This window comes from Sus scrofa, chromosome 1, assembly GCF_000003025.6.
Source record: "Sus scrofa isolate TJ Tabasco breed Duroc chromosome 1, Sscrofa11.1, whole genome shotgun sequence".
Taxonomy (NCBI): domain Eukaryota; kingdom Metazoa; phylum Chordata; class Mammalia; order Artiodactyla; family Suidae; genus Sus; species Sus scrofa.
Genome location: NC_010443.5, coordinates 18,330,691 through 19,181,620, shown reverse-complemented (window position 1 = coordinate 19,181,620; position 850,930 = coordinate 18,330,691). Strand labels below are relative to the sequence as shown.

The 850,930-nt window shown below is 37.9% G+C and overlaps 3 protein-coding genes, 1 long non-coding RNA gene and 1 pseudogene across 16 annotated transcripts; 4 read left to right on the top strand and 1 right to left on the bottom strand.

Annotated features, from left to right (window-relative positions):
- RAB32 (RAB32, member RAS oncogene family) lies at nucleotides 83,974–105,320 on the top strand. Its single transcript, NM_001123176.1, is given in 3 exon segments — nucleotides 83,974–84,229; nucleotides 100,346–100,623; nucleotides 105,174–105,320. Coding segments are annotated over 3 exon segments (681 nt in total).
- Nucleotides 150,638–310,741, top strand: ADGB (androglobin). 2 transcript variants are annotated; one of them, XM_013992506.2, is made up of 35 exons: nucleotides 150,638–152,341; nucleotides 176,438–176,594; nucleotides 181,690–181,782; nucleotides 185,817–185,888; nucleotides 187,717–187,926; nucleotides 190,247–190,386; nucleotides 193,597–193,683; nucleotides 203,103–203,341; nucleotides 207,153–207,293; nucleotides 209,857–209,951; nucleotides 215,549–215,723; nucleotides 219,168–219,258; nucleotides 224,691–224,820; nucleotides 231,759–231,792; nucleotides 232,690–232,873; nucleotides 233,649–233,712; nucleotides 237,601–237,703; nucleotides 241,224–241,365; nucleotides 243,047–243,161; nucleotides 246,515–246,682; nucleotides 251,490–251,625; nucleotides 252,250–252,387; nucleotides 254,067–254,160; nucleotides 259,298–259,432; nucleotides 259,954–260,107; nucleotides 263,666–263,853; nucleotides 269,110–269,294; nucleotides 277,585–277,778; nucleotides 279,844–279,955; nucleotides 292,130–292,299; nucleotides 298,305–298,478; nucleotides 299,211–299,313; nucleotides 306,204–306,294; nucleotides 307,284–307,467; nucleotides 310,040–310,741. In XM_013992506.2, exons 1-35 carry the CDS (start codon nucleotides 152,268–152,270, stop codon nucleotides 310,223–310,225), a joined length of 4,758 nt encoding a protein of 1,585 aa, XP_013847960.2. In that variant the 5' UTR covers nucleotides 150,638–152,267; the 3' UTR covers nucleotides 310,226–310,741. The 2 variants fall into 2 exon arrangements, with proteins under 2 accessions (XP_013847960.2, XP_020927775.1); XM_021072116.1 differs by lacking the exon at nucleotides 207,153–207,293.
- On the bottom strand, nucleotides 280,930–668,274 carry LOC102160169. 10 transcript variants are annotated; one of them, XR_002338312.1, is made up of 6 exons: nucleotides 667,748–668,274; nucleotides 638,439–638,492; nucleotides 558,339–561,634; nucleotides 469,124–469,226; nucleotides 417,129–417,264; nucleotides 280,930–281,528 (listed from the first exon to the last, which is right to left on the bottom strand). It is a non-coding gene; the product is annotated as an uncharacterized LOC102160169 (long non-coding RNA). The 10 variants fall into 10 exon arrangements; XR_002338317.1 differs by having other exon boundaries at nucleotides 558,339–558,539; nucleotides 667,748–668,233; XR_002338314.1 differs by lacking the exon at nucleotides 667,748–668,274 and adding an exon at nucleotides 640,498–640,656.
- Nucleotides 293,327–297,038, top strand: LOC102160909 (annotated as a pseudogene).
- On the top strand, nucleotides 668,871–837,795 carry STXBP5 (syntaxin binding protein 5). Of its 3 annotated transcripts, XM_003480238.4 has the most exons (28): nucleotides 668,871–669,350; nucleotides 670,590–670,687; nucleotides 694,145–694,226; nucleotides 697,413–697,513; nucleotides 717,443–717,577; nucleotides 719,066–719,129; nucleotides 724,068–724,151; nucleotides 734,327–734,450; nucleotides 744,142–744,220; nucleotides 764,182–764,336; nucleotides 765,814–765,886; nucleotides 767,242–767,389; nucleotides 767,850–767,917; nucleotides 768,437–768,477; nucleotides 769,319–769,539; nucleotides 770,433–770,611; nucleotides 776,136–776,261; nucleotides 778,093–778,244; nucleotides 787,750–787,815; nucleotides 792,704–792,763; nucleotides 792,865–792,912; nucleotides 805,066–805,116; nucleotides 810,787–811,026; nucleotides 814,077–814,446; nucleotides 814,725–814,890; nucleotides 823,233–823,344; nucleotides 829,990–830,210; nucleotides 832,134–837,795. In XM_003480238.4, the coding sequence occupies exons 1-28, from the start codon at nucleotides 669,201–669,203 to the stop codon at nucleotides 832,173–832,175; spliced, it is 3,456 nt and encodes a 1,151-aa protein (XP_003480286.1). In that variant the 5' UTR covers nucleotides 668,871–669,200; the 3' UTR covers nucleotides 832,176–837,795. The 3 variants fall into 3 exon arrangements, with proteins under 3 accessions (XP_003480286.1, XP_003480285.1, XP_020927786.1); XM_021072127.1 differs by lacking the exon at nucleotides 792,865–792,912 and having other exon boundaries at nucleotides 668,942–669,350; XM_003480237.4 differs by lacking the exons at nucleotides 792,704–792,763; nucleotides 792,865–792,912 and having other exon boundaries at nucleotides 668,896–669,350.

The following is an 850,930-nucleotide window of genomic DNA, read 5'->3' as shown; positions in this document are numbered from 1 at the left end:
AGGTCTGCCTTGCCTACAGAAGAGGGTAGCAGTTCTCAGTATCCACGAAGCCCAGCCAGAGGTCTGGCAAGGCAGTGCAAGGTGTGGGCAACAGCGTCCTCTGCACAAGAATTGCAGGTAAGACATTGATTGCTGAATAAGGCACCAGTGAAAGAGTAAATAAGTCATCCAAGAGGAAAGCATGAGCTGAGGATTCCTACCTTGCAGAAGTACATATCTTTAGGCAAAGTGAAAGGCTAAACTGGTCATCCAGGCTTAGGAGAACATGAGAGTAAGGAAGAGCTTAGTTAGGGAGTTGAAGTCATGGCACTGTTAAACTGGAAAGTGGCTTGATTTTCTTAGGGTAGTTGAAGAAGCAGTGCTTCCAGATTAATAAACAGGAGAAACAAAGTGTAAGAAGAAGGGTGACAAAAACTGCAAAGGAAAAGGGTCATAGAATTATAGAGCTGGAAATAAATTTAGAAGTCACTTAAACTGTCATCCCAGTGGTAATTCTATTCCCTTGTGTCCAGTTCTTCTTCCCATGCCAGACAGGGCCAGAAGAAAGCCACTGCAGACTGGAGTAGGACACAGGGAGGGGCTGGGGGGTACAGAATTATAGCCAGCAGTTGTGCCAAGAGAGAAGGCAGATGGCCTTGGATATAGAGAGTTCAAAGCTACATTGTTAATACCCAAAATTGGCCACAGAACAGAATCACAGTACAAATCCAGAACGAAGTCTCAGGAAAACGAAGTTTCACCCAATAGGACATGCAACAGGATGGCAGTCTGATGGAACTAGAGACAAAAGGCCGGTGACCCAAATGAGCTTTTGGTAAGAATCACTGAGGCTCACCTGTGTGACCTGGTTTATTTTGAGGGATGGAATGGATTTACATGATTTTTGCCTTTTGCTTAATATTTTCAGGGATTTGCATTTGTTAAGGGAAAGCTCTAATTGTTAGAATACCCTTCATTTTCAAGTGTCAAAAATTGCTGTTCTCTAACTTTTGTTCAGAGTTCTGACTTCTGGAAAAAGGCTGAACATATTTAGTCCACTGTGCACACGACTTCCCTTCAGCCATTTGAATACAGTGATTATGCCAATAGTTAGTGGTTTATTCTCCAAGCCAAACAACTTTACTTTCTTTAACTGTTACCTTTGTTATTAGGTTCCTAAACTACTAATCAGGTTACGGTCATGTTCCAATTTTGGAGTATCCTTTTTAGAATGTTGCATCCAGAACTAGACATAGTACTTCACAGATACATTGACTCATTTTAATTTTATTCTGGTACTGATGCCGTGTTATGTTAATTCTGTTACCAGTCTTGCCACATTTTAAGCTCACCCTTAGCCCCAAGTCAGCTATAACCCTTAAACTATTTTCATATGAACTACAGGAAATAGATATGAATGAGACTATTTCATTAGGTTTTGTTTCCCTGTAACAGACCCTGAAAGGAGGATTTGAGTGCAAGCTGCATATTGGAGAAGTGATCCCTGGAAGCACCAGTAGGAGAGTGGGGAATGAGGTAGCACATGTGGCCATATTACCATGAAGTTACCTCTGTAGGATGCAGCCTTGCTGGAGAGTCTGGGAGACAGTGGAGAACCTGACTCAAAATTGTCCCACACCCCAGTGGGCAAGGGGATTGAGAGCAATGAATTACCAATTCCTGTTGAGGGTTGCTGGAGGGGGTGGGGGTGCAGGTTGATTCCAGTTACTGCCAGTATGTCTTCTATGTAGGCTCCTACCTCCAGAGAAAGACTTCAGCAAAGAATTACAGATGCTGGCAATTGGAAACGTAAGAGTTGGCCTGTGTGGGAAAGGGTGAGTGTCAAAATTGGGCAGGGCACCAACAATATCTACTATAGATGTGACATGGAGAGAGAGAAAGAGATAGAGAGCAGATAACATACATGCTCACAGATACAGATACTGGTACAGCTAAGGATATGAAACAAGAGCTGTAGAAAGCAAGGCAAAGGTGTGTTGAAGGGCTTGAAGTGAGAAAAATGCTTCTAGAATCAGCTAAAGGGACTCAGGTTTCTTTATAGCAAAGGAAAATCACAAAAGAAAGTTTTGTGGAACTCTCTTTTAAATAAATTTGTCAAAAGGATAGTAAAGCAGAACTATCCTTTAAATAAATTTGTCATTAGCCTTTGGATGATTTCTTTGCAATGAGTTCTTAAGTTGTCATTTTCTCATTAAAAAATAAACTGTGTGTTAGAAACTTAGAGAATTAAAGAAAAAATATCTATGGTCACATCATCAAAATATTAACATTATAGATATTTAGATTTTTTTCTTTTAGTGATTTTCATGCAAATAAGTTGGGTTTTAACAGAGAGAGGATCACTTTTCATTTATATTTTTTCTTTGCTTTTTCCATTTAACAATATGACTTAAGCAAGGATTTCCTCTTGATCAGAGGTAAGGAATCACCTGTTAATGGAGTTAGGCAGTTCCCAATCCCCATGGACCTGTTATCAGTTATTTGATGATAACTACTGTTTATTCCCTCTCAAACAATATGCATTTTCCATCACATTTAACTATGTAACATCCTTTGAGGTAGGATGTATTTTCATTTTATAAATGAGAAAACTGAGGCTCAAAAAAGGTGAAGTAACTTGCCTAAGATCACAAAACTAGTGGGATCTAGATAGAGATGGAACTCCTTGGGTTCCAAAGCCCACACTCTGAGCCACCATACTATACTGAAAATTATACTGAGTACTGTGTTGAAAACACTGCTCCAAAAAGTAGGCACACTAAATTTGAATAGCAAAGTGATAGAAAATGTATATTGCCTGCTCTAAAATCATAATTGGGAATGGGGGGGTGAATTATTTTCCAAATGGCTTCAAGATTCCACAGGGCTAGGGAAGTTTGCCTAACCCAACACCACAAGCAAAATCACTGCCACATGTGGGCTCGCCATGGAATGCTACCGATGAAAAAAAAATCTAACTCAAAATCATTGTCTAGTTGCAGTAATTTATAAAGGTATTAGAAAAATAGTCGAAGTAAAAAAAATGTAATAATTATTGTTTCTACGGTTCTGGAATTTAATAAATAATGTGCCATTATAAACTGGGAATTTTTAAAGGGTCACTCTGTGTTTTAAATAGGTATTTATTATTTCCAGAATGTTCACTAAAAGAATTTATACTTAGAGTTCCTGTTGTAGTGCAGCAGAAATGAATCTGACTAGGAACCATGAGATTGAGGGTTCGATCCCTGGCCTAGCTCAGTGGGTTAAGGATCTGGCGTTGCCGTGAGCTGTGGTGTAGGTCGCAGACGCGGCTCAGATCTGGTATTGCTGTGGCTCTGGTGTAGGCTGGCGGCTACAGCTCCGATTGGACTCCTAGCCTGGGAACCTCACATACCACAGGTGCGGCCCTAAAAAAGACAAAAGACAATTAAAAAAAAAAAAAAGAATTTATAGTTAAAAAAGAGAGTGAGGGAATGACCCTTCTCAAAAATGTGAAAAATTTCATGAGTAGATATAAAGATAGGTAAATTTCTAATAAGTGACACCCAACAGCTAAAAGACTGAGATCAACATTGTTCAGCTGTCACTAAAGCATCAACATATTAACATAAATTACAACAAATGCTACAGTAATTAGCAACAAATTACATAAATTCAGCTAAACAGATTTAATGTATCTAAAGGTTTTTTTCACTGAAGTGGTGCCTCTGGTTTAGGGGAAGACTGCAGTATATTTGAAAGAACCCCAGATTGGAAATCTTTAGCTAGACCCCCAAATCAGTTGTTTGCTATGAGTAAATCACTTAACTCCTTTAAGCCTCAGAATTTTAAATCTCTAAAATGAGGAATTTGAATTATATAAAACAATAATAAATGTGTTAAAGACTTATTGTGTGTCCCTATGTCCCCAGCATTATATCTTTGATGTCATTTAATCCGTACACCTGCGTGAAGTAGGTGTGGAGTCTGTGTTAATCAGGATATGCTACACTATGCTACAATATCAGAAAGAAGGAAGGAAGGGAGGGAGGAAGGAAAGAAGGAAGGGCAGGGGGAGAAAAGAGAGAGAAAAGAAGGGAGGGGTGAGAGGGAAGGCTGAAATCTTAAGCCTGAATAAAGTAGCATTTATTTCAAGCTCACATAATATCCCCTGCAGGGTGGGCCACTCTCCCTTCATCCTGGTTGCAACTCTAGTTGGAACACATGGTGGCTGTTACTACAGTGAGCTGAAGTTTCATCCCTGAAACCTAGCTGCAAGGGAGCCTGGAAAATACAGTCATCCTAATGCCTACCATAATGGTGGACAGATTTCATCGTCTTTGCCATGATCGTTAGGTCATTACCCTCAATCTGCAGGTAAGAAAACCGGGGCTTAGATACACTAAGTAGCTTGCCTACAGTCGCAGGTTAGTAAGATGAGACTGAATTCACAGGATTGCCAGAGTCCAGGGTTTACCTTAGTGATCCCTAAACCATGCACCTAAGTCCTGGCTTTTCAATACCACCTTGACTGCACAAGCACAAGGGTACTTGCTAGTCAGATTCTTTTGATTTGTTATCCTTTTCTAGGTTTTAACTACAATGCATAATTTGCTTTCATGTAGTCACTGTAGACTAGCAAATGGCAGGAATTTTTTAGCACAGATTTCCATGACCAATCTTTTCCATTTATCAAAACCCAGTCTGATGGCAAAGAGTGCAAGGGGGGACCCAGGGAAGGTTCTGCTGCTCCAAGTCACTAGATAAACTTAAAATAACTGTAATTCTTCTGTAATAGGATACTTAATTTACCATACTTAAGCAAGGGTGATGCAGACTTAGCATTTTTAAGTGACAGAAAACATCATTAAACTTCCTAACTTTCTTATAATTTTTAACTAAATGAAAATTAATTTCTTACTGTCTAACTTGCTACATAACTAGTTAAAACATTATGGGATGGGAAGGTATGAAATTCATACATTTACAAGATTATTGTAGAACCCTAGTGATAAATGAAACACTTTTCTAGGAAAGAGGACTTATAATTAGTGAGCAGTTTCTGCTTCCTCAGGGTGGTAATATCTGATTTGACAAAATCTATTCCTCCTATAGAAATAGATATCATTTATTCCTTTATTAAATACATTTTGTTTTGTTTTGTTTTTCCCTTTTAGGGTCTACCTGCAAGATATGAAGGTTCCCAGGCTAGGGGTCAAATGGGAGCTGCCAGATCCAATTTGCATCTGCTACCTACACCACAGCTCATGACAGCGCTGAATCCTTACCCCACTGAGCAAGGCCAGGGATAAAATCCACATCCTTCACGGATACTAGTTGGATTCATTACTGCTGAGCCCAAATATGTTTTATTTCTACTTTAATGGAGAGAGTGGCTTCAGCCTTCCCAGCAAATGACCACCTCGGAGGTGCAGTACCTGAGATCCAGGGCAGATCCTGAGCGTTATAAAGGGGCTCTGACCACTGGCCTACATTTGCCTCATGCTGAGCGACCTCTGAGGGGGACATGACTGTCTCCAAGACACAAAAAGGAGGGAGTTCCCATTGTGGCTTAGTGGGTTAAGAACCTGACATAGTGTCCATGAGGATGTGGGTTTGATCCCTGGCCTCACTCAGTGGGTTAAGGATCCAATCCAGCTTTGCTGCAAGCTATGGCATAAGTTACAGATGCGGCTCAGACCCCGCGTTGCTGTGGCTATGGCATAGGCTGGCAGCTATAGTTCCAATTTGACCCCTAGCCCGGGAACTTCCAGATGCTGCAGGTACGGCCGTTAAAAACTTTAAAAAAAGGAGTTCCCATCGTGGCTCAGTGGTTAATGCATCTGACTAGGAACCATGAGGTTGCAGGTTCGATCCCTGGCCTTGCTCAGTGGGTTAAGGATCCGGCGTTGCCGTGAGCTGTGGTGTAGGTTGCAGACAAGGCTCGGATCACGCGTTGCTGTGGCTCTGGCGTTGGCCGGTGGCTACAGCTCCGATTCGACCCCTAGCCTGGGAACTTCCATGTGCTGCGGGAGCAGACCAAGAAAAGGCAAAAAAAAAAAAAAAAAGACACAGAGAGGGTGTCATTTATGGCATTATTTATACTCACTTTTCTGATCAGGGTCTCTACGGCACAGATTTTCAGAGAATTCCTTCTCATTCTAACAGATAGTAAACAGGTATTGTTTTAGCCTGTTCTACCCCAGAAAGACGGTGGACCATCATTGCTTCTTTGTTGCCCCTTCCCCCCACCCCCCAGGGTTGAATCTCCAGTTCTGAAGGCTGAAACCCAGGGGGGGATGTAAACACTATCCATCTTCCCTTTCACTTTCCACTCTTCTAAATTGGCCTAAATACAAAGGCTAAACTAAAGGGAAAATATGCACTCGTGAATGATTTAGTTTCCCTTGAATACCTTCTCTCCTGTTTACCATGGCTGTTGGCATAAGCAGGTAAAAGTGAATGACAAACTTCATTTTCTCTGGTGCCTGTGTATGTTAATAATACTGCAGATCATTATGTATAATGTGTAAAGCAGTTTCACATCAAGTGGAAAATATCTGTATTCTTCCTTACAACCAACATTAACAAGTTTTAATTCATGTCCAAAAATGTTTGTCAAAAGCTAAGAAATGCCATCTCTGTATAGTTAAATTAGGAAAAAACAAAACAAAACTTTATCTTCAAGCTGTTCTTTTAAGCTGTTGTCTAGAAAGTGTCCTGAACAACTGCTAAATATTTTTTTAAAAATAACAACAACAAAAAAAACCCTTCACCTCCACTGCTAAAGTGAAAAGAAAGAGAGGAAAACCTTTTTCACACTTTGGAAATCATGGAATCACTCAAGACATTGGAAATTAAGCCTAAAATATCAGAGAATTTAATTCCTTAGTGAATACCATTGTTCTTCATATTAAAAAATAAAGTTAGAAAAGTTATTTATGGGAGTTCCCGTCATGCCTCAGTGGTTAACCAACTCCACTAGTATCTGTGAGGATGTGGCTTTGATCCCTGGCCTCACTCCGTGGGTTAAGGATCTGGAGTTGCTGTGAGCTGTGGTGCAGGTCGCAGATGTGGCTTGGATGCTACATTGCTGTGGCTGTGGCGTAGGCAGGGGGCTATAGCTCTGATTCAACCCCTAGCCTGGGAACTTCCAAATGCGAAGGGTGTGGCCCTAAAAAGATGAAAGAAAGAAAGAAAGAAAGAAAGAAAGAGGGAGAAGGAGAGAGAGGGAGGAAGGGAGAAAGAAAGATAAGGTATTTATGAATAAACATACCACTGCCCAGTTTGACCATATACCTGCTCAAAGAGTTGCTACAGCTTCTTTCAGAGATTTTAAATAAAATGGCAATAGCTGCTTCATTGTACCACCTGGGCAAAGGCAAGATTGAGGTTCTTTCCTTCTTGAGTCTTTTAAGGTATAAATGTGTTTCACAATATTTTACACATGTAGTAGTTTGCTGCTGAGAATCAGGGCTCAGGATATGACCCTTACAATGATTCCTTTGGGTTTCTTTCAATGGAAGCAAACCCCCATTTTTGGAAAGAGACAATCAGTATCATAGGGTATTTCAAGCCCCCAGGTTTGAGATAAAATCAGTTGATAGTAATGAATGTAAAATTCATAGTGAAGTCCCTCTAAAGCACTGGTTTTTAAGGAGGGCTGCCCTTTAGAAGCACCTAGAGGGCTTAAAAATAAATGAAACACACCTGGGCCTAATCTCTCAGTGTTTCTACTGTGCAGCCAGGTTTGAGAATCATTGTCTTAAGTGTACAAGTATGGACACTGAATTAAAAAGAAAAAAAGAGAGAGAGAGAGAAGCAATCCTCAAGAGTTGTAGGCAAGTCTATTTAAAAAAAAAAAAAAAATCACACTTCTGCCTATAACCCTTGTCTCACATTTTGTATAACAAACAGATAGCTCACCCAGGAGGCCCCGTAGAATCCTCCCCATGGAGATAGAAAAGCTACATTGAACACTAAACAACAGCTCTTAAAGAAACAAAGAGCTTTCTTCTCGTCTTCTTTTACTCTTCTTCTTCCAGTGGAGCTAGCGTCCTCCAATCTGAAAGAGCTTGATTTAGACTGAAGACCAAAGGAGGAGGGTGAGAATGTGAGAGGCAGTGTTCAAGACGAACTCAGCGTACCCTCCACAACAACAAAATCACCAGCTTTATTCTTTATGTTTCCCACTCCACACAAACAAGGCTACAGTTTTAATCTATATTCCATCAGACTCCCTGTGGTTCTTGTATTATCTATGAAGAATCCCATACGTGATTCATGAAGGAGCTGGTTATAAAGAACTGAAAGCCAGGCACTGTGCCCTGTGCTAAGAACTCCAGTCAGTTCAAAAGCTAAACATGAATACAAACTGTCCAGGAACACAAGAGTGGGAGTGACTGGTTCCTGTGTGGTTCAGAGCCTTCCCTGCTCAGCAGGCGGGCCTCCACGGCCTGTTTCTGCTGCATGGTCACCCACACGGCTGTCTGGAGGGGAGACAGCTGTGCAGCAAGAGGCTCTGAAGTGAGTCTGTAATTAGACCAAACTAATTGCCCAATAAATGCCCAATCTATCAATCAATCAATAGCAAATGCTGAATTTCAAAGGGACATTGTCATTAACGGTTTCTCCTTTTTTTTTTTTTTTTTCCGTTGTATCTGGTTTACAGTGTTCTGTCAATTTTCTACAGTACAGCAAGGTGACCCAGTCACACATACATATATACATTCCTTTTTCTCACATTATCATGCTTCGTCATAAGTGACTAGATATAGTTCCCAGTGCTATACAGGGGGATCTCATTGCTTATGCAGTCCAAAGGCAATAGTTTGCATGGACCCCAAATTCCTGGTCCATTCCACTTCCTCCCCTTCCCTCTTGGCAATCACAAGTCTGTTCTCCAAGTCCACGATTTTCTTTCTTTTTTTTTTTCTTTTTTGTCTTTTCTAGGGCCTCACCCATGGCATATGAAGGTTCCCAGGCTAGGGGTCGAATCGGAGCTGTAGCCACTGGCCTATGGCAGAGCCACAGCAACGTGGGATCCGAGCACGTCTGTGACCTACACCACAGCTCATGGCAACGCCGGATCCTTAACCCACTGAGCAAGGCCAGGGATCAAACCCACAACCTCATGGTTCCTAGACCTATTCGTTAACCATTGCACCATGACGGGAACTCCTCATGATTTTCTTTTCTGTAGAAGATTCATTTATGCCGTGTATTAGACTACAGAGATAAGTGATTTCATATGGTATTTGTCTTTCTCTTTCTGACTTACTTCACTTAGTATGAGAGTCTCTAGTTCCAACCATGTTGCTGCAAATGGCATTAATTTGTTGTTTTTTTATGGCTGAGTAGTATTCTTTTTCTATAACCATTAGTAATAGACCAAATGTAGAGGATATTGTCAACTAAGGTGGCATTTAATGCTTCTGACACCCACCTTTCAATTGCAAATTTTACTACTGTTTTGAAAGAAGAAATACAGCCAAGATCATGGTTCATGGCTGCTTTGGTTTGTTTGTGTGTGGGTGTGGGTGTGGGTATAACAGATTGAGACTCTTGAGACTACAAAGATGAAAAAGAAAGAAGCCCACAGCAACAGGAATTATTATAGACATGTTACATAAATGATATCCTTCAATGTATTATTTTTAATACATTATATTTATTATTTATCTCGTTTGATTTAATCCTTCGCAACAACCTCATGAGTTTTGTTATTACTTTTTCTTGGATTTGTAGCCAGATCCTACCCAATAAGCCCATTCTTTTTTCTTCTTTTCTTTTTTTGTCTTTGTATGGCTTCACCTGCAGCATATAGAAGTTCCAAGATCAGATCGAAGCTTCAGCTGCTGGCCTAGACACAGCCACAGCAACACTGGATCCAAGCCACGTTTGTGACCTACACCACAGCTTGCAGCAACACCAGATCTTTAACCCTCTGATGGAGGCCAGGGATCGAAACTGCATCCTCACTGACTATATCAGGTTCTTAACCCACAGAGCCATAGAGAGAACTCCTCATTCTTTTTTCTATACTAGGATTATCTCACTCCCCAATTTTGCGTATAAAAACAAAATATCGCAAGTGCCCATTGTGGTGCAATGGAAGCGAATCTGACTAGTATCCGTGAGGATGTGGGTTCAATCCCTGGCCTCGCTCACTGGGTTGGGGATCCAGCATTGCCGTGAGCTGTGGTATAGGTCACAGACATGGCTTGGATCCCACGTTGCTGTGGCTGAGGGCGTAGACTGGCAGCTATAGCTCCGATTTTACCCCTGGCCTGGGAACTTCCTGCGGCCCTAAAAAGCAAATATATATATATATACACTTATACATTTACGTATTTATACGCACATATGAACATATAAATACATGTTACATAATACATAAATACATATAAATACACATATACATATTTATATATATGTATAAATACGTAATATGTCAACAGTATTCTATGTTCAAATATTTTTGGAAATCCCTAGTTAAAGATGCTTCCTTCGTCTAGAACGTCTTAGAGCTTTTAAAGGCAATACTCGTTGGAGTGCTCAAAGACAGTGATATGCACACAATGTTCGCAGGTTTGACCACAGAAACCCTTGTTAAGCTGACTTCTTTGGGGACATCATCCAGGGAGAGACCTTTAGTTTAGTACTGCTTTATACTACACTGCTCTCAGAAACTAGGCTCCAAAGAGTGTTAAATGAACGCACAAATGCCCATCTATCTTAAAGGCAGAGGGTGGTCATTGTGCTCAGAGACGTAGAGATAGAAGGCAGGGTAGTTCAGAGTAAAAAGGAAAATAACTGCGGCTGCTAGAATAAGCTGCTCAGGAAATGTGACATTTGGATTTTATCAACAGTGGCATCAATTTCCTTGCAGGATTCCATTCTCCAAACCCAGTGATTTGTAATGTTAGCTGCAATTGGAATCCCTGGGAGGCATTAACAAATGCGAATCTCTGGGTCCTACTCACAGAGAGTCTGATGCATCTGGTTTGGGGCATGACCTAGACATCAGGATTTTTATATTGGCTCAAGTATTATAATGAGCAGTCAAGTTTGAGACACTCGCAAAGTCATTGGCTTGCCTTATCCAGAATTTAAAAAAAAAAAACAAAAAACAAAAAAAACGGGTGCTTTCTCTGCAATAATTATGATGCCACATCTCTCAGCCATTCCCACAGCCAAAAGCCAGAGGCTTTAACCATATTTCTATACATGCCAGTATCACAAATGCTTCCAGACTTGCCTGCTTCTTTGAGGTTTTCTCTCATGAAGTATGCCAGTCATTTAAAATGAAGGTTACAGAATCATTCCAACATCAGGATAACAAAGTCATTAAGAGAATAGGCTCAGGAGTTCACTGTGGCTCAGCGGTAATGAACCTGACTAGTATCCATGAGGACGAGGGTTTGATTCCTGGCCTTGCTCAGTGGGGTTAAGGATCCAGCATTGCCATAAGCTATGGTGTAGGTCACAGACAAAGTTTGGATCCTGTGTTGCTGTAGCTGTGGTGTAGGCCGGTAGCCATAGGTGCAACCCTAAAAAGAAAAAAAAAAGAGGATAGACTCAATGTCAGGCTGCCAGAATTCAAATATATTTACGAGGTGTTTAAACTTAGGTAAAGTCTAAGACTTTTTAAGGCTCAGTTTCCTCTTTTGTAAAATAAATTTAATAATATATACCAACATGTATAGGGTTGTTTTGAGGATTTTAACAAGGTAACCCTGGAAACACCCAGTATAGCACCTGGCACATGCTTGATATTCATTAAATGTCAGCTGCCACTTTCTTCTTCCTTTTCTTTCCTTCTCCTTCTTCTTTTCCTTCTTCTTCTTCATTATCATCATCTCCATCATCATCATCACTGTCATCATTTTCTCCTTGATCATTTTACTGTTTTTTAGATTACCTCATATAACTGGTGGAAGCGAGAGAAAGCTTGTTAGGATCCTGTTGGAGCAAGAAGCTTGTTATGGTTGCAGAATCTCAGGCTCCACCCCAGGCCTGCATTTTTCAGGGAGAAGCGTACACACATTTAAGGTAGGTAGGCATTGTTTCCGGTTCAGTGGTTTGAAGCTTTGCTCAGATTAGAATCACCTTTAAAGAGCTTTTAAAAAATTGATCCCTGACCAATTAAATCAGATGTGCAGGGATGGGACTCAGGCATCAATCAGTATTTTTTTGTTTGGTTGGTTTTTTTTGCCTTTTTGTCTTTTCTATGGCCACACCAGGGGCATATGGAGATTCCCAGGTTAAGGGTCTAATCGTACCTGTAGCTGCCGGCCTACACCAGAGCCATAGAAACGAGGGATCCGGGCCGTGTCTTCGACCTACACCACAGCTCACAGCAACGCCAGATCCTTAACCCACTGAGCAAGGCCAGGGATCAAACCCACAACCTCATGGTTCCTAGTCAGATTCGTTAACCACTGAGCCACGACGGGAACTCCTCATCAATCAGTATTTTTTGAGTGTCCTGGGTGATTCCAGAGTGAAGCTAAAATTGAAAAACCTTGGTTTGGGTCTAAAGGTTACCAATAAACCTCCAAAATTCTCATTTTCAGACAGCCTTACTCTTTCTCTCTTTCCCTCTCTTCTCATATCCTCTCCCTTTCTTTTTCCCCCCTCTCTCTCCTTACTGTAGCCAGATTCTATTTTCCTTTCCAAATCCATATGTTTATTCTTTCCTCAGACTTGCTTGTGTTCAGATTCTGAACTCTAACTTGAGAGTTGATAACTCCCACATTTGAAAAAGGATAAACTGGGGTTCCAAACTAGTTAACCATCTGTCACTGCCTAAGTCCCCACACACCTGTGATTATCTTAATTCAGCATACCTCTCAACACCACCTGCCTTTCATGCCCTTTACACTCAAGTCTGCTAAAGGGAAGAGTCTGTACCTATTTTAACGCTTAGTAGGTGAACATTTCTAGACATGAAACCAAATGATAAAAACTTTGAAATAAAATTTTGTCTAAAACCTATTACCAAGAAGATGGCTTGTGATACTTAATTTTTATAGTGTTCAGACTTCTTTTGCTTTCATGAGCACATGTGAATCTCACCACAGCCCTTTAAATTATTCTAAACCCAGGAGTTCCCATCGTGGCTCAATGGAAATGAATCTGACTAGCATCCATTCGATCCCTGGCCTTGCTCAGTGGGTTAAAGATCCGGAGTTGCTATGAGGTAAGGTGTAGGTCACAGATGCGGTTCGGATCTGGCATTGCTGTGGCTGTGGTGTGGTCCAATTGGACCCCTAGTCTGGGAACCTCCATATGCTGAGGATGCAGCCCTTAAAAAAAAAAAAAAAAAAAAAAAAAAAAAAAAAAAAAAAAAAGGACAATAAATAAATAAAGTATTCTAAACCCAAATTTGCGCTCACATATAGTGAGATTCAGAGGAATTCAATGTCTTGTCCAGGCCTGCAGAGCAAGTAAGTGGCTAAGCCAGGTCTTAAACACTTACCTTTTGGTATATTTAAGGCCATTTCTATCATACCACACTTCAAGTGAGAAGGTCTAGGATGTGATTGCTCAAACACAGTGTCAGGTAGTGCCAACTAATGAGAACAAAGTAGGAGCCTTTGAGCTGTGATTGTCTCTATCTTTGCCTAATTATGTCAGGCTGCCTAGCAAGACATGGGCGTGCTTGCTTCTGTTACAAGTTCTACATTAGACAAAAATAGAGATCTGGGATTTTGAATCTATTTTTCTTTAGCACCCTTTGCTTTCTTTATTTAAAAATGTATTAGTCCCTGGTCAGGCTTCTGTATAAAACCACTGCAATATTTGCCTGGGTAATGAGTTTTCAGCATGTCTTTGACTTGAAAGTTTCCCGTTTTCCACAGGCTCGCCAGCCTGCCACTTCTCTCCAAATACGGTTCAGGAATATTAGGAAGGGAGGAGGGAAGAGACCTGGATATATTAGAAAAACAAAACAAATAAATAGGAAACTGCATCACTTACCTCTTAAGAGCATTGAATTAAATGATAAAGCATCACTGACAAAGCAACAAATCCTTTCCATACAAACAACCATATTCATGGCATTTTTGCACTTCACTCATTTTATTATTTCTTTAGCTCCAGCATTTCTATACATTTGAAATTTGCTAAGAGGGCAAAGCTCAATGTCCTCCCCAAAACAAAAACAAAAATAAGGTAATTAAATGATGTGGTATATGTGCTAATCACCTTGATTGTGGGGATCATTTCATAATGTGCGTGTACATTGAAACATGAAGTTATACACTTGAAATACATGTAATTTTTATTTGCCAAAAAATTAAATGTAGGCAGTTTCCGTTGTGGCTCAGTGGTAAACAAATCCGACTAGGAACCATGAGGTTGCGGGTTCGGTCCCTGCCCTTGCTCAGTGGGTTAAGGATCCAGTGTTGCCGTGAGCTGTGGTGTAGGTTGCAGATGTGGCTCAGATCCCACGTTGCTGTGGCTCTGGCGTAGGTCAGCAGCTACAGCTCCGATTCGACCCCTAGCCTGGGAAACTCCATATGCCGTGGGAGCGGCCCAAGAAATGGCAAAAAAAAAAAAAAAAAGAAAGAAAGAAAAAAGATGAAAAATTAAATGTAAAACAGTTTGTCTATAACTCATTTTCAGTAAAACTAAAAGTTTATGGTCACATACCCATATATACTTTCCATTTGCATAAAATGACAGTTGCCTTGGAGAATAGCATTGGAGTTATTTTTACCTTTCCTCTTTAAATAAAAATTAAATATCAAAAATGGAGGGATAGACTAGAGGTTTCTCATCAATCTGTCATGCTTTAAGCAAAAACTATTCTTAATACTTAAAAAAAAGACCTTAACTTTGTGACGAATGCCATTTTGAACACAACCCAAATCCAACTTTTCAAGACATATGCACAAAACACGTAGCAGTTACTTCAAGCATTTTATTGCAGCCAAATGAGAGTTTTAATGAAATGAAAGGCCCAGAGTCTTTAGTTAGAAATTATCTCAGTCATCCTTTATATCAATAGTATCTCGTCTGTTTCTCTCTTCTTGCACAGCTTGTTCTAAAATAACATGGGTGTGTTTGTCCCAACCACTAGACTAAGATACCAGGAGGGCAGGTGATATGTCTAACACTTCTTTTTGATATAAAGGAAAACAGAAAAAAAAAAAGAAAAGAAAAGTCTTGTTCAGTGTTTAGTTTATTATATATGCACATGTAAAATGTTGAATACTTTTAACTGACTCAAAGACATGATTATAGAGATTTGTTTTCTCTATCCCAGTGCCTAGAGTAGGGCTTGGCAGCAAATGGGCATTCACCCAGTCGCTATTAATGAATGTATAAACATTTGACCAAGTGAATAAATACATGAATTTTTTAAAAGCAAGTGTGCTTCCCAAAGAATCTAATTTATTTAGCAAGCTCTAGGGAATTGAAAGAATTAAGACTTGCAAAGTGAAAGAGCAGCCATAAATACCTGAATACGTGAATACATTTTAGGCTTGTTATTTTGAATATTTTCTAGGAGTTTATTGCTATATCTCAATTACCCAAGTTTTTTATTTGTTTTTCTTTTTTCTTTTTAGGGCCACATATTGAAGTTCCCAGGCTAGGGGTCAAATGGAGCTGTAGCTGATGGTCTACACCACAGCCACAGAAACACCAGACCTGAGCTGTGTCTGTGACCTACACCACAGCTCATGGAAACGCCGGATCCTTAACCCATTAAGTGAGGCTGGGGATCGAACCTTCATCCTTGTGGATGCTAATCAGATTCATTTCCGCTGAGCCATGATGGGAACTCCACAACCACACAAGTTTGGTATCTAATGGACAAGGGGTTTTCAGACTTTAAGCCCCCCTATGACAGTGATGGAGAATGAATGCTCTTTAGCTGGTAATACCCCAAATTTCCAAATCCTTATGTTTATTCATGAGCAGCTTCCTGCCGAATGAAGTATCATAGAGCACCTTGCAAATGCTAAGCATTTTGAGTTTGCATCTAGCAGAGCCAGAATTAGAGCTGGGCCTTTAATAAATCCATAAAGTATTTTTGCTGAGATAATAGTCTTAAAATACCATTTAGTTTTTGCATAAGCAATTAACATGCTTGAAGCTAGTTGAATTTTAGCCAGTTTTCAGAAATTATAGGGAGAGAGAGGAACAAATTAAATGACAATATGAAGAAGCGAACAGATAAATCCAGAGTGTGAAACATTGTACAGGACTTAGTTACTTGTACAAATCAAGGGTATGAAAAACAAAAGGGTAGAGGATACTGCTCTGGATTAAGAAGTCTTAATGGGAATGATGACTTAATGTTACTTAAGTCGTTAAATTGAAATAAATAGGTACACTTTTTAAGATTTTTAAAAAGATAATTGACGACATTTGAAAATGGCCTAGATAGTGCATGATGCCAGAAGTTATTATCAACTTCTGTCCAGCTCTGCATACAAGCAACTTGGAAGTCATTGCTCCACAGTAAAAACAAGGAAAATAAGTAAAAATTTGAGCAGACTGAAAAATCAGTCACTCCTTTGAGATCCGTAAGAGAGAAAAGGTCATAGGTCAGCCATTGCCCCCAGTACTGGATAGGAAAATTGGACAGGCAAATACAGAGAATAACAACTTACCATAGCAGAGACTCAGGAGCGGGAACTACTCTGGGAACAACTACTGGGGTAGGGAAACTTGAACTGTAATTGATCAGTTGCTGGAGACTCAATGTGGACAGATCTGAGAGTTAGAAGCTCCATGGGGACTCAGTCATAGAGGGGTCTGCCTCCTGTCGATTTTGTAAGATTTACTTCCAAGAGCTCATGCTTCCATCAGGAGAAGGAGAAAAGCCATCATTCTGAAATATGCCAGAGCATTCTCTTCTTAAGACTTGCCTTCAGGAGAAACTAGTTAACCAGAGCATAACCCGCTAGGGTATACTGAGAACTTAACTGGCCTGGAGGAGAGTGGAATACCTAACTGGAGACCAATCTAATCATCCTCTTCTATGTGAGGGTGTGGTGGTGAAAATACTAAACACACTGGTGAAGGTCACAGTTCAGAGGCACAGTCTCACCTAAAGACTGAGACCTAATATAGGACTATAGGATGCCTCCCTCTCCCCAAAACCTCACCATCACACTACTAAAGTCATATTCATAGCAATTTTTTTTACCAAGTATATCATGTCCAGCTGCCAAGAAAATTTTTCAAGACATATCAAAAGGCAAAAGAACACAACTGGAAAGACGGAAAAGAATCAGATCCAGATATGGCAGGGATATTGGAACTATCCAAGTATGAATTTAAGATAACTGATTAATATGCTAAGTGCTCTAATGGATCAAGTAGACAGCATGTAAGAACAATTGGGCGATGTATGCAGAGAGGTGGAAATCCTAAAAGCCAAAAGGAAATGCTAAAGATCCAAAACATAATAATAGAAATGAAGCATGATTTTGTTGGGCTTAACAGTAGACTGGACACAGCTGAAGAATCTCTGAGCTTGAGGCTATCTCCCTAGAAACCACCAAAACTGAAAAGCAAAGAAGACAAAATAGAGTAGAATATCCAAGGACTATGAGACAACTACAAAAGATGTGAGTTGCATAATGGAAATACAAGAAGAAAGGGAGGTAAAAAGAGAAGAAACATTTGACGCAATAATGACTGACAATTTCCCCAAATTAATGTCAGACACAAAACCCCAGATGTGGGATCCAGGAGGCTCATAGAACACCAAGCAGGATCCATACCAAAACAAAACAAAACAAACTACACACTACACCTAGGCATATCATTTTTAAATTATATAAAATAAAGGACAAAGAAAACAATTCTTGAAAGAAGACAGAGGAAAAAATATCTTATCTACAGAGAAAAAAAGATCAGAATTAAACATCGTTCTCTTCAGACACCATGCAAACAAGAAGAGCAGAGTGAAATATCTAAAGTGTTAGGAGAAAGAACCACCATCTTAGAATTCTGTATCCTATGAAGTCATCCTTCAAAAGCCTTTTTCAGGCAAACAAAAATTGAGGGAATCTCTTGCCAGGAGACCTGCCCTGAAAGAAATGCTTTAAAAAAAAAAAATTCTTTAGAAAAAAGTAAAATAATATAGGTAATAAACTTGGATCTACACAAGGAGAGAAAGATCATCAAAGAAAGATCAAGTGAAGATAAAAACTTCTGTTTTTCTTACTCTTAACCTAATAGATAACAGATTGTTGAAAATAATAATAGCAACAATGTATTATATCATATATATTACATTATATGGTATATATATCATAATATACACATATACATATAAACATGTCTATATATAAATTAAATAAATGAGAGCAATGATACAAAGGAGCAAAGTAGAGGAATCAGGATTATTTGGTTATTACAAGTTTATATTACTTGTGAAGCAATAGAGTGTTATTTGGAAATGGATTTGGATTTGTTGTAAAAGTATATTTCAAACTCTTGGACAACCATTAAAACAGATTTTATTTAAAAGGATTATAACCGATATGCTAAAAAAGGAAATAAAATGGAAGCATATTAAATTTTCAATTAAAAGACAAAGGGCAGAAAAAAGTAGAGGACAAAAATAAAAATGAAAAACAAGGACAAAAATAGAAAATAGTAAAAATATGGTAGATATCGATCCAACAGTATCAATTACCACTTTGAATGTTGACTATCTAAATATGCCAGTTAAAAGACAGATTGTCAGTGTGGAACATGACACAACTGTATGCCATCTATAAGAAACCTACTTTAAATATAAAAACACATATAGATTAAAAGTAGATGGATGGAGAAAAATACTCCATGCTAATAGGAACCAAAGGAAATCAGTAGCAGCTCTATTAATTTCAGACAGAGCTCATCTCAAGGCCAGGAGAGTTATCAAGGATTAAAAAAAAAAAAGGGCATTACATAATTATAAAAAGGTCAATACTCCAAGAAGACATAACAATCTTTAATGTGGATGTGCCAAATAACAGATCATCACATTGCATGAAGAAAAAGCTTATAGAAATTTAAAGAGAAACAGATGAATCTATTATCATAGTTGGAGACCTCTACACCCATTTATCAGAAATGGACAGGTCCAGGAGGCAGAAAATCATTAAGATCTTAGTGAATTCAACAACATCATCAATCAACAGGATGTAATTGACATCTATAGATTGCCTCATCCAACGACAACACAATACACTTTCTTTGCCAGCTCTCGTAGAACACTCACCAAGGTAGATCAAATTCTGAGCCATAAAACATACCTTAATCTATTTTAAAGAATATAAATCATAGTGTCTGCTCTCAGGCCACAATGGAATTAAACTAGAAATCAATAACAGAAAAATAAATGAAAAAAAATCCAAAAACATACAGAAATTAAACAATACATTTCCAAATAACACAAAGGTCAAAGAATAAATCTCAAGAGAAATTAAAAATATTTTGAACTAAATGAAAATGAAAGCCCAAAGTATCAACATGTGTGAGATGAAGGAAAAACAGTCCTTAGAGGGGAATTTGTTTCACTGAATGTGTATATTAGGAAAGAAGGAGGATCCAACCCCACCCCCACTTCAGAAGCTAAAAATATGAAAAACAAATAAAACCCAAATGAAGCAGAAGAAAATAAATAAGAACTAGAGCAGAAATCAAAGAAACTGAAAACAGAAAATCAACAGAGAAAATCAGCAAAACCAAAGGCTTGTTCTTTGAAGAGATCAATAAAATTGATAAGCCTCTACCCAAGCTACGAAAAAGAGAGAGAGTGGAAATAAATTACAAATGTCATAAATAAAAGAGAGGGCATAATAATAAATAATAAAAGAATAATAAAAGAGAATACTATGAACTACTCTATGCCCACCACCTCGCTGAATTAGGTGAAATGGACCAATGCCTTGAAAGACACAATCTACCAAAACTTACACAAGAAGGAATAGATATGATAGTCTCAGTAAAATAGCAATAGAAGGAAACTTTCTTGACCTTATAAAAAAATAATCTACAAAAACCCTAGAACTAATATACTTAATAGTGGAAAACATGAAGCTTTCCCACTAAAATCAGGTCCAAGGCAAGTATACCTCCTCTCGACAATTCTTTTCAAAGATTTGGTATCTGTGTACAAGGGGACATTACTCAGCCATAAAAAAGAATGAAATAATAACTAGAGATTATCATACTAAGTGAAGTAAATCAGACAAAAAAAAAAAAAAAACAACCAAATATCACTGATATCACTTGTATGTGGAATCTAAAAAAACTATAGTCATTGATCTTTGCCAAAGATGCTAGAACAACTGGATGTTCATATGAAAATAAATAAATCTAAACATAGACATTATACACTTCAAAAATTTAACTCAAAATGGATCATAGATATAAGTATAAAATGCAAACTATAAAACTCCTATACGATAACAAGAGAAAATGTAATTGATATTGGGTAGAGTGATGACTTTTTAGATACAACACCAAAGGCATGATCCATAAAAAAATGATTAATGCAGTAGATCTCATTAAAATCAAACTTCTGCTCTGTAAGACAATGTCAAGGAGTTCCCATCATGGCTCAGCAGTAACGAACCCAACTAAAGGAAGAAAAAGAAAGACAACGTCAAGAGAATGATAAGACAAGCTACAAACTGGGAGAAAATATTTGCAAAAGCACATCCGAAAAAGAATTTATACCCAAAATATACAAAGAACTATTAAAACTTGGTATTAGGAAACAAATAACCCAATTAAAAAATGAGCCAAGGACCTTAACAGACACCACACTAAAGAAGATATACAGCAGGCAAATAAGCATATGAAAATATGTTCCACATCATACGTCATCAGGGAAAATGTGAATTAAAACAAAAATGAGATACCGTGACAACTATTAAAATGGCTAAAGTCTGGAACACTGACATCACCAGATGGTGGTGAGGATGTGGAGCAAGAGGAACTATCATCCATAGACAGTGGAATACAAAATGGTACAATCACCTCAAAAGGCAATTTGGTGGTGTCTTGCAAAACTAAACATACTCTTACCATAAAATCCAACAATCACATTCCTTAGTCTTTACCTAAAAAAGCTGACAATTTATGTCCACACGAAAACCTGCCCATGGGTATTTTATAACAGCTTTATTCATAATTTCCAAAACATGGAGGCAATTAAAATGTCTTTAATAGATAAATGGATAAACTATAGTACATGCAGACAATGTTAATATCATTCACCACTAAAAGGAAGTGAACTGGGAGTTCCCACGTGGCCCAGTGGTTAACAAATCCGACTAGGAACCATGAGGTTGTGGGTTCGATCCCTGCCCTTGCTCAGTAGGTTAAGGATCCAGCATTGCTGTGAGCTGTGGTGTGGGTCACAGACGCAGCTTGGATCCCGCGCTGCTGTGACTCTGGTGTAGGCCGGTAGCTACAGCTCCAATTCGACCCCTAGCCTGGGAACCTCCATATGCCGAGGGAGCAACTCAAGAAAAGGCAAAAAAAAAAGACAAAAAAATAAAAATAAAAATAAAAGGAAATGAACTATCAAGCCATGAGAAGATATGAAGTACCCTTATATGCGTACTGTAAGTGAAAGAAGCCGATCTGAAAAGCCTAGGTCCTATATGATTTCAAATATATGACATTCTAAAAAAGGCAAAACTATGGTGACTGTAAAAAGATCAATGGTTCCTGGATCATGGAGGAGGGAAAAATGGGTGGAACACAGAGGATTTTTAGTGTAATGAAAATGCTCCGTATCATGCTAATGATGGACAGATATCGTTATATATTCGCCCAAACTCATAGAATGTAAGTCAACCGTACTTTTTTTTTTTTGAGGTTTTACACTATTTGATTTATTTTTTTGTATGTATAATGGTTTTTATTTTTTCATTATAGCTGGTTTACAGTGTTCTGTCAGTTTTCTACTGTATAGCATGGTGACTCAGTTACACATACATGTATAGATTCTTTTTAATAGATGAAGACTATTGCCTTGGAAATGGATTAGCAGTGGGATCCTGCTGTGTGGCACTGGGAACTATATCTAGTCACTGATGATGGAGCATGATAATGTAAGTCAACTATACTTTAATTAAAAAATTAAAAATTAAAAAAATAAATAATAAATAATTTTAAAAATCTGAAAAAAAGAGTGAACATAAGGTAAACTACGAGCCTTAGGTCATTAGGATGTGCTAATGTAGGTTGTAACAAATGTACAATGTCGATTGTGACTTGTCCCACTTTGGTGGGAAAGTTGCTAAAGGGAAGGCTCTGCATGCATGGAGGCTGGGATATAGGAAATCTCTGTGCCTTCATCTCAATTTTGCAGTGAACCTAAAACTGCTCTAAAAAAGAAAAGTCTTAAGAAAAAATTGTTGTTAATTTTGTAAGGAGAGATAATGGTGGTGTGAATATGAAAGCAAAAAAACCCTATTTTTAGCAATGCACATTGAAATACCATTAAAATGGCATATTATTTATTTATTTAGAACATACATTTAAAATAATTCATAAATAACATTTAAAAAACAGAAACAAGGAGTTCTGATGTGGCTCAGGGTTAATGATCCTGACTAGTATCCACGAGGATGCAGGTTCGATCCCTGGCCTTGCTCGGTGGGTTAAGGATCCGGTGTTGCCATGAGTTGTGGTGTGGGTCGCAGATGCAGCTTGGATCTGGCTGTTTCTGTGGCTGTGGCATAGGCCAGTGGCTGCAGGTTCAATTAGACCCCTGGCTTGGGAACCTCCATATGCCGAGAGTGCAGCCTTAAAAAAAAGAAAAGAAGAGAAAAAAGAAACAAAATAAGAAGCAAGTACAGAAAATTTGAGTAACTATTGAATATGAAGATCAATAGGTGATTTTTATACCACTCTCTGTACTTTCATGTTCCATTTTATCTAATGCTACATTTTTAACAGCAAGATAATGGTACACAGAAAACACTGAACTCAGTTACAGTTCTCCCTGAAGGTGATCAGTTTCATCCAGAACTTATTATCTTTTAAGAACTAAGACTAAGAGTTTATGAATGTCTGCAGGAGATTCCATTTTACAATTTTAAGGCACATTGTTTTATCCATTCATATGCGTGATAAAGAAAATGACTTCGGGGTTAAAAAAAATCAATGGAAACATTGTTTTCCACTCTCTCATGATGCCTGCCTAACCAAGGCAGCAGGAAAGAGGGCTTTTAGCCTGAAGCCCATCACTAATGGGAAAGCTGGCACATCTTCATCCCTTGCTGGTCTTTCCTGACCCCTATAGAACATCGAATGGCACATGTACATGGGTATGGCCAGGTATCTGATCAAACATGATTTTTCTTCTCAAAATGAATGAAATAACATTACCCAGTAAGAAGATGAGAAAAATATATTCAGAGGAGGAAACATATTCTTTCCTGAAGTGAAAAGAATATAACTCTAAATTAAAGATTAATTTAAAAGAAATTGTACTATGCAGAAACTGTAAATACAAAATAACTTATAGAGTGAAATGCAGACTTGAGCCCATGTTAAGAAAGATAAAGCTATTTTGTAGTTTAACCTCCTCTTTCCTTCTACGTTCTTCTCAGGTAACAATAATCATTGCTGAAATATTTTATTTATTTATTTATTTATTTATTTATTTATCTTTTTGCCTTTCTCTAGGGCCGCTTCCCAAGGCACAAGGAGGTTCCCAGACTAGGGGTCTAATCAGAGCTGTAGCCGCTGGCCTACGCCAGAGCCACAGCAATGCCAGATCCGAGCCACATCTGCGACCTACACCACAGCTCACAGCAACGCTGGATCCCTAACTCACTGAGCAAGGCCAGGGATCGAACCCACAACCTCATGGTTCTTAGTCAGATTTGTTAACCACTGTGCCACGTCGGGAACTCCTATGCTGAAATATTTTAAAATACTAAATTATGAAATGGTAAATTTTGCAATTATCAGGATTTCCAAGAAAGAAGTCTAAACATTTAACTGTAAAGGCAATTTGAAGTTTATAATTTGAATATTTACAGTCATTCAGGGAAATGATTAAATAATACCCAGGAATTCAACAAGAAATACATTTCATAACACATTGTGAAAAGATTGTTTTACTATCTCCTAGCACATTGTTACATGGAATGATAAAATTGACTTTGTAAAGCTTAGAAGAGGAAATTTTATTTTTTCTATTAAATGTCATACATAATGTTTCCTATGATCCCACACCCATGCACATAAAAACCAGAAAAAAATTTTCTATACATCTCGTATTTTTCTACTATTTACTCGGCAATTTAACAAGAACTATGTGAAGTAGAAATACATAAAAATTTAACATCGGTACATGTCTCTGTTTTCTCTTCCCAATAATAATCCCTCCTCCAAAATAAAAATATAGTGACATAATAATCACAACTTTATCCATAATAGGGTTTCACATTAGTATTGCCTTCTTTTATAACTTCAAACACTACCTAACTTGCTCCTGGAAGCCGTTGCTACTCCAAGGACATGGGTCCTTAGGATGCTACTTCTGTCTTCTTTTATTCTCATATCTGATTTCATTACTCAAACATCTAAAATAGAATAATGAAATTATTTATTTCTTTTTCTCTTTTTACAGCCATACTTGCAGCTTATGGAAGTTCCCAGGCTAGAGGTTGAATCAGCCATGGCAATGCCAGATCATTAACCCACTGAGTAAGGCTAAGAATTGAAACCACGTCCTCATGGAGATAATGTCAGGTTCTTAACCCACTGAGCCACCAAGGGAACTCCAAATAATGAAATAATTTAGGTGGAAGGAAGGTTGAGATGGCCAATAATTTAGGTGGAAGGGAACTTGTATCAACATTGTGCTACTAATAATTGTCAGTTATTGAACACCTGTTATGTACCAGGCACTGTGCTAAGAACTTTTCTTACATTATGTCATTTAATGTGATAAACGGTAATTATCTCCAATTAATGGTAAGGATAGAGTGGTTCATAAAGGTTAATTACCTTGTTTAATCTCACTGTAGGAGCTAGCTAATTTTGTCTGCTTAGTATCCATTTGCGTTTCTTCTCATAACTCAGGGTTCCTTTAGGGAACCTCCACATCTTCCCTGCTCTCAGTCAATATAACTGAGTTGAGGCTGCCCCTGCCACAGCTCCAGGGACATAAATATGCCCAAGGTCAGGCCAATCAGAAAGATTCATTTGTTCAAGTGTCAGCTCATGACCTAAAATGGACCAGTCTTAGTAGATACCAGGGCCAGAGATGGTGCTTTGGGAGAAGAGGAGCCCTCATCCTGGGAAGGATGCTGAACTGGTAAGGTGTAAACCTGAAACTCACCGTGGTTCTCTTGCCACAATGTAGGGAAAAATCAAAAGAAATGAGACAAAATTCTTGATGACATCAGTCGTCTCTGAAATATGAGCTATTCCTGGATTTGTGGTTACTCAAATGAACAAATTCCTTTTTTTTAGGTGTCTGGTTCTGTCTTTTGCACTGGAATGAGTGATGAATGATCCATTCGTTAAACTGATACACGGTAGAGCCAGGAATTAAACCAGGTTTCCCATTCTAAACCCTTTACAGCACAGTGTTGGGATTTGATTTAATCTGTTGTTACCTCTAAAGAACTTGAACAAATTGGAAGATATAACCACAAAAGATGATTTAGCCACAGAGGGGGTGACCAGGAATCAGACCTGAAGTCAAAAATTTATGTGCAAGTAGTTTAGGAAGGATATGCTCCTGAGCACAACTAATAAGAGAAGGGGAAGCCAGAGCAGAAAAGAGAAGAAGCCAAGAAAGGGAAAGGTTTCTGGCAAAGCCCCAGGCTCCACTTGACTCCTGAGGCAGCTCAGAAGTGTAAATTACACTGCAGTTGGTCCTGCCTCAGGCTGGGGCTTGGGCTTCTGGATTAAGTTCCAGTCAGCCTCTGGCAAGTGGGCTGCAGTGGGTGGAGGGAATTTACATTCAAAGGCACTTCCCCACTCTACACACTTTGGAGACAGAATAAATCTGAATCAGAGGAACCTTTCCTGGTTATCTGCAATGATCAACCTTCCTGGAATTGGATCCTAGAGAAGTCAAAACTACAGCAAGTTCTCAGTAAGATGATATGAAATTCAAGTACAACTTGTTTCCTTGCCTTCTTACAACATTTCCTAATCCCTGGACAGAAATGTCTCCAAATTGGTGACTTTCTCATATTTATTTTGGTCCCAGAAACCATTTCCCCATCCACAAAGCTTCAATGCCTCCAAATACCCTTAACCTCATTCCGCATGAATTTTCTCACATTTACAGTGGGGAAAATAATAGAACCCACAAGAGATTCTGTATTACAAATTATGTGATAAAATGTATTATCACAATACCTGGTACTGAACTATTTGCATGTTGTAGAAAATACAGACTGAACTGAGTCCTCATAAAATTTCTGTGTGGAAGCTCTAGTCTCCATTATCTCAGAATGCGATTTTACTTAGAAATAAATATTTCAATGTTAAGTGTAATGTTAGCTGGAGGTTTTTCATAGATGGCATTTAGGTGATCAACTGAGATGCTTTAACTACAATGTGCTGAAAACTTTTATCATGAACTAGTGCTGACTTTTCTAAAATGCAGTTTTCCAATTAATTGATGATATTTTTTTCTGTCAACATGTTCAAATGTGCTCTTTGCTTTTTTAATGTTAAAAACAAATCCTCCCTTTCTGAGATAAACTTTCTTAGTCATATGATATATATATATTTCATATGTCTTAATTTTTATATTTCTGAATTATATATATATATTTCTGGATTCAAATCACTAATATTCTATTGAGAGTTTTTGCTTCAGGTTAATGAGAAATATTAATCTGTGATTCATCTCTTTTTCTCTCATAATATGCTTGTCAGGTTTTGGTGTCAGAAATATGCTAGCCTTACAAAATCATCTGATAATTTTTTTCTTTATATTTTATGAAAGAATTTACATTATATAGGTATTATTTCTTCTGTAAGTGTTTGACAGAATCAACTAGTGAAATAAGTTTTGCCTGGGATATTTTTGTGGGAAGGTTTTTGATGACACATTCAATTTCTTTAATAACTATATAGCTATTCAAATATTCTAATTATCCCATCCAAGCTTTGGAAAGTTGTGCCTTTCAAGAAATTAGTCCCTGATATTGAACATTGGCATTATCTATCTAACAAACATAACATATTTGTTAATTATGTTAATTTTAAAAATCCATTTTTAAACTTGTTTAATCTATTGTTTTTATTTTTCAAATTAGTTGATTTCCTCCCTTTTAAAGAAAAGGTTTTCTTTAAAAAAAAATAAATAAATAGAATCTTTAAAGAGGTAATTAAGTTAAAACGAGGCCCTTAGAGGGAGCTGTAATTGAATTTGACTGGTGTCCTTCTAAGCGAGGAAATTTGGGCACAGAAAGAGTTACCAAGGATGCTGGAGCACAGAGGAAAAACCGTGTGAGAACTCAGCATGCAGGCAGCCACCTGCAAGGCAAGAAGAGAAGCCCCAGAAGAAACCAAACCTAACAACACCTTGATCTTGGACTTCTAGCCTCCAGGATGGTGCGAAAATAATTTTCTGGTTTTTTAAGCCATCCAGTCTGTGCTACTTGGTCAAGGAAACTCTGGGAAACTAATATACCTACATATCAAAAGCATCCCTTCCTTAATTTCTCATTCCAGAAGTCCATCATCCTGTGTATGTATGGGATAGATAGCTGTATCACGGAAAGAAAATGTGTCCTCTGCACAGGGTTTTGCCTTTCAAAAACAGACCCTAGAAGAGAATGGAAGGGTTTTTTCTAGAAGGAAATATTAAAGAGACTCACATTCCACATTCCTTAACACTGTAATATCAGCATGAAGGAAATTATTCTCAAGGCTGTATAGCCCAGAGACCACAGTAATATAAGCATGAGGACCAGATGCAATAAAACCAGGATTCAGAGTCCAAGTGCATTTCTGTTCAGAGCATCAGTAAAGGATGGGCTGAAGTAAAGGCGAAATTTCCCTTTGGTCTCTTGGGTCTAATTTTGGTTCACCAGCTCTATAAAAGCTACTTAGGAACACTGGGCACTTAGTAGAAGCTAAACAATCTCACCACATCTTTTCTATGATTCTGAAAAATGAATCTAGAAAATCAAAGCCATAAATCTCATTAGAGCTGCCTTCCAAAGGCAATGATTTCTTAAGTGATTTTCATTGGAATAGTAAGTCCAACAAATAAATCCAGAGATGCAATAAAGCTTTTCAAGATGGAAATAGAAAAATGAGTTAAAATATTAGAGCAGAGAAAACAGACTATATACTCCTCTTTTTGAAATCCTATTCAATGTTCCTAAAGCAAAGAGAATGCTTGTTGTATGCAAAGCCTCTTTATATACACTATCCCATTTAAGCCTCACAATAACACAGGAGCTGAACAGAGAAGGTAACTTAAGATCAGAGAAGTCATCAAGTGTTTTCCTACTCTTTCTTCTTCTTTGGCTTAAACTTGACTCATATACCAGTTACATGAACAGTAAGAATTGAATACAAATAATTATCTAGGTTAAAAGTTATTAACTAGGTAACGAAAAGGGTAAAAAGAGAACTCTGAAGAATTAACTTGCAAATGAAGGAAGCAGTTACCGCTGCTAGTAATCAGGGCACAAAGGAAAGAAGAAGTTGAAATTATTGCAATTTAAAAACAGGAGTTCTTGTTGTGGCTCAGCAGGTTAAGAACCCAGCAAGTATCCATAAGGATGCCAGTTTGCTACCCAGCCTTGTTCAGTGGGTTAAGGATCCTTTGCCACAAGCTGCAGTTTAGTTCACAGATGTGGCTCACATCTGGCGTTACTGTGGCTCTGGCATAGGCTGGAAGGCAGCTTCAGCTCCAATTCCACCCTTGGCCTGGGAACGTCCACATGCCACAGGTGTGGCCCTAAAAAGAAAAAAAAAGAAGAAACGTAGAGGCCTGGGACAGCCCTCTGAGGAGGCAGAGCCAGCCACCGTGCTTGTGTCTCTTGAGTAGGGAGGTTTGGAGAATGGAGGAAAACTACAAATTGGCTGTAGCTGCTGGTATAGGTCAGCACTCCTAGTGTCAGGATGAAGAATCAAGGAGTAGGTGACGCCCAGGAGGACCAGTGACAGACAGGTAGGAAGCAAGTGGGAGAGGCGGACCCGTTCTCACTCCTCCAGCTTTCCAGGTGCTTTCTAGTGCTCTCTATTGTTGGAAATTAACAAGGATTGAGTTGGCAAAGCAAAATTATGGTTTGAAGCTAAGGCAAACATTCAGAAAGATAAAGATTAAATCGATTCAAGTCGATGATGGTCCTATCCTTTAAGAAGACTTGATTTCATTCACTGCTCTGTCCCAGAGAAAGGTCTTGCACTGAGAGGAAATGGCTTAATAACTGGAATAGGGTTTTCCTATTGCTCAGAATATATGCATTTATGAAAATTGTGTATTCTTGCAGAGAAGAACCAAAAAAGCTTGTGAGTGGGCACACCTGTAGCATACCGTCTCTTAAGTCTTCTATTAAACACGGTTAAATCAAAATTACCTTGTTGGGGAGGGGGAAATTTCCCCCCCACCCTTCTTGAGCTCTTACGGCAGGACAAATAGTAAAATTGACACAAGATAGATCAGCAGGAGAAAAAGAAATTTTAATTCATGCACACAGAGGTCTCCTTGAAATGGGAGCTAAAAAGAAGCCAAAGCAAGCTGCTTTTATACTTTTTAGGCAAAGAAACAATACATTTGTGAGAAATTTACAGCACAAAGAAACTTAGGCTTTGGGTCGTTAACTAGTGAAGAATCTAAGCAGAGTTTGAGCTTAGAGTAGTAAATTACCGAAGAATCAAGGTTTTGTTTATTTGTTTTTCTTATGGCCACGCCCATGGCATATGGAATTTCCCAGGCCAGGGACTGAATCCCAGCCGTTGTTGAGACCTACACTGCAGCTGTGGCAACACCAGATCCTTTAACCTACTGCATCAGGCCAGAAATTGAACGTGTACCTCCAGAGTGACCCAAACCGCTGCAGTCTGATCTTAATCCATTGCACCATAGCGAGGGTCGAAGTTTCTTGACCCCAAATTCCCCGTCTTTAGCAATAAGATGCTAGGGTTCTTAAAAGCAGGGATCTCCTTTCATGTAGGATATTTATCTCCTGCTCTCAGAGGGACAGAGAAGAGGGACAAAATGTCCCTCTTACATTGGCCATTTCTTAAGTAATTTTAATTCAAAATAATTCATGTGCCATTGATACATACCTTGGGGCAGCTTGCCCTGGGCCCCAATAACCTACTGCCATATTTCTTTTTTTTTTTTTTTAAAGAGCCATTTAAATCATCTTCTGCTTAAAACTTCACATTCAAGACTTGCTATATTGATTTTCATCTCTATCAGACTGCTTATCAGCCACAGTGATGGCCAAAATACTTTTTAAAATACTCAACCAAACAAATGATATTCTTTGAATTAGGTCAGAAGAGGGGACAGCATAGGAGTAAAAACTACTTACTTAAGAACTGTGCAATATTCCAACTGTGAGTAAGAAGTGCTAGAAGGAAGTGAAAGTAACATGATAAAGCGGTAGATATTAGAAGCTAAGAAATGATAAGGCTCGGAAACCAGCTTGGCAGAGAGAACGAAGAAAAGGAAATCTGCATCCCTCTGACATTGCTTTGTTTTGAGCAAAACTAGGAAAAGGCAATAACAAAAACAGCAACAGGTCATTCAGTCTGGTTCACAAGATGCTGACTGAAGAAATGTTCCTACGTGCCTTCGGCTCTCACCTTAGAAAACAACTTGGTTTCTTGAAATTACCATCACTGTTTCCTGCACCTATAACTTTTCCCAGGTTCTGCCTTCTGCCTGGAATGCCTTTCTTTCCCAAAACAACTTATTTAAACTTCCAGTCTTCATTCAAAATCTTTCTTTTCAGTAACACCTCCTTTGTCCTGGGACTGCAGCATTGCACAACTCTGGGGAGATAATTCACCTGTGCTTTATATAAACAATGTTTCTAGGTGTTATGCAATTTGATAGTCTTCCTCTGAACCCCTCAGACAAAATCTGGGTAGGACAAGGTGTCTCTCCCTCTCCCTCTCTCTCCCCACCTCTATCTCTATCTCTATCTCTATCTCTATCTCTATCTCTATCTCTATCTCTATCTCTATATCTCTCCTCCTCATCATCTATCATTATTAGTCCTCTGGACTGCTGTAACAAAATACCAGAGACTGAGTGGCTTAAACAATAGAAATTTATTTTCTCACAGTCCTGGAGGTTCAAAGACAAAGATCAAGGTCATGTCAGTGTTGGTTTCTAGCTCTACCTCTCTTCCTAGTCTGTAGACGGCCACCTTCTCACTCTACCTCACAAGTCCTCTTCTCCATGCGCTCATGGAGAAAGACATCTGGTGTCCCCTGCTCTTCATATAAGGACACAAGTCCTATTGGATTAGGTCCCTACCCTTGTGACCTCATTTGAATTGCTTCCCTAAAGGCCCTATCTCCAAATAGAGTCACATAAGAAGGTAAGGCTTCAAATATGAATTTTGGAGGAACCTCGATCATTCCACAACACTGCTCATCTGTATTGGAGCCTTTTGTACTGCATATTTAATTCTCTTGTCTCATGTCTCATTTTTATACCCACTAAGCCTGATTCCCTTGGAAGACCATATCCTTCATACCCTTGTTGTACATTAAAGATGGCTACAGAGGGAGTCCCCATTGCGGCACAGCAGAAACAAATCCCACTAATGTCCATGAGGACGAAGGTTCGATTCCTGGACTCAGTCGGCTGGGGATCCAGCATTGTCGTGAGCTGTGGTATAGGTCACAGACGCAGCTCAGATCCCACAGTGCTGTGGCTGTGGTGTAGGCTGGCAGCAGTAGCTCCAATTCGACCCCTAGCCTGGGTACCTCCATATGCCGTGGGTGTGGCCCTAAAAAAACAACAACAACAACAAAAAATAGCTGCAGATAATCTGACATTTCTTCTGCTAGGTGGTACTTATTTTCCCTCCTTTTGAATTTTGACAGAATCTGAAACAATTTGGACCAATATGTGAGAGAGGAAGTAACATTGTTTCAGGTTCCAGGTCTAGACCTTAAGAAACTAGCAGCTTCTACTTCCTGTCTTTTATAGCTATGGCTTTGGAAGCCAAGTCCCCATAACATAAGGGAGCCCAAGGAATGCTGTGAAAAAATCTACCTGGTGAGAAATCAAGACTGACTGCTTTCAGCTGGCAGCCAGCCATGTAAGGGTATCATCTTGGAAGTGGTTCCCCCAGCCCAGCTGATGCCATGTAGAGAAAAGACATATTGCCCCCAAAATTCCTGGTCAAATTACACATTTGCTAGCAAGATATATGACCACCATATTAATCCACTAAGTTTTGGGGTTTTAGGGTTTTTAAGTCACTGAATTTTGATATTCTGGGGTGACTTGCTACCAATAGATAAACCCAAAAGGGAGGATGGATGCTGTGTAGTTAAAATCCCCAACAAATATGTATTTACATTTCTGAAATTTGAGATGGACTTTGAAGAATAGTTGTGTATGAGGGAAGGGGTTTCTGGTGGGGGGGACATAGCTAGAGCTCAGTGTCAGAAAAATATAATGATTATGAGGCAAACATCAAATGGCCTAGCTTTATAGGAAGAACAATAGGATTAATAACATGGAAAACATGACTCATGGGAGGTTGATTTGTGGCTTTTTACATAACCTTGAGCTCCTTAAAATGATGTTAAAAAATGCTGGTTCGTAGATACACCGGGTATCAACTTGGGGAGAAAGTCCACAGATGGTTAAAGGTCTGGTGACAAAGAACAAAACAAAACAAAAAAATAGCAGTATCTAGGACAGAGTAACATGGTAGAAAATCCCCCCCCCCAAAAAAAATAGGGACACATGGGGTGCAAATATTGAAGTTCCTTAAATGTCAGGGAATGATGTTTGTACTTAACTGGAAGGCTAGCATGGGTCCTTTAGAAAGCAATTGGGAGAAATCACTGATTTGGATTGAAGATACTAAATTCAACATAAGGTATATTGATTTTAAGATGATAATAGGATAGTGTCTAAACAGGAAATTGGAATTTGGAGCTGAAGCCCAGGATAACCAAAAAGGTCGAAGATACTCTTGCGGAATTTTAGATACATAAGCCAGTGTAACCATTGGCATGCAGCTACTATCAAAACAGCAGATTCCACTGCATTCCTTTATTGTAGCTCATGTTATTGTTCCAGGGTTCAATTCTTGAGCTCTCGGATAAACTTAAGTTCTCTCATCTAATGAGGGAAGTGTGCAGGGAAATGGAATTGGCTTAGTGGAATTCATTTTGCATTAGCAGTGTTGCCTTCATAAAAATTCAAGTTTAATTCCATACGGCATTTCAAAATGATGCGGTGGCAGGGAGTCAACATGCTTTTCCTACAGGATTCTTAGCTCTCTAGTATATCAAACTGTCTCCTTATAATGCCTATTAATTTTATGAAGTAGTATGGTTTATTAAGTGCCTTTTTAAACCTATTAAGAAAAAGTAGATTTTATTTGGGGAAAAAAACTCCAGACATGACACTCCATGTTTTCTTTCCAATCAGTGGCTAATTAAGATTTAAATTCTATTCATCATTGCTAAGTAGTTTGGTGCAATAATAAATCCCTCAACTAAATAGGCTGTGATGCAGATAAACCACTAACACAAGTTAAAGTTGGAAGAAAAAGGAATATAGTATATATTATTCAGTGATATTTAATTATAATCATTCAGGTGAAACTGGATATAATTGGTAGGTAATAAGCAGACTTGTTCTACATTAGGCATTTAGGATTTGTCTTTCAATAGTAATTAGCATAAGTAAGTAACTTCAGAGTATTGCTAATGAATAATTGTGTATTATGGGGTATTTGCAAAATGACACATGGCTTGGAAGGAAAAAGAAAAGCAGCAGTATATTGAATAAATGAAATACACTGAATAGAACCAATAAAAAATGGAAATAATAAAAGTTATTTTCAGTAGGCACTATTTGAATATGATCTCAATGCCCAAATTTCATTAGCCCATTCTTCAATTTCATGTACACTTCAGATATTATATCTTATCCTTACAGCAGAAAAGGGCCTTGAAATGCTGTGGTGCCTGTAGGATGCTATAATACTGATGCTCATTGCCTTCTGGGAGTGTCTGTGAATCCCCATTTTACTCTTTGTAAAGTCCAGGTTAGCTCCCATGCTATTGATATTCTAAATTACAGTATTTAAGATTCATCTTTCTCTTTACTAGCATCTACCTTCTAATGAAAATATTTTTATAGAAGCTGTCTTTAAAAAGCTTTATAAAGCTATCCTCTCTGAATTCTTTATCTCTTTCATTTTTTTTTCATTTAGACAGTCACAGAAAGGCAGTAACACTTTAAACCATGGCTTTAAATAGGTATCATTTGTACAGCAACCTTATAACAAGAAGACTATAGCAAACAGGATGGCATTAAGAACATTAATCAGGGAGTTCCTGCTGTGGCTTAGTGGGTTAAGAACCCAAGATAATGCCCATGAGGATCCGGGTTTGATCCCTGGCCTCACTCACTGGGTTAAGGATCTGGCGTCGCCACAAGCTGAGATATAGTTTGCAGATATAGTTTGGATCCTGTGTTGCCATGGCTGTGGCACAGGCTGGCAGCTGCAGCTCCAATTCAACCCCTAGCCCAGAAACTTCCATATTCCACATGTGTGGCAAAAAAAAGAGAGAGCATTAATCAAATTGTGATATTATTCACTTGGGCTTAGTGAGACAGCTGCCCCAATAAGGATAGAATAATGAAGAATATTTAGGATGTTGTATGAGACTGTGGCTAGCCCTATAGGAACTAACTGTATCTTACACAATAGATTCTCTGTCCCTAAGTAAGTTGTGTTACTTTATAACACATTTGGTTTCAGTCAATATAATTTTTTTGCATCTGTAGACGCAGCCACAAATGTGGAAGCTAGCTTAAGCTGCATTTCTAGTGTTTTAGAAGATGTGTTTACCAGTATTGGCCACAAATGTGTACCAAGATCAGATATTAACAAAAGAAAGAGGTTTTATACAGGATAAACAAAAAGACTTTCAAAAACCCAGTTATAACTAAGCTTAAAAGCTACTGACAGAGATGTCCATCAGTAAGCTAGCTTTTGTTTTGTAAGGCACAGGTTCCTTAGAATAATGATTTTTAAATATCTACCCACAGACCCTTTTTTTCCCCACAAGGCTTCTATTAGTCTGTACTAAAATAAATCAAATAAAAGCAGTGCAGTACATTTATCATGTAATTAAAGTTATTTCATTCAAAGGAAATTTTCCTCCTTTAAAAGTATGTCTTGCAAAGGTTTTTGGTATTAAAATGGTTTTGTATTAGGAAATGCCAACGAAGATGTATGGGTTTGTTGTTTCTGTTTTTGATTGTGTTTTTCAGGTTTTTGGGGGGCTTTTTTTTTTGCTTGTTTGTTTGTTTGTTTTGTTTTGTTTTGTTTTTACAGCCACGCATGTACCATACGGAAGTTCCTGGGCTAAGGGTCAAATTGGAGCTGCACCTGCCAGACTACTGCAAATCACAGCCACAGCAACACCAGAACGAGCCACCTATGTGACCTAAGCTACAGCTTGTGGCAATGCTGGATCCTTAACCCAGTGAACAAGGCCAGGGATCAAACGCGTATCCTCATGGACACTACGTAAGGTTTTTAACCCACTGAGCCACAGCAGGAACTCCTAATTGTGTGTGTGTTTATTTTTATTTTTTTTATTACCATTCATTTACAATGTTCTGTCTATTTCTGCTGTACAGCAAAGTGACCCAGTTATACATATGCATACACATTCTTTCACTCACATTATCCTCCATCATGTTCCATGGCAAGTGATTCTGACTGTGTTTTTAATGACAAAAGTTGGCGACCAGACACTTATCCTCTTCTACTTTATTTGAAATTGTACTTACTCTATAGAATCTTAGTGTTTGGAAGCTGCTTAGAGGAGCCTTTTGAGATCAGCTGGTGTCTTTGCTGTTCCCTAAAGGGCAGCCCCTTTCAGTGTATGTTCTCACACACATAAACACCCTGTGATCTTACAGAATCTTACAGCAACAAAGGGGGAGACCCTGCCCTGAACAAGTTGCCTTTTGTTCATTACATCTCTAGGCATTCCACTTGAAACTCTAGCAAGGGCCACTAGTAGGGTGGTTTGTCATCTAGGGTGGCAGAACAATGTGGAGGCTGACCTTGGCCAGAGAGAGGGGCCAAGAGAAGAAATCTACCTCTGTCCTTATGCAAAGGCAAGATGATCTTCAAAGTACTTGCTTCTTACCTGCCATTTACAGAAAAAAGATAATAATAAAATTCAGAGAGCTCTTGCGGTTTATGATCTCAGAGCATGTGGCAAACCCAGGATTCAGAAATCACAAATCTCTGACATTTCTGAGTTGCCAAATGGCTTCAGCTTTACGAAAAGTATCTGTTTGGTGAAGATTTGGGGCTTATCTGCTAAGGCATGCTGATTGCAAACAATTCAAGTCACTCTTAAGGGGCTTCTAAGAAAAGGTGCCTGACAATATAAATGTTATTTGTGAAATATGATCCTAATACACTATTTCATGATATGATCCCTGGTTTACCTGTGCCCTGAACTGTTTTCCTTTTTTTTTTTTTTTTTTGTAGCTTGTTATTCTGCTAGAGATAAACACCGTCTAGTCTCCCTACTTAATTCCACATGGTTAAATGACTCCTTCAGTTCAGAGCCATTTTTTTTTTTTAATTAAAGGAAATGCATGCTTCCCTTTGGCTATGCTTCTCAACGCTGAGAAAAGTCATCGAACTGAATCAAGGCAAGATTACACCCACAACTGAGAGCTTTGCGATCACACCTTTTTCTAAGGATATTGTGTTTGGCAGTTTCATGGCCAACAGACCTGTACTGACTTTTCCCAGAGAGAGGATGCAGACAGCTTGTAAGTTTTTATGAACAAGAAAACCATTGGGGACACAGGGATTAGGTGGAATATCCTAAAGCCATCCCTTCCCCCTGCACACTAATACCAGGGCTGTGCAACAGAGTATTGTGTGAGCCATACCTGTCAAGAGGCTTAAACCCAAAAGCTGATTTCGAATAAGATTTTGATCTATTCATTTTATTTCCCATTGCTTTCTTCAATGCCTTTGGTTTTCTTTCTCTTGCAAAACATTTCAGACGTTATTAAGTCTTGTTTTTAAGGTCTCCAGATTGTTATCACCCTGTGGACCGTTACACCTCAAATCCAAAAAGGCCTTCATAGACATCATTGCTATTCTCAACAAAACTGCCAGTCTAGATTTTACATTGGTTGCAGATATTTGTAAAGATCAGCCCTAAGAAGAAGCCTTTTTATTCAGATTTATACCCTTGCCTTGTGAACTTCTTTTATTTCATCTTCCCTTGGGGAAGTTTTAATGAAGAACAAGTACAATATACATGCTACGAGCCTCAGTAAGTTCACCCATCTGGAGGTTGTAAATTTGACATTTTGTTTTGATTTTGAATCTGGAAGCCAGAAAGAGGGGGATCACGCGGATGGTATGGGAAACTGTGAGAGGGAAGCTGCTGTTACAGAGGCTGATGCCGGCCTCAGTTAGGATTAGTCCGTTTATCTCCATGGACAGACCTATCAAACAAGATGTATATGTTTGAATCTTTGGAGAAATAAGAACTTTGAATACAGAGCTCTGAATACTGCCCATCCGTGCCCATTATTCTTCCTGGGAATTAAACAAAAATGAGACATTCAACACCCAATATTCTGCGATAATCTATATGGGAAAAGAATCTGAAAAAGAATGGATGTGTGTACATGTATAACTGAACCACTTTGTTGTACAGCAGAAATTATTACGACACTGTAAATCAACTATACTTCAATATATATGTATTTTTTTGGCTTTTTAGGGCTGCACCCATGCATATGGAGGTTCCCAGGCTAGGGGTCCATTCGGAGCTGTAGCCGCTGACCCACACCACAGCCACAGAAACACCAGAACCGAGCCGCGTCTGCGACCTCCACCACCGCCCATGGCAACGCTGGATCTTCAACCCACTGATCGAGGCCAGGGATCGAACCCGCAACCTCATGGTTCCTAGTCGGATTTGTTCCCGCTGCGCCACAATGGGAACTCCTCAATAATTTTTTAAAGTAAAAAAGAGTTGATGATTGTGATGCCAAACCCTAAATAAACAAAATGCTTTATAGTTTCCTTCCTATGTCCCCAGAAGGTCCCACGAGCAGGAGGGCTTCAGAAGGACTAAGAGGAAAGAGTACTATACATTTGAGGACAACTGGGGATCCCAACTGCCCTCACCTGGGAAGTGAATATTGTAATAAGATACAAAATAAGCTCTTTTGGTTTTGGTTTTTTTTATAATTATTTTTATTTTTTTCCATTATACTTGGTTTACCATATGGAGAATGGATATTTTTTAAAATTTTTTAAATGATTTTTATTTTTTCCATTATAGCTGGTTTACAGTATTCTGTCAATATTCTACTGTACAGCAAAGTGACCCAGTCACACACACATACACATACATTCTTTTTCTCACATTATCCTCCATCACATTCCATCACAAGTGACTAGATATAGTTCCCTGTGCTATACAGCAGGATCATGTTGCTTATCCACTCCAAACGCAATAGTTTGCATCTATTAACACCAGACTCCCAGTCCATCCCACTCCCTCCCCCTCCCCATAAGCTATTTTGTGATTCAGGCTCAGGTTCCTACCTTCCACAGCTCCTTGCATCAAGATCCAGCCTCAGGCCTCTTGATTCCAGGGGCAGTCCTAAAAGAGGAAGGCTTAAGTAGCACCTCCCTTGGTCCCTTGTTTAATGGGATGAGAAATTGAGTCAGTCTTCAGAGTTGGGTTCTGAGGTCCCGGCACAATTGTTGACCTCCCACGTCTTCCTGAGATGACTGCCTGTCAATCAAAACAAAGATCTGAACTCTTGGGAAGAATGCAGTGCTCCTGGCCTCCCATTTGGTCCAGGGTCTGGGTCTAAGCCATCATCTTGAGGTCCACTCTATACACTGTCCAGCTGTCCTGCCTGATGATCTAGCCTCTCTGGCATTAATAAATATTTTGTATGAAGGTATTTTGGCATCTCTTCCTTTACACGTTAGTTTCTATAGTTGACTATTTTGGAGCAAGTTTCGGGAGTCTGCACTTTTAACAAGAGCCTCAAGTGATTCTATTCAGGTCACACTTTAAGAAAAATTGAGATATGCCTCTGTGTCCTTCATTTCAAGTTTAAAGAGAGAATTTCATTCTCCAAAGTCACTGTTAGAGTTTTTTGTTTTTTTTTTTTTTAATCATTGCAGGCTCTAAATGAATTATGTGTTTTAAAAGGAGCCGAGATGTAATCTTAATTGCCTATTGACATTCCCGGGGTGTAAATTAATACAGCGTTTTTTTTTTTTTACTCTACAATGTAGGCCACTTAAATGCTTCTTTACATTCTTCCAGAGAACCCTTTATTATATATACACTTTGCAGTTGAATCTCAAATGACACTTCCTGTCTCTGAGAAATATGGAGATCCTGATAGCCTTGATTTATAAGAAGTAATAGGCAACCTTCTAGGATTGGGGGATTGTTAATGTATGACCACACCACAAATCCAGTGGGCTCTAGAAGGGTTGATATCTAGAGAAAAATTACAAATAACCTACTCTCATATGCCATGTACAGGACTAGAAAAATAGCAAACATATTCTTGTTATTATGGCACATTTTTCTTTTCCAAGTGCTCCTGGTCATTTTAATAGACTATATCCTTTTCTGCACAGCTGGATTGCTTTCTCTCCTCTATAACCGAATAATCCCATGAGGAAAGTAAAGAACTCTTTCCACTTCTCAGACCATTGGTTGAATTAAAAACTGAGGGCGTTGGGAAAGTTACTTAGAAATTACATATTCTTTTTGTCCAAGAAAACATGCAGTGGTTGTGCTTGAAGAAAAATACATAGAAGAAAAGCCTGGCCCTTGTATGTCTGTGATCTCGACAGGTGTGAGCACATCAACTGGTGTGAGAGGAATCTGCACACCCTCCTGTGGGAGCACCCAGGCTGGATGGAGAGGAGAGTCTTCAGTCACAGGGTCTCACTCCAGACCTGATCTGCCAGGCGCTCAGCTTAATGACACATCACTCAAATGGCCGAGGTAGGTGAGGTCAAGGGTTTGGCCCATTACTTCGAAACCCTATTTCTCCCCTTCAGACCTTGTCAGATTCTGGCCTCCCCCTGAATCCATCCATCTCATTTTCACATCTGATACCAGGAGCTGTCTGCTCCACTTGCTGGCCTTTAATTTTGGCATTATATTTTACATTCTCTAATCTTTTCTTGGGCCTCCTTTTTTCCCACATCCTGGTGTTTGTACAATGAAGTTTATAACAGATACCCAGGGCCCTGAGTAAATGGACCATACTTTTGACACATAGTGCCCATTGGTAAGAGAAGTTTGAACCACACCTCTCCTACACTGAATTATAGAAATGAAAGAAAGGACATCAGCACAGATGAAATCTGTGAGTCAATTTCTCTCTCTCTCTCTCTCCTACTTGAAAAAAAAAAGAAGGAAAAGTTAGAATGAGGAAGAATTTTCTTAAATATATCACAACTTAAAAAGTAGAAATGAACCATTTATACATCTATAGTGTATAAATATATAATGTATAAACAACTGTTCTAAATCAATTCCCAAACAGTAACGAAAATATTGACTACTCATACAATATTGATAAGAATTTTTTTTTTTTTTTGCCATTCACAAAGCAGGCAGAAGTCCCCAGGCCAGAGATCAAACCTGTGCTACAACAGTGACCCAAGCCACAACAGTGACAATGCTGGATCCTTAACTGCTAGGCCACTAGGGAGCTCCAGGATTTTTAATGTCAAGCAACACCAATGCAGAGTGAAATAGAGAGAGGGGCAGCTATTAATCAGCAAAGATTACCCTCTGGATGGTTCATTCTCTCAAAGGCTTCTCTGCATTAGGAGCTTATGGTTTCTGAGTAGAATCATTCCTGAAATTCTCTGCCTATGAAAATACATATTTATCCTTAGTCATAGGTTTATTAGGTAAAGTGTTGTATACACATGATTACTGAGTGAGTGAGTATGTTTAATCAATGCCCATGAAATAGCAGAATTTGACTCCAAGTTGCAGTAATGTTCTCAAGAGAGAAATGTGCTGTTGAGACAGTTCATTAAGAGCAATGTGGGCCAAGTAGTCTTCCAGACTTGAGTCTACCTATTCAGCCATGACAACTGGCTCAGTTGGTAGTCAATGAAGAAAAAAGAGTCTAGGCTGCATTCGTCTCAACTCTGCTGCCTTGTTTTTCACAGACTGGGCTATGTCACTGGCATTCCTCAAAGGAATTAGCAGTGTAATTGCCACTTAATTACAGGGCTCCCTCATAGATCAATTTTCACTTCAGAGAATTATGCTGGGAAATGTGCCTTAGGAGTCTTATTTCTCTCTATACATCTAGAAAGTTTCCCTCTGCTATCTTAAAATAAATATTTCATAGGAAAGATAGACTCAGGCTGTTTGACAATATCAGAAAAACCAGAGCTGTCCAGATGCGCTTAAACCGATGTCTCTGGAAATGGAAACATCCACAGAACAATGGGGCTGGGAGAAATTTATAGGAAGCTGCTCACTAGGAAGGACAAGGGAAGAAAATTCTAATGCATTTCAATGAATATCCAATGAACAAGGGAAGAAAGACAGCCGGTTTTCTGGGGGGAAGGGGGGAGAGAAGTCAGTTCCTTGCCTCCTCCCAACCTCAGATCCCAGATTCTGATATTGCCTGCAATACATCTGAATCAATGCAGAGACAATGCCTCAGAGTAGATTTGTACAAGAATTCCTTAGGGGGAGGAAGTATAGCTAAAGCAGCCTCGCCACATACTGATCTGTAAACCTGGGCAAATTTCATAACATTCCCCATCTGTAAAATGGGAATAATACTAGTATTCACTTACAATAATTAATTTTGTTGTAAAAATTAAGGGAAAGAATATGCATGAAGCTTAGACCCTCACTCAACTTTTTGGGATAATTGTTTTTTAGTAGAAATAAACATAAATTCATTTGTTTTAAGATTCAGCTTTAATGTGTCAGCTTAGCATTATAACTATCAATTATATTACTGAACTCTTAAGTCTGCCATTCTTTTGCACCTGTTCAATTGTAATTTCTGCTAGCAGTTGGACTTTTTCTATCAGTTCTTTCGACTGATTTAAGAAATCAGAACTGAGAATTGATGAATTTGATTTTAATTTGATAATTTATCTTATAGAGCAAAAAGAAAACTATTTTTTGTACATGTGTGAAAGGACAGTAGGGAAATTAATATTTATTGAATGCCCTCAACCTCCACTACATGTCTACATAGTAGGTGGTAAAGTTTCCACTTATAGAGAAAAAAGTCTAGGCTCAGGGAGGTAAAACTAACATTTTAAAAATATGGATGATTTTCTAAAATCTTCAATTATAAGAACCTTTACAAAGATATGAAAATAACTCAGATCACCTCATAATAATAGTCATAAGTATTATATTTGTTGATTGAGAAAATAATAATTGAGAATAAATGTGTAGTGTATAAATTACAATTGGAACAAAATGAAAATGAAAGAAGTGGGTTGAGTATTTTTATTTAGCCTGAAAATTGTATGTGTAGGTTAATCCGCATCTAGACTTCTTGCAGTAACTGTATGGACCTCTAGGGTTTCTTTATCAACACACCAAGGACTCACACACTGTATAAGCCTTTTTCATCGATTGTATAACATGTTCCACAGCAGTTTTAAGCATTTTTAGGTATTTTATTTTTTCTCACTCTTTCACCTAGATTAGTTTACTAAAATATGATATTTATAGAAATTAGATTTAATAAGTAAAAGTTTAATGGACATTTTCATTGCTATTAAAAAAAGCACTTGCTTACTCTAGAGTATGCATATTGTAGGGAAAATGTTTGGTGCTGCCACACATTAATAATAAAAACTTACTTTCATAAGCAGTGAGTGACAAATTTAGAACCAACAATAATAGGAAAGATTTTTTTTTAAACAAAACTCCTTTATAGTCTAATCATGGTAATATTAATGTAAGTTTCCTTTTAAGAAGAATTGGAAATCTCATCTCCTCTGACTCTATTTTAGAAACCTGCTTTTAACCAGAGAATTGATGGAGACTGCCTCTGTCTTTATTACCTAAAATGACTGACAATGATGACTTTCAGACACCACTTCCTTTTTTTCTTGTTCACTTGGAGCAAGTAGCCAAAAACACAATTATGTAAAAATAAATAGAGACTGTGAAATATTTTACTTTTGTTCTTCCCATTTTAGTAATGTATGTAAATAGAATATAAGAAACAGAATATAATAAGATTTGATGCTTTTCTAAAAGCAGTTTTCACAATCCATACATTCAGAGAACAAGGCAATATTGTCTCATGGAAAATGGCCATGTCCTTGTCCTGACATATATAAAGTAGAGGAGGCAATTGAAATATTGCATGTTACTCAATTAAAAACAAATTGCTCCCATTTTGTGATGAGAGTTTGTCACCAGAACACAAGTATCTTGAAAAATGTTATGAAATATGAGCCAAAATGGGATATGATTCATATCAATATTGCTATCATTGGCCACTGAGCACTCACCATTTGATCTACAGATGTGGTGAAGTCAGCAAAATAACTGTCAAAATTTTTTCAAATGAGCCTGCTGAGATGGGAGAAGTCTTCTTGGGGTATGCCTGGTCTTGGAATACCCTAGCCTGGGAACCTCCATATACCGTGCGTATGGCCCTAAAAAAGACAAAAAAAAAAAAAAAAAAAAGAATATCTTGGCCAAAATCATAGAATTTTGAAACCCATTAAAACAAAGTATAATAATAAACCAGTGTCTTCTTTTGATCAACACCAAAACTTTCCATAAAATTGGGCTGAGTAATATTCCATTGTGTATATGATATGTATCACACCTTTTTCCATTCATCTCTCAATGGACATTTAGGTTGCTTCCATGTCCTAGCTATTATAAATAATGCTGCAATGAATGCAGAGGGCTGATCTTTATGCTGCTGCCTATGGAACCTCCTGTTAGGTTAGAGTAACTCAGTCTTCTACTCTCTTTCTGTGCATCTCCTGGAGCCAAAGTTCTCCGAGTGAAGAACGGGTGGCTTGTTTAAAGGAGCTCCTCAACACCATACCATCAGTTCTGCTCTATCATGCCCCCTCCCAGCCCCCAGAACGTCAAAATTGTAAGTAAGATATCAGGTCTTATCCTCTGTTTTAGCTTTTTCTTTAGTGTATGTTGCTTTTTATTTTTCCTTTTCTCTTTCTTTTTAAATTTACAGTGAACCCATTTGCTCTAACATCAGCTTTGCTGAGATGGAGTGTGGAGTGTTTGGGGAGAAACTGAAACCATGAGTTTGCAAATCCTGGTCTCACCCCTTCCAAATCCTCCTCTTTCTCTGCACAAATTCCTAGCTCTGCTTTCTTCCTAAAAGTGTGTGAATTACCATACACTTTTTTTTTCTATCTATGAATTATGATAAAACGCTATGTTAAGAATGAAACCATTTCCTCCTATTGTGTAAGGGAAATTGAAAATTTGCCTCTTTTTCTCTTTGGGCAAACTTTGGTTTTAAAGACTCCTGTCAAAGCAAAGACTCAAATGAAGTAGGCGAGCAACAACCACCTGGCTTTAGACTGTACTTCACTATCCCTGATAATTTTAAACTGTATAGTGTACCCTTAGTGTTTAAGGCACTACAGAGAAGGGAGAAAAGGTACTCCATTACTAAAAGGAAAAATATATTGGGAAGAAATTCTAAAATGTTTTCTGTGTCACACTTCTGAAAGGAAGTGCTATTTTATTATTAAAAAAATATAGCTGAAACTTAAAATTCCAGTACTTTGGATGATTAAATAATGCAATTGGATAGTATTATAAATGCCTGTAATTTTATTATGTATGCTTCTGTTATAATGGATTAGTTGTTGGTTTATTTAGATGAAGACACATTTTATAAGACAGCATTCAAGCTCACTTATTAAAAACGAGGTGGACAAAGTAGTCCTCTAGGCGCTCCTTACACACTTTAATTTTAGACTTGCAAGTTTCATTGTCTTAACATTACTGATCATGACGGAAATGATTTTCACCTTTTTGCAAAATCAGCCTAAGCTGATTGAGTTACAACTGGCACATTTTTACTTCTAAGATTAGTCTGTCTTCTCATCATTTAAGAAATGGAACAGATCAGGTTTGTAAGTGGTACACTTGCTAGAGATGATTGATTTTGTGCCTAGAAAGCTCTGTTTTCCAAAAGAATATCTTCAGTCTGCATCTTTATTCTCAGCTCCAGCCCTTATTTTGGGATTGGCTTCTTGGATGTGTTTACTTGGCTGTCTCTTAAATGACACACACACAGGCACGCATGCGCACATACACACACACACACACACACACACACACACACACACACACTTTCTATTCCCCAGTGACTTCAAATTACCAGTAATGTTATGGTCTTTGGCAACAAGGAGACATTCTTACATCATTGTATTCCCTTACATTTCTGAATTCCCTTGCTAGAATCCCACTTACCCATTGATTTACTTTAACAGTTCCTTTTCGATTTAGTTCTGTGAACATTTCTTTGCCTCCCTATTCTCTCGTCCTCCAAAGAAATGTAATTGTTTTTTACGTATTTCTCCCAAGGTGTATGAGATCCTGGAAAGTAGAAACCCTGATTTATTTGCCTACAAATAAATTGTTGTATTAGTTTGGTGGACACACACGTGTGTGTGTGTGTGTGTGTGTGGTGTGTGTGTGTGTGTGTCCTGCAGAAATTTATGTGTCTGGAGGCACCTATTGCTCAGGACTGGTCAAGATGAGTTGGATGAAGAAGACAAAGGAGATTCATTTCTCTTTATGTTAGAGTAACAAGTATTTGGGGGCTGGGTTCCGGCTGTTAGAAAAGGTTTGGAGGATTACAGTGTGGTCTTTCGAGAAAGAAGGGGACCAAGAGCACAGCAGGAAATCAGGCCTGGGGAGAATGACTAGACACCATAGCAGCTAATTTTCTGAACAGTGATGTCTAATTCTTATTTTTAAATAATTTTCTATGCTAATTCTTTTTCGTATTTCCTGTCGTGGCTCAGTAGAAACCAATCTGACTAGCATCCATGAGGATGCAGTTTTAATCCCTGGCCTCGCTCAGTGGGTTAAGGATCCGGCATTGCCGTGAGCTGTGATGTAGGTCACAGACGCAGCTCAGATCTCACATTGCTGTGGCTGTGGCTTAGGCCAGTGCCTGCAGCTCCGATTTGACCCCCAGCCTAGGAACCTTCATATGCCAAGGGTGTGGCTGCTAAAAAGACCAAAAAAAAAACCCACAAAAGTACATGCTTCATTGTTTTATGGTCTTCATAGTTTCTGTGGAAAAGTCAGACATCAGGCTTGTTCTTTAAATGTAATTGTGTCTTTTGCTACCCTCTGCCTGCTTCTAAGATTTTCCTCTTTGAATTTGGTTTTCATCAATTTTAATATAATATTATTCCAGGTATGGTTTTCTTTGATTTGCCATTCATGGGGTTCACAGAACTCCTCTAATGTGGATCATTTTTATTCTTGAGTTTTGAAAACATTCTTAGCTATGATCTCATCGATGAGTGTCTCTGCCTTTTTGCACTCCCCCCCTCTTTCTCAAGACTACATTTGCACCTACATTAATCATTTTTATCTCTCTCTTTTGGGAAGCTTAATGTATTTTCTATATGTTCATCTTTTGCCATGCTTTAATATGTATATTTTCTAGTGACTTGATTGTTAGTTCATAATACTCAATTCCACTACATCTAATTTACTATTAAACTCTTACCCTCTTAAACAGTGTATCTGCTATATTTTACAGTATTTTATTTTCCTAGAATTTTTTCATACATTTCAATTTTATATTGAATTTCACCATCCTGACATTCTCCATCTTGTCATTGTCTTGTGGTTTGGATTGGATACATTAACCCATTATAACAGTGTCTGTAATTGATGACTCTGATGTCTATGCCACTTATGGATCTGTTTTTAGCGTCTATTTTTCCCTCTTGGTTTTTAGTCAGTTATTCTTGTGGCATGCTTGATCATTTTTTATTTGATGCCGAATAATTTGTATAAAAAGAAGCTCTTGTTGGTATTATCTTTTCTCATAAAGCTTTCAGGAAAGCTGTTAGAGTAGGAGCAGGTAGTATGCAATTCAAAGCTGGATCTCACTCTTTTGTTAGGGTTAGTCTATTTCTGGTTAGATCTTATTCTCAGAGTGTATAACTTTCAGGCTCCAAACTGGAAGCTAGATTGTCCTTGACTGGCTGTGAACTGAATTTTTGTTCTCATAGTCCCCAAAGCTTTGTAGAATCTCTACTCATCTTCCTAATTTCTTATCCATCACATTTTGCTTGTTCTCTTAGCTCAAAGTGCTTAGAAATGGATTGAAGGGTTAAGCAGTTATAATGTGGGGTTCACCCAATTTGTTTTCCTTTACTCTAGAATTCTAACAGAAGAAGTCTTGCCTTCCCTGGTATCTTTTCAATGGTATCAAACAGATTTTTTCCCCAGATTTTCTATTTTTTCATCAGCTATTTATGGTGGAAGTATTCGTCTTCAACATGTTACTCCAACATTACAAGTTAAGCAACTCTGAGGCAATTTTCACTTTTCAACTTTCAGTATCTTTATTTTCTTAGAACTGGGCATAATTAACTTTTAAAAGGAGGCCATTAATCAATACTTTATACCTTATAATTTCAGACTCTTGTTTTAAAAAACACTACTGTGTTATCTGTAAATGTGAGAATGCATTCAAGAATGGGGAACCTCAGATTAAGAGATTGCACCAACAAGTGCAATCTCAGTATTAATAGATACACATAAAATTAACACTGTAGCATATGAGTTTTAATATTGCAGAACTGTGATCTTCTTATAAGGTAACTTACATAACAAGTTACTCTTTGTTTTTCTATCCTAAGCAATATGAAGTATTTCAAATGATAGATCACACCCATAATCTTTCACTGTGTATTTAAATCAACTTAGGATACAATCCTTTCTACTGAATATAGATTAAAAAAAAAAAAAACACTTCAATCCCTGCCCCAAAAATAATCAGTTAACTCTGAAATAAATCAATCAAGTTTCAACAAATGGAAAAGTAGATACAGATCACAGGCAATTCTGTGCCTTCAGTCTTTTTCCTCACATAAAAAAGAATGAAATAATGCCATTTGCGGCAACATGAATGGATCTAGAGATTATCATACTAAGTGAAGTAAGACAGAGAAAGATAAACATCATATAATATCGTTTGCATGTGGAATATTTAAAAAAAGATTTTACAAATGAACTTACTTCCAAAGTATAAAAAGACCCACACAGACATAGATAACGAATTTATGGTTAACAAAGGGAAAAGAGAGCAGGATAAGCTAGGAGGTTGGGATTTACATACATACACTACTACATATAAAATAGATAACCAGTAAGGTCCTTCTGTATAGCACAGAAAACTAGTTAATATTTTATAATAACCTGTAAGAGAAGAGGATCTGAAAAAGAATATACATCTATCTGTCTCTCCGAATTCCTGTGCTGTACACCTTAAACTAACATATTGTAAATCAACCATACTTCAATTTTATTTAACTTTTATATATTTATAAAGTAATTCTATATATAAATACTACATGTATAATATATATAACACCCTGAGGAAATAGAACCTTTTTTTTCCTGTCTCCTTGGGGGGATTTTGGGGAATGAAGAGGGGAAGCTGAGAGTAGGAAATTTAGATTTTTGATTGACATTTATTTTTTGTAAATAAACTGTATGTTAGAACAGTTTTAGATCTGCAGAAAAATTGGGAAGACTGTACACAAAGTTCTCATGTACCTCCTACCCAGTTTCTCCTCTTATTGATATCTTGCATTTTATGATATATTTGTTAAAATTAATGAACCAATATTGACACATAGCTATTAACTAAAAAAGTCCATATTTTATTCAAATTTCCTTTTTACCTAAAGTCCTTTTTCTGTTCCAGGACCCTATGTTACCTTAGTCATCACGTCTCTACTTAAAAATTTTAATACATAGAATATATTTGTAGGACTTCCCACTGTGGTGCAGTGGATTAAGAATCTGACTGCAGAGGCCTGGGTCCCTGAAGATGTGCAGTGGGTTAAAGGAGTTAGCATTTCTGTAGCCAGAATCAATCCTGGCCTGGAGACTTCCATATTCCATGGGTGCAGCCATAAGAAAAAAAAAAATACAGAAAAAAAGAATATATTTACAGTAATTTATTTTGATGTTACTGCCTGCTAATTTACCATATGTTTCAGTTCTTGGTAGATTTTCACTAATTGGTGAAATTCTTGCAATAACCCTATGAAACAGGTTACTGTGGTTATTATTCCCATTTTGTTTACCTGTAATAAACAATGGGAATAAAGGGCCACAAAGGGCCATAAAGACATCAAGTAATTTGTCTAAAGCCATACAACCATAAGTGATGGAACCAGGACATGAACCTAGGCAGTCTGACTCCATAGAAGGTAATGCAGACCAAAGATGTGTTAGGTCAGATTATCTTAAATTCTTAATCAGTCTCTGAAATTTCAGTTCTCGTCATTCAGAGGTTCAGAATTCCTGGGCCCCTGCAAAGAAATGGAGAAAAATGAGTCTCTTGGTCACAGTATCTGATGAATAAAGCAGTCGGGTTCAATGTGAGCCTGACATTCTATTGTGTGATTTCTGGCTCTGACCTTGCCTGTCAAGTGAGGGAAATGAACTAGTTACATCCAGCCTTTTTTATAGTCTATGATATGGTGAAATGCAATTCTCTTGTTTTGGCCACTTTCAGGCAAGATCAGCTCAGGCTATGGCAACTCAGAAACTTTGTGTTGGTCTTTGTCCCTTAACAATTTTGAACAAATTGTTTAATTTATCTTAGCTCAATTTGTCCATAAAATGAGGTGACCATAGGACCTACTTTATGTGGTTGTTATAAGAATTAAACCAAATTTGAGTTCCCTTCCTGGCTCAGTGGTTAATGAACCCAACTGGGGACCATGAGGGTGTGATTTCAGAATCACAGGTCTACAAGTGACTCATTAATTTACACTCGAAGGACTTTCTATAGAATCCAGAGTCAAAAAAAAAAAAAAAAAAAGTACTGGCAGAAATTCCCCATTTAGGGATATTACCCTCCTTGGCCTTCGTTCTGTTTATTGGAAATCCCTTTAGGTAATCATACTAGCTGTCAGGACATGGATGGTATGTGGATTTACAGTGAAAGTGTGCTTCCTCCCAGGGCCAGCCCTGAAAATTCCTTTAGGGCACAGGGTGAGTAATGTTACATCATTACTTGTTTACATCATAACTTCCATGAGTAAATCATCCTAGGCAAGTTTAAATTTTCTTGATTAGCTACATATTACTACTCACCCCAGCAAAGTGGTTCTGACAGGTGCAAGAAGCCAGGGAGGGAGAGAATGTAGGACATCTGAGGACAGGAAGAGTCATGCACTAGCAGAGGTCAGGCTCCCCAGAACCTAGTAACCCCAGCCATCACATCCCCAGTGTCCTCCCCACATCTTTGTTATAGACATTGGAGGCTTCTGCATCTTTGGAAACTTCTAGAAATTCCTGTTCCATGAATTCAGAAGGTTGCTGGCCTTAATAAACACTGGCTTTGTGTGAAAAACATGGGTTCTTTTATAAATTGCACCCCAAAAAATCAAATACCTGGGAATACACCTGACCAAGGAGATGAAAGAATTATATTCTGAGACTGATAAAACATTAATCAAGGAAATTAAAGAAAATGTAAAGAAATGGAAAGATATTCCATGCTCATGGTTGGAAAAGTTAATATTGTAAAATGGCCATACTACCAAAGCAATCTACAGATTCAACGCAATCCCTATCCAATTACACATGACGTTTTTCACAGAACTAGAACAAACAGTCCAAAAATTTATATGGAACACAAAAGACCCAGAATTGCCAGGGCAATCCTGAGAAACAACAACCAAGCAGGAGGCATAACTCTCTCAGACTTCAGGCAATATTACAAAGCCACAGTCATCAAGACAGTGTGCTACTGGTACCAAAACAGACAGACAGACCAATGGAACAGAATAGAAAGCCCAGAAATAAACCCTGACCCTATGGTCAATTAATCTTTGATAAAAGAGGCAAGAACATAAAATGGGAAAAAGATAGTCTACTCAGCAAGAATCGCTAGGAAACCCTGACAGCTGTATGCAAGTTAATGAAACTAGAACATACCCTCACACCCTGCACACAAATAAACTCAAAATGGCTTAAAGACTTAAATATAAGACAAGATACCATCAAACTCCTGAAAGAGAACATAGGCAAGACATTCTCTGACATCAACCTTACAAATGTTTTTTCAGGTCAGTCTCCCAAAGCAGCAGAAATAAAAGCAAAAATAAACCAATGGGACCTAATCAAACTGACAAGCTTTTGCACGGCAAAGGAAACCAAAAAGAAAACAAAAAGACAACTTACAGAATGGGAGAAAATAGTGTCAATAATGCAACTGACTAGGGCTTAAGCTCTAAAATATTCAAGCAACTTATACAACTCAACAGCAAAAAAGCCAACAACCCAATTGAAAAATGGTCAAAAGACCTGAATAGACATTTCTCCAAGGAAGATATACAGATGGCCAACAAGCACATGGCAAAATGCTCAACATCCCTGATTATTAGAGAAATGCAAATCAAAACTACCATGAGATACCACTCAAACCAGTCAGAATGGCCATCATTAATAAGTCCACAAATAACAAATGCTGGAGAGGGTGTAGAGAAAAGGGAACCCTCCTGCACTGTTGGTGGGAATGGAACTGGTACAACCACTGTGGAGAACAGTATGGAGGTACCTGAGAAAACCGTACATAGAACTACCATATGACCCAGCAATCCCACTCTAGGGCATATATCAGACAAAACTTTCTTTAAAAAAGACACATGCATCCTCATGTTCATTGCAGCTCTATTCACAATAGCCAAGACATGGAAACAACCCAAATGTCCATCGACAAATGATTGGATATGGAAGAAGTGGTATATATACACAATGGAATACTACTCAGCCATAAAAAAGAACAAAATAATGCCATTTGCAGCAACATGGATGGAACTAGAGACTCTCATACTAAGTGAAGTGAGTCAGAAAGAGAAAGACAAAACCATATGATATCATTTATATCTGGAATCTAATATATGGCGCAAATGAAGCTTTCCACAAAAAAGAAAATCATGGACTTGGAGAATAGGCTTGTGGTTGCCAAGGGGTGGGGGAGGGAGTGGGATGAATGAGAAACTTGGGATTAATAGATGCAAACTATTGCCATTGGAATGGATTAGCAATGAGATCCTGCTGTATAGCACTGGGAACTATGTCTGATCATTTATAATGGAGCATGATAATGTGAGAAAAAAGAATATATACAAATATGTGTAACTGGGTCACCATGCTGTACAGTAGAAAATTGACAGAACATTGTAAACCAGCTATGATGAAAAAAATAAAAATCATTATATAAAAAAATTTTCTGAGTCATCATTTGAAATAAAACTGTTGCTTTTGTTTGAACATCTGGATGATGTGGGTTTTCTTCAAAGGCTTGCAACAAAAGAATCAATCTTTTTGACTGTGCCTTGATGCTGAGATGGCAGCCCCACCACATCATCTCTGGACACCAATTTGAATGTATGCAAATGAGTTGGCTGAGCACTACAGAAAGTTTGGTCATACCTGATACATTTCTTTTCCTCCAGAATGTCAGAAAAAAAGGAATTTCAAAAAATGAATTAGTTGTAAACAGAACTACTCCCCAAGAATTGGAGAGAAGAAAAATCTTGCTTTTTACTATCAAAGAACATGGATGTCACATTAAGATAAAATGTAATCTTAATATAGAGAGGTTGGTAATTGTAATTTTGCAGTGCTAATTGTTTGATTGTGGTCAATAATCAATATTAAAAGAGGAGAGAAAGAAGAATGTAGGATTTGAGGGGAGTCCATTTAATGAAGCTGGATATTCACTGCTATTCAGAATCAAAATTGTTAAAGCTGGTAGTTCCCATTGTGGCTGAGTGGGTTAAGGACCAACATTGTCTCTGTCAGGATGAGGGTTGCTACCTGACCTCGCACAGTAGGTTAAGGATCTGGCATTGCCTCAAGCTAGAGTACAGGTTGCAGAAGTGGCTTGGATCTGGTGTTCTGTGGCTGTGGTGTAGGCCTCAGCTGCAGCACTGCTTCAACCTCTAGCCTGGGAACTTCCACATGCTGCAGGTGTAGCTGAAAAAAGAAAAAATATATTAAAGTTATTACTTGCTATTTCTTCACTCTACATAAAACAGCAATAAAGTAGCCCATCTTCTTCAAATAATTAGGCTCTGCATGTATTAATACATACAGATTTCAAATAGCAATCAGATTTATTGAAATTATAATTATGCTCCAGAAGAGACTTGAAGAAGAGCTACTAGTTTAAATGACAGGTGAAATGTAGAAGAGAAAGAATCATACTAACACTGGAATTTTGCATCTAGTTCATCAGATTTAATCTTTTCCTAAGACAAAGTAAGGAAAATTGTAGCAGAGGAAATGGGTAACATGGAACATTATCATTTTAAACCTTTTTGCAGTTGTGCATAGAAAAAGAAAAAGAAATCAGGCACAGAGCAGATGGCTTGGTGCACACTACCAGTGATTTGTGTACACACAGTTTAAAATGACAGTATTTATTGTTCCCTGAGCATGGCTTCTGATGACAGAAGCAACGTCAACAGGCTTAAAAATATGCTGACGTGTGAATATAATTTTATAAATGGAGATTGCACTTCATCTACTAGAAAAACTCAAGGTCATTCATACCATATGTCAGAAAGATATTGGCTTTACTGATAGATGAAAAATACAATCTGGAAAGAGCTATGAGACATCAGCCATCGACTTCTAAAATAGACGCCTAAAAGAAGGAAATATTGAGGGACATTTGTCTTTTAGAAAAACCACTCTGGTTACCATTAGAACAAGTTAGCCTCAATTTGGAGTGACAAAAACAGAAATATAAAGTAAAATGAAACAAAAAATTAGGAAAAAAAAGCACAGAATACATAGTTTGCTGAGTAAGTACTTTTGATTCCTTAATGTGTCTTAACACATGCATTTAGATGATTTTCCTATTTGTTTGGCTTCCTGAATGTTTTTTCCAGTTTTGCAAAAAATGCCTTTGGAATCTTGATAGGGATTACATTGAAACTGTAAATGGCTTCAGGTAGTATAGACATTTTAACAATATTAATTCTTCCATTCCATGAACATGGCTTTCATTTATTGTGTCTTGATTTCTTTCATCAATGTCATAATTTTTAGCACAAGTTCTTTCACCTCTTTGGTTAAAATTCTTACAAATATCTTATTGTTTGGGATGCTTTTGTAAATGGGATTTTTCTTTCTTTTCCAGATAGTTCATTATTGTGTATAGAAACACTACTAATTTTTGTATATAACTTTTTGTATCCTAACACTTCAGTGAACTAGTTGATTAGACCTAAATGATTTGGTGGAGTCTTTTGGGGCTTCTATGTATAAGATCATGTCATCTGCAAATAGAGATAGGATGACTTTTAATTTTTTTCTTGCCTATTTACATCTTTTTGAATGATCCATGCTCAATCTCATACATTTGTTGGTGCAAGTATCACTTAATTTGCTCTTTCCTCTAACTCCCATAAATGTTTCAAATCTGGGCTTTAGTCATGCATTCAGGGAAAATGTTCTGGCCCCTTGAGAATGAGTTGGATATTTATATTGCCTACTCACATAATACCCCATGCTTCCTCCATCATGGCATTTATATAGTGGCCTTATTCTCCCACTAGTCAGTAACATCATTGAGCATCAAGTCCATGTCTGTCTAGGTCACTCTCCTACTCTCAATGTTAATGTAGTGTCTGGCAAATATTAGGTACCCCATTAATCCTGTTGAATGAATAAGTCTGATGAAACACTGTAAATGGCTCCCCTTTACACCGTCTCCACTGATGCTAATCTACCAAACAGATGCCAGAGTTAATGGGGTGGCCAGATAAAATACAGTTTATCCAGTTAACACTGAATTTCAGATAAATAATAAAAATTTTAGTACACATGTGTCCTGTGAAATGTTTGGGACATTCCAATACCAAAAAACAGTGTTTTTTTGGCCACACTCATGAAATGGGGAAGTTTCCAGGCCAGGAGTATAGAACCTTTTCCACAGCAATAACCCAAGCCACTTTAGTGATGCCAGATTCCCACTGTGCTACAAGGGAACACCAAGATATTTGTTTTTTATCTGAAATTCAAAGTAAACCGTACTTTTATCTGCTTAATACGGCCACCCGATTAACTTTGGCATTTGTTTCATCCATTGTCAGGGACCTTGAATTCTTATTATTTCCTATTAATAGGGCATTTCCCACAGCTTCAAATGTACCTGTGTTTGCCAATAACCTTCATCATGCACTTCCTGACCTGCTCCTCCCCCGACTCACTTCTACCTTAATTATTAACCCCAGAAGTATTTCCTCTCACAAAGCTCCCAGGGCTCAGTTGCTTTCCCACTTTTGACCATGACCTGGTATCTGCACCCTGATGATCTTTTTTCACTCACTCATGTCTAGTATTAAACAGTTACTAAGTCCACTGCCTTGGACTCTGCTTATACTGTAACCCATCCTGGAGTGTTACGCTAAACTTAGAGATGAGAGCTCTTAAGACTCCTTGTTATATTTGTCAATGATCTAATTGTTAGGGAATCAGTCTTTGTGTTGAATTGAAACCATCTCCTCCCAGCTTCCAACTATTCGAGTTTCAATAGAAGTTTGCTTCTTGAGAGTAGAAAATGTCTCATTCACTTTAGTATCTCCAGCATCTGTGACAGTGACTGGCGCACGGAAGCTTCTCATAAATGCCTGCTGAATAAAAAGGAATATTATTGCTTCTGGAGTTACACTGTGTAAAGTGACTCTCTTATCTACAGTCAGTTTTTCAAATATGTGAACAATATTATAGAGCCTGCATCAATCATGTCTGTGATAGACTAGGCACTCCCAGTTCCTTAAATCATTTTTCATTTGAGAAGCAGTGTGTACCTGACACAGAAGCACATGATAAATGTTTGTCTATTAAGAATTTATCCGTATTTAATTTAAAATGGCAAATATTGATATGAGTATTTATGCTACATATAGCTTTATATGATATAAACATTACTAGTGGGTTTACAGTTAAAAAAAATAATAATGGTCAAAGTGATAATTGGATCCCCTAAAAATGTATACTCTGCTTACCTTTCAGTGAAAAGGAAACTTGACAGAATATATATTGCCTAGATCTTTTGAAAATATATATGCGTGTACACATACCCAAGTATGCTTACAACTTTAGACTTTTTAATTCTAAATACAATATTCTAATTTTTGCACTATATTATGTAAAAATCTTCAACAATTCTCCAAGCTTATTACTTAATTCCTAAGCTTACATAAATTGTCTAGGTATAATTAATGTTACAGGAGAGAGTAATCCAGTATTTTTTATTATTTTTACTTTTATTTTTCGTCTTTTTAGGGCCGCACCCACAGTATATGGAGGTCAAATCAGAGTTGTGCCTGCTGGCCTACATCACAGCAACACTGGATATGAGCCACGTCTGCAACCTATACCACAGCTCATGACAATGCCAGATCCGTAATCCTCTGAGGGAGGCCAGGGATCAAACCCGCATCCTCAAGTATATTTGTTGGGTTCGTTAACCACCTAGCCACAATGGGAACTCCAATCCAGTATTTTTAAAATGAAACACATTTTTTCCATTTTAATTGAAATAATTAGCAAAAGGAATAATGGTACTATCCCTTGAAAAGAGATCTATAGAAAAAAATACAGGAGGAGGAGAAATCAATGATTCATTCTAATAACTAGAAGAAAAATCATGCTAGAAAATGCTAAGGGGCACACCTAGGAGCTAGATACACCTTAATTAAGTTGTTAAAATAGGGGTAGCTGTCAACAAATCTTCAAAATTGCATGCTTTCCTCAGCTCACCTACTAAACTGAACAGCAATATCGGATCATTTTAACAAGTAGAAAAATAAGATTTTTTATATTAAACTATATAATAATGTATATATTCAGAAATATTTGAAGTGTAATGTGCAACTTAACCTGCCTTTTATGTAGACTCTATTTATTTAGTCTCTAAGATGGAAAACTGACTCTACTTTCTCTGCAAATTCCACTTGGGTTGATAACAGTCTGTTATTTCTATGGCCCAAGCACTATTGAGTGGGATAGGAGGAGAAAGAACTCTACATTAAAATTTGCAAGTGGCCACACTACCAAACCACAGCTAGATTTGTTGCTGCAGAAAGCTTGCACATAATTAAACTGGTGAGAAATAAAGGGGATCCTTCTCAGCAAGATTCCCTAAAGGAAGTATGTCTTAAACACTAAAATAGGGAAATGGGGAGTTCTTGTCATAGCTCAGCAGTAACGAACCCGACTAGGATCCATGAGGACGCAGGTTCAGTCCCTGGCCTCGCTCAGTGGGTTAAAGATCCAGCATTTCCATGAACTGTGGTGTAGGTTGCAAACATGGCTCGGATCCTTCGTTGCTGTGGCTGTAGTGTAGACTGGCAGCTGTAGCTCCAATTTGACCCCTAGCCTGGGAACCTCCATATGCTGCATGTGCAGCCCCAAAAAAGCGGGGAGGGAATGCGCTAAAGGAAATTAGCTACATATTGTCCTTTTCCTTTCTTTTTTTTGACCGTATCCATGGATTGTGGAAGTTTCTGGGCCAGGGATTGAACTCAAGCCACAACGGCAACCCAGATCACAGCAGTGACAACACTGAATCTTTAACCACTAGGCCACCAAGGAACTCCAAATTGCATCTTATCCTTAATTAAAGGTTAGCCATTAACGACAGAATTTCTGCATAGAAAGTCCTGTTTTAGAGAGTGTGTGTATGTTTATACAGAAAGAGGGAGGGCGACAGCGAGGGAGATTTTATAAGCTACCATGTTGGTTTCAAACATGATAGCTCTTGGAGTTCCCGTCCGTGTGGCGCAGTGGTTAACGAATCTGAATAGGAACCATGAGACTGCGGGATCCATCCCTGGCCTTGCTCAGTGGGTTAAGGATCCGGCGTTGCCATGAGCTCTGGTGTAGGTTGCAGACGCGGCTCGGATCCCGCATTGCTGTGGCTCTGGCGTAGGCCAGTGGCTACAGCTCCGATTAGACCCCCTAGCCTTGGAATCTCCATATGCCGCGGGGAGCAGCCCCAGAAAAAGGCAAAAAGACAAAAAAAAAACAAACAAACAAAAAACAAACATGATAGCTCTGGGAATAATACTGATAGATTCTGCAGTACGTAAAACTGGTTTTGTTTTAGCTTGTTCAGGGAACCATAACCAAGTGCCATAGACTGGGTGGCTTACAAACAACAGAAAGCTCTCTCACAGTTCTGGAGGCTGGGAAGTCCAGTAGCAAGGCGTGGCAGATTCAGTATCTGGTGCGTGTCTTCTTCCTGCTTCTCAGCTGCCCATCTTCTTGATGTGTCCTCACACAGCACAGACGGCTGAGAGAGCTCTCTGGGGTCCCTTTTATGAGGCACTAATCCCATTCATGAAGGTTCTGCCCTCATGACCTAATCACCTCCCAAAGGCCTCCTTCTAATACATCACACTGGGGGATAGGATTTCAACACCTGAATTGTGGTGAGGGATGCAAATATTCAGTTCATAACGTTCCCCACCCCACCCCCTGCCCTGGCAACAAGGACCACAGTAGCCACTGTGTGTCAGGATGTTGGGAGCCCTAGGTTCTAGCTGCAGATCAGGTGTTTATCCTTCCCTCTCCATCATCCTCACGTCTCCTCTGCTCCACCTGCTCTCCATTTTCCTGAGCACAAGATTTGAAGGGAATCCGTGCCATGGGTTAAAGCAGGTTGCCAGAGGACACGCTTCTATTTTAGAAGAAAAAAGCAAGAAAAAGATTCTGCTGGCTCTATGGTATGTCTTCTGACACGCTGCTCTTTAGAAGGCAAATATATCGCCACCTCCAAACTGTACCTCCCAGCAGAACCTGGGAGGCCACCGTGGAAGAAAACCTTCTGTATGAATCTTCTTCTCTGGTGGAGAAACCTCATGTGAAGAGTGGTCGCCCTCCTGTAAGAGAAACTGCTCCTATGGAGCTGGGATGGTCCATGAAATCTGTCCTAAATTGAAGCAAGTTGGTCAGGTATTTGCACCCTCCTATTAACAAGTTATTGAATGACAGAAAGATAGATTAGATAGATGGATAAATAGACGTCAATCTTTTTTACAACTTTTTCTTTTTATGGCTGCACCTGTGGCATATGGAAGTTCCCGGGCTTGGGGCCAAATCGGAGCTGCAGCTGCCAACCTATTCCACAGCCACAGCAGCACTGCATCCAAGATGCATTTGCTACCTACGCTGTAGCTTGTGACAACATCCGATCCTTAACCCACTAAGCAAGGCCAGGAATCAAACCCACATCCTCATGGACACAATACCAGGTCCTTAACCCACTGAGCCACAACAGGAACTCCATAGATATCAATCTTAAGAGATAGTGTTGAACTGATTTTTAATGTAAGTTGTAAGTTTCATGTCTAGGTTCATTATTTTGCTTAACAATGGCCTGTTGTTCCAGCGCTTTATTGAAAAGTCTGTCATCTTTGCATGACTTATCTTTGCGCTTTGCCTTTGTTAAAGTCAGTTGACTACATTTGGGTAAGTCCATTCCCAGGCTCTAGATTTTATCCTGAGAAGGCAATCTTTCTGAATCTGGTGTGGCTTCTTTATAGTAATTAAATACCGTTATTATAGTGTTGAGAAACAAAAAGTATTGGACATATAAAAGGAGAAACTGAACCATATTAAGATGATGTATATTTGGAGTCAGATATAATTAATTGAATTTGAAACCTGCCTTGCTGATTGTTTATATGTAACATCGTTAACTAATTTAATTTTTTCGTGCCTTGATTTCTACATCTGTAAAGTGAATATAATAATAGCTGATTTTATGAGACTACATATTAAATTATCCAAATTAAAAAGAGAGAGAGAGAAAGGAGATGAGGGCGTGAGCCAGAGCACTCCTGAGGAGAAACATTTGGGATCACTAAGAAGATACAGACGCTCCCAGCACCATCTGTCACAAATGATGGGATTTGAACTGCTTTCCTTCTCACCTGCTTCTCAGCTGCAGTGTCAGAAGCTGGGGGCATAAGGCATGTGGGGTTTTCTTTATGTAAATGGTAGCATTTGTTCAAACTGCATCCCCAAACCCTTGACTGAGCTACTAAAAATAAGATGACTCCTAAGACAAATAATGAGTAATACTTGGAGCAGAGCTATGGGGCGGGGGGAGGGGGGGAATGTTTGCAGCTGAGATTTGAAGGAGGAGAATCAGTGAGGGGGAGGGAGCAAAAACGACTGTAAGCAACCCTCGTCCATCCATTGTCTCCCCTTTGTGTCTATTCCCACTGACAAAATGAGCACGTTTCAGAAACATTCAAAGATACCGAAGAGCTTCTCTGAGAGTTGCCCTTGGATAGCTTAAAATTAAGAAAGAGCCATGTGAAATGATATGTAAAATCAAGAAATAATAATGATAACACCCAGGGGAATTGTACAAGACCACACTGATTAAATCACAAAGTCTTCTTGTAAATAGGAGAAACATATTAATTGCAAAAAGTTTCTTTCCCATTTCAACAGTCTGATGATGTCAGTTCCAAAACAAACAAAAAAGTTAATCCTGGGACTTAATGTCATACCTTCTGAGAAGCAGGAACCATCTAAATATAGCCCAGTTCAGGTTCCTCTCAGCACAAAGCCAGGAGAAAAAGCCCTCAGATATTCATCACATTGGGACAGTTGAAAATTTGTCATATCTCCCTTAGGTTCCTTATGGGTCATTCTAAATTAAGCTCTGAATGAAGAACATTAACCATCACTAATCACATATAACCCAAATCAGAGTTCCCATCATGGCTCAGCGGAAACGAATCTGACTAGTATCCATGAGGATGTGGGTTTGATCTCTGGCCTCACTCAGTGGGTTTAGGATCTGGCATTGCCTTGAGCTGTGGTATAGGTCACAGACGCAACTTGGATCTGGTGTTGCTGTGGCTGTGGCATAGACCGGTGGCTACAACTTTGATTCAACCCCTAGCCTAGGAACCTCCATATGCCGCCAGTGCTGCCCAAAAAGACCAAAAAGAAAAAAGAAAAAAACCCAAAATCAACCAAAATAAATGGAATTATTTTGGCAATTGGCATGATTTATTAAGAGCCTCAAGCTGGAGCTGCTTTGGTGTCAGTTCCTAAAAATCTTCTAGAGGAACTAATTCAGATGATACTCTATCAAATGACTTTTGGAGTTCATGTAATTCAGATGATTTTGTAAGGTAAACTAATTCTAATAGAGTGAATTTAATTTTGATAGTTCAGAAAATTAGAGGGGGAAAAAAACCTGCCTTTTTCATCAATATGAATGACATTGACTTTGAGGGCAGTTGTCTTTGGATTTTAAAACAGAAAAATAACTCCAGCTCTCACCCCATAAATCAATTGAGATCTATGCTTTCACAGTTTCTAACAACAAGAAAAAAATCTACTCTGATTATTGTGGCAACTATTCTAGAACATCCTGCAAGGATTTATTATTTATTTTCATATTGTATTAAGATTTAAAATTGATAAAATTGTAGGGAGTTTTCTCTGTCCTCCACTTCAAATGATACTACATGAAAAACCTGCCCCACATGGTTATTATTGCTATTTATAGACAGAGACCCATATTCCCCCAAACACAAATGATTGATTTTTGAGTCAATGATCTACTGGTAAAGGATGGATGGGATGTTTTTCTCAAAACGCCAAGTGAGATCATCAGAGAACAGTAAATCACTGGCATAATTTCCTAGCCCTACCAAAACCTAGTCACCTGTATACCCTCATTTCAACAGCAGAATTGGGGTTACAAAGAGGTTCAGGAAGCATTATGTAAAAAGGTAAGTTTGTGGAAATGACTCTTTTCTACACAGCCCAAGGTGACCTTCTTATGAATTCTGGTAAATAGAAAGGGGCTAACTCCGACCCAACTAGAACACTTGTCCAAAGCCCTAATATTCAGTTCTGTTTAATGCTGAATCCAGTGAAGACTTTTTTTTTTTTTTGGTCCAACTTAAATATAATCTAGCTCTCTCCCTATAGAATTATAGCCCCTGTGATAAGAATTGTCTTGTTTCACCCAATTTCCAGACCACATTAAGTTTTGGAGTCCGGCTCCAAACACGTTTATATCTGCTGTGGTAGATGAGGAAAAATTAAAAAGTCAAAAGTTTATCAAAATAGGTCCAGATATTCTGGTCTGAAAATGTGGGTCTCCAGGGGAGATCTCAGGGAGCAGGACCCCTGAGACAGGTCCTTGGCTTCTTAGGAATGGAATTGGCAAGGGAAAGAACAGGCTATTTTCTGCAAATCACAATAAAGTCAGAAACTATGATCAACCGTTGTGCCAAAATGGATCATGCCTCCCCAAAATCAGATGGAGAAAAGTGTAAATTCCGGTCGCTAATTTCAGCAGGTCTTCAGAAGTGGTTAGCCCAGTTTTATTTAACAGACATCTGGAAGCACCTGAGTTGTGTAGTGTGATAAACTCATCCCAAGGTAACCTGGGAAGCAGAGGGAGCCAGAGCATGAAACAATAATTGAATCCTATCCATATTTATCAGGGGCCTTATTGTTAGGGAGATGCTGGGAAAAATACTCTGCTTGGGACTTGAGCCCCCTGTCAGGACATGAAATGAATTCTCTTCTCATGGGAACACAGGAGGGTGACAGACACTGTCCTTCCTATCGGCAGTAAGGGAAGAAACAAATGTCTGCAAAACTCTCTGTTGGGAGATCATGCTTGCTGGCTTTTTATACTTCTATAAACATTTGGGAGAAGGTTGACCCTTTGTAGTTCCAATCAGCAATCAGAAATTATAATGGGAGGCGATCATGGAAAACCAGGTCCTATGCCGAGGGCTGGGAGAAGTGAGGAGAACACCCTTGCCCTGCTGGAACCACAAGTGGGCTTTCCTGTGGAGTCTGGCTACAGACTGAGAACATGACAATGGCTTGTATCCAAGGCAGCTCCACCCACCCTGAGGTGTCCAGACACCTGCGAGCCTTGAAGAAGCTCACCCTCGGCAGGGGGCTGACAACATTGCAAAGGGGCAGCTGTGGAGTATTTAGCATTGTGGTTAATGGGGAATCAAGGGAGAGTATAGGCTTTTGGTTTATCTTTCACTGTCCTGCAATTCCAGTCTCATCGAGATCCAAAAGAATCCAGAAATGTCTCTCATACAGGTAGCAAGGGTGAAGCACCTCCTAGATTATGGTTTATAAAAATGAATGACACTCTTAGTCCTTGAAGTGCTCTCTTCCAGGGACAGAATCATAAACATCTAACGATAAGACCAGAAAGACACGTAATCATTAAAAAGCTAGTAATAATAACAATAATAATACAAAGCAGAATCGGGTATTGTTAAAAAAAGGAAAAAAGAATAAGAAACACACACTATTTGAAAAAAAGAGAAGGGAGAAAATTTACTTCTAAGACATTTGAGGAACAACTAATGATCACTGAGTTTTGGTTTGTTTTTTTTTATTTTTGTCTTTTTGGGGGGTGGGGTGCTCGTGTGGCACATCGAAGTTCCCAGGCTACGGGTTGATCACTGAGTTTTGAAATTAAGATTGAAAAAAAAAATCTATATATTACCAAGAGAGGTAGAAAAACTAGGAATGAATTTTTAAAGGGGAAATAAAATAGATAGGTAATTATATCTTCCTGGATACTTTGAGTAAGCCATTCTACCAGTTGATGCTTTAGTTCTATTGTCTATAAAGCCAACATTAGCTGAAAATCAATCTGGAAATAACCATTTCCTTCCTATTTAATGGGAAATCTTATGAGGAAGACTGAAATGATCCCAATATGGTATTTTGGCCTCTTCAGCAAAAAAAAAAAAAAAAAGGCAATGAAAAGGCATTATATTCTTGTAAACAGGTACTTACCAACATAAAAAGTTATGATATACTATCCTGGTCTGTGTTTCTGAAATAGGAAAAGAGATTACTTTCTGAATCCTGTTTCATGTGAACAGGTTTATGCTAAATGAGATTCTAGGGTCTTTGGGAGTTTAAAATACATTTTATAGAAGGCATAGTACTTAAGGCTATTTTTTTAATTTCAACAAAGTTATGAGAAGATATTTCACTATAAGATGACATTAGGTTAGGTGCTGAAGGCACAACAATAACAAAAATATTTCTTATCCTCAAGAAGCCAACAAAGATGAGGTTGAGTCACAACCAGGTTAAGGCACTGAGATTCTGTGGTGGACACAGGTTAAGGCATGAGACAACAGAGGAGAAAAAACAATTAAAATGATCATAGGATTCAGAAAAGGGTTTACCAAGCGTGTATGGAACTGGATCATATAAACAGAATTTGCAGTGCATAGATTATGGGGCAAGGGCAGACCAAGCAGGTAAAAGTCCATGAACAGTTCAGAGCTTTTGAAGGAGACCCAGGATAGAACGTTCCACATGGCTAGAGATGTGGTGGAGGCGGGTCAGGTATGTGGCAGCTGAATAAGAGACTGGTGCTCTGATTGCATGAACACTGTCTTTTATTTAAATTAGTCTTTTCAGGGCTCCCAAGTTTGTTTGTTTTCTGAGATTTTTTTTTTTTTTTTTTTTGTGCCTATGGATCCTTTTTATTCAGGATTTCTCAACTGCTCTCGCGTTCATGATAGACTGAAATGGTATCCTGCATAGATTTACAATCTAAGTGCATTATTTACTCCACGTGGACATAATTCACCTGCCTTCATCATGCCTCATTTCAAGGTGATTAATTCGACAGAGTTAGAAACCACTGACTGCTAATTACCTGTACCAGCTCCCAAGGGTACTTGTAACTGCATGCTTACAATAGGCTTTCTGTTTCATAGTTTAGCAAATATGAAAAACTAGTCACAACAAAGAGATGGACTACTTAATTTTTAGACTGGAAAGTTTGCACGTAATTTTGATAGAACGGAATGTTAATGAGGTCACGGGAAAGCTGAGTGTCTCTGTTCCTGAGCCATCAATGGCACACTTCTCTGGTGTTCACTGGCTCTCAGAGGCAGACATCTATCTGATCCAAAGGGATTTAATGACAACACACTTGTAAATTAGCAACTTAGAGAATTCCAGGGCTGAAGATAATTCAATAGATATTTATTGAGGGCATAATAGTTTCCAGGCATTGCCCTGGGAGGTGGAGACACAACAGTGAGATAAAGTCCTAGCTTTCAAAGGCTCACATCCTAGATGGAAGAGGCTGCCAGGATGGGCACACAGCATACGTACATGAAATACAGAGTAGGGGGAATGCAGAGTGATGGAGATATGAATGCTCTTTCATATTAAAGATCGGGGGAGGCCTGCTCAGAAAGGTGATGTTTTAGGGACAATCCGAAGTGTGGAATATGCCGAGCAGCAAAAACTGAGGTCAAGTGTTCTGTGTTGTCCAGGGGGTTGGGGGCTGCAGTGACTGGAGCAATGCCAGGGAGGGGGAAGGTGCTGGAGGAGATAGCCGAGCAACAGCAGGACCCAGTCATAGAGGGCCTTTTGGATTTTGCTCTAAGTGAGATGAGGAGCTGCTGGAGGGTTGTGAGCAGAGAAAAGGCATGATCCGATTTACTTCCAAATCGCCACTCTAATATGGAGCGACAAGACTACAGGGGACAGGAGGGGAAGCATGAGGGTACTGCACTAATTCCGGGAGACGTGGGTGGTTCGGTCTAGGGTGGTGGTGGTGACAGTGCATACGAGATGAAGGTGGCTGGATTGTGGATCTATGTTCAAGTCACCAGAACTTGAGGTCAGGGCTTTTGTCTACTTTATTCTCTTCTGTATTGCAGCTTCCAGAACAGTACCAAATATATGGCAGGCGCTTGATAAATATCTTTAAAATATGTGTGAAGGTAAAGGCTGAGAGATTGAATGTGGGGAGCGAGAGAAGGAATGGAATCAGCGATGGCTCCAGAATTTGGGCCCTGACCAACAGAAAAGTGGAAATGACACTTGTTGAGATGGTGAAAAATTCTGGAAGAACAAATTTTGAGCGTAATTGAGAATTTGGTTTAGGCCATGGTAAGTAGATGGTGAATATAAAAGGGTGCCCAGAGCAGATGCCAGGCTTGAACATTTGAGGTCAACAAGATACAGACTGGATGGTGTTCCTTAGGGGGTTATGTAGATAAAGCAGGATCCTGAGAAATACCAGCGCACTGTGGTGATTGAGGGTCACAGAGAATAAGTCTGAGAAAGAACCCAGAAGAGGGAGGAGGGGAACCAGAGAGAGATGGTCTGGTAGGAAGAGAAGAGAGTGTATGGATGAGAAAGGCTTTGCTGTGCAAAAGCAGGGGGAGGTCCAGTGAGCTGAGAACCTAGAGCAACCAGGGCACTAACTGTGGGCACTGTTACCTTTACAACAGGGAATGAAAGAAGTACAAATGGGAGAAGTAAGGATAGACAGATTTGTAATTTTTTTTCTATAAATGGGGGAGGGGGAGAAGGAGGTAGCTGGAGGAGAGTGGGGATCAAAGGAACAGTCCAACAGTGAGGAAAAACCTGATGATCAAAGGATGCACTAGATCCTCAAGGTCACGATGATACAAGGTTTTATGAGCAATACAAAGTAGACATCAAGTAATAATCCTTTGAATCTCATAATCCTTTTTTACTTGCTTACCTTCTTACTCAAAGTTGACTTCAAATACATTTGAGATTTGTTGCCTCCAGCCATACCCCTAATTCTAAAGTATGTTCTTAGCTATATAACACCTAAAACAAATGGCATTACTGTGTCCTTTTTCTCCTTCTCTTCTTCCTCCCTCTTCCTCTTCATTCATGGGTAGGGCAGGTCAGAAGTGAATAATCCAGCTGAGTTCATGGGACAAGGACGTTGCTCCCAGCCAGTCTTTTGCTCATTCCTGTTTAGCACTGTGCATCTCTGTATAAGCTGCCTCCTTTGCTGGGAGATGCCCTTTTCTCTTGCCCTCCACCTCCAGGTCCTTTCACTCACAAAGGCAGAGGAGGCTCTCTTTTGCTACTCATCCCTGTCAGAAAGAAACCTCATAATTATCAGCCAGAATCAAAAACCTGAGTGGTGTCTAAATTGCTAGAGTTTTACAGAAGCTAGTATGAAGGGTGATTTATTTAAAGCCAAGAAAATTGCTAGGAAAATTTAAAAATTCATGCTATTATTATTATTTCTGAAACACTGTCAGCAGAGATTCCTAAGCATATTAATTGGGACGGCTCTATATTGCCATGCAAGAAATGCAGAACCCCTAGGAACTCCTAGGATAGTTGGGAAATAAAAATCTAATGAGAAAGCATCTTTCATTTAATGTATTTCGCTGAAGATTTCTTTGTGCAAGGCACCGTGGGGGCTTGTGTAAAATATATAATTAAATAAGAAATAGTTCCATGATTCAGAAAGAAAAAAAAAAATCCAAACAAGCATCAAGTGTGTGATTATATACAGCAACCGCGATACACACACATACACTTGTGCCCCAAATTAATTATTCTCCAAACACCTCAACCATGTTCCATTTCTAGTATTTCTGCTCAGTCATCACAACTCCCTGAGTCACCCTTTCTCCAACTCCCTGTCTTTGGAATGTTACCCATCCTTCCAGATTCAGCTTCCTGGGGACTTGTGGATCTTTACATTAAGAATTAAGAATCCCCCATTTTGCAACAAATTAGCATTTTCATGCCTTACTAGTACATGTCTGTTTACCCTGTTGGACTGTGAATTCTTTGGAGACAGGCATTATGTTTTATTCTGTGATTCCCCTCATTGTCTAGCTTCACCCATGTCAAGAATATATACATTTTCATGGAACTAAATTGTTTCATTGATCAGCAGCCTGAAAAGCTTAATGAAGGACAAGAAGCCTAAGTAATGGCTGGACTCCTGATAACACTGGCTAGAATTTATTGGACTTAGTCTGTGCTAAGAACTATATACACAGTATGTCTAATCCTTACTTCAATCCTTACAAGACCCCTTTGAGATATATTTTGTTAAGTCTTTTAAAGAAGAGAACTGAGGGTTGTAAAGTTTACCTAACACAATCAAGATTCCGCATTTGCAAGGGGCGGGTCTGAGTATGGCCTGGGTCTACATCAATCTGGATTTGAATCTGGCTTTATCTGACTCAAGGTCTGTGCTGTAGCCCCTCTTCAAGTTGCCCTGCCTTTGTGAGAGACGGAGGAGGAGCTCACCATCTCTTGAGCAGCTACCCTGTGTCAGGCATTGTACAATGCCTCCATCTCTTTTATTCATTAGATGCTCACACGTTTCTATGGGATAAACTCAAAGAGGCTTAAAGATTGTAAGTAAATTGTTCAGGATTGCATAGCTGGAAGGGGCAGAGCTGAGATTTCTATCCTAGGCTAATTAGGCTAGTTAGAACACTTTTATAAACCTTTGGACTCTAAGGCCTGGTTGAGGCCTTTCCCACCCACCCCATAATGGCCCAAGGCTTCCCTTCTCTGGATGCAGGGGAAGAAAGAGTTTTGATCAATAACAATGTTGGGGGCAGGGGAAAGGTTTCCCCTCAGGACTAAGCAATTTTCCAACACTACCTAGGGGTCCTACAATTTAACTCAATCCTGACACTATCTGCCAGGAGGTAGCATGGATCACACAGATTAAGGGCCCAAGACTGTCCCCCTCCCCCTAGCCCAACTTCAGATGCCAGCTTGTCACCTGGGCTTCTGATGAATTGACTAGGTTCTAGCAATCCCTCCTTGAATTTAATTGGCGAGAGTAACAGAATCCAGAGAAACATTTTACCTGCTAGATTTCGGGTTTTGTGTTTTTTGGGGTTTTTTTTTTTGTTTGTTTGTTTTGTCTTTTTAGGGCTGCACCCAGGCTAGGGGTCTAATCAGAGCTGTTGCCACAGGCCTACGCCAGAACCAAAGCAATGCAGGATCTGAGCCATGTCTGCGACCTACACCACAGCTCATGGCAATGCCAGATCCTTAACCCACTGAGCAAGGCCGGGATCAAACCTGCAACCTCATGGTTCCTAGTCAGATTCGTTTCTGCTGCGCCATAACAGGAACTCCACAGGTATATTATTTTTAAGAAAGAATAGCAAGTTGGAAGAGATGCATAGGGCAAGGCATGGGAACAAGGACAGGGCCTTCATGCTCTCTCTGGGCTCAAAATGCACCCCAAATGTCCACATGTTCTCCAACCCTGAAGCTCTCCCAACCCTGTGCTTTTGGGTATTTATGGAGGTTTTATTATGTAACATAACTTATTGAATCATTGGTTATGGGTGGTTGAACTCAATTTCCAGCCCCCCTCCATCCCAAGAGGTCAGAGCTGAAACCAAAACTTCCAACCCTCTAAGCATCTGGTTGGTTCCCCTGGCAACCAGCCTCAATCTTAGGTGTTTTCCCACAGCCGCCTCATCAATATAACAAAAGACACTTCTACTGCTCTTATCACTTAAGAAATTCCAGAGGTTTTAAGGGAGTTCCCATTGCGGCTCAGCAGAAACAAATCCCACTAGTATCCATGAGGATGCAAATTGGATCCCTGGCCTCGCTCAGTGGGTTAAGAATCTGGCATTGCTGTGAGCTGGAGTGTAGGTCACAGACTCTGTTGATATCGATTGCTGTGGCTGTGGTGTAGGCCAGCAGCCGTAGCTCTGATTCAACCCCTGGTCTGGGAACTTCCATATGCTGCGAGTACAGCCCTAAAAAGCAGAAAGAAAGAAAGAAAGGAAGGACGGAAGGAAGGAAGGAAGGAAGGAAGGAGGAAAGAAAGAAAGAAAGAAAGGGAAAGAAAGAATTCCAAAGGTTTTAAGATCTCTGTGCCAGAAACTTGGGAGAAGACCAAAAGTATATTTCTTATTAAAAAAAATAAGAGTGTCTCCTGGGGACTTCCAGGCACTCAATGGGGGGTGTGAACTGAAATTTGGCGCTTGCCATTAGCCTCTACTGCAGCTGCAGACTGAAGCACCCCCTGAGTGGAGCTGGGGCCAGGAGTGAGGCACTCTGTGCTCTGGGAAAACTGGAAGAATAGGTCTTCAGATAGGTATTTTTAGGAGAAGATTTTATGAGCCCAATTCTTGCATCTCCTCATACCTAGAAAAACACTCAAATCCATCAAAATCCATCAGCGACAACTGATGTCTCTGACTGGTAGCAACCTTCACAAGACCAGCAGCAAACTTGTATAAAATGTGTGCCTGGCTGCATGCCCGCCCCCATCACCTTTATCACTTAAATCTTGATATCCCCCCTTTCCTCTTTGGGGCAGCGTTTGAGCTACTGGAAATACTGCCTCCTGGACTCTAGTAGGTAGACAAAACAAAAGATGTCATGGTCATCTGTGAGAACAGTCACACCTAAGGCTGGGCCAGTGAGCCAGGAGGGAACTCAGGTAAGAGACAAAGACTGGCCCACAGCTGAGCGGCACATCGAAGGAGTGACTCCAGTAAGCCCAGACACTGACATCTTCCAGAGAAATGGGTTTTCTATAAATCTTCATCTGTAAATCTGGTTATCTTTTGTTCTCCTACCTTCCCTTTTGTGCAAAAACTTGCATATGTATATCCTAGCTCCTTCCCTCCTCGGAGGTTTCTCGGGCTACCTGACATGCTGTCTCCCGGGCTTAAGTCCTAATTTCGCCCCCCAAAAAACTTAACCCTCAACTTCCAGGTCGGATTCTTTAGTCAACAAGGGGACCCTCTGGGGGATTCAACGCAGTGGATGTTGTTCCTTCCTCCCTCCCCCAAGTCACAAACAAACTGAACCGTTCTCCCCTCAGTTCTTTCCCCACATTTCTGCCTCTCTTTAAACTGTTCCTCCTGCTTATAGATTTTTTTTTTCCTTGTTGCTGGTTTTTCAGATTTTACTCTTGCAAGATTTTTCCAATCAGGTTTGCAGATTCTGCCCTACTCAGTATGTTTTTCGTTGCAAGGGGCAAGTGGGGGAAACTGGGTGGGGGTGAGTCAGAGTGAGGAAGTATTGCCCTCAGCCAACACCAAGAATGCTCTAATTTCCAATAGTGACCTATGCATGAAGAGCAGAAGGTGGGAGTTCCCACTGTGGCTCAGTGGAAATGAACACAACTAGTATCCATGAGGACGTGGGTTCCATCTCTGGTCTCGCTCAGTGGGTTAAGTGTTGCCATGAGCTGTGGTGTAGGTCGCAGATGCAGCTTGGATCCTGCATTGCTGTGGCTGTGGCATAGGCCGGAAGCTGCAGATGTGACCCCTGGCCTAGAAAATTCCATATGCTGTACCTGCAGCCCTTAAAAAGGGGGGAGGGACATGTGGAGAAAGGGGACTAATTTTGATGGTTTGGATCAGGAAAAATTGCATGAATTGAATGAAGGGGTAGGAGTTTGATCAGGACAACAAAAAAGGAGTATGATTTCAAACTAGGTGACAGGCAGAACATGCCTAGAGGGTAGAGTGTGCCTGAGGTGGTGAGATAACACAGGAACAGGAAAAGGGGGCGAGTCACTCTTTGCCAGTGGTGAAGAAGGAACAGCCTTCTGATACAAGTAAAGGCTAAGACAAAAGTAAGCTGATGGAGCTTGAAGGTAAAGACCCTGAGGGCCTAGGCACCCTGATTGAGAAATTAGTCCGCGCCCCCTCTGCTTTCCAAACCAAGAATTAAAAACATGTATTACTCAATAACAATCCCCAGTATCACAAGTTGGAGTTTAAAAAGCAAAGCCGGAGTTCCTCATGCGGCTCAGTGTGTTAAGGACCTGAATATTCTCCATGAGGACATGGGTTCAATCCCTGGCCTTGCTCAGTAGAATAAGGATCTGTTATTGCTGCGAGCTGCAGAGTAAGGCACAGAAGCTGCTGGGATCTGGAGCATAGGCCCCAGTTGCAGCTCCAGTTCAACCCCTAGTGCAGGCACTTCCATATGCCACGGGAGTGGCCATTAAAAAAAAAAAAAAAAAAAGGAGTTCCTGTTGTGGCTCAGTGGTTAAGGAACATGCCTAGTAACCATGATCTGGATTTGATCCCTGGCCTAACTCAGTGGGTTAAGGATCTGGCGTTGCCTGAGCTGTGGTGTAGGTGGCAGTCGTGGCTTGGATCCCACATTGCTGTGGCTGTGATGTAGGCCGGCGGCTACAGCTCTGATTCGACCCCTAGCCTGGGAACCTCCTTATGCAACAGGTGTGGCCCTATAAAGACAAAAAAAAAAAAAATCTTTCCTAAATTGGAAAATAATTGAGATATTTAAATATGAAGACACAGTCAAGTCAAAGGTTAGAACAAGTTCGTTCCAAATGACCACATCTCAATCCTTGAATAAATGGGCTACATTTTCAGAAATGATACTGCTTGACATTTATATGAAAGGTACCCTTTTTAAACTATTCGTATACACCCTTTTTTTCTGCTTCAGAGACATAGATTTTGAGCTTAATTTTTTTATTTTTTAATGATTTTCTATAGGAGGGTTTTTTCTTTGAGTAGTATGGCAGTCACTGGAATCAGCATCATAGAAAACCCATAATGTGAGGGTGTTTCTGTCACTTGCAACCATTCAGACAATGCCTGTCTGCATGTGGAGGGCTTAGCAGCGTTTTTCACAGTCCAGCCCTCTCACAGTTCAGAGTATCATTCCTTTCTTTCCTCTGTAGTTTTTTATATTTCAGTTCATTTTTTTTCCCGTGGTGGCTCAGAAACAAAATTCAACAGTCTCTGTTCCATCCATTGCTTCTATCATTCCTTCCTATCTATGGCAGGATTTCTATTGCTTTTATGATAGTTGGGTGGGTGAAGTACCACCCTCTGAAGAGCATAAGCCCTTCTATCAGAGTATTTAGTTTAGTAACCTCCAATGTAAATTCATATTAATTTGTCTCTTTGGTTCACTAGACTGTGAGTTGCCTGAGAGCAGGAACAAATCTTTGGTTTTTATATCTCCTATTACTAGAACAGAACCTGTCACCAAGGAGGTGTTCAATAACCAAATATTTATGAATCTGGAGTAAAAGACTTAGACTGAGGTGTATGTATCCCTGCTGTTTATCCCCTTGTGATATGGACAAAGCATGTTGCCTTTTTCAATGTATTTCCTCATATTCTCTTGTAGTTATTTTATTAACTGAGTTGAAGCCATGTAAAGTGCCTTGTATATTATAACATGTCTATGCATGCATGGTACTGTATTAACGCTGTTTGGTGTTGAAAAAGAGATGGGGAATGGTTTAAACCAATGTTCTCACTCAGCACCCAGCGAAATTTTGCCTTCACAGGGAGACTTGGCAATGTCTGGAGAGATATTTGGTTCTCACATCTGGGTGAGGGAGGGGTATTGGCTGCTGGCGTCTCGGGAGTAGGGACCAGGGGTGCTGCTCAACATCATACAAAGCCCTGAAAAGCCCCCACAAGAATGAATTTTCAGGCACAAATTGTCAATAGGACCAAGGTTGAGAAACTCTGGTTTAAACTTGAAAACATATGGCAGGTAAAACACTTTTCTTCCTGTATCTGCCACTTGACAACTGAGTTGTAGCTTTTTTACACATAAATAGGACTCATCATTTAAGTCCCTATCTTTTATAATATAAATGTGTTTGCTTACTCTCTGTTTAGTCTTCTATAAACAATAATCTGCATATGGAAGAAACTTCTGGTTTCCTCTTTGTTTTAGGCACAGGATGGGTTTATACTTTCCTAATCCCCTTCTACCTAGGCTTCCTGACTAGTTTTAACCAATGCATTGTGAATAGAAGTTACATATTTCCCTTCAGAGGCAAAGCATTTAATAGTTGATGCAAGACTATCCCATTCTCTTCTGCTCTGGTTTGGTGATGACAGAAGTAGCAGCTGAGATGGTGACACCACAAGAAGGAAGCAGCCTCGACTCCAGAGCCTCACATGGTAGACAGCTACATGGAAGCTCACCCAGATCCACGTCAGATTTTACAGGAGCAAAAATAAACTTTTCTAGGCCAAGCCACTACAATTCGAAGGTTTTTTGTTAAGGAAATTTAACTTAGAGTCCCTGACCACTACACTAGTGGAAGTGAGAACAAGGTTGGTGGCATTGAGTGCATTATACTCAGCTTGAACAATTCCGGGAATAGAATTTGACCTTGATAAAAATTTTGATTTTTTTTTTTTTTTTTTTTTTTTTTTTTTTTTTTTTTGGTTTTTAGGGCCACACCCACAGCATATGGAGGTTCCCAGGCTATGGGTCAAATTGGAGCTATGGCTGCAGGCCTATGCAACAGCCACAGCAATGCAGGATCTGAGCCCCATCTGCAAACTACACCACAGCTCACAGCTATGGCAGATCCTTTAACAACTGAGAGAGGCTAGGGATAGAACTGGCAACCTCATGGTTTACTATTTGGATTCCTTTCTTCTGTGCCACAACAGGAACTCCTGACCTTGATAAATATTTTAATGCATAATTGTTGGAGGAAAGGAAAAGAAAATCATTGACCCATGAAAATCATTGATCTTGCTTTTCAGAGTACTTCTGTCCAATTGCAACAGATATGCTGGTTTTGGACTCATGGTTTTGTTTTCAAAGGTCAGAGTTGAGAAATTTTGACTAAGTTATTTTGTGACGTGTAATCCTTCAACCACTATACATAGCAAACCTTGAAACCCCCTTGATATGCTCACTGACTCAAAATGCCATACCCGTAGACACCAGAATACCCACTGCTGAGACGTCATGATCTTTTGCTACAGGGAAACTCCGAGGTAAATTCGTTATGAATGCCAAGATATTTTTCTGTCACTGTTGAGCAGGAGTGAAGTTGCAAAGCTTGCCTTCTTGCAGCTGAACAGTGTCAATCCACAAATAGTTATGGGTGATGAATCCTATACTCGTCCTCTGTAAGCTACTAATTAACATGGGCTGGAATGTGCAGCACTGCAGAATGAAGAGCAGGGTCTCTGACGTCTGGGACCTACTGCCTCTTAACTGTGTCATTGGGGGCCCATTCCCTCATCTACGAAATGTGGGTAATAAAAGTCCCCATGTTATAGAGCTGTCCAGTTAAATACGTGTGACAGTGTTTAAAATAATATTTGCCACAGCGCAAATATTCAAATAAGGTGAACTTACATTACCTACAGTGACTTTGAACTAGTAACCATATATAGGTTCCTCAAAGTACTGCATACGTTAACTAGACAAAGAACTGCTATTTTTAAAGGACCTCCATGCTTTACGAATGGAATACTTCAAAATGTTAGAAACAGACAAAATCAAGAGTTTAAAAACATAACATAATCTGTGTTGAAATGTGCCTTCCAAGCCATAGCTCTGTTAGAAAAGTCTATCAAACCTTGAGGACATTCTCGTGAAGACATGCGAGTGCAAGATTTGTATATTTATATCTTCTCAAATGACTTTCCTGAATGGTTCCGAGAAAAGGGGAATTTGTTAAATATTCTTTCTCCCGTCTTTTTCATTGCTTTGTAAAAGTTCCAGGCCAAGAATAGACATTCAAAAATGGCCTTCTTGGAGTTCCCGGCATTGCACAGCAGAAACAAACCCGACTAGGAACCATGAGATTGCGGGTTCGAGCCCTGGCCTTGTCTTGCTCAATGGGTTAAAGATCCAGCGTTGCCGTGAGCTGTGTTGTAGGTAGCAGACACAGCTTGGATCTGGCATTGCTGTGGCTGTGGCTGTGGCTGGCAGCTACAGCTCTGATTAGACCCCTAGCCTGGGAACCTCCATATGTCGCGGGTGCGGCTCTGGAAAAGACAAAAAGACAAAAAAAAAAAAAAAAAAAAAAATTAAAATAAAAAAAATGGCCTTCTTGGATTCAAGGTAGATATTCGATTCAATATAAGAATCAGTCAGAAAGTTGATACTGTGTATTCCCTGTGTAGCCTCATCATCTAACTCTGTGAAGAAAGAGTTAAAAGTACATCCCCAAACAATTGTGGGTCCTCCACAAGAGTCTGCAATAAAAAATACAATCTCCTACAAACTGAGAAGAGATTATAATTACATTTGGCTCTATGATCTCATGAATATTAGATTATCCTGCACAATGTAGAAACAGAAGGCAATAAAGAGAATTGTCCAAATTGGCTAGAATTTCATTTATATTTTGCCAAGCTGTTCTACACTAACCATTGAAAATTATATAAAATGAACATGGACTTAAAATTATAATAGTTAAGTAGTAATACATGAACCTATGTAAAAATATCACAAAATTGTCTAATAACACCTAAAATATTTAATACATTATAATTACTTAAAATTATGTCTATAATAGGGGCACTTTGTGCTTTTGTTCTTAAATCATATTTTATTACTATAGACGTTTAAGAAAAATGAGAGGCTGATAATTCAAACAGAAGTGCACACAGAAAAACACACTTACATATGCACAGCAAAGAACTTGGCAAGCAGGGAACACAGCACCAAGTATTCGATAGCTTCTTGAAGTAAGATTTTTTTTAGCATATTTTATACCTTTATAAAATGTACTGCATATTTATGAATATTACCTATATATCACCTTGTATGGAAAGCTGGGAATATATTTTTAACTTTATTTAAAGCTGAGAAAATAGAGATTGAGGGGTTATGATCTTTCGGGTTCACCAAAGAAATGGCAGAGCCAGAAATTCCTCTAAATCCTATGTTCATTATTGATTTTTTTTTTGCTTCTCATGGAGGTTCCCAGGCTAGGGGTCGAATCGGAGCTAGGGCTGCTGGCCTACACCACAACCACAGCAATGACAAATCCTTAACCCACTGAGCAAGGCCAGGGATCAGACCCGAAACCTCATGGTTCCTAGTCGGATTCATTTCCGCGGCTCCATGATGGGAACTCCCTACATTTATTAAAAGGTCACAAATGGGTCAATGGATAAAGCTAGGATATGAACTCAAGTCTTGAAATAGAGTCTAGGGGTCATTCAATATTCACTTTTCAAAAAAAAATTTTTTTTTGAATTGAAGAATAAAGAGATAAAAACTTCCAGACAAAATAAACAGGTTATATATGAAAAATGTTGATCAGGGTAGCATTGGACTTAATAGATCAACGCTGAAAGCAAGAATTCAGTAAAAAATGCCTTGACATTAAAACCGAGAGGGTAAAAATTCTAATCTAGAATCCTAATATGAATATTCAAACATTAAATCAAAGGTAATGGTAGAGGGATAGCATTTTCAGGCATGAAAGGAACTTCAGTATTTACTTTTAAAGCATCTTTTCTTAGAAAGGTATCTAAGACTATGTTCCGGTAAGACAATGCAGACTTGGGATCCAAGAGGTCGGAGTTCCAACACATATGAGGGAAATGTAGAAAAAATCCAGAATAAGGCAAAAGAATTTCCAGAACAGCAGCTGTGCAGCCAGCCCAAAAGCCTTTAGTCCAAATTAGAGAAAAGGCTCCAGGACGGATATCTTCATGGAAGATCATGGAGCTAATACTTTACCCGATAAACTATTTTGTGAATGGTTTTTAAGGTCTTTTTTTTTAGAAGTCTTTTTGAGAGATTGGGGAGAAATCAACAAGGATATAGGACACAAAGAAGAAAAAATAAAACGAGACACAATTTACAGGAAAAAAAAACCCAACGAGATCTTTTTGAAAGGACTGGGGTTTCCATTGAGTATACTTATACGCATAATATTTTTACTTCGTATTTGAATTATGCGTACCACATGACTTAATTTGGAGTTCCTCAGAAGCTAACCCAAAGATAATGTTTCAAGTGTAAGTAGTTTATTTGGAAAGTAAAGGAGACACTGATGGGAAAGGGGGAAGTGAGAGGAAAGAAGCTCACAAAACAAGGGAAAACAAAAAGTAACTGCAAACTGTCTTCCATACCCCATACGACTTCTTACCATAAAAGTAACTGTAAAACGTTTTTTCGCTCAACACTATATTTTTGAAGATTTCTCCATGTATTCACATAGGATTTCATTTGTTTTATCTCCTGTAAGTTATCCCACTATCCCACTATATAAATATATGAATCATAGCTTTTTTATTCCTTTTGTTGTCTCTACTTTTCCCCATTACAATCAATGGTGCATTGCACATAACTTTTTCTTTTCTTTTTCTTTTTTTTTTTTTTTTGTATTTTTAGGGCTGCATCCACAGCATATGGAAGCTCCCGGGCTAGAGGGCGAATCGGAGCTATAGTTGCTGGCCTACACCACAGCCACAGCAACGCCAGATCCAAGCCGCATCTGTGACATACACCACAGCTCATGGCAATGCCGGATCCTTAACCCACTGAGCAAGGCCAGGGATCGAACTTTCGTCCTCATGGATGCTAGTCAGATTTGTTTCTGCCAAGCCACAACGGGATCTCCGTACATGACTTCTTGCGAACATTTGGGAAAAGGTTGAGTTTTGTTTTCGTTTTTAGCATAGATCCTGGATTACTAGGGGTGATGGTTAATGTTATGAGCCAACTTGCCTAGGCTAGTATACCCAGATATTGGTCCAGCACTGGATGCTGCTTTGAAGATATTTTTTAGATGAGATTAACAATTAAAATCAGGAGACACTGAGTACAGCAGATAACCCTCCGTAATGTAGTCGGGCCTCATTTAAAATATTAAAAGCCTTAAGAGAAAGACTGACCTCCCCTGAGGAAGAGGGAATTCCATCAGCAAACTGACTTTTGGATATAAGCTGCAGCATCAACTCTTTCCCAGGTCTCTATCCTGCCAGGCTTCCCTGCACATTTTGGACTTGCCAGGCTCTACAATCATGAAGTAAGGCAATACCTTAAAATTAAGGACTCCCTCCCTTTCTCTCTCTTGCTCTATTTATAGTGTATGTGAGCTCTGATTGCTCCACATCTTTGCCAACAATTGGTATTGTCAGTACTTTTTAATTTTAGCCAATCTAGAAGGTGTGAAATGATATTGATTTATAGCTTAAATTAGCATATCCCTGATGACTAATGAGGCTGGTCATATTTGCACATGTTTCTTGGCTATTTTAATCTTTTGTGAAATATCATTTAAGTCTTTTTCTCCCATTCTTCTATTTTGTCATATGTATTTTCTTAATAAGTTTTATAATTATATATTCCAAAACTGAGCTTTTAAAAATTGTGTAGCACATATATTTCCCTATTCTGTTAACTTACCTTTCACTCTCTCATTGGCTTTTTAAGGGATTTTTTTAAAGTTTTATGCTAGTCTATTTTAGCACATTTTCCTTTATAACTAGTAGTTTTTGTGACCATTTTAAAAATCCTAACTTACCATAAATCATAAAGATGCTTCCTATGTTATGTTCTATAACAGTGCTGTCTGAAATAGAATTACCATATGATCCAGCAATCGCACTTCTGGGTATATTTCCAAAGGAAATGAAAACAGGATATCACAGGGATATCTGCAGTATTTTCCACAATAATCAAGGTGTGAAAACAGCCTACGTATCCATCAATGGATGAATGGGTAAAGAAGGTGTGGTCTATATATTACCATAATCATGTAAGTAAGATGTTAACAACAGAGAAAAATGGTTTGAGGTATAGAGGACGATACTATCTTTGAACTTTTTTGTAAACCTAATACTATTCTAAAATGAAAAGTTTATTAAAATAACTTAATGGGGATATGTTGAAAACTTTCAAAAACTGGTTTGCTTCTTTCCATTTTTAGTCAAAATTTTATTGGCAGTTCTAGCCAGTGAAACAAAATATGAAAAACAAGATGTATAAGCATTGAAAATAAGAAAAAACAATATGTGTCTATACATAGAAAAAAAATTCTACAAAATTTTAGAATTATGAAGGTCATCGAAACTAAATTCATTCTACACAAATCAATTTTATTTTTATTTTTATATGCTGACTACATACAAGTCAAAACCTCTTCATATGACTGAATGATACTAAGGCATATATAAATGATAGATATATTTTGTCAATATTTTTGAAGATTCAATTTTTTTTCTCCTCAAATTGATCTATGGATTCAATGCAATTCAGCAAAAGTGGCAGAAGGCGCTTTTGTGAGCACTGAGATGCTGACTGTAAGATTTGTATCTAAATGCAAAGGAACAAGATTGGCTATAAGAAACCTGAAAAAAGAATGACAAGATGAGAGGTTTTGATTTGCCAGAAAAGAAGACTTGTTATAAAGCTACAGTAATTAAACCAGGGAGTTCCCGTCGTGGCTCAGTGGTTAATGAATCCAACTACGAACCATGAGGTTTTGGGTTCGATTCCTGGCCTTGCTCAGTGGGTTAAGGATCCAGTGTTGCTGTGAGCTGTGGTGTAGGTTACAGATGCAGCTCGGATCCCGCATTGCTGTGGTTGTGACATAGGCCAGCATCTACAGCTCTGATTCTACCCCAGCCTAGGAACCTCCACATGCTGAGGGTATGGCCCTAAAAAGACAAACAAACAAACAAACAAAAAAAAACCCCCAAAACTAAGATAGCAACACAGAAGAATGCAAAAAGGATAGTCTTTTCAATAAATAATCCTGGGTTCATTGGTTACCTACATGGTAAACCAGTGAAACTTGACTTGTCCTTTCAATATTTCCTTTAGGGTAGACCTGCTGATTAGTGTGGCTTTTATTATTCATTCAATAATTACTTGCTAAATGGTGTTTTTTCTATTTTGTTCATAAAATGTATAACTCTTTGAAATTAGTTCATGTATTTAATTATTTTTTAATTATCTATGCTGTTTCCAGTATAGTATAAAGTGCTCGAGATCAAGAATCTTCCTATTCTGCTCATAGCACCATACCTGGAATATCTAGAACATTTCCCAGCACAGTGGGAAAATTTAATAAATGAATGTGTGAATCTTCCAGAGAAAGGTAGATAATCTCTTGATCTAGCCCTTGAATGATGAATTCACTTGGGAGACCCTGGGGTGGGATAAAAGTTTGGAATATATTCCAGTTGGGGGGCATAGCAAGTACAGAAGATCAACAAATGTGTGAGAGAATATCTCAGGGTGACTTTTTACATGGGACATCCCTATATGTGGCAAAAGGAAATGTCTGTTTAAGGAGTTCCTTTGCAGCACAGCAGGCTGAGGATCTGGCATTATCACTGCTGCAGCTTAGGTCACTGCTGTGGCATAGGTTCCATCCCTGGCCCAGGAACTTCCCCAGGCTGCAGGGGTGGAAAACTAAACAAAACCCAGATTTTAGGGATTCAGTCAGAAGTCTCAGATTATTTGCATTTTTTTTTTTTTTTGCATTTTATGTATGAAAAAAACTCATTTCCCACCAAAATTGTTCACGGTTCTAAGATTTGTTCATTCTCCCCACCCAACTCTCAACCTTTTCCAATTTAGGGCTGCACAAGCAGATGCTGTTCTGCTTACTTACATTACTTGGCATTACTTATATCAGTACTTGAAGTCAAGTGTGTGAGTCATGCTCGTCTAGGTGTTTTTGTTTCGGATTTTTTTTTTTTTTTAATACAGCTTTCTGGGATATCCTTCTAAAAGATTAAAAGAGAATGTCTGGGTAAATTAGACAGCTAGTTCCCCAGGTGTCTTAGTCAGCTCTGGCTGATACAGCAAATTACCATCTACTGAGCAGCTTAAACAATAATTTATTTCTCATGGTTCTTGAATTGGGGAAGTTCAAGATTAAGGCTCTAGCAGATTCAATGTCTGGCCAGACCTACTCCCTGGCTTATAGGCCACTGTCTTCTTGCTGTGTCCACATTTGGTGGAAGGAGCAGCAAGCTTGCTGAAGTCCCTTTTCTAAGAACACTAGTCTCATGCATGAAAGCTCTACTTTCATGCCCTCTGGAAGGCCCATCTCTTAATACCATCATATGGGGGAGGGGGACACAAAACTTTCAGATTTGGAGGGGACACATTCAGTCCCAAACATCAAGTGAGTCAGGTACAAAGCAAATGTGGCAACTACTGATGTCTAATCTAAACCCTTGCTAATCAAAGTGTTGTCCACCAATGGCATTCATGTCTCCTGGGAATTGATTTGAAATTGGAAATCTCAGACCGCATCCAACATGTACTTAATCTCTTTTATAAGCTCCTAGGTGATTCATATGAATTTTAAGTTTGAGAAGCACTAGTGAGGATCCAAACTACTGTGCTCCCAAACCCACAGCATGAACATCACCTAGGAACTTGTTTGAAATGCAGATTATCTGGCTCCACCCCAGATCTACGGAACCAGAACCTCTCTGGAGGTGGGCCTCGGGTGTAACACTCAAATTTAAGAACCACCAGATCCAAGATATTACCCTGCCTTTAGCTGGGACCATGTGTGAATTTCAACACCACAATTCTATTCCTAATGTCAGCGGAAATCTAGGAGAGCTAAAAAAAAAAAAAACAAAAAAAACTCATACAAGTCTATGGTAATATGTACCTATGGAACAAGATGTTGCATTTATGGCAGTAATTGGCAGATTTCCTCTTTCCCCAAGCTGGAGGCATATTGGAAGGTTTCTCTAGTCGAGTGAACATAAAAGCCATAAGCTGGTTGGTCATGAAATGTTTTTAGAGACATATCCATGATTTTTCAATAGCTATTCTACTAAAGGTTTTACTCCCACTTTGACTTCTAAATTTTAAAACGCCTCCACCTCTGAAAAACATTTTTCATGATTGTCAGAGTGAGGATAGGGCGGGCAGCCGCTCTGGTTTATTTAAGGAAGCTACCGCAGCATAACAGCTCCAGGTGTTTCTAAATATTTTGGGGGAGGGCAACCCTCGATTTTATAAACACAGCAGGCGAAGTCAGGCTTCCTGCCTTTCTTTTTGAAAGTAAAAGCCCTCGATGCTATCAACTATTTTTCAATCAATTCTTAGGATCTATCTCAGAGTCTCTACCACCTAAACACTTTAAAAAGGCTTTTGCGGTTTGTTGGGGACGTAAAATAAGATCGTTTAGAGACCTCGCGCTGTCTTCCTCAGACTCCCTCCTTCATTTATACTAAGAGCGGTATCACAACTTTGTCAAGTTCAGAGTAGGTCGCCCACCTTTCGCACTTCTAAAAGTGGGCAGCTGGAGGTCCATCAAGCAAATGATATACAAGCGTTAAACTCCCTCAGGGCAGAGCCAGGAAAGGAAGCTGATTCCCAGGCCAGCACCTTCCCGGCTGGGGCCGCTCCCTGGACGACCACCTCTCGCCCTGCGCGCCCCGCCGGCTGGCTTTCACCGCTCGATTCGGTGGCCTGGGCACTTTTACCCGCCGACCTTGACCCGCCCAGGCTCCGGGCCCGCTCGCCATCGGCCCCGGGTTCTCGGCTTCCGCGAGGCCAGCAGGGGGCGGCCGAGCTCAGCGCCGCCCCGAGGAGTAGGAAAGCCCGGGGAGAGGAAGTGCCCCGCGCCCTAGCCCGGCCCACCCGCAGCGCAGCGCAGGCGGCGGGTAGCGGCCTCCTCGCCGGGACCTCCCCCGCCAGGCCAGCCCCCGGCCCTTTCCCCGCCCCCGGCGTTTGCCAGCGGCGGCGGGTTCCAGGTCCTGTGACCGGTCAGGCGGTGCGGCGGCGCGGCGAGAGGACGGCCGGCCTCGGGGAAGTTTCGACGGCCGGCAGGGGCTCCGAGGGCGCCGCGGGGAGGTTTCGGCCGGGAGGGGGCCCCGGTGCGGAGCCCGAGCTCGCCGAGGACGGCCGGCCGGCTGAGCGGGGCCGGGCACGCTCATGGCGGGCGGCGGAGCTGGGGACCCCGGCCAGGGGGCGGCGGCGGCGGCCGCCGCGGCGCCCGAGACCCGCGAGCACCTCTTCAAGGTGCTGGTCATCGGCGAACTCGGCGTGGGCAAGACCAGCATCATCAAGCGCTACGTCCACCAGCTGTTCTCCCAGCACTACCGGGCCACCATCGGGGTGGACTTCGCCCTCAAGGTCCTCAATTGGGACAGCAGGACGCTAGTGCGCCTGCAGCTGTGGGACATCGCGGGTAAGCGGGTGGCGCGAGCCGCGGACGGAGACCCCGAGGCAGGGGGGCGGCGGCCTCCGGGCAGGGGGCGCGCGCCGGGATTCCCAGCCGTCGGTTGGGAGCCAGGGCCTTTCGGCTCCTTTTGCCCTCCTTTCTAACTCTGTCCTCAGCCTGAACTCGCCTGCCTGTCTCTGTTTAGAAGAAAGGGACGAAATCACTTAGAAAGATGGAAGGGGTTGTCCTGTGGCCTCCAGTGAGATCAGGAGAGTGGAACGGGCAGTAGAAGTTGAAGAATTTAAAAGCAGGACAAAATAAATACTTGGTAAATGAATAACCCTGGTTAGATGCCTCAGCTCAGTCTGTAGATCGCTCTCTAGTTTTTTGCGCGTCGGCCCCTCTACTCCGGCCGTCACTTGACCAGGGGTGGGTGGGCAGCCATGGGAGCTTGTCCTGAAGTTTTAACTCTGCATCTTGGCCAGGAAAAGTGAGGGGAGAGGACTGGCTCCTTGTTAGCTTTAACATTTCACAGTTAAGAGCTGAGGTTCTGAGGGGTTGAATAGCTTACCCAAAGTTACACACCTAGTCACACCTAGTTAGTAATACAACCCAAACTAGAAATTCTAGCAGGTTCCTTTTCAGGTTTTCAGTCACCCACCTTGGGTCTGAGACTTTTCATTTGAGTAAAATCCCATTCCTCATATATCATGCTTTCACTCCAAAGGCAGGCCACCCAGGAGCGGACTTGGGAATGCTCTCTTGAAACCTCACTTCCTCCCTTCTCCGCCAACCTTAACTCCGCACCTGCCTCCCCTCCCCCCAGTATTTGGCATTTGCTTTCCCTTGTCATTTTGGAGCATAATACCTCTCTGCTGGGGGAAGGTGCATATTCTTCTTGCACTAACATATGAAAACTTGAACTCTGGCTGGTGTGTGGGGTGGGATGTGCGCCTTTAAAAAGATGTTAACTTTCAGTGGTTCAGTGGTTATCCATGGTAAGAAGCTCAGTCTGCAATAGGTGTCTGTATGGGAGCATGTCAGGGCTGGCGAGGCTATCCTTCGTCCTCCAGATGCATAAAACTGCGGCAGGTAGAAGATGTGGTCGCTCAGCTGGTAGCAGAGTTGCAGGGATACAGGTCGTCTGCTGGGTTCTGCTCTTTTCATCAACAGCGTATTACATGTGGGCAAGTATCGAGGAAGCTTTATTTAAGAATAGGCCTTTTGCCTCAGATGTGGAAATAAATTTAGGTATGGCAGTCCCTCAGAGGATAATCAGCCTTTGGCTCAACTTTTTTTTTTGGTCACGGAAAACCAAAAGTTCGTTTGAAAAGTCATCTTTTGAAGCCAGAGGCTTCTTTCGAAACACTTCCTGCTTTTTCACAGAGTGCTTATGAACGCAGTATTGCTTCTTGACAAAGTCATGGATTCTAAAGGTTGCCTTGCCATGAGATAAGTCATTCTCCTGGAATGGAGCTGTGGATGTCTGTGAAGATGATTTTAAATCCTGGCCTAGGAGGATTGTTGACTTTGCCGTATTCTTCATGTAGAATAATGTGGCATTTAGCAATTAAATTATGATTGGGCCCTATGATTTTACTGTAGGTAAATAAAGGATTTTTATGGCACAGTTGTGTTTTTAAGTTTCAAGGAGAAGTCTTATATTTGGAGACTTGGGAAAGCAAAAGCATGAGTAAGAGTTTTCTCTCGGGGTATCACCCCTTTTTTCATCCTTCTTAAACAGACCTCTTCTGGCAGGAAAGGGACGTATTCAATCTTTACCAGACTCTGGGACATAGGCCTAGATGGAATAGCCTTGCATTTTTGCCCAAGTCCAAACCGTGAGCTTTTCCAGGAAGGAAGGCAGACCTTTAAGATTGCTAGAAAGGATTCCTGGGGATTAGGTACCATTCTGCAAGCACACACCAGCAAGGAACAAGATTAGAGGTAAACTTATGAGATGATTGGGAATTAATAGACTCATAAATAAGGTTTTCAGAGATGGAGTCTTAATCTATAATAAACTGAGAGTAAAAATAACATGGGTTTAAGTTAAGGTTTAGGGAGCCGCATCATTAACTATGTTTAATTTGAATATTTGTGCTACTAGTGAATCCTAGCTCATACTATTTGAATTAAATAGTAATGATATAATGAAGGCAGACTGAAGCCTGCTCCAAAGAGTTCCCCAGCGGCCAAACATATTTGCCTTATGTACTAATAAAGTTGAATCATATTTAATTCTCAGAGGAGGGAGATATTCCTTGATTGCAAAATAGTAGGTGGGTGGGCCACTTGATGTGACTAACTGAAGGTGTGGTGTTAATTACTTGTTAATTTTTTGTTTGGTTGCTTTAGAGATGGGAGAGGTGGCAAAGAAATAAAAAGTCCCTGTATTTGAGAGCTTTGGCAAGTGTGACAGGCAGGAGTTATCCAAATGTTTTCTATAAAGGTGGCCACTAAGTTTAAGCTGAACTCTTCGAATTGAGAGCCATAGTGACTGTGGGGTATAGGCTTTACAAATCCTTAATCTACTCAAAAGAGTGTAGCTTTAAAATACAGATGCAATTTATACCATCTTGTGTTAGACAATTGCTGTCTTTTACTTCATATCTGCTTTAAGACTGCTGCTCAACACTCAACTGAAATATAGTAAAATATTGAAGTCGTTGATAAAATTTTAAAGAGTTTAATAAATGCATACTAAATTAGGATGCAGCATCTCATCTTCCTTTAACACATATTACAGATGAAGTAGTGTTTGGCTCACTACTTATTATAAACTTATTAGCAAGAGAAAACTCTTATTAGCAGAGAGTTTTCCGCTTGAATGGCTGGTCTAGGCTAACTTTTTTTTGTAAGTTTTCCATTTACAGCTAATGAAATTTAGTCTTCAGGTATTCATTGAAGGGATATGCTTTTGTATGGGGAGGCAGGATTTTATCTCTGCTCTCTTTGAGCTTTCAGCTGGGCTTGAGAACTAATTTAATGTAAGATTAATAGGAGAAATTTATTTAATCTAAATTTTACGTGACATAGGAGCCCTCATAAGGAAAGGAAGACCCCCCCCCCCCCCCGGCAAAGTAGTAAAACCTAAATGTTTTTATACTAGGTTGAACAAAGAGAGGTAGTTGTAGGAAAAAAAACACCCTCTGTGGAGAGGCTGAAAGAAGAGTAATTTTAACAAGATCTGTTTGTGAAGAATTCTCTCGGCTTGACTCCCCATCTCTGATGACAGGAGTGTTTCCATACTCCCAGTCTAAGGAGGACATCTTTCACATGAGGGTTTTATCTTCTGAGTTAAGGAAGAAAAGGGGGAAATGAGAGCACCATTTGTGCACTTTGTGTTTTTTAAGTGCCTTTAGTTCAAATAATTCTTAGGCCAAAGTGACATTTTTGGGAGGGTGGCCTTTTCAACTACTTTCACTTTTTAGGATCAAAATTTCTTTATAAAAATCTGAGTAATACCCCTTTAGGCCAAAGAACAAGTCAGGCACAATGTATCCTGAGATTCATGTCACTGTTGTTTATCAGAGCATCAAATGCATGCTTGGAAGACACTATAAATTATATAAACCATACTTAGATTCACTTTTTGTTTTTTTGATTCCCATCCAGAAATAGAATGGTGTCTTGATTTCCTTGCTCTGTCTTGCATATTGCCAGTTACGTTACCTTGTGGTCTCTGCTTGTCTTCTTTTGTAGCCCTACAACTCTTTATGAGCAAGAATCTGGAATATTATTTCTCATGCTTTCTTGACCTTCAAAGTATCTGTCAGTCAGGGATTATTAATACTCAAGTTTCTTCTAAATACAAAGAAGCGATGCTTTGAGGAGTTAGTCTCTGTTATTTGTCATCTCTGTCTTAAACACTGAGTACTGCAACAGCTTTCTTAGGGCTTACCAGTGGCCAGTGATTTAATATCTCACTTAAACGGACCTAAAGAAAATCTTTATATCCATCTGACTCTTGTATCATCTTGCTATCTTCACCTTGCTCTGGCTCAGTTTCTGTGCTCGATTACAAGCAAAGCCTACTGTCCCATTTCTCAGCTTCACATCTTCCTCTTTGTGAGTCCTGGCATACCTTTGGGGGCCTCAGCCTGGACTGTGCTTTCATAATTGCCCAGGCAGGAATTTCAGCGTAACAGCATATTTGTGTTATCACACGCGAAAATTGCTCTGATAATGATATGCCTCTTGCCCTCTTTTTTTTTTTTTTAATTCGTGACTGTTCTATGTTGCCTCATTTAGTGCACGTAAGCTGAAGAGTGTTCAGGTTGGAGGGAGAGATAACCCGGTGTTGATAAGAAGTACCAAAACTTGGCTCCCTACCAATTGCCTAATCATTCTACTGTTTGAACTGGATTATAGGCTTTTAGAGCCCCCATGGTTTAAATATAGAAAGGTGTGATAAGTTGAGAAAGAACACACAGGTAATCCATGGGCCTATGCAGAGATAGGTCTCCTGTCTCTGAACTATGACAGTAAGCTTCTAATAAGTAGAGTGGATTTTTGGTTCACTGGTTTCAAAACAGTAGCATAAATTCTTGTCTAAATTTGCAAATGTTCTGGTCACCCCTAGTTTAGAGCATATGACTTATATTTGATACCCATTGTAATAATTACCATCTCTTTATGTTATCAATCCAGAATTTCCAGTTCTTACACTTAATCTTGAAGCACAGTACTTCCAAGGTAGACACTTTTTGATTGGCTGTGTCTTTTTTTTTTTTTTTAATTGTGCATTTTGAAAGACTATTTCCAAACTGTGGACTTTCCTGAGCTGTTTTATTGGTATGGTTGCAGAGCATACCTTGGAAAAGCAAGATCAGAATTAAAGATGTGTGTCTGGTCTGCTCTGTGATCTCACTGATTAAGCCCATATGCCATGCATTATGCTAGAGGTATGGCGTCATGTTCACATATATTTTAGGAGAAATTTTATCTATCATGTATATGTTATTCTGACCTTCCAGGTTTCTTAAGCTTACAGTATGTATATTTTGATGATCTTTACTCTCTTTTATTTGTTTATTTTTTAATTTTTTAAATTTTTTGTCTTTTTGTCCTTTTTTAGGGCTGCACCCGCAGCACATGGCAGGTCCCAGGCTAGGGGTCTAATCGGAGCTGTAGCTGCTGGCCTACCACAGCTCACAGCAGTGCTGGATCCTTAACCCACTGAGGGAGGCCAGGGATCAAACCTGCAACCTCATGGTTCCTAGTGGGTTTCATTTCCGCTGTGACACATGGGAACTCCCTTACTCCCTTTTAAAATGAACTCAAGATGTTATTTTTACTCACGTATGATGAGACCGACACATCAGGACACAATTGCAATTGAAAGAAATCAATTATTATGCGTAGTTCCCAAGAGGAGGGGCCGTTCACACCCTGCAGGAAGAGAAGTACCAGGAGCTGGGAGAAAGCAAAGCAAGGGCTAGAGCTCTTTTGTGGTTTTCACCGGAAATAATGGACAAGGCAGCATAGGCAGGCAGAGCAAGCTTAGGATTGGGTAGTTTGAAAGATTTCAGTGGGCTCTGGGTTAGAGGGACCATCCCCGGTTGTCTAGTTCCTGGCCATGGGGTGACTCTGGGCAGGAGGATAGATAGGGTCCTGGACTGCAGGAGCCTGGAAAAAGAAAGCAGGGAGAGGATAAGGATTCAGGATTGGATGGTTTGTATATCAAAGATGTGCTCTCAGCACATTGTCCGCTCTCTCTGAGAACTAACTAACCCCGTGGAAGGGGCAGTCCCTCTTCTGGTCCACAGGGCCCTAAGAGGTCAAAGCATCATAAAATGCAGAAAGCAAAAAACATGAGTAATGCCTATTTCTAGGCACTTATTAAAACAGATTGAGAGATGAGAGAAAGCACTCTACGAGAGAAGAAAACTTTAAAGGCCTTTAGATTTGGAGCCCAGGAATAGCATATCCTCAAAATAGTGAGGATTTCACACTTAATCAACACTTAGGTAATGGAGAGTGGGCTCAGGCGACACGTTTCACGTTGTATTATGGTTGTAGAGATCTTCTCTTGGATGGTGAAGAAAGTGCTGACATATGTGGGGAGATTTCTGTAGGGTGAGATAAAAGATCAAGAAAAAGTGCTTTAGAATTCTTAATCATATTTTCAAAAGAGCTTTTTGCACTTTTTGCAGTCGAGGAGTCTAGAAACATGTGGTTTCTCCACTCATTTTGAGAGAGACAAACCACATAAAGATAAATGGAGAACACGGGTTTAGTTTACGGCTCTCTGGTGGTCTTTCTCACTGACAGATGATCTTACATTCAGCTCTTCCCCATTCTTTTCACTCACTTCTATCCCGATATTTTCCTTAAGCATCTCCTGTAGTGATTTTTGATTGTTTTGACATTAAGCTAAATAAATATATTGGGATGTTTACTGTGATTATATGGAACTTCCTCTGTCAGACTCATCTGAAGTGTTTAAAATGCAGATTCTTTAGCATCAGCTATAAGCAGGTTTGTCTTTGTCTGTCAGACATCCCCAAACATCATCGTTTAACAAGAGAGAAGTTAAAGTCTCTCACCTCGTGTAGGTCTGTGGTTGGGCAGTCCAAGGCTGGTGAGCAGAACCATAAAGTCTTCCTGGACAAAAGCGAAGGTTTTACCACTCTGCTCTTCCCTGGCCGTTGTCTTTGCAGCCCAATCAAATGCACACACCTTGTTGCAAGGGCAGCAAGGAAATCTAGGGCTTCTTTTGTTTGCTTTTAAATTGGACCCATTGCCTCCTCAAGTCCAGTTCTGTGAAGGGAAATTGGAGAGGCAGCTAGTGGTCTTCCATGCTTACTGAGTTGGAATTCCAGGAGGTAAAGCCTGGAGATACGTAATTCTCCAAGCACCGTGGGTGATCTGCTTTATGCTCAAGTTGCGAACAGCTGCTCTGAGTTAGCCTCCCCCCCCCAACCCAAACCATCCTCTCTCTGCGCACAAGGAGTCTCCACTTGCCAGGACAAGCCTGCTGCTCGCCATGCTCCCTCACCCTCACCTTCCCTGGCCCTGAAGTCCCTGTCCTTTTGGCATCACCTGCTCCTTATCTTTGTGACTGTCTCAAGAGGTGGTGTACGGAGGCAAGATAAATTTCAGGACAGAGATGACACAGGTCTTGCTCTCCCTGAACACTTTACTCAAGGAAGGAAAATGCCGTATCTTTAACGTTTAAAACTATTATGACTTTGGACACAAACCAAAAAGATATTTTGATCTTATTCCCTCCTTTAAATTGATTAAAGTCAGCTGTTCTTTTGCAGTCGCCACAGAAGATTGTAAATAGTTGAATAAAACAGACTTTACATGGTGACCTAAATACCACAAAAGCCCAGTCGTCTTACATGAGCAAAAAGAGAAACCCAGAGTCTGAATTGGCCTGTATCTGGGAATAGGTAATTTTGAAGACGATTTAGTGTTACTGCTGCTACCATCTCAAAAGCCGTCTGTTTTCATTTTAGTTTAAAAAATTTTTTTTGTATTCAGTTTTGTTACTCTTTTGTTACAGGTTTCATCTCAATCTCAAAAAGTGGTGCTATGAACACAAAAATGGTGCTTTGTACATGATTTAAATAGCACCTTGCCTCTTTTCCTTTATAGCTTATTTTTCCAAGTGGAAGTATGTTTCTAAGTGTAGGCATGGAATCCCACAGTTAGGAACTTTTGGTCATTGACCTTCTTGACCTTCTCACATAGTAACAGTTAACATATATCAAAAGCTGGGGAGTTCCCGTTGTGGCGCAGCAGGAATGAATCCGATCTGTATCCATGAGGATATAGGTTTGATCCCTTGCTCAGTGGGTCAGTGATCCAGCATTGCCATGAGCTGTGGTGTAGGTTGCAGACGTGGCTTGGATCTGGCATGGCTGTGGCTGTGGTGTAGGCCGGCAGCTGCAGCTCTGATTGGACCCTGAGCCTGGGAACCTCCATATGCCGCAGGTGCGGTCCTACAAAGCAAAAAAGAAAAAAAAAAAAGAAAAAGAAAAACCAAAAGCTGTTTTCTGGTTTCTGTTACTCAGTTTACTTTTATTCTCATTTCACTTAAGATCATCTGTAGAAATGGGATTGTAACTGTAAACTGAGACTCAGGTAGGTTAAGGGATTTTCCTCGAGGTTTGTACACATATAACCTGCAGAGTTAGGGCACAGATCCAGGTATTTCTGACTCCAAAGTCTCTTGTTATATTATCTTCCTTTCATCTACATATGATAAGAAGGAAAACCAGCTAAAGCAAAGGTATTGTGTAAAATCATGTGATTCTTTTTACCTTTTTCGAGGTACAGTATTAACATATGAAATTCAGTGTATCAAATCCAGATTCAGATGATGCTAATTTGATGCATTATCTTTGAAATTTGTTTTATCTGAGGATAACACAGCCACTGTTTTATGGAAAATCTTGCAAGCCAGTTGGGGGAAAATGGGCGACTAACGATAGGGTCTGTTTTTAATTACACTGTTTTATTGGTTAGTATTATGGTAGTTGTTTAATATAAGTGTTCTTTTCTTCTAACAATGCCTATAATTCTATTATGTTAAATATTTAGGTGTAATTCTGGGGCCGTTTATAAGGCACGTTTAGTAATAAAGTAGAAGTATAAAGAGTCATGAACTAGATGCCCTAAAAATAACCTGTGTGGCTACAAATTATAGCCTCTTACATATAAAATCTAAGACCCATTATGATATCACTTTATTACCTGTATCAAGCTATAAACATTTTTAGTGGATAGGTAATTATCCTTCTAGAACCAATGGCTGGACTTAAATTTTGACTGGGTCTTGATCTGTTACTCACCAACCACACAAACTTGTTAGAAGTGCATTATCTCTGAGATGCATACTGAAATTTAAGGATTTGTTTTTAAAGGACTTTATATGCACGAACTAGAACTATACATTTTCACCCAATCACCTTGAGCAAGAATATGTAGCTCGGTGATTCTTAGTGGATGGGAGAAGATAAGCATTTATAATTGGAAAGCTAAGCACCAATTGTCCTATTGCTTTGATTTGTTTTTCCTTGTGTAATTTATATGTTTTGAATTTCAAATAACATTAAGAGACATTTAGATTATTTATCAAATGGAAGCATAAACATAAAATTTTGAGATAAACATTAAAAAAAAAAAAAAAACAGTGATGAAAATCATAAGAGAAGCTCCCTGGCTTGTGTTTCTGATAAAAGTTCAAAATGCAATACTTTCCTTTTCAAATTTGAGAGGAAATACTTTGCCTTTGAAATTTTCCATGACCTTTCCTTTCCTAAAGAGTTAAGGCATACTGTTTTTTGGTTTTTCTTTTCCTTAATTGAGATACACATTCTTGGCAAATGTATTAAGTTGTGGCCCCACCTTTTCAAAGTCATTGGTCTTGGATACTCCAAATATCAGATAAACATTTGAATCCTTTTGCCAACATTTGTACTTTAAGTTTCATCCCTTTGGAATGTACGAAGTTGTGCATCTTTAAATATCTCTGCGCCGAGATGACTAGCACTGTGCTCTTTTTTTCCCGTTCTCATTGCCAAGATGTCTAGTTATAATCAAGGTTCCTTCTTCTAGAGAAGGAAATAACACATCTTTTTAAAGGAGGACACATTTTAGGGTTATTTGGAATATGCAGGCAATGTGCCCACAGTGATATGGATGAAAAACTGTCCCTAGATTTTTTTCCTGCACCCAGTCCTTGCCCCTCATGGAACACAAACCAGGGGCATTCAGCATGGCAGGAATTTTCTGCTTTTATTTATGTACTTGGGGAAAGTAAAATCCTCAAATAATAAATATTTCTTGAACTAAATTTAAAATGTTTGATTGGCTACCCCTCAAAGTATTTTTTTGCTGTTATCTTTTTTTTGGGGGGGGGGCTGCACCCGAGGCATATGGAAGTTCCCAGGCTAGAGGTTGAATTGGTGCTGTAGCTGTCCACCTACACCACAGCCACAGCAGTGCCAGATCCAAGCCACATCTGTGACCTACACCACAGCTCACAGCAACGCTGGATCCTTAACCCACTGAGCGAGGCCAGGATCAAACCTATGTCCTCATGGATGCTTGTCAGATCTGCTGAGCCATGATGGGAACGCCCCCCCTCAGAGTGTTTTTAATATTCTTTTCTAAAATAAGAAAAAGAAAAATCTCCAAGATTCTGTGGGATTCTAATGGAATTCTAGCCTGGATATGCAAGTCTTTCCCACTAGTTTGATCCTCACCCCTTTCTTAAACCCAGGTAGGCCTGCTCCTGAGGTGCTGGGAAAGGGGAAGTAGGAAAAAGTATGTTTCTCCCGCTGTGACTCAGAGCAGCACTGCTGGGAAATTGCCTCCAGTGGTTAAATTTGAGCCTTGTAGTCCACTGGTGGCTAGTATGGTTCTGACTAAGCTGACTGCTCCTATGGGCGTGCAACCCGAAAGGCACAGTATGGAAATCAAGAAGTAAAGAGATGTATGAAGTTATACTTTCATGATGAGTAAACATTTGAATGGAGTTTCTTGATAACGTATCTTTCAAAAAGACTAGTAAGATTAGCTTACATCCCTCAATGAATAACCACTTCTTGTTTAGTACCGTAATATGCTCTTTGTATCTCTGAATACACCTCACACATCATGGTATCACTTGGTCTTTTTCCTCAAATGGACTGGGAGGTTCTTAGGCTCGTATTCATCCTTTTATTATTTTCACCAATATCTAGCCCAGTGCCTGGTACACAGGAAGAACCTAATACATATTTTTTAGTTGAGGTCAGATCTAGATATAAGAGATAAAATGGTATTTGGGAGTTACCAGTCAAGAGAGAGTCTAGGTCAGATCTAGATATAAGAGATAAAATGGTATTTGGGAGTTACCAGTCAAGAGACCAGGCATCTAATACATGGACAGATGAGGGTGACTTCGTTCCAATAAAACTTTACTGAGCTGGATTTGACCATGAGCTATATGGTTTGCCAAACTCAGCCCCAAACACCATTAAAATGATGATTTCTCTCACTTTCTACATTTTCATGGTGGGGGGAGAAACGTGAGGGTGACTTCTCATTGGATGCACTTGTGCCATCTAATACTATCATCTCAAAGTTAGGGTTCAAGTCTTGGTGCTGCGGGACAAGAACACTGGCAGCTGAGGAGTTCTGCTTGGAAGCCACACTTCTGTTCGCTGTCACTGGCCAGGACGAGTCCATGGACACTACTGATTTAGCAGGGGCCCAGCAGTGTGCTCCTCCATGTATTTAGAAATAGAGGAGAATGGAATATTCATGAACGTGAGTTTTATTTTCCACTGGAATCCTTTGTTTTAGACAGTAACGAGGGACTAGCTAAAATTACCCAGGGGAAAACTGAAACCAAGATATAGGCTGCCACTCTTCCTCTAGTAGCAAAGTTTACTTGACTTTCCAGTTTAACAACTGAAAGAACTTAGCAAATCTATGCATTTAAACCTTTACAACAACATAGTTAAAACTAGGTTTTACCTCTTTAGTTTTTTGGAGAACAACTCTTAATTTTATGTCAAGATTATCATTTAAACAAATTCATCCTATCTTCTTCCACTCCCTAATTAAACTTCATTTGCTTTAGAAACTTGTGTTTTTTACTTGTTTTTACCAGTTTGAGAATATATCTCTGAAGCACAAGTGAATTACCTCTGAATTTTTTTTTTTTTAAGAAGAGGCCATGAATTTAGTAAAATATGAAGTGTATTTTATTCTTTTGGAAAATAAGCTATTTCCCTAAATGCAGAGACCTGGCCTTTTGACACTGGGTCATTTACATTTGCTGTCTGGATTTGGTGGCTGCAGAATCTTCAGAAGATCATTATAACATTAGAGTTATAACATAGAAACCTAAAATACGAGAGCTGGGAGGGACTTTGATGATCCCTAAAGATCTCTAAAGACAACTGGATGATTTAGGCGGAGTTGTTTCCTGGGAGAGCTTGACTGTTGGGTGCTTGATGCTTGATTCTCCAGTACAGCTGTTCTTTCCTCTGCAAAGTACAAGGTCCAGCACATAACCAGCAAATAATTTAAGGCTTTGCCGTGTGTAATGGCACCAGTTAAAAAGGAAAACTCAGGCTTTCATCATGCAATAAGTTTATTGGGCACTTAATAATAATAATAATACTTAGCTAATATTTGTTCGGTGTTTACTGTGGACTTAATGTTTTATCCTCTTTGAACTTGAACCACAGCCTACATGCAGAGAGACCTTAAGTATATTCCTCCATGAACTTTATGTACCACCTCCAGTTCAAGGTATAGACCGTTTTAACCCCCTAGAACAGTAATCATTAAACTTTTTCTGTAAAGTTCCTACTCAAAATTATTTTAGGTTTTGTGAGCCATTTACTCTTTGTTGCACCTATTCAATCCTGCCATTATAGAATGAAAACAGGCATCTAATACATGGACAGATGAGGGTGACTTCGTTCCAATAAAACTTTACTGAGCTGGATTTGACCATGAGCTATATGGTTTGCCAAACTCAGCCCCAAAAATCTCCTGGGCAGACATTTTACATTTAACCTTCCCAGTGACCATGTGTGGTAGGTATTTTTTTTTTTACAGCTTTACTGTGATATAGTTAAACATACAGTAAAATGTACAGTTTCATAAGTTTTGACATATGTATACACTTGTGAAACATTCTTGTTATCAAGATTGCAAACGTGGTCCTCACCCCCAAACTACTTCCTCTTGCTCTTTAGTAATCCATCCCTCTGCCTTGCCCAAGGCAATCCCTGATCTGCTTTCTCTTGCAGTAGCACTATAGTTTTTAACTTTTTTGAATTCAATCTAAGTGGACTCATAGTATTCCCTATTCCCTCCCTGGCCTGGCTTTTTGGACTCCGCATAATTACTTTGCGATTCATCCATGTTGTTACTTGTATCCATAGTTTGTTCCTTTCCTTTCTAGTGTTGAGTTGTATTCCATTGTATGATACATCATAGTTTATTCATTACTGTGTGAATAGACTTTTGGATTGCTTCCAGTTTGGGAGTATTAAAAATAAAGCTGATTGAGCATTCACAAACATGCCTTAGTGTAGACACAAATTTTTGTTTTGTTTGCAAATACATAGGAGTGAAATAGGTTGGTTGTATGGTAGGTATATGTTTACATTCTTAAGAAGCTATCAAATTGCTTCCCAAAGTGGTTGTACTATTTTATATTATTCTCACCAGCACAGTTTATTGGAGCTCCAGCTGCTCCACATCTTCACCAGCACTTGGTATAATCTGACTTTTTATTTATAGCCATTCTTTTCGGTGTAAAGGATCAGCTCGTGGTGATTTAAATTTGCATTTCCCCAATGTCTAATAATTTTGAGCATCATTTCTTGTGCATATTTGTCACTATATAAATTCTTTGGTAAAGTGTTCCAATCTTTTGCTTGCTTTAATTTTTTTTAATCTTTTTATCTTTGTACTTGGAGTTTTGCGAGCTTTTTATATTCTGAGTACAAGTTTTTTTAATCAGACATAGGCTCTGTAATTTTTTCTCCCGGCTTCTGCCTTTACTTTTCCTTTGCTTAGCAGTGTAATTAGCACTGTTTTGATTTGTCATATATGGTAGTTGTTAGAAAGAACACTCCCCGATGTTGAGACTCTCGGCGAGTTTTGAATCCGAGCCTTGGAACCTAAGGATATTGATATTCTAAGACACAAGGTCCTCCTCAAAAATGCCTTGTCATATACATTCCTGGTTTTCTTAGGCTTTAACCAGAAAGTTTATATAAATACAGACTTGAATTTGTTTTAGCATGATTGGTAGAAAGAAATATTTGGGGGGATTTATAAATGATTCTGTGAACCAAACAAAAGTCACTAGAGTTTAATAGCTCTTTATAACTTCTGGATTTCTATACTTTTACTAGTTTGGCAGCCTGCCATCTTTTCTAATTAAAGGGTGTTTGGGGTTGGTGGATGCAAACTGTTTAACATTTGGAATGGTTGGGGAATGGGTGGGCAATGGAGCCCACTGTGCAACAGGGAACTGTATGTGATTGGGTCACATTGCTGTACAATCAACTATACTTTAAATTAAAAAAAAAAACCGAAGGAATACTTTCTTGTAATCTAGACTTAGTGAGACTCATTTCTCTTATTGCTCTAGTCATTTCATATATAATAATTAAAATTCAGAAAAAGTGAAAATCAGTAGTAGTGTGTACTCTCCAGTTAAAATTGAAGTCGGAACCACTTGAATACATCCTCACAGTGTTTACAAAATAGTGATACTGACTTTGAGCAGTTGGTCCCGCCTCTGTGAGCATGCCCTGTATGATAACTAAATGTATGTTTGTGGAAAATAGTGCAATGCTAACTTTTTATAAATGTCGGCATAGGTGATTGAATAAGCTAAATCATGGGCTAGTTAGATTTACTCTGCCAATAAAATATGACCATGATAGTGGGATGTCTCATGTGACCATTTGTTTTAATAAAATTCAGAACTGTGAACTATCATAATACAATTTTAGGCAAGGCCCCTGTGAAGAGTCATCAAAACCAAATGACCTTTGTTTATCCATTTACGCTTGACTGTTGTATTCTTCTTCCATTATCCTGTTAAGCAATATCTAAACTTGTACGATGGCACAGAATTTGGAGGAGAAAACATTAATGTGGGGTGTAGCTTTGCATTTGCTACTGCTAATAAAATATAGGTTAAGCTTGCTTTTCATCGTATGCTTTAGTAGGAAAGTATTCTGTCACAGAGGATGTTTCTATCATTGGACAAAGAGTTATACATTTTAGACTGTGGAGTAAGTCAGAAAGAGAAAGACAAATACCACTTATATGTGGAATCTAAAATATGGCACAAGTGAACCTATTTGCAGAACAGAAACAGACTCACAGACATAGAGAACAGACTTGTGGTTGCCAAGGGGGAGGAGGGGGGAGGAGGATGGACGGGGAGTTTGCGGTTGGCAGATGCAAACTATTCCATTTAGAAGGGATAAGCAGTGGGGTCCTACTGTAGAGCTCAGGGAACTATATCCAGTCTCTAGGGATAGAACATCTTGGAAGACAGTATAAGAAAAAGAATGTATATGTTTGTATGCCTGGGTCACTATGCTGTGCAGCAGAAATTGACAACACTGTATATCAACTATAATCTAATGAAAAATAAATTTAGATTTGCAGTGATTGCCAGTCATTTTTCCTCAGCACTTTCCTCAGTAATTTGACAGCCCAAAGGTATGAGCTTTAGAAGGCAGGACAGCTCTAAGATAGTGCAGAGTGGCTGGCATATTTCCATGCCCGTGTGTGAGTCAGAGGACCCGCGTCTGCTCCTGTCTTCTTTGGTCAGTGCCACTGGAATCCTGGCCAAGCAGCCTTTTGCGTGTTTTTCCATCTGTCAGATGAAGATAAGGGTTCTTCTCATGTCAGAGATTAGTACAAAATCAGATCGTAAGAGAAAGCTTTGTGAGGTCCTATATGGTGTATTAAAACAGTGCATTTTCCCCCAAAGTATTTAGCATGTTAAATGATTTAACAAGTACAGTGATACTTGAAGAACTCTGCAGTTGATCCCTTTGAACGACACAACCAGTCGTACCACCTTGTTCTAACACAGTTGCATGTCTGCCTTCTTAGAGGAGAGCAGTCTTGCATGTTGAGTCAAAAGTGGGTTTGGCTGAAGACGTGAGGAGTTAAGAGCAGGAGCTCCTTTATCTCATGTCCAGTCCCAATCTCTCTGGCTAGCATTTTACCCACCACACTTATCTTCTTCCTGCAAGTCTCATTTTCTCTATTCTCGTCTCTTCCCTCCACTCCCAGCTTCCTCTTTTCCTTTAATACCTCTTTTCTCTTAGACCAAGGGGGAGTGAAGGGGGCAGGTAATGGACCCCATAGCTTTACAAACTGTCACCTTGATGTTTAAGGGAATGTGGTGTGTGTGCACAGACATAAGTAAGACAAGGCAGCTGGCTGCTCAGACCGCATCATCAGCCACTCCTGCTTTGCGGGTCATGGTTCCGTGTGTGTTTCCTTAATCCCGCCAGTTTGTGTTGCTATGGAATGGCAGATATGTGTTTACAGCATTATTTCTAGGATCAAAAGGTTATATCTAAATATAGACTCTTGTCTGAATTATAAGCTTTTAATCTCTTACTGTATTGTTTCCAGGACAGGAACGGTTTGGCAACATGACCCGAGTATATTACAAAGAAGCTGTTGGTGCTTTGGTCGTCTTTGATATATCGAGAGGCTCCACATTTGAAGCCGTTTTAAAATGGAAAAATGATCTGGATAGTAAAGTCCACCTTCCAAACGGCAGCCCTATTCCTGCTGTTCTCTTAGCTAACAAGTGTGACCAGAAAAAGGACAGTGGCCAGAATCCGTCTCAGATGGACCAGTTCTGCAAAGAACATGGCTTTACTGGATGGTTTGAAACCTCTGCAAAGGTGAGTTGTGCTTTGCATTTATATCTGCTCTTCTGTTAACTTGTAAATCTGAACTGCTGCTATAAAGTGTTTAGATGGATGTACTGGCATGGTTTTTGGAAGCTTAGAAAAAAAGTGACGTGTAGCATGGATATGTTATAGCTTCTTGCAGTCAGCAGCAGGAATGCTTTCAGAACTGGCTAGTGGGGAGGTGGATAGAAGGGCAGATTTTACATGAAAGTAAGAATGAGTATTATTAGAGCAAAGCACAAATGACCTTTTCTGTGAGTTTGAGTCCTTAAAGGAAGTACTTTTCATGCAACTGGAGTTTGTGGGCTATGAGGTACAAGCACAAGTCAAGCACAGGGATTTTCGATGTCCATAGGGACATAGATGTCCCTAGTGAAGGTGTGGGTCACGTGCAGGACTAACAGAGACAAGCAACAGGTCAGAGAGATGCATTCAGGTGATGTTTGAAGAGTTTTTTTAGATCAAATGTGTATGAAAGAATTTGATCAAGAGGAAAGTATCCACATTTGTGACATACTTTTCAATGAAAATAGAGAATTTTTTCTTTCATGCAGTTATAGGATGCTGGATAAAATGTTTTTGAAAAAAACAAAAAAGTTGGGTGATAAACCTTAATGGGCTAGATATGCAAGGAAGCAAAAGTGAAAATCCCAAGCACAAGATATTGCATGGGAGGGGCCTCATTTGTATGCACTGGAAGTTTCACTTTAGAGGGTGGATGAGAAAATACTGGTGAGACTCTGTGATGACAAATTCAAAACCATAAATGTGGCATAATCTTTTTTTTTTTTTTTGTCTTTTATCTTTTTAGGGCCGCACCCGTGGCCTATGGAGATTCCCAGGCTAGGGGTCTAATTGGCGCTACAGCTGCCGGCCTACACCAGAGCCACAGCAGCAACGTGGAATCCGAGCCATGTCTGCAACCTACACCACATCTCATCGCAACGCCAGATCCTTAACCCATTGAGCGAGGCCAGGGATCGAACCCACAACCTCATAGTTCCATGTGAGATTCGTTTCCACTGTGCCATGATGGTAACTCTGATGTGGTATAATCTTAACGCAATTCCAGCTTTTAAGTATGCCTTCTGTGATTTTCTTGTACATATCAAAAAAAAATGCAAACCTGCATTGTTCCTCTAAAGCACCCACTTATTACCAGGTTACTTTTAGCTTTACCAGAAACCTGCTCTAAAAGCGGAAGATTATTTGCTGCCACTGATGATCAGAATAATGAAAGCAACACTATAGGAAATGACACAGAAAGCACTCTGAAAATATTGTGATGGTGGGGTCATTGGAAAAAATAGTGTCTACTGGAGGCAGAAGTATTTACTCCTAAGCCGAAGGCTATTTGTTTAAATAAATATATCCTACTATTTTAAAAATTTAGTTTCATAAATAAAAAGTAGCGGTAGCAGAGAGATGAAACCCATAGGAGCTGTACGAGCACTTAGCCAAAGAGTAAGGAAAAGATTACAGAAGGTAAGCTTTTTATGAAGACACTGGCTCTGGAAGCCAAGCTCTCTGTCTGTTCTCTGCACCTATCAAGGGATTTGCTTTACTTCCCAGCTTTGTTGGAAAAACATTAGTGGCATGTGTAAATGTTTATTAGAGCATGAGATTTGATGAAGAAGATGAATGTATTACAGTTAAAATTTCCTCTTTTGGAATTCCTGTTGTGGCTCAGTGGGTTAAGAACCCAACATAGTGTCCATACGGATGCAGGTTTGATCCCTGGCCTCGCTCAGTGGGATAAGAATCTGGCGTTGCTGCAAACTGTAGCAGAGGTCACAGATGCAGCTCAGATCTTGTGTTGCTGTGGCTGTGGTGTAGCCTGGCAGCTGCAGCTCCGAGTCAACGCCTAGCCTGGGAACCTTTATATGCCATAGGTGTGCTGCAAAAATAAAAAAAAAAAGAGAAAATTCCTCTTTGTGTTTCATTTGAATTAATCAATCAAGTAATAAATCCAAATTTCTCCCCAAAATCTAGAAGGAAGATTCATAAGCAATAGTATCATGTGACCTGTAGCCTGAGACTGTTTCAGCTTCATTATATTTATAAGACATGAAGGGTTGCATGTAGAGGTGAAAAGGAAAATGTATGTTGTGTGCTTTCCTATGAATATATTAGAAATAATCTGCTGAATTTCCTTAATGGTAAACCAGGAGTGTTTCAAGAAAATAATGATAATATAAAATTTAGGTTAAAATTTTTAGTCAAGGCTTAAAGTACTGGCCGAGTGTTGCTAATACCTATGCTCCTAAGCTGGCAGGCAGCTAACTTCAAATCTGATTTCTGCTTGAATTCTAGTGATCTGAATCCTAATAGGTGTACGGCCAAAAGCAAGTTTAAATTCATGCACTTTATCTTTTCACCTTTGTAGCAAATAATGGATTTCCAGTAAGAGAATGTGTGACTACACGGCAGTATGGGAATTTCTGTTCTAATCAATAACAATTAAATGTAGTTAGAGAACATTATAATTATTTGGTATAATGGGGATGGTGAGGACTGAGTGACATTTAGGCATTTAAAAATCAATACTGGAATTAAAGTTAATGCCTGTCTTGGGAGTGAAGGTAAAAATGCTTGTATTGGTGCTAGAAAAGACACCTAAATAAATAGGAGAGGTCTTGCAGGTTTCTCACCGTCTGAGAAGGGTATGACGGATAAGAGAGAAGGCTAGAATAAACCTAGTGGTATTGGATTGGAATTGACGAGGTCAGTATGGACTTAATGTTTTATATATCTTTATAAAATCCTATGTTTTATGCATGCACACACCCATCATGTTACACACAGAGTGATAAACATAGAAGTAGAACCCATGTGTGCATGGGTACATGCGTATATTTACCAGGTCTGTCTGCTGAAAAGGTTCAGAAGCAATGATGCCAAAGAACCAATGAACTTACCAAGTCCTCAGAATTTGATTTTTAAATACTTTATCTAATAAAAAGAACTGGGGCTCCCTAGAGAAATGACCGATTCCAGGACTAGTGGCACACAGAAAGTAAAGATGTGCCTGAGATACTTTGTGACGCCAGAATCTGAGCGAACACTCACAAAGCGATGGAGACATGTCAAAGAGATACAGGAGCCTGCTTCTGGGAGCTCCAGAATTGCAGACAGTTTGAGCAAAAAAATATGTAATCCATAGAATAAAATAATAATCCATAACATGAATAAACAAGTGAATAAATGGGAGAGAAGAGAAAGCTCTTCCTAACTGTAAAATTCCAACTAATAAATGGAGAAGGAATGATGGAAATATGAAGCCATTAAACACAACAACAATAATGTTTGGGGGAAGAATTAATTGATGCTAAAGTGAATGGGGAAAGGGCTATGGTGAAAAGCAGGTGTTCACATACTTGTACTTACTAAGTATAAAGTGAAAAATAGTAACTTTTCACTGGAGAAGCCTGGCAGATATGCCTTCTTCAAAAAAGGGCACATCACTTATATCTTATTCCTGCCAGCAACACGTGACTTAAATTTAATGATGAGGAAACATTAAACAGATCCAAACTGAGGGATATTCTCTGGCCAGTTATCTCCAAGAGTGTCAAGGTCTTGAAAGGCAAGGAGACTGAGGACCCGTTCCAGATTTAAGGAGACCACAGAGACAGGACACGAAATACAGCTGCCCACCTGGATCAGAAACAGAACTGAGACAGGTGGTGAAATCGGAACAAGGCTGCTAACTCTATGCTGGCACACCACCATCACCTCCTTTCCTGATTTTGATAGTTGACCTCTGGTTACCTAAGATGTTAATGTTTACGGAAGACGGGTGAAGAGAATTTTTACTATTTTTACAAATCTGAAATTATTTTAAAATGAAAAGTTAAGTGCTTTAAAAAAGAAGCACAGTTTTGGCTACGTTACTTATTGTATAGTTAATGACAGTTTATGGATCAGCCACACAAATGTGATAGGTAGTGATTCCTTAGAGCATCCTTAATGGACATCACACCTACAGCATTGTTTCAGCTCAATTTGTGCATGTCAACGAAAAGTCATAACTTATACTCAGAGGTGGGGAAGTGACTTGATGCCTTATCACCTTTTAATGTGGTTTGAGCCCTTTAACATTTTTTTTTTTTCCACAATGTAAGGAAAAAAAAATGAAGGAGATGTTCAGGGCAGGATTTTTTTAATCTTTGTGCTTTCACTTATGTGGCTGGCACCCTAGAGCAGGATGAAGATTCATTTTCAACCATGGAGATAGTTCACTGAACCTCAGGGGCAGAAGTTTAAAGCATTAAAAAAACAAAAACAAAAACAAAACAAAAAAACAAAACAGGAACATCAGAAAGCGTGATCCTTTGTAAAAAGAAGTGGGTTCCACAGTCACAGTACTGAGTATAGCATTGAACTCGTAGCAAACACCTTAGTATTGGAGCAGAAGATGGAGTTGGTGTCCTTTTAATGTCCCCTCTGACAAAGTTTCCTAGTGCCTGTTAATACTCTTCATGCTTCCTTCTAAGAATTAGTCCTGAGAATTGATCCTCGTCCTCATTTCTGCACTGCAGGATAACATAAACATAGATGAAGCAGCCCGGTTCCTAGTGGAGAACATTCTTGCAAACCACCAAAGCTTCCCCAGTGAAGAAAACGATGGCAGAATTAAACTGGATGAGGAGACCATGAAAAAAGAGAACAAGTCCCAGTGTTGCTGACTTGGCATCTGCTTCTCTCCTGTGGACGCAGCCTGACTTGGTTGGAAGCAAATTCCTGGATCGCAGTGGCGGATGTGCTGCTGTGTGAACCTTCCTGGGGCTGTGCCTTAAAATGACAAGGGTGGCACCCCAGGAGCTTGCAAAGAAAGGGGACACTGGTGAAGGAGCCCAGCTCTACACCTTCACATAGGAACACTTAGGCTTCCGTTGCTGTTGCAGTCTTATCCAGGATAATGTTTACGTCCTTTTTAGCATCTTTTGAAATGACAGTTCCTCAGGATTTGTTAAGATTTACGCTTCAGTGTGAACACTGGGGTGGTAATAAAACTCTCCCTGCATCGGTGATAAAACTCTCTAACTTCACGAGTCTGTCTTTTTGACTCCGTATCTCATCCTATCTTTTTTTTTTTTTTTTTTCCACTCTCACTTTTGAGGGAGGATTTTAGACTCTGTTAGCCACGGAAAGCTGGGACGTTCCCATTTAGTGTTTTGTGTGTTTGTTTTGCCTAGTCAAAACTTTGGTACGTCACATAAAGTTGTTAACTTCGAATCTTTGAATACTCTAATTTCAGTAGTGCTAGCTAGTGTGGCATGTGGTTCTTCCTCTCAAATCCATTAAAGTGTCCTGCCTGATGATTCAGGAAGTGCTCACACCACACTGGTATTCTGATCTGGTTGCTTCCAGTTGGAAACAGTATATGCAAACATTTCTTCTTCTCTCTCCCTGTCCTGTTCTCTCCTCTCTTCTTCCTGTGTGTTTATGTTTCTAACTGAGGGCCTGATTGATAGTACTGCTTCAGTTCTAACGAGAGCTAGTCTTTTCAAACCTCTAATAATAATGGTCAAGGAGAACATTTATTTCAAAACATATACAATTAAATAGATTCCTATAGTACGCATTGTGAAAGGAACTGAGTCCGGTGGTTCTATACAAGGTTTTGAAGTATTGTACCCAAAAAACTTAAAGCAGGTTCATGATATTTGTATTCTCATTTAACCCAATTAAGGGAAAGAATAAATATTTTGACTGAAACTTTTGTTTTGAATTCATGTCATTCTAGAAATGTTAATATGGGGTATACTTTTCTAACTTAGAAAAATTTGTGTCTGTTCCCTTTTGCCTTTTTTTTTTTTTTTTTTTTTTTTTTTTGCTTTTTAGGGCTGCATATGGAAGTTCTCAGGCTGGGGTCACACGGGAGCTGCAGCTGCTGGCCTGCACCACAGCCACAGCAATTCAGGATCTGAGCCTTGTCTACGACCTACACCACAGCTCACAACAACACCAGATCCTTAACCCACTGAGCGAGGCCAGGTATTGAACCCACATCCTCAGGAGTACTATTGGGTTCATTACTGCTGAGCCACAACGGGAACTCCCTTGCCTTTTATTTTTAAGGGAATTGAGGATGTCATGTGAAAGGTCCAACTCCTCTTTCCATGGAAATTTAAAGGTATTTGTGACATAACAAAGTTAACGCAATGAGTCTTACACGTTGAGCATAAAACCTGGATAGAAAAGATCTGTACATTTTTGAGCAGGGAAAAAAACTAGTTCTGACAGGTGTCTTCTGAGTAGAAGTAGTAGTTGTAACAGGCTATAAAATGTTCTGGCTCCTCTCATTAAACCAGCGCCTTGACTAGGAACCTTGAATCTGTTTACAGATTATATATTTAAGTAAATCAACTCTCTAGCCTCTTTGGACATGTTTTCTCTATAAAATCAGATTTTCCAAGGCCAAGGAATAGAAAGCAGACCCTGATTTAAGTAATACTTGTTTAATTAGTATAACCTTTTTAAAAATAATGTATTAAATCTTGCTTTCTAGGAAACATAGGTGTCATACTTTAAAGTTTTTTCTAGAATAGGTATAAAGTTCAACTTTTTTAAAATTCCAGTTTCCTGTAGTCTAGTATTATAAAATATTTGTGGCAAAACCAAAATGTTAGAAATATAAACCCTATTCAGGTTAGTCACTGAAAGACTGAAGTCTGCTTAGAATGTTCTTTTTTCATATATTGACTTTTATTTTTTACAGGAAATTTATCATGTTTAAATTGATTGAGCAGTGGATTCAAAATCAGGAGTATTGCACTTTTTGTGCCCTCTTTATCATTTCTTTTCTTGTCTTAGAATAATTTTAAGAATTGACGGTACCTTAAATAGTTGTTTTCCAGGGTTCTGTAAATCAGTGTGAGATAGTTTATTAATTATTTCCTCCCCTTTAGAAGTAAAACTGAGTAACTTTTGCTGTACTCCTAAATTCTCACTATAATTTTTTTTTTTTTTGGCAACTTGAACATAAAACTTGAATTTAGGGTGTTGGGGAAGTTTTCTACTCCTCTTTCAAAGTTCCTCTGGCTGGGCTAAGAAATAAATTGACCTGAGACCGAATAACAGAAGAAAAAATGAATTATGGATGCATGGAGCCTCATAAGAAAAATAAGATCCCAAGGACAGGTTAGGCAGTGGAGGCTTATTTACCATCTGAGAGAAACAGGAGGAGGAGGTAAGAGTTTGTGATTTCAAAAGGGAGAAAGGCAGTTCACATGGAGATGGAAAAACAAATGTTTGGTAACAAATGTTTGCTTCACCATGCAGAGAGGTGGGACTCAGGGAGGGCTCTGGTCTCCAGGCCCTGCCTGGTTCCCCCAACACCTGGCCCATGTTCTTTGTAGGGTCTCTGGTGACAGTGTTTGTCCTGGGCCAGGCCCTCCATCTGAATTCTTTTAGGCAGATAAAGGGGAGGTAAAAAGAAAGAATTCCGAAGTCTTGGGTTCCTTAAAAATAGTCAGCCTAGTATGATTCTAATGCCAGAGGCATGTTTTGGGGTGACAGATTTTGCTCCCCTACGAGGATAAGCTACATAAATGATTAAAGGAAAGAAGAGAACACTTTGAAATTCCTTATTCACATGCTGAATGAAAACTCCTAAGCCTCTCTTCAGACTTACATAGTTTTCTAGAAATGGAGCTCGGAAATCTACTTAAAAAAAAAAATCTAGGAGTTCTCATTGTGGCTCAGTGGGTTAAGGACCCAACGTTATCTCTGCGAGGATGCGGGTTTGATCCCTGGCCTCCCTCAGTGGGTTAAGGATCCAATGTTGCTGAAAGCTGCAGCACAAGTCACAGATATGGCTCGGATCTGGTGTGGCTGTGGCTGTGGCACAGGTCTCAGCTGCTGCTCTGATTCAGCTCCTGGACCAGGAACTTCCATATGACATAGGTGTACCCGTTTAAAAAAAGAAAAAAAAAAACAAAACTAGTGATGTGCATTTTGAAAACCCTGTGTAGTAGGTACCTATAGTTAAAGTGTTATTATTTTGAAATCTATGGTTTCAGTAAACCCATGAACATTCTTAAAATATAGCACTTTCATTTCCACTTATAAATCAGTCTTACTCAGAAGTCTGAACCCCTTACAAAGTGGACAAGCAGAATAAACCTGCTTTCAGCCTCTGAAGAAAAGAGACCTAAGGGTTCTGACAGGCTAATCTGCAAGCAGTGTAGCCATTTAGAAAACAGGAAGTAAGTTGCAACTCTGTGTCATATCTCTGTTACTCTATTCCCCAAAATGGTCCATTCTGTAAATTAATAACTGAAGTGTAAAAACAAGAAATAAAACTACAAAAACTTAAACTTGTATGGGAAGATGTTGACTCTGGGCTAAGAAAATCCTTAAATGCCCAAATGTGTCTTAAAGCCACAGAAGAAAAAATAAATACATTTGATTGAATCAGTATATCTTTTGGAGCAAGATGGTATAAGTAAAGTTATAATGAGCTACAGCAAAGAAGATATTTGCGATTCATTTAGTTGGGTGAGGATTAATAAGCTGGATAATTTTTTTTAAAAAAGCCTCCATAAGGCAATGAGTGAAAATAAGCAAATAATGTAAGACCAGCACTTACGGAAGAGACAATTCACATGTCAAATCTTAGTATCCAGGAAAATTCACCATGAGTTTGATTATATCCCTGATTTGGATGAACAGACACACGGGAAAGTAGATGTTCATGCTCTGCGGTTGATGCATTTGTCTTGATAGATGCCTCTGAGTTGTCCCTCCAGGGCTGCTGTGAACTCTCCACTCTCAACCTATGTCTTGACTGGAAGTGGAGCTGCTATTTTGGGGGGAAGAGAATTATGAATAAAACCTCCTCCCAACCCAGAAGACATCTCCACAAGGACAGTGGAGACGAAAGCGAGCAGTTGTTGAATAAACGTGAGACCAGACGTGCTCCTCACACAGGTTGTGTGCTAAGAGATTGTAAAGACAGGAAGAAATTTAACCCAATTGTACAGCCCAGCAGATACCACCTGTTCCATGCATGTGTTCTGGGGACAAGGTCACTAGTCCTCAAGTAAGAGGACTTAGCGGCACTGTCACACGGTGTGAATCCTAAATTCACTTAAAATCAGGGTGAGCATTTGCATTAGCTAACTAGGTTTATCCAAAGGAAAAATAAATTCCTGTCTTTGTGACAGGAGGTTGTTTTTCAAGTCGGTGGGCGGCTCCCACCAAAGTTAGGCTCTTTCCTTCCCACAGAAAGTAGGAGATTGGACCCAATCTTCCTTGATTACATTTCAAAGAGATGGTGGACATCCTTGAACAAGCTGATGAGAGTCTTAGCTTTAAAAATGATTTAATAATATTTAGAATGGATAAGCAGTGGAGTTCTACTGTACAGCACAGGGAACTATATCCAATCTCTTGGGTTAGAACATGATGGAAGAAAGTATGAAAAAAAGAATCAGTGTATGTGTGTGTATATATATATATATATATGTATATATGTGTGTGTATATATATGTATATATATGGCTGGGTCACTTTGCTGTATAGCAGAAATTGAAGGAACACTGAATCAACTATATTTTAATAAAAATTTTGTAATAAAAATAAAAGTGATTTAGATACATCGCAAAAGGGCAGAGAAAGAACGTACCAGTATTTGAATGTAAGCACTCAGAAAAGGGCGGGGGCAGAGGCAGGGAGAGTCTCTTATTTTCCAAAGGGAGAATTAAGCTTCTTTTAATTTGCATTTGCCCTTATTCTCAACCCGGGGTGAACATATGCTTACAAGTATAAGGGAGAATTCGGAGAAGCTTGTTCACCGCAGAATTGATTGGATGGACATGCAAAAAAATTAACTGCTTATCTGTAGGGAGAAAAATGAAATGGATAATTGACTACCTGTGCAAGGAGATACTGTACAGCAGTAGAGTAACATTTACAATAAAATGTATTAATAGCTGCAAGACTTCGTATGGATAAATACCAAATCCCTAGTTATAATACCTCAGGGGAGGGCTAGAATTGCAAATATTGGTCAAGGCTGAACTGAGCTTTTTAGATAATGTTATGCATTTTATAGCACCGTTCATTTTCCATTGGTCAGTATGTTCCCTACATTATCACGTTTCCGTTTAAATCATAACACTGAAAAAATAAAAATAAAAACTGCTCTGAATTATCTTCACTTTTACTACCTTTAATAACATTGCTTATGATTTTGACCCTTCTTGGCACTTACGTACATTAGTTTGCTTGCTAAATCAGTTAACTTTCCTAAGATTAATAGCTGGAATTATTCAGCTCAGCTTTTAAAATGTACATTTCTGTTTACGTGGGGTGAATCTTTGTTGTTCTCTCTAGCCAGTGTTCAAGAATAGACAATTGTGCAGTTTAAAGGACAGACTTTATAGGCGTATGAAATCATATGAACTACCCATTTCTTTTACAAAACAGGGTTTCGTTTTGAAGCATGAAAGTATAAAGCTGCCATTCTTTTTATTTCTGATTCTCCAAGTTGTGTGTGTATGGCGGGTTGAGGGGGTAGGAATGTAGGTAAGAGAGGTTGGAGTTATATATAAAATACTGCTGGAACTATGTACATATTAGTAAATCAATCTATTGCCTCCAGTAAGCCTTCTGTATACCACCTGGTATATCCTACTAATCCATTAGCATTTCCCAAATCAAACCAATTATCCTTCAATCTCCTTCCTACTGCCAAACTTGCTCTAGGGGTCTAAGTGTTTATAAATTATAAATTATATGTTCACTTTAAGTTAACATGTACTGCTATCTTTTAGTACTATGATTATTTTGCTGATTTTTTTGAAGCACACTAAATTTATACCTGCTATTCCCTCCTTTTAAGAAACCTCTGCTTTTGAGTCGCTTTTGAGTCTTTAATACTGCTTTAGTCATGCTGTTAAATTATGTTTTGAGAGCCTATAGAACTTTAAAGAAATACAGTAATTGCTTTAAGTGAAGTCTTATAATGACACTGGTTGAACCTGGCTTCAATTTCAACCCAACATACTGCTTCACTCTCTGTGGTTTAAAGATGCAATTCTTCACATTTCTTTTATTGATTACAAGCTGTGATACTCTCCAAAGTTTTTTTTCTCTTGTGAAAATTTAGTATTCTAAATTACTATAGTACTTTTATACTGGTTTAATTCAAAATGATTGTAATAGCTGGGAGTAGAGTCTCATTTTCATAGCATAACACCTTTAAAAATTGAATATACTCCAAGCCCATGATTTTCTTTTCTGTGGAAAAGTTCATTTGTGCCATATACTAGATTCCAGATATAAGAGATATCATACGGTATTTGTCTTTCTCTTTCTGACTTACCTCACTTAGTATGAGAGTCTCTAGTTCCATCCATATTGCTGCAAATGGCATTATTTTTTCTTTTTCTCTGGTTCCATCCATATTGCTGCAAATGGCATTATTTTGTTCTTTTTCATGACTGAGTAGTATTCCGTTATGTATGTATGTAAACCAGCTATAATGAGAAAAATAAAAACCATTATATAAAAAAATTGAATATATACTCTAGATTATTTTGTGGTACTACTTGAGCTTATTTCTATTCAATCTTATTTATTGCGATGATTAATGATACAGTCAGTGTATTTTGTAAATGATATGAAATATGTGTAATAGTTGACTCCACACATAAAGGAATCATGGTTAAAATAGGAACAGGGTGAAAGGATAGATATATGTCATTCCTCAAATACATATAATGCTAAGCATACTGTGTTCTGAAATAATGGTCACTGTTAACCAGAAATCAACTTACATTCAAACATTTAAAGACACATCTCAGTATACGATGGAGACTAATTGCTAAATCATGTTTAATGTTATGTTTAAAATATTCTGTTCTTATGTTTTTAATTTGTATATTATAATATTTCAATGTTTCTCACCATACTTTTATTTATACAGGGAATATGAAATGAATACTTCACTCTATAGCAGACTTTTTTTAAACAAATGAATGAGTGATTTTAAAAAAATTTTTATTAGAATATAGTTGACTTACAGTGCTGTGTCTATTTCTGCTGTATAGCATAGTGACCCAGTCATGTGTGTGTGTGTGGGTGTGTGTATACACACACACATCCTTTTTCTCATACTGTCTTCCATCCTGTTCTACTCCAAGAAACTGGATATAGTTCCCTGTGCTGTACAGTAGCACCTCACTGCTTATTCTTTCTAAATGTAATAGTTTGCATCTACCAACCCCAAACTCCCAGTCCATCCCACCCTTTATCTCCTCCCCCTTGTGATACTCTCCAAAGTTTTTTTTTCTCTTGTGAAAATTTAGTATTGTAAATTACTATAGTACTTTTATACTGGTTTAATTCAAAATGATTGTAATAGCTGGGAGTAGAGTCTCATTTTCATAGCATAACACCTTTAAAAATTGAATATACTCCAAGCCCATGATTTTCTTTTCTGTGGAAAGGTTGATTTGTGCCATATATTAGATTCCAGATATAAGAATCTATATCTATATTTGTGCCATATATTAGTTTCAGATATAAGAATCTATATCTATATTTGTGTCTCCCCCTTGGCAACCACGAGTCTGTTGTCCATGTCCCTGAGCCTATAGCAGACTTTTATGGCATTTCATGACTCAGTGAAGGACTTCAAAGAATTTACCTCATGTAAATTTATGATAGCTCTACGATGAACCAAGCTAAGCTGAATTGAGAGTATGTGAAATCCACTCCTGTACCTAGATCTTTGACTCATTGTTGTTTAAGACTATACAGAATTGCGGGTGCCAGACAGAATCTGATGTGATAACTAAGACTTGACTCAAATCAGTGGTCACACAGGAGTATGTACTGCATTGGAATGTCCGCATCAAAATCCTATGCTTATAATTCAAAGGAGACATCTGAAGGATTTCTGCTTTCCTTTAATTCCCCATGTAATATATTAAGTCAATGTATAGAACATATTAAATCAACATAAAAGTAAAGAAGGAAAGCTGATACTTATTTCTTCTTAATGAGTTGGATAAGCTTCCAAATGGCCACTTCTAGTAGTGATATTTTTGAAACTGCACATTATGAAAGAGTTAGTGTCTTTTAGCCTTTAGTAAATGATGTATTTGTAAGTACATTTTTGAAGGCTCGTTGTTCTTTTCAAACCAAAGTTAATGGTGAACTTGAAAAAGAAAATGAAACAGGTCTGTCAAATGGAATTTCCTACGAGCTTCTCCACCCACTCCATCTGCTTATATTACAGAAGAAATTTAGCCAAATCCCACTAGTTTCTGAAGTAATTTTTCATTCTGTTCCCAGGCCCCATGTTTTGAACAAAATATCCAATATGTCATGGCTGGTTAACTCCGACATTCATTTTAGAATTCACTTTAAGGTGTTGGAGTTCATTATTTCTAGAGCAGCATTAGTATATTCCCTAAGTTTGGGGAAATTAATGTTAATGCTTTAAAAAATAAGTTTGAAGTAAGAATGAAGTAGTATATGCTGAATTTAATATCATTGTCCTATTTAATAACCATGATCATTTTCTTCTTAAAAGGCGTCTTGATGTATAATAACTTGGCATTTTTAAGAAGAATCACATTATTAACCATGTCACAACTTTATAACCAGATCAGAATTTATACAAATATATAAGAAAAAATATGTAGAAACAGGAACCAATAGTGATAAACACTTAAGTAGAAAATTTTTATCAAGGAGCAGCTATATAACCAACCATATTTCTAAGATTTTTTTTTTTTTTTAAAGAGCTCAATCAGAATCAGTAACTTAGGGCAGATGCACCCTGTTAAGTATTGAATTATGTCCACGCCTTAATTCATGGAAGGAAGGGTAGGTTCAAGTCCTAGTTCCCAGCACCTCAGTGTGTGGTCGTGACCTTGTTTGGAAACAGGATGGTTACAGCTGGAATTAGTTTGGGAGGTGCTAGAACAGGGTGGGCCTCCAACGCAGCAGGACTGCTGTTCTCGCAAGAAGATGGCCACGTGAGAACAGAGGACTGGAGAGCCCCAAGCACTGCCAGCACACCACCAGAAGCTAGAAAGAGTTGGGGAAGGATTCTTCTACAGGTTTTGGAGGGAGCGTGGCACTGCTCAACCTTTGATTTTGCATTTCAGTCCCCAGAACTATAGACAATAAATTTCTGTTGTTTTAAGCCACCCAACTTGGGACACTTCATTGCTTCATCATTTGGGCTCACCTCATTAGCCCTAGGAAACGAATATACACCCCAACACAAGTTCTGCTTAAATTTTATTAGAGAAAGAAGTGAAAGCGGGAAAAAAAAGTCAGAAAAATGAAGGTCAAGTTAGAAACAGTAGAAATGACAGATTGCTGAAAACATGGTAAGGGATACAGAATTCAAGATGGCAAAAAGAAATGGAAACAGAATTTTTTAAAAATCAGAGAAAACAAAGGGAAAATGGACAGTAGAGCTCTAACCATTAGTATACTCTGAATATGCTCAAATAAAGTGATTCATGTTTGGAAATAATAGGATGCTAAAGACACACCAGGGCAATGCAAATCAACCAACAAACAAAAAAGGCACAAATATCAAGCAAGGTGAGTGAAGGGAAAAACCCACCAAATGATTAGACACAGGCAAACATTTTATTACAAAGAGAAGGATCCATAATCTAACTGATAGATGTCATTTGTTACCAACATTCAAAAAACAAATTCTAGGAAGTATTAGGGAAAAAAAATGTAGTACAAGACTTCAGTTGCACTTTCCTCAATCGTGAAATAATATAAGATAGATCCTCCACAGACAAACATACTCCCTACTCCCACAAAAAGATATATCTTATTTTCCAGCAATTACGGAAAAATCGATCACAAAGTTACCATGGACTAGCCATAAAGAAAAGTCAGATTCCTAAAGAAACAGAGTTCACAGCTTTCATCACAAAGCAATAAGATCAGAAAACAGCAGATGGCACACAGCCAGACCAACTAAATAAAAACTAACCTGGACGTATATCTCAGACCAAGGGGAAAATCAAACCTAAAACTACAGAATGTCTGGAAAGTAACAGTGATAAAGACACCATATACAGAAACTGCTGAACTGCAGTTTACAATGCCGAAATCAAAATGCATACTTCTAAATGATTAAATAAAAGTGAATGGAATAAACTTTCATTGCAAAAATTTAGAATATCAGTAAAGGAAGAAATTAATGTTAATCGCAGAAGTGTGTTACTAGAAAACATAAATTTTTTGTAAAAATGTTTGAAGGGGGAGGATAAAATAGATAAACCTGAAAATTATGGTATAAAGAAAATAATGGCATTTACATGAGAAAGTAAAATATCCTAATTGAAAATTTTGCTTAGCACTATGCAGATGAATTCAAAGGAAAAAAATTTCTTAAACTTCTTCAGTGAAAAAAAAAAAAAAAAACTCCAGTTTTTATATTTGAGGAATAAGTGCTTAAAAACCTAACTTTTACCTATCTCAGCCCTCCTGGTAACTACCATCACAAAAAAAATACACCAGGTCTAGAATATACCACGGTAACTCAATGCAATGCTTAAGGAATTCATCTTTCCAATGCTATTTAAACTCTTCTGAAGTATAGAAGAAAGAAAACTCTCCATTTTAAAGAAAGTTAGCTTTGAAGGGTGAGACGTATCTTGTTGCTTAACTAATTTTAAAAAATAAATAAATCTTAGAAATATGGTTGGTTATATAGCTGCTCTTTGGTAAAATTTAAAAATATTTTTCCTGGAATTGACAGATTAAATGATAGTTATAGCAAATATCATGTAAGGGAGGTATGCACTCTCACAGTAAGTAATTAGTTTAGTTACTTCTTCAGCATGCTCCAGCAAACTAATTACATTCTCTGCAAGCAACCATTATTTTTAGCAAAACACAGTTTACTTGATAATAAAGGATTTTTTTTTTTTTGGTAGTTTTCGTTCAGGTTTATGGCATGTACTATATTTTATTTCATCTTGTTTAAACACCTCATACCTAATGGTTGTGAAAACAATTTTATGTACAAAACAGTTATTAACAAATGTCCTTTAAATATAGAAATAGATTGACAGTTAATACCAATACTAAAAGATCATACTTAGCTAAAGCACTGTGTGCCCTTTTTAAAGTAATATATTTATAAAAAATATAATATGAGGAAGCATACTTATTAATATGCTTATAAAAATTTAATACAACTGATTACATTTTTAGAAGGAAAGGGTTAATGCTGGTCTGGTAGCCTTTTTTCCAGCCTTGATGACTCCTGATGACTTTACCCTTGGTCAAATCCTCCTTGAAATACTAACTCAAGGAACTCTTAAGAGTGTGCCTACCCTGGAGCCAAAATAGATCAGACTTTGACTGAGGACCATTAGAAGATGGAGCTACTGGGCTTCCTAGTCAATATTTTTTTATAAAGGGTAACCAGTGTTGGAGTTCCCATCTTGGTGCAGTGGTTAACGAATTTGACTAGGAACCATGAGGTTGTGGGTTCGATCCCTGGCCTTGCTCAGTGGGTTAAGGATCCGGCATTGTGGTGAGCTGTGGTGTAGGTCGCTGACGCGACGTGGCTCGGATCCTGCATTGCTGTGGCTCTGGCGTAGGCCGGCAGCTACAGCTCTGATTTGACCCCTAGCTTGGGAACCTCCATATGCTGCGAGTGCGGCCCTAGAAAAGACGAAAAGACCAAAAAGAAAAAAAACCCCCCAAAAAAAACCAGTATTGATGAAGCAACTCCAGAGGGGACAGCAATGACTAGGTGGGAATCAAGACTGAAGGCTTTCTGAGACAAGACGGCACACACTCAGCCTCTTCTAGGATCCTCTAAGTGCTGAGTGACTGGGATGTGGAAAACTTCCTGGGAGTTGCAGGACCACAGCCACGCCTTTGTAAGCATTCTGTGCAATTGCCTGTCCTATATCCTTTCCTAAAGCTACATAAACTTGGTATTGAATAAAACCATTATTTTCTTACAGTCTCTCTTTTTGAACCCAAGAACATTGCTATTAGCAGCAGAAAGTTTTCTCAGTTGCACACTTTTGATCATTGTATAGTTTTTAAATCAATGGGTTCGTTTCATGACATTTACCAATTATTCTTTAAGAGCTGCATTTAAGTTTTTGTTGTTTGATTCCATTTAGAACAAGAGTCCTTCAAGAAAAAGTTTGTTTTGAGAAATCTTCAAAGCTTAAGATAAAAAGAGAATGTTAATTTTGCTACATGTGGAATTGAGATGACAAAACCTCCAAAATCATGTACAGTGACATCTGTGATAAATAATCTTGAAGCCAGATGTAATAAAGAATCTAACTAACAAGCAGAAAAAATAAGTCAGAGAAAAACCGAGTATTCAAAACATCTTTTTTCCATTAGTCAACCTTCAAAACCAAAACTTGGCTGGAATGTTGTAATGAGATATTTTTCTAGTTTTGAGTTTTTAGAAACTAAGAACTTAGAAAAAGATTGCTATGGACTTCCATTTTCAGTAGTTGTAAATTTCATAGATTTTCCCATGTCATAAATTATAGTAAAAATTCCTTTTAGAAGACATTACTAAAAAAACTTCTTTTCCCTGAATTATATTCTGGTGTGTAAATAATTTTTTTAGTGTTAATAATATGAAGTGTACTTGTGAATCTTATATTGCAGGAATTTGGACATGTAGGAATATTGTTTGACAGCATGGTACACTAATAACAAATTCAGCAATGCTTCTGTTTTCCTTACGGAGAGGAATCTAAGTCTTATACAGAATCAACGCAATGGAAGTGACTGAAAGTATGTTTAGAGAACAGTAAACAGCAAAAAAAAAAAAAAAAACAAGAAAAAGAAAAAGAAAAAAAAAGCCCTAGTAATGTGAAATTGTCATTGATAACAAAACAAGTATGTTGGAGCCTATGAGAGAGTTAGCATTTTAGTAACACTTCATTTTTGTGATCAAAGAGGAATTGTAGTATTGGGTAAAGTAATATTGGCTGTTGAGAAGCATAACAATTGTGAGCCATTTTGATCATTTGATTTTAGTCAAAGACAAATCATACGACAAACAAGATATTAAAACTGCCTGTTCTGATCTTATGTGAGATGTTTAAACAGATAGAATGGAAGCTAGTACAGGTAAAAAGGACTCTAAATAAAAACTAAAAAAAAGCATTAATTATTAAGCAGCATAAGTTCTGTTCATAGTCAATGGTTGCTTGCCAAGGATGTATTTAGTTTCCTAGGACCTGCTGATGAAACAACTGAGCTCATATGCCTGACAGTATACATATTTCTAACATGATTTTTGCTAAACATCATTTTATCATTCAACTCTAGGACAATATTAACATTGATGAGGTACTAGTGTACCTGAGATGCAGATAAAAATTAAAAGACAATTTCATTATCCTGTTCATTGTTCCATTGTTCCATTTCAAGATCCATAGTCTAAGCACAAATTTTTCTCCAGTAATAATGTAAAATGGGGATGCATGAAAATTTTTTTTTTTTTTTTTTAGGAATAAGCATTGCAATTAAGGGCAACACTTGGCATCTACTTCTGAAAATATTCATCTTATTTCATGATATAGTATCAGTGAAATAGCATCATCACAAGTCGAGTCTTCACATTCAGTAACTGTAGGGGAATAAATGCTTATTTTTGTTATTATCTGAAAGGAAAAAGAGCAAGATCACCATCATGGGTAATCTATATTAGAAGAACTGGCCAAAAAACCCTCAGTTTGTTCAGTTGAAGTGAACATCAATTTAAAACCACACATCATATAGTAGACAGGAACACTCTAGCTGCTGGTGGTACTGACAAACTATTTCTCTACACTCTAATATTAAATTTCTAGAATTCGACTACTAAAATGTTTTTAACAATAAAATTGTGACCATTACATTTTTGATGCAATTTATATTTCAGTCTATATACCGAAATTTCCTTCTGTGATGATGATAAGGTGAGTTATTCAACATTCTGTTGAAATGAACATTCTGTATCCCTCTAAATATAAAAATACAAACAAACAAACAAACAAAGTTGATGCTAGCATGAGAATAGCCAAATAGATCACAGGGTTAGAAAGTTCAAAACTGAGTATAAAAGTATTTGCAAATGTAGTATATGAAGGACTGTTATTTCATATCAGCAAGGAAAATTTGATTATTTAATAAAATGTGTTGAGATAACTGAGTAGTCACCTAGGAGAAAATGCTGGCTCCCTATCTCTAATTTTTTTTATCCAAGTTAATTTCAGATGAATAATTTAAATGAACAAATTACTAAGATAAAACATGAGTTTTTGAAATCTTGAAATTTGGGAAAGCCTTTCTAAGTGTGACACCAAAACAATAAAATCTGATACATTCAACCACGAAAATTAAATACACTGCCAAAACTCACCATAAACTCAAAAGATAATCCTGAAAAACAGTTAAACCGCTATTGTCCTTGATTTTCAAAGAACTCCTACAAGTCAAAAAGATCAGAAAAATGAGGAGGAGGACAAGATGGCGGAGGAGTAGGGGGACACGCTCGCCCTCTCCCACAAACACAACAAAAAAAGCACATCTACAGAAGAAATGACTCGCACAGAACAACAACCAATCGCTGGCAGAGGAACCTAAACTCCAATAACGGCAAGAAGTTCGTGACATTATTGGGCAGAACGGGAGAAAAGAGGAGAGTGAGAGAAGGTGAATCCGAGCGGGACGGGCGCTCCCGAAAGGGAACTGCGGAGGAGAAAGGGATCCCGCACCCTGGAAAGTCTCCTACCGGGGGAAAGATCAAACGAACCGGAGGAATCTCCAGATGCAGAGAAGAGTGTAGCAGTAAGTCGGAGTACGGAAAAACGATCAAGAACCCAACGGACCATCTGAACTACGGGCACAGTCACCAAAAATTGAGACGCCTGGGTGGGGGCTGGGCACCGAATCCTCGGCTCCAGAGGTTAGTCCCCGGGAAAGGGCCGGGGGACGCCTGGGTGGGGGCTGGGCACCGAGACCTCAGCTCTGAAGGTTGGTCCCCGAGAGGGGGCCGGGGGACGCCTGGGTTGGGGCTTGGCACCGAGACCTCGCCTCCGAAGGTTAGTCCCCAAGAAAGGGCCGGGGGGCGCCGCCTGGGTGGGGGCTGGGCACCGAGACCTCGGCTCCAGAGATTAGTCCCCGGGCTAGGGGGGCGGGGAAGAGCGGAAACTGCTTGGGAGGTCTCTAAACCATTTGACGGGGCAGAGACTGCCTGAGAGACTAGAAAACAAAGCTGTCGCAGAGGAAGGGAGCAATACTCTAGGGGCGGGGAAGTGGAAAGCCGCCTCAGAGGGAACCTGGGAGAAGAGCCTGGTCTGCGCCCGTGCTGGGGAGGGGAGAGAAGAAGGGGTGGGTCCCCATAGAATACCCCCCACGCCACAGCAAGCTTACAGGCCCGCTAGCTAGCAGAAAGCTGTGCTTCCCAGTGCATTCCCTCCCCCCACCCCCGCCACCCCCTACGCTCTCGCCGAACCTGGGGCTGCCTGCCATCCAGGAGGGCTGGCCTCAACAATTGCCTGAAGCCTACCACCGCAGGGGCTCTCCCTGCACAGGCCTGCTTGCCCTTTGGAGGGGCTACACTTCCACAGAGCAGCACCAAACACCACCAGCCCCCTAGAAAAGGCCTGCAGCCCAGAAAAGCTAGAACAAGCCTAGCCAGGCCGTGAATAGATCGACCTAATTCTCCGACGGTTTTTCTGAGACGGGCTCCCCCGGGGAGGAGCCTCTTGAGTCTCCAAGGGCCTTGCTACACGCCCAAGACCCCAGGGGGTGCTAAGACCTAGGGGACCAGCTGCATAGGACTGCCAGCTCCAGGCAGGACCCCCTGCAGCCCAGAAAAGCTGCAACAAGCCTGGCCGAATTGGGAAAAGATCTCAGACGGTCTTTCTGAGTCGGGCTGTCCTGGGGAGGAGCCTCTTGAGTCTCCAAGGGCCCTGCTACCCGCCCAAGACCCCAAGGGGTGCTGAGACCTAGTGGACCAGCTGCATAGGACTGCCAGCTCCAGGCAGGACCCCCTGCAGCCCAGAAAAGCTGCAACAAGCCTGGCGGAATCGGGAAAAGATCTCAGACGGTCTTTCTGAGTCGGGCTGTCCTGGGGAGGAGCCTCTTGAGCCTCCAAGGGCCCTGCTACCCGCCCAAGACCCCAGGGGGTGCTGAGACCTAGTGGACCAGCTGCATAGGACTGCCAGCTCCAGGCAGGACCCCCTGCAGCCCAGAAAAGCTGCAACAAGCCTGGCCGAATCGGGAAAAGATCTCAAACGGTCTTTCTGAATCGGGCTGCCCTGGGGAGGAGCCTCTTGAGTCTCCAAGGGCCCTGCTACCCACCCAAGACCCCAAGGGGTGCTGAGACCTAGTGGACCAGCTGCATAGGACTGCCAGCTCCAGGCAGGACCCCCTGCAGCCCAGAAAAGCTGCAACAAGCCTGGCGGAATCGGGAAAAGATCTCAGACGGTCTTTCTGAGTCGGGCTGTCCTGGGGAGGAGCCTCTTGAGCCTCCAAGGGCCCTGCTACCCGCCCAAGACCCCAGGGGGTGCTGAGACCTAGTGGACCAGCTGCATAGGACTGCCAGCTCCAGGCAGGACCCCCTGCAGCCCAGAAAAGCTGCAACAAGCCTGGCCGAATCGGGAAAAGATCTCAAACGGTCTTTCTGAATCGGGCTGCCCTGGGGAGGAGCCTCTTGAGTCTCCAAGGGCCCTGCTACCCGCCCAAGACCCCAAGGGGTGCTGAGACCTAGTGGACCAGCTGCATAGGACTGCCAGCTCCAGGCAGGACCCCCTGCAGCCCAGAAAAGCTGCAACAAGCCTGGCCGAATTGGGAAAAGATCTCAGACGGTCTTTCTGAGTCGGGCTGTTCTGGGGAGGAGCCTCTTGAGTCTCCAAAGGCCCTGCTACTCGCCCAAGACCCCAAGGGGTGCTGAGACCTAGTGGACCAGCTGCATAGGACTGCCAGCTCCAGGCAGGACCCCCTGCAGCCCAGAAAAGCTGCAACAAGCCTGGCGGAATCGGGAAAAGATCTCAGACGGTCTTTCTGAATCGGGCTGCCCTGGGGAGGAACCTCTTGAGTCTCCAAGGGCCCTGCTACCCGCCCAAGACCCCAGGGGGTGCTGAGAACCAAGTGAAATCTGCTACCATCGTGGGGTGGACCTCCCAGTCCTGTCTGCCCTCAGGAAGTCCTCCTTTGCTTCAAAGAAACACTGTTAGTCCCATCAACACTCCAGAAAAGCCACACTGCCTCAAAAAAAAGATTGACCAACAACGACAGCCCTCAGGAAATATTCCACGGCAGTGACAAGGCAAACACTACCCGATAACGGAGAGTACAACTCCCTCAGGAGAAAGAAGACAACAAGCAAGATGAAGAAGCTGAGAAACCACCCCCAGTCAAACCAACAGGAGAACTCACCTAAAACAGTCAACAATGAAACTGATCTCTGCAGTCTGACAGACCTGGAGTTCAAAAGAGAAATAGTGAAAATACTGAAGGAATTAAGAGAAGATATGAACAGCAATGCAGATACCCTCAGAAAGGAGCTAGAAAATATAAGGAGGAGCCAAGAAAAACTAGAACATTCATTTGCAGAGATGCAAACTGAACTAGGGGCAGTAAAAACCAGAATGAATAATGCAGAAGAACGAATCAGTGATATGGAAGATAGAATAATGGAAATCACTCAATCTGGTCAACAGACAGAAAACCGAATCAAAAAACTGGAAAGCAATATAAGAGACCTATGGGATAATATAAAACGAGCCAATCTACGCATAATAGGAATTCCAGAAGGAGTAGAAAAAGATAAGGGAATGGAAAATATATTTGAAGAAATTATCGCTGGAAACTTCCCAAATCTAAAGGATACTGGATTCAAGATACAAGAAGCACAGAGGGCCCCAAACAAACTGAACCCAAACAGACCCACACCAAGACACATCATAATAAAAATGGCAAAAGTTAGTGATAAAGAGAGGATCCTAAAGGCAGCAAGAGAAAAACAGAATGTTACCTACAAGGGAACCCCCATAAGAATATCAGCTGATTTCTCTACAGAAACACTACAGGCCAGGAGGGAATGGCAAGAGATATTTAAAGTGCTCAAAGGAAAAAATATGCAACCTAGAATACTTTATCCAGCAAGAATATCATTTAAAATAGAAGGGGAAATAAAAATTTTTCCCAACAAACAAAAACTTAAAGAATACAGCAACACAAAACCCAGGTTAAAGGAAATATTGAAAGGGCTTCTCTAAACCAAAAGAAAGGAAGGAAAGGGAAGAAAAAAGAAAAGAAAAAAAAAAAAAGAAGAAGAAGAAGAGGAAGAACTAGGACAGAGGAAGATACAATCAGAGAGCAGTCATTCAAATAAGCCAGCATACAGATTTAATCATGAACATGCTTCAAACAAAATAAAATTAAAAAGAAAAAAATAAAAGAGTCATCAAAACCATAAAATGTGGGCAAGGGATGTTAGGAGGTAAATAATCCTTTTTGTTTGTATGTATGTCTCTCTTCTTAATTTTAATATAATAATGAAGTGTTTGAACTTACAGGACCATCAGGCTAAAACACACAATTATGGGAAGGGGTTAGCATACTTAAAAAACAGGGCAACCACAAGCCAAAACCAAATATTGCATTTGCAAAAAATGAAAAAAAAATACACTCAAGCAGATAATAACAGGAGACCATCCAACCAAAAAAAAAAAAAAAAAAAAAAAAAAAAGAAAGGAAGAATGGAGAACCATAGAATCAACTGGAACACGAGGATCAAATGGCAATAAATAATCATCTATCAATTATCACCTTAAATGTCAATGGACTGAATGCCCCAATCAAAAGACACAGAATGGCTGAGTGGATAAAACGGCAAAAACCTTCAATATGCTGCCTACAAGAAACTCACCTTAGGACAAAAGATACATATAGATTGAAAGTGAAAGGCTGGGGAAAAGTATTTCATGCCAATAGACATGACAGAAAAGCAGGAGTTGCAACGCTCATATCAGACAAAATAGACTTTAAAACAAAAGACATAAAGAAAGACAAAGAAGGACACTATTTAATGATTAAGGGATCCATCCAAGGAGAGGATGTTACTATCATCAACATATATGCCCCAAACATAGGAGCACCCAGATACATACAACAAATATTAACAGACATAAAGGGAGATATTGATGAGAATACAATCATAGTAGGAGACCTAAATACCCCCCTCACATCAATGGACAGATCCTCTAGACAGAAAACCAATAAAGCAACAGAGATCCTAAAGGAAACAATAGAAAAGTTAGACTTAATTGATATCTTCAGGACACTACATCCAAAAAAATCAGAATACACATTCTTCTCAAATGCTCATGGAACATTCTCAAGAATCGACCACATATTGGGACATAAAGCGAATCTCAATAAATTTAGGAGCATAGAAATTATCTCAAGTATCTTCTCTGACCACAATGCCATGAAATTAGAAATCAACCATGGGAAAAGGAAAGAGAAAAAACCTACTCCATGGAGACTAAACAACATGCTACTAAAAAACCAATGGGTCAATGAGGAAATCAAGAAGGAAATTAAAAACTATCTTGAAACAAATGATAATGAAGACACAACCTCTCAAAATCTATGGGATGCTGCGAAAGCAGTGCTCAGAGGGAAATTTATAGCAATACAGGCCTTTCTCAAAAAAGAAGAAAGATCCCAAATTGACAACTTAACCCTCCACCTAAATGAATTAGAAAAAGAAGAACAAAGAAGTCCTAAAGTCAGCAGAAGGAAGGAAATTGTAAAGATCAAAGAAGAAATCAATAAAATAGAGACTCAAAAAACAATAGAGAAAATTAATAAAACCAAGAGCTGGTTCTTTGAAAAGGTGAACAAAATTGATAAACCCCTGGCCAGACTCACTAAAAAGAGGAGAGAAAGAACCCAAATCACCAAAATTATAAATGAAAAAGGAGAAATCACAACGGATACAGCAGAAATACAAAAAACCATAAGAGAATACTATGAACAACTATATGGCAATAAGTTTGACAATCTGGAAGAAATGGACAATTTTCTAGAATCTTACAGCCTGCCAAAACTGAATCAAGCAGAAACAGACCAACTGAACAGACCAATCACCAGAAATGAAATTGAAGAGGTCATAAAATCACTCCCTACAAATAAAAGCCCAGGACCAGATGGCTTCACAGGTGAATTCTATCAAACATATAAAGAGGAATTGGTGCCCATCCTCCTTAAACTCTTTCAAAAGGTTGAAGAAGAAGGAATACTCCCAAAGACATTCTATGAGGCCACCATCACCCTCATTCCAAAACCAGGCAGAGATACCACCAAAAAAGAAAACTATCGCCCAATATCATTGATGAATATAGATGCAAAAATTCTCAACAAAATCTTAGCCAACCGAATCCAACAACATATCAAAAAAATTATACACCATGACCAGGTTGGGTTCATCCCAGGTTCACAAGGATGGTTCAACATACGCAAATCAATCAACATCATACACCACATTAACAAAAAAAAGGTCAAAAATCATATGATCATCTCAATAGATGCAGAAAAAGCATTTGACAAAGTTCAACATCCATTCATGATCAAGACCCTCGCCAAAGTGGGTATAGAGGGAACATTCCTGAATATAATCAAAGCCATTTATGATAAACCCACAGCAAATATAATCCTCAATGGGGAAAAACTGAAAGCCTTCTCACTCAAATCTGGAACAAGACAGGGATGCCCACTCTCACCACTGCTCTTCAACATCGTTTTGGAAGTCTTAGCCACAGCAATTAGACAAACAAAAGAAATCAAAGGCATCCATATAGGAAGAGAAGAGATCAAACTGTCACTGTATGCAGATGACATGATTCTATACCTAGAAAACCCTAAGGACTCAACCCCAAAACTCCTTGAACTGATTAATAAATTCAGCAAAGTGGCAGGATATAAGATTAACATTCAGAAGTCAGTTGCATTTCTGTATACCAGCAATGAAGCATTAGAAAAGGAATACAAAAATACGATACCTTTTAAAATTGTACCTCACAAAATCAAATACCTCGGAATACACCTAACCAAAGAGGTAAAGGACCTATATGCCGAGAACTATAAAACCTTAATCAAAGAAATCAAAGAAGATGTAAAAAAATGGAAAGATATTCCATGTTCCTGGATTGGAAAAATCAATATTGTGAAAATGGCCATCCTACCCAAAGCAATCTACAGATTCAATGCAATCCCTATCAAATTACCCATGACATTTTTCACAGAACTAGAACAAACAATCCAAACATTTATATGGAACCACAAAAGACCGAGAATCGCCAAAGCAATCCTGAGAAACAAAAACCAAGCAGGAGGCATCACTCTCCCAGACTTCAAGAAATACTACAAAGCCACAGTCATCAAAACAGTGTGGTACTGGTATCAAAACAGACAGACAGACCAATGGAACAGAATAGAGAATCTGGAAATTAACCCTGACACCTATGGTCAATTAATCTTTGACAAGGGAGGCAAGAACATCAAATGGGAAAAGGAAAGTCTATTCAGCAAGTATTGCTGGGAAACCTGGACAGCTGTATGCAAAGCAATGAAACTAGAACACACCCTCACACCATGCACAAAAATAAACTCCAAATGGCTGAAAGACTTAAATATACGACAGGACACCATCAAACTCCTAGAAGAAAACATAGGCAAAACACTCTCTGACATCAACATCATGAATATTTTCTCAGGTCAGTCTCCCAAAGCAATAGAAATTAGAGCAAAAATAAACCCATGGGACCTCATCAAACTGAAAAGCTTTTGCACAGCAAAGGAAACCCAAAAGAAAACAAAAAGACAACTTACAGAATGGGAGAAAATAGTTTCAAATGATGCAACTGACAAGGGCTTAATCTCTAGAATATACAAGCAACTTATACAACTCAACAGCAAAAAAACCAATCAATCAATGGAAAAATGGGCAAAAGACCTGAATAGACATTTCTCCAAGGAAGATATACAGATGGCCAACAAACACATGAAAAAATGCTCAACATCGCTGATTATAAGAGAAATGCAAATCAAAACTACCATGAGATACCACCTCACACCAGTCAGAATGGCCATCATTAATAAATCCACAAATAACAAGTGCTGGAGGGGCTGTGGAGAAAAGGGAACCCTCCTGCACTGTTGGTGGGAATGTAAACTGGTACAGCCACTATGGAGAACAGTTTGGAGATACCTTAGAAATCTATACATAGAACTTCCATATGACCCTGCAATCCCACTCTTGGGCATCTATCCGGACAAAGCTCTACTTAAAAGAGACACATGCACCCGCATGTTCATTGCAGCACTATTCACAATAGCCAGGACATGGAAACAATCCAAATGTCCATCGACAGAGGATTGGATTCGGAAGATGTGGTATATATACACGATGGAATACTACTCAGCCATAAAAAAGGATGACATCATGCCATTTGCAGCAACATGGATGGAACTAGAGAATCTCATACTGAGTGAAATGAGCCAGAAAGACAAAGACAAATACCATATGACATCACTTATAACTGGAATCTAATATCCAGCACAAATGAACATCTCCTCAGAAAAGAAAATCAATCATGGACTTGGAGAAGAGACTTGTGGTTGCCTGATGGGAGGGGGAGGGAGTGGGAGGGATCGGGAGCTTGGGCTTATCAGACACAACTTAGAATAGATTTACAAGGAGATCCCGCTGAATAGCATTGAGAACTATGTCTAGATACTCATGTTGCAACAGAAGAAATGGTGGGGGAAAAACTGTAATTGTAATGTATACATGTAAGGATAACCTGACCCCCTTGCTGTACAGTGGGAAAATAAAATTAAAAAAAAAAAAAAAAAAAAAAAAAAAAAAAAAAAAAAAAAAAAAGAAAAATGAGCAACAGATAAGCAGAAACAGTTAAGTGAAGAGGAAATACAATTGGCTATTAAACTGATGAAAAGATGCTCAAATGTATCCACCAATATGCAAATACACAACTATACAAGATATCATTTTTCATCTATTAGGTTGGTTAAAAAATGTATTTACTGAAACTTGTAGAGTGCTTCAAGACAGGATCTCACATTGTTAAAGCAAGTGAAAATTGACAAAATGTGTATAAAGGATAAAGGGACAATACCAATCAAAATCACAGATGTGATTTTACATTGAATTTCCCATAGACACGTATCCTACAGATCCTTGAACACTTGTAAATTTAACTTATGTTGCAAGGATATTCATTGCAGCAATGTTTATAAAAGCAAAAAGCTGGAAATCATGGATTAGAAGCAGAATCTTGTAGTGGTATCCCTTCGCAGTCAGATAAAAACACTGATATACAAAAGATATGAACGCTTTATGTGGGAACATAGCAATTTCATAAGTTATACAAAAGTATTTTGAAAATTAGGTGCTAAAGCAACTCTAGTCTATTTTGAATGGAAGAACTAAAACCTTTCGTAGGCAATTATAGCCGTGACTTAGCAGTGAGGGACAGTTATTGTTGTGGTTGCTGCTGTTTACACTGTGCCACAAACTGTGCTGAGCATTTTAAAAGATTACTTAACCTACTTTTAATAATATGCAATAATCTATATGAGAAAGAATCTGAAAAAGAATGGATAAGCATGTATGTCTAGCTGAATCACTTTGCTGTACAGCAGAAATTAATGCAACATTTTAACTCAGCTATACTTGAATAACATTTTTTGAAAAATGAACAACAAAAAATTGTGCCCCTGAGACAAGCTTTCTAATGCCATTGACTCTGTCTTTTTAGGAAGTCTCTTAAGGCCACAAACACTCTTAAAAACTGCTTTCTAAATTATGATCCTTACTGTTTTTGAAATCTGAACTTACCTTCTGCTCCAGAAAGAATGGGTTGTTCCCTGCTGTGTCAGTCCTCATCTACATGGACAAAGAACTGAGCCCAATCCTAACTTTGGGAAAACAACAAACATGTGAGAATAGCCCAGCTATGACTCTTACCAAACCAGAAATATCTTACTTTCATGAGAAAGATGAAAAAAACTCCTGCTTCTGAAGAACTTATAAGATTGACCATTTCAGGTGACTAAAATAGAATTATATTTATTATAACAATTCACTGTGTAATATTGCTCTCATTAATTTAGAAATCCTCTCTGATGTCAGCTAAATTGGAGCTCATTTTGAAACTGGATGGATAGGCCCATAAGTCAGTCATTCACCTCTAGGGAATATACTGGTCAGTAGCACTCACGCATGGTCATAGGCAGAGGCTTGCTGCATGCCCAAGAGGAAATATACCCACTCAGTACTTACCACGTGACAGACACTATTTTTATTTTAAGTGTGAGAGAGAGAATGTGTGTGCATGTTTAATCCTTAATCCTTAGTAATCCTAATAAGGTACATGGCATAAACATCCTTACAGGTGAGAAGGCAGAGGCTTAAACAGATTAAGACATTTGTCAAAGACAACTCCATGTGTGGCAGAGCTGGTTCTGATTAACTCATTTCCAAATACAATAAATTATTACAGCTATTGCAATTATTGTAACAGTTATAGATATTACTATATTTCATCAAATCTGAGATACTGTAAAACACATCACTATTTGATGCTTCTAACTAAAAATATAACTTTGCAAATTACACTGTTACGTACACATTTTACCATAGTGTCACCTGTCAAATCACGTGTGAATAAAATTGTGAGATAGGAGAATATTTCTGACAACTTGATATTTGAAGTGCTAATGGTAATACTTCAAAAATTGATCATACCAGTTTATTGTCTTGGAATTTCTTTCTCCTACTCTCAGAGTTTCAGTCATATAACAATTTCTTTTTATGTATTTCAGTAACAAAATATAACACAGTTTCAGCTCCTTATGAGTCCTTAGTGTCTTCCTTTCTTAGGTACAATAAAGCATTTGCTGGCTGGTTATTTAAAACTAAATAAATAAAAATAATTGTTGGTTATTTGTCAAATGACTAATATTTACTTCACTAAAATCAATCTCATGCCTTGCTGCTATTGCAGTTCATTTTTTTCATACACACTGGCTTTTGATTCCAAAGCAAGTTATACCAAAATCTTTTTGAATGCATCTTTATAGCAATTCAACATAGCAGTAATCCATAAAACTCAGATATAAATGAGGAAATCACGGGTGGCTATGACTAAGTTCTCTTATGTTTATTTTTTTGTTTGTTTGTTTTTGTTTTGTTTTCTGCTTTTATTTTTTTATTTTTATTTTTATATTGATAAGCATTTTATTTTTATTACTCAAATGAATTTATCACATCTGTAGTTGTATAATGATCATAACAATCTGATTTCACAGGATTTCCATCCCACAGCCCAAGCACATCCCACCACCCCCAAACTGTCTCCTCCGGAGACCATAGGTTTTTCAATGTCTGTGAGTCAGCATCTGTTCTGCAAAGAAGTTCCGTCTGTCCTTTTTTCAGATTCCACATGTCAGTGAAAGCATTTGATGTTGGTGTCTCATTGTATGGCTGACTTCACTTAGCATGATAGTTTCTAGGTCCATCCATGTTGCTAAAAATGCTGGTATTTCGTTCTTTTTGATGGCTGAATAATATTCCATTGTGTATATATGTACCACATCTTCTGGATCCACTCCTCTGTCGATGGGCATTTAGGTTGTTTCCATGTCTTGGCTATTGTAAATAGTGCTGCAATGAACATTGGAGTACATGTGTCTTTGCGAGTCGTGGTTTTCTCTGGATAGATGCCCAGGAGTGGCATTGCTGGATCAAATGGTAGTTCTATGTTTAGTTTTCTGAGGAATCTCCATACTGCTTTCCACAGTGGTTGCACCAATTTACAATCCCATCAACAGTGTACTAGGTTTCCTCTTTCTCCACACCCTCTCCAGCACTTATTGTTTGTAGACTTTTGGATGATGGCCATTCTGGCGGGTGTAAGGTGGTACCTTATCGTGGTTTTGATATGCATTTCTCTAATAATGAGTGACGCTGAACATCTTTTAGTTCTCTTATGTTTAGACAGTGACAGTCACAGTGTGTCTCAGGTCTGGCTGATGGTAATTGTAGGACTTCATCAATTGTAAGTTATATCTGAATTTCAAGGATTTTACAATGTCAAAATAAATGTTTGAAGAAAATGTATGTCAAACGCTGTGCTAGGAACTGAGAATATCGGAAAGTAATAGAATCTTTTCTCTCGTGCCTGTCTAGTGAGGGCAGAAAAATATGCCAACAATTAGTATTTTGTGTGATGATAAAAATAGCAATGAACATTGATATAGTTTTTATACACACACTTTATATATGCTCACGGATCCAGTCCTTGTACTAATTCCATGAGGGAAGTATGTGATAGAGGCATGGGTCTCTCTGGATTTGCAGGAAGGGTGTCTAAACTATCCTGTGTGTGTGGAAAGCTTTTTGTAGGAGGTACTAGTATGTATGAGTAATGGAGAAGAAGGGAAGAAATACAGTTCCAAATAGTGGCACTCTACGAGCATAGTCAAAGAGGCAGGGAGAGAGGGACACCTGGGGAATACCGAGGCTGGAGAAGTGAAGGTGCTGTGGCTTATGGGGGGGCGGGGGGAGTAGTCAGGAGCAAGGCATTGTGCCATAATACAGAGCTTAGACTTTACAGATTGGGGAGTGCCATTGTTGGTTTAGAGGGAGTTGTGATTGGGACCAGCAAGGCCTGAAAAGATTTCAGAAAATCCAAGTAAAATATAATAAAGATTTAGATTAGGTCAGCAACAGTTTTGCTAAATATTAAATACTAACATTAAAGAGCTTGAGGTCAGCAAAAATGGCAGAGTAAGAAACTCCAAAGTTATGCTCCTCCATAGAAGGAAAAAACAAAAAACAAAAAACAAAAACACCTCCTCAAACTGTGAGAATTTACTTTTTTGGAACTCTGGAAAAGAACCAAAGGTTTACAACAACCCAAGGAGTGCCTATTCAAGAAAAATCGCTGCCTCACAGTATGAACAAACTTTGTGGCATTGAAACTTATCCTAGCCTCACCTCTTCCCCATTCCCAGCTCAGGGGTAACATTGAAAATAATACCCTATATACCTCCAGGTTAACCTATTTGTTTTACCCTGTCTGTTGGGTCCCAGAAGATGAACTCAAAAGTCTAATCATTATTTTACCTGACTCCAAACTGGTTAATGCTAATGCTACTACTTGGGAGCTTTTGTCTAGAACCCTAGCAGGCAAACATGTAAACCCTGCTGCCTAATGCATTGATAACAGTGGGGCAAATGACAGACTATTCAAAAAGCTTAGGAGGAAAGCCTGAGAAACGAGGTGTTCATAAAAATTTTGTAAAGCTCCAAAAAATTCCTAGGAATTTATACGGCCACGCATATTCTCAGGACTGTGTGCATGGTCAAGAGAGACCTATAAAGGCTCTAAGCTTTCAACTCTGGCTCTTAAGTCTATGTAAAAGTAGAAGATAAAGTCTAAGGTAGAGTTATAAACTACCATTGTTTAGAATTGAAGGCGGAGTTCCTGTCGTGGCTCAGTGGTTAGCGGATCTGACCAGGAACCATGAGGTTTCGAGTTTGATCCCTGCCCTTGCTCAGTGGGTTAAGGACCCAGCATTGCCATAAGCTGTGGTATAGGTCGAAGATGCGGCTTGGATGGATCCTGCATTGCTGTGGCTGTGGCATAGGCTGGCAGCTACAGCTCTGATTAGGCCTCTAGTCTGGGAACCTTCATATGCCATGGGAGCAGCCCTAGAAAAGGCAAAAAGACCAAAAACATTAAAAAAAAAAAAAAAAAAAAAAAAAAGAATTCACTTAAAAAAAAAATGAAGGCAAACCTCTTGGCAAAGACTAGTCAATTTTGTGGTTCAAGGAATTTCAAGAAACCTCTGTCTAGTCACTAGCTGACCATTAACCTAACAGAATAGATATTTCAGCAGTCACATATGACAAAGGATACATACTTTCCAAAATTGGTTCAGAAAAATCATTGAACAAACAACAACTACAATAATCAGCAACATTAACAAACCTAGATGGGGGCTGGAGGGAGAGAAATTGATTTCCAGAAATTCCCCACTGTAATATTCAAAGTGCCCAGTTTTCAACATAAAATTATAATGCATGCAAAGAAAAAAAAGTGTCTCTGAGGGAGTTCCTGTCGTTGCGCAGTGGTTAACAAATCCGACTAGGATCCATGAGGTTGTGGGTTTGATTCCTGCCCTTGCTTAGTGGGTTAAAGATCCGGCGTTGCCGTGAGCTGTGGTGTAGGTCGCAGACGCGGCTCAGATTCCACGTTGCTGTGGCTCTGGCGTAGGCCGGAGGCTACAGCTCGATTCGACCCCTAGCCTGGGAAACTCCATATGCCACGGGAGCAGCCCAAGAAATGGCAAAAAGACAAAAAAAAAAAAAGTGTCTCTGAGAAAACTCAGACATTCGACTATCTAGACAAAGACTCTAAATTAGCGATTTTAAATCTGTTCAAAGAGCTAGAGGAAGCCATGAATATTGAACTAAAGGAAAGGATAAGACTGATGTCTCATGAAATACAGATTATAAATAAAGACTAGAAGTTAAAAAGTTCTTGTCATGGTGCAATGGAAACGAATCTGACTAGGAATCATGAGGTTGCAGGTTTGATCCCTGGCCTCACTCAGTGGGTTAAGGATCTGGCATTCCCCTGAGCTGTGTTATATAGGTCACAAACTCAGCTCAGATCCTGCATTGCTGTGGCTGTAGTGTAGGCTGGCAGCCACAGCTCCGATTTAATCCCTAGCCTGGGAACTTCCATATGCCATGGGTTTGGCCCTAAAAAAAGCAAAAAAAAAAAAAGTAGAAGTTATAAAATAAACCAAATAAAAATTCTGAAATTGAGAAGCATAATAGCTGATATTAAAATTTCATTAGAATTTCTCAAGAGCAAGTCACATTTGAGTAAGCAGAAGAAAGAATCAGTGAACTTGACTACTGAAATGATCAAGTCCAAGAAAAAGAAAAGAATGAAGAAAAATTAATAGAACCTTAGAAACCCATGGAACACCATAAAATGTGCCAACATAGTCATAAGGAGCGTCCCAGGAAGAGACGAGAGAAAAGTGCGGAAAGAATATTTGAAGAAATAATGGCCCAAAATTCCCAAATTTGATGACAAACATTAATGTACACAGCTCAATGAACTCTAAGTAAAATAAATTCAAAGAGATCTGTATCTAGATATATCAGGATCAAACCATCCAAAGCCAAAAACAGATAGAATCTTGAAAGAAGCAATAGAGAAGTGATACATCACATGCAAAGGATGCTCAATAAGATAAACGATGGTTTCTTATTAGAAACTCTGGTGACCAGAAGGCAATGAGATGATATATTCAAAGTACTGAAATAAAAAACTTTCAACTCATAATTCTATATCTGAAAAAATTCTCCTTTAAAAAATGAAGGTGAAATTAACATGGTCCCAAGTAAACAAAAACTATGAGAGTTTGTCACTAGCAGACCTGTCCTATAATAAATGCTAAAGTCATTTGTTTGCTGGAGTCATTAAAGCTAAAATAAAAAGACATTACAGAGTAAATCAAATCCACATAAAGAAGTAAAGAACACGGATAGAGATAACTACCTACCAAAGTTAATATAAAAGATAAAGTGTTTTTTTCGGTTTTTAATTCATTTTTTCCTACCTGATTTAAAAGACAGCTGCATAAGTCAGTAATTATAAATCTGTGATAATGGACACACGATGTATAAAGATGTGATTTCTTATAATAACAGCATGAAGGTAGGGGATGGAGATATATAGGAACAATGTTTTTTATATATTATTGAAATTAAATACCTAGGAATAAACCTGACCAAGGAGGTGAAAGACTTATATGTTGAGAACTATAAAACATTAATCAAGGAAATTAAAGAGGACTCAAAGAAATGGAAGGATATTCCATGTTCCTGGATTGGAAGAATTAAGATTGTTAAAATGCCCATACTACCCAAAGTAACCTACAGATTTAATTCAATCCCCATTAAATTACCCGTGATATTTTTCATGGAACTAGAACAAACAATCCAAAATTTTATGTGGAAACATAAAAGACCCAGAATTGCCAAAGCAATCCTAAGGAACAAAAACCAAGCAGGAGGCATAATTCTCCCAGACTCAGACAGTTTTACAAAGCTAGAGTATTCATACAGTAGTCTGGTACCAAAAACAGACATACAGACAAATGGAACAGAATAGAGAACCCAGAAATAAACCCAGGCACCCATGGTCAGTTAATCTTTGGCAAAGGAGGCAAGAATATAAAATGTGAAAAAGACAGTCTCTTCAGCAAGTGGTGCTGGGAAAACTGGACAGCGGCATGTAAATCAGTGCAACTAGAACACATCCTCACACCATGCACACAAATAAACTCAAAATGGCCTAAAGACTTAAACATAAGACGAGACGCCATGAAACTCCTAGAAGAGAATATTGGCAAAACATTCTCTGACCTCAACCTGTATAAATGCTTACTTAGGTCAATCTCTCAAAGCAATAGAAGTAAAACCAAAAATAAACCAATGGGACCTAATCAAACTGACAAGCTTTTGCACAGCAAAGGAAACCATTAAAAAAAAAAAAAAAAGGCAACCTACAGAATGGGAGAAAATAGTTTCAAATGATGCAGCTGACCAGGGCTTAATCTCCAAAATGTACAAACAACTCAATCAAAAAATGGGCAGAAGACCTAAATAGATACTTCTCCAAAGAAGACATACAGATGGGCAACAGGCACATGAAAAAATGCTCAACATCACTAATTATTAGAGAAATGCAAATCAAAACTACAATAAGGTAGTGGTCAAAATGACCACTTCACACTGGTCAGAATGACCATCATCAGTGAGTTTATAAATGAAAAATGCTGGAGAGGGTGTGGAGAAAAAGGAACCCTTCTACACTGTTGGTGGGAATGTAAACTGGTACAACCACTCTGGAAAACAGTAGGGAGTTTCCTCAGAAAACTAAATAAAGAACTGGCATATGATCCAGCAATCCCACTGCTGGACATATATCTAGACAAAACTTTCATTGAAAAAATACATGTACCCATATGCTCATTGCAGCACTATTCACAATAGCCAAGACATGGAAACAACCTCAGTGTCCATTGACAGATGAATGGATTAAGAAGATGTGGTACATATACAAGATGGAATACTACTAAGTCATAAAAAAGAACAAAATAATGCCATCTGCAGCAACATGGGTGAACTAGAGACTCTCATGTTAAGTGAAGTAAATCAGAAAGAGAAAGACAAATACCATATGATATCATATGTCTGGAATCTAATGTATGGCACAAGTGGACCTATCTACAGAAAAGAAACAAACTCATAGACATGTAGAACAGACTTGTGGTTGCCAAGGGGAAGAGACAGAAAGAGCAGGATGGACTGGGAGTTTGGGGTTAGTAGATGCAAACTATTGCATTTGGAGTGGACAAGCAATGAGAGCCTGCTGTATAGCACAGGGTATTATATCTAATCACTTGTGATGGGCCATATTGGAGGATAATGTGAAAAGAGAATGCATATATATATATAAATATATATATATAAAACTGGGTCACTTTGCTATACAGCAAAAATTGACAGAACATTGTAAATCAACTGTAATTTTTTAAAAAAAAATTTTAAAAATGCAATCCCTGTAAAATGCCCAATGCCTTTTTACAGAAAAGGATAAGTTGATCCTAAAATTCATGTGGAAATGCAAAAGATACTAAGTAGCCAAAATAATCTTGAAGGAGTCAGTACACAGCCATAAGAATAGGTGCTGTGTTATATAAATAAGTTCCTCTACACTAAACATAATAATACTTTGATGGATATTTTAAAATTTAATTTCCCAATAAGAGGTAAATGCTAATGAAAGGTAAAACACCAAATCTTTAATTTAGATTTATAACATAACTTTTTATACTGAGTGTGCTCATATATAAACATACCTTCTCTGACACTTGAACTGCTCATCTTTGTAAAAAAAGAAAGGAAACTATATTTGCACAATTTGCAGAGCTCAGTATTAAGCTGCAAGTATGACATTGTAGCTTCTTTCTGTTGCTGTGGGAAGTTAACTTGAATGACTTCAACAGATTCGCGAACTGAACAGAAATTGCTTCCCACTCAGTTATAATTTTACCATGCGGAGCCTAGATATTGGGAATAAATAATGAACGAGGTCATCCAGGTTCACATTTAATCCTCTGTGTGGGATGTAGCTGATGACTGGAGAAGGGAAACATAACCTAGTGGTAGAGAGATCTTGCTTTATGGTCCAAAAGAAATTCTGACAGCTCTGACTTTACTTTCACATAAGTAAATGGGGGAAAAAAGCCTCTATGAAGGAACAAATTGGTTGCTAAAGTTGTGCTATTAAAAGTTGTACCCTACAGAGAGAAGTAAACAATCCCCATCTTTTTTTTTTTTTTTTTTTTTTTTTGGTCTTTTTTGTCTTTTTAGAGCCACAACCTCGGCATATGGACACTCCCAGGCTAGGGGTTGAATTGGAGCTGTAGCTGCTGACCTTCACCACAGCTCATGGCAACACTAGATCCTTAACCCACTGAGCAAGGCCGGTATCAAACCCGCAACTTCATGGTTACTGGTCGGATTCGTTAACCACTGAGCCATGACAGGAACTCCAACAATCCCCATCTTTAAAAAAAAAAACAAAACAAAAAAACCCGGAATGTGGACTCTAGGTTGATTATGAATGCGGCATAATTTGCCCGATAACTGTCATATTATTGAGATAAAGTTTGACAAAATGGAAGACATAAATCTTTTTCCCCAGAACACCTTTTATGTAATCCATAGCTGTATTTATTGACAAGAGGGTTGTTGGATTAAAGAAGGCCACAATTTCTTTGTAATTCTGTCCTTTGAGAAATAGAGTTTATTTCCCCTCAACTTTATTCCGTCTGGCCCTGTGACTGCCATCAGTAATAGGTGATGGCAGAAGTGACACTTGGCCAGTTCTAAGCTTAGCCTTTTTGAAGACTGACAGGTAGTTATTGCTTCGTGTTCTAGGAACACTCACTCACTCCTAAAACTCTGCCTTTAAGAACCCAGCTGCCATCCTGTGAAAAGCCCACATCACAGGAGAGTCCATGTGAGGTGCTGTGGTGCAGGTGCCCAGCTGAGCTCCCAGCCTTCAGCCCGTATCAACTGACAGCCATGGGAGTGAGTCATCTTAGATGTTCAAGCCCAACAGAGCCACCCAACAGCTGTGGTCCCACAGTGACACCACTGGACTAGAACTATGCAGGTGCTTCCAATTAACATGTGGAACTGTGAGGAGTAATACAATGGTTGTTTCAAGCAGTTAAATTTTGTCTGGGTTGTTATGTAGCAATAAGTGCTCAAAGCAACATCTTTTTTTTTTTTTTTTCCTTCTTCCTGCAGCATATGGAAGTTCCCAGACCAGAGGGTCAAATCAGAACTGCAGCTGCCAGCCTACGCCACAACCACAGCAATGTGGGATCCAAGGCACGTCTGTGACCCTCACCACAGCTCGGGGCAGTGTGGCATCTGTAACCCACTGAACAAGGCCAGGGATCCAACCCACATCCTCATGGATACTAGTTGGGTTCTTAACCACTGAGCCACAATGGGAACTCCTTCAAAACAACATCTTGCATAAAGATGTGTGTTAAGTTGTGTTAAAAGTTAGGTGTTACAGATTGCAGAGCGAATAGAAAATTAGTAAATTTGACCTGTATCAACCGTTATGTCAGCAGTCTTTCCTCAGAACTTCCCCAAGGGAGTTTTAGCAATTTAAAAGATAGCCTTCAGACCTGATCCCTTTTCTAAAAGCAATTTTATATTCCACTGGGTTCGAGACAAAAAGAATGTGAAAAATCTATAACTACCTCCAATTTAACACATCAAAAGTGCTTATCTCTTTTTTAAACTTCAAACATGGAGATAAGGCTTTTACTTAGAACTTCATCTCAATAAAAGTGTTCATTTGGAATAAAAAGAGAACAGAAGAATATTAAATAATTTTTACATGGAACTTTTATATTGCCATTGACATGTTTTAAAAATAGATTGAGTTCTCCTTGTGGCTCAGCAGTAACAAACCCGACTACTATCCATGAGGAGAGAGGTTCAATCCCTAAACTCACTTGTGGGTTAAGGATCTAGTGTTGCCATGAACTGTGGTGTAGGTCACAGATGAGGCTCAGATCCCGTGTTGCGTGGCTGTGGTCTAGGCCAGGAGCTGCAGCTCCAGTTTGACCCTTAGCTGGGAACCTCTGTATGCTGTGGGTGCAGCCCTAAAAAAAAAAAAAAGCAAAATATATATATATATTAAAACTAAACAAAAGCAAACCACTCTCAAAGACAGTAAACCCAGTTGCCCTAAAAGAAAAATTTCAATTCAGTAAACTATGAATAGAAATTCCTGTATGTTGAGTTAATTTTTTTTAATTTGTTGAGTCTTTTGTCAGTAATAGATCAGAATGAATTAGTGGACTAAAACTGCATTGGTGACTCCTTTTTAAGCTAATGGATTTTACCTCAGATCCCAGAGTTGAGTAAAAGGTGAACATGTGTTTCTGAAGATTGACCACACACATTTTCCAATACTCAGACTCCATGAGAAACACGGTGCACAGCTCATCCCAGCTTCTGGGAATGGCTTTGTAGAAACATCTAATTTTGAGCAAGTCACCAGCACACTCTCCTAATCAATATCTGAATCAGTAGGAACCCAAAACTTTGCCCAGTTTACCTCGAAGACGGTTCTTTAAAATCATATATGATGAACATATTTTAGAAGAGGAAGCCTTTTTTTTTTAATTGAAATCATTTTTGTTCTCGATCATTTTTGTCCCATGAATTGTGTATTTTTTTCTTTCAATTTTGGAAACTATTTTATTACACTTTCCTAAAGTCCAAAATTGTTCCTTCTTAGATTGTGGTGTCTGCCTGCTTTTCTAAGGATCTCTGAAGTTAAGTGATATTTAATTGGAACATAAACCATGGCAGAAATATTGGAGAGAGAAAAGAAAAACAATCATCATATAGACAGAAAATAAAGACTAAGGTGGCATTTTCAAGCATTCAGACTTTTCACAAAACCTCCTTTCTTCCTATTCCATTTCAGCCCCTCCAGGACCTACACTCTGTAGATCACACCTCCACTTTACTGTCGTCAGCTCCTGGTCTCTTCAGTTTCCACACCCAGCTTAGATTCCGTAATTTGTCATTCAGCTCACACTCTGCGTGCACCATTACTCCCTTGCCTCTCCCTTTATTTATTTACTTAGTTTTTGGCCACGCCTATGGCATGAAGAAGTTCCCAGGCCAGAGATCGACCTTGCATCACAGCAGTGAAAGCCACAGCAGTGACAATGGCAGATCCTTAACCTGCTGTGCCACCAGGGGAATTCTGCCTCTCTTTTCTTTTAAATTTCTCCTGGAACTTCATATACACAGAACTACAACGTAAATACTCTTCTATCTTGCTTCATTCAATAAACGTTATGCTTTTATGATTTATCCTTGGATCTATCTAGTTCATTCCCTTTTCATTCCTGAATGGTATTTCTGAATACGTCACATTTTGTTTATTCTTCTCCTGATGGGCATTTAGGTTATTTCCAGTTTTTGCTACTGTGAACTTTCTTGTACACATCTTTGTGTGACTGTGTGTTTTCCTTTCTCTTAGGTGAACACCTAAAACTGGAATTTTTGGATATTAAGGTAGGTGTGTCTTTAATTATATAAGAAACTGCCAAACAGTTTTCCAGAGTCATTTCCCATCATCGGTGACTAAGAGTTGGAGTTGCTTTTATCCTGTCAACATTGAATACTTGTATTGGTTAGTTTGTTGTTCATAACAAATCTCTACATATCTTAGTGTCATTAAAATAACATCAGACTGAGCCAGCTCAATGGAATTAGATGGCCTAGGAGAGCCTCATTTGTATATTCGATGACTATTCCATTGTCAACCAGCATGACAAGCACGACGTGTCCCTGTATGTTTCAGAGGCTAGCCAGGACTCATCCACATGGGAAGTGGTTACAAAATCAACAAGAGAGGAGTTCCCCTTGTGGCTTAGTAGGTTAAGGATCCGATGTCTCTGTGAGAATGCAGATTCGATCCCTGGCCTTGCTCAGTGGGTTAAGGATCTGGTATTGCTGTGGCTGTGGCATAGGCCAATAGCTGCAGCTTCAATTCAACCTCTAGCCCAGGGAACTTCCCTATGCCATAAAAAAGAAAAAAAAAAAAAAAAAAAGAAAAATCAGCAAGAGAAAGCAAACTCCATTCCACTTCCACTTTCCAATCCTCTGCTCGGTTCATGTTTGTTAACGTCCTCGTAGCCAAAGAAAGTCATGAGGCCAAGAACATATTTAAGGGGTGGGGAAATGGACTCCACTTTTAATAGGAAGACCTGAAAAATCACATTTGAAAGGAGTATTGCTGCAGGGATAAGAAGTATTTGAGGCCTATTAGCAATCTACCCCGATCTTCTCTTTGATGGCAAACATTTATAGTCTCTTCACATGAAAAATATGATCACTGGCATTTCAGAATGCCTCAAAGTTTCCTTTCAATGATGACATCAGTCTCAGAGTTGAGGCTCTAGTTATCTAAACCAGATCCAAACACAAATGTGGTTCCAAGAACTGCAGTTATCAAGGGTTAGTCATGGAAGCAGAACCAGCATGAATGTCAGTGAAATAAGGGATTCATTATAGGAATTAAACCTTACACAAAAGTGAAAGTAAACAGAGTAAATGAAAGGGTTGTTGGAGGATCAGAAAAAGAGTCATTAATGAGTCTCCCTGTGGGTAGATAAGTCAGAGCTTTTTGGGGAATCTGAGACACCAGACACATCCAGCCACTGCACCTGAACCAAGGAGAGGAATTTCATGGCGGGCTCCGTGGGAGTTGTTGCCTTTGTGTAGTTAGTATTTTTGTGGGTCCAGAGCCAAGCATCTCATGGTAGAACTGGGGCTGCTGTTGATCTCCCTGGAAGATGAGTTGGACAGCCTTGTAAAATGAGGTCATGCCATGACTCAGTCAATACATCTGCACAAATCTGGCACTAAATCCAACACTGATGAACTTTTGAGAATAATGGCTACTGCTTTATGATGTATATGCTTTAAATTACACACAAGTTTTTCCTCTGGCAAAATCTAAAGCAAAAAAGAAAATTCCAGGAAATCGTCTTCATTGTAACCAAGCTGACAGAGAAAAATCCAGTATACTGTTTTTAGTTTTACGTTTTCATTGCAGCCTGGTACTAGGTCTGTATATACTCATGACATCTCACTGGGTTTCAGTTTACACTAGCCTAATGACTGGGCTTATTGGTCGTTAATATTCTTTGTTTTATGATTGTCTATGTTTTGTGCTAATTTTTATTAGGTTTGTTGTCTTTTTATTATTGAATTTTAGAAAACCTTTATAGAGTCTAAATAGGGATCCTTTGTTTATAAATATATTGCAATGTTTTTATCCCATCTAGCCTTGACTTTTAATTTTCTTGGTAATGACTGTTTTTGAATAGGAGTTTTTACTTTTAATGAAGTTCAGTTTATTAAACTTTTTGTTATGGTTAGTGATTTCTGTGTCTGAGAAATCACTGAACACCCAAAGGTTGCCAAGATATACTCCAATAGTCTCTTTAAGGAGCCGTTCAGATTGAATTTTTATGTTTAGATCTATATCCCATCTTGAGTTAATTTTTGTATATATAGTGAGGTATTGACCAAGTTTGTTTTTCTTTTTTTTTTAATGTAGACAGCCAGTTCTCTTGGTACAATATATTAAAAACCACATATAATTTCTTTGTTCACATTAAATTTCACCGATACTTTTATGAACATAAATTCACTACATTTTATTGTGCGTGTATCTATTTCTGGGTGTCCTACTTTGACTAATATATTCTTGCATTCCATATCAGTAATTATTATAGCTTTATAGCAATTCTGAATACAAATCTTATACATTTGTTCTATTTAAATATTTTAAAAAATTATTCTAGGTCTCTGGCATTTCTTTATAAATGGTACCAGGTTGTCAATTTATACCAAAAAGTAATCTACTTGAATTTTGGTTGGAAATGTGTTGAATCTATAGAAATTGGGAGAAACTGACATTTTTACAGTAGTTCTAATATGGTGTATTTCTCCATTTGCTTAAGCCTTCCTTAATTTTAGCAGTAGATGTTCAGCTTATAGCCTTGTGCAGCTTTTGTTAAATATATTACCAGGAATTTTTCTTGCTGGCATTGTAAGTGGCATTGTTTTACTCTCCCACCCCCACCACAACCTATCATCAATAGGGCAGCCAAACTGCTATTATTAAAAATAAAATTAGATGTCCTCTTCACATCATGTCCAACGAATGGCTTCTTCTATTAAGCATAAAAGCACCAAAGTCATTTTAATAGCCTAACCTTCCTACCTTTTCTCCTACCGCTATTCCCCTTGTTCCCTCTCTAGCAATTACCCTGAGCTCCAAATGTCTCCCTTCCCAGAGGCTTCCTTGTTTCCTTGGCCTGCCACAGCCTTACCCCAAACAGGTGTGTGGCTTCTTCCCTCAGTGTCTACAGACGTCACCACATCACCTTACTCCTGACCACTTAGTGTGAAGTAAACCTGACTTACCGCCTCAGCACCGCCCCATCCAACTTAACTGGGTGATCTTACATTTTCATTTGTCCAAGCTGGCTGCCCCAGCTTGCACCTGTTGCGCAGACTTCCCATCTATTTTTCAACTCCTTTTATTCTAAAAAACATCCCATTGTGGCTCAGCAGGTTATGAACCTGACTAGTATCCGTGAGGATGTGGGTTCTATCCCTGGCCTCCTTCATTGGGTTAAGGATCCTGCATTGCTGTGAGCTGGAGTGTAGGTCACCAATGCAACAGATCCCACATTGCTGTGGCTGTGATGTAGGCCGGCAGCTGCAGCTCCGATTCCACCCTGGCCTGGGAACGTCAATATGCTGGGTAGGGTCCTGAAAAAACAAAAGGAAAAAAGTCCCAATTTAAACAATAAATAAATTACTTATCCTTAATAATAGCTTATCCAATAAATAAATAACTAAATAACTTATCCAATAAATAAATTACCCTGTCCTTACCCTGACTCATTTTTTTTTTTAAACACTCATTAATTCTGGTGTCATACCGTACATTTATTTACAGGTTGGTTTTCTAACTTCCCCAAAGCTACTGTAAATCCATGTGATGCGCTTTGTTTTTATTGCTGACTGCTTTATCTTCAACCCTGCGACTACCACCCAACTTAATTTGTCGTGTTAAGTAAATAATAAGTATACTAGCTGAATGACTTTGGGAAGCCACTTCACCATTTGAACTTCCGTTTTTTTCCTCTCTCTGTAAAATGAACTCCTAGATTAAATGAAGTCATTAAGGCCATTCCAGATCTCACACACAATAATTGCTTGTGAAACCTCATTCCTTTCTGATACGAGTTTCATTTAAGTCAACAGTGTAGAGGGAGAACATTAGAGAAATGTTTTTCATAAGCTGGAGTAATTATCTCAAGCAATGAAAGACATTGTTTTAAAGTAGAATTTCATTTAAGCAGCATGGGATTGATTTAAAAATAATTACCTGGGTGATGACTTGCAGGAAGCCTCAAGTGTAAATCCTTATTTAATCATTTTTTAACCTGAGTTTTTACCATACATTCTTATAATATTAAAGAAATTTTTATGGTATGGGTAAAGTTATTTATGGAATTCTTCTTAGGGTAAAGACACCCAAATTTCCCTCTCTAGTCCAGACCCGTCCCCTGGACTCCAGACTCATTTATCCAAGTGCCTGTGAACTCTCTATGTGCATTTCTTATAGGCAGCTCAAACCGAACATGTTCAAACTTGAACTCCTAATTTTCTCCCCAAACATTCTGCTCTCAAAGTCCTTCTCACTTCAGTGGCTGGCAGTTCTATTTTTCAGCGGCTCAGGCTAAAATCCTTGCTGTCATCCTTGATCCCTCTTTTATCTTACACCTCTGTTCAACCTCTCAGCAGATCCTTTTGGCTATACCATCAAGTGCACCAAGCATCAGAGTCGTTCTCATCCTCCTACACTTTTGCCTAGTGGCGCCAATACTGCATTTCTCAGAATTACCACAATAGCATTTTAACTAGTTTTTTCCTGGCTTTTGTCCTACTCATCTCTCAATACCCACCCATATGTATTTTCAATAAAGCCATCCTCAAAGATCATTTTAAAGCCTAAACCAGAGCATGTCATGTCTCTTCCCCAGTCTTCTAATCTCTTCCATCTGACTCAGATGAATGCCATGCTCCTGATAGGGACCTGTGGGTTCTGCCACCCTGCTGCCTCTCTGACTTCATCTTTTACTGCTTTTCTTCTCGTTCTATTTGTTCTAATCACAGTGGCAGAGAACACACCACATACCCTCCCACCTCAAAAAATTACTTGCCATTCATCTTACGTAGAATACTCTTTCCCTCAGAGGTCTGCAGGACCTGATGTCTTACACCCCTCAGGTCTGTCATCAAATGTCACAGCACCAGAGTGGCCATTCCTGTACCCTCGATATAAAATAGCAACTTTCTTAGTAGTTTCCACATTTCCTATTTACTTTACCCTACTTCCTGTTGCCGCCTTAGTAGTGAACCTCATTAGACATACAGGAACAACATGATATATTATGTGCATATTTTTTTTTTTTTATCTATCCCCCTCTATTAGAATGTACGTTCATGAGGTCTAGGGCTTTGTCTGTTTTGTGCCCTCCCTATATCTTCCCATCCCCTAGAACTGGGACTGGAACATAGATGGTCACTAAATATTTGTTAAATGAAAGAAGGAGTAGATCTGTTTATTAGACTGAACTTTTATAATCTAATGACCTTCTTCCCCTTCCAGTCTTTAACTCCATTAAAAAAAAAAAAACTCTTTGATAAAGCAAACTTATTTTAATTGAGTTATCTTTAAATTAACGTGCATTTAAAACTGTTTTTTAAAAACTTATGTATGAAGCTGAGAATATGCACAAAACAGTGTAAGATACCCAGTTGCACTTACAAGCATCCTCCTCTAATGCCAATATGTGCTCGGCATCTAGGCTCAAGATGGGTGTCACTCCCTCTTAGCTCTCAGAGGAGAGGAGAGGGATGGCAGGATCAGAGGTGTTTTGATGCTCTCCCACTCTTCCCAGTGCACTGATCACTTCTTGCTGTTTTGGTTCTGCAAACAACCCATGAAGTGTAGACCTTACACTGCCTTCTAGCTGTCTGCAGTTCTCCAGCATAGCACTCTACTCAGACCTCCCCTACCAAACCGTTCTTTAATCCTGAAAGTGCTGGTGTCTGTGCTGGCACCAAAGCAGATCTGGAGCTTCATCTAGTTCAGCCTTACAATTTTAAGTGAGGAAACTGGAACTCAGAGAGGTGGGATGACTTATCCACAACCACTCAGAGCTGGCCCCAGAGTCCGAGTCTCCAGTTTCCCATCCCTGTTTATCTATACTTCCCTGTATTTCATCAGCCTGTTATTCACATCCATTAAATATAGGAAATTACCTGAAAGTTCAGCCATAGGACAGTGGTTACATATATTCGTATGATGGCTTACTACATAGCTATTAAAAACCATCCTGCAGAAAAATCATTAAATGACATGGGAAGTATTGGCAGCATGGCTAAGTGAAAAAGGCCAAATAAGGAGTTCCCATCCTGGCTCAGCGGAAATGAATCTGACTAGTATCCATGAGGAAGCAGATTCGATCCCTGGCCTCACTCAGTAGGTTAAGGATCTGGTGTTGCCGTGTGCTGTGGTGTAGGTCGAAGACGCCGTTCGGATCTGGTGTGGCTGTGGCTGTGGCGTAGGCCAGCGGCTGTAGCTCTGATTCTTCCCCTAGCCTGGGAACCTCCATGTGCCACAGGTGCGGCCTTAAAAGATTTAAGAAAAAAAAAAAAAAAAAAAAAAAAAAAAAGGGCCAAGGGCCAAATAATATAACCTCGATTTTATAAAATTGTTGTGTAAATGATGAGAAGGCCCTATACATCAAAAATTATGCGTGGTTACTTCTGGAAGATGGGATTAGAGATTTTTAAGCTTTTTTGTTAATACTTTCATGATTCTAGAATCAATACATTAAAATTTAAAAAAATGGAGTTCCCATCGTGGCGCAGTGGTTAACAAATCCGATTAGGAACCATGAGGTTGCGGGTTCGATCCCTGGCCTTGCTCAATGGGTTAAGGATCTGGCATTGCTGTGAGCTGTGGTGTAGGTCACAGACGCGGCTCAGATCCCGGGTTGCTGTGGCTCTGGCGTAGGCCGGCGGCTACAGCTCCAATTGGACTCCTAGCCTGGGGAACCTCCACATGCCTTGGGTGTGGCCCTAGAAAAGGCAAAAAGAAAAAAAAAAATGATTTTGAGCTTTCCCCCCACATCCTCACAGAGAAAATATTGTGTCCTTAACTTGCTGAGCCACAGCGGGAACTCCCAGGGTGCTATGCTTTTAAAAGCTCATATCCCTTCTCTACAAAATAGGCTGATTGTAATATCCCTTGGGTTGTGACTGCTGAAGGAATCAGATGCTGAATAAGGGGTCATAAAGAGCATGGGTCTGGCGCTGGATTGCGTGGGCCTAAATCCTGCGTAATACTTACCAATTGAATTTAGGATCTCAGCTGGTTTTCTTATATACAAAAGAGAAATTGTAATAATAACATCCCTAGGGCATTTATGGGGGGATTAAATGTTTTCAATACAGAAAAAGAGTGTAGTAGAGTGCCAAACATACAGTAAGTGCTCAATAAATGTGAGTTCTAACTATTAGATGTTGAAGAGGTTTGCAAAGTTTGAAGTGAAGTTGGTGAAGAGAAGAGGTCCTGCTCTAAGTGCCCTTACAGTCTAGTAAATGAGAAGGGCCACGGCATAAATAATGATAAAAAGGAGGTGTAGAATATGGTAGGAATTTTTAAAAGAAACAAAGCTCTTTGGAAAATAAGGAGAAGGATATTAATTTCCAAGGAAAGAAACAATGGAAGGACAGAACATGAACAGGCAGTTAAACTTAACTGCAAGCAGAACAGGTAGAATTTACACTTCCTCATTTAATTGGTTACATTTAAACAACTTGGTAATTGACCTAATTGCAAAGAGGTGCCTGAGTAGCGCCATCTGTATAATTTGCTGTGGCTGTGGGACCAGGTGTCTGCAGCTGCCCAGCGCTATGGCTTAAGAGGCAGAAACCCTGTCCCTCGCCTTGCCCTGTCATCTGGAACTCCTGGTGGCGGGTGGAGAAGTGGTTACCAAAATTCACTTCCCTATTTCGTCAGATCCCTATGCAGTCCAAGGAGAGAGCCCTTCCCTGTTCTGTTTCTGCTGGCACCAGGAAGTAAGTACTTCTAACCACTTCCCTATGGCGCAGGGGTTACTGTGATGTGAGGACACAAAACTCTTCCACAAAAAGTTAAGCACAACCTGCAGCAAGGCTCCACTCTGGGTAGCTCTAAGGAAATACAAGCCCTGCTTCTCAGCCCTTGAAAGTTGTTAGACAGCCAGAGAGCTTGGAAAGCCCTAAGCTGAGTTGCAGGGCAGTCATCTGGATTTGCTGTGCTCAGGGGCATCTCTGAAAGCCTACAGCCTGGGTAGTTAGTCTGGAGGACTGCAGACAGCAAGGGCAATGGAGTCGGGCTATTCTTGTTCTGCCCCTGGCCCCATGTCAGACAAGTTCCTTTACCTCTCTGCACCTCAGTTTCTTTACCTGTGAAATAAAGAAAACATTAGCTGTCATTACTTGAGTGCTGATAAAATTCCAAACACAAAATCTGGTGTAAGCATTACTGTCTCCCTTTTGCAGATGAAGAAGATGGAATTCAGAAAGTTTAAGTGACTTACCCAGTGTAACTCAACTAATAAGAGTTGATATTTAAACTCAGGTCTGTCTCTAAAGCCTATGGTTTAAGGATCTAGCACAGCTCCCTCCCTAGGCCTGGCATGTCACAGGAACTTAGTAAATCACAGCTATTATTAACATTGCAAAATGGCATTGACCCTGCACACAAGAATATGAGTTTAAAAAAAATAAATTTAGGGCCGATCGTCCTTTTTACACTGGCATATACAAATACCGTCTTCACTTTATAGAGGAACACATTTGCTGCTTACTCTCATGCCCCGACCAGAGTTTGGCTTCAGGAAAAAAAGAGAAATTCCATTTCTGTATGCTGTATACATAATGTAATAAAAGCGAAAGAACACTGCATGAGGAATTAATAAGCTTTTTATACTTTAGCAAGAGATTTTTATTATCTCATGATGTCATTCCGTCTTGATGTCAACTACCCCACCACCACCAATTTAATAGATAAGAAAACAGTCTCCGCATGAAGTAGTGAAATGTTTGACTTAAACCAGTGCCCCTCTTTTTAATGCCTCTTGTCCAAACTCTACCTAAATAGACAAGCAACTTTTGGCAAGACATTTCTCTTCCCTTGGTCTGCGGTTCTTCACCTGTAAAATATGTGTGAGATGTAGACCCTCTGATTTCCAGGACTTTTCTTCTCTAATGGCCTTGGCATCTTGCAGTCTATAACCATGGCTTCAGCAATAGCCCCTGCTCGAGAGGAAACTCACCTGTCCATGGGCTGGTTGATTAAAATTGTGCTATTTTACCCTGTAGTCTTTGTATATGCTCATGGCTTTGCATTAATGATTTTGATTAGATTTAATATTCAATACTTCCTTGAAGTTTGGTCCTTTCTTTTCTTTCCTTTTTTTTTTTTTTTTTTTTTTTTTGTCTTTTTAGTGCCTTACCCATGGCATATGGAGGGGTCCAATTGGAGCCATAGCCGCTGGCCTACACCACAGCCACAGCAATGCCAGATCCAAGCCGTGCCTGTGACCTACAGCACAGCTCATGGCAATGCTGGATCCTTAACCCACTGAGAGAGGCCAGGGACAGAATCTGCATCCTCATGAATGCTAGTCAGATTCGTGTCTGCTGAGCCACAACGGGAACTCCTGCTCCTTTATTTTCAGTTAGGGGAGTTCTCTGGAAATCTAAGTGAGGCAGAGCCCTCCAGATGTCTTCATTGTCTTTACACATACCGCTGTATGTAGGGCATTTCTTCAGTCATATCATTAACACTGATGACTTTGAAGTTATTTATCTTGCATATAGAATACAGGGAAATTGCTATCTGATTGTCTTCTATGTAACAACCGATAATAAGTTTGGGATAGGCTGACAAAGCAAAAGCTATGCTGAGTGGAGAAGGCTAGGCATTCATTTGTCAGAGCAGTTGAAAGATTTGCTTTGCAGGAACCTGCTTTTCCCCTGTAGATTTGGGCCACTGAGCAGTTCCAAGTACAGAGGGAATGTCTTTATTTAAAGATGATTAATTATCTCTAGGCTCAAGAAAGAGGTCATCTCGTTAAAGGGGTTCTAAACCTCAGGCCTGTTTATGGTTAAGTCTCTCTGAAGTGAGGTTGCATTGGGCCAGAGCAATATTTGGTTTTATTTTAAGGTACTTTAAAGCTTTTCCAGTCTAAGCATTTCTCAGCTTCATTGATTCATGTTATCTGCCTGCTCGTTGAAGGCATTTGAGCTGTCATCTCTGAAATAGGGGCTGCCATTTGCTGTGCTTTCATTGTGTGCTAAACATGTTACATACAGATTATCCTCAAAATAGAATTGTGTTAGGTATTAGCATCTTCTGTTTACAAGCACGTAAACTTGAGACTCAAAAGGAAGAACTTGCTTGCCCAAGGAAAGATAACTTATAAACACCACTAGGAATGGCTGACGACTAAACTCCAGGCTTAATGGGTCTTGGTTTGCTTGTGACATCTGGGTCCACTGCCTTCTCATGTTAGTTTATCAAGAGCTACTCCATTCCATGACTTGGGTTTATTCTTTCATGTGAACAACCCAGACACCCGACCTATTTCATCAGAGATATCGTCATTATCAAACCTTAAGAGACTGAGAGTGTCATGATCTTGCCTGCCCTGAAGTGCTCCCCCTGCATTCATTACCGGACCCACAATTTCCAGGCCATTGGCCAATTCAGTGTGTCCCTAATGTCTCCTTAATTATTACTACAGGAACTTGTTCAGTGCAGAGAAGACCCGGGGAAGGGAGCTCTCATAGAATATCTTCAAAGAGTTGAAAATCCAAGAGAGAGTCCACATATGTCTGTGGTTTTGAAGGGCAAAGTCTGGCAGAATCAACCTGATAGAAAAGTTCCAACTTATCCAACTTATTGATGGCGTGGATTTGGCCATCAAGCCTATGGCCAAATCCATGCCAGGGGCACCTTCTCCCCCAGACACCCAACCCCTAGGTTTCCACCTGCCTGAGCTCTCGGCAGCACAAGTCCCTATTCCGTCCTCAGAGCCGCAGTGGCTACAGCCGCGTTGAGCCCCAGAGGCACCTGTGCCGCTTCTGCGACGCTTCTGGCAGTTGCAGCCCGCCCACCGCCGTCTCCTGGCAACGGCAGACGCGGAGCCTGGGTCGCTGAGCCAGCTCTTGGCTCAGAGCTCAGCCCCTGCCTGGGTCTGCGTCTGCCATGGCCACTAAACAAACCAGAAAGAAAGAGGTGCATCGTATCAATTCGGCGCACGGATCGGATAAATCTAAAGAGTAAGCGACCTCTGACTGCCCATACCACCCCTGGCATTAATTCCTTGGCCTTTCCACTCGTCCTGGCGCTGCTTCCTTGTAGCAATCTCTGCCAACGCAGGAGTTCCATGGCCTTGTTGCAGCTTCTTTACCCTCTGTAGGAACCCAGACACCCCAGGGGAGGATTCTTGCCCTCGTTCCTTTTCCACGCCTGGCTCGACCCACCTCCTCTCCAGAGCCCCTAGTTTTACTACTTCTACTGCTAGGCTGCACTTCTGACTGCCATCCAGGAACCTCTCAGCCCTTTCCCGTCCCCATCCCTCCTCCTTCATAGTCCACCCAGGCACTTTAGAAAGGCCGCGGGCTTCCTTACAAAAGAGGTGAGGCTCAAAGTTAGGATCCCATCTGCATGGCCCCAGTAACAGCAGAAAAAGAGAAAGAGAGCTTTCAACTCAGAGGTGATTCCCTAATCCAACAACTAAAGATCATTGGTGAGATTAGATCAGACATGAAATGGTTAAAACTCTACAAATATATGATTTGCGTTACTAATGTTTGTTCCAAAGTACGCAACCTCTGGCTCATGGAATCTATGCCAGGCCTCTCTGCTCTGGGGTTCTGTTCATTGTGTCTGTGTATGAACCTCCTTATTATGGATTTTCCTTTGGTCTTCCCCCCCCCTTCCAGAAATACCTAGTTATTAATAGCACAGATTTGGGGCAACTATCTGAACTTAACAAAATTTCTAATTGTTATTCCAGCTGTGAAAGAATGCCAGCTGCCAAACCTACCTCAGTGGAATCATTCATGTTCTTCCCACTATGCCTGTGAGGGGTGGACAGTTGGGTTCTTAGATTTTGGATGCTTAGTTCTTCATCTCCTTCTTTGCCTAAAGAATCCCACATTGAACTTGTGCTCACTGATGCCTTGTATGTAAGGCCTTTCCGTCCCTGAACTCCTCTCTCACCCTCATTCCCGTGTCCCTGATTCTCTAGTTCCTTCTTCTGTCCTCTCTCATAAGCAGACTTCCCAGCTTCCTGGCAGATAATGCATTCATTTTATTAGTAACATAAATTTCAGGTACTGTGTTACATATGTAAGTGATTTTTACAGGGTTGTTCTCTCGCTCCCTGGTCAGTGTAGGTCATACCATTTCAGCATTTTCTAATGGTTTCGATTTTTATAGGTCCAAGCCCTACAAGACCCTGCAGGATAAGGACCCTATATCTTTTCTAATTTTACCTCCTCCTTGTTCACATACTATCCTTTCCACACCCTGGAACACTCTACACTTGTTCCTACCTCAGGGCCTTTGCACTTGCTATTCCCCCTGCTAGAAAGTTCTTCCCCCCATATTTCCATATGGCTTTCTCTCTCACCTCCTTTAGATATTTAGCTCAATGCTATTTCCTCATGTCAGCTTCTTTGGCCAACTGGTTTAAAATTGCAATCCCACTTTCCTGCCAAAACCAAAACTTCTCTGTTTTACCTTTGCTACTTTATTTTTCATCATTAATTGTTTTGCTCATTAGCATACTATGTATTTTGCTTTAAAGGTGTTCATTGATAACGTCACCCTAATAAAATGTGAGTTCCATTTTAGGTAGGCAAGAATTTTTCTATTTTATCCACTATTAAATGCTTAGTACCTGAAGTGATGTTTGGGTTATATGTAGTAGACTCTCAAAAATATTTAATGAATGAGCAAATGACAATGATTAAATAAGAGACTATAAGAGGGTTGAAAAAGTTTTTGAATATACCAGAAAAAGCAAACTTATTCAGTGCTGGTTATAATTAATGTACATGGAAGTCTCACCACTCTTAAGGAGCTTTGATTTTAAAGAGTTTATATCCTAAAAGAGATGAGATTATCTCCCATTTAAAAAAAAAAAGGTCAAATCAGATACCATAAAACACAGTACCTGCCCTGGTCCTATGATGATTATGTCACACAATAGAGATTAGATCCCTGCTGATAAGATGTTAACTCTTTCCTTACTAGAATGTCCCATTTCTTTTTGAGATTATATTATGTCTAACAAGTTTAATTTTTCCAGAAAATATCTGAGTTGAATTATATCAATAAAGGAACATGTGTATATTTATGAAAATAGAAGAGTAATGGCAAATAGCTATATAATATCTAGTCTTTGCTAGAAACTAGCTGTGAGTATTAACCATCAAATGATTAGACTTTTGCTCTAGCTGCTATATGATAGGATGTGAATTCATTATAAATCATGTTTATCTTCTAAGTTGTACTGAAGAACATTCGAATCATAGATACAGACTAAGTCATAGACTTAGGTGTAACCTAGCATGGGGCCCAGGGATCAAAGTCTAGCAAGGAGCCACTTGAACTTTACTGGGAACATTTAGAATAAGTTTTTATTTGTCATTTTACCACACCTCGTTCTTATACATCCAGTAAATGCAACTAACTCTAACAAGATCTGGGGTATGGAAATGAGAAAGTTTTTGTAGCCTGGAAAATAGCTGTCCCATAGAAGCTTTTCCCTTAGAGATGCCATCTGTAGCATATTTCTTTTATTTCCCCAAATTTTCTATGAGACTGGGGTCAGGATCACATCTGGCTTTTGCCTAGCCTGTTGGGTGGTGCATAATAATAACCACTCACCATTTGTTTATTAAATGTGTTCGTAGTTTAGTATGCTTGTTTTTCATTCCTTCTAAGTTTGACCGAAGCCCAGTTCTCCCTCCCTTTCTGATCTAAATGTTATTGGAAAAATTCAAAACAAGATGTTTCAACCAACAACAGAAAGAACCACGTATGTCCAGCTGTGACCAAAATCATAAGTAAATATGACTTTGGATCACAAAGAATAAGTATGTGTTTTTAATATTAGATTAAATTATTCCTATTTTATATATACTCTATTGCTCTGTATCAGCAAGGATGAAATCTCTGTTTTAGGGTTCATCCTTACACCATTTTTTTGTTTTGTTTTGTGTGTATGACATTGAGCTTGCCATTTTTCTATTATGATATTCAATTTTTTCTTCTTTAAGAGTCTTAAGCTCTACCAGTGGAGCTAGCCAAGTACCCCAATTTTTTCTTCTTTAAATGAAGAGCTATCTACTTAAAATTTTTTCCCATTTCAACATTCCCTGTCCTCCCTTCTCTGTTTTTTTCTTCCAGCTCCAAACTTCCATGATTCTTTCAGATTTTTTTTGACTTTTTTTATGTTATTTCCCCAATACGATTTTTTTCTACTATACAGCAAGATAACTCAGTTACACATACATGTACACATTCTATTTTCTCACATTATCATGCTCCGTCATAAGTGACTAGACATAATTCCCAGTGCTACACAGAGAATCTCTTTGCTTTCAGATTTTTTAAACTCAACTGGAAGAAGGGAGGGAATTTTGTTATGGTAAAATGTTTGAAAATTTTATTTTTATTTTTCTAAGGCTATCACAACTATCACAAATTATGCCTTTTTTTATCAGTACCTAATGATAATTGAAAATTATAAATCAACCTAAATTTAATCAGTTTGAAAACTAGTATGCACTTCAAAGATATTTTCACTACATAGATGCTTCTGGAAGGATTTGTAGTGATACCACTATAAAAATTTGATCTTCTTAGAAGTACTAAGTAAAGTCTTTGTGTACACAATAGACAACTCAAAAGAGGGGAAAGGAGGAGTTCCTGTAGTGGCTCAGCAGAAACAAGTCTGGATGCAGGTTTGATCCCTGGGCTCGCTCAGGGGGTCAGGGTCCGTGGTCACCATAAGCTGTGGTGTAGGTCTCAGACTTGGCTCACATCTGGCTTTGATGTGGCTGTGGTGTAGGCTGGCAGCTGTAGTTCTGATTCAACCCCTAGCCTGGGAACCTCCATATGCTGTGGGTGCATATGCTTACACTTTAAATGCTAAAATATTTGGAATTTTATTTTTTTAGGTTTTTTAAAAGATTTTTATTTTTTCCGTTATAGCTAGTTTACAGTGAAAAAATTTGGAATTTTAATGGGAATTTTGAGATAGGGACACAATTTTGTGTTCAGAGTCATAAAATTTTGTTTTATTTCCAATATCACATTAAAACCAAGATCAAACAAACAGATAATTTGTTGAACTAACAAGAATTATGCAACCTTCCAGATTTTTAATGGTGATGTATCATTAGACTTCTTTTCAAAACAAAATGAAATACATTTCATAAAGCTCAAGTTAATCTATTTTTACTTACTGAAGTGTGCCTCTGAGTTTCATAGAATTCTCAAAAAGATTGACATATTTGTCTATACAAAACTTTGAAAACAAGACTATTACAAAAGTCAAGTTATGATGAATACTGTGAAAGTAACATAAAGTAGAAGAATACATATCTTTTTGAGGATTAAATTAAGTGGGTTCTTGGTCATACCAGGTCCAAAAGAGCTGCTTCAATAAAACTGTGCAACAGTGATTAATAGTAGATAATAGATAATATATTCCTCTACCACCAGAGATCAGAAAGGAGAACGTGTGCACGTGAAAGAGAGACAGAGGCAGAGAGAGACAGTGGAGAGGTGCCTTTTAAAGCTCCAGGTCTAGTCCTTACAGCTCCACAGATAAAGGCGGAGAAGTAAGAGGAGAAGCAGGGCAGGAAAGAACCCAGGGTTCACACCGAGTCTTGTGATTGTCCCCAAGTCACCTCTGAGGACCTCAACAACCTAAGGACATAAGGACCAAGGTCACAATTTAAAAGGTGACCTCTGGTGACAGTAACTTCCCAAAAAGGAAGTTATGTTATTCTTTATGTTCATTTCCCAACTATTCAATGAGCTCTTCTCATGCCCCAGTCACTGGTTGGCTTGGGAGAATAAGGTATTACACAGCAGGGTACATGTTCGGGGATCTTCAATCTACGGGAGAGATGCTAAGTTTCAAACAGAAATAACTAGGAACTATACAATAACGCCAAATTTGTCAGGGAGAACTTCCTGGAAATAATGGAAGCAACTATGAACCAGCATAGGGTTAGATTAAAGAAATCGTGACATTTCTAAAATGATGGCAGGTTGAGCTAGAGGAGAGGAAGATCACTTCCAACTGGTGCTGCTCTTCCATTACCTCCAACGGCCAGTCTCCAGGTGGAAAGGCACAGGCTCTTGAGATGGTTAGTGCAGGCAGTGGGGATGCTTGAGGCACAGAAAGTCACCCAGGTTGGCTGGAGCAGAGCGTCTTCATGTGAATGTACTGGCATGTAAAGCATTGGAGGTGACGGAGCAGCAGAATGAGAGGGACAGATTAAAGAGTTCAAGCTATATGTGATGGAGAAACACAGTTGGTTTTAAATATCAAAATGATGGTTTCCGAGGTGTAATTTGATAACTGTCTGCATGGAATCCATGCTAAAATAAGAGTGAGAGTAGCAGGAAATACTGATGATAATGGTAGATGCGGGGGGCAGGGGCGACGCCTGCTTCTAGGAACTCTCCACAAGGAATACTTTTAAAGAGGGGTGAGTAGGTGCCAAGCAGATCTGTAGGGCAATTGTGGTCAAAGACTGTACAAGCCAAGTTACTGCCCTCTCAAGGTGCCGTGGTGATGATATCTGGGTGATGATGCCACTGTGTCTGAAAAGAGAAGGAAAAGGAAAGGGTAAAAGAAATTCAGTGATAAATTTCTGAAGTCCTGGCTTGTTTATTTTTTCATTTTCTGCCAGGCCTGGCACAGTGTGTGTTTAATAAATGTGATGTGTACTTTGAGTTCAAATGGAAACCTGTGTGGCAGCTTGGCATAAAACCCTTTGACTCAGAACCAAAGAAAGACTCAGAGGGAAGAGGCCCTGTCAGTCATCCCCAGGACCTGAGGCAACACAGCACAGATTAGGGCATTATATAAATGTCTGTTGCATATATTTTTAAATATAAAAATCTCAGCTAAACCACCCTGCCTAATAAGGCTAGGAATACACATTGGTCTTGGTGGGGTCTGTCACTAGTTCTCCCTTTGAAAGAATCTGAAAATTTGATTAATAATTTGTTAAAATATGACTTGGGTTAATAATCATTTCTGACAATGAAACTTTTTAATCAACCAATGTTTTTTTTTTTTCTTTTTTGGCCGTGCCCAAAGTTTGTGGAAGTTCCCGGACCAGGGATTGAACCTGTGCCACAGCAACGACCTGAACCACTGCAGTGACAACACTGCATCCTTAACCCACTGCACCACAAGAGAACTCCTCAACCAATTTAGGAGAAGTGGTTCCTTCTCAGTTTACTCTGTGGCATTATTAGAGGAGCAGAGGATGATAAGGATTTACATTTACAAACTTATGGGAATTCCTATTTCAGTGCTACCTAAAAATAAAGTTGAAATTATATTCGATTTGAAACTCATGGCATTGTTGCTAGTGCTTCTAGATGAATAAAGAAATATTGCTTCACTCTAAAGTGGTTATTTAAAAATATTTTAGTTGGCTTTACTATTCCTTTGACATTTCTAGGTCACAGATTATTGAAATTAAGGGATTAAATAATCTGTAAATTGATTAGACAACTTAATGTGAGATAAAATGACTAAAACTTATATCTAAGACATTTAAAAATACACCTTTGATATGATTTTTATGTTTTGATATAATTTGTATAATTGAAGCATTAGATAGAAATATTTCTAATATTTCTCACTTTTACCCTTGACAAAGAACACATGCTTATGTTGTCAGAAGAAGATTCAACTAAGTGCTTTGAAATTGTATTAGCTTTGCATTAGCTTCCTTCCTAGAGTACGTCCCGGCTAATTAATTCCAGGGGCTAAGGCTTATATATGTATACTTCTTTGTGGGTGCCAAAATGAATACCATTTTGGGGTCAAAATATCTTGAGATTATTTTTATTCCATCCTTCTGATCTGATGAGTGTCAGAATTGCATGTATTACTTTAGTTAAAGTTCTCAAAAAGTCGACATGCCCTTTCCTCACCTCTCAATCTTCCATTCAGGGAAGAAGTATGTCTGGTTTATTTATAAATTAATTAAAAAGGCCACTACAGGTCATCAAACCTTGTGAATACACAGGCAAAAGGAGAGGAAGCAGGAAGAGCTGTGGTTTGTTTTGCCTACTTTTGCTGCAGGTACAAGCCAGAAACGCAGTGACAGTTTAACCAGGTGAGGTCATGGGGAAAGGTGAAAGCTGTACTGTGCAAACTGCTAACGAGGCTCCTTCCATGTGCTATTGAGGGACAAAGCCTCAAGTTCGATCCACCTTGGGTCAAAGTGTAGAAGGAATTTGGGATTTGTTTGCACCATGGAGAAAGAATAAGATTAGGAGGAAAATAGTTGAAGTTGTGTAAAAGAAAAAAAAAATGTTAATTGAAGCCTGTGCAGGTACCAGCCTGCGGGTCCTATGGGCCTGTCATTTCTTAAATGGATTAAGGACATTATCTCACTTATTTGCATATCGTGTTTTGTCCTTGCTCTTTATTATAAATATCAGCTTTGCTGCTGGATGGTGTCAGATCCCAGACGGCAGAAGCTTAAATCCTAGCCCCCTGTGTACACTGGGATGGATCAGAGCAGCAGAAACAGCCCCTCCTGTTTGGTTCTCTCTTTGTCCCTCCCTGTCTCTCAAGAGGGTTCAGAGGAACTGTGTCACTCCAGCTAAATCTACCCTCTTATCCTTCCTGGAGTTCTTTCCCTCAGACAGGCCTTTACTTTGTTTTCTCCACCCCACCCCCCACTTTAAGTTATTAGTCTCCTATGGTCTTACTTCACTTCTCTGCCATATATCTTTTGTTCATCTAAAACAATCATTCCTAGGAGTTCCTATCTGTGGCTCAGCTGAAACAAATCTGACTGGAATCCATGAGAATGCAGGTTCAATCCCTGGCCTTGCTCAGTGGGTTAAGGATCCGGTGTTGCCCTGAGCTATAGTGTAGGTCACAGACGAGTCTCAGATTGTGGGTTGCTGTGGTGTAGGCCAGCGGCTACAGCTCTGATTGGACCCCTAGCTTGGGAATCTCCACATGCCTTTGCTTAAGATGGAATTGCACTCAAGGTGGCAAATCCACGTGGGTGTACTCGTGGACTCCAAGTTAAATATGTTCAAAAGGAAGGGCATCATTTTCTCTCCCAATATGGGGATCTCCCAAGTTCTTTTTAGAGAATCATACATCTTCCCTGACACCTCGAGTTTCAAGAGCAGTCGACTTTTCACCCTCTGCCCATTATGTTCAGTTGGTTTCCGTATTCTTTCGGTTTTCCCTTCAAATTGCTTCTCTACTCTGCCTGAGCCTTCGTTTTGTTCTCTGACATCCTCTAGTTTGGGCTTTTATTAACTCCAGGTAGAACCACTGGGGAAGCATTCTAATTCCCTTGCCTTCAGTCAAAGACTTTTCTTACCCAATTTATTGCAATTTATTTTATGCGTAATACTATTAGCAATCCTAACACACCATTCCACTGGTGGGATGTTCATGCTTTGAGAGGCTAGAGAGAGAGAGAGAGAGAAGGAAAAAGAGAGTTGAGGGAGTTGTCAGGGGGCCCCAAGCAGCTTCTGCTCCCTCCTGGTATGAAACCAAATAACTACAGTATTTAGACTCTTCCATTTTTCCACCCCTGTACCTCTTTCCATCCTCTTTTCTCTGTTTAGAGTTGCTTTTGCCCAGCCCTCAATTCCATCTATTTTATATACATACATATGTATTTAAAAGCTTTATTGAAGTATAGTTGAGTCACAAGGTTGCGATGATTTCTGCTGTAGAACGAAGTGGTTCACTAACTACATCCATCTATATTTTAAGACTTGCTTTTCCATAGAGCCATCATTTGATTTTCTAAGTTGAGAGCAATTCCCCCCCACCCCGCTTCTGTGCTGATGAAGCAGTCTGTAACACTGTTTTAACCTTTTCATGGTTGCCTTTGCATTTTTATTATTGTGTGTATTTATTCCCATTAATTTTGTTGAGAATGTAAATTGAGTCACTGATTTTTATTTTTTTTAGGAAAGAATATCCTTCCTTTTTTCTTTCTAGTTTTGTTGAGATGTAATTGACATACAGCGCTGTATAATTTTAAGGTGTACAGCATAAAGATTTGACTTACGTCATGAAATGATTATCACAGTAAGCTTAATGAACATCTGTCATCTCATGTATATACAACATTAAAGAATTAGAAAAAACATTTCTTTCCTGTGATGAGAACGCTCAGCATTTTACTCTCTTAATTTTCATATATAATGTACAGCAGTGTTAATCACATTTATCAGGTGGTATTTTACCTCCCTAGTGCTTATTTATCTTATAAGTGGAATTTTTTACCTTTTGTCTTCATCCAATTCCACCTCCCACCTCCCACCTCCCACCTCCCACCCCCTACCCCTGGACCCCTGCCTGTGGTAACAACAAATCTGATCTCTTTTTCTAGGATTTTGGTTTGTTGGTTTTGAAGTGCAATTGACCTCCCATACCATGATAGTTCCTAGTACACAAAATAGAGATTTGATATTTCTATGAATTTCAAAATGATCACCATGGTAAATCTAGTGACCATTTGTCACCAAAGGTATTACATAATTATTAACTCTATCCCCCACACTGTACATTTCATATCAGTGACTCATTTATTTTGTAATTGAAAGTTTGTGCCTACTAATCTCCCTTACCTATTGATTTAGATATTCACACAAGCACAATATATTGAAAAAATAGATGTGTTGAAGTTGTAAAGTTAAATGCCCAATTAAATAATTTTAATCAAACTAAGAGAATAAAGTTTGTCATAAAAATCTGGCCTTAGCTATTTTTAATTTTTAAACTTTTTAGAAATTGTAATTTATTTCCTCACATATTAACATTTCTGAAAAATATGATTCAGAATGCCCCTAACCCAAATTAAGTCAACTGTGTACTCTATTCATATTCTGATTCCTTCAGGGTTTTAGCTGATGCTACTTAATAAGGCATGCTGATTTCACATTGCATAAATAAACTCCCTCCCACTATGAGTAAAATCATGTCTTTACCCTGAACAGCATGCTCAAGAAAATAATGGCAAAATTCTAGACCTTCACTTTGTTGACGTTTTAACATTCCTACAGTGAAAGTAATCTAATTAAAGCATATAGAGGAGTGTGTATGAGTTCATGTGTAAAGATTCTGCTGCCTTTTAAAATTTTTTTCTTAGAAGTCTCTAGTGATTTTGTGCCAGCTAAAGTTTTCTCTGGTTTTCAACTCATATAAAGTTTTCACTGTATTATATAATCTTGTTAATTGACCTAAGGATTTTTAAAAAATCGTTTTGTCATCTTTGCCAGGTATGTGATTAATAAGTGCTTTTAAGGTTTAAAAAGTTGGAGTTCTGACCGTGGCACAATGGATGGCAGTGTCTCAGCCAAGACACAGGTTCAATCCCTGGCCTAGCACAGTAAATGAAAGAATCTGGTGTTGCTGAAGCTACAATTTAGGTCACTACTGTGCCTCAGGTCTGATCCCTGGCCCAGGAACTCCATATGTTGCAGGGTGGCCAAAAAAGAAAAAAAAATTTAAAGGTATTAGTGTTTTATTAATAACCAGATTGTAAAATATTTATTAATGCAAATATGAACTACTTGTTATTACATATAAAGACAATTTTGACTTTCTTCCTAAGTCCAAATTGTGTAGGATTTAATTTACCAGGAATAGGTTTACATGAAAGATAGAATATGTAGACAAAATACATTTAGTTGAATATGACTTGATAATCAAGTATACCATAGAACCTAGATTTAATTTAACTATTATGACTCTAGGAACAGATAATACTGCTATCGCAAGGTGATGTTTGGCGTTTCCTAAATTGGTCTTTTAAAATCCCCGGGTTTTCTTTTCTTTCTTTTTAAAAATCAGGTTTATTGGTGTTAATCTGAAATACAGTAACTTGCACATATTTAAAGAATAAATTTTGATAAGTTTTGATGTACATCTATATACACTTTGAAAGCACCAACACAATCAAGATAATGAGCAGATCTACCATTCAGCAAAGTTTCCCAGATCCCCCCTGATCACCTTCTTCTCTCCCTGCCTGGCCCTAGTCCCCAGGCCATCACTGTTTTGTTTTCTGTCACTGTAGTTTAGTTTTCATTTTCTAGAGTTTTATGTAAATGGAATCATAAACTTCCTTTTGAATGGCTTTTATATGGCTTCTTTCACTCATCATAATTATTTTGATATTCATCCACATAATTATCAACAGCTAATGTAGAAATTAGCATTATTTCTTCCTTAAATATTTAGTAGAGTTTACCACTGAAGCCATCTGTGTCTGGAGTTTTCTTTCTAGGAAGGTTTTTAATGTTAAATTCACTTTATTATTAGAGACATACAAGATATTCAATATCTCCAATCAAATCTCTCTTTTCTTTACCAAGTGTTCTTAGTTTGTATTCTTCAGGGAACTGATCAGTTTCATCTAATTTATCAAATATATGGACAAAGAATTGTTTATAGTATATCGTTATTATCTTTTTAATGTTTCTAGGATCAGTAATGATGGCTCTTCTTCCATTTCTGATTGTTGGTTTGTATCTTCTTTCTTATATCCCTGCTCTGACTAGGGTTTGATCAAGCAAAGAACTGGCTTTTTGATTTATTGGTATTTTTCCTATAATTTTTCTGGTTTCTATTTCCATAAATCTGCTCTAATTTTTATTAGTTTACTTTAGGTTTATCTTGCTTTCTTTTTCCTAGTTTCTTAAGGTAGAAACTGAATACATTGTCCTGAGACCTTGACTCTTTTCTAATGTAAGGATTTTGTGCTATAAATATTGCTTTAGTGACATCCTGTACATTTTAATGTGTTGTACTTTCATTTTTATTCAATTCAGAAACCTTTTTTTTTCTTTTTTTCTTTTTATGGCTGCACCCGTGACATATGGAAGGTCCCCGGCTAGGGGGCAAATCGGCAGTCACTGCAACACTGGATCCGAGCTGCATCTGTGACCTACATACACCATAGCTTGTGGTAATGCCGGATCCTTAACCCACTGAGTGAGGCCAGGAATCCAACCCACACCCTCACAGAGACAAGTCAGGTTCTTAACCTGCTGAGCCAAAATGGTAATTACCAGATACTTTTTTTTTTTTGGTCTTTTTGCCATTTCTTGGGCTGCTCCTGCGGCATATGGAGGTTCCCAGGCTAGGGGTCGAATCAGAGCTGTAGCCGCCGGCCTACGCCAGAGCCTCAGCAACGTGGGATCAGAGCCACGTCTGCAAACTACACCAGAGCTCACGGCAACGCCGGATCGTTAACCCACTGAGCAAGGCCAGGGATCCAACCTGCAACCTCATGGTTCCTAGTCAGATTCGCTAACCACTGAGCCACGATGGGAACTCCAACTACCAGATACTTTTACAACTGCCTTTTGAACACATTGGTTAATCATAAATATTTTATTTACATCCCGCATACACATATCTTCAAAATTTCCAGGTTTTTTTGGTTAGTGATTTCTAGTATAATTCCATGGGCCAAAGAACATACTTTGTATGACTTGAGTTCATTAACATTTATTGAGAATTATTTGATATCTCAGATTATGGTCTATCTTAATGAATAAAAATTGTGTTCTTGAAAAGAATGTGTATCTCTTGTGACATTCTACAAATGTCAGTTAGGCTAATATTGATAGAGAGTATTCTATAGTCTATGTATTCCACAGCCTTACTGATTTTTGGTCAGCTTGTTCTATCAGATATTCTGAATGATATTTCTATCTTCCATTGTATTTATGAATTAACCCTATTGATATTTTATAGGTCTATCTGTTTTTGATTCACGTATTAATAAAAGTTTAGGATTATTATATCATCTCAAGGAATTTTCTTTTTTAATCATTATGAAATTAAACTTTTTAATCACTGATAATATTGTGAAATCTACTTTTTAAAATATTTGTTTTTATTAATGTTAACATGGTATATATTTTTCTACACTCTTATTATTTGTGTCTTTATGTATATAAAAGATTTATCATAAATAGCATATACTTGGATCTTGCTTTTTATCTCATCTTAAAATCTGTCCTTTTTAATTTGGGTATTTAGACTATTTAGTTTTAATGTGACTAGTAATATTGCTAAGTTTAAATCTGTTATCTTGCTATTTGTTTTCTCTTTGTTCTATCCTTTTTATTTCTTTTTTTCTTCTTCTGCAATCTTTTGGATAATTTTTAAATTTCTATTTATCTCCTTTGTTTAGCTATATCATATTGCTTTTTTTCTTTCAGTGGGCTCTATAAACTCTTCACATTTATAGCACACACCTTTAACTTATCATTCTCTACCTGCTTTTGATATTATACCAGTCAAGTCATATCTAATACAAAAAACATTGTGGTAATATACATATTCACCTCCCAACTTTACGCCTTTTTTTCATACATTTCACTTTTATAATGTCATAAACCATACTCCATTACTTGTTTGTGTAAGTAGTTAATTTCATTACAAAGATACTTAAATTGTAGAATAACCTGAGTATTGAACCATGTAGTAACTATTTTGATTTTCTTTTTTCTTTGTGTAGATCCGTATTTCCATCTGGTATTGTATTTTCTACTGCCTAAAGGCCTTATTTTATTTTTTATCGTGGTGAATTTTTTCTGCTGATGAATGCTTTTAGGTTTTTTTATGTTAGAAAAAAAGTATTTATATCACTTTAAAAGAATATTCTAACTAGGTGTAGAATTCTAGCTTAAGAGATTTTTTTTGTTTCTTTTAGTTTTTTTAAAGCTGTTGCCCGTTTACTTACACTGTTTTTAATGAGAAATTTGCTGGTTTCCTTTTTTCGTTCCTCTGCATGTATTATGTCTTTTTTCCTTTAGCTCTCAAGATCTTTTCTCTTTATTACCACTACTTTTGAGTCATTTGCTTATGTTGTACCTTGGCATTATTTTCTTTATGTTCCTTGAGTTTAGAGTTAATAAAAATTCTTGAATTTGTGGATTTATAATTTGTATTGAAATTTTTAAAATTTTGATCATAACTTCTTCAAATATTTTTTCATGTCTCCAATCCTTATTTTGATGAGACCAATAACACTTAGATTGTTTGAAGTTTTTTAGAGTTCACTGACGCCCTGTTCATTTTCAATTTTTTTGTGTTTATATTCCATTTTGGATCATTTCTATTGCTATCTCTTCAAGTTCATTAATATTCCTCAATAGCTAATCTACCATTAAAACCCTTCTTAAGTATTTTTTCTCAGACATTTTAGTTTTCATTTCAGGTATTTCAATCATTTATTAAAAATCTCATGTATCTGAGATTTATAAGACCAGAGAAAAAAGCACCCGAAAGAATTGGAAGGCTTACATAGGGCCAGGACTAGTCCTATTTTTATTAGCTGCAAAATGTAAAGCTATCAGAAAAAAAGAAATAATAAAGATTACAGCCAAAATAAACAAAATTGAGAATAGGAAAACAACAGATAAGATAAAAAAAAAAAAAAAACCCAAATTTGGTTCTTTGAAAAGATCAACAAAACTGATAAATCTTTAGCTAGATGGACTGAGCAACAAAAGAAAAAGACTTAAACTACTAAAATTAAAGATGAAAATGGGGACATTATTACCAATTCTGCACAAATAAAAAGAATTATAAAGCTTCAATGAACAATTGTTTGCCAACAAATTAGGCAATTTAGATGCAATGGACAAATTTCTATAAACATAAAATTTAGGGAGTTCCCGTCATGGCACAGTGGTTAAGGAATCCGACTAGGAACCATGAGGTTGTGGGTTCCGTCCCTGCCCTTGCTCAGTGGGTTAACCATCCGGCGTTGCCGTGAGCTGTGGTGTAGGTTGCAGACGCAGCTCGGATCCCGCCTTGCTGTGGCTCTGGCGTAGGCCAGCGGCTGCAGCTCCTAATCAGCCCCTAGCCTGGGAACCTCCATATGCCATGGGAGCAGCTCAAGAAATGGCAAAAAGACAAAAAACAAAAAAAACAAAAAAAAACTTAGCAGACTAAATCATGAAGATACAGAAAATCCTATAACTAGTAAGGAAATTGAATCAGTAACTAAATATTTCTCAACAACAGAAAAATCTCTGGATGTGATGGCCACACTGGTGAATTCTACCGAACATTTAAATAGGAACTAATACCAATACTTCTCAAACAAAAAATTGAAAAGGAAGGAATGCTTTCTAACTCAATCTGAGGCCAGCATTACCCTGATACCAAAGCCAGACAAAGACAGTACAGAAAAGAAAACAGAAAACTACAGATCAATATCACTTTAAAACATTGATGTAAAAGTCATCAATGAAATAGTACCAAGCAGATTCATCAACATAGTAAAAATATTATACACCATGGCCAAGCAGAATTTATTCCTGGAATGCAAGGATGGCTCAACATATACAAATCAATAAATGTAATACACGATATAAACAGAATGAAGGAAAAAACATTTGTCATCTCAATTGATGCAGAAAAATTTTTTGACAAAATTTATCATCCTTTCATGATTAAAAAAAAAAAAAAAACAAATCAACAAACTGGGAATGGAGGGAAACTACCTTACCATAATAAAGCCATGTATGAAAAACCCACGAAAATATCATACTCAATAGTGAAAGACTGAAAGCATTTGTTATAAGATTAGGAACAAAGCAAGGATGCTTGTTTTTATTATTTCTTTTCAACATAGTACTAGGAATTCTAGCCAGAACAATCAGGTAGGAAAAAAAAAAAAAATGGAAGACATCCAAATTTTAACAGAATGGCATCCAATATTTTAAAGGAAGAAGTAAAAAGGTAATTGTAAATATAGAAAACTCTAAACATTTCATAAAAAACTGTTAGAACTAATAAATGAATTAATCAAAGTAGCAGGAAACAAAGTCAACAAACAAAAAATCAGTTGCATTTCTATACATGAACAATGAACAATCTGCAACATAAATTACAAAAAAAAATCCATTTTAAATTAGTATCAAGAAGAATAAAATATTTATAAACTATTTTAACCAAGAAAATGAAAGACTTAACAAAATAAAAACTAAAAAACATTGCTGAAAGAAATTACAGACATAAGTAAATGGAAATACAGCCCGTGTTCATGGATTGGAAGATTTAATGGCTTTTTAATGTTATCACTACCCAGAGTAGTCTACAGATTGAATGCAATCTTTTATCAAAATCTCAATGATTTCCTTTTTTTGCAGAAATAGAAAAGTCCACCTTAAAATTTGTATGGAATGGGTGATCCTCCCCGTACCTCCCGCCCCCACCAACAAAGATCTCAGGAGTCCTCTCTCTGCGAAGCTCTCTCTTCTAGTGCTCTGTCCTTCAGACTCTAACTGTTTTGGTCTCCCTTAGACGTTCTTCTCCATCTCCACTGCTCAAGAAATCTGCTGAGATATGCCTGGGTAAACTCTCCCTGCACTGCAGCCCCCAAACCCTCAGGACTATAAACTGAGGCAATTATAGGGCTCACCTCATTTGTTTCCTATTTTTTTCGTAATCACTGTCCTTCGTCAGTTCACAGCTGTGTCTTGAAAAACAGTTTTACATGTTTTCCTCAGGTTTTCATATGTCTTAGGTGGGAGAGTAAATCCAGTTGTGGTTACTTCAACTGAAGTGGACATGATATGTCTCAGGTTTATTACTTAAGTTCTATATTTTATTTCTATTCAGATGAGATGTTTTAAAGCAGTATTTATAGATACCTATCCACAAATAATATATTGCAAGTGTGGATAGAATTCCTTCCTTAAAAATCAATTCCAAATTGGATATAATTGCCAGTATACATTCTTTAAAATTGGTTTTTCATATAGTAGAGACCTCATGATACAAACATCTTAATTAAGTGAATGCAACTTCCAGATTTTGTGAGGATTACCTGAAATAAAATTTTCATAATTATTGTTTTGTGCTCACTTATGAGTTGTATTGCAACTTCCAGTGTTCTTCAAGCTTCCTCTATTAAACCAGTGTAGGTGAATGTTAAATAGTATGTGTCTAATAATAAAATGTTTGTCTTGGTATAATGGCCAAAGTCAACAATAACTGCAAAATAAGATTCAAGCCCCTCCACAAGCTCCTTAGTGGGAGCTGCCCGCCTGCATTGTGTTTCTTTCCAGCCTAATTACTCCCCACCTTATACTACATGCTCCCCCAGTACTGAAGAGTTCATAGTCCTCTGCATTCATCTATTGTTTCTTGCCTCTGCATGTCTCATACGATGTTCTCCTTTCTTAGGGATGTTCTTTCTCCTTTTTCAAATGGAAAATTTGTAGTTATCCTTCAAGACAGCTCAGATGCTATTATTGTTGCAAGTTCCTCCTAATTGCCTCATGTTGGGCACAATGCCCCCTCTTTACCACCTGTGAATCCTTCCATCTTTGTGCACACCACAGTATATTGAAATTTTCTGTTTACCTGTTTGCATTCCAAAATAAACTTAAGAGCATAGATATATATTTACATGTCTGAAACCCCATCATCTAGCACAGTGCTTGTCACAGAGCAGGTGTGCAATAAATGTGAGTTAAAAATAAGTGAACTGTCAGTTGATCGAGATTCCTTTCTCATCTGAAATAGTATCTTTCTAAACTGTTTTATTCTGCAGACACATCAGTTGATTTGATCCTAATTTTAAAAAATTCTGCATTCCCAATTTCCCTTCTACCCAAAGCACTAAGAGTTGTTCCTTAATGTCAGGTTCAATCTTTCTGTTCTCTCTCAGGTTGGAAGCTTTATATTTTATTTCTTGGAATATCCTTGCAATGGAGTGAATGCCTGTGTACCCCAAAATTCATACGTTTAAACCCAAATCCCAATGTGATGGTACTTGAAGGTGGGGCTTTGGGAAGAATTGAGGTCATGAGTATGAAGGCCTCAGGAATGGGATTAGTGCTGTTATATAGGAGTTCCCGTTATGGCTCAGTGGTTAACGAATCCGACTAGGAACCGTGAGGTTGCTGGTTCAATCCCTGGCCTTGCTCAGTGGGTTAAGGTCCGGCGTTGCCATGAGCTGTGGTGTAGGTCGCAGACGTGGCTCTGATCCCGAGTTGCTGTGGCTGTGGTGTAGGCTGGCGGCTACAGCCCCAATTTGACCCCTAGCCTGGGAACCTCCATGTGTCGTGGGAGCAGCCCAAGAAAGGGCAAAGTGCTGTTGTATAAAGAAGCCAGAACGCTATCTAGCTCTCTTTCTGTTATGTGAGGACACAATGAGAAGTTGGCCACCTGCAACCCAGAAGAGAGCTCTCATCCAAACCCGACCATACTGGCACCCTGATGTCTGACTTCTAGCCTCCAGAGGTGTGAAAAATAAACTGTTGTTTATGAACCACCCATTCCATGGCATTATGTTACAGCAACCCATACTGGTTAAGTTCACCCTTAATTGTTTTAAAGTACACTCATCTTTAAATATTTCCCTACAATGCCTACAATTAGCATTATCACTAAAGAAAAAAACAGGCACACTCGTATCTATCAGAATTCACTCCCTTTCTTGTCTTTTTAATTTTGGATAGCTTTTAAAAGCACAAATTTATTGTTTTCATTATTTGTTTATAGGAAATACATTTTAGAATTTTACCAAAATATTATATTGACTCATTTGTCTACCACTGCAACTTGCATCCCACATCTTAATTCTGGGTTCATTTCTCTTTTCCTGAGATAAATCCTTTAGTAATTTCTTTTCTTTTGCAGGTATGGGAGGGCAGAGTCAGCTCTGGTAACCCCACGTTTTAAAAATATTTTTATTTAATTAAAACTAAATGCTTCTATCTCACTTTTGAATAAGTGTTTAGTTGGGTCTTAATTCCAAGATTGGCAGTTATTTTACCTCAGCTTTGAAGACATCGCTTCATTGCTTCATAGTGTCTATTATTTGCTGTCAATTTTATTGGGTTTTTCTTTTCTTCTTTTTTCATTTTAGGGCTGTACCCATGGCATATGGAAGTTCCCAGGCTAGGGGTTAAATTGGAGCTATAGCTGCCGGCCTACACCACAGCCACAGCAACACGGGATCCAAGCTGCATCTGCAACATACACCACAGCTCCCGGCAATGCTGGATCTCCAACCCACTTGGCCAGGGATCGAACCTGCATCTTCATGGATACTAGTCAGGTTTGTTTCTACTGTGCCACAAGGGGAACTCCTCCACTCAAGTCTTAACATGGGGAGGCTGGAGGCTTTTCTCCCATATGGGAAGTGCTGTCCCTGATACGACATCCATGGTGGCGGACGGCCACCCCAGTCCTGTTTTTTCCCTGTTGGCCAGCCTGTTCCCTCATGGAATCACAGGAAAGTGGCATATTGCCTTTTACACCATAAACATTAGGAGGCTGAGGTTATCCTAGCCTGAGTTCAAAGCTAGGAGTTCATGAGTACTCTAGCCACTTGGTCACACATGAAGCCTATTTCTAGGGAAATTTACTGGGTGAATTCAGCTTCTTTTCCAAAATAGACTTTTAGGCTCCCCTCGGTGCCCAGTACCTATTTGTGGATGACACTGTTCCAGCCCCTAATCCATCACTACACATTCTTTCTGAAATTAGTCCATTGATTTTTTTTAATTGACTAATTGATATTAGTTTCAGGCATAGAACATTCTGACTTCCTCGTATATGTTGAGAATGGTCACCACAGTAAATCTAGTTAACCTTCATCACCATAAATATTTACACCTTTTTTTTCCTGTGATGAGGATTTTTAAGATTTATCCCCTTAGCAATTTTTAAATATATAGTAGAGTATTATTAACTAGAGTCACTATAGCCAATATGCTTTATATTATATCTTTGTGACATTTATTTTATAACCAGACGTTTGTACATTTTGGCCATTTTCACCCATTTTGCCCATCCCTCACCCCCTGCCTCTAGCAACCACCTACTCACATATTTCAGTGGCTTTTAATCATAATTAATTCATTTTAGTAATGAAAAAATATGCATATAAAATCACTTTAACACCTTTGTATCTGTTGTTTACTTGATATATCATTTTGATGTCAGAGTATTCCGTCCAACTTGGCCTACTATTATAAATTTGCATCTGTTTCCTCTCTTTTCCCCAGGAGTATCTTTATATTTTGTATTTCTCCTCTTGAAATCATTCCCTTGCCTGGCTTTCTGGAATTTTTCTTCCCTCTAAACACTGGTTTCTCTTGGAATATCATTTGGCATTTGGAATATACAGGTTTTATATTGTAAACATCCCCCACTGACTTTAATTAATTTTTTAAATAATATATTTCCACAGATAGGTTTTGTTTACACATTGTGAGCCCCTCCTAAAAAGGTCACTGATACTCCATTTATCTAAATAGCATATTTAGACCAACTACATGGAAGAGAGTATTCTTGGGTCTGTTGCTGTATGAGTAGAATAACTCTGTGTATACCCCTGATTTTCTCAGGGGCAGGTTTGATTTCTTAGCATGTTTGAATTTTCTAAAATTTGTCAAACTTTACTTCCTAGTATTATTGGTTTCTAAATCTTCAAAAGCCCTGGGTTACTTTTGTGTTTAAAGATTATCTTGTCCTCGGAATTGATGAAACAAGGAATAATGTGCTTTGAATATTTTAAAGGATCCCAGCTATGCCAGAACAGTGGGTACGTTCTGGCAATAAAATTCAAGGGCATACTGTGCTGAGAGTTTCAAAAGCAGCAATTGTTGATGATCATTTGAAGTCGATGGCGTATTTGACATTGGGCTGTATTTGACCATTGCTTGTATTGTGTTTGCAGCACAATAGGTGAGCTACTGAGCTGGTATAAGATACCTCTCATGAGACTCTTTTTAAATGATCTTCAATAAAGAGGGAAACAAATTTGACACGTTGCAAGAAAAGTAGGCCAATTAGTGATAAAGCTTAACAGCTTAAGGGAGGGAACCAGTATATATTGACTTACACTTGACAGAATGAAGAGGAAAGCAAACTATAATCTCAACAGAACCCTTATTTTTTAAGAAATTAAATCTTCCTTTTACAAAACAAGCTTTTAAGATTTTGAGCTTCCTAAATGATGTAATTTTATCATGGTTTTGAGGAATACAAAATCAACAATTCCTTTTTGTCTTTGAGGTTGTACCCAAACCCAATAAGTCAGAATCGGAGGTACTGATAGAGTCAGTTTCTTTAGTCCCTGTCTCACGGTAGCAAAGCATTAAAGTGAAAGCAGATTCTCAGAGAGGGAAAAAGAGAACTCACATGTGCACAGGTTAAAAGAAAGTCCAACTCATTTTACATTTGTCCTTATACCGCCCCCCCAAGATGGACCTGCGTGAAGACCCAATTTCTCCTGGTCCAGCCCCCTACACTGTAAGGGCTGAGTGTTGTTTTATCTCTGATGGGACAGATTTGATTTGATTGGTTTAGGGGAGGATACCTTATTTGCCTGGGGAACAGGTTATATAGAGGCAAGGTGAGGAATGGGCCACATTTCTGTCTCACCAGGCCGTTCAAGGTGGGGGAGGGGGCATTACAAGGAGACATGGCCAGAGGCTTTTGTGTTTAATCTCCTTGAAGGGGACTTGAAGCCTATAACAGTACTGTAATATACTATTTTGTGCTTTGATTTTTTAAATTAATATTGTGAAAAATTGCCCCCTTTTCCTGAAAACTATTCTAGTTATCCTTCTCATATGTTCTTAACATGCTACTGCGAACCACTCCTTTACGATGTATAAATTATCAGACTCTTTTCCCCAAGATGGTGGATTACAATTTGAAAAAAATAACGTAATACCTACAAAAATCTACATAAACAAATGAAAATGCTCGGGATCCAGAAAGGAGAGGGAACTGAAAGAATGGCATGGCTCTAAGCTGCAGCTGCTGCATTGCCAGGGAAGGCTTATCAGTTTATAAAAGTAGCGTCTTTTGTTTTAACACATATAAGGCAAGATCTTGAGCCCAAATGAGGGGAGTATTCCCACCTTAGATAAAGGCATGGTTTTCCCAAAGTTTAATTCTCTGTACCAAGGTGAATGAGGAGTCCCTACTGGGGCTTAATGGTAATGAACCTGACAAAAAGCCAATGTGATTCCCTTTGTTTAGAGCCCCTTTCTTATCTTTGCCCCTCCTGTTACCTCTCCGAAATCACCTCTTTTTAACCCCTCCTTCAGCCACACGGATCTCCTTATTATTCTTCAAATAAGGGAGGAAGCTCTTTGCGTCTGCAGTACTCTTCCTTGTGGTTTGTACTCGCTTTTTCTTACTTCTGGAACATTCTTTCCACAGGTATCCATATAGCTTGATCCTTTGATTTCTTTCGCTATTTACTTAAGTACTACCCTATTATAGACACTTTCCATGACTACTGTATTAAAAATTGTGCAACTTAACTTTTCAATTGCTCTTTCCTATTTTATATTTTCCCCTTGGCGTTTTTTGCTTTATAATATACTATTTATTTTACTCAATTTATGCTGTTTGTTTTGTATCTCCAGTGCTAGAATATGAACTCAATAAGGGTAGAAATTTTAGTCTGGTTTGTTTGTTGCTTATCCCAGGACCTACAGCAGGGTTCTAGACTCATAAGTAGCTAAAAACTTGAATAATTAAGAAGATGCCTTTTTTAGGAGTTCCCATCATGGCTCAGTGGTTAATGAATCTGACTAGGAACCATGAGGTTGCAGGTTCAATCCCTGGCCTTGCTCAGTGGGTTAAGGATCTGGTGTTGCAATGAGCTGTGGTGTAGGTCAGAGATGCAACATGGATCTGGCGTTGCTGTGGCTCTGGTGTAGGGCGATGGCTACAGCTCCAATTAGTTCCTAGCCTGGGAACCTCTACATGGCATGGGTGCAGCCCTAGAAGAGACAGAAAGACAAAAAAAAAAAAAAAAAAAAAAAAAGACGATGCCTTTTATGACTTTACAATTCATAAAAATGTAGAAAATGCAAAATTAGAGGTTTAGTGACATGAGAGTTTCAATAGACCAATGGTGAGAGTAAAAAATAAGTCCAACTTTTCTGTAGAAAATTAGTCAGAATATACCACAAACTTTAAATATGCATATATTTTGGTTTGGTGAGCCTCTTTATTAAAATCTATCCTAAGGAAATAATTAATAACATATGCAAAGATTCGGCGGCAAGGATAGCCATCACAGACTTGTTCATAATAGTGACAAATTTTAAAAATCAAAACTCTCAGATTTCCAATGTAGAACCTTACTTAAATAAAAGTATATCATCCAATGGAATATTATTCAATCACTAAATGAGTATGTAGATAAACACTTATTGGCATGGGAACTATTAACATTGTACAGATATGTGAAAAAAAGCATTATGTAAAAACGAATATGATGAATGATGTCATTTTTGAAGACAGATGTATAACCTATAACATTAGTCTGAGGGAATGGATAATTTTTAACAATGTGATTTCTAGAACGAGGCGAGAATGCCTTTCTTATTTATCTGGTGTGTCTTTTTAAATTTTCTCTTAGGAGTTCCGTCATGGCTCAGTGTTTAATGGATCTGATTATTATCTGTGAGGACTCATGTTCAATCTCTGGCCTTGCTCAGTGGGTTAAAGATCTGGCATTGCTGTGAGCTGTGGTATAGGTCGCAGACGTGGCCTGGATCTGGTGCAGCTGTGGCTGTGCGTAGGCCGGTAGCTGCAGCTCCTGTTTGACCCCTAGCCTAGGAACCTTCATATGCCATGGGTGCAGCCCTAAAAAGACAAAAGACAGAAAAATAAATAAATAAAAAGAAATTAAAAATAATTTTCTCTTAAAATGATGAGCATGTGGCGCTTTTATATTGAGAAAAATCCAAATGATATTTGCACCAATTGTCAAAAAGCTATTACCATTATACATGTGCAAGATTTTCTTTAGGTGTGGATTCTATATAAATATTCCCCTTTATGGCATCTTACGTGTTTATGATGAATGTCTTGCCTTAGTGAGTAGGGACTAATGCTCAAAATTTACTTATGAAATAATCTCTTTTGGCTATTTCAGTCTTTAGAACCTTTACATGTAGAAGCAGTGTATCCACAGGTATGACTGTATTGAAACATATATTTAACCTGACTCCTAACAAGATAATTAAATTTATATCATGAAATTAATCTTGTATTTTATTTCAGAGATTTGAATTAAAACCCCCTCCCCCTCTGTCTCTAGTCAGTACCCCTTTAGCAGTAATCTACAACCCAGTGAACAGAAGAAGGGGAGATTTCCAATCTGGCCAGAATGGAGCGAAGCTGACATAAATGCCGAAAAATGGGACGCAGGCAAAGGTGGGAAAGAAAAGGACAAAACAGGGAAAAGTCCTGTACTTGTAAGTAGACTTGAATGTGGCTAGATTGCATTTTGGTTTTTAACTCTATAATGGAATAAGATTTGTTGATGCATATGTGTGTGTTCACTCATCTCCATGGCAGCCTCTAGTCAGAAGTGAAATTGTCTGTCCACCTTGCCTCCCCCCAGTCCTACCTGATCTTTCCAAGCCTCAGTTCTGAGCTTTGGTGGAACTCATATGAGTAAACAGGAGGAGAGAAATGACCAAGGAGTCAGAGTGAGATAAAGAGAAAATTGATCAAACAGGTTAGCTAGTGGATGTTGAACAGAACTGGGAGGGAATCAAGCATTTAGAAATGATAGTTTAGAAAATGAGAAGCCCTCTGGAACCTGTGAGCTGTTATTTGGAGATTATAGGAAAGGTAATTTTTTAAAAGACATTACTATGAGTTAATAATTGAATCCCTTTTGGAGTTCCCTTGTGGCTTAGTGGTTAAGGATCTGGTGTTTTAGATGTGACTAGGGTTCTCTCCCTGGCCCAGGAACTTCTGCATGCCACAGGGGTGGCCAAAAAAAAAAAAAAAAAAAAAAAAAAAAGGAATTAAATTCCTTTTAATATCCTCCCTCCTGAGATATTTGGGTTAAAAAAAAAAGTCTTGATTACTCTTCATTTACTATGGCTTTTAAACATGTGTCCCTGAAATTGGAGCTGAGAATAGGATTCCTACGTTTTCCAGTTATACTGTTTTACATTCTTTTGCCTACTTAAAATGTGTGTTTGTAAAGATTTCTTTATAGAAGATATGGGTCTGGATTTCATTTTAAATATAGCCCACTTATTTGGTGCAGTAATTCATTTAACAAAAATACTTTTAGAACACAATACGATTTCGAAAACATAAACAAAATCACCAGAATGGCTAGGTTGAAGTCTGGTGTCTTTATTTGCATGGAGCACTCTGAAATGGTACTTATTAGCATTTACATTTTGTTCACAAAATGCAGAATCACAAACTGCATGACTCATATGAGATTTGTTTACAAAAGACACTCAAATAATTATTAATAATTACTGACTCTGTTGGTATTTGAACAATTTCAAATAACAGAGTTGTGAGGGAATGCATTCTTTGTGTCACACCTAAGGTGATTATGGAACTTTTAGATGCAAAGGACTTTTGAACTCTCTGCGTTCAAATGAAAACGGTCATATTCTACATATTTTTAATAGCAATTCAATACTTACTGGGATAGTGTGTGAGTTTATATCAGTAAGATAGATTATGCAAATCCTCAGTTGAGCAGTTGAGCTCAGGAAAAGGTCCAGAGATAAATCATTCCAAATCGTGAAGGAACAACAAAGAAGGGAGGAGAAAAATGCCTGAAAACTTTGGAGTAGGAAATGGGATACAAAATATAGCATTTTAAGGACCTTAGTGTGCAAGCTTGCCTTTATCAGATGTCAATGAAAAATTCTTGCAAATCTCTGGAAGGTCAAGTATCAAATTCTGGAATTTATCAATGTGATTAAAACAAGGGCAAGTCTGTTGGATGAATATTTACTAGAGGGAAACCACTGAGACAGGAGCAGGAATAAGTGTGCTGGTCACTTGATGTCCAGTCCATTTGGGGGCAACATATAGGAATATTGCTGGCCGCTGCATAAAAATGCATGATCTGGGAAGCACCACTCCTGCTATAAATGGGGGTTATTCCAAAGGAAAGTGGCACCTCAGACTATTAGCTAACACTGCATTCTGCACCACACTTTCATTAGGTAGGAGAGCACAGCCTAAATCCTGGTTGTTACAAAGTGGTGCCGTCTGAGATAGAACCTTGCTTCCCACCCCCAGTTCTTTTCCGCAGCCTCAGCATTCATGGCTCAGGAAGCGACAGGTCCTCCACTGGAGTGAGTGGTGGATATTTCAAGCGGGTAATTGCATTTCTAAGATATGGTGGTGGCACATTAGCTCTGAGCCATGATTCACAATGTCCGTATTTTACCAGGATGAATTGCCTTAAGCATGTAACCATAGCTATTATCTTTAGGATTTTAGAGAAGGCCACTTCCTTAGATACGAGGCCAGGGATCAGGAAATCAGCCTCAGCTGAGCTGATCCTACCCTGTAAGTCCAGTCAGATCTCACTTCTTCAGCTAAGTGATGACAATGAAAAGATATGATGGGTGAACCAAATAAAGAAGTACACAATAAAGTACTGAAATGTGGGTGTAAAGCAAGATGATGTGGAAAGATCACCACTCACTTAATATGAGGGGCTCAAATCCTGGAGCAAAGGGAATCACAACAGGATTGCCCCCATCATTTTTTGTGTTTTTTCTCCTCAAGGACATTTTTTTTTTTTTTTTTTGTCTTTTTGGGGCCTCACCTGCGGTGCATGGAGATTCCCAGGCTAGGGGTCCAATCGGAGCTGTAGCTGCTGCCTACACCACAGCCACAGCAATGCCAGATCCTTTACCCACTGAGTGAGGCCAAGGATCGAACCCGAGACCTCATGGATACTAGTCGGGTTCGTTAACCACTGAGCCACGACAGGAACTCCAAGGACATCTATTAATTCAATGTATAGAACTTAGAGATCGAGCAGAAAGTAGTATCCTGGGGCTTGCATCAGTGTCTCTGGGCCGAATAGAAAGAGGATATTGTCTGGGCTGCCAAGGCAGCCAGAACTTGAACCATAGTCTCAGAGGTAACTGCAGAGAAGTGATTTGAAACAGGGAACTATATCCAGTCTCTTGGGATAGAACATGATGGAAGATAATATGAGAAAAATAATGTGTATATATATATATATATATATATATATATGTATCCTGGGTCACTTTGCTATGCAGCAGAAATTGGCACAACATTTAAATAAACTATACTTCAATAAAAAATAAATTTAAAAAAAGAAAATTTTTCATACAATTTTATTTTGAGACATTTGCCTACCTCCTAAGCAACCTTTTGCTGCTGAGCAAATGAGCAAAAAGCAGCAGTCTGGAAGCTAAATAACTGAGACAAGATCTCATGATGCTATGGCAAGAGATTGGAACTGAACATATACCAAATGAAGGGGCTTTGACAAACACTACAGCTTTTTGGTCAGTGCCTCAACACAGCTACAACATTCCATGCGAGTAAAGACAAACCAAAATTACACCAAGTCCTAAGACCCAGTGTTGACTCGGTCAAGTTCATCTTGTCCTCTGCCTGCCACCAGGGAATAAAATCTTCCTCTCTGGAGGAAGACATCATCATTTAGAGCCTCCATAAAATTTCAATATCCAGCATATATCATACAATTACAGTTTACCAGACCTGGAGAGAAACAGAACCAAGTGACTGAAAAATGAGAGGAAAAAAAAATCTGATAATAGAAACAGATGCATAGCAGTCTCTTTTGGAATTGTCAGAGAGGGGACTTTAAAATAACTGAATTAGTATTTGCAGGGAAAAATCAATGTGAAGGAGCCCAGAAGTCTAGTGCAGCTCCCGAGAACATCAGTCTGTTTTTTAAGGATTCATTCTTTGATCATTTTGACCAGATGTTGGGGTTGCCTTTGTCTCCATTAAATTATTCCAGTATCTTAAAAATGACAGTAAACCACATGCTCCAGATACACATATTCATTTATTATGTTTAAAGCTCAGACATTGCCCTCAAATATAACCTATTTCTCAAGCCACACCAGCACGAGAGTAAACATATAATATTGCCCTCAAATATAATCTATTTCTCAAGCCACACCAGCACGAGAGTAAACATATAATCATCACAAAACTATTTGCCTGTCCCTTTAACTGAGGTGAAATTTTGTTACCCTTTCCCCCCATAGAAATAATTTATTTTCCTTTAGCATTTTGTTTGTACGCCTAGAATTTTTCATGTTATTTCTTGTAAAGATCCCCCCATCCCTTACCACCTTTGAGCTATGAGAACTTTTACACAGCATCTTCTAGAAGTCTCTTTAACTTAGTAGATTGCTTGCCTCTGGATACCATTCTACCTTAGAACTCAGTAACTGACCCACAGTAGGGGCTCAAAAATGAATGATTCTTGAACCTGTATCCCAGAGAAATGGAAACTTACCTTCACACAAAACCAGGTTCACACAAAACCTAGGCACACATGTCCACAGCAGCTTTAATAGTAATAGTTCCAAACTGGAAACAGCCCAGATATCCTTCAATGGGCAGGTGGTAAACAAACAAATATCCATGTCATGAAATGTTACTCAGCCATAAACAACAAACTTTTGATACATTCAACAGCTTGATTGGATTGAATCTCCAGAGAATTAGGCAGTGAGAGGTATAAAGCCAAACCTAAAGGTTATAAACTATATATGATTCCATTCATGTAACATTATTGCAATGACAAAATTATAGAAGTTGAAACTAAACCAGTGATGGCCAGTCTCTACTAGTGGTAGAGATTAAGCACAGAGTGCGGTGTTGGAGGGTGGCTGTGGCTATAAATGGCCGCAAGAAGGATCCTTGTGCCGATGGAATTGTTCTACAGCCTGACTCTGTCAATATCAATATCCTGACTATGTACTGCAGTTTTGCAAGATGCTACCATAGGAGAAATTGATCAGTGAGAACATAGGGACTCTGTATTATTTCATACAATTGCTTATAAATAATAATTATCTCAAAATAACAAGTTTAAAATAATTAATAAATGCAAGTCAGATCAAAGATGCAAATTTCATTTACATATAATTCTCTTTATGATTCTAACAGCTGGAAAGCAACTATAGGGTTTTCAATCTTCTCTGCTCAGGTAAAAAACAATATTTTCAGTGAAAAACGTGGTAATATCTGGTCCATTCAAAATTATTTTCCTGCTACACCTAATTCACATTTTGAAGCAGCTCGTGCTTGTTTGGACTGCTTCCTCTGCCATCAAAATGCTGCTCAATAATCAAGATTTCACTAACTAAATATGGTGTTATTAACTTCAGTATTCTCTAAGTACTTTAGAAACTGGTTCTGAGAAAAAATACACAAATTGCTTTATAAATGCTTATTTATTGATCAAATCTATGTGCCTATTTTTTTTGAGGATCAAGTTGTTTTTATTTTAATAAAATCATATGAAGAAAAAATTTTTGTATTTTTATATAGCATTGTTTTGAAGACCCTGAAGGAAAGATTGAATTCCCACCATCACTGAAAATTTATTCCTGGAAACGTCCACAGGATTTTTTAATTAACAGGGTGAGAGATATTTTTATTATTAAACAAAATATGTATTAACTGTGGGATACGGTATCCTAGTAATGAAATTTTACATTTTAAAAACAATTTAGGGTAATTTTTCCTCTGGTATTTAGTAAGAAAAAGTAATTAATTTTTGCATTTAAATTGGAATGGTTTATCAATATAGTTTGTACTGGTTTTCGAGAGAATATTGACTTTTTCTTGTACTGGTTCCTTGTGCTAGTTTTCAAGAGAATATTGAAATTTGTGGGGGAGCACCTCAAGTTTTCTTCTTCTCTTCGTGATGTCAAATTATAACCTAAGATGTTGCAAAAAGTTATTCCTTAATCTCTGACAGACTTTCTCCTTTCTGCTTTTTATGTGATGCAAAGGTCTGTTTACTCTAAGGCTCATTAGCATTAATTTTCAAGCCCAAGAGATTTGCCCTCGAATCTCTCTATTTCAGGAAGTCTTGAAGCATTTTCCAAAGGCCACTTTCATTCTGAGCCCCATTTGAATCATACTGACGTAGACATCACCCAAGACCTCATTTTAAATAGTACTTATGTGCATTGAAACTGTAGACCCACTGATCTATCTTCCTAATTAATAGCTATGTTAGTTTGAATATATTTGGTATTTCCAAGGATTAAATTACCGCTAAGGCCTTTTTTCTTCTTGAACCTCCAATTTCCATTTAATGCATACAAAACTAGTAGGCTAAATTAGTTATTTAGTTCTACTCCAAAGGTTATAATGGAGCTGATTCTTCTGTATATTATCAAATTAATTTCATCTCTGTTTCTATACAAAGTGTTTTTATTCCTAAGAGTTTTATCTTTTAGAAACACTAAATATGATTTAACCATCATATTTTTCAACTATTGTAACTAGTAAAGAAAGTCAGAAATCCCAAATCTAAATATTTATTTATTTATTTATTTATTTATTTATTTTTGTCTTTTGTCTTTTTGTCTTTTGTTGTTGTTGCTATTTCTTGGGCCGCTCCCGCGGCATATGGAGGTTCCCAGGCTCGGGGTTGAATCGGAGCTGTAGCCACCGGCCTACGCCAGAGCCACAGCAACGCGGGATCCGAGCCGCGTCTGCAACCTACACTACAGGTCACGGCAACGCCGGATCGTTAACCCACTGAGCAAGGGCAGGGACCGAACCCACAACCTCATGGTTCCTAGTCGGATTCGTTAACCACTGCGCCACGACGGGAACTCCTAAATATTTATTAAAATGAGAAAATAAGGTACATCTGTGTCCATAAGCGTATTTATTCAATGCCTACTTGTAAGACATTTTAAATAAAAGAAATCAAATTTACATAAACCGTGCCTTTAAATTACTTACTATGTTAGGTAACACCGAAACAAAGAATACAAAATCTGTGATGTGAATATAATGCACTTAGTATTTATGTATCATTAATAATACTCAGGCTCTTAATATAAGTGCGGAGTTTACATTCCATGCAAAGGAGGGATATGAATTCCACAAAGTGAGATTGAACAAGTAGGAAGGTTTTATAACCTTTTTATCATGTTACCATAACTTAGTTCCAAGAGATAACCTTGTACCCAAGGTAAATTGATTCGTTGTTGTTGATGACACTTGAGACCTAATTTATTGAAATGCATCTTCATACCGCTAGTCTCCCTCTACACTGATTTTGACTGCACCTGCAGCATGTAGAAGTTCCCAGGCCAGTGACAATGCTGGATCCTTAACCCTCTAGGCCACCAGGGAACTCCTGACTCCTCCTCTTGATCCATTGTGATGGAGTATTGACCAGAATAGCCAGAACTGAAAGTCTAACTAAGCAGGAAACTTTTAGAATTGTGTTTGTCAAGTTTTAATATCTAAGTCCACAGTGATAAATACATTTCACAGAGACTTATTAAATACGGACATACATAAAGCTTAGACAAAAATATTGCAAAACAGTAATGACCTTTCTGTATGAAATTTATTCTTTTTTTGTTTGTTTGGTTTTTTTTTTTTGCTTTTCAGGGCCGCACCTGTGGCATATGGAGGTTCCCAGGGTAGGGGTCCAATCGGAGCTGCAGCCGTCAGCCTACACCACAGCCACAGCAATGCCAGATCCAAGACGCGTCTGCCACCTACACCACAGCTCATGGCAACACCGGATCCTTAACCCACTGAACGAGGCCAGGGATTGAACCCACCTTACGGTTCCTAGTCGGATTCGTTTTTACTGTGCCACGACAGGAACTCCCTGAAATGTACTCTTTTCTATTACATTCCGTATCTATAGATAGTCCTGACCGATTAAATGATTTCACAAATCTCTACATAATTGCAACCCACGATTTAAAAAGCACTAGAACCATACCCCAGAACACTAAGCAAAATATGAAATGAAAGGATGTGATTTAAGTTGGAGAGAAGCTAGCTTATTAAAAAACTTAACAGCCTGAATTTAAGGTACCAGAGTCAACATGGACCATTCCAGCTGAGGAGGTTAATAAGCCCTGATGACAGAGTAAGTAATCAGATCTATTTATTTCTGAGAACCAGATATTGGTGGCCCAGGTCCTTGATTTTGATTATATTAAACAGATGCAAGATGTCTAATGATTTATCTTGTCCAGGTATGAGTGTACAGGATAGAGATGCTAAAATAGCATTGTAGAGACCTTTGTTTTACTATTTGTTGTCTTTTACAAACCGTCAGTTCCTCCTTTTCATTGGGTCAGCAGGTGACTATTAGGTCTAACCTTTTAAACCTTAGATGTGCAATACATGTTTAATCTATAATTAGTCAATTTTAATGCATTTGGTACCTGCTGAAAGGTAATAGGCATTTTAAGGGTTGCATTACAATCAGACAAACAGGAATTATATATGTGTGTGTGTTTATAAACATAAAGGATGTTATATACATGTAATTTAAGTTATATAAATTATGTTTATAAATTGTGAACATAAGAGTCAATTTAGGCCTTCAAGGTAGTTTAAGTAAATTTTTCTCAAACATAGAAAAATATTGTATTGAGTTTTCAAGATGTTTCTTATGTAGATGAGTGAGAGTAGTTGATAGCATTAGTTCCTTTAAAAATCTGTTTTGCTAATCAAAACCATTTTCATGTTAATTAGATATATGTTAAATATATAAGGTTGATATTAATTGTAACTAATTCTTTTTCTTTTTTTTTCTTTTTAGGGCCCCACCTGCAGCATATGGAAGTTCCCAGAGGTCAAATCGAAGCTACAGCTGGTCTACACCACAGCTACAGCAACCAGGATCCCAGTGAGTCTGCAAACTATACCACAGCTCATGGCAACCTGGATCCTTCACCCACTGAGCCAGTCCAGGGAGGGAAGTGGCACCCTCATGGATACTAGCCTGGTTCATTACCTCTGAGCCACAAGGTGAACTCCACTTGTAACTAATTTTAAAACTGTTACAAGCCATATTTTCCCTATTATGTTTATTCCTTACTGGTCTAAATATATAAAAGCAATGTTAGATATATACCAAATAAACAATGCCCATCAAATTAACTTTAAAAAACATAAGAAGATTTAAAGTTGAGCAAGATTTTGAAAAGCTGTCACAGCTAATATTTTTCATCCAAGATTAAGGTATTTTTCTAGCTACCAGATGTTAACTAAGTTTCAGGTTTAACTTGAATGGTTAATTTAAATTTCAAATCAGGTCTTAAAACTCTCAATTTGTGTCTGTATGTGTGCTAAGTTTATCTGCATATGTTATATCTTACATTTTCTTGTATGTTAAAATACTGTATTTTATAGGCATTCCATTATTAATTAGTGTCACCTACAGTTCTAACAGGGTAATCCTATGGAGTCATGTGCTAATTTTTTAATTTTTTCTAACAGGGTAATCTTATGGAATCATAGGCTTATTTTTTTATTTTTTCTAAATTCCTCCAGTTGTGAGAAATGAAATCAGGTTTGGGCCATTTACAGCAAATGAAACTATTTCATTAAGCTCCATCTCCTTTATTTTTCCCAAGGGGAAATATCGCTTTTTATACATATATATTTTTTTATTTCAGCCTCCAGTCGTTGTGAAAAATGAAACCCTGTTTGACTTGTTTTCAGCAAATGAGCATTTACTCTGCAGTGAGGTAGGTGAGGGAGCATGAACCTAAGAAACGCCTCATTGCAGAATGCTTCCAGACCTGCTGACCCAGCCCCCGGTCCTTCGGTCTCAGGGCTCCCTTGCTCACCTTTAAGTTTTGGGATAGCTGAGTATTTAGTACCCTGGCCATCCAAAGAGGCAGAGAAGGGGTGGGGAGATGTTCATGTGAGCGCTGTCTGCGCCTCTGTTTTCCTGCCCACCTGCCCGGGGTAGCTGGGTTCTCTCATCTGGAGAACATCTGTGTTCTCCTCCACATCCTTGTGCCCAGCAACTGACATGAAGTGGTTGCCCATCTGACCCTATGTCATGTGCAGCAGTAGGGTGTTTGGTGGTGTTTGACTCGCTAAGGTGGGGAGATCACGGGGTGTGGTTCGAGGGCAACACCTCACAAGCCTGATTCCCAACACAGCAGTCCTACAGCCTGTGGGAACACAATCCCCCCCTCTGCACCCCAGCTCTGTCCATAGGAAGCAGATCTGTTCCACTCCCCTATGGTAGTTGCCTCAGAAACAGGGACTTTTTGATTATTTTCTCCTAAGGCCCCGTCAGAGGAGTGGGGCATAGTCATTATTCGCTCAAACATTTTGTCTTTCTTACCTTTAATGTCTTGAACAATATTAAAATCATTTATTTATTTCTTCAGCCAGGTTGTACTGATTAGGATAAAATTATCTTGGAATTGTTCTGCATCTTATAGTTTAAAATGTTATGAATTCTAAACATACATAACCTTTAGAGTATCATTCTCAAGGGAAGTATAAAATATTCTATGGTAAAATTTCCAGATATGCGGGAGACTGATTTGCCTTTTTATTTCTTTTTTTCTTTTTCTTTTTTTTTTTTTGCTTTTTAGGGCCTCACCTATGGCATATGGACAGATCCCGGGCTAGGGGTCAAATCCGAGCTACAGCTGCCAGCCTATTCCACAGCCATAGCAACGTGGGATCCAAACCATGGCTGGGACCTACACCACAGGTCTCGGCAACACCAGATCCCCAACCCCCTGAGCGAGGCCAGGGATGGAACCTGCATCCTCAGGGATGCTAGTTGGATTCGTTTCTGCTGTGCCACAACGGGAACTCCTGCCTTTTTCAACTTCATCAAAATTGAAGAGATTTCCTAGATAAATGCATACTAAGGAAAACACAAATCTTATAAAGTTAGTCTCAAGGATTTACTCTCCTTACAAACCAGGCAATAAAACAAACTCTGAAGTTCAACTCTCCACTGTGCCTCAGTGCCTGCTGAAAACCCTGCTAGTGGGAGTCTTACTTGGGCCACTTCTACACCTGCAGACCAGCACACAAATGTGAGACTTAGAGGACATTAGTCTGTGTGTAATTTTAATTTGTCTCATGTCTCATTTCTTGTCTCATTGGTCCTATTGACATACAAGGATGATTTCCTTCTCAAATTTCTCAACATTTATAGAAGATTAGCTCCATCCAAAGTTAATTCCAAAATGAAGTCATCGTTGCTCTCAGAAGTAGTCAGTCTCCCTCTCTCTGTTTCTGTCTCTGTCACACACACACACACACACACACAGAGCCAAAATGGGTGTCACCATCCAACTGACAGTTTACTCTGGAAGACAGCTCTTAGGTAAGACTTTTTGGTTTGTATTGACACTATATTTTCTGAAAACAAATGATCTATGACTTTATTCTGCAAGTCAGAAATCAACACGTGGTATACATTATATGTGGAATTTAATACTACTGCTAGAGGTAGATTTTTGACTGTTTCCCCCCTCCTGAATTACAGTGCCAGCAACTGAAAAATAACTAATGAACACTACTGATTCTTATCCCTAGCTGATGAGATGGATTATCAGCGAAATCTACGCCGTGTGGAAGATATTCAATGGGAGTGCTTTGACTAATTATCTTAAAGGGACTTCAGGAGAACCTCCTGTTTTGGCCTGGAAGCCCTGGGAACACATATACTCTCTTTGCAAGGCTGTGAAGGGTCACACGCCCTTGTTCAATAGCTATGGAAAGTACGTTGTGAAACTTTACTGGATGGTAAGTTCATGTTCACGTGTGTTAACATTTGTGTCTTTCATATTGAAATGTCTTCGTCTTACCTGCTGTTAATGAGGCTAATAGAAAATGAAGCAGTTTAGGAGGGCTATTGACTGTGTACTTACTTGGGGAAATGCCCTGCATGTGTAATTTGAGATGAAAAAGAACACGGCTGCATCCTCTGGGATACCAGTCCTGTGTGCTTTTTAACTGGTGCTGCTGGCACCATGGAAGGGCCGCCCTTTGCTGCCTCTGCCCTCTCGTGCGGGAGGGTTGCATAGGCAGGTAAATGCATGGGGCTCTCCCTTTTCTGAAAAGATATCAAGGTCAGGGGCAGGAGAGAGTGCCCGAGCTGCAGCTTGGCCTTCCCTCCCTGGTTATTTGCTGCTACTGATGAAGCTGGTCCTGGTTACTGAGAAAGAATGCTCTTGAACATTTGAGAGTGAGCAGAGTTAACCATTCCACTCTATATTTCTAAGAACATGACTTCTTCCTTAATTAGCCTGGGTGAACTCTCTTCCTGGGATGGGGAATGTTGAAAGGCCAATGCTTAGGAATTAATAGGATCATTTTGGTGGGAAGGTAAAGAAAGGAATCTTAGCCTCCAAATAGGAGTTTGGGGTGGTTTTGTGTTTGTTTGTTTGTTTGCTCGCTTTTTTTGTGTTGTTCCTGGTTTGTATTTTTATATTCACTGCAAGACCTTGAAAGTCAAAACATTGTCAGGAGAGAAAACAACTTCCCCAATTCCTTTATTGTCTTTGTTTAGCCATCAGGAGGCAGGTTTGGCGGAGTAGACCTTAGAGTACTACAGAGGGGTGAGAGGGAGGATGCGGTATGGAGAATGTGGGTGCACAGAGGACTGTGTAGGGTTATAGAAAGAAAGTGAACCTTGGAAGAGGGCAGATGCTTGGGAACTGGCCTCACTTCTGCACATTTGCCTAAACTTAAGGTGGGACAAGGATCAAGATCATTAAGAATTTCAAAACAGCTCCGGCAAAACATTAAACCAATTCTGTTAGTTCCTCTCTCTCCCTCTCTCTCTGCTTCCTGACATCCTTCTTTTTTAATTTCCTCCTGAATAAGGGTCAACGTTTATTACCACTATATTCCATTTAACAAAGAAAATGTGATTTATATCCCTTTAATTATACCAATTCCTCAGAAGCCCAAACCTACTTAGATTCAGAAATTTTTTAAAAATGTATTTAGTCCAGTTTGGAAATCTCAGTATGATGCAGTCATTTAACCTGTCTCTTTATGTAAGTGGTTCTTGAGTGAAGAGGTCTAGGAATGCAGGGATCAGAAAGATAGAACCTCATGTCCAGTGGCATCTTCTGGTTCCACCTGAGGAATGGGCTGTGGGGGATGCTGCCAGATGGCTGAACACTGAGGTTCACCTAGTTCTGAATGAATTATTCTGCAGGCATCTTGTTGGCACTCAAGTGCATGGTCCTATTCGTGCTCTTTTTTTTGTATCTGGTATTTTGAACATATTACATTTTATGTTGTTTGTCTATATGCCTTCCCTCACTGTGCTCTAAACAATTCAATGGTATGGGTATAGGCTGTGTGTTATACAGATCTTTGGGTTCAGACTCCTTGCATCACTGCTAAAATATTTCTTGGGCAAAGGAATGAATTCATAATAAAATTCCACTAGAAAACCCATGTTTAAAGAAAATTTGAATTCACAGTTATTAATTTTATCATTTGTCTCAAGCTTTTAATTATGAAATAATATATATACAGGTAAATATGTAATGATTTTAATAAATTCAGTATTAATTAACTTTATGTTAAAAATAGATCTTTAATTAGGAGTAGGAGTAATATGGTAGTTGGAAGAATAAGATCACTGAACCTATGAGGATAAAAAATAATTACTAAAATTACATTTGGAGAATTTGCAATATGACTACAGTAATTTATTTAATTATGCCCAATGTTTTGATTTTGCTATTTTGAAATACCTCAATTTACTGCATTATGTAGAATGGGACACCAAAGAATGTGCTAAAGGACCTCATAAGTAATGACGTTATTGATATAGATATAGACATGTTGTTCTTACATTAAATAAAATAGTAAGCTAAATATTGATATAGACATTATTATTACATTAAGTAAAATAATAATATAAATAAAATATTTCAGAGTAATATTGAATACCAGTATATTAGTCATTAGGTGTAAGATACTAAAATAAAATTATGAAACCATAAATAATAATGTCAGCAATGTACATTTGAGCATTTGCCTAAACTGTGAAACTGTGAAAATATAAATAATTGATGGCATATTCCTTTCTTCTTATCTTTAGGGTTGCTGGAGAAAGATAACTATTGATGACTTTCTGCCTTTTGATGAAGAAAATAATCTGTTGCTTCCAGCTACCACCTATGAATTTGAACTTTGGCCAATGCTTTTGTCTAAAGCTATCATTAAGCTGGCAAATGTTGAGTAGGTAGAATGAAGAATTATCACACACTTGTATAAAAACAAAAAAACGGAGTTCCCATCATGGTGCATTGGAAACAAATCCGACTGGGAACCATGAATTGCAGGTTTGATCCCTGGCCTCACTCAGTGGGTTAAGGATCTGGCGTTTCCGTGAGCTGTGGTGTAGGTCATAGACACAGCTCAGATCCCGCGTCGCTGTGGCTGTGGTGTAGGCTGGCAGCTGTAGCTCTGATTAGACCCCTAGCCTGGTGAACCTCTATATGCTGTAAGTGCGGCCCTAAAAAGCAAAAAAAAAAAAAAAAAAAAAAAACAAATAATAGCAATAACTATACATCCATATTTCATAGCTTTATTTTTCTAAAATTCAATTTTAAAAGCTTTCTCTCCAAGCAATGTAAACTTTCTAACATAAAAATAAGCATGTCAGGAGTTTCTGCTATGGCACAGTGGGTTGATGATCTGACATTGTCTATGTGGTGGTGCGGGTTTGATCCCTGGCCCAGCCCAATGGGTTAAGGAATTAATGTTGCTATGGCTGTGGCTTGGATTCCATCCCTGGCCTGGGAACTCCGACATGTTGTGAGCATAATATGCTGTGGGTCAAAAAAGAAAAGTGTGCCGAAGCCACTGATGTGAAGTATTATACTAGCCAGTAATAAGACAAAATTCCTCCAAAAAGAAAAAAAAACCACCCAGAACTTATTCTATATCCAGTGTTTCCGTATGAGAAATGGAAAATCAATCTAGGAAAATAAAATTTCAGCTTCATGGGAGAAAGAAGTTGTTTTGTAGGGGAAAACATTGATTCCTCTATACACTGAATATATATATATCCTATAATCCAGTTAAAGTTTTAGGTTCTGTTTGTACAGCAGTCATTTACCAATCTTGAAAACCTGAACTCTTCTAAAGGAAGTCCATGTGCTCCTCATGCTTTTGATAACTTTGGTTCCTTCTAATACATTCATGATGAAAACTACTCATGTTTTCTTCAACATTCTTATGAAATATGCTTATGTCTTATATGCCTGCATGACTTGAGTACCAACATACATGAGACATGACTGGCATGTTTATTTTCTTAGCTTCCTCTTGCAGAGAACAGTGGTCCTTCCATTCTGGCCTTAGCGTTGCAAAATGCTTTGATGCCCAAGCTGCAAATGCATGGCAACTGTGTGTCCCTGCTCTGTGGGAGAATTTTCACACACAATGCACCAGCTTGAATTTGATACCCTTCCCCCTCCTGCAGTGTGTCACAGCATCTCCTTTTCAACAGAATACTCCCACTTGCTTTCACAGGCTACTCCAGCCATTTGCTCAAAGCGCAGCCCCCTCCCCTTCTATTATTATACACAGCAATGTCAGTCAGGAGCCTGGTCTGCTTTTTTTGTGAATTTTCTTTTGGCTCAGCTTCCTTTTTCTCTCCCAAAGCTACACAACAAAAACAACCCCTCCTACTGCCATCCTCTTCATCTCTTTTTTCTTTTACCAACCCTCAATTTTCTTTGGGGAATTTGTTTTACCCAGCCTGCAACCCTTAATTTCAATCATATTTTAAAAACTCAGTCTGCATCGTTTTTAGGTAGCTGAGTACCACTAAGTATTCAAAGTGACAGCTCTGTTTGTTTATTTTGAAAGAAATAATGTTCCTAATTCTCAGACCTAACGAAGAGCTGCAAGGCCAGTGAAGCAGTAAATGCATGACCTGGATAATTGGTGTGGCATTTCATCTTTCTTAAAGCAATCGTCAAGTGCAATTTTACAGCAACTTGAGGGAGAGAATTATTGTTATTTTTGAAAAATAAACAAATCTAACTTGGAAATAAAGGACTCAATAGAAATCTGAACTGCATGGTCCAGTTTATTCTCGTCCAAACATTTTTTCTCAGATTTTATAGAATCTATGGTGATTATTTCCCTGTGAGTTTTAGCTTTTTATGTTAAATAATTAATATTTAGTAGCCATTTAAATATCACTGTGAGATATGCAAAGGAAAAAGCATTATTTTTATGAGGTTTGCACAGTCACTTCCTAAATATGATTATTCAAAGAGGAGCTAGTCTGAACTGTCCCACAATTTATTTGATATCTTTGAGATATGCAGACATGTCAAATTTTATAATCTTCAAACAACAAACCAATGTAAATTTCTAAATGATAGAACATGTGACTAAGATAGTAACATTTCTTTCTGAAGAAAAAGACATGTATGTCAGTCAAGACCATCAATCAATCACCACTGTTGGCATAAGGTGGACTAGAGCTATGATCCCTGAGCAGAACGTAGCCTCAGCATTCGTGTGTGTTAATGGAAATGGACTAATAACTTCAGAAAAAAAAAGTAGAAATAAAGGATCGATCACAACCTCATTTGACTTTATGCAGTGGTGGCAGATCCACTCATTTTACAGGATAAAACAGATGTCACTGCTTTCTCTGAAATTATCTAGGGATTTAATTAAAGATGTCTGATGCCCATCTTGTCCTGCCATGTGGGAGACTGACTTAATACACAGCCTCGTAGGACTTTTAGAGTAGTTACTGAAATCAGAAAGATGAAAAACACTATCCTATCCTTTTTTTTTTTTGTCTTTGCTTTTTTTTAGGGCCGCACGTGCGGCATATGGAGGTTTTCAGGCTAGGGGTCAAATCGGAGCTGCAGCTGCCGGCCTACGCCACAGCCACAGCAATGTGGGATCTGAGCTGTATCTGTGACCCAGACCACAGTTCACCACAACGCTGGATCCTTAACCCACTGAGCAAGGCCAGGAATTGAACCTGCAACCTCATGGTTCCTAGTCCGATTTGTTTCTGCTGCACCACGACAGGAACTCCAACACTATCTTATTTTTAAAAGAACATGGTAATATATTTAATATACAAAATAGATTATATATCATCTACATATCTCCTAATACATAATAGGTATGTTTTAGGTATACGACATTAATGTTTTATGTATGACATTTAAAGCTAAAGCTTATAATCGTGTTTTGTAATAGACATGAAATTTTACCCATGGATCTAGTTCAGTGCTTTAGCCAAACAAGTCATCTGACTGTTGGAGAAGTATTTTCTTGTGCTCTAGTATATAACCAGTAGGACCACTACCTGTGTTATTATGTGGATGGTTATTGGTGATTCTTATTTTTTGCATACCTCTGTTTTCAAGTGTTATTAACTGTGCTATTGTGCATTTGCTTTTTTAGCATCCATGTCGCAGAGAGGAGAGAGCTGGGAGAGTTCACAGTGATTCACGCACTCACAGGATGGTTACCAGAAGTCATTTCTCTCCAGTATGTTTGGCCATTAAGTTACTCATGTATTTATTTGTTTCTTTCTTCCCCAGTAAGATTTCCTTAACTAAAATATTCTTAGTCTTTAAGAAAAAGTCAAAAATTATTCACATTTTACAAAATGTTTGGAGAATAACTTTTTATAGTATTATATAAAATTTCCTGAGAATTCCAGGATGAATTCTGTTTCCATATATGTATGTGTGTGTGTGTATAGTAAATTTAATCCTTAAATATCTGAATTATAAATATTAAAATGATATTAATTATTTCTTGTGGTAAAATATATACAATGCCCCTTTTTACTTATATACGTGTTATATACAGAAACACAAAAGCAATCCCCGCCCCCCAGGGCTGCACCTGAGGCATATGTAAGTTCCCGGGCTAGGGGTTGAATTGGAGCTACAGCTTCTGGCCTACGCCACAGTCACAGTTGCAGCTCACAGCAACACCTGATCCTTAATCCACTGAGCGAGGGGAGGGATTGGACCCACATCCTTATGGATACTAGGTGGGTTTGTTTCGGCTGAGCCACAATGAGAACTCCCCCAAAGCAATTTTTAATTAGCCAACCATACTAGGGCATAAATAACAATAAAATGTCTGTTAAACATTAGGCACTTTAATATAATACATTATTTTTTTTTCTGTTGGTTTGTTTTTTTTTTCGCTTTTGAGGGCCGCACCCACAGCATATAGAGGTTGGATTCGTTTCCACTGTGCCACGACAGGAACTCCAGTTGAGGGATTTCAGCTGCTCAATTTACATGAATTTATGGTTGCTTATTAAATGTCTATGAAAATGATGTAAAGGGGGAAACGTTTGAGCTTTGTAGTCAGAACTATATAGCTAGACTTACATTCTACTTCTAATTGCAAGCTATGTGAATTTTGCAAGTAATATAACTTCTTTGGGCCCTAGTTTTTTTCATATGTAAAATCGGGATAAAATGACCTCTCCTTTATGGTTGTTCTGAGGAATAAGCGAGTAAGTGAGAGTGTCAGAAAAAGTAGCTCATGTGTGGTAAAGGCATGATTAGTTCAATTTCTTTCTCTCTAACGAATATCACTAGATTATTTAACATTATGTGGAAACATATCTACGAGTTAACAATCAACCTTTGGAAACAGAAAAGTCTCAAAAATACTTATTGACTGATCCAGATGTTCAAATTGATCATTTTTCTTCTAAATACAACCAAAAGGTAAAAGTTAGACACTATCTTTGAACTGTGTCATGATTGGTAGGATTTTTCGTTATGAACATTCTGCCACATTACTTATATAATTTCAAATTACAGTTATACTATAAAATTACAAAAAGCTAATCCATGTGTGTATGTATGTATAATTTTAAATGAAAAAAATGCCATGAAACTATGTAAGTGATGGTGAAGAAATGTTTAATTTGAAATCCCCATCTGCCAAGGATGCAGGCAGAGGTCAGGTATGGCTTCATGGAGAAAGTTCTGACTTGATCTGAGCCTTTACCCTTGGCTGGGTTTGATTTGAAAGGAAGGACGGAAAGGGACATGAAAAGCAGGAGAACAGAATGATGAAAGCCATGGTGTATTCAGGAGGGGGATGTTTCTGGTACTAAGAAGGATTAAAATGTACAGAGATAGAGTTCTCTTGTGGCTCACCAGCTTAAGGATCTGGCATTGTCACTGCAGTGGCTTGGGTCCCCACTGTGGCACTGGTTAGATCCCTGGCCCAGAAACTTCCATACGTCATGGGTGCAGCGAAGGAAGGAAGGTAGGGAGGAAGAGGGAAGGAGAGAGAGAAAGAAAGAAAGAGAAAGAGAGGAAGAAAGAGAGAGAGAGAAAGAAAGAGAGAAAGAAAGAAAGAAAGAGAGAGAGAGAAAGAAAGAGAGAGAGAAAGAGAAAGAAAGAAAGAAAGAAAGAAAGAAAGAGAAAAGAAAAGGAAAGAAAGAAAGAAAGAAAGAAAGAAAGAAAGAAAGAAAGAAAGAAAGAAAAAGAAAGAAAGAAAAGAAAGAAAGAAAAAGGAAGAAGAGAAAGAAAGAAAGGGGAGATCCCATGGTGGTGCAGTGGTTAACGAATCTGACTAGGAACCATGAGGTTGCGGGTTCAATCCCTGCCCTTGCTCAGTGGGTTAAGGATCCGGCGTTGCCATGAGCTGTGGTGTAGGTTGCAGACGCGGCTTGGATCCTGCGTTGCTGTGGCTCTGGTGTAGGCTGGCAGCTACAGCTCCGATTGGACCCCTAGCCTGGGAACCTCCATATGCCGCAGGAGCGGCCCAAGAAATGGCAAAAAGGACGAAAAAAAAAAGAAAAAGAAAGAAAGAGAGAGAGAGAGAGGAAGGAAGGAAGGATGGAAGGAAGGAAGAAAGGAAAGAAAGAAAGAAACAAACAGGAAAAGAGAGAGGTGAGGAGGGAGGGAGGAGGCATGCAGAGAACACCCCTGAGCCTGAGGGGCTTGGCCAGTCATCAGCATGGTTTAACAGTGGTCAAGGAGAATTACAGTATTAAAGTTTCAAACTTGTGTTTACTACTGACTTTTTCCATATGAAAATCAATTAGGGTGAAAACTGTTTCGTGGCATCACTTGGAAGTTCCAAAGGGACTGTTCTATTTGCAATTGTTGACCTTGGCTCTCATGTTTTCCTACTCTTAGCCCTGTTTTATCAGTTTGGGGGGCGGGGTGGGGGGGGAAGACCTTCTAAATCTCCATATTGTAATAGAAACACAGAGTGGATATGACAAGTCTGACAGTTTCAAAGGAAAATATGACTCTTTTCTACACAAATTTCTCTGATCCTGGCGTAGTTCATTTGCGAGTAGAGCACTCTGGCACCCCATATTTCAGCCTATCAAAGAAGGTGTATAGTCTCATCCTGTGGTGTTTGAATGTTTCCTTCTCATAGCATAACATTTTTTTACATTGTAGGTGGGAAAAAAAACCACCTGGGTTTTGGATTCAGAAAGGTCTTTTTAAATCCTGATTCTATCATTTGCTACTTGTGTGAAGGCATACAATTTACAACCTCTTACACCTCAATTAGAATTATAATACCTATGTTGCCGAGCTGTTCTGGGACTAAATGCAAAAATAAAAACTCTGTCTTGGCAACCGCTAGCCGGCCACCCACATCTTCATTCTGTTTCTTAAATGCACTAAACTCATTATCCCTCAGGGTCTTTACATGAGCTGTGCTTTCTTTATGCCTGGGATGATCTTGCATCAGACATTTACTTGGCGGGATATGTCATAACATTTAGATCTCACCAAGATTAAATATCAACTCCCCAGATAATCCTTCTCTCCATCAAAGTCTTTCTTTCCCAAATGATGCCATATCCCATTGTTTATCATTTAATTTTCAACATGAAAACTACCTGTTTTATCACTGCCTATTATCTTCTCTCCCCCCTCCCCTGTCTCTATCTTATTTGTATCCATCTACTGGGGTGGTAAAATGCACGAGAAGAGGTACCTACCCTTTTTGTCTTTCTCAATGTGCAGACTTTTGTCCTTAGAAAAAAATGTACTTATTCAGTACAGTATGATCTCAATAAATGTTTGTCGATAGAGTAATTTTAAAGATATTTTAAAAGACTGCCCTGGAAGTGTGTGAAAAATTCTTTAGGAATCCAGAGCAGAAACGTATATACCTTAATTTCCCCAGAAAGCAATGCTTAAACTGACCTCAAAGGATTCGTTGAAATTAGTGCAGTTGATTGAGGTAACTCATAGAAGAAAGAAGAGCATGGAAGTATAAGAGAGCAGGGTATTGTCCCCCCAAAATCGCATGGTTCTGCAAAACTAGATTATGTGCTGCTGGATTCTAGAAGAGGGAGGAGTATGGGGTAAAAAGGCATGCAGGGGCCAGATAGAAGAAGTTAAAATTTTTTCACACCATCCTTACAGTGACGGAATGGCACTGATGGATTTTCAGACAGGAGGATGATCTTATGAAATTTGTGGTTTTGGAGGATTGCTCAGGGCAGTGGAACAGATGGCAGGACTGGAGCAGGGGAACGGCGTTGGTTCAGTACTGCGGAAGTCCTTGCCAAGGGCTTCTATAGAAAAAGTGGCAATAAGAATGAAAAAGGGGGAGTTCCCCACATGGCTCAACATGTTAAGGACCCGATGTTGTCTCTGGAGGATGCAGGTTCAATCCCCAGCTTCGCTCAGTGGGTTAAGGATCAGGCATTGCTGCAAGCTGCAGTGAAGTTTGCAGATGCAGCTCGGATCTGGCGTTGCTGTGGCTGTGGCATAGGCCAGCAGCTGCAGGTCCAATTCGACCCCTTGCCTGGAAATTTCCATATGCCGCACCAAAATGGTTGTCAAAGTAGGAGGAGGTAGGATCTAAGGGACATACTGTTCATATGATGGTTTCCAGGCCAGAGACTTGGTCGTTCTTAGTTTTCTAACCTGACTGAAAAACAGATGGTGACAGGATGGTTTGATTGATTGATTGATAGTTTGTTTTGGACAGATGTCTGTTAGGTGGTTGTGTACATGGGCCTGTGTATCAGGAGAGAGATTTGAACTGGAGCTCATGATTTGAGGGTTACGTACGAGTACAGGTGAACCTCATAAGAGGAGAGGACATAGGATGGCAAGAATGTATAGCAGAGAGCTCTGGGGCGGCAACCCTAACTGGTTAGCAGTGAGCACAGGAAAGGAAGTGTTCAAGAGTCTGCAAGTAATTTTTATAAGCATAGAAGCGAGAAAAGAATGATGTGGTGGAAGCCTCAGGAAAGGGTTTAGAAAAAGAAAAAGTAACAACATTGTTAAACTTCGAAGAGAAGTAACATAAAAACCATTTATCTAAATGATAATGTATAGGAGAGTACCTGGTGCTTAATAGATGTTCAAATAGGTCTTCTTTCCCTGTCATGGTGGTGACATGCCTACCCCCCCACCGCCCGCCGCCAAGCTGAGTGACCCTTGAGACTAGGGTCATGTGTTTGATCTCTTTATTTATTTTGGTTTCTTTGTTGGCTTGGTTGTTTATTTTTATTGAAATAGAATTGACATATAACATGATACTAGTTTCAGGTATCCAAAATAATAATTTGATATTTGTATACACTGAGAAGTGGTCAACACAAGTCTAGTTAACACCCATCACCCATGGTTACCAATTTTTTTTTCTCATGATGAGGACTTTTAAAATCTCTTAGTAGCTTTCAAATATACAGTACTGTGTTATTAACTATAGTCACGACGCTGTGCATTACAATCCCAGGACTCATTTATTTTATCAGTGGAAATCTGTACCTTTTCACTCATTTTGCCCAAATCCCCTCCTTTGCCTCTGGCAACTACCAATCCATTCTCTGTATCAGTGAGTTCATTTTTGTTTTTTTGTTTTTAGATTCCACCTATAAATGAGATGATATGGTATTTGTCTTGCTCCCTCTGACTTATTTTACTTAGCGTGACACTCTCAGAGTACATACGCATTGTTGCAAATGGCAATATTTCCTTCCTTTTTTAGCTGAACAATAGTCTGCCTTATCTATGAACACCACTCTTTATTCATTCATCTATCCACAGCTACATACATTGATTCCATGTCTAGGCTATTGTAAATAATACTGCAGTGAACATGGAAGTGCATCCATCCTTTCAAGTTAGTGTTTTCATTTCCTATGAATAAATGCCCAGAAGCAGGATTGTTGGATTATACAGTAGTTCTGTTTGTAATTTGTCTCAGGAAACTTCCTCCTGTTTTCCATAATTACTACACCAGTTTACATTCCCATCACCAGTGCATGAAGTTTCCCTTTTCTCCACATCCTCACCAAAACTTGTCATTTTGTATCTTTTTGATGATAGCCATTCCAACATGTGTGAGGTGATAACTTATGGTTGTGGTTTACATTTATGTGATGGTCAGTGATTTGAGCACCTTTCCTTGTACCTGTTGACCATCTATATGTTTTCTTTGGAAATATGTCTAAGCAGACCCTCTGTCCATTTATCGATTGCTTGTCTATTTTATTTAGTTAAATGAGTTTTTTTTTTTTTTGTACTTTGCGTAGTAACTCCTTTTTAGATATGTGATTTGCAAATATTTTCTCACTTTAGTAGGATATCATTTTTTTTGTTGTAGGTTTTTTCTGGGTAGAGGTTTTTTAGCTTCCTCTAGTTCACCTGCTTATTTTTGCTTTTGTTGCCTTTGCTTTTGGTGTCAAGTCCAAAATATTATCACCAAGACTGAAGTTAAGGAGCTTAATACATATGCTTTCTTCTAGAAGTTTTATGGTTTCAGGTCTCACTTTTATGCCTTTAGTTTATTTTGAGTTAATTTTTGTGTATGGTATAGCATAATGTTCCAGTTGTATTCTTTTGCATGGGACTGTCCAGTTTTCTCAGCACTATTTATTGAAGAGACTGTACCTTTCTCCATTTTATTTTTGGCTCCTTTGTCATAAATTAGTTGACTCTATGTGCATGGGTTTATTTCTGGGTTCTCTATTCTGTTTCATTGATATGTGTATTTTTATGCCAGTATCATACTATTTTGACCATTATAGCTTTGTGTTATAGTTTAAAGTCAGGAAGTGTGATGCCTCCAGATTTGTTCTTCTTTCTCAAGATTGATTACTAAGGCTAGTTAGGATCCTTTGTGGTTCCATATAAGTTTGTGTTGTTTATTCTATATCTGTGAAAAGTATCATTGAAATTTTGATAGAGATTGAATTGAATCTGCAGATTGTTTTGGGTAGTATGGGCATTTTAGTAATATTAATTCTTCCAAATCTTGAACACTGTGTATCTTTCATTTATTTATGTCCTCTTCTATTTCTCTCATAAATGTCTTATATTTTCAGTGTATATGTCTTTCACTCCCTTAGTTAAGTTTATTCCTAGGTATTTTAGTCTTTTTGCTCCAATTGTCTATGAGATTTTTTTTTTTTTAGTTTAGTTTTTATTTTTTTTAATAAAACACAAGAGATTTTTGTATATTGATTTTGTATCCTGCAATTGTACTGAATTTGTTTATTCTAATGGTTTTGGGGTGGAGTTTTTAGGGCTTTCTATATATAATAGGGTTTTCTGTATGTAATAATATATCATCTGCAAATAGTGGTTGTTTTACTGATTTGTTGCCTTTTATTTCCTTTTCTTGCTTAATTTCTCTGACAAGACTTTCAATACTATGCTGAATACAAGCAGCAAGAGTGGGCATTCTCATCTTGTTCCTGATCATAGAGAAAAGTTTTCAGCTTTTCACCCTTGAGAACAATATTAGCTGTGGACTTGTCATATATTTCATTTATTTTATTGAGATGTGTTTCCTCTAAACCCATTTTGTTGAGCATTTTTACCATAAATGTATGTTGAATTTCAAATGCTTTTCTGCCTATTAATATCACCATTGATTTTTACCCTTCATTTTTTCTTTTTAAACTGTGGTGTATTACACTGATTAATTTGTGTATGTTAAATCTTTCTTGCACCCCAGGAATAAACACACTTGATCATGATTTATGATCCTCTTAATGTATTATTGCATTCTGTTTTCTAATATTTTGTTGTGGATTTTTTGCAACTGTGTTCATCAGGGATTTTGATCTGTATTTTTCTTTTCTTGTGATGCCCTTGTCTGATTCTGGTATCAGGGTAATGCTTGTGTCGTAAAATGAGTTTAGAACTGATCCCCTTTCTTGCATTTTGGGGGGATGAATTTGAGAAATATTAGTATTAACTGGTCTTTAAATGTTCAGTAGAATTCACCAGTGAATCTTTCTGGTTCTGGACTTTTCATTGTTGGGAGGTTTTTGATAGCTGATTCAATCCTTACTAGTAATCAGTCTGTTCAGATTTTCTGTTTCTTTGCCTTGGTAAGTAGAATGTTTCTAGGAGTTTATCCATTTCTTCTAGGTTGTCCAATTTGTTGTTGTATACTTATTTATAGCAGTCTCTTATGATCCTTTACATGTTTGTGGTATTAATTAAAATGTGTCTGTTTCATTTTTGATTTTATTTATTTGAGTCTTCTCTCTTTTTTTTGTTGAGACGTCAAGGTTTGTTGATTTTGTTTACCTTTTCAAAAAAAATAGCTCTTTCTTTGATATTTTCTATGGCCTTTTAGTATCTCTCTCATTTATTTTCATTCTGACTTTTGTTCGGTTTTCTTCCTTCTACTAAATTTGGGCTTCATTTGTTCTTTTGTTCTAGTTCCTTGAGGTATAAAGTTAGGTAGTTTATTTGAGATCTTATTTTTTTGATGTAGGCATTTATTGTTTTGAGCTTCTCTCCCAGAATTACTCTCTTAGAACTACTTCTGTTTTGTTGTATTTGTCTTGTTGTTGTTGTATTTATTACATTTTTGTTATATTGTACTCCCATTTTTATTTGTCTCAAAGTTGTTTTATTTATTTCTTCTTTGACCTCTTTGTTGATCAGTAATATGTTGTTTAATTTTTACATAAATGTGAATTTCCCAGTTTTCTTCTTGTAATTAATTTCTAGTTTCATCCAATTGTGGTTGGAAAAGATCAGTGATATGATTTCAATCTTCTTGAATTAATTAAAACTTATTTTGTGACTTAACATATGATCTATCCTGGAAGATGTTCCAGGTGTATTTGAGAAAAATGTGTATTCTCTTGCTTCGGGGTAGAATGTTCTCTAAGTCCATCTTATTTAATATGTCACTCAAGGCCAATGTTTTCTTACTGACTTTATGTCTGGATGATCTATTCATTGATGAAGGTGGGATAGTAAAGTCTCCTACTGAGTGCCTTTCTATGCACTGACCCTAGAATAAGTGAGTCTGTGAGAGCCCCTTAAAAACTGTTTCTGAGTTTGCTAAAGGTTGTCGGCCTCATGAATGCAAGCCCTGGTGGCTTTCAAAACTAGATGTTTTGGGAGCTTGTCTCTGATCTATAGATCTTAAAAGTTGGGATGCCAGTTGTGGGGTTCAAACTCTTCACTCCTCAGGAAAAAGCTCAGGGCTGTGAGTTCCTCCAAACTGTGATCTCAGCACTGTTTGAGGTTCATGGCAAGATTGTGTCTTAACCTCTCCTACCTACTTTAATATGGGTTTGTTTCTTGTTTTCCAGACACATAGGGATTCCTCAGCTCTTTTCAGAGGGAATTGTTCTGTATGTAGCTGTAGATTCGGTGCGTCCATAGGAAGAGATGAGTTCAGAATCCTCCTACATTTCCATCTTTAACTGGAACTCTGCGTTTAGTCTCTTTGCATCAGCAAAGCCCAGCACAGTGTAGGCACTCAATCAAAGTTTATTTAATGAATGTTTCATTATGAATGTTTCATAATGATGTTTTTAACTAAAATGTGAAGTAACTATTATACTTAGTCTTGTGAAATAGAAGGTTGATTTTTTTTTTTTGTCTTGATTTTTCTCTGTCAACAATTTCTTGATGTGGAATAAAAAGCTTAATTTGAAAATTAATGTTGCTTTTTTATCTAAGCCCAAGATATATGGACAAAGTTTGGGAGCTCTTGAAAGAAATATTGCCTGAGTTTAAGCTGTCAAATGAGTCCAACTCTGAAAGCAAAATAGCAGAGATAGATGCCAAATTAAAAGAACAAGGGAAAGACATGAAGGATGTGAAAAATGGCAAAGAAGTGAAAGATGGCAAGGAATTCAAACCTGAAGGTTCAGCAACAACATTAAAATTTCCTGAGAAAAGTGACAAAGTTTTAAAGGGTAAGACACCTTCTATCACGATGTTATTTAATATGGGTATTTATTATATGTAAACACTTTATAGTCATTGCTGAATTTATTGATTATCGTCATTATCATTTGTTAAGTGTGTGGAAAGAGTCATGTAATTAAGGTCCTTTCCAAAATATTAGAATTTATGATGGTGTTTATATTAATTATTGTTCTATGTTTTGCTCTTTTTAAAAATCAGAGGCGGAGTTCCCCTCGTGGCGCAGTGGTTAACGAATCCGACTAGGAACCATGAGGATGCGGGTTCGGTCCCTGCCCTTGCTCAGTGGGTTAACGATCCGGCGTTGCCGTGAGCTGTGGTGTAGGTTGCAGACGCGGCTCGGATCCCGCGTTGCTGTGGCTCTGGCGTAGGCTGGTGGCTACAGCTCCGATTCGACCCCTAGCCTGGGAACCTCCATATGCCACGGGAGCGGCCCAAGAAATAGCAACAACAACAACAACAACAACAACAACAACAAAAAAAAAAGACAAAAAAAATAAAAATAAAAATCAGAGGCAATTATAATTTTGATGAGACTAAATTATATAGTACTAATGTAGAAAGAGACATTAAGTCTTCAACTTATCTTTCTTATATGTTGTATAAGAGTGGAATGGACCAAACTAGCAAAAGAGAGCGTTGCCCTGTTTTCCTTTTCCTGAAATGGACAGATTAGATTTTGATTTTCAGATTGTTTGTTGTAAGGTAGAAGTTAAAATCTGGAAAAACAAATTTTTTTTTCAAGTTATTTACAAGGTGCAGGAGCATTTCTTTTCTTAAAGTGGGAACTATATTGAATAACTTTATTTTATGTTTTCTAAAATATTTCATCTGGCTATGCATACAAACAATAATCCTTGTGCAACAGAGTTAACTATCCTAGAAAATACTCTCTTTTTTGTATACCTTAATAGCATCTATAGTAATCTTTCAAATATTTGTGCTTTGTAAGATATTGGTATTTCGTCCTTATCAAGATCTTATTTACCAGTATTTCCAACCATCTGCTACCCAGAAATAATTACTGTGAATATTCCTCAAAAAATATACCAAAAAATTGTGTGTGATATGTGCCTGTAATGGGCCCCTCTTCAAATGACCTAATGTGCATTAGTTTATAAAGTAAAGCGAAAAAAAAAAAAAAAAAAGTCTGATTAAATTGGTTTTACTCAGAGTAGCCTAAATTAATTTGAACCTAGAATCCCTTTCTCATGTACCACAAATTAACTTCTACCTATCCACCCATCCATTTATCTATCCATTCATCCATCCATTCAAACATACTACTTGCCGGGTAGAATATCAATATGTATTCCAGGAATTAATGATAACTTGAACAAAATCAGCTGTAGAACTTACTTCCTAGAGCTATGGTCTAGTGAGAGAGAAACATTAATTTTAAAAATCCTAAGTGCATACTAATACATGAATCTTGAAGGGAAATTCAGAAAACTATAGGAATTCATAGGGAAGGACCTAGTCTGGGGCATCAGGAAAGAATTCCCTAAGGACTTTGGAGCTGTGTTTGAGAAGATGAGAGGGAGATCTAGGGGAAGATGAGGGACTCCGGGGGAAAGAGCATTCTAGATAGAGGAGAGAACAGATATAAGTGTTATGAGGCAGTAGGAGGAATGACAATGATTTGGAAGACCTAGTAAAAGATGGTTAGCTGAAGGAGAAGATGTGAGGAATGAAGTGGCTAGAGAAGAGCCTGGAGAAGTAGGTAGGAGAGTGATCATAACAAATCTGCTGAGTCGTGTTAAGATTATTGATCTTTACCAAAGAACAGTTGACAGCTAATGAAGAGTTTAGAGTTGATTCATGATCCATTTCACATTTTCAAAAGGAAATTCTGGTGCTCTGAGAAGAAAATAACTTGGGGTGCAAGTGGGGATGGAGGGTCAATGACATGGGTGGATATAGAAATATCAATTTGGAGGCTGTTGCATCAGCTCGTATTAGCGATGGTGGTAGCTTGGAGTAGGGTTATAGGATAGCAACAGTGGAGAGGCAGATGAAGTAAACGAGTTATTTAAAAAGTGATGGTAAGATGTGGCAAAGATGTTTTGTAGAATTCTGACTTGCAAATTCTACAAAATGTAATTGAGATGGGTACTGCCAAAAGAGGAATAGCTTTTTTTGAGGAGAGATCACAAAATGATATAGAATGTATTGAATTTGAGGTGCCTTTAAGAAATCAAGTATAGGAGTTCCGACTGTGCCATAGCAGGTTAAAAATCCAGTTGAGGTGGCTGGGATCACTGAGGAGGTGTGGATTTGGTCCCTGGCCCACCACAGTGGGTTAAAGAATCTAGCATTGTACCAGCTCTGGTGTAGGTCGCTGCTGTGGCTGAGATTCAATCCCTGGCCCAGAACTTCCATATGCCGCAAATGTGTCCATAAAATTAAAAGAAGAAAAGAAAAAGAGGAAATCAAGTGTACTTTTCATGTCAGGTGTTCCAGGCGTGGTGATATTGGTGGTATACATTTGGGAATCATTGACGAATGCATGCCAAATTAAACAGTGAATGCTATTCCCGAGGAGATGGCATAGAGTGGGAAGACGAGGAAGCTTAAGACTGAACCTTAAAGAAACTAAACATCTGAGAACTAGGAAGAAAATAATGAGCTGGCAAAGGATGTTAAAGGATGATAAGAGAAGCAGGAAGACCAGCAGTGCATGCTGCTATTGAAGTCAAGGGAAAAGAGTGTTTCAAGAATCAGAGAGATTGTCAGTGCCAAATAGTGTTGAGAGTTGCAAAATTTTAAAAACCAAAAAACCTTGCCAATGGTGATTGCAAATATAGCAAATGATGAAAGAATCAAATGGCAGAAATTTGAAATTTCTGTTTTAGAATTGGAAGGGATTATGAGGAAATACAAAATCTTGGGGGATTTTTTTTTTTTAAGCTGAAGGAGAACAAGTTTCATAGAAATGTGTATACGAATGGAAATTCAAGTTGCAGATGGTACTGGGTACTAAGTTCATGGTTACACACATCATTTTATTTATTTATTTATTTATTTATTGTCTTTGTGCATTTTCTAGGGCTGCATCCGTGGCACATGGAGGTTCCCAGGCTAGAGGTCTCATCAGAGTTGTAGCTGCTGGCCTATGCCAGAGCCACAGAAATGCAAGATCCAAGCTGCGTCTGCAACCTACACCACAGCTCTGGGCAACGCCAGATCCTTAATGCACTGAGCGAGGCCAGGGATTGAACCTGCAACCTTGTGGCTCCTAGTCGGATTTGTTAACCACTGAGCCATGATGGGAACTCCACACACATTATTTTAACAGTAAGATGTTGGTTGGTGGATGTTGGCTGGCACCCAGTCTCTACCAAAGATACTCTGGATGCAGTCAACTGTGTTTCTTGAAATACAACCTCCAAATAAAGAAGATCTGAGAGGACTCCACATTTAAGACTTAACTTTATGTACATTCTTTGGTATTCTTTGTTTTTTGTTTTTAGAATGAAAAAATTAGCCTAATGCTATAACTTTATATAAATAAATTATATTCTGGTAATAATCTATATTTGCCATGAAATTATGTGAAATCAATAGTAAATAATGCTCATATCTTTCACAATACCTGTCAATTTTCAAAGTTTTCTTTTGCTTTGTTTTGATGTTCCTAATTCAAGGTGAGTAGTATTTGTGGAAATTTATGGCTATTTTACACTTAAATAAATGAAATAATAGTATTGTTTTGGCTTTCCTTTCAATACAATGACTGAATAAGTAACATAGCTTGAGGTTTTGTAGTTAAAGGATTTATTATATTTTTTAATATGTTAGAGAAAGCAGATGCAAAAGACCTTGGGAAGAAGAAGAGTAAAGATGGAGAGAAGGAAAGGGAAAAGGACAAATTCAAATGGTCACTCCATGGTTCCAGACCCTCATCAGATGTACAGTACTCTCTACAGTCTTTGTCAGAGTGTAAGCTCTCAGTCTCCTAGAATAATAATTTTACCTGTTTTTAAAATGTTGGAAAACATTGGAGCATAGAACTATATTTCCTGTTTAGATGTATCTATCTAAGCTTGTTCAAGGTGGCCTGTAATTACTAGGCCCTCAAATGGTTATGCCTAATGGAGCAAGATCCTACATATGAGGCAGAAGTCAAGGTTATCCAAGTTCTTATGGTACAGCAGTCACAGGAGAATGTTTCCATGAGGAAGGATATATAAAATATGTATTATGTACTAGTTCAGTATTTGTAACATGTTTTATATATTATAGAATGCATTTATATATTACTATATATTAGCATATGTCCTCATTTGCATAAATAAATTATATATCATAAAAATTATATGTATGTAATCTTTTTAAAAAACCTTACAGTCCTAATATTGAGTTCTCTATCTTGGTGCTTCCAGAATGTAGGTTATAATTCTCAGCTCATCTTTCTATACATGAAAGCATGTCCATTTATCTCTAGCACCATGCTTTATCTAGTTCTTTTTCCTTTTTTCCTTTTCTCTCTCGTTGTTTTTTTTTTTTTTTTAGGGCCACACCCACAGCATATGGAAGTGTCCAGGCTACGCATCAAATTGGAACCACAGCTGCCAGCCTCTGCCACAGCCACAGCAACATGGGATCTGAGCTGTGTCTCACCACAGCTCACAAAAACGCTGGATCCTTAACCCACTGAGCAAGGCCAGGGATCGAACCCACATCCTCATGGATCCCAGTTGGGTTCCGTTAACCACTGAGCCACGAAGGGAACTCCAATACATTGCTGTGTTTTTATGTGTAGACATTTTAATAATTATGGCTTTGTATTTTTATAGAAATTTGTATGGTGGTTTGATAGAGAAAATACAAGTATTAGTCATTGTATTTTTAATTTTATATTAAAACTGTTTTCTTATACTGATACCTTAAGCAATCTTTTTTGATAGTTGATGACATAACATTCCTAAAGTTACTAATACTTATTTCTGAGAATGGCTAAACCTTTCTCTGGGTTTCTTTCTTTGTGAAAATAAAGGTAATGGTGTTTTGTTTTTGTTTTTGTTTTTGTTTTTCCTACCAAACTCATAATTAAGGTCAACCTCAAGATACAGAATGTGGTTCAAAGTTTGGGCTGTGGAGTAAAACTGCCTGGGTTCAGATCCCTGCTCCATGAAACATCTATATTGGAGAAGGCATAAATTTCCCTCTACCCTCTCTAGGCTCTTCTGGCTGGTCTAAGAATTAAGCCGACAGGAGCCAGATTAGTAGAAGAAAAGAATTATGTGCATCTGGGGCCTCATAAGAAAAACGAGACCCAAGGATGAGAGAGGCAATTGAAGCTTATCTACCATTTAATAGAACGAGGAGGGAGGGGTTTGTGACTTCAAAAGGGAGGAAGGCCCTTCACATTGAGATGGAAAAGCAATGTTTGCTAAAAATCATGTGGAGACAGTGGGACACAGAGAAGACTCTGGTCTGCAGGCCCTGCCTCGTCCCCTCACACCCAGACTGTGTTCTTTGTAGGATCTCTAATGACAGTGCTCATCTCATCCAGGATCAGGCCCTCCGTCTGAATTCTTTTAGGCAGTTAGGAGCAGGTAAAAAGAAAGAATTCCTGAGTTCCTTGTTTCTTTAAAAAAAAAAAAAAAAATCAGCCTAAAATAATTCCCATGCCAGGGAGACACATCTTGGAGAGACATTTTTGCTCTGCTATGTAATACAAAGTTCAATTTTTAAATGTAAAAACATATTTTTATAAGTTTGGCATATTTCACATCTTAATCCCTTCTGGAATGATCCAGGGCTCACATCTCATTTATCTGCAGCACTAAAGATGTTATTCTTCAATAAACGTATTCTCTAATGCACGTAAATATAGGTGCTAGAATTTGTAAAGGAATAAAACGAAACATTTTAATTCAAAATAAAAAGAAATGGAGGAAAATAAATTCCATTGGTTGGGCCAGAATCTTTAAAAAACTACTGCATCATGAATCAAATGTCGTCCCTTCAGGGATGTTGAGGAAACATGAGTAAGTGAGTAAGGTCGAGAAGTAAATCTGCAAACATTAAACATTCCAAATGTTTTCCCTCTTGGTTTTCCTTCCTCATGGAAGGATTCATTTGTTTTCATTCTACTTGCAATGATGTGGAAATGCCTAAACTTCTTTGAATTCAAAACAAAGAATCTATGAAAGCTAAGAAATGTCTCCATTTTAAAGTTGTTCCTTTTAAACCTAATTGTTTGTAGACCATTCTAAGTTACACTGACTGATAGCTAAAGTTTATAACTATTTTACAATGGAGTAAAATGATTTCTTAATGAACTAGATGATACTAGTATTAGGGTAAAACTAATGCAAATTCTATAAAATAGATGTACATTTGAGATTTAACATGTATTAAATGCATGTAGAGTCATTTAACTATTTTTCACGAGCAAAGGTAAGTTCATTAAGGAACTGGAGCAGTCTACCCTGACCTACTGACTGACCCATTTTGGCTAGAATTTCCCTAACAAAATTTATACTTGGTTTTACAGGTTCTTCAGCAATACAGTCTCCTCAGATGGTTGTATATGCTACCTTTACACCTCTCTATTTGTTTGAAAAGAAGATCTTTTTATTAGAAAAGATGGTAAGTACTCAAGGCTGAGACACTCAGTGTAATTTATGGGTGTGTGTGTGTGTGTGTGTTTGTGTGTACTTGCTATAGTAAAAGTTATACCAGAATTCAATTACAATTCCCTTCCTGAATTTGTCTTGTTATCTCTATAATTTGGCATTTGGGTTCAGAGACCTAGAACATCCAAAGTTTTCTTAGATGACTGAAATAGTTTTATCAAAAAAAAAAAAAAAGAATGTAGTCTCATATATTTTTATCAATCTTTTCCATTATTAACTTAAGAAAAAGACATCAAGTTATATATTATCAAAGTGAGCATTGTGTATATCACTCCTAAATAATAATAATCACCTTTCTATAAACAGATTATACATATTTTCTTAACCTAAGATGATTTAAGCAAATTCATGTCTGGGGCTGGAAAGCTACTTGCTAAGATCTCCTTGTATCTTGAAAGAATGCACACAAAAATGTTAATTGCTTTTTTCTTATAAATCTATCAACTGATGAAAAATTTATCAAATATGGTAATGAAAATTAAAATGTACATAGTAAAATTTATAAAATATGGGAATGAAATTAAAGTATTCATAGTAAAATATCTAGACATGGGTACTACTGACATTTGGGCATATATACTTTGATTTTTTTTTCTTCTCTGCATATTTTCTATATGTGTATGGGTATAAGTATTTTACACAGGGGAATTCTATTTTACTTTCTGCTTGGAAACCAGCTTTTTCACTTGACACTGTATCCTTAACATTTTCCCATGATGTTAAATATTTGACAGCATAATATTTAATAGTTGCATGGGATGCATGAGTTTGCCATAATTTTTTAAGGTCTCTTCGGTTCTTGGACATAAAAGTAATCTTTTTCCTTCCCTTTCAAAGAGTAAAGTCCACCAGATTATGCTTCAGTCTACTTAGAAAAATACCCTATTGTATTTCCTTTGAGGAATGTTGAGACATCCGGTACTTTATTGCTAGAATTCCATATGTTCTGAAATCACTACATTAAAGACAAAAGTGATATAATTATACATACACACATATATATTTGCTCATTTGGTTAGAAACAGCTGAGTGTTAAAAATTCAATGGAAACTTGCATGAAATGTAAATACACTAATTGTATGATTATTGCACTTTACTATGTGTGTTGCATTTGTCTTCTAGACGTTTGCTCAAGTGACATAACCTTGTCATTCCTTCTTCCTTCTCCTTCATCATCGTCCTCCTTCATTTTTGTATAGAAACCCTTCCTTCCTGCAAAAGTCTGCAATATAACGAGGGTAATACTGTTGATACAATAAGACATAAAGTGTCATTATGAACATAGAGAAAGTGGCAGTTTCTTTGTTTTTTTGTTTTTGTTTTGTTTTTATAGCTGCACCTGTGGCATATGGAAGTTCCCAGAATAGGGGTTGAATCGGAGCCTCAGCTGCTGGCCTACACCATGGCCACAGCAACACTGGATCCTAGCTTTGTCTGCCACCTATACCACAGCTTGCGGCAACACTGACTCCTTAAACCACTGAGTGAGGCCAGGGACTGAACCTGCATCCTCATGGACATTATGACAGGTTCTTAACCCACTGAGTCACAGTGGGAACTCCAGTTTCTGTTTTTAATTCAGAGTTATTTACTTTCAGCCATGGCTAAATCCAAGTGTGCTTCCTAGGCCTCCCCACAACTTGAATCTCTTGTAAATGTTTGAGCTGGCTATCTCAGCCCTGATTTTTTTTTTTTTTTTTTTTTTTATGTCCTTACATGGCATTGGTCTAGGTGCTATCTTAGATACTCCAGAGAGATTAAACTATCTAACACCATGGACTACAAAAGACCATGAGCCATGTTTTGTGGCATGCCATAGACTCATGTATGGGAAATACTGAAACACTTTTTAAAACTGCAGAATATAAGCATGGAATGAATGAATTACACAAAGAAAAGGGCACAAAATAATCCGTTTGGACTTCTGGCTGTCCTACTGAAAAGTTAATTTTTTTTAATTTTTATTTTTTGTCTTTTTAGGGCCACACCTGCAGCATAGGGAGGTTCCCAGGCTAGGGGTCAAATCAGAGCTGTAGGCCGGCCACCACCACAGCCACAGCAGCGCACTCACGATCCAAGCCTCATCTGTGACCTACACCATAGCTCACAGCAATGCCGGATCCTTAACCCGCTGAGCAAGGCCAGGATTTGAACCCACTTCCTCATGGATCTTAGTCAAGTTCGTTGACCACTGAGCCATGATGGGAACTCCCTGAAAAGTTAATTTTTAAACACAAAATTAGTTTTTAATTTAAAGGACGAAACTCACATGTTTATCACTAACTCAGCAGATGTTTGTCTGTTAGGTGCTAAACAATGAACTGGGCTCTGAGGACACCCTGATGGGCATGATTAACAAGGATCCTCCCCACAAAGTTTAGAGTCAATGAAAAAGGCAAACAGCAGTCCTCAAGTTAGAAGACTGGTGTAACAGAGGATGCCTGGAATAAGGCAGGTGTAGCCATCAAGTAAAGCGCATTAAATAAGTGATCAAATGAATAATTAATGAGTAGAAAAATAAGGATGGGATTACATAGCAGAAACACATCTTTCTGTCTAGTGCATTACAAGGGAAGCCAAGTCATCCCAAAGGGGAGGAAAAAAGTGTTTAAACAGTGGCTCTAAGGTTACCCGGATGGAGCGCTCCCTGTGGCACAATGGGATCAGCAGCGACTTGGGAGTCCTGGGACACGGGTTGGATCCCCAGCCGGGCACAGGGGGTTAAGGATCCAGCATTGCCACAGCTGTGGCTTCGTTCACAGCTGGGCTTAGATTTGATCCCTGGCTGGGGAGTAACCTATGCTGTGGAACGGCCAAAAAAAAGTTAAAAAAAAAAAATTGAGTTAGCCTGGAAAATAGGAGAAAGTGTGCTTGAAGCGGAGGGAAGCTTATGTCGGAAAGGCTGAAGGTTCAGGGAAATACCAGAGGTCAAACAGATGGCAAAGGGAGACGTCTGAGAGGCAGCTGGAGATGTGGGAGAGAGCCAGGCCAGACAGGGTATGTTCATCCTCCCTTGGTGGGGGTGAAAATGGCTTAAAGGGCTCAGAGATTCAGGAATTAGCCCAGTGTCCAGTAATGACCTCCAAGGCTGTAAGGAACTGACCACAATGCCACGGTCTCCTGCTGATTCTTTTACATTAGCTATTGGGTCAAACAAGTTCTCCTGGTAAAAATCAGAATATAAAGAAGATGTAATGTCTTAAAGATAAATCTACAAGAAAAAAAATTCTCTTCTAATGGAATTTTGTTACACGGAGTACATTGCTAAAAACTGTAGCCCCAAAGACCATGAGAGCAACACGTAAAATAAAGTCAATACTTTACTTTTCCTTAAAGAATGGATGAAGAATGCAAAAAAATAACAAAATTTGAGAAGAAACAAAATGTCATGAATTTACCCCACATTATCCCCCAGCCTCTTCCTCTTGGATCTTTGAAATTATTTTGTTTCTTTCTTTTTGGACTGCCCCAAGGCAGATGGAGTTCCCCGGCCGGGGATCAGATCTGAGCCACAATTGCCTATGGCCCCAGAAACACTGGATCTTTTGCCTCTGATCCCGTTGTGCCACAGCGGAACCGACAAAGTGGTTTTCGTTTTATTTCAATGGGTGAGCTGAGAGTTCTAAAAAATCCTCCCCCACCTACTCAAACCCCTACTGTTAGAATGTCTGAGGCAGGATGAGATAAGAGAGTGAGAGTCTTATGGGCAAGGAAACCTAGTTTGTCTGACGTATGAATTATTCCAAGTTACTTCTTGAAGGCCCATTCAGTATTTCACTGGAACATTTCACTGTTCTAAATTCCTCTGCATCCCTTCTAATCCAAGGACATTTGGGAACCTTGAACAACGCTCTCAGAATCAAACTATAACTGTTATTAATAGCATTACTTGACATGGTTCAGAAGTATTGTGCAGTGTGTTGGAAATGAAGTATGGGAAACTGGCTTACATACCTTGCACAGTCTAGTTCTTTTGTGGATTATTCAAACAATACAAGATGTGAAAATACCATACTTAATTATTTGACACGATATAGCTAAAATTTTCAGAATGCCTTAAATCTTGTTCTTTTTTGATGCTCTATAGCTCAACAAAGAAAATATATAGACTATAATAAGGGTTGCAGTTGTAAGAAGGAATAGAGATATTTAGACCAAATTTCATGAATGTAAACTATCTGGAAATTATTCAACTTATAAATATTAGTTTGGATATTATTTAAATGTAAATTTTACAGTAATGTACTTTCTCTTACTATATCGAGGCACTGATTTGTTGAATAACATCAAGAAATTCTCCCATAAACTCTTCTTGGAAAGGATTACATTCAGGGGTTGGGAAACTTCTAAAATTTGACAGGGTTTAAGTTGTACATAAAAGGTTTAGCTGTGAAACAACACTGCACAGTGAAAAAAAATGTTAAGCCCCTGTAAGGCATAATTCCAGAGGTTTCTCTCATTTTTTCTGTGAATCGCTAACATTCACAAATGGGATAAAGGGGAAGTGACATTTTCTTCCCCTTTTAAGCTAGGCCTTTAAAAAAATTAAAACGCTGAAGGACTGTCCTTTTTATTTTGCATATTTATAATGCTTTCAAATGGCTCCTCTGGACTCAGTAATTTAAATGATGCTTTATAAATTTATACTTTCAACATTGCTATTTGCATAGAAGTCAATGATGTGAAATCACTGGGAAGAAAAATAGCTATTGGCAAAACTGGCTTTAATGTAGTTAATATTTTATTTAAATGTTTCAGTGTTGTGGACCCTGAACATCAGAATTTGACTACAGTGTGTATTACTTTAACTTTCACAGACTTTTTGATTATTTATGGCATTGTTCGGTCATCAGTCAGTAACTGAATTTCCACTTAAATCTTACTGTGAATTGTTCCAAAGCTGAGTGGCTCCAGAACTGAACAGTGGAATACGGAAAGCATTTGCCTGGGAAACTACTTGATTTAGCAGGACACAGGGCAGCCTCTGTCCTTGTCCTGTGAATGCCTCCATTGTGAGGAGTGATCATGAGGATTTCCTGGGGGGAGTGGGGGGACATAGACCGAAGAAGACAAGGCACCCGCTTACCCTCATGGACCTGACACACTAAATGCAATGGTGGTAATTTTTTTTTTAATGTTATGCAGCAATTGCTGGTGCCTAACAAACAAACATACAAACAAACAAGCTTGCTAAGTACTTGTATCAAAGCTTTCACCTATAAAAATAACCATTGGTTAATTTTGGACCAAAATGGATATACTAAGATTTCTGCAATCTCATAGAATCTTAAACTTTTAGAACTGAAAAATGGTTTCTTATTCTAGTATGTCATTTTGTAAACCAGGAAATGGGTCCCCAGATGAATTAAAAGTTGGAAAGAAATACAGAGAGTAATAGTACTTATGGTAAGGAGGGAGAAAGTGGGTGGTTATTTTCTTCTTAGCACTGCGTCCCTCTAGTGGTGATAGTATTTTTATAATGACAAAAAGTACCTTAAAATGCATGAAGCAAATGCAAGAACCCTTTTAATTCTGCCTTCCACCTTTTAGGCTAGTTCTGCTGAGAAGCTTAGAGAATATGGACTTTCCCACATCTGCAGCCATCCCGTGCTGGTGACAAGAACTAGGTCTTGCCCTCTTATAGCACCGCCAAAACCACCTCCTGTACCGTCCTGGAAACTCTTTCGTCAAAAAAAGGAAACTGTTATAACAGATGAAGCGCAAGGTATGGTTCACGTTGTCTGAAAATGAACACTTCTTTCTGTGAAGCTCTAATGGTTTCATTTGTAATGAGGTATTTGTATCAAGGCAAAGCACCCAAGCCCACACCTAAAGCCTTCATTTAGTTTCAGGTCCAAACTTAATGTCCTTAAAGGATTGATTCTGCACATCTCAGAAGTCAAGCAGTCTGGTTTTCATGTCTCACCTGACCACATGTATAGAGGCCATTCTTTGCGTGATGGTACTGTGATAGGAAAGTGGTTTGTTGCACGTAATACAGAAAGTTAAGTGGCATACATGGTAAGCCACTGGTGTGCATTTCTTTCTTTTTATTTTTTTATTTTTTGTCTTTTTGTATTTTCTAGGGCCACACCCACGCCATATGGCGGTTTCCAGGCTGGGGTCGAATTGGAGCTGTCGCCACTGGCCTACGCCAGAGCCACGGCAACGCAGGATCCTTAACCCACTGGGTGAGGCCAGGGGTTGAACCCAAAACCTCACGGTTCCTAGTCAGATTCGTTAACCACTGAACCACGATGGGAACTCCCCAGGTGTGAATTTCTTAAACGGAAATCATTCTAGAGTGCCTGTATGAAATAACCTTTGAATTAGCTGATTTTTGTTCTAACTCCTACAAGAATAGAACTCCTGCCCTGGGCTGGCTCCTATCTCAATACTGTGTCACTAAAGCCATGTTTCAGTGGAAGAGAGACCAAGAAGAAATGAGTGAGACCAGATATGAAAAATCCATTTTAAAGCAGAACCAGTAACATGAGGAGAGGAGTTTTGTTTGTTTGTTTTGTTCTTCTTTTTAGGGCTGCATCTGTGGCATATGGAAGTTTCCAGGCTAGGGGTCAAATGTGGCTGCAGCTGAGGTCTATGCCGCAGCCACAGCAACACCAAATCTGAGCTGCATCTGTGACCTTCACGACAGCTTGCACAACTCTGGATTCTTAACCTACTGAGTGAGGCCAGGAATCAAGCTTGCATCTTCATGGACACTGTGTCGGGTTCTTAACCTGCTGAGCCACAGTGGAAACTCCAGGAGAGTGATTAAAAAAGAAAAACTAAGAATTAAAATATTGCAGCCTAGCAGAATAACTCAATTTGTTTATATTGATTCAACATTAGCTATAGCCTTCCCATAGCTAATTTACACTTGCAGTTTTAATGAAGGGTAGTAAAGATTGGGGTGCTGTGGATTATGTATGTATATGTGTGTATATGTATCTGTATATTTCCATTCCAAAAAGTTTAAATTAGCTCTGTTCAAAACCAGCTTTTCTGTGACCTCTTTTGAGTTCATTTCCTTGCTTTTGCCTTTCCTTCCTTTGTCTTTTCTGATCCCTCATTACCTTCTAACTGTGCTCATCCAGTAATGCGTGCTAGAGGTTGTTGCATTAGGGTTCACCGGTCTGTCGCCCGAATGAACAGTGAAGACAAAGCTTCAGTGAACATCCCGAGCTCCAGTTTACCAAGAGCATCCCTGCAAAGCTCATAATAGGCTTTAAGGGATTGGCCCCATGAACCACGGCTTGTAGTCGTATTGATGATGCTTGCTGTGGCTCCTGCTCCCAGTTCAAGTGTTGCTGCTCCTTCATTGCGTGGGACCAGAGAAGCATATCTCAGTCACCGTATAATCCTTAAGTCTCCACGGCACTCAGGATCCTAAAACGGCAAGAGCCACAGAGACTGGAATATTTACCTGTTCCTTTCCTCCTACTTCCAACCATAATTTACATGTTTTTAAGATATAAATAACAACTGTTAACCATGTAATTTTCCTCACATTTGCTTTCTGCCTACATTGACACAACCGGTACAGCTGGTAGCAGAGTGTTTCTAGCACAACATGTATTATCCTTGCCAGGAAAGAACAAAGATTAAAGAAATCTCTGGTTCAGATGTAAAGGAGAAGTGGTCAGTTCATTTTTTTTTTTTTTCTTTAATTAGACTTGTCTGCCTTTCTTCCTCCTGCTTGGTTATTTGAGTTCTTTCTTTACCTTCCTTGAGTTTCTGCCGTATAGGCTGTCGGTGCCAAGAGAGTGCCAATTGCTGCTTTGGGTTCCAAGAACTTTCCAGTTTTCCTCCCTCCCTCCCCCCTCCTTTGCCTTTCCAACCAAAGATCAGCCTTCACAGGATGTTGGAAAGAAAATCTTTTATTTTTTAAATGCTATATTTTAGTTAAATGCATAGATCCACAATTAAAACGGTTCTTCATTCAGAGCATCCAAAAGAGCTGGATGACAGGGAAAATACTGACCATCCAGCTATTCCCTGATTTTGCTATTGACTGTTGCCTCATTCTATGTAAGGGAGGGCTCTGTGGTAAGAAGGGGAAGGAAACCCACGGATCGATGGGATTCCACAACTGCAGTGTCCCACGTGGGGACTCGCAACATAATTGTCTTTCTTAACTCTTTTAGGTTTAATATTTAAAGGGAAAATTAAGAGGAACTGGAGAGATCAATTTAGAAGTTACCCCAGGAAAAAAAAAAAAAAAACACAGGAAATCACGGGCACTGTCTCACTTCCTTCTGCCCAGTGGGCAGCCTTTCCACTGCTGCAAGAGTTGTTGTTTAAAATGTCATGCCTAGGAGTTCCCGTTGTGGCGCAGTGGTTAGCACATCTGACTAGGAACCATGAGGTTGTGGGTTCGATCCCTGGCCTTGCCCAGTGGGTTGGGGATCTGGCATTGCCGAGAGCTGTGGTGTAGGTTGCAGACGCAGCTCGGATCCTGTGTTGCTGTGGCTCTGGCATAGGCTGGCGGCTACAGCTCTGATTCCACCCCTAGCGTAGGAACCTTCATATGCCGCGGGAGCAGCCCCTAGAAATGGCAAAAAGACAAAAACAAAAACAAAAAAGTCATGCCTAGTGTTTACTTTCAGTGCTCACCGTGTTAGTGCATGGCTGTGTGCCCCATACACTGAGCATCTACTTCTCTGTCAGCTTCAGACTCCTCTGGGAATATCCACAGCTCTTTTCGAGACCTCCTGCTTTCTTTTCTGCTTCTGACCTTTACTTCCACTACTATATCCATGTATTAGTCCGCATTTTTTTCCTGTCCTAAGCAATGGTGTTACAGAGGTTAACCCAAAGAAGACATTTTTTACTACAAAACTTGTCTAGAAAGTCTTTCGTGCACTTGAAATAGCAGCAAATGCCAGTAATAACTCTACAAGACGTTGCTGGCTTTCTCCCTTGAGACTTCATCCTTTCATGTTGTAAATCTGGAAAGCAACTAAGTAGACTAAAGAAATCTAGTATTGGCAGGATCCATAAAGCCTTTCAATAAAAAAAAAAAAACTTTATGTATCCTAGTACATTTCTATTTAACTCACTGAAATTTGCTGGGTAGTTAATCTAATCAGTGCTATGTTAAATGTTAAACTGTACATATAATCTTGGAAGACTAAAAAAAAATATATCACTATATTTTTCTTTTTAGAAGTAGTAATAAAGAAGCCTGAACAGTTCCTTGAGATTTCAAGTCCGTTTTTAAACTATAGAATGCCTCCATTTACAATTCCAACAGAAACGTAAGTACAAGGACATTCTTTCCTACAAAATACGTCTTGTTAACACATGCAGCTTTTTGTTATTTGTGCGGTTAAAAATGAATGCTGGAGTTCCCGTCGTGGCACAGTGGTTAATGAATCCAACTAGGAACCACGAGGTTGCGGGTTCGATCCCTGGCCTTGCTCAGTGGGTTAAGGATCCGGCATTGCTGTGAGCTGTGGTGTAAGTCACAAATGTGGCTCAGATCAGGTATTGCTGTGGTTGTGGTGTCGGCTGGTGGCTACAGCTCCGATTAGACCCCTAGCCTGGGAACCTCTATATGCCACAGGAGCAGCCCAAGAAATGGCAAAAAGACCAAAAAAAAAAAAAAAAAAAAAAAAAAAAGAATGCTTTTGGTGACAAATGTATGAAAGTTTGTGTCAGTATAGTGATAATAGGAAAACAAAAATTTTAGGTTTTATTTCACAGTAATAAACAGCTAAGATAAATTTGAATTGGTCAAAATAAAGCCTAAATATGTCTGGCTTTATAGTTTTGGCTTCTGTGTTAGAACAACATACGTATTTTGTTTTTCTTTAAACATTAGCCCTGGTGAATGTTTGTGGTTATTACCTGACAATTAAATCACAAGATCAGATGATTGTCATAGAAGCCTGGGAGATGAAGTTTGTCACTCTTAGAGGGGAGGGAAAAAGAGAGAGAGAGACAGAGAGAGATGACTAAACACAAGAGCAAAGACAATGAAGAAGAAGAGGAGGAGGAAGCAGAATCCAGACTTAGATTTGCATATGACAGTGCGGGAGAAAGACTATAATCATGGTCTAATGTTTTTAATGAGTTTGTGGAGGTGGAAAGAAGTCCACAAACAGCAAAAATGAGAGGGAATGTGGGTGATGAGCGGAGGATATGATTATTGCCACTAAAATGTGGTAATTTGTCACACAGCAATTGATAACCAATACATGGATGCACACATATATCCAAGATTATCACATTTATTCTTTGAATCTGTGGGATTAACTGTACTTTAGTGATAATATCCCTCAATAATGCCGTCAAATATACAAGTAAATAATAGTACATAAAATGGTTTAAAAAGTCAAATAGGGATTCTAGAACCAAGGAAGACAATAACTGAAATTAAGAATCCAGTAGATGTGGGAGTTCTCTTGTGATTCAGCCGGTTAAGGACCCAGTGTTGTCACTCTCATGTCACTGCTCATGTCACTGCTTATGCATGCTGTGGGCATGCCCCCCCCCCAAAAAAAGAATTCAGTGGATGTGTTTGATCACAGATTAGATAAAGAAAAAAAGACCGCAAAATGGGAAATAGGTCAGAAAGTAATATCCAGACTGAGGTATGGAGGCAAAAAAAACCCCACGAAAAAACAAGTAAAAGTATAGTAAAAGACAGATGAGACCAGTTGAAAAAGACCTACATACTTGCAAGTGGGTCTCAGCAGTAGAGGTTAGAGAGTTTGGGGAAAGATCATGAAATAAAAATGTAATGATCCAAATCATCCCAAGGGTTAAAAAAAATCAACTAAAGATTCAGGAAGTTGTGAAAAAAAGTCGTGACGTAAACATGAACAAAACTACAGCTAGAAACATCGTCATAAAACCAAAGACAAACATTGCACAATAATATGGAGCTATAAAACCAAAGAAATACTGCCACAAAAATCAACACAGACAAATATCACAATAATGTGAGACCCAAGAAATCTGGTACCAAAAGGATACAGTTTATTTTTAATTTTTCTATTATTGTTCATTATAAAAAGAAAAACAATAATACGGTATTGGAAGTCTTGACAGACTGTTAGCTGTGGTGAGGGCTGCCAGCCTGATTGGGAAGCTCATCTGGCAGGGTTTGTAGGGTGCCACAGTATTAATATCTCTCCATCTGATAGTGCTGATAGGGCCATGTTTACTTGGTGATGTTTCAACAAGTTTTACATTTTATGATGTGGGGTTTTTTTTTAATATATTTTTAAACTTCAATAAAAATTCATTGAAAGTTTCAAATGGTGTATTGGTCACAAATAAGGGCCATTAGATATGGTTTATCCTCCTCTTAGACATATTAAAACCTACGATCAGCATATAAGCTGATGAGGAAAAGCAAGCAAAATTTAGACCCAAATTCTGTTCATTATGTTCTTCTACTTTTATTTTATTTTATTTGTTTTCTTTTTAGGGCCGCACCCATGGCATGTGGAAGTTCCCAGGCTAGGGGTCAAATCAGAGCTGTAGCTGCCAGCCTGTACCACAGCCACAGCAATGCCAGATCCAAGCCACATCTGCAACCTACACCACAGCTCACAGCAACGCTAGAGCCTTAATCTGCTGAGCAAGGCCAGGGATTGAAACCCTGGCCTCTTCACGGATCCGAGTCAGGTTTGTTACTGCTGAGCCGTGATAGGAACTGCCTGTTCTATTTTTAGAGCCTCTGTACATCACAGTTAATTTACATTTTATGGTCTCTAATTAAGTTGAATGTATTAGAAATACTGTTCAAATCTTTTACCTTTAGGGCTCTTATCAGTTCTGCACATCAAGGGTTAAACACTGAAAAGGGGGTGAGGTGGACCCCTAGGCAGTGAGTAGAGAAATGAGGTGGTTAGCCTTGCCAAGCCATGAGGGACAGCTTTATAAACAGAAAAGACAGTTTGCTGCTACTTTGGTTTTAAAATTTTGTTCTGTTACATATGTGCAAATCTAGTTTTCCTGAGACTTTCATTTTAACTTATAAAAAATCTTGTTTTATATATGATTAATTTCCATACAAGTGTTAAGTTTAGTCAGCTAAATTTATTTAAACAATTTAAATTGTATTTACAATATTAATGTATTTTATTTTCACTTTAAGTACTTTGAAAAGCCAAATATCATAACAAATAAAAGCTTGCCAAGAATGTAAATCATCATTAAAAACTTCAGATAATCAGGAGTTCCTGTTGTGGCTCAGCAGGTTAATTAAGGACCTGACATAGACTCTGCAAGGGCGGGTGTGATACCTGGTTTCAGAGATAGGGGCTGGATTTGGCGTTGCTCTGTTTGTGGCTTAGGCTGCAGCTGCAGTCTAATTAGACCCCTAGCCTGGGTACATCCATATGCTGTGTGTGTGGTCATAAAAGAAAAAAAAAAAAAAACTTCAAAGAATCAAAATGATGTACTTTGAGAACCTTGATTTTTTTTCCTAAGCATACTGTTAATTTTTACAACCGCAGATTTTCTTATACATTTTACATAATCATAAAACTAAAATTAAATATAAAGTTAAACATTTTATAGCCTAATTTGTTGGGTTATCTAACATGCTACACTTTTCTCATGTGTCACAAATACAAAATACCACATAGAGACAGAATTTTCTTAAACTTAACAAAAATGTTAACCAATATAATTTTTCTAATTAATGTTATACTTAGTATTACCCACTAAGATGATGATTTTTCCATTCCAAACAATTTCTGGTTATCTCTCAGCAGATATAGATTGCATACTACTCTAAAAACTTTGCAGATTGTACAAACCAGAGCTGCAGACCACCAGGACAAATTTTCTCAGGATTCGAAATATTGCACCCAGACTACTACAATCTCTGAGCAAACACGGACCACAAATGGGTTGGTTTCATAACCTGAACTTCCCACATAACTCTCTTACTCGAATTTCCTTTTTTTTTTTTTTTTTTTTTTTTGTCTTTTTGCCATTTCTTGGGCTGCTCCCGCGGCATATGGAGGTTCCCAGGCTAGGGGTTGAATCAGAGCTGTAGCCACTGGCCTATGCCAGAGCCACAGCAACGCGGGATCCGAGCCGTGTCTGCGACCTACACCACAGCTCACGGCAACGCCGGATCGTTAACGCACTGAGCAAGGCCAGGGATTGAACCCGCAACCTCATGGTTCCTAGTCGGATCCGTCAACCACTGAGCCACGACGGGAACTCATCTTACTCGAATTTCTTATGCCTTTTTTCAGCTTTTTTACCAAATTAAAGTGAATGAAATTCTATAATCCAGGTCTGGGTGACTTCAGCACTTGATTGGATTCTCCTAATCCATTCACGCTTGAACCTGGTGTGAATTTCCTAGCATATCCATCCTACCTGGCAGAGCCCAAAGCAAAAATATGTGAATGGCATTTCCCCATTTCGCCCTCCCTGACTGCTGTGCAGTCAGAGTTCCCAGGTCAGGATCAGAGCAAGCTGTTTTTTTGGCGAGGCCTGGAGATTAACCCCTCCACAACTGCCTTACTTTGGAACACTGTCCCTGTAGCAAAGACAACCAGGTTTGTTTGCCCATTCCTGGTTTCCAGCCTTGTTTGAGCAAATGGGAGCCTTACAAATGTTTGTGCTGTCCTCTAGTGACAGTTTCAGGTAAAGCGGAAATATTTAGCTTGAGGCGAACTAAGTTTTACAATACACTAGCAAGAAAAAAATCCAAAAGTTTAGGAAGTTCTCTATCCATGAAATTAAATATTACCTATGAAACTCTTACCTCAAATGTTTTTCCTATAATCATATCTTTTTATTGTATCCATAAACTTCTAGCTATGCAGTGTTGATTTGGGGTCATGTCAGCAATAACTTGAAAGAAAATACTGTACATTTGGCTAGTATAAATATCACGGTTATAAACTTCAGTACTCACCACTCATAATTAACTTTCTGACTCCAAGCCCTATTTCACTGATTGGTACTTTAATACAGAATCAAATCAATTCTAAATGTCAGATTCCTGTGTGTTCTGATCATCAACATTCAAAGATAATCACCATAGCTTTAAAATAAATGGTGTTCCCAGAAAATTTTTTATACCGGTGCACTGACTGATAGAGAATATACTTCAGTAGTATAGAAAGCATGAAATGTTTATAACACGAAGCAAAAAAATATTACTGGTTGTAAAAAATGAGGGTGATAAAATGAACAAAATAAGAAATTTCTATTATTGTCAAAACATTAATATATAATGGAATGTTATTCAGCCATTTAAAAAAAGCAGGAAATCTTGCTATTTGTGACAAAATAGACAGACCTTGAGGACTTTACGCCATGTGAAATGTCAGGCAGAGGAAGACAAATATTAGATGTTCTCACTTATATGTGAAATCTAAAAAAACAAAACTCACAGAGAGAAGAGGAGACCAGATTGGTGGTGGCCAGAGGCAGAGGGTTGGGGGTGGATGAAATGGGTAAAGGTAGTTGTAACTTTAAAATGTTTTATCACAAGGAAAAATATTGTAACTACATGTGTTGATGTATATTAACTAGAGTTATGGTTATCATTTTACCATATATGCAAATATTGAATCTCTAGGTTCTATACCTGAAATTAATATAATATTATATGTCACTTATAGCTCAATAAAAACTGCAGTTATGCAATAATAGCTTTAAACAAGAGACTAAGATAACAGAATTTTTTTTTTTTCTTCCCCGTTAGTCATTTTGTGCAATCTTTTATTAAGAAAGGTGTACTCCCAGGATCTGGCTTATCTTCCATTACTGAAAATGATGAAACTGCAGTCTATAGCCAGATAGACTTAGGTCAATTGACAAGAAATATCTCTCAGGTAACTATTTTACTCTTATTATTATCTCGATTCTTAACTAGAAAAGATTTTTTCTTAAATTGTGAAATATATATAAATACATTTGAACACAATAAAGAATACTATGAAAATAAGCTTCTCATGTACCCATCTTCTGGATTAGAAACTAGAATACTCATCTCCTATAGAAGGCTCTTGTGTGTCTCTTCTGCCTTGTATCTCCTATCTGCATTCAGGGTTTGGTATTAGCAAACCCCATACTCTTCTAATTTTGCCAATTATGGATACATTTATAAACAATATATAGCTTTTCTTAATTGTTATGTTAATTTTATTTATGTGGAATCTTGTATTAATTCTTCTGGGACTTCTTAACACCCTTTATGAGATATGTCTCTTTTTCTACTTGTTACAGTTTATTCATTTCACTGGTTGAAGGTATTCAATGTATAACTAGTCTACCATTAAAGAAAAAATCTTTTGCAGTGTTAATGGCTACATCCACTGCTTTTTATTTCTTACTGTTGCAAGCAGTGGTACCAAGACTCCTCCTAAATGTCCCTTTGCACATGTACAAGGATTTCTGTGGTTCCAGGGTTTGGAAACTCGCATGTGTTATGTCTACCTCTGTCAATCTTCTAAAACACATGACGAATACAACTCTTCTGCTTCTGCACATGAGTTGTGTATTGGTGATAGGGAACAGTGGAGGCAGAACAGCTGTTTAGGTTAGCGCTGTATGAACATACACCCTCACTCTTTGATGGTTGAAGGACTACTAAGTGTTAGGTGCCAGATAGCCAGCCAGCCCAGGTCATAGGAATATCTGTGGACAGGAAGATATGACCACATGGAATCTGACAATGGGCCTAATAACTGCCGTCATGTCAAAGTGTGATCGGCATGCAGGACCTTTTCAGATTTTGCAACAACCCTGATGTGGTGTAAGATATTATGATTTCTTTTTGGATAAAATCACAGTTATTACCAATAACACTGTGGCTACTCACCTGCCTTGACAAAATTGATAACTGAAGAAAAACTGAATGCTGAACTTCAGCTAAAGATGAAAAAATTCTTTTAGACATCCTTTTTCATGGATTCTGGAAATCTCACCATGGGCTCCAGTGGACACTAGACTACTAGGAGGCTCTGCTCCAAGTATGACTCTGGGAGTATCACTGATGGGTCTTAGGACATTCGACTGTTTAACCTTACAGTAAAGTGCACTGGATGAGAATTTTCTCTGCCAGCACACATATTATCTGATGCTTCAACTTTTGCCAATGTGATGGGTGTGAAAGGATTTTTAACAGATTAACATGTGCAAACATAAAATTATAAGGTGTACATTAAGAAGTCTGGTTTCCATGTAAGTACCTCTCCCACTTTCACTGCGCTGCCTTCTGTAGAACACTTTCCAGGGTGTCTTTATGTGAACACAAAGAAACACACTATATTCCACCATCTCCTCTTTTTCTACTCAACGGTTAACAAGATTAAAAAACAAAAACAAAAAAACTTAATATGTACTGAAGGTAATTTCACTATGCCTAGAGAGTATTTGTTTGTTTGTTTTGTCTTTTGGTCTTTTTCTAGGGCTGCACACTCGGCATATGGAGGTCCCCAGGCTAGGGGTCTAATTGGAGATGTAGCCACCAGCCCACAGCAACTCGGGATCCGAGCTGCGTCTGCAACCTACACCGCGGCTCACAGCAATGCCAAATCCTTAACCCACTGAGTGAGGCCAGGGATCGAATCCGAACCCTCATGGTTCCCAGTCGGATTCATTAACCACTGCGCCATGACAGGCTCTCCGAGAGTGTATTTTAAAGGTCACATCGCATTTCATTATGTGAATGAACCATAGTTTATTTCTACCGAACTCTGTAGGTGGTAGAGGAGACCTTGGAAGCCCAGCATCACAAGCAGGAAAACACATCATTTAGTATTAGTTGAAAATCAGAGGCTAACAGATGAGAACTTTTGCAAGGAGAATGAGTAGACTTTAACATTTTGAAAGGGTTTTTTAAAAAAAAAAAAAAAAAAACGAAACAAAACAAAACTTCAAACAATGTGTGCAATAGTTTTAAAGAGTCAAAAATTACCAACAAGATCATCATGAAAACAGCCAACCTGTTTTATCTCTTAGCCTTCCTCCCCAGAGCTTTTATGTCATTTACATGTTTCTTCTGTTACGTGTCTCTGTGTTTTAAATAGTAGGCTTTATGAAGGCAGAGATCTTGATTTTCATCATCTATTTTTTCTCCTGCAGCACCTGCAAAGATGCCTAGAAGTAGCACATGGCAGATACTGTTATGTTTTTGCTAGTGTCTGAATTCCATTCTTTCTTGATCTGTCAACTTAGACATTCTCTCTTGACTTCCTGCTATGGAAGGAAGGATTTAGTACTCCGGTACACCTGTACTCACCAACCACCCCTGCCTCCACTTTCCTCTGTCCTGCAGAATTTTTCATTTCATGAGTTTTTGTCAAATCAGATCCTAGCTGAGAGGTTGGACACCCTGTTTAGACTTCCTGAGCTGTTACATGATGCTTCTCACCTAAGAGGGGTGAAAATGTTGGGGGAGCTTAGGGTTCTGTGAGCATTAACAGCTGGAGCCCTCACACTGGAAATGAAGAGCTCTGCACCGTGGCGTGAAGGGCAAGATCTCAGACCCAGATGCCCACTGACCCCTGGGTTCTCAGTGCCCTTGTATATTTTGTAGCTCTGGCTCCTGGCTCTTAACTAGGACTGGCTGCATAATTTGTGGGATGAAAATGCAGGGCCCCTTGTTCAACAATTATTAAGAATATCAAAAGGGTGGGGGAGTTCCCCTTGTGGCGCAGCGGAAACAACTCCAACTAGTATCCTTGAGGATGTGGGTTGGATCCCTGGCCGCACTCAGTGGGTTAAGGGTCCAGCATTGCCGTGAGCTGTGGTGTAGGTCACAGATGCAGCTCACATCTGATGTTGCTGTGGCTGTAGCGTAGGCCGGCGGCTACAGCTCCGATTCACCCTCTAGTCTGGGAACCTCCATATGTCACAGGTACAGCCCTAAAAAGACAAAAAGGAAAAAAAAAGAGAATGGCAAAACGGTGAGCGCAAAATATCAGGCCCTCCTGAGCACAGCATCCTGGGCAACTACGTAGGTTACATGCCCACAAAGCTTGCTCTGCCCTTGAGCTTGCTTTAGACACCCAATCAGGCTGATAGACTGCAGACCATGGAGTTGTGTGCCATTTCTGGCTGAAGCACTTAATGCTTCAATCAGGAAACCACATGTCCTAATGGCAAGGCTATAAGGTACAAGGGTCCAGGTGCCTACATCACAACTGGGAAAGGGACCCCTTAAAAGCCCCTGAAATGGACTGAAGCTTAGGGAGAAATTGACCCTATGTGTTAAGCCATTGAAATTTCAGGATTGGTTTGTTATCTCCGTCTAGCCCAGCCTGATATAGTCTGTTTTTAAATAACAAAACTGCCTCACCTTTACCCTTAAAATAGATAAAAATGAAAGGGACAATAGGTCTTTTTTCAGACTTTAGCTAGGAATTAGTATTTAGTGCAAGTCCAGTGTTAGTTATTCACATTTCCTCTTCCACCTTCATCATTTCTTCAAGCTGCAATAGAAGAAAAAATAAAAAATAAAAATAGTCATCCTTTAAAAATTTTAGCCGCATAAGGATGATTACTGCTGAAGCAAATTGCTTTTCTTCTACAACTTTTTTTGTACAAACTAACTCCTTCATTTTCTTTTATCTGCTTACTTTTCTACGGCACCATTAGAAAGCCTTCTCAAACACTTAAAAAAAAAAAAAAAAAAGAAAGAAAAAAAATTCCTCTAAACACCATTTACCACACAAACACATCAGCTAACTCCATCAATGCCAATAGTTTTCCCGGCGCCATCATCCCCCTGGAATCGTTTGCTCACTTGCTCTTGTTCAAACTGATGGAGAAACTTGCACCTGTCATTGTGGGATTTTTCTCTCTCCTCTGCTGGATTTTCTAATTTGGGGAAACTATGTCTTCCCCCTAGTTTATACCCTAACTTTGATGGCACATCTTCTGATACTCCTTGAGAAAAGATTTCTGGGAAGTGAAAATCCTGAGGGGTTGTCTGCCATCACATGTCTTCGTTCCACCCCCTCACCTGACTTGTATTTTGGCAGGTTACAGAATTCCAGTTTGGATGTTCTTGCCTTCAGAACTTGAAAGCTCTTCCTTAATCTTTTGTCTGTTACCTTCAAGCATTGCTGTTAAGACTAGAGATGACATTTTGATTCTTGATCTGTTGTGTGCGACTCTTCCTCCCCCCTCCCCCGCCCCGGGAAAATTTTAAGACTCTCTTTCCATTCTTGGAATAATAAAAATATACAATGATTGCCCATGTAAATGAGCCTGTTTACATGAACTGTGCTAGGTATTCCATGAGCCCATGCCACCTGGAAACTTCTGTTTTTCAGTTCTGGAGAATGTTTTATACTGTTTTCCCAAGAATTTCCTTTTCTTAGAATGATAATATCGAATACATTCATGTTGCTGTGCAATCAATCTCCAGAACTCATTTCATCTTACAAAAGTAAAATTTTATACCCACGAAAACATTCCCCATTCTTCCCTCTTCTCACCCCTTTAAAATCACCGTGCTACTTTTTGTCTCCAAGGTTCTAGGTGCCTCATACAAGTGGAATCATATTGCATTAGCATTTGTGTGGCTACCTTATTTAACTTAATATAATGTCCTCACAGTTCATCTGTGTTGTACCATGTGTCAGAATTTCTTTACCTTAAGGCTGAATAATATTCCATTGTGCATATATATATACCACATTTGTTTACCCACGCATCCATCACTGGACACTTGGTGAATAACGCTGCCATGAACATGGGTGTATAAATGTCTCTTTGAGATACAGGCTGCAGTTCTTCTAGGTATATACTAGATGTGACTGTTTCCCATAGCAACCAGACCATTTTATTTTCCCACATAGAATGTAAAAGTTTCCAACTTCTCTCTAAACTCATCAACACCTGTCATGTCCTGTTTTGGGGTTTCGTTTGTTGTTTGTTTTTTGACAGCAGCCATCCCAGTTGGTGAGGGTAATATCTCATTGCAGTTTTCATCTGTATTTCCCTGAGGATTCGTGGTGTTGAGGATGTTTTCATGTGCTTGTTGGATAAATGTCTATTCAAGTCTTTGCTCATTTTTTAATTGGATTGCTTGTTTTTGTTCTTTGTAGAAGTTCCTTATATATTCTTGATAACTCTTTATTAGATATATGATTTGCAATTAATTTCTCTTGTTCCATTGGTTACATTTTCACTCTATTGTATTCTCTGAATGACAGAAGGTTTTATCTATATAGTCCAATTTATTTATTTTGTGTTGCCTGTGTTTTTGTTGGCATATCTAAGAATCAGTGTCAATTCAATGTCATGAAGCTCTTCACCTATGTTTTCTCCTAAAAGTTCTTTTTTTTAAATTTCAGTCTCTTGGTCTTTTGTGTCAATTTTCAGCCAAACCTTCCATGGAATTTGCTCACTTTCCTATTTTTAGTTTCTAGGAGCTCTCCTTTGTCCTTGATTGTATTTTTATAGGTTTATTATTTGATAAATGAATAACCTCTTACTTTTCTGATATTACAAACTAAAAAATTTCTCCCAAATTATTATTTCTGTTTCCTATGAATCTCCCTACCCACACCCATTTCTTCCTTTTATAGGAGACTCTTTCCTTGTTTGTCTGGCTGGCAATACTTTGTTGTACACATGTGTTTAAGGAATTTATGACATTAAAGAACTGCTGATTAGAGGAAGTCTTATGGCATGAATAGAGCTTTAGTGTGAGATAACTGGGGGTAAATGAGCTTCATCGGTGGTGGCACTAGCTCCAAACACTAGATTCCCTGAGGTTTTTCCCTGTCTGTTCAGTTTCTCAGGTTAAGGGTCCTCTAATCTCCCAACTGGAGAGGAATGTGGTCATAAGGATTGTTTAGTCTTATCCACCAGAGTGATTAAAGCCAAGCAGCAAAGAGTTCCTAAGAGTCTCAAATCTGAGCATGTGGGAGTTCATGTAATTCCTCTCCTCTCTGTATAGGAGCCTCTCTTGCTTCCCCTGGTGTCTGTGAACCCATATCTGGAGACTTTTTATTTAATTTCTCCACGTGAAGCAACTTCTGGTGTCCTGTTTAAGCAGAAGAAGGATACATGCTAAACCAGAAGAGATTAGAGAGAGGAGATTTGTCTGTTGTTTTTTAATATAGACATTCAACCCATTCCTGTATTTTTAACCGATAGCTCATTCTTTTCGTCTCAGATGCCTGTTGGTTGTTTCTGGAGTCCTAAGGCGTGGATGGACTTGCTTCTCACTAGCCCTTAGTATTCAGTTATCTCACTCTGTTTGCTCCTCCCTCCACTCTACAGCACCCATCATCAGTCTGTGTCAATTTATCCCATGTTATCTTTGATATTTATTTTAATTGTGTTCCAGAGATGAATTGTACCTGTGAACACAACTTATTTTCCCTGTTAATAATTTGAGAAACCATTTTTATAATTTGAAATCATCCTTTCTAGGTTCTGGACCCAAATTGCCAATCATAATCTCATTTTACTCAATCTGTATTAATGACAGGTGACTCCTACCCACTAATATATCTATTTGGGGATGTTATTGTTTTAAAATAGCTTTTATTATAAGGTTCAAACATTTAATAAGCTCACATAGTCTGTATTTTGATGTTACAAACTTCACCTCTCAACCAAATTCACAGATTTTGAATTTTAAGGTTAAAAACAAATTCCGTTTTGATGTATGTTTTAGTAAGTGTTTGTAGAAACCTAAATCTTCAGTGTTTAAAAGACTGTCTTAGCTCTTTTCACGACTCTGGTGCTTTAGAGAGCTGTAATATTTTGTTGAATTTTTTCTGAATGTGTTCTTTTCAATTCACAGGGTAATATTGCTTCACAAGCTGTGCTTGGAAAAGGTAAATTAATAGTCTTCTCATGATTTTTTTTTTTACAGACATCAAAGCGCTAAGGGGTCTCTGTTTCTTGACAGCTTTTCGAGCTCCATTCTGCTGGCTCTCAGCAGTGGCACTCCACTGCTTCCTCTGATGTGTTGGGTCTAATCTCCTCTGGGCTAGAAAAATCACATAATCTCACTTGTTAAATTCATGCTTAAAGTCCACATAAAAGATGATCTGATTAAAGCCCCATGAGTAAAAGTTCATGTGTTTTAATGCGTGTGCGGTATGATCAAAGCACTAAAACCACTGAAAATTCCTCAGTTCCCAAATAAAGACTTGGCCAAGGCTCAAATCCCAAAAAGTGTTATGTGGCATGTGTCTTTATAACATTTTGGCTCAAGAAAAGTGTATGAGAACTTTATGGCATTACTTGATACACATAACATGAGATGACAGAATCACCGACTGAGGGGAGCAATTACGTGGTGTACAGAAATCTGTCAGTCACAAGAGATCTTTCAAGTTTTTGTTTCTCCTGTGGTCTGAGTCATCCCTCCTTATGTGACTATGTCTATTTACAGCTGATTCTAAATAATAAACTAGCTAATTTATAACTTTATAATCTCTAAAGAACGTGTGCACAGATTTATGAAAGTGATTTCAAAATTTCTGAGCCCTCTACTAGGCGTGTAAGTTATGACCAAATTCTCCTGAGTGTGTAAAAATGGGTCTCCATATGGACTTCCACAAATCGGAGGCCTGCGTGTAAATGATTATCTCAGTAAATATTTTCTCAAAAACAGACTTCAGTGTGTGAGCTCCCCTCTAAAATTTTCCACATCTTAATAACTTAATATGTAACAATATTGGTGTGTTTGACACAGTTGTCTTCTGCTTTGCTTCTGCTTTGCACAGATGAACTAATGGACTTTGGATTGAATGACATAGCTCATCCAGCTGAGGGAGTCAGCTTAGAACGAGATTTGTTCAGCCAGACAACAGCAACACAGGAAAAATCTCAGGAAGAACTTGCAACAATAGATAACGGTGTTTCTAAAGAAATATGGCTGGATTTTGAAGACTTCTGTGTGTGCTTTCAGTATGTGTAAATTTTTGTGTACGTTTAATGTAGCAGATCTATAAACTACTCATTTTTAGCTTTCTTTTAAAAGAGTTCAACCATTATCAGTCTGGTGTTAATACAATATCAAACAAAAACATTAGAAGGAAATAAGTGTGAGTGGATTGTCCGCAGGAAACATGAATATCCAAACCAGTCTCAGGTCAGTTTCAGCTTACCCTCAAAACTTACTTGTTGATTAAGGAACACAGTTTTTTTTTCCCGGAGAAAGATCATGTCTCTCCTTTTCAGGCAGTTAATTCAATGCAGTTATTATTTTCCCCAGCTTTATTGAGAAATAAAATTGACAAAATTGTAAGTAAAGTGTGCATGATCATGAGCTGATACACACATGCACTGTGAAAAATCCCCCCACTAAGTTAATTAGCGTATCCGCCACCTCATATATTTATCTTTTTATTGTGTGTGAGAACATTTTAAGTTCTATTCTCTTAGCAAATTTTAATTATATGATAGAGTGTTATCAACCGCAGTCACTATGTCATTCATTAGATCTTCAGATCTTATTTACCTTATAACTGAAAGTTGGCACTCTTTTACCAACCTCCCCCCACCCCTGTTTCCCCCATCTCCTAGCTCCTGGTAACCAATTTCTCCTCTCTGAGTTGTTATTTTTTTAACTTTCAGCTTTTACCTGTTCAATCTATAATAATTTGCTTCTAAGAAACGTAACAAGTAGTACTAGTCTGTTGCATAGAATGACAATAACCTATTGTAAATAATGTTTTTCCAGGAACATATATATTTTCCACAAGCCAAGTTCATATTGCCTTAACTTTCAAAAAACAGAATTCAAGGTAAATATATTACGATCTCTTCTCTTTCCCTTCTTAAATTGTTGATTGAATCATGCTAGTGAATTCACATTTATCAAGCATTTCTAAACCTGCAGCATAATTATATTTCACAGTTTAATTTGTAGGGTCTTCTAACCTCTTATCCAGATAGTAAGCAAACTTCTGCTACCTCATATTCCCAAGTGTGATCCATCCTTTTATATTGCATCCTGAGCAGTATTATTATATCAGTTCACATTAAGGAAATTTTGACTTTTGAATAAATGAAGGAAAAGCACAAATAAATTCACTATGCTAGATTTCACTTAGTGTTTACTGACTTGTGCACAGTTCCTAAAACATAAGCGCATTTTCTCTCTGATTTCTGTCATTTTCAACTACATTCTTTCTCCTCCTGTGGTTCATTCCCCTTCATCCTTGTTGCCATCATCTGGTCAAAGCCTAGAAGTCCTTCAGAACAGTATGGATGTCCTTATCCTGTGAGACCTCCTCCCCTGACCGTAGAGTCTGGGTCAACACCCTCGCTCCATGCACTCAGTGGGACTCTCTCACCCAGACATCTTCCTCCTTCCATCCTAAGTGCTTGGTCACGTCTCTGGGACTCTCCGCCTGCCCATCCACTTGGTGTCAGCATCTTAAGGAAGGCTCTGTCCTTTCCTTTGCTTTGCAATCCATGTCCTGGCAAGGTAGGAACTTAATTTAAAAAAAAATAGTTGAATGAATTTATAATTAACAAATCTGACATTGAGCAGAATTTGAGAAACTAAATTGTATTGAAACTTGCCTGTTGCTTATATGGGGCCATGCAAGCCCTCGGTGAGAATCTGCGCCTCCATGAGCTGCATGCACAGTTGGGGGAAGCAAGGCATCTTGGAGTTGACTTCTTCCTTTGTGCTTGTACTGGATGAAAACAAGGCAGAGAAAGCCTTGTGAGCGTTCCTCAAGAGTCTCTGATGAAAGGAAGACTCAGGTCTGTAGTAGTAACCAGGGGGGTGGGGGTGGGGGGTCAGCAGAATGGTTGACCTGGTTCTGAAGTTTATCTCTCAGAACACCCAGAGGAATGCTTTGACTTTATGAACACAAAAAGACTGTTAATTGGGAATGATAGAACCTAGCGTATGGTTGGAGAATAATGTACAGATTACAGTTCATGTAGGAACATTGTCATATTCAAACTATTGGCAGTAATTCAGTGAGAGTCATTTATAGGTGATGACCCTATGGAGTCATTTATAGGAGTTGTTCCTAGCGCTGACCTACGTTCTTTTTTGTATCAACTTCTCATAGCAAACTCAATGAAAGTACTATTATTTTATCAATATTCAGGTAAGGAAACAGAGGCTGGCCAGGTTTGAGTAAATTGCCCAAGATCACCAATTAGGAAGTGGCACAAGCATCATGAGAACAGGTTTCTCTGATATGAAGCTGGTGCCTTTCTCACTAATGCGTCTTTGGAGAAGGTAGGTTAGTGAACTGGAGTCAGGCTGCCTGGTGTTGAATCCAGGTTTCACTTGGGGTGGGACTCTGAGCAAGCGATTCAAGTTCTCTTTGTCTCAGTTTTCTTATTTATAGAATGATAGTGATGAGAGTCCTACATCAGAGAGCTGGGAAATAAATGAGAGAATATGTATTTGTGGCACAGCAGAAATGAATCTGACTAGTATCCATGAGGATGTGGGTTTGATCCCTAGCCTCACTCAGTGGGCCAGGGATCCAGCGTTGCCCTGAGCTGTGGTGGAGGTGGCAGACGTGGCTCACATTCTGTGTTGCTGTGGCCGTGGCTGGCAGCTGTAGCTCCGATTCAACCCCTAGCCTGGAAACTACCAAACGCTATGCAGCCCTAAAAAACAAAACAGCAACAACAACCACTACTTAGAAGAATGCCTAATATTTAGTAAATGAAAATAAATTCTGGCTGTCATCATTATTACTAAGAACAGTTTGCATGTGAGTTTTTGTTATACATCACCACGCTAGTATATGTGTATGTGTATGTATGTGTATGTGCTTGGAAAATGGCCATCTGTTCTTTATTCTCATCCTATTTATTTTTGAAGAGATGGTACATAATTTTTTTTTTCTTTTTAGGGCTGCACCCGCAACACACAGAAGTTCCCAGACTAAGGGTCCAATCAGAGCTGTGGCTGCCAACCTACACCACAGCCACAGCAACACAGGATCCAAGCCACATCCACCACCTATGCCATAGCTGTGGCAGTGCCAGATCCTTAACGCATTGAGCGAGGCCAGGGATCGCACCTGCATCCTCATGAATACTAGTTGGATTCTTAACTCACAGAGCCACAGTGGGAATTGCTAGAATTTTTTTTTTTTTGAAGTCCCAGCTTAACAAAATAAAATGACAGCATCCATTATGAGTCCCCTCATTCCCCTGAAATTTTCTTTTTTTTTAACATCAATGGTCTGAGAAAATGATGACTTTTTCTTAGAAGATGTTGTGGGAACCTAAGGATTGGCAGAAAGTATTGTCCATAGTCTGAGGCCAAGCACTCCTGACTTTAGTGGCCACAGGTGCTGCCAGCTAAGCTGGAGCACAGAGCCCGTGGGCTCCCCTCTGCACCCCTCTTAGATGCTCCATGGGAGATGTCATGGGGGTTAGTGGGGGGCTCTCAGAGGTGTCGTGTGCTGGCACCAGGGCAGAGCCCCTGCATGTGGCCTCCAGGGTCACCTCCCCCTCACATTCCCAGCTTCTTTAACATGACAGCAGATGAGCTCTGAGCAGAAACTCCTCAGTCACACAGGCTGGGCTGGCAAACTCAGGGTCCTTGGTAGTTTTAAATAGTACATATTTGAAACAGCTGCCCCTATCACCAACATGTTGCGGCAAAAAGAAAGCAAATGAAAGTGTCAGATGGAAAACACTGGAGGAAGTAAACATTTAAAACAGTTACGCGGTGTCAAGCATTTCTAGGCATTTTGTCATACCTGATTAACAAGGATTCCTTTCTCACAGTATTATTAGAGATTTTTCTTTCATCTTCCAACTTGTTATTTAAATGTTGTAAAATAATACAGAAAGCTTTTAAAGTGTAATGACTGTTAAATTAAACACAATTACTATATACCATCTGTCAAAATTATGTTGAAGGACTGGGAAACAAATGCAGTAATAACACAATAAATGAGAAGACCAGCATTGAAGTCAGATAGATAGATAGACCTACTTTTGAATCTTGGCTTTGCTATTTGCAAGCTCTGTGACCTTGGCAAACTACTTACCCTCTCTGTGTTTCAGTTTCATCATTCATAATTATGGATATGAATAGTACCCACATAGAATGTATTTAAATCATGTTCATGTAATCTTCACAGGGCTGACTACTAAGGGACATTCCAGTTGTACTCAGTACTTTTTCTTGCGTGCCTGAAAAAAAAATATCCAGCTTGGTTCACTAGCATGTAATGGGTTTATTTCTGAAGATCTTGTAGAAAGAAGGTATAGCGAGGTTTATATCACCACCAAGTAAGATACCTTAATATATTTCCATCTTCTGCTAAAGTCACTCCATGATCTGTTAACTTATCAGGGACCCCTCTCTGAGCACTGCTCAGCTCTGGGCTCAATCTCTTCCTCTGTTTGTCATTCTTGGAACAAGCGTATCCTTTTACTCATGGAGAAGAGCTTTGAGTCTCTCTGACGTGGTGGTCAGTCTCACACAGGCCCTGCAGACCCAGCTTCCATGGACTGTTGCTAACATTCACCCGTCAATATGATTTTATTCTTATGATTCAACCTGTAAAGTACTTATTGTAGTGTCTAGAACACGCCAAATTATCTATAAATGTTAGGCATTGTGCTTTTCTTAGAAGTGGAAAATACACATACAGCTTTAGTAGACTAACAGTGATGGATCTGATTTCTTACAGTTCTCAGATGAACGTGTGTCATACTATCTGTTTGTGGACAGTCTAAAACCTATTGAACTACTGGTTTGCTTTTCCGCATTGGTTCGCTGGGGAGAATCTGGAGGTAAGGGGGCTATGAGAAAAATTATAGTCTGAAAGCCCAGCTCACTTTCTTTCTAGGAGAAATGTAAAAAATTTAGACTCTGGTTGAAGGAACTTATTCCCTCTCCAGACGCTAAGGAAGTCACACACCACTTCCCAAGATCATCCTCCTGAGACATACAGGATTATGCTCGCTTTTGCCACCCGCCCCACTCTTTGTTGTGGTCACCTCTTCGGCACACATGGTCACTCTGTTTCTTTCTCCCTATACACACCATCATTCTTGATTCTTTCAAAATCTATTGGAAGTCATGAACTCTTTCTTCTTTGTCTTTTGTCTTTTTTGTTAGGGCCACACCCGAGGCATATGGATGTTCCCAGGCTAGGGGTCTGATCGGAGCTGTTGCTGCCGGCCTACACCACAACCACAACAACGCCAGATCTGAGCTACATCTGCAACTACATCACAGCTCACAGCAATGCCGGATCCTTAACCCACTGAGCAAGGTCAGGGATCGAACCCGCAATCTCATGGTTCCCAGTCGGATTCATTTCCGCTGCGCCACAACAGGAACTCCTCTTTCTTCTTTGATTTGACAATTGCAAAGATCTTTTCCTCCATCCCACCTTGACCCCTTACTTTCATGGCTATATTTTAGACCTTATTGTACCAATAACTGGCTTATTGCTATCAGTTTCAAGTTCTCTAACCACTACCTCTGAATCTCCAGTTCACTCTCTCTAGAACTCCTACCCCTACAATTCTTGGACTGAGCTGGGACCACCATCCATCGACTCTACCACTTTTTATGTGTGCACTCTCCTCACATCCTTATTTCTCTTATTCTAAACACAATTTCCATGGCCCAGCATTGTATTTATATCCTCACATGTGCCCTCAACCCAAATGTACTCTCTTGTCTTATGCTCCTGGCAAATCCTATTATTGGTTAAATGTATCTCTTTGCCTAACCTTGGGTTGCATCAGAGCAGCTGAATATGACGGGAGGAAAAAAAATCCTACTAGCTAGTCTCACTCTAAACTGAGGACCACAAATCCCAGGAAGCCCCTAAGCACAGCCGACATTTCCCCAGTTCATGATTATCCTACTCTTACTCCCATGGGTAACTGATGCTTTCAGACCTTGAGATCTCTTCCTGTGCCTTTGCATCTCCAACTCCCACTCCCACCCTTCCTCATTTTCAGCTGATGCCCTTGGCGCTGTTTTCAGTGAAGAGATAGAAGAAATCAGAAATGACCCACTTCATCTTCTTATAATGAACTCCCCCAAGTTCTAGGCGGCCCATCAGTTCTCAGAGATGAGCAATTCCTTCTCTTCTCCAAAGCCAGCCTCTTGTCAACACATGCACTTAGGCACAAAACATCATTCTTTAATTATTTGGCTTCTTTTCTTAAAACATATGTATTTAACTCAAATTAATAATTGCTGAGAGAGTTCCTGTTGTGGCTCAGCAGTTAATGAACCTGACTAGTATCCATGAGGACGAGGGTTTGATTCCTGGCCTTGCTCAGTGGGTTAAGGATCTGGCGTTGCTGTGAGCTGTGGTGTAGGTCACAGACAAGGCTCGGATCCCACGTTACTGTGACTGTGGCATAGGCTTGCAGCTTCAGCTCTGATTCGACCCCTAGCCTGGGAACCTCCGTATGCTACAGGTGTGGCCTTAAAAAGACAAAAAACAAAAAAACAAAACAAAACAACACAGTAGCTGATACTGCACAGTTTCAGTAAATATTTGCTGAATGCTTAATATTGAATTTCTTTCCCACTTTGAGGGCAGAGACTATGATTTTCCACCTAGATATACCCAGTGCTTTGAATGATGTCCCATGTGTCGCAGGTAGGCAATAAATAATTGCTGAATGAAATTTCCAGATTTCAGTGGTGTGAGTTTAGTATGTCTGCCTAAGGTAAAGCTCCAGGGCCACACCATGGCCTAGAACATTGAAATTCTATGTGCATAGAGGTGTTTCAGACCATGTGGGGGCCTTGAAGCCTTAGCTTGAATGTTATCTGAAAACTGGGTGAGAAGTATTTAGCCCTCAGCTACTGATGAAGAATAGTTCATATTTTCTATCCATTTTAAGAGAAACGCTTGACATTGAAATTAAAATTTTGGAGTTCCCATCGTGGCACAGTGGAAATGAATCTGACTATGAACCATGAGGTTTTGGGTTAGATCCCTGGCCTCACTCAGCAGGTCAAGGATCCTGTGTTGCTGTGAGCTGTGGTGTAGCTTGCAGACACGCTCGGATCTGGCATCGCTGTGGCTGTGGTGTAGACCGGCGGCTACAGCTCCGATCAGACCCCTAGCCCGGGAACCTCCTTATGCCTCGGGTGTGGCCCTAAAAAGACCAAAAAAAAAAAAAAATTAAAATTTTGTTAATTATTTGTATTTATCCACACAAAATTAAGACTCAAAGGTAAAAACTTAGATAAATGGCTGGATATTTTGCCCTTGATTTTCCGCTGTCTTATTTTCCCAGATACGGTATTTTTCCTCCTTTAAAAAATGGAGTTCTTGGGGAGTCCCCATCATGGCTCAGCAGAACGAATCTGACTAGCATCCGTGAGGACTCAAGTTCGATCCCTGGCCTTGCTCAGTGGGTTAAGGATCCGGCATTGCCGTGAACTATGGTGTAGGTCACAGATGTGGCTCAGATCCTGCATTGGTGTGGCTGTGGTGTAGGCCAGCAGCTACAGCTCCTATTCAGCCCCTAGCCTAGGAACCTCCACATGCTGCATGTGCAGCCCTAAAAAGACAAAAAGATAAAAAAAATATGTAGTTCTCTATGGCAAAACAGATGAAGGTTCTGGCATTATCTCTGCGGCAGCTTGGGTCACTACTGTGGTGCAGGTTCGATCCCTGGCCCAGGAACCATTATATTTGAGGGTGCAGCCAAAAAATTCCATCTAGAGGGATATCGTAATTACTGCCGTACATAAGAAAAGCAACGGTATACAATGAAATATGCCTGTCTGTCCTCTTTTCCCTAACTTTTCCATTCCTGCTTTCTTCTGCCTAGGGGATGACTATGAGGAGAAAATCCGAATAGGGAGGAAGGTCTTGACTCCTCTTGAGTATTATTTCTAGAAATCACTTGCCCGGGGTAGTTTCTAATGTTTTATGAATATTTTCAGAATGTTTCTTACTCTTGGTTGTTGTTGCTGTTATTGTTGTTGTTATTAATATCGTTACTGATAAAAGGCAATACCACTGAAGGTCAACTATACTCACACAATCAAATTTTAACTTATTTTTTCTTTCCTTCTTTTTCTTTTTTTCTGTCTTTCTTTTTTTCTTTCTTTCTCTCTCCTTCCTTCCTTCCTCCCTCCTTCTCTTTTTTTCTTTCTTTCTCTTTCCCTCCTTCCTTTCTTCCTTTCTCCCTTTCTCCCTTTCTCCCTTTCTCCCTTCCTTCCTTCCTTCCTTCCTTCCTTCCTTCCTTCCTTCCTTCCTTTTCTTTCTTTCTTTCTTTCTTTTTCTTTCTTTCTTTCTCTTTTTCTTTTTTTCTCTTCCTAAAGCTTTAACAAAAAACAGCCCTCCCACAGAGCCTGGACTACTCATTGCTGAGACAGTTTCTTGGAAATCTGTGAGTCCACGAGATCCTGTTGCAAAGATTCACACATATGCTACCAAGGCTACAGTGGTTCGCCTGCCTATTGGGTAAGGTGTGACTGTTTTTCCTACACTAAAATTAGTTTGAAAGCTTGTAAACTTTTGACTGCAAAGTCATGAAATATGGATTCTAGTATATTGTTTTCTAAAGTGATTTCATAAGGCTTAGGTCTATCATCATTATTCTTAAGAAAAACAATTTTGTCAGCAAGTTAGTTGAAGAGATACTGTACATTTTGAAAGAGTCATGATTGTCAAAGAATCTATTGATTTCTTTCATAAAAAATACAATTTAAAGTGGCTTAACCCAGTTTTTCCCGATTAATTTATTAAAATGACCTTTTATGTTTTATTATAAAACTTACTATATTCCTTAGAAAGAACCATGATTTTGTTTAAAAACAGTTTGAGAAACACATTTTCCCCACAAATCTATTGTTTTACTTGTAGTTTGTTTTTAATTTTACCTGTAGTTTTTTTTTTAATTAAGATAAAGTTGGTGAAACACAACACATTTTCCATTTTAAAGATAATATGTATAATTGAAAAGTTTTTGGGAGTTCCCCTCATGGCTCAGTGGTTAACGAACCCCACTAGTATCCATGAGGATGCAGGTTTGATCCCTGGCCTTGCTCAGTGGGTTAAGGATCCGGTGTTGCCATGAGCTGCGGTGTAGGTCACAGATGAGGCTCATATCTGGCATTGCTGTGGCTGTGGTGTAGGCCAGCGGCTTCAGCTCTGATTCGACTCCTAGCCTAGGAACCTCCATATGCTGCGGGTGCGGCCCTAAAAAGACCAAAAAAAAAAAGAAAAGTTTTCATGCTTTTGATAAATAAAATTCAAAATATTACCTCATACTTTGGATGAAATAAATGTTTTTACCGAATTGCCCAAGATCAGTCATGATAATTTTATGTGATCAATGAAAAGCTATGGCTCTTGCACAAAAAGCAAAGCCCAAAACCAAATGCTAAAATAATCTATGGCAAGTATCCAATATTCCCAGAGAAATAATAAATTTCAAAACTTCTATATTTTCACCTCTCCCCTAAAAAGTCTAGTCTGGAGAAATTCTCTTGGAAATCATTACTCTGCATGGGGGCTCATTCATCTAGATGACAAACGACAGGGACTGGATAAGGAATCTACTTTCACCTGCATTTCCCCCCTCCCCCACACACAGGACCTCACCTGTCCACATGTCAGTTTGGAGCATGCTCTGTGCTCAGGGAGATCAGGGGTGAACTCTGTGCTCTCGGTGATGTCACAGCCTGGTGAGAGAGACACCATTTACACACAGGAAATTATGCATTTGTGAGAAAACGCCTAGGAAATCTCTGAAGCTCTATGCCAACGTGGATTACTACTGCCGATAGTGGGAAAGCAAACTGATTGTTTTATGTATATATTTTTTTTCAAGTTATTTTCCATCATAGGTTATTACAAGATATTGTATATTGTTCTTTGTGTTATGCAGTCTGCAGGGTAGGGGAGATACTGCCAATATGTGCAAGTTGGTCATTTAGTGTGACTGCTTTGTCCAACGTAATGAGGGGAATACAGATTCCTTGATCTCTGAGGGTTTTTGCAGAGTGAGCATTCATCAGTCCTTGCCCCATCAGCATTCCAAATTTCAGCCCTTGCTAATGTACCTACCTCATTCGAGCACAGTGTCATCAAGAAGTGAACAAGGAATCCTTGGTCCTCATGTCCTGTCCCTTCTCCATAGGCGACACATGCTGCTCTTCACCGCGTACGCCCCCGTGGGCCATTCCATACACATCTGCAGCATGGTGACCTTCGTCGTCGGGGACGAAGACGTTGTGCTACCCAACTTTGAACCGGTAAATAGTTCGGCAAATGTGATTTGTCTGTGTATGTGTGTGCCTTATTTTCAAAGATTTTAAACCAAGCCGTATTTCGGTTTTTTTATTCAACATACCCATTTTTTTTTTAATTTTTAAAACTATTAAGTATATTTGGCAAGAAATTCCCAAATATGGATGTTGACAAATAGTCGAAACTCTGTAGGGATACAAATAAAGTTATTTTATTTTATTTCATTTTCTTTCATTTATTCACCCCGGCTCTGTCGAATCCCCTCTCACGTCATTAACACCTCAGGCAGACCCCGTGGTGTTACAGGTCCTTTGGGAGGCATTAGGGGTCAGTACAATCCTTTTTAATACGGTTTAAATTGTTGCTATTATGTGCTCCTTTGTCCCCTTCCTTGACCTTAAAAAAAGGGTCTCCTGGGTCCACCGGAAGGTTCGGTCACTTCTTCATCTCCTCATTCTCCTCTTCATCTCCTCTTAGCTTCTCTAGCTCCTCTGTTCTGACTGAAAGGAGAGGAAAATGGGTCTAGCATCTTCCCTGAGGTCCTGACTTATGTAGATATGGGCATATGTATTTGGGGGCAGGTATCCACAAAGTCTTCCCACTGCATAATTCAGCATCACCTGCTCCCTCCAATCCGTCTCCACATAGCACAGCTTCCTATTAGTGAGATGAGATCCACTTAGCCAGTTAGTAAGCCTCTTGGTCAGAGCAGCATCCAGAAGGCTCAAGACAGCCTCCCTCCTGCTCATGCTTCCATGGCCCAGTCATGATCCAGCCATGCATGCTTGCCTCTCCAGGCAGTGATTGTGCAGAATTCCCCACTGCTGCCTCTTCTCTTTCTCTACCATCTCTCATCAATCCTCTGCCTCCCACTCAATAGACACAGAAGGAAGATCGAGAAGCCCAGCTGTATGTAAATGCCCCTTATTCCCTTATTTAGATTTACGCTGCTTAAAGTTTTCAATTTGTCTTTTCTTTTAAAAAAATAATAATTCTGCTTTAGATAGCATGGGTTATCTAGTTTCTTCCTTCCTTCCTTCCTTTTTTTCTTTCTTTAAATTGAATTATAGTTGATTTACAATATTGTGTTAGTTTCAGGTGTACAGCAAACTGATTCAGTTTTATGTATTTTTTTCAGGTTATTTTCCATCATAGATTATTACAAGATATTGAATATTGTTCTTTGTGTTATACAGTAAATCCTTGTTGTATAGTAGTATTTTTCAGTTAATCTCTTACTCTTAATTTATACCTCCCTAACCCTCTTTCTACTTTGTTAACCATAAGTTTGTTTTCTATGTCTGTGTGTCTGTATCTATTTTGTAAATATATTCATTTGTGTTATTTTTTAGATTCCACATGTAAGTGATATCATATAATATTTATCTTTCTCTTTCTGCTTTTTCACTATCATATTCTCTAGATCTGTCTATGTTGCTGCAAATGGCAATATTTCATTCTTTTTTATGGCTGAGTAATATTACATTTTATATCTTTATCTATCTATCTATCTACCTGTCTATCTATCTTATCTATCTCAAACATCTTCTTTATCCATCCATATGTTGATGGATGTTTAGGTTTCTTCCATGTCTTGGATATTGTAAATAGTGCTGCTATGAACATTGGGGTATGTGCGTCAAGCTTAAAATCTTTTAAACAGCAAAGGAAACCATCAACAAAAGGAGAAGACAATTTAAGAATGGGAGAAAAATATTTGCAAACAATGTGACTGACAAGGGGTTAATTTCCAAAACATACAAATAGCTCATACAACTCAGTAGCAAAAAAACACCAAACAAGCCAAGCAAAAAATAAGCAGAAGACCTAAACAGACATTTCTCCAAAGAAAACGTACAGATAGTCAACAGGCACATGAAAAGATGCTCAGCACTACTAATTATCAGAGAAATGCAAATCAAAACCACAATGAAGGGTCATCTCCCAAGGGTCAGAATGACTATCATCAAAACGCCTATAAATAATAAGGCAGAAGAGGGTGTAGAGAAAGGGGAACCCTCCTACACTGTTAGCGGGAATATAAATTTGTGCAGCCACTATGGAAAACAGTATGAAGGTTCCTTTAAAAACTAAAAATAGAACTACTGTATGATCAAACAATTCCACTTCCAGGCATATATCCTGAGCATGTATTTGAAAAGATATATGCACCCCAGTATTCATAGCAGCACTATTTACGATAACCCAATAGCCAAGACATGGAAGCAATTGGTTTAAGGCTTTAGGTGGTTTAACTCCCTAAGTGTTTAGTTATTTTGATTTGTGCACTTATATTTGCCTGGGGTTATCAATTCCTCCACCTAGTAAAAATTATTGAGTCTTAAGGCCAGGCCCCAGCATTCTTCAGTTCTAATAAAGAACAAAAGGGGATATAGCCTGGTCCAAAAGCAGAGAGACGCAGTCTCCTCAGAGGTGTACCTGATCACCCCCGACACTACCCTTCATCCAGAGAACGTTTCTGGTTGTGGTTTCATCTCAGAGAAACATCATTGAGAAGAGGCTTTTCCCTAGGCTTCAGAGGATTGGGAGGAGGTCAAAAAGAAGTAAATAAATGAAGGTGGCGAGTCATTTTCATCTGTTTTCCTCTGCTTCTTACCCCAACAGGGAATATGCCATTCCTGCTGGGCCGTTCCTCAAAATTTTTACAGGGAACAGTGGAGCAATGATTGCACCATGGCGCCCCCTAGGTCAGGGGCAAAAATAGACTTTACGAAGTTTTCCCCCTCCTTGACCCTCTCCATGCTGCCTCCAGCCACACTCTGCTCTGAGCATCTTCTCCACTACTCACCACCTCCCCACCGCACGCTAGTCAAGATAATCTGCAAACACCTCAGGGTTTTCCCCATTTTAAAAAATAAGTTATTTCTTGACACCCCTGTCTCTGTCTTGCTTTCATAGCTTCTTTAGAGTTTATAGCAAAAGGGAGCCAGCACGCATTCTAGTTCACCCTCTTTTCTTCTTTATTTATTGCTCTGTCCCTGAACTGGTCTCTGTCCCTTAGTCCTGAAACCACACCGCTCCCAGTCTATTTCCTAGACATTCTTCAGTACAAAGTCTGGATATTAACACTGTGAAGAAATTTCCCTGGGCCCCAGTATGAGGTAGGTGTTCTTTCTCTGTGTTCCTACCAGAGCAGGAGTCTTGTTCTTTGTTTTCTCTCTCCTGCTCAGACCATAGCACGTAGCAAAATGCTTTGATCAAGTAAGTCCTCCATAAATAAGTATCAAACCAACCATATAGCAGATGTTTAATATATTAACATAAATTAAACTTTTGCAAACTGCATTATACTTAAAGAAACAAGAGTGAGGCTGGCCCCCATGCTTTGTCTTCACAGGAGAGCTATCGATTTACAGAGCAGTCTTTAACCATTTTGAAGGCTGTTGGGCACGTGATTGCTAATTTCAAATATAAGGGTAAACTTCCTGCAGCCCTGAAGCATCTACAAGCAGCTCACTACCCTATCCCTCTCCAGGATAAAGAACTAACTGCGCAGCACTTCAGGGTAAGCATGCTCAGGCTATAATGTTCTTAGAAGAATATGTTCCATTTGAAATAATGTATCTCATATAAGCGAGCCCCAAACTCAGAGCTGAGAAAATGTTTTAGATGGAGATGGTTTACCTGGGAAGTGATATCAGCCAGTGGAAGTGAGAGAGTAGGAAGAATGGAATGAGAAAGAGAAGGATATTCATTAAAGGATATGGTACTTACTGCTGTGGGCTCAGTGCTCCAGGGGATCCTAACAAGCTGTGGAGGGCATCCTTCAGAAGGGTCCCAGTAGAGGTTGAGACGACTGTGACATTGATCCACCAACTCCTTCCCCACTGAGAGATGGATGCTCTCAGGAGCACTGACTTCTTCACACTTAGAACGTGTGCCTCTGCTGGGGCTGAGCCGTATCCTGGCTTCACAGAAAGACTTGAGGGAGTCAAGTAAAAAGACTGTGGTACCCCCTGTTCACTATTAATATTTGAGGCTAGATGATTTTCTCGTTGTGGTCCTGACATTTCAGTAGCAGCGTAGTCTGCCTACTCTCTCTAGGTACCAGTAGCATCCCCTTGTGACAACTAAAAACGGTTTCGGACATTATCAAATGTCCCCTGGGGAGTGGTGCTGCTAAAGTTAGCGAATAAAAATATAGGACATCTCGTTAAAATTGGTTTTATTAAAAACAATTTTTAGAGCAGTTTCAGGTTCATTGCAAAATTGGGCAGAAGGTATGAAGATTTCCCATATGGTCCCTGTCCCCATTGTCAACATCTCCCATGAGTGGTACACCTGTTGCAATTGACGAACCCACACTGACACATCAATCACTCAAAGTCCATAGTGTACATTAGGGTTCACTCTTGGTGTTTGTACACTCTAGGGGTTTAAGGAAATGTGTGATGACACGTATCTATCATTGTAGTATACATAATGGTTTCACAGCCCTAAAAATTCTTTGTGTTCTGCCTATTTATTCCTCCTCTAACCAATCCCTGGCAACCATTGATCTTTTTACTACCTCCATAGTTTTGTCATTTCCAGAATATCATAAAGTATGTGCTCTTTCCATATTGGCTTCTTTCACTTAGAAGTATGCTCTTAAGTTCCCTCCATGTCTTTTCATGACTTTATAAGTCATTTTTCAGTGCTGAATAATATTCCATTGCCTGGATGTACCACAGTTTGTTTATTTGTTTACTTGCTGAAGGACATCTTAGTTGATTCCAAGTTTTGGAAATTATGAAGTGACTATAAACATTTGTTTACAAGTTTTTGTGGACATAAGTTTTTAACTCCTTTGGGTAAATACAGAGGAGTGTAATTGTTGGATCATATTAAGAATATGTTTAGTTTTCATCAAACTGTCTTCAAAATGGCTGTACCATTTCATTTTGCATTTCCACCAAAATGAATGAGAGTTTTTGTTGGTCCATATACCAGTCAGCATTTGACATTCTCGGTGTCCCAGATTTTGGCCTTTCTAATAAGTGTGTAGTGGCAACTCAGTTTAATTTGCATTTCCCTAATAGCGTATGTTGTGGAACATCTTTTCATATGCTTATTTGCTATCTGTATATATTCTTTGGCGAGGTGTCAAACAAAGCCTTTGGCCGATTTTAAATCAGGTTGTTTCTTTTCTTATCATTGAGTTTTAAGTACTTTTTTGCAAATATTTTCTCCCAGCCTATGGCTTGTCTTCTCATTTTCTTTACAGAGCAGAAGTTTTTTTTAATTTTAGTGAAGTCCAGCTTATCAATTCTTTCTTTTGTGAGTTGTGGCTTTAGTGTTGTATGCATAAAGCCATTGCCATGCCCAAGGTCATCTAGATTTTCTCCTATGTTATCTTCTAGGAATTTTACACTTTGTCGTTTTTACCTTTCAGTCTGCTGTCCACTGTGGGTTAATTTTTGTGAAGGATGCAAGGTCTCTGTCTAGAGTCATTTCACCCAGTTAAATTTTAATTTCATATAAACAAATAGCATATAGAATATATAGGATATATTTATATTAAGCATTATTTATACTAAAAATTTATTTTCCCTATTATTCTGTTTTAACTGGGCATAAGGTATTGTTGTGGAGATATAATTAAAAACAGAATCTCCTTCCAACCAAGAAAACCTCCACAAAGGTGGAAGAAAAAGAATATTGTTGAATAAGCATTAAACCAGAACGTGATACACATCAAAGACAGTATGCTAAAGAGATTGCAAAGACCTAAAGAAATCTCACTCTTGTCTTTTCTTTTCTTTTCGTTAGGGCCACTCCCTCAGCATATGGAGGTTTCCAGGCTATCAGTCGAATAGGAGCTGTAGCTGCTCACCACAGCTACAGCAATGCCAGATCTGAGCCACATCTTCGACCTACACCACAGCTCATGGCAACGCCAGATCCTTAACCCACTAAGGGAGGCCAGGAACTGAACCTGCGTTCTCATGGATACACGTCAGGAACTCCAAGAAATCTCACTCTTTTGTAAACCCCATCGGATGTAGCCCATTACATACATATTCTCAGGATAAATGATCATTAGTCCTGAAGTAAAAGTATCTGATGGCACCATTTGTTACACATAATGAATCCTTAATTCATCTGGTATCTGGGGTGACCATTTGCATTAGTTAGCAGGGTTTATCCAAAAGAAACATAAATTTCTCCCATCTTTATGGCAGTTCTGCAAAGTGGTGGGAGACTCTCACCAAAGTCAGGCCCCTCCCCTTCCACAGAAACTGGGAAGTTGGGGTCCTATCTTCCTTGATGATTACACTTCAAAGAGGTGGCTCCCTGGTCCTTGAGAAAGATATTCCTGGATCTTAAAGCTGAGACCTATTTGGCCTTTAAAAATATTTACATATAGTTCAGAGAAAGAGCTTGAAATGACAAGTTTTCTAAAGTAAATGCTCTAAGAAAAGGGAAGGGAAGGGTCTCCTCCCTGATTTTCTATAGTGAGAATTAAGTCTTGCTTTGTTTTGCTTTGTTTAAATTTGTATTTGCCATTACAGTTTCTTGTATTTTTATCTGGGAATCCTACTTGAGATACAAGTCACTCCCAACTGAAAACCACTCACCTAGGGCATAAGTAATCCACAAAAAAATACCTGCCATGATTTATCTCTTTAACCAATCTGGTTGTTCATTAAGTTAATTTTATCCAAAAAGTCTTCAAGGTGGTAGTTCTTGGTGATGGTCACAAGCTTTAAAAAAAAAAAAAATTGAATCATCATGTTACGGCTTGTCCTGAGGCCATAATTGGTATTTGACATTTTTCCTCTGTTACCCAATTCTAGATTTTCCTTTTTTCTATCTGGTCTAGTTGCTTAACTGGTAGGTGACCCAGACCTTCCATCTTGATGGTGCAGACTTCAAATGCCTTACTCTTAGCAGGCTGAGATTATTATAATTAATCATTCACAGCCAAAGCACCAAGAAGTACCCTAGCAAATGCAGACGTAATTCTTCTTGTCAGCATCGTATAGTAGAAACCCTAGCTCCTCATGACAATCAGGGTGAATTCTTCCCCCACTCCTTCCTGTTTCTTTTTTTCTACTTGTCCACCAAGATGAGGATCTCAAAGCAACCGTGCATATATCATAGTTTAGGTTTACTTTAAATCATACTGTGTTCCCTCATGAAAGTATTTCCTGTCATCCACCCCCAGGAACTAGGTCCTCCAATCCAGAAACTCCCAGTTACAGGGACAGAGAACACTAGTTATTTCAAATGGGTCACTGGAAATGATGGTGAGAGAGGCTAATCTTCTTCTAATGTCTGGATGGCAGCCCAGTAGGTTAGTACAGTCAGAGTACTAGGTATTGCTCTTTGGTTTTGTATATATATTCTGCATCCTGGAGAGAAAAAATACTGCCTCAGTTGTGCTGGTTGTCATTACCAGGCTGGCTTCTTAGTGAGCCTTTTATATGCCATTCCAGTCTACCTGGAATTTTATCAGTTCTTTCTGTGGTATATGTTAGGACCAATGAGTCTCAGACATTCCCCAGTGGTTAAATGTTCACTTAGTCCAAGGGGAATGTTAAGCTGGACCCCATGTCTTTAAATCAGATTTTCTGTAAACCCTTGGAAAGCAATGCTGGGAGAGGCACCCAAGACAGAGAAAGCAAACTCATATTTGAGATGGGTCTCAATTCTAGTGCGGATGCATTGGTGCCCACCCCTCCTTGATAGAACACCCCTGAAATCAACTTGTCATGAAGGGACTGACTGGACTCTCCGGAAGATGATACTATATTAAATAATCAGAGTCAGGTTTTGGTACCGACAGTTTAGGCAGCTAAGCCTGGATGAAAGAGCCCCCACTGATGGACCCTTTCAGAGTCACCATCCCTGTTGTGACGGTTGCTTGTGCATGGCTTGTTGATGCTAGCCCAGCCCTAACGTGTCAGGGGCTTTTGCCCATCTGTCACTTATACGAAAGGGAGTCATTTTGGTAATGAAACATCTCCATTTTATAATTTTACATTACACAGTTAGGTGCCATTTTTCAGTGAGCCATGCCCCATGAATCAAGAGATTCCAAATTTGTCTACCACAAATAATTCTAGACAGATAAGGTGCATTATACCACAAGGATCTCATAGATGAGGACCTTATGTCCTTAAGTTAAAGTTAGTCAAATGATAAATATTTTGGTCTCTTACTGGGTGAGGGAGACTTCAAAGGGTCTTTTGTTAGATGGCATGAATATTTGAGAAATGTATAGTTTCTATTTTTAGAGTATCTCAAATTTTTTAGAGCCTCTCTGGCCAGGTAATAGTATTTTCTTGGTTTATAAAAATATACTAATGCATTTTTACCTTTTTCAGGTTTTTCATAATTCTTTATGGCGTTTAATGAAAAAAGTTCAAATAGCAAAACCTCCCCCCAACCTCAAATTTGCCTTCCGGGCTTTGGTTTTGGACTTGGACTCACTTGATTCTTCTTTGGAAGAGGCTTCTTTAGGTACTGATTAATGTTAGATGTTTATGTGACAAAGGAATTTCTAGTCTTATATAGGATAAATAATTTGAGAAAAGTGCACTCAGGATTTGTGGGGAGTGTGCAGAAGAGGTCTGTATCAACAGCTGTAAACTCCAGGCTGTGCCCTGAGAAGCTCAAAGTGTTCCAATGATCTGGTGGGTCCCCTCTCTCACTACTTCCAGGGAAGCCCAGAATTTCCCAGTTTTATTTGTTCCTGACCTTAAAAAGCATGAGTGTATACATCTGTACAGTACAACTCGAGGAATTCTGTGAAGATTCTCTGATCTTCACAGAGTAACCCTCATTTTTTCCTATTCTGATGCTCTGCACCATTTTCTTTCCATTTTAAGAGGACTTTCTTGCTACTTTCACAGAGGAATCAATAGTAGTTCACTGAAGTGTCAATATTTAGTATTTCCCTTCTCCAGAGTGTTTGCATTCTTAAAACAAAAACAAAAACACCTGCAGAAGGCAATGTTAAATATAGCAGCACATCTATTGTCTTGGCACTTTATATGTCGGAGGGCTGTAATGGTTAAAGGCATCGTAAATTGGGGGAGAGATTAGACATAACTTTCAGTCCAAAAATTGTTTTTCTCTTTCCAGCGGAATGGGTAGATGTTAAAAATAATGTGCCAGCGAGTGATAAAGAGTATTCTCCTGAGGAAATAGCAGCAGCAATTAAAATTCAAGCCATGTGGAGAGGGACCTATGTCAGACTGCTTATGAAAGCGAGAACACCAGGTACAATCTTTCAGTCATTTATGGGATAAACTTGTGTTCATAAGGATGAATATTCATTTATGGGTTAACAAACAGTATTTTAGAGTCACTCTACTTTATGGCTTGGCTAATTATTTTTAATTCTCTAAATGCTGAAATTCCTCAAATTCAAGATGCATGTCTGTACCCTCACGCTCTTGTTCCCGAATTTGGTGCAGCATCCACAAAATGCTTGCTGAAAGATTGAATAAATGAATGAGTGAACGGTCAGCTGTATTTTCCCCATCTATTGAGTGAGTTCTTTAAAAACAAGAACCTGGCCGTTTTCTCCGTCCATCCCCAGTGCCTAGCAGAATGCTGCAGCAGTTGGTTTCAGCTAAGTCATAGATAGTTTTGCATTTCTAGACCATTTTTCAAAGAAATGAAGGAATGAGTGAATTAATTAATTAATTAAATGAAGAAGTTCTGTATATGTCCATGGTGACATGTTTAGAAAGCATAAAACATTTTAACTGCATTATTATATTTATTAAATAAAATATATTTATGTATATGAAATAAACTATTTTTTAAAAATGCCTATTTTATTAGCTCAAGATAAAACACTGCAGAGGCAAAAAGTATATTCAATTATTTTCATTCTACAATTTTTTTTGTCATTTTATAGAAAAAGCCTCCAATAGAATTCTTTGAGTATATGGAAATATTTTGTTCTAAAAATATCTCTGAAATATTTAATGAGAACCTTCAAAATGTTCCTCTAAGCAATAAAAACTATAGATACACAAATGTAAAACAAACTATGCTGCAGTTTTGTGATAGAAAAATATTACAGTTCCTTGATTTTTATATTTTTTTGCTCTCAGAAAAATAATTATAAATTCGCCAAATTAAATATGTAGTAAAATGCACTTTTGTCCATATATCTTGCGAAAATTATATTCATACAGTGACCTTTTTTCTCTTTATAGAGACAAAAATGAGTAGCTTAACCATGTTTTAATAGCATTTGCATTCTTTCACTCAATACGTATTTATTGAAAAACTCTTGTGTGTACAGAACGGCTCTAGATTCTGTGGAGAAATTGGTGAAACTGGCAAGGTTTTTCCTTTGATGATCTTGTGTTCTAGTGGTGGCAGGCATAAAATAGAAAGTAAATACATTAAGACACCAATTTCAGGTTTTGGTAAGTACTATAAAGAAATTAAAATAGAATAATTAGAAAAAAATGTCAGTTTCTGACACAGTGAATTTGAGGCACTTACTATGGATTTGCATTTTTCTTGCCAAATCATCTCCTCTTAAGCCATTTGCTTTAGATAAAGCCTCAATGAGATCCTATAACCATTGTTTTCTAGAAAAATTGAATGGATTATTTTTTCTGATATAAGAGCTTTCTTAAGGTCTTCGGGTGTAATAAGTGATCTCCTGTTGTAAACTCTTTGAGAGTATCTTCAGTTAGAGCAAAGAGCATGTTATGATTTTTAAACTAAAAATGAGAAACCTCGTAAAATGGTGAGCAGAACTCTTGATGAGGTTTATGGCTTTATAACTTAAATATGGTTTTGTTGCTGGTAAAGTTTCTGACTTTGGATAGCATCTTACTCTTGCGTTTCAACAGTAAAAGAAGAGCTTTAGAACAAGAAGATTTTTTTATACAACTTTTACATTGACTGCTATTTTTTATTGCTATTTTTAGACACACAGGAAAATACTAGTGTGGCAGAGACTCTTCAAAAACTTTGGGCCGTACTGGAACAGAATATAGAACAGTATGCAATTTCTCTCTTAAGGTGAAGCAGTTTAATGATGTTTCTTACTCTAGTATCCTTCAAGTTTCAGTTCAAATGCTACCATATTTGTTGAGTTTTCCCTTAATCACTGCAGCTTGAAACACACCATTTCTTCTGAACTTCCACAGTTACTACTTGAGTTTGTCTTCGTTGCACTTTTCTAAAATTCTAAGCAGAAAATCCCGGAGAAGCAAAATGGAGTTTTTGAAGACTTTTGGTACGAAGGAGACAAAAGATAGAGTTTAGGACCTGCTGGGGAGGGGACTCCAGCAAACAATTAAAGCATTCAGTTGAAAGCCCTGGAGGGCAACATTCTAGAAACAGGAGTAAATGTGAAGTAGATTGAGTTTAGGAAGACTGCATTCTAACCACAAACCATGTTCAAGACGGGGTAATTTGAACAAACTAAGAGAACACACATACACACAGAGACATATATATGAAAAAACCAGATCATCTAGTGATGAAGGAGTTACCTGACCAAATCTCTAAAGGTAATTCTTATGGAAATGACCAAGAAAATAAAGGATAAAGAAAGAGTAAATAGATTAAAAGTTTAGATTAACAAAGCTCAGTCAAGTGGAATGTCCAAGTGGAAATGAGATTTTTAACAACTGAAATTTAAAGCTTTGCAATGGGTTTAACACAATCAGGCAGAATAAAGGAAGAGATTAGTGAACTGGGAAATAGAAAAATCCAAACTGACATATAGGGGGAAATAAGTGGAAAATAAGGAAGAGCTAAAGGTCATATGGAACATGCTTTGAAAGTATAGGTTCAAATAATTTTAATCCCAGAAGGTAAAAAGATTACAGTTGATAAATTTCCAAAACTGATAAAAATACATCAATGCATATTATTAAGAGACTCTGCACATAGACGCCATGCTGGAAGGACTCAAAGAAAACCATACCTAGACTCACCGTTGTCAAACTGCTGAAAACCAAAGGGGGAAAGAAAAACCTTTGAAGTAACCAGGGAAATGAGACATACTATTTTCAAAGGATAATCAGACTAATAGCTATATGTAGGAGTAAATTCTTGACCTTAGCAATACAAAATGCAGAAGTCGGGTAAAAGCTTTTAAAAAGTTCTAAGATTCTAGTGTTACTGCAGAAATGATAAAAATAATAATCTAGATAAAACACTCGTAGGGAAGGTGTGCATGATGTATTCTTTAACCATGTGCAAATGGATCAACTGGTTAATTTAAGAAATAAGATTAATCCTACACATCTTACAGAAAATAGAAAAAAGAAGAAACATTTACCAACTTAAAACCTTGATTTTAAAAAAGTCAACAAGGAGGAGTTCCTGTTGTGGCTCAGTGCAAACGAATCCAACTAGTAACCATGAGGTTGAGGGCTCGATCCCTGGTCTCACTCCGTGGGTTAAGGATCTGGCGTTGCAGTAAGCTGTGGTGTAGGTCACAGATGCGGCTCGGATACTGTGTTGCTATGGCTGTGTCATAGCTCCGATTTGACCCCTAGCCTGGGAACCTCCATATGCGGCCCTAAAAAGCAAAAAGCAAAAAACAAACAAACAAAAAAAGTCAACAAGGAAAAAAAGGAATTCCCACTGTGGTACAAGGGTATCAGCACCATCCTGGGAGCACTGGGATGAAGGTTTGATGCCCTGCTTGGCACAGTGGGTTAAGGACCCAACAATGCCACAGTGGCTGTTATTTTGTTAGAAGTATAGCTCAGATCTGATCCCTGGCCCGGGAATTCCTCGAGGTGGCCAAAAAAGAAAATAAATAAATAGGTCAACAAGGATATTAAAAAAACGTGAAATTGAAAACCAATCACCCTCTTGAAATTAGATGAAAAAGGCCATAAAATAGTAGCAAATCAAGTCATAATCATATAAAAAAACAATGCCTTACAACCAAGTGGGTCTCCCCCTCTGAGATATGCAATGATGGCTTAACATTAAGAAATTAATCAATTTAGCACATTAACAGAAAAAAGGAACAAATCATTTGGTCCTTTTTTTGGATAGGTTCAGGAAAAAAAATTTGCAAAATAATGAACATAAATTCAAAATTTAAAAAATTAACAAACTAGGGTTAGAGAAGACTTAATGTGACATCTAGTATTATTATTATTTTTTTTTGTCTTTTTTTTTTGCTATTTCTTGGGCCGCTCCAGCAGCATATGGAAGTTCCCAGGCTAGGGGTCAAATCGGAGCTGTAGCCACCGGCCTACGCCAGAGCCTCAGCAATGTGGGATCCCAGCCACGTCTGCAACCTACACCACAGCTCACGGCAACGCGGGATCATTAACCCACTGAGCAAGGACAGGGACCAAACCCGAAACCTCATGGTTCCTAGTCGGATTCGTTAACCACTGCACCATGACGGGAATTCCTAGTATTTTTTTTTTTTAATTACTGCAAACATGCTCAGTGGTGGAATTTTGAAAGCATTCTGCAGAGATGCCTGCCCAAACACTTCTACTTCTATTTAAGATAATCTTGGAATTCTGAGAAGAGCAAAAAGACAATAAGGCAAAATAAAAGTCACTAAGATTTAAAGGGAAGAAATAAAACCACCACTGTTTATAGGCAATACAGTTGTATACGTAGAAAATACCAAACAAATCTATGCAAAAATGATTAGAATTAATGAGAGAACTAAAGAGAAGTTACTGGATACAAGGTCAAAATAAAATAATTAGACCTCTATAAGCAAGAGATAAATAGAAAACTATATATATAAATATATAAAAATTTAAAGAAACTAAAGTTAATGAAAAAAATTCCATGATGAATAAAATGTCAACATTTTAAATACAGAGAAAATCCACATTTGTACTTTTCCAACCATGGGAATGAGTACCTCACTCACCTCACCCAATCCTGGCCCATCAGTATTGCTATTGCCTGATAATCCAGCTTGAATGACTTCTCTAAAAGGGGTCCTCTTAACCTAAGATTCCAGAAAGCTTGAACCTCCTTCTCCAAACTGCTTCTGCATTTTGAGGAAGATTTCTGGCTGGGAAATTACATCTAATTTTCATGTAAAGGAAGTGCTAAAAACACAAGCTGCCCTATTAGGGAGTCAGGTCAGTTCACCAAGGAGTCTGAAACGCAGGGATAACTCCTTCAGGGGGGCAGGTGTTCTCTCCATCTGTCCTTTCCTCCATGGCCAAGATCATTTCCAGAAGGAAACTCAGTGACTACCCACTGCAGATAGAGGCCATGTTCTTTCAATAATTTGAGTTCTGCACCTGAATCTATTGAATGGATGAAACTCACAAGTCTGACTGATCTTTAAACGTAAATGCTAGGAGCATCTGAAGCCACCTCCTCACCCTAGCAGGCATTAATTATATGGTCAAAAGCATATTTTGGGGGATGGGACCTACTGCTAACCCTAGTTCTACACCTGGGGTTAGTTTCTTTATCTGCTCGGAACTTAAAATTAATCTTTTCACCTGTAATATAAGGATAATAGTATCTACCTCATGGTACTGTTCTTTTTATAAAGCTGTAACGATTAAATTAGGGTAATACTGGAAAATGACTTAGCACAATATCACAGATTGAGCCTTTATAGAACGTTAGCTGTTATAAATATTGCTATAATTATTACTAGTACATGAGTAATTTTGAGGTTCTACAGCCTCACTTTGCATCTCAGATCTTAAGGGACCCTTCCCCAAGGTGACTTTGGGCACGGTTTAATTTACCCATATAACTTTCTCTCTGTCCCAGGATGCAAAGTTAAAACTGCATCTTTCAATTCTGTCAGGGGTATTACTCTGTGGGACATTCAAGATAATCCACATGAGGATTTTGATGGTCCTGTAGTCCTTAGAATTTCCTGGGGTATATGAAAACTAGTAGAATGTGTGATGGGAACAGTGACCACCGGGAAAGCCTTTAACTCCCACCCTTATCCTAGAATGGTGGCAGGATCCATGACATTCACTTCCCGATGTGGCCTACTTAGTTCTTGTGCTGGGTGGGCCACACCTACCTTTGGACTCAGCCAGCCCCCATGTGATTGACAGGGTTGCTCTGCATTGACAGACCAACACCTCGTAGTTGTAGTTCCGGGTGAGAGTAATCGGGTTATTTATCAACCAAAACGGGAAAGAGGGAACACTATTACTAAGTATGCCAGGGCCATGGGCATAAACAGGACTGCGCCAGGCAAACCAGAATATGTAATCACCCTGGTCTTTGTTCTTGTCACTATTTCAAAAAGCTTTTTAAAACCTCTCCAAATATATGCCTATCATTTTCCTGCTACCACCAAAGAACAATGATCAAATGGAGGCAGTGAATCCTCTCCTCCATAAGGCTCTCTATGGCTTTGCTTCCCACCATCATCCACCTTCTGGTCGCCAAGAGCCCCTCTCTCTCTGTCTTGACCTCCAACAGAGAACCATGGTCTATGGTCATTATAGTGTTCATCCCAGCTAGTACCCAAGACATTGTATAAAAGAATGAGATTCCTGGTGCTGCTGAGGCTGATTCCAATTCCTACAGGGCAGGGGGGAGGGGGTACAGGACCGTGAAAATCTCTCTCATCACTTCCTTACTGTTCTGGAATATGCCACCGCCTTCCAGGGAGCAAACAAGGAGAAAATTTGGTTGCACAAGGAATCATGTAGAAAGAAAATTCTTGGCACTCTCCCCTTGTTCATGGCCTTTGTTTTTAGGGTTTATTTTTAAATCTTTTCGTCCAAATCCACTCCTCACTTTAAAATCTGTTCTAGTATTGATTCTCTACATCAACCCTGGACCTTCAGTGGCTCCCACCCAGTTTTCCTGCTTCTAGTTTTCTCATGCTTGTAACTTGCACTTTGTTGTTGATTTCCCATCTATATATTTCAGTTACTCCCTAGATCATGAATTAGGTTCTCTGTTGACTAAGAACTTCAGATAACTTTGTGCATCTTTGAGAGATACCTTTTGTGGTTGACCTGGAGTAGGCTCCCCTGTCGTGTTGCCTGGCACCCTGGTGCTAGGCGCCACGAGCCCCATAGACCCTCCTTTGATGATGGACTCAGAATAGCCAACAATGAAGGCAATATTTTATGCTATGTTTTGCCCATTTTTTGGTAAATATGATTTATTTTAAAAGTTGCTTTTTTCCTTGGTATTTAAATTATTTTTACATTTCTAGACTAATGTTTAAGAGCAAGTGCAAGTCTATGGAATCTTATCCATGCTATCAAGATGAAGAAACTAAGGTTGCATTTGCTGACTATATTGTGACTTATTCAGACCAGCCACCAAATACTTGGTTTATAGTATTCAGGTGAGGATATTATATACTGGCAAATAATGTCACCTTTAAGTGGCATGAAGTATTCATATTTTGAGAGTTTTAGTCATGACAGTAATAAAAGTATGAACTATTAAGTTGCTTTCAGGACTTAGCTAAAATCTCTTCCATATCTGCTATGCATGAATGAGATTTAATAGAAATTTTTATTCATGTTTCTTAAACAAAATAAGAATATTAAGTTAATTATTAGATCTTTTTATGAGTATGGTAAATATAATAAATCGATAGGCTTTTATCATGTAAATCACTTAATTTTCAAGCAATAGCATAGTAAGTAAAAGTTACAAATTACTTGTAAATGGGATTTCTTAAAAAGCTTGCATTTGCATGACAAAATAGTGTATTAATAATCATTTTAAAGGAAAACAATATGTGTGCCCTTAAGTTATTTGTAACTCTAAACCTACCTTTATTAATTCTTAGCATCAAATATAACTTCAAACTTTTTTGTGATTTATGTCAAGGGAAAGTTCATGCTTTTGTAATTACAGAGAAACATTTTTGGTTCCTCAAGATATGATTTTGGTTCCCAAAATATATACTACACTTCCAGTCTGTATGCTCCATGTTGTTAACAATGACACAATGGAACGAGTGCCAAAGTTGTTCCAAAAAGTGGTGCCTTATCTTTATACCAAGAATAAGGTGGGTATAAAATTTATTCTCCTCAAATGAAAGAATGGCATGAGAAGCCAGCACCCTGAGTGATGCCAGCAGAAGGTAGAACAGATGTGTCTGCAGTCTGCTTAGCAGAGGAATAGGGTCCTGGTCTTTCCCTGGAAGTCCCATGTATTTGACAAGAGGTACTTAACATAAGTTCTAGAACATTCAGCTTTAACCCCCCCACCCCATCTTGACTCCAAAGAAAAAAATGACAAGAGGAAAACATTAGAAATTCCCATTATTAACATATGTAAATTTTATGTATCATAAAAGCATACAAACCTTTAAAATGAAAATGGAGATAAAGCACATATTCAGTCCTATCTTTAAATCAGCAGGTTGTCTCAACTTCCCACTGGGTTTTTCATTCTATTCCTAGAGGTGTTAGAAGACTGTGATCACACAGCCACTCACTGGGCCCCTCCCCAGCACCACCGTACCCAGTCTTTTCCAGGGCTACCCAGATTCCTTCGAGAATTTACTCCTGCTGAATGACAGACCTTGATCTCTGATGTTCATTCAAATCATGTTGCCTCCTTATTTACCTGAAGCTCGTTTTTGTGTGTCCAGTCATTTCTTCTGAGAGAGAAGTATTATAAAAGTTTGTATACTTGCACTGGAAACCAGAAAGTCTCTTTTAGCTCTGCTGTCCCATTCCTTAATTGTCTGGCTTTGAATTTATTTTTCTCTTAGTGTTGTGGTTGTAATTTTTTGTTCATTTGTTTTTTAAGGCCGCACCCACAGCATATGGAAGTTCCCAGGCTAGGGGTCCAATCGGAGCTACAGCTGCCAGCCTACACCACAGACACAGCAACATCAGATCCGAGCCGCGTCTGCAACCTACATCACAGCTCAAGGCAATGCTGGATCCTTAACCCACCTAACAAGGCCAGGGATCGAACCGGCATCCTCATGGAGCCTAGTCGGGTTCATTAACTGCTGAGCCATGAAGGGAACTCCCTGTAATTGATTTCTGTTCTTCAAATTCCACTTGTTGTTGAGCTATTTTAGAAAGCTTAGGATTTTAGGCAACTTTATAAAAATCAGGGTAAATTTTTGATGAAATTATTTAATTTGTTTATATCTCTGGAGAGATGTATTGCTGGGTATAACTATTTAAAAATTTTTATATTTTACCAATGAGTGTTTTTACTAACTCATTATAATTAAAATCTCATATATGTTTTACTAAACCTTAAATTTTTTCTATTATTTTTCATGAGGTACAAATTTTCTCAATAATGCAATCTGATTTTACTAAATTTGAAGATATTATCAAGTTGTGAATTAAACTGTTTTAGTTTGTATTAAATTTTGCACATTTAATTAACATTTACATTTTATTAGAAAATCTGATAGACAATATTTTTGTGTGCAGTTATGCATATTTGGAGTTAAATACTTAAACATAATTTGAAAAACTCCAAGTCAGTACATCAATATATTATTTTTCTAATTGCCTTTGAAGGAGTGTTCATATTTCACTTAAAAATAGAATAATTTGCTAATAAAAGACAATTTTTGTAAATCAAACATGTGTTTAACAAACAATTTATTTGAACCTAATACAATCTGACCCTCCAGACAACTTCCTTTGGCATTACATTTATCCTTCTTTATGTCCTAGAAAAAAGCAATGTATTAAAAATTATAGTTTGGGAAATTTATTGATAAAGCTTGCCTCTCTCCAGCAGAATGTCTTGGATTAAACCAGACACTATAGGAGACAACTAGTTCTTGGTTAATAAACCTGTCTTTACATTAGTAACAATTGATGGGTTATTTCTTTTAATGTTTGTCAAGTTCGGCACAGATTTCCTTTTAATATATAAAAATTTATTTCATTGTGGGAAAGTGAAAGTCCCACATGAAAGAGATGATTTTATTCAAAGGGAGAGTATCAAGGTCATAGATGTCATCAAATTCTTTACTTCACCAGATAAGTATGCTAATAGTAATTATATTAGTCATTGATAGTTAATTTCGGTAGGGACTTTTAAAGGATGTTTAGTTGAACTACATAAGCATCTGATTCTTATTTACACCCAGCAGACTTTGGCTTGGCTTTCGTTTAGTAGTCCCAGTGAAGACCTCCCTTTTTAGACTACGCTTGAATTTTGAGGGTAGCTTTAAAAGATGCATTTGAAGTCAATATGCAAAATAACCCTTTATCTCCATTTAACCATTACTTCTAAATTGTAAATTTAGAATTGCAACAGACAAAACTATTCCCTCTCTCAAATACCTCCTCTCTGCTACTCTCTCATCTTGGGTCTTTTCAGAACAAAATAGAGAGAATGAGGAGAATATAAAGCTTTATGAATCAAAGGATAGCTTCAGTCACCTTTTTTGTGGTATGGTTTTCCTTCTGTTGTGACACTTGATCTTTGAACATGTCTCCAAATTATCTAAGTCTCTTCTAAAATACGGTTCCCAGAACTGAATGCAATGTCTAAAGGGAATTCCAGCCCACCTAAACGTAGCCCATGAATGCATTAACATTTTGGTACTTGCAAGGCATTTTGACATATATATAGCCTATTTTAGGTCAACTTTTTCTAATATATGTCCCCAGAGCTAGTTTCTTAAGTTAAAAAAAAAAAAAAAAACCCACAGGATTACACAGTCAGTCCTTTAGAATTGTTTGACATATTTTTTTCATAACTTTAAAAAAATTTTATGGCCACACCCATGGCATATTGAAGTTCCTTTAACCCACTACACTGGGCAGGGGATGGAACCCCTGCCTCTGCAGTGACCCAAGCTGCTGCAGTCGGATTCTTAACCCTACTTTTTTCATAATTTTTCAGAATCATTTCATGATATTTGAAATACTTACCTATGAGGTTTCTCAATATTTGGTACTCTATTATGTTGCTCTTTTATTCCAGAGCCCTGAAGTCATTTAGAATCTCCAGGTCCTCTCTTAAAACCCTATCGCAGGTTTAGCTTTAGGCTTTCACTTGCCAATATTTATCCTACTCTTTTATAAATCTTTTATTCTCTCTCAAAATTGTTCTCTGAATCTAGACAAACACAAAATCAGAGTCATGTAATTTTGTTTTGCTTCTTTAATGCATTAGTACCACAAGCTCAAATAATGACAAAAACAGCAGTAAGTCTGCACTTTGCAAGTAAAAAATACTTTAACATATGATTTGGCTTCCTTTTCTTCTTGCCCCAAACATAATGTCAGAGGTCCTTATGTGATTTCAGTCTCTTTACAGGTATTGGAATTTTGGTTAATATTTCTAGATGCTTACTGCAATATTATGAATCATCCACCCCAGTTAAGCCTCTGTTTTATAGCTAGGGAACCATACAAACAACGGTGTTAGAGTTTTCCATTTTCTCTGAAAACATGTAAGATGGCACTTTTTAAGAGGGATTTCAAAACATAATGCTAGTGCTTTGTTGATTATCAAACACATGTATATTATGTATATTACGATAATAAAGCATTTTAATATTGTGAAACCGTGTATTGTACCTTAGAGACTAATAACAATGTAACTTCTGTGTAATTCTTCTTTCCTGTAGAAAGGATACACATTCGTGGCTGAAGCATACACTAGTGACTTGTATGTGTCATCTGCACGGTGGAAACTGCGCCTCATTGGTTCTTATCACCCACTCCCATGCCTGTCTCGAGACCCTCCATGTAATACCTTTGCCATAAAGGAAATCAGAGACTACTACATACCCAATGATAAGAAACTTGTATTCAGGTATGTGACAGAAAGGAAATGCAATGCTTTTAAAATATTACTATTTTATTATATTAAATACCTTACTTTAAATTTAAATATTTTGTTTTAAATATTAACATTATCAAAAATAATAAATTCTGCGGTAAAATCTTGAGTGAATTTTGAATGTCAATTTTATACTCTTTTGGAAACAATTAACTTAGAGAGTAATGTGATTATATAAATGTTATCTAAGATCAAACCTATGTTACATATAATGATACTTTCCTAGACCTCTTCCTATTTGACTTTCATTAAATATCTTTCCTGACACTCTTCCTTCTATTACTCTCTCCATATTCTCCTCCATCTCTGACTGTTTTCTTGTATGAGTTTCTCCATATCTACTGACTCATCCTTTTTGTCATGCTCATCTGTATATTCTCCATGAATATCGTCACCATGAACTCCACTCTCTTTTATTAAACTGTCCTTTGGGTTCTAATTCCCATATACCTCTTATCTCTATGCCCTCCTCTTTATTCTCAGCGTCCTCCACTATTTCAAGACTTCATTATAGTATGTCTGCAGAAATGCTGTGTTTCTGGCATCCATGTTTCCGTTATTTTCACTTTTCTTGTTACTCTCTATTCCCTCTCTCTCCTTATTCACTTACATAACCATTGTTTACTACTAGATTACCTTTAAAATTTTAGGCAACTTTCCATTGGCATAGAATAAAATCCAAATCACAAACTTGCCAATCCACCCAACATGTGGCACACTCTCTTGATGAGGCTAAGGACCAACTCCTAACATATATGTAGTGTGATTTCATCTTGCTCATGCCTTTCCTCTTGTCTTGTTATATCCTGTTTCCTTTTCTCCACCTAGCAAAACTTATCACTTTTAATGATAATTTTCAACAGTCTAATGTTTGTACTCAAACCTCTGAAATAGAACTAGTTGGTCTGGTCATGTTTCTGAAGTCTTGCTTTCTGAGAATATGACATATCAAATTTTATCTGGTTAATTTCACATCAACCTACATGAGAATTAATGTTCAATTGAGGCAGGAGCTGTGTTGTATCAATGTGGGACAAATTGATATATGCCCGATACATAATTGGCCTTCTTTAGATATTGTTAAATTTTCATTAAATTTCAATTAAATAAGTTGTTAGAATACTTTCTTTTCTTTAATGTATATTTTTCTACACAGAAAATTTGGAAAATACGTAAATATCTTATTAGGGAAATAAAAATAGGCATTCTGTCGTGGTGCAGTGGAGACGAAATTGACTAGGAACCATGAGGTTGGTGGTTCTATCCCTGGCCTCACTCAGTGGGTTAAGCATCCGGCGTTGCCATGAGCTGTGGCATAGGTCAAAGACGCAGCTGGATCTGGCATTGCTGTGGCTCTGGCGTAGGCCGGCGGCTACAGCTCCGATTAGACCCCTAGCCAGGGAACCTCCATATGCTGGGGAGGCACCCCTAAAAAGACAAAAAGACAAAAAAAAAAAAAAGGAAATAAAAATAATCCCATAATCAAACAACCTAGAAACAATCATTGTATTTTCTTAAAGTATTTTTCTAGTTTGCAGTTTAACGTTATTACAATCATAGCATAAAATTTTATAATCTGACCTTTTTACTTAACATTATAGTGTTAGCATTTCCAATACTAAGACTTTTTGTGAACTCTTTTTCATGATTATCTAATAATCATTCTTATGAATATACAAGTTGTTTGGTTATTGGTTATTCCCTGTTGTTACAAATTACCTTTTCTACTTTTTCTACAGTATTAATAGAGATGTAATAGGCATATTTTGTTATAAATATTAAAGAAGGTTTCTTTTTTTTTGTTATAATGATTTTTATTTTTTCCAGTATAGCTGGTTTACAGTCAAAGAAGATTTCCTTTTTTTTTTTTTTTTTTTTTGTCTTTTTGCTATTTCTTGGGCTGCTCCCGTGGCATATGGAGGTTCCAAGGCTAGGGGTCGAATCGGAGCTGTGGCCACTGGCCTACGCCAGAGCCACAGCAACGCGGGATTCGAGCAGCGTCTGCAACCTACACCACAGCTCATGGCAACGCCGGATCGTTAACCCACTGAGCAAGCGCAGGGATCGATCCCGCAACCTCATGGTTCCTAGTCGGATTCGTTAACCACTGCGCCACGACGGGAACTCCGATTTTTGATTATTAACTAAAGATTTATTATTTCAAAGAGATTTTATATTTTAAAGACACTTTATATATCGGTAGGTTGATTTTCAAAGGGAAAACCTAAGTATTTTTGACAATATATGCACAAATAATAATTCATTGTATTCTGGCTGATTTTTCTTGTATAATTCTTTTACAATAATTCGTTGTATTCTGGCTATACTATAATTCTTATTTATTCTTTGAAATATTTTTCCTTTTAACAAACATGCTCATGTTTTTGCAATGAAAGATAATCAACAACAAAATTAAATTACAGAACAATATATACAGTATATACCAAGTATATTTTCTTACATTTGTAGTCATTGATATATCATATATATATAAAATATATTTTATAGGTAAGATTTTAGAGAAAATGCTAAATGAAAGAAAGCACAAAAACTGAAGGCAGTGAAAGGGTTGGAGAATTCTCTTTTTAATCTATCTGCTTCTTGTAATACATTCACATACTGCCTTATTAGAAAGAAAGTAAAAAAAAAAAATTAGAGAAAAGGAATGAAATGTGCCAGTAACTAAAAATAACAACTGTGATAGAGTATTTTAACTACTATGGTAGGAAAACGTTGTATTACACAGCAGGGCCTCTAATAGACTCAGCCATGATATTGAAAAGAACACCTAAATTAGTCCCAGCAGCTGGTCCTGACACTGTCAAGCTGAGTTTGGGGGAAGATGAGGAAAGAACTGACTATAGCACATGGAAAGTTCAGAAATTAAAGAGTGTATGACCTTTTCAGGGAACTAAAGACATTTGTCTTGTTTGCAAGGGGGGGTTCTAGAGTGCTTTAGCAGACAGTAATACCCAGAGGTTGGCCCTTTCTTGAAGGAGCTTATAAGGCAAGAGACTCAGATTTTACCACAGAGGCAAGGAGATGCTTTGGAGAATTTTAAGAAAAGTGGCATTAATAGACTTGTGTTAAAATATTGTGTATGAATTGAAAAAGTACTCTGAATATAATTTCTAAGAACAGAAAATGATGTTAGAACTATATTAATGTGAAATTACATGTAATCGCAAAAGGCATGGAAAATGGGGTGGGGGGAGCTCACTAACAAGACTGTAGTTGTGTTGAATGGATGAAGGGGAGCATAACTGGAGACAGTGGTCACAACCAGGTAGAAGCTTCTAAATCACCTAGGTGTGTGATAATGGCAGCCTGAAATTAGGCAGTGCTTGTTCACTGGGGCTGCCCTATCAAAGGCCCACAAGTGGGCAAAGTAGGTGGCTTGAGTGACAGAAATGTATTATCTCACAGTCCTGGCTGCTGGAAGTCTGAGACCACAGTGTCTGCTGGGGACTGAGGGATAAAATACTCCATGCTTTGTGCTAACTTCTAGAGGTTTCTGGTAATTGGCATTCTTTGACTTGTCGATTTATCACCCTGGTCTTTGTCTTCCTCTTCAGGCAGCATTCTCCCTGTGCCTCTGTTTTCCAAATTTCCTTTTTTTTTTTTTTTTTTATAAAGGACCTCATTTTAACTTGATTATCTCTGGGAGACAATGTCTTCAAGAATGGTGACACTATGAGGTACTAGAGTTAAGACTACAGCATAAGGGTTTTTTTTTTTTTTTTTTGGCCACAACCATGGCAAATGGAAGTTCCTGGGGCCAGGGATCAAATGAATGACAGAGACAACAGGATCATTAACCCACAATGGGAATTCAAGATAGGATTTGAAGATATCGAGGAAGGAAGATTGATAGCCTTGGTTGATTGGGATTTGACCTTGGGGGGAACCATTGGTTACTATTGGACTCCATTTTCCACTTGGGCAACAGAATGACAATTAATTCATTTTTAGTTGTTTAACATGGTAGGTCATTAAAATGTCTGAGTGACATTGCATAGGGAAGTTGGGCCGGAGACCCAGATTTGGAAGTCATATTCTGTTCCTGCCCATCGAAGTGCCCAGGAAAGTTTGTACAAAGAGAGTCAGATCCAGGACAGAATGTTAAGATGCTCTGACATTTATGGGAAGGTCCATGTGAGAGAAGTCTAAAAAGAGCACCCCCGAAATAGGAGGTACAAAAGTTGTTATGCTCAGGGGGAAAAGGTTTGTGAAGAAAGAGGAAATGAGGGTTGATTCAACCTTGTCAAATTCTCCTAGAGGTCAAGGAAGATAAGAACTGAGGTTTCTATTTGGGCGATGACAAGCTGCTTGAAAGAGTGGCAAAACCAAGCTCAGCACCATGGCTGGAGGAAGAGCAGTGTTGTGAGTCAGTGGGAGGTGAGGAGGCTGCCAATGGACGTAAAACTGTCTTAGATTATGAGCTGGGGAGTGAAATAACAGCCAAGGCTGGACAGCAGGGTTGATTGAAGGTTTCGCTTCATTTTATTTTGTTTTTTGTTTTGTTTTGATCTCTTTTTAAATGAATGAGACCTGCTCAGGTACAAAATCCAATGCCCAGGAGGAGTAAAATGGGGAAATTGAAGGTAGAGGAGAGAAGCAAATTTCTAGAGAAATTGACAGTTGATAGAGTCCTGTGTTTTTGCACGGATTCACCTAAAATGAGAAAAAAACAAACCAACAGAACAAGAAAAAACTCTTTAAGGAAGGAGTTGGAAAGGCATTAGACAGCTCATTTTCAGTCATTTTGCAAGAGGTTCCCAACTGGCATGATTAAAGTGTGAGAGTGCAGGAGAGAGGTACTACTTTTAATTTCTCTGTATTTTTGAGATTCAAAGAAGTTTTGAAAGCTACTACCAATTGTGCTTTTTGTCCAGCTGGAGAAGAGGGCAAAATGGAAAGAAAGGTTTGATGTGACAATAATTTGCAATCTATCAAGTTTTATGACTGCCTATCTTATCTAAATAATAAGTTCTATTTCCTGTCTGGGGTATGATGATAATAAACTTCCTATACTTACTTCATTTTACTATAGCCTATCGGGATCTTTTGCCAAAGTCTCAAATAGCACTAATATTTCTGGGATTTTATCTGATTTTACCAGTGGCTCTACTCATAGATTGTCGTATCAGCAAATGATTCAGTTTCCTATACTGACTTGAGGGAAAGACCAACACACTTGCTTATAAAAGTGAATATTTTTCTTTATAGGTACTCAATTAAAGTTGCACTACCACATCCTGTTACAATACAGGTACGTGTATCTAAACCAGATGCATTTATCAAGCTACAGATCCTAGAAAATGAAGAGGTTATCGTGAGCTCCACTGGGAAGGGCCAAGCTATAATTCCGACAGTTAACTTCTTGGGGAATGAGAAAGCCTTGAGCTCTCAGTGTAAGTAAGTGTGGCTTTTCAGGTTGGTTATTTAGATTGATAAACAGATATTTATGTTTACGTAACTGATTTTCAAAGTTTTTAAGTCAAAACAGCAAGTAAACATTTAAATCAGTAGAATTTGTTAACACGGTAAAATATTTCTCAAAAACTGCAACACAGATTGCATTTGTGTGCCAAATTAGTCTCTGAAGATCAATAGATTTTTACAACAATTCTTTAAAGACTTTTTTATTACATGATCCTTCTTAGATTTTTGAATAAGAAATACATTTTTATTATTTTGAAAAAAATGTTTTACTTTGATTTTGTTTCATTTGTGAGTGCAATAGCAAGTAGTAAGACCCATTGTTGGCTGGGTTCCTGAAGGGCCATATAAGGCAGCGGACTTAGATTTTATCATAGAGGCAAGGAGAGGCTTTGGAAAATTTTAAGAAAAATGTCCTTAATAGGCTTGTGTTAAGATATTGTGTCTGCACAGTATGAATTGAAAAAGTACTTTGAATATAACTTCTAAGAATAGATAGTAATGGGTTAAAACTGTATTATTATGAAATTATATGTAATCACAAAAGGTATGGAAAATGAAAAAAAAAAAAAACAACCCTCACTCCCAAGACTGCAGTTGTGTTGAATGGCTGAAGGGGAGCATAACTGGAGACAGGGAAAGCAACTAGGTAGAAGCTTCTAAATTACCCAAGTGTGTGACCTGACATAAGGCAGTGTTAGTTCAAGAGGGCTGCCCCAACAAATGCCCACAAACTGGCAAAGCAGGTGAGTTGAACAACAGAAATGTATTATATCACAGTCCTGGCTGCTCGCAGTCCAAGATCACAGTGCCAGCTGAGGACATTATTTTTAGAAAATATTCTGCTTATTAAAACTAACAGAAACTTTAAAGTTATCACTTGCATAGTCCTGAAACTGAGTCCAAGCTTGTTCTGCTCTTCACATGAGAGGCCGCTAAGTTGGGAGAGGAGTTGTCAGCACAAGGAATAATGCCTTTAGTCAGAACCAGCAGACCCAGAAAATGGCAGACTAGTGTCTCAAAGAACCATCTCCCCCCAGTCAGAATTCACACTTCTTTTATACAAGAAAGGGGAGGGGGAGAGGGAGATGCAACTTCTTGGTACAGAAATCCTTTGTTCTTGCACCTGTGCCGGTAGGTCAGGTCACAGTCGGTGCACCACGTTCTGGTAAACCTCCAACAAAAGCAAATGTTATTCTCTGTTCTGCAACTTTTTATTTCAAACCTTTATCTTAAAGGTTATAGCCTTGAAAATAGGCTGTCCTGTACATTTCTATGAGCAGCAATATATATACATTTTTTTTTTTTAATGAGTGGTGCAGAGCCAGCATGTTTAACTGCAAGCAACGGAGGACAAAGGTTAAAATGTAAGGAACAGATCTAATATGGAATCAGATTTGTCCTATTATCACAAGAGCTTTTAATTAATAAAATTAAATTATTTCTGAAATGATGGCAATGGTGAAACTGGGAGATATATTCAGTTGTTTTCATAACTTGGTTCTGACTATAAAAATAACACATACCCAATGTAGAAAATTTGAAAAATAGAAAATTGTAAACAAGGCAACAAGAAATTCCTTGTAATCATGCTACCCAGAAAAAATACTGTTTGCATTTTAGCTTTTATGCCTCTATTTACCAGTTTTGCATTCTCATTTTAAACGGAACTAGGATTTTACCAGTTTTGGTGATTGGTATTTCTTCTTACGACTTTTTCTTATTTGTGGCATCAGTTGGGATCTACAAATCAATGTTAAGTAAGAGCAATGATGATATATTTCCTTTTCTTAAATAGGAAGGCTTATAGCATTTTCCATTAAGTATTAATTTTATTGTGACTTCTAATAACATTTTATAACATTTAAGAAATTTTTTTCTATTGATAGCTAAGAATTTTAACATGGAACTAATCTGAAATTTTTTAACTACTCATTTTGTTGTTTATAGAAGTCATCAAATTTTATCTTTTTTGAATTTCATAAATTAATTTTTAATTTGGAATCATTCCTTTTTTATTTGTCTTTTGGGTTTTGTTTGTTTTTTTTTGTTTTTTTGTTTTATTTTTTAGGACCGCACCCATGGCATATGAAGGTTCCCAGGCTAGGGGTCTAATTGGAGCTACAGCCGCTGGCCTGCGCCATAGCCACAGCAACACAGGATCCGAGCCGTGTCTGCCACCTATACCACAGCTCACAGCAATGCCAGATCCTTAACCCACTGAGCGAGGCAAGGGATCGAACCTACAACCTCATGGTTTCTGGTTGGATTCCTTTCCTCTGTGCCATGACAAGAACTCCCAATCTGGAATCATTCTCAATATTAAACGTATTTTTCTATGATGTTTTAATACATTCCCATGTTTAGAATATGCAATTTTATTTAGTTTGTTAGATTCTATTATTAACTCTATGTCTCTGTGGGTGTTTTTCTCTCTGTGTGTGCACACTACACTATTCTTTCCAGGTTCTCAAGTTAGAATTATGACAAATTTTTGAAATTTAATTTGGAAACTTTCTAATTTTGGAAGCCATTCAAATACTACAGAAATCATTTGTTTGTTTATTTCCTGACACCTGCCCCCTTTACACTCAGAGCATGTGGACTTTCCAGGGCCAGGGATTGAACCCAAGCCACAGCAGTAACAATGCTGAATCTTTAACTGCTGGGCCACCAGGGAACTCCACATTTTTTTGTATTAGATTTTACCTCAAAATTATCTAAGTCATGTTTTGAGGGGCTATCTTTCTTTGTTTTTAATTATCTTTTCAACAATTTCAATAATTATTTTCTTCAAACTTTCTTTCACTTTTCCAATATCTATTTTTATTTAAAAGCGACAGTTTCATCTAGTATTTCAAATGGATCTGCACACATTTGTTTACACAGGGTTCTTTAAAAATACAGATGACTACAGAGCTCAGACTTACATTTACGGAGTTCCGTTTGTGGCTCAGTGGACACGAATCCAACTAGGAACCATGAGGTTGCACGTTCATTCCTTGGCCTCGCTCAGTGGATTAAGGATCTGGCATTGCCGTGAGCTGTGGTGTAGGCTGCAGACGCGGCTTGGATCTGGTGTTGCTGTGGCTGTGGTGCAGGCCAGCAGCTGTAGCTCTGATTCAACTCCTAGTCTGGGAACCTCCATATGCTGCAGGTGTGGTCCCCAAAAGACAAAAAAGACAAAAAAAAACCCTCCATAAAATTTTTCTGAATATGTTTGCATACTTTTAAATATTAATTTTTATTGTTAATAAAAAATAATATTTTTTAAATGTATTCTTTGTTAAAAATTACTTTAAAAATGTATTCTTTGTTAAAATTATTTTGGCTATTTTGTTATTGTGAAGTTTTGTGGAGTTACAGTGTGGCTTATATATTTTCTATTTTGAGGATTTGATAAATGTTTTTCTGTGACCTTATTGAAATCACTTTTGCTATGCTGAGGTTTACAAAGAACACTTAGGGTCTGTTTTGTAGGTAAATAGTTTGTTGTCTAAATACACACATGCACACACATGCACACATACTTTCTATAATAAAAAACTCGCTGCGATATTTAAAAATTTCAGTTGTCATCTACATTTCATCTCATTGGTATGTAAGTTTCTGAGAAAAATATGTTAAGATCTACTTTCATTGTGAAATATGTAAAAAATTCATCTCTAGTGTTTTTCATTTTGTACATTTTATATTATGTCACAAGTTGCATAAAGTTCTACATTTACTTTGTACTTACTGATTTTGTTTTGTTTTGCTTTTTGCTTTTTTAGGGCCACACCTGAGGCATATGGAAGTTCCCAGGCTAGGGGTCAAATCTAAGCTGCAGCTGCTGGCCTACACCACAGCCACAGCACCACAGAATCTGAGCCATGTCTACAAACTCCACCATAGGCAATGCCAGATCCTTAACCCACTGAGTGAGGCCAGGGATCAAACCCACATCCTCAAGGATACCAGTCGGATTCTTAACCCCCTGAGCCACAATATGTTGCATTTTTTAAATGAATTTGAAAGCATCCTTTTTTCAACTTTATTTATTTATTCATTTACTTATTTTAGGGCCGCACACATGGCATATGGAAGTTACTTGCAGGATCCGAGCCGTGTCTGCAACCTACACCACAGCTCACCTCAATGTTGGACCTTAACCCATTGAACAAGTCCAGGGATCAAACCCACATCCTCGTGGATACTAGTCAGGTTTGTTACCCCTGAGCCACAATGGAAACTCCCCTTTTTTCAACATTAATAGGTTGTCTGATATTAACACTGATTCTTTCATTTGTTTTCAATTGCCTGTTCATTTCAGTTCATACATTTAGTTTTTCAAACTTTCTCTTATAAAAGAGTATTTTTTTCCCCATTGAATACAAAATTCTAGTCTCTGAAATGGATTAATGTAATCCATTTACAATTTATTTTGATAAATATGCTTTTTTTCTGAATTCTGCCATCATGTTTCATTTTTAAATTAATTATACCTTCTAGCTGACCCTTGCATAACTATCTTGTGGCCTGCACTCTTCCTGATCTCTCATTATTCCTGAGAGTGTTTATGCTGACTATTTCAAGTGTACAAGCGAATTGCTAAAAAGAACTATCTTTTACCTATTTTCTAATATTTATTTTTTTCTTTTTTAAAGTAGATGCACACAAAGCAAGGCTCATTTCTATCATCCAGAAAAAGTCCCTGAACCTATTTTCATTCAATTCTCCAACTCCCAGAGGCAACCACTGTTCACAATTCCATCACAGTAAACTAGTTTTACGTCTTCCAGAACTTCATGAAAGTGGAAAACTGTAAATACTCTTGGCACTGGTATCTTCTGCTCAGCATAACATTTTTAAGATTTATCTATGTTGTTGCTATTCCATTGCTTTTTATATTGCTGAGTATTATTCTGTTGTGTGGATAGTCCACCCTTGTTTTACAGCTTTAGCTTTTAATTGGAATTTTGTTAAACTTGGGGAGCATTGCCATCTCAACAAAACTGAGTGCTCTGGTCCATGAACACAGTAGGTCTGTAATTTCTCTCAACAATAAAAATATTGTTTTACACCCTCAATGTACAGAGTTTACAAACAGGTTATTAAATTTATACCTAAGTATTTTATTTTTATAGGACCTCCATTTAGGAATACAAATACACATAAATTATATCATTTGATGTCTATATTCATTTCCTAAGGCTGTTGCTGCAAATCATGACAAACTTGATGGCTTTCAACAAGAAAAATGTATTAGTTCTACAGGGCGCAAGCCCAAAATCAGGGTGCTATCAGGGCCACAATTCCATTAAAACCTCTACAAGGGAATCCTTCTTTGCCTTTTCTAGCTATTGGCAGCTCTTGGCATTTCTTTGCATATGAGGGCACAACTCTGTCAATACCTGCCGCTGTTTTCACATGACGGTCTTTCTGTGTATCTGTGTCTTCTTCTTTTCTCTTTTAAGGACTTAGTGCCCTCTGTAATCCAGGTTGAGCTCAGTGGAATCCTTACCTTAATTATAGCTACAAACACTTTTGTAATAAGGTTACATACTGAGGTTCTAGAAGGATATATCTCTTTTGGGGGGCTTAATTTTCCACCCACTGCAATATCAGACCATGGGTTATTTAGCCTCTGTTCAGTTTTTTCTTTTATTTTTTTATTATTATTATTATTTTTTTTTTTGGTTATTCTTTGCCTCCTTCTCGATCATGTGTATTGCCTATTTTCAAGATTACTAATCTTTTCTTCTACATTTGACAAAGTTTAAGTCCATCTAGGAATGTCTCATTTCAGTTACAGTCAGATGTAGAATTTTTTTATTCTTTATATAGTTCATTTTTCTGTTGATATTCACTATGTGTCCTTTCATTATGTCAACCTTTTCCCTTAAATCCTTAAACACATTGTTAATAGCTGTGTTTGCTAAGTCCAACATCTTTGTCAACTATGGGGATATTTCTATTGACTTTTTTCTCAAGTGATTTACATTGTGTACTGTCTGTTGTATCTTCTACATTACTAAGACTCTAGATCATTCTGTCTTTATTAAAAGATTGTTTAATTTTTTCTGCAATTTATTGACAGTTTAGCGTAATCTTGCCAAAACTTTGTTTTAAGCTTTTTTAAGGCAGGTCTAGAGTTTCCATTACACTAGGCTTAAGGTACCTCTACTTTTTTTTTTTTTTTTTTTTTTTTTGGTCTCTTTTGCTATTTCTCTGGGCCGCTTCCGCGGCATATGGAGGTTCCAAGGCTAGGGGTCGAATCAGAGCTGTAGCCGCTGGCCAATGCCAGAGCCACAGCAACGCGGGATCCGAGCCGCGCCTGCGACCTACACCACAGCTCACAGCAACGACGGATCCTTAACCCACTGAGCAAGGGCAGGGACCGAACCCGCAACCTCATGGTTCCTAGTTGGATTCGTTAACCGCTGCGCCACGACAGGAACTCCGATACCTCTACTCTTAAAGAATAGCCTTTCTTGAGTTTCAACTGAATGCCCTATATTTTTCATTAAATTTTCCTTATTTTGGCAGAATGCTAATGTCTCTCAACACTGTCACCTTTAGAGGCTCCATTAAGCTCACAATCTTCCACTAATTGTTTATTAGGTATTGCTAGGTATTTGTACAAATGAAGTTTATTTATTTATTTATTTTTCTAGGGCAGCACTGGTGGCATATGGAGATTCCTGGGCTAGGGGTCAAATCTGAGCTATAGCTGCCGACCTATACCACAGTCACAGCAACGCCAAATCTGAGCCATATCTGCAACCTACACCACAACTCGCAGCCACACTGGATCCTCAACCCACTGAGTGAAGCCACGTATCAAACCTGCATCCTCATGGATACTAGTCAGATTCGTTTCCGCTGGGCCACGACGGGAACTCCCAAATGAAGTTTAAAATTCAGCTAAAGGTTCAAGTGGACCCCTATGCATATTTCTGAGTTCCTTTCCTGCTCTGATGCCTCCTTTCTGGTACCCTGCATCACAAATTTTAGTTGTTTCAGGAGCCTTGAATTCCAGTGTTTGCTTCCTAAAGTTGACAGAGCTGTTTACTATTTGGATTCAATTTCCCTTTTCCACTGGGGAGACGGTCCCCATGGGCAGACATGTGAAGAATGGAGAGATCACCTTGAGTGTTGCCTTTCTCTCAAGGATCACAGTCCTAGGCTGTCTGTTGTCCAGTGCCTTAAAATACTTGCTTTATGCTTTTTGTCCAATTTTATCCTTTTTTTAATGGTGTGAAAACGAACCTAATGTCCATTCTGTCATTGCTGGAATTTGAATTTCCCTGTGTTATTCACTTATGTTCCCTCAGTACATGTTTGATGAATTAATTAACATTCAATTTGCATCTATTTATATCCCCCAATCATCCTTATATTATTAATTATCACATAATGAATGTAGAAATTAAAAATTGTAGTCATATACACATACATAGTATTAAACACTGAAGAAGAATGTCTGGTATCATTTGAGTAGCATAGAATGAATGGACATTGTTGAATTGTTGTACACGCTTTTTGTAATCAGCGGTTACTCAGAATATGCACCACTCTATGCAAGTTTATCTACAATTATAATAGGCCAAGAAGCCAGTGATGTTGGGTTATTTTTTTTTTTTTTAATTTTTTTAGGGCTGCACCTGCAGCATATGGAAGTTGCCAGGCTAGGAATTAAATCATAGCTATAGTTGCTGGTCTACACCACAGCCATAGCCACGTGGATCCAGGCTGCATCTGCAACCTACAGGCCACACTAGATCGTGAACCCAATGAGCCAGAGATCAAACCCATGTCCTCTTGGATACTAGCTGGATTTGTTACTGCTGAGCCATGACAGAAATCCTTTTTTTTTTTTTTTTTTTTTTTTTTTTTTTTTTTTCCAGGGCTGCACTTACAGCATACGTAAGATCCCAGGCTGGAAGTCAAACTGGAGCTGCAGCTGCCGGTCTACACCACAGCCACAGCACTACTAGGTCCAAGCCATGTCTGCCACATACACCATAGCTCATGGCAACGCCAGATCCTTTAACCCATTGAGAGGGGTCAGGGATCAAACCTCATCGTCATAGATATAGTCAGGTTCTTAACCCACCGAGCCACAACAGGAACTCCGATGCTGCTTTTCGTCTCATTAAAACAAAACAAACTGACCTGTTCCTTTGAGCTTTTCATACAGGGATATAACTAAATAACACAACAATCAGTAATTACGCATTCCACATATTTTACCTTAAACATACTATTTCTTATATTCAGCTAGTAAGCAAATTCTGAGTCATGCTTCATTCAAGAGAGAGCAAGACTTTTACCTTAAGAAGAAATCTGCCCAGGGAAGTCAGAAATCCTATAAAAGACCCGGAAGTGCAGTAGCAGACTCTGGTCAACCTATTTTGGATGAGGAAACCGTGTCTGTACCCAGTACAGAAGAAAATGCCAGCACACCACAGCAGGTAATTTACATTTAAAAGAATTACTCGGTGTCACTGACTGTAAAAATGTAATATATATTGAAACAATTATTTTCCTAAAATTATTAATGTTTAATGCTTTTTATGTGCAGTGCCATTGGTATATAACCACAATTGAAGAATTACTGACATTTTCTCTGTGCCAGGACTTTAAAATATGTGATAAATTTGTTACACTAACAGATAGATGTTATCATCTTACATTACATATTAATTAAGAGGCTATGTGACTTTTTCAAAGCCATATGTTAATAAAAACTGAATTGCATGTGCCTTGAATTGAAGAAATAAAGAACAATGCACAAATTTTAAAGCAATAAAAGAAAACATGATCTCTCCATTGGAAAGCAAGAAAATTAATTAATTAATTAAAATAAATAAATAAAAACAATGTCAGAAGTAAGTCCTAATAAGACAGTAATTACGATAAATACAAATGGATTATTTATCAATTAGAAGGATAAAATTTTAAAGATAAAAAATGACTACTGTAAGTAGTCTCACAGTGACGCTTTAAAGCAAAATGGCACAAAAAGTTTAAACTTCAGCCAAGAGAGATGGGATGATATTTTAATGTTCCAATACATAGATAACAATGGAGGATATTATAAAAATAAAAGGAAGACTAAAACAAGTTACGTGTGATAATAACTTACACATAGACACCTCACTGCCCAGACTCAAATAAAAAGCAAAAACTAATAGAACTATAGAGAAAAATAAATTAACAATTCATAGTTGAAAATTTTAACACACATCTCTCAGAAACTAGTAGACCCAAGCTGAAAAACAAAATACATTTGATCGTTATGATTTGAAATATCACCATAAGCTTAATCCTTTAGAAATCTATATAGAGCACTTCACCTAATAAAAATATAATGTACTTTTTCATAGAACACACAAGAAGCCTTGATAAAAACCAAACTATATTGTGTGTTATCTGAACATAATGCAATAATATAGAAATTGATAATTAACAACTTATTTAAATGTGGAAACAAAGTCAGATACACTAACTAGTATTTTAAAAAATCATTAAAAAAGAAATTGTGAAATACAGGGAACTCATTAAAAATAAAAAAGCACAAATCAAAATTTGTAAACCACTTCTAAAGTAACATTCAGTGGAATGTTGACTTTTAAATTAATTCATCAGAAAGTATGAATGATAAAAACAAATGAGACAAGCTATTGAAACAAAAACTTAGAAAAAAGAGTAAAAGAATAACTCAAAAAGAAAAAATTTTAATAAAAATAAGGGTAGAAATTGACAAAATAGGGAACAAAATTCAGGAAGATTAATAAACCTAAGCTTTTTTACAATTAATAAAATAGACATGCTTCTTGCATGACCAATCAAGTAAGGAAAAAGAAAGAAAATATAAATAAATCAAATACAGAATAAAAAATAATAGGGTGGAGGTGTAAATGCAAACAACTTTTTTTTTTAATTAAGTATTATATACAACTCTATGCTAGTAAACATAGAACTTAGAAAAATTGTTTTAAATATAAAATTTCAGGGACAGGGGAAAGAATGGGTAGCTGCTCCACCAAAAAATAGAAAATATGAAATAAGAAGAAGAGTAAATAAGAATAATTAAACCACAATGATAACCAAAATCACATCCTTTCCAAAAAAGCCATAGACCCAACTGACCGTAGGATAGATCTAATAGACTTTTGAGGAATAAATTGTTCTAGAAAACAGAAAATACAAACCTTCCAATCCTTTTTAAGAGAAGAATGTAGTTGTTTCCAAACTTGATGAGTAACAAAAGTAAAATAAATAAATCTTATGTGGAAACATAAATGAAAAAATTATAAATACTAGCATACATGGTGGTAAGTATTGATGAGGATGTGAAGATAAACTTTTACAGACTGTGCTGTTACTAAATTTAGGAGAACATCGGACAGGATCTAAATTATTATTGTATGATCCAGAAAAATACGCACTTATGTGCTTAAAATAATAAATTATTAGGCACACACTATGTTTATTTTTATTGTTTGTGCTTAAACCCTGCATTTTCTATCACAGGTATACAAGTATATTATACAGTGTTTGGTGTTATATAACAGTTGGCCTCTCACTGAAAGTCAGCTGATGTTTGTTCAAGCACTAAAAGACTTAGAGAAAAATGATAACAAAGGTATGTCACCCTATACGTCATTCATATGTTTTATATCTGATATAAATATTTAATAGTAAATGTATCATGTGATTATCAAAACATTTCTGCTTACAATTTGTACTTTGATCCAGTGGCATTTCTTGTTAATTGATTACATGTTTCAGAATCTTTACTGTGTGGTTTATAAAACCCACAAATATATGATTTTTTGGCCTAGTTTAAACTAATTTTCTCCACATCATAAAAATTACTTAATGACCAAGAAATGTACAGGAAACCTTTCTAGTTATAAAATTATGTTTGTCCAAGTTGTTGCGAAAGTATAACCCTAAAAATACCTTTTTTTAGGGCCTCACCTGTGGCATATGTAGGTTCCCAGGCTAGGGGTCCAATCAGAGCTACAGCTGCTGGCCTACACCACAGCCACAGCAATGCTGGATCTGTGACCTACACCACAGCTCACAGCAACACCGGATCCTTAACCCACTTAGCGAGGCCAGGGATGGAACCTGCTTCCTCATGGATTCTAGTCAGGATCATTAATGACTGAGCCACAGAGGGAACTCCTAAAAATACATTTTTAAAAAATATTTAAAAGAAGGAAAATCTCCTACTGAAGAAAGATTAAGCTTTATTTTTTCAAAATGTAAATGAACTATTCTCAATATTCCTGAGCAGAAAATAATAGTTTGATGCTTCAGATTTTTAAAAATCTCACATAGCCTCTACTCCTAAACTTTAAATCACATTATGCAATATAATAATTAAACCTGAACTACTTCATCAGCTAGTTTAATTAATTAATTAAAATAAATAAAAACAGAATGCCAGAAGTAAGTCCTAATAAGACAGTAATTACGATAAATATAAATGGATTATTAATCAATTAGAAGGATAAAATTTTAAAGTTAGATAAAAAATGACTACTGTAAGTAGTCTAAAAGTGACACTTTAAAGCAAAATGGCACAAAAAGTTTAAACTTCAGCCAAGAGAGATGGGATGATATTTTAACATTCCAATACATAGATAATAATGGAGGATATTATAAAAATAAAAGGAAGACTGAAACAAGTAAATGTGATAATCATAAAAAATAACATGTGTACATTATTCTAAAAATAAAACTATACAATATAGTCCATGAAGAGACTTAGATCCGGATTGTGTAAGCTGTCGATAAATGTCATTCAATGTACAGCCCTCTGGTGCAAAAAAGTTTTATAACTGTGCCTTGACTTCTAAAGGTGTTGCTGAAATCTCAGCTGCCTCTGTACACCGATGCCAAATAGAAACTCGGAGACAGAGTTGGAGGAAACAGAAAAAGTAGCTTTAATTGCCAGGCAAAGCAGGAACACAGCAGGGATCACAGCGAGCTCATGCATCCAGGACTGTGCCCCTCTTGGAGGGGACAGTGAGGAGTCTTACAGTGTTCAAGGAGCAGGGCATGATCAACTCACAGACATTTTCCTGATTGGCTGGTGGTGACGTAATTGGGAGTCAGCATCACCAACCTTCTGGGGTCTGGGTGTTTGCAGGCAGCATCCAGTTGACTTTTTCCATCTGGTGAGAGCTTCAGCGCCTGCAAAACAGCTCCAAGGACATGAATATTATCTATAGTCCATGAGGAAGACCTAAGGTCCTTGACTTTGTTGAATGACTAAACTATTATTATTCTGTCTTGTTTTCCTTTTTCTCTGTATTATCTCATTTCCCTGATTAAATTGATTCTTCAACTAAAGTCTTTCTATAGACAAAAAGGCAGTTGAGGACATGAGTAGAGGCCCACTCTGGGAAGGTCTCCCAGGGTCCTGCTCGGTTACAATGGGTGGAACAGTTCTCGGAGCTTTCTGAAATGGTGTTCCCAGGTTATAATCTTCAGTCTGGCTCGAGTATAATTTTCCATTTCTTTCTTAGATCGACTGATTAATTTTTCATTTATACTATGTAACCAATAATTGTGATCTTTACTATTTACTCCAAAGAGTTGAAAACTGAAAATTCTGGTTTAAGATAGTGACACAGGAGGCTCCTAAACTCATCACCTCCCACAGACAAGGATCAAGGAGCAATTCCCTCTAGAAAGAAACCCAGAAACTAGCTGATGAACTCCTACGCATCAGGCAAATGAGAAAAAACTCACCCTAAAAAGTGTTGGAAACGTTGAGATATACTCTCGCCATAACCCCCACCCCCAGCACAGCAACATACAATTGGAAGGGAACTCACAACTCCCATAGCAAGAGGTTTGAACCAAACATCTAGTGCCCCAGCTAGTAAAACTTCCACATAAGTCACTGGCACCTGGTCCTAAAAGCCAGTGGGGCTTATGTCTATAAGACCCACAGGACTGCAGCAAACAGAGATAGTTCTTAATAGGCTTACAAGGATGCTGTGGCCACCAAGGCTCAGTGCAGAGAAAGCAGACAGAAATATCCATCTCCTAGTTCTTCCCTGAAAGAGATCTATTTGCATACTTTAAAAGCTGCTGCCTGAGGATTGGGTTTCCAGTTAGCATACAATCTAGGGGCTGACTGCAGTTCTACCTGAGGAAGACAGGACAGCCTGGCCAATGCTATCTCCATGCTTTTCCTTGGGTCTGATCCAGGTTGCCAATGTCTTCCTGAAACGTGCCTGGCACCCTGACTTTCGCAGCTGCCACTCAGAAGATGCACTCCTTGATTGCCTGGCTCTGGTAGCCAGCAAGGATTGCATTTTGGGACCCATGAGTCTGTGGTAAACAAAGAAAATGTTCTTAAGCAGCTGTCCCCTCAGGGCTTGGCACAGAGGGAGCAGACAGAAAAGCTCATCTCCCAGTCTTTCCCTGAAAGGTCTATTTGCATATTTAAAAGCTGCTGCCTGAAGATCTGGCTTCCAATCCAATATTTTTTAAATGTTAATACTACACACCGCTGTGTATAGATTCAGTGCAATCTCTATCAAAATTACAGTGGCATTTTTCATAGAAAAAATGAAATCCTAAAACTCTTTATTGAAAGATCCTATATAGCCAAAGCAATCTTTATATATATATATATATATATATATATAATATAATTTTTTTTATTTTCCTACTGTACAGCAAAGGGTTAGGTTATCCTTACATGTATACATTACAATTACATTTTTCCCCCACCCTTTCTTCTGTTGCAACATGAGTATCTAGACAAAGTTCTCAATGCTATTCAGCAGGATCTCCTTGTAAATCTATTCTAAGTTGTGTCTGATAAGCCCAAGCTCCCGATCCCTCCCACTCCCTCCCCCTCCCATCAGGCAGCCACAAGTCTCTTCTCCAATCCATGATTTTCTTTTCTGAGGAGATGTTCATTTGTGCTGGATATTAGATTCCAGTTATAAGTGATATCATATGGTATTTGTCTTTGTCTTTCTGGCTCATTTCACTCAGTATGAGATTCTCTAGTTCCATCCATGTTGCTACAAATGGCCTTATGTCATTCTTTTTTATGGCTGAGTAGTATTCCATTGTGTATATATACCACCTCTTCCGAATCCAGTCATCTGTCGATGGACATTTGGGTTGTTTCCATGTCCTGGCTATTGCGACTAGTGCTGCAATGAACATGCGGGTGCACGTGTCTCTCTTAAGTAGAGTTTTGTCCGGATAGATGCCCAAGAGTGGGATTGAGGGGTCATATGGAAGTTCTATGTATAGATTTCTAAGGTATCTCCAAACTGTTCTCCATAGTGACTGTACCAGTTTACTTTCCCACCAACAGTGCAGGAGGGTTCCCTTTTCTCCACAGCCCCTCCAGCACTTGTTATTTGTGGATTTATTAATGATGGCCATTCTGACTGGTGTGAGGTGGTATCTCATGGTAGTTTTGATTTGCATTTCTCTTATAATCAGCGATGTTGAACATTTTTTCATGTGTTTGTTGGCCATCTGTATATCTTCTTTGGCCAAAGCAATCTTAAGGAAAAAAACGAAGTCTGAAGACACTACGATTCCTGATTTCAAACTTATAGTAAACAAAATAGTATGGTATTGGCATTAAAAAAGATACGTATACCAATGGACAAAATTGAGAGCCTAGAGATAAACCCTCTCATAAATGGTCAGTTAACTTTTAGCAGCAGAACCAAGAATACACTGTTACACAACTCAGGTTTGGCTGCTCTGCCACTTGAAAATCAATACCTGAGAGGCAGTTGTTGGTAGAAAGGAAAGTTGATTTTAATGAGAATGCCAGCAATCTAGGGAGAAGGCAGCCTCATGTCCCCCCAAAAACCAACTCCAAAGATTCTTCTCAGCTATGAAAGTTTTTAAAGGTAAAAGGAGAAGTAACCTCAGTTAATCACTGAGATAGGGGATCAGACTCGTAGCATCTCCCACTGTGTGCAGGCTACTCTTCCTGATCTTTCTTTGGATGCTATCTTGTTCATACAGTTTGGAGATTACTGAAGGAGAAACTAGGGAAGAGATCTAGTCATTTGTTAATTACTTATTCTCCATTTCTACTTCTTTGGTCCAGGAAAGAACCAACAGGTTAGGCAAGGTATTATGTGATCAAAAGATTTGAAAAGTGTGCTTGAGTCAGAGATGAGTAGAGTGTGGGCATGCCTTGTTGAAGGTTAGTTACAATATATCTTTGCTAAAGTGACAAGAGAAAAGGGGTTCCCTGCCGAAGGTGGTTTCCTGCAAAGAGCTGCTTACAATACACAGGAAAAGGATAGTCTCTTCAATAAATGTTGCAGGGAAAACTGGAAAGCCACATGCAAAAGAATGAAACTGGATCCCTATCTTACACCATACATAGAAATCAACTCGAAATGGATTAAAGACTTGACTATAAAGCCTGAAATCATAAAACCCCTTGAAGAAAACACAGGGGATAAAATCCCTAGCATCAGTCTCCACAGCGATTTTTTTTTTTTTAGATTTAATATGGAAAGCACAAGCAACAAAGGCAGAAATAAACAAGCAGGACTACAATGAACTAAAAATTTTCTGCATAGCAAAGGAAACCATCAACAAAATGAAAAGCAACTTAGGGGATGGGAAAAAGATATTCACAAATCCTATATCTAATAAAGGGTTAATATCCCAAATATGTAAAGAATTCACAAAACTCAGTATCAAAAAAAGAAACAATTCAACTTAAAAAAAAAAAAATAGACAGAGGACCTGAATAGATGTTTTTCCCAAGGAAGATAAACAGATGGCCAACAGATACATGAAAAGATGCTCAGCATCACTAGTCATCAGGAAAATGTAATTCAAAATCACAATGAGATATCACTTCAGGTTTGTTAGAATGGCTATTATCAAAAAGGTAAGAGATAGCAGGTATTGGCGAGAACATGGAGAAGGGGAGTCCTCGTACACTGTTAGTGAAAATATATATTGGTGCAGCCACCATGGAAAACAGTATAAAGGTTCCTCAAAAATTTAAGACTAGTAGAACTGCTGTGACCTAGCAATTCCACTTCTGGGTATATATCCTAAGGAAATGAAATCATTATCTCTAAGAGATATCTGCACCTCCATTTCATTGCAGCATTATTTACAATAGCTGAGACATGGAAACAACCTAAGTGTCCACTGATGGATGAATGGATAAAGAAACTGTGGTATATATACACAGTGGAATATGATTCAGCCATAAAAAATGAAGAAAAACCTGCCTTTTGTAGCAACATGAGTGACGCTTGAGGACATTACGATAAGTGAAAATTAGTCAGACAGAGAAAGACAAATGCTACCTGATCTCACTTATAAGTGGAATCCAATAATAAAATCCACAGAAACATAGAACACATTGGTGGTTGCCAAAGAGGTGGTTGTGGGTATAGAAAATGAGTAAAGGTGGTGAAGAGGCACAAACCTCCAGTTATAAGATAAATAAGTCCTGGGAATGTAATGTACAGTATGTTTCTCAAGTTCAAGTTGTCCAGCACGAGTAGATTTTCAGTATCTAAACACAATATAATAATTTATGAACTAGGCTAATGTCAAATGTAGATCTTGGTTATGGTACAACACTGATAATGTGACAAGTTTTTTTTCTATAATCTGTATTTTTAAAATTTTTTTAATTATAGTTGATTTACAATGTTTCGTCAATTTCTACTATACAGCAAAGTGACCCAGTCATGTGTGTGTGTGTGTGTGTGTGTGTGTGTGTGAGTGTGTGTGTAGACACACACTCTTTTTCTCATATTATCCTCCATCATGTTCAGGAAGTTAGCATTAAATGAAGAAATACAGATAGAGTCTAAACTACTATACATTGAACTACCTAAAACTAGGTTATGAATCACCTGCAAAATTAGAATAACTCCTATATTATGTGCTAACACCTCTCTTTCAAAGTTGTGAAGATTCAAAATAATATATATAGTTCTTAGAACCTAGTAGCACTTCAAAAAATAGTTTCTTCATTATTTGTATTCCAACTAGAGAATAAATCTTTAGAAGTAATCATGTCTTCTTTTTTGATGTCATGTTTGATAATTTTATGGGTGAATGAGTAGCTATTAAAATTTAATGAGAACTTGGGTCACTTAGTATATTTTTTGCTGAAAGTAGTGAAGAAATTCAGAATTGAATTGTATTTAAAATGAACTAGGAAAATTTTCTATTTGAATAAATATGTTGGCCAGTCTTTTGGAAAGTTAAGTGATTTTTGAATTCATAATAACCATTCTCTAATTATGTGTTCATAAATGTGTTTTTTTAGGCAGCCAATTTGCTTAAATTAAAACATGTGAATATTTCCACTTACATTTGTCAATTGCATTTACCTATAATCTTTAACCTTAAGGTTGTGATATATTTTAGAGAAAATAAATTATTAATGTCCTCAAAATATTAGCTTACTATTCAATTACAAATATTTTATTTCAAACAAAAATTGGTCGTGTTTTTTTCAGTAGTACATTAGTAAACTAATTTAAGATTTTATGTAAATTAAATGGAAACTTTGCCCTGTATACTGATTTAAACTCAATGTTTAATTTATTTGAGAAAATATAATTTAATTTTTTTAAAATGTACATCTTTATAACCCATGATAAAATGTAAAGTCTGAAACTTGGCTATGTACAATCTAGGATATTTCTATTATAAAATTTTAGGAAGTCTGGCCTCTGGTTAACATGAGGCAACAGTGCCACCTTTAGTATAATTCAATACCTAAGTTTTAGTAAAAGTTGCTTACTTGCACTTAATAGAAAATGGAGAATCTTGAGCATGTAGAAGTGATATCATCTGCCTTCATATATAATTAGTAGTGTTGTTATTTTAAAGTCCTTCTCTGTTGCTAGTCTGAGCATTTGAAGTTCTAATCTAGTTGCATTAAATGTAAGCTTTGTAATTCTCAAAAGTACTCAGTTTCAAGCCTCACTACTAATTTTATTAGCAGGATTATAACACTATTTCTTTAACTCAAATATTATACTGTAGCTTTTTCTTAGGCATAATGCATGCATGGTGTATCCAAATCAAGATCTTCGAAGATATCAAACATTGTAGATACTATATATATTTACTATATCCACATATATACACATGTGTGTGTGTGTGTGTGTGTGTGTGTGTGGTTTATATTTACCAAGTGTGATTGCACTTGGTTAAATGTATACTTTGTTCTAAAGTTTTCTAGTTTAGAAATTATGTTAATGTTCAAATCCCAACCAGATTACCTAAGCACTAAATTTTGATCATAAAATAAAAATTACATTTCTGTAATTTTAATAAGTTTTATTGCTCACTGAAGGTCTCTGTCTGCTGTATCCTGGACACCTGTAAGATAAGAGGAAAGCTAAAGGCATTATGCTAAAGGTCTTGTCAAGTTCATTTCATCAGCAGATGCTCCCTGAGCACTTCCTCTCTGAAGGGGGTATATTAATGTATTCTAATGGTCATTTCCTCTAGAGTTCCTCAAATTACATGAATATGCAATGAGGGGATCACATTTTTAGCAATTTTTGAACTACTAGGGTATTTATTCTTGAATCTTACTGTTATATATGCTCCCAACACATACAGATTCCCTATAAAACTTTACATACTAAAGTTAGACCATCTAATAATGAGTATATACTATGAGTTCTGCCCTATAGTAGGTGAAATTAAGAATTTAAAATGAAGTACAGGGAGTTCCTGTTGTGGCTCAGTGGTTAACGAACCCGACTAGCATCTATGAGGACATGGGTTCGATCACTGGCCTTGCTCAGTGGGTTAAGGATCCAGCATTGCCATGAGCTGTGGTGTAGGTCACAAACGTGGCTCAGACCTGGCATTGCTGTGGCTGTGGTGTAGTCGGGCAGCTGTAGCACCAATTCAATCCCTGGGAATCTCCATACGCCACAAGTGCGGCCCTAAAAAGCAAAAAAATAAAATGAAGTGTATAATGATATTCTGGCCTTCAATGAACTTGTAATTCGTGGGAGAAAAGGTTACCATACTGTAAGCCACTGAAAATATGGAAATTATTTTATTCTCCATATGAATAATGTAAAGGAAGAGAATACTATGCACCCGTGTGTGCCTGACACTGTAGTAAGTGGTCACATATATAAACTTGGATATTAGAATATGCTAATTTGAATGGAATCAAATATGCCTAAGTATATGACTCCAACACTAAGAACTATCAGGGAGTAAGAAAAGAAAGCCCTAGAAATACCTAATGGGGAAGCTTGAGATTCCATTTCATCTGACGTTTGTTGCCATCTTAAAACCCTAGGGTATATTATACTAGGTAAGATCTTATTTTAAATCTTCTATGTTGATTATCTAAAGCCTGTGGGCATGGTGTTAGTTTCTGCATTATACGGAAGAGGAAACTTAAACTCAGTGAATCAGGGAGTTCCCTTGTGGTACAGCAGGTTAAAGATCCAGTGTTGCTGCAGCTGTGGCACAGGCTGCAACTGTAGCACAGGTTTCATCTCTGGCCTGGGAACATGTGGCAGGTGTGGAAAAAAACAAAAAACAAAAATCCTCAATGAATGTGATGAACAAGGTTAACCTATCCAGTGACTGATCCAGGATTCGCTTTTAAGTTATTCGATTATTTGGCCAAAGGGTTTTTCCCTAGCACGACACTTTCGCAGTAGCTGGGATTGTTGGCAGAAAGGCAAGTTGCACCCTTATAAAATCATGGTGTTTATAGTCTGGTGATAGTCTGTACTGTGGTCATACACGGTATATTCCCAGTTTGAAATCAGCTAATAACTGGCACCAAGTAAAAATAAAATCTAGAGTCTTCCAATTACTATTTTCCTTTGACAATGTGATAACTTACAAGATTCCAGATTAGAAAGGGACTGACATGTCCTCTATACAATTATTTGAATTCTGATTCAACTTATCAGTGTGGAGAACCTGTGTAAATTACATAATCTCTCTAAACCTGCCCTTCTGGGATGCTTTGAGAATTAAAAGAGAAAGACATACAGTAGGGAGTCAACAAATACTATTTGCCCCCTCAATACTTGCACACCTGTTAGGAAGAATTAATACAACAAAAAGCGAAACCCTTCGTGCTGAGAAAAAGTAATTATATCCTTCTAAATGGAAATCAGTTGTTCTCTAAGTGCAATCCTTGGATCAGCAGCCTCAGTACCACCTGGGAACTTGTTAGAAAGCAAATTTGGGGTCTCCACCCCATACCTACTGAATAAGAAACTTTAGTGGGGAGGGAGTGCCCAGAAATTTGTCTCTAAACAAGGTGATTCTGATGCAAGCTAAAGTTTGGGAATCACTCTTATAAAGGAACCTTCGGCTTCAATGAATTCTAAATCTTTAGTTTCTTCCTTTCAGCCCATCCCTTTGCAACATTTACTTCTAACAAAAAGAGGAAGCTGTATACATTTCTTAATGCGGCATTTCTCAAAGTAAGATTCGGAACCATTTGAGGTCGTTTTCAAAGATGTACATTCCTGGGCCCCACATGCACCTAAGAGGTTAGTTAGATTCTCTAGGGATTAGGCTTCAAGATCTACATTTTATAGGCTCCCTGGGTGATTCATACATTCACCAAATTTGTGAATTGCTTGCATTACAATAGGCACAGCATTGCTGATAACAGAGTTGTCTGGCAGCACAAGATGAAGAGAATGAATTCTTCTGCTCGAGTTTTTATGATGCTGTATTAGTTAGCCCTGGCCACAAACAGATCTCTAAAGTAGAGTTAACTCCTAACTTTGCTGGCACTGAAATCTCGGGGACGTGGGTTTTACGGGGGCAATAAGCTGAGGTGGTAGCTGAGGCCACTGAGACTGGTCAAAGCCCAGTTATCTCACATCAGGTTTAAGATGGTGAGCTGGTGCTGCACCATCTGGATGAAGCAGAGGCAGCATGAGGAGACTTCGCAGGGAAGCAGCACTTCATGCATGGGCTCCCATTTCTGTGCAAGTAGGGTTTCTTCAAAGTTTTGGTTGAACCAAGAATATCAAAGAGCCAAAGAGAAAAGGACATGTCCTTTCCAGTCTCTCTGCATTCTATCCTAAGTGTCTGATAAAAGGTGATTTTATTGTGTGGCTTCCTATAAGAATCCTGTCTTCCTTTCTGCTTTTTTCTTCTCTTGATTCAGTTTCTATGGCTCATCATTTCAACCCTTACGCTTCATTCCCACTCATTTAAGTAACCTTATTGTCTTCCTGTGGTCTCATTATTTTTACTTTTCTGCAGTCCATTTTTTACTTTGCCTACTTAATCGCACTCAAGAGCTGAGCTGTTTAGAATGGAATCTCACCTTCCTCCGCAGAGCTTTTTGATATTTCATGCTCTTATGACAAGATCCCCAGGGGACCACGAGACACCTACATGAATTCTCCATTCTCTCAGACAAACTGCATGCAGAGGTAATTCAGAAGGTTCAAATAAGAAAAGAAATCCAGGAGGACATCAATGGAAATTTCAGAAAAAGGACTCCAAAATTTAACTCTTACATAAAAACAATGAAAAAACTGGCAGAGATGATCAGGATCAACTTTTCACAATTCTAGAAATTAACAAAGGCTTAATCCAAGAAAAATAGCCATTTCCCTTTAAGTGCAACAAGCTTTAAGGCATTTTTATCTGTCCCAGCCCCATCCCCATCCCTTGTTTCCAACACAGCAGTAGCCTTGAAAACTAACAGCCTGTATTCTTTTTTTTTTTAAGGGCCACAACCACAGCATAAGGAAGTTCCCAGGCTAGGGGTCAGATTGGAGCTGCAGCTGCCAGCCTATCCCGCAGACACAGCAACCCAGGATCCGAGCCATGTCTGTGACCTACACCACAGCTCACGGCAACGCCGGATCCTTAAACCACTGAGCGAGGCCAGGAATCAAACTTGAATCCTCATGGATGCTATTTAGGCTCATTACCACTGAGCCACAACAGGAACTCCTAACAGCCTGTATTCATCTTTCAAAGCCTCATTCCCAGAAAGACAAAAACTGAATGAACTTGTCACCAACAAATCTGCCTTTGAGAAGGTTCAAATAAGAAAAGATATCCAGGAGGACATCAGTGGAAATGAAGGAAGTCATTCAGGCTGAAATCAAAGTACACGAGGCAGTGACTGTATCCACATGAAGAAATAAAGTGCACCGTAAGAGAAATTTTAAAATACTTAGAGGCGAATGAAAAACAGCAACATACCAAAACTTATGAGATGCAATGAAAGCAGTACTAAATGGGAAATTTATAGCTAAAATGCTTATATTTAAAATGAACAAAGTTCAATAACTTAACTTCCACCTTAAAAAAAAAAAAAAAAGAACAAAACAAGAAAACCAAAAAAAAAAACAAACAAAAAAAAAAACTAAGCCCAAAGTAGGCAGAGGGAGAATAATAACTATTAAAGCAGAGATTAATCAGTTCAGTACTGTACAAGAGATACCAATCAAGGCAGTTAGACAAGAGAATGAACTGAGAGCATCCAGATCAGAAACAAATTACATAGTAGTGACCACTGCATAACCTTATGATAAACCAACACCCCTGGTTTATGTACTTCAATGATGAGTTTATGTGTGTGAATTATTTCTCAGTTGTAAGAAAGGGAGTTACACACACCTTTATAAAAAGTCTATATGTTTGTTTGCTTGTTTAAAAAAAAGAAAAAAAAATCCGAATGCCTTAGACTAACCGTTTTTCTTTGACTTCTTTCCCTTTTTTCCTGCATGACACACTTATATTGCCATAGCATGACTCATTGGTTTCCTTTTTTTTTTCCTAGCACATGGAGAGAAACATGAGGAATTAATTACCTTGGGAAGCCCTGATTCCCACACTATTAGTGAGGGACAAAAATCTTCAGGGACTTCTAAAACAAGGAAAGGCAAAGAAAAGTCTTCTGAGAAAGAAAAGCTAGCCAAAGAAAAACAAGCACCTCGCTTTGAGCCTCAGGTGGGTGTGATGCTTTTTATTATTGGAATCACTTAATAAATTTAGGCTCATTGGGTTCCTATTTGCCCATCTCTTTTGAGGGGAAAAAAAAAAAACAAAAAAACCTGTGCCCTCTTTTCAGCAATCTTCTAGATACTTTAAGGACATGCCTTGGATACCTTATGCAAGCAGTCTTCCTTCATTTACTATCAAAAAGCATTAATTGGAGTTCCCGTCATGGCTCAGCAGTGGCCACCTGACTGGTTCAAGGACTCAGGTTCAATCCCTGGCCTTGCTCAGTGATTTGGGGATCCAGTGTTGCCATGAGCTGCGGTGTAGGTCACAGACTTGGCTTGGATCAGGTATGGCTGTGGCTGTGACGTAGGCCAGCAGCTGCAGTTCTGATTCGACCCCTAGCCTGGAAACTTCCATGGGCCGTGGGTACAGCCCTAAACAAAAAACAAAAAACAAACAAACAAAATGCATTAATTGAGCTTTTAATGTGTAAGACACTGTTTGGGGGACTTGGGTTTCTACTATTAATACTACACAGTCCATATCTTCAAAAACTCACAGTCTAATGGAGGAGACTGAAGGTAAAGAGAGTTGTAATGTAGATAGGGTTTGTACAGTGGTAGAAAGGGTAGGAACCCATTACAGCCTCTGCCTAGAGGAGAACTGAACTGAGTCAATGAACAAAGACACATTGAGGCCAAATCCAACACAGTCTGGTTTTGTGAATCAGTAAGTATAAGACAGGAGGCTGGAAGGGCAAGTGAGAGTGAGATGGAGGGGAGCCTTTAAACCTGGTCAAAAGGCTGGAACTCCAGGGTCCTGAAATACAGATTTGTTTTTTCAGGGCGAATTAAGTATTTCCAATGATTAGGGGTAAGGAAGAGTATGTGGGTGTGAATCTGAAGCATGAAAGCACAATCCAAAAGACACCCAAATTCGAGTTATTTAAAATGCTGAACTCAAAACATTAGCTGTAAGGACAAAGTCTTCCTGTCATTTGTGATCACAGCTTAGGCTACACAGGGCTGGAAGGTGGGAGAGAGGGGCTTTAAAAGTGTAGTGAAATGATCAGATTTACATTTCAAGTACCTTGATGACTTTTAAGGGTATGAAATTAAGAGGGAAAAGACGAGAGATGAGAAAACCACCAGAAAGCCTTCAATAGTCCAAAGAGTACAAGCTATAGCAGATACAGGCCAAAGAAAGGAAGAAGAGGAAAGAATCAGCTAGGAAATAAACTGGGTATGTAATTATTAATCCAAAGTGGATGGTAAGCAACAAGAAAGAACAAAGGCTATCTGCCACCTTGATTAACTAAATAGACTGTTGGTAGCACGAGTAAAATAGACACTAAAGAAAAATTAACAAATTAGGAAATTATGACTCAGTTTTCTCATACTCAATTAATGGGGGGAAAAAAGCCATCCACCTGCATTTCCAAGATTTAATTTCTTAGCTATGTTAGAATATATACCTTTGGAAACATTGAGAAGTAAATAAGCTTAGCTCAACTTCCACTGGTGGCAGAAGGAATCTGAGGAGCTGGTGCTGGGCTGCTGCTCTTCTGCTTGTGCTGAAAGCTCAGCTGATGCAGGCCAGCTCCAGTCCAATGTCAATGCTAGGAAAAAGTGAGTTGCCACTGCTACGGAGGCTGTTTCAGCCTACATCCCATAATGCAAAAGGCATTTTGGGGGAGTAGAGAATCAAGCAATTGCATATGCTATGCTCACATAAACATTACCAGGGGACAAGCCACATCAATCTACAAAGAGGATTTTGTATATTCAAAATAAAGTGTAAATAGACCAAAAGTGAAGCATGTACTTGAAGTAGCACTGTTACTCTCCAAGCAACCCTTCCTTTACGTATTGAAATTTGGAAACTTAGCACTTCTGCTCCCAAGGGACTTAGAAAAGTAAGCATTCACATGTCACCCTTGAACTTTGTTTCAAATGTTATTTTTGGCAATCAGCATGAAATGATTTATTTTTTAAGCTCAATTTAAGCCCAGTTCTCAAATACTAAGAAGAGTATCAGATAGTGACTGATTAAACCAGAAAAATGTTCAACACACTATCCAATCTCTGAAAAAACATAGGGTTAAGTCAGCAGAAAAGAGAACTCATAGTATAATGATGAAGAAATAATAAAGACTTTCTCATTACATGAATAATTTAACTACAAATTTGGAAATCACTCCACTTTTTATCAAATCCTATTCATTCATACCACAAAGTAAGGAAAAACTTACTTACGTAAAAAAGGAAAATAAATATTTTCAGGACAAATTGGAAATTGAATATAGAGACATTGAAGAAGAGAAGAGGTGATTCTCTGGATGCTGGTGTCCTGACTGATAAGAAGCCAGGCCTAGAATCTTCTTCATATGCTGTGGACAAGCCTGCAGGTCCCAGGGAGTCACCTGAGGCTTTTCTAGTTTCTACCAAAGTACCGCTAACTCTCTCATCCCACCAAAGGTGTACAAGCTTTAGAAGGTGGTTGAATTGGTGGACTTGTTCCCAAATTAAGGTGTGATTCAGTCCAAAGAAGAGGAAGAGGCAGTTAAAACTGAGCAGACTATTAGCAAAGACTAAAATAGAGAGAAGAAAAAGCGTTTATCTCTTCAACAAGAAAAGATGGCCAGGTGAGTTACTGATGACAGAACCTGGGCATCCGTTCAGGCATTAAGAACAACTGACCCAAAGTTCTGCATTAAGGGTGGAAGAACTGACTTTTCATCTTCAAATTTTCCTGAGGGAAAAGGAGCGGCTGCCAAGAGTAGAGTTATTCTGTATTTATTGTGACTGAGACAATTGAAGGATGGCATTCTTCCGGCTGCAGTTAGAGATATTTTTGCTTTCATTTGGCTATGTGAATCCAGTGAAAGGAAGAGGAATTCCAATTCGCACAACTGATGATGGAAGAACAAGGAGTGTGGTTGCTCTTCAGCTATTGTGGAAATCAGCTGAACTCACTCAGAGCCCAGTTTATTAGCACTTTGACTGCATCCGTGGAGGAAGCAGAGGTACCAGATTAGCTTTCATGTTGAGCGTCTTCCATGTGTCCCCCGGGGTGAAGGTGAGGAACTTTATCAAAAATCAGGATGAGATGTGTTTTCACAAAATATTGTTGGAACAAATGAGTCAGGCAGTCAAACTTGGGGAAATACTCTTAAGGATAGAATGAGATATACACTGATGATTGAAACAGCCAGAAACCCGGAAGCCCTAAGGTAGCTGCAGTAAGTGCCATGATACACAGAGGGGTAGCACTAACAGCTTTTGTGTTCAGAAAGTACGGTCATTTTCTGGGACTCAGCTCTTACTAGTTGGAAGGCCATCAGTATAAGATGTGGCAGGCCGTTAGAGCCACATCTGCTGCTCCAGGCTACTTTGCAGAGTGTGTATTTGGAAAAGGATCTTCATCAAGGTGGAGGTTTGCTTCTTAAAAACCCCTCAGCAGTAGCAATGCATAAGTGTAAATGTCTTTGGCTAGACATCCCCTTAGAGTGCCCAGTATCCCATAGGAGAAACACCATGACATATACAAGCCGGAAAACCAGTATCTCATGTCATCAACACTGCTACAGACACAGATGAAATCCATATAATACTTGATGACCTATTACCTCCTGACACCTACTTTAGTTCAGTCCTGCAATATGCAGAGACGTACCTCTAGATGAAAGCTGAAACAAAAATCTGGATACGATGCAGTTAAAAGGGTTGAAGTACATAGAAATAAAGGAAAAAAATGAAAATACTTATAAAAATATTGTCAAGAAAAAACAATTCTACAGAAAATGAACCACTGGATAAAACCAGAAACTGACATGGATGAAGACCTTTTCAAAATTATGAAGAATATGTGCATATTTTCAAAAATGAAAGCCTGTTCAGAGGATCCAGCAATTTTAGTAAGGAACTGGGAGATTCAGTATGAGCTAACTTTGGAATACTCATGAATTCTTGGGAATCTTGGCTAAGACAAAGTTTGGACCACCTTGTGAAGCACAACGAATCTGTTTGGTTATAGAATTCATATGGGAATTGGGTTTTTATGACATAAATAGGAAACTAAGCTTTAGGATTCTTAGTACTGTGTTAGTTGGCTTTAGTAGCTATAGGCATTATATTATTTGATGTTTAAAATGTATTCACATATGTGCCAAACAGGAAACTGAAAACTATCATATTATCCTTTGTCTTTTTTATTTAGTCACCATAATCATGTTGAATTTATTGGATCACTGATTTTATTTCATATGGAAAAGTTAATTTCTTCGTAAATTTACAGTACTTATGTCCTCACCAGCTGCATTCTACCATCCAAATATTTCTAGTGTAATACCATCTAAACAAATGCAGAAGTATGGAATGTTCTCTGTCAGATTACAATTATGTCTGAAATATAAAAGAACCGAAAAACGCTTTTTACTCCAAATGTGTTCTTTCAACATTGTTTGGTTGAGAAACATAGGTGAAGCTCCATTCAACCACTTTTTTTCCTCTTGAAACTTCAAGATCGTGCTGTGGGTTAACTTTTCTAGATGTAGCTCCAGTTAATCATTTACTGTTATAAAATCAATTATTTGATTAATAATTAAGCTTAGTTCAATAAATAAATCCTTGTAAGACATGCGGCCCCTCCATTAGCCCTTCGTAGTCTTCCCTGCCCTAATCAAAACTGGATCCCAGAGAAGGTTCTGATAAACTCATTTTTCAAGCAATATAAACGATGGGAAAAGCTTATGTACTGTGTTTTAAAAGGAAGCCATAAAAGAACTTCCAATTTTGAGATTTATATTTTCATTAGAATATTAAGGGAATATCATAGAAAGCTAAGTCTTCTTTTTGGTCACATTGAATCCAAACTGCAGGTGAAAATTTTATTCAGTGCCCACCCCCCCCAATTCCAGTCCTGTGTAGATGAACAATTGACATTGTCTCAATCTTATATAAAGTGCCAGTAACCACATCAGACTCAAGCCCCTCCCTACCAGATTGCTACCAATGGCTTCACTTGCCTAGACATTTTCGAAGCCTACGTCAGTCTGCTCCCAGCCTCAGGTCTATGAACGTGATCCTACAGCAAAAGGTTGACTGTCACAATAATAATATGTCAAGTGTATCCAGACTTGGAAATGATCAACTATTCCTGCCCTCATTATGAGTGAGCCTAAGTATAATTTAGAATTATTTTTATTTACAGTTTTTAGGTGAAATTTGCATAGCATGAAATGCAGCCATCTTGAATGTACAAATCAGTGTTTTGACAAGTGCGTTCACCATGAAACCCACTGCTCAGTTAAGGTATAGATTATAGACCATTTGCATAAGCTTAGAAATCCCCTTAAGCCTCCTTGCAATGAATTCTGTCATCCCCGTACCTCACCCTCAAGCAGGTTTTGCCTCTTCATACAAATGAATCATATAAGAAGTATTCTTTTATGGTCTTTTTTTTTTAGGGCCACACTGGCAGCATATAGAGGTTCCCAGAATAGGGGGCCAATCGGAGCTGTAGCCGCCGGCCTACACCAAAGCCACAGCAAGGCCAGATCCTTAACCCACTGAGCGAGGCCAGGGATCAAACCCATGTCCTCGTGGATGTTAGTCAGGTTCATGAACTGCTGAGCCGCAACGGGAACTCCCAGAAGTATTCTTTTACGCTCAACTTCTTTATTTCAGTATAGTGTCTACCTGTAGAATTCAACCACACTGTCATGTGCATTTGTTGTTTATTACTTTTTAAAGTTATGTAGTATTTGATGTATGAACATATTACAACTGTTTATCCATTCATCAGTTGACAGGTATTTAGATGGTTTCCCTCTTTTGGCTAATATGAATGAGGCTATAATAAATGGTCTTTTCCAAGCCTTTTTGTGAATATGTTTTCATTTCTTTTGGGTAAAATGCTTGATAGTGTATCAAATTTATGGATCATAGTGTAAAATCTAGACACTTTTGAAAGGAAGAAAGCATCTGACCCAAAGGTTTTTATTTTGTCAGATGTCCATTGCTCACTCTCAAGAAGACCCAAATAAGCCCTTCTGGATTTTGAGGTTGGTCACTGAACACAATGAAGCAGAATTTTTTGAAGTGAAAAAAGATACCGAACGAGCAGATGAAATCCGAGCCATGAAGCAAGCCTGGGAGATGACGGAGCCAGGAAGATCGATCAAGGTCACCTGAGTTTGAAAAGTTATCCTTTTACTTTGCATTCCCAGGTGTGGTCTGAAAGAAGAGCCATGTTGGTGAGATCACATGGTCTTTCCTTTAGGAAATATCTAGAATTTTGTCAGACATCAACTAACTAGATATTACGACCACATTTGGACACCTTGTGAAATGTTAGTCTTTGGGTACCCCGATGACTTGCAAAAGCAAAGCACATAACGGTGCCCCTTATGACCCAAACTGTAGTCGCCTCGTCCTTTGCCGTCATCAGGGATTAACACTGTCCGTCCTTAACACTCCCAACGAAGAGAGCATAAAAAAATGCTTATTACGTGCTTTCATGTACTTTGAACAGCCTGAATAGATTAAAAAGTATGTGCTGCCTTTTTGGAATACACCTGATCCCTATTTTAATATAAGAAGCAGTGCCACGGGGAAAAGTTGTTATTTATGTGTGTTTCATGTCACTCGCTCAGGGTTACTGAGGCAGTTGACAAAGGTTCAGGAGACCTGGATCTAAAACCATATGCCCAGTGTATGCGTTTTAGGATTGCTTCTTCCTTAGTTCTCAAAATCACTGTCAAAGTCATGGATGGTTGAGAATTTGAGTTTTCCTTTGATAATTCATAAGAGCTGGCCTGGTTCAGACTGCTGTATTCATTCACATCGTCCTGTGTCTTTTGAGTACTATTGAGATGGTGTTGCCTGTACCGTGTGTTTACAGTGTCTGTCTTTTAGGCTTCCCAGGCTCGTCTCCATTATCTCAGCCGGTTCATTAAGAAAACGCCTGACACCGAGGGTGTGCTTATGTCTGAGAGCCAAACCAAAGCAGGGGAAGAAGGTCAGTGGACCCTGCCCTGGCTGCCCCAGACGTGGAGCTGTTACTTGCACCTCTTAAAAGCTAGTCAAGAAGTCAGGCTTGGTCAAAAGAAAATTTTCAGAATCTATGTTCTTAAAGGAGTGTTAAAAATAAGTCATGATCCTGTAAGAAAATAGACCCTGAAGCATTTTCTTTTCACCAAGCAGGTTTTTACTTTTTCCCCCCAGGGAAAAAGTATATGATTTTCCCCATTTAAGAAAAGATGAAGTCAGAATAAGGGTGCAGCCTCATTAGAAGGTACGTGAACTTGAAGGCAGCTGTTACAACTGTCAATCTGGTACTTTCTAATCACAATAGTGGTAAATAATAGCAATAAGAATCACAGTAATGAATCTAATTGCTTTTATCGAGCTATCTGCCTTAGGCCTGAAACTGTGAAATACTAATAATTTCATCTTATACTGATACATCAACTCACTGATATATAACATTGTTTCCAACTTACCAATAAGGATATAGGTTCTGAGTAAAATTCACAAGCTACCCAGAGACAGAGCTCGCCGTCTTCTCACAGACCCTTGGCTGCCGCCGTCTATCATCACCCTGAGCTGTCCAGGGAGGCTGAAGACATTCACATCTCAAATCATGCTTTTCCACTTTTACATCTTCAGGAGTGTGACTTGATAATCATTGTAAAAGTAATGCCCCTTAGCTTTCACACCAAGACTATAAACAACAGATATCTCCCAATCCTGTTATTCTAGGATGCTCAAAGTGCTTTATGTTTATTATGTCACTCTGACTCACAGTAGGTATAACATAAACATTACTATCCTCATTTTACAGATTTAGAGACAAAGCTCAGAGGCTCGCCTTATCCTTCCTAAATCATACATCCGAAAAGTGACAAAGTTGAGATTAATACCAAATAGGCAGGGCGTGGATGGAAAATTACTTATAGGAATTTACTTAGGTAGCAAAGGTCAGGAAAGGGAAATTTGATTGACTATCAAGGGCAGCAGAAGAGGAGCTTAACTGGGTATCAAGATAGGGGGATTCTCAATAAACTAGTTTAGCAGGATTTTTTGCTAAAACTGGGATTCATGACAAGTCAGGGATGAGGCCTGATGGGAAACAGAGCTGAGAGAAGACTGACCTTATCATACTACATACATGCAACAAAGGCACAAATCTTAAGCATATGGCATTATGTATTTTCACATATGTGTATCCTCAAGAGCCACCATTCAGATCAAGATATAAAATACTTAATACATCCCAATAGTCCTCCTCATTCCCCTTCCCAGCCTTTTTCTTCCTTAAAGTAACTATTAGTCTGATCTGACCTCTATCACCATGAATTAATTTTTCCTGTTCTTGAACTTAACATATCTGGAATCATACAGTATGTATTCTATATGTCTCGCTCCTTTTGTATGTGACTTCATAGAATGCAAGTTTTTTCAGTAACGCCTATATCATATTGTAGTAGAGACATCATCAATGAAAGAGTCAGACACAAAGAGTCCCCTGAGTTTAGATAGCAGAGAGACCCTGTCATCAGGGAGCATGCTATGGAAGAAGTGGCAAATGAGCAAGGGCCTGAAGGATCTGACAAAATCGACAAGCAGTGAAAGTGGAGGGTCATCCCCTGCAGGGAAGGAGAGCGCGAGCAGAGCACGCGGAAGGAAAATATCAGTAAGTGCTGCTCTTATTGCTCAGATAACCACATCTTTTGAAGTAAAAATTCTAGAAGAGCTATCAAGTGAAGCATATGTGATGGCTAGGGTTAAACATAGAAAAATATGTATATACAAATACAGAGTCTTCATTTTGATTGTCACAATTGGTCATCTGCTCAAGGACCTGGTTACTACATATTTAATCTCAAGATAAAAGAGGACAAAAAAATTTTTTTAATAATTTTTAAGTAGCAGTTATATTTTTGTATAATTTCCTGTCTATGAGTAATAAAATTGCAGTGATCACATATACTGTTGTCACTAAACACAGATCTCCTGTTTTATCTGTAGTATGTTACATCTTTTATAATAAATTTTAAGTATTTGGTTTCTAAAATGTCCAAAGACAGAAATTTTCAGTGGTGCACAAGCCATACCAATTGGTTCATTTCTGTATGATATGGATTTGTGTTTATTGACTAAAATGAACCTAAATCCTCGATGGAGAGTGTTAGAAAAAAATTATCTTCCCACATACCTGACTTCCTTGAGGAACAGTTTTCCCTAAGCAACTCATGAACCTTCTGTTGCCGATGGGCTAAGTATGTCATCTGATTGATGTGTTTGGAAAGAATAAATTGGACTGCCCACAGGAACCCTAAGTCTCCTGCTCATCCCTGAGTTAAACAAGAATAGCTGTGACAAAGGGGTGCTGAAAGGTTTGGTTAGTTCTAGGGTTCTCACATCAAGCTATACATACCTCACATCAAGTCATATACATATACACCTATTTCAAAAGAATGGTCTTTTTCTTTCTCTGCTTGTTCGAAACTCAGATAGGAAAGATATTTTGGAAGAAAGCATCCTCAGAAATGCCAATAATGGTTCTGTTCTCAAAATTCCTAAACCAGTCTGAGAATTTTTTAATTGAAACTTGATTATGGCTAAACCATACTTTTGAGTGATTTTTCAGAGTGAAGAAGAAAATTCCAAATTTCAAAGGGCTCTTTACTATAATAACAAAAGATTCTGATACTTTTGAGCCTCTATAAGGGGTTAATATCTAAAATACTAAATAGCTCATACAACTCAATATCAAAAAAACCAGCAGCCCAACTAAAAATGGGCACAAGACCTGAACAGGCATTTTTTCAAAGAAGACATTGGGATGTCCAACAGCCAAATGAAAAGATGCTCAACATGCTAATCATCATGGATGTGCAAATCAAACCCACAATGAGATATCATCTCACACTTGTCTGAATAGTCATCACCACAAAGGCCACAAAGAACAAATGCTAGTGAGGATGTGGAGAAAAAGGAACCCTTGTGACTGTTGATGGGAATGTAAATTGGTGCAGCCACTGTGGAAAACAGTCTGCAGACTCCTCAAAAAACTAAAAATAGAGCACTATATGATCCAGCAATTCCACTCCTGGGTATACATCTGAAGAAAACAAAAACACTATTTCACGAAGATGCAAGCACCCCAGCATGCTCATGTTCATAGCAATATTTATTTACAATAGCCAAAATATAGAAGCAACCTAAGAGTCCATCAGTAGATGAATGGATGATGAAATTATATATATATATACACATATATAGCATAATATATATTATATGACATATGGATATATATACTACTCAGCCATAAAAAGAATGACATTTTGCCTTTTGCAGCAATGTGGGTGGACCTGGAGGTATTGTGCTTAATGAAATAAGTCAGATAGAGAAGGAAAAATTTCAGCCTCATTCATAATAGCCAAAAGGGGGGAATACAATATACATATACCCATCAACAGATGAATGGATAAATAGTTGTAATATGTTCATACATCAAATACTTAACATTAAAAAGTAATAAACTACTAATGCAGTGTGGATGAATTCCACAGACAGACGTTATACTGAAATATAGATGCTGAGCACAAAGAATACTTCGTGTATGATTCACTTGTATGAAATTTCAGAACAGGCAAAAGTTGCTTGAGGGTGAGGTATGAGGATGACAGAATTCATTGCAAAGAGGTTTAAGGGAATTTCTAAGCTTATGCAAATGGTCTATAATCTATACCTTATTGAGATGCAGTCTGGGCTAAGACGGAACATTCAGGAAACAGGAAAGGTAAGAGTGAGCAAGGACGGCAGACTTAGAGGCCAAAGTAGTCTGTCCTCAACTGCAGTGACAATGCCAGATCCTCACCCTGCTGAGCCACAAGGGAAATCCTTTATGTATTTTTTAAAAATGAAAAATTAATTTGATGTTACTTTTTTAATGTTTTTAAGTTTTACATTAGATTGTATTTCTGAATGAATATCCCTTTTAACAAGTTGTTATAAATTAAAAAATTAGCAATATTCCTGGAGACTTCTACAAGCACATGGGAAAAGTCAGATTAAATAGTCAGTGGGGTGGGGATGGGGGCAGGGGTGGGATTATTTGCATAGCAGAGTGAAGACCTGACATCTCCTCTCCCCCAAAAGCAATGATAACCTGGAAAAAAACTGATCAAGAAACATTTAAAAACTCTGAAGGCATACAAGCTAAATGAAAAATAGTTATTAAAAATAAAAAAGACAAAAGCAAATGAACTAGTTTCTTATTGCTTCTGTAACAAATAACCACAAATTTAGAGACTAATAACTAAGTAACAGTAACTTAGTGACTAATAACACAAACTTTTGGAAGTTCTAGAGGGCAGAAATCCTAAAATTAAGCTTCTGGCAGGGCGGCATCTCTCCTGGAGTCTCTTGGGGACAATCTGTTTCCATGTCTAGCTTCAAGGGCCATCCCCCTTAAATGAAGAGGCTTGATGCCTCTTCCTCATATTCAAATCAAGCAGAATAGTAGCTGCAAATCTCTCTGTCTCTCTGTCTCTCTTTCTATCCCTCCCTCTCTGTTTCCTCCATGACCATCACCTCATCTACTTCTTGGATTCTCACTCTTTCACTTGCCTTTCTTTTTCCCTTAAAAGCGTTCTTGTGATTGCATTGAACCCTGCTGAATAATGTAAGATTATCTGCTCTCAAGATCCTTACCTTAGTTGCATCTGCAAAATCCTTATGAGGAACATATTCATACTTTTCAGCGATTAGGACATGGATATCTTTGGAAGTCTGTTGGTCTGTCTACCACTGTTAGCCTACCAGCCTACTGCAGGGATGTATCATATTTTAATATGGGATTCTCTCATCAACCCCAAGGTCTGTAGCATGGTAGCTAGGAGAATCAGCAGCTTTGTTGCCAAGGCTAAAAGGGATTTATCTGATTTGAGGCGCCATGGAAAAGTTCTACACTCATGGATATTGTTGCAAGTATAGTGAACATGGTGGCAAGTAGTTGGAATAGCCAACATTATAGCAGCTTGAGATTGTGATACTGGTCAGGAAGAATAAAAAATCAGCCAAAAATTAAATAAAGAGATTGGGATAATAAAAGAGACATAGTGATTTCCACTTTCAACAAGGCAGGTTGTCCACTTTAACCACTTGCAGTCAACATTTTAATGGAGGTTCTAGCCAGTTCAGTCAAGAAAAAGAAATAAAACACATCCATATCAGAAAGGAATAAGTAAAACTGTAAAACAGAAAGGAAGAAGTAAAATCAATGTGCTATATTGAAAATCCTAAGAAATCATAGAAAAAGAACCAAGAATATCATCTAGAACTAATATGAGTTTGGTGAGATCACATGATAGATTAATATAAAAATTGCTTTCATTTCTACATATTATCCATGAAGAGTCAAAAACTGAAATTAAGACAGTTTCATTCACAATAGTATCAATAACAAATGTATGGACATAAATTTAACAAAAGTGAAAGACCTGTATACTGAATATTATAAAACATCTTTTAAGGAAATTCTGTAAGATCTAAATAAAGAGTAAGCAATGAGATCCTGATATGTACCACAGGGAACTATATCTAGTCACTTGTGATGGAACATGATGGAGGATTGTGTGAGAAAAAGAATGTATACACACACACATACGTATATATAAACACACATATATACATATATGTATGTATATATATGTAAAACTGGGTCACTTGGCTGTACATCAGAAATGACAGAACATTGTAAATCAACACATCAGAAATTGACAGAACATTGTAAATCAACTATAATAGAAAAAAAAATCTTAAAAAAGAGAAAAGAAAGAAAGAAGAGGCAGTCAGGAAGTTTCCTTGTGGGGCAGCAGGTTAAAGATCTGATAGTGATGCAGCTGGTTGCACAACTCTGTAAATTTACTAAAGAGTATTGAATTATATTTTAAAATTGATAAATCTTATGGTATGTAAATTATACATCTCATTTTTTGAAAAGAGAGATTAAATGATCTGGAAAGTCTGAATGGTTAATAGCTTAGTCTCTAAAATTTTTTTCTTAAATCAATTCCTGTGGATTCATATGAATCTGTGGGGTAAAAAACTACTATTACTTTGATTATCAGTGTTTGCTTGTTATATGTTGCCTATTCTCCTGGACTAAAAGTTTCTTGAAAAGTCAGATACTGTGTCTCAAAACATTTTTATATCCCACCCCCCATAGTGTTTAACATAGCTTTCACAGATAGACCAAGTTCTTTAAATATTGGATAATTTAACTGTTTATAAAGACATTTTGCAACAAAGTGTGACCTTTTTTTAATCTCTGCTTTCATTTACTATAATTAGAGTAATTTTCTTACTATTCTTATAGCGCATATTCATTTTTTCTATATTTAATTTATCTTTTTCATTTATCCGTAAGTATAGTTGGAATTGCCATTGTGGCACAGTCGAAACAAATCTGACTAGTGTCCATGAGGACCCGGGTTCAATCTCTGGTCTGGCTCAGTGGGTTAAGCATCTGGTGTTGCTGTGAGCTATGGTGAAGGTTGCAGATGCGGCTTAGAGCTGGCATTGCTTGGCTGTGGTGTAGGCCAACAGCTACAGCTCCGATTCGACCCCTAGCCTGGGAGGGAACCTTCGTATGCGCGAGTGCAGCCCTAAAAACACCAAAAAAAAACAAACCAAAACAAAAACCTAAGTATAGTAACACCAGCTGGAGGATAAATGTGAAATATAATTATATTTCAGTGAAGTCATTAAATCACATTAAAATCATATTAAGTAAGGCAAGTCCAAAGTATTTAAATTTAAATGAGATACACAATCCTTTAGTTAATCATTGTTGATGCTTTTTTGAAAGCCTGGGACTTTTTTTTTTTTTTTAAACAGGGCCTCGTTCACGATCGCCAACAATTTTGGAAATGTCTCCACAACTTATTCGGAAAAAACTACAATGTGTAGACTTAAGTCAATATATACAGTAAGTTTCATAAACATGATTAATGCCAACATCTGAGTTCCTAGAATTTTGGGTAGATTGTCAATAGGCAGTTGCTAAACAACTGAAAATTTAAAATTAAATAATATATTTTCAGTGTATTTAGATTTTTACAAGTACATGACTTGCATCTCAAATTTAGTAAATATTTTATGAGTTAATTATAAAAGCATTTAAATGTTTTCTGATAAGATTAAATTTGTTGCCTGGTTAAGGTGAGTTGAACTATGGAAAACTCCCATCATACCTGCTGCCGTTATTTAATCGAACTTTCTTTTCTTTTTTTTTTTTTTTTTGTCTTTTTGTCTTTTGTCTTTTGTTGTTGTTGTTGCTATTTCTTGGGCCGCTCCCGCGGCATATGGAGGTTCCCAGGCTAGGGGTCGAATCGAAGCTGTAGCCACCGGCCTACGCCAGAGCCACAGCAACGCAGGATCCGAGCCGCGTCTGCAACCTACACCACAGGTTCCGGCAACGCCGGATCATTAACCCACTGAGCAAGGGCAGGGACCGAACCCACAACCTCATGGTTCCTAGTCGGATTCGTTAACCACTGTGCCACGACGGGAACTCCTAATCGAACTTTCTTAAGAACTAAACAGTAGCACCAATAGAGAGAGTTAATCTAAGAACATTTTTAAGTTTGGAAACATTTTCAAACCTATTTAGCTTCATAAATTCAAAAAAAAACCTAAGAAATATTCTCACAGTTTCAGACACCATTCCACAAACATCTCTTCACATAGCACATCTAATTTTGCTGATATTTTTCTAAAATAATTTCCTAAAATATTAGTGACTTAATAAATGGAGCATAGTCCACATAAAAATAATGGTTTATGATTTCTGGTCCTAATATTTGATTTGATTTGAACCACCACCCTGTTGATATGATTTTTAATTGTTTGAGTGCTAAAGTTCATTCCTGAATTTTCAAATAATTTATGTATCCCTTTTGATGTTTTTAAATCAAGGAAAACAGATACTGATATTCTGCTGCAAACGGATGAACTGAATCAGCAGCAGGCAATGCAAAAGGCAGAGGAGGTTCATCAGTTTCGACAATATAGGTCCAGAATCCTCAGCATTCGAGACATTGACCAAGAAGAAAGGTTGAAAATAAAGGATAAAGTTTTGGAGATGTACGGGGAAATGCAGGTGAGTTCAAAGTGCATATACTTCCATCGCAGCCGACAAATTCTTACTAGCACAGGATACTATATCCAATCTGCTGAGATACACCATGATGGAAAATAATATAAAAGAGAGAATGTATATATATGTATGAGTGAGTCACTTTGCTGTACAGCAGAAATTGGGATGACACTGTAAATCAACTATTCTTTAATAATTTTTTTTAAAAAGATACTGTAGAATGATAGAAAGGTAGAAAGAAGTCTTGAAAACATTCAGTTCCCAAGTTCTCAGAAAATTGGCAAATTGATTATACACATCTAATTTACTCACCCCCTAAAATCCTTCTGAAATACAGTATTGGAAATCTATCCACAAAATGGGAAGAATGGGAATGAAGACCACAGCAAAATATTCGTCAAGTTGGAAAGTAGTTGGAGGAAGATGGAATTAACAGACTTGAGGCCGCTGACTCCTAAACTGGCAGTAGAAAAACTCTTAAGAATCAACCCATTTTGCTCCACAGACTCCCCCACAGGCTCAGAAATGGTGGCTGGTAGCATCAGCCTTGTTAAGAAGTGAAAGTGATGGGAGTTCCCATCCTGGCGCAGCAAAAAAAGTGAAGGTGAAGTGAGAGGGAGAAAAAGGCTTTGGGTTTGGTTAGTTTAAAGCTACTTTGGAAGCAGTTAGATCTCAGGTTACCACCTTGACTTTTTGTAGCCAGATGACTGTCACTCCCCTATCCCAGCAGAAGGCTCAAGGTGCTTTGTTTACACATAATCCAAAGGCAGCGGGGGGGGGGGGGGTGAGAGATCAAGCTTAATCATAAAGAGAAGTATCGTTATACTAGAAATGGGGAAGTTTGCTAAGTGTTACATGGATGACTTTCACTATGGAGGGTGAAGGTTTTTTTTTTTTTTTTCCTCTCTTTCTCTGCAGCAAACACATACACACTCCAAAGACTCCCTCTAGGGAGGAAATAGATGCTAAGATGCAAACATAATAATAAATACATTGTATAATGTGATAGAAAGGGACTAGTATTGAGAAAAAAATAAAACAGAATCAGAACACGATGTTTCAGAAGAGATGGCTGGTGCAAAGGCCCTAAGCAAAGAGCGTAGTGGATGTTTTAGCGGAAGAACAGCAGGGAGGCCAGAGCCGTTGGTGTGGAGTGAGCAGGGTAGATGAGTGGAAGAGAGGTCAGTGAGGACGCGGGGAGAGGCTGGTGGAGAAGATAATCATGCAGGACTGAGCAGGCCGCTGCAAAGACTTTAGCTTTTATTCTGAGGGAAATATGGAAGCACGACAGGGTTCTAACGAGCAGAGGAGGAGCATGATTTGACTTAGGCGTGAAAAGGTCTGCTCTGGATATTGTGTGAAGAACAGATTAGTATCAAAGAAGAGAGATCTGTGAGAAGACTACTGCAGTAAGCATGTAAGAGGTAACAGTGCTTCCTACCAAGGCCATGGTGCAAAGCAGCTGAACTCTGGATGTGTTTTGAAAATAGCATCAACCAGATTTCCAGATGGATTGTTGGTATCTTATGAGAGAAAGAAAGGAGTAAAGAAATACCATACTTTTGGGGGGGCTTAAAACAGTAGAAAGGACCACATGCTATCATACCTGATGGTTGGAAGGATACATAACATTTCAGTTTGGAACCATTTTTTTTGGCTATGTCTATTCTATGAAAACAAGACTATTAGATAGTCATGTGGAAATGCTGAGAAAAAGATATGTGATTTTGGAATGTGGGCAAGAGATCTGGCTGGAGATTTTTAAAGAATGGGGGACCCAATCAGTGTATAAATAGAATGTAAAGCCTTAGGGTCAGAGAAGCTCTAACCCAAGGGGAGAGGCCTCAGATCTGCTTCATGGCCGCCTCCACATAAGAGACGAAGGAGAAAGGGAGAAATCAGCCGAAGTGACTGACAGGGAGCAGATAGCAACGTAGAAGAACAATTAAGCGGATGTGGCGTCCAGGAAACCAGGTGGCCTCCGGAAGGAGAGGGTGTGCTTAAGTAAGACTAGGAATGAGAAATGATCTTGGCTTTAGATAATATAGGTCTTCGGTGTCCTTGATGACTACGCTTTTTCTGAAATGGTGAGACTGGAAACCACATTGTTAGCAAAGATAAGCATTCCATTAGGTGATATTATTTAAAAGTTCTTCAAGTACAAATCAGATACAGTTTGTCGAGGCTAGAATACGTGTGGCGAACTACTCATTTATGGCGTGAGAGACACCACCCAGCTGCCTATTTTATATCGATGATCTCTGAGCCCATTTAAAGCAGATAACTGCTTTGCCAAAATCTCTGCTTATTTCTTCCTTCACCTTTCTCTTTCTTTTTCTTCTACTGATGCTTTTATTTGGCATTCTGTAAAATCTCACATGCCCTTTGCTGTTATCTCATGTTTTACGCAAACATAAACATTTGAGACCACAGCCTCGTTTTCATCTTTATTCAGTCATTTGCCACATGCATCCAATGGCATGAGGAAAGGCTAGAGAGAATGCAGTTTTTTTCTGGAATCAAAATAAGGCTCTCTCTGTGGCGCTTATTTGTTTGGACTTCTGTTTTGCCACAGGACTCCTTAGATGAAGCCCGGCAAAAGATCTTCAATATCCGGGAGGAGTACAGAAACAAGTTGCTGGAAGCGGAGCGCTTAAGGTTGGAGGATCTGGCTGCAGAGGAAGCCGCCAGACGTGTGGAGCCAGAAAAGAAGGGCCCAGCTCCTAACTCAAAGAAAAAAAATAAAGGAAAGAAGCAGTAACCTGGAGAGGCCCCATACTTCTTTTTCTCTGAGGAAGAAGAAAAACTTATTTTTAATTATCTATGACTTTGCCTTTGATAAAAAAAAATTGTATTAGGTCAATTGAAAATAGATGTTTTCTCACCTTAGACATAGTTTCTGAGTTTTAATGTTAATGAATTAGTTTTTCCCAGGAAGCTATTATTTGAGTTAAAATTTTTCTAATGTCCATAAAGGTAGCCTAAAATTATTCAGAATGGAACAAAATGTATGTGTCTCACTCCGAATTGCTTCTCTTTTAGTTAGTATTAGAACAGGACCATAAGGGGTCAAACAGGACTGCCTTTGAAAAGTTTAACAGCGAGAAAAATAGCTATTGTTCATTTGTCCCTAAAGACTTTAAAATGTTTTTAAAATTGCTTCAAAATCGTTAAACAGATAGTTAACAGTCTGCATCAGTATAGATTCAAGCATGAAAAAGTATGCTCAAAATAAAAAAATATTTTTTTTAAAAATTAAATAAAAATATGCTGCAGACTTGTGCTCTTTCTTTCTTTCTTTTTTTAAGGAGAACACCAGCAAATGCCCCTCACTGGGCAAGAACTTTTGTGGGTCAAGCACACACACAAAGTGTTAGAAGTGCAAATCCTAACAGTGAGTCAGGGGACAAGCCAGGCCTAAAGAAAATGGTCACCTTTGTTACGTGTTCCAGCACTGTATTTGTCATAACACAGAACATATTCGTGTATGCTAGTTAAAAAAAAAAAAAAATGCAGTGAGCGTCTTAACTGGGACACACAGTAGGAAATTGACTTTCCCCAAACCACACTTTCATGACTTTCTCAGATGAAAATTCCCATAGCATTTCTGAACCAGTCAAAGCTGTTTCACTTGGATTTTGGTTTTTTCATTAATTTTAAACCTTTATTATTAAAATTTTAACTCTTTATACATGTGTATTTGTAATTTTAATTAAATATGGAAACACATGCATTGCTTCTCTATTACTCTTTGCCTGCACTTTCCTTCACTACCAGTCCCCCCCCCCCAGAAATAATTCATGGTAACAACCTATATGGATGTTTCCATTTTTCACTCATCTCATATAATTATACATCATTTTATTTTATATCATGGCTTGTTTTACAAATTGACATTTTATCATGCAGATCTCACTGTATCTTGATTTTTCTCATCAAACAATACGAAATCTCTTCTAGTCAAAAGTATTATTTTTAATTACTATGTAATATTCCATGGCACAATGTACCATAATTTATTCAACTAATTCTCTATTGAGGAACACTTTGGTTTTAAATTTTTACCATACTGTCTACTTGAAAATTTGTGTGCGGGTTTGTATCAGGATATTCAAGTACATGGAGTTCCTGCTGTGGGAGAGCAAGTTAAGGATCTGGTGCTCTCTCTTTGGTGGCAAGGGTTTGATCCCTGGCCTGGATCACAGCTGCAGCTCTAATTCAATCCCTGGCCTAGGAACTTCTATATGCTGCAGTGAGGCCAAAAAAAAAAAAAAAAAAAAAGGAAGGACATTCAAGTACAGTTAATCTTCAAACAACACAAATTTGAATGTGCAGGTATAAAAACATTTATTACACAGATATTTATCATTAAATATATTGGAAAAAAATTTTGGAGATATGCAACAATTTGAAAAAATAACTCACAGGTGAACTGCATAGCCTAGAAACATTTTTAAAAATTAAGCAAAAGGTATGTCATGAATGCATAAAACATATGTGGATACTAGTGTATCTTATCATTTACTACCATGAAATGTACACAAATGTATTATAAAAAGTTAAAATGTGTCAAAATAAATACAGATCATACATGGTGCCATTTGTAGTCAAGAGAAATGTAAACAAAGATGTGGTGTTCAAGTTATCTGCAGTCTATAATAATTTTGTAGCCACTTCCTGTTACTTTTGCAGCCAGCTCGAATGTTGTGCGTACCCTCTTAAAATGTCATGGGAGGCTAAGCATCTCCATGTAAGCAGTAATCTCTTCATCAAATGGCATATCAGTAAAAAGTGATCTCTAGTGATTGAGAATTTTTCATGGTAGTTAGTGCAATACTATAAAACTTGAATAACACCAGGGGACCCATATGATACTGAAAGTGATCCCCCCCAAAAAAACAGAGAAAAGTCATGACATTTCAAAAAAAAAGTTGAATTGCTTGATAGGTCTCATAGATTGAGGTCTGTATCTGTGGTTGCCCACCATTTCAAGATAAATGAATCTGGCATTAAAAAAAAAGAAAAAAGAAAACGAAAGGAAATTTATGAAGCAATCATTGCAGCTATGCCAGCAGGTGCAAAAACTTTCTGTTTTTTGAGAAATATCTTTTTATCTTGTACTCAAAATGCAGCTTGTGTATGGGTGCAGGATTGCTATAAGAAAGGTATCCTTATACACACTAAAATGATTTGAGAAAAAGCAAAATCATTACATGACAACTTAAAGCAAAAGGAAGTTGAAGGATCTAAAGCTGGAGAATTTAATGCCAGCAGAAGATGGTTTGATAATTTTAGAAAGAGGTCTGGCTTAACAAATGTCAAGATAACAAGAGAAGCAATTTCTGCCGACCCAGAGGCAGCCAGCAGATGGGTTCCCAGAAGCCATTAAGAAAATGATGAGAAAGGATATCTGCCTGAACAGGTTTTTAATGTAGACAAAAGTTATCTTATTCTGGAGGGAAAAATGCCACACTGGACATTTATTAGTAAGGAAAAGAAGAAAGAACCAGGATTTGAAGCAGGAAGGAACAGGCTAAGTCTACTGTTTTGTTCCATGTGGTGGGGTTTATGATCAGGACTTCCTTCAACTATAAATCTGCTAACCCTAAGCCAATAAGGGAAAAGATAAACACCAGCTGTCAGTCTCTGGGTTGTACAGCAAGAAGGTCTGGACAATGAGACCCCTTTTCCTGGATTAGTTCCATTGATGCTGTGTCCCTGAAGTCAGAAGTACCTTGCCGGTAAGTGAGTGCCTTTTAAAGTTCTCTGGATATTGGACAATGTCCCCAGTCACCCAGAACCCCATGATTTCAACATTGAAGGAGTCTTAAGTTTTCTATCTGCCCCCAAACACAGTGCTCTAATTCAACCTCTAGATCAGGGCTAATAAGGACCTTTAAGAATCATTACACATGGGACTCTAGGCAAAGGATGGCCAGTGCTATGAAAGAAAACCCTGATAGAGGGAACATCATGACAGCCCGGAAGGATTACATTATTGAAGATGTATCATTGCCATAGGAAAAAACAAACAAACACCTAAAAACCACCAAGCTCAAAACAATTCCTACTGAGGAAAACTGCATCCAGATGTTGTGCATAACTTCACAGGATTTATGACAGAGCCAATTAGGGAAATCATGAACGAGATTGTGGATATGGCAAAAATGATGGGGGGTGAAGTGTTATAAAGATCTTGTAGGAATTCTAAAGCTACTAGACACTGCACCAGAGGAATTAACATAAGATGATCTGATGGAAGTGAGTGCTTCCAAACCAGTACTGGATGATGAGGAAGAAGACTTAGAAGAAGCAGTGCCAGAGAACAAATTGACACTAGACAAATCTGACAGAAGGGTTCCAATTATTCAAGACTCATTTTACAACCTGGTCCCTTCTATGATACGGGCACTGAAATGAAAACAAACAGTGTAAGAAGGATTGGACATGTATAGATACATTTTTAGAGAAATAAAAAAGCAAAAACAAACAAACAGAAACTACAACATATTTGCATAAAGTTACACCACACCGAGTGCACCTGCTCCCCCTTTCACCTCCTCCACCTCCTCCGCCTCTCCCACCTGAGAAAGCAAGACCAACCCTCCTCTTTCTCCTCCTCCTCAGCCTACACCTTGTGAAGGGCATGAGGATGAAGACCTTTATGATGAGCCGCTTCCACGAAATGAATAGTAAATCATCACAGTGCCTTACCGTTGATAAGCTTATCTGCTGTGAACATGTGCGTTCGTGTGACAATCTATTACCTATATGGCAAGAACTGAATAAGACTTTTTTGTCATCATCATCATCATTGTTTAAATATTCATTCAGCTGGAGTTCCCGTCATGGTGCAGAGGAAACGAATCCAACTAGGACCCATGAGGTTACAGGATTCGATTCCTGGCCTTGCTCAGTGGGTTAAGGATCCGGCATTGCCGTAGCTGTGGTATAGGTCGCAGACGCGGCTCGGATCTGACATTGCTGTGGCTGTGACATAGACCAGTGGTTACAGTTCGGACTAGACCCCTAGCCTGGGAACCTCCGTATGCCCAGGGTGCAGCCCTAAAATAATAATAATAATAATTCATCCTGCAGATCCTCCTGAATGTTCTGTATGGAAGTAGATCACCTATGCTTACACAGACACAAGGTGAGTGATATTTAATATAAAATTAATATGTGTTAGTTTTCTTAATGTTTTCAAACTTTGCTCTTAAAGAAATATATTGCCATACAGTATGCCTTGCACGCAATTGAAGAAATTGCATATCAGCCTATCATCACAGGTAAATGGCATCTTAAAAAATGTAACATTATTTCCAATACTGTATTATGGATATGACTGTTATATTGGATACCATAAAATTTTTATGACAATTCACTCCCTAGTATATAGGCTAGGTTACCGTGAAGAAATTGTACTAATTACACTAGGCAATCATAGACGTATCACCATTTCTTAACTATCGATGCATGAATTGTTATACCTATAAATAAATATGGACTTCTTTTTCACAGCATCTTTTCATTTGTTTTTGCCTCACTCGCATCGTATGGAAGATCCTGGGCCAGGGATTGAACCTATGACTCAGCAGCAACCTGAGCCACTGCAGAGAAATCACTGGATCCTTAATCTTTTGTGCCACAGTGAATACTTTTTCATTTTTGAAGTCTAGTGTCAGTCATTAGTATAACATCTACAGTATTTTGTATCATTTAAGACAATATTGATGCACATACTGACAGATGATTCACCTTGTAAACAAAGTAAGTTTACATTTTCAATAAATCCATTACAATACTGTAAATGTATTTTTTCTTCCTTATGTTTTCCTAAAAACATTTTCTTTTCTCTGGTTTACTTTATTGTAAGACTACATATAACATACAAAATATGTGTTAACTCTTTATGTCATCAATAAGGCTTCTGGTCAAAAATAAGCTATTAATAATTGAGTTTGGGGGAGTCAGAAATTATACTTGATTTTCAACTGCACAGGGATTGACATCCCTAACCCCTACATTGTTCAAGTGTCAACTGTAGTAGTATTGGTATTTTTAATTCCCTTCAAGTTAGGTGAAATTCAGCTGCAAGTATATATTTTGACTACACTAGAAATACATGGTATATTAAATAAGTTACAATGTTCATACCTATACCTGAATTTATTGAAAATGCAACAGGTACACATACAGACTGACGTACAGGTGGTTTGCAATTGTGACTCAAATATTTGGAATGAGGTTGCTATTGGTGATACATTTTCCAAAACAGTGAACAACCCTTTTCAAAGATAACAATGTTTAGTCTGCCCTTATTGTACACAACAGTTGCATTCCTGAAATAGTCAGTGAACTTTAAGACTGTGCAAAAACTACTTATCTCTTAATATGTCTTATGAAATTATGTTCTTGGTTCACCGCCTTCCTTTTAGACTACACGAATGATGAGCCATTAAAATCATACAAAAGAGGTAAGATAATTCCTTATTGTATGTAACACTTTAAAAAAATTGAGAGGTGTCTAAAATTCTTGGCTTTTACTACTAAATAGCAGTAGTTCTCTCCTATTATTGGGACAACCCAAAATGCCCCACCGCCAGTAATTCCTAAATATTCTCTTCCACTGAGATGGCATTTTTCCCACTGAGATCATCCTCATATAGAAAAACAGTAGAGATTGCTGGGAAACTGAATATAGTTATGTCTGTGGATCAGAGTTAATAAATAACTCTATTAGAATACATAGCCATATAAGTGTTCTCCATTTGTTGATTGAGTTAAGCGAGGTTGAGCTATGAAGCATATTGCAGTTCCTACAATCCTGAGACTGTTGACTCTAACAAAGTATATGGCTCACCATTTGGTTTCTTTCTTCCTAATTTCCTACCTCCTACCTCTGCACAACCTCCTAAGTACTTTAAGGTCAACCCCTCCTTTCTCAGGGCCTCTTGTAAAAGCAGAGAAATAGTTTTCCTGTTCTGCAGTCACAGGCCTGCCTCTGAGTCAGTAGTAATAATCCCCAGGGTGCAACTCTGATGATAATGAATCATCATTACAAGAGCAATTTAATTCCTCAGTGCCTCCAACACCTCCACTGAAAGAATAGGATTGTGGCTTTTCCATTTGCAAAATCAAAAGTGTTCACTCAAGTATTTTTTGAAATGTAACAAAGGACAGTCTTCATTTCAGTGAATCAGAAAATTGCTGACAACTTCAATAAACTTTTAACTGGCTTCTAGATATCACATTTCCAAAAACATGAAATAATGACTTCTAGTCTTGAGGCCTCTGTTAAACTATTTGCACATATTGCATATATTCTGTATATGAAATGTTGCACAGATTCTGACATGTTGGCTAATATTTATCTTGCATCTCTGTCTCATTCAAAAGAAACCTTTGCATCCACTGACTTTTGGAAAATAGGAAAATAGAGGGAGAAGTGGAAAGAAGAGCCATGTAATACGGGACCTTGCCTCAGAGAAGAAACTGTGTGCTGCCACCCTCAACCCCTGGCCTCCTATATAATAATCATTGTTTATACATGATTTACATACATACATACACACACATATATTCATACATATGTATATTCAACCTATAACTTTAAACAATTCTAACTTTATTCCAATAAGTCAAACACTTTTAATATATTTTGTTAACTATAAATGCTCACTGATCTGTAAATCCCTTCCCCATCTGGCATATAATATAATGACACTCTTTATTTTCAATGTTTATCAAACTGATGGTTTCAGAATCACCAATTCAGATAGCATATAGATGTCTCTTTCATTCCACTGTAGGTGGTTGATATATTTAGACGGATACAAAGAAAACTTATTAAAAATGATGTTTGCCTTAGTGGAAAAGATTCCAAATTAACAAGTTACATAGTAAAGACTTATCAGTTGATATTTAAATAATTAAATAAGTCATGATTATACCTCATGGGTAAAATTGGGCTAAGTTGGTTAATATCTTTATAACATTTTATGGATTTGAAAATCTACATGTTGTTTTCAACAGTAAGATTAGTTTAAACTTGTGCAGATGACCAAAATTATATTAGATACAACTTCATCAATGACCGTTTCATTAACTAATAAGATAATACAAAATTGTTGCTCTATATTTTTTTCTCAAGGATCTTTGAAGTTTTCATGTATTTCTCCATGAACTCGGTCAATATTTAACTCTGTTGCTTGTAAAGTAGCATGTATACAAAGCCTGCATATTTTACAATAGGATATACGGAAAACAACCTTTGGCAAATAATATTAAAGTTTGTATAAGGAGCTTTATTTCCATAGCAAAGCATCTGAGGTCACCAGATTGACTTTTAAAAGTTAACACTCTATGAAAATAGTTTTTAGAATAGTCAGCTTGAATTCAGAAGATGATTTCCAACAGAAATCATGATCCATACAGACTATTTATCTTTACTCATCCTTTTTCACTAACCTTTTAGTCATCTATAAGTACAAAGAAGAAAGCAGGAAAAAATCCAAAGAGTTTCAGGTGTGTTTTACAGATATAATTTTAAAATGTCCTAAAGGGAAGTGAAAATTCCTCATATATCATCTGCACATTTCAATAACCCTTGGCCTTCAGTATCCTGGATAGTTCAAATGTGGCCAAAAAGCTCTATTTTTTCAGTTGTGTCATTATTGTTTAACTACTTTGTCACACTAGGATCATTTATGATACTTTCTATAAAGACTTTTTCTCTGTTTTCTAATGGTTTATAGTTTCCTTGAGTGCCAGGACTACATCATAATTGCCATATATTATGCATCTTAATTACCCACAGATTAGAACATGATACCACACACAGTAGGCTCTCAGTAGATTATACTTGAATAAATTTTCATAATTGGGGCTATTAAGCTGATGTTAAAATGGGCCTAAGTCAATGCCTATGATCATTTTCACAAAATGTATTAGAATGGCCTTCAAGTGAAAATACTAAAAAATACAGTTTACAGAGCTTTAGAAAAGATGTATACCATTAAAAGACTGTGTTAACACCAGATGGCCGATTGTCAACAATGTTATTTTGCAACATTCACAGAAGACATATGGCCGATTGTCAACAATGTTATTTTGCAACATTCACAGAAGACGTATATCATAGCTTCATTCTCCAAGTAGGATCTTAATCTATACCCATGAAAGCAACCAGGGATCTCATAGTCATGCAGTTAAAATGAGCATATTCCAAACCTGTGACACTGTGTCTTTTACTGATGTCTTTGGCCAGAGGGCATCCCTTTATTTGATTCTTGCCCTTTTTCCGCCACACAACTCCAATATACAAGTATATACAATTGTGGGTTAGAGAATAAACAGTAACCACACCCATCACTGCTTCGTAGCAATTCTGAAATCCCTCAGGGTAGATGTTGTGAAAGTCCTCTTCCAAGCAATAGGGAAGAGCTTGGATCAGGTCTGACTCTGCTCTCTAGAAAGACCTTTCTGTTCAGGGGATCTCCATGGTCCCTGGTTCCATAGAATTTTTTTTTTGTCTGTTATACTTTTTTGCCACCTCTGAAGTGACTGTTTGAAAGTATGTCCTTCCTAGAAGCTGACGAGTGTTTGCATGTATTGCAGTTCTTCAAAATTCCTGTAGATATATTGTATATGGATAGAGATAAGAATAGAATAACTGTGATGATAATAATAAAAACAGCAAAGTCAGTTAAAAAAAAAAGGATAGCAAAAATTTCTATTCTTATCTTCCCAGGAATCTGTGGATACTGTGATGTACATTTCATTTCCTCTCTCTATCTGCCCTGAATCCTGTTTTCTGGGTGGTCTTTTGTTTGTTTGTTTATTATCGGTTTTTTGTGGTTTCACTTTTATTAGCAACAAAAGAGCTAAAGCTGAGTCATGAGCATCTCAAAGTGACTGTTCATTATATTAGGATCTGTTACCTCATTTGCTGTCCTTTCTGGCCTGGGTTTTTCTTCAAATCTATGAGTTATTCAGAGTTCCCGTGGTGGCTCAATGGCTTAAGAATCCAACATAGTGTCCGTGAGGATGCGGGTTTGATCCCTGGCTTCCCTCAGTGGGTAAAGGATCTGGTGTTGCTATGAGCTCCAGACTCAGCTCAGATCTGGTGTGACCATGGCTGTGGCATAGGCTGGTGGATGCAGCTCCAATTTGATCCTAGCCCGGGAACTTCCGCATGCCTCAGATATGCTGTAAAAAGAAGAAAAAAATCTATGAGTTACTTAAATATCTCTCCAGTGACTTTTTTTCTTAAGTTAACCAGAGTTTGTTTCTGTTATATATAACCAAAGAATCATAACTTATACACGCAAAACTCATTTTGGGTTCTATTCCTTGAATTAGTTTCTATTTGAGGGATTCTGAAATTTAGAATACATACTTTAGAAGTTTTCAAAAAAACAATGACCTACATTCCAGAGCAAATGTTCTTAAACTGGAGGCTTTGAGTGGGCTTTAGGTGACCCCTGAGCCTCCTGTAATTAGACATATTTTCTTTTGACAAAATCTGTAACTTTCATCAGATTATTAAGAAGTCTCTAACCCATAAAATTCTAACAACTACTTCTCTAGAAATTTATTTTTAGTTTTCAATTAGCATGTGAGAGAGTAAAAAAATTATTTTCTTTTAGCGGCTTTTTTTTTTCTTTGAAGAATGGCTTAATACGTAGTCAACTTGGAGACATTTTCTTGGAAATAAAGCTCTTCAGTATTTATTAGAATGTATCGGCAAATGTTATGAAATTTATTTACTTCTCTGGAGGGAAGGTTTTTTTTTTTTTTTTTTTTTTTGGTTTGTTTTTTGCTTTTGCTTTTTAGGGCCACACCCAGGGCATAGGAATTTCCCAGGCTAGAAGTTGAATCGGAGCCACAGCCTATGCCACAGCCACAGCAACACCAGATTCTCAACCCACTGAGCAAGGCCAGGGAGCGAACTCGAATCTCCATGGATACTAGTCGGGTTCACCACTGCTGAGCCACAGCAGGAACTCCTCTGGAGGTTCTTAAACAGAGTATAAGTCATCTAGTTTAAATCTGTCCTCAAAAAAATTGAGTTGGACATCTTATCAATGTTTAACCTTTTCCAAACCTATGTTTTAAAAATTGTCTTCTGAAAAAAAAAATGGTATCTAAATACAAAATACTGTTTGGTGTCAGAACTCTGTGCCAGCAGTTATTAAGAAAGAAGTAAGAAGAAAGAGATTTAACTGGAAGGTCGTCAGTTAAGAAGTAGAGGTGGAGACTCTGCAGTAGGACGGCCATGTGGGAGGCAGAGAACTGGTTGTGTACAGAATCCTTGGCAGGAGCTAATACACTCATCCAAATGTTGCACTTGAAAATGTCAACATTATTTTTTTTCAGCAAACAGATCTCTCTATTTTCATAAAAGGACTAAACAGATTCAAAAACAATGACAAGAAAAATAAGAGGGTTTCAATTAGAGGAAAACAGAATGCTGATGCAAATACAAAGCTTGGTGGGCTTTGGTGTTACTGCAAATCTGGTGGGATAATTAATTGAAAAGTGTTTCCTCTCCAGGCAGCTCTCAGTAGAACTCAACAGCTATCCCAGTGTGCACAGCCGTCTTTTTCCACTAGTTAAGACAGAACATGAAGAAAACTGCCTGTGATTTACACTGCCAATGGAATGTGCAAGATCAGTACACTTATTCAAGTTGGAATTTAGCCCAGACTCTATTCTTGTCAAAGGAAAAAGGAAAAAAAAATGGCTTAAGCATTTCAATAAAGTATAAGAACATTGGTTCATTGGGGCTATAGCACACCTTTCCAGTCTCTCGGATTTCCGTTCAGTTCTGCATAAAGTTTCACATGCTTTTCTTGATAGACCAGTACCTTTTTAGTTTAAATAAGCAGTTGCTTATCTATTTGGTTTTTAAAAGATAGCTATTTGAGAAACCCTGACTTCTAGTCTTGTCTGTGCTCTTCTCCACTAAGCAGACCTATAAAATCTGGAAAAGATGTCAGAGAACACCAACGGAGACTTCTGGAGGGTTGTAGGAAAGTGAGCTGTTCTTGGATCCCAGAACTGGAGGAACAGCACAGGAGCAAGGCTATCTTTCTTCACTCCACACAACAAAGAAGACTACCCAGACCCATTGTTTTCTGATCACCAAACTAGCAAAGGAAAGCAATCAAGGTGGGTTCACTTTTTTCCCCATTAGAATGGGAATCCTTCGGACAATATCAGCTAAGCTGACACCACAGGCAAGGATAATCAAATGGGAGCCCCACCACAAATAAGCAGTTAGAGAAACTATTACAGTTCCTTGCCAAGCCTGCAATTTTCTTTTTTTCCATGAGATACCAAGGCAGGTTCCAGGATCTGGCAGGAAGAACACAGCTATAGAAACATCTTTGTCCCTAGGGAGCCAAGATTCTCTAGAGCACAAGCCCTAGAGTGACTGAAACAATATTGACAGAGGAGGAATTCCTCTCCCCAATATTAAGGCTATTTAGCTATTATAATCAAAACAATATGATATTGGCAGCATAGTAGACAGTAGATCAGTGGAACAGAATAGAGGACCCAGAAATAGAGCCATACAAGTATGCCTAACTAATTTTTAACTGAGATGCAAAACCCCTTCAATGGAAGAACGATATACAACAAATGGTACCAGAGCAACTGAACCTCCATAGACAAAAAAGAAAAGAAAAAGATAAAAGAGGGAGTTCCCGTCGTGGCGCAGTGGTTAACGAATCCGACTAGGAACCATGAGGTTGCGGGTTCGATCCCTGGCCTTGCTCAGTGGGTTAACGATCCGGCGTTGCCGTGAGCTGTGGTGTAGGTTGCAGACGCGGCTCCGATCCCGCGTTGCTGTGGCTCTGGCGTAGGCCGGTGGCTACAGCTCCGACTCGACCCCTAGCCTGGGAACCTCCATATGCCGCGGGAGCGGCCCAAAGAAATAGCAAAAAAAAAAAAAAAAAAAAAAAAGACAAAAAAAAAAAGATAAAAGAACCTCAGCCTAAACCTCTTGCCTCAAACACAATTTGACTCAAAATGGATGATGATTGATTGATTGATTGATTGATTGATTTATGTCTTTTTGCCATTTTTTGGGCCCCTCCTGCAGCATATGGAGGTTCCCAGGCTAGGGATCCAATCAGAGCTGTAGCGGCCAGCCTAGGCCAGAGCCACAGCAACACGGGATCCGAGCCGTGTCTGTGTCCTACACCACAGCTCATGGCAACGCCGGATCATTAACCCACTGAGCAAGGCCAGGGATCGAACCCGCAACCTCATGATTCCTAGTCAGATTCGTCAACCACTGAGTCACAACAAAAACTCCTGGATGATATATTCAAATTGGAAACATAAAACTGTAAAACTTTTAGAAAAAAAATATAAAATCAAATCTTTGGAATATTTGGCAAAGAATTCTTAGATTTGACATCGAAATCACAATCCATAAAAGGAAAAAATTGGTAGTATGAGCTTCGTCAAAATTAAAAACTTGCTCTGCAGGAGTTCCCGTCGTGGCGCAGTGGTTAACAAATCCGACTAGGAACATGAGGTTGCGGGTTCGGTCCCTGCCCTTGCTCAGTGGGTTAACGATCCGGCGTTGCCGTGAGCTGTGGTGTAGGTTGCAGACGCGGCTCGGATCCCGCGTTGCTGTGGCTCTGGCGTAGGCCGGTGGCTACAGCTCCGATTCAACCCCTAGCCTGGGAACCTCCATATGCCGCGGGAGCAGCCCAAGAAATAGCAACAACAACAACAAAAAGACAAAAGACAAAAAAAAAAAAAAAAAAAAAAAACTTGCTCTGCAAAGTGTCATATAAAAAGAATAAAAAGTCAAGCCACACATTGGCAGAAAATATCTGCAAACCACATATCTGACAAAGAACTAGTTGTTAAAATATTTAAATAATGCTCCAAACCCAAAAGTCAACAATTAGAAAATGGGCAAATGGCCTGAAGAGAAATCACCGAAGAGGATGGAGAGATAGCAAATAAACACTCCAAAAGTTTTCAACACCCTTAGCAATCAGGAAAATGTAAATTAAAATAAAAAAAATATCAATGCATAGTTTATCAGAACGGTTAAAATAGAAAATATTGACAACACCAAATGCCTGTGAGAATAAGAAGAAACTAGATCACTCATGTATTGCTGGTGGTACTATAAAATGATACAGCCGCTTCGGCAAACAATTTGGTAGTTCCCCCCAAAAACCAAACACACAACTTCCACATAACCCAGCAATTGAACTTGTGGGCATTTATCCCAGGAATGAAAACTATGTTCACCCAAACACTTTTCCATGAATTATCATAGTTGCTTTATTCACAAGGGCCAATATTGGAATCAGCCCAAATGCACTTCAACAGGTGAATGATTAAACAAATGCTGTTAACACATACCATGGAATATATTTCTCAGCGATAAAAAAGGAACAAACAACACACGATGGCCTGGGTAAATTTCCAGGGAATCATATTCAGTGAAAATAGTCAGTCCCCAAGGGTTACATTCTGTATGATTCAATTTATAGAACATTCTAGAAACAACAAAGTTTTAGAAATAAAGGACACATTCCTGGTTGCCAGGATTTGGAGAAGGGAGCCTGGTTTCATTCACAAGAGCAACACCAGGTATCCTGGTGGTGTTGAAAGTGCCCAGAATCTTGGCTGTGACAGTGGATATGTAAACCTACACAGATTTAGAGTGTATAGCGTACAGAATGAAATACACATACTCAAAGATGAATTCAAAAAAAACTGTAGAAATCAAATCAAATTGGTGAATTGTATCAGGGTCAATATCCTCAATGGGACCTTATATCAAAGAACAAGATAATGCCCTTGAGGGCTTTGGGGTTTGGGGTTTGTTCAGAGTTGTCCTGACTAGCTCTGATTTTCTTGCTTTCTTTCTATATATGAATGGGGTTGATAAGTGTCAGGTTGACACCAGGAGCTATGAGCAGTGCAGCACACGAGCAAGGGCTCAGCATCTGGGGTGGCGATGAAGATACAAGGTGACCAAGATACAGAACCAGCTGCAATGGGGAGATGTCCCTACAGGCTCAAAAGAAGAACTAATCGCTGTTTGGATTCAGTTCACATACCTATGTTCAAGGATTTGAAATGAATCCTCACTTATCTGAAATCAGTATATTAATCCTAGCTTTCAAAGAGGAAGTAAAACTGCTTCTCTAGCTGTTCCTTTCCAAGTGACTTTTCCCATCTGTTGTACTTTAATTTGGCTGGAATTTTGTGTGTTAAAACATAGAGCAGAGACAAGTCAATTACAGGACAACTTGATGCCACATTTAAAGGACTGGTGAAATGTAAAATGATTTCCAAGCCTCAGAAAAAAGGCTGAATAACAGAGTATTCAGAATAAATCTTACTGTGAGGACCCAAAACTAAGGAAGGCCAAGGGGAAGAAAATGCGGTGTTGCAAATCAATTTATTTCAATTCCCAACAGAATTTAAGTTCATTATGTAAACTTTCTCCTGAGCACAGCAGGGGAGGAAAGCTACATCTTTATAAATCTTCAGTGATCCAATGTCCCTCCTGCAGCTCTCTCATAGTCTGCCCCCTTTTAATTTTCACCTTCCATTCATCCTTCTCTTCATAGTTGCTAGGAGACAAGCATTCAATTGTATCTCAAGGGAAAGAAGGCCTGTTTGCACTTTGAGCACTTCATACCTAGACCACACCTACCAAAGGTGTTGTCACTGGGCAGATAAACTAAGTCTGGTATTATTACCACTCATCGATTTACCTATAAAGGCCCCCATCTCTATCGCAGCAGTGGACAGAAGTTTGCTATCACATTTCAGGAGCTCCCCAGCTTCTCCTCACTTTCAGTGTCTCTAAAGGCAGGTAAGTGGAAACCATGGACTCAGGTTTTCCACACTAAAGTGTTCTCATTACCAGGTCTCTTCTCCCCTCAGAAAATGAAAACAAAAAGCAACCTGAGACAGAAGCAAGAATTAATAAATGGTGAGTATTTATATCCTATGTGAAAAAATATATATATAGTCCCTTTGTCATTCAAAATTACAGTGCTCAAAATGGTGTGGGAAGAATGGATAAAGATGATCAAAACAAACCTTTTAAAAAGTTGTTTTTTACATTATGGTACTGGGGAGTTCCCATTGTGGCTCAGCGTGTTATGAACCCGACTAGTATCCATGAGGATGCAGGTTCGATCCTGGCCTCCCTCAGTGGGTTAAAGATCCAGCATTGACATGAGCTGTGATATAGGGCATATACATGGCTCGGATCTGGTGTTGCTGTGGCTGTGGTGTGGCTGGTAGTTGCAGCTCTGATTCAGTCACTAGCCTGGGAACTTCCATATGCCATAGGTGTGTGCCCCCCCCCCCCCCATCAAAAGCAAAATAAATAAATTATGATACTGAAAAAAAAAAAAAAACCCTGCTTAACCTAGGAGTCCAAAGCTGGAGAAGCATCCCTCCCAGGCAGGAGCAGGAGTGTGGAAAACCAGTACTAGACCCAGGAATCAACAGTCAGTTTGTAGAAACATTCAAATTTATATATGGATTCAAATTATTCAGGAAAGAGCAGTCACATGCGGTATGGGAAAGCCTAGTCCAAAACTTCAGCACACCTTATAGATTTATTCTTATTGTTTTACAAGGTTAATTCACATTCATTTTTAATAAATTTGAACAATATAGATATATCTATGTCTACACTTAGCTATCTATCTATGTAAAATAGCTTCAGTATGTAGTTTTTGGCCACATCTACGGCATGTAGAAATTCCCCAGGGAAGGGATCAAACCCATGTCACAACAAGACTTAAGCTGCTGCAGGACAATGCCAGATCCTTTCCACTGAGCCACAAGGGGAATGTGGCAGTGTGTAGCTTATCTACTATGTTTGATAGGAGTTTGTTTATTTATCACAACTTCCTTGTGAAGTATAATAACTATTCTGGATATTCAGCTTAAAAAAAAAAGTCAAGTTAAAGAGGAGGCAATTATGTTATTCAAAGTTTTACAGTAAATTATGGACCTGGGATATAATCTTTGCATTGTGTCTCAGAATCTTAAAACTAATGACTAGTGTGCTATATAAGCACAGACATAATCTCCGTTCATTGGGTCATTCCAGATCATTCCCAATCATTTTTGCCAAAAGGAGGTCGTAACTTAGAAAACATTCAACAACTTGCTTTTGTCCACTCACCAAGCATAGAAAATTTGCATATCATTATGTATAAATCTCTTCAACACCTCCATGCCTTAACAACTTTTATTCATAACCCGAACTGTGCCACTAAGTGTAAAGTCATTAAATTGAAAATTAATATGTATAACAATTTTAACGGGAAAAATTATGATACCTTTCAACCCAACATAAGATACCAAAAACTATTTTCACAGGGAAAAATAGATGGACAATAAAACCAAGTGTATATGAGCAATAAAAAACAATTTGCAAGGAAACAAAGTCAGTTTTCCATAAGTGAAGTAAAAGTCCTAGTGTCATGAAGGTTTCGTGACCTCCCTGAGAAGGACCAGGTAGTAAAGGGTAGAGCAGAGGACAGGTACAGGAAGGAAGTCTAGGAAAGACTGAGGAAGGTGAGGTAACAGGCTTTTAGCCAGACATTCAATACCCCGTAGTAAGTAAACTATCTTAAAGGAGGGCAGGATATTTCTGCCTCCCTCTTCCATCCTCTTTCATCACATCTCACTTTTGCTCCATGATTAAAGTTTCCTCGCCATCCTTTTTGAAACGCAATTTGTCCATTTTTGAGCCATTTGCGGGCTCATGGTTAACTTTCAAAGTAGACTTGAAAGTAAAGGCTAAATGCAAGAGTGGATCAAAACATTTGAAAATAGGAATGTAGGTGCATAAAAGACCAAAGAGTCATAGAAGTTGCTGCTCTTTGATCCCTCTCGCCCTGTATGCCTGGAAAGGAAATTGTCGGGGATCAGGCAAATCAGACAGCAATTCAAATTTGTCCTGAAAATCCCCTCTGCACAAAAATTATCATGTTGAGTAAATTTTGAGTGTGTCCCTCAAAATTTAAAATGATAAGTCAAAATATTTTTCTTGAGGAGTTCTGGCTGTGGTGCAATGAGTTAAAGGATCCGGCATTTCTGGAGCTGTGGTGTAGGTCACAGCTGGAGCTCAATTCAATCCCTGGCCCAGGAACTTCCATATGCCATGAGATCGAAGGTATTGTGTAGGTTTTTAGGTGAAAGCATCGTTATAAAAAATATATAGTCATCCAAAAAGTGGTATAAACTTTCAAAAACCATTATGGTAAAAAGTTAGTAATTGAAAAATCATTTTGTGAAGTAAATCTATAGCTTTGGCAAATTATAGAATTGTGTATAATGAATAAACTGTGAATTATTGAATCAGTCTCCCATTAATGAATATTTAAAACTTATTTAATACTATTATCATCAGTGTTGAAGTGAACATCCTTAAACTTACTTCATTCAGGCTCTATATAAGGTTTTTTTATTCATTTTTAAGGTTTTATTGAACTATTTATTTAAAGTATTTATATAAAGTAGCTTATTTACAATGTTGTGATAATTTCTGTTGTACAACACAGTGATTCAGTTATACACACACATCCATTCTTCTCCAGATTATTTTCCCATATAGGTTATCACAGAATACCGGGTAGAGTTCCTTGTGCTATACAGTAGGTCCTTATTGACCATCCATTCCATATACCATATATAGGGTTGGTTTGTTTTTGTTTTGTTTTGTTTTGTTTTTGCTTTTTGGGGGCCACCTGTGGCATATGGAAGTTCCCAGGCTAGGGGTTGAATTGGAGCTGTAGCTGCCAGCCTACACCACAGCCACAGCAATGCCAGATCCTTAACCCACTGAGCGAGGCCGGGGATTGAACCAGCAACCTCGTGGTTGGTTCCTAGTTGGTTCGTTTCTGGGAACTCCATGTACAGGTATTTTTCAATACAGATTTCCTGACATGGAATTGTTGAGTCATAGGACAGACATATATATCACATAGATTACTTCACACAAGGTTTGAGGTAATTTACATTCCCTCCAATAATATGTGAAACTAATATCTATTTCCCTTCAACTTCATCGATACTGGAAATTATTAATTTTAACAAATTCTATGGTTCTGATGGGTGAAAAATTTTCACTAATTACAAGTCAGGGTAAGCATCATTATCAATTTGATTACTACTTTTATAAATATTCTGCAAGTATCTCCTCTCCATTTTTTTCTGTTGTCTTATCGTTTTTGTTGTTATCCATTTATTGAAGCTTGCTTGTACTTAAGAGACGTTAACATTTTATTACTTACATTTTGGTTTGGTAAGATTTTTTTTTTGTCTTTTTTTTTTTTTTTTTTTTTTTTGCCTTTTCTAGGGCCACACCTGCGGCATATGGAGGTTCCCAGGCTAGGGGTCTATTCGGAGCTGTAGCCACCGGCCTACGCCAGAGCCACAGCAATGTGGGATCCAAGCTGCATCTGCAACCTATACCATAGCTACAGCAACTCAGGATCCAAGCCACATCTGCGACCTACACCACAGCTCACGGCAATGCCAGACCCTTAACCCACTGAGCAAGGCCAGGGATCAAACCCACAACCTCATGGTTCCTAGTCGGATTCATTAACCACTGAGTCACAACGGGAACTCCCTGGTTTGGTAAGGTTTGACTTTGCTTATTATATTCCTAAGACACAATCAGTTCCACATATTTTGTTGTTAAATTTGCCATTTTTTTCCATTGTGGCAGCTGAATTTCTTATCTTGCTAAATAGGTTTCATCTATCATTAGTTTATTACAAAGAGTAGCCAAAAATTTTCTACCATGGCTACTTTATGTAATTTATGTTAGAGCTATATAAAAATTATTTTGTTAAGCTATGTGTGTGACAGACCTCACTCATGCCCACCAATCTCTGGATTCTCCTCTCTTACCTAGGCATCCAGAAGATGGTACTTCTCAGCCTTCAGGCAGGTAAGAAGTGCTTTATGGCTAGTTGTGACAGATGGATATGAGTCGGTGTGATGGGTGTCACTTCCATGCTGGAACAGAAAACAGCTCCTCTGCGATTTCCTATCCTTTGTTTCCCTGTTGGCAGCAAGTGTGGAAGCCATGCTTTGAAATATCAGAACTTGAAGGCCCCAGCAGCTCGGGTCTTTGGGCCATGTGTGGAAGAGAGTAGCTATGGAGATTCACCAGACCTGCACTGGATTTTTGCATGAGCAGAAAGAAACACTTTGTGCTAATCCACGGAGATTTTTACAGGCATTTTACTACCCTTATGTTACTAGCATAAACTCAGCATACCCTGACTAATAGAATATGATATCATATGATTGCATAATGTGCAGATGATAGATGGATGGAGAGATAGAATTTACTTCCAAGTTGATAGCTGAACTCAAATCACTATATCACAAATACAAGGTTGAACAAAAGAATGAAGATAGAATGCATATTAAGTGATTTCATAACATTAACTTCGAACACAAAACAAAGCTGGTGTTAGAAGAGTGGTTACTTTTAGGAAGGGGAGAATTCGTCAGAGGCAAGGGAAGAGACTGAGAGATGACAGTGTTAATCTAATTTTGACCTAAAAGATGGATACTGTGTTATCCTATGCTCAGCATGGTTTTAAAATTGAATTTACATGGTGTCATTTTAAAACATCCTACAAAATGATTTTTTTCACTCCAGTGTATGCTGTAGGTATGCTGATACACATATTAGTTAGATTTAGTTCATCTGAATTTTTTTCTCTAATATCTTAAAATACTCCATGGCTTTTTGCAGACTTAGGTATTATAAATCAAGTAAAATGTGCTTTTCAATTTTTTTCATCACTATGGTCTTTCATATAATGGGGAAAAATGGCCGAACTACAGGACAAAATTACTTTTTCCTTAAAAACAGAAGCACAAACACACTTGTATTTCTCTGTTACCATTGCTCTTAATATAGCCTCATCTATTTATGCTAATTACAATTTAATCAAAGTAATTAACTTCCTGTTCTCGAAGAAACCTGGGGGGGGGGTATAATTAAAGATTATCATAAAAAGACCAACAAAAAAGGGAGTTCCCATCGTGGCACAGCAGAAAATGAATCCAACTAGGTACCATGAGGTTGTGGGTTCAATCCCTGGCCTTGCTCAGTGGGTTAAGGATCCAGCATTGCCTTGATCTGTGGTGTTGGTTGCAGACACGCTCGGATCCTGCGTTGCTGTGGCTGTGGCGCAGGCCGGCAGCCGTAGTTCCTATTAGACCCCCTAGCCTGGGAACCTCCATATGCCTTGGGTGTGGCCCTAAAAAGGAAAAAAAAAAAAAGATTATCTGTCATACATCAACTTTTCCTGGCATACTTCAATGGTTTTTCTTTCTTTCTTTCTTTCTTTTTTTTGTCCTTTTTGCTATTTCTTGGGCCGCTCCCGCGGCATATGGAGGTTCCCAGCCTAGGGGTCGAATCGGAACTGTAGCCACCAGCCTACGCCAGAGCCACAACAACGCGGGATCCAAGCCGCGTCTGCAACCTACACCACAGCTCACGGCAACGCCGGATCATTAACCCACTGAGCAAGGGGAGGGACCGAACCCGCAACCTCATGGTTCCTAGTCTTGGATTCGTTAACCACTGCGCCACGACGGGAACTCCCAATGGTTTTTCTATACTTGCTGCATTACCTGGAATTCTACTTATTTCCTCTCGGCTGACTTTTTGCTTGTAGTAATAAATATATCCTTCAATAATGATTTCGGTGAGAGTCCACAGTGGCAAATTTTCTTCATCTATTTATCACCCCTGGAGCAGTTTGGTTGGAAAGGGAACTCTGGGTAGACAGTTACATTCTCATAGCATTTTAAAGATATTACACCAATGGCTTTTGGCATCCATTTTTGCTGACAGGTGGCTCAACTCGGGTATTCGTTGAGTTACTATATGCTTCCCATCATGCAGTGTAGACAAGTCACAGCTCTTGACCATGAGCAGGTTCATTCCTCAGCCTCCTTTCACTGGAGGGAGAGCACTACCCTTGCTCCGAATTTTACACCCTGCTCTAGCTCTGGTTCTCTTCCATCTATGAGTTGGGTTTGGCCTCCATCCCCCTATAGAAGTCAAATGCTTGTTTGTGTTCCTGGAAGCTGATATAGACACAATTTCAGCTCTGGTTTCTACTCTGGGTTTTTGTTTTTGTTTTCAAAAAGAACTGAAAATTTGAGTAGGCCACATTCTTTTTATTAAAAAAAAAAAAAAACACTTTATCTGTCATTTTAAGATTTTTTTTTTTCCCTTGGAGGGCATGGTGGGATGTGTGGGGTACAGTGGAATTCAACTTGATAAAACTAAAAACATAAACGTCAAACACCATCTTGACTAGAAAATACTCAGAAGCTTATGACTAAGGACGTCCCGCTGTGCCAGAAACAAATCCTCACTCAGCAGAGAGTTATTTCATTTTGTGAAGCTAAAATTCCAAAGTCATTCCAGAATCCTGCACCGGAGTTCTCCTACCAGGGTTAGATGCAAACTTTCTTTCCTGCCATGTTGCTTTCCCCTTTCAGACTTCTGTAGGGTTTGATTACCTGCCATGGGCAGCTAAGAAAGGTAGCTCACCAAAGATAATTGAGGTTTCTTTTTACAAATGAACACTGCTCATTGGTATAATGTTCTCCAATTAATTTTGCAGGTGATTTGAAAATGTCCATAAATGTGAATGTCTGTTAGTGTCCAAGACCTCACCAAAGCCTCCCCCACCCCCTGCGCCCCCAGGATGGAAAAAGACCTTTTTCCTTCCACATTCACCTAATAACTCCTTTGCATTGAATAAACCGGTTGTATCTGGAATGTTAACTGAGAACATTATGAAGCAGTCCTTCAGAAGTGACTCATAAGATGCATTGCTTTGTCCCAACCATGAAGAGAAGCTCCGTGTTATTAATTTTCTTTGGAATTGGGAGAATGTGAACATGAGAAAGGAGACAGTCTGGCTGTTTAGGAAAATTGGTCAGCGACAAGCCTGGAGACATGGTTCTGAGGGCCAACCTCGTTCTACCTGAGACCTGTATTCCTTTTAAAGAACTTCTCTCTTCTCTAAAGATGCCCCCATCCCAGAGCAACATCAGACACCACCCTTCACTGCGTGCATTTTAACTGTTGACAATCCGACTGACTTTTACTTCTGGCCTTAATTTTTCGGTCAGTTCCCCTCCGGCTTGCACTCACTTGAGAAGCAAGTCCCCTCTCACATACCTCACATACGTGGGAAATTAGGAACATCCCAGAACAGGAATTCCCTTGATGGCTCAACAGTTAACAATCCTGACTAGTATCCATGAGGTTGAGGGTTTGATCCTGGCCTCACTCAGTGGATTAAGGATCCATGAGCTGTGGTGTAGGTCGCAGACACGGCTTGGATCTGATGTTGCTGTGTCTGTGGCATAGGCCAGCGGCTATAGCTCCAAGTCGACCCCTAGCCTGGGAACCTCCATATGCCACTGGGTGTGGCCCTAAAAAGACAAGAAAGAAAGAAAGAAAGAAAGAAAGAAAGAAAGAAAGAAAGAAAGAAAGAAAGAAAGAAAGAAAGAAAGAAAGAAAGAAAGAAACTTTCTAGAACAAATCCTGGTCTCAAAGTTGTCACCATCTACTTTTGGTGGAGACTGGACTTGCCTAGACTCCTTGAATGTGTTTTCTTGTTCCTGAGTCTCTTTGACGGGTTTGGGCCTTGCCCCCCACAACACACCTTGGCCCTCTGCTTCCACCACCCCAAGCACCCAAGTTCCATGTGCTCTGTGTGCTCCCCAAGCTTCTGCCAGACAGACTCCCTGCAGCAAAGGCAGCACCACCCTCCTCTTTTGCTCACCAGTTACGAGACCTCACAGTCTTCCCCTCTCTGCCACTCCTTCCCGTCCTGCTGTCCTCACTCTACAAGGAGAGAGGATTTAACTAGACCAGTACCCACAATATACACTTTTGGGTCCTTCCCCCTCAACAGTAGCCACCTGACCCATCTCCGTAAGCCTGTCCTCAGAGCTTTTCACTCCCAGTTTGGGGACATCTTTTAGCACATGGTCTACTATCAGTATTTCTCATGAATCACAATCTTTTAGCATATTTGCCATACATCTGTTTTCGTCCTTCTCAGACTTCATTCATTTAGTCACTCACTCATTCATTTATCAAACATGGCTGAGTTCCTATCTTATATAACATCGTGTCCTGCAAGCCGGGAAGCTCAAGACTACAGTTGGGTTCTAAGCCTCAGCTGACCTTTGTAGTCATCTGAGAATCTTATGCAAAAATACAGATGCTCTGGCTCCACTTACCAGAGAGTCTGATCTAATTATTCTGACCCCTGAGCATCCGTGATTCTTAAAACTCCTTGGGTGATTCTAAAGGGCAGCCAGGACTGCGAACCATGAGAAGACAAGAGCGTGAATAACTCGGGCCAAGATTAAATGGCCAGGATTTCCGCAGATTCAGAGCGTACTCCGGGCAACCACGCCCTTTGCCAACACAACATTCCCCTCCCTGTGATCTCATGCTTCAGCCACAGCTCAGGTGAGTGATGTGTCACATCTGTCACAAACTGAGCGAAGAGAAGGTGACAGAATCATTAGCTTTTTCTCAGCTGAACAAGAACTGATATCACCTTCTTCTAGTGAAAGTGAACAGTGGGAGTTCCCATTGTGGCTCAGTGGTAGGGAACCCCCTAGTACTCATGAGGATGTGGGTTCAATTCCTGACCCCCCACTCAGTGGGTTAAGGATCAGGCCTTTCTGCAAGCTGTGGTGTAGGTTGCAGATGCTGATTGGATCTGGTGTTGCTCTGGTGTAGACCAGTAGCTGCAGCTCCAACTAGATCCCTAGTCTGGAAACTTCCATATGCCATGGGTAAGGCCCTAAAAAGAAAAGGAAAAAGAAAAAAAGAAAGTGCACAGTGGTATGGGAAATTTTGTGCTGCTCAGCCTAGCCAAGTTCAGGAGTCCTAAAACTTTAAAAGAGACAATTTAGAGGAAAGCCTGGCAGCTCTGATAGTCCTATGGCTACATGAGGGCAACAGCTTATACATCTAGGGAGATCACTGCAATTGACAGGAGTAACAAGGGGTTTGTGGAGACTGGAATAAGGGGAAAGACATTTAGAAATCCCTATGGCATGAGGGTCTTTCTGTTTCTGTGATACGATGGGGGCTTAAAGGCAAGAGAATGCTGTATACCTGCCCCCTCAGGTTCCCACAGACACTAAGAAACCCTGCCTGGCCTCTCCTGTCAGAGGAGAGGCTGGCCTGTCCATCCTTCAGTGCACGGCTTTAAGGCAAGAACTAGAGCTGCGTCAGGAAACTCCTGATAATGACCTCTTCTTCCTACAGAAACTGTTTACTGACTGGTGCTCCAGCGGATGCCTTGTGCTAGAGGGTTAAGATTCATTGCTTCTCTCTGTAGAAAATTCCCTTCTGGTGCAGAGAGGAAAGACTAAAAGGGAGAGGTCATCCTAAAATGCAGAGAGCGCCTGGGGCAAGGACAGGTCAGGGAGAGCATCATTTTCCGGTTTTTCCAGCAGGGGGAGCCTCCGACAAGCGCTAGGTGGGGAGGCAGCCCAAGATGATTATGCAACGCCCAGGGCGCATGCTCTGGCCCGGGGACCGCCCCTCCTGCAGATGCTGACGCAGACCTGAGTCCGGGAAGAGAGAGGCACATCTGGGGCCCGGGCGCATTTTCCCAGAGGGGAGGACGAGCTCTCTGGACCTTCCTCCTTCCTTTGAAACCTTGGAAACGGCTCAGTAGTTCTTCTGGTTGACTTGCTGCTATGTACAGCTGTCAGCTGCCTGTGAACCGGGTGACACTAGCTCAGTGCTCCTGTTTGTTTTCCTAAAAGGACTTTCTTTTCTTTCTCCCTCCCTTCCCTTCCCCTCTCCTCCCCTCCCTTCCTTTCCTTTCTTTCACCAAATGATAAAAGTTATTATAGGCAGCTTTTGCCTTCACCGCGCAAGGTTCTTAACGTGCCGTGTGTAGCAATTTCCTGTTCTGCATTTTCTATCCCTTCATTCTGCAGCAAAGGGCGCTACCAGCGCTTTCTCAGACCTCGCTGCAGCGTTAAATACAGCCTGTTTTTGAAAGAGAGGCAGGAAATCGATTACTTCCCAAACTTGCTGAACTTAGCTTGAATTTAGAGAAGGAATAGGAAACTGAATATTGTTTGATTTTCCTCTTTTGTAATCATTTGCATCTTGTTAGTGCTTTATCGTTTAAGGGGTGTGTGTGTGTGGTGTGTGTGTGTGTGTTTAATTTCCCTCCAATGTGTCCATGATCTTTTTTGCTGCCATATTCTAAAGAAAGATACTGGCTAAAGGGAGAGAAAAGGCATTCGTTTCTTTCTAGTAGAGAACTAGGGTTGCTTTCTTCATCTTTTTCCTTTTTTAATTATGTCACAAAGGGAAATTACAAAAATATTTTTAAAAGAAAAATAAGAAGGGAGTCCCCACTGTGGATTCAGCAGCAGGTTAAGGATAGCAGCAGGTTAAGGATCCCATGTCGTCTCTGTGGTGGCCGGGCTTCAGTCCCTGGCCCAGGGAACTTCTATATGTCGTGGGTAAGGCAAAAAAAAAAAAAAAAAAAAGTCCAAGCCAAACATGTTAATTGTAGAAAATTAGAAAAATACAGATCTGGAAATAAAGAGAATAAAATAATACCCTACCCTAGAGATAAATGTTGTCATTTAATTTAGTGTATGAACTAATGGCCTTTCCCCCCTAATGTTGGATATGCTTCCTACAAAGTGTTATAATGTACACATCGGTTAAAAATCTGTTGTTTTCCTCATTTAATATAATGTGACCATGTTTAATACCTGAGTAGACTTTTTTTTTAAACGGCTGCACCTATAGCATATGGAAATTCCCAGGCTAGAGGTCAAATCAGAGCTGCAGCTGCCAGCCTACACCACAGCTAAAGCAATGCCAGGTGGGAGTCGCATCCGTGACCTACATTAAAGCCTGCAGCAACCCACATCCTTAACCCACTGAGCAAGGCCAGGGATGGAACCCGCATCCTCACAGAGGCTTTGTCAGGTTCTTACCTGCCAAGCCAGAATGGGAACTCCCTGCATAGTATTCTTATCACATATCATATAAATATAGCATAATGCATTCAGTTAATCCCTTAAGAATATACATTAAAACTATTTCCATTTATTTTACAATGGTATATATCACTGGGATTATAATCTTTATATACATTTGCATTTTCTTAAGAAAAATCCTATAAGAGAAATTGAAGATGAATGGCTATTTTAAGATACTCAGTTTGTGCATTTGCAAATGCCTTTCCAGAAACGGTGCTAATTTGTATTTTCCTCCACTATTATGAGCCAACATGGGCATAGTTCTTTTTGTATGCTTTGCCAGTTTTATAGGTTACAGATAGTATTTCATTGTTTTTCTAATTTGTATTCTTCTGCTACTTCCTTTAGAATTTCTCAGATTTCCTTTGAGGACTTTTCCAAAGGCTTAGATTCTGACATAAGCAACAAAAGATAAGAGTGTGCAGCAATATGCAGAGTTCCCTTTGTGGCGCAGGGGAAGTGGATCCAACTAGTATCCATGAGGATGAGGGTTTGATCCCTGGCTTCGTTCAGTGGGTTGGGGATCCAGCATTTCCAGTGAGCTGTGTTGTAGGTTGCAGACTCGGCTCAGACCCCACATTACTGTGGGTGTGGTGTAGGCCCAAATCTCCGATTAGACCCCTAGCCTACGAACTTCCATATGTCTTGGGGGCGGCCCTAAAAAGCAAAGAAAAAAAAAGAACATGCAGTGGGAGACAGTGGCATTTAAGGCATTTGAGATTTGATGAAACAATGATCTAGGACCTTGCACAGAATGATGCTTTTATAGAGACTTGGGACCCTCAGTGGGAAAGAGTCACAGCCAAGAAAATTGGAGGGGGTCTGCCTGGGGATCCAAGTTGGAATAAGTCTTAAATTTGAGTACTCAACTTTAATCACTAAAACCCCACCGTGGTATGAAAGACTGAACACAAGAATTCTGGTGATTTTTGCTTCCAAGGTGGCCTCGCAATAAAGCAAGACTGTAGCATGGGGGAAGGAGTTAATTCACTGAACCACAATTTACTGGCAATTTCCCAAATGCCCAATTGGCAAAATGTGGCGGAGGTTTGAAAAGTTTTGGTTTCATCATAGCCCTATGCTTTCCTTTGCCATGTCTCAGAGGTTTGCCCAGGCTGTTTTGTTAGTGAGGCAGGGTCAAATTCAGAGGCAGGGGCCAGGAGAGGCAAAGGTAGCAGCAGGAACTATGCTAAAACTTATAAACAAAACCCTCACAAGTCAAGAAATCGGTCACTCGTGAAGTGAATTTTAGTAAATTGGTTTTCAACAAATTGGCCCAGAGCCCTGCTTTAGCACCTTTTTTCTGGAAACAACTCATTTTCCTTTTCCAGTCCTTCCTCTTCCAAAGTTGTACTTCACCTAGACGTTGAGATTGTGCCATTCCTAAGTATAACCCTGACACTCACCACTTGCTTTGAGATGTAGAGATATGTTAGCTGGTTAAACATGTATGTGGAATCATAGAGGATCTTTAATAATATTTAATAATACATTCAAAGTCCACAAGATGATGCTGATTTGGAAATAACTTCTTTTAGCTCTTCCACCTTGCTGCCTAGCTCCACAGATGGTCATAGGGCCTTAGTGAGCCTCATTTGGGGACAGAGAACACCCCCAATCCTCACTCTGCATATCTTTTCCCACAGCCCATTTATAGCCTTTCAAAAATAAATAAGTAAATAGCAGTCATGGCTGCCTCCACTTAGCCCACCCCTGGATAAGTGACTAGGTGTTTGATCAACTGCTGGACAAAGTCCTTTAAAAGCTGGGAGGCTGGCAAAGAGGGCTGGTCCTAGAAGTCATCTGACCTATAGAGCAGAGACAAAGGGGTAAGCGGACCTTTTGCACTAAGATGAGCTTTCTTATGAATTTTCCCAAAATAAAAGTGCATTTCCTTCAGCCTGATTGCGTTTTAACAGCCCCCTTCTCCTATCATATTCTTGAAAGATGCTAGCCTCCAGGGGAAAAATTAAAGGTAACATGGATGGTGAGAAGGGTGAATCTGAAATAAAAGCTGCCTCCGTCATACATTGGATCATAGTAAATACTGGTTACACTCACATTTTTGGTGTCTGTATGGGAAATTATAGTTACAATGTTCAGAGGGATAAAAATACATTTATAAAAACTTCAACATAAAATGTTGTGTGCTAAAAGTGTAAGATGCCAGAGTGGTCATAAACTGGGACACCAAGGATTGGGCAGAGGTGGCATAAGAAGCAAAATTGTGAGTTGGTGCCAAAATGATTAAGGAAGATAGAAGAGTGAACTGAGAAACAATGTCACAGGTTCGTTAATGCATGACCTGAAGTGTGAAAGAGGAGCTACATTTGAGTAAAGGATGCAGGACACTTCCATCTATCATGCTGGAAATCTAGCAGGTGCTTATTTAACAGTAACCCTATAGCATTTGAGAGCTGGGAGTAGTTGATCCGCAAGTTCAAACTAGATTTGCTCTGGACCAAGTGTGAAAACATAGCCTTTTAAAGAATCTCATTGCTTTATTTACAGATATAGGTATAAGGTAGATATTTGTGAATGTAAGCAGATGATAACATAATAAATGGATAGTAAATCGTCTGTGTTCTTTTTTCTTTTTTGATCCTCTTTCTTCCCAACAGAAGGAGCAACTTCAAACTTTACAAAAGGCCGTGTCACCTCTGATCTATGACCATTTTATTTCAAACACAAGTTACTATGACAATTCTGTCTACTGCATGGTTGGGAAAAGGCCTTTCTACATTTCACTCACTGCAAAACAATCCAATTTTCTTGTCATATCCATCTGGTGTTTATATCTATCTCTTGAAATGCAGGGGCTGTTAAAATTAGATCAGAAATAATCCATGTAGAATAGAGCTGAGATTATGTTACTGATGAGACACACACACAAACACACACACAGAAAGAGAGAGAGAGAGAGTAGCTAATAGCATCACAGGGAGAGAATGAACTCCATTGCAGATCTTTGGAAGTCTAGCACCATATATACATATACATATGGTGCTAGACTTCCAAAGAGAGATATACACACACACACACACACACACACAGAAAGAAGAGAGATCATATCTTCTTTATTCAGTCATTATCGATGAATGCTCATATAGTTTCCATATCTTGGCTATAGTAAATTATGTTGCAATGAACATGGGAGTACATATATCTTTTTGAGTCAATGTTTTCATTTTCTTCAGATAAACACTGCAGAATGGAATTCTTGTATCTTATTGTAGTTCTGTTTTTAACTTTTGAGGCTCCTCCCTAATGTTTTCCATAGTGGCTACAGCAGTATGCATTCCTATCAGCAGTGCACAAAGATTTCCTTTTCTCTACATTCTCTCCAACGCTTGTCATTTCTTGTCTTTTTGATAACAGCCATTTTTTAATAGGTGTGAGGTGATAATCCATTGTGGCTTTGATTTGAACTTTCCTGATGATTAGTGATGTTGAGCATCTTTTTATGAACCTATTGGCCATCTGTATGTCTTCTTTGGAGAAATGTCTATTCAGATCTTCTGCCCATTTTAAAATCAGATTGAGGGTTTTCTTACTACTGAACTCTGAGTTTTTAAAATATATTTTGGATATTAGTCCCAATCAGATATATGAATTGCAGTAATTTTCTCCCATTCATTAGTTGCCTTTTCATGGTTTCCTTTATTGTGCAGAAGCTCTTTAGTTTGATGTAGTCCCAGTCGTTTATTTTTGCTTTTGTTGCTTTTGCTTTTGGTGTCAGATTCAAAAAATCATCACCAAGACCTGTGCATAGGAGGTTCCTGCCTATATCTTCTTCTAAGAGTTTATGGTTTCAGTTTGTACATTTAAATATTTAATCCATTTTGAGCTAATTGTTCTGTAGGGTCTAAAATACTGGCCCAGTTTCATTCTATTGTATGTAGTAGTCCATTCTTCCCAACACCATTTATTGAAAGACTATCCTTTCCTGGGAGTTCCCATTGTGGCTTAGTGGTAATGAACCTGACTAGTATCTGAGATGTGAGTTTGATCCCTGGCTTTGCTCAGTGGGTTAAGGATCTGGCATTGCCGTAGCTATGGCGTAGGCTGACAACTGTAGCTCTGATTCGACCCCTAGCCTGGAAACTTCCATATGCCACAGGTGCACCCCTAAATATATAAAAAAAAGAAAGAATAAAGAAAAGACTATCCTTTCCCCATTGTATACTCTTGGCTTCTTTGTCACAAATTAATTAACCACATATGCATGGATTAATTTTTGAGTTCTTTTTGCTGTTCCACTAATCTATGTGTCTGTTTTTCTCTATGCCAGTACCATATGATGCCTCTAGGTTTTTCTGTTTTTGTTTTTGTTTTTTGTCTTTCTCAAGATTGCCTTGGCTATTTGGGGGTCTTTCGTGATTCCATATAAATATTATTATTGTTTGTTCTAATTCTGTAAAAAAACGCCATTGAAAGTTTGATAGGAATGGCACTGATTCTATAGATTTCCTTGACCAGTATGGACATTTTAACAGTATTAATTCTTACAATCCATGAGATGTAATCTTTCTATTTAGTTGTGTCATCATCAGTTTCTTTCATAAATGTTTTGTAGTTTTCAATATAGAGGTTTTTTCACCTCTGGTTAAATGTATTCTGAAGTGTTTTATCCTTTTAAATGTAATTATAAATGGGAATGTTTTTTTCATTTTTCTGTTAGTTTGTTATTAGTGTATAGAAACACAATAGATTTTTGCCTATTGATTTTGTATTCTGTAACTTTATTGAATTTGCTTATTAATTCCAGTAGTTTTTGATGGAGTATTTAGGGTTTTCTACATATAATATTGTGTCATCTGCAAATAGTGAGTTTTACTTCTTTTCCAATTTAGATGACCCCCTCTTTTTTCCTTGCCTAATTGCTCTGGCTAGGACTTCCAATACTATGTTGAATAAAGGTGATGAGAGTGGACATCCTTGTCCCTGATCCTGGAGGAAAAGCTTTCAATTTTCCACCATTGAGCATCCCCAGAACAAATACCACTTGGTCATAACATATGATCCTTTTATTATATTATTCAGTAATACAATAAAAGGATCATATGTCATGATCAAGCCCACAGCTAACATTTTTTTTTTTGGAAAAGTTTGATGAAAGTTGGTATTAGTTTTTCTTTGACTGTTTGGTAAAACTCATCAGTGAAATCATTCAATCCTGGACTCTGGTTTGTTGGGAGTTTTTAAGTTACTGAGTCAATCTCCTTACTAGTCATCATTCTGTTCAGATTTTCTATTTTACCATGATTCAGCCTTGATAGGTTGTGGATTTCTAAGAAATTATCCATTTCTCCTAGGTTGTCTAATTTGTTGGCATATAATTTTTCATAGCAGCCTCTTATGAGTCTTTGTATATCTGTGGTATCAATTGTAATATCTGCTCGTTCATTTATTTTATTTGTATCCTCAGGAATTCTTTTTTTAAATACATCTTTTTTTTTTTTTTTTTTTTTTTTTGCTTTTTAGGGCTGCACTGCAGCATGTGGAAGTTCCCAGGCTAGGGGTCAAATAGGAGTGACAGCTGCCAGCCACAGCCATACCCACAGCAATGCAGGATCTGAGCCATGTCTGCGACATACACCACAGCTCATGGCAAAACTGGATCCTTACCCCACTGAACAAGCGAGTTCAGGGATCAAATCTGCATCCTCATGAATCCTAGTCAGATTCATTACACTGAGCCATGACTGGAACTCCTTAAATACATCTTTTTATTCTCATTAGAAATAAAACTTAAACACGGTTGGGAATGGTGACATGTTGCTTTAAGCTTGCATGTAGCTCTCAAGGTGGGTAAGAGGACTTTGGCTAGGAGCAGGTTTCCAGGCAGGAAAAATAGCTCATGGGAGGGGAGAGGAGAGGCTGGAGGTACCAAACCCATTTGGGCACTCAGCACTTGTATCTGTCCTCCTCTATAGTCTATGGCCAAGCACCTTACATCTTCTAGGAATTCAATCTATGTATTAAACCCCAAACTACTAAAAGTGCAATTATTTAGCATTAATCATTTTAGTCTTTAAGTTACTGGTTTGTGAAGGACTGCATCACTTTCAAGTCAGGTCCCAGTGCTTCCCCATGGCACTGCCAGCCCTCTAACAAAAAGTGTGAGTTGTGTGTCAAAACAATAAGGATCATCTCATTATAAAATTACAGCATCATTGAGCAGGAAGGGAGCTCCAAGTTCATCTTATGCAGCCTCCAAGCTGATACAGGAATTCTCTTTACAACATTCTTCTCAGGTGAGCCTTCAAGTTCCAACTGTGTATTCATACAGACCTGGATTGTCCAAAATCTAGACAAAAGTTTCTTGTGCTCTTTTCCAAAGCCTCAATTGGAGGGAATGTTTTAGTCATTTTTGAGTCCAAATATGCCTTTGTATAATTTTGATAGATAGTTTCCCCTCTAGTGAACCAGGAAGCAGTGTGCCCTCTTTGACGTCATCAGCCATTGACTACAAGTCAACTGTAAGATGAAAAGAGCACTGGAGTAAGTTTCTGGAGTCCTAGATTTGCTCCTTAGCTCTGTTGCAAATAAAATGTGGGTCTCATTTAGACTTAAATTCAATTACCCTATTGCTATTGATTTCTTTTTTCCCCTTCTTAGTAAATTTCTTTTAAAAAATTCTGCATCTGTACATTTCAAGCAGAAAATTTTTTGCAAATGAAAATATTATATATAAAATTGAAAGATATATTTCAACTTTTACTCACTATGAAGAGGTTCAAACATGTATAGGAGTTGAGTAATATAATAATGTGCTTGTAATCTACATCCTATAAATATACCAAGTTGTGATCAATCTTATTTCATCTTTATCCTCACCCACTTTCTCTCCTCCCTGGATGTATTTTAAAGCAAATCCTGGGTACTGTATAAAATTATTCATAATGATTCACAGTTTCTTTAAAATAAAGGGCTGTGGCTTTTATTTTAAAATATAAGGAGTTTTATTATATTATTATAATAAATATTTTTAAATAGTTATATTTTAAATTATAGTTTAAAATATAGGGAGTTCCCACTGTGTCTCAATGGGTTAAGAATCTGACTGCAGTGGCCTGGGTCATTGCAGAGGTGTAGGTTCGAACCCCAGCCTGGCTCAGTGGGTTGAAGGATCCAGCATTGCTGTGGCATATGTCATAGCTACAGTTCAGATTCAATCCTTGGCCCTGGAACTTTCATATGCCATGGCTCTGGCCATTAAAGAAAATATATATATACATATATATATACACACACACACACACAGAGAACTGTGACTTTTTAATAACCATTATTATTCTCTATCTCCCAGGTTAAAAACAATTCCTAAATATCTTAAATTATACAGGCAGTGCCCACATTTCTCTAACGTGCTCTCTCTCTCTCTTCAAGACTCTATCTCTGTCTCTCTCTTTCTGCCTGTTTGAATCAAGATGTAAATAAGAGCCTATCATTACAATTAGTTAAGTCTCTTTTAATATAAATGTGCCCTTATCCATCTAATTTTTATTTTTTCCTTACAATTTTATTTCTTAAACTAGTTTTATGTAATTAGCATAACTTAATACTTGGTGAATTTGTGTTCCTATATTTTGTTTTCTTAAATTTTCACCCATGTATCTATAGTAATGTAGAAGTGGAATTTCTAGGTCAAAGTAATTTCTCAGAATATTGTCAAATATTGCAATATTGCAAAATAGTGTCTCCGTAGGTCTTGTAATGCTTTAATTCCCGCCGTTCCTGAAAGGCATTAAACTGGTGATTTTGGAGGCTTCTAAAGCTCTAAAATTATAGAGTGAGTATTTGATGAGACCTCCCATTTCCACGAGTCTTCTGTTTTCCAGGCTAAGCTTATTCTAGTTCTTGCACATTTGATAAATAGACTTTATATGTCCGTACCCATTAATAATATTCCTAAACAGAAGTGAATTAAGACATCTTGACAAGTAAAGGGACACTTCCTTCCAGGCTGACAGTGGTTGAGCATCTTGAATTTATCTAAATGCTCATCTATCATTTCCCAATCCCCACTTTTATGATATTTTATCCAATGCACTAAAAATTAAAATCCATTTGTTATCTATGTCTTGTGATACACAAGCTAGGATAGTGACCTCTACACTCAGACTCCTTGAATTTGTATCTTCTCACCATCAACTGTGTTTCGTTGGATCAGTTGTTTAAACCTCTCTGCTTCAGTTTTTATCATTTGCTATGTAAGGGTTTTGATAGACTGGTTGCCGTGATTATAAAAGATAATACATGTAAAGGATTTAAAATAGCATCTGACAAGTAGTAAATCTTCCAAAAATGGTTATTAAATGAAAGTTACTAATCTGATAACAAGGTCCCCCCAAATTAAGTAATTTGACACAAATTATTGTTATTTAATGTATCCTGGAGAGTTTTTCCTGGAATTTATACATACTTATCTCTAGTCTCTGAAAACTGTAGTATCTGGAAAATTTATCAGTTAAGGTTAGGTTCAGCTGTGTAAGAAATATTCCAAGACAACATAATATTAATCAAATAGAAGAATTTTTTCCCCTCGAAATAAAAAATCCAGAGGTAGACAGTTCAGAGTTAGGTTTGATGGCTCCACAGAGCCAGCATTAATCCAGGTTTTGAGCTTCCTTGTGGCACATTGGGTTAAGGATTTGGCTTTGCCACTGCAGCAGCTCCAGTCACTGCTGTGGCTCAGGTTCGGTTGCTCACCTGGGAACTTCTACATGCCATGGATGAGGCCAAAAAAAAAAAAAAAAAAAAAAATCTAGGTTTCAATCTTAGCCCTTCACTAATCTCAGTGTATAATTCCCCACCTTTAGACTATAGCATGATTTCAAGTGGCTTCATTACAAGATGACAGTAGTCAGAAGAGCTAAGAGACAAAAGAACCACTCTTCCCAGCTAAGTGATCTCAGTCAACCCAGAGTCACATTGATACTGGCTCTTAGACTTCACATGACATTAACATTGGTTGTTATAATTCATTAGCCAGACTCTAGTCACATGGCCATTGCAAGCTGTAAGACTGGCTGAGAAGTAGATTTTCATGGGTTGCTTCATCCCCGGATGAAATCAGAGTTACATTGGCAAAGGAGAGAAGACCAGCTGTTGGGTGATCATCTAGGTGTCTCTGCCACAGTATTTTTTCATCTCTTGACATCTTTTTTATTCTCCATGTTTCATTATGATAATCCACAGTGATGCTGGGATCATAGCAGCATCTTATTATAAAGACCTGGGATAAAATTTTTCTAAATTGCAGAATCAGTGAAAGAAATGTGTTCTCCTCAGAGAGCATCTTCCTTACCATATTAAGATGATCACATTTTAAAATTCAGCATTGGAGTTCCTATTGTGGCTCAGCAGTAATGAGCCCAACTAGTATCCTGAGGGCGTGGATTTGATCCCTGGCCTTGCTCAGTGGGTTAAGGATCTGATGTTGCCATGAGCTGTGGTGTAGGTCACAGATGTGGCTCGAATCCCGTGTTGCTGTGGCTCTGGTGTAGGCCAACAGCTACAGCTCTGATTCAACCCCTAGCCTGGGGAACCACCATATGCCACAGTTGTGGCACTAAAAAAAAAGACAAAAAAAAAAAAAAAGAATTAAGTATTTAACATGGTTCATTTACACTGTCTACACATACAAACAACTGGGAGAAACCACCGCCATGTGAACACAATAAAGAAATCAGATCGAGTGATCATGATGTGATCATGTATTAATAATAGATGGTATAATGAACCAAAACTGAGCCTGGCAAAACTCCCAGGTGCTTTTCATAAGATAATTTCTATTATCTGCTTTGCCTGTGAAGAGTAGAACACGTTCTCCCATGTTTACTTGAGGGGTGTAGACACTGGCCCAAATCCAAAAACTGGAACAGTGACTCCAAGCCTGGTGCTACACTTCTCTGGAGTCCTTGGTCTCTCTGCCATGAGAGTGTCTGTCTGTGGGGAGGAGCCTAAGAGTCTGACTCTGGGGCCCAGACTGAACTCCCCTGATGCTGAGCTTCCCAGCAAACACGCATGGGAGACTCTGACAGCTGCAGAAGCTTGGCACCTGGAAAGAGCAGAAGACTTCCTGTTTACCATGTAGATGGAGTGATATGAGGACACAGACAACCGCTTGAGAGCTGGTGGTGTGTTTCCTGGCTCCATCACCCTGTGCCATCCTGAGGCTGCCCAGGGGAAGACGCTGACCTTCAGAGGTCCAAGCTTGGCCCAGAAGACAGTCAATACATGGGAGAGGAATCACACAGTTATAGAAGGGAAACCTGGGGCTTGCTCCTCACTCCAAATCCTGTCCTTTACCACAGAGGAAGGCTTGGTATCTACTTTAGTTGTACTGGTCATCAAGCCCTGAAAAGAGTTAGAGCATGTGTCCCTAAATCTTCTAAAAAAGAATGTATGTGGTAAACAAAATGACACAGGACCGTCATAGAGAGCACAGAAGAACTGTGGCTGGAGTTTCATGGTGTTCTGGTCTGGACATCAGAAACACAGAACTGCCTGCAACACCTTCCAGAAGAAAGGATCACTGGGGCGTTTGTGTTACATGGCATTGCTGACATGTGCAGGAAATGCTGCCAACAGCCCTGGGGCATGAGATAGGCAGTGGAATCAAAGGCCATCTATTCAGTGAGACGCTCAACACCTTAGCTGCTTTGCAGTGTTTATGTTTGGCCACGTGCCCTGTACATTCCATACTTCAGAACTATATCCATGAGTGGGATTTCATTCCCTCCACAGGCTCACTTAACCCTTTGAGTGGTTCTAAGTTATGGACAAATAGGTTATGGGTTCTAAGTTATGAGCCACAAAAGGCCATTACATAGGTAGCAGGAATCTTTTCAATTATCTGACTTAGGCAGCACCTCTAAGAAATGCTGAGCAGAGGCTTGGTGTGGCACTGGAGAAAACCAACTTGTCCACCTATCTCAAAGTCAAAGTGGCTATTATGCACATGGACATGAACTTCTGGATTAGAAAAGCCAATTATCGAGTTAGTGGCTGAGTCAGAGTAGATGTACATTCTCTAGGCCCATATACTAGCCAAGAAAGAGTCCAGCTTCACCTAAAACATCTTCATGCAACCTAAATTACAGAGACTAAAAGCGAATGTCTGTTTAGATATATTCGCCAAAATAATTGAGTTTTATTACATTTCCTCTGCAACGCATTTCTTTTCTCTACTAGCCAACATGATATTTGTATTTTTGTTTGCTTGTTTTTAAGGCCACACCTGTGGCATATGGAAATTCCCAGGCTAGGGGTTGAATCAGAGCTACAGCTGCCAGCCTATGCCACAGTCACAGGAACGCCAGATCTGAGCCACGTCACAAATACCAGATCCTTAACCCACCGATGGGTGCCAGGGATTGAACCCACAGACATTATGCCAAGTTCTTAACCTGCTGAGCTACAATGGGAACTCGTCAACATGATATCTGTAGATGCATATTGCACACAGTTTTCTATGAGCGCTCAAACTGGGCAACCCAAAAGGGAGATCTTCTGTGAAGTTCAGGGAGCACCACCATAAAATTCACCCCTTATCTCCTGGGTCACAAGGAGATCCCTTTCCCTTGCAGAGCTACTCATGTTACAAAAAGGTCTTTTCTGTCCCTTCCACCTGAGAACAGCCCCTCAACCACAATCTACAGCAAAGCAGCCAGCTGGGTTCTTTTCTATAAGTTGCTCCCTAGACACTCACGAAGTTTCTTCTTTTCTTTTCCTAAGGTATTCTTCTCATGCGTGACTCCTTCAGCATACCATCCACCAACACATGTAAAGTCCACGGGCACTTTATTTAATTATATACATGCACCTGTATGTTCAAAGCAGCACTATTTGCAATAGCCAAGACATGGAGACAACCTAAATGTCCATTGACCAATGAATAGATTAAGAAGATGTGGTACATATATGCAATGGAATACTACTCAGCTATAAAAAAGAATGAAACAATGCTATGTGCAGCAACAAAGATGAGTCCCTGTTTTTCAGCTTTGTGATTTAAATGAAATCACATCATTTTGTTAATGCTGTGCTCTCCCTCAATTAATTTTTGAGTCCTGACAATGTTTATTAGAAAAACACCCAGCATCATGTTATTAAGGTTCCCTTTTACCAACTTACCGAAAACACTGCTGGCTTATCCATTCCAAAGTCTTTACTCTATACAAGAATGATGGGCAGACACAACTTAGAATAGATTTACAAGGAGATCCTGCTGAGCAGCATTGAGAACTATGTCTAGATACTCATATTGCAACAGAACAAAGGGTGGGGAAAAAATGTATACATGTAAGGATAACTTGATCCCCTTGCTGTATAGTGGGAAAAAAATAAATTAAAAAAAAAAAAGAAAATTGACAGAACACTATAAACCAGCTGTAATGAGAAAATAAATAAAATCATGATATATAAAAAAAGAATGATGGGGTAGGTTGGAGAGAGAGAAAATTAGAAAGTCTGGTCAATATACTAGCAATGCTGACACCAGATTCTGCTGCCTGGGACTGGATCTGTGTGAACTGAACTTGTCCCCACTGCCTGACACTTGGAGGCTTTTTGTTGTACCAAAGCAACCAGGGCAATTTACCCCCATCCTTTTTTGCGAATTTCTCCTTAAGGATGTTTGTTCTGTTCTTGCCAGCAGATATCCCCATCATTGAGACGCAAGTGATTGAACTTCAAATATCAAAGTTTAGACCTCAGTCCCTTGCTTCCCCGAAGCCCCAGGGATGATGATGCAAACGGATGCACCTTCTCTTTAGGGCTTAGGGAGGGCAGCCTTCATCAAGTGGCTGAAGGCTTCAGCCTGTTCTTTTCCCAGAATAATAAGTGTCTCTTCAACCTAAAGAGGCATAACCAAGAGGGGCTTCAGGTCATCCTGTGCAAAACCAAGAATATTTGCTTCAAGGTACCTCAACATGGAAGAAGACAGGTGACCTATAAAAAGAGTCTACCCCACTCAACACATAGCAACGCCTGACATTCCTTTGCTTTGCACACATCCTAAAAGCAAAGGATGGAAATATCCTTGGGTCATGTCTTTGCTTTAGCCTCTGTTATTTTTGAGACCTTGAGCAAATCACTGAATTTCTCTGTAGGAATAGACTAGGGATTTTCACACTTCTCTATTTCATAGATCAGACTTTTTTTTTTTTTAAGTTTTCTTAAGCCTCAGGATCTTTATTTTCACCCCAAGTCATACAAATATGAACTTTACTATGATATTCTCAGGGGCTACTGAACCATAACTTTATTTTCTAAAACTAAATTCTGTGGTGTGACTCTGAACCCCCAACCTGTCCAATGTAGAAAACTTAATCCAACTACTTCCTTTTCAATCTAATAAGATTTGGAGACTTCTCAGTCACTCTGGGTTGAAAATTCAGACATACGCGAGACCACTTACCTTTTTGTACTTTTGCACCTGCAGAGGAACCCGGCAAAATGCAACATGGTAAAATTGAAGGCAATGTTTCAGAAGAGAGGCATGATACTTTATAATTTCACATTTGTACCCTCGCGCTGGCAAAGGTTCTTGGATTTGCTCTAGAGCTGGTTTTCCCTCTGGACAGACAGGACCAACCTTCACCCACCCTTTCCTGCTCCTTGACCCATTCACTCTTTTCCCATCTCCCCTGCTGCCACTTCCGATGCTCGTTCTAAAGGACTGACCCCCTCGGTCTTCCTTCCCCATCAGAAGTGGTAGGATAGTTAATTTTATGTCCATGTGAGTGGCTGTGGATGCTCAAATGAAACATTCATCTGAGTTGTTTGTGTGAGTGTTTCTAGAAGACACGAACATTTGAATCCGTGGATTAGCCTTCCCCAGTGTAGGTAAACATCATCCAACCTGCTGCAGGCCTGAGGAGAACAAAAGGCAGCAAAAGAAAGAATTTGCCCTTTTCTTTTCCCTGCCTCACTCTTGAACTGGGACATGTCATCTTTTCCAGCCCTTGAGCCCTTGGCCTTGGATTTGTACCATCAGTTCCCATGGTTCTCAGACCATCGGACTCTGAATTACACCACTGGTGTTCCTAGATTTCTGGCTTATAAATGGCAGATCATAGGACTTTTTTCTTGCTTTTTGCAGTTGTACATGATGCCAGAGATCGAACCCTCATTCTCATAGAGACAATGTTGGGTCCTTAACCTGTTGAGCTACAATGGGAACTCCCAGATAATAGGATTTTTAACCTCTATAATCATGTGAGCCAATTCCTCAGAAATTAATTAATTAATGTATAATAAAGAGACCTAGCCTTGCCCCACTCACTGTCCATGTGACCTTGGCAATGATCTCTCTGAGCCTTAGTTTCTCACTAATAAAATAAAGAAATTTGGAGTTCCTGTCGTGGCTCAGTGGAAACCAATCTGACTAGTATCCATGAGGATGCAGGTTCTATCCCTGGCCTCGTTCAGTGGGTTAAGGATCAGCGTTGCCTTGAGATGTGGTGTAGGTCGCAGACGCAGCTCGGATCTGGTGTTGCTGTAGCTGTGGGGTAGGCCATTGGCTACCGATCCGATTCAATCCCTAGCCTGGAAACTTCCATATTGCCGTGGGTGCAGCCCTAAGAAGACAAAAAATAATAATAATAAAAATAAAGAAATTAGATGATCTCAAAGCTTTTCCTGCTTTTCAAACCTCTGACTTCTGAATACTCAGGTTCTTGGACTCTCCCAAGTTCTTCAGAGCCACCCCTACAACTCCTCGCAAATAAAGATTAGCACAGTTATAACCATTAGGATTTCTACAATTTGCATTCAGTTCAAATTACCCAAACACCCTGAGCTTGGTGCCACTTATTGTAACCTATTACATTATCTCTGTACATAAAAGGTTCTGCCTTTCTCTCTAAAATCAACAACATGAGGTATTTCAGAGCCACAGGATAACAACTTGGATTTGAGGATGAAAGTGTATTAGAAGTCAGCTAAGCAAGATATAGATAGTTTTCCAGCTCTGAAACTCGTCATCTAAGCTCCCTTGGTTTAGTCACTTAGGTCTCATGTCTCATTCTTACCATCTCCAAGTGGACATAGCAATACCTTCACTGCCTACCTCATAGGATTGCTGTGAAGTGCTCAAGCCCAGAACTGGCCCCACCACATTGGACATACATTCACCTGCCACCAGGCACCATAGCCATAAGGTCACCCCAGACCAGAAAACCCCATTATTCCTGATAGGGAGACCTGACATCACTGAAGGGGTTAGAAATCCTATTCTTATGCCAGTTTATCTTTGCAGGTTAATCTCTCGCTTACTTTAAGGCACACTCTCTAGCATCTGTATTTGTAGACAGATAAATAGCCCCTAGCCCAACAAGCAGCAGCAAATGTAAATTAGGTTTTATTATTATAATATCATGTTTAGCATTTTCACACCTTTATGTCGTGTGTGCTCCTCCTTGAGTACCTTTTTCTTCAAAGCATAATTATACAGCAAAATCCAAACATTGTGTAGAAAAAAAAGTGAATGTGCTGGGCTCATAGGTTTACATAACTCTGATAGTAGCTTCCATACCTACTTTTATGGTGGTAATTTTTGCATGTGCTATTTTTCCTGTATGCATATGCTCCTGAAGGTCACCAGACTGCATCTGCAACATTTTTATATGGTCTCAAAGCGAGCAAGTCTACGACACTTTACATAGAGAACTCAATAAATACTCAATACATAATTAATACAAAATTAGTGAAAACAGACCCATGAGCCCAGACATCATTTCTTGGCTGTGTAGCTTGCTTGATTTTGGCTTACCATTTGGTTGAGAAAGGGCAGAGAGGGTATTTTCAGACTTGCCTAAAGTGGGAGTCGCTAGGTACCTGACGTCATTAAACCCGTAGCCCTGTCTGCCCCAGAGTCCATTCTGTTTCTAAGCATGTCTGTTGGGCTGAAAGCAAAAGTCTTTATAATAGGACCAGACATTTTAATAGCCCCTGGGGAAATAAAAGCACTTCTTGAAGGTTACTTTTTTTTTTCTGAATAAAAGTAGTCTATTCATAGAACAGCTAGAAAATATGTAGTAATTAGAAAAAATATATTATTCTGTTCTCTGAAATCGCAATACTGCCAAGTGATATTTATTGAATTTTTATCATAGGCTGCATCATCTGATGCATGGTCTCCTTTAAGCTCCATGACAACTATATTGTAGAAATCATTATTATCTCCATTTTACAGATAAGGAACTTGTGACACAGAGATGGCAATAAGCTGCTCAAGGTTACACAACTAGCAAATGATGGAATAGATAACTTGGTCATGACCAGAGCTCTCTACTTGGACATAAACATTTGAGGAATTTCAAAATGAGATGACCTCCCTATTCTGAGACTCTTAACCTTTGGTCTTCTTCAAGGTATCAGAACATGAAAATGTGTACAAGTTTTTTGGTCACTGTGCAACCTCTGTTCAATTAGCCTTGAACTAGATCTCTCTCCACGTCCCTGTTTTCCTTGGAGAGAAAATTGCAAATAAACTTGGTTTCCAGTGGTATTTAGAGTGGTCACTAGAGGGGCTTTCCCAATGCGGAGGAAAAAAACAGGTCCCCTGACCTTTGGCCAGGGATTCTCTCTGCAGGACTCAGGTATCAGCAGCAGTCAAATCCCAAGCAGCAAAGGTGCCTGTGGTCTGGCTGCACTGCCCCAGGCTGGAACAGCAGCTCCAGGCTTGTCTGCACCACTCTGCCAAGAGCTGGAGGTAAGAGGTCATTCATACCCGTTTCCCCCATCTGGATAGGCACCAAAAAGCCCTAGGTAGCTCCTCCTACCCAACAATGGAAGCTGAGAGTCGGCAGGTAGTCAAGCCAGGTGCTACTTGGCTGAGAGCAGAGAGGGAAAGAAGACTGAAATGGGAGAGGGGGCAGGTGGAGTCTGAAACTACGGGGAGCAAGCCCCTTCCTCCCATTCATGGTGCCCGCTTCAGTGTTAAAAGGACAGGCAGCTAGGAATTGCTATCAGTGAGACGGCCACATACCATGTGGATATAACACAACAGGATGTTGAATCCTCCACAAAAGGACTTCCATGTGACCGAGTGAACTTCGAACCATCACACCACGATAAGCCACTCCCTTCTTGATTGTGACCTAACTAGGCCCTAGGGAGCAGAAAGTTGAATGTGCTGTGTCTCTTCTCCAAACGGTCGGTGTGATCACTTCCATTACAGCTGATTTTCTTTTGACTTTTATCCGACAGTTCTGTTTGTTACTAAGCTATAAAGGATGCAGATTTCTGCGCATTTTATAGCCATTGGCCTCACTGGGCATTTTTTTGTTTCTTTATGCCTTTCTCCAGCATTTTTGTTCTCATCCAGTTCCTAGGCAGATATTTCTTTCTCGTAATAACACAGGCAAGGCACACAATATTGATCTGACTGCAGCATTGAACCCTCCTGAAATACTGAGAGCTGATGACCTCATTCTGCACCTTACTGGAAAAGTTAGGAAAACCTAAGCCAAAGGAGTCAGTCAAGTGTTTTATAACAGAGGAAACTATAACTAGAGTGTTCTTCAGATTTTTTTTCTCTTGCTCTAATCCAGTCAGATCACATTTTATTAGGGCTCATTACCAAGTTAGAGAGTGATAAGTATGGAAACCATGGAAACACATTATGGTCAAATTGATGTTGCTTCGAAACCCTAGTGGCACCCACTGGGGAACACTACACATTATCCACAAAGGTGCCTCTCAGACTTTTGTCAGCAGGGACTTTTATAAGCTCATTCTAGGTTCAAGTTCAACCACAACCTTCCTGGAAGAGGGGGTGTGCTCTCTGATGTAAACAGTACTGCAAGTCACCAGGCTTTTTTCAGAACTAAGGAAAAGATACCAAAAACTGCACATTATTCTTCATTGATTTTATCAATGGAATACCTTGAGTAATAAGAAATATTTATTCCTAAATATTTAAGACATTTGTAGTACTCTTTTTCTCTCTCTCTTAAATCCAATTATTTGCCTCTACTTTTTAAAACATCAAATAAGAATGTGCCTTGTCAATGTCATTATTTCCATGAAAATGTTAGATTTCAATATTCTACATCTGAACAAAATAAATAAATCTCAATGGGCCATTAAATTTTATAAGTTCCCCAAAATTATGAATACACACAGTCACACCCCACTTTACATGTGAAGAGTGCAAAACAAGTTAGAACAAGGATTCTCCCTTTATATGTAGTCCTGAGTGTTAAATCTCTCTCTTAACTAATTTATGAAATCAAAATAGAACATTAAATAAACACAAACTTTCAAGTCATTTACCTATAAATGATAGTTCTAAAATTCTGACTACAATTTTGTCAGAATCAACGATGCAAGATTTCTGCAATGTAAGTGAATAAGAGTAGGAATTTTTTAAATAAATCAAATATTTATTGGCTGCATACAAAGTACTTCTTATTCACATGAGACAATTTTGGTGGGATGTATAGTACAGCTAGAATTGAAGAGTATTTACTAGCACACAAGTTTCACTGAATATTTCCCTCCTATCTCATCATCTCATCTCGTGAGATGTGCCAGTCTTCTAGGATTACAGCAAATCAATACCAGAACACTGATTCCTCTGAGGATGGTAGTAGCCTTGACATATAGCTGAATTCTGAATCATTCATTGAATGCATGCTTGTATAAACATGGTTGAAATGAGATAAATTTTTTTCATTTTTTGTATTTTAATAGCAACTTTTTAAAGAGAGGTGCAGGAGTTCCCATCATGGCTCAGTGGTTAACAAACCTCAGTATCCATGAGGACATGGGTTCGATCCCTGGCCGTAGCAGTGGGTTAAGGATCCAGCGTGTTGCCGTGAGCTGTGGTGTAGGTCACAGAACCGGCTGGGATCCCATGTTGCTGTGGCTGTGGTGTAGGCTGGGAGCTACAGCTCCGATTCGACCACTGTCCTAGGAACCTCCACATGCTGCGGGTGTGGACTTAAAAGGACAAAAAGACAAAATAAAATAAAAATAAATAAAAACAGTTGCAAGAGAAATACATGTTCACTGCAAATAACATAAGACATAGAAAAATCACAGAGAAGAAGCAATAATTTTCTATATTCTGGCACTGATATACAGTTGACTCTTGCACAATAACCACATGGGGTTTGAGCTGTGTGGGTCCACTTATAGCAGTACTTTTTTTTTTCCCAATAAATATATACAGTACTACTCCATCTGCGATTGGTTTTCCGTTTGGAAGACATTTATTCAAATCATCTGTGTAACTCTCAATGAAGTTTAGTAGTTTTCTCCATTGAGGTAGACACTTTTGTTATCATTCCTATGGATTTTCCATTCTTGTTGCTATTTTTAATCATATTGTTTCCTTATTATATTTTCTAGATGGTTATTTTTGGCATAAAAAGAAAACTAGAAATATTTGATTCGTTTACAGACACCAGACCTTTCCATTTGTTCCATCTGCTTTGCCATATTCCTTCAGGAAGGATTCTGATATGGAGGAAAATTCTGTCCTCTGATGACAGTCTTGGGAATATGCAGCGTGAACTCAGAGTATAATTCCACATTATTTGAGTAGCTTCTTGTTTTTTATGAATATATTTGTGTAAAGGACATTCTATTGAAAGACCAAATCACAGAATATTCCCTCCCTTTTCTCAATTCCATTTTCATCTTTAGATCTAAAAATATTACTAAGATACATTATTTAAAGACAACAGGTATGAAGGCTGAAAAATTCAGCATAATCACTTCAGAATTTAGAAGCATTTAGATTCTCATTAAATAAATCTCTCTGTCTGCGGAATGTCCCCTAATTCTTTTCACACTCAATAGTAATTTCAATAACAGCGTTTGTGATGGCAATAGAGAGATATAATTAGAGGCAAATGGGTGAATTTTGTTAGCAAATCTCCTTTTCCTACAGTGATATCCAAAGTTAAAAAAATCAAAGATTTTAATGAAACATTTTAAAGAATGAAATCAAATCCTTAAATTAGAAAACAAATGACTCAAGTTATTTCTTCCTCCAAAATCGTGCCTAAAGAAAGTGATTGATAAGAGAAATGCTATCACTATCTTGCAGAAGGCTGAATGATTTCCAGGTTTGCAGGAAATATGTTTTAGAGAAAGGGAGAGAAATCAGCAGATCTCTAACTTTTCTTGGGACTAGACTCAACCGATTTTTAAACCAGGTACACTCAGCCACTTAGGTACATGGAAACTGCTCTCAGGCTTTATTGAATTGCTGGTTAATACACAGGAACTAAATTAGGTCTATAATTTCGGATGCCCTTTTTTAATGACTCATTTTTCTGTCAATAAAATTGACAACAGAGACCAGCACAGTTCCTTTGCCCACCTCCGATCTGCCTTGTTGAGTCATGTGACACAGTCGAGTGTTGCCAGATATAGGCTGTCACTTTCCACTGGCGTTTCATTGAAATAAGATTAGAGAAATGAAGCCTGCACAAACCCAGGGAGGTTTTCAGCAGACACGAGGGATGGCAGCAATCATTCACCAGAAAGTCTCACATAGGAGATTTTCATTGATAGTGCAAACTTAATTTGTATATCTAAAGATGAAGTACCTTCCTTTTCCGGTAAAAGTCATTTCCTTTGTCAGGGGACGTTTTTATTGGCCTCAGAACCTCCTAAAAGATTCCTATAGCTTATCTTCCTTCCATTTCTAAGACTAGAGAGGAATTTCTAAGATGAAATAGGGAAGTTAGGTTTAGCCATGAGCTGAAGTCACATAAATAATCTGCAAATGTACTCATCACAAGGAAAAGACTTTAATGATCCTTTCATAATCTTTTTCAAAGGAAAAAAAAAAAGGATAACCCTCAGCTTTATTCTGACATTTTCCCTCGATGATGCCAATCAAGGCATTTATTGGTTAGTATAACCAGAAGACTGTACTCATGAATATTTTGACATTTAAAGAAGGATAATAAAGGAACAGACATATAAGCTTGCCTGCCAAAGGATATAGTGATATGCTGCATAACAGCCACCTTGGCAATAATGTGTTCCTCCACTATAAGGGAGAAAAATGAAGAGGCCCAGAGAAAACAATGAAAGGTAAAGTGCAAATGTGACAATTTTTATCAATAAGATAGAAATTATGAATACATATTTAAGTGTTAACTTTTTTATTTTAGTTAATTTCATTAACAATTAAATTAAAAATATAGGAGCTAGGAATAATTTTTAAAATGACATTGGCTGTTCAAGAAAAGAAATAAAATGCAAAAAATGAAAAATAAAATATTGAGATATCGCTTCGCCTGGCTTAGACTGGCAATGATTTTTTTAAAGTTAAATAACAGGCTCATTGATCAGAGTGTGGGAAAATCAGCATTATCATTCTTGTTATTCATGAATATAAGCTGGTAGAAATCCTATAGGGAATAATTTAGACATACCCATCAAAGGTATAGCTGTACCCTACTGTTTTACCCTGAAAGTTCCAATTTTAGGAATTGAGTCTAATGATGTACTCCTGCTCATGCGAAATGTCTTTGAATACAGATTTTAATTGGAGGACTGCTAGAAATAAGAACAACAGAAATTGGAAGCAACTTATCTTTAACTTATAAATATGTACAATGAAATATTATATGGCATCCAAGGCAAGTAAGACAGATAATTATCGAAAAGTTCATATTAAAAGTGTATTTACAAAACCAAAATGCAGAATAGTATACTGTATAATTCTATTTGTGCATATATGCTTACCAGTGCATACTCTGGAGGTATACATTAGAAACCAACAAGAGTGGCTGCATAAGAGGATAAAAATGGGGAAAATTTTAATTTCTATCATGCACAGGTGTTACCTGAAGCAGGGGGCAGAAAAGAAAAAAGATAATAAAATATCTCAAGAGAGAAAGAAAGATCAAAAATAATTTTCTGTGTACAATCAATCTAACACAATTAGTAAAGTGCTTTCTATGCGAAAAGCAATAGATCTTTGCTGGTAATTATTCTCTCCATTTTTATACGATTTTAGAATTTGAAAGCATTTTCCCAGAGTTGACGCCAAGAGAGCTATATTCCAAAACTTGGACCCATGCTGACTCATTGCCTAACTGTAAGGAAGTCATTTTATCTTTTTATACTTTTATATCTGACTCTTTGTACAATGGCTGTATGTTTTATCTTCTTTTCAAGTCAAATGTAATGTCAAAAAATAAACCACAGAATTGAATTTTTTTTTTTTTTTTTTAGCAAACATGCACCATAGTTCTAAAAATTGTTTCCTTCAGATCCTTAGGGAAAGAATAGAATATTTTAATATTAATCTTTAAATTCAAAGAATTATTTTCCTAAACCATTTCTTTGTCTTGTGTTTTCTCTGAGTTGCATTCTCACAGTCTGGCTGCTTCTGTTCTCATTTGAGCTTTTGTTGACAGGCTTCAAAAACAGCATTTATTTAGCTCCTTTGGCCAATGCAGTGAGTTATTTAACTCTTTAACCACTGCCAGTCTAATCCATGTAACTACAGGGTGGCTGCCTCGCCACTCCTTGGGTTACCCCGGACCCTCTGTCTTCTTATAATCTGAGTCTATTTTTCTTTCCAATTCCCACCAAGCCAGGTTCTCATTCAGACTGTGAGTTCTGCTAAGGTTAGGAGCTGCTGTCAGCTCCAATTAGATTCTATTCCTCACTACAAGCCTACTGTGGAATGTACTCCCTTAATAAAATTTAGTCTGAAATAGACTGTGCTAAAGGTCAAGATAAGATAGCCTTTGGCTTCCCCCTAGATTCTAAATTGATTTTCTAGTTCATGAACCTCCTCTTTTATATTTGTTTGCAAGACGGCATGACCTTAGTGGAAAGGAGTTCTGATAATACACCCATCTAGTGCCATTGTTCTTGGAGGCTTTACCTGGAATGGGTTGGATGCTGGGAGTTTAAGATCCTCGGTGCCCTAAAATTTGATAATCAAGGTCATCATATTTCCTTGTCAGAGCCTCCTTTGATTCTTCCTCCCTTAAGCATATATGTTGTCTCCCTTCCTTTCAGCTAACATATAGAGTTCCACTCTTAGGTTGGTCCTTGATGCACTTCTGTAACACTTGCACCACAGGGGAATGGGGCTGCTCTTGAAGATATCGATGTACAGGAGAAAACTGAGACCCCAGTGGAGTTCCTGGAGATTATAGTAGAAATGACTCTCAATGAACAGGCTTTCATTAAGTACCTATTATGTGGACTCAGATAGCATATAATGTAGTTGAGGAGATGAGTCATGAACTCATGCATAGACTACGGACAGCAGTAAATGATGTGTGCCAAATAAATGGTACATAAATTAAAATATCATGGGAGCATATAATCAGATAGCAACTAGTTCCAGCTGGGATAAGCTTGGAAGGCTTCTTGGACAACTTCAATTGAGTTTTCAAGGATAGGAAGGATTTAGGCCATTGAAGTGAAGAGATACTACCAAAGGAGGAAAAGGCATCAAGCCCAAAACCTTCACAAACCTATTTTTACAAACCCTATAAAATAGGTCTGGGGTGCAGTGAGCATGCATATTGGCCAGAGTGGAGGTGTTTTGGATACGTAGGTCAGAAGGTTTGCTATACTCAGAGACACTGCCCCCCCCCCTTCAGGAAATTGCCCATCCTATAGCCTTCTGCTCAAGAAAGAAACTCCAGTACTACCACCACCCTGCCCTTTTTGTTTTAATTGCATGGATAGACTGGCTATGGGCAAGTGACTCAAAAACAATCCAATCAATTACCACCATGGTGTCCTGGAATGACGGCCTCTGTCCAGAAGAGATGAGAGTGTTTAGCTGAGTTATGTATACCAGCTGCCTTTGGAATTTGACGACTGAGCATATAACAGCAAAGGGAAGCAAAGGTGACTGCAGGATGACCATACAGATGACCCCTTTCTTTGTTATTTTCCTTCCTCCTTCCTTCCTTTCTCTCCCTCCCTCCCTTCCTTCCTTCCTTTCCTTCTTCCTTCCTTCATTTCTTTCTTTCTTTCTCTTTGACACACCTGTGGCATATAGAAGTTCCCAGACGAGGGGTCAAATCAGAGCTGCAGCTGCCAGCCTATGCCACAGCCACGGCAACACTGGATCCCAGCCACATCTTTGACCTACCCTGCAGCTTGTGGCAATGCCAGATCCTTGATCCACTGAGTGAAGCCAGGGATTGAACCTGCATCCTCACAGACACTATGTTGGGTTCTTAACCTGTTGAGCCACAATGGGAACTCCATTTTTTAACATTTTTAAAATTGAAATACAGTTGACATACGCCCTTCTTCTATCTTGAGTCTCTCTCTGCATCCACAAGAAGCACCAAATCCTGGGTATCGATGTATGAGATGGAGAAGTGAAGGATTATGGGGCAGGGTCCTGGAGTTAGGCTCTTACTCATGGCTTTGGAATTTGCAGAAAGATTTATAATGCCTCAATGCCCCCACCCCCGTGGTCAGAGAAAGTGGGAAAGTGTGCTAATGTGAGGGAAAGATGGAGGGAGGAGAGCCTTTCAGCATATGAAGCTTCTTTTCAAGTTTATAAATTTCAGAATTTAATCTGTTCATAAGTAGCATTACTTGGCGATCACCATCTTCATTCAGAGAGGCAGTATAGTATAGAGGTTAAGAGCCCCAAAATCTGGCACCTGAGTTCTTAGAATTGAGTCCTGCCTCCCCAACTATTAGCTACATAACCTAGAGCATGTTATTTTGTTTCTCTGTATCTTGGTTTCCACATTTAAAAACAGTAAGCAGGATGATAATAATATCTACCTTCTAAATAAAGTACATGGCACATAGTAAGAATGATATAAACACTTAAATAAACTTGCATATTTTTATTTTGAAAGTTTCTATGTAAGCACAGTGGGTATTGTATGCCCTCAGCCTAGAGCCCTACTGACTTAGGTAAAACACTTAGGGTCATTTTTATGGTGAATATATGATATGATGGGATAAGGAGTCCTGTTTGGATACCCTGCTAGCAGAATAAAATAAAAAAATAAAATAGGAGTTCCTGCTGTGGCATAGTGGGTTAAGAATCTAACTGCAGTGGGTCAGGTTGCTGCAGAGGCATGGCACAGTGGGTTAAAGTACCCAGGATTGTGCAGCTTTGGCTCAAATTCAATCCCCTGGCCTGGGAATTTCCATATGCCATGGGTATGGCCATAAAAAAAAAAAGGTAAATAAAAAACAGGGTTCTAGAATTCATTTCTTCCCACAACACTGGGCAGCAGGAAGAGAAATCTGTGAGACTTTTGTCAAGAATGAGAGCCCCATAGAGGGACAGTAGTTCAGGTGTCACAGCAGCCTCTGCATTTTCTCTAGGTACCAGTACGTATGGTTGTGCCACACAGCACGTTGAGGGAGACCATCTCACGGGAATCAATTCCATCTTTGCAAGGAGAGTGCAAGATACAGCAATACAGAGTTACGTCAATGAGGCATTTTAAAAATCATTTGTTCTTTGACATTCTCTAAAACAAAACAAGAAAAAACAACAACAGCAATACCTAAAACGCATGCCTCAGCAAGCAGACAATGATGGCCCTGGCACTGACTCTGTCTGGGTAATGGGAGACCACAACAGGACACTCGGAGCCAGGCAGCTCCCAGATGGAGAGAAGGTTCTTTCACAGCAACTCTGGGAAGAAAGAGGACTAGAGAGTCAAAGCTGGTGATCAGCAGATTTCTGACGATGGCTGGGAGTGACAAGAACCGAAAAGCACCGGATTTTAATACTCATCTGGTTTCCAGTCTCATCTAACACATTTGGTCTTGCATAGGACAATTTGTCTTTCTTCCCAGGCTCCCAGGAGGAGTCTTTTCTGACATTAGATCCATTTTAGCCTTCTTTTGTTCCCACATACCTAAGGTCTAGCAAAAGCCTTCCTTCCTGATCATATATCCCAGCCTGCTGTCAAAACATCCACTGTCTCTGTCTTAAAATCGCTGATCAAAGCAAGATCTTTATTTCCTCAAATCTGCTCTATCTTAAAAACTTCCCTCCTCTTCTGGTTTCGATTGTCCAGAGTCTATTCAAAACGCTTGAAAAGACTTCATCTTCTTAAGCCTCACTGTACCACAATATTTCTGTTCTTAGAATCCTACAGTTGCTCTGGATTGCTCCCTGAATCTCAAGAAAATCTAAGACTATGGGCCTTATTGCCTTCCAAGTGCTGGACCCCCCAACCCTTTCACATTTTATTCCAACCTTGGCTGCTGAATTTCCCATTACTTTACCATTCTGCTGCCAGCAGAAAGTTTTATATGTTTCAAATTTCATCACTCCATGAGACATCTTTCTTTTGAACACAATTGCCCCATTCCTCTTTAAAAATCTTCAGCCTGATGGCTTTCACTTAAGACTTACTTATAATTAGTTTTCCCAAACAGTAAATATTTTTTCCTTGTTCTTCCTCAATTCCTGAGAATTCTACCATTATAAACACAGGAGATGATGCAGAAGACAATGAGGATAAGAACTTTGATGAATGAAATATTAACCGCTTACATATGGATAGAATTTTGCAGTTTGCATAGCAATTTCACACAATCTTATATTGTTGTTACCATTATTGGCAGTAAGCAAGAAACTATGTCCTAAACTCTTCTTCCTCAAATCTTTCTGTATCTCATGTAGTGCTTTATATACATGCAGTAAAAGAAAGTTAGATGAATAGGCTGGGTTTTCATTGCATAGTTTTAGAAAATAATTCCCTATGAGTCCTCCTGTTATCTTGCTTTATAAGTTGAGAAAATAGATAATTTGACACTTTCTTCTACCAGAGGAGCTTTGGGAATTAATGGCAGAATGAAAAAAAGATCTCATTTTATAAAGTGGCCAAGAGAACAAGTGGGATTCAAGAGAATCACGGCCCAAAGGGGCACCCAGACACAGCATCTTTCTCCAGTACCCATTCTAGCTTTAAGGGTACGAAGCAGGTACAGCAATAGGAAAGCTATCCCAGAATCCTTGAGTTTTTAACTCTAAAAATCAAGACACATACTGGCCAGGGTTAAGGTGGCCGGTAGGTTTGGCAGAAATATCTTTCAATGGTATATAATTAACTGTGCACATAATTCAGGCCCCTGAGGCAACTGCCAAATAAATGTTCATCATTTCTCCAGACATTAATGTGTATTATCTTGGGGAGAAAAGCTCTAAGAAAAGACAATCTTGGTTTTGCATTACTAAATCAGTACTCTGAAATAAAATCTTTGCTCAATGTTGGTATTTATTGGGAAATGTTTATATTCTGGGTATTTTTTTTCCTCCACTATTGATTTCTCCCTCTTAATTCTGCAAAATATTTAACATGTGACACTGTGAGATGACTCTTTTGGAGAACAGTACAACCTTGCAGAGACGCCAATCATCACCACTCAGGGCATTTTTATAGCACTCTACCTTTCCTGTGCTTTATGCATTTTCAGAAACTATTTTTTATTTTAGGGCAATGTAACTAGATCCAGGGTATATTTAAACAACCATAATGAGGGCTTATAATGTTTGGAGGAAAGTGAACAAACCAACTAGAGGACAAAGGATGAAAAAGGAAAAGGTCAACACAAATCAATCCGAAGCCAGCACAGATGTGGTGCCTGATGTGATGCTAGGTATTTTACTTTATTTTCACAGTTAACTTTTTTTTCCTTTTTTGGCCACACCCACAGCATATGGAAGTTCCCAGGCCAGGGACTGAATCCAAGCTATAGCTGTGACCCACGCCACTGCTGTTGCAATGTTGGATCCTTAACCCAATGCACCACAGCAGGAACTCCTACACAGTTAACATTTTATTTTGAAAATTTTGAAAGAATAGTACAATAAACACCCGTATACTCTTTACTTATGTTTGCTGATTGTTAATATTTTGCTCAATTTGCATGCTGTATCTCTGTAATATATATATTTATAGACAGAAAAAGAGATATATATGTATCTTTTTTGTTTTATATCTATATGTTTTATATATTTTATACATGTATATCGAGAGAGAGAGACGCACATTTATGAAGGAAAGAGAGACACGTGCATATATACATTACCAAACTGTATATATATATGGTATATATATATATTTTTTAAGGCCACACCCGAGGCATGTGGCGGTTCCCAGGCTAGGGGTCAAATTGGAGCAGTAACCACCAGTCTACGCCACAGGCACAGCAATGCCAGATCCGAACCGAGTCTGCAACCTACACCACAACTCACAGCAATGCTGGATCCTCAATCCACTGAGTGATGCCAGAGATTGAACCTGCATCTTCATGGATGCTCATCCGGTTCATTTCCACTGAGCCATGATGGGAACTTCTACATGGTACATTTTAAACTAACTTGTAGCCATCATGACACTTCACCTCCAAATACTTCAGCATGCACCTCTCAAAAACAAGATGCTCTTCCACAAGCTCTCTGAACCATTATCACTCTCATTGGTCATATAAAGTTTGATCTCTTTGACATGTCTCAATTACAAGATTGCTTGTAATTTCTCAGTCGTAAAGACACGTCTTTCTTAGAATTCAAATGTAATGGGGAGGGGTGGTGCTGCTTTGAGACTATCCCTTTCTTCAATAATATTTCATCTAACTATTTTAAGCAGCAATTGCTGACCATGAATTATGAAAATATTTATTCCAATTTTATCAATGAATAAACCAAGTTTTACCTTCTTTCCATTAACTAGTCAGTGTGTAGCAGAGACAGGCTTCAAACCTAGTCAGGGCTATGGGCTCATAATCAGCTACCCTCTGGGGTCATGCTGCCCCCATTCAGATCTTGATTAAAATTGGCCTAATTCCTACACCACAACCCAGAGAAAATCCATGTCTTTCTTAAGATTCCTGTAACTTCTTATGGAACTTATATTTCAGGGATTCTCTTGGTTCCAGATTCCTGGACCCAATGAATCAGTGTTTCCTGTTCCTAATGACCTACTGAATTGTAGCCCAAATGCTGAGCCTAGTTTCAGTTTCTTTCCATAATTTCGTTCTCTTTTCTTTTTTCTTTCTTTCTTTTTTTTTGTCTTTTTAGGGGCGCACCTGTGGCATATGGAAGTTCCCAGGCAGGGGTCAAATTGGAGCTGTGGCTGCTGGCCCACACCACAACTACAGCAACATGGGATCCAAGCCACACCTGAGACCTACACTGCAGCTTACAGCAATGCCAGATGAAGCCAGGGATCCAACCCGGATCTTCATGGATACTACTTGGGTTCGTTACTGTTGAGCCACAATGGGAACTCCTTTGCCATAATTTCTATACATAAAAGAGCCTCTTAGTGGTCAGCAGACTTTACTGAAGGATTTGAAGAGATGATAAAGGAAAAGAAAAGATTTACTTTGCCTCTTTACCAAACATCTAGAATTGAATATCAGGCATTTTTTTCTAATAGTCATTTGTCTTGCCTCCATGTCACCAGTCCCACTGCCCCCAGCTTCCCTGTATTCTTCCTCTTGTGAACACAAAGATGAACTTCCGCTCATACTTTTACGGAGCATAATTCAGCTCTCCCCAAGCCTTACCATGAGCTCTGCTCTTCCTGCTTCCCTACATAGATCCAGACTCAGCCAAAGCTTTAAATCATAACTGATCAAAATGTGATTAAGCTTTTAGCTTCCAATTCTTTCTCAGTCATTCTGAGGGAGGTGGGAGGAGGTAGAAGGGGTGGAATTCGTGTGACACATAGCTTAGGAAAAACAACCAAGTAGCCTACGGTCTTAAAACAAAGCCAGAGCCTAGCTTATATGCCTTTGAGTTTCCATGGGAGTAAACAGTAACTGGAATGGGCCACCATGAGGAAGGTAAGAGGTTGATGGTCTCTGTAAAAATGATGCAAGTGTTCGCTTTCAGATTTATAGTAACTGGTTTGGGGCTATACATGGAGTAATTCTTTCCCACAGAAGAAAATGGCCCTTACAGGTATAAAAAGAATTAAGATAAAAGGAAACGTTTTATAGAGATATTGGAAAGTAAATATAGGCATTCCTCTGTGGCTCAGCAGGTTAAAGACCTAGCATTGTCACTGCTGCTGCTCGGGTTGCTGCTGTAGCATAGGTTCGATCCCTGGCCCAGGAATTTCCCCATGCCACAGGTGCAGCCAAAAAGAAAAAAAAAAGTAAATACAGATACTTGGGAAACAATTTCAATCTAAATGAGTTATTTTTTGTTTTTGAAAGAATCAGGACAGGGAAAAACACCAAATGTCAGACCAAAACCTCTACCGTGTTCTGGTTAACATATGAAAAAAGAAAGACATTCAAGATGATAGGAGAATTTGCAATAGTTATCTTAATTTTATAAACATTTTTCAGAATGATTTACGGGCTTAGTCATTTTTCGAGCAGGTTTTGTTTGTGTGTTTGTTTGTTTAATCACAAAGACTATAACAGAGGAAGACCTTCAGGCAACTTCTATGCATGCTTTGAAATTTGAACACATATCTATGGAGATCTTTATGGGTCTTAAACATTTGTACATTTTATTCAAATGATATTGCCAAAATGTTCCCCCAAATAGGATCTGGTCCCCAAAGAACCAACTTTCCAAAGCAGTCACTTACTCCAGCCTTTTCTTTATACTGTCCAACTTTGGTCACCATCTATCAGGCATCCAGTTCACTTTGCTTACAACCTCTCACTGCTTTGAACTTGAGAACAACATCAATTTCTATATTCTATTTGGGAGTGGAAGAAACCACAAGAGATTTTCCAAATAGTTTACTCCATCAGCTTGTCACGCGGGGGCAAACACAACCGGTGGAAAGGGACAGGGTCCCTGGTTCTGTCTGCACAGCTCTGAGAGGTGCCACTTTGAGATAACTTCATTTTGCTTCTCTGCAACCTGTCGGTATCCAGCACCCAGGTCTCCTCCCCTCCCAGTTCTCATATCTCTCTCTCTCTCTCTCTTTTTTTTTTTTTTCCCAAACATTGACTGCTTCCTAGCTTTGAAAGAGTTTTCCCCTCTGTGGTCAGGCCTGTGCCGGAGTTAATAAAAGTTTCGCCACCACTGTGCCCCTCTGCTGACACCATCTCAAGAGAAATAACTCAGACAAGAACTCTTCTGAAGAGGACAAAGAAGAAAAGCCAAGGAGAATTAAACTAAATGGAAGCCTCTTGTCTTTTGAAGAACTTCTCTCCTCTGCCAGGATCAAGACGAACGATTCCTTCCTCAGTGCTCCTCCTGTTCTAATCATTGTTATCATCTCTTGTGAACAGACTTGCTTCCTTTTTTCATCCATGTCCATCTTTCAGAAATTATGTGGACTAAAAAGAAACAGTATAAGAACACGGTAACAAAGTCTAAGGTTGTCCTGAGGGATGTCTTTGAAAGATTGAGGAGAAGATGTAAGAAAGTATCAGTAGGTTTTTTCTTTTTTCTTTTTTTTTTCTTTTAAGGGAAATTTCAGGAAAGGAAGTAAGAATCGGCAAACGTAACATAAACAGGGAGATGCTCATGTGCCGCTCTTAACAAAATTGAAATGGTTCTAGGCAACCATAGGCAAGCTGGTTTTTGTTCTTAACGAAGGCTCTGTTTTCTTTCTAGGATTAGAAATAAATTAAAAATGCTTTTCAAATAAACCTCAGGGAGCTCCCATTGTGGCTCAGTGGTAACAAATCCAACGAGTATCCATGAGGATGCGGGTTCTCTCCCTGGCTTCGATCAGTGGGTTAAGGATCTGGTGTTGCCATGGGCTGTGGTGTAGGTCACAGATGCCCCTCAGATTCTGCTGTTGCTGTGGCTGTGGTGTAGGCCAGCAGCTGCAACTCCAATTTGACCCTTAGCCTGGGAACTTTTATATGCCCTGAAAAGACAGGTGCAGCCCTGAAAAAACAAATAAACAAAAAACCAAAAAAAACCACCAAAAAACAAAAAACCACAAAAAACAAAACCCCAACTTCAAAGGAACCCACTAGCCTGATAAAAAGATCCAATTTTGTTTCTATACTTAATTATCAAAATTGCTCTGAAATAATAGTAGTTAACGATTTTTTAATGTTTGGTGTGAGCTAGTCATTATTTAAGTTTGGATTACTCCCATTTTATAGATGAGGAAACTGAAACTTAAAGCAATTGGCTCAAGTTTCCAAATTTATCTCATTTAGTAAGTGGTAAAAAGCTGCAGACAACCACTACTCAAGACCCCATATTTTGAAGCAGGGTTAGCCAATACAGGAAAAGGCCAAAAGAAAGATTCAGTACCATGGAGGATCAAGAGTTATACAATCTTTACATGCTACCTTTGCCTCTACCAGGTTCTCCAAAATTAAATTCTGATTAATTTCATCAGTACCACTCTTAGGCAAACCAAATAATGATGCCCCAAAATGATCATCCAGGAGTTCCCATTGTGGCTCAGCGATAACAAACCCAACTGGTATCCATGAGAATGCAGGTTCGATCTCTGGCCTCGCTCAGTGGGTTAAGGATCTGCATTGCTGTGAGCTGTGGTATAGGTTGAAGATGCAGCTCAGAGTCGCTGTTGCTGTGGCGTAGGCCAGCAGCTGCAGCTCCAATTCGACTCCTAGCTAGGGAACTTCCATATGCTGCTGGTGCAGCCCTAAAAAAACAGATCATCAAGATAGGGTGGTGGAGTTTTACTGGTCTTAGGAAATCAGAAAGTTAGCCAGCTGTGCTCATAGCCATTTATGCACTTGACAAGCAACCTGTGGGGTGGGGGGAGGGGAGGGGCACTAACTAAAGGTTGTTTGAGAGAGAGAGAGCGAGCATTGCAAACTTGCCTGCTGGTGAAGATGCTTACTTTGAGGAAGCCCCATGCCAATGAGGTAGGAAGAGAAGAGGGAGCTCTAAGGACAGCAAAGCAAAGCTGCCTCTCTCTCCCTAAGGGAAGGACATAGGGAACTCTTTGGTGCTGTCCACAGGTAGCAAAGAATCTGCCATTATAGCTGGAGCATTAAAGTAGAAATGCATATGGGGATTTTAAATGTCTCCAGATCCCCGCTTCATTTAAGCCTTCTAGGGTAAGTAAACACCAGCAACACTTTCCAATCAAATTGGCAAACATTTTACCTTTCTGTTTGCTCACAGTCAAGTCTGTCTTCAATAATTCTGCTGAGTCAGTGTGCAGAAATGGGACCTTGGAGAATCAAGGCCTTTCACCTTGCATTAATTCCTCTGCCTGCCCCATAATAGAAATAACACTGCACTACTCAGAGCCCTGCTGCAGATAAATTAGCTCATGTCTATGGAGGATAATGAAGATTAAAATGGTGCAAGTACCATGGTCATGAATAATGAATGTAGTAGCTATACATTGTTATCCCAAATGTATGAAAGCTTATTGGCTACAAAACCCATGACATTTTACTAGACGATAGTTCAATTTAAAAGGCCCTTTAGAAAAAAGGTCGATCAGATTTAAATAAGATTTGAAAATAATTTTCATATATCAACCTATTAAATGTTTATTGAGAACTCCATTTTACACAGTCACTCACTATCTACCAAGTCATCCTAAACTTTTCACAAAAGGATTTCAAATAGGACCAGACTTTTCTTTTTAAACCTAGCCAGTAACGACCTTTTCTTCTTGAAAAATTTTTCAGAAAATTGGGAAGCATATTAAGGCAAGAATAAATAGAACTGGTTTATGGAGTTCTAACCACTCTTTGGACCTCCTGCCACTGCCATTTACTCCTCTGCTGGTGTGACACTGCTGGTGGGTTTCTCCCAGCTGAGTCTCACCATTTCCTCCCCCTTCCATGTAATTGCCTAACCCACACCCATTTAAATGCCTGCATCCACCCCGACTCTCTTATATATTGCTTTGTAGTCTATCTGATCAATCAATCTACAGTAGCGAATTCTAGAGCAACTACCTTTTAAGTCACATCTTCACATTTTCCCCTGGGTCCTCCTTACATCATGATGCTTGTTCCCAAATGTCTGTATACCTAACGGAGACTGCTGTAACTGTCGGTATCTAGTAACTCTGCGGCCACCTCCGTCCTCACCACTCCAAGGCATCCTCTGTGCGCACCTCAAACCCTCCCTTCGGGCTTCTTCAGCTCTTTATTTATTGTGCGAACTGTAAATCTGTTGTGGCATGTTCCTTGGCACTTCCACTGGACCAGCTTCTTTCCTAGAACAAATTTTAAAGTAATCTGCAAACTGTGGCTGCTGGTTGGTAATTTTATCATTCTGAGAGACAGAGCCACAAAGGAGAGAGAATGAGCAAGAAACAGAAGCTCCAGTGACTCATCTCTGAAAAAATCCTAAAATAAGCACACTTCCCAAATGCGCATAAAATTCCAACTGCATCTATATGTCCAGCATGCAGGGGTGAGTTACATGTTCTGCTTCTCTCTGGTACCGTGGGATATTAAAATTGCCTCCCGAACTTAGCCCCACCCTGTAATAACATTGACGATGCCAGTCCAGTGTGTGTGTGGGGGTGCTGTAATCCTTGCAGAGGAGGAAAGAGAATGTCTACAGAGGACAAACTGGGGGAGACCCTGAGACCCTGCTGCTGACCATTTGCCAATGCAGGGCAGTGTTCGGGGCATAGGGGGTGAAGGTGGGAGAAAGTAGGTGGCAACTATTTATATGGGATGGAGCAACTATTATATGGGTGGAGCAAAACAATAAAGTCTTTAGCTAAAAGGATGATTTGGGGAGGATGTTTCTTCAGCCCCAGTGTTAAGTGAGCTTCTTCAAGCAGAAACTCTCAACGTGGGCTCTGTGGACCCCCCTAAGCATTACTGGCGGTATTCTGCAATTAGATGCAGAATGATGTGGTATGTGTACCACATGAAACTAATTTCAAGAATAGAACTTTTAAACGTTTTCAGCCTCAAAGAATAGTTCATAACTTCAAAACATTTATAAAATTGGATTAAAAATTATAAAACTTGGAGTTCCCGTTGTGGCAAATTGGTAACAAACCCAACTGGTATCCATGAGGATGTGGGTTTGTTCCCTGGCCCCACTCAGTGAGTTAAGGATCTGGTGTGGCCGGTGTGGTATAGGTTGAGGATGAGGCTGGCGGCTACAGCTCCGAGTCAACCCCTAGCCTGGGAACTTCCACATGCCACAGGTGTGGCCCTAAAAATACAAAAAAAAAAAAAATTAAACTTAATAAGACCCAAAGAGAGACATTCTGAATTACTGTATGGAAATATTGTACCTAGGCATTGGTTTATAGAGGTCTGGGAAATGATGAGCAAAGTAAATGAAAGACACTGTTTACTTATTATTATTACTATTTTCCTATGCACAAACCTTATTCACCTTTTCTTATGCACAAACCCAGTGAAAGTGGGGTGAAAGACAGCGTGAGCAATAGGGTTCACAGTGCTTTGAGAGCCCAGGGTCTTATATAAATCTGCCAAGCCTCTTTTTTCAACTCTGAGGTAAGAATTAGATCTGATGACATTTCAAGTGAACATTCAAGTCTAAACTTCTATAGCAAAGCCTTTTTTCCATACTATAAATGCTTGTCCTCAAATGTACAGTCAATACAAAACACAATTTAAAAACAACACACAAGGAAAAATATGCAAGTTCTTGCGTTCTTCTAAAATCTCCCCCAAATGGAGACACTTCATTGTCCAAACCCACTGCGGAATATCTGCAGAATTGCACCAGAGCACAGCTTGCTTATGATTTAGTGATAGTTATTAAAGAGGATGATGATCTGGAGGATTGCCTAGTTTATTGATAACTACACACTAGCAGTTATTCTTAAACTGCAGCCTGCATCAGAATCACATGAGGGGCTTTTTGAAAGACAGATTTCTGGGCACCACTCCCAGAAGTTCTGGTTCAGTATGTTGGTGTGGAGCCCCAGAACCTGCGTTTCTAACATGCTCCTAGATGATGTTGCTCTCCCTCCAGGATGCTCTCTACCCTCCACCACCTACACCTGCACTATCTCTACAGGAGGAAGCTGTCTGGACCCAAAAATATCACTTTTGATTGTCATAGAGGAAACAGATCTGTCTTGTTTTTTGTCTCTGAGAGCAGATAGATAATGTTTAGAAATTCATAACTCTCTCATGAAACTTTGCTCCCTGTATCCACATACAGACTCTTCTCTCGTAAATCATCGTTTCCATTGACTTAGTCTGACCTCTGGGTGGCAGCAGTTCTAATCTCTCTGATTTCCCCAAAGAGATAAAAAGAGCCATGCATATGTTTAAAGAGACAGAGAGCAAAGAAAAAATGAAAAGGTTAATACCCATGAGGTCTTGGCCAGGAAATCTGATGTCCTGGCTTGGGAGGCATGAAATGAATGGTGTCCATGGAATATTGAGGGGCATACAGCACATGCTTGCTGTCCTATACTGGCCACCTACTTATTACAACTCATTCAAAATAAACTGGGATTTTTTTTGGGGGGGGGGAGTGGTGGTAGTCCTGGGCTTGAACTTAATATTTGCTTGATGTCTATTTAGTTCCACAGAAGGTGCTACTACTTCTGGGGAGGAACCTGACATATAGCAGGTGAGCAGAGAGGCTAAAGACCAGATGGATCCTGCCCCACCCTTGCTACTAAGCTTTCTGAGCTCCCATTTTCTTGTGGGTGAAGTGGGAACTACTTAGATGGCCATGAGTCTTGGAGGAAATTTTGCAGTTTCCTTTCCTGTCAGTTCCCTATAGATAGACCTTCATTCACCATGTGCTTTATCACCCACTTTCAAAGGTCCCAATATACATCAGAACTATTTGGATGACATTTACACATAAATTTGTCCACTTTTATAGGTTATATAAATTCCACTCTCCTACATATGGTAAGTGAAAACCACAATAATATATATTCTTAGACACAATACTATGAAAGTCTTAATCAGACATCTGTTAAGGTTCCCATTAATAAGTATGGCTATTATCACCTACCCGATTATCCAGTAAGTGTGTTAAGCCGATTCTGTGTAAGATGTTATGCTAGACCCTATGGCCAGGGTCCCTGACCACGTGCCTCGGTGTCTCCTGAGAATTTAGGAAAAATGTGGATTCTTGAGTCCCACCGTAGAACCACTGAATCTGGAGTGGGGCCTAGCCATCTGTGTTTTAACAAGCTCCCCAGGTAATTCTGATGCTGGCTCAAGTTTGAGAACCACTGCCACAGGAGAGTCAAGAAAGTATGAAACGAGCTGACGGTCATGCAGGGGAGATTAGACAAGAGTTCAAACAGTCCGATGGCAGCTGTGTGAGAGTGACAGAGCTTGGAGTACCACGCAGGGACAGGCCACCTCGGGTTGGAGCATTCACAGAGGACTCACAGAGAGCGTGGAGTCGAGCGAGGACAAAAGGATCTTAAGTGCAGAGCAAAAGGGGACGACAGAACAAGCTGCAGGAAAAGCCTGAGCAAAGCTTTGGAGGGAGGCTAATGATTAATTCAGAGATGCTCTGGGTGATGAACCAGGTGAGGCAAAATGTTGCTCCATTATGGAGAATTTGGAACACTGGGCTGGAAATTGACTCCCAAAGCAGTGGGAAGCTAGTTGTAGGTTTCTGAGGAGGAAAGTTCCTCAGGCTGGCCTGTGTTTCAGAAAAGCAGCTCTGGGAGCCAGGGGAGGGATTTGGCATTCAAGAGTTTTAGTGCTCTTCTGAATTCATGGGACTCTGAATTCTCACTTAAGATCCTCAGTGTTGTTTAAAAACCACTGCATTAAAATAAAGATTGTTTGGCTTAAATGAGAAATGCGGCCATCTGATTGCTTCATAGCTCTAAATCATTTGATTCAATTAATACATGCTTATTTGAATGTTTTTTTCTGTGTTATGAAACAAATGGAATTAAATAGTATGGTGTGTTTCTTTTCACAAACTTTCTTGTGAAGCAAAAATATGCTTCCAGTCCGGGATCTTGGGCTTGAGCATCCTCGTTGCTTCCTCTTTTCTGGGTGGATGATGCAGCCTTCCATGTTTATCAGCCTTCACGTTTACTGGCATGTTGGTCAGTTTCTTCCACCTTTCACGAGATGGGTCCCTTCAGAACTTCCCTGCTGGGTGCAGCACGCATGCCGCGAAGACATCTCAGCCCACGTGTCTGTGGCAGATCAGCCACAACCTCAGCCCTTCTTTTCTAAAACTGACCCACCCCAACCCCCCAAAGTCACTCTTCAGCTGGGAAGTATCTATGTGACCTGGTAGAGCCAAACAACTCAGTGGGACTTGGTGGATGGGTAGGATGTGACAGGCACAGGGGAGAGAACACAGGTGTTTGAAGCATGCTGGAAATTGCATTTGGGCTTTTTGAAACCTGACTTCTTGTAAGGGTAGTGTGTGGTGTTTAGGTACTGATGACCCTGTTTTTTTTTTTTTTTTTTTTTTTTTTTTTTTCCCACTGTACAGCAAGGGGGTCAGGTTATCCTTAGATGTATACATTGCAATTACAGTTTTTTCCCCCACCCTTTCTTCTGTTGCAACATGAGTATCTAGACATAGTTCTCAATGCTATTCAGCAGGATCTCCTTGTAAATCTATTCTAGGTTGTGTCTGATAAGCCCAAGCTCCCGATCCCGACCCTGTTGTTTTTAAGTCTCAGCCAAACTCCTTATTGTATGACCTTTTTGGTTTCTCGTTTTCTCTCAGTTTACCCATATTCGAAATGGAGGTAATTCTGGAGGTGTAGTGAGAGATGCCGATCAGCCCAGAAATCATTATTATCATCTTTTAATTATTGCAAGTAAATTGAAGTTTGAGAAAAAGTATCACTCTTTATTATTAAATTAGTTAATAAAGGAGAAGATATACATATTGGCTGTTATAATTCAGTGATGTATATTTAATTCTAGATATTTAAAAGGAGAAGAGGATGTATTTTTGTTCAAGTAATACAAAGGAGAAAGACTTTAAGTCTCTAGTCAAGGAGTTGAAGCACAGCCTTTTTCTTAAACAGCAATACACACTCACTTTAGATTTTATGCTTATACTTCAAATATAGGGAATATAATACTTTAAATTAGACAGAAAGTAGATCTTAAGATTTATTCCTATAAAATGAACGAGAGGCACAATTTTGGCTCTAAAAATAAAATTTAAAAATTGCTTTCACGTTAACTTTTACCCTAGCATCAGAGTATTTTACCCAACACTTTGGGCTGCAGCGGCAACTATTCCAGTTCACACTGAAGGAGTTAGAGCATCAAAAAGAGAAGGAAGTAACTTAAATTCACATATCACATGAGTGAAATTTCATTCAAGAATTAAAACTGATGCTTGAGGTAGAGAAAGAGAGATGGTGGGCAGAGCACAGAGGATTTTTAGGGCAGTGACAATATTCTATATGATATTATAATGATGGATACATGGCCATTATACATTTGTCCAAACTCATAGACTGTACAACACTGAAAGTGAACTCTAAGATAAACTATGGACTTTGAGTAATTATGATGTGTCAGTGTAGTCTCAACCTTGTTTAAAAAATGTAAAAGAACAGGGAACTAGATTCAGTATCTTGTAATAACCTACAATGGAAAAGAATCTTAAAAAGTACATATGTATGCATAACACTGAATCACTCTGCTGTACACCCGAAACTAACACAGCTTTGTAAACCAACTCTGTTTCAATTTAAAAGATGTATTATTCTGGTGAATGCAGTTGATAATGGAAGAAGCTATGCATGCATAGGGGTGGGGGCATTTGGAAAAAATCTCTGTACCTTTCCTCAATTTTAAACCTAAAACTACTCTAAAAAGATACAATTTGAGCAGGAAGAAACGGACTCTTTCTTTCCTTAGGATGGAGCTGGGGCTGATTGTGTCCTAGGGATTCATGAGGATGGAGCAGAAACTTCGAGGGAATCACAAAAGGAAAAAGAACAGAGAATTATGTAGGAAGTCAAAGCCTATTGAAACAACCAAGATGGGATTTTAGGGTTATTCTCTGATGTGTAAGAATATGAATGTTAACACTAATTAGTAAGTTCCAACACAGCCTACTCCTGACTCATGGTGGGATAGATAGGGAATGAGAACCACATAGAAGTACTCACTGTGAATTCAAAAATGAGAAATACATTATCACCCTTTATTGTATAAAATGGTAAATCTATGGTGTAAAACCTCCCTCTACTGTATAAAACATAATGGATCACAGCAGAATATAAACATCATGCAAAAGATCTACAGTGATTCCAGGCTCTTGAGACTAGACAGCAACCTGATAGGAATTCATATTAGACCTAAAAAATGTCTCCTTAGAAGCAGGGGTGACTTATGATGGAATCAGAGAAAAGGGAATCAATATTTAAAGCAAATACTGAAAAGGCAAGTGTGGGTTGAAGACCATAACATTTGAGCAACAAAAATACATTTGCCTGTGTAATATTCGCCAGAATCATCAGCAGTGAAAGGTAGGAACGGAGAAGACCTGTAGGTAGATTGATCAAAGGTTGGGATTCAGCTGGACAGGTCAAATGGGAGAACAGGCAGGCAAGGACATTAAAGGAAAGTGACTACAGTGATTTACAGTGGGGTCTAAGTTGGAGGAGAGAGCAGTAAAAGTGGGAGGAGCTGACGGACAGAGTAGCAGAGGGACTCAAGAGGGATGGGGCTATCAAACAGAACCCTATGGGTTGAGAAGGCTGAAAGCATAGGGCACTGTGAGCAGAGAAGGGTCTTGATGAGTGTGGGATCCTGAGAATGAGGAGCTGGAGAGGGCAAAGTTGATCTGAGGAGATCAAAAATTCAAGAGGCCAGAGTGTTGCATGAGTGATTCCCATGAACAGGAAAGTAACCCACTTTCCGGGAGAGATGGAGATGGAGAATAAGACTGTGATCCAGGTGCTTCCCAAGAATGAGGGGGTGGGGGGCTAGGAATCTGGTAAAGGCATGAGATGAGGAGGGACAGGGATTTAGCTGGATGTCCCAGGTCTCTGAAGAGCCAGGATTTTTTGCCTGATAGAGAAGGACTCATGCCTAAAAGCAGCCTTGAGAATGAGGAGGACGCTGCCCAAGTTATTGGGCCACGTCCACTTGGGGGAACAATGTCCCTAGGGGGAGTCAAGCACCAGCCAAGGCAAGGATGTGGGAGGAATGCTGAGTGAAGAAGGAGTTAAGGGCAAGGGGAGTTTTGGGTGTAGGATAAGAAGGATGCAGAAGTAAGGGAGGGAGAAGAGAAGAAGGAAGATGGGTAATTGGCAGAAAAGCACAGAAGTGTTTGGGAATAAAAAGATGGGAGAGGACAGAGGAAGAGGGGCTTACATTCTGGACAGTCACCAAGGTACCAGGAGCAGGAGGTGTGTTCCATATTCAGCCCCCAGTGAATGGAAGGGGATACTGTCATGGAGCGATGGGGGAAGCTTCCATGGAAGGAGTAAATCATGACCTGTACCAACAGGACTTTGGGGGAATTGGAGAGGTTGGGCTAGATTTGTCCTTAGAGAGACATAAAGGTTGGGGTGGAGTGGGGGCAGTTAAAATGAGGCAAGAAATTTTGTTACTGTCTGGCTTTAAATGACCCTGAGCCCAAAGGCATGTTAGCTGAATGCCTCCATGAAAGAAAGATTAATCTCTCATTTCCTCCGGGGTTTCCCACAGCTCAGAACATTTCCTCATATGAGGACTGCGAGCCCCTGGGGTATAAAACGATATAGATCACCGAGCAGTGCAAGAAGCAAAGGAAGGTAGGAATCGTGCAATATGTCTCCAATAGTGTAAATATTTTAAAATTTAGCTACCAGGGGATCGGGGGGGAAAATATAATATGTTGTTGTAGCTCCCCATAAAACTGCAAAGCAGCACCTCTTCATATCACCTGCATTCTTTTGAAAAGATAGTTTCTCCTTAGGTGTGCTTCTGTTTCTGTCCTCTCTCTCCTTAAAACAATGTCTTGCCAAAAGCAGACTTTCTGAGAAGAGATAAGAGGATGTGAGATGGTCTAAAGGCAGCCTGTAAAGACTCCTCTCTTATCTGTTCAGATTTCCTAGCCTTCATTAACCAGTAAATGCCAACTTTTCCTATTTTAACAAGAGGAGACTAATTTTCACAGCCTGATGAGAGATATGTGGAGGCTGATCAAGGCCACATCTTTCACATTTCCAGAAGATAATCCCCTAAACCTCATTAAGCAATTATAACCCCTCTCATGACTATATCTGCTCTTTGCTTAACCCAGAGCTAGTGTGCAGAATTTGATATTCTTGTATCCATAGCAATTGTGTCCACTGGGGCTCATGGAACATGGTGAAAACAGTCCTTGTGGCTCCTCTGGCCGCATTGAGTTGGTAAAGTCCTCCTGGACACCTCTCTTTGCCCTGGGGGCACCCACTGGTGTTCCTGAGCAAGAGCTCAGGCCATTTTCTTTGGCATTTCACTTCCTTTCAGTTGTGCATTTTCCGCTCCTAAGTCTCTGAACATGTAACGTTCACAACTCTCGAAGCAAAATTAGGTGACATCATCCTGAGAGTTAGAGCTTTAGGAAAGTGTCAGTAAAGTGTTCCTTTCCTTTCTCATAATCTAGTGATAATTTTAATTTTTGCAGATTAAATCCTGAGACCCAGGGCTGACAATATTTGTTGCCCCTTCAGACTGATCATTTTAAAACGTGTTTTCAATATGTATCAAGGACAGAGGTTATATGTTCTGTGGGGTGAGGCCGAGAGCGAGGGGTGCTCCCCACTGGGCTGAACCGTTCTGAGCAAGTCAGTTCTTCTCCCAGACCAGCCTAACACCCTGTAAACATCCTCCTTGCCCTTCTCTGACCCACTATCCTCAGAATCAGATTAGAGATTTTTTTTACTGTAACCTGAGCATGAGTCTTGGAAGTCTTTAGTCTCATCCCCAGAGTCTTATCAAAGTAATTCTTACAACTCCTTCCCTAGAGGAATTCTGGTAAATACGATTCCTTCTTATTACATTCCAATTGATATCTTTGTACCCAGTGACCTTAAGCTCTCTTCATAGATGGATGAGCTGTCTCATCCTTTGACTCTGCTTAGCTAATAACTACTGTCCCCAAATATACATAAATGTACAATTCTGATGCTACGTCAGTGATAAAATAATAAGGGAATACTGTTACTATGTAACAAAATTATAGCCAGGGTTGGAAATCAAACCAATGGAGACGTTGATAATTTTTTACAGTTTCTTTTTCATTTAATTTTTAAATGCTCAATTCCAATTTTGAAGGAATTTTGAAAATCTGCCAATTAACTGAAAGCAATGTTTTTGTTTTTGTTTTTGTTTTGTTTTAGGGCAGCTCCAGTGGCATGTGGAGGTTCCCAGGCTAGGGGTTGAATCGGAGCTACAGCTGCCAGACTACAACCACAGCAACACCAGATCCAAGGATTCTGCTACCATGAGATGAGAATAATTTTTAATAAGAAAAAAAGAGCTAGATCCTGGAGACATTGTTTCATGACTTGACTTTCCTGAAAAGACGGATGGGGGTTATTAAAGGAGAGAGAAGGGAAATGTGGTTCCTAATAGTCATGTCATCATTTCTGAGCTTGGCTGCATCAAGGCTGGTTGAACTGACATGCACATGGCAATATGCAGCATTAGGGACAAACACTGATAAGAAACCCCTCAAATCCACTGCCGTTTTACTCCCATCCTCTCCCATCCTTTGGAAGTGCTTGGACGTTCAACCTTGGAATTTATTCCTGCACTTTCTGATTATGATCATGATCAAAATGCAAATAGATCTATAACAGGTCATCACCCAGGCACAAAGTGGTTACATGGTATGGAAGAAAGACCAGCTCTGAGGCTGCCCAAGTTGGGTTTAATTTCCAGCTCTGCCATTTAGTAGTTGTGTAACAGTGGATAAATCTCTTACTCTCTCTGCATTTTTTTTTTTTGGTTTTATATGCTAAAAGCAGGATTCTTAAAAGGATTGGCAACAGGGAGTGTTTAACTGTGACACACGGTCAAGTAAAGGTAGCTGTGGTTAGTACTATTAAGTAAAGGTAGCTGTGGTTAGTACTATTTCTTACTTGAAAATTTTGAGAAAGAAAGACAAAAAAAAAGACCCCAAGGAAAGAAGGATGGAGCATGGGTGGGCATGGCTGGGGGGGTGAAGCATCCAGAAGAAGACGGAAAAGAAGCCACTTCTGTTTGGCGCTTTGGCATTTGAGGAGGTCCCACCTGGAAGCAGCTTCCTCCCAGTCCCTCACATGTTATCCAGTCATTTTTCTGTGTGGCCACAACTCCCCCATCACAATTGCTCCTTTCTCCATACAAGCCATTTAGTTACGGCTGTGCTTATGGAAGAATTTCCGGTGCTAAAATTGTGGATAAACTTTTAAATGAGTACTGATTCTTTAAATAAAGAGGGATTCTTCCTATGAGAGAAGGCAGTCAATGAGATAAGAGAACAAAACAACACAAAACAAAAGGTGAAGAAAGAGGCCAGGAGAGAACGGGACATGTCCAACATCCATCACCTTTTAAATGGGGAGTATTTGTGATTTCTAGATCTTACTGTGAGATGAAACCAGATTCTTTACGACAACTGAATGGTTTTCAAGCTGTCAGTGAATTAACCTCAGAAATTGTTAACAATTCTTTTGAAAACAGGAGGAAAGTAACCTTTAAAGGACAGCAAGAAAGGTATAAAAGTTTCCAAAACTGTTGTATTACTATAGTTAAATATTGAAATGGGGGAGCAAAAGGGTTAGCAAATCTCAGGAAGACTTCAGACTAGAACTGACTCTCATCCGGTATCGATTTGGGTTGTAAGCTGGTCCGCAGTTGAGTTCCCCAATCCCCTTGATGACCAGCTGGGTGACAATCTCAAGGAATGAGAATATTATGATAGTAAAACCAGTGATTTTAAGGTGCTTTCTAAAGAGGAATGGGGATCATAATATGAAAACAAGACCTCCTGTGTTTGAGCAGCTCTAATTTGTTTTCCTACTCACGTGATCTGGGGCCCCGCCTGGGGCAGGAAAACAAGAGCTGTGTTTACCTACAGTCTTTAGGGGGCAGCATCACTACCAGGCGAGCAGTCTACTTCAGCCACTACCCTACTTGGATGGTTCCAGCCCCAGGTGCCAGGACCGTCCCAAGACAGGACAGGCTGCCCTCAGTGTTGGGTGGTGGCTGTGCTGCCTGACCCTGATGCCTGATGCCTTGATGGTGTGAGCTGCATGCAGGGCTGGGTCTTTTGCCGGTGGGTGAATAGAGTGGGAGCCCACGTGCTACTCTATAGTATCTCTGCTTGGAGCACGTGGTATTGGGCTGGGATCTGTTTCTTCTATACATTGAATATCAAGCTAAAACCCAAACCATCTGATCTGGCAGGACAAGGGTCAATTCCTCTGGTATGGTAGGCACACGGGTACTTTATTTTCCTTATTCTCCTTCAAGAACTCTGCAGGAACCCAGGTGAAGTGTCACCAGATTGGTCATTGAAGTTATGGGTCCATATGCTGTTGGGACATGTGATTTTACTTATAAGGTCAGATTTAAATATGAAAATGTGAAATAGCGGGTGAGGTCACACATTAATATTTTCTTCCTTGGACTTACCACAAGAACATGGTCAGTAGGGAAAGTACCAATTGTTTTTTCACAAAATTAAATAAAGAAATCCTTAGGTATTTCCAGGCTCTGCCCCTAAAACCTTCCTCTCCTTTTGAGCTAGCTACAGCTCCTTCTCCCTAAACTCCAAAGGAGACCCCTTTGATCAGCTACTCAGTTTAGTGGGTAAAAATATCCAGCCCAGGGCTAGGCTGGGTTCCCACCTAAATTCACCAATTACCAGCTTTGGCACATTTGGCAATTTCCTGGTATGCCGGATTATTCACTGTTAAACCTATCTGTCAGTCTCGGGGAGAGAAGGTATAACGTAAAAAAGAACCTAACCAACCTAGCAGCTGGTACTCGGAAGTCAATTTTCTGGTTTGCAAGGCAAAGGCCTGCCACAGTGTTTGCCCCACATATTTGCAAAACTTGCTCTCTTTTCTCCCCAAGGGTCAACACAAATGTCGTGTTCTCATGAGGCCTTCTTTGGCTACCGTACATAATCTTGCAACCCTCTCCCCTTCTTTGCTTTATTTTTCTCCTTAGTTCTTATCAGCCTCCAACAAACAGAATGCTTCACTTTGTCCATAATTCCGACTAGAATGGAAGCCCCTTGAAGGCAGGGAGCTTCGTCCGTTCCTGCCTGGTTTGCTCTCTTGCATTATCCATAGTGCAGACTATACACATAGCACTTCATAATGTTTGTGGAATGAGTGAACAAAAGGGTTTGTGTAAGCAACTCACTCTTAGTGCCCTTTTTTTCACTCATTGCCAAAAACTCTGATATGGCTACCCTTCTACATTCTCTGTTTGTGTAGTAGCTACAAAAACACTTTCTTCTCCTCTGATGAGTGACAAGCTCCTATTTGTTAATCATGCTCATGCAAAGTTTGGCAGAAACCTTGTTTTACCATCGCCTCTCAAGGCCCCCTGGATTGAGAAGCTATGTCCCTGGTTATGTTTGCACTGGAAGAAGCCAGTTCACCTTCTTATGCATATCTAGATATAGTAAGTATGAATAGGCATTCATGTATGTGTGGATCTCAGGCAACTGACTCAGTAGTGCTTCCTGTTGCTCCTAGAACTATACATGTAGCTGGGCTACTAGATCGTGTTGCCAGTGAATTGAGAGAAAGTAAGAATGTTTGGCTTAGGATCAATTGAGACTGATGACTGAGATTGTTCCATGGGCAGACTGCGAACAATGCGATGGGATTATGCCGGAGGCCAGCTCCAGCGGCCAGGCAGTATACATCCCGATTGGAAAGGGACGCGCGTTGCACGTCGGCGAATGTACAACTACAGAGACAGCCTCTTTGTCCCTTCTTTCAGGGCGCTGGACTGCTCAAATTTTATTGGCATGAGTGGTTGATTATATAGACAGCTTTTTGCTGCCGATTACATCACAGTGTTAAAAGTACATTGGTTAACTATTACATGGTATAGCAGCTGTACATCATGTTTTAAGATCTTTGTTTTAACTAAACTTAGTGGGTACAATTTAGGGGCAATTAGGTACAATACGTCATGTTTTAAGACCTTTATCTTAACTAAACTTAGTGAGTACAATTTAAGGGCAATTAGGTATAATAAATACATCATGGAAAGGAGGAGACAGTACAAATCATCCCATGGCCAGCCAGTCTTTACAATTTGAAGAGTTCGCAGACGCAAGAATTTGGCATTCACAAATCTTGTTTTTAGACTGGTGCTTATCTTTAAAGCGTTATGGCAGGGAGACAGTGTAAGAAAATCTAAACCAACTTCACTAGATATCGCTTAAAATCTTCTATAACTCATAGCTAGGTGTCTTTTGGTCAAGAATAATATATGTCTAACTTCTATGAACCTCATTAAAATCCTAACTCTAAAGTTTACTGTATAACTATTAATAGATAAACACTATGTTTTAACTAAGTTGGATTAAAATAGGGGAAAGTCCTTCAGGATGAAATTCTTATTATAGTAGTGTTGTAATTTTGTTAAATCACAAATCACCACAGGAAAATAAGAATGGGAAATAAGAGTAATAAGTAAATAATCAGGAAAGACTGAGGAAAACTGAATAGCAAGTGAATAATGGAAAAGACTAAGTTATCCATGGAACAATCGCCACTCAGCAACACGAAATGGAAATTATTTCCTAGGAAATTTAGTTTTCCACCTATGTCAGCAGGCGAGCCTTATTGTCTTCTGGGGCTTGTCCTCGGAACTGTACCGTATAGGCAGGCACCCCCTTTTTTAGGAACTTGCCCTCGGAATTGTACCGTTCAGACAGGCCCCTTTTCCTGATTAGGAGCTTGTCCTCAGAACCGTACCGTTCAGGCAGGCCTCTTTTTTTGATTGGGAGACTGCCCTCGGAATTGTACCATTCAGGCAAGCTCCCTTCCTCGGCTTCTTGTATCTTCTCGGCTCCCTGCAGGATTACGTCATCAGGAAACGTTGGCCACAACCATGTCAATGGTTACAAGAAAGTGTCATGAAGCCCATGAGTCCTGAAGCTCATTTTCATCTTTGCCAGTGACTGTCCTAACTTTTGAGACATTTGCCTTAGCTGGGGTCAGCAGTGAATGCATCTCCTACTGACTCACCATAACACTTATCTCCATGAACCCAGTTTATCCCCTAAGTTGTATCCTGGCACTTTGGACCATGAGATTGTTTTTGTAGTGGACACATTAAAATTTGGATGAAAAACATGGAAAGGTAGGATGAAAAAGTCTTTACTCCAAAGAATATTGGTTTGGCATTAAAAAAAATGTTTGTTGCAGAGACAATTTGGACAATGTAGTAGTAGGTCTCTCCACGAGATGGCACTCATTGTCTTCCCTACCTTTCATTTAACTTTTTTTTAAACATATTTGTAGTTACAGAATATATATGTATATGTACATGCATATATGTATGTATACATACATGTGGAAATTCATATATGTGTGTTTATCTGAGGTTTTATACTGTACCTAGATCGTTATACTCTTGACAAAAGTATCATTTATTTTGGCCCCGTAGGGCCAATGGGACAAAGCACTGGTGGGTGTAGAGAGAATCACTGCCTTCATTCTTTTTATTTCTACTCTGTGCTCTGCTTATGCCAAAGGATGAAAATATAAAGCTGGCTTTGAGCCTAGGAATCCATGAACAGCAAGCCAGGATGAAGCACAAAACCATTTAGACAGAGAATAAACAGGAATGTAATAAGATAAGCTATTTATAGAAAGACTACTATCTAGGTTGTTAGGGGACTAAGCAGGCTAGTCATTTGAAAAGCTGGTAACTTTTTGGAAAAAAAAATTAAGGTTCACTCCCATTAAGAAGAATCTTGCTCTTGTTAGCATCTGAGGCCCCAAACTACTCTTTTCCATTTTGGTAAGTTCTAATATAAATTAAGATCTTTTTTACTTGATATTCTTTCTCTGCCAATGGCAGAGTCCTCTGCTCAAGTTAGAATGCTTCACCAGCAAGAGACTTCACTGTGGATTTTGAGGTCAGAGACTCCCAATTACAGTTAGCTGGAGAATTAACTGGGGTTTTGGATCATCATGAAATAATTCTGTTCTCATTACATTAGCACTAATAGGGGGAAAAGATCAGGAATTCAGAATCTAAGAACAGCGTATCAAACCATCTCTGGGGGAAATACATGTTTCTCAGCAACAGTGACATCAACACATATCAGCAGACTGGAAAGACAACTCAACTTGACCTCATAGGTATTCAAACCAAGAGGCCACTTTGGAGACAGAGATGGGAAAGGCACATAGAACACTGTCTCAGGCCACGTGCCTTAAACGATGGCAGTCAGTCCTTCGTCTTTTCAGAAGCCTCTTCCTCCCTAGGAGAAGGTTCTGCCCTTTCTATTTACATATATAAGGTTTCCTCTGTGTAAATCTAGAACATCATGGCTGGTATTTGTAACATAGTTTGTTCATTTCAAAATATCTGACATCTAAGAATCTTCCTCATTCTTTTCAAGCACAATGGTGTGGAGGTTGATATGTTCATGCTAATTTTATAGATAAGAACCCTGAATAGGGGAAGTGACTTGTCTGAGGTCACAAGTGAGACAGAATCAAGGCCTAAGATGGAAAGAACCTAGTCCCCAAACCCAGAGCCCACGCTGTCTTTTGCCTGATCATGTAAAAACCTGATCCTGACACATCATAGGAACTAACGGCTCCATTTGCTTCCCTTGCACACGCAGGAGTGTGTAAATTAAAGCTCTCTCCCCAGTGCATCTTTTACATGTGGTGCTTTCCACCTCTAAGTATTATTTGCTGTAGCCTTCTTGAGGATAGAGCCATGACATCAGAAAAAAGACACAGTATATTAAGTTTCTCCTAGTCCTCAAACTGGATTTTCATTAGGGCCACTGCCTGATTCTTTTTTAGTACTGCCCCAGGCAGATTGGAGAGAGCTTATTTTCATGGTTAGCAAGGGCATCATTCAAAAGACAATTTGAATGTGGTCATTTATGAGTATTTTTTTTCCCCCCAAAGCTACTGTTTGGATAACCTACATGGAAATGTTTAAAATACCCAGAAAATAAATGCCAGTTCTAATCTGGCAAATACACACACATAGAACAGCAGATAATTCTGAGTGCATGCATGTGTGTGTGTGTGTGTGTGTGTGTGTGTGTGTGTGTGTGTGTTTGGAGGAAGAGAAGAAGGGTTCTTTTGGAAATGGATAATCTAGGCCAAGTTAATCATCTATTTTCCAGCCCTTTCTCACCAGATTTAAAGAGTCTGGGGATATGGAGACAAACCAAGAAAAAAATCAAGGTATAACTCTTCAAAGAAACATTTGAATTTGCGTTCTTCAAAGATTTAGTTCTGAGCCATCCAGAAATGCCTGAGACGCGTCAGACCCTAAAGACATGACTAACTCAACGCAAACAAGTTGCTTTCCACACGCTCTGTGGGCAACCAACATGTTACAACATGGTATTGTGCACGATTGTGTGGAAATACTAAGCATTTCTCACAGTCTTTTTCTTTACATAGTTTCTCTGTCACACATATGTTTAAGGATGTTTTTCTATTTGAATTTTTGCTTTTTTTTTGTCTTTTGTCTTTTTTAGGGCTACTCCCACAGCATATGGAGGTTCCCAGGCTAGGGGTTGAATCAGAGCTACAGCTGCTGGCCTACACCACAACCACAGCAACTCGGGATCTGATCTGCATCTGTGACCTACACCACAGCTCTTGGCAATGCTGGATCCCCCACTCACTGAGGGATGCCAGAGATCGAACCCATGTCCTCATGGATACTAGTCGGGTTCATTAACCGTTGAGCCACAGCAGGAACTCCTGCTTCTTCTTTTTGAAAGGCTAATGGCAAAGCGTTTAAAGGCAGTGGATTGCATAAAAATATTAGTTTCACCAAATTGAGTTCAGCTTCTGTGTACATGTACTTATGTGCACACATACACACACACAAACACATATGCCCACTCACACACACAAACCTCTTCCATCCCTCCTACGGTAATCTAAATAATTAATAGCTGTTTTCTCTTTGGTCCTTTGAAAGAAGCATTCCTAGGCATTAGAATCTCTATCATTCTTCTGCCAAAATGCAATGAATTCCTCTTCAAAGCTGTGACCCCGGTGATTTTGCTCACTGCCAAATTTCACATCATGAAGAAAAATAGCTTGATATTAGACTGATTAAATTTCAAGGAGAGCTGACAGAATGGAGTTCTTCAAAATCTCAACTCTGCCAATTTTTGATGTCTCTAATTTATTCTAACAACCGTTTAAGTCTAAATGCCTCCATTTTAATCACATTAACAGTATATTACAAAGAGACTCAACACCCAAAGAACTCCAGTGGTGAAATGATTTTGGCAATTCCCCTTCCTCTTTATGTCTGTGATGATCAAATAGCTGCTAGCAGAGACCATTTGCTGGAGCCAGCACTTCAGTAATTTCCCTTTGACTTCTTCTGTTTCCTTAGTCACAGGCCTGGACCTGGGCACTTGTCCAGATATTGTAGGGGAAACATACACACCTATCCCCACAAGCAACAGCAAAGGTACTGAGCTCCTGGCATTGGCAGTTAGCACACTCGAGACCTCACATGTTTCTTGCATTTGACTGCAGTTACAGATCATTAGCTGTATGAATCTAGCCAACATCAATTCACACCAATTCGGAGCCCAGGTCTTGACTGGCATCAGGCTTTAACCAGGGAGGCAGTGGTCAGGGCCCTGCAGAAACTGTGTGCTCCTAGCCCCCCTCCCGTAGCCTGACCAGTTGATAATGTATCAGGCCTTCAACAGGGTCAATGTAGAGATTTGTTCACACTGAGCCAGAACCCTTGCCAACTTGCCCATGCCTTTAGCTGTGTATTCACATAAAGCTGCAGGAAAGCTGAATATTTAATGCAGATATTTTATTTGAAGCCAAGTGCTCCTGTTCTCCAGGGTCTACTTTCTGTCACCAGCCTACCTCCTAGGAAATAGAATACACATTTTTCAGCCCTGCACAAGCCAAGCTATTTTCATATTTCGTTTCCCAGCAGTCATCAAACTGCATGTGGGCACAGGCTCTTAAAAACTCCAATATCTCTTTACCATTTTGGCAATACTGCTTGGTGGGTACAAGTTGGGTCTTTCCTATTGGCCAGTCTGTGCTAACCACTCAGGTCTGCCCCTCACTATGGAACTTTTAGCAAGTTATTTATGCCCTCGGAGATTCCGTTTTCTCAACTATTAAGATAGGGAAAATATTTGTTCCTACTTCACTCAGTGGTGCTGTGAGAAACAACTGAAATCATGAACAAAAAGTCCTTAACAGAATCTGGCCTATGGCGAGTGCTTGGTAATGCACTTAACATAGTAAGTGGGTCAATAAGTCCTTAACCAATGTTACTGCTAATGTGGTCATTATTAATGTGACCTACTTGTAAATTGATGGAATTCAAGATTCATCATGACTTGATAACACACTCACAAACACAAAAAAAGGATGAGGAAGTTACAAATTACAATAATTTCTGCCCAGTATGGACTTTAGGGCAGCAACACGCTTGAAAAAAGAGCTGAAGGACTGTCTTAAAGTTACCTTTACATACTAAGTCCACTCATTTTCCTTAGATTGTGTGATTACTTAAGGCAGCTTGGTGAGCACAGGGTCTGATGGAGATGCAAGGATACATACCATCCTTCACTATCTTCACATTCGTCCCTTCCACCCTCCGCCCTGGGTGTCCCATGTCATACTTTCCCTGCAATTTTATCTCCCATAGCCAAGAACAAAGATTTTGCTAAAAAATTATTTTACAAGTTCCTTTATTTCCACATGAAAAATCTTTGAAAGAAATATGCCATCAAAATAGAATTGAATACCAAAGCACAGATTGTATTCCTCCTTGTTGTTAAGCCATGGAAGCATCTTATAACCTTGGGAGAATTCACAGCATCCAATCTGGGTGGAATCCATACTGAAAGAAGTATTGAGTCAATTCGTCAGGCCACTGACCTCAATCAGGCAATAAAGGTGGTGGAAAAACAAGATTTTTTTTTTTTAAAGTTTACCTTTCATTCAATCAACAAATACTTTGGAGAATAAAGAGGAGGGCTTTGGGATTATAAAAGGTGAACTAGAAACTTTTATTGGTACCTCAAGATAGAAGGAGTGCTCAAATTTCTGTTTAGACAGCAGACCTATTTTCCCTGTAGAAATCAGAAATATTTCCTTGTATATTGGCTTGACTAAAGACAAATTATCTTTTTTTTAATTCTTAATTTTTGGTTAAATGATTTACAATGTTATTCCAATTTCTGCCATATAGCAAAGTGAGCCTTATATTATCTTCCATCATGTTCTATCACAAGATAGTGGATATAGTTCCCTGTGCTATACGGTAGGGTCTCATTGATTATCCATTCTAAATGTAATAGTTTGATCCACTAACCCCAAACTCCCAGTCCATCCCATCCCCCCCCCCCCCGCCTTGGCAACCACAAGTCTGTTTTCCTTGTCTAACAGTCTGATTCTGTTCTGCAGATAGGTTCATTTGCGCCACATTTTAGATTCTACATATAAGTGATATCATATGGTATTTGTCTTTCTCTTTCTGACTTACTTCACTTAGTATGAGAATCTACAGTTGCAACCATGTTGCTGCAAATGGTATGACTTCATCTGTTGGGACTAATTCTCTTAAATAGAACTAGAACACATTCTTTTTTTCCCTTAAACAGTTGGCCCATCACATAGAGATTCAGACTCAAAAGAAATGGATAAAACACAAGTATAAAGCCACCTCTGAGCCTCCTGAAAGGGAAGAATCTCGAGCCAAAGAGAAGAGTGCAGTTTTCAAGTTTCTCACCTCTCCCAGGAGAAGTCTCATGTTTCTACCTGGGAAGTGAGAGGGGAAGTTTTTGGACACTTGGGTCCTCTAAAAAGTAGAATCCACTCCTATCTGTCTGGACAATGGACAGCACTTCTAACAGTGGGATTCAGTGCTGCTAACAGGAGGAAAGCACTGGGCTTGAATGTATGTCCTGCTGCCTTATGCCGTCCTGGAATTAGAACAATGGGTTTCCTTTCTTTGGGGGCCGGTGCGATATATTCCGACTGTGCTAGGTGTAACCAGTCAATCAGAGAACAATCAGCCAAGTCATTTGGAGGGTTACCAGATCTGGGTCATGTTTCTGAAATGACCAAATGTTGCTGGAAAACATTTAGAGTAGTGGGGCATTCAGCTGCTGAGTTTTCTAGGAGAATGTTACTCAATGGTCATCTTTAAAATATAGCTAAAAGCTGATCACACTGACATTACAAATACAGCATTGACTATACATTATAATAAAGTTATCTGAGCCAGTTATATGTCTAAGGTCTATAGGGAATAGTCTCTTAAAATGTAATATTTTCTTGCAGATTCTAAAGCCCCTAGGTCCCTTGGAGGAACTAGAAACCACTCCAAAAAGGGAAAATAAAATTTCTTGAACAAATGGGATAAAACTGCATGTCTCTTTATCGAATTTGGGATTCTGTACACTGAATTCATTATTTTTTACAATTTCTTTTATGTGGCTGAGGATACTTGGAAAATAACTATTTCCTGCACAGCAGTTTGCTTAAGCACAAGTTACTTCAGTCTACATACACAAGGGAACATGAGTATTATTAACTGGTTACCATTTGACGTTACCCATAGTTTAGCTCCGTTGGAACAATCGGCAATAACAAATATAGTAACACCAATAACAAATGTAGAGAAATGACTTTTCTCATTTACCTTTTATGACACCATTTCTGCCAAGATGGCTCCCTCTTGGACAGGGACAGTCTGAATTCTCAGCATCTATTTCCTTACTAATGATCTTCTAAATCTAGTCCTGGCTATAGATTGTTCCTCTCAATTTTTACTTCCACCCTCTTGGCACAAACACTCTGAGATATTGACTGATCTCTCTCCGTCCTGACATTCTCTCTGACTTACAGAGCCTGAGTCCTTTATGTGCATTTAGAGCTATCTTTGGATGCAGACCTGCTGGAGCACGAGGACGCCTAGTGATGAAGTGCCTTCCCCTGGTAGAGAAGAATACCATCTACTTATCTGCAGTGTACTTCTCAAGTAAAGCAAATTGGACATTTGCTCCTGTGTCAGCCATGTGCGCAATTTCTCTACTAACTCCTGATCATTCTGGCAGCAGATGCCTCTGACATGAAGTGTGCCATACACTGTCTATGCATATGGTGTTTCCAAGTTATTTGGAAAATCTCAAAGTCACTGCTAGAAAAAATAACTGTTTTAACCAAGGTTGAAGAAATCAGTTACTTCTGGGAAAGTATACTCAATTATAAAATAATCTTTAGAGTATGTTCCATAAGAATCTTAGGAATAAAGTAATTTTTGTCTATAGGAAGAAGTTAATGCTGAAACTAGCTATAGTGGTCTGGGAAGCAAACATTAAAAAATGTAAATAAATGTACAGACTCTTACACCTTGGCACAGAGTGTATAATAATGAGTTGTTCTGACAAGTCCAAAAAATGTTTCTGTCTCTCCTCTTTCCTATGATTTGGCACCTCCTTTACTTCATATTGATTTGTTCCTCATTTCCTTGCAACAAAATTTACCTTCTTGTAAACATATCATATGATATTCTTTCCACAAAGACTATTTCTAGCACCTCTGCCTTCTTCTTAAATGATTTACAACTTTCTCTTTCCTACTCTTTATTATCCCTTTCTTCACTGAAAAACCAAAAACCAAAACTAAAATTTGACCAGAACAGAATAAAATATGAATTTTCCCAATTATCCAGGGTATGAAGACAAAGATGGATGTAGAATTTCGTGTGGACAGCCACTTCAGCTGGACAATATGGATACTCCCAGAGCTCCTTTCAACTTGAAGTCTTTGTCTCTAAGTCTGACTTATAACCAGACTGTTCGTACCTGCTTTTCCCACATCTCCATGTCCCTTTGAGTGGACAGGCTCTTTCCTCCTGCTTTCAGTCTCTGAGTCTTCCCACCTGCTCAGCTACAGCTGAGATCCAGGAGACAAGGTGCACTTCTAAAGGGAAATGTTGAATGTAGCCAACAGCATTGGGAAGAATAGGGCCTGTATCATTCTTGATACATCACGCTTGAAATTTTCTTTTCTTTTTTTTTTTTTGCTTTTTAGGGCCACACCTGCAGCTTATGAAAGTTTCCAGGCTAGGAGATCAAATTGGAGCTACAGTTGCTGGCCTACACCACAGCCATAGCAATGTGGGATCCAAGGCACATCTGTGATCTACACCACAGTTCACGGCAACACCAAAGGACCAGACCCACTAAGTGAGGCCAGGGATCGAACCCGCATTCTCTTGGATACTAGTCGGATTCGTTTCTGCGGTGCCACAACAGGAACTCCCACCCTGGAATTTTTTAACATTCAAATTGTACATGTTTCCTGATGGGCATTCCTTTCCATTTCAAGTGCTAAGCTCTGTCTCACAGAGAAATTCTAGATCACTTTGTCCTTATCGTCTTCACAAGGATAAGTGTTCCTGGTTGTACAAGTTACCATTTGACTAAAACATGTGTCTCCTTAGGTAAAATGTGTATCCTCCCTGTGGACTGCATAGCAAGGTGCAATGGCCCTCCTCTATCTTTTTCTCTCCTCCAAAGGAGTCATACTCCTTTATTTGGAAAGATTTTTGAGAAATTAAAGCTGATTGAATCATTTTCTCCTAATTATTCTGGGGCCCTAAACTGTATGAAATGAGCTATCTTTTGAGTTTTAGGTCAACACATCACATTTCCTTTAGTTTCATGGTTTTAAAAATTGTACTGCACTCCAGTCCAAATCTTATGATTTATAAATAAGAAAAACAGGGCTCAGAAAGGTTAAGTGACTTACGTAAGACCAGGCAGCTAATTTGTGGAAGAAAGTGAACAGTACTCCAGATTTTCTGATTTTTTTTTCTTTTGCTACTACATAAATGAAATGAGTTTCCTGTAGTTCCACAAATAAGCATGTGAAGATCATGCACTCCCATCATATTTAAATCAATCTTTGTGTTGAGAATTCTCTCATGGTTGGACCACTACGGTTCTTCATCACCACGATGAACTCTGAATCCTCCGTTTAGAAAAGAGAGCTGACATTTGCATAGCATTCTATGTTTTTAAAAGGTTTTACACCCATGCTGACATCCTATTCATACTCTAACCCCAAGAAGTTGATATTACTAATATTTCTACTTTATAGATGAGGACACTAAACATCCCAAGTAGACATTTATCTATTGCCTAAGCCACATGAGTTCACATTCAAGTGAACCTTGCAATCCATTTAGAAACTGATAGGTACAATTATATTTTCTTATCTGGAGTACTCTGAGAGAAGAGTTCTAATGGATGAGAAGCAGCCACAGCACACTCTGACTTCACATTTTTGCTGTATTCAGCACACCTGGCCAAGCCTAAACCTTTGCTTGGAGGTAAGTTTTGGTTAAATGGTGCTGTAATTGGTCCCTGAGTTTCTAACACTTATGATGAGGAATGCTACACAGTGGTACTCAAAGCTTTAAATTTTAGATTGGATTTGAGTCAAAGCCGTTATCATTCCTATTAAACTATTTTTTAGAAAAAACATTTTATAAACAAACAAGCATCTAAATAAATATTTGTTTTGACTTCTAAGAAATGTACACAACTTATTGCAACTCCCTCCAGAGGATTTTTATACTTTCACATCTTCAAGAAAAATTTCAATTATTTTATAGTACATTTTATAAAGTTGCTTTGCTGGTAGAGCCAACATAAAGGTACATGTGGTTTATCTTCTCAGTGTTTTAATTTTTCTTTATCCATAAGAAGTCTGGTTTCCCCAGAGGGCTATTCTATCACAAGGGGATAGCCTGATAATTCTATTGAAGTATGGAACAATATTAATTTTTTCTAAAATAAACAATCATCCTAGTAAACGCAGTTTTCAATGTACAGATTGGTAGTGTGCACATTAGTGGTTTGTGCTCATCCTGAGAAGAGGCCCAAAATGTGGCCACCTGACTTGAAAATAAATACCAACTGCCACTGTCCTAAGGGGTCCCAATACTGAAAGAAGATTATGCTCAATGCATTCAGATAATCAATGGTATATCATTAATGGAAACATTCTGACTTTGTATAGAGCCATCACAATAATCCCGTTATCATAGAGGTTGGAGCATTAGAGAATCATCTGCGTAAGCCACAGAAAGATGAGATTTCATACAGACCAGGGAGAGAAGGATGGTTTGGGCATAACAGCAGAGAAAGTGGGGTCTGGCCCAAGCATTGTTCACCTCATTCCCTGCCACCCCCCTCAAGAATACTGAGGGGTTCTGCCTGCATATGCTGTCTGAGTCTACCTCCTAAACTCATCCTATTCTAGAGCAATAATGATATAATTTCTGCTCTAATACTCATCTTTCCTTTAGATGCTAGTCCTGCAGGCAACTGCTCTCAACTTTGGGACTCCTTAGAAAACAGTCTGTTGAAATGGAGCTCTCAAAGGGGTTCCTGATGGATCACAGGGGTCAACTGATCATTTGCCCCTGATCACAGACTCCCCATGAAATGCAACCCTTTAATTCGAAGCTTTCGCCCAAAGTGCTGATAGGAGTAGAGAGTATGTTTGACAGATAACCTTGTTAGTGGTGGTGAAGCAAGAGAGCTCTAAAAAAAAATTTGGAGATCTAGGTTCAAGACCTGGGTTACCATCAAGTGGTTTTTCTTACCTTAGATCTAAAAGTCACTCGACCTGCCTGTGTCCTTGTTTCTCCACCTAAGAAATGAAGAGTTAGGAGTTTCTGCTGTGGTGCAATGAGTTAAGAAGTTCCAGCAGCTTGCGTCACTGTGGAGGTAAAGGTTTGACCCTCAGCCCAGTGCAGTGGGTTAAAGGATCCCATGACTGTAAGTTGTAGCTGTGGCTCAGATTCAATCCCTAGCCTGGGAAATTCCATACACTGCAGGTGCAGCCATTAAAAAAAAGAAAGAAATGAAGATTTAAAGGTTGTTTTGTGAGAGAAAAAAAGCAGACTGTCCATTATCTATATTAATGCCAGTATTATAAGATTTTAAAATCATCTTGCATCTCTTGTACATTTACTGTGCATGGCATAAATCAGCCGCACTATTAGTACTGCTTTCCTATAGCAAAGATATCAAATGTCCAAAGCAAATCAGAATAATTTTCATCTTTTTCTTTTTGCTGTTTCTTTCAAAAACAAAGATTCCTACTGTTGGATGTAGGTTTCACATTTACAGCTGGTCCTTGTTAAAGGAGCATAAAAATGCAGATGCAAAGAATGGAGGTCCTGTGTCTCCCCACCCTCTCCAGTAGCCAGGGGCAGAAATGGCTAGGCTAGCCAGGCAGTGGAGAGTTTCCCTGTGAGCTCTGCTGGCTCCCGGGCCTGTTTCTTCCCCAGCTGTGAGGTTCAAAACTGCTGATTCATGCTCCTGCTCCAAGCCTAATGACCGTGAACATGCTCTGATTTTTTTTTCTTCAGGCACATTTTCCTGGTAACCAGGCGGATGATGTGCTAATGCAAATTGGCAGACTTGGACTGAAACTCCAAAAATTGGATCTGCCACGTGGAAGAACAAAAGGACAAAAGAGACTTCAAGGCTTCCCTTTTGCTTTGGGTTTCCATTTCTGTTGCAATGGTAGACAGTAAGTGCTCAACAAGGATGTGGTATTCAGGGGTGCCCTATGGTGACCATTAAGATTTTAAAACACTGTGAGCAGTGGTTCTTTTCATTTAAAATAAATGTCCTTTGAGCCCTTTTGGTAACCTTGCTTTAAGAGACGCTGCTAATTTCTCTCTTTGTGTGGAATAGCTCTGGGTCTGCAGCCTACGCTGAACTCAGTGAAGCAGAGAAGTCAAAATTTGCCTTTTCTCAAAATCCATATTGGCCACAACCTGGCTGCATCTTGCTTCTGAGTCATATGGCAAAAGTTCATGGGAGGTCACCCTAGTTCTGTGGACTAATTTGGAGCTTTAATGTATGGCTGTTGAAATAATATTTAATCTCTTCTTGTCAGCTGGCTGAATGATACAATAATATTGCCCTGCGTTGCTGCACGAGTGATTAAAGTACAAGGGCACAGTAAGTCCTGCTTTTCTACAGCCATCTCACAGGAAAGCACAGAAGATTCTGCAGAAAGAACAAGCCTTCTGCAACACGCAGATATTCCCAGAAAGACAATTCCAAGTCTGTTTTATTAGTTCCTGAGTTTTCATTGCACTGCTGAGTGGTGTGCCAGGACTGTAGGCTCCTCCTTTATTAAAATTCTCATCCGTCTGACCGAGACCCACCTATTTTCTGACCATGGACTTGGAATTTACTGTGAAGTGAGTGAATTGATACAAACCAATCAGAATGCTCCAAGCAAATTCAGCTCAGATTTGAAGTAGTTGTTTCTATTCAAAAATGAGCTTTTTTCTTTATTAACCAGGAACTTGTCAGTTAGGCGGGTCTGGGTGAGTCTATTTTAAGATGTTAAAATTAGTAAATAAATCACCTTGGGTAATTTCCTGCCAAAAGTCACAGCCTCCCATTGATGAAAAGGAAGATATTTGGTTTCAATTGGAAAGGTCATGGTCAGGTGCTCTGCTAAGCTGATTTTAAAAGTGATATGGTGATAGGGGTAGAAAAGGGTAGAGAAATTCCTTACAAAGCAGAATGAAAATGAGGACTTTTTTTTTTTTTTCAATCATCAAAGTCCTAAGAAAGGGGTCATTTTGATATACAGAGAATTAACAGTTGCCTATAATGGGTTTACATGTTCGATTAACTGCTTATAACTGTTTGTGTCCTTAGTCAGCTTAACACCTAGAACAATCTTGAGATGGTTATTACCACTCTATAATAAAAATACTAGAAACGAGAATTTTATTTTCTCTTCTGTACTGTGGAACACCAAATCTTAATATCACCCAAGCAACTAAACTACTTTATCTTTTGAAGTGATCAAGATAGTCTAGCCCTAACACCATACTCTTTTCAAGGGTGGTTATCAAATTAGCCCTGGAGCTCTCATTGGATAAAGGATGCAGCCACCACAATCCCTTCCGGTCCCTAAAGCTGTCACTAAATGTCACTGCAGGCAGTGTCTGAAGGCCAGTGACCATAAACCTGGAGTGCTCCAAGCACCATCCACAAGGACTATCCAGAGTGAGGGTGTCCAGGCTGGAGGCTTAAAGGAGGGAATTATATTAAAATTAGTATCTCCACTATACAGATGAAGAAAATGAGGCACGGAGTAAGTCAGTAACTTCTCCACCTTCCAACAACCAAATGAACTACAATCAGTATGTTTCTGTCCCTGTGCTTTAAGTTGGATGTCTATCAAACCACACCACTTCTTTTGGGGAAGGGAAAAGAAGAAATCGAAAACTGGATAAACAAACACAAAAGCTGAATTTGGAGGTCAAAGAGAAATCCAAATGGACACAATAGGAGCAATTTTCCAATGACCTGTTGTTTGAAAACTGAGGAGCAGACACGAGTTTCAGGGAAGGAACCAGAAACAAGTTTCATTTAAAAAGTGGCATTTGACTCAGAGCAAAGATATTGAACAAAATTCTAAAAAGTTGATCCTGACAAATGTTTCCTTCTTCTGGGTTGGCGAAGGAATTAAATTCCTTTTTCTTCCCCACTAAATGAAAAGCTAATTCAGTCCTTCACAAAAGTGTTCTCATATCCCAAGTGGCTGAACAGCAAACAAACGATGAACATGGAAATGGTCAAAACAGCATGTGTTTCATACACAAAAAAATGACTAATAGAAGAAAAATGTCCTGGATTGAGATTTTGCTTGTTTTCAGAGAGAATGTAAAGAATAATAAAGGCAAAGATTAAGAAAATACAATAAAGATGGCAATCAGAGAGGACAGGGCAGACCTTGTCTTGGCCTGGGAGCAATGACCTCTCTGATCTTGCCTTTGACAATGGCCATCTCGAGACCCTCTGTGCCCAGGTCCAGTGAATATACTGTTCCCTGGAAACTCTTGTTCCCATTAGCGCATTGGAGCTGTGGCGGAGCTCTGTTCGGGAACCCATATGCCCGGCCCAAGTTTAAAAAAACCAAACCAAAACAAAAAAACTCAATTGCAGAAATGAAGCACCTGAAAATGCTCACTAAGTAAGGGGCTACTAAAATTAATAGTGGGCAACTGCACAAGATGAGGGAAAGAACAAGTACCTATTGAGCAAATATTATGTATTATCATACCAGAAACTCTACCCGTTTTCTCACTGAATATTCTTAGGAAGCATGTAAGATATGGAACTAATCCCATTTTACTAGAAACTGAGAATCAGGGAGGTTCAGTTACTTCTTCAAGATCATACAGTTGTATGTGAAAGGATTGAGATTCATTCATTTCCAGGTAGATTTTAATTTCCAACTAATAAAGATACAAGGGGAATTTCTGAACTATTGTAATTGTATGCAAATATTTCAAAATGCATGATAATTAACATTTTTGCTATAAAAATGTAACAGATTATCACAGGCCAGAATTTAATGAGGCAAAAATTTCTATTAGTACGTCTATAATTTCAAGTACAGTGAAATATTGACAAGCAATTCTCACTGAGAGGAGCTGGGGAAGAGGAGCATGTCAGAAACACTTGCAGGACCTTGCAGGTTCAAGCACATCTTCTGTTCCTATCCCCTCCTCTGCACACTTCACTTCTGTTGGTCAGTGTTATTGGGAGAATGTGTTCTTATTTCTTAGGAATGCCAATACCATATGACATCACTTATACGTGGCATCTAAAATGTGGCACCAACGAACCCATCTGCAGAACAGAATCAGACTCATAGCCATGGAGGACAGACTTGTGGTTGCCAAGAGAGATGGAGGGGGAATGGGATTAATAGATGCAAGTTATTACATTCAGAATGGATTACCAATGAGACTTTACTGTATAGCACAGGGAACCATATCCAATATCTTGTGATAGAATATAATGGAAGAAAATAGGAGGAAAAGAATGCATGTAAATGTATGACTAGGTTACTTGGCTGTAAAGCAGAAATTAGCAAAACATTGTACATGAACTATAATGAAAAAAGTTAAGAAAAAGAGAAATGTTAGGTCAGAAAAAAATACATTATAAATCTCACTTTGTAAATGTTCACATAAGTACATGCTTCTATGCATCTTCATTATCCTTTATACTTCGAGTAAAGGGATTTCTAGATGCATATATTCTCAAGTTTTTTATATTGCTATATGCTTTGGTAGTTCATTTATATCATACACAAGTTTACATATAACCAATATTCTTACAAAATTATGAATGGCTTACACCTCTCATTTGCTTCACTGACATATTCTGCATGTTCACAAACACTAAGAGCATACGCTAATTTTCTCAAAAAAATGGAGAAAATTAGTCCATTAGAAAATATTAAAACTCCCAAAGATGGTATATGAAGTGATTCCAATGGATCTGGTTACTATTATCATCTATTCATTTATTTATTCAACATCTATTTACTACCGAGTACCTGCAGCATGTCAAGGGGCTGGCTTTTACCAGCTTAAGTAGAACTGACTTCCTTGTTGAGATAATCATTCGGTTTTCTCTGAAAGAGAAACCTTCTTCAGGACAAGGATGGTACTGAAGATGTTTAGAAATATTAGAGGAACTGTTCATTTTTTTTAAAATCTTTTTAGGGCCACACTGTGGCATCTGGAATTTCCCAGGCGAGGGGAACCACATCACAGCCACAGCAATGAGGGATCCAAGCTGCATCTGTGACCTATACCACAGCTCACAGCAATGCCGGATCCTTAACCCACTGAGCAAGGCCAGGGGTCGAACCTACATCCTCATGGATGCTGGTCACATTCATTTCCGCTAAGCCATGACAGGAACTCCTGTTGGTTCACTCTTGAGTCACTCTGTGTTTATTGGAGATGAAGCATTCATGTTTTTCAGGTGACATTTTCCAGGTATCAGCGATTAGTAATAATTACTCTATCACTTATCTTGCTATGTAGGCTGAAATTTGAATGATATTAGGTTGCTTAAACTCTAATGGAAACATGAACTAAACATACTAAAATGGGTCCTTTAGACTCCAAATAACTTAAGGGTGCTGTTTTGGAGAATTCATAGTAAACTCATCTGTAGGTGAATTTATACCAGTAGCCTGCACTATACAACCCAGGGCACCAGAAGGATGTGAAGGCATCTGGGGATGGGAACCTTTTTTTTTTTTTTTTTTTTTTTTTGTCTTTCTGTCTTTTCTAGGGCTGTACCCGAGGCATATGGAAGCTCCCTGGCTAGGGGTCTAATCAGAACTGTAGCTGCCAGCCGACACCACAACCACAGCAACACCAGATCTGAGCCACATTTGCGACCTACACCACAGCTCACGGCAATGCCAGATCCTTAACCCACTGAGCAAGGTCAGGGATCGAACCCGCAACCTCATGGTTCCTAGTTGGATTCGTTAACCACTGAGCCACGATGGGAACTCCTGGGGATGGGAATGTTAAGGCCTGAATTCAAACCTCAGTTTGCAAGTTTCAAAACCATGGATAAATCACTCATCTCTCTGAGTTAAAACTAGTCTATCTGTAGAGCAGAGAAAATAATGGCTTTGCCCATATCATTGAGATATCATAAAGATCAAGTAATCTAGGGTTTGTGAAAATGTTGCAGAAACTATAAAATGACCTATTAATATAAAAGATCCATTTTATGAAAATGCTTCAGAAACCATAAAATGAAATATTAATATAAAGTATTTGTTTTGCTATTAAACCTTAAAATTTTATTCCGATTTTATAATCATATCTAGGTTTATTTACCATAATCTACTTGCTCATTGTAAACTCACTTCAAGATTCAGACAGGGAGTGATATAGTATAAAGGGAAGAACTCAAGGCTAGAATTAGCTGAACTTGAATCCCAGTTACAGAACCTATTGGCCAAGATCCCCTGGCCATGTTGCTTCTCTGAATCTGTTAATTCATCCATAAAGCATACACAGTAATACCCAGCTATGTTAATGGATATCATGTAGACAATGCATGCGGTTCAGGTTCTCACCACTGAGAATCACTTCCATTACTACAAAGTTATAGGAGTCTTTGTTCTCCTCACTAACCGTACTTACTAATGGCCATATGGCTAAAGAACTGTATCATATTCTGCTAGTTTTGTGGCCTCTTTATTTTGCTTTTCTCATCCCCTTCCCAAAGCAAAGGATTTGCAATTACCATAGTTATTATGAAATTTTATTGGATGAGTGACTAACAAGTTAGTGTTACAGGTTGTGTGTGTGTGTGTGTGTGTGTGTGTGTGTGAGTGTGTGTGCGCGCGCTAGCGGTCATATCCCACTGAGATATCTGAACAGTGAGTCTGGTTTGAAAGGAAAAGCAAGGAGAGGGTCACACAAGGTTGAAGCCATGTTCTTGTCAAGGTGACGCTTAGCAAGGTTACAGCCTTACTTTTGTAATTTTGTATTTTATATTTTCTTTTTCTTGAAGTGAGTGTTTTGAAAACATTGTCCCACCTGGAGAAATCTGGAAACTGGTAAAATGAAGGCCTGTCTGAGAAACAAAACACTGCTGCAAAGAATCTGATTTAGTATCATGACTTTGGTTCATTTTTAATATAGAATTTCATGGCTCATCAAGGGGTAAGCCAGTCTATCAAAAGAAGTTGTCTTTTTTGTTCATTTTAGAAATGTCCCTGCTGTTACTGTGTGGCGTGTGCTTTTGAAAACTCAACACAGTTTAAACAGAAGAGGGCTGAGGCTTTGTTCTCTCTCCCCTCTTCCCGTCTAAGTTCATTGTCTTTGCCCTACAAGTTCTTCTCACAGTTTTACCAATTCCTTCCTGCCCATATGAACAAATGTCATAGCTTAGCAACAATCATCATTTCATATTACATTTATAGTTCAGCTAATATGATGGAATGATCTACATGCCAGAATCTCTTAATTTCTTTTCCTTTCCTTTACACAGCTGCAGACTGGAACCAAATGCTCAGTCAGATATCTTTCTTATATAACTAATGGGAGGTGAGTGTTTTCCTGTTTCTGTTTTCTCTCTCACCCATATTTTCTGTCTCCCTCTGTATTTATAGAACCAGCTTTAATTATAATTTACCAGTGTGCTGAGGGCACATCAGTGAGTCTCCAGATGGTGCAAAGCAACCTGTGAGAGTACATTGCTTTTCACATTTGATCTTGGAATAGCCAATATGTTCCTGGCAAGCACTGACTAAGCAGTTGACCTGTCTATTTGCCGTTAGTTTCCATTTACTTGCTTTCTGGTAATGAATACTAATATTCCATGATATGATGGGTCCCCTAATGTATCTCCCTATTTTTCCCTTTTAGATTTTCCTTTACGCTTCATCCATGGATCAGTAGGAGGGAATCCTTTAATTTAATACATATATATTAAATTATACATTTATTTCATTATTTTAAACGAGCTTTTCCTTCCAGCGTATCACAGCTTCTGAAATGAAGGTCTTAAACTTAATGTCAAAGAGTGCTGGATATTTTTTTCTAAAAGCATTTTTGAGAATGTGAAAAGTATATCTATAAATAAATGAAGAGAAAAGAAAGACGAGGAAGAGAAAGCTATTATGTTTTACATGTTCTTCCATTTCCTCTGAACAAACTCGTTGCCAGAATGTTTAAAATAGTTATGTAACACCAATTTGGTTACAACAACCAAGTACTCATACCATCAGTATAGATTCTGTATTTCTTTAATTCCAAAATAATGCAAAGCAAGTGCTCCAGAATGATCCTAAGAATTGTAAATAAGCCAGTGATGGCAAAGCATTTGTTAGAAATGGTAATTTGTGTGTATACATACAGAACACATATATTATATGTATACATTGTAGGGAACAGTACATGATAGAGGATTCTCATAGCATTGTTTTTTCTGGTCTAAAACCAACTAAATATAACAATTATAATTTTATTATAGATGAAAATATTCTAAGTTTATATGAATTGTCAAAAATTTGTATTGGCCTAAATTGGAACTACAGAAATGGGAATACCAGGAAAATTCTAAAGGAATTTAATTTTTTTGTTTTTTGTCTTTTAAGGGCCGCACCTGAGGCATATGGAGGTTCCCAAGCTAGGGGTCTAATCGGAACTACAGCTGCCAGCCTATACCACAGCCAGAGCAATGCCAGATGCGAGCTACATCTGTGACTTACACCACAGCTCATGGCAATGCCGGATCCTTAACCCACTGAGCAAGGCCAGGGATCGAACCCGCAACCTCATGGTTCCTAGTCTGATTCGTTTCTGATGCGCCACAATGGGAACTCCTCTCACAGAATTTATGAATGTTAGGATGGGGTTCCCATCATGGCTCAGTGGTTAACGAATCCGACTAGGAACCATGAGGTTGTGGGTTGGATCCCTGGCCTTGCTCAGTGGGTTAAGAATCCGGCATTGCTGTGAGCTGGGGTGTAGGTCACAGATGCAGCTCGGATCCTGTGTTGCAGTGGCCCTGGCGTAGACTGGCGGCTACAGCTCCGATTAGACCCCTAGCCTGGGAACCTCCATATGCTGCAGGAGTGGCCCTAGAAAAGGCAAAAAGACAAAAAGAATGTTAGGATGTATATGTTCATAAGTAAGTAAACATGAAAGTTTTCATTTTCAATGTTATTCTGCATGTTCATGGTAATTCTACTCTACCATTGCCTCACTTATTTTTTCACCTGATGTGCCTCTTGTATTCAATACCATGAATACGTATTGGGGGTGGGTGTAGGTCAGAAGAAAATTAAAGGAAAGTTGAGAACATTTCAGACAGAGAGCAAATGAATGAGGAGATGAAACAACCTGCCACTTGTGATTCCCTTGGTTTCTTTGCGGCACAGAAAGAGGGTCGGAATTGATAATAGATGGGAAACAGAATGGAGGTGGCTTTCCATGACAACCTCTGGAACTTGGATTTTGTCCTTTTTCTATATGTAAATGGGAAAACTGATACATTTTGAGCAGGTGAGTATCATATTATTGAATTCCTTTAGATATTCACAATAGCAGCAGTGTGAAGGGCGTCATGAGAGAAACTGCAGAAAAATACATATTAGGGGACCATAGCCATATTCAAGATGAGAAGTGAGAAGGTTCTAGATGAGGACTGAAAACAAGGGAGTGTTAGAATATACACTTTACAAGATTTAGGGATGATTAGATATCAGTTGAAGGAAAGATACAAGTTAGGGTGACTTGTGGCATTTTGATTTGAAGAGCTTAGTGGATTTCTAAAATGAGGAATGCAGGAGGAAAGGGAGATTCATGGAAGGTGATGAAGTCAGTTTTGCACATATTGTGAAGTCTATGAGACACATCTCAGTGGTAGAGACTTGAGACACAAGTCTTAAGCTCAGGAGAGAGAGGCCTGAGATGTGCAAAAATATTTGTTTGTCAGATTCGAGGGTCAGCAGCATCGGTGACTGTTGAAACCCAGAGAGTAAGGAGCTTGCCCACACTTTCTGGAGGGAAAGGTCCCCATAGCAGAGCCCTGGAGGACATTAACACTTGAGCCATCCTTAGAAGAAGAGAAATTAGAAAAGGAGAAGTTTTAAATAGGAAGGAGGACTACCAGGAGAGAGTCATGACTCAAAAGGGAAGGGAAAAAACAATTTCAAAATTAAATAAGATGAGGACTGAATGACAACATTGTCTTTGCCCTTAATTGTCATTGGTAAACTTTGCCAGAACTAATTAGTATGGTAGATTGCAGAGGCTATGACCAGTAAAATTTAATATGTACCAATCTTATCAATGGATCAAGTCATCACTTCTAAAAATTACACAGAAATAACTTATTCAAAACAATAGTTCATTTAAAAATGAAACAGTGTTTGCATATGCAACATTAAAACTGATTTAGAAATTATGTTTTTAGAAGACAATTCCCTGACGTTATAAAAATTCCTAATAAATAGTTGCATTTGGGGAATATGAAGCCTCACCTTGGGCCATCATAGATCAATTGATCCTGAACTAGCTCTCCTGTTGTACACAACTAGAAAACTAAACAAAATATATTTTAAAAAATGTTTTCAGACATTCGACAATAGGTAGCATAAAGCAGCATCTCTAAGGGAAGGAAAACAAGGAAAAGGTGAGCCCTGTGATGAACCAGGCTTTCTGGCAATGGCAGAAGCCAAGGCAGAAGGATGAATCCTAATCAGAGATCTCACTAATCACAGTTTGGAGGAGCTAAGGTGTTTGGAGTGGCAGGAGAGAATAATGGAGAGAAAGGAGTACACACAGCAAGAGCTCTAGAAACCTGCACAGGGCTGTCAGTGAGACTTTGGTATAATACAAAGGTGTCCATGCCTTAGCTACATTTTACAAGGTTGAGATAACTACCAGGGAACTAGAAATTCAACAACTATTAGAAGTGGCACGGAACTGGACTGCATTCAAACACTGAAAATATCAAGCTGATTCCCCAGTAAGTAGATTTCTGACCAAAAACAAACTCAATACTCTTTTAAGGAAGACAATACAATCCAGAATGTCAACAATTAAACATTCGAAATGTCTAGCATCTCATTTAAAAATTACTAGACATGCAAAGAAGCAGGGAAATATGATCTATAGTTATAAAAAAGTCAACCAATAGAAATAAGCCCAGAAATTACTAAGGTGATGGAATCAGTAGGTGAGGTCTTTAACAGCTCTATAAATATATTCAAGGATTTAAAGGCAACCATGAACAAAATGAGATGACAAATTGAACCTATTAAAAAAAACAGATGGAATTTCTAATATTGAAAAATGTAATAAGTGAAATTAAAATTCACTGGATGAGCTTAAAAGCAGAATAAATGCTACAGAAGAAAAGATTACTGAACTTAAAAGCAGAACAATATGTAGACTCCAAAAAGAAACACTCTGAGAAAACAGATTTAAAACAATAACTTTGATACTTTAGATGAATGAACAGATTCCTTGAAAAATATAAACTACCAATGCTGACATAAGAGAAAATCCAAATCACTCTCTACCTATTAAATAAATTGAATCTTCAATTTAAAATCTTCTCACAAAAAAAGCGAAGACAAGAAATCCAGTTATGAATGGCTTCACAAACTTTTATCAAATGTTTAAAGAAGAAATGATCCCAGCTGTCCATACATTCTTTAAGAAAATAGAAGAATAGGTAACACGTCTCAACAATTTCATTACAAAATAGTAAGACTCATTTCAGGAGTTCCCATCGTGGCTCAGTGGAAACAAATCTGATTAGCATTCATGAGGACGCACGGTCAATCCCTGGCCTGGCTCAGTGGGTTAAGGATCTGGTGTTGCCGTGAGCTTTGGTGTAGATCACAGATGTAGCTCATATCTGGAGTTGCTGTGGCTGTGGTGTAGGCCAGCAGCTGTAGCTCTGATTTGACCACTAGCCTGGGAACTTCCATGATGCTGGAGGTGTGGCCCTAAAAATACAAAAACAAACAAACAAACAAAAAAACAACAAAAAAACAAAACCCGACTCATTTCAACACAGACTTAGTTCTTAGAAAGACGAGATCTTGTCTGGATAATAATAATCACAAATAGAGCCACAGAGAACCTGGGAGTTACACATATATTTAAAGGTTTTCAGTAGGAGGAGCAAGGGCCATTCTGATTTAGGGAAATAAAATAGTGATTTGAAACAAGGAAGCATATGTACATGGAACAGTTATTGCAACTGGATGATATCAGATATCATCGATATCATTAGGTTCATTTCAGAGACTTTTAGGGCTGGGCTTACCACATAGATGATGTCATAATCATAAACCACCTTTAGTTCCAAGTGAGTTTGGATTTTATTCCATAAGTAGTTAAGTCAATGAAAGTTTCTGAGCATGGGTGCAGCACAGTGAAACAGAGATTTTAGACTCTTGATCTCATAAAAGATATTTGAACTGGAGGGAAGAAAATTTAGTGATAGAGAAAATAGGAAAAACTGTGCAATGACCTGATAGGGTTCTCTGGGAGTGGAAAGAATGACAGAGTGCCCAGAAGAACCTCAGGGTAGATTCAATGGCAGCAGTAACAAACCTCACCACATTTTCTAAATATTCAGATTAAAAATAAATAAGTCAGTGCAGACTATAATTTCTAAGCTCACAAAGAACCTCATATAGGGTGGAATTTTACTAGTAAATGTTACCTATAGAGAAAATAAATACTATTTCCATTTATGTCATGTTCTTGGTCCGAAAGCACCCAAATTTAGCCCCAAATATCTGTGCATGAAAATTAGGTAAGAGTCATGAAATTCTCTGACAATTTTTAAACACGAAGCTAGGTTCGAGTACATTTATAATGAGAAGAAATTGACTTATATATACCATACGTTCACTAGATTCTAATTGATTCTAGGAAGATAGATTTGCCTACTCCATTTGAAAATGGTCAATGCTGGTTAAGTCAGATATATTTGATGTCAAACATAGTTTCATTATTTTGTTCTCAACATGATATTTGACTAATGCATTTTTCGCTCCTCAATTAACCAAGGTTCATGTACGCATATCTCTGAGGTAGAATCTACTCCCCAGTGTTTCTCTAGTGAATGTTATCAAGGGACTGAGGCAGACAAGAATTTGATATGTTGTGATTTTACAGCAGTAAACAAGCCACAGTAGAGGAAGCAGCAACTAACACTGTGAATTTGTTAACACCACAATTAATAGAAAAGAATATTCATGACAACTTGCCTAAAGAAAGACTTGCTATTTCCACGCTAGTCTTCTTTAAACAAAAAACAAACAAATAAAAAAAAAATCCTTAATAAGTGAAGAGTGAGGACATGCAAGGTTATTTTGAACACTTTAAGAGTTTGTTCATTTGGTTGAATAGAGTGAATATTCAGCAAGCATAGGCAAAGCATTGCTCTCTCCTGGATACTGCATAGCTTGAAGTGTGTGAGATCCAGAATCCACCACAAAGAGAAGAAGAACGTGGACTCACACAACTCCAGAAAATTACTAGAGGCAATACTGCAAGCAGAAGCTTCCCTTAGAACATTTCCCCATGCCTGAAAATGATTTTCAAACATTACGGAAGTGAAAAGACTGCATAAAATCCTAGGCATAAAATAGTTTTACTATTCACATCAAGTTTTGTAAATTTGAAATATGTTCCTGACCTAGTGCAAACTCCCTCTCCTTGAGAATTAATATTGCACAAAGCTAGTGAGTATTTATTCTCTGACAGATAAGATTGTAGTAGGTGGTGCCCCTTCCCTGGAAAAGCTCACAGTCTAAAGCATTGGAACCCTTGGAAGCCAAGGTACTGAATGCTTGGTCTGAGGCAGGAGAGGGAATGGTCAGTGGACATCCCACAAGGAGCTCTCAGTACGGAAAAGGAGGTGGATGAGTCACACAGTATCATACTATCACGAGGCATGTGTTTTAATAGAGATGTATGCATGATTCAAAGAAGGTTCAGAGGAAGGATGATTGACTTCACTAGGGTGGGAAGTGAGGTCAGAGAAAAGACATGTCTGAGAAGACAGCTCCTAAAGAATGAATGGATCACCAGGCAGCCAAGGGTTTATAGTAGGTGGGTACTGCAATGTTTTGATTTCCAAAGCGTTCAAAAGTACTTCAAAAGAGTAAAATGCTTGAAGCATTTTAAATAAGGAATAAAACAATGTTATGATTAAAGATAAAATGTTTACAGAAATTATCAAAATAACTGTTTACTCTTTTCTGCTACAAGTTTGAATTGATAACAAACCAAACGCAAAACAGCAAGTTTCATGGGGAATGCCGGAAGAGGGCCTTGTGGCCGGAAATGGAGGGGAGAGTAGCATTTAATGAGCTCCTATTAGGTGGTAGGTTTTTTTGTTTACATCCTTTCATTGAGATTTCTAGACAACACCATTATGCCCATTTATGGATGAGAAAACAGAGATCTAGAGAAGTATTTCTCACTAGGAAGGAATAAATCTAAAATATGAATCCAGACAAGTTTGTCTGATTCCAAAGTCCTTACTCTTTATTATAGGGTACTGTTTGCTACATTCGCCTTGACCTTTTCACTCTAACCTCTTCAGAAAATCCAGATATGAAAGTTCTATTAAGGACCTAAAAGAGCTTCCTGCAGAAATACCCAGCAAACCCTTGCTCAGGTTGGCCAATGGAATGTCTGGGAGGAAGGAGGGAATTACCAAAGCTATCTTTCTGCCCCTGCATTCTCTTGATCTTGATAAAATTTGGAGCAAGATGTTCCTTTTGTTGCTGTTTGTCTTCAGCTCTGGAGATCTTATGAGTGTTCAGAGACCAGGAAGGGACCAAGGAAAAGGGGGTTCATAGGACTTGCTTATGCATGAAGCTTAAAGAGAAAGAGGAAAAGAACTTGGGGTTTCTACATTGCCCAACGAGTTCTCCAGGGCAGAAAGTAAAGGTTTCAAAGCAAAAACCTCAGGGAAGAAAAAGTCTGAATTTAGTTGTATTAGCACCGAAGCCCAATTGTAGGTAGTTGGATAAAGCACGAGTCTACTAGAGGTGAAGCCTCCATGATATATATCAGCAGAGGGAGGGATGGTTGTAGCAGCAGAGATGCAGGCAGCCAATCTTCCCAATCCTTAATAGCATCTTAAAGAGACCTAGAGTAATGGAAAGTTCAGGTTTTGGAAAGAGGGCTACCCAGCTGCAACATCAGAGAGGAGAAGGAAAAGTGTGCATAGGAGCCACTATTGAGTATTGAGTGTATGTCAAGGAAATTCATGAGAAGGATGCCAATCCCTAGATCAAAAGTAGATTGTTTGTTTTGTTGTTATTGTTGGTTTTAAAAATTAACATATAGATAATTTACAATGTTGTGACAATTTCTGCTGTACAGAAAGATGACTCAGTCATACACATATATATGTATTCTTTTCAAAATGTTATTTTCTATCATGGTCTATCCCTGAAGATTGGCTATAGCTCCCTGTACTATACAGTAGGTTAATAGTTTGCATTTATTAACCCCAAATTCCTAGTCCATCCCACTGCCTCTCTCTTCCCCCCTTGGCAACCATAAGTCTGTTGTCTATATCTGTGAGTCTGTTTCTGTTTTGTAGATAGGTTCATTTGTGCCATATTTTAGATTCTATATATAAGTGATGTCATATAGTATTTGCCCTTCTCTTTCTGACTTAGTTCACTTAGTTTGAGAATTTCTAGTTGCATCCACATTGCTGCAAATGGTATTATTTCATTCTTTTTTGTGGCTGAGTACTATTCCATTGTATATATGTACCACATCTTCTTAATCCAGTCATCTGTTGATGGACATTTAGGTTGTTTCCATATCTTGGCTATTGTGAAAAGTGCTGCAATGAACATAGGTGCACATGTATTTTTTGAATCGTAGCTTTGCCTGGATACATGCCTAGGAGTGGGATTGCTGGATCATAAGGTAGTTCTATGTTTAGTTTTCTGAGGAACTTCTGTACTGTCTTCCGTAGTGGTTGTACCAATGTATATTCCCATCAACAGTGTTAAGAGGGTTCCTTTTTAAGGGTAGATTGTTTTTATTACCTCTTATCTCTCCTTTCCTTAACAGTCTCCTCTCTCCTCTTAACCAGGACAATGATTCTGCTCTGAAATCTTCAACAGCTTCTTTTTGCTTACAGAATGACCATGATTCTCAGGCATTCAGTATGCAGCACTTCTTTTTCAAAACTCCTCTTCTACTCTTACTACAGGAATTCTCCACCACATTAAAGTGGTATATGTCCCATTCCTAATCATTTGTTGTCCTTTCCCACCTTCATGTTTTTTCTGTGTATTACCCAAATGCTTCTCTCCTTTATTTTCCCCTCTCTTCCTCTCTCTGAACCTTATATACAATATGGGGCACACAAAAGTTGTCCATGGAACCTGCATTGGGGTTACATGTTTATGTCTTATCTCCTTTGTATTTTTTTGTATACTCTGGAAGGCCATAAACTATCCATATAACCCATTATTCCAAAGCATAACTCTTCATACATAATAGACAGCCAATACAAAACTGATGAAGATATTAGAAAGAAATAATGACTGAGGCGATCTGAAAGGGTCATTTGCCAGTATTTAGGCCAATGCCTTTCTTTTAGAGATGAGGAAACTGAATCTCAAGGAAGTTAGTGATCCTGATCTGCACAATAACTAGTTGAGTCAGAGTCAGGACTAAAAGTAATAGATAACCTTGTTTGATTATCTACTATATATAAGGCACAGCAATAGGATTTTAATTGTTTCAACCTTTCTAACCTTTTTACAATACTATGAGGCACTTAATAGCTCATATGATAGAAAAGTAGAGTTACATGGAAAAATTGAGTAATACATGCCAAGTCAAATAGCTTTATAAATAGTGGAATCAAGATTTGACCACTTTCAGACTGATTTCAGAGTACCCATAATTAACCATGACTCCACTCAACTGAACCCTCTGTTAATTTAGTCCTCATTCTACTATGTCATTCTATCTCCATTTGTTAGCTCAATAGGGCATAAAAATATTGACTGACCCAGGTTATTGCTATAAAATGAAAGGCTTGGAAAGATCACACATGTAGGCATTCACTGATATTGCTAATAAAGCTAATTTAAAAATGAGGTTAGTTCAAGCTAACAAGTGCTGTGATTCAAGTTGAAAAATGAAGTACAGACCCCACTTAATTTCAGTCTTATAGTTTCTGCTATTTAGTCTTCTCCATAGTAGGTAATAAACAGACCCATCCTTTGCCAAGACAAGACCTTGGCTATTTTATTGTTATCTACTTGAAAGTAAAAAATATATATATATATAAAGTAAAAAAAAAAAAATATATATATATATGGTAGTGCTTTCAAAGGCTTATGTTTTTATTATCAATGATGATGGTGGTGGTAGCAACATCTCAATTCCAAATTTTTTTGGTAAATGAGTAAGCTTATTTTCTAGAGCTTCAGAAACTAAAGCCTATCTCAAATAAGCTTATTTTGAATTGTTTTGTGCTTCGTTTTCCCTGCTAATTAGATTCCAGTTTATAATTTATTAGTGTTCCTTCTTCTCATTCACTGTATTTCTGTGTGAGCTATTTCCAGATTAGAATTTTGAAATTTTCTCAAGGAAATATAAACCTTGACTTTTTGTTAATTATAAGAGCAACTGTGACCACAAGATAATTCTGGAAAAGCAATTAAGTAGTGTTTCAGTTTTCTCCAAAAGTGTACATTCAGAGTTAAGATCCACTAATCTTGGATGTTACCCTATCTAGACTCCAACTCTTTGGCGGGGACCTGCTTCATAGTGTCTTCTCTAAGATGCTGTTATCCCAATGAAGCTTAAGAAATTCTCCAAAAAATACAAATTGGCTCCTGTCTCTCCCCTTCCAGCCCCACTGTGTTCTTGCATTGTCACCATCCTTAACATGCTCTACCTCTTCACGCTTGGACCCCTTCTACCCTCCAGCTGCATCTCTCACCACCTCAGGCTTTAGCAGTCAATGCACCACCATGTTGTAATTTTTGCAATTGAAAATCTAGAGGAAAAAAATTGCACGCATCTTCTTCATGATCTCAAATAAAGTGCAGCTATAGTGTATTATTATTATTATTATTATTATTATTATTATTATTTTTGTCTTTTCTGGGCCGCTCCGCGGCATATGGAGGTTCCCAGGCTAGGGGTCTAATTGGAGCTGTAGCCGCCGGCCTACACCAGAGCCACAGCAACGCCGGATCCGAGCCACGTCTGGGACCTACACCACAGCTCACGGCAACGCCGGATCCTTAACCCACTGAACAAGGCCAGGGATGGAACCCACAACCTCATGGTTCCTAGTCGGATTCGTTAACCACTGAGCCACGACGGGAACTCCAGCTATAGTGTATTATTGAAGTTTTCTATTTTCCAGGTTAATTTCCATGATTCTGGCTATTCTTCAACAATTGCACCCTAAGGTATACACGTCTTGGTAAAATCTGATAAAACTGAACACAATATTTTGATATGTTTGATGCTGTTCAGAGAACAGTGAACTTTTACATTCCACATCCTGGGGAGTAATTTTTTTTTTTTAACGCAAAACAATATTTCATGAGGATCGTCATCATCCCCATCCACTCGATTTGCACTGACCAACTAAAAACTTATATTAATTTTCATTACAGGAAAGTTACCCAAATATGTACTCTGCATTTGTTGTTTTAAACACAGATATGGTAATTTATATTCATTTCTGTTCAATTGCATCTCTTGAGATGCTCATCTTTCAGAATCCTGTGTTTATATCATTCGAGAATTGAATAACATGGCTGTCTTTGTCATCAGTCAAGCTACAGATAAAAGTTTAAAAGCACATACTCAGTTTGAGGATAGCTGATATATTATTGTGATTAAAGTTATATTTTATCATATCACTTATGAACAAATTGAGAGATTGTAACATATATACTCTACTCAAGAGTATCAAATCACATTACATATTCTTGGTGAATCCATGTTAGCTCTTTGTGATCCAAAAACATCCTCTTAATCCTTTTTGAAGTGTACTAAGCATTCGAATCACATATATGACCCCAGAATAGACACTTTTCCTCTTAGAAAACTTAAAAAAGTCTGAGGAACCTCCTCTACTTTCCACAAGTTCTTGAAGATAATTTATAGTAGCTCTACAATCGTATCAGCAACTTTTTCATTATGAGAGAAACATGCAGTAATTACCTCCTCACCTAGATTGCTCTTTGATATTTTTCTTAACAACAGTGACTCTGCTCTTCCTAATGTGAAAATTATTCCTCTTAATAAAGAAGATAGAAGTAAAACAGGAATTAGATTTCTAAAGTCTGAATTGGTTCTAATGCAATTTTACCTGTATTTTCCCAAATCACACTAAATGAGAACTAGAGAATGCTTAAACTTATTGTTCAAAAAAACATTATTTTTCTAATTCAGTGCCCTTCAGCAGAATTTCAGAAAGCCATACCCTGTCTCCCATCAGCTCCAAATCCCCCCAAGCTCATTCAGGAAGGCCCACAAGCTTCTGAATGTGTAGATGGATGAATTCTTTGATTTTGAGTGGGCAGCGGTGATCCTTTGTCAAGGCCATTCCTGCTTTCATGTTTTTCCTTCTTTGTTGCCACTGCCCATGATGCCACAGTCCCTACTTGCCACCCCGAAGCCTTCTGCTACCCTGGCATGGGTTGTGAGTCCACTGTCTAGGTCACCATGCTTTCTCCTGCTCCTGATATTGACTATTCTAATGGCACTTACTGCTTCCGTGCCTTGTATCCCTGCCACAAACAAGTCACTTTGCTGAAGTGGAGGAATGCCTTTCACTCCCAACAAGCTGAGTGTGCGAGTGCTGTGACTTTCTCCTATTAAAAAAATCCCAGTAGATGAGGCTGATGACAATCTGAATAGCACACACCCAGGCATATTCCGACTCTACCTCCCTTTTGTCAGATATTAATTTTCAGCACACTCTTGGATCTGAACTCTAACACTGCGCCCAGAACAATCCAAAATAATCTCCTGGAGTTCCCGTCATGGCGCAGTGGTTAACGAATCCGACTAGGAACCATGAGGTTGCGGGTTCGATCCCTGCCCTTGCTCGGTGGGTTAACGATCCGGCGTTGCCGTGAGCTGTGGTGTAGGTTGCAGACGCGGCTCAGATCCTGCGTTGCTGTGGCTCTGGCGTAGGCTGGCAGCTACAGCTCCATTTAGACCCCTAGCCTGGGAACTTCCATATGCTGCGGGAGCAGCCCAAGAAATGACAAAAAAAAAAAAAAAAAAAAAATAATCTCCTGACTTCAAGGTCAGCTGGTTACCAAACTTAAATGTATCTGCAACATTAAGTCCCTTCCCAAGTAAGTTAAGAGGCCACTTCACCTGCTATCCAGTGAGCCACATCTGTCCATAGAAAATACTCATGTCTTGCTTGATTTGACAAAGTGCTGGCTGATACCAGTGCAGCCACGAAGATGCACTACCACAGGCCACTTGCGCTTTCTAGGGTATGACCAGGCACCAAGCTCTTGTAACATTCGACAATGTAAATTCACATTAGGAACTCAGTTCTGAGTGGTTTCTCTCCGCAGCACCCAACTTGGAGTAGCTCTCCTTCCCCCTCTTAGAAATAATGACCTTGCAGATCTCTGACCCTTCCTCTTAATCCTGGTCCTGGGCTTATGAGTCCAAGAGTCACAAAACCATTTCCATAATATATTCTTTGTAAATCTTACATAAGGAGATCTATCTTAAGACTGTCTTAGTATTTAAAATTTACATTATTGGATCCTTGGTAGAAATTTTATGTTTAATAATCTGTTCCATGGTGTCCTCAATTGTTTTGTATTTTGATTCTGCAGTGAATGTTCTTGTACTTACATAATTTCATAAATATTCAAGACGTTAGATCAGTCTTAGAAGTGGAATTAATGGCTAAAGGGTCCCCCATTTTGACTTTTGATGGCTATTGCTAAGTTGATGTTTATGTAGCTTTATATTCCTACATACAGGTATTTACCAATCTACCCTCCCAGAAGCAGACAATCAAGAGACACTGTTTTACCACACTATCACCACCAAGACATAAGGTCTGCCTTTTGAGGTTTGCCCATTACATTGATGATGAATTTTTTATTGCATTCCTCTTCTTCTGATTAAAAATGGGACATGTTATAATTGCTGCCATTTGCAATCACAGGTGTGTTTCCTATGTACTTGATTTTTTTTCTTTCTTTTTATGACTGTACCTCCTGCCTATGGGAAGTTCCTAGGCTAGGAGTCAAATTGGAGTCGCAGCTGAGGCCTGTGCCACAGCCACAGTGATGCTGGATCTGAGCTGCATATGTAACCCATTTGTGGCAATGCTGGTTCCCCAGCCCACTGAGTGAGGCCAGGGATTGAACTGGAATCCTCAGGGAGACTATGTCATGTTCTTAACCCACTGAGCCACAATGGGAACTCCATGTTTTTATGTTTTAGAATGTAGAATATTCTGGTAATTTTTAAATGACTTTTAAGAATTCAAGTAGCATGAAGTCTAAGTGTGGCTGCAACTTATTTTGAGAATTTTTCCAAGAGAAAAAAATCGGGAAAGACAATGTGAGGCAACAGGAGTCAGCAGCCAGGGCCACGAAGCCCCAGCCTCTAGTGACGCTTTCCTGATTCTTAGAGATTTTACATGTACAGCTCAGAGTAATAATTGTGAAGGTCTTCTTATGACTCTAGTGCTATCTCTTTCTCTCTTAGGAAAGGATACAGAAGCAAAGGTTCCATTAAGAAATGTAGAAGTCTTACAGCACTATTTATAGTAGCCAAGATATAGAAACAATCTAAATGTCCATGAGCAGAGGAATGGATAAAGATGTGGTGATACATATATACAATGGAATATTACTCAGCCATAAAAAATGAAATATGCCATTTGCAGCAACATGGATGGACATAGAAACTATCATACTAAGTGAAGTTAGACAGTGAAAGACAAACATCATATGATATCACTTAGATGTGAAATCTTAAAAAAAAGAATACAAATGAACTTATTTGCAGAACAGAAACAGAATCACAGTTTGAAAAACCATATAACTTACCAAAGGGGACAGGCTCAGTGATGGGAGGGATGGGCTGTTGGTGTTGCCACATGCAGACTGAGGTATATGGAATGATTGGGCAACAGGGACCTGCTGTATAGCACGGAGAACTCTACCCAGTATTCTGTGATAATCTCTGTGGGAAAAGAATCAGAAAGAGAATGAATATGTGCATATGTATGACTGAATCACTTTGTTGTACAGCTGAAATTAACACAATTTTGTAAATCAACTAGATTTCAATAAAACAAAATAAGAGAGAAAAAAAGAATTGTGGAAGTCTATCTTTGATTGAGGCTCAGTTTGATAAAGGAAGAGTTAATATTACATGATCCTGAATTAAGAAGGAATATTCTTAAGGATGCTGACATATACGCAATCCTTAAGATGTATAGAATTTCCCAACTCCAAGTTCATTATGTTTAAGTGTTAGACCTGGATGGAAGAGAGATAACCAAACTATTCAGATCTATTTTCTGATCTAAAAACATTGAGTCTGTAAATATCAAAATATTATTGATGGCTACTTACAAAACCTTAAAGTTTGTGTTCTTTCTCAAGTTGGAGAAAATGACTATAATGCTCTCTGTTATTTCAGATGAACATTGACATTCAGTGCCCTTTAGTGTGGGATCTTACACAATTCAGGTTCTATATTGAGCCTATAATTTATGTCCAATGACACGCTCTCTTGAACTGCTGAAGGAAAAAGAAAAGACTTCTTCAATTCCTTTCCTGTGAAAAATACAGGGCCAGGAAATGAGAACGGAGATGTCAGATATTTTGATCTATTTAGAGAATCCTCGGTTCTGAATAATCCAAATAAATGAAGTGTTATGACAGTATTTAATGGTGATTAAATGTTGGCTCAAGAAACAGCCCAAGGATAGAACAATTTACCATGTTTGAATACAACTTTTCTTGTTTTAAAGGCTCTTCCCCAACCAGCATAATCATTTTGCTTTCCCACCCCGTTATTGGATTAGCACTGCCTCCAAAATAGTACAGGTAATCGTCATTCTGCCCAGAAGTGCAAGGCCATAGAAATGACCATGCAAACTGAGACTACACAAAGTCATCTTAATAATTGGTGGGAAAAGTTACAATTCTTCCATGACCTTAAAAAATGTTTGTCAAAACTTTAAAAACTCTCTTATCATAGTTCATAAATGTATATGGAAATGTACAAGAGAGAAAAACTAATATTTACTTGGTACCTTGCAATTTAAAATACTGGAACCACTGGGGATTAAAATTCTTCTCTGTACTTTTATCAGGAGTAGTTTGACCAGTGTTTGCTTCTCCTTGTCATGGTATAACTTCAGATACAAGAAGAGCATCTTTCCTCCTTTGGGGAATTATCATAGCGCTAAGTTTTGATCAGCTTCAAACATTTTAGCCTTTGTGCTTTCAATGTTGTGAAATATCTCTGAATTCTTTTTATGTGAAGAGGTCACTTTCTTCTAGGGCAGCTTTATCCTTTTTGTCACAACCACTTTCCTCATTTATGTTGATAAGTTCACCTTCACTAAGTTTTCACTAAGTTCCTCTGGCTTCATATCTACAGCCTCTCAGATGGGCCAGTGTCAACATTCCCCACACTCAGCTATGGCTTCCATAGCTCCATTACGTTCATTCAGTATGCAATCACTTGTCTCTTCATTGCATTTTCATCCTTCCTGGCCGGTTAGCTCTGTGGATTATCCATTTGTGTAAAATGTCCTGTGGATCTGTCACTGGCAGACAAGGAAACCCCACAACTACATGCTTCGCTGTCTTGTTGTAGGATTTGAATAACAGATGTGCAGTGATTAATCACTGACAAATTTTGAAAGAAATAACATGATGGGTCACTGATTGTGATGGGCATCTGCTATTGATTGTGGACCAAGGAGTTAGCAGCAAGTTTGCAGTCAAAGATGCCCTGGCTCAGTTAATATGCTTTGGTAACTGAAATTTAAATCATGTTGTTGGAGGATTAGTGTTAGCTAAGCTGGGGTAACTGAACTTCATGCAACAACAAGGCAAACAACAGTGCAAAGCAAGGACTGACTTGCTATAAATAGAAATGTTGTATTTATTTATTCATAATGCCTGTCTTTTGGTAGCAATTAAAAAGATCTTTTTTCTGGGTGTAGTTTAAGAATGAGAGAAAAGAGAGTTCCCATCATGGCTCAGTGGTTACAAACCCAAATCGTATCCATGAGGATGCAGGTTCAATCCCTGGCCTTGCTCAGTGGGTTAAGGATTTAGCTATGCAGTGATCTGTGGTGTAGGTCACAGACATGGCTCGGATCGCACATTGCTGTGTCCGTGGCTATGGCAGGCCTCCAGCTGCGATGTGACCCCTAGCCTGGGAACCTCCATATGCCACAGGTGCGGTGGTAAAAATACAAAAAAAAAAAAAAAAAAAGAAAAAGAAAAAAATAAAAAGACTGAGAGCAAAAAGTGGACAAATACCAGGGTCTGTTATGAGATCATTCCTATGTACAAGTCTATATTTTACTTTATTCATCAGATGACTTATATAGTATTTTCTATACCAGGTACTTTCTAAAAGCTTTACAAACATCATCCCTTTTAACCATCTTAATAATGATGATGTAGTTACTGTTATTTTTCCACTCTTACAAATGAGAAAATAGGGAAAAAAAAGATAAGTGACTTTCCTAAGGTTACACAGCTGGTTGGTAGTAGAGCAAGATTCAACCCTTAGCAGTCTGGCCTTGGAGGCTGTGTTTTCAACTACTCACGATGCTGCCTTGTGTCATAAGCCTGAACTGCTAATTCTGCAGAGTAACACATTATCAGGCCATTGCTTTTCCCAGTAGAGTTAGGTCCATCTCATTTATTGTTGAAGTTTATGACCACAGATACAAAATGCAGTGCACAAAGCTGACATTATTTATGACTGAGATTACTAAGGCTCCACAGAGTTTAGGGGAGACACTGTACTTTTTTTCAGAGGAGCCATGAATGCAAAAGAAATGATGTGGAGAACAGGAGATGTAGCTGGTAACATCTCAAGGTCAGAATCAACTAATTCAGAGGGTCAGAAGGCTGAAGTTCTGATAAGGAAGCTCTACATGATGGTAGAAAAAAAAACCCCACCAAGGATCATGGAGTGAATAAATTACTTATTTCTTTTCTACCCAGATTACAAGGATCTCCTTAAAGAAATATTCAAGCTGGCTGTACTGAAATTTAAATGGCATAGATTTTTTCACTTTGCTTTGCAAACAACCGTCTACCTCTCCAACCACTAAACATGAAAATTATAAAAGTAAATTTTAATCGACCTGACAGTGTGAAGAAAAATAACTCTATTAAGTAAGCACAACTGATATAGCACTACAAGTTCAAAAACATTATGCCACTTCTCTTGTTAAATGTCTGTTTGGAGAATACTAGTAATCAGATAACTTAGTCTGCTTCATTGGGAATTGTGGTTAAAGATTAAAATGGTTGTTTATTTTTAAATCTTCTCGTGTTTCATCACCACTTCCCAAATGTCTGCTTGGTGCCTAGCAACTGCCAACCATTCAATTTTCAGTGCTCTCCTTTCCCTCTTTGGCAAATAAAAAGAAAAAAAACCAAAAGGTTACGCCGCCTGTTACCAGAAATAACTTATTTCATAAAACAATATGAATGACCTCGAATAAGCCGTTCATGAATATAAGGTGACGGCAAAAAGAACACATAAAGGGTCTATTTCTCGTGAAGTTTTTCTTCCCAATTTCCAGTCCAGTTCCACTAGCTGTGAGAATATTTTACTATCTTCATGATAGATCTTGACTCCTCACTGATCTCACTTAGAAGGAGGACGCAAGGAAAGGATTGATACTGAAGAAAAATTAGTAAACCTGTGTGCAGGTATGTATGGGGTAGCACAGTAAAAAACCTATGAACTGGAGATAAAAGACAAACTTGTGTCTCAGGCAAGGGTATTAATCAGTGTAGACAGCAGTTTCCATCTAGGACAGAGAAGCAAGCAATGCGGTCTCTAAATTCACTTTAGTTTCAAAGTTTGAATACTACTACAAAAGCACTCTAATTATTTCAAAGTCATCCAATAAACTGGAACACTCCATTTTCATGCCACTCAATGCCGAAATGCCTCTATTGGCTTCCATTTATCTTGGGGGGAAAGAATGCAAATTCTTTATTGTGGCCTAAAGTCCTGAGTGATCTGTTTTCACCCCAACCTCTACTCCATTCACAGCACCATGTGCTCCCGTGTCTGATGCAGTTACTCACACTTGCTAAGCTCATGTCTGTCAGGAGCATTTTGCCCTTCCTTTTCCTTAAACATCCTGCGTTTCACATCCAAGCTTATCCTGGTTGCAACCCTTCCCCTCTAAGCCCAAATTTATCATAGAGGTTTTCCTTTTCCAGCTGACCTAAAGGAGCTTTTCCCCAGTTAATCTCTATCACTTACCTTGCTTTAATTTTCTCTATAGCACTTCCCACAACTCGCAATGATTTTCTTCATTCACTGGCTCTTTATCTGCTTTATTCTATACAAAAGTATGAACTATGGAAAGACAAGGATCTTACGCATCGTCTTCTCCCATGTATCCCCTGAAACAGACCCTGGCAAATGTTAGGCACTAAATAAGTAATTTGGGAACAAATTAGTGACTATATATTGTTTACTGATGTACCATCAATGTGGAAGCACAATGCTTGTCATGCAGTAGGCATTCAGTAAATATGTTCTAAATGTAACAAAGTAACTCCATCACCTTCTCTTAAAGGTGTTAGTATGAATTATTTATCATGTATTCTACATTAGTTTCCTAGCACTGCTGTGACAAAATACCATAAATGTGGGGAGTTTCAACACCACAGTTATTATTGTAGAGTTCTGGAGGTCAGAAGTCTAACATAAGTCCCATGAGGCTAAAAATCAAGATATTGGCAGGGCTGCATTCATTCTGGAGATTCTAGGGGAAAATCTGTACCTTGCCTCTTCCAGCTTGTAGAGGTTGCTTACATTCCTGGGCTTGCAGCCCCTTTCAGCTTCAGAGCTAGCAATGGTCAGTTGAGTCTTTCTCATGCTCATTCATTTTCATATAATTCTCCTGCCTGCCTCTTTCACTTCTAGGGGGACCTGTGATTCTATTGAGCCTCTTGGATAATTCCAGAAGAGTCTCCTCATCTAAAAAGCTTAATTTAATCACATCTGCAAAGTCCCTTCTGTCGTGTACCATATAGTCATGGTTCCAGGGTTTAGGACATGAACATCTTGGTGGGGCATCATTCTGCCTGCCATGGTGTCATTTGGAATGACTCTGGAAATGAATCACCCTTGTCTTGGGTAATCTTATGGAAACCTCTTATCTTTCAAACAAGTGCTACAGGATCACATTCTGGAGAGGAATTCCCCATAAGTACTCTTATCCCTCATTCCCCCACCTCATGGCTATGGACTGTGAGTGTGAGTAACTACTTTGCATAAATTGAGCAAAGAGTTTAGAGGGCTACCTCTTATGCATATAAATAGCATAACAACTAACTGATGTTGACATTTCTGGGGAGGCTAAAAATCCATTTCTGTCGCTGGAGAGATAATGGCAAGAGGAGAAAACACACTCCATTCCCATCACCAAAATAAGAAGGCTAATACCACTGTACATTGGAAGAAGATACAATTCAGTGAGAGTCAAGTAAATTGCATCATTATTACAAGGATTTATCTTAAGCCTGGGTGTGTGCTGGGGGGAGGGTGGGCGGTAACATGATAGACTCCAGAATCCACATTGAGCTAAGACAATTCTCTTTGCTTGCCCAGGGTTAGTCAGTCTGTACAATCAAGCAAACCCAGGGGCCTAACACATTAACTTGCCATCGATATATTCTATCTGCCTTGGTGCAGCTAGTGTTTCTGGCATTATTTATGAAGGAAGTCTTGCTATATTTGCACAGCATGCAGCATTGTTCCTAGCAGGCTACTGATTATTGTCAATGAATAATGCCCCAGAAGCTCCTAACCCTTTGTGCTTATGCCTAATAACTAAATCAGCAATAGCTGCTTCTCTGGGCTCTGCTTAAGATTATAGCACAGCCATAAATAAACTACCAGTGGCAGGATCCATTTGGCATCAGTGACTACCATCACTGCAAAGCTACGAGTACATATTTTTCCCAGTGATGCTATAAACCATGGTCACTGCTCAGGTTTTTTTTTTTAAAGGTGATGAACTCTGAATACGGATATCAGAATTTTCTGAAATCTCATAGTGCTTGAATTATCCAAGCCAAAATATACATCGGGCCTTATTTGGGAATTTTCCGGTGGGGGATGGAAGGAGTAACCACGGAGAAGTGGGAATTCCAACACAGCCATTCTTCTTTCTCAATTATTAAAAACTGCACGAAAGTTCATCTTGTAACATTCAAAAGAGGGTTGGGCTTTTTCTCCTGCCAAATGACACACCCTGTCATAGAGCTTCAGAAGAGGCCAGTGGACCTCAAAATTTGCCCTTCAGGGTCCAGTTTGATAAAGACAAAAATCCCTCAGAGATTTCTCCTTCACTTCTTCCCGAAGGTCACACAGAAACACTTGACCAAATTAACAGGAAAACAGGTGCTTCTTTTGTTAAAATATCATCGTGAGGGAAGTCTCTATGTTTGATGCCCCATTTAAATGTTTCTAAAGAGTATCCTTCAAATTCATGCAAGAAGCAAGCATTCGGAAAGATGGGTTGACCTCTTTCATGAGATCACTAAAGGCACTACCTAATCTATGACTCATGACAGTACAAACAAAGTGCCACAAACACTGGAGAGGGAGGCAGAGCCAGAGTCCTGGACAGAAGGGTCCTGTCTGTTAATTTCAGTGATGAGGGATGTCACCACTAAAGGGTTCATTCATGAGTGCCTGCTCCTCCCCTGGACCTGCCCTGGCCAACTCCTCTCACCAGGCTACGTTAGCTTCCTGAGATGCCAAAACAAGTCACCACTACCTGGGTGATTTTAAACACCAAATATTTATTTTCTCACAGTTCTAGAGGCCAGAGATTTGCATACAGAGGCACACAGGGAAGATGGAGGCTGTGACTGCCTTCCTTGCCTCTTTCAGCTTCCGGTGACTCCAGGCATTCCTCGGCTTATGGCTGGATAATGCCAGTTTCTTCCTCCATCTTCCCTGTGTGCCTCTGTATGCAAATCTCCCTCTCCTTTCAGTTGTAAGGACACAGGGCTGATGATGGCATCATTGGGGTCCTTAACCAGTTACATCTGTAAAAATCTCATTTCCAAATAAGGCAGCATTCTGAGGTTCCAGGTGGATGTGAATTTTTTGGTAGAGTGGACACCATTCCATCTATTCCACAGGGTCTATTTCTGCTGTCTGGGTTAGGCTACTGTGAGAAGGATTTGCAGTCCCATGGCTCCCAAATCTCCTTTATCCTGCAGCTGCCCTGTTCCTGAGCTTCTTACAGGAGGCATATGGAGCCTGGACCACTGCAGAATTGAAGCATTGTCACCCTGCTGGCTGCTTCTCCTACCCTGCAACCTTGCTCCACATCCCAGGCTCTCTCCCAGTGGAATTACCCAGCCCAGCTGGGTCCACTCCTCCCCAGCTTCTCTGGGGAGATGGGCCTCTGTCTCCCAGGTTTACTTCTCCCACGCTGGAAGAATTGCAGAATTGCAACCTGCCACTCAGCACTCAGGCAACCTAGAGAAACTCAACTTTTTATTTAAAATAGACTCTTTTTTTCTCTATAAAGGTGATGCAACCTTGTCGCAAGATACATTTTTTAAAAATCAGAATATTAAAACTATAAAAATCAATAGGTGCAAACTATTGCATTTGGAGTGGATAAGCAATGAGATCCTATTGCATTGCACAGGGAACTATATCTAGTCACTTATGATGGAACATGATGGAGGATGATGTGAGAAAAAAAATGTGTGTGTATATATATATATATATGTGTGTGTGTGTGTGTGTGACTGGGTCACTTTGTTGTATAGTAGAAATTGACAGAACACTGTAAACCAGCTATAATGGAAAAAAAATCATTTAAAAAATAAAATAAAAATAAAAAATAAAAAGATAAAAAATCAGGAGTTCCCTGGTGGCACAGCAGGTTATGTATCTGGCATTGTCACTGCTGTGGCTTGTCACTGCTGTGACACAGGTTTGATCCCTGGCTCGGGAGTTTCTGCACACTGGGTGTGAGGCCAAAAAAAAAATAAATACAAATAAAAAATAAAAAGATAAAAATCATCATTGACCCCACCCCCATAGAGACAGCCACTGTTACTGTCTAGACAAACTTCTAACAATATTTATGACATATATTCCATTTTTTAAAAGAGTTAGGGCAAGACTGTATGTATTTCTTCCCACATCTTTGGATCTCAAATGCAAAGAAAACTGAATGAACTCATAAGTTTAATTTTATGCTATAATGAACACCCATGAAAACAACACTCAAGAATTTGAATTTCTTTTCTGCTTGTTTTTTTCACATTATCTTTCCTAATCATTTCCTCATGTCACTAATAATCTCTAAAACACAATTTAATGTTCATATTATTTCATGTTATGTGTGCATTGAAATTAATTTAAATCATCCTACATTATGGACATATAGACCAAGTTCAATTTTAATAAAATAATGATAAAGCAATGTATAACTTTAATCATAAATGTACTTGACTATCTCTGATATTACATCAAAATTTCTTAAGCAAAAGATAAAGGTGTTTTGAAGTTTTTGATACATAAAATTAAACCTCTAGCTTATAACAATTTATAATTTCACCGTCTGGCTCATTATTCTCTTCAAACACTATTAACTGTGTCAACTTTGACTAGCTTAAAAGACAATATTATAGCATTCTAATTTGCATTTCTTTGATTACTAGGGAAGTTAGTAATATTTATAAATCATCACAGTTCTTCTGTAATGGCCTCTTCAAATTCTTTACTTATTTTTTCTATTGGGATATTTAATAATTCATTCATTCATTCAACAAAAATTTTTTGGGGGCCATGCTCTCAGCATGTGGAAGTTCCAAGGCCAGGGATTGAACCTGCACCACAGCTGCAACCTGAGCCATAGCAGTGACAACACAGGATCCTTAACCAGCTGCACCACCAGGAACTCCATTCAACAAATTTTTATTGCATGTTTACAGTGTGCCCAGTAGTGGGCTGGATCAGGGGAAGAGAATGTTGGGCGGTAGAGAGGAAGCGTGTATGTTTGTTCATGCCTTCATGAAAAATTATGTTCATTTTTCTCATAAATTTACAAAACGACTTTGTGCACTAAGACTATCAAGTCTTTCTCATGGGTCACTAACATTTTTGCTAATTTATCATTTAAAATTTTGTGATTGATAAGTATTTTTTTTTTTATTTTCCCACTGTACAGCAAGGGGATCAAGTTATCCTTACATGTATACATTACAATTACATTTCTTCCCCCACCCTTTCTTCTGTTGCAACATGAGTATCTAGAGAAAGTTCTCAATGCTATTCAGCAGGATCTCCTTGTAAATCTATTCTAAGTTGTGTCTGATAAGCCCAAGCTCCTGATCCCTCCCACTCCTTCCCCCTCCCATCAGGCAGCCACAAGTCTCTTCTCCAAGTCCATGATTTTCTTTTCTGAGGAGATGTTCATTTGTGCTGGATATTAGATTCCAGTTATAAGTGATATCATATGGTATTTGTCTTTGTCTTTCTGGCTCATTTCACTCAGTATGAGAGTCTCTAGTTCCATCCATGTTGCTGCAAATGGCATTATGTCATTCTTTTTTATGGCTGAGTAGTATTCCATTGTGTATATATACCGCCTCTTCCGAATCCAATCATCTGTCGATGGACATTTGGGTTGTTTCCATGTCCTGGCTATTGTGAATAGTGCTGCAATGAACATGCGGGTGCATGTGTCTCTTTTAAGTAGAGTTTTGTCCGGATAGATGCCCAAGAGTGGGATTGCAGGGTCATATGGAAGTTCTATGTATAGATTTCTAAGCTATCTCCAAACTATTCTCCATAGTGGCTGTACCAGTTTACATTCCCACCAGCAGTGCAGGAGGGTTCCCTTTTCTCCACACCCCCTCCAGTACTTGTTATTTGTGGATTTCTTAATGATGGCCATTCTGACTGGTGTGAGGTGGTATCTCACGGTAGTTTTGATTTGCATTTCTCTTATAATCAGTGATGTTGAGCATTTTTTCATGTGTTTGTTGGCCATCTGTATATCTTCTTTGGAGAAATGTCTATTCAGGTCTTTTGCCCATTTTTCTATTGATTGGTTGGCTTTTTTGCTGTTAAGTTGTATAAGTTGCTTATATATTCTAGAGATTAAGCCCTTGTCAGTTGCATCATTTGAAACTATTTTCTCCCATTCTGAAAGTTCTCTTTTTGTTTTCTTTTGGGTTTCCTTTGCTGTGCAAAATCTTTTCAGTTTGATGAGGTCCCATGGGTTTATTTTTGCTCTAATTTCTATTGCTTTGGGAGACTGACCTGAGAAAATATTCATGATGTTGATGTCAGAGAGTGTTTTGCCTATGTTTTCTTCTAGGAGTTTGATGGTGTCCTGTCGTATATTTAAGTCTTTCAGCCATTTGGAGTTTATTTTTGTGCATGGTGTGAGGGTGTGTTCTAGTTTCATTGCTTTGCATGCAGCTGTCCAGGTTTCCCAGCAATGCTTGCTGAATAGACTTTCCTTTTCCCATTTTATGTTCTTGCCTCCCTTGTCAAAGATTAATTGACCATAGGTGTCAGGGTTTATTTCCGGGTTCTCTATTCTGTTCCATTGGTCTGTCTGTCTGTTTTGATACCAATACCACACTATTTTGATGACTGTGGCTTTGTAGTATTTCTTGAAGTCTGGGAGAGTTATGCCTCCTGCTTGGTTTTTGTTTCTCAGGATTGCTTTGGCGATTCTGGGTCTTTTGTTGTTCCATATAAATGTTTGGATTGTTTGTTCTAGTTCTGTGAAAAATATCATGGGTAATTTGATAGGGACTGCATTGAATCTGTAGATTGCTTTGGATAGTATGGCCATTTTTACAATATTGATTTTTCCAATCCAGGAACATGGAATATCTTTCCATTTCTTTACATCTTCTTTGATTTCTTTGATTAAAGTTTTATAGTTCTTGGTATATAGGTCCTTCACCTCTTTGGTCAGGTGTATTCCGAGGTATTTGATTTTGTGAGGTGCAATTTTAAAAGGTATCGTATTTTTGTATTCCTTTTCTAATATTTCATTGCTGGTATACAGAAATGCAACTGACTTCTGAATGTTATATCCTGCTACTTTGCTGAATGTATTAATCAGTTCAAGGAGTTTTGGGGTTGAGTCCTTAGGGTTTTCTATGTATAGTATCATGTCGTCTGCATACAGTGACAGTTTTATCTCTTCTCTTCCTATATGGATGCCTTTGATTTCTTTTGTTTGTCTAATTGCTGTGGCTAGGACTTCCAAAACTATGTTGAAGAGCAGTGGTGAGAGTGGGCATCCCTGTCTTGTTCCAGATTTGAGTGAGAAGGCTTTCAGTTTTTCCCCATTGAGTATTATATTTGCTGTGGGTTTGTCATAAAGGCTTTGATTATATTCAGGAATGTTCCCTCTATACCCACTTTGGTGAGGGTCTTGATCATGAATGGATGTTGGACTTTGTCAAATGCTTTTTCTGCGTCTATTGAGATGATCATATGATTTTTGACTTTTTTTTTGTTAATGTGGTGTATGATGGAGAAGTATTTTTTTATAGGCGCTTGGTGGACAATTATTTGCAATTTTTTATTTTGAGGAGGGAGGAAGGAAGTTTATTAAGAGGACTTTCTCATCAAAAATGTCCAGCTGTTATTCTTCTCATTCACTTGTGTTTTCACTCATTTAAAAAAAATTTTATTGGAGTATAGTTGGGTTATGTTTTCACTCTTTTCGTGCAATTTTTCTATTTTTAATTTTTTTTTTTTTTTTTTTTTAGGGCCACACCTGTGGCATGTGGAGGTTCTCAGGCTAGGGGTCAAATTGGAGCTGTAGCTGCTGGCCTATGCCATGGCCACAGCAACACAGGATCTGAGTCATGTCTGTGACCTACACCACAGCTCACGGCCACCTTGGGATCCTTAACCACTGAGCAATGCCAGGGATTGAACCTGCATCCTCATGGATGCTATTTCTGCTGATATTCATTTCCACTGAGCCACAGTGGAACTCCTGGACTTTATTTTGATATATGACATGAGGTTTTAGAAGCTTATTATTTTCCAAATGGTAATTAATTATCCCTGTACCATATATGAATGATCTGCCATTTTGTCACTGTTTAGAAGCTCATGTTTATCATACACAATATTTCAAGTTTATCATACATAATATTTTATGTTTATCATACATAATATTTTAGAAACATCCAAGTATGTTTCTAAGCTTTCTGTTCTATTACACTGTTGTGTCTATTCTTAGGCCAATGTCACAGTATGCATTATTCAAGTTTTATAATAAGTTTAGTATATGACAGTGCAAGTTCTAGCATTTTTAAAACATTTCTTGGCTATTTTTACTCTCTCCTTTTTCCTCATCCAGGATAACTGTATTATAAACATTAAACATGAAGAAAAACCTCCCATGGAGATTTTGGAATTTTCATCATTTTCCTTTAGACTATAAACTATATAAAGTTTGAATCACCTTGATTCTCATTTGCTAAGCAATTCTTCTTAATTATCTTTTACTCCACAGTCCTTTGATACACCTGACCCTCATGCCCCACCTTACAGGGCCATACTAAACAGAACTGTCAATTCAGGTCATCTGTTTCAAACTCAACCTCATAAACCAGGAGAATTGCAAGACAAAGGAAAGTTGCTTAGAAGTTAAAAGGAAAAAAGACAACTTCAAATTCAAATTTCATTAGCAATGTAAGTGCATAAATCAAAAATAAAAATAAAAATTCACTTAACCTTTCATTCGTATTGATTAAAATAGTACAAGCATTTAATATATTCTAATGAAAATGAAAAGTATTTGAGATACCTTATGATTACTAAAAGATTTCTTGGCTAGCCTTGTCCAATATAATATTGTTCCAGAGAACAGAACAAAATAGAAGTTCCCTAGAATTCCTGCTGTGGAGCAGTGAGTTAACGATCTAACTGCATTGGCTCTGGTCACTGTGGAGGCATGGATTTGAACCCCAGCCCAGTTCAGTGTGTTAAGGATCTGGTCTTGCTGTAGTTATGGCTTAAGTCACAGTTGTGGCTCAGATTCAATCCCTGGCCTGGGAATTTCCGTATGTTGTGGGTGTGGCCAAAAAAATCATAAGTAAGTTCCCTAACATTCTTATTGAGAATAAACTCTAACAGATGCACTGGGTTCAGGTAGCCATCTCCCAAAGCTTTTCACTAAGAACAACTATTCAAGCTTCAATTCTTTTTGAACATTCTACTCAGCTCACATTATTCTTGTCCCTGCCATTTGACCTGCAACAATTTGCCCTTGGCTTCAATCATCTTCCTTGTATACATGTTTATAAAAGTACAAGTTTTAGTACAGCACCACAAGCAAATGTAAGTACAGTGTCCATGAGCCTCAGAAAAAGAAACAATGAACTCGTCTACATTTTCCAGAGTCTCAGCAGATAACAAAACTATCTTTTTATTTTCTATGAAACTTGGTACAACTGAATAATTAATTTCTTCAGCTATAAGTAATAACAGCTTGCTTAAAACTTTCTTCAGTCCATTTCAAATAACAACTCACCAAAAAAAAAAAAAAAGAAAAGAAAGAAAGAAACCCATGGAATCCATTAAGTATTCATTCTTTTCTCTCTTGGCACCTAAAAATAGGCCAAATCTCTTACTCAAAAGTCCAAAGAAACTTTGCCTATATATGATGTTGTGTTCTATTCAAGAACTAGTTTGAAGCAAATCAGGTACCTTTTGGATTAAGCATTCAAACTAATTCCAGTGGAAAATAAAGGAATGCATAACTCTGCTACGAGGCACAGAATGAAAGACTAGCCATGACAAGAGGCAAACCCTTTTATGTGATGTGTATGTTTCATTTGTATTGATCTAGACCTTTCCCCTTTTAAGCGGTTAGTTTCCCAACCCCAGAACCCTCGCCTCTCTGGTGTTTAGGATGAGACTCCAACTTTGAATGGCGCACTGCAAATGCTGAAGGACTACCCTAGTTTCTCTATTTCCCTGGCAGATCTTACAGTAGCACTGGGAAACCCAGTCCCATCTCAGAAACGTCATCATTAGGGATTCTTCCAGGGGACTCAGGATGTGAACGTGCCCCTTATGTGTTGCTGAGGGGTCCTTTGCAAACACTGTAGCTGAAAATATCTGTGTAAGAACAGAACTTCTGTTTAGAACTTCATATATGGTAATCATTCGTATATGGTACAGAATGTGGTTTACAAAATCTAGGGTCCAAAAACAAAAAAGTTGCCTCAATCAAGCAGGCATCAGATAGGATGTAAATGAGCTATGGTCACCGGACCCTGAATCCCAAGTAGGCTCTCTTCAAAATTCTCTTTTCCAAAGTCTTTGAAATGTCTTATTTTCCCCAATTTCAAGTAGCAATTGCTCTAAAACTTGCTATAATTTAATTTATATGTAAATGAAATTATATTTTCATTTTCATTTATGTTTCAATTGAAGCTGAAAAAAGTCACCCTATCTGGCTTATTAAAAACTAAAAGATTGAGTCTTCTTACATAGGCCGAAGATAAATTTCTACATTATATTTATACTTTTCAATTTAGTAACCTAATTGGATTAAATTGGACTTGTGACATTTTCTAAAATGTCGAGTTTTCCTACTCAGCAAATTTTTAGTTCACTTTGCTCATTAGGCGCTCGTGAACTTATTCTCTCACACTTTCTTTTTTTCTGATCCCACACTGAAGCCATAGTCACCACACATTTTCGTGGCAATTTCAGAAGACACATTCTCTTGTAAGACAGCACTTTACCTGGACTTTGTGGCTTTACCTCTTATGATCACTTTGTTGAGGTTTAAAATAATTTTAAGCATTCTTCCTCTCCTCTAAATGTGTCACAGAACATTCTCATTCCTCTGGTGTGATATTATAGTAGAAGTTGACAAAACTTGGAATGATGTAGAGACTCCAATGCATAGGGCCATGCAATTAAAATAATGTAAAACATTGACTAGTTGAACAGATACATGTTCAGGAATAATATAAGTATCTTTCTTAGGCACAAATCAATTCAAGATAGGTGACTAAGTTTAATGTTACTTAGAAGCTGTCTAAGGTTTTTTATAACTTTTAAATAAAAATATACCTAGAAAGTTAGGTGGGTGTTATAAACGATAATAACTAATATGTATACAGTTTTCATATGTGCTGAACACTTTATGGATACTGGTCCACTTAATCTTTATAACTATTTGAAGTTAGAAACACTCGACTCTCCCTATTTACAGAACCAGTGAAGATGAAGGGCTGATTTTCTATTTCATTCTATATAAGGGACTTGAATATTTGTGGATTTGGGTATCTGTGGAAAATCCTGGAATTAATTCCCTACAGATACAAAGGGATGACTATACTATTAGCATCATTTCACAGATGAAGAAGCTAAAGTACAGGAAGGTACTTTGCCCAAAGTCACATAACTCTGGTGGCAGAATCCGGATCCAAACTCATGCCACCTGACTCCAAACTTATGTTCCTAATGAGTATGAGATTCTCCCCCTAAAGCTGCTTCCCAAGCATTTTCCATTCAGGCATTATCCAAGAACCTGACCTTGCTAAACTGCCATTATCAGATGTATTATGACTGATTCACATAGCTATGAAGGATGGAATCCTCAGTCTTGCAATAACATCCAAAGTTCCTTCTTGGCCGAAAGTAACTGTCATACAAAAAGGTCCTGATTTACAAATGTGAGATTTAGCATATAAAAACATAAAAGACTCAAGTAAATTTGAATTTTAGGTAAACACAATTTTTAAAATATAATTATGTCAGACCTCTGATACAGTTATATTCCCATATGATCTCCTCCCTAGCCAACCAGATCCTCTGTGATAGAAACTCCTCAGGCCCAGGGTCTAGGTACTGTGACTTAATGGACTGAATTATAGGACAGCCTTCTGTCCAAAAGGTTTACTCTATCTCTTTATATTTCAGTTTAAGCCTGAGTCACAAAATGTAGGGTATTTTGATGCTAAAGCAGCAGCAAAAATCGTCATTCAACTCCTAAGCATCATTCTCATCCCACTGTACTCTTGGCCCCCAATTCTCAGTGCAATGAAACATCCAAAACTTCATATTGAGAAGAATGTCTTTCTCATTCTCTTGCTTTCTGGGTATTCAGCTGCAGCCATAAAAGGTAAAGAGCAGATGGACATGGTCTATGAACATCTGAGGACAGAATTTGGTTCTAGATACTGTGTACCTGATAGCCTTAAAGCCTATGCCAGAGGTTAAGGCCAAAATGCATGTTTCACATCAAATTAATTACCAGATGAGCATCCCATTACTGAGTTCACAGGAGCCTTGAAAATTATTGTCCTTCTAGGTATGCTAAGTCAAAATCATGCAAAGTGCTATTTAATTGATACATTGAGCTTAAAAGCAGCCAACCTCATCTTATTAGCCTTGTGTTGGTCACATTAGCAATTGCTCAATAAATAAGTTGTTGGGTGATTGACTGAAGAGATATTGGAAAGGTACTGGGTGATTCTCTTTGCTATATGACGATGTCCTTTGCAAGGGTGAACCCAGTAGGGCGACAGAAAGCAATTGGGGGAGCTGCTGAAAATTATTCATGAGAGCGAAAAAAAGAATAGAAACACATCATCTGCCTTCTACACTTGTTGTATAAGCATTGGAAATAGAGTTGTCACAGCAGTGGAAACAGAGAAAAATGGTACAAGATTGAGAGGAGGCTTGGATTTTGGTAATCTGCCAATAACCCTGTGGGAGGCCATGGAAAATTCACTTAACATTCTCCCTGGAAGTTCAGTTAAACATTTTCTAAGGTCACTTCTATTCTTTAATTTTATAATTTTTCTTCTGACTCAGATCTACATGCATTTAAGCCTCAAGAAATTTTAGCTTTCTGCTTCTTCTAAAGTATTGATTTGCTGCTTGTATTCCTCAACTTTCTAAGCAGATTCCGTACTTGAAAAATGTGACGTCGATTTCTTATGAATATCCCTACTTCTGAGGGAGTTCAGCTAGCTGGATTAATCAGTACAGCTCTAGAGCTGCCAGGCAATCAGTCATTCTTACAGCCATTCATTCCTTTAATTCAGTGAATGCTGAAATTTTAGTCAATAGATATTTAATATTTATCAAGAACCAACTACATGTTAGGCACGAAACCAGATGCTAGAGAGAAGGTTCCTACCCTCAAAGAGCTTATAGTCTAGGTAGAGAAACAGAAATGTTAATTGAATTTCAACAAATTGCGATACATGCTGTAACAGACATTTACAAAGAGCCGTGGTAGGCTCGAGGGAAAGGGACTATTTCCTTTTCAAATCATTCAAAGAAGCCAACACAGAGCAGGGACCATTGAACTGAACCTTGAAAGATGGGGCTGTCAGACAGAAGAGCTAAGAGAGGCATTCTGGGCAGAGAACACAAGATTATGCTGCAGTCATGTGCATAACTGATAAAGGCTTCAGGGGAAAGGGAGTTGGGGAGGCCAAAGAGGCCATGTTTGATAACTAAACAGCCTCAGAGTGAAGAGAGAAATGAAGAATCAAAGTAGAAGAAAACTCACAAAAAAATGAATTAAAATAAGAATATATGTCTGTAGGTCAAAGCTTGAGGGGAGATTAAGAACATGAACCTCTGCTCTATAGAAAATCTCACTAAATAACACAGAGAAACCATCTTTTAGAGCAGGATATTTGGTTGTAGCATCAACCAATGATTCAGGATTGAGTTTCCCACTTTCTTTAACACTAGGTATTCATAAGGCTTACTTCTCCTTGACCTTCAAACTAAAGTTGCCCTTCCTTTTCCATCATGTGCTCTCCATCAAGTGAATGCATCAGTCACGACTGGTCAGTGCATTGCCTATTCATCTGTTTACATGCTTTGGACATGAAAAAATATGATTCCTTCCACAGCTGTGATCATTTGAGCTTGTATTTCTATCCTTGAGTAAAGAATGAATTACTTGTGTGCTCCAAACTCGGCAGTGCCTAGCCCAGTGTCTGGCATATATCAAAGCCCAAAATCCCACATTCATGTCTTGGAGCAGGAACCATAATTTTTCCTTCTACTGCAACAGCTGATATTCCCAGGGGCCTTTTGACCCTTTAATAAATAGTGGTGAAATTTGTTATTTCATATTTGTATGATGTTTTGTATTTTTAAACTCCTCAAAGTTGATTCCTAAGTCCTAATGAAGCCTGTTTCTATTAGAATGAGTTAAGGTGCTGGAATAGAAACATATGGAAAGAAAAGATATAATTAGGAATCAGCAGAAATGGTGGCTTTCTTATTTGTATTTCATGGTTCCTTTCATTGAATATAATGTAGGAGCTTCAGTATAACATATAATGGGGTCATCAATTTTAATTTTACCAGCCTTTCATTTGACTATCGCTGCCATACCCATCTGAATCTTCAAAGGGCACTGCCAGGATTAATATCACAGCTGCCAGATCTTTCTCTAACATCCACTGATCTCATCAACCTATTTTCTTTTCAACTTGGGATCACAGGTAGAGAGCTATTGCAGTCACTCCAATGATCATCTTTCTCCAAAAACACAGATTTTAGAGTAGTAACTACAAATTATATAGTCTATATATATCACATTTAATATAATACTCAATAATACTAATATAATTCATTTCAGACAAATATTAGATTCTATTCCACATTTAAATGGTTACAACACATCGGACTGAATTACATCTGCTTTAACAGGAAAGAAAGAATTTTCAAACTTGGCCATTTCACCAAAAGATCTCTCTGATGGTTAAATGTTTTACCTTAAAATAACTGTCCCAAGTGCAAATAAAAGCCAGGAGTCCCCTTCTTCCCTCTAATGTGTTTTGCACATTTTTACCGCACACAAGCCAAATTTATGCAAGAATCAGTAGCTAATGCTAGAATTCTGGAATAAATTTTATTCTAGTAGGTTTTTTAGTTCAAGGGAGATGTTTTTAACACAAATTTATATGGGCAGATTTGCTGAATTACCAACTTCAGCAGATGTTAATAGTTTGAGAGTTAACCTGAGATTTCCCCAAAAATAAAAAGGCAAGACATTTTTTTTAATTAAGCAATTGTAGTTATTTCCTTTAAAATGTGAAGAAATTCACTTAGTGTCAGATTATTACTTTATCATCTGCTAGATGTCTTCCCCATGGGAGAGTAAAATATATGTGACTTCCCCAGTTACACCAATAAAGTTACAAAGGAAAATTATGCAAATGTGAGTGCTTAGTTTCAAAGCCGAATAGACAAAATTTCTATTTTAAACACCCACGTTGGCTTAAATCCATTTCACTCATTGTTTTCAGATTATTTTCTCACTTAATTCTACCACTCATATAATTCATAAAGGCTTCCATAAAATAAATATACATATTGCATCATCTGGACCTCTGAGATGAATGTATTACGTTTAATGACAGTATAAAATCCTCACCTAAATTCATAGTTTGTGAATATAATTCACAATATATGCTTTACAGTTCAATGGTTTGTAAAGAATCTCATACACACACATACAACATGAGATTATAAACAATGGCATTTTGCATGGTAGGCAATTACTTTCTGAATAATCAGTGTCCATTAATATTCTCACAAGTTATTGTGTTTGTAAGTAAATGAAGACCAGCATGACGGCAATACTCACAACTATAAATCAAGAGCATGAGTCCTCAACTGACATGGAAGGCCAGCAAATAAGGAATGTTTTTTCTTATTCATCACTGTACCCCAATGCCTAGAACAGTGCCTGAATTTTTAAAACATTTGTTTTAAAAATGAATAAATTCTCTACAAATATTAAGTGGGAAATAATTTTCTCCTGTTTAAATTCTTTGGTAGTAAAACTAGGTAGAGGAGGATACACTGTGGTTCAAGAGAAAACATAAATTTGACTTAACATTTATTGGAGAAACTGTAGCCAGATAAGCAAGATTTTGAGGTATTTCCCTTTGATAGGAGAATCTATAATTACCTAAATGTTGAAAATGCACAGTGATTTATAGTTGCTGGAAAATTTTATGGGCAGCAAGTTGCGGTAACCTAAGGAGGTCGCTGTGTATGGGCTGACGCAAAGGGTAGAAGTGAGTTCAAGTAAGCACACCGAACTCAAAACAATCTTTAGAACAAGTGTCTGAGGGTGATGTGCTTACCTGCTCGGATTGAATGACCACCATCATCTCTCAGGATGCAGATTTGATCTAAAGTATTATCCTGTGTAGGAAAGCATAGAATGTGCCTGGTTCATAGACAAATACAGTCTTCCTCAAAGTGTTAACACATGGCCAGCTCTGCACCAGATTCATTGTTATGGTAACAGTAGCATTTTCTCTCTAATGCTGAAAACATCTGAATTCTACAATTTTCCCTTTTGTGTATGGTAAGGATGAAAACAGGATGGTGGAAAGATGTGACGCCTTCCCTCTAACCAAACTACTTCCTAGCTAAGTGATTCATGATGTAAACCAAGGTATTTGATTTTCCCATTTAGCTTGCTCACCCTCAGCCTGGTCTAGGTCTAAAAGTATAAGTGAGGCTGACTCTTTTGGTCCAGCCTAACTCTATAGTCCACAGCCCCTAAACTTTTATCAGACCTGCTCCAAGGGCCTCCCTGGGGGTTTTATTGTGCCAGTAAGTTCTGGATGGAGAGGGTTCACATTTCAGATTTTTTAAATTAAATCAGAAGATGTCTGGAGTTCCCGTTGTGGCAGAGTAGAAACGAATCCAACTAGTAACCATGAGGTTGTGGGTTTGATCCCTGGCCTCACTCAGTGGGTTAAGGATCAGGCATTGCTGTGCGCTGTGATGTAGGTTGCAGACGAGCCTCGGATCTGGCGTTGCTGTGGCTCTGGTGTAGGCTGGCAGCTGTGGCTCCAGTTCAGCCCTCTAGCCTGGGAACTTCCCTATGTTTCATAACTGCAAAAGAATCACACTACGTCTTGGAACATGAAGATAGGTGCATGGGGAAAAAGGAAAGAAAATAATAAACAGGAAAACTGAAGTGGAAAAAAGAGCCAGGGATTTCACACTTTTGGGGTTTTTCCATCCTCCCAGCGATCTCTACTTGCTAATTCTGCTGTCTATTCACGGATGCGGTGTGGCTCTCTGCTGGGGTAATTTACACGGTGCTGGTTGCACCGATAGCTCCAGCTGCACCTTTCCTTTTCCAGTACAGCCAGAAAGGTGTCACTGAAAAAGCTGAAATACTGTAAGTGAACGTAAAAAAGGAAAGTACTAAGTGGGACATCTAGCCTAGGGGAGGAAAGGCTAAAGAGAAGGCACGCAATGGTATTCAGATAGGTTCAAAGGGCCTGCCATATCTGCTGAACTATGTCTTCACCTGAGGCTGAATTCAACAGAAACCTGAAGATTTCACTGATGGAAGGAACTTTAGAATTTATCTGGTCCAATATCTTCCCTTCAAAGCTAAGATATTTAAGGTTGAGATATAACACTTAGAGGCCAAGAAACTGCACTTGACAGTCCACAGCTACCCTGCAAAGGAGACCAATGCACTGAAGGCATGATCAAACCAACACTTCTAAACCTATCATCCATTTGGCAAGATGACTTCAGATGGCACAAAGGCAGAAGTGTATTTTAATAGTTATGTATTTACTTCTCCCACATGTACTTTAAAAAATAGAATCAGCACAGCAATTTAGTAACACATAATTTCCTGTAAAGGAAAATAAACAAATCCCTTAATATACCAAAAAGAAAGTGTTCTCTTGGAAATGTGGCCTGGTATTTGTCCTTGATCGTCATTGCATGCTCAGCCACCTCCTTTGAGGTGGAATATGGCTCAGGTGGAAGTAACTGGAGCTTCTCCGAGAGGCCAACAATGAGGAAGATTTTCCTAACATCAGAGTCTTCATTTTTAAGGGAAATGGAGTTATTCACTGAGGTTATGGGAATTCCTCTGGATGTGTTCCTAGAAATGATTAAATCTAGCCTTCCTTGAAGCTTTGAGACATTTGATCAACTCTTCATGTTTCCATTCATAAGTGCCTGTTATTTTTGAAAAAATGTGAAAAGCGATAATGCTGCCAAAACAATAATAATACATTGAATATCTAAGGTGTATCACGCAGCAGACAAATCAGGTGTTAACACTTCCTGTTAGATAAACCTAATTTCTTCTCGCAATTTTGGGGTTGGGTGGCATTAAAACAGAAAAGGAATAAACAAGCTTTGAGGTTGGGGGAAGGAATTTTTATTTCTATCGTTTCTGTTGTCTACATAGACTAACATTACGTCTAACTCAATAACAAGTGTTAAATGACAGTATTTCAATATTGAATATTTCAGTATTGAACCCCAGCCTCTATGTAGTTAAAATGGGTCAAGAATGGGTGCCAGAGTTGGGTCTTGTTTCTTTTACCAAAGCTAAGCTTGATCTAGATACAGAGTGTTATGGCAGGTTTGACGATGTGGTTCCATAAGAAAGTCAGCTAGACTGACTGCTTCCTACCACTGAACTTGGAAAGAAACCTGGTAGTAGCTTTGGACTGTTTCACTTGAGGAAGGCTGAATGTCTGCCCCACATTCTCAAACTGATCTTCTTTGGTGCAATGGTGTCGCTGTACCTAAGATTCCTGCTCATGAATTCTTGACTCAATCAAGTTAAATGAATCAATATTGAAAGAACAGTCTATTTGGTTATAGATTTTGATAAATGACCACAGGGCTTTGAGTTTTGCAGGCCTGAGAGATTTGTGATGGGGCTCAGAAGACCTCCAGCCACTCTCAAAGGATGATCAGAATCCAAAAGTTCCTGCTTAGTCACTTCTCAAGAACAGCAACTGCCTTCTAAGATTTATTCCCAGGCTCTCCACAGAGGATACACTGCCATGCTTTTTTTTTTTTTTTTTTAATTAGTTTTAGGCCCTAAATGTAATTTATACCAAAGCTCTCAGGCCAATTATTCCTGGAAAAGTTTCCTGCTACCAAGACAATGTGTCAACTGTCTTCTGGATTAATAACACAATTGACCTGTCAAAATACACCTTGCATGAGCAGAAAATATGCTATTAATGGTTTAGAATTAACTGGCTTTCTCACTTAGCTACCTCCCTCTTTATTAAATATGAGATACAGGACAACTTAGGATCCTATGAGGTTAATAAAGGGCTTCACATATTTTGAAGAGGGAAGTCAGGGGCTGCTTCTAAGATCAACGTTTTCAGTAGAGTTATCATAGCAGATTCTTGGATATGAATTATATCTTGGACAAGATATAACTTTGGAAAAAATTATAAGTAAACAAAAAGATTCCAGAATTAACCTACAGACACAAATTTTATATATATACATACACATATATATATATATAGTTTTACTATGAGCAAAGTCATCAATAAAATTTTGTAGTCATGCAAATAAGGCAAAACCAGAGACATGATTAAGTACATACTTTTCTCATTTTCTCTTATACAATAGTCTCTAATTTGCAACAACAGCAGTAAGTCAGGCTAATCAGTTTTCTTACCAAAATAATAAGCATTGGAAGAACTGAAGAATTTGTATTTATGACTCACTGTGCCCGTTTTTAAGCATTTTGAAAAGCAACATGTTTTTTGCAAAGTCATCATTTGATCTAGATGTTAAACAGATTCTCTAGGTTAGATCATCTAGGTATGTGATCGAAATCTTTTACTTTACAGTTTAGCTCATCATATTTCTTTATTCCTGTCTTTGGCTTCTTTGACTTGATGCTGGATGACATAATTATGTACATTGCCTTCAATTGTGTGTATGAATTTTTGTCTGTTGGGATCTCACCTCTACCACGTCTAAATACTGGAATGCTCCAATATTTAATTATTTCACCCTGTGGCTTTAAATACCTATCCTATGCTCCTGACTGGTGGATTTATATGTCCTGTGCAGCCCTCTCCCTTGAAACACAGACTATGTGTGATTGCCCACTTTGCATTTCCACTTAGACATACATCAGACATCACAAACTTAATACGACTGAAAAAACAAAGGCCAGTCTTCACCAGCCTGCTCTGCCCAACATCTTCTCCAGCTCAGTTCATAGCAACTCCAGCCTTTCAATGTCTTTGCCCCAAATCAGTGGCTTCATCTTTGAATCCTCTCTTTCTCTCGCCCACCCCCCATTCAAACCATAAGCAAATCCTATTCATTCTACCTTCAAAATAGTTCCAGAACCTGAGAGCTTTTCCCCTCCCCCCACAAGCTAGTTCAAGCTTCCATTATCTCTTACTTAGATTATTGGGATAATCTTCTGTATGGGTCCCTCCTTTAACCATTGTGTCTTATAGTTTATTCTCACCATACAACAGCCAGACTGATCCTTTTAAGAGCTAAGTCACACTATGCCCTTCTCTGCCTTACATGCTCTAATGGTTTTCAGTGTCATCCAAAAAAATGGCCACAATACTGATGTGACCTGCAGGGTTCTATGAGATCTATCCCCAATCCCTGCCCCCAACAGTTCTCACCCTTGTTGGGCTCCAGATGCCTGGCTTGTGAAAGAGAGGAGAGAGGAATGGACCATAATCACAGACAAAGTATTCAGATTTTATGGAAGTATTTCCCCCCTCCCCCTCCGCCGCAACAAGGTTTTTTCATGGCTCATTTATGATGACAGGAAGAAGCTTGGTTATAAAGAAAGCAACACAGCTCCTGGCCATGGCAACTGCACACTCATTGCCTCCTCCCAGGACAAAGGCTGTGTCTTTTGTCTTTTTGCATTGCTGAGTGCTAATGCAGTACCTGACATAGTAAGAAAAAAAATTTCTTTTTGACATTTTAGGGCCACATCCACGACATATGGAAGTTCCCTGAGTAGGGGTTGAATCTAGCTGCAGCTGCCAGCCTACACTGCAGCCACAGGTACGTCGGATCTGAGCCGCATCTGCGAACTACATCACAACTCAGGGCAATGCTGGATCCTTAACCCACTGAGTGGGGCCTGGGCCTGCATTCTCATGGATAGTAGTCTGGTTTGTTATTGCTGAGCCACAATGGAAACTTCTAGTAAGAAAAGTTGAAATGTGCAAAGTTGCTAATGAACACATCGTTCTTTCAATAATTTTGGCAAATAGTCTTTTGAAAAATATCATGAAATGTATCTTTGTCAATTAATGGTATATCATATCAATATCTATTACTTTCATGCTAGTTATATCCAGGTTCACCAACACTACAACATTTCCAGCTCTGTTATCCTAGCAGTTCCTGGGTTTCACTATTAACTATCAGGACATCTAATGCCAAGTTATATGAGTAGTTGAGAAGCCTCATTTCTAGGCTTCATTTTAAGGGTTTCTGATGAGGGACTTTCTCAATATGGCCCTTATTTATGTAGAATCTACTCTCTATGTCTTTGAATTTACAAATAATTTCTTGGTAAAACTTTCTAAGCCTGAATATCTATATCTGATCAAAGAAATTTCCCAGAATTATGTTTCCTGTATCCTACTGACCCCAAAGAAAACTTCTTATACATATCAAAAACGCATTTAGGTGAATAGCTGTTTCTTTAATTTCTGTGACATGAAATTATGCGGGCTTACTGAGTAGAAACTTCTCCTGAGGCATTTCAAATGTCAAACTGAGAATCACATTAGGGAGTTTCAGCATGAAATTTCATATCCTGTATGATCCAGCATCAAGATGCCTAGGAAGTACTAGTAATGGAATCACACTTGGAAAGATGGCGCGGTTGTGAAATAGCATAAGCATCTCTCCTTTTATCAGAATATAAAAATCTCTTCATAAATTTTAACCTTCAACCATGACTGAATGGTAACAGTCAATGGAATGTCTGCAATATTTCAACAGTTTCAGAAAATGTCTCAATCATAGTTCAAATGTGGTCCGAAGGTAAAGATTTTTATGATGACATGTATTTAGGACCTAAAGACTGAAGGAATATATATTTTATTTTTTCTTAGTTTTCACATACTATTAATTTATTTTCTTCCAGGTAAACTAAATGAACACCAGAAATCAAAATGACTAATCTTAAACTTTTCAAAAAGCCTTCAAAGCAGCCAATTTTATCACAGAGTTTATCCACAGTATTTCGTGTGTGCATTATTCCCTCTTTCTTTTTTTTTTTTTGTCTTTTGTCTTTTTGTTGTTGTTGTTTTGTCTTTTGTTGTTGTTGTTGTTGTTGCTGTTTCTTGGGCTGTTCCCGCGGCATGTGGAGGTTCCCAGGCTAGGGGTTGAATCGGAGCTGTAGCCACCGGCCTACGCCAGAGTCACAGCAACGCGGGATCCGAGCCGCGTCTGCAACCTACACCACAGCTCACGGCAACACCGGATCGTTAACCCACTGAGCAAGGGCAGGGACCGAACCCGCAACCTCATGGTTCCTAGTCGGATTCGTCAACCACTGCGCCACGACGGGAACTCCGTATTCCCTCTTTCTAATAGTTTTCCATCTTGTTCAAATTCCTACTTATTCTTCAAGGATTAGGTCAGTTTCAATCATGTCCTACCTCCTCTGAGAACCCTACCCCCCTCCTACTCACCACTGCAGCCTTCCCTCAGGAATTGTTTATTCTTTCCCCTCTGACCTTAGAGCATCTCTCATATTATTCTATCCACATCTCTCCTATTAGACTATGACCATCTGGATGCCAGAGACCTTTTTTTTTTTAACCTCCAAATTCTCAGTGCAAAACAAATAATGTGTTAAACAATGTTTGGGATTTTAAGGAGTGAAAGCAACCAACACTGTAATGTCTTTTGATCAGTTACTCAAACAAAGCTTCCCTTTTATAGAACCTATGCTCTGCAATCTTGAATTTAAGGCAAAATATCACTGTGACTTGAGCAACAATCAGAATGTCTCTGCCAGGGACCATGTTATGCTCAGGGTGCATTTTCCAGCATCTAGGCTGATGTCCTCGGCCAGGATTCACTTCATGTGGATTGAGGGCCAGATTTATAGGAAAAGCTGCTCTTTTTATATATATATATATAATGTTTTTTTATTTTTTTTTCATTATAGCTGGTTTATAGTGTTCTGTCAATTTCAGTAATGAAGAACACCCATCTTTCCTAAATGTGGACTCATACCGCCTTTTGCATCCAGATTTCCTCTAGCAGATCCCATCCTCATTGAGACAGACTGGACAGTAGAGACAGAGAAGGTCATCAATAGCCCTTTCCCACCTACTTTGTGACAAAGTTACCTTAAACCAACTGCACTCAACTCCCCGCAATCCTCAAACCAAAACAACTCTCAAGGTGATGGAAGCCTTGACCCACAACCATGCTCCCAGCACACAGAAACTCTAGACTGTTTCTTTACGTAAGCCTTGATCACAAAGGGACAAACCAGGATGACTTGGGAAGAAAATGAATTTAACAGGTACAGATACTAATTTCACTACCCTCAAGAGCATGATTTCATTTCAACAAATAAGCAGGTGCAGCAATATGCTTTCTTGATTTGGTATTCCTGCTCTATCTAAAGCACATTGCAAAGGCAAGCAAATGTTTTGGCCCTGGCAGGGAGCAGTAGCAGTGGCTTTAAAACTCTGTGAGCCAGTAGGTGGGCAGGAGGCAAAGCGGATATCTTTGAGGCAGGCTCCAAAATACAGATTCATTTTGTTAATGTGGATGCTATTGTTTTATGTTGTACTTCTATTAGAAATGCTGGGAAGGGGAATACTGGGTTTTCTGGGGTCCTCACATGCAAATATTCGTTCACCACTGACACTTGAACAATTTAACACATTGGAAAATAAGTCTGTGTTTCAAATCCTCTGCACTGTGGAACTAAGTGTTCCCAGCTTGTTCTATTTTTGATGTTGGACCATTTCATTTTGAAGGCTTGGGGAAGATGACAGCCTTAATTTAGCTAACCATATTCATTTTGTTTTCATTAGTTGTTTTTGTAGTTTCATATTTTGATACTTGATCTGATAAATGTATAATGCCCAGAGGGTGCCTCTATTTGTATTAATAACAGCATCTCATTCACACTTCATCAATGATAGAACAGCTCAGCTTCACTGTCAAAGGAGCATGAATCAGAAATGTTCATGAGAGGAGGGATATTTATAACGCAGATGGAAACTACAGAGAGGGTGAGGTAGGTGGGTAGGGAGGAAAAGTATACTCTGAAGTTCAAGGCACTGTGTAGCAGGCATGGGTTCTCTAAACAGTTGATTTGGGCAAGTCCCTTAAACCATCTGAGCTCAGTATTTTCATCTTCAAAGTGGGTATGGGTCAGTAAAACTATAAAATTCATGATTCTGTAATTGCATACTTGCATACATTGAGTTTCTAATTGTATCCACACTACCTAATAGAGCAATTATGATCCTCGTGATCCCTTAACAGAAAACTTTAGAAAGAAGAAATGTATGGTGCAAATAATGTTGGGGGGTCAATAAAGAATAATAACCCTTTATTGGATGCTTCTGTGGTAGGCATTATGCAGTTTTATGCATGTTATGCTATTTGATCACCACTATCATATTGTTCTACGAGTATTTAATCCTTATTTAAAAAATTAAAAGCATCTAGCCTCAAAAAGTTTATGTAGCTTGTCCTGTCACATAACTACAACCAAAATTCAAATCCAAGACTCTTTGGTTTCTAAACCCGAGCATTTAACCGCATCACCTCTGAGTTAAATTCCAAAGCAGCCATGGTTAGAGGTTCATCTCTCAAGTGTCCATAGCAATCACAAGTGTCCATCACCATCACAGAATGACACACCATTTTGTTATGTGAATGTCCATACTATAGAGATTTGTTCTACTATATCACACTACACAATTGGTACAAAAGGTAGCCTTAGAATTAAAGGTTTAAAGAAACATCCTAAGAAACCATAAGTACTTGAATTTATTGTAGCCTTTGCTTATGGATATTGGCTCAGAATGCCTACACCAGGAAAATATGTTTATACTTCCCTTATTATTGTCAACACATTAGGTGAAATCATCTTTACATGCGTTTCCCTCACGAGACTTAATACGTCTGAAAAGGAAGACCTGAGCCTTATTTATCTTTAAATTCCCAGCACATAACCCAATGTTATGTATAGAATAAACAATAAATATCAGCTACACATAATTTAATGAATAAGCATTTCCCTAAAGCCAATTTATCCTGAAAATTTACCTTGGTATCTCTTCCTTTGTGAATCTCTAAAAAAAAAAAAAAAAAAAAAAAAACCAAAAACCAAAAAAAAGCTAAAAAACAAATATTTAACTCTACTAAAGTGGAAAAGGGAAAGCAGCGGAGGTAGAAAAAGAAACTGAATATTTGTAAGTATCCTTACAAAAGATGCAATAGCGCTATCAGCATGAAACCAGATGTAAATCTTACCCAAAGGTAGGTATCCTGAAAACTATATTTTTAAAGTGTATGTTCCTTATCTGATATAATTGATAGGAATTTTTTTTTTTTGGCTTTTTGCCATTTTTTGGGCCGCTCCTGCGGCGTATGGAGTTTCCCAGGCTAGGCATCCAATCGGAGCTGTAGCCACCGGCCTAAGCCAGAGCCACAGCAACGCGGGATCCGAGCCACGTCTGCAACCTACACCACAGCTCACGGCAACGCCCAATCCTTAACCCACTGAGCAAGGACAGGGATCGAATCCCCAACCTCATGGTTCCTAGTCGGATTCGTTAACCACTGAGCCACGACGGGAACTCCTGATAGGAAAAATTTTAATGGTATTTTCTATGAGATGACTTATAATGACTTCAAATATTTTATCCAGCTCTACCAAGAAGACGTTCAAAAAGTGGGCCATTGTTAAGATCCAAGTGACCAGTGGGGAACTGAACCTGTTAGCAGCTGAGGGAGTGTGGCTTTAGAAGACGTCAATGAAGCAATTTGGTCTTAAGTTACAACATGAAAACTTAAAGGTGTGAAAAAAGACCAGAAGAGTTCTGCTGTCATAGTAAATCTCTGTCCTTTGCCATATTAGAGGCAGGTAGACCATCTGGCTCTCATTCTTCCCATCCTTCTTACTCATCAGTGACCTAGAGTAAAGAACATCCCAGCGCAGTTATGTATATGGAAAATGAATCTATAGCCACCCCAGATTAGATTTCTCCATGACCATGAGTCATATCGAATAAATGACCATTGCTTCTTAAACACTCCTTTAAAATTATGTACAAAAATAGCTACTTAAATCCCCACTGAGTCCTTCTGTTGTCTTTGAATGCTGATTCAGAAGGACTATTTGCTGTTTAAAATCTTCAATGCCTTCTCTTCTAGTTTTTTTTCCCTTATTGTTTTGCACAGCAGAATAAAGAAATCTTAGTCATACTTTCAGGGATTCACATTAGCATAAATATTTCTCTTTTCTGTGCAATGTAAAGGTTCATCTTATGATGAAAAAGGAAGGAAATCAGTCTTTTGCACAGTGAGAATAATACTGTGTAATCAATAACAATTTTGCATAAAAGTATTTAATTTTAAGTGGTCATGATAACATTAAGTGGTACTATCTTTGTATTTCTCCTGCTTTCATTAAATTGCTCTTCTAGCTGTGTCACTAAACAGACAGGAGCACATTGATAGGTATCTGAGCTTGTAAAAAAATCAATCAACAAAACTCTCTGTGGTTTTTTTTGTTTCCAGTTTCTCTCTACCCTAGATCCTCCCTCCTCCCTTGGCTGCCATTCTCTGTGTCCCAGGAGACTGACCCCCTACCCACTGCATCAGCCAGGTTCCCTTCGAACTAGTCTATATAGCCATAGCCAAAGGGAGGCATCCCTCACCTGAGATTAGAGGAGGGGAGGGGAGGAAGAAGGTTGGGAAAATGTTTCCTTCTCCCTCTGCTCTGAGTGATGCCCTTCAACAGGGATAGTTCCTACATGGCAGCCCCTCATTCCTCAAGCTTTCTCTGATTCAAGACACACCATTTATTCCTTTTAGACTAGGGGGCTGGTATCAGCTTCCTGCTGTTCCTTGTCTGGGTGTCTAATACCTTTTCTGTTCCCTGACTCAGTAAGTCATTCTTTTTTTAAAAAAAATTTATTATAGTTGATTTACAATGTTCTGTCGAATTCTGTTGTACAGCAAAGTGATCCGGTTATCTTTTTCTCGTGTTATCTTCTATCATGTTCTATCACAAGTGATTGGATATAGTTCTCTGTGCCATACAGCAGGACCCTATTGCTTATCCTGCTGGGTCTTGACAGATACACTGTGAACTGAAAGTAGATCAACTTAAACATTTTCCATTCCAATCACTTAACTCTGTTGAGGTGCCTATGAAAACAATGCCCTGTCTCTTTGTGTAATTAAAGCCAGGATGAAACAGTTCAACAATAACGTATCCAGAAGGGATCCTTAATCCTGGCAATCAGGGAGCATACTGATGTTGATGAATTTTGTGCACTGGAGAATTCCTTCCCCTTGGCCCCACTCTGGAGTGACCCTTCTTGCCAACAGGAAAGGGACATCACACGCCCTCTTACCGCGGTGAGAACAGAGAAGGACAGAGCAGTGCTCAGTGGCTAGAGAGCAGTGCCAGAGTGATAACATCTCAGGATCTGAGACAAAAGGAAAAATCAATAATACTGATCACATCTTGCTTGAAATTGTTTACATTTTGTTCATCAGGGATTTTTTTTTGCATTAATTTAAATTGCTAACTTATTTCATTTTTAAAGTATTTATCTTGGTTACTGGGATTTGGGGCACCCTCTCACATTTTATACCCAAGATGACTACCTCACTCTCCTCACCCTAGTCCCAGCTTTTTTAGAAAGAGTCAGAAAATGGAAAAGTCCTCTTAAATTGAAAGACAGCCAAGGCTAGATAATGGTACTGTTATTAAAGATGCAAACTTGGAATTCAGACACACTTAAGTTTGAAGTTTTCCCCTACCACTTACTGATTGTGACCTTGGGCAAGTTTCTTAAACCCTCTTAGCCTCAATTTCCTCCTTGCAAGATGAAGATAATATAGGTCAACAAACCCTAATCTGCATTGCAACATCCAAAAGTTCTTAGAACCGAATGATTGTTCATATGTTTGGCACAAACAAGTTTTGCAGAAAATTCTGACTGAACTGAGGTAAGGCAACTCATTGTCTTTATTTATCCCACATAGGAAGCAATTACTTACAGAGTCATGCCTCAGATCCCAACTGGGAAAAATCAGCTAAGTGTTATATGGACCGAGTAGTCTATCTGAATCTAAAAGTTCTGAATTCAAAAATTCTGATGAGCCCCAGGGTTTTGGATAATGACTGTGAACCTATAATAGCTCTTTGTGGGGATCTAGTGAGATGCTGCATGTGAGTAGATCAGAGAGTGGGGCATCTGGGGAAAACTCACTGGACAATGGGCTTTCCCAGAACCCTGGAAACTGGGAAATGGAGATTCTGTCCCAGGCCCTGACGCTGCTTGCTTCTTGGTGGAAGCTGAGACCTTGCAGACACTGAATTGGGTTCTAGAGGCAAGCAGGTTATATAAGTACTTCCAGAAAAATGATGTAAGCCCTAAAGATTAAAGGGCAGTGGCATGGCAAGAACGATGATCTGTCCTCTTGTGTGGACAGTGCCTTAGGCAGTTATGGGCTCCTGTTACATGTGGGGAGAAGTCAAGGAAGCTGTGCTGAAATACTGTGTCTGCTCCTGTCCTGTGGGGCCACCTCTCTACTGATTAGGTTTGCATCCTTGGCTAATTGAATTAGGAACTTCATGTAACCTTGCAGTTTGTGTGTTGGGAGCAGGTCTCTTCCTAATTGATCTGTAACCTGGCGGAAGCGCTGCTGCTGCTGCCGTGCTCAATAAACATTGCTTATTAATGTCATCTTAATCATGACAGTTTCCTAACCACCGGCAACAGGGATTTTTCAAAATTGAAGCTTTCTTAGAAATCAGTTGATTTACCATACAATCTTTGAGCCATTGCAGATGCAGAGAAGACAATTTCACTATAATTATGACTAAAAGCTTGATTGAAGAAAGTGAAAATGTCCTCTCCTAGCCTGGGGTGGGATGAGAACTCTATCAGCAGATCGTGAATGAGGAAGAGACATCTAGCCTGGACCTTAACAGAGACAATTCCTTTAGTGGTATGTGACTAAAGGATTTTACCAATTTCCAGTAAGTATCAGAAGTTAATTTCAAAGCCTGCTTTATATTCTTCAGAGTACCTTGTTTTGAATTATGCTGATATTAACTTGCACCATATAGAGGTTTTATTTTCATAGGATGAGTCCAGTCATCCTCATTTTTTTTTTTTTTTGGTCTACACATTGCCTTTAGATGATTAATCTGACTGGGGACCCCTGTCTATATCTTCAGTTTGAGTCTGGTGCTCAGAATGGGCAAAGCATCAGAAGATCAATGGGAGGTTGGTATCTGGGGAAATCACCTGTGAAGATGAGCCAGTGAATGGGCATGAACACCTCTTGCACTTGCTGATGTTAATGACTTTGTGTACCTACCAGAATCATCTGACAAGGTGGCCAATGGAGCAAATCACTGGACTCCTTATGTCTGTTTCATTTATAAAATTAGGAAGTTGCACTAGAGCATTTTTTTTCAGAACTCTTTCCTTGTGTTATTTTTTTAAAGTAGGAAGCCCAAAATATGACATAAAATAGATGCATTCTGTTTGAAGTAGGTGGGCCAAGTCCCTCTTTTATCCCCAGGTTGCCTGCCTCCTTCCAAAACACAAGGCTCCAAAGAGTCTCATGAGAATCAATGGACAGGTGGTTCCTAAGAAAGATTCCTTGTTGCTCTAGCACTCTCTAAATCCACAAATATATGAGATTCTAAAAATTGCCATTAACTACATGTCCAATGTATAAACCTGTAGTAAACATATATACATAGTATCTTATGTAAACTTTAGGAAGACCTTACAAGGTAAGGATCATTTATCTCCTTACAAAGATGAAGGAACTGAGGCTGTAGAGTATAAATAACTTTCTTGAAGTCACACAGCCAGTAAGTGTGTCCCTAGAATTCAAATTCAGTTCAGCTGCCCCCAAAGCCCACATGCTAACCAGTATGTCTATAGGGGAATCCAAAATAGAAAAAAAAAAAAAAAAAAAAACCATTCTCGTGAATAAATTGCTGGGAAGAGTTTGCCTGAAACTCATATTAAAAGGACCTGGGCTTCACACTGGCTTCCTTTCACTCTATACAATATCTTCTCTTCTTCCCCTCTCCTCTTTTCCCTCTAAGCCACCTGTCCAGGTATCTAGAAAGTGATGGTAGGAAACATGGTGATTGAGAGCTGCCCAATTTCACCACATACACACTAGGAATCAAGACAGCAAACACCCAGGACACTTCTTAGTGTCAGTCGCCCATCTCTGGACCCTTCCACTGTGGACCCCTCCAAGGGGCAGGATAAGGGCTTAATGTGGTTGCTCCTGCTGCAGCTGGATAGCCGTTCTCAGAGAAGAGAAGTGAGAAGTATGATGCCTCTGAACAAAATCTTAGAAGATGGGTCTATTTCACAGAAAGATCGTTCTCACTGGATTTGAAAAAAAATGGCCCTTACTTTTATTTTCACATTGAAATATCCAACTCTTAAGTACCTGCTTTGGTCATGCTTTATAAATATGTAAAAATCTGGAAGTCCAAGATTGTGATTTTATTTAGGATTTTCCTTCACTATTTGTACAAAGTATTACTTGGACAAACGACTTCCTATCCTAGTTCAGCATTCTGCTTGTTTGTAAGTTGATTGAGTTTTCTTTTTCTTTTTTTTTTTTCCTTTGTTTTTTTGTCTTGTTAGAACTGCACCCACGGCATATGGAGGTTCCTAAGTGAGGGGTCAAATCGGAGCTGTAGCTGCCGACCTACACCACAGCCATAGCCACAGCCACAGCCACAGTAATGTGGGATCCAAGCTGCGTCTGCCGCAACCTATTCACCACAGGTCGTGGCAATGCTGGATCCTTAACCCACTGAGCAAGGACAGGGATTGAACCTGCATTGTCATGGATACTAGTCAGATTCGTTTTGGCTGAGCCACTCCCAAGAGTTCTCATTTTTGTTTTTGGTTTTTGTTAAACAAAAGGATTAGTTCTAAAGCTTTCGTGCTTAATAACATTTTCTGGGTTGGCAGATCTGTCCAAAAAGTATTTGTAGTGTCAAATATAAATCCAAGCATTGAAGAGATCAAAACACAAATACTAACAATTTTCATATGTACTTGTCTGAGGTTTTATGTTTGGTCCTCTCTATAATTCTTTAGGATGGCAGTCCAGAGAAATGTCATTTCCCTTCTGTGCAAAGAGGAAATACATCAAGAGGTTAAGTAACTTGTTCGTAATTACACAAGTGACCCATGACTTGAGCCCAGCTCTACTGATTTAGAGTCAATATACTGTAGTTATTTGAAATAAATTTCTCTAGCCATCAGAAAGTCTGAATTTTAGTAATTGTCACTTCTCTGTTATTAGTTCCTAATTCTAACTATATAAATATACCCTTGATGCTCTAGAAGTCTCACTGCCACCTTCCTTAAAGCAGTTCACTTGGCTTTTCCAGGTAGTATGATCAGTGTTGCCACCTGTAGAAATGCAGCTTATCTTATTATGGAGCATCGATCTATAGTTAGAGAATTTCTAGATCTGGTCTACTTAACTGTCCATAAAGATGAGTTATGAACACCTAATCTTATTAAGCTCATTGAGCTTTATAGATGTAGCAGAGGGGTCGGGGGAGAAAAGAAATTTTAAAAACACAAATTAAATTGTGCGTCTTTTTGGTAATTTTTTCTTCTCTTTACTCCCAGTTCACCTCTTGTATTGGAACCAATAATCTATCTCCTTCCAAACAATGCTATTTAGTCAGCATACCGTGTGATATTGTGCCATGTATCATAAATCCTCTGTTCAAAATGATCCTAATAATGCAATCTTTTCAGCTTTGCAAGGGGGAAATTAGCCTTAGTTGGAAAAGGCATTTCTATAATTCATTTTTAATCATTTCAGTGTCAGTAACCACATATGCACCTAAATCAATTTTGGATCAGACCATAAGTTGGGTCATTAGGAAAGAATATCAGGACAATGAAATAATAGAATAAACTAAACACAGCCCATATGGTATAACCCTTTTACTTCTCCCTTCTTAACTCTTTGAACCCAGCTTTTATCCCTATCAGTGAATACTAAAATGGCATTATTAAAAGAAATTATTCCCAGTGCTACACAGCAGGATCTCTTTGAATAAAATAAATAAATAATAAAAAAATAAATAAGTTATTGACTTCCTTAACCAACGAAACCAATGGCCCTTTCTTCAGCTCTTGCTATAATTTGAACTCTACAGAGCATCTGACTCTAATAATCATCTACTCCTTAAAATACTCTTCTTCTCTGAGTTTGAGGATATGAAGCTATTGCATTTTTTTCACCCTTTTGAAAGTCCTGAGTTTTTCCTTCACTTACTCCCAGTGTTATTTTTTTCTTCCTTTTCTCTCAAATTACCTTCTATTTCAGATGTCACATCTAGTTTCCAGCTTCAAATAACATTTTAGGGAAGACCTCCAAATACTAATAATTGTAAATTATCTGTTAGAAATAAATGAAACAATGGAAAGAAGAGACACAGACAGTGACTAATCCATATACTGCTAGCAATTCTCTGGAAAGAGAATCCATGTGTTTCTTGAAAAAGTGATAAACTAGATTTATACTTTATGAACTGTTCAATATTTTATCCTTGTTTATAAAGCTAATAGTTTTCCCCTTCTGCTTTTGGAGTTTGGGCAAGTTTCTTGAAACCTTTTCACATAAACTTTGCCTCTTTGTTTCTCCTTTCTGAAAACATAGGGACTTGTAATATCTGGATTTGACATTATTTATTTATATTACATTTATTAATATAATAATTATGGAACTTTGAATATTAGCTCCTTTATTTTATGCCATACTACACAGAAATAGGCCATGCACAAAGCAAAACTTAAGCAAGAAAAGCTTACAAAAACTATGAACCTATATGAAAAATGTTAAAATGAAATTATTTATGGTATTTTTATGGATAGCCGTCCCAAAATATTTATTTGCATAAAGAGTCTTCTTTTTATATAAATTAAAACGTCCATGGTAATTTTGAGGGAGACAGCACTGAAAGGAACAGGGTGCTTGAGTCAAGTCACAAGTCCATTTAAAGGTTTCCACAACTTTCAAATCGAACCTCCACTTCTTTATTTTTGAAGCAGAATTATTACAAATGCCTGTCGGGATTCCTGAGAGGAATAAAGGTTATAATGTAAAACGCCTAGAACATAATAGATCCTTTTTCATAGCTTAGAGCATATTATCTCCATATGGAGGAGGAGGACCAGGACGCTAAAATAAATCTAAATGAAATGAAGCAAATCAGACTGTAATTCAACTAAAATCAGGAAGCCGAGTTCAAAACAGATCAAGATATCCTGCACCATACTTCTATTTGGTATTCATAGCAAGTGTAATCACAATTAATATTTAAGTTTTCATACTTTTGTAATAAGGGAAAGAGCTAAACAATATGGCAAAATCCAACATGTTTAAAGGCTCTTCTATATGTGACAAGAAAAGTTAAGAATTTAAGGGATGCCTGGGTGGTTTGCTGCTCTGTGCAAGGTTATCAAATAAGTTTTTGTATACTTGCTTACTTGCATTATTGGATTATTTGATCTTAGCCTTATGGAGTATGCTATTAGCCTATGAAATATTGAAACAAATTTAAAGCTGGATATGAGCACAGGAGAGTCAAGAGAACCTGACCAATGAGCCTTATCGAGTTTAGCTTCAGGAAGGGAAGGGTCATGTGCACTGTATCTGCCATCACTGGTAGTCTGTGGGTATTAGATTGCAATTTCATAGCTGTATGGGTAGGTTTCTTTTTCCCCAAATGCCTCTGAAACAAACTTTGATATAAATGCTTTGTGCCTCCACAAACCTTAGTAAACTCAGAACTTCATGCAGTAAAAGGATGTTTCCTCTGCCTCAAAAATCAATCACTGCAAACAGCAGAGGGAACTTGAACTGCTTCTGGTTGGTGTCAAACGTAAAGAAAATACCTTGCTTCGTGAGGATGAACAACAAAATCCTAGCAACTGACCTTTGAGTAGTTAGAGGAAAATGCTCTATTTGCTTCCCTGAGCCAATTGAATCATGAGGCTCCTTGTACCATGGAAAAATATCAACTTCAAGTAGAAAAAAAAAAAGGAATGAATGAACAGAATGTTTGATCAATTAATGGCTTCATATTAACCATATCTTTAGCAGGATAGGCCTAAAAGAGTAGCCCTATGACAAAAGCTACGAAATAATTAATCTACCTTAGATTATTCCTAGAGAGTCTTGGGTACATCTCCTAGAACATAAACAAACAAACAAAAAAAAACCATGACACTATTAATCAGTTTTCAATTATCTAGAGGTTGATATCCCATTTGTGGATGGTTCATATGTCTGTTCTCTTTCTGCTCTCTCTGGCTGAGTGCCTTTTGGCTATTACAGTCTCTCTGTGCACTTTCATGGGAGATGAGCAGGGAGAGATATCAGCAAGTATACAAATTGAGAGATCCATAAAAGTGAGAGGACCACGAAGCACTTTGGTTAAATAAGGCTTACGTATTAACTGTAGATCTAAAAGTTCAGGAGTTTCCATCATGGCTCAGCAGTAATGAACCTGACTAGTATCCTTGAGGGCACAGGTTCGATCCCTGGCCTTGCTCAGTGGGTTAAGGATCCAGTGTTGCCATGAGCTGTGGTGTAGGTCACAGATCTGACTCAGATCTGGCATTACTTGGCTGTGGTGTAGGCTGGCAGCTACAGCTCTGATGTGACCCCTGGCCTAGGAACTTCCATATGCCACAGGTACAGCCCTACAAGGCAAAAAAAAAAAAAAAAAAAAAAAATTCAATGCTTTTTAAAATCATACTATGAAGTCCTATTAGCTCAGGGCTTTGTATAATCAACATTCAATAAATATTAATATAAAGAAAGTATAGGAGTGGAAACGAATCCGACTAGGAACCATGAGGTTGTGGGTTCAATCCCTGGCCTTACTCAGTGGGTTAAGGATATGGCATTGCCATGAGCTGTGGTGTAGGTCGCAGATGCAGCTTGGATCTGGCGTTGCAGAGGCCAGCAGCAACATATCAGATTAGACCCCTAGCCTGGGAACTTCCACATGCTATGGGTGTGGCCCTAAAAAGACAAAAGATAAGAAAAAAAAGAAAGTACAGCATAGTAATAAAGAGCCAAAGGCACAGAGATGAATTCCCTGTGTCCATATCCCATCTCTAAGCTTAAAGTTAAATGACTGACTTACTTGACCTCTCTGTGCCTTAGTTTCCCTATCTGAAAGTAATATCGTGATATATTGTATTGTTAAAAGGGCAAAGTCTGGAGAAGAGAATGGACCAAGGGAGAGAGACTAATTAAATTTCTGCCATTTTCACAGTTTCCAACCAAGGGCAAGAAGGGCTGTTATCTATGGTGGAGAAAACCAGTGCACCTTCCTAAAGAGAAAGTTCCTAGACCATGTGACCTTCTTCCCAAACACCCTTTCACTCATGTGATTAGTTCATCATGAAAAAGGTGAATCCAAAATTGATGTATATGCTCCTTGTCAGGAAATAAACAAGCAGTAAGTTATCAGAAGCATCAAAAAGGAAACTAAAAAAAATATCTTGAGACAAATGCAAATAAAACTAAATTCTCCAAAACCAATGGGATGCAGCAGAAGCAATTTGAAAAGGGAAGGTCATAGGAATACAGGCCTATCTCAAGAAAAAAGAAAAATCTTAGATAAATAATCTAATTTTATATCTAAAGGAACTTCAAGAAGAATAAGCAAATCCCAGAACTAGAGAAGGAAGAAGAAAATAAAGATGAGAGAGAAAATAGAGATTAAAAATTTTTTAAAACAAAAATGATTAAGGAAACTAAGAGCTTATTCATTGAACAGATAAAGAAAATTGATAAGCTTTTAGCAATACTAACCAAGAAAAAAAAAGAGTTTTGGTTCAAATAAATCAGAAATGAAACAAAAGAATTATAATTAATATCAAAGAAATACAAAAAATCAGAAGAGACTATTATGAACAATTATATACCAATAAATTAGACAACGTACAAGAAATAGATAAATTCCTAGAAATGTATAATCTTACCAAAACTAAATCAGGAAGAAATAGAAAATCTGAAGAGACCAATTTCCAGTAAGGAGACTGAATCAGTAATCAAAAAACTCCCAACAAACAAAATCCAGGACTGAATGGCTTCATTGGTGAATTTTGCCAAACATTCAAATAAGAATTAATGACAATCCTTCTCAAAATTTTCCAAAAATTTGAAAAGAAAGGAGCACTTCCAAACTTCTTTCATGAGCCTTCAGATAAAAATCAGATAAAGATATCACAAAAGAAGAAAATGACAGGCCTATATTCCTGATGAACATAGATGTAAAAGTCCGCACCAAAATGTTAGTACACAGAATTCAACAATACAATAAAAGGATCATATTAAGTGGGATTTATTCTGGGGATGCAAAGAGGTTTCAACATCCACAAATCAGTCAATGTAATATACTGCATTAACAAAATGAAGTATAAAAACTGTATGATCATTTCAAAAGATACAGAAAAAACATTTGACAAAATTCAATTTTATCTACTTATAAAAACTCTCAACAAAGTGAGTATAGAGAGGACATACATCAGCATATCAAAGGTCATATACAGCCCATGGCTAACATCATAATCAAGAAAAAGAAATACAAGTAATCTAAATTGGAAAAGAAGTAAAACTCATTGTCTGCAGATTACATGATACTGCAAATAGAAAACTCTGAAGATGCCACCAAAAAACGTTGGAACTAATAAATGAATTCAGTAAATTTGCGGGATATGAAATTAATATACAGTAGTAGGTAGCATTTCTATACACTAAAAATGAACTATCAAAAGAGAAATTAAGAAAACAATCTGATTAACAGTTTATATCCAAAAGAATAAAATAGTTGGGAATAAATTTAACCAAGAGGTGAAAGACCTACACTCTGAAAACTATGACATTGATGGAAGGAACTAAAGCAACACAAACAAATGAAATGATATACTGTACTATGGATTGGAAGATTTAATATTGTTAAAATATCCATGTTACTTAAAGTAATCTATAAATGCAATCTCTACTAATATACCCATGGTACTTTTCACAGAACTAGAACAAAGAATCCTAAAATTTACATGGACCACAAAAGCCACAAAGACAAAGAATTCTCAAGAAAAATGAGTAAAACTGAAGGTATCATGCTCTGTGATTTCAAATTATACTACAAAGCTATAGTAATCAAACAGTATGGTACTGGTCCAAAAACAGACACATTCAATAGAACGGAATAGAGCCCAGAAGCAAATCCAAATTTATATGATCAGTTAATTTACTACAGATGAGAAATGAATATACAACAGAGAAAATACAGTCTCTCCAATAAATGGTGTTGGGAAAATTGGACAGCTACAGTCAAAAGAAAGAAACTAAACCATTTTCTTACACTATATACAAAAAATAAATTCAAAATGGATTAAAGACTTAACTTTAAGAGCTTAAACCAGAAAACTCCTAAAAGAAAATATGGTCAATGTGCTCTTGGGCAACAGTCTTTCCAATATTTTTTTGGATCTGTCTCCTCAGGCAAAGGAAACAAAAACAAAAATAAACAAAAAAGATCACATCAAAATAAAAATATTTTGCACAGCGAAGGAAACCATCAATAAAATGAAAAGATATCCTACTGAATAGGAGAAGATATTTATAAATGATATGTTTGATAAGGGATTAATATCCAAAATATGTAAAACTTATACAACTCAGTATCAAAAACAAAAACCCAATTGAAAAAATCATCTGAGGACTTGAATAGAGATTTTTCCAATTTAAGGGCTGAAAGATGAGTGGATGAAAATGTGGTATATCCATACAATGGAATATTCCTCATAAAAAAGAATCAAGTCTTAACGTCTGTGACATGAATGGACCTAGAGAGTAGTATGCTGAGTGAAATAAGTTAGATAAGGATAAATATTTTATGTCATCACTTATATGTAGAATCTTAAAAAAATATTAATGAACATACATTAAAAAAAAAAAGCAGATTTACAGATACAGGGAACAAGTGATGGTTGCCAGAAGGGAAGAGGATGGGGAGAATGGGAGAAATAGGTCAAGAGGATTAAGGACTACAAATTTCCAGCTATAAAATAAATAAGCCTCAGCCATGTAATATTCAGCATAGGAAATATAGTTAATAATATTATGATAACTTTGTATGGCAACAGATGCAACTAGACTTATTCTGGTGATAATTTTGTAATGTATAAAATTATCAAATCAATGTCATACATCTGAAATTAATATGTTGGAAGTTAATTATACATCAATTAAAAAACACACACGAAGAAACCATCAGGAAGAAATTAATAAAAATAAAGAATAAAATGGTGAATTAACCACAGATAAACCATAGATTTAACTAGTAAACATAAGTATTATGAATATGAGGATGATAACATGACTCACTATATCCTGAGGGTCTCTTGAGAAAGTTCTGAAATATTCTTCCTCCTCAATCTTCCAAGATTTTTCTTCTATTTTTACAAAACATCAGATTTTGCTGAGAAATAATACAATGTGCTCCTAAAATGTATTCTTATTTCTAAAATGGATAAAGCGCTCTCTCTTACAATTCAGTTCAGCCAAATTAATATGTCACCAGATACATACAAGATACAGGGGACTGGCATTCAAACAGGAGAAGATTGCTGTTCTCCTGTATCTCAGTCTAGTAGGGAAGACACACCTACACAGAGAAATGCAGTTTTAGGGTAGTCAGCATGTAGTGATGGAGTTAAGGAAACAATAATAATAATTTATTGATTTTTATCCTATCGCAGAAAGACAATTTACTCTGCTTAAGACAATTTATTGTATAAGCAGCTTTAGCAGGGAAAAAAAAATTGAAGTGATATGATTCGAGTGACAGTTGTGTATTAATATTGTTAAACCTCAGACAAATTGTATAAGCTCTTTGCACCTCAGCGCCTCACCTCAGAAACTAGGAGAAATGATTGTACTCACAGGCCTGAGCTCATGGGGTGCAAGGGTCAAAGGAGATAATGTTCCTGAAAACCCTTTTAAATGTGCGATGCGCAAAAGTTATTTTCATTAGCACCATTAGTGTCAGTGTAAATGCTTGTGAATTTCACAAGTATATTTGAATTCCAGTTTATCCACTTGCTCTTGAAAACCATCTTCGGTCACTACTTTATTTATTTATTTAATTTTTTTTTAATGTCTTTTTAGGGCCACACCCATGGCATATGGAAGTTCCCAGGCTAGGTAAGGGTTGAATAGGAGCTACAGCTGCTGGTCTACACCACAGCCACAGCAATGCCAGATCCAAGCTGTGTCTGTGACCCACACAGATCATGGCAATGCCGGATCCTTTAACTCACTGAGCCAAGGGATCAAACCTGCATCCTCATGGACACTAGCTGGATTCTTACCCCCACTGAGCCACATCGGGAGCTCCCAGGCACCACTTGTTTAAGTCAACACTTTCTTAAATGGATAGTGGACAGAGTATCTTGATTCACAAATTTAAGGGCTGCACTTCTTCATCTTAAAGCTATAGTCATACCCCACATTAATTAAGATCAGTATGTGATCCAGTGTCAGGTTCTTCGTAGCCTAAATATGGAGGCTCTTTAGGATATGTTGTGCTTACCCTTTTAGGCTCTATTCAACATTCAGACATTCTTGTTAATCATGCAATTAGAATGTAATTACACTTACAAAATAATAGAAGTTCTCTAAATTGACCTCAGGTTAACACATCCTGTTTACCCACAGATGTTTCAGGATGAATGCTGACACAAATATACCTTTTGAATACTGAAATTCTGTTCTTCTTTTCTTTTTCAGCTGCACCCATGGCATATGGACGTTCCCAGGTCATGGATTGAATCTGAGCTGCAGCTGCAACCTATGTCACAGCTGCAGCAATGCTGGATCCTTAACCCACTATGCCACAGGGGAAACTCCACCAAATTAAATTCTGTAGGAATTTAAGCCGCAGCCTGCTGCAGCTGCTAACTGCCAGTGCACTCGAAGAGCAAACAGGATGAGGCCTTCTTTGCTTTGGACAAGCAGCCCCCTTAGGTAGATGTCTATCTCAAGAAGGATTTTAACGAACCAAGATTATTTCATCTTCCCTTATACAGAAAAGCACTAAGATCATTACCCTGAGATATCTCTCCTTCTTGAGTAGCAGTAATCTTTTACCAAGATGTGTATGCTTGAGGGCACATGTTCCCTAGCTAAAAGAATCACTTATAAACTGGCTTCTCCCCCTACATCTTCAGAACAGCTTCCTCCGGGCTACTGAGTGGCCACTTCCCTGGCTTCAGTCTTCAGTAAGATCCTGAATAAAAGTTATCTGTAACTCTTGTGTGACCCATTTTTCTTTCAATCAACACCCTTGAAGTTGTGGAAATCACAATTTGCGGAACTATTCAGAGAGGCCTGACAGCTACAATGGGGTCCAAATGAATTGCGTCCTCGGTTTTGGTGAACCGAGCAGACCCAGGCACTAAAATATCTGATGTTTTAGAGTCCACCTTGTATGGCAGGCACATTAATGATTTCTATTGATAGGAATTGTCACTACATTCCTACTACTGCCTAGGTAGGGACAGGTAGCAAATGCAACGATGAACAAGATCCCTGAATCACTTGCAAAGCACAATGGAAAGTCTTTGAAGGATTTTAAGGTTAATGACATGATCCAATTTACACGTTAAATACTCTCAGATTACAAGGAGAAGAAGGGGATAGAATGGAGAGGAAAAAGAAAATCAGAAATTATGCCATGATGTTTATCCCCAGGTTTCTGAAATTTGCTTTAAGAAGTGGTGAGCAAACCTCAACTACCTTATCCTAGATCCTAAGCTCCCTGACAGCAGGGATCACCAGTCTCATTGCTTGATAAAGTATGTCCAAAATTTTCTATAAAAGTTTCAAAAGTTTGTCCTGAAATTCCTGTACACAGTAAAGAACATGCTGGAAATTCTAATAAGCTGGCTTCCTAATGGCATCTCGCCTTCTCTTTCACCTAGAAGCAACATAAAAAAACCCTTCCTCATTTTGGCTCAGAATATATGGCCACTGCAGTCAGGGAACTTAACACACAATAAGTTTAGCTCATCGCCTATTTTTAAAACTATTTTCAGGTAGCTTTTGAAAATGTGAGAAGACTAAAAAAAATGATACCAATTCTTTGTCGTATTCAGCTACTTTTCTAAAACTAGACACATTTGCTATTTATCTTTTTTTTTTTTTTTTTTTTTTTTTTTTTTTTTTTTGGACTCATCAGCCAATTTTCAAGGCAATTTGAGTTCACTTTTTGTGAAAAAGTCTTCAGGAAAATATCCTGTCAAGGGCTTTGGGACAATCAAGATAAATGACACTCCTACATTTCGCTCATACTAATCACCCCTTTATGAATCTGCCCAAAAGAATGCATTCCTCTGTGCCAGGCTGCTCCTTATCCAATCTTAATGCTGCTGCCTTCTGTGTCTCTCTGCTCCATGCATCATCACTTCATTCTCTGTCCTATTGGCTGTTAGGCTGCCTCTCCACCTGAGATTCTGTTCTCAGAGCAGTTCTGCTGGGATTTGGGATATTAGGGATTAAAATTTTGGAAGAATAAAACAACGGATTTTTCATGTAATCCTCCTCACTGTCATCACCCGGACATTGATTTTTTTTTTTTTTTTCTATTTCTTCACTTGAAATCTAGATCATTTGTAAAAAATACATATCATGAATATGGAGAAGTTTGAGGTTAGCCATTGGAATACCTTCGGTTTGTCGTCAACACTTTCTAAAACTCACACAGATAAATGTGAAAGAAAAGAAATACTAGACTGTAATCATTGCCTGGGTTTTTGTTTTTGTTTTTTTCTTTTTCTTTTTATGGCCACACGTTCGTCATATGGAGGTCCCAGGTTAGGGGCTGAATCAGAGCTTCAGCTGAGGCCTGCATCACAGCCACAGCAACACTGGATCTGAGCTGTATCTGTGACCTATGCCACACCTTGGGGCAAGGCCAGATTCTTAACTCATTGAGCAAGGCCAGGGATCGAAACCACATCCTCAGAGACACTAAATCGGGTTCTCGGCCCACTGAGCCATAATGGGCAAGAATGGGATTTTTAAACTTCCTCCAAAAGAGGCTGAAATAGGAAGGAATCATAAATGAGATTAAAAATTTGATCAATAACTCAATGTAAGTGATGTGGTAGGAAAAAAATACCCGGCTGGGAGCTAAGTTTTGGTTTTTCCACTATTTTTGTATCTGCTGTAACTTTAGATAGTGAGAGTTTGTTGTAAAATTATATGTGAAAAAAAGAACTAAGGGACCTTTTGCTAACTCAGTAACAGATATGTTCTGGGCCTCAAAAAAAAAAAAAAAGGAATAGAGCTTGAGATTTAGAAGATGATTTAGGATCCAATGTTGTTTTTCTACCAATATTAACTTATCATTCTTTGGTTAGACAATCTCTTGCCAAGATTGTGACTCAGCTCTTCTCTCTAGTTCTACTGCTGGATATCTTTTAGTTTCTGCTTAGTCATGACATCTATACTTTGCACTTGAATGTATTCACAACCTCTGCATACTCACAGTCTCACATGACCACTGCCACCTTATCATCTCTGAGTCCCAACTTCTGTGTCTTTTCCAGCATCAGCCTTCCATTACCAAAAGGAACACTCTCTGCATTTTGCACTCTAGTTCTCCAAGGAAGATAATCTGATGAGTGTTATTGAGTCATCATTTTCTTTGGGTAAAGTTCTCATGCCAGATTTCTCTGCTACAAGCCATTAGGTGGATCCATAATACAGGGATCCAGGCTCCCAGCCTTGACCTAATCAGAGGCTGCTGATGGAAAACAATCATATGTATTCATCTGGGCTGTGTTATCGATGAAGCCATCCATCAGTACCTAGGGCTGTGGGTAGGGCCTAGACTTCCTCTCCACTGCACGTTTCTTCAAGACCTATTTCCACACCTATAATAGCAAAAGTTGGATCATGCGTCCATTAAAGTCCTTTCACATTCTAAGGAAATATGAGTGGATCTTTTGTATTTGTCCCCCCCCCCTTTTTTTTTTAAGTTTTTTAGTTATTACTCTTGTGTGAGGTATTATTCTAGATGTTGAGGAAACAGGAGCAACTGAAACAGACCAAATGTATAACAAGATTCAGGCAAGAGTAAAATTTTACCCCAAATGGTACAAATGAAATGGTTTTAATAAGAGAGCGGCTTATTTACATAAGGAAATGTTTAGAGAAGTGATAAGCACCCCAAGACCAGCAAGACTTAGAAGCCACCACCACAGATAATGTTAAATGGGCCAAGGGGACATAATATTCAAACAAGGAGATTTTAAGACATGGTCACAAAGGATACATACAGATTCTGCCTAAAGACAAGGAAATTGCAGGAAGAAGTTCCTCAATCTCTTTTTCTTCTCACACTCTAGTTTACCAGGGCTTCTTACTGGCCTAATCCAACTGAAAATATGAGATCAAATGACTCAAAGTGATACAGTCTTCAGCCTCTGAGAGCACAGTTCAGAGTCAAGAATTACAGAAAACAGACAGGAGGGAATCAAATGCAAGATAATTGGTGCACTAATCTTACTGTCAAGTAGAGCAAACAGATTAAACTAACTAAAACAATAAAATTTGATTTAAAAATAAGTACAAAGGAGGTAAAGGAAGATGGAAAGTGTTTTCAAGGAGGAAGGGATTATTTTAGATTAGTGCAAAAATAGCACCTGTTGACCATTTTTGTCATTGTAATAAAGAGGTAAAGCATACTAGCCTTGGATTCTTTTATTTTGGAATATTTGATATGTGAAACGAATGTATGTGACATATGCAAGTTATGAACATAAAAGGTAAAGCAAACACCAGGCAATCACCACCAATTTAAAAAGAAAATACTATCCACACCATGACACTTCTTTGTTCTGCATCATCCTTTCCTCCTTTCTTATTCTTCATCAGTAGAACCCACTAGCCTGAGTTTTAATTTTTAATCACACTCTTTTAAAAATACATGTTAGTTTTGCTTATTTTTGAAATCTTTAATTCATTCTTTTCAGCCTTGCTTTTTCCACTCAATAATACTTTTTAATATTTACTCATGGTGACCCTCATTGTTGTAGTTCAACGTCTCTGTTGAAAAGATGTTTCATTATATGAATATTGTATAATTTGTTCATCCATTTTCCTAAGGATTTTATGTTATTGTCAATTTGTTGCTATTATGATACTGGTGCAAATATTCTCACACCTCTCTTTTGGATCCATAAGCAAGTACTTCTTCGTGATGTATAACGCATACAAGAATCAAACTGGTATGTTGTGGAGACTGTGCATGTTACACTTTTCCAAAATAGTACCAATGTGTTTTTCCTACTGGTTGTATCTGTGTATATTCTCACCACCAACATTTAAGAGTCTCCCTTGATTCACATAGTTATTTGATGCTATGGGTTAAGTATTTGTATCTCCCTATAAATTCATATGTTGATATCCTAGCCCCCAAGTGCTGCTTACAAGCAACCTGAATTATGATTCTAGACAACATCACCATGATAAGCAAATGAAAGGAACACTTGATCTAACAGCTGCTAAGACTTACTAGAAGGTTGTTATAATAAAAACAGTAAAATATTAATACAAAAACAGACAAATTGACCTAGAGAATAGAATGACTGTGAGACAGACTCATATCTCAGAATTTATGTTATAATAAACATGGCACCACAGGTCAGACTGTTTGTAAATGATAATAGAAAAACTTCTCATTATGGAGAAAAATCCATACTTATCTGTACCTACCAGAACAGAATTCAGATATAGTAAAGAAATAATCCAAAAGAAACCATAAAGGCAGACAATAATGTGCCCTCAGGTTAGGGAAGATCTTCTTAAAATTCCAAAGGCATAGTTAATACTTTTCATCACATCAAATTAAGAATTTCTGTGAATCAAGTTCACATAAAGCTGCTACAGAGATATGATATTTGCTATGTCTAAAATCACAAGAAATTATTACCTAGAATATAAAAGAAACACATCCATATGAAAAAGCATAGGAATCTTAAATTTAAAAACTAAGTGCAGGATATTTAAGGCAATTCAGAGCCAAAGAAATATATGTTTTGATGCTGAAAATCATTAGTAATCAGAGGAATGTGATTTAAAACAAAGAGATATCACTTTAGGCCCATCATATCCTAAATACAGAGTGTTGAGTGAAAAAAATAAGAATCCTCATACCGTCTATGTAAATTAAGTATGTAAACTCATTAAATAGTTTATAATTTACATTAATAGTTTAGGAAAGAAGAGTATAAACCAACTCTACCTTGGGAAATTGGGAGTGAGGAGTGAACAAGACATCTTGCAAAGAACAATGAGGATTACTAAGGAACCCTTGGCTCCTTAAAGCAAAGCAAAACCAGAGTGCACAGACAAAACCGTAATGTACCATCTTAAATTCCCCACTCCTTCTTGGAAGGCCTACCCACAGGACACCCATCTCAGGAGCCCACCATCATCTAAGCTTTTGCTTCCCTGGGAATCTTGGTTCCCCACAGTCCTAATGAGCCTTTTATAGGCTAAGAATAAAAATGGCTCTTTATCTGGTTTTCCCAATATTTATAATCCTATGATAATATAGCACCAAAATAAAGCAGTGATGCTTTTTTTAGGTAATTAAAATTTTAACCAAAACTTTTTTCTTTCATTTTCTTGAATCCTTTTCGCAACCTATTCACTTGGTAGGATTCATCACCTCAGGGAAAGAATAACATAGCAGAGAAGCAAAAAAAAAAAACTTTTTGGTGTTAAAAGCAGGACTGTGAAGTACATAATTCTAGGCCATAAAAGAGTATCTTTGGAAAACCAGATAAAGAGCCAAGCTAGCTTGTCCTCAGACTACATAAAAATGGTCAGGTCTGCAGGCACCAGGAAAGTCACAGCAGAATCAGAGTTGGATGGTGGTGGGTTGTTGGTTCCTGAGCTCTGTCCTATAGAACAGTCTCCCCAGAGGGAACTGGGAATCCAAGATCAGACAGAACTGGGCCCCTGGCCCCAGGAGAGTGCCTGGAGCCAGCAAGACCCCTGGGTTACTGTCCTTCAGCCTGGAGCCCTAGCTTGGCACCAAGACAGGCCTGGGGCCACCTCGCAAAGTCCATCTTGCAATAATGCAAGAATAGCTTTGTGCCTGAGAGCAGAGCAGAGCAGAGACAGCTGTTCTGAGAGCCCTTTGTAAGATCATAGCACAAGCACCAGGGGCTCAAAGTCAAAATGGGAATAGGGATCCTTCATACGAGTCTATGTAGATGATGAATGATTTCAAGGAAAGGCGTTCTCCATTCCTCCTTAAGGCCCTGCCCTGGCCCTTAGACATCCCCCCGCAGAAAGGGAGGGGCAAACCCACAGCTTCTCAACGTGGGGGCTATCTCACCCCCTGGCAGATATTTGTCAATGTCTGGAGACACGTTCTGTTGTCACGGCTGGGAGGTGCTACTGGTCTCTGATGGGCAGAGGTCAGTGCCCAGAAGAACACCCTCCCCAAATAATTACCCAGCCCCCAAGGTCAGCAATGTCAAGGCTGAGAAACACTTCCCTACACTGAGATTAGGTTTTGACCACTTGGCACAATAAAATAACTTATAACATAATTGTTCATTTATTTCAAAGAAAGAAAATGGCACCTCGGCCATGGATTGAAATGTGGAACCACTTGCTCACGCTAAGGACTCTATCTTTTCTGAGATATAAAAGAATTGACAATGATCAGTGTTGCATTTAAGGGTTTTGAGAGGGGAAGAAAATTTTAAGTAGCTTTAAAGTAAGATAAAGTGCCCTGCACACAAGGAGGAAAGAGAATTGGAGGCCTGAGAACAGTGGCTGGATGCTTATGACAATATCTGAAGCCAACGAGAAAAGGAAAACAGAGAGACGAAAAGTATGTGAAGTTAAGTCGTCCACAGAGCAACATTCAGGGGAGAGCAAGTTGTTCCTAGCCAAGGATGATGGGGACGATGAGCAGCTTTTAGAGAGATGAGATGGGTTTTCTTCCAGACTCCACAGTGGAAGCTTACTAAGAAGGTGGTGGGAGAACCCTGGCACACCAACATGCCAGGAAGAATAACAGTGAAGGAAAAAATAGCATGAATGAAAGGGACATCCAGAAACAATGAAGAGAGGAAAAGAAGGGGAAAAGGAGAAGGGAAGGAGGGAGGGAGAGAAGGAGAGAGCAACAGGAGAAGGGAGGGAGATGTGGAAACAGTGGCAAAGAGAGGGAAGTAAATCAGTCTTATGTTAAGGACATGCCAAAGTGTTCCATTTTTATGCAAAAGCAAATAACTGTGAAGTATCCCCAGCATGAACACTGATTAAAAGAGATTGAATGTCTTGGGATGAAATGTCATAATATTACACAGTGTCAGTTTGCGGTGTTCTCAAAATGTCAGTGACCTCCAGCTTCAGCCACTTCCATTACCAGCAACCTCAAGGGAGGGCAGCCTCAGCGGCAGGGTTCCCAGGAGGAGTTCACAGCCTCGTCCTGTCTCCTGGCCCTTAACAGATAAAACCTCACTGAAAATGATTCGGTGACATTTGGCCATAATTCAGAATGGACCACATTTTTTTTTTTTAAAAAAAGAATTTTTCTTTGATCAGAGAGGACTCCAGTTTATCTTACCATTTCAATAATGTTCCAGACCTGATTCAGTCAGTCTTCCATACTCTTCGGAATAATGGTTTTCTATTCTCTAACAGTGACATTTCCCCAGCAACAGTAGCATCTGCAGAAAATTTAGGAAGTGAGAGTTCATCATTTTACAAACTAATTCTGGAAAAAAGCGTGGGTCAGGATGAATTTATAACTGTTTTACCAGGACTGGTCCCAGAATTCTTCATGAAGTGTTAAGAGTGTACTCTGAGTGGCCAGGCCCCCTCATTTACTCTAATAAAAATCATTAGAACGTCTGACTCCCCCATTATTTTTTGCCTCCAAGCCAAATAAAATAGGCTAACACCCTGTGGTCACTTTATAGATTAGTCATTCTCTCTTACCTATTCTACTGACCCAGTTTCTCTCACACAGCCAGCACATGTGGCTTCCCATCTAACTGGTGACACTTTTCAACACATGAAACTGAATGGGTATGTATTTGTTGCCTAGTAATATGTACCCCTTCTGCAGTACCTAAGTGTGTACAGACATTTATGGTTGGTGCTATTCTGCATTTATTCAACAAATGCTCAATGAGTTTTTATTAAGCACAAGCTCTCTAATCAGTCCCTTCTCTTAATAAATTTCTAACATCTGGAGTGGGGGCAGGTGTGACATAAAGAATAGATAAGTGCCACTTCCAGGGTCCAATTACAGTGCTCAGTAATTAGCACAGTGAAGAGAAGCCTTTTAGCTGGAGACTTCAGGGGAAACCACAGGGAAAGAGGGTTACACAAAATGGACAGAACTTGGAGTTCCTGCTGTGGCCTAGTGGGTTAATGATCTGGCTTGTCTCTGTGGAGTTGCTGGTTTGATCCCCTGTTCCATCCCCAGTTCAATCTCCAGCCCAACTCAGTGAGTTAAGGAGCTGGCATTGTTGCAGCTGTGGCATTAAGTTGCAGCTCCAGCTCAGATTTGATCCCTGGCCTGGGAACTCCATATGCCATGGGGGCAGCCAAAAGAAAAGATAAGAAAAGAAAAGAAAAGAAAAATAAATTGAAGATTCATTTTTTAAAAAATGGACAGAATTCTTTAAAAATTATGTAAATGTGGACAGTATGTGGACAGATACATTGGATAAAACATGGTATCTGCCCCGGCCAAGTAGCCACTAGCCACATGCGGCTATTAAAATTAAACTGAAATAAAATTCAAAACTCAGTCACACTAGCCTCATTTCAAGTGCTTGATAGCCACATGGCTGGTGGCTACCATACTTGATGTTACAGAAGGACATTTTATTTTTTATTTATTTATTTATTTATTTATTTTTTGTCTTTTCTAGGGCTGCTCCTGTGGCATATGGAGGTTCCCAGGCTAGGGATCTAATTGGAGCTGCAGCCGCCAGCCTATGCCAGAGCCACAGCAACTCGGGATCTGAGCCGCGTCTGCAGTCTACACCACAGCTCACAGCAATGCCAGATCCTTAACCCACTGAGTGAGGCCAGGGATCGAACCTGCAACCTCATGGTTCCTAGTCAGATTCGTTAACCACTGCACCACAACGGGAACTCCCAGAAGGACATTTTCATCATTGCAAAAAAAGAAAAAAATTCATTGGACAGCTGTGTTCTAAGTTGAAGAATGGGACAATCATCACAAGAAACTATAGGTATTTTACAGATGTTTGGGGACCAACAAACACTCCACATTTGCCGGCACATAGGGTGAGAATAAAATAGTGGAATATAAGACTGGAAAGGGAAGTCAAGGTCAAATCTGAGTGAGTTTTGAACACCTTCATGTGGAATCAAGGATTTGTTCAGAGCAGAGGCCTCAGACATAGAAGGATGGTTTTTTGGTGATGTGTACAATAATGACCTGGAAAGACAATTGGGCAAAGAGTCTCAACCCCGGTTGTACATTAGAATCAACTGAGGAGCTTTTTAAAACCCCCAAAGTCCAGGCTATACCCCAGAAGAACCAAAACAGAATCACTGGGGGTGAGATTCAAGACATTAGTATTTTTAAAATCTTATCGGATGATTCCAGTATGCCTTGATATTGAGGGACAGCTGCTGTTTGTGTACAGCATCTCTTCTCTTACTTCTGTTAATAACCTCTTTCCTCTTATGAACTTCCCCTTATCCTTTCTATCCACTCCTGGTGGAGTTGCCTCTCATAATAAGCTGATTCCCTGGTTATTAGTGGTGGTCTTAGAACCAAATCTTGACAGATCACAATACCCCAGTACTGCTGGCCATGGTGATTGGCCCAGACTTAGGCTGCAACTCAGGTCAGGCAAGTAAGAAACTGTTCTGAGGAGTTCCCACTGTGGCTCAGTGGAAGTGGAAATGAATCTGACTGGCATCCATGAGGACGCAGGTTCGATCCCTGGCCTTGCTCAGTGGGTTAAGGATCCAGTGTTGCCAAGAGCTGTGATGTAGGTTGCAGGTGTGGCTCAGACCCGCAGTTGCTGTGGATGTGGCATAGACTGGTGGCTCTAGCTCCGATTCAACCCCTAGCCTGGGAACCTCCATATGCCGCCAGTATGGCCCTGAAGAGACCAAAAAATAAAAAAAAAAAAAGAACTTGTTCTGGGATTCTACACACATACTCCTGGTTAGAAAGGCTCTTTGTTCCACCTAGGAGGTCACTATACTGGGATGGTGTTGATGTAAAAAAATCTCTGTGAATGTGTTCCTTCCTATGCGCCATGACCACCCTCACTCTGCTACAAGGTCGGAAGCTATACACACAAGAAAACTACAAAATTCATACGACTACAAGCTCCCTTTCAAATCTGTTTAAAGGGTTGATCGGGATTGGGCATCAAGGCCCGTTCTTGGTCTCTTTGCACACTGAAAGCACAACCAACAACCTACTCAGCTATGTTGGCCAGCCATTCCCAGGTATGAATTTATGCGGGCTGATTATGTTCTGTATCGATGGTTCATCGCTACTGGCCAGTGAAGCAGAGGATGCATCAGAAGCAGTGATGTAATTGTTCAGAAGACAAAAGCAGATAGAGATTAGGTCTACTCACAGGAAGGAGAAAAGACAATACTCAGGAGTGTAGGCATTCTTTCGGCCCCTGCCATCTTTCCACTGCTGATGTGTTTCCTGTCGTTTTTACATCAGGGCCCAACCCTTACCTTAACACCCCTCAGGCATTTTATGTAACTTAACTCAGGCAATTTTCAGATGCCAGTCTCTACAGGATGTGCTCTGTATCTTAAGAAATTTTACAATATATTTCCACGTATAGCATTTTAAAAATGTAGGCTTCTATGAAAAGTGATAGAGAAATCTCTGCCCTGATTGGGGGAGGAGATTATTCAAGATGCCCTTTATAAGCCCTCTTCTAGTTCTAATAGTAAATGACCATATTTAAAATGTGTGCATGTTGTGTGAATGTTAAAAATAAAAAGGACTGAACAGTGAGATCCCAAAGGTCAAAAATGTAGAAGTTTTGTTCTATTGTTTCCATGACCAGAGGGGAAAAAAAAAAAAGGCTTTATGTAAATCCTCTTGGATTTGTTAAATAAACATATCTGTGGATAGAAAATTTAAGAGACCTTTGGCATTTAAGGAATTCAACTGTCTCCATACTCACTGTGTCAGTCACATCATGACATTTGGTTTTCAGCAAGCCTCTTGGGGTCCAGATCACCTGGCAAAGCCAAAGTGAAGGTATAATTTGTTCAGGCCATGTGATCATGAGGCTCTCATCCATTATCTCAAGAGAGGCTAGTTTTGTCAGAGCCACAAGGATTTTAATACTCTCCTGGTAAGAAGACCTTTGCATTCTATAAATTCATTCTTAAAAAAAAAAAAAGGATCTAGAGTTCCTGTTGTGGCTCAGCTGTAACAAACAGGACTCGCATCCAAGAGGATACTAATGGCTTGGATCCCGTGTTGCTACGGCTGTAGTGTAGGCCAGCAGCTGCAGCCCCACTTTGACCCCTAGCCTGGGAACTTCCATATGCCATGGCTGTGGCCCTAAAAAGACAAAAATAATAGTAATAATAATAAGGATCCTTCCTTAAACCTGTGGACTTAAAACCTCCTTTTTAAAGTAGACAAATGTCCAGTATGGAAATCAGACAGAAGATCCTATGGTGGAAGGGGGAAATAGGGTCGTTGGAGTTCTCTCTTTCCATTGCCTACATAACCCCAGAGATGCCAGTGAGCAAGGTTTGATATCCACTATACTAAACTGTTTCCTTCACTGGCTGCTGAGTCGGCACCTCCTGGAGTTGTGTAGCATAGCAGTGCTGCCTGAATGGCCTGAAACAGCAATTAATTTATTAGAACTTGGATGTTCCCGTATCTTCCAGAGTCTTCTATAAAAATGCAAATGTTCCTGGGAGGAGAAACATCCTGAGTAGGCATGGGGGATTATATTATCAATTCAGTTTGCAGCCTAGAAACTTAACTGACAGCAAAGCCCTGTATGATTGGGTCCAGATAAAGGAACTGAAACAGATGGAACCAAGGAAGGATGTGTTTACTTCTTGAGGTTGTACAGGACTCACCTAACAGGCTACTTTTAAATAATTATAAAGTGTCTAACATCCGAGTATGCATCCTGAATGCCAGATATTCTTCCAATCTATATTTTAGCTCATTTAATGTATTCCTTTATTCCTTTATGTATTAATTCATACACATATTTCTTACAACAACTACATAAAGAAAGTACAATTTTATACCTATATTACAGTTGAGAAAACTGAGGCACAGAGGAGTTGGGATCACACAGCTAAAAAGAGGCAGAGCCAAGATTCAAATCTGCACAGCCTGACTCTAGGGCCTATGATAACCTCACACAATGGTTCATCTTTCAACAGATGCAAGAATAAACAAAATGTGATCATGCTCCTACAGTAGAATACTACTCAGCAATAAAAAAGGAACAAGTTATAGATGCATGTAACAATATGGATGATTCTCAAAAGTGTGACATTCATACAAAGATGGTGTACTCTATGAATTCACTTTTTAATAAATTCTAGAAAAAACAAAACTATTATGATACTAAGGAAATTAGCAATTGCCTGGGGCCAGAAGTTCGGGAAGGGAATTGACTGCCAAAGGACAGCTGGAAATTTTGGTGTAATAGAAATGTTTGTATAATGATGTTGACGAAAAATGTCCAAATTCATCAAACTGGACCCAAAATTGGTGAATTTTTTGTATGTAAATCAATAAAGCTGGCCAAAAAATAAAAGGAAGAAGCTCTCTCTATCACAGAGCTATACATTTTCCAGAAATAGAAAGTAAGAAATGGGAAAAAAATTAAATGTCTCTAATGAAAAAAAAGAGATGTTTTTAAATATCTTTTGCATTGTATAACGGTGTGTGTATTAGTCAAGGTTCCAGAGAAAAAGAACCAGCAGGAGGAATAGAGAAAGAGAAACAGGTTTATTTTAAGGCATTGGCTCATGGGTTGTGGGGACTAGCAAGTCAAAAATCTGCAGGGTAGGCCAGCAGGCTGGAATGCAGGGAAGAGTTAGCAGTTCATATCTGAAGGCAGTCTCCGAGCAGAATCCCCCCTTCTTCTAACTAAGGTAGTCTTTTTCTATCAAGGCCTTCAGTTGATTGGATAAAGCCCACCCTCGTTATGAAGGGTAGTATACTTTACTCAATGTCTACCCATTTAAATATTAATCTCATTTTAAAAATACCTTCACAGAAACATCTAGAATAAATGTTTGATTAAATATCTAAGTACTGTGGCCTAGCCAGGTTGACATAAAATTAACCCACACAGCATGCAATTTACAAAGTTCTACTCTGCATATTATCTCATTTCTTCTTCATAAAAAACAATTGGATATGAGTAACAACTTCTACCATATTTGGAGCAAAAAACTAACATTTCAAAAAATTAAATGACTCCCCATTTCCCATAGGTGGCAAAAGGTGGCTCTGGAGTTCAGGGCAATTATCCTATCTCCAAACTGCATGCTCTTTTGACCACAGTGCCCTGGAAAGAGACAGAGTAAGGGATTAAATATATCCTCTCTTCCTTACGAATTTTTCCCTGGCATTTATCCAAGCCCAAGGCATTTAAGGATTATATAATTTTTCTTGTTCATTTTTAGAGTTAGGTAAAATTGATGATCTATTTTATAAAGACTTATTTCACTTTTATCACATGACAAGTAAAAGTTAACAAAGCAACAAACCACTGATTAAATAGAGGCAGAGAGAAAATATCATCTGAAAATGAAATCCTTGCTTGCTTGCTTTCTCTCACTATTTATTCCAAACAATATTACTAAAGGGGTGGGGGAAAAGTCATGGACTCTATAAAAATCTGCTAACAAATGCAGAGAAGGGAAATGTAAGAAAAGGAAAAAAAATTTACAAGACGATAAACCATGGGTCATCCAAATGAATTCATTTAATTGGCATTTTGCCTCAGCAACTGATAAATAACATATAAAACTTATCCTATGGCTTTGTCATCTTCTAAATTTTCGATTTGAATGGACAGGAACTTCTCTCAGTTTAGTGTAAATGAGAAACTTATTCATTGCTATGTAATTTTAAATTCATTGTGGAGCTATGTAAAAAGAGTCAGTCATTTAGGCACCATTAACATTTGTCCTTATGGAGAAAAATGGAAGAAATGCCTCAGGTATTACTTTTTCCCTCCCACTAACTGGCTGGCTGACCTTGGAGTGAGCAAGCTCAGCACCTTGGGTCGTCGTCTATAAAATTAGTGTAATATCTACTTCACGGAAGTGTTTGGGGAAAGATGCGGCAATAAGTTTCTAAGCAACTGGAGATCTGCATCAGAGCATTGTTACCCACGACCTTGTGCTGTGCACCCCCAAGGCCCCTCAGCAAGGCCTTCTCAAGGTACAGCCCCATTGCCCTTCATCCCAGTCTCAACTCCGGCCTGATTCCTTTTTTGCCTGCCAAGGAGTTTTCTGCATTCCCACTTCAACAAAGTTTCAGAGAAAAAAGAGACAAAAGGAACCAGGTGCCCTCCACTCCTTCAACACCACCCTTTTTTTTTTTTTTTTTTTTGTCTTTTGTCTTTTCAGGGCCACACCCACGGCATACGTAGGTTCCCAAGCTAGGGGTCTAATCAGAGCTACAGCTGCTGACCTATGCCACAGCCACAGCAATGCAGGATCTGAGCCGCATTTGCAACCTACACCACTGCTCATGGCAACGCTGGATCCTTAACCCACTGAGCGAGGCCAGGGATCGAACCCGAAACCTCATGGTTCCTAGTCAGATTCATCTGCTGCGCCACGACGGGAACTCTGACCATCTTAAAGGTGAATGTTAGTTGAGAAAGCCCTGGCACAATGGTTCACATGTACACAAAGATTTCTGTTTCCTGGTAGATTTACATAAGAATTTGTTCCAAAGCAGAATACTGACAGCCAACTGAAAATGAGCCTGGAGCAAAATATTATCAACAATATCAAGATAGTAACCAGTCACCTGTTTTAGTAAGTGCTTGTTCAAGGCCATGAAGATTGACTTTTTGTTTGTTTGTTTTTGTTTTGTTTTGTTTCAGTGCCTGAGGCATCTGGAAGTTCCCGGGCCAGGGATGAAACCCATGCCACAGCACTAGTGGAGCCACAGAAGTGAAAATACCAGATCCTTAACCCAGTGAGCCACCAGAGAACTCAAGGGTTGCCATTTAATCCCTGCACTAACTCAGAAAGGTAGGTATTATTAGTCCTTCTGTAAGATAAGAAATTAAATAGGGCTCAGAGAAGTTAAATTCTTTGATTACAGCTAGTAGAGCCAAGATTTGAACCCATGTCAAAGAAGAGGACACTATTCATCATTTTGCAGACAGAATGCAAGAACTAGTACCAACTCCTTGGAAAGAACAATGGCTACGAGTTGTATTAGAAGGTGTGAGAAACTGTTAACGTTGTCATCCTGAAGCCACAAGCCCATGTCGAGGCGCTTAGTAGAGAAGTTTGAAATGCAGGCAGAGAGGGTGTGTGCACTGAGATATAGGGGTACACGCTCTCCCCTCCTGGCCCCTCCAACTCCCAAAAGAGTCATCTGGCAAAGAGCTTTCCTTTTCTTCCATACCTTTCCATCTTGATACCAATATTAATAGGCACATCCTTTATGCTAAGCTTTTCTTTTGGAAATTGATGGGAAGTAGGTAGGTGGGTGAGGAAGCAAGGAGAAAACACTAAGAAGAAAAGGTGGTAAGTGGGTGGATGAAGGTCACTGGAGAAAAAGAGAAACCAGAAATATATTCATCCCTGCTTGGGAAAAAATGACTAAGTAAAATAAGCGTGATCATTTGCGGCAGTCAGTAGTCTGACCTTTATGAAAAGAGCAGGATGATTCTACTTTTCTTCTCCCACTCGAAGCCATTTTCAAGCAGTCCATAACCCACTTCCATCAGTGGGTCGGGAGACGCTGCTGTAGAGCTGCCATCCACAGAAAGAGTTTCAGACGGGTCAGCTCACACTTTCCTACTTTCTTTAGAGTATAGGGGTGCTGGCCTCCAAAGGCAAGCAAATGGTTATTCTTGTTTGACTCTCTTTGGATGTGGCATAGACAGAGATGTGGAAGGAAGACGTCTTAAGGCAAAACTTGACCAGAGCTAAAGAATAACCTGCTTCCTCCTTGTTGACCATCTCAGCCTTTTATTTCCTGTTGAACTCCAAGGTCAGAAGGTAGAGCAATGCCACAGGGGTGGGGGGTCGACAAGGCAGGAGCCCAAAGTAACTCCTTAGCACTGATCCAGACCGAGTGAAGAAAGGATGGGTAATCTCATTTCCTCATGGAATGAGAAGGTTCTCTCAGGCAGCATAAAGGATGACCAGTTATGAGGGGGAAAAAAGAATAAAAACGGAAGCTGATGTCATCTTAAAAGGTTTGCAAGTCTGATGACAGGATTTTGTGATTTTCCCCAGATGCAAAGGTTGATGAGACTTCAGTGCTCATTAATACAAAACATGGGGGCTCTTCCTAAGGAAACCTATACTCGTTTCCTAGAGTTGCAAAGGAACACAAACTGGGTGGCTTAAAACAACAGACATGTCTTGCCTCACTGTCTGGAGGCCGGAAGTCTGAATCGAGCTGTCAGCAGGGCCATGCTCCCTCTGAAGCCTGTAGGGGATAATCTTTCTTGGCTTCTTCCTCGATGTTGGAAGAAGCCACCAACCCTCCGCAGTCACTGCCTGTAGCTGCATCATTCCTGCCTCTGCCTCTATGGGGTTCTACCTCTGTTTCTGACATCACATGGCTCACCCTGATGACCTCTTTGTAACTTGATCACATCTACAAAGAACTTGTTTTCCCAGAAATGTCACATTCATAGGTACTGGGTATCAACATATCTTTTGGGGGGAACTCCAGCAGCTCAGGTCCACACCTTCCATTCATTCATTCACTTTCCAAAGAGAAAACACCTATTCTGTGCCTGCTGTGTCCTAGAGGAGCATCTCCGTAGAGAAGGGGGCTGCAGGGTGGGCCGTAGAGGTGTTCAGACAGAAAGAGTGGACAGAACTATAAGGCTCAGCAAGAGTCGGGTACACGAGAAACAGCAGAATGAGACCAGAAAGACTGTCAATTTTGTGTAACACTTTACTAAATACAAAAAAGAAAACGGAGCAAGTAGTTAGTGTCAGGTTCCCAGTAAGGGCCAATGAGATAATGTCTGAAAAACACAGAAGAATGATTACTTTCTCTCACACTCAGCACCAAAGTATACAGTTTTCGGGTAGGTTTTACAACACGTTCTATCGGGATTGAAATGTTCTATTAAAATTAAGCTGTGTGTATACTCATGAAACCTATTCCAAAAATTTTAAACATTGTATTTCAGAAACACTGGTTCAGGAAAGATAGGAAATAAAGGCACTAAACCAAAATATTTGAAAATAGATTTTTTTCCAAGATACATATTAATTATGGAGGTCTCGTCGTGGCTCAGCAGAAATGAATCTGACTAGTATCCATGAGGATGTGGGTTCGATCCCTGGCCTCACTCAGTGGGTTAAGGATCCAGCATTGCTGTGAGCTGTGGTGTAGGTCACAGACGCGGCTTGGGATCTAGAGTTGCTGTGGCTGTGGTGTGGGCTGGCAGCTACAGCTCTGATTCAACCCTAGCCTAGGAACCTCCACATACTGTGGGTATGGCCCTATAATAAAAAATATACTATCTATATAATGAAAAGATATATGCTAATTAAAATTAGCCTAATATATATTATCTCTTAGGAATATTACCAGGTTAGTTGATGCAGAATCTACTTCCACTTAAAAATATATATATAGAAATATTTGGTAAATATAACATTTCTTTAATACAAAGCTAATCTTAAAAGAATAAATGAAAGAGTAAGTATAAAAGTCGATGCTTCTGCTGCTGGGAGGAAAAGAACCCATTAGATCTCAATATAGATCTCAACTGCAAAAGGTTAAGTTTTTACACCTAGTTTTATCCAAGGATAAGAGACATGGAAAATAAAGCCAGGACCCTGATATAGCCATGTTGTCCATGAAATGGGGTCTATAAATGGCAAGGAAACTGGCAGTCTGTTCAAAACACTCAATAGGGAAAAGTTAAATTTCCCAAGAGAAATTAAAATTGTACATCTAATTAGGTATGAGATCTAAATGTGCACAGGACACTCAAGTTGGGAAATGAGTTCTAAAAAGAAAAGCACACGGAAACTAGGGTTTCTCACAGAAGTCAGTGGACAAACAACACAAAGATACGAGTACTTTATAAAGAAGCCCAGATCCACATATGACTTTCTCAGATAAATACCTGTAAATATGAGCTAACCCTAAGAGATTTTAAACCATTAAAGGAAATAAAGAGCGAGAAAGTCAGCAAATATAAGAGGATAATTAGCATGCTATTTAAACCCTAAAATAATATAAGATGACTCCAAAATAAGTATAAGGGGTTAAAAAATAAGACTATAAAATAAAGCACTAAGGGAGTTTCCGTCATGGCTCAGTGGTAACTAACCTAACTAGTAACCATGAGGATGTGGGTTTGATCCCTGGCCTCACTCAGTGGGTTAAGTAGCTGGCGTTACCAGTGAGCTGTAGTGTAGGTCTCAGACGCGGCTTGGATCCTGCATTGCTGTGGCTGTGGCGTAGGCTGACCGCTGCAGCTCTGATTTGACCCCTCACCTGGGAACGTCAATATGTCACATGTACAGCCTTAAAAAAAAGCAAAAAACAAAAACAAACAAACAAAAACACTAAGACATTTACTGGCACTATTTTAAAAGGCAGATTAGACAAATAAATATATTTCTAGAAATTAAAAAGACTACCAATAAAATCTCGAATGGAAGGAATAAGTAAAGCAGTACATAAACATAGTCAAAGGGAAGACAAGTGAGGCAAAAACAGTTTGGAAAAATTACTCAGAGCTATAAAAAAAATAGAAAATAGGAATACAAAGTTAAAACATAAAGAGAATAAACTGAAAAATTCTAACATACTTCAATAGGAGTTTTAGAAAGAATAATAGAGAAAATAGTGAAAACACTGAAACTTAAAAGGTAACAGTAGAGAATTTTCCAAGCAGAAAATCCGTATACAATTTAAGTAAATAAAGTTAATTCTGAGCAGGTAAAAAATAAATTTGCACTGTCTTATCAAAATGAAACTTTGGAACATAAAATCAAAGAAAAAATCTTAAAAGTAACTCGGAGAAAGAGAGATTACTTATAAAAGAATAGCAATTAAAAGGATCATAAAGTCACATCAGCAAAAATAGAGGTGATAAGACAAGGAAAAAAAGTCAGTGTACAATTTTACACAAGCTAAGTAATTATTCAAAAATATTCAAACAAATCAGAGAAGCAAAAAACAAAACAAAAACAAAATATCATGGTAAAGAAGAGCTAAACTAAATAGTCAAAATGAATCTGAACCAGTAATTACAAGAAATATAAAATATTAATTTCAACCATAAGAAAGCAGAAATTCTAAGTTATTGCTATTAGCCCTGAACATACTTAGTACTCAAATATATAGAATTATTACATTTAATAAATAGGAAGAGATAAACCAAGATGATACCAAAAGAAGATAACCTATTGTGGCAATACTAGTATCAGGCAATAGAAGTTAGTCAAAATTCATGTTAGATACAAAGAAAATTATTGCTTTTAATAACAGAGGTATAGTTTCCCAGGAAACTCTCATATAATATGATAGTTTAAAATATTGCTTATCATATGTATCATATAATATTGCCTTCAAATATGGAACAAAACAGACAGAAATTCAAAAAGAAATAGCTCTGAAAATGGTGAATAAAACATTCTCCCAAATACAATTTATACACAAGCAAAACTTTCATAGATGTGAAATCGAGTTAAGGTTTAAGACAGAAATTATCTCCACTGTCATCTTAGTTACAGAATACACAAGCCTATAAAAACCTAGTTTAAAAATTCTTGCTCTGTCACAAATTATAAATTTTCAAATAATGAATTTATATATAAACAGTTAAGCTTCTTACGTTACACAACTTTTTAAAAAGCAATAATCCTTTCTGATACAGCGTGTATAAAAAATTTTCACAAACATTGATGCTCAGAGAAAGTAGGTCACAAAGTCACACAGAATATTAATAACTAAGAATAAGCCTAGGGCTCTTAACTGTAAAAACCAGTGTTCTGTACATGTTACCAGACTGCCTCTCAAGCATCTTAAAGGATTTGCTCGAAAATATAATCGAGTCATTTATTTCATCCCGAATTTATTGGTGTGAATACTGTCTATAAAGCACATATGATGATGGATCAGATATACACAGACCATACACACCACCTTCAACATTGATTCCCTAGTATTTATTTTCACTTGTGGGGTTCTTCACTCTTTCTCACTGCTCCAGCTTGGTCTCCACCAAGGGCTACTTTTTCCCTGCCCAGTCTTACCTAATCTCCAGGATCCCATTCTGTCCTGTCGCATTCTTGGTCTTCTACACAGTCTGATTGAGCCATCTTGTCACTATATTTCCTCAAGTAGCAAGCACTGGTTGAACTGATGACTCTCAAACCCATACTCCAGTCTAGCGCTCTGTTTTAAACCCAAGAACAGGGGCCCATTTCATATTGGACACCTCTATCTACATAAACTCGCTAGTTACTCTCTCAATTTCCTCAGCATCTGAAGATTACTAGAGTCTGTGGCTCTGATTCTTGGATCGCTACAAACTTATTCTCGTTTCCTATTCCTTTCCTAATACTGCTTCATCAACACCACTAAAGGCACTGACCTTAAAAATGGACTTTTTATTGCCCCAGCTAAAGGATGGTCTTGGCTCCTAGTTCACTGAGAACATACAAGTTACTGCATATAAACTTGCTTGTCTTACCTCTTGTCTTCTCCCAATTTCTCACTATTACGCCCATTGCCTTTCGTTCTCCCCTGACTCCTGTTGCAGAAGAGCCTCTATTGCTCTAGGAAGGCAGATGGGGGTGTCAGCAAGATACCCCTCATAACTTCAAGTTCACATGCTGAGAATGAAATTGGGAGAAGTGTAATTAATGAGATTAGCCATCTGTACAAAAAATGTCCCTCAGTAATGAGTGGCTAAAGTGTTTCAGGAACACCGAGGCTTGGTGCCCTCAGCGTCCTCTCAGAAAATCATTAGCTTATCTAGGCTTGTAGTTAATCAACTGGGTCATAAAGACAAGAGATCTGGAGACAGACAGATAGTTTAAATTCAAGCTAAACTACTTCTGCTGTAATTCTGTTCAACTCACCGAACTTTCTAGGCCTCAGTTTTCTCATATGTAAAATAAGGTTAGTGGTACTTCACGTAATTATAAAGATTGAGTGAATTTATACATAGCCTGTACACAGTATGTATCAATAAGGAGTTATGGAGGCTGGAATTACAGCTAAATAGTATTAATTGTGGGAGTTCCTATTGTGGCTCAGTGGGTTAAGAACCAGACAGTGTCCTTGAGGATGCAGGTTTGATCCCTGGCCTCACTTAGTGGGTTAAGGATCCAGCGTTGCCCCAAGCTGCAGGGTAGTTCATGGTTGTGGCTCACTTCCAGCATTGCTGTGGCTGTGGTTTAGGCCGGCAGCGGCAGCTCCAATTCAACCCCTAGCCCGGGAATTTCCATATGCTGCAGATGCAGCCATAAAAAGAAAAAAAAAAAAAAAGTATTAATTGTAGTAAAAATCCTTAGTCATTTTTTTTTTGTTTTGTTTTAGTGTGTAAATGAGAATTAGCATGAAGCATAAAAATAATGTCAAAGGACAGTCATGACCTGTAATATTAAAGCTGTCCCCTGACAGGTCTAGTGGATTAGGTCTAAATGAGCTAGTTCTCGTTCTCGTCTTTTTTCTTTTTATAATACTATACCAATGACTTAATTTATTTTGCAACTGGAAGTTTGTAACTTTGACCTTCTTAACTCATTTTGTCCACCTCCTCATTCCCAACTTCTCTACCTCTGGCAACCACCAACATCTTCTCTGAATCTATGAGTTTGGGTTTTGTTCTTTTTATTTGCCTTCTATATTTCACATCTACCTGAGATCATACAGTATTTCTTTTTCTGTCTTAATTTTGCTTAGCATAATGTCCTCAAGTTACAGCCATGTTGCCACAAATGGCGAGAGTCCATTCTTTTCTGTGGATGAAGAGTATTCCACTGTATAGATAAAACAAAACTTCATTATCAATTCATCCCATCAGTGGACCCTTAGGTTGTTTCCATGAGCCAGTTCTCTTAATGCATAGATTCCTACATCGTTCTTTGAGCTACCATGGCTGAATAGCCATAAAAAGCATCCAATGAACTCTTTTTATTCTGATTCTGTGCTCTTCATCCAACCTGCTGTTTGTAATTTGACTTCCTAGATAAATTTCTCATATAGAGAGAATATACCTATCAACTCATAGAACTAGTTCAGTTCTCGTGAAATGAATACCATCCATTTTCATTCAGGCACCAATTTTCAATGAGTCGATTTGGTAGAGTTCATCTTTGAAGGACTGTTTATCTGTTTGAATATTGCCATTGTTACATAGGAAATATATACAGGCATCTCTTGGAGAAATTACAAGTTTGGTTCCAGAACATCAGTATAAAGCAAATATCACAATAAGGCAAGTCACATGAGTATTTTGGTTTTCCAATGTATAGAAGAGTGATGTTTACATCAGAATGTAGTCTATTAAGTGTGCTATAGCATTATGTCTTTAAAAATGCAAAAACTTTAATTAAAAAAACACTTCATTACCAAAAAATTTAACCATCATCTGAGAGCATATAATAATAATGAAAAAGTTTGAAATATTGCAAGAATTACCAAAATGTGACACAGAGACATGAAGTGAGCAAATGCTGTTAGGGATATGGTGCTGATATACTTGCTTGATGCAGAGTTGCCACAAATCTTCAGTTTAAAAAAAATACAAGTTCTGAAGTGCAATAAAGAAAAGTGCAATAGAACAAAGTATGCCTGTATTTGATCTCTCTTTCCTGGCACAGGGCTCCTAAAACCCTAGGAATCTCTAAAATGATAAGTGTCTTTTTGTCTGCTAATGAGATGACTAGTGGCTGGGAGGCTCCTGGATAGCCCCTAAAGATGGAGGGATGGTTCCCAGAGCAACAAACCAAGTGATTGGAAGGTTGAAACTTTCACCCCCTGACCTCCTGAGAGGGGAGAGGGGCTGGAGATTGAATTTAACTACCAATGGCCAATGATTTAATCAAACATGCCTCTGTAACAAAGCCTCTAAAAAACCATAACCTACTGGGTTTGGAGAATTTGCCCATTATGAACACATGCTGGGAGAATGGTGCTCTCGGAGAGGGATTGGCACCTCTGTACCCCTTTCCCCACTCCTTGCCCTATGCAGCTCTTCCATCTGCTTGATCCTAAATTGTATCTTTTTATAGTCAACTGGTAATATGGTAAATAAAATGTTTTCCTGAGTTCTGTGAGTCATTCTAGCAAGTTATGGAACCCAAAGAGTGGTTGTGAGAACCCCCAGTTTATAGCCAGTCCGTTAAAAGTACAGGTGACAGCCTGGACTTTGTGATTGGCATCTGAAGTAGTGTCAGGGGCAGAGGCAGTCTTGGGGGGACTGAATCCTTAACTTGTGGGATCTGACACTAACTTCATGTAGATAGTCACAGAATTGAATTGAATTTTAGGTCACCCAGCTGCTGTCAAGAGAATTGGTCAGTTTGGATAAAAACAAAACACCCTCTCCCATGCCCCGCCCTCCACCCCCCCCAAAAAAGCTATACAGATATGATCAAAGTTCTCTCCCTAAACAGTTGATAACCTGACCATGACTTAACATCATCTTACTGAAGTGATGCCTGAAGTGTCTGACCAGCATTTCTCATGCCAAATCCATGTCATCTTTCATGGTCAACTAAATTTGCCTTTATTCTTATGATACCATCTCATCATCTCTTCCATGATTCTCTGTCCCATTTCTTTTGTGAAGTTGTTCTTTTTGGTTCCTTTATCTTCCCACAAACATATCTAGGTTTTCTCTATCCTAGATAGCCTCCATTACTATTTTTCTCAACCTGCTATTTTATTATTTTACCAGTTAATTGCAAATCTTCTTTAAAGAGTAATTTAAGATAAATATAGCTGATTAAACACCCTGACACAACATCCTCTCTCCTCAAAATATATAAAATTACAGAATTTTTTTAAAAAGAAAAATACCTACTTGAGGTCCAGAGCCCCAAAGAGAAAACTTCAGCTGCCACAACAAATGAATATTCCATAGAAGCAAGCAGAAGATAAAACAAAAAAAATCATGAAAGCTGGAACCACACATGGGCTATGAGATTTGGGGTACTGACTCAAACAGAAGGACTGGGAACTAAGTCTTGCACCCCACAAATGGTAGGAGGCTGACACCGACATGAATATCAAGCCATATGGAGTAAGACTGGGTGATAATTAGAAAATATAAAAGACATTCCATTGCTTTAAATGTCAGTTAACAGACATATAAGTTAGAAAGTCCATATCTGTGAAAATTGATATAAAAACAATCTTTTAAAAATATTAAAAATTTTTAAAGACAGACACTTGTGAAATAAAAATCAGACAATAAAATTATTTCTATACCAAAAACCAAATAAATAAATTGAAGCAGTAACCAAAATGTTCCCTTTCTCCCAGCACCCCATAGTTTGCATACTTCCATCAAGGACTCTGATTCAGAAGAACATAATGGGCAAGCCTTCAAGAAACAGAGAATCTCAGTTTTATGTTAGCTGTTACAGGGAAATAAAAAATAATAAAAGTCACTCATCTTGTTTTATTAGGCCAATAAATCCTGATATTGAAATTTTCAGAGTATGTGAAAATAAACACATTGTCCAGTTTTACTTATAATACATACATAAATAGCCAAATAAAACATTTGCAGAGCAAATCCAATAGGTTATATTAAAAACATGCTCACAAACATGTATTTTTGTATCCTTTCTTGGAAAACAGTGACTAAGCAACAAGAAAAATGGATCAATAAAATCTACCATATCAACAGATTAAGGGAGAAAAGTCATCTTTTCACCTAAATATATTAAAACCAAAAGATTGTGGTAAAATTCAATATTCATTCCTGGTTTTTAAAAAGCTGATAAATTAGAATTAGAAGAAAACAGTTTTAACCTGAGAAAGTGTATTTACAAATATCTCTATAGTGAGCATTATGCCTAAAGATGCAACTTTGGGAGGGGAGAGGATTAAGATGGCAGAATAGAAGGACTGGAGCTCAACTTCTCTCCTAAAAAAAAAAATTTCACAACTAAACTCTGAGCAATCCCCACTCAAATGGACCGGAAACCTTAAAAAAGATACCCTACTCCAGAAGAAAAAGAGGAGGCCACATCAAGAGGTAGGAGGGGCGATTTCGTGATATAAACAACCCCATACCTCCCAGGTGGGAAGCTCCACAGACTGAAAACTAACTGGTTCACAGAGACAGACTCACCTATAGGAGTGAGAATTCTGAGCCCCACATCAAACCCTCACATGCGGGAGTCTGGCACTGGGAGAAAGAGCCCCCTGGAGCATCTGGCATTGAAGGCCAGTGGGGCTTGTGTGCAGGACCTCCATAGGACTGGGGGAAATGGAGACCCCATTCTTAAAAGGTGCACACAGACTTTCACTTGCACTGGGTCCCAGGGCAGAGCAAGGTCTCCATAGGAATCTGGGTCAAACGTGACTGCAGTTCTTGGAGGACGTTCTGGGAAAACAGGGGTGAATGTGGCTTGTTGTGAGGGAGGGACATTGAAGGCAAAACTCTTGGGAATATTCAGCAGCTGCCTTTCTATGGAGGTGGCCATTTTGGGAAAATCTGTCCCCACCCGTCAGTCAGTGCTGAGAAGCTCCAGGGCAAACAACAATCCAGGTGGGATCACAGCCCCGCCCCTCAGTAAACAGGTTACCTATAGACCCCTCAGGTACACAGCTGCCTCTAATCTCATCCAGAGACTAAGTCCCACCCACCAGAGGGATTAGAATCGGCTCCACCTACCAGTGGGCAGGCATCAGCCCCCTCATCAGGAAGCCTATAGCAAGCCCCCATACAGACTTCAGCCACAAGGGGGGCAGACACCAGAAGCAAAAGAGGCTACAACTCTATTATCTGTAAAAAGGTCACCACACCAAAACCTATAAAAATGAAAAGACAGAGGACTATAACTCAGATGAGGGAGAAAGGAAAAACCCCAGAAAATCTGCTAAGCAATGAGGAGATTCTTAGCCTCCAGGAAAAAGACTTTAGATTGTTGATGCTGAAGAAGATGCAAGACATCGGGAATAAACTGGAGGCAAAGATGGATAATTTACTGGAAACACTGAGCAAAGAGATACAAGATACAAAACTTAAACAAGAAGAGATGCAAAATACAATAACTGAAATAAAAAAATTCACTACAAGCAACCAACAGCAGAACACAGGAGGCAGAAGAACAAATAAGCGAGGTGGAGGACAGATTAGCGGAAATTATGGGTACAGAACAGAAAAGAGAAAAAAGATTGAAAACAAATGAAGAGAGTCTCAGAGAACTCTGGGACAATGTGAAATGCATCAACATCCATATTATAGGGGTGCCAGAAGGAGAAGAGAGAGAGAAGGGGACAGAAAAAATATTCCAAGAGATAATAGCTGAAAACTCCCCTAACATGGGAAAGGAACCACTCACTCAAATCCAGGAAGCACAACGAGTACCATATAAAATAAACCCAAGGAGGAATACACCAAGACACATATTAATCAAACTGACCAAAATTAAAGACAAAGAGAAAATCTTGAAAGCAGCTAGAGAAAAGAAACAAGTAACATACAAGGCAACCCCGATCAGGTTATCAGCAGATTTTTCAGCAGAAACTCTGCAGACCAGAAGGGAGTGGCATGATATTCTTCACGTGATGAAAGGAAAAAACCTACAACCAAAATTACTTTACCCAGCAAGACTCTCATTCAGATTTGGAGAAGAAATCAAAACCTTCACAGATAAGCAAAAGCTGAGAGAATTCAGAAACACTAAACCAGCCTTACAACAAATACTAAAGGAACTTCTCTAGGCAGAAAAAAAAGCCCACAAGAGGAAACAAAAATTCCACAAATGACAAGGCTCACCAGTAAAGGTATATATGCAGTAAAGATATGAAATCACCCATGCACATTTATACCACCAAAATCAGAAATCATGAGAAGAGGTGGGTACAAATGCAGGACACTGGAGATGAACTTGCAATTAAAAGAACAACAACTTAAAACAATCACATATACATATAGACTCTTATATCAAAACTTCAGAATAACTGCAAACCAAAAATCTACAATTGATACACAAACAAGGACTCTCTGAAGAAGAAATATATCTCATAGTAAATAAGTGCATAATCCACCATGAAGGGGGTCATTTGACATCATTCTTGGAATGCTGAAGTCTTCTTAGAACTAATTCTGATTTCCTCTCCATCAAAGAATTTATGATAATTATAATTAAATAATGCAACTGTACAATTTAATGATATAGTTCTACAATTGTATTAGTAATAACCATTTCTCTCCACGGTACAATGTAAAGTCTATAATGTCTTGTTTATCAGATTACCTAGAATGGTGTAATGCCTTTACTGAAGAATCAATAAGATGTAACAAATTGTGAGGACATATTTATATAGTTACACTGTTTTTTAACCAATTTATGCATTTTATATTTTACTTATTTTCAGAGGGTGTATTATTTTTGTTATTCTTACCAGTTAAGTTATTCTTTTTATTATGCTATATAAAATATTTAATGGTATATAAGACTTTCTTCTTTATAAATTTTAGTTGCATAATATACACAATTTTAATATAATGCTAATTTTTAAGGAAAAATTGAAATATAATAGATAATACTAAATAGTAAAGATGAAAGCCATACAAAATGGGATAAAATATAGAATAAATTTCCTATTTGTCTCAGCATATTTTCCATTCCACTTCTCCAGAGGAGTCACTTCATCTGTTTCTTAAGATCCATGATATAATAATCTGTGTTAATGTAATTGTGTTTAAATATATGTATTTTATTTTGTAAAAAAAAATACAGATGTACAAAAAAAAAAGAAAACTACTGTGAAATCACAGTAATTCAAAGAAAAGAAACAATTAAAAAAAAAGATGCAACTTTGAAAACGTTCCCTTTAAAGTCAACTATAACCAAAAAAACCAAAAAAACCAAAACCCTGTGTCATTACTTCTGCTATGCAGTATCATATCGGATGTTTAGGTTAATACAATAGTACATTAAAAATAAATAAAATAGAAATATTTAATGGGAATATCCAAATCTCCAAACACCCCCCCCCACTTTTTTTTTTTAGGTTGTGTGATCACTTACATAGAAAACCTAAATAAATTAGACGAGTAGACTTTACTGAATTTCTGAGCATATTCAACAAAGCTACTGAATATATAAAACATCTACTAATAGTAGAACACTGAGTCAGAATCACAAATGGATGAAGTCACTGTGTGAGGGAAAAGAGTATCATCCATTACACCGCTTCCTCTCTCCTCCATATGCTGAGATTGACTACCTCATCTCCGTTCCTTACCTGTGTGCCTAAGTAAGGTTGGCATCACTTCAGTTCACTTTACAAAAAAGCTGGCTTGAGTATGGAAATGTCCCCAAATTTGGATGTGTGCAGAGAAAACAGAAGAAATAATCACTGACCTTTGCTCTAAGCTGTACATGCTAAAGGAGCCTCGTTAGAAGTCAGCACAGGAAGCATTGGCAATAACCCAACTAATGAATGACATCTTGCTTCCCATTCATTCCTTTGGGAATGCCCAAAACAAAATTTGGGCACTCTTTTTCTCCTTGTTTTTGGAGAGGGGTTGTTTTCTGTTGGAGGTTTTTTTCATTTGTTTGGTTGGGGGGATTGGGAGCATAATATAGTTCAATAGCAGCAAGCTATAACCTTGAGAGGTTATGTACCCTAACTTCCTCTCATGCATGCTCATGGTCAAATGGTTTTGTCCAGGCTGCTTCCTCTCTTAGGAATGATTTTCTTCCTTCCCCAATCAAAAGTTTATTCTTCATAAAAATTCTAATCAAATGCCTCCTCCATGAAGCTTCCAGATCCTTCCCAGTTAGGATCATCCCTGTGTTTATACATGTCTATGTTTACGTCTATGTCTGTTTATGCATCACTGTGGGGCATCAAGCATTATACAGGGAAGTAACCTAACAATATCTGTGGACTACTTTGAAGTTGATCCTAGTACTGTCTGACAGCATTTTCTCTAATAAACATAAATCTTATATGTCAGCATACTTCAAAACTGTAGCCACTATCCATATATGGTGAATAAGCACTTGAAATGTGGCTGGTATGACTGAACAAATGAGTTTTTAATTTTATTTCATTTTAATAAATTTAAATGTAAATAGTGGAGTTGGAAAGCTTTCTTGTGACAGACAATGAAAGTTATAAAACCTAGTATGACACGCTATTAGCCTTAGCTGACAAGTAACTGAAATCAATTTCCAACTTTAGTTATCCTTTTAGGTTCTGGTAGCATCTACTTACTACTCCTTTAAATAGCCTTTGAGTTTGAAGTGGACTTTACTAAGAAGAGAAAACTTAGTGCTGGTTTCAGAGTAACTCTTTAATGATGAGTGTTAGAAATATTCCAGGCATGAGAAATGGAGACTACAGAAGTATGGAGGTGAAACTGTACTTTATTTTTAAAAATTAATTTACTTGAGAACAGATTATGGAAAGTATAGGCTGACTCGCACTTTCTCTTGAACATTATAGCCTATCTACTCTACTTCTCATATCCTACTCAAGGATATCATTCCAGAATTTTGTCTGTTTCTCTCCAGTATCATCAATTATTTCCTATGTTTATTGACTGATTCCCAATACAACATAATGAAACTGTTATTTCTCCCATCATAAAAAGAGGGAAATAAGCACTTCTTTTGACTCCATTTCCCCAGCAGCATCCACTTCGTTTCATTTCATTTATCTCTTTCACATCTCGGTGATCAAGCATTTGATGTTTCATCAACCAACTGGCAACACTTGACACAATTTGTTTAGAGCAGACATCAGCATCTTTAGGAAAGTCAAGATTGTGGATTCAACACTCAAGAAAACACAATCTGCAGGGCTTCTGGGACACTATCCTATCTTGCTTTTCCTTGTACCCATCTGGCAGCTTCTTCTCAGTCTCCATTATCGACATCAGTCAACTCATCCAGAGAGGTTAATAACTTGTCAAAAGACTGTGATTAATAGTCCTAATTAATAGGCAGACCTGGAAACCAAACTCCATGGTCTGACTTCGAAGCTGGTGCCGAATACAATAATGTTCAATACTTTTATGGGTTTTTGGATAGAGAGGGTCCTATAAAGAGCTATTTCCTACTTGACTGTGCCCCAGGGGAGGGAAAACACCAAGATTAGAGAAAGATTGCTTCTTAGACGTAGTTGTCACATCTAAAAACTTTCATTTGATGTACACATTGTGTTAGATTTCCCAGATCACCAAAGTAATAACAGTATGTAATCCATCCCGCGACACAAAACGTTGCAATTACAGTCACTAGAAATCGATGTAGTCCACAGCTTCAGAAAGAAAAAAGGCAGGGAGAGGATGGATTAATAATTCATAAAATTAACTTAATCAGGTAAAAGCATACTTGTACTATGGGATAATTACATTTTCATGGTTGTTTCTTCCTGGACATAAATAGACTCAAAATTACCTGCACAAAGATACACTCAAAATGATTTGTATTTGTTCAGTGTTGTTTGCTTCACAAAATCTTTATTATCTCATTTAATATAAGTGGCAGTGGACTAAATTGATTAAAAGCATAATATTTTCAGCTTGCTTGAAAATCCTTTAGAAAAATCTTAATTAGTATAGTGTGTTGGCTTCACACCTGTGCCCTACAATCTGCCAAATGATTTCCCTCCAGGTGCATTTCAAGGTGTTGATCATTAATCTGTTTAGTCTAAGAATCTCAGAGTCTGATGACCTTACAGATGCTTTTCTTCCTATACACTGATGAAAATTTCTAGAATTGGATGTAGCAGATTACAAAAAGTGTTTCTTCTATAAAGGTAGTAGAACTCTGAAATCTTTCTTTTCTGGTCCAGAACACACAAATAAGCTGGCAGTCAAGGGCATTAGGCAAAGTCCATCTGTTTAGTCAGGCATTTGTCCAAAAGAAGGCAAAGATTTTATTTTCTCTTGCACTGATTTTTTTTTTTAAATTAAGTACTCCTAGTAAAGGAAACTGAAACTGAACCATGATGGTTGGTTATACTTGAATGTGCTGAAGAATGTTGCTTTCTCTCAGTATTTTATTCCTAAATCTTCTCATACTCTCCCTGACCACTACCATGCAACCAAATATTTATATTTGCCCCATATCGAAATTAACATGTTCACATTGTTTCTCTCAAGATTTCACAGTGAAGGGACAAGTTTTATGTTAGACCCTCCAGCTCTGTGCTCACAAGACACACTGTGTGTTAGTTACATGTTCAGTTAATACCTTCTCCATTGTACTGTAAGCCCCAAGACTGCCAGGTCTGATCTGCTCCCCACTGTACACCGACGTCCAGAATGCTGCCCATCAAATCACAGTTTCTTTTTGCACAAAAAATTTGCACATTACTCAATACCAAATGTATAGTTAAGTCAATCCTTCTGTCAACTATAGTCTAATAGTGTGGATAAACATTCATGAAACACCATAACATAGACTCTTTCCATTTCCAATGCTGATTTTCATATGGGCAATGCAGCATATCACAATACCAACAACATGACTGAGAAAAGTCTGAATGCATAATGTGGCATGTGATCCAACCATAACGGACAATGAAGATGGATTCACCTTAACTGGGAAACGGAATTTACCTACAATAACTAGCAGGGCATAGGCAGTATTTTTTTTAAGGAATTATAGTTGTTATATGTTGGAAACAATAATAATGTAAATCATCACTAGATGCCAACTAAAAGTCAGAGGGCAAAAAAGCTCCAAAACAGAAAACACTGTGTGCAACTGAGATGGATAAGTTCTACGTGTCCTGAAAGCCACACCCACCTGCAACAGGGAAACTGGGTTAATACAGGAAGAAAGGGAGCGAAAGAGAAAGGGAAGGAGAAAGGGAGAAAGACATGAAAAGAGGGAGGGAGGGAAGAAAGAAAGAGAAAGCTATTGCCAAGGCCAATTAAAACAAATTTACCTTAGATTCTTCTTGCATTAACAAGAACATAATGAATAAAGTATTTCACAAAAAAATGCACTTCTTGCTAACATAAATGCTTGGATGACAATACCATGTAAATTATCTCAGACCTATCTTGTAAATGCATTAAGACTCAGCTATATCCAAAGGGCAAATCTAAAGGATTCTGGAACTGTTTTCCAGCAGTTAATTAGCATGAGAGACCTAAGTGCCTCTTGGGAAGGAATCCACCCTCAGGCTGAGAAAGAGCAGCAATTTCAAATATAGCATCTAACTGATGTGTCCTCAGCCCCAGAGTCCATGAACTTGGCCCAAGTCTACTGTAAATGATCATGACTAAACTAAAGTGACTGTAAGCCATCAGGAACACGAACAGCTCTGATTTGGGACCGCGGAGTATGTATTCTAGGTTCAAGTCCCTCCATTTAGTAAGACACATGGCACAATGTAAGAGCATAAGATGCTTAGCTTTGAAATGATTCCAACAGCTTCTGACTTCCTTACGGCTGCAGCTTTGGTACCCACAAATAACTGTAGTTTTGGCAACAGTAAGAGGTACATTTCCAGAAGTTTCTAGAATCATCCTATCATGGAACCAATATTAGAACAAGAGGCTGCTTTTGAGTATTCTGAGACATCACCTAGAGGATTCTTTCAAGGGGAATTAAAGGTTCCACAATAGTAGGGAGAGGTGAACTCAGAGAAACACTAATTCTATAATTGTATACCTCTTAACTCTTAACCAGTGTGATCTGGTGAAAAACAAAATGCATATACTCTTGAAACAGGGAAACAGTTTTAAAGCTTCCAAAAGGTCGATGCAAAAATATTCTTATTTATATGTTAAATGTTTCTGGTTTTCATCTTCTGTGTCAGTGCCAAAAGCAAATCATGCACACATCACATAGGACTATGAAATCAACCATGAATAACTTGTAAGACTTGTCAAATAGCTGTGGTTCAACTATGGACCAGCTTCATACATTACATCTCCAACATACACAGTAGCTGCACTGCAAAGAGCATGTTCTAACTGAAATCTTAAATGGTGAAAAATGATAAAAATTACTACTAGGATTAACTCAATAAAATACCTTGAGTTTGATAATCTCAGTCTTCAATATACTCAAAAAACATGAGTAAAGTAAATTCTTTATATCATGAATGCCCAAAACTTTCATATAATTTTTGAAAGGCACTTATTTTTCCAGATTGGGAAAGTCAGTATTAAAATGAACTCCAGAATATTACACATTTGGTTTACATGAATATAAATATCCCAAAAACTCAAGTCTAAAATACTTGATAAAGGGATAATCAAAGAGCTGATTTTCCTACATTGGATCTCTAAATTCCTCAAATTCACTCTCCAAGTTGGTGTAGACTATACATTATTAACTTCAGAAAACTCAGGATTCAGCTAATCTCATGCAGACACAGCATAAAAGAAGGCCCTGATAAATGTGTATAAAAGTCTATTTTTTTCTTTTTGAAAAGCCTTTTTCTATTGATTTCAGTAAGATAAGTAATATGACATGAATTTGGCTTCGAATAGATTTGAGCTTGTTTTTTCAGATCTATCAATTACTAGCTTAGTCCTTAAAAGAGTTATCAGCCTCTTTGAGCAAGCTGACTGACCTTGTGAAGATGACTATTAACACCCCTTATAAAGATAAGAGAAAATATGTGTATCATACCTAGCACAGTGCAATACACACATAAATGGTAGCTATTACTGTTACTTCACCAATGCTATTACAAGTCCACCACTTTTACTGTTCCTATTACTTACTACTACCGATACTACTACTACTACTACTACTACTACTACTACTACTACTACTACTACTACTACTACTACTACTACTAGACCAAGGATGAGCATAGAAAATTCTGGATATGACAGTAACAAGTAGAGTCCACTTGTTTGCAACTATAAAAATATAAGAATAAAAAGGATGACTATAAAATTTTTGGATATTGAGTCATCCCTAATAATTTTTTCTCTATAGAGTAGATTATGGAATTAACATTAGCTTGGCATGCTTTCAGAACAGTTAATTAAAACACAAAGGGAATCCTTTCTCTTTAGCTATTTTATCCTTTGGAAAGCACGTCCAAAATATGCTAGACTACAAGAATTACAAAACCACTTCAAATAACAGTGGATATCTCCTTGGGATTTTAAATATCTGGTGATTGGCAATTAAAAATGACAAAAGGAAATAAATGTACCAATGGTATTTTATTAAGCAGAGGACATATTTATGAAGCCCATGGTATGCTGCAGAAACTTAGGTTTGTACCAAGGAGACTACCAGTGTCATGCAAGGTAAGATATCTAATGTCAAGGAAATTACTACATATTATGACAGGTAAAACAAGAGTAAACCATCCAAAACAGCACATCTTCTAAAGGCTTCAGGTGAGCTAAAATGTAATGAGTGGAGAGTGAAATAATCACATAAAATTTCACAAAAATGGTCACAGATGCTTGAACTGAGCCTTGACAGGTGGCAGAGAGCAGAGATAAGAGTTTCCAGGCAAAAATTTTATCATAAACCAAGTCATGGGGAAAAAAAAAAAGGCTGAGCTTTATATGTTTGCACGAACAATGGGATCACTGGGTTTGCAAAGCATTTTGCCAAACAGTGGGATCTAAAATTGTATAAATCAGCAAACTGGCAACTTGAGAAAATCTTCTTTGGGAAAATTAGTCTACATCAAAATGCCACATAATTTGTTGATGGTAAAGACTGCAGATGGGAAAAATTAGTAAGAGGCTATAATAATCCATAAAGACTGTAATAATGAGGACAGAGGGTTTGGGCAGGGCAGGAGAGATTACAGAGGAAAAAAAAGGGAAGAAGTAGAATGATAAAGAGTCTAAGAAAAGATGGACAGGACATATTAACTGACTGAAGGTATGTGTCTAATGAGTAAACAATTGAGTCCAAAGTTAAGCCTGGATGTTTGAAAGAACTATGAGATCCATCAGAAATAGAGTCTAGGAGTGTAGACAATAAGCCAAGAAGAAGGAGCCAGATAAAAATGATAATGGATGGGTGGAGATTAAAAAAAAATGTGCTTTGGGGAATATTTAGGGATGGAGCTGTAGATGTGGGCACCACCAGCCTTGAGGCGCGTGGGACCCATCAAAGTAGATAGAAGGCATCTAGAGAGTCAGAGGACAAGGACTTGATCTTGGAGATGCTCATAACCAGAAGACAGTAAGTCCTAGGAACAATGATAAGGGGCCTTCAGGAAGGAGGGGAATTATCTTTAAAATTAAGAATTTCTCAGAAACATCCCTAGGAAACAATCTCTACTGTCTTCTAAACCACACATATGATGGAAAATGGTAAGTTATGATTTAGGCAATAAATTTTTATAATGTGTCCCTGTGTGCCAGACACAGTCAAGGTAATGGGGACAGAGAGAAACCCAATGAACTGGAAATGAGGACCCCAGTCTCTGCCTCCTAACCATTCAGAGTCCCTGATGCTTGACAATGACCCCCCAGCCTCATCCCATTCTGGAGAGAATTCAATCCAGAGCAGTTAGGATCAGGAAGGCAAGACCCAGCATTGATCTTGCTGTTGATACCTGAATATCAGGGGAAGCTAATAACTGATGCTTTGAAATTGGTACCTAGTTATCTCCATGGATCAGAACTTTCCCCTTGTCTCCCAAGCCTGTCCCCATTTTATACTTTGCTTGTAACCAAAATTCTTCCCCCTAGGACAGGGCAATTTGGCTACCACTGAACCTCTCTGAACTCAGCCTCCTTAGAGAATAGTTATTGCCAATAAATTAGGCCCGTCCTTTTCTAGATTTCTCAGCTTCCCTACACAGAACCACTCAGAGGGATTTCTGATGGATACTATTTTTGGAGGGCTCTGAGAGTAGTCAAATTACGATAAAACGTCTCCAGCTTCACATACATCTCAAGAAATGTATTTACTAACAATCTCAAAACCACCTTCACTCTTTCAGTGAAAAAAGTAGCCTCAGCTTTAACTTTCTAACTGAAAACTGACAAGGAAGAAGGACTCTCCACCTCTAGGGCGGCCCCCAGACATCGGACTCAGTGAACTCCCATCCAGATAGCCCTAATAGAATTACACCTTTCCTCTAGCAGTGGTTTGTTTCCATTTATAAGGGCTTAAGTCTTCTGCCCCTTTGTAGCAATTGCTCTTTTTTGGTTCTGTGCACTCTTTTTCAAAACTGAAATTGGAAAAGAAATGTATGAGAAGAAATTCAAAAAGGCAGAAAAAAAGAAAGAAAAAAAAAAAAAAAAGAAAACGTAAATAGTCCCAGAGCATCAAAAACCAAGTAAGAAAAATTCTCTGCCTAGATGTAGTCAGGATTTAGCCTTACATTAAGAGCCAAGATATTCCCTCAAGCTGCAAATCAGATTGCAAAATTCAAATTCCATTTACTTAATCAGTAGCTTATAATATTACAATAGCAATGAATCTAGTTTCCAAAGACTAAGGAAGTAAAATAGAAGGGCAATGACTTAGAGTTATAGTTTTGTCTAAAAACACGGACTTCACTAAGCGAGTTTGTTTCTTCTGATATTTAGACCTAATCTGGATTCAAAAGAAATTCAGTTCAATAAATATTTCTATGTTAATAGATATGTGAAGATGAATAAGGCTCCAGAGTCGTAACTTCTAGGAATTCTAATTATGAGGTCAGTTCAGAATCTTAACAAATCAGGGACCAAGGCTGGCAGGAATTAAGAGTGAAGAAGCAGAGTGGAATGTCAGGGTCAAGGAAATGAATTTATTCTGTGTGGTTGGAGGAGGGGTAGACACTGAACTATTTTAAAGCTGAAACATGATGCAATCCAATCTGCATTTTAGACAGATCACTATGGTGATGATGATGGGTTGGAGGGAGGCCGTTTGGGAGCAGGAAGAATGAGAGGATGCAGAAGTGTGAGCACAGCCATGGCAAAACAGAAATGAGGCTGCTCAGAGAGACATGGGATGAGTAGAATCCGACTGCAGCTGGGCTGAAAGGAGAGAGGGCTCTGTCTCCTCTGCAAGGTCTTTCATGCTGCTCACCACATTTCCAGCACTGAGGGTCCTGCCCAGGGAGGCAGGCATCTCTCTGCCCAAGCAAGGCACCACCCTTATCCAGTCAGCTCTATGGTGAAAGTCCTACCAGCAATACACGAACTTCAAAGTGAGCCGGGATGATTCAGCTTGACCTTCACATTTGTTACTGTTGGATTTCTTCTCCCTTTTTGTTCACTGGGCCTGATGCAATGGAAACTAGGGAAGCCCGGTGGTCTTGGGATTTTCGCATTGGCTTTTTTGATAAGGAGAGATGTGACCTTAGGCAAGTCACGTCCCTTCTCTGAATCCCATTTTGTCTGTAATTGGGGATTCCTATAACTAAGATCCGTTTTAGACACATCTGTAATTTATTCCAAGTGACTCTGTTCTAGTCTATCAACCAGTTATTAGCATACAAAGAAAATACTGATTAATCTCAAAGGAGTTCAGATAGGTTGACTGACTTTTTTTTTTTGTTTTTTGTTTTTTTTTTTGCTTTTTTGGGCTGCATCCACAGCATATGGAGGTTCCCAGTCTAGGGGTCTAATTGGAGCTGTAGCCACCAGCCTATGCCACGGCCAGAGCAACGCCAGATCTGAGCCACATCTGCAACCTAAACCACAGCTCATGGCAATGCCGGATCCTTAACCCACTGAGCAAGGCCAGGGATCGAACCCACAACCTCATGGTTCTTAATCAGATTCGTTTCCGCTGTGCCATGATGGGAACTCCTAAAAGACTTCTTGAAAAGGAAAGTCCCTGAAACACGATAGACAAGGAAAAAACCATAGACTTCTCTAAATTAAAATAAAGACATCAGGAAAGTGCAACAATTCAATGGGATTTGATTGCCAGAAAAGGGCTGATGGTGATTAGATATCTAAGTTTAATAAGAGGATCACCCAATGAGTTTAACTGTCTGGGACTGAAAACTCAGAAGATGTGTGCCCCACTCCTGAACCAGTAAATCTCTATTCCCTTGTTGCTTAGTTAACTTCTAATTCCCACTGGTCATCTTGCAAATGGATTCTTTTTTAATGAAGACTTGCTGCTTCTTTTTTTAAAAAAGTGTTTTGTTTTGTGTTTGTCTAATAGCCTTCTCTTCTCTGACAACAGCATCCTCCCACTCTTAGGAGGGACCTGCCTCCTGACCCACTCTGTAAATTCATGGTCTGCGGGCTGCTGTCTTACTCTGTAACCTTGGCTCCCATATCACAACCATTTGACTGTCTTTAGATTTCAGACCGAACCTGGTCACTGTTCTTTAAGACTTTTTTCCTGTGAGACTGAGAGGTGGAATCCTTTCTTTCCTGATGCTAAAACTGGAAAGATACAGCTCTCGAGCTGTCAGTAGAAGATGTTCTGTTGGGGGACAGGGCGGGAAGGGATGAGAGATGGAAAGAAAAAAGGTTCCACGTCAGTCCTAGGACCAGTGGAACTGCTCCTTGCCTTGTAAAAATTTCTTGAACTCTTCTTTTGATGCTGAAGCCTAGATTTCCTGCCAAAACTACTTCAAGTTGGATTTCTATATTTTGCAACCAATGAAGTCCTGACTGATGTAGCAATTTTCCCCATAAGGAAGAAAAATGGAAAGGAGTGGTTTAGCTCATATCATCATCACGACTGGAAAAATAATTTAAGTGGCTAAATACTAGAGGCAAGTCAGTGATATTATCTTTAAGTATGTAAAATGATTATATATATAATATATATATACTAGTCTCTGAAGGACAGTACTTGCTGAAACAAATAACAATGGTCCTTGCCAACAACAATTATAATTTATAAGGCTTTGGTTTTATTGTTATTGTCATCAAAGGCAGAAAGATTTGCGTCACTTGCAAGAACTTTACAAATTTCCTTTCTAGATGCTGTTGATCTTCAGTAAAACACGTAGGAAAGAAAAGGCCATGTGATGGGCAAGGCTGGATGCCTGTATAGATTATATCCTCACAGGACATTGTTAGGGACAGTGTGGAAGGTGGCATGTAGCTATCCATCAGCGAAGGCCATCTGGACCATGTCAAGCGAATGCAATAGGGCTAAATTGAAAGGCTGGTCTGTCTACCATTCAGGTTGATTCTGGGAACAAAAGAAATTAAAATTATTTTCCACCTACAGGAAAAAATAGGCTCAAAGAGCTGGGGGGAAAAAAAGATAAGGGAAATAAAAATGAAAATAACTACAAATCACTTTTCATGAGAGTCACTTGCTCAACCTGAACAGCTGGGTCTTGAAAAGCTTTGGGACATATTCACCGAAACGAGTGTTCAATTCATTATGTTCTCACTTCTGCTCTGTGGTAAACCAGTTTGACAAAGATCATCTTCACACATTGTTTTATTATCAGATCAAGTATGTAAATTGGGGGAAAGTGAGTTCCCAAGAAGATAGGAAAGATAAAAGAAAAACTGTCTTAAGAAATGTGGAAAAAACAGATTTACAGACAAAGAATCCTCAATTAAGATTCTTAACCTTTTTGTCCCCGTAGATTCCTTGTGTGTTTGGTGAATCCTATGGGCCCCCTCTCTACCTTAATAATCACCATTCCCCCAATTTTCTAAGTCAAATATTCAGAATTCCTAATTCTCTTAACCACAAACTCAAAAATAAGCTGTCAACAAATTCTCTCAGCTCTTCCTCCCATCCCAATGCTTTCACCCTAGGTCAAACTTACCTGATATAAGTACTGCAAAGTCCTATTAACTATATGGCATGTACCTATCCCCTGCCCTACATGCCAATCTATACATGGCAGAAAAAAAAATGATTCTTTAAAAATTCTGTTCATGTTAACTCACTCCCTGAACAAAATGCCCCAATGAGTAGTTCCCTGGTGGCCTAGTGGGTTAAGGATCTGGCCTTGTTATTGCTGTGGCTCAGGTTACTGCTGTGGCTCAGGTTCAACCCCTGGCCTGGAAATTTCCACATGCCACGGGCATAGCTGAAAACAACCTCCCCCCAAAAAACAAAAACTAATGTCTTCACAATTTAATCTGAATAAAATCAAAATATCTTACTATGGTCTACAAGACTGTACATGATCTGAACTCTGAACCAAAGAACGATAGCTAAACATTCTTGAGCACCAATATATCCCAGACCCTAGTCTAATTTTTTTTTGTCTTGTTCTACATCTTTCAATATTTCCATGAGTTGTGTATTATTATTTACACCTATTTTTTTCCTTTTTTTTTTTTAAGGCCACACCTGCAGTATATGCAAGTTCCCAGGACAGGGGTCTAATCAGAGATGCAGCTGCAGGCATATGCCACAGCCATGACAGTACCAGATCTGAGCCACATCTGTGACCTATGCCACAGTCTGTGGCAACACCAGATCCCTTCTCCCACTGAGCAAGGCCAGGGATCGAACCCATATCCTCACAGACACTATATCAGGTTCTTAACCCACTGAGGCACAATGGGAATGCCTATACCTACTTTAAAGATATGAAACTCAAAACATAGATAGGTTAGACAATTCGTGCACAGCTAAATAAGTAATACGTGCCAGTTCTGCTATTTAAACCTAGGCACTAGAGGCTACATTCAAAAAAAAAAGACTCCTGAGCCTACACTCTTAAACACTGTACTATCTCACCTCTTCCCATTCCTCTGCTTCTCATAATACTGTGCTCCAACCCCCAGGTCTTTAGTTTTGAATATACCGAGCTAGTTCCCACACTCCAGGATTTGTATGTTCTGTTCCCTTCTCTGGAATATTCTTCCCTCGGATCTCCATTGGTGGACTCCTTCTCATCACTCAGAACTCAGCCTACTAAAGGCACTGAGAGTGGCCTGCCCAAATCTATCTCTTCTTTTGTCCCTATTTTTTTTTCTTTTTTAGGACCATACCTGTGGCATATGGAAGTTCCTGAGCTAGGGGCCAAATTGGAACTGTGGCTACAGGCCTACACCACAGCCATGGCAATGCAAGATCTGAGCTGCATCTGCAGTCTACTCTGCAGCTTGTGGCAATGCTGGATCCTCAACACACTGAGTGAGGCCAGGAATCAAACCCTTATCCTCAGGGACACTATGTTGGGGTCTTAATGCACTGAGCTACAACGGGAACTTCTTGTCCCTAATTTTTTTGCCACTTAGCCTTCTTTGGTCATTCTTATACTTAGAAAAATGATCCAAACTCAAGCTCCAGGGGTGGAATTTTAATAAAAGAAAATCTTTCCTAGGCTCTAGACCAGTCATAGTAACATTATTTCCCAAGCAGCTGACACAATTTTAGCCAATAAGATATAATGTGTAGTCTGCTGGAAACAGACTTACTTGCTGATAAAAATGAGACTTAGGGGATGAAACTGTCTCTTCACCTAAAGACTTTTGCCTAGGCACATAAGAATTGTGGTTCTTGGAGTTCCCACTGTGATCAAGAGTAATTGGGGGAGAATAGCTTTTATAAGACAGTCAGGGAAGATCTCTCTGGAGAGGTGATTAACTGTGGATCAGCCAGGAGGCTTCCAGCTGCAAGTAACCAAAAACTTAAGATAAAATAGCTTAAACAATAGAGAAAATTTTTGTCTTACATAAAAAGATACCTGCAGGTGGAAGGGCCCTAGAATTAGTTAATCAGAAGCTAATGGGTGTAAGAGGACATCAATTCTTTTTTTTTTTTTTTTTTTTGGCTGCCCTTTGGAGTCTGGAGTTCCCAAGCCAGGGATCAGATCTGAGCCACAGTCGTGACTTAGCTAGGTCATTTTTCCTCATAGGACCTATCATCTGAAAGTACCTTATTTATTTATTTACCATTTGCTTTCTTCCCTGGAATGTGAATTCCCCAAGAAAAGGAACTTTCTCCACTTTTGTCCATTGCTGAATCTCCAGTACACAGAATACCGTCATACTCCTCCTCCTCCAAATCTGTATGACCTTGGAAAATTTTCTTAATATCTCTGTGTCTCCGTTGGATTGTAAAGATCAAATTCATTAATTCATGTCAAGTGCTTTCAAAAGGACCTGGCATACAATTAGTGCTCAATAGCTTAGTTATTATTACTCTTATATAGGCACTAGATAAATATTAGTTGAACGAATGAGACTTTAAAAAGCTTAATCTCAAAGATGTGGTGTAATCACCCTCTAAATTGGAACATGATGATAGGAGGGCTTGTCTTATTCAAAAGAAATACATTTTTAAGAGGAGAAGTGGAGTAGTGCCAATAGTCAAGAATATTAACCTCTGCACAGAAATCTTCATTTCCTGAGGAAAGAAGCACCCTAGAAAACACTGAGTAGAAAAAACAGTAACGGTGGCCATTCTGGTGTACTCATTATGGCACAGGAATTAGACATGAACAAGACAGGTGAGGTTCCTGTTCTTGTCAGCAGTGACAGAGACTTCAACCATCCATGAATAAGCCACATAATTTATTTGGCCAAAAGCCAACCATGTAACAGGTGCTTGAAGATCATTAATGACATTTAATCTCCAAAGTAGCAAGGAAACAATGGGAGGAAGTGACCGCTTTGGACCTAGTTCTGACAACGAGAATTGATGTAATGTAAACTTTACAAGTGACCATGTTATCTTGACTTTTATTTTTTTCAAGGACAGCATGAATTGTATACTCTATGTGAGTGTCTTCAAAATGTTTAGAGGAAAGATATGCATTATTCATGGCATGAGACTCCTAAAGAGATGATGACTCAAAAGTGTTATGATGTTCTCAAAAATGCAATTTTGAGTGCAATTGCAAATGATAAAATAAGGATAAAAGTAGGAAGAAAACTTTTAAGAAATGTAGCTACAGATTTTTTAAAAGAAAAATTGCAATTGAAAAGTATCCCTATCGATCTTATTCGTCATCTTGGTAAATGCAGTTCCAAAAATGTGGCATAGAGTCAAAAGAATTGTCAGATGAATGAACAAATGAACATTGAATATGAGTGTGGTAGGGCCAGACAGACTCATATCAGAATGACCAAGGTCTCAAGTGAGCTAGGATTTGAGAAAAAAATTAAAATACCAAAGTAACTTAATACTTTTATTTGGAGCAAGAGAAGGTCATAAGTTTGAGCTAATGATAGAATAATGATACAGTGTTTTTCAATCTCTAAAACTGAGACTAAACACGATTAGGAAGAAATTAAAAACACAATAAGGCTTTCTTGGTCAGCACCTAAATGAATGCATATCCCCTAATAAGGACGAATTTCAAGCCACATTAGGAAAATAATTTGTGATGGGAGATCTCTGGGTACTAAGAGCAGTATTAGAAGATTAGGACTACAGGAAAGAGCTAAAACAGTGAATTCCAAAATCTACAGAAAGATGAACTGTGGTTGATTCCTGCTACATTCTGAATGATTGATCAAAAAAGCAAATACTGGAGTTCCCTTGTGGCCAAGTAGTTAAGGATTTGGTGATGTCACTGCTCCGCTGTAGCTCGATTCGGTCTCCTGGCTCAGGAACATCTGCAAGCCGTGGGCATGGACAGATATATATATATATACACTACCACGTTTCCCTCTTTGATACTACTATTAATCTGATAAGCCATTATTAATCTGGTAGATCAAGAAGGTTTACACTGTTCATGAATTGATCAGAACGGCTTTGAGACAGTCTGGAATAATAAGGTTCGGATACTAGCTTCATCTGGTGAATTCGCCATTGCCTATGTCAATATACCCTTACTTCCTAGTGGTGAGATGACTCCTGGTCACCTTATAGCACCATTCCTCCCACTTACATCTTATATCTCGGTCCCGGTTTATTTTTTTCTCCCAAACACCTGTCACTCTCTAAGCTACTTTATTGTTTATCTCATATAGTTTCTGTCTCCCCCCCTTAAATGGAAATTCTATAAGGATAAGTATTTGAATCCATTGGGTTCAGTGCTTTATGCTCAATGCCAAGCACAGTACCCTGACTGAGTATTCAGTGAATATTTTCTTGACTGACTGAATGAATGACTCTTGAAACATGGCGTCTAATGCATGCCAATGAAGAAGGATATAGGCCCACTAAATTTTTTTTTTTTTTGAGGGGGACACAGTCAAGGACAGAACTTCAAATCACATCCCGCAAATAGAAGAATCAAATGAGTATTTTTAGTCTAGGAAAAAGGAGACATGAAGGGTGGGAAAAGGAGGATGGAAGTTGGTTTGATATAGTAGAAAGCTTCAAATATCTGAGCTCTATTATGAAAAGGGATTATCCTATTGTTTCTATTTTTAAATGATCAACTGATATAAATAAATGGAAGTGACAGTCTGATTTCACCTCTGTTTCACACACTCCAAGTTTTCCAGTGATGGTCCTGGCTGCCACTGAAGGAGGGAGTTTCTCTTTTTCAAGGGTTTAAGATGAATGAAAAATTTGTAGTGATGGTGGTTAGACTAGATAACATTAATATTATGCCAGACTACGATGCTTTTATTCTGTGAATTAAATCAGATAGCTTCCTTGTGCCAAATGTATCCTTTGGAAAAATGGACACAGAGAATATATTTACAAGTAAAGCATAGGAAATAAACTCAATAGCTTAAAAATACAAATCTGACTTAGTAATTTGTCCAGCTTTTTAAATCACCTGAAAAACTTTTAAGGCCTATAAGTGTTCCATTATATGAAAAAAATTCCCAATTTCTGAGGGCTGCAGGTGCGGCATATGGAAGTTCCCAGGCTAGGGGTTGAATCGGAGCTACAGCTAGCTGCCGGCCTATGCCAAGCCACAGCAACACCATATCTGAGCCCTGTGTCTGCAACCTACACCACAGCTTATGGCAACACTGGATCCTTAACCCACTGAGCAAGGCCAGGGATCAAACCCTCATCCTCACAGACACTATGTTGGGTTCTTAACCCACCAAGCCACAATGGGAACTCCCTCTCTCAGTTTTTGATATTAATCTTCTGTGCCCCTCTTTCCTTTTCTTTCCATTTTTCTCTTCAATGTACCATCCACACATGCAGAGTTCTAATCACTGTAAAGGCTACTGACTCATATTTCCAGAATTCCCTCAATCTTTTCCCAGATTTAAGTTAAAAAGAAAGGCTAAAGCGTTCTGCTTGAACATCTCCTCTTAATATACAAAAAAATTGTAGTTTGAAAAAGATTAGTATAGTACTCCAACTTTCTTTCAAAAGCTGAGATTCCATGCTGCCACCCTTTCTGTCAATGTCAAAGGACCCACATGTGTCCTGAAGGAAACTTTGTGTCAGGTAGAGACCCTGGGGATTCTTTACATCTTCCCATAAGACCAAGTAAAATGCTTCAATTAAAGCAATTGGTATGCAATAAATGTTGACTGTCAGATACATAGTTTTCTGAAAACCTGGCAGAAGGTTGCTTTAGAAGAACTTGTCTCCGCACTAGCTTCTTCAGTTTTGAAGGTCCCAAAAGACTTTTATAAAGGGAAATAAAAGATTATTTAAATAAACTAATATATTAATAATCATGCTACTAATGGAGCTCATAGGATTAGAACTGTCCTACTTAATTTGGACTGCTTTTAATAGATGTGACTTTTCTAATTTTCTGGAGAATGGTTCTGTATTTAACACATTCATCAACTGTGATCATCTTCTTCCCTTCAACTTTAGATAAAATTGCGCTAATTCCCATTCCACACTCTATTGAAAGTCTAATGCCAGGCTTCAGAAAAAGGTAAGGTGGGAATGTGTGTTTGGGATGAGGAGGGTAGCAGCTTATGTTTATGCTACTTCCAAATTCATCTACATCCAAACTCTTACTTCTGCTAGACTAACTCAGCGTGTGGTTCATCTCATGGTCTCTGCAAACTGTCAAGTCCTACACCTACCACATGAGCAATTTGGTCCCTTTCCTTTATTTCTGTTGAAACACAAGGAGGAAACAAAGAAACAAAAAGGAGGGTTCAGCTATCCTTTTATGTAAATAGACTTCACAGAAGTTTTTGGAATAACAGAGGGGATTTACAGAACACACACACACACAAACATACATACATACACCCCTCGCAAAACTTAACATTAGACATCTCTCTTCTTCTAGTGTCCCTTTCCACCGAGTAGGTCCCAGCTCCTGAAAACTTCCCTGTGTCTCTTTTCTTTGTTTTCCTTCACCCACACATTTCTTCTTACTTCTTAAATAGAGATTCTAGCAATATCAACATTTAAAGGAGTTCCCATCGTGGTGCAGAGGAAATGAATCTGACTAGGAACCATGAGATTGTGGATTCGATCCCTGGCCTTGCCCAGAGGGCTGGGGATCTGGCGTTGCCATGAGCTGTGGTATAGGTTGCAGACGCAGCTCAGATCTGGCATTGATGTGGCTGTGGTGTAGGCCGGCAGCTGTAGCTCCGATTGGACTGCTAGCCTGGGAACCTCCATATGCCACAGGTGCAGCCCTCAAAAAGACAAAGGACCAAAAAAAAAAAAAATTTTTTTTTAAATCTTACAGTCATGTTTGGTATTTCCTTTTCTTACATCCCCTATAACTAAACTGTCCCCAAATCTATTTTGTTCTCAGACAGCATTCAGAATGAACTTCTTTTCTTTCCTGCTACCTGTTCTCTAGTCCAAATCCATAGATCATCTGCAGCTTTTCTCTGTCCTCCTGCAATGAACTAACCTGATCAAACACATGAAAATACATTTGCTCAGGTTCCATTCTTGCTTAAAAGTTTTTCGTCAATTCCTAACTTCCCACCCAGAGTTTTAAATGGCCTCTTATACCTAGACCAGCTCTGTATTTTTCCGAGTTAATGTCCTAACTCAGACCTCACAACTCACACAAAGCCTTACCATCTTGCCTTTGTTCTTGATGTATGGCTGTATATCCTTTGTTTATTCAAATCCTACTCATGTTTGAAGATTCCCTTCCCAATCCCATCCCTACCTTATATATTTCAAGCCTAAACTCTCTCTCTCTCATAGCACAGTTAAGAACCCAGTTGCTTCAAGTATGTTTGTTTATTTGCTTGTGTACATTTGTTTACTAAATTTGACTTGAACTCATAGGAATAGACAGGACTCTATTTTACATGTTATTGTGTCCTTTCACAGAGCCAAAGCCAAGTCTGGACATACAGAAGCTATTACGGTTTACTGAACAGGACGACAGCTAAGAACTTGGGCTGGGGAGATATCAGCCTCATTGTGAGATATCAAAGCAAATTTAAAAATTTCTCTAGGATTTTGTTTGTAAATGTGAGTTGTGGGGTCACCATGAAGACTAAGTAGTATAAGGCATATAAAGCACTGAGTGTAATGTGTCTGGCATTTTATAGCCTGAGCATTTTTAAGAATCAAGTACAAAGAGCATTTTGGGTCATCTATCCCAACACCTCCATTCCACAAACAAGAACATTAAGTTCCAGAGAGATTAATTAAACTGAAAGACTAGATCTTCCTTCTGGGAGAAGTAGCTGGTGACTTTCTCAAGATACTTATTGTCTTGGAGCTGACTAAGGACCCAAACTCTTGACTCTCAGTCCATGGCTCTTTTTGCAATATTCCAGTGCTACTAGAATTAATTTGGAAGTTGGGAAACCTTCAAGTGACCGACAAAATTCTAAATCAGTGGTTGTACTTGGGATATTATGAAAGATTCTAGAGGATGGCTTTTAGATCATCCCGAAAACAAATTAAAAAGCAATAAAGAACAGAAAGATGGGAGTTCCCGTCGTGGCGCAGTGGTTAACGAATCCGACTAGGAACTATGAGGTTGCGGGTTCGGTCCCTGCCCTTGCTCAGTGGGTTAACGATCTGGCGTTGCCGTGAGCTGTGGTGTAGGTTGCAGACGCGGCTCGGATCCCACGTTCCTGTGGCTCTGGCGTAGGCTGGCGGCTACAGCTCCGATTCGACCCCTAGCCTGGGAACCTCCATATGCTGCGGGAGCGGCCCAAGAAATAGCAAAAAGACAAAAAAAAAAAAAAAAAAAAAAAAAAAAAACCAAACAGAAAGATGTTATCCATGATTTCAAACAATAAGAGAATATGACTGAATGATTTTTCCCCTTAGAATAAAATATAGGAGATTTTAATATTTACCCTTTGAATGTTCTTATCCCTCCAACTTCCCATCACAAGTTTTTAAAAGTATGTGTATGTTTGTGTGTGTGTGTGTGCATGGTCAAACAAACAACAGAAGTGTGTACACATGAGGCCACGCATTTGCTTGTTGAGTAGGGAAGAGAAATCTACGTCATCTGCTAGATTGGTTACTACGCTGACATCCGTAACCCCAGAGTGAAGAGACTCCACAAAGAAGACTGGGTAAATCCAGGCAGAATGTCAATTAGAGGAGGTGGCTCAGCTCTCATCTAGAAGAATTTCAGAGACAGTGAGGTGACTTCAGGAGACCATCAGGGTATCATTTCTCCTAAGGTGCACTATGTAATGGTTAATCCTCAGCAGTCAGTGCATGGCGGGTGTTTGCTGTCTATACCCAGCTCTATCACCCATATCATCTTGGACCAGTCCTCTTTCTCCCCACCTGAACACATGTCCCCTCACACACACACACACACACACGCACACACATACACGCACATATTTGGAAACCTTCGGAATATCCACTCTGTCTGTAAAAACTGTGTTATGGTTGCTAGAGCAGAGTCTCACTGGGAGACTGATTCACTTTCTGGGAATTCCAAAGAAGGACAAATAAAAAAAGCCTGTATCTTCTATGCTTAGACCTACAAGGAAATTTTAGAAAGTAACTAGCCTTTACCTAATGCTTTCCATGTGCTTTCTATTCTTTTAGGGAATCTAACATGGATAATATTATTTACTTCTGTCATATTATAGTTCTATGTCCATCTCTTACATAGGACCTAGTAGACACTCAAAAACTATTTAGCAAGTGGCAAAACCAGAAATCCAACTAAGATGTGACTGACTCCAAAGAAAGTATTCTTTAGCCACTAAAAAATACCACATTCAATCCTATACTATACATCCCCTGAGAATCTATAACCTTCTTGTTATGGACTGATATTTGCACCCCCCTCCACAGACATATATTGAAGCCCTAAACTTCCCAGGTGGCTGTATTTGACGATGGGGCCTCCAAGTAATTAAGGATAAGTGAACTCAGAAGGATGGGGCCCTGATCCCAATGGGATTAGTATCCTTAAAGAAAAGACCTCAGAGAGCGTTCTCTCTCCCTGAATGCATGCAGTGAGGAAAGGCCACATGAGGACATAGCGAGAAAGCAGCCATCTGAAAGTCAGAAAGAGAATCTTCACCGGAAATCAAATCCAGTTTAAGCTGGAACCTTGATCTTAAACTTCTAGCCTCTAGAATTATGAGCAAATAAATTTGTTAAGCTACCTATTCTGTGGCCTTTTGTTTTAGCAACCTGAGTGAACTAATACACTTCAAATACCTAAAATTCTCTAGCTCTAAGCCTTAGATGACTCTTATGTCCTAAGTTATTCTTGTGCATAACAGGGAATGTGTGCACGAGAGGAAAACAGATGAGTGACACACAAAAAATATAGGACACAAAAGACCCTCACCCATTTTGATACCTAATTATATGCAGAACCCCTGAATATTCAAAGAAAAGAAAACTCTGTTGTTGTTTTTTTTTCTCTCAAGGTCTACTCATACCACCTCCCACCCCACCACCAGCTGAAACTTTAAATGGGAAGGAGAGGCGGGTAGATTGCGACAAAATATTCAGTGTTATTACACATTCAAAACAGTTATTAAGCCATATTGACAGAAGAATGATTCGTAATTTGGATAAGTGTAAGCTAAATATCAAAGCAGCAGTATCTTTTAACCCCAAGAATTCTTGTTGATTTCTGCTTTTCTCATATACTAGATACTAGGTAACAGCATCTACAAAGAAATATTTACAGCCACACAGCAGAGTGCTGCTGAACCAGAACCCTGTAACAATCTTGAAGGTTCCCTTTCTGGAACTTCTTGGACGGCTTCGGAATTGATCTAGAGGCTCGCAGCTGCTCTAATTGCCAGAGTAGAAAAACAAGATGAGATCAGATTCCTTTGAGAGTCTTTCAGAAAGCCCTCTACTTCAGAAAAAATTTCTGAAGGCCATATATAATAATCTGGCCCTCTTGTGAGAAGACTGCTTGTGGACTGCTAGTGTGAGCCATTGCACAGCCTACTCCATGGATACTAGGCTCAAACGTATTCACCACAATGTCCTCAAGACCTTATTTACAAAAAAGACTCAGTAAATCATACTATCCTCCATCAATAACACAATACTAATGAGACAAATGCAGACAAGAAATCAGGACTTGCCTAGAAAACTCTTCTTAATATTGAAGTACACGACAGTCTGAAATTAGAATCGCACTGAAATGTTTCATCAGGCAGACCTAGTTTTGCTATAAAAAAGCTACCACCCACATGTATCTGAAACTTATTTATTCCTCCCCCAAATTGCTGGCTGGCCATCATACAGTCATTACCGTAATGCAGAGTGGCTCTCACTCAAAGGCATCCTCCCGAAGCATATCCACTAAACGGTCACAAGACGGTAGGGGTGTCAGAGAGGAGGAGTGACAGATAATCATTCAGTTCCACTCTTCCATTTCAGATGAAAAAAAAAAAAAACCCAAAAAACAAAAAGCTGAAGCCCAGAGAGTTCAAATGATTTACCAAAAGTCACAGAGGGAATGGACCCTGTTTTTCCAATAATTTCCTATTTTCCTACAAACCCCATCTCGGCCTGCCTCCTCTCTCTTCTCTGGCCTTAGCCTTTGTTTCACTCAAGCCCCAGTTGTAGCCTGCAAAGCAGGTGACATACCTAGGCAGCTATCTTCCTGCAAGCAGATTCTCACCGGAAAACTGGCACTCGGTACCTTGGCAGAGAATTGCTAAAGCAGGAGCAGAGATGTGGCCACCATCTGGACAGCATGATGCCTGGTGCCAAATGGGCCCCAGCCATGGGAAAGGAAGAGAAAGGAAGGGTGTCACCCGACCGCACACATTTATTTTCACTTTGAGGGGATCTGTTAGGAACCATGCTATTTGAGCGGAAGCTGTTGTAGGTGGTTCTGATGGCTGACAAATGTGTAGAAAGGATGAAACAAGGTGAGCAGTAGCCAGGCAATTTGCAAATGATTTGTGAGCCAGAAATAGTCAGTGGTATCTGATTAGTCTGTACGAATGGAAGGATGCATTTGTGAAGGGTAAAACCATGTGCATACTTTCCCCTACTTACTTTCTTTTCCCTTTTCCGAAGAGTAGGAAGCACAAGGATTTCCTTGACAATATCTAGAAAAAAATCTTTTATTTAATATTACCTACTGACATGTCTCTCTTGCTCCTAAATTTGAATCATATTAATATTTTCCTGTGCTGCAGTTCTGTGGCCCATCTGTGAAAACCACCCCAGTGGACACAATGGTTTTCAGTTGTCAATTAGCAGCACCAAAGTTGCTACAGAGGTTTCCTCTTAGAGATCCTGTTTTCTCTGTCCACACTGCTTTTAGCAATTGTTTTCAAGTCATGCATATCTTAATTATTGATGTCCCTGTTAACTATCAAGACATCTTGAGTGAATTATACCACACTGGGGACGTGCATGGTTTTAAAGTGTCTTCCCTACTTTAAGAATCATGTCCAATTTTCAACTCTCTAGCCACCATACATCATCTCCATTTTTGGCGTTTTAGAATTTGTAAAGCACATTCACATACGTGGTGCCATTTTAATTTTTTTGTTTTGCTTTGTTTTTAATTTATTTTATTTTTTAAATTATTTCCCCAATGCAATTTTTTTTCTACTGTACAGCATGGTGACCCAGTTACACATATATGTACACATTCTATTTTGCACATTATCATGCTCCGTCATAAGCAACTAGATATAGTTCCCAGTGCTACATAGGAGGATCTCATTGCTTATCCATTCCAAAGGCAATAGTTTGCATCCATTAACCCCAAGCTCCCACTCCACCCCACTCCCTCCCCCTCCCCCTTGGCAACCACAAGTCTATTCTCCAAGTCCATGATTTTCTTTTCTGTGGAAAGGTTCATTTTTACCATATATTAGATTCCGGATATAAGTGATATCATGTGGTATTTGTCTTCCTCTTTCTGAATTACTTCACTCTGTATGAGAGTCTAGTTCCATCCATGTTGCTGCAAATGGCATTATTTCATTCTTTTTTACAGCTGAGTAGTATTCCATTGTGTATATATACCACATCTTCCCATTTTAATTTTGACAGTAACAACCTGATGTTGGAAATTTATTCCTACTTTATAGAAATACTTTAAAAAAATACCCAAAAGAACTCAGCCCCTGAAGTATTATGGCTTGTGCAGCCAGCACTCACACTGGAATCACACGGATCTGGATTTGAATCTCAAAATCTCCTGGGGCCCCAGAAAAATTACTAAACATCTCCAAGTTTAAAGAGTAGTAGTTCCTGCCTCTAAGACTCATGTACATTCAAATAAGATAATAATAGGAAATTTTGTGGTATGGAGGCACCTGTCCATATCTTTTCCCTTCTCAATTAACTCCAGGTTTCATGCTTTTCTATTACACAATGATGCTTTCCCTTTCCTCTTTTTGGACATCTTGGTGATCAATGAGATACATTCTGAGATTAGGAGACTAAAATCTTTGGCCATGAAATACAGCCATGAGGAATAACAGAGATAAGAGAAAAAATATTATGCTTCAAAATTGAGCTAACCAGTCTAATCAACACTATTATCAATGGAATAAAATTAAGATTATACATCAATTTTTAATGTATTAAGCATCTATCTCCCAAACTTAATATAGTCATTTTCCTTTTATTTGTTTTAAAGGGCTTTTAGTCCATCACCATAAATAACTAGAAGTTAATGTTTCTTTTTTTCTGTTTTATAGCGATTTAAATTCATATTTAGTAAAAAAAAAAAAAAAAAAGGCCACTTATAACCAAAATGCTGAAGTCTAATAAACTTCTTCTGCAATGATTTTTATTTTATTTGTCGCTGCAGTAATATAAAATCTAATGACCAAGCCAAAAAAAAAAAATTGCATCTGGTACAATTGATCCATTCAAAGTCTGTTCAAGCTGAAATGATGGCCTAAAGGCAAAATCCTCAGTACTCGGAGGATCCTTATGGTTCATCAGGATTCAACCTCTGTGAAATAAAATCTGATGTCTTTAACAGTTAATTCCTCAGTCAAGGAGAAGGCACTGCATCCTTGTTAATAGGAATCTATTTGTTATGCTGTGTTTCTCTTTGAATACAACCAACGGCAGATGACCACATAATTTCATTACTCTTCAGTGGAGCGTAAGTTCTACTCACAAACTGTAGGCAGAAAGAGTTCCTCCTCATTAGGAAAGGAATGTTTCTGCCCACTCTTCATATTTCTTTTCATATGGAGGGTGCTACATAGATGCAACTCTTCTAGACTCCCTTCTCCCTTTCATTCCTTCAAGGCAGTAAGAATAATTTTCAATCCTATTAGCCTTGAAAGGAAAATTTTGGAAAACATAGTCCAGACCTACTCCTCCCATTTTCTCTTCAAGAAATGACTGTCTCCAGTAGCCTATAATTTGGCAACCCGAGACACCAGAGACATAGGAAACTGTTTTATAATGCCAAAAAGCAGGTGATGCATCAAGATAGAATTACCAAAAGCTAGTCATTAACCATGTTATTGCAACTTTTAACCAAAGTTTACAATGATCTGGAGCTCCCACTGTGGCACAGTGGGATCAGCAGGGTCTCTATAATCTCGGGATGTAGGTTCATTCCCTGGCCTTCACTGTGGGTTAAAGAATCTGGCGTTGCTGCAGCTATGGCATAGCTGCAACTGTGGCTCAGATCTGATCCATGACCTGGGAATTCCATATGCTGCAGGGATGCCAGAAAGGAAAAAAAAAGTTACTATGACCTTTATAGCTATAATAGAGTTAATATTTAACTTTTGAAGGAATTAAAAGACTCAATACTTAATATATCTTATATGTTTATTTCATTGAATATAAATATATTATCCCAACCCCAAAATAACATGAAAGAAATCACAAGTTATCAAAAAATGGGCAGAAGATCTAAACAGACAGTTCTGCAAGAAGACATACAGATGGCCAAAAAATACATGAAAAGATGTTCAACATCTAATTCTAACTGTTAGAGAAATGCAAACCAAAACCACTGTGAGGTACCACCTTACACCGGCCAGAATGGCCATCATCAAAAAGTCTACAAATAATAAATGCTAGAGAGGGTATGGAGAAAAGGGAACCCTCTTACACTGTTGGTGGCAATGTAAATTGGTGCAACCACTGTGGAAAACAGTATAGAGATTCCTCAGAAAACTAAAAATAGAACTACATTTGATTCAGCAATCACACTCTTACATATCTATCCAGAGAAAACCAGGACTTGAAAAGATACATGTACTTCAACATTCATTGCAGCACTATATACAATAGCCAAGACATGGAAACAACTTAATGTCCATCAACAGAGGAGTGGATAAGAAGATGTGGTACATATACACAATGGAATATTACTCAGCCATTAAAAAGTAAGAAATAATGGCAGTTGCAGTAACATGCATGGACTTAGAAATCATCATGCTAAGTGAAGTCAGTCAGACAGTGAGACATCAACATCATATGCTATCACTTGCATGTGGAATCTAAAAATAGAACACAATGAACTTCTTTGCAGAACAGATACTCACTCACAGACTTTGAAAATCTTATGGTTTCCAAAGGAGACAGGTTGGGGGGTGGGGAGGATGCGCTGGGGGTTTGAGATGGAAATGCTATAAAATTGGGTTGTGATGATCATTGTTACAACTATTAATGCAATAAAATTCATTGAGTAATAAAAAAATTTTCTAAATAAATAAAATAAAATTGAGAAGTTATAACAAGAAAAAAAACCTTCTTTAATTTTTAAAGCATGTTCACAATCCAATCTAGCTGTCCATATCAAATCTAATTATATATATTATAATTTATAATTTTATTTTCTATAAATATGTACATATACATATATAAATACATACAATTTATAAATATATACAATTTATATTTGTATAAATATATACAATTTATAAATGCATACAATTTATATTACATTTATATATAATTATTTTATATAATTTATATTACATAATTAGATTTGATATTATATAGATATACATATGTGTATGTAAAGAGAAAGAGATGAAAATTTTGTCTATTCAATGTGAATTTCCACAAATCATGAAGTGGGATAATTTTTTCCTCTTTGAAGTGCCCAGGTGATGTTTACTATAGGATGAGAGAATTTAAAAATCAACTATAATAAATATGGTTCATCACTTAGAAATTTTTGAATATACATATTAGGATAAACATCCAAACATTTACAAATCAAAGGAACTGAGCCACTTGAGAAAATATTTCACCCTCCATATGCCTCCTAACCCCCCAAAAATCCCAGGCATATACGTATTATGAAGTACAAAAGCCCAGGCAAATTCAGCTACGAAAGAATTGGCCAGAAATGTTCTCTTATGTTCTCACAATTTCCACAGGTGGGAGGTGGATATTTCCCTCCCCAGCCCCAGAAGGGCACCCTAAACCCAGGTTGTCTGGGAAGCCACTGCAAAACTGCCTCAGCCTAAGGGGCTACTGGGCTCTGTCTAGCCTGTTCTTCTCCAGATCATGTAACTCCACACTTGTTTAACTTTTCCTCACAGCCTCACTTTTCCCAGCTTTTTAGGATGTTTTAGGCCACATGTAATCCTTCATTTACCTTTCCCCAGTGTCCCATCAGAATTCAAGTTCAAAGCTCCATTTAATTTGACAGCCTTTTTCCTCATATATGCTGAAAATGTGGAGCTTCATGTTAGCCAAAAAGAAGGAAAAACAATATTTCTCCCATACTGTGGGAATATGTACAGTTATGAGGTATATCAGATTAATAAAGAACACAGCAAAAAGCTGACTAGCATATATCTGGACACATTGCAAAGAAATTGATTAAGGAAAATGCCATTAGTTCAGATCTTATATTGTCAGAAATTTTGATAGGTTCACGTCCTAACATAAATTTACCTTTATGCCATCTATTTATATATATAAAGCACACTGATAGGTTCAGTAAGAATACATCAAAGTAATTGAGGAAAGCAGATGCTTTAAGTTTCATTAAGAGACTACAAAGTTTTATCTGCTTTCATTTGGGTGCATGTTTTAAGTCACTGTTATCCACATGTTCCATAACACTTTCTATATGGTCGTCCTAAATATATTTGCATAGATAGGTTTTATTTTCTACGAATTTTATTTCAGGATAAAAAGATAGTCATTACAAAATATTTGCTATAAAATGGAACATGAGGATTGATCAAGTTGAGGTCCACTGGTGTACAGGGCTAGACCCCAAGTCCTCTTGGCCCTCCGTTCTCACCAGTCTTCTCCTGGCTCAGCCCAGATCTTCTACTTTCCTTGCTGTTTCTCAGACACATCATGCCTCAGGACATTGGCACATGTCTTTCCATTGCCTGGAACACTTTTCCCAAGTTATACACCTAGTACATACTCTTCATCTGGATCTCTGCTCAAAGGTTACTTTATTGGAAAGGCTATCGATCCTTCTTATAAAACAGTTCTGTCAACTCATACACATGGACAATTCTCACACCATATCCCCTTACTCTGCTATGAACTGAATGTTTGAGTCCCCTCAAATCCACAGGTGGAAGCTCCAACCCCAGTGTGGTCTCATTTGGAGAGGGGGCCTCTAAGGAAGGGAGTATGGTAAAATGAGGTCAGACAGGTGGGGAGTTGATACAACAGTAATAGTGTCCTTAACAGGAAGAGACACCAGAGAGCTCTTTCTCCCTCTCTGCACACACCGAAGAAATGCCATGTAAACACACAGCGATACGGTGACTGCCTATAAGGTAGAAACGGAAGCCTCCGAATGAAACCTGCCTTGCCAGCACTTTGATCTTGGACTTCCCTACCTTCAGAACTGCTGTTGAAGCCACCCAGTCCGTGGCATTTTGTTCTGACATCCTTAACAGATAAACACACTATCCTATCTTCATGAAGGTAAATGAAGCCAATGAAGAAAAATATGTCTTAAAATATGTTCATAAAATAGGCCTTCATTATACTTATCGTACTTTATTATTGCATTCTGCCTTTGGTGTGTTGCCCGTCCAGAAAGGAAGGAATTGGAGAATAAGGTCTTTGTCTTGTTCATCACTGCATCCACAGCAGTGTAAATATTTGTTGGACAATGTTAGGTAATGAATTTAACAGTAAGATTAAGCCAATTTCCTATGATTTGATTATTCCTTCCTCTAGTTTGTCTGACATGGCAAGATATTTCCAAAACAATTTTTTTTAGGGCCACACCCGCTGCATATGGAAGTTCTCAGGCTAGGGGGTCAAATAGGAGCTGTAGCTCTCAGCCTGCACCACACCCACAGCAATGCCAGATCTGAGCCACATCTGTGACCTACACCACAGCTCATGGCAATGCAGGATCCTTAACCCACTAAGTGAGGTGAGGGATCAAACCCACATCCTCATAGATACTAGTCAGGATTGGTTACCGCTGAGCCTCAACAGTAACTTCAAAACAAACAAACAAAAAATTTAAATGCATTTTATGTGTTTTCTGGCTTGTAGTGATGAGACACAGAAGGAATATGAAAACCTGCTTCTCTAGTGTCCAAAATAGAGCATGCCATCACCACCTGTGGTAGTGAAGTGAGGAAGAAACATGGGGGGAAAAAAGAGCAAAAGGAAAGCATGAACATTTCATAAGCAAACAGGGAAGCCATCCAATCTAAAATTATGTTGATAATGTATAACATGCTAGATGGCATGAGAAATATGAAGACAAAAATACACCATTCCTTGCTATTTTGGAGGGACGAGCAGTTACATTTGCTCTTACAGTTGTCAAATGTGTTCTTCTCGTATTATGTGGTTCCATAATGGCCAGCTAGAAACTGTGGGCTGACAGTTCTATTGATAGACTTGAACAACACACTGCAGTCTGTCATGTTTCACGTTTACCTCTTAGACTCGAATCTGTTTTTCTTTCCCTCATGAAGTCAATTCTGTAGCAATTAAATAACCAGCCTCCAAGGCATTTTAATATCCCAAGCCTTTATCTATATATAGCTCAGAAAGAGAAAGGTAATTAGAAGTGACCTGCTATAGCTGGTGGAGGGAGACAGGTTAGACAAATCAGTACTTTATCACTATTCTAAGGAGGCATCACTGAATCGGCTTCATTCTTGATTCAATCTTTCTCGGTGACATGGTGTAGAGGCCTTTTATTTGATCCCTGGGGCATGCAGACTCTAAAATGGGTATCATTATCTGGGATTTTGTTTCATTTTCTGTGAATTTAAGGCATCGCCGAAATAGACTCTGTTTTTTGCCGTGGGACGATGCCGTCACACACCCACGGCATTGGATGAAGTAGGCTTTGAAAGATATGAAAAGGCTCAAGGAAAATGACTTTCCAGATTCTCATCCATTTTGAGTGTTTTGAGCTGAGCCCTGCAGGTTGAGAATTTCTTGTCTAAGTGATTTAAGAAAAAATAAAAAGAAACTGCCACAAGATCCAGGCAAATTTGATTGGTGTCTCTCTTTGAAAATTTAGCTCCCTACTTCATATCTGCAACTTGCATATAGAGACAGTTATGCTGGGGTCTAAAAAGCATAGAATTTAGCTTCGAGTCCAATTCCTGTTCTGCCTCGTACTAGCTCCTTCTGGTCATTAAAATCCCCGAGCCTAGATTTCCGCTTTATCTAATGGTAACAAAAAGACCATTTTTTGACTATAAGATACACATTTTCCCCACTTTAGTCACGGAAATTGAGATGCATCTTACAATGTATGTTTGCTTTCAATAGTCCACGTTAGTGTTTTGGACCAACCTACCGCTTAGGGGACACCCTGGATTCAGAAATGATAGAGCTGAGACACTGCTACTGTCACCACCTTCCCAACCCATCTCCCTGGCTGTATTCACGCAGTCCCTTTGTTCCAACCCCTCCCCCTGCCGAACCCAAGTTTGGAAGCCTCTAGACTGAAAACTCAGGCAAGCACGGCACAGTGTAAGGCAGATTTATTTCCTAGTTCTGTTACCCATCTGCTATGACAATGCACCTATTATAGACCCTTCAAGTCATAAGTCACAGAGAGAATACTTAGTGAACTCCTCTGGGGCTAAGAGGAAGACTCAAGGTGCATTTACGATAAGCATAAAGTAAAATTTATGGGGGATTAAAAACATTTTGCCATAGTTAAGTAGAATAATTTTTTTTCTCTTATGGTGGTAGATATTAAAAAGGACTTTGTAATCTATGGTATGTTAAATTCAGTGAAACATAGCACCACCAGCAGGGTTAGATGAGATGATGTAAGTTAAAAGGGCTTCGTAAAGAACCAAAGCCAATGCAAATGAAAAATGTGATAATAAGATTCAGTCGGGAATCAGTTAAAGAAAACCACTCTAGGTATTTTAAACAGAAAGGAACTTGTCGCGTTCCAACAAAATCACTGGGAGGACAGAGGATGAGGCTCTAGATAGTGCCTTCGAGAACGACTCTCAGAACACTGCAACACTGGACTCTCAAAATATTTGCTACCTCTTCAACAGTCAGAAAGCTGAGAAATCAGGAAGTCACTTCATCAATTGTTAACTCTAAAAAAAAATTCTGTCTAAAATACAATCCAGAGATTAGGAGACAACCCTGGAATTTTTCGCTCCAGAGCCAGCCGCATATCAGATAAATAGATGCCTCATGACCCATGACCTGCTTCTCCACAAACACAGAACTGAGGACAGGTAATAGGGACCTGTGTTAACACAGCCACAAAAACATCCACTGCTTCCATGACTCTGCTGGACAGCAAGAAATAGGAGAAGCAACAGAAAGACAACCTCAGGATCACCTTTTCACTTTGTAGTTCATGCGAGCACATCTAACCAGCCAAACCTAAATCACACCCAGAATATTGGCTGCAAATACGTTTAAGTATAGTTTTTCATTTTCAAGCATCTGAATACGAGGAGGCATATGAGGATGAAGGGGGACAAAATGTAAAGGCACAATTCAGAAGATTTAGGGAGTAGCAGGAGACCATGTCTCCCTCCTACACTTACGATGAGAAACGCTAACCATAATGGTCTTCCTTAAAAATCCATCCCAGAGCTCCCATGTAAAGAATCAAAGTGACTTAAATTCCAAAAAAGTGGCAAGCCCTTCTCAGGAGAAGAGGCCATCGGTTGTTTTAATGCTAGCAGGGCAGTAAGAGGAGGAATCCACAATCGATGGGATAAAGAGAAACCTGCCAAATTCTAGAAAATTATTAAGAGCCACATGGAGCTAAAATGATGCATTGGAATCTGGGGGAACTCCAGTCACAGAGAAAATCTGCACCCACTTTCCAACACTTTCCCAAGAGCTTCACTGATACGTGATCCAAAGACTGAGGATGAGAAAAGAGTTGGAAGAAATCCCTCTATGGCACTCTAGTCCTGCCTATCCCTAGTTTAGCCAGAAGCTGAACTACTGAAGGCTGGAGAAGATTCAGGAATGCTAAAAGTAACCTCTCCAAGGCACTCAGAATTTTACCAAGTGTGGTCCAGAAGCCCTTCAAAGTCTGGGGGCAGGGCATCAGAGTGGCGACATTTCTAAAGGAACATAAAGTATAGAACAAAGAGGATTCCCCAGTGACTTACAAGTCCTAAGAGAATACAGGGAAAATTTAGAAAAAATGGTCAGTCTAGAGTTTAAAGTTTATCTGTCTAGGACAGTACATAAATGAGAGTGATAGGGTATGTTTTAAAACTTTTATATACAATGGATGTATATTAGAAAAATTCATCATGGCAACCATCAATTGTTAGAGGTCTACATAGAACATGAATTCAGAAAAACATTGCTCCTAGGTGGATATTTGTTACAGCAGTTTTTATAAGAGGCTTAAAACCCAGTCTAGAATCTGGTGAAAAATTGACACATACAGCCCAGCAACAACTTGCCAAGGCATTCTGAACACCAAGCTCTACCACTGGCATCCACTCCAGTATCTGAACAAGCTACTTCCTCAACAACCATCTACTGAGACCCTACTAGGTACAAAGCAGAGTGTGAGACACCTCAGAAATATCATGCAAAGAGGAATAAGGTATTTTCTGTTCTAAATCAAGGAAATTACTTTGCATCTTATACAATGATTAGGATTTTCACACTTTAGGAAGAAAACAATGAAGTGTGTAATAGTGTTTTCACCCAACACTATCTAGAAAAGATTCCTCAACGATCTTTTTTCTCATGGCCAAGAGAAAAGTGTCTCAACATGGTGCATTCTCTTGGATGTCTCCTTGGGGGTTTCAAGTGGGTAAAAATAAGTCAGCCATAGGCAATATGTCATGATCATTAGCGGCTCTGGGCCTTTTCAAAGACCATATCTACCACTTTTCAGGGTGAGGGCCTTCCTCTTGGTTCACAGAGAGCTGCCTCCTTTCTTTCTTCTTCTTCTTTTTTTTTTTTTTTTTTTTTTTTTGTCTTTTTGCCTTTTTCTAGGACCACTCCCACGGCATATGGAGGTTCCCAGGCTGGGGGTCTAATTGGAGCTGTAGCCACCAGCCTACACCACAGCCACAGCAACGCCGGATCCTTAACCCACTGAGCAAGGCCAGGGATCGAACCCACAACCTCATGGTTCCTAGTCAGATTCGTTAACCACTGCGCCACCAAGGGAACTCCGAGAGCTGCCTTTCACTGTTAGCTTATGTGGTGGAAGGACAAAGCGCTAGTTCCCTCACTGCCTTATAAGGCCACCAATCCTCTCCCGGGAGCACCGTGCTCATGACCTTACTTACACCTTATGACCTCCCAAAGGCCCTACCTCCAAATACCATCACATTGGGGATTAGGGATTTTACATATTAATTTGGGGAGGATACAAACATTCAGTTCATAGCAGATATGAAACATATTTATTAGTTGTGGGGACCAAGAAGGAGATCAGGAAGCCAAAGAAACTTGAGAATGTAGTACAGTCATGAATGATGCTCTAATGCTATTTGCACACACAGAAAAGCCATTCTGGGAAGAAGAGGAATGGTTCAACCTTTTAGCTGTTGCATTTTGCATTTCTATATGAAACATCCACGTGTTCATATCTTGCAGGCAGCTAGAAATAATATTCTGAAATTCAGGTGACAGGACCAGACTGGGGATAGAGTTTTGAATGACTGAGTTGGAACCGGGAGAGTAGGTGAGATCCATGTGCTCAAGCATGGAAGCTAAGAAGTGGTCATGGGGCCAGAAAAGTAAAGTTGCCAATGAAAGAGAATGAAGAGTCACTGGACCAATAAATAGCAAACAAAACGGTGTCACAGAAACCACGAGAAAAAGGTGTCAAGTGCTGCAGAATAATTAAGACCAATAAAACTGAGAAGTGCTTATTGCATTGGCTACTAGATGCCATCAACAAAATGTCACCGCTCTCCTCCCGGGAGGTAGAAAGAAGGGAAAGTATAGAGAGAAAGAAGAAGCTTGTCAGGGAATTATACTATAATTAAAAAAAAAAAAAAAAGCTGTAGATTCAGATGGTTCTGGCTTTAAAACCTGGCTCAGTCCTTTATTTTTGGTGTGACCTAATTAACTTTTCTAGACAGCAGTTTCCCATCTGCAAAATGGAAATTACACTAACTATATATGACTATGAGGAGGCATTCATAACCTGCTAGATACTAAAATGCTTAATACATAGCAAATATTAATAATCAATATAAATTATTAGCCATACTCCTATCAAATTTGCAGCTTTATAAGAAGACAGGATTATGGCTACTGGTGGGCACCAAATCAAGAAAAAAAAAAAAAAACGGGTTTTAACTTTGAAAACTGAGCATGTTTAGACGATAGACTTGATGTCAGTAGAAATAGAGCTTGTATAATTGATAAAGTATGGTCCTGGAGGATATAAAAGAATAAAATCAAAAATAGAGATGACAGATTAGAATCCATTTAAAAAGAATTAAGTTTCTAAGTGTGTTTGTATGAGAGAGATAAGGGGTGGGAGTAGGACTGAAAAGAAGGAAGGGAAGATGGAAGGTGAGGGAATCCCTGCCTACTTAGTAAAACTATGGAGAAAGTCAGGTTAAAACTTCCCAGGGGGCCAATCTATAGGAGGTGTTCAAATGCCACGGGAGAAAATTATTTTTACCTGCACTTCTCTCAAAGAAAGACTGCCATGTCCTCTAAGACAGGGAGGCAAATTTGATTGCTCCCTGAGGCAGGGAAAAGGGAGACAGTCTTTCCTCAGCCAGCAAGGCTTCTGCACCAATGATCACAGCAGAACGTGGCTGAAGGCCTTTCCAAGAAGGGATGCTCTGAAGCCACTGCTCTGCCGAGTAGGGTGTGCAAGTCTGAGGCCACAGGGAACTGTGTGGAATCACAGAGGGAAGCTGAGTGAGGCACCAGCCCCTCCCTCCTCTTGAACCACTGTCTAAACAACACAGGCTGGAAAGCCTCCGAGTCATCAGTCTGCATGGGGTGCTCAGATCTTGGCCTCCGTTAGGCATGGAAATTATCTAGCAAGGGTCCAGGCGATGGGAGGTTGGTCTGGGCATTTGAAGAGAATGTGGCAGTGATGATAGATTCTGTGGGAAATGTGAAACCACTAGGTAGGGAAAGTAGAAACCATGCAAGGAGCTGATAGAATAAGAAGAAAGATCAAGTGACTAGAATTCTCCATGAGGTCAGCTTTTCTTTACTGCTTTCCATTTTGCCAATTCTTTCTGCCTTCTTTGAAGCTCTGCCTTCCTTCCCTCCTTCTTTCTCCCCTCCCCCACTCTGCCTCACCTTTAGCCTTTCTCTTAGCTCAATATTCCCCCAGGTAGCACTGCTTCGCCCAGCAGGTGAATGCTGGTGCATTTGAACTGATTGGCAGGATACAATGCTTCTCACTGTGGTGGGGAAAAAAGGGGGTGCCATATAAATCCTTATTTCTCTGACCAAAAAATGAAGTCTGAAGTGTTCAGATATCCTTCCCTTTCTACACAGACATAAATTTTCTCTTCTATTTGGCTCTAGAGAACTACAAGGAGTTCCTCTCACAAGCTTTCCTTTAGCATAGCCCCTTCACACCATCCAACACAAGAGGATTCAAGCAGCCTGCTTTAAATATGCACATTCAAGCAAGAGAATTCACTTCAAAATAAGACGTTTGCCAGGAATAATGACTATGGTAGCTAATGACCTGCAGCACAGTTTGGTCCACCAACTCCTCCCAGCTGATTAATTCTCCCTCAGGTACTGCCCACTGTCTCCATCCTTACTGACTGATTAGCCCAGCTTTCCTCGAGGCTTCTGCATTTTTGTGATATTACACCTACACCACTGTGCTGGTTAAGCACGAACCAAAGGCTGTGGTCTAATATTCGATCCTTCTAGACTAGTACTGAATGATGCTCTAGTTTCCTTTCACCTAATTACAGGGGGAAAAAATGCAGTGGGAATTTATCTTAAAGTGCCAACTTCCCACGCAAGGCAGGCTTTTCTTTCTTAGATAACTACCTCCTTGCTCTGGGATACTAAATAAGTTAATTAATCTCTTTTGAGCTTCATCTCCTCATCTCTGAAGTGAGGATAATAATAGCAGCCATTATCGTAGGAATCTCCTAATAATTAAAAGACAAAGCAGAGAAAGTATATATGCCAGTATATGATAAATAATAAGTATTCAGTAGGTGGTGATGGCTGTTTACTACTTTCTTGTCTACAAAAGCAGAGAGCATATAGCATGGATGTAGAAAATTGTATACTATGTATATAGATATACCATTTACACTTCAATCCCAATATTTTGGGCTCTTCTTAAAAAATAAATCTGCAAAAGATTTATACAGCACTCATGGCTTCTTAGTTCTGAGTGAGAATACGAAAAGGAAGGAAGGGGAATCAGGACAGATTTTTTTTTTTCCTCATACAATGATTCACTGAATATAAAAGTGCTTAGCCAGCTGTGAGTTTTATGGCCTCTATTACAATGATGATACTAAAAATGATGGCATTCTATTCGATCATGACCTTTAAAAACTTGCTTTTATGTATTATCCCCTGTTGTTATCCAAACCACATTGGGACATAAGCAAGATTTTTTTTTTTTTTTTTTTTGCTTTTTAGGGCCACAATCGCAGCATATACAGGGTCTCAGGTTGGGGGTCAAATCGGAGCTACAGCCACTGGCCTTTGCCAGAGCCACAGCAACGCCAGATCTGAACTATGTCTGCGACCTACACCACAGCTCATGGCAAAGCTAGATCCTTAACCCACTGAGCGAGGCAAGGGCTCAAACCTGCAACCTCATGGTTCCTGGTTGGATTCGTTTCCATTGCGCCACAACAGGAACTCTGAGTAGGTAAGATATTATTGACCCATTTAACAGGAAAAAGAGAGAGAAACCAAGACTTAACCTAATCTGACTGCAGTGATTAATGCTCGTTCAGCACCATCCTATGACCTTGTACTCATTTCACATCCAGGGCGGTCCACAGCCACCCAGAGCATCATCCCAAAAAAAGCAGCCGGTGCAAGCTGTCTGAATCCCCAGCCCCACCTGCATACTAAAATCCACTGGCAGTGAAGGACAAAAGAAAACAGAGCGAGGACATACAAAATTTTATGCCAACTATTGCTCTGTTCTCCTTCAACAAAAGCCATCAAATGTGGCCACTGAAAGTGCTGAGTGACCCGCAAGAGAAATCATGAGGTCAGATCAGGGTTCTGACATTCTTTCCCACACCAATGTGGGCACTCAGACCAAAGAATTAAAAGGCCTGGGGTTGAGTTTGAGGCTAGAAGCCCAGTGGGAAGGGTGGTAGCTTGGAACCTGGCCGAATGAGTGCCTCTGTGCCAGTTTAAGGCAGAGCTTCCACCAATGGGTGTCTGAGGCAGCCATGATGCCATGGGAAATGCAGCTCTGGGAATGACAGAATGACAGTGCCTGTCATCTCTGCAGCCCCTCCCCGTGTCCCTCTCCTGTCTGTCTCTCATGTCACTGTGCCTCTTGAAATCAGGTAGAAAAAATAATAGCCTAGAAACTGAAAAGTAAGATCAAACATGCCTCCTCTAATGTGATCTGTTATGTGAACCATTATAAGTCAATGGTCTGAGCTTTTTTTTTTTTAATTTTCAAAATCGTATTATACCCTTTAATAGGGTTCTTTTGTGGATAAAAATGATTCAGTGCTTTTAAGTACAAGATCCTTGCTGCTTATAAATGCTAGCTGGAATCACACAAAGGTAGGAGATTATGAATGTGAAAATGTGAAAGTAATAGTCTTATGATGGAACCATGGGGCTGTATATTTTTTCTAAATCATGGGAACAAAAATATACAGCTCCATGTTATAAATAAAATCACAATAATTCTCCCTTAGGTTATCATTCCAACATTTTTAAGCCAATGTATTGAAGGAAAAAATATTATAAATTTTTTTATGTGATAATAACTTAAAATAGTGGCATTATTCATTTCACTGAAATGTTTGAATATAGCCTTTCATTTAGAATTTACTCCATATCTAAGTGCAGGTTGGGTCACAAAAGAATTCTTTAATAGCAACAGCCTTATTCCTATATCTTTTTTTTCTATTTTCTTTTTTTTTTTTTCTATTTTTGGCCAAACCCGTACCCAGAGCATATAGAAGTTCCCAGGCCAGGGATCGGATCTGAGGCACAGCTGCAACCCATACCACAGCTGCAGCAACACCAGATCCTTCACCTGCTGTACCACAGCAGGAACTCCTTGATTCCTATTTCAATTTATGTATTAAACTCCTCACAACATGAAAGGATAATTGAAATGGGAAAATGAGCTTTGGTCCAAGAGTGACAGGAGAATTGTGCAGCATGAAATTTTCAAAAAGGGGAAAACTTTTCATTTGCTAGTGTACCTATTTGAAACAGTGGAATCTAACTTGCTTTAGAAAGAAAGGAAAGCTTAAGAAGAGGTGCTGCCATGAAGATTTCTGTATTGCTTATCAAAGCGATTTCATAGTTAGTCTTGCTGTGCCAAACACGTCCTTCACTGAGAAACACCAGCCCAGGAACAAGCTCATTCCTGGTCCAGCTGATGCGGTGGTTTGATGTACAGAGGTGCTCATAAGGATTCCAGAAGCAGAAGTAGTGTTCATGCAGTGTGCTGGCAGAAAGGACCTGTCATGTAGTTGCTCAGATCACATAATGAAATTTACCAAAAAGTAATGGTGACACCAGAAACTGTCAAGATCAAAACAAAGGGATGCGCAGTTCATTTTACACCAAGACAAGCCATCACCACACTGCCAGAAGCCCATAAAAACAGACCAGATGTACACAGGAAGGTACAAACTCCGTGATGGGCCAGTCTTGCGGCCCATCAAACTCAGCCTTTTCCATTAACAGTATGTCAGTGCTCCTCTATCATTAAGAGGAAAACATTCTGTATTGGAAATTGAAAACCTAAGCTGGGAGTTCCCTCATGGTGCAGTGGAAATGAACCTGATTAGGAACCATGAAGTTGCGGGTTCGATCCCTGGCCTCACTCAATGGGTTAAGATCTGGCTTTGCCGTGAGCTGTGGCGTAGGTCTCAGACATGACTCAGATCTGGCATTGCTGTGGCTGTGGCATAGGCTGACAGCTGTAGCACCAATTCATCCCCTAGCCGGGGAATCTCCATATGCCACAGTTGCAGCCCTAAAAAGTAAAAAAAAAAAAAAAAAAAAAAAGAAAAAAAAAGAAAAGAAAACCTAAGCTGCTTTTCCTGAACTCAAGAAAGTGAAAAATGCTTCCTATCATTAAGAGGAAAACATTTTGTATTCACTTCCCAACAGTAGCTTTATTCAACTGGCATATGATTTTTGTTTTTTGGAGTTTTGTTAAAATCATAGTATAATCAGAAGAATGATATTAGATTCATATGTGGTCTGGTCCACACAACACAGTCATGAAAATAAGCCATAATTATTTTGGATTGTGGCCTTATCCAATTGAACTGCCCACCTTCCTTGGAGAATCACACCAACCCTCTCTCTGGGGCATGAAATACCTTTAGCCTGCTTTGTCCAAAACAAGCATCGGGCTCCATCTTCCCTAGATAATGCCGTGCATTGTGCAGAATTTATACCCTAGCCTTAGATGAAGAAACAGTCATTTCTTCCTGTTGAAGATGAAAGTAGCACATTTTTTCTCTCTATGGCAAGACAGCACAAGCTGAAAAGAGGCCACAAGAGTTGCTTTTCCTGGCCCAGATGCACAACTGTGACGAGATGCCAACCTGTGGGCCAACCTTTGTGGGCCTAGTATTGCTTATCCCTAATCCATGCCAGGAAGCCCCGAAACAAAGAAGTGGAAGCTTTCTAAGCAGAGACTGTGTCCTGAGTGGCAGAAATCATGCTGGCAGAGTCAAATGGCAGATGCTGCGCCTTATCTGCTCTCAAAAGGAGTGACTTATCATTTATGCGAGACGCCGATTAACTCCCTACCTAGCCACATAAGTGAACCAGAACTGCAGAAACCTATAAAGAGACACAAAGCACATTGTTTGGAAGACATTTGAAGACATTAACCTTTACTAAAAGGAAAAAAAAAAAAAAAAAAGGAAGAAAGGGAAGAAAAGCTTTCTTCACTGTCAAAGGCCTGGAAAATTGTCACAGAAATTTACTCTTGGCAAAACGGTCACTTTGAAAAGAGAGTCTTTTCTCAAATTAGCCTAAATATCACCTCTCTGAGGCCAATTTATACCTCATCTTTACTATGACTATGACCATGACTTTGATTCTGGCTGTGAAAATTTTGCTTAAATGTAATGCAGAGGATGTGAATGGGCCCAACAGTATGGGATTTATACTAAGATTTAAAGGCTTGAACAAAACTCTGCACCCGCACAGGAGGTGAAAGTCCTAATTAGCCAATTACTTGAGGACTCTTTCCAATGAATAAGCAGGAAGGCCAGAAGGATGCTAAGAAAGGGAGAGACACCAGGTCAAAAGAGCAAATCTCCAAATCTAGAAGAAAGACTCGAAAAAATAAAAATAAAATCAAAGGTAAACATAAATTTCATTCAAACCTTATACCAAAAAGTCACATACAACAGCTGGCCTTTATGCATCTTTGTCATCTCCAGGCTTTTCTCACCTGAAGCTCCTCAGAGAGTTAAGCCCTCGAATCTTAGGGCATCCTAGGATATGTAAAAAGAGGACTAATTTTTTTCCTCAGCATCTGGATACTAATTGCATACCATCCTTGGGATATCCAGGAAAATAGGGACTCAAGTAATTTTCTGTTTCTGTGGTTCAAAGGAAGAACTCAATCTAAATAAATAATTCTCTGTAATAGTCCTCCTAAAGCACAAAATCTTTCCCTCCCCCCACCACTTCACTTTATTATAATCAAACTAAACCTAAATAAGCCGCACTTCCTCTCAACCCCATGACGTGGGTTCTCTCTATCCCCATCCCTATTCCCTGTTAAGGCTTCTCTCCCAGAACCTTTTCTGACCCCTCCCAGGCTGTTTTAGGTGCATTGCCCTCACCTACTTCTGTTTTTAGAACTCATCATGACATTATAATGAACTGTAGATGGTCCCTTTTTCCCTTCCCTGAGTTCAGGAAAAGCAGCTCAGGTTTCCCATTCCCAGTGACTGATTCAGGTTCTCAAATAAGAGGTGCTCTATAAATATCTACCGTCTGATTTCAAACAATTTTATCTATCATACCAGCCTAAAGATAGGTTAATGAAAGCAAAATCCATAATCTTGTTCAATATTCCAAATATTTAGTTATCTTTATAATCTGTCCAAATGGCTGTCAAATTTTATGCCACAGAATCTCAGGATTCCTTGGAAGAGTTTGTGGTTTTCTACATGTATTTGCTCAGTAATATTGAATAAATGAATGAACAGATGAATGAAATATGTAGAAAGAAATGTGAAAATTAGTATATTGGATCTGAGGTAGTTCACATCCTTTTTAGAAAAAATGTAAGAGTACAAACAAATAAAACATCTTTGATTCATATTTTTGTAGTTTGCTTTGTAATTTTTAATCACAAATTTGTAATGTATAATTTTCTATAAGCATTTTCACCGAATAAGACTTTAAGGTCCTTTATATCTTGGACCACATCATAGATTATTTAATATCCCCAGAATTCTAAGCACAATAATCATTATAGAACAAGTACTTGATAATTCATTAACAGCAGCATTTAACTGAAATGAACATAAATTTTTTTATGAATGATATATTGGATAGCTTCACATGTAAAGAGTATTTGTATCTAATATATTCTCAAATAACACTTGCTATTTTGATCATTATAACTCATACCACATCTAGAAAATTTAGTAAGTTAATTATGATATGGAATTTTTAAATTGTTTCCAGGGCATTGTAAAATCTAAAATTTCTAAAATCCTCCAGTTACTTTTTTAGAAGGAGATAAAACTGGCAGAAAAATAATGAAAAATAATAAGGCAGGCAAAATGGCTTTTAGTGGGCAACACTTCAAATGTCAGGTTAAGGAATTTTGACTTAATTTAACAGAAAGTGAGGGAACTTTTAAAAAAAAACTTTTGAACAAACTTCTGCATAAAATATGTATTTACACTCAAGAGAACCAGGAAAGTTCATATGACAACAACATTTCACCTAAAATCCATAGGAATATCAGTTGACTCTACAGAAATCAAAGCACAGCTTAGACTCTGGGAACACAGATCTGGGACCAGCTGTCTGAGTTCAGGTCCCAGCAAACCCACTTACTAAATAGAGACGGTCCCTTAATCTCCCATTGGTCTCTGTAGTTTCCTTATCAGTAAGACGGAGACAAAAATAAAACCTGCCTTGTAGGAATATTGTGAGAATTCACTGAAATACTGCATGTAAAACACGCATCTATCCAGCACATAATAAGTGACTAGTACATAATGAAGGCATGTAAACATTCATAATTAATATAGTTCTAAGGATATGATACCTGAAAACTATTTTTATATCAAATAGAGGATTAAAGTCAGAGGAAATGAGATTTTTATCGTAGGAGGTTCACGGTTACTTTTCCCCAAATGTTCATTTCTCACTTCCTGTCCCCTGAAAGACTGTCTCTTCTATGAGCCAGGAAAACTTGAGAGAATAAAAATTGGAATGGGAGGTTTTATTTAATAAAATTCCAACCAAAAGTTATTTATTAAGCATTCAGAAAAAAGAGGAAAATCCTAAGTAATCAAAAACAAAACAAAACAAAAATCAAAATGGAAGAGCTAGCCCAGGACACAAGAAGGTTATGCCTTAAAAGAGAAATCCATCAAATCCACCTCCCCTTCCATGGAACCCTCCCCCTCCCCATGTGTGGTCTCAGGCCAGCATCCACATACAGAGCATCCATCTGGAAGTGTGCTCTTCACAATCCAGCACCGAAACCAGATGGCACAGGATAGAGACTTTGTTTCTGAGAGCAAACGATTTTGTACATCAGGAGAGGAAACCTTCCGAGCAGGCAGTTTCCTAACAGAATTTTGCAAACCCAAGTCTCTGACCCATGGGTCAAAAAAGTCTCCCCAGGAGTTCCCGTCATGGCTTAATGGTTAATGAATCCGACTAGGAACCATAAGGTTGTGGGTTCGATCCCTGGTCTTGCTCAGTGGATTAAGGATCTAGCGTTGCCGTGAGCTGTGGTGTGGATTGCAGACGTGGCTCGGATCCCATGTTGCTGTGGCTCTGGCATAGGCCAGCAGCTACAGCTCTGATTCGACCCCTAGCCTGGGAACCTCCACATGTGTTGGAAGCAGCTCAAGAAATGGCAAAAAGACCAAGAAAAAAAAAAAATCTCCCCAAACCTGCTGCCTCAGTGCACCCACTGCACATATGGTCTCATTTGCAGAACACATCAGAGAAGCATTAGAGATGGTTGTTCCAGATTAAGAAAGAATGCAGCCAGGAAATGGAGACCATATAGAGAAATGACGATGACATAGTGTCCAATGCCACACTGCAAAGCCCCGGATGAAGGAACTAAGAAAATAGTTACTGAGAGTTTGTAATATGGCACAGTGGTTATCTGGGTAACATGCAGAGGTAAACAGACAACCGCTGCTTTTATGGTGCCTATATTCCAGATGAGGAAGGAAACAATCCCAAGGCAAATAAGTAAATTATCAATCATATCACATATCATATAACATCATATCACATCACATCATATCAATATCACATGAGAAGAAGTCTGAAGATTAAGGCGAAATGAAAAATAGTACAGCCACTTTGGAAGACAGCCTGGTGGTTTCTTACAAAACTAAACATACTCTTATCATTCAATTCAGCAGTCATGCTTCTTGGTATTTACCCAAAGGAGTTGCAAACTTACGTCCACACAAAAACCAGCACACAGAGGGTTTATAGCAGGTTGATTCGTAATTGAAAAACTGTAAGCAACCACGATGTCACTAAAAAAGAAATAAGCTCTCAAGCCACAAAAAAATCAGGATAAAAACTTAAATACATTTTACCAAGTGAAAGTTTATAATTTGAAAAAGCTACATACTGTATGATTCCAACTACATGACATTTTAGAAAAGGCAAAACTATGGAGACAGTAAAAAATATCAGTGGTTGCCAGGGATTGGAGGGGAGAAGGAATGAATAGGTAGAGCAGAGAGGATTTTTCAGGGCAGTGAAAATACTCTGTATGCTACTATCATGATGGATATGCTACACGTTTGTCCAAACCCATTGAACGTACAACACCAGGAGTAACTCTCAATGTGAACTGTCAATTTGGGGTGATGTTAATGTGCCAATGCAGACCGTCAATTGTAACAGATGCGACACTCTGGTGGGGGCTGCTGATGGTGGAGATGAGATAGGAGTGGGGTAAAGCGTTTATAGGAAATCTCTGTACCTTCCACTTGATTTTCCTATGAGAATAGAACTGCTCTAAAAATTGTGTTTAGAAAAAAGATTAAGGGGCAATGCAAATATGGGAATTATCAACACATCCTCAGTTGTCAGTGAGGAGAGCTGAGACCACCTGGTGGGTTCATAAAGCTACAGCAAAGAGAGGATTCCAGTGAGGAAGAAGGGAAAAATTGGGAGAGTGTGCATCTCTGAGGTGACCAAGAAATCTTTTAAGGAAGGATCCTGTATTATTCATATCTGAGGCAGTGACTGGCCAGGCGCAGAGCAGAGCTCACTCCATGTATCTTGGATTAATTGATTATGAATTTCATCAACTCAATCCAAATGATAAGCTTCTTCGAGATTCCCTTGCCTACCAAACACTAAAAAGCTTGGAGTATGGTTTTGATTAATGGTAGCTGGAATACCTTTTGAGATCTCAAATCTAGTACCCCGCAAAAGAGCAAACGTTTAGACTTCTAAAAGTTTAGACATCCAAATCAGGACACCTGCTATGTACTTTAGCTCTCTGCTCACTATATTCCTTGTCTGGAGTTTTCTTGAATAGTTACAATAATCAAGCTGAGTGTTTACTACATACCCTGCACTTCGATATGCACTTTATAAGGATTTTTCATTTAGCTTCACTCCCTCAAACACAAGTTTTATATTCCTCCTATCCACACTTTACAGATACCATTGAAATACTGAGTGAAATAAGTCAAAAAGAGAAAGACAAATAACATATGATACCACTCATATCTGGTATCTAATATACAGCACAAATGAACCTTTCCACGGAAAAGAAAATCACGGACTTGGAGAACAGACTTGTGGTTGCCTGGGGGGAGGGGGAGGGAGTGGGAGGGATCGGGAGCTTGGGTCAATGGATGCAAACTATTGCTCATGGAATGGATTTACAATGAGATCCTGCTGTTAACACTGAAAACCGTGTCTAGATACTTACAAGGGAGCACGACAATGGGAGAAAAAATATGTATACATGTATGTATAGCTGGGTCCCCATGCTGTACATGGGGGGAAAAAAAGTCTGTTAAGGGAAATAACAATAAAAAATAAATTAAAAAAATAATAAGAAAAGAAAGGAAATAGAGAGGAGGTGATTTAGATGAGATCAAAAAGCTAGTAACAAATGGCACTGCACTTCCAACCGAGGGAGTCAGGTTCCAGAATACTATTAAAAGCACTACTTAACCTTAGTCAAGGAACCATAGGGAAAAAAGGCAGCTGAGAGAAACTAGTGCCTTAAAAAGAAATAAAAGTATAGCCCCAATCAATCAATCAATCCTCAAGAAGCTTTGCCCCTGAACATAATGGACTATGTCAGTAAGGGGAATAGAGGTGAGTGTAATTAGATATAAAATCCACTCTAGGAGTTCCCGTCGTGGATCAGCGGTTAACGAATCTGATTGGGAACCATGAGGTTGCAGGTTCAATCCCTGGCCTCGCTCAGTGGGTTAAGGATCCTGTGTTGCCGTGTGCTGTGGTGTGGGTTGCAGATGTGGCTTGGATCCCGTGTCGCTGTGGCTTGGTGGCTACAGCTCCGATTGGTCCTCTAGCCTGGAAACCTCTAGGGTGTGGCCCTAGAAAAAGGCAAAAAAAAAAAAAAAAAAAAAGACAAAAAAAAAAATCTACTCTATACCTTAGATTAAATGAAAAGGTGTACCCGTTAGAAACCTGCTTAGCAAAGGAGGCAAATGTCTTAACTGATAAAACTGTTAAGAAATACTGAAGTTAAAGGGGAATCTGGTTTTCATAGTGGCTGAATCAATTTCCATTCCCACCAACAATGTATGAGAGTTCACTTTTCTCCATGTCCTCTCCAACACTTGTTTTTTCTCATTTGTTTTTTTTTTTTTTTTTTTGATAATAGCCATCCTAACAGGTGTGAAGTAGTACCTCATCGTAGTTTTGATTTGCATTTCCCTAATAATTAAGCATATTGGACATCTTTTCATGTGTCTATTGGCCGCCTGTATGTCTCCTTTGGAAAAATGTCTCTTCAGCTCCTCTGCTCCCTTTTTAATCTCCTTGTTTGTTTTTTGTTGTGGTTGAGTTGTATAAGGTCTTTAAAAGGGACAGCAGTAGATTCAAAGACTACATTACTTGAGATGCTGCTGGCAGAACAGGTCAACACTGGCACAGAAGCCACGTCAAAACAGGTCAGGTGCTCAGAAGGGCTGGCCCAATGCCTCCATTGTTGGAACCATCGACTTACCCAACACACACTTGGTAATGGAACACTGTGTCACTAGCAGGCAGGGATAAATCCAAGAAGAAAGGAAAAGAGCATACCTGCTACACAAACTCCAATTGCTCGAAACTGTTAAAGAGAATACTTGTAAATGGGAACCAGACCAGTGAGAGAGAAACTACTGTAAAGTCTTTCTGTATCTTGTCTGGCTGTGACAAGAGAGAGTGGCATAGGCAATGTTTTCTTAACAAGAGGATCAGCCTGCCCCAGGGAGACCCCCAGGAGAAATATTCCATTTGAACCACTATGTTCTGTCCTATTTAAAAGATGTTTCCAGCAAATCCTTTTACCTTAGTCCTCATGTAAATAATAAAACCCAAGAGAACCACTTGCTTGCTTTCTCTTTTCAAGCAAAGACTACTTGTAACTGCTAAGCCTGTCTCCTTTTAACTAGTAAATAGAGTAAGTTTTATTTACCACTTTATAGTATATAAACCACTTTCACAAACACTAGGATGTTTAATCTTCCCAATAACACCAGGAATTATCTCTAGGTCCACTTTATAATTTAAAAATTGGGAGTTCCCGTTGTGGCTCAGTGGTAATGAACCCGACTGGTATCCATGAGGATGAGGGTTCCATCCCTGGCCTCGCTCAGTGGGTTAAAGGATCAGTGTTGCCATGAGCTTTGGTGTAGGTCCCAGACATAGCTCAGATCCTACATTTCTGAGGCTGTGGTATAGGCCAACAACTGTCGCTCCGATTCAAACCCTAGCCTGGGAACTTCCATATGCCGCAGACGTGGTCCTAAAAAGCAAAAAAAAAAAAAAAAAAAAAATAGGTCCTACTTCATCTACGTTGGACCAGAATTCAGATTAAAGGTTCATTTTGTCAAAGATAACCCTTTATCTCTTGGATAACTCTGGTCATATCAAGTAGAAATTATCATAATTAAACTTTTTAAACCAGATTTTTTGGTGTGTGTGTCAATATAGGAAAACCAGCAGATTGAACAGTTCTCTCCACAGGTTAAACGAGGTTGTTAGGAACCTCAGAGAAGCAAATCATGAAGGAGAGAGAAAAGAAAGATTGGAGACAAAACTTGACAAATCTACAAAGAACCAGGGCAGAAAAAGAGACAAATTGGGAGCTAAGAAATACAGGAACAAATCTTCTCAACATGAATTTGATTTGGCATGGGGCCTCTGACCCTTTCAGATCCAATCTCTTAAGCTTCTCTTTGTATTTTTCCATTTTACTGCATGCTTGCTACACACCCATCTAAGTGAGTCCCTGGTGCTTGATTTTAGTGATTTACCTAAAATTGGCAATAAAAGGTGTTTCTGGGCCATGACGTTTAGAATATAAGGAACAGTCAATTATTAGGATTACTAGAGAAGAGAGTCTTGATTGCTGGAGCAGTGAGGCGAGGAGTCCCTGCAGAGAGCTGCCATTTGCAACCACCCAGGCCAACGGAGCACAATTTGAGGTGGGAAGAGGGGGGAATTGCCATGAACCTCTTGAGAAAAGTAGCACTGGCTTTGAGTTGTCAGTGAAAAATCAGGAATGATTTTTACCACAATAAAACATCTCAAAATTGGAATAAGCCTACCTAAATTCCAAGTTACGTCCATGCAATAGAATCAGACCGTATTGCACTAACTTTCCCAGAGAGTGCTAATGAATACACAACTGGACTTTCGTGGCTTAAAATTCCAACAGTACTTTGAAACTATAGCCAGAATTTATTGAAATTCAGAGGAACATCTGGGGTAGGGCAGGGTCAGGGGGCTGCCTTGATTAACTCTTTAGAAGGAGTAGAATTTTACCTGAGGTCGTGCTGAGTGTTAAACAGTGAATTCATGGTCATGGAAAATTACGGTGAAAGTTAGCAGTGGGTAGACAAATTAGGGCTTTTTTTAAAAAAATGGTTATATATGTCTCAATATAATCATCAGAGGATGCATGCTAATTAATATCAATAAGACTTTAAAATCACAACACAATACTTGAGAGCTGACAAGTCTATCAATTGTTAAAAAGAAACTATCTAATTTACAAACAAGCTATGATAACAAAAATAACCAATACTAATAGAAGTTTTGTTCCTAAAATGCAAGTTTCCTAATAATTTTTCATCAGAAAACAACTACTTTAGAAATAACACAGAACTGTTTCACTGTCTATAGGCCCAGCTTCTTTATAATTGGCTTGAATCCCACCTTCGTTGTTGCTGCCTTCCCTCTGTGACCACCTATAACCCTCATCTTGGCACCTATCTAGTTGTTTGAATTAATTCTTTTTTTTTTTATTTGTCCACATCACAGCATATGTAAGTTCCCAGGTCAGGGATTGAATCTGAGATGCAGTTGCAACCTGCACCACAGCTGCACCAATGCCCAATCCTTAATCCATTGTGCTACAGCAAGAACTCCAGAATTAATTCTTTATTTGTTTCATTTATTTATTGATTTATTTATCATTTTGCTTTTTAGGGCCGCAGGTGCAGCATATGGAAGTTCCCAGGCTAGGGGTGGAATGGGAAGTACAGCTGCCAGCCTATGCCACTGCCATAACAACTGGGAATCTGAGCCACGCCTGCAACCTATACCACAGCTCACAGCAATGCCAGATCCTTGACTACTGAGCAAGGCCAGGGATGGAATTTGAATCCTCATGGACAGTACTCAGATTCATTTCTGATGCACCACATGGGAACTCCTTAATTCATTTTTTAAATGATGTATGTGTCCTGCTTTGTTTAGGACACTCTCAGTATCTAACGGTAGGGCTCATATCTTCCAAAGGATCTAGAAAAATACAATAATATTTCTGTGGCTTGGTGTTTGAAAAATAAGCTGACTAGTAGCTCAAGTTGTCTCTTTGGTTTTTTATACTCAGAAATGAAATGAAATGAAATTTTTGGATTTAGCTTAAAAGATTCCTAAATCAAGAGGATTTTTTATCCCAAATCTGCATGTCAGAATGGCATTCTGACCTATGACCTATAACTAGAGATACTGAGAGAAACCAAACTATGCTATGATTATTTTGTCATCCTTGTTCATTTTCCCGAAAATGTATTCAACCAGTTTTCTAATATATCATAATGGGTGAGATCAACGTGATCCGTAACAGTTTCAAAGCTTCCTGTGTGGCAGGATCACAGTTCATTTACTTTTCAAACATTTAGCGAGCCCCTGTTCCCTGTGTGGAAGGCTTGAGAGAACAACTACTATTTGCACAGCAGCTTAGAGTCAGCAAAGCCCTTCTCCACACATTTTCTCTTTAGACCTTCAGGGCAACCCTGAAAGGTAGGTAGGCAGGTGTCACCGGTGACCTTTTACAGGGTAGAGAAATAAGAAGCCCAGAAACAAGAGAATGAGAACCCAGCGCAGAGTCATTTGAACATTTCCCACTTTGTCTCTAGAAGTTTTATTTTGAAATCAATCCTTAGGATTCAGATGACCGAGTTCTAAGAATTCCAGGCATTTAAGATTTTAGTGTTTTCACAGCAAAAGTGTTTTGATTTGATATTCTTCAGCAATGTTATCATTTATTGACAGCTCACTTAGTACTTCCCAAGGCTCTTGTGCAGCTGTTTGACAACACTGCTTCATCACTTTCCCTGAGCTGTCAAACATCCTGCAAACCTATCTCATGCCATGCACACGCATGACTGCTTGGACAGAGTCTGCGTACAAAAGCAGCTAAATAATGAAACGTGACATACACAGAAGGTCAAAGATAACCAAACCAAATTAGACCACATTGTTTGCGGACTGGTGACTCTTAATTTTAGTAGTTTTCCATCATAAATGTACAACGCAAAGGTCATTACGAGCAGGAATCGCACAGTGCAATCTCAGCTCACTCTACAAACTGGTCTGTTTGCATTCCTCAAAAATGACAGCTACATGAACATTGTGAGTCCAGGGTGGAGTCGGCCTCCGATGAAAGAGAGACAAGGAGGAGAATGACATGATGGAATACATGAGGCTGGAGTGGATATTAACTCCCCAAGTTCTAGTTTTCTTTCAGAGACCTAGAACTAAAAGATAATGGTTGTGGTTTCGCTTGCAGGAACACAGTATGCAATTTCTTCCTTGCATCATCCTCTCAAAGGCTCAAGAAAGGCAGAATTACTGCAGTGGGCTTTGGATTTCAATTTCTGAGTCCAACAATAAATTGTGATGGGTTTAAGAATGATTTTTGGAGTTCCCGTCATGGCGCAGCAGAAGCGAATCTGACTGGGAACCATGAGGTTGTGGGTTCAATCCCTAGCCTTGCTCAGTGGGTTAAGGAACCGGCATTGCCGTGAGCTGTGGTGTAGGTCGCAGACGCGGCTCAGATCTGGTGTTGCTGTGGCTGTGGTGTAGGCGGTGGCTACAGCTCTGATTAGACCCTAGCCTGGGAACCTCCATATGCCTCGGGTGTGGCCCTAAGAAGACAAGAAGACAAAAAAAGAATGATTTTTTTATTATTATTTGGCTCCTATTGAAAAAATGAGAACTAGGAATTCCTGCTGTGGCACAGTGGGTTAAGAATTGGACTACAGCAGCCGGGGTTGCTGCAGAGGCACAGGTTCAATTCCCAGCCCAGCACAGTGGATTAAAGGATCCAGCATAGCCACAGCTGTGGCATAGGTTACAGCTGTAGCTCAGATTCAGCCCCTGGCCTGGGAATTTCCAACTGCCGTGAGTGTGGCCATAAAAAATAATGGTAACCTATCATCCCATTTTCCTTGCTAGGAAATGCTTTTTAATGTGAATAATTCCTATAGATGTTTTTATTTTAAGGTATCTACCAAGTATTTGACATTTCTTTGATTTTTCCCTTACCATCCTCCATACAGTACAATTTGACCATATCATATATACAATATTTTCACAATCATCAAATATGTTTTACTTGCAGGAGCTTACCACAATACCACAATATTTTCTCTGTTTTGTTTTTTTGTTTTTTTAAAATCTTTTTACTTCTGTTTAGGATAGGCTTATTTATTGCCTAAGCAGCAAGTCAGCTCCTGGCTCCACTGAAAATAAATTAACATGGCACTCTACTAAAACAAGGAATCATTACAATGTTTTGTCACAAAGACAAAAGAAGAGTGCTTGTATTAAATAAATAGTCAAATTGTGTAAAATACCTATAATACCGAAAACATGGTAAGCTCAGTTTTCTCCACCAAGGCCCAGAAGGTGAGGGCTGATATGCTCCAGCAGCTCAGGCAGGAAGCTGAACCCATTAGCAGATCACCGACCAGAAGAGGAGTTGTCTCATAACCACATAAGCCTGCAAAGCCAGTAAACAAACTGGGAGGACTGGCTGGCACCTGAGTGCACTTGAGGTCATTCTCCCTCTGAACACTTAAAATAATTCACCTGCACTCTCTTATGGCCCATTGGCTCTCTACCTCCTTTTGAAGTGATTGGTAAATACATTTTGATCTCCTACCAGATTGCAAGAGCCTTCAAAGCAGGATCCATGACTGATTCATATCTGTGACCCCACCACCAAGCCTAGTGTCTTGCCCCAGTATGTGATCAGTTACTACTTGTTAGCCAACTGTAGCCTCACATAAAGTTATTCGGTGTTCTCTCCAAGGGCCTCTCCTGGGTGTTCACCTTGTCCGTGGGAAGTGGGAAGAATGGAGGGTCCCTGGAGTGTCTACACCACTTGCAAGAACCTTTATAGTGAAAGGTGCCATAGCATTAGATAAAGGTAAGCTGTGTTTATCTTTGTCTTCTCCCAACTTCCCCTTTCTCTTATGAAGAGAGTGGGAATAAGAAGTTCTCTGCTCCTGAGTTCTGAGTTACTCTCTGACATCAAGAAAGCCAGGAACACTGAGTGAACAAAGCAGGATGCTTATACATTTTCCAGAAGATGTAAATGATTAGCAGACAGTGATTTAGACAATACTATGTATAGAGTTCATTTCATTTCTATTTTGAATCTACTGAAAATAGAGCTTCACTTTTTATCCACTTTGTTTTCTCATAATCAGAGACACAGAGGGCCAAATTCTGGGCTTTAATGTACACTCACAGTTGCTACTAAATTAATCAAGAGTTGTGTTCATGCATTTAACAACTGCATTTGCTACCATGGAATATTTCTTGACTTGATGCGACATTTCTACATGTCTTAATTTTTACTCAAGGAGTACAAATTGTTCCAATATAAAAAAAATATGAAGAAATAGAAACTAAAAACCTAAACCCATGATTAAATATCTTAAAAACAAATTTACATCTCAGTCACAGACTAAGTTGGATATTGCTTTTGTTTTGTAATGTTTCTTAAATTATTCTGTTAAGAACTTGCTGAGTCTTCTAGAAAAATTCACTTTAAGTTAGGGATAGGAGCATTTCTTCCACCAGCTACATATTTGATAGATATTATTTACCAGTGTTTTCTGAATGGTTCACTTAGAATCCTTCTTCTCACATTACTCCAAGAAACCACTCTTTAAAAGTTTATCTTGGTGCTTAAAATAAAACCTGTTCACCACCTTTGCTCTAGACCCATTCACAGCCTAAAAAATCGGAAACACTTATGAAAACTATGAACCCTCTACTCAGAAAAATTTACATGTGCAATAAACTATTTTCATACTATTTCAGGCAGTTTTGGACACCCAAAGTTTATCTATTAATCTTCTTGAGATCCACTGACTCATGAGAATAACTTCTATTCTAGACCAGTATTTTCTAAGAAAATTCAGGAGATAATGGGCAGTCTGTATCATGACAATAAGTATTGATTTCTCACTTTTGTCCTCAAATTCGTCTTTCCCTTTTCTCACCCTTGTTCCCTCTAAAATAAATATATTTGCCTAAGCATCTTAGATTAGAGCCATTTCTTTCTAAGTGGTGACTAGCTAAAGTATGAGTCAAATTCTCCAGAAGTAGGTGGGTGTGTCTTAGTCTTGATCATCTCCGAGGCACCTCCCACTGAGTCTTATCAGGAGTGGGGAAAACTGGGTGGGTGGACAACACAGCATGTTTTTGATGTTAGACTGGCAATTGCAAATGACCAGCTAAATACCTCTCATGAATTTCCAAGATCTTAGTTCTCATTATTGTTGTTTAAAATGCCATTTGTTTCTTTAAAAATGCAAAGGGAATGTTACCCTAGATTCAGATTTATCATTTAAAAGTATCACACGTGCTCTAAGAAAATTCAACTGTTTCCATCTTGAGACTTTGGTAAGACCTCAGACCTTGTTCTTGATACAGAGGTGCTAATTAATACATTGGTAATTTATAGATTAACAAGCAAGCTGAAAACCTATAGACAAGCAGTTGTAGCAGTGTTAGACTCTGAGAATGTAAACTCTACCCAAATGGTTCAATCAGATATTACTAGTTTCTTGACCATAGTGTTTGAAGTTTCATCTCCATTAAATTCCACATGGCGTGAAATAGTAAGTTTTTGGGTTCATATTAAAAATCTTGACACTATTGTTCATGAAGTGTCCTAGAAAATATTCAGCCATTAATTGCATATGCCATTTTCCTTTTTTAGCTGTTATTTTTCTTTTTCCCTCCTCATTCCCATTCTTTTTGTAAGCTCTCTGTTTTAAGGAGATTATCTCTTTCCATGTGACATTTCGCCAATGCAATACAGATGATACTGCGATAGAACAAAATTCGCTATAATTCTTGACGTTTCCCTCTGACTCCCAGTTAGTTTCTTGTGGGTTCTTCTACCCGTTTAAAAGGCCCTTCTACCCCAGTCCCTACAGGACATTCCTTTGCCACAAAGAAGGAGGGACAAAAGAAAACCCAGAGATTCTGAAATCCAAATTTTTAAAATATAAATTAGACTCTAGATAGGGGCTTTTTAATGTTTTTTTAATTAAAGTATAGTTGACTTAACAACCCCAGTGGAGAGCATAGTCTTGAAAGCCAAAGTATATAATTTGAAAGAGATTTCCTCCCTTCCCCACTTCCTCCCTTCTTTCTTTCTCCCTTTTCCTTCCTTCCTTTCTTCCTTCCTTCCTTCCTTTCTTTCTCCTTTTCCCTTTCTTTCTTTCTTCCTTCCTTTCTTTCCTTCTTAAAGTGAGAGAGAAGGATTTATTGAATTATAAATATTTGGTTTTGAAAATCCAGGAACAAAAGTGTAATTTACCAGTCAAAATGCTATACAATAGAGTTGAAAACAAAGCAGAAAGATTTAAGAGCCATTTACCTGTTCAAAATTAGATAAAATCAGGAGGACGTGGCATAATTATAGACATAGAGTAGAATGAAGAGTCCTGAAATAAACCCATACGTCCATGGTCAATTGATGTTTTCTGCTGATTCCATTGGAAGAAAAAAAAATTCTCTTCAACAAATGGTATGAGGACAACAAATTTTCACTTGCAAAAGAATGAAGTTGGGCTGCTGCTTCATACTATATACAAAAATTAACTCAAATTGGATCAATGACTAAATATAAAAGCTAAAATGATAAAAACTCTTAGAAAACATAAGTGTACATATTATGAACTTGGATTTGGTAAAATGTTCTTAGATATGATACCAAAAACACAAGCACCAACAATAATAAAAATAAATTGAACCTCAAGGAAATTTAAAAAATCGTGCATTAAAAGGACATTACCAAGAAAGTGAAAAAAATAACCAACAGTATGGAAGAATATGTTTTAAATAATATATTTTAGGAGTTCCCATCATGGCTCAGTGGTTAATGAATCCGACTAGGAACCGTGAGGTTGCGGGTTTGATCCCTGCCCTTGCTCAGTGGGTTGAGGATCCGGCATTGCTGTGAGCTGTGGTGTAGGTCGCAGATGAGGCTCGGATCCTGTGTTGCTGTGGCTCTGGTGTGGGCCAGCAGCTACAGCTCTGATTGGACCCCTAGCCTGGGAACCTCCATATGCCATAGGAGTGGCCCGAGAAATGGCAAAAAGACAAAAAAAAAAGTATATATATGTATATCCACATATATTTTATAAGGGTGTGATATCCAGAATATATTTTTTAAACTATTAAAACACAACCAAAAAAAAAAAAAAAAGACAGAGAGAAGTCAATAAAAAATAGGTAAAGAGGAGTTCAGCAGGGTAAGAACCCAAATAGTAACCATGAGGATGTGGGTTCAATTCTTGACCCTGCTCAGTGGGTTAAGGATCCAGCATTGCCATGAGCTACAGCATAGGTTGCAGATGTGGTTAAGATCCAGTCACTGTGGCTGTGGTGTAGGCCTGCAGCTACAGCTCTGATTTGACCCCTAGCCCAGAAACTTCCATTTACCCCCTGTGCAGCCCTAAAAAGAAAAAAACAAAATGGGCAAAGAACTAAAGTCAACATTTCTCCAAAGAAACGATAAAAATAGCCAATAAGCACATGAAAGAGACGTTCAACATCTTTAGTCACTAAGGAGATGAAATCAAAACTATAAAGAGATACCACTTTCTATCTACTAGGATGGCTATAATAAAAAATAAACCATAAAACAAGTTCAGCAAGGATGTGGAGATATTAAAACCCTCATACACTGGTGAAGCTCCTGCGAAAAACAATTTGGCAGTTCCTCAAAAAAGCTAAAATAGAGTTATAGTTACCATAAAACCCACCAATTTCACTCAAAGGTATACATCCCAAGAATTGAAAATAGGAACTCAAACAGATAGTTGTATGCCAATGTTCATTGTAGCATTATTTACAGTAACCAAAAGGTGCAAACAACGCAAATTTCCATCAATAGATGAACAGATAAATGAAATGTGGTATAGACAAACAACGGAATATTATTCAGGCATAAAAAGGAATGAGGTTCTGTTACATGCTAAAACTTGATGAGTTTTAAAAACATTATGCTTAGTGAAATAAGCCAAACACAAAAGCAAGAACCTTGTTTGATTCCAATCAAATGAAATATGAAGAATAGGTAAATCCATGGGGACAGAAAGTGGAACAGAGGTTGCCAGGAAGGGAGAAGGGAGTCAAGACTCAATTGGGACCCCTGATAATTTTGGCTCAAAGCTGGGGCCCCAACACTGCAGAGAGGAAGGCACTGGGTGAAAGAACAAAAAGAAATATCTGCTACTTTTCTAAAAAGGCTGCTGCTGTTCCTCTCTTCTTTCCCCCACTCAGAGAAGCTCTTCCTACCTTCATGTCTGAGCCACCTAAGAAAAATATCACATAAAAGGAAACACTTTATGAAAATAGCGCTCCTAGCTGAGGGAGGTAAGAACTTCACCCAATAACCAGGTTTTTCACATGACACTAAAGCCAGGGGCAGATGATGATCAACAGCCTACACAGCCTCATGTATGAGAATACACACCTGGAGAAACAGATTCTGGACAAATACTACAATGCCATCTTCCTGAGACTATAATGATTAGAATGGGTAGAAGAGGAGTACTCTTTACAGGGTGAAAAATAATGAGCATGGAGTTAAATGTGGAGAAACACAATTCAGGGAAAATGAAACATTTGCTTTTCAGAATTTTGCTTATTGCCCTACAAACTTTTACCCATTGAATCAGTTGGCATTTGTTTCTTCAGTGGACAGAGAGATAGAGCTGAGAGCATAAGAGTCAACTGAGTTTATAAATAGATTTTGGAACTCTTAGCAAAAAAATAATAGTGTAGAAAGCCAAGGTGTTCTTGATTTGCAAGAATCAAGGCTTTTTTTTCTTTTTTTAAGATCAAGGTTTTTAAGTGCCAAAACAAAGAGCCAAAATCCTGAAGGCCCCATAAACAGAGGTTGAAAGGATAGTTGCCTCTTCAGTTTTTCCAACTTCCCACTGGGACAAGATTTCTGGGCTAGTGGGGGAGAATGTTCAGAAATGGAGAGGAAAGAAACTAAGTCAGCAAACTCTTGGATTTTCACAGAGAAAGATGGCCACGCCCCCTGCCTCCATAAAACTGCTGAGCCTGGGATATCAGAACAGCAGAAGAGCCAGTTAAATGTGTTGGCATCCCAGACCAGAGAAGATATATGCTTCCCTTCCCAAAGTGTAGCCAAGAGAGGTGCCAGACTTCATGAAGGAAGTCAAATGGCTGCTGTCAACCAAGCCATCTAGACAAAGGTGCCTACAAGCAGTCTGGCAAAGTTGTGGGTAACCCAAAGTGTTTAAGGAAAACTGTTCCTGAGCCCTCAAAGAGGAAGTGGGTAAGGTTGAGAGTGGATCTTGCAGTTTGAGAGAGGAAACTTCAAAGCACTTGGACCTGGAATTCAAGAACTGTGAATATCAGGATGTTAAAACAAGGAGGACCATGCCATAGCCGAGGCAGACAGAGAATGCTCAAAGAGCAGACACCCCCACCCCACCTCAGCCCCTCACTCCCACTTCTCTAATGCTGTGGTCCTATTGTAAACCTCTGGAAACTTAATCTAATAAAGGGAAGCAAGAAAAACTCTGACTTGACTCTATATATGTGATCAGAATAGCCATTACTTTGACCAAGTTTGTCTGATGTGAACAGACTTCGTTTTCACTATCTAATGGGAATGGCATTTCATAAAAAAAAAAAATATGGAAAAATTAAGTAACAAATTTGAACTTGAATTTTACAAATTCAAGTGTTTTTTTCTATGCAATTTCTACCAGCTATATGTGATTTCTAATCCAAATTATATTTCAGTCCTGAGCTGATGCTCAGAGTATTTTGTTCAATGTTTTGTGTATTCCCACACTTGGAATCATGCTGGCAATCTCTTGGCTAACTTCCTCAAATATTCCCCTAAACATTACCATCATGTGGTGATTTTACTTATTAAATTTTATGATATTGCTCCAAACTAGAAGAGTCATCCGATCCTTTGCAATTTTGACTTAGAATTTTTTGAGTAAAAATGCTGCAAGTTATCTGAACAAATAAGCCTTGTGAAGAAGCAAAAAAAAAAAAGGAGGTTGGGGAACAGCTGGACTACTCTTCCCCAGGCAAACCTAAGGAGAAGAGTAACTATATTTCTTTTTTTGTTGCTTTTTAAACATTCTTATTGAAATTAGCATGATAAAATTGCACATTATAGATGCTCAATTAATAGCTATGTGTGGGATTAGATTGAAAGGACCATAATTTAAATACATCAATACAAATATGGCTTGTTTTCACTGTGTTCTGTCCTTTGTCACACAGATAGTGCCTGCAGAAAATTTATTTTCCCCAAGCTCATCAAATGAATAAATAGCTAGGTCCAGAGACCTAAGGAGATAAGTTTGAATAGACATTGATCATAACCACAGTGTTGTGGGGAGGCGGGGCTTTGCTTGACTCATAACAATCTATAAATGGCTTCTATATTCTAACTATAGGATGTGTTCCTTGACTTCCTTCCAGGTCTTGATCCCTCCATTAAAGCTGAGTCCCCTGAGATGCTGTTAACACTCAAGCACGGTTGCAGTAGAAAGAACATACAGCATTTGGAGCCCTGAAGGCCTGCTTCACTAATATTATGACCTCCAGAAAGTTATTCTATCTCTTCAAGCTTTGGGTTCATCATTTAAAAAATGGGAATAATGTTACCACATCATTAGGTTGCTATAGATATCAAACTAGATACAATTTTTTTTTTAATGCTTAGTGCTTTCATCTGTAAATACATGGCAGAGAAGACATTCAGTAGCAGGTAGCTTTTGACCACACTTTTAGGTAAGAATCCAGTAATCAGGTGCTATTCTTTGAAGGTCTCAGGGATTAAGATTTTACTAGTCTACCCTTTCTTAAATATTTGATGTAAAACAAAGGTTAATTCTTTCCTCTATTATATATTAGATTATTACATACTATATACTACATACATACTATATACTACAGCTCAGAGTGACAGGTTCATATCCCAAATAAGTAACTAGGCATCCCCAAAGGTATTCAGACATCATCATTCATCATATTGTCATCAGGCAGAATCATTCATCTGGCACACTTCAGTCTGTCTTTGTGTGCCATGCAAACAGATGGATCCCTGTCCTCCAGTGGCTTCAAATGAAAACTGCCCAGCACCATACTAATGCACAAGGAAACAGCTGAATAAACGCCGAATGAATAAACAAATTTAAAAACTAAATAAGTAGGGAGTTCCTTGTTGTGGCTCAGTGGATTAAAAACCATCGACTAGTATCCATGAGGATGCTGGTTAGATGCTTGCCTCACTCAGTGGGTTAAGGGTCCAGGGTTGCTGCAAGCTGCCATTTAGGTCAAAGATGTGGCTCGGATCTAGCATTGCTGTGGCTGTGGTGTAGGCTGGCAGCTGCAGCTCTGAATCAATCCCTAGCTTGGAAACTTCCATATACCGCAGATGCAACCCTAAAAAGAAAAACAAACAAACAAAACAACTAAATAAGCAAAAAGCAAGTCAGCACCATGTTAGCAATGGGTCCAGCAAAGGGAGATAATTTTCTAAATAGGTCACCTTGTAGGGAACAAAATATCTTAACATTCCCCTAGCTGGTTAAAAAATATATATACAAGGAATAAAACATGTGTGGTTTGACTCTACTGAACTTCCTTTAATCTTTACATTTCAGTTCCAAAAACATTATGAGCATTCAAGAAACACATCAAGAAATATTAAAGAGCGAGGCATGCTGCCATATCACTAATCATTAAGGAATGCATATTGGTTTTTATCTTTTTTTTCCTGAGAAAGTGTTGGCAGCTATGTAAAGCCCATCAGAAGCATTATTATTTTTTATTATTTCATGAAATTCAGCCATCTATATGCACATGCCAGGGGCTAAGAATGTTTTAACAATCCAGAAACGGCCGCAGATGCTATTACTGCCTGCTTCTTTGCATACATATCTCTGAGGTTGGCCTCATTTCTTAAATGTGGCAGCTACATAATGGCAAAGAATCTATATAAAAAGTGAAACGCGTTCAGTTTTCCAGATGTTCTTGTTACATGACCCCAAACAACAGAGTGATGGATTGATTAACTGAACCTCTCCTTTATGCTTGAAATTTTGGCATTGTGTAACCCAGATTTAAATTTAATCCTGCAGTTGTAACATGAGCATTTTCATGAATTTGAGCCTGTCCTTATGTACTGAAATAGTATGTGTCAATGTCACCATTTAGTTAGATACTTGCTGAGAGCATAATGATGGTGATCTATTGAAAAGCAGCATTTTTCTTATTTTCTAAATAAATTGTTACATCTCTTCTGGTTCCTGTCTTCGCCATTTATCAGGTAATCCAAACAAGAAACTGATCATTTTTGTCACCTTTTTCCCCACACTTCTAGTGGTTTGGGATTCCATTTTACTGTCCTGAACACACTGTCCTATTTTAAGACCTCATGATCTCTAACTTAGACTTCACTTTGGTTTTGCAGCATTTAACAGTATGGACTCTGCAGTCAGACCAATGGGTTCAAACCTGATTCCACCACCTGTTTTCTATGGAGCTTGCACAACTTTGTCATTTATAAAATGGGGTTAAAAAATAGACCTAGCACAAAGTAAATACCACACCAGTGTTAGCCATCAAATTCTCCTCTTTTGTTGTCATCCTCCTCCAAAATTCAATTATCTTTCCAAAATAAATCTGCTCACGCTTCCCAGATTAGAAACCTGTGAAGGCTCCTTCTGTCTATAAATAACACCATTCAGGCCTTTTGCCTCTTTGCCTGAAGGTAACATTCCAGACTTCTCCCAACACAGTCCCTGTGCTCTGGCCACAGCAGACTTTGCCATATTTTACCCACTCATGTAGTTCTGGTCTCTGAGCTTTGCTCACATTATTTCCTTTGATGAAAACATGCTTCTTACTCTTTACTTAGTCATAGGCTCTTTCATGCTTCTTCAAGACCCAGCTCAAATGGCAAGTACCTAGTGAAATCTTCCCTGAAACAACCCGAGTAGAAATAATCATTTTCCTGTGAGTCCTTCCATGGGATTTTCTTCATACTCCAGTGTAGGGTTCAACCCAATATAAGATATTATTATTTGCTTATGAAATGGTTTTCATCCTTAGGTTTGTGATCCTTGAAGACGAAGATTATGTCTTAATGGTCTTTGTATCTGGACAGTGTAACATAGTGTCTGACCAATTCTGAGAGCAAAATAAGTGAGTGGTCATTTTTTGAGTGAGTAATAATCTCTTATCAGAAATTTCACTTCTCTCTTTCACACGATTCTAGTTGAATTCTAATTCCTTCAAAAAATTTTTTTCCCATCAACTTCAGCTCAAATGACTTTCCCCACTTCGAACTTCTCTACAGTTTATTCTATCTGTCATTCATCTGACATGTACAGTATATTGCGTCGTGATTCAATTTCTTTTTCAAGTATCTGTAACTCAGATATCACTAGAGCCTCTCTACACATTAAGATCTATCTAAGTATGTGTCAAACCCCACTCCTGCCCATCTTTGACACACCACAAGATGCTGGTGAACCTTAGGGAGCTTTGATGCTCAGAGTCATTTCTGGCTCTAAACCTTTTCTTATGCGTGTTTACTTCAGTCTGTGTGGGGATCCTCTTTCTCTCCCGTACATGCTGTTCCTATTTCACCCTTGGTCCATCCAGAAGTGGAAGTCTTCCCCTTTCCCTGATGTCTATAAAACAAAACAAGCCAATGATAGGCAAATAAACCCTACACATATGAGATGCTGTATAAATGACAGATTTAACCAAAACTTTGAAATTTATATCACAATTAGAGCATTTTCCAGTTGGTTACTGTTTGGCACCACACTCATTCAGAAATGACTCATGACTGAATCGCAGGGAAGGCGGAGCAGGGGTCTACATCACAACAATCAAAAAAAGGAATACGATATTAAAATCTGAGGACTCCTATTAGGGGTTTCACTGACTGACTCTTCGTAGCACCCCAGCTCACTTCACTGCATCAGTTTCTCTTTCTCCTTTCACCTACCCCCTTTGATCATCCTCATTTCCTCTCCCATTCCTTCTGGAACACCTTCAAGAAACTCTAATTTTTTTTTTTCATTCTGTTTGGTAGAACAATTCAATTCCTTTTAGTCCTTCCTCTCACCGCATCAAGGCCTACACTTGCATATGCAAATCCATCAAGATGCTCTGCCAAATACAATGTTTTCTCATATTAATGGAATTTGTTCTCCTTAGAAAACTGTTATGTTTTAATCCAAGATTTGTATTTCCTCCTTACATATGTATGCTTTATTCTGCTAATTAGATTTTAAGTCCCTTAAGGGACTATAGAGATAATCTATATTACATTTTGATACCTCAAAATACAGTATCTTTAAAATCATTCATTCATCAGAAATGCAAATCAAAACTACCATGAGGTACTACCTCACACTGGTCAAAGAAGGGCCATCATTAAAAAGCCAACAAATGGCAAATGCTAGAGAGAGTGTGGAGAAAGGGAACCCTCCTACACTGATGGTGAGAAGGTAAATTGGTACAGTCACTGTGGAAAACAGTATAAAGGTTGCTTAAAAAACTAAGAATTGCCATTTGATCTAGCAATCCCACTCCTGGGTATTTACCCAGATAAAACTATAAGTCAAATAAGTACATGCACCCCTATGTTCATAGTAGCACTATTTAAAATAGCCAGGACATGGAAACAACCTAAATATCCATCGACAGATGAATGGATAAAGAAGATATGGGATGTGTGTGTGTGTGTGTATAATATATATATATACATACATGTGTATAGATACATACACACAGGAATATTACTCAACCATTAAAAAGAGTGAAACAATGCTGTCTGTGGCAACATGGATGGACCTAGAAATTATAATACTAAGCAAAGTCAGACAGAGAAAGACAGATACTATATAATTTATATGTGGAATCTAAAATACGACACAGATCAACATATCTGTGAAACAAAAACAGACTCACAAACATTGAGAACAGACTTGCAGTTGCCAATGGGGAGGAAAGGTTTGGGAATTTGGGACTGGTAGACTGTACAAAGTATTATGTACAGAATGTATAAACAACAAGGTCCTACTGTATAGCATAGGGAACTATATTCAATATCGTATGACAAATCATAATGGAAAAGAATATGAAAAAGTATATATATAGATGTATAAATGTCCTTTCGCTGTACAGCAGAAATGAACACGAAATTGTAAATCAACTATACTTCAGTAAAATTTTTTTAAATCATTCATTCACCAATTGTTCAATAGTTATCATTTAATAACTATTGAGCAGTTGCTATGTACAAGGCACTATGAAACTAGCAATCACCACTCTGACTCTCACAATGCTTCTAGGTGTACACACATGACAAAGAATAACATTGCACAGGGGAAAGTGGTACATGATTGAGGTGCAGGCTTGATTCTGTAGAACCCTGGAAAGGCAAGTCTCTTCACATTTCTTAACCTTATCTCCACTCCAACGTTTCTGAAGCCTTAATCTCCAAAGAAGACCAAGATTCTTACTCTCTGTGGAAGTGATTCAGGGAGAACTCCCATTCCCTGTTGAAGGACAGAGCAGAAAAGAAGTGGGGTAGGAAAGGGGGATTTTCAAAAAGACCTGTAAACATCAGTGATTCTGATAAACCTGCTCAGGGAGCGTGTCCTTTGAGGCTCACTGGTGTAAAACTTTAAAGACACAATTAAATGAGAACTCAGTCATTCAAAAAATGCATTAATTCCATAAAATGAGGTACACTGGGCATATTTGTCTAAGTGCCAGCAACTAGTTAATGTATCTGCATAACAATCCCTGTGCCATTTGCTTAACTCACTAGCAGAAAGGCATAAACAACTTGCTGCAGGTCTGTTTGTAATGGCAGTATAATGAGGTCTCCCGGGCCTGGAGCTGAAAATGACTTGAGATTTCTCTTTGAGAATATCCTTTAGTGGCTGTGAATTGGTTTTGCTTTATGCAATGCTCAGAATGAGAAAGAAAAAATCATTTTATAGCGATTTTTTTTCCAAATGGGAGTAGTTTCTCAGCTATTTTTAGATCATTGTTCTAAATCCCAAATACTGTTGTCTTATTTTTTTTTTAACTAGAACAAGGCGTATGTTGAAAGCTATTTGCTAAATCCTTTCTCAAAAAACACCAGCAATAAGCATATATTCTCCAGAGAACAATTTGCTTTCAGATTGAAATCACCTGATAAAACCAACCAGCTCAGGGAAGCAGACATTTGTTTCCTTTTAGATCATATAGATTAACGCAGATACTAAAGAGGGAATCACAATGAAAATCCAGACCGCCTTCTGACCGTTAAAAAAAGAGGGAACAACATACAGATAGAAAAGGGGAAGAAGCTTTTCTCTGAAAGAATCTGGTAGATCTTCTGAAACTCATAGATGTTTATCTGATGACACTCAGGCCCTCTGCTTGGGTTTCCAACCAGTCACCTCCGTGCTAAGAAGAACAAGCACCAAGTTAAATTTATTAGAACATATATTTATTGACAGTTACTAATTTATGCATACTCATTATCGTAGAGCCAAAAGGCATACTAAACTTTTATTACAAGTATTAATAATTGCTTTAAAATAGGCAGACCCTTCCGGCTATCTTATACATGGATACTGAAGTGAAGAATGGAAACAATTTTCTGAGCAGCCCAGACCATTAAAAGGACTTTTATCTGCTATATCCAGCAGAAAGGTGAAAGAAAAAATGGGGACGAAACGTTATCTTGCTGTTCGCTCTGCCTGGAAAGTTCTTTCTCCCAGAAATATGCATGACTCCCTTCCTCAAATCTTTTCTCCCCCTCCCCCTGCCTCCAGCTCGATAAACTTTCCTTGATTTATTTTTCTCCATAGTTCTTACATCTTCTAATAAGCAGAATACTGTACTTATTTATTTTGTTTTTAGCCTGTTTCCGTCCAATAAAGTGTAAGCTCCATTAAGGTAAGACTTTCTGTTTCTTTAATTTTTCTGTTCTATCTGCAGGTCCCCGGCTCATCGTAGGTGCGCATAAATTATGCATACAATAAAAAAGTGTATGAGCTGAATGATGAATGCAACTTCATTGACAGAATTGATTGTGACACTCACCAGGGCTCAATTCTACAGACCCCCTTCTGCACACAAAAGTTTAACTGTCCTCTGTCTAGTCAGCCTTATCCATTAAATCCAACGAACGCCCCTACAGAGCAGCATACTCTTATACCACACGCGACAATGAAGTGGGTTTTCAGGAAAGGTGGCAGAGTGAAAGTATCACAGATTCTCTTCCACCACAACTAAAGAAATTTATAAACTTGAAGTAAAAAAAGACATAAAAAACAGTAAAAATCAAACATAAGAAGAGACAGGATTTATGCTCACTTCGTGAAAAGGAAGAAAAAAAGGAGAAAGAGATGATTCTAGGAACTAGTATGGCCACTAATAGTGAATGGAAAAGGGAGGAAAAGAGAGAGTGAGAAGGCAAAATCGTATATATATGATTTATTTTTTCTCATATACATAAAGAATACTTCCAATGCGGGAAGAAGACAAGTTTAGAAAGTCCAAAGAAGAAAAGAAGCATAAAAATCTGCCAGTGTCGCCTCAGAATCAGAAAAAAAAAAATCTCAGGAGCTGTCTATTTTGTGTCTTATTTTTTTTTTTTTTCCAGCTGAGAACAAAGCTGCAAAGAAAAGGCAAGCTATTCACAGTGACCTAGGGCTAATTATAGTCAACAAAATGTATAAATCTAGAAAAACAGAAGACCAAAAACAAAGGAAATATGAACAGAGAGACATAAAACCAGCTCCTTTGAAGGTGAAAGAGGCCTGGGGCAAAGAAGCCAAAGAGAGCCCTGAGTGTGGGGGCAGGGCCTATCCTTCCCAGCAGACCCTGAAGTTGGGGTCTCACCATATTTTTGGTAGGATGAACAGGTGGGAAGAAGGGGGTAAAGAAGAAGGTGCAGCTTGTCTTTATGGAAAGATCGGTATCCAGGATCCACCCTAAGCTGGGCATCCCCAGGCCTTGGACACGTCATCACAAAGCTGTAATAAACTCTGGGCAGGGCTCTGAATTAAACTGGAGTAGTGACAGCAGAGACCAGGCTCACAAAACATAGCTTTCCATGATCTAAATGAGCTGTCCTCTCCTCTGTCTCTCCCACAACAGAAACAAACACATCACCCAGGCCCCATGATACCCTCAAAAACATACCAACAGGGCTCAGATAGGATGGGAAATAAGTTAAAGAGACTCCCTCCCATAGAATCAGAGAAAGCAAAAGGTCTTAAAATACTAATAACAACTCACATTTATTGTTTACTGTGAGGCGAGCATTAAGCACTTTCTATGTATTAATCCATTGGGTCCAACAACAGCCCAGTAAGATAAGTCTATTATTGGTACATAACTCATATTCAAAAGCCCTGGAGCCAAATATGTCTTGAAATTTTTTTTTCAGATTTTAGAAAGGGAATAAGGTGCATGTGCCCTATAAGATATACAATTCACAAGTCTTAGAGAAGCACTTTGTATTCAAACATGTCAGTATCTTGCAGTGAAATCAATGAATATTCACACTGAGTTGGAAACATAATATGTGTAAATAACTCATATCAATTCAAATCAGGCCCAGATTTTGCCACCCAAATGAGCTTGTGCCAAACTGACAAAAACATAGAGTTTTCAGAACATTTTGGGTTTTGCATTTGTGGGTAAGAGACTTGGACCTGAGGTCATAGCCCCTGCACAAAGGAAGGAAGTTAAAGCAGAGAAAGATTCAGGTCACAAGTTTCTGTAGGTCAAACAGGTAGAAAGGAATAGAATCTAGACACAAACCCAGACTCCAGAGTCCAGAAGTTCAACTCCCAATTGATAAAGATACTAGTGTGCATGCAAGTATTTATTAAGCCACTAAAACTAAGTCGCAGGAATGAGAGATATAGCATTGAATGAACATAGACACTGTCGCACCCTCATGGTGCTTACAGTTTAGCGAGGACAAGAAACACAGACGCAGGGTGCCAGGTGGCGGTAAATGCTAGAGGTGCCCTGGTGACAACACTTGAGACCAAATCTTCCTTTCCTCTCATATAACAGGTAACTCATTTCCCTTTGATAAGAGGGATCTGGCATTATGGCCTGTCATTTAAATGCCTTGGAGAACCTAAAATGGCCAGGGGGCAGTCTCTCTAATTTAGTGCAACAGAATTGTATAACCTAATGGTAGCATCCCTCCCCTAAGCACTAGCACTGCCAGCTTACCAAGACCAAGGCTACAGAAATTCCAGATTATTAGATGTGATAAAGAGAAGGGTCACTCACTGCTCCACTTCTCGGTTTCCAAATTGTATATTATGGCTATGGGGGAATGATACAAACATTAAGGATATGAAGGCTGTACTACTTTCTGTGGGACAGCAACTGAAACATCACAGAGTGTTATCTTCAGGTTGATCTCATACCTCAGCATTCAGTAGGCCTGTCTACTCTTCAGTCCAGCTGTTTTTCAATCAGGAAGAAGCAGGAAGACCTCATGATTGAATTCCATGGGCCCAAGCTCACTGCCAGACTTCTTTCACTATGAAATGAGCTTCTTGGTTGAAGATGATTTCCTTAAAGAACACTATGGCATTTTGTGGGTCTCTCAATGGTAGACAGTGGTGCTGACAAAAGGAAGGAAGGAAAATCTGTAACCAGAATATGAATCCTGTAAGGACAGTTTCCCCCACCATAATGGTAAGAAACCAATACATTTAACTTCCCAGAGAGTGGCTGGCTGGTTCCCCCTGAAGGATGGAGCCATACTGGGGACAAAGTATTGGTCTGGGCTATACATAAGTTGGACACTCAGCAAGAGCAATAGTCAGATTAGACTTGGTAAGGGAGAGTCTGCTTTTCAGTCTATGTGTAACTTCCATTCTTGATGCCACGCCTATTTTGTCAAGAAGTCTTTTGAGCAAGAATCATCGTGGCTGGTCAAAGAGGCTGGCATCTGTAGTACAGGCCATCTTGCCACCTCATGACTAAGAGTCTGTACTGAATGGGTGAATTCTTCTTCCTCAGACCTTCTTGTCACCACTCTTCCTTTCTAAGATCTTGATCAGTCATCTACCCTGTTAGCAAGCCTGTGACTCAATGCAGATCCATGCTTCAGGCCACCTTTCTTTCTAAGGAGAGCAACCACCATATGCACTGCTGAAAGTTCTGTCCCTTTGGAACCTCCCCTTCCACTTCTGAACATAGACAAGTTTAAGAAGGTCTGTAAAAGTATGTTAGGCCTCCTCTACCAGCTGGTGCCTATATATTATGCACACCCATATGTAAAGCGGATGTTCAATTTTCCTCTTCTGTTAAGTGGTCATAGGCCCTGACCCATGAGGCCATGGGTATGAGCTGAAGGAAAGGAAGTGAAAGAGAAAATAATGGTAACATGTGAGTCTGAGCCACCTTTTTATCAGATTTACTTGTGCCCCCCAAAACTGCTCAAACCCAGATCTATTTTTAAGTAAAATGGATTGCTGCCATGGAATTTAGGCTATGATAGGTCAAAAACACCCAGATCATGAGCAGTTTCTCAGGTCTTATTGTCCCTTGGTATATCATGGTCAGCTATTCCAACTCTTTTAGAATCCCATATTAAAACAGCAACTGCTTCTCCCGGAATTTCAGCAGCATAAAAGGTCATAACTTTACTCTAAAATCTAGGATGTGAGAGCCTGTCCACAGTGATATTCCTGTTGAGGCTTCCTGAAGGCCATATACACACAAAGAATCATTACGTCCAAAGGATATGCAGCGTCCACCACAGCTTGAACTTTCTGTGGTGCTCTCCGTAGGTCTCTACTCAAACTAGCAGTCTTATGAGCAAGTCAGTGCACTCATCAGAGTAACATACAGCAAGATGGTAACACTGCCTCTAAAACCCAGAGTCCCACCAAAAATTATCTGTGATGTAAAGTGCAAGGTATAGTAACTTGTCTTTCACTTTAGAAGGACTATCCAGATGGACTTCAGACCATTAGAATTTTAGCAATTCACCAACATGCAGAACCTTGAATTTTCCTGGGGTTTATCTCCTACCCATAGACACACAAATATCTTACTGCATGTGTACATAATTTGCTGTTTTTTGGTCACTGGATCTGATAATCAAAATATCATCAATGTAAGGGATCAGTGCAATGTTCTGTGGGACATGGAGATGACCAAGGTGCCCTCGTACCTTACAGCAGAAAGCAAGCGAGTTAACATAGTACATTAAAATTATACTCCGGGCCCTGCCGTAAAAATTAAAAAAAAATGCTTCTGATTTACTATTGGATATAGAAAGTCAGTAGGTCTATAGCTGCAAACTAGGGGCAGGAACTGTGCTGATTTTCTCCATATCTGAATAGCAGCACAATGATATATCCTTATTCAAGTTTATGATAACCCATTGCCATTCTTCAAGATCCATCTAGCTTTTGGACCAATCACACAAGTAAACAGAAATGTGACCCCAGTATCCACATTTACCACCAGCAATATGGCACTGCTCCTGATATATTATTCTGGCCTGGTGAGGGTAGTTGAAACGGGGAGGGAAACTAAGTTAACAGGATGAAAAGAATGCAATCAGCCAAATTTGAAATAAGGATAATTGTATAAAACTAATGACCCAGTTTATTTAACAAATGTTCTGAAAAGTAGGGAGAAGGAACGATTAAAGACAAAAGAGCCTTCACATACAACAACTAAGTACAAGTAGGGAATTTATTTAGGTACTAATTCAACCAAATCACCCTATAGGATAGCTTTCTTAATACAAATGGGAAAATTCAAACATGGACTATGTAGTAGATAATTTTAAATAATTGTTGTTAATTTTCTAGATATAATGAAGATATAACAGTTACATTAAAAAGTCCTTATCTATTGGAGCTATGTAGTCAGGATGATGTGATGCCTGGGATCTTTATGAAATCTCCCAGAGGTGAGGGGAAAGCATCAATGCAGTAAGACAAAATAACACAGGCAAAACACCTATATGTGTCAAAACTGGAGGATGAGTATGTGGGGCTCATATCACTATTCTCTGTATTTCTGAATATGTTTGAAATTTTTTCAAAACAGTAACTTGTTTAAAAAAAGAGACTCCATCTATCTACCCTCCATAAGCCCCTGCACTGACTGGAATGTCACAATGGCATATTGGGTACTTAATGATCAGCCTCAACCCAGGGCTAGTATTTTATAACATAGGAGAGGTCTGGAAAATTCCCTTTTCCCAATGCACTGTCACCCTATAAATGGCCTGTGGAAAATGCTCGGAGAACGATCTTACAGTGTGCATTTGTGGCCATGTTCCTCCCTCCACTGAAACCCAGAGTCCTTTCAGCCATCCCTCTACTTTTGAGCTGGCTCACGTGTAGAGAGGGTGATCGCCTGTAAATGCTCACCATGGAGAATCTAAACACGTTTCTGTCCACAAGACTAAACAGTTCAATCCATATCTTAGTAGACTATACATCTGTTTCATTTCTCTTGCGCCATGATCAACTGACTCCCACCACAGACTCTAGTGCATCAAATCAGTTGCCTACCTTGATCCCATCTGTTATAGAAATTGTGCCCACTTTGTCGCTCTGATCCTAAGCACCACCACTTGGCCTCTGCCTAACCCAGATCTCATTACCGCCATTAAAACTAGGATCCCAATTCAATGGTGGCACTTCCAACCATCACGTCCATGTTGTGGAGCAGAGATCAGCAAGCTTTTCTGTAAAGGGACAGAGAGTAAACAGCTACAGCTATGAGAACCAGCCTGTTATGACTACCTACCTTGCAGCACAAAAGCACCCATAACCAAAAGGCAGTGCTATGTTCTAATAAAGCTTTATTTATGGACACTGAAATTTGAATTTCACACAATTTTTATGTGACATAAAACATTCTCTCTTTAACCATGTAGAAATGTAAGGATCATTCTTAGTTTGCATGCCATACAAAAACAGGTGGTAGGCCATTTTCCCTCAAGCCAAGAGTTGCTCGTCCCTGGTCTAAACCCTCAGAATTCATTCTCTTATGCATGCCCAAGGTTTCAGCACATCTAAAAAAAATGTGTAAAAGCACTTGCAGTTCCTTTGGTCTATTTATTATCTCACCCTGGAAGTGAATTTACAGTTCTCTCCTGGGTCATGCTGTGATTTAACTCCACTTAGGAGCACAGAGGCCTTGAGGATGGATCTAGAACAGGCATTCCCCAGAAAGACAACTGCCTTAGGGAGTATCACTGAAAGATCTCTGTGAAAGAAAAGGGTGGTTTCCTGAGACCAAGGAGGAGGGACTCTTTGTAGTAGCAAGGGAGACTCAGGGTGATCTGGAGATTCAAACTGTGTCTGCACAAATGTCCTTTTCAGAAGTCTCAGAAGATCCTTCCTTCTCAATCAATGTTCTAACCTGAGCACAAGAGACCTTCAAAGGTTCTGTACTTAACTAGAGTTGTAATTCTGCAACTGAGCAATTCAATTTTAGGTCTGATCCTCATTCATGTCTGCTTTGCAGCAATAGCTGATAATAAGAGATTCTCTGAAGGCCTCCGTAGAACTTTTCTGGTTCTCTAATCTTGAATGGAAGGTAAAGCAATATGTTTGTTTTTATACAAGCTTTTTGGCACAGACAGAGGCAGTTAACATTCCCTGCAATGTGTGTCATCATCACTGTCATAGTTTCAGGGAGTACAGCAGCCTGATGATCTTCCAGAGCCTTGCCCTGGCTGGCTCTCCATCTTACATCACTGTGAGAGTAACAGCATGTCACTTATTGCTTGTGTCCTGTGTTCCCAGGTGTGGAGGTCATTCCTGAATTTGCTTACTACATTACCAACTCTGTCTGAGACTTCAGTCACTAGGGCCATCTCTGGTCCTATGAACTGTATCAGTCAGGGTCATGGTGGGTAACATGGTTCACCCCAGATATTTCAAATGAACAGACATGAATAAAGGAGCTGCTTAGAAAGGTAGTCAGGTTAAGGGGAAAAGGACTGGTGAGAGACCCAGAGAAAAGAGCAGTGGCATACCATTACTGCCCTCAGGACTGGGAAGGGGGGAATGGGGCCTACGGAGAGCTGGAGCTAGGGAGGAGTGGCCACCTTCAGGGACTGTCCTCATGAGGGGTGCAGAGGGAAAAAACAAGAAAAAAATACCCACTCCTCCCACTCCTACCACCACCATCTGATTTCCTGCCAGCCCTTTCCACTGGCCTCATGCAGCTGGAAAGCAGCCAAACAGGGAGCCCAGATGATGAGGAGAGAAGAGGTCAGCCTCCTGGGGTACAGAAAGTGGCAGGGCAGGGCCAGAGTAGATCTGGAGCAGGGGTGTAGTGGGGCACCAAAGGGCATACACAGTACTTAGAGATGTCCCTCTTTTAAGGATAAGAAATGTGAGCACAGTTACTTGCTCAAGGTCACGTGGGGAGTGGCAAAGCTTAGAATTCAAACCTAGGAAGACCTTCAAAGAGATTTTCAGAGCTTAAACTCTCAGCAAGAGCATTATACAGCCTCAGACAGATACTACCAAACACTGGAGAATTTTAAGAGCAAGAACTCACTAGAGTTTTGTTAAAAAAAGAAAATGCTTGAAAGCAAAATAAGGGATGACTAGAGAATCCATGACAAAGGGATTAGTAATGAGCAACAAATAAATGTTTGGAAAATAGTTACAGAGGAAAATGCTATGGATGTTATCAGTTTACCAATAGAAAGACAGACAAACAAGATGTAGAGTTAGTGACAGAGTTTGTTTAAGGACACTAATACCTTCATCTTTTGTTTGTGGCCAATCAACAGTGACAAAGCTGATGAGTAAGAAATAAAATTATATTCTGTTTTTTGAGTATAATCATATTTTTTCAAATGCTATATATTCTTTATTTTTGTCTCCCTAATTTGTCATGGGTCAAAAAAGCTGAGTTAATGTTACCATCACTGTGTTTTTGTCCATTTCTAAACACATTTGTCCATTTCTGTCCAAATGCGTTTCTGTTACATTTCCTGCTTTTTATGCTTGATAGAACTTGATGTTGGAGTAAAGGAAAATTCAAAGAAAATGTGTGCTTTAAGAAAAGTATTTTTATCTGCAATGTTTACAGGGAAGATCGGCCTTTAGGAGAACTGGGTTTCTTGCATAAAGAACGTAGCCAATACTTCAAGGATTAAACATTTATAGTTTATTCATTCATTAGTCCCATTGGTGGTAAAAGGCCATTTTCCCTTACGATTATCCTAGCTAAAGAATTGCTGCATATCTTCAGATGTCAGAGATAACACCACTCTCTCCTAGAGTCAGTAACATGTATAGGAAAGAGTCTATATTTAGAGGAGATTCAAGCATTCTTGTTTCTTTTTGGTTTTTGTTTTTGTTTTCTGTGGTTTATCTAAGATAAAGTTTTTTTCTTGTACAGTCGTGTAGGATGCACCCACCTCACTGTGGTGGCCTAGCTAAGCATCAGTTTTGGTTTCTCCTTTTGGTATTTATTGCATAAAGTAGTCACATCCATTTGTGGATTTTTACTCTTTATATTTGCTTGAAGTACACTTCCTTGTCTCGTTTAACACTTTTATCTTCATGGGCTGATATTAATGTCATAACTCCATCTTTGCCTTTTTGACCTTTCTGATTTGCTACTATTATTATTATTATTATTATTATTATTATTATTATTTAGAGCTGTACCTGTGGCACATGGAAGTTCCCAGGCTAGGGGTCGAATTGGAGCTATAGTTGCCGGCCTATGCCACAGCCACAGCAATGCCAGATCTGAGCCGTATCTGCGACCAATAGCTCAGCTTATGGCAATGCCAGATCTTTAATCCACTGAGGGAGGCTGGGGATAGAAACCACATCCTCATAGAAACTATTTAAATTCTTAACCCAGTGAGCCGCAATAGGAACTCTATGAATTACTCTTTTTTGAATGTGTCCTTTGTATAGAGCACTTAGTTTGATTTTTCATCCAACCTGAAGATCAGTTTATGACTGATGAGTTTATACTACTTGCATGTGTTGATACATTTGGTCTTAATGTCATCATTGTATTTTCTATTTTTTTTTTATTTTTTTATTTTCCCACTGTACAGCAAGGGGGTCAGGTTATCCTTAGATGTATACATTGCAATTACAGTTTTTCCCCCCACCCTTTCTTCTGTTGGGCTTATCAGACACAACCTAGAATAGATTTACAAGGAGATCCTGCTGAATAGCATTGAGAACTATGTCTAGATACTCATGTTGTATTTTCTATTTTCTAATTATGCTTCCTTTGACTTTCTGTGGTAGATAATGGTGAAAACTAGAAGCATTGTCACTAACATCAGGAGCAAGAGAGGAATTCCAACACCACCACTGCTACTTAATTTTATGTAACATTACCTTTTGGAGATAACTAGTCAATGCTGGGAGGGAAAAGTAGGAAATAGGAGCTAAATATATAAGACAGAAGGAAGACATTTTTTCAGTATTTTCAGATAGCATTATAATAATCCTGGAAAATCTAAGAGAACCAACTGAAAAAGATTAGAAACAATTAGAGAATTCAATAATGTGCCTAGTTATAAAATCAACATACAATAGACCCACTGTTTGTCTAAATACAAAGAAAAAGGGAGAATATATAATAAGAGAAAGAATGCTAGTAATACAGCAACCAAAAAGAGAAAATATCTAGGAAAAGAGAAAAACAATAGAGAGTTCCCAGTGGGTTAAGGATCTGGTGATGTCACTGCAGTGGCTCAGGTTGCTGCTGTGGCACAGGTTTGATTCCCTGCTCCGGGAATTTCTTCATGCCTAGGGGGCAGCCAAAAATAATAATAATAATAATAAAATGCTACTGAGGAACATAAAAAGATTTAAATTCACCAAAATACAGTTCTTGCTCTTGGATAGAAGTTGTAGTATTGTAAAAATATCAGTTATCCCTAAACTAATCTAAAAATTCTATGCAAATTGAAATTCAATTAAAATATATTTGGAACTTTATAAAAAAGTTAATCAGGAAAAATAAACATTTCGGAAAATTCTTACAAAGAATAATACGGTAAAACTAGTCCACTAAAACACATTACAGAGTTTTAATGCAAAGTTAATTTGGTGCTGTTTTACCAATAGGGCATAACAGAGTTCAGTAAAAGACCCAAGTACATGTGGAACAGCACATACTAAAAGGTTACACTTAAAATCAATAAATGGTGTTGGTGCAATTTGGAAAACAATTAAAAGCTACACCCCAACCGTTATGCTCTAATATTTCCAATCAGTTCAAAACTTTTAAAGAATTAACAGCAAATATACATATGTATTTAGTTGGAAATTAAAATGAAGCTGCCTTTTTCCTACATATTGGAAATTTGTATTATAATTACTTTTCTAATCTTTGGGTTAAAGTGAATTTTCTTGTTTCCAACTAAACTTTTAAAGCTATCATCTCTTATTTATAATCTAATTTGCAATATGTTGAGAGATTCTAGTCTCTGAGATATCAATGTTTTAAACTTTGTAGAGATTTCTTTACACTATGTTTTGATTCATGGTCAGTTTTTGTAAATGTTCAACGTACGTTCAATGACAGGACTCTACATTCTTTAATACTGGGTACAAGATTTTATGTACAAATGCCTAGACTCATCTGAGTCACCACTGTCAATTGCATTGTTCAGATTTTTTAATCCTCATGCATGTTTTCTGTTTTCCAACTGAGGTAGATATATGAATAATCCAGTATAATTGTAGATTTTGTCAATATGCCCTTTTGTGAATTTGTTTTTTGTATGAAATGTTTACAGCAGCTTCATTTAGAATAGCCAAAATCTGGAAATAACTCAAATGTTCACCAACAGACAAATAGCTAAATGGACTGTGCTACAGCTAGCAGCGGCACACCAATGAGCAATAAACATGTAAACAGTAACTACTGATAATTAAAAAAATCGAATGACTCTCAAAAACATGCTGAGCAAGAAAACCCCCCAAAAGCCTCCACGAACTAAAGAATAAATACTGCCTAATTCCATGTATATAAAATTCAGGATTAGGAAGGCAGTCTATGGCGATTGAAATCAAAGCTGTAGTTGCCCATCGAATGGGAAACTGCCTGGAAGTGAGCACACAGAAACTTTGGGGAGTAATAGACATGTTCTATATCTCAATTGGAGTGAGGATTATATGTCTCTATATTTGTGCAGATTCAATATCTTCTTTTAAATCAGTTTGTATTTTATGTCACCCAAGGCTATGTTGTTAGATGTATACAAGTTCACAATTCTACCTTCCTGGTCAAATGTTCAGGTTTCTTTCTTTTATCATTTTGAATCATTCTCTTTAACTATAATTGATTTACATAAATTTTGTTTTTGTTTGGTATTTATTACTATACCAGCTTTCTTTAGGTTGCATTTTCATGATATATCTCTTTTTATATAGTTTTGTTCTATATATAGCTCATAAATAGCAAATAGCTGAATTTTAAAAATTTCATTCTAGTAAACACTGTATTTTAACTAAGACTAGGGTCTATTTGTATGTATGATAAATACTAACACATTTGAACTTACATGTGTCATTTTATTTTGTGTTTTCTATTTATCATCTTATTTACTATCTTTTTCCCTCATTTTTTATCTTCTTTCCTGCCGTCCACTGCATATGTAATATTTTTATTTTTTATGTATTTTATTTTCTTATTTTTTAAAGTATTTTTATTTTATTATATTTTTTATTATTGTTTATATTATTATTTTATTTTATTATTTATATTATATTATTTGTTTATATTTATATTTTATTTAATTTTTTAATTTTTTAAATGTTTTATTTTTAATTTTTTAATTTTTATTTTCCTCATTTTTCTTCTCTCAGTATAGGAGCTTTATCTTAATTGCTAGCTGCTAAATTTTATTGTGCAAACATTTTCTTTTCGTCTTTTTTTTTGTCTTTTTTGGCCATTTTTTGGGCTGCTCCCGCCGCATATGGAGGTTCCCAGGCTAGGGGTTGAATCAGAACTGTAGCCATCGGCCTATGCCAGAGCCACAGCAACAAGGGATCCCAGCTGCGTCTACAACCTACACCACAGCTCACAGCAACACCAGATCCTTAACCCACTGAGCGAGGCCCGGGATGGAACCCAAAACCTCATGGTTCCTAGTCGGATTCGTTAACCACTGAGCCATGACAGGAACTCTGTAAACATATATTTTTAGACACAATCAACAATTATTTAGTGTTTCTACTCTCCTCTTGATTATTCCTTAGCTACCTAAAGAAAGCCAAAGCATTCACCACCATCTTGTTTATAGAGATTTTAGCTTCATCTGTTTGAAAAATAGTTATTCTTCTATTAAATAGTTAAGTCAGCAAACATATTTGCATCAGTTTTATGCTCATTGTTTTTTACCTGACTTCTGTGTTCACTCTTCTTTACCATACAGACTTTCGCTAATTTTTTGTTGAGTCATTGGCAGAATAAACATTCTTAGTCTTTTTATGCCTGAAATACTTGTATTTGTTCCTCCCTCATCTACTGGAGGAATGAGCCTGGTTGTGTTTCTCCGTACTGTACTGAGTGCATTTGGCTGCCCACAGCCCACAGGAGCACTGATCCCCACGGGGAACCAGGAGACCCGCCTGCCTATCCTGCACCCAGCCCCACTTTATGTTTGTGCCAGTTCTGCAGGATGGCGATGTCCATCTTGTCCCTAAGTCCAGCTACATGTCCCTGATTTCTCCTCTCACAGAGCATCCTTCAGTGCAGTGCACTTGGAGAAGAAGGAGGTGTTCAGAAGGGATTCCCTCTTTCCCCCATTTCAAACTTTTGTTTTTTGAAAAAAGTTATTTACTCTGAAGTTTTTGTTAGATTATAAATTCTGAAAAGGATGAGAAAATCAAGAGTTTCTCTTCTAACAGTGGCACAGATTTTCCCCCAATAAACTCTCATTATGTTAATTAAATGCCCTATTGTGTAAATCAAGCATGTTATCCTTTTCTTTCACTATTAAGCTCAAGTTCAGCCAAGGTATATTATGGAGGTTTAGAGAGTTGAGCTATTGAATCTGACTAGGATTAGAGAAGGAGTCACAGATTGAGGGACATTTGATTTGTGTCCTAATAGATGAACAGGAGTTTGTCATACTAACAAATGATGTGAGGCTCAAAGCAAAAAGCAAGGGCCACAAACTGGCCCATAGAGATCAATCTGTCTTGCAAAGTGGTTTCAAAACATGAGCTAATATTTTAAAAACAAGAGTTCAATATAAATTAAGATTTCTAGCTTATGATGCGGGAAAAAAGTTTTGGCAAAATGGTCCCAGTCTTCCAGCCCTCCCACAGGGCTGGAAGTGAGCAGCTCTGCCCCTTTTTAATAGGGGTCATTATAGTCTCCACCCCCCCAAACTCCTACAATCTTCTCTTCCTTGTGATATAAGGCTTGTGCATGGTCCCTGCAGAAAGTCTTGGTGAATTCTCAGATGCACAATACATGTACTTTTTTGACGGGGTGGGGAGCTGGGCCTGCAGCATACAAAAATCCCCAGACCAGAAATCAAATTTGCATCACAGCAGCAACCTGAGTCTTAGCAGTGGCAATGTAGATACTTAACCCACTGAGCCACCCAGGAGCTACAGGAATGCATTTAGAAAAGATTTGAAAACAGGAGAGTGATACGACATGATCTTTGTTTTCATGAAGTCACTTGGTAGTGAAGCGGCCTGGGTAGGCAGAGACCAGAGGGGACAATGCACAAGTCGAAAAACCCATTAGGAGGCTATTCCAATAGTTCAGGAGAAAGATGACAAAGTGCAAACCTAATTAATAACAGCAGGACTGCAGGGGAGGGCACAGAATCAGAGAATTTTTAGAAGCAGATCCAAAAAGACTTGGAAATGGATTGAATGCCAGTTGTGAGGGAATATGTGTTAAAGATCATTCAAATGTTTCCAGCTTTGGGAACTGTGTGTTGCTATCAACTAAGACACAGAACTCAGAAAAAGTAAAAGTTTTGGTGAAAAATTAATTGTAGGATTTGTGTGTGTGGTGTGTGTGTGTGTGTGTGTGTGTGTGTGTGTGTGACCTCTTTGGATCGGAGGCTGGATCTTAGTTATCTCTGTGTCCCCAGCTTCTAACATATCTCCTGAAAGGGGTTCAATAAATAAATGTTGAATTGAACTCAATTAAGCTTATTGATTTTTAGTTGTTTTTGGGAAGGTCATCCAGGTGGAAATGTCCAGAAGTCAATTTGTCATTTTAGAGCTCAAGAGAAAGGTTAAAGCTGGAAATAAATTTGAGGGTTGTCAGCATATTTACTTTCTTGCCTGATTTCCATGAGTTGTATTTTATTAGGGTATACCTATTGATAGTATATCTTGATTTAAAAGTTTGTGATTTTGTTTAAGATTGCCATGTGTAATTAATACATTGTGATATAAGGAGATACTGGTATTTTCACCATCTCTTCTCCTATGCCTTTAGCAGTATGTATTGACCATGAGGAAAAGTGTTCCACTTTTAAGATATTTCAGAAAGACTCTAACATAACAACAAATCTCACTCCTTATAGGGTCATCGGACAATGTGAAAGGAATTCAGGCAATTTAGGTACAAATACATCAACTCTAATGACTGAATTTTCAAGTAGAAAATAATTCTGGGGGTGGGGGGAAAGAACGTTCAAAATGAAATAAGCATCTGTGCCCGGGTTTTGGCACCACCACCAAAAAAATGATAAAACAATGTTCTAAGCAAGCATTGATTGTTCACTCAAAGATAGTGTCTCCAGACATGTTTAAAATCAACTAGTCATTGTCTAAATTGTTGAGTTAGTTTTAGCCTGAATTTGCTATCTTCATGGAGGAAAGAAACATCATCTCCATTTTCAAGTATGTCACACACATCTTCTGGGTTTATCCTCCTTAGAAAGTATGTAGGTAGGTTTAAAAAAATGGAAAAGGGTACACAGCTTTTTTCACAGTTTCCTGTGGTACATGGTAGTTCAGCACGTAAAAGACCTCAGTGGATCCTGACCTCATAACTCTACCTGGTCCCCTGCCTGGAGACACAGCACCGTTGTTACCTTGGTGACCACACCAAAGGAAGTGAGCACCACCCCGAGTGGAGCCCAAAAACGCTTAGGATGACATAGAAGAAGAGCTGGAATCCACAGAGGAGTGTACTCTTCTATTTCCTATTTTTTCATGTTTCACTGACAAAACTAAAGAACATCCAAAAAAAAAAAGAGTGGAATATGACTTCCCCATACACCTGTCACCCAGCTACAAAACCCTTCAGCTCAGGGCTCTGCTTGTTTCATCTCTTCACCATCTGCTTCTTCCCTTCCCTACAACAGTGGGAATGTTTCAGGGCAAATATTTGCTATGATATTATTTCATTCATAAATATCTCAGTATGCATCTCAAAATGATAAGAACTCTTTTTAAAACATAATCAAAAAAATCATTATTCTCTGCACCCCCCCCCAAAAGAAAGTGATATCCTCTAAGGTCATCAAATACCCAGACTGTATATGAATTTCTCTTATTGTGGATTTATTTGTTTTTACCGTTGGGTTGATCTGGAAATGGACCCGAACAAGATCCACAATTCTTACATTTGTTTGATAGGTTCTTTATCTCTTTTAATCAGTGAGTCCCTCCTCCCTCATTTTTCTTCTGACAATTCATTTGTTAAAGAAGCCAGATAATTTGTTTCTGCAGAGTCATTATTCTAAGATTTGGCTGATAGCCTTTCTATCGTGTCATTTAACGTGTCCCTGTACATCATAGTTAGATCTAGAAGAATGATTTATTCAGTTTCGAAATCTGGATAGAGCATTTGTAGAGGTACATAATACTCAACTGTCTCTTTTTTAGTGATTTTAGTGCCTGCCAAGGATCAATGCCAAGATCCATTGTTTCCTAAGACATTTAAAATGTGATGATATTTTGTCCTTCGGTCATTTATTGGCTGACATACTTCTATGGACAGATATCTTTCTTAACCAACTCTATGGTTATCCTGAAGACAGCTCATGCAGGAAATACAAGTAAATGCTTGATTCTTTCCTCTTATTTACTAGTTTTTAGAATAATAATCTGGTTCCCTAGCATCCACCAAAGTTTAAGTTTTCTGTATCATTTTGTAATCATAGAGGTTAACATTTATTTTGATAATTTCCTATCAATTTTCAAATTATCCCATCTTTGACCAGCAGAAGACTCTTAAAGTTGGCTTCTGAGTTGTTTTTCTTGTCACAACTCCAGCAGTATGTTGATTTCCTTGCTCTTTGGTATAACCAGATAGATAGCAAGTATATTTGCTACTCTAAATCAAAAGCCAGACATTTTGCCAAGGTATCTTGTACTTTTTCGTGGTATATTATATTTCAAGAACAGGGTTTGAGCATATTCTGACTTTTAGTGCTATAAAAGTGTAAGAAATACCAGCTACAGGTGCTATATTTTCAGTCCTTGAGACTTCCTCCCATCATAGGTCACTTACACTTGCTAGTACCTGTGTCTGGACCACCCTTCTGTCCTCTCTTCTCTTACTTATCACTCATTCATCTTTCATATTTCAACTAAAACCTCACTATCCAGGCTTTTCCAGCCTCTTGATGTAATCAATTTCCCCTGCTATATGCTCTCAAAGAGCATTTGTCCTTCGATACACTTACATTCTTTTTATTTTTGGCTTTTTGTCTTTTTAGGGCCACACCCGTGGCATATGGAGGTTCCCAGGCTAGGGGTCTAATCCGAACTGTAGCCGCCAGCCTACACTACAGCTACAGCAACACCAGATCCGAGCCGCATCTGCGACCTACACCACAGCTCACAGCAACTCCAGATCCTTGACCCGCTGATCGAGGCCAGGGATCGAACGCACAACCTGGTGGTTCCTAGTTGGATTCATTTCCACTGCACCACGATGGGAACTCCAAAACACTTCCATTCTTGATACACCATTTGATGTATACTTAATTCCCATGCTAGACTGTAATAGCCATGAGGGCAGGAACCATACTGGGTTTTGCTCACCATTGTGTCTTGGGTACCTAGCCAATGTCTGACATAGACTGACATTCTGTAGTGGGCTGATTAGTGTCCCACCACCCCCACCCCGCCCCAGTTCAGGTCTGCATGGTGCCTTAGATTGTGACCTTATTTGGCAATAAGTGCTTTGCAGATGTATCTAGTTAAGATGAAGTCAGAGGGCATTGGGTGAGCACCAGATCCAATGATTCGTGTCCCCATAAAAAGAGGAGAGGATGGACAGACACAGGAAACAAGGCCACGAAGATGTGAAGACAGGGGCAGAGATTACAGCAGTGCAACTACAAGCCAAGTAAGGCTGAGGATTGCTGAGAACCACCAAAAGCTGGAAGTGGCAAGGAAGAATTCATCCCTAGACACGTCAGAGAAAGGATGGCCCTACTAACAGCATGATTTCACACTACTAGCGTCCAGTCCTGGGAGAGGACAAATTTTTGTTGTTTAAAGCTACCCAATTGCTGATGTTTTGTTATGGCAGCCCTAGGAAACGAATACAATGGATATTATGTTTTAAAACTGCATTAGGAAGTTCGATTGCCTTAAAAATCATTGTGTCAGGGAATGTAATTCATCTGATTAATCAAATCACAACACATCTGATGTCCCAGGTACAAAGGCAGTGCTTCCTGTCTTCCTTTCCCATAAAGAAACTCCCCCACCCCATGAACTTCACCTACCCCTCAGATATAAGGACTCTTACGGCTTGGTGATGGCTGGGGGAGAAGATACATGAAAGCATAGAGATTTGGGGTGGATGAGAAACTACTAGGGAAGCAGCAGGGAAGAGGTGCAGACAAAGGAGACACAGGCAAGGAAAACATGGAACTTTAAAATGAAATTAGGCGAGGTCTTGGTGACTTGAAGTTGCTTTCAGTCTCCCAGTCTGAGCATTAGTGTCACTTTATTGAGACCAAGATATCTTTGGTCATCAATCTGTTCCTATTATATGTCAACCCTCTCTCCAGCTATACTTAGCTAGTTTCCTAGTCAAGAAAATTACATTCCCTTCCTTAAATCCTTTCTCTCGCTGCACCACAGCTTCTTGCTCATTAAGTCATTACACCAGAACATTCCTGTTCCTCATCCATTGCTCAAAATACTCTAAACAGCTAAACTTTGAAGCTGAGTAAAGCACTTTAATCAATGAAAGGTTTACTTTATGCATTCTATCAAGCAAATAAAAACAAAACAACCTCTCCAAAAGTGCTACTTCTAAGCTGTGCAAAATTGGACATGCCACTTAAAAGTATTAAGTGAGAGAGGAAAGTTAAGTGAGTATCTAAGGGAAGTGCCTGGTATTCAGTTGGCACTTAATAAGAATGGACATGGCATATCATTAGATCTGGAGAGTAATGATTAGGAGCAAAGGGCTGTGGCATGAAACAGAACCAGGCTCCAGTTCTCACCTGCCACTCACAGCTTTCGTTAAACCCATTCGGGGGGCTCTCTCGGCCTCAGCTTCCTCCTCTGTAAAGAGGGGAAGTCAGTTCCTATCCCACTGGGTTCTTCCAAACATTAACAAATATAATCCATAAACAGAACTTAATACAGTGTCTGGCACACTGTAACTGCTCAGCAAGAATTTGTGTTATTATTATTCGTATGATTTAATGTTTCAGAGAGATGCTTTAGTGATTTCTATGTTTTTTGGATATTTTAATTACTAAGCTATTAAAGTAAAATATTATTTGAGCTATCTTGTTTTTAATTTAATTCAAATTAATTCTGAGTTCATACTGGCTAAAATAAAGACTTTAAAAGGATGATAATGACAAAAATAAAATATAGCCAAAAAAAGAATATCAAACTATTTCACTACCAGAAAGCAATACATCGAGAATCTATCCAACCCATATTTCTTTATCTCTATCAGTACTAGCAAAAGATGTTTTATGGGACAATATAGGTAAAAGCAAACTCTAATACATATTCATTTTACTCTTTCGGAGTTACCGGGACATGATCTCCCAAATTGTCTCCTCTTTCCTTGTTTCAATATTCAGCCATTAGATATTTAATCCTTTGGCTTAAAAACATATTCCCTGGAGGGGTGAGAGAGCACACTATCAGATATGAACATCTAAGTGTAAATGAGGTTATCAGAGGTATTCCAAAAAGAGAGCATGGATTTGCAAATATCCTAAACCAGAAAGCATAAAAATCCAAAGGGAAAGTAAAGGTGAACAGATGCTATGAAGACAAACCTCACTTTCTTCCCAGCTAGAGCTGACTTCAACACTGGCAGGGGGAAAACCAGGAACTTTTTATAGATAAAAATTGCTTTTATTTAAAAACATAATCATTTATGTGTTCTTACATCTGTGTAATTGTAAAAAACCAGTCTGATTTTCAAATTCCAAAGACCTTAGGCTATTCTTTTTCATTCAGATTCTGTCAATGATCCAGACACTAGTGATATCTGCATAAAAGAACATGATAGCTCGATAGAAAAATGTCTTATCAAAAATGTTTTCACAATGTCCATTGTAGAGTTATAATTTTACTAAGGATGACACAGTGAATTGAAAAACTTTCAAAAATTACCTATTTTTAGGTTTACTTACACATAAAACAATATAAAAATATGCATTAAATTGGCAGGTCTGTCTTTTGGCAGCCAACAGCACAGCACCAAAAAAGTATAATTATAAAATCACTCAAAAACTGTTTTGTCATGTAGTGTGGCAGGTAAATAATAGTTGCTTTAATGTGAGAATTATTTTAGTACCTGGTTATGCAAATGTAGGCATTTGTTCAAGAGAAGGTTAAGCCTCTGAGAGGTAATGGCTAATATCCCCCGAGAATATTCTTTATTCTCAACAGAGGAGGTTAAAGTTTTTTTCTTGCATACTCTAGAACTATGTACTTCTTTATTTTGAAAAGTATTAATAACATTTGAAAAGAAATATGTATTTAATATTTTAAATTCCAGTACACAAAAGTATAAGTTAATATATCAATGCCTACTCTTTTTATTGATTCTGTCCTTCATGTATTCTTTACATGTGTGTATATGTGCACACGTTTATCTATAAGGAAACAGACACGAAAGGAAAGCTATATTCTTCAAACTTTATTGTCAATGTTACTGAATACTGATGTAGAAGTTTTTTTAATAGCTAAAGATAGATCTCTATAGATGTGGGAATATTCTGAATTAGGATATTTTTACCCTCATCTCAAATAGAGTCTAACTGAACCAAATGTCTTATGATGAAATCTTTAGGTTATTCAAATTGTAATCATGAATATTTATAGCCCAGTGTGGTCCAATTTAACATTTCAAGTTGTAGCTGCTAAAACCAAAAAAGCACATCAATGGCTACTATGGAAAACAACATGGAGTCTCCTCAGAAAACTAAAAATAGAGTTGCTATATGATCCAGCAATGCCACTCCTGAGCATAAACCTGGACAAAACCATAATTTGAAAAGGTACATGCACACCCATGTTCATAGAAGCACTATTCACAATAGCCAAGCCATGAAACCAATCTAAATGTCCATCAACAGATGAATGGATAAAGAAGATGACATATATATTTGTACCACAATGGTATATTACTTAGCCATAAAAAAGAATGTAATAATACCATTTGCAGCCACATGGATGAATCTAGAGATTATCATACTAAGTGAAGTAACTCAGAAAGAGAGAGACAAATACTATACGATATCACTTAGGTGTAGAATCTAAAATATGGCACAAATGAACCTATCTATGAAAGATCAACAGACTCACAGACATAGAGAACAGACTCATGCGTGCCAAAAGGGGAGGGTTGGGTTGGGAGTTTGGGATTAACAGATGCAAACTATTATATATAGAACTGATAAAAAAACAAGGTCCACTATATAGCACAGGAAATTATATTCAATACCCTGTAATAAACCATAATGGAAAAGAAAAAGGGCACCAACAAGCAAACTCTGACTTTTTTTTTGACTCTCAGTTTAAATATTTACCTCAAATTTTAGGTAAGCTTCCAAAGATTGCCTAGTTTTAAAGAGTCTTTCCATCGAATAAATGGCAAGAATCCTGATGGGCTTCTTGACCTCTTCAGGGAGATGAAGGGCTGCCTCCTCTCCATGGAGAAGGAAGCACTCTGAGAAGAGATGCTTGTGCAATTTTGGTACATTGTTTTCAACCCTAATTGAAACTAGGAAAATGCGGGGAAGTGTGATAATGGAAATAACAGGATCAGGGGAGTGTGGAAATTAGCTGACTTTTTTCCCCACAAAATCCATTTAAAAAAAGAGAGAGAGACTAACTTGAGTTTGGAGTGTGATTTCTGGGTTACATGTGAGAAGAGATGTCTTACAGCAGAAACCATGAAACCAACAAGGAAATGGACTTCACCTATCTGTGACCCAAGACATGAGGCAAGAATGCTGCTTGAGACTAAGCTCAACAAGACTGACACAACAGCAAAACATAGGGTAGGGTTGGGGTAGTGACCCATCCAAATTAAACCTGGCTGTGAGTAGTGCATGAGCTTATATATGAGAATCTAGCAGGATGCCTGCTTCATAGAAGCACTCAATAAATGGTCATCAGTGCAGTGCTGTTGTCAGTGCTTTGCTTTAAATAAAGGGCATCACTGTGCCACGTCCATCATGGAAAGCAGTGCCTCTTAATGCCTGTGCACATCACTGGCAATTGGGCAAACCTTTACTCTGCCATCGGAAATGGTAAAAATGACCTCTAAAGAGGGAAACATATAGATTTGTATCTCTGTGCATTAGACGGTATATCCCTTGAGGAATTTTTCTCTCTCTAGTGTGACTAACATAATGCACACCATTTAGTATGACCTCAATAAATGCTGCCCTATAGGGTAGTGGTTAAGAGCACAAACACTAGAACTAGTTTGGGTAACTATTCTGGTTCTCCCACTTAATTAGCTATATCATCTTAGGAAAATTACTTAACCTCTCTGTGCTTGAGTATCCTCACCTGTAAAATGAAGAGGAGGGTAGTTTCTAAAGTTACCATGAGAATTTTAAATAAATTATCACATGTAAATTGCTCAAGTCGTGCCCATCACCTTGGGATGCTATATATTTGCTGTTATTATGGTTACAACGATGACAATGACAATTATGATGCCTCCTCCCCAGCACTAACCTTAGAAATACCTTACAGCATGGGAACATGCTATCTGCTACATCTTCTGGTGTCTAAAGACCCTCTGAGAATGTTAGGTGGTTGCTCATTTTATATCCAGCAATATATTGTAGCAATAAGGCAATAGATTGTGATGACAGCTATTAAGTAGATTATTTTCTATACGATTGTAGTTTTTACAAAAACTGATGCCAAAGAAGCTGTCAAGTGCCTCTGCTATAGTTTCCATAGGCAAAGTCCAGTCTTTTCTTGGTGTTTTGTAAACATCATCTGAAAATGATCAGAACTGTGGCATGCGTACTGTATTTAAGAAAATAACAACATTTTCTAAATTATTGGGTAAATTATATTTACTAGTGGCACTGTCTAACCCTAATAGGGTTTCTTCTTGTATCAAATTAGCATATTCAGGAGTAAATAAGGCACAATAAACCTATTCTCCCTAAAAATCAATACATAATGCTTTTAATTCACTTGATGACTGGATTTGGCAGGAGAATAATTGTGTCATGAAACTGACACTCCAAAAAAAAAAAAAAATCATTCTGCCAATAAAAACAAGTAAGAATAAGCCAACCACTGAGCTGCTGAAAGAGAAAATATGCCAGGAAGTAGTTTCTGCCACAAGTTGAGAAGCCACGGTTCTGGCAATGGCCTCAGCGTGAACAGGAGCAATTGTCTCTTGCAAATTGCCCTCATTGCAGCTGAATGATATTATCTCCACCTGTGCAGCAATTCTTTCCACCAACGGTTTCCATCAGCAGTGTGAAAACGGCATCTAACATCTCCTTAGTAAACAGTGCGAGGGGAGGTGATAACACATCAAACGGAGTGTGCGCTAGATTCATTAATCATGAGAACAGGAGCATCAGCTCATGTCAGGGGTCTACCTGGCCTGATGTTGACATTCTAAGATGCTGAAGGCACAGCAGCTCTCTCCTTGTTCCCCTAAAAGGTGATAATTGTTGCTAATTTTAGTTAACACATTTCTGATAAAGCATCCTTTTTTCTCCCTTTTTGGTTCCTGGAATCTACAATGAGAGTTTAAAAGGAAGGGGCATCACAGGTCAGCAAGACAAGAGTAGGAAGAGGTCCTGGCCCTGATAGAGCAGAAGGAGGCTGGGAGTGGAGCCGGGGAGATGTGTTCAGTGGTGGGATTTGCCTTCACCTTGAGTTTGCCAACACAGTTACCAGGAGAAAATTCACTTCCCCTCCCCAGCCTCAATTTCCTCCACAGCAGAAGGGAATAATAAAATCTATCTCAGGGTTATTATCACAATTTAAGGAAATATGTAGGCACCTAACACATTGTATAAACACAGTGAATGATAGATACTGTGATTAAAATTATCTTGCAAAATGATTTTTTCTTGGCCTTTAATATGTAGCAGAGACCTCAGTGCTCCTTGGTGTAAAAGGACTGAATTCCAGCTAGAGTAGATGGAAGATGAAATGAAATTGGCTGGAGTCTGGAGATGATCAGGACACCACAACCTTTACAGGGAGGTATGATCCCTGGACTGCAGTCTCTTGATTGTGATTGAGACTGTCACATGGAATGCAGTCACAAGGGCCCAGAAGCCCTACTTAGGCCCTCTTTCTCATCCCTATTACCCAAACCATCACAAGAGGAAATGATTGCACCAATGCTGTGGCTGTAGAGGCTTCCGGGAGGCTTACAAATAGGCTGTTACTGCAAACTTCCTGGCAGCTCCAACCATCACCACTATGCCTACAAACACTTTTTTTATGATTCCTTTTAACATACAGAATATTAAGAGCCTGGGGAGTTCCCTGGTAGCTCAGCAGGTTAAGGATCAGGCGTTGCCATTGCTGTGGCATGGGTTCAATCCCTGGCTTGGGAATTTCCACATGCTTCAGTCACGCCCTCCCCCAAGCCCCCAAAAAAAGATTGTTAAGAGCCTAGAGCAAGTGTGCCTCCAATGTGAGAACCTGAGGCTTATCCTTACACTTGGATGGAAGGAGAAGGGCTTTTCTCATTTCCTTTACAGATTGTTATTGTTACAGTAACTGTACCCACCCTCTGAGACTGAGGCACAGAATTAATAATTCACAAACAATTTGAGAGTAAACAGCCTATCTCACATGCACCCCAAGTTCAAAAACTAAGAGAGAAAGGTAGGGATATGCAGTTAGAAGCAAAGAACCCTAATTGAAACATGAGTCACACAACACACTCTTCAGATGAAGGAGCACAGTATGGGCTCAGTTCTCTGCCCTTTGGCCTCAGTAATACCCAGGAAGACAGAGTTTAGCACTGCCTCGGGCAGAGGGGAAGAGGAAAGAGAAGGGATTGTTTTTCTCTCTTTTTACTTTCTCTCTTGATTAATCTCCAAGGGAAAGTGAGCTTCCAGTGGCAGACAGTGAATGAGACTACAGAGGAGTTTTATTTCACCTCTTTAAAACAGGTTGAATCAAATTCCAATCAGAAAAGCTCCTGGCAATGTATCTATGATTGGCAGCTCTATCTCCATTCATGGCCAAGCACCCGTCCTCCTTTCCCATCCCTCTCCTCTCTTAACGAATGCCCAGGAAATACATGGGAAAGGGCAGGGAAATGCCACACAGTTGACACATCATTATTTCTTTCAATCAACTCTATGCAAAAACAAACTCATCAAGAAACAAGCACGAAACGCATCTAGAATATGCTAGATCTCACTGCTTCCCTCACTCATTCCCTGACAACACAGCTGCTCATCATCAGGAGATAAGGTTGATACCAAATAATTTAGTAGGTTGAAATCTTGGCTACATGTTTCAGTATAGTAGTTGAGAACATGGGGTCTGAACATGGGCAACAAAAGGAAAAAGAGGAGAACTAGACGTCACCAAAATTAAAATGTCTGCGTGTCAAAGGATATCGTTAACATGGTAAAAGGCAACCTTGTGAATGAGAGAAAATATATGCAAACTATATATCTGATTAGGGTTTAATATCCAGAATGTCTATAAAGAATTGTACAATAATAAAAAAAACAATCCTCTTTCAAAATGGTCAAAACACTTGAACAGACATTTCTCCAAAGATTTACAAATGGCCAAATAAGCACATGAAAATATCCTCAATATCACTAATCATTAGAGAAATGCAAATCAAAACCATAATAAGATACAAATAGGATGTCTATTAGAAAAAAAAAGTTGGCAAGAATTTAGATAAATTAGAACCCTTGTGCATTGCTGGTAGAAATGTGAAGTAGTATGGTCATTATGGAAATCAGTATAGAAGTTCAAAAAAGTAATCAGAGAATTACCATACTTATATAACAATTCCACTTCTGGTATATACCCAAAAGAATTGAAAGGAGGAACTCAAATAGATATTTGAACATCCACGTTCATAGCGAGAAACCCAATGATCCATCAATGGTTAAATGGATAAGCAAAATGTGACATATACATGCAATGGAATATTATTTAGCCTTGAAAAGGAAGGACATTCTGACACATGCTACCATATGGATAAAATTTGAAGACATTTTGCTAAGTGAAATAATCCAGACACAAAAGGACAAATACTATATGATTCCACCGATATAGGTTACCTAGACTAGCCACACTCAACAGAGACCAGAAAAAAGAAGAGTGATTATCAGAGTGAGGGAGGAGGAAGGAATGGGAAGATATGATTTGATGGGCAGGGAGTTTCAGCCTGGGAACATGAAAAAGTTTTGGAGATGGATGGTAGGGATGGTTGGACAACAATGTGGACACACTCAATGGCACTGAACTGCACATTTTATATGTTTAAAATGTAAACTTGATGATATGAATACTTTACAATGAGATATAAGAGATAGGGAAAAAAGAGCATAAGGACCAGAGTCAAAGTGCCATGGTTGACACCCTCGCTACCACACACTATCTGTGGGGCAAGGAATTTAGCCTTTCTGTGACTCCATTCTCTCTTCTGTACAAGGGGACAACCAGAGTGTCTAAGTCATAAGGTTATGATGAAGTCCTTGGGAGATGATAGAAAAGAAAATCCTGGCACATGAGGAGTGCACAAAACATGTTAGACATTGTTACTGCTATTTTGGTATATATGCTAAAAATTCCTTGATGCCATTAACAAATACTTCTTTCTTTTCTGCAGTCCCGACAGAGCGTGTTTTATCTTTAGCATATATACTAAATACTTATTGGCTGATTTATGTATTTATACACAAAGATGAACCTATTGACTCACCATCAGTGGTTGTTTCTCCCATACAGAATATAAATTAATATCGATTCACTTGTATTCTTGAATAAGCCTCTCTGAACCAAAGATATTCATTTATAGACAGCTGGCTAAAGCTGAGGTATTATCTTGAAAAGGATATAATTCACATCACCATGTTCCAAGGCCAAGGGAGTCATGAGGTCTTCCCCTTGCTATGACATTATTCTAACCAACCTATAGAACCAGCCACAGAGAACCAAACCACATAATTGTCTGGGACACCACCATCTAAAGAAAGATTCAAAGTTAAATAGATAGTAAAATCCCTGAGCCCCAGAAGCTTAGATCATCATAAATCTTTCCACGTCACGGACAGGGATCAAGGTGTGAAGGCCGTTCTGACCACTATTAATAAACTCTGGCCCCCATGAGGTTAAAGACCTCTAGTAGACTTAAAGGTAAGTGTATCTGAGACTGCCGTTGGTTCCAAGTTGCTAACAGAAGGTAAAGGGCACTTGCTAATTCTCTCCATTTCAAACAAAACTATTTTAAAATAAAAGCCTCTTCCTCCAAAAATGTTATAACAAAATATTAACATCCATTCTCAGAAATAACAGGTGATTTGCGAAATGTACAACATTTCCACAAGCTTTTCCTAAGATGGGTTTTTCAAAACCTTGGCCGATGCTGGTTTCTAAAATGATCTTCTATCGGACTGAGAACAAATTCATTTAACGGTTTATTTCTCCAACAGTTTGAGTGACTATTTCCCCGAGATATCTTTTTCAGAGCCCACACCCTAAAGCTTCATAATTCCATTAAACTCGTGCACAGCTGGGCAATTCTTTCTTTGCTCACATTCTCGTGATCCCCAGGGAATTTATGTAAATCTATGGAAATTCATTTTCAAGGCTGTACTCGGAAAAGGAGGCTGCATCCTCATTAAGAAAACGATTATATCTACAAACAAGCTAAAAGCAACATGCTGGAGAGCTAAATTAAACTTTCCATCAGGAAAACAAAACCATTCACTTCCACGTATAGGCTTTACCTAAATGCCACCACCATGATAAGACAAAAGTTTTTATGAAGTTCAGATAGAAGGAAAGTGTAGCTGAGCCACTCTTGCAGGACCCAGACTCCTTTCTGGTACCACCACTTAGGTTCACTTTCGGCGATGCTGTGGGAATGGGTTCAGCCTTAGAATTCATGTGCTCTCAGGAAAGATTTCTCATACAAGGATGAAAAGAACTCCCTCAGTCCTTCAAAGGGCACCCAGGTCAACCCCAAGAAACCCTGATAAGAGCAGGGGGGTCTGAAAATTAAAGGACAGATACTGTGGGCTGGAAAGAGGACAGGCCATATTTATAGTCAGACTTATCTGCAGTCCAATCCTTGTTCCTTCACTTATTAGCTGAGTAGATCACTGAGACTTCAGGGTCTGTTTCCTCATCTATTTTTAGGGATAAACATTCTTTACAGTGTTATAAATTTTTAATGAGGTAAACTGTGTAAAGCACTTAACCCAATGCCTAGAACATGACTGGTGCCCAAATACCCTCACCTGGACCAAAAGATGAGGTCTGAAAAGACCTCAGCTACAGAAATGAGGAATTCCTCCACTGAAACGTCTTGGGTTCTCAAACAGCTAGGGTGCCTTTCCATCCTAGGAGATCTGCCCACCTTTTCTACTGCTGGAAAAGGCTAAGGGATCTACGGGAACACTGTCTCAATCCCTTTTATTCTTCTTTTCTTTTTTCAATTTTTAAAGTTCCATCTTAGTTGATTTACAACGTAGTGATCATTTCTGCTATACGACAAAGTGATTCAGTTATACATATACACACATCTATTCTCCTTGAGATTCTTTTCTCACATAGATTATCACAAAATATTGGATAGAGTTCTTTGTGCTATACAGCAGGTCCCTGTTGACCAGTCATTCCATATAACACAGTGTGCATATGCCAATTCCAAACCCCCAATCCATCTCCCCACCACCACCTGTCCCCTTTGGTAAACTAAGTTTGTTTTCAAAGTCAGTAAGTCTGTTTCTGCTTTACAGACAAATTAATTTGTATCTTTTAAGATTCCACATATCAGTGATATCATATGAGGTTTGTCTTTCATTGTCTAACTTCACTTAGTAAGATAATTTCGAGGTCCATCCATGCTGCTGCAAATGGCATTATTTCATTCTTATTTACGGCTGAGTAATATTCCATTGTATATATGTACCACTACTTCTTTATCCACTCTTCTGTCAAAAGACATTGAGGTTGTTTCCATGTCTTGGCTATTGTAAACAGTGCTTCAGTAAACAATGCGGTGCATGTATCTTTTCAAATTCTGGTTTTCTCTGGATAAATGCCCAGGAGTAGGATTGCTGGATCATACGGTAGTTCTATTTTGTTTTCGGAGGAACCTCCTTACTGTTTTCCATAGTAGTTGTACCAATTTATAGTCCCCACCAACAGGGTAAGAGGGTTCCCTTCACTTTCTTCATAAGCCATTCCTTTTGAGCCTAGACCTCATATTTGAAAACTCTAGACCATTTGCTCTCTCCCATCCCTGGCCAACTTCCTCATGTCCTTAACTAACCATATCCATCATTGCTTTCTTATACCAACTCACAGTCTCTTGACCTCATGTGTCTTTTGTTTCAACTGCTGCTGCAGTAACCAGCTCTGCAAGAGTCTGCAGTGATCTGATTCAGACAGAACTTGGCAATGCCTTACTTTAAGGCCCTGCCACATGTCTCTCATCACCCAGGACTTTCTTGTTGACATTGAGGTGTGAGTGGTCTTGTGCACAAATGCAATCTGGAATTTCAGGGAAATCCCAGTATATCAAACCTTTAACCAATGGCTGATAAGAAAAGCAGGTAATGTTTCTCTTTCTCCCCAACAATCTGTGGTCCTGAGATGCAGTTGATGAGGCCTTTCATAGGACAGTCCAACAACATGAAGTAGTCCAAACTATTGCTAGCTTTTTCAGCAACACACCTTCCAATCAGCTTTTCCGCCTCCTACCTTGGTTCCTTTTACCCTCCTGCCTCCCTTAAGAAAAACAATATAACACAGGGAACTCCACCCAGAATTCTGTGATAATCTATATGGGAAAAGATATTGAAAAAGAGTGGATGTGTGTACATGTATAACTGAATCACTTTGTTGTACAGCAGAAATTATCACAACATTGTAAATATATTATACTTCAATAAAATAAATTTTAAAATTAAAGTAAAAAAAGAGAAAAAAAACAGTAGCATGAATTATTATATCAGATTCTGCTTTCTGGGGTACTCAGGCTAAAACAGCTGTCCACATCACAGCCCCTTCTCAGGGGACATGATCACGTCTGTACCCTTCCCAACTTTTTCAGGGGAGGATGGAACAGGGATGGACACCTAACCCAGTGGCTGCCATTCACTGCCTAAGCCAGTCAGCAAGACCCTAGACCTCATTTGGAAAGATGAGCTGAACCAATTAAATTCCTCTCTAGGGAACTGGGAAATACAAAAATAGTAGATGAAGCTAGTGCAGACTCTGCCCTAAAGAGAAGATGGCAGCGTAGCCATGATGGTTTAATCACTCCATTTAGCGGGGGAGGGAGGAGGAACTGCACTCATTCATTTGTCTTCATAATCCAGTAGCTGGTATAGTGCCTACCACACAGTAGGAGTGTAATATATATTTTTTGCTAGATGAAAAGTAACAGTTTCCTGCCACTTTTCTCCTTGAATTTAATTCCTTGGCACCCAATTGTTCCCTGCAGTCAGAGACCAGAATCATCTAGCATTTCCTCAACCCCATAAACATTAGTATCTTCCACTCCACTTAATGAACAATAAACCACACCTTAAGTCTCACCATCTCCCTTAACTGCTTCCCCTTCAGAAGCCTCTGGAAATGCCTCTCCCAGACCACTATCATTCTGTTCTTTCTCATCTCACCAGTCCTCTCACTTCTGAGCATGCTGTACCCAGTCAGCGGTCCCTGGTTAATTATTATAATAAATACTTCTATTCCTGTGTTTAACTAATCCTCTTATACTACACATACAGGCATAAATGAACTAGTTCCAGCATTATCAGACTGCATGGTTTTCCCCATTCCCATCCCTGATCTAGCAATCATAGCTGGAAATGATTATATCTAACTTCAGCTGGTCCATCCACACAAATGAAATTATAACTTTTTTTTTCTTGAATCTCACGATCTTGTTCATACCACGTTAATTTCTCCTTCTGTAGCCCATACCTGGTAAGTGGCAAGACCTCAAGCCTATTTCATGATTCTCTACAAGTTCATAAATGGAGAGTCATTTCGAGTTCCTTCCCAATACACTCACGGACATGTTGCAAATCAGGGGGTGTTTGGATGCTAGGCATCCACAGTACATTCAAGTCTCAGCTGTGGCCCAGTCAAGACACCTGATCAAATAATTCAGTGACCTTTCCCACTCATTGTGTTTCACACTTTTTGTACATGTTTGACCTTAAAAATAACTCCACAAGTCTCTCATTATCACAGTTTACAAATATGAGGAAACTAAGGTTCATAGAAGGTTAAATACATTTCCATATGTCACACAGCTAATCTTATCCCAAAGGACACTCTTTCAAGATGACTATAAAGATGCTTAGTAGCTTGCTTTTAATCTCAACGGCATCAAAATAATATCAAGCCTTCAGGATTACATTATTTGACAATCGACAGTATTATTAATATTACTGGCATGTTGCTTCCTTCTTTCTCCTCAACTCTTTCTGGATGCTGTCAATGCTTATGAAGTCCCTCAGAGAATAGCTTTCCTTTTTGGCTCCCAGTCATCATTTTAATTCGGCCCCTTGCCATCATGTCTGCTTAACTGAAAAAATAAAAAAAAAAAAAGAGGTGGCTCCTAATCTATATTCTCTCATCCCAGGATCTTCCCTAACTCAATTCATATTGCTCATAATTGCTATCCTTCTCCAACAGTTTTCATATCATTTTCTCCCCTATGAGAAAAGTTAATAACTTCTCCTTTTTTGATAAATGTAAAATTAAGTGACTCCCCTACTCCATCAATCCATCAATATTAAATTCAGTTTCATCTTTTATGCTATTTTTCACTAGAATTTCACCCTCAAGCCTCATTCTTAAGTCACAATTTATGGACTTCCACATAGAAGAACACTGCTTTGTCTTATTTATTCCCTATATTCCTAAAACTATTGAAATGACCAAAGGAAAAAAGTTTTAAGGGTAAAATATGTATCTAGGTTAGAAAATTTTTGGAAAAATTTGACAGCTTCTATAAATCATAGTACATGCCAGACCAGATAAAGGGAAATAATGACCACAATTCGAATCAACCAAAACAGAGTTGGAGAAAATAGTACATCCAGATAATCTGGAGGATAATATACTAAGGCTAAAATATATCTAGTTATTGGATACACTACAGCCCACAATCTTGAAAATATTCTTCTGGATCCACAAGAAAATAAGGGAAAACCTTAGAAATGCACTTATGAGAGAGGGAAGGCGCCATGAGTTGAAGCTGGAAAGGTGAGGAATAAGAAAAAAAAATCTGGAGTTCCCGTTGTGGCTCAGCAGTAATGAACCCGACTAGTATACATGAGGGCTCAGGTTCAATCCCTGGCCTCACTCAGTGGGTTAAGGATCCTGCATTGCCAAGAGCTGTGATGTAGGCCACAGATGTGGCTTGGATCTGGGCATTGCTATGGCTGTGGCTTAGGCTGGCAGTTGCAGCTCTGATTCAGCCCCTAGCCTGGAATTTCATATGCCATGGGTACGGCCCTAAAAAGACCAAGAAAAAAAAATGGGGTTATTCTGAGGTAAGTGCTGGTACTGAGATACTAAGCCAGTCTTGAGGTTGGGTAATCAGAACCTGAAATTCCAATATTAGAATGAAACCCTTGACTGTGAACAAAATAGACCTAGGTTAGTAGCAACCAGGGAATACAGGCAAACCAAACTCAATCCTCACTAAGGGAACACATTTCAATTATAAACCCAAGGATTCCAAAAACTATAAAATCATCATAAAAAATGATGAAACACACAAGGAGATAGTCCACCACAGGAATGAAGCAGCAGAAAAAATACTCAACATATTTAACTTCTCCCCAATAACTTCAAATTATAGAACTATCAGCTATAAAATATAAAATAAGTCTAAATCAAATACTGAAAGAAAGAAGTAATAAATTCAAAAAAGGGGAGTTCCTGTAGTGGCGCAGTGGTTAACGAATCCGACCAGGAACCATGAGGTTGCGGGTTCAGTCCCTGCCCTTGCTCAGTGGGTTAATGATCCGGCGTTGCCGTGAGCTGTGGTGCAGGTTGCAGATACGGCTCGGATCCCGCGTTGCTGTGGCTCTGGCATAGGCCAGTGGCTACAGCTCCGATTGGACCCCTAGCCTGGGAACCTCCATATGCCGCGGGAGCGGTCCAAGAAATAGCAAAAAAAAAAAAAAAAAAAAAAATTCAAAAAAGGAAGCAGGGATTATTTTTTTAAAAATCAGACTTTAAAAAAAACAGTTTTTAGAATGAAAACATAATCATCAAAATTATAAAGTTTCTCTATAAGTAAACTAACAGCTTAGAGAAAGCTGAAGACAGAATTAGGAAATTAAAAGATCATCCTAAAGGAATCACAGACAATGAAGCAAACAGAGAAAAGGCAATGCAATGTATGAAAAAAAGAAAGATAGACATGAAGAATTGAACAAGAAGATCTCATAAAGTAATAATAGAAAGAATGGAGAAGAAATATTCAAAGACATGGTGTACAAGAATTTCCCAGAACTGATGAAAGAATATGGGAACATATATGAAAAATATCCATTCCTACATATAGTGTAGTAAAAATTCAGGACATCGCAGCTTAAAAGATCTAAAAATCGTCATTTCTTTTGCAAAGAAATGATAATTAGTCTAAAAGCAGACTTTCAATAGCCACAATGAAAGTCAGGAGCAACAGAATTATTTCAAGAAAATAACTGCTGGGAGTTCCCCTTATGGCTCAGTGGTAATGAACCTGACTAGTATCCATGAGGATGCAGGTTCAATCCCTGGCCTTGCTCAGTGGGTTAAGGATCTGGCATTGCCATGAGCTGTGGTATAGGTCACAGATGTGGCTTGGATCTGGCATTACTGTGACCGTGGCTGTGGCCTGCAGCTGCAGCACCAATTCAACCCCTAGCCTGGGACCTTCCATATGCCTCGGGTGTGGCCCTGAAAAGAATAAAAAAAAAGTAAGAAATTGGTAAACTTGTAGGTAAATCTAAATAAACTTTGTCTCATAAAATAGTAACTAAAATGTCTTATGTAAGAAACTGAATAAAATGATAGAACTTAAAGAGTAATACCATAGAAGTCAAGATAAATGATTGGAATAATTGTTCCAGAACCCTTGTATTATTCAGAAAGAGAAAGGTATAAATGATTGACTAAATTTAGACACTGCGAAGGTTAATAGACACCTATTAGAGTGTAAAAACTTTAAAAGAAAATAAGTTAGAATATATCACTTCTAATCACTAAAGGGAAAAAACTGGATAGAAGAACAAATGGATTGAAAGAGAGAGAGAGAGAGGAAGAGGGGAAGGGAAGAGGGAGAAAGAAAGAAAGGCAGACAGAAAGAGAGAGGGAGGGAGAAAGAAGCATAGAAAAAAACAAAGTACAAATTAAGATCATAGAAATAAGTAAATGTATGTCACCAATCACAATGTTTATAAAGACCAAACTTGCCAGTTAAAAACAAATTTTAAGGCTAAATAAACATTAAAATTCACCTGTATGCTCTATATTATTAGATGTGCCTAAAATATAAAGAGAAAATGGTTGAAAGATATGTCCAACAAATAATAGCCCAAAGAAAGCTGGGATAGCTGTATTAATATAATAAAAATTATCTTTAAGATAAAAAACATTATTAGAAAGAAGTGATACTATATAAAGTTTCAAAATACCAATGAGATTTAACAACTAGACCTGTAATATTAACCTATCTCAAACTACGGACAAAACATTCAAGAACTCCAGAGAAACATCAACAAATCATCATAATAAGAATAAAACAATTCTTTTTCAACTATTGGTAGTTCAAGCAGCAAAAAGTCCATAAAAATATGAATATTTTGTAATGCCAAACTTGATTTAATGAAGATAGATTGATTTCTTTTCAAGTATAAATGATACATTTATCAAAATTGAATACATTGATCCAAAGAGCAAGACTTATTATATGTAAGTGTGAATATGTATATTCTACATTAGCTGTGGCTGTGGCATAGGCTGGTGGCTAGAGCTCTGATTCTACCCTAGCCCGGGAACCTCCATATGCTGCTGGGTGCAGCCCTAAAATGACAAAAAAAAAAAAAAAAAAAACAGTAAGGGAAGTAGTACATGGAACACTCATGTACCTTTTATCTAGTTTCAGTGGTTATTCAATTCACGGTCAATCTTTTATCATCTATACATCCACTCCCATCTGAATTTTTCTGAGGTAAATTTATCCATAAATATTTATCTGTAACTCTATAAAGGAAGGACTCTTTTCTTTAACATAATCATCATACTGTTATACATATTTTAAAATATATAAATTTCCTCGGATATCCAGTCAGCATTCATATTTCCTTGATGATCTTATATGTTTTCTTAGTTTGTTCAAATCAGAATCCAAATAAGACTCATACACTGCATTTGATGGATATGCCTGTTAAGTCCCAAGTAGATACATTATTAAGACTCTATATGATTGAAATTTTAAAAATACACTTCCAAATAACTCGTAGATCACAGAATAATTGATAATGGAACATTTAAAATACTTGTAGCTGAACAAAGAGCAAAATACCAATGTAGCTGAAACTTTGCAATGCAATAAAAGCAGTAACTTGAGGAAAATTTTATACTTTGGTGCTTGTATTAGAAGGAGAAACAGTGAAAATAAATCATGATTTAAGCATCCAACTTATGAATTTGTGTATGGGGGTAGAATGATAAGACTTTAAACAAAGAAAACAGAAGGAAGAAATTTTTTAAAAGAATGGCCTATTGAAATAGGAAACTAAAATATAACACAGGATCAATGTGACGGAATGAAGATAGCCCCATTCTTTGATGCTCATGTCATTGTTAGGAGGGGTCTGTTTCTCCTCCCCTTAAATCTTTGTTCTGCCACTGATCCGACCATGACTGTGGCAGAAGTGATACTTTGCCAGTTCTAGATCTAGCCTTTAAGAGGACATGTAATCTCCACTTCCTACAGAACATTCTTAGCATGCCACACTGCAGTGTGAGAGGTATACTCCATTGGAGAGGCTCTGTGTTCCATGGATAGAGGGAGAAACGCAGCTGAGCTCAGCCCTCCAGTTTTCCTTGCCAAGGCATCAAGCATGTGAGTGAAGCCATCCTGGACTCTCCAGACCAGACCAAGAACCAACTGAGTACCACCAGGTAACCCAATCAATACCACATGAAGCAAAAGAATGACCCAGGAAAACTCCCTGAATCCCTGACCCACAAAATCATGAAATAATGAAATGATGGGGTAGTTGTATCCCAATAAGCAAAAGATGAGAATAATAATAATAAACAAAGCCAAAAGCTGGTTCTTTGAAGAGGCTGATAAAATTTGCCTCTAATCTCTAGTGATATCTGCCAATGGAAAAAAGACATAGAACATTTTTTTTTTAAGTTAGGAAGGAAAGAACTGGGATGCTAACTAGACTTGTGATCATTTTGCAACATATACAAATATCAAACATTATGCTTACATGAGAAATCAATGTAATATTTATGTCAGTTATACCTCAGATGAAAAAAAAAGGACTACATATCAAGCTATATATGGAGGAGATGACTCTGGATTAAAGCCATTAGGCAGGCAGGACAATCTGATGTCACAGAAAAAGTAGTTGTTTGAGGTATGGACTCCCACCAATTAACTTTGGGAAAGTCATTTAAACCTATCAGAGTTCAGTTTGATAAAAACTAACTAAAGCTCCTTCTATAGTTATAATTCTTTGACATTGTGGTTTTCCACTATATGTTTAGTCTCTGATATTTATAGGGGCTGTTCTCGAGAAACGGTGAATTTAGAGCAAGGGACAAATTAAAGTTCAGAAGGTAACCAACACTACTTGTAGTCTTTGCCTAAACTGGGGGAAAAAAATTGGAGACTAACTTGTATTTTCTTTTCCTTTTTTTTTTTTTTTTTTTTTTTACAAAATTTCATTATGTGTAGTCAAGAGTTTGTGTCAATAAAGTCAACAAAAATTTGTTAAATTCACACAAACACACAAAAAATTATTTCCCAGTATAAAAGAAATATCACATTAGCTAGTTTGGTAGACATAGCCTACAATGCAAGAACTAGTTTTTATCTTTATACAGATTCTATACAAATACTGTATACTAAATTCTGTTTTTCTAAAGCTATTTCAAGATTTTGAGTCTCCTACAAATGGCTCATGCTGGAATATGATGTGAAGTTCAACTGCATTTAAGTGCTTATCAAAAACATGGCCATGACTTCTACCTTGCTCTCCATTTTCAACAGTAACTTAAAAGTTTCAAAAGACTTAACATATTATTTGGGTCTTTCTCTTGGTTTTTAACATGGAATTTAGTCAGTGAAGTTTTGTAGCATGTTAAATGTCTGCTGATATTTTGGAATGATTTTGAAGCATATGGATAGAGGGGGTGGAAGGGCCATAGTTCTATCAAAATGTTCTAGCTTGTTACCTTAGATAAAATAAAAAGCTGTATCATGTTTTTACCTTAGTTTCTGGTGAGAAAGTTTTTTAGTTTAAATGCCTTTTCAGATTCCAAACTATTTATATCTCAATTCTGAAATTCAGTGTATTAAAAAATAGCTAGACCAATTGACATGATAAACAGGTGATAGGCTCCAATGAAAAGATTAGGCCATTCTAAAAAAGGTATCATTAGGATTTTTTTGGAAATTTCATTTTAAATTAACAAACAAATTAATATTAGGTTGTTTAGTAATGATATATATTTGCATTGTAAAATTAAGAAACATTTATGATTTAATGTATACAGAATAAATATCAGAAGCAACATACTAATAGATACAGATTACTTATACTCTGAACATATAAAATATCTTTAAATAGACAGATGATTTGAAATTTATGTAAGAGTTCTTTACAGTCTTACTAAAATTAAGATTAGGACATCAATCTTGACTTTTATCCATTACTATTTCAAAAAATGAGAATAAAAAAACTAGCTACATGCTTTTTTATTTCACAGTGTCTTCTTTATTTTTGTGAGCTAGCTAGGTATCTACTACAAGCCATTAATAATTCCTTTCTTTCCAAGCTATTTTTAGGGTGCTTTAGCTTTATTAAGATGTCCACCAAATGCTAAAACATTAAATAATGAGTTTTCTATGTCTACCCCATAGGCGATTTCTTGCTTCAAACCTCAGTGCACACATGTAAACACAATTACTCAAAACAAGGCAACAAGTGAGAAGCAGGTTTAAAATAAGAACCCAGACATTCTAACTCACAATCCAGCATTCAACTCCCTAGAACTTGCTGTTTTCCTTTGTCCTCTTTGCTGTGAACCAAGATACTTGTTCTTTAGCAGGGTGTTTCTGCTGCAAATCCAGTTGCTACTGCATTATGCAATGAAGTCAGAAGCCTGAGCTTGTGACATCAATACAGGTTGCTATGGCAACTCTTTCCATAAGTATTACAGGTTCATTGTAGGCTCAAAAAAGAGGACTTCGGCACAGTAGCAAAATAGCTGGCATTATTCAGCCTAAATCATAACAATAGTTGATGCACAAAATGTCTTAAACTGGCTATTGTAAATGCAGATTTTTATATTTATGTTTTATGTCATTATTGAAAGTCATTTTCTAATGTTTTTAGAAATGAAAATTCTCCAAAAGAAGTAGCATTCTGACCTTCTGCTATAACAGATCCACATCATCCAGGCAGGAGAGAGTCTCATTGTAACACAGCTAATTATTCTACACATTGTGTCATTCCAGAAGTCAAGTAATGTTATATATTATCTGTTATGAATAAATTCATCATCGCATGATTCCAATCCAGTTTTCTCATTATAGGCATTCTAAAACAGTCCCACAGAGCTGTTTATGTGAAAGCAATTTTAGATGACAAGTTTTCCCAAAGAATGTGCCTATTTTTAACCAAACAATAGAAAAGATCACCTTTTGATTGCCCACACTTATCCTCATTTTCCTAGAATATTTTTTCTCATGCTTCAGTTTTATTGGTTCAATCCATCTCCCTGTAGGAGATATTTGGAAATATTCTTTCTCCACTACATTCTTTTAACGTGAATTTGAAGCACATGGCTGATAACTGCAAAGCCTGAATTCCTTTCTTCCATAGCTCCTTTTTCATCATCTGCCATCACCAACACGAGGATTTTAGTTCGATTCTGCAGTCACACTTGGGCTAGGCACTGGGGTTACAATGTGTTGGGCATTAGGTATAAGAAGCATGAGACAAAGTTCCTTCCATGAAAAGTTCACAAAGTAACAGCAGTAAGAGCACTAACAACTGTGTTACCTTTGTTACAAGAGAGTACTTGCCATGTGCCAGACACCATGTTAAGCACTTTATATCCACTCTCTCATTTAATCCTCACAATAATACAGGGAGAAAGGGAGGTAATATTATCCTCATTTTACATATCAGAGAATTGAAACTCAGAAGGATAAAGTCATTTGCCTCAAGTGACAGGTAGTTAGGGAAGATAATCGGCATTTGAAGTTAGATCTGGCTCCAGATATTTATGATCTTTTGCCAGGAATTAAGGAAAATTTCTTGTTACTGTGGGAAATTTTTAAATTGCATCATAATCCTAGTGAGAAAGAATTCCTCCACACAGAATTCACTGAAGCATAAAGCACACAATCATCCTCAGGTCAACTTCATAAACACTTTTGATGACTGACTTTTCTGTTTTTGTAACACTCAGCAGTTCAGAAAGTGTTTGCCTGAAGAAATTTTTATTCCCTTAGGTTATAAATGAATATATCTCTCAAAAACATTGCTCTATAACCTTCCTTAGACAGTTCCACTGATATTCTTATACTCCAAGCTACGGGACTATCTTCAGCTCAGATAAATATATTAATAACATGCATAATGTGTAGCAGTTTACAAGTCATACTAAATATTCATCCATTCGGCACATAATTCATTGAGCCACTAGTATAAGTCAGGCACTGTCCTAAATGTTAGATGTGAAACTACAACAAATTGAAATGGTCCCCAAATTAAAGAAGCATATAGTCTAAAACAGGAGCTTCTTATTAATCTAATAACAACACAAATAAATGTAAAGTTGGAACTATGTCCAGACAGTAGAAAATAAGAAAGGCTGAAAAACAGATAATCTAAGCATTCAATCCTGAATGATGCAAAGAGAACAGAACAAACACAAAGAAGCAGAAGGAAGAAAACAAGAAGAAGAGAAGGAAAACCTAAGGAAATGTAAGGCGACATCAACACAGCCAATCTGGTTCTTTGAAAAGATAAACATAATTGACAAACCTCTGCAAGGTTGATCAAGAAAACAGAGGTAAGGCAAAAGTAAACAACACCTGAAGTGACAAAGGGAACACAATTAGAGATACAAAAGAGATTAAACAGGAAATAAGATTAAATGAACCTTATGTCAATACCTCTGAAAGCATAGATAAAAGCGACAAACAAAATTGATCAGAAACTTAGACCTAAAAGCACTAAAGAAACTGAAGTCTTGTTAGCAAGTGGTGCTGGGAAAACTGGACATCAGCATGTAAATCAGTGAAACTGGAACACACCCTCACACCATACACAAAAGTAAACTCAAAATGACTTAAAAACATAAATGTAAGACCAGACCATCAAACTCCTAGAGGAGAACATAGGCAAAACATTCTCTGATATCAACCTTAAAAATGTTTTCTCAGGTCATTCTCCCAAAGCAACAGAAATAAAAGCAAAAATAAACCAATGGGACCTAATCAAACTGAAAAGCTTTTGCACAGCAAAGGAAATCATAAAACAAACAAAAAGACAACTTACAGGGAGAAAATAATTTCAAATGATGCAACTGACAAGGGCTTAATCTCTGAAATATACAAACAATTTATACAACCCAACAGCAAAAAAGCCAACATCCCAATGGAAAAATGGGCAAAAGACCTGAATAGACTGTTCTCCGAGGAAGATACACAGATGGCCAACAAACGCATGAAAAAATGCTCAATATCACTGATTATTAGAGAAATGCAAATCAAAACTACCATGAGATACCACCTCACACCAGTCAGAATGGCCGTCCTTAATAAGCCCACAAATAACAAATGCTGGAGAGGGTGTGGAGAAAAGGGAACCCTCCTGCACTGTTGGTGGGAATGTAAATTGGTACAACCACTATGTAAAATACTATCAAGGTACCTTAGATAACTATACTTAGAACTACCATATGATCCAGCAATCCCACTCGAGGGCATATACCCAGACAAAACTTTCCTTGAAAAAGACACATGCACCCATGTGTTCATTGCAGCATTATTCACAATAGCCAAGACATGGAAACAACCTAAATGTCCATCAACAGATGAATGGATTAGGAAGATGTGGTATATATTGGAATACTACTCCACCATAAAAAAGAACAAAATAATGGAATACTACTCCACCATAAAAAAGAACAAAATAATGCCACTTGCAGCAACATGGACGGAATGGAATACTACTCCACCATAAAAAAGAACAAAATAATGCCACTTGCAGCAACATGGACGGAACTAGAGACTCTCATACTGAGTGAAGTAAGTCAGAAAGGGAAAGACAAATACCATATGATATCACTTATATCTGGAATCTAATACATGGAACAAATGAACCTTTCCAAAAAAAAGAAAATCATGGACATGGAGAACAGACTTGTGGTTGCCAGGGGGCAGGGGAGGGAGTGGGATGGACTGGGAATTTGGGGTTAATAGATGCAGACTATTGCCTTTGGAATGGATAAGCAATGAGATCCTGCTGTACAGCACTGGGAACTATATCTAGTCACTTATGATGGAGCATGATAATGTAAGAAAAAAGAATGTATATATGTATGTATGACTGGGTCATTTTGCTGTACAGTAGAAAATTGACAGAACACTGCAAACCATCTATAATGGAAAAATCATTAAAAATAAAAATAAAAAAGAAATATAAAAAAGATCAAAAGCATACTAATTCAACAAAATTTAAGAGTGGGTAATTCCAAATTTATAAACTCTTCTTAATAATCTTTTTTTTTCCCCACTGTACAGAATGGGGATCAAGTTATCTTTACATGTTAACATTTTTTTTTCCCTTCCCTTTGTTCTGTTGCAATATGAGTATCTAGACATATTTCTCAATGCTACTCAGCAGGATCTCCTTGTAAATCTATTCTAAGTTGTATCTGATAACCCCAAGCTCCCGATCCCTCCCACTCTCTCCCTCTCCCATTGGGCAGCCACAAGTCTCTTCTCCAAGTCCATGATTTTCTTTTCTGAGGAGATGTTCATTTGTGCTGGATATTAGATTCCAGTTATAAATGATATCATATGGCATTTGTCTTTGTCTTTCTGACTCATTTCACTCAGTATGAGAGTCTCTAGTTCCATCCATGTTGCTGCAAGTGGCATTATGTCATTCTTTTTTATGGCTGAGTAGTATTCCATTGTATATATATACATCACTTCTTCTTAATCCAATCATCTGTCGATGGACATTTGGGTTGTTTCCATGTCTTGGCTATTGTGAATAGTGCTGCAATGAACATGTGGGTGCATGTGTCACTTTTAAGTAGAGTTTTGTCCAGATATATGCCCAAGAGTGGGATTGCAGGGTTATATGGAAGTTCTATGTATAGATTTCTAAGGTATCTCCAAACTATTCTCCATAGTGGCTGTACCAGTTTACATTCTGACCAACAATGCAGGAGGGTTCCCTTTTCTCCACAAGCCCTCCAGCACTTTTTATTTGTGGATTTCTTAATGATGGCCATTCTGACTGGTGTGAGGTGGTATCTCATGGTAGTTTTGATTTGCATTTCTCTTATAATCAGTGATGTTGAGCATTTTTTCATGTGTTTGTTGGCCATCTGTATATCTTCCTTGGAGAACAGTCTATTCAGGTCTTTTGCCCATTTTTCCATTGATTGGTTGGCTTTTTTGCTGCTAAGTTGTATAAGTTGCTTATATATTCTAGAGATTAAGCCCTTGTCCATTGCATCATTTGAAACTATTTTCTCCCATTCTTTGTCTTTTTGTTTTCTTTTTGGTTTCCTTTGCTGTGCAAAAGCTTTTCAGTTTGATTAGGTCCCATTGGTTTATTTTTGCTCTTATTTCTATTGCTTTGGGGGACTGACCTGAGAAAATATTCATGATGTTGATGTCAGAGAGTGTTTTGCCTATGTTCTCTGTTAATAATCTTAAAATAAGAGAACTATCCAAATAAATTATTTTATGAGTCTAATATAATTTAACTAAAATAAAAAGCTAATTAAGAACAGTATAAGAAATGAAAAATAAAGAAAAATATCTCCCATGAACATACATACAAAAATCCTAGTCAAAGTACAAAATCCAGCAATGTAATAAAATGCTGTCTCCTTCCTCTTCTTCCAAGCTCAACCATTAACCAGTATTTTTGAATTTACCATTCTCCCCTTATTTTACATTTTAGTAATAGTACCAATCTGTGGCATTTCCATGGACATACCTCACATTTCTCACCTCCATGCTTTTCCTGATAATTCCTCTACATTGACTTCCATTCCTCATTTAACTAGGTAAGTTTTACTCATCTTTCAAAAATCTCTCTATCCTTCTGGCCAGAGCTTTTTCTTATGATTTACCATGTAATATAAAGCATTTTAATGGGTGTCTTTCCCACCAAGAATCATATGGTTACAAATTATATCTTTTTCATCTTCTAATCCTTGGTTATTAATAATACATGCCTGGAATAGAGCTAAATCTTCTAAATATACTTCATGAAGTTTGTGTTTTGACCACATAGTCAGTCTGATGAACTGACAGAATGACCTTCATTTGGTTCTTAACTGTCACCTATACTTAAAATATTCACTTCTTACATTTTCTTTGATTTTTTATACATAAAAATGAGATGATCATATGATTATTTTCCTTCATTTTGTTAGTGGGGTATATCACATTGATTGATCTGTGCATGCCAAACCATTCCTTAAATACATGAAATAAATCCCACTGACCACAGTATATGATCTTTTCAATGGTTTGCTAATATTTTGTTGAGGCAGTGTCACCTCTTAAACATTATAGCTAACATTTTTGGAGGTTATGTCTTCTCATGTGAGTAAAGGAATAAATTCAGTAAAAATTACCCAGAAATTTGTGTTGAGTTTTTAGTTAGCCTCACATAATCTCAGCTTCTTAGGTGGTGTAAATCCCAACCTCATTCTCTCCCCAGGTTTAGCCAGCAGGCTAAAGTCATCCAGGAAGTTTGTTGTTTGTGAGGAGAGTGAACAGGAAGGACTAGAGAAAGGAACATGGTTATAACACAACATGGGCTTTTGGCTTTGTATTAGCAAAATAAATTTCAGTGGTACTGTTAGGGGTTGAATTGTATAGCCCCACCATAAATATGCTGAAGTTCTTAGCTCCAGTACCTAAGAATGTAATCTTATTTGGAAATAGGTTCTTTAGAGAGGTAATCAAGTTCAAGTCATTAGGATGGGCCCTAACTCAAAATAATTGTCCTTTTACCGAGAGGAAATTTGGACAGAGATAGACATTCATAGAGGAAAAGACTATATGAAGGAAGAATTTCTTGTGAAGATAAAGGCAGAAATTAAGGTAAAGCATCTACACATCATTGATTGTCAGAAAATCACCAGAACCTAGGAGAGAGGCCTGAAACAGATTCTACTCAAGAGTCCTTTGAAGGGACCAGCCTTACTGACACCTTGATCTTAAATATTTACCCTCCAGAACTGTGACACAATATATTCCTCCTATTTAAGCCAAGCCACCCAGTTTGTGATACTTTGTTACAGGCCAAGGAAAATTACACAAGTATCTTGAAGAAATCTTAGAACAAATCTAAGTCCTTGCTAACTCATAAGTCAATCCCCAACAATTTCTTGCATTGGGCACCATGTTGATAGGGCCAGTTCACAGTGAAAATAGCTAGGTTAAAGCTCCACCTGTGACTTTATAGCCTTACCATGAAAATTTGCAAATAATTTTATATAGATATTATATCTGGTGTTTTCTAACACTTTGCCATCATTTGCTAAAAGAAGGCTAATATTTTCTTCTGGAGAGATTGCTTTTCTTTCTACCAGAAAACTGATACCTGATTCATAAATGATCATTAAAAATTTTTATTCTGTCTTCCAAGATACATCTAAATGCTCAAAAGGGATTGTTTGCCCATCAGGACACAGTTAAATTCACATTAGAACATTCTCAAATATCAAGAAAGTATTTTATTTTAACAACAATTAATAATTCATCTAATGGCTAACTTTAAGGGGTCTGATGGGAAGCAAGGTGGAAGGTTCTTATGGAGGTTTTGCAAGACATGACATGGATTGTAGTTGGGATTTATATTAATCACCACGTTACCAAAGAATATACAGAACTAAAAAAAATCAAACATTTACTGTATTCTTAAGTAAACTAGGAATGCTAATAAAATGTATTAATGTTGAATGTTGTAGTTTCCTTTAGAGAAAAAGGCATAAACAAATGTGTTCCTCTGAACTTACTTTTTCCAGACTGGTGGAACTTGAAGGGTATTCTGAGCCAGCAGGATGGTCACTCCTGTGTACTCTCAGGGGGAAGCACATGGCTTTTAGTAGAATCTAACAGAGTTGCTGATCCTATTCCTAGGGTTGATATACTCTCCTTCTTTTCTCCTCTTTTCCTTCTACTTTCCTTCCTTCCCTTTTGGTATAAATATATTTTTCTATTAAAGCAATGCGTGTTTGACATTTTAAAGGAGCCCCATTGTTTTGCACACAGAACTGTCAAAAGGAAGATGCATTTTGAAGCAAGCATCCTGTTTCTTATTTTCTCAATTCTGAGTATGAATTTAGCAGCATAACATATTGGTTCGGTATATGTTTCAGAGCCAAATCGCCCTTGTCTTCAACTGACAAGTTCTCTTGTTAGCTGTATACAGCTTTAGGAGTACTCAGCCATTCTGTGCTTCCTCATCTGTAATTAAGGATGAAAACTGTACTTCCACCGTATGGTCTGAGAACTGAAAAAGATGGTACCTAAAGACCACATAACATAGGGACAACCATCTGGTGAATACCTAATGTAAGCTAATAATTGTGCTTATAAAGAATGAAAATACCAATTATATGACATTCTGGAAAAGTCAAAACTATAACAATGGTAAAAAGATCAATGGTTTTCAGGGGTTTGAGGCCGGGAGGCCATTAGGTGAAGGTTGAATATATGAAGCAAATTTTTAAAGTGGTATAACTATTCTGTATGATACTCTAATGTGGATATATGATACTACACATTTGTCAAAACCTATAGGACTTTATAACATAAAGAATGAAACTTAACTTATGAAAATTTTTAAAAAATCTGTTTTGGAGGTATGGCTATCCTGGATAGAATATAGACTATGATAACATTAACTATATCATGAATGTATGAAATCTAATTATATTACAAATGTATGAAACTTTTACTGCAGGGATTACAGGGAAACAATGACCCAAGTAACCTTGGAAATGAATGGGGTCTATAAGACTATAAGCAAAATAAACTGTCACATAAGAGCTGTGTTCTAGTTGGTAAAGTTGTTCTCATGAATGTATAGGTAACTTCAATACTGCTATTCATATACACTGGAATTGAACAATTAAGTAATTGGATGCTGGATGTTGGGAGCCAGGTTTCTCACTGCGGGAATGGAAGATTTCAGATAAAAAAGGGGAGGAGGCCAGAATGAGCCATGTGGTAATAGATTAGCATTGGAGACATCAGTATGAACTCATGTGTAACTTGGTATAGATACAGATGATTACATATAGAAATAATTATAGAAATATGTATACATGTGGATAGTATACACACAAATAATTCCTTGCTCTCTCAGTAGAGAGGGCCTAGAAATAATGACACCCCAGGAGCAACAAGCATACCTACAATCCAGGTCTTTTTTCTAATGCCATTTTCCTTTTTTTTTTTTTTTTAATCAGGGCTCCTTGGAGAAAAGCTGATTACAAGAGTGGGGAAAAAAGTATATAAGATAATCCTAGAGCATCCTGTAATGCCAGTCAGAGTGCCCATCATCAGTAAGCAATGGTAAAAAGACTAGTAAGCCTACAAATAAAAAATGCTGGAGAGAGTGTGGAGAAAAGAGAACCCTCCTACATTCTTGGTGGGAATGTAAATTGGTATAACCACCATGGAAAAGAGCATGGAGGTACCTCGGAAAACTAAATATAGAACCACCATATGATCCAGCACTCGAGGGCATATATCCTGAGAAAACCTTCACTGAAAAAGATACATGCACGCCCATGTTCACTGCAGCATTATTCACAATAGCTAAGACATGGAAACAACCTAAATGTCCATCGACAGATGATAGATTAAGAAGATGTGGTACATGTACACAATGGAATACTACTTGGTCATAAAAAGAACAAAATAATGCCATTTACAGCAACATGGATGGAACTAGAGACGCTAAGTGAAGTAAATCAGAAAGAGAAAGACAAATACCATATGCTATCACTTATATCTGGAATCTAATACATGGAACAAATGAACCAATCTACAGAAAAGAAACAAACTCATGGACATGGAGAACAGACTTGTGGTTGCTAAGAGGGAGGTGGAGGAAGTGGGATGAACTGGGAGTTTGGAATTTGTAGATGCAAACTATTGCATTTGGAGTGGATAAGCAATGAGATCCTGCTGTCTAGCACAGGGAACTATATCTAATCATTTTCCATGGAACATCATGAAAGATAATGTGAGAAAAAGAATGTATATATTTGTATAATTGGGTCACTTTGCTGTACAGCAGAAATTCAAAGGACATTGTAAGTTAACTATAATAATAATAAATAAATAAATAAATAAATAAATAAATAAACATAAAAATATTGGAGCATGCAAAAGGACATAGCAGACAACTGAAAAAGTTTCCAGTAGTCAAGCTGGAAAATTTTACCAACAAAATAAGACAGTGGTATTAGCTTATAATCCAAAGTAAAAAATAAATCTATAAACCCATATTGATATTAGTAATTGAAAAAATAAATTAAAAAGGGAGAATAAACAAATCTTCCACATACAAAAATTTCAAATAATTAGTGTCAATACTCTGCCCTCAAGGAGGTAAAGCATAAATTCCCACACATCGGATGAGGCTGCTCACAATGACTTCCTTCCAAAAAGTATAGTATAGAAAAGGGGAGAAAGAGTGATTTTTTTTTATTTATCTTTTCTGCTGTACAGCATGGGGACCAAGTTATACATACATGTATACATACTTTTTCCTCCCATTGTTGTGTTGCGATATAAGTATCTAGACATAGTTCTCAATGCTACACAGCAGGATCTCAATGTAAATCCATTCCAAGAGCAATAGTTTGCAAGAAAGAGTAATTTTATAGTAGAGAAGCCCGACAAACACTAAATCAGCCCCCTGACCAAGGGAAACATCGACAATGATAACTCATGATAGTGAAAATGGCATCTTACCTTTGTGGTCTTACTCCCCAAAACCAAGGGCCACACTCTAATCATGAGAAAAACATCAGAGAACTCCCAGCTGAGGAATATTGTACAAAATCCTTGAGCAGAACTCCTCAAACTGCCAATGACACCCAAAACTGGGTGTGTTTGATAAACCATCATAGCCAAGAGGAGACTAAGCACACAAGAGGACTAAATACAATGTGGTGTCCTGGATGGGATCCCCAAATAGGAAAAGGACATTAGATGAAAACTAAGGAATTTAGAATAAATTATAGACTACGGTTAAAATAATACACCAATAATGATTTTTGAATTGCAACAAACTTACCATACGAATACGCAAACATAAGATGGTGATAACAAGGAAGAAGTGCTATGGGAATAGGGGGACTCTGTACTGTCTTAAACTGTATTAAAATATAAAAATTCTAAAAAGAAAAAAATTAAAATCAGACAATTATATTGAACCTAAAAAAATAGCCAGCATTACATTATTATTTATTTTTATTTTATATTATTACATTATTATTTTTTTTAATTTGGTAGAGAATTTGTACAAGAAATACCTAGCAACCATTAAGCTTTATAAATGCGAATGTTTTCTTTATTGCTCCAACTAGCCCTGTTCTAGCTCTTGTACTTGATTCGATTTGGTGTTTAATCTCTTCCTAAAGTTAGATCCTTCTCAAAGTTGTTCTGCTCTGTTCAAAAACCTCATCACCCACTTTTATTTGCCTGCGAGGAAATCTTACAGATGTCAGTGGCTTTTACACTCAATCTACAGTTTCTATCACGCTAAATACTCTATTATTCAGTACTCCTTGATTTATAGCTCAAAGGACAATTTGCCCTTTCAATCAGTGAAAAACTATTTAAAAAGTAAGAGGTCAGTCACAAATTACATTAACTTACTAGTGACACAAATCCACACATGACAATTTTTCCCAATACAAATTAGATTACACATCACTTATGTCTCTTGTGTTTAGTTCTTTACCGTCTGAAGTAAGAATTTACATATTTAGTATTTGCACAAGTGATTCCTCTTCTAACAAACTTCACCATACATAGTCGTTTTTATGTGGCACTATTTTAAAAGTGTGAAAGTGCAAAGCAGTCACTTAATAGTCTTCTATATACTCCCAGGAAGTTGTTCTTTTCCTCCTGCTGTAACATAGGAAGGTACCTCTCTGAACTGCAGCTTGTTGTGAAGCCCATGCTTTGGGGGGATTGACTATGAAGCAGAAATGAGAAGAAACAGTAGAAGCAGATAGCTGAGCTCCGCCTCCATACAGTTTTGGAAGGAGCTGCTGGCATATGGTTATTTATCCCATTCCTCTCTCCTCCGTATACTCTAGGTTTATGCCATAACCTCCCCATCAGTGTTTTCAGGTCTTACACATGTAGACTCTGATATGAGTATAAAATAAGCATAATTTAGAATTTCATGATTCTTCCTAAAACTCCTAGAAACAGTGGTTCTTGACCTAGATGGGGCAGGTGGAAATACGGATGAAAAGAGAGAGAGGGAGAAGTTTTACCACTTCTCAAGTGCTCAAAACCAACTTATCTATTCCCAAGCCCAGTGGACCTTCCCCCCAGACCAAATGCTCCACCCTGAGACAACTTGAACCTAAATCTGGAGTTTATGAGCCATTGTTTTATTCAGTAGGAGTAACCCCTTTTTCCTTCTTAGTAAAGTATAAAGTGATGTGGTAATTTGATCAGCTCAGTGTTTCTGCTTGTTCAGAGGAAAGAAAAGACTTCCTCTGGTGATTGGTAAAGGGAAGCAGCCTTATGTCCAGATTGAAGCTCTAACTTGAGAATTCCTTCCAACCAAAATTTTAAATTTTAGCCTGCCCAAATTCCTAAACAGTATGGCTCCTGAGTGAAAAGGAGAAAGCAAGTGGAGCCAATTTATATCCTTATACTTCTTTAATACATTTCGTAATTCACAAGTCTTACAAAACCTTATGCAACTGAAAACTCAGTGTCTATGGTTGAGTTTGTATGTGTGTCAATGTTCAGTTAGATTGTGTATTTATGCACTGGAAAGTCAGTTACAAAAGGAAGCTAGGCTATTTCATGGTACTCACACTCTTTTCAACCACAGTACTCATGACAACTGCCATTGAATGTTTTATCAAATGGCCTATGGACTTAAATCGAGATGACACTGTTTCCAAACCTGTTGGGTCTTTTTGAAATTAAATATAAAATGAAGATTAGCCATATTGGAGTTGCTAGATCTCCATGGAATCATGAGACAAGATGGTATAAAAGCCAAAATAGCTATTTGTGCCTGGCCTCGCCTCCAGCCTGGAAACTGGCTTAATTCCATAACCAATCCTGATGGTGCCGTAGGTATTTTGTTCTATTCCACAGAAGCCCTATGAATCTGACAGGTGCCTGGTTGTCTTCAAGCTATAGTGCCCAAGGAAGGCTGGATTATTTTACAATCAAACCTCAGAAACATGTCTGTCATAGGGCAAACCAAGCAACCCATTTAACACTTTATTGTTCTCAACCATAACGGACCTAAAATTAACCCTTCCATAAAAAGTGACCCAAATCCCATGTCGGAATACAGGCCTTTTAAAAGACTTGGGCAAGGGCAGGCGTAAGACTGGACTACTCTGTTGTACTTACAATCTTTCTTTCCTCAACTACCATCCCCTGGCCCAGATCTCACTTCTGCTATGGTTCTAGACCAGCCTACGGAGTACAGTATTCAAAGCAGAGGCTCAGAAAGAGTCTCACAGAAATGTTTTGCAACTTTTAATCAAAATCACATTATGTTTTTTTGGCTGCGCCCGAGGCATGCAAAAGTTGTACCAGAGATCAAACCCGTGCCACAGCAGCGACCCAAGGCACAGGAGTGACAACACCATATCCTAAACCTGCTGAGCCACCAGGGAACTCCAAAATCATATTATTATTTGTGGTATTTTGATCAGTTCCCAGCCAAGGTAATTTTATTCAGTCCAAGAAAGTATTCTCTGTAATTTCAATTGAAGACTTTTTTTTCCCATTATTAAATACAGTAGCCCCCAAACTATTTGTCTGCTAGCCTTCACCCCACAAATGGATGTATTTTTTTGTTAGACAAAGACATGCTCTACTTACTCCCTCTCACTGCCTCTCAGTACTAACCCCTTTGACTCTTGAGGATCCACCAAATTGTCAACGTCTTCAGTCTAAATGCTTTAAACTTTAAAAATTATTATTCTTCTGACACGTTTTTTATATCATGCTATTGTCCAGTGAAGTGGTATTCAGAATGAACGAGTGATTATAGAAAAGAGCGAGCCTCACCAAAAAGAGGAAACATGAAAAATAAAGGTGACAGTGAAAGGTAGAATCTCATTTTTTTTAAGCACCAAGCTAAAGCAATCCGAAAACTGCTCATCTCACTGTGAGGGCATGGGGCATGCTAAGTAAAACGAGATCTCCTTTCCTTTTTCTTTTTTTTTTTTTTTCTTTTTAGATTGTATATAGTATGCACTAAATTTATAGAAAAACAGCCTCTGTTTTTATAAAGCTTAAAAGTCCTTGCTTTATCGCAGGATGAAATCTGCAGACTGTCAGTTTCTGAACAGCTGTGGGTTCATTCATTGGCTAGAAGGTACCATGACGACCTTGGTCCAGGGGTGTCAGGCTTGAGGGAATTGTAAGAATAAATAACACTGCCTGATATTTAGCAGTGAATAATGCTCTATTTAGTCTTTCCCCAAAAATGACCCCTTGCCACCTTTCCCATTCACTTCCTATTCCCCTATGTATATATTCCCCTATGTATGCATTGTAAATATGCTCAGGAGAAGATCTGTTTTTTAGGGAATCAATCATCTCTCATTGGTGTCCTTACAAAATTTGAGACCAGCAGAAATTCAGTAAACTAAGTGACAGAGTCAAACCTACTACAAATGGCTGTTACTGGACAGACGCATGGGCACTATTACCTTGACATTTACTGACAGGACTTTCACCATCAGAAGTTCTTAGCCTCAGAAGAGATTTTAAGAGGGAGTGTATTTTGAAGGCTTCTATAAAAAGGGGAAATTTTCCAAACATCGTATGTTTAAAATTGTTCTTGCATTACCTTCAAATTTAAGGTAGGTAGTTTTAAGCTCACAAAAAGGTAAATAATAGATGTTCTCTTAGTCAAGAGACAACAAAGGTCTATTGAGTACTACTATAGGCCAGGAACTGTTCTAGGCACTAGAGAATCAGTGGAAACAAGGCAATGTACCTATTCTCAGTTTAAACTCTTATATTCAGAAGAAGAGAGAGGGTAAACACAGGGTAAATTTGAAATGGCTATTTCTAGATATGGGTCTTAACTTCACCCTTTTCTGTAGGTAGCATTCTTTTTTTTCCCCCCATTTTTTTCCCTCTGCCTCGCAATCTAACCTTCCTCTCCTTCTTCCTTTATGTCCATGAATCACTCTCCTTTTTCTTCTCTTTCCCCATCCCCTTTACCCTTATATCTTTCTTTTCGCCTTCTTTCTACCTTTTCCCCTTAAGCCCATTGCTTCCTCTCTGCAATGTTCTTCTTGGCTTCAATGTGTCTGCCTGGCCCACGGGGCCACCTGAGTCTCCGTGCTAATGTGTTCCTTCTTACTCTTCTCATAAAGCAAACTTGAGCAAAACTCTTTGTGTTTCTTACGAAGTTTAACAAACATAGTCCTACTTTAGCTTCTCTAAAGTAATTATGTTCTTCTTCATTTACTTTGGCCTTTGAGTTCTCTTTCTGTGCCCCTTACTAAGCAAAAAAACTGAGATATACATTGTTATACCAGGTACATACTATGTAAATGTTTGAAATTTTTGACTGTTTTAATTCTCCTGAATACACGCAAACTTTAAAATACAAGGCTATATTTCATATTTGGAGGAAGCATGTGCTCCAATTTTATGCCTTTAACTGCAGTCTCATCGATGTGTTTCAATGATTTTCTCTCCAAAAGTACGCAATTACCAATACGTATTACAAAAGTCATCCTAATAGAATTTTTATTAAAAAACAGGAAGGCTTAATATATCCATAATAAGACACACTGAAAATATTTTCAGCTACAGCCTCATAAAAAATGTACTTTTCCTTAGAATTATTCTGTATTAATTCTATCCTAATAAAACTGAAGTACATTTTACAAATCAACACATAAAGTAACACATTCTAGTAGGTTATTTCTAATTTTTGCTGTAATTTTCTTCAACGAAACTTTAAGTGTGAAACTATCCACAAGTTCAAGAAACGACTTGAACAAAAGTGGGTAAAAATAAGAAAGACCAGTATTGTTTTTCTAACGACATAAAATTTAAACAATGTCAAATGAGATTCACCGTAAAGGTAGTTCACCCCATTACATTCTCACTTCATAAATACAGTAAATACAGCCTGTTTACCTGGTCAAATATATGGTAATAAGACACAACCTCAAACTGATGAAACTCCACGTTTAGAAGATTCTACCACTGCTGACAATTATTCCCGAGCCCATAACCTTTCCTTTGCAAGCTCCTGTAGTGTTCCATCTCACTGACAGCGCTGGCCTAGGGAGGTTATAGTCTGGCCTCATAGCTTAAGCAGGATTATTTTTTTCTCAAAAGGGAGTACACCTTTGCCTTCTGAGTTTAAGGATAGAGAGGCATATCTTCCAGAAAGCAAAGCATTCAAAGAAGCAGCTCTAGGTGGGAGGAGGCGCCAGTGGGACAAAAGTGCCAGTCCTCAGGTGAGACAGAAACCTGGGACCTCATCTACTGGGTATTTGTTTCACTCCACACCAGATCTTCAAGGGGATAATTCTAGGACAGACTGAAGTGTTCAACAAAAACGATTACTTTCATCACAAGCGAAAACCTACAAAGTCCTTTCCACTTCACACTTCTGACGTAACTTCTCTGTGCCTCCATTTCCACAGCTTGAAAATGGGAACAGGATCAATCTCATAATGTTGTGGGGATCAAATTAGTTAACTCAATTAAAGTGCTTAGAATTGTGCCTGAAACATATTTATCATTCAATTAATGACAGCTATTTTCCCTGCTGCTGCTGCTGCTGTTGTTACGGCAGTTAATAGCACCAAAGGCAGACATGGTCCTACTTAAGTAGTTACAGGATCTAAAAGAACCCAAAAATCTATAGATCTGAAATGTGTAAGTACCTACATGAGAGAAACATCAGATATATTTCATAATTAAGCTCATTTTTCTAATTACCTAGAAAAACAAAATTTTATAAGTTCTAGTTTTATTTAATATATTTTAGGCAACTATGCTTGAAATGTTTAAAGAATAGAGAGGACAAATTCAAAATATGCTCCTAGTGTTCAGGGAAACACCAAAATAAGAGACTATTATCATCTGTGGGAGAGTCATTCAAAAACTATAGAATTTACCATGTAGAACAGATTAAGAAAAACTTTGCCTATTTTGGTAAATTGCTTGCAAAATGGCAGACTTACGCTCTCTGCACCACGGGCAGTCTCTTCTGATGATGGCTCTGAGTCTGGCTATGTGACTTGCTTTGGCCAACAGAATAATAGCAAATGTGACACAAGCAAGAGAGTGAAAGATGCTTGTATTATCATGGTTCTCAAGAAGAATAGAAGCAATAGACTTTTATATTATATAAAATTAGAGTAATATATGATGTTAATAATATACTATTGGAGCTCCTGTTGTGGCTCAGTGGTAATGAACCTGACTAGTACCCATGAAGATGCAAGTTTGATCCCTGGCCTCACTCAGTGGGTTAGGGATCTGGCATTGCCTTGGGCTGTGGTGTAGGTCACAGACGTGGCTAAGACCCTGTGTTGCTGTGGCTGTGGTTCCCCTAGCCTGGGAACTTCCATACGCTTCAGGTGTGGCCCCAAAAAGCAAAAACAAACAAAAACTATTACACTAAAATACATTAATATTATATTAATAATATATAGGAATATATTTATAATTTAATATATATACTATAATGACAGTGTTTATCATATAATAGTATTATGTATTGTTTGATTACTTGTATATATAAAACCTACCAGTTCTGTTTCTTTGCAGAACCCCGACTAATATAGCACCTTTCACTCCTCTGCTTCCTTTGTATTTCTCTCTCACTTTCTCTCTTTCTCTCTCTATAGATAGATATAGGGAGATACAGAGGAAAGAGAGAGTAAGAGAGGTTTATTTATTCTAAGGAATTGATCACAGAAATTGAGGAATTTCATCCCCTCTACCACATGAAAACCAGATACCCAGAAGGCCTAGTGGTGCAAGGTCCAGTCCACATACAGGAGAAGACCGATGTCCTAGCTTGAAAACAGTCAGGCAAGGAGCAAATTCTCTCCTACCCCAATTTTTGTCTGCTCCAGTCTCCACGAACTGGATGAGGGATCCCACATCAGAGAGGATAATCTCCTTTACTCAGACTAATAATTCAAAGGTCAGTTCTCATCCTGAGCACTCTCACAGATAACACCCAGAATAATGTTTGACCAACTCTCTGGGCACCCACCCATGGCCCCCTCCAGCTGACACATAAAGCTAACTACAGTGGTGTTCCTCAGTGGGCTTCCACTCTTTTGCTCCTGGACGCGTCCTCCATCCTGTGAACAAGCCCAGGTGAGAGACCACATACAGAGAGAGATGGCAAGGATACCTGTCCGAGACAAGGTCCCAGATAAGTGAATGAGTTCTACACTCACCCAGCCAGACCAGACTGGAAGAACCAGAGAACCCAGAGAAACATGAGAAATAATGTTTGGTGTTTAAACCATCAAGTTTTGAGATAGTATTTTACGAAGCAAAAGCAAACCAATTTGCTAATTGAACACAATGTTAAAAGCTGGCGTCACACTTAAAACCAAGGCTGTATTACAATGTGTTTAATAAATTTCAGTCTAAGACAGAAAATTCTACTCTAGCCCTATTGCTTAGACACGGAATATTTGACATACGTGAAACTATTTGGTTCTTTGTTCTGAGCATCAAAGGACATACAAAATTTTAAATAACTGATAAAACTTTTAAAAATCATAGTTGAGTAGGCACAAGTATAAAATAAATCCCAAGATCAAGTTTAAAAAAATGGCAAGAGGCAAATTAAATTTTATGTGAGTATTGAAAATAGTAGAGATACCATTTCAATTCCGAAATAATGACATAAACATTAACTTCAATCACCTTCAATATCAAATAGTAAAAGTTTTTGCAATATAATTCAGATTTTATAAAGTTCACTGAGGTGTACAACTTAGTGGATTCTAGAATATTCAGAGTTGTGTAACCATCGCTCTTACCAAATACCAGAATATTACATCACCCCAAAAAGAAACTGTGTACCTATTAGTAATCACTCTCCTCCTTCTTCCCCAGTCCCTGGCAATCTACTTTCTGCTTCTATAGACTTGCATATTTTGGACATTTTACATAAATGGAATCATACCACAAGCGGCCTTCTGTGTCTGGCTTCTCTCACTTAGCCTGGTGTTTAAGTTCATCCATGCTGTGGCATTTATCAGTATCTCATTTCTTTTCATTGCCAAGTAATATTCCACTGTATGAATATACCATATTTTGCTTATTCATTTATCAGTTTATGGGCATTTAGGTTGTTTCCATTTTTGAACTGTTATGAATAATACTGCTATAAACATTTGTGCACAACTTTCTGTATGAACACATGTTTTCAATTCTCTTGGATATATACACTTAGAAGTGAAAATGCTGGGTCATAAGTTATCTGTATGTTCAACATTTTGAGGAACTGCCAAACTGTTTCCCACAGTGGCTACACTATTTTTCATTCCAGGAGGAATGGATGAGGTTCGCATTTCTCCTCATTCTTAACATTTGTTATTTTCCTTTTCACTTTTTTTTTGTTATAGTCATCCTTATTGATGTGAAATGATATCTCATTTTGGTTTTGATTTCCATTCCCCTGATAACTAATGATGTTGATCATTTATATGCTAATTGCCCATCTGGGTATCCTCTCTGAGAAATATCTGCTCAAAGCATTTGCCTATATTTTAATCGGGATATTTTTCTTTTTATTCTTGAGTTTCAAGAGTTCCTTATATGTTCCAGATACAACATTCTTATGAGATATATGATGTTCAAATGTTTGATTCCATACTGTGGGTCATTTTTTCACTTTCTTGGTTTTTTTGAAGCACAGAAATTTTTACCTTTGATAAAGTCCAATTTGTCTATTCTTTTCTTGTGTTTCTCATGCTTTTCATGTTATATTTTTTAAAGTATTACTTAAACTAAGATCATGAATATTAACTGCTGTGTTTTCTTCTAAGAGTCTAGCACTTTAGCTCTTTGATCCATTTTTGAGTTAATATAGATAGTGTGAGGCAAAGTCCATCTCCATTCTTTTATATATGACTATGCAGATTTCCCAGCATCATATGTTGAAAACACTATTCTTTCCCCTACTGAATTGTCTTGACACTCTTGTTAAAATCAATTGACCATAGATCTCTAGACTTTCAGGCTAAATGTTATGCGATCTATGTGTCTGTCCTTATGCAGGTACCGCACTGTCTTAATTACTGTAGCTTTGTCAGGAAGTGTGAGTCCTCCAAAGTTGTGTTTTACTTTTTCAAGATTGTTTTGGCTATTCTGGGTCCCTCACAATTCCATGTGAATTTTAAGATTAGCTTGTGCATTACTGCAGAAAAGGGAGTCAGAATTTTGATCAGAGGTCACTCTGAGGAGTACTGCCATTAACAATATTAAGTCTTCCCACCAGGAGCATTAGATGTCTTTCTATATTTTAGGTCTTCTTTAATTTCTTTCAACAATGTTTTGTAGTTTTCAGTGCACAGTTCCTTCACTTCTTTGGATACATTTATTTATAAGTATTTTATTCCTCCTGATGCAATTGTAAATAGAACTATTTTTTTTAATTTCAATTTAGGATTTTTATTGCTAATGTACAAAAATATAATGAAATTTTCTATATTCACCTTATATTTTGCAACCTCAGTGAACTCTTTCATTTGCTCTAATACTCTGTGTGTTTGTGTGTGTAATTAGTGATATATATCACTAATATATATATATTTATGGAAAGAGAGAGAGAGAGAATGTCATCTGCAAATAGAGATACTTTTACTTTTTTCCAATCAGGATGCCTTTTTTTTTTTTTTTTTTTTCCCCTGCTTAGCTGCCCTGGCTCATACCTCTAGTACAATGCTGAATAGAACAGGTTAGAGTGGACATCCTTATCTTGTTTCTACTCTTAGAGGGAAAGCATTCAGTCTTTCACCTTGATTATGATATTAGCTGTAGGTTTTTTGTAGATGCCCTTAATTAGATTGAGGAAGTTCCCTTCAATTCCCAGTTTGTTGAACATTTTATCCTGAAATAGTATAGGGTAAATTTTAACAAAAGTTTGCTTTGGGATTTGTCTATGGAGATAATTATTTTTGTCTTGGTTCTCTTAATATGATATATTACATTGATTTTCATTGTTGAAATAATCTTGCTTTCTTGGGATAAATTTCACACTGCCATGGCATTCACTTTTTATATGCTTTGAATTTAATTTGCAAGTATTTTGTTGAAGATGATGGCATATTTATTCATAAGGGATATTGTCTGTAGCTTGCATTTCTGTGATGTTTTGTCTGGTTTTAATATCAGTATAATACTGGCCTCATAGAATGTGATGGGAAGTGTTCTCTTCCTTTTTTTTTTTTTTTTGGCAGGGGAAGGGGATGAGGCATGTGAATAATTGGTGTAAAATAATTCTTTAAATGTTGGTAGAATTCTGAATGACATTTTAGAGCTAATTCTGTAAAGTGTCTGTTCTTTGACATATGTGGCCACTGAAATCTCTGCTCAGTTAGCTCAGGAATCAGCAAATGATTAGGTAAATTTTAAAATTCCTGGAACCGATAAATCTCCAATTCTTTCTTGAGAAGCTTTGTATGCCTGTTGAAGTATGCCTCCAACATTCGATTTACAACTCTGTCTTAGCTTCCACTTTCTGCCTGTGCAGAACTTCAAGGTCAGCCAGAAGTGAGAGTTTAGGGCTTTTTCAGGTTCTTCCTGAGAATGCACACAGCACTACGCATATGCGTGAAATTTTAGATTCCCAGGAACATATCCAAACTTTCCAAAACCCCTAGGGACACCTCATTGCTCAGCTTTTCAAGTTTTTTTTTTTTGAGGGGGAGTTTGGGGGGCTAATCTGTTGTTTGTCCCAATTGTTAACTAGCTTCTCAGGCTTTAAGATTTTTTTTAAATTTCTTAATTTTTGTTTTATTTTTATTAAATTATAGTTGATTTACAGTGTTGTGTCAATTTCTGCTGTACAGCATTGTGACCCAGTCATACATGGATATATATACATTCTTTTTCTCATACAGCTTGATTTTGAAACATTTGCCTGCAAATGTTTCCATAAATGCCTGTTAGGCAGAGGCTTTTAGCACTGGACAAGCTTGAGTCAGATCAAGCTTTTCCAGCTGGGTCTTCCAATGAACCATCTAATAGATCAAATATCACTTCTCTAGGAATGCAGGTTTGGAAGAGCCTGAGCTCTGTGTTGCTCCCTCAAATATTGGGAATGCAGGCTCTTTTTTTCAAGGCTACTGCTGAGTTGGAAGTGGGAGTTTGGAGCCACTATTCTTACTAATATTCAGTAGTTTTTCTTGAATAAATGTTTCCTGGGTTGCTGCAAACCTCTGGTTAATTACCAGAGTTCTGAAAAAAAATAGATTCCATTTTGCCAGTCCCTTGTTGATGTTGCTGTTGCTTTTATGGAAGGATACATTTCTGGATGCTATTTTCAATACATATCACCATCAGTAAGTAGTAAATTAACCTTACCAAAACTGAACTAATGTAATACAGTCAGTTCACTAGTACTGACCATTCAATTTTGTATACTAACAAAGGGGAAAGTATACTAAACTTGATTAATTAATTAATTAAATTTAAAATAAGCAAACGCAAATTAGGCATTTCGACATTTCAGCTATGAAACATGACTGTAGGTAATGACACAGGGATATCTTCTGCAAATATGAAGAACAATTAAATATAAGCACACTTGAGTGACTACTTAGGAGAAACTATTCAATGGCAGCTCTAGGATCTAAAAGCATAAATCAGAATTTTTAAAATTAGGACAACAAATTATAAGACACAGCTAATAAAGTTAACTCATCAAAATGAAAGCTAATGCTCTTTATTAGAAACAGCCTGCATAAGAATATTAAACTCACTTTGTACTTAAACTCTCATCAAGGATGATTGATGATAAAAGAAAAAACTAAGAGGAAACATATTTTTGTGACTGTACTTTTATTTGCTGATCCGACAGAAAACCAAATGTCTACTATACAAAGAATGAGTTCATAACGGAAAAACACCACAGCATCTAAATTGGCTGTACATTGTACTAAGTCAAAAACAAACGAAAATGCTCTCTGTGAAAACAAAGTTGACTTGCTAATTGTATTGGTAACTTTGCATTTTCTTTCAGTTAGAGTTTTATTTTTAAATTCAGTCTCCCCAAGTGAAATGAAGTTTTTTAAAATCATGTATTTCATATTTGTCCTCACAGTAATCGATGAAGCAGATGAGATCAATAGAAGTGTTCTGGGAGACACAGAATTCTAAATTAAATGATAAAGTATGGCTTAAAATGACACAGACTAAGAGCTCTTTCAGTTGGATCTTTCAGTATTAAAAAGCCCACTTTAATTTGATACCTTTTGGGGCAAAGACAACAAAGACATCTAGTTAACGATAGTGCATCGTTACAGAAGGCAATTTAGAAGTGTAAGCAGAGTCAATCCTTTTCTACAAAGTCATCACAAACTCCTAGATTAACTAAAAGGACTACCATTGTCCTTTAAATTGTACCACAGGGCTTTAAAATGCTAATGTCCCTCTAAGAGTTTGACTGTCTCTCAGGTTCATGGATTAATCCTTAATCTCACTTATAAAGACTTTCTGTTGTAATTACAGTTACTTCTACAACACAAACAATTTATTGTCCATTATTTTCTGTGTTTTAACTGCATTTTTTTTATTTAACTAATATGCTCCTGGAGTTCTTATATTTCTATATCACCCTCTTCTCTCCTTTTTTCTTTTACTCACAAAGTCCTCCTCTCCTTTCGCATTCCATCCCAGCTATTTTCTGGGCAACAAGTGCATTAATGCTTTTGAATGCAGTTTAGAAACTCTCGAATCTTCCCTAATTAATTGAAAGAAATGTTTCCACTTTACACTGGTTCTGTCCTGTCTATATATAATTTTGAGACTTCCTCCTATTTCACCCCTCATTTTCAAAAACTCACTGTCCGGTCTTACGTCTATAAAGGTTGCCTATTTTACTGCTCTCAATCCTCATTATCTAGCCACTGAAATTTGAATTCTATCCCAACTAGTCCACTGAAATGGACAGGGATGGAGTGGGACAATTACACAGGTAGTTGCAGATGTTCCAGTAGGGGACCACAGATAGAGAGAAACCTAGGGAACTTTGGGAGACCAAAGTGATCACTCAAGAAAGCTGTCAGAACAAAGCTGGCTCAATTAACTATAAAACCATAAATAAAAGCATGAGCTATGACTCAGGCCATTAAGGGAAAGATAAAATGAGGCCTGCATGCAAGTTCAGCAAGATAATGATCCTTAGGACCAAGGACAGGAACTTAAGGGAAAGATGACATTCCAAAGTAGGAGACCCTCATTACACAGAAACCTGGGGTGATTCAACACATTTTAGCATGTGTTACTGCCCTTCTGCTGATTTGAATAAACACCAAGACAGTCCTAGTTTGACCTCAGAGGGTCAAATACTCTCTTACCTGTTACAAAGGAGGAGCTAATGATGTAAGCCTGATGTCTACCCGAAGAATGAGGAAAAAGGCAGTCTTTTCCCCTTCCCACTTTCCTTGAATTAGAAAAATGTAGCCCACCTAATGATGCTCGGGGCAGAGCTTCTTTGCCTGCCTGCTTTCATCTCTCACAAGCTTCCGATCTTAATAAATCTGTTTATTGCCCATCACTTTGTCTCTCACTGAATTCTTTCTGCACTGAGACACAAAGAACCGGAACATCAGTAAGTCCAGATGCCAGGCAAGTGATTCTAATTAAAAAACCGTGGGTTCAAGTCCCAATCTGGCTATTTGCTGGGTTTGAGTCCTGGCACAAGGGTTTACGTCCCAATCTGTGTTCTGGCTAGGTTCAAGTCATACGTGTTATCGGTTTCAAAACAATTCACATTTTATAGATTTGTCTTATTGGAAATTCCTGTAGCACTTGAAATTGACCAATCTTGTCTTACTAAATGCTCTTTGGCTTCCGTAATATTGCACCCTTTTAATTTTTCTTCTGCTCCTTTGGGCCATGCTGCTCAGCCTCCTCTTCAGTCCCACCTCCTATCTTTATTTCTCCACTGCTTGTTTTCCTAGCAGATCTCCTAAAGACTCACCTCTTTTTACGATATATTCTTCATGTGTGATTGCATCTCTCTCGGTTACAATTTCTAGCTTTAAATTTATGATTCCCAAAGAACCTTTAGCTGGGAACTTTCTCTAGAGCTTCACATCTCCAAATCCAACTGCCTTCTGAATATCTCCATGTGTTTGTCTGACAGGATCCAAAATATAATCCATCAAAAACTGAAATCATTTTTAGCCCCACAGTTTCTGCATCTCCTCTCCGATTCGGGATCCCAGTGATTGCTGCCACAGAAGCAGCAGATGTAGTTGGCTACCTCCCCCACATCCATCCTTGCCCTTTTCTCCTTCCTAATAAAAATGCAGTTGTGTTCAGATTTTCACCTCCCTCCACGAGACACCTGAGCTCTAGCCCTGGTGTGTCTTGGTTGCCTGAAGATACTTTAAATCAATAATGGTGGAATAATTTCCCTTGCCGGTAAATGGTTTGCATGAGCCTATGATAAAATCCTGGACAGTGAGACAAGAGCTGAAGTCGGCTGAGGTGTTTCTGTAAAGGTTTCTCACTCTTAATAAAAGACACAGAAAGAAACTTCCCCCTTTGTTGCCCTTGAATGTTGATGGCCTTGGATTGATACCTGAAAAAATTGCAGGCATATTGTGTTTCCAGGAATATTTGCCTGAGAACAAACACATGACATGATAGAAGACAGAACAAAAGAACGGTAAAGAAGCAGAACTAGAGTCCCCTTCCTCGGGCTGCTCTTCTCTTGAATGATGGTTCAAATCAGTAGTTCTTAAACTTAGTGAGCAAAGACTTCTAAAATAGGTATTGCTCAATTCCACCTCCAGAGGTTTTGATGAAGTAGATCTCTAAGTGGGACTCAAGAATTTGCATCTCTTACATGTTCTCAGGTAATGCCAATACTGCCGGTCCAAGGATTACACTTTGAGAACCACAGGTTTTAATTATAGACCTAGATTTCCTAGTATGGGCAGCCAAACACATTTTAATGGATAAAGCTGGGCACTCTACTGTCAAAACCAGAATCTTATGTCTCATTCCAAATTCTCTCTTCTTTTTGTCCACACATAGACTCAATTCTGAAATGTTACTCATTCTACCTTCTAAATAGTTCTCACCTTTGGAGGCTTTTTCCATGGTGAACACCATTTCCTAGTGCAAACTACTATCATCTCTCCCTGGATCACCACAACAATCCAACAAGCTTGCTGCTCTCACTCTCTCCCCTTTGGCAGTTCACAATGCCATCAAGGAAAGCTTTCCAAAACGGCAAATTTTGTCATTCCTCATTTGCTTAAAACATCACAGGACCACCCCAGGCCTTCTAGTTACAAAATCTATACCTTGAACTGCAGTCCTTGATGCCACATACTGCAGAGTCATTTCTGGTCACTCTGCATCTTACATTTGCCTACACTGGCCTCCCAGAGCATCTCTAGTTCCTTGAGGTCACTGTACTCCTGGCTCCTCTGCACCTTTCCTAGGTTCATATGTTCTTCTGTTCTCTTCCACCCTAGTCCCTTCTCCTTTACTTACATTGCACTTACTTATCTCCCATTAAAGTTTCCCTAGCTCCAATTAAAGTTTCCATTTAAGTGTATCTTCCTCAAGAATTCTCTTCTGATCGCCAAAGTTTGGGTTTGGGACACCTCCTGCAAGCTCTCAGAAAACTCTTTGCTTTCCCTACAATGGCACTCCTTTTCTTGCCTTATAATGAAGGACCCCTCTCCTCATCTGTACTTTTTGGGAGATCAGGGGCTCTGTCTACCTCATCTGCCTCATTCTCACATAATTCTTAGGACCACACTGTCATCATCATCACCATTGTCATCATTTTATCTTCCTCCTCTTCGCCTAGCAAGCAGACACTGAGCTAAGGGTCTTACATACTTAAAGTTCTAACTACCATATTGTGCCTGTGAGGAAACTTAGGTGAGAAGAGATTGAGTATTTCACCCCAGGGGCCAATTAGTAATGAGAAAGCAAGATTTGAACCCAAAGGGAGTCTACCTCTTGAGCTTATGCTCCATTCCTCCTGCTTCTCCATAACAGTGTAACCACATCTGACTTTCCCCTAGAAAACCACCCCCTCTCCACCCAGCCCTTGCCTTCCCTTGCCTGAGATTTCACTTCCATTACCACCCACCCCAACACGCACAGCATACCCGTGCCACACACCCAGTGGCCTGTGGGAAGAGGCTTAATTGTAGTTTGCCAGGGGGGTGCAGACCTGTCACTGGTCCCATTCCCAGTTCACCCAGTTATCTCTTCCCCACTCTCTGGGGAATGATTGCCTAGTGATCTTTTTCGCTGCACAGGGAAGACTGGGCACATATGGGAGAGAAAGGGCTATTGTTTCAAGGATTTCAGTAGGTATGCCCCAATCCAAATTCTGAAAATACTAGGTTCTAAGAGGAAAAATGTGTTAATGTACTCTTTGTTTGATAAATTAATAAAGTTAATGGAGAAACAAATGGAAAATTATTCTGAAATAGAAAAATGAAAAATGCAACCATTTATAAACTATCAAACCCATCTCCCAGTCACACCTGACACTTGCATGCTCCTCTGTTGCTATCCAGCCCCTCTCTGTGGAGTATGGCAAATTCTGTGAGCGCTTGAACACAAGAGCTGTTTTTCATCCCTGGAAGCCCAGCATTGAGAATAGTTCCTGACATAACCATGGTGCCCAAAAAAAGAAATGAGAAAGCAGTTCCGCATATAATCCAATGTTTTCATCAAAGGTCTCTTCCCTCTTAGCAAAATGGTTTAAAAAAAAACTTAGCTGGATAATTTTAAATTTGAGCTTTAATCTGTCTGACCAGATGCTATTGTTAGCTTTTCAGAATTAAAATGGAAAGTTAAGTTGTCCTCTATCCAACCTCCAATGCTCTGAGGCAGACAGATATCCATACTGTCCCCCTGCCCTTATGCTATCCAAATTTCACTCTGCTGCCCTGCATGGCCCCTCTGACCTGTCTTATGTCTCAATCAACTTTCTTCACTCTGGGGCAGCCTGTACACAGACTCTCACTGTATACACAGGCAGGCATGACACCGTTTGGTATTCTCTAGTGACAAGGCTCAGGTCCCCTCATACCATACAGTAGAGCAGAGGGAAGGGTGAGGTGAAGGACAGACTCAGGCCCTACCTGCCATCGCTCCCTCTCATTCCTTATCCAGGCAGTGGCTGCACTTGAGAAGAGAGTGCGCAGATGCCTGGCAGCCTACTGGAGCAATCTAGTCTTGAGAGTGACAAATTTTTTTCTAGTCAGCACTGTGATACTGTGACGAGCAGACTCAGAGCCTCAAAATTAAAGCTTCCTTTAGAAAGAACATCCTGAAGATTGTTTGAACTATATTACTGCCATTCTTTTTAATGCATGGTGACTCAACCCTGTTCATTCATTGCAAACATAAACAGAGCTGATTTTTAAGGGTGTGCCTGGTTAAACATATTGTATACACCCTCTTTATTAAGATTAACACCTGGTTAGAAGCTGCAATTTATTTTGTGCAGTGTTTAGTTTTCACTTAGGATAGAAATGAGAAAGAAGTAGTTAAATAAGGTTGACAGATATCAGATCATCAATGTCCTTCTATATCTTTAGTTTTTACTACAAAGGGCATTATTAGGACAAGTGGCAAAACTTTGAATGGGGTCTGAAGATTAGAGGGCAGTCATGAATCATTGTTAATGTCCTGATTTTGATGGTTGTATTACCATTATCTTGGGCACCTACCATATGCAAAGGACTGTGAGGTATAGGAAAAAAGGACAAGCATTGACCTAGTTTGCTTGCAGTGCAACAGGAGAGACTGGCTACATGTAAAAGATGAAAAATACAAAGTACAATGCCATAAGGGCCAAATACCAGACAGGAACTATGGTTCTCAATATTTTCTTCACCAATAACATTGGATCCTAATACTCCTAATAATCCTGTTGAAGATTTATGGAGGTTTAGACCCAAGTCACTGAGAGCTGAATATAATTCCACCACTCCTTTCTCCTCTATTGAAGGAGAAGGGGTAGAATTATTGTAATATTAGGGTTGGTTTTTTTTTTGGGGGGGTTGCACCTGCAGCATACGGAAGTTCCCAGGCTAGGGGTTGAATTGGAGCTCCAGCTGTTGGCCTATGCCACAGCCACAGCAATACCAGATCCAAGCTGCATCTGCAACCTACCCTGCGGCTCATGGCAATGCCAGTCCTTAACCCACTGAGTGAGGCCAGGGATCAAACCTGCATCCTCATGGATACTAATTGGATTGTTCATTTCTGCTGAGCCATAATGGGAACTCCTAATATTAATTTTGAATTTATTCTAATTTAATTTTCAAAGGTAAATGATACACCATCTTGGGGGTGTCATCTCTACATAATTCATCTCTAAAACAGTTTATTATACTCTCTCACTATAACTCAAATTAATAAATTTGAGTAGGGTTAAGTTTTAAATGAGGCAACAAGTGCAATTACCACCCCTCCTGAATGTCCCCTCCCTAAGAAGTATTTTCTGCCCACTCTATCTCTAAAAGCAACAGCCACAAACCTTACCTGTTTGGGAATTTTAATGGTTGCCATTAAGCTATTTCTCAGTAGCTCTTTCCATATGTACCAATAAACACTGTGATAAAAGACTCATGGACAGTTCTCCAGTTTAACACATATTCTCCCACAACTGTGGAATGTGTTAGATGGTGAGAAGAATGCAGTTCCTTTAGATGTTTATGGTTTAGAAGAGGGAAGTGATAAACATGAGTAAACTCTGAAATACAAAAAATGTGCAAACTCCCTTCCTCTCCATCCCACAACAAGATGCAGGATTTTTCATCATCTCACCTTCTCAAGTAACCAACTTATAACAGAATTCTCCCCCACCAAATCCACTCCACAAGCAGGAAAATTTTGCTTCCCATGTTTGAGAAAGTCAACTTTTTAGGGGTCAGGGAGATGCATGTTGTGGTGACGGCAGTTCTCCTTATTTCCCTAAGTCTATTTCCACATACATAAATCCACATGCAAAACTACCACCTAGCTTGGAGACTGGACTAAAAGCAACGATGCACATGGAAGCACCTGCATTCAAGAATTTCTCCCAGCTCTCTTCTCTGTTTCTCTCGAGATGGGTAGGTCTAGGTCTAGGAACACAGTGGACAAATAAAAAGGATCTGATGAAAACAGAAAAAAAAAAAAAAAAGAAGAAGAAGAAGGGAAGGTTAAAAGACCTCACTCTTCCACCACAGCTTTTTGCACTCCTAACCCCAGCTGATTTCTCCAGCTCTCACTCTTAGAGAACAGAGAAAAGGCTCTCTGATGCTTGGTCTGTGTCTGCCCTCCCCCCATCAGGAGTACTGAGCATCTGGTTATCTCTTCAGGTCCTTTCAGTTTCCTGAGTGTGAGAGAGGGCAGGCTTACTCAAATTAAGTTGATACTAATCTTCTTCCTGGAGATCTACATATCTCTGAATTGGCATCTTCTCAGAATCCTCCACATTCCTTATCTCTGCACCCTCCAGTGCTGGACTCCAAACCATGATCCAGTGTGGGGGGAAGACTCCTCTACATTTCCTGTCTAGCCTCCTAAAGAATCTGGAGCCTCCCTGATACCAAGGCACCCTCTTGCTCCAGTCCCAGGTGCAGTTCTGCTCAAGGCAGATGGATGGGCCGGATGCTGGGACTACGTAAGAAAAAGGTGGAACAATCACGTCTCATCTTTTCAAACTCATCTGCAAACCAATTTTCAGTCCTCAAATCTTCTTTTCCTCTTATATCCACCTTCACCACACACAAGAGTTACTTCTATGATGTTTCCAAATGGTCGACCCCCCTAAGCCCTTCACATTCTTCTTCTGACATCACAAATGCTAAATGAACCCTCCTTTGAGACAGGCATCAAAGAAAAGGGAGAGACAGAGAGATGAAACCAGGAGGAAGATGAGAGCTGGGAATACTCATGTGACATCAAATTTTGATTAGTCGCAAGCGTAACTCTCCCTCCCCTTTGCATTCCCCTGGCATCATCCCCAGACCCCCACGCAGGCACAGACCAGTTCTCCATTCTGGAGGAATGTCCCCCTCCCAATGGGGCAACCGTGGAAATAGTGCATAAATAGTCTAGAGTCATTTTCAATGAAACAGTTTAAGAAGGAATTGATCAAGGGCTTATCTTTGCCTTCCTCAGAAGTTTCTGGATGCCACCTCAGGCACTAATGACAGAAGATTTTACATAGTTTTTTGAGCCAGGTTTCTCTATGGTCCATTAGAATCTTATTCCAGCTATTTTAACATCTTGATTTTGATATTATGTGCTATTTTAAGGGACACACAGAGTTTGGTTCATTAGGTTGGGAAAGAAAATCTTACGTTCTACCGTGTTTTGGTGGTATATTCCACAAAGCTTATCCATCCTTCATCTATTTTGTTTTTCTAGTAGAAACAAAATATGTATGAAATTAAAACATAATAAAATACCAGCCTATATAACACTATTTTGGGAACCTCATACTTGGAGCCAAGGTACATGAGTTCCAGTCCTCACTCTATTAATAAACTACTACTTGCCATGCAAATTTGGGGGAACACTGACCTGTCCCCCTCATGAGGTTGTCCTAAGGATCAGATTAGATGATATGTAAAAATAGGTTGACTAAATATAATATGCAGTATAAAAATAAGGTGTTATATTTAAAGAACTAAAAAAAATAAGAAGATAAACACAAAGCCTGTGTGAAAATGAACATGTGAGACTGCTTTTTGCTTAGAATTGCCTATTTTCTCTAAATACTTTAAAAGACCTTTGGAGTAGGGAAAAGTTTATAAATCTTAAATGGTCCTTTTTAGAAGTCCAGAAGGTTCCTCTTCTATCATGTGGTATTTGGATTATAACTGTAAGTAAATCTAACCCAGGAGGTGCTAGACTATATTTTTGGTTATTTGGCCAAATCAAAAATTGAAATTCAAACTATTTTCTCTGGATAATTTGGTCAATTATTTCTTAGAACTATTTAGAAATAAAGTCTGGTAGACCAAAAGACCAACTGATTGTCGACTAACAGACTAAAATCATTGGTGTAGGGAGCCTCGTTGGATAACTCAAAGTGTCTAGGAGGAGGTGGGCTCCATTCATTTTTTTTCTGTGCACATAGCTCAGTGTATACCTCTCAGGCTTTTACAGCACTGAGGTAACACAGGAGAATGAGATTCGTACCCAACTTGCTGGCCTTTGTCCTGAAGCACAGAATAATCACAGAAGCCTTACACTGAATTATTATTTTATTTTATTTCCTATGGTAAACCTTACATTTATTATCAGAAAGCCACTGTATAATGCCCTTTATTCTTTTTTCTGACCACAATCATTGCAGGCACAAGTTCCCAGGCCAGGAATTGAACCCACACCACAGATGTAACCAGAGCCACAGCAGTAACAATGCTGGGTCCTTAACCTGCTGAATCATGCGGGAACTCTACTGTTATTTTTTTTAATGTGATACTCATAGTCTCAGTACTACTTATTGTACCATATTTTCACACAATTAAAAAAGGATAAAAACTTTTTTGATATAAATAACAAAGATCAGTTTGTTCAAGACACATAGGGTGGATGAGTTTTCTTTCTTTCTTTTTGTCTTTGTGCCTTTTCTTGGGCCGCTTCCCACAGCATATGGAGGTTTCCAGGCTAGGGGTCCAATTGGAGCTGTAGACACTGGCCTACGCCAGAGCCACAGCAACATCAGATCGGAGCCGGGTCTGCAACCTACACCACAGCTCACGGTATTGCTGGATCCTTAACCCACTAAGCAAGGCCAGGGATTGAGCCCGCAGCCCCATGGTTCCCAGTCGGATACGTTAACAACTGCTCCACAATGGGAACTCCGGCATGGGTGAGTTTTCTAAAAGGTTTATTTTCTTTCATATGTTCTTAGCAGGCTGGCCAAGAAAATTTATAAATACTCCACCAAGTCACATTATATTACAAGTCATTTGATTACTGGGAGCTGGCATGTAGAGCAATGAAAAGGTAGTTTACAAAAATTAAATGCTGAGCAGGTTGCACCGAGACATGAAGCAAATATAAACACGAATCCTAGGATTTTATCATAAGGAATTTGTCTTTTTTTTCCAGCTTCTAGCACACTGTCTGATCATAGTAACCACTCAATAAATACATGTTTAACATAGTCTGGTAAAATAGAAACAGCCAGAGAAAATAACAAGATGTGAGTATGGATTATGGTAAGTTTTCTTCTTTGGTAACCTTTTCCTTTCTTTTCCAGAAGCCAGAAGTGTTTTCCCTACAGATAATTCACGCCAGCAATTCCTTTACAACAAATTTCCAAGTAACTATAATTCTCTTTAAAAGGTTGTATAGAGAAAGTCACTGTCCACAGTGATTAGAAAGCATTTTGATAAGACAGACCACAGTTTTTTTGAAAAGGATATCAGGAAACCCAAGCCCTAAACAATAGGCTCTTACCCCAGAACTGCTTCTTACAAAAGGATTTTCAGGGATGAACAATCACCAAGGAAGAATAAACTAAACACACAACCATTTTTCAGAGCGAGTTATTTTATATTCTGATACTGTTTATATGTTAGACATTCTCTAATCACTAACTCTTCAACATACACACTGAAAAATAAACCTCAAAATTTCCTTTTTCTAGATAAAATATAAAATCGAGGCTAAGAATCCACACTAACTGTGGGACTGATTCATCCAATGACATTGCGAATTCTTTCATTTTCTCCACATCTCCCTATGAAGTGTTGTAAGTGAAGACGAATTTTCAACTTGTATGTAATTATAAATTTAGGGGATGTGGTAGACACAAATGACAAATCTGAATTAAAATGAAAATATAGACACAAGGTCTGGAAAGCATTACTCACCTTTTTCTAATCTAAGTGGATGTGTCATATGTTGCAAGGCCAGGAAGGAAACAATGCTATCATGCTATGATCAGAACCCAAAGAAGTTAGAAGCCTTTGGCCAGACAGGTATGGGCAAAAACCACCCAAAGGAAGACTTTTCTAAGCTTTGAAAATGCTGATGCAAGAAATAAAGAGCACAAAATACAACTGAGATAGAAAAATCAAAGATGATGGGTCTGAGAGACAATAATATGAGGAAGCTATGAAAGAGTGAGAAAGTAGAGAAGGAAAATCAAAGATAAATGTGTCCATTCTGAATGCCACTCAGCCATAAAAAAAGAATGAAATAATGCCATTTGCAGCAACATGGATACAACTAGAGATTATGAAACTAAGTGAAGTAGGAAAGAGAGAGATAAATACCATGTGATACCACTTATGTGTAGAATCTAAAATATGATACAAATGTACTTATCTATGAAACAGAAACAGACCCACAGACATAGAGAACAGACTTGTGGCTGCCAAACGGGAAGGGGATGGGGGATGGATTGTGAGTTTGGAATTAGAGATTGAATAAACAACAAGGTCCTCTTGTGCAGCACAGGGAACTATATTCAATATCTTGTGATAAATCATAATGGGAAAGAATATGAAAAAGAATATATATATAACTGGAACACTTTGCCGTACAGGAGAAATGAACACATTGCCAGTGAACTAAACCTCTGTAAAAGAAATTTTTAAAAATAGATGTCCATTCCAAAGAGAAATTCCTGGGACCAAAAACAATGATCCTATCTACTACACAGCCAGCAAAACCCTTCTTAGCATATCTTTCTTAGCAAGAGTTTACCTTCTCGTGGCCCTTTGTCCCCAGCCCCTGCCACTGCTCATGCTATTTATTTCACCCCATGTCAACCGAATATGGAACCCTTAGTATCAAGCATCATCATCAATTTTCTTAAAAATAACATTCATCCTCAACATTTCTGAGTTTACTAGAAACCTACTGATGATCTTAATCATCAGGGATGACTGAGAGAAGAACAAATGAAGAGATAGAAATCCACTTCACATTACATTCTGCCATTTCACTGGCCTCATTCCATCTTCCTATCTTCTCTTTCACTTCAGGATTGAAACACAAAATCTATTTTCCTATCTCACTTCAATTATCTTAGCAATGCCACCGAAACTTTTGCATCAGCAGAAACTAAGCCTCTGGGTATATGTAGAAGGAGGGGAAAGTTGTAGAGGCTGACTTTCTACCAAAAGTGGTCAGTGCTTTCTTCCATACAAAGTAGGACAGTGTGAATACCATGTTTTCACTTCATGACAAATACCAAACTTCTTAGGAACTGTATGCAGTCAGTAAGATCTTATTTTCAAAGAACATCTATGAATATAAAATGCTTATGGTATGATAAATAAGGCATAGGATAAATATATGATATTAACAATTCATACAAAAGTCATAGATATTTATAATTTTAAAAGCGACAAGAAAAATACAAGAAAATATTTAAAGTATCTCTGAAGAGTGGGTGGGAAGGTAGATAATTACTACTTTCCTCTTTAGAGTCTTCAGTAGATATTTTATCATGAAGAGGAATTGTTTTTTAAAATCAGAAAGAAAAATATCATCCTTATTTTTAAAGATGTCTTAGGGTCATGCTAAATAAAACTGTTTTAATGGGCAAGTGATATCTGGTTATTTAGAGTTACAGAAAGCAGGTGAAAGCATTGCAAGTTTCCCTTTAAATGTGAAATACCTATTTTACTTGTCCTTGAAACCCAAGCCATTTGATTTTTTGATATACTACTAATTTGATTTCTCCTTTGGGAACTCAATGTTTTGCAGAATTTAAGTGATACTTTAGCTGAAAAGAAAGAGAAAAAGAAATTATAAAAATAATATGAACTAGAGATACAGTTGCATGTTTTTTAACTATTTCTCTCAATAAAAAATTTCATTATGAAGGATTTAACCAAGTTTTTTTAGTTTGAGGACTTGGCTATGATCCTCTGAAGTTAGCTGAAATGAGGAGATTCTACTTGAGGGCCACCTTTTTAAAAGTTGCTTTCTAAACATAAGCTCTATTATGATGGCTGTGTAGTTACAGGAATTAGTCTCTTTAAATGAATTTCACAAGAGCTGAAGACACAAGGCTATAACCACAACTTCTCGTCCTACCACTGAAATGGAGATCCAACATACTCTGCTTAAATCCTGCACTAACTTATTAGCGACTAACTGGGTATCTTTAATTTTTAGAATAAACTTATTAATAACACCGCCATTGATTCATTTATCCACATAGTCAGCAAATAATGCAGGTGCACTAATACATGTCAGGCACTGTGTTCGGCTCTGATGAAAATGAGATGAATAAGAAAAGTCCCTGCCCTTAAGCACTTCATATCCTATGAGAGTCATTCAAGATACTGGTGGGAAACCAAAGTTACACAGTTCTTTTTTGCCTAAGGTTTTTAATTACAATTAATGCTTACATTTTACCTCTGAAAAAATATTATTGCTTTGAAGGGATCATGCCCAACTTCTTTCTATGGCCTTTCTTTCTTCTTTCTTTCCTCTCCTTCTCCCTTCCTTTCTCTCTATAAACTCTACACCTACACTGTGCACTTCAGTAGCCACTAGTCACGTGTGACCCACTGAGCACATGAAAAGCAGCAAGTTGAGAATAAAGTACACACTTCATTTCAAAGACTTGGTAATGAAAAAGAATGTTAACTATCTCAATAATTTTTTTCCCATTCATTACATTTTGAAATGATAATACTTGAGATATGGTAGGTTGAATAAAATATATTATTAAAATTAATTTCACCTTTTTTTACTTAATTAAGCTGGTTAAATTTTTCAAATTATATGTGACTCATATTATACCCTAGCACATGTGCATTGCACTAAATGGACTCTTGCTTTGGGGGGAAACAAACAGAGACGCTTACCAGGTCTCACGGTATATTTGTATAAAACATAATGACATCTGCTTGAGTTTTGGTAGTCAGATATAAGGGTTTGCCCATGAGAAGAAGCACACAATATTTAGTTTAAAAAGAATCATGTATCAGCACTATTAGTTTTCATGAATATTGTGATGACTATAAAATATAGCAGAAAAAAGCACTTACCTCTAACTTTTGTCTTTGGGAGGAGGTTGGGAAAGAAGTTCTTTTCTACCTTGGTAACTTGCTTCATATTATTGAAAACAAGTACTTTACTTATAAAACTCATCAACAGACACATACTTACAGGCTTTATAATTTACATCCCTCATAGGATTATTAGATATTTTAAGTATAAATTCTACATACATATAGATATGTTTTTATACCTTCATTAAAGAAGAGCCTCTTATTATATACCAAATGACCAAGACAATTATAATAATGAAATAGAACTTTTATTTTCTCTTTAAGTGTTGAAGAAATCAAATTCTCCATTTGCTATGATTCAGTTAGTATTTGTAGTTTCTAGATTAAGCATATGGAGTTTAATGAAATGTCACAAAATTTTAAGACTCGTCATACATAAAATAGACAAATTTTAGCAAGACAATTATTAGAATATCTCTTTGTTATATGTATTATTCAATTTTTATAGAAGGAACAGTCAAAAATTTAAACTCAAATTTGTTTTTTTAAAAAATATTGGAGTGTTGGAGTTCCCATTGTGGCTCAGCGGGTTAAGAACCCGACTAGGATCCATGAGGATGTGGGTTCGATCCCCAGCCTCGCTCAGTGGATTAAGGATCCGGCGTTGCTGTGAGCTGTGGCGTAGTTTGCAGATGTGGCTTGGATCCTGCACTGCTGTGCCTGTGGCATAGGCCAGCAGCTACAGCTCTTATTCAATCTCTAGTCTGGGAGCTTCCATGTGCCACAGGTGCGGCCCTAAAGCATACACAGCTTTCCTACGCCAACAGCCTCCAACAGGGGCACACCTGAAGCCTTCCCTCTCATTCCATATAAAGCTTTCTAGCACCTCTGCCAATCTCTGAGTCTCTGCCAAACACAAGAAATGGTGGATGACTCCTTTGCTATAACAAGCTCTGAATAAATAATCTTGGCTTGTTCTCATTTGGTTAGTCTGTGTTTATTTCCACCTGTAGCGGGTAATGATAGCTTTCATGCTTAATAGCATTTATTGTAATGAAGCAGTTAGCAATTTAACTCTAGCATATGTTTGGCTAATGTGTATTTATTTTTAATTTACTGAATTAAGTAAATAATTTAACCAATAATTATTTATTTTAGCATTAAAATTTCAGTTGGACTTGTTTCCTTTACAGAACAAGTTGTGGCTCCAGTAAAAATGGAATTTAGCCTGCTTAAGGAAAATAGTCACAACTTTATTCATTTCCAAAGTTAGCAATAAAAGCAAACTTTTCAACAGTAATTTATGAGTTCTGCACATAAGGATGAGTCATCACCAAAGGGTGTTTTATGTCGTGAAAAACAATGCTCATATCTGTACAGACTTTTAACCTAATTTGCTTAACAAAAGGATGTTAAATCTGAAAATGTAATTAATTTTATTATGGCAAAAGCATTTGGTAAGTGGAAGAAAACGGCATGATGCTTAGAGCAGTAGAATTCTAAGTCATCATAGGTTGAAACGGGATGTGAGTTCCTCGATACCTTCTCAGTCCTTAGAGTAAGCTGTTTATGAGGTCTGTGACGTGAAGACATGTTCACATTCAAACCATGAATAAGGGTAAGTCATTTTGAGGACAGATAAAGTAACTGGTAAATTCTAATTCCAGTGTTTTCTGTTTTCTACAGGTAGTAGCAAAGCCATTTCCAAATTGCAGCCAATTATTCCTCTCTCCTCCACTGGGTACACATCTTCCTCCAGACTTCCAAATTGTTCCCAAAGTAATTTCTTCAGCCTTTCCCTTCTCCCATTCTGCCAGAAATCTCTCAAGGTGTAGATGTGAGGTTCTCCAGCAGAATCATCAAAAGGTGCCTGTCAAAATGCAGACTCCTGAGCTCTGCCCCAGACCTTTGAATCAGAATCTCAGGGAGTGGGGCCAGAGGAATGTGCATTTTCACAAGCTCTCTATTGCATATCTCATATTGAGAATTACTGTTTAAAGCAGCTGTCTACCTAGACACACTACTGTATATAAATAGATAACTAACAAGGACCTACCATATAGTACAGGGAACTATACTCAATATTTTGTAATAACCTATAAAGTAAAAGAATCTGGAAAAGAATATATGTGTGTGTATAACTGAATTACTTTGCCATACACCTGAAACTAACATAATATTGTAAATCAACTACACTTCAATTAAAAAAAAGCATTTGTCTACCTCATAAATCTCATCAAATCTCTTAGATTCACAGATAGTCTGATAATGACAATATAATATCTATCTATCTATCTATCTATCTATCTATCTATCTATCTATCTACCTGCTTTTCAGGGCCACATCCATGATATATGGAGGTTCCCATGCTATGGGTCAAATTGGAGCTGTAGTTGCCAGCTTACACCAGCCACAGCAACACGTGATCCTTAACCCACTGAGCCAAGGCGGAGATTGAACCCGAGTCTTCACGGGATACTAGTTGGTTTTGTTACCACTGAGCCATGACAGGACCTCCTGGTTTCTTTAAACTTCTGATAAAAAATATTTATTAGTTAACTCACTGTATACCCACAGCTCAAAAAAAAATAAAACCAAATTTCTCATATTTGCTACAAAAGCCATCAGAACTATGTCTCCTAGTTACCAGCTATTTTAATACTTAAAAGTAAGTCATCCTTGGCTTTTGCCCTCTCACTGTAAATGAGATTTGTCACTAATCAAGAAGCTTCTTCTTTCATTAAGCATCTGATTGTAGCCAAATCCATCTTTATGTCAATAATTATTACCTCAGCACCTACTATGTGGTAGGAAATGGTAATATATAGCTGAATTAGACCTGACTCTTGCTTTGAGATACTTAACAGCCTAACTAGCATGAGAGGCCAATAAGTCTCTATGTTGAGTGCTATGGTTGTAAACACATCAAAAATTCTGAGAGTATACAGATGGTGAACCAATTAATGATTCCTACAGGGTTTGTGAAAGGTACAGAGAAGAGGTAAAACTTAAGCTGGTGTTTTATGAAAGTAAGTAGTTCACCAGGCAGAGAGCGAGGAAAGGACATTCAACAGAGAAAAACAGGAGCAAGAACACAAGGCTATAAAAGCAGGTTGGATAGAATAGTTCTTTTCCTGGTACGTGCTGGGGAATGATTCAGGTGTAATCAAATAGGCAGGCTATGCTCAGCTATAGTGTCTTGTGTGAGGTGCCCAATAGTTTGCATTTGTTCTATAGGCATTGAGAGTCACCAAAAGGGCTCTGCTTTCTTTTATATTTTTAATTAATTATATTTATGAAAAATACATAAGTGGACATTTAAAAGTCAAATATTATTACAAGGCTTAAAATAAAATCCATATGTTCTCTGTTCCAACCCTATCCAGGCCCAAGTCCTGTTCCCCTCAGGCATCCACTCTCCTTACTTTAAAGTTGTTCTTCTTACTTGCTTCCATATTTCAAAATAATATGGAGCACTGAAGAAATTTCACTGCGAAATCAAAAAATATCAGTATCTTTGAGTCTTTTCTTTAGGCTGATCTCTTCTACAAAGAGGAATTCTCTGGTCTCCTGATGGAGGGAGGAAGTAGAACCAGCTTAGACTATTACTTATACAAACTCTGATTCAATCATCTTGGTTCTGCCTACTTGAATTTTCCCTGGACCACAATTTCTGATACTCAACATGCCCAACAGACCTCCTGTGATGTGAAGTTATTATTTACTATCAAATAAATAACTGCATTAATTTTAGCTTTATACTATGAAGATTACAAGTAACTTAAATTGTATATAGCAACCTGACCTAGTTTCTATGAGACAGAGGGGGAAACTGGAAAGAGCTGGCATGAAGGTAAAGACTAAATGCTGAAGTCTTCTAGCGTAGAAGTCAGTAAGCCGTGGTCAAGAGGCCAAACCTAATTCACCACCCATTTTGTAAGGCCCATGAGCTAAGAATGTTTTATATTGTGTAAGAAGTATTTAAAAATCCAAAGATGACTACCATTTCATGATGCACATAAATTATATGAACTTCTAATTTTATGTTATTACTTTTTTTTTTAGGCCACACCTGTGACATATGGAGGTTCCCAGGCTAGGGGTCTAAATGGAGCTACAGCTTCTGGTCTACACCACAGCCACGCCAGATCTGAGTCACGTCTGCAACCAACACCACAGCTCACAGCAATACCAGATCCTTAACCCACTGAGCAAGGCCAGGGATCGAACCTGCAACCTCATGGTTCCCAGTCAGATTCGTTTTTGCTGTGCCACGATGGGGACTCCCTATGAACTTCTAATTTTAGTGCTCATATAGTTTTATCAGAGTCTTACCATGTACAATTTTTACATATTGTCTATGGCTGCTTTCATGCTACAGCTGTGTGATTCAGCAGTTGTGCAAAAATTACATGGCTTTCAAAGCCTAAAATGTTTACTATCTGACTCTCTTTACAGAAAAAGTTTGCTGATTCTTGTTCTAGAACAGTTAGTTTGGGTGATGCAAACAGCAGTAGGTAAGAGGATTAAACCTAGGTAGTTGGGTAACGAACATAGATCAGTGGTAGAGAAATTGGGAGGAAAGGAATTAAACCTATGGGTTTTTTTTTTTTTTTTCTGTTTTTGTGTGTGTGTGTGTTTTGTTTGTTTTTGTTTTTGCGATTTCTTGGGCTGTTCCCACGGGATATGGAGATTCCCAGGCTAGGAGTCGAATCAGAGCTATAGCCGCTGGCCTACGCCAGAGCCACAGCAACGCCGGATCCAAGACGAGTCTGCAACCTACACCACAGCTCACGGCAACACCGGATCCTTAACCTACCAAGCAAGGCCAGGGACCGAACCCGCAACCCCACAGTTCCTAGTCGGATTCGTTAACCACTGAACCACAACAGGAACTCCTAAACCTGTTTTTCGTCCCAAGTTCTTCCTTTAATTCTTTCTAATAGTCATCATTCTTTCGGTTAATATTAGGTCATACAGTATTAACCCTGAGAAAATTTAAATTGCTAATGTTTCTCCATGGAACTTTCCATTCCAGCTTCCCACCTCCCCTCTTCTACATCATTATTATCTATATCACTTACCAATATATCTTTAATTGTCTGCATATTTACATGTACATGGACTGTTCCTCGAAAAAACTGTACACTCCTAGTGGTTTAAAAAAAAGGCGGGGGGTGGGGGTGGAAGGGTGAGGATACTTTACTCTCTTTTGTATTCTTGTTTTTCTAAGACCCAGAATAAGATCCTTAACCAAAGTGCTCATGACAGTTTAAGGTGATGTGTTGAGCATTATTTGCACTTTTTTTTTTCTCAGGGAAAAGAAAATGAGTGTCACCAAAAAATTATTTCCATGTACTAACAATTCCAACAAGATAGATTTTGATGGAGCTGAACCTTTTAGATGAAAAGCACAGTCTGGGAATTTGGAAAGTAACCAACAGAACATGTTTCTTTGGTTGAACAGTTGACAAAAAGAGACCCTTAGGGCTCTCTTGATTACTCTCTTGATTGAGGCAGGTATCCTTGGGACCCCCCCTCTCCTCCCCAACACCCCAACACACATACACCTCAATCATCCCATCCTGCTATATTCAGAATGAGAGAGAAAACTTCGTGACAGGGAAATAAAAGTAGAGACGCTTTCAAATGAGCATGTGCTAAGACATACAGTGAAAAGAAAACAAAATCCAAAAATACTTCAGGCCCATGCAGCTCGCATCTCTAAATTTCGCCCAGGATTCTGAGGAAAGAGTGAAATGCAGTTTTCATTTAATTCAATAAGACACCCATTTGGCAGGGTTAACCTTTTCCCTCTTGTGTCTTCATTGTGGCTTAGTTGATACAAATTGCTTTCATTAGGGCATTAACGGGCTTCTGGCTGGTAGTCTCAGATGGAACCTGTGGCGGTAGTTCAGTACACGAGTGATCGAGATGCTGTTAACGGTGGTTTAACATTAGGAAGGAAAGGAAACAGGCTTATAAATAATTGCTTAAAGGTTCTGTCTGAATGGAAATTCTGGAAGCTTAGGAGAGCTTAAGATCACACGCCATTCTGGTCTAAGATGAAATCATTGAAGACATTCTCCAACCTTACTCACTGACATCATCTATATATTGCAGGAAGGAAGCCTTGGTCTATTTGATACTCTGATGTGACCAAGTAAGGCAAGTCGGGAGAAAAGGAAAGGGAAGGTGCTGCATGGGCTCAAAGATTTGCCAAACAGCATGCCAAAGGCTCTGAGACAGACTTTAAGGAATGATAGGAGGGAAGAAGCAAGTTTTCGGAAAGAATAATAACAAGCATTTTAAAATCTCATCACCTCTTCCCCCACAGTGCCAGTCAACTGATGGTGCAGAGATACCAAACTGCTTTGGAGACAGTTCTCCTAGCATGGCTCACAACACAGAGGCCAACATATTTGTTTGGTACTTTGCTAGTAATTTTAGAATTCAAATATGAGGAAACATTTCCTCAGGAATCTCGGTAACCCCATGCAGATCACAGATACAATGATGAATACATTGAGCATCCTTCATCTCCATAACTTTGAACATCCTTCATTGCCCAAACCATGTACTAGGTTGTACATTACAATAACAAAGCAGAGAACACAGCATGTAGTAGGTGCCTGGTATCTTCCCAAGGAATGAATGGATGAACGAACAGCTAAATAACTAGAGGTCTGGGTGTATGGCTGCACAAATTCTGCCAGTGCAGATAAAACAAAGCATAAAGGAGATTTCACGCATCACGGATAAAGGCAAACATTTTAAAGACTAGGTCCAGAGCAGGTTTGATTATAGACGTCTGTATCGGAGACGCATTTCTAATTATGATAAAAATATCAGCAGCACATTAGACATTTCTTATTCATCAGACATTACCAAATTAGTGTCTGTTCTTGTGGTTACTCTGATAGATCCTGTTTCTTGAAGAATCAATGATTTCATCCTTGGAGAGAAAGGGATTTGCGATATTGCTATGGCCTCTTTCTTCTATTCATTTGAGTAACATTTTAATCTCTGGAATAGTACACATTAATCATGGCATGAAAATCTTTCTTTTTGTCATTGTGTGGTGCGACTTGCATCTAGAATTTGGAAAACACGCTATTCTACATGAGAGTCAAGGAACTTGCTTGAGGGCACATAGAAAAATAAGGAAGAGGACAGAATTATGTGTCCTAGGGTTTTAACCTGAAACTTACTTCTTTTGCTCAGAATAACACTCTGCATTAATCCTTTAATTCTGAGGAATAAATGGCCGTATAACCCAAGTCATCTTTCTAAAATTTCCTTTTTACAAGTGTCAATAGATATTTTGTTTCTACTAACAATGTTTTTGTTTTGAGTGTAACAAAATCAAATGTCTACAGGGGTCAGGCAGGTACAATATACAAATTGACATGCCAAGTGGTAAGTGGCCCTGAGCCCCTGTTTCCGGAGGACAAGGATGATGGGGACTGCAAGAAAATGGGAGATACCAGCCCAAGGTTGAGAATCCAATTTTCTAAGAGAGAGCAGAAATGCAGATTTGTGTACCAGCCTTTTAAATTTCACTGTGTTTATTTTGGTAACTAATTAAAATGTAAAACACTGTCCAGGCCAAAACCACAGACCAAAGCAAGCATGTCTGTGGGCTGCGTTTAGCTGGAGGGACAGCTCACTTCCTTTTTATTCTGCCAGATTGAGCTGCAGGGGGTATTTCGCGCTCTGTTTGGATTGGCTTCTAATCTATAGCAATCCATCACATTAAAGAAAGTACGGGAGTGTTTTCTGTAATGCCGACATAGGTGGAATTGAACAGCCTTCATGGATGGCTCCTTGGTAGCACAACACATTTGAAGTTGAGAGATAGCATTGTATCTAGGTAAGTACATAAACTTCTAGAGCCAGGTGGCCTGGGGTCTTTCACTTACCAGCTATGTAACCTTGAGGAAGAGATGGAATTTCTTCATGGCTCAGTTTCTCATCTGTAAAATGTAGATAATGACAGTTACCAGGACAGTTACAAGAATACAAATACACACAGTACTTAAAATCTAAGTTAGTGCTATCTAATTATTTGCTATTACTTTCTAATCACAAATCATAGCATTGTTGAAAAGTAACAAGTTTTACATATCTATGCAACATTAGACAGCTACTGACTCAATAAGTGGCCCCAGAAAACTTTCTTTCCTCAGACAGAACAGGTGCAAGAATCAGGCTGCTTGTGGTAAATTCCCACTATTTTGTCCTTAACACCAGATGCCTTTACTTCTTGGAAATGTCATAACTGCATATTTCAATGAGAGGAATATATAAGCAAAATTTTGAAACACTAAAAATACTGGCAGTTAATAATATGTTAAGCTATCTTTTCATTTTTCCCTTTTTTGGAGAACATCCATTTTAAAGTCAGGGACATTCTGGCCCAGAGCTGAAAGGCAGAGAAATCAAAGGACCTTTATTTTCCTCTTTTATAGGTTATTGAAGCATGAAACTTATTGACAGATGCTCAAGCTGGATATAAGTTAAAACACCATTTCTTCCAAGATTGTTTTCACATTAAATGATTCTGGAGGTTTTTAATTTTTTAAAAGGTACGCCCCCATATTTTTTTTTTGAATGTCTAGAAATAGAGAAAACAGAAGGTCATGTGACATCTATTTTACTGAAGTAATCATATGTTTGTGTATAGTAAATGATGACACAGAATTCATTTTCTGTGGCACCAGCATATTGGCTCACCAGTGAAATTCAAAATACACTGACCTTGAAAGATTCCATAACTTTGTTACCTCCTGCATGCCTGCAAATAAAGTAGAATTGGCAGGCCCATCATACTTTCATTCTACCAAATTCTTTTTCTTCCCAAGGCAGGAGAAGACAATTGGTAACTCTCAAAAATAATGCTGGTTTTATCTATTACAATTAAGAACATCTTCTTCCACTCCAATCTCATCAGAGGATGCTAGGCAGCAGCCTTATGCTCATGTGAAACCCAACCCAGGAGCCAAGAAAAGCAGAATAACAGAGGCACAGTCTCACATAAGGTGGGAAGGTCCATTAGAAATAATGGACTCCACACACCACTTCACCCTCCATTTAACAAAGAAGGAGGAGTTCCCGTCGTGGCGCAGTGGTTAACGAATCCGACTAGGAACCATGAGGTTGCGGGTTCGGTCCCTGCCCTTGCTCAGTGGGTTAACGATCCGGCGTTGCCGTGAGCTGTGGTGTAGATTGCAGACATGCCTCGGATCCTGTGTTGCTGTGGCTCTGGTGTAGGCCGGTGGCTACAGCTCCGATTGGACCCCTAGCCTGGGAACCTCCATATGCCGCGAGAGCGGCCCAAGAAATAGCAACAACAACAACAAAAGACAAAAAGACAAAAAAAAAAAAAAAAAAAAAGAAGGACCAGAGCTCAAAAGAAAAGTGATTTACAAATGTGCAACTGGATGTACAGGGGCCCAAATGCCAAACCTCATATCACCAATTGATTGAAATATTTTTTCCATCCTGAACTGTGTCTACAAGTTTCAGAAAGTATATTAAATTGAAAGATGCATCACTTAAAACATTAACTGATTTTCTTCTCATAACTATTCCAAAATTCTGTTTTTCTGAAATACGTTGAGTGGATCACCTGCATCAGAATCACCTGAGGACTATGAAGATTACAGATTCCCAAGTTCACTCCTGACCTACTGGATGGGGAGGAAGATTTAGAATTTTGCTATGTGCAGTTTCAACACACAACTCAGGGGTTTGTTATAAATAATAAAGTTTGAAAACCACTGATGTCTAGGACCCATGATGGACATTAATACAGGTGGAATTATTGGAATAGAGAAAAACGTTCCAACTTAATTTAGTCAAAAATTGTTACACTTTAAAATCTCAAACTTGAGCGCTTAAACTGATTTAAGGAATGGTTGCTCTATAAATTCTTAATGTGTTTTCACATATATGTACTCAGTAATTTTTCACAGACACCTTTTAATCTGCTTTGAATCCTGGGGAGTGACTCAAAAGTCGATGAAATCCTGGGGAGTGACTCAGAAGTCGATGAAAGAAAAATTTCTGCACAGCAAAAGAAGCCCTAAACGAAACAAAAAGACAACTCACAGAATGGGAGAAAATATTTGCAAATGAAGTGACTGACAAGGGATTAATCTCCAAAATTTGTGAATACCTTCTGCAGCTCAATACCAAAAAGACAAACAACCTCATGCAAAAAAGGGCAGAAGATCTAAACAGACAATTCTCCAAAGGAGACATACAGATGTCCAAAAAAACACATGAAAAGATGTTCAACATCACTCATTATTAGAGAAATGAAAATCAAAACCACTGTGAGGTACCATCTTACACCAGCCAGAATGGCCATCATCAAAAAGTCTACAAATAATAAATGCTGGAGAAGGTGTGGAGAAAATGGAACCCTCTTACACTGTTGGTGGCAATGTAAATTGGTGTAACCACTGTGGAAAACAGTATGGAGATTCCTCAGAAAACTAAAAATAGAATTACTATTTGATCCAACAATCCCATTCCTGGGCATATATCCAGAGAAAACCAGGACTCAAAAAGATACATGTACTCCAACGTTCATTGCACCACTATATACAATAGCCAAGACATGGAAACAACTTAATGTCCATCGACAGAGGGGTGAATAAAGAAAATGTGGTACAGATACACAATGGAATATTACTCAGTCATTAAAAGGAAAGAAATAACAACATTTGCAGCAACATGGGCGGACATAGAAACTATCATGCTAAGTGACATTAGTCAGACAGTGAGATACCAACATCATATGCTATCACTTACATGTGGAATCTAAAAAAAGGATACAATGAACTTCTCTGCAGAGCAGATACTGACTCACGGACTTTGAAAAATTTACGGTTTCCAAAGGAGACAGGTTGGGAGGTGGGGGGGATATGCTGGGGGTTTGGGCTAGAAATGCTATAAAATTGGGTTGTGATGATCATTGTACAATGATAAATGTAATAGAATTCATGTTAAAAAAAAGTCAATGAAAGTATTTAGCATTTATAAGGCTAAGAAATTGTACCTTGCTGCACTTAAAACAGAAGTATAACTAGAATTTAATCTTGTGTTTCTGAAAGGAGACTACGTATAGGGCTGAGGACATAGGAACCATTATCTGAAGATGATGATTTTGTAGTACAGTTTTGCTTTTTAATTCATTCCTTAATGTAAAAAGAAATATCATGATTAAAATTAAACATTAATATTTAAATTTAAATTGTTCATCAAATTTAGAAACACGACAGTTTTTAAATTGCATTAAACCAGGAAGTGGCATTTCAAATGTAGATCGACAGATAAACTTTAAGAATTTGAACTTAAATTTGGTTCTCTTCCTTGCCCTGCAGCTACTATTTCCTATCAGCATCATTCAGAACACATCTACCACTCTCTGTACCATGAGGGTGAACTGGGGCTTTTTCTGAGATTCTATTTTAAGACAAAAAATATTTTGTTTTAACTTAAAACAATAATGATTGATAAATCCCCAAGAATGCATGCGTGATGTTTCTTTACAAAGGAGCTATTTCTCCTTGTTTTCTGAAAATGAATGTAATATTACATTGTTTTTATTGTGGTAAAATATCTCTGCTTATTACATTTCCAGTCTGCACAGTTCATTTTTATTATTGCTGCATTAAACTGGAGCAGTTTTCCTGATGGCAGCTATTCCTTTTAGTCAGCTAAATACCTGGCACTCTACTACCCATGATATTTGCATTTTATAAGAAATGAATGTATTGGAGTTCCCCAGATTAAGGACCTGGTATTGTCACTGCTGTGGAGCAGTTTGATCCTAGGCCTGGGAATTTCTGCATGCTGTGGGTGCAGCTAAAATAAATAAATAAACGAATGTATGTATTTAGAACAATAGCCAAAATTAATTTAACAATGGTCTAGAAAGATGAATAACATTAAAATGATCCTCTTAACTACTGTCACCAGTCCACTGATGTTAATGAATATCTATAAAGCAATGTTCATTATGTGTGATTTTATTACTTTTCCATGCATTTCTTGTACATTGTCATATAAAGCTGTAATCATAGCTAATATTGTCACACATTTTATTCACAATTAGGACATAAGTGAGTTTCAATGATTGCCTTCTACAAATATTTGTGAAAAGGAAATTTTTTTTTTTTTTTAAGACCACACCCACAGCGTATGGAAGTTCCCAAGCCAAGGATTGAATCTAAGCCCCAGCTGCATCTGCTGCAATGCTGGGTCCTTTAACCCACTGCACTGGGCCAGGTATCGAACCTGCACCTCCACAGCGACCTGAGCCACTGCAGTCGGATTCTTAACCCACTGCACCCAGGTGGAAACTCCTGAAACGATCTTAAATAAACTAGGTAGGGCTGGGTAAATGTTCCCTACATTTGTACTAATTGGTTATATAATGATTCAGCAAAATATTAGTTAAAAACGCCTATATCTAAAATTTCGTTGGAAAGTGAGGGGCAGAGAAATTCCATCTGATTGCTGACATTTAGAGGAATTAAGACGAATAAGAACCCACTTTCCAGAAGACAAATGAAAGGATTTGAATCCTTCCATGTCTGGAGTGTCATATGAATGCAAAGAGATGATTTGCTGTGAAACTCTACACCTGGGACACATTTCTGCACCTGGTCAGCTTCACACTCCTTATCAGTAATCTCTTTCTCCAAAGTTCATTCTGGGCCAAAGAGTACAGCAAAGGTTTACTTCTACACCGAACATTCTGTGGGCCCTGATTTTGTGTCAGGAGTTGTGCTAAATTCCTGATAATCCCATTTGCTTCTATACTTATTAAATCCCATTTTACAATCGAGAAAACTAAAAGTATGCCCTTAATAACTGTAGCATATAATTGGAAGCATCTTTCTTTTTTTTGTAAATATCTTGATTTATTATCCTTTTACATTTGGTTGCAATTGTTTTTCTTTTGTTAAAAATATTACGTAGGCGAATATACATCGATATATGCTACCATGTTCCAAACATAGATATTCATATTTTTCTGGGAATGGGAAGCATCTTTTCTTACGTAGACAAAACCTGCTGTAGGGCACAGGGAACTCTAGCCAATATTCCATGATGGCTCTATGGGTAAAGAATCTTAACAAGAGTGGATTGTGTATACGGATAACTGAATCACTTTGTTGCACAGCAGAAATAATCACAATATTGTAAATCAGCTACACATCAATAAAACTTTAAAAAAGGAAGAAATAAAAATAATACTATGGTACTGAAAAAAAAAAAGTCACTTAAACCTAAACACACACACACACACACAAAACAAACAAACAAAAACCCCTGGTGACTAGTAGTGTACTATCTTTAGACCTAGAAGTCATTCCAAGTTTTCCAAGAAAGCTCTTAGCCAGTTTTCTTCTAGCACAGAATGTTAATAAGGCCTTGGTGTCTAAAAACCCTTGACATTCTCAAAGTGAATATAACTCCAAGGTGAGCAGAAAAGAGATTATGGTCTTTACTTCAGCGATGAGCTTAACTAAAGGGAAGGGAACTCCAGTCAGCTGACTGACTTACCCCAAGATTATGTAGTTAAATAATGGCAGAGTTTTGTCTAGAACCTTCGCCTTCTGATGATTCCTTCAAAATATTTCTAGTAGAGTGTCCCTCAAATAACATTTAATTTTCTGGTTATTCGGTCTTTACAGCTCACAATCTTTATGAATTTGAGGATTTTTCCAGAAATAACTAACTTTCTATGGAATACAAAAATTAAAATTGAGCTGAAAGAAAAAAAGATATGGAGATACAAAGCAAAGATGTGATAAAATCCAAATCACATCATAAGCAGTCATAAAATATATTCCCTGGAATCCTGGCTTTGGGTCCTCAAAGAATTTGTAAGACTGACCTTCAGAAGGTTAATGCTTTATAATTTGCCTAACTTATAACTCGTATAATCACAGCATTTGAAACGCAGAACACCTTTGTGCTACTTGCTGTCATTATTTTACACCGGCTGCAGAAAGAATTGTTTTGTGTATGGCCACTAGTTTTTGGTCACTGCCATTATGGGCTGAATAAACCCAAACAGAAAATCTTAGTCAAAAATAACATCAATTGCAACTAGTTTTAATTTTTCAATAGTGATGACAAATATACTCTAGCCTAGGCTTTGGGCATATTTCAATCAGATATGACAAATAAGGGGAAAACATGTAAAAATGTTTGCCATTAAAGCCTACCAAGTCAGGACAGGAGATAGATCAAGAAAGGAGGATGGGTCAGGACATCACCCAAAATATGTCTACTGTTAATAAACATTTATAGAACATTATCCTAATCGCCACAGTAAAGGAAAACATGTGGTGTGACGGATGTACATGGAATATGCACCTAAACTAGACCAGAAGGCATTACGGTAAGTTCCTACAGGAAGTAATATATGAGCTGAGATTTGAAGGATGAATGGATAATAAAAGCCAGGGAAAGAAAAATGAAGTAGTATGTTTAAAGCAAGAGAAGAAGCACGTACAAAAATAAGGAGTATAAAAGAGCTTGTTATCTTAAAGGAACCATAGACATTGCAATATGAATAGAGCAAAGAATTAGAAGGGGAGAAAAACAAGATATAAATCTGGAGAGTTCAATTGAGGCCAGATTACAGAGTAATAGCCAGGCTCACTAAGGGATGTGATTTTATCTTAAAAGTAATAATAATCTTTTAAGAAACTGTGAGAAGAGTTATGATGTGAAAATGCCAATAATAGTATTAACAATGGCTACATTTTTTTGTGCACTGCTATTCTCAGGAACCATGCTAAATGCTTAGCACACACCATCTCAACTAATTCTCAAAAGAACTCCATAAGGTAGATACTGTTAGTATCCCTATTTTTTCAGGTGAGATCCCTGAGCTAGTAAGTGATAGAACCACAGCCAAGAAGGAACTTGAGAGGAGTAAGATTAGAGGCAGAAAATCTGTTGCATTAATCCCAGCCTGAGATGATTGGGACTTAGTCTAAAGCAATAGACAAGGCGTGGAGAAGAAGGGCTGGGCAGGCAAGAATTCAGGAGTCAGAACCAGGAAGCTGTTGTTCACAGTGGAAATGGGCAAAAGGGAAAGCAAGTAGCCAACAATAGCTCCACATGTGATAGACTGGTCATCTATGACAATGATGCCAGAAAGGAGAAGTAACTTTGAGGAGAAATACATTGGATTTGAGACATTCGTAAGATACAAAAGTAGAACCATCTAGTAAGCAGTTGACTCTATGATTAGGATGTTAAGGAGAGGCACACAAAAAAGGTAATTGTTCAAACCATTGGAAGGTATTTCTCACTCACGTAAAAGTCTAGGACAAGTATTTCAGGCGGATGGGTGCTCTCCTTCATATAATTATTCAGGGAGCCAGGCTGATGGTAGCTGTTCCATGTTTAACATGTGGTCTCTCTGCTTAGAGGAAAAAGTGGAACTTTTTTTTCCTTTCTTTCTTTTGTTTTGTTTGTTTGTTTTTGTTTGTTTTTTAGGGTCATACCTGAGGCACATGAAAGTTCCTGGGCTAGGAGTTGGATTGGAGCTGCAGCTGCAAGCCTACGCCACAGCCATAGCGATGCCAGATCCAAGCCACATCTGTGACCTATGCTGCAGCTTGAGGAAATGCTGGATCCTTAACCCAGGGAGTGAGGCCAGGGATCAAGCCCGTATCCTCATGGATATGAGTCTGGTTCTTAACACACTGAGCCACAATGGGAACTCCTAAGAGTGGAAATTTGAGGCCAGAGATTTCCTCATAGCAAGTGAGGAGGAAGTTGCATATATCACGTTAAAATAATATTCCCTACCCTACAACTGCCACATGTCCATTCCTATTGCAATAGGGCTAGGAAAGGCCATCCCTAGTTTAGGTGACACAAAGCGGCTACAATTCTACTATTATGGAAAAAGGAACAGGTATAGAAGTGTAGTTGCAAAGTTTACAGCCATGGACGTGAATTTGATTACTAGGAAGAATGTTAAAAATGAGAAGAAAAAAAGACCAAAAATGGCATGGACGGAAGAATAGTCTCTTTTTTAATCTATGTGAGAGCCATCAGGGAGATTTTCTTGTCTTTTTGTAAATCTTGAGTCACATTTCTAAGCTATGTTCCCCTGCTCTTTTAGCATTTGGTAGCCTGACTCTGGATTATCTACTTCAGCACATAAAATGCTATGGTAAGAAATGACTCCATTTCCAGTGACAATTCCAGGGCAATCACCCTCACTGCCAACAGCATGCTGTAGTTTTGACCTTCTGCTTTATCTGCAGAGATCAGCCAAAGCACATAGAACGCATTTTATAAAACCTTTGTATAACATAATTTGTAGGATAGTTAATATATTAGATAAATCACAGTTAAAAGGGTTTGAAGGGGATGAAAAATGACCTAATACTAACAAGATACAATTTCACAAGAATATAAACAGTACAGATTCTAAAGAAAACCTAAGTTCCTAAGAAAAGAAGTAGCAGACCTTGCTCAACAATAGTTAATATGAGGACCTCAAGTTTTATGTGACCACAAGATCAATATGCAGGAACACTGTGATGCAATTGCTAAAATGTAATGTAGTCTTAGGCTTTATTGGTAGGCTTGGTGCACCCAACAAAAAAAGGTTGGCACACAAAACATTTTACACTGAGCTGTTGGGAGTGCCATGCTAGCATTTACAACTTACAGTCACCTTGAATTCCTCCTCTCCCTTCCTCTCACATTCAATTAATATCAATTCCAAGAGTTCCTTGGTCGTCTAGTGGTTAGGATTAGGCGCTTTCATTGCCATAGCCCAGGTTCGAGCCTCAGTCTGGGAACTGAGATCCCGCATGAAGCAGTGACCAAAAAAAAAAAAAACCCCAAAAAACTGTAGCTTGGCAATTAATATCAGGTCCCATCTATTTTACTTTTTAAATATTTTGTGACCATTGTGATACTGAACTATAATTAGAGATATGAGTATATATATACATAAAATACACACACATAATATGTATGTGATTTTAGAGAAAGAGGTATAAACACATATATCAGTGTGTGTGTGTGCACGTGCGTTTCTTAGATCTGTGGAAGGAATGCGCCTAGTAGTAAAGACACCACGAGAGCAGTGATCATATCTAACCCCCAGACCTTCGTTTGTAAATACTATTTCTCACTAAAAAAGAACCAGGGATCCTTAGAGAAACGTACACGGGATAGGGCAAGGAAACCATAAAATGAGTCTGAATCTCTTCATTGCATGAATGTGCTAAAATAGGGACATGTCAAAAAAGACAGGGAATCCAACTTAACAAATACTAAAAAGAATGGGTGAAGGTTTGATAAGCAAGAAGATATTTACACAGTTACAGAGTAATCACCACAAATTAATTATTAATTACAAAGAGAAAAATGGTAACTTTACAGTAAATTAATCTAACAAACACAAATGTATTGAAGTTATCAAGGTTAGTGTCACCCATAACAAGACAAGTTGGTATGATGTGCTTCCTGACATGATACGCTGAGGACATATCACTTCTATGCTACTACAATCAAACACACAAAACCTGAAGCTAATTGTAAGGAAACAGCAAAGAAACCCAAACCCAGAAGGATATACTGCACAGTTACTAGCTTTACTTTTCAAAAACATGAAGGTCATGAAAGAAAAAGAAAGGTTGAGGAACTGTTATGGATTAAAAGAGCCTACAGAAACATGACAATTAATACAACGTGATCCTGGATTGTATCCTGGACAAGAAAAAAAAAAAGCTATATGTTATTGGAACATGTTGCAAAATTTGAATAAAAATGATGAGTCAGATATTAACATTGTACCAATGTTACATTCCCTGATTTTGGTAGAGATACTTTGGTTATGTAAAACATAGTCCTCAGGAAACACATATTAAAGTATTGGGGATAAAAAGAAGATAAAGAGAACCGGAAAGAACCAATGCTAAAGAAAATGGGGAAAGTGTTAAGAATTGTTGAATCTGGGTAGAGGATGTAATAGAGCGCTTTGCAATATTTTTTGCAACTTTTATGTAAGTAAAGAATTATATCAAAACTTGAAGCTAAAAAGATAAACTTCTGAATCTGACCCAAGTAATTAGACTGTAATTACAACAGACAACAATCTAAACAATAAACTGTTTCCTGAATCTGTTAAATACTTCCAATGCAATCTAAGAGATTTCATCTACTTTGCAAAAAGAAAAGAAATGGAAAAGTATATAAAGTCTCTTGTTTACATTAGCCCTGTCATTCTATATGCCTTACTTTTTTTCTTTTCTTTTTAGGGCCGTGCCCTCAACATATGGCAAATCCCAGGCTATGGGTCCAATTGGAGATACAGCTGCCAGCCCATGGCACAGCCACAACAATTCAGGATCCGAGCCACATCTGTGACCTACACCACAGCACACAGCAAAGCCAGAACCCTGACCCACTGAGCAAGGTCAGGGATCAAACCCTCCTCCTCATGGATGCTAGTCAGATTCATTTCCACTGGACCATAATGGGAACTCCCAAATATGCCTTATGTTTTAACCTGGACTGGGGAAATCATATCATCATCCAGCAATCACTGAGGTAGTCATCTTTTAATAATGGGATTTCAAAAACTAAGAAAAATATAAAACTAGATCTATGTTTTATGATACTAAGTGTGATTTCAAATAATCTAAAAATATGCCATTGGTGTCACATCTTGGGCAGTTTCATTCTTAGGATATATCTCTCATAGCTAACACAGAATGCTAAAAAGAGAATTCTCAGCAGTGTGTTCAGGCCTTAGAGTTATAAGTCAACTTTGCTAGTCACTAGATGGATTTTAAATGATACCACTTATATATTTAGTATATTTATATTCCTAACAAGACCCTATAAATAAAATACTGCTATCTCAATTTTGCAAATGAAGAAACTAAAGCACAAAGATGTTCAGTAACTTTCCAAGGTTTACACAGCCTGTAAGAACTTGAGCTGGGACATGAACCGTGTAACATCACCAAAGATAATGCCTTTTCTCCTTTTTCCTCCCTACTGCCATGTGAATGACATAAAGACTCTAAGACAAAACACATATTCATTTTTTTTCTTTCTTTTTTCTTTCTTTATTATTTATTTATTTATTTGCTTTTTAGGGCTGCATCTGTGGCATATGGAAGTTCCCAGGCTAGTGGTCGAATCAGAGCTACAGCTGCTGGCCTATATCACACAGCCATAGCAACGTAGGATCTGAGCCACGTCTGCAACCTATATCACAGCTCACAGCAACACCAGATCCTTAACCCACTGAGTGAGGCAGCTGGGGTCAAATCCTCAACCTCATGGTTCCTAGACTGATTTGTTTCTGCTGCACCACAACAGGAACTCCAAAAGACACACATATTCTAAGAGAGACTTTACTCAGGCATGGCAGGTAGAAGAAATACTATACAAAGTCAGCACAGCTATCCTCTCACCTAGGAGTGTCTAAAAATGTTATTTATACCGGTAAAAACATAGGTGAGACAATTTAAATGTCCAATAAATAGAAATTGGTTAAATGAGTCATGGTAGACACAATGAAATAGTATATTTTCAGAGAATGCTAATAATCATAAGAAAATGAATAATATGATCATTTAAAAAAGAGTAGAGTAAAATTATTTAGGCAGTATGATTCACATATATATAAGATATTTTTAGTATACATGTGTGTATAAACATACATACAAAGGGAAAAGACGAGAGGGAAAGAGATCAAAATGCTAACATGTTTATCACTGAGTATTGCAGGTTACTTAGGCTTACATTTGTGTACCTTTTCTTTATTTTCAAAACTTTCTAATATTAGTCTCCATTGTTTTTAAAATTTTAAAAAGCCAATACAAAGATCCAATGTAGCTTTTGAAAAAAATAAGAAGGAAAATAATGAACAAATAAAGCTAAAAAACCCGGGGGCCTGGGCCTATATCCATCAAATAAGTTAGGAAGTAAAGAGTCCCAACTAGCTGTGGGCCCTGTAAGGAAGAGATTTGGTGAGTCACTGATCAAAGGAGAGAGTAAACAGTATAGAACTGCCCATCTCACAACCACTCTCACATAGTTTTCCAATGATGGCAGTGGTGAATGGTGCCATCTTCTAAGTAAGGGATAGCAAAAAACAAACAAACAAACAAACAAACAAAAAAAACCCTAAGAAAAAGTACAGTGTATTCACTGTTTATAAAAACATTCTGGGGAAAAAAAAAAAAAGGAATACGTCTTTGAATTCAAAAATTAAAAATTAATGAAAAAGGGGCACAGAAACTTCTGTACATTATTGTAATGGTGGATATGTGGTATTTTTAATTTGCCAAAAACTCATAAAATGCACAACATCAAGAATGAGTCTTAATGTAATCTATGAACTCGGGGGCATATTGTGTGTCAATGTAAGTTCTTTGGGTGGCAAGGAAGGACTGCATCCTAAGCAGGAAGGCATTGAACTCAATACTATAATGATCTAAGGATGCAAACTAGGGGGAGTTGTACAATGAGGAGAAGATAAGGAAACAGACCAAAACTATTGAAAAGGTAGAGTCCTGGGAGTTGCGGTCTAATTGAACGTGGTGGTGGAAGAGAAGACAAACTCTCGAATGACTGTCCAGGCCCCCTGGCTTGGTCACTAGATGGATCGTGCTTGAGGGAAGAAATGGGCATATTGAATTAGGAATGCCTGTGTGGCATCCATGTGGAAAGGCTCTGATGACAACTGGATATATGGATCATTTCCTTTTCACTGAGATAGAAGAATTGGTGCCTTCAGGATCTATAGCTCCCCTCTCTTTGCTGTGTGAACACACAGAAGAGGACCATGCAACATGCAGGGGCAAGTGGTCCTGTCAACTCAGACACAACCTTCATTCAAAGATCAGGGAAAGACTGAGGCTAGGCCTGAACCAAGGTAAGCAGTTTGCTGTTTTTTAGAGCATCATCCCTTTGCCGTCAGGCTATTTTGGAGAATGCTGGCAGCATAAGGTGTATGTCTTCTCTCTGATGAGGAGAATGCCTAGCTAGTACCTTCATACATGCAAAGGACACAAATGAAGCTGAGTATGCACAGAGCGAGCATTTAAAAACACCCAATTAAAACAAAACAAATAGACCACTAGCTAGCTTGCTATATTAGCATCAAAAAACACATTTATTATTAATAATGTAACTAAATGAAGCCTTCTGGTAGTCATTCCATAAAAATCATTAAGTGCTGTGCATCATCAAAGAGATTTTAGAGAACAAAATTTTAAATGTAAAAACACAAATAGAAACACTACCGTCAGATTTAAAGTGATTAAACATGAACAAATACATAAATATCAAAGTATGTAATTTGAGGAATGGGGAGCTCAGAGAGTTGCCCTTGGAAGCAAAGTAAAATATAGAGAAATGGCCACCTCCCCTTTAAACTACTAAGAAAAGCTTCATTGAGGATACAAAATTTTAGCTATGTATAGAATGATGCATTTGAATTTCTGGGAACAGGAGAACTTTTCACATAAAGGAAACAAGCCAGAATGGTTTGTAGGAATGGGTGGGATAATCTGATAAAAGGAGGACTGTGTCAGTTTTCTTGGTGAGAGGTAATATATTGGATCTCAGAGGTAGAGAGGGGATCATAGCTGCAACTTTCAATGAGAAGTCATTTTGTTGACTGCAACTGACACTGATATAACACCCGTACTTGATGGTAATTGCTGAACTGAACTATGTACATTATGAGTCCATATAAAACAACTCCATATTGTGGCTTATTAGATAGAAGTAAACATCGAATTACATCATAGTTTTCTTAAGCATTCTTCCCTGGGTTAATTTGAGTGTTGTTACTCCTATCATTGTAAGGTTCCAGTTTTCAAGTATAATAATGACAGTGTGCTTAAAAGGGCATATCTTAGCAATTAAAAATACATTTTTATTTTAGGTGAGAGAAATAAGCGACATGAGAAGAGGAACTCCTGAACCACAAAGATATTATTTTCATCCGAATATCCTTAGTGACTAAAAAGGAAAAAGATACTGAAAAGAAACCAAAACAAGTTCAGTACCACAGTATTTATGCCGCAAAACACTGATAAAATGAGCACGTTTGTAACTGCAAACAAACAACTTTCACCAGTGGTAACTATAGGAGTGGAACAGGTTTTGCAAATTATAGCTTATAAACAGAAATTTACCAGGCTAGAATTCTTTTATTCCTTATAAACATTAATGATAATATTTATTTTAAAAAATACCCAGGAATTTAACTTTTTTAGTGTACTAACTAGGAGGACACCATATAACTGTCATTTAGATTCAAAGACATTTTAAAATCCTCAATCTGACCTGAGAAGGGTGCATTTCTCCTATCCCACTGTATGCCAAGTAATGTTAACAATAATAGCAATATCAAAACAACTTTCACTGAGCATGTACTATGTGCAAGGCATTGTTCTAAATGTTTTTCATGTGCTAAGTCCCCACAAATCTCTGTGAGGAGGTACCATACCTGATAGAAAAAGTTAGCACTATCTACAGTTTTAGGCCCTGAAACTTTCTCATAATGATTAAGTCATGTGTTCTGAGTATTAACAGGGAACAGGACATGGTTAAAAATAAAAGAAAATTCAGTTCCTAAATTAAGGTACTCAGAAATAAATTTAAGAATGCACTATAGGACAGTCATAGTCATTGATCTTTAAAGATTTTTAATGAGGAGAAGAAAATTTGGCAGATAAAGAGTGAGGAAATTTTAGAGCTGAGTCAGATTTGGCATAGAAGAAGAATTCACAAGAAAAAAGGTACAGAAGGGAATGGAAAATTGGGTAGAGGATAGGGACTAATCTTTAAATGTTCCCCATAATCCTGTTTTGTTTTGTTTTTTCGTTCTATAACTTGGGCTATTCACAAAGGCAGTGTAGGAAGAAGAAAGCATTCTGGACAGAAGTTCCAAGAAACTGAGTTTTCACCTTTACTCTGTCATTTATTGGCTCTATGACACTCTACAAGTCACTCTTCTTCTCTGAGCTTTTTATTTCCTTGCTCCTAAAATAGAGGCAATGATATGTAGGTATTGTTGTGAATATTAAATAGATAACCTGCTATTAAAAGTGTAAAATGCTATTGTAAATCAACTATACTTTAATTTTAGAAAAGAAAATTATGAGTTCTCGCTGTGGTACAAGGGGATGGTTGGCACCTCTGAAGTGGTGGGACCCCCAACACAGTGGGTTAAGGATCCAGTGATCCACAAGTGCAGAGCTTAAGCCCAGGAACTCCATATGCTATGGGGGAGCCAAAAGAAAGAAAGAAAGAAAGACAGAGAGAGAGAGAGAGAGAGAGAGGAAGGAAGGAAGGAAGGAAGGAAGGAAGGAAGGAAGGAAGGAAGGAAAGACAGAGAGAGAGAGAGAAGGGAAGGAAGGGTAAAATGCTATACAAATGAAGGATCCTTTCTGCATTATTTTCAGGTTCAATCACTGCACATTATCTCTACCTCTCTTGTCCTTGTTGGTGTAACAAAGTATCTTGGCATCAGCTTAGTATTCAGCTATGCTGAGCTTTTGAAATTCTTAAGTAGAAATGCAATTAGATGACAGGCAGGGAAAGTGTTTCTGAGCTTGGAGCAGCATTAAATTCCTGAGCCTACACTTCAACAACCCTTATACTCAGATCAACAGCCCCAAGTTAATTGAATCTTTTGACCAACCCAGCCCATTGCCCATCAAGGAATCTCTCATTTGTGGACGGCTCCAGGCAATGGATAAGCCTGAAGTCAGAATTAGATACAATTGAACAATGGATGGTACAAATGACTGGCTTTCCCAGTCTATATAGTAGTAAGAGATCATTTATTTTCTGATCACGGTATACAAATCTTGGAGAAGTTTAGGTTAACGAAGGGTTACTTCGATATCTATGTCTAATCTTCTTCCTTATGAGCCTGTCCCGATGAACTCAACTGTAACAGTGTCAGAAGTTTGGTAAAGCACAATGGTGAGAAGGGGATGCGAGGTGGCCTGTCTGTGCATGTGAGTTACAGAGGTGGTGGCTGGAGTCAGTGGAAAAATATCACGTATTGTGTCCAAGAAAGCGCCATTACCTCAGAGCTGCGGTAATGGCAGTTTCTGCCAGCTTCTACCCCAGTTTCTGTCATTATCCCTGAGCCAGGTGTAATAGCAGAATATCATGTAATACATCCATTGGGGTTAGAACAAAAGCCTGAGCCAAGGTCCAGAGTAAAACCAGACAGGGGCACTGAGTCATTGAGGAGGAAAACCAGCATAACAGAACTTTAGTTTGCTGTGCTGACATCCAGAGTAGATTCATTAACTAACATTTGGAATAAATACCTCCATACATAAATCATTTCAAGAAGTAATTAATCATGGATGATTGATAAGGGGAACCTCAGCATTAGGTACTGTCACAGTCACATCACTCTGACCACCAGTTGTGATGCTAAACCTGAGGCCTGTTACGTCTTTCGAGTTTTCTAGTTGTTTGGATTGTGAGCAATCAAGAGTCTATGCAACATTTTCCGAATTACTGATTTAGAAAATTCCTTAATCACAAAAAACAAATAAAAAGCCAATGCCAACAAAGGAAAATCACAAAGGCAGAGACAATAAAATATTAGGAGGAATAGCATTTATTCCAGTACTTGGCTGAAAAATCAACCAAAAACTTGGACAAGTGAATCAAAGTGCAATACAATGAAAACCTGAGAAAAAGACAACTGACTCCTAGAGAATGATTAATTAAACTTGGGAAGAATGACAAAGTCAAGGTGAATTAACAGAATACTTGCTATTGATGCTTCTTAAAATCTCAAAGTCAAGGTGAATTAACAGAATACTTGCTATTGATGCTTCTTAAAATCTCAATATTTTGATAAAGTATATCCCTAAATTCTAACCATTTCTGTAGGTTATAAATGAATATAAAAATTTGAAAAGAATGTTTTAAAACATCACATCAAGTGATAGTTTTTAGAAACAGAATGGGAGAAATTGAAAAGTAGAGAAAAAGAACTATGTCTCATTTGTCATAAATTCTGAGGCTTATTCCTACCTACTCCTCCCCTGGGTAAAGGTACAAGGGGATAATAAAAACCCAGCAAAGTGGATGGCTTTTGTTCTTCGGAGGAGCATAGGTGCAGACTCGTTATGTGGAAGAACTGGGCTCTCACAGAGAAGGGACTGCACTGGGCAAAGTCATCCAACATTGATTGCATATGTCAGAGGGTCCTGGAGTGTTAACGAAAAGGCGTGGGATGTTATGTGATGTTAAGCTGCTGACAGCAACCCTTGCCTTACCTTGAATCCATGACTTTAGATAATCTGAATGTCAACATGTTTCCCCTACAGGGACAAAAAAAAAAAAAAAAAAAAAATATATATATATATATATATATATATATATATATATGACGCATTTCGAAGTATGTAGGAGAAAACCAAGCTGAATGTGGATAACTCCTTCTTAGGATTTTTGTGATAATATTTTCAAATAAAATGGATGATTTCCTGCTTTCAGCCAAAGCTGAGTTTGGTGACATTCTATTCTAGAGAGGTCCAGGGAAACTGCAAGCTTCCCGGAAAAGAAAGCACCCACCCCCATTCAGTGGCTGCAGCCTGGAAAGTACAAGCAGAACAGTAAAGTCTATTGAGTCTCACAACTGGACAAAGGGATGTAATATTAGAGGGAGATGGCGTGGGCACCGCCACTAGAAATCCGCTGAGTCCATGGCTACACTCAGCAGACTGACATCTGCAGGAAGTAGACGCGGCCTCCCAGGCTGTTCTCTTTGCCCTTTGTGGTTTATTTCCTGCGCTGAAGACCCAGTAAGTCAAACCAGGGCTGAGAAGTTTACACTTCTGTTTCTCCACCACCGCAGAACTGAGAAAGGGGCCCAAAAGCAAACATCTTGGAACGCCTGAGTTTACAAACTTACAGCTGAAAAAGCCCTTAGTTTAACTGATGTGACAAGACGAATTTTTTTACATCAGGGTAAAAAAAAAAAAAAAAAAAAAGGATGGTGGGCTCAGGTCAGAAAATAATTTTAGCATTTGCAGATGAAAAAAAGTTTCACTTTCTACTACACTGTGAACTTTGTGCCTGCTGCTATAATAATCACCTTTCAAATAAGCTCTTTTGGGGATCTCTGTCCCTTTCTCGAATATGCTTCTAGATAATTATTTGACGGCAATCTGAGTTGTATGGCAGCCAAGAAAATCTCAGATCCTATGTTTGCTAATTGGACATAACAATTCATGCTCAGAGGCAGCAGGCAAAATGGGCTTTGCCAGAATTGTTTTGGCTTCCATTTTTTGGTCAGTCCCAACTCCTCATTTCAAGTTTCCTGAGCCCTAAATCTACTTTCCTGGCGAAGCGCACCCAATTCTCTACTCACATATAAGAAACTCTCATCCTACTATTTTTGGGGAGGCCACAGCTTTCAGTAGGAGAGGGTGAGACTTTACAGCTGGATAGAGACTTGTGCTCCTCTGAAACTTGATCACTTTAGAGGACCAAGTATCAGAATTAATTCATAAGGAACTAGAAGTCATAAACATTAGACAATAATATTCTAGCATATGACCTTTCCATTGAAACAATCCTATTAACGTAAATCATAACTTGTACATAAAATTACTGAGAAACAGAATCAATGATATACTTGTAGGTTTTAGTAATTACAATTTGAAAACTTTTAGTTCTTCAGTTATAGAAAGAAGGCTCTAATGATCACTTCCAGCCTGGTCTCTGCAGTGGATGCTTAGGCTATGAAGGGATATTTGGGGAAAAAAGGAAATTTGTTAGTCTGAATCTTCAAATGATTCTTGAAGATTTCATTATTTTCTCCTCTATATACAAGATTTGAAACAAAGAAAATGATCTCAAGGGGATACTAGAGTTTGGTCATTTCGATCTCTGAATAAATCAAAGTTCTTTGATTTGAAGAGTACTTTTAGTTTTCCTAGAAGAGATTAGGGTGCAATGTACTAACAAACAAAACTTACATTTCTATTACTACATATACACACACACACACACATATATAGGTTTTGATTTGTTGGCATTTACTATTTGATTTGATCTTTACAGCATGTCTTATCTTTTCCCATTTCACAAAGGGACATTTATAACCTGAGGGGTTAAGTGACATGCCAAAGGCCTATAGGGCTTATACTAGAAGCCAGAAGGAACTCCTGCCTTTTGGCCCAGAGCCCATTGATTCATTCTATCTCAGTCAGCTGCTTTATGCCCCAGGGACACAGCAGACAAGAAAACAAAGTCCCCTACAAATAAATGGATAGTGTGTCAAGTAGGGAGCTTTGCACTGTGGGGATTGTTTTGGCTTCCACTTTTTGGTTAGCCTCAATCCCTCATTCCAAGTTCTGTGGCAGCTAATGCTGGTTTCCTGCTAATTAGCACCTCAATTCTCCACCCAAGTTTAAGAAACACTCATTCTATTATAACCAGAGAGGCCAAGGCTTCTGTGGGAGAAGAGGAGGGTTTGCAGGGAGACAGAGATTTGTGCATCTCCGAAACGTGATCACTTTAGAATCAATAAGGCCAAGTATTAGAATCAATTCACGAGGTATTAGAACTCCCTTACAAAAAGGGAGAAAAATAGGGCAGGGTAAGGGGTCTGGGGTAGGGATGGGAAGTACATGTGTATGCGTGTGTGTGCGGTGGCGGGGGGGGGGAGTGTGTTTAGGAGAGAGGGAAGGGTTAAAGTGTGGGGATGGATCACACAAATATTTTGGGAAAGAGAAGTACTGGCCAGAGGTCAGAGGCTGGCTAAATTCGGACCATCACCTGTTCATGTTAATAAAGTTTTATTGGGACACAGCCACTCTCAGTCGTTAAGGCACAGTCTATGGCTGTGTTTGCACCACATTGGCAGTATTGAGTCATTATGACTGAGGATTTATGTGACCCATAGAACTGAAAATATTTACTCTCTGGCCTCTTAAAGAAAACATTTGCTGACTCCTGGTTTATATAGAAGGAAAAATAAACGCAGCGCTCTAAGGCACAAGTGTGCTCTTTCGGTTCAAGGAATAGAGAGAAAGCAAGTGTGGCTAAGGTGAGTGAACCAGGAGAGGGTGAGAGGAGATAAGGACTGAGAGAGTGGGGACGGGATCCTGCAAGGCCTTTAAAGGCCACTGTGTAGAACTTTGACCTTTACTCAGAGTGAGATAGGAAACCACTGGAGGAGGCTGAGTACAGAACAGACATAATCTGACTTACATTTTAAATTGAGCATTCTTTTTAGAATAGCTGAGAAGGGGTTTGTTTGGCGTGTATGCTGCAATAATCCAGATGAAAAAATTATTCTGGCCTGGACTAAAACATAAGGGTGAAAGTTGTGAGAATTTGTCAGATTCTAAATATATTGTAAAGGCAGTGTTGATGGGATTTCCTGGTAAACTTGAAATAGAGATTCGTGTGTGTATGAGGTATGAGGTGTGTCTGTGTATGGTGTGGGTGTGAGATATGTGTGAGGTATATGTGTGTGTGGTGTGTATGTGACGTGTGATTGTGTATGTGTAATGTGTGGTGTGTGTGTGTGTGGTGTGTGTGTGAGGGTAGGGAAGTGGGTGGCCCAGGTTTACTCAGATGGGACTGCACATCTGAGAGGACAGTCACTATTAACAGAGGAAAGGAAGGTTGTGTGTATGTGTGTGTGGGGGGGGGTTGTATAAGGTATAGGTTGTGGCTGGAACTGAACAATTCAGTTTGGACATTAACATTTTAGAGGTCTTTCAGATAGTCAAGGAGAGCTGTCAAAGAGGCACGTGTGAATCACATATGGCGTTCAGGGAAAAGGTTTAAAATAGACACACGCATTTGGGAGTCATCAACAATTAGGTAACACTGAAGTCACAAGAACAGAGTAAGATCACCTAAAGAGTAGCTAGCCAGAGATGTCAGAGAGAATGACTTGAATAGCTACTATTAAATTTCAATAGATGTGACAGGTATTGAACTAGGAACTTTAAACTTTTTGTCTCTCATCTTACAGCCCTCTACGTGGGTAGATGTATATGCATACACACCTATTTTACACATGAGGAAATGAGCACTTAAGTGTTAAGTGACTTGTGTGACACTACCTAGCTGATAACAGAACACAGGTATACCTGCCTCAGTGGCAAAGCCCAATCTTCTCTGCCAGGACCTAAGGAATAGAAATACAGGAGTGAGCATCAGCTCCGCATATTTGATTAGTTAAAAGAGGCAATAGAGCTGCCCAAGTAGGTTGTCTTTAACCCTGACATTATCACCAGATCGGTGCTGTGGCTCTAAGTTTCAACTGCAGCGAGATGGCTCTTTTAGGAAACCACTGGGCTGGTGAGCCATGATAATGCTATCATGGAACTTCCTTCTCAATTTCCTGAATTTAGCAAACTCTCTCATCGTGAATAAGCAGAACATTTCTGGTTTAAGAGTGGATTAGGAGGCGAACATTGCCAAGGAACTCACGCACCAATGCCATGTGCTGCGTCGTAGGCAAACAACACAGGTTACTGAGGTGAGATGTTCTGATGGGACAATGGGACACTGGACAAGTTCTTTACTAAATCAGAGGAAACAAACCTCATGCCTGAAAACTGAACATGAACCATTTAAAACAGCACGGAGACAGAGAATATTCCTCAGCAATAGATGGGACCCACAGTGTTAGTAAAAATCCTTATTAGTGCTGCTTTCATCTTCACAAAGTAAAAATTTCTTGGTTGAATGATAGGCTCACAAAATCTCGTTTCCACTGGCCTCTCAAAAGTGCAGTCATTCAAACTGCAAAAAAATAATGCGGAGCCAAGAAAAGGCTGTTATCCTGTCTTCCTACAGGCCTGGACTGAAAGAATCACCCCTTATTCTGTCCCTACAAGAATCAAAAAAGGCGCATCACTCCTGGCTGCAGGGTGAATAGGAACTAACCTGTGCACATAAGTAACAACTTCCACTTACCCCAGTTACAAAGCCACACCTAGAGGTTACGCCCTCATTACGGTTATGAAGAAACTAAGGAAGGGAAGTTGTGTTGGGGGGCCTGTTGAACAAGATTAAGTCTTGGTGGAAATATTTAGGTCATGCTGGTCTGGGTAAAACCTAGTGGGAGTGGTCAGAGGTTTTGGATGAATAATAGGGAACTGAGTGGTTCTGGCGTCTCTCCACGCAAGCACTCTGTGTTTCCCCAAGTACCCAAAGTACTACTTCAGTAGAAGCCCATCCTATGGGACAAGGTACCATGGTGATGAGTACACACCCAATGGGATAGCATTAGTATGAAGACTTTGAAATGATAGACGCTAATAATCCCCAGGAGAATCCAAAGATGCACTTGGTATTGATGCTCATCATTTCTTTTAAGAATTTTGCTTCTTTTGTCTCGTTTTTTTGTCTTTTTAGGGCCACATGTGTGGCATATGAATGTTTCCAGGCTAGGGGTCTAATTGGAGCCGCAGCTGCCAGCCTACACCACAGCCACAGCCACGCCAGATCCAAGCCACATCTGCAACCTATGCCACAGCTTGCAGCAACGGCAGATTCTTAACCGAAGCCAGGGATTGAACCCGAGTCCTCGTAGATACTAGTCAGGTTCTTAACCTGCTGAGCCACAAGGGGAAACTCTGATTTTGCTTCTTTATCAGTCTATGGCCGTCTTACTGAGTACCACAAGCAAGTTGTGTCATGTTTGTATTTCCCATAACACCCAACAGAGTACCTGCCACCCAGTGGGCACAAAGCAAATGTTTGTGGAATAGAATACTGAAGATCACCCTGCTGGCGGATTAATGTGAGCCCCAGGATTCAGATTCCCCACCCTCTGTTTTAGAAATCATACTAGTCCCGCACTCTTCTGGTTTTCCCTTGCTTTGTGGACCTTAGACATTTTGTGTCCTCAACAACGCGATTATTATCTCTCTGGATGTACTTATGAGCCAGGAACAAACAGAACTAAACCACAAATGTGTACATAGTCACATTTCTGGTACCTTCCCTGTGAAGAGTATTCTTTGTTTGTGCTTCAGGGCGATTCACTGTTTTTTTGTTTTGTTTTGTTTTTTTCGGATTAACTGAGTATATTAGCTGAGTGGCAGAGAGAAGGCACTAGATGCTGCTAAGAAAGTATATAGCAAAGAAAATGTCTTAAGAGGTTTGAGGAGGGGGAGTGTGGAGAGAATGACTAAGCTATCCAGCAAAGGCTGGGTTTCCTAAGGAGAGGGGGATCTGGGGTACTAGAAAAACTGCCACGAGGTGGGGAAGAGTAGGGAGAGTGTGTTATAAATACGTGAAGAGAATGCGGGGGCAGCTGTCCTGTGCTAAGAATGTCATTGTCTTTCAAAGGCTATCTTAAGAATCACTCTTAAAGATCTTTAAGATCTAAATTTTTCTCCAAGGCTTTGGGAACTAGGGTCATATGTGTGTGTGTGTGTGTGTGTGTGTGTGTGTGTGTGTGTGTGTGTGTGTGTGTGTGTGTGTGTGTGAGAGAGAGAGAGAGAGAGAGAGAGAGAGAGAGAGAGAGAGAGATCGTGTTGAAAATTAAAAGGCTCAGTTTTATTTGGGGTAGAGTCAATATCTGATACACAGATATTGGTTTACTAACATGTTAGTAGGTTACTTAATAGAGAGGTTTTTTTTTTTTTTTGCATTTTTTAAAATAAAAATTGCATGCCCAAAGGCACTTAGTTTGTGCAATTGGTCATAGAGCCAGAAATTGTACAGTGGGCACTGGAGGTAGAATTTTGACTATAGGTGTATGAAAATAGAATAACAGGATAACAGAAAAACAGGAGATGATGAGTTCTCTTGTGGCACAGCAGGTTAAGAATCTGGCATTGTCACTGCAGCAGCTCGAGTTGCTGCTGTGGCAAGGGCTCAATCCCTGGCCTGGGTGCAGTTTCCGCATGCTGTGGGCATGGCCAAAACAAACAAACAACAACAAGTAAAACAAAACAAACAAACAAAAAGACCCAGCAGATGCCACAAGGCCAGAAGTTACCTTAAAGCTGAATTTGTTTTACCCAGAGCTGAGGGAAGCAGACACAACTATAGCTTTGTAGGCACATTGTTGTTGGACTAAGGGTATGGCATTTATTAAAAAACACATTCAAAGAATCCATTCTGAGTTTAAAGCCAGATACTTGGTCCTATTTCGAGGAACCCCATCTCTAATACAGAGACTTAGCCACCTTTTATAGAAACCCTCCCAGAGTTAGTTAGTATCCTTGGCAAGTGTTCATTGTTGGGACTGTTCTCTCGGCTCTTGCTAGGTCCTTGGAGAGGGGATTGTTACTTTGATCCCTTTTGATTTCTCAGGTAGTCTTTTAGGATTGACCAGAGAGAAAGGAGAGTTGGCATCTAAAAGTTCTACAGCCAGATGGCAGAGAGATGGGCCATAGCGGCGTCTAGCCTCAGCTCCAGAGACAGAAGGCAGTGTCCTATCAGCCGGCCACAAGTGACACCATCTCACCGAGCTTCCACATCAAGCGACTCTCTCTAAGGGCAAAAACCTGTTCAGTTTTCTGTTAGCATGCTCGCACTCGGTTATTGACCTGTGTGCTGCATGTGTTCAATTTTTTTTAAAAAAAGTATGCCGTGGCAATTCCCTTAGAATCATACTAGGTCTGCTTGACCTGCCCTAAGGAATACTTTCAGAAGCATTATCATATACAATTTATTCTCTTTGTGCATGTGCCAAAGAAGTATAGTTGCAGAGGGAGACAGGTGAGGTGGAGAAGGAAGCAGTGGGATTGGCACAAAACATTAACTTGAATCGCTTTTCAAAGCTTGTTACCACAGTATAGTAAATATGATTAATTGCATAAAGCACAAACTTTTGTTGTTAGCTCTTTAGTCCCCAAATCAAATTATAAGAAGTTATTTACAAGATTTAAATCCTAAAATAAGATACTGAAATTAAAATAATGGGAGCATTATTCGTCTTCTGGGAGCATTATCCCTCACCCCAAATATGGTCCTCATTGTAGGAATGCTATTCCTGTTGTAGAAAGTGAATTTGAAATCTATGAGAATTTATTGAGGAACTCCTGATTGCCTAGTTTCTAAGTTTTAAGAATTTGACAATATCACATTTCACTTACCTTACTGTCTGCCTCCTATCTTACATTTAAGTGTTCATTTAATTCAATCTGTTTTGTTTTGCACTTCTGGAATTTTCTTTTCCCTTGAACTTACTGACCTTTGTCTAGACATTTTGTATTTGGTTGAATGATGCCCTTACAAATAATATTACATAGTGATAGAGATAATCTATGGAATAACAAAGGCTCATTAGTATCTGCCTAATCTGTTTTACCAAAGGCCAGAGCTTGACAAAGAAGATCACAACCTGGTGGATCCTGCTTGTTCCCAGACAAAGCTTGTTGATTTAGCTGATGATATTTGTCGAGTCCATGCAGGTACAAATGGTAATTGGAAATGATCCAAGAGTCCATGCAGGTACAAATGGTAACTGGAAATGATCCAGGAGTCATAAATGTAGAAATTAAATTGCGACACCACTCTTCCAAGGGCTTGGGCCAAAAATGGAGGCGTTATCCTTGCCTTTACTCTTTCTCTGATACTCCCCACCCTGTCAACAAATCCTCTTGGCTCTTCCACTAAAATATGATCCAGAGTCTGGCCTTTTCTCAGCACACCCATTACTTTTAACTATTCCATTCTTAGCCACCATTTCTTTGGTGCATTACTTCAATAGCCTCTTCACTGTAGGGAGAATTGTGAGTGTAAGGTAAAAATGACAGTGAAAGATGGCTACAATATCTCTACATTCCTTTACTTTTCAGGCAGGCTGTGTCTAAATTTCTAGCAGAATATTTGATTGCAAGAACCAGAATATTTGACTGCAGAACCTATTCAAACTCATTCAAACTCATTTCCTCATTTACAAGGAAGGAAAGAAAGTGTTGCCAGTTTCACAAGGAATAAGATTTGGGAACTGGAAAGTCAGGAACGGAGACTTTTCTTTCCACCTCGCTAGAGTCACATCTCTGGGTGTAGTTTGTGCATCTGCTCTGTTCTCCTGGATTCCATAGTTGCCTGGGCACTCCCAGATTCCATCTCAGCTCCACATGACGTATTAGTTGAGACTAATTAGCATCTTTGTGACTCAACTCCAAGTTCCCAGAAGATAATCTCTTGGGTTGGCTTACTTTAGATGTCTGCCTTTGATCTGGTCAGTTTAGACCAAGACACATGGTCACCAGATCAAAACACAGTTGCCCAGGTCCAGCATCTCAGCAGGCCCTGGGGACCCATTCAGAAAAGAGGTCATGAAGTAGGCAAACCAACTCATTAACATCCCTACTGCAATTTACAGATAATTTAAATTCAATATTCTATTAAACGGTGTAGTGAATCAATTATTGTCATGCATACATCCTTTGGGACTCAATAAGCGAAAATCAAGTTGATATAAATGAAAGCTAGCAGGTGAGGTTGATTTGGTTTACCTTCCAGAAAGTTTCTGCCAATACAATAGTTTCGCCTTAAAATATTTATTTTTGGTTTCTATTTATTCCTCTCAATCAGCAGCCAGCTGCCCCTGTGAGACCAATAACAGAGCCTTTGTTAGCTAAGTAGCCCTTAAAAAAGCTAATGAAGACTGGCAGATTCAGGAATGCAATAAATTCTGGATCTCTGGCCTTTCATGCCAAATAATTTAATGAACTGCCTATCTTTTTGTGTGTTAATTATTTCTTTTTTGCCTTTTAATTTTCATTGTATTAAGAGAGTACTGTTTAGAGCAGTCCTGCCTCAGCTAAATGTAATATAGCTATTTATAATTTATCAGTAGTATACACTATTATGTCCTCATCTTCTAGTCCATTCTTCAGTAAGCAGGTATGAAAGAATTCCATTTGGGAGAATGTCACTTGTCCAAAGGCAGAAAGCTATTGAATTGTTTGGAAACAGCACACTGATTCATTCATTAAAAATAAATAAATAAATTTTTGTTGAGAGATTTTTATGGGTACAACTGAACCATGTACTAAATTTTAAAATGAATAATATGAATTACTGAATTTTTAATCATTTTATCCTGAACTTTTTTTTTGTCTTTTCTGTCTTTTCTAGGGCTGCATCTGCAGCACACGGAGGTTCCCAGGCCAAGGGTCCAATTGGAGCCATTGCTGCCGGCCTAGGCCAGAGCCACAGCAACACCAGATCTGAGCCGAGTCTGCGACCTAAATCACAGCTCACGGCAACGTGGGATCCTTAACCCACTGTGCAAGGCCAGGGATCAAACCTGCAACCTCATGGTTCAGGATTCTTTAACCACTGAGCCATGACGGGAACTCCAAAACTTTAAATTTCTAATGAATTTTAATTTTAAATCAAACTTCTTAATCTAAAAAAATCAATTAATCAATTGAAACTGACTTATGAGAAACAGCATGAGTTTGAGGATCCGTTATTTTATCTTTGCCTTCATAAAGGTTGATATTTGGGGGCATTGCTTTTTACCCAGCAGAATTATGGATATGTCTCTGAACCAGGAGAGAATGGTTTGTAAGTTCAATAAGTTAACTGAGATTAGTGGATATGCCCCATATTCATCCTCAGGTCTACTTGTCCTCTATGAACCAAAGTCTTGGGAATACTAGGATAAGTTGATAATCTGTTGAGAGGGTCAAGTACAAAAATGAAAACAAAAATTCGGGAGTCAAAAATGGGAGACTGGTTTACATTGGTGTTTTGTTGAAAACGCTTCTACCTCAAGGATAGTTTTTCTATTCTACTATGTGCAACTAATGTCATGCAAACTTTACATCTTTATTGCAGTTTATTCTCACAAAACTCTAGAAAGAAGGTAGTATTAATCTCATTTAACATATGAGGAATATGACCCTAAGATAAGTAAGTAATTTGCCCAAGGTTGCACATATTACCAAGGTCTGGATTGAAATCCATGTCCGGCTAACAGCAGAGCCTAGGGTTTTTCCACTATAAAAGACCTCTCAGCAGGAAACTGTTTCTTCTCCAAAGAGTTCATAATCCAATGAAGACAAATCATCCAACAGATTTATTTTCAAACTAGATAAACAGGTGGATCATAGAATTCTGTGGGGATGTGGTCCTTTCCGCAATTTATACTTATGGAGGCATCCGTCTTTTTAAAAACCTCTCCGGGGAATTCTGATCACCTCCCCAGCTGCCTTACAATGCTCTTTTCCCTCCTCTTCACCTTGTCAGCTCCTCATCACTTGGACTCAACCACAGTGAATTCTCCATTTCCAGGCCTCCAGCCAATTAAATTACCCTCTTCAGTCCTGCTCCTGCATGATTCCATCAATGAACTCATCACATTGTTTCACAATTACTTATTTACTGAGATATGTCCCCTTTTGACTAGGGAGCTTTTTGAAAGCAAGAATTATATTTTGGGGTCTTCAGCACCTAGCACAATGCCTCACACTTAACAAAATGTTTCAGAGAACTAAATTAGTACACAAAAATTTCAGAGCCACTTGGAAATAGCCCAAGAAAAATCTCCAAATTTGCTATATCGTTTGTTACATCGAAGCAATTAACTGAGTAGTTCAGTAAATATTAAACCACAAAACAACTTTATAGGTTTCAGGTGTAAGACATCGTCCTTGGATGAGGAAGCTCCACGGAGAACTACATTTCCCGAAACCCCTGAGGCCCAGGGGTAGTTGGTTTAAGCCCGTCACATCGACCAATACCGGGATGAGAATTTCCCTGAGCGGGCAGGAGGGGACCAATCACAAAGAAGAGGGCGGGTACCTCTGATTTGGGTTCTGAAAACCCTCTGTAGCTCAAGACCATCTTAGGCAGAGAGTTGTTAGCTTGGGAGCTTGTTCTCTCTTTCCACCTCACCCCTACGAATAAAATTAGTCTTCATGGGTTTCCATCCTTCTTTACGTTTTTTCTTAGTTTCTAAATCCTTCCTAATCAAGTACCTCTTCTTTCCATCCACTTTTCTTTATTGAACTCACTCTCCGGAAATGGTACCCGCAGCTCATATGAATCTCTCTGCCTTTTCAAACTTGAGCCAGACATTTGCCTTCAAGCATCTAACTGAGATTATGACAGTGAAGCAGTGGAAAGGTTTGAGCGAAAACTTCATCCTTCCCTCCCTTGCAAGAGTAGAGAAGTCGCTGGGGTCTACTTAGTGGATAATCAGCATTACCTGGCAGATTGGAGGTTCTGAAAATGAGTGTCCGAGCTGTGTTTACCTCCATTCTCGCTCCCGCCCCCATCTCCGCCCACCGTAGCGTCGGGGCAGATATCCAGCCCTGGGGAGGCTTTCCCTTTGGCAGACCATCCCACTCTAGAAGCTACCGGCCACGGCCACGCTTTCCTCCCTCTGGGTTTATCTCCTTTCCTAGTACCTCTCTAAGTCTGCCATCCTCTTACCACAGACATAACCTTTGTCTAGACGCACTTTTTCGAAATCCAAAGCCAAATCAATCCAAAACAAAGCCCATCAATAAAGCAGCAACAGCGATATTGCAGCCAGTAGCCGGGAGTGTGTACCTCATTAAAGGGTGAGAGCATAAACCCCCGCTTTAATGACCGAATCTGAAATAAAGGTTTCCTGCTACTCGTTAGTCGTCAACATTTTTACTATCCCAGCTGCAGGAGAAGCAGCTGCATCCTCTAGCAGGGCGATTGAGATGGGAGAAATTTAGCCGCGGTCTGGGATTTTCGCAGAGGATAATTTAAGCCCCAGCTCCACTCTGGCGGCGGAGGAGGGGGAGGTGGGTGCGCGCTGCGCGCATGCTCAGGAGCCCCCGTCCGCGGAGGCCCAGCTGCCACCACCGCCGCGGCGGGCGCTGTAACCGCGGCTGCCGCTGCTGCTCGGAGCGGGCGTTGGCGCCGTGTGTCGAGGCGCCCTGTCAGGCGAAAGGGAGCTGCCGGGAGGGAGCGCGGGCGGCGGCGGCGGCGCCTGAAGAGGGCAGCCGGGGCTCAGAAGGAGCGAGGGCGGGCCGATCTAGCGGCGGAGGAGCGAGGCGGAGAGCGCGGGGACCCACCCCGGGCGCCCTGCGTGCGATGCCCGGCGGGCAGAGGCGCTGAGCGGCAGGGAGCCGGCGCGGCGGCCGCGGACCGAGAGCCGGCGACCCCGGGGAGGAGGAGAAAGAGCAGGAGCGGGAGGAAGCGCCGAGGGACTGCGGGGCCCGGGCGGGCGTGGAGCGGCGGGGCCGCGGGCCATGGACGCGGCGGCAGCGGCGGGGGCGAGCCGGGGTGGCGGCGCGGCGCAGAGTAAGCCCGCGGCCAGGTGAGGCTGGGCGGAGCGGGCTCCGGGCGCCGCCGCCACTGCTGTGCCGCCGGGCCGCGGAGCGAGGCGGCGGCGGCGGCGGCTGAAGCGGCGCCACAGCAGCCGCGGCGAACAGCGGCGGCCTCGGAGGAAGAGGGTCGCCGCCCGGGGCTCTGGTGACCGCGGCTCTCTCGTCGTCGCAGTATTTCCTGTCTGGATTATCTTTTGCTTCTCCCCAGCTGCCTCCTTCCCCTCACACTCCCACTCCCTCCCACTCCTCCGCGTCCTCGCTGGAAGCTGCCCTCGGCCCGGGCTCGTCCCCCCTCCACGCCGGGGGACGCTCCTTACCTCCCCTCCCGGGCTGCGGGGGAACCCCGCCGAGACCATGAGGAAATTCAACATCAGGAAGGTGCTGGACGGCCTGACCGCGGGCTCGTCCTCGGCCTCGCAGCAGCAGCAGCAGCAGCACCCGCCTGGGAACCGGGAGCCCGAGATCCAGGAAACGCTCCAGTCCGAGCACTTCCAGCTTTGCAAGGTGAACGGAGCGCGCAGTCCCGCGAAAATTGGGGTCGTTTTAGGGGCAGCTCGGGCTTTACGTGCGGGTGCGAGGTATTGAGCGCCGATAACAATCCTACCTCGAATAAAGGGCTCGCTCGTCTAGCAAACATTTGCTCGGTGAGCTGTGTTGATTGACATCATCTTACTCCTTTTCGTTGATTTTTTACACGTGCAGCAGTCGTCTCAACATTGCTTCTAACCTGTTAAAGTGACCTTTAATTCATATTCTTAGTCTTGTGCCTTTTTATATTTTAGCATTTTAATATCTAATTCACCAACTTCCAAGTTTCTTTTGGGAGCGGTGCCAATTGCATATTGTTTACCAAACAGCCAAGCCTGTTCAACTAGATATTTTGCTTATTACTTTCCCTTTAAAATGTGAAAGGAGGCTTAAGATATGAAATCACAGGGTCCTTCTATCATGGTGTTTGGTTAAAAAGTTAGAACTGTGATTTTTTTTTGCTTGTTAATGGCACGACAACTGTCACAGCAGTCTGTAATTCAGAAAGAATGATGCAGCGAATTAATTCACCAGCTGCTCAATGAGAAATACAAACTTGTGTTGGTCTTAATATCTGCCTTCCTCATAAATACCAGGCGCGTTCCTAAGTCAGAGTTTCTTAAAAGAACGTAATACACTTTTTTGCCCTCGTGTCCTAAAATTACTAAGGATTTAATAGTAAATTGCAAAATATATGCTTTATTTATTTTCATTGTTACACTTGGAAAATGTTGAGATAGATGTTTGCTAACTGCTTTACTGAATCCTTCCCTAAAGTAATTATGACAGCATTTCCTTAGCAGTTCTTGGCATTTGGCATCCAAAGTCATGATGAAGTTTATACGCTTGAAATAAAGCATGAATTGCATTTTAAAATGAATTTACAGAATTTTTGACCACTGCAAACTTTATTAATTTGTTCTCAGGCAGAATAGAATATTAAGAAATTTTCTTCTATAGAATGCCAGTATGATAGAAAAATAGAAATTAAGGTGTAGCACTAAGATAGATTTGGGGGGGGTCACAAATTTGGGGGTGTCAGGTTTAACTTGCATAAGTTTTGTTTAATGTAAATTTCATAGTTTTTTAAAGCAGTGCATGTGTATGTTTTTTGCATCAATTATAGTTGGTTCTAGATTCTAATGCCTCTACTGTTCTTGTTCAAAAATTTTGCTTCCTGCCTTGGTTGCTGTGATGTCACTTGCCCATCCCTAGACTGTTCGCCATGGATTCCCCTATCAACCCTCAGCCCTGGCTTTTGATCCTGTACAGAAGATCCTGGCAGTGGGAACTCAGACTGGTGCTTTAAGGCTGTATCCTTTAATTTAATCTTTTTTTTTTTTTTTTTTTTTAACTTGTACCATATTTTCTGTAGTCTTTCTGTGTTGCTGATTAGTTGCTTTTCCTGTTGCATTCCAAAGAAATAGTAGGATCAGGTATTATGTGAAATCATGCAGTAGTGTCTTTTCCCATGATTCTACATATATTCAGGTTGTATGTTGCTATTCAGTTCTCAATTTATAGTAGCTAAACATGTATCTACATAGAGTTCTGAAGTTTTGCTGTAGTAAGTACTGTCTTTGCAAGGAGGCAGACGTTTCTAATGGGAAATATATCTGCTTGTACTAGTGGACCTTTAAACGGAACTAGGTTTAAAGACAGTAGCACAGGCACATTTTATTTGCTTTTTAAAAATACTGTGCACAGTCAGTGTTAGAATTGTGACCTATTATTCTAATGAATTAGAAGTTGAAGTGGAATTTGGTTGTTTGTGACTCTAGACAAATCATTAGAAAACATCCATCGAGAAAAATCATTCCATCTAGAAAAACATTGGAAAACAAATTTATTTCGTGTAGGTAGTTACAAAGTGTTGCTATTTCTAGAAGTTGTAGAGATCATTTTCTTAGTATAATGCAAAAGGGTAAGTGTACTCTCTAGATAGGTTTTTCCCTTTCATGGTCTACATTTGTTATGTAAAAACTGTTAGCCTGGCTGTACTCTCAAGTATTATTATGGAGAGAATTATTTTTCTTGGTTTATGCATGAACTATGATAGTTTTGTCATAGTGCGTTTTTCCAAATACCTACTCATTCTTCAAGATCATTTTTTTAGTTTGAACAATGGAGAATACTTCATAATTCTTCTTTTAACTATTTAACTTGAAATAAAATTGGGTAAATGTCATAGTAAAAGTAAACATTCTTAATCTAAATGATCTTATTTTTAAACTTAAACATAAAATTTTGAAAACAAAAATGCTTTGTTTATCCCTTTGGAGGATATCTGCTTCCTACATATTTTTGAAGTAATGTGTTGGTAATAAATAGAAAAAAATAGCACTAGATACAAACACGGAGGAGCAGGGAATTTTATCCCCTACATTTTAGGTTTATCTGGCATCTGAGCAAGGGGAGGGGAGCCTGCTTTTGAGTTAAACATGTGCCTTACATTTCCTATAATCTTTTAAAATCCTCATTTCGCAGTAGTGCTGCATATGGTATCAGCATGTGCCTCAAGTTTCATTTGTGATTAGTGTGCTGTGTTTAGTGTGTTATGTTCAAAATGCTTATGAAAGTTTTCATTGGACTGTGTTACTAAGTGAAGTCAGTCATTCATAGTAAATACCAGTAGTGCACTCCTATCAATTAAAACGGTAAAATCTGACCAGGTTAGATCTGAATCCGTGAATTTCTAAATGGTTCTTGCCCAAATATTTAGATAGTTGATATTTTGGGCCTCAATTGTTTAGATACTTTTATTCCTATATCCGGTGATCAATACCTTCTAGTTTAGGGTTCCTATTTTAGTCTTGTGAAGATGAGAATAAAATTAACTTTGGCAATGTGAGTACTAAAATTAATTTTGGTAGTGTGGGTGCTAAGTATTCAACAAAACTGTATAATGACAAAACTGTGTAATGACAAAAGTAGTGTGTTGTTGGCTCTAGATGGACTATTTAGAAATGAAAAGCAGATTTGTTTTTGTTGTTTCCAGTAAGAGTATCATCTCTGGACTAAAAGGAAAAGTTGATCAGTTATTTTTAGATTATTTTGCTTTTCTTTTAAATGGGTTTTACTATTTTCTCAATCAAGACTCAGTGTGGTCCTAATTTTCTTATGGTACATAACTTTTTTTTTAACAGCCAGTCTGCTCCTTTTATAATTTAATGTAATTTTAGGTACCACAAGCAAGGCTGATTTTATAAAACTAAATATTTTTCTTACACAAGACTTTATACCCCTAATACATTTGATAATTAGTAAATTGCTCAGAAGTTAAAATGTTAGGCTTAATGTTAATTACCAAATAAAACCAAGGATGAAGTGTACAGAATCGTCACTTATGTCTTTTTCTTTTTTACATGTTTTTATAGTTAATATACTACATGAAATGTGAACCTGTAATTTACAATTCTATTCAGTTTTTGGTTTTTTTTTTTTTTTTTTTTTTTTTTTTAGACCCTCTTGCTATATTTAGAATGATCTTAGAGCAATTTGCCAAATATATTTCTATTTTCCCTTTTTATGATACTTACATAAATATTCTAGCATGATAAATTGGTTTGTCTACCAGTAATACAACCTCATCATTCCTTCTGTTAGGTTTAAGTAGGAGATAAGTTTATGAGCTTTATTACGGCTTTGAGTTATAGAAAATGGCTAAGACCTTTTTATTTTTATCTAATTTCCACATACGTGGTTTAAGATATGTTAGTTTTTCTGTTCTTTGTTTTTTCGAAAGCTAGATAACTAAAGTTTATTTCTAAGCTCCATGTTAGTTTAATGTGCAGACTTTGTTCTATTGCTGTTGCTCTTTTTACCTTTTTCACGATTGCAATTGGTTTTAGTTCTTTTATTTTGCTCTTATATTAGACCCTTGTAGCCTGTAATACATTTATCCTAAAAGATGTCTTTAGAGCAGAAATATACTTGTAAATAAATTCTTTTAACTGTGGAGCCTAGTGGAGGTATTCACAGTGGGATTGGGCTATTAGAATTTGAATTGCATATCTAATATGACTAATAGGATGTCTTCCTAAATGTTGCAGGATAAACTAATTTACCTATTTTTTGGTTAGGAAGATAATGATGTGAAATTTACATCTGATATCTAATGTTTGTAGACAGAAATTAGTGAAAATCTGAATTCTTAAAAACAATCCATAGTGAGGCAAGGTAAATTTAATGTATTTGCTACATTAATGTATAGCAAATGACTGATATTATTATAAACATGCTTTATTATAAACATGCTTTATGTTCAACCTTGCCTTCTGGAATGAATATGAGATTGGAACGAACTTATTGATAGGAAGCAGGTAGGCGGAGTTTTATATGCCAAGTCTTAACAGTAGTGATGTGATTTAATTATCTTAATTCTCCTCCTTTTACCATGTAGAAAAAGGTGCAGTTTGATTCTTCTGAGGAATCTAGGGATCTGAAATATTGGAATAAAATAGTCATCTATTCTCATATGAAATAAGTAAAAGGGAGAAAAAGGTTCTAACCACAAGAAGGAAGGCGTTTCTAGTAATACTGCTGTTATCCTTATCTAGACTTCTGGTTTACTAGTATATTTTTGAAATTTCTCCATAGTCTGTTGTAACATGGGCTATCTTGGTCTTTTTTTTAAGGTATTTTTGTTTAAACACAATGAGGTAGTTTTATGTATTAATATTTCAAGGACTAAGCCAAAAAAATGGAGTTTCACATTTACTGAATTTTTATAAAAATCTTGAGTTTTTAAGTATCAAATATTTAAGGACCTCATTTATTATCTTCCTAATTTGTGGAAAATGCAGTAGCGGTTTCTACTTTGATAAGGTATGGACTCGTCTTTTAAAATACAGTGTAATGTTGCTGAATGCAGGCTTACAAAATGATTTCTGTACTTTTCTGATCATTTAATAAGCACTTCATTGTTAACATTTGTTTATGAATTGTGGCCTGATTTCTTGTTGGTGTCTTGCCACTAAAGAATTATGTCTGTGAGTTAGTGTTTTGTTTTTTTCCCTAACTTTTAAGATGAAGATGCTATATTAGACGATTTCTTCAAGGAACAACTCTTGAGATTCTAAGTAGTTATATGTCATAGGTATGCAAAAGAAATGAAAATAAGAGTCTTACCTTCAAAAGGTTTCCAGTCCTAGCTAAAGGACTAGAATTACATAAATGTAATTGAAATTATAATTACTTAGGGGTCTACTGACATGGCACTACTGACATGGCACAAAGTCAAATTACAGGTAACTTGACTGCATATGATATTTCTGCACATTAGTAGATGAGGATTCAGCATGGCAGGGGAGGAGTAGGAAAAGTATTCTAGGCAAACAGTGTCGGTAAAAGTAGAGAAAAGGGAATCATGGTAGTTAAGAGGAATACTATAGAGGTTGGAATTGTGATCCTAATTGAGTTGGGGGAAGAAATAAGAAGTCAGTTGGTGGGAAAACCTTGAATGTTAACCTGAGTTATCTGGGTGTTTCTCAGTGAGGAATCATTGTAGTTATCTAAGGACATACGCTGTCAGGAAGACAGTGTGATTTTTAGGCTGACTAATAGGGCAGTGGTGTCTTGGATGAAAAGAATAGGCTGAGGGAACCTAAATATGTAACTGTTACTCCGTTTGTGAGGTGGATCCAGGGCAGGGGCAATGGAATGGGAACTGGAGAAGGACTTGACTTCTTTTTATCCAATCCTGGGATAACTAAAGATGATGGCGAAATTTTCAGATCCTTCACTGAGGCAGTTAGAAGACAGAAATGGAAAACTCGGTGAAGAAGGTGGCAGAGTAATGTTGAGCTTGGGATTATGTCATCTTTTACACTATTCCCATTTTGGGAAGGTAGCCTAGACTTATTTTACCTTGAGAACTTGATACACTTTTACATTTGATTTCCTTTGGGTTGATCATTGGTGACTTCCTGGACTTTGTGATTGAATTGAACTGGTTTAAAGTCACTGTTAGCTGTTGGGCTTTGTCCATTTGTCCTAGGTCGGTGTCTCTCGGTTGTGCTAGCGTTTGGGGCTGGATAATTCTGTGGGTTTGTCCAGCACATTCAGCTTATTTAATATTTCTGGCTCCCATTTACTCAATGCCAAAGTTGTTTCTGCTGTCATTGTGGCAACCCAGATGCCCCCCCTGCCCATCCTTCCAGGTGCTTCTGCTTGAGAACCATTACACTTTGTCCTAGTCTTCACCAGTTAAGTGGGAATAATAACCCTACCTCACTCATGAGGTGAGCATCAGGATTAAATGCAATAGTATGTATGTGTAGTTTTCAAGACTATGCAAGCACTGCTGTGGGGACTATTCAAGATGCTATAAGTGAGAGTTTTTCTGAAGGCCCCTTAGCTGTGCACCTATTGACTCATTCATAATCCAGGTCAGTAGATACAGAAGTGTAAACCTTTGTTTACAAAAAGGAGCCATGAAAAAGCATGTGAAACACACTTTTTTCATTGTTGAAACAGCTCACATTGAATACTAAGATGTTTGGTGGTTTTTCCTTTTATAATAAAGTCAGTAGGTAGTCTTGCATCTTAAACTCGAGTTTTAATTTTGTTTCTTGTTTCGTTAAATACTTGTAGAGGGCAATGCCGGGTACTGTATAGAAATGCCTTAATTTCATTTATTTTTGTAGCTAATGCAGCCTTTGAAGAAAAGGTCTTAAAGTAATGTTTTTGCCTTCTTTAAAATGGCTGTGTTCTTTTCAACCACAGGTTTGCAAAATTGCTATTTATATGTGATGAAATGATGTATGTTGAAGTTTATTACACTCTGGAGGTGATAAATGATTGTTTAATGATTTTGTACTATAAAAGCATTGGAATGTTTGATTATGCTGCTTATTAATTTTATTTTATAAAACATAATTATAATATTGGTGAAAATGTTTGGAAATAGATTTTTTTGTTCGAAGTAGTTAGTAAAACAGTTTAGCTAGGATGTAGCCAAATTTGTATTACTCTTCTCACCATCCTTTAGTTCATAGAAGAATTCTAGTCATTTGGAATTCTAGCTGTAGAGGAGAAACAAGGACTTTGAAATATTTTTGACTTTTCAACTCAGCTCTTCAGTAAAGAGCACTTTGTATAAAAGGGAGAATGAGTCCTATGTCAGCCATAGGTTGTGATTCTCAGCATGGATTACTGCAGCAGGAAATAGCAGTCATCTACTAGATTTAGCAATCTCAATTGCTTTAATGTTTCATCCTCTTGTTTCATTTTCAAGAAATTTTGACAGAATACTGTAAACCAAGTATAATAGAAAAAATAAAAATCATTGTATAAAAAAATTTGCACACTAGCCCTGTTTACTGTGTAACTTTTTTGTTTTTATTTTGGGGCTGTGGATGGATGGGACAAGGGGTCGTGGGGGGAAGAATCACTGGGAGAGCTTATTCCTCATTGTTCTACACTGGGCCATGTGTTTAGTGAGTCCTTAGGTCTAAGAATACTTTTTTTTCCCTGTTAAAATAATCCTTTAAAGCCCAGTGCCTTTTGTCTGTGTATTTTTGATTTAATTCCATTTCTGCTTCTACCTATGTAGCCACCTACTTAATTTAACATTTGAAGTCTAAATTTCTACATTACCATCATTTACATGTAATATCACAGTTGTCACATGTTTAAAACCAGACCTTTTGTAAATTATAGCTGTAATATTGAACAGTATTTTTCTTTTAAAATAAACTGTCAGAAAACCTTAAGCATATGAAAAGATGGAGTAGAGTCCCTACGAGTGCCTGTCAGAATCAACCAGTATCCTCTGCCTTATAAAGAGTCCAGAAATTGGACAGTGGTCAGTGTACAATTAAAAAATCAAAATGGAAGGAACTAACATATTCTTAATTGATCAACTTAGTATGTTCTCTACTAAAGACCGTATAGAAAATGAGTGTGTATGTGTGCATACAGTTGAAGTAATGAAGATCTCAATCTTGAGTTCAGGAGTCAGCAAACTTTTTCTGTAAAGGCTAAATCACACATGTCTTGGCTGTATTGTCTCTTACGCGAATGCTCAGCTCTGCCTTTGTAGCACAAAAGCAGGGGTGGACAGTATGTGAAGGAGAGAGTGTAGATGTGACAGTATAACTTTATTTATAAGATCAGGCAGTGGGCTGCTTTGGCCCACAAGCTAAAGTTTACCAGTCCTGGCTTTAGTTTATTAGGCTGCCTTGCTTTTAAATCAGAAAGGAATGCCCAGGAAAGAATTACTGACCTTTTTGTACTTGCCTGAATTATGCTTGCATATCTGCAAAGTTTAATCTTTTAGTCATAAATAGAAAAAATATTTTAAAGATTCAAATGATCCATGGGTATTGCTATACACCAAGTTAAATTACTTTCGTATTTTTTTTTATCCCGTGAAAGGGGCATTATTTTTCTGATGAATTATAATTAGTATGATAATGAAGATAACTGATTAGGCATCCTTTGGGGGCAGTTCAGTGATCAATTCTCTTATTTAAATATTCAGCTCGTTTGAGACCTTTACCTCCTAATTTTATCGTTTGTAGTTTTTACCTAATATTCTTATTTATAATTACATAGAGATATGTAGAAAACATTTAGGTATTTTTTGAAAGTGTAAGCAGTTTTGAAGATATTGTGATTCTTTAGATGTCTGCAAATTGTGACTAAAAATAGCTCAATTTCCCTGGTGAAAGAAAACAACCTGAAAAATGTATTAACAACAAAAACAAAAAAATCAAAGTCCTTAGAAGTAAATTTAAATGCATGGTCAACCTTCTTTTAGGAGTCAGGTGTATTGCTTGCCCCTTCTTGGAAAGAATGTAGGTGGTACTTTAATGGAAACCTGAAAGTATATACACTGCCAAATTTTCAGAGTTTCTCATTGCTTATATCACTTTTTAGTAGCAGTAATTATAAATATAACTTTATTCAGTAGGTAAGGCTGATTTCTACTTAGTTTCATTTCTCCAGCTGGTGTTTTAGTCCTTTTAGAAGTTGTTCTGTAAGACAAATGAAATGACATTCTGAGCATATTTCTTTATTGGTGTCATTTAAAAATGGGCATTGATTTAGAATAACATTGCCTTAAAATGGGGAAGAATGTAAAGGTTTTTAACTAAAAAATAGCTAAGGTTTTTGGTTTTATCTTAATCTTCATTTGAAAATTAGAGTTTGCTTAACACATGATGTTATTTGCAAAATGTATAGTCTTAGAAATTATATGGTAATTATTGTTAAAAGATTTTTTTTTTTAATTAGGGATTTTTTTTTTTTTTTTTTTTTTTTTTTGGCTTTTGTAGGGCCGCTCCCACGGCATATGGAGGTTCCCAGGCTAGGGGTCTAATCGGAGCTGTAGCTGCCGGCCTACACCAGAGCCACAGCAACATGGGATCCAAGCCGTGTCTGTTACCTACACCACAGCTCATGGCAACGCCGGATCCTTAACCCACTGAGCAAGACCGGGGATGGAACCTGCAACCTCATGGTTCCTAGTCAGATTCGTTAACCACTGCGCCATGACAGGAACTCCAATTAGGGATATTTTTATAATAGGTTTTGGTCATGTTCCCCTTTGAATAAGTGCTCTCTGGAACATGTGACACTGTTTCTGGAGAGGTCGTCTGTTGAAGAGTGATTAATCCTACCCTTTCCTGAAAGTACATAATCTTTTCTTGTAATAGCAATACCTCTGCTTTTTTCACGGCAGTGCTCTGCCAGAGGTGACTGTAAATCTAGTGGCATCAGCTTTTGCAGTGCTTTCTGCAAATTGCTTTCCTTTTGTGTATTTTCTTCTTTTTTGTCTTTTGAAAAGGAGAAAAAAGTGTTGAGGCAGATTTTCCATCTATTCAGTCTCCCTACTATATTTTTCATAATGTGTTTTATTTTTCTTTTAAAATTCACTTTGCCATTCTTGAGCAAAGAACTTAGCCATTAAGCATCTGAGAATGGATGGTGGGATAAAAGATTGTTTTTACTTGATATGTGAGAATGTATGTTCCTTCTTGTTTCTTTAACCCAGACCGCTATTATTTATGACTATATTTCATAGTTGACTGAGCAAGTGGTTCATTTAAAACTATATTTATGTATCAAAAGCCATTCTGAAGAATTGCCTATGATAATAAATATAATTCATTTTGACCTCTTTATAGTCAATCCTAATTCCAAAACAGTAGATAATATGAATATTTTTTAACCTCTCTGTTAAAAAAATAATAAATCCTTACTCAGAATAATAGTGGAAGATATAACTAGAGGCCTATTTCAACATAGTTAATGCTATAATTATATTTTAGTCTAGATACTGCAATTACCTTGTTTTGATGTTGTTTCATTCACATGAAAAGAAATCAGTTGACTGACATAATTTTTCAAGTACCACTGGGCATTTTCTGTAAAATATTACAGTTGTGTTGGGTTAAGGAGGTTTTAAATGTTGACCTAAGTAACTTTCCTGGTTAATTGTAGCATTTTGTTAAACTTTTACTGTAGAAAGTGTGCACGTTATAAAAGTTGTGCTTAAATAGAAGACAGGCAGAATGTTAGAATTGTGAGTGAGTGGTAAAAATTATGTCCACCCATATGATCGTGAGAATGTGGCTAGCTTTATTTCTTAATATACTAATTTTTTAGTAGGCTTTTTAGAGATTTTTGCTTCATAGCAAAATAAAGCAGAAAGTACAGATTTTCCTTATACTGCTGTTCCCACTTGGCACATTATCAACAATCCCAACTAGAGTGGTACGCTTGTTACAGTAACGAACCTATGTTGACCCATCATCACCCAAGTCCATAGTTTCTTAGGGTTCACTCTTGGTGTTGTACATGCTGTGGGGTTTTTGTTTGTTTGTTTTTCTTTTGTGGCCACACCCACAGCATGTGAAAGTTCCTCCGCCAGGGATTGAATCTGAGCTACAGCTGTGACCTGTGCCACAGCTGTGGCAGTGAGGGATCCTTAACCCACTACACCACAGCGGGAACTCCACCCATCCTACTTTTTAATACCTGCCACAGGGAAAAAATGTACTTTTACATTTTGTTTGGATTCTGATTTTGAGGAAAGCATATTAAATAACTATCTTGATGGTGCATTTTTCAAAGCAGAAGTTTTTGATCAAGTCCAGCTTTTTTTTTTTTTTTTTTTTTTTTTTTTTTTTTTTTTTTTTTTAGGGCCATACCCACAGCATATAGAGGTTCCCAGGCTAGGGGTTGAATCAGAGCTGTAACTGCTGGCCCACACCACAGCCACACCATATCTGAGCCACATCTGTGACCTACACCACACAGCTCCCAGCAACGCTGGATCCTTAACCCACTGAGCAAGGGCAGGGATCGAACCTGCATCCTGATGGATACTAGTCAGATTTATTTCCACAGAGCCATGGCAGGAACTCACTTTTTTTCTTTTATGGATGGTTCCTTTGATGTTGTATCTAAAAAGTCATTGCCGTATAAAAGGTTATCTAGGTTTTCTCTGTAATAGGAGTCTTACAGTTTTGTGTTTTACATTTCAGTCTACTATCCATTTTGATAATTTTTTTTGTAAAGGGTATAAAGTCTGTGTCTAGATTCAGTTTTGGTGGGTGGTAAGGGGAAAGGAAGCACTTTGTAGTCCTATGATCAGATCTTAGGCTTTTCCTTTTAGTGAGCCCATGTGTCTGATTTGTGAACTTCACAGGTGCTTCTCAGTTCTCCTGTCCCCCCAGTTCCCCCAGATGTGTTAGGATCGCAAGAATGGGTTGGTGTTGGATATTTTCCTTCCTTTAGGTCAGTTAGATTTCTGGTTAAACCCCCAGCAGTTTAGGCTCTGGTTAGTTTCTTCTGAGGGCAGACCTTATTATGAACAGAATGCTCCAGTGTATTTAAAAATGTTGCTTTCACCTTTCCAGATCCTGGAAGTAGGAGGGGGTTTTTCACACATGGTCACTGTGAGAACCTGGTAGAGCTCACTGAGGTAAAACTCAACTGAAGTGTGGGAAACCCCCCCACCCCCGTCCCCTATGACTGGGTCCACCTAGAGTTTCTAACTCTCAGACTTGTCTACTTTAAACATCCAGCAATTCATCAGTTACCGTCCAGGTTTTCCTACCCTAGCATTGATTTCCTGCCAAGCTGTCTGCTGGTTGGTTTGTTTTGGTAGGTTGCAATTCTCTGTATGGGCCTGTCTCTGCAGTTTTGAGAGCAGCCATTTGTTCTATGGCATCCCTTGTCATAAATCTAAGAAGAGTTGTTGATTTTTAGTTCTGCTTTTTACTAGTAGGATGGAGTGACAGCTTCCGAGTTTCTTTATGTGCTGGTCCATAAACCGGAAGTATGTGTTTTTATAGATGAAAAATATGTGATCTTCAAAAAGAGGTTTTTAAGTTGATATTAGTCAGGTAGGTGAAAATTAGAGTAGGGGTACAGTACCATAAAAGTGAAAATAATCGCTGTCTGACAAAGGTTCTGTTTTGCAAATATGTTCCCATGTCATAAAATGCAAAATAAATGCTTTTTACTAGATTGAACTTTGGTAAAGACTTAAGTTCTTGTTTTGAGCATATTCCTACCAAGTTGATTTAGAACTAGTTCAGATGGAAGTAGCAAATTTTTAGAAGTTTGGAAAGTAAGACCTATAATGAATGGTCTTATATATAAGTTTAAGTATAAATATATATATTTATATATATAAATAATTCATATATATGAATTCATATATATATGAATTTTGTGGAAGATGCTTCTTAATCTAAGCACATTTTTGAGGCACTGTTTTATTTCAACTCCACAAATCATTCTCATATATAGCTGTGGTTGAGGAAAACTGGAAAACCATGTGGGCAAAAGTATAGATTTCTTTTCTTTAAATATTCCGATTCAGTGTGTCTGGCCTGGGCTTTGATGTGTTTAAATTTTCTTAAACATTGATGGATAATGTAGAGCCAGAATTGAGATGTACTGGTTAAGTGTTTGCTAGGCAGGGCAGTAATATTTTAGTGAGGCAGATGGTAGATAAGAACCATGTTCAATACAGTGTATATAGAGAGGCTGTCCTTTTAAAGCAGTTTATAGCATCTTGAGACTTGTGGTATAACCGTGGGGAAATAAGCTGACATTTTGCTCCACCATTGCCTTTGCAGACAAGGCTGTGAGACTGTGATGTATTAAGTTATTTATGAAGATGAAAAGGAACTGGAATTCTAGGTTTGAATTACTCTTCTTCCTAACAGTATATCATTGGACATGAGAACCAGCAATTAAAAAAAAAAAAAAAAAAAAAAGGTAGATCTAATTATTTAAAAAGTCTAGCCTGAAACTTGCAAGTGACCTTCCCACTGATCAGGGGAAGGAGGCAGGCCAAGCATTTTACAGATGAGAAAATTACATATGGGTTGTCCTACCACAGATCAGTTTACATATTTACTTTTTTTTGGTAATTTGCTACTTTTAGAAATTTTATTTTTTTTAAACAGGTTGTGTTATCTTTATTACAACAAATGTATGTTGCCCCTTTATTTGTTGCCGTCCATTTATTCTTCAGAACAGTATAGAATAACAAAGAAATGCAAAACTTCCATATATTTGATTTGTTGTTTATGTTACCAGAGTAAATGGTAGAGTTGGTCTAAGAGCTCATCCTCTTCTCATTTTAAGAATGCTTTCATCAATATTCTTTGACCACATTATGGGAGTATTTAGATTTTAACTTTGTTATTGAAAAGTAGTCACATTAAGGTGCAAGACTTAGGCCGTTAGAAATAATCAATCATCCATAGTTCAGAGCCAGTTCAGAGTAGACAACTTGAAAGTTTTCTAGAATAAAGAGGTATGTATTACCCTGTTTGTTCAAGTCTAGGAATGTACTAAAAGAAGTGGTAACAGAAGTTAGTGAAAATCTTCAGGTTTTCTAATGAATTAAAATTATACTTAGGTTTTATATCTTTACAGCAGCAGGAAGGAGCAGTTTACCTTCAGAAGTCTTTCTTGGTTTGTTACCAGAGTATCTGCTCAAAGAAAGGTTCCTTCACAGTATATTACGTAATTAAATGTGGGATAATTTATTACTCATTGGTTCATAAAAAATATCCATATTCTCATTTTTAAACTTTGCAGGATATAAATGTATTTCCAGAAACTGCAACAGACATCAAAGTTCTCCAGTTGCTTTCTATTTTATATGTACTCCAGTCTTCCATTTTTAGGTTGGAAAATTGATTTATGTCACTTCTGTGGCTATTGGAATAATGCTAGTACTTTCTTTGCTTTTTTCCTCATTGATAGGAATTGATAAACAGATTCTCTGAGAAGATAGATAATCTTTAAAGATCTTAATAATTTACCAAGTATACCATCTTGATTTTACCACATAAGAGTAGAGGTTGTCAAAATATGTATATAATGCACAGTGATAGTCGCAGAAGTGAAACTTGCTGAGGAGCTGTACTTTTAGAACTTAGCGTTGGCTGGGGTCCCATTGCTTGCTTCTTTTACTATTATTTGTTGTTCTTTGCTGACAGTACAGTAGAAATCCCAGAAGGAAGAATAAGCACTAAGAGGAACTATTGCTGTACTTGTAATACCAACCTAACACATGATCGAAAAGTAAAATGAATAGGCTGGAAATGTAGATTTCATGGAATTTTAAAAATTTAAAATGGACTCTGGAAATGATCTAGTCCAACCCTCTGATAGAGACAAAAACTAGAGCATTTTCCTACCATCCTGTATTTTTTGTTGGCTTTCTGAAAAGTGAACTAATTTTACCTAAGAACATATGAATGAACGTAAACGTATTTCTTAGATTTTAAAAGGACATCCTTTTATAAATATTCATTACATGCATAGCCTGCTATGTGACAAACGCTATTGCAGGCTCTGGGGTGAAGAGGCAAGATCACTATGTTCCTATTACCTGAGACTTAAAGTCTAGGCAGCCTGTATGGAAGGCTTTCAAAACTAATCTTACAATTTCCTCACAGATACGTCCTTGGTTCCTTCAACAGGAATTAATCTACAGAATGCAGTATGACTATTTAATAAGCAAGGAAGAAAATCAATAGAACAGCATGGACATAGAACAGTATAAGGCTGAAGCCCAAATGAACTGACAATTGTGTAAATAATTAGAAAGTGTTTTTGCTTTTCAAGCTAAATTCTTTAGCTTCAAAATGAACACTATTTGGGGGGTATATGTGCACCTAACTGCTATATTGCTTCTATGTTTCTACTCTAGACTTTAAGACTTTTGAGGATAGGGACCATGAATTATATTCCCAGTGCCTGTTAAAGTTCTCAATTAAGAAAAATTAAATGAATAGGTTAAGCAAACATGGTTAAGGAATATCATTTTATTGCTTGCCATCTTTATCCTTTAAGAGCTACAAAATGGGAATTGTGGAGACCAAGTAGAATCTTTAGTACAAATTCTGCATTGTTTCCTCTTTAATTTGCCAGTTATTATTCCATCCAAATGGTAAATTTTTCGGGGTAACCTATATGGTCTGAAGTATTCATGTGATGAGATTTTTCAGTGGTGTATTTAGGTTCGGGTCTCATTTCATTTATCCTTCTGGGTACTGCCATCTGAAGACACTTTTTTGAGGGAGGAGAGCGAAGTAAAATACATTTTTTATCTGTGATTTCTTTGATAAATTTTCTTATTTTTTTTCTGTTGTTAAATGTCACTTCTAAAACAACCCTTTATATTGCATTTTTTTTCTTATGCTTTACAAGTTCTTTATATTTTGGCTGTACTTTTTTTAATAGGTTCTTAAGACAACATAACAGCAAATAGTTTTACTTGTTCAGCTTACTGTTGTGAATCAAAGCATCTTTTCCCTACTTTTTAAAGCATTTTTTTAATTAGAATTTTAAAATTTTTATCAATATACTTTAAGGATTAATGTATTTTAAAACTATTAGATGGAATATATATGATCATAATTTATAAAAGAAAAGACATTTTTCTTGGCATTTTACTTATATATTTCTAAAACCATTCTTTGTATGATTGAGTTCTCATTTGTGTAAGAGAATGCTGTGTTTTCTTTCTCATCTATTGAATACTTCCTGTGTTTAAATCTTGAATGAAATAAAAATGTTTAAAAATTTGGTGCAGGACGGAAGGGGAAAAAAAGAGCTTAACTGCAAAAATGCTAAACTCTAGTCTTGTTTAGTCTCTTACTATTCTGTTTTTCATTTAGGTTGCTAAATTTTCATTGCTTAGGAAAGATATTTTAAAATCTCAGATAAAAGAGATTTTCAAATTTTATTTAAGCATATATTTTAACTTGTTTCATTAACTGCAGTCATTTTCGCTTTAAATCCAGACTTTTACTTTTGCCTGCTCATCTGTTACCATTTATTCAAGCTGATATAAGTTTTATTGAAATATTTTGTGTACCATAAAATTCACCTTTTCAAAATGGTCATAGTTCAGTGTTTTTCACTAAATTCAGAATTATGCAATCATCAGCACTTCTTAATTTCCAAATATTTTCATTGTACCCATTAGCAGCCCCTCCCCATCACCCTTCCACCCAGTCCTGTACAATCACCAGTATACTTTCTTTTTCTATAGATTTTTCTATTCAGGACATTTTATATAAGTGGAATCATATAATATGTAGTTTTTTTGTGATTGGCTTCCTTTAGTATGATGTTGTCAAGGTTTATTCATATTGTAGCATGTATGAGTATTGCTTTTTATGGCTGAATATTCTGTTGTGTAAAGTATCCTGCATATTTATCCATTCATCAGATGATGGGCATTTGGATTTTCCTCTTTTTTTGGTTGGTGTGAATAATGCTGCTGTGAATATTTGTGTAGAAGTTTTGTATATATGTATGTTTTCCTTCCTCTTGTTTATATCCCTAGGAGTGGAACTGCTGAGTCATGTGTTAACTCTGTGTATAACATGGAAAAATTGCCAATCTGTTTTCCAAAGTGGCTGTACCATTTTACATTCCTACCAGCCATAACTGAGAGTTTTCATTTCCCTTTGTCCTCATTAACCCTTGTTGTTTTCTCTTTTTTTTTAATTTCAGCCATATTCCAAGTGGTGTAAAGTGGTGTTTCCTTGTGGTTATGATTTGCATTTCCCTAATGACTAATGATGTTGAGCATCTTTTCATGTATGTTTTGGCTGTTTGCATATTTTTTGACAATTATCCGTTTCCTTTCCCCATTTGTAAATTGGATTGTCTTTTCGTTGTTCAGTTGTAAAATCCCTTTATATATTCCTGAATATTATATCCTTTTCAGGTATGTAATTCACCAGTACTTTCCCCCATTCTGTGGATTGTTTTTTCACTTTCTTAATTGTGTCCTTTGAAGCACAAATGTTTTTAATTTTGATGAAGTCCAGTTTCTCTATTTTTTCTTTTTGTGTCTTGTGTTTTTGGTATTATTTCTAAGAAACCATGACCTTACTTACACAATGATTTACTCATGTTTTCCTCCAAGAGTTTTATAGTTTTAGTTCTTATATTTAGATCTGTTTCAGAAATTTTGAGCAAGTATTTACATAGAGTGCAAGGTAGGGACCCAAATTCATTCTTTCTCATGTGGATATCCAGTTGTCTCAGCACCATTTGTAGGAAAGACTCTTGTTTCTCTATTAAATTGTCTTGACATCCTTGTCAAAGTCAGTTGATTATAAATATTTGTTTCTGGACTCTGAGTTCGTTCCGTTGATCTTTATATCTACACGAATGCTGATATCAGACTGTCTTGATTACTGTTAACATTGTAGTAAGTTTTGAAACTAGGGAAGTGTGAGTCCTTCACCTTAGTTCTGTGTCAAGATTATTTTGCTATTCTATGTCCCTTGCATTTCCATATGAATTTTAGGATCAGTTTTTCAGTTTCTAACATAGCTGGGAATGTGTTAATTTTGTAGATGAGTTTGTTGAACTTTGCTGCCTTCACAATATTGTCTTCTGTTTCACGAGTATAGGACATCTTTCCACTTGCTTAGATCTTGTTTCAACAGTGTTTTGTACTTTTCGGTGTAGAAGTCCTGCACTTCTTTGGATAAACTTAGATTCCTAAGTATTTTAGTTTTTGTGTTATAAGTGGAATTATTTCTTCTTTTTTTTTTTTTTTGTCTTTTTTTTTTGCTATTTCTTGGGCCGCTCCTGCGGCATATGGAGGTTCCCAGGCTAGGGGTCTAATCGGAGCTGTGGCCACCAGCCTACGCCAGAGCCACAGCAACGCAGGATCCGAGCCACGTCTGCAACCTACACCACAGCTCACGGCAAGGCCGGATCATTAACCCACTGAGCAAGGGCAGGGACTGAACCCGCAACCTCTTGGTTCCTAGTCGGATTCGTTAACCACTGCGCCACGATGGGAACTCCCTTATTTCTTCTTTTTTTATTCAAACATTTTATTCCTTTTTTTATTAATGTATAGTTGATTTACAGTGTTTCTTCAGATTCTATTGTATAGTAAAGTGACCCAATCACACACATTTCCCTGCTCTGTACAGTAGGACCCCATTGTCCATCCATTCCAAATATAACAATTTGCATACAGAAAACCCCAAAATGCCCATCCATCCCACTCCCTCCAGTTTCCCTCCTCTTCTTTGGATAAATTTATTCTTAGTGTTTTAGCTTTTGTGTTGTTCTTGTAAGTGGAATTATTTTCTTAATTGATTTCTTAATTCCACTTCATATAGTTTATTGCCAGTGTATAAACATACAGTTGATTTTTGTATCTTCTGTTGTGTAACCATGCTAACCTCATTTATTCATTCTAATAGTTTTTTAGTATATTTTTTTAGTTTATCCTAAATTTTAAAATTTAGAAGTTTCCATCTACAAGGTCATGTAAAATAGTTGTATTTCTTCCTTTCCAATATGGACACTTTGTATTTCCTTTTCTTGCCTGTTTTCCGCAGCTAGAACACTGTGTATGATGTTGAATAGAAATGGTAAGAGTGGACGTTGTCTTTTTCCTGAGCTTTAGCACAAAAGCGTCCAGCTCTTCAGCATTAAGTGTAATGTTAATTAATAACTTTAAATATATGCCCTTTGTCAGGTTGAGGAAGTTCCCTTGTTGAGTGCAAGGGTGTTGGATTTTGTCAAAGGCTTTTGCTATGTCTTTTGAGATAATCATGTGGTTTTTGTCCTTTATATTACCTATTTAATGTTTGATTCTTTGAGTTTTTTGAAGACAGGGTTGTTTACTCCTTTTAATATCTTTCTTAACTTTGCTAAGAATGTTTGGTGGCTCATCTTTTTGGACATGATATTTGTAAGGAGGCTCCTACCCCCAAAATTTCTAGAATTGGAGTACAGAGCTCCAGGTTTTTGCTTATTCTGCTTGGCTGTAGTGCTTCATTATTAAAGTAAGTGTTTATTACCATGAAATAACTGAAAAATGAATCTAGAAAACTTTTTTGATTGGCATATTGTTTATGCCTAATTGGTTTTATGGTGTTTACTTGCTAGTAAAAGTTACATTTGATCTAGTTTTATGGTCTTGGACTAGTCTGCCTTTAGTAGTATTGATTGTGTTTCCTCTCTTAATTCTCCAGTTTTAAAATGACTTAGAAGTCAGGAAGTGACATTTGCACATGAAAATTGGCTCTTTCTTTTTCGAGCAGTGAGGCTCCATGATGATGGGGTGTGCGTGTGTGTGTGTGTGTGTGTGTGTGTTTTCTAGAGTGAGACTGCCTCTTTTCAAACCCCAGCATCCTTACTAATGCTTTGGGTGAGTTATTTAACCTTGTTGTACCTGAGTTTTCTTATTTGTAAAAAAGGACCTCATAACAGAGGTACTTTTGTGAGGTAATAATATATAGTGCTTGACACATTAAGTGTTCAATAAATCTTAAACTGCTGTCATTGATGATAATGATGATATTCTTAAAAGCCTCTTAATTCCTCTTTTTTCCCCTCCCTTTCCAACCAAATATGTCCGTTATATAATAAATAACCATTTATTCATTGAGGCAATTGAAGGCTTATTTTGAATTTGTATTTGATGGTACAGTATTATGAAGTAAGTGGTTTTTACTGAATCTCGTCTTTTGTTTCTGCTTATGTCCTTAGGTATGTCTTCCCCATTAATTGCTGGTTTTGTGATGTTTTCCTTAAATATGTTTTCCCATGTTACTTACATAGAGGATTCTTTGCAAGACATTTGGTCCTGTCCAAAATGTCCATGAGCATATTTGGTTCATGAGAAATGGTTTTGGACAAGACCCAATATCAAGGACCTTGTGATGTGAACCAGATATCTCCATGTATGTTTTGGACAGGACCAAATATGACCAAATATAAAGAGCCTTCTGGTGTAGACCAAATGTCTTATGGTCATGTTAGACAGGACTAAATGTCTGCTCACCCAGAGGATCATGTCTAAATTCAAAGACTTGCATTCAGAGACTCTGCTCCCAACCCAACAGCCTTGCCTTCTGCAGCTCCCCTTTGGGAGTTAGAACTGTGCTTGTCTGGATATAAACATTGAGTGTAGCTGTACAGGAAGCATGTGATGTATGTCATGGATCAGATAAACTGTTGGTATACTGCAGAAACAAAGATGATCAGTAGGATTAGGTAGATATCATAGTGCTTGATAGGTTAGCAGTAAAAAAAAAAATCGAGACTGCAGATATCTAAGGAAGATTGCAACATTTTGTAAAGAATATATGGGAGTTCAAAATTAGAAGGTAAGATAAATTGACGTCAAGAAATATTCCATGTAGCCTTATAATTTGGCTTTTCCTTACAGTAGATTCATGCATATATATATATATATATATATATATATATATATATATATATACATACAAGAGCAGACCTCAGATTAATAAATGAATATTTCTATATTTAATGTTGTTGCAGAATTGTTCAATGGGTAATCATTTCTTTTGGATCTTCTTCATGTTCGTTTCAGATGGTTTTTCTCATTTACTTTTGAACAGAGCTACTAATACCTGAGAGTTTATCAAGCAGATCTTTGTTATAGTGATTGACTGCTTTTTAATAAAACTATTAACACTCGGTAATGACAATATTAGGAGGACCATATATGCAAAAAGCAGTAGTCATTATAGTTAGGAAAGGATATGAATATTTGCATGTATGACATGGTCTTTTGTAATCTAATATAATCAGAGTTGATATTTTCTTACATTCTGATATGTTCACTGTGAGTTAACTTCAGTTCTTGCTGTTAAGTAATGATAATAGCTGCCATCTGGTTAGTATATTCTGTAGTTATAATTCCTGCCACTCTTCTTCAAGCCAGACCAGATAGCACTTTATAGAGAAAGTTGAGAGGCGTAGTAATGCCCAGGGCAGAGCAGCTCATTATAGAGCTACCATATGAATTGTCTTCAAAGTCGCTATACTGAGATAGCGACTCACATGTTCCTGAGGCACCTAAACAGTAACAGTTACCAAAACAAATTACTGATGCTGCTTCTCCAGCAATTTGGATTTAGTCAATTTGCTGTAGAGCCAGAATTCTGACACTACCAGGATTGAGAACTACTTACTCTAAAATTTGTGTTCTTTCTACACTAATATCTCCTGATTGTATGTAAGCAATATCCATTCCTTAAAATTTAATTTTACTAACCCAAACTCCCAGTTCATCGCACTCTCTCCCCCTTGGCAAGTCTGTTCTCCATGTCTGTGAGTCTGTTTTTGTCACATAAATAGGTTCATTTGTGCCATGTTTTAGATTCCAAATATGTGATATCAAACGGTATTTTTGTCTTTCTCTTTCTGACTTTGGGGTTAGTAGATGCACACTGTTACATTTAGAATGGATAAGCAATGAGGTCCTGCTGTATAGCACAGGGAACTATATCCAATTACTTGGGACAGAACATGATGGAAGATAATATGAGAAAATATATATATATATATGAATGACTGGGTCACTTTGCTGTATAGCTGAAATTGACAGAACATTGTAAATCAACTATACCATAATGAACATTTTTAAAAATTTAATAAATTTTTTGTTATTATTTTTTATTAATTTGTTACACATTTTTTTTTCCTCAATCCATAGGCGCCTTTTAAGTGTTAGCAGCCTTCAGGGCTGGCTGCAGCATAGTACTACCCTATCCAAAGGAAGAGGGAAATTAATCAGTAGCAACTTTGAGAAAAATCACTTTTCTGAGCCTCAGAATTATCATCCATAAAATAGAGATAACAAGCTTTCAGAATTATCATGAGGCTTTAGATTCAGTAGCTAAAATTTAGTATATACTCAGTAAGTGGTTCTTATCAAGAAAAATACATTTTTCATTTTAGGTAGAAGTAGAATGACTATATTAACATTGTAAAAAGTATACTTTAATGTGGAATAATGTCACACACACAGTAAGAATAAAATCTTACTTAAGCTCCATGTATCTGACTTCTTAGATTTACCCTTTTCATTCTCTATGAATAAAATATTAATAGATGCCCACAGCATACTGAAGTGTCAAGACCAGTAGACTACTTCCCAGGAAGCTCAGATTAGTAAAGCTATTTGCATATTCTTCACCAACCAAGAATCGATCTGGGTTTTGTGTATTCTCATATCTGTTTGTGTGTGTTTGTTTTTGATATTCAAGTAATTCACTTTAATGGTATATAACAATAATTATGAAATATGAATGCAAATACTTTTTAAAAAATATGTATATAAAAATCTAAGATAAATACTCTGGAAAGACTTCTGGAAGGTCAGTCAGTTAAACTTTCTTGTCTGATGCTGTGTGGATAAGATGACAGTAGATGATTGGGAAAGAAGTAATAAGAGCTGTCTGTGAATGCTGCACTTAGACTGCATTGCCAGTATCTTTAAAGTTCCATTTAAAAAATTAAACTGCTTATCTTAGACCTGGGTAGTTTTGGCTATGTTTTATTTAAGAATAACAATTCTGAACCCTAGTATAGGTCCATACTTAGAATGTCTTTGGCTGATATCACAAGAATAGCAAAATTGTGAGTATTTTATGAAAAAATATGTAAGGTAAGTAGAATTTATATGATTCTTTTAAAAAGCTCACATTTTAAAAAATACTGATCTGGTCAGGTAAGAGAAATTTTACTCCATTCATGTAAGGTGGGGATATAAAATATGCTAATTGGTGCCAGAAGGAATAATTTAGGTGAAAAAATTAAAATTACCTTTAAAAATTAGTTATTTCCTAGACTTAGAAATATTAGCTAAAAGGGCACGGTCTCTGCTGTCACTTGACAGGAGAAGTGGATGAGCAGAGATGTAGACCTCTTTCTTTGGGATACCAGGATATAATTTGGCACTGGACTTCCAAGTGCCAGTGCTAGCAATTTGAAATTCAGGCTTCACATAGTGGCATTTGGGCAGGTGATACAGCCAAAATTCTCTACTGATGATGATAATAATAGTAGTAATAAAAAAACTTTAAGAGTATAAAAGAGTAAGGTACTATAGGCTAAACATGTTCAATTAGTATATTAATTTATAAAGTAATAGAAGAGTTAATTGCTAGTAATAAAATGAAAAAAAATCCATGAAAATATCACTTAGAAGGACTTCTAGAAATCAAAAGGAAAAAATGTATAGGAAAGAGATATTTAACCTTTGGTACAATTATTTTTAATTAAGAAGAACCCTATATTAATAGAATATAGAAATGGTCTGTACACTTGAGTGTGAATTTGCATAAATAGGGCTGTAATTTTATTAAATCCCAACTAATTTTATTTTTAGATTTAACTTTATTTTCAATTAATGTTAACTAGTGAAAAGTAGATCAGTGTACTGATCTACTTAAAATGACTGAAGTTTAGGAAGGTAAAAGGCTGTAACAGTGCCTGGCACATAGTAGGTTCTGTAAGTGTTTGAGTTTCTTCTTCTTTTTTTTTTTTCTTTACTTAGCATACCCTGTTAAGAGTATAGGCTCTGAGAGCTCTCTTGTGGCACAGTAGGTTAAGGATCTGGCGTTACAACAGTAGCTTGGGTCACTGCTGTGGCGTGGGTTTATCCTTGGCCCAGCAATTTCCATGTGCTGCACACAGCCAAAAAACAAAAAAAAAAAAAAAAAAAAGAGAGAGGTATAGATTCTGGAATTAGAATACTTTTTCTAGTTGTGTGACACTTGGGACAAGTTAATTTCTCTGTGTTTTATCTCCTTATCTGTTTATATGGGGAAGTAGTATATTTTAAAAAACTTGGTGATGATTAAATGAATTAATACATATAACATGTTTAATATAATGCACACTATATAGAAGATGCTCTACATTTCCTGTTATATGCAAATGGATAGGTATCTGCATATTAATCTGTATTTGAGCATATTGCAAGATGTTGATAAATTCATTGGTGGTATAACAAGCCACAGGAATGAAAAATGCTGGTTAAAAAGATTGTTGTTTCTAAAAGCAGTACTCCAAAATGACACATTTGTCTACTTTTGCCGACTTGGGCAAAATTGGATGCTGTATAGATCAACTACCTTTTCTCTTCTTTTTATTTTAAATGAAAGAAAAAGACTGGAGCCAGAGAAAAGGATATGAAATATATTTAGCTTTTTTCTGTATATTGCTATTTTTAATACTTTTTTTTTTCCTTCAAGGGACAGTTGTCTTATCTCTTTTAGAACTGAAATCTGAGACTTCTGATTATCAACAGAATCTAGCTGATGAGATCAGTGTGTAAGAAAACTAACTCTAAACCTCAACCTAAGTAAATAGCCTGTATTGAATATCAGGTCATCGAAATATTTGTGAGTCTGTTATATAACTTATCAATTGCTCTAAAAAGCCCACACATACCCTAAGCTCCTTAATGAAATGAATGACAGCTTTGGACGTCCAGGAGTAGAATGTTATTGCCAACATGACAGTGGAGCTGCAGTGATCCAGCTCCAGTTCCTGATTAATGAGGTTAGTGAATTGCTTTTATCTCTCCTGCTTATGTATGAAATAGGGCCACATCTCATCTTTCAGAATTCTTGCATGCAATTTTATTTAAATATTTGAACAAAAACGAATTTCTTGTAGGTCAGAGCTATCATCATCATGGACAGTTACATAAATAATGTAAGATGTTTCTCAAAACAGTGTTGAAAATAGAATGGCATAGGTAGATCTTTTTGGTACAAGGTACCGCATTTAAATTTTATTTCAGGATATTGAAAGTTATGTAACATGTAAAAATCCATATTAAATTTTTTTTCAAAGATTGGCCTTATTTTAAATAACAAGATGTACTTCTCCAATGAGTTATTTTGACATACAACCAGGAAACCAAAATCTATTAGAAATGTTATTGTCCAAAAGTTCTTACTGTATCACTTATTGAAGTAATTGATGCCTTCCTTTTTGATAGGGTATAAAGTTTAGAAGAAGCTGTAGAAACATCATATATTAGCAAAGTGAACAAGGTGTTTGCAAGTTTTAAAAAAGAGTGAGCAGCTCTGACAATAGATAACAACGGCAAGTAGTGACGGCAGGTAGTGGTCCTAGAAGGAAGAAAAATGAATTACTGCAGAAAAGATTCTGCTATACTTAGATGTGAGGATAGTTTGTGGGGTTTTGTTTTGTTTTTTTGTTTTTTTTTTTTTGCCCCTAGGTTCTTGGGTTCCATGAAATAAATTTTTAGATTTATATGAGAGAGGAAGAAATACTTCATCCTTTTTTTTTTTTTTTCATATCAGGATTTAAGAGAGGCAGCATGAATGTAAAGAGCTAGATTGTAATATAAAAATTTTAGTAAAACTACCATCCAAATTATATGCAGTTGGGTAGGTTAGAGAAGTGATTTTTAAAAACTTCAGTATTCTTTGTAGGTCTGATAATAGGCTTGGTAAAATACTAAATACAGAGGAAAAATAGCACAATGTAGGAAGTTGTTGAATCTATATGTGAGATTATTTTTCCTTTTTAAAAATTATGAAATAATTAGACTGGCAGTGAGTTTCAGACTAGAGAGGTACTGTATACCCTTCCCCCACATCCCCAATAACATTTTATATATAACAGTAATTTAAGAGAAAGACATCAGTAAAATACTGTTAACTAGACTACAGACCTTTAGATTTCACCACCAGTTGTGCATGGACTCATTGTATGTACATGTGTGTGGTTTTGTGCAGTTTTCTTGCACATATATATGTATTTTGCAGAATGACCAACAGAAACAAGGTACAGAGCAGTTCCATCACTGTGGAGGAATGCCCTCAGGCTACCCCTTTTTAATTGTCCCCTCCTGCTCTCAGTCCCACTCCCTGGCTACCACTGACCTATGCTCCATCTTTATACTTGGGTTAAGATTATATTTTTAAAGCAGTATGAAACAATATAAATAACATTTTAGAAATCTTAACTCATTGATTCCTTATTCATAATACAGGATTCTTTTCTATAGAATTTGTCATAAAGTTCTTCATGACTCTTATTTTGCATGCTTAAACATCACTTTTTAAGTACTTAAAATGACAATTTAAAAATGCTAAGCAAAGTAATATTTAAATGGAGAGGGCTATGGAAATCTGACAGTTGGGAGTAGCTGTTTGCTTTCAGTTTTGGAAAACCATATGTAGGTAAGGGAGCCATCATAGGCAGTCCACTATTACTGCTGTTTGGCTCTGCATCTTCTCTTCCTTAAGATACTAAGATGGGGTAAACATCTTGGAGAAAGAAAGATGACCTGGTCTGAAACTATGATGGAAATAAAAATGAAGAGTGAAAAATCTTTGATACTCTGAATCCTTTGAGTTTCTCTGCTTCAGAGTGATGCGGATAAGAGGATGCTTTCTAGTGAAAGGGAGAGTATGTGGATTTCATGTATCTCAACGTTCCAGCAGTCATAGCAATAGTTCCACAATGGAGTTACCTGCAGAGAGTTTCAAAGGTGGAAAGGACTTGGAGAGGTCATTTAATGTAAATCTTGTCTTTAGAGCTAGCTATGTTAGTTCTCTTGTACAAATGAGAAACTCTCCTATTTTATTTATTTATTCATGTCTTTTTTTAGGGCCATACCTCTGGAAGTTCCTGGGCTGGGGGCCGATTTGGAGCCCTAGATGCTGGCCTATACCACAACCACAGCAACATGGGATCCAACCCCCACTGAGTGAGGCCAGGGATTGATCCCGTGTTCTCATGGATACTAGTGGGGTTCGTTACCGCTAAGCCATGGCGGGAACTCCAGATACTCTCCTGTTTTAGAAGAGGGGGATTTTAAGGTTTCTCATCATAACCTAAAGGATTGGAATTGCAAATCATTTTTGAAATTAATATAAATTCTTCATGTTGCATCTTTTGTCTTATTCTCTCAGTATGATGAAGTATATCCAATTCTCTTGAAGAAAAACATTTATATGTCTAGTAAGTCAGCCTCTGTCTACAGATTCTTAATCCTATTCATACATCAGAATCATCTCTGGAGATTTTTAAAAATAACAGTTGCAGTTATCCTTGCCCTGAAAATTATGACTTGTCAGATTTGGGATGAGACTGAGCCCCTTGTTTGATTATCACATATTGCCAAAAATTTTCTTCTCCATACTTAATAGTATTTAATAGTAACAGCTGTTTTAACTTTCTAAATTAGTCAGATTGTTCAACCCTTGGAACATTGAAATTATAGGGTGCTGAATGCTGTCTTTGTCTTCCATATCATTCCAGTAGTAGAATTATGATTAGGCCGATTACATACATAAGGATTTGTCTTAAGCCAAATAAAATGGGAGAGCTTCTTCATATTTTTCTTTTTTAGTCAAGGAAGTATGTACAACAGGGACCAAGTAACTTTGAGTTTGACCTCTAATTTTATATAACTAGTTATCAACTATAAATATATCCAGTTAGATCCTAGTATTATGTTAAATTATACTTAAGTTGTTGAAATTGAAGCAATTTTTACACACACACACACACATACACACACATACACATAATACATCTTTTACACCTGCTGTTTAGAATTTGGGTAAGGCAAATGTTTCTCAGAACTAAATGTATTGCCAGAAAGTTTTGCAATTTGAGATGGAGATGTTTTTGGCAGCTGTTCAGTAGCATTAATGTTTGTAAATGTATTCTATATAAAGTACATTACACTTTATTTTTAAGGGAGCTCTTGTGAGTGCCTTGGCTGATGACACCTTACATTTATGGAATTTACGTCAAAAGAGACCTGCCATACTACATTCACTTAAATTTTGCAGAGAAAGGTAAGAATTCTCTCAGTTATTTTATATATGGATATTTGCTATTCTATTTTGAAAATTTTCTTTGAATTTTATTCTTTTATTATGGTGGATTGTATGCACAATTGAGAAAATAATTCAAACACTTCAAAGCATATACAGTAAAAAACAAATTTCCTCCCTTTCCATACCCATATTCCTCTCCACAGGTAACCATGTAAATTTCTTTTGTATCCTTTTAGAAACACAGTCTGTATACATAAGCAAATATCTCACCATATAGCTTTATTTATATAAAAAGGAAAGCTTTATGTATTCTTTCTGTAACTTGTGTTCACGTAACAGTATACCTGATTGTTTCATATTGGTTATGTTTAAATCTTTAGTAATTTTCACAGCTGCATGTTATTCCATTGTATGAAAGTGCCATTATTTATTCAGTCAGTCTTTATCAGTTGACTGGACATGCAGTATATCCAGGACCGGAGTTGATATAAATGAATAGTTATATCATTTTCAGTCTGCTGTTCATTATGCTCTGTTGTGATGTTACATATATTTCTTTGTCCATTTATACAAATATATCTGTAAGATAAATCTGTAGAAATCAAATGACTTGGTCATAGACCTGTGAGTATTTTTGCTTTCGTTGGAAAGGCCTTTTTCACTCTAATTTTATTAAATTAGACCTGTGAGTTTTTTTGCTTTCGTTGGAATGGCCTTTTTCACTCTAATTTTATTAAATTAGACCTGTGAGTTTTTTTGCTTTCGTTGGAACGGCCTTTTTCACTCTAATTTTATTAAACATCCTCTCATATTTTCTTATAATACTCTTAAAGCTGCATTTTTATGCTTAATCTTTGATGCATGTGGAATTTATTTTGGCATGAATTAGGAGTAGGGAATATAGCTCCCTCCATTGCTTATGCGAGAGATTTTTTGATGTGAACGTGTATGTTAAGGTTAAAAAGTCTGAGTTTAGGTAGTATCTTAATGAAGGAGAGGTACTATCTATCAAGCCATGCCTGTGGGAGGGCAGGCATTAGGCCTTTCCAAGGAAGAGACCCTTTCCTCTGATGCTGTTGATAAATGTCAGTCCATACAGGATATATAAACCGATTCAGTCTGTTGGTGAGCCTGGGCTTCTGCCCACAGTGGCCCTCCAAAGCAGGCAGCTAAAGAGGCTGCTGGGAATATAGCAGTTTAAACTTTTCTAGCCAACACCAGGGTGTGTCTACATTGTATCCAGAGCACAGATAGTAGGGGGTCATTAGCGAAGTTTGCTCTTGGAGTATGTCTTGTCTGGGAAGATAAATCACCTTTGTGGCTTGGAATCCTGGTTCTTCTCCCAGGACAGGGGCAGAAGTTTAGGAGGAGTTAATGGAAAGAGGCAGGGATGAGATAGGGAAGGAAGAGCAAGCAAAAAGTCAAGATGCAATCCTTTTCTACCTGATTGGGGTTGGACCAGCTTCTCAACTTGCTGGGCAGTTTCGTAGTCTCTTTGCCAGTGGGATCTCAGGGACAACTCTCCATCAGCCTCAAATGCCATTGGGCTGATGGAAATGGTGGTGGCATCTTAGCCCCAGTAGACATCTTGCTCTTAGTCCCAGATTACCTGTTGGAAATGGAGGTGTGAGTCTAGCAGAGTTGCTGTCAACCTAGTGCATTTATACCTCCCAAAGGGCATTAAACAGTGTCTGGAGAGATTTTTTTTTTTTTTTTTTGTAGTTAGGAGTGGGGGGTGGGGTGGGTGAGCAGTGCTACTGGCATCTAGTAGATTGTAAGCAAGGTTATTGCTAAATATGTTACAGTGTGCGAGACAGTCCCCCATAACAAAGAATTATCTGGTCCAAAATATCAGTAGTGTCAGTCGAAACCCTGCACTCTAGCACATCCAAGTGATGTCATTTGATCAGTGTAGTGCTGCTGTAAAAGTTCTCGTAAACCACTACCCATTGAAGAGATTCTGCCAGGATGTAGAATTTTAGTAGAAGAAACCTCTGATATCTCGTTTGCCAGTGGCATGCCCATATTCCTCACTGGGACACAGGAATGTGGCAGTATGTGGTCCAGGTTCACAAACATACACTGCCGATTATCTTGGTAAATCTTCATGGAGGAAGGATCAAACCTCAAGGCATCCCAGAGTGGTCTGAGTCCTGTGATTGTCTGGTATGTAGTAAGTCTCCTCTATAGTACCCTCTAAGGATGGTCTCCAAGAAATGCTGATAAATGCGGGTGAGGAACAGGAAGCTAGTCTTTAAGATTGCCCGTAGGCACATATCTTAACAAACAGAAGGCATCTTCGTGTGAAATAGAGCAAAGTAGCCCTTCTTGGTGGGTACAGCCTCAGACCACCATTCCCCTCCTTGGTTAGATGCTGCCATGCAGGGCACAGCCTGTACAGTTGTATGAGCTGGTCCTGAAAGTTACAAATGAAATGAAGTGATGTAGTTCCCAGCTTTGAGTTCTATAATATACCTTACCCAGCTCATCAGCAGAAACTAGTTGGTCCTATTCAAAGATAAGCTTCCCCTTGGCTGTTATTAGTACAGCAATAAACAAGAAACTGTAGCATGAGTAACTTGGTCCTTGAATATCATTTTTGGGTGAAATCTAGGATGGCCAAGAACTTGTGTGGCAGCTGTTGTTCTTGAGTGCTGAGAAATGGGCCTGGTGCCTCATGGATGAGCCTCGTTACATCCTCTCAAGACTAGAGTTCAGATTTTCTCAAATGGCAGGAAGGAGAGGTGACATTTGGGAGGAGCCTACTTCTCCTCAGCACCTTGTACAGGTGGGAAGGGAAGCAAAGTAGAGGCTCTCACCCCCCCCCCCGCCCCCCAGCTCTAGGAGCTTGCCCATGGCGGCCAGAGTTACTTTACCCCCCCACGTGAGCTCTGTCATTCAGGACTTTCATGATGCCCTATCACCTCTTCCTCTCTGATGGAGCACCTCCCTCAGCAGGGAAAGGGACAGTTCTGTCATTCCCTGCCCATCCTTCCATCATTTGTAAGAATCTATTTTTCTCTTTATATCACTGCTTTGCATTCCTTTTTTACATCTGTATCAGTCAGGATAGTCTGGTTTATGCTGTGGTAAGAAAATACTCTCAAAAATCTTAAAAGACTTTTATAGGAGCAACAGTTTATTTTTATTTAAACTATATGTTCTTTGTGGATTTGCTGGGGCTCTCTTCCTTCTCATTACCATTTTTACTCCAGAATCTTACCATTTTACCAGTCACTGTAGTGGAGAGAAAAAGAATATGGTGAAGCATGTCTTAGCTCATGAAGCTTCTGCCTAGAAATTATATGTATCTCCTCCACTCTCATTTCTTGGGCCAGAGCAAGTCAGGTGGCCATCCCGATTTTTACTTACATAAGGAGAAAAAGAGCTGGAATATTTGCAAATACTTGCAGTGACTACCACACTGCTGATTTGACATCATATGTTGACATTGAAATACAATAAGCCATAAATAGCCTGGTTAGTTTTCCCTTCATTCCACAGTGGATTTGGGCTGACTTAATAGTTAAAGTTACTCCATCTCATTTTTATTCTATTTGCATTTTTACTTCTAAAAGAAGGAAAGGCAGGAAAAATACAAAAATTTTGTAAATCACTGTTTCATTATATTCTGAACAGTTGTTAAATAATTCATAGTTTTTATTGTATAAGTAGTTAAATTTTCTTTTCAAAAGTTGTGCTATAAAATACATAAAATTTATTAATCTTAACTGTTTTTAAGTGTACAGTTCAGTGACGTTAAGTGTATTCAAACCATTGTGCAACTAGGTAATGTGGATATTTTGATAGGATTTCACTTTTATGGTGTTAAAGAAAAAATATAAAATTAGAGCCTCAAGTCTTGGTTTAAATATATGAATTTAAACAAACTCCTTCACTGCTTTGTGTTGGTTTTCTATTTTTGCAGAAAGTTTTTCTCTGTGATTCATGTAATCATTATCATGTATTTTCTCTCACGTGTTAACACATCTTTGTCTTTTATTCCCATTTATTCAATAGATAATTGTAAAATGCCTGTTATGTACCAGCTTAATGCCGTCTGCTGAGTATACATTTGTAAACAAGACAAACCTGGGCTTTACCATTCGGATCTTGGTCAAAGTTAAGATGAGCTTAGCTTCTCAGATGTCCAGTTAAATTACATTTGATCATACTATCTCAGTTTCTGTGGAATTATTTTTTAATGGGGGGCAACATAAAGTTATGAATATCCTCTTTGATTAGCTGTCAGCGTATACTAATGGTCATGTTTAATTCTTTCCATATGTGACTGGTTGTCTTAAGATGAGATTTTCTCAATCACTAGAAGCAGTATACCATAGCGGTTAAGAGTTCAATCCTTGGAGCCAAACTGTGTATGTCAAATCTTAGTTCATAGCACAGTCACTTATTAACTATATCAGTTTTGTAATCTGTAAAATGGATAATTGTTATCCTACAAAAACCCTAAGATGCTTATTATGAAGTTAATATGTATAAAATAAGTAATATGTACAAGGTACTTAGAACAGCGATGACACACAGAAATCACCTATATAGTTGTTTTTGTTTTTAAAGGTATTGGATTTGCTTAATTATTTTGTACCTTAAAATATCTGCATTAACTAAATCAGAGACTTTACATACTTAGGCACTCTTTATAGAATCAAGTAATTGAAAAAGGAAAATCATTAGAACAGTGATATTATTAACTGTATGAATCTATTTAAAGTAGGGACAATTCTGAACTTGAAGTTAACACTGGATATGCCCCCCGGCTGTCTCAACCCCCGGCACCTCCAACTTATAATTATAGATTTTCAGGTTTTATATGTGCAGGTCATCTTTAGAAAGTGAGACAGTCCACCTCAAAGAGTTTTTATATTCCTGGGTTGGGGAAAGTATTATTTTACAAGGGTTGCCATAACAAGTGCCACAGAACAGGTCAATTAAACAATAGAAATTTATTCTTTCACAGTTTTGGATGCTAGATGTGCAAGATCAAGGTGTTAGCAAGTTTGGTTTCTTCTGAGGATCTCTCTGGCTTATTGAGAGGCGTCTTCTCCCTCCCTCAGTGTGTGTCTAGGTCCTAATTTCCCCTTCTTAAAAAGACATCAGTTGTTGGGCCCACCTGTATGACCGTATTTTACCTGTTGCCTCTTCAAAGTGCTGTGTCCACATACAGTTAACATTTTGAGGTACTGGGAGTAAGGCTTCAGCATAGAAATTTTAGTGGTGGAGGGAGACATAGTTCAGTCCCTAAAGGGAACGAAGCTAAAACCAACAGGTACAATACAAGATAGAATTTTTTTTCAGAATCACCAAGCAGAACAAAAAGTAAGCATACTTTGAAAGTTGGGAAAAAAAATAAGTATAACATTTTAAATGTCCTGCTTTTGAATAGCCTGTAGCTTATTTTACCAGTTGTCAGGTTCTGCTCCCTTTTAGGGATTTGTCTGTCATACAATATTTATCTTAAGGACTAACTTGCTAATAGTAGTAGCTGTAGCATCTAAAAAAAACCCTACAATCTGAAGGGACTTAGAGTAGCAGTTTATCACTGTAGAGAACCTTAGAGGTGTGACCTTAATTCCACATCTCCTGTTGTGGATTGAATTATGTATCCCCCCAGAATATGTGGCGGTCCTAACCCCTAGTACCTGGTGAATGTAACCTCAATTGGAAATAGGGTCTTTCCACATGTACTCAAGTTAATAGGAGGTTATTAAAGTGGGCCTTAATCTAATATGACTGGTATCCTCATTGAGAGAGGAGACAAACACACAGGGAGAATGCTGTGAGACGATGGAGATTAGAGTGATCCATCTACAAGCCAAGGGATGCCACAGATGGCTGGCAGTACCAGAAGCTAGGTGACACGCATGGAACCCATTCTACCCGGAGCCTTCACAAGACGGCATGATCTTGCTGACACCTAAATTTCTGTTGGCTACCCTCTAGAACTGTGAGAGAGTAAATCTCTTGTTTTAAGCTACATAGATTATGGTCATTTGTTATGGCAACCCTAGGAAACTCATTATATATCCTCTTTGTTCCTCTTGCTTGATGCTGGTGAACCTCCTTATTGTGCATTGGGTTTACACATGCAAAGGAAAGGTTCTTTGGCTTTGGTAGAAACTGTGAATTTGACAAGTAAAATTCTCTCTGGCAGTTGCCTTATCAGAATATGTTCCATATAGCTTTTGTGTTTTTTTCTTTTTCCTTTAAACGGAGTTTAATTGAAAGAAGTCGTGGGTTTATAAGCAACTACAACTTTTTGCTAGTCTTTCTTCATCATCTTGAATTAGCATGACCAATATTCTTAACTATGTTAGATTTTTGCATAACAGTTTTTACATAACAATATATTTAAGACTAAAGACTAAATTATATATCTGGACTTTCCTATTTAGGACTTACTATTCCCTAAGTGAAATTTCAGAGGATAGAACTTTTTTCAAGTGTCTAAATATATTAGACACTTGAGTAGCTGAGTCTTTATATTGAAAATAATGTTTTTCTTTTAAAGATTTTTTTTTTTTAGTCTCTCTGATTTGGTTTATTTACTCTCTGATTTAAAGCTTTTTCATCTGATGATAGATACATCTGTTGGTTTAGAGAATAAAATAAGCATGCATGCATTCTAAACTAATAGATAGGAAAATACAACATTATATGAATAATCCATTAATAGTCAAATTTCATCTTAACAATTATCCATTCAAATACCAACACAGCAGTTGGGAGAGCTGATGCTTATAAAATACCCTCAGAAACTGCTGCCGTAGCATCAGATTTTCTTAGTAGCATAAATAAAATAATATAGAAACAAAAACTAAATTATTCCATTATATTCTTATAATATTACCTAAATCCTTTGCTTTGAATATTTACAAGGCTTATAATTTGCTATAGTCTGCACATGAACAGAGCATAGTTGCGGAAGTATTTGGCTAGATGTCAGCCCTCAGAAAGTCTATACAGGTCTTCCAAAGATTTTTGAATTAATTTGTTTTACGTATTTAACAAAAAATAATATTGGAACAGATTCTAGAACTAGAATTACAGTTTTTGTGGTAATTGGAAAATATTGGCAAAATATTTTTCTTTGAAAGCAATTTGATGACAAGTATACAAGCATTAGAAATGAAATGATTTGGAGAGAGGAAATTCAGGACTAGAACAAAAGAATGGAATGGTTTCCAGGCCTGTTAGGAAGACAAGCAGAGAGATCTACCACTCCAGACCTAATTCTCATCCGCAAAGAAAATTACTTGGTGATATGGAAATGATGAGTCACTTTAGGAATTCTGAGTGTAGAGAACCACATACTGAGACAAAATTTAAAAAGAAAAAAAAAAAGGAAAAACAGTCTCTGAATTCAGAGAAAAGACAGTTGTGATGTGATGACCTTGAGACTATAAAAGTCAGGAAATGTTGGCTAACTTCCTAGAATAAACTTGTAACTAAGAAATTTTGACAAGGAAATTGAGAGAGACAGAGACTGGTCTGGTTGCATAAGGGCTTATAATGTTCTCAGGTATAAAAAGATATGGAAGGAAGGGATACCTGTAACAGCTGAAAATGCAGAAGTCATTTTGAAATAGGGCAGTGGGTTCATGTTGGAAGAACTGGGGGCTAACATGGTATAAAAGCCTATATTGCTTTGACAGGCTATTTGTAGGGCTCCAGACGTGGAGACTGCTGCCAGTGAGACCGCAGAAGAAAGAGGGGAACATGACTTTGGAAACCAGAGGAAGAGGTTCCTTGTTGAATAACAGTAGAAAGCTTAACCTAAGTATCTCCTGCACACTGTATAATTGTAAAGTTCAATATTTAGCTGAGGAGATTTCTAAGGAAAGGGTTGGAGGTAGGGTCTGAGTTTTTTCTTGCTGCTTAGTAGTAAAATGCAAGAGGAAAGAAAGAAATTGAGGGAAGAAGTATTAAATCAATCAGGACTTGATGACTTGGGAAATTCTTACCCTGATCCATATAGCAAAAGAGAAATTGCTTCTGAAAATGTGGCGTAGAGAAAAACAAGAGGATGTTGCTGAAGAGCTTTTCCCTAAAAATCTTCGGTAGACCGCAAGGTCAAATTATTTAACCACATAAAGGGCTCTTTTAAGAGATTAAGGGTCTGAGCTAAAGATCATCTTAACCAAATTAAACAGCCTGTGGGAAATTTGAGTATCACCCCTCAGGCCTCTCAGAAGGAGCCCAGATAGAGAAGATATTATCTACAAAAGACTTGTGGGTGTGTCTTTTTCTAATGATGAAAACCCACCAAAATTTATTCAAGACCCCCAGGTATCTTGAAAAAATTGTATATCAGAAACATTGCCAACTTGGACTTAAAGAGACAGCACAGAATGAAAGGAGGCTCCATCAGAAGCCAGCTGATAAAAGTACTCAGCTGTAAAAACTGCTACCTTTCAGGAAAAAGAAAGGATTATTAAGAGGGCAGAGCTGAGAGCCACAGAGGCTTATTGCCAGGCCTTGAAATCTAATTAAGAAAAATCCAGCATTTGCCCAACTGAATTTCAAAATTCTTGTGGACCAGTGGTTCTTTTTTACCTTCCACCTTTCCCCATCTTTTTTTTTTTTTAAGGGCCGCACCCGTGGCATATGGAGGTTCCCAGGCTAGGGATCAAATTGGAGCTATAGCCGCTGGCCTCTGCCATGTCTCAGCAACACCAGATCCAAGCCTAATCTGCAACCTACACCATAGCTCATGGTGACACCAGGTCCTTAACCCACTGAGCGAGGCCAGGGATCGAACCTGCAACCTCATGGTTCCTAGTCAGATTCGTTTCTGCTGTGCCACAGCGGGAACTCCAGGAATTTCTGCAATTGTTAATTTATACCTGTCCAACCATTGAATGCTGGGAATGTTGGGGACAGATAGTATGTCTCTTTAGTTTCACAGATCCACAGTTGGAGTGGAATTGTGCCCAGGAGCTATACTTAATTGTTATATTCAGGACCCGTATCTGCAACAAACTTATGTGATGAGATTTGGATTTTTGGAGCTGATATTTTGATGAGATTTTGGGCTTGAATTAATATTGTAATTTGATGAGACTTTGGGTTGTTGAGATGGGTAAATGTTTTGCATTTTGGAGGGATGTGAATCTTTGGAGAGTGAAGGGCAGACTATTAGAGGCAGAACTCTAAGATGGTACCTAAGACTTCCACCTCCTGGTAAACACACATCTAATAATTACTTAGTTTTGGTTAAGGTGCTTCTGTGCAGTGATTTTGCAGATTTAATTGAGATACTGAATGAGCTGACCTTCATATAGGGAGTTTATTTGACTGGTCTTAGACTTGGATTATCTGACTTAAAATGGTAGCAAATGAGTGGAACTGCTCTGGTTGGTTTGGTTTATCTCTGGAACTCAGCTGGGTTTAAGTGTCTCCCAAAGTACATGGGTAACTTAAGGAAGATACACACACTTTAATGGACCTCTGATTAATGTTAGGGAGGAGTGGACTGAAGAGTGGACAGTATGTACGTAAATAACCATTGTCCACCATACTTCTTACTGCCTTCAAAATGAAGTTGCAACTTTTAAATATATAGCATTCCATAAAAGGTCTAGCATGATTTCCCACTCAGCATAATTTTGTTTCACGATACTTCTCCCTCTCTTGATACATAATAATCCAATCACCCTGACTTTTCAACTTTTAATGAATTATCTTGTCTCCTGCTTATTTGTATGAGCTGATCTCCCTCCTAGGAAGACACTTATGGCTAGCTAATGCCTATTCATCTTTAAATTCTTGTCATTTCATTTACAGGATTTTCTCTAAGTTTCAGAGTCTAGGTTTTTTATTGTTTTGTCTTTCCCTAAAATATGTCTAATATCATACTTATTCTTATTGCCTCGGTTTCTTGATTGTCTTCTTGATTAGAATATAAACTGTATATATTTTCCTTATTCTATTCTCAGCAGCATTCTTAAAGTCTGATGTCTAGTAAATGCTCAAAAATTGCTTGATTGGTACCTCATTGCCTCTGTAGAAACAGAGGAGAATCTCTGTTCTCTAGAAGGTATGACCCTCCACAAACTGTTTATTACTGAGGAGATAGGTTCTAAGAGGAAGAGCCTTCAAACAGAAAAAAATAAGAGTATTTGCTCCAGGCCAACTCTATATATAATCTTTTTTCCACCCACTAATCCACAGCTAGCTAGGTTGTTTGGTTATCCTTGGAGTGCTATTTGGTCCTTGGCCCATAGCAAAGCTTTTAAATTCTTTCCTTTCTTTCTTTTTTTATTTTGTAGAAAGGGTGAGATGGGAGAATAGAGCTTTGAGGATTGTATTTCTTTTTCCTAAAGCAGCATGCCTGGGAGGTACGGCAGACTTGGATCTGTAATCATTTGGCAGTGATTTCCAAAGTGAGGTTGAAGGCTTTATTTTTCATTTTCCTGCCTTACTAATATTAGCAAGAATTTCCAGAACAGGGTTCAATAATAATTGTTAATAGCAAGTAGATTTTTTGGGGTTATAATTTTAATAATATTGCTTCTAGGGTTTACTGTTGAGCATAAGGTAGGATGTTAATTTAAGAGAGAATTTTTCCCCCTGGGAGTTTGTTGTCAGTTATGGAAGTTAAATTTTATTTTATTTTTTAATTTTTTATTATAGTTGATTTACAGTGCTCTGTCAATTTCTGCTGTACAGCAAAGTGACCCAGTTGTACATATATATATATATATATATTCTTTTTCTCATATTATCTTCCATCATATTCCATCACAGGTGATTTGATATAGTTCCCTGTGCTGTACCTTATTGCTTATCCCCTCCAGATGCAGCAGTTTGCATCTACTTACCCCAAACTCTCAGTCCATCCCACTCCCTCTCCCTTCCCTTTGGCAACCACAAGTCTCTTCTCCATGATGAAAGGATGAAAGTTAAAATTTTAAAATTAATGCCTTTATAACATCTTTTTAGATAGTTGTGTGATTTTTCACCTTCTTTTTCCCTATTGATTTAACCTAATAGATTTTGTAACACTAAGCAGTCTTGTATGCCTATGGATTTTTTTTTAATAAACCTGAAAATTATTTTATATTTTTAATACATTTTTGAGGGTTTTTACTTCTGTTTTTGAGATTGGAATGTAATTTTTTCCTTTTAATTGTCAATTTTGATATCAGGGCATTCTTTCTTCATATTAAATGATTGAATAAATTTCCTGTCTCTCTCTTTCCTCCCTCCCTTCCTTCCTGTTCTAGGTCAGATAGAGAAATTAATAAGGAATTAACTATTTTCTGAATATTCCAGAGTATACTTAAACTTCCTAGGACTAGAAATTTTGTTATACATAATTCTTAAATATGTTCAGTATCACATATGGTTATTGATTCTTTGTCCTCTTTCTTGAGTAAATTTTTATGATTCAGAATATTAGGAATTTCATTAAGATGAGAAGCTTGTATCCCACTGTAATCATCTACTTAAATTTATTTTTTTTATTCTCTGTAGTCCTTCCTCACTTTATTTTACCATATTTCTAATATAATCTGTCAGAAGTTTTATTTTATTGACTTATAATAGTTTGTGGATTTATTCATTTTATTCTTATCTCTTATTAAGAGAGAGAGAAATTTCTTTAATAATACAGAAGCCGCAGACTGGAAGTTATTTAGAATATAGCCATCCAGACAGTATAGGACAGGCTAAAATAGAAACAGAAGAAAAGCGTGGTCCACAGTTTTTGTTTATCATGGTCTTTGTTACATAAAAACACTGGCATCTTTATTCCTCAAGATAAGATCATTAAAAGCAGAACTTTAAGAAACCCCTCATACAACAGGAAACAGTTTTTTCAGATGTTGTTATTGATATTTCTCTGGTTGATATATACTGTTTTGCCTGTTTGATATTCACTGTTTTCCTTACTGATATGCAGTTTTTCGATAGTCATTGATATTATATTAAGGCCTCATTTCACAAAAAAATGTTAATACCATGATTTATTTGGACATATTTCCAAAAGTTCTTAAATGTTTTATAAAAATTGAGATGTAATTGAAGAATGTAATAAATCAATACAAATGTAAAATGACCTTCAAAGATCTCTGAAGCTTATTTTTAGAAACATTTATTACATTGTATTGCTGTGTTATAGATATGATGAAGATTTTTCTAAAGTAGCTATGACAGTTTATCAGAAAAGATATATAGGACTACAAATAGAAAGGAAATCCTTTGAACAGATTTATAAATAGCTTTCAGCTGACTGCTATTTTTATTACATTTCCATTTCATTAATGCAAATTTAATTTTCATCTAATAACAAAAGAATAAGTATAAGGTATAATTTAAGAAAAGTATCATATAATATTTGCTTTTCTAGTTCCTTTTGCATTAATTCACTTGATAAACATGATTCTCATCCTTTCAAATACTATAGTAAGTTCCAAAGAGACATGGAAGTTATGATGGCCTAAGGGAGATGAAATGACTAATTACAGTGCAGTGGAAATCATGATATAATATAAATGTGGTGAAATTTTCTTATGAAACAAAAGTTAACTAGAAAAAGGAATCTATCACCATGCTCTGGGAATTTTAGGTAAAACATTACAGAGGACTCATGTGAATAGATTTGTAGGATTGGCGGGAATTTCCTACAGTGATAAAGGGTAAAGGGAATTTGCGTTATGTTCATGTGTACTAAATCGTGAAGTGGTCTCATATGTTTAGGGAGCTGTATCTTGTTAGACAATGCCAGGTGTGTAGCCCAAAGAGGATGAATTTTGGAAATATGGACTAGGTCTACTTCCTGAAAGGCCTTTTATGCAATTATAAGAAAGCTATTCTTAACCTTTTTCCAACTTGAAATCATTATATGAATAATATTGTCTGAACAAGATACAGTGTAAGTGGGTATTTTTTGGTCACTATACACTATTACATAAATTGTGGATTAGGTGCATTTCTTTGTATTAGTTCACAGGAACAGAAAGCACTATGGCACTTTAGCATAAAGGGGTTTAATTGAGGTATAGCTCTTGATAAGTGTTCAGAAGCGTGCTAGAACTATTGAGTTTTAGAACTTGCTATTACTGCCGTGTTACTGTCTCTCACCCTGTGACTCCTAGGAGTAGACCTGGAAAGCTGTGTTCTTTCCCCACTGCTCTTACCCGCTTAGTGTCTCTTACCCTTCAGGTCCCCATGAACATCCTGTCAGCGGAAACAGCAGCAGAAATGGTCTCTGCCCCACTTTCTGCCTATAAATCTTAAGCACATCCAGTTAGTAGAAACTTAATTTCATCTAGAACTCCAGCTGTAGGAGAGTCCGGTAAATGTAAGTTTTAGCTTTCCAGTCATTTGCAGTACAGGAAGGCACAGAGGAGAATAAGGAAGAGAAGGAAGAGGATGCTGAGTACTAGTTAACCAACTCCAGTCCACTTAATATCCATAATCTCCTTTCCCAGACATTGTGTACCACAAAGTGTCACTAAATATTGCTTAAGAAGCATTATAGAAGAATTAGGAAGCCGCTAGAGTCTTTTGAGTAAGGTAATGGTGTGTGTGATCTCTCTTGGCTTTGGGGCAGCTCGGAATTGATTTAACAATCAGTGGTAATGGTTTAAATTAGGCCCAGGCCATGAAGGTGGAGAGGGGAATATCTGGTTGTTTGTTAATTAATGTAATAAATCCTCTCAAATTCTTATAGCTCATCTGTCCATTTAAAGAATATTTATTGAGTACTTACTAGGTGCAAGATAGGGTGGTATTTGCTGAGACTGTAAAAGTGATGACGTATTTCCTGCCATGTTGGGTTCTCTAATGGTGCTGCAGGCATGTAGAAGAGCTTATGGGTTCATATTTCTTTCTGTGGATTAAATTGTAAAGTTGTAATCATCTGTGTATTATGTCCTCGTTTAGAGATGAGAAATTTCAACATAGGAGGCTGTACATGTTCTTTTGTTAAAGAAAATTGGCAATAGTAAATCTTTAGATGTGTTGCTTAGTGACTATAGAATACTTGACAGACTGCTGCTAAGGATAAATAGTGAACAGGATATATATATATATATATATATTACTCCCTAACATTTAACCTATGTTAAATAAATATTTATGCATATTTTAAGTCTTTCAAGCAAATATAGAAATTGTGTTTCCAGTAATACTTTGTATAGCATAAGTATATCTGTGTTTAAGTCCAATGTAGGGATTTAGAGTGCATCTCTATTTAGTGGCACACTGAGGTAATTCAACTTGATTATCTTTGTATTTCTGATATATTTGTTTCAGTCAGACCCCTCTTTTTGGCTCAGTTTATCCATTTTAAAGTACCTTTTCAGTCTCAGTTTAATATACCATTCATAATATATAATCTTATTAGTGTTTACTGAGTTTTATTGTTTTCCATGTGTGTCTCAACTATATGTATTATTATAAATTATCTTTGGTATAACCTTATGCCTTGATGTCAACACTTAAACTTAAGTTAATTTGGTCTCTTGGTATCAGTAAAAACTGAAGGTACTGTCATTTATTATGATCTTTATCACTTTAAAATAAAAAACTAACCATTATAATAAAAGTACATGAAAAAGTCTCTGTGACTTTGATTTTCATCTAAGGTAACATGTTAGCTTCATGGTACATGCACTGCTTGCATTCCTAAAAACTTTTTCTGGAGTCTTTTTAACCTAGTTCTAGAACTATAAGAATTTGTTTTCCTGTATGTTTTTATAGCTTTTCTTGATTATGAACTAAAAATTTCAGTCGAGTGGATTATATTATATAATCAATTATTATTGCAGCTTATCAAAACATTCCCAAATTTAAGAGGCTAAAATTTATGAGGCTATAATAACAGGTTTGTTTTTTGTTTGGTTGTTTTTTTGTTTGTTTTTTGGGTTTTTTTTTTTTTTTTTTTTTTTTTGCTTTTTAGGGCCTCACAGGTGGCATATGGAGGTTCCCAGACTAGGGGTCAAATTGGAGCTATAGCCACTGGCCTATGCCATAGCCACAGCAGTGTAGGATCCAAGCTGCATCTGTGACCTACACACAGCTCACGGCAACACCGGATCCCCGACCCACTGAGCAAGACCAGGGGTTGAACCTGCAACCTCATGGATACTAGTTGGATTCATTTCCGCTGCACCACAATGGGAACTCCCAAAATAAGTTATTTTATTTGCTCTCAGTTCTGTGGATTAGCAGCTTGGGTTAGGCTCAGCAGGGGTGGTCTTCTCCTGTAGTGCATGCGCTTGCATCTGGCTGCTCACTGGCTTGGATGATGTAGCTTGCCTTACTCATGTCCAGTGGGTTGGTCCTGTCTGTAGGCTGGGCCAGTGTCTCTAAAAGCTCCTTCTGGGCTGCATCACCTGGCATCTCGGCATAAGGCAAAGGGAAGCCCCATTGTGCAAGCGCTTTACAAATCTTTGCTTGTGGCACAACTGCTAACGTTCCATTGCTCAGTGGAAGTCACATGATGAATCCTAGAGTGGGGCCACTACACAAGGGAAAGGATACAGGGAAGGAGAAGAGATATTTTGGGGGCCATTACAGTAGTAATTTGCCACATGTGATATTTGGTTCATTGTTGAGATTTTTTATTTGTAGTATTTTTTACATCTCTTTACCTGAACTCTTTATGAAATGACTATTCAATGCCATTTGTTTCATGATGACTTTTTCTGAGAAATATTAGATTTCTGTCATAGATCACTTTCTTTTAGATGTATTTAATAACAGCAGATCTCTAAGTACACGTCACACATGTATGTATATGTGCACATAATATGTATTTATAGTTTTAAGTGTGCCAATACATCTTATTTCTGTTAAGTAATCAATTAACAATTTTTCATCAATTTAATTATTACATAAAAGCTTACTTAGCTACATATTCTTTTAATTTTCAGCAGAGAAGGCAGAGATTCTTATTTTGTAAACAAGGAAATAAGGTCACGTTTATATAACAAATTGAGAGAACACTGTTAATTATAGTAAGTCAAGTCCAGTTTGTCTTAACCACCAGTTTTACATTTTGGTAACTGACTAAATTGCCCCAAATTTAGAATCTTGCAATTCTTGGTGTAGGTCACGTTGAGTTGTTTTTTTTTTTAGTAGTGTGTTTTGGGGAACCACATTTTCTTACTGGTCTTTCCCTAATCACTGGCTTGGTATTATTTCACTTGATTACAATGTGGAATTTTATTTTTCTCACTATTCCTAATCTAACATGTTCATTACCCATTAAAATTGGCTAGTTAAGAAAATATCAAGTTTATTGTGATGAAAACCATTTGATTTTCCCCCTTCTCAATTGACTTAAATAGTGAGGGTAGTAATGGAACATTAACTTTTAAATTTGCAGTGCATTATACAAATAAACTATTGATTTGTATTTTTTGAAGTGTACAGGACACATTCTAGGGACAGTAGTGAAGTCTTGGTGCCAGATAACTAAGTGAACATTTATGTTCCTTCTTAAGATGTTAAACATTAAATGGGACAAAGACATTTAAAATTTCCCAGCAGTGTAAGTTGGTTTTAGGATCGAGTAGGGGGGAAGAAAAATCTTATGATGGTAGCTAATATTGAAAAAGTGAATCCAAGGGAAAGTTCTATATTTTTTTCCTGTATGGTAAACAGTTTATTCTTCATTTCTGTAAATATTTGAGAAACAGCTGCGGTATGGTGTTATGCTAGGAACAAAAAATATTATATGCTATGTCTATAATCTCTGCCTTTAAGGAGATAAGGTTAAAATTTGTAAACATGTTGTTTAAATAATTTTGTTAGTATTAACATCAAAGATGGGTCATACAATTGTATTAAGACACTAGCTACTGCTTTTTGAAAAACCAATGGAGAATTCCTAAATAGCAGAACAGATAAGGAAATTGGCTATCGCTGGTTTCTTTATCAAACTGTCATTTAATTTTTAAATTACTTTGAATTTTTAGAATGAGCTATATTCATGTTGTAGCACATTTCAAATGAAAGTTGTTTCTATGATGTTTATGGCATTGTTCATTTTATATCTGGTATGCTATTGTACTTTATTTTCTTCATGTCATTGATATTTGCCTGTAACTTCTAGTTGGTAGAGTTGTACCTAGTTTTATAATAATTAGCTCCCATTTATTGAACACTTGCCTGTGTCAGGCCCCATTTAAGCATCTACAGTGCTTTGGCTTATTTGATCCTCAGGAGAACACTGAGGTAAGTGTGCTTTACTGCTTAGAAACTGAGGATCTGAGAGAATGAATGGTTTACCGAAGGTCACACATGCTAGTGAGTGACAGAGCTGAAAATGAAATCCAGGCAGTTTAGCTCCAGAGTTTGTGCCTATGTAGTAATCAGAGTCACAATCTTGTTTTCATAATATCTAAAGCCACAAATCTCTGAAAGCAATTTAAAAACAACTTGACTTAGGTATAATTGATATACAATAAACTGCAGATATTTCAAGTGTGTGATTTGATAAGTTTTGACACATATATTCACTCATGAAACTGTTACCAAATCAAGAAAATGGAACTTACCCATCACCCCAAAATGTTTCCTTCTGGTAATCCTTCCCCTGTTCTGTTGCTGGCCTTTATCCCCACAATTCCAGGCAACCATTGATCTTTTTTTCTGTTACAGTAGATTAGTTTTGTTTCCTTTTCTTTTTCTTTTTTTTCTTAGTTTAAATTTTTAAAAGTTTTTGGCCATACCCACAGCCTGCAGGAGTTCCCAACCAAGCATTGAACTAGAGCCGTAACAGTGACAATGCCAGATCTTTAACCCTCTGAGCCACGAGGGAACTCCTAGTTTGCATTTTCTATTGCATATAAACTGTTGTGGAAGTATATAATATCATGTCTTTTTTGTCTGGCTTTCCGTCATTTTAAGGATTTTGAGATTCATTGGTGTTGTTGCATGTATGAGTAGCTTATTCTTACTGTTGAATAATATTCTAAGTATATAACACAATTTGTTCATCCATTTACCTGTTGAAGGACATTTGGGTTGTTTCCAGGTTTTGGCTGTTGCAAAGCTGCTGTGAACATTTGCGTACAGGTCTTTGTGTAGACATATGCTTTCTTTTCTCTTGACTAAATACCTAGGAATGGAATGGATGGATCATATGGTGGGCGTATGTTTAACTTGTTAAGAAATCACCAGCGTCTATAGTTAATAATACTGTATTATGTATTTGAATTTTGCTAAAAGAGTAGATCTTAAATATTCTTTTCACAGGAAGGAAAAATTCCTACTACATGCATAGCTGTGGATGTTAACTAGACTTATTGTGGTGATCGTTATGCAACATATGCATACGTTGAGTTGTCACTATACACCCAAAACTAATGTTATATGACAGTTATATCTCAAGTAAAAAAGAAACTGCTGAAAATTATACCTCAGAAATATTCAGTGTGTTTATGAGATGCTACCCCCATATTAATACACAAAATATTCCTTACGTTCCTTTCTAAAATCTAGAAACTTCCGAATTCTGAAACCTATATGGGCCTAAGTTTTCAGAAAAGTACTGTAGACTTACTGCTTTGTGAGGTACTAAGGGACTACAAGATGTTATTTTTATTCAGTAGACATTTAATTTATATAAAGCCTTTGGAAAGAAGACATGCTATCATATAAAACACTCAACGAAAAATACAGATGATGAACCTTCAGCAATTGTCTAAATGAACATTACCTCTAGGAATTAGTGAGACCATGGGTGGCATGTATTTACTTGAAGTGTTTTCATCTTGAAAATTCTCTGTAATGAAATTGCGTTCATGAGAATAGCAAATGTTCTGTATGCTATATCTTGCCTAGTGTCAGTTTGCGAGTCTAGCAGTCATTATTATTTGTGTGTGTTATTTTGAAGGGCCATTCCATTAAAATTTTAAATAGTATATTTTGAGAGACACAGTAGGTAGTCTAAAAAGAAATGAGCATTATGTGGTTTCATAACATACTATTTTTTAAAAAATAAGTTCTACAGAAAGGGCAAGATAGTTTCCATTCTTTACCTTCAAATCAGTTGAGCTTAAATAGAAAATGTTTGAAATTTTTTTTTTTCCGGTCGTTTGTCTTTTTAGGGCTCCACCTGCGGCAAATGGAGGTTCCCAGGCTAGGGGTCTAATCAGAGCTATAGCTGCCAGCCTACGCCACAGCCACAGCAACACCCAATCTGAACTGCATCTGTGACCTACACCACAGCTCACAGCAATGCCAGATCCTTAACCCACTGAGCTAGGCCAGGGATCGAATCTGCAACCTCATGGTTCCTAGTCGGATTCATTTCTGTTGGGCCGTGACGGGAACCTCTGAAATTGTTGACGTGGTAATGAAGTTTAATACATGCGTGTAAATTATAATTTTCCCATGAAGGCCTCATACATCAGGACATAGGAGAGAGTTTAAGTATAATCCAATATCTTTGTCTCAGCCTAAGTACAGAGGATCTTTCCTTCCAGAGGCCTACAAGTTAGTGAGGAAGGTAGACTCTCTTTACACAGCAAGCCTGAGAGAAATAGAGGGACTGGCATATTAGTTTGAATGAAAGTAGTATTTTAACTGAATCTTGACCAGCAGAAAAATATGAGCATTTTGCCTGGAACGGATGAAGCATAGGCACTGAGATGGATTAGTGTGTTTAATAACTCCTGAGAAATACAGAAGTACCTAGGCATGATGCGAGTGTTCGACTCAGTTTGTGGCTTAAAGGTTAAATTTGTGATGTGCCCAAAGTAGCACTTTACTGTCAATACTTACCTTTGACATTTAAGTCAAATTACTGAAATTGAATATTAACCACCATGAGTTGATACATCTGATAGTTGTATCTTTTTTGCTTTTCTTAAATTGTATATCTATCTCATTATTAATTCTCTAAGACAGTTAACAAAATTTACCAGATACTTTTCTGATTTCCTTTTTGGATGCATTTTTCTCTTGCAGGATTACCTTTTGCCATCTGCCTTTCCAGAGTAAGTGGCTCTATGTGGGCACTGAACGAGGTAATATACATATCGTCAATGTGGAGTCCTTCACACTCTCAGGCTACGTCATTATGTGGAATAAAGCCATTGAACTGTGAGTTTGAGCATATATTCCATATCTGAAAGTAGCAGTGCCATATATGATGGTAATATTATATAATAGCTAATTAGTAAATATAGAATTAAATATGTTAGATGTTCTTGATATTAAATACAGATTTATTAGGTTTTGGAAATTATTGCCCTATTAGTAGTTTGTAAATTTAAATGCTAAATTTAATTTTAATTTATATATCTCTGTGTGTGTGTGTATGTATATACATAAGTGTATGTGTGTGCATATATATATGTATATACATAAATATATTCACATATGTATAAACTATAGCATAAGTTTAATAAAACAATTACTCTTATCAGGTGAAAAACTTTCCAAGTTTTTTCTCTTCCTTTATCTTCTAATTATTCTTCTTTCAAGTGCTTGGTCATGCCCCAGTAAATTGATTTCATAAGCCACTAATGAATTGTGCCAGTATTTAGAAAACACTGATCTAAGCCACTACTTGCTATGTTTTAATAATCACTAGATGTAATGTAAATGTTTGCAGTGTAACATTGCAGAATTAATTTGACGGTTAATTTCCCCTAATTTTGATATGGTAATGATTGCTATTATTTAACAATATTGACGACAACTGGTTATGCTATAGAGCCCTAAGGATCTTTAATGCTAACTTTTCACTGTCTTAGAATCTTACCTCTTTCTCTAAGTTTTTTCTTAAATGATTTAGACATAAAAATCAGAATTTAAAGATATTGGCATGGTTCATTTTCAACACTTCTTGTTTTTAAGCAAGTAGCTCTATGATGTTGCATTCTATAGAATTTGACATAAGGATAAATTGGTGGCATATCTCCTAATGATGCATTGTTGTAGCTGTAACGGTGTTTTAAGTTTGGTTTTCCTTCCTTTGGCAGGGACATTGTTATCATATCTCAGTCCCTTGGCACAAGGTGTGGGTTTTCAAGCTCTGTTGAGTTGATCACAGCATATAGTGGGGAGGCCTGGTGCAAGTGTCTTTGGTTTCACCAGTAGCTCTCAGGAAGTGGACTGGTCTCTCAAGACTCAGATTTTATGGATAGAGAGGTGCTTATTTCTACTGTGTAGGCATCAGTTCAGCTATGTTCTTATCTACGTGACATCTTTTCTCTTAGCAACTATTAGTGGCCTTATTTTGTTGATATTTTAAAGGTATAATGGAATTTTTCCTACTTTTGGTAGGAATTGTAGAGCTTGATGAAATGTCCCAATTGGAGGCTAGAATTGAGTAAAACAAGATAGCAGTTAGATACTGCTTTATTTTAAAATATTAACTTTGAGAATTCTACGATGTGAATTCTACCTCATGAATATTTTGATCCATATTAAGAACTGTACATCTGTTATTGATCGCTTACTGAAATGTGTTCATCCTTTGTGAATATAACTTTATCTTCCACTCATTATTCCTACTGTAATGAATATGTGGTTGTATTGAAATTTTTAACTGAAGGAAAAAAATTTTTAATTTTTTTCTTTTAGGTCATCTAAATCTCACCCAGGACCTGTTGTTCATATAAGTGATAATCCAATGGATGAAGGAAAGGTAGATTATTAAAAAACTTATATGTATTTATTACTTAATCCTTGAATTTTTAACTTCATGCATTTTTTAAACAAGCAAACTATTCCAGAACCACGTTTACTTGGCAAAGTTGAGATTGCTAACAAAGGTTGTGTATCATATACACTTAATGGCTTATTTTTGTATTCTGAAGAACAAGTGAAAGGATTAGAATCAGTTACATTTTAAAGAATAAAACCTTAAAACAATGAGTATTTTAAAAATACAATTAATAGTTTTTAACTTATTTTTGGCTTATTTAAAATAATTGCCCTGATTTTCTGATAATCTGACAAAAACTGTTTTCTTTTCGTTTTGAATTCTTTTTTACACTAGTTATACAATCTTACAGAGTTGTCTCTATCTCTACCCCCTAAATTTTTCTTCATAAATAACCCAGACTCAATAGAGATTTTTTTTAAATGATGCCTAGTTTTTTTATACTCTGAAACCAGTTTCATGCAGTCATTATCTATCTATTGTTAATTTAGGTTCATTAATACATTGAAAAATAATAAAATTTTCTTTTTCAAGAGTCTCTCCCCTAATTCAGACTAGTCTCTCAGTAGTTCTATTTAATGATTTTTTTCTACTTAATACATTTTGTGATATTAGTCTGCTTAAATACCAGGAAGTTTATCTCTGTCAGAAATCAGTGAGATTGAAACTTCTAGATTTCATGAAGAAGTTTAATCAGGTTTTTCCTTTCCTCATTTAGTGGGAGTGATGGAGCCTATATGTTGTGTTAACACTCTTCTCTTATTTGCCACTGGGAAAACAAAAGGATAGCTGTACAGTTTGTAGTGAGGTTATAATCATAAAGTTGTATAGTTGGGAGAGTAACTTTACCTAAAGCAAGTTATAGTAACCTGTATCTTCACTTACTTAATATTTTTGATAAAGGATAATTGTTTAAAAGCCAGCCTTTGGGTGGGAGGCATGGTGGAAGAATTAAAAACTTGCCTTTTTTGTATGTTGAATGAGTCACCAATATCTTTTTTTCTTTCTTTGTCTTTTTAGGGCTGCACCCAGGGCATATGGAGGTTCCCAGGCTAGGAGTTGAATTGGAACTACAGCTGCTGGCCTACACCACAGCCACAGCAACGCGGGATTCTAGCCACGTCTGCAACCTACCTCACAGCTCGTGGCAACACCGGATCCTTAACCCATTGAGCAAAGGCCGGGGATCGAACCCACATCTTCATGGATGCTAGTCGGGTTTGTTAACCACTGAGCCACGATGGGAACTCCGAGTTACCAATTTCCCTTCTTCCATTGCAGTCTCTTTTCAGTCTTGTCATGACCACTGCATTTCAAAGCATTCCATCCCATTCTTGAGTCATTTCCAGATCAATCGTCCTAGAGTGCCATTTTAATTTTATTGCTCTCCTGTTCAGAAGCATTCAGTGGTTCTGCAGTATCTTAAAAAAAAAAAAAAAAAAAAGCAATGTTTTCTTAAAACATAGCCTTAGGTTTCTTTGAGAACATCTTTACCTGAATGCTGTGCTGAAGCAAATAGTTATTGTTGCCCAAATTTGAGCTACTCTTTACTACCTCCATGCCTTATTTATGTAAATCTCTCTGTTGGCATTCTTTCCCACTATAATCTCTTTCTGCTGAATCACATCTTGAGGCTTAGGTTAAATACATATCAGGACACCTTTCCTGACAGAAAATGCTTTTTCTCACTTCTAAATTCATTAGCGTCTTAGTTGTGCAAGTTTTATGGTATTTACCACATATTACCTCGAATTAGATATGTGTATCTCAGCTCCCTTGAATTTGAAATACTCCTTGAACACAGAGATAATATTTATGCAGGTTTGTATTTCCCATAGCAGTCAACATATAATATATAAGTAGTAACTCCTCAATATATATTTAATTTCTATCATCATTTTTTGAAACCTGGAGTTGCTTTATCCTCCTTAGTTCCCGGAGTTAATCTCATTGAAACATTTTAAAATATTAGATGCTAATATGGAATAGATTATATTGTCTAACGTTTGATTTCTAACAGAAAAATCTCCTTTATACCAATGACTAATACTTCCAAAGCTTCTGTGATATTGTGTCACTAAAGAGGTAAGGCGATAGAGCACCTTTCTGCAAAGCTAGCCTTATGGTGGATGCTACCACAGTAAGCAAAGATCTTGGCTAAGGGAAGTTAGATATTAGTGTAAAATTAATAGTAACAGTAGTAACTGCCATTTATTGGATTCTACTTTAGTCAGGCACTGTGCTTTGCACACTATTTTATCTGATCCTCCCAACAAAGTGTAAGTTAGCCATCTTCCCTGTCTTACAGATGATGAGGCAGAGACTTGGTCCAGTTAAGTGTTCCAGCAGTACAAAGCTCGGTGTTAGTGGACCTGGGATTTTAAATGCTGATTTCTCTGATTTCAACCCCAGAATACTCTCCATTTTGCTACATTTCCCTTGTAAGATATGGATCAGTTATTGACGTAGAGAGCTGTATTCATTTTCAGTATGCCAAACGAATGCTTTTTACGAGAGAAAAATTCAGAGAAAACTAGTCAGTAGTTCCGTTAATAAATTAACATTTCTATGAGTTAATAAAAAGATTCTAGTAGGAATAAGCATTGAAAGAATTTTCTGTTTTAAGTACCATGTCCTTCAGTTAGTTCTTCTATTTTTTAATATTTAGGTGATTGTAGGGATCACCGTCTAACTTTGTTGGCACAGATTCCTCACATTCTTAGGAAGGTAGAGCTGACTAGAGGGGTTAACGTTTACTATAACCTCTTACATTATTAAGGTCTGAATGGCTAAAATTATTTTTTTTAAGTTCCATAGCTACTAACTGGCAGGTCTAAGACTAGACCTTAAGTTACCTGCATCTGAGCAATTCAGTATTTTTTACACTAATAATTCTTAAATTTTATCCTTCTCCATCTCTTTCCTTATTCCTGAAGATTCCTGAAATTTCTCTTACTTGCCCTTTCAGAAAATCCCACATCATCTGTCCGAGATATTTAGGACTAGGAAAACATAAAAGAAACAAATACCAGGTTTTGTTTTTTTCCCAGAAGGAGTATGTATCTCAGATTGCCAAGGAAAGAAAAGTTTGTGAGGAAAATTAGCTATACTTCCTACCAAGGTGGAAAAATCTGTTTTGTTAGTTTCAGTGATTGAGTCCTCCAAATGCCCCTGTGGTCTGAAATTCATTAAGTTGCTATTTAACTAAAATTCCTGGGTATGCCCCAGGTTTTGCCATATCCCTAGATTACGTGAATGGTTATTGGCAAGTTACTAATCATTCATGTGTTTATTTAACAAGTATTTATTGAATATCTACTATTAGCAGTATATTAGATATTAGAGACATAGATGAAAATGCATATACTTGCGTAGGAAAAGGAACCTCTCCATCTGTCTAGAGGAATTGGTAGGCTTACCCAAGGAAGCAACACTAAATTGAGACTTAAAAGTGAAGGAAAGGGGAGGAGGTTTCAAGCCGAGGGAATACCAAGATTTGGAACATGCCAGGGCAGAGGGTGGTAGGCAGTAGACAGTTCTTGAGGCAAGAACATGCATTTTGTTCAGAAACTTACTTAGTCACAAAAAAACATATTAAGTGTCTGATGTTAGAGGTATAGTAGTAAACAAAGTAAAACAAGTTCTTGCTTAAATAGACCAATGTTATAGTCTGCAAAAGAATTCAGATAAGGAAAATGACATTATTATATTGTATGGTGACCCTTCAGATTAAAAAATGTACAGATTGCTATTTGAGCACATAGGAAAGGCATCAGCTTAATTCGGTAGGTCCAGGAGAAAGGGATAGTTAAAATGATATCTGAAGGATTAGTAGGATTAGTCAGGCAGAAAGGATGGCATTCAAATAGAGTGGCCCAGTTAGGATAACCAGGTGCAAAGGCTCAAAGGTAAGGGAGAACATGAACTGGAAGATATACTGGAATGTATTGGGTAGGAGGGATTGGAAGGGGATAAAGCTGAGGAGGTAAGCAGAGGCCAGACTCTTATGAATCTTGTAGGTCAGATTATTCAGTCTGGACTTGATCCTGAAAGTAATGGTAAGGCATTAAAAAGTTTTAAGTAAAAGCATGCATTGCATGATCAGTTTTGCATTTTAGAACTATCACTCTGGCCACAATGTGGAATGGGTTAAATGAGGAGCAAGACTGGAGAGTCAGGGAAACCAGAGACCAGAGAAGAGATCCTTGTGTCTTGAACCAGAAAAGAGGTACTGTAGGTGGAGGAAAGTGAAATACGGAGCTCTGAGAATGTAAATTTAAAATTACTAGTAAGAGAGAGGCTAGAGTTAAGGATGACTATAAGGTTTTTGCCTGAGTGACTTAATGAATATTTAAAAGAAAAAGAATGCTCTAAGAGGCACTGCAACAGGGAATACTAGAAAAGAAGGTAGTTAAGAAAATAATGAATTCACTTTCGGGCACATTTACTCTGAAATTCTTGTGGAATAATAAGTGAAGATGGAGTTATAAGCCTGAATCTCTTGAGAAGGGTCTAGGATAGATGTAATTTGTAAGTAATCGAAATGTAGATGCATAAATGAGATTGTGATAATATGTTAAATTAGAAAAGTTTGTAAACTCTAAAGCACATACAAATGATAATTTTTATTAGTAACATATTAACTAATGAAAATGTATACTATGGACTTCAAAATGGTACTGTTTCATTTTCAATAAGTTAGTTGTATGATATACGTTGAATTCCTAATCATCAAAGGCATATAAATATGCAGTGCAGTATTCTCATTTATCATGTGATTAGTAATAGCAGTACAGATGTTTAATTATAATTTCATACCTGAAGCATAGGAATGATAATAGTTATCTTTATTGTCATCAAATAAATGTTTCATATGATTAATATCATTCCTAGGTAATGTGGCATTTTCTTTTATTACAGCTTTTGATTGGCTTTGAATCTGGAACAGTAGTGTTATGGGACCTCAAATCAAAGAAAGCCGACTACAGATACACGTACGATGAGGTAATAACATTATTTTTGCTAATCAAAAGCTGTTGTTTTTTCAGCTTAGAATGGCTTCTCTAAGAACTTAATTCGTAATTTTTGTTTAGGCAACCTTTGTAATTGCAATAATACACGATTTTTTGTATATATATAAAATAATATAGTCACATAGCTCAAAAGATACAAAAAAACCCTTTCCAGCTGTCATTTGGCCATCCAGTTCCCTTACCTCGAGTACCAGTGTTAGTTTCTCATGTATTCTTACAGAGGTATTTTCTTCATTTATAAGAAAATTAATAAATACATGCTATTTTTAAATTTTATACAAATGGTAGTATACTGTATTTGTAGTTTTCTTGCTTTAAGATCCAAATAAAGATTGTAATTATATATCATAATATATATATTTTTTTAATCCTCAGATTTTCTATAGTTTGGATGGTATTTTGAGGCTTGATCAAATCAGGGTTCACTTTTCATTTTTAGCAAGTCTCCTTCATAGATGATGCTGATGCTTTTCTGCCAGGTTGAATGTTAATTTCTGTTTGTGATATTAGCAGCCAGTGATGTTCAAGTTCTAGATCTTTTAGTGTGTAGTTGTTGCAAAATACAGAAGTTCTAATTTTATAATTCCTTCTCTGTTATCTGGGATGCTTTAGTAAAGGGTAATTTTTATCTACTCTTATATAGTAGTGCAGTTTGGATAGGAACAACAAAATAAATGCTTGATTCTTTTCTTTTATTTCAGTATTTACTATAAAGGAGTTGTTCTCTAGTGATCTCAGTGATGGGGAATTTGTTCTTATTTTCCATTTCACTGTGTACTCAAAGATTTAAACATTTTATATGCTTCAATACATTGAAGTTGTTATCCTTATTGATTTTCAAATTGTCCCATCTTTGGTCAATGAATCTCTTCCAGTTGGTTCCTGAGTCCTTTGGTGATAATAGTCTTGGATAGCTTCTTTGCCATCTGTTATAACAAAATATGCCTATTAATCTTGTATGTTTCTGTCCCACACTTAGAATATCTTTTTCCATGAAACTGGGTTCTTTCGATGTGAAATGGTATCTGGTGACCATAATTTGGGTACCAGCAGTGTTTACAATTTCTATTCAGTAGATAAATCTAGGAAATGTGTAATTGATTTTGTTTGTTTGTTTTTAAGAAATATGTGTTCATATTGATGCTTTCAGATACTCAAACAGCAGACTGAGTTGAGTAGCTGTAGCAATACTTGGAATACTTGGTAAATGTCTGCATACTATCTTTGTAAGCTTGACTGAAAGAGGAGTTCCTTTGTTTTTATACCTGTATGCTTTTTGTATTCAAAGCTTTTCAGTTGGTATTCTGTGACTCACCAATCAAAATCTTGAAATTATTTTAAAAGAATATTTTTAATAAAGAGTTCTTATCATTTCTCTGGAAGCTTTATAGCCTGTAAAACTGTTTTCTCTGTCAAAATGAAAGCACATTTTAAAAATGGACTTTTTTTGTTTTGCCTTTGTAATTTAATCTTTGCTTGTAATCTTTGCTTTAGCCACTATGGAGTCACAGGGAGTGGCTTTACCCTCCCACCTTAAATATACTGAAAAAATATATGAAAGAACAGTTTGTAGAAATTAGCAGGTAGTGTAGAGTAGGGATTCCTTAGAGAGGGGAAGCAAGATGAGCCTTTCAGTTGCCTTCGCTTAGAGATTTTCCAGGTCTCAGTCCATGAAGGAGGAATCTAGATGGAAGCCCAGTAGTCTCCCTAAGTTGAGGGGACAGAGTTGGGAAATGGGAGAGGATATCCATAGCTCATAAAACAGGGTGATAAAGAATAGAGAACTGCCTAGAGAGAGAGTTTTGAAAATCGGTGAAGAGCCATTCACCCCAAGTCTTCAGTTGAATACTGGTTAGTTCATGGTTGTGAAAAAGGTTTGGAAAAGATCCATTGGAAAGGGGTAAGTAGAACAATTCTCATAGCATACACAGAACTGAGAGTAGTTCACATTCCTAACAGAGTGGAGAAACCTTGTAATGGACAGGCCATCAGGAAGAGTACTCAGAAAGTGGTATTGCCTTAGTAGTGGGGCCAAACTAGCTCTGTGTTAAAGACTGGCTTAGCTGGCCTAACAAAGCTCAAAAGCTCAAAAGCTCAAAAGAAAGCCTGCAAAGTCCAAGTTGTTTCCAAGTAACTACATCCCAGAAAAAAAGGCTCAAAAATATTTATAAGAGTATAATAGCCTACTGTAAATTTCATAATGACCAGTATCCAAATGAAAATCTATGAGGCATGCAAAGCCAGAAAACATGCAAAATGAGAAGAAAATGCAATCAGTAGAAATAGACTCAGAAATCATATAGATGAATTAATAGACAAGAATATTAAAACAAATATTAAATAGACTCATATGCTCTAAAAGGTAAATGAAAGTTGTTGAAGAAAGTTGACGAAAGACATATGAGGCTTCAAAAACACAAGTGGAATGAGTTTCTGAGATGAAAAATGTCTGAGAGGAAAAATACTCTGGATGGGTTTACCAAAAGATTTGGTATTGCAGAAGAAAAAAACTTGATTAACATGAAGACATAAGGCAGTAGAAACTGATCAACATTAAAGATGGGCAAAGAATGAGCAGAACGTTAGTGAACTGTGGTACATCATCAAGAAGACTAATGTATGTGCATTAGGAGTCCCAGAGGGGAGCATGTGGACAGAAAATATATTTGAAAAAATAATGACCCAGAGTTTACCAAATTTGATGAAAACTTTAAACCCTATAAACTTACAGAATATATAGAGGAGTTCCCCTCGTAGCTCAGTGGTTAACAAATCCGACTAGGAACCACGAAGTTGTGGGTTCGATTCCTGGCCTGGCTCGGTGGGTTAAGGATCTGGCGTTGCCAGGAGCTGTGGTGTAGGTCGCAGACACGGCTTGGATCTGGCGATGCTGTGGCTCTGGCCTAGGCCAGCGGCTACAGCTCCAATTAGACCCCTAGCCTGGGAACCTCCATATGCTGCAGGTGCAGCCCGAAAAAGCAAAAAAAAGAATATATAGATATCTTCAGTTCAGTGAACTCAAAGCAGGAGAAGACTACAAATAAGCACATCACATATTGCAGTTGATTAAAACTATTACCTAGTTAAAGAGAAAAATCTTTAGATTTTTTTCTCCAGAGGTTGGAGAGGAAGCAGGCAACACATTACAGAAGAGCAGAGATTAAAATGACAGCACATGGTTTCCTTAGAAACAATGCAAGCCAGAACAGTATTGAATAATACTTTTACAGTTCTGAAAGTAAAAACTGTCAACCTAGAATTATATCCAGCAAAAATATCTTTTCAAAAACAAAGTAAAACAAACATGTTTATACACATAAAAAACTCAAAGAATTCATCATTTGCAGACTTTCACTACAAGGCATGCTTTAGACTTCTGTTAAGAAGTCTTTCATGCAGAAGGGAAATGATATGAGATGGATATTTGTATCTACTCAAAGGAATGAAGGACACCAGAATGGCAGCTATATAGGTAGATATAAAGGCCTACTATTTTTTAATCTTGTAATTAATATTCAAGGCAAACATCATAAAAATGCATTGTAGGGTTTATGACAGATGTAGAATTAAAATATAAATGATAACACAAAGCAAAGGTCAGGAGAGAGAATGTTGTTGGTTGATAAGGATAACAGGGAGTTCCTGTTGTGGCACAGTGGATTATGAACCAGACATAGTGTCTGTGAGGATGTGGGTTCAGTCCCTAGCCCCACTCAGTGGGTTAAGGATCTGGCATTGCCTCAAGCTGTGGCATAGGTTGGAGATGCTGTTCAGGCCTGGTGTTGCCATGGCTATGGCGTAGACCAGATATGCAGCTCCAATTCAACCCCTAGCCTGGGAACTTCCATCAGACACAGGCGCGGCCATTTAAAACAAACAAACAAAAAAGGAATAACAGCGTTATTATGCTGTACTGTGCATAAAGTGATATACTATAATAACTGAAGGTGTACTACAGTAAGGTGGACATGTATTGCAGATTCTAAAGGGACCATCAAAGCAACAACAATAGTAAGTCAAAGAGGAAATAAAATGAAGTTTTAAAATGTTTCACCAAAGGAAGGCAGGAGAAAAGGGAAAAAGGAAACAAAGAGTAGATGGAAGAAATAGGGGAAAAAAATAGCAATATGGTATATTTAAATGTAGCTGTGTCAACAGTCATATTAAATGTAAATGGTTTAAGTATCCCAATTAAAAGGCAGAGATAGTCAAACTGTATTAAAAAGCAAGATCCAACTATATGCTATCTATAAGAAACCCACTTTAAATATAAAGACATTGATGTTTTAGAAAAAAAAAAAACAGATGGAAAAAGTAATGTTAGGAGTCATCAAAAGACTACTGAAATGGCTAGATCAGAGTAAATAAATATCAGAGCACCCCAGTCAACTATATAATATACATTCTTTTCAAGTACATGCAGAACATTTGATGAAGACAAATTGTATTTTGCACCATAAAATCAATCTCAATGAATTTTAAAAATTGAAATTATAGGGACTTCCATCGTGGTGCAGCGGAAATGAATCCGACTAGGAGCCATGAGGTTGCAGGTTTGATCCCTGGCATCGCTCAGTGGGTCAAGGTTCTGGCGTAGCCGTGAGCTGTGGTAATAATTGCAGATGCGGCCGTGAGCTGTGGTAATAATCGCAGATGCGGCGTGGATCTGGCATTGCTGTGGCTGTGCCATAGGCTGGCGGCTACAGCTCTGATTAGACCCCTAGCCTGGGAACCTCTATATGCCATGGGTACAGCCCTAAAAAGACAAAAATTAAAAAAAATAAAAATTGAAATTATAAAAAAATGTTCTTTCTTTGTAATGGAATTAAATTAGAAATCAATAGTAAAAAGATAAGAGGAGCTCCTGTTGTAGCTTAGCATGTTATGAACCTAACTAGTATCCATGAGGATGTGGGTTTGATCCATCTCTGGCCTTGCTCAGTGGGTTAAGGATCTGGCATTGGGGTCAGCAGTGGTGTGGGTCGCAGATGCGCCTTGGATCCAGTGTTTGTGGCTGTGGTGTACACCGGCAACTGCAGCTCTGATTCGACCCCCTAGCCTGGGAACTTCTTATGTCTCAAGTGTGGCCCTAAAAAAAACAAACAGCAAAAAAAAAAAAAAAAAAATTATAAATAAAAAGGTAGATAGAAAGTCATGAATATTTAAAAGTAAACAACATAACTTTTAGATAACGCATGGGTCAAAGAAGAGATAAAAGAAAAATGAGGAAATTTTTTTTTTCTTTTTAGGGCTGCATCTGCAGCATATGGAAGTTCCCAGGCTGAAGGTTGGACTGGAACTGTAGCTGTAGCCCTATGCCACAGCCATAGCAACACTGGATCTAAGCTGCATATGCGATACAGCAGCTTGTGGCAATGCAGGATCCTTAACCCTTTGAGTGAGAGCAGGCATTGAACCCATATCATAACGAAGACTATATAGGGTTCTTAACCCACTGAGCTACAATGGAAACTCTAGGAAATAATTTGAACTGAAAAAAAAATTATGACATATTGAAGTCTATGAAATGCTACTAGACCATTCATTATAGCACTAAATATTAGAAAACAAGAAAAGTCTCTAATCAATGTCCTCAGCTTTCTCCATAAAAAAAGAAAAAGAGTAGATTAAACCCAGAGTGTACTGAAGAATTGAAATAATGACAGAAATAATAATAATAACAAATTAATGAAATAGATAACAGAAAAAGTTAACTATTTTGTGAAGATCAATAAAATCGATAAATATGTAGCCAAAGGGATAAGAAAAAAGAGAAAAAGAAACAGATTACCCATACCAGGCATGAGAAAGGAGATATGACTTTAATTTCTAAATACAAAGAGAATAATAAGGATATATGTACAACTTAATACCAAAAAATTCAACCACGTTGATGAAATAGACAAATTCCTTGAGAGAGACTAAATTCCTTGAAAGTACCAAAGCTCACTCTAGAAGAAATGGTTAACCTGCGTTGCTCTATATTTACTACAAACATTTTTAATGAAAATTCCAGGCTTAGAAGACTCGCTGGTGAATTTTACCAAATAATACCCATTGTACCCAAATTCTCGCAATTATAAGAGAAGGATACACTTCCCAACTCATCCTGTGAAACCACCATTATCTTCATACCAAATCCAGACCAAAAAAAAAAAAATGACAAGAAAACCACAGACTAATGAACGGAGATGCAGCAGAGATGCAGATTCATAACATTTATTCTTTAATAAATTAGTCTTTATTCTACAGAAAAAAATTCTGTAAATATTAATATACGGTTAATCCTTGAACAATGGTGGTTAGGGGTACCAACCTGCCACCAGGAAAAAAATCCACATATAACAGAGTCAGCCATCCATATACTCCATTCCTCTGTATCCATGGTTCCATAACCATGGATTCAACCAACCACATGTTGTTTGGTACTGTAATGTATATTATTAAAACCAAATCTGCATATGCGGGACTGCATGATTCAAACTCCTGTTGTTAAAGAACAGCAGAGTCAACTGTATTTGTAGTATAAATATACTTACATAGTGTATACTGATACTACTTTAAAGTATAATATATTATATATACATATACCTGTATGTACATATACATGGCTAATACATATATAGTATTACACTTCATGATATTAGACTATTAGGAAAAAATAGATCTTTTATCAAGGTGAATTTGTATTTTAAAAATTGAGAAATGGGAAAATTATGCTTGTTTATTGCATGTAAAAGTTCGCATTTGGTGATTTCTTCTGTGGGGTATTTTCTGTTATTTGTTTTTCTGTGTTATCCAGAAAAAGTATGAACTACTGGTCCCTATAATTAGTATTTATTTTCAGAATGCTTAATAATTTAAATGTCTTAAAAATATACTTTTAAACAAAGATGTATTTTTTTTAGCAAGGTAGAAATGTTCATTTTTGCTACACAATATATATTTATGTACCAATATACATTTATATATATATGATTAGAATTTTTATTTATAATTTCCAGACACTATAAACCTCTCATGTTTCCTTCATCAGTTAAAAAAATAATCAAATAGCTTTGGGTATAGCTTCTTAGCACTACTTATATTTTACAGAAATAATTTCATCTGTTAAGTTTACTGAGGAATTGCTTATTTTAAGATTGAGTTTATGGAATGTCTTGTGTATATTTTGCAATAAATTTATTACTGTTTTAAGATTTTATTTAGAATTTTGTTAGAGATATTTTGACCCTAAAACATTGTTTTAAATATTAGCATTTAAAAGTACAGCTGATTGTCTGTATTATCATTTAAATTTTAAAATGATTCATAATTTTATTTAATTTAAATTTATAAGCATATGAGGAACCCAAATGGGTATCGAATAAGGTGATAGTAAGTGATGACTTTGTATATGAGTGAAACTCTTTATCTTGTATGGCCACACCTGTGGCATATGGAAATTCCTGGGCCAGGGTTTGAGCTGAGCCGCAGCTGTGGCAACACTGGGCCCTTTAACCCACTGCACCAGGCCAGTGTTGAACCTGCACCTCTGCAGGGACTTCAGCCGCTAGTGTTAGATTCTTAACCCACTCTGCCATAGCAGGAACTCCTGTAAGTGAAACTCTTAAATTGCAGTTACATGGTTTTTGTGCACTATGTGCACTCTGCAGTTTAGACATTCCAGTAGGATAGCTTTTAGAGTCTGCTGACCATTAAGAACAAGAAGTGTATCAACTTATGTAGAAAAAAACTATTTAAAGAGAAACTAGGAGAGTGATTTAAACAAAAATTACAGACAAAATTTAAATATGTTAGAATAAAAAAATCAAAGGGTTACATACTTTTGTCATGTAAAAATATTTTTCGTAAACATTGGCATGAATGTATCTTTTGGAATTAATGTTTTCGTGTATTTTTTTGGATATATACCCAGGAGTGGAATTGGTGGATCATATGGTGGCTGTTTTTAGGTTTTTGAGAAATCTCCATACTGTTTTCCACACTTCTGCATCAGTTTGCATTTCTCTGAAGCAGTGTGCAAAGGCTCCCTTTTCTCCACATTCTCACCAACATCTATTATTTGTGTTCTTTTTGATGATAGGCATTCTGACAGTTGTGAGGTGATATCTCATTGTGGTTTTTATTTGCATGTCCCTGATTAGTGATGTTGAGCATCTTTTCATGTGCCAAATGCAATAACCAAATAACCCCTTATCAACATAGTTTGCAAATACCTGCTCTTATTCTGTAGGATGTCTTTTGTTTATGATTTCCTTTAGTGTGCAAAAGCTTTTAAGTTTAATTGGATCCTACTTGTTTGTTTTTGTCTTTATTTCCATTACTCTAGGAGTAGATTCAAAAACATAGTGCTGTGACTTATGTTGAAGGGTGTTCTGCTTATGTTTTCCTCTAGGAGTTTTTTTGGTATCTGGTTTTTGACATTTAGATCTCTAATCCATTTTGAGTTTATTTTTGTATATTGTGTTAGAGAATGTTTTTATTTCATTCTTTTACATGTAGCTGTCCAGTTTTCCCAGCACCATGTATTGAAGAAACTATCTTTTCTACTTGAATATTCTTGTTTCCTTGTCATAGATTAATTGACCTTGGGTGCATGGGTTTATTTCTAGGCTCTCTTTCCTGTTCCATTGATCTGTGTCTTTTTTTTTTTTTTCAGTACCATACTGTTTTGATGACTGTAGTTTTATAGTGTAGTTTGAAGTCATGGATTGTGATTCCTCCAGCTTTGTTCTTTCTCATGATTGTTTTGGCTATTTAAGGTCTTTTATGTTTCCATATAAAATTTTAAAATTATTTGTTCTGTAAAAAATGCCATTGGTAATGTGATAGCAATTACATTGAATCTGTAGATTGTCTTGGGTAGTATGGTCATTTTAACAATATTGAGTCTTCCAATCCAAGAACATGGTATATCTTTCCACCTGTTTGTGTCATCTTTAATTTCTTTCATCAGCATCTTACAGTTTTTGGAATAAGGTCTTTTGGCTCCTTAGGTATGTTTATTCCTAACTATTTTGTTCTTTTTGATGCAGTGGTAAATGGAATTGTTTGCTTAAAAGGTACATGCACCTCAGAGTTTGTAGCAGCATTATTTACAATTGCCAAGATATGGAAGCAACCTAAGCATTCATTAACAGATGAATGGATAAATAAGATGTGATATATATACAAGGGAATATTACTCAGCCACAAAGAATGAAATTTTATCATTTGCAGCAAAATGGATGGACTTGGAGGGCATTATACTAAGTGGAATAAGTCAGTCAAAGACAAATACTGTATGATGTTACTTATATGTGGAATCTAAAAAGTACAAACTAGTGACTATAACAAAAAAGAAGCAGATTCACAGAACAAACTAGTGTTTACTAGTGGAGAGCAGAGGAAAGGAACAGTATAGGGATAGAGCAATGGGGAACATGAGCTATTAGATGTGACATAGGCTCAAGGATGTATTGTCCAACACAGGGAATATAGCCAATATTTTGTAATAACTGAATGCAAAGTAATCTTTAAAAGTTATATACAAATTTTTTTAAAATTTAAATACAAAGTTTAAAATGAAAAAATATTTTTCAGATAGTTTGTGTCTCAGACATATAAAATAAATTTTCACATTTTAAAAATCACCTTGATAATTACTGTGAGAAATAGATAACGTGTCTTGAACCTCAATCTGAGGTATTTTTAATTGATCTTAATTCCAACCCTACATTTGTGTCTTAGAATTTTAGTTAATTTTAAAAATGTGTACTAATTTGTCAATGCAACTAGTTTTCCCAATGGAATTGGTTATAATTGCTTAATAATTTATGTTTAGTTATCGTTTATTCTAAGAAACTGTAAGGATACATTTTGTTTGCCTGAACTTGTCAACGATACATATGTCACTTACATTATCCTTATGCTTACTTAAGGAGTAAAAAAAAAAAATTAAATAGTGTCAAAACCAAATTAAATCTCATTTTCATGACAGGAGGACTAAATTATTATGGGAATTGGAGGTTAATGTATTGACTTCAGTTTTGGAAATAAGAAAAGGTTTAAAGTGAAAATTAATTATATTACCAATTATGAGTAACTTAGTGTTTAAATAAATTTATATCTTTGAAAATGAAATTCTCCACTCCTCTTCTATAGGCTATCCACTCTGTTGCTTGGCATCATGAAGGAAAACAATTTATTTGCAGCCATTCAGATGGCACCTTGACTATATGGAATGTGAGGTCCCCTGCTAAGCCTGTACAGACGATAACTCCACATGGTAAGAATCTATCCCTTTTAAACAGTACCTAAATTGTGATGGACAGGAAACTGCTTTTGAGTTTGCACTTGGATTTGTCTGTTTTTGATAATAAGGATCAGTTTTCTTGTTTTGAATTTAAAATATTTACACATAATAGAAATAATTTGTTACAACTATATAAATTAAATCTTAACTATATTTGCAGTTCAAATTGCAAACTATAGTTTGGAGAAAATGAAAAGTTACATAATCTTCTGAATATTGTTTCTCCAGTCATCCAAAAAGTAGATAATTTTGTGAGTGATATGACTGATTTTAAGCTTTTGTCATCTTAAAGTTGTCAGTTGCAAAATGTTAATGTATATTTAATATGTATTGAAACACATATACAAAAGTATTATGTTCGGGATCCCCAAAATGACCCCAGATTTGATTCACTAGGAAGACTCATTGGACTCAGGAAAAAGATGCTAAGCAAAATCAGCAAAGGGAAAAGGCACGTGGGGTGCAATCTGGAGGAAGCCCAGCATAAGCTTCCAACAGTCTTCCTCCACTGGAGTTGCACTGGACGTGCTTAATTCCTCTAGCAGGTAGTTATTACCATCTGTATGAAACATTTTCTCCCAGGGAAGCTCACCTGAGCCTAGCAGTCCGGAGTTTGTATTGGCATCAGTCCATAGGCACCCTCTACTTTAACATGTACCAAGATTTCAGATGCTGAGAAAGAAAGCAGAGATTCATCATAAACCACGTTTTGTACAAGTAGCTGAGGTCCAGTGACTGTAGCACCCTTATCAGTCTGGGAATGGTGGAAGCCATCTCAAAAGTACAAAGTTTTTAATTTGACTGTTCATTTTCTACATTGCAGTAATTCAGAAAGTACTAATTTTTTAAAGGGGGGCATTCATATTTTAAAGCAGGCAAAACATTAGCGATAGCTACAGAAGTACTTTTTAGTATGCTGCTGATTTAAAAAAACAGTTTTATTCCCTCAATTTGCTGGTTAAGGATCTCTCAGGCTAGAATTGGGAGAATGCAGATTAATACAGAATTTGTAGTATTTAGCCAAAAAAGGGTAACCTATTAAAATTATTTGCTTTTACAAACAAAACAAAGGATATTTGATTTAATTTTTTTTTTTCAAATTTAGAATCCAAACAAAATGTAAAGGTACATTTTTTTTTTTCTGTGGCAGGTGTTAAAAAGTAGGATGGCATCTGTTGCACAGTATAGGAGCCTAAAAATGTAGGTTATCAAATATACTATAAAATGTGAATTATTTTATTTATAAAGTATGAATTATTTTCAGCAGTAGTAATGCGATAGCTACCTACCAACTTTGAGTTTGTGTTGATGGCTGAGTTCAGTGGCAAAACTAAGTGCATTTTTTTGTGCATTATGGCACAAAAATGTTTTTTTCATTTGATAACAAGGTTATATATTCCACATATACATATACCATATTTTTGGTGTACTAAATGTCTGTTCTGATGGATTGAAATGTAGGAATTTTTCTCATCACTGTTATGTCTCTTGCTTTTGCTTTATAAGCAGTTATGATAAATTTTGGTTTTTTTCATATCTAAACCTGTATAATAGTCAAGTATTGAAAAATGTTTATAAGCATTACTTTGATAGCCAGGAACTGATTGTACTTTTATTTATTCATTCAGCAAGTATAAGTTCTACTATGTGATAGGCGTCATTCTACACCTGGATCAAATAAGCAAAATGTTAAGTGAGAGTACCTGAAAACTATGACATACTCTACATATGTGATTATAGTAAATATAAATTTGAATATAGTATTTACTTGATAGGATAGGACCAAAATATTTTTAGATTAGAATAGTATTCCCCAAAATATATTTTACAGTACTGATTTTTCCTATGTTAATAAGTTTTTTGGTCCAAGAAGTTTTCTTAATATTTGATGTACACTATGAATCTCTAAGAGATTCATATATACGTGTGTGTGTGTGTGTATATATATGTGTGTATATATATATATGATTGACCCTTGAACAGCATAAAGGGTTAGGGGCAAGGACAGTCACCGCTGCCTAGTAGAAAATCTCCATATAGTCAGTCCTTGGTATCTGTGATTTTGTATCTATGGATTCAGTCAACCACAGGTCACATAGTACTCTAGGATTTACTATTAAAAAATACTCATGCAGGAGTTCCCATTGCAGCCAAGTGGTAACAAACCTGACTAGTCTCCATGAGGATGTGGGTTTGATCCCTGGCCTCGCTTACTGGGTTAAGGATCTGGAGTTGCCATGAGCTGTGGTGTAGGTCACAGATGTAGTTCGGGGATCCTGCGTTGCCATGGCTGAGGCATAGGCTGGCATCTGCGGCTCAGATCCAACCCTAGCCTGGGAACTTCCGTATGCTGCAGATGCGGCCATAAAAAGCAAAAAAAAAAAAAGAAGAAGAAAGAAAGAAAGAAAAATATTCATGCATAAGTAGACCCAGGCAGTTCAAACCTGTGTTGTTCAAGGATCAACTGTATTTTTTTATTATTTATATTGGTTTATATATTAAATTATTTTATGTGGCTTTTCCCAAACTCTTTTGAATTTAGCATCTTTAATTAACAGAATATCTCATGATTCTCTAGTGTTCCATGAATAGACTTTGAGAAATGAGGGGCTGGTGTTTGAATCAAAATTGAATTATTGATAGATTTGGTAGCTGTACTGTTCAGTTCATCCTCAGATGGCATCTTTCATTGCTAAAGTTGTTTGATAGTGGACTCTTACTCTGAGGGACATAGAGTTATCTAGATAATGGTGATAAAATGGCCAGCAAAGGAGAATAATTTGAATTCATTTAAGGTAATTTTCTGGTGTAATGTTGAATAATTTTACGATGTGTATCAAGGTGCTTGATAGTCATATGTTTTCAGAAAGCCTCCATTTGGATATCTGAAATTACTCAACAGGTGATTTTTGACTAAAACAAACAAAAATGATAATCTCCCTTTAATCTATTTTTTATGGATATCAAAGAACATTTCTCTGCAGTCAGATAACCTGGAAGGTAATTCTAGCTTTGCTGTTTGTGAAATACCTTGTAGAGATAATTACTCTTTTTCTGGGACTTAATTTCATCATAGGTAAAATGGAAGGGTTGAACAAGGTGACTTTTAAGGAGTAAAGTTTCGTGTTTATGTTGAAATTAAGCAGGATTTGTTCCATCTATTGACTGCAGAGTCAGGTCATCTCAGTGGGCTATAAATTCTGTTTAAGTCTCTAGGTAAGCCTAGAAGGTAAGCTCTGCTTCTCTTTCCCTTTTGACTTGTTTCTCTCCTATGACAGACAGGCTTTCATGTTTTAGGAGAGGACATTAATAGTCCTGGCATGGCTCAAGTACTTAACATGGGGCAGTCATCAGGGTTAAGTGATTTTTGTGGCCCAGGGCCCCACAGGATCTCTGCTATAATCCTGGGATGTGTGTGTGTATGATGTGTTGCAGAGTGAGATTTTGGTCATAGTCACCAAAGGCAAATCATTCTCAAAGGAAATGGGAGGTGATAGGCAGTCAAAATCCATAGGCATCCATTATAGGAAATGACATTTCAAGGTTTATTTTCTGGAGCTTATTCATCAGTACAATCAATCCATTTATCAAGGACTAAACCAAAATTGGAGAATTTTTATTCTATTAGGGGTTGCTGGAGGAGAAATAAATTTGGAGTTCACATAAATAAAAATCAATTTAGCATAATATTTTAAGGATGTGACATACAAAAAACTGTGTTAGTGTACTTTTAAGATTTACCAGGAGAAGCATAAAAACATTCAATAAACAGATCCATGCTGCAGTTCTTTAATGTATGTAGTTCATTACAAAGTTTTCCCTAGGTTATATATTTGAAAGAACTTACATATATACATATATAGTTTATATATACACATATATCTAGTTTATAGTTTATATATACATATATGATTTATATATTTGAAAGAACTCCACAGAACATACTCACAGATTTTATTTAAAGGCAAAAGATACTGTGCAGCAAGAGTAAAAGAATGCATGTAAGCATCCTGAGAGACATCGTGTATGAAGCTCCCACTCTGCGCTTGTGCACCTGAGGACTGTTGTGAGTCTCCAGCTCCAACCCCCAAAGTCTGGCTTCTGAGGAACTTGTTGAGAAACTCTCAGAGGGGTCCTTTAAATGGTTAATCTGGTATTGCCAGTTAGGCCAGTTGCCAACCATCCAAAACCACTACACCGGGGGTCTCCAGTTTGAGTTAGGGGACTTGGGGATCTTGAACAAACACATCCTAAGCCCCACTGCCCTTGGCCATGATCCACAAACCAGATATCCAGGTATCTTCAGTCCAACTATAAAACCAACTCTCACACTCATTTAAGGTAAGAACACCCTCATATTTCAGACTGATACTGTTAACAGTGTGATTCTCCAGTTTGAATCAGTTTATTTTCTAGAACATCATTGTTCAATAGAAATATAATGAGATCTGCATGTATAATCTTAAATTTCCTAGTAACTATACCAATAACAGTAAAAAATAGATTTTAAATAATAAATATTATTTAATCCATATATGAAAAAATTATCATTTCAACTATAAGCAACATACAAAATCGAAATATTTCATTTTTTTTGTACTCTTTGAAATCTTGTGTGTATTTTATACTTAGATCACAACTTGAACCAGCCGCATTTCAAGTGATCAGTAGCCCCGTGTGAATGGTGGCTACTATACTGGATAGCCAGCTCTAGAGTGAGAATATAACTGCTGTGTAACTACAAATGTGTTACACATTCTAAAAATGCCAAAGTTAAAAACTTAGGAAGCACTTGTTTTTGTCTGAGATATTCATTTGTTTCTTAATGCATCTTCATTCATTCATTCATTGAACAGATATCTATTTGGCACCTCTTATGTATCAGAGATTAAATACTAGAAATATATTACCCTTGAAGTCCAGCAAATGAAAATGATCTATAAACTGATAACTAAACTGTGATAAATGCCGGCAAAAGCCTGCATAGTATGATGTGGATGTGGAAATGACAGTAGTGAGTATGTTTTTAGATGAAGAGTGTAGGAAGACTTCACAAAATCAGGTAGATGAGCTTGGTCTTAAAGGATGAGTAGGGTGTGATGAGGTAGCAAAGAGCAGAGAAAGGTTATTTTAGTCAGAAGGTTCAAAGACTTACTCAAAAGCAGGATATTTTTGGAAAACTGCTAATAGTTTAATATGACCAATGTTTAAAATTCTTTTGGGCGAGCAGTAGGAAACTAAGAGAAAAGTGCATACAGAGGCAAAAAAAAAAAAAAATGTATGTATGTATCATAGTATGCTGAAGATTGGGTTCTGTGTTGGAGACCTAGTAAGTGACTTTACAGTGGGAAACATCAAATTTAAATTTTGGAAATACTGTTTTGATATTAGTGCATCAGAGGAGCTGGGAGCAGAAGAGCAAGGTCAGTTAGGAAGCCATTGTCAACAATAAATAATGATTTCATTTGTGACTGCAAATGGGAAAAACTGGACACGTGAATAAAATTCTGGAATGAGAATCACAAAGACTTGGACCAGTTCATTGTGGCTGGGAGCTTTTGGGGAATGGGAAGCAGAGCACAGTACAAGACAAGAAAAAAAAAAATCACATATTACATGGAGGTTTATATGATTTATTAAGTCGAGATTTATAATTAACCAGATCATTTCAATGACATTTATTTATTTATTTATTGTCTTTTTTGCCATTTCTTGGGCTGCTCCCGTGGCATATGGCGGTTCCCAGGCTAGGGGTCGAATCAGAGCTGTAGCCACCGGCCTACGCCACAGCCACAACAGCCACAGCAACACCAGATCCTTAACCCACTGAGCAAGGCCAGGGATCGAACCCGCAACCTCATGGTTCCTAGTTGGATTGGTTAACCACTGTGCCATGACGGGAACTCCTCAATGACTTATTGAAGTAGTAATCAGGTAGTTAAAAGAGTAAGCAAGCACAGACTTTTCTACTGAGGTGGTATAGCAGGTGAGAAGTAAGATGACACTTAGTGGTGAAACCCAGTGATCCTCCAAACGTTCTTCAGTTTATATGTGCTTTGTAAGATCTTAGCTAGTGTCTTTGTAGTTGATTTGATTCAGAAAATAGTCTAGGATTATACATGAATAAAACTTTCTGGCACATAAGCAGCAGTCAGTGGCATAATTTTAAAAATCTGGTTGAAAAAAGATCAGAGTATGTAAATCAAAAGGATCCACTAATTTGCAAGCAATATTATTAAAGAAAGGTTCCTATAAAAACTGCAACATTTTAAATTTACAGAGATAATGAAACTACTCTTAGCATCGTTTTAGGGTTTGGACAAAAAGTTTACTTGTAAAGCAATAAAACTCATTCTGGCTTTAAGTTTTATTGTAAGTTTAAATGCTGGACACAATAGAGCAACACCAGAAGACAGTTATGCAAAACAAATTTTGTACCTGGCCGGGTTTTTTGCAAGATATGTAAGTTCAGACTTGTGAAGGCTTAAAAAATATACCACCCAGTGCCCTTCTTTAAGATTGTTCCAGCCATTAAAACATTGGTGGTGAATATTGAAATACTGAATTGAGTTATACCTGAATAATTATTTTACTTCACAGAACAGAATGCATTTGTACCTGTAATCCCAAATTATGTCCATCTGACACTCCTGTTAGAATTTTGGGTGGTAGAGGAAGGAGAAAGTAAATCCTGATGCTGGTCTTCTTCAGAGCAAATATTTAAATTCTTCACTGAAAGGATTTGTATCTTTGAACAGATTGAAATAGAGGTTGAAATTCTTACTCTGTTCCTTGTACATCGTGAGGGCCTTCTTTTCAGATTAAAGCCTCATTTTTTTCAATACCTCTCTTACTTCCTCAGTTTTCTTTTCCTCCTTTAGAAACCAGTCTTCTGCCCTGTCAATCCTTGTTGGTCCCTTGATCTGGTGTTCTACTTAACCCTATCTCTAGTCACTTGTTGGTTCTTGTAAATTAGGATGCTAGAGGTTCAAGATTGCATTGCACCACCATTTTCTGCATAAAGAAGGGGAGAGCTATTTCCCTAGACTTTCAAGTCAGGATTAGATGGTCTAATCCCAGTAGACAAATGTGTATTGATAGAAATTTAATATAATAAAGGTGACCTTTCATAGCAGTGGGAAAAGCTCTGGTTCAGTAATAATGCCAGCAGGTACATACCTCTGTTGTACACTTGGTTACATTGTGTACTATAAGTAGGTAGATGTTACTGTATGCCAGTTAGAGCTCAATAGAACCACACAAATAGTGCTGATGTTATTAGAGAAAAATGCCTCCCTATACCAAAATACACCTCAAAAACAATTACATGCAATAAATGAGGCTATAAACCAATTACAAAATAAAATTTTAATGATACTAGTGTGGGGAAGGACTTCCTAACCATGAAACTAAAGAGGCATTATTTCTGCCAGGAGTGGTGTGGTATTCATTTTACTTTCTGCCATTTTACTTTTTTTTTTTTTTTTTTAATCTTTCTGTCTGCTCAGGGTCTCAAAGTTGGCTGGAGATGAATGACTGGGGCATTTTCCTTTCCCAGGTCTTTCCTAGGCATACACACCGTCTTACACATGTGTACAGCCTTTTCGATCCCTAGGGGTATGTCTACTTCTTCAGGATTTTTAAAAAATTCCTACTCAGGCTCTTACTTGCCTCCACTAAAACCACAGCCTTAGGCAGCTGCAGTATTGCTGTTGCTATTATTTTTGTGATGCCCAAGGCTTTTTGTACCCCTGAGCCCGTGTCTTTTGTGTCAGATGAAATTGCTACAACACCTGGGGAATCGAGTTTTCCAGGGAGCTACAGGTTAGGACAAAATACTGATTGCACTCCAGGGAAGCCAGTTTTAGCATAACTGCAGATAAACTTTGGTCCTCTCTGTTGGCTGATGCTATTGCCTTTTCACAGTACCAGGCCACAGAGCTGGGGAGCAGAAGGGATGGAAACAGCCCTTCATTGAAACATCCCAGTCCTCCCTGTCTTGCCAAGGTTCAGTCATTTCCAGTGAGAAACCATTTTGTGGTTTCAGTTAATTTACAGAGTTCTGAGGTAGTTGATTTTAGATGTTTTGTCAGTATTTCAGTTTTTGTGAGTTCACAGAGATCTCGCTTTGTCTTTCTGGAATCATTCAGGAAGTTGGTCTCCTTTCAGGTTTTCTTAGCTGTTCATAGGCATTGAGTCCACCCTGTGAACTTTAAGGTAATTTTGTTCAAATCCAAGAAAGCTGTTAGAATTCTGATTACCTTAAATTTATGAATTAATTCTTTGGAAGAATTGCCATTTTAGAACTTCATATGTTCTTAAATGGAAACATGGTTAAAACTGATAGACTATATTTAAATGTAACTTCGTGTAATTTTTTTAAATGTCTAAGAATTCAATCAAAAATGACACTAGGGAAAGTATTTGCAATATATGGACACAATGTTAATGACCTTAAATCTTAAATTTTGGTTTTAAATATAGAGAAGATACCACACAAGCATGGGGTAAACGATATAAGCTGTTTTTTTTTAAAGAATAAATACAGATGATCAGAAAGCTTAAGGGTTTTCACATTTGGGGATTAAAACAATACAATTAAAATGAGATACCCTTTCCATTTACCAAATCAGGAAAAAAAAAAAAAAAACAGTATTGTTTGGGAAGGGAGTGGCAAAATACTCTTTGCACTTTCTTCTTCTTTTCAGGGATACAGTTCTACCTAGATATCCCCTTTTTAGGAATTAATCCTACAGAAAAGTCATTAATTTCTTCACTTATTAATGTGAATAAATAAGTTATTGAGTACCCACTATATGCCAGTGTTTGTCACTATGGATACATCAACAGAAAACACTCATACACTTAAAAACCTTTGCTTTCATGGCATTTATATTCTTGTTGGTGAGGCAAAAAACAAAAGAAAATACACAGTTCATTAGAATGAGCCAGTTACTATGAGGGAAGAAAGCTGGGAAAGAGGATGAGGAGTGTTGGGGTAGGGTGTGTGTTTGGGATCTTCATGACTAATACAGTGATGGTGAGATTCATTAAATCTCTAAGTAATGGGAATAATGTGTTTAATTTTCTCTGAGTTTAATGCAATGAACATGTAGACATAGATAACAGAAATCAACCTTTTTAAAAAATAAAATTATTTGGCAGTATGAGTTGCTAACCCATTTTATAGAGGTTGGTTTACTTTCGCAGTCTTTTGGACATTACGATGGATGAATTTTACCTTAGGAGATTAAATATAAATGAATTTATTAGCATAGGGCTTAATTTTGCCATCGTCACTGTGGGTGAAAATATGATTTAGATTTATTTTTCTCAAATAAGCTATTTTAAAACTTGAATTCATTTAGCAAATTGAAATTCTATTTTTCTTATCTTCAGTTAAGAACATTGGAAAGACGGAATTTCTCTTGTAAGAATTTTATCACATATATGTTGACAAGTTATTCATTTTATTTATTTGTTAGCACTGAATTTCAAATAGTAAATCAGTCATTTATTTTGTGTTAAATACTTCTTTCAAAATCACTTTAAAAATGTTTCGTAGTAGATGGATTTCATTATATTTCATTTTATAAAGTATCAATGTATAAGAATTTAGAGCAACTTAGAATTTTAGAATTTAATGCAGGAAAATATATTTTAGGAAAACAGTTAAAGGATGGGAAGAAGCCAGAACCATGCAAACCTATCCTCAAGGTGGAATTCAAAACGACTAGATCTGGGTAAGATTTTACTTCATTGACAATATTCATTGTATATAATCACTCAAATAGCTACTCAGGGCTATTTCGTCATTATTTTTGAAAGCCTGTTTTAGAATGGTCCAGCCCAATCTTAAATCTGATGCTTTCGATATTTAACAAAATAACTAAAATTGGTAATTTTAGGATAAAATATTTCATTGTGTTCTGTCTTTAGAAACTTTACAATATTCCTTGGAAAGTTTGAATTAATTTTTTTATCAAACTTCGTATGTTCTGTTAGTCTTTAGTAATAATATTTTTTATTCGCTAGTAGAAAACTATGGAATAAGCAATGAAGAAAAAAAATTTTAATTTAACCTGTTTATACTATATGTTAATTATGAAAATTTTATGTATTTTTCAAAAATTTTATTTTAAGAATATTTGGCAATTACAATATTAAATATAACTTAAAGGAAGATTGTCAGTGGTATTTGAAGGGTGGCACTGTGTGAATTAGGTATAAGATTTGTATGGTTTTTGCAATTGACATATCTTACATATATTTTCATATGTATTACATGTTACATTTATATATTATATAATAAAGGAAAATATTTTAATGTTTCTTTGAAAATTCCAGATCTTTTTAACTTCTAAAGGAGCCCTTTTATTTATGTTCTAGTTCTCTAGGGAAGGTGTGTGATTTTATTTACTAGAGCTATGTAAGAGTGAATTTCAGTAGTGTATAGAGTGGAGTGGTTCTCAAAATGGTCCCTGGGCCAGCAGCATTAGCTAGAACTTGTTAGAAATGTGAATTTTCAGCATCCAGCCCAGATTCACTGAATCAGAAACTGTGGTGGAGCCCAACAATCTCTTTTAACTAGACCTCAGGAGATTCTGATGCATGAAAGTTTAGAACCCCTGGTATATATTTTTTTAATATCAGTTTATAACCACTAGTAGTTATAACTGACCTATTTACCTTTTTAATTTATTCTTTTCTCAATCTAATTCAACTCAGCATTTTTCTCATTTGAAAAAAAAGTTAGTAGGCTGACGAATCTAAAGATTGCTGTTATTTTTCCTTGATCCTCTTTAGCCTTCCTCTGGGACCCAGAAGATACACTCTGTTGAGACAAAAGGTTGAGTGAACTCCAAGATGACTAGCATCTATTTAACTGACTGTGGCATCCCTCACTGTGTGACCTTTGGCACATAGTTTTTTGACTTCTTTGTATTTCAGTTTCCTCATTTACGACATAAATGTAATAATAGGTCAAAAGGTTATTATGATGAATTAGGTAAGACAATCACATATTCAGAACATTTCACACAGTGCCTGCCTGGTACATAATAAGTGTTCTAAAAGTCGTTGCCCTTATTTTTATTGGGAAACCTCCTACTACCAATGGCCTTTATTTGCCATATTTATCTTATGACAAAGGTATGTAAATAGGAAAGCATGCCAGCAAAGAGAGTCAGATGGGGAACCAGAAGAGAAACCCTGTGTTTATAACACAACAAAAATGAATTGTCTAAATGTTTAAACTAGTAGCACTAATTGTCTTCTGAATTACCTCCTCATTTTAATGATTACTGACTGGCAGCAAAGGCAGAAGTCCAGGGAAGGCTTTTTTCCCCCCTCTGTGTTCTACCTGTTCCCGTTCTCACTCCTACCCAGTGGTAATATTTATAAGTTCCTAGTTCCTTTGGGATGACAGGGATACTTTTCCTTTCATAGGGTCAGAAATGAAAAAAAGTCTGGCTCTTTTGAATGCATTTGTAGATCTTATTAAATAAATCAGTAGGATAACCCTTGAGTAACTGTCTTCTCCAGCTTTCCAATTTCTTTTTTCACTGGGATAGGGTATTCAGTAAATCAAATTTTTTTTTTTCCTTTTTTCACTCCATGACCCGTTTCCTAGAGCTAGTGCCCCAGGATCCAGTGCATAACCACCACTGGGAACGACTGCACCACCCCTCCCTCCGTCATTAAGTAAGGGAGGCAGCTCTCAGCCGTTCCTTTTCCTAACAGGTGTATTGGGCAGGTGCCAGCAGGATGTGTTCTATCAGCTCCTGTTGGCAAACTACCGAATTTCATTAGAAGAACCATCCTTCCCTGCTCAGAATCTTACATATTTTCTTCTGTTTACCTAGAAGCCACTCTGGGTAGAAGGATTTCCTATCCTCCTTTATAGCTCAGCATAGATGTTACTATTTTTAAGGATGTCATGGCCATGTGGACTAGATTGTGTCCCCTAATAACACACTCTTAAAGCATGCTGTATTTTTCCTTTCTGAAATTTATACTTGTCATTAGTAATGAAATTACTTGTTCAGTGCATGCCTTCCCCATTAAACATTCAGTTTAATATAAGCATGGGACATAGCTGCCTCACTTCTCATTGTCCCAGCACAGTGTTACTGAGTAAAAGGAAGATGGACTGGTGTATAAACAAAAGCAGCCATGAAGAATTGGCTGTTACTTGTTAACAATAAACTAGCGATAAACTAGCTGTTACTGTTAATATTAAAGGTAAGCTCAGACAAAAAAATACAACCAAAGATGTTGTGTAACTTTTATTTTTTAATAAAATAAAGCATATATTATACCATGAATGATGAGATTTTTCCCCTTAGGTAGGGAACAATGATGACGTAATTAACAGAATCTCTCTCTTTTTTTTTTTTTTTTTGGTCTTTTGTCTTTTTACGGCTACACTCATGGCATATGGAGGTTCCCACTGAGTGAAGCTAGGGATCGAACCCACAACCTCATGGTTCCTAGTCAGATTCGTTTCCGCTGCGTCACGACAGGAACTCCTTAATAGAACCTTTTAATAGCACTTTTATTAACGATATGGAACAATTCTTTTACATGGCCAGTTCTTAATAAAAAGTTGAAAGTTAACTGGTAAGTCACTTCTGTTGAAGTTGTTTCCTTGAAAACCTAATGTGACCCAGGTGTGAAGTCCTGCAGCCAGTGGAGCTTGGGCAAAGTGATTAGATTGTGAGCTCTTGAACCAGACCATCTGGGTCTGAATCCTGCCTCAGCTGTCTGTGCATGTGCAATCTTACCAACTAAGCTTTAAGTGCTCATTCCTTCATCCGTAAGGTGGGAATGATAGTAGTACCTACCTCAGAGTTGTTATGAAGATTAAACAATATATATAATGCTCTCAGAACATACTCTTTAGTTGTATCAGTTATCTCAGAACATCATTTGATAACCTCTTACAAACATCTAAAATGCAGTTGTTTCCTGATTTTGCTTTCACGAAGCAGTTGTACAAGTGGCAGAGTTGGACAGACTTTATAAACACCAAAGGACCTCATTCATATTCCTTACTAGATTGAGAATCATCTTATTCTGAAACACTATAATTCAGTACAGTGGTTTTATTTTTCAGATATTAGATAATAATGATCTATGTTGGTTGTGACAGTCATTTTTTAACCTAAAAACAAGCACAGGAAATAGTGCATTGCACGTTTTAAGGATAAGTTTTGGCTCATGAAACTTCACTGTATGTATATGCTTATTGCTGTACTGTATCTTGAAGTAAAATGCACTTCTTCCTGTGAATCATGAACCTAATATAGGACAGCCCCTGATTTAGTGAAAATAAATGAGGTTTTGGACTGTCAGACTTAGGTTCAAATCTCATTTCTGTCACTTACTGTTTGCTTAACCTCACTGAACCTTTATTCTGACCTCGGTGAGACAAAGATAGTAATTCCCATTTCATAAAATTGTAGTGAAGACCTGAAAGAAAGGATGTGTTTGACACATGGGAGGTGTCTGATAAATCCCAGTTCCTGTTCTCCTCTGCTTCAGCACTTTTCACCTCGCTAGTAGACTGCAGACGAAGTTGCAGGCAGGGCCAAATTTTCAATAAGAGGCAACTCTGGGTGGGTTCAAGTTTTTAAACAGGTACGCAGTTGAACTGCTTAGAGTTTTGCACTAAAGAGCATTAAAGTTCGTTTCTCTTAAACAGATCACCTTTCAAAGAATACCAGCTTAGGGGAAAAGATCTCTGATAGGGAACCTAAAAGCAAATATTACGGCAGCTAAATATGGCAGTTTGGTTACACTTAGAGAAGCATATCTAAGAGATTAGTTTATTCCCTTTCATCACAACACATGCTACAACAAGCCTTTTGTGGACAGGGCCAGAGAGTAAATGTTAGGGTTCGCAAGCCCTGTGGGTCTCTTGCAGTTATTCAACTCTGCCGCTCTAGTCCCAGTGCAGCCATGCACAACTCCTAAATGAATGAATGCAGCTGTGTTACAGTACAGCTTTATTTATGGACACTGAAATTTGAGTTTCATATCATTTTCATGTATCATTAAATATTCTTTTGTATAATTTTTTTCAGCTTAAATACGTAAAAACCATTCTTAGTTTGTAGGCCATACAGAGACAGGCAGTAGGCCATAGTCTAATGATCCTTGATAGGCATGCACATATAGGCACATGATTTATTTAAGTTAATCTTAAAGGAAAAGTTGTTGGGCTTTTATGTTTCTTTAACCCATTATACCCTGACCCTTGATGCCAGATTTTTTTTTAAGTAATGTAGTAAATACAGTGATTTCTTTAATTTTATATGTGGACTAAAAGCTGTAGGTAGATTAACTATGTAACATTACAAAAAAAAATATGACTTCAATAAAAACACAGGGTACCATCGTAATATTCTGGTTCTAAAAATATTTAAAGGTCTATTTAATAACAGCTGAGTTTCCCCACCTGCTCCCAGAGCCATGTTTCTAGGGAGAGGATCCTAACTCTCAGAAGCCCCAAACCAAAGTCGTTTGTGCACAAAGTTCTTTCTCCAGAACTCAAGCTCAGTCTGTATGATTTTTATCCCTTCTCAACTGTGGATTGTTCTTAAGTAACTATATCTGTTAACACCTATGCTGTGCTTGCTATGTATGTGCTGCCAGATACTGTTCTAAGTGCTTTACACACATTTTTTTAATCACAGCAACAACCCTATGAGGCAGGAATTATCTTACAGATGAGGAAACTAAAGCAGAGAGGTTGAGTAACTTGCCCAAAGTCATACAGCTCATAAATGGAAGAGCCTAGATTTAATTAAGCCTTTGCTATTAACTGCCCACTACTCCTGCCTCTCCAGTGAATCCTACCTTCTGTTCACTTTAACCACCAGTCCCCAAGATCATACTCATACCTGCAGATCTCTCAGCAATAGTTTCTCTTGCTGAAACTGCAGATAAGAAACTCATCTTCCGGTCATTCACAGATAATGCTAATCCTTGAAAACAATATTTAGAATCAGAGGTTTGGTAATAGACATCAATAAGTTTGTGTTTTCTTTTATCATGCATGGAATCTCTGTTTTTTTCTCTCGCCACCAAAATATTATTCAGCAAATGTTCCATATTCATTCTTTGTCCTCCTCCTCAATTCTTTTTTTTTTTTTTTGGTCTTTTTAGGGCTGCACCCAAGGCCCAAGGCTTATGGAAGTTCCCATGCTAGGGGTCCAATCTGAGCTATAGCCGCCGACCTACACAACAGCCATAGCAACACCAGATCTAAGACGCGTCTGCGACCTACACACAGCTCATGGCTACACTGGATCCTTAACTCACTGAGTGAGGCCAGGGATTGAACCTGTATCCTCATGGATGCTACTCAGATTCACTTCCACTGAGCCACAGAGGAAACTCCTCCACCTCAGTTCTTACCAAGCCATAACAACAAGAAGAGAAACTCATGTGGACAGCACACCCACATTTAGAAACAAAAGTAGTTTCCGTTTGTCTTAGCAATCCTTATATACTTACTTGAGACAAAAACAGCATCTTACAGCTTGAACTCAAGACTCATATGCCTTGGCTTTCAGGCACCGAGAAGAAAAAAGTTAGTAGATAAAGCGAACATTCGTTATTGCTTCCTAGGTTCCAGGTATTCTGCTATGCAATTTGAATGTGCTAGTTTTCATAATTCTCATAAAAACACTGTGTCTTGGGTACTTTTATTGTCTCCATTTAGGGTTATAGTAATGAGTTGTAGAGCGCTTACATTAACTTGCACCATGAAGTAGCAGATACGGAATTTGAGCCTAGGTTGACTGCAGAGCCAGAGCTCTTAGTCAGTATCCTGGACATTTCACAGATGGCCTGGGTTAGGATGGGATTATCATGATTGGCAGCATTGCTCAGTTCACCAAGAAGTGTATTCTTTTTTGTATTTGCTAGTTTATCAGATCATCTTTTTAAGTTTAACATTAAATCATACTCAGTGCAAGTAATCACACTAATGTGAGCTGAGAAATCTCTGTGCCACCAGCAGGCTCAATAACTGAGTGCAAATGACCCTCACTACTCAGGAGTAGAGAGCTTCACAGATCGCTTCCAGGATGCAAATGTGATTCTAACCTGCTGGGGCCCAGGTTTGATTTTGTGGTATTGCTTTGTAGTCATAGCACTTGGTGTTAACACTCACTATTTAGGGAAAATCCACAAGCAGATTTATATTTAATTGTACCTAAGGGGAAAAGACCTCTCTGAGCCCAAGGACTCTTAAAAGATTTCAAATGCCTCATAAAATAACCTTCATGTTTTCCTGTTATTCTTACCATGTTGGTCAGTAAGTTTCGGTCTTAAATTGGCTAATTCTCATTTTATCACTATCTTCAAAGACATTCTTATGACCCATGCCAGATTTATCTGCATTTTTTTCATTCTCACAAAACTAGAACATTTTCCTTCAGTCTTCCTTCTGAGACAGTGGGAGCTACAGCTGCTGGCCTATGGCACAGCCGCAGCAACATGGGACCCTTAACCCACTGAGTGAGGCCAGAGATCAAACCCGTATCCTCGTGGATACTAATTAGGTTCATAACCTGCTGAGCACAACAGGAACTCCATAATTTTTTTTCTTTTTTTTTTTTTTTTTGCCACACCCATGGCATGTAGAAGTGCTCAGGCCAGGGATCGGATCATATCCAGGCCACAACAGTAACCTAAGCCACTAACAGTGACATCAGATCATTAACCCACAGCACCGTAAGAGAATTACCCCCATCCCTCTCATTCTTAAAACCTCACATTGAACTAGGATAAGTTACTGTTTACTTTCTTGATTTTAATGTACCATTTGACTTGCATTGCCTTAATGCTGTAATGCTGTAATCTTTTGCAGCTAGAAAACTGAAACTACGAGATGAATAGCTCTGTCTTCTGACATCAGAATACTTCATTTAGTAGCTACATAATGTATATGCTCAATATTGGGTTTTGTCCATGGCTTCTATCAATTTAAAGTACTAATAATGATGCCTCTCTTTTTAAGCTTCTGTCTATATTAATATTTAGTTCATTACTGTAAATTAAAATTGATATCACATATTTAAGTCTACTGATGTACAAATCCATTTTTATATCATTAGCAAGTTTTAATTGTTAATTTTGTTTGAAGCATGTATCAAGTGGTGGTTGCTAAAATGCAGGTGATGTTGCCTGAATATAAGAAAAAAAGCACATACAGAACCCTTCAGCACCCTGGCTCCCAGCCCTGGTATTTTATCTTGAAAGACACCAAATAAAGATGTAGAAGGGAGGACTTGTAGATTCTGAACAGGAGGGGAAAAAGGAAACCTAGAATATCAGGTTCTTGAAGTATTAGTACAAGAGAGTAAGTAAGCGTTTTTTACTTCTTTAGAAAGATTGGTTAGAGTGACAACAGAAGAAAGGTTAGGAGATACGTATTGTAGGAAGGTTTAATTCATAAGAATACTTTATTTAGCATCATTTCAAACATGAGCCCAGGATATAGGGATGTTTAAGAAATTGGTGGATTCGCAATGGAAAATAATCGTTTAGAACATGTATTTAGGGTGAGTTCCCGTCGTGGCGCAGTGGTTAACGAATCCGACTAGGAACCATGAGGTTGCGGGTTCAGTCCCTGCCCTTGCTCAGTGGGTTAAGGATCCGGCATTGCCGTGAGCTGTGGTGTAGGTTGCAGACGCGGCTCAGATCTGGTGTTGCTGTGACTCTGGCTTAGGCCAGTGGCTACAGCTCCGATTCAACCCCTAGCCTGGGAACCTCCATATGCCGCGGGAGCGGCCCAAGAAATAGCAAAAAAAAAAAGAACATGGATTTAGTAAATTTACCAGTGGATATACGTAGCAATTTCATGTCATCAAGAAGAGCAAGACACAGATTTTTATCTTTACTTTAAATTAAGTAAATTAAGGAAGCCCTCCATATGACTAGTGGCAGAAAAGAAAGAGTCTTTGGAACAGGAGACACTGAAAATGAAATAATTTTAGAAGGAAGTTTTAGAGTACATTTCTCATGATGAATCCAAACCATAAATAGAGAAGATGGGTTTCTTTCTGAAATATTGAGAGCACTGTCATATGACCCATTCTTCTAGAAAAATGTTTTGACCACAGAACCAAGAATCTTGGGATTAAGATAGGTGTTAGGTCCTGAAATGGAACATTGAGGTAGGTGAAGTAGATGACAAGAATAAAAAGTATGGTAGAAGGGAGTGTGCTGGGTAGAGGATGTAGTGAAACCAGAGAAATTAAATGATGGAAAAAGGAGAATTCTTGGACCAGCACATACTAAGCTCTCAGTAAAATGCTTGTTGAATGGATGAATCATAATAATATCCTAACTTAATTTGTATAGTTATTCTCGAATGGTCTAAGCAGCAGAAGATTTTTCAGCATAAGCTACATTTTAGCAGTACTTTAATACAAAGTGTAGTGACAGATATGGAAATGACATTAAAATTTGACAAACTACTTTCATGATATTTCATAGGAAAAAATGCATTTAAAAAAAATTTAATTAGTCACCAAAACTAATTTTATTTTAACCACTGTTATTATTCTCTGAATTGTTTTGGGAAGTATCTAGGGTTTTTTTAATTAGAGTATTAATTAAATAAAATCCTAACAAGAGAAGCATAGGAGTTGTAATTACACTATTCTAAAACAATTTTGTGTTTATTTTCCCTAAGTCTTTGATACATAGCCATTTTCACTTAATTATACTCTTCAGTTTGGTAATTTTTTCTCCTTTGCCTAAAGTATTATGGTTTTTATTAAATTTTTAGTTTCAAGGGCTGTATAATTTACTCAGACATACCTCCTTTAAAAAACAAAATAAGGAGTTCCCTTCATGGCTCAGTGGTTAACGAATCCAACTAGGAACCATGAGGCTGCGGGTTCGATCCCTGGCCTTGCTCAGTGGGTTGAGGATCCGGCGTTGCCATGAGCTGTGGTGTAGGTCGCAGATAGGGCTCGGATCTGGCATTGCTGTGGCTCTGGCGTAGGCCGGTAGCTACAGCTTCGATTCGACCCCAGCCTGGGACCCTCCATATGCCACGGGAGCAGCCCTAGAAAAGGCAAAAAGGCAAAAAAAATAAAAATAATAAAACAAAAACTAAATGGCCACACCTGTGGCATATGGAAGTTCCTGGACTAGAGGTCAAGTCGGAGCTGCAGCTGAGGCCGACACCACAGCCACAGCAACACCTGATCCGAGTCACATCTGTGACCTATGCTGCAGCTTGCAACGATGCTGAGTCCTTAACCTGCTGACCAAGGCCAGGGATCAAACCTGCATCCTCCGCTGAGCTACAATAGGAACTCCCACCTCCCTTTTTTTTAACATTTAGTTTTTTTTATATTATATGCAGGTTTTTAATATTATAGATAATTATATAGTAGTGAACATATTCTGTCGATATTATTTAACTTAAGATTTTTAATATTGTACTATTTCTTTATAGTAAATTTCCAGTGGTAAAATTTTGAAGATAAAATATTTTTATGAATCGACAAATTGCCACATTGCCTTTTGAAAGTATACTTTAAAGGACTGAGTATAAAATGTCATAGTTTCATCAGTCTCATCAATGTGGGATGACTTTGTTTTGATTTTATTAACTCACAACCTTTAAAATTAGCATTTATGCTTTAGAATTATCTTAAGTTCTCTAAACGTAATGTGGACTCTTAAATGACTGCTGTTAATGGAAAGGCAGCCTCATGTCATAATAGGAGCTTGAAGTTAAATTTGTTTGTATCTTCAAGCAAAGCAGCAATGATTCATAGAAACTTTCCAATTTAATTTTTTGTAAGCAGTTGTCTAGCTAAGCTTTTATATTTTGACAGGAACCAGAAATCACTCTTGGGCTTGTCTGTGCCCTTGTATCTAGAAACTATCTGATGAGTTTCACAGAATTGATATGTCAGTGGTTGATACTCACTTGATAACAGTCTTCTATTTCTGAAATCCTAAAATAGAATTTAAAACCTTGTAGTTTTGAATATTTATTGAAATGCACAGTTTTATTTTAAACCTAATTGTTCGCAAAACTGTTACATTCTATTTTACTACTACTGAAGGTCATTTTGAGCTTTCCTATAATTTCTTCTTTAAGAACCAGGCCTCTTTCATCATCTAAATTGGTTCTCTGGTGCATCCTTAAAGCTTTATGGATTGTTCAAACTAAGGATAGATTTCCCATCAGTATTCATCCTCATCTACATTTTGTCCCATCCCTAAAATGCCTTCACTAGTGATCTGTACATAGACTGAATATTTAGTGATAGTACACTGATTATTCTAGGACTTTACTTGGATGTTTATAATGTATATTGATATCAGCTTTTATAATTTAGATTATATTTTTCTAGAGAACAGGAATCAAATCCATGTAAGACTTTGTCTGCAATAAATGATTTTGAAATATTCTTTTATAGATAAGCTTTGAAATCATACTTGTAACACTGAGAACCTCATATACAGTCCATTTAATCACAAATTAATTTCCATGTGGCAAAGACTGCATTAAAGAGTTTAGATTTCCTATAGAAAAAAAAAAAAGCCTAATTGTTACATAGTTAAATTCTTGTATGTGTATTGATAGTTGAAAGAAACCAAGGGAATGGACTGACAGGAACTGCTGTTGTGACCTGATAAATCTCATGCATCCTAACCAATATATATATAAAAACTGTAATAGATTGAAATCCCAAAGCATAAATTTTGTAGAATTTGTATGGTTAGTGTAGGTCAATGAAACTCTGTATCTTTGTCTCATTGATTCACCATGTTGATGCTTCCTGTTTGTTTAACTTCACACTATAATTGATGCTCTGTCCTGCAAAGCACAGATAAAGGAGTTATGTTTCCATAGACATGGCAACTTCATCACACAGCTTTTGTCATGATTATCAGCCTTTATGGGCTACAAGAAAGTACTATAATTCTTCTGAAATTATGAAGGTTCATGAAATTTTCAGTTCATAAGAGCCCTTGAGCAGGTTTCTGCCTCCAAGCTAGAGAAGGTGTTCTGAGATCTTTTTTTTCTCTTTCATAATTAAGCAAAGACCTCAGAATTTATGGATTCTTCTGCCCTTATCTTCAAATTGTGTCTTGTCAGCCAGTCATTTCAATGAAGGTTTCAAATGTTAGAGGACTGATGCTAAATAACTTTTAAAAATTCTTTAATTTTAAGGAAGACATTAATATTTGGCTAATATAAAGAGAAGTCATAGGGCTTTGATGAATCTTTACCACTATGCTAATGGTCAAAAGGTGATAATTTAGAGAAGAATGCCACTTTATTTCTTTGCCTTATACTAATAGCATCCCCTTTAATAAACTCAAGCCCACTGGGTTAATACCTTTGTTAATTATAATACCCTTTTATGTAATTATATTATCTCTTAATAATTATAATAACCAATTGTAATAACATTTATTAAAATGAAACCTCCTCATTGCATATTTTCTTTTGTGGGGGCTAATTTTTTTTTTTTTTTGGTCTTTTTGTCTTTTGTTGTTGTTGCTATTTCTTGGGCCGCTCCCGGGGCATATGGAGGTTCCCAAGCTAGGGGTTGATCGGAGCTGTAGCCACCGGCCTACGCCAGAGCCACAGCAACGCGGGATCCGAGCCGCGTCTGCAACCTACACCACAGCTCACGGCAACGCCGGATCGTGAACCCACTGAGCAAGGGCAGGGACCGAACCCGCAACCTCATGGTTCCTAGTCGGATTCGTTAACCACTGCGCCACGACGGGAACTCCAGTGGGGGCTAATTTTTAGCTGTATCCTAATAGTCCACAAACTAATGTCAGGATCCTTTACTTTTTTAATTATTGAGAATCCCAAAGAACTTTATGTTTTATTTATTGATATTTACTGTATTAGGAATAAAGTTTAAAACCTAAAAAATTTTAAAATATGTATTCATTTAAAAAGATAACTCTTTGCATGTTAGCATAAATAAAATATTTTAAAATAACTTAAAAATTTTTAAAAATAGTGCAATTGGGAGTTCCTGTTGTGGCTCCACAGAAGTGAATCTCACTAGCATCCATGAGGACACAGGTTTGATCCCTTGCCTCGATCAGTGGGTTGAGGATCCAGCATTGGCATGAGCTGTGGTGTAGGTCGCAGATGCAAATCAGATCTGGCTTTGCTGTGGCTGTAGTGTAGGCTGGCAGCTACAGCTCCAAGTGGAACCCTAGCCTGGAAACTTCCGTATACCTCAGGTGTGGCCCTAAAATTAAAAAAGACCAAAAAAAAAAAAAATAGTGGAATTGTTTTATTTTGGAAATCTCTTTAAAGTCTAATATAACAGACTACAGCTTGAAGTCTCAGATCTGCTTTTGTATTTAATCCGTTTTGACATGTTCTTTTTAAATTAAATATATGAAGAAAACACAGCTTTACAGGCACATATGATTAGACTTTCAAAAGGATAGTGAATGTTCTTTCAGACTGTGCCCAAACTTGACAAGTTGTAGATTTTTAAAGACTGTAGTGTGGACTCTAAATCTATTTATCAATGAAATTTTGTATTCTTTTCATTAAAATCCACTAATCTTATCTGCACTTTCAGGGGCTCTTCACCCATGCTTGCTTTTGTGACATTATGGCACTGGTCATTTGGAAAATACTGATTCAGTGGGTCATTCATACCTTCTAATGTTGACACATTTTATTGTGTAATGTATTTTTAAAATTGTTAATATTACCTCTGATCTCATCAGGAAAGTCTTTAAGTATTGGGAAGCTGTGAAGCTCAGTGTGACAGATAAAAGTTTTCCAAATCTTGATATTTTTACCCAGATGCCTAGATTTTATCATTATGAGCAAATAATGTCTGTCGTTTTTCTTAAAGTAAAGATTGACTGGATTAATTTTTTTTGGGGGGGGGGGTCTTTTTGCCTTTTCTAGGGCTGCACCCATGGCATATGGAGGTTCCCAGGCTAGGGGTCCAATCAGAGCTGTAGCCGCTGATCCTTAACCCCCTGAGCGAGGCCAGGGATCAAAACCTGCAACCTCATGGTTCCTAGTCAGATTCGTTAAACAATGAGCCACGATGGGAACTCTATCGTTTGATTAATTTTTTGAGAAAATGGCTTATAGTTTTGTAGTTACCCAAGCCTAAATAATGATAGTTTGTCAGTCATCCTTTAAGCAAAAACAATAGCAAATCAGTTCACAACTCAAATGATTATACAAGTGCTCTTCTAGAATAACTGTCCAGTTCAGTGTACAGAAGCAGTGCCTTATGGAATACCTCCCATTTTCTAAGCACAGGATCAAAGGCACTTCTTTATGTGGTACTATAAGGTTCCCCTTTAATAAACAAGCCTAAGGGTCAAGACGCAAAATGTAAAATTAATCACTTTACTGCTTCATCAAGGACTTTTTTTTTTTTTTTTTTTTTTTGTCTTTTTGCCTTTTCTAGGACCACTCCTGCGGCATATGGAGGTTCCCAGGCTAGGGGTCTAATTGGAGCTGTAACCGCTGGCCTATCCCAGAGCCAAAGCAATGTGGGATCCAAGCCGCATCTGCGACCTACACCACAGCCAATGGCAACGCCAGGTCCTCAACCCACTGAGCAAGGCCAGGTATCGAACCAGCAACCTCATGGTTACTGCTCAGGTTCGTTAACCAGTGAGCCACGATGGGAACTCCCAAGAACATTTTAAAGTAAGAAAAAAATCCTCTTTAACATGTGGCGATAAAGAATGTAATAACTAGTACAGTTTGGTGCCACTGCTTTGATCATTTGCTGAGATGCTAGGAGTCTAATTCATCTATTGTTACTTTTGTGCCATCAGCGCAATTATCAACATAGTAAAAAGGCAAGTGATGTCTTAATATCACAATAAAAATGGTTTTGCCCTTAGTGATTTTTTTGGAAAGGGTCCTGGGAACCCCTAGCAGTCACAGACCCACTCTGAGCAGCACTGTTGTATACTATGTAGATATTTGGAGGAGTTATCCAAAAGGAAGTATTTTCAGGTTCCACGTTTTTGATTCTTAAAAGGATATGTATTAAGTCTGACTACTCTAACAATTTAACATAACAAAAAATATAATGAAACATTTGACATAAAATTTTATTAAAATCTTATACTTTATGCAAATATTGTATATATACAAATCCATTCTACCAAAGCTATATTATCATTGTTAAATTATATTATCAGTTAATGAACAGGAACTTGTCTGAATATATTATGCTCCTTTGTTTCTACTGCAAACTCTTATCTTTTTATCTGTATTAGCAAAGGAGTATTAGGGTTAGTCACTAGTGAAACGTGGTCTGGAGATGGCTCCCCTGGTTCCAGAGAGTCCTCTTAAAATTAGCAAAGGTACGGATCTGAACTAGAAAAACACTGGATTGTCATCATCATCATACCAGTAAAATAATGACCACTTTCTGAGAATGTACTTTGTACTGGGCACTGTAATAGGCATTTAATCTTTACAATAACACTAGGAGGTGGCTATTACTGAAGAGAAAACTGAAGCTCAGATAATTAAATTTGTTCCCTCCTCATAATAAAAAGTGGTAGAACAAGGATTTAAACATAGATGTCTGTTTCCAAAGCCTGGGCTCTCACCCACTGTGCTTTTTTTAATCTCCTTATCCGCTTCATTATAGTGATTTATTCTTTTGTATTTTTTTTTAGGACCGCACCCACAGCATATGGAAGTTCCCAGGCTAGGGGTTCGTTACCACTGAGCCACAGTGGGAACTCCCATAGCAATTTATTCTTAGGGTACCTGGCTATTTCTCTGTTCATTCACATAGGACCCTGATGAAGACGTCTCTTAACTAAGCAGTAGCTCTCTTTTTACCACAGAGTTGTTCTTGGCATCAGCCTCTCTACCCAGACAGGCCCATCTGAAGAGTTATGTGGTTTCTGATGAAATTCCGCAGTGTGAGGGGTGTAGGGCCTTGTAGTGAGAGCCTCAAGGACATCCTCACACCTTCCCCTGATAATGAGAGGCTAAGTCAAGGAGTACCGATCTCATTAGGACACTCAGCTTTCTCTGTCCACTACTTAGAGTGTGATGCCTGAATGGTTCCAGTCTGCTAATAGAGATAAAAGGGTTATACAGGGAAGTATCGGAAAATCACAACAGTTACATTTCAAACTTCTTTAGATAGTGTTTGTCAAATTTGGCCATGAGCTGAAAGCACTTGAAATGTTGCCCCCCCCCTGCAGCATTTCTGAGTAAGTCTAGGCCAGTGACCAGCTAACAGTAGGTTTAGTGGTTTTTAAAATGTATTTGACAAACACTCTTGGGGATACCTAGCCAGGACCTATGAGTGCAAAGGTAAAATACTCTTCTGCATTCTGGAGGAGCTCACATACAAATGGGAAGTAGGTAAACAATGACAGTTTGAGTTCTTGGTGTGGAAATGTTGAAAAGAGGTATGCGAAGGGGGCACCCAACTCAGGAAGGATGGGCCAGGGAGATAATGATTGGATTGAGTTTTAAAGGAAGAAGAGATCTACCCCCCCCCCGCCAAAACAAACAAACAAACAACAACAAAAACGAGGTAGAAATTACATTTCAGGCAGTGAACAACTAAATGCTTTTGTAAAAATATAAGCTGCAGGTTATTAGGGCCACAATTAAAGTGACTGTGAAGATGAAATGGAGGAGACAGGTTCTTGAGATCCTAACAATGTAAACAGGATATGTTTGCAAGACTGGAGGGTCATGTCATCTATTTCCACTATTGCTTTACTCATTGTGCTGCAGCCATGCTGGCCTTTTAGTTCCTCAGATATTCCAGGCTCATTCTTGACTTGGGGTCTTTGCAGTAGTTATTCCTGCAGCCTAGAATGTATCTCCTTCTCCCCTAAGCCCAAGATCTTTGAATGGTTCCTCTTCGTTCTGGTCCCAGCTGGTCTGTCATCACTTTGGGGGCCTTTCCTGACTACTCTATTTTACTGTAACCCCTCTAGCCCCTCTGTCACATTCAGCAGATCCCTCTACCCTGTTTTACTTTGGTCTTAATACTTATCGCAATGTGGTTACTGTCTGTCTAGACGAGGCACAAGAGCACCGTTTTATTCTCAGGAATACAGGTGGTCAAAAACTATTTGAATGAATGGGTAGTATTATGGAACTGAGTAGAGCAAATTGGTTATAAAATTGGCTCTTATGGCAGAAAAAATAAAGAATGTTTCACGTGGAAACACAACTTCAGTCAAACCTCTTGTCAGAGCAAGACTAAAGGAGGTTAATCAGAAGCACAAGCCTCTGATTAGAAGTGTCAAGCCTCCTAAAAATTAAAATCAAAGTTATTAAAAGTTCAAACTAACACCTTCCTAACCTGGTTGCCTTCAAAAGTTAGAGTCTTGGATAACAGCCACATTATTAAAGGAATTCTACTTAGAATTTAGCTCTTACTATAATATCAAAAGGGCTAACTTTTTTTTTTTAAAGGAAATAAGATTATCCACCTCCATAATTCATATCTTGCCAAGAAATAATATAGATCCCTAGAACTTCTTTTGGCCATGCCCTCGACATGCAGAAGTTCCTGGGCCAGTGATTGAAACTTCGCCGTCATAGCAGTGACAATGCCAGATCCTTAACCCATTGAGCCCCCAGGAAACTCCTATATCCCTCAAACTTTCATTTTAATTCCACATGCCAACAAAACTTTTGAATTTTGAAGTTCCCATCGTGGCACAACAAAAACGAATCCAACTAGGAACCATGAGGTTTAGGGTTCTGTCTCTGGCCTTGCTCAGTGGATTAAGGATCCGGTGTTGCCGTGAGCTGTGGTGTAGGTCACAGACACGTAGCTCGGATCTTGTGTTGCTGTGGCTGTGCCTATAGCTCCGATTAGACCCCTAGCCTGGGAATCTCCATATGCTGCAGGTGTGGCCCTAAAAAGACAAAAGACAAAAAAAAACAAAAAAACCTTTAAATTTTTATAACTTTCACCGTCTAATGTTAATATATTTAATTTTATTTTATCATATTTATGACTATTTTCTTCTTGTAAAATATTAATATTTACTCCTCAAGATTTAGAACAGTACAATGAAAAATACGTAACCTATGGGGTCAGATGATTCCTGCCTGACAAACTGAAGTGTTTTTATTAAAAACATCACATAAAATAAGAAAAAGTAAAAAAACATATATATATATACACACACACATTTATTGCTGAATTTTGGAAACTTTTGTTATGAAAAAGAATATTACCTTGGTATTTCTTTTCAGACTATTTCTTATGCATACATTTTTATCCACATTTTTTCATTGTATATTTTTTCTAAATTTAGAAAAGAAATGTAGCCAATTTACAAGGCCACTGAACACACACACAGTTGCCTTTTGAGGACACCCCTACTTAATTGCCATGGTGTTATTAATACCATTAACAGTTTGTCTAATAAACTGGCCACCTACCTGATAATACCTACTTGGTATTTCCGTGGAAATTTTATTCTGTAGTGTAACTCAGAATCTTCCCGTTCATGGTTCTTCTATTAATAATACTTTTTTTTAAGTTTGGCTGTATGTAAAAACATATTTATCAGAATAAAAATACATGGACCAGGCCTCTCACAACATAAAAGTGTAAGTTGGACTCTTTACCATTTTTCCTAGTTTTTTTATATTCAGTTGTATGCTATATTTCAAAGTGCAGAAGAGAGATGTATTCTGTGTATTTGCTATATGGGATGAAAAGTGGAAGAAAATTGAATATACTTTCCTGACCACAGTTGTCTTAATCACACTAAGCCAAGAGATTAGAACAGTAAATGTATGAGTATGGTTCTATTCAGCTCAAAATTTTAAGCTCTGATTGCTGTCACTTAAAAAATAAGATTACCCAAAATAGTTAGTGCTTAAAAATGTAAATGTTAGTAGGATAGACAGTGATTAATGTACATACATTTTTGTATGAATGATGAACATTTACTAATGAGGCACTGTTTTTGGATACAGCCGTGAACAAAATGGACAAAACCCTTACCTTCATGTAGCTTATATTTCCATGAGAAAAACAGTAAGCAAAATAAATAAATTTGTTCAATGGGTGATGATGATTTGATGATAATGATAATGGTAAGAATAGGTAATTCTTCCTAAGGGTATACTGTATGCCAGACACTGACTCCAGTGCCTTGTATATATTATTAATTCAGTAATTGTCTAAGAGAGATATTTATCACTCTGTGTTATAGATTCAGAAGCTAGGCATAGGGAGATTAATAATGCACCTTTTCCAAGATCACACAGAAAAAGTAAAGTCATAGCTGAGATTTAAACACAAAGTTTAATTCCAGAACTAGCACCTTTTACCTTTACATATTATATGTCCTGCTTGTACCAACTATGAGAGGACCAAGGTAGATATGCTGGACCTAGAGTAAACATTATGGAACTCCCTGAGAAATTATAAATGAAGAGAGTTAAGAAAAATCATATAGAACATTTTAAGCCATTTGCACTGTAATGCGCTGTAAATGACTTCCCCACCAACCAATGAGAAGATACATGTGACAGATTAAGAACTAATTTCTTTTGGAGTTCCCGTAGTGGTTCAGTGGTTAACGAATCTAACTAGGAACCATGAGGTTGCAGGTTCGATCCCTGGCCTTGCTCACTGGGTTAAGGATCCAGCATTGCCGTGAGCCATGGTGTAGGTTGCAGACTTGGCTCGGATCCGCGTTGCTGTGGCTCTGGTGTAGGCTGGTGGCTACTTCTCCGATTAGACCCCTAGCCTGGGAACCTCCATATGCCGCGCGCGCGGCCCTAGAAAACGCAAAAAGGCAAAAAAAAAAAAAAAAAAAAAAAAAAAAAACTGGTTTCTTTAGAATGCAAAGAACTCTAACAAACCAGTTAGGAAAGGATTACTGAGGCTATAAAAACATGGCCAAAAAACATAAAAGGCAAGTCAAAAATAAAGAAATACAGACCAAAACATATGAAAGGATATTCAGGTTTTTTTCTTTTTTACGTATTTAAATATGTGGCCTTAAAAACCAGATGTAGATAAATCATTAAATTTAATAATGCCTAATAAGGAGACAGTTATATAGGGCTAATTAAAAGTGACATTATGGCAGCTGATAGATGTTCGTGGGAGTTGTAGTTTTGAGAGCGTACTAGCCAAGGTTCCAGGAGAGTTAAGCCCTACAGAAAAATATTTGAATAACCATTTTCTCAGTTTTCTCAAGGGTGATTTGTAGCTAGTGCATTCTCGATGCATCAGTGAGAATTTAATTCATTACATGCAATGGATGCCTTAGGGCGTTAGCATTCTCTCTTACAACTTCTGTTGAGAAAGTCTGGTTAGTAGTATTGAAAATAAGGGCAGTACATTTAAGAGACTAATCAGAAATCCAGAGAGAATTTTTTGACAGTTATATAAAGAGGATAGAAGAAAAAAAATTAAGGACCAAATGGAAGGAAAGTATGAGAGTCAGATGTGGTCAGTGTTCATTCTTATTGTAGGTTAATTTTCAGAAATTCACCTGGGTCTTGCCTAATGCAATTAAAATTTCAACATGTGAGTATGCAAGTAAATGATGCATAAAAATGTTAACATTTAATATTTTTATTATTTCACTAATTAAGAAGTTTATGATACAGCAAGAAAATTGTCTCCATTATGCTACTTGTAATCCTAACTGTGTATTTTATTTTCAGGGAACCTTTTATTATTTTATCAGGAGGTTTGTCATATGATACTGTAGGAAGAAGACCTTGCTTAACAGTTATGCATGGGAAAAGTACTGCAGTGCTAGAAATGGACTATTCAATTGTTGACTTTCTGACGCTGTGTGAAACACCATACCCAAATGGTAAGCTTTGTGTCTTTACATTCTAGATATTCAAAACAAAGGCCTATATGTTATCTAAGTAGTGAACTTATCCTGTTGTGCTACTTCTTCTGGGGAAGAGATGCTGCCTTCATAACTTTGCAAATTTTATTTGAGAAGTAAATTTTTTTGATAAACTTTTTTTTTTTTTTTTTTTTTTTTTTTGTCTTTTCTAGGGCTGCCACTGCAGCATATGGAGGTTCCCAGGCTAGGGGTCCAATTGGAGCTGTAGCCACCAGCCTATGCCAGAGCCACAGCAACGCAGGATCTTCACTGCATCTTCAACCTACGCCACAGCTCACGGCAACACTGGATCCTTAACCCACTGAGCAAGACCTGGAATCGAACCCTTAACCTCACGGTTCCTAGTCAGATTTGTTAACCACTGAGCCATGATGGGAACTCCTGATAAACTTTATCTTTTTAATGTTACATATTAGTAGTAAGTGCCTTTCATAGATAAACAAAACTGTCTACCTAAAGAAACATTTAAAAATCCTCTGATAGTGGATTTGTTACAGTTCTCCATAAAAACAGAACTAATAGATTTTAGAGAAGGAGTAAGAGAGAGTGAGAGAGAAAAGAATATGAAGTTATTTTAAGAAATTGTGGAAACTTACCACAGACTTAAAATTTTTCAAATTTGACGCACAGCCTTGTGTCTGATTTTGAAGTCGGGAAACTCAGGCAGGTTTCTGAGTTGCCATCTTGAGGTAGAATTGTTTTTTGTTGCTGTTTTTTGTTGTTTTTTTTTTTTTTTTTTCTTTTCAGAAAACCTCTGTCTTTGCTCTTCAGGCCATCAGCTGATTGGATAGGACCCACCCATATTATCTGGGACAATCTACTTTGCTCAGAATCCACTGATTTAAATATTAATCACAGCTACACCTTCACAACATCATCTAGACTGGTGTTTGACCAAATCATTGGGCACCATAGCAAAGACAGGTTAACGTATGAAATTAACCATCACAACTAGATTATTATTATTATTTCAAGCGGAATTTAACTGGATCTTTACTTTATGTGAAACTAATAGAAATATAAATATGTGACACATTTTATAGTTAACATGCACATAGAAAATACCTAAGAAAGAGATTATAATATTATAGTATACTCTAGTGGATTTATATGAGATCCAATAATAAGTGTATAGAATTAAATTTGGGGTTGGTTGTTCATGTCATGCCGTGGAATTCCAATACCATAGAAGTTACTTTGAGTTTCTTATCTAACTTGTCTTTACAAAACTGAAATAATTTTCTATGGGTTATTGTATAGATTTATCTCTTTAAAACATATTGGCCTTCCTTTATATGAAGTACACGATCAGAGTGTTAAATGTGTAAGAGAATGGAGCAAAATAAAATAAAAACCAAGCAAGAAATGTCTATTAGCTAATTTCTCTCCTCTTGCATATTTAAAATATTGTTCATGCATTGTTTTCTTATTCCAGATTTTCAAGAACCATATGCTGTGGTTGTTCTCCTAGAAAAGGATTTAGTACTTATAGACCTTGCACAAAATGGGTAAGAAAAAAATTTGGTGAGTGATTAGTGTGTGGTGAAAAAAGATTCTTTATAGCATAGGATTGGCTGTTTCTGTTTCTTTGAAAATGCTACATTTATATCCATAACCTCAAACTCCTTTCAGAACTGCAATTACACATTTCTCATCACCTCCTAAATTTCTCTATTATGTTGCTCTTATAGAAATTCCATTTTTAAGTCAAAATTTGTTGAATTTCTGAAATTTCATATGATTCCGCCTAATACTCGGATTCCCTGGAGGCGCATGGAATCGGCAGGTCCAGAGTTGATTCCCATCACAGTTTCCCTCCAGTTAAGCTGTGGTAGACTCCCCACTCATATTAACCCTCTGTGCCTGTGTGTCATGAATACCATTTTCAGGTAATTTTACATGCAGCACCAATCTCTTATTCTTTAAACCGCCCTGGTTCTCTATGGTTTTTTTTATGTAAAAGCCACTCAACCTGCTACTCTATGGAGGAGGAATTCAGGGTACATTTCCAGGCTGGTTCCTGTTCCCTGGAAAAACTGAACTATGTGTTAAACAAACATCGCACTTCCATGTCTTATAGCGTTCCCGGAGGCCAAAACACCCACTTACTTCATTGCCATCAAAAATCCACGTAACTTTCAAAGGCAGCCTCTTCCTCTTCGAGCTTTTCCTGTTCTCTCTTAAGCAGATATATTATATCTGATCTGTACGTTCTCACCATGGCTCCTTTGCAACTTTTTGTGGTATTTCTCATATTCTTCTTGTTCTGACTTAGATGATGGTATGTTTACTTAAAAATCTTTTGAGTGGCAGAACATTGTATCACTTAATTGTATTTCCTGGGAGGTAAACATTAAAAATGGTTTTAAATGAGTTTACCCATTCAGTATGTCTGTTTTTCCATTGGGGGCAGTGTTACCCCCAAGAGATATTTGTCAACATCTGTTTATACATATTCTGTTGAGTGGAGGGGTACTCTTGGCACCTAGGGATAGAGAACAGGGATGCTGCTAAGCATCTGCAATGCACAGGGCATGCCCCACAGAAAGAATGATTTGATTCACTCTGTGAATACGCTGAGATTGGGAATCCCTCACCTGTAAGTGAACAGTATGTTTACCTTACTCGAAGACCTTCCTAAATTCACATCTGCTTAGTGTATCTTTCTGTAATAACCAGTTTTTTTTTTCTTTTTGAAAATAATAAGACCATTGTGGAACAAAGGAATTTGAAAACATTTCTAAATGACGGCCCTAGAATAACTTATTATTAAATAAGTTTAAATATTTTTATATTTTTCATTGTTGTCTTACAGATAATGTCATTAAATTAATAAATACTTTTTTATTTTCTGTTGTTAAAGATATCCTATATTTGAAAATCCTTACCCTTTGAGTATACATGAATCTCCTGTTACGTGTTGCGAATATTTTGCTGATTGTCCTGTGGATCTTATTCCTGCACTTTATTCTGTTGGAGTTAGACAGAAACGTCAAGGTTACAGCAAAAAGGTATTGAACGTGAATACATAATTTCAGTGTTTTATATTTATCACCTGGGAGTATTTAATAATGAGACCTTTTCTAGCGAAAATTTTTTTAAAATCCTTTGGGTGGGTTTCCCATCTTGGGTCAGCGGTAATGAACCCAGCTAGTATCCATGAGGATGTGGGTTCGATCCTTAACCTTGCTCAATGGATTAAGGATCTTGCGTTGCTGTGAGCTGTGGTGTAGGTTGCAGACGAGGCTTGGATCTGGCATTGTGGTGACTATTGCATAGGCCAGCAGCTGCAGTTCCAATTCACCCCTTAGCCTGGGTACTTCCATATGCTGTGGGTGCAGACCTAAAAAGGCAAAAAAAAAAATCCTTTTAGGAAATGAAATATGTTATATGCTGTTGTCATAGATATATGCATATATGAAGATATATGGTATACTTGGAAATTGCTTTATACAAAATCTTTTCTTATAGGAATGGCCCATTAATGGAGGTAATTGGGGCTTGGGTGCTCAAAGCTACTCAGAAATAATTATTACAGGGTAAGTAAAAGTCTGCTTTTACCTAATAAGTTAATAATAACTAAATATGATTAATACTACATAAACATTAATAGGGCAGGTAATGGAGTAATATAATAAGGAGTAAGTTATTGTATAAAACCTCCAAATTTATCTTAAATTTTATCTTTTTCCTCATTTTGTTGACTTTTTAAATAAAAATGTATTTAACTTAAAAAAGAAATTATGGGAGTTCCTGTCATGGCACAGTGGTTAACAAATCTGATTAGGAACCATGAGGTTGTGGGTTTGATCCCTGGCCTTGCTTGTTGCCATGAGCTGTGGTGTAGGTCACAGACGATTCTCAGATCCTGGGCTGGACTCGGCTCAGATCTCGTGTTGCTGTGGCTCTGGTGTAGACTGGCAGCTACAGCTCCGATTAGACCCCTAGCCTGGGAACCTGCATATGCCACTGGAGCGGCCCTAGAAAAGGCAAAAAGACAAAAAAAAAAAAAATGCATTTTTTTTTTTGCACATCCTTAATTCATTTGCTTTTCATAGGCATGCTGATGGGTCAATTAAGTTCTGGGATGCTTCTGCAAGTAAGTATTTTGAATATTATTTGTTATATGCTATAAATCATTGCTTTTATATTACCTGTTTATAATAATTGCATAACCAGCATTTAAATTGAAATTGAGAGATCATAAATTAATACCTGATTTATCACATATATGAGTTCAGAATTTTTAATATATTAAATATATTTTAATGTTATTTAATTAATAAATCAAGAATAATTCTCAGCAGAAATACTCAGATCCTTTCTTCAGTATTTCTTCAAACCTTTTCTTCCTAATCCAGAGGTAGAAGAAGTGGGAATATGTTTCAAATTTTACGAGAAATTTGTTGAGTAATGTTAATGTCTGATTCTAAACTTATTTCGTAAAAATTTGCTTTGTCTTTGTGAAACATATATGGTGTTTACATTAGCAAAAAAGGAAAGAATGCTTTGAATGAATAATGTTTGCAATTAGAATCCAGTTAACTTAAGGTATGTTACGCTTCATCATGTAGAAGTGTTAGATGATATTGGTAACATTCAGAGAGAAAATATGTAGAAAGTAGATCTATACAGCAAAATATATTCTTTATTATTTTTATTATATTTATGAGTTTTTACAAAATCTTTGTTGCTCTTTTTTCATATAATCTAAATTCATCATGATGGTGATTTTTTGGTTTAACAAACACAACAAATATACCCTTTTTGAGTACAGTGAATGCATTATGTAAAAGAATAATAGAGAAATATAGACCTAAGAGTAAAAATATGATTCAAAAAATATAGGTCTTTTTCCTTATGTGGTATGACTGATTAAATACTATCTTATATTTTTTCTTTTTATATTAAGATAACATATTTTATCTTTTTTTTTTTAGTAACTCTACAAGTATTATATAAACTAAAGACGTCTAAAGTATTTGAAAAGTCAAGAAATAAAGATGACAAGCCAAACACAGACATTGTAGATGAAGATCCATATGCCATTCAGATCATCTCCTGGTGTCCAGAAAGTAGAATGCTGTGCATAGCTGGAGTTTCAGCTCATGTCATCATTTATAGATTCAGCAAACAAGAAGTGATTACAGAAGTCATTCCGGTAATGGTTTCTTAATGATTTTCAATGTCAGATGTCTGACATTTTAAAATTTTCAAATTATTTAGGAGACTGTTTGTGATCAGTTTTCAAACACCTCAGTATTTTCATTGCCACCTATCTTTTGTGGAAAAAAGGTATATTTTTATGTATGTCTTCTTACTGAACATTTAAATCTTTAACTATATTGTGTATCTCATTTAGGGAAGCAAATATTAGTATGAGCTTACACTAGTATTAATGGGAGTGCCATAGATTATAAAATCAATGGACGTGTGTGTACTCTCATAGTATGCACAATCATTTTTTAAAAATTAGGCCAGAGGAGTTCTCTTGTGGCTCAGCAGGTTAAGGATCAGATCCTACATTGTCACTGCAGTGGGTTGGGTTGCTGCTGTGATGCAGGTTCAGTGCCTGGTGCAGGAACTTTCAAATGCCACAGGCACAGCTAGGAAAAAAAAAAAAAATGAGTCAGAAACATTATTTTTAGAAATCTCACTAGATGTTTCCTTTGAAAATGTTCTTTCCACTGTTGGGAGTTCCCGTCGTGGCGCAGTGGAAACGAATCCAACTAGGAACCATGAGATTGCAGGTTTTGATCCCTGGCCTCACTCAGTGGGTTAAGGATCTGGTGTTGCCATGAGCGGTGGTGTAGGTCACAGATGAGACTCAGATCCGGCGTTGCTGTGGCTGTGGTGTAGGCCAGCGGCTACAGCTCTGATTAGACGCCCTAACCTGGGAACTTCCATAAGCCATGGGTGCGGCCCTAAAAGGACAAAAGACCAAAAAAAGAAGTTCTTTCCACTGTAGTGTACGTGTATATATAGAATGTATAAACTGTAATAAAATGAAGAGTAGTTATTAGGAGTTGGTCAACTGTCTTGCTTTTACAACAGATGCTTGAAGTACGGTTGTTATACGAGATAAATGATGTGGAATCCCCAGAGTGTGAACAGGCACCACCTTTGCCAACCCCAGTGGGGAGTGCCAATCCTCAGCCCATTCCTCCTCAGTCTCATCCTTCTACCAGTAGCAGTTCATCTGATGGCCTTCGTGATAATGTCCCCTGTTTAAAGTAAGTTTTATGTTTGGAAATTATCTTTTAACTTAGATCACTTATAAGCACTGGTAAAGTTAAGTAACACAGAGTAAGTAACAGGACATAACCACATCTCCTTCTGTGTTTTACTGTGGTTAATCCAACTCCTTTTCCTGTGGCACCAACACGAATATGATTGCGTTCCATGATTTTATCCTTTCAGTACTAAGATTTGATCTTTAAAGAACTGATAGTCCAGCATAGATCTTTGCTCTATATAAAGCTTAGCCTCCTAAACCCATCATTGTTTTTCAGTCTGGATTTGTACGTGGATCAAAGGTATGTTTAGACGGCTTTCTGCCACTCGGAAAATTCTTGTTTTTTAGTCTTTAGAGATTCAGTTTTTTGGTAATTGTTTTCTAGTCTTTTTCTGAATCTTTTCTAGTATTGTTTCTTAAATGCCTTTATTGTTGAATTCCAGATTTGAATACATTTTGCTTTTATACAGGAGAAATTGGACAAAGCTTTTCCTCTTTTTCTATCCAATTCGTATTATTGAGTGGTTAAATTTTTTAAAGCATATGAGCCTTCAGTATGGCACAGAAATAAAATAAAGTGGAGAAGTGGAATGTTAAAAATCATTGGAGAATTTCATGAATACTGTTATTATATAAGTATTACATTTATAGCAGGTCAGTTAGGGTAATGACAGAAAAGTAGTTGTGGAAAATGTCAGAGACTCAGTACAAGAGTCAGGGCAAAAGCCAGACTGTAGTAGATTCAAGGTAGGGAGGATAGTAAGAGAGACAGTTGCGTTTATTAAAAGAACTAGAGCTTTGTACTGTTCAGCAATTGCTGTGAGAATGTCTCTGTAATCAAAAATGCATTCATCCCAGAGATAAGGCAGATTTTTTTATATTGCAGTCACTCATGATGAAAATCTTTAAAAATGTGTAGTTTTTATGGAGGGAGATTATAACTATGTTACAGTTTTTTATCACAAGAAAAAAAAAATTGGGAGTTCCCTTTGTGGCTCAGCGGTTAACCTGACTAGGATCCATGAGGATGCCGGTTTGATCCCTGGCCTCTCTCAGTGGGTTAAGGATCTGGTGTTGCCATGAACTGTGGTGTAGGTTGCAGATGTGGCTCAGATCCAACGTTGCTGTGACTGTGGCATAGGCTGGCAGTTATAACTCCAATTCAACCCCTAGCCTGGGAACCTCCGTATGCCACAAGTGCGGCCCTAAAATAGCAAAAAAATTATGTTATAATAGTTTTATACACACACACACACACACACATACACACACACAAACATATTTGTACAGTGGGTGTTACCTATAAACTCATTGTGGTAATGGTTTTTATATGTCATATATGTATGTCAAATCATTATTTTGTACATCTTAAACCAATACAATGTTATATGTCAATTAGTTTTAAAAAGTATAACTTTTAAAAATCTTCTATGTTTACGTAAATTTGAGATTGTGTGTTCTATGCCATTGGTTATCAAATGGAAGTAATTTTGCTCCTCAGAATGCATTTTTTGTGACATTATTCATCACAAGAGAAGAAAGGGGTGCTACTGGCATCTACTCTGTAGAGGCTAGAGATAATGGGAAACACCCTACAGTGTGTGGGACAGTGCCTGGCATTGAAGACGTACCAGCTCAGAATGTTAGTAGTGCCAAGGATGACTGACTAATTGACCTGAAAAATATAGGCATGGAGGTTAAGCAACTATGTTTCTCAGAAGGGTCTCAAGTTTCTTCTCTCCCAATCTCTCTCTCGTCTCTCATGTGCGTATACACTCACCTCCTTTTTGCTACAGTCTGGTATACGTTTACATAGAATGAGACTTGGAAATAACAGAATTCTACATCTTTCCCTTCTATTACTTACTCTACACTACTTCACTTTAAACTGAAATTTGTAAAATTTTTATCAATGCCATTTCTTCTGGTTTTAATATTTTTCCTGCTTTCTGTTAAGCATATAAAGTGCATTTTGTCTTTGAGGTTCATTTTGGGTAACTTTTTTTGGTAAAAAGTTTGAGATTTTTATCTAAAATCCACATAGTCACTAGTGACTTCTTTTAATCATGGGCAATTTGAGTTATTCTCTTCTTTTTCTATTTTAATAGTCTTTAGGTAAATGCAGTTATTTATTAACTTCACATTGTTCTGGTCCATAGTCTCAAAAGGCAATTTTTAGAAGTCAGAAATATAACCAAATTTATGTTGAAATAACGAATACTAAGTTTGTTTTTTATACAAAATGTTATTGTACATAATTGTTTTGCTTTTATTTAAGTGTTTTAATTGTCTTTTGCTGGGTATTTGTCCAAACAGACAAATAGTTTTGAAACTACAAAACCTCCAAACATTATTTTGTCACTTAAAATATATGTGTACAAATTATGGAACTTTTTATAAAAGTTCAACCCTCTTTCTTAAAAAGTAAACCAATTAATTTACACATATTAAAAACATTAAAAAGATAACTTGCATGTAACCATTGTAGACATTAAACATAAACACCCACCCATACTCTCATTTTGTATTTTAAAATCTTATTTCATCATTTCTTGATCCTGTTTCTAATATTTTACCACTTGGGGAGTTTGCAGCAGGGTGACTTATTTTTGCTTAAGAACTTTTTTGTTTCTTCATACTAAGTAAAATAAGTATTTCATGACTTGTGTATGTCTTCATTGCTTACATCTTAAATGTGCCCATATATTTATTTTTTAAATGATCCCTGAATGCCTGTTCCTGCTTTTGAGAATCTAATGTAACGTGGACATTAAATATGCCAAAGGGAGGGTCAGCACTTCCTTGAACCTTATCTAATTGATACAGGGAGAAAATAGCACACTCAGACTCTGCCTTCTGTGCTTATGTCAACAGAAGCTGTCTCTGCTGGAGATGGAATGCTGTTCGGTCTTTATTTTTGTCTCTTGAGATGGACAGCTGTAGTTGATGAGTGGGTGTTTCCCTGAGGAAAATCAGAACTTCTGCTTCAGCCAGTGTATAGTTCTGAGTGTATTGCCTTATATATAGACTATCCATGGGCAAATGTGACCGCAACTCAGTACATTTTAGGGGTACCCTTTGTGATTCATGTTTATCCTGAAATTTGGGTAACATCTGAACCCTTTTATTACCTAGGGTGAGTCTAGCAAACATGACAGGGAAAAGATCTGGTGTTAGGATGTTGTTTACTAGAAGGACCAGCTAAATGATTCAAAGGGTTCTTACCTCTGAGTTTAGTGTCAGGAGATTGAACACTAAGTAGACTTGCTGCTATCCTTTCTTTTATACACTCACTGCACAGCAGAAACCTCAAGAATTATTGAAGTAACTAGGCTTTGTATATGTTTTACAAGAACAATTACTAGAGAAAGAGTCTGTGCAATCAAAAATGTAAAGTAAAAGTAGATTTTTTTTTTCTTGCTAGGGCCGCACCTACAACATACAGAAGTTCCCAGGCTAGGGGCTGAATTGGAGCTACAACTGTGGCCTACACCACAGCCACAGCAACACCAGATCTGAGCCACATCTGCGACCTACACCACGGCTTGCGGCAAAGCCAAATCCTTAACCCAGTGAGTGAGGCCTGGAATCAAACCCACATCCTCATGGATACTAGTCAGGTTCTTAACCTGCTGAGCCACAACAGCAACTCCTAAAAGTAGAATTTTCAAATAGTAAAAGTAGTCACACACAAATAAATTGATCACATTTTTTAAATGTTATCTTCCAAATTCACTCGAGGTTTACAAGTATTACAGGGGGTTGTATCTAACTGAACTTTTATTCCTTAGAAAGTCTCACGTTTATAAACCCCTCCTTCATTTTCTCTAACATGCTTACCCCAGTATAACTAATATAAGCTTTGTACAAGCTTACCCAATATAAGTGAGTATAACTGTCTGCTGAGTGGTTCACTTAAAGACCCTGTCATCACCTCCAAGTTACCACATATTCCTCTAAAACTGGCTTTTCATCCTGATTTCTCTTTTTTCTTTCTTTTTTGGAACTTAGAATCACTGTGTTCTTTTTCTCCCTTCCTCCACCTCTAATCAGCCTCTAGCTCATTCATTCATTCTTTCAATAAATATTGAGTACCTACTCTGCTAAGTATTAAAAGTAACTGCAAGGTATCTACTTTAATGGAACTTACCAGCCTTTTTGAGACTTACTTTCTGTGTTTCAGATCTACCTTTTTCTTAAGATTTCACATCATAAGAATCACAGGAACTTCCTAATGGGTCTCCCTATTCTACTTCATCTTGTATACCTCCATTAATCTTTAAAAAATATTTATTATAAATCTTCACTGGCTTTTAATTGTTTAATAATAAAAATCTATTTCTTTCGAATGGCTTGACCATTGACAAAGCTCTTTCATAGGCACTCACAATGTCCTCATACTGTGATTAGGTAGTAATGTTCCCACTTTTTAGACAAGAAGACAACTCGTAAGTGGCAGAGCCAACTCAAACCCTAGCTTTCCAAAAGCCCCAAGTTCCTTCTACCAACACCAAACCTTTGCAGACTTGAAGATACTCTAAAGTCTGGTCCTGGCTTGTCTTGCTACATTATTTCTTAGTGTTACCACACACACCTTCCACTGTGACCAAACTGACACACTTGTTAATCTTTTTTTTTTTTTTTTTTCTTTTTTCTTTTGGCCTTTTCTAGGGCCGCTTCTGCAGCATATGGAGGTTCCCTGGCTAGGGGTTGAATCGGAGCTATAGCCGCCGGCCTACGCCAGAGCCACAGCAACGCAGGATCCGAGCTGTGTCTGCAACCTACACCACAGCTCATGGCAACACCGGATCCTTAACCCCCTGAGCGAGGCCAGAGATCGAACCTGCAACCTCATGGTTCCTGGTAGGATTTGCTAACCACTGAGCCACAATGGGAACTCCCCCACTTGTTAATCTTTGACTATGAGTTTCCTGCTTACTTATCTTGTTTGCTTGTTTTTTATAAAAGCAATTTTTAGCACTGTTCAGTAGTAATTGGGCAAATAGTTTGTGAAGTCAAAAATACTACCAACTCAAAGTCAAAATAGATTTTTAATAGTAAAAACTATTATACACACGATAATTAATTGCTCACATTTTTTTAACTCTGTCCTTAACTCTATACATTTTTAGCCAGTTTTCATTTAATTTGACCATACTTTTTTATAAAGTCTGCTTTTCTGACTTGGATTCTTTCTCTAACTTGAATTTTTTTCCTTTTCATACCTAGGCTGCTGCTTCTCCTCCACTCATTTTTCTCCCCATCTTCACCTTCCCTTGATCCCCTCCCTCCCCAATTTTAATGTGCAACTCATATATGATTTAATTTTATCTACGTGTTTCATCTCCAACTAGATTAAATGATTCTAGAGGACAGGATTCTAATGTTTACATTTTTTATATCATACAATTTCATATATAAAGTTATTTTGTATAGTTATTGTTGCATGTCTTTATAATTACATAGGCTAATAAGATAAATTAAAAATGAGTTAAAAGGTAACATGCTTTCCTTCCTTACAGAGTTAAAAATTCGCCACTTAAGCAGTCTCCAGGTTATCAGACAGAATTAGTTATTCAGTTGGTGTGGGTGGGCGGAGAACCACCCCAACAAATAACCAGCCTGGCAATTAATTCTTCCTATGGATTGTAAGTATACTTTCTGTGTTTCTCTGTTTCTTCATCATATACCATGCATTTTTTATTTTTAAAAGCAGAAAGGATCTTTATTGTAGCATCACTGAAGATGTTGTGTAACTTTAATTTCAGACCAAATTCAGTGTATATTTGGAACATAATTCTGAGTAATTTGCCTAAGTATGCTTATACCGTTTTCCAATATAAAGTTAAATATCTCATGGACCATTAAACATAGCCTCTCCTGGATGTACTCTGAGAAATAATTCCCTTGTTAATATTTGGTATAATGAAAATCTAACAACATCAACCCTGTAAAGTGTACATCTGTGTTACAAGTGTATTTATTTATCAGTTCATGGCTTCGAATATATCATGTTGATTGTACATGATTTTTTTTATAATGTGATAGATTTATAAAGTATTTACTTTTGTTTGTTTTAAAAATCAGCATTGTGGTGTAGAAGAAACCGCATGCTAACTGTTCAGTCCCAGGGCTCTTTATCATGGTAGGTCACTGTCTCCTCCTCTGTTCAAGCCCCAGGGACTCATTTCATCGTTCTTCTTCCTCCTTATACCTCGTACCAGCTACTTTATCTCTCATGGTTGTGCACCCAACTAAGACTGACTCTAGTCTGAGATAATCTTCTCTAATATCTTTTACTGGCTGCCCCACAATGCAAGAATATAAACCTTCCCTTTTCAGATATTTTATTGTCCACAGCCATAAGAGGAACAAACAGGGAATAAGAAAAAGGACCAATAGAAACTTCAAAGGAAGTTGCAGATCAATTGATTACAGACTTCATTAGACTCACAGCTGTATTTTGTTTAGCCCTTTTTGTGTATTTTTAAAAGTTGAACTAGTTGCCAAGATATTTAATGTGAAAATCTATGTTTCGAGCTTCAACTGAAAATGTTGATTATCTGGCATAGACATAGTCAGCGAGAACTGAGTTGAAGCTTCCCCTCTTTACATGGGTCGTACACTCTCCGGTTAACCACTGACACTGGTTGGCCTGTTTTACTTACTTATATAGCCCCTCTGTGTATTTATTGGTTTAAGGTATCTTAAAAGAGTAGAATTCCTTTATTCATAGTTGGTTTGTAGTTCCTGAGTCATAATTGAGAAGGTATTTGGAATACTCCAGAGGGAGGCCTCCAGGATTTATGCTTTCTACATTTTATTCTTTTTTTTTTTGGCTTTTTAGGGCCACACCTGCAGCATATGGAGGTTCCCAGGCCAGGGGTCAAATTGGAGCTACAGCTGCCAGCTTACACCACAGCCACAGCAATGTGAGATCTGAGCCACATCTTCAACCTACACCACAGCTCACAGCAACACCAGATTCCCAACCCACTCAGCGAGTCCAGGGATCCAACCCACATCCTCATGGATACTAGTCGGATTCATTTCCACTGCACCATGACGGGAACTCCTACTTTTTATTCTTGACTGTAGGGATTACCAAAAATTTCCCAAGTATTCAATCCCCTACTTCCCAGGTAGAAAGGAATGTCTTCCCCTGAGAGGTTCAAAATACCCCTAAGTCAGAAAAATAGATGTCATGCCACCTTGTGTGAGTAGTTACATCTCTGGTTGAATTTCACCTCCTGTGCCAAATTTTTTTATATATTGATTTGTAATCATCAATGTCTACAGAAGGTCTGCACAGTTCCTTGAAAAGGCATATGTTCCCTGTTTCCATGTCTGAAATAGTGTTTTGTCTCAAAGAAGAATTTTCTCAAAGACCTATCATGCTTTTTTTTAGCCCTATAGACTATAAACATTTCTTGCAATCATTTATTTTTGCTAAACTATTTGCTCTTTCCTAATTTCCAGGGTAGTTTTTGGCAATTGTAATGGCATTGCGATGGTTGACTATCTCCAGAAAGCAGTCCTCCTCAACCTGGGCACTATTGAACTATATGGCTCCAATGATCCTTATCGGAGAGAACCCCGATCTCCTCGTAAATCTCGACAACCTTCAGGAGGTAAAAAGAAAAAAAAATCCTGAGCTTTAGGATTTCCATAAATGCTGAGTGACTTCTGTGAATATAAGTACATCTGTTAGGTAAATAGCTTGCCTGATTCCATCTTGTTTGTATAAACTATGAAAAACTAGTAAAAGGTATCAGCCTTCTTTTTTGTTTTGTTTTGTTACTAGCACTTGCTTTTGTTTTTAATATTCTGGGTTTTTGTTTAACACTGGGAAAGAACTGGTTTTACACTCTTCAGCTAAATTATAGTGACAGAAAAATTTGTCTCATTATTACAGAACAAAATTTAATTTCACAATTCTGTCCCTCTAATTGTTTAGTATTGTGAGAAAAACAATTTACTGATTTGACTATTTAATTCAAAGGAATCATTTCTCATGTGAAAAAAAAAATGTAGTTGCAAAAGTGAATTTGAACTCTATGAAAATATAGTGTTCTCAGACAGTTTGAGTCAGTGCAAACCCAGATCCATGCAGAATTCTCTCTATAACATTCTTTTGTGTTTGCTAGGGAATTAGTCTTATTTTAAATGTCTTAATACTAATGCCTCATGGAACACATGTATAGTGGCTGTTTATACCAGTACTCCTCACCTTTTTTTTTTTTTTCTTCAAACCTCACAGCACACACAGAAAGTGGCATTGGATCTCTGGCCTAGAAGGGATATATTAATGAAGTCTCCACAGTAACTGGCCTGTGGGCTCCAGGATCCCCAGGACTTGGGGAGCTGGAGCAGGGATTATGGGGAACTCTATCTTAGGCAGATTTAACTCATTTGCAGGATGTCATTGGGAAGCTCAGGTCTATACTTCCTAACTCAATATCTCTGAATTAAAATTCTGTCCAGAGGCGTTTCCATTATGGCTCAGTGATAAGGAACCTGACTAGTATCCCTGAGGATGCGAGTTTGATCCATGGCCTCGGTCAGTGGGTTAAGAATCAGGTGTTGCCTTGAAGTGTGGTGTAGGTTACAGACATGACTCAGATCCCGTGTTGCTGTAGCTGTGGTGTAGGCCAGCAGCTACAGCCCTAATTCAACTCCTAGACTGGGAACTTCCATATGCAGCAGGTATGGCCCTAAAAAGACAAAAAAAAAAAAAAAAAAAAAACCACATCCGTCCAAGATTTAGTTCTCAGTAGCTCTCAGGACATTATTAGCTGATACTATTTCTCACAGTTCATGAGGAAAGAACAAAAAAAGGTGATAGGACATAGACATTACTATCATTTTGGCAATAGTTGAAGGTTTTTTTTCTGTTTTTGTTTGTGTAGTCATTTTGTCATGTGTTATCTTCAGCAGAAATTGTTGTCCCAACCATACCATTCTAGCATCTTTGTCTCCTTTTTTTTTTCTTCTGCTTTTCATTGCTTCGCTAAGGTATGCTGATTGTGACCTCTTGCATGTGCGGCTTTTCTAGCTTATATTGTGAATCTGTGAAAAAACTCCGTTCTTCTTTTTTAAGTAAGTTATTTTTTCCATCTCAATAAAGTCATGACATTGTTTGGTTTTTGTCTGTAAAATTATTTTTTCTCTTTTATCTTTAAAAGGGTCTGTTAAATCAGTCTATATCTAAAATAATATACTCATTACCTAAATTCATCTCAATATATATATATGAAAACAGCTAATGAAGTGTATGTGTCTCAATCTAGTTTCTTCAAAAAGCAAAGAAGTTAATATTTAATGCCATAAAGTTAAACGTTGTCCTGATAGAGAAGTGGCAACTATAATTACTTAATTTTTTTCTTTGGTACTTCATTATAGTTCACATAAAATTGCTAGAAATCAAATACCTAAATTCATCTGAGGACAGAGACCAGTTTTACCATCTGATTTAAAATTTTATTTCTTTTTTTTTTTTTTTCTTTTGGTCTTTTTGCCTTTTTCTAGGGCCACTTCCCTCAGCATATGGAGGTTCCCAGGCTAGGGGTCTAATTGGAGCTGTAGCCACCAGCCTACGCCAGAGCCACAGCAACGCGGGATCCAAGCCGTGTCTGTAACCTACACCACAGCTCATGGCAACGCCGGATCCCTAAGCCCCTGGGCAAGACCAGGGATCGAACCCGCAACCTCCTGGTTCCTAGTCGGATGCATTAACCCCTGCGCCATGATGGGAACTCCGAAATTTTATTTCTTAAATTCCATTACATCTTACCTTATTCTTTAGTAAATCTTATAATGTTATTGATTATGTTTCATCATGTGTTGAAGAGTCACACATTCAAGCACAGGAGAACTAGCTGAAAGTTTATTAGTTTAAGATGTTTATTTATTGCTATTATGGCCACTCGAACAATATTTAGGATTATATTTTAAATAAAAATTAGAAGGAAGTTATTTAAAGTATGTTTAATGTTTTAAGAATATCTGTGCCTTCTAAAATATATTTCAAAATTTTTGTCTTTATATGTCTTAACAAGAAATGAAAGAGAGTATGTGAGAAATAAGGAATACAGTCAAGAATTGATAAAAAATATTGCATAGGTCAGTAAGTAATGTGTTGAATTAAGGCTAGTTTTCCAAAAATGAGAAGTATAGCAAAATGTGAAAACGTAGTTGAGGAAGGATTAGGGAATACCACTTTAGGGATGGTTTTCATGATAGTTGAAAAACAGAGAATGGGATTAAATCACTTTGTTTCTCAACTTTCTGTTAAAAAGGATGATTTTTCTCTCTGGAAATTATGAAAAATAATAAAGAGAAATTAAAGTCTCATCCGCATTATGCAAATAAGGCAAACCAAGCAATAATAAAAAGATATAAAGAGAATTTGTGAAGAAAATTTGTAAATAGTACCCCCATTTGATGGTCAGATATTTTACAAATCGGTAAGTATGATTTACAATTCAGTCAAAATTCTAGAATGATTTGCTAATAATGACTGATGCCTCGTGTATATATTGAAAATAAAGATATCAGTAGACATCAGCAAGAATTCACCAGTTGTTCCAAAATCAGCATTACTTTTTAAATCTGGTAACCACATTGATAGCTCATGGCAGTCTGTTGACATAATATTTCCTGAAGTTAATTGGGTATTTGATAAAAAAATTCTGTAATACTGTCGTGAACCAGACTAGTGGAAGTGACCTAAATACCTGGTTCAGTTGGATGGCTGCAAAATTAAACCAGGAGTCAGCAAACTACTATCTGTGGGCGAAATCTGGCCCACTGCCTGTCTTGCAAATGCAATTTTATTAGAACATCTCTATGTGTTATCTGTGGCTGCTTTTGTGCTTGAATATGGGAGCTGAGTAGTTACAACAAACTGACCCCCAAAACCAATCTGGACCTTCACCGAAAACGTTTGCCAACCCCCTTTTTAAACCATGGTACTACCTAGTGGGTCAATTTGTGGCCTGACATTAACTTTGATGTAATGTGCCTCAGTTAGTGGATATTTTATACTGAATAACGTATGATTCTGTTTTGTTGAGCATTTTATTTTATTTTACATATGTTTTGTCTTTTTAGGGCCACACCCACAACATGTGGAGCTTCCCAGGCTAGGGGTCGAATCAGAGCTGTAGCTGCTGGCCTACACCACAGCCACAGCAACGCAGGATTCGAGCTGCATATGCGACCTACACTGCAGCTCATGGCCACACCAGATCCTTAACCCACTGAGCAAGGCCAGGGGTCGAACCTGCATCCTCATGGATACTAGTCAGATTCATTTCTGCTGAGCCACAACAGGAAGTCCTGCTGAACATTTTAAATAGTTAATTATGCTTCCTATTTAAGTGTTTAAAAGAAAAGGTGTGCTTGTTGTTATTTAAAGGGTAACTAATGCATTTAATAGCAAAGGGATTAAATGGGCAAACCCTTGGTAACAGTATTGCTAGGAACAGTCTTGAAGGGACTCAGGCAGCAGCAGAGAAAATGGATCAGCTTATATGCTATGAAATTCTTTCACATATATTCATTTAGTGAATATTTATTGAGCACCTACTATGTTCTGTTATGGGTAATAAAACAGAAATCTCTGTCCTCATGGAACTCACATTATACTGGAACAGACAGAAAATTTAAAAAGTAAATGATATACATAGAACTACCATATGACCCAGCAATCCCACTCTTGGACATATATCCAGACAAAACTTTCCTTGAAAAAGACACATGCACCCACATGTTCATAGCAGCACTATTCACAATAGATAAGACATGGAAACAACCTAAATGTCCTTCAACCGATGATTGGATTAGGAAGATGCAGTATATTTACACAATGGAATACTACTTGGCCATAAAAAAGAACAAAATAATGCCATTTGCAGCAACGTGGATGGAACTAGAGACTCTATACTAAGTGAAGTAAGTCAGAAAGAGAAAGACAAAAACCATATTATATCACTGATATCTGGAATCTAATATACAGCACAAATGAACCTTTCCACAGAAAAGAAAATCATGGACTTGGAGAATGGACTCATGGTTGCCGAGGGGGAGGGGGAGGGAGTGGGATGGATGGGGGAGCTTGGGGTTAATAGATGCAGACTATTGCCTTTGGAATGAATGAGCAACGAGATCCTGCTGTGTAGCACTGGGAACTCTATCTAGCCACTTACGATGAAGCATGATAATGTGAGAAAAAAGAACCTATACATGTATGTGTAACTGGGTCACCATGCTGTACAGTAGAAAATTGACCAAACACTGTAAACCAGCTATAATGAAAAAAATAAAAATCATTATATATAAAAAAGTAAGGGATATATATAGTAAGCTATATAATAATGCCAAAGGGAAAAATAATTAAACGAGGGGGATTTGAACTATCAGTGACAAGGACATTACATTTTAAGTAGAGTATCTTCAGCAAAGATTTAAAGGAGAGAGCTGTTACTTAGGATGTCTGCAGCAAGAACATTCAAGCAAAGAACTAGTGGCTCTGAAGCAGTATGTCTGTTGAGTTCAAGATATAGTTTAGAGTAAGTGTGATTCAAGTAGAGAGAGTGAGAGAGATGGGGAAGGAGGTAGACGGAGAAGGAAGTAAAGTCAGCGAGGTAATGGGACATGCATAGTCACCCACCATATACCGTAGTCACGTACCATAGCATCACACATATCAACCAGTCATGTGGGTTTGGACTGTGGCTTTCACCCTGAGTCAGATAGAAAGCATGGGAAGGGGTCTTTAGCTCATTCAGTAATTTAATATATAAATTAAAATGTCTCTGTCACACTCTTTAATACAGCTTCCTAAATATTTCCTCCTAGGCTATTTCAAGAATGAGAATTATGTCTCAGTACATTTTTATAGTGTTTAGTAGCAGTTGACAAAATATAAGAGGCTTAAAATTTCAAAATTGATTATTTTTATTTAGTACCAGACTTCTTGTAATACTGGAATATATTGTCACTCCTATTTATTTTATTTACTTAATTATGATTGACATGTAACATTATATTAATCTCAGGTGTACAACATAATGATTTGATATTTGTATACAGTGCAAAATGATTGTCAAAGTAAGTCTAGTAAGTCTAGTAAGTTAGACTTACATAGTTAAAAAAATTTTTTTCTCATGATAAGAACTTCTGAGATCTACTGTCATAGCAACTTTCAAACATGAAATACAGTATTATGAACTGTGGTCACCATGTTATTAATTACACCCATGTAGCTTTTTTGTTTTATAACTGGAAGTTTATGCTTTTTGACCCCCAGGACCCATTTCTTCTCTTATCCCCTACCACCTCTGACAACCATGAATCTTTTTAGTTTCCATATAAGTGAGATTATATGATATTTGTCTGTCTCTGCCTGACTTCCTTCACTTGGCATAATGCCCTCAACATTCCATCCACATTGTCACCAGTGGCAAAATTTCATTCATTTTTATGGCTGCATAATATGTCTTTGTATGCATATAACTTATTTTCCTTGTCTATGCATCCACCACAGACAAGTGGACACTTAGATTGTTTCCATATATTGGTGTCATTTAAAGACCTGCTGTCTTAGTGTTTTGTCAAGCATAAGTTTATTTATATATAAAAATATTTGGTCAAAGATGAATAAATCATCTAATTACATCTTTCATCTGGGAATGGTAAAAACTAGTTTTATTTTTTTCCAGAATCATTAGTTTGATGAAAGTTTAAAATAAATAAATAAATAAATAAAAACCCACTGCTGCTTATATTCAAAAGCTTCTTAACCCAGTGAAGACAAATAATATTTGGATCAAAATAGAAAACACTCCTTATAAACCCATTTCAGTACTCAGTGTTCTCTGAATGTTGCTCTAATAGCTTTCTTAGTGACTTACTAGAGATTGTGACAGCTTGTCTTTTACCAAAGGAACGGAAAAGCAGGTACTGGTCATACGTTCACATACGTGGATGTGATACTTTAAGAACTTCTGAGGCTGATATGTGCAGTCCCATGTCTGCTGCCCAGCTATCCCCAGCTCCTGATGTTTATGTGTAATTTTTTTTCCATCTTAGACCATCCTGCAGCATGTGGAGCTCCTGGGCCAGAGATCAGATCTGAGCCTCAGTTGCGACCTAACTGCAGCTGTGGCCACACTGCATCCTTAACCCGCTATGTCAAGCTAGGGATCGAACCCACGTCCCAGTGCTCCCTCGCTACCACCAATCCAGTTGCACCACAGTGGGAGCTCCTGTTTATTTGTAATTTTTAAATAATTTGCAGGAATTCTTTTCATTTTAATATTCAGTCAAATTAATTTCCATACATTTTACATTTTGCCATATCTTTTAGTTTTTGTCTGAAGCATAAAACACCTTTCTAGAGGTTCTTCTAAGAATTTAGGCCATCCTGTAAAATTGGTTAGTTTTATATAATTCATATGTATCTATGAAAAGAAAGTATTTCTTTAGCACTCTTTTAAAATGTGGTAGTGTAGTTTTTAAGAGTTATAGCCCCACCCAATAAGTAAAGTACAGTACAGGTATGCATTGAAGATATTGCAGGTCTAGCCCCAGACCACCACTTTAAAGCAAATATGCTAACAAAGCAAGTCACATGTATTTTTGGTTTCCCAGTGCATATAGAAGTTATCTTCACAATATACCATCGTCTGTTAAGTGTGCAATAGAATTATGTCTTAAAAAAAAAAAAAGTACGGACCTAAATTTAAAAATACTTTATTGCTAATAAATCTAACAAACCATTATCTGAGCCTTCAGCAAGTTATAATCTTTTTACCAGTAGAAAGTCTTGCCTCAGTGTTAAAGGCTGCTGACTTATCAGGGTGGTGGTTGCCAAAGGTTGGGGTGGCTGTAGCAGTTTCTTAAAATAAGACAAAAGTGAAGTTTGCCTCACAGATCAACTCTTACTTTCATCACTCATTTCTCTGTCATGTGCAGTGCTGTTTGATAGCATTTTACCCACAATCAAACTTCTTTCAGACTTGGAGTCATCCCTCTCAAACCCCACCACTGCTTTATTAACCAAACGTATGTAATAGTCTAAATCCTTTGTTGTCATTTCAACAGTCTTCCCAGCATCTTCACCGGGGGTAGATTTCATCTCAGGAAACCAGTTTCTTTGTTCATCCATATAAGAAGCAACTCCTCATCTGTTAAAGTTTTATCGTGAGAATGTAGCAATTCAGTCACATCTTCAGACTTCCATTTAAATTCTAGTTCTCGGAGTTCCCATTGTGATTCAATAGTTAACGAACCAGCTAGTATCCAGGAGAACGTGGGTCTGATCCCTGGCCTCACTCAGTGGGTTAAGGATCCGGCATTGCTGTGAGCAGTGGTGTAGGTGGCAGACGCAGCTCCAATCCCGCATTGCTATGGCTGTGGTATAGGCTGGCAGCTGTAGCTCCAGTTCAGCCCCTAGTCTGGGAACCTCCATATACCATGGGTGCAGCCCTAAAAAGACAAAGACAAAAAAAATTCTAGCTCTCATGCTGTTTCCACTACATCTGCAGTGACTTCCTCCACCAAAGTCTTGAACCTCTCGAAGTCATCCATGAGGGTTGGAATCAGTTTCTTCCAAACTCCTTTTAATGTTGATATTTTGACTTCATCTCATGAATCACAAATGGTCTTAATGTCATCTAGAATGGAGAAATCCTCTGCATAAGGTTTTCAACTGACTACTCAGATCCATCAGAGGATCCATCTATGGCAGCTAAAGCCTTACAAGATGTATTTCTTAAATAATAAGGTGTGAACGTTGAAATTGCTCCTTGATCCATGAGCTGCAGAATGGATTTTGTGTTAGCAGGCATGAAAACAACATTCATCTCAGAGTACATCTCCATCAGAGTTTTAGGTAACCAGGTACATTGTCAATGAGCAGTAATATTTTGAAAGGAATCTGTTTTTGAGCAGTAGATCTCAACAGTGGGATTAAAAGATTCAATAAACTGTTACACACAGATTTGCTGTCATCTAGGCTTTGTTGTTCCATTTATAGAGCACAGGCAGAGTAGATTTAGCATACTTTCTGTGGGCCCTAGGATTTTCAGAATGTAAATGAGCGTTTGGCTTCAGTGTCAAGTCATCAGCCACTTAGCTCCTAACAAGAAAGTCAGCCTGCCCTTGAATCTTTAAATCCAGGTATTTGACTTCTCTCCAGCTATGAAAGTCCTAGATGGCATTTTCTTCCAATAGAAGGCAAACTTCATCTATATTGAAAATCTGTTTGTTGTCTGGTATAGCCACCTTCATTAATTATCTTATTAGCCAGATCTTCTGGATAACTTGCTATAGCTTCTACATCAGGGACTTGCTGCTTCACCTTTAACTTTTTTGTTTTGGAAATGGCTTCTTTCCTTAAACCTCATGAGGTGGTACCTCATTGTAGTTTTGATTTGCATTTCTCTCACAGTTAGTGATGTTGAGCATCTTTTCATTTGCCTGTTGGCCATCTGTGTATCTTCTTTGGAGAAATGTCTGTTCAGGTCTTCTGCCTATTTTTCAATTGAGTTGTTGGGTTTTTTGCTCTTGAGTTGATATCATGATGTCACTTATGATGTCACTTATACTGGAATCTAATATATGGCACAAATGAACCTATCTATAGAAAAGAAACTAATGGACATGGAGAACAGACTTGAGGTTGCTGAGGTGGAGCAGGAGGGAGTAGGATGACTGGGAGTTTGGGGTCAGTAGATACAAACGATTGCATTTGGAGTGGATAAGCAATGAGATCCTACTGGATAGCACAGGGAACTATATCCAGTCACTTGTGACGAAAAATGAAGGACGATACTGTGAGAAAAAGAATGTATACATGTATGTATGACTGGGTCACTTTGCTGTAAAGCAGAAATTGACAGAACAATGTAAATAAACTATAATAAAAATAATAACTAAAAAAATATATCAAAATGGTCCTCTATTCTTACCTCAAAACTGATGATCATACTGACGTCGATGCCAGCATAGTCTGTTAATCTCCTGGGTTTTTTTTTAAATGGACTGTCATTAAATGAGTACTATAAATAGAAAATAAAACTGCACTTATATAAACATGTGGTATGACTTAGTTTTGCTTTTGTTTTTTAGCAGGTCTCTGCGATATTAGTGAAGGGACTGTAGTCCCAGAGGACCGCTGCAAATCTCCGACTTCTGGTAACTCGGTTTTTATTTTATTAAAAATTATAAATTCTACAAAAAGAAAAACAATATAGCATGTCAGTTTTTTATAGATAAGCATTTTAAATACACCTTAAAGGAACTTTTGTGTCACATATTCATTTTAAAAGTCATAACTATATTCTTTGCATAAGTGAAATGAAATGCACTAGATAAAAATTCACAGCTATTACCTGTTAAAAGTAGTGTAACTATTTACTTAGCTTTTTTTTTCAGGAAAGTATATTTTACTTCTTAGCACTAGATCAAAGGTTTTAGTTATTTACAATCTTATCTTTGCTCTCGGCGTGCCTGGAATCATTTGGTAGAATAGTGCTCTAATCCTTGAATAATATCCATTTAAGTGTTATGAAAGATTTTTAACACTTAGTATTTAATGGTAACTGTGGGCAGTTAGAATAAGTGTAGACTAGTTATATTTGTTTTTGATCAAAGTAATATGTGATATAATTTTACACCTGTATTGAAGCATTTGTCTTTTCTTCTCTATATTATCGGTCTTCTGTAACCTATAATATATATTAATGTTTCAGAGGAACATTATTTTTTGGGTCTAAAGATTAAGAGGATCCCGAATTTATTTATTTTTTAGTGGATTGAAACTTTGCTAAAATTTAACAGGGTTGACTTCATATTTTTAACTGCCATTTTATAAAATCATGTGGGTTGGAAATTTTCATCAGCTTTCTACTGGAAAGATTGTTCTTAGCATAAAGCAGCACTGTCTTAGACAGATTTGATCCTTCCATAGGTACTTCTCCTACCTCAGGAATAATTTTAAGAATGGGGAAAATTAAGCAGTGCATTTTACTTTATTCCCTCATATTTCAGTTTAGCATTTTATCAGATCAAGGACTATAAAAGCTTTTATCATGTTTTCTTTTGAAAATCACATTTTTCCTATATTGCTCAAGTCAGTCATTTCTTTTCTTAAAATATATGCACCTTCTGGTTTTCTTTATATTTAAGTTTAATATGTAAGTTCATTCATCACACTAATAAGTACTGGTAATAAAACATTATAGGAATCACTCGTATCACTCACATCCCAGCACCTAATATTAAGGCTGAACATTGGTAGAATAATATTGAACAAATAATATGGAGCAATATATGTGTCTTTCCCATCCCTCAGGACAAGACTTATTTCTGAGTATAATTCAAAATATTATATCTCTTTATTATTGCTGATCTTCCTCCAACTGTATATAGTACTATTCTTCTCTTCTCACCTTCGTCAATGGCAGTGTGAATGAATTTGTCAGTATGTTAAATCCATAAGCCAAATTGGATAACTTGGACATGTGGTATATAATCTTTTAATATATTAAACGACCACCAAATGTGTCTTAACAAGATTCAGCCCAAATAGATTAATACTCCTTTTCATCTTAAGTCAGACTTTCAATAGGTGTGTATATCTAGCATTTTGGAATAACCCAACCTGAGGTTATTGTAGATTAGTATATATTTAAATATAAGGAGATAAATATAAAAAGTGCATAGAGGTAAAACCCCTCCAGATTCTCTCTTTGTACCAGAGAAATTCAGACATTGTTCAACATTTTCAAATATACTGTGCTCTTTCATCCACGTAAAAGACAATATAGTTTTAACATGCAGAAATTGATATGACACTAGGCATTTTATTAGGTGAGTTTGAAATGCAAAGTAAAAATCATCGATAATGCACAAATTCTTTAGACATAAACTCTAGCTTATTTAGTTTAGTCTTTGATTATGCTCTGAAAGATAGAATTATCTGCATATTCATTCATGCATATCAGGAAAGGCTGCTTTTACAAAAAACAAACCAAACTTTAGTAGACAGTAGTTGTACCTAAAACATGTTTTACATAGAAGGAGGTGGATGTCAGTCATGCATAAGTACTAAGAAGTATCATAGAAACTACAATGAAAGTTCTGGAAATAGTTGGTAGAGAACAGTGTTCATAATTATGAAAGAAGAAAAAAAATGTATAGAAGAAAAAAAAATGTATAGAAGAAAAAAAAAATGTGGGAGTTCGACTGAATCCCTCATACATACTAAGAAGACCTCTGTTATGGAAATGAAGAGTAGCTATGTGCCCTGTATCAGAACCAATGTACTCACTTGAAATAATACATATAAGTGAAAAGAAACTTTTTTTGAAAAGCTTTTATATCCCATAACCAAGATTTGTGATCTCAATAGTTTAGCCAACTAATATCAAATCTCTATTCACAAATCATCCTGGAGTTCCTGTCATGGCACAGTGGAAACGAATCCGACTAGGAACCATGAGGTTGCGGGTTTGATCCCTGGCCTCACTTAGTGGGTTAAGGATCCAGCGTTACCATGAGCCATGGTGTAAGGTCATAGACGCAGCTCAGATCCTGCATTGCTGTGGCTGTGGTGTAAGCCAGCAGCTATAGTTCAGATTAGACCCCTAGCCTGGGAGTCTCCATATGCTGCTGGTGTGGCCCTAAAAAAGACAAAAGGAAAAAAAAAAAAAAACCATCCTGAGAAAATCCACATTATGAATATAAGTTTTCCCTTTCAGTTTATTATTAAATAAACCAGCAGTCGCTCTAAAATAGAAAATTATTTCTACCATCCTGAATTAACATAGAAAATTATTTCTGCCGTCTCCATTTGATTTTTGTTTCAAAGAACTCAGATTCACTGAGCAGTTTAGCAGTGTTGGGATTTTTTTTAGAATTGCATCCAAAATTTGTGTATGTGTATGTATTTGTATATACATATATGTATATGTACATTTAAATTGAAGAAAACCCAGAGCCATATACCATGAGATAAATGGTGCCCTCAGGAGTTCCCATTTAACCTAGGAAAAAAACAAAAGCTGTCTGTATTTTCTGTGTTTATCATAGTAATTTTTGTAAAATATATTCAAGTAGAAAATACTAAAAACATTTTTGGAACTTTTTCATGAACAATCACAGAAGTTATGGCAACCAATAGTAGACATTTTCAATTAGTGGAAAAATAAATATTACTTTATATTTACAGTTTTATGTTGCCTATTTTTATGCTATAAGTATTGAACATTTTTATAATTTAATGTTTGTGTTTAGATATGCTATCTTGCTTTTACTCTGATATGAAATATATCAAAGCAAGTATTAATAAATATTTATACATTCATGTTTATATAGTATCAGAGGTGAATATTTTAAAATATATATAACATCTTCTCATAACCATTATCTCCTTTAAATCTGAATTATATTTATATGAAAATTGAGTCTACCTGTATCTATTCCTAAAAAATTACTGAGTTCATTGTCACTGAGGTGAATTTTTTTGCTATAGGATTTATGAAGATCTACAAATGCTATTTAGCAAAAATAACATAGCTTTAGAAGAATAATTTTTATAAGACTGTATTAGAAGTAATTGGATTGTTCCAGTATTGACAGGTTTTACTCGGTCTGAGACGAGCCTACAATAATATTTTCAAAGAAAGAAAAGTACAGTTTTGCGGGGCAAGGGGAGGTCAAATATTGACCTTATTAAGGCTTAGTACTTTCACTGAGACAAAAATGAAATTAGCGCAGAAAAACGTTTTATTTACTTAATGTTCTTGATGTTCACTTTTAGCAGAAAAGCTTTATTCACTCAGCAAATGTTTACTTATAGAGATTCCTACATGCAGAGTGCCCCAAGAGTGCAGAGGGGTGCAAAAATCAATTATATGGGGTCCCAGCTTCTCAGTCCAGTGGGAAAGGTTAGATGTGTAAGCTTAAAGTATGAGTATACAGGTGATTAACATCGTAACAGAAGTAACAGGTAAACTTTTACAGGAATTCAAAGAAGAAGTGATTAATAGCTGGAGAGATTGTACACATTTTAATGGTTTTGGTGTCATTTGAAATGTGTCATAAAGAATAGGTCGGAAAGGAATCTGACTGGTATCCATGAGGATGCAAGTTCAATCCCTGACCTCGCTCTGTGGGGTAAGGATCCAGTGTTGCCTAAGCTGTGTTGTAGGCTGGCAGCTATACTTTCAATTCAACCTCTAGTCTGGGAACCTCCATGTGCCATGGGTGCAGCCTTAAAAAGACCAAAAAAAAAAAAAAAAAGAATGGGTAGTTTGACTCTAATGAAAGTCAGCTAGAATACTACTTAGGATTCCATTTTTAATAAAAGATTTATGTTAGAAATTAAAGAAATACGATGAGAAATTAGAAACATCTTTTTAAGGAAAAAGGACAAATAAAATCTTAACTATGAAAATATTAGCTAAACTTGCCAAAATTCATAGCTGAAATAAAATTAAATATTTCTTAACTCAAAAAAATTAAATAAATATTTGAATATATCTAAACTTATAGGTATTCTCACTATTTTAAAGACCTCTTTGGTAATAGTAGAATTTATATATGATTTTGAAGTTTGTGTCTAGAAAGCTAACTCTAAAATAAACTTTACTGGGGTGTAGTACTTGTATAAGATTCTAAGTGCTGCTAGATAAGCCTTAGTCAGTTAACTAATATCATCAACTCCTACATTTTCTTTCAGAACCAGTTAACTCCTTGTATTTTTATTTATCCATTCTCTAATTTGTAACATATAATGAAATTTTGCCAAATGGTTATAAATTATAGAAAATTATTATAGATTAGAGTTGGTACTTCAGATTGGTCTACCATGAAAGATAATGCACTAGTAATTGCTCTTCCTACTGTAATATTATAAGAATTATTATTAACTTCATACATGACATTTTTTCTTGTGGCCAGTAATGTGGGAACTTGTGGTAGGGATTATTCCCATCACTTTGTTTGTATTTTCCCTGTGACAACTCAGTGTTTGTGACTGACTATGTGCCTGTTCCTTCCGTTGTCTTCATCTGTGTAGGTTCTTCATCACCACACAATTCAGATGATGAACAAAAAATGAATAATTTTATAGAAAAGGGTATAGTATCTTATTTTAAAGTATTTTCTTTTAATTATATTTAATTCATTTAGTTTACTTTTAATAGATTTTGACATTTTATATCAAAATATTATTTTCAGTGAAAATCAAAAGCAGAAAGTTTTCCAAGATGGTAGCCAGTGATATAGGTAGGAAATAGACATTTCTATTTTATTTCTAATCCTTGCTATATGCAATGCTAACTCAACACCAGAAAATTATCTAATGCATTACATTTTGTATATATTAATTTGTTATTCCTATGCTAAACAATAATCTCTTGGGCTGTGTTTCTTCTAAACTCATTGGGGCAAAATTATTAAAAAATCAGTTTGATTGGGGTTGTTCTTCCTCTGACTTAACAGTGTGAATTGTTCTGTTTTTATTTTTGCTTTACTTTAAAATAAAGCAGGGTTCAATTTATGCATAAATGGTACACTTCTGTACTCCCAGATTTTTAAATTTTTTTCTTTATAGTTTTATTTGCATTTTTTCCTGCCTTTATTCTTTCCTCCTAACATTATAAAGCTCCCAAATTTCAAGGAAATGGTTCTTTAAAAGATAGACTTTTAGTCTATTATCTGTGCTACCTACCCTTGGGTTAAATGGGAATATTCAAGTAAAAATGAATGATACTTTGAAATTATCTACTCCAAGATTTTCAAAGTTTCAAATTTGGGGATAAAATATATAATTAAACTTTAGGGACAGAAACTAGGGTTTTTTAGTCATAAAAATTTGAATATTGTCTGAAGATTTTTTGAAGCCTGAGAAACACCATTTTATTGAAAGAGAATATACTTAATCTTTAAATCCAAAAATTTTATTATACTGTTAATATATTACTTATTTCCCCCAAAAAATCTTCTACCATATATATTCCTTGAATTATATTAAATTAAATGAATGTCTAGACAGCTGGAATAGCTTTACCATTTTTCAACTAATAAGGTTTAATATGTAGTAATATCAAATTTCAAATATTCCACATGTTGTAAATTGAACCCTGTTTAGTCATATTAACATTGGCTGACTTTAGCACTTCTGGTCATTTTTTTAAAATGAGGTGGTTTATTCTTGGGCAAAGGGCTCTTCATTTATAGAGAATCAATTATCTCTTTGTGGTTTTTCAGTGAATCATTTGGTAATAGTTAAATCACATTCATTATCTATGAGCACTATAGCATAATTCTTTTTCCAGCCAATTTCCTTTTTAGGTATACTATCTGAATAGTACTTGAAGGGTTTTTTTGTTTGTTTGTTTTTTGTTTGTTTGTTTGTTTTTCTGTCATATAACATAAAATATTGAGTCCTTTGCTCTACCAACTGAGCTGGCTGGGTGGTTTAATGTAAAAAAATAGAAGGGGCTTTCTTATATATAATTTTTCAAAGAACTTGCAAATTTTAAGTATGTAGGAATTTTACATTGTGTGAAAGTTACTTTATACCTCTCAAATTTTTTAATAATGTAACTGTTTGATTTTTGACCCTGGGGTTGTGTTTGCTCTGTTAAATATGTTGACTCACTTTTCATTTCCATCTTTTTCTGTTACGAATAGAATATGTAACATGGAATATCTGAGTTTGAATTTTTGAAAGATTTCAATTAATAAATTTCTTAGGACTGAGAATATTATTGGAAGAATAGTTCTTGATAACAAAGAAAGCAAGAAGTTTACCAGCCAGTTTTTCTTTTTGTCATGCCAGTTTCTATAGCTATATTTTCTGGAAACATGTTTAATTTACTTAACTTTTCAAACTTTGTTAGTTATACAGTTACCTATAATTATCTTTCATCTCCAGAAACCACTGTTATATCTCATTTTTATGTAGAATTTTGTTTTCAGTTGTAATCTTTCAGTATTATTTTATTGATGTGCAATTGAATTACAATATTATGTTTCAGTTGTACAACATAATGATTCAATATATTTATACATTATGCACCATACAGAGTTATTACAATATTAGTGACTATAGTCCCTGTGCTATACATTACATCCCTATGACTTATTTATTTTGTAATTGGTAGTTTTTTAATCGCAATATATATCCCAAGGTAGATAGACAGAAAACTCAAATTTTTCTTCATTCAGATGGAGACTGTACCATTTTAGATTGTAAAGTTTTTGCAGTTTAAAAAAAGTTAACAGTTTATCTCTCTACATTAGTGTCTACTTTTGTAATAAGATTTAGCATAAAATATGCTCTTGAAAAACATAAATGTCAGTGAAACATTGGGAAAAAATCATAGAATCTCCCAAAGACCTCTCTGTCAAGATTTGTTTTCCGGGAGTTCCTGTCATGGCTCAGCGGAAATGAATCTGACTAGTATCCTTGAGGAAGCAGGTTCGATCAGTGGGTTAAGGATGTGGCGTTGCCGTGAGCTATGACCTAGGCCAGCGGCTACAGTTCCAATTTGACCCCTAGCCGGGAACCTCCATATGCCATGGGTGCAGACCCCCCAAAAAATGTTTTCCATTTGAAGCTTAATGGCATCAAATGTGCTAGGACTCATTGATCCTTCTGAGCCCACTATGTTCCCTGCCATCCAGTCCCTTGCCTGCTCTGCAGTATCCTAAACCTCATGAAAGTATCCCCTTGCTCTATATCTACAGAGGTTTATTGCTTCCACTTCGGCAGTTATGCAGTGGCCTAATCAGAGAAAGCATAAGATTTAAGCGTAGACTCTCCCAGGTTGGCACTGGTAAAAGAACTACCCTGTGTTGAAAGCTGACAGAATGTTTTGGCTGTGAAATTTTGTCCCTGCATTGCACCTGTTCTTTGACAGTAACTGCCACTTGTGTCATATTGGAGAGGGCAGGACCAGGGGATGTACAGGATGTAATGTTCACTTTAACAATCTAACCCAGCCTGGAAAATCAACTTTTTTTTTTTTTTTTTTTTTTTTTGTCTTTTGTCTTGTTGTTGTTGCTGCTGTTTCTTGGGCCGCTTCCGCGGCATATGGAGGTTCCCAGGCTAGGGGTTGAATCGGAGCTGTAGCCACCGGCCTACGCCAGAGCCACAGCAACGCGGGATCCGAGCCGCGTCTGCAACCTACACCACAGCTCACGGCAACGCCGGATCGTTAACCCACTGAGCAAGGGCAGGGACCGAACCCGCAACCTCATGGTTCCTAGTCGGATTCATTAACCACTGCGCCACGACGGGAACTCCTTTTTTTTTTTTTTTTTGGCTGCCCTACAGTGCAGCTGAGATGGCTGAGACAGTAACAATATTTTTTTAATAATATACTTAACAATTATAGGTCTTCTGGCACACTGTACCAACTGCTATTAATTGTTTCTTAATTTAATCCACTCATTAGCCTCAATTAGCTCTTTGTTTTTATTTCCCTGTTTTACAGACAAGGACACTAAGAGTTAGAGTGTAAGATGTCTGTCTTTTGGTTACACAGCTGGCGAATGTCAGAGCCACAATTTACAGGTGGTCCAGCTCCAGTTTGCCCTCTTTAGCAAAGGGCATTGTGTCTTAAGACAGTTTATTGAAGGCTATAAGTGTTCAAAGGCAAATCTATTGTGTGATTTGTAACTAGATAATCTAGTTATGACCCTCTTCTGTGTACATGGCAACCTGGAAAAAAGATGGCTCATATTCAGTTCTGTACATGTGCTAGGTCCTGGATACCGCCTTGGTACCAATAACCCAAACATAACATTAACAGTGTCTGGAAGTCTGCCTTCCTCAAAGAGCAGACTCAGGTGAAAGTAGCTAGAGTGGACAGTCGAGTTCCCTAACCCATCTTCCCAAAGCCTGGCTTCCTTGTTTCTTTCCTGACTGACAGCTAACTCAGGTAAATGATACTGATGATGACTTCCTGGTACATGCCTAAGAATATATAACTTTAGTCTTTTAAATTTAACAGCAAAAATATAGCAGAGTATAATGCAATTGAAGCATCCCTAAAGAAAGTTACATGCATGTAATATACTTAGTGATTTGTTTTGCCTGTTCATACCTTACGATTCATTTTTGTTAGTAAAATCTTTTTATTGTTAGTAAAATCTTAATGGCCAGCATTTCCAAAATCAGTAACTATTTCTATAGTTAGTTAGTATCTGTAAATCATTTAGAAAGGAAGATTGTTTATCAATTTTGTATTTGTTCATTATTAACATTTTATAAAACTTCAGAAATATTATGTAAAGCTTTGTATTCCTTTGTTTGTATAAAAATAGTCCTAAAATAGATATCTTGATTAAACTATTAAAACAAATTTTTCATCATATACTTATGAATACAATATTTCCAGATGTTAGCATGTTTGATAGATGTTGACATTACATGATTAAACTTCTCTAAAGATTCTATTTCATTTTGGTTATGTTTTATTCTGAAAGTAGATTTCTAGCTGGATTCTATCGTCTACAACCCTGCCCATATCCCATTTTATTACTAATTTTCATATAGAAGAAATGATTATCAAATTGATTACATGAAGCTATGAGTACGAAATAACACTGGAGATTAAAGAAAAAGATTCAAGAGTAGGATGACTTAATGCTGTGCCACAACAAATACAAATAATAATAGCTCTATTTAATGAACACCTCCTAAATTCTAGATATTATACTAGATATTTTTCATATGGTATTTGTTAATATAAGGATAATACCTCCAAAGCCCTTTTAATCTCTCAAATTTATGAATGAGTAGTTACTTAGGGAATAATTAATTTTCTTTCTTAGCAAAACTGAAGTAATTTTTTAAGTCATTTTGAATGAAGTTAATATCCAAGTGCTATTTTCATGAGTTCTTCTACACATAAATCCCAATGATTCCTTTTTTTGTGCTAGACTGTTCCAACAGAACTCGTGTGTTCTGAATCATATTCTAAATCACTAAACTCATTAAATCCTACAGTTTTAAAGCTGCTCAAGCCCCTATATTTTTCAAGAGAATTTGGGCCTCAAGTTAAAATGGTATGTCCAAAGTCATATCCCCTGGAAATGACTTAGTCAAGATCAGAATCCAGCTCTCTTGACTATACTATAGCATGTCCCGTCTTTCATGTTATATCATCTCTTGTGTTGTCTTCCCAATTCTTTCATACTTAACAATTTAAAAATAAGTTCTCAGGAGTTCCCATCGTGGCTCAATGGTTAATGAACCCAACTAGTATCTGTGAGAATGTGGGTTTGATCCCTGGCCTTGCTCAGTGGGTTAAGGATCTGGAATTGCAGTGAGCTGTGGTGTAGGTTGCAGACACGGCTTGGATCCCATGTGGTTGTGGTTGTGGTGTAGGCTAGCAGCTATAGCTCCAATTCGATCCCTAGCCTGGAAACCTCCATATGCCATGGGTATGGCCCTAAAAAGACAAAAGACCAAAAAAAAAAAAAAAATTCTCAGAGGTTTATCTGGAATTTACCATATGAATTTGAAAAGGTATGTATGAAATTAAGGAGACTTTTAAAATTTTTAATTATTCTAATTCATTATAAAGCTCAAACTAGTAGTGATATTTCTAGTTTATATTCCCCAATATTCAATCCAAAATGTGGCTGTTGCATCTATAGAAGTTCATCTGTATATTTAATCCGCAATTTGGCCGTCGAAAGAATAGAAGCTCTTCTTGAAAGAGAAGATGAGTCAAGTTTGCAGTAATACCGTTTTTACAGGTAACGTTAATGTTTTCTACTTTGAAAAGAGATTATTACCCTTAATTTGTCAAAAACTAAATTTTACAAGCAAGTACTTTAAAACCATTATACAAATTGTAGTTCCTCTAAATGAATTCTTTTTCTTTTTCAGGATGGCTAAAATCTGAAGAGTATGACATATTGTATATTCAAACTTTAATTCTATTTCTGAGTGTATTTTCTGTCAAATTTCATAATAAAGTCTGCTCAGCAAAGCCTGTTTGTGTTTTCTATACCACTACTTACTATATATGTGTCTCTCTATATAAAGAATCTTTTTCTTCCATTAGGAGGATATACAATGATCTTTGTAGAGATAACTTGCTGTTTGCTTCCTAACGTAAAGAAAACCAGTCCAAATTAAAGTTACACTACTGAAATAATATTTGTCAGCTATTGTTTGAACAGACTATTAACGTGGCAGTTTATTTTCTGTCATTACTTACCTGTTTATTTGCTGGGGTTGCCATAGGAAAATAAGGAAAATTTTTCCTTCTAAGGTCTCTCTCCTTGGCTTGCAAATGGCTACCTTCTTGCCGTGTCCTCACCTTGTCTGTCTTCTAGGCACAGGCCTAGAGAGACACTCTTCTGGGCACATCCTTGGTGTTTCTGTGTGTCCAGATTTCTTCCTCTTACATGTGCCAATCAGATTGGATTAGGGCCCCCACTAAGTGGCCTCATTTCAACCTAAATCACCTCTTTGAAGCCCTGTCTCCAAAGAGGTCCCATTCAGAGGTCCCGGGGGTAAGGGCTTCAGTGTACAAGTTTGGGGGGAACAATTCAGCCCATAAAATTTATTATGTTGACCTTATGCAATACCTTCTATTCTCTAGAAAATGCTCTGAGATATTTTTAATTTTGGTGATGTCTTAAACATTAAATTTTATGAGTCTGTGGAAAATAGAGATAGGAAAAATATTGGAAGACAAAAGCTCTAGGAGTTCAAGAATTAAGAGAACTTGTCATAGCCAGATCTTTGCCAGACAGGTAGTAATATCTCTTCAAAATTCCTCCTTCATTTTAGGCAATGGATGTGTGTTCTATATTTCCAGAAGTTCTCTTTTTGATTAATAAGCCTATATTTGTCTTCTTTTTCTCTTTATTTCAATTTGTGAAGAAGTTCAACTTCTTACTAAAAATCCCAGTGACAATTTTTGTTGGTTTTTTTTTTTTGTTTGGTTTTTTGGTCGTTTTTGGCCACACTGCGGCATATGCAGCTACCGAGCCAGGGATCAGAGCAGAGCCACAGCTGCAGCAACGCTGGATCCCTAACCCACTGTGCTGGGCCAGGGATCAAGCCTGCGTCCCTGCAGCTCCCAAGGCATTGCCGGTCCAGTTACGCCATAGCAGGGGCTCCAGTTTTTGTTTATTTGTATTTTCATTCATTGTCGTGTCTACTGGACACACCTTAAGTGCTAGATACATACATAGGTGTAGTATTTTGCAAAATAAATTCTGTTCCCCAAATTCATAGAATTTATATTTTATCATGGAAGATAGAAATTGACATTATTGTTCAAATGACTATTAAAATAATGTGTGATAAAGTTTCTAATTCTTGGTCTCACTTCACCCCTTGGATTTCTTGCTATATCTATACTACAAGCTGATTTTTGTCTTTTTTAAAAAATTCTGATTGCTTTTATTTAATATACATGCATTTGAACATTATTCTTGAAAAGAGTTGCATTCGACCTCTGCAAGTGGCAAGAAAAATAGTATTGTCACTTTATTCTTATTATTGAACCTCTCTCAATATAAACAAAGATCAGTTTGCTTTTTTGGCATCTTCATACTGTCATGAGAAGTCATTTTACCTTTTGTTGGTACACTGCTTAATATAAAACTCATACCCTGAAAAACAGAAGTTATAGTTCTATTTTCCTTTAAGAAACTATCCTTAGGGAGTTCTCTTGTGGCTCAGTGGGTTAAGGATCCAGAGGTGTCACTTCTGTGGCTCTGGTTACAGCTATGGTATGAGTTCGATCCCTGGCCCAGCAGCTTCCACATGTTGCAGGTGGGGGGAAGCAAGGTGGAACTAAAGGAAAATTGCAAAACGTCTGTTTAATTTCAGAGAAGCGATAGGAATCTCTGTAACTGAAAAACATTTACAAAGATCTCTGCAGTCACAAAGAACTAAAAAGCATCAACAATGATGAAACTCATCTTGGTATAATGATCCAAGCAGTCTCCTTGCCTTGAGATTTGCTCCTCTTGAACATGCATCTTTCCTTGGTATTGAAATTACCATTGCAGACATGATTGGTGTGATCAGGTATGACTTCATTATTCTTGGCAAGCAAATGCAGCTCTGTACTGCTCATTCAGCCAGCCAGCTTGATATCCTCATTCAGGTTTATAAGAAGAGGAAGTAAAGACTCAGATTAACAGCCTGCTAAGATACATCCCTGGCTCCAGTTTTCTTCAGATTGAAGAAAATTCTTTACTGTGATTCCCGTTGTTTCTGCTGTGGACAAAGGCATGGAAAAAGAGAGCTAGCTTATACTTTCTAGTGACAAAGGATTTAAGAGCAAAGAAGACACTAGGTACAGGGGAAAGAGTTGAAGAATACACAGCTGAAGAACAGAAGAACAGTTTGTCCTCCAAGAGCTCATTCAGATCTCATGTTTTCAGTTTGAAAGCCTCAGTAGAAGTTCAATAACTTGCAAAGGATGAGCAGAAGTTTCTTTTTTAGTGTGACAATCAGCCAGCAAGGGAATTTGTTGAGGAGTGCTTCTGAGACACCCAAGAATTAAAAGTCCATGCTTCAGAAAATGCTGGATATGGTCTGCAACTGCTTTCTCACAAAATCATACCCAGAGTAGAGTGAGTGTATAAGCCAGGAGGACTGACGAGAGGTTCTTCAGAGATCTGCCTCCTCTGCACCTGCCACCAAGAGGTTGACCAAACAGACCTGAAAACAAGGATATTCCTCAGAAGTAGCCACAAAGATTGAAAGATAAAAAAGCATTTAGCCTGAATTTCAACATGAGATCTTAAGTTGGAAACTTCACCTCTCATAGAAAACTACAGTAAAACTAGCTGAAGTACGAGCCTCTTACTTCCAGGCATTGAGCAGTCCAAGAGTTAAAAAAAAAAAATGAGGTGAGCCGCACAGTCTCTCCAGCTCTCTGCTGGAGAATACTTTGCTGTTGCAGTGCAGAGTGAGTATACCCAGCCAGACTGGCAGTCTCACTAAACTACAGAGGCAGAAATTGGAGTTCTGGGCTGCTGAAGTGACTGGAATTTGTGAGGCAGAGCATTAGAAAGGAAGGAACTCTGCAAGGGAAATTCCCAGAAATCTGTGGAGATCCAGTGCTGGATCGGAGGTCGGGGCTGGTCCTCCCCTGAGCTGATCAAGACTCCACTAGGCCTAGTGGCAACCACGTGCTGTGGGGCTGAGAGCTTCCCAGCAATAGCAGAGGTCATGTGATGCTAGGAACAGATCAAGTGAGACCTTGCTGAGCACCTCAGTCATTCTGCTGATGTCCCAGAAAGGCCACTTCTTAGCGTGAGAGCCATACCTAGAACAAAGTTCTAACTGAAGTGGACCCATTTTAACAAGGAATGAAACCAAGCCTCATAAAACAAAAAGGATCCACCAGTAATTTGTTCTGCATGGCAAAACAAAACTTACACCTGTTAAGGTTGACAATAATTTAATCCAGATGCCAACATATTACCCACTGTTTCCACGTTCAGTCACAAGTTCCTAGGTATGTGAGATAAAGATTCAAAATGAAAAGAAAATATAATCCATAATGAAGAATTTTTAAAATCAGTAGAAACAACCTCAAGATGGCCTCGATGTTGAAATTAGCAGCCAAGAATTTTAAAGTGGCTGTTTTAACATGTTCAAGTACTGAAGGGAAAATGGTTGTAGTGAATGAACAGATGGAGAATATCAGCAAAGAAAATTAAAACTATATAATGACTAAAATGAAATACTAGTACTGAAAAGTTCAGTATCAGAAATGATGAATTCATTGGATGGGTTTAGTATCACTGGTTTGAGACTATAGGGGAAGGGTTGTGAAACTTGAAGACATAAATACAAATTATACAATAAGAACTGCCAAGAAATGAAATCTTTTCTCCCCTTCCACATAAAATGTAAATTTCTCAGATTATTTCTCTTCTTTGTTATGTTTATATATTTAGTTTTTGAAATAAACCTTGAAGTTGAGTAGTTGTGCATGCCATTCTGTACTAATGTCCTAAAAATTTTCTCCATTTTCTTGTTTTAGTTCATTGTAATATTACCATAGAATTAGGATAAAGAAATACTGATTGGAGTTCCCATCGTGGCGCAGTGGTTAATGAATCCGACTAGGAACCATGAGGTTGCGGGTTCGGTCCCTGCCCTTGCTCAGTGGGTTAATGATCCGGCGTTGCCGTGAGCTGTGGATTAGGTTGCAGACGCGGCTCGGATCCCACGTTGCTGTGGCTCTGGTGTAGGCCAGTGGCTACAGCTCCGATTGGACCCCTAGCCTGGGAACCTCCATATGCCGCAGGAGCGGCCCAAGAAATAGCAAAAAGACAAAAAAAAAAAAAAAGAAAGAAAGAAAAGAAATACTGATTGTTTACAAGTATATTAATAGCTCATCTGTACAACATTTTACAGTTTATGAAAAAAAGTATTATTTCATTTGTTTATTGATAAACAATAACTAACATCAAATCCATACTGTGTGTCAGGTATTATGCTTAATGTTTTGCTTATGTCATCTTATATAATCTTCATAACTATGAAACTGGTATTATTATCTATCCCTGTTTTATAGATGATGAAATGTGAGGTTTAGCGGGGCAAAGTGATTGGCCTAAAGTCACACACCTGGTGGTTGAGTGAATTAGATTCAAACTCAGTATTTGGTCTGATTCCAAATCTAGTCCTAACCACTATACTTAACACTTCTACATTTTACAAACTTTCTGAAACTTATTTAAGAAATGTTTGTTGTGGACTTACTGTATCTGCATACTGGGTTTGATGAATTAGTTTTGTTTCCTATCCTGAAGTTGCTTTTAGTCTAGGGACCTTGATGCTCAATCTACAGACCAGCAGCATCACCATATCCTGGGAGCCTGTTAGAAGTGCAGAATCTGACTTAACAAGATCCCCAGGTGATGTGCACATTCAAGTTTTATATGCACTGGTCCTGAAGACCTAGAATAACATAATCAAATCAGAGTAGTGGAGTCTAGAGAGTTCTCTTCATCATCTGATTCTGAAACAGTATCTTTAGACGTACCAAACTGATTTTCCTTCAGATGTTGTATGGATATTATTTGTTAGTCTGTGTACATTATACTTATGGGTATTTGATGGAAAAACTCTGAATTCTTTCAGAAATATTTAATATTGCATTTTAGAAAATATTTTGAGAGGGATATAATGTCATCTGATTTTAAGGAAATTGAGTGTTAAATACATTTATATGAGATCAACCTATCGGATTTCATTTGGCTGTTTTAGTTTTCTGTTATTTTTTATCTTTGAGATCGATTGAATCTGTGTGAAAATGGGCTATGACTGATTCATATATTCCACCCATTGTTGTTATTTTTTAAAAGATGCTAATTAGATTAATGAAGCTTGGAAATAAAAACTTGATTTCCCCCTATCCTTTCCCAGTTTACCTAATGCCTCTTTCCTAACACTGAATTTGTCATTTTTTTAGATGTGGAAGTTAATGTACTATGACTGGATTTCTCTTTGTTTACATGGCGCCCTTATGGACTAGCAGGGTCTGTTCTTTAAATATCTCATAAACAGTCCGAAATTTAACCCAATATACACATTCATGTATTAACAAACAAATGCTTTTTCAAAATTTCACACAGGAAGCACTATTCTTTTACGCATGCACTGCCACTAACGTGCTAGATGTAGTTAAACACCTCCTAACTTTAAATCACTTCCTAGATTAAGGTGATAACTGATTTTGAGGATGGAAAGTGAATTCCAGTAAGCTTTTACATAGGTTTTTATTATTCTAATATGAAATATAAATATCTGTAGTTTACATTTTTGGAAATACTCTAATTTTAGACTGAGCATGATGTTTTTACTAAAATGTAAATAAAGATGTTAACATATATGTAGAAATAGCTGAGCCAGATATTTTGTGATGTAGTCAAATACTTCAATTTGATTGTAGATATAGGATTTTCCTGTATTCAAGAGATTGACTTGAAAAAATAAAAACAATGAGCCCAATAGCTGTGAAGATGAGGAGCTAGAAAGATTTTGTTATATAAGATACCCAAACTCAGTCTTATGCCTCTATTGTCTTTATCTGCAATACCTTCTTTCTGAGAAATGACTTTGCTTCCCTTAGAAAAGCCTAACCCTTTCCTGAGAGCCTAAGAAATAATTCTCAGTTAGATTTTTTTAAAAGACTTCCTTGAAGTGAGAGCTTCAAGCACTCAAAGATTTTATATCAAGTAAGTACAAACTTATTAAAAAGTTGAAAATAAGATTTACTTTCCACCCATAACATTATTAATCCTATTTTAATTATCTTAGCATCTAGATTTAGTAAGAAAAATATTCATTCCTGTCTTGAAGAGCAATTGGTATGAATAAGTATGGATCACAGATTTTTCACAACTTTAAAAATGCATTTTATTTTTCAGCGAAGATGTCCCGGAAGTTAAGCTTGCCTACTGACCTAAAGCCTGATTTAGGTAAGTAAAATAAATAAATGAAAATACATAGTAACTAAACTCTTTAATTTGAAGACAAGTAAATCAGATTTAAAATGACCATTGCAAATCAAGTTTAAAATGACTAAAATGCTTAAGAATTAATAGGCTTTAAAATAATATCTGTAAATTATAAAAGATAATTATAAATTAAGCAAACCAAAATAATATATCTCCTTAGCCCTCATAATTTAAACAAAACTTAGAATATGATTAAAATTTGTGTGATTTCAGATTAATTTCTATTAATGGTCTGAAAACGTATTTTGAATTCTGACTTATAAATTTATGAGAATTTGATATTTTCAAAATAAATGACCAGTTTTCTGTATTGCAGTGAATGTCATATCAAAAATTATTATTTTTTGTGATAGTAAGTTGGGAAATATTTATTTTTCTATAGCACTTTCTGTGAAACCTTTCCATTAAGAAAACAGAATGAATATATTCACACATTCCTTTTGCTTTCCATCCAGCTCAAAAGTAGCTCCTTTATATCCCAATGTGGGAACAAATGACATTTCAATAAAGATAAAAAGATTTCATATGGTAAATATAAAGCAGAATTTCTTTTTAAACTCATTTTTTTTAATTTTAGAAATTTCTCTTTCCTTTAAGTGAATAAGAAGTATGACTGCATACATATGATTTCACCCATCTTTGTCTTAGAAATAACTAGATTCTGTCCTTTGTATTTGCTCATCCACCTCATCTTGTCACTGTTAAATCTCTAGATTCCTTGACTTTCTTTTTATAAATAATTCAGACTTAGATATTGGTCCATTGCACCTTACTAACTTTAGCATCCCTGAATAAGTCTTATCTCAGTTGTGCTTATAGAAAGTGTGTGATTATGAGTGAGTTGTCATAATATCTTCCTTGACAGTAAAAGCAAAAGTTTCTGTTCCTGAAGGTAAGAAAAACAATTTAGTAGGACCCTGTAGTATCACTGGTGTTAAGGGAACTAGAATTAATTATAGACTGTAGGATAACATATTTTGAGAGGAGTGTAGTTCCCTTCACCATATACCTGAAAGGCACAATTTGATCTCAAGTGTTTAAAAAGGCTTACATTATGCATTTTTTCCCAAGAGGATCCAGAGTTTTCATCAAACTCTCAAAGAAGCCTGTGATTTCAGTAACACCTAATCTACTAGTTAAAATGGTTCTACATCTTTTAGTATCCTAAAAATATGAGAAAACACATGTAGAAAAAGTACTTTTATAATTAGTAAAAAATACATCAATTATTTCTTAAAAGAATGTTCACACTTATGAATTATTTAAGTAATTTAATCCAAGTGTATGCTCTCTGCTTTTATAGATCATCTTTATTCAGTTTATCTTTTACTTGAGTGCCCATGTATTTTAATACCCTAAGCCAATTATGATTTTGAATAATATATACCTTGAAACAATATACATGTTGCCTAAATAGTTTCCCTTCAAGTCATTGGGCTATTAACATGTTTTTTGGTAGAGATTTCATAGCTGGTTATTTTATGTTGACCAGAGAGTGAGTGGGGAAAACAACTGTATTGATAGCTTCAAACTGCCAAATGCTCAAGTAGCTGAGCTGCTGGACTGTCCTGCAGCTTTGGAAGCTTCTGCGAATACAATTCACTTTTGTTTATAGGGAGATTGAGCAACATTGTACTTTCACTGTAGCTTCATCCTGGACTCCATGGCCCACGCAGAAGCCATGGATGATGTTTTTAGACTTCTGATGTCACTTTTCAAGTGTCAAGAACAGGAGGCAGAGTATCAAACTGTTATGTATTTTGATGTGAATAGGTTTTTTGTCCTAATTTTTACCCTGACCAAATTCACCTTTTGGCATTATGTTTTGATTGGGGAGGAAGTGGGGATGTAGAATTTTGTTGTATAAGTGTCTGTGTGGGCAGGAGAGTGTGATATATACAAGTGAAATGTTCTGGGCATCCAGATAACAGGAAAACAATGATTTTATGACATGGTTTCATCAACTAGAGGTGGATGGAGGCATTAATGACAAATTTTTTTCTGACTTTAGATCTACCAGAAGGACTACATGTTCAAGTTTTTTTTTTTTTTTTTAAGTCTAAAGACGGAATTTTTTTAAAAAAAAATTATTAAAGTATGGTTGGTTTACAGTGTTCCTTCAATTTCTGCTGTACAGCACAGTGACCAGTCATACATATATAAACGTTCTTTTTTTCGTTCATACTGTCTTCCATCGTGTTCTAACCCAAAAAACGGGACTGAACTTTAATGCTCAGTAGTAACCACAACCCTCCACTCATATGATACTGGTGACATGACTAACCCTTATCTGTCTGGAGTTGCCTCACAGGAAGTTTTAGACTTGAACATGGGCACAAATCCAAACTCTTCCATTAACCGTCTTATCTTAACTTGTCTGAGCTCCTTATTTTAGTGTTTAAGTTGTTGTGATAATTCTTTTCAGGGATATTATGTGGATTCAATAAAATAATAAATGTAAACTTTATGATAGTGTGCAGCACATAGTAGGCCTTAATTAGAGGTAGCTGTTTTCATTTCTGCTCTCATTACTAGAATGAAAATGAAAATTTCTATTCCATTTGTTTAGTTTGCCCAGTTTCTAAAATTTAAGCCACAAAACCCTACAACATTTAACTTAATAGCAGTCAGTGGAAGTTATAATTCATGAACTGCTCAAAATTCTAACTTGTTTTCAAACAGTTCTAGAAAATAGGAGTTCCCGTCGTGGCGCAGTGGTTAACGAATCCGACTAGGAACCATGAGGTCGCGGGTTCGGTCCCTGCCCTTGCTCAGTGGGTTAACGATCCGGCGTTGCCGTGAGCTGTGGTTGCAGACGCGGCTCGGATCCCACATTTCTGTGGCTCTGGCGTAGGCCGGTGGCTACAGCTCCGATTCAACCCCTGGCCTGGGAACCTCCATATGCCGCAGGAGCGGCCCAAGAAATAGCAACAACAACAACAAAAGACAAAAAGACAAAAAAAAAAAAGAAAAGAAAATAAGCAGCCTGATTCTTTAAGTTCAAAACTGATTCTCATTCATTTTTCCATATTAATTAGCAATATGAGTGTCTTTGATTATCTGAGTTTTATAGAGAAGTCATAAAAATGCAGTTATAGTTTTTGAATTTTATATTGTTAGCCTATTAAATTAAAATAATGTTAACTTGGCCTATTAACATTTTAATTATAATTATTGTGAATTACTTATTTTAATAGATAACAGCAAAAGGTTTTTATACAGCTTAATTTATATTGATACATAATATCAGATTTTGTTATACCACTCATTCTTATTTTTATCACTAGGTTACAACTGATAAAATAGGTGAATATGTCCATTCACCTTGTATATATATGTTTTGTTAGAGTAACAAATATTTTTATTATTGGAAAATAAATTTAAAATTTCTGTTATTTTACTAAAATGACTTTGGAAACATAGAGTTAATACTTGGAATCAATATCATATGACAAACTCATCCAGGAATGAGCTGATGCTTATAGAAAGTTGTTTCATTTACATTAAGTAGTTCTTTTCTACCGTATCATAATCTGTAACAGGGGGTGCAATCTCAGGCAAAAGAAAAGTATTTTTAGAAACTATACTTAGAAACAACCCATGCCTTTGCCATAACTAGTGGCTTTATTGTTTTTGGAGACTAGAGAAAATCAGGTTGTATATAATTATATTTGGGGGGAATATTTTTAACTCTCATGAATCTAAATTTGATTACCAAAAGCTTTTTGGGGGGTGTAAGTAAGTTTTAATTATACTTCTTTATATATGACTTAGAAGACTTGAATGTGTTTTTATTTTTCACAACACTATGAAGTCATTTCTTTCACAGTAGCATTGAAAACATGTGACTTGAGGAATCACTTACTAGATGTGAACAGTAGAAGCTACTAGCAATTTTAATATATTCCCAGTGGTACAGCAGGAACACATTGCTTTGTATACTTTCAACTGTAGATCTGTCTTCAGCAAATATCTGTTGAATACTTTTATATTCAAGGCTCTATGCTAAGTTCTGCAAGGCATCAAAAGGACACAGCCCTTGTTCTCAAGAAATTTACAGTCACATTAGAACAAGGCTAAGACAAGTCAGAAATCACTACAGAAAAGTAAAATTAATGCCCTAGGAGAGATAAAAAGCTCTCACGATTCAGGAGAAAAATAACTGTATATGGTTTTAGGAATCAGGATAAACTTTATGAGGATGACTGTACCCTAGCTGGAGAATAAGCACCATCTAGATAGAGAAAAGACAGATGCACCAATGAGAATGAAAATCACAAGCAAAAGTCTAAAAGTAGATAAATGCCGATTACATTTGGAGAACATTGAATTTATTTCCCACAAAATAAATTTGAACAAAAGCAGGGCAGCACTGGCTGATAGGGCCAAGAGGGTAGGTTGGAGATATTTTATGGAGAGTTTGAAAAACCTGAGAAAGATCGTAAAAGGAACCATTGAGGATTTTGAAGATAGAGGTGATAGAATTAAAACTGCACATTGTCAAATTTAATTGAGTTATGATGCAACAGTGACATAGTGAAGGTGGGGGAATCACTTGGGAATTATGGTCACCACGAATGATGATGAAGACCTAAACATAGGGTAATGGAGGTTGACTGGTAATGAAAGGAAGGAAACAGAAACATTAGAAAAGCTTAGGACTTGGCATCCCGTCAGAGACATGGATAAAGTGAAGGGAAGAACCAGTACTGCTACTCATTTCAAGTGTTATTTTTAGGAGAACAGAGGTGTCATTAATATAAATTAGTGCCATGAGAAGAATTTAGAGCTTTGAGGAAGTGATGTATTTTGACTTTGTATAGTGAGACATAACAGGAAGAACTTCCTATAGGCATTTGGAAAGCTAGTCCAAAAGAAAAGAAACCAGGGCTTGAAACAGTCGTGAGATTGGCTAGAGAGAAGAAGGTAACTGAAGACAAGAGGGGGTTATTAGTATCATTTATAAGTATCCCTGTCATTACAGACAGAGCCAGTAAAGAAACTGTACCTAGCATCAGGTGTGAGCCAGGTACCAGTTGTACATTTTGATGAAAAATGCCTTAGATGAACGATTACAGTTAAAATTGCATTCAAGAAAAATAAAAGTAAATTTTTACAGATTAAGGCTTTCATATGGACAGAATTGAAGAAAAAAAAAGTCTATCATACAGTAAATTTGAAGGTAGAATCAAGAGTACCTCTAAATGCACTATTTAAATGTAAAAAATTGAAAATACCCACTTTTCTAGTTCTACCTAATCATTAAGTTGGATTACCAAGGAAGAAACGGCATCATGAGAAAGGAAGGTAGTAAGAGCTAATATTGGAAAAGCAGCCAGATACCAACAGAAAGCTGCACCGAAACCAAAGAAATCACACATCCAGAAATTCACTGGGACACACCCATCCCAGTTCTGAGAAGTGTGGATTTGTCTCTTTGTGTTTTAAGTTTGAGCAAAGGAAGAAATCATTAGCATAAAAGTAAATTGTTTTTCTCTCCAGTTAAAAGAAAATTAAATATGCTACAGATTTTGTCTTTTTGTAGATTAACTCTCTGGCAAAATTTATACCAAATAAAAAACACGGTATTTTATAACTTGAGCAATCTCACAGCATTCGAAATTATTTCAGATATAAAAGATAATTCCTTCAGCCGATCACGGAGTTCAAGTGTAACCAGCATTGATAAAGAATCCCGAGAAGCCATCTCTGCTCTTCATTTCTGTGAAACTTTTACTCGAAAGGCGGATTCATCCCCTTCCCCATGTCTGTGGGTTGGCACTACGTTGGGAACAGTGCTCGTCATTGCACTGAACCTTCCCCCGGGAGGAGAGCAGAGGCTTCTTCAGCCAGTAATTGTGTCTCCAAGTGGTATGTATGCCCTGGTGCTGTCCTTCTGTTGAAGATTTGCTTTACTATAATCGAGCAGAAGCCTTTGCTTTTCATTTTTGAATCAGTCTGAGAATTCTAAATGGGGATAGTTATAATCATGTTTTTAATTGAAGGAATACATGGAATAAGCTTCCAAATATCATTTATTTATACAGCCATTCAGGTTTGGCATTTTTTTTAACCCTTGGCTCATGCCTAAAATGATTACTAGGTAAGAAAATGAAAAAGAAGAAAATTTTTTTATTGCATACTAGGATACCTCAAAATATTACCTTCTTAAGCAAAAAGACAAAAGAATATTTTTAAACATTATACATTTGGCTCTTTCTAACTCTTAAGTGTGAAATCTTAAAATAGACTGTTTTTATTCCTTGAAGAATTAGAAAAAGTGACTTAATAGAAATTTTTAAGAAGAAAAAATGTGCAATCTTCATATATTGAAAATGAGATTGAATTTATCAATGAAATCTGATCGGTCTGGAAAAAACTGAGAATTCTGGTTTCCATTATTAATTTAAGCTGAGCTAGATAGGGGAAAAAAAAACATAGTTTTGCTCATTAGTGTTATTTGTCTTTATAGTGGGTCACCAGAATATCTGGAATTTAGAATTAAAATATAATTATGATTTTTTTTCTTTATTTTTTTGTTCTTTTTAGGACTGCACTCACAGCATATGGAGGTTCCCAGGCTAGGGGTCTAATTGGAGCTACAGCTGCCAGCCTATGCCAGGGTGACAGCAACACCAGATCTGAGCCATGTCTGCGACCTAGACCACAGCTCACAGCAATGCCAGATCCTTAACACATTGAGCGAGGCCAGGGATCGAACCTGCAACCTCATGGTTCCTAGTCAGATTCATTTCCACTGAGCCACGATGGGAACTCCTAATTATGATTTTAATTTTCATTTCTAATTTTTTTTAAAGGAATAGTTTGATTTATTCATTCAGCTCAATATTTTAGTATATAGTGCATGCCTAGTTGTTAGAAAAAGTTACTTAATGATGCTATTCTTACTAATCTCATTTCTTATTAGTAAACAACAAGTCTATGTACTGGAAAACAACTAGAAAGATGAAAGTCAAAGTGCTAACAGTAATTATCACCAAATAGTGGGGTTTTTAGTAATTTTTATTGTTTGTACTGATTTGTAGTTTCTAAATTTTCTACAAGAGTTTGTGATAAGAAAATAAATGTTTCCAACAAATAAAAATGAGAGGGGGGATTAATATGGATAATTTAATATTAAGTGCAAATAAAATATTTAAGATTTTTCCAACCTGCAATAAAATCAAATTAGCTATAAATTTACTTTAATATAAAATAATTTTCATGTGTAAGAAAGAACCTTTGGATTTCTTTTCAATAGTGGACTCTTCGAAGTTAATTTTGAATAAGATGCCTATTTTAGAATATAACAGTAGCACTTATATTATGTTATATGTATTGGAACTATGAGAAGAAAGGTGTTTTCCACACAGGTGAGTTTCTATTCTTAAGAGACTGAAATGGTTTACTTTGTCCCTTCAAGAGGAGAAGTGAACAGTTATCATTATCCTGCTGAAAAACATGCTATAATCCTGCCAAATATAGGATCTGCATATATTAAATAGTATCTTGGTACATTTTTAGAAAATCCATGTACCACGATTATTATATCATATATTTTCATGTGAACTATATAAACCATTGCCAAATCATCAAATTGTTAAAAATAATTAAACTGTCCACTTGCCAAACTGGGACAATAGACTAATGCCGTATTTAACAAATAAAATGCAGGATGCCCAGTTGGATTTGAATTTTAGATAACAAATATTTTTAATGTAAATACGTCCCATGTAGTATTTGGAAAGATAATGCAGTGTTTTGAATATACTTATACTAAAAAAGTATTGATCAGGTTTCTGAAATTCAGACTTAACTGGGCATGCTGCATTTATCTGGCTACTGTGCAATATACAAAATATATAAATGCAAAGAAAAAAGGGAGTGATATTCTGTGTTCTAAGAAAAGTTTTGAGAGAACATTGGGATCTCTTCCTCTTGGAAACAAAAGAAAAAGAATACATTTTCTTCAAACTATAAAATATTATATAAGTAAAGTCATAAAATAAAAATAATCTTCTAAAGTAAGAACTGGAATGCTATATCAATTCCATACCCTCCCTTCTGTTGCTTTCCACATCTTTCATATTATGGTATCATTTAGCTTACTTAGAAATGAACATAAAGCATATTTAACTTTTTAAGGATATGGAAGAAAGGGAGTCCCATTAATTAAACTGCTAAATTAAGACTGTAAGTTGATCAAAATAATGCTTTGAGTATATTTGACATGTATTGGTAAATAGCTTAGAAGGAAATTATGATTTTTTGAAGTAATGTTTAGAAATATCTGGAATTTTTTTTCTCATTGACCTTTTAGATCAGTTCTGTCCATTAAAAATGCAATGTAAGCCATATATAAAAGTAAAAAATAACTGAAATTAATTTTAGTAACATATTTCATTTAGCCCAGTCTATGCAAAAAAAATCATCATTGTAGCATGTAATCAGTATTTTTATATTATTGAGGTATTTTCTTACTAATTTTTTTGTACTCATCTTCAAATCCAGCATGTATTTTACTCTCATAGCACGCCACAACTTGGACAAGCTGCAGCTGAGGTGCTCTGTTAGCCACATTGGCTAGTTGCTGCCACATTGGACCATGCGGCTCTAGATGCTACCTACTTACTCTCATTCTTGATGGTATTACCCTCTCCAGGTGTGAGACCTAGTTCTAGACATCCCAGTTTTTATCTGTTTGGTAGCACTTATCTATTTGGGGCATGTGATATTGAAATCTTCTTCCAGATTCAAATATCACACTTGATCAAATTTGAATTCCATCAGCAATCCAGTGCACAATTTCAGTTCAATATACATTCTGTGTATTTTTGAGTGTCTAGTACATGTCAAAGTTGGAACAGATATATTTACGTGTCAATTAAAATCTTTGTTATCTACTAAAATTACAATTTTAGGTACTATCTTGAGGTTAAAAGGGGCGATCCTGAGAATGGCATTCCTGGATTCCACAGGCTGCCTAGTGCCACCTGCCTATGAATCCTGGAAAGAACACAATGTTCCTGAAGAAAAGGATGAAAAGGAGAAATTGAAAAAACGAAGACCCGTCTCTGTATCCCCCTCCTCATCTCAGGAAATTAGTGAGAACCAGTATGCAGTGATATGTTCTGAAAAGCAAGCTAAAGTAATTTCACTGCCATCTCAGAACTGCGCTTTTAAGCAAAACATTACAGAAACCTCATTTGTGCTTCGTGGAGATATTGTTTCATTGAGTAATGGTATCTGCCTTGCCTGCTTCTGTGCCAACGGACATATTATGACTTTTAGGTAAGAGTTAGATATTTTTTAAAAAACATAAATGTATCATTTCCTCCCTCAACACATGGTATTACAGAATTATATTCAGTTTTAAAGAACAGTCTTATATACAGAGATTTTTATTGTCATTCTGTTAATATTGAAAAGGTATGTGGAAAACAAATCAGTTTTCTCTCTCACTCAAGTAGCCTAAAACATAAGTCCCTGCCATGTTTACCTTCTGTAATACTTTGTTCAAGACTAAAACCTGCCTTGTCTTTTAACAAGTTTTTAATTTTTTCCTCAAGTTTGCCAAGTTTAAGGCCTCTATTGGATGTATATTACTTGCCCCTTACCAATATGCGGATAGCCAGAACGTTCTGCTTCACCAACAATGGACAAGCATTATATCTTGTTTCACCTACAGAAATCCAGAGACTCACCTACAGTCAAGAGACCTGTGAAAATCTTCAGGTAAATCACAAAAATATGACTATAATTTCTTCAGAGGTGAAATATTTTCTAAGGTCCCTTGTGTTGTCCATCCCTTATACTCCCAGGAGTGTACAACTGAGTCTACATGAGAAAATTCACAGCCTTTATTGAGACTTTCAGAGTACATGCTTTGGGATTGATGATAAAGTGTATTCATCACTCTCTTGTTCTAAGAGGGACTCGCATCTCATTGATCCAGTTTTTTTCTCTCCAGTGATGGCAAAGAAACATGAACTATTATATACATTTTGTACCCAGTCTCCACATAGACTAAATACCTATTATATACAAAAAAGTCCTTTTTAAAAAAGTATGTTAATGTGAAAATGATGTTATCTATTTTAGGGTAAATTATGCCATCTGTTCTCATATACTCTATTCACAAGGATATATACTCATTATAAGAAAAAATAAGGCTTGACAGTTTTCCTCTGAATATTTTTGTTGATCTGTTTGTGAGAGACTACAAATTCTTTAAATTCAAAACTGTATCTTTTTAAATATTTGAGTGCCTTTTGTGCTAGCATATATATTAGAAATGATCAGTTTAGTTTCAACTTCTTTTTGTTTGTTTGTCTTTTGTCTTTTTAGGGCAGCATCCATGGCGTATGGAGGTTCCCAGGCTAGGGGTTGAATAAGAGCTGTAGCCGCTGGCCTAAACCACAGCCACAGCAACATGGGATCTGAGCCATGTCTGTGACCTGCACCACAGTTGATGGCAATGCCAGATCCTTAACCCACTGAGTGAGGCCAAGGATGGAATCTGTATCCTCTCATGGATATTAGTCAGATTTGTTTCTGCTGAGCCACAACGGGAACTCCTAGCTTCAACTTCTAAAATAAAAGTGCTCTCGAAATATTGAGCTAAAATGTTAATTGATAACTTGATATTTAGAGGAAATTATTATCTAGGGGAATTTTATAGTGAAAGTTTTTATTAGCCCCATTTTACTGGTTTATAAATTTGAATTTGTGTCTTATTTTTGCAACATGAGCTTTAGAGTCAAGAGCACTGAATTTCAGTCCCAGCCTTGCCAGTCACACAATTATGTGACCTTAGACAAATTACTGCATTGGAGCTTCATTGTTTTTAAAATGAGGATAAAAATAATACCTAATGCCATAAGGCCTGATGTGAATTATATGAAACAACATAAGTAGAGTGCTTATTAATTATTAGCACAGTGCTCAGCACAGAATTTGTATGTGTCAAATGTTAGTTTTATTTCAGTAAGCTGCACTGTACTAGAAACATACTCCTAATGATATTATAAATCTTGAGAGGGAAACAGAATGACACATCTGAAATATTAAATTCCTATTTACATTTGGGTAGAAGTATATTTTCAGAGATTCCTAAGTTTCTGAATTAAAATTATGCTTTTTATGGGAAAGGTAGAATTTCCTTTAATGTTTCCTTTCACTAGTAAAATGTTACTATGTTAAGAAATAATATGGACAGTTGAATTCATTTTGATCTGAAATGTGGTCTTAATTCAGATATTCAAAATTCTAAACTTCATTGCTTTTCTGTAATCAGTTTATTCTGTCCTTTGATCAGTGTTTGATTATTTCAGTAAAAATCAATAGCAGCCCCAGCAAATTTTACCTATTTATGTTTAAATGAACTGGCCACTTAATAGTACACTCAATTTATTTTAATAACTATCTGCCTTCATGATATGAAGATAAATGAAAAATGAACCCTGTTCAAAGAGTTTATGATAGAATGTTTTCTTTAGGCAATATTGACATTTTATTTACCTCTATGTTTTCAGTGGCTAGAAATAATGCCTTGGCAGAAATATGTTGATTAAAGAATACCATGAACTTTATAATACATTGTGCACTCATTTAACTTTAACCAAAAAAATAAAGAAGATGCTCACAAACATTAATGGGGTTTTTATCCAAGATGGAATAACAGGAATCAGATTAACCCTCCTGCCTGAAACAACACCACCAACAACAACAAAGCAGACAAAAGCGTGAGATAACAGCTTTCTAGTTTTCAAAAACATGAAATAATAGTTTCCAGGCAGTGAAAGAAAGTAATCCCTGAGAGACAGGAATCAAAAGAGATACCCCGGGATTAACTCCTTGATAGAGATCAAGAACATAGAGCTGCACAGAGAGCCCTGAAGATCTACAAAAGGTCCAAGAGTATTTAGTAGAGTTCTGTTCAGCACATGCATGTGGATAAACCCTCTGGCCAGGGAAAGAACCGTCTGCAAGGAATAGAGAAGATCAGAGGGAATGGTGCCAAGGGTCAGGAACAGGGTCTGTTCCCAATAGCCAGATGGAAAAAATGTAATTTCATGAGTGTTTTCACTTCCTAAGGCTGTAATAAATCACCACAAACTTGGTGGCCAAAAACAACGTACATTTGTTCTTTCACATGTCTGGAAACTGGAAGTCTAAAATAAGATTCTCTGAGCCAAAATCAAGGTGTTGACTGGGTCACGCTCCCTCTTCTTCTCTAGAGGAGAATCTGTTCCTTGCCTCTTCTGCCTTCTTGTGGTTTCCAGCATTCCTTGACTTGTGGCCACATCAATCCAATCTCTGCCTCTCTGGTCATGTTGCCGCCTTCTCTTTGTGTGTCCAGTCTCTCTCTACCTCTCTTAAAAAGGCACCTGTAATTGGATTTAGGACTTATCCAGTTAATTCATGATAATTTTGCCCATGGAAAAATACTTACATATACAGAGAGCATTTTTTCCTTACAAGGTAGCATTTATAATTTCCAGGAATTAGGACCTGATACATTTAGATGGCCATTATTCAGCATACTTCAGTGGGGAATTGGGTAAAGTACCCAGGAAGGTCTTGGCTCACTTCTGAGGAATTTTTAGCCTTAAATTGAGCTCTACTCCAGAGCTGCCTAACAAATCATGAAAGCAAGACCTCAAAGGTCGAAAATGTTTCCTAGTATCCCAGAACGAGGCTCAAGAAGACTCAAAGTAAATTAAAAAATATCCAGCACCCAAAAAAGTAAAAATCATGTCTGACATCCAGTCAGATGACCAACCATGCACAGAGACAGGAAAGCATGACCCATAATGAGAAGAATAGAAGTCAGTCAATGAATCCAAACCAGAACTGAGAGACATTAGAATTAACACAGAAGGACATTAAAGCAATTTTAACTGTATTCCATATGTTTAAAAAGAGAAGTGGAAACACAGAAGATATGAAGGACCAAAATTGAACTTCTAGAGATGAAAATCTACAGTGTTTGAGATGAAAAATATACTGGGTGGAATTAACAACAGATTAGACATTACAGAAGAAAAGATTAGGTAACTGGAAACCGTAGCAATAGAAAAAAAAAAAAACTGGGTGTTTATTCTTGGCAAATTTATAGCACTAAAACACCTGTATAGAAAAGGAGTTCTCATCAACTCAGTGACTTCAGCTTCCACCTTAGGAAACTGAGAAAGAAGAGCAAGTTAAACCCAGAGTGAGCAGAAGAAAGAAAACAATAATATCTAAGTGGAAATCAGTGAGATAGAAAACAGGAAAAAAACAGAAAAACATCAATGAAGCTCAAAGCTTGCTCTCTAAAAACAATAAAATTGGTCTCAAGCCAGACTGTTTATGAAGAGAGAAGTTAGAAATTACCCATATCAAGGAGAGAAACGACTACTGTAGATTTTGTGTGTTAAAATGAATGATATGGAAATACTATAAAAAAACTTCATGACAGTAAGTTAAAAAGCAGATGAAATGCAGATTCCTTGTGAGATACATACTACCAAAGCACACTCAAGAGAAAGTAGACAACCTGAACAGCACTGTGTCTATTAAGGGAACTACAGATGAAGTTAGAAACACTGAACAAAGAAAATGGCAGGCCTGGGTGGCTTCATTGGTGAATTCTGTCAACATTTCAGGAAGAAGTAGTTCCAATTCTACACAGAACTCTTCAAAAAATTAAGTGGAGAAATGCTTCCCAACTTGATAATGGTAGGTTCATAGAATGTGGTACCAAAACCAGATGAAGACATTAAAGAAAATTGCATGTAGACCAAATATGCTTAACAAATATAGATATAAAAATTCTAAACAAAATTTTAGTCGGTTGAATCCAACAATAAATCAGAAGGATAATTCTGGTCATTGTAACTCATGACCAAGTGGGGTTTATCCCAGGAATGTAGAGTTGACTTAAAATCAGTAAATGTAATTTGCCATATGAGTAAACTAGAAAAAAAAATAGGAAGCAGTTGATGTAATGCAGCATCCATTCCTGCTTTTAAAATATCAAACAAGGAATAAATGGGATCTTAAAGGGCATGTAGGAAAAATCTGCAGTTAACATAATACTTAGTAATGAGATACTGAATTCTTTTTCTTTAAAATTGGGAGCTAGAAAAGGATGTTCACTCTCAGCACTTCTGTTCAATGTTGTATATAAATAAGGTTCTAGCCAGTGCATTCAGGCTGGAAAAAGAGAAGTTAGCTTGATTGGAAAGGAAAAAATAAACCTGTTCTTATTGACAAATGAGATGGTCATCTATATAGGAAATCTAATGAAATCTCCCCGTAAAAACTACTAGAACTAATAAGTGACAAAGGATGAAAGATATGACAAAGACAAGGATGCAGGATATGAAATCAACATGGGGGAAATTTTTCTTTATTAGCAATGAAAATTTTGAAAATTTTTAACACTATTTGCAATAGCAACAAAATATATGAAATACTTTGGGATAAATCTGACAAAAAATATGAAAGACTTCTACACTAAATTCCACAGATTAATTGGAACAACTTTTTAAAACCTGAGTAAAGTAGAATATATTCCTGTGTCAGATAACTCAATATTAAGTTATTGATTCTCCCAAAGTTGGTCTTAGATTCAAGACATATAAATTGGAAATGTATGAAAGTAGGCAGAATAGCAGAAAAACACAGAAAAATAATAAAGTTGAAGGGTGACACTACCTGATTTTTAGAATAATTATAAGGTTACAGGGACCAAAAGGATATGATCTTGACATCAAATTAGATAAAGAAATCAGTGGAACAGAGTAGAGAATCTAGAAATGAACCCACACATACCTGGGCAACTAATTTTTTTAAACTGAAGTCTACTTGATGTACAGTATATATGTTACAGTTACATGTGTACAATGTAGTGCTTCACAATTTTTAAAGGTTATATATACTCCATTTATAGTCATTATAAAATATCAGCTATATTCCCTGTGTTGTAAAATAGATTCTTGTAACTTCAGCTTTTTTCTTAAGTCTAAGTATAGTTTCAGTATATATTTTCTTAAGTTGAAAATATATATTTAAACTATATTTTTTCTTAAGTTGTATAGTTGATTTACAATATATTAATTTATGATATATTAGTTTAAGGTATACAAACAGTGATTCGGTATTTTTACAGATTATACTCCATTTGAAGTTATAAAATATGGACTATACTCCCTTGCTCTACAGTATGTCCTGATGGCTTATTTATTGTAAATTTAGTAATCTGTACCTTTTAATCTCTTACCCCGATATTGTTCCTCCTCCTTTCCCTCGCCCCACTGGGAAATGTGAATTTATTCTCTGTATCTGTAGTCTGTTTCTGTTTTGTTGTATTCATTAGTTTATTTTTTAGATTCCACACGTAAGTGACAAATACAGTATGTCTTTCTCTGTCTGACTCATTTGACTAAGCATAATATCCTCAAGGTTCATACTTGTTGCAACTGGCAAAATTTAATTATTTTTTATGCCTGAGTCATATTGCATTGTGTGTGTATGTATAGGGGGGTGTGTGTGTGCGTGTGTGTACACACATATATTGTATACATCCCCCCACACACATATACCACATCTTTATCCATTCACCTGTTGATGGGACACTTAGGTTGTTTCCATATATTGGCTACTGTCAGAGAGGCTATCATCCAAAAGACTACAAATAATGAATGTTGGTGAGGATGTGGAGGAAAGGAAACCCCTAGTACACTGCTGGTGGGAAAGCAAACTGGTGCAGCCACTGTGGAAAACAGTATGGAGGTTCCTCAAAAAACGAAAAATGGAACTAACTTATGATCCAGAGCCAATCCACTCCTGGGTATATATCTGAAGAAAACAAAAACACCAATATTCATTGTAACATTACTTAAAGTAACCAAGCTCTTTTTTAATACATCAAATAATCGCTGACTTAATAATTTTGATTAAGAAAATTTAAGACTATTGAGTCTAAGTAAATATCTTCCAGGATAACCATAGCAATGAATTTCAGTATTGCTATGTAATACATTAAAGAGAACATAAACAGTTCAACGTTAATCAAGTTTTTACAGGGAGTACTTGGAGTATTGTTTATAAGTTACAATCTTGAGGTGTTTAGGATAGTTATTGACTTAATTGCTTACACTGAATTAATTGGTTTATACCAAATAAATTAAGAGCTGTAAACCATAATTCTAAAGTGAGGTAAATTTTTGGAGTTCCTGGTGGCCTAACAGTTACAGATCTGGTATTGTTGCTGCAGTGGCTCAGGTCACTGCAATGACTCAGGTTCAGTCTCTGGCCTAGGAATTTCTTTATGCCACAGGCACAGCCAAAAATATAACTTTTTTTTTTTTTTTTTTAGGGCCACACTCGTAGCATATGGAGGTTCCCAGACGAGGGGTCTAGTCAGAGCTACAGCTGCCGGCCTACACCACAGCCACAGCAACATGGGATCCCAGCCGCGTCTGTGACCTACACCACAGTGCACAGCAACGCCAGATCCTTAACCCGCTGAGCAAGGCCAGGGATCGAACCCACAACCTCATGGCTCTTAGTCAGATTCGTTTCACTGTGCCACAATGGGAACTCCCAAAAATAAATTTTTTTAATTAAGTTAAAAAATAATAAGGTGAGGTAAATTTTTAAAAGCGTATTTTTATGTTATCACTCTTTATATGTCATATTCTTTAGATTTAGCATAAAAGACACTCAGATGGTAGCTGTTTTCTGTTTTTGTTGTATTGATTTAATAGCCACAGTTTAAATTAGAATGTGTGAAGTACAATATAAAAATGATTGAAAATATGCCTAAAATCACCTTTGCTATGTAGGCTAATATAAATTTGAATTAAATAATAGATATTAGTGTAGTATATGGTAGGTTTTAATAAGTTCAATTTATTGATTTCAGGAAGTTTTTCACTGTAGTCTTAACTCCATTTTATAGAAATCCAGAGGAAAGAAAATTAAAATGTAAAGCTTTCAATCCACTTCAACATTATACATGAAACTCTGTTGTATGGTTTTAATATCATCTCCTCTCACTTATAATCTGGTTGGAAAGACATCATTAAAATGGATATATCTAAAAGTGAAATCTTTGGACATCCTTTATTAACTTTTAGCCTAGACCTAAGGAAGACACTCACAAAATACATACTTTAGCTCCAACTATAATAATGTAATATCAGAATACAGCAGAACTATGTGGAACCAATCATGCATTTGTCCTTTGTATCATAGCTACTTCTCTTTAATGGGCAGAAATGCAATCCCAAAGCCTCACTATGCTTTTATTTTACTTCTGAAGCTTCCTAAAGCTGCCTTGTAAATAATATTGCTACCATCCTTCTTTTATAGATATTCCTCTTTCCCTCTTTATGTCTTATCTACAAAGTCAGTAAAATGTCAGCAATTTTTCTTGTCTCCTGACTTATTTTTACCATTTCTGTGCTCTGAAGAATATTGACAAAAGATTCAGAAACATCTGACAATGTAGAAAGAAGCCTTTACATCTCCCTGCCTGATTTTCGAAATTCCAAATTTGTGTTGGCGTAATTCTTTTCCTAGCTTATGTTTATGATGAAAAGAAGTCTGTGTGTCTTTCTAAATTGCTAATTTTCTGACTCTAAGCTAAGGTGATAATTCCAAAGCTGTGTATCATCATTACCCTAGACTTTTCAACTTGCTAATAGATTTTCTTTCTGATGTAGGAAGATCTAGGTAATAATCCAGTTACCAATTCTTGATGATAAAGAGTTCTGTGAATATATTGTCCTAAAGATTGGAATCTGCTTACAGTTTAAGCAGGAGTATCATCTTTGTTTGAAATGTGAAGATAGTAATCTAGCCAAAGTACCAAGCAGCAAGTTATTCTTAGTCAAGTTAATCTTAACAACTTACTGTTTGACCAATTCAGAATGTACTAGGTCTGAAATGTATTCATTAAGTGACTGAATCTCACCAGGTAATGTTATTTAAGTTTGAGTTAAAGAGTTTATAGTGATGGTTTTATGAATTGTAGTTTAGTTTCCCTGAAACTTTAACAACTACAATTTGTTTTGATTTTAAAGGAAATGTTGGGTGAACTCTTCACTCCTGTAGAGACACCTGAAGCACCAAACAGGGGATTCTTTAAAGGCTTGTTTGGAGGTGGTGCACAATCTCTTGATAGAGAAGAACTATGTAAGTTGATTTATTTAATTTGGATAATATATCTATAAGACACAAACATTCAAGCCATATAAATTCTTCTTACATGTATAAATTACATTCACCTTTTCCCTCTCTGTCAAAACAATTAACATATCCATGTTTTAGCAAAATACGTAAAATTATTTTCTGCTGTTGTAACCCAAATCAGGGGCATATTTTACCCAGGGAACAAAAGCAGAATAGCTTCAAGTGGTTAAAAAGGATCATTCACAACTTTAAATGAATAATTTAGAGAGTCTGCCTTTTCATTAAATATGATCTTCATTATTATTTTAATTCTATGATTGACTTTAATTGACCTTAACTTTGAAAAAAATTTTAAACATCCAGAACTACTTTCATTGCACTTAGAAGTTTATTTAAATACAAAATCTGGTTCATCTACTACCTTCCACAGAATTGTCACAAATTGGAAATTGGTCCTTGAATGAACAAATGAATCAAGGAATATTTGACTTTTCTTTCAAATAGGATTAGCTGTCTTTGAATTTTTATTTCCTTTCATGCTCTTTTTTGCTAGATCATTTTAGAATTTTCCTCCTATGTTTGGTTGACTAGAAAAACTATAGGATTAAATACCAGTAAATAAGAGTATCGTGTAATTTCATATAAAAAGGGGTAATGATTGGTCCGTTTTTAATTCATTAAAAAAATGAAGACTGTCCTCCAAGTTATGGGGGACGAATAATTTAGAATAATATTCTCACCAAGGATAATTCACAGATATAAAAAATTCAAAATATATATATATTTTTAATTCTCAAAAACATCAAAGAGCAAACAGTGTTGTAAAGGCAGTACTCATGGGGAAAAGTAGAGAACCTGGCAATCCGAGGCCACTTTTACTTTAGAGTACTTTGCAGATCTGAAGCAGCAGGCTGAGATTCTAAATGGTTACAGGCCTAGCAAGGTAGGCTCCTAGAATTGGCAAGGATGAGAACCCTGATAAATAACTCCTCCTCTTTGCAGGGTCCCCAAAGGGCTGCAGCTTAAGAGTAAAGTGAACTAGAAGTAAATCAACACACACAGAGACACACACACTTTAAGCTCATCTTGAGATAATCTGAGTGGCATAGAAAACTTTTAACTTGAAGATTTTTGCAGGAGTTTCCGTCGTGGCACAGTGGAAACAAATCCGACTAGGAACCATGAGGCTGTGGGTTCCATCCCTGGCCTTGCTCAGTGGGTTAAGGATCTGGCATTGCCCTGAACTGTGGGGTAGATCGCAGAGGCAGCTCGGATCCCAAGTTGCTGTGGCTCTGGTGTAGGCTGGCAGCTGTAGCTCCAATTAGACCTCGAGCCTGGGAACCTCCATGTGCCACGGGTGTAGGCCTGAAAAGACAAACCAAAACAAAAAAGATTTTTGCAGACCAGTGAAGTCCTCAGTACCTGGCAGATTCAAATGAAACTGTTCTAGCAAGAAAGAGAACATAGTCCAAGTCCTCAAATTATTTCTAAAAATAATTTTTCAAATATGTAGTCAGATAACAAGGATACTAGGAGTCAACACTATGGTCAGTAAAACAGAAAAAGCAGAGGCAGAGTTGCAGTACTTCAAATATTGGAGTCCTAAAACACTATAAAATAATTATGCATATTATGTTTAATAGGATAAGTACCATACCAGAACATTTTATCAGGTAACTGAAAACTATGTAATCCATAACAATAAATGTGTAAAAGACTAAAATGAAATGCTAGAACTAAAAGATTCAAAAACTGAAATTAAAAGCTTAGTGAATGACTTGGACCACACACAAATTAGATACAACTGAAGAAAGAATTACTTAAAGTTAGGTCAAAATGAAACATTCAGAATGTGTCACAGAGAAACAAAAAAGTAAAATACAGAGGAGATGATAAAAGAAATAGAAGTTACTGTGAGAAGCTCTAACATATGTTTAGATCTTTTGAAGAAGGAAATAGGCAAGAATGTGAAGAAGAATCAATATATAAAGAAATATGGCTGGGGAGTTCCCTCTGTGGCTTGGCAGGTTAATGATCTGGCATTGTCTCTGTGACGATGTGGGTTTGATCACTGGCCTGGTGCAGTGGGTTAAGGATCCAGCATTGCTGCAGCTGCAGTGTAGGTCACAGCTGCAGCTCAGATTTGATCCCTGGCTGGGGAACTTCCATATGCCCCAGGGTGATCCAAAAATAAAAAAAGAAAGAAAGGAAATATGGCTGGAAATTTATGCCAGCTCAAACATTCAAGAAGCTTAAGGAATTCCAAGAAGGATTTTTTTTTTTTAATCCACAGATAGGTAGGTCACATGAAAATAATGGGTGTCAAAAAACAACGAAAGAAACGTTTAAAGAGGTTAGAGGAAAATGATAGTTACCTTTTAACAAGCCATGGACTGAGTTCTCAACAGCCAGTGTAGTGGGATACCTTCTAAATATTGACAGAAGGTAGCACTTCATCTAGAATTCTGTACTTAAAATATTTATCAAGAATGAGAGTTTTGGACAAGTGAACAAATAAAATAAGCCTCACTACCCATTAAAGGGAATTCTAAAAGATGTACTTCAAATAGAGGGAAAATCATCTTGCTGAAATGTCAGAAATATAGGAAACCGTGGAAAGAAAGTAATAAATATAAGCATAATTATCATGATCCTTATAAACTGTAAAACAGGGTCTTATATACGTATACATACATAAATAAACAGTATGAGCCAAAATATTGCGTAAAATCAAGGGAGTTAGAACGGGTAAATGGATTTAAGGTTTTATGAGATCCCTGCATTTTTTTAGATTTGTAAAAAAAAGTATGCATATAGAAAGGACGCATGTTGTCATTTCTGGGGTGACCTGTAACCTAGAAAAGTAGTACATAACTTCCAGATGAATAGCAGGAAAATGACAGTCCTTCCAAAAGGAGGGAAAAAAGAACACAAAACAGGTGGGATAAATAGAAAGCACCTGAAGGATGGTAGATTTATGTAAATATAAATAACCATAGTAAATATAAGAATAAATGTTCGATTTAAAAGATTATCAAGACTAACTTTTTAAAAAAGGAAAAGTATATTGCTTACAGAAGACACATAAAACATAAGAGCACAGAAAGATTGAAAATTTAAAAGAAAAGCAGGAACAAAATGAATCATCTGGTACAACTATGTTAACAATGTCAGAATAAACATTAAAGCTAAAATTTATATGGAAATTCTAAGGGTCTCACTACTGAGCATTGTACTAAAGATCGTAACCAGGGCAATTAGGCAAGAAAAGGAAATAAAGGCATGCAGTTTGGAATGGAAGAAGTAAAACTATCTCTGTTCTCAGGTGATGTAACCTTGCATTTGGAAAATCTTAAGGAAACCACACCAAAAAATATATATGTATGTAAAGAATCAATTTCATTTCTATACACTATCAATGAACAAACCAAAAATTAAATTAAGAAAATAGTTTCATTTATAATAGCATCAAAAAGATGAAAGACTTAGGGATAATTTAACAAAAGAAGTGTAAAACACATACTAAAAACTTAGAACTCCATTTAAAGAAATTAAAACAAATAAATTGATTGATTTGGTCTTGGATTGAAACATATAATACTTCTAAGATGGCAACACTCCCCAGGTAGATCTCTCCATTCAACACAATCCATGTCAAAGTCCAAGCTGGTTTTTTGTAGAAAGAAACAAGCTGTTCCTAAGATTCATATAGAAATGGAAAGGATCCAGAATAGCCACACAAAAACAAAATTTTTTGAAAAGAAGAACAATGCAGGACTCACACCACATTTTTGATTTCCAAAGTTGCTACAAAGATGTAATTATCAAGATAGTGTAGTGCTGGCTACAGGATAGACACATAGGCCAATGGACTAGACTTGAGAGTCCTGAAATAAGCCCATATCTGTATGGTCAATTGATTTTCTACAAGGATGCCAAGAAAATTCAATGGTGAAAAGAAGGTCTTTTCAACAGATGGTATTGGGACACCCGGGTAGCCACATGCAAAAGAATGGAGTTAGACCCTGATCTCACACCATACACAAAAATTAACTCAGAGTGGATCAAAGACCTTAGTGTAAGAGCTCTTAGAAGAAAATATAATTATAAATCTTTGTGACATTAGACAATGGTTTCTCATATGCACCCCTAAATTACAAGCAACCAAAGAAAAAAAAAATGGGTAAATTAAATTTCGTTAAAATTAAAAATCAGGAGTTTCCGTCATGGCTCAGTGGTTAAGGAATCCGACTGGTATCCATGAGGTTGCGGGTTTGATCCCTGGCCTTGTTCAGTGGGTTAAGGATCCAACGTTGCCATGAGCTGTGGTGTAGGTTGCAGACGCGGCTTTGATCCAGCACTGCTGTGGCTCTAGCACAGGCTGGCAGCTACAGCTCCAATTAGACCCCTAGCCTGGGAAACCTCCGTGTGCCGCGGGTATGGCCTTAGAAAAAAAAAAAAAGACAAAAAAAATTAAAAATCAAAAATCATAATCTGATAAGAGTCTAATATCCAAAATATAAAAAGAATTCTTACAACTCAACAATAAAAAAACCAAATAGTTCCCGTCGTGGTGCAGTGGTTAACAAATCCGACTAGGAACCATGAGGTTGCAAATTCGGTCCCTGTCCTTGCTCAGTGGGTTAACGATCCGGCTTTGCCGTGAGCTGTGGTGTAGGTTGCAGACGTGGCTCGGATCCCGCGTTGCTGTGGCTCTGGCGTAGGCCGGTGTCTACAGCTCCGATTAGACCCCTAGCCTGGGAACCTCCATATGCCGCGGGAGCGGCCCAAGAAATAGCAACAACAACAACAAAAAGACAAAAAGACAAAAAAAAAAAAAAAACCAAATAGACCAATTTTTAAATGGACGAAGGATTTGAATAGTCTTTTCTCAGAAGAAAATATACAAACGGACAATAAACACATAAAAAGATGCTCAACATCATTTGTCATTAAAGAAATACAAATCAAAACCACAATGAAATACCACTTCACACTTACTAGGGTGGTTGTAGTCAAAAGACAGTAATAAATCTTCACAAGAATATGGAGAAATCAAAACCCTATACAGTGCTGGTGGAAATATAAAATAATGTAACCTATTTGGAAAGCTCTGGCAGTTCCTCAAGTTAAAGTTATGTGACCCAACAATTCCATTCCTAGGCATACCCCCAAGACAATTGAAAAATACATGTTCGCACAAAAACTTGTACCACTGTTCATAGCAGCGTTGTTCATAATAGCCAAAAAGTGGAAACAGCTCAGATGTCCATCAGCTGACGAATAAACAAAATGTCATGTATCCATCTCCATCTACTGTCATAAGTGACAGTGGAACATCATTCCGTTATTAAGAAGGATGAAGTAGTGATCCATGCTGCATTACAGTTGAATCTGGACATTAAGTGAAAGAAGCCAGACACAAAAGGCAACACAGTGTATGAATCCACTTGTATGAAATATTCAAAATAGGGAAATTTATGGAGCCAGGAACTGAGAAGAGGGGGAAATGAAAAGTGACTGCGAATAGTCATGCGACTTGGGTTGTTTTTTTGGTTTGGGGGTTTGTTTTGTTTTTGAGTAATGAAAATGTTTGAGAATTAATGATATTAGTTGCACAACCTTCTGAATAAACTGACAATTATTGAATTGTTCTGGGATAACTTTCATGGTATGTGAATTATATTTCTAAAGAAAGAAATGTACACTGAAGGAAGAAGAATCTGACATCAGTCTGTAATAGAATTTAAGACTTTTGCAGTGATCTAGGTGTTGGTCATCAGGGTCTAGATTACAAAGGGAAGGGAAGCAATGAATTCCTGAAATATTTTGAAAGAAAAATCTGATCTCTTTGGTAAATGACAAGATAAATGGAAAGAAAGAAAGAAAGAAAGAGATGTGGTTATCTATGACTTTTGGAGACTGAAAAGAAATACTTAATAAGTTCCACATTTTTCTTCTAAGCCTAAGCATAATATTTTTAAGTAACAGAAAGTGTGGTTAAAATAAGCTAAAACAAATATGTGTATTTAAATTTAAATACATGTCTTTGAATTTAAATATCTTTGATTTAATTTATCTTTAAATTTTTGGACACATGAGTAGTTTTTTTACTGTTAACGTAAATTGCTATCAGTGTACCCATTACTCCTTTCAACAAATAATTACCAGTCACTTTTTACTCAAGATCTATTATATAAACTAGTATAGAATAGAATATTTGTTAACATATGTTATGTTACGTACATTTGAAAAAGTATCTAATCATATAAAAAATGCATTGAGGGGGAGTTCCTGTTGTGGCTCAGTGGTTAATGAACCCGACTAGTATCCCTGAGGATGCAGGTTCAATCCCTGACCTTGCTCAGTGTTGCCGTGAGCTGTGGTGTAGGTCACAGACACATCTCAGATCTGGCATTGCCCTGACTGTGGTGTAGGCCAGCAGCAGCAGCTCCAATTTGACTCCTAGCATGGGAACTTCCATATTCTGCATGTGCCACCATAGAAAGCAAAGAATAAAAAAGCATTCATTATAAAGTAAAATGTATGTAAATATTTCCATTGTTGGTTGTGTGTTAATGCTCTCGGGTAGTAGGACTTTAAAGTTTTCATTTTCTGGGTTGCTCTTCCATTTATCTCATTGTTCAGTTGGAGAATCATCCTCAGGAAAGGCTTCAAGGAGTCTTGCCCAGCATATCCCTGGCCCTGGTGGCATTGAAGGTGTGAAAGGAGCGGCATCTGGAGTTGTTGGTGAATTGGCACGGGCCAGGTTGGCACTAGATGAAAGAGGGCAGAAACTTGGTGACCTGGAAGAAAGAACCGCAGCTATGTTATCCAGTGCAGATTCATTTTCCAAACATGCTCACGAGGTACGTCTATCCAGCAAATATTTAAGCCAAAAACCTAGTGTGAAAATTACTGTATTTTTATAGCAGTTGTATTTCTACACGTGAATTTTCATGCATCTTCTGTACAGTTGCAAATTCCTTATTTTTGCCACCAGAGGGAACCATTACAAGAATGTGTCCCCATAGCCTTTGGTCTCTTACTAAAGTTTATAAATTTCGAAGGAACCTGCTCACCTTTAGGCATTTTGTAAATAAAGTCAGTGGCTTTCGAACAGTTTCTTAAGGAATGCAATTACAATGCTGATTTTCCTAAACATCTCAGATTCTACTATCACCTTCTCTTCGAGAAGGAAATAATTTGCCTTGATTCTTTAAGTAGATCGAAATAGCTGAATTTTGCAAATATTTTTATTCGATGAAGCAATACTAAATCTGTCTGTAGACCAGTTCATACAGAGGAGTAATGAGGTGCATTTTTGCAGCGAATTCATCTTGATGAACTAGGAAGTTGTGGTGGAGTTTAAAAGCAGATATTTTGAAGTAGGGGATCTCTAACCCTCTCACAAATATGCTGTTAGCCAGTATAGTACCCTTGAAAAACTCAATTTAAAGGCTCTTGGGGGAATACCCATTCTTCATTTTGACACACAGGTCTGCCACTCCTTGCTGCTTTATACTTGAGTACCTCACATATTTAGCTTCTGGCCTAGCCCTCAAGGACATTTTGAATTTATGATCTGAAGAAACCCTATTAAGGTTATTTTGTATTGGAGTACGACTCTATCAGTAATAGATCTTCTTTAACTTTTCAGTTAAAAGTCATCTCTTCCTTGCTCAATAAAATTGACATCTAGAATGCATGAAAGAGGCACCTTGCTGTAGGAGAGGTTTGTCCAGACTTTCACAGAGCTTTGGAGACCCTTTGCGACTCCTTGTACTAGGCTGACACACCTCAAGTATAGGCAGTGCCTTCTGTCTAGGTCAAGAATTTTGCTGGCGTAACCATGTACCTCACTGTGATCTCAAAGGTATATAAATAACACTTATGTCAGTTTCAGAATATATCTGTTGTCTAAATATTTAGCAGAGAGCTCAATCTAGAGTTGATAGCTTTTCCCTTGTACTAAATGTTGTTACCGAGCCATACGTATTTGAGGGTCTAAGAAAGACAGTCCATTGAAGTGGGTGGTTAAGATCATGGGTTCTTGAATTAGACTGCTACGATTCAGATCCCACTTTTACCATTGTGTTACCTTGGTTAAGCCTTGGCTTCTTCATCTATAAAATAGGGAGAATAGTAATGCTTAACCCCTAGAGTTGTGAGGACCCGGTGAAATCATCTAGGGAAAGTGTGTCACTCAGTGCCTGGCTCAGTAAGTGCCCAGTAAATTGTAGGTGGCAGCAGTAGTAATTTCAGCCTTTCATTCCCCAGGTTCTTTAAGGATTGTTTTTAGTTCTCTTTAGAGAACTGAAAGTTATCTAATTTTTTAAGTTATTAGCTTAGGTCACCAGAGAATGCACTGAGCTAAGTTGTGGCACAGTGGGTTAGTGATCCGGCTCATCTCTCTGCTGTTGCCAGTTCAATCCCCCACCCAGCGCAGTGGGTTAAGGATCTGGTGTTGCTATAGCTGTGGTGTAGGTCACACATGAGGCTGGGAACTTCCATATGCCATGGGTACTACCAAAAAAAAGAAAAAAGAAGAAGAAGAAGAAGATTTACGTATGTCTTCAAGAAATGAAAGGATCTTCAAAGCTAGTACTTCGTATTAGGGTCTTTTTTCCTTGAAATAGAACATTTCTTACTTCTTGCTTTCAATATAAATACTACAAATAGAAACTAGAGAGGATTTCAGAATGATAGAATGTTTGGGAAAATTATAAAAGTAGTTATCAATGTTATTCTGGCATTTTTAAAACATGTTTTTCGTGTTTTCTCCCCTTTAGATGATGTTGAAATACAAAGATAAGAAGTGGTACCAGTTCTGACAACCAGAAATCCAACCAGGTTCAGCTTCAGCCAGAAGGAAAAGGAATTTTCCTTTTTTAGTTTCTTGATTTCACTTTAGGAAAGTTAACCTTAAGGGGATGTTCATCACTGGATACTCTTCTTTCCTAGCACAACCATGCACTGTTTTACCTCGGTCGTGTGGCTTTGCTGAGGGCTGTTCACATGCACTCCAGGTGGAGTATATGGTGGAAGCCAGCCATGACTTGACATTCTGGGAGCAAAGATGATCACTTGTTTCAAGTAGAAAAACAGAGGGATGTTGAGGAGACAAGGCAGGGACTCTTCCTGGATCATTCCTGTGTTAAACTTTGATACGCCAAAAGATCCTGTGCTGTTGTATCTGCCATCAGTGTTTGACCTCTTTGAGGGAGAGGCACTAAGTCAGAAGTCCTGAAGCTGAAATAGTTATATTTGTGTCATTGACTGAATCCAAAACTGCTGTCTTGGACTTCTTCCCTCCCTTCAACTGACTGGTCATCAGTATCATTAGTGAAAAAGAAACAAACTGTTTGTTACCATATCTTTAGACAGATAAGCTGAATGGTGGGCTTTAAATAATAAAAACATACACATAGTTGACTTGTGTATGTGTTACTCTTGGATTCTTGTTATTGTATACTTGTGTTTAGTCCATATTTTGTCAAAAGCAAAACAAGGCGATACATCACTTTTCATTGAAAAGAAAAGTGTAGAGCATGACTGAACTGCTCATCATTCTGGGAGTTTCCATGTAGTGGCTATGCAGTGTGGAAAGTAAGAAGAACCTCCATTGTGGTGAGGAGAATACTTCAATGTCCCTTGTCCTTGTTCTCATTAATTCAGCTGAAGGTTGGTTTGACCAAAAGAGTTACTGGTTAAATTTATAGAAATGTTGAAATTGGCTAAGTTTTTAATTTTGCTTGAATTTTTATAAAATGTTTAACCCAATGTACCTTTGCATCATTTAATTAAAATTGCTTAAAAAATGTTTCATTATTTTGAAAAATGCTCAGCTCCCTTTTTAAAATGCCCTTTATTTGCTAACAGTTCCGGTAAACTCAGGTGATGAGCCGATTAAATCTTAGTGCACATGCTGTCGCATGGAAATAAATCATAAGCATCCATTGTCAACAATTATCTATGTAAGAGTCTAGTCTGATGACCTACAAAATATTTTCTGTAGAAATATACTATAAATCTGTATATTCCTTTCAAGGCTTTAAAAAGCCAAAAGGATAGGAAGATATGTACACTTTGGCAACTAAATTATTTCTATATCGGGGTTTAAAGCAAATGAGACCATCAGTGGGCAATAAATAATTGGTTCCTAGAATAGCATGCAGACAGAAAAGGGGAGATTTGGTAGACATGGTTTATAAGCCCAACTCTGCAGGCTCATCTGAGATTATTACTGATAAAGCAACAAAGGAAGAATAATATAGAAGCATTATACTTAACAAAATTTAAATATTTTCTTCTACAAAAAATTGTTTAAAACAGTTTTGTCCTTAAGAGGTAACCAGAGCACAAAGAGATAGCAAACACAATGGTTGTTTCTCTATCCCATACGATCATTAAAGGTATATGTAGAACACCTTAATTTCACAGTCTGTTATGCATTTTTCCTCTTTACTCTTCATTAACAAAGTTCTTATGTTTACATTTTATAATGTGCACTATGGGATATGAAAGTTTACATTAAAATTTAAATGTCATTAGGGAGGGATTAACTATATGTGATATTGATGAAGCCAAAAGAAATATTTTAAAAGAGTCATTTTCAAAAGTTTTTGAATTTGTAGAAAGTACCTATGAATAACATTTCTGTTTGGTTCATGTTAGCTATATGATGAACATTTAGCAGTTTACAGATTGCTTAATTTGTATCATACATTATCTAATAAATCCATTGTTCCATGATGTGTCACGGAAGTATGAGGCCATTTTTTAAAAGTACAGTTTTGTGAATATCATCAATAAAATCAGTAGTTACGGATCTGAAGTTGAGAAGCACTAAGTAATATATACTGGTTGATTCCCCATTCATGTGTAAGAGCATATTAGCTCCAGTTATTTAAGTTGCTGTGTTATTTTGTGTTCATTGTGTATCAACTTAATTTTCTATCAACTGTCATTTTTCCCGTTGTATATAAAATGAACCAATCTTGTAATTATTTTCAAATAGAGAAGTAGATACATTTACCTGAGATGGATTTTATAAGAAAAACCTTAAATCAATATTTCAAGCTATTTTATTTCATTTTTAAATTAATCTACAGATTATGCATAGCAAAGTAGAAACGTAGGATTAGAAAGCTTGAAGTATTTTTGAAAATAGGAAATAAGCTTCTTGGAGTTATAGTTGACTCAGTCTGTAGGTAAGAGACAGTCTGCAGTAATAACTAACCCAGGGAATTTACCGTAATTTGAGAGGTAACATCTCTATTTTTTTTCTAACGCAAAAAGTTATAGTCACCAGCAAGCCAAGATTTCAGGAAAAACCAAAAAAAAATTAAAATAGAAAATATTAGAAAAATGAAAGGTTTTTGTGTGCTTTCTCCATATCCTCAAAACATTATTCTTTGTTCCATTTGTCCTTGGCTCTAAAAATCATTGAAGTATTCATTGATTAGCGTTTTGTCAATAGGAAGTAGTTTCCCACTATGTAACCACGTATCTGGTTCATTTCACACTTCAAGCTAAAAATCCTTATGTATTTGCTTAGAAGTTTATTTGAAATCTTATAGTCTAACAACTTCTGTAATATTACATCTGTTTGAAGTTTTGCATCATCTTAATTCCCTTGGTTTGCATTTCAGTTGTATAAAGTGTTTCTAAAAATGGTTATAGTTATAACTGAGTTATTAACTAACTTCTTAATTTTGATTTTTATGGATGTGAAAAATGCTGCTAATTGTCTATGTTATGTGTAGTATATTACAATTTAATTAAGTACAGTACTTTAAAGAAAGAAGCCTTTCTTTTGCTTAGAACTTAATTGTAGGTTTTTCTGAAGTTATTTCATGTAGATATGTGTTTTAAACAAGTCTGAAAGTGTTACATACTTTTAGGTTATAGGGGCTGGTGAGAAGACAGCTGAGGACAGGAAAAACATGTAAAAGACTCCATGGAGTTCAAAGTTTTACCCTGAGTTCCATATTCCATATATGTTTTTGCTTAAGGCATTTTCTCATGTGACATTAGAAGAGCTATATCCAAAGGAAAATTTTTTGTGGCAAAGATTTATTTTACATTTTAACTTTTGGGGTTTTGTTTATTTGTTTTTGCAGAATAAAGAGCACTGAACTTTAAACTTGAATTTTTTCTGCACTTTTTTAGGTAATGAAAACTTTTTATTATCATTTGATCCACATTTCTCCATTCAAATCAAGTGACATATATGTATAAAACTTACCAAAATCATGAATATGCTGCTAGCTGCACCTTAAACAAACTGGTCATAGTTTTAAAACCTTCAGTAGGGTTTTATATAGTTTTCAAGGATTAAAAAATTAGTAAAATCATTTGCTGTTCGTTTCAGTGTTCTAGGTCTTAAATTATTGCAACACTTTCAGATTTGTTTTAAGATCATACAATAACATGTTATATTTATACATACTGCTAAAGAATATACTTTTAGTTTTAAAATGGAATTTTTATAAATGTACTCTTTAATTTTAAAAATGGTGAACTTGTTAAGTTTTAAGTCAAAGTACTTAAAAAGTATGTATATTATCCATACAAAAGTTATGTTTTACGCTTATAATAAGAAATATGGTATCTCATATCGAGATACAGTTAATTTTAAACAATCATACATCACTCGAAAGTCTTCACACATGACAGGAAAGTTATCATTACTATGGCTTAAAAAGAAACCCTCTATTAAGCATTTTTCAAATATTAATTTTATTTTGAGGAAAATTCCCACACCAATAATTGCAAGATCTTTCTCATTAGCTGCAGCTTTGCTGTTGGATGCCTACCTTACCTATTGTTTTTAAATATATACATATATATATATTTAAAATAGTTTTCCAGGTATTTTCTTCTACCTTTTTTAAAAATAAATTTCCAAAAATGAAAACCGAGTTTATGTATTTTTGTCAACGAAGGTTTTTATTTTGTAGTTTATAGAATTTGTTCCTTATCAGTTTGATACTTGATCAATATTCCTAGGCTTTTTAATCTGTATTTACTTTGAAAAAGAGCACTTCTCTATCTTAAGTGTCCTCCTTTTTTCTTTTCCCTTCTAGGGTGTTTGCTCTCTTGAATTGAAGTCTATGCCCATAATTTTTTTTTTTCATTTGAAAATGAATGTGAAGTACTGTTTACAGCTTTTGTTAATTATACTTTTCATCACTCTGATCAATTTCTTGTAAAGTGCTATGGGAATTCTTTTTCCTATGAATATTAATGATCTTACTACTACCGCAGAAGTTCTAAAGGTTCTGTGGACAGAAAATAGTTGTAACAACAACAGCAACCACAAAAATTAAAGGTAAAACTTTAGCTTATGTTTCTCAGCTGAATTACATGGTTTTAATAACTTCCCAGTTATCAGGGTTGTAACATTGCTTTCTTCAGTTACTACCACAGTCTTAAATTATTAGGCACAAATCATTTACAAATTGAGAACAGTAGTCCAGGGCTACATGTAATTTCTTTTTATTTACATCAGAAAAATCATGAATGTCAGTTTTGCCAGTATTTCACAATGAGGCTCATAGTTTAAAATTTTATAGTGTATGAGTTGTAAATAAATCAGTATTAATTTATTATAGATTGTTTGGCTCAGGCATTTAAAATGGATATAGGCTAATGGCCATGGAATCCTATTTTTTTTTTAAGACTTTTGCAATGTGTTGTTTAAATTTTGCTTCAACTGAAGACAATGTAAGGAGTTGAAAACATATTTAGCATATCAACAGAAAGCAATGTAAAGAGGGTAAATCATGTTTTAAATTTTTAATTTTTTTTTTTTTTTTGTAAATAAATGGTACTGTGATCCTTTAGGTGTGACCTCTGCTTAACATGGTATTTAGCACCAGAAAAACATTTTGCTTTCTAGTTATACTGTTGGTTCATTGTAAATGCAACACCAAAAACAATATTTAAAAGAGCAAGATTAAGTTTTCTAACACTGTCCACTTCAGGGGCAAGCATGCTTGGTATAGAGCTTGAGCTTGTATACAACTTAAACTGTACATGCAGGTAGTTTTCAGTTGCTGCACTTTTTTTTTTTTTTTTTTCCAGATCTTGCTCCATCCAGTAACTATCTCAAAGGTGATTGCTGGAATATGCGTTTTAAATATGATTTAAAAACCCATCTCTGTACTGTTTCCTTTAAAACAAACAAAAAAGCACTATCGCAAACACAAACGTGTTAAAATTTATAGTTATTTTGCATTCCTGTACTTTACAGACTGTCATCACAGCAAAGGTTTAAAATTAGGTAATGAAATATTTTTGTAAATAAATACCGTTAAGCTGGTATTTTAAAAAAAATGTATTATAAATTAATGTTTCTGGAAAATGTTCATATATATGTATATGAATGTCTCTTTATGCTGAAGGGCTCTGATTGGGCAAAATAAAATACTCTAATCTCTCCTGAAACTAAATAAGCCCTTTGTTCTCGAAAATTTGTTTTAATTTTTTTTCCTCTGAATTGTGGAATTAATCCAGTAGTTTAACATAAGTAAATAATACAGTAGATTTCTAATCTGCAAAAAAAGTCAAGTTAATCATGTAATTCAAGTAAAACAAACTGTAGTTTTCTTAACTATCTAGACTTTTTGGTAAAAGTCACCTGCCCCTGCATCGGGTGGGGAGTACAGTAAAGGCTGAGGGTCCAGACAGCAGGTGCTGGCAGATTGAAGGTATCTTGGTCTTGAGTGTGTACCAGAATCCTCAGCATCTTGTCAAAATGCAGATTTGGATTCCGAGCATCTGAGGTGGAGCCTGATGCGATGCTCCTGGTCTATGGAACATACTTGGAATAGCAGGGCTGTAGATAATTTCCATAAATGGCACTTTACTGGTTAATATTGTTGGTATTAATTCCAGCTACTTGTTCCCAAAATGAACATCATATTAATGGGTATAGAATAATGTACCTCAAAGGAGACCAAACGTTCTTATCATTGTTTCCATTGCGCTTCAGAATAAAGAATATGGTAATTCTTACTAAGTTAAAGTTTGACTTTGAAATCTCTATCACCTTACTGCCCACATGGTGGCAGTCATGCCTCACCTTATTGTCTGTGCCTTTAACAAGAGGCATTTGCTGCATCAGTGCCGTCTAACAAGGGAAAACTGCAAGGGTTAATAACTTTTCATAATTGATACATTTCATCCAGGAAATTATTCAAGTCTTACAGTATTTTTTCCAGAAAATATACGCATTGGAAGTTTTAAAAAGTAAAGAGATTGTCTTCATGTCTCTGTTCATGGCTTTTAGAAGAACCTTCATTTAGGGATGTCCTGTTTAAGTGGTACAGTGCTATCCATTGTTTTAGACAGAAATATATTTATTGTAACTCTTCATAGGCATATATAAGCATATATAAGACAATTCTGATTTTCTTCCACTATTTTAAAGATAATGCGATTGCTGTGTCACAATACTTTTTTTAGTTTTTGTACAAATGTAACCTTTTAAAGAAGAAAAGATTTCTCAAAGTCATTTTGCTTTTTCAAATTTTAACATCAAGTGTTTAAAATCAATACACTAGCTTATATTCACTCAAAACATAAGGAAATATTCTGACCTTTAGTCTTGGTCACATTATCTAATTGTATGTTATTTAAAAGACACAGTTTTTAATCACTTTCTGAAAACAATAAAGATTACACATTTAATTAGTAAAAAAAAGTTTCAGACAATACAGAATATTTCTATACTTTTCCAGAAAAGTCTGAGTGCTTCATTTAAATATCAAACTCAGGTCCTTCATTTACTTGTCTGTTGCAAATTTCTGTCATCCATGAAGACCTAAAGTACAGGTGTTCTGAGGGATGGTTAACCAACAGTGCTACTGTTTCACAGTGAGTGTGTGTATGTGTGCCCCCAAACAGGAGACCCCTTTGTGCATCTCTCCCTGATTGATTTTATTTCTGAACATGTCCCTGTCCCTCCCTTTCTCTCTTCCCTGTCCCCTGTCCCCCATGCCTCTTACCCCAGATCTCTTTACTCTTCAGTAATCTTCATTTTAACCCAGCACGTTTCTTTGCCAAGTTTGGGCAGAAATAACTATAATTTCCTAAGTTTCTCAGGATCCCCCCTAAATGTTGGGTGAATTTGTAAAAAATTTTATAAGCGATAGTGCTATCCCTACTCTTTGTCGTAACCTACAAACATAAAAATATCTCAGCAGGTAAAGTAAAAACAGCTTAGCACACACAAGTCCTGCGCTGAGACAGATTTTTCAAGCGTGAGCACTGAAGGGGTGTGAGGTGACAGTAAGCACCATTCTGGCGGCCCTCGGGTCCAGCCGCACCGGCTTCACTGGGGTGTTTAACCAGAGGATGACTTCACTTTCAAGATCAAAGATTTTGGAAGTTTGCAGCAGAAACAAATCCAACTAGTATCCGTGAGGATGTGGGTTCGATCCCTGTCCTTGCTCAGTGGGTTAGGGATCTGGCATTGCTATGAGCATCGGTGTAGGTCACAGACATAGCTAGAATCCTGCATTGCTGTGGCTGTGGTGTAGGCCAGCAGCTACAGCCCTAATTCAACCCCTAGCCTGGGAACCTCCATATGTGGAGGGTGCGGCCTTAAAAAATCAAAAGATTTCAAGAAATCATTAGCACACATGGGTGTAAAAATCAGAAGACCATATTTCAGAAAATGTAACCTCTATGTTCCTTTAACAATAATATGACCACAGGTGCCATTAGTCGAAGCAGCAGTTCTCAAACTTGAGGATCAGAATCTCCTGGAAACCCTAAGGAAACACAAATTTCTGGGCCACAGCCCCAGAGTTTCTTACTCAGTAAGTCTTGAGTCAGAAGAATTTGTTTCCCTCGAGTTCCTGGGTGATGCTGTTACTGCTGAATCACAGACCACACTTTGAGAACCCTGATCTCCAGCAGTGCCCTAGAACCAGTTTCCCATTTGTATCACAGATATTCTGGATGTTTCCTTTACTATCCTCTAATGAATACATTTGCCTGTACATGTAATTTTTAAAAATCGGTGTAATAATCTAATATGCTAGAGATGTGAAATGGACATGATTTATAATTTTTAAATTGTTTTTCATTTTGTAAATCCTAAGGTTATACACTATGAGAAAAACAAATTTCTGAAACACTTCCAATACGATGGCCCCCTTTTAGCACACTCTCCCACCCTTGTCCATGGGGACCACAGGGCCAGAGAATAAGGCCAGTCGTAAGGCATATCTGAGAGGCTGTCAAAAATATGTTCATAAATGCTCTGCCATGGTGTAGATAAGAAAGTGTAGAAGTCCAGACTATTTAAATGCTAGTTAGGCTTTAGTTGTATTCCCATTAATTCTTCTTATAAATTCATTTTCTCTTTTACATTTAATCCATGCCTTAAATCTAGTCAGAGTGGATGAGAAAGGCAGGACTTTGTAAATTTGTGCCTGAAGCTCACAAATCTTAATACCTGGCATGGTTCTAACAAAAACTTCTCTGGATAAGATGAAGCGGTGAATCTATTTATTTATTTATTTATTGCTTTTTAGGGCCACACCCACAGCATGTGGGAGTTCCCAAGCTAGGGGTCGAATGGGACCTATAGCTGCTGTTCTACACCACAGCCACAGCCACAGCAACACAGGATCCGAGCCACGTCTGCAACCTACACCACCACTCATGGCAGTGCTGGATCCTTAACCCACTGAGCAAGGCCAGGGATTGAACCTGCATCCTCATGAATCCCAGTGCGGTTTGGTAACCACTGAGCCACGAAGGGAACTCCCAGTGAATCCATTTATAAGGTTCTATTACATAACTTTTCTAATGGTTCGTCTAATGGAAAATTTATTTATTCCTTCTGATCAATCACCAAAACTCAATTAATTTAACATTGGTTACATATTAGGCAAGCAGATTTGCCTCGTACTTCATTCCAAGTTCATTAGACGTGGGCATTGGAGATCCCTGTTGTGGCTCAGCGGCAACAAACCCAACTAGTAATCATGAGGACGCAGGTTCGATCCTTGGCTTCACTCAGTGGGTTAAGGATCCAGCATTGCTATGAGCTGTGGTGTAAGTCTCAGACGTAGCTCAGATGCTGCATTGCTGTGGCTGTGGTGTAGGCCGGCAGCTGTAGCTCCGACTGGACCCCTAGCCTGGGAACCTCCATATGCTGCAGGCAAGGCCCTAAAAAGCAAAAAAATAAAATAAAATAATTTTTTAATTAAATATTTTTTTAAAAAATTAGAAGTGGGCCTCCTTTCAAATGCCTAGCATGTTGCCTGAATATAAAAGCTGGTGTCACATCCCTGATTTAGTACTTGTTACACCAGTGAACTTTCCAAGTCACCCAACCTCTATTTGCCTGTTTCCTTATGTGGAAAACTAGCATCTAAATATTGGCCTTTCCTACCCCACAGAGTACTTGTAGAAATATAATAAAATAACCTGAAAATTGTTAGAAAACAAAATTACCACATAAACACAAAGCTTTATGGCCTTAAAAATATTAGTCCCTTAGAAGCTCTGTGAATCAGAAACATATTTGAATAGGAAAGAACAAGTAGCAAATCTGGTACCAGGATTAGCAAATCAGGTAATATTAAGACTGCTAAAATCAGGATAAAAACAAATTGATACATTATCTTTAATAAAGTAATTAATAAAGAATCAATGCATTAAAATGTGTTTGAATGTAATAAGCACCTTTAGTTCAACCGAATTTCATCTTTGTGGTGTGTGACTCTAGGGAGACAATTCGGGATGCATTTACTGTCAACTATCATCAAGATATAAGAGCTGATTAAAATTAATACATAGTTACCCTTCAAAATAGAACGACCTGAATCTCAGTGCCTGGCAATTTTTTGTAATAAATACATTCAAATGTATAAATGCTATTTTTTTCTCCCTGGGATAGGGAATAAATACTTTGGCCGGGGGGGGGTAGTCACAGCATGGTTACCATATATTTTTCACAGAGCATTTATAAACTATCTCCATAAATAAATATAAAAATTGTCTGAATTTAGGATGTTGCTTTCCCATCCTTTCACAAAGCAACAGATAACCTTTCAAAGATTTTGTTTTCATTTAGCTGGTGAAAGAGGAACCAGATCAGGCCAAGGTCCAAGTCCTTTTTTGCTGTTTACCAACAATGTGACCTTATGTACTTCTAAAAATTCTTGTGTGTTCCTCCTTGCACAGGTCTTATTCAGGTGAACCTACTGGCCGCTCCATCTCAGGGGAGACAGTGTCTCAGGAAACACTACATGAAAATAATTTTAGAAGAATCCCACACTTGATGCTAAAAGGAACCCAATCCATAACCCCTTAAACACCTTTCACAGTCCTTCTCCTTTTGAATTTTTAATCGCTGTTTACTCTCCAAAGGCTTTAAAATGCCAAAAGTTTCAACATGTTTTCCCCCAGCCCCACCCCACCCCACCCCTTTCTCTTAGACTCTGGCTCCCGGAAGTGCCTGAAGACCATCCAAACTGCCTTCCCCTCCTGAGTCTCAGGTTAAGATGCTCTCCCGTGTCACTGCAGTCGCTGGACACTAGGGGGCGCTCTCGCAGGCCCTCTGTGGAGCCTGCCGGCCGGGCATCTCAGCTACCAGGGCATCGTGGTGTGGGGCGCTCCACTAAATTCCAAACGGAAATGGGGCCTCAGTTCCCCCTACTCTTAGCCCCTCAAATCGCTGAAGAGTGTCAAGCTCAGAGCCCTGTCACCTTTCCCTATCCAGTCTCTAGGCTTATCATCTAGTCTAGACCAATAAGAGAAACGTCATTCTCTATGCTTCCTGTTTAGGCCAGAACCCCAGCTCTTGACATTGAAACTCAAGCTGTCGTTTATTCAAACCCCTCCCTCCCCTTTATTTTTACCTCAAAGCTGTAGTCTATACTAAAGCTCCGACCTTCCATTTTGATATCCAAAATACTGCCTTTTTATTTTTTGTTTATTTTATTTTATTTGCTTTTCAGGGCCACACCCAGGTCATATGGAGGTTCCCAGGCTAGGGGTTGAATCGGAGCTACAGGCGCCAGCCTACACCACAGACACAGCAATGCCAAATCTGAGCCGCGTCTGTGACCTACACCACAGCTCACAGCAATGCCGGATCCTTAACCCACTGAGTGAGGCCAGGGATCAAACCTGCATCCTCGTGGTTACTAGTTGGATTCATTTCCGCTGTGCCACGACAGCAACTCCCATAAATACTGGATTTTTTTTTCCACAATATTTATTGGACACCAAGATGTGTAAGATCCTATTCTAAATATTGGAAATAGAAAAAGTGAACAAGACAAAGACCCTTCCCTGGAGTTTTTAACCCAGAGACACTACCATTTTTCCTTCTTTTCTTTGAGAATAACACTAATTTGAGGACACAGAGAGACAAGTACCTTTGCCCCTGAGTGAGAGGAAACAGGAATTTTTTTGTCTGTGAGATGAGGAAATACATCATTTAAAACATCACCACATTATCCCACCAGAAATAGTTATTAAGCACCTATTCTTCTATCTCAACATCCACATCCAATCTGACCAGCGCATCCTTTTTAACCTCACAAACGATTCCCAGATGTATCCCTTGTCTTTTTTCCTGCTGGATGTCTGCCTCTGCTTCAGAGTTTTATTGATTCTGTTCCTAACTGGTCTTCCTTTTTCAGCCTCCTCTTTCTCCACTATATTCTATCCCAGCTCCAATTAAGCTGTTCCCTATTTAAATGTTTCAAAGGCTCCTCTGACCACCGATGGTGAAGTCAAAACCTTTAATTTGGCACCTTGGTTCCTGAACAATCGACCTTCCATGTTCCATGACTCTGGTACCATATACCAAACCCATTTCCAGCCATTACCGCCTGCCCTTGCAACACGTGCTATCAATTCTCTGTGCCCTTGTTTATGCTTAGAATATCCTTCATTTCTTTCTTAGCCAGGAAAAATCCCACTAATCCTTTATAGCTAAACTGCAATGTCATTTTATCTTGGAAGCTTTCCATGCCCCCAGGAATGATTAATATATTTCATATTTCATCTAAACTTTAATATCTCTGTATTCTGCCATAAATGTTCAGTAGCTACTATTTCTTTTGAAATTTCTCCATAAATACAAAATATAAAATTGTCCTTTATTTTAAATGGACTAATATTCCATTCGAAGCCTCTTATAGCTCTGACAGTTCTGAAAACTTGACTGGTTCCTGAAAGCTTGTTATTAATTTCTTAACATTTTATATTCTGTATTGTGTTTATATTTAATACTCTGTCTAATTTAAATTAGATTGCCTACATTGTTAATAAGACACAAGTCAAATGTATAAGTCCTAGTCAGGAATCTAGGCAATGCCAAATCAAGTGACACTATGTTTTGAAATAAGCAATCAGATTTTCATGATTGCTATATAACTATATAACTATTCAGCTTTTTAGGTGAGAAACTGGAATACCGTAATCCCCAGGAGATTATTCTAATCTTATTTTTCTTGTCTTTTTCTCTCATTAGTCTGTGAAATAGTTTCACATAGAAAGATCTGAGATCCTCGTTTGAAACTTATGGTCTAAAGAAACTGTGATGGAGTAAATTAATATGAAGTAGTTATCATGTGCTGGGTTAAAGACCTAACTATCTGTTTTCTTTTCTTTTTTTTTTTTTCTTTCTTTTTCTTTTCTTTTTTATTTTAGCACCCATAGCATATGGAAATTCCTGGGCCAGGGATTGAATCTGAGCCATGGGTCAACCTACACCAAAGCTGTGGCAATTAACATTTCTATCTTTCTTTAGACTGGAATGCATTCAAGTGGGAAAGCGACTTGAGTTTATCTTAAGCCATATTAAAATATTTACTACCAGTTGGGTAGGGTTATCACCTACCAGAACAGACACCAGCTCAGACTGATCAGAAGCCAGTCATAAACATCACAAAGAGCAGCCCCAAGGTGTGCCAGCAGCATGCTGGACTTCATCAGGATAGGCTACAGATGCGGTTACATGTTCCTCAAGTTCAAATGACAGGAGCCCTAAATTGTCCATTTGCCCCAATTAGACGGACTCCAGTATTCCCTAGAGCTTATCTTGCCAAATATACCAAAGTCTCCAGAAGTTGCTTATTTGTCCAAGGATCAGCCTTGCCTTTGCTACTGCTCCACGTGTCCCATGGGTGCCTGCTGTCAGATGCGCCCCTAGAGGTGAGCTCACCAAGAGTTTGAATAGAATTGAGCTAAGAAAACTGGTTTCCTAATGTCATTCTAAACATTTAAGGTCACTTTGGGAACTCCAAGAGGCTCTGAGGGACCAGATATACGGTTCAGAATTTCTGAGATGAGGTGGAGCTATGGAAGATATACGGAAGGAAGGAAATGCCAAAAGCTGACCCTGTAGAGATAGATGCTGAATTTAGACTCAGCCTAAGAGGAACGTGAAAACTAGGAAACTTAAAACTGAGAAGTCTGAAGCTGAAAACTAAGAGCTCGGATAGGTTGGTCAGAAAGATTGCCCTGGCCTCTGGAATGGATTCAAGTCATTCACTGGATTTCATACAAGAAGAAATAAAATTCACTGTGGCTGCAACATGACAGTCCAGCCTATTTTGTATAAAAATTGCTCTGTGGTTTTCACTTAGTCTGAGGTGCAGGAGGTGGGTTATTTATCTTTTCCCTAAAGCAGTCCCTCTATGAAAAACACATGATTTCAGTGTGTATTTCCCAGTGGAGACCCTAGGGAGACCTCTGGGTTTCTCCAGGGTGCTAAGGCTGGCCCCTTGGCGGGGCACACCCCTAGTTCCAGTGGTTCTTCCTCCGTAGCTGGTGGAAAACCGTCTTCCCTCCCAGTGGCTCCTGTGCTACGTGTCCTTGTCATCTCCTGGGCTGTGAGCTTGTGGGCTGCTTTGTCCATCTGCTCTACTTCCTGCTTTACACCTGCCCCATGGAGTAAAGCCCCCACAAGGTTTGAACTCCTGAAATATGACAACACCAGCCTAACCATCATGTGGTCTTGAGTGGGAAAAATCAAGAGCTTTGTCTGTCATCAGAGCATAACTAGAAATTACGCTCTGATCGTAATATTCAGGTCAATTACAAGTACATTTACTAGGCTTAGATGAGCCATTCAAATCATTATAGCAGTTCCACTGGAACCCACCTAAAGCCGCATGCTTTTCTCTCGACATGACTAGGAGTTTCGCTCTCAGCCTCCCCCCAAATCTCTCCCCCCCGCCCCCCACCCCCTTGCAGGGGTCAGTCTGACTTTGAACTCAAGTGTGTATCCTGGTCAGAACCACCTCCTCCACCTTTCTTGCATGGGTCCCTCCAGCCTTAATATGTTGTATGGGCCCTGCTTCAATTTCACTTTCTCGAATGAATTGCCATGGTGTGAAATATATGTGTATGTTTAGCTTCCTCTGCACAATTACCTCTTCAATGCTTCTTCCTTCATGCTTCCCTGGGCCTATTACTCATCCTCCTACCTCTGTCCTGCCAACGGCCCCAACAGCTCCACTCTCCCCCTCTCAATCTCATTTCAGATCATTCCAACAGCATTTTTTTTTTTTAAGTTATTCCTTCTCTGTGACCTGTTCTTTATTTCTGTCCTGTGTCTACAAGGGTCTCTTGAGACTTCCACGTTGAGAACAGAGAAGAAAAGCCAAGTTACCTTTAAAATGGCCCAGGTGCTTTCCAACATCCTCATTCAATACGCTTAGCTCTTTTCCAAGAGAGGAAAGATTGAATTCATGGAGGCTTAAGGAAAGGGATGTATTTAGTGACTTGACTAGGGTACATGGCTGGTAAGGAAGAGAACTTAAACGCAGAATCTCCATGATTCCAGATCTCCTGCGGTCTTTCCATCACACAGCACTGCCTCCATGATACTTTTTCTATTAACACAAATGAATTTTAAGTGAAAGTCCCCGAAGACGCTAATACATTCAAATGCTATTGGCAGTCCTCTGAAAGACTCTACACGGTACTCTTTCAAACTGCACAGAGGTGATCCCTTAGCAAACAATCTCTTAGACTCCAGAATTCTGGCAATGGGAAGGACCCAAGAGAGGATTTATATTTGAGGCATCTGGGAAGTTGCTCAGCTTCCACCATGAGCTCCCGGATGCCAGGCATCCTGAGAATCCATCCTGGCTCTGTAAGATGTCCAGACATGACATGAAGAGACCCTAAGAATGCGTGGAAGGACAGAGATGTCTGGCCAGCCTCAGTTGTGTAGCCCCAGCTGTGCAAGTCATCCCAGCTGAGGGTCCAGACCCATGTGGAGCAAAACACCACATCATTTCTCTGGAATACTACTCAATTAGCATATTCATGAGTAAAGGAATTGATTGGTGTTGGTTTTAGCCACTAAGATTCAAGGCGGTTTGTAATGCAGCAATGGACAACCGGGACAGGATTGAATTGCTATTGCCATTAAGTAAACTAGCAACACTACTATAATAAAAATATAATCCCCTTTGAACCAGAAATACCCATCCTTGGAATCTACCCCAGGAAAATAAAAGCACCAGTATATAGGACATATGAACAAGAATGTTTATTACTGCACTTTTGTTGCGGAATTAAAAACAAACAAAAACCGGGAAAAAAACAAACCCCACCACTAGAGGAATATTGAAAATATTATAATATGCGTTTTAAAAAGACTAGAGTTTTCTCAGTTTTCTTAGAGGGATTTCCACAAAGTGAAAGAGAAAGAAAAATGCAAAAAAAAAAAAAGTGTGTAAAACATAATCATATTTTTGTAATCCAAAGAAGGAGAGGAAAGTCTTACAAATACTATGGTATATGCATTCCATATTTCGTTAAACCTGAGATGTAAGACACATAGCAATTTCAGAATGCTAAACTCGGAGGAAAAGAAAAGGCGCCTCTCAGATCTGATGTGATACAGTGTGTAAACGCGGTACATGGACTGAATAAAAGTGCCAGGTTGTCGGAGTTCCTGTCGTGGCGCAGTGGTTAACGAATCCGACAAGGAACCATGAGGTTACGGGTTCAGTCCCTGCCCTTGCTCAGTGGGTTAACGATCCGGCGTTGCCGGTGAGCTGTGGTGTAGGTTGCAGACGCGGCTCGGATCCTGCGTTGCTGTGGCTCTGGCGTAGGCCAGTGGCTACAGCTCCAATTCGACCCCTAGCCTGGGAACCTCCATATGCCGCGGGAGCGGCCCAAAGAAATAGCAAAAAGACAAAAAAAAAAAAAAAAAAAAAAAAAAGTGCCAGGTTGTGAACACAGCTTGGAGGCCTTGTGTTTGGAATAAAAGATGAGAAAAGAGGTAGGAAGACAAATAAATAAAAAAAGTCTTAACTTTAAACACAGACACAGACACACACACACACACGAAAACATTCCATTTATATAAAATGTGAGCTAACAAAGAAACTCGACTGAAAAAGTGGCTTGTGTCTAAAATTAACTTGTGAGAATACACACGAAAAATGTCAAATTTAAAAAAGCAAATTATAGAGTGATAAACATAGTATGTTTCTATTTTGGAAAAAACAAACCAGTGGCATACGATCACATCCTTGTGAGCATGGAGAAAGCTATGAATACTCCAGGTTGGGTATGACTATTCTTTACATTGTTCCACTGTGACAAGAATCATTAGCTTGTGATTTAAAACAAAAACAAAAACAAAAAAAACTTAAATAAAATTAAAATGGACAAAATTTGAGGGGTCCCAAAAAGGACATCATGTTACCATATGGCTAACTAGAAATGGGGTACTTTTATTTATGTCCAAGGATCTTTGTCAAAACCAGTATTACCATTTCTGGTCCATAAGAAAGGATCTGCTGATTCTCCAGTGATTGATTACAAAATTTAGCCAGGCAGTCCACATAGTGTGTGTGTCTTAGTCCATTTCTTAGTCCATTGTCAACATTCTTTTCTCCTTTTCTTGTTTTAGGGCTGCACCCCCGGCATATGGAGGTTCCCAGGCTAGGGGTCAAGTTGGAGCTACAGCTGCGGGCCTACACCACAGTCACAGCAACTCAGGATCCAAGCCATCTGCAAACTACACCAGATCCTTGACCCACTGATCGAAGCCGGGGATCAAACCCACATCCTCATGGATACTAGTCAGGTTTGTTTCCACTGAGCCACGACAGGAACTCCATTGTCAACATTCTTGTCACCATAATTACTTCAGTTTTTTGGGCCACGACCACAGCATGTGGAGGTTGCAGGCCAGGGATCAAACCCATGCCACAGCAGTAATAACGCCGGATCCTTAAAATGCAGGACCACCAAGGAACTCCTAGCTTAAATATTCTTAAAAATTACCATTAATCATCTAAAAATTTAAGGCTTTATTCATATCCTAACACTGAAAAAATGCTATATTGCAGTTAAGAAGAGATAAAGCAAAATTAAATCCGTCTTAAAATCAAATTTAATTTGGGTGTTTTTTGTTTTTTTTTTTTTTTCCCCATCCCTGAAGGTAACAAAAAGATTACTAGAACTGGCATCAAGAGAACCCCAGTGGTCTGGCTTTCCAGCTCTGCATACCCATGAAGAAATCCTTTCACTCTTGGAGGCTCAGTTGCTCATTTATAAAAGAAGGGTGAAAACTCTAGCCATGCGTATTTCAAAGACTTTTAGGAAAATTAAATGAGAAAATGCGGTTGAAAACATCTCCATGACTTCTGCCACATAAGAGTACTTGCTAGATTTCAAGTGTCTTAAAGACACAGTGGAAAGAGAAAGCGAGTGAAAATCAGAACCTAAAGGGTTTTTTTTTTGTTTTTTTTGTTTTTTTTTGTTTTTTTTTCTCAATCACCATGTAGGTGGAGGCCCATGGCCATTCCACGTCACTGCTCGTCGACTTAATTTTTTCAGCTATCCAATAAGCTGATGACAAGCACTGATCTCATCTGGTACTTTATTTCTGACATTTAAAGAAAAAAAAAATCCACTAGTCAAATTGATAAAACTTCTTTAAATTTCTGAAATTGTCTTTCTTTTTTGGGATGAGGAGAATTCTTAAATTCTTAACCCATCTCCATAAAGCTAAACATTATCTTAACTGAATGTACTTCATGGGACATTTAGGCACCAAAACTATTTCTTTAGTACCCAGTGATAATGAAAAGGATTTCACAAGGTCCAGATAACGAATGAAGACAAATGTTTCTATAATCTTCTCTCCATAAAATACACAATCTTCATTTATCTTCAGGGATGACATCTGTTCCTTTAAAAATATTCCCGTTATTAGATGCGTTTTAGTGTCTGACTGTGCCTCTTCAAGATTCTTACATCTATTATAAACTGCCGAGCCCTCAAATCTCTCAGCTGAGACTCAGTTCTGCTGACTCCCTGCATTCCTCCTGCTGATTGATGGGCTTCTTTCTAATGGAGCTGCCGAAAGAGCAAAATGCACAAATTGTACTTTGCCCTGATTATGACTATGGTCCAATAGCATTCTTGTCAACTACTGTATTTCACTTCTGCCTCGCTCACTGAAATGATTCATTTTATAATTAATAGTGTGTTTCTAAATGAATATAAAATATAATTGATTCAAGCTAATTTTGAGGGGTTTTGTCTTGTTTTTAACAAATTCACATCCATC

Bases quoted from the DNA above. Each gene is read 5' to 3' on its own strand.
- ADGB (XM_013992506.2), top strand. From the start codon at position 152,268: ATGGCCACTAAACAAACCAGAAAGAAAGAGGTGCATCGTATCAATTCG. The intron at 246,683-251,489 runs GTAAGCATGCTC...TACCTTTTTCAG, and splicing joins TAACTGCGCAGCACTTCAGG to GTTTTTCATAATTCTTTATG. The intron at 292,300-298,304 runs GTGGGTGTGATG...TTATTTTGTCAG, and splicing joins CACCTCGCTTTGAGCCTCAG to ATGTCCATTGCTCACTCTCA.
- STXBP5 (XM_003480238.4), top strand. From the start codon at position 669,201: ATGAGGAAATTCAACATCAGGAAGGTGCTGGACGGCCTGACCGCGGGC. The intron at 669,351-670,589 runs GTGAACGGAGCG...GCCCATCCCTAG, and splicing joins AGCACTTCCAGCTTTGCAAG to ACTGTTCGCCATGGATTCCC. The intron at 724,152-734,326 runs GTAATAACATTA...CCTCTTCTATAG, and splicing joins ACAGATACACGTACGATGAG to GCTATCCACTCTGTTGCTTG.